General features: G+C 38.6%; 5 protein-coding genes, 2 long non-coding RNA genes and 1 pseudogene across 29 annotated transcripts; 4 read left to right on the top strand and 4 right to left on the bottom strand.

Annotated features, from left to right (window-relative positions):
• On the top strand, positions 54,352-60,972 carry LOC110256957. The gene is made up of 2 exons (XR_002339047.1): positions 54,352-54,455; positions 60,511-60,972. It is a non-coding gene; the product is annotated as an uncharacterized LOC110256957 (long non-coding RNA).
• B3GAT2 (beta-1,3-glucuronyltransferase 2) lies at positions 103,112-202,731 on the top strand. 3 transcript variants are annotated; one of them, XM_003121263.4, is made up of 4 exons: positions 103,112-104,292; positions 146,753-146,897; positions 201,735-201,883; positions 201,969-202,731. In XM_003121263.4, the coding sequence occupies exons 1-4, from the start codon at positions 103,702-103,704 to the stop codon at positions 202,053-202,055; spliced, it is 972 nt and encodes a 323-aa protein (XP_003121311.1). In that variant the 5' UTR covers positions 103,112-103,701; the 3' UTR covers positions 202,056-202,731. The 3 variants fall into 3 exon arrangements, with proteins under 3 accessions (XP_003121311.1, XP_020945147.1, XP_020945150.1); XM_021089488.1 differs by lacking the exons at positions 201,735-201,883; positions 201,969-202,731 and adding an exon at positions 156,634-156,881 and having other exon boundaries at positions 103,615-104,292; XM_021089491.1 differs by lacking the exons at positions 146,753-146,897; positions 201,735-201,883; positions 201,969-202,731 and adding an exon at positions 112,386-113,164 and having other exon boundaries at positions 103,615-104,292.
• Positions 202,505-423,125, bottom strand: SMAP1 (small ArfGAP 1). Of its 7 annotated transcripts, none has more exons than XM_021089443.1 (12): positions 422,894-423,125; positions 414,721-414,870; positions 312,495-312,628; positions 297,392-297,477; positions 286,915-286,990; positions 278,233-278,313; positions 273,742-273,822; positions 230,762-230,852; positions 211,439-211,566; positions 206,633-206,804; positions 205,444-205,751; positions 202,505-203,448 (listed from the first exon to the last, which is right to left on the bottom strand). In XM_021089443.1, the coding sequence occupies exons 1-12, from the start codon at positions 423,108-423,110 to the stop codon at positions 203,314-203,316; spliced, it is 1,659 nt and encodes a 552-aa protein (XP_020945102.1). In that variant the 5' UTR covers positions 423,111-423,125; the 3' UTR covers positions 202,505-203,313. The 7 variants fall into 7 exon arrangements, with proteins under 7 accessions (XP_020945102.1, XP_020945110.1, XP_020945131.1 ...); XM_021089451.1 differs by lacking the exon at positions 422,894-423,125 and adding an exon at positions 422,459-422,818; XM_021089472.1 differs by lacking the exons at positions 414,721-414,870; positions 422,894-423,125 and adding exons at positions 305,839-305,961; positions 362,775-363,107.
• On the bottom strand, positions 428,513-564,989 carry FAM135A (family with sequence similarity 135 member A). 11 transcript variants are annotated; one of them, XM_021089417.1, is made up of 25 exons: positions 564,704-564,982; positions 563,106-563,194; positions 548,983-549,072; positions 548,133-548,248; positions 527,726-527,805; positions 499,676-499,815; positions 499,492-499,562; positions 497,788-497,961; positions 496,195-496,314; positions 494,423-494,549; positions 493,595-493,748; positions 488,797-488,874; positions 483,805-483,854; positions 481,314-481,469; positions 454,437-454,510; positions 452,900-453,054; positions 451,828-452,679; positions 450,318-451,155; positions 448,666-448,826; positions 445,957-446,048; positions 445,062-445,159; positions 441,812-441,963; positions 440,198-440,308; positions 433,114-433,227; positions 428,513-430,231 (listed from the first exon to the last, which is right to left on the bottom strand). In XM_021089417.1, exons 4-25 carry the CDS (start codon positions 548,207-548,209, stop codon positions 430,026-430,028), a joined length of 4,080 nt encoding a protein of 1,359 aa, XP_020945076.1. In that variant the 5' UTR covers positions 548,210-548,248; positions 548,983-549,072; positions 563,106-563,194; positions 564,704-564,982; the 3' UTR covers positions 428,513-430,025. The 11 variants fall into 11 exon arrangements, with proteins under 11 accessions (XP_020945076.1, XP_020945088.1, XP_020945036.1 ...); XM_021089429.1 differs by having other exon boundaries at positions 451,828-452,091; XM_021089377.1 differs by having other exon boundaries at positions 450,318-452,679.
• Positions 646,342-741,343, top strand: COL9A1 (collagen type IX alpha 1 chain). Of its 2 annotated transcripts, XM_003121273.4 has the most exons (38): positions 646,342-646,521; positions 647,018-647,091; positions 648,585-648,662; positions 648,796-648,928; positions 655,402-655,798; positions 670,379-670,462; positions 671,225-671,245; positions 672,606-672,680; positions 673,001-673,036; positions 673,144-673,206; positions 677,586-677,639; positions 677,904-677,939; positions 680,061-680,084; positions 680,434-680,487; positions 681,934-681,987; positions 682,898-682,930; positions 683,878-683,934; positions 685,373-685,426; positions 696,608-696,661; positions 697,958-698,011; positions 700,788-700,841; positions 702,535-702,588; positions 702,734-702,787; positions 702,914-702,967; positions 703,386-703,439; positions 704,440-704,484; positions 705,699-705,752; positions 705,857-705,910; positions 710,360-710,413; positions 711,035-711,106; positions 711,766-711,801; positions 712,494-712,538; positions 713,854-713,886; positions 716,921-717,067; positions 717,293-717,347; positions 718,907-719,095; positions 726,202-726,279; positions 740,414-741,343. In XM_003121273.4, exons 1-38 carry the CDS (start codon positions 646,508-646,510, stop codon positions 740,599-740,601), a joined length of 2,769 nt encoding a protein of 922 aa, XP_003121321.2. In that variant the 5' UTR covers positions 646,342-646,507; the 3' UTR covers positions 740,602-741,343. The 2 variants fall into 2 exon arrangements, with proteins under 2 accessions (XP_003121321.2, XP_020945009.1); XM_021089350.1 differs by lacking the exons at positions 646,342-646,521; positions 647,018-647,091; positions 648,585-648,662; ... (2 more) ...; positions 670,379-670,462; positions 671,225-671,245 and adding an exon at positions 670,857-671,162 and having other exon boundaries at positions 740,414-740,935.
• On the bottom strand, positions 742,442-1,100,304 carry COL19A1 (collagen type XIX alpha 1 chain). The gene is given in 53 exon segments (XM_003121272.5): positions 742,442-750,025; positions 750,207-750,284; positions 759,953-760,081; positions 770,194-770,260; positions 771,881-771,903; positions 771,906-772,050; positions 777,816-777,860; positions 777,996-778,031; positions 783,134-783,196; positions 783,300-783,344; positions 786,483-786,527; positions 791,667-791,720; positions 795,571-795,597; positions 796,033-796,077; positions 796,163-796,213; positions 798,154-798,198; positions 800,988-801,041; positions 802,446-802,499; positions 807,516-807,569; positions 807,814-807,867; positions 807,949-808,053; positions 812,092-812,133; positions 813,811-813,864; positions 813,965-814,018; positions 814,122-814,157; positions 816,029-816,106; positions 816,213-816,257; positions 817,016-817,105; positions 817,757-817,810; positions 823,363-823,416; positions 824,114-824,167; positions 824,264-824,299; positions 825,320-825,355; positions 829,542-829,604; positions 835,261-835,305; positions 850,139-850,192; positions 874,499-874,552; positions 917,743-917,796; positions 951,197-951,232; positions 953,398-953,451; positions 963,472-963,525; positions 1,006,314-1,006,358; positions 1,008,772-1,008,816; positions 1,024,012-1,024,065; positions 1,032,355-1,032,417; positions 1,033,501-1,033,626; positions 1,037,367-1,037,447; positions 1,041,665-1,041,940; positions 1,043,294-1,043,417; positions 1,072,359-1,072,458; positions 1,073,535-1,073,609; positions 1,086,208-1,086,334; positions 1,099,599-1,100,304. Coding segments are annotated over 52 exon segments (3,474 nt in total). The 5' UTR covers positions 1,086,299-1,086,334; positions 1,099,599-1,100,304; the 3' UTR covers positions 742,442-749,897.
• LOC100525845 lies at positions 955,413-955,962 on the bottom strand (annotated as a pseudogene).
• On the top strand, positions 1,095,100-1,147,389 carry LOC110260294. 4 transcript variants are annotated; one of them, XR_002343329.1, is made up of 5 exons: positions 1,095,100-1,099,026; positions 1,131,987-1,132,075; positions 1,132,296-1,132,391; positions 1,145,417-1,145,603; positions 1,146,004-1,147,389. It is a non-coding gene; the product is annotated as an uncharacterized LOC110260294 (long non-coding RNA). The 4 variants fall into 4 exon arrangements; XR_002343326.1 differs by having other exon boundaries at positions 1,131,987-1,132,154; XR_002343331.1 differs by lacking the exons at positions 1,145,417-1,145,603; positions 1,146,004-1,147,389 and adding an exon at positions 1,134,114-1,135,958.

The following is a 1,153,433-nucleotide window of genomic DNA, read 5'->3' as shown; positions in this document are numbered from 1 at the left end:
AACCTGTGGGCCCATTTCTGAGGTTTTAGCACGTGTGATCTGGAAAGCCCTGAGTTAATAGTTAGGGAAACATGGGTTCCGGTTGTATGTGAGTCAGTAATTACTAAACAACTTCAGTGGTTAATGTTTATGGGCCTCAGTCTCTTCATCTGTAAAGTGAAACCATGTATTCATTTTAAAAATTGTATTGAAGTATAGTTGATTTACAATGTCATGTTAATTTCAGATGTACAGGACATGGCACAGTGATTTAGTTATACATATATGCATACACACATACATCTTTTTCAGATTCTTGTCCATTATAGTTTATTATAAAATACTGAGTATAATTCCCTGTGCTATACAGTACATTCTTGTTGATTATCTGTTTTATATATAGTAATATGTGTATGCTAATCCCAAACTCCTAATTTATTCCTCCCCCTCCTTTCATCTTTGGTAGCCATAGTTTTCTGTCTGTGGTCTATTTCTGTGTTGTAGATAACTTCATTTGTATTTTTTTAGATGATCTGTGAGGCCCATTCCAGCTACAAACCTGATTATCCAATCAAAGCAGAGCCCTACTCTTAGGACCTCATTTGACCCAGTTACCTCCTTAGAGGCCCTTTCTCCACATACAGCCACACTGAGGGGTTAGAGCTTCAACATATGAGTTTGGGAGTGGGGGAGGAACACAGTCAGTCTATAACAGATAGATGACTGACAGACAAATAGATGACAGATCCACCACGTCTGTCCCTTCTCCACCTGCTGACCCCTCATCTCTGTTCTAGCCTCAGCATAGCCCTCACTCATTTGTGAAACCTTCCTTGACCACCTTTTCCTATGGGACCCTCCCCTGTTCCTCCACCTGCTTCTTGGATGGATTACTCACACTGTATTGATGGATGTGGCCAGTTACCGGTTACTGGCTCTGCGTCCTCTTCCAGTCAGTGAGCTCTTTGAATAAAGAGGTGCTTGCTCATTATTTAGCCCTATCCTCAGCACAAGTTAAATACTCACTGAACATTCTGTGATCAAATGAATGAAAAGACATGGGTCTCAGAATTAGTCAAGGCCTGTGTATCCTCCTTTTACTGCTATTTCTTAGCAGGGTGACCTTGAGCTAATATTGTTTTTTGGATGAGGATTGAGAAAAGCATGCATAGAAGTGCCCAGCACTGGACCTGGTGTATTTTAAGAGCACATTCTCTTCTCCAAAGAGAAATGGAAATCTGAAATTGCATTAATCAACAAATAGTATTGAATACCAAGAAAAAAGTACAAAGATTAATTCTTTGTTAAGTTTATGAAAAGTAAACAGGATGTATTCTCAGGCGCTGTGGCTAATCTAGAGGGAGACAGAATTTCGTATTTGATACTTTGAAGAATTGTGCTAGTTTTTTGCCTGAAGAAATAGTTGCTATACATACAACAAGGATGAACTTGAAGTTAAAAGGAGTTAAAAGCACTCTAAAGAATCAGTATTTCTTGTTACCAGTTAACTTAGCCAATTGAGGCACAGCCTGAAGGAGTCTTTTAATGGAGTTAACTAAAAAAGTCCCAGGCAACATTTTTAAATGCTTGTAAGAAGGAACATCCCAAAGGGACAGATTTTTAAACACTTAAGGGTATATGAATGCGCAGAGTGCAAATGAGGTAGGGATCTGGCAACCATCCAGCACAGTAAGTTCTCGGCTGCAGAAGCAACCCCTGAACCAGCAGAGAGCGGGCCTTCCTGACAGAGTGCCCCGGTGCTTCACCACTACACCTCCCAGTGCTGACTTAGCTCCCTGTTACAGAGGCCAGAAACCCTCTCTGGTTAATTCAGACAGCAAGTGGATGTTTGGAAGAATCTATAGGAAGCCCAGAGAAGTGGGATCAAGCAAGGAACAAAGCAGGGAAAGGCACAGCCTAGACTCTACCACCAATACCTCCTTGGATGGCCACCACTGGACCCTGGCCACTGGCCCACCTGGACTCTAGGCTCTGCCTCAACTAATGTCTAACGTCTCTTCGAGCCTTTCCCTCAAGAATCAGCAGTGCTCTTAGGAAGCAATTAGTGGTTATTTTCAGCAACATCTACTTGCTGCCTGGGGTTCTGGCTTCCACAGATAAAAAGACAGGAAACATTTTCCCTTTGCAGGGAGGAAGGGATCATGTCTCCTATCTATTTTGGGAATCCCTCAAAATTTAAAGGCTAACTGTCCATTGAAGGTCCTGTTATGTGCCTGTTTTACAGTTAAGGAGACTTGCCAGGAGAACACAGAAAGTGGTGGAGGGGCACCTCACACCTACACTGTACACTTTTCATTGCACTCACTGACTAATCAAGTTTTATTTTCTTAATTGATTAAATTTATCAGCTTGCTGCCAGATTGTTTTCATTGTTCTGTAAGTACATTGCCTGGGATTTATAATTGTTACAGTTCTTCTAGCCACTTAACTGCTTTTATTTTCCCTTTTAAAGGCATTTCCAGGTACAACAAAATCTGAGAGCCTGCATCTTCTTTATCCAAAAAAAGAAAAAGAAAAAAAAAAAATCACAGTGGGTCCCTTCATGGCCCAGTGGTTAATGAACCCAACTAGGATCCATGAGGTTGTGGGTTCGATCCCTGGCCTCACTCAGTGGGTTAAGGATCTGGTGTTGCCATGAGCTGTTGTGTATGTCGCAGTTGCAGCTCAGATCCTGCATTGCTATGGCTGTGATGTAGGCCAGCAGCTGTAGCTCTGATTCAGTCCCTAGCCTGAGACTGTCCATATACTGTGGGTGTGGCCCTACAAAGAAACAAACAAACGAAAAAATCCCAGGGTCAATACCCTCAAGTTGTTACTGAACCAAACTTGGGTCCTGCACAAAGTAAAACCAATATACTGACAAAGGGTTTTTAGTGAAGAAAAGTACAGCATTTATTGCAGGGTACCAAGCAAGGAGTCCAGGGAGCTAGTGCTCAAAAAGCCCAAACTCTCCCATTGGTTTCAGGGAAGCATCTTTAAAAGCCAGGTGAGGGAGGGGGGTTGCAGGGTATGTGATCAGCTTGTGCACAGTTCTCTGATTGGCTCATGGTGAGGTAACAGGTGGTGTCACAGGGGTTAACATTATCTATCCTCAGGCTCCAGTAGGTCTGGGATCTATGCACTCATGGTCATCAGGCAGTTAACATCTTCCGTTTGTGGTGGGGGGGATCTTAGCATCTGTAAAACAACTCAGGAAATGTGCATCAGATACTGTTAGCTAGGAGTACCCATCGTGGCACAGTGGTTAACGAATCTAACTAGGAACCATGAGGTTGCAGGTTTGATCCCTGGCCTTGTTCAGTGGGTTAAGGATCCGGCATTGCCGTGAGCTGCGGTGTAGGTTGCAGACGTGGCTCGGATCCCACGTTGCTCTGGCTCTGGTGTAGGCCGGCAGCAACAGCTCCGATTAGACCCCTAGCCTGGAAACCTCCATATGCTGCGAGAGCAGCCCAAGAAATGTCAAAAAGACAAAAAAAAAAAAAAAGATACTGTTATCTAGGTATATCAGGAAGGAGCTACAGTGATATCGCCTTAGACATAATCATTTTCATAGTGAAGATGAAAGCAGTTAGAAACTATAAGACGTTTTACAAGCATGAGTATATTGTAAGCCACTGATTTTTACAATGGTAGTTATTCTGATGTGTAACCATCCCATTTACAAGTTCTAAGGAACAAAAATTGTGTATAATACTTGTTTTTGCTAAGAGGTCAAGATATGTTCATTGGTACTTATTTAGGAAAGCAGAGGAGGTCATTTCCACTTGAGCAAAGTTTTTCTTTAATGAATCAAAGTCAACAATACTAAAGGTTTTGAATGATTCTAATTTCTCACATATTAGTTAATTCTATCAAACAACAAATAGTTCCCAGGTGGCTGCTATAGTCCAGCCACAGACGCAGCACCAAGGAACACAAAGCAGTGGAGAGTACTGGCCTTCCCCCAGGAAACTGATCCTTAAGTTGTGGAGACAAATTTGGTGCACTTGAAACAAACAGAAAGCAAGATAAGACAAAAGAGAATTTATGCTGAGTGCTGTGCTGTAGATAACGTAAGACTTTAGGAAAGTAGAAATAGAGGAAGACTTTATCAACACACAGGCTACTTTATGCACATGGACCTACAAGATATGCATAAATTGGTGTTTTCATGATTTAAGTATACATAGCATTCAGTTAGTGACTCAAATAGGGTGGACATTAAAATAATGCATGCATAAGAGGTGGGCGTGCATTTGAACAGAGTATGTGGGCAGGAGGATGTGGAGAGTGTCTGATCTTTTGACTGTAGATTAGAGAGCAGCACACTGAGAGGTTTAGTACAGTGTGACCAATTCCATGTGTACAGAGCTCTCACAAAACCTCATTGTTAAAGTCTCAAATGCATCCCAAGTATCTTATTTGTTTTTGTTTTGGGAATCTCAGAGTTAAACATATTTGAGCTCAAGTATTTTTAAAATATAAAGTTGCAAGTGAATTTAAAGCTAGAATCTCTTAAAGTTGTTAGAGGCAGAAGCAAATGTACATTTTCTCTAGGGAAATGTAACAACATCCTAAGTGTCAAATTTTTCTACAGTTTTGCTAATACAGTGCCTAGAACCTCAATCAAATGTAACCAAGCAGTACATATGTTCACCAAATTATATTTACCAAAGATATTCTTAGCCACACTGCTGTTTAAAACCTCAAACCTCAAACTATAAACAATGCTAAATATATTGTGGCATAGGAATTCCTGTTGTGGCTTAGTGGTAACAAATCCAGCTATAATCCATGAGGATGCAGGTTCAATCCCTGGCCTCGCTCAGTGGGTTAAGGGATTGAATTGCTGTGGCTGTGGGCATAGGCTGGCAGCTGCAGGTTCAATTCGATCTCTAGCCTGGGAACTTCCACAAGCTGTTGGTGCAGCCCTAAAAAAATTAAATAAATAAATAAATTGTGGCATAAACACAATAGAATACTTAATAGCAGTGGCAATGAACAAGCCGCAGCTGTTACATGAAATAGTGTGGATTAAGCTCACAAAAATAATGTTAAGTGAAAAAAACCAAAACGCAAAATAATACACACATTTCATATAAAGTCCAAAAATCAGGCAAAAACTCACCTATGCTATGACATGACAGGCATGTCCTTGGGTGGGTGAAGGGGGAGAAAAGAAAAAGGTGGTTTCTAGAAAGCTTCAAAAAGGGCTTCTGGAGTGTGGGTAATGATGTTTTTTGATTTAGGGAAAAATTACATAAATGTGCTTAGTTTTTCAAAATTTATCATGCTGTATGCTTATATGTGAACTTTTTTGTTTAAGTAGCATACTTCAATAAAATGTTTAAATGAGGTGTATGAGAGCATAAGTGATTAAAGTATGATTAAAACCCTGAAAAAAGAAGAAAAATATTTATACCCACAGAGGCCCCAACCAAATATTTTTGTTATCAGACATAGACTTTATTTTATTTATTTATTTATTTATTTTTGTCTTTTTGTCTTTTCTAGGGCCACTTCCCATGGCACATGGAGGCTCCCAGGCTAGGGGTCTAATCGGAGCTATAGATGCTGGCCTACGCCAGAGCCACAGCAATGTGGGATCTGAGCCACGTCTGCAACCTACACCACGGCTCATGGCAATGCCAGATCCTTAACCCACTGATCAAGGCCAGGGATCGAACCCACAACCTCATGGTTTCTAGTCGGATTCGTTAACCACTGTGCCACAATGGGAACTCCATCAGATGTAGACTTTAAAATGGTTCAGGTTTAATGTTGAAAGAGATAAAAATAAAATTGAGGATTTTTGTGGAGTCCTGAAAACTGTACAAAGAAGAACAAAATGAGAATTCTACCCTGAAAAATACAAAAACCAAAATAAAGCATTCAATTCATGGATTTAGCAGAAGATTCAACACAGATGTATAAAGAATTAGTGAACTGGTAAATAAATAAGAAGAAATTATTCAGCATAAACCATGGAAACTCAAAAAAAGATGAAAAATACAGAAGAGAGGGAGAGACATAGGGATACAGTGAGAATTTCTAGCATAGGTGTCTATGGAGTACTATTAGAAGACAGAGAGTAGGTTAAAAATTGTATTTGAGGAGGTGATAACTAAGAGGTTATTCTAAAATTTATTAAAAACATCAAGCCTGAGAAAATATTCATAAGGTTGATGTCAGAGAATGTTTTGCCTATGTTCTCAGCCAGGAGTTTGATGGTGTCTTGTCTTATATGTAAGTCTTTTAGCCATTTTAAGTTTATTTTAGTGCATGGTGTGAGGGTGTGTTCTAGTTTCACTGATGTGCATGCAGCTGTCCAGGTTTCCCAGCAATACTTACTGAAAAGACTGTATTTTTCCCATTTTATATTCTTGCCTCCTTTGTCACCTAATTGACCATAGGTGTCTGAGTTTATTTCTGGGTTCTCTATTCTGTTCCATTGGTCTATATGTCTGTTTTGGCAATGTTCAACATCCCTGATTATCAGAGAAATGAAAATCAAAACTACCACGAGATACCACCTCACACCAGTCAGAATGGCCATCAGTAAGAAGTCCACAAGTAACAAATGCTGGAGGCGGTGTGGAGAAAAGGGAGCCCTCCTACACTGTTGGTGGGAATGTAAGCTGGTACAACCACTGTGGAGATCAGTATGGAGGTACCTTAGAAAGCTATCCATAGAACTACCATATGACCCAGGAATCTCACTCTTGGGCATATATCTGGATAAAACTTTCCTTAAAAAAGACACATGCCCCCACATGTTCATTGCAGCTCTATTCACAATAGCCAAGACATGGAAACAACCCAAATGTGCATTGACAGATGATTGGATTAGGAAGATGTGGTATATATACACAATGGAGTACTACTCAGCCATAAAAAGAACGAAATAGTGCCATTTTCAGCAACTTGGATGGAACTGGAGACTCATACTGAGTGAAGTAAGTCAGAAAGAGAAAGACAAATACCATATGATATCACTTATATCTGGAATCTAATATATGGCACAAATGAACCTTTCTATAGAGAAGAAAATCATGGACTTGCAGAGTATAGACTTGTGGTTGCCAAGGGGGAGGAGGAGGGAGTGGGGTGGTTGGGGAGCTTGGGGTTAATAGATGCAAACTATTGCTTTTGGGATGGATTAGCAATGAGATCGAGCTGTGTAGCACTGGAAACTGTGTCTGGTCACTTGTGATGGAGCATGATAATGTGCAAAAATAGAATATATACATGTATGTGTGGCTGGGTCTCCATGCTGTACAGTAGAAAATAAAAATTGTATTGGGAAAATAACCTTTTAAAAAAAGAACCATCAAGCCAAGGGAGTTCCTTGCGGCTCAGCTATAACAATCCCAACTAGTATCCATGTGGATACAGGTTCAATTCGTGGCCTCACTCAGGCTGGTGTTGCTGTGAGCTGTGGTATAGGTCACAGATGTGGCTCTGATCCTGGATGCTATGGCTGTGGCGTCACAGCCTGGGAATTTCCATATGTTGTGTGTACAGCCCTAAAAAGCTAAAACAACAAGAACAACAACAAAAATCAAGCCAAAAACTCAAAAGCCCTACAATTTCCAAACAGGATAAACGACAACAACATTTCATCACATCCTAATAAAACTGCCAGAGAAAATTCCTAAAAATAGCCAAAGAGAAAAGACTGATTAGCTTCAAATAAACCACAATTAGACTGACAGTTTAGTTCTTAACATAAGAACAAACAATAGAAGCTAGAATTAAATGAAATAATGCATTTAAGCACTAGAAGGAAATAAGTGCTAACCTATAATTCTATGTACCATAAGAATAGTAAATGTAAATTTAAAAATATGTTCAAAGATCTACAGACACATTCTTCAGGCACAGAGATGTTCCCAATGAAAGATCACGGATATAAGAAGATGTAAAAAGCAATGTAAAAAGAATAATGGACAAAAAATTAATTAGATATTTTTCAAAAAAAGAAGCCACAAAAAGCAACACATGGCCTCAAAGGGCTCTGGTGGGGTAGGACTCCTCTCTTCTTCCTTGCTTCTGTCCTCATGGATAGAGCGGGTAAATTCTCTCAAATTCCCCTTTCTCATCCTCAGGGTTGTACTGCTGTAGACTGTCGGAAAAGTTCTCCATCAAACGGTCAAATGTGTATCCAAGAAACATCTCAGTCTCTAGAATGGTTCAAGGCAGTTCCAGGTCAAAGACCCCAAATAAAAGTGATTTCCAGAGGGAACAAGTCAATATCTCTGACATTCAGCCCCTTTTGGGGGAGCAGATGTGAGCAACAACATCATCTGCCTCCAAGCAGCATTTATTTCATTCCAGCCACTGAATCACTGGGGAGGAAACTGCCAGTGAAGTGAAGATAATGATGATGCCCAAGAAGCCCATCAAGCCAGGCGCCAAAACCTCCCCCAAGACATTGGTTTTCTTGAGCAGGTCCAGTGAGACCTGTGCCTCACACAGCTGGTTCTCCTCACACTGCAGCCCAGCATCCAGTACCAGCTGTTGTGCTTTGAATTCCCCATATTCCTTCCAGTATTCCTTTTCCTCCTAGTTCAGCATTTCAGTTTTTACCTAAATTTCTCAAAACTGCCTGTCAATTTTTTATGTTTCATTTCCACCACCTCCAGTTGTTGAATCAGCCTTGCTCTCTCCACTCCATCCACAGATGCTAACTTTCCCACTCATTCCTAAGTGTCTTGATTTCCAAAAAATATTTATAACTCTGATACTTATCTTCAACGACAAGAAACCAGGTGTCTTCTAAAATGTTAGCACTCCTCATAAGGGGATTATTCACATCTCTTTGACTTCATAGGAAGTCAGATGATATCCCCAGGAACATTCAAAGTGGAACTGAGATATCAAGGATGCATTCTTCTCTGATTACAGTGAAGCTGCTGAGAAGTATCCAGGCATCATCCCCCATCCGCATCTCAGATGGGTCATCCAAGGCCAGATCCCATAGGCATTGGGCTTCTCCCTGGAGTTAGACCCCTCTACCCAGGAGTTAGGGTCAACCTCCAGGGCCTTCTCTAGCTTTTCCTGTACCACACTGAACCGCTCCTGACAGATGCTAACCTCAGGCTCCTGACACCAGCATCCAGTTTCAGTGGCCGGCATAGCACTGGCAAATGCCATGAGCACAGGACAAGACAGACTACTAGATAACTACTACCTCATTTTGACCCCAAGCCTCCTCTGGTTCTTTATTCCAGATCTTTTATCTCCCCTTTTAAAACAGCAATCATCTAGAACCTTAATCTTACAAATATTATCTTAACCGTCTCCCTTAAAACTAGCAGGGCTTGACTTCCCTGGTGTGTAACAGTTAAGAATTTGACATTGTCACTACTATGGCTCAGGTTCAATCCCTGGTATGGGGAACTTCCACATGCCAAGAGTGCAGCCCAAAAAATTCTTATGTTGAAAAAAAAAAGAAGAAGAAGAGGCAGCTAGCAATGCTTTCCTAGTTCTGCACTATTATGCCCTCCTCTGTGCCTTCTAATCCAGGATCTTTCTTTTTTTTTTTTTTTTTTTTTTTGGTTCTATTTATTTTTATTTTTTTAATCACATCTGTAGTTGTATAATGATCATAACAATCCAGTTTCACAGGATTTCCATCCCACAGCCCAAGCACATTGCCCACCCCTCAAATTGTCTCCTCCGGAGACCATAAGTTTTTCAATGTCTGTGAGTCAGCATCTGTTCTGCAAAGTTCAGTCTGTCCTTTTTTCAGATTCCACATGTCAGTGAAAGCATTTGATGTTGGTGTCTCATTGTATGGCTGACTTCACTTAGCATGATAATTTCTAGGTCCATCCATGTTGCTGCAAATGCCATCATTTCATTCCTTTTTGTGACTGAGTAATATTCCATTGTGTATATGTACCACATCTTCTGGATCCACTCCTCTGTTGATGGACATTTAGGTTGTTTCCATGTCTTGGCTATTGCAAATAGTGCTGCAATGAACATCAGAGTACATGTGTTTTCACGAGTCGTGGTTTTCTCTGGATAGATGCCCAGGAGTGGGATTGGAATCTTTCTAAAAGGGAAATCTGATTCTGATCATTTCGCTGCCCCTAAAACTTTCTTTGAATCTCTTTTGTGAAACAGAATGATCTTATTTCTGAAATGGACATCTGTGCTGGCACTCCCAGCATCTGCCTGCTCAGTGTCCTCAGGTTCAAGTCCAGTTTTTATCATTCAGGCCCCTACTTTCCTGTCCAGCCCCATCTCTTATCATGCTTGACTTCTCCACTCACAGCCTCCTCTTCTCCACATCTCATCTAGGCAGAAGTTATTCAAAGACTCCACACTATTCCATCAATCTGGAACACTGTTTCTTCTCCTCAGCCTGGCTAACTTCCACTTATCCTTAACTTAGATATCACTTCCTCCAGGAAGTCTTCCCTGCCCTCCAAATCTACTTTAAGGCAAATAAGCATACTGTACCTCCTTTAACACACTGATTTTTTAATGGATTTTTTCTTTTTTTAATTTAAGTATAGTTGATTTACAATGGTATGTTAGTTTCAGCGAAGTGATTTGGAGATATACACACACAGGTATACACACACAAGCTTAGTTTCAGGTTACAGCAAAGTGATTCAGTTACATGTATATACATATCCTTTTTTATATTCTTTTCCTTTATAGGTCATAACAAGATATTGAATGTAGTTCCTTGTGCTTTACAGTAGGTCCTTGTTGGTTATCTATTTTATATATAGTAGTATGTAAATTTTAATCCCAAACTCCTAATTTTTCCTCCCCTTCCCCTTTGGTAACCATGTTTATTTTCTATGTCTGTGAGTCTATTTCTGTTTTGTAAATAAGTTCATTTGTATCTTTTTTTAGATTCTAGATATAAGTGAAATCATATGATATCATGCTCTTTCTCTGACTTACTTCACTTAGTACCATAATCTCTATCAGGTGGAATCCCACCTAAAAAGGAACCATGTGTTCCTTATAAGAGAGCTTAGGAAATAGCAAAGTAAGTTCCTAGTATTTCTTGAATTTATAATGCAGCACACAATTTTCCCATCTTCCATAGGAGATAAGTGTGCTCCTGTTGTATTTTGCTCATAAGAAGTCTTGCTTATATTTATATATAGAAAGTCATCAGAAAAAAATAATTGCCCCTAAATGTCCTAAGTTCCATGTCTATATTAAGGCCTACTTGTCTCAGCTCTTTAAGAACCGGAAGCTAAACATAATATTCACTTAATAAGTACGTGGTGTATTCACTAAATATATAGCATTTTTAGCTTAATGATGGTGTTCAGGTTTTCCTACACCCTAATTCATCTGCTGCTCTGCGATCTGACAGTTTATTCTTTGTGTGTACTTACATAGGAACTGAAGTGCTCTGAGGAGCATACATTACCCTCATTTTAAAGAGTTAGATAATGAAGGACCCAACTTGGGTCAGAGCCCAAACTTGGGTCAGAGCCCAAATGTTTCCATTTTGGTGAGAACATTTCCTTATCTTCTGGTAGGTCCTAATGAAACGTTATGTTTAGATGCCTCTGAGTGGCTCTTATAGACTATCCTACGTACCTCCTATTTCCTTGCTTTAGTTGAAAGAATGTCCTCAATTGAATTGTGATGAATAGCAACCCAAGATTGGTTTCCATAGAACAAAATAATAAGACCTCAAGTGAAAACACTTCCCTTTGTTATCCTATGTCGTGGCAGGTGTTACTAAAACTCTTTGGTTTCCATTTAAATAAGATGCTAATTTATGCCTTTACATAATTTTTATGAGAAAATAATAACCCTAGAATTTTCGAGATCATTTTCTAATCTGTGGTTTAATATTTGCATACTTGAAATGCTATTTTGCTTCCAGTATCTGTTTCCAGATATGCTATCAAGCCCAGTTTTAAATAATAAAAGAATACGTCCATCTTTTTTTTTTTTGCTTTTTTTTTTTTTTAATGGGTACACCCTCAGCATATGGAAGTTCCCAGGCTAGGGGTTGAATCAGAGCTACAGGTGCCGGCCTATGCCACAACCACATGCAGGATCTGAGCCACATCTGTGACTGACACCACAGCTCATGGCAATGCGAGATCCTTAACCCACTGAGCGAGGTCAGGAATCAAACCCTCATCCTCGTGGACACTAGTTGGGTTCATTACCGCTGAGCCACAATGGGAACTCCCTGTCCATTTTATTTTGTGATTTTTATTTTTTCCATTATAGTTGATTTACAGTGTTCTGTCAATTTCTACTGTATAGCAAAGCAACCCAGTCATATATATATATATGTATATATATTCTTTTTCTCACATTATCCTCCATCATGTTCCATCACAAGTGACTGGATATACTTCTCTGTGCTATACAGCAGGATCTCATTGCTTATCGACACCCATGCAATAGTTTGCATCTATTAACCCCAGATTTCCTGTCTGTTCTTTTTCATAGAAGCAAATTCCAGTTCTTGCTCAGTAACCATCTTAGAAGACCTGAAATACAGTCAATGAAAATAGATTAGTCATTTTGGCATTTATTTTTATACACAAGTAGAAATGTTTGAGAATTTCTTCCTTGAAAACATAACTGAGTTTTTTTTTTTTTTCTACATAAAACAGGAGATTTATGAGTCAGTAGGAAATATAAACTGACTGCATAATACTGATGGGCTCTGTCCAGATTGTCAAATATTACAAAATGAGATCTGTTCACACAATAGTTTAGCGTAATATTTAAGGACAAAATAGGAGTTCCCGCCCTGGCGCAGCAAAACAAATCCTACTAGGAACCATGAGGTTGTGTGTTTGATCCCTGGCCTTGCCCTGGGGGTTAAGGACTTGGCATTGCCAAGAGCTATGGTGTAGGCTGCAGATGCGGCTTGGATCTGACATTGCTGTGCCTGTGGCGTAGGCCAACAGCAACAGCTCTGATTAGACCCCTAGCCTGGGAACCTCCATATGCCGCAGGTACAGCCCTAAAAAAACAAAAGACAAAAAAAAAATACAAAATATATACGATATGCTTTATATTATATATGTATTTTATCACATACTCAATAAGGAATGCTGAGGTGCTTAATCCATCCAATAAAATTACAAATAAAAATTTTACATTTCTTTGTTGGTCAATATACAGAGTTCTGAAGGTGGATCTTGAACTCGGAATGATAAATCAGTTTTTGAGGAAAGCCACATAGTCGGTGAGTCTGGCTAACTAATCATAATCACCTCGTGCATATACCACATGCCTGGCACTCTGAGATTTTTTTTTTTAATTTCTGAATTTATTTGGATAATCAAAGGGTGAAAAAAAAACTACTAGATTTTTCAATATTTATTATTACAACAGTGACTCAATATATTAATCTGAGGTTTTGGTTTCACCAAGACAAAAGGAAACAAACCTCAGTTTCTGTCTATCCATTGAATCTATATCCCCCAATGTCAGTTGCCCTCAGTTTCTTTAAAAGGGTAAAAAGGAAGCCTTGAGGGCTAGAAGCCAAGGAAAGCTATATATTGAAAAGCAAAAGTTGGGTAAAAAGATAATTGAAAAATGAAAGAAAAATTAAAACTGTGACATTCACCAACAACCAGAAAATATAGGATTTTTTTGTTTGTTTTGCTTTTTAGGGCCGCAGGTGCGGTGTATGGAAGTTCCTAGGCTAGGGGTCAAGTTGGAGATGCAGCTGCTGGCCAATGCCACAGCCACAGCAACGCCAGATCCTTGGCCCACTAAGCAAGGCCAGGGACTGAACCCACATCCTCATGGATACTAGTCGGATTTGTTGCCACTGCGCCACAACGGGAATTCCCAATCTAGTTCATTTTATTTCTGAAACTTTTCAGTTTGATCTCAAGTACTTGGCTATAAAGTCATTTTGACACTTTATGACTAAAGACTAAAACTTCAAATCTACATCCTTTTATATTAAATCGGAGCAACACAAATTGAGCTCTGACTGAATTTGCCATTTATATCACACCTTTTCAGAATTTTGAATATCCATAATGACCATATTTGAAGGGAGAGTGTGTAAATTAAAAAGTTAATAGTATTTTACCATTCCAAGTTCTCATTTGCCCCCTGAGATAAGGAGGCAGGGATTTCACCAATTTACAAATGGAAAATCTAGAGCGCCCAGAGACCTGCTTACTGTTTTACCAAAGGTCACGCCATCTGTGACAAAGCCAGGCCCAGAAAGCCACATTAGTCTTCCCACTCACATATATTTTCTACTCACTCCCAGGTTTTGGCTTATCATCTTCCTTCAGGTTTCAACACACTTCAGTGCACATTTAATGATGATAAAAACATATGCCATCTTGATAAATAAAAATGCACTATGGCTTTGCTCAGACAACCAGGTCCTTTCAGTGTTTGTGAATCTCCTCTCTCCTCTGCTCCCTGCAGAAGAGGGAGGTATTTAATACCAATCAAATATGCATTTAATACCTCTCACTAATGCTGGGCCATCTGTTACCAGTTCTGTTCAACTTACATTTCTAAACGAATTTTCTTTAATACCTGATTTGTACACCATTTCAGAGCTCATATTTATTCACCATCATCTTAGAAATATAATTCTAAGTTTATCCATACTACAACATAGGAGCTTGCTTGATATATCAAATTTATTTTTTTTAATTTATTTTTTTTATTTTCCCACTGTACAGCAAGGGGGTCAAGTTATCCTTACATGTATACATTACAATTACATTTTTTCCCCACCCTTTGTTCTGTTGCAACGTGAGTGTCTGGACATAGTTCTCAATGCTATTCAGCAGGATCTCCTTGTAAATCTATTCTAAGTTGTGTCTAATAAGCCCAAGCTCCCAATCCCTCCCACTCCCTCCCCCTCCCATCAGGCAGCCACAAGTCTCTTCTCCAAGTCTATGATTTTCTTTTCTGAGGAGATGTTCATTTGTGCTGGATATTAGATTCCAGTTATAAGAGATATCATATGGTATTTGTCTTTGTCTTTCTGGCTCATTTCGCTCAGTATAAGATTCTCTAGTTCCATCCATGTTGCTGCAAATGACATTATGTCGTTCCTTTTTATGGCTGAGTAGTATTCCATTGTGTATATATACCACCTCTTCCGAATCCAATCATCTGTCAATGCACATTTGGGTTGTTTCCACGTCCTGGCTATTGTGAATAGTGCTGCAATGAATATGCAGGTGCACGTGCCTCTTTTAAGTAGAGTTTTGTCCGGATAGATGCCCAAGAGTGGGATTGCAGAGTCATATTGAAGTTCTATGTATAGATTTCTAAGGTATCTCCAAACTGTTCTCCATAGTGGCTGTACCAGCTTACATTCCCACCAGCAGTGCAGGAGGGTTCCCTTTTCTCCACACCCCCTCCAGCACTAGTTATTTGTGGATTTATTAATGATGGCCATTCTGACTGGTGTGAGGTGATATCTCATGGTAGTTTTGATTTGCATTTCTCTTATAATCAACGATGTTGAGCATTTTTTCATGTGTTTGCTGGCTATCTGTAGATATATCAAATTTAGATCATTATCTAGGCAAAAAGACTCTCACTTTTCAAGAGGAGATGAAGGGAGAGGTTTAGAGAAAATTGAAAAGTGAGAAGGGACCCAATTAGTCTGTGGAATTAATTGAGAGATGAAATGAGAAACAAGTCCCTTCCTCCCAATGTCTTTAATATCGCTCTTTCATTACCAACTATCTCCTTTAATAGTTTGAGTCACTGGTGCCTGCCTTTCCTCATTTGCTTATTATTTCTCTAACTTCTATGTCCTTTTACATTGTATCACCCCTTGTTGTTTCCTCATCCTTATTAAACATTTGCTTATACTATCATTTAATATCAATTAATGATGACTTGGTTGGAAGGAAATACTTTGACTAATCTCTGAAGGCTGAAGCTGACCTCAAATCTCACCTCTAATGTGAAACCATTCCTATTACCTAGCTCACAAGGAGACACACTGACACATCCCTTAAGGGGGCCTGAATGTGCAAAAAAGTACAAGAGACCAGGAGAGAAAATTTCTTTCCAAGTTGCACCAAAAAGGGCAGGGAGCAAGAGCCAGGAAGATGGTGAAAGGATGAGGACTCTTTGATTTGACCCCTCCTTGCAACCCCTCAATTCTCAGAAGAGTTACTAAAATGAATGCAATGTTGGAAATCAATGTTATCAATTAAAGGACTGGGCTTTGCACCCAAAGGAGTGTGGCCAGGACTGAGGCAGCATCTCTGGACACTGTGGGACTGAGAAGGAATGGGGAGAAACACAAAGAATGCAGCCAATATCGGGGGGGGAGGCTTTGGGTGGGCCTCAAAAGCTCTGAAGATCTGGGCTGGGGCCAGGTGCAAGCCACTTTCCTGGAGAGCCAGCCACTGCACAGCATAGCTGCTATTGTCAACCAGTATTAGCCCTATGCCTCTCCATCATTTGTCCCTAACCATCTCTGTCTCCTCTGTCTTGGAAGCACAAAACTCAAATGCACCTATTGACACTCCACACACCTTTCTGCCTTGAACTTTCAAACAACAGTGTGAGAGGGTCCTTCCAAATGTGGGAAAAGGTCAGGGAAGAATAAGGAAGATAAAGGCAACACTGTGAATATTACTGTCTACTCAACATTATTTTTAAGTAATAATTTAAAGTACTTTGAAGACTTGCATATGTTTTCAGGAAAAACATTTATATATAATTTCTATATATGATTATATACTATATACATATACACACACATATACACACATACATACATATATATACACATATATATAGTAGATAAATATACCTGCAAAGAAAATGCCCTTTGAATTATCACTTATGACTAAAGAAGGAATGAAATATAGTAGATAGACATTCCACAGTAGCCTCAGAGTGCTCCCCGCCTCCCTGACCTTCTAATTGTTTCCATCCACTGGCTCTTACTGAGGACAATGGCCCTGTCACTTCACACATATGTAGGACTACGTTCTAAACTGCATGACCTGGTGCCTTGGCCAAGATGGTTAGACCAAAAAGACACCAGGTAAAGGGCAATTAGTCTATAAGTATCCCAGCCACCTAGAAAGGAGACTGATATGAAAATTCTTCCTAAATTAATCAAGGAAAGAAAGAAAATGGGGATTAGATGGACCTATCAGAGGCCCTCCTATAATAATCCAAATTTAATGACAGGACGAAAGTTGGGCAGTAGATAGAGGCAAATAGAAATGGCAGCACACAGGAACAGAAGGCAGTATGCAGACTTCAGCTGTAAAGAAAAGATACCTAACAGAAAAAAGGTCAAATGGGTGTGCAAAAGAAGGATGAGTAAAATCCTATAGGGCAAACTAAGTGGCAATGTGTTCAGTGAGTCTTCTTTCTAAACTTGTCTTCAACTCTTTCCCACAGATCATGTAATATTCTGAGTGGTAATTTGCTCCTGCTTTTTAAGTACACATTCTGAGGAAGTGGAGGAGTAGGTATACATGGACAAATGAATGAGAGCTCAGACATTTCCTTTAGAAAATGAACAGTTTGTTTAATTATTTCCTTTGCTACCGTTAATCTTCTTCACAGGGAAACAAAAACCCTTATTTGAACGTTTCTGAATGGCTAAAATTTGAAATCAGATGCTTTGGACCTACTTAGTTTTCTATGACGATGCCCATGTGCTACACAGTAAAAAGGATATGTTTGCCCAAAATTGAATTATTGTTCCTACATTCAGCTTATCATCTCCCTTGAAGATTTCATAAGTTGCTCCTGCAATATTATTGAGTGTTCAAAGTTTAAGGATAAAGCTGACATTTTCTTGTCCATGTGGTGCAGCCTGCTCCTCCTTCCAGCTGTGGATTCTTATCCTGGGAATCGAATTTACTTTACCGATCCTTATTGAGCACTCCTATATGTAAGATATCCTGCTCAGTGCTCTGGAGAACTTTGCCAAACTCACCTGGTTTTAAGAATCAGCCAGAGCACTTATTTAAAAAAAAAAAAAAAAATTCCAGAGGTCCAATCCAAACGCACTGAATCAGAATTTCCAGATTGCAAGGGCCCCAGGTTATTCTGATCCCCGAGGGGGCTGGAATGTTTCAAAGGATGGAAGGGCAAGTACAGAGTCCGTTTCAAGGATGGAAAGAATAAGCTATGTCTGAAAGCTTCGACTTAGGACCGAGGAAGGAGATCCTCTGTGGCGGGAGCGGGTGTTAGGATGAAAGTATCACAAGTAGGTTAATGGATTTCTAATGGCCGACACTGGCTTCACTACACATATGCAGGCAACAGCAGGTACACATGTGAAAAAGCATGAGATTTGCCTGGAAAATCCAGAGGTGGTCCAGCCTAACCGGACTTCAAGATTGAGTTTGGCATAGCATGGCGGAGTATTGACTCAAGGCAGAAAAGCCAGAGTACCAAGGAGAAAAGTACCTTACCATGCAGGGGAGTAATGTGATTCACTATTTCTTAGAAATATGACTCTGCCAGAGGTAATTAGAAGAGTTTGAAGTAATATAAGTCAGTAAACCAGATGCCCTAGAAGGATCTCCTTCCAAAGGACCAGGGGACAGGTAACGAAGGGTGGTGAGGGTGGACTGGAAAGACCATCATTTATGAGTGGTCCCTGGAGCAGTGCTGGTACCTCATCTTCACTGTCCTATTTCTTTTTCTATACAAATGTATTCAGCATTCATTCCACACTTGATCTTAGCCAAAAGGCCAAGAAGTGATCAACATTCATTTCAGAAATACTCAGGGAGCACTCACCGTGAGCCAGACACTTTGTATAGCCTTGGGACCCCTGCTTTTACCTGCTTGCAGACAGGCTACAATGCAGACAGAAGAAAAACCAGCAAGCACAGCACCAGAGCAGGGTCAGCGGTTAGGAGAGGAAAAGCAGCACCTTATGCCAGTCCTGCTGTGGATGTACCGCGTGAGCATTCTCTGCTCTTGACGGTCAGTATGGAGAATACCTTCCTTTTTTCTATGATCCTATTAGTCTCAGTCCACCGAAGCTGAAATTTAAGAGAGACGGCTCACCAGACCTAACCTTGGAGAAAGCCTGTGTGGCCTGTGATGTCCCTAGACCAGACACCACTGTCCTCAGACCCCAGTTTGTAAGGGCTGCTGCTTCCTTGGCCTGCCCACACTGGGCTCCTGTTAGCCACAATTTTGTTTAATTCCCATGATCCAGACACCTTTCTGAACCACACATGAATGGGTTTTTCATCCCAGTCTTAAAAACAGTCCAACACAAAAGGTGATGACCGAGAGCTAGTTGAACTCTACTTTTCATGGAAAATGTTAAATGTACTGAAAGCCTGTATGTGTGGATATAAATACACACCCAGAGTAACCACACCCAGTGTTTCACCACAGGCAGGAGAGTGTAGTGTTCCAGTCCTGCCAATCAGAGCACTAGTGATCCCTGAGCTTGAGTTACTGCTGACCTTGCATAAACAAGCTAAGGACGCATTTTGGGTCAGTATTGTTTAGTACCATTATTGTGCACAGCTCAGCAGGGTTCTCCCCGCCACAACAGTGCCAAGCACCATCCTTTTTCATTGGAGAAGACTGGCTATCCACACAACATCCTCAGTCTCTGCACGCTGTTGTTCGGATCTCCATCCTTCTAGACTTGATCTCTGCCTGTAGGAACAGATGCTTCAAAAAGACGCCCTCAAGCTGCCTGGTGCAAAATACCTAATAGTGTCTTCTGTGTCCCTGCTCCTGCCATGGTGTGTGTGGAAAGCAAGAGCCTCCAGGCCCTGGAAGTCCCAGCCTCCTGTGTCACCACAGGAAGTGTCCTCCACTGTAGCAGCCAAAGTGAAAAGCAAGTGCACTGAAACCTAGCCAGTCCTTGTGAACACCTGGATTAGACATAGAGTTGAGGAAACAAAGTAGTTAAGGGGACCTAATAATTCTATTAAGTGGAAGAAAACCACCCTCTGTTGAATTATTTAGAGATTTTTTTTCCTCTTTTTACTTTCCTACACGGTTCAAATTTTTAATTTGTCTTCATAATGAATATATTGTTTTAAAGAAACAGACTGTGTTAAAGGGGTATATATTGATTTTTGCATAAATATACTTGAAATTTATGGAAGAAGATGCAAGAAACCAATAACATGATTGTCTATGGAGAGAGGAGCTGGGTAGATGGAACACAGTGCAGGGTGGGAGGTGGATTCACTGCATACCTTCTTGTGTCTTTTGGGTTTTGAACCATGTAAATATATTAAGTGGTAAAAAAAATTAAATTAAAAATCAAATCATTAGGTAAATAGGAGGGTAATGGGGAGAGAACATTTGGACATTCATTCAGCACACACCATTGACTATTCATGCCAAGCACTTCCCTAGATGCCAGGGACATAAAGATAAATTCAACAGTGGCTGTTTCCCCAGCCCACAATAACTCCAACTTGGAGATGATGCTTCCATAGTGCCATTTTCTTTTTTTGCCATTTGAAAACCAGTGAAGAAAAAGCCTCAGAGGATTTTGACACCCCTGGTAGATAGAGAAATATCCATGCTTTCCCTCCAAAGCTAATTTCCCTGGTTAAAGGCAACTTGGCCTTGCAAAATTAGGCTAGCTTCTTCATGACTAAAGAGGCATCTAGGATTGTATGAAGAGCCTGGCTTGGGCCATCAGATAGGATTTGAGTTAGACTCTCAATTTTTCCCCCACTCTTCCCTGAGTGACTCTGTGTAAGTTACTCCATGCTTCTAAGCCTCCTATTGTCCACAGAATAAAAATTCTTATGTACCCAGCTCATGAAGTTGTTGTAAGGATTAAATTTCAAAAATCTGCCAAGTTACTATTATTGTTATCTGGAGAGGAATCTTGGCTTTTCAACAATAAAACAAGTCTACTCAAAATCTCTCACCAAGGTTTTTTTTAAAGAAAACAGGATTCCATTCCTGCTGGCAGATTCCTCTCCAAGCTGCCTATTTTTTTCTGTCTATGTCTTTTTGCTCCCCAAAATGAACATTTGGCTGAAAGCTTAGCCAGAACGCAGAATGGCTCCCAGGGAGAGGGGGGCATCTTCCAAAAATCCATGATAAATATCCTTCAGCTTTCTAACTCCACAGGCTTAGGTCCTACTTCATAGCCAGGGCCTGGAGCATTAACCTTTTTGGCAGCTTCAAGCCACACACTGTGCAGAAATCAATTTCTCTGGGGGAAATATAATACGCATTGCAGCATGTCAAAAACCATGATTTTTATGCATCTTCTGCAAGGCATTTTTTTTTGTACTTTAACTTAATATTTTAAAAAGTTGAAAAAAATAAAATAAAAAGTTTTAGTGCCATGGAATAAGTCCATGAAATAAGAGATGGATACGTTTCACTATATACCAAAAAGGAGCACATCTGCATAGCAAAAGAAATAAATTGAGGGAAATGTTTACCACTAATATTCAAAGCTAATCTTTCTAAAATATAAAGAGCTCCCATAAATTGAAAAGAAAGAAATCCAATCAAGTAAAAAAAGGCAGACAATTTGAACAGACCATTCACAAAAAAGGAAATGCAAATAACTCTTAACAACAAAGAAAGTAGCAACCTAACCTAATATATCAATTTTTATTTAAGATATGGCAAAAAAAAAAATACGAAAGTTTGATAACACATGCTGCTGAGGCTGTGAGGAAATAGTCACCCTAACCTATCACAGTTGGACTGTGAATTGGGAAAATCTCTATGGAGAGCGATTTGGCAGTATCAATCCAAATAAAGATGCATATACCTTTGATCCAGCAACTCCACTTTGGGGAACTTATCCTCCAGATATATTTGGTGCCACTGAAATTATGTACAAACAGCATTATTCATTCATTACTGTTTGTAATACAAAAGATTAGAAGCAACCCAGATGCCCATCAGTAGGGGATAGATGAAGTAAAGAAATTATGGTACATACACCCAATAGAATACTGGGAAGCTGTATCATAGACAGGTATTATAATTTTAAAAAAAAAGTTCTCTGGGTACCATTATGGAAAGAACTACTATATATTTTCTGGTGAAAATAGTGAAATTTTGGAGTCTGTCTTCTCTGCTACCTTCTTTTTTTTTTTAGGGCCGCACCTGCAGCATACAGAAGTTCTTAGGCTAGGGGTCGTATCAGAGCTGCAGCTGCCAGCCTACACCATAGCCACAGCAACATGGGATTCGAGCTGCATCTGCAGCCTACAACACAGCTCATGGCAACAGCGGATCCTTAACCCACTGAATGAGGCCAGGGATCAAACCCACATCCTCATGGATACCAGTTGGGTTTGTTACCACTGAGCCACAACAGGAACACTTCTTTGCTACCGTTTATGTTAACAAATTGACATCCAATAAAAGCCAATATTAGCATTTGCTTGGATGTACACATAAAGTCTCTGAAAGAATATATATTGCAACTAACAGCAGTGATTAGGCAGGAGCATGTAGGAACAGAGTAGATCAGGGCAAGGATGGGAGGAGAGAAACTGAACTTTTTTTTTTTTATATTTTTTGACTTTTCAACCCACAGGAGCTAAATTTTCCCTTGGAATATTCTTTCACTCTTTTCACAAATTATGTTCAAAGATAACCCCACATGCCCACTGTGGGTGCCTGCTAGAAAGACCACTGAAGTTGAAGGGGAACAATCACTGAAGTTGAAGGGGAGCAACCACTAAAGTTGCTCCCCTTGGATCAAGGCCAGTCACCTTATTAGAGAAACAGTTTCAGAAGTAGGAGATGGTGTGACCATCCTTTTGTCCCTGCTGGCATATGCAGCCCTGTTGAAGCCACTCTCCCTTTCTTTGTGATGAGAACTGTCTGAGGATTAAAGGCTGGGGGCTTACATCGGCACACTGAATGTCTGAAGGGACCATTTCTGAGGGCATCACATGACCACAAGTGTGTCATTTGTAGACAATGTGACTGGAAACAAGGGGTGTGTCATTCCTTAGAAGATTCTGTAACATTCTGAATATCCTTTAATAACCCTCCAGTTTTAGTGTCAGAGTGAATTTAACATCAGTTCTTTCCCATGATTAAAACTTTTTTTTTTAATCTATGGGCTTATCAGGGTATGTGAGTGAGGAATTAAGAATCTGAACTCTGCAGCCAAACTGCCTGGGTCCAAAGCTGGCTTGACTTCCCCATGCCTATGTGACTTTGGCTAAGTTCCATTTTTCCTCTGGGCCTCAGTTTCCCCACATGCATAACAAGGACCACAGTGTCATGATCTCATAAGATTCCCACGAGGATTTATCAGAAGTCTCAGAAGGCAGCCTGGACATCAGGAGCTGCAGGGAACACTTCCTGTGCACAATAGGATTCAAGGTCAGCCCAGAACTGACACAACCAGAGCAAAAGGAACTCAACCCTGAAGGAACACACAATTCTAACTATATACCCTCCTTGTGCTCATAGTGACGAAAAGATTCACTTACTTCCTAAAAAGATGTAACATCTGATCAGAATCTACTACTTAAAGCAAAATCACTTACCTTCCTAAAGCAGTATCACTTCCTGCATCCTAGAAATGTCACCACAGGTCAGGTTTGAACTGGAGAGCAGAAGGGCCAGAGTACAGGAGATTCAAAACAGTAATGAGTTCACCGTCTTTTCATCCTCGTGCCCTGGTATACAGACTGGATGGGGACCTAAAATACCTTTCCACTTTGGAGCCAGAGAAACTAAAAGGAGAATCTAGCTGTGGGGGTGGAAGATGCTCAGCTTTCCCACCTTCATGTGCGGGGTGAACTCTGGAATTGTCAACACTGCAAGCTGGGAATTGCTAGGCTTGCTGACTGCCCATGAAAAACAATGGAAGGCCATCTTTTCTTGGGCCTTATAAAAGACACGAAATCCTGCCTGCTACTTTCCACTAATATTAATTATTCTTAAATGCCACCTGTAATTTTTACTGTTACAAATGTTCCAGAGGTGATGCTATTATACCTGAATTCTAGCAAAGTCTAGCCAAACAATTGTATTAAAGTTGCATAGTAACACAATGAATAAAGATATATTCATACCAATACGTATAATTACAAAAGAAGTTGCAGACAAGCCTGAATGTCATTTGGAATGCATAGCAACTTCAGAGACTAACGTCTTGGAGTGAACCCTGGCACTTTACGTGATGCTAATGGAAAACCATGTAGGTGATTCCACATCCTGTTATATATTGAGGTCAGTAATCAGGGACAGCATCGAAATCAAGTAAGTGGTTTTTAAATTATTGTGTAGGAAGATATTATTTAGATTTACTATGCTTAGATTTTCTGATCAATTAACAGGTCATGACCAAGCAGAGCTTACATTATTCCAAGTGCCGCAATGAACGATTTCCCTCATTAATAAAATGCACCCATCCTAAGTTCATTCAAGCAGCTGTTGCATTTATCATACTTATATTTACAAATGACGATAATGATCACATAATGTTGTTATTATCACTTTTTGGAAAGGATCCAGGATTTGTTTTCTTGGAACTCCTGTGGGCCCTTCCATTTCAAATGTAAAATACATAAAATATTTAGTGTGTTTCAATTGAGGAGTGGAAGTACATTTCACCATTATTTAGATGTAATAAATATACAATAAGCCAGACATAGAAGCTCAGTCCTTTCAAGTCCCATTTATCACAATAGACTATCATAGGAAAATTAAGATTCAAAGTTGGGGGAAACTGACTTGCTATTACACTTTCTAATAGCTGGGGTGAATATTTTCAAACACTTTAGATAGATTCAAACACAAATGAATTTATGTTACATCGTAATTCTGGAACCTAAGTATGGTTTACTGCTCACCTGCACTTCCTCCCCACTCAACAGCCACTTTTGTTTACATCTTGTGGACTAAGCCTGAGTCAGATGATTCCACATCTTGAGAATTTCAACTCCATCATAGTCCATTTCACTGGAAACTAGAAATGTATCCCAACACAATAGGCCTCATCATCATCACTCACCACATCACTGACATCTCTACAGCACAAAACATTTCCTCTTTAAACTAAAACAAATGCTGATGATAATGGGGCAGTCAGAATTCAAAACTTCTTTCTATGTCTTAAATAACTACATCTTGCACAGCCTTAAATTACATTGTGATATGTTTTTACACATACAGTGTAAAAAAATAGCTTTATCATAGAAATGTATCAATTCAAGAAGAGGGGAAAGAAAGGTTAAAGTGTTTATTTGGATGAAGCAGAGGTTGGTGACGAAAGAATCACACAATCCCTACTGGAATTAACATGATATAAATTCCTCCCCGGGTGGGGCCGTCTCTCTTCCTTGCACTTTTTTCTCCCCTTAGGCCCCTCAACCACCAGCAGAGAGTTCTTTCATACTCTTCCATATGTTCAGGCAGCTGTTCAAGACAGATTATTTTGGATTTATTGATTTCTTTATAAATTAATCACTCTGCAACAAGAATATAGCAAATTAAATTATCCTATCCATATAGGCTTCTGTGAAAGAAAAAAATTACATACACAGACACACAAAAGCATTCCTCCCTCTCCCTAGAGCCTCCTTCCCATAGCATATGAATTATTTATGATTCTGTATCAGTCAAGACACTTCAATAATGAAAATGCCCAAGCAATGGTATTTACAAAAGTTTTTTATGGTCATTGTTTTCACTAAAATGGTTTTGCTAAGGTGGTTTTTGATCCTTGTATATGTAGTGCACTATAAAAATCTCTATTTTAAGACTTACTAACATACGACACTAAATATATATGTAGCTTTAACTCAACAAGACAGTATTTTTGGGAGATGGTCAGAGCATTATAGCTTTTCCAAAAAACAACTCATTAAAGCTGATTTTTGGAACCCAAGCTACAGACGAAATTTGTTTACTCATCACTTATTCAAGACAGGAACATTGTCTTAAGACTAGTAATTAAGCAGTTACTTCTTCAGTTTGTGCACTGAATATTTTATTATTCAAATTTATTATCAGTCTTATTGTTTTAGTTGCAATAATAAAGGATCCAAATCAAATAAGCTGATGCCAGCATAGAGGATGCAGATGAACTTGGGAAGCAATACAGGATGTTACATCCCTTGTATGAGAGAGATGGGGTAAAAAGTGGTGGGTTCCTGTTGTCATTGTGGTTCCTCTATGGTCTCTAACATATCTTTAAAAGCTACTCCCTAAGAAAAGTATATCAGCTGTCTTGTGATCATTTGAGGTACAAGGAGTGAGAAAAAAAAATACATCCAGAAGAAAAAAATTGGGGTTTGCTTCATGTTGTTTCAGGGCACAACCCAAAATGTGCAAAGATGAAAAATAGTGACATTAAAATAATGGCATCATATGTGATTTGAGCCTCAACTCTTACTTTGACATTCAAAATGGGCAGATGCACACTTTTTACTGATTTTATTCAATTCTTATTAAAGTTACTTTGAGTGCTAATCTATTACCAATCCTATGTTCCTGTTTATACTGAATATGTTATATCACAAGACCCTGTTGAGCTATAGAAATCCAAAATGGTATAGTAAGGTTGCACATACACAGGAAAGAAAGCTGTGGAAAGAACTTGCAAAACAGGATGTCAAGACCATTTGAAGAGTTATTTTGCTGGCTATCTATACCTACATATTGTTCATTGATCCTCAAGGAATAGTGAATGCTCTTGGCAGGAAATTTAATATTCTACATGATGCCGATGAAATACCTATGAATTCTTAGACATAGCCCCTCCTTCTCCATGCACTGACCACCCCCCCCCCCGCCTCTGCAAGCATAAAGGAGACCACAAAGGCATATAGAGTGTGTTCATACATACACAGAAACAGGGGACTTCAGGCAGGCTGGTTGGTTCATTTGTTGGTTGGATGAATTTTAAGTAAAATATTTTCCCTCCTATATAGAAACTTGTCAGTAAAGTCTCCAGATAGGAAATGTTAATCATCACATGGAAGAAAAAGCTACCAGCTTAAATATCCTTTCTGTATGGAGCAGGTCACCTAACTTCTTAGGGCCTTAGGTGCTTTGATTAAAATGAGGAACTGAACTCTATAGTCTGTAAACTTCCCTCCAGCTCTGCAGTTCTAAATCTAGATCTATTACCTCCTTAGCACAAGACCTAAAAGGTCTGAATTCTCTTGTAACTGATTTCTCATTTTACACCCAGACCAGAGCGTGTGACTGTGAGTGTTATAAAGAGCCACTTGGGTCCTAGAAGTTACAACTAAGCTCTGCTTTAGAGATAAGCAAAGGGGCTCAAAAAGGACTTCCTTTAATTATCTGAGGCTATGATAATTTCCAAGAATCTACATTCATCAGAGCACATATTGGAAAACAGGGCTTCCTACTTTCCAGATGGCACAGAGGGTGATTGGGGAATAGTTCTAGAGAATAATGCAAGTTATGCTCAAATGGGGCCCTTTCAAAGGAGGGGGGACAAAGTAATATTTTTCCTCAATTATAGCTCTCTGTGCCAATTCCTGTATTTTACATACCACAAGGATGCAAATGATCCTTTAGGGAGGAATGTTATCAAGCATATTGGAAAGAAAGGATCACAAGGCTGGGGTAAAGACTAGCTATTTTAATAATACAAGGGGCCAATTGCTTATTCTTTGGAGAGTGACTATAGCAAGCAATTAAATTCCTAAAGCCTCAATAAAATGAATGTTGATTACACCTAAGAATCTGTAATAAAACAGAAACAACTTCTTTTTTCCCAGCATATAATTTCAAGCTTGTGGCTTAGGTATTATATATGTTTATTTTCTATTTTTATAAAATAAGACTAGTTTTCAGTTATTAGCAAGAAAAATTAAAATCCTGGTTTTAAGAGAATCATCTTCAAAGATGGTAAATTTCTTCTGAAACAGTTGTAGTTTTGTTTTCTATCATCCAAGTCTTAATGTTCTCAAAACATGGGCAGGACTTTTACTTTACCTAATGTTCCAAGTCAGAATTTCTACACTTGGGCCCTAAAGCAGGCACATAGGAAACATTAATTTCATTACAGGGATCTAAGCATTCTGCAGTTTCCATGGCTCAAAAATGTAAGATAGAATACTTGCTCTTTCATACCACTCCTTCCAAAAATGTCTTTTGCGTGACATTCCAAATTAGGCCTTGGGAATCTAACTGGGTACTTTTGAAAATGAAAATACGCTTTATGAGACCAGAGATTGTAGATAAAGAACAATTACCGCAATCCTAAGAAATCCTAAAAAGCCCGGGGTAGGAGTTCCTGTCGTGGTGCAATGGTTAACGAATCCGACTAGGAACCATGAGGTTGCGGGTTCGGTCCCTGCCCTTGCTCAGTGGGTTGAGGATCTGGCGTTGCTGTGAGCTGTGGTGTAGGTCGCAGATGCGGCTCGGATCCTGCGTTGCTGTGGCTCTGGCGTAGGCCGGTGGCTAGGGCTCCAGTTAGACCCCTAGCCTGGGAACCTCCACATGCCATGGGAGCGGCCTAAGAAACGGCAAAAAGACAAAAAAAAAAAAAAAAAAAAAGCCAGGGGTATTCTTCTATTAACTTACTGGCTGAGGTTGAAAAGAACATTTGCCAGCTAAATCTCCAAAGTCAATGCCCAAAATCTGGACGTGTGAAGGAGAAGCTTTAATGTCCCCTGAGCAGTGCTGAATATAGTGAGTGGCCCACACGGGGGCTCAAGAGAGAGTGAGTTTTGAAGAAGGCAGGGAAATGGTTTGGTTTGATCTGAGCTTTTATTAATGTCAACATGGTCTCTGTGATTGCTAGTTTCAGTCTGGATATTATCTTTTAAGAATCTTTTGCTGAGCAGTACAAAAATGCGATAATACACAAAAGACTTTGCAGTGCTAATAGTATTCAGTGCGAGTCTTGTTACTTTGCAGTGTTGTAGGGGAGGGTGTTCAGAGACTTTTATATGTATTAGCTCTTCCATTTTCAAAACTCTATGAGGTGGATAGGAAGGATACTCTCACTTTTGTTTTACAGATAAGGATGGTGAGGTGCACAGGGTTAAGAAACCAGCTCCAAGAGACAGGGCTAGAAATTAGTTGACCAGAAGGCCCACCCAAGCTCCTGTTCCCATCCCCAAATGCTTCTTACTACCCTTCCCTTCTGCAGAGTTTCTCAAAGGGTCATTCTCATCTTCCTTAGGGGGAAAAAAAAAAAAAAAACCTCCAAAAGAAACAACGTATCAAGTGTGCAAAAATCTAAGATTGGAACATCAAAGATTCTGACTCCCTTTCATTGAAAGCTATTTGTCTGAAAAGTCTCTTGGACTCTCTTTCCAGTGACCTGATCCAAATAACGTGAGAATCACTGTTCTGTTTCCCAGTATCATGGTCTGTCATTTTTCATTTTGAAAGCTTTTTTCCATGGTCAGGTACAGGCCATGGTGGTAAATAAATTATGTATTTGTCTGTGTCTGCTTAAAGGTGGACCCATTCCATGCGTATCCCAGCAGCTCATTACCCAAGAGAGACAAGAGGGTTGGTGGCTTGTATGACCTCCTTTTCCAGATGCACTGCAGTCCGGCTAACCCTTTAGCTCTCTGAGCCATCTCACGGTGAGGCCAGCTCAGAGCACAGGGTGCCTGCGAGCTGGCTGTGTTAGACAGCTGCATTCTACCTGAGCCTCTGCAGGCCAGGAAGCCAACAGGTCAGCTCTGTGTGGGTCTGAGCAAATGGCATCTTTGGCAAAGCTGATGGCAGAAACCGGTAATGTGCCTGGTAATTGGTTCCAGCAGGATTTTCTGGGGTAGGTGTCTAATGGTTGAAATAGTTAAGGCTTTCATTTCTCTGTGCTGGTTCCAGCAAGAGCCAGAGCCGTTGGAATCAAAGCTTGCTCTGTATCAAAAGGTGCTCTTTTAGTAACTTATTTTTATCACTTGACATTAGTTTTCAAAGAATGATTCCTTTTACTCTCACCCTTCACATTCTTCCTTTGCTCTTGAAACCTGTTATGCTTTATACCTGAGGACAAAGCAGCTGGAAATAAGAGTCATTTCCATTCTCCCACATCCCTCCCCTTCAGACATAAAACACACAAAAAAGGAAGGCTTCTGTGAGTGAATTGTTGCCACAGGAGTTTGATGGCAATGATTCCCTTGATCACAATTAAAAAAACACAAATAGGGATGTGATGGCAGGCAAGAGTACATGCACACGCACACTCCCGCAAATGCATGTGACCTATAAGTAATGTCCTCTGAAATCAGTACGAGGAGATCATAGGTCACTTTTTCAAGGAGAAGAAAAGAGGCTTTCTTAAATGGAGCACTTTCAATAGCTCTTTGACATCCCTGAAGCAGATTTCGTCAAAAAAAAGAGTCAGCCTGAAAGCACCCCCCACCTCTCACTGGCCTGCACAGGCACACACACTCCAAAAACCCTGCTTAATTGTGTGGTGTTAATTCTCTTGCATATTCATAAAAATCATTGTCCTATTCAGGGAATTTTCCCTGCTCCATTAATTTCTGTGTGTCAAAGCTAAAAGGGAACAGTTCTACCATCTTGTTCTTCACATGGGAACCCACATGCATATGGGGCGGGATGACTTTGCCAAGGCCCCGTGAAGGTGACGACTACGCTTTGCATCTCAGCCCAGTCTACCTTTTGGGAACCAGAGTCTGAAATGTTTCATTCCTTCCACAGGTACTTACTGGCCAATACTATGGGACCCTAGAGAGGGCCGAGGGGAAAATATGAAAAGAATAGGTAAGAACTAGTCCTTAGGGGTTGCCCAGTTCTTAATCGTTTTTGTATTTAAAGAGAGACACTAAGTAACAAATATTTTGTGTAAGATGAAAATGTTAAAGTTATATTTTTTCCTATTTTTGTTAATGTTAGAGAAAACTAACATGTAATATCCACATAGATACCACCCCTAGTGTAGACACTTGTAACAAAATAATGTCTTAGAAGGCTAAAAAAGAATAAGTTTATGGTATCGTAGAGAGTTTTCAGAAATTTTTCGAAAAAAATAGTCCATTTTGCAGCAACATGGATGGACTTAGAGATTATCCTACTAAGTGAAGTCAGTCAAAGACAAATATCACATGATATTACTTATATGTGGAATCTAAAATATGATACAAATGAACTGATTTTCAAAACAGAAACAAACTTACCGCCAAAAAACAAACAAATTTATGGGTGACAAAGGGGGAAGGAATAAATTAGGAGTTTAGGATAAACAGATACACACTACTATACACAAAATTAGTAAACAACAAAGTCCTACATGTTGCACAAGGAGCTATATTCAATATTTTATAATAACCTATAATCAAAGAAAATATGAAAAATAATATATATGTATAATTGAATCACTTTGCTGTATACCAGAAACTAACACAATATAGTAAATTAATTATGCTTTTATTTTAGAAAATATTGCACGCATTCAATTTGTATTCATATATGTTTATGAATCTAATGCTAAATTATAAGCATTCAAATATCTTCCATTTCATAACCAAATTATATCATAAATATATGGACATAAAATATTAATGCATTTAGCTTCCCCAGGTTCTTTCCTGCTCTAATGTTCGGAAAGGTAGAATGCATTGGGCCCATTAAATTTAGAGGAAAATCTACAGGTACCACGTTTTTGTTTCTCCTCTCTTCTTTTGTGTTTCTAAAGTCCTGTATGAATAGAGAGACATTCTCTCACTGTTATAGGTAATGCCAGACACCTTGAAAATTGAGCACCCATGTTTTTCCACCAGTGGAGTCAGGTTTGAAAGACTTGTCTTGTGACTTACTTCCCTTTTCTTCCGTGCACTCCACTTTTGATCATCTGTAGTCTCAGCCTCACTTTTGAGTGGCCCTGGGTTCAGTGAGACAGGCAAAGCATTAAATTCAAAACAGTAACAGAATCTGAATAGGCCTTGGGTGACTGACACATCACCTGAGGATGCAATCTATTTCACTGGGGGAAAAAATGCCACTCGTTCTATCTCCGGGCTCTTTGAAGGTTTTTCCCATGAATAAAATCTGTCTGCTGAGTACCTGTGATAGCTGGTGACCCACAGCAGAAGCTGGCATATGGATGCCTTTTCTCCTGGATATGCTTTGCTTTTTTTTCTCCTTCTCACTGTTGTGGCCCTTCAACAACCCCACAGCTTTTCCTTTTTAATTAGAACAATAGTAACAGTGACCAGTATTAAATATTTTCTATGTGCCAGCACTGTGGTAAACACTGCATTTCACTAAAACTGCACAAATGTATAAGGTAAATATTTGTATCCTAGTTTAGACAAGTGCTTTGGTAACTTAACTGATGTCCTATTAATAACAAGGTAGGGAGTCCAGATTCTAATGTCCTATGCACATAATCACTAGGCTTATCCCATAGTGATAGCTAAAGCTTTTCTAGGTTTTTCACACCAACTTTAAATCCCAAATTGGCTTTCCACTGTCACTGAGCCCTGCTTTAAGGCTGCCTCATCCATCCAATGGGCTCAGTGTATTGTTAAATGATGTAAGGAAAGTCCAATTAATTTTAGAGAAAATCCTGGGACAGTTTTCTCTTGTTCTGTAACAAATTACCGCAAATTTAGCAGCTTACAACAATACACATTTACTATCTCACCATTTCCAGGGGTCAGCCATTAGTGCAAGTTAGTTGGGTCCACTGGTCAGGGTCTCCTAAGGCTAAACTCAAGATGTCAGCTAGAGATGTCCAGCTAGAGTCTGGACTAGAAAGAGTTTCTTCCAAGCACCTGCAGGTTGTTGGAAGAACTCATTTCCTAGTGGTTGTGGGACTGAGGTCCCATTGCCCTGCTGGCTGTCAGCCAGAGAATATGCTCGGCTCCTAGAAGCTGCCCTCAGCTCCTTGCCACATGCCTCCCCATCTCATCAGAGAGCACATCCCTCACAGAAACTCCACCTAGCACAGCAATCACAGCTTATTTCTTAATATAGTCCATTGTTCTCTTCCTTTATTTGAAGAACCAAAAATATTAAGAAGGAAATTCAACCGTAATGGAACTTATGTTCCATTATGTTATGTTTTTTATTTCAAGTTAAATTTCAAAGAATGGATTTTAGAAGCCTAGCCTATCAAGGTATTTCCCAAGTTCAAAAAATGGTACTATTGCCCCCCTGATACAGCTAACTATGAGATAAATTGCTAAGGTGTTTCTAAATAAACTTCTTCAAATAAAAAAGAATTGGAAAAATGCTTTGAAGACCTAAAGTCCCAAATGTATCTAATGTGTTTGATCTACATACATTCAATTTGAGAAAGTGTTAGCAAACTTAATTCAAAAAATGGAAAGTGTATAAACTGGGAGGTAGGGACCCTGGATTTTAGTTCTGATTCTTACTGGTTACCTTAGCTGTAAACTGAAAGGGTTAATTTAGACAGGTTCCAGGGGGTTAATGCAAATTATCTCTTTGGGATGCATGGTGTGCCACTGGCCCCCAGCTGCCAGGCCAACATTCTTCTTACTCTAGTCTTCTTTGTCAATGGGAATGATCCTCAGCCAACATGACAGAACAGCTGTTAGGAGAGACTACAGGCTTGACGAAGACACAGAGATTGTCAGACAGCTTCTAGCTGCTTTAGGTGGGCTTAAGTCTTGGGTCCTGATGAATTATGTCCCAGAACGTGGGAAGACCCACAGATAAAGTCCCTGACCCACAGCCTGGGCTTAGTGCCTGAAGATGGGCAAAAATTGTTTTGGTTTTTGTCAAAACTAGAAACTCTATAAAATGCAGGCATTCATCCTACAAACTGCAGCTAAACTCTAAGATCAATTCTCAAAAGGAAGCCTGGGTTACAGGGAACCACTGTAGATTCATGTAAGAATAAGTATTGATTGGCTGACCATATTTCCTGTGCAAACTGGGTTTCTAGACTGATAAGGAAAGGAGATAATAGTGCAAATCTTGCATCTGTGTAACAAGAATTCCCAGAGGGATTTGGGGTGAATCTAGATGGGGAGGTGGCAGAGAGTCAAAGGAAAAAAACGGGGAAAGACAGGAACAGGAAGGCAGGCCTTAGCAGAAATGAAGCCGGGGCGGGGGGTGGACCTCAGACCTGGGGAAAGCGCTAAAGAGCTTCTCTGCAGAGAATACACCCTGAGGCAGCCAGCACAGACCCCAGAGAGCACCCCCAGGTGGCCCCACGTCCTGGCGGCGGAAACACAGGAGGGGTCTTCATAGATGAAGGATGGAGATGTCCGACCCACCCTGGCTTGGGGTACACAGGCTCTGGAGAACAGCGGGCTACAGGGATGGGACAAGCAGAGTCAGGGGCTGTGGTGGCCATGCCTGGAGGCCAGGATGCAGACAGCACCTAGTGCCCCACCTGGGCTCCAGGGAGTTGTTTCTGGGCATAAGGGAAGAATAGAACCCCTTTTTTGGTCAATTTTAAGAAGATTCACACATTCTCATTACTCCCTCCAGGAAGTGTAAAACTATTCTACTGAGGTTCAGATGCCCCTCTGCCTGGGGTTGAACCCCTACTCTTCTATTTGCCATCTGACCTCATGCACATGTCTTACTTCCCCTAAGCCTCACACTGATGTACCTTTCTCCGCAACAGGGATGATGGGAGGATTCAATGACATTTACCCATGCTTAATAAATATCAGACGTCACTAATACACCAGCTCAAGCTGATAGTGCCTGAGGAAATTATGACAAAGTCTCTCTCATTAAATTTGTAGACAAGATGGAGAAATGAGGAAGAGGCAGAAACATGATTTTATGGCTTGTAACTGGTTAAGCAACAAAACAAAAGCCTACAAATTAATTCAAGAATATCAGTCTGAAGAATTTGTAAATTACCCAAGACCTCCTAGGAGTCTTCAAAGTGTTCCCCAACTGCAGGTTCTTGCTTTGATGCTTAGAAACAAATAAAATGACAAGCAATTCCATAGAGTTGCCTTTTTATAGTCTCTGAAGTTACTTACAGTAAATTGCTAAATTTGAAATTTGCAAACCAAAATGAGCCCATTATTAAGATAACTGAGGAAGCTAACTCCTCATTCTCCAAGAGGCCTGTCCTAGGAACCAGATAACACTGAGCTGAACTGGGTTGTTTGCACCCCCCAGGCACAGAGGCAAACCTCAGAAACAGGCATTTTTATTCTAGCATCATCAGGCATATCCTGACTTGGTAGTTTTCAAGTGCTGCTGTATGTGGCATTCACTGATATAACACATCCCATCACATGTGAACAAAGGCCGGAATCTGAGTCTCTCACTTCATTCATCTTCTCACCTCCATCTTAGTGCATCTTCAGTTGATAGGATCACTAAGAATGTCCCCACAATGCTGCATGGTTCCATCTCTGAAATGTAAACTCTTCCTACCACGCCATTTCTCCATCCAGATTTCTCCTCTCTTGCTCCCTTGTCCTGGGGGCCCCTAAAAACCTCCATTTCCTCCCAGTAGAACACACCTCCTTATCTGTGCCATCCTCTCCACCTAACACAGGTTCCCCATCCCCCTCTCCATCCACTCTTTCACTGTATCAGTTGCCTGTGGCTGCTATAACAAATCACCACAAAGTTGCAGGCTGAGGAAGACAGACTTTATTCTCTCACAGTTCTGGAGTCAAAAGTCTGAAATCAAGGCACCCTCCAGAGGCTCTGGGCGAGAACTACTCAGTGCCCTTCTCCAAGTTTCTGGCAGCTGCAGGCCTTCCTTGATCCGTAGCCACATCATCCTAGTCTCTGTCTCCACCTTCACGCTGCCTTCCCCTCTGTGTATCAAAGTCTCCCCAGACCCTCTCTTACAAGGATAAGTGTGAAGACACTTAGGACTCATCTGGAAAAATCCAGGCTAAGCATCTCCTTTCAAGACCCTTAACCACATCCTTTACTATATAAGGTGATATTCATGGATTTCAGGAATTGGGGAGTGAATATACCTTTAGGGAGCTTTTTTATTTTATTTTTTTGAAGTGCAAAAGTTTTTAATTTTGACTTTAAAAATCCAATATATCTATGTTTTCTTTTGTTCCTCAATGCTCTTGGTGTCATATCTAAGACTCCTTTACCAAATATAAGGTCATGAAGAATTGACCCTATGTTTTCCTATAAGATTTTTATAGTTGCAGTTCTAATAGTTAGGTCTTTGATCCATTTTCAGCCAACTTTTGTATATGGCATAATATAAGGGTCCAACTTCATGCTTTTGCCTTTAGCTATCCAGTTGTCCCAGCATTTGTTGAAAAGAACATTCTTCCCCGTTGAATGGTCTTGACACCTTTATCAAAAGTCATTTGAGCATTAAATATATGAGTTTATTTCTTTTTTTTTTTTTTTTTTTTTTTTTTTGCTTTCTAGGGCTGCACCTGCAGCATATGGAAATTCCCAGGCTAGGGATCCAATTGGAGCTATAGCTGCTGGCATGCACCACAGCCACAGCAATGCAGGATTCTTAACCCACTGAGTGAGGCCAGGGATTGAATCTGCAATCTCATGGTTCCTAGTTGGATTCATTTCCACTGCGCCAAGATGAGAACTCCAAAGATTCTTTTTTTTTTTTTTTTTGGCTTTTTAGGGCCACACTTGTGGCATATGGAGGTTCCCAGGCTAGGGGTCTAATCAGAGCTTTTGCTGCTGGCCTATACCAGAGCCACAGCAACGTCAGATCTGTGACCTATACCACAGCTCATGGCAATGCCAGATCCTTAACCCATGGAGTGAGGCCAGGGGTCGAACCTGCAACCTCATGGTTCCTCGTCGGATTGGTTTCTGCTGCGCCACGACAAGAACTCCAAAGATTCTTGATATGATTTCAATTTTCTTTTTTTTTATTTTTTAAATTTTTTTAATTGCTATTTCCCCAATTTTTTTTCTACTGTACAGCATGGAGACCCAGTTACACATACATGTATACATTCTTTTTTCTCCCATTCTCATGCTCCATCATAAGTGACTAGACATAGTTCCCGTGCTACACAGCAGGATCTCATTGCTTATCCATTCCAAAAGCAATAGTTTGCACCTCTTAACCCCAAGGTTTCAATCCATCCCACTCCCTCCACTTCCCCCTTGGAAACCACAAGTCTATTCTCCCAGTCCATGATTTTATTTTCTGTGCAAAGGTTCATTTGTGCTATATATTAGATTCCATATATAAGTGATATCATATGATATTTGTCTTTCTCTTTCTGACTTAACTTCACTCAGGATGAGAGTCTCTAGTTCCATCCATGTTGCTGAAAATGGCATTATTTTGTTCTTTTGTTCTTTTGTATGGCTGAGTAGTACACCATTGTGTATATATACCACATCTTCCTAATCCAATCATCTGTCAATGCACATTTGGGTTGTTTCCATGTCTTGGCTATTGTGAATAGAGCTGCAATGAACATGTGGGGGCATGTGTCTTTTTTAAGGAAAGTTTTATCCAGATATATGCCCAAGAGTGAGATTCCTAGGTCATATGGTAGTTCTATGGATAGCTTTCTAAGGTATCTCCATACTGATCTCCACAGTGGTTGTACCAGCTTACATTCCCACCAACAGTGTAGGAGGGCTCCCTTTTCTCCACACCGCCTCCAGCATTTGTTACTTGTGGACTTCTTACTGATGGCCATTCTGACTGGTGTGAGGTGGTATCTCGTGGTAATTTTGATTTGCATTTCTCTAATAATCAGGGATGTTGAGCATTTTTTTTCATGTGCTTGTTGGCCTTCTGTACATCTTCCTTGGAGAAATGTCTATTCAGCTCTTTTGCCCATTTTTCCATTGGGTTGTTGGCTTTTTTGCTGTTGAGTTGTCTAAGTTGCCTGTATATTTTAGAGATTAAGCCCTTGCCAGTTGCTTCATTTGAAACTATTTTCTTCCATTTTGTAAGTTGTCTTTTTGTTTTCTTTTTGGTTTCCTTTGCTGTGCAAAAGCTTGTCAGTTTGATTAGGTCCCATTGGTTGATTTTTGCTTTTATTTCTGTTACTTTGGGAGACTGACCTGAGAAAACATTTGTAAGGCTGATGTCAGAGAATGTTTTGCCTATGTTCTCTTCCAGGAGTTTGATGGTGTCTTGTCTTATATTTAAGTCTTCAAGCCATTTTGAGTTTATTTTGGTGCATGGTGCAAAGGCATGTTCCAGTTTCATTGATTTGCATGCAGCTGTCCAGGTTTCCCAGCAATACTTGCTGAAAAAACTGTATTTTTCCCATTTTATGTTCTTGCCTCCTTTGTCAAAAATTAATTGATCATGGGCATCTGGGTTTATTTCTGGGTTCTCTATTCTGTTTCATTGGTCTGTATGTCTGTTTTAGTACCGGTACCACACTCTCTTGATGACTGTGGCTTTGTAATATTGCCTGAAGTCTGAGAGAGTTATGCCTCCTGCTGGGAATACACTTGACCAAGGGGGTAAAAAACTTATATGCCAGGAACTATAAAATAATAATCAAGGAAATTAAAGAAGATGTAAAGAAATGGAAAGATATTCCATGCTCCTGGGTTGGAAAAATTAATATTGTAAAAATGGCCATACTACCCAAAGCAATCCACAGATTCAATGCAATCCCTATCAAATTACCCATGACATTTTTCACAGAACTAGAACAAACAATCCCAAATTTTATATGGAACCACAAAAGACCCAGAATTGCCAAAGCAATTCTGAGGAACAATTTTCTTAAACTTACTGAGGCTTGATTTGTGGCGCAGAATGTGATCTATCCTAGAGAATGTTCCATGTGCACTTGAGAAGAATGTGCATTTTGCTGCTTTCCAATGGAATGTTCTATAAATATCTATTAAGTCCATCTGGTCCAATGCATCATTTAAGGCCTGTGTTCCTTGTTGATTTTCTGTCTGGATGATCTGTTCATTGCTATAAGTTTGTGTTAGAGTCCTCCACTATTATTGTGTTATTGCTGATTTCTCTTTTTATGGCTGTTAGCAGTTGCCTTATATATTGAGATGCTCCTATGCTGGGTACATGTAGGAAATTATTTTTTAACAGCTTACTACACTTACCAATATTCTCAACTCCTTTGCCTCCCTGGTCCTTTTCTGCTGTCCAGTGAAGAGTCAACCTTCTTATCCACACCTGGGCAGCTGCTGGACAAATTACACTCCCCCAGCCAGATGCCACTGGAAATTCCCAGTCTCCAATCCAGGAAATCAGATTTGTCACCCTCCCTTCTAGATGAGGCCACACCATGGAGTCAAGTCTAGTGTTGTAAATGGGCAAAAACAAGGACTTGGATTCAGGTCGAAGTTATGTATCCTTTAATTTATTTCAACAAGTAGTGCAAAAACTGCAAACAAGGTCAGACACAGTCCCTACCTCCTTCCTTTTGTCTCATGGAGGTAGACCAGAAGTATTGTGTCTTAACAGCTAGGTAGAGAGAGAAGGCCGTGGAGGTCCAGGACAAAAGGACTGTGGGCTCACCCCCTTTCATGTGCCTGATTCAGTCAGGCTCAGAACAACCTATATTACAGTGTTAAGCTGTATAAAACCTTCCCAAGAGCTGTGTTACTTGTCACAGGGTCTGGCAGGTCTCCCCCTAGAGGCTTCCCACACCTACTTAGCAGAGTGTACAGCGCTTTTCCATTGTCCTCAGAATAAAATTCAAGCTGCTTAGTGCGAAGACATCAGATTCCACTTAGGCCTCTTCTTTCATTTCCCAGGACTCTCGACCAATAATCCTCAAGTGCTTAGAGTCCCAAGCATTCACTTTTCTCTCTTGCACTTGCTAATCTTCCTGCCTTCCATCACCCCTTAGGAGCCAGGTCAGCTCCAAGTCTTCCCAGAACCACCCCCAGCCCCCTGCTTCTCCTCCAGCCCCACCGCCCCATCACCACTACCGCCAGCAGGTGGAGGTGCCCCTCCTCTGTCTGACTCCAGCTTTCTTCATGCCACTTTCTGATGAACCAAAGTCATAGTGTCTGACACATAATGAGAGCTCAATCATACTGAATGTATACATCAGTATCATTTCATCAATGTGAATCACCTCTAGGCTTTATTTTTAGTTTTTATTGAAATATAGTTGGTTTACAATATTGTGTTAGTTTCAGGTGTACAGCACAGTGATTCAGTTATACGTATATACATACAGAAATATTCCTTTCTAGATTCTTTTCCATTAGAGGTTATTATGAGATTGGCTTTAGAACCTAGAGTTCTTCACTGTCCATGCAAAATGAAATATCAGGAATGGTAGGTAGGTGTTAAGTCACTCCCCACCCCCCAGTACTCTGCACTAGTCAGGCTAGCCATGATATTCCACATGTGGTTACCACCCTTCAAGGAGGGAGTGGATCCTGGGGCACATCTGGTGAAGCCCAAACAGAACATCAAAAGGCTGGAAACCAGAAAGCTAAGGAGAAGCTGGTGATGCTTACCTTGGAGAAGGGAATGTCAGGAGCTGCCTCCATGAAGGCAAATTTCAAATACTAGAGACAGTGCTAGGAGGTTCCAATGGAACAGAACCATGTTTCAGAAACTCCACCAGTCAGAGATGAAAGGGGCTGTTTTCCTTAGAACAGGAGAGGGGGATTCATGGGCCTGGACATGTGAGCATCACAGGGCACTCAGACTAGAGGTTTTCTTTTTCCTTTTTTTTTTTTTTTTTGTCTTTTTAGGGCCACACTTGCAGCATATGGAGGATCCCAGGCTAGGGGTCAAATCTGAGCTATAGCCACTGGCCTACACCATAGCCACAGCAATGCCACATCCAAGCTATGTCTGCAACCTACACCACAGCTCACGGCTATGCCAGAGCCTTAACCCACTGATCAAGGCCAGGGATTGAACCTGTGCCCTCATGGATACTAGTCAGATTCATTTCTGTTGAGTCATGATAGGAACTCCTAGAGGTTTTCTACAGACTCTACCACCCTGACATTCCAAGATTCAAATTACTTAGCACATCGGGCATCTGCTGCTTAGCAGCTCTGGAACAGCCTGGCTCTTCCCAGCTCTGTGGGTGGGCTCTGCACTGAGGAAGGCCCCCCAGCCTGGCCTATCTCTGCTACTTGAGTGTGGACATTCCAGGCAAATCTTTCAGGATGATTGGATTTCTTCTCCCTTCCAACTATCTGTCAGTGATTACAAAATTATATATTTTGCTTTGTAAGACTGTGACAAACTGCGTTAAAAGTTATGCAAAAAAAAAAAAAAAATGAACAAAGAGCAGCTACTTATTTTCCTAAGAAACCTTAGAGTAAGATTCTGGCCACTTTCTCAGCTGATATCATGCTTGCTTGTTTGTATATAACGTTATCATTATTTTCCAGCTGACATGTTTGATTTATGGTTCTTCATATCTTTGAAGTAATGCACTTGGTAATTATAGTCACTCTATTGATTTTCATAAAGCTAATTTTTTTTTGCTGCAAACCACGTCTAGAGCCAGTGAATCACATACTCTCCATCTCCAGCTGCTTGGGTGATCATATAAATACTCAAATAGGGCTTGCTGCCATCTTTGGACACTGTTTACTCGATCTTTAAATTCTATACCCTTAAATTCCTTAATGAATCTATCAGTTCCTAATTGTGTGTTACTAACCAATTCATACAGCCTTGCTTTGACTATTTCCAGTATTTTATGTGTTGAAGGAAAAAGATGTTGCAATAAAAATGGACTAAAGAAGGAATTAACTTACCTTCTGAAAAAACACATGCAGTTATTATTTTATGAAAGGAAGATCAAAACTGCTAAGAAAATGATACAAACAGACATAACATTTAATCTCTGAGAGAAGCCATAGTCCTTGCTCGAGATGAATTTTCCCAGTGTATTTCAAAGGCAGTCAGCTGCTGGGTTTGGTCTCTATTTATGCATGTATGTGTTGCCCTCTAAGGCTTACCGACAGATTCAAACATGCTGTCATCCATGCTTAATGGGTGTGGTGTACCTGCTGCTCTTTGCCCCACAGTTTGCTTAGCTCACCACGTTGAAAACACAGCTTTGTGGACCAGACAGCGAGGTCCATCCATCAGTACCATTATGAAGGTGCAGAGTCTGGACCCTGCCTGACCTGTACCAGGCTCCACGCCATCAGCTTTGCCAACACATGCTAATCTGTTTTGCCTTTCAATGCCCCAGAACAGCCCTGCAACAGAAGTCAAGGAATGGGCTTCACCTCCGGCTTCACCTCCAACTCCCCCAAGGACCAGCTGGGTTATAACGGTCAAGGCAGGCTTCCTTCAACCACTGCCTCCCCACCTCACCAGATGGCTCTGAGAACCCAGGAATACAGATGAGAAAAGCCCTCTGTAAGTAATAAGACACTGATCCCACCTGCAGGCAGGGAGTTTATCATCCAAGGTGATGGGGGGAGATACTTCTCACTGAGCCTGGTAGGAAAAGGGCTGTGCTGTGCAGGGGAGAATTCACATGTAAACACACATAGGTCCATGTTAAGTCCACAGGAATTTCATGTCATTTAAATATGGATTAAACATGGGACCTTCACAAGCCCAGAATGGGCATCTCCCCAGATTGTACTAATGACAATTACAGGGATACACACACAGCTACGCACAATCAGAATCACAGAAGAGGAGGGACTGGGAGGGCACGTGCTCCAGGTGAGCACACCAGCCTGGTCACACTGCGTCAGGGGATTGTATACTGGCCACTTCTCACACTTGCTGGGAACACTGTGAGGACAATGACTGTGTCTTTCCTACTTACTCACCCACAGCCCCTCGCCAGTGCAGTTTCCTAGGCTGCCAGTGAGCAGAATCACATGACTCTGTGTCCAGTGAAACTAAGAGGTGTATGTACATCCAAACTATAATCTTTTGTTTTCACACCTTCAAAGAGTCTACTTATACCTTTATTCACTTCAATATGTATGACTCCATCACCAGTTAAAAATATTTCTGTGGACAAAGCACTCTATGTTCCCATTTATTGGTCCATAAAGATGAAAGCATGTAAAAAATAATGTCACAGATGTGAAAACTGATAGATATTTCGACCCCAAACTATAATCTTAAGGGAAAGGAAGCTAAATGCAATGCAAGTCAGACAGGGAACTGGGAGATGCAGACAAACATCCAGGCCCATGAAGATGGCAGATCCCCAGCCCCATCTACACCCCCATCCCCAGACCCTCTCACAGTGGGGCTAAGAATTCACATGTTAAAAGCTCCCTTAGTTGAACATAAGTTGGTGCAACTGCTGCGGAGAAGAGTATAGAGGATGCAGATTCCTCAAAAACTATAGTTTCCATATAACACAACAATTCCACTCCTGGTCATATATCTAGAGAAAACCATAACTTGAAAAGAAGCAGGCATCCCAGTGTTCATTGCAGCATTATTTACAATTGCCAAGACATGGAAATAACTTAAATGTCCGAATGGATAAAGAAGTTATGATGTGTATATATATGTTACTCAACCATTAAAAAGAATGAAATAATGCCATTTGCAGCAATGTGGATGGACCTAGAAATTATCATACTAAATGAATTAAGCTAGACAAAGGCATATAGCATATGCTATCACTTATATGTGGAATCTAAAATATGACACAAATAAACTTATTTACAAAACAGAAACAGACTTATAGACATAAAGAATAGACTCGTGGTTGCCAAGGGGGAGGAGGAGCTGGGGAGGGAAGGATGGGAAGTTTGGGGTTAGCAGAGGCAAAGTAATATGTATAAAATGGATAAACAACAAGGTCCTAGTGTATAGCACAGTGAACTGTATTCAATGTCCTGTGGGAAATCATAATGGAAAAGAAAAACAAATGAAAAAGTCAGTAAAAGTTTATTGGTCATTCTTAGAGACCCGGAGGTTGAGAAGCATGCTGTTGTGGCCAGTCTCCAAATGCCTCATAGCCAGTTTAGTGAAGTGAGCACAGAAGAGAAAAAGACCTGGGTCTGAGGACAGCTTCCACTTCCTCAGGAGCACAACAGTGGGTGAGTCATTTAGCTGAGGTGGGAATGACAAAGCTATCCTCACAGGGGTGTTAAAAAGGGCAAAGAGGAAGAGGCATGTCAAAGGGCTGCATAAACGACAAGAATCCACCCAAGGATGGGTGCAGCTGCATTTGTCATTGTTGGGTGACGGCTGCCTGAGCCCTCAGACACTGGCTGGCAGAAAAAGAAGACCTCGGATCGCAGCTCCAGGGTGTGGGAGGGCAGCCAGGTGAAATGATCTTGCAGCTGTGGGACAGCCCCTGCTGATCCTCCCATTTACAGGCTCTCCTCTGATGTCTAGTATCAAGATCGGGGCCTTCTCATTAGCATTTCATTTAAAAGATAGGATCCTGCCTTAATATAACATTCATAGCATGTATTTACTAAGTACTACTTGCCAGACACTTTATGTACATTACCTAATTTGCTCCTCCAAAAACCCAATGAGGTAGTGGTATTGGCATCTTGACCCCCTTTTTATAGAAGAAATTGAGGCACAGACAAATGAACTTGCCCCAAATCAAGTATTTAGGCTGGAACCCAGGCATCCTGACCCAGAGCCCAAGCTCATTAGAACTGCATTGCCCACTCATCAGAGGACAGTGCAGAAGGCGTCCTGGCTCCTGCCTTTCCTGTCTCCTCTGAGACCCACAGACAACCGAGGCACTGAGGGACAGGACCTAGACTTCTACCAGCCTGGTCAGCATTCCTCCCACCACACTGAGCTGACAGCTCCCACTGTGCAACCTTTTAAAATTTTTTTTCCTTTTAAATTTAGAGTGTAGTTATCTACAGAAGTAATAAAAACATAGCCTTGATTGTATTAGTCTCAGTTTAGGAAACCAGTGATGTGCATTCACATAAGAAAATTACTAGAGAACCATTATGAGTTTTGCAGCTAGAATGTCATACCTTGAGTGCAAGAAATGCATGGAGTATAAGCCTCTAGATGAAGTGAGCTGGGAATGGAAAACGGACTGGCCGTTTCCCAAGGAGAAAGCTACAAACTCTTCTATTGCTAGATATAAAAATACAGACCTTTTAGATCCCATAGCTCCCTATCTAATTAGGTTTCTCAAGAGTGACTAAAAGTACCAACACATTCTCTTGCTTTTAAAGGGCGAGGTTTTGTTCATCATCACTGATTAATACCCAGAGGCCTAACTCATAGTCTTACCTAGCAGGCAGTGTTGGTGACACAGATGGCAAGGGGCTGAACCACAACAACAGAGGCAAGCCTGGGAGGTGGAAAGGAGCCAGACATGCGCCCAGGATTAGACCATTCCAACAGCAAAGTAAGACTCCAATAGACAAGTTTTTCCAAGTTTTGGGCAAGTCAAGGTGGCAGTTCTTCTTCTCTAAAATATCATCTAAAAGCAATAAGGACTGTGAGAGACAGAAATGCAAATTCTATCTTCAGTGAAAGATATTGAAGTAAGTGGCACCATCTGCCAGGCAATGTCAACAGGAAGGTGGGTACAGGAGAGTGGAAGGGGCTTACCTAATTTGGCACAAAGGAAAACTAGAGAAGGTGGGAGTGAGTAAAGCCTCATACAGAGAGTCTGGAAACACAGGAAACAGTGGGTCAGTGAGATAGGATGAAGAGACACTAAAACAATTCACACATATAATTCTATAACTTAAGGAGAATTCCCGAAACACGGTGCCATGAAAATGTTGCCATAAGACAAATGAGGTTGTGGGCAAATATATCAGCATGAATTCATAAACGTATTAAGAAGCAACTGCCAGGATAAAAGGGGAGCTCAGAGCAGAGCCAGGACTCAGATGAAGCCTGGAGAGATGGCAGAAGGAGTAGCAGCATCCAGGAGAGAAGAGAAAAACAAAATCATTACCAAAATGAGGCCACAGCAGGAGCAGCCCAAAAGATAACAAGGCTCTACTAAAATCACCAACATGGACGTGGAGGACAGGTTTGAGAAACATAAGCAAATAAAATGGAAATGAAGAGTTAAAAATAATTACAAATAATAAACAGAAATTTTTAAAAGTAGATCTAACATGGTTCTCTCTTTTAAATGAAATAATAGAACAGGAAAGATACAATTCAAGACACTTTTTGAAAACAAAAGCTAGATTTGAACCTGCATTTGAAGATATACCCCATATTCCAAGGAAAAAAAAATTCAACAAAACCATGAGCACTGTGACATAGCCTGGAAATGTGATTATACTAAAGAGACAATGAATGAATTGTGTGGACCTCTATGTAAAACATTCAATTCATCTACCAAAGGAAAAAAAATATTTTGACTTGAGACACTAGAAAATAGTATAATATTCCAAAGCCCCAAAAGTTACTAAGAAAAGAACACATGACCCAAGAATTTATACTCAACATGTTATCGTTCAAGTATAAAAAGAAAAAATTCCCAGAGGATATAGCTTCCACAAGCATCTCTTGAAGATATTATTACAGGACAGCTTTTAGCCAAAAAAAAAGAGGATGACAAAACTACAACGGATAGACTGGCAGTAAGTCCTAAATATATCTGTAGGAATAAAACTAAAACAAATGTAGGGATTATGGTTGGAGAACAGAATTGAAATTCTATAAATAAGGACAATATTACTACGATATAATTAATAAAATTTAGGAGGAAAAGAACCAAATGGTGAGAGATAAAGTAGTACACTGAATGGTGAGAGATAAAGTAGTACACTGAATTCCTCATCTTTTACAGATAGGGATAAAAACAGCAATTAAAGATGTTGAACCAATAGGAAAAGGTATGTAAGGGTAAACATGTCATCAGCATAAAAGGTGGTGGAAGCAAAAAAAGAAAGAATGGAGAAAATGGAAATAGAGTAATTTCATCATTTCTCACAAAGATAAAAAATTGAAGATTAAAAATTAACCCCTTTGGCAAACTAGGCATAGAAGGGAGATTCCTTAATCTCACTAAAACTATATACAGAAAAAAATACATAGCAAATATACTTTATCCTAGAATGTTAAAAACATTACCTTTGGGATTAAGAACCAGGGATGCCTACTATCACCACTTCTATTAGACTTCTTCTAGAGACATTAGGATTGGAAAGGATGAAACAAGTCTGCCATTATTTGCAAATGATATACTTCTCTACACAGATAACACAGAAGAATGTACACCCTTGCTAGGTACTGAGCCACTATTAAGAAGTCAAACATGGGAGCTCCCTTTGTGGCTCAGGGGAAACGAACCCGACTAGTATCCATAAGGACCAGTGTTTGATCTCTGGCTCTACTCAATGGGCTAAAGATCCGGCGTTGCCATGAGCTGTGGTGTAGGTTGCAGATGGGACTCAGAATCCATGTTGCTGTGGCTACTGGTAGGTCGGCAGCTGCAGCTCCAACTTGACCCCTAGCCTGGGAACTTCCATATGCTGCGAGGGCAGCCCTAAAAAGCAAAAAAAAAAAGTCAACGCTTTTCTACTCATCAGCCACAATTAGTTGGAAATGGTTTCTAAAGCAACAAAATACAAATTATTTAAGGAAAAGTCTGAATGTGTGAAAGCCCATCTTGAAAATTTATAAATTTTATTTTAAAGCAGTAAAGTAACATACATATGTTATTGGGTAGGAAGACTCAATAAAGACGGCAGTCCTTTCCCAATTGATCTATAGATTAACTGCAATTCCAACCAAAACCCAAGCAGGATTTTTTGAAGACTTGATAGAGTCTCAAATTTCTATGGAAGAACAAGGCACCCAAAGAGGAATAAAGTGGAGGAACTGGTCCCACGAGATATGAAAATTCATGAAACTATAGAAATTAAGACCATGCAGCATTGAGCATGGTCTTAATTTAGCAAATATACTTTGTCCTAAAATGTTAAAAGACAGGTCCAGACAGGTTGACCAGGAAGATGGAAGGGAGCACAGAGCAGATCCACACATACATGAAAACTTGAGCTATGATAGAGAGCTGAAAATCTATGGGAAAAGGAGGACTATTCAATAAACTGCACAGTAAAAAGTAATGGGCCAATTATTTATTCATAAAGTAAATACGAAATGGGATTCCTACCTCTCACTATATAAAAATTTAATTTTAAGCACATCAAAGACTTCATTATGAAAGACAGAACTGTAACATTTTTTGTTTTGTTTTGTTTTTTTAAGGCTGTACCTGTGACATATGGAAGTTTCCAGGCTAGAGGTCAAATCCGAGCCACAGCTACTGGCCTATACCATAGGCACAGCGACACCAGATCCAAGCCACGTCTGCAACCAACACCATAGCTCAAGGCAATGGCAGATCCTTAAGCCACTGAGCAGGGCCAGGGATTCAACTCATAACCTTATGGATGACAGTCAGGTTTGTTACCACTGAGCCACAACAGGGACTCCAGAACTGCAACACTTAGAAGGTTGTATAAGACTCTACCTTTTTTACATTAGAACAAGAAAGCATTTCATAAATATAAAAGGAATGAATCAAAAAGTTCAGTGTTGATAAGATTAAACAAATATAAAGTTAAGAACTTTGTTCATGGAACGATATCATAAGGAGATTAGAAAGATAAGTCACAAAGTTAGGAATGATTTTTACAACACATCTACTTCACAAAGAACTAGTATCAGAACATTAAAAGAAAAAAAAAAAAAAAGACAACCCAATAGAAATTGGGAAAAAGACACAGCTGGCATTTCATCAGTGAAGAACCAACAATGGACCATGGGCATGCGAAAAAAATGTTCAACCTTATTAGTGGTTGGAGAAATGCAAATTAAAACCACTCTGAAACATCATTCCCCTTCACCTACTGGAATAGGTTAGTAATCTGAGAGTACTAAGCACTGGCGAGGAGGCAGAAGGCCACCCCACAGATGGACACTACATCATGAATTCAAATATAGCTGCACTCCACAATCCACTCATAGGTAAAGATTCTAGGAAAATTGTTTGTCCCCTGTCAGAGCGGCAGAGAGCCATAAGTTCAAAGATCCACAGACTTTTATACATGGCTGCAGAAGCATAAACTGATACAACCTGCATGGAGAGAAATTGGTGCATCTATTTCTAAATTAAAATGTTACATTCTCTTAGAGCTTGCTTTTCCACATCTAAAAAATATTCATAAATGTGTGAAATTATGTGCAAGAAAGAAGTTCAGCAATGTCTGAAATATCAAAATATTAGAAATAATCTAAATGTCTTTCAAAGAATACAGTAAATGACTATGAGGCCCTTAAAAAGAATAATTGAGCCCAATGGTTACTGATATGGAAGAATCTCCAAGATATATTCCTAAGTGAAAAATGAGATGCACACACTTCATGTGAGTTTTTAAAAACATGAAAAACATACATGTGTGTGTGTTTGTGACTGTATATGTTTACACATTTACATGTGCATGTGTGTGTGTATACACACAACCATAAAATATCTATGGAAGTACATATGAAAAGATAATTAAGAAACTAACTTCAGGGATAAGTCCAAGTGAGTCAAAGGCAAGGTTTAAAGGGAGGTTCACTTTTGAGTGCATGCCCTTTCATATCTTTTGAATTTTGTGCAATGTGCATTTACAACCTAGCCAAAAAAAATTTTAAAAATAAAGCAGTCATTGGTTAAGGTGGACCCTAGAGTCTGGAATCGAGGGATCAGTACAGGGAGGAGCACAGCTGCTCCTCTAGGTCAGACCCAGGTAGGAGGACAACAGGGGAAGATGCAGACAGCAAATGGCAGGGCCAGCACAAGTCTACAAGGATAAGGAACTCACACTGCACTTCGAGGAGAAGCCAGATGCCAACTGTTGTGACCCTGGGCACAAGCCTCATTCAAGTTCTTGGTACTGAGACAACACATGGTCTTAATAAGGATGCTTTCATGTGCTGCCAGGACCAGGGGGCAAGGCTCCACCTGTAGATAGCCAGGGATACTGGTGGAGAAAGCTAGGATAGGCCAGCTGAACAGGAAAGGAAGAAACAGGAAACTGGCCATTCCACAGGCTGCAGGGGCCAGTTACAGAGTTTCCAGGGCCCACTGCAAAGTGAAAATGAGGGTCCCTTGGAGTTCCCCAGTGGCTTGGGGGATTAAGGATTCTGCATTGTCACTACTGTGGTGCAGGTTCAATCCCTGGCCCGGGAACTTGCAGGTGCTACAGGCATGGCCCCAAAACAAAACAAGAACAAATAAAACAAGGACTCCCTGCGTGTAGAGGAAGAAATGACCTTCACTGTCTTTTATTTTAAAAAAATCAAAAAAAGAAAGAAAATGAAGGTCCCTTGTTCAAAAGGCAGAGGGAAATCATAAAGCTTTTTGCTCCCACACTTTCTCTCTTGATTTGTCATGGTGCTTTATATATGCTATGTAATGTCATTCTAAGCAAAGAAAAATTAAAATTTTAAATTACTGGCATTCATTTTACTATCCATCTTTATATCACGTGATGCCAGTTTAAATGCAAATAGAAAAGCATTTAACTCATTTGCTGAATCACTGAAATCACCCAATTCATATTTTATAGCTCATGCATGCATATGTATTTTGTTCTCACCAGAACAGTGGAAATGCCACATAAAATTAACTCAACTGTTTTATTTATTAACATGCATATATTCCATCAACACTCTTTACCTTCAGCTTCTTGATGAGTAAGGAAGCACTCAAAGGAAAGGAGCTGTGGGTCACCCAGTACCTCCCTCTCCTTGTGTCGTTAGTACAGCTGTGAGTGGTTGGCTAACACAAGGAAGTGACATGAGGGAGAAGGGTACACTTGGGTTTGTTGGTCCTTCGTGGACCTGCCAGTGCCTTCTTTCTGGGCTTGAAGCACTTTCTGGTTCGCTTCTTGGGGCCGGAAGCATCCTCATGTGCTCTGTCAGATGCAGACCACACTCACCTGCTATTCTTTGACTCCCAAAACCCCACATATATGGGCCTCCAGAATTCTCTGCTTCTGGTGTATCACCAACATGGCATGCAGGGGGACCAGGACCCACCCAACAAAAAACAAGTTCAGAGTTGTTTTTTTTTTTTTTTTTGTCTTTTTAGGGCTGCACCTGCAGCATATGGATGTTACCAGGCTAGGGTTCAATCGGAGCTATAGCCGCAGGCCTACACCAGAACCACAGCAACACAGGATCCAAGCCATGTCTGCAGCCTACACCACAGCTCACAGCAATGCCGGATCCTTAACCCACTGAGCGAGGCCAGGGATCAAACCCATGTCCTCATGGATGCCAGTCGGTTTGTTAACCACTGAGCCAAAATGGGAACTCCCCAGAGATAAAATTATTAAGAATTTCCTGATAATGACAGTGTTACTGAAAGTGGGGTCCAGTTTCTCACCACTCAAAAGCCAGTACTCAAGAGGCAAGGTTGGAGGAAAAAAAATTGTCTTTATTCTGTAGGTGGACACCTGGGGGGAGAGGGCTGACTCACGTCCTAAGGCTGACTCTCCACACTGACAACCAGTGGACAAGATATTCATAGGTGGAAGGAGGGGGCTACATGTAGAACAGCACAGTCAGCTCTGAGTCATGTTAAAATCAGTCATGCAGTGGTCTGACCAGATTCATCTTGACTGTAAGTACAGTTAGTCTTCAGTTCCAGGGTCAGTTTGTTCCCATTTCCTTGAGGGCGGTTCTCAGAATTGTGGCAGCTTATGTCATGGCTACAATCTGGCCATCATGTAGTTAACTTCTTCCACCTGGTAGGGATTTCTGTCTCTACAAGACAGCTCACAGGACATGGCTCTGAATATTATCTACAATCCTTGAGGAGGAACTAAAGATCCTTCACTTTGCTTAATGACTAAACTATTATTATTTTGTCTTGCTTGACTGCTTTCCTTTCTCACTTCTCTGATTAAACTTATTCTTTGGCTAAAGTTTCCTACAGATAAAAGGCAAGCAGAGACCACAGGGTCCTGCTCTGTTTCAACAGCAGGGCTCTGAACCGAGCAGTGGGCCCTTAGGAGCGCTGGGCCCGGAGCAAAAGCACAGGTGGCCAGGCCATGAAGCCAGCCCTCCATCCAGGAATTTGCTATTAAAACAGAAAATCAGGATACACAAAGCTGGCTCTCCCTTGCTGGCATTTCTCTTATTTATTTAAAATCATAATAAATGTCTAGGAGGTACATTATTAGAGTTGTCATATCAAAAATGTCCAAATGACAAGCATTATGTCATAAAATTTGGTTTTCCAAGGTCCTATTTTTCAGTTCATTATCATCCTGTCTCTGCATGAGAGAACAGAATATCTTCTGAGGGTCCTTGGTGACATTGCTACTGAATTCTTATGATTATTAATGCAGGATATGGAAATTTCCCTTCAAGAATTAAGAATGAATTCTTAAGTCTGGAATTATTCTTCAGGGAATAAATTCCAGTTGATGGACTCTGGGGTTAGTGCACACTGGGCTCAGAGGCATACCTGCTCTTTGTCAATCAGCAGTTTGTGGAGAATGTCCTTGGTTTGCTCTGCATCATGGGTTTTGGGGTGTAACTGAGACCACACAGCTGGAAGAAGATGTTTCAACTGTTGTAATATCTATTTACTGAGAGCTTTTCAAAATATAGTGACTTCCAATTGTCCCAGAACCAATGTCAGCTCTAGTATAGAAAGTGACCAGATGTGCATTTCAAATTTACTGGGCCAGGGATCAAATCCATGCCACAGCTGTGACCCAAGCCACCGCAGAGACAACACCGTATCCTTAACTATATGTCACAACGGGAATTCCTCTTCCTTTTTGATAAGCTGTATTGGGTGCAGCTTACAGAAGACACCTTCTATAGGTGTCTATAGAAAGTGTCCTTGTAAGTGGCTGAGGCAAGCCACCCAACTTCTCAAGTGTAAAGAGGCTGATAACAATAGTATCTAGCTTATGAGCTTTGTGTGATTCAAAGATATGAAAACGTAGCCCAGCGCTTGTGCAGATGAAGTGTTCCTGTTTGCTATTATTTATTAGCTGTTGTTCTACTCGTGGTAACCTGCTCATGTCAGTCATGTTAGAGGAAGAGATGGTGACAGCAACCCACATGCTCCCCTCTGGCCACCCTGCTTCTGTCCTGATGGAATTGGAAATAGACCCATACTTATAAGGCCAATCAATTTTTAATACAGTTTGGTATAATTATTTAGTTATTTTTTGAGAAAGCTATTTACTATTAGTATGACCATTTGATAAATTAGGGAACAGAGAGATTATATAACCAGCCACTGTCACACAGCTAGCTAGTGGCAGGGCCAGTCTTCAATGCGAGATAGACAGCACCAAGAATTTATAATCTTAACTCAGTATGCTGTTCTGCTTATGTAACAAGTGTTTCATTATTGAGTCAACATTATAAAATCCTGGGAAAGTTTATAATTAAATGTATAAATGGTGACATAAATCAAACCTATAGTGTTAATATTCTGAGCTATGTTTGGGGGAATTAGTAAATATTTGGTATTTTTAAATATTTATGATATTTAATGACAGAATAATCAATAGATAAGCCTAAAGACAACTAGATTAATAATTTTTAATTGAAAAGTAAAAGAGAAACTGGCTAAGATTTTAAGTGTTTGGCAACATTAAAGAGAAATTAAGATGAGGTAGAAATACTGAGAGGCACAGATGGTAGGAATGGTCCAGCCCAGTGTGGAGGGGTGTTTTAGCAGTTATTGTTAGCACGTCGGTACATAATGATAATAAAAAGCAGACTAATAAACATTTTATTGGTTTTATTATTGTTTTTAAATTCTCTACAGATAATGTACTTCTTTATTGTCTGTATCCAGAGCAGGCCACATTTACCAGCCCTATTACTATGCCACTGCTTAAGACTCCCCATGTTTATAAATTTAAGGATTTTTTGTTTGTTTGCTTGTTCGTTTTTTGCTTTTTAGGGCTGTACATGCAGTATATGGAATTTTTCAGCCTAGCGGTCAAATGGGAGCTGCAGCTGCCAGGCCTTACGCTACAGCCACAACAATGCCAGATCCTAGCCACAGGTGCAACCTACATCACAGCTCATGGCAATGCCAGATCCTTAACACACTGAGCAAGGCCAGGGATTGAACCCACATCCTCAGGGATACTACTTGGGTTTGTTACCCCTAAGCCACAACAGGAACTCCATAAAATTTTAGATTTATGAGATTTATTTAGGTATTTGATATGGTTTGTTTATAGACAAATGAATTCCTTAAAGAAAATAAGGAACCCTGGATTTATAAATGAAACTGAGAGCACATAAGATTAAGTTGTTATATTACAGTTTATAATAAGAAATATATATCTGATCTTTTTCCCTATTCTGGCACAGATCTCTAAAACCCTGGAATTTTCTAAGAGTGCTATAAAAGTGTCATTTTCTGCATTAACGAGGTGACTTTTGAACTGTCCTTGGGTCTCCTAGGGATGGGGGCTGTTCACCAGAGGAAACAACCAGGTGATTAGAGGGTTGAAACTTTCATTCCCACCCTTGACCTGGGAAAGGGGCAATCGAGTTCTATTGGCAATGGCCAATGATTTAATGAATCCTGCCTGTGTAACAAAACCCTATAAAAACCCAAAAGGATGGCCCTGAGAGCTTCTGGGTTGGTGAACCTATAATGGGAGCTGGAAGATGGCGCCTTGAGAGGACATGGGAACCAGCGCCTTGCCCCATGCATCTCTTCCATCTGACTGTTCCTGAGTTATAAGCTGGTGATCTAGTAAGTTAACTGTTTCTCTTAGTTCTGCGAGCCCTTCTAGAAATTAATCGAATCCAAGGCGGAGGTGATGGTTGGAATCTCTGATCTACTGGTCTTTAGTCAGAAGCAGAGGTGACAACCTGGGCTGACAACCAGCATCTGAAGGGTGCGGGGAAAAGGGAGCAGTATTGTGAGACTGAGCCCTTAAACTGTGGAATTGGATGCTATCTCAGAACTGAGTTGAATTGTAGGATGCCTGCTGGTGTAGGAGCATTTCTTGGTGGTGTCGAGACACCTCCCACATACATCCCACATCCTAATTGGTGGGCAAGTGATTGTTAAAATTTGATAGACTTATAAACAGAAAGCTAAGACTTATGAGCTGAACCCAAAGGCCTAAGGAACAGTGATGTACACGCTTTCTCATGTGCCAGGCCTTTTCTAAGTGTTTTTCACACATGACTCCTGTATTCCTTACAACTCCTGATTAGTATTCCCAGTTTAGAGAAGTGGAAACAGACTCAGCTGGGGATAATAATGACATCTATACTGGGTTGTAGGGGAAAGTAAATGAGTAGATGTCTACAAGGACAAGGCACTAGTTCAAAGGTTGGAGTTAGTAAGTGGTACCCAGCTGAAACTCAAACACAGCATCTGTCTCCTGAGTCTAAGCTCTTGAATTTTTTAATTCATAATTTTAATTATATTGAATATTAATTTGAAATGCCAAAATGGTCCCTGAAAAATCTTAGCTGTGCATAAAAGCCATCCTCAAAAACACCAATGATGCCAGAAAGCACATGGATAATGGCAACCCCCAATGTAAGAGGTTATTGTTATGGAAAAAGAAATTTCTTTGAGGTTGAATTGATTGAGGTTGAATAACTCACCTTAAGGTCAACCCCCTACTAACAGGCCCAGTATTGCATCTCGAGTCCATCTAACGCTGAAGGCAGTCCTTTCAACCAGGCTGACAGAGGCCTAGCAACTTGCCGACAGTGTGGTCCACAGACCAGCAGCACTGAAGCATCACTTGACAGCTCACTAGAGATGCAGATTCTCAGGCCCCAGAATCTGAATCTGCATTTTAACAATATCCCTAGGTGATTCCCATGTACTTAGAACCAAAAAGCTGTGCTCTTATTAACCTGACTCTAGCTTCCAGCTCTTTGGAATTTCCTAGGCCTCTGAACACAGCTAATTTACATTCCAGTGGTATTTTCTACTTAGACATCCTAGCCAAAGGGCAGAAAGATAGCCAATTGTGGGTGTCAGAAAAAAGAGGCAGGAAATAAAAGAGGAGAGATGATTTTGAAGTACCTATGAATGTTTCAACTAAAAACCTCTTTAAATCATTCACTTTGTTATCATTTCAAGAGTCCTTGTCTTGTCTCCCCAATCATATTTTAAGCGTATTATAAGTACTGTGTATGTGAGTAGTAGGTTGAGTAAATTTTTTTAAGTAGCCCTGATTACGTGAACTCTGATCTCCACTGGCTCTGCTGAAATAGAAGGAAAAGGAAAATGGGAGTCTTATCTTCTTATGGCTTAATAGTTTTTTCTTTTTTTAATTGAAGTACAATTGATTTACAGTGTTGTATTAATTTCTTTTGTACAGCAAAGTGATTCAGTTATACATATGTATATTCTTTTTCATAGTCTTTTTCATTATGGTTTATTCCAGGATATTGAATATAGTTTCCTGTGCTGTACAGTAGGACCTTTTAGTCTATGTTTTATATATAGTAGTGTGTATATTTTAATCCCAAACTCCTAATTTATCACTACCCCCCCTTCCGCTTTGGCAACCATAAGTGTGTTTTCTAAATCTGTGTATTTGTTATCTGTTTCCTAAATAAGTCCTTTTGTATTATTTTTTTAGATTCCATATATAAGTGATATCATATGATATTTGTCTTTGACTTATGATACTCTCTAGGTCCATCCATCTTGCTGCAAAGGCATTATTTCATTCTTTTTTATGTATGAATAATATTCCTGTGTGTGTGTGTGTGTCTGTGTACACACACATGCCACATCTTTATTCTGTCAATGGACATTTAGGTTGCTTCCTCTTAGCCATTGTAAATAGTGCTTCAGTGAACACTGAGGTGCATGTATCTTTTCAAATTAGAATTTCCTCTGGATATATATACCCAGGAGTGGGATTGCTGGATCATATGGTAGTTCTATTTTTAGTTTTTTAAGGAATCTCCATACTGTTTTTCCATAGTGGCTGCACCAATGCACATTCCCACTCACAATGTAGAAGGGTTCCCTTTTCTCCACACCCTCTCCATAATTTGTTATTTGTAGACTTTTTGATAATGGCCACTCCGACTGGTGGCACCTCATTGTAGTTTTGATTTGCATTCCTCTAATAATTAGCGATGTTGAGCATATTTTCATGTGTCTTTGTGTGCATGTTTTCTTTGGAGAAACGTCTACTAAGGTCTTCTGCCCTTTTTTCGATTGGGTTGTTTGGGTATTTTGTTGTTATACAAGCTGTTTGTGTATTTTGGAAATTAAGCCCTTTTGGTCACATCATTTGCAAATCTTTTCTCCCAGTCCATAGGTTGTCTTTGCATTTTGTTGATGTTTTCCTGCTGTTTAAAAAAAAAAAAAAAAAAAGCTTATAAATTTGACTAGGTCTCATTTGTTCATTTGTTTATTTTCGTTTCATTCCTATTGCCTTGGGAGACTGACTTAAAAAACTCCAATGATACAGAGTTTTTCATGATGATAAATGATATGATTTACATTAAATGATATATTTTTGTCAGACGATATGATTTACATCAGAAAATGTTTTGCCTATGTTCTCTTCTAGGAGTTTTACAGTGTCGTGTCTTACATTTAAGTCTTTAAGCTATTTTGAGTTTATTTTGTGTATAGTGTGAGAGAGTGTTCTAACTTTATTGATTTACATGTGGCTGTCCAAATTTTCCCAGCACCACTTGCTGAAGAGACTGTCTTTTCCGGGTGTATGTTTTTCCTCCTTTGTCAAAGATTAATTGACCATATAAGTGTGGCTTTATTTCTGGGTTCTCTATTTCTGTTCCATTGATTCATATATCTGTTTTTGTGCCAATACCATGCTGTTTTGATTAGTGTAGCTTTGACATATTGTCTGAAGTCTGGGAGGGTTAAGCTTATGGCATAAAATTTAAAGCAGGCATATATCATATCAGTCCTGCCACAAGCCATTACTTTCCCTCAGTTTAACACAGATACTGTATTATTCTCATTCATTATTCTTTTCTTTCTTTTCTTTTGGCAATACTTCAGGTTTAACATTACCAAAACTGGATTAATCATTTTTCCTTCAAAAATTGCTCTTTACTTTATAGTATCTCACCTCACACCAAGGCTTCCCATGCAAGGACCCCAGTGTTGCATTGCACACCATTCCCAGCACCTCCTCCTTCACCTTTGACATGCACTACTGTCCCTACTTACAATGACTTCTGCCCCTAAAGTCTTTCTCATTTTGCTCTTGCCTTTTCACCTCGACTACCATGGCCTTAGTGAAGCCCCTCAACGTCCATCCCCTGGACCATTGAAGCAGCCTCTTCGTTGCTTTCTCTGCTTCTGGTTCTCTGTTGAAATAGTAGATGATTTCCTTTCTAGGAAACAAATCTGATCTCTCCACTCTCCTGGAAACCCTCTGAAGTCTCCACACTGCGAAAGTGCCCAGACTCTGCACCCAGCAGCCAAGGCCCTTCAGAAATACCCAGCCTGTAGTGTGGGCCTCCTTCCCTCCCATCCTTGTGCACCCAAATGTTGACCACCACCAGATGTGCCTTCTCACATTATCTCTGCCTCAGAGCCCTCTCCATCAACCAAACTCCTAACATTTATCACACATCCAGCAGAGAAGTCACAACCTGCTTCTCCACCTCTAAAATAGTGGCCTCCAGACAGACAGCATGGCATGACCTGGAAACTGGTTGTTAATGCAAATTCTTGGAATTCACCACAGACCTACTGAAGCAGAACCATGGGTCACAAAGATCTGTAGTTTAACCAGGTGATTCAGGTACATGGTCAGTTTAAGAACTGCTATAAATAAAGCACTGTGTTCATGCCAGTGGCTGGCCTCAACTACATTATTATTACATGTGCTGCTTGCTCCCCACTGCTTGGCCAGGAGTACCTCACATGCTGGGAAACTCATCCTTATTTCCTCAGCATCTGGAACACTTAAGTCTATCAACCACTTCTGCAAATCGAATAAAAATAAGTTCTCAAATTCCTGGCTTTTTATAGTCCTGTCAATAACACTTTTTTAAAGGCCACTACAATTTTTTTCTCCTGCCACATTTCAGCCTTCCTACATCATCAGATTCTCCATAGATGTCAACTCTGGAAAGGTTGATTGGACGCCTGCTCTTGTCCCCAGAGAGCAGACTGTGAAATCCCACTTATTGGCTTATCGAGTCAGCCAGGTAGCCCCAACACCAACTCCTCTTCCTTGGCAATGGTCCTTGGAAGCAAGCTTTCTAGAACCTGGCCCTTGCCCAAGGGCTGAGGACTCGATAGTCATTTGTCAGAAATTGCTCCAGGTTGGTTTTAAAGGACAATTGCCACAGGAAAACCTTGTTGAATTCCCAAATATTTCATGTTTTCAGTAAGGAAGAAATTCATGAAAGATTGACATAGGAGAAAAACAGAACAGCTAAACTGAAAGTGTTTGGTTCTTGTTTCTCTTTTGAGACATATTACACCACAATGGTATTTTAATGTAATTCTAAGTGTGTTTACATTCCCTAGGGGAGCACCTGGCCTAGGTAGGCCCTTGATAAATAGCTACCAATGGCTGATGCCCCCCCTCCTGGTCCTAATTATTCCATTTTTTAAGTTAAGTAAGAGAACCCACATGCCATAAATACGCAGTTTTCACATTCTTTTTATGTAAAGAGAATTAATGACCAGCCCCCTTTTGAACTACAAAATGCAAATTCATTTAATGTTTTGTTTAGAATTCCTCAGGCTCCCCAGCCATCACTCTGGAGATTCAGGACTTCCCATCTTTAATGATCTGCTAGCTGAAGCCTGGGGCATAGCTCCTCCTGGGCAACTTCCCAGCACATTGGTTGTTAATAGTAACAGCTGATACACTGCTTCCTGGCTGGGAAATCAATAGTTCTTTGTTGATTAATAACTGATCTCTCCACCAATCAAAATGCACAGATCAATGCACTGCCCCACTTGGCAGCAACCTCCCTGTGCTCCATGGAGCGAAACTGTTGTTCCGACTCCTGTTCCCTCCCACTCAGATGATGACTGAGGCCCTCCCCAAGGAACAGGAAGGTTGGACCGCACCTGGAATCTGGCTTTCAAATTTCAAAATTTCCAAATGCATTACCCCCCTACTTCCTGTCCACTAGATGGCGCTGCAGACCCACGTCTGTGACAGTTCACTGAGCTTGGAGGAGTGAAAAATACAGGCAGGTGAAATGATGTGGAATGCTTACATTTATGAAAGTCAGTCCTTTCAACATTCTGGCCTGTGCATGTGTCTTGGCAGGTCTTTGAATAAAAGGTCCATCCAGATGAATGGAAATATACAACATGACCATTTATTTATTATACTGGCAACCTGGGCATCCACATCTTCCAAACAAGCACCTCCTGGCACCTCTGTGTGTAAAATAAAGCAGCTGTTTACTCACCACATAGCAATGAATGTGCTTGCTAAAGAATATACTTTATGACACTGAATATGGAAGAGAATGTTCTTTGATCTTCTGAGGCACTGCTCAGTAAAATCAGTGGTTTGTCAGACCTCAGACTCATTCTTGTTCTAGTATCCTGACACCAAGTATAAAATTAGTAGGAATTTAGTCAGAGGTAAGACTTTGTGTTTCCAGTAATCACCTTTTCCTTATGACTAAAGGTCAAATTCATGGTAGAATCCCAGTTATTCAAGGAAATCTTGGGATTTCTTTGGACTATAAAAGAACTTCCCCTCTGGTTATTGCTGAGGGAAGAGGGGAAGATTAGCTTGTAAATGTGGCTTATTTGAAGAGCAATCTGAATCCTCTTCTGTTAAAAGGCTAATTGTGTTTTTCAGTTGCGTGCTTTCTCTTGGTGGCCCTGAGAGCCTCACTCTGCAGTAACATAAATCAAGTGCGTTTGGCTTGGAGGCAGCCATCAGCTTCCTGTCCACATGACAGAATGGAGTTAACCTCATCTGCAAGTGGCCATCCTCTTCTCACTGATTTTGAATTGTTTGGTTAACTTGCTCTGGGAAGGAGTATCAATAATTCAGCATTAGCGGGCTGGCATGTCACCTTGACAGATGGAAACAGCGACAGAGCCATCGATTCCAGGGCAGTAGAGAAATCTCCTCTCCAGCTCAGCTCTGTGGGATGAGTGAGAAGGAGGGATGGTTCCAGCCCAGTCAGGAAAGCCTGTCCAGGACCTCAGGACCACAGCCAAATATGCACCTGCACTGGTATGTGCTTTCTCCTCCTGGAGAGAGATGAACAGACCTGAGGGGGACCTGAGCACCTGAAGGAGCATCCCAAAAAAAGCTCTGAGCCCAGGACCACCCCTCAGCCTCTGATCAGACCCTCTGGGGCGGGTGCCTAAGTGGTGAACAGGAAGGAAAGGGGAGGGTATATCAAGAGAGGAGAGATGGTAAAAGAAAAGCATGGGCTTTTCATCCTCCCCTGGTTTGTCCCTGCTTGTGAAGGTGAGCGACCAGCAGTGCCATCAGCTTGGCATGCCTCTCTAGTGGCTGAGAGCCTTAAAAAAATGTGCAATGAAAAAGGTGGGTTCACCAATGTGATTGAAATAAACCTATTCCTGTTTTTTGCTCTATGTTTCAGCCCTCTTTGGATTCGTACAAATGAATAACTCCATAAAGACTCTAATCACACCATGTAGTGTTTCTGTTCTTCATCTTCCAAAATAGTGTCTTTGAAAGTGATTAGAAACATATGGGTATGAATATATTTCTGTTTAAAAAAAACGAAAATGTTATTGTTGACGAAAGTGTTGTCCATTCTGGGTGCCTAGAGACAGTTACCTTTGGTTGGTTCCTCTAGGTATCTTTGCTGTGTTCCCCGGATCCCCGCCTGCCTGTGTTCCAGAAATGTATTTGTTTCCAGAACTGCTGCTCTGCCCCAAGCATCCTGTCAATGAGCAGCACCAGTGTGTCCATGTCCTGGGAGTGAGAGCACTAGGGTATAATGAGTGTTTAGCCATTTCATTTCCCCTCAGCTAGAACCATCTCTGAGCCTCCCAAATGAGGTGATCAAGCCTACTGATGATTTGCTTGACACAAAACAGCCTTCTGCCTAATACTAATAACCCACAATTACACAAAGTTTTAAAATTTGGTTAATGTTATCTCGCTTAATCATCACAAAACCCTTTGATAATATGTTGCCTTAAAAAATGATGAAAACTGGAGCTCCTATCGTGGCTCAGTGGTTAACAAATCCGAATAGGAACCATGAGGTACGGGTTTGATCCCTGACCTCACTCAGTGGGTTAAGGATCCAGCATTGCTGTGAACTGTGGTATAGGTTGCAGACACAGCTCAGATCCTGCGTTGCTGTGGCTCTGGTGTAGGCCGGCAGCTGCAGCTCCGATTTGACCCCTAGCCTGGGAACCTCCATATGCCGAGGGAGCGGCCCTAGAGAAGGCAAAAAGACAAAAAAAAAAAAAGATGAAAACTAAGGTTCAGTGGAATTCATGATTTGGCTAAAATTTCATGGCTGATAAAAGGCAGGGCCAGGTCATTTGATTCTAAATTCCATGTTCTTTTTCCTGCCTCTCTCTTAATAATGGAATTCACTGGATTAACATTGCTGAGTTAATTACCTGATTGTGTTGGAAGAATAATGGAAATAAATTCCAAATGTCTTGCAAAAATATTGTATAACTCACAAGTCTATGGAGGTTCAACAAGAATAAAGTGGGATCATAGCAGAGTGGAAATAGCATGAGATTTAGGGTATAAAACCTGAACTCCAGTCCTTACTACCCACATATAAAGTATTCAACAACCCTGGCCCTTTTTTTTCCTTTATAAAATGAAGATGATAATTCCAGCAAATACACTTTGAGGATTAGAAATTTTAACAAATATGAAAGAGTGCTCATTATATTTATTGGCTCCTAATAAGTACTATACTTAACTTTAATGTTTTTTTATTAACTGCAACATCATTATCATAAAAATAGAGATTTAATACAATTTCAGGATAATCTGTGATCTTAAAATGATATGAGAAGGTATAACCATACAGAATAACAGAAAATTGGTCTTTCATCCTCATGGGTGGTAAAGACTGGTCAACTGGCTCTAACAACTTAATGTTTTTCTGTCCTCTGGATCCTGAAAAGTATTTTATTGTCTGTAAAAACATGCAGCCATAGAAACAATTATTTTCAGAAATATGGAGACTCTGGAAGTCATTGGGCAATTTGTTTCCTTAACCGCCTGCCAGTGATACACCAAACTCGGTGTCTGCTTCCCCCTCATCCCTGTCACTGTCGATTACTTTGTACTATATCAGGATTTGGAAAACAGTTAATCAGGTTGGATTGTAGGCAGCCTGGAGTCTGCCTTTGATTTAATCACAAACACATGCTGCTGCATTCATCAGTTTTCCTTTTATGTAAGCTTCTTCATTATTCTGATGCTTTACCACCAACCATGGCAAATGTGTTTGCTGACTTCCATGTCAGAGACAAGAAATATGATATAAACAGAAGAACCCATGGGAAAGGGCAACCAGAACAAAGGTGTGGAGTGCATTTAAAGATGTAACTTAGCAGAAAATCCAACTAGTCCAAATCCATGAAATCTGTGTAAGAAAATGTGATCCGTCAAGAGACGAAAACAGCAATGCCTGTATTCCACCAGAGGGAAGTGTGGTGAAAACATGAGGAAGCGTTTCACAGATGGGCTGAAGATATCAACTGCGGGGAGAAGAACAGATATTGTGCACTTAAAAATGTGTTCAGAGCTTAGAGCCCATTAAGTGTTCTTATCACAAAAAAGGGAGGAGACAAAGATTCTTGGAGGTGATTGGGATGTTTGTTACTTTGATTATCACCTGTGGTGATGGTCATATGAGATAAACATATGCCCAAACTTATGAAATTTTGCACATGAATTATGTGCACTTTTTCTATACCAATTACCCCTCAATAAAGCTGGGAGGGGAGAGGACATACATTGAGAACTTTAAAAAAAAAAAAAAAAAAAAAAGAATGCATGGAGACCATGGCAACTTTCTGTTATTAGGCTATGAGGCTTTACAAAATAGAGCTTTCCATTTTTTTATAAGTGAATTTAATGACAGTAACTCTGAGTACATCTACATACGAACCAGGGGACTCGCCATCGCTGATCCTTGCTGAACTGTGGCCACTTCACTGAAAAGGGAGCATGATGCTCTGTTTCCATCCTCAGTGGGCCTCCTGCCCCTGGATATCCCCCTGGTGCTTTAGGGGTACCACTGTCTGTTAACAACAGGGAGTTTTTAGACTTCTAGAGTCCAACCCACCATGTATAAATGTCAGAGCACTTCCTATTAGCACACTGATTATCTCTTGGGACACCCATCTAGGCCTCCTGTCGGCCAGGAAGGTCTAGTTATCTCTACTTAGCCCATAGAGGAATGGTTTTCTAGCAGCCACTGTCCATCACTGTGCTCCTAGGCTGGTCACCCTGAGGGCATCAACCATGCTGTCAAAGTTCAATCATTTTGAAAGAGCCTTTGGAAAAAATTTACCTGACACACACATCTGTCTCACTTTGGTCAAATGGTGCATATAAAGGAGTGGGTGTTCACACATGCCCGTGTATGTGCGTGTGTGATGTTACCAAAACACATTCTTTCAAGTTTGATCTTTACCACATTCTCCTATTTTGAGCCATATCATTCTTCTGCTGAAGAGGAGTTGAGAGCTAGCATTTGTGGCCATTAGAGCATGTTTACTTAGTCCTTGGTCCCTGAAAAGTAGCTCTTATCACCACTACTAATAACTGAGGAAACAGAGGCCCAGGTAGGCACAATGGCTTGGTGGTGAGTGGGGAAGCCCAAATAATGACCTACTCATTTGGGCTTAAAAGCCAATATTCTTTGGACCACACTCCTGAAATTCTGGAGGTGACAAAGTTCAGTTTGGAGGTGTAAGTTTCTTTTTTGTGATTATAGATATATAAAATATATAAAATAATATATGTATGTGGTTATACATATATAAAAAACTATAAAATACTTTTCCTATATAGGAAACTATAAGATATTAAATGGATTTCCCTGTGCTATACAGTAGGTCCTTGTTGGTTATCTCCTTTATATATAGTAGTGTGTATCTCTTAATTTATCCCTCTCCCCTCCCCTTTGGTAACCATATATTTGTTTTCTATGCCTGTGTGTCTATTTTGCATATAAATTTATTTATATCATTTTCTTTAGATTCCATATATAAGCAATAGCAGATTATATGTGTCTTTCTCTCTCTGATTTACTTCACTTAGTACGATAATCTGTAGGGCCATCCATGTTGCTGCAAATGGCATTACTTCCTACTTTTCGTGGCTGAGTAGTATTCCATTGTATATATGTATCATATCTCTTTTACCCATTCATCTGTCAATGGACATTTAGGTTGCTTCCAGGTCTTGACTATTGTAAATAGTGCTGCAATGAACATTAGAGTGCATGTATCTTTTCAAATTATGGTATTCTCTAGATAATATGCCCAGGAATGGGATTGCGGGATTATATGGCAACTCTAATCTCTATTCTTGGTTTCTTAAGGAACCTCCACACTGTTCTCATGGTGGTTGTACCACTTTACATTCCCACCAACAGTGTAAGAGGGCTCCCTTTTCACCACACCCTCTCCAGCATTCACTATTTGTAGACTTTTTGATAATGGCCATTCTGATCAGTGTGAGATGATACCTCACTGTAGTTTTGATTTGCATTTCTCTAATAATTAGCAATCTTGAGCATATTTTCATGTGCCTTTTGGCTACCTGTATGTCTTCTTTGGATGGAGGTATAAGTTCTGATACTGTGTATTTTTGAAATGAATTAAATTCCTTTATAATCATTCCTTATATTTCAAAGATGTCATATTAATAGGGACTTTGGTGTCTATATAGTTCAATGTCATTTCTTTTTGCAACAATACTTCCTTGGTTTCCATTTATCTTATATGGCTTATACAGTGTTACTTATATCCTTTTATCTGAATTAACTAACAGGAAAACCCAAATAATTCTTAGCAATCTAAGTGATTGTTTGTCATTAAAAATGCAAGCTGTCAAAAACCATACCCAAATCTGAGCAGACCCTGCTAACTTCACCATTCCTTTACCTTCTGAGTTGCCACAAAACATTTATCCCATTAGGTTTTCCCACTAGTGAAGAAAAAGGGAGAATCCTTTTTTTTCCTTTGCCATTATCAATGTCTCATTACAGAAAAGGAAAATATCAAACAGATTTGGTAGGGTAGTAGCTTTTATAAAAGGATGTAGGGCACTGAGTTTATCAGGCAGAACAAAGAACTTTAACAAAAGCAAAAGACTGGGGAACAAAGAATGCATTCTGATTAAACACACATTATTCACTAGCTCAGCTCAAGTCTGCTATTAACCCCCATGAAGGCCTTTCAAATGACACACCTGGAAATGAATGAAAAGAAACATTCTCTAAAGATGACATCCACTTTTTAAATCAAGGCAAATGTTTAAAATAAAATATTAAATTGTCCCAGGCATCAATCAGTGCTTTTTTCAGTGCTTACTTACTGTCTATGCATGACATGAACATGGCAACACCTTTTGGAGGGAAGCTGTGAAAAAAAAATTTTTGACACGGTTGAATATGCTTTGCTGCAAACACAGACATACTCAGAGGCAGTTAGCTATAGAACTTACAGATTGTTAAGGCATATTTTCTTCTTCCTTAAACAGTAAAAGAGTAGTAAACATTCTTTTCAGAGACATGACCTCAGGTGTAATAAACCTAGCTTCTCCAAAAAGGCAAGACATGATAATATCCCTACAACATATGTCTCATTTACCTTGGAAAATACATAAATCCCATGTATTTATTATCATTAGAATGTTGTATTTGGATAAATAACATATTAGGGAAAGATGATCACTGAGAAGATAAAACATCAGCATAAACACAGTACAAACAGGCATACTCACTCTAGAAAGAGATCTGCCCATCTGTCTGGAGAACAGTCTAATTCAAAAAGATACATGCACCCCAATATTCATTGCAGCACTGTTTATGATAGCCAAGACATGGAAGCATCCTACATGTCCATTGACAGCTGAATGAATAAAGAAGATGTGGTTTAGATGTACAATGGAATATTATTCAGCCATAAAAAGAATTAAATAATGTAATTTGCAGAAATATTCCATGTTGGACCTAGAGATTGTGATATTAAATGAGATAACTCAGCAGAGTCATATCTCATATGACATCACTCATGTGGAATCTAAAAAAAATGATACAGGAGTTCCCGTCATGGTGCAGTGGTTAACGAATCCAACTAGGAACCATGAGGTTGCGGGTTCGATCCCTGCCCTTGCTCAGTGGGTTGACGATCCGGCGTTGCCGTGAGCTGTGGTGTAGGTTGCAGACGTGTCTCGGATCCCGTGTTGCTATGGCTCTGGAATAGGCCGGTGGCTACAGCTCCGATTGGACCCCTAGCCTGGGAACCTCCACATGTCGTGGGAGCGGCCCAAGAAATAGCAAAAAGACAAAAAAAAAAAATGATACAAATGAAGTTATCTACAACACAGAAATAGACTCACAGACATAGAAAACAAATTTATGGTTATCAAAAGGGAAAGGAGGGGGAGGGGTAAATTAGGAGTTTGGGATTAACATATACAAACTACTATTTGTAAAATAGATAACCAACAAGGATCTACTGTGCAGCAGAGGGAACTATACTCAGTATCTTATAGTAACCCCTAATGGAAAAGAATCTAAAAAAGATAGATATATGTATATATGTATGTATAACTGAATCACTTTCCTGTACACCTGAAACAAACACAGCAGTGTAAATCAAAGATATTTCAGTGAAATTTTTTTAAAAAAGAAAACAATTATGACTACCTTATCAACCTCAATTAAGAGGAAATAAGTTTATGTTTTAAATATGAATTAAAAATGTAGTTAAAATTATGAAACATTCAAAAAGGAATGAGGTCTGTCCAACAGGTATGCACCCCTCTGCCTTGGAAACCTTTTCTTGACCTCTCATATTGTTGTGATAGACTTTGGTCTCTGTATATTGTGTTTGGTTCTCAGCGATGACCTTCATTGCTGTATTGTGTTATTCTTAGCTTTCTGTATGTTAGGATGTCTTGACATCTTAATGAACCCCTCCGCCTGGGGAGAGATTGCCCTCCCAGGGTGGCCAGTTCTTAGAGCAAAGAGCCCAGTAGGGAGCAGACCCTTGACATGCAAACCAGTCACTCCAGAGCCCACCTCCTCTCTCTGGCCCACACACCCCTGCCTTCATCATCCCAGGGCCAGGTACCAGGCAAGTAGACATATCCTTGTTGTCCTCTTGTCATCCTGCTCCTGATCACTCTGTTGCCTTTCCCACACAGCCCTGCATGTGTGTATCTCTTGCCTCTACGACCTGCGTGTCTAACAATCTTCATTTTCCTGGGCTCTCTTCCATCTCCTCCTATGGCTGCCCCGGACTGACCATCATCTCATGACAAATTAGAAAATAGATGCTGATAAAGTATGTAAGCAGATTTCCCTACGTGACCATATTCATCTAATTGAAGATTTAGCTCTTCTCTCTGTCCCAGTGGTTGCCATCTCTCAAGATGTCGACTCCCCAGCCAAAGGCCCAGCACCACACGTTCACCCACATGCCCAAACCAGCGAGATCTCACACTCACAAAACAGACACTGTCCCCCTATCCCTCATGACATCAAATTTCCTGCCTTCTGAAACCTAGGAAGTCCTCAAGATCCCCACCTTCAAGCTTACTAAATTGTTTTACACAATGCAAAGGGTATGCAGAAGCAGCTTCCAATCCCATCTTATAGAATTTGCTCACCCTTCAGGGGCCCCTCCTACTTTATCTGGAATATGTAGGGATGTGGGGGATCATTGCAAATGTCAGGTGCCCAACCACCTCTCCATCCAGTGTTCAGCTGAAATGTCCTTCGTGGTTGGAGACTAAAGGTCCTCACTGGGATCCAATTATCCTATACGTCGGCAAACAAGATTCCTTTTTTTGTTTGTTTGTTTGTTTTGTTTGTTTGTTTGTTTTTTGTCTTTTTGCTATTTCTTGGGCCGCTCCCACGGCATATGGAGGTTCCCAGGGTAGGGGTCGAATCGGAGCTGTAGCTGTAGCCACCGGCCTACGCCAGAGCCACAGCAACGCAGGATCCAAGACACATCTGCAACCTACACCACAGCTCACGGCAACACCGGATCCTTAACCCACTGAGCGAGGGCAGGGACTGAACCTGCAACCTCATGGTTCCTAGTCAGATTCGTTAACCACTGCACCACGACGGAAACTCCCCCACTTTTTTTTTTTTAATCCTCTTCTCCACAACATTAATGTACCGTTTCTTCTAAAATTACATGACTTGCTTAAAGTAAAAATTCCCAAGCAGTATTTTACCGAGTTTTATTCCACTTTAGAAAGGAGTGATCTCATTCCTAACAGTACCGCCTCAGCCCCAAAGCTGTGAATAATAAGATCGTAATCAAAATAATTAATCGGGCAAAATGACCTCAACAAGAAGTGTTTAATTAAATATTTGTGTTTCTTTGTGAGGAAGTGGTAAGGGGGGTTTGGCTTACCGTCAGTCACTCTGAGGAAAAAGAAATGACAAAAAAAACCAAACTGAGAGATTTAATTTCTTTTGTTAGATCAATTTACAATGTGTCCTGGGCTGCAAATGCAGCCTCATCTCTTAAAACATAAATGCCTCAGGAGTTCCCTTGTGGCACAGTGGGTTAAGGACCTGGTGTTGTCACTGCTGTGGCTCCAGTTACTGCTGTGGTGAAGCTTTAAACCCTGACTCAGGAACTTCCACATGCCTCGGATGCAGTGGAAAAAAAAAAAAAAAAAGTAAATACCATAAACATCTCTGTTTATGGCCCAACCCAAATAGATGTTCATAGTGACATTCCTGGCCATTACAAGAGCCCTGATTACCTCAGAAAAAAATCAATTATTTTTGGAAGTTCAGTACTTTCCACTCTCTAGGGTCCAACAGCAGCAAGACAAATTTAAAAAGCTGATTAACAAAAATTGAACCAAGCAACCATTTTCTGATTCAGCTGACTTAATTATGGGGTGCACTTGACCAGAATTGCCTCTTTACCAAATTAAGACCAATCAAAATCTTGTCAAAAGTTTATTCCCTCTTAAAAGTACTTTTGTATTGTTCTCAAATGTATCTATCGTATTTGTGCTTTCTGAAATTTGTTTACATATGACCTATCTAGTACCAGAAAAGATGATTACTTATAAAATTCAAGTAATACAATCAAGTAAAATAAATCAAAATAGGCTTTTAAAAACTGAGGCACAGATATAATAAAAGTAGGAAGGTCAAGCTGGGACCAGAAGCGAGAACACACAGTCCCAGGATTGCTGTTCTAACTTTGTAAAAAACTTAATTGTCTTTAAACTTACCCCCAAAGATCAGTAAAACCTTAAATAACTAATTCTAATTCTTATACTAAGGCCACGAAAGACTCAGTGCTTCACACATAAACTTTCATGGTTCTTAAGAACATTAACTTCCTATTTTACAGCATTCTGTTGCTGTGAGTGTCTAGATGTACTGAGGAATATCCATGAGAAACCATCACAAAGCTGTTAAATTAGCCCTTTTGACAAAAGAATCACATCCTAGCTTCCTAACTGAGGTGCTGCTAAATTGGCAATTCCAGTCTCTGTTATGGTAAATTTTGCATTTAATAGTTACAGCGGCTCCCTTTTCATGAAATAATTAATTTATATACAGGGGAGTGAATTGGCTTTGCAGCCCAGAAGTAGTGCAATAAGCAAATGAAGCAAAATGAAACTTGATTATAACAAAACTGATATAGTAGACGACATATTTAATAAAACTCATTGCTCTTCACAGATAAGGAATCCCTAATATAGATGTGTCAAATAAAATGTTAATTGTGCCTCAGGAGAATTATACAATATCTCATCGTTAGTGGAAAAGATAGGAAGACTACATAATTGCTTCATTGAAAAATTAAATAGTATTATCTCCCTTATAAAAAATTATGCCAAGAATCTTAATAACTTCTTAGCCTACCTTTTCAGAAACAGTGTATTTTATTTTTAAGTGGTACAACACAAAGCATCTTAAATAGATGAAATAAGTATTGGAAAACCACTTGAGAGTCATATTTCCAAATGGCAGAACAATTGCTAAATGAATTTACTTATTTCGCATATTTTTCCAGTATGCTGAATCAAATCATTGTAGGGATCAAAAAATTGACTTGAAAAGATGAATTACTCTTCTGGTCTTAACATAAGTTAAGGTTCAAAATGGATTAAAGACCTAAATATAAGACTGGATACTATAAAAAACTTTTAAAGGAAAGCATAGGCCAAACACTCTCTGACAGAAACCACAGCAATATCTTCTCAGATCTACCTCCTAGAGTAATGACAATAAAAACATAAATAAATGGGACCTAATTCAACTTAAAAGTTTCTGCACAGCAAAGGAAACCCTAAACAAAATGAAAAGACAACCCATAGAATGGGAGAAAATATTTGTAAATGAAACAACTGACAAGGGATTAATCTCCAAAATTTATAAACACCTTCTGCAGCTCAATACCAAAAAAAAAAAAAAAAAAAAAAACCAACCCCATCAAAAAATGGATAGAAGTACTAGACAGACATTTCTCCAAAGAAGACATACAGGTGGCAAGAAAAAAAAAAAAAAAAACACAGGAAAAGATGTTCAACATCACTAATTGTTAGAGAAATGCAAATCAAAACCACTAGGAGGTACCAACTTACTCCAGCCAGAATGGCCATCATCAAAAAGTCTACAAACAATAAATGCTGGAGAGGGTGTGGAGAAAAGGAAACCCTCTTACACTGTTGGTGGGAATGTAAATTGGTGCAACCACCATGGAAAACAGTATAGAGATTCCTCAAAAAAATTAAATATGGAGTTACAATTTGATCCAGAAATTCCACTCCTGGCCATCTATCCAGAGAAAACCATGACTCAAAAATATGCATGTACTCCAACGTTCATTGCAGCACTATACAATAGCCAAGACATGGGAATAACCTAAATGTCCATCAACAGAGGAGTGAATAAAGAAGATGTGGTACATATATACAGTGGAATATTTCTCAGCCATAAAAAGGAAATAAATAATGGCATTTGCAGCAACATGGATGGACCTAGAAATTATCATGCTAAGAGAAGTTAGACAGTGAGACACCAATGTCATATGCTATCACTTATATGTGGAATCTAAAAAAAGGACACAATGAACTTTGCAGAACAGATACTGACTCACAGACTTTGAAAAACATATGGTTTCCAAAGGAGACAGGTTTGGGGTGGGGCAACCTGGCTGGGGCTTTGGGATGGAAACACTATAAAATTGGGTTGCGATAATCATTATACAACCAGATATAATAAAAATTCATTGAGTTTAAAAAATAAAATACACAGAAAAAAACATAAGGTTAAATTTTGGATAACCGAAAGTATTTGTTCAAATTTGATCCTGAATTTCATATTCTTATTTTCCAATTAAGTTGGAATTCAGAAATAATTTTTCCTAGAGGTCCATTTTAGTTTATTTGTATCTTAATTTTCCCTAAAAATTATTTGCAGTGATTTGGAAAGGTACATATAATGTTGCAAGATAAAATTTGATGAAGAGGAGTTCCCATCGTGGCTCAGCGGTAATGAACCCAACTAATATCCATGAGGACACAAGTTTGATCCCTGGCCTCGCTCAGTGGGTTAAGGATCTGTCATTGCCATGAACTGTGGTGTAGATGACAGATGCGGTTTGGATCCTGAGTTGCTGTGGCTGTGGTGTAGGCCTGCAGCTACAGCTCCAATTCAACCCCTAGCCTGGAACATTCCATATGCTGCGCATGCAGCCCTAAAAAGACCAAAAAAAAAAAAAAAAAAATTGATGAGAATGAAGGAAAAGGCAAATAAGAGGAAAGTAGTGTGAAATAAAATTCACATCTTATAGCAAGACAAAAATTTAAACACAAAAAAATTTTCCCTGCCCTTTGGCCTCCTCTCTCCCAGCTATGCACCGTGTATCTGCATTATGTATCCACCAGCCTCTCCCATTGGCAGAAATACTTGCTCAACCATAAAGAGCAACATTCTCTTAGCATTAATGGGACAACTCTGTGAAAGAACAGTCTTTCTTGATCTTTTGAGGGGCCACAATGACGGTTAGATCTGAATTATGTAAACTGTAATATATCATATGATATACAGCCCATATAACTGTGCCTTGACTTATAAGGAGCAGAACAGCTCCCAGAGCTTTCTGATATGCAATTCTTGGGTTATAATCCTCAAATTTGGCTGGAATAAAATTTTCCATTTCTTTCTTCAATCAACGAATTAATTTTTTGTTGATAGCAATATGAAGCTAGAGTAGGGTGCATGCATGGCCACAGATTTGCCTGTAGGTTTCTAATTAGTTAGTATGTATATTGGACCACATGTCAGAGACTCTTGTGGCCAATTATATTTTCCCAAAATGGACATAGCAGCATTTCCCTCCTGCTTCTCTAGAACTCTGCTCCCGATCAAGAGGTGGAATCTATCCACCCTCTTGGGCCTGGGGGATGACTCTGAGCTGCCCTAACACATGGAAGGCAATAGAAGTGATGCTATGTGATGTCCATGGCCAGGCCATTAAGGAGGATACAACTCCTCCCCAGCTCTCTTTCCCTTTCTTTCTCTCTGGGATGCTCTCATACTTGGAACCCAGCCACATTCAAGGGAATGTGTGTGAGGAATCCAGGCCATATGGAGAAGCCACATACAAGGGTTTCAGTCAATAGCACTAGCTAGGGTCTGAGCCAAAGCCAGCATTAGGGAGATGGAGCTCACGGAATATTCCAACCCCTAGCCTTTGGGTCTTCCAGCTGAGACCCAAAACATTGTGGAACAGAGACAAATCACCCCACTGTGCCCTGTTGGAATTCCTGGCCCACAAACTTCATAAGCATAATACATTATCATTTTACACCACTAGGTTTTAGAGCAACTTATTATGTGGCCATAGCCACTGCAGTAGTCCTTTAGAGGAAAACAAATCTGGAGAAGCTCAACCATTGCCCACTCTGAGACACTAGAGACAAATTTCTGTGTGGACCTTCACTGAGCGAACACTGTAATGTAGGGAACAAGGCTCTCAGCAGGGTCTCCCCTTATAATAATCCTCTATTAGGCTGATTGCAGTAAGAGGCAGTGTAGAAATGCAAAGGCAGGAAGGGAGCATAAATACAGTTCACACTTACAGCTCTCTGATGGCCTAACCTGCTGCAAAGATGGGTTATGATGGGTAAAGTATGCATTTAGCTGTGACTCAAAGACACTAGTACCAGAGGAGTACCGGGTTTAGTACAGAGGGGTGGAGATGCTGGTGGCTGGGGTAGGTAAGATAAAAGTGGAACAACAAGGAGCCTTTAGTTCCTACTCCTTACTGGCTATTTGAAAATTTTACCCTAATCACGTCCTTACTTTAAAAAAAATTAAGAGTTAATGAGTTTTTGAGTCATGTGAAATACTTCTACTCTTCCGAATTTGTCCCCTTTTTTGGATTTTTTAAAAATAGCCTTACTAATGTATTTGGCCCTTGTCATTTTCTCTCCCTAACAGAGATATTTGGGGATGTATATAATCTTTTTTTCTGTTTGTCATAACCACAGGCATGTTGACCCATATTAGTTGACCCATATTACTAATGTAGTGCTGAATTAATTACCACTATCCTTCAGTTACTGAATTCTGAGAGCTGGCATATGTGTGATGACCAAGGAGTAACCAGGGCATTGTAGAGCTCTGACTGGTTGAATTCCCTGGTGTTCTAATTAGTCAGCATCTCAATCTGTGATGCTTCTTCCCAACGACCAGGTTGTGGTAATAGCCCTTCCAGTAAATGTCATGATGCTGAGTTCATTTTTAATTTTCAGTGGCACGGAAGAGTGTTTATTTGTTCTAAGTAGCTGGCAATGTCTAGTTGCACAGATCCTAAAGATTAATAACAGAGTCTCTCCCTACAAGATAGCAGACACTCTGTCTTTGAATTTATTTTACAACATGTGCACTCCTGTGACTGAGAGAGGAGCAGGTCTAGCTGAGCACCCCAGCCAGGCAATGCCACTAGAGGTGGCCCAGCTGGCTTCATAGGATGTGTGAACTCCGCATCTATCTGGCCATCCCCCATAAGCATCCTCTCTCTCAGCAGAACTGTTGATTCATATAAAGCTTGAAATATACCCCTTGAGAATTTACCTGAAATGCAACTACTCTATGTTACAATTAAGTTCAGAGACCATATTGGCATCTTCTTCCCAAGATGGGATGGGATGGGATGTGGTGCCAATTATGTGAATTTCCATTCCACCTGGGTGACTCGCCATGACCCAGACTGTTAACATGACCCTTGGTAACTGTTCTGGTAAAGGATTTAACCTTACCCAAGGAGATGTTTGGCTTTTGCCTTTGGAGCATGAGAGGTAATCTCTAAACCCTTGGGGTGTTTGCTGATAAAATTGTATTTGTTTATCTGGAGGCTTTGTGCCACACCAACAAGGTGAAGGGAAGATTCAGTCAGTCGTATCAGCTTGACCTCAAGAGGCTGGAGGTTGAGGTCAGCCTTGCAAGTGACCAACCAGGTTTACACGACTGAGCCCTATAATAATCTGGACACAAAGCCTTGGGTAAGCTTACCTAATTGGCATGAACTGAACTCCATGCGTATGTTCAGTCAACACCAGGAAAGTGACTCATGAGGAAAGGACAACAGGAGGCCCTGAAATTTGGAACTTTCCAAACTCTGCCCCATGGGCTTCTTCTCTCACTGATTTTAATCTGTATCCTTTAGATCTAATAGACCAGGACTGAGTCTCACTTTCAATGAGTTCTGCAAGTCCTTCTTGTGAAAGATTGGATGAGGGTGGTCTTGGACCCTCAAGTTTGCAATTGGTATGGGAAGTAGGGTAGTTTTGTGGACTGAGATCCTTCTCATGTTGCAACAACAGGAAATCCTGTAACTTTCTTGAACCATATCTCTGGCACTGAGCAAACAATGAAAATGAGCAAGGATTTATTTACAGAGAAGACAAGATAGGAAGAGGCAGTCTGAACCTGCATGCTGAAGAACAGTTCCTCAGTCAGAATCGATAGGACTTCCTGGGGCTGGCAGGAGGTTTCTACAACCAGACTGATCAGAAGGCAACTGAACAGAGCCCATCATGGGGACTATTTTGTGAAAGAACCCACATATCTACTGGAAGAAAAAAATGCCCAAGTTGGAGACTTGGTCTAATCTTAAGGTGCTGTACTCTTCAGAATGCTACCAAAGGGCTGGGAACACCCAGTCCCAGATGCCTGCCAGAATTCTCATGTCTTTCCTAGAACTGCCAAAGCCCAAGGCTTAGACCTGCCCTTCCTTTCCTTTATAGCCTAGTCTTCTGAGAAGGTTTGAGGAGGCCCAGTTTAGATCCTAATTAGTGAAGGAAACTACCCAGTATAGGCAGAACTGAGCTAGTTATTCAGATTTAACTCTTGATCAAACCAATTTCTTAGGAAGAGACGTCATGGAGGGAGTCCTATGCCAAGACTATCATGGCTCTGCCATTGAAGGAAGTGGCCACTGTGAGAATAATGTGTAGAGTCAGGACACACCATAATACCTGAGCTGGCCCTTCTCCATATCTATCCAGGTTCAGCATCAATTGGTCATTGAGTGTCTGTGCATGGAAGTGTGACCTCTCCCCTGCCCATGTGGGTCATGACATCATGGACCAATTTATCCAAATTTCAGTGACTTAAGATACCATAGACCAAGGATTTTAAAATACACAATTGAGATAACTTTAGGAGACATCATAGTTCCCTAAGAACAAACCCATCCATAAAAAGATTTCTACCCACAGATCTCCTGAGACTTGGAGGCATTTTGAAGAAACTGCTCTGAGCATGGTGGGAACTCAGAGCAATGCTTCCTGAACTGTGGTCCCTGGCCCAGCAGCAGCATGAAGGACCTACTCAGATATGCAGACTCCCAAGCCCTCCAGACCTGCTGAATGGGGAACTCTGGAGGTGGGACCAGCCACCTGCATTTTAGCAAGCCCTCCAGCCAGCCAGCTCTGATGCACGCTCAAGTTCAAGCACCATTACCATTGAGGGAATGGGAGGGCCACTGCCAGAGTTGGGGAAAGAGGGGATGGTGAGTGGTTTCACCTCTGTCCCCCGCATCTATTTATCCCACTGACCATTAAAAACTGCTTTAAGAAATGAAGAAAAGTACAACAGAGTAGGAGGAAGGGAAAAATTTAAATAAGATGATAAAGAGAGGGGGTAAATTTAACAAAGAGTAAACAAGAAATCAAGGGCAAAGAGAAGGAAGGAAAACATAAAAGGAGCAAACCTTTTAAAAAGGAAATAAAAAACAGGACAGAGGCAGGAAGCATGAACTGAGAAGAAACAGGCAAATTAAATGAGGTAGAGCTTCAAGTCATGTGCTTGGTTTAGGGAGGCCTGTGCTCACATGGCTGTTCTACTACTTCCTAGTTAAGTGACCTTTCTAGGCCTCAGTTGCCTTATCTATAAAACGGGTGGTATTGCTGTGAGGATTTAATGACATAAGACACGTTTAAAGTGTTTAGCATAGTGACTGATGCATACTAACTATTGAATAAATACTAGTTCTTTTTATTGGAAATAAAAATCTATTGCTAAAACAACAGCATCACTAAACCATGGTAAATGCTGATGTATAGAAAGGCGTATTTATAAGGAGACAAGTTGAAAAGCAGCAGGGAGAGGGGAAGAAGGAAAGACAAGTGAGGAAAATATTAAACCCAGTTGGACCAGATGATTGGGACCCCATAAGGTCTTGGGTGGGGCTGGTTGACCCCCCTGCCTGGCTGCATCCAAGCCCTTTCAGAGGCCTCAGCTGAGATTGCTAACATCCCTTCAGCTGCATCTTGTCTCCTGTCTTGTTTGGGAAGAGAAACTCGCCAGGGCTTGTGCCAGACTGCTCTGACGGAGCAGTTCTGATCTGATTGGTCGGAGACCAAAACTTGGGCCTGTACCTCAAAAGCACCACCAGGCATTGCGTCCCCTCTCTCTTGGTTCACTTCCCACCCCCAGAAGGAATCCAGGTGGCCAGGCAGCCAGCCTAGGCAGGTAAGTCATCTCCCTACCCTCTCTCCAGCTTGCAGTTGGTGGGGAAGGGACTAGTGTTCTTGGAATTTAGCTGGCTTGTTTCCTTACCACCGCCCTGCCCTTCAGCTGTGCCTATGCTGAAGGTCCCCAGATTTCCATGGAGGGGGTGAGGGTCCCTTTTCAAAACTCCCAACCTAGCTGTGTATTAGAGCTCAGCTCCGGAATATCAGTCGTTGCCCAAGTATCAGTACTCATGTGTTTTCATTCTGTTATTTCTTGTGTAATGAGGGAATCCCTAAGAGAGTCAAGCTTTTGGGGGTCCCTTGCCTTAACATGGACAAAATGTCATCCTTATACCTTATAGCCGAGACTGGCTCTTTTGAGAGGGGAGGGGATCCCTGTCCAGGAAAGTCCTGCCCCCTTCAGGAAACAGTTCTCTATCTTTGAAGTTAGCAGCCCAGGCATCAAAGCAGCAGGAGTGCTCAGCTGTGTGCCTGAAAACTTGGGTCATTTACCAGTGCTTGGACTTGAGGCTTTAATTGTTAATACTTATAGGATGCATCTATATGGCGGTTGAGTTCATTCTTTCGATGTTTCTGGAAATTTGTTCATTCATTCAACAGGTATTTATGGAGTGTCATTACAGTGCTGGCTTGTGGGGGCAGGAACCCAATCATAGAGGAGCCTTTTCAAAACTATTTGGGTGTACCTTGATTCACAGAGTCCTTGGGGTGGGGACCTGGTTAATGAGAAGAACATAAGAATTTAATTCCAAATTTTTAGGAATTATTTGGAAGTTCTAACCTTGGGGTCAGAGCTAATGACCTGATTTCATTTCATCCAGCTGCATGCAGGCATTCCTATCTGTGCCTGCAGTGAGGGTACAATAAGAAGTAGTGTTATAAAACCTTACCACCTGGCCTTGTGTGGGTATCCTGGGATTTGTTTAGGTCTGGGACTGTAACTCTGTCCTCTCTCCCCCACATGTATTCATGCATACTTTCCACCTTCCCTTTTCTCTAGCTCAGCATCATTCAATAGGGACATGATGAAGGCCATGGATGTGTTTCAAATTTTCTAGTAGATTAAAACAGTAGAAAGAACAAGTAAAATTAATTTTAATAACATCTTATTGACCCCAGTCCATCCAAAATATTTCAATGCATCATCAATGTCAAAATTAAAAAGATATTTTACATTCTGGTTTTTGCACTAAGACTTTGAAACCCTGTGTGCATTTTACACTTACAGAAGGTCTCAGTTCAAACGAAGGCATTTCAGGTGCTTAAAACCATGTGCGCTGGTCTGTGGCCACTGCTGGACTAGGCAGCCTCGGCCACAGCTCTTTCTGGTTTTCCCCTTTCCTCTCCATCCTCAACTGTCCATCTGCCATGGCTGCTTCTCTTGTGTAACTTATAAAAAACATCTTTCTGTAAGTGTTCAAAAGTTTTTCAAAGGCATTGTTCTTATAACTTGTGTCAGAAACTTAAGATTGCTCATTACCCATCACGATACATAAAGATATATAAAGTGTGTTGGCAGACATTAACAAGGATCACCTTCACAGCAGCCCCCAGAGCAGTCAGAGCTGGCTGGGATTACTTGCTCCTGGCTTAGTCCTTTGGGGCTGCTTTAACAAAATACCATAAAATGGATGGCTTACCAACAGACATTTATATCTCATAGTTGTGGAGGCTAGACGTCTAAGATCAAGGACAGCATGGTCAGGATCTGGAGAAAGCCCTCTTCAGGGTTGTGCACAGCTGGCTTCTCCTTATAGCCTCACTTGTTATTTTTCATTTTTAAATTTTATTGGGGTATAGTTGATTTACAATGTTGTGATAATTCCCGCCACAACAACATGATTCTGTTATTCGGATATACATATCCATTCTTTTTCAGATTATTTTCCCATGTAGGTTATCACAGAATATTGGGGGAAGTCTCCTGTGCTATATAGAAGGGCCCCATTAACCATCCATTTCACATACAGTAGTGTACATATGCCAAACCCAAACCCCCAATCCATTCCTCTCCTCCATGTCCTCTTTTGTAACCATAGTTTGTTTTCAAAGTCTGTGAATCTGTTTCTCTTTTGTAAATAAGTTCATTTGCACCTTTTTTTTTAATTCCACATATACGTGATATCAAATGATGTTTGTCTTTCTCTGTCTGACTTACTTAGTAGGATATCCTTACTTAATGAAGCAAGCTCTTACCTAGCTCTTTATCCCCTGATAAGGGCACTAATCCCATCATGAGAGCTCTTCCCCTCTCACCTCATCCAAATCTAATCATCTCCCCACAGCCCCTCCTGCAGATATCATCATTTAGAGATTTGCTTCAACCTGACTTTGGAGGGGGACACAATCATTCAATCCAGAGCATCTCTCCTGGTAAATTTCTCTAAAGTAGCAATAATAACACTAGCTAACACACAACACTTACAAAGCACAAGCACTGTTTGAAGTACTCCACTATATCAACAAACAATACGCTAATTAATATTTAAAATTTATGAGACCTTTTTCCCTAAGAGTCAAATGCCCTTGTTAAAAGGGGGATAAAAAAGAACTAATATTCTAAACCCATGCTTTGTATGCTGCATTACATGAGTTACAGACTGTGTAAATACCCCTTCTTCTATTGGCAGCAACAAAGAGAAAATAGGAGTATCAATAAATCCTTAGGCCCCAAAGAGATTACCTTCTCTAAATATTAACTTATCATTTCTATAGTGTTGTACCAATTACTAATAGAATCTCACATGTAGTTGAAGTTAATCCTCATGAAAACCCCCAGGCAGTTCTTGTTTTAAGTTATAAAATGGGAAGGGCCAAAACTTGGACCACCTCCCCTCATCTTCTGACCTCAAGCCTAGGTCTCTTTCTCCTACCAATTTGTGCCTTTGTATAACAATTTTTGTCACTTGATTACTCATTTTTTTGAATGTTTGTAATCAGTCCTATGTAATTGTCACCGACTCACTGCATTTCCAGAGGCCAAAAGTGCACCATATGTGATAATGCTGATCATTATGATAGCAGCAGCCACACTTACTGAATAGTTACCAAGTTATTGTTCTAAGGGTTTGACACCTATCAACTCATTTAATCACAAGGACTTCAAATGCTGAAATAACTTACATTTACAGATCTATTATGCATTTAACTCTTTTACATCTGTGGAGAACAACTATAGCAGAAAGAATGTTGGCTGTGGAATTTTTATTTAAATTGGATTTGAATTCAGTCTCCTATACTTAATTGCTGTATAACCTTTGATAATTTTCTCACTCTCTGTACCAACTCTGCAGGGTTGCTATGTTGAAGTATGTTTGGTGCCTTGAATAGAACCTGCTTAATGATAGTCCCTACATAGCATCTCTTAATTTTTATGAGCAACAGCAGAAGGTGAGTGTTGGTATCATATTCATCAAATGTATAACCAGTAAGTGGATCCAGGCTATGGGTCTCCAGGTTTTGGGTCTCCTTATTCTGAGATAACTTTTTCCTGGGTGCCATGTGCCATCTGCTTGACAAGTTGACCCAGGTCTCAAATGACTTCTAAGCACTGAGGCCACAGGGCTGGCAGATAGCATCCTCACGCTTAGGTTTCTGTGATTTATTACTGCTACCTTCTAAATAATCAAGTGCTACAGAGAGACAGTGCCTTGACTGTGACAGCCCTGACACCCAGATGCTTGGATTTCATGTGGAATTTGAGGGCTTTTGGTTAGGGTTAGCAGAAATGGGACTCTAAGCAATTATATCATCGTTTGGAAGTAATGATTGCACTGGCTTAATTGCATTTTATTTGAATAGAATTCCAAGCACTTTTCGTGAAAAATAATGGACTCAGCATTGCAGCCCTTATGCTATTTCTGCTTCAGAATCAAGAGCTCTTAATGAGCTTCTTTTCTGACTAAATCTATGCGAGTAAATTCTCATACTGAGGCTAGAAACTCCTGATGGGAAGAAGAATAAGGGCACAAACTCCCTTTTTACTTTATTTAAAGGATTCATATTTCTTTTTTTTTTTGTCTTTTTTTTTTTTTTTTTTTTTTTTTTGTCTTTTGTCTTTTTGTTGTTGTTGTTGTTGCTATTTCTTGGGCCGCTCCCGCGGCATATGGAGGTTCCCAGGCTAGGGGTTGAATCGGAGCTGTAGCCACTGGCCTACGCCAGAGCCAGAGCAACGCGGGATCTGAGCCGCGTCTGCAACCTACACCACAGCTCACGGCAACGCCGGATCATTAACCCACTGAGCAAGGGCAGGGACCGAACCCGCAACCTCATGGTTCCTAGTCGGATTCGTTAACCACTGCGCCACGACGGGAACTCCTAAAGGATTCATATTTCACTTAGAACCCTGAATACATGTTGAATACAGGTCATACTTAATTTGGCAAAAAGAAACAGAGACTAATAGGTGTAGGCACCTCACTTGTCCAACTGTAGGTTCACAAATTAACTTGTTATGAAAATAGAACAAATGAATTCAAGCCAATGGGCCACCATATTTAGAAAAAAATTACGCTTAAAACATTGACCATATTCTATTATTTTATTTCTCATTTTTTTTGGTGGTGGTATGCTCATATATAACTTTTTATCTTCAAGATTAAGATTTACCTTTAAGACGGAAAGAATATCTTATTTAAGAAGATACTGCAAGTTGTCTTTAACCTTGTGCAATGTACTAAATGTTTGTGTCCCCCTCAAATTCATATGATGAAATCTAACGTCCTAATGTGATGTTATTAAGAGGAGGGGGTCTTTGGGTGGTAATTAGGTCACAAGAGTAGATATCTCAAAAATGGAATTGGTTTAAATCTTAAAAGACCTCATCACAAGAAAAACATTGTAACTCTGTATGGTGATAAATGTTAACTAAACTTACTGTCATGACACTTCAAATATATAAAAATATTAAATCATTATGTTATACACCTGAAGCTAATATAATGTTTATATCATTATAATGTCAAGTATACCTCAACTGAAAAAAGGAGTGGGATTAAAACTTTTATAAAAGGGAACTCAGTGAGCTCTCTTGCTCTTGTTCCTCTCATTTGTAAAGATACAATGAGAAACAAGAAGTAGGCTCCCCCTCAATCTGCTGGCACCTTGTTCTTGGACCTCACAGCCTTCAGAATTATGACACATAAATGTTTGTTGTTTAAGCCACTTAATCTCTGCTACTTCAATATAGTAGCCTGATGAGTGGCAAAATGTGCCACCACTGGAGTTCCCGTCGTGGCGCAGTGGTTAACGAATCCGACTAGGAACCATGAGGTTGTGGGTTCGGTCCCTGCCCTTGCTCGGTGGGTTAACGATCCGGCGTTGCCGTGAGCTGTGGTGTAGGTTGCAGACGCGGCTCGGATCCCGCGTTGCTGTGGCTTTGGCATAGGCCGGTGGCTGCAGCTCTGATTCAACCACTAGCCTGGGAACCTCCATATGTTGCAAGAGCGGCCCAAAAAATAGCAAAAAAAAAAAAAAAAAAAAAAAAAAAGAATGTGCCACCACAAAATATATCCCTTTGGCATAAGGATAATTTTGAGCTAAGGCGCTTGAAAGACAGCAGGTACAAGACAGATGTTCTGATCCTCCCCTTTTCTTTGTGAAAGCAGGAGATAAAGCTCCCCTGTGAAAGATGGGGAGGAAAGAGACAGTCATAATCACCAGAGATGATAAGATGAGGTCAAGAGAATTCTGTAAAAATAGACCTTGTTAAAATAATTTGTATCTTCCTTTAGCCTCCCCATATATTTTATTTTCCACAATGCTACTTCTTTGGGATCATTTCCTTATGAGCAGCGCCATATCACATAAACTTATACACTAGATAAGTTTAATGTTTTTCTCCCATTAATCAGTTTTTTGTCTATTTAATTCTTAAGGTCAGTCAGAGACCTTAGGCTTTGCTTCCCCCACAGTTTCTGGAAAATGAGGATGTGATCTTAAGCAGGGATACCTCACTCCTACTCTTTCCAGAGCCTGTGTGCAAGGTCCTGGGAGAATTGACAAAAACCAGCAGAAGGTAAAAATTCTTAACAAAGCCAGTTCTTCTGAATCTCTGGTATCACTGGTCAAGAGGAAGGTAAAAATTTTCTTCTTGTCTCTTCCTTTCCAAATTTAGATTGGCAGGAGAAAATATTTGTAAAATAATTTTTCTTTGTGTTGTGACTCCTGTGAGTTTGGTTTTGGGTAACCACTGATGATTGATCCTTTCCCTACCAGGGACACCTGTGCTTTCCTCTGTCACGTATGGTACCAGCACAAAAACAGACATATAGATAAATGGAGTAGAGGAGGGGCCTAGAAATAAACCCATGCTTATATGGTCAGTTAATCTAGAAAAAGGAGGCAAGTATGTACAGTGGGATAAGGATTGCTTCTTTAATAAATGGTGCTGGGAAAACTGGACTACCTTTTCATACCATATACAAAATAAATTCAAAATGGATTAAAGACTTAAATGTAGGACCATAAAATACCTAGCGGAGAATATGGGCATTAAGCTCTTTGTCATCAGTCTTAAAAAATACTTGTTTGGATATGTCTACTCAGGAAAGGGAAATAAAAGCAAAAAAAAAAAAAAACAAGAGTTCCCATTGTGTCACAGTGGGAACAAATCTGACTAGTATCCATGAGGAGACAGTTTCAATCACTGGCCTCAATAAGTGGGTCTGGGATCCGGCACTGCCATGAGCTGTGGTGTAGGCTGCAGATGCAGCTCGGATCCAGTGTTGCCGTGACTGTGGCGCAGGCCAGCAACTGTAGCTCCAGTTCAACCCCTAGCCTGGGAACTTCCATATGCCACAGGTGGAGCCCTAAAAAGCCAAAAATAGGAGTTCCCGTTGTGGCACAGTGGTTAACAAATCCGACTAGAAACCATGAGGTTGCGGGTTCCATCCCTGGCCTTGCTCAGTGGGTGGTTGGGGATCCAGCATTGCTGTGAGCTGTGGTGTAGGTTGCAGACGAGGCTCGGATCCTGAGTTGCTGTGGCTCTGGCATAGGCCAGTGGTTATGGCTCCAATTAGACTCCTTCCCTGGGAATCTCCATATGCCGTGGGAGTGGCCCTAGAAAAAGCAAAAAGACAAAAAAAAAAAAAAAAAAAGCCAAAAATAAATAAATAAAAGCAAAAATAGAAAATGGGACTACATCAAACTAAAAAGATTTTGCACAGTGAGTGAAACATAGAAAGTATGAAAACAGGCATCCTACTGAATGGGAGGATATGTTTGCATTATATATTCAGTAAGAGATTAATATCCAAAATATGCAAAGAATATATTCAACTTAAAAAAAACCCAAAGAACCCAATTTAAAAAGTAGGCAGAGGAGCTGAATAAACATTTTTCTAAAGACACACAGATAGCCAACAAGTCCATGAAGAGATGCTCAACATTGGTAATCATAAGTGAAATGTAAATCAAAACCGCAATGAGACATCACCTCATACCTGTCAGAATGGCCATCATCAAAAAGACAACAGATAACAAGTGTTGGCAAGAATGTAGAGAAAAGGACAAGTTCATGTACTGTTGATGAGATTGTGTAGCTCCTAATGGAGAACCGTATGGAGGGTCCCAAAAAATTAAAAGTAGAACTACCATATGATGCAGAAATTTCATGTTGGGCGAAACACTAACTTGAAAAAAAGTATGTACTCCAGTATTCTTAGCAGCATTATTTACAGTAGCCAAGATATGGAAGCAACCTAAATGTTCATTAAAGGATGAATGGATAAAGAAGGTTATACACACACATGTATGTGCACACACACACAATGGAATATTGCTCAGGCATAAAAACAAAAATGAAATCTTGCCTTTGTGACAGCACATATGGATCTAGAGGGTATCATGCTCAGTGACCTAAATTAGAGAAAGACAAATACTGTCTAATCTCACTTATATGGGGAATTTAAAAAACAAGACAAATGACCAAACAAACAAAAAAAGTCATAAAGTACAGAGAACAAACATGTAGTTGCCAGAGGATAGGTGTGTGTGGGTTGGGCCAAATAGGTGATTAAAAGATACAAACTTCCAGTTATAAATAAGCCAGGAGGCTATAACAGATAGCACAAGGCTTATGATTAATAATATTGTAATAACTTTATATGGGACAGATGGTTACTTGACTTATGTGGTAATAATTGTGTGACATATGTTAAGGTCAAATCACTATGGACTACACCCGAAACTTACACAACATTGTACATCGACTTATTTAAAAGAAGAAGCAACGACGTTTTTCTTATGTATGTTATTTCCCAGTTTTGTCTTTAAAATCTTTTATTGTCACTGTGCTTAGATAGATAAGTAGATATTGCTTTGTAGTGTTTTGTGATCTAAAAAAGTGTTCATACCTTTTTAACATTTTTGGAGAAACTTCACAAAATCAAATTTTAAATGAAGTCTCTATGCTTGGGACTTCCTAGAGGGTCCCTGGAAAATCTCAAAAGATTTTTTTCTCTTTCCTTATAGAGACATTAAACTAATTAGGTTATATGATATGTTAAATTACATGGGAAACATGGTTAAATAAAAGTAATGTTTAACCTTCTTAATATTTGTATGAATATATGCTACTAATATTAGTGTTTCAAAATTGTATAAAATTCCTAAAAATGTCCTTACTATCCATATAGTCAATAATTAATAATTACCATTATTATCTTAAAATGTTAAATACCACAGAAATAACCAAATTTCCTTGCCAATTACACTATAATAAACTCTCATGAGATATTTAACCAGAGCTATTTTTGAGTATTTCGTCATTCACAGATAACTATTTTTCACTCTGATACTTTCTTGGAAACTTTTGCACTTAATTAGGAGTTCCTGTCGTGGCTCAGTGGTTAATGAATCCCACTAGGAACCATGAGGTTGTGGGTTCGATCCCTGGCCTCACTCAGTGGGTTAAGGATCCGGCTGTGAGCCATGGCATAGGTCGCAGATGCAGCTCGGATCTGGCGTTGCTGTGGCTCTGGTGTAGGCTGGCGGCTACAGCTCCGATTAGATCCCTAGCCTGGGAACCTCCATATGCCACTGGTGTGGCCCTAGAAAAGACAAAAAACAAAAACAAAATCTTTTGCACTTAACTATAAACAAAAGCATTTTCGAAGAAATTCATGGAAAGGACTTGAATAAATGTTGTGGTAAATGAGTTTCTTATAACTTTAAAATTATACTGCTGAAATGGGTAAGAATTTCTAGGAAACTAATGATGAAAGAGATTCATAAAATTGCTAACCCAAGATCAAGCAAAATAAGAATTAAATGCTAGAGACTTAATAAACTGATTATATTTTAAAAATTAATTTTAGTTAAAATATTACTAGTTTTTTAACCTTTTGTTTTCCAGATTTAAAAAAATTCATTTTCTCTTTTCTCTTGAACTGTCTACAACTTAAGCTATTTTGTAAATTATACCTTTGTACACAGAATTAAAGCATACCTAACTGATCCTTTTATAATTCAGAAACTCTTATTGATATCCTCATTTTCATAACAACATAGCTGTTTGCACAAGTTTAATAATAATCTGTTCTCCTAGTAACAGGACATAGTTGGAAATATTGTATTACCAAGACACTGACTGGAAGGTCATATTTGAAAATGATATGCATGGAATTAGATATGGCCAAATAGATTTAAGGAACTAAGGTTGACTTTATGGAGACAAAATTATAAAATCTGTTGTAATACCAGCCTGGTACCTTGCTTACAGGGTTCACAGTCTTACAGGCAAGTGAGGAAAATAAATTCCTGGCAGATCCAGAAAATTTAAAATACTTTGGGGACCTCCAAAATAGCAGAATTAAGCCCAGTCTACAGGTACTGCAGGTAAAGGCTGGTGGCAAATACCTGACTTTGCTTATTAACCTCTGTAGGTTTTTAAAAGTCTAATCTGAGATTCCTTTTTATTTTTATTTTAATAAATTTAGATTCATTTATTTTTGTACAATTTTTAAAAACTACTTTCCAGGTACAGTTATTACAAAATATTAGCTATATTAAGCCTAACCTTGAGCCTACCTCTCTAACCTCTATATTGCCCCTCCCCCACCAACTCATAACCACTAGTTTGTTCTGTGAGTCTGATTCTTTTTTGTTATATTTATTAGTTTGTTATATTTTTTAGATTTCAAAAATAAGGGATATCATACATTATTTGTCTTCCTATGTCTAACTTATTTCATTTAGCAAAATGCCCTCCAAGTTCATCCAAGTTACTGCAAATGGCAGAATTTTGTTCTTTTTATGGCTGAGTAGTATTCCATTGTATATGTACACTACATCTTATTTATCCATTCATCTGTTGAAGGACACTTAGGTTGTTTGTTTCCATGTCTTGGCTACTGTAAACAATGCTGCTAGGAACACCAGAGTGCAGGTATCTTTTCAAACTGGTGTTTTTTCTTTTTTCAGATATATACCCAGCAGTAGAATTACTGGGTCATATTGTAGTTCTATTTTTAGTTTTTTGAGAAACCTCCATACTGTTTTCCAAATGGACTGCATTAATTTACATTCCCATCAACAGTGTAGGAAGGTTCCCTTTCTTCCACACTTTTGCCGACATTTGTTATTTGCATTCTTTTTATGATAGCCATTCTGACAGGTGTGAGGCAATGTCTCACTGTGGTTTAGGTTTACATTTCCTTGATGATTAGCGATGTTGAGTATACCTTTTCATGTGCCTGTTGGCCATCTGCATTTCCTCTTTGGAAAAACATCTATTCAGTTCCCCTGCCCATTTTTTAATCAGATTGTTTTAGGTTTTACGATGTTGAGTTGTATGTGCTGTTTATGTTATATTTGATATTAATCCCTTATGTGTCATATCATTGGCAAATATTTTCTCCCATTCAGTAGGTTGTCTTTTTGTTTTGTCAATGGTTTCCTTTTAAGTTCATTAGGTCCCATTTATGTTTGCTTTTGTTTCCTTTGCTTTAGAGGACAGATCCTATATATATATATTGCTGTTTTATGTCAAAGAGTGTTATGCCTATGTTTTATTCTAGGAGTTTTATAGCATCTGGTCTTGCGTTTAGGTCTTTAATCCATTTTGAGTTTATTTTTGTACATGGTATTAGAGAATGTTCTAATTTCATTCTTTTACAAGTAGCTGTCCAGTTTTCCTAGCACTACTTATTGCAAAGGCTGTCTTTTCTCCATTGTATATTCTTGCATCCTTTGTCATAGATTAATTGACCATAAATGGGTTTATTTCTGTGTTCTCTATTCTGTTCCACTGATCTGTGTCTGTTTTTATGCCCATACCATGCTGTTTTGATTACTGTGACTTTGTAATATAGTCTGAAGCCTAAGAGTGTGATCCTCCAGCTCTGTTCTTTCTCAAGATTTCTTTGGCTCTTCAGGGTCTTTTGTGTTTCCACTAAATTTTGAATTTTTTTGTTCTAGTTCTGTGAAAAAATGTCATGGGTATTTTGATAGGAATGGCACTGAATCTGTAGATTGCCTTGGGTAGTATGGTCATTTTAAGGATATTGGTTCTTTCAATCCAAGAACATGGTATATCTTTCCATCTTTTATGTCATTTTCAGTTTCTTTTGCCAATGTTTTACAGTTTTCAGAGAGGTCTTTTGCCTCCTTAGGCAGGTTTATTCCTAGGTATTTTATTCTTATTGATGTGATTATATCCTTAATCTCTCTCTCTGATGCTTCATTGTTAGTGTATAGAAATGCAACTGATTTCTGTATATTAATTTTGTATCCAGCAACTTTACTGAATTCATTGATGAGCTCTCATAGTTTTCTGGTGGTGTCATTAGGATGTTCTGTGTATAGTATCATGTCATCTGCAAACAGTGACAGCTTTATGTCCTTTCCAGTGTGGATTACTTTTATCTCTTTTCCTTCTCTGATTGCCATGGCTAGGATTTCAAAAAATGTTGAATAAAAGTGATGAGACTGTGAAGTTCCCATTGTGGTTCAGTGGATTAAGAACCGACTCAGTGTCCATGAGGATGTGGGTTTGATCCCTGACCTCACTCAATGGGTTAAGGATCTTTCATTGCCACAAGCTGTGGCATAGGTCACAGATGTGGCTCAGATATAGTGTTGCTGTGGCTGTGGTGCAGGTGGACATCCCCAGCTCCAATTAGACTCTAGCTCTGGGAACTTTCATATGCCACAGGTGCGACCCTAAAAAGAAAAAAGTGGTGAGAGTGGACATCCTTGTTGTTCCTGATCTTAGAGGAAATGTTTTTCAGCTTTTCATCATTGAATATGTTAGCCATGGGTTTCTCATATCTGGCCTTTATTATGTTAAAGTATTTTCCCTCGATGCCCACTTTCTGGAGAAAATGTTTCATCCATCATAAATGGATGTTGAACTTTATCAAAAGTTTTTTCTGCATCTCTTGAGATGATTATATGGTTTTGTTTTTCAGTTTATTTATGTGGTATCTCACTTTAGTTGATTTATAGATCCTGAAAAATCCTAGCATCCCTGAGATAACTCCTAATTGATCACAGTGTATGATCCTCTCAGTGTATTAATGGGTTCAGTTTGCTAGTATTTTGCTGAGGATCTTGCATCTATGTTCATCAGTGATTTTAGACTGCAGTTTGTGTGTGTATATGATATTTTTTGTCTGGTTTTGGTATCAGGGTGATGGTGGCCTCATAGAATGGGTTTGGAAGTGTTCTTTCCTCTGCAAATTTTTGGAATAGTTTCAGAAGGATCAGTGTTAACTCTTCTCTAAATATTTGGTAGAATTCACCTGTGAAGCCATCTGGTCCTGGACTTCTGTTTATTGGAAGTTTTTAAATTACTTATTCAATTTCATTACTGGTGGTCTATTTCTTCCTGCTTCAGTCTTGGGAAATTGTATCCTTCTAAGAATTTACCCATTTCTTCTAAGTTGTCCATTTTATTGGTGCATAGTTGCTTGCGGTAGTAGTCTCTTATGATCTTTTGTATTTTGGGGGTGCCAGTTGTAACTTTTTCATTTCTGATTTCATTGATTTAGGCCATCTCCCTTTTTCCTCTGATGAATCTTGCTAGAGGTTTATTGATTTGATTTTCTTTATCTTTTCAAAGAACCAGATTTTAGTTTCATTGATCTTTTCTCTTGCCTTTTTTCAGTCTTTATTTCATTTATTTCCTTCCTTCCTTCCTTCCTTTTCTTCATTGTTTTAGCACTGCACACACATCATGAGGTTCCCAGGCTAGGGGTCCAGTCAGAGCTGTAGCCACTAGCTTACACCAGAGCCACAGCAATGTGGGATCTGAGCCTCATCTTCAACCTACACCATGGCTCATGGCAACTCAGGATCATTAACCCACTGAGCAATGCCAGGGATCAAACCCACATCCTCATGGATATTAGGTTCATTAACCACTGAGCCACAACAGGACCTCCGAGAGTTTTCTTATTTCTTGAGGGAAGCTTGTACCACTACAAACTTCCCTCTTAGAACTGCTTTTGCTGCATCACATAGGTTTGGGATCATCGTGTTTTTGTTTTCATTTGTCTCAAGGAATTTTTTAATTTCTTCTTTTTTATTTCTTCAGTGCTCCATTTGTTGTCTAGTAGCATATTGTTTAGCCTCCACATATTTGTGTTTTTGCAGGGTTTTTTCCCTGTAGTTTATTTCTAAACTTATAGCACTGTGATTGGAATAGATGGTTGATATGATTTCAATTTTCTTCAACTTATTGAGATTTATCTTGTGGACTAGCATGTGATCTATCCTGGAGAATGTTAAGTGTGCACTTTAAAAGAATGTGTATTCTGCTGCTTTTGAATGGAATATGTTATTTACGACCTATGTTTCCTTATTGATTTTCTGCCTGAATAATCTGTCCACTGATGAAAGTGGGGTGTTAAAGTCCCCAACTTTATTATATTTGTGTTGCAGTTGATTTTTCCTTTTATGTCTGTTAATATTTGCCTTACATATTGAGGTGCTCCCATATTGTGTACATGTATATTTACAATTGGTATATCTTCTTCTTGGATTTTTTCATTTTTTAATTTTATTACTCAATGAATTTTATTACATTTACAGTTGTACAATGATCATCACAACTCCATTTTATAGCATTTCCATCCCAAATCCTCAGTGCATCCCCCCAGCCCCTAACCTGTCTCATTTGGAAACCATAAGTTTTTCAAAGTCTGTGAGTCAGTGTCTGCAAAGAAGTTCATTGTGTCCTTTTTTTAGATTCTACATATGAGTGAAAGCATTTGATGTTGGTGTCCCACTGTCTGACTGACTTCACTTAGCTTGATAATTCCTAGATAATTCCATCCATGTTGCTGCAAATGTGATTGTTTCTTTCCTTTTATTTTATTTAATTTATTTATTTATTTTGTCTTTTTGCCTTTTCTTCAGCCACTCCCATGGCATACGGAAGTTCCCAGGCTAGAGGTCTAATCAGAGCCATAGCCCTGGCCTACACCAGAGCCACAGCAACTCGGGATCCAAGCCATGTCTGTGACCCACACAACAGCTCATGGCAATGCCAGATCCTCAACCCACTGAGAAAGGCCAGGGATTGAACCCACAACTTCATGGTTCCTAGTTGGATTCATTAACCACTGTGCCACGATGGGAACTCCTATTTCTTTCCTTTAAATGGCTGAGAAATATTTCATTGTGTATATGTACCACATATTGATCCACTCCTCTGTTGATGGACATTTAGGTTATTCCCATGTCTTGGCTATTTTATATAGTGCTGCAATGAACACTGGAGTACATATTTCTTTTCGAGTCATGGCTTTCTCTGGATAGATGCCCAGGAGTGGGAATGCTGGATAAAATGGTAATTCTATTTTTAGTTTTCTGAGGAATCTCCATACTGTTTTCCACAGTGGTTGCACCAATTTACATTCCCACCAACAGTGTAAGAGGGTTCCCTTTTCTCCACACCCTCTCCAGCATTTATTGTTTGTAGACTTTTTGATGATGGCCATTCTGGATGGTATAAGGTGGTACCTCCTAGTGGTTTTGATTTGCATTTCTCTAATAATTAGTGATGTTGAACATCTTTTCATGTGTTTTTTGGCCATCTGTATGTCTTTGGAGAACTGTCTGTTTAGTTCTTCTGCCCATTTTTAAGGGGTTTTTTGGTTTGTTTGTTTGTTTGTTTTTGGTATTGAGCTGCAGAAGGTGTTTATAAATTTTGGAGATTAATCCCTTGTCAGTTGTTTCATTTGCAAATATTTTCTTCCATTCTGTTGTTGGTCTCTTCTTGGATTGAAACCTTGATCACTATGTAGTATACTTTGTCTCTTGTAATGGTCTTTCTTTTAAAGTTGATTTTGTTTAAGTGTTGTTACTTGATCTTTCTTTTGATTTCCACTTACACGGAATACTTTATTCCATCCCCTCACTTTCAGACTGTATAAGTCCCTATATCTGAAGTGAGTCTCTTGTAAGCAGCAAATATGCAAGTCTTATTTTTATATCCATTCAGCCAGACTTTGTCTTTTGATTAGAGCATACAGCCTGTTTGCAGTAAGGTAATTATCAATGTGTATATTCTTCTTGCCATTTTATTAATTGTTTTTGAAAGTCTTTTTTCCTCCTTCCTTCTTTTGTTCTCTTCTATTGTGATTTGATGACTATCTTTAGTGTTATGTTTGGATTCCTTTTTCTTTGTGTCTGTATATCTGTTATAGATTTTTGGCTTATGGTTACCATAGAGTTTTTGTATCACAGTCTATATACATACATACATACATACAAGACTGTTTTAAGTTGCTTATATCTTCATTTCAAATGCATTTTATTATTTTTTGCATTAGAAATTTATTGCATTTAAGAAGAAATACACTATAAAAATTCTATTCTCATGTTCCCTTTTTTAAACATTTTTTATTGAAGTGTAACACATATAGAAAAGTGCACAAAACAAATTTACAGCTAAAGGCATGTTTACGAAGCAAATAATCTTGAAAAATTAATTTTATTGCAGTATAGATGATTTACAGTGTTGTGCTAATTTCTGCTGTACAGAAAAGTGATTTAGATATACATATGTGTTGTATATGTTTCTCTTTCTCACTCACTTCCCTTAGCATGATAATATCTAGGTCCATTTGTGTTGTTGCAAATGACATTATATATTTCATTCTTTTTTATAGCTAAGTAATATTCCATTGTGTGTGGAATATTACATGTCTTCTGTATCCATTCTTTTGTTGATGGACATTTAGGTATTTTCCATGTCTTGGCTATTGTAAATAGTGCTGCTATGAACATTGGGATGCATGAATCTTTTCGAATTATGGTTTTCTCCAGATATGTGTCCAGGAATGGAATTACTGGGTCATATGGTAGTTCCATATTTAATTTTTAAGGACCTCCTCCCCGATACTGTTTCTCATCGTGGCTGCACTAATTTATATTCCTACCAAAAGTGTAGGAAGGTTGGCTTTTCTCCACACCCTCTCAAGCATTTATTTGTTGACTTTTTAATGATGACCATTCTGACTGGATTTGAGGTGATACCTCATTGTAGTTTAGATTTTCATCAAATACATTTTTTAAACTCTGCATTTGTACTCTCGTCCTCTCAAAGTTACCATTTTGATATCATATTTTATATTTCCTTGTTTCAGGTGTCCCTTAACTGCTTATTGTGAATATAGAAGATTCTGGATATAGACAATTTTACTACTTCTGTTTTTTAGCTTTCCTACTATCTCTGTGTGTGGATGATTTCCTACCTTTACTCTATGTTTGCTTTTTACTGATGAGCTTTTTCATTTTATAATTTTCTTGTTTCTGGTTGTAGCATTTTCTTTTTGCCTATAGACATTCCTTTAACAATTGTTGTAAGGCAGCTTGGTGGTGCTGAACTCTTTTAGCTTTTGCTTGTCTGTAAATCTTTAGATTTTGGCATTAAACCTGAAGGAGAGACTTGCTGGTTACAGTACTCTTGGTCGTAGGTTTTTCCATTCATCACTTTAAATATATTGTGCCACTCCCTCTGGCTTGTAAAGTTTTGCTGAAAAATCATCTGATAGCCTTATGAGAGTTTTCTTGTATGTTATTTGTTACATTTACCTTGCTGCTTTTAATATTCTCTATTTATTTTTAATTTTTGTCATTTTGATTTCAATGTATCTTGTTCTTTGGGTTAATCCCATATGGGACTCTCTGCACTTCCTGGACTTGAGTAACTGTTTCTTTCCCCAGTTTAGGAAGGTTTTCAGATATTACATTTTCAATATCTTCTCAAGCCCTACTCTCTCTTTTCTAATTCTGGGGACCCTATAGTATGAATGTTGGTGTGCTTGACATTGTCCCAGAGGTCTCTTGTCCTCATTTCTTTTCATTCTTTTTTCTGTTCAGCAGCAGTGATTCTTTCATCTCACCCACTGATCCATTCCTCTGTATCATTTAGTCTGCTATTGATTCCTCCTGGTGAATTTTAATTTCAGTTATTGTCCTTCATATCTGTTTGATTGTTGCATTTTCTTTTTCTTTCTTTTCTTTTTTTCTTTTTTTGTCTTTTGTCTTTTTAGGGCTGTACTCACAGAAGTTCCCAGGCTAGGGGTTGAATCAGAGCTACAGCTGCTGGCCTACACCATAGCCGCAGCAATGCGGGATCCATGCTACGTCGGCAACCTACACCACAGCTCATGGTAACACTGGATCCTTAACCCACTGAACAGGGCCAGGGATTGAACCTGTGTCCTCATGGATACTAGTTATGTTTGTTAACCACTGAGCCATGATGGGAACTCCTGATTTTTCTTTGTATTTTCTAACTCTTTGTTTAAAACTTCTAACTCCTTACTCTATGCATCTATTCTTCACCCGAGTTTAGTTTTGTTTTGTTTCTCTCTCCTGAGTTCTTTGATCATCTTTACCATCATTACTCTGAACTCTTTCTCTGGTAGATTGCCTGTCTCCATTTTGCTTAGTTATTCTTCTGGAGTTTCATCTTGTTCCTCTGTTTGGAACATATTCCTAGACTCCTACTTCATTTTGTCTAAGTTGCTATTTGTATTTTTATGTATGTGGTAGGCTGGTTACATTCCTTGACCTTAGAGAAGTGGCCTTCTGTAGGAGGCATCATATGCATCCTAGTAGTGCTTTCCCCCTCTCATCACCCAAACTATATGCTCTACGAGTTCCCTCTGTGAGGACTTTGAGGATCCTTCTATTGTGGCAGGCTGACTATCTGGGTATCTGGTAGGCTCTGTTGGCCCCAAACACTGTTGGTTGCTAGGCCCTGCCTTGTTCAATTGCTGCTGGCTGCTATTTAGCAGGGCCTGGTCATATGGTGGCTGGCTGCAGAACCCTCAGAGCCCCAGACTAGTAGTGGCTTACTGGTGGACAGAGTCATGTCCTGAAAACTCTGGGGCTGTTGATGACCCACTGGCAGGTAAAGCCAGATCCTGGGGTTAGTTCCAGAGTACTGACACCCAGGGCTGTTTCCTGGAGTCTGGCTTCAGAGCCCAGGGATCCCAAAGCTCATTTCAGATCATTGGGGTGCAAGGGGTGGGAGGGAGAGAAGCAGTTCCTGACACAGTTGGTATGGGGTCTGGGGTGATGGAAGCTTGCATTGGCCTGCTAGGTACAGGGACAGGACCCAGCTGATTCCAGTGAAGAGTCTAGCGTAATATGGTCAGGCTAGCTCGGCAGCCTGCAAAATTTTAATTTCTTATATCTGGTGTCTATCACCCCCTGGTGGGTGAGGTTGGTCTAGATGCTAGTACAGGCTTCCTGGTGGGACTGGACAGTGCCTGCTTACCGGTGGGTGGAGCTCTGTCTTGGTCCTCTGGTGGGCAGGCCATGTCCAGAGACATGTCTAGAGCTGGCTCTGGGCTCAGGCAGTCTTTAGGGTGGGGCCAGGCCTTGGTGCTGATGAGCCAAAATAACAGCAGTCAGCAGAAGTATTCACATGGTAGAATATTCCCAAATATGGCTACCACTAGTGTCTATGTCCCCAGGGTGAGCCAGAGCTGCACCCCCACCCCCACCTCACCTCCCCAGGAGATTTTGTATGTGATGTTTAAGAGCGAAGTCCCTATTTCCTCCAGTCCTGTGGAATTTCCTAAATTAAGCTCTGCTGGCCTTCATAGCTAAATTCTCTTGGAGATTGTCTTTGTGGTGCAGGACCCCTGAGCTGGAGAGCCTGATGAGGGGCTCAGACCTATCACTCCTCTGGAAGAACTTCTTCAATATAGTTATTTTCCTGTTTGCGGATCATCTTCCTAGGGGTATGGGATTTGGTGATATCATGAATCCACCCCTCTTACCGGTCTCGTTGTGGTTCCTTTTTATTTGGGTAGTTGTAGAAGACCTTTTTCAATAGGTCCCATTATATTTCACTGATGGTTGTTAGGCAGGTAGTTGTGATTTGGGGGTATGCTCATGAAAGGAGGAGCTCAGGGTCTTTCTGCTCTTCCATCTTGGCCACTCTCTCAAGATTCCTTATTAAAACTATTGCAAAGCAGCCTTTAAAATAGCCTATTTGATAAATCACTATTCTTATTGTACTTATGTAAATAATCAAGCCAAGTTTCCTGAGAGTAGACCAAATTAGTCTTGCTTCAATTATCTTTGATAAAATTGAAGGTGATTGCCTGGGGAAAATTCTGTTTCAATAAAAGCCATAATACACTCTTGTGGTTGTTGAATAGTGCCATGTTCACTGACTGAGCTGCTTTTCCTCTTTGAATCTGGCTCCTGCAATTTTGTACATTTTGTACAATAATTAATGTTTCTAATTTTTCTCCCATCCTCTTGACTTTACAGCACTAAAAACTAAAACTGCTTTTTTTTTTTGAAATCCTGCAAGCCAAAGCTGAATGACTTGATATAAATTTCTAAGAAGTCACCACAACAGATCATATGTAGACAACATTCATGCCTGCTATAGGCCACTTGGAAATTTCACCATGATATATAACACCTGATGCCATCACTAGAGATGGTCAAATTACCAAAAAAAAAAAAAAAAAAAAACCATTGAATTCCTACTATCTGTGCTCTCTCTACCATCTAAAGATGCTTCAGGTCTGACATCTAAAAATTGTCCTGACTGACTACCTACTGGACTCAGAAATTGAGTTTATAGTTTGTGTTAAGCATTAACATTCGTTTTTCTTTTGTTTCCTTAGAAATGCTCCTTATTAAATGACTATTACTCCTACTGTACAAAGGCCTAATTTAGATGTTCCCCACCCCACAACTTCCACCTACACCATTTCCTCATGAAATAGGACATAACTGTTTAACTTACTTAGTCTCAGGCCTAAGAGACAGATTCAATGAGATATGGAATAATCTGCCTACCCAGCTTCTGGGTCCAGCAGTCCCATCCTGGTAAACCGACAGCAGTACATAATCACTTATGGAGTTTAACTTTTAATTATGGAGAAACTGAAACTTATAAATAGGCCCAATAATATCAGGAATCCCCATGTGTAATACTCCAGCTTCCACAATTTTCAACTAATGGCCAATTTTGTTTCATTTCCCTCTTCTATTTTACATGCATAAACTACAGTGTTTTAAATACTTTCATCTAGAAGTCCCCATCATGGCTCAGTGGTTAACAAACCCGACTAGTATCCATGAGGACAAGGGTTCAAACCCTGGTCTTACTCAGTGGGCTAAGGATCCTGCATTGCGGTGAACTGTGGTGTAGGTTGCAGATGCTGCTTGGATCCTGTGTTACTGTGGCGTGGCATAGACTGGCAGCTACAGTTCCTATTCAACCCCTATTCTGGGAACTTCCATATGCCTCAGGTGTGGCCCTAAAAAGACAAAATAGTAATAATAAAAATAAAATACTTTCAACTACATTATTTCTTTTGATTCACATGACAACTGCAAAAAGTAGATTATGCAATTTTGCAATAAAGTCCTGTTTCTAATGAATGACCACTTTAATGTAAATGCCAATATTTAAGATGAGGGAAAAAAATATAAAGGATGCCATATACCTTTATAATGTTTTATTAGTTTTTTGTGCATCCTAATTAATTAATAAAGAGAAAATGAGGAACACTGGCATGTTATATCCTCAGCTGTTATTGAAACTAAATGAAATTATTTTTCAATAAAATTGTTAGGATAAATTCCCAATTTCTTTTTTCTTTTTTTTTTTTGTCTTTGGTCTTTTTTAGGGCTCTACCCATGGCACATGGAGGTTCCCAGGCTAGGGGTCAAATTGGATCTATAGCTGCTAACCCATGCCATGGCCACACCAATGCCAGATCTAAATGGCATCTGCAACCTACACCACAACTCACGGCAATGCTGGATCCTTAACCCACTGAGTGAGGCCAGGGATCGAACCTGCATCCTCATGGATCCTAGTCGGGTTTGTTAACCACTGAGACACAACAGGAACTCCCCAATTTCTAGTTTTCTAAAAAAAACCACTTTTACTGAATAAACTCGATCCCAATCCATCCTATAAAAATAGGGTTTTACTGACAAACTACCTAATGTCACATTTGTACATAATAGCTGCAAATGTCTAAAGTTTTAAGAAAGCACTATAATTTAGAATAATTCTAAGGCAAAATGACATTTGAAAAGGATCCAGATGCATTAAAATCAACTAAACCAAACAGGCCATTTAATTTGTGGTTTGGATGTCATTTTTCTGACAGTTATCAATGAAACTGTCATGTATCTCCAGAATTTGGGACCATTAGATTTCTTTTGACACCATTCTTTCACATAATTGTGTCTATTTTAACAAAATATGTGTTCACATGCACGTGGGTACTGATTATCGATATCTTCACATTATGTTATTACTCCCACATGAATTAGTTAATTCTTTTTATAACATGATGTGCATACCCATATTATCAGATATTTACAAATACTTAATTGTAAATATATTTTTTTCTTAATCTCCTTCTGACTTGACTAAGAATATCAAGGATGTCCCCAAATGCTACTTGAGGGTTGATTTACTCACTCTAGCAGAACCACAGGGTCAAAAGTCAAATGGGATCAGTTCTATACCTAGCACTAATTAAGCTGAATTTTTTTTTTGCTGCAGAAGTCACAGTTGCATATTACGCATCATGGCAAAATGAAAATGGTGATTACATTATTTGTTTTTTATTAACTTCCCAGATAAGGGATTTTTTTTTAACCTCTGTTTGTTTATTTGAGAACAACAGCTGAATGCTGAAACTCTGTAGCTGATTCCAGCAATCCAAGGCTTCATTAGTACAGATGGAGCAATGCTCACTTTGTTACACAAATAATTACAGAGATTAAATGAAAGTAAATACCAAGAGGATGTACAGAAGCTCTTAAGTTAGGTAATCATTTTAATCACTCTAGTGACTTTCACCAACCTTCATTATTAGCCATAGATCACGTTTAAATTGTTTTATGTAAGAATATCATAAACAATGTGGAAAAAGTACTATAGCTACCAGTGATTATGCTTCAGAAAAATGGAATTTTCTTCATGCCTCCATTTAAATAAGCTGTTTCCATTCTAGAACTGATAAGTTCTCTAAATATTTTAATAACATGATACATTTTTGCACCTGAAAGTGTTTACCCTGGTTTTGTGCTTCCAATGGACATTCATAACAATTTTTGTATTTTTCTATCTTTGCTCAGATTTGATCATGAAAGATGTTGGTCCACATTTCTGAGTCACTGAAAGAAAAACAATATAGCATATTCAGTTGTTTGAAATAAATGTCACTTGGAATCATGCCATCCTTCTTGTATGACAAGGGGTAACTTGTATTTGGGGTAAATTAATTTCCTTTCTTCCCCTTCCCTTCCCAATTCAGGAAGCCGCCACCATACCCACACTAACACCTTCTCCACAGGTGGGGGCCCTATTTCAGGGCAATCTCATGACCATCATGCAGATCCCCTGGGGTAAGATGTGCTTCAGAGGAAGTGTTACCTCTGTTTACCATTTGTTGACTGAATAATACCAGCTCCTCTACAAAATACTTTAACTTACCCTGTTTAATCCTTACAAGATTTTGATGGAGTATTTTTTATTAATTCCATTTTCCACATGAGGAAACAGGCTTTGAAAAGCTCATTGACTTTCTAAAGTTGCCCAAGCAGCCCAGCTGGGAACTATGATGATGCCAGATGATTGGATGAGGGAAACCTGGGAGCAAACGCTGACTAAGGATAATGGAACAGATGATCCGACCTCCTTGATGTGGATTGCTAGTTAAGAGTTGTATTGTAGGACACCTGTGAATCCTGGGCCACAGTCAACATCTCAAAATTCCAAAATTTGATTTTGAAAGTATCTCATCTCTGAACAGCCCTGGTTGCTGGAAAAGAAGCAATTTGGAAATAGGTTTTATGGTACAGTGGGAATAACCGAGAGCTCCCTATTGAAGAAGGTTGATGAGGCTTTATGTACAATTCTGGAACCACTAGAACTTTATTGTTGCTAAGACACAAGGCATTTCTCTTCAACTACATTAAACAATTCTAACAGGATAAAAGAGACTTCAGAAACCTTTGAAGGGTGGGCAGCATGTGCGCTATTTTCCAATATTTAAGAAAAGCCTCTACTGAATTCCCTCCCCCATCCTTGTCGCTCTGCCTCCAATATGCTGACATTGAATTCCTCCGCGCCCCTGACCCAACGCGTTTTCCCTGAGGTTTCGTTATTTTCAGAAGCCGGTTAAGCTATCCTAGAATACCAGAAGGAGTTTGATGGATTCACTGCTTCCTATGTTTGGGGGACACTGGTCTGCCGATGTAAAGTATGAGTTAATAGTAGGTGATACTGGGAGGTGGAGCAGAAGGTTAGCCCTTCCGAGGATGGCGGACGGGTTTGGATCCAGAAATTTCACTCTCAGCCTTCGGATCAAGAGCTTGGGGAAATTCACAGACGCGCCAAGGTCGGATGCTAGGCAGGAGCGGCCAGGGAAGGGCTGAGAAAACCGGGAGCTGCTGGATGCAGGGGCATCCGCGCCAGAGCGCTCCACGCACCGGCACTCAAGAGTGCGCGATCCGAGAGATTTGTGAAGGGGAGAACAAGACACAGCGAGGGAAGATGGGCTCAGGAATTATTCATTATAGGCTTGGGGGCTGGGGAAGCTTCCCTGCTGTTTTTTCAAGCACCTCCCCAGGACGACGTGTCTAGGGAACCTGGTCGCTCTTCTTTCATTCCAGTACATCAGACAGCCAGGGACTCAGCTAGCAGGGCCGCTCGGATAGGAAAAAAAGAACCCCATACTAAGCGCCTATGTTTACCCGTGTCTGCTAGACGCTGTCATGGTTCCACATGTCATCTACGGTCTATTGGGTTTCCAATGCACCATGTTTACATCCTGGAGGGCCAGCCTTCCGGTGGGGCTATGCAGGCCGCGCGGTGAGGCAGCCACTGGCTAGACCTGGGGCGAGGGAGACCCACGTTCCATTTCCACTTGGCCATTGCCACTGACCTTGGAGAAATCATTTTAAACTTTGAGCCCCAGCTTCCTCATCCAGAAAATGAAGGTGATTCTTCCCAGGCCTCCTTGAAAGGATCGTTCACAAATGTCCCATGCTTTCATCCTTTTATCTCAGTTTGGCGTTCATATTCCTCAGACGGAATACTTTTGATGGCAGTGAAGTGTAAGGAACTGTGACTAAATTCCTGAAGAAAAATGCTAAACATACTCAGCTGGAGTTTTAGGAATTTTCCCGCAATGATCTAACTGCAGTCGGGCAGCAAATGTTCGGATCGATTCTTTCTTCTGGGCCATCTCACATGCCAAACACCCGTGTAGGCACCCCTTGGTCTCCCAAAATTTCTACTGATTTCTGCCTTTTTGTCAGCGCTATTCTGTCCACCCCTAGCACACGAACCCCTGCGGTCAGCAGCCAAAGAAGGTATCCTTTGCCCCCTCTCGCCTCTCTCTTCCTCCCACTCCCCACCCTAGGTCTCCAGAGTTTTCCTCACGTGCATGGGTTTTCCTGGCTGATCACCAAAGACCTTGCAGCATTTCAGAGAGCTAAGAGCGCGCGGAAATGGGCGTGCGAGGATTCCCCCCACCTCCCAGCAGGATTCCTCCTCCCGCTCCCCCTAGGCGGTGCCGCAGCCGCCTCCAGAGCTGGCTCGCTGGGCCGTCAGCATCAGGGCCGGGCCCCCTCCCCGCCTCCCCCTCGCAGCCCCTCTCCGCCAGTAGCAGCGCTGCTGTCTTCCCACAGGAGGACTGGGAGGGAGGACGCCGGAGTCTGCAGCGCCCCCGCCCCTTCGCTTTTTCTTTCTTTCCCGGCTTTGGGATCTTGCTGCCGGTGCCGGGAGAGGTTTGAGAAGAGCAGAGTAGCGCGAGGGACCGGAGTGCAGGCTTCCGCTGCGGCGCGCGGACACAGCTGGGCGCACTACATCCCCGGCGTCGCCTCCGGTCCTTGCTGCCCCGGCTGGGCTGTGACGGAGGAGAGCCCCCGGCTCTGGCCTCCCGCCCTCGAAGGTGCCCCCCGAGAGCGGGTTAGGGGCTCACGGCTGGCGTCCCTTCGCCCGCAGCGCCGCGGGACGGCGCCCAGCTCCCGCTCTTCGGAAAGAGTGCGGCGGGATCCTCGCCTTCCCGACGCGGCCCAACTCCGGGGCCAGCAGCGGGAGTCTGGACCAAGTCCCGCTTCCCGCCGACCACCCGGAGTAGAGACATCAACTACCCACCCGCCTGCACTCGCTGTAGCCCTAGCTCCTTGGCACCTGCGCCAACCCGCCGCTCCCGGCTCCACGCCCTCGCAGCGCCCAGCGACCCCATGGCTTCCTGAGCGCGGGCGCCGCCACGGTCCAAACTGAGCGCTGGGGTCCCCCGGCTCGCCCCAGTCAGGGGCGTCCGAGAGGCTGGGAGAGAGCGCACCATGAAGTCTGTGCTGTTCAGCCGCTTCTTCATCCTCCTGCCCTGGATCCTGATTGTCATCATCATGCTCGACGTGGACACACGCAGGCCCGCGCCCCCGCTCACCCCGGGCCCCTACTTCTCTCCCTACATCGGGGGCCGCGGGGTTTCCCGAATCCCGCTCCGCCGGGGCGGCCCCGGGCGCAGATGGGGGAAGCGCAACGAGTCGCGGCCGCAGCCGCCGCCTGAGCCGCAGCTGCCCACCATCTATGCCATCACGCCCACCTATAGCCGCCCGGTGCAGAAGGCCGAGCTGACCCGCCTGGCCAACACGTTCCGCCAGGTGGCGCAGCTGCATTGGATCCTGGTAGAAGACGCGGCGGCGCGCAGCGAGCTGGTGAGCCGCTTCTTGGCGCGCGCAGGGCTGCCTAGCACGCACCTGCACGTGCCCACGCCGCGGCGGTACAAGCGGCCCGGGCTGCCGCGCGCCACCGAACAACGCAACGCCGGCCTGGCCTGGCTGCGACAGAGGCACGGGAACCAGCGCGCACAGCCTGGCGTGCTCTTCTTCGCCGACGACGACAACACCTACAGTTTGGAGCTTTTCCAGGAGGTAATGGCCGGCGCGTCCCTCCCCCGCCCCGGGGCAGGCGGGAGGGAGGGACCTGGTCCTGCTCTGGCTGCACTTGACCGCGTTCACTCCCGGGGCGCGCTCTCGGGACTCTGCGTGGAGCGCCGGGTAGTTCCCGCTGGCTCCCAGGGGGAAAGTGGTGGGGGAGAACCACTGTGAGTCCAGGAGGGAGTCTCGCGGGGCTTTGCGATTGGTCCGAGGTGGTGGCTTAAGTGTGAGGCGCGGGAGTGATTTCTAGAAACCCAGCTCTGGGCTGGCCGGTGGGGCCCGCCTGCAAGAGAGATTGGGGAGGGACCCAGCGCGTTGGGGGTGCGTTGATGGTCTTCGAGGCCTTTCAGCGCACACCGGTGTGATTCTGAGTCTGGAAGCATATATAGAGGACGGCGGAAATGGACATTGAAAATCAGCTCAGAAACATGTTTTTCTCCTACAGTCGGCTGGCACGGAAATGGTTGTTAGTGAGAACCCAGACTTCCAGGGCGTCCTCCCTCCATCTGTTCCCGCACCCCACAAAGACCCTTCCTGACTAAAGATGACCTCCTTTTCAAGGAAACCCCCTGGCAGCTGGGTTGAGGCTGCCCTGCGGTTCTGTCTTTTCGCAGCCCCAGCCATCTGCTGGAGTGCCCGGTTCCTTTTCCTGGCCCCTCTCTAGGCCCCCTTTGGCCATTCTTGAACCGGGCGGTTGCATCCTGGGGCTCACCGTGAGGTCTTGGGCGCGGCACAGCCCGTGCTGCTGAGATGGCACAGTGTCCCTGGGAGACTACAGGTGCACAGAGCCGGCGGCACGGGGTTAGAACAGGTGTTAGTTTTCAAGGCGGGCATTTTGCAGCCTGAGTATGTGCGTGTGCTTGCGCGTTGCAAATGAGGCTCAGCTGTGTGAGTTTTTTTTTTTTTTTTTAAGTTTCCTTGTTCCTCCTCCACAAATATAGAGGAAAAAATCTTGGATTTTGGGGGCATCCCGTCGAACTGTTGCCTTCCTCTCCCCCAAATTCCTGACCTCTTCCCTCTAAGACTCCATCATCCCTCCCCTTTCCCCAAGTAAACGGGACGATATGTAGGTCTAGAAGTCGCAAATATCCCATGCTTTCATCCTTTTATCTCAGTTTGACTTTCATAACCTCAGGACAGAGCTACTCTCTGTGCTTCCACCTTAATTTTTCTGCCTGTGTGGCCTTTAAAAAAAAACATTTCTTAAGGGCAATTGCTGCCTTCATTTCTATTCATCCTCTCCTGCTTCTTGAATAAAAGGACCAGTAAATTGCTCTCCATCTCTCCTTTTCCATGCTTTCACAATGGAGGGCTTTCTTTCCAGGTTTTTCTCTCAGTCCATGGGCATGGGGGGAAGAGAAGATGAAAGAACAGAAGGTGAGGACAAAAAATTAGTTTTGGCCAGGAGGAAACTATATAGGAAAAAATGCAAAGCTTTCAAGACACTAACATTTTGTGCAGTTGTAAGTATTAAAATATCCAAAATAAACTTAAAAGCCTGTGCAACTATTATTTATGGTAAGGGGCCAAGAATACAATATACCCAACAGAAGTTTTTTTTAGAGCTGAACTCATGGCATATGGAGGTTCCCAGGCTAGGAGTCAAATCAGAGCTGCAGCTGCTGGCCTATGCCACAGCAACATTAGATCTGAGCCTTGTCTGCAACCTACACCGAAGCTCAAGACAATGACGGATCCTTAACCCTCTGAGTGGGGCCAAGGCTCGAACCTGCATCCTTACAGATGCTAGTCAGGTTCGTTACTGCTGAGCCACAATGGGAACTCCAACAGAAGAGATTTTTAAAAGCGTGATACACACCATACACTTGGAATTGAAGTTCTCTAACTCCTAGAGGGTCCTTCCAGATGGGAATTTTAGGACTAATCCCCTTCTCACCCATCACCCCTTCCCCAACAGCATTTTTGGACAGAGTAGGCATCTATCTGTCCACCAGGCATATATATTGGGACATTGAGTTTTCTTTTTTACAGCACATCCTTTTCTTTGCATGGCAAGCAGTATTGAACTCTCTAAAAAGTCAAATTAGTGAAATTTATTCATCCTTAATCTTGTGCATTAATGGGTTGACCTACCCTACACCAATTCTAGGATTAATCATTCCATGTGACTTACAGTCTAAATGTTGCTCTCTTGGAGAAAAGGTAGGGCCAGTTGAAACATCTAATACCTACAGCTCCTTGGGGGAAGGAAAAATGCTGATCAGTGATGCAGTAGGGCTCAGGCATTTATCTCAGCCCTTTATATTGTGCACACACAAATTAGTTTTTAAGTAATTCACAGTACTTCAGGAAAGAATGTCCCCAGTCAGACTTCATCTTTTATTTATGGTGCCGCTAATTTCCATGCTTGATGTTAATGTAGATAAGATAAAAGGAGGAAAATGAAGCAGGTACAAATTAGCTCACTAAGCATTGGCTGCAAATGAAGGAAAGTAAAAGATGAAAGGTCTCCAAATTAAATTAAAGGCGCAACAGGCACTCTGTGTTCAATTATTCCTCCCTGGTCATCAGGATGGAGCTTTCTTCTATACAACTAGCCAGTTTTCAGGCTCCCGAACCGAGCTGTGCCACCAGGAAAGAAATATTTGCATCAAACAATTCTATGTTTTCCATTTGCAAATGAAGCTCAGTGTGAATTTTAGGCACAGAAGCTGGACTGCCCATTGGAGAAGTGGTTGGAGTTGTTCAAGTTTCCAGGTCTCCGTGATGACCCTCTCTGTGGCACTGATGGGATTTTGCACTTTAATTCACAGGTAAACCTGCGCACCCCATCGATCTCGTTTTCTGGAGAAGCTTATTTGCCAAGGATTTACACGACTTTCATAAAAGCGACAGCTACAGACAGACGTGACTGTAGCTGGCCACATTTTCAATAACGCTATTGATCAGATTTCTGTTTTTTGCTAGGAAACCTTCCAAGCTTTCTTGAGTTGAAAGCAGAAGCTTTGCCAGGGGAAGCTGCTTTCACCTTGGGAAATCGGTGGAATTGAAAGGTTAAAAACTATCACTTTCCAGGAAAGGAAAAGAAACTTTTAAAAGTTTCACTTTAAATTTAACGAGGTAAGACTGTAACACAAGCCAGCTTTGACACACTTTAGGGGCTCAGGTCAGGGCTTAGTTAATGAGGCTGCATTTGGAAGATGTTCCTGGCAAGCTGTGAACTAGAGAGGGCCTTTGTTTTGACAGACGTTGAGCTGTTTGTGTGCTGGGCAGGCGGAGGGGTGAGGCTTAGTTTCCTCCTGCCCTTTTCTGACCATTTATATGTTCCTTCCTATATTTGCAGCTCATTGGAGGCATAATCCAAAGGATCTTCACATTTGCAGTGTTTGGCACCTCCTTCACTACATAGTATATTCCGAATGTATTTGCTGAAAGGAGGCAGGCGATCTCTCTTTCCTTTTACCCTTGATCCAGTTACTTAAAGTAGGCTAATTATCTTTGCAAAGTAAAGAAACCTCAAAGTTTCTCTTAGGGGTAGCATCCAAAGATGATTTTACCTGAAATGTGCTCCTGGTGTTTTATGTCTTCCCATCTAAAAGTGTATTAACAGTCATGCCGTAAGTCTGATCAAATGTGAGAATTCTGTAAAAATGTGTGTATAAACCTACAGGCAATTTTCTTAGGCAAGCGATGTCAAATCTGCACATTTTCTTTACTCCCCCTAGGTGTATAGTACTTGCGTTATAGCTAAGTTTGGCAGGGTTTTCCATGAACACCAGCAGTTTTCATGTGGATTCTGATATTGTAATGGACCAGAAATAACTATTTGGATTTAAAAGGTATTCTCCTTCTTCCTATTGTCTTTTTTTTTCCCCCTGTCTTTTTGCCTTTTCTAGGGCTGCACCTGCGGCACATGGAGGCTCCCAGGCTAGGGGTCTAATAGGAGCTGTTTCTGCTGGCCTATGCCAGGGCCACAGCAACGCAGGATCCGAGCCGCGTCTGTGACCTACACCACAGCTCATGGCAACGCCAGATCCTTAACCCACTGAGCAAGGCCGGGGATTGAACCTGCAACCTCATGGTTCCTAGTCGGATTTGTTAACCACTGCGCCAGGACGGGAACTCCCATATTGTCTTTTTTTTCCCATCATTCTTCTTCCTCCAACCTACTTTTCTCTGATTAGTCTTTCTTATGAATAGACATGAAGACATGTCCCGGTGATTGTTTGGTGCAGTGAATGTGTCTTTTAAGCTTTTAGACTGTTGTCCACTGCTTTTTGGAAACTAGGAGTGTGACTCCATTTTTTTCTGTCTACTCCACTTGCTTCTAAATTGCAGGCTGGTAAATTTTCTCTTGTGTGAAAAGTAATGGAATAGTAATTGCTTCCAAGGCGTTCTCCAAAAGCAAAATAGAACTCAAGTCAGCCTTATTTACTAACTATTCCAGGTGCTCCTCAAGTAGTGGGGTTTTCTGGGTATAGAATTCAATCATGTTCAGATACATCTGTTTAAACCTTTTGGTTTGATCTGCATAAATTAAGATAACATTATTGATATTTGATTTGCAGTGCTATTGAAGCATGAAATTTAAGTTTTGCATGGTGCTCAAATCCCCTCCCCTCCACACCAAAAAACAAAGTTGTCGTACCAGTTCATAGGTAGGTAAGGCAGGCTACTAAGTAGGTAGGTTTAGAATCCACTTCCAATGCATAGGAATAAACTGCGGTAATCCATTGTTCATACCAGGTAATTTTTGTAAACAACTTTAAATGTTTAAAATATCCTTTACCATGGATACAAGCAAAATGAGCACTTACTGTGGGTCAGGAACCATATTTAGGATTTTCTGTGTATTAGCTTATTTGATCCTCACCACAGCCCCTGAGGAGAGTTCTAGGACAGCCCCCATTTTCCCCCACCCTGATGCTGATGTTTAGGCATGAGCACATTTCTTTGATGAGTGCAGAACTTTTTTAAAAATGCAGCTAATATAGTCATTAGCCCAGTCTGTATAAGCCGTATCTCCATTTTGTGGAAGAGCTGCAGTAGCAGGAAGTTAACTTAAAAGGGCATGCAGCTTTCCAGAGGCAGGCAACCCTTGCCAATGTCACATTAACTACTAGGTGGTGAAGCTGGACTTGAACATGGGTCTGTTTAACCCCAAAGCTCCCACCTGAGCTCCCCACCAGCCTCCAGCCTCTCTCACAGGGAAGAGGTCTAATCCTTCTCTCCCCACCTTGATCCACAGGGATGCCTTGCTATGGACAAGTGTTCATGGACTTCTCTCTCTCTCTCCCTATTAGCGCTGAAAGCAGGGGCCAACTGATCTTCCAGTTGCTATTTCAATAGCCATATTATCTTAGATACATGACACAGACTGTTATCTGAGTCTCTGTGCAGGGCCTTTCCAGGAACAGCTTCTTTCGGGAACAGAGTCCCTCAACTCCCAAGCTTCCTACAATCCACTCCTTCACTCAACAGATATATTTAATGAACATTCACTAAATGCTGGACACAAGAGACACAGCAGTGAACAGAAGAAAATTGCTCTAAATGCTGAACTATAAGTTAGTTATAAATATTCTTTTCCCCTTGTTCTCCCTGTGGGTGGTCGCTCTAGTAGACAGGTCTACCAGAAAGCTATACTGTCTCACTTAGTTGGATGCCTCTAAGTCCTCTGCTCCTGAAACCTGGACAGTGTTTCTGGAGGCCGGGAGGGGAGGAGGAGGTAGAGGTGCTTGATCTTCCAAAATTAGTCTGTCCCAGGTGGAGCTGGCAAACTGGGAATTTTAATTACCCACTGGGTTATAACAATGATTCAAGAGACACGAGCTAAATAGAGCTTGTCTCTAAAGGGTCCTGGGAGGAAGTGAGGTGTGAGAGTAAACAGCATCTCAAGGACATTTTAGACTGGGAGGAGGTAGAAGGGTCCTTCTTGTGGGTTATGAGGTGTGAGGCTGGTTTGAGAGTGTGTGAAAGCTCATGGGTGGCATGCTGGGATCTCAGAGCAGGAGCTAAGCCCACTTCCTGCAGGCTGTATTGTTAGTGACTGTTGTTATCCCAGCTCCTGGCATGGACTATTACATGATAGTCTTTCTGGAATGAGTTAATGAATGAGTCGATGTGTCAAAGAGATAGTGTGTTTCAAAGGAGAGGGCAACTCAATAGGAATGAAATGAATCTATTTTTCAAGCACTTGATTAGAAGCAACAACGTGGAAGTTCCCTGGTGGCCTCGCAGTTGAGGACTCGGCAATGTCACTGCTGTGGCGTAGGTTCAGTCCCTGGCCCAGGAACCTCTACATGCTGCAAGCATGGCTTAAAAAAATTGGAAGCAGTAGCTCAATATTTAAGGTCGTTTGCTGGGGTGGGAAGGTTAGGTGTACTCCTCGACCCCGCAGCTATATCCACAGCAGAAGCAGGGAGGATGACTTGACTTCTCTCCCTGTGCCCAGCCCCCTCCAGCCTTGACTGAGACACGAAGGGCAGCAGCTGACTGGCACTTATTGGGAGGTCCACCCTGTGCTGGTTTGTCATTGTTTCAAATATTTCTTAAATTTTCTTACATAAGAACATTGTAAAGCTCATTTCCAGCCAGCCTGGGGAAGATAAAGCTATTGCAAAAGCAGGTATGGGCACAGGCCCCTGGGTGCCTCCTTGGCTGTGTGGACAAAGGGGTTCTCTCCTGTTCCTGTTCTTGCTTCACAAACTGTCATCCAGCTTGTCTCAGACCAGAAGTGTAGTCACAGCTAGGGGTCCCCAACATTTTCTATTCACGTAACTCCTGAAAGAATTTCGTGAAGTTACATACCTTCTAGGATATTTTCAAACTGATATCTAAATTCATTGATACTCTGTATCATTGATGAATATTACTTATTGCTAGAAAGAGGGTTCAGTGTAAGTTTGGTTCCCATTAGGTTAACCTTGTTTATGTAAAGAAGTAAGTAAGATGGAAGGCATTTTCTTCTACCAGGGTTCTTCAGTTTTTTTGAACCCTCAAGCTCTAAGCCAAAAATCATATGTCGATCTCTTAGTAAAAAGGATTTTAATAATCTGTTGATGACATTAATTCTTCAGTTTTGTTGAAGATATAATTAGAAACTCCCTGTCTTCTAAAATGATTTATCACTCCTTCATTGGAAACATTAACTTTCTTTTTTCCCCAGTTTTTAAAGTTTTATTGAAGTATAGTTTGTTTACAATGTTGTGCTAATTTTTGCTGTATAACAAAGTGATTCAGTTATACATATACACATATCCATTCTCTTTCAGATTCTTTTCCCTTCTAGATTATGGTAGAATATTGGGTATCATTCCCTGTGTTATAGAGCAGTTCTCCATGGCCAATCATTTCATACACAACAGTGTGCATATGCCAGTCCCAAACTCCCAACCCATCCCTCCCAGCCACCCAGTCTATCCCCTTCAGTAATTGTAAGTTTCTTTGCAAAGTCTGTGAGTGTTTCTGATTTGTAAGTTCATTTGTATCCTTTTAAAAAAAATTATAGGTGGTGATATCATTAACTTTCTTAATAAAGGTAGCAATATTGATCTCTCTCTTTTTTTTTTTTTTTTGGCCATGCCTATGGCATGCAGAAGTTCCATGGCCTGGAATTGAACCCATGCCAGCAGAAACCTGAGCCACAGCAGTGACAATGCCAGATCCTTAACTGTTAGGCCACCAGGGAACTCCAAGAGGGCAGTGTTTCTAATTACCTTTGCTGGGCCCTAGAGGTTTAACCACAGTGCGATGATACCTTTAATATGATCCAGCATGGGTGTGAAGCTGGAGCAGGGCGACTGAGATGGGCAGAGGAAAGGCAGGACCTGCCCTCCATCCAAGAGGTCCAGTTTAGAGGACCATTTATAGAATTGCCAGGGGCCGGGAACATATCCCCTTAAAACTGTCTGCGCTCACTTACTCTGTGAGACCTGTTTTGGTAGAAAGAGCAGTAAGTTAGGAATTGGGAAATGTGGGCTCCAGGCCTGGTGGAGCCAAAGCCCTCAGGACCTCAGGGGAACTAACTTGACTGCTGGGTTTTGAACCTTGGCTGTGCACTAGGTATTTAGATGTTTAATTTTCTTAATTGCTGTGAGTTTGGAACCACGATGTCCTTTTTACAGCTGAGGAGAAGCCCTAATGTTCAGCTTGCTCACAGCCTGAAGGTGCTGTGTACCACTGTGAGGATGGCATCCAGTGGGTTAGAGGGCTTCCCCCCACCCCCCGCCCAGATGTCTGCTCTCAAGAGTCCAGCCCCAGGAGCTGAGGAGGCTCCAGAAGACAAGATGTCACCAGGCTCCTTGCTGTCGCGCTGCAGGATCCCAACAACCAGCCCGTGGTGGCATGAAGCAGGCCTGCGTGTGGACATGCTGTCTTCTAGATAAACTCGGCATTGCGAGATAAAAATGTCAGTGCCATTTTTAAAGGTCAAGTGACAGTTTGGGGTTATTTCTGTAACTTTGAAAAGTTCCTCTGCTGCGTCTGTTCCCACTGGCCGAAGTGCTAGAGGCATCCTGGGAATGTGTTCCTGCCAGGGGAGCTGCAGCCTTGCTTTGCCTGGGTACCTGCAGCCATCAGATCTGGGGTCCCTCATGCCCTGGCTGTGGCTTATTGCCTCTGGTTCCTTCTGCGCACACTGAAAAGACAGGCTTTGTGACTGTACCTGTTCTGATCTCGCTTTTCCCCTTTGTTTACAGATTTTAAAAAATTTGGAGACAAACATTAAGAAGTCAGGTTGATGATGGTTGTGGTTTCTGTGGGTGATGGTTTGGGGTTTTAACAGCAACCCAGAGTTTCCTCTGAAAACCAGTTGATTGTCCTATAGATTAAAATACAGGTGTTCATTTGGTTGACTCTTGTAAATCCAGTGACGTTTAGAAGTAAATGTCTGTCCTCTGCTTCTTATGTCTCTTTTCCTTCCTTGTGAGGGACCGTGGGGGGGAAACACAAATTGAGTACTCTTGTTATCATTTTTATTGTGGTAAAATATGTACAGCATAACATTTACCATTTTAACCATTTTTAAGTGTGCAGTTCAGTGGCATTAAGTACAACCACTCTGTTATGCAACCATCACCACCATCCATCTGCAGAACCTTTTCATTATCCAAACTGAAACACTAGATCCTTCAAACAGTAACTCCCCATTGCCCTCCCTCCAGCCCCTGGTAACCTCTAGTCTGCTTTCTGTATCCATGAACTGGACTATTCTGGGTACCTCATAAAACGTAGAGTTGTGCAATATTTGTCCTTTTGTTTTTGGCTCATTTCTCTTAACACAGTGTCTTCTAAGTTCAGCCACATTGTGGTATGCATCAAAATTCCATTCCTTTTTAAAGTTGAACACTACTCCATTGTATGTATAGACCAAATGTTGTTTATCCATTCAACCTCCAGTTGGTACTGGGTTGTTTTCCACCTTTTGGCTCTAGTGAATGAATGCTGCCTTGGACGTTCATACACAAATTATGTTTGAGTGTCTGCTTTCAGTTCTTTTCTGTGCACATATACAGGAGTGGAATTGCTGGATCATATGGTAATTCCATGCTGAAATTTTTAAGGAACAGTCATATTTTCCAAAAGGATTTCTTTGTTGTTTATTTTCCATAATAGCCATCCCAAGAAGTCTGATGTGATAACTCAGTGTGGTTTTATTTGCGTTTCCCTAAGGAAACCAAGATGCTGACCATCTTTTCTTGTGCTTACACTATTTGTATATCTTTCTTGGAGACATGTCTATTCATATCCTTTGCCCATTTTTTAAATTGGGTTGTTTGTTGCTGAGTTTTAGGAGTTCTATATATATTCTGGATGTTAATCCTATATTGGATATGTAATTTGCAAATATGTCCTCCCTTTCTGAGGGGTGCTTTTTTATGCTGTTGATAATGGCCTTTGATGCCCCAAAGTTTTGAATTTTTGATGAAGTTCAATTTATTTTTTCTTTCATTGCCTGTGCTTTTGGTGTCATGTCCAAGAAATTGTTGCCAAATTCAAAGTCATAAAGCTTTTCTCCTATTTTCTTCTAATAGTTGTGTAATTTCAGTTCTTTTGTTTAGGTAATTAACGTTGATTCATTTTGAGTTAATTTTTGTACACAATGTTACATAGTGTAACCTGTGGATATCTCAGTTTTTTCCAGCACCATTTGTTGAAAAGACTATCCTTTCCCCATGGAATGGTCTTGGCACCCCTGTTAAAAGTCATTTGACTGTGTGTGTGTGTGTGTGTGTGTGTGTGTGTGTGTGAGAGAGAGAGAGAGAGAGAGAGAGAGAGATTTAATTTCTAAGCTCTTTATTCTGTTCCACTGGTTGATATGTCTGTCTTTAAGCCAATTCCATACTGTTTTGATTAATGTTGCTTTCTAGGAAGTTTTCAAATTGGAAAGTACAGGTCCTTCAACTTTCTTTTTTAAGATTTTTTGGACCATTTGGGCTCCCGTAAGATTCCGTCTGGATTTTAGGGTGGATTTTCCTATTTCTGCAAAAATCATTGGAGTTTTGATAGGGGTTGCGTTGAATTTGCAGATTGCTTTGGGCAATATTGAGATCTTGATAGTATTAAGTCTTTGAATCTACCATCATGTGATATCATTCTATTTATGCCTTCTCTAATTTCTTTCAGTGATATTTTAATAGTTTTCAGTGTACAAATATTTTGCTTCCTTGGTTAGGTTTATTGATTATTTTGTTCTTTTGGATGTTACCTGTTAAGTTTTAATAAGTTAGTTCTGGTCTCTGTCCCATACCTGAAAATGTTATCAGATGCTACTAACAGAACTGAAAAAAAAATCCAGGACTGGACTTTAGGTATACAGAACAGAATAAATAGATTTTTAAAATATGGAACAGCATGGAAAATACAGTGTAAAGATCTATGCCGTGATGCCATTTCTGTATATTTGAAATAGTGCACACAAAGTATTACACATTTCACAAGGACACACACAAATAAGATAATTCAGGGTTTTCTGAGTTGGGTTCCATGCAACAGTGGTATCTGGTGAGACGTTTCTAGGCATGATTTTAAATGACTTGATTCTTACTCACATTCATATTCAAGACTGACCTAAGGCGTGTATCAGAGATTCAACTTGTAAATCCTGAAATACAGAAGTGGGGCATCTCCTAGTCCAGGACTGGATTTGTGGAATTTACTTGGGGCAGTTTTTCCTAGAAAAATAGGTGTCTTTTGTTTCCTAAACAAAGAAGAAAAGGGCTTCCCTGGTGACAGCTCCCTGCGTCTAAGCCACAGTTGGAGAATATGCCCTTGAGCAACACATGGTGATGGTGATGGTGACAGTGTTGACAGCAGACCCTGATACAGCTCTTACTTATGTACCAGAGTCCTCAGTACCTTACACATTTTAACTCATCTAATCTTCAGAACAGCCCTGTGAGATGATACTATGATGTTATCATACACATGTACATTTGTGGAAACCAACCAGCACAGAGAACCTTACTAATGTGCCTGAGACCTCACAGCTAATTAGTGGTGAAATTGAGATTTGAATGCTAAGAGGAGGGGTCCCAGATCCAACTTTTCACTTTGTTTTTTTCTCTGCTGCCCAACTCTAATTCACTTATTTTTTGGTTTCATTTTGCTGCAATATTTCCTGCTTTATTTTTTTCTCTTCTGATTTATTGAAATGAAAACATAGACCTTTAATTTGTCTACCTTTCTTCTTTACTAATATATGCTTAAAGCACTGTTTCAGCTGCATCTCACAAGTGTTATTGCTGAACTTTCATATCTCATTCACTTCAAAATATTTTCTAGTTTTGGAAGTTCCCTTTGTGGCTCACTGGTAAGGAGCCATGAGGGTGTGGGTTTGATCCCTGGCCTTGCTCAGTGGGTTAAAGATCCGATGTTGCTGTGAGCTGTGGCATAGGTCATAGATGAGGCTTGGATCCGTCATTGCTGTGGCTGAGGTGTAGGCCAGCAGCTTTAGCTCTGATTCAACCCCTAGCCTGGGACCTTCCATATGCCCAGGTGTGGCCCTAAAAAGCAAAAGAAAAATAATTTTTTTTTCTAGCTTCTATTGACTTTTTCTTTTTTAAACGGCGACATTACAGCATATGGAAGTTCCTGGGTCAGGGACTGAATCCGAGCTGCAGCTGTGGCAATGCCACATCCTTTAACCCACAGCACCAGGCCAGGGATGAAACTCACACCTCTTTAGCAACCTGAGCCTCTGCAGTTGGATTCTTCTCTCTTTTTTTTTTTTTTTTTTTTTTTTTTTTTGCGGGGCGGGCGGGTGGGCGGGCACTCTGAGGCATACAGAGTTCCTGGGCCAGGGATCAGGTCCGAACCTCAGTGTCAGCCTAAGCCAAAGGTGTGGCAATGCGGGACCCCAACCCACTGTGCAGGGCTGGGGAATAGAACCTTTGTCCCAAGATGTTACTGCTCCCATTGCACCACAACAGGAACTTCTGCAGTTGGATTCTTAACCTCCTGCACCATGGAAGGAACACCCTTGACTTTTTTTTTTTTTTTTTTAAGATCTTCTTTAATAATTTTACTAAATAATTCAAAGCATGTTGCTTAAATTCTGAATAGTTATAGTTTTTTTGTTTTTTTAATTTATGGTTCTGGAATTTACCTTGTGGCTCAGCGTGTTAAGAGCCTGACGTAAGTGTCCATGAGCATGCGAGCTTGATCCCTGGCCTGAATCAGTGAGTTAAGGATCCAGCATTGCCATAAGCTGCAGAGTAGGTCACACATGTATCTTGGATCTGGCATTTCTGTGACTGTGGTGTAGGCTGACAGCTGCAGCTCCAGTTCAACCCCTAGCCTGGGATCTTCATTAGCTGCAGGTATGGCCATAAGAAAAAAAATTTCTGGTTCTGATTTCTAGTTTAATTCTTTGTGGTCTGAAAGCATAATCTAGTTTGATTCAATTGAAATTTATGAGATTTGCTTTATATTCCAGCATATGGCTGTTTTGGTGCATGTTCCATGTGGACCTGAAAAGAATGTGTTTTTTTTTTTTATGTTACTGGGCATAGACTTTTATGTTTCAATTAGTTGACTGCTGCTTAAATTCTGTGTCCCTGATGATATTCACTGTGCTTACTATATCAACTACAAAGAGAACTGTGTTAAAATTTCTATGACAGTGAAATTTTCTTCCTCCTTTTAGATTTATTTTTTGCTTCATGTATTTCAAGCTATGATATTTGATGCATACATCTTTAGATTTGTTATTTTTTTGTAATGAATTGACACTTTTGTCATTATGACTTGTTCCTCATTATCTCTGGTAATCTCTTTGTCTTGAAAGCTACTTTGCCTGATATTAATATAGCCACAGTAGCTTTAATATGCTTAAAGTTTACATGGTATTCCTTTTTCTATCCTTTTACTGTTATCCTCTCTCTGTTCTTATATTTAAAGTGTGTCTGTTGTAAATAGCAAAATGTTGGTCCTTGTTTCTTTTTTTAACCACTATTTATTTTTATTTATTTAAAAAAAATGTAGGAGTTCCTGTCCTGGCTCAGCGGAAACAAATCTAATTAGCATCCATTAGGATGCAGGTTCAATCCCTGGCCTTGTTTCATGGGGTTAAGGATCCAGTGTTGCTGTGAGCTGGGGTGTAGTTTGTAGACACGGCTCGCAACCTGCATTGCTATGGTGTAGGCCAGCAGCTACAGCTCTGATTTGACCTCTAGCCTGGGAACCTTCATATGCCATGGGTGTGGCCCTAAAAATACAAAAAGACCAAAAAAAATTTATATTATAGTTGATGTACATTGTTCTGTCAATTTCTGCTAAGCAGCAAAGTGTTGGTCCTTGTTTATTTATCCATTTTCTTATCTGACACTCTTCTCCCAAGTTAAGGACTTAACAGTCTGTAAATAAAGCCTTATTTAAATAACCCCTGTTGTGAATCTTATATGAGCAAACAGCCTCTGGATTTTGTTGTGGACTGGACTTTCTGAATTAGGTTTCCTTTTAAGATTCACCTATATCTTTACTTTGGAGTATCCAGTAACTTCGTAAAATAACCTTTTACTGAGGCTACAAAGAGTCTTCTTTTTACTCTAGGGAATATTTTATCATATTTCTCCTTTTAAATACTTTCTGAGAGGGCTTAATTACTTCTGTAATCTTAGAGGCTTCCCTCCCTCTTCCTCTTTTATTCACTTGTCACATATTCTGTATATTTTTTTCCACCAGGAGAACCTGAAATTTTTTTCTTTTCCTTAGAATTCAGGTACAGAGGTAGAGTTGATCATACCTCTTAGTCCTAACCTGCTATAAACATTGTCTTATGCAAGTGTCCTCTCTTGTTCTGTTGTTTATTTCCTGTTATCCTTATCATCAGGCATCTATTCTATTTGTACATGCTATGGGCTATTTCATTTCTATGTACCCTTATTAAATGTATAGTGTTTGCATGCAGCATTTTAAATGTATATAAATGGCATTGTAGAATATATTTTTTCCATTTTTCCCTGCTGTATCATGTTTTAAAGATGTATTTTTATTGTTGTATGCATCTCTAATCCATTGCTGCTAACTGCGAAGCTTTTTTTGTTTTCAAATAGGAATTCTTGTAAATGCTCTATTTATTTGGGAAATTGGAATTTGTCATGAGGTCTTTGCTGTATTGATCATCCTAGCACTCTAGTGCTTTATTAATTGGCAAAGACAATTAAACTCCAAACCTGCTGCTAAGAGACTATTTAGCCAACGAAACTAGCAACGTGGAAAGTTCCCACTTTCTTGTGAATTAGGTCCAGATAAATGTGAGTGTTGTGCAGAGATGACCAGCACCTCCAGCTCCTGGACCAACTCCCCAAGGAAAGTGCTCCTGCTGCTCCTGGTCCCCCTTCCACTCAGGTTCACATCTTTGTTAGATGCCTAAGGTTTATCTTCATAAAAGCATACCACACTTTGCCCTGGTTCAACAATTAAAGCTTTTATAACCCTGAGCCAAACTAACAGCCCCAAAGAGCTACATGAGGGAGCTCTTGTCAGGGAACCTCACTTTGGGCGCAAATGTGAAGAATCCTATGTGTTCTTAAGACTTCTAGTCCAAGAACATGGCAAGTGTGACAAACACAAAACTTTTAGCTACAAGTTACAAAACCTCAACTTAAACAATTTCAAAAAATGGGCTTAAATGATAAGCACGTAGGAGTTCCCATCATGGCTCAGTGGAAGCAAATCTGACTAGTAACCGTGAGGACGCAGGTTCGATCCCTGGCCTCGCTCAGTGGGTTAAGGATCTGGCATTGCCGTGAGCTGTGGTGTAGTTCACAGATGCAGCTTGGATCTGGTTTTGCTGTGGCTATAGTATAGGCTACTGGCTACAGCTCCGATTCAACCCCTATCCTGGGAACCTCCATATCCTGGGGTACAGCCCTAAAAAGACCAAAAAAAAAAAAAGATAAGAATATATATTGTCTCACTTTATTAACTAAGTACTTAATTCTGGCTACTACAGCAGACAGACTGACATCTGAGAAGCTCAATACAGTAAAAGCTTATTGGTGGTTCTGCAAAGTGTGCTGTGGCTTAGTTACTCTAATAGGTCAGGCTGGTGACTCAGACACCCCACTGCTTCTGTCTTGTCACAGCGCCATCCACTAACACATGGTTTGTAAAATCACCCTGGTAAGGGAGGAGGGCTGGTTGCTCCAGTTATTTTTAAGGACCAGAGAGGGAACTGACTTATTTCTGCCTGTGTTCCCCAGCCCCAAGTCAGTCATATGACTGCAAGGGCTGCTAAGACAGAGTCTTCCTTTGAGCCTGGGAAGAGAAACTGTGGGAACAGGAGCTGCATTCCCTCATCAGGAAGTCCAAATGGAGAGCAGGTGACAGGGATGGCTGATTTAGAAACCCAGTGGTGTCATCAAGGCCCCACAATCCCACCTCTCTGCATGCTGCTATCCTCAGAATGTCTGCTTTGTGTGTCACCTCTTCTCCTCTTGGTTATGACATGGCTGCCACAGTTCCAGCCATCACATCAAGACATGGCTATGTGCTGAGTTCCTTTGGAGTAGGGATAACCTTTCCAGAAGCAACCCAGTACGCTTTCTCTGAAGACCAGCACTGCCAACATTCAAACTAATCACTGACAAGTTAGAATTTTGCTCCTGCTTTTGGGAAAGGGTCAGCCTCTCCTCACTCATGTTTAGGGGAGGGATTAGAGAAGGCTGGTCACTGCTGAGTTAAACCGAAGCTCAGCTGGTGAAGAATAGGAGAGAGTAGGTATAGAGCGTGCAACCAGCAGTACTTGCCTCAGTCAGTCTCTGTCCTCTTTCACATCATTTCCATCCTTAGTGAAGGTGGTGATTTTCTTCATGTGGTTCCTACACTGTGCTCAGTAGCATTACTTACCTGCCCTTACTGTAGTGGCGCTATTTTCTATGATGTTTGCTGGTTTATGGGGAAGCTATTTGTTACCACTCACCATTGTTCAATTTTTTTTTTAATCTTTTTTTTTTTCCCACTGTACAGCAAGGGGGTCAGGTTATCCTTACATGTATACATTACAATTACATTTTTTCACCCACCCTTTCTTCTGTTGCAACATGAGTATCTAGACAAAGTTCTCAATGCTATTCAGCAGGATCTCCTTGTAGATCTATTCTAAGTTGTGTCTGATAACCCCAAGCTCCCAATCCCTCCCACTCCCTCCCCCTCCCATCAGGCAGCCACAAGTCTCTTCTCCAAGTCCATGATTTTCTTTTCTGAGGAGATGTTCATTTGTGCTGGATATTAGATTCCAGTTATAAGTGACATCATATGGTATTTGTCTTTGTCTTTCTGACTCATTTCACTCAGGATGAGATTCTCTAGTTCCATCCATGTTGCTGCAAATGGCATTATGTTGTTCTTTTTTATGGCTGAGTAGTATTCCATTGTGTAAATATACCACCTCTTCCGAATCCAATCATCTGTCAATGGACATTTTGGTTGTTTCCATGTCCTGGCTATTGTGAATAGAGCTGCAATGAACATGCGGGTGCATGTGTCTCTCTTAAGTAGAGTTTTGTCCGGATAGATGCCCAAGAGTGGGATTGCAGGGTCATATGGAAGTTCTATGTATAGATTTCAAAGGTATCTCCAAACTGTTCTCCATAGTGGCTGTACCAGTTTACATTCCCACCAGCAGTGCAGGAGGGTTCCCTTTTCTCCACACCCCCTCCAGCACTTGTTATTTGTGGATTTATGAATGATGGCCATTCTGACTGGTGTGAGGTGATATCTCATGGTAGTTTTGATTTGCATTTCTCTTATAATCAGCAATGTTGAGCATTTTTTCATGTGTTTGTTGGCCATCTGTATATCTTCTTTGGAGAAATGTCTATTCAGGTCTTTTGCCCATTTTTCCATTGATTGATTGTTTTTTTTGCTGTTGGGTTATATAAGTTGTTTATATATTCTAGAGATTAAGCCCTTGTCGGTTGCATCATTTGAAACAGTTTTCTCCCATTCTGTAAGTTGTCTTTTTGCTTTCTTTTTGGTTTCCTTTGCTGTGCAAAAGCTTTTCAGTTTGATGAGGTCCCATGGGTTTATTTTTGCTCTAATTTCTATTGCTTTGGGAGACTGACCTGAGAAAATACTCATGATGTTGCTGTCTTCTCAGAAGAGAGTGTTTTGCCTATGTTTTCTTCTAGGAGTTTGATGGTGTCCTGTCGTATATTTAAGTCTTTCAGCCATTTGGAGTTTACTTTTGTGCATGGAGTGAGGGTGTGTTCTTGTTTCATTGCTTTGCATGCAGCTGTCCAGGTTTCCCAGCAATGCTTGCTGAATAGACTTTCTTTTTCCCATTTTATGTTCTTGCCTCTCTTGTCAAAGATTAATTGACCATAGGTGTCAGGGTTTATTTCTGGATTCTCTATTCTGTTCCATTGGTCTGTCTGTCTGTTTTGATACCAATACCACACTGTTTTGATGACTGTGGCTTTGTAGTATTTCTTGAAGTCTGGGAGAGTTATGCCTCCTGCTTGTTTTTGTTTCTCAGGATTGCTTTGGCGATTCTGGGTCTTTTGTTGTTCCATATAAATGTTTGGATTGTTTGTTCTAGTTCTGTGAAAAATATCATGGGTAATTTGATAGGGATTGCATTGAATCTGTAGATTGCTTTGGGTAGGATGGCCATTTTTACAATATTGATTTTTCCAATCCAGGAACATGGAATATCTTTCCATTTCTTTACATCTTCTTTGACTTCTTTGATTAAAGTTTTATAGTTCTCGGCATATAGGTCCTTTACCTCCTTGGTCAGGTGTATTCCGAGGTATTTGATTTTGTGAGGTGCAATTTCAAAAGGTATTGTGTTTTTGTATTCCTTTTCTAATATTTTATTGCTGGTATACAGAAATGCAACTGACTTCTGAATGTTAATCTTATACCCTGCTACTTTGCTGAATTTATTAATCAGTTCAAGTAGTTTTGGGGTTAAGTCTTTAGGGTTTTCTAGGTATAGTATCATGTCATCTGCATACAGTGACAGTTTTATCTCTTCTCTTCCTATATGGATGCCTTTTATTTCTTTTGTTTGTCTAATTGCTGTGGCTAAGACTCCCAAAACTATGTTGAAGAGCAGTGGTGAGAGTGGGCATCCCTGTCTTGTTCCAGATTTGAGTGAGAAGGCTTTCAGTTTTTCCCCATTGAGTATTATATTTACTGTGGGTTTATCATAAACGGCTTTGATTATATTCAGGAATGTTCCCTCTATACCCACTTTGGCGAGGGTCTTGATCATGAATGGATGTTGGACTTTGTCAAATGCTTTTTCTGCGTCTATTGAGATGATCATATGATTTTTGACTTTTCTTTTGTTAATGTGGTGTATGATGCTGATTGATTTGCGTATGTTGAACCATCCTTGTGAACCTGGGATGAACCCAACCTGGTCATGGTGTATAATTTTTTTGGTATGTTGTTGGATTCGGTTGGCTAAGATTTTGTTGAGAATTTTTGCATCTATATTCATCAATGATATTGGGCGATAGTTTTCTTTTTTGGTGGTATCTCTGTCTGGTTTTGGAATGAGGGTGATGGTGGCATCATAGAATGTCTTTGGGAGTATTCCTTCTTCTTCAACCTTTTGAAAGAGTTTAAGGAGGATGGGCACCAATTCCTCTTTATGTGTTTGATAAAATTCACCTGTGAAGCCATCTGGTCCTGGACTTTTATTTGCAGGGAGTGATTTTATGACCTCTTCAATTTCATTTCTAGTGATGGGTCTGTTCAGTTGGTCTGTTTCTACTTGATTCAGTTTTGGCAGGCTGTAAGATTCTAGAAAATTGTCCATTTCTTCCAGATTGTCAAACTTGTTGCCGTATAGTTGTTCATAGTATTCTCTTACGGTTTTTTGTATTTCTGCTGTATCTGTTGTGATTTCTCCTTTTTCATTTATAATTTTGGTTATTTGGGTTCTTTCTCTCCTCTTTTTAGTGAGTCTGGCCAGGGGTTTATCAATTTTGTTCACCTTTTCAAAGAACCAGCTCTTGGTTTTATTAATTTTCTCTATTGTTTTTTGAGTCTCTATTTTATTGATTTCTTCTTTGATCTTTATAATTTCCTTCCTTCTGCTGACTTTAGGACTTTTTTGTTCTTCTTTTTCTAATTCATTTAGGTGGAGGGTTAAGTTGTCAATTTGGGATCTTTCTTCTCATTGTTCAATTTTAATGTCTGTGTATCTCTGTAACCTTCCTTATATCCTATTTGGAGTAATATTAAATGTTAATTAAATGCTAGGAAAGAAACCCAGAGGTGTAAGGATCTTAAATGGAACAGGGGACAGGATTGAAGAGTAAGAATGCAGAGAATATTTTATTATGTTCCATTTCAATGAAAAGAGAGTTTATATCTCATTGCCTGGGGGATAAGTGGGATTGTGTGTCTTTTTCACAACTCTTTTTAAGACAGTGCTGTGTGTGACAGGAGAGGTGTGATCTCTTTAATGTCCCAGAATGTTATACCTCATGCTGAAACTGGATGGTGTATAAACCACATCTTTAAGAATATCTGATTTAAGGACCTCTTTTCTCTAGTATTCTCCCTGAGAAGAATGGGAGATGGGGAGTTGGTTTTCATACGGAGAAATTAACAAACAAATGAAAGAATTTTAATTTCCTCACATACTCATAGTACTGAGCAAGCCAGGGTTAGTCCTTGTTCAGGAAAATAGTTTGAATATGGCCAAGACACAGCTGTAGCGGACTCTGCCCCTCCTGTACAGGGGTTGAAAAGTCCAGTATATGCCCTCAGTATCTACACACACACACACACAGGACCGCAAGACATGTTCTGAGACCATGTTCATTTTTTAATGTTTCAAGTCAGCATCATTAATTCACAACTTTTTTGAAGTGTGAATTAGCTTCTTTGTATCTGAGTCTGTCTGTTACTTGAAAAGGCTAGTGGACTAGTGAGACCAGACATCAGCTTTAGGTTGGAGCTATGGATGCTCACGCTGAGTGAACTGTACATTTGAACACTTCTTTTATGTGGTGGACACACTGCCCAGAGGGGAGCGATATGCTGTCGGCCATTAAAGAACTCGGGACTCTTAAAACAGGGTGGGGAATGAGTAGCAAAAGGAGCAAATTTTAAAGGGGGGATGACTACTTAGAATATTGAAACATATTACCATGCTAATTTGTAGAAACTTTCTACAAACCTAACCATATGTTGAGCTTTTTTCCTTTTTTCAGTTACTATTGACTTTTAAAAAAAATTGTACAATTTTTAAAGGTTGCATTCCATTTACAGTTATTACAAAATACTGGCTATATTCCCTTATTGTACAATACATCCTTGCAGCCTGTCTTAAACCCAATAGTTCATACCTCCCACTCCCCAACCCTCCTGTCCCACCCCACCCTCCAGTGGTAACCCCAAGTTCATTCTCTATACCAGTGGGTCTGCTGCTTTTTGTTTTATTCTCTAGTTTGTTGTATTTTTTAGACTACACATAATACCATATGGTATTTGTCTTTTTCTTCCAGTATTTGTCTTTCTCTGACTTATTTCATTCAGCATAATGCCCTCCAAGTGCATCCATGTTCTTGCAAATGGCAAAATTCCATTCTTTTTTATGGCTGAGTAGTATTCCATTGTGTATATGTACCACATCTTCTTTATCCATTCATCTTTTGATGGACACTTAGGTTGCTTCCATAACTTATACATTTGATTGTATATAAAGTTTTCCTTTTTGATATCCAAATAAGGAATGCCATGGTTGTTGGCAATTAATTGTGTTTATATTTTCAGTGACTATCAAGCATATAGGTCTATACAAAGAATAGTGGAATAGATGAAGCTTATTTCAATTTTTTTTGAAGGAATATATCTTAACATTGATGGCAGAAGAGAGGATGGACTCATGGGGTGGGGGGCTCCAGAGTAGCAGCCCTTGTATCTCCTTGCCCAGTGTTGTCACAGTAGCATTATACTCTTAGACTAGCATTCTTTTCTTCAATGGTGCCTACTTACCTAGAATCCTTGAGGAAAATAGACATTTAAACAGTTACAGATTTGGCTATGTTAAGTCCCCATAGACAAAAGAAAAAGTCATCTGTTTCCTCTTTAACATACCCAAGCCAAACCTTTTTTAGCGAGAACACCACAGAGATGATATTCTCTTCCTCCTCCTGCATCCAGTGAGGTGGCACAAATGGTCAGATCATTGTATGGATGGTGATGCCAAGCTGGACCATGTGGCCAGGGTAGGGACTGCCAGATCTCTCCGTGGTAAAGGCACATTTTTCTTTTGTAATTAATAGGTAGCCCATACACTGATACTCTGAGACAGTGTGAATATCTTGTTTCCCAATGACTTTTACCCAAGAGTTACAGCATCCAGTGATGATTCTTGCTTGAATTACTTATTGCTGTACCTTGGGGGGTATCAAATGGTGCTTTTCCTATTATGTCCTTCCTTTTGCACTTACTAGCTGGTATTCTCCTTAAAGAACAGCTTCTCTCACACACTGCCCTCAGCCTATAACCATAGACCTTGGGGTCCTTTTCTCCCCTAAGTGTGTTTTAATCTATCAATGTCAATCTTTTTTGCCTTGCCCACCTCACTTGGAAGTTCCCAGGCCAGGGATGGAACCCATGCCATGCAGTGACAACACAATATCCTTAACTGCTCAGCCACTGGGGAACTCCCATTGTCATCCATTTTCTTTATTCTGTTCCACCAGTTTGTCTTCCAACTTGCTTATTCATTCTTCTGCCTCTTGTATTCTGCTATTGGTTCCTTTTAGTGAATTTTTATTTCAGTTATTGTGTTTTTTTCATCTCTGCTTGTTTAATCTTTAAATCTTATATTTCTTTGTTGAATGTTTCTTGTAATTTATTGATATTTGCCTCCAGGTTTTTTTTTTTTTTTTTTTTCTGAGGTCTTGGATCATCTTTACTATTGTGAAAGTCTTTCAGGTAGGTTGCTTATCTCTAGTTCACTTAGCTGTTTTTCTGGGGTTTTGTCTGGATCCTTCTTCTGGCTCATATTTCTCTGCCTTTCCATTTTGTCCAGCTTTCCCTGTGGTCTCTTTTTTGCAGGCTACAGGGTTGTGGACTCTCTTGCTTCTGGTGTCTGCCCCCTTGTGGGTAAAGTTGGTACAGGAGCTTGTTTCAGGATGGTACCTGCCCACTGGTAGGTGGAGCTGATTCTTATCCCTCTGGGGGGACTTTGTCTCTGGGTGTGATTAGAGATGGCCCTGTGCCTGAGAGGACTTTAGGCACCCTGGCTGCTGATTGGTGAGACTGCGTTGCAGCCCTGTTTGTTGCTTGGCCTGGGGCTTCTTAGCCTTGATGAGTGGGGCCAGATTTTTCCAAAGTATCAGCCTCTAGGGGAGTTCACACCCATGATTATTGCTTGGACCTCCGCCTCCAATGTCCTGCCCCCACAGCAAGCCATCCCCCTGCCTTCCCAGGAGACATTCCAAGACCTGCAGGGTGGTCTGACCCAAATTTTTATGGCATCCCTGCTTTTCCCTGGGACCCAATGCACATGAAACCCTGTGTATGCCCTCCAAGAATGGAGTCTGTTTCCCCCAGTCCTCGCTGGCCTTCAGTGCCAAATGCACAAGCCCCGCTGGCCTTCAATGCCAAATGCTCTGGGGGCTCCTCTTCCCAATGCCAGACCTCCCAGACTGGGGCACCTGACATATGCCTTGGAGAACCTCTGCAGTGTAGTTATTTTGCCAGTCTGTGTGTTGCCCACCTGGTGGGTACGGATGGTGTTGTTTATATTGCAGAAGCATCCCTCCTACCATCTCAATGTGGCTTCTTCTTTGTCTTTGGGTATAGGATATCTTTTTTGGTAGCTTCTGGTCTATTTTCTTGGTGGTTTTTTAGCAAATGTAATTTTGGTGTTTTTGTGAGAGGAGGTGAGCTTGAGTCTCCTGGGCCATCTTGTCTCTGACTCCAGTGTCATTCTTTTTCATGCCAAATTGCTCACAGCTTAGCCAGCAGCCTGTCAGACCAGCTTCTGTCTTTACTGTTGATCTTTTGAGCACTTCTTTGCTTTTTTGGTGTGAAACATTCTGAACTCATCTTACAGTTTCCCCATGCCAGACCTGCAACCAGCCAGTTCTCTGAGGAGCCCTGGTTCCCTTTAGTGGAGAATGGTATTTGCAAACCAAGATCTAGAGATTTATTGCTAGTGGGGTGTTAATATTTCTAGGCCCTTTAATCATGAGTTCATCTGAAAAGCTACTAATTTTGTCTTTATTTTGTCTTTAAGTCAGCTCTATTGAGGTGTACTTTACCTGTAATAAAATGTACTCATTTCAAGTGTAGCATTTGCTGCATTTTACACACATACCCTTTTGTATGTATCACCTTCCATAGCTGTTTACAGTCCGTTTTTACCACATGTGGCCTCTAACCTGCTTTCCATCACTGAAAATGAGTGCCAGAGTTTTGTGGAAGCGGGGGAATACAGTATGTAGCCTTTCATCTGGTTTCTTTCACTCAGCATTATGTTTTTGAGATTCATAATGTTGTTATGAATATCAGTAGTTTACTGTCTTACTGCTGACTAGTAATCCATTGTTCGACTGTATCATAATTTGTTTATCTGTTTATAAGTTGATGTACGTTTTCTGCCTTAATGGCTGTTGTGGATAAAGCTGACATGCCATGTAGGTACAGGTTTTTGGATGGACATAATGCTTTCATTTCTCTTGGGTGAATACTTAGAAATGGAATTACTGAGTCATTGTAAGGATATGTGTTAACTTTATAAGAAACTTGCCAGTTGTTTTCCAAAGTGGTCGTATCATTTTACACTCCACCAGAATGTTATTCTACCTCTGCATTAACACTTGGTATTGGCACTCTTAATTTTTGCCATTCTAGTGGGTGTGCAATGGTGTGTGATTGTGGCTATGACTTCTATAATGACTGAGGATATAGAACATTTTTTCATGTGCTACTAGATCATTCATTGTTTGTTGATGAAATGTCTATTCAAATCTTTGTCCAATTTTTAAACTGGCCACAGTGCTTGTGCTTTAGGCATTTTAAAATTGACCTATAAGAGTTCTGTATAATTTGAATACAAAATCTTCTGTCACATTTATGTACTGGATATTTTCTCTGAGGTGGTGACTTAACTTTGAAATTTTATATCTTTTGTAGAATAGGAAATTTTCATTTTGATGAAGTCTGATTTGTCCTTGTTTTAGGGTTCATATTTTTGGACCTTTCTAAGGAATCTTTGTCTACCCTAAGACCACAAAGAATTTCTTTTATATATTTTCTTCCACAAATTCTATAACATCAGCTTTTGCATTTATGTCCCTGATTCCATTTTGAGTTAATTTTTATGAATATTGTGAGATATAGGGGTTGAAGTTATCTCTTCCTTCCCTTCCTCCCTCCCTCCCTCCTTCCTAGAAGTCTTTTTGTTCCAGCACAGTTAAAGATTGTCCTTTCCCCAACTGAGTTATCTTGACATCTGAGTTAAAAAAAAAAAAAAAAAAAAAAAAACCAGCCATCTGTGAAGAACTGTTTTTGAACTGTCGAATCTCTTCCATGTATCTACGCTGATACTACACTGTCTTGATGGCTGTGGCTTTATGATAAGCAGAGCCCAGCCGGCTCCCCCCAGACGTTCCAAATGAGGATTCACAAATTCATATGCCTTCAAGCACATAACATAATTAAGCGAAGCTGGCCATGTGTAAGCAGTGTTCCTTTTTCTGTGTTAAAACATAAAGGGCTGAAACTTCAACCTTATTAATTTTCATTTAGTAAGGTTTTTAATTATGTCCCTTGCCCATCTTTTTCTCATGGTCCTTATTATTTCTCACGGCGTCTTTTAGACACGTTTTGCATATTAAACATACAGGAACAGTCCTCATTTCTATCTATACAACAACGTCTCCTCCCTGTTTGCTTGAAATGCATGGCCTCTTCGGTCCGTTTTTCAGTTTCTCACTTTGGACAGAGGCACATCCCCCATGACCAGCACAGTCATGTGAAAGAGTCATGTGAAAGTCATGGGAAAGAATCGTATGTAAACTCAGCTTTGGGGCTGTCAAGGGGTATGGTAGGGGCTCTGCAGGGAACAGGGGACGGGGGGCGCTGCTGATAAACACATGGCCTCAGGATGCCCCCGTTGCCATAAAGGAAGGCCAGCCTAGTGTACCAAATTTTCAGAGGCCAGAAATATCTGGATTTTTCACACATCTCTGTTTAAAAGGCAGAAACTCTTTGTACACCAAACCAAACTTTCATATGGGGCCACATATGGTCAGATGCTCCAGCCGTGACCTCTGGTCTGCACAATAAATAAGGGCAGAGAAAATGAGTGGAAAAAATGACCCCAAGCTTGGAGTTCCCATCATGGTACAGTGGTTAACGAATCCGACTAGGAACCATGAGGTTGCAGGTTTAATCCCTGGCCTTGCTCAGTGGGTTAAGGATCCGGCGTTGCCGTGAGCTGTGGTGTAGGTTGCAGACGCGGCTCGGATCCCACGTTGCTGTGGCTCTGGCGTAGGCCGGAGGCTACAGCTCCAATTCAACCCCTAGCCTGGGAACCTCCATATGCTGCAAGAGCGGCCCTAAAAAAGGCAAAAAAGACAAAAAAAAAAAAGACCCCAAGCTAGAGAATAAGTCTGCATCATAACCTGATAGGGCAGGAAGTGAAGGAATAGTCACCTTAGGCACTTTGAAATGGGATTTTTTTTTTAAACAATAGACTTTATTTTTAATATTGTTTTAGATTTACAGAAAAACTGAGAAAATACTAGAAAGTTCCCGTACACCCCACACCAACTCTCCCCTCTTGTTAACAAGGTACTTTGGTATGTGACGTGTGTTCTAATGAATGAATCAATATTAACTAAAGTCTCTTCTTTATTCACATGTCCTTAGTTTTTACCCAGTGTCATCCTTCTGTTCCAGAATCCTATTCTGGGTACACACCACATTTAGTCATCCTGCCTCCATAGGTTCCTCTCTGGCTGTGATGGTTTCCCCAGTTTTCCTCGATGACCTTGACAGTTTTGGTCAGGTGTAATGTGGTAGCACACCACTCTACTGGATTTTTTTCTGAGGTTTTTCTCACAACTAGAATGCAGTTACAGGTTTGGGGGAAGAAAAGTGCTCTTTTCATGATGTTGGGTTCAGACATACTACCAACATTATAGCTCAGATTGCTCTGACCCCTGGGAGCTCTTTCGATGGGCCATGCTCTTTTGACAGACGTCCATCAATGTGGACTTCTGTGGGATCTTTGTTTTTAAACACCTCCTTGCTTTCTGGCACCAAAAGATGATTTAGGCTCATCTTGCATATTTCCCTTCCCTGTCCTAGGATGAGCCATTTCTCCCAGGAGTCCTGGTTCCTTTTATTAGAGAATGGTCTTAAAAAAGAGCTCAGACGTCAAGTGCCACTTTCATTTCAGCACAGCATATGAAGGGGACGGTACTGTCAACGTGGCTTATCACTGAGGATGCTGACTGTGGTCCTCCAGCAGGGGTAAGCTGGTCGGGTTTCTTCACTGTAAAGTTTCTTCCATCCTGTTCTCTTTAGCAGGAAATTGCTATGCAGCCTACACCCTAGGAATGGGGTGTTAGCTCTCCCTGCTTGGGTGGGAGGAGGCTTACCTCGTACATAATTTATATAGTCCCCATCTGCTTACTTATTCAAACTTTTGTTTACATGCTTTGGTTGTATTCATGTTCAGCATTTATTTTATACTTTCGTTTGTAATCTAATTTTGTTGCTCAGATTGTCCCAGTTCTTGCCATTTGTTAGACTCCCATGTGGTTTTTTTATATGCCCCCATCAGCATGCATTTTGCAGGGCTTATTTGTGTGTTTTTGAGTGCTTCCTTCCTTTCTGGCTCTAAAGATACACCAGGATCATCTTGTGTATTTTCTGCTCCAATCTTAGAGTCAGCTACTTCTCCAAGTAATCTGGTTCCCTTTATTGGAGTATGGAATTAGGAACCAAGATCCGGTGGTACGTGCCTCCTCGTTACTGGAGTTTCACGGCTTCTAGGCCCTCCAGCTGACAGAGCAAGGAACTGTATATTAACCAGCGTATGCACACACAGCTATATATAACCACCTCTGTTTTAAGCTAAACATGAGTTCTTCCTTGAGGTCTCCAACTCTAATCTATAACTATGTGGATCATGCTAAATGTTTCTGTTGCTTTGTCTGTAAATTCCTCACTCCAAGAGTCAGAAACCTGGTACCCAGCAGTCGCTTGTTCAAAATGGGTCTGTTTTTACTAAGAATGTGATGAAATGCTCCTGACTAGGGCCTGGCGCCCTTGAGTTTCTTTCTTCCTTGGAAGTTTGGTCTTCCTCTCTGCAGTGGCCAGTGCTTCTCAAGCTTTAGGCTTAGCTCAGGTCCATGTCCTCACAGAGGCTTTAGCAGGTCCCAGGTCTGTTAGATTCTCTGTAACATGCCTCTTGGTACCATCTGCTTCCCTGAAAGCCCTTATCAGCATTGATTCTGAGTAGCTCAGGTCTCAGTTGGTTGTGTAACTGCCTTTTTTTTTTTTTTTTGTCTTTTTTTTGGGGGGTGGAGGGGACGCACCCATAACATATGGAAGTTCTCAGGCTAGAGGTCAAATCGGAGCTGCAGTTACCAGCCTACACCACAGCCACAGCAACACTAGATCCAAGCCACGTCTATGACCTACACTGCAGCTCATGGTAACACTGGATCCTTAACCCACTGAGTGAGGCTGGGGATTGAACCTGCATCCTCATGGATACTAGTCAGGTTCCCAGCCACAATGGGAATTCCTGTTGTGTTACTGATTTTTCTTTCCTAGGACATTGGCTTTGTAGGCAAGGACCTTGTGTGCCTTGCCCAGAGGCTAGCACTGGGCACATGCTAGGTATGTGATCAGTATTTAGTGAGAAGATAGAAGAAGTATGCAAGAATGTTAAATGTGATCCTCTCAGTCTTCTACCCAGTGACACAGGAGAAGGGTTGAGATTATAATGTTAGGGACGTTTCTGCTTTCTCAAATTCTTAGCTCCTTTAAGTAATTGGCTTATGCACCTTAGAAGTTCATGCCGTGGGAGTGGTGGTGTATGAAAATCAAAATTGGCCAAAAAATAAAAAGATGCAGGGCAGGGTACAGTTCTGTGAAGTGAGTAGCACTGAGCCAGGTAACAATTAGTTGAAGGAAATGTATGGTGAATCATTAGGGAGCAGATGCTAATTAGGGAGAGAAAGCAGATGTTAATTTTCAAACTTCTTCCAAAGAAAATGTAGGGGTGTATTGGATCATGTAAATGTAGCTTCGGTGTTTTAAGTATCAGATGTTTATGCATAATGGTATTGGAAAGGACTTTCAGCTCCAAGTCATCACTCTTGTATTTATGCATCATATTTGCGCTGCTCTTTCCTTTCTGTCTTTAGTTCATTATATCCTGCATTTAGGGGAATTTTTTTTTGTTTTTGGTATGGGGTGTTTTTTTGCCACTGAAATTAGTTTAAAAAGCAGGATACGGGGTGTAAAATTATTGTAATTCTGCTCCTTGAGGCTGCCTATAGCATTTTACATTTCATAAGATCAAGAATGTTGTTCCTTTCCCTGTAGAAAAAATAAAACAAGATTTCACCTACTGGTAGGTCTTCAAGGAAGCTAAAGGCATTTGTTTAACTTTTCCTGCTTTACTCTAAGGACATTCTGATGATCACATATGTATGATCTCTGAAGTGTTCCAGTCCCTGGAGCTGGCTGCTAGCTAGAGAGGGGCCAAAGCGATGCAGCCTGAAGCTGCAGGGAAGACAGTTGGCTAAAGAGACAGGAGCTTGTTGAGGGTAAGGTTCCCAGACATGGGAGCACATGATAGTTGCCTGCCTCCCTCCTTTCCTGGAGAAGATGATGCAAATAACAAACACTGAGTGCCCTGGGCAGTCTAAAAGGCATTTAGCCGGAAGGGGGGGTGGAGATTGTACCCATGTATCTTGTGGGCCTTTTAGCCATTTATTTGGTCTGCTGGTGATTTGGGCTGGTAGCTGGGAAAGCCCTGTTCCCATGGTTGGGGATCATGGCAGGAGGAGTTGATGACAGAGTATGACTCCAGGGTTAAAGAAATAGGAAGAGAATGCCTTAGGGAGCCAGCCCTGTTCTAATATTGTGGGTCTTACAAATGTGTGAATTGCTTACTGTTTCTCTTAGTATCCAGTGCTGTGCTCCTCCTTGTTGGGCTAGAGCTGACACCAGGCACCTGACATCGTCCCTGTTATATAACTGCTATTTTGTGCAAAGAAAGTACCAAAGCTTTTCAATGTTGAGAATCATTTAGTTATAGGAAAGTGCTTTTACATCCCCTCCTCTCAGAAAAGAAGGCGGCTGTAGAGGAATTCTTACAAAGCATAGATTGAGTGAAAAGGACATAGAATGAAGCACAGCTCCCAGGGGTGAAGTGAAGACATTGTGTAAATAGCTATGCTGTTTTCCTTCAAAATGTCTGGCACACTCTTTGTGGTGCAAGGGTTGTGTGATGAGGGGCCGTGTGTCTGCCCCTGTGATGACAATACCCACACGGAATCTCAGACCAGTGCGTACATGGCAAGGTCATATGAGCTTTCTGAAGTTTTAAACCACAGCCGTCTTTAGGTATCCACCAGGAATTGGTTCCAGAACCTGCTGCAGATGCCAAAAATCTAAGGATGCACAAGTTCCATCCTAGGACCCCATGTCTGCAGATTCAACCAACTGCAGATCCATTGTTTAAAGGATGTGGAACCTGATGATATCACAGGCTGACTGTATTTAAACAAGAAACTTTAAAAAATCTAGTGTACTTGGAAATCTAATCCATCCACATCCCCTGCATATAGTCACTGCTTCTCCTTTAACATTTCCACCCTCTGAAAAATTAAAACATGAATAAATGTCAGCTCTGAGCTGCTTTAGAAATTTGGAGTGTACTGGGAAGTTCCTGTCATGGCTCAATTGGTAACAAACCCGACTAAGATCCATGAGGATGTGTGTTTAGTAACTGCTCTCCTTAAGTGGGTTAAGGATTTGGCGTTGCTGTGAGCTGTGGTATAGGTCGCAGATGCAACCTCCTAACCTGTCTCTTTTGGAAACTGTATGTTTTTCAAAGTCTGTGAGTCAGTATCTGTTCTGCAAAGAAGTTCATTGTGTCTTTTTTTTACATTCCACATATAAGTGATAGCATATGACATTGGTGTCTCATTGTCTAACTTTACTTAGCATGATAATTTCTAGGTCCATCCATGTTGCTGAAATGCCATTATTTCATTCCTTTTTATGGCTGAGTAACATTCCATTGTATATATGTACCACATCTTCTTTATCCACTCCTCTGTTGATGGGCATTTAGGTCACTTCCATGTCTTGGCTACTGTATATAGTGCTACAGTGAACATTGGAGTACATGTATCTTTTCTCTGGATAGATGGCCATGAGTGGGACTGCTGGATCAAATGGTAATTATATTTTTAATTTTTTGAGGAATCTCCATACTCTTTTCCATAGTGATTGCACCAGTTTACATTCCCACCAACAGTGTAGGAGGATTCCCCCTTCTGTACACCCTCTCCAGCATTTATATTTTGTAGACATTTTGATGATGGCCATTCTGGTTGGCGTAAGGTGGTACCTCATAGTAGTTTTGATTTGCATTTCTCTAATAATTAGTGTGATGTTGAACATTTTTTCACGTGTTTTTTGACCATCTGTATGTCTTCTTTGGAGAAATGTCTGTTTAGATCTTCCCATTTTTGATGGGGTTGTTATTTTTGTTTGTTTTTTTGATATTGAGCTGCAGGAAGTGTTTATAAATCTTGGAGATTAATCCCTTGTCAGTTGCTTCATTAGCAGATATTTTCTCCCATTCTGTGGGTTGTCTTTTTTTTTTTTTTACTTAGGATTTCCTTTGCTGGGCAAAAACTTTTAAGTTTAATTAAGTCCCATTTGTTCATTTTTGTTTTTATTTTCATTACTCTGGGAGGTGGATCTGAGAAGATACTGCTGTGGTTTATGGCAGACAGTGGTTTGGCCTGTGTTTTCCTCCAAGAGTTTTATAGTATCTGATCTTATATTTAGGTCTTTTATCCATTGTGAGTTTATTTTTGTGTATGATGTTAGGAAGTGTCCTAATTTCATTCTATATGTAGCTGTCCAGTTTTCCCAGCACCATTTATTTTTTATTTTATTTTATTTTTTTGGTCTTTTGTCTTTTGTTGTTGTTGTTGCTCTTTCTTGGGCCACTCCCACGGCATATGGAGGTTCCCAGGCTAGGGGTTGAATCGGAGCTGGAGCCACCAGCCTACGCCAGAGCCACAGCAACGTGGGATCCAAGCCGCGTCTGCAACCTACACCACAGCTCACGGCAACGCCGGATCGTTAACCCACTGAGCAAAGGCAGGGACCGAACCCGCAACCTCATGGTTCCTAGTCGGATTCGTTAACCATTGCGCCACGACGGGAACTCCCAGCACCATTTATTGAAGGGGCTGTCTTTTCTCCATTTTATATTCTTGCCTCCTTTGTCATAGATTAGTTGGCTGTAGTGCGTGGGTTTAATACTGGGCTTTCTATCCTGTTCCACTGATTGGTGTTTCTGTTTTTGTGCCAGTACCATATGGTTTTGATGACTGTGGCTTCGTAGTATAATCTGAAGTCAGGGAGCCTGATTCCTCCAGCTCCATTTTTCTTTCTCAGGATGGCTTTGGTTATTATGGGTCTTTTGTGCTTCCAAACTATAAGATATTTTATTCTAGTTTTGTGAAAAATGTCCTTGGTAATTTGATAATGATTGCATTGAATCTATACATTGACTTGGATAGGACAGTCATTTTTACACTATTGATTCTTCCAATCCAAGAGCATAGTATGTCTTTCCATCTGTTTGAGTCATCTTTGATTTCTTTCATCAGTGTCTTATAGTTTTCAGAGTACAAGTCTTTTTTCTCTTTAGGTAAGTTTATTCCTAGGGGTTTTGTTTGTTTGTTTGTTTGTTTTGATGCAATGGTAAATGGGATAGTTTTCCTAATTTCTCTTTCTGATCTTTTGTTGTTAGCATATAGAAATGCAGTCAATTTCTGTGTATTAATTTTGTATCCTGCAACTTTACCAAATTCATTGATGAACTCTAACAGTTTTCCGATAGTGTCTTTAGGATTTTCTAGGTATAATGGCATCCGCAAACTGTGATAGTTTTACTTCTTCCTTTCCAATTTGGATTCCTTTTATTTTTTTCTTCTCTCATTGCTGTGGCTAGGACTTCCAAAATCATGTTGAATAGTAATGGCAAGAGTGGACAGCCTTGTCTTGCTTCTGATCTTAGCAGCATTCTTTCAGCTTTCACCATTGAGAATGATGTTAGCTGTGGGTTTGTCATATATAGCCTTTATTATGTTGAGATAGGTTCCTTCTATGCCCAATTTCTGGAGTGTTTTTATAATCAGAAATTGGTGTTGGATTTTGTCAAAAGCTTTTTCTGCATCTATTGAGAGGATCGTATGGTTTTTATTCTTCAGTTTGTTAATGTGATGTATCACACTGATTGACTTGCAGATATTGAAAAATCCTTGCATCCCTGGGATAAATTCCACTTGATCATGGTGTACAATCCTTTTAATGTATTGTTGGATTTGGCTTGCAGATATTTTGTTGAGGATTTTTGCATCTATGTTCATCAGTGTTATTGGCCTGTGATTTTCTTTTTTGTGGTGTCTTTGGTTTTGGTATGTGTGATTGATGCGGGCCTCATAAAATGAGTTTGAAAGTGTTCCTTCCTCTGCAATTTTTTGGAATAGTTTTAGAAGGATAGATGTTAGCACTTTTCTAAATGTTTGATAGAATTCACCTGTGAAGCCATATGGTCCTGGACTTTTGTTTGCTGGGAGTTTTTTAGTCACAGTTTCAATTTCAGTACTTGTGTTTGGCTCTTTCATCTTTTCTATTTTGTCTTGGTTTAGTCTTGAAAGATTGTCCATTTCTTCTAGGTTTTCCATTTTGTTGTCATATAGTTGCTTGTAGTAGTCTCTTATGATTCCTTGTATTTCTGTGATGTCTTTTGTAACTCCTCCTTTTTCATTTCTGATTTTATTGATTCGAGTCCTCTCTCTTTTTTTCTTAATGAGTCTGGCTAAGGGTTTATGAATTTTGTTGATTTTTTTCAAAGAACTAACTTTTTGTTTCATTGATCTTTTCTATGGTTTTCTTCATTTCTGTTTCATTTATTTCTACTCTGATCTTTATGATTTCTTTCCTCCTACTAACTTTAGGTCTTGTCTGTTCTTTTCTCTCTAGTTGCTTTAGGTGTAAAGTTAGATTGTTTGTTTGAGCTTTTTCTTGTTCCTGAGGTAGATTGTATTGCTATAAACTTCCCTCTTAGAACTACTTTTGCTGCATCCCATAGGTTTTGGAGTGTTGTGTCTTTGTTTTCATTTGCTTTTAGGTATTTTTAAAATTCTTCTTTGATTTCTTGAGTGATCCTTTGGTTGCTTAGTAGCATGTGCTTAGTCTCCATGTGCTTGTGGTTTTTTTGCAGTTTTTTTCTTATTGTTGATTTCTAGTTGTATAGCATTATCCTCAGAAAAGATGCTTGATATGATTTCAATTTTCTTAAGTTTACCAAGGCTTGATTAGTGGCCCAGATATGATCAATCCTAGAGAATGTTCTGTGTGCACTTGAGAAGAATGTGTATTCTGCTTTTGGATGGAATGTTCTATAAATACCTATTAAGTCCATCTGGTCTAATGCATCATTTAAGGCCTATGTTTCCATGTTGCTTTTCTATCTGGATGATCTTTCCATTGCTCTAAGTGGGGTGCTAAAGTTCCCCACTATTATTATTGTCAGTTTCTCCTTTTAAGGTTGTTAGCAGTTGCCTTATATATTGAGGTGAATCTATGTCGGGTGTGTATATATTTACAATTGTTATAACTTCTTCTTGGATCGATCCTTTGATCATTATGTAATTCCTTCTTTGTCCCTTTGATAATTATGTAATGTCCTTCTTTGTCTCTTATAAATAGTATTTTTTATTTTAAGGTTACTTTGTCTGATATGAGTATTGCTACTCCAGCTTTCTTTTGATTCCCGTTTGCATGGAATATTTTCTTCCATCCTCTCACTTTCAATTTGTGTGTATCCCTAGAAATGAAGTGGTTCTCTTGAAGACAGTATATATATGGGTCTTATTTTCGTATCCATTCAGCCAGTCTATTTCCTTTGGTTGGGGCATTTAGTCCATTTGCGTTTAAGGTAATTATTGATATGTATGTTCCTTTTGCCATTTTATTAACTGTTTCGGATTTTTTTGTTGTTGTTCTTTTTGCTTCCCTTCTCTTGTTCTCTTCCCTTGTGGTTTGATGACTATCTTTAGTGTTGTATTTGGATTGCTTTTTTTTAAATTTATTTTATTTATTTATTTATTTTGACTTTTTTGTCTTTTTAAGGATGCACCCATGGCATATGGAGGTTTCCAGGCTAGGGATACAACTGGAGCTGTAATTGCTGGCCTACACCACAGCCACAGCCACAGCAATGCCAGATCCGAGCTGCATCTGCAACCTACACCACAGCTCATGGCAATGCCAGATCTTTAACCCACTGAGCGAGGCCCAGGATTGAACCTGCAACCTCATAGTTCCTAGTTGGATTCATTTCCACTGCGCCATGACAGGAACTCCTGGATTGCTTTTTCTTATTCATGTGTGTATCTATTGCAGATTTTTGGTTTGCAGTTACCTTGAAGTTTTGATATGAGTCTATATATACATACAAGACTGTTTTAAGTTGTTGCTCTCTTAATCAAAAGTACATCTCCAGTGTGCTGCATTTGTACCCTCCTCGTCTCATGATTTCTGATCTTTGTAGCATATTTGTGTGTGGATGATTTCCTACATTTACTATATGTATGCTTTTACTGGCGAGCCTTGTCATTTGTAATATTTTAGTTTCTAGTTGTGGCCTTTTCTTTTCCACCTAGAGAAGCTGCTTTAGTATTTGTTGTAAAGCTGGTTTTGTGGTGCTGAAGTCTCTTAGCTTTTGCTTTTTTGTTAAGCTTTTGATTTCTCCTTCAAATCTGAATGAGAGCTTTTCTGGGTAGAGTAATCTTGGTTGGAGGTTTTTTCCCTTTTATCACTTTAAGTATATCATGTCACTCCCTTCTGGCCTGCAGAGTTTCTGCTGAAAAAAAATCTGCCTTATGGGGGTTCCCTTGTATGTTACTTGTTTCTTTTCCCTAACTGCTCTCAGTATTTTCTCTTTGTCTTTAATTTTGGTCAGTTTGATTGATATGTGTCTCAGGGTGTTCCTCCTTGGGTTTACTTTATGTGGTATTCATTGTGCTTCCTGGATTTGAGTGAGTGATTCCTTCCCCAGTTATGGAAGTTTTTGGCCATTATCTCTTCATATTTTCTCTGGCTCCTTCTCTCTATCTTCTTCTGGCACCCCATAATATGGTTGTTTATGTGTTTAACATTGTCCTAGAGTTCTCTTAGACTGTATTCATTTCTTTTCAATCTTTCTTTCTCTTTTCTGTTCTGCATCAGTGATTTCCACTAGTTTGACCTCTGCCTTGCTTATTCGTTCTTCTGCCTCCTGTATTCTGCTGTTGGTTGCTTCTAATGAATTTTTTATTTCAATTATTTTATTTTGCATCTCTGCTTACTTAATTCTTAAATTTTCTATTTCTTTGCTCAGTGTTTCTTGTAATTTATCAATGTTTTCCTCCAGTGTCTTTCCAAAATCTTGAATCATCTTTACTATCATCAGTCTAAAGTCCTTTTTTGTGGAGGTTGGTAATCTCCAGACCACTTTTCTTTTTTTCTCTGTTTTTTTTTTTTTTTTTCCTTGCTCCCTTATCTGGGTCATAATTCTCTGCCTTTTCATTTTGTATAGATTTTTGGTGTGTTCTCCTTTTTGCAGATAATAGAGATGTAGCCTCTCTTGTTTCCGATGTTTGCCCCCCTTGTGGCTGAAGTTGATGTGGGGGGCTTATTGTAGGTTTCCTGATGGAAGGGACTGGTGCCTGCCCACTGGTAGGTGGAGCTGATTCTTATCTCTCTGGTGATTGGTCTTTGTCTCTGGGTAAGATTAAATGTGGCTGTGTGCCTGGGGTGGGGGTGGGTCTTTAGACAGCCTGTTTGCTGGTGGGTGGGGAGCTGTGTTCCCACCCAGATTATTGTTTGACCTGGGGCTTCTCAGCCTTGATGGGTGGGGCTAGATTTTTCCAAAATGGCTACCTCTAGAGGAGCGCACACTGATGATTATTCCCAAGACCTTTGCATCCCTTTCCCCCACAACAAGTCACAGTCACCCCTTGTTTTCCCAGGAAATCCTCTTAAGGACTGCAGTCAGGCCTGACCCAGATTGCTATGGATTCTCTGCTTTGCAGAGATTGGGACCCAGTGCACATGAAAGCCAATGTGTGCCTTTCAAGAATGGTGTCTCCATTTCCCCTGGTCCTGTGGAGCTCCTACACACAAGCCCCACTGACCCTCAACACCAAATGCTCTGGGGGCTCCTTCTCCCAATGCCAGATTCCCAGGCATGGGGACCTGATGTGGGACTCAAAATTCTCACTCCCGTAGGTGAGTCTCTGTATTATAGTTACTTTCCAGTCTGTGGGCTACCCATCCAGTGGGTGTGGAGTTGCTTATATCCTGTAATCGCCCCTCTTACTGTCTTGATATAGTCTCCTCTTTGTCTTCTGGAGTAGAATATGTTTTTTGATAGTTTGTAGTCTCTTTCATTGAAAGTTGTTCAGCAGTTGGTTGTAACTTTGTTGCTTTTATAAGAGAAGGTGAGCTCTAGTCCTTCTACTCTGCCATCTTAATCCCTCTGCTCACCAGTTTTTCAGATTTAAAAATTTAGTGCCTCAGGATAAAGCAGTTTAGGAGCTGAAAACAAAAAATTATTGTTATTTTAAACAGATCTCCGAAAAAGCACACAGCACTATTTTCAGTGCCTTATTAGATATAAGACCATTCTGTCATTGTAAGAAAAATACAGATTAGATTCAGTTTGGTTCCTTAGTATGTTTGGCATATTTGAGATAAAGCAAAAATTGAAATATTTTCATTGTCTTCATTGTGAGAAGGAACAGGGGGCTGAGGCAGAATGAGTTGAGGAAAGGGCTGTATTTTTGTGAAAATTTTAGTGAATTTTCTGAATTTTTTTTCCACCTATGAAGAAGACCTGTGACACAAAACCATTAACTGTTAAAACTGATTCAAAATTAAATCTCCAAAACATTGCTGAGAGAAATTAAAGATCTAAATAAATGGAGCGAGAGATCATGTTCACAGATGGGAAGACTTGACATTGTAAAGATGTCAGTTCTCACTGAATTGATACATAGATTCAGTGCATACCAATCAAAATGTGCCAGAATTTACAGATTGACTCTGAAAGTCATAGGTAAACACTCAAAATAACTCTGATAAGGAACAACAGATATGGAGGACTCATACTACCTGTTACAACAGTTGTAATAAAACCGCATAAATCAAGACACTGTGGTATCAGCATTGAGATCACCAGATGGACCAGTGGATCAGAGGAGAGTGTCCAGGTAAACTCACACACATGTGGCCACTGACCTACAAAGGCACAAAGGCAGTTCAGTTGTTCCAGGGCAGTTAGATACAGTTGGAATGGTTGGATACCCATATGCAAGGAAAAAAAAGAATTTCAATTGGTATATTCACAAATTAATTCAGAATAGATCATGATCTAAATATATGACCTAAATATATAATTAATTTTAGAAATGAGGAGAAAACTACAGGTTAGGATACACTATTCTCAGATACGATACCAAAAGCATGATTCATGAAAGAGTAAAAGGATAAATTGGACTTCATCAACATTAAATGCTTCTGTCCTTCAAAAGACACTATTATGAAGATGAAAAGAGGAGACACAGATGAGAGGAAAATATTTATAAGTCACATATCTGAGAAAAGACTTGCATGCAGAATATTTCAGTAACAAAAAAACAGTAGAAAAGAAAGAAACAATTTTAAACGCAGGTAAAAGGTGTGAACAAATATTTCACCAAGGAAGCAATACAAATGGCATATAAACACATGAAAAGATATTCAGCATAATTAGTCATTAGAAAAATGCAAATTAAAACCACTAATACCTATTAGAATGGCTAAAATGAAAGCCTAACTATACTAAGTGTTGATGAGGCAGTGGAGTAACTGGAACTGTCATACACTGCTGGTGGGAATGTAAGATGGCACAACCACTTTGGAAAATAATTTGGCAGTTTCTTAAAAAATTAAAAGTACACCTGCCATGTGATCTAGGCATTCTACTCTTAGACATTTTTCCAAAAATAATGAAGTCTGCATAAATATGTACACAGATGTTCATAGCAGCTTAATCTGTAATGTCCAAAGACAGATGTTCATCAACAGGTAAATGGATTTTTTTAAAAAACCCAAAACTATGGCATATCCATTCAATAGAATACTACTTAGCAATGTGAAGGAATGAACTGTTGATATACATTGTAGCATGGCCGGAAATCCATATGGTTATGCTGAATGAAAGAAGCCCATTTTTTATTTTTTATTTATTTTATTTATTTATTTATTTATTTATTTTGTCTTTTTGCTATTTCTTGGGCCGCTCCCGTGGCATATGGAGGTTCCCAGGCTAGGGGTCGAATTGGAGCTGTAGCCACCGGCCTACGCCAGAGCCACAGAAATGCAGGATCCGAGCCGCATCTGCAACCTACACCACAGCTCACGGCAACGCTGGATCGTTAACCCACTGAGCAAGGGCGGGGACCGAACCCGCAACCTCATGGTTCCTAGTCGGATTCGTTAACCACTGCGCCACGACGGGAACTCCAGAAGCCCATTTTTTAAAAACTGTATACTGTAAGATTCCATTCATATAAAATTTGGTGAAATGCAAACTAATATATAGAGACAGAAAGGGGATCAATGATTGCCTAGGAGTAGGGGATGTGGAAAGTGTGAGAAGCATGGATTTTTTAAAGATCACAAGGAAGCTTTGGGAGTGATGGATGTGTTTATCATCTTCATTTGGGCCATGGGTTCGTGGTGATTGGTGTATGTCAAAGTGTATGAAATTTCGCCCTTGAAAAAGTGTGTTTTATCCTTTCAGGAGTCCCTAAGACTGCCACATGTTTGATGATTTACTAAGACCCCCTAGTACCCAGCATGTGGTTGTGCTCATGGTTAGGATGCATTACCATGACACAGTAAGGATCTGTAGCCAGATCAGTGAGATGAGACAGCGAGTAAGGATCTGTAAAGACAGTTAAAAAAAAAAAATTAATGTATCTGTAAGTAAAAAAAGAAAAAAGGATCTGTAAAAAAAAAAAAAAAAAGTAAGGATTTGTAAAGGCAGTAGAAAAAGGATCTGTAAAGTAAAGACAATAAAAAAAAGAGTTTAAAAAAAGTTTTTAAAAAAAAAGATGGTAAAAAAAGAATCTGTAGGAGTTCCTGTCATGGCGCAGTGGTTAACAAATCCAACTAGGAACCATGAGGATGCGGGTTCGACCCCTGGCCTTGCTCAGTGGGTTAAGGATCTGGCATTGCTGTGAGCTGTGGTGTAGATCGCAGACGTGCTCGGATCCCGTGTTGCCCTGGCTCTGGTGTAGGCCGGCAGCAACAGCTCTGATTGGACACCTAGCCTGGGAACCTCCATATGCCAGAGCAGCCCTAGAAAAAGCAAAAAGACAAAAAAAAAAAAAAAAAAAAAAAAAAAAAAAAAAGAAAGAAAGAAAGAAAAAAAAGAATCTGTAAAGTCAAGACAGTAAAGAAAGGATCTGTGGGAGTTCCCATTGTGGCTTGGCGGAAATGAACCTGACTAGTAACCATGAGGATGCGGGTTCTATCCCTGGCCTTGCTCAGTGGATTGGGGATCTGGCATTGCTGTGAGTTGTGGTGTAGATTGTAGGCATGGCTTGAATCTGGTGTTGCTGTGGCCAGTGGCTGCAACTCCAGTTCAACCCCTAGCCTGGGAACTTCCACATGCTGACAAAAATAAAGTGGGGGCGTGGGGGCGGGGGGGTGAGATCTGTAACTACAGTGTAAAAAAAAAAAAAAAAAAACTCTAAGACAGAAAAGACAGTTAGTAAGGACCCGTAGCCAGATCAGTGAGAAAAGACAGGACGAAGGGTCTGGGGGAATCCACATGGGGCTTTCTGTGTCCTCTCCCTTCCATGAAGGGACTTCCGAGCACACCTTTCCTCCAGCAGCAAAACTAACCACGGAGGTATGGTTGTTATGCCACTGAAACCCATTCAGGTTCAGGGTGTTTATTGGAGGCTGGTCACACAGGCACCTTCTGCCCTCTAGTATTTCACATTCCCAAAAGGAAAACATATTTAGTGGCCCCAGCAGGCAAAACAACCTTGTCAGCAAGGGAACTGCTTCAAAAGCCAGATCACACTCAGGACTTCTAACCCTTTTCTGCAGTTACATCTCAGCACTTTTTAAAAATTATCATTCAAGTGAATATGAGCTAGCACAAGACCGTGGTGATTTATTGAAGTGATAGTCTACAAAAATAGTAATTTCAGATTTGTGTAAGACCAATAGAGTGGAATCTTCATTACCTGGATTGCTTCATACTCTAAAATCATCTCTGGGGTGAGGTGGGGGTATGGGAGTTCCCTTGTGGCTCAGTGGGTTAAGTATCCAGCATTGTCACCGCAGCAGCTCGGGTTGCTGCTGTGGTACAGGTTCAATCTCTGGCCCCGATCTTTCAAGTGCCGTGGGCATGGCCAAAAAAAATATACAGAGCCTCCCTGGAGTGAGGTGGGGTGGTAATAAAGAAGTAGAATTGGGGTACTTGGCAAATGGGAGCTTTGAGTTATTTTCATTATTTAATAATGTGATTTTACACTGGAATTGTATTTTGAAAAATCTTTCCCAAGTATATAATTTTTCTTCCTTGTATTAAAAAATTCCTTGATGATAATCATTATTTTAGTCATCGGTTAATTGACCATGACCGAATTCTGTAGCAAATAAAAGCTAAAGCCTTGGTGTTGGAAGTATAATGACCTCCACAGTGGGCCCCCCTGCTACAGCTGTGTGGTTTATGTCCTGCCCAAGGGCGCCTCCAGCTGGAAAGAGGAGGAGAGCTGAAATCCAGCCTGTATTTTGATGGTCAAGCCAGGGCCCCAGCACAAATATGTCTGCCCAAGAAAGGGGCACATCTTTCTAGTTTGCACAGAGGTACCACATGGGCTGATTCTGGCCGCAGCACGTGCCCTGGAAGGAGTTGATGGTGGTAGTTCTCTCCCAAAGTGCTGCCCCCTATTGGCCAGCTTTGTTGTGACCATCCTTTTCCCTTAAAAAAAAATCCAGAAGGTAACTTTCAGTTGAGGGCTGTCCTTAACTGGAACTCCCCCAAGTACAAGAGCGTCTCCTAGGGGAGGACCAGGGAGTCTAGCTGCCTCCATGGGGCCTTTCCTCTCTGGTGTGGTCCTACTCCCTTTGAAAGGCAGATGAATTTAGGAACATGTGTCTTTAGGAGAATGCCTGGTGTCTGTTCTGTATTTGGCTCCTGTTATTAATGTCCCTGGCCATGATGTCTCTGTGTTTGTAACAATTTAAAAAATAAAATCAGAGAAAGGCCACTCCTGTGGCATCTCCGTGTGAAATTGGGTAATATTTCCTAAGGGGGCAGTAAACCTCCTTATGTCCAGAGGAACCAAGTATTGTTTATGATCCACTTTGAGACAAATAGACAATATTTGACAGTCACAACTTAGCTTCACATAAGTGATGTTCAGACACTGACAACTTTATCTCTCAGCTATGGGCGTCTGGCCGAGTCTGACAGCACGCAGCAGTGGACCTGGGCAGCCCAACAGAGGTGAACTGGGTTATGCTCTGTCAGCAGAGGGGGTCTCTTTGGAAATTTTCACCTTTTGTAAATCTATACCCCCCTCATTTCTTCCATGTGGCTCACCTTCCTTCCCTCCCTTTAAGCTCTTTCCCCTAAGGAACCTTAAACCACATCTTTCTCCCCTCTTTATAGATGCGAACTACACGCAAGGTCTCTGTGTGGCCAGTGGGTCTGGTTGGTGGACGCCGCTATGAACGTCCATTGGTGGAAAACGGCAAAGTCGTCGGCTGGTACACAGGCTGGAGAGCAGACAGACCTTTTGCTATCGACATGGCAGGTAAGGCATGTGGGTGGGTCATCCTGCTGGCTTTCCCATGCACTAGAGGCAGGGCGCTCTGAAAAATTGCTTTGGCTAAAACCTGGGTGGTGGTATTTCAGCAAGTGAACTGTTTAACTAAATCTTCAAAGGCGGCCTTTTGGTTGATTCAAGGAGAATGGGATTTTTGGGGTGATTAGAAAATGCTCATTCCATTCCATTTTGTCACCTGTCCACACCACCCTTTACCCAGCAAATGTTGATGTGCTGGCTGGTGAGGAGTTGAGTTGTGGGAACCAGAGCTGCCCCCCCCCCCCAGGCCCTGTGGCCTGTCTCTTTCCAGGTCTTGTTCTGCAAGTCCATTTGGTTATAATATATTACATGCTTATTGATAAATTTAATAGTGATAAGGTATAGGTAAGCTCATCATTTTAGTGCTTATTGATCCATTTAATAGCTAATACATAATATCAGATGACTGGTTTTTCCACCATGTATTAATGTTGAGTATAATAGCTGTCTTTTAAAGTTCTTGTCCTCTGACCAATTGAATAAAACCTGTAATAGATCACAGATTCTAAAATGCTGCTTTATCTTAAAGTGACTCATTTTCTGAGAGTTATATGAAATGATGGTTGTGATAACTGTGGAAGGATGCAGTTTGAAACATGAAGCTTGAAAGCAAGAAAAAAACATCTAGAAGATGAAGGCAGAAAAGCTTCAAAATTGATCTCATCCATCTTCAGCTCTGAAACAGAGCTCTGTCAGCCTATGCTTGGCCAAACTTTTGTGTGTGTTTCCCAGCTGCAATCAGAATCACTATGCTCAGAATTCTGATGGGATGGAGGCTATGTTCTGAACTGGATTCATTGCTTTTATTCTGACAATAGTTTACATTTGAGGGAGCAAGGTTATGAAGAGGGAATAAGAAGTGCTGGGAATCTTTGTGGAGGTCCAGTCAGCTACCCTGCATCATGGGAGAGGACAGATTAGGATATTTTAACTCAACACTTAACAGCATTTCTTGAGTGCCAACTTTGTGCGATCCTGTGTCATGGTCTCTAATCAAAGGTCAGTCTAGATCTCTGATCTCTCCTGCATCCCCTCTCTGTATCCTGACCTCTCTCTCTTCCAACCCAAGCCTTGCTCCTTAGTCCCCAGTTCTTGCAGTCCCACAGCTGAGCTAGCATCTCTACCAACACATCTTCCTGAAAACAGAGAGGCAGGTCAGCTATACTGGAAGGTCCCAGGGATTCTCAAAAGAGTCATCTCCTCAACCAAGACTGAGTTTATGGCTCTGAAAATAACAGGGCTGACTATAATGTGTCTTTTGAGAATCCAGTTTTTTGCTGCTTAGAAGTATTAGTTGAGCACAAAACTAGAGGAGCATTGAGGCAAAATCTTGTTCTCTTAGTTTCCTTGAATAGAATGAGGCAGTGGCATGAATGAGCACTGAGGTCTTCTCTGATACATCCTTCCTTTCCCTGGATTCCCACCTTGGGAAGCTCAAAAGAAAGTCCACATCTCTGGCTTCTAAGTGAGGATACGACTGCTAAAGTAGCCAGCTGGGAGATGTTTGGTCCTTTCCTTTCCCAGAGCCTTGCCAGAACTCCTCAGGAGTTTTAAGTCTCCCACATGGGATCTCTACCCTTCACCCTGCAAGACTGTTTCAAGGTGGGATATGTGGATAAATCTTCCTGGATTTTGCTATAAGAACTTGATATAGATGATCACGTATCCAGTAGACCCACTGAGTATTTTGCTTTGTTCTCCCCAGAATTTAGCTCCAAATACATATACCTAAAATTCAAGAAAGGCATGTGGGTTTTGTGAATTAGACCTGGCTGGTGATAAAATATTTGATACTCTTACAATGCCAAAATCTCTGGGAAACTTTTCTCCATGACATGACTGAAATTTGTATTTTTCTTAGCATTTTAATATATTTTCAAGGCATAATATAAGAGCGATCATAAAATATGAATGATTTGCTTATTTTTTATTAACTATCCTTATTTTAAATAGGAATAGAATTTCTATCTCAAAGAAAAAATCTTTTGAAACATTGAATTATTTTCTTCACACATGAATTTGCTTGGTAAATTAGTTTTCAGTAAATTATTGATATTTTTTGGAATGCTTTAAGAGTGATTTGGTTCATCTAGATAAAGATCTGAGTTTGTTCTCATTCTAAAACTTGAAATTTCACAATTTTGTTTAGATTCTGTATGATTCATTTATTCTTAGTGGGAAAAGAGAGAAGACTTGTTGGATGTTTATATACAAATGGTACTTCCCACCTTGTTTTCAAGGGACACACATAGATACACTCACCATCTCTAGAAGTTTGATCCCTGGCCCAGGAACATTCATATGCCATGGATGCAACCCCCCACACACACCAAAAAAAAAAAAAAATCACTTCCAATGAATAGACACATTAAGATTGAATGTGAGAGTATGGAAAAAGGTATTCCATATAAACGGAGATGAAAAGCAGGGATGGCAGTAGTTATATCAGCTAAAACACTTTAAAACAGAGACTGTAACAAGTGAGGAAAGATATTATATAGTGATAAAGGATCAATCCAACAAGAAGATATAACAGTTGTAAATATGTATGCACCAATTATAAGAGTACCTAAATGGAGTTCCCGTCGTGGCGCAGTGGTTAACGAATCCGACTAGGAACCATGAGGTTGTGGGTTCGGTCCCTGCCCTTGCTCAGTGGGTTAACGATCCGGCGTTGCTGTGAGCTGTGGTGTAGGTTGCAGACGCGGCTCGGATCCCGCGTTGCTGTGGCTCTGGCGTAGGCCAGTGGCTGCAGCTCCGATTCGACCCCTAGCCTGGGAACCTCCATATGCCGCGGGAGCGGCCCAAGAAATAGCAACAACAACAACAAAAGACCAAAAAGACAAAAAAAAAAAAAAAAAAAAAAAAAAAAAAAAAAAGAGTACCTAAATGCAGAAAGTAAATATTAACAAACACAAAGGGACAAATTGGTAGTAATACAATATTAGTAGAGACTTTAACATCCTACTTACAGACTGATCATCTGGACAGAAAATCAAAACAGAAAACTGGCTTTAAATGACAGTAGATGGGATGAATAGATACATAGAGAACATGTCATTCAAAAACAGAACACATTCCATTTGAGTGTACACAAAACATTCTACAGGATAGATCACACAATAGCCACAAAATAAGTCTCAGTATATTTAAGAAATTAAAATCAGGATTTCCCATCATGGGTCAGTGGCAATGAGCCCAATTAGTATCCATGAGGACACGGGTTCAATCTCTGGCTTCATTCACTGCATTAAACGATTTGGTGTTAAAATGAACTGTGGTGGAGGTTGCAGACATGGCTCAGATCTGGTGTTCCTCTGGCCGTGGTGTAGGCCAGCAGCTGCAGCTCAAATTCAACTCCTAGCCTGGGAATTTCTATATGCTGAAGGTGCAGTCATAAAAAGCAAAAAAAGAAAGAAAGAAATGAAAATCATATCAAACATCTTATCTGACCATGGTGGTTTGAGACTAGAAATCAAGCACAAGAAAAAAATGCAAAAAAAAAAACAAAAAACAAAACAAACAAAAAACCATGTAGAAGCTAAACAGCATGCTACTAAACAACAAATAGGTTTTGAAAAAAAAATCATGGAGGAAATTTAAAAAAATACCTGAAGACAAATAAAAATGGAAACATAAAGTACCAAGATCTATGGGACATAGCAAAAGCAGTTCAAGAGGGAAGATCAGAGAGATACAGGCCCACCTCAGGAAATAAGAAAATTGTTAAACAACCTAACATTTCACCTTGAGGAGCTACGAAAAGAACGAACAAAACCCAAAGTTAGTCAAAGGAAAGAAATCATACAAATCAGAGTGGAAATAAATAGAGACTAAAAAAAAGAAAGAAAACATCAATGAAATTAAGAATGGTACTTTGAAAAGATAAGCAAATTGAAAAGCTGTAGCCAAACTCATCAAGAAAACATACCAGGGGATCAAATAAATACAATCAGAACTGAAAGAGGAGATGTTACAACCAACATCCACAGAAATACAGAGGATTGTATGACATTACTAAAAAAAGTTATATGCCAATAAAATGGACAACCTAAAAGAGATGGACAAATTCCTAAAAATGTACAATCTCTCAAGACTGAATCAGGAAGAAATAGAAAGTATGAACAGACCAATTACCTCTAATAAACTTGAATCACTAAGTTAAAAACTCTCAACAAACAAAAGTTTAGAATCAAACCATTTCATAGGTGAATTCTACCAAAAATTTAAAGAGGGCTAACACCTATTCTTCTCAGACTATTCCAAAATTGTGCTTCCTGATTCATCATGTGAGGCCAGCAGCACTCTGATACCAGACAAAGACACCAGAAACACCACACATACTCAGAAAAATTTTTCAGGCCAGTGTTACTGATGGATATAGATGCAAAAATCCTCAACAAAATATTAGCAAACTGAATTCAACAATACATTAAAGTGATCATACATCCTGATCAAATGAGATTTATCCCAGGTATGCAAGGATGGTTCAGTATCTGCAAGTCAATCAGTGTGACACACCACATTAACTAAATAATAAAAATCTTATCTTAGTAGATGCAGAAGAAGCTTTTGAAAAAATTCAACATTCATCTATGATAAAAAACACTCTCAACAAAGTTGTAGAAGGCATAGGAGAAACATACCTCAATATAGTGATGGTCATATATGACAAAAACACAGCCATTATACTAAACAGTGGAAGGTTTAAAGCATTTCCTCTAAGATGAGTAAGACAAGGATGGCCACACTCATCAACATCGTATTAGAAGTCCTAGCCATAGCAGTCAGACAAGAAATAAAAGGTCTTCAAATTGGAAGGGAAGAAGTAAAACTGTGTTACTGTTTGCAAATGACATAAAAAATCCTAGAGATGCCATCAAAAAACTATTAGAAATAATAAATGAATTCAGTAAATTTCCAGTACACAAAATTAACTGTTGCATTTCTACATGTTAATAATGAACTATCAGAAGCAGAAATTAGGAAAAAATACCATTTACAAGTGCATCAAAAGGAATAAATTGCCTAGGAATAAATATAACCAAAGAGATAAAAGTCTTATACTCTGAAAACTATAAGAGATTGATGATAGAAATTGAAAACAACACAGACTACTGGAAAAATATGCTGTGTTCATGTGTCAGAGGAATTAATGTTGTTAAAATCTGTAGACTGTCTACAGATTTAATATAACCCCTATCAAAGAACTAATAGCATTTTTCACAAGAGAATACTAAAATTTATATGGAACCACAAAAGACCCCAAATAGCTAAAGCAGTCTTGATAAAGCAGAACAAATATGAAAGTATCATGATCCTTGATTTTTTACTGTGTTACAAAACTACAGTCATCGAAATGGCATAATATTGGCAGAAAAATGGATCTGTAGATCAGTGGAACAATAAAGGAGAGCCTAGAAAAAAATACTTATATAGTTAATTAATAGCAAAGGAGTCAAAATATACAATAACATACAAATCATTAAATGATTTTGGGAAAACTGGGCAGCTACATGACAAAAGAATGAAACTGGACTACTTTTTTATACCGTATATAAAAATAAACTCAAAGTGGATTAAAGACAAACATATGGCCTGAAAACATGAAACTAAAAGAAAACATAGGCAGTGTGCTCTTTGACATCAGTCGTAACAATATGTTTTTGGATCTGTCTCCTGAGGTAAGGGGAAAAAAAAATGAATGACTGGGACTACATCAAACTAAAGAGCTTTTGCACAGTGAAGAGAAATATCAAGAAAATGAAAAGGCAGCCTACTGAAAGGGTGAAGATAGTTGCAGATGATTTGTTGGATGAGGGGTTAATATCCAAAAGAAACAAAGGAAAGAAAAAAACGGATTAAAAAATAAGCAGAGGACCTGAATAGACTTTTTTTTTTCAAAGAAGACATACAAATAGCCACCAGATCCATGAAAAGGCAGTCAGTATCACTAATCATTGGGGAAATGCAAATCAAAACCACGATGAGCTATCACCTTCCACCTGTCAAAAGACAACAGGTAGCTAGTGTTGGTGAGGCTGTGGAGAAACGGGACCCCTTGTGCACTGTTGGTAGCAATATAAATTGGTGTACCCTCTGCAGAAAACAGTATAGAGATTTCTCAAAAAATTAAAAATAGAACTGTCATGTGATCCAATAGTTTTACTTCTGGATATTTACCTGAAGAAAACAAAAATGCTAATGCCAAAGGATATATGGTCCCCAATGTTTATAGCAGCACTATTTACAACAGCTAAAATATAGAAACAACAGAAGTGTCCGTCAAAAGATGAATGGATAAAGAAGAGTGTGTGTCTGTGTATGTGTACACAATGGAATATTATTCAACTATAAAAACAAAAATGCCATCTTGCCTTTGTGATAGCATGTATGGATATAGAGGGTATTGTGTTAAATAAGTTATAGACAAATACCATATGATCTCACTTATATGTGGAATCTAAACAAAACAAAACAGAACAAAATGAAAACATCTTGATAGATACAGAGAACATACCGGTTGTTACCAAAGGGATGGGGTGGGAGGTGGCAAAATAAATGAGGGGGATTAAAAGATACAGTTCTTGGAGTTCCTGTCGTGGCAGAGCAGTTAACGAATCTGACTAGGAACCATGAGGTTGTGGGTTTGATCCCTGGCCTTGCTCAGTGGGTTAAGGATCTGGCATTGCTGCAACCTGTGGTGTAGGTTGCAGATGTGCCTCGGATCTGGCGTTGCTGTGGCTGTGGAATAGGCTGGCGGCTGTAGCTCTGATGGGACCCCTAGCCTGGGAACCTTCATATGCCGTGGATGCAGCCCTAAAAATTAAAAAATATAAATAAATAAAAGTATAATTCTCTAGTTATATAAGCCATAGGAATGTAATATACAGCATAAGGAATATGGTCAATAGTGTAATAACTTTGGGGACAAATGGTTACTAGGCCTAGATCATGGTCATTTCATAATTTATGCAAATCTCAAATCATTATGTGGTACACCTGAAACTATCATCACATTGTACATCAACTACATTTCAAAAAATTTTTTATTAAAATTGATTTACAATGGTCCATCAATTTCTGCTGTACAGTGAAGTGACCCAGTTTTATATATATATATATATATATATACACACACACACACAATTATTTCTCTCACATTATTCTCCATCATGTTACATCACAAGTAATTAAATATAATTCCCTGTGCTACACAGCAGAATATCATTGCTTATCCCCTCCAAATGATACAGTTTGCATACTAACCCCGAACTCCCAGTCCATTCTGCTCCCTCCCCTTCCCTCTTGGTAGCCATAAGTCTGTTCTCCATGTCTGTAAATTTGTTTCTTTTCTGTAGATAAGTTCGTTTGTGCCATATATTATATTCCAGATATGTGATATCATATGGTATTTGTCTTTCTCTTTTCAACTTACTTCACTTGATATGAGAATCTCTAGTTCCATCCATATTGCTGCAAATGGCATTAGTTTGCTGTTTTTCGTGGCCAAGTAGTATTCCATTGTGTATATGTACCACATCTTAATCCATTCATCTGTCGATGGACGTTTAGGTTGTTTCCATGTCTTGGCTATTGTGAATAGTGCTGCAATAAACATAGGGGTGCATTTATCTTTTTGAATGAAAGTTTTGTCCATATATATGCCCAAGAGTGGGAATGCTGGGTCATTTGGTAGTTCTATGTTTAGTTTTCTGAGGTACTGCCATACCATTTTCCATAGTGGTTGTACCAATTTACCTTCCCACTAAGTGTGTAGATGGGTTCCCTTTTCTCCATATCCTCTCCAGTATTTGTTATTTATAGACTTATTAATGATGGCTGTTCTGACATGTGCAAGGTGGTACCTCACTGTAGTTTTGAATCAGTGATGTTGAGCATTTTCTCATGTGCCTCTTGGCCATCTGTATGACTTCTTTGGAGAAATGTCTATTCAGGCCTTTTGCCCATTTTTCAATTGGGTTGTAAAAATGATTTTTTTTTTAAAGAAACTAAAAAAATCCAATGTATTTCTTAAAAAAAAAAAAAAAAAAAAAACACCATGAACTTAAAGAGCCCATATGTAGCATTTCCACATCTCTCTTGCTTTGACGGATTGAGAATACATTCAGTAGAAGCCCCTCAGAGTCTGCCCTGTTTATATTTCTGTGAAGCCACAGCCTAGCCCCTCCTCAGAAGCTTATTTGCATGTCAGACATTGGAATTGGAACACTTGTGAGACCTGTGAGGGCAGGGACCGTATCTGTTTGTTCATCACTGTATATCTGTGTTATAAGCTCAAATATGTACAGGGACTGGCTAAAAATACCAAGTGAATGAAGTTATTGGGTAGGAAAAAGGTAACAGTTGGCAGTGGAAGTGGTAGGGAGTGGTAGGGACCCACCAGCTGAAGCCTGCTGCGGACAGCTGGTTATCTCCTGCCTGGCAGCATTCTGATTTTTCTAGAAAAGTCAGAGACCTGGATTTTTATAGGAGACCTCCATTCGTCTTCTTTGTGGCTAAGTTTTTCAAATACTTTGCTAGGAAATACCACAAATCCTTGAGGTCTATCCAGATCACAAATTACCTTTATTTATGCTCAGTGTCAGTTACAGGGCAGACCCTAATAGCAATAAAACTGCCCAGACAAGTGCTATGTACCAGACACTGTTCTAGACACTTGACATGTATTGACTCATTTCATCCTCACAACCACCTTGGGAAATAGGTATTATTACTCCCCCTCATATTCCATGTGAAGGCAGTGAAAAACCAAGATGTTAGGGAACCTTCCCAAGGCCACACAGTAAGTCATGGAGCCAGGATCCAGTTGAAGTGGTCCAGCTCCAGATTTGGTGCCGATAAGCTTTGTGTTCCAGTTCCTGAAAGACAAAGGCGCCAACATGCACAGGCAGACATGGTGTATAAGGAGTAGGAACGAGCCAGATTTTATGTAACCAAAGAGTCTGGTTGAAACAGGTATCCCCAGAGATGTTCCTCTGAGCAGTGAAGATGGACACCACTTCTACCTCACTTCTGCCATATTTCTGAGGTCTGGGGTAACCACTGTCCTGGTTAACTTGACCTTCTGTCCCTTTTAGCACATGTCCGGGATTTTTAATCTTTTAAAGTTTTAGAATTTTATTAAAAATAGTTTTTTAATGGAATTTTATAGTGTTTTAAATACTTATGGTCAAAAAATGTTAATGTAATTTATTCTTAGTACTCTCTTTTACTTCTCAAGAGGTGTCTTTGAATAGTTTTTTTGTGGTCACTCTCCCAAGTGCCCAGCAGAGTGCCTGGTACATGGCAGTCAGTCAGCCACTGTTTGAACTTATCCAAAAAGTGTTAATTAAATTGTGGATAGTAGTTATTTTATTGGAATAGTGATGCATTAAGATGAAAATAATGTCTTATCAATTGCCTTTGTACCATGTTGCTGGGTCTTTGATGGGAGCGTTGTTGGTCTCAGGTTTTAATCTTTTTAGAAAAGAACACAAGTACAATGAAAAAAATTTTAACTTTTCCTTGTATATTATTTTTGAGACTCATAGCATTTCTGTTAAATTTTAATCTTTAAATATACATACAGAAAATTATTTTTTCAAATAGCCTATTGAGGCTATTACCGTTAACAGCCTATTGAGGCTATTAATATCACCATTACTTTTTAACTATCATGCAGGAAGACAACCAAAGAGACTACCTACCTCCCATCTTGTGTGTACAAAAAGCCATTTGCTTCGGATATTTTTCTATGTGAAAATCATATGGACTTCTATAAATATTGTTTGTAACGGAATTCTATATTTGTAAATTATAATGTGAACTGGAACAGATTTTTTTTTCCTAAGAAAGTACACTGAATGCTGGAAATCACATGAAATAAACTTTTAAGTGGGATTTAAAAAAAAAGATTATACGTATTTCTTTAAAAAAAAAAAAAAGAAAAGAAAAGAAACATGAGCTTAAAGAAGCTCATGTACAGCATTTCCACAGTTGTCTTGCTTTGAGGGATTGAGCATACATTCAGTAGAAGCCCCTAAGGGTCTGTCTGTCCTGTTTATATTTCTACAAAGCCACAGCCTAGCCCCTCCCCAGAAGCTTATTTGCATATCAGACATCAGAACTGGAACATTTCATGTCCTTCATGGAGTCTGACTCTCTGTCTGTCTTTATTTTTCTATACTGAACATTGCAGATGCTAGTTTTGCTCTGAGATGAGGAATCGTGGTTCTGAGATTTCCTCGCACGCACAATGGTAGTGGCGGAAGTGATTATTTCTCTTGTGTTGGGACATAATTTTAAAAAATTCTAGTGATTACTACTGAAAAAAGAATTAAGATACTCACCCACAGGATGGAAAGAATGCATCAGAGACAGCCCTTGGCCTGGCTGTGGCATGCAATTGGCTTCTGCAGTTGATCAGTGGCCACTCTGCTCATCCAACACAGGGAGACCTGGGAGTATCTCTATGGTCTGAGCCTCAAGCTTTAATTCCTACACCTCAGGCATCTGGTCACTGGCTAGTTCTTAGTGCCGAAAAGCAAGGCAGTCCCCCCAAAGTTTTTAGCTCTTCAGAGTTCCCATCGTGGCTCAGCAGAAATGAATCTAATCTGTATCCATGAGGATGCAGGTTTGATCCCTGGCCTTATTCAGTGGGTTAAGGATCCAGCATTGCCGTGAGCTTGTGGTGTAGGTCTCAGACGTGGCTTGGATCCCATGTTGCTGTTGCTGTGGTTGTGGTGTAGGCCGGCGGCTACAGCTCCGATTTGACCCCCAGCCTGGGAACCTCCATGTGCTGTGGGTATGGCCCTAAAAAGACAAACAACAACAACAACAACAAATTTTTAGCTCTGTTTTTGAAGTCAGGGAATTACTTTCAAGTGACAGACTCACTTTGGCCACTTCCAAGTTTTCAATAAGTACTATCGATTGAAAGGAACTGAGCTTGGGGTAATCTTCAACCTTGCTAGGAGGTGTAGATTTGATCAAATTCAGAACTTAAGGCTGAGGTACTTATTTTAAGTTTTCAACATGTGAAACATTTTGCATGTAACTTATTCTTAGCTCTGGAGGCATGCCCTTCTTGAAGTATATAAAGTTCCCAGTTGAGTCCCTGGCACACAGTAGGGGCTTTATTCAGGTAAAAATCCAACTGGGCATCCTGTAGTTCAGCTCTGGCACTAACCGTCCAGAGCTGGCACAGACCAAGTTACAGGGTATGGTCTCCAACCAAACTGCGCTTCCTTTAGACATCAGCACCACTTTGGGGGTCCCAGGACATCTGCATTTCTAACCTGTGGGCTATAAATTTGACATTTATGTGGTTGTGTGGTTACCTTTACCCTTTGGTAACCATAAACTTGTTTTCTGTATCTGTGGATCTATGTCTATTTTGTAAATAAGTTCATTTGTATCATTTTTTTTTTGATTCCACATATAAGCAGTATCATGTGATATTTATCTTTCTCTGACTTATTTCACTTAGTATAATGATCTCTTGGTCCACCCATGTTGCTGCAAATGGCATTATTTCATTCTTTTTTATGGCTGAGTAATATTCCATTGTTTATATGTACCAGTCTTCTTTGCCCATTCCTCTGTCAATGGACATGGAGGGTATTTCCATGCCTTGGCTATTGTAAATAGTGCATACTAGAAATTACACGAAATAAACTTCAAGTGGAACAAAATAAGTGAACATTGTGGTGCAGGTATCTCTTCAAATTAGAGTTTTTATCTTTTCCATATGTATGTCCAGGAGTGGGATTGCTGGATCATATGGTAATTCTTTTTTTAGTGTTTCAAGGAACCTACACATTGCTCTCCACAGTGGTTGCATCAACCTATAGTCCCACCAACAGTGTAGGAGGGTTCCATTTTCTTTATACCCTCTCTAGCATTTATTTATGTAGACTTTTTGATGGTGGCCGTTTTGATTGGTGTGAGATGAAATTTCAATGTAGTTTTGATTTGCATTTCTCTAATAAGCAATGTTGAGCATGTTTTCATGTGCCTTTTGGCCATCTGCATGTCTTCTTTGGAGAAATATCTGTTTAGATCTTCTGTCCATTTTTTCATTGGGTTGTTTGCTTTTGTTGATATTGAGCTGCATAAACTGTTTATGTATTTTGGGGATTAACCCTTTGTCAGTCACATCATTTGCAAATACTTTTCCCCATTCTATAAATTGTCTTTTGATTTTGTTTATGATTTCCTTTGCTGCACAAAAGCTTTTAAGTCTAATCAGGACCCATTTGTTTATTTTTGGTTTTATTTCCATTACTCTAGGTGATGGATCCAAAAAGATATTGCTGTGGTTTATGTCAGAATGTTCTGCCTGTTTGCCTCTAAAAGTCTTATAGTATCTGGTATTATATCTAGGTCTTTAGTCCATTTTTAGTTTATTTTTGTGTATGGTGTTAGAGAATGTTACAATTCCATTCTTTTATAGGTAGCTGTCCAGTTTTCCTAGAACCACTTACTGAAGATACTGTCTTTTCTCCACTGTATATTATTGCTTCCTTTGCCATAGGCTAATTGACCATAGGTGCATGGGTACATTTCTGGGCTCTCTATCCTGTTCCATTGATCAATGTGTCTGTTTTTGTGCCTGCAGCTTTATAGTATAGTGTGAAGTCAGAGCATGGTTCACCCTACTGATGCATTTATTTCTGCTGACTTGTAGCTTCTCCATACCTTACAGCTCATCACAGATTCTAATTGGTAGTAGTTTCCAGTCTCTGGAGACACAAAGGCCCTTTGAAAGCAGGAAAGTGAAGCAATCACACCCATGATTTAGAGGAGACCTTCAGGGGAATAGAGTGGACAGTGGGCACAGCGGTGGGGTGGGAGCCACCTGAGAAGCAGGAGGCTGGCTATTCTTTCTAAGAATGTGGCAGAATTGAGAAGGGCAGAGAGGTGGCAGCAGTTTCAAGAGGCAGGAAAACTTTCTTTTTCCTTTAACAATAGAGTAGAAGTTGAAGTTTTGAGATACAGAAGGTAAGTGTTGAAAGTCCCCAAGGAATGGAAGTGACGGGGACTGAGTATCTTATATGGAAGAGTTCACCTGGGCAGAATCACTCCTTCCTCCCAAGTGAAGAGATGGGATGGACAAGAAAAGACCTGGGAGTCTGGAGGGCCAGAGGGCCGAGTATTGGAGGCCAGGCATCTGCCATGGTCAACAGAGCAGAAGTGACAAGGGACTGAGTTGCACAGAGGCGAGTCAGGGTGCAGGGCCTGCTACCTGGAAGTGCACATCCAGCAAAAAGCACGGGAGTGACAGTACATAACTGACTCCATTGAGACGGAAGATGAGGTGCAAGTGAACAGTTTGGGTTTACATTTAAAGGGCTGTTGCGAGAGGTGGCCATGAGGGGTGCCTTCCACATGGACCAGATCACGGCAGCACGGTCACTGTGGGGTGAGAACCACAAACCCCCTGGGGTGTGGCTCTACGGGAAAGGGAGCTGGAAGGCAGATTGTAAAGACTCATCTCCGTGGCCACTGGAGTATCTATAGAATGTAGAATGTTCTGAGCAGGGACTGGAGCATGGCAGCCGAGCTGAGCCTGGAGGCTGCTGTCAAATCAGCCCCAGCGCAGGATGCTGAGGCAGAGGTAGGGCCTCAGGAGACCACGGGAGGTCTCAGGGACAGCTGTCGGGGACTTCGAAAGTTGTAACCAGCCATTTCAGATTCTGCTCTCCGGTCAGCAGAAATTTAGATCTTTTTTTTAACACTGTTGAATGGTGTGGTGGTAATGGAGAGAGTCAGTTTAATTTGGGGTTGTTTTAATTGGTGTAATCTATTGTGTTATCCTTTGGTTGTAACTTCTGTGCAGAAGATGATCGTAATATTCTGGGTGATCGTAATATTCTTGGGTGATCGTAATATTCTGTTGACCAGATACCAGTTATTTTATTTTATTTTATTTTATTTATTTATTTATTTATTTATTTATTTATGTCTGTCTGTCTGTCTGTCTTTTTGCTATTTCTTGGGCTGCTCCCGCGGCATATGGAGGTTCCCAGGCTAGGGGTCCAATCGGAGCTGTAGCCACCGGCCTACGCCAGAGCCACAGCAACGCGGGATCCGAGCCACGTCTGCAACCTACACCACAGCTCACGGCAACGCCGGATCGTTAACCCACTGAGCCAGGGCAGGGACCGAACCCGCAACCTCATGGTTCCTAGTTGGATTCGTTAACCACTGCGCCATGACAGGAACTCCAATACCAGTTATTTTAAAACAGGAACCATGTATTAAGGGAAATAATATCCCATTCCTGGACTAAAGTTTATGGGTGGTCCTGGAGGGCTATGGAGTTTGGAAGGGCTGCAGATAAGGGGAAAGAGACCTGGGGCCCTGCACTGCTCCCTGTGGCCCCTGCTGGGCTCTGGGGAAGCAGCAGGGTGGAGGGGAGCACTCAGGAGGACAGAGTGGATGCCTGCAGGCCCCTGCTTCTGTGCTCCTGGGGTGATGGCCTCCTTCCCTGCTCAACAAACACGCACAAAGCCTCCCCCAGCACTGCTCCATCTCCAGCACATCCTACCCCAGCCTTGGGGCCTGTACATCACCCAGGCCCAGGGTGTTCTTTCCTGATTCAGCCCTGCAAGCCTTTTGGTTCTCAGCTTCAAGGTCACGCTCTCACAGAAGCCTTCACCAGCACCCAGATGGCTTTCCCTCCCCCATTTATAAACTCCCAAGCTTCTGCTGCAGAGCACTTCCTGCAGTGGTGCTACCTCTTCAACTGTGACTGTGGAATGCAGCCTCTGCAGGGCAGAAGCCTCTGCTTCCTGGTCTCTGCTCCATCCTCTATCCTGGGTCTTGCAGTGGGCTGAGGAATGCCCTGCACCAGGCTCTCTGCAGCACTGCCTGCTTCAGACCTTTTTAAACAAGGGGTCATGGGGGGACAGGGGGGCAGATATCTCTGCAGATAAGCACCCTGCAGGACCTCCTTTCTCTGGGCACTTGTTGATTTGGGTTAATTTAGTTGGCAAACTTTCTTGGTAGATAGCATAATAATAAACTTAGGCCCAGCTCAGATCCAATGACCAACCAGGCCAAATGAGTGTAGCCATAATTGACAGTTTTATTTGCTCTGTGAATATAAATACTGCAAGAAAATGGGGAGAAAAACCTTCTTGCCACTTTGGATCCATTTGTAATTGGCGGTTTTCAATGCATAAATTTTTTTGTACAAAACAGATAAAATTATTGAGTGTTCTCAGTAGAGGGACTCGGTGAGTCCCGTGGGAACTTTTGGTGCAGGATCTGGGGCTCCGACATGGACTTTGCCCCTAGGTCCATGTAGCGTGGCTGTCCCTGCAGTGGCGAGCAGGATCTCTGGGAGACCATTGAGGGAGCCAGTCTTGACAGCGGGCAGAAAGGGTGGGGATGGGGGCAGAGGTGAGGGCAGTGGGAAGCCATCTGTTTCTCGTCCATCTCCAGACTCCTGAGGGGCATCTTCTGCAGACTTGCAAGCACTTGCTGGCTGCAGTGGCGTGCTCAGTGCTGTCCACATACACCATGGCTGTCTGGGCAGAGGTGGGTGTTGGGGGGAAGGAGCACCTGTGTTCTTATAATAGGGTCCTTTCCTGGAGTGGCTGGGGATGGGTGGCATGTTGAGGCCGGGGGAGGGGCTGTGGCTACAGGGGAAGAGGGCAATGGGGCTTCCAGGGCCCTATTCCCCACTTCAAATGTATTATTCTAATTTCCCATATTATTTTCCTATATTATTCTTTATTTCAGTGGAATAAAGCTTTCATTTAAGACTAAGGCTTTTGAAAACCGTAACTTTTTCCGGATAGCAGAGTTAATAATTACTGTGTACGGAGCACTTACCAGGCAGCAGGCATTCTCAGACGCTCATGTGCTTTCTTATTGAATCCTCACCCCACTCAGTTCACATTATTGTCTCATTTAAATATAATGAAATAGAGACCTAGACAGGCTGAGGAACTTGTGCAAGGTTGCACAGTGATTAAATGGTAGAACTGGGGTTCAAACTCAGGTCCAGAGATGGCCATCCCACAGGGCTTGGAATCCCATCTTACCTGCTTGCAGCCAAAGGACCCTGGATGTCTGAGCCTCTGCTGTCTTCCTCTGCACATCAGAGGACGTGGAATTCTTCATAGAATAAGACATCCTACAGGTCACAGCACGGCAGACACCCAGTGAGTGGGCTATCTGGTAACCAGGAAGCAGGATGCACCCAGCGTGGCAGATGTGGAACTGTTTATGGTAGCATTGGACCCCAGCAGGCGGCCTGGGGACGTGTGCTGACTCAGGACCCCATTGGGCACAAGCAGGCTGTGCCTCTGGGTCTCCTCACCCATAGATTAAGGACCAGACTGCCTGCTTTGGGGAACATGCTGAGATTAAGAGGAGAAGAGATATATGCAGTTCCTGCTGTCCTGTGAAGATTTCAATCTGCACCTGTGCATGTGTTTCAGATCAGCCTTGAAGGCAGTACTCCTTGCTTAGGGCTTTTAAGGAACTGCTTTTCTCCCCTGGCTTGTGGACCTGGACTTACTATCATTCAGCGACTTAGCTCAGTATGCAAGCTAGCAAGTTGAGAGAAATATAGGCCCTAAACTTTAGAGAGAGGGGTCAACAGGAAAAAAAAAATCGTTTAAAAATTTAGAAGCAGATATGTGTTCATTTTTGTAATTTCCCAGTTGAAAAACTAAGCAAACAAAAAGCATTTGAACTTTCAAAAGAAACTGCCCCCTTTGTGAGATGTAGGTTTGCAAAGTGGTGTAGTTTCTCAGCTCACTTGCTGTGAAGAGGAAACACTGTTCTCTGTCCAAATTGCTCACAGCTCCTGGGGAAGGATTTACAAGATGATTCTCATGTTTTCTAATCAAGTCCCAAGAGGATGGAGTAATGTCCCTTTTACCACTCTGACTTTCCTAAGAGCCCCTAGGAGAGCATCCAGATACAATTTTTACCTGGAATCTGTTAAAGACGTAGATGGTTTATTAGTGGAAGTAGGAATTAAGGACTGTTGCTCTGCGCTGATGGCTTGCTGGGACTGGCTTCAGAGGTTAAAGACAGCTGGCATTTTTCCTCCACCCCAGACCCTCTCATCTCAAAATCTCAGCCACCAGGTCAGGGAGCATTGCCCTAAGCTGGTGAGCCTGGGGGAACGATAGGTGGCATACTTCACCCTGCAGCTGACGTCACCATCTTCTCATGTTTGCCTGACTAGTTTCTGGTTGCCCCTGCAGACCCATTAGTGCTGCTGGAATCAATTCCCCTGGGAAGTTCTTCCTGGTTTTCCCCCAGTGCAGGTGCCAGATGTGCCTGGCCTTCAGAGCCCTGCACTTACATGCTTGTCCTAGAGGTGGCACTCGCGTGGGAACTGCTGCCCCGCCCCCTCAGTCCACTTGGGGCCTTGCAGGGAAGGGGCCATAGGTCTCTCTGCTGCCTCTCCAGATGTGACACCATCCCTGATAGTTGTAGCTTCAGTTAAGTTCTGCTGGATTCATGAGTAATGTCTTCCTTTTCTATTTTACGGATTATCAAAATTAAAAATTATACAGCTTTTTTATTCTTTCTGAGACCACATTGCCATTATCTTTTTTAAAATTTTTAAAAGTTTTATTGTTTAACAAAGTTGTGGTAATTTCTGCTGTATAAAAAATGATTGAGTTATACACCTATCCATTCTTTTTTAGATTCTTTTCCCATGTAGGTTATCACAGAATTTTGAGTAGAGTTCCCTACTACTACCCAACAGCAGGTCCCCATTGACCATACATTCCATATACAGTAATGTGCATATGCCAAACCCAACCCCTGAATCCATCCTTTCCTTCCACCTGACCCCTTTGGTAACCATAAATTTGTTTTCAAAAATCTGTGAGTCTGTTTCTGCTTTGTAAATAAGTTCATTTGTATCATTTTTTTTAGATTCCACATATAAATGATATTTGTCTTTCTCTTGTCTGATTTACTTCACTGAGTATGATAATCTCTAGATCCATCCATGTTGCTGCAATGGCATTATTCTATTCTTTTCATGGCTAAGTAATATTCCGTTGTATATAAGTACCACATCTTCTTTATCCACTCCTGGGTCGATGGACATTTAGGTTGGTTCCATGTCTTGGCTGCTATAAATAGGGCTACAGTGAACAAGGGTACATGTATCTTTTCAAATTGTAGTTTTCTCTAGGTATATGCCCAGGAGGGGGATTGCTGAATCATAAAGTAGATCTATTTTTAGTTTTTTGAGGAACCCCCATACTGTTTTCCATAGTGGTTATATGAATTTATGTTCCCACCAACAATGTAGGAGGCGTCCCTTTTCTTCACACCCTCTCCAGCATTTATATTTGTAGACTTTTTGATTCTGAATGGTGTGAGGTGATAGCTCATTGTAGTTTTGATTTGTATTGTTCTAATAATTAGCAGTGTTGAGCACCTTTTCATATGTTTTATGGCCATCTGTCATCTTTGGAGAAACATCTTTTTAGATCTTCTGCCCACTTTTTGATTGGGTTTGTTTTTTGATATGGAGCTGCATGAGCTGTTTGTATATTTTGGAGATTAATCCCATGTCAGTCACTTCATTTCCAAATATTTCCTCCCATTCTGTGGATTATTTTTTCGTTTTGTTTATGGTTTCCTTTGCTACGCAAAAGCTTTTAGGTCTACTTAGGGCCAATTTGTTTATTTTTGGTTATTTTTATTACCTTAGGAGGTGGATCCAAAAAGATTTTGCTGTGGTATATGTCAAAGTGTGTTCTGCCTGTTTTCCTCTGCCCTTACATTTAGGTCTTTAATCCATTTTGAGTTTATTTTTGTGTATGTTGTAAGAGAATATTCTAATTTCATTCGTTTATAGGTAGAGGTCCAGTTTTCCAAGCACCACTTATTGAAGAGGTTGTCTTTTCTCCATTGTATATTCTTCCCTCCTTTGTGGTAGATTAGTTGCTATAGGTGCTTAGGTTTACTTCTGGTCTCTCTGTCCTGTTCCACTTATCTATATTTCTGTTTCTGTGTCAGTACCATACTGTTTTGATAACTTTAGCTTTGTAGTATGGTCTGAAGTCAGGGAGCCTGATTCCCCCAGCTTCATTTTTCTTTCCCAGAATTGCTTTGGCTATTGGGAGTCTTTTGTGTTTCCATACAAATTTTAAAATTATTTATTCTATTTCTTTGAAAAATGCTGTTGATAATTTGATAGGGAGTGCACTGAATCTGTGGATTGCCTTACGTAGTAGAGTCAATGACAATATTGATTGACAATATTGATTCTTCCAGTCTAAGAACAAAGTGTATCTTTCCATCTGTTTGTGTCATCTTCATTTTCTTCCAACAATGCCTTCTAGTTTTTAGAGTACAGGTCTTTTGCCTACTTAGGTAGGTTTATTCCTAGGTATTTTATTCTTTTGATGGAGTGGTAAATGGAATTGTTTCCTTAATTTCTACCTGATCTTTCATTGTTAGTATATAGAAATTCGAGATTTCTGTGAATTAATTTTGTATCCTGCAACTTTACCAAATCCATTGATGAGCTCTAGTAGTCTTCTGATGGCATCTTTAGGATTTTCTTTGTATAGTATCATGTCACCTGCAAACTGCAAAGTTTTGCTTTTTCTTTGCCAATTTGGATTCTTTTTTTTTTTTCTTTTCTGATTGCCATGGCTAGACTTCTGAAACCATATTGAATAAAAGTGGGGAAAGTGACACTTTTCTTGTTCTTTTCAGCTCTTCACCATTGAGAATGATATTATCTGTGTGTTTGTAATATATATGGCCTTTATTATGTTGAGATAAGTTCCCTCTATGCCTTCTTTCAGGAGGCTTTTTATGATAAATGACTGTTGGATTCTATCTAAAGCTTTTTCTGCATCTATTGAGATGATCATATGGTTTTTATTCTTCAGTTTGTTAATGTGCTGTATCATATTGATTTGTGGATATTGAAAAATCCTTGCATCCCTGGGATAAATCCCACTTTATCATGGTGTAAGATCCTTTTAACATATTGCTGGATTTAGTTGGCTAGTATTTTATTAAGGATTTTGCATCCACATTTATCAGTGATAGTGGCCTGTAATTTTCTTTGTGATATCTTTGTCTGGTCTTGGTATCAGGGTGATGGCGGCCTCATAGAATGAGTTTGGGTGTGTTCCTCTCTGAAATTTCTTGGAGTACTCTCAAAAGGATAGGTGTTAACTCTTCTCCAAATATTTGATAGAATTCACTTGTGAAGCCATCTGGTCCTGGACTTTTGTTTTTTTGGAACTTTTAAAATCAGTTTCAATTGTGATTGGTCTGTTCCTATTTTCTACTTTAGTCAGTCTTGGGAGATTGTACGTTGCTAAGAATTTGTTCATTTCTTCTAGGTTGTCCATTTTATTGGCATAATTGCTTGTAGTAGTCTCGTATGAAACTTTGTATTTCCATGGTATCAGTTGTAACCTCTCTGTTTTCATTTCTAGTTTTATTGCTTTGAGTCTTCTCCCTTTTTTTCTTGATGAGTCTAGCTAAAGGTTTATCAATTTTGTTGATCTTTTCAAGGAAGCAGCTTTTAATTTCACTGATCTTTTGTTTTTGTTGTCTCTATTTCATTTATTTCTGCTCTGATCTTTATGATTTCTTTCCTTCTACTAATTTTGGGTTTTGTTCTTTTTCCTCTAGTAGCTATAGGTGTAAGGTTAGGTTGTTTATTTGAGATTTTTCTTGTGTCCTGAGGTAAGCTTGTATTGCTATAAACTTTTCTCTTAGAACTATTTTTGCTGCTTCCCATAGGTTTTGGATTGTTGTGTATTCATTTTCATTTGTCTCTAGGTATTTTTAATTTCCTCTTTGATATCTTTAGTGGTCCATTGGTTGTTCAGTAGCATATTGTTTAGTCTTCATGTGTTTGTGGGTTGTTTTTTTTTTTTTGCCGTTTTTTTCCCCCATTGTTGATTTCTAGTATGTAGTTGATTTCTAATCTTACAGCAACTGTGTCAGGAAAGATGCTTGACATGATTACAGTTTTTTTAAATTTATTGTGACTTGATTTGTGGCCCAGAATGTTATCTTTCCTGGAGAATGTTCCATGTGCATTTGAGAAGAATGTGTATTCTGCTGCTTTTGGATGGAATGTTCTATAAATATAAGTTAAGTCTATTTAGTCTAATGTGTCATTTAAAGCCTTATTACCTTTTAAATTTTCTGTATGGATGATCTGTCATTGCTGTAAGTGGGGTGTTAAAGTTACTGTTACTGTGTGATTGTTGATTTCTCCTTTTATGGCAGTTAGCAGTTGCCTTATATATTGAAGTACTCCTGCATTGGGTGAATATACATTTACAGTTGTGATGTCTTCTTGGATTGATACTTTGATCATTATGTAGTGTCTTTCTTTGTCTCTTGTAACCTTCTTTATTTTAAAGTATTTTGTCTGATATGAGTATTGCTATTCCAACTTTCTTTTGATGTCTATTTGCCTGGAATACCTTTTTATATCCTCTCACTTTCACTCTGTATGTGACCCTAGATCTGAAGGGGTCTCTTGTAGTCAGCATATGTACCAGTCCTGTTTTGTATCCGTTCTGCCAGTTTATGTCTTTGAGTGGAGCAATTAGTTTACATTTAAGTTAATTATTGAATTATGTTCTTATTACCATTTTGTTAATTCTTTTGGATTTGTTTTTGTTCGACTTCTTTTCCTCTTTTGTTCTCTTGTGGTTTGATCACTACCTTAATGTTGTGTTTGGGTTGCATTTTCTTATTTGTGTGTTTATTATAGACTTTCGGTTTGCAGCTACCATGAGGGTTTTGTTTTTGTTTTGGGGGGTTTTTTTTTGTTTGTGTCTGCTTTTTAGGGCCACACCTGCAGTAGTGTAAGTTCTCAGGCTAGGGGTTGAATTGGAGTGGTAGCCACTGGCCTGTGCCATAGCCCCAGCAACACCAGATCTGAGCCACATCTGTGACCTACACCACAGCTCATGGCAACACCAGATCCTTAACCCACTGAGCAGAGCCAGGGATTGAACCCGTGTCCTCATGGATACTAGTCAGATTGTTGCTGCTGAGCCACAACAGGAACTCCCACAAGGTTTTGGTATAACAGTCTATATGTATACAAAATTAAGTTGCTCATGTTAATTTCAAATGTCTTTCCAATATCCTGTAGCCATATTCTCCTCTTCTCATGATTGCTGCTTTTGATATCAAATTTGTGTGTGGATGATCTCCTACTTTTACTCTGTTTGCCTTTATTGGTGAGCCTTCTCATTTGTAATTTTTCTTGTTTCTAGTTTCCTTTTCTTTTCTACCTAGAAAAGTTCCTTTAGCATTTCTTGTAAAGCTTATTTGGTGGTGGTAAATTCTCTTAGCTTTTGCTTGTCTGTAAAATTTTTGATTTTTCCGTTGAATCTGAATGAGAGCTTTGCTGGGTGGAGTATTATTTGTTGTAGGCTTTTCCTTTTCATCATTTTAAATGTATCATGCCACTCTCTTCTGCTCTGCAGAGTTTTGCTTTAAAAAATCAGCTGATAACTTTATGGGAGTTCCCTTGTATGTTATTTGTTGCTTTTAATATTTTCTCCTTGTCTTTAATTTTGGTCAGTTTGATTAATATGTATCTCAAAATTTACTTTATATGGGATTTGCTGTGCTTCCTGGACTTGAATTAGTGTTTCCTTTCCCATGTTAGAGAATTTTTGGCTGTTATCTTTTCACGTATTTTCTCAGAACTTTCTCTCTGTCTTCTCCTTCTGGGACCCCCATAATGTCAATGTTGCTGCATTTAATGTTGTCCCAGAGATCTCTTTTAGACTGTCCTCATTTCTTTTCATTCCTTTTTCTTTATTCTTTTCTGCTTCAGTGATTTCCACTAGCCCATCCTCCATCTCACTTATTCATAGGCCTCATGTATTCTGTTATTGATTTATGCTAGTGTATTTTTTTATTTCCCCAATACATTATTTTTTTTCTATTGTACAGCATGGTGACCCAGTTGCACATACATGTATGCATTCTTTTTTCTCCCATTATCATGCTCCATCATAAGTGACTAGACATAGTTCCCAGTGCTACACAGCAGGATCTCATTGCTTATCCATTCCAAAGGCAGTGGTCTGCATCTATTAACCCCAAGGTCTCAATCCATCCCACTCCCTCCCCTTCCCCATTGGCAACCACAAGTCTTTTCTCCAAGTCCATGATTTTATTTTCTGTGGAAAGGTTCATTTGTGCCATATATTAGATTCCAGATATAAGTGATATCATATGGTATTTGTCTTTCTCTTTCTGACTTCACTCAGGATGAGAGTCTCTAGTTCCATCCGTGTTGCTGAAAATGGCATTATTTTGTTCTTTTGTATGGCTGAGTAGTATTCCATTGTGTATATATACCACATCTTCCTAATCCAATCATCTGTCAATGCACATTTGGGTTGGCTATTGTGAATAGAGCTGCAATGAACATGTGGGGGCATGTGTCTTTTTTAAGGAAAGTTTTGTCCAGATATATGCCCAAGAGTGAGATTCCTGGGTCATATGGTAGTTCTACGTATAGATTTCTAAGGTACCTCCATAGTGGTTGTACCAGCTTACATTCCCACCAACGATACAGGAGGGTTCCCTTTTCTTCACACCACCTCCAGCATTTGTTATTTGTGGACTTCTTACTGATGGCCATTCTGACTGGTGTGAGGTGGTATCTCATGGTAGTTTTGATTTGCATTTCTCTAATAATCAGGGATGTTGAGCATTTTTTTCATGTGCTTGTTGGCCTTCTGTACATCTTCCTTGGAGAAATGTCTATTCAGGTCGTCTTTTGCCCATTTTTCCATTGGGTTGTTGGCTTTTTTGCTGTTGAGTTGTCTAAGTTGCCTGTATATTTTAGAGATTAAGCCCTTGCCAGTTGCTTCATTTGAAACTATTTTCTTCCATTTTGTAAGTTGTCTTTTTGTTTTCTTTTTGGTTTCCTTTGCTGTGCAAAAGCTTGTCAGTTTGATTAGGTCCCATTGGTTGATTTTTGCTTTTATTTCTGTTACTTTGGGAGACTGACCTGAGAAAACATTTGTAAGGCTGATGTCAGAGAATGTTTTGCCTATGTTCTCTTCCAGGAGTTTGATGGTGTCTTGTCTTATATTTAAGTCTTCAAGCCATTTTGAGTTTATTTTGGTGCATGGTGCAAAGGCATGTTCCAGTTTCATTGATTTGCATGCAGCTGTCCAGGTTTCCCAGCAATACTTGCTGAAAAGACTGTATTTTTCCCATTTTATGTTCTTGCCTTCTTTGTCTGACCATAGGTGTTGGGGTTTATTTCTGGGTTCTCTATTCTCTTCCATTGGTCTGTATGTCTGTTTTGGTACCAGTACCACACTCTCTTGATGACTGTGGCTTTGTCATATTGCCTGAAGTCTGGAAGAGTTATGCCTCCTGCTTGGTTTTTGTTCCTCAGATTGCTTTGGCAATTCTGGGTCTTTTGTGGTTCCATATAAATTTTGGGATTCTAGTTCTGTGAAAAATGTCATGGGTAATTTGATAGGGATTGCATCGAATCTGTAGGTTGCTTTGGGTAGTATGGTCATTTTTACAATATTAATTTTTCCAACCCAAGAGCATGGAATATCTTTCCATTTCTTTACATCTTCTTTAATTTCCTTGATTAATATTTTATAGTTCTCAGCATATAAGTCTTTTACCTCTTTGGTCAGGTGTATTCCCAAGTATTTGATTTTTTGGGGTACAATTTTAAAAGGTATTGTATTTTTGTATTCCTTTTCTAATATTTCATTGTTAGTATACAGAAATGTGACTGATTTCTGAATGTTAATCTTATATCCTGCTACTTTTCTGAATTTGTTGATCAGTTCGAGTAGTTTTTGGGTTGAGTCCTTAGGTTTTTCTATATATAGTATCATGTCATCTGTGTACAGACAGTTTTACCTCTTCTCTTCCTATTTGGATGCCTTTTATTTCTTTTGTTTGTCTGATTGCTGTGGCTAGGATTCCAATACTATGTTGAATAACAGTGGTGAGAATGGGCATCCTTGTCTTGTTCCAGATTTGAGTGAGAAGGCTTTCATTTTTTCTCCTTTGAGTATTATATTTGCTGTGGGTTTTTCGTAAATGGCTTTGATTATGTTAAGGTATATTCCCTCTATACCCACTTTGGTAAGAGTTTTGATCATGAATGGATGTTGGACTTTGTCAAATGCTTTTTCTGCATCTATTGAGATGATCGTGTGGTTTTTTACTTTCCTTTTGTTAATGTGGTGTATAACATTGATTGATTTGCCTATGTTGAACCATCCTTGTGAACCTGGGATGAATCACATTTGGTCATGGTGTACGATCTTTCTTATATGTTGTTGGATTTGGATGGTTAAAATTTTGTTGAGAATTTTTGCATCTGTATTCATTGAAGATATTGGCCTATAGTTTTCTTTTTTTGGTGGTATCTTTGGTTTTGGAATTAGGGTGGTGGTGGCATCGTAGAATGTCTTTGGGAGTGTTCCTTCTTCCTCAACCTTTTGAAAAAGTTTAAGGAGCATGGGTGTAAGTTCCTCTTTGTATGTTTGGTAGAATTCACCTGTGAAGCCATCTTGTCCTGGACTTTTATCTGTAGGGAGTGTTTTTATGACATATTCAATTTCATTTCTCGTGATTGGTCTGTTCAGTTGATCTATTTCTTCTTGATTCAGTTTTGGCAGGCTGTAAGTCTCTAGGAAGTTGTCCGTTTCTTCTAGGTTTGTTAGCATACAGTTGTTCATAGTATTCTCTCATGGTTTTTTATATTTCTGTATCATCTGTTGTGACTTCTCCTTTTTCATTTCTTATTTTGTTTAGTTGGGTTTTTTTCTCTCCTCTTCTTAGTGAGTCTAGCCAGAGGTTTGTCAATTTTGTTTACCTTTTCAAAGAACCAGATCTTGGTTTTTTTTTTATTTTTTCTGTCATTTTTTTAGTCTCTAATTTATTGATTTCCTCTTGATGTTTATGATTTCCTTCCTTCTGCTGGCTTTAGGTTTTGTTTGTTTTTCTAATTCATTTAGGTGGTGGGTTAAGTTGTTGATTTGTTTCTATTTTGATGAAGGCCTGTATTGCTATGAATTTCCCCCTAAGCACTGCTTTTGTGGCATCCCATGGATTTTGAGTGGTTGTGTCTTCATTATCATTTGTCTTGAGATATTTTTAAATTTCCTCCTTGATTTCCTCGTTGGCCCATTGGCTTTTTAGTAGCATGTTGTTTAGTCTCCATGTAGTAAGTTTTTCTCATTTCTTTTCCTGTGGTTGATTTCTAGTTTCATGCCATTGTGGTCAGAGAAGATACTTGAAATAATTTCTATACTCTTAAATTTGTTGAGGTTAGCTTTGTGCCCCAGTATGTGATAAGTTCTTGAGAATGTTCCATGTGCACTTGAGAAGAATGTATATTCTGATTTTTTTGGATGTAATGTCCTGAAAATGTCAATTAAGTCTAACTTTTCTATTGTGTCCTTTAGGATCTCCATTGCCTTATTGATTTTCTATCTAGAAGATCTGTCCATTGGTGTGAGTGGGGTGTTAAAGTCTCCTATTATGATTCTATTCCCATCAATTTCTCCTTTTATGTCTGTTAGTATTTGTTGTAGATATCTGGGTGCTCCTATATTAGGGGCATATATATTTATGATTGTAATATCCTCTTCTTGAATGGATCCTTTAACCATTAAATAATGTCCTCCTTTGTCTTCCTTTATGGTCTTTGTTTTAAAGTCTGTTTTGTCTGTTATGAGTACTGCAACTCTTGCTTTCCTGTATTGTCCATTGGAATGAAATATCTTTTCCCATCCCCTCACTTTCAATCTATATGTGTCCTTTGCCCTAAGGTGAGTTTCTTGTATACAGCATATTGAAGGTTTTTGATTTTTTATCCAATCTACCACTCTGTGTCTTTCGATTGGAGCATTCAGTCCATTGACATTTAAGGAGATTATTGATAGATATGTATTTATTGCTATTTTAAATCTTGTTTTCCCATTCTATGTTTCTCTTTTCCTTTTTTTGGTTTGATGGTTTCCATTTATTTTATGCTTCAGTACTTTCAGTTTTTTCAATGTGATGTTCAGTTTTGATTTGTGGTTGCCCTGTTTTTTAAGTATGTTAACCCCTGCCTATATCTGCTTGCTTTAGCCTGATAATCATATAGGCTCAAACACATCATTAAAATAAAAAAAAAGAATCTATATTTTCTAACTTTCCTTTTAAGATTTTTATGTCTTTTTTTTTTTAACATCTTTAGATCTGTATGCTGCCTTATTTAAGTGACTACTTTCCAATTGTGGTTTCCTCCATCCTAATTCTTATTATTTTTTTTTAATTTAGAGAAGTCCTTTCAGTATTTCTTTCAGAATGGGTTTAGTATTGCTGTACTCTTTTATTTAGCTTTTGCTCGTTGGAGAAATTCTTTATGTCCCCTTCTATTTAAAATTATATTCTTGCTGGATAGAGTATTCTAGGTTGCACGTTTTTTTCCTTTTAGCACTATAAATATCTCTTGCCAGTCCCTTCTGCCTGTTATGTTTCTGTAGAGAAATCAGCTGATAGCCTTATAGGGGTTCCCTTATAATTAATGCTTTGCTTTTCTCTTGGTGCCTTTAGAATCCTCTCTATCTTTTACCATTTTTATTATAATATGTCTTGTTGTGGGCCTATTTGGGTTCAACTTGTTTGGCAGTGTCTGTGCTTCCTGTATCTTGATATCAGTATCCTTTAGATATGGAAAGTTTTCAGCCATAATTTCTTCAAATATATTTTCAATCCCCTTTTCTTTTTCTTCTCCTTCTGAAATTCCTATTATGCATAGATTGGCCTGCTTTATATTATCTCATAGGTCTCTTATATTGCTTTCATGTTTTTTTCATTTGGTTTTCTGTCTGCTGTCCTGATTGGGTGATTTCCATTATTCTATCATCCACTTCACTAATTCATTCCTCTGCATTATTCATTCTGCTCATTATTGCCTTTAGCTCAGTTTGCATCTCTGCAAGTGAATTTTGTATTTTTTCTTGGCTCCTCCTTATATTTTCTAGTTCCTTTCTAAAGGAATCTGCATTACTGGTCATATCCTTTCTTAATTCCTTCAGTATTTTCATTATCTCCCTTTTGAACCCAATGTCTGTCAGACTGCAGAGGTCTGTTTCATTGTTGACTGCTTTAGGTAAATTCTCTTGTTGCTTTAACTGGGAATGGTTTCTGAGCTTCTTCATCTTGCTTGTGTTTTTCTTTTTCTGTGACTTTGGGTAAGCCAAACTGTAGGCTTGTAAGGCTATTTCTATGCAAGAATACCCCTTTGTATTTTGGGGGGATTAGTGTTTATTTTTGGTGTAGGAGTTTGAATATTTGCTGTCTCTTTTTTCAGTGTGAGCAGGCTGTTATCCCCAGGATGCTCAGTGTGTTTTCAGGGAGAAGGAGGCAGTGGGTAGGGCCAGCAGTCAGTGGCCCTGACCCAACAGCAAGAAAGGTGGCACAGGCTACTCCTAGTTGCAGGGCCCTGGGAAGTGGTAATGAGCTCTAGGCAGATCTACATACAAGGTGACCAGAGCATTTGGCAGTAGCAGCAGCAGGGTGTGTGAGTTCCCAGGGGACTGAGAGCAACAACAGCTTGTGTTTGATTGCAGTGCCCTCCTCTGAGGTGATTGGAATCACAGGTGGTGCCTGTTTAGGGACCCCTAGTGTTACCGGGCCATGACTGTCTCTAGGGTCAGTGATAACTGTGGTGGTTTGCCCCTGCCACCTGTAGACCATGCATGAAGCAACCTGTCTCACTTAGCCCACATAGGAGGTGCTGTACAGGCTGCTCCTAGTTGCAGCTTCCTTGGAAGTGACAGAGATCAGGCATGTGGGTACTGCCCAGAGCATTTGGCAGTGGCAGCAGCAGGGCGGGTGTATTCCCAGGGAGACTAGAGCATCAACAGATGGTGTTCAGTCACAGTGCCCTCCTGTGTGGTGCCTTTGAGGTGAATGGGGCTGCAAGTGGTGTCTGTTCACAGACCCCTAGAGGTGGCGAGCCACTCCCACCTTTGGAGCCAGAGATAACTGCAGTGTTTGCTCCCCGCCTCCTGTAGACCATACCTGAAGCTCCTTGTCCTGCTCAGCCCCCACAGGAGGTGCTGCACATGCTGCTCCTAGTTGCAGGTTCCTGGGAAGGGACAGTGATCACACATCTGGGCACTGTCCAGAGTGTTTGGCAGTGGCAGAAGCAGGGCGGGTGTGCTCCCACAGGAGTGAGAGCAACAACAGGTGGTGTTCTGTCACAATGTCCTTCTCTGTGGTGCCTTTTGAGGTGGTTGGGGCTGTGAGTGATTTTTATTCAGGTATCCCCAGTGGCAGTGAGCCATGCCCACCTCTGGAATCAGGGATAACTGCAGTGGTTTGCCCCTGCCAACTGCAGACCATGCAAGACTCACCCTGTCCCACTTAGCCCATGCAGGAGGTGCCACACCAGCTGCTCCTAGTTGTAGGGTCTTAGGAAGGAACAATGAGCAAGTGTCTGGGCACCACCCAAAGCATTTGGTAGTGGCAGCTGCAGGGCAGGTGTGTTCCCCGGGGAGTGAGAGCAATAGCATATAGTGCTTGGTTGCAGTGCCTGCCTTTTTTTTTTCTTGCCAACCCCTGAGGTGACTGGGGTCGCAGGTGGATTCCACTCACAGGCCGCCAGTTGTAGCAAGCCATGCCTCCCTCTGGCCTCTGAGACAACCATGGTCTTTCCCTGCCACCTGTAGATTGTGCAAGAGGCACCACATCACACTTAGCCCCCTGATGCCGTTAGCCCACACAAGAGGTGTCTGGCCGCCGGTAGCCTGCACAAGAAGTGCCCTGTCTCCCCTAAATGAGCAAGAGGCTTCTTGCCTCCTGTAGCCTGCTCCAGAGCTGCCCCGCCCTCCGAGAGCCCACAGGTGTGCACACGCATTAGAGCACCAGGAGTTTCCTATGGCGGTCCCCTCCTCCTCCTCTCACCCTCCCCAGCCACAGTGGCTTGCCTCTCCTGTGGGTCCGGACCTTCTCCCGGGTTCCCTCTGCCATGGCATTCCCCTCCTCAGCCCATGCATACCACTCCCTGCCTGTGGCACACTGTTCCATAGCCCCTCAGGCTGTCCCCACACAGCCAGCCCCAGTCCTCTCCCCAGGACTGACTTCCAGAGCCTAAATCTCAGCACCCAGCCCCTGCCCAAGCGTCTCAGGCTGTGGTGTCCGTGCCGGTGGTTTAGATGATCTGTGTGGCTCTGACTCTGCTTTGCTGTTCTCAGTCCCGCTGCTGCGCCTTTCTCAGCAACTCTGAGGTCTCTCCAATTCAGCTGATCTGTCAGTTAGGCGGCTTCCCAGGGTGTGGGTTCCTTTTCTCCTTCACATCTCCCTCTCAGGAATGCTAGTCCCGTCCTGATTCCTTTTCTCTCTCTCTCTTTTCTTTCGTTGTACCCAGTTAGGTCAAGAGTTTCTTGCCCTTTTTGGAGGTTTAAGTTCTTCTACCAGCATCCAGTTGATGTTCTGTGCAAGTCGTTTTACATGTAGATGTGTTTTTTTGATGTGTTTGTGGGAGAAGGTGAGCGCGACCTCGTACTCCTCCACCATCTTGCTCCGTCCCCTCTAGTGTGTTTTTCATTTCAGTTATTGTTCATCTCTCTTTGTTCTTTGAAACTATTTCTTTGTTAAACATATTTTGTAACTTCTAGATCTTTGCCTCTACTTTTTTTCCTGAAACATTGGATCATCCTTACTATCATTACTCTAAGGTCTTTTGCATGTAGGTTGCCAATCTCCACTTCACATAGTTGTTCTTCTGGGGTTTTATCTTGTTCCTTCATCTGGGCATTTCTCTGCTGTTTCATTCTTTCAGGCTTTCTGTGTTTGCGCTCTCTTTTCTGCAGGCTGCAGGGTTGTAGCCCCTCTTGCTTCTGGTGGCTTCCCCCTGGTGAGTGAAGTTGGTCCAGGGATTTGCACCAGATTCCTTTTGGAACAGTGGCTGCCCACTGGTACAAAAGCACCCCTCCTCCTGTCTCATTGTGGCTTATTCTTTGTCTTCAGGTTTAGGATATGTTCTTTGGTAATTTCCAGTCTATTTTCTGGATGGTTTTCAGTAGTTGGTTGTGATTTTGGTGTTTTCAATAAGAGGTGAGCACCAGTCCTACTCTGCTGTCTTGTCTCTTACCCTTCTCCCCCTCTCTTAATTGTGAGGGTTTTTTTGTTGTTGTTGTTGTCTTTTTAGGGCCACACTAGCGACATATGGAGGTTCCAGGCTAGGGGTTGAATCGGAGCTGTAGCTGCCAGCCTATGCCAGAGCCACAGCAACACCCGATCCGAGCTGTGGCTACAACCTACACCACAGCTCATGGCAACACCAGATCCTTACCCATGGAGTGAGGCCAGGGATCAAACCCGCAACCTCATGGTTCCTAGTCAGATTCATTTCCTCTGCGCCATGATGGGAACTCCACATTTTTTTTTTAAGGGGGAGAATATTGAGCTCTACTCCAGAGAGCTCCTTAAGGAGGGTTTCGTTCAGTGGTTCTCAGTTTGGCTACACATCAGAATGACCTGAACACCCTTGAAAAATTACCCAGACCTAGGCTCCATTGATGATCAGTTAAACCATCACTTCTGGGTATGGGCCTGGTATTGGGGTGTGTCTTAAGTCTTGAGGTGATTATCAGTGTAGCCAGAGATCAGAACGCTGACGTAGGTGGTCAGAGGTTACATATCCTTCCTCTGGTTCATTCTAGTCCCTTCTGTAAGCATGGCCCCTCCCATGCCACCCACTGAGTCAGTTCTTGGTGTTTCAGGCAGGATACCCCAAGCTACGAAAGGTTGGAGAATGCTTAAAAAAATTATTTCCTTAGAAAACACTTTCATTGGTCAAGGAAGAAGAGACCTGAGCCCAGGAGAGTAGTTTTTAAAATCTTACCAACTGAAAAGCACCATTAACAATATAAAGACTGCCCCTATTCACTGGGAATGCAAGTTTAATTTTTTTATTGTGGTAAAATATGCATAAAAATTACCATTTTAACCATGTTTAAGTATCCAGAGGCATCAAGTACATTCGCATGTTGTGCACTGATTAGCACTGTCTGTCTCCTCACAAACAGAAACTCTGGACCCATTTATCAACAGGAAAAAAAAGCACAACTAAAAGTTGAGAATTATGTTTCAAGGAAATTTTTGAGGACTATAGCCCAGGAATAAGCCTCTTAGATAGCTCTGAGGAATTGCCCCAAAGAGTTAAGTTGAATTGTTTGCAGATGCCAAGTCTGGATGGAAAATATTAGTTTTCTAGTTTTTAATAGATATAATTGACCTTGACATTATATTCCTTTCAGATGTATAACAATGATTTTTGTGTATATTACAAAATGATCATCATAATAATTCTACTTAACTTCCATCACCCTGCATAGTTGCAGTATTTTTTCTTCTTGTGAAGGGAACTTTTAAATGGCTATTCTATTAGCAAGTTTCAAATATACAATATTATTAACTATAGTCGTCATGTTGTACATTACATCCTTAAGACTTATATACTTGCAATTGGAAAGTTATACCTTTTGACCACCGTCATTTGTTTAGCTCACCCTCCACGTCCTACTTCTGTTTTCTCTTTCAGTTTGATTTTTTTTTTTTTTTTTTAAGGATTCACATATAGAAAATAATGAGGGAGTTCCCGTCATGGCTCAGCAGTTAACGAATCCAACTAGGAACCATGAGGTTGCAGGTTCAATCCCTGGCCTTGCTCAGTGGGTTAAGGATCTGGCATTGCCGTGAGCTGTGGTATAGGTTACAGACGGATCCTGCGTTGCTGTGGCTCTGGTGTAGGCCAGCAGCTACAGCTCTGATTAGACCCTTAGCCTTGGAACCTCCATATGCTGCAGAAGCAGCCCTAGAAAAGGCAAAATGACAAAAAAAAAAATAATGATAGCATATAGTATTTATCTTTCTCAGGCTTAACTACACTAAGCATAATGCTGTCAATGTCCATCCGTGTTCCTGCAAAATGCAATTTTGTTTCTTTTTAATGGTTGAATAATATTCCATTATATGTATATACATACACCACATCTTCTTTATCCATTCATGTTTAGGTGAACACTTAGGTTGCTTCTGTGTCTTGACTGTTATAAGTAATAGTGCAGTGAACAGGGAGTGCATATATATTTTCAAATTAATGTTTTCATTTTCTTATAAATACCCAGAAGTGGAATTGCTAGATTATATGGCAGTTCTATTTTTAATTTTTCGAGGAACATTTATACCAATTTACATTCCCACTAGCAGTGTATGAGGGTTCCCTTTTCTCCTTATCCTTGTCAACATGTATTTCTTTTCTTTTTGATAATAATAACTATAACAGGTTTTAACTTGTGTTTTCCTAATGATTAGTGATGTTGAGCACCTTTTCATGTTCCTGTTGGCCATCTGTATGTCTTCTCTGGAAAAAATGTCTGTTCAGCTCCTATGCCCAGATTGTTTTTTTATTTCTGTTTTATGAGTTCTTTATATCTTTTGGATATTAACCCTTTTACAGTATATATGATTTGCCTTTACCTTTTGTTGATGATTTCCTTTGCTGTGCAGATTTTAGTTTGATGTAGTCCCACTTATTTATTTTTGCTTTTGTTCTTATGGTACCATATCAAAACAAACAAACAAACAAAAAACCCAAAAAACCTATTGCCAAGATCTATGTCAAGGACCTTACTACCTATGTTTTCATCTAGGAATTTTATGGTTTCAGGTCTTATGTTCAAGTCTATTCCATTTGGAGTTAATTTTGTTTGTGATATAAGATAATGGTCCAGTCTCATTCTTTTGCATGTGGCTGTCCATTTTTATCACTTATTAAAGAGACTGTCCTTTCCTCATTGTATTTTCTTGGGTCCTTTGTAGTAAATTAATTGGACATATACACGAGGATTTATCTTTGGGCTCTCTGTTCCATTTCATTGATCTGTGTGTCTGTATTGATGCCAGTCTCATACTGTTTGATTACTATAGCTTTGTAATATAGTTTGAAATCAGACAGTGTGACTCCTCCAGTTTCATTCTTCTTTCTCAGAATTGCTTTGGCTATTCAGAGTCTGGTGTGGTTTTATAAAAATTTTAGGATTGTTGTTCTGTTTGTGAAAAATGCCATTAGAATTTTGATGGGGATCGTATTGAATCTGTAGATTGCATAGAATGGAAATTTTAACAGTATTAATTTTTTCAATTTATGAGCATGAAATATCTTGCCATTTGTGTTGTTTTCAGTTACTTTCATCATTGTCTTACAGTTTTTTTTTTTTTTTTTTTTTTTGTCTTTTTGCCATTTCTTTGGGCCGCTCCCGTGGCATATGGAGGTTCCCAGGCTAGGGGTCGAATCGGAGCTGTGGCCACCGGCCTACGCCAGAGCCATATCAACGCTGGATCCGAGCCGCGTCTGCAACCTACACCACAGCTCACGGCAACGCCGGATCGTTAACCCACTGAGCAAGGGCAGGGACCGAACCCGCAACCTCATGGTTCCTAGTCGGATTCGTTAACCACTGCGCCACGACAGGAACTCCGTCTACAGTTTTTAGTGTACAAATCTTTTACCTTCTTGGTAATGTTTCTAGGTATTTTATTCCTTTTGATGTAGTTTTTTCTTAATTTCTGTTTATGATAGTTTGTTATTAGTGTATAGAAATGCAACAGATTGCTATATATTGAGTTTGAATCCTGCCATTTATTGAATTTGTTTATTCTAACAGTTTTTTGTGGCATCTTTAGGATTTTCTCTATAGTAATTTCATGTCATCTGCAAATAGTGACAGTTTAAATTCTTCCTTTGCAATCTGCATGCCTTTTATTTCTTGCCTGATTGCCCTGGCTAGGACTTCCAGTACTGTGTTGAATAACAGTGGCATTCTTGTTTTGTTTGTAATGTTAGAGGTAAACTTTCAGCTTTTTACCAATGAGTATGATGTTAGCTGTGGGCTTGTCATATATGGCCTTTATTATGTTGAAGTACATTCTCTTTATTTACTTTGTTGAAAGTTTTGTCATAAATGGATGTTGAATTTTGTCAAAAAGCTTTTTCTGCATCTATTGAGATGACCATAGTGATTCTTATTTTTCATTGTGTTATTGTGGTGGGTCACACTGATTTTCAGATGTTGAGTCATCCTTGCATCCCTGGAATAAATCCAGCTTGATCATGGTGTATGATCTCAAAGTGTATTGTTGGATTGAATATGCTAATATTTTGTTGATGTTTTTGTATCTGTGTTCATCAAGGATATTGGCCTGTAATTTTCTTTTCCAGTGGCATCCTTCTCTGGTTATGATATCATGGTGATGCCTCATAAAATACATTTGGAAATAGTTCCTCCTTTTTCATTTTTTTTGGAAGAGTTTGAGAAGGGTAGATATTAATTCTTTTAAAATGTCTGCCAGAAGTCACCAATGAAACTGACTGGTCCTAGGCTTTTTGTTTGTTAGATTACTGATTCAATCTTCTGCTTATAATCAGTCCATTCAGATTTTCTGTTTCTCCATAATTCAGTCTTAGTAGATTGTATGTTTTTTGGAATTTATCCATTTCTTCTAGGTCGTCCAGTTGGTTGGTGTATATCTATTTTTAGTAGCCTCTTGTGAGTCTTTGTATTTTGCGACATCAGTTTTACTATGTCCTCTTTCATTTCTGATTTTATTTGGGTCTTTGCTCTTTTCTACTGGTGAGTCTAGGTATAAAAGTTTGTTAATTGTGTTTACCTTTTCAAAGAACTAGATCTTATTTATCTCTTCTGTTGGGCTTTTTTAAAGTCTCTATTTCATTGATTTCTATGTTGATCTTTGTTATTTCCTTCCATCTGCCAACTTTTGGCTTCGTTTGTTCTTTTCCAGTTCTCTTGGGGTATAAAGTTAAATTGAGATCTTTTTTATTTATTGATACAGGCATTTATATCTATGAACTTTCCTCTCAGAACATCTTTTGATGCATCTCATTAGTTTAGGTTTTGCATTTCCACTTTCGTTTATCTCAAGTATATAATAGATATGTATTATATATACTTATATTTTATAAATATATTTGATTTTATTGGCCTAGAGTTGACTTACAATGCTGTGTTAGTTTCAGATGTACAGCAAAGTGAATCAGTTATATATATCCATTCCTTTTCAGATTCTTTTCCCACATAGGTCACTAGAGTATTGATAGATTTCCCTGCGCTATAGAGTAGGTCCTTGTTTCTCATCGATTCTATATATAGTAGTGTGTGTATGTATGTCAGTCCCAACCTCCAAATTTATCTCTCCCCTCCTCAGCGTTTCCTGTTTGGTAACTACGGGTTTGGTTTGAAATCTTTGAGTCTGTTCTGTTTTGTGAAAAAGTTCTTTTTGTCATTTTTATTAGATTTCACATATTAGTGATCTCATATAATAATTGCCTTTCTTTGTCTTACTTTAATTAGTATGATAATTTTTTAGGTCCATCCATGTTGCCAAAAATGGCAGTATTTTGTTCTTTTTTGTGGATGAGTAGTATTCCACTGTATATATGTACCACATCTTTATTCTTTGTTGGTAGACATTTAGGTTTTTCCATGTCTTGGGTATTTTAAATAGTGCTGCAGTGAACATTGGGGTGCATATATCTTTTTGAATTATGATTTTCTCTGGATATATGTCTAGGAGCAGTATTGCTAGATCATATGGTAGTTCTCTTATTTAGTTTTTTTTTTTTTTAAAGACTCTTCATACTGTTCTCCATAGTGGTTGTACCAATTTATGTTCCCACCAGCAGTGTAGGAGGATTCCCTTTTCTCCACACCCTCTCTGGCATTTATTCTTTGTAGACTTTTTGATGATGGCCATTCTGACTGCTGTGGAGTGATACCTAATTGTAGTTTTGATTTGCATTTCTCTGGTAATTTGTAATGTTGAGCATTTTTTCATGTGTTCTTTGGCCATCTTCTGTATGTCTTTGGAGAAATGTCTGTTTAGATCTTCTGATAATTTTATAAATCAGGTTTTTTTTTGTTAAGTTGTATGAGTTGTTTGTATATTTTAGAGATTACTCCATTGTCAGTCGGATCATTTACAAAGATTTCCTCCCATTCTGTGGGTTGTGTTTTCATTTTGTTTATGATTTCCTTTGCTATGAAAAAGCTTTTAAGTCTACTTAGGTTCCATTTGTTTCTTTTTGTTTTTATTTTCATTACTCCAGGAGGTGGATTCAAGAAGATATTGTTGTGGTTTATGTCAAAGAGTGTTCTTCCTATTTTCCTTGAAGAGTTTTATAGTATCAAGACTTAAATTTAGGTCTTTAATTCATTTTGAGTTTATTTTTATGTATGATGTTAGAGAATGTTCTGACTTCCTTATTTTAAATATAGCTGTCCAGTGTTCCCAGAAACTGGACTTTCTTTTCTTTGAAGAGACTTTCTTTTCTTCACTGTATATTTTTGTCTCCCTTGTCGTAGATTAGTTGAGCATAGGTTGATGGATTTATTTCTGGGCGCTCTCTCCTATTCTATTGATTTATATTTCTAGTGATAGTACCATACTGTTTTGATAACAGTAGCTTTGTAATATCATTTTAAGCCAGGGAGCCTGATTCCTCCAGCTCCATTTTTGTTTCTCAGGATTGCTTTGGCTACTGGGGATCTTTTGTGTTTCCATACAAATTTTAAAATTATTTGTTCTAGTTCTGTGAAAAAATGCCATTGGCAATTTGATAGGAATTGCATCAACTCATATATTGTCTTGGATAGTCTAGCCATTTTGACAATATTGATTCTTCCAGTCCAAGAACACAGTATATCTTTCCATCTATTTATGTCATCTTTGATTTCCTTCATCAGTGTCTTATAGTTTTCAGAGTACAGGTCTTTTGCCTCCTTATGTAGGCTTTTTCCTAGGTATTTTATTCTCTTGATGAGATTGTAAATGGAATTGTTTCCTTAATTTCTCTTTCTGATCCTTCATTGTCAGTTGTAGAAAAGCAAGAGATTTTGTGTAATAATTTTGTATCCTGCAACTTTACTGAATTTATTGATGAGCTGTTCTTGAGTTTTCTGATCGCATCTTTAGGATTTTCTATGATATAGTATTATGTTATCTGCAAAAAGTGATGGGTCTACTTCTTTGCCAATTTGGATTCCTTTTATTTTTCTTGTCTCATTGCTGTGGCTAGGACTTCCAAAGTGAAGTTGAATAGAAGTGGTGAGAATGGACCTCCTGATCTTAGCAGAAATTCTTTCAGCTTTTTGCAATAAGAATAATGTTAGCTGTGGATTTATCATATGTGGCCTTTATTATATTGAGGTAGGTTCCCTTATGCCCACTTTCTGGAGAGTTTTTATCATAAATGGGTATTGAATTTTGTCAAAAGCTTTTTCCAAATCTATTGAGGTGATCATATGGTTTTTATTCTTCCATTTGTTAATGTGGTGTATCACAGTGATTGATTTGCAGATACTGAAGAATCCTTACATCCCTGAGATAAATCCCACTTGATCATGGTGTATGATCTCGAAGTATTTTAATTCCTCAGCAGTTGTCCATTTTTACCCTTTATGCCCTATGTTACTATAGCTTCTTCTTCCATGCCTATCCACATCAAAGGATTTTAATGGGATTTGGAAAGAGAAAGGAAGTGACATCATTGGTATTGGCAGAGTAAGGACCTTTGAATATTCTGAGCTATATAAAAACAATGAGAATACAGCAAGAATTGTCAAAATCAACTTTTTCAAAACTGTGGAAATTAATCCACAGTGTGCATCAGTCTGGAGAGTATTTATTTGAGAAAAATGGGTAAGTCTTGGTAAGAACAATGAGTATTGCATTGTTTCAACTTTCCCTATTCCTACCCATTCTCCCCAGCTCCACAGTATCCTTAAAAACCAAGAGCCTTACAGTCATGGCAAAAATCAATACCTGCTGATGCTAGCATTCACTGGGAGGAAATAACAAGGTTGTAACTCATTTGAAGCTCTACTCTAAGAGAACTGCAATTATTTGACATAATGGTTCTCTAGAAAATCCTGTTCACAAAACTTTCTTTTTATGACCTCACTCAGACCTCACCCAGGGCAAATGGCCTTTTTCCTGGGGGCATTTTTTCAGAAACAAAAATCAAACACAAATCCCTCAAAATAAAATCAAAACAAAGCAAGATAAATAAAAATGGGAATAAAAACAAAATAACGATTTTTACCATCAAGCTCCCTGAAGCAATGATAATAGTCATGGCAAACATTAAGCTAAGCCATATATAGAAAAAGTTGGGGAAATGTTTTATTCCATAAGAGGCTTCAAAAAAGTCTGACTTATTACTGGAATTCTAGGAGGTCGTATGTATGTGTAGTTCTGTGTTCATGCCCAGAGATGTGCATGTGCTTAAGAAAAATGTTTTAAGGCCCTGAGTTCCCATCTCTAACTGATTGAGCCACTGTGCAAGTAGGAAGTGATGAAGGTTAAGGCAGAGTTGTAAGATGCTTGGCTGAGTGTTGAAAACAGGCCCAGCATGCACACAGAGCCCCATGGCAAAGACTAGGAGCTTCTTTGGTTCCAGGAATTTAAGGAAATGTGTCCAATATTTAACTGACCTCTAAGCTAACAGGGAAGAGACTTCAGTGGCTACATAGCAAAGTATACAGACTTTACAAAATTAGCTTAAGTAAAAATTAGTAACAACATGTGCTAGAGAGGTGAGACTATCTGATTCCCAGAGTTGCCACATTTGATTACTTTAAATGTTTGGTTTTCAATAAGAAATTATAGGACATGCAAAGAAATAAGCCTGACCAATACACAAGTTAATAGAAATTGTCACTGAGAAGGTCCAGACATTAGACTTACTAGACAAATACTTTCAACTAGCTATTTTAAATATATCCAATCAACTAAAAGAAACCATGTCTGAACAACTAAAGGAAAATATGAGAATGATTTCTCATCAAATAGGGGGTTTGATGAGAGGTAGAATTTAAATTAAATAATTTAAAAAGTAAAAGAGAACCTAGTAGAAAAGGTGGAGTTGAAAAGTATAATAATGAAAATGCAAAATTTACTGGTGGGGGGTGGTCAAAGCAGATTTGAGCAGATCAGTGTACTGTAAAGATAGGTCAGTTGAGTTTGAAGAACAGAAAAGAAAAAAGAAAAATTAACAGATCTTCAGGGACCTATGGGTCAAGAGTACAAACATATGCATACTGTGAGCCCCAGAAAAGTAACGGCTAGAAAGAACATTTGGAGAAAAATGGTCTTCCCCAATTTGTATGAAAAGCATTATTCTACACATCCAAGTAGGTTAATGGACTCTAAGTAGGACAAAGAGAGACCCCACCTAGATACATCATATTCAAACAGTTGAAAGACAATGATGAAGAGACTCTTGAGAGCATCAAAGAGAAGTGACATATCAATAAGATTAATAGCTGATTGCTCACAGGAACCATGGAAGCCAGAAGGCAGTGGTTTGACATATTTAAAATTCTGGAAGGAAAAAACCTGTCAACCAACAATGCTATGTCTAGTGAAATTATCTCTCAAAAATGGAGAAATTAAGATATTTCCAATATACAAATTTCAAGAAAATTCATTGCTAGCAAATATATTCTATAAGAAATACTATAGGGAGTCTTTGAGGCCAAAGTGAAAAGTCACTAGACAGTAACTCTAATACACATGAAAAAAAAAAGTGCAGCAGTAAAAGTAATCCTATAGATAAATTCAAAAGACAGTATTAATGAAGTTTTTACCTGTAACTCTTTTTTTCCCTTTTCTGATTTAAAAGACAGCTACATAAAATGATAATTAGGAGTCTGGGTTGAGAGACAATGTTTATAGATGTAATTTCTATAATAATAGCACAAAAGAAGGGAGAAAATGGAGTTATTTAGGAGCAAAATTCTTATATACCAATGAAATTAACTCTGCATTAATCTGAAACAGATTGTTAGAAGTTAAGATGCTAATTGTAATCCCCAGGGCAACAGCTAAGTAAATAACTCCAAAACCTATTGTAAAAGAATGACAAATTGGAGTTCCTCTGTGACTTAGTTAAAGACCCAGCATTGTAACTGCTGTGACTCCGGATGCTGCTGTGGTGTGGGTTTGAGTCCTGGCTCAGGAACTTCCATGTGCTGTGGGTGCAGCCAAAAAGACAAAAAAAAAAAAAAAAAAAAAAAAAAGGAATTATGAATAGCAACGTTACACTAGAAAATACCTGCTTAATGCGAAAGAAGATGGTAATGGACAAACAGAAGAATGAAAACACATTGAAAACAAATCACAAACTGGCAGATGTAAATCTTAATTTATCAGTAATTACATTACATGTAAGTGGATTAAATAGTCCAAAAGGCAGATGGGCAGAATGGGTAGAAAAATATCCAACTAGATCGTATTATATACAAGGCAAATATTTTAGATTCAGAGAAACAGATTGAAAAAACAAAGGAATGGAAGAAGACATAATTAAATAAGAAATCCCCCCAAAAGAGCTGGAGTGGCTATATGAATAACATACAAAATAGACTTTACGACAAAAATTGTTATTAGTGACAAAAAAGGTTGTATTATAATGATAAAAGGCAATCTAGGAGTTCCCGACATGGCTCAGTGGTTAACGAATCCGACTGGGAACCATGAGGTTGCAGGTTCGATCCCTGGCCTTGCTCACTGGGTTGAGGCACCAGCGTTGCCATGAGCTGTGGTGTGGGTTGCAGACATGGCTTGGATCCCGCGTTGCTGTGGCTCTGGCATAGGCCAGTGGCTACAGCTCCGATTAGACCCCTAGCCTGGGAACCTCCATATGCCGCGGGAGCGGCCCAAGAAATGACAAAAAGACAAAAAGACAGAAAAAAAAAAAAAAGGCAATCTATCAAGAAACTGAAATAATTATAAATGTATAATATCTTAAAATGGAGACCTAAAATACGTAAAGCAAAAACAACAGAAGTGAAGGGAGAAATAGTTCAATGATAATAGCTACAAATATCAACTCATTCATCTCTTAATAACAGAATAAGCTAGATAGAATAGCTGGAATAGAAGACTTGAAAAGCACTATAAACCAACTAGACTTTAATATCTATAGAACATTTCACGCAACAGTGAAATACACATTCTTTTCAAATGCACAATTGAATATTCTCTAGGATAGACCACATTGTGTTAGGTCTTAAGTCATAAATAAAAATAAACAAAGTATGGTTTTAGGCCACACTGGCAGGAAATCAGAAATCAATTCCAGAAAGGAGTTTGTGGAATTCAGAAACATGTAGAAATTAAATGGCCCATTCCTAATTAAACAAGAAACCAGAAGAGAAACTGGAAAATACTTTGAGATGAATGAAAATGGAAACAGGAATACTAAAACCTATAGAGTGGACTCAACAAGTGCTTAGAGGAAAATTTATAGCTGCAAATACCTCTGTTAAAAAGAAAAAAGATCTCAAACCAATTACCTAATTATTTACCAGGAGAAACCAGAAACATTAGAACAAACTAAACCCAAAATAAGCAGCAGGGAAGAAGTAAAATTAGAGGAAAAATAAATGATATAGAGAATAGAAAAGCAATAGAGCATATCAGCAAAACCAAAAGTCTTATTTAGAAGCATAAAGAGTTGGCAGTTTTTTAGTTAGACTGCCCAGGAAAAAAGAGAAGCCTTGTATTACATTAGAAGATAATGTTATTGATTAGAAAATTTATTAATATTACTAAAATGACAGTAATCTGCAAATTTATCTAAAGATTCAGTGCAGCTCCTATCAAAATTTTGGCTGCTCTTTTTGCAGAAATAGACATGGTGATCCTAAAATTCATATGGGAAAGCAAGGGGCTCAACAGCCAAATGATCTTGAAAAAGAACAAAGGTGGAAGACTTACACTTAACATAACCCCTTATGTGGCAGAGGCACCCAGAGCCTCAACTCCCTTGCCACCTTCTATGCTCTCTTGCGGCTTAGAGCTCATGACTCAGGCAACCCTGGAAGCAGTGGAGGTGCCCACCTTCCCAGAGCCCCAAGCTGTGATGCTAGTGACAACAGTAATACTGGCAACAGCAAAGCAACATGCCCCCAAGGACACAAACAGCAAGGAGGGCACCAAAAGACATGGCACAGGCAGGGGAGGGTGACGTATTCAAGGTACTGAAAGATAAAAACTGTCAGCCAAGAATACTCTATTAGCAAAGGAGAAATAAAGTCTTCCCCAGACAAACAAAAAACTGAGGAAGTTCATCATCACTAGATACACTTTATAAGAAATATTGAAAAGAAGTTTTCTAGGAGTTCCTGTCATGGCTCAGAGGAAATGAATCTGACTAGTATCCATGAGGATGTGGGTTTGATCCCTGGTCTCACTCAGCGGGTTAAGGATCCCATGTTGCTGTGGCTGTGGTGTAGGCCAGTGGTTATAGCTCCAATTCAACCCCTAGCCTGAGACCTTCCATATGTTATGGGTGCAGCCCTAAAAAGACAAAAAGAAAAAAAAAACTTTTTCTACCTGAAATGAAAAGGCCAGTATACAGGAAGCTTTGAATATGATGATAAATAGAAAATAGCAACTCTGTATTACAATAGGTTGTTAGACAATTATAGCATGCAGGTTAAAGGCAAAAAGCTATAAAATAACTATTTCAATTTGGTCACAAATTCACAACATAAAAAAGGGATAGTTTGAGACAACAAAAACATAAAAGGGGAAGAGAAAAAGGGTGGAATTGCATAGGCAAAGGAGGATAAGATGCTATCAGAAGAAAAAGGACCTAATTTGTTCTTTTTGTTTACTGTTTGTTGTTTGTTTGTTTTAGGGCTGCAGGTGTGGCATATGGAAGTTCCTAGGGGTCAAACCTGCATCCTCATGGATACTTACAGGGTTTGTTACTGCTGAGACACAATGGGTGCTCCGAAAGGACTTTAATGTATAAGACGTTTTCTAAAATTCTCATAACCACAAAACATGAATGTAGAACAGAGATACAACACATAAAAAAGGAGGACCTGAGAAAAACGTCATAGAAAACTACCAAATTAAAATGGCAGACAAACACAAGGACAAAGAAGCAATGGAGATATGGAGCAACTTGAAACAAAAGATAAAATGGCAGAACTGAGTCCTCATTTATCAGTTACCCTATATGTCAGTGAAGTGAATTCACCAATCAAAAGACACAGAGTAGGGAGTTCCCATTGCAGTGCAGTGGAAACAAATCAGAGTAGTATCCATGAGGATGCAGGTTCGATTCCTGGCCTCATTTAGTGGGTTGGGGATCTGGCGTTGCTGTGAGCTGTGGTGTAGGTCGCAGACGTGGCTCCATCCTGCGTTGCTATGCTATGGCGTAGGCTGGCAGCTGTGGCTCTAATTCGACCCCTAGCCAGAGAACTTCCATATGCTTCAGATGTGGCCCTTAAAAAAAAAAAAAGACACAGAGTAGATGACTGGATTAAAATTTGTTGCCTCTCAGAGACTCATCTCAGCTCTGAAGACAGAGGTTCAAGGTGATTGGATGGAAGATGATACTCTAGGAAAATGGCGGCTGAAAGAAACCAGGTGTAGCCATACTCATGTCAGACAAAATATACTTCAACCCAAAAGGGTAACAAGTGACAAAGATGCTAAGGATATAATGATAAAGGAGACAATTCATCAAGAAAACATAATAGTTAATAATGTATGTTCACCTAACATTTAGGAGCACCAAAAAATATAAAGCAATTATTAACAAACCTAAAGGGAGACATTGACAGCAACACAGTAATAGCAGGGACATTAACACTCCAGTTACATCAGTGGATAGATCATCCTTACAGAAAGTCAACAAAGAAACAGTGGCCTTAAGTGTAATATTAGACCAGATGGCTTAATAGATTTATACAGAACATTCCATCCAAATGCAGTGGAAGACATATTCTTCTCAAGTACACATAGAACATTCTCAAGGAGACAGCATATGCTGGGATACAAAATAAGTCTCAATTATTTAAGAAGACAGAAATCATAACAAGCATCTCTTCTGACCACAGTGGTATGATACGAGAAATTATGAAAAGCAACCTGGAAAAATCCCAAATATATAGAAACTGCTTAATACGCTACTGGGTAACTCTTGGGTCAATGAGGAAATCAAAGGAGAAATTTTAAAAATATCTCAAGAGATATGAAAATAACATACCAAAATCTAAGGTATGCAAGCAAAAGTGGTACTAAGGTGGAAATTTACAGCAATATAGACCTACATCAAGAAACAAGAAAAATCTCAAACAATCTAACCTTACACTTAAAGGAACTAGAAAAAGAACAAGCAAAGCCCAAAGTGAGTATAATAAAGAGCAGACTGGAAATCAATACGGAAGTTCCCGTCGTGGCGCAGTGGTTAACGAATCCGACTAGGAACCATGAGGTTGCAGGTTCGGTCCCTGCCCTTGCTCAGTGGGTTAAGGATCCGGCATTGCCGTGAGCTGTGGTGTAGGTTGCAGACGCGGCTCAGATCCTGCGTTGCTGTGGCTCTGGCGTAGGCCGGTGGCTCCAGCTCCGATTCAACCCCTAGCCTGGAAACCTCCATATGCCGCGGGAGCGGCCCAAGAAATAGCTAAAAAGACAAAAAATAGAAATCAATACGGACTAAAAAGACAATAGAAGAGATTAAGAAACTAAGAGCTGGCTCTTTGAAAATGTAAAAAAAAAAAAATTTTGAAAATGACAAACCTTTAAAAACCATTATTAAAAAACCATTTAAAAAATGACAAAACTTACAGGGAAAAAAAAAAGGAGGCTCAGTAAGATAAAATTAGGAATGATAAGAGGGAAAATTGCAAAGGATACCACAGAAATACAAAAGGTTTTAAGTGAATACTATGAATAGCTACATGCGAACAAATTGGACAACCTAGAAGAAATGAATTCTTAGAATCATACCACCTTTCCAAGACTAAGTCACGAAGAAGTAGAAAATATGAACAAACCAATCACTGGTACGGAGATAGAACCAGGTATCAAAAACCTCTCTAAAAACAAGTCCAGGCTCAAATGCTGTAACAGGAGAATTTCACTAAAAATTCAAAGATTTAATACCTGTACTTCTCAAATTCTTCCAAACACCTTGAAGAATAAGGAATGCTTCATAACTCATTTTATGAGGCCACCATTACCCTGATACCAAAGAAATACAAAAAAAGAAAATCACAGGCCAATATGAATGCAAAAAAATATTAGCAAATTGAATATAATACAGTACATGCAAAAATATGTGCAATAGATGCAAAAATGTTAGATGCAAAATATATTAGCAAATTGAATATAATACAATATTAGCAAATTGAATATAATACATTAAAAAGATCATATACCATAATCAAGTGGGATGTATTCCAGGGATGCAAAAATGGTTCAACACCTCCAAATTAATCAATATGATAAACTACACTAACAAAATGAAAGATAAAGATCATATCACCTCAACAGATGCCGAAAAAGCATTTGACAAAATTCAACATCCATTTATGATAAATATTCTCAATAAAATAGGTACAGAAGGAACATATTTCAACTTAATAAAAGCTATATATGACAGACCCACATCTCACATTACATTCCACTGTGAAAAACTGAAAGCTGTCCCTCTTTAAGATCAGGAACAAGAAAAGGATGCCCATTCTTGTCACTCTTACTAATATAGTATTGGAAGTACTAGCAGAACAGTCAAGAAAGGAAGGAAGGAAGGGAAGGATGGAGGGAGGAAGGAAGGGAAAAGAAAAGGCGTGCAAATTGGAAAGAAGTGAAACTCACTATTTATAGATGATATGATATTATAAACATAGAACCCTAAAAATGCCACCAAAAAAACCATTAGAAATAATAGCCGAATACAGTAAAGTTGTAAGGTACAAAATTAATATATAAAAATCTCTTATGTTTCTATACACTAATGAACTGTCAGAGAAAGTAAGAAATGCCATTTATGGAGTTCCTGTTGTGGTTCAGGGGAAACGAACCCGACTAGTATCCATGAGGACACAGGTTCGATCCCTGGCCTTGCTCAGTGGGTTAAGGATCTGGCGTTGCCAGGAGCTGTGGTGTGGCTCAGATCTAGTGTTGCTATTGCTGTGGTGTAGGACAGTGGCTACAGTTCCAGTTCAACCCCTAGCCTGGGAACCTCCATATGCCGTAGGTGCAGCCCTAAGAATACCAATAAAAAAAGAAAAAGGAAAAAAAAAGAAATGCCATTTGTAATTTCAACAAAAAGAAAAAAGTACCTAGGAATAAATTTAACTGAGGTGAAAGACCTGTACACTGCAAGCTATAAGACAATGGCAAAAGAAAAGAGAAAAAAAAAAAAAGACAATGGCGAAAGAAATTGTAGAAGACAACAAAAATGTAGAGTTAATCTATGCTCAATCACTCATTGGAAAAATTAACACTGTTAAAATGTCCATATCACCTAGAGCAATCCACAGATTCATTATAATCTGTCAAAATACCAATGACATTTCTCATAGAAATAGAAAAATCCTAAAATTTATATGGCATCACAAAAGATCTCTAATAGTCAAAATTGTGAGGCCAAAAGGAGCTGGAGCTATCACACCCCTTGATTTCAAATTGGCAGAAAAATAGACACAGATAAATGGAACAGAACTGAGAGCCCAGAAATAAACCCACATGTAAGTGGACATTAATTTATGACAGAGGAACAAAGAACATGCAATGGAAGAAGGACAGTCTACTCAATAGTGTTGGGAAGACTGGACAACCACATGCAAAAAAAAAAAAAAAATGAAACTAGACCACTATCTTAGACCATACACAAAGTCTACCCAAAATGGATTAAAGACTTGAATGTAAGATCTGAAACCAAAACACTCCAAAATGAAACATAGGCAGTATACTTTTTAAGTCAACTTTAGCAATATATTCCTGGATATGTTTCTTCAGGCAAGAGAAACCAAAGCAAAAATAAATAATTGGGATTACATCAAACTAGAAAGCTTCTGCACAGCAAAGGAAACCATCAACAAATGAAATGACTGCCTACCAAATGGAAGATGGTATTTTTAAATCATTTATCTGATAAGGGGGTAACATCCAGTATATATAAAGAACTTATATAACTCAAGAACAAAAACAAACACCCTGATTAAAAACTGGGCAGAAAATCTGAACACTTTTCCAAAGTAGACACACAGATGGCCAAAAAGCATATGAAAAGATGTCCATCACTGATTATTAAGGAAATGCAAATCAAAACTACAATGAGATATCACCTATTATTTAAAAAAAAAAAAGATCAAGAAATAATGTGTTAGAGTGTGGAGAAAAGGGAACCCTCTTACACTGTTGGTGGGAATGTAAACTGATACAGCTGCTATGGAAATTAGTATGAGATTCCTAAGAAATTAAGAATGATTAATTTTCTAGCTATTCCACTTCTGGGTACTTATCCAAAGAATAGGATAACACTAATTTGGAAAGATATATGCCCCCCTATGTCCACTGCAGCATTGTTTACAATAGCCAAGATGTAGAAATAGCCTAAGGGCCCCTCAGTGGATGAATGTGGTACATCTATAAATGGACTACTACTCAGACATTAAAAAAAAAAAAGGGAGTTCCCGTCGTGGCGCAGTGGTTAACGAATCCGACTAGGAACCATGAGGTTGCGGGTTCGGTCCCTGCCCTTGCTCAGTGGGTTAAGGATCCGGCGTTGCCGTGAGCTGTGGTGTAGGTTGCAGACGCGGCTCGGATCCCGCGTTGCTGTGGCTCTGGCGTAGGCCAGTGGCTGCAGCTCCGATTCGACCCCTAGCCTGGGAACCTCCATATGCCGCGGGAGCGGCCCAAAGAAATAGCAAAAAGACCAAAAAAAAAAAAAAAGGAAACCCTGTCATTTGTGACTTGGATGAACCTTGAGGGTTATTATGCAAAGTGAAATAAATCAGTGAAAGACAAATACGATATGACTTCACTTGTTCAGAATCTAAAACAAATGAACTAAACAAAAACACAGTAGCGGCTACTAGAAGGGAGGGTAGATAGGGGGTGGCCAGTGGGTGAAGAGGGTCAGCTTTTAGTGATGAGCACACTGTAGTGCATACGGATGTTGAAACATAATTGTTGTACACATGAAACTTGTTATAAACCAGTGTTACCTCAGTAAAAAGATGAATTTTAAAAACGTTTAGTGCTTCTAAAAATAATCTTTCACATAAGAACTGCTTTAGAGGTATCTCAAATTTTGATGTCGTTTTTGTTTTCATTCAGTTTACTTTTTTTTCATTTCTTTATTCGTATGTTATCTAGAATTATGTTGTTTAGTTCCCAAATATCTGGAGATTTTCCAGGTATCTTTATACTGTTGATTTCTATTTTAATTTTACTGTGGTTAGAGATATACTTTGTATAGTTGGAATTCTTTTAAATGTATTGAGACTTGATTTATGACCCAGACAATAGCCTATCTTAATAGTGTTCCAAGTGCACTCAAATGTGGATTCTGCTGCGTTGGGTAGAGTGTTTGGTAAATGTCAGACCAAGTTGGTTGATGGTGTTAAGTCTTAAAAATCCTTACTGGAGGTTCCCGTTGTGGCTCAGCAGTAACGAGCCCGACTAGTATCCATGAGGATGCAGGTTCGATCCCTGGCCTCAATCAGTGTTAAGGATTCAGTGTTGCTGTGTGCTGTGGTGTAGGTCGCAGACATAGCTCAGGTCCTGCGTTTCTGTGATTGTAGGCTTAGGTCAGCAGCTATAGCCCCAATTGGACCAGTAGCCTGGGAATCTCCATATGCCCCAGGTGTGCTCTTAAAAAAAAAAAAAAAAAAAAAAAAAAGCAAAAAACAAATCCTTATTGATTTTTCAAATTTGGAAAAATTTCACGTTACTTCTTCAAATATTTTTCTGTCCCCTACTCCCACGTTTCATTCTGTTCCCATGTCTCGTGTGTGCACGTGTGTATGTTGGTGTTTTCCCTTTTTTGTTTCCTTTCGGTGGTTTCTGCTGTTTACTATCTTTTACTGTTTACTGATCTTTTATTCTGCAGTGTCTTTTTTTTTTTTTTTTTTTTTTTTTTTTTAACAGCCACTCCTGCATATGGCTAGGGGTTGAATTAGAGCTGCAACTGCAGCCTACGCCACAGCCGCGGTAACAGTGGATCCAAGCCACATCTATGACCTATGCCATAGCTTGTGGCAGTGCCAGATCCTTAACCCACTGAGCAAGGCCAGGGATGGAATCCATGTCCTCACAGATGCTAGTCAGGTTCTTAACCCGCTGAACCACAACAGGAACTCCTATTCTGCAGTGTCTTACTGGTTTTTAATCTCATCCAGTGTATTTTTTTGGCTTTTAATCCCATCCAGCTGAGCCCAGAGTGGGCTCAATTTAGGTCTTTTAAAAATCTTCCATATTCCTACTTAACATGTTCAACCTTTCCCTAGGTTTTTGTCTTAAGCGCATTTATGTTTTAATGTCCTCGTTCTCGTACTTCTATCATCTGTGTCATTTCTGCTTAGTTTTCATTATGGGATTATAATTTCCTGCTTCTTAGTACATTGGTCATTTTTATATCTTAGGCATTTTAAATTCTGTTGCTAAGTACTAGAAAAACTATATACATATATATAGTGTTTAGTTATTTATATGATTGCATTTATATATATAAAATGTGTAGCAGGCATTTATTTTACATATGTATATACACACATAATTATACACACATGGGTGTGTATATGTGAGTATAATTATATGCTTGAATTATATATATATATATTTATTTACTTTTGGGTTTTTGGGGGGATACAATTAAGTTACTTAGAAATATTTTGGGAGTTCCCGTCGTGGCGCAGTGGCTAACGAATCCGACTAGGAACCATGAGGTTGCGGGTTCGGTCCCTGCCCTTGCTCAGTGGGTTAACGATCCGGCGTTGCCGTGAGCTGTGGTGTAGGTTGCAGACGCGGCTCGGATCCTGCGTTGATGTGGCTCTGGTGTAGGCCGGTGGCTACAGCTTCGATTGGACCCCTAGCCTGGGAACCTCCAAATGGTGCGGGAGCGGTCCAAGAAATAGCAAAAAGACAAAAAAAAAAAAATTTTTTTTTGATTCTTTCTTGGCTTATTTCTAAAGTTTGTTAGGCAAAACCAGATAAGCCTTAATTCCATGGCTGCTCTGACCATGGACTGCTGCTGTCCAAGCATGTTTACAGGTGTCCCACTGCAGCCCCACCTTGATGGGCACCAGTGCTTGACTCTCCAGCTTCTCTCCAGTGGTTCCTTTCTTGCCCCAGAGAGTCTCACAAGCATTTGCTGATCAGACGAGGTGGGCCCGAGGAGAGCCCTCTACAGACAGCAAAGCTCTCCGCTCTCCAGTTGATGTCCTGTCAGTTCCAGCTGTCTTGGCCGCCCCAAGTTCCCGATTGTGCTCCTGAGTTTGAGGAGACTGCAGAGCTGTGTGTTCCCCTCCCAGAGGAATAGCCCGGAAACACACATCAGGCTGGAAAGTGGGGCGACACTAGGGCTCACATTTCTCTCTTTTCAGGGTTTTCTGTCCTGTGGTGCCTCTTTGTCAATATGTAGAAACTATTTTTTCAAATATCTTGTCTGATTTTTAGTTATTTAAGACAATAGGGAAAAACCAGTCCTTGTTGCTTCTGCATCGTAAGTAGAAATGGCTTTGATGGACTATGAAGAGCACTTGTTCATCAGGAAGCATACACAGAGGTGGCTCAGTCCTTCTGACTGGGAGGGAACATGTCTCCACCCCTACCCCACTCCACTCGAGGAAACCAGGAGGTCCTGCCTTCACAGCCATAACCAGTGTTCATTTGCGTTTTATTTTTTACACAACTGGCCAGGACAGAGGCTCCTAGTACCTCAAAATCTTCTGAAAACACCTTTAAAGCTAAATTAGTTTCACTGGAAAAAGGGAAGGGTAAATGTAATACTTGAGGCATAAATGCTTGGAAAATGAAGAAAACTCGATACCCATCTTAGGTTGGAAGCAATGGTTTAGAAGCTAAAGGCTCCTTGCCTGCTTTCAGAGGCAGGATTTTTTTTTTTTTTTTTTTTTGTCTTTCTGTCTTTGCTATTTCTTGGGCCACTCCCGCACCATATGGAGGTTCCCAGGCTAGGGGTCCAATCGGAGCTGTAGCCACCGGCCTACACCAGAGCCAGGGCAACATAGGATCCGAGCCGCGTCTGCAACCTACACCACAGCTCACAGCAATGCCGGATCATTAACCCACCGAGCAAGGGCAGGGACCGAACCCGCAACCTCATGGTTCCTAGTCGGATTAACCACTGCGCCACGATGGGAACTCCAGAGGCAGGATTCTTAAGCTCCAATTTCACAGCGGGTCAGATGACTCCCCAGAAGGCAACTAGTGCTCAGCCTGGTTATCATGTGGGTTCTGCATTGTCAGCTGTGACCCACTTTCCTTGCAGAGCTCAGGGAGCGTTCTGGAGAAGAAAGTGGAGGGAGGCAGTGGGGAGCATCTGAATTATCCCCTCTCTCTTTTGTATTATATGAGCCAGCTGCCCGCTCAATCCCTCTCTGCAGGCTGCTGGCCTCCTAGGGGCAACCTATTCTCCAGTGAAGCCAGGAAAGGGCCTTGCAGCAAAACAGCATGTAGCTTCATAACTGGCTGTCAGCTTCACCTGAAGTGGTAGATTTTTGCCATGCAACTGCTTACAGAGCTAGAAGGATATCCCAAGCCAAAGAAAAGCAAGAAGATGCTCTTACTCTGAATCCTTCAGTGGTCACGATGATCAATGTGTCAGTCTTGGGGAAGAATGAAGGAAATCAGATCACAAGTGGCTTCACATAATTTTCTCAATGACTTCTGCAGTTTGGATCCTGTTGTTTTATGAGAATGGGGAAATAAAACCAGTACCTTAAGCAATGTGAAAAATATACCAGGAGCTTCAGTGTGACTGAAAAGGGCAGACTCTCAATTAGAAGAAAAAGATGAAGCTTATTTATAAGCACATGAAAAAACCCAGAAATTTTTGATCCTAAAATCAGAGTTTATCTATTAGAAGTCACTTTCTTGTATTAATTTGAACCTTTGGCCTTTTATATTTATTTATTTATTTATTATTTATTTATTTATTTTTGAGCCCCTTGGCTGTTGGAGCTATATTTGAGGAAGGCTTCAGACTTGTTGGCAAAGTCAGGTGAAATGCGAGTGGCCTAGAACTCTCACGAACCTTTTCCTATCATCACTGTCTTCCAGTCATACATGGTGGCTAATACCACCTCCCCTCATAATGGTATTTATAGGTGTTTGTATTTATATATTTTAGGGTTCATTGAACAGCACTTTGCAGTTAGTGCAGACTTTCCATTCACTATTTTTTTTTTAATGGTCATAAAAACAGTATATAGAAGTTCCCAGGCTGGGGATCAAACCCACACCTCCACAGCAACCCAAGCCATTGCAGTCAGATTCTTAATCCACTGTACCACGGCATTCACTGATTTTATATTGGACACAAGGTGAGGAGCTGTCACTCCTCTCTTGCAGATGAAGAAATTGGGAAGTTTCAGAAACAAAGTTTAAGTGCCTTGGCGGGTTCTCAGCTGCAAGGGCCCATGAAAAACAAAAGCCTGCTAATTCTGAATTCTGCCAGAATGTGCTGCCCACTCCAGGACTGGTGGGGATAGGAGTAGAGTCCTGAAGATAATCTTCTGTAGTCTCTGTTCTGCCTCACTCAGCACCTGCTGTACCAAGTTGTCTGCAGGTAGCTTATTGGTGAGAAGTGCTTGGAGGCAGCAGAGTCAAGAAACATGGGGCTGGTTCAGACTGGCATCTGGGGAGGTTAGGGGACGCTGGCTGTGGTCTGCCCACAGTTCCCCCAGTACAGACAGGTATCATTTGGGGTTTTTTTTTTTTTTTTTTTTTTTTGCTACCTATACTTTTGCAAAAAGAAGCATAAATCAACTCAGTTAATGTAGGGAAGGGCAAAATGTTGCTAAGAAATGTTCCTGGAGATTGGTCCTCATAACTTTGGAAGGGTGTCTAGCTTTACAGTGTCCGCTTAAGTCATTCCGAGCAGAGGTCCAGGGCTCCAGACTTTAAAAATAATTACGATAGTGGTGACAGCTGCTTGCTGAGATGGCTTGTGGAATACTTAACGGCTAAGCCTTTAACACACAGTTTGTTAAATTCAGATTAAATAGTAATGATTTTTTATAAGACCAAACCATTCAAGGAAATTAACACTAATTTGTTTCCTTGAAAAATGAAATATAAGAAACAAATTTATCAAATGGCCGGTATCTCCTGTACTGACTTCCAAATCCTCTACCCTTTTTAGATGGAATCAAATTGGAAACTTATACCAAATGACCAGAGTAGCTAATTGACTTCTGTTCTTCAGTCTTCTAAACCCAAGGTCCATCAAGCAGTGCTGGTTTTAGTAAAGTACACACGTGGGCCCTCAGACCCAGGGACAGTTAGGGTGTGTGGTTCTTAGTTATTCCCAGAGTGTCAAACATAGAGACTTGGGTGTTATGACCTCTATGAAACAGCAGCTTATAAAACACACCCTTTATTATCGATAGACTCGACTTCGTATTTTACAGCAGACCCACCTGACCCTTCATGCACACACCTCGATCACAGCACCAAACGTACTGTATTGTAATGATGGGTTTTCCTTTTGAGATATGATACAGGCAATGCTTCTGTTAAACTTTGGGAACCAAGACATGGCATACGGTAGGTATTTTAAAACCTGTTTCTGATGTGACCAAAATTATATAGAAAAAAAGAGAATACACCAATATTTTAAAGACTTTTTTTTTTTTTTAACTTTTCACAAAGGATTTGCTGTAAGCCTTCAAGTCATCTTGTCCAACCCAAAAGCTGTATTTAAGCGTCGTGGATCCCAGCCAGGGATGCAGGAATCTGACTTTCTAAAGCAGATCACAACAGTCGAAGAACTGGAACCGAAAGCCAATAACTGCACCAAGGTATTCCTTTTCCGTGTGCCCCTGCCCCTGCCCCTGCCGTGTCCACATGGAGAGCATGGCTACCCACCAGGCTTCCTCCCCTCAGGTCCTCGTGTGGCACACTCGGACAGAGAAGGTTAACCTAGCCAACGAGCCCAAGTACCGCCTGGACACAGTGAGGATCGAGGTATAAATTGAAGCCACCACGGGTGCCGCAGACGGCGTGGACGCAGAGGAGAACAGGTGAGGGCAGGCTGTGGGCACCCAGGTACCGTCCGCTCTGCTCAGCACAGCAGCCAGATCACCACCTGCTGGACACCTGCTTACAGAGAGCTGGTCAGTTCCCAGAAGCTAAGTGGATGGTACAAAATGTATGCTCTTGTCCCCATTTGTTTTGCATGTTCCCCCATATAACCACCTGGAAGGTCTTCGCGCGGTACAGCTAATGGCACCGCAGGGTACCATTCTGAGAATCTTAAGATGCTTTTCTCCCCATTTGGCCTTATTATACTTGGTGGAACTGAACAGGTTTTACAGATGACAAGTATTTTGTCAACTACACATTTCCAATTCTGAAGTAATTTTTGTAAAACTGGTGGCAGTATATACATCATAGGAAATAAAACCCACAAAAAACCGGTCTATGGATTCATCCGTTTAATATAGGGATATAACATCTGTCAGTACTAGGCACCATAAAATGTAAACACAATTACCATCATGGACCTGGATACACCTTCAAGGACTGAAGTGGCTTGTTTAGTTACCCTGTTTGCATCGAGTGCACAGAAGGTCTTCATGTTAGCACTGTGTGGACACAGGAAGAGAGCCAAACTCTGAGAGAGGCAGGTACAAAACCTGACTTCTTTGAACATTTGCTAAACTAAGTTTTGTAGTGACATCCAGGTTTATCTTCCTTTCACTAGCCACGTTCCCTGTTAAGCACATCATAACAACAGCACAGTAAAGTGACTGATGGAATAAAAGAATCTGGCTACACATGGGAGCAGTGCTCAGTGACACACTTACATTCTATTTATATGATTAAACATTTGATCATACAGTACCTTCCTACAGGATTACTGGCTAATTTGGGGGTGGGGTTATACTGTTAGAAGTATTACTAACATGATAACTACTGCCCTTATATGCAAACGTTAGAGCTACAGTTGCATCGAGAGTGAAACCCATTATGCAGGTTGACTGAGCAGCTTCTCAGATAAGGTGTCTATGACATCATGGGAGTTACGGGCAAAGGCGCCCTTGATATGAAATGGTTTCTCAACCTGCTTTTCACCACATCAAATTTAATCAGCACAGACCAACACGGTCGATCAGATAATTCTTAATATGAACAAATGAGGGGAAAAAAATATGTACATGAATGAACAGGGGAGCTGGATGCGTTGCAGCAAGAAGGCCGCGGGCGCCTTGGAGGAGGTGCTGCGTGCTCACTTCCACAGCTGTGTGCTGAGCGTCTGACCCGACGAGCTCCCTGCCCAGCCCGCTGTGGTGCTGGGGGGCTGGCCGAGGGCCCCCGCGGGGGCCGTGCTGCCCAAGCTCAGGCCAGACATTTGCTGGTTCACCTGTGAACATATAAAAGGTTTCCTTCACTTTCAATTCTTGTATCTTTTGACACTGTTATATATTTTATGTTACTCTATTTTATTATAAGCTGCCTTTATTTGACATTGATTTAGTCAGAGAGGTACTAAGGTTGAACAGTAATTCTAAGTATTTTTCATCTGTGTGAAAAGTAGTCTGAACCCTGGGGTAAAAGCAGACGACCACACAATGCTTTTTCTACAGAAAGCAAACAGCTACTATGCTACTTGGTCTTTATTTTCTTCCACTTTTTCACCATAAAGTGATCTTAAATCCCATTTTCTGGACAATTTCTTGTCCCCTAAAGATGTACCAAAGCAATCTTTGAATTTGTATCTGGATATACCAAGTATGCTATTCTAACTTTCAACTATACTAGGATAGACTACTTTAACTATTAAGGACTAAGACAATGCTTCAAAGTAAAATACTCCAAAATTATTAACTATATATATGATGGCAATTACTCTGCTTTTATTAAAACCTTAAATGCCTCTACATACCTTCTAAATATTAAACAAGGTTAAAGAACATTTTTTCTTTTGCTTATCTGCCAACCACATAAACATCTAAAGTTAATTTTCATTATATAAGGTTTAAGAGTACATGTATTTTTCTTCCAGACTGGAGTCATGTATGTACATAAGCATCTTAACACTTCTTCTATGGTACTCTTACTTCTAAGATTGATGATAAATGAGGGAAAGGCAAGAAGATCACCACAAAGTAGAGGGGATTCAAAACCTACTATTGCTCAGGGCTGGATTGTATTAGTAAAGTTCATTTTGTTTGTAACTTTTCAAAGACACTAATATTAACCACATCACTGATGGGGCCTAAGTGTCTGGAGGGCAGCTAACTTTTTCCTAGGTACTAAAGGCTGTTTTGAGAAGATGCCACTGAGGGAGTATTGGAGAACAACATCCCCCTTCGGGCTGCCTGGAAGTAAAGCAGTGTTAATTCCTTACCGGTTCGTAGCACCCCAGCCTGAGTTGCATGTGCTTAAGCACTCTGGCTGCACAAAAGCTGACATTCAATACTTACAATTTCTGAGATGCCCAGAAAGCAGAGACTGATGTCATGCAGATATTCCTTTAAATAGTGATAGTAAAAATAACCTGGAACACTCATAGTGGTTTTGCTGATGTCAGTTAGAAATCCCTATATACTATTCCCTGAATGCTGACTGGAACAGAAATCAAGGTCACTAAAATACTAGAGAAATCAAATAGGAAGTATACCAAGAAGAAGAGTTGGGGCATGAACCTAAGTCTGAGGGCCTCTGTCTGTGGAGCCAGAGGGGAATCAGGATGGATCTCAAAGACCTAATACTAAAACTTTGTCTCCTGGCTCTAACTCGGGTAGAAGAGTTTCTAATGTGAAGGGGTATCTGACACAACTATGGACTTGTTCTTATCTTACAGGAATTCTTGAACTAGTGGGTATTCTTTTTAAACATAAATGTGATTATAAGATTAAGAAGGAAATACAACTTTACATTTTTGATCCAAAGCACTTTTTATAAATCCATGGTCAATAAGCCATCCATGGAGAATAGTCTAGCTCTCTCAAATAATAGTGCTTTGAGAAAAATTTTTATAATTTGTGAAAGTTACCAAAAATCCCCCAAATTATTAGTGAAAATAGGGTGGTCTATAAAAACACTCCACCAGGAAGCTGGGTTAAAGCCTGGTGCTTCAAAGATATCCATGGTAATTTCTAGCTGTTACAGATTAAGGATATTCACCATTATAGCTGTGTTATAATCTGAAATGAAAAAAGGCTTAACATTTCTCTACAGAATATTCTAAATACAGGAACAATGACCACTCATTTGTCTATTCAGTTTTGACCTCTTATTATCTCTACTCAATTATTTCTGCTAGATTGTTAGATTTAAATACAAATAAAACCATTTAGAAAACAAATCTGGCTTCTTAGGATTTTGGAGCAGCTGGAGAGAAAACGACCCCTACCTGTGAGAGATTCCACTGGGGCTGCTGTGCTGGCGGCAGGCCAAACTTGCTCTGGGGTGCACCCATCTGTCCCACCATTCCTCCGGGGGGGCCAACCACACCTGGGGGAAGCGGCAACACTCCAGTCTGTGCGTTTCCCATGAAGCCGTTGGGCATGGGCATGCCAGCCATCATGCCTGCGCTCTGTCCCATCATGTTTCCCACAAGGCCGGGAGCTGCAGGCACAGGCACGCCCATGGATGGAAAGCCTTGAAATGCAGTCGGTGCTTGTGAGGTAAACGGTATATTTGTGGGTCCCATAAATACTCCTGTATCATAAACACCATTGAGAGAAGATGAACGAAGGAAAAAGGGCTACTGTAAACAGCTGCGCTCACTTCTATAAGCACAGAAAAAGGATGACTATCTTTCTGAGCAGCAAAAATTTTAATTGTGCTCTAGCTGCTCCCACTGCTCAGACCAGTTCACATCTACACCCTCAGAGCTGGTTGCTTCCAGAATGAAGACAAATCAGTTATGAACCTGAGCAGATTTAATGAGAATAAAAAGATCTTGTGCAATAGCTACATAAAATATCCATTGTGAAGACCAAACTACACAGCATGAGATTGTGTTTCTACTGATTTGCACCACTGGTCTCATTACCAAATAAACAAGTCAGAGTTGACTGTGTCTGGTTTTTATGGAAGCAGCTGGGATGTCATGTAATTTCAACTCATAAGTAAAATGCAGCCCATTATTTCAGAGGAAATGGTCTGACAGATTAAAACTGTAAATAAATCTTAACAGTGCTAGTATTTATAATTATTGAAAACTCAAAAGCTTTTTTTGATTTCATGTGACAGTTCAAACTGTTTGCATAAAAAAATACCCATACCACAGTTATAAACGTTATGCAAATAAATTTTTCAAAAATAATCCATGTCCTATAAAGCTTGCGAAATGATATTAACTGGCATATGCCCAGCTTGTTGTTATTAAAAGAATAAAGTTTTTTGCATCCTGTATGTGCTTTTTAATCCTAATGCTCCATTCATTTCAGTTTTGTAGTTGTGTAAACTGCAACAAGAGCACTTGTTACACAGGGCAAACAGGGAAGAAATATAATTGACATTATGTAGCAACAAAGGATACATTCTAGTAATGTCATTGCAATTCACTGAAAGCAGACTTCAAAATGCATTATTACCAGGAGCACTCTGCTGCTGGAGAGTCCCTGTGCCATACAGAGATAAGATGGAGTCTTTGGAGAGTTGTTTCTTTGCCACCTCTTCTGACTTTGTAGTTTGCTCAGTGAACAGATCCAAATCCCCAGATGTCACTGTAGACAGAGGAGCAGCTGCTGGTACAGAGGACGTCCCCTGAGACAGATACCAAAACAAGCTGTTGAATTCAGCATACTAAAACATAGCTCATCCATTACTTGAAACCCAAATGAAGTTATGAAATTAGAAATTAAACAATTGTAGAAGGTAAAAATGGTAACATTAAAGGGAATCATTTACAAGCCCAAGAAGCAAAGTCAACATCTAAGATAAAAGTACATTTCCGAGTTTAAAATCTGCTAACGTAAAAGCAGCAGATGAAACTTCCTCCCTGATAACTGTGCTTGTGCTGGACTGATACGGCTTTTGCCCATCTCATCCTGACCACAGTGGGTTCAACAATAGGTATGTGGTGATGCCTTGGGTATCACCATCCTGGGAGATGCTCAGGCATCTCCTGCAGCAATTACTGCTTCAAAGGAACTGGTATCCCTTGGAATAAAGAACATTTCTGCAACTACAGCAGACCAAGAGAGTGCTGCAATAACTCATTTTGTCGTCTTTGGGGGAAAAAAAAAAAGTTTTTGAAGAGCTATATTGTGATATTTTTATGAACCTCATCTTGTCTGCTTTAACCACAGCATTAGAATGCTTCCAGTCTACTCAGAAATAAGGTACAGCAAAACTTCAACCACCTACACTCTCACCCATATCTTGTATTCCACTTGTGGATGGGGTAAATGAACACAAAAACAAGAATTTTCACTTAATCTCCAGTATCCTGCACACAGACACTATTAGTCACAAGCGACTAATACTTGGACAGTGCTCACATGGCCAGTTGTCTATTCCAGGGGTGGGGGTGGGTGGTGTGCATGTGCTCCATCTGCCAGCACTACAGCTCCAAGGTTAAATATTCACTTGCACTGTATATTGGGAATTGACTCAGATATGAAGTGTTTCAAAGAATTCTATGAAGACTAGTAAAAACAGGGTAAGAGTCCTCAAACTCTAGAATAAGGTCAGCAGCAAGAAGTTAAATCATGTATAATCATGTATATGGTTTGGCTTTAATTTTTAAAAATTCAAATATTTAATGTCTGTTAAAAAACCTTCCAACAAATTCAATCCAAGCGTTATGCTCACAGACTAAAACAATATTTTGAATCTATTATGATGAATTAGTAAGAATTTTAGGACAGGGGGGAAAAGCCACATGATTTTGCAAAGGATCTGATACATGTAAGAAATCAGACATGATGGAATACCAAATAGAACAGTGTGCTTGAATAAAATCTATCTGAACTCCCAGTGAAGGAGCAGAAGAGCAGAGGCTGAGAGCGTGGAAGCCCCCTGCGGGACCAGAGGTCTGCCTGCCCTCACCACGGGGCCCTTGGCCAGTACACAACCTCCCCGTGAGCGCGCTCCTTTGTGGATGGGGCTTTACATGAAAGCAGGGTGAAGCACACAGGGTTTACTATTAAAGCTGCCAGGTAACAAAGCAACCCCCTTCCCAAGTGATCTTTCGTCATGTAGAGTTCCGTTCAATCTAAGATCTTGCTCAAAACCCTGGGGTCTATTCCCTGTGGAGGAGATATAACCTCAAGAAAACCTAAAGTGCTTGGAAGAGCCATCACTCCAGTCTCAACCGAGTGCTCTAGACACGGATGTTTCCTCTGATGAGTACCTGCCTCCACACGAACAGTCTGACCAAGCAGCATGGCTAGAAGTGCTCACATGGCTGCCTGTCTCTTAGGGGGGTGGGGTGTGTATATGTATGTTCCACTTGCCAGCACAACTCCAAGGTTAAAGGACAGCTTCTGCCCATCAGTGTACACTTTCGGAGGCTGCAGGACCCCTAACCAAAGGCCCCCTGGCTGTCTGGGGTCTTAGGGCTGAACCAAGGACAGCCCACAGCACTTGAGTAAGTAGGGCCAGGTACTGTGGGTGTATGTATATTATAGACAGATCAGGAAAGGGATGGCCTCTTTGTGTCACCTTTGGGGACAATGAAATGCCTCCCCTTTACCCCCAGTTCACATGTCCTCTCCAATCAGCTGAGTGTGTCCAACCCCTCAGGGAAGACTGCACAGCCAGGTACGAAATCAGATAATGACATCAGTCCAGCGCATACTCACACAAGTGGGAAAGCTTTTACTGGAATTTGTATGACACTCACAAAATAAAATGAGGAGTGAAAGAAGAAAGGGTTCAGAGTAACTCCTGCTGGGGTCCATTCAATTTCACGTAATAAAACCTCACCAAAATTAGTAAATTATGTGCCAGTGTGTGCAGAAAATGTGTACTTCAACCCACCCTCCCCTGACTTTCAAAGACATTATTTTGAAAACAGTTTAGATGGAAGGTAGTTCTGTTCACCCAATTATTTCAGAGGGCTCAATAAAACGGACACGATTTTGGTCCAAATAAATGGTTCCAGAAAAAGAATTAGGTGTGACTTTTAAAAACTGCTCTGCTGTCTTCTCAGTTACGATGCAGAATGCCTGAAGCATGAAGGCCGGAGCAGCCCCTCATGAATGAGGAGCTGCACCCACAGTTTTCCATGAGAGAAATGTCACTGTTGCACTCACTGCCCTGACTCTGAACAAAGCACGGAGGTAACTGAGGCCTCAGATCTGGGGCTTTTCCTCCAGGCTGCCTGCAAATAAGCCCTCATACCCTTGGAATCTAAAGAATCTAGCAGATGAGCTGGCCTCACCAGAACGCTCCACCAATAGAAATTGCTTTTTATGCTCACATTGTCAAATATCCTAAATACTTCTTTTTATAACCACAATATTAGCATTAGAATTTTTTTTACCATCACAGGCATACCCCATGCCCACACACTTTCACAAGGTAATTAATGTTAATTGAAACAACAGTAGCAATACTTAGTCCTTCTTCATATGTGCTGGGGGAGGGAGAAGGGGCAAAGCCATAAAATACAGCTATCTTCTCTGAAAATAAACAGTAATGCTGCAGATAATCTGGATAAAGATCCACTTAAACTAATGATTCTTAAGAAATCTATTGGCTCAACTCTAGTGTTAATTATGCAATGACTATCATTATGACAATAAATATAATCTAATAAAAACATGTATAATTAGTCATCTTTATAAGACAAAGCATAGGTTCTTGCTAAAGCTTTCCATCCAAACAATTCCATTTGGCTCAGTTTTTCTAGAGAAAAGCAAATACTTCACCTCAAAAATTATGCTGAATTAATAGTAAACTCATTGCTTATCTGTAAATTTAAAGTAGAATCTTAAGTTGTATGCTTAAGAGTAACCTACAGTCCTAAAACTTTATACATTTCACCTTAAAGATAAATACTGCATGGTATCAGTTATATATGGAATCTTAAAAAAAAAAAAAAAAAAGTTCAACTCATAGAAACAGAGCAGAATGGTAGCTACCAGGGCCTGGGGAGTGGAAGAAATATAAAGGTAGAAATGTTCAGTTATAAGATGAATAAGATCTGAGGATCTAATGTATAACAGAATAGCTATAGATGATTATACTGTACAGTATACCTGAAATTGGATCAAAGCAGATTTTAAGCATTCTCGCAAAAAAAAAAAAAAGTAACTGTGAGATGACAGATGTGCCAATTACCTTGACGGTAGGTAATTTTCACAATACATATATCAACTCATTACATTATATGCTTTAGATATAATTTTATTTTTCAATTATACCTCAATAAAGCTGAAAAAATACTTAAAATATTTAACAATTTACAATTCTAAAAAAGGAATAAAGGCAAAAAAGAAATTTTATATCATGTCAAGAAGGCAAGTCAAAATTTCTTTACTCATTTTTTTTTTTTTTTTTTGCTTTTTAGGGTAGCACCTGCAGTAAGTTCCCAGGCTAGCGATTAAATCAGAGCTACAGCTGCGGGCCTACACCATGGCCACAGAAATGCCAGATCCGAGCTACATCTTTGACCTACACCACAGATCATGGCAATGCCAGATCTTTAACCCACTGAGCAAGGCCAGGGATCGAACCTGCATTCTCATGGATACTAGTCAGGTTCATTACTGCTGACCCACAACGGGAACTCCCAACTGATACTTTTTAAAAAATTCCAATCATTAATATTATTTTCTAAATAGTTTTTAGAAAGTCATTAAAATAAAAAAAGAAATGTAGGTCTTAAGGCTAACAAAATATTCTATCTTCAAAAAAAGAGTATGAGTACTGACTGAGTTTGCTACAATTTCTTGTTCTTCATTTTCCTGCAACCAGAAGGAAACACTATCTGGGGGATGCCAAAATAGAGCACAAGAAAAGAACTACTGGCTCCCAGACGATGTTTATACATTCACAGTTTAAAAACCTCTTAAGTAAGTATCCTTGTTGATCACAATCAAGGTTGAAATTGTCTGAGTTTTCCCAGACAACTAAACACTGTCTAAAGCAAGGGGTTCGAAAACTTTAGACAGTGATTATTTAGGCTTTGTGGGTCATACAATGACGCAACCACTCAATTTACTTTTGTAGAGTGAAGGCAGCCACAGACAATGTGTCCATAAACTGTAGTGGCTGTGTTCCAATAAATCTTTATTGGCAAAAACAAGCTGCAGGCTAAGTAAGTTTGTCAATTCAAGGCCTAAAGATCAAGAGGCTTTCAAATCCGAAACAATTCAAAATTAAAACTTCGTAACTTCCCAAAAAGAAAATAAACAGTGATCCTGTAAAACCACATTCTTACCACATACCTGACCTGGGGGCATGACAGTTGTGGGTAAGGGATTAGAAATCATGGGTCCAAAGATGTCCAGATCATCATTCAGGGCTGGCACCGTGGCTGTGTTCCCATTTGTCACTGGTGCTTCGGCAGGCCCATCTGAAAAGAAATTCTTGTCTTAATGATTATAGCATCTCTTAAGTTAATTGAAACATGGCATTATTTTAAAAATTGGATTTCCCTTCTGGCACAGAGGGTTAAGGATCTGGTGCTGTCACTGCAGCAACTTAGGTCACTGCTATGGCATGGTTTCAATCCCTGGCCTAGGAACTTCCACATGCCTCAGACTTAGCCAAAAAAATAAATACATAAATAAATAATGTATGGTTAAAAGTTCAAAAAGTTAAAATATATGCCTTCTACCCCACACTCTCTCCTCTTTCCCAAAGAAACCACTTCCAGTTTTATTCTCACAGAAATATCCTTTAACCCTCTAGTTTCTAAGTATATATACAAACTCCTTTTTTTTTTTTTTTTTTTTGTCTTTTTGCCATTTCTTGGGCCACTCCCGCACCATATGGAGGTTCCCAGGCTAGGGGTCGAATCGGAGCTGTAGCCACCGGCCTACACCACAGCCACAGCAACTCAGGATCCGAGCTGCATCTGCAGCCTATACCACAGCACACGGCGACGCCGGATCCTTAACCCACTGAGCAAGGGCAGGGACCGAACCCACAACCTCATGGTTCCTAGTCAGATTCGTTAACCACTGCGCCACGATGGGAACTCCCTATCAGAAACTTCTATTTAAACAATTCACAACCTCATTTGATCTCTCTTTGCTATGTCACACACTCCTCAGGGGTAAATCAGGCATCTTCTAAAACTTCATCAAGGAAGGGGATGGATGTCTTGTCAGCATAGGTACTCAAATATTTGACAAATTTAATGGAAGACCTACCATGTTCTGGGTATTTATATCACACCCACAGAAACTCACAGGTTTCTTCTCTTTTTCGAAGTATAATTATAGAAATTAGTATCTTTTGTTTCTCTAAGTTTCAGTGAAAAATTAAGTTCAATGAATAAACAGTCACAAGAAAATATTCTTTACTACTTAATTTATAAAAGTGTGTATGACACCCATAAAGTGTTTGGGAGAGACCAACTACAAATATTTTCAGTTACTTTTCAGTGATATTACATTATCAGAACCATAAGAATAATCAGTATATATCTTTATGTGTTAGGTATGTTATATCTCTATCAAGCATTGCAAACAACTTAAAGGTAAAGCAGTAAAATAATGCAAATGTTATTACTAATTTATAATATATGGAATTATATATATGTTAATATTAATATTTTATAAAAATATAAAATATTTTTATATAATATATAGAATTTTAAGCTCACAAAAACTGACATAAAATATGACTCACAAAATGAAAGTTTTTTCCATTTCTACCTCATTCAAAATGGCAATATTCATTTTGAAGTTAAACCTCTTTGAAGAACTTTTACACTTTCCGGTCCTTGCCACACTCTGCTTACCTGGTGTGAGGTACATCACGTAAATATGAATCAAAAATAAAGTATTTTGGAGTTCCCGTCGTGGCGCAGTGGTTAACGAATCCGACTAGGAACCATGAGGTTGTGGGTTCGATCCCTGCCCTTGCTCAGTGGGTTAAGGATCCGGCGTTGCCGTGAGCTGTGGTGTAGGTCACAGACGCGGCTCAGATCCTGCATTGCTGTGGCTCTGGCGTAGGCCTGTGGCTCCGGCTCCAATTAGACCCCTAGCCTGGGAACCTCCATATGCCGCGGGAGCGGCCCAAGAAATGGCAAAAAGACAAAAAATAAAAAAATAAAGTATTTTAGAAGGACAGGGTATCTACATTAAAAATATAACTAAAAGGAGTTCCCGTCGTGGCGCAGTGGTTAACGAATCTGACTAGGAACCATGAGGTTGCGGGTTCGGTCCCTGCCCTGGCTCAGTGGGTTAACGATCCGGTGTTGCCGTGAGCTGTGGTGTAGGTTGCAGACGTGGCTCGGATCCCGCGTTGCTGTGGCTCTGGCGTAGGCCGGTGGCTACAGCTCCGATTCAGCCCCTAGCCTGGGAACCTCCATATGCCACGGGAGCGGCCCAAGAAATAGCAACAACAACAACAACAGCAAAAGACAAAAGACAAAATAAATAAATAAATAAATAAATAAAGGAACATCTTCTTTGTGGTATTCACAACAACTCAGTAAAGAAACTCAAACAGGGATTTCCTGTTGTGGCTACGTGGAAAGGAATCTGACTAGTAACCATGAGGATGCGAGTTCGATCCCTGGCCTTGTTCAGTGGATTAAGGATCTGGCGTTGCCGTGAGCTGTGGTGTAGGTCACAGACACAGCTTGGATCCCATGTGGCTATGGTGTAGGCCGGCAGCTGTAGTTCTGATTGGACCCCTAGCCTCGGAACTTCCATATGCTGTAGGTGTGGCCCTAAAAAGAAAAAAAAAAAAAAGAAAGAAACCAGGCAAAGTGTATTCTTTAAAAAAAGAAAAAACCCTCAAATAACAATGCCACGTAAGCCAGTGGGGCTTTAACCCATACACTGTACAGCTGAGGACCAGGAAAACCACCTCATCAAACAGACTTGTGCAATTTTATGACATGAATAAAGAAGCACTTTATTAGCAAAAAATATGACTATATTACATGCAACTTAAACTCACAAAGAGAAGTACATGTCCTCCAAAACAAACCACAACTGAAAGAAACAAAAGTAAAAAGAAAAAAATGGGAGTTCCCACCATGGTTCAGTGGTAACAAACCCGACTAGTATCCATGAGGATCCCTGGCTTTCTCAGTGGGTTAAGGATCCAGCATTGCTGTGAGCTGTGGTGTAGACCGCAGATGAAGTTCAGATCCCATGTTGCTGTGGTGTAGACTGACAGCTATAGCTCAGATTCAACCCCCTAGCTTGTTAATTTCCATATGCCACAGGTACAGCCCTTAAAAAAAAAAAAAAAAAATGACAAGTTGAATGTAACTATTTATAGTTTTTCAGTAAAACATTTTCCCTGTTTAGACAACCCACAGAATAAGAGAAAAATAGCTGCAAATGAAGCGACCAACAAGGGATTGATCTCCGAACTATACAAATAGCTCATGGAGCTCAACATCAGAAAAACAAACCCAAAAGTTGAAAAAGGTGAGAATCTGAGTTCACTGAAATTTACAAGTTCTGTTTTTCAAAAGATACCATTAAGAAAATAAAAAGATGGAGTTCCCATAGTGGCTCAGTGGTTAATGAACCCGATTAGCATCCATGAGGACCAGGTGAGCTGTGGTGTAGGTCGCAGATGAGCCTGTATCCCGTATTGCTGTGGCACAGGCCAGCAGCTACAGCTCTGATTTAACCCCTAGCCTGGGAACCTCCATGTGCTGTAGGTATGGCCCTAAAAAGCCAAAAAAAAAGAGAGAGAGAGATGAGAAAAGAACAAGGCAGAAGGCATAACCCTCCCAGATTTCAGGCAGTAGTACAAAGCTACAGTAAACTTAACAGTGTGGTGTGGTCACAAAAACAGACATATGGATCAGTGGAACAGAATAGAAAACCCAGAAATAAACCCAGACACCTACTGTCAATAAATTTTTATCAAAGGAGGCAACAATATACAATGGAGAAAAGATAATCTTGAACTTCATTCAGCAAGTGGTGCTGGAAAAGTTGGACAGTTGCATGCAAATCAATGAAGTCAGAACACACCCTCATACCATACACAAAAATAAACTCAAAGATTTAAATATAAGACATGACACTATAAAACTCCTAGAAGAGAACACAGGCAGAACATTCTCTGACATAAATTGTACCAATGTTTTCTTAGGTCAGACTCCCAAGGCAAAAAAATAAAAGCAAAAATTTAAAAATGGGATATAATCATACTTACAAGATTTTGTACAGCAAAAGAAACCATAAACAAAAAAAGACAACCTATGGACAGGGAGGAAATATTCGCAAACAATGCGACCAATGAGGGCTTAATATCCAAAATATACACATAGCTATACTGTTCAAGTATTTTGGAAATTATACAAACCCAATCAAAAAATGGTCATAAGTTCTAAATAGAAATTTCTTTTCAGATTCACCTCCTTAGAGTAATGAAAATAAAAACAAAGATTTTGCACAGCAAAGGAAATAAAATGAAAAGACAACTTACAGAATGGGAGAAAATATTTGCAAATGAAGTGACTGACAAGGGATTAATCTCCAAAATATACAAACAATTCATATAGCTCAACAACAAAAAACCCAGTCAAAAATAAGCAAAAGTTCTAAAAAGACATTTCTCCAAAGAAGACATACATATGGCCAAAAAAAAAAAACCACATGAAAAGATGTTCAACATCATTAATTATTATTAGAGAGATACAAATCAAAACTACTATAAGGTACCTACCACCTCATACCAGCTAGAATGGCCATCATCAAGAAGTCTACAAATAATAAATGCTGTAGAGGGTGGGGGGGAAAGGGAAGCCTCCTACACTGTTGGGAATGTAAATTGGTGCAGCCACTATGGAAAACAGTATAGAGGTTCCTTAAACTAAAAATGGAAGGACCAGATGATTCAGCAATCCCACTCCCAGGAATATACCTAGAGAAAACTATAATTTAAAAAGATACATGCACCCCAATGTTCACTGTAGCACTACTTACAAGAGCCAAGATATGGAAGCAACCTAAATGTCAATCAACAGATGAATAGATAAAGGTATACTATAGCATTTATGCATATATAACAGAATATTTGCGGCAACATGGATGGACTTAGGAGATTATCATACTAAGTACAAAAAAGATATCCTATGCTGTCATTTATATGGGGAATCTTAAAAAATGATACAAATGAACTCATTTATAAAACAGAAACAGACTCCCAGACATAGAAAACAAACTTGTAGCTACCAAAGGGGATAGGGGGTTGGGAAAGGCATACACGCACTGTGGTATATGGAACGACTGGCCAACAGGGAGCTGCTGCATAACACAGGGAGCTCTACCCAATATTCTGTAATAATCTGTATCAGCTACACTTCAATAAAAATTTTTAAAAAAGCAAATGAAAAGATATTAAAATATCAAAAATTATTAGAGAAATTCAAATCAACACTACAATGATGTATCACCTCACATTCAAAAGTCTACAAGTAACAAAGGCTGTGAGAGGGTGTGGAGCAAAGGGATCCTCCCTACGCTGTTGCTGGGAATTTAAATTGGTGTAACCACTATGGTGAACAGCATGTAAGTTTCTTTAAAAAAAAAAAAAAAACTAAAAAAACTAAAAATAGGAGTTCTTGTTGTGCCTCAGTGGGTTAAGAACCTGACACAATGCCTGTAAGGATGCAGGTTTGATCTCTGGCCTCGCTGGATGGGTTACGGATCCAGCATTGCCACAGATGCAGCCTGGATCCAGTACTATTGTAGCTATGGCACAAGCTGGCAACTGCAGCTCCAATTCTCGACCCCTAGCCTGGGAACTTCCACATGCTTCAGGTATAGCCCTTAAAAAAACAAAACAAAACAAAACAAAAAAGGAGTAGGAGTTCTTGCTGTGGCACCGTGGGTTAAGATTCTGACCACAGTGGTTCAGGCTATTGCATCAGTGCAGGTTCGATCCCTGGCCTGGCACAGTGGGTTAAAGGACCCAGCATTGCCACAGCTGTGGCATAAGTCACAGCTGCAGCTCAGATTCAATCCCTGGCCTGGGAACTTCCATTTGCTGCAGGTGTGGCTATTAAAAAAAAAAAAAAAAAAAACTAAAAAGAGAGCGAGAGCTACCACATGATCCAGCAATCCCACTGCTGGACATACATCCAGAGAAAATTCTATTTCAAAAAGATACATGCACCCCAATGTTTACTGCAGCACTGTTTACAATAGCCAAGACATAGAAGCAATGTAAAAGTCCATCAACAGAGGCATGGATAAAGAAGATGTGTTATACATATATACAATGGAGTATTACTCAGCCATAAAAAGAATGGCAAAATGCCATTTGCAGCAACAGAGTTGGACCCAGAAATCATACTAAGACAGAGAAAGATAAGTATATGATATCGCTTATATGTGAAATCTAAAAAAATGATAAAAATGAACTTATTTACCAAATAGAGTCACACAAAACAAACTTACGGTTTCCAAAGAGGAAAGATGAGGGGGAGGGATACGTTAGGAGTTTGGGGTTAACACAAACAAACTACTTTATATAAAATAGATAATCAATAAAGACCTACTGTACAGCACAGGGAATGTACTAAATATTCTGTAATAACCTATATGGGAAAAGAATCTGAAAAAGAGTGGATATATGTATAACTGAATCACTTTTCTGTATACCTGAAACTAATATAATATTGTAAATCGCCTATACTCCAATATAACATAAAAATTAAATTTGAAAAATTTTCCTGTTTCTGGGAGTTCCCATTATGGCACACTGGAAACAAATCTGCCTTGGAACCATGAGGTTGCAGGTTCGAGCCCTGGCCTCGCTCAGTGGGTTAAGGATCCGACACTGCCATGAGCTGTGGTGTAGGCCTCAGATGAGGCTTGGATCTGGCATTGCTGTGGCGTAGGCCAGCAGCTGAAGCTCTGATTCGAGCCCTAGCCTGGGAACCTCCATATGCTGCAGGTGTGGCCCTAAAAAGCAAAAAAAAAAAAAAAAAAATCCTGTTTGACATGATAGCAAACACTAACAATTAGGACAAATTTATTTAAAAAACCTTAAGCATGAGATAATATTAACATTATTATTGTTATTAATTACTACTATTTTGGGTGAATTGAGCAAATGTTCTCAATTGATTTTTTTTACCACTGGACACGCCAATTTATACAACACCAGTGAACTCAGGATGAGGTGTGTGAAAGTACAGTAGTAAGTAGAGGCTCATATACTACAGGCAAATAACCTATTTTCATTACTTATATAAACTGTACATCTTTTAGAAATTCTAAGTCTGTTCTAAGTGGTATATTATACTCCACTAAGAATACTAACTTACTTATGCTTTCAAATGTAAACCTTATTCAATATCTAGTAGTACATTACCTGACCTATAAAACAACATGTGGCACTTTATTTGGTTTTCAAAGTCTTATTTTACCTTTCACACCCTCAGATCACATATGTGACTAATAACAGCCAACACTCAGAATAGTGCTGGTTTTGTGTCAAGCCTAAAAAAATACAAATAAACATGTAAATACATGAATACACTTGTTTCATCTTTATAAGACACTATGAGAGAGGTACATTTAATTACCCTCCTTCACAGATGGCAAAAAATGTTAAACTTGTCCAGTGTCACAAAGCTAAAACAATGTCTTAGACTGTAATCTTAAATACAGTTTTTAGTATAAAAGCAACATACTCGTAAAAAAAATGTAAACCTTGCAAAAATTAGCTTTTTAAACCTCACCATGGTATGATGGTTGCACAAAAATGTGAATGTATTTTATGCCACTAAACTGTACACTTAAAAATGATTAAAATGGTAAATTTTATCTTAGGTGTATTTCACCCAACAAAAAGCCCCTACCATTCATTTTCAATGTTTATAAACATATTAAAAAATGCTTAAAACAGTGTATATATAAAAATAGTTTTAAGTAAAACTGTGTACGTTATGTGGGGGAGGTAGATTTTATGCACCTATAATAACTTATTCAATCCATGATTCACTGCTGGCATTCAGATAGTTTCCAGGCTCCCATGATTGCAAAAACAGAGCAGTAGCCATCCACAAGTCCTTAATGTAACGTGTGCACAGCTCATTTCCTTCACTGTAAGATAACAGGACTTGTTTCCACCACTGCAAACAGCTCCATTGTCTCCTCCATTAAAAAGTATGTATTTAAAAACTGGCCTTCTGAAATCTCAGAAAGTCATTCCACACAAACAACAAAGCTGGGCTTCTTTTGTAATCACCCACCACAACTGGCAGAGCTGCCATGAAAATCAACTTATCTTAGCCCAAGGGCTTTGGAATCCTTTAGAGTGAGACAGAGGAAGCAGCTGCTTAGGAACCACGATCTCCGTGGCAAGACTGACACTATTTTCAAGTGTCTGGGAAGGTTTTCTCTTAGCTTCAAGAACCTAAAGTGAGGAACTCTTTCCCACGACTGACCGAGGTTTCCTTCTGCCCAGCCTCATGGTGAACACCTACCTACAACCTACCTGCCCTCTTTTCTCTCTCCCTCAGTCTTCTCCCCATTCAGTCCCCTAACACAACTGATTAAAACTCCCATCAACTTTCCATTTTACTAAAGAGGCCAGGCATTCACAGAATTGTTGAAAAACAAATCCTCAGCCTAAATGAAAATTTCTCAGCCTTGCGTAATCAGTACAAATTCCCAGTGGGTTCTCCCACTGGATTTCAATGTTTGCTAATATGACTTATTACATTTGGCTTGCTAAACACCTTCTAAGGACTGTTTCAATTCATTTTGAAACACATTTTTTGATTTTCAGTATTTGAAAAGGACAGCTAAAGACCAGTTTTGTTACCACTGTCATAAGCATCACCTGCTTCCTGGACTTTTTAGAAGGATGTTTTACATGTTGTCCTTTCTGTCTCCATGAAAGAGGGGAAGGGCATCTCCTTCCATAATCTCCATTTATAGAAACTGGGGCACGGAGAGATTAGACTCGCTCAATGTCACTTCCCGACCTAAGTAGTAAAACCTTTAGAACAAAGTTTTCTGACCTCTAGACTACTGAATGCTCTTTTCTTTAAGCCACATTTTATCAAAAGTCACATAATTATAGCTGTACATAATTATAAAGAAATCACTTAAAACTCTGAAAATTAAAAGCTACCTTTAAATAGTTATAATTAATTGTACTAAGTTGGAGAAGCAGTGAATAAACAGTTCAGAAACCTTTCCACACCACCCTCCCCATCATCCCCCACCCCACTGGCCACCTGCCAAGCTCAGCATCTTCTCAGCCTATAATGAGAGAACCAAGTGGTGTGGTCATCATCGAGGAGCACACTGGACCGGAGGTGGGGGGGCGGTGAGTGTGAAATGCAGTCAGCCCCAGGGCACAAACAAGTGGTAGCTCAAGGCAGCCTTTTTCATCAAGTGCCCAGTAGTAGCATGGTTTGCTGATTAAAGAAAAGCTGATGGGCTACAAAAGCCATAAAATACCAGGATGTTAAAACAGTTTTCCAGATAAATATGTAAGAATGTAGAGAAAAGTCTTTTTCTAATTAAATGACTTAAATACTGTAAATCACTACAATTTAAGAAAAAATAATTAAATCCACATTAGTTACATGTCGTGTATACAGACATGTGCCCCCACCCTACACACCCAGACAAATGGAAACCTCCTCTTCCAGGCAGAGAAAGCCAAGGACCAGGCACACAGTGCCTCCATGGGAAAAGTGGATGTCTATACAAACAACTCATCAGGATTCACCACAGGCAGCACCTCTGCTAGTGCCAGGTTCCTTGCCAGCTGCAAAAGGGTGGCGGGTGCAGCCACATGCAGCAGGAGGAGGCAGCCCCCTTTCATCAGTATGCAGAAACAGTAGCTTGTGGACAATAAAAGTAATGGGAGCGCCAGAGTACAAGAAAAGCCTAAGGCAAATGGAAGAAATTTAGCTGGGGACAACATCATAAAGAACCCCTTGAGAAGGTAATGAGCAAACAAAAGAAATTAGGACAATGCAGTAAAACAAAGAAGGAGTTTCAATCTTAAAGGCAAGATATCAAGCCTACAGTTAGTTGCTTGTGGATATCTATTTTCTATGTTACCTTAAGATTCCAGGCTTGGAGTTCCCATTGTGGCTCAGTGGTTAATGAACCCGACTAGTATCCATGAGGATGCAGGTTCAGTTCCTGGCCTCGCTCAGTGGATTAAGGATCCAGCATTGCCATGAACTGGGGTGCAGGTTGCAGACGCAGCTTAGATCCTGCATTGCTGTGGCGGTGGTGTAGGCTGGCAGCTGCGGCTCCAATTTGACCCCTAGCCTAGGAACCTCCGTATGCTGCGGATGCAGCCCTAAAAAGACAAAAGACAAATAAATAAATAAATAAATAAATAAATAAATTTTACAAAAAGATTTCAGACTGATGTTTTATTTGAAATCTCAGGTGGTAGCTGGTAGCTGACTGATTTACACTGCACACATACCAGAAATTTACAAGAAAAGATTCAACGTTTTAGGCTAAAGAAAACAAGTAGTTAAAAATCAGTGCTACCTCGCACATGAACAGAAGGCATGCCCAGCATGCAGTGACTGGCCTGCTGCACATCCTGACACTGATAGATGCTTAAAAAGAAGGTAGCATTTCACTATGACAAAGTCGTGAAGGCCAGCCTCTATCATCTAGAAATCTTCAATGCAGCTGTCGATTCTGTTAACTGTGACTGTACCAGAACTCATCTAACACCAAAAATAAAAATGAGTAAAGGTACACAAAGTATTTAAGCAATATTCAGTGTCTTCTTGGCCCATCCCAAGAGACTTTGAATGATAACTTATAAACTGAAAGGAAATAAGAATGTAACACTTTGGACTTTAATAACACATTTTTTAATGATTTTTATTTTTTCCATTATGGTTGGTTTACAGTGTTCTGTCAATTTTCTGCTGTACAGCAAAATGACCCAGTCACACATACATATATACATTCTTTTTCTCACATTATCCTCCATTATGTTCCATCACAAGTGACTAGATATAGTTCCCTGTGCTACACAGCAGGATCTCATTGCTTATCCACTTGAAATGCAATTGTTTGCATCTATAAACCCTAGATTTCCAGTCCATCCCACTCCCTCCCCACCTCCCTGGCAACCACAAGTTTGTTCTCCAAGTCCATGAGTTTATAATACTAATATTTTTCAGTTCTATTACCAGGTACACTGACCACTGCTTTACATATATCTAAAGTATCTCCGTTTAATCCTCACATTACCTCAAGAGAGTTTTTAAATAGTAAGACCAGGATTTCAACAGAAGTCCGGTGGCAGACCTGGAAAACTCAGCTGCTATACCCATTCTGAGAAGCTTTTTCCTGGTTCCCCCCAAACAGAAACAGTGTTCCTTCCTCACCCAAGGTTAAAACAGGCTCTGGGGCATCTGCCCACCTCCCTAGAAGAGGGCAATGAGGGCAGGGCTGGCCTCCCGCCCAGCCAGGCCACCATCCTGAAGGACTCCTGAGCCCCAGAAAGGCAGCACCACAGCACTGCAGCCACACCACCCACAGCCAGCCACCAGGCCTCCTGACTTCTCCAATTCCAACTCCAACAGCTATAAAGGCCCTAGCCAAGGGCCTTACTCATTTCATTTTTAGTTCCTAATGGCATCTGAGCAGGCTTAGTCTGACAGGCCTGCCCAGGATGCCACACCGTGGCCCCAGGGATACAGCCTAGAGCCCAGTCCACGCTCTCTTGTCCTCTCCCAGACAGCACTGGTGGCTGCCTCCTTAATTAGCGCCTGGCACACAGCTGGGGCTCAGCAAGTGGCTGATGAACTGAAACGCCTTCTGAACACAGACGATTAGAAGATGTCTTAGTGACAGCAGACCCATGGGGAAAAGATAGGGAAGCAATACTACTTCTTTTGGGAGAAGAAGGCAAATAATGACCCTAATTCTGAAAAGCACCAGTGCTCTGGTTCCAAATCCCTCTTAGTCTCTGCTCTACTCTGCCACCCTCTGGCTCAAACAGCTGTTCTCCTACAAATCTCTTTTCAGTCCAAGTTCTCCTAGAGACCCTGCAACGCTGGGTCCATTCCCTTGCACTCCTCTAGCTGTCCTCACAGCCACAGTTTGCACACCCCAGTCTGCCTCGGACACAACAGCTTCCTGCCCAGAATCCCTGCCCCAGGCTCCTCTCTCTAGGCCACAGGGCGGCGGCAAGGTAGGATTCTCTCTCTAAAGCAGAACCTCATTCCCATGCGTGACTCTGTCCAGAGGAGACCAGAGCAGCAGCTTGGTTCCCACTCCTCTCCCACGGCTCTATTCTCCATATGCTGTCACAGCCCCTGGCAGGTCCTCCAAAGCACTCTGCTCAGGAAGATGCAGACAGAATTGAAATCACAAGATGCTCTACAGAGGTAAGGCACAGTGAGCTGGTTTATCATGGGAGCTGCTTATCTTTCCCAGAGGTCACTCACTCTAAAGATGACCTCCAGGACACAGGAGATTTTGCTTGGTATAAATTTTCACAGTACAAAAAACTCATCTGCTCCTCCTCTGACTAGCAGCAGCAAGAAAATTAATCCCACAATTGAAGAAAAGAAAATGTAAATTGTGAATGTTGCATTCTACCAGATTTCAAACTTCACTTCCATAACCAGCTCTCTTCCATAATCACACTCTTCCCTGAGTTCTCTGTCTTCTTGTACCCAGACTGCGACTTGTACACACCCCGCCTGATGCACACACAGAGCTGCATTCTCTGGTATTTACTAGAGTTCCATGAACTCTGTTGGAGCTCAATAAATATTAACTGAATTCCTCCTTTACTTGAATGTCAGAGGCATTAGATCTGGTCATGATCTATTTGCACAAATAATGAAAAATGTCAAAGAGCAGCATGAGATTTCGTGTATTACTAATCTAGGTTAAAGCAGATAAGAATATGATAAGAGGATGTTAATGTTTTTCATTACTGTTTTTGACTGAGCGTGAACATTCAGCCTTGAGTACACCCTTGCTACAGTGAAAACTGCCAAGTCTAATTCTTCATCGATAACTACTGTGGCATCATGCTAAAAAGGAATGAATGTAAAGTGGAAACAGCACTGATTAAAGAGGCTGCTTCCATGAGATGCAGTTGTGCTCTCCTTAATGGCAAAACTTCTTCTTAAAGCTTTATTATAAATTTTCACATTACTCAGAGAACCCTTTTTATTTTCTACTCAAGGAATTTAAAGGTTTTTCCTTAAGAAAATGTGACTTGGAATTCCTCTGTATTAAAATACACACTTGCTTTATGAAATGAAATAAACTCCCATATATGTTACTTTGTAAATTCAAGTCACAAATGTTCCTTTGAACCATAGCAAAAATTTCAAGCTTCACACTGTTTTCAAATGCTTAAAAAAGATGCCCAAGAGTTAAATGGAGCTATTCAATTTTAATTTTTAGTTAATTTTTCTTACTGTTAAATAGGTGGTAGCTAAGCTAATTTACTAAAATGATTCAAGTGGCCTTAAAAGTTGGTCTGAACCATTCCTGCAATCTGGCTGACTTCAGAACAGGGAGATGCCACTCTAAGCGGGCATTACAGTACTGCAAGGAGCCTAGCAGTGTCTTTCAGGGGACACACACACACTGATTCAGAGCTGCCATCTGAAATTGCTGAGAAGTGGTATAAAAGGAGTAAACTCCAAAGAACTCACTGGTTTTTTGTTTGTTTGTTTTTGTCTTTTTGCCTTTTCTAGGGCCACTCCAGCAGCATGTGGAGGTTCCCAGGCTAGGGGTCCAATCGAAGCTGTAGCCACTGGCCTACACCAGAGCCACAGCAACACGGGATCTGAGCCATGTCTGCAACCTACACCACAGCTCATGGCAACGCCGGATCCTCAACCCACTGAGCAAGGGCAGGGACCGAACCCGCAACCTCATGGTTCCTAGTCGGATTCGTTAACCACTGTGCCATGATGGGAACTCCTGTATTTTTTTTTTAAATGATGTATATATGTATATAATTTAAAATATATTTGATAGGTACCTCAAATACTTCTGTACCACTTTATAACCTCGAAAGACAACTACCTAAATAGGATTCAAACTGTATAAAACATGTTTTTCTAAATATTTAACACAGTGACAAGTTAGATTTCTTTGAGGCCACCCGCTTTCCTCAGTGTTTCTATGGAGCAGCAAGTCCTCCACAGGCCCTACGACCCGTTTCCATCAGGAGCCCCAGGCTGCTCAGCACAATCTGGACATCTCCTCCACACGCGCAGACAAACGACAGTTTACTGCCTCTAACGTCAATGCGGCCACCTCTCTACTTGACAAATGGGTCTAGTGTCTGTTTTGTTGGCCACAATGTTACCTGATAGTCTTAGATTTTCATTTTCTATCAGAGCTCAACATAGTGTAATAGTTAAGGATGTGGATCTGGCTCTGTAATCTACTAACTCTGACTTTGGGCAACTTACTTAACCTCTCTGTGCCTTAGGTTTCTTCAATTGTACAATGAAAACAGTGACAGTTCACCAACTTGAGGGCTGTTGCAAAGATTCAATGAATAAATATCTATAAACACTCAAAACAGTGCCTGGTACACAGTATGCACTATCTCAGTGTTTCTTAAAGTAATAATAATTAATACTTGAGTCAAGTCACACAGGTGCTTCTTGCTGACAAAGCCAGACTCGCCCTCCAGAAGCTAAACGTTGTTTCCTAGCCTCTCCTGCAACTAGAGAGATGTCATATAATCCAATTCTGGCCAGGGGGACTCTGAGAACTCTGCTGAGGGTAGTTTTCTGGGAAACATTTCCCTCCTGAGAAAAGAGGCTTATGAAGAGAAACCATGGTCTGGATGTGGTCCTGTGAAGCTGAGGTGCTGGGAGCTGCACCACCTACATGCTGACGGCAAGGATGAGGATGTGGAGAAGGAAGAAGAGCCTGGCTCCTGGCCTCAGTATTCATCTGAGCTGCCAGGCCTCCAAATTTCTCAACCAGTGCAATCATTAAACATCCCCCATGTGAGCCACTTTCAGGCTCAGTTACTTGCAGTCAGAAGTCACCTCACATACAGGTTATCTGGACTCCTTCAAACATCTGAGCACCCTCTATCCGCTGTCCTGTCCTGTTGTTGGCACAGTTCCTGGAAATCCCAGGCTGCTGCAGCACCACTGCCAAGCTGTGCCACTTGCTGACTGCCCCAGTCTGAGAGAGCACTGTGCCCTCCTCCACCTATTTCTTTTTTTTCTTTTTCTTTTACAGCTGTACCTGTGGCATGTGGAAGTTCCCAGGCTAGGGGCTGAATTGGAGCTGCAACTGCAGGCCTGCACCACAGCCAGGGCAATGCCAGATCTGAGGCACATCATCAGCAAACTACAACATATCTTTGGCAATCCCGGATCCCTAACCCACTGAGCAAAGCCAGGGATCAAACCTGCATCCTCACTGACACTATGTCAGGTTCTTAACCTGCCGAGCCACAACGGGAATTCCCCTCCTCCACCTGTTTCTAGGGCCATTTTTCCAAGCCGCCTGTCTGTTGCCCTCTGCTGCTGGGACTCAGGACCATGTGCAAGCAGCTGTCTGCAGTCAGTTCTCTCCCAGCAAAGTATCAACCACCTGCATGTTCTCTCACCACAGGTATGACCACACAAAATAAAACCAATTCTGTCCAGAGGAGGTTATTCAAAAGGGACACAGAAAAGCAAGAGAATTCGAGAAGATGACTCAGTCATTACGATTATTTAGGGAAGTTTGTCTGGCTAGTGAAAGGTCAACTGTAGATGCTGAAGCTGTCCATAAGTTGCTGACTTTGATTGAGGAATTATAGGCTACACTGGAAGCTTTAAGTTCACTTTTGACAAAGGTGGTAAATTCAGACAATACATTATGATCTAATAAACTTTATTTTTTAAAAATGAAAAAAAAAACACCCAATTCTGAAGATGTCCTATTGAAAAGGGTAGTAACCGTCTGTAATGTACACTGAACAGAAATGATACAAATTTTTATTAAGTTTTAAATCATATCTGAAAAACATAATAGACTATACAATTACTTTGGGCACTTGTGCTAGATAGAGCACTCCTCTTCCTCACCCCTCCCTGGAAAGAATGGCATGCACACAAGCACACAGACTTCCCAGGGATCTGTTCACTGCATGGTTCCTGGGCCACTGATGTGTCCAGGGCTGGGCTATGCATGCACTGAGTTAGCTCAGTCACAAACTTGTTTTATTTTATTACTGTGTGGACTTTGAAACAGAAGTTTCCTGTAGGGATTTCTGCTTTAAAGGTAACTGGAGAGGGAGGGAGAGTGAGCGGGATGGCCTGGGAATCTGGGGTTAACTGATGCAAACTATTGCCTTTGGAGTGGATAAACAATGAGATCCTGCTGTATAGAACAGGGAACTACATCTAGTCACTTACGATGGAGCATGATGGATAATGTGAGAAAAAGAATGTATACATATTCGGGATTGAGTCACTTTGCTGTAGAGCAGAAACTGACAGAGCACTGTAAACCAACTGGTTTCAGTGTTGGTTATAATGGAAAAAATAAAAATTAAAAAAAAAAAGAAAAGAAAAAAGGCAACTGCATAAAACTGAATTATTTGTTGTACAGCAGAAATCATCGCAACATTGTAAATCAAATATGTTTCAATAAAACTTGTAAAAATGAAAAAAGTTAACTAGAGCGCTTTCTGTGTTTTATCCTTTGTTTCTGTGCAGAAAAAAAGTTTTTTAATTTATTTTATGGCCACACCGTGGCATATGGAAATTCCCAGGCCAGGGACTGATTCTGAGCCGCAGCTGCGACCTACGCCTGATCTTTATGCTATTGCCTTCAGAGACTCACAGATGACTGAGTGAGTGAGTCAGTGAGTGAGTGAAAGAAAGAAATGTTAACTGCTGCCAGCCACAGCTATCACAGAAACTGATACCAGAGAGAGGTGATGCCTTCGAGACTGGGTGGCAGAAGACAGGGAAACACTGATAAGAGCTTGTAAAGTGGAGACATGAGATGTGATGGTGAAACAACCAGAAGGTAGAAAAACCAAATGAATTTCTAGCAGAGATGCACCAGAAATTGGCAGAGAGTTTACTGACGTCAGATGTCAAGCTCTAAGAGTTATGACTACACAGAGTACTATGGCAACAGCTGAGTAACTGCAGCCAGTCACTCCATCTGCCCCCCCACACCCCATCTGCTCCCTGATATTCAGGAAATCACTAAAGTAAATTTTCTTGTCCCAAATTAGCAGATTGATCTGCTTGTTCTACAAGTTCATTCCCAAAGAGTAACATCTGATAATTTCCACTGGTCAGGCTCTATTTTTAATATATACGCAGAACCTGACTACACTTCTTTTAACTCCCAACATCACCACTTGCCCTAAGCTATCATCCCCTCTCTCCTGTTTTACTGTAATACTTTGCTCACTGGTCTCCCTGACTCCAGCCCTGCCTTGCTACAATCTATTCTTAACATAGTAGTTAGAAAATTCTTCAAAAACTCAAGTCAGATGAGGTACTTCTTTGCTCAAATCCCTCTAATATGTTTCTAGGACACTCAGAGTAAAAGCTGAAGTGTGTCACAGTGTGCCAGCCTCTCTGGTCACTACGCTCTCCAGACCACCACCTATCTCATCCCTCTGGAGCCACACGTGTTACTGACACATGGCTGAGTGTCCCACTTCCTCTGGTCTTTGCGCAGTGAGCCCCTCAAAGCCTCCACCCTATTTAAAATTATAACCACTCTGTTTTATCTTACTTTTGTTTTTTTAGGGCAGCACCCAAGGCATACAGAGGTTCCCAAGTTAGGGGTCAAATTGGAGCTATAACTGCCAGCCCAGGATCTGAGCTGTGCCTGCAACCTACACCACAACTCACAGCAACGCCAGATCCTTAACCCACTAAGCGAGGCCAGGGATTGAACCCTCGTCCTCATGGATACTAGTCAGGGTTCGTTACTGCTAAGCCACGACAGAAACTCCATAACCACTATATTCATCTATAGCACTTACATACATGACCCATGATACAGTTTACTTAATTGATTCTTCACTGTTTCCCCAGACAGAGTGAAAGCTCCAACGCCTGGTATTTTCATCTGTCCTCTTTCATACCTATGTCCCTAGTGCCTACCATGATGCCTGGGCACTTCATGAATGAGTCTGCAGGGTAAGAGTCAGGTCAAGTTTATATCTCACATTTCTAAGTTATACACTGATAAACCACGCAGGCACTTAGACTGGAAAGAAAATGCTGCAGTGCAGACAAATATGCCTATACCCTTAGTAAGATATCTTCTTCCTTTGGTAATAAGTCTTTTTTCTTTTCTCTCATTTACAGCACAGAAAACAAAACACAGAAATTATGAGGACTATATTTCATCATAATTATATTTAGAGCCTTTGGACTGAGCCCTATTTTCAAAATTACAAGTTTTTTTTTATTATTTTTCTAATATATCACTTATTTTCACCACCATAGAAGATTTTTACCTATAGGAAGTGTATCTGCATGATATACCAGCTTCCTAAAAAATGAATAAAACATTCCATTGTAATTCTTTTTTTTTTTTAAGGGCAGCACTCAAGGCATATGGAATTTCCCAGGCTAAGGGCTGAATGAGAGCTGTAGCTGTCAGCCTACACCACAGCCACAGCAACTCCAGATCTCTGACCCACTGAGCGAGGCGAGGGATCAAACCCACAACCTCATGGATACTAACTGGGTTCGTTACCGCTGAGCCACGATGGGAACTCCTCAATTGTAATTCTTAAAACAGAAAACAATCTACTCAAGAAGAACAAAGATTAATTTTTAGAAAAGCAGTATATGAAGTTTCACTCTACCCTTCAACTATCTTTCACTCTTTTGCTTTAATTGTTCATCTTTCTCTAAACTACAAAAAAAAGTTCTAAATTAATTATTGAAGGCTCAGATATTACTAAAAATGACAACTTATCAAGCTATTTTAGAAGGAAGAGAAGGAAAAATAAAGCTGACAACATTTGTAGATAAGGACAGTACAAGCACTCCCTGCATCGAAGCCAGTTGACCTACCAGGCAGACAACATGTATCTGTCAGCCATGAGAACTTAGGCAACATTAAATTAAAATGAGCTCTTCTTATTGTCATCAGACATATAAAATGAATCTAGCCACTAGATCTAGGTTTGAAATGTTTTGCTTTCGTTGACCAAATTAAAGTTTACTTTAAAATAGCACATTTTACAGTAAGGCTACTCAATTATTTTGCCAAGGAAACCTCCCCACCGCAATGAAACTAAATAAAGGCGTGGGGGTGGGAGGAAAAAGAGAATCTATTCTTCATTTTAAATGTTGAAGTGTCACAGTCCACCAAGCCTTTGAAGATGACTTTGATATCTCCTCTTTCCCCAAGGACTCATTACTTGTACTTCTGTGAAGGCAGTGCTGACAGATACTAGCTCCCTCATTAAAGACTTCCTTTTTTGTGAGAACTCAGCAAACTCATCATACCATTTTCAAATCCAGCTCACAGGTATCTATTGGCATACAAATGATAAAGCCACTGTATTCACTTCAAGTAAAGGTTTCAACTGATTTGTAACCCTAAGAGTGACTTATATTTTTTATTACTTACCAAGTCCTAAAAGATCAACAGTGGGCTCTGCAGCTTTTTTAGGGCTGGTACTTTTTTTAGGCTCCAATTGCTGATCTTCTTTCTTCTGCAGCTTTAAAGTAAATAATCAGATGTATTACTTTTTTTTTTTTTTTTTACATAAAGCAACCAGGACTTTTAAGCCCCAATTAATTACAGATATTTTCGATAAAGTTAGTGTAATGTAGCATATGAAACATAGTTATAGAAATAAAGCAGAGAGCATTTATTTGTTATAAAAAAAAAACTAGCAAACACGATCATTGAACTTGAAATAATACACTGTACATATTAGGCCCCCAACAGAGAATATACAAATTTAATCTTAATGTAATTGTTTTCAAGCATGTAATAAATCCTTTATGTGAACATCCCACACTTCAGAGTACTTGCCCACCCCAGCTGACGGGGCCTGTGAACAGAGGTTGGGCATGCCCTGGGGTCTCTATGAGCAAATTAGCTGCACCTCCTTCTGTGGCACCACTGGCCCACAGGACACCCTTTGCTGATGGCAGGTTATCTAGCAAACAGGCAGACCTCATTGTACTGCACTTCCCTATAAGGTGCTTCACGGCTAGCACAGTGCTTACAGATCAATGGTATATGGTGACATGAGTGGAATGAGACTACTGGCACCATTTTCCCCCACAGCATTTGCTCACTTTGTGTCTCTGTGTCACATTCTGGCATTCTCACAATATTTCAAACTTTTCACTATTATTTATTATTTATTATGGTGAGCTGTCATCAGTGACCTTTGATGTTACTCTGTAATTATTTTGAGGCACCATGAACCACATCAATATAAGACTGTCAACTTAAACCTTTTGTGTGATCTGAGTGCTCCACTGACCGGTGGTCTACAGTCTCTCTCCCCCTCCTCAGGCCTCCCTCTTCCCTGAGACACAGCAATACTGAAATCAGGCCAATTAATAACCTTACAGGGGACTCTAAGTGTTAATGGAAAGGAACAGTCCCATGTCTCTCACTTTAAATCAAAAGCTGAAAATGATTAAGCTTAGTGAAGAAGACATGCCAAAAGCCAAGACAGGACAAAAATAGGCCTTTTGCACTAAAGAGCCAAGTTGTGAATGCAAAAAAATAAATAAAAGTTATTGAAGGAAGTTAAAAGTGCTACTCCAATAAACACATAAACGGTAAGAAAGTGAAAACAGTCTTAGTGCTGATACAGAAAAGGTTTTAGTGGCCTGGATAGAAGATCAAACCAGCTAGACCATTGCCTTACATACAAGTCTAATCCAGAGCAAGACCCTAACTCCCTTCAGTCGTATGAAGTGTGAGAGAGGTGGGAAGATACAGAAATTTGAAGCCAGCAGATATTGGTTCACGAGGTTTAAGGAAAGACACTTTCTTGGTAACATCAAAGTACAAGGTAAAACAGAGAGCGCTGATGTAGAAGCTGCAGCAAGTTCTCTAGAAGGTTGAGCTAAGATAATTAAAGATAGATACACGAGCAATAGATTTTCACTGTAGATGAAACAGTCTTCCACTGGAAGAAGATGCCATCTAGGACTTTCATAGCTAGAGAGGAGAAGTCAATACCTGGTTTCAAAGCTTCAAAGGACAGGCTGACTCTCTTGTTAGGGGCTAACACAGTTAGCAATTGTAAATTAAAGACAAATCCTCATTTACCATCCCCCAAACCCCTAGGACTCTTAAGAAGTATGCTAAATCTACTCTGCCTATGCTGTATAAATGGAACAAAAACAGCCTGCATGACAGCACATCTGTTTACAACATGATGTATTGAATATTTTACACCTTGTACTGCTCAGAAAAAAAGATTCCTTTCAAAATGTTACTGCTCATTGACGATGTACTTGTTCTGCCAAGAGCTCTGATGGAGATGTCCAACAAGATACGCCTGGTAACATAACACCCATTTTGCAGGCCATGGATCAAGGAGTCATTTTGACTTTCAAGTTTTACTCTTCAAGAAATATATTTCCTGGAGTTCCTGTCATGGCTCAGTGGAAACGAATCTGACTGGCACCCATGAGGACACATGTTTGATCCCTGGCCTTGATCAGTGGGTTAAGAATCCAGTGTTGCTGTGAGCTGTGGTGTAGGTCACAGATGCAGCTTGGATCCTGTGTTGCTGTGGCTGTGGCGTAGGCCGGCGGCTACAGCTCAGATTCAACCCCTAGCCTGGGAACCTCCATATGCTGTGGGTACAGCCCTAAAAAGACAAAAAAGAGAAAAGAAACATTATTTCCTAACACTACAGCTGCCATAGTGATTCTTCTGATAGATCTGGGCAAGGCCAGTTGAAAATCTTCTGGAAAGGATTCACCATCCTAAATGCTATGATAAACATTCATGATTCATGGGAAGAGGTCCAAATATCCACCTTCACAAGAGTTTGGAGGAAGCTCAAATCCTCATGGATGACTCTGAGGGGTTCAAGATTTCAGTGGAGGAAGTAACTGCACATGTAGTGGAAAAAGTAAGAGAACTAAAATGAGAAGTGGAACCTGATGATGTAACAGAATCGTTGCAATCTCATGAAAAAATTTAAAGGATAAAGAGATGATTCTTATGGATCAGCAAAGACAGTGGTTTCTTAAGAAACCACTCAAGATCTTAAGATGGAATCCACTCCTAGTAAAGACGCTGAGAAGACAACAAAGGATTTAGGTTATGACATAAACTTAGTTGATAAAACAGCAAAAGAGTTTGAGAGGATTTACTCCAATTTTAAAAGTCCCACTGTGGGTAAAATGTTGTCAAACTGCCTCACACTGTACAGCAAAATGGTTTGTGAAGAGTCAATCAATGCAGCAAAATTCATTTTTTTCTTATTTTAAGAAATTTCCTAGCAATCTCAACCATTTGCAACCACCACCCTTATGATCAGCTAGTAGCCATCAACATCGAGACAAGACCCTCCACCAGCAAAAAGATTATAACACACTGAAGGCTCAGATGATGGTGAGCACTTTAGCAATCAAGTTTTTAAAATTAAATACAGTGCTTTTTTATTGTACACTTAACAGACTACAGTATACTGTAAACATGACCTTTATATGCACTGGGAAACCAAAACATTCACGTGACTTGCTTCACTGCAATATTTGCTTTACTGCAGTGGTCTGGAACCCAACTTTCAGTATCTCCAAGGTATGCCTATATGGTCTCCTCATGAGTCCACACTATCAGCTGCATTTTAAATATAATATTTTTCTAGTTCTCAGGAGCTCAACAGAAACTATCTTGCTCGTTTTCACTTATACAAAAAAAAAAAAATGCTGGGCAGGACAGGATGCAAAGACCTACATCTACTGGATTCTCAACTTGAAAGCCTAGCCCTCTTTTTTTTTTTAGATTGTCTGATGTAAAATGTTATATTGAACCATAAAATAATGGTTCAATATTTCTGTATATTGAGATATAATCACCACAGTAAGTCTAGTTAACATTCACCACCAGTATTGTTACACAAATATTTTAATGTGTGAAAACTTTTAGAATCTACTCTTATAAACTTCCAAATATACAATATAGTATTATTAACTATTCACCATGTTGTACATGACATCCCCATAGATTACTTATTTTATAACTCCAAGTTTCTACTTTTTAACTCCCTTAGCCCATTTCACCCACCTCCCACCCTCACCCTTGTTTCTGACAACCACCAGTATGTTTTCTGTGTCCATGAGCTTGGTTTTTGTTTATTTAAGAGTCCACATATAAGTGAGATCATAGGTACCTGTCTTTCCGTTTGACCTATTAGCATAACATGATCAAAGTCCATCCATGTTGTTGCAAATGGCATGGTTTCATTATTTTTTATGGCTGAATAATGTTCCATTGACTATATAGCATACCTCTCTTAAACCAAGAAAATAAAATATTCTATGCATTCACTCATTCATTTCTCAAACCATTCTTACAAGGTCATTTCTTCAACCAGCTAAAGAATTCATAACTTGGAGTTCCTGTTATGGCTTAGTGGGTTAAGAACCCAACTAGTATTCTTGAGGATGAGGATTTGATCCCTGTCCTCGATCAGTGCATTAAGGATCCAGCATTGTCGAAAGCTGTGGCACAGGTTACAGATGCGGCTTGGATCCAGTGTTGTTGTGGCTGTGGTATAGGCCAGCAGTTGCAGCTCCAATTCGACCCCTAGCCTGGGAATTTCCATATGCTGCAGATGTGGCCCTAAAAAGAAGAAAAAAAAGAATTCCTGGAGTTCCCGTCATGGCTCAGTGGTTAATGAACCCGACTAGCATCCATGAGGATGCAGGTTCTATCCCTGGCCTCAGTCAGTGGGTTAAGAATCTGGCATTTCCTTGAGCTGTGGTGTAGGTCGAAGAGACGGCTCAGATCCTGTGTTGCTGTGGCTCTGGCGCAGGCCAACGGCTGCAGCTCTGATTCGACCCCTAGCCTGGGAACCTCCATATTGCTGCAGGTGCAGCCCTAAAAAGACAAAAAAAAAAAAAAAGAATTCCTAACTTAGTTGTTATATGAGTTCATTTTTTGTTAGCTATACAAATACATAAATTTTTAAGAACTACCCTTACTTGTATTTGGTCATTACTGTCTCTCTCAATCATTTTTTAAACTAATTAGCCTACCATTAAAAGTACCAATTCTTTAATAACATTCTCAAATACATAATTATCAGCCTGTAACTATATATAATTCTCAGATTAACATAATCTATTTCACATTCTCGAACCTCCAATATAGGCAAGATTTTGCTAAGCAAAATCATTTCAAAGAAAGCACAGATTGTAGTCACAAAGCAAGCAATAATTTTCAACTGAATATTTAAACTGATAGACATACCTTCCTTTTTTTAAACAAAAAACAGGACAATCTGTGTTACTACAAACACTCAAATCTGGAAGAGAATTGGGGGATTAAATGGCCACAAGCACACAAACTTCAAATGCTCCTCGGCTGGCTCCTGGCAGCTTCCTGGAGCAGGTTTTCCCTGATCGTTACCCCTGGCTATAATACTCAGATATACTTATCTGTAAGTGTCATATGTTTAGTAGGCACTTAAAAATCTAATTCCTGGAGTTCCTGTTATGGCGCAGCAGAAACAAATCTAACTAGTATCCATGAGGATGCAAGTTCAATCCCTGGCCTCACTGAGTGGGCCAGGAATCCAGTGTTGCTGTGAGCTGTGGTGTAGGTCACAGATGTGGCTTGGATCTGGGGTTGCTGTGGCTGTGGCATAGGCCAGCAGCTGTAGCTCTAATTTGACCCCTAGCCTGGTAACTTCTATATGCCGAGGGTGCGGCCCTATAAAGCAAATAGATAAATAAATAAAAATCTAAGTCCTGCTTTAACTTAAAATCAGAAAGGCTTAAAGTCAAAAATAAACTTAGATAATTTGGCCAGACTCATTCATTCTGTATAGAACACAGAATCTGCAAAGGGATAGAGTAACTAAAATTTACTTTCTGTCTCTCGATTTAGAATGATTTCTTTGGTTTATTATTTCACTGATTCTTCTTCCATGGAAAGAAAGCAAAGGACAAATCTATGAGGGATTCCTTCCTATTCACTTTCCACAGTCCAAGAACACAGAACCTCTTCAGGCTTAAATTACTTCTTTTTAAAAATTCACATTCAAATTCTGGTTATGAGTTATAACTTATAAACTAACTACCTTTCATACTGCTAGATATGAACTTATCTCTTTAATCTTTGCAAAGGGGAGAAAAGGCCAATTCAAACAATGTAGAGATCCTCTCATAACCCCAACTCCCACCCCCAGAAATGCCACAGACAATCTGGATAACATCTTTCCTTTCAGAAGTTACACATCTCTAAGTGTCCTAAGAGTTTCTCTTCCTCAGATTTTGATTTCAACACAGTTTAAATGGGTGTTTATCAACCATTTCCATAGGAAACTATATAACAGAAAAACATGTCAATGGGCGTGTAGGATAAAGAGAAATGTGGAAGCAAGAAGAAGGAAATAACCTAAACAGAGTTCATCAAACTGCAGATGCAGCCCACTACTGACTTTTGAAATACATTTTATGGACAACAATTAGATTTTTTTTTTGACATTAAAAAAAATGAAGTAGAACAGAAAAGAGAGTTCACTGCACAAAGAAATGATGAACTGTTTTTGCACATTTGTGTACACATGTGAGTGCATGAAGACCAGATAATGTAAAACTTATTTCTTACCACAGTCACGGGCTGAGAAACACTGTTCTAAAGGTGGTCTGCTCCTTTGCTTTGACAATGGGTTAACTTACATGAGGGAGGAATGTCTGTGCCTTAAACCTTACCAACTCTTACTCCAAATAGAGTTGGCTTCTCTAGAGGGATTTCAATAATTCAGACATGAATTACCCTGATAGTTGGCATCTCATAGACTGTCTCACAAATCAAAAAGGACAAAAGAGCTGATCATTTTAAAAACTGTTTTGCATCCCTTCAGTCTCAAATCTTGCTGAGGCAGGATCATGAACACACTGATGAATGGCAGAGACCATTCTCCTATAACTTTATAGGAATTCAAGTACTGCCTTATATACATAAGTGAGAGTTACAAAGACTGAATTCAGAAGATGCTCTTCTTTGCCTGTAAAGGTAAACATAAATTAACTTCATTGTCTTTATTTTAAAACAGTTTAAAGTTTGAGGTCAGATGTACCAAAGCACCTACATAGGTAAGAAATCTTCCTGAAATTATAGCCAGAATAATACTTAACCTTTTAGAGTTAAATATCCATAAAATGATTTTAATTTTCTATTCAATTTCTTTGAGACTTTCCAATAACTAAAAATTAATTCTCAGCCATGTTTTTAATTATTTTTATAGATCTTTCTGTAAAATGACAGGAAAAAGCATTTATTTTCCTAGTCTTAGGTAAGCAATAATGTCCAAAAAGTATAGACCTAGGAGATTTCTTAAACATTTGCTTACATATTAAAATTACAACGGTTCAAAAGGTCTCTAAAACAATCCTCTAAATTCTTTAAATTAGGTAATCCTCTAAAACAACGACAGACTCAAATTTTTTTTTTTAATTGTATGGCAGTACCCGATGAATATGGAAATTCCTGGGCCAGGGAATGAATCTGAGCCACAGCTGCAAGCTATGCTGAGCTGCAGCAATGCTGGATCCTTTAACCCACTGTACCAGGCCAGGGATTGAACCCACACCTCTGCAGAGATCCAAACCCCTGCAGACAGATTCTTAACCCACTGTGCCACAGTGGGAACTCCTAGACTCAATGTTTTTAAAAACACAAACTAAAAGTATCTAGGTATTGCATTTTATTCCACTGTAACATATATTTAAACCCAATACCATCAGAAACAAGTTGAGAGGCAAAGCCTATTTGAAAAAGATACTACTTCCAGCCATTAAACTGTGCCCACCACTGTGGCCACCCAATCCTACTGTAGTCTAAAAGCTGACAAGACACCTACTCAGTGTTGACTTAGGAGGAAACTAATGGGAAGGCTTCAGATACTGGACTATGAAGAAACAGACAAAACAATCTCCTTTCTCTACCACATTGTATAATCCAGCATTGCAAAGAAGAAACATTTAAAATGATCAATCCTATCTCAAGAAGTACAGAAGCTGATGTTACATTTAGAATGCATAAGCAATGAGGTCCTGCTGTACAGCACAGGGAACTATATCCAACCACTTATGATAAAATATGATAGAAGATAATATGAGAAAAAGAATGTATACATATGTATGACTGGGTCTCTTTGCTGTATGACAGAAACTGACAGAACACTGTAAATCAACTATAACAATTTTTAAAAAAAGAAGGGAGTTAACAAAATAGTTTTCTTGCATTATAGTATCCATAGCAACAAGGCAATGTGACAGCCTTTAAATAGCCTTGATTTATCATGAAGAGAGTGGCATCCTGAGTTCATCCAGAAAATCCTGTCTAATGGCCACACTGAAGTTTGCTAAAGTCTACTTAGTTTCTACAGCTAAACTTGTCATTACCTATCTTTACATAAGAATTTATACGTATATGAAAAACCAGGTTAGTGTCAAAGAACTACAAAATTGGATTCTCACAATGTATTCCAGTTAAACACAAACAGATAAACAAACAGATGTGTTAACATATTACGTCTTCCTGAGCAAGCTCTTGTGAAGTAGAAAAATCTCCAAGAACAAATATCAGACCTAATTATAACACAGGAAGTCCTATTTATTAAATAGTATCAGGATACAAAGACAGTAAAGCTCAAACAAAAATACTTATACACAAACTATTAATTTGACCTTTTGTTCTTATACTGCACGTTAGTAATTAGTTTTAGTATTATTAATATTAGTATTAATTAGTATATTAGTAACTAGAATTAGAATTATCTGTTATACCTTGCAAAGAATGACAAGATAAAATTGAGATATCCGAAATAAAGCTATCATATAAACTACAAAATTTCTTAAAGATTTTAGAAGACTTAAGAATGAAAATACGGAGTTCCCGTCGTGGCGCAGTGGTTAACGAATCCGACTAGGAACCATGAGGTTGTGGGTTCGGTCCCTGCCCTTGCTCAGTGGGTTAACGATCCGGCGTTGCCGTGAGCTGTGGTGTAGGTTGCAGACGCGGCTCGGATCCCGCGTTGCTGTGGCTCTGGCGTAGGCCGGTGGCTACAGCTCCGATTCAACCCCTAGCCTGGGAACCTCCATATGCCGCGGGAGCAGCCCAAGAAATAGCAACAACAACAACAACAACAATAACAACAACAACAAAAAAAAGACAAAAAAAAAAAAAAAAAGAATGAAAATACTATTGTATTGTTTGCACGTGGGGACAGGGATGGAACAGTGTGAGAACAGTAAGTCAAGACCTTGACAAACACATTTTCCCTGCTTACGACTATCACCCTTTTGATAGTCCATACTCAGCTCAAACATGTCAAGCAGCAAGTCATTCCACCTTATTTAAGTTTTTAATTTTTTTGGCTACACCCACAGCAAGTGGAAGTTCCTGGGCCAGGGATCAAACCCGTGCCACAGTTGTGACCTGCACTCCAGCTGTGACAACACTGGATCCTTAGGCCACTGCACCACGTGGGAACTTCCATACAATCACTCCACTTTAACTTCTCCTGCTACAAAAACATCACATACGGAATTTGCCTTTTAATAAGTGAAGAATGCAGTCAGCTGCCAATGGACAAATCAGGCAATCTATAATTTATTAAACAAACTTTCGCAACAAGCAAGAACAAAGGTCTACTTAGAGCAATATTATAAAATGTAATTTCCTTAGATTCATATTAAGCAGACATCTCATATTAAAATTATTAAAGCCTGTGTTAGCAAAAGCTTCACCAGTCTTTTTGTAACTCATAAAACCACAGCACAGAATATAAATGAATTAAAACTGCTTAATTTCCAACTCCTAAATTTGTTATCATTTCCTACCCCTTTAAATATATAAATAAGAGCTGAGTCTCTAGAATGGGATTCACTATTCTTTAGTTGATCAATTAACGTAAATAACAGGGTTACTATGTAAAGACAAAGAAGTTACATAACTTTCTAAGGTCTAGACAGAAGTATTAGAATTCTTCTTTAAGAAAATTTAAGACTACATCTCAAATTATGCCTTTATTAGTTTGTCTATAATCAGTTTCCTTTAACATTCGTAGACTCACACTACTAGATGGAACAAAAACACTACATTCAATTCTCTCATTTTAAAGTTAAGGATATTAAAGCAATGTAAAGGCCGTGATATTTATGTTGAGGTCTGAAGGGAAGACAGGAAGGAGTCTCATAGGTAGGAGTATGTAAAGGCACCACGTGGGAGGGTGGGAAGGAAGCGGACTTAACTGCCTGGCCTGTGAGTCTAAGTTTAAGGAACGCAAATCTGAAAATGTCAGCTGGGCCATACTGTACCAGGACCTAAACAGCCCATAGGAGCTGGTAATCAGACAGGCTGTGAATTTAGACACTCCTCCTAGGGAAGAGCTCTGTGCCTGTGCCCACGAACAGCACCGAGAGGAGAGAGTGACCAGTGCCCTTGCAGGCACGGCATGCAGCTGCCACACGATTAGAGCGAAGCTTAGGAGGATGAACATGGATCCACTGCCTCAGCACAACCTGAAACCTGAAATACATTTTCCAACAAGCAATGCAACAACACACAATTTCCAAAGTACCACCTCATTTGGGTGCCTTGAAATCTTAGTAGGATTTAACCTGCACTAAAAATTTATGAATGATGAGTTACTAAGAGCTGCTGGGTTGTATATCATCACATAGTCTACTCTTAGGTAGAAACAGAATTAAAAGACTATGGAGTTCTTGTCGTGGCTGAGTGGTTAACAAATTCGACTAGGAACCATGAGGTTGCGGGTTCCATCCCTGGCCTTGCTCAGTGGGTTGGGGATCCGGTGTTGCCGTGAGCTGTGGTGTGGGTTGCTAACGTGGCTCGGATCCTGCGTTGCTGTGGCTCTGGCGTAGGCCAGTGGCTACAGCTCCAATTGGACCCCTAGCCTGGGAACCTCCATATGCTGAGGGAGCGGCCCAAGAAAAAAAAAAAGACTGTATCATCCATGTCATTCACATGCTAAAGCCACTCAACTGCATAAGGGCAATAATTAATACATATCACCATCTTACACTCCTACTCTATTCTGATAGCTGTAATTACTGTATGTTTGATGTGTGTGCTCTTACAACCAAATTATATACAACCTGAGAAGTAAATCTTGCACATAACTCTCGTTTATTCCTCAAATCTTTTGTTTTATTTACTTGGAAACTTGTTAAAGTTTCCCTTTTTCTTTACCATTCTTTGTAATACACATACAGACCTTTTTCACATTAGACCTGTCAATACACAGGGTATTCTAGTTTTGAATTTAACACTTTTTAAATTTTTTATTTTTATGGCCACACCTGAAGCACATGGAAGTTTCCAGGCTAGGGGTTGAATCCAGCTGCAGCTGAGGCCTATCCCACAGCCAGGACAATACCAGATCTGAGCTGCAAGCTGCAACTCACAGCTTGCAGCAATGCTGGATCCATAACCCATGGAGCGAAGCCAGGGATCAAACCCCTACACCCACAAAGTCAGGTCCTTAACCCACTAATCCACAGCAGGAACTCCCTTAGCATTCTTTCTTAAATTGTCTTTTAAGGGTTCAATTTGGAACTGTAATCTACATTTGATTTCCTTTTAGTAAATGGCTTTTACATTTGATTTCCTTTTAGTAAATGGCTCTCATAAAATTACAATTCCAAATATTTCCCTGGGCTGGATAATTAGCAAAGATTTATACACATTTCAGAATAGGAGGGGACCGTGCGAGACATTTACTCAATTCATTATGTGTGAAACACCACCAGTGGCCATCTCATGAATTTTACACGACCCCTCTAGAATTCTCTCTGGAAAATTCCCTAGTAGTATGGAATCATTGGATATAATTCTACGTTTAGACAATCTAAATATTAAGAGTTTCCTCTTCAGATAACCTGTAACACCTACCTACTTTCCTCTATTGCCCCATGACACTGCCCTACAGAAGAGAAGTGAACGCTGTCAGCAGCCAGAGCAGACCACTACTTTACAACAAAGCTCCTGTCATCCAAAACTCCCTGACCTTTTCTTCTGTGCTCTATATTCAGGGCAGCTGAGGTTACGCTGAATTTATTTCAGAATTTTTCTGTTACCCAGTTTGGTGGTATTTCATGTTTAAGATTTTCTGAGGAATTTATTCTATCATACAATATCTTAAATAATCTTTGTTGCCTGGTCATTCGAAGATTTGAATGACACTGATACATTCAGTTAAAAAAAAAAATGCTGAAAAGAATGAAGTCCAGGACTGAACCCTGAAGAATACAGCAAACTGCTCCCCCTACCCCCATCCCCGTGCCTCAATACTGACATAAGTTCTCCTGGACTTCTCTGGGCACAACTGTCCATCCAACTCACAATCCATCTCCAACCTGCTCATCAGGCCCACCTGTCAACATGTGGACCAGGAGATCTAAGAATCTTGACCAATAAGCTTAGTCTGAAAGAAACTATTCTTAAGCAACTCATACAGGCAAATAATGAATGCTGCTAGAACTTTGAAAAAAAAAGAAGGAAAATATTAACAAGAAAATCCCCTTTGAATCTGCACAGAATTCATATCAGGGAGTTTCCTCTGCGACTCTGCAGTAATGACCCTGACTAGTATCCATAAGGCCAGGGTATGATCCCTGGCCTCTCTCAGTGGGTCAGGGATCAAGCACTGCCGTGAGCTGTGGTGCAGGCTGCAGATGTGGCTCAGGTCCCATATTGCTGTGGCTGTGGTGTAGGCTGGCAGCTGCAGCTCTGATTAGACTCTAGCCTGGGAACTTGCATATGCCACAGGTATGGCCCTAAAAAGCAAAAAAACCCAAAAAACAAAAAAAGCACATGGGTATACAAAGTTTCTCAATGCTCAACACAAACATCAAGTGCCTACATGGGTATGAGTTCCCTTAAAATAATATTGTGCAGGATTTTTGTGAGAATTAAAAAAATAGAGTCCTTTTCACAGTAGCTGGTGCAAAACAAGTGTTTCAAAACTGGTAGTTGGGAGTTCCTGTTATGGCTCAGTGGAAATGAATCCAACTAGCATCAGTGAGGATGTGGGTTTGATCCCTGACCTCGCTCATTGCGTCACTGATCTGGTGTTGCTGTGAGCTATAGTGTAGACTGCAGATGCAGCTTGGATCCCTCATTGCTGTGGCTGTGGTGTAGGCTGGCAACTGTAGCTCCAATGCAACCTGCAGCCTGGGAACTCCCATACGCCGAAGGTGCACCCCTCAAAAGCAAAAGCAAAAACAAAAACAAAAACTGACAGCTGGTGGTGGCACCTTTTATAAATATGTGATAGCATCTGTAAGCACTAGGAACACAAAGATGAGTAAACATGGTTCCTAATATTACAAAGTTTGTATCTAATCAAGCAAATGGACACAAACATAATTCCAGATCAGTGTGGATCATTGCAATGATGGCATTAAAATAAAATAAATGACATTCTCTGCAAGCTCAGAGGAGTGGCCTGCTGAGGCTCAGTGTGTGAATGATGTGTTATAAGAGAATGACTCTCTGTCCCAGTCTGCTCTGGATAAATGCACTTAATGCTTGTGATTTTAACTTAACGGCTAACAGTGCCTGCTTTCGTTAGTATCCAGTGCCTCCTAAGTATCCAGTCTGGAACACCCATCCCAGGTTTTCAGAGGAGGAAAAAGAAGGCAGTTCCTGATAATTACCACTTAACTATTTTTTTTTTTTTTAAATAGCCTCAGATTTTATTCAGGTTCTCTTTCTGCTATTTGGTTTAGAAGAACCACATTTGTTTCTCTAGGCATTGTTCTTTAAAGCCTGATGCCAGAGGCAGGAGCTCATTTTCCAGAAAATCTCATGATTTCTAATTCAATCCAGGGAGATTTATTTTTATTTATTTATTTTATTGTTATTTCCCCAATACATTTTTTTTCCTATTGTACAGCATAGTGACCCAGTTACACATACATGTATACATTCTTTTTTCTCACATTCTCATGCTCCGTCATAAGTGACTAGACATAGTTCTCGGTGTGTAACTATTAACACAAGTATAAAAGAAAAAAATAAAAGTATAAAATTAAAAAATTAAAACGGCACTAGTGCTAAACACTCACAGAAGGCTGCTTTCCAGTTGGGGCTTCCCTCATTGTGACCTATTGCAAGTCACAAGGGTCTGGAAGGAAGGAAAGAAAGAAGAGAGAGAGAAAGAAAGAAAAAGAGAAAGAAAGAGAGAGAAAGAAAGAAAAAGAAAGAAAGCAAGCCAGAGAGAGAAAGGAAGGAAGGAAGGAGGAAAAGAAAAACATTAGCCAACACCAAGTTTTAAAACCAGCTTGGACACTTCCTGCTTAAGTGACCTCAAGCAAGTCACTTAATATCTCTGAGCAGCATTGATTTATGAATGCAACTCACACAGTAACCTGAGCCCCACAAGAGGTGTGATACTCTGATGTCACATTCAGCAATTCTTCACTGTATCTTTGTGCACACACAGCAGGACAAGGGAATAGAGACAGGATGTACCCACGATGCTCCAGCCAAGGACTGCAGGCACTGACAGCCTTATTTCCTTCCATCCACAACTTACTTCAAAGCAGAAGGTGGTAATGGCTCCTCCCTATCCTCTCTTATGCAGCCAGCCATTTACTGCGAAACAAGGACAGGGGAGGAAAGAGAAGGGCCCATCCATCAGATAATCACGGTAGTATAAACAGAATATGTATGGATCAAGAAGTGAAGCCTCGAGTTCCCATTGCAGCTCAGGAGGTTAAGAACCCAACTAGTATCCACACGGATAAGGATTCAGTCCCTGGCCTTGTTCAGTGGGCTAAGGATCTGGCGTTGCTGTGAGCTGTGGTATAGATCACAGATGTGGCTCAGATCTGTCATTGCTGTGGCTGTGGTGTAGGCCGGCAGTGGCAGCTCCGAGTTGACCCCTAGCCTGGGAGCTTCCATATGTCAAAGGCGCAGCTCTAAAAAGCAAAAAAAAAAGTGAAGCGAAGACAGCGCAGTGAGTTCTGTGCACTTTTCCTACGACCAGCTGGGACATCTCCCTAAGTAAGAAAATACAAAAAAAAAATTCCAAGCAACTAAAAAATAACTGCACACATATGCAGCTGAGGCAATCATGACCATCAAGATACAAAAAGGTCACAAACCACCTGATACTACTGAGCAGCAAAAGCAGGGTGCTGGTCATGACCTCTGCACACAGCACCAAGAGGGTGGGCTGACCGCCTGAACTGCGCCCCCCCACTCCACCCAGTAATGCATCCTCATCTTAATCAACCCCACTGAAGGGACCAGGCTACCCTTAACCCCAGGAGAAAGCAAGGGTACCTATTTCTTGTTTCTGCTCCCTGAAGCCCCAATAAAGCTTTGCCTGAATTTCTCATCTGGCCTCCTCTATCCCCTCGAAAGCAAGAAAGAGATCTCCCTACACCAGGATAAAAAGCAGTTAGGAAATTCAAGGCTAAGAAAGTCGCATAAACAAACTTTGTTACTACATCAGTCTGTTACTCCAAGCAGAAGACTCTTTTAATTTAAATCTTCACAAGTAATTGTTTCTTTATCTAAAAATGATATATTAACAGTCTGCTTTGGTCACTTGGGTCTCATTTCTATGAGACTTCTGTGCATATGAATTAAATTGGCTGTTTTCCTCCTGTTCATCTGAGTCCATTCTCTTTTGAAAGCTGGGCCAACCTGGAGGTTTCCTCCATTTGGGAGTGGAAGTAGAATTTTAGACTACATCTCCTCTGACTTTCTGTCCGTGTGACCATAGCTTATTTGTTGTTTGTGTTTTGTGTGTATCATTTGGAGATGAGCCATTCATGGTCCATTCTCTTTCTGGAGGCAGGCTGCTCTGGAGGCCTCCGTCTGGGAATGAAGTGGAATTTCTGGGCTACTCCTTGTTTGTGTGTGTGTTGTAGTACCTGCATTGGTCAGTTGAGACGTCTTTGGTAACGGAGTTCAAATGTGACGACACCAGGTATCATTCTCTATTGCACTGGGTTTCGCTTGTGAAGGAGCATTGGTTGGGGCTTTCTCTCTGCAATGGATGGGGATCTCCCTTTTTTGGTGCTAGAGACCTGTGATCCTGCGAGACCGTTTTGCATTGCATCTGTTTGATATTTGATATTACCTGCCATGATAATCAGAGCTCTATTCCATTTGATAGAACCCCCTAGGGTACGTTTTGTAAAACTGGAAGATCTTTAGTATGCTTCTAGAAAGAGAGAGAGATTTTTTTTTAACACTGCATGACCACTATATTGTTTAGACTCTGGAGAAAATTGGTTAAGATGAAACTATTGAAATTGCAAAACTGGTTCTTTTTGCATATGCAATCAGAGAGAGCTGGCTTGATGACTTCACCCAGGTGTAACAGAAGTAAAATCTTATTTTATCTACAAATTTGTTAACAAGAAAAATAACTTGGTATGATGAAATTTTGTGAGTGAATTAAACGCAAACAAGAAAAAAGTGTTTAGGTAAACTCTACAGGAATAACTATGCTTTAAAAATGTCCATCTAAAACAGTGTCTCCAGATTTTGGAAAAAAACTGCCTCTTGGTTTTCACTAGAAAATTAAGGTTTTTGAGAGCTGAGGAATCTAATCTAAATATATAATTAAAGCTACTAAAAGTGATAAAGGAAACATTCCACTATATTTTAGGAAAATAGCATATATGTTTTGAGTAGAAAAGGAATTTTCATGTATCTCAGGCTGAGATTAGATTAAATTTAATTGGGTAAATGGATTTCGTTATTAAAAGCAGACTGGTACAGGGCTAGATTTGGTTCCTCTCTGCTAAAAGTTTATTTAGAACCTGCCTGGTTGGTCGACAGTAAGCCTCCTCAGGTTACACAGTATGAATAAATGTTATTAATATAGATATTCTAGAAATTATATAATGTTTCTATAATTTAAATATGTCCAGGTATAAACGTTATAATTTTAATTATTTTTAAATGTTGTATGTCACCGCAACTTGGATAAGCTTTCAAGAAGCACTGTGATCAGATCTTTAATCTTTTTTTCTTTTCAGTCTTTAATAGAGAGTTAAGCTGATGCTTTGCAAAAGCGCCACATTTTCAAGAAGGACCTTTTTCAAAAACAGGTTTCTGATAGGTTTTAAGTCATAATGCTAAAACTAGGTAAGATATTTTGAAAGTCTAGTGAAAACTCTGATTTCATAGAACTGTTGGTAAGAGGGATTGATTATGTAAGACTGAGTAAATTGATGAATAAGGTGATGATTTATGGTTTTGCCTGAGATATTACTGCTTTTTGATCTGTTTTTTCCAGATGTGGGGAAATCTTTCCCCTCGGGTTAGTTGTAACTTGCAGTAGTTTGGTGGATTATGCCTTTGTGGGCAAAGTTAAAGCATTTGTCTTTTCTCTCTACCTAACCTCTCCAAAGACTGGAAACTCTTAAATTCCCAACGCTGTTTTCAGATAAAACAGGAAGGCCACCTTCTAATAGGTGTAAAACAGAAAAACAAAAACAAAAACAAAACCCTCAAGTTATTCTGGGGACCTCAATAAAAGGGATGAATCCACCCAAACTTGTAAGATGAAATCTGACAATTTCAGACTGGCATGGCTGTCCTGGCCCATGAGTGAGGCTTTTTAAAAATTTCAGTCTGAGATTCCTTATGAAAAAACTTCCAGCACAACCCATATAAAAGTATAAATTACGATTAATTGGACTCATTCTGAAAACAAACTAATCTTAGTTTGGCTGTATTTGATTTTAAAATGAGGATATTTTTAGAGAGAAAGACCATTTCAATGGATACCAAATTCTGATTCTGTTCACTGAGGTCTGCATATACTATTTAAGGCCCACCTCCCAGATGAGTTCCTTCATTATAGGTTGAGAAGCGTGAGTCAACCTAATTCTTTAACCTTGTTCAGGAGAACAGCATAGGAATCTAGCATAGCTAAGACACAATCAGAAAGTTAACAGACAGGTATGAGAACTAGAACCAAATGCATAAGTCCCATTACAAATTAGACAACAGAGTTAAGTCTGGTTCAATAATTGTAGATAAATAAGGAAAGAAAATTGTGCTCTTTACCAAAGATTCTAAGAAATATTCCCAGCCCAAGGCTGATCACTTCCATTTGACAATCACCCCCCACAGCCCCAGTTCAGCAGCAAGTAGAGAAGTCATCGCCCCATTTCCTAAAAGACTGTGGAATGGACAATGACAGTGGGAAACTGTAGTAGGAAACAACAAATGTGAAATGGACAATGACAGTGGGAAACTGTAGTAGGAAACAGCAAATCTGATTCCATATTAGATCCACTTCTTTCAGGTGAACCTTTGTAGAGCTTATACATAATGGTCCATCTCAGGGAACCCTGCCCCCATGCTTGGTTGTTAAAAATAATTTTGTTCTTATTTGTTCTTATCTGGAACATTCTGACCCAGACCACCTGTAAATGGCTGCAGGAAAGGAGAAATCAACACACCCTCTCTGAAACCAGGAGATATCTGCAACAACTTAAGACTTCCATTGCCTGTTTTTTACAAAATTTTTGTTTCTTGCATTAACAAATGTTTGACTGAGGCTCTGATAATACATAGTTCCATATAAGATATTAATGGTGACATCTGCTTTGGCCATTGAGAGAAATGCATTTAGAAGTAAAAACGGAGTAGCTCTGCCAGACTCAGATACCACCAGCCACTCTCAAAGCAGTGTCTGCTGGTAAAACTGAGCAGGAACCTATGGGTACCTCTGGCAAATTTATGATTAATGTCTTTATCTTAACTTTTTTTGTTTTGTTTTGTTTTGCTTTTTAGGGCACCTGCATCGTATGGAAATTCCCAGGCTAGGGGTCGAATCAGAACTACAGCTGCTGACCACAGCCATAGCCACAGCAATGCAAGATCCGAGTCACATCTGCAACCTACACCACAGCTCATGGCAACACCAGATCCCTGACCCACTGAGCAAGGCCAGGGGATCAAACCCACAATCTCATGGATACTAGTTGGATTCGTTTCTGCTGCGCCACAAGGGGAACTCTACCTATTTATCTGAACTTTTATTCCTTTTCTTGTCTAACATTTGTTCTCCTCAAGATTAAGTAGTGTCAGAGAAAAGGGGGGAACTGTAACTGTGCAGGTCCTTCCCCCATATCCTCTGTTTTAGCTCCTCTCTTAAGTACAGCATGTATTTTGTTGGTGACCTGACCTCTATGGACAGCTGTAAGAACAAAGGATTTCTGCACCAAGAAGCTTGCAACAAACAACCAAGCCCCTCCCTCATCTTGTCTTTAAATATGCTTTGCAATTTTGGTTTGGGCAGTTTGGGATATTCTGGGAGCATGAGCCACCCTTTTCCTTGCATGGCCATGCAATAAATCTTTCTCTGCTCCAGACTCTGACATTTTGGGTTGTTTCGGTCTCACTGAGCATCTGGCACATGGACTTGCACTAACATGATGGGCTCATCAGTAGACTGAACATGGCTGAGGAAAGGACCTCTATATTTAAGGGTATGTCAGCAGAAATTTCTGGTATGAAAAAGACTGAAAAAAAAAAAAAAAGGAAATATCAAAGTGGGACAACTATCGAAGGTATAACATACACATACTGAGAGTTCCAGAAAGAAAGGACTGAGAAAAAAGGAACAGAAAAAATATTTGAAATCATAATGACCAAGAATTTCTAAAAATTAAAGGTGGGCATCAAACCACAGATCTAGAAAGGACAGGGAACACTTAGCAAGATAAATGCTTAAACAAAACAAAACCAACAAACAAAACACAAAACCTTACACTGAGGCGCATATCATTTTCAAACTACACAAAATCAAGGATAAAGAGTCTTGAAAGAAGGCAGACGGGGCAGGGTAGCTCAGTTAAGAGGCTTCAGAGGACAAGGTCTGAGGAGCTCGGCATCATCCTAAGTGCAAGGGGAAGACACTGGGAGGAACATGATCTGATTTACATTAAAAGAGACAAATCAGAGGAAAAGGAAGACCGTTTAGGAGGCTACTGCAGAGACCCGGGGAGGGGGGTGGATAACGGTGGCTTGATGTAGGTCAGAAGCAGGGAGGATGGAGAGGGGCAGCCACTAGGATTTACTGATGGAAGGAGGTGTCAGAGATGCAGAGGAAAGAAGGAATTACGGCAGCTCTGACTTTTGCCTCATGCAACCCAGTGAGCTGATGAGTGATGTGGTTTCATGAGATGGGGGGGTGGAGGGCAGCACACAGAGAAGGATCAAGAATTCTGTCCTGGCCATGCTCAAGCCTAAGACATCTGCCATGTGGGGTTGACATAAAGGCCACTGAACACAACATCTACAGTCCTGAGCTGGGTCAAGCCCATATACAGATTTGGGGGCCACTGGTATATCCAGGACAGTGAAGCTATGGAGAGAGTGTAGAAGAAGGGAGCCAGCATGGAGCTGGGGAATGACATCTTGGGCCCTGGCAGAAGAGACAGCCAACAAAAGACACTTAGAAGGAACAGGCAATGAAGTGAGAATAAAACCAGGAGAGTAGGGCTCATGGACACCAAGACAGGAACATGCTAGAAGGAAGAGGAAGTGGCCACCTGTACCGAAAACTGATGAGAAGAAAGAAAATTGGAAAATCCACTGGACTTGGCAACACAGAGGTAACAGGTGACCTGGATGTGAGGAGTTTGTCAGGATGGAGATGTAAACAAGTGAAATAGGATGCAATAAGGAGAAAACCTTGAGTAAGAAAATGTAAAAAACGATCCTTTCAAAAAAGGTGCTGGCTAGAGGTGATCACAGTTGGAGATAATAAGATATATAAGGAAAAAACTGAGGACGCTGGGCAGGGGATGAGGGTGGCATGAAAGCACCCTGAGGCTGACCCACTGGTGGGAGAATCGGGGTTACCTGAAGAACTCCGGTCTTCTCAGATGCATGAGTATAACCTCAACTGAAATAAGATATGTAATATGTTCACAGAGAAGAGAAAGCATGAAATAACTCTTTGGAAAACTAGTAAGCAAACATCCCAGAAAAGATAAAAGTGTGAGTGGATGGTGAGGCAACACTCATGCACCTGTGAGCTCTGCAGCTGTGAAATGGAAGTGAGGCCAGGCACAGCCAGCCTGCTCACCCGTGGGCGGCGGACAGGCCCGACAGGACAGCCAAGGCAATGGAGCAGAACGAGACCACAGGTCTGTTCAGTCAGGAGCACTCGTTAAATCTTTCTATTTTGAAGCACATCTTCAGCAACTTGATCTCTCCTTTGGTTGCTAACCGGCTAACTTTTATCAATCCCTCACTGGACAGCGGCACTGCCCGCCATGAGAGCAGCTTTCCAACAACATTATCTGCATGGGATCTTTTCACACCATGACTCGATGCAGTGACTGGACAGAGGAAACTGTTCCACAAGAAACTCCTAGCTAAGATGGCTGGTATACATTGCAAACATCAGAAAAGAGGGATGGCAGAAAAGTGGCACTGAAAGATCATATAACATTAAAGCAGATGAACCAGAAAACAAAAACACACCAATCACCTCCTTTGCTCCCTTCAAGGAATATTTGGGTCAGGAAGAGGGAATGACCACAAAGAAGGGACTGTACAATGAGCCTCACACCCAGGCTTGTAGGGTCTGACTAGTTTCTACGGAAGGAAAGAGTGGAGGCAGGGATGTGGGAGACACCAGCGGGAGGAGACAAAAGGCTTCCTCAACTTTCTCCCAGACTATAAGCTCCCAGTGGGTACTTAAATTTTTCTGGTGTCATCTTTGCACCACAAATGCTAAAAAATAGGACTCGTCAAGTAAAAGATGCTCAATAAATGTGTAATGAACCTAAAACACCTGTACAAAGATATAGAAGGATTAATGGTCCCAGAAAAAGCTACTACAGATAGGCCCTAAACCACCTTCCTTCCTAGAGATTCTTAGAAATGACCTCCTTCCATCAGGTAGACTGGCTCCTGACCTATCAAGTTGCCAGAATGAGAGCAAGGAGGCAGTACCAAGAAGATCAGTTTCCCAAGAGCAAATCACAACTAAGGACATTTGATAGACGGTAAGCTATAAAGGGCTGGAATTCTTGTCTAATTTGTTTACTGCTGATCCCATGAGCCTATCCCAGTGTCTGTCACAGCACAAGCACCCCTCACACATTTGTTGAATAATCTGGGGGGTTTATCTTCAGGACTGGGTAAGTGAGCGGCCCATCCAAAAATGCTTATAAACTATGATTTCTGAATTACCATTTTACAATTAAATTTTAATCACAAATACTGAGGTCTGGGAGTTCCTGTTGTAGCTCAGTGGTAACAAACCTGACTAGTATCCATGAAGAAGTGGGTTTAATCCCTGGCCTCGTTCAGTGCGTTAAGAATGTGGCATTGCCGTGAGCTGTGGAGTAGGTTCTAGACACGGCTCTGATCCTGCATCTCTGTGGCTGTGGCATAGGCCAGCAGCTGCACCTCCAACTGAACCCCTAGCCCGGGAACCCCATATGGCACAGATGTGGCCCTGAAAAGCAAAGACAAAAATGAAAAACAAAACATTGAGCTCTTTCTGACTCCAAAGTCCCTATTCTTTTCAGTGTACTGTGTTGCCATTATTTAGCAGAGATGGTATGCTGAATCACTCCAAGACCACTCGTACTAGAAAACCGTGCCTCAGATATAAACAGCTTGCTACTTCCTGATGGGTATCAGCAGTTAAGTTAATCCACAGCAGATATTCATGGGAAGACAAGACAACAGTGACCTCCTTTTTAGAAAGACCTGCTCTGCCAATAAGTGACCCTGGGTAAATTTCACTCTCTGAATCTTTATTTCACCTTTGTATAAAGACTTATGAAAACTGTCTAGGCTTTCTGTGAGAATTAACTGGCACACAAAAAAATGCTGCACAACACAAGGCACTTAGAAACTGAGTTAGCCCCTGGACATTTTTCCACTTTTGGCTGTAATTGTAATACACTGAGAGGCCATACATAGTTCAGAGCAAATACTCTGAAGGTAGGACATTCAGATTCAGATCTCAATTTGGCTACTTAATAGCTATGTGACCATGAATAAATTACCAAAGCTATGTCTGTCAGGTTCTCATCAGTAAATGAGGATAAGAATAATGCCAAGCTCGGAGTTCCTGTCGTGGCTCAGTGGCTGACAAATCCCATGGGTTTGCAGGTTCGATCCCTGGCCTTGCTCAGTGGGTTGAGGATCCGGCATTGCCATGTGGGTTGCAGACGCAGCTCAGATCCCGCGTTGCTGTGGCTCTGGTGTGGGCCGGCGGCTACAGCTCCGATTAGACCCCTAGCCTGGGAATCTCTATGTGCCGTGGGAGCGGACCTAGAGAAGGCAGGAAGACAAAAAAAAAAAAAAAAAAAAAAAAGAATAATGTCAAGCTCATGGGGTTGTGAGGGCTATGAAATAATACACATGGAAGGCTCAGAGCAAGGCCTATGATAGTTAGGAACCCAGCAAGCACTGACTATCTGTATTACTGTCAATGACCCATCAAATCTAATTGTGGATCCCTCCAAGTTGGCTGTAACATTCTTAAGCACAGTCTTTAACTTAGTAAAAATACCTTTCATCAAAGCATTTATTGAGGGAGTATTTCTCTTTTTTTCTATTTAAGGAAATTTTTAATTTACTGTAAGGGACTGTAACGCCTACATGCTTACTGACCAAAGTTTTCCTTTCTTTCATTAAATACAAAATGAAAGCTTTGCACACAAAGTAATTGGATTTCTCCCCTTTTTATTGCCTCACTTGCAATAAAGCTTTAAATGATTGCAAAAACATTTGAGAAATTCCATGAAGAAAAAAAAAATGTTTCCAATTTACTATGAGCCTGTAACAGAACCTAAAATATAGGTTTTGGCCACAATTTTATAAATTCTTTATCATCTCAGTCACTTTAATAATGAGTAAGTATTAAAAAGCTATTGCAACTTCAGCTGGTTCTTTTTTCTCTTAGCATACAGTTATTTAATGAACAAAATAAGGTTACTATCATCTTGATACTGCTTTCTATAAAACAATAATTTTTATTTTAGTTATCCAATACTTTGTTAAACTAGGTAAAACAGTAAGAAAGGACCCAGTCTTAGCTGAAAGAACAGTAGTAGTCACAACTGTTTCAAGCTAGTTAAATTATTTACTCATTAAAAGGTAACCTCTCAACTGCCATGACAATATGTACACTTAGTTAGCACCAACCAATAAAAATACTAGGTTCTATACACATAGCAGATTCTTCTTCTTAAATGACAATACTAAGTTTTGGTGAAAAATGCAGTGCAACTGCAGCTATCATACAATACTAAAGAGAATATAAATTGGTACAATCACTTTGGAAAACTCTTTGGTGGGAAGACTAAAGCTGGACATATAATATACATACTTTTTCACCCAACATTTCCCCTCTCAGGTATGTAACCAATGAGTCACATGCATGTTTACCAAAAGACATGTACAAGAATGTTCACTGCAGCTTTAGTCATGAAAGTCCTAAATCAAAAACTACTTGTGTCAACCATCATTAGAATGGAAAAATTAAGTATGGCATACTGACAGCAGAATAATACTTAGCAATAAGAAAAGAACACACAACTGTGGATTAATCTCACTGACACAATGATAAGCATTAGACACTATAATGAAGCAGGACCCCATGGGGCCTTCCTGAGACAGACCCCTCCCCCACGTCCTCTGTCTGCCTATTGTTTGTAGAAAGGCTATGGTCTTCCAGGCTTCCCCTTTGTCACAAAAGCCCAGTTCAAGAATTAATGATTGAAAGGACATGGACATGTAGTAGCAGCTGAGCCAGGAGAACTGGTACAGTTTAAACAGTAAATCAGCCACATGGCTGTCACAGAGTCTTTAGCTCCTCTCTGAAGTACCTGGATAACACATTGCCTGAGTTGTTTTATAGATACTAAAGCCCACACCAAATAGAAGAAGTTAATTACCTCTGCTGATAAATCCAATAGATATTGGTTGTTTTTGGTAAATTATTATTTGGTGTATATCTTTCCCTCAATCAAAGGCAGGTATCCTTTAAATTATTTTTTATGCTTTTATTCATAACATTCTATAGGCAACATGGCTCCAGAATTTCATCCCTACTCACATAACCCCAGCTTCAAATACATGATAAAATATTAATTTCAAAACCGAAAGGTTAGTTAGGCTTAGAACTGAGGTAAACATCTTTCAGGAGGAGAACTCGAACAGAAAGGCAAAGAAAAGAGTGAAACTGAAGCCACTGTCCCACAGAGTCCTGTGGACAGGGAGCACAGAGCAACAGGGAATCCTGGGTCCAGTTTGTTGCTTGAAACCGGGGCTAATACAAAATGGTCTGAAGTAGAGGAGAGGCATATAACTGCCAACTCAGCAGAATGTTCATTTTTTTGCCAGCAGCATTTAATTGTAAGTAACAATATAAATGGCACCCTATTTCAGAATTTTAGAAATGTTAAATATTGTTCTAATATGTTGAACAGTATTTAACATTCTGTTCCAAAAAAATCTGTATCACAAACATGCCCTGTTAGCAGTCCATTTAACTCTCAGTTTATCAGGATAAACAGTTCCCACCATTTACCATCTAGGTCTAAGAAATCCTTTTAATTTTTTTTTCCCCCAGTCATTTTACGCTTAAAGGGAGAGTGAGAAACTCCATTAAAATTTTGATGAACTAAAACATAAAAAATTCAAATTTTTAATTCCACGTTTCTGTTTTTGACAGCACATACACCTGAAATGGGCAACAGTCTCTGAATGAGACACATACGAACATGAGCTTATTTGTTTTGTAAATACTGATTCCAGATTTTGAATATCTTCCTAATAAATTATTGCTTCTGGTTTTCTTACTCTTGCATCATTAAAACATGAAACTTTTAAAACTCTAACAGCTCATAATTTTGTTGATGAGAGAATGACTATTTCTTTGCTAACTGCAACAACAAAAACATACTGCAAGAAAAAAATAAGGTATATAACATGGGTGAATCTTAAAAATATTATGCTAAGTGAAAGCAGCAAGCCAAAAATACCACATTACATGACACCGATTATATGAAATGCTCAGAACAGGCAAATTCATGCAGACAGAAAGATTAGTGGTTCCCATTGGGAGTGATGGCTAACGGCTATGGGATTTCTTCTGGGGGTGATGAAAGTATTCTAAAGTTGACTGTGGTGATGATCGTGCAACTGTAATAATATACTAAAACCCACTGAATTGTACATGTTAATGGGTGAATTTTATAATATGTGAATGGTATTTCCATGAAGCTGTTATTTAAAAGATAACATGGTAGAAAACTTTACAATTGGAAAATGCTATTAGCATGGTTTTTCCACAAACTGGAAATAAAAAGACTACCGTGGGAGTTCCCTCTGTGGTGCAGCAAATTAAGAATCTGACTGCAGCACTACAGTGTGGAAGCAGGGGTTTGATTCCTAACCTGGAACAGGGGGTTAAAGGATCTGGTGCTGCTACAGCTGCAGCTCAGATTTAATTCCTGGCCAAAAACCACATGCTGCAGGTGCAGCCATTTAAAAAAAAAAAAAAGACTATCATGATTACACTTATCAGTAAATATTCCACCCAGCCTGAGGAATGCCAACAGCCTACGAGACAGTCTTCCATGACCACAGTTCTAGTGTCCTCCAGCCTAGCTCCTCTTCTTCCTCTGAAAGGATGGAAAGCCAGGGAGGAAGAAAGAGAAGACTGAGGGAAGCAGGTCTGAAACAAACTCTCCACCTCAGCATCCTACTCCCAGATTAAAGAATATTTCCTGAACGCTAGGTCCTAAAAGCGATCTCTATTATAACCCTCCTCTGTCACTGTTGGCAAATACATCTGCATATGGCAAAACAGGATAATGTGAAAACCACAGCTACAGGCTTTCACTGTAAACAAGATTTGAGTGTACCCTCCCCATTTTTAATGTACTAGCATATTTTAAAATAGGATTTAAGAGGGGGAATGAAAATAATGGAGAAATGGGGATGTAAAGAAATACCCGCTGCCAATGGTTCTTGAGCAGCAGGGTCCCTAATCTAACAAGGTCACCACTGGGTATTCAGTTTAAGGACTTATTTTTTCAGCTTAAAAAACAGTTAACTATGGAGTTCTAAATTCAATTCCACAATGTCCTTGATTTGCTACTACTAGTAACAACTTTTTTTCCATCAAATGACAGGTAGAGAGAGTCAACAATTTAAATTTGAGAAACAGTATGTTACATATGGAGTGACACTGAGTACCCTTAGTACCTACACTGTAATAAAATACCCTTTTCAATTAAAAGGCATCAGGGCTCCCTAGCAAAATGGACAATTACAGGTCTGTGGCAGGCAATGTACAAGATAAGCTTAAAACAATTACCATACCAAATATCAAGGATGATATCTGGTATACTATCCTACTCCCACAGCTGTATCACAAAGAGACACAGGAGCCAATGTGAAGAGGCATTCCATCAGAGGATAATAACTGCAATGGATAGAACATACTATACGTGTTTAAATTCATGAATTATAAAAACCTTTACTGGGCACAACCAGAGGATGCCAATGCATCAACTCATTATTTTGAAAATTGGTGAATAAAGGAAAAGAATCAAGCTGCCTCTCCTATATGAACTACCAGGTAACGAAAACTAGCAGAAATATTTCAACCATTAAATGAAAACAAAATAACAGAATTAGGAAATCACCATTTTGCAGGCCCTGATGACTTGCTAGAAAGAGGTAATGAGGTAAATCGGCTAAGATCAAGAGATGGGAAATGGCTAGACATCATGTGCCTCTTGATGGGAAAAAAAAAAAAAAAAAAAAAAAAAAAAAGAACCTTTTCAATGGCGGTAGAGACTTTAATGCAGAGGTCTGATTGAAGAGGACAAGGCCCAATTTTCCAAAAGTATGGATAAGAGCTTGCAGAAAAGTGGGAAATCCAACACTCTATCACTGCAAGAAACCACAATTATACAAACCACTTTAAACCTCTAGTGAAACTGAGTTCCCTGCATGAGTTTATGATTAATCATGATGATTAATAATCTCTCTATCCCAAATTTTACTTCCTTTCCTGTCCCCTCTGACCTCGATCCCGTGGTAACTAAACACTAATCAACCAGTCAGATGACTAAACTGCTACTGTTGATAACACTAGTAATGACTAAAATTCCTGTTGTAGATATCATCATTAACCTTGCGCTAACAGGTCCACAAGCAAATCATGGACAACTTGGCCAGAGAATCATAAATCAGACAAATCATGACCCTCAAACTATGACTAAGAAATGTCACAAGACAACAGTTAATCCCAGCTTTTTTTGTTCTTGCCCTTTAAAAACATTCAGCAACTGAGATACCAAGTGGAGTGGACCTGAGGCTAGCCCCCACCCCTTGGTGGGCGCCCTATAATAAATGCTTACTTTGCTACAAACTCTTGCTGTCAGAGTCTGGCTTTCTGTGCCCTGGGCTCTTGCTGATAACTCTAGAGAGATCAGAAAGAAGATAAACAGAAATCAAGCAGATTTTCCCCCAGATGTTTCAAATCAATTACAAAGAAAAGATTGCTTCCCCTTCTATCAGTCAGTTTCATAAATGTAAAGTTTACAATGCCATAGCAACATGAACCTAAGGTGCAATAAGAAAAAACCGGGACACTGGACCAGTCTCAGTAGAGTCAAAGAAGTTTGACTTCAAAAAGATTGATGGTTAAGAAGTATAGTAAATGCTACTGCATCTTTTCAATGCATTTCATCTCTGTTAAGAGTCTATGTGTTAAATATACAAAATCTGGGGGCTCATCCCAGACCTGCTAAATCAAAATAAGTAGGAGTGGAAGAATTCTTATATAGTTTGAAAACTATTGCTTCTGGGAATGCGGTCCTGTCACTAAAACCTATCTATTGGTTGAGGGGAGAGATGGAATTGGAAGAATTTGTTAGATTCAATGCAATGTCTGTAGATCACCAATATATGTGAAACACATTTGCTAGAATTCCTTGAAAAAATAAGTAAATCCATATTTATCATTAAAATCAAACTACTAAATTATTAAACTCTTTACCAATACAATGCTATAAGTTTAAAGTCTAATGATCAGTTAAAATGTCTTTCGGGAGATAAAATACAGAGAGTTGGCATAATAATGTCATTTTACACTTTTGGTTAACATAAAGTTGATTGTGGTAATTACCTAACAACACACTAATGTATTTTATTGGTAAAAAACCTTATATGCATTTGAAATGATTCTATATACATTTTCATATGAAGGCAGGATTTGGGGTTTATTACCGTGTTCCTGGTGCTGCGTATACAGTGATGGCTTAATAAAATTTGTTGAGTGAATAAATGAATGAATCTGAGACAACAGCCTCTTGGAGTTTGACAAGGCTATTTGCTAAAATGCCAAGTAAAATGTATGAAACTAAAATGTTTCTCAGCCATTCTTCTACAAGAAGCAGAGATCTAGATGTACAGACAGCACTTTACATCAAGTCTCAATTTTCTCTTGCCTGGACTACAGCTTATTAGCCCCTCCTCCCTCTGACACATCACCTCCAACCAGGACATCATCTTACTAAACCACAACTCAAATCAATATGCTCCCCTATTCAAAACCAGCGATCTAGTGTTTGTCAGAAAACTTAAGGTTCTCTCAGTCTTATCTTGGTTGTCTCACACTCATTTGCTGTGCTAACTCTAGTTAAACTGAACCTGTCATTACTGTCGAACTAGGCTTGACAATGTCAATCATCTCCTAGTGCTACTCACTCCACCATGTCAGCCCCCTTCCTGGCCTTCTTTCAAATTCATGTCAAATGTAAACACCTCTGTGAAACTCTTCTTAACACACCAACGCGTTCTCTCTTACTCCTCTAAAGCATCACCCCTACACCTCTCCAGCTGCACTGCACCAGCCTTTGCTAAAGTTATTTTTTACCTCATCCCCTTTCAATCAGTTGCTCTTTCTCAATTTGAAGATTCTTGAGGGCAAGCTCTGTCCTCATTATTTTTATCTTCCTTCCAAACCTTTAGTGTGCCCTGTACACTGCCAGCATCCAACAGTTGTTACACTCAATCCCAATTATTTCTTCCCAGGAATCTTCAATAGACGTCTCGCCCTCTCTCTCTTTCTAACCCCCTCCCCCAACTCTGCCCTTCATATCTGTTTCTCTCTCTCCCTCCCCACCTCCCAAAACACACACACAAACACCTGGTTACAAAATGGTAGTAGTATTTAATCTACTCAAAGGCAACCAAACTATCAGGTCAAACCCCTCCTACAGTTACTTTTATCAGCCTTACATTTAAAATCACAAAATACCGCAACAGCTGGAACAGCAAGACCCTGGTCCTACAGCATGCTTTATATGGTCAAGAGAGGTGGGTGAGGACTGAGAAGTCAGATGGTATACTCAGGGAACTGAATTCAGGCAAACTGAAGCAATAAGATATAAGACATGGGGCACAAAGGAAGATGCTAATGGCATCTGATCAAATCTGTGCAGCCTATGAGGCTAAAAGGAAAAGCATCCAATGATGAAACGTCTGGAGAGCACTGGGCAAAGAGACTGCACAGGGGCCTAATGTTCTTCACAATCACCGCTCTCAGAGTCCTCATCAGACTCTAAGAAGGTTCACACCAGACAGTCAGTGAAATGGTGAACTTCTCATAATTCACACCTAAGAACTATTCTGGATACTTCTGAAGCAATCCCTCAAGACTGCTTATCACGGCTACCAGAAATGGAAAGGAGTCCCTAACTATTTCTCTAGATCCACAGCGCAGAATGTGAAATGCAGCCATACCAACACAGCCAGGCTGCTAGCAGGAGGCCACAATCCCAGGCAAGAGAGGACTCTAAGAGACAGAGAACAGCCATTTCTGGAAGGCAGCAAGGCAGAGAGAACCAACTCCCAAGGCCACAGGTACCTTTCTTGTACATGGGTGGGGACTTTTCAAGAACAGCACAGATGCCTCCCACATGAGTGAACAAACAACCTCTTCTCTCATCACTGTGCATTTTTAACTTTCTGGTCAGATTTTACTGCTTTTAAGTCAAATGTCACTAGACGAATTAAGGGACAAAGAATGCAAAGAAAATTTATTCAAGTTAAATAAGAAACAGGTTTTGAAACTACCCAGATCTACATATGAAGAAACTGGAGTTCAGAGTGCTCAGATATTTAGTAAATAGCAGATAATGGGATTAAAGTCTTCTTATCACTTCTAGGTTCTACCATCTTTACCTTCTAGTAGTTTGTTAATATTTTGCAAAAGACTTTGTAGAAGTCCACATTCTTTGACTTAGCAATTCCAGTTTTAAAAACTGATCCTATTATCACTTAATCAGTACTACCTTGACTATATATACAGATTTTCCTTGTTCAAAAAAGAAAATTTTAATAATAAAGAGAAGATAAATGTTGATACATAATGGAATGGAATTCTTTATGGAATGTTATTAAAGATAGAAAAACAGGGAGTTCTGTCATGGCTCAGTGGTTAACAAATCCAACTAGTATCCATGAGGATGCGAGTTTGATCCCTGGCCTTGCTCAGTGGGTCAAGGATCCAGTGTTGCCATGAGCTGTGATGTAGGTCACAGATGCGGCTTGGATCTGGTGTTGCTGTGGCTGTGGCACAGGCTGGCAGCTACAGCTCCAATTCGAACCCTAGCCTGGGAACTTCCATAAGCCGTGGGTGCAGCCCTAAAAAGACAAAAAATTAAAAAGATAGAACATATGAATATTTATCAATAAGAAGGGATAGTCAAGATATATTGTTATATGACTTAGAAGCAGAGCAGGTTACAAAGTAATACATATAGTATGATTCCATGTGGATACATTTGTTTTCATGAGAAACAATCTGGAAGGATGAACATCAAAATGTTAGTGATAATTTTTCTAAGTGGTTAAATTTGTGGAAATTTTTTGTTTATGCATGTTTTCTAACTTCTTAAAAACACACATGGTTTGGGCATTATGGGGAGGTAGAAGGGAGATACTATTAAAAATCTGCTAAGGAGTTCCCACTGTGGCACAGTGGGTTAAGAATCCAACCACAGTGGCTTGGGTGCCGCCTAAGTACAGATTTGATCCCTGGCCCGGGCAGTAGGTTAAAGGATCTGGCATTGCTGCAGCTGTAGCTCAGATTCAATCCCTGGCCCAGGAACTTCCATAACTGTGGGTGTGGTCTCCCCCACCAAAAAAAAATTCACTAGGTTTCTATCTACCCAAGTCTCCTGGTTGAAGAACAAAAAACTATAAATTCACTGGACAGGACAGATGATTTTCTTTTTTACTTAAGAGTAGCACTGTGGGAGTCCCCGATGTGGCTCAGTGGTTTATGAATCTGACTGGGAACCATAAGGTTGCGGGTTCGATCCCTAGCCTTGCTCAAAGGGTTAAGGATCCGGCAACGCTGTGAGCTGTGCTGTAGGTCGCAGATGCAGCTTGGATCTGGCATTGCTATGGCTCTGGCGTAGGCCGGCGGTTACAGCTCTGATTGGACCCCTAGCCTGGGAACTTCCATATGCCGCGGGAGCGGCCCTAGAAATGGCCAAAAGACAAAAAAAAAAAAAAAAAAAAAAAAAAAAGAGTAGCACTGTGATCTTTTCTTTTTCAGAGAGAAAGATTTACCTTAAAAAAGAAACCTAAGAGCTGAATAAAGTTGTCAATAGGAACTAGCAATCTATATCCTAATAAAACTTGGACAACAAAGCAGCAGAACCAAAATGCTTTCTAAGCCTAATGTACAGTTATGTTGAACATATTTCTTTAAATCTACAAACAAAAGATTTTTATTAAACTAATTTCCAATGTCAGATTTTAAGCTGGAAATGAAATGATTTGTGGAAAACACAAAGAATCTTCCTACTCGTTTATAAAAGTGCTCTGTAAGATATCTGCTTTGCTTACTCACCTAGACCATATGTTTCCATGATTTCTACGAAAGTATTACTTACTGGAAATAACTTATTCTCAAATGTACACATGGATCACATGAAATGTTTATTGAGTCTAAATTACAGAGAGCCTGATGGCTGCATAAACGTCTCTGTCAGACTGTGAAGCAACATTACCTATCCATAATACAACATCTGGCAATGAGCCACTTAGCTAACTTTAATGATTTACTAAGAACAATTTATATGATTTAAAACTGGTTGCTTACTTTTACATGGCTGTCTTAAAACTTCAAGTTCAGGGGATTTGCAACTGTACCTATTGCTTATATTGGAAGGTTAGACCACTTACATTTATCAAGCAAAAATGTATTTTTAAAATTTTTATCAACATAATGGAGTTCCAGTCATGGCTCAGTGGTAATGAACCCAACTAGTACATATGAGGACAGGTTCAGTCACTGGCCTTGCTCGGTGGGTTGGGTATCGGGCATTGCCATGAGCTGTGGTGTAGGTTGCAGACATGGTCTGGATCCTGAGCTGCTGGGCTGTGGTGTAAACAAGCGGCTATAGCTCCAATTCAACCCTTGGCCTGGGAACTTTCATATGCCCTGGGTATGGCCCTAAACAGACGATCAATCAAAGTTTTATTAACATAAAAGGTTTGTTCAAAAAGCAACTCAGCTGGTTGTTTTTGTTTCTTTCACAACTAGTTAAAAAAATCATTATTCATCTATGGCATCTTCAAGATTTGAATACTTGTCATATCTTGAGATCAATTTTTTGATGACAGTGAGTATAATCCAAAGTAGAGGGGTAAAAAAATAGAGGCCTTCTCTTTTCCACAGCATCATTGTTTCTCCACCTTCTGTCCTGGAATTTTTATTCCACACTGAGACATAGAGTGAACTGATTTCCTTTCCTAAATTTCAAGAAGCTAGTGGAAAGTATTTGCAAAAAAAAAAAAAAAAGAGTTTTTAAACCTTACATTAAAAAAATTACCACGCATACTTTGGGGACCACATGCTACTCACAGCAATCTCTTAAAATCTTTTGCTTATTTGTATATTTTATTTTTTCCTACACAAAATACGTAATACTTAGTAAAGAAATAGTAGGAGTTCCCTAGTGGCTCAGATGGTTAAGGATCTGGTATTTGTCACTGCCGTGGCTCTGGTCTGATCCTTGGCTTGGGAACTACGGCATGCTGCAGGCGGGCCAAAAAAAAAAGAGAGAAAAGTTTGAATATTAAAAGAATTTTAATTTCATAAAAACATAAAAATATTCTGAGACAGGTGCATAATTACCTTCTAAACTATCATTATAATTACCCCAAAGAGACTTTAAGTCTAAGAAAAAAAAAAAATCTTTACTTTGATAGAATAATCTAAATTTTTCTGTTAATATACCCACTGGATACAAAACCAGTGATGCCTTGGAGTTCCCATCATGGCACAGTAGAAATGAATCTGACTAGGAATCACGACGTTGCCGGTTCAATCCCTGGCTTCGCTCAGTGGGTTAAGAATCCAGCGTTGCCATGAGCTGTGGTGTAGGTTGCAGACATGGCCCAGATCTGGCATTGCTGTGGCATAGGCTAGCAGCTGTAGCTCCGATTAGACACCTAACCGGGAACCTCCATACACCACGGGTGTGGTTCTAAAAGGAAAAAAAAAAACAAAAAAAAACTCATGCCTTTTCACTTGTATAGACATATACCTAAACAGATATCCCTAATACCTTAAAGTAAGCCAGTTCTCATGAGTTATATATATATACACACATATATATAAGAGAAATAGCTTACATTAGGAATTACTGAATATTTTGTTCCTAAATTAGACTTTGTGTTTTAACAGGAAAAACAGCTGATTAAAACAGAACAGCAACTAAGGTGGGCAAGAAACTAGTCTAAAATAACAGAGAAAATTCACTGAATAAAAAGCAAGTTTGTGGAGGTGCGAATGCTACTATTAAGGATATAGTTAGATGATTTTAGGAATCTGCCCCTATGTTCAGCAGGTGGAATAAGTAATTCTAAATTTAAAACTTATTTATTACCATAAGGATCTCTAGAGATCTTAGATCATCTAGGCAGAACTTATCATTTAATAAATAAATTCTCAGCTGTGGGAGGCAGTGAGGGGAGGGTCTCAACAAACTTGGCCACCTGTTTTTGTAAATAAAATTTTATTGGAATGCATTCATTTACTGTTTTTGTGCTATAAAGAAAAGTGGAATAGTTGTGAAAGACCTTATTACAATCTACAGCCTAAAAAATTTACTATCTGGTTCTTTACAGAAAGATGTTTGCTGATTCCTACATTAAAGGTTTCTTAATATACAACTCAGAAGCTTCAGAACTTAATACATAATAAACCATACTGTAATAAACCATATTGTAATAAACAGCAAAAAAACCAGAACCACTACTGTGGTTATTACCTTAAATTACCTCAGTTAGGTTTAATTTCCCCATCCCAAGAACTATTTGTCCATTTCCCATGTTTTGATACACACATCTTTAAGAAAAGAAAAACCCTAAAAGTTAGAACTTTCCAAAGGAGAAATCAAGGTGTGCCTATTTAAGCTGAGAGAGAAGTCACATATATTCCTTTAATAGAGTACTTCTCATCTACATGAATGTATTTATAGATAAACCTAAACTAAGTGAATTAGAAATGTCAGATATTCAGAGATAAACCTAAACTAAGTGAATTAGAAATGTCAGATATTCTATGTTGTTAGACAAATGTATGACAGAATATTTTAGGAAAAGTCACAATTTTCCAGCAGAATATCTACACCACAACAAAGAGATATGGATTTAAATGTCAGAGGCATCTTGCCTTATTAACCTCTTGATCCATTAAATTTTGGGGTTTTACTTTTCTCCTCCCAGGAAACAAAGTAAGCCTGGCTCCAGCTAACCACATCAGTAATAGATGGTCACACAACAAAAAAATATAAACCTCCGTGAGACTTAAGTACAAAGTACAATTTAAACAAAAGTAGTAGACTGCTCAGTTTGCTCAGGGCAAACAAGTTTATTTACAGAAGGAAGAACTTCCTACCAGAAGCTAACAGATCAGTAAAAATTATGAATTCATTAGTTAGGACAGTATAGGATGAGATTATACATAAAACACTCTGTTCTTTTTTAGGGAAGCCTGGACTGTTCATCATAAAATGATATAGAATGTAAAACAGGACCAATAATCACAATAAGAAATGAACTTGAGCACATGTATTTCAAATCAAAACTCACACTCTCACACACACACACACACACACACACACACCACACACACACACCACACGCAACCTGGGACTTAAATCAGCAGACAACCTGGATTCAAACCCAGGTTAGCACTGAGCAAGTCATGTTTTAGTGACTCAGGAATCCGCCAGAATTTCATTCACTTCTTTATAAAGTAAGGGATTTGGACTAGAGAGGTAAAGACTCCCTCCAACCCTCCAATTAACATACTTCTAAGTAACCGTTTATTAACTCACTGCTGCATGTCAAAAACCATGCTCATGGCTTTAATTATCTGTAGAAATAAGTGGACCTAAAGAATTATTCTAGAAAAAATAATCCCTATCGAGCATCATTCTTTTAAACACATGAAGAGATATGCCATGGAGTTTAGTCTTTAAAAAAAGAAATAAAATCCTATTTTTCCAAACCAGACTTCATAAACTCTCTAACTAAATAGGTAACATAAGGCAAAGCATATACTCTGTCTCATTCTTGGTCCCTGCACCTCCAACAATAAACTACAGTTTCTATAAGGAATAAAGATAATATATACAGGTGAAAAGCTGAAAACTTTCCCTTTGATGTCAGGAATAAGACAAGGATGCCCTCTAACACAATCCACAAACCAGAAATTTAAAAAGCAATAGAATTACCCAGAGAAATTATCTATCTACAAATACACAACTGGTAAAGAACTAGTGTCCTCTACATATGTGTATATGTGTGCACAGAATGTTACAAATCAATGAGGAGAAGGGAAGCAGCCCCATTTAAAAATAAGCAAAAGATCTGAATCAGAATTCCAAAAGGGGAAATCTAAATGGGCAATAAACATATGAAAAGGCACTGGGGCTCATTAGTATTACAGGAAATAGATATTTAAAACAAAATGAGATATCATTATATTCATCAGATTGCAAAAGATAAAATTTCTTACCATACCAAAAGTTGTAAAGGATGTACCGTGACCAGAATGCAGTTGTTACATATTTTGAAAAATAGTTTGATATTATCTAATAAAGTTCAAGATACAGGCACTTTATGACACAATAATTCCACTCCTAAGTACATCCTATAGGAACATGCTTAGATACATGTACAAGTGTTCACGGAAGCACTATTTATAATACCTAAAGACTTGGACATACCCTACTTGAGAAGAAAAAGAGGAGGCCACATCAAGAGGTAGGAGGGGCGATTTCACGATATAAACAACCCCATGCCTCCCGGATGGGAAGCTCCACAGACTGAAAACTAACTGGTTCACAGAGACTCACCTACAGGAGTGAGAGGTCTGAGCCTCACATCAAACCCTCAAGTGTGGGGATCCAGCACTGGGAGAAAGAGCCCCTGGAGCATCTGGCATTGAAGGCCAGTGGGGCTTGTGCACAGGAGCTCCACAGGACTGGGGGAAACGGAGACCCCATCCTTAAAAAGCGCACACAGACTTTCATCTGCACTGGGTCCCAGGGCAGAGAGAGGTCTCCATAGGAATCTGGGTCAAACCTGACTGCAGCTCTTGGAGGACATCTTGGGAAAACAGGGGTGAATGGGGCTTGTGAGGGAAGAACACTGAAGGCAAAGCTCTTGGGAATATTCAGCAGCTGCCTTTCTCTGGAGGTGGCCATCTTGGGAAAATCTGGCCCCACCTGTCAGTCAGCACTGAGAAGCCCCAGGGCAAACAACAATCCAGGTGGGATCACAGCCCCACCCCTCAGTAAACAGGCTACCTAAAGACCCCTTAGGCACACAGCTGCCTCTAATCCCATCCAGAGACTAAGCCCCACCCACCAGAGGGATCAGAATCAGCACCACCTACCAGGGGGCAGGCATCAGCCCCTCCCATCAGAAAGCCTACACCAAGCCCCCATACTGACTTCAGCCACAAGGGGGGGCAGACACCAGAAGTAAAAGAGGCTACAACCCTATTATCTGTCAAAAGGTCACCACACCAAAAACCTATAAAAATGAAAAGACAGAGAACTATAACTCAGATGAGGGAGAAAGGAAAAACCCCAGAAAAACAGCTAAGCCATGAGGAGATTCTCAGCCTCCAGGAAAAAGACTTTAGACTGTTGATGCTGAAGATGATGCAAGACATTGGAAATAAACTAGAGGCAAAGATGGATAACTTACAGGAAACACTGACCAAAGAGATACAAGTAATAAAACTTCAACAAGAAGAGATGCAAAATACAATAACTGAAATTAAAAATTCACTAGAAGCATCTAACAGTAGAATATAGGAGGCAGAAGAACGAATAAGTGAGGTGGAGGACAGATTAGTGGAAATTACGGATGCAGAACAGAAAAGAGAAAAAAGATTGAAAACAAATGAAGAGAGTCTCTGGGACAACGTGAAATGCACCAACATCCGTATTACAGGGGTGCCAGAAGGAAAAGAAAGAGAGGGAAGGGGACAGGAAAAATATTCCAAGAGATAATGGCCGAAAACTTCCCTAACATAGGAAAAGAACTACCCTCTCAAATATAGGAAGCACAACAAGTATATAAAATAAACCCAAAGAGGAATACACCAAGACACATATTAATCAAACTAACCAATATTAAAAACAAAGAGAAAATCTTGAAAGCAGCTAGGGAAAAGAAACAAGTAACATACAAGGGAACCCCAATAAGGTTATCAGCAGATTTTTCAGCAGAAACTCTGCAGGCCAGAAGGCAGTGGCATGATATACTTAACGTGATGAAAGGAAAAACCTCCAACCAAGATTAATCTACCCAGCAAGGCTCTCATTCAGATTTGAAGGAGAAATCAAAACCTTCACAGATAAGCAAAAGCTGAGAGAATTCAGCAACACTCAACCAGCCTTACAACAAATACTAAAGGAACTTCTCCAGGCAGAAAAGAAAAGACAGCAACAGGAAACAAAAATGCCACAAATGACAAGGCTCACCAGTAAAGGTATATATACAGTAAAGATACGAAATCATTCATGCACAATTATACCACCAAAATCAGAAATCATGAGAAGAGGTGGGTACAAATGCAGGACACTGGGGATGAACTTGTAATTAAGAGACCAACAACTTAAAACAATCTCATATACATATAGACTCATATCAAATCTTCAGAATAACTGCAAACCAAAAATCTACAGTTGATACACAAACAAGGAATCTCTGGAGAAGAAATATATCTCATAGTAAATAAATAAGTGTGTAATCCACCATGAAGGGGGTCATTTGACATCATTCTTGGAATGCTGAAGTCTTCTTAGATCTGGATTCTGATTTCCTCTTTATCAAAGAATTTATGATAATTATAATTAAATAATGCAACTGTACAATTAAATAATATAGTTCTACAATTGTATTATTAATAACCATTTCTCTCCATGGTACAATGTAAGGTCTATAATGTCTTGTTTATCGCATCACCTAGAATGGTGTAATGCCTATATTGAAGAATCAATAAGATGTAACAAATTGTGAGGACATATTTATATAGTTACACTGTTTTTTAACCAATTTACACATTTTATATTTTACTTATTTTCAGAGGGTGTATTATTTTTGTTATTATTACCAGTTAAGTTATTCTTTTTATTATGCTATATAAAATATTTAATGGTATATAAGGCTTTCTTCTTTATAAATTTTAGTTGCATAATATACACAATTTTAATATAATGCTAATTTTTAAAGAAAAATTGAAATGCAATAGATAATACTAAATAGTAAAGATGAAAGCCATACAAAATGGGATAAAGTATAGAATAAATTTCCTATTTGTCTCAGCATATTTTCCATTCCACTTCTCCAGAGGGAGTCACTTAATCTCTTTCTTAAGATCCATGATATAATAATCTGTGTGAATGTAATTGTGTTTAAATATTTGTATTTTATCCTCTAAAAAAAAATTTAAAAAAAGACTTGGACATAATCCAAGTGTACATCAACAATAGGATGGATAAAGTAACGAACAAATATACAATGAAACAGTACGTAACAATTAACTGAGTAAATTATACCTACATACAACATGACTGACACCAAAAAATGTTGACTAAAAAAGGAAAACACTAAAGAATATTTGTGGTATCATTTCATGCAAAGAAGGTAAATGTATTTCTAAAATGCAAGGAAATGATTATCTCTGGGGAGTGATTTCAATGGGAAGAATAATGTGGTGCAGCTTCTGGGGTGCTGGCCATGTTCTGTTTCTTGATTCGACAAGGAATACATGGATGGTCACTTTGGATGTAAGTGGACACACACCACCGTACATGCAAGCCATACACCTACACAGCTCCTGGCAGATAACAAACAGCCAATAAAGCCCACTTACTTACGAAGATGACATTCTGACCAATGCAGTACTTTTCACAGCTATTACCACTATTTTCTCCTCTGTAGAGTATGCTTGTCCCTTGAAAATATCAGCTCAGAGAGAACATAAAAAAAACTGCACAGGGAACTACATCTAATCACTTGTGATGGAACACGATAGAAGATAAGACAAATAATGTACATATATGCATAACTGGGTCACTTTGCTACACAGCAGAAACTGACAAAACACTGTAAATCAAATACATTAAAAAATATTTGGGAGTTCCCATCGTGGCTCAGCAGAAATGAATCTGAATAGCATCCATGAGGATGCAGGTTCAATACCTGGCCTTACTCAGTGGGTTAAGGATCCAGCATTGCCATGAGCTGTGGTGTAGGTTGCAGACGCAGCTCAGATCCTGTGTTGGTGTGGCTGTGGTGTAGGCTGGCAGCCGCAGCTCTGATTTGACCCCTGGCCTCAGAACCTCCATGTGCCACAGGTGCGGCCCTAAAAAGACAAAAAAAAAAAAAAAAATTTTTTTCTAAATGGCTCCTATGTGAATGAAGTAAAGCTTATTTGTGCTACTGTTCTTTCAGTTTTCCCCACTGTTATACTTTTAAATAGATCTTCCTTCTTATATACCCTACACTAACTACCCTGACCCCGAAATTCTGACAGGAACTAAAGTTTTTCCCTCTAGGTGATTATTCCTTCACCAAAGTTCCCATCATCATCAGCAGTAGCCCTGATCCCCTGAGGGCTAAGCAAGAATAACAGATGAGCTGCGAACTGAGTTTAAATGCTCACACCCTGAACGGCTCTTCTCAAGACCACAGTCCAGAGACTCAGTTCTCAGATAACTGTGGCAACCCCTTTTCAGAGTAGGCAACAGAGGCAGGCATTCATATGTAAGGTCAAATGCTCACTGTATTTTGACGGTAAAATATTTTTTAAAGAGAAAAAGTAAACATGTTTTTAAAATGGTTAATTTTATATCTTGCCAAGAAAAAACAGTAAGGCATTAAGCTCTTGGTTATTTCCAATTTTTGGAAACAATAATAAAACCTACTAATGATTTTTAAATTCTTTTATAATCAAACAGAAAAGTGTAAGAGATTTCACGTATAGCCTCTTACTGACGTATGCTAAAGAGTAAGTTACCAGAGCAGAATTAAAGCTATTGAGGTGATCAGGTTATAATTACCAACTTAATCACTCCTTTTTAAAAGTTTTATAATATTTAACATATAAATTTAATTTCGTGAAAGGTAAGAATCTAATTCAGTAAGCAATCATTAAACAAATAGTGATATTTAAAGAAATTAACATCAATTAAAAGGTATTTTAAAAATACATAAAAAATTCTACTTAGCAAGAGTTGTACAGTCTTTGCTATCTAACAAATTAATCATTAATAAATTGCAGTTTATTATTCTGTATGACCTTGGGATCAAAACATAACAGGAATTATGTGAGGAAAGACATCAACAAATCAATGCACATATATTTATCCTAAACATCTATAAACACTCAAGAAATGTAGAAATACAAAGAAACATAAGACTTAGTCCCCATGTGAGTGATATATAATCTCAGGAAACAAAACATGTATGCATTTGTGCTACACAAAGAAATACATCTAACAATACAATTAAATAAGGTAGGAAGTAATAAAATCAAGTGTATGACAATGACACCAGAATTTTGAGGAAGGGAGAGGGCATCTCTAGTTGGGATGTCTAGAGAAGCTTCATGGAAGAGGTGGAATGAGTAAGCTTAGATAATAGATGGGAGAGGAAAGGATATTCTTGGCAAGGCAATTCAGTGAACGGAAAGATGGCAAGTTATGTTTAGGTGACTGGTATGAAAAATGGAGAGCAACTGCTAGGAAGGTAGGTGAAGGGTTAGATACTGGATGGTTTTAATTGCTACATAAAGGACTACGAAGTCTTCAGATACTTAGCACATCTTAAACACTGAAGGCATGTTCATAATTCTGAAAGTAGAGATCGTTCTAATCAATACAACAGAAAAAGAACCAGGAAATACTGACTTTGTACTCTTTAAATGGATACACTTTGTAGCATGTAATTTACGCTTTCATAAAGTCGATTATTAAAATTTCAACAATTAAAATCAAGGACTCTCCCTTTACTGACAATTCCTGTACCATGCTTCCAGTCTTGGATGATGAAATGCATTCAAAGTTAAGCCACCAATCCTTTTACAAAAATTTAATGTTTTGTCTACCTCTAGGAGGCCTAATCAAAATCTCTCCTGCTAATCAATGCAAAATAATCTTCTAAGAGAACACTTCTGAACTGCTGCTCGCAGTCTTTACTCCAAAAAGGAATCAATCTAGACTTTAAGGTTCTATACAATTTGAGCTCCACCTACCATTTTGGTTTTCCTTTTAAAAACTTCTTATACAAAGCTATATGTCTTCCTTCAAATGCCACTACTATTTTCTAAACATGCATTGTCTATTTCCGGTTTCCATGTCCTTGAAGTGTTCTCTCCACAGATTACACTCCTGCTTCATACCTTAATCCACCTATACTCCAATATCCAGCTCAAGTGCTAATCTTGTGCATGAAGGCCCTTGCAGGTATGACCTTTTCATCCTCTAAACTTTTGCTAAAGTCTGATTATGCATGAAAGCTAAAAACACCACTCTTCATCTCATGAATGATACTTGCCCTTGAGGAACTCACATGAACCCACACCCACACATATAGAACTGATTACAAATCAGAGAGGACAAGCCAGATGGACATGCTTATTTAGCACACAGCAGTCACCCAACAAATAGTTGTTCAAAGAATGATGACTTGTACAGCATGAATATTCCCTAAGTCGTTCATATATAATTATACAAATAAGGTCATAATCTTTGTAGATTGAAGAAAAAAAGAAAATTTACCTTTTCAGTTGTAAGAGGTTTCACAGACTTCTCTGGCTCCTTTTCTCTCTTTTTCTCTTCCTTTTTTTTTTCCTTTTCTTTCTAAAACATAGCCAGAAGCTTTGATAAGTTTACTTTTCAAAAAACAGCAGCTCTTAAAATGTTCATTTTACTAGTTTGAGTCATCTGAAAAGGGTGCAAATATTCAGTGATGACAATATCCAGTGATACTGAGATATAAAGTAAAATTCATATTCTCATTGAGGAACATGTAGATAACAATAAAGAATAGTTTTCTGTTAAAAAATTAAGACATAAGTGAGATAATTTAGAACTCCTTTGATATTGTAGAGTTTGTTTAAAACAAATGAGACCTCTATACAATGAATTCTCACTGCATTTTCACATAAGATTAGGCTTCCTAATAGTAACCATAATGCTGAAATTTGAATTAGAAGAAAAAGTAAACTGAGGGAACAGAATTCTTTATCACATAGGTGGAGATTACAACATGGAAACATGAGGAGAAAGGGTAAAGTCACTTTAATTTTTTAAAGTAACAGAAAACATTTTCAGTCTGTTACCAGAGTGTTGTGATTTTTCAAAGGGCAAATACCATAATTTTTTCATGAAAAAAATGTTGAAGATAGCGCTAGCTGACTAGTCAGAGTATTTAATCCAAGTCACTCTAGGTAAAATATAATGGTATTATAGCACTCACAATTTGCATTTCTAAGAAGGACGAAATAGGATATAATAATAAAAAAAAATTAAGAGCCATAAATAGGATATAATAATAAAAAAAAATTAAGAGCCATAAAATTAAGGGCCAAAAAAAAGGAAAGGGAAACAAAGATTAAACAAAGAGTATTCATAAGTCTTGTAAAGGGGAAAGATGCCTAGAAATCTAGAATCAGATGATAATGCAACTGGCAGCAAAGATGAAAAGATAAATTGGTGAGCCTAAGAAAGTATAATAAAAAATACACACACTTAGTCAAAAGGACTACGGGCTGCATTTACTCCTGTGACTTTAAAATGGTGTTTGACACAACTTCTCTCAAAAAATAGAATATATATGGAGGAGTTCCCATCGTGACTCAGTGGTTAACGAATCCGACTAGGAACCATGAGGTTGCAGGTTCGATCCCTGGCCTTGCTCAGTGGGTTAAGGATCCGTCGTTGCTGTGAGCTGTGGTGTAGGTTGCAGACGCGGCTCGGATCCCACTTTGCTGTGGCTCTGGTGTAGGCCGGAGGCTACACCTCCAATTAGACCCCTAGCCTGGGAACCTCCATATGCCGCAGGAGTGGCCCAAGAAATGGCAAAAAGACAGAAAAAAAAAAAAAAATAGAATATAACCAAAGTTCCTATGAGCCCAAGCCTGTGATCTGTACCTTACTAATTTAACTTTTAGTCTGAAAAAAATATAATTACTCTCATTTTATAAATGGAGAGACAAACTCTCAGGAAAGTAACACAGAGCTAACAGCAGCAATGCTGAGGGACTGCAGAGCCCAGATTCTCAAGTGCCATGCACAGAGCACTACTGTTTACCACTGCAGTTCCCCTTCCATATGGTTAACGGCTAATACTTACAGAAACCTTCCCATGTGCCAGAACTATCTGACTCACTTAAATCCCCACAACTTTCTGAGGTAAGTAATATCAATGGCATTTCATAAATGAAAACATAAATGAGATGTGCAAAAATCCTTCATATACTATAAAAGCTTTCCATACATCATTTGTCAAGTTTAGGGAGGAAAACAAGTGAACATTCTCGCTAATGTGCTGGATGAACTGTTCGGGAACCTTTCAAAGCTCTTAATTCTTTCTCAAGGAAGTTACCAATTGTCATGAGACGGGTAAGAAGCCTGCCTTTCTAATTGCTATGACTGGTGGGCACATCTGAAATCACCAAAAATAACTGATTTGGTTGCCTGTGTTTGATCAAGAGAGAGCTTGATTTGATCCTCTTGAACACTGGAATTTCAGCTGTCAAAATATGGCTGTAATCTATTCTGATTCCAACAGTGGGATTATAACACAGGCTTTGAAGTAACACTAAAAACACGGGCTCTAAACTCAGATCATACAGTTTGACCCACAGATGACTCCCATCTTCAGAATCAAAAGCTGCTGAAAGATCAAAGAGCACTGTGAGAACCTACGTTGTTTTAAACTATTTTCTCAGCAAGAGTAAAATACAGTGGTGTCTGGTATAATAAAATAGTAGTTTCTGAAACTTGATGACTATACATTCAAATGATACAGTGAAACAGGAGACCTCCTGCATAAGAAAACTGGAATAAATGTTCAAGTACTCTAAGACAGAGAAAAGTACAAATTGTATTCATTATAATCAAACTACATGTGACTGATTTAATTAAAGATATGGTCTATAGCCTCAAATTTTTTATAATGTACTCATCTTTATACTCTACCATATGTATGTATTTATTTATGAAGCACTATATTATATATATATTATAAAACATACATAAAAATTGAAATTTTAAAAGGACAAGGAAAAGAGCAGGAATAGACACTGTAAAGGATTGCCTTGAGTGCTCCCTAATGTTCAGTGCTATTAGATACCATTATTGAGCTAGATGAATGAGACCACTGTTTTCTAAGACGTGGTGGCAGGAACCACACAGGACAAATATGTAATCTGAGGGTTTCCACCCTTTGAGCCAGGTACCACTGACATCCTCCACTTTCTCACAGCAACCTCCACCCTCTTATGGTGTTTCTTCTCTGGGCCTGCCCACTGACCCCTGATAGCTACAATACCCTAACCACCCCAGTCTGTCCAGCTCCAACCTTGTACTTCATGTTCCAAACTGTTCCACAATGTCTCCTCTGAAACCCACCTCACCCTGCTAACTCTCAAATTCAAGTGTGCCCTGATTTCCTTTCTCATGGCTCTCCTGTTCCACTAACAGGATATCACACTCTCCCTGGACTTCCCGAGTCTCTTCCCCTCTTTCTCTTCCTCTGCACCCCTGGCCCGTTCTCCAACCTGGATCTTTCCTCTGGCCTATAGACCTGTATATCCAACCACCTACCAGATACCCAGATGTTCTACAGTCACCTCACACTCAACATACACAACTTTTAATTCAGCCCCCTCTCTGTTCTCTCCTCAAACCTGCTCCTCCTCCTCAGCTTGGATCCTTTTCTCACTGGACAGCACCATCATCGCTGAGATGCTCTAGCCTGAAACTGAGGGTCACCAAGGCTCCCCAAAGCACCTCCATAGTTCACTGATTACAAGAGTCGAGGGAATCCATCCTCTGGAGACCTCTTAAAACTACAGTCTCCTTTTCACTCCTGCTGCCTCCATGTTACACGCTCCCATCATTTTACTCATAGAACAGTGCAACAGGTTCTCGAGCCTTTTCCACATCCGAGTCTGTGGAGGAAAATATTAGGACATGAAAATCGGACGCTGATAATCCTACTACACTTAAATCTCATGAAAGTGCCAGGGCCTTAAGAACAAAGCCCAAACTCATCAGCAGGCCACGGGAAGGTTCCTCTTTCACTTCTTTCCCCTTCCGACAGTGTCCCAGCCATGCCATTCTACCTGCACATCCCCAATCCTGGTTTGCCCAGGCTTTTTTCAAAAGATGCTTTCTCTACTTGGAATGCATCTTAGTCCTCACAGTTAGTGTTTATTAAGGGTTTAAGATGCATCAAAAGTGTGCCTCCTGTATTAATAGCAGCACAGTGAGGATGTGCCAATCATAGCACACACGTTATATTGCATTAGAAACCTTTGTAAAGTCATCTGTTTTCTGCTGTTAGGTGTAAGCTTCTCCGAGGCAGGGAGATACCTTATTTGTGTTTATATCCCCATGTTTAGCACATATTTACCAAGCAGCAGACACAGAAAAATTGTTAGCTGAAAGGATAACTCAAACTAATTCATTAAGGTCATTATAACAACAGAGACAAAGAGTGAAAATTTTTAAATCTTCAAATATTTGTAGGGACTTTAAAAGTCCCTAATGGCAGTATCATGCACCCTAACCACTCCTACCCCCCAACACATTCTAACAATTATCGCTAATGATTCTATACTCATACACTGTACCTATATGATGGTTATTATTACTTAAAAAGAAACTTGAAATTAACTTTCTTCAAGTGCTTATAACAACAGAGTACAGAAAGAAAACATTTTTAATCAAAAACTTTTCTAGTAAATCAAACAATTCAAGAACAACTATTTAAAGTTCCTTTAAGCCTAAAATAGCAGTGGAAACAACAAAAAACTAGTTGTTAAATGCTGAGATATACCTATGGTACCAATAAAATAGGCATTCTGAAATACAGTCTTTTAATCTCCCCTGTGGGATAGGAAAGTATTCTTAAAACTGTTGTATTTAACATGTTCAGTACTGGAGCCCATTTAAAACATAAACAACTATTATAGCACCTCAAATGATGGTGCATTTACCATTGAGCACTAGGCAATGCGGCCAGCTAAAACACTACCATACCTCCAATTTGTTTTTCTCAACAGCAGCTTGTAGAGAAGGAGAGGATACCAAAGGCTGAAGAGGAGCATCAGATGAGGAAATCTGTGGAATGCAGATGGAAAGTCAGGAGAAAAAAACAAAAAGAAGGTAATCAGAATGGAAAGGCACAGGAAAGAAACAAATACTCATGTATTTCTGAGATATAGGAGCACTTAGGTGTAGGCAGACGAAAATAATACACAGAGTGTTGCTTTAATACCTTCATGTGGAGGAGTTCCCATTGTGGCGCAGTGGTTAACGGATCCGACTAGGAACCATGAGGTTGAAGGTTCGGTCCCTGGCCTTGCTCAGTGGGTTAAGGATCTGGCGTTGCCGTGAGCTGTGGTATAGGTCGCAGACGTGGCTCGGATCCTGTGTTGCTGTGGCTCTGGCGTAGGCCAGTGGCTACAGCTCTGATTCGACCCCTAGCCTGGGAACCTCCATATGGTGCAAGAGCGGCCCAAGAAACAGCAAAAAGACAAAAAAAAAAAAAAAAAAAAAAAACTTTCATGTGGAATTTCTCAAAGTAAAAAGTATTCGCTATAGAATAAGTGCATGATTTAAAGTGGATTTCACCATGACACAGAATTTAAAATGTACTCAGACAACATACCCCAAAAGTATTTGAAAAACAATGAAGCTTCTCTGACAGTTCTCTTTCCATCAATGTTATTGCTGAAGTACTCATGCCATGAAGCAAGAAGATACATGGTCTAAGTGTTAGGAGAGCATGAATGAGTCCTCATCTTTACTAACCATAGCTATTTCAGAAATGGAAAATAAAACAGCTGAAATAGTAAAAGTTAATTACAGTTTTAATCAACTGTTTAAGAAAACAGAAAAAAGGCTGGGAGCAAAAAGGATGGATTAATGCAGTATAAGAACTGAGCAGCAGACTTATCGTAAAGCCATGCATGCACACACTTCCTTCTTTCAGATCTGTGTGTACAAACACTCTCTCCAGGGCTGCATGGGCTGAATTACCCCAGAGCACTGCGAGACAGCTCTCTATGCAGCAAAGGCAATTTATACAGGAAGATGATTTCCTTGAAAAGCCTTTTCACACATCTTCCTATCCAATTTCTATATGCATAGTTGATCACTTTAATGGCGGCATTATCTTCCTGCTCTTTTTACTGCCAAAATATAACTGAAATACATTTACAAAATGTGTAATACATCTTTGGAGCCATAAAACTGACATCTCTATATTGCCCTACCATATCAATAGTGCCATGAGGAATTTTTAAGAATAAAAGGTGCTATTACAAAGAAAGGTTATTATACAATGTCGAAATAACATTGTGAGATGACAAATCTTCATTCAATCTGCTTGTCATTATGTTAGTTATGGCTGTAATTCTTGAATTACAACCCAAGACCATAATATTTAAGGGGCTTTTCCCTGACACACTGTTTGTTAGCTCTGTTAAAAGTATGCAAACTAACTATTCAGTGACTACTAATGGAAATTACACATAGAAGAAAATATTTTAAAAAGACAAACTGTGCCTCAAAGCCTGGCTTGAAAGCTGGTTTATCCCACCGGATATTTACTTGCTAGAGCTCTTTTACTGCCACTTTATGCAGAAAACAAGAGATTAGAAATAGCATGTAAAATCACTTAAGATGACAACCTACATCATAAAGACCTTTTGCCCAAACTCATGTAAAAGGTGAACATAGGAGTTCCCATCGTGGCGCAGTGGTTAACGAATCTGACTAGGAACCATAAGGTTGCGGGTTTGGTCCCTGTCCTTGCTCAGCGGGTTAACGATCCGGCGCTGCCGTGAGCTGTGGTGTAGGCTGCGGACGCGGCTCGGATCCCGCATTGCTGTGGCTCTGGTGTAGGCCGGCAGCTACAGCTCCGATTCGACCCCTAGCCTGGGAACCTCCATATGCCGCGGGAGCAGCCCAAGAAATAGCAAAAAGACAAAAAAAAAAAAAAAAAAAAAAAAAAAGATGAACATAAAAATATAAAAGGGGAATGAGAGCATTTGATATGTCAAGTGTTACCAATTCAAGACAATTCATTGTAAAAGTGCTTGTTCTTTTAAGAAGATGATAAATTGATTTGACAATTTTTAAAATGCAGAAGGAGCAATATAAAATTATTCAATAGGGGTTCCCATTGTGGTGCAGTGGAAATGAGCCTGACTAGTATCCACAAGGACATGGGTTTGACCCCTAGCCTCGCTTAGTGGGTCAAGGATCTGGCATTGCCGTGAGCTGTGCTATAAATCACAGATGCAGCTTGGATCCTGCGTTGCTGTTGCTGTGGTGCAGGCCGGCAGCTGTAGCTTTGATTCAACCCCTAGCCTGTAAACTTCCACATGCTACGAGTGCAGCCCTAAGAAGCAAAACATAAATAAATAAATAATTTTTTAAAAATTATTCCATAAATATCAGTCATTTAAAGCTTTTTAATGCCAAAAAAAAAAAAAAAAAAAAAAAGCATCAATACCATGTTCCAGCTAGGAACAATCAGAGACACTTGTCCAGTAGGCAAGATATTTGAAGTCAATTGGAGGAGTTCCCAGGTAGACTAGTGGTTAAGATTTGGCATTGTCACTGCTGTGGCTCAGGTTCGATCCCTGGCCTGGAAACCTCCACATGCTTCGGGGGAGGTCAATTTCCATCTTAATCAAATTAAATAAAGGAAATAACATACAAAAGGAAAAAGTCAACTGGCAAATCGACAAGTGAATGTGTAACTGTGGTATACTCATAAATCAAATTACTGTCTACTAATAAAAAATGAACACTAGTCTACTAGTACACATGGAAACAGGAAGGAATTTCAGAAACATGCTGAAAGAAGAAAGACACAAAAGAGTAAACAGTTTATGACACTATTTATATGAAACTCGAGCAAAGACAACTGCAATCTACAGTGATGAAAGGCAGATCAGTGGCCGCTTGGGCCTGGGGTGGGTAGCAAGAGGCACAAAGGGATGTCCTGGAGTGAAAGAAAGGTTCTACATGCCAACTGTGGTAATAGTCACACAGGGGTACTTAATTTCCAAAACTCATTGAATTACAACTTAAACTGTCTTTTATTGTACGTAAATTGTACCTCAAAAAGATTGATTTTTTAAAAGTCAATGAGCAGTGTAAGATCCATTAGGTGAGCAAGGAATGAACAGAGGTCTACACATGGACCCAACCAAACCCTAAGACCCCCCACCTGCTCCCATGCTCCCCAACCTGGCAACCAATGTCTAGCTACACTCAACTGCTCTGATGCTAGCTCTCTAGTCTGTTGCTCTGGCCTCCAGGATCTCTGCTTCTGCTGTTTCCTCTGCCAGAAGTACCCACACTTGTAGTAGTGCCCAGCTGTCCTTTCACTCTGAGTTGATGCTGCCTCCTCCAGGAGGTATCCCTTCATCCTTCAGTCTAATCTAAGGAGCCACTGTAGGTGCTTCCAAGGACCCATCTACAACACTTTCCTCTTGTAGACATTACCATGTGAGGTCCAGTAAAGACGTAATTACTTAACAGTAGTCTCTGTTTATTTTATCTTTTTGCCATTTCTAGGGCCGCTCCCACGGCATATGGAGGTTCCAGGCTAGGTGTCTAATCGGAGCTGTAGCCGCCGGCCTACACCACAGCCACAGCAACGTGGGATCCGAGCCGCGTCTACAACCTACACCACAGATCACGGGAATACCGGATCTTTAACCCACTGAGCAAGGCCAGGGATCGAACACACAACCTCATGGTTCCTAGTCGGATTTGTTAACCACTGAGCCACAAGGGGAACTCCCAGTATTCTCTGTTTAAATGAAGTCCTCTGAGACAGACATTGTTTCCATTACCCATCTTTAGCATCAGGCATTCAACAAGTCTCCATAAAAAAAAAAAAAAAAAAAAAAAAATTATGAGGAAAAGAAAAGAGGAGGATGAAAGCCTCTCAGAGGCAGAACCAAAAGGAGGCTCAATGTCAGTAGTTACAACCGTCCTCTGAAGGTACACTGGCTGGCTGACATACTTTTCTGAAATCTCACACAAGTTATCTGGACTTACTGTTAAATTCAAAATTTATTTTGTAACTAGATGATAGTTCTGTTCCACCGGATTCCAGTACTTTTATATAGAGGACAAGACTTTGAATGTTCTTTCAATGTTCCTCTACCCCCTATCTTCTCCAGGCCACCACTCTATCTATGAGAGAACATTGAGTGGAAACCCAGTAGATTTTTGTCAGGAATAAATGAGTCACAGTCCTTTCTCCAGTTATTCTTAAGCCCAGAGGTTCTTCTCTAGGCCACCAACAAAGAAACTGATGCAAAGAAACTCCAGAGCAATCTAAGTATACACACTCACTACAAAAAGAAAACTCATCAGGCAAAACAGGTTTCCAACTAGCACGTTCCAGGATAAAGTGAGCAAATATACTTTGAAAAAGTATCAAGTACTTAAAAAATACCAGTATGAACATTCGAAGGTCATAAGCCAAGATATTCATCTATCTTTTCAAGAAAAGATGACTTTTTTTCTGTTTTGTTTTTTTTTTTTTTTTTAGCCACATCCACAGCATACGAAAGTTTGTGGGCCTAGGATGGAATCTGAGCCACAACTGTGACCCACACCACAGCTGCAGCAATGATGAATCCTTAACCCACTGTGCCAGGACGGGGATCAAACCTGTGCTGCCACAGATCATTAACCCACTGTGACAAAGAGGGAACGCTGATCACATTATTTTCTTGAAAACTTTTTTCTTTTTACTATTACCCTTTTTAACAGAATAATGTTACAATAAAAATCTGGTGCTCCAAACATTGAAAAATAACTTAGGGATTAATTTTAAGCAACATATTGCTTCAAAACCATTTTGGAAATCCTTGGATATGTTTTCTAAGTGGAGATTTTATCATTGCAATTCTCAAATGGCTGTCTCAGGAGCTTTCAATATACTGTGAAGCTAAAGTTTTATAGGAGTCAAGAAATCATTTGAAATTATCATTTCCAAAGTCAATTACATCCCACAGCATGCATTAAATACAAAAGCTGAAAATACACTTAATGAACTAATAAACAAATCATACAAAAGAAACCATCAATTAAACTCATCAGAAGGAGAGTTAAAGACTTTAACAAACTTAACTAAGTAACTATACCACCAAATATGTAGAAGCCTGAATTTTAAAATGCTCATTTTGAAATCATTGGATAAGTCACTAAGAAATGTAGAATTCCAGAAAAAAATTCAAATGGAAGTCCTTTAACTGTCACATCAGTCACCTGGCAGTCCGTAACGAAAGGGCTGACTACAACGTGGTGATATTAACCAAACAGAACTCAAGTCTTAGAGTGAAGTCTGAATATTCACGTTTCTCAACTTTCCACCTGCTCAGGGGCCTTTACGCTTGCTTCCCTCCTTTCTTCCTGCAACATGATCATCACAGTAGCTTCTATTTAGTAAACACGTATGTGCCAGGCACTCTACTAAACATGCAGTATGTGGTTTACCTTATTTAACACTTATCTTACTTAACACTTATAAGAATACTATCCAAAATAGTTACCACGTGAGTTCCCATAGTGGCTAAGTGGTTAACGAACCAAACTAGGATCTGTGATGATGCGGGTTCAATCCCTGGCCTCGCTCAGTGGGTTAAGGATCCAGCATTGCCATGAGCTATGGTATAGGTCACAGACTTGGCTCAGATCTGGCATTTCTGTGGCACAGGCTGGCAGCTATAGCTCCAATTCGACCCCTAGCCTGGGAACCTCCATATGCTGCAGATGTGTCCCTCAAAAGACAAAAAAAAAAAAAAAAATTGATACCATGGCCATACCTATCCCACAGAAGAGAAACTAAAATTGTAACAAAAAGAAGTAACAGTAATAACAAAAATCAAGTTGTACCTGTGTTATTTAACACTAATCTTAACTCACCACCTAATCATTCATCATCTAAGTTTCTTACCCCTGTCTTGAAGGACATCTAAAATTTATTGTAGGAGTTCCCTTGCAATGCAGCACATTAAGGATATTTGGCTTTGTTATTGCAGTGGCTCAGGCCGCTGCTGTGGTGAGAGTTTTGATCCCTGGCCTGGAAATTTCCACATGCTGTGGCATGGCCAAAAAATAGAAGAATTTTAAAAGTGTATTGCAATTCACACTGTCTTAAAATTATTGCTCATTTACCTTAATGAAATATATAAGCATTAGTTTATTACAAAGAGAGCTTAAAAGAATTACTAGTGCAAGCTCATTTTTACTATAATACAACACAGAAACATTGTTTCCACAACATTTTCTAAACTGGAATACTGGATTTAATTGTACTTTTGTTATACTGAATACTAGCCTTTATACATATGTGTGTATATATACATACATACACACATATAAAACGAGAAAATTCTGTTTTAAAAATTTTATATAATACTTGGTTATAAAAAACTTAATAGGGCAAGTGATAATAATGGTAATTTCATTTGAAATTCACAATGCAGAACTAAAACCAGTGCTGCAAAAACTTAAGTATGTACTCAAATTGAGTTCATGAAGTTATTTGTGAAGGATGAAAAGTAGCAAAGGAGGCAAGAAATATATATAGAAGATTAACAAGAATAAGTGAGTGCTCATTTTAAAATCATCAATTCCCAATGACTATCAGCCATTTTTCCAAGACTAAACTGAGAAGTTAAGGGTCAGGATAAAATAGATTGAGTTACCTATACATTTCACTGGTTCAGCAGATTTTCTTTTTGATTATTACTACGGCAAATGAATCATGTGAGTATGGAAATATGTGGTGGAGGAAGGGAGAGAGGAGGCTGGACAGAGAAAAGCTCCTGAAGGAAAAGAGGCAACAATAAGGCAGAGCTCAGCCTCATCTGCTCAAGGCCTGTGAGATCTCCTAAGAACTCCCTTTCTCAGTGTCTGCAGCTGCGATTCACTACTGATTAAGGGGAGTGAGGGGCCAAAAGACAGGCTAAAGTACTTTCTGTACTCAAAGTTTTTCAAATGCCCCCTATCACTCATTCAATTAAGGAACAGCCAGAGAAGGCAGATTCATTCAGCATAACCCTGGTAGGAAAATTCTAAGATGGCCATCAAAATTCCCACTCCCTGGTTTACACACCCTGTATTTAAAAGGATTTCTTAAAATTTCATAAGAAAATATATTTTAAAATTAGCCCTTTTTTCCCCATAATGACATAAGTAAACTTATTTACAGACATAAGTATCATTCTCAATACGGTCAATTTTTATCAATCTTTTAAAAAAGATTTACTGTATATGTAGCTCAAACTCTGTCAAGGGTATCTGTGCTCCAAAAAAATACATTAATCATACTTTCAACATTTTTTTAAAAGATTTTTTATGGTAAAGGACAATACAATAAAATATCCTTCCTGGAGTTCCCGTCGTGGAGCAGTGGTTAACGAATCCGACTAGGAACCATGAGGTTGCGGGTTCGGTCCCTGCCCTTGCTCAGTGGGTTAACGATCCGGCGTTGCCGTGAGCTGTGGTGTAGGTTGCAGACGCGGCTCGGATCCTGAGTTGCTGTGGCTCTGGCGTAGGCCGGGAGCTACAGCTCCGATTGGACCCCTAGCCTGGGAACCTCCATATGCCGTGGAAGCGGCCCAAGAAATAGCAAAAAGACAAAAAAAATATATCCTTCCTTTGTTAGCATCTGACTGAATTTTTTAGTGTCTTAGTATATTTAGTATATTCTCCACATGGACTGAAAATGAAAACCAGTTTATATACAAAATGAGATGAAAGCATTGTCTTTCAATTACTTAAACATAAAATTAACTGGCTTATAGCTTTATTATTAATCTAGGGATCAAGGACCAAAAAAAAAAAAATGACTGCAACATTAAAGACATTTAGCCTTAAACGGAATTAACTAGGGAGGGAAAACTTTAAAAAAAAAGACACACACACAAAGAACAGTGATATAGCATATTTGATCACTACAGGAAGGTGTCACCTATTAGGTATCAAGTGCTTGATATTAACCAAGTAAGATGTCATGTTTTAATAAACTTATCTGGACAGATCCACCAAAGCCGTTAGAGGAGGGTAGATTTGCCTTTTTCATTTATTTCCAAAGTCTAGTAAAATAATTTTCTCTTTCCCCATTTTTCAATTAGTGGCTTTATCTTTATGCCAATTTCATAAAATTAATTAAATTCCAGTTATGCAGTTATTACACTCTCACCTAGAATATGCTTTTTTGTTGTTGTTGTTGTTGTTTTTGTCTTCTTGTCTTTTTAGGGCCGCACCTGCAGCATATGGAAGTTTCCAGGCCAGGGGTTGAATCAGAGCTGCAGCTGCCAGCTTACCACAGCCACAGCAGCTCGGTATCGGAGCTGAGTCTATGACCTACAGCACAGCTCACGGCAACACCAGGTCCTTAACCCAGTGAGTGAAGCCAGGGATTGAACCTATGCCATCATGGATACTAGTGGAGTTCATTACCGCTGAGCCACAATGGGAACTCCAGAATGTGTTCCTTTCTGAATCAAGAGTTCTGCTTATGAGAGCTCATTAATATTATGTGACAAAAATTTCAATATGCGAATATTTTAAAGTATGTAATGCATTTTTATAAAAAATAAATTGAGCTATACCATATGCTAAAAGTCCAAAATCTATTCAACTTCAATTGATGATAGAGATGAAGATTTTACTTACATTTGAAATAGCTATAGCATTTTTATCGTAGTATTTCTTCTTTTCATATTTATCTCTGATGAAAAATTCCACTGCTCTGAAAACAAGTAACTTAAGGAAAAGCATGAGTTCAGTGACATATGCACTCCCCCTTTATTCATTCCTCATCACAAAGCCTAGACTCTCAATTTTCCTACTCCTCGGTCTATACTTTCCTCATACACTGTTTCTGCAACTGAATTCTGTAACCTACTTCTTTTTCTGCCAAAGAGTCTGTCTCTTTCAGGAAATTTTCCCCATTCAACAGAACTATTTATCCCAATTCTAAAAAGAAAAGTAACCACATTTCTTTAACCCACCACACTCCTCAGCCCGCCACACCCACTCCACTCTAAATTCAACTAAAGTTAATTTTGGATTTTCACTATAAGAAACTAATACCTGTGTAGCAACCGCAGCATACCAGACCCTGTGTGCTGGCCACAGTTTTTTTCTTAACCCTTCCTCAACGCAGTAATGTGCAGATTATAATTTCCACATCACAGGTGAAGAATCAGCAAACTTGGAAAAACTAAACAATTGTGATTTCAAGACATGTCCTTTCTCACCATACATGGCTGCCTCTGACTGTATCAGAGAGGATTCCCTGTGTATTAGAAGAATGAAGGCCATTTTTTCCTGCAAAGCTTTTAGAAATGAAGAAGTCAAGAAACCAAAGTTAGTACCATTTAATATCCTGAAGTTGGCTGAACTAGCCTTACCTGTTGGGAGAGTAAGTCACTTCTAGTGAGGTTCAAAAGCTCTTGAGTTATTTGATGCAGACCCCCTCTTCCAGTCAACCACTCCCTTATCATATTCCACTAAAATGGTACTTGCTTCCATCAGGGACCTATATATATATAATATATTCATGAATATATATATGAATTTATTGTGGTAGTTAATTTACAGTGTTGTGCTAGTTTTGGGTGTACAGAAAAGTGATTCAGGTATATATATATATGTATGTATAAGCGTACACACACATACACACACTCATTCTTTTTCAGAGTCTTTCCCCATATAGGTTATTTCAGAAAATTAAGTAGTTTCTCTTACTATACAGTATGTCCTTGTTGGTTATCTATTTTATATATAGTAGTGATGTATATGTTAATCCCAAACTCCTAATTTATCTCTCCCCACCAGCTTTCCCCTTTGGTAACCGTTTTTGTTTTCAAAACCTGTGAATCTGTTTCTGTTTTGTGAATAAGATCATCTGTATCATTTTTAAAATTAGACTCCACATATAGTGATATCATGTGTTATTTGTCTTTGTCTGACTTATTTCACTTAGTATGTAAATCTTCTAGGTTCATCCATGTCACTGCAAATGGCATTATTACATTCTATTTATGGCTGAGTAATATCCCATTGTATAATATACCACATCTTCATTCATTTCTCTGCTGATGGACACTTAGCTTGCTTCCATGTCCTAGCTATTGTAAATAGCACTGTAATGACCACTGGGATGCATGTGTATTTTGGAATTGTTTTCTCTGGGTATCTTCCCAGGAATGGGATTGCCAGATCATAATTTTTTTATTATAGTTGATTTATAATATTCTGTCAATTTCTGCTGTACAGAAAAGTAACCCTTTTTTAAGGAACCTCCAGTGTTCTCACTCCACAGCAATTATACCAATTTACATTCCCACCAACAGTGAAGGAGGGTTCCCGTCTCTCCACACCCTCTCCAGCATTTACTGATTATAGACCTTTTGATGATGGCCATTCTGAATGGTGTGAGGTTAATACCTCGATGTAGTTTTGATTTGCATTTCTCTATTAGTAATGTTGAGCATCTTTTCATGTGCTTTTTGGCCATCTGTCTTCTTTGAAGAAAAGTCAATTTTAGATCTTCTGCCATTTTTTGATTGGGTTGTTTTCTTTTATATAAAGCATGAAATGTTTGTATATTTTGGAGATTAACCCTTTGTATGTTGCTTCATTTGCAAATATTTTCTCCCATTTTCCGGGTTATCTTTTCATTTTGTTTACAGTTTCCTTGTTGTGTAAAAGCTTTTAAGTTTAATTAGGTCTCATTTGTTTATCTTTGTTTTTATTTTCATTACTCTAGGAGGTGGATCCTAAAAGATACTGCTACAATTTATGTCAGAGTTCTGTCTGTTTACCTCTGAGAGTTTTATAGTATCTGGCCTTACATTTAAGGTCTTTAACAAATTTTGAGTTTATTTTTGTGTATGGTGTTAAAGAACGTTGTATTCTCATTCTTTTACATGTAGCTGTTCAGTTTTCCCAGCACTAATTACTGAAGAGACTGTCTTTCTCCACTGTATATTCTTGCCGCCTTTTTCACAGATTGACTATAGGTGTATGGGTTTATTTCTGGGCTTTCTATCCTGTTCTATTGAGCTATGAGTCAGTACCATACTGTTTTGATGACTGTAGCTTTATAGGATAGGCTGAAGTCAGAGAGCCTGATTCCTTCACCTCTGTTTTTCTTCCTCAGGATTGCTTTGGCTTTTCGGGGTCTTCTCTGTTTCCATACAAATTTTAAAATTCTTTGTTCTAGTTCTGTGAAAAATGCCACCAGTCATTTGATAGGGATTGCAATGAATCTGCAGAGTACAGTCATCCTGACAATACTGATTCTTCCAATCCAAGAACATGGTATATCTTTCCATCTTTTTGTATCAGCTTCAACTTCTCTCATCAGCATCTAGAGTTTTCAGAGTACAAGTCTTTTTGCCTCTTTAGGTAGATTTATTCTAGGCATTTTATTCTTTTGATGTAATAGTAAACGGGCTTGTTTTCTTAATTTCTCCTTCTGATCTTTCATTGTTAGCATATAGGAATGCAAGAGATTTCTGTGTATTAATTTTGTATCCTGCAACTTTACCAAATTCACTGAGGAGCTCTAGCAGTTTTCTGGTAGCATCTTTAGGATTTTCTATGTAGAGTATAATGTCATCCGCAAATAATGTCAACTGCAAACAGTAATGGTTTTACTTCTTCTTTTCCAATTTGGATTCCTTTTATTTCTTTTTGTTCTCTGACTCATCAGGGATTCTTAACTTTTTTTATTTTTTAATAACATAAGCCCCTTTGATAGTCAACTAAAACTTGTGGACTCTTTTCTGAGACAGTGATTTTAAATGCATAAAGTAAAATAAACAGAATCACAAAGGAAATGAAATACACTAAAATACAATCTCTGTGGATCCCAGGTTAAAATATCCTTCCCTTCAAAGAAAGGCCTGAAGCAGTAAAACATTACATTTTCAGTCAATAACTCCTATTAGAAGTTAAAAAAGCTCCTTAAATTGACATTTGAGACAATAGGTAATAGAAAGAGCTGAATACCATTACACAGTAGATATTAAAAGAAAGCACTTAAAGGCAGCAGGAAAGGCAAGTAAGAAAGACAAGAAATCTAAACATTCAATTTATTAAGTAGGCTGAATAACTGAAAATCATTTTTAAAGACATCTTTCTATAAATTTGAGTATTTACAAGGCACTTTATATTATCTCCTTTTCTCCTCTTAACCTATAAGGTAGGTGCCATTTTATAGCTAAAACCAGGCACAGAAAGTTTAAGACATTCTCTGGTGTTTTACGATCAAAGGGAAAGATGTGATTTGAAACCAAGAATGTCTGACATACACCTTTTCAGAATGTCACCGGTCATCACAAGTTCATTTGTGAATCAGTCATTTAATTTCTGCTAATGAAAATAAATGCTTTAAAATCTAGAGAGGAATGTCAAATGTGGAGGGCACCTATTTTCAAAGTAGACTTGGAAATCCTCTCAAGTGTAAGGCTGATTATTAAGATATGTGAACATTTTGGCAGTCAATACCAAAAAATTACCAAAACACACTATAATTTGCATAAAATGCAATGTTATTTTATTTCAATTATTTCATAAGTAAATGGCTAAATGTTAAGTTTACACAACTGTAGAAATTCATGTTCAGTATCACAATTTTTTAATATTTTTCACAGGAAAAGTGAAACAATCCAAAAAGTTGGCCCTTTGGATGAGATGTATGAATGTGTATGTTAATGAGTAATTTTCATTATAGGGACAACTATTTACTTCCACAAAAGAGAAAACAAAATTCCAGAGGATGTGAAATACATTTACTGTTTTAAAAAAATTGTATAATATTTTAAAACAGTCATTACATTTACTTTTAGATATAAATATTATATAACATATAATATGCATATAGTTATTTCTTAACTAAAAAAAATTTGGAAATCTAAATTCTTAAAGTATAATTTTCAAGTTTAAATACTTGGGAGGAGAATAACATGATGTTGTTCCTTCTAAAAGAAACAATAGTCTATTTTGGATATCGTTTAAAGTATACTATACGTTAAAGCTTGAAAAGACTTTGATACTCTCATTTAAGTAATGTTTATGACCAAGGAAAGATCACTGTGTATCACCAAAAATTACTATTAAAGAGAAAACTCATTAAGACTGAAAATACAGTATGGAGTTCCCGCTGTGGCACACGAATTAAGAACATGACTATAGTGGCTCGGGTCCATTGCAGAGGAGCAGGTTGGATCCCCAGCCCAGTGCAGTGGGTTAAAGGATCTGGTACTGCTGCAACTGCAGCTTGGATTCAATCCCTGGCCTGGGGACTTCCATATGCTGTGGGCATGGCCATAAAAAAATAAAAGTACAGTATATAAAATAATTTAACCACCACTATAAAACTAAAGTATAGAAAACTATGATGGTTTTATACATACCAAATTTGAACAAGGCAAACATTTTAAGTATATGATCTTTTGGAGTAAAAAATAATACTAATGTCTGATGAAATGATATGTGTGAATTTTCAGAAATAACAGATATTTGCAAAATCTTAATTTATACTTAACATATTTCATATAAATAATTCAAATATAACTGATCCGGTTTGTGCTTATGATAAACAAAAAACTCTCTCAGAAACTAAGCATTAAGTAATTCTTAAAAATATATATGAGATGAAAGTTGATGTTTTTCAAGGATATAAAGGATATAAAAAAATTTAAATAAGGCATGACAACATACTAGCACATTCCAAATTATTAACATAAAACAGTACTTTTGAAAAAGCAAACAAAGCACATCACAAAGTGTTTAAAAAGACTTGGGAGTCACCTGTCTAAGAACATAATACATGTACCACATGGTTCTTATACATTTTTGTACAAAGTCCCCAATGCAAGTCAATTCTTCATTGTTAATTCATCTAAAGAAACAACATTTTAGTCCAAGGGTCAGCAAATTTTTTCTTAAGGGGTCATATAGTAAAATATTTTAGGTTTTATGGGACAACTGGCCTATGTTGCAACTACTCACTTCTGCATTTGTAGCTACAAAGCAGCATAGAAAACTTACAAATGAATGGGTGTAGCTTAGCTATGTTCTAGTAAAACTTTACTTACAAAACAAGAAGTTGGCTAGTGGGCCTATAGTCACTGATTTCTGAATTCTTTTCTGACACCAGAGGGGAAAAAAAAACCGCCAAACTGGATTTTTAGAGGGTCTCTGTATCTGCAAACTGTCTAGACAATGTAAGGGATTTTCAAGGGAAATCTGACAATAATTTTGCATCATATGCTAACTGTAGCACTAATTCTCAAATAAGATGTTCTCAATTGTACACCCTTATTTCTAGGTACTTGTTATTTAAGTGGAAGTTACTGTGACCCTGAAGCTGATCTCTTGAACCCATACCTAGCAGGATATGAAAAAAACAATAATACTCCTCCATCTCACAAAGCTGTTGAAAGCACTGGGGAAAATATACATAAAGTACTCAAGCATGTACCTAATAAACAGCAAGCATTCAATAAATGTACTTTTTCTTTTTATATAACTTGGTGTCTCAGTTTCCTCACTTTTAAAATGGTGCTAACACTAGAATTCACTCCCCGGGATTCCTATTAGAATTACACAAGTTAGTGTAAGTTAAGAACTAAGAACAATGTGTGCACAGAGTACTATTTAACTTGTAGCTTTCACGATCAATCGGCGTCTTCTGACAGGCAGATCTTTTAAACATAGGGTCCACATTAGAGGAGGAGACAGACAAGTACTGTGTTATGAGCTACGATGGTTTGCCTATCATCAAGTTTAAACAGACAAGCAAATAAGAAACATCAATGAAAGAACCAATATATTTGGAGATCAGGAAATACTTCTCTTAATTTTCCATCTCCAGACGCCATATGAGACAAAAGGACTTAATTACACTGACAAAGATCAATGATAGAATTGCTCCCAAAACCAGATATAAAACAGTAATATTTTCAGCAAATCAAGGAATATATTAAAAACAATTCAAGGAGTTCCCGTCGTGGTTCAGTGGTTAATGAATCCAACTAGGTACCATGAGATTGTGGGTTCGATGGGTTAGGGATCCGGCGTTGTGCTCAGTGGGTTAAGGATCCGGCGTTGCCATGAGCTGTGGTGTAGGTTGCAGACGCAGCTTGGATCCCTGTTGCTGTGGCTCTGGCGTAGGCTGGCGGCTACAGCTCCGATTTGACCCCTAGCCTGGGAACCTCCATGTGCCGTGGGAGCGGCCCAAGAAATAGCAAAAAGACAAAAAAAAAAAAAAAAAAAATCAAGTTTAGGTGGCTGATTTGGGATTTAGTAAACAAACCACAAACTACCCCAGAATATTCCCCATGTCTATGGTTACAAAACATTTCATACAGTACCCTTTACTGTCACAATCCTCAAAACTAACAGAGAGTAACAGTAGTCCAAAAAATGTTAATAATACTGTGTTTTATCTTTTCACATGTATTTATTTGCATTTGAAGATAACTTCCTTTCTTTAAAAATGCCATTTAAAAGACAATTAAATTAATACTATTCCCAAGAACAAAATCTTCTAGCTCCAGACACACACCACTGACAGCGGTAAAATTTTCAAAAGCTCCAAGGGGAACTGCTGATTAGCTTTGGTGCACAACAGACTTCATGGAACTGAAGTAATTAAAGTTTTTAGATAAGATGAAATATCCTAATAATGAAAAGCTTAATGTAAAGCTTTATCACTTGTCATGCACTAGTACAAGCAGCCTATAATTAACCACATCCCACATGAGAAATTACACTCTTACAGCAGCTTTTGCCTAACTTTTGTAAACTGTAAAGCTTTTAAAAGTGACAAATCTTGTTAAGAATGCAGTGAAGTTCCATATTAGGGAGTTTTACTCAGTTTGGTTCTACTTGCCTCTAGGGATGAGACAACTGTAGTTAAATCAATACAAGTGTAGAGATTGCTTTTCAAAGAGCATTGAGCTTCAGACTGATTCATGAAATAAAGAAAGGGGACTGGTTTTCTTAGTTTCTCTAATAAAAGCTCCAAATCACAATGTTTCATAATTAAAAGAAGGGATAAAAGTGATGTAGCTGGGATAACTAAGGTAAAAAAATTTTTTGAAGACTACATATAGTATTACATTAGATACAGAAGCTGGTCTCGTGGTCCAAGAGATGTCATTTCATACTCTTATCACTAGTAGTCATCTATCTTAAATTTGTTTAGACAAAATCTCTCTTTAAATGGTTTCTGACAACCTTATATTATCTTTTTGTAAACAGCAGGTCTATACCTCATGTGAATATGACCATAATTTGCAAATGCTTTACAAGTAACATTTAGCTTGAAAAGTCAAATAAACATGTTTGAACTAACAAAAGCAAAGACATGTATAATCCAAGAGCCTGACCTGAAGCATACTAGGTACTCAGTGACATCTTCACCTAACTTTACAATCTTAGGACTCAAATGTGACAAAACGGACTTTACTCACCCTCATTACTAAGTACTATCAAGTGTCCTACAGGAGGAAGGTCTGGAGGTTTTAAGAAGTTTCTTAACAGCTCTTTGAGCATCCCACCCTCTGCCTACCAAAAATAAAAAATAGTATGTTCTGAGTTGTTTTTCAAATTAAAACAATGTACATAAAACGTCAAGCTCCGTGGTTGGCACAGAGCAAACCCTTATCAGGCAGGAAAACTGCTGCAATTGTTGCTTCCGACATTCTATCTTCATTGTAAAAGGTCAAGGACTTACTGTACCTGAGCCCAGTTTACTATGAAAATCTCACCTCTCCTGCAATGTTTAGCTAAGGACCAAATATTTAAGGACATATCGGCAGAAGATACCAGAAGAACTCAGTACCTGGGTAATCCTCTACTTCTCTTAGGTTCACCATAAAATGGTAAGATGGTAATCTTACAAAATGGTATTCCTACCAACGTGCACAAATGGTGAAAACACGAGGACACCAAGGTACTGCCTCCCTGGATATCTTCAAGGCTCTGTCAAAAACAACAAGGAATCACGCTGATGAATTAAATATCCTGGAAAACACCTGCATCCATCAGGTACCACATAAAGGATACTACCCCAACTTGAATAACCTCAAGTAATTTACCCAAAGTCCCAAAGACTCAATTCACACCAAACCAACTCCCCACCCACACATACACACAAACTTCCAGAAAAGAGAGATTCTTCAATTTGAGGGATTATATGTCAACTCAGGCTTGGGAGTGAGGAGCAGAAAAAGGAATAACCGTACAACAAACAAGCAGTTGGTAACAACATCCTCAAACATGCTTTGTCTGCTCTGCAGTATTTCCTTCTACTACGCTCTGTTCCTCAGGGTTCTGCCCTATGCCCTCATCTTTCAGAGAAAGAAAACAGCATTCCCAAAATTCTTAATGAAACCCAAAAAGAGAATAAATGACCACTGCCCTAGATAAATATAACTTTACCGTTTTTCTGTTACCTACAAGTAAGTAACTCTCAAATCTACATTTTATTTCCTGCTTTCTTATAGGATCCAGACTCCTGTTTTTATGTATGTGTCCAAGAGACACCTCATCCTTCCAAAGTAATGCTTCACTGTCTTCAACTTGTAACACTTAAACCCTCACCTGGCACTGATTCCTTTCCCTGATGAATAAGTTTACCTCACTCATAGAGCCTAAGCCAAGCCAAGATCAGGGTCATCTCAGAGTCTTCCCTGCAAAGAAAGCCAGTCTTAACCTAACCCAGCTGCTCCTGCTTTCCTGCTTCTTTCCAACCTCTGAATCCCCATCTGCCCATTCTCTTCCTTACTGCTCATCTACATTTCAGGACTGTACTGGCTCCCATATGACCTCTCTGACTCCACGATCTCTTCTGACTCATCTTCCTCATAGGAGAAATTTACGTTTCTACTACTTCTTCTGCTTCAAAACCCTTTATGGCTTTTCAAATTCTTCAACCATCTGAGCCAGTAAAATGAGGTCCGTCCTGCTCTATGACAGTGAAAACCCTTTACAATCTGGAAGATGAGCTTCTGCCGCTTGCTCCATAAGACTTCAATCTTGTCACATCAAAACTTTAAAATGTCATATGTCCTCACACCTTCATACTTCTGCTCACACAATTTTTTATGCCTGAAATGTACACCCACTCTTACCCTAAGAGCTTGCTATAATAAAAATAGCCTTGGACATCAGATTGTTAAATTTGTGGAAGGAGGTGGGGGAAGCAGAAACAGAAAAGGCCAAGTACTAACTTCCTGAATATAACTGAAAAGGTTTCTATACAAATATGAAATATATATATATATATAATTATATATAATGGCCTTGTATCTGTGTGAGAAAAGATCAACTTTTTTCATTATTTCATCATACAGACTGTTTTAGTATAAATGGGTAATACATAACTGAGCTTTAAGAAACTACATTACACAAACATCACCTCTAGATAAAATCACAAATATCTACAATTAGATAATCTTTTGATAAGCTACTTTCTCAGACTCCAATATGAGTTTGCGAAATACTGTAAAATCAAATGATTTATTTTAAACGTGAAAAACATCCTGACTAAAATAAAATGCCTAGGAGAAAATATTCTATTCATTCATTAGGGCATATGTGAAAAGCAAACACAGTTGTGTGACCTATGACATAGATGAAAGGTCAGCACTAATTAGTCTAAACTACTCCAGCACATCCATTTCCACTAAGTATGTGATTTGTCCGATAATGTATAAATGCCAAATTGCTTCACATAAGCATAATTACTACATAAAAGTGATTAGAGGAAACCCCTCTTAAATTATTTTTTAAAAATACACAAGATGTTCACAAATCAAATCTCTAATAATAGTCTCAAATAATAAACAACATCTATTCTCCAATCAAGAGTTGGAGATCAATCAAGAAGAATCAGTTATATTTTACACTTAAAATAACTACCTAAAAATACTATATATATATATCATGTATTGCCAGTTCTATTAAAAGAGTACCACATACAAAGCACAACGCACAGCAACTCAATTTCTATTTTTAATGAACACTATGATAAAACTTGCATCTTAAACATAAGCAGTTAAAAATACGACTATAAATATGAGCTAAATCTTTTAAAACCCAGAATAAAGAAATTTTTAAAGGATACTGATCTGTCTGTGGTCTTCGAAAGTTCTCTGGAAGATTGGCTTCATATAGTAGTCTTGCTTTAGTATTTCCCATATCTTGCATGCACTAAAAAAAAAAATTAAGCATTTTCATTACTCATATTAAACCTAAAAAGCAATTCCTATACATATATATACACATACACACGTACATATAAATACCATTTATCATTTCCCATATATATATATATATATATATATATATATATATATATATATATATTCTTTTTAGAAAAACTTTTTTTTTAGGGCCACACCTAGAGCATATAAAAGTTCCCAGGCTAGGGTTCAGATTGGAGCTGCAGATGCTGGCCTATACCATAGACATGCAGGATCCGAGCCTCTTATGCAACCTACACCACAGCTCACAGCAAAGCTGGATCCTTAACCCACTGAGTGAGGCCAGGGATTGAACCCTCATCCTCAGGGATACTAGTCAGGTTCGTAACCCGCTGAGCCACAGCGGGAACTCCCTAATTCTTGTTTTAAACTTCAAAAAAACTCTGAGGTTTTTCTGATTTGCAACCAAGATCACAACAGAGAGCAGTTAGAGAGAAATAGCACTGCCCTAGAACTCTACAAAAGTGGACTCATTTCTTTGAGGATATTAACCGCTAAGATTCTGCTAAAAGCTATGAACCTTCTCTCCACTAAAAAAAAAAAAAAAAATCCTGTGCCTAATGGACATACTTTACATACAAGTTCAGGAGTTCATAGGACTCTCCCTAAAGGCTATCAACCTCAAGAGTAAAATACACTGCTAAGGAGGCATAAGATAATTAAACTGGTTGAAATGATTATTAAGTTTCACTATCATCTATGAGTAAGGCCTAAACAAATAGTACTTCCAGGATATTCTATTACTTTAGAGACTAAACTAGCATTTATAAATAAAACATAATTCTATTACTGTTTTAAATCATTTTCAAAGAGTTTAATTAAGTTCCTTAAAATGTTTTAACTGGTTGAGAGATCTACTTTTATAATTCTTTTCTCCCCCCAATTTCCTAAACACACACCCCAACATCCCTAGAAGATAATGCACAGCATAAAAGATTACCAAATGTTGGCCTTGAGTTGTAGCCCTCAAGTGTACACAGAAACATCTTCCCTCAGATATAAAGTACAGTGACTTTTCAACCAACTGAGTTTTAAGGTCTGCAAAATACTAATATACACTCATTTCTGGATATCTATACCACCCTACCTCAACGTAAGTATTCTCTCAAGGTAAAAGAGGTTTCTAAGTTATTCCTTTACAGATAAAGTGAAATAATAAAGGGCTGGGAAACATAAGGAATAGTAAAGAGGGAAAAAAATGAAAGGTTTTCTGTTATTCAGCTCTGCAGAGAAAAGAGTAGGTCAGAGGGCTCTATTACATCATGAGGCATACTAGCATGAAGTCAGTGTGCAGATAGCTAATAAGTAATTCTGAGAGTGGGGAGAAGAGCTGAGATATTTTAAGTAAAGCTCACCCTTCCTGAAAAAGAAAAAAAATGTTTTCCATCTCAAGCATTCAACTGATGCTGCATCTTTGTGCAGTGGTAGGAATTTAGAGATAGAGATGATCAAGACATGTAATCATAAAGCATTAAACATTTGAAAAGAACCAGACCAAGAACAAAATGTCTCTTAGTTTGCATCATATCTGCAATGAAGCAAAAAGCAACTTAGACACAGCTCACATAAACTATGAAAATAAGAAAATCTGAAGTTTCTCACAGCAAACAAGAGTAAATTTTTTTTAATTTAGTAAGACCAGAAACAGTATCTGCTCTACATGCCATAACTCACTGATCCAAAGTTACATTTTTCTTCATATTATAACATTCATGAAGCAGAAATGCATCTCTTAATTGGTGGTATCTTATAATCATGTTTTTCTAAGCAGTCCATAAAATAGAGGTCCTTCTTAAATCATCAATATTATCTTACATTCAATAAATGACTCCATACATTTTATACATTCTCTTGATTTAATAATAGGTGACTAATATTTTATTTTGGAAAAAGTAAAAAATAATTAGGAATGATGCATATATATTCATTACACCAAATTATTTCATTTTGTTCTAGGGATGCTGTCCATCACAATTAGAAAAAAAAGAGGTATAAAAACCTGAAGGGGAGAAGTGATGTAAAATAATGAGCCATTTCTACAGGAGACTACTGCCAAAAAGTGACTGGAACGCAGGTACATTGTGTGTGTGTGTGTCTGTGTGTCTGTCTGTCTGTCTGTCTGTCCGTTCGTCCATCCGTCCATCTGTCTGTCTGTCTGTGAGTGTCTACGTTAGCTGGGGTTGGGGGAAACAAGGATCAATACCATGACAGATGTAGAGAGATCACATTGTATGGAATAAGAAGATACTAGTAAGCTCAGATAATTTCTAAGTTTCTAAAATCCAGAACAGAGTAGGCTGGAAGGAAAGCCTACAATGAAGGTCAGTGGAGATGAAACTGGTCCAGCAAACCAGATATGGTTGGAGCAGGGAAACAAAAGGAGTTGGCCTTTGAGGAGGCGACACAGGTGTGGAACAAACTAGCTGTCCTGAGAGTTTCAAGACACGATAGGTAAGGGCCCTATAGAATACAGGAAAATTTATTCTGCTGGCCCTAAAGAACAAACTCTGGTAAAAGGCAGAAGAAAATAATGAAAATGGCCTAAATAGATACAATAGCAAACAAGAGCCTCAATACTCTACATATACAAATAATCTATAGCATTATAAACTGGAAATATTATATATAATATATAAATTACATCTATATTATAATCTATAAATTGCTTATATGTGCCATTTTAAACTTTAAAGACCCTAATTTTAGATGAGTACCCTAATTTGACAGGAAAGGAAAGTGAACTTGCAAAATGTTAAGTATCAGGCCCAGATTATCGTCTCCTTGAGTATTTAATTCCTGACCAAACCAGCATCAGCCATCAGTAGTCTGCTACCTTAGGTTGCATTCAATTGGACTGGGACTATACCATGTGGGGCTTATGAAGCCCAGGCTCTTTGCTTTAGAGGTTTGGTTTTCATTTTACACACGAGCAAACAAGCACAAAAGAGGTTCTCTACTGGGTTAGGAACTAAAGAATCATTACACAGTTGAGACTAGGATCAAGTCTGTTCAGTCTCAATCCTTACCACCATACACCAGCTAATAAAAATAAGTACCCAGGAAAATTCACCACAAAATAGACAAATACTGTAAGTGTTGCCTCTGTTATTAAAACATCATTCCTTGGAGTTCCCATTGTGACTCAGCAGAAACGAACCTGACTGGTATCCATGAGGACACAGGTTCGATCCCTGGCCTCGCTCAGTGGGTTAAGGATCCGGCACTGCCATGAGCTGTGGTAAGGGTGACAGACGAGGTTTGGATCCTGTGTTGCTGCAGCTGTATCATAGGCTGGCAGCTACAACTCCAATTTGACCCCTAGCTCTGGAACCTCCATATGCCTCAGGTGCAGCCTTAAAAAGACCTTTGGGGGGGGGGGCGCGTACCCATTGCATATGGAAGTTCCCAGGCTAGGGGTCTAATTGGAGCTATAGCTGCCAACCTACACCATAGCCACAGCAATGGCAGCTTGGGATCCAAGCCACATCTGCAACCTACACCACAGATCATGGCAATGCCAGATCCCTGACCCACTGAGCAAGGCCAGGGATCAAACCCGAATCCTAACGGATACTAGTAGGTTAGCTTCCCTGCACCACAAAGGGAACTCCTCATTCTATTATTAAAACAGTATTCCTTTTCTTTTAGGGTCTCTCATCCAAAACGTCTTAGCGAAATGCACTGACTGTTAGAAAGGAGACCTTTAACTGCTTATTTTTTGGCAATTTATCACTTAACTTTCCACAGCTGGGATGAGAGATGATTACCCCCAAAAAAGGGGGAGGGGGAATAATAAAGGGCACATATTGTTTTAAAAGAAAATTAATTATGGCGTTCCCGTCGTGGCATAGTGGTTAATGAATCCGACTAGGAACCATGAGGTTGCGGGTTCGATCCCTGCCCTTGCTCAGTGGGTTAGGGATCCGGCATTGCCGTGAGCTGTGGTGTAGGCTGCAGACGCAGCTCGGATCCCCGAGTTGCTGTGGCTCTGGTGTAGGCTGGCGGCTACAGCTCTGATTTGACCCCTAGCCTGAGAACCTCCACATGCCGCGGGAGCAGCCCAAGAAATGGCAAAAAGACAAAAAAGAGAAAAAAAGAAAAAAAAAAAGAAAATTAATTATGTATTAAGTTTTTTAACCACGAGACTTAAGTTACAGGTAATGAACTATCTACCTTAACTCCTAGCACCCAGTTCCTAGGAATCAAGTCAGATGCTACAATACTATGCACCATTCTAAAACTCTTAAAATTTCCAAATCTATCTTAACTTCTCCAATAGGAGGGATATGTGTAAGGCAATTAAACAGACTGCTAAAAATTCAAAGATCACACCAATTTTGAAAATTCTTTGGCTTTAGAGAAGTCATATCATTTTTCGTTAATTTTTTTCTCTTTTTCTCATACCTCACATATTAAAAAAAGGAGGAAGGGCACCCTTAACTACTTAACGTCAAAGTTTCTATTAAGTTTTTAAAAATATTTTAAAATACTTATTTACTTAACTATAGTTTATCTCAAAATTAGATTTATCAGGAATTCCTGTTGTGGCTCAGTGGAAATGAACCTGACAAGTACCCATAAGGATGCAGGTTTGAATCCTGGCCTCGCTCACTGGGTTAAGGATCTGGCATTGCCATGAGCTGCAGTGCAGGTCACAGATGTGGCTCAAATCTGGTGTTGCTGTCACTGTGGCATAGGCCAGAAGCTACAGCTCTGGTTCGACCCCCAGCCTAGGAATATCCATATGCCGTGGGTGCAGCCCTAAAAAGACAAAAAAAAAATGTTTTTAAATAAAAAATTTTAAAAATAAAAACAAGTCGAGCATCCAGTGAGCAGAAATGTATTGACATACTTGACAAACAATTGTAAGAATATACTAAACACAAAATCAAAAACAAAGTTAATATTCATTTTTACTTTAATAAAAATAATATATATTAATATATTGAGGAATAAATGAAATGTGTACTTTGCAGTTATAATAAATGCCATCTAGGTAGAACATACTTTAAAATTAGTATTATTTACTATTCCTATTAAATTCAGTCTGTCCTGATTTTATACATTTTATGATCCTAGAAAGATGAATTTTATATTGTACTTTTTGATCAAAAGATCTTCATCCAAAATCATCACCAGCATAATCGCAAAGCAAAGCATCATCTGGAAATGGTAGAATAAAACACACCTAAGAATTTCAAGCTTGTGGTTGCCAATGGGGAAGGATGGATTGGGAATTTGGGGTTAATAGATGCAACCTATTGCTTTTGGAACGGATAAGCAATGAGATCCTGCTGTAGAGCACTGGGAACTATATCTAATCACTTATGATGGAGCATGATAATGTGAGAAAAAAGAATGTATACATGTATGTGTGAATGGGTCACCTTGCTGTACAGCAGAAAATTGACAGAACACTAAACCAGCTATAATGGAAAAAACAAAAATCAATATCAAAAAAAAGAATTTCAAAACCTACTATTAAAAGTATTTGTCCTCATCAACCCATAACCTGTATTTTTAGTTTCTCCACACAATCCAGTACATATAAAAACAACTACCCAAAGCCTTGCACATCATTTGAGATTTAATTTTTAAAAATATTACTGGAATCAAAATGCTGGCAAGCATCTATAGGCTAACACACTGTCATTACACTCAAACATAGATGAAGCATTTCTATTTCTGAAACTTTCTAAATAGACAACATATCACTCAGTCTTAGATTTTGCACTAAAAAAACTAAAACTTATATTCTAAAAGAGTTCTATTTTTATTTATTTTTGCTTTTTAGGGCTACACCTGCAGCATATAGAGGTCCCTAGGCTAACAGCTAAATGGAGCTGCAGTTGTCACAGCCACAGCAACACCAAATCCAAGCAGCATCTGCAACCTAGACTTACACCACAGTTCATGGCAATGCTGGATCCTTAACGCAATGAGAGAGGACAGGGATCAAACGTGCATCCTCATAGATATTAGCTGGGTTGATAATCTACTGAACCACAATGGAAGCTCCAAGACTCCTAAATTTCTTATGTTTTACAGAGACTGAAGAGAACAGAGGCTGTCAATTTAAAGTTTTAATTGGCACTGGTTTATTGGATTTGTGTAATTTAAAAAACATGCCAAAAAAAACTAAAAAAATAATTTTAAAATGTGGGAATAGATTTTTTAAAAGGCAAAATCAATAAGTAAGCAAATGTAATAGGAAATTTTATTTTAATGTAACACTACTATATACATGCTTTTTTTAAAATCACTGTTTCATGTCAATGATGCATCTCCAGTGAAAAAATATAGTAATTAAGCAGTACACAAAAACAATTTTACTGAAAAAGGGGTCGTGAAATAAATTTAAAGATAAAAGGCAATAAAAACAAATAGAAACAAAGTGTACCCAAGTCACTGTCACCATCAGGAAATAACAATAAAAGGCAAGATAAATTACAGGCCACCTGAAGTTCCAAGTTAATGACTCATTCTCCTGAGAATAAAATATGTCCATTTTTTTCTTTTCTTTAATCTTCCAAAATCCTGGAAAGCAGCACTCTTTGGGGAATCCAGCTAAATGACACAACTACTTCAAGATATGCCTTCTATTTGTTCTAGCCCAACTAAAGCCAAACCCGGCCGCCAGTCCAGAGTCTGGGCCTGTGTTTAAGGGAAAGGGAGCCCTCGCCCTCCACTCTCCTTCACCCTTGGGCATCCTCCCCTTTTTCTCAGGGCCTTCCCCCCATCTGTCCCTGTAGTGCTTCCTGCATTCTCCCTCAGATACTAAGAAGTACCTGGGGAACAACCAGTTATTATCAAACTTAAATCCACACTAATTTATTATTTCAGGAAACTATCTGCATAGTTTTCATAAATGTTTGTGTGTTCTGACTTGCTCTTCAGGGTTTAGTGACTATTTTTAAAAATGGAAAAAGTGGAAAAAAGAATAACTACTACAAAATAAATGAACGAGATTACTAATTGCTTTGTTGCAAATGATTAGGTCACAATGTGACAATTAGATCTAAATTTGCGACAGTAAAAATGTAAAACACTGAAATAATCAATAGAATCTCACACACTGATTTGTAATGGAAGAATGTTACACACCTATATTACAACTAGAGGAAAAAAGGTAAAAAACTATGTGAAGTTAAAACACTTCTACCCATTTTCTGAGAAATGGATGGGGGGAAAGTAAACTCAGAATATTGCATAAGGGTATGAAAACTGCTAAAAATGTACACCACCTTTACATTTGTATATATGCCTAAAATACTTCAGGAAGAATATATAAGAACTGAAAAATATGGTTGCTCTTACAGAGGGAAACTGGATGACTGAGGGACAAAAATGGGAGGGAGACCACTCATTTTATACCCTGTGTACCCCCTGACATTTGCACTACGTCCAGATATTTCCCATTCCTAATACAATAAAATAGAGGGGGCTATATTAATGCTGCATTGTTCCTACATGAAATAACTATCCAGAGGAAGTATAGCCAGGGTACACAAGCAGCATACGAATCAGAGCAAGGAGGCCTCCTCTCACCAGTGCCCTCTACCCCTACTGAGAGAATACGGTCTGCTGATGATCAAAGAGGTTATGAATCAAATAAAATTAATACATTTTTTAAAATCCCACCCAAGAATATCTTATACTCAAAATATAAATATGACATTTATTTACCTTGGCTTTTCCTTGAATCATCTTCATAAAAAAAAAAAAAAAAAAACAGTACTGTTGCTAAAGACTACGTCATTGAAATTTCAATGTATTTGTTTTTGCTTCTTAACATTTCAGTGTATTTGGGAGTTCCCGTCGTGGCTCAGTGGTTAACAAATCTGACTAGGAACCATGGGGTTGCGGGTTCCATCCCTGGCCTTGCTCAGTGGGTTAAGGATCCGGTGTTGCCGTGAGCTGTGGTGTAGGTTGCAGACGCGGCTCGGATCCCGCGTTGCTGTGGCTCTGGCGTAGGCTGGCAGCTACAGCTCCGATTAGACCCCTCAGCTCCGATTAGACCCCTAGCCTAGGAACCTCCATATGCCGCAGGAGCGGCCCAAAGAAATAGCAAAAAAAAAAAAAAAAAAAAAAAAAAAATTTCAGTGTATTTGGTTTTGTGTGGGAGAGGGAACACTACTTGCTCTACTATTTTCTATTCATTAAAAGTTTTAGGACACAAAGACTAAAGCTTCAAACTGCCTTAGCTGAACATATGTTTTTATTTAAAAAAAAAAAAAAAGGCTCTTAATTAAAAAGAGAAAATGAATATTTGTAGTCCCTGCATAAATTCTTCACATCAGTGACTCACCTCTACTACCACTTGAAATTTTCCAGAATAGTTCTCTATCTTCCTCTCAAAAGCCAGCAGGATTTCTTGCATATAGGAGCAAGCTTTTCAGGACTGGTTTCAAGATCTTTTGGGTTCCAGCTGCTGGAAAAGAAGGGCCACCATTTTTGGTCTCAGGAACTCTTTGGAAATACTTAATACAGAGTCCATTCCTTCAGTTTTCATGAAACTGTGTTTTAGGGGAGTTGTTTTCTGTTTTAACTGTTGTTTTTAAGAGCAAAGTAAGTAAACCACACATATTTAAAAATTAAAAATTTTACATGATAATGCGGAATTAAAGGTACCACTTTTCTTATTTTTCACAATTTCTAAATATTTTCACATCTTGATTTATATGTTGTAGCATTTCCCAGATGCTGTAACAAGAGAATGAATTCTTTTTTTAAGCAATAAAATTAAACACTGTTATGACAAAACTGGAAAAGTTTCACATTACAGTCTTTTGTCATCTCTACTTACTAGGAAATTCATAGCATTTGAAGTCCAGAAATAAACCACTACTTTCAAACAAGGTACTTAAGGCCCAGCTCAGGGGTCATCTGGACTCTTGCCTCTTCTGTCAGAAGTCTTAGTGATTCTAACTTCAGTACATTTTGTAGGCTTTCCCTGTTAATCAACCTCACCATCACTACAAGACCCATTGCACTGGCCACTGCAGGACCAAGCCCATGGGATCTATGTTCTTACAGAAACATAACATTCGATTTCAATTCTTCAACTCAGAACACGTTAAGAGTCCTATCCCCAGCCCTACCACGCAGAGGATCAAGGCCTCACCAGCACCTGCCTGCAAATTTCACCTTACCTTCTAAGATACACGACTACACCCAATAACTACTTTACTTTCTCAAATACAACATACTTTTTTCTCTATCTTTCTGCCTAGAAAGGCCTCTGCACATTGTAGTGTATTTTTAGAAATTAATAAATAAAGGATGCTATCAAAAGAGTAATGAGACATTTAAAAATATCTTTAGAACTTACCATATCATTATATACTGGTAAATTTTTTTTTTTTTAAGGCGCTACTACCAAGTAGCTCAAAATGGCCCGTCATTTAGCTAACCCAGCTTAAACCAGAGCCCAGGTCTAGAGTTCCAGGGGGAGCCTTCAATCAATCCGCTATCCTCTCTCATTTCATATTCACACAAAGCAGGAAGAGAATCAATCATACCTCTAAAATGCTATGTGCAATGAAATCAATAACTGTGTTTCCAGATGATCCATTCACTGCCACCTGATCATTTCCTACCTAATATATAGCACTCTATACAGGATATAAGCCCTTATCTTTAAATAGTTTGTGATTCCTTTAGTTATACTCTCTTGGTCCCACCTAGATTGGGCAGTATGGAATTAAGAGCATTAAATAAGTGACTTCCACTAAGTAACAGCTCACCATCTTGTTCACTGTATTGACCCAAGAATTATAGCCAGTCACTACGAAAAGAGAATTCTAAAAACTATTACTGATATTTTTAAAAGTTTAAACTTAAAAACAATAAAAGCAAAAGAAGCACACAATCTTGAATATTCAAATTCAAAATAAACATGACCTTTTCCCCCAATGGATTGTTTAAATGCAAACCTATTAAACTTCACAGATTGAATTTTGTGACAGATAGTACCACATTTCTTTCTCCACTTCACTCTGCATGTGTAGGTAATACATAAACCCAACATTGTGGTAGCACCTGGCTCTGCCTCTTTAAGGACACATTTAATGATGCTGGCAAGGAGTTGGCATAAGTTAAATCTCAGTCAACTTAAAAAGTTAACTATGTACGTGAAGCCACAATTTGAGAAATTCCATCAGTTTGATGGAATTATAATGAGCAGTTCTCCCACAAAATAAGAAAAAAGTTGTACGACCTGACCTGGGTTTCTTGAATAAATGTGTACCAAGAATTATATGCACTGAGAGCTTATTACATGTCTGGGTCTACAAAGCACTATGGAAATTTATCTAAGGGGCAAAACTTTGAGAGGTTAAACAATGTTCTAACACATACAGGTCAAATGGGGTTAAATCATGGAATGCTGCAAATCGGCTTTTTTAATGGGTATTTTATTTTATTAAATATCACTTGTGGGAATTCTATAACAGCAGTGACAGTTTTTGAAGACCGCATGATGCCTGCAGCTAATGAGGGCTCAGGTGGATCTGAGAACACCAACACTATGACATACAAACTGGAAACTGAAGCACATGAAGCTGAAAGGGATTTTTATCCAATCCAACAGCAAGTAAGTACAAGCTGGGAGTGGAGAGGAAGCAAGCTGCCATAAGGAACCACCACACCTCCCTTCCAACATAGGGCCCCAGGGTGAGTAGAAACTCCTGGGAAATGATTCAAAATGGAGCAGCAGAGGATAATAGAGATAAAGGAAGAGAAGGTCCAGGATCAAAGAAGGAGAAGAGAACAGAGCAAGAAAATCTCAGGAAACAAGTGGCCTTAATTTTTTTTAAACATTATGTGAAAATAACTGAAGATTAGAGGTCTGCAAAATTAGAAAAGCTATCTTGAATATCAATTCCTTTTAAAGGTAATGAAAAACCAATGCCACACAAAAATAACCAACAGAAAACAAAGTCAAATCTCACACAAAGTTATCAGAAGAAGAGAATAAGAAGTAGAGCAATGTCTGTAACACTGAAGCCATACAAATATGTCCAGAAAACAGATCAAAACCATAACCTACTAATTTAGGACAAGCTAAAAGCAAAGCTGTATACACAAGATATGAAAGAATATGTAAAATGAGTTCAAGGAGGAGTTCCCGTCATGGCATGGCAGAAACAAATCCGACTAGGAACCGTGAAGTTGCAGGTTTGATCCCTGGCCTTGCTCAGTGGATTAAGGATCCAGCGTTGCCATGAGCTGTGGTGTATGTCGCAGACACGGCTTAGATCTGGCATTGCTGTGGCTGTGGTGTAGGCTGGTGGCTTCAGCTTTGATTAGACCCCTAGCCTGGGAACCTCCATATGCCATGGGTGTGGCCCTAAAAAGACAAAAGACAAAAAAAAAAAAAAAAGAGTTCAAGGACATGCAATGTTATGAAAAATAACTATATCAGAAATCAGACATATGCAGAATTAAAATGAAAACTCAGGAAAGAATTAGAAATAAAAGAAAAATATTTCAGAAATGAAGATGAAGTTAAATAGAAGATGAGAACAAATAAACACAGCAAATAGTGGTCTAAAAAAACTGGAGACGTAAAAGAAGAAAAAAACATTAATGAAAAGAAAAGAAATGACAAAGATCTAAGAGAAAGCGACACATAATAGAGTCAGGCAATGAAGAACCAACACCTGTGTAAGAGAGTCATTGAAAAAGGAAACTCATATTTTAAAGTTTGTTTGGAAGCACAAAAGACCCAGAATAACCAAAGACATCCTGGAAAAGAAAAATGGAGCTGGAGGAATCAGGCTCCCGGACTTTAGACTATACAACAAAGCAACAGTCATCAAAACCATATGGTACTGGCACAAAGATAGAAATATAGATCAGTGGACAGGATAGAAAGCCCAGAATTCAACCCACACACCTACGGCCAACTCATCTATGACAAAGGAGGCAAGAATATACAATGGAGAAAGGACAGCTTGTTCAATAAGTGGTGCTGGGAAAAGTGGACAGCCACATGGAAAAGAATGAAATTAGAACACTCCCTAACACCATACACAAAAATAACCTCAAAATGGATTAAAGACCTAGATATAAGACCAGACACTATAAATCTCTTTGAGGAGGAGTTCCCATCGTGGCTCAGTGGTTAAAGTATCCAACTAGGAAGCATGGGGTTGCGGGTTCCATCCCTGGCCTTGCTCAGTGGGTTAAGGATCCGGTGTTGCCGTGAGCTGTGGTGTAGGTTGCAGATGCAGCTCGGATCCCGCGTTGCTGTGGCTCTGGTGTAGGCCAGAGGCTACAGCTCCCATTCGACCCCTAGCCTGGGAACCTCCATATGCCTCGGGAGCGGCCCTAGAAATGGCAAAAAGACAAAAAAAAAAAAAAAAAAAAAAAAACTCTTAGGAGAAAACAGGCCAAACACTCTCTGACATAAATGACAACAACATCTCCGATCCACCTCTCAGAGTACTGACCACAAAAACAAAAATAAACAAATGGAACCTAATCAAACTTCGAAGTTTCTGCACAGCAAAGGAAACCTAAACAAAACAAAAAGACAAGCCACAGAATGGGAGAAAATCTTTGCAAATGAATCAATGGACAAGAGATTAATCTCCAAAATTTATAAACAACTTCTGCAGCTCCATACCAAAAAAAACAAACAACCCCATCCAAAAATGGGCAGAAGATCGAAACAGACAGTTCTCCAAAGAAGACATACAGATGGCCAAAAAACACATGAAAAGATGTTCAACATCACTCATTATTAGAGAAATGCACATCAAAACCACTATGAGGTACCACTTTAAACCAGCCAGAATGGCCATCATCTGAAAGTCTACAAACAATAAGTGCTGGAGAGGGTGTGGAGAAAAGGGAGCCCTCTTACACTGTTGGTGGGAATGTAAATTGGTGCAACCACTGTGGAAAGCAGTATGGAGAAAACTCAGAAAACTCAACATAGAACTACCATTTGATCCAGCAATCCCACTCCTGGGCATCTAGCCAGAGAAAACCATGACTCGCAAAGACACATGTACTCCAATGTTCATGGCAGCACTATATACAATAGCCAAAACATGGACACAACCTAAATGTCCATCAACAGAGGACTGGATCAATATGTGGTACATACACACAATGGAATTTTACTCAGCTAATGGAAAGAAACAATGGCATTTGCAGCAACATGTATGGACCCAGAAATTACAATGAGAAGTGAAGTCAGTCAGATGGTGAGACACCAACATCAAATACTACCACTTACATGTGGAATCTAAAAAAAGGACACAGTGAACTTTTTTGCAGAACAGATACTGACTCACAAACTTTGAAAAACTTATGGTTTCCAAATGAGACAGATTGGGGGGGGGGGGATGGCTGGGGGTTTGGGATGGAAATGCTGTAAAATCGGGTTGTGATGATCAATGTAATAAAATTCATTGAGTAATTAAAAAATACATACATAAATGTGATCCCCCCAAAAAAACCCTGCCTTTCCTTAGTGATGAAAGGACAAGAGTATGCTACCTAAAGTTGGAATATGTCGCCACATTCCAGTTTGCTCTTTTTCTGTAAACCTCAAAGCATTTCACAGCCCGTGATAATTACAGTTATTTCTGTACTCCTCAGACAAGATGATGTAAAAATAGGTATCCAAAAAAAAAAAAAAGTTGTCTGCTCTTAAAAAAACAAACCAAAAAAAAAAAAAAAAAAAAAGAAAGAAAAAAATGTCATGAAATCTGCCACCAGTTACTACAGAGATGTTAAAAACACTGCCTTATATGAAATGTTCAAAAAGCTCTGGTTCCTTGATGGAACAAATAAGTTTTCTCAAAGGATCTCCAAAATACATAAAGTTTCATACTTCCTTTTATACTCTAGCCAGCAAAAAGTTTACTGCAAAGTAAAACCAGTAGAAATAATCATTTTTACATTAACAATTTAACCTTAAGGATTGGAAAGTATGATGCTAAGAATATAAGGCTGTCACAATGGGAAAACGGCAAGCCCTTAAAATTACAAATTTATTTCTAAAAAGCTAAGCCACTAGAAACAAGACCAAATCAGGCATGATTTGGAACATTTGCTTCCAAATCTTACACCCTAAGAATCAAGAACACCCCTGTACAGAAGGGAAGGGTGTTTATTCTTAGTCTTTACCCAGGCTCCCTCTACTGACAGGAAGGCAAAATAGACTGGATTATACTCGCAAATTTCATCAGCACAAGGAAAAGGAATTTATTTTTTTAAATATTTTAAAATCAATATTTTAAATTTAAAAAAGGTTAAAAACTGACTTTACTATAGAACCAAGATGAAATAAACATGAGAACTGACAACTCCAATAATACTCTAATTTTATATGCAGCATGTGCCACATTTCAATATACTACTTTTTTGTCTTTTTAGGGCTGAGCCCAAAGCATATGGAGGTTCATCAGAGTCGAATCAGAGCTGCAGCTGCTGGCCTACACCACAGCCACAGCAACATGGGATCCAAGCCACGTCTGTGACTTACACCACAGCTCATGGAAGTGCCGGATCCTTAACCCACTGAGCAAGGCCAGGAATTGAACCTGCATCCTCATGGATGCTAGTCAGATCCATTTCCGCTGAGCCACGAGGGGAACTCCTCAATATACTACTTTTCCATGTTAATCCTTAGATGTAAGAAGGATTAAAGTTTTGTGGGGGGTTTTTAATGGAAATTCCCAGGCTAGGGGTAGAATGAGAGCTGCAGCTGCCAGCCTACATACCCCACAGTCACAGCAACTTGGGATCTGAGCCACATCTGCAACCTACACCACAGCTCACAGCAATGCCAGATCCTTAACCCATTGCATGAGGCCATGGATCAAACCCACGTCCTCAAGGATACTAGTCAGGTTCATAACTCACTGAGCCACAACCGGAACTCCAGAAGGATTAAAGACTTTATTTTAAATATTTTTAATAATCTCTCGGCAGGGAAATGTTTACCTGAATCTGTTCTGGTGTCCATTGGTCTAGGTTGACTGACTTGACCCTGGATATATGAACCCCAAGATTCCTATGGATGCCAGCACATCGGATGCAAATAAACACACCAATATTCCAGGAAGCCCATCGAGGACCTAATTATGGAGAAGGAACAAAGAAAAGCTAATATTAAAAACTCAAACAAATACCGTAATAGCATATAATAAGCATTCTGGTTCTTTATATAATTGTAATGGAGGGTTATAGAACCTACGTGCTCAAATTTTCAAAGAGCACAGCAGTAGCTTGCTAGGAAGACATGTGTCCTGGCTGTGCTAAAAGGTTATAAAATCAACCTTCAAGAACCTTAAGTGGTTTACCAACTAGCTTTCCAAGGAACTTCCCTCCAAATCTAAGAATTTAAAACTAATTTATGTGAACAGTTTTTTTTCACTCAACATATTTGAACCAAGAGTAGTAATATCCCAAAGTAAAAAGTAAACTCTTTATTAAATTTGTAAGGTACTGCTTAAAAGATAACCAACAAGTAAAAATCAAGGAGTTTGCTTTTTTAGGGCCACACTTGTGGCACATGGAAGTTCCCAGGCTAGGGTCCAATCGGAGCTGTATATGCAGGCCTACACCACAGCCATAGCAATAAGGGATCCAAGCCACATCTTCAAACTATACCACAGTTCATGGCAGCACCGGATCCTTAACACTGAGCAAGACCAGGGATCGAAACTTCATCCTCATGGATACTAGTCAGGTTTGTTACCGCTGAGCCATGATGGGAAGTCCCAAAGAGATTTTTTGTTGTTGTTGTCTTTTTTTGTCCTTTTAGGGCCGCACCAGTGGCATATGGAGGTTCCCAGACTAGGGGTCTAATTGCAGCTGTAGCCACCAGCCTACGCCAGAGCCACAGCAACACAGGACCCAAGCCATGTCTGCGACCTACACCACAGTTCATGGCAACGCCAGATCCTTAACCCACTGAGCATGCCAGGGATTGAACCCACAACCTCATCGTTCCTAGTCTGATTCGTTAACCACTGTGCCAGGATGGGAACTCCCCAAAGAGATTTTTTTAAACATATAAATTAATAAGAAACAGACAACCAACCTAAACAAAAAAAATGGACAGAAAGATATGAAAGACTACAATAACCTCCATTTTGCAGTCAACATATGGGGATTTTTTTTCCCCCTCATTTTTGGCCACTCCACAGCACATGGAATTCCCCAGCCAGGGATCAGATCCAAGCCACGGTTGCAACTTACACTGCTGGACCCTTTAACCCACTGTGCTGAGCCAGGGATCAAACCTGTGTCCTGGCACTGCAGAGATGCTGCTTATCCTGTTGAGCCACAGCAGAAACTCCAGGAAAAATTTTTTTAATCAATTAACACTAACTGTAGAATGAAAAATGACAAGGACTGCCTCAAGAAGTCTTATATTAATACAAATAAATCTCAGATACAACCCTGAGATAATGAACCAAGGTATGCTATAAAATGTTAGTTCATGCTCAAAAAATTCTAAAAAATACTGTAGAGAAACTCACCTAAGTATGTAAGAATACAAGTCTTGGCTACATTATTCTTTACTACCTTTGAAGTAATGAAGATATATTATTTCCTGATAATTTTAAATATTCTTATGATTACCTTCAGATATTACTTGTAAAATAGAAAATAAAAACAGTATCTGGAAATTATTTCAAATCTTCAGAAGCTTATATATAACAGGTTTCTATAAATCACTTGATTATGAAAAAATATGTATAGTAAGAGATAAAAAACATGCTTTTTTAAAAAAAATTAGGCTTCTGTTTAAGTACATACTTTTTTATCTAACGGCGCAAGTTAATCTGCAAAATAACATTGAGGCCAATAAATACAATGTAATAAAACTAAATATACCCCCCAAATTCCTTAGGAAGTAGGTTATGCATATACAATTTATGCCGAAGCATCTTGCTTTTAAATTTGAGAAATAACACCTCTAAACTGACAAACATCTGGAACATGCACTATTTAAATAAGTTTGACTGTTGGTAGTGTCAAATGAGTTAAAGGCCAAAAGAGGTCAAAAGTTACTGCCAATTCTGCTACTTTTGAGCTGTAAAAATTACACTGGACTAATGACAAACTGAGCAACAAGGTGTCACCTGTTGGTCTCACCTGTTTTATAATGGCTGCCCCCAATACATAGGTGAGACATGCATGGAAAATGTTTTCAAAGCTTTAAAGAACTACTCTAGTGCAAGTTACTGTTGCGTTAAGAAATTTTGAAAATCGAAATACAGTACTTTTCTTTCTCTAGAGAAGTTCCTACATTGATCTATAAAACAACCATATCTTAACTTTCCTCAAAAGTAACTCCCAGAAGGGCAGTGGGTTCCAAGAATGATGAAAAAAACAGATTTTCAACACCCTCCAAGTGTGGCTTCATTTTTGTTGGTAAAATAGAATGATTCCTCTTAGAGTATCTGCTAGACTCTCAGCCAAATACCAATGAAGACTCTATAGCACAGTTTGCCTGATGCAAACACTATGAGTGAACTAATCAGCAAGCATCATGTGTGTAATGGAATGGCAACTGTCCATGCAGGTAAAGAGCTGTGGTATCCACTATATTGGTGCAGTTTTATAATAACAAAAGATGTTAAAGGGATTAAGCATTTTATATGCATTAAACATATAAAAGCACTGTACAAGAATAATTATGGCAATAATAGAAAAAATGGCTATATAGCTATAGAGCAAAAGCTAGATATATTTAAATTTTAGATGATGTCTAGGCCTTATTAAGGTTATAGAAACCATTTTATTGATTCCTACAAAGAAAAGACAAATTTTGTTATCACTTATGGGAAACCTTAGCTCCAACCCTTTTTACCAATTGAAATAAAAATGTCGTATTTTCAATGTATTTTTCTTTGGAACATAATTATCATAACTGAACAATGGAGTTAAGAACCCCCCAAAATAAGACTTTTAAAACCCTAACCGAAATTACAAATGGGCTGACCACTCTATAAAATTAGCCACCTAAATTTACCTAAAATTGCCGTAATAGCTGCTGCTGGGATTAGCCATTGTGGTACATCAGAAACAAATTCAACTACTATCCATGAGAATGCGGGTTTGATCCCTGGCCTTGCTCAGTGGGCTAAGTATCTGGTGTTGGTGTGAGCTGTGGTGTGGGTCGCGGACACAGCTCAGATCATGCATTATTGCTGTGGCTGTGGTGCAGGCAGGCAGCTACAGCTCCAATTCAACCCCTAAGGGGGAAACTTCTATGCCATGGGTTTGGCCCTACGAAGCAAAAAAAAAAAAAAAAAAAAAAAAAAAGCTGTTGCTGGAGTTCCCATTGTGGCTCAGTGGTAACAAACATGACTTGTATCCATGAGGATGCAGGTTTGATCCCTGGCCCTGCTCAGTGCGTTAAGGATCAGGCGTTTCCACGGGCTGCAGTGTAGGTTACAGACTCGGCTTGCATCTGTTGTTGCTGTTGTGCAGGCCAGCAGCTGCAGCTCTAATTCAACCCCTAGCCAGAGAACCTTCATATGTTGTGGGTGTGGCCCTGGAAAAAAAAAAAAGAGAGAGAGAGCAGTTTCTCAGCACGGTAGCCATTCAATTATCAGTATGAAAATCTTCATTTTCATTTGCCAAACTATTCAATAAGTACTTTCCAAATCTGTGTGAAGCAAATGGTTTAAAAGACCAAGGACACAATGATAAAAGTTAAGCTCTCAGATTCAGGAGGCCAACCCAAGTATAAACAGGTATAACATTTAAAAAACAGTGTGACTCACAGATACAGAGAATAGACTTGTGGTTGCTAAGAAGGAAAGAATGGTTTGGACTGGGAGCTTATAGTTGGTAGATGCAAACTGTTAACATTTAGAATGGATAAGCAATGAGGTCCTACTGTACAGCACAAGGAACTATATCCAAATTCTTGGGGTAGACCATAAAGGAAGATAATACAAGAAAAAGAATGTTTATAGATGTATGACTGGGTCACTTTGCTGTACAGGAGAGATTTGCACAACACTGCAAATCTCTATACTTTAATTTTAAAATTTTTTAGTTGAAAAAAATAATTCGGTGAAATCTGTTCAAATGAATCCTTCCACCAGACAATTTATTCACACACACACATGTGCTCATATATATGTTTATCAATTTATATTCACGTACACATGTATCTATGTACACACATACACTCAAACATACACAACACACTCTACAGCAGTATTTTAAGCAGCAGGTCACAATTCATTAATTTAACCTCAATGAGTATTTATGTTTAGAAGGAAAAAAGATATGAGTGCATCTACACAAAGGGTTAAATATAACTCTGTCAGGAGTTCCTGTCATGGTGCAATGGTTAACGAATCCGACAAGGAACCATGAGGGTGCAGGTTCGAAACCTGGCCTTGCTCAGTGGGTTAAGGATCTGGCGTTGCTGCAGCCGTGGCTTAGGTTGCACCACAGCCACAGCAACTCGGGATCCAAGCCGCGTCTTCGACCTACACCACAACTCATGGCAAGTTCACCATGGCATTCCCACTCACACACAACCTTTCCTGACTTCCTGCCTTTACTGAGTTGCCCCCTCTGCTCAGAATGAATGGGGGCCTGCTGTCCAGAGCACAATCTGTCTACTCAAGGACTTCTGTAACCACTCCAGCTAAAGCTGCCTTCCCCTGCTACTCTTCACAATTTATAACACAACAATCTCCTCTGAAGTTTACATAAAAATCTTAAGGTAAACAAATAGACAAATACAAACAGATTAAACACCAAGAGATAAACAGCTGGAGGGTTTAGTTATTCCAGCAGCTAAGTCTAAAACTAAAATAAAGAGTTGCACAGTCAGTTCCAGATTGGTGTCTCTCAAACTCCAACGTGCATGCACATCCCCAGGGATGTGATGAAAATGCAGATTCTAACTCAAGTCGCCCTAGACCATCCAGGTAGCCTGAGACTCTGCAATCCTAACAAGAAACCTATGATTCCCATGCTGTCCTCCACTGACCGCATGTAGAACAGCAAGATTCCAGATTATATTCTTTGTACAACACATCTCATAGATAAAAATAGTCCTTCTGCTGCTGATAGCATCTACTTTCATTTGCCTGTATGGATTCTATCCTTTTCTTCTCACCCTTATGCTTTTGTTGTCTCAAATTTTCCCTTTTTGTGTTGTGACTTTGTTATCAAATTGAAGTAGCTATAGTTATTTTTACTGCTTTCTTCCTTTTAAACTTTATGCTATAATTGTTTAACAATCTATTGTGATAGTCACAATTTTCTGATTCTGTCTGTTTACCATCTTACTCAAAGTTTTGTGTACTTTCACCTTTCCATTTCATGTAGAAGAGTGCCTTCCTACCTTTCTTGTGAGGCAGGTCTAGTAGTGATGAACTTCCTCAGCTTTTGTTTGTTTGGAAAAGCCTTTATCTCTCCTTAGTATCTGAAGGGAAACTCTGCTGAATATTCTTAGTTGACAGTTTTTATCTTTCAGTATTTTGAGAATGTCACTCCACCCCCTCCCAGACTGTAGTTTTTGCTGAGAAATCTGCTAAGAGTCTAAATGAGATTTCTTGGTAGGTAACCATCCTTTTTTCCCCGGGCTGCTTTAAACTTCATTGTCACTGACTTTCGGTGGTTTTAATGTAACATGTCTTAGAAAGGTCTTTTTGCATTGAGATAATTAGGTGTTCTCTTAGCTTCATGGGCTTGTATATCCAGTTTCTTCTCCAGGTTTGTGAAGTTCTCAGCTATTATTTCTTAACGAAATAAAGCAATCTCTGCTCCCTCTCTTCTCTGTGTGGGAGAGCTACTACCCTAAAACTGCCTTTCCTAGGAGGATAGCTCTTGCAGAATTTTTTTTAAATTTCTTAACTTTTTAAACTCTTATTTTTCTTTCCTCTTCTACCTGTATCATTTCTACGTTTGTCTTCCAGCTCACTAATTCTCTCTTCTGCATGGTTTGCTCTATTTCCAATGCCTTCTAAGTTGTTCCTCATCTCCCTTATTGAGTTCTTCAGCTTCAGAATTTCTGTTTGGTCCTTTTTTAGAGCTTCACTCTCTTTAGTAAAGTATTCCTTCTATTCACTTTGTCCTGAGCTCCATGAACTGCCTTTCTGGTTTACTTGTAGCTCATTGAATTTCTTCATGACAGCTATTCTGAATTCTGTATCAGATTGCAATATTCTATGACTTTACGTTTGGTATCTAGAGATTTGTCATTTTTTGTGTGTGATGCCTTGTTTCCATGGTTTTTCATGGCACTTGATGAGCTGTCCCTCTACCAATGGATTTGAAGTAGTAAACATCTTACCTCTTTAAAGTTTTTTAACTTGATTCTAATATTCAATAGGTTGGTAATTTGAGGCTATTCTTTTGTATTCCAGAAGGTGGCACTATATCACCAGGTTTAGGTTTCTCTTTCCTCAGATAACATTTGAGTGCACTGTCCACCCTCCACCACCTCAGTGAGAGCAGTCACCTGGTGCCCTCCATGACACCGTTTATGCCTTCAGAGTTGCAGATGCCCTGATGCTCCTGCTGTTGGCTATCACCAGGTGTCCCCTATGGCTCCAGGATGGCAGTACCTCTACTTCGTTCCACCTTGTCCAGGTTGAGCTCTCAGGGAGGGAGGGGGTGGCCCTGGGGGTGCCTCTCCAGCACCTGGGATTGTCAGCTGTGTGAGGCCGCCAGGGTCACAGGTGCCACACATGACTGGAGGAAAAGGGTCACAGACCCCGCCCCCCCCCACTGCTACTCAGCTCCCAGTGGCATGGGCGCTGCTGCAGTCAGGTGGCTAGAGTTGTGTGTGTTGCCTTCCCTGCGCTACGGGGTTCTGTGGGGCTGCTGGCTCAGTCCCTCTGGCTGGTGGTCCAGGATCATATGCACCAGTTCTGCCTCCTCTGTGTGTTCTAGGCCAACCACCTTTAGACCTACAGATATAAGGAACCTCCCCCATCCCCGCATCCTGGTGTGCTGAGAAGAGGAACCTGTGTTGAGCTACGGATGTTTTACTGGTTGTTGATGGAAGTGGTGATTTGGGGGGGCGGGGTAAAGGGAAGGTCTCACGCTGCCATGATGGTGATGTCCTCTGATTCTACACTATTTTTGACAATCTTCCACTCAAGGATACAGCATGCTTCCTGAGTTGCTTTAATCATTCTTACTGAGTATGTGGCTTAACTGTGAAAATTTCTTTTAACAAGCTAAGAAGCAAAACTGCTAAGGAAAAAAAATCCAGGTCTATTTAGAATTCAATTATTGGGTAATTTTAAGTTATCCATATACCACTTCACTAAACACAACATAAATGAGGTAGCACCAACTCAATATTAGTAAGTACATAATCACAATCAAATGAAAACAAAGCTCTGGTAACAGAACAGAGGACAGTTTTTGGCCTCACTAATGTTAGCACTTTGACTCATATCCATCATCAGTGAACATCTGGAATACACTAAGAATCCAAACATTCCCCATTAAAAGACTGGTAAGTGTGCCAACTGTAGAATGGAAATGAACAAACGTGAAAATCACCAGGAAGAACAGACAAGACTTAGTGACAAGGAGACAGTGTTGAGGGAGTAGGCAGAGACCAAGATGCCTGCAAGGTAATTCTGCCTTAAATCTGAGATTTAAAGCATAAAGGTCCTTGTAGAGTCAGAAAGCTTTGCTGAAATCTGTTGAGTGCTTTAAATAACAGTGACACATTGAGATAAAAATGTCCAGCAAGCCATTAGGAATATAAGACTAAAGTTCAATCTGGAGATATATATAAGCATCTTCTTCGAGGTGACAGTTGCAGCCTGAAGAATAAAAAGAGCAAAAAGCAGAATACTAAGTCTTAGGGAGAAAATGAAATGCAGAGCAAAATCAGCGAAGGCCAAAGTTTTAAAGAAAAAAATCGTCAATGTCTCAAAACTTTCAGAGTCAAGAAGAATGGGGCTAGCTCAGAACATCTGGGTATGTTAACTGAGAGGGCACAGGTAACCACATAGAGATGAGGCAGGGAAAGAGGGAGAGGATTCATTCATTCCTAAGTCCATTAACCAGGCTGGGAGGAAAGGAATTTACCCATGCTGAATTCTACTCTTTCATCATTTCAGTCTCCAACTCCAAACCTTTAATCCATCTATAATCTTGATCTTTCTTAAATCAACTTTATTTTGCACTACTCCAATTTATGCACTCAGGGAGCCAACCAGATAAATCAGCCATCAGGACACACTCATTGCTTGTCCTCAAATACGGCCCAAGTATCCAGTCCTGAAGCTCTCCTATACACCATTTCCCTTGCCTAGAATGTTCTGCTTGTGACCACACAAATCCTACCTCATTTCCAAGGCTTAACTAGAGACCTATTTTCCCCATAAAGCTTTTACTTATGACTCCATACCTCCATTCTCCTTTCCTATAAATGTCTACAGCCCATGATGGCTTGTCTCACACAATATGCCACAACACATACCTGCTATTTTCTTATTTGTAAGTACTCATGTCTAATAAAGTAAATGGTAAGGTTCTCACTAGGAAGGCTCTATATGGCCTGCATCACCTACAGTAAGGTAACAGGTCTAGATAAGGGAACAGGGAGCATAATAAAAATCTAGTAAGTCTGGAGTTCCTGTCGGGGCTCAGTGGTTAATGAACCTGACTAGTATCCATGAGGATGCGGGTTTGATCCCTGGCCTCGCTCAGTGAGTAAAGGATCCAGTGTTGCTGTGAGCTGTGGTGTTGGCTACAGCTCCAATTCAGCCCCTAGCCTAGGAACCTCCATATGCCTTGAGTGTGGCCCCAAAAAGACCAAAGACTAAATAAATAAATAAATAAATCTGCTAAGTCTGAAGACTTAGTCAAATGCACAGGTTCTGTGATACCTGAAACAATCTGTTTACTTTAAAATGGAAACAAAAGCAAAAACTGTTGAGGCCAGAACTGTTCTTTTCAGGATCTTTTTACCATTCTTCCTTTTAATTGGGTGGGGGGGGGCCTCTAGGTTTTAGCTAGAAACACAGCTTCCCAGGTAGAGACTAATTCCCCAGCGTTCCCAGAAAAAAAGTATAGCCACATGACCAAGTTCTGGCCAGTGGAATGTGAGCTGAAATTATGCTCTGCCATTAATCAGACTGGGCCTGTGTTCTCCTTGCCTCTTCCCCTTTTCCATTAGCTGAGAGGATGGTAAGAGGTGAACCTACTACACTGGATCTAAATATGAAAGCCTCATGTTAGAGAGGACAGCACTACCCTATCCACAATGGACCATTCATCTCCAGGTTAATGGTAAGGAGAAATAAACTTCTATCCTGTTGAGCCCATAATATTTTGGGGTCTTTTTGTTATGGCAGCTAAGACTGTCATCTACCTAATTCAATGTGTATTACATTTGCATGTTGGTGGCAGTAATTAGAACGTGGCATCTGATCCAAAATTCTAGAAGAAGAATTTAACAATAATAAAGCATATTATCATTGAACCTTAGTTTGCTACATTCAATTTAAAACCACCAGATATGCATTAAGTATCTATTTCCATCAAGGTATTAAATGAAGAAGACAAAACAGAGATCCTGTCTTCAAGGAGCTTTCAATCTAGTAAGTCATTCAATGGTTATAGCCTAAGTGAAAATGATGGGGAATCTGGAAAGGAAAAGATAAATGTAGGCCAGGGATATTATGACAGGAGTTACAGAGACAGTGGTATCTGAGGCAATTACTGAAACATAAGCCCAGTTATAGCAAGTAAGGTCTGGACAAGGTGTAAGGACAAAAGCCATTCTGGGTAACATGAACAGTGCCCCGCCCACTCTGAAGAGTTTCAGCTGTGCTGGAATGCTGTAGCCAAAACCTAGCTGCGAGTGCAGCCATAAAACAGCAAAAACAAACTTTAAAAAACCCAAACACAATACCTACAAGACTGCAGTGCCTGATTACTGCTAAGTTTATTTAAACACTGATTTGATTTTTTTTTTTTTTAGGTTGTGATATATATGCACCTAAAATTTGTATAGCACAAGGGACTACTAACTTTCAGATAGAGATCAAAGACAGTTTTAAGACACAGAAATTCTGTATAAAGTAGAAAAATGAAGTTTTACTGAATGATACACCATTATATACCTAAACAATGTAAAAACATAGTATATATCTAAAAAAAGAACAGGAATTTTACTGAGAACTCATTAATCTTGCCTTGTAGATCTCATACCATTTGAGAAGTAAGAGGAAATTTTATGCTCTTCTGAGAAGAAACTTCTCTCAAGTTTCTGATTACCGTGACAGACTAGCAAACAGAAAAGCTTCTTTGAATTTTTTATAAATAGAAAATAGCATACAACGAGGAACAGAGAATACAACACTAACTGCTAATGTAATTTCCTTTTAAGACATAGTCTTTCAATAAAGCCTTCTCCAATTCCCCCACCACTTATTAAATAACATTTTATCACAGTGATTTACATTTAATTGTTTCAGCTATTTTTCTGTGACAGTGATCTCTTTGAGCATAGGGACTTCATTTTATTGATCTCTGCATACTCTGTAGCCAGCACAATATCCAGTATAAAATGTAGGCAGTCTCTAGCTTATAAATGATACCTAAGGCCTTGAGCCACCTCACTTACTAATGCCAAAATACACAGGAAAGTATTTTCAGAGGAAACTAACATCTTACTGAATATGTAGACATTATTCACTATATTTCCACTATATTTCACTATCCTATGAGGTAGATAATATTACCACATCATTTTCAGGACTGAGACTGAGAAATTTAGTCAAAAGAAAGGAAAAATGCTAGAAAGTGAGTGGGAGAGAGAGAGAACTAAGACTGCCAGAATGCACCTGTGAATACTACCTCCTAATATGATAATCCTATCTTTCCAAGCAAACTAATTTCATCTCTCCAAAAGTACCACTCCTTCCCACATTATTATCAGTTCCCTTTCTCTCTTTCCTCATAATACACAAGATTAGAGGCAGTAAGCACTGGATTTGGTTTGGTTTTATTTGTAGGAGAAGGAAACTGAAAAGCATAGAGAATTTTGAACAAGGAAGAAGAGAGGAGAGTAGAGCAAGACCATTTGGGACGTAAAAGGTAATATGGCAGCATGGCAGTGGATTCCCAGGGAAAGGGAAACACACCAAGCAGTGAGAGGATCCTAAAGAGAAACTATCTAAACGAAAATACATCCAAGACCAAGCCTGAAACAAGGAAGAAGCCCTCTCTCTTTCATTAAAGGAGGCCTGTTGTTCTTTACCCAAGAGCACTGACTCCTTTCACTACTCACAGTCAAGTTAAGTTATGGGCTAGGTAGGTCTCCTTGAGGACTATCAAGAGATCCAGCAACAACACACGAGGACATGTTTTCCGCATTGTGAACAATTACGAACTTGCAAAAAGACATACACTGGGGTGAGGGAGAAAGGAGAGGGAGGATTACTGTAAATAAGCATGAAGGATCTATTTGTAATGACAGAAATAGTCTAAAATTTGATAGTGATGCTAGCTGTAAAACTCTGTTAATATACTAAAAAAATCACTGAATAAGGGAATTTTATAGCATGTAAATTATACCTTAATAAGGCTGCTTTAAAAAAAAACCTCATACATTTCTTTAAATGTGGAAATGAAATATCATACATCCCTTTTACTGCTTTTTCTTTACCAGAAAAGAAAGAATGGCAGGCAGAAGAAGAAGCAGTAGATCGAAGCTGAGAAGACACTAGCTGAGGTCAGGATGTGGGGTCCCGGCAGATAGACAGAAAGGAAGGCCAAGAAGTCCTGGATGCAGATCACATTAAAACAGTTTCATAATTAAAACCAGAAGCTGCATTAATACTATTTCAACAACAGTTATTTTAAAGCACCAGTTCTTCCCAACACACATACTCAATAGAATATTTTACTTTTTTCCCCTTTTAAAAATTATTTTTATACAATTTTTAAAGATTACACTCCATTTACAGTTATTACAAAATACTGGCTATGTTCCCCATGCTGTAAAATACATCCTTAAGCCTATTTTATACCAAAAGTTTATACTGTATCTCCCACTCCTCCACCTCTATTTTGCCCCTCCTCTCCACACACTGGTAACCACTAGTTTGTTCTCTACATCTGTGAGTCTGATTTTTTGTTTTATTCACTAGTTTGTTGTATTTTTTAGATTCCACATACAAGTGATATCATACAATATTTGTCTTTGTCTAATTTCACTTGCCCTCCAAGTCTATCCATGTCACTATGAATGGCAAATTGTCCCTCTTTTTATGCCTGAGTAATATTCCTGTGTGTGTGTGTGTGTGTGTACCACTCCTTCTTTATTCATTCATCTGTTGATGGACATTTAGGTTGCATCCATATCTTGGCTACTGTAAATAGTACTGCTATGAACACTGGTGAGCATATATCTTTTTAAATTAGTGGGTTTTTTTCAGATATACACCAAAGACTGGAATTGCTGGATCAAAAGATAGATCTATTTTTAGTTTTTTGAGAAATTTCCATACTGTTTTCCATAGTGGCTGCACCAATTTGCATTCCTACCAACACTGTACAAGGGTTCCCTTTTCTCCACATCCTCCCCAACATTAGTTATTTGTGTTCTTTTTGATGATAGCCATTATGACAAGTGTGAGGCAGTTTCTTACAGTGGTTTTGATGTGCCTCTCCCTGGTGATTAGTGGTGTTGAGTATCTTTTCATGTAGCTGCTGGCCATCTGCATTTCCTCTTTGGAAAAATGTCTATTCAGTTCTTCTGCTCATTTTTCTTTTATTTTTTTTTTTTTTGTCTTTTTTTGCTATTTCTTTGGGCGCTCCCGCGGCATATGGAGGTTCCCAGGATAGGGGTCGAATCGGAGCTATAGCCGCCAGCCTACGCCAGAGCCACAGCAAAGCGGGATCCGAGCTGCATCTGCGACCTACACCACAGCTCACGGCAACACCGGATCATTAACCCACTGAGCAAGGCCAGGGATTGAACCCGCAACCTCATGGTTCCTAGTCAGATTCGTTAACCACTGAGCCACGACGGGAACTCCTCTTCTGCTCATTTTTTAATCAGGTTGTTTGGGGGATTTTCTGATGTAGAATTGTATGAATTGTTGAAATATTAATATGACTTGTTGGATATTAATCCCTTATGGGTCAAATTTTTTGCAAACATCTTCTCCCATTCAGTAGGCTGTCCTTTTATTTTGTTGATGGTTCCTTTGCTGTGCAAAAGCTCTTAAATTTAATTAGGTCTCATTTGTTTACTTTTATTCCTTTACAAGACAGATCTAAAAAAACATTGCTATGATTTATGTCAAAGAATGTTCTGTCTATGCTTTCCTTTACTAAATATTTTAACACACAATATTTTGCTAAGAAGAAAATAAAATATTCTTTAAAATATCCTTTTTTAAAAATCCGAAAGTAACATATCTTGGTGTGATTACTTGTTTCAGTTGGTCTACCTCAAACTCACATTTTCCTGTAAAGTGGCATCAGTAATGCTAAAACATGACAAGTAGGGATAACATCTGACATGGTTTCTCCATGACCTTCCAAGATTCAAAAGAATCCTTATGGGAGTTCCTGTTGTGGCGCAGTGGTTAACGAATCCGACTAGAAACCATGAGGTTGCAGGTTCAATCTCTGGCCTTACACAGTGGGTTAACGATCCGGTGTTGCCGTGAGCTGTGGTGTAGGTCGCAGATGCGGCTCGGATCCCGCATTGCTGTGGCTCTGGCATAGGCTGGCAGCTACAGCCCCGATTGGACCCCTAGCCTGGGAACCTCCATATGCCGTGGGAGTAGACCAAGAAATGGCAAAAAGACAAAAAATTTAAAAAAAAGAATCCTTACAATGTGACCAGAAGAAAAATTTTACATGCTTTTTTTTTGGTTGCACCTGTGGCATATGGAAGTTACCGGGCCAGCAACTGAATCCAAGCCACAGCTGCAAACTATGTCATAGCTTCAGCAATGCCAGGTCCTTAACTCAAGCCTGGGGCTGAAGATCAAACCTGTGCTATCACAAAGAGAACACTAGACCCTTAGCCATTGTGCCACAGCAGGAATTCCCCACATGCTATTTTAATCAATCATTTCCTGAAGGCTAGAATATGAAGCACATTCTACAAGCCAAGCCAAGGGAGTATGATCACTTAAAAATGAGTTCACAGCAATTTCCTATCTTAGGTAATTAATTTCTTCTCCTAAAATTTGTCTGAAATAAGACTGATAATAAATAGGAAAAAAAAAAAAAGGGTGTTTTGGTTTTTTTGTCTTTTGGGGCCACACCTGTAGCACATGGAGTTTCCCAGTTTAGGGGTCAAATCAGAGCTGAAGCTGCCGGCCTACACCACAGCCCACGGCAACACCAAATCCTTAACTCACTGATCGAGGCCAAGGATCAAATCTGCATCCTCATGGATGCTAGTCAGATTCATTTCTGCTGAGCCACAACGGGAACTCTGGTTTTTTGTATTTTTAAAAAGAACTGACCTTTGATACACTTGTAGCCATCATTCTTCAGTATCTAAATTTGGTTAAGAATCTTACTCAGAACTATACCAGTAACAGAACAGAAAATTAAGCTTTTGAAATAAAAGTCCTTGAATAAAAAAAAAAATTTCTACTCAGAAAGATGACATTTAAGTTGTAATATTTAAATAATTCCCTCAGATTGCTTTTTTTTTAAAAAAAAAAAAAAGTCTTTTACACTCAGAACAGCAGCACATGCATTTATCCGACAAGTATTTAATGAGTGAGTAACATTTCAAGACTCTGATGATTCAATGGTGAACAAAACACATCAATTCCTACCCTCTTGAAGTTTACAGTCCAGTGGAAGGTGGTACACAACAAACAAACATGTAAAAGTGACAGTGTGTCAATGGCAGTAAATACCATGGAGAAAAATTAAGGAAAAATGGACAAGGAGTAGAGGTGGAAATGGGCAAGGTAAAGGCCATTGATATTTGGTTGGGAGACGTATTTGACCAGAGACCTGAGTGCTGGGAATGCAGGAAAAACTAGGAATGCAGTTTTTCTATCAGGCACTGGAAGGACTTGTCACAGGGCAAAAACAAAAAGGAATCTTCTCCCAATTCTTTCCAAAATGGCAAGTCTAATTGCAGGATACAGGGCAGACAAATATACTCACAGAAGTCTGTGTACATTAATAATCTTAAGAAAGCTGGCTATGTTTACAAATGCTGATTTCGACTTAAAGGTTTGCTTATTTATGTGACACTACCCTACATTCTTATTTGTTGAGCCTGGTAATTCAAAAATTTACCCCTGACATTACTGGGATGATTGGTGAAATCTGAACTACAGATTAGGTTATAGTATTGTATCAATGATAATTTGCTGGTTTTAATAACTGTGCTATGGTTATGTAAGAAAATTCCTTGTGTTTTGAAGATAAATACTGAAGTATTAAGGGAACAGGAGCACTATGTATATCGTACTCTCAAATAGTTCAGGAGAAAACAATGTTTGTTCATAAAGAAAAAAAAGAAGAAATGTGGTAAAATGTTAACATTTGAGTGCTAGAAAAACGGTGGGGGAGAGTACTGCATTAATACTTGCCTTAATTTCATTATATGTTTTCATTTACAGAAATGAATAATTACAGTAGTAGAACATTTGTGCATGACCATTCAACAGACAAGTGTAATAAAAATAAAGAAAAAAAGTATCCCTGTATTTATACTTCTCTAAACATCAGTTTCTTCTCTGAAAATAAAAACACCACCATATCCCATATTCAAATGATCGCTATGAACACTAAATAGCAAAATAAATATGAAAACACTCAGTATCTAGAAATCATTTTTGTAAGACTAACATGTCCTTTTCTCTGTATCCCCCACACACCTTTTCTTGCTAATTTCATTCACTACTATTAGAGGCCATGATTTTTACTTCAAAATGTGCAATTTCCTTAACTGTGCTATTTCAACAACTATATGATATAAAGTAATATCTTAAGGAGAAATAGTATATCAAAGGTATACATTAATAATGAGATAATTCTCAAGAGGAAAAGCACCAAAAAGTGTTTTTTATAATTGAGAAAATGTGGTATATCTCCATCACCGATCTCTTCTCTAAGCATCAGAATCTTAAAAACCAACTTGGATACCAGAGCATCATCAATTACACATGTCTATGATGGAATGCATCTCTCCACTTAGCCCCTTCCTCCCTACCCTCCCCACTTCTCCCTGTGTCTGTCCACCTCCCACCACCTCATAAAAACACACAGCTCTTCCTGATTCCCTTAATTCAGTCGGGGGCAACACTATCCACCTAATGACTTAAAGGGAGAAAGAAAGAAGCCATTCTTACTCCTCTCTTTCATCATCCATTCAGTCAAACACTACTACAATGTCTTGGGAAGTAACTTCCTAGCTCCAAACATTGCTTCCTAGATTTATGAACCCATCATATTAAGTTTAATACCCCTAAGCATCACTTACAAGGCACTTCAGCTTCATCTATTTCCCTAGCCTCATCTTTTCCTTGATCCACTTCTGTTAGGAATCTTATTTTTAAGATTTCCCCTAACCACTTAATAATTACATTTTGGCTTTATCTTCTGGTTTTGTTAATTCTTCTGTTTCTTCCTAAAGTTTCTAGCAGTATAAACTTTCTGAAAACCTCAAAAAGATCTATGTACACATTCTGCAGCAGAGGCAAAATTAGAAAATTCACTAATTCAAAATCCTTGTTAAAAGAATACCACTAAGGAAAATGGATTTTAGTTACCAGAATACAAGACTAGTCTGGGCCTAGGGGCAAAAGCAAATGAGGCAACAGGAATCAATTTAGTCTCAAGAATCTCCTTAAAAATTTAAAACTGAAGTAGGGCTATACCCAGTTACCACTCAACAAAGAAATTTAAGTTGAAATGGGAGAAGACTGTACATTTATTTACCCTATTAGCACTGACCAAGGAAAAAACAGAAATACTGGAAAGAGAGTTCATGGAGAAGAGGGAGCAATAAAAAAATATTCTGCTTTAGTCATTTATTTTATAAAATCTGCTCTCTGAAAATCAGCAAGTGTCAAGTTAATCTTTTTCTTTCCCAATAACACTGAAATAGACATATTAGATAAACTTTTTAAAAATTAGTATATTCTAAAAATCCTCAAGTATTTAATCTTTTAAGATGTACCCAGGAAAAATGAGAATCAACACCTACATATTTCTTTCTAGTTTATTAAAATAAAAAGTCCCATTTCTATTTAAATGGAGTAGCCAGAAACATATTCACCTAAAAATATGACTTGAATATATGTTAGATTTACACATGTTTAATGTTAGGTTTAGGTGTCTATTTTCAAGCTTTTTAAAATGCCAAAATAGGAGTTCCTGTCGTGGCGCAGCGGAAACAAATCCGACTAGGAACCGTGAGGTTGCAGGTTCAAGCCCTGGCCCGCTCAGTGGGTTAAGGATCTGTGTTGCAGTGAGCTGTGGTGTAGTTGGCAAACACAGCTTGAATCTGGCGTTCCTATGGCCCTGGCATAGGCCGGCAGCTACAGCTCTGATTAGACCCTTGCCTGGGAACCTCCATATGCCACGGGTGCAGCCCTAAAAAAGGACAGAAAGACCGGAAAAAAAAAAAAAAAAAAAAAAAAGAGGAGTTCCCGTCGTGGCGCAGTGGTTAATGAATCCGACTAGGAACCATGAGGTTGCGGGTTCGGTCCCTGCCCTTGCTCAGTGGGTTAAGGATCCGGCGTTGCTGTGAGCTGTGGTGTAGGTTGCAGATGCAGCTCGGATCCCGCGTTGCTGTGGCTCTGGTGTAGGCCGGTGGCTACAGCTCCGATTCAACCCCTAGCCTGGGAACCTCCATATGCCACAGGAGCGGCCCAAGAAATAACAACAACAAAAGACAAAAGACAAAAAAAAAAAAAAAAAAAAAGAGAGTAAAGTGTTAAAGAATAGATCCTAAGTTCTTATGACAAGGAAATATGGACATATAGTTTGTATCTAAATGAGATGATGGATGTTAATTAAACTTATTGTGGTAATCATTCCTCAGTACGTGTTGCAAAACAAATCATTACGGTGGACAACCTAAACTTGCACAGTGGGGTATATCAATTATATAATAAAACTGAAGAAAATTTCACTTACCATTCCTTTTAACTTAAAAAAAAGGTTTAATATAGGAGTTCCCATCATGGTGCAGTGGAAACAAATCTGACTAGGAACCATGAGGTTGTGGATTCGATCCCTGGCCCTGCTCAGTGGGTTAAGGATCCGGCATTGCCATGACCTGTGGTGTAGGTCCCAGACGCTACTCAGATCTGACACTTCTGTGGCTGTGGTGTAGGCCGGTGGCTACCGCTCCGATTCAACCCCTAGCCTGGGAATCTCCATATGCTGCAAGTGCGGCCCTAAAAAGACACAAAAAGAAAGAAAAAAAAGAAAGGTTTAATATAAATTTTTATTTGGTATTAATAATTTTAAGTTCAACATCCTTTTATTATCAAAATAATAAATCATATGTCCTGTCATAGATAATTCATGAAAATTCTAGAGAGTGGCTACAACTGGACACATTTAGAAATGAAGTTTTATTCATTTTGTCAAATTAAAATCGAGCTCAAAATGTTGCATATTTACATGATAAAAATACAACAAAATCTGAGAAATCTAAATTCCAGTACAACATAACTGGAACAAAGTTACTCTAATAGCATCAAAATTTAACCTATAACAAAAGAAATGATCAATGTCAAAGGTAGCTAATAAAAACCAACTACTAGTAAGATCATAGGAAAACTCGGAACAAGGGAGGACAAATATATTTGATAAAATACAAACTGCTAGGTTCTTAGTTCTCAATTTTATTCTAATTCCAGAAGATTAAATTCCAGAAAATACCTTTAGCACTGGTTTATTGAACATACCCTAGGCTGATACGTTAACAACTCAGTTATTCTAATTTTTCTCTCATTTCTGAATTCTAAGCTCATTATTATTAGTTTATACATTCATGCCAAAATTCTAACAATATTCCTAACATAAAATAATTCAGAAAATGGTATAGACATCTTAATTTTGATTAACAGTGGGCGCCATCTGGCGGTACAACAAAGATTTAAAATCTTTGTTGTAAAGATTTAAAAACTTTAAACTTTTAAAACTTTTTTAAAGATTTAAAAACTTTTTTCCATTTATTATTCCAAGGGCACTTATTAAATTTATAAGCTTATATAATTGTTTTAAATTTTAATTATAAAACTATTCCAAGTGTACAGAAAAGCAAATAGGTTGCAGTGCAATTTGACCAATAATATGAACCCATTTAAATCTCTATTTTTAAACAGAACCTACAATAATTTACCAGAACATCCACAGAATAGCAAACAAAAGTTTCTCTCAGCAACAGTTTAATATGCTGTCTGGTCCACATGAAACCATGAGGAACGGCAAGTTCAAAACATGTTATCAGTAAACATAATCTTCACTAAAAACAGAGAACTAGTTCACTAGCTTTAACTTAAAATGAAATTTCACTTGTGATGATTGTTGTACAACTATAAATGTAATAAAATTGAGTAATAAAAAATTCACTTGGAAAAAATACTTTTTAAAATACAAAACCTGATTTTTTTTCTTTCTGCTGCCAAAATACATGTTGGTAGTTAAAATAAAGAGGGTGCAGGCATGAAAGAACAAAGAAGCCAAAAGTTGTATTTTATATAGTCACAGAGTAAATACAGCATAGTTGTCAAGAGCAGAGACTTTTCAGACTGTGGATAACGACTGATTATACGTCATATCTATGCTGAGGTAAGCATTACAGTAAGAACAAAAGTGTGTGCAACATTACAGTAAAAGGGAATATTATTCAAGAAATGTTTCTTTCTGTAATATATACTTATGAACTGACTACACATGTAAAATGTTTTTTCTCAGTGTGTCTCAGAGACAAAAAGTTTAAGGCCACTGGTGACTACCATTCCACTGTGTGAGCCTGAACTTTATGACTTCTGAGTTTAAGCTTTAGCTTCTCTATCTGTGAAATGGTGCTGAAAATAGAAGCTTGACAACGGTTGGAGAACACATCAAATGAGACTACCTGCATGAAACATAGTATCTGACATACAGTAAGCTCTTGATAAGTATTAATTTTTAATTAATATATAGCTTAATTAAATATGCTAGGTATTATTACCCTCTGGAGACTGGCTTAATAGTTAAGATTTTTAATTTTAACGTAAGATCACTTGGATCACATAAAGACAAAAACACCAAAGCAATAAACCCCAACAATAAGTGTTTCTTAAAGAAATCAAAATAAGATCCACCAACTTTGTTGTCAAAATCTTGACCTACCACCGGGCCAAGATCTGAACAGAATGATATGGTCTGGTGCCTTTGTTTCCCTTTGGGTGTTTCTATTTATATCATTATCTAAAACTTTTAAGCTTTTTCTCTCCCTACCAAGTGTCGTCTTTCTTCCCCATTCAGGCCTTCGTTCCTTGGTAAAAATGCCAAACTGCCATACTTCACATGATCATAGTGGACCTGGAATTCATGAAGAGTTACTCACTGAACACAGCATAACAATTCTTCTACAGACACCAACCAGACACTTGTGGCCATGGAACTACAGACAAAATAGATGACTTCTCTAAATGTCATTTCCCACAACCATCAAAAAGGACAACTTCATCTACACCTTTTAGGATCCCCTGAAATTTAAGCATCTATCACAGAGTGAACTATGTTATGTCAACTATAGTCCCCTTTACTGACACTCCTTAAACATTTCAAGTAATAGAATGTTATCATCTTGCAGCCTACTCCAATCATATACAAATATACCTATTAGAAAATCCTCTCATATACTAACATGAAAAATGCCACAAGTTCAAAGGAGGAAAAGATCAGGATGAACTGAAAGAGTTGGAGACAGTTTCATTCAAAGGCAAGCTTCATATGTATCTTTGAAGTGGGCCTGGAAAGATGGGTGAGATTTAGATGAGCAGAAAAGGCTTAGAAGGTTAATTGCTCACTCACTTATTCACTGACTTATCATTATCAAATATGTACTGAATGCTTATTATATGCTAAGAACTTTCTAGATGCTGAGGATCCAGTAGAGAAATAGAACAAATGAAAGTCCCTGCCCTCATAAACTATATAGTGCAGTGGAACAAGAGAAAGAGACAAACAAGTTATGTTTGTGACATCAGACTGTGATGAAGGGTATGGAGGAAAAATAATTCAGTAGAGATGGAAACTAGTGCTTAGAAAAAAGCACTTAGAAAAAAGATGAGATGCCATTTTAAATAAAATGGTCAGGAACACAATACTGATAAAGTGGCATTTGAGTAGAGTCCCAAAGCAAAGAGACAGGCAGAGAGACACCTGAGGAAAGGATACAGATGGAAAAAACAAGCACAAAGGCCGTAAGGTTATTCTAGTAAGATAAAAACCACATACACATGCAGAGGTGGAAGCACACAGTATCTCTGGTCAATAGCACCTAACAAAAACAGAGGATGATGGTATAAGTGAAAATAGAGGCTGAAGACACTGCAGAGCCTGGACTCCTATATCTGATTTTATGTTATGAGCAACAAGAAGTCACTGAACAGTTATGAACCGGCCAGTGAAAGGAACGAAATCACAGCTTAAGAAAACACATGAATACTTGATTATTCAGAGTTTGCAATCATTTTTTATTTTTTTTATTAACAAAAAGTAACCTGTTTTTTCTTCACCTTCTTCAGACGTTGGCTCAATTAATATCAATGTTCAGCTTTAAGTGAAAAACTTTATTTAAATAATCAGCGTCTTTATATTTTAAATACATATAGTTTATATATTAAAACTAGAGCCTTAAAAAAAAGGGGGGGCTTTAAAAGAAAAGCCTTGGAGGTCCCATGGTGGCTCAGAAGAAACGAATCTGACTAGCACCCATGGGAATGCAGGTTCAATCCCCAGCTTCCATCAGTGGGTTAAGGATCCAGCGTTGCCGTGAGCTGTGGCGTAGGTCGCAAACACGGCTCTGATCTGGTGTTGCTGTGGCTGTGGCATAGGTCAGCAGCTACAGCTCTGATTCGACCTCTAGCCTGGGAACCTCCATATGCCGCAGATGTGGCCCTAAAAAGACAAAAAGAAAAGAGAAGCCTTGATATGGGGCAAGCAGAAACTATTGATATATTCTATTAGCTATGAAGTTCCACTACTTTCTAGTCTTTCAAGTGCACAAATAAAGGAGAAGGTTGATTAAGCCCACTTCATGCCTTTGCTACCAGTAATAAATTAAACACTGATATATCAAGATTTCAACAAATATCACTGTGGAATATATTAGTCTGTTTGCATTTTTAGCTGAAGAATCAATGCAAAGACTAAGCCAAATTCTGTACCAGTCTTAGAATAGCAAGCTATAATTACATACATAAACACATGTTTTCCATAGTACAAAATAGAATAAGATGATTTCTGAAACATGAAATATTTAATAATATGCTACAGAATATAATCAAACGTTTTAATTTGACTTGAAAAAAAATCTGTGATATCAACAGTCAGCAAAGTAACATCAAATTTATATATGAAGACACATCATAAGAGTTTTCCTCTACAGTTCATTCAGCCTTTAGAGAATGAAAAGGACTGGGTTGGTGGATCTTTGTCTGTAGAGGCAGGCTTGGAGGTGGAGCCAGCAGAGCAGCAGCACCTACAGTTCTGACATTTTTTCCTGTATTGTATCAGGAGCTCTAAGTATAACATGCAAACAAATGCTCGGAATAAATTCAATACAATTACTCTCTTCAAAGAAGCTAGGAAAAGTTATAGTTTCAATAAAAAGAAGCAAAAGTTTAAAACATAATTTCCTTTTTGTGCCCCTTTTAACACTGAAACACTACACTGAGTTCTGTTTCTAACCAATATGAGGGAATGAACCCTGATTTCACCCTCCAGACTGAAAAAACCTTAAAAACTAAACAAACCATATAAAACAATATTCCTGAAGAGGCTGGGAATCAAGAGATGGAAAACAAAGCTCTTACTGCCTGGAGAAAGGGCATGCCATGGCCCAGGAAGATAAATCCAGGAGCAGCCCAGTGGTCTCCCAAATTGCAGCGATGGAGCTAGGAATCCAGAGAGACCAGGGTGGCCAGATTTCATAAGGCAGAGTACAAAAGAAGAAAGGGATGCACACAGAGACCTCCTTAGGTCTATAAAAGGTCACCTTCAAATATACAATCAAGTACTAATTAATGCACAAGTGTAAGGAAACCACACAAGGCAGGGAAAGAACAACCCAAGCAGTTAGTGGGAATAATCGTAAAGCTGAAAATAGTCAGAAACAGTGTCTGTGCCCATCAGCCTGATCAGAGACCCTCATCATTCATGGAGCATCAGATAAGGAATTGAAAAAATTTTGCCTCATTAGAGGGGAAAACTAACTCCAGAATAAAATGCTCCTCTAGCTTCACCTAACAAAGCTTAAAAGTAAGCTCTAAAGGGTCAGATGATTTCCAAACAACTGAGTCAAAGGAAAAAAGAAAAAGCATTGCAAATATTTATAGAAATACCAAAAAAAAATCCAAAACCAAAAAGCAAAATCCACAATATCTAGCTTCCAGTAAAAAATTACAAGGCATGCTAGAAGCAGGAAAATACTATCTATGAAGAGGAGAAAACTCAATCAATTGAAACTGACCCCAAAATTACATTATGATAGGCTTAGTAGGTAAAAACATTAAAAACATTATAATTATCTATGCCTTCCATATGTCCATGAAGCTTCAGAAAAAAGTGAACAAGTTACACAGAGGCATGGAATGGGATAAGGAGAAGAAAAAAAAAAAATGTGTGTGTGTGTATCAAACTGCAAGAGATGCAAACTACAGTGCCTGAAATAAATACCCTGAAGAGAATTAAGAGAAGATTAGACAACACAGAAAAATAAAAATTAAAGAATCTGAAGTCAAGAGTTCCAGTTGTGGGTCATACGGTAGTTCTATATTTAGTTTTCTGAGGTCCCTCCATATTGTTTTCCATAGTGGTTGTACCAATTTACATTCCCACAAACAGCGTAGGAGGGTTCCCTTTTCTCCACACCCTCTCCAGCATTGTTATTTGTAGACTTATTCATGATTGCCATTCTGACTGGTGTGAGCTGGTATCTACCATTTGACCCAGCAATTCCACTCTTGGGGACATATCCAGACAAAACTTTCCTTGATAAAGACACATGTATGTTTATCACAGCACTATTCACAATAGCCAAGACATGGAAACAACCTAAATGTCCCTTGACAGATGATTGGCTTAAGAAGATGTGGTACATATACACAATGGAATACTACTCAATCATAAAAAAGAACAAAATAACGCCATTTGCAGCAACATGGATAGAACTAGAGACTCTAATACTAAGTGAGGTAAGTCAAAAAGAGAAAGACAAATACCATGGTATCACTTATATCTGGAATTTAATATGTAGCATAAATAATCCTTTCCATAGAAAAGAAACTCATGCACTTGGGAAACAGAATTGTGGTTGCCAAGGGGAGGGGGAGGGAGTGGTGTGGACTGGGAATCTGGGGTCAAGAGATGAAAACTATTGCCCTTGGATAAGCAATGGGATCCTGCTGCATAGCACTGAGAACTCTATCCAGTCACTTATGACGGCGCATGATAGAGGATAATGTGAGAAGAAGAATGTATATATGTTATGTGTGGCTAGGTCACTTTGCAGTACAGTAGAAAGTTGACAGAACACTGTAAACCAAGTATAAGGGAAAAAATTAAAATCATTAAAAAAAAAAAAAAAAAGAGTTCCAGTTGTGGCTCAGTGGGTTACAAACCCAACAGTGTCTGTGAGGATGCAGGTTCAATGCCTGGCCTGGCTCAGTGGGTTAAGCATCTGGCATTGCTGCAAGCTGCAACAATTTCAGCAGCCTAATTAACTTATAATTGGCATCCCTGAATCAGGAGAGGAAGGTGACAGAAAAAAATATTTTAAGAATAAATAACTGCTGAAATGTTTCCAAATTTTGTAAGCTACAGAACCAAGAATCTCAAAGAACTCCAAACTCAAGAAAACTTGAAAAAAAAAAAAAATCACCCAGAGGTACATTATAATGTAATTGCTTAAAACTACAGATGAATTGAAAAACCTTGAAAGTAGCTGGGGGTTGGGAGGATAAAGACATATTATGCACAAAGGAACAAATTTAATAATGACAGCCTTCTCACCAGAAAACAGCGAAACACTTTAAAAGTACTTAAAGTAGGAGTTCCCACTGAGGCACAGTGGATTAAGAACCCAACTGCTGTGGCTCACACAGCTACAGTGGAGTTCACCAAAACTTACACACAAATGTACAGCTTTATTTGCACTGGTCAAAAACTAGAAACAGCCTAGAGGCCCTTCAACGAGTGAACGATTATACAAACTATGGTACATACGTACCATAAAATTCTACTTCTTAATAAAATAAAAACTATTAATACAGGCAACAACCTGAATGAATCTCCAAAGAATTACACTGAGCAAATAAAGCCAATCCCAAAGTATCAGACTTTCCGTTCATATAACATTTTTGCAATGACAAAATTTGAAAAGTGGAAAATAAACAATGTTTGACAGAGGTCAGGGATGTTTGTAAAAAGGTGTGTGCCTACAAAAGGGCAACATAAGAGATCCTAGTGGTACTGGAATTGTATAGCATACACACACAGCAGTGCAAGTAACACTGCAGAAATCACAGTAATATTGATAATTATATCAATATCCAAGCTTTGCAAGATGTAGTTTTGCAAGATGTTGCCATTAGAGGAATCCGGGTACAATGCCTATTTCCTCAAACAACCAATATACATTATGATTCACACTGTCGCAAAGTCTTAGTTTCTCTATATATGACCTGATTTATAGCTTACATTCCACCCCAAACACACACCAAAAGGAGAAAGAAGCTATCACCTCAATGAAATGGCACAGAGAAAATATGACCATTATTTTTAACCTAACTTTAATCTTCAAAACAGAAAAAGAAAACACTAGACATGCTCAATGCTCTACATTGAGCAAACTGTACTGTAACCACCTGGCAGTAAAAATGCAGTAAATTACATGGTACAAAAAAAAAAACTTAATAAACTAAAAATCCTACTAAACATTCCCTCAGTTAACCGGGGTTCTTTATTGATAAACTTTTATGTGAAAAGGGTACATGCTAAAGAAAGAAATTCACTGCAAATTTAAGGTCAATGATTACTTCAGGAAAACGATAATCCTTGTTATTTAAAATTTAAAACTAGAACAGCACTATCAACTAACTTTCTGAGATACAAAAATATTCTTTAACCTGCACTGCCCAACACAGTAACTATGTGCCCTAAGTGTGGCTTTGGGGTATTAAAACGTGGCTAGTGGGACTAAGGAACTGAATATTCAACTTCAGTTAAAGTTTATGACTAGTGGCTACCACACTGGACAGAGCAGATCTAGAAATTACAAAACAATATGAAAACAGTCATCAGTGTATAGTAGAGTAGGTCACATTTCTCACTACCAGCCTTTGGGGCAGAATACTTCACTGTGCAGAACTGCCATAAGGAGAATATATTCCTTTCAAACAATAATGGTATTTTCTTCCCCAAATTTGAGTTTTGGCTACTCTTGATATTACAGGGTATCATTTCATTCAAAGAAATGACAGAAGCTACTGAGTTGGAGTTCCCGTTGTGGCGCAGTGGTTAACAAATCCGACTAGGAACCATGAGGTTGCAGGTTCGGTCCCTGCCCTTGCTCAGTGGGTTAACGATCCGGCGTTGCCGTGAGCTGTGGTGTAGGTTGCAGATGCGGCTTGGATCCCGCGTTGCTGTGGCTCTGGCGTAGGCCAGTGGCTGCAGCTCCGATTAGACCCCTAGCCTGGGAACCTCCATATGCCACGGGAGCGGCCCAAAGAAATAGCAAAAAGCCAAAAAGCCAAAAAAAAAAGAAGCTACTAAGTTGAGAGCAATAATAAAATTTCACCAGCAGAGGGCAGATATGTTACAAACACCACATTTTCTGCCAATTTAAATGTTTACAAGTCCAACTGAATCCAAAGACACTAGTACACTCACTTACACAAAAGTAATTAGACTTCTTGAAGTAAGAGAGAAAATGTGCTAAAAGAAATGTGTATTTTTGGAGCTCCTGCTGTGGTGCAACAGGATCGGCAATGTCTTGGGAGCCATCAGGCACAGGTTCCATCCCTGGCTGGGCACAGTGGGTTAGGGATGCAGAGCTGCCACAGCTGCGGCTTAGGTGGTGACTGTGGCTCCAGATCTGATCCCTGGCCCAGGAGTTCCATTTTTGGCAGGGCAGGCAAAAATGACAAAAACAAAAACAAACCCCCACACAAAGTATATTTTTCAAAAATAAACTGACGGGTCTCCCCTCAAAAAAGTTTTGTCAATTTTATCAATTAACCCCTAATTCCTCAAACAAAACAACCCTTACAAATAAAATGGAAACCGCGCCTTATTTTCAAAGTCATTTACAGTCATATTGACAATATTCCTTGGGCTAAAAAAAAATTCTAGGAGTTCCCGTCGTGGCGCAGTGGTTAACGAATCCGACTAGGAACCATGAGGTTGCGGGTTCGGTCCCTGCCCTTGCTCAGTGGGTTAACGATCTGGCGTTGCCGTGAGCTGTGGTGTAGGTCACAGACTCGGCTTGGATCCCGCGTTGCTGTGGCTCTGGCGTAGGCCAGTGGCTGCAGCTCCGATTAGACCCCTAGCCTGGGAACCTCCATATGCCGAGGGAGTGGCCCAAGAAAAGGCAAAAAAAAATATTCGAAACCATTTTCCTCGCAGAGTATAAAAGCTGTCAGAATCCATGGGAAAATAAAGCATCCAATTCGAAAGTAAAGTAAAATGCAGAAAACACAAAACACTGAAATTTGGCAAGAAATGGCCAAGGTCTGCCTGAGGACATGCTGAGATTCACGTCTTCACTATAGGCAGTGCACAGAGGCTTCAGGCAGCTGGAGCTCAGCCTCACCATGAACTCTCTCAGCAGAGCTTTAGATCATTTTCACATCTGCCAAGTTCAAGTGCCCTTTACAGCCCCTGCCCTCCCTCCCTGAAGCCCCTCTCCTAGGCTCCTAGCACCCACAGGCCCAGCAGTTGCTCCCGCCTCCCTGCTGTCCTGGCCCTCCAGCCTGCCCTGCAAACACCTAACGCCCTGCCAGCAAGGGGCTCCACACAGGTGACTCCGGGTCAGTAGCCCTGCACCAATCCCCTTCCCTGGATTCCTGCCCAGTACCCAGAGCTGCCACCAGAAGGTAGAAAGCACAAGCACTAAGCATCTACACAAAGCCCCACCAGCTTCTCCCTCCCCAGAGTAAGTGTCTCCCTCCCCCTCCAAATCTGGTTCTATTCTTCCTCAAAAACTTCCTCCTGTGATTTTTACTCTCTCTTGGTGCTAATGGCCTGCTTGCTCCCTTAAGGCAAAGGCTCCTACAGGGCAGGCAGGGCTTCTGTTGTATGCCTCCTACTACTGTCTGCTCTAGGGGACCAGGAGATAAAGAGTAAAAAATGAAGAAAGGCAACTACCTTCTTTTCCTGAGCCTTCCATAAAATACTCCTGCGTAGGGATAGAGACTGCTCAATCTCACTGTTTACCAGACAAAATATAATACACTCTTCCTTCAAAGTAGTAAAATGACTATGAGTGCTAAAGAAAAAACCCAAAAATAACAAGCAAGATCTGATATAATTATCAAACCCTTACTCATTTATGAAATCCTTACCTTGTGCCAGACATTTCTTCACAAACCCTAAGTTAATCCTCACAACCTTGCGACACAGGTATCACCATTTTACATGTAGTGACACTGAGGCTTAAATGTTTAAATACCACACTCAGAAGGAAGGAGTGGAGGGAAAGAGAAGAGAGAGGGAAGGAAGGAAGAAAAAGAAAAATCTACAAATAAAGCATTCCTGTGCCATTTTTTTTTCAAATTTTGATTTACTTGGCAAAAAAAGTTAAACTGGTAATCATTTAAGGGTTCACTAGTCATCAGGATGGTACAAAAGAAGAAAATGAAATGAAACTTAATTTTAACAATTCAATAACCCTTTTTACCTGACTGTCCTAACGTTTAAACATTGTCAAACCTATTTCTTACTTTTTTTTTTATTTAGCAGCCAAAATTCAGCTTAAAAATTCTAAAGTTTGGAGTTCCTGTCGTGGCTCAGCAATTAGCGAACCCGACCAGCATCCATGAGGACACGGGTTCAATCCCTGGCCTCGCTCAGTAGGTTATGGATTCAGCATTGTAGACTCAGCTCAGATCCCACCTTGCTGTGGTCTGGTGTAGGCTGGAGGCTACAGTTCTGATTGGACCCCTAACCTGGGAACCACCAAGTGTCATGGGTATGGCCCTAAAAGACCAAAAAAAAAAAAATTTCAAAAGTTTGAACAAGCATACTAAAGCTTTCCTTTATTTTGCTTCTTTTATATTCTATAAATTTCTTTGCAAAATTTTTCTCTCAAGCAGAAAGATATTCACTATTTACAACTCCCTCTTTTAAACTTATTTTTGATACTATTTACAGATTTCATGAGGTAACACTTGCTTTGTGTTAACACAGCAGCACCAACAAATAGCATTCCAAGTTTTAAAGCATGTCTGAATTATTGCTATTGCCAAATCTGTGTTTAAATAAGCTGGTTAAGTAAATACTTAATATGTAATCTCATTACTCACTCTACTAACTTTTTAAATATTTTGTCATCACATGGACATGGTTTGGTTAAGCATGAAAACCCAATTTACCTCCCTTCTCCTTGTGTACCATGGCCAAATTTAAAGATAATAAAAGAACTGAAAAGCTGAGATACCTTTTGGAAAGGTTAAGGGTAACAATTCACCTGTATGGAAACCCTTCTGTTGCTCTAGACTCACAAAGCAGAAACAGTGGTTAACTCCCATGTTCTCTCACTGTGGAGCTTGAAGCAAGGCATTTATTCTACTAATTAGATAATTAATGTCTAAGAGAAAATTAGACCAGATACCTGACAGGTCTGTTCTATCCCTAAACTTTCTGTAATTCCATCGTTACCAAAAAATATAGATCAGAGACTGAAAATCTGTCCAAAGTGTTCACAGGTTTCTAGAATCTGTGGGTGAATGGTGAGGATACCACCAAACTCAGAAGAATGAATGTAGTCTGAAATGACCCAATGATTGCTCAAGAGAAGAATGTGAAAATGACAGCCAACCCCAGACCCAAAATGAAGGAGCAAACCATAAAAGGACAAAACTAACCAATAAGCATATTTTAAATGTTCAATCTTAAGAGTGTTAAGAAAATGCAAAACGAAACAGTGTAAACAGTGTGATACCATTTTCACCAACTACACTTAATGAAACTTTTCAAGAACATGAGTGCCAAGTAACAGTCTGGGTGCAGAGGGTCAGCCAGTCTTTTTTTTTTTTTTTTTTTGGTCTTTTTGTCTTTTCTAGGGTGGCAACAAGGGATCTGAGCCACATCTTCGACCTACACCACAGCTCACAGCAACACAGGATCCTTAACCCATTGAGCAAGACCAGGGATCGAACCCGCAACCTCATGGTTTCTAGTCGGATTCACTAACCACTGAGCCACGACAGGAACTCCATTTTTTTTTGGGGGGGGGGGGTCAGCCAGTCTTTACGCTACTGGTGGGGAGACAAAGTGGCCCCCACCCCAGCAGGCTCTCACCTGCCACACTCCAACCTTCCACATTATGAGATCTAGACTAAGGAAATTCATGAGCTTTGTGTGCACACAAAGCTTTGACAGCATGACTGTCTATAACCATAAAAGTGAGAAAGCGAACACCCATCAGTAAGGGGAGAGATTAGTTTAAAATACTTTTAAATTACTGCAAAATACCTAATTTTACTCTACTTTCTGCAAAGTACTCTATGCAGAATAATCTTAAATCTCCTACAATGCCCTCTACTCTTAGTCTCAGCAGATAACTTCACCTAACTGTCCCCTCACACTTAAGATATTTCTCTCTCTCCTTCCTCATAAACTGAACCACATTCTTCCTAATTTTTTTCTCCTGTCCAAAGCTCACCATTTCATCTGTGTTTTGAATCAAAATTTCCCCTAAATCTTTCATTAATATATTAACTATATATTTGCCACACATCCTCCCTAGAGAATATGCATGCTCTTAGCCATGAAGAAGGAACCCCTCCTTGCTGTCCCTGCAGCCCTCCTGCCTCCAAGCCAAAATGACCAGAGGCAGGCATGTGGCCCAGGTTGGGCCAGGTCATCTCACCCAGGAATGGGAATTATGACCCAAAGAAAGAGACAACCACCTACAGGAAGCCAAATAAGCAGGTCACACAGATTTAGGAGCTGCTGAGGGATAGGCAAACAAGTGAATACTTAAGGGAAGGAGTCAGAAAAGGATGAAGCAGGAAAGAGAGATACAGAGAGCCAAAGACTGAGACAGGAAAATGGTGGCCCAAGGACTTTCTAGTTTTTTCCAGGTTAAGCTGTGGATGCGCTTCTCATTCTGAAATCAACTAAAAAAGAAAGAAGCTGCACAGATTTTAGACTTTATTGATTTGCTCATCCAACCTCCACTCCACCCTATTTCTGGGTGTACCAGAGGAGAGAAAGCTTAAAAAGCTCTATTTCTCAGATTCCTCTACAGTCAGATGTCTGTATGAGAATTAGTTTCTACTAATTAGACACGTTCATGCAATATCAGAAAGCAAAAGTGAGGTGGAGTCTATCTTGCTGTCCTTTTTGGCTGTTTTCTGCAAGAAAACCAGATCAAAGCATGTTCTAGCCTCTAGTCTAGGCCTGGGTGAGATGACGAGGTTCAGACATGGATTGACGGCAAGACCCCAAGTTCCAGTGCCAGCTTACATGTGCTGTGAGGCAGCTGGAGCTCTCTAACTTCGGGACCACAGCTAACTTTGTGTTTTCTTACATTCAACAATCCAGTGACGGACTCTGGGTGAGTGGCTCCCTGGCAGGTCAGTTCTGCTGTAATCTGGGACCAACTCTTCTGACCCTTCTAGGGCTTTCACAAGCACCTAATTTCCAGTATTAAGCATTTCTGCCAATACCCCGGAGTGCTGAAGTTCTACTAAAACAACCTCAACTTAAACATATAAGAAGAATACCTGATTATGGTATTCAAAACAAATAGCTTTTATAAATCTGACTAAACAAAGTTTCACATAAGCTAAATTTTTTTTAACTTTTTAACCTTTTTTTTTTTTACTTTTTTTTAACTTTTTAAAAAAAAGTTAGAAAAAGAGGAATACTGGGCAAAGTCATAGTGACTATCATCAAACACTTAATATACTGCCTGAAATACTGCTAAGACCACCGAGATATATTAGTTTTTCATATTCTGCTTGCATTGTGGTTCAGCTCTCATAGATAATGTCTTAAATTGGCAGCATATATTATTCTTGTGCCAAGCACGCTTCTACTCTTCCTCAGTCATTTATTCATTCAAAAAATATTTACATAAGCAGGAAAGAGTCAGAGATACAGACAGCCAAAGACTGAGACAAGGAAAACGGTGGCCCAAGGACTTTGGGCCAGGAAGTATCCTAGGCACTGAACAAGAAAGACAAAAATCTCTGATTTCATACACTCTAGAAAGGCAGATGAATATTAACCAAAATAAATATACATCTGAATGAGGACCTAACCTAACCTTGATGCAGAGGCCCAGCCATATGCACATCTGGAAGAACATTCCACGGAGAGAGAATATCAAGCCTGAAAGCACAGAGGCAGAAAACTGGTTAGTGCATTCAGAAGCAAAGAGGGCAAGGTGGACCACTCTAAGGGCTTTGCCTGTTACTCTGACTGACAAAAATAATGGAGGGCTTCAGGTAACAGCAACAACATGACTTGACTTTTTAAAGATCATTCTGTTGTTGTTGTTGATGTTCTTGAAAAACAGGATGATAAAGTAAAGTTAGAAAAACATTACTACATTTTCTTTTTTATTTTGTTTTGGGTTGTTTCTTTTGTTGTTGTTGTTGTTTTGGTGGGTTTTTTTTTTTTTTTTTGCTTTTTAGGGCCACACCCAAGGCATATGGAAGTTCCCAGGCTGGGGTCGAACTGGAGCTGAAGCTGCAGCTGGTTAGAACAGACCATAGTAGTCAAAAATAAAGCTGGAAAACCACTGTAGTTAACATGGGGACAATCCCAAAGTTTTGGAGCTGAAGAGGAGGGTAAGATGGGGAGAACTGTCCAAGGAGCAGGCCTAGAGGAGGAAGATGAAGAATTAAGATGTGTTAATTTGGAGCTGCTGAATGAACAACAACATGCAATTGGATATACCAATAGAGTTGTGGAATGAGGTTTTTTGGTGTCAAGATATGTATCTGGGAGTCATCAACTTACAGTCAATAATTAAAAACAAGAGTTTCCGCTGTGGCACCCATTTTGGGAGCACTGGGACACAGGTTTGATCCTCTGCCGGTGCAGTGGGTTAAGGATCTGGTGTTGCCGCAACTGCGGCTTGGGTCCCAACTGTAGCTCGGATCTGATCCCTGGCCTGGGAACTCCATATGCTGCAGGATAGCCAAAAAAGGGAGAAAAAAGACAAGACCAGATGAGATGGCAAGAGAGTGAACAGAAACAGAAGCTAAGAAGTTCAAAAATTGAGTCATGTGGGGCAAGCCTCCCTCCTCCTCTGATAAGAAAAATACCAATGCCCAATACTAGTTTGCTTGAGTTAATTCCAGTTCTTTTTCTACCCATCTTACAATCAAAGTTCTTAAATACAGAAAGTCTTGGGGTGAGGATTCACACAGTGCCTTGCACAACTTCAATTGGTATGGCAACTAGCAGTTGTACCTTACACACAATAGGTGCTCAGAAAATATATGAGACATTACGAATACTTCTAAAGCCCCTGGATAAAATCCAAGTTAGAAATTAGCATTAGAGATTCTGGTGTATTTTCAGGTTTGTTGTAGTTCTTTTCAGATGTTCTTGAAAAACAGGATGATGAAGTAAAGTTAGAAAAACATTACTACATTTTCTTTTTTATTCTGTTTTGGGTTGTTTCTTTTGTTGTTGTTGTTGTTTTGGTGGGGTTTTTGTTTTTGTTTTTTTTGTTTTTTTTTTTTTTGCTTTTTAGGGCCACACCCAAGGCATATGGAAGTTCCCAGGCTGGGGTCGAACTGGAGCTGAAGCTGCAGGCCTAAACCACAGCAACAGCAACGCAGGATCCAAGCTGCATCTGTGACCTACACCACAGCTCATGACAACACCGGATCCTTAACCCACTAAGCAAGGCCAGGGATCAAACCCAAATCTTCATGGATAATAGTCGAGTTTGTTTCCACAAGGGGAACTCCCATTACTACATTTTCAAATGTTTTATTAACAACAGCTAGACAGTACTTAAACAGCTCCATGGTAATCTTTTTCTGATTCAGCATCTTAAAATGAGTAGGCTCTACCATAAAGAGCCAATAGCTAATTTAATTACTCCTTAATCACTCTGTCTTTGTAAAATAATTTGAAGGGTTTTTTTTTAAGTTCTCTTGGTATATTTACACAGACTCTGAACATGTTCAGAATAGCTGATATAGTTGAAAAACAGTCATTCAGTACAAGATCTCACAAACATCCAGATACATACCATCAGTCAAGACTAGCTAACAAATATATAATGTAGTCTTTTAACTAAAAATAGTAAGTATAGGAGTTCCCGTCGTGGCACAGTGGTTAACGAATCCGACTAGGAACCATGAGGTTGCGGGTTCGGTCCCTGCCCTTGCTCAGTGGGCTAATGATCCAGCGTTGCCGTTAGCTGTGGTGTTGGTTGCAGACACGGCTCGGATCCTGCGTTGCTGTGGCTCTGGTGTAGGCCGGTGGCTACAGCTCCGATTCGACCCCTAGCCTGGGAACCTCCATATGCCGAGGGAGCGGCCCAAGAAATAGCCAAAAAAAAAAAAAAAAAAAAAAAGTAAATATAGACCAATACGATATGAACATTTTGTAAGCCCAGAAGGGTCCTCCTTATTTGTTGGTGGCTTATTCACGTTTATACCTTAGGCATAAAAACTAGAATATTTCCCTTAATTACCAAAAGTTTTCAAATACAGAAATACACAAAGAACAGTCCATTGCCCAGTTTCAACAATTATTAATATTTCTCATCTTTTGTAAGTGATGAAGTATTTTTTTGGCCATGCCCGCATCAAGTGGAAGTTCTTTTTTTTTTTTTTTGTCTTTTGTTGTTGTTGTTGTTGTTGTTGTTGCTATTTCTTGGGCCGCTCCCGCGGCATAAGGAGGTTCCCAGGCTAGGGGTCCAATCGGAGCTGTAGCCACCGGCCTACGCCAGAGCCACAGCAACGCGGGATCCGAGCCGCGTCTGCAACCTACACCACAGCTCGCGGCAACGCCAGATCGTTAACCCACTGAGCAAGGGCAGGGACCGAACCCGCAACCTCATGGTTCCTAGTTGGATTCGTTAACCACTGCGCCACGACGAGAACTCCAAGTGGAAGTTCTTAGGCCAAAGGCACTGCAGTGACAATGCTGGATCCTTAACCCACTGCACCACAAGAGAACTCTCATATTGAAGTATCTTAAAGTAATTTCAGATAAGAGACATCACCCCTAAATACTTCAGAATGAATCTTAAAAATATGTATTCTCTCCATAACCACAATCACCACGTATCTCAAATTAACAGTAAGTTCTCAATGTCATCTAACACTCAGTACGTATTCTACCTCCTAAACTATGTCTCCAAAAAGAATTTTTTTGTAAAGGTCTTTTTCAAAACATTTTCCTCTCAAGAACCACGTACTGCGTTTGATTATGTCCCTTAAGCGCCTTTCAGTTTAGAAGAGTCCCCACTCCAAACTTTTTAAAAATCACTGACTTGGTAAAGAGATACTAAACTCAGATTTAATATACGGAACTACAACCTCCATTCAAAATATTTTCAGGGGAAATACGTCTGTGATCAGTATAATGCTCCTTACTTCTGAAAATAACTTGAATATAAATATTCAAAGTGTACCATCAAGATTAAAGCTAAGCTGATGGTTCTGATCTAAAGATTTGTTATTTGGCTGTGGCATAACGGTAAGTATTATTTGGGTCTGATATTCTCCCTCTACAACAACTTTTAGACTAAAAGAATTTAGTATAGATCTGATGTGAACAAATAAGTCTATTCAATCTGAACATATAGTAACTTTAGCCATTTATACACTAAGTTATATATACATATGTGTTTTACACATTCATTTAAACATGCAAGTATTTTTATGTGTTTTCCCAATTACATTTATATCTCACAAGGTGTGGGCTAGCAGCCTGTTACCATACTTCAAATATCCGACAGCATTTTCACTATGAAACTTAAGAACTTCAACTTTTTTTTTTAGTATGTTTTGTAATTTTTTTTTTTTTTTTTTTTTTTTTTGGTCTTTCTGTCTTTTCTAGGGCCACACCCACAGCATGTGGAGGTTCCCAGACTAGGGATCAAATCGGAGCTGTAGCCACCGGCCTACGCCAGAGCCACAACAACGCCAGATTCGAGCCTCGTCTGCAACCTACACCACAGCTCATGGCAACGCCAGATCCTTAACCCACTGATTGAGGCCAGGGATCGAACCCGCAAACTCATGGTTCCTAGTCAGATTCGTTAACCACTGAGCCATGATGGGAACTCCAAGTATGCCTTGTAATCTTTTCTTGAAAGCTGGACATGATGTCCTATGTAAAAGAAACTGCTATAAACAGACCTTGGTATCATGGTGATGAAGTTTGGGGGAGTGGGAGGGTTCTACTGTCCTGTGATTAGATTTCAGTTTTCCATCCAGTCTCTGCCTCTGTATGTGAACTTCGCAAATCTTTTCAGTTTTTGCCCTCCCTTCCTTCAGTTGGACAGAGTGGCTAGATTAGGCAGGAGTTAGGATTTCCCTTCTCTCAAAGGGAGAGAAGGCTAGGAATAGGTATTTCCCTTCCCTGAGATCAGTTAAATAGTTTCTCCTGAGGGCCTACCTTGCTAAAAAACAAAAAAACTCTGGTGCATTTCAAAATGGTTCTTTCCAGTCTCTTCTGCCAGAAGCACTAGGAGCTTTTCTCCCCTATCTACTTGTGCTGAGCTCCTGGGGATAAAACTCACAAAAGTGTGGGACCTGCCCCGTGACTGAGTCCCCCTTGAGTAAGCCTCTAACAACTGCTCAATTACATTTTGGGTTTTCCCAGCTCAGTACTGGTTCCCACAGAGCTGTGACTAAAGTTGTGATTCTCTAAATTTACCCACCTATGCAATTCTGGGGACAGCAGTTTGCCCTGTGTGACCTCGTTTCTCTGACAGAATAAAAAGAGTTGCTGATTGTTTAGTTTGCTCAGCTTTTTTCTTGTCAAGATGAAGACCTGAAGCTCCTTCCAGTCTTGAAGCTAGACCAGAATCCGGAAGTCTCCTTAACCTTTTTTTTTTAAAAACAGAAAAACATTTATTTTAGGTAAAAACCACTGTTTCCTGTTGTTTATCGGCATACTCTAATGAATAAATTAAAAACAGTCAAAAGTATAATTGCCTAAATGTGGGACAAGAGATAAAAGCCCAAAAAAGAAAGCAATCACCTAATAACCTTGTCTTATCTATGAAAGTGAAATCATTGTCTTCACTAAAAAACAAATTCCAAATAACAACTAATTTTCAGTAAAGAGAGGAAAAACTGCTCCTGTACAAAAGTTGAGCAGACTCTCCACAGGAGGAAAAACACTTATTTTAATCTGACAATATGGGAGAAGTAAGAGCAGCAGTAGACTACTGATCCTTGCTTATAAAAAAATTATTTAATGAAAACAGAAAAGGAAACTATGTTACAAAGAGAAAGTATCTGTATCAAATATTTGGATAGAATTTATCTTTTACTTCCTATAGTAACCACATCAAAAAAATCCTCATAGTCAATTGCATTTAAAAATCAATTACATTTTTATGTTATATAAAATTCAAAAAATTTTCATAATAATGAAACTTAGCCAAATCAAGAGGAAGAAGTAGTTTTCTTACATCTGAAACCTTGGACAATTCTCTTAAAAAAGTAATTGGAAGGAAAAAGAAAGCAAAAATATGTTGCCTTTTTTTTTTTTTTTTTTTTTGGTCTTTTCTACGGCCACACCTGTGGCATATAGAGGTTCCCAGGCTAGGGGTCTAATGGGAGCTGTAGTTGCTGGTCTACACCACAACCACAGCAACGAGAGACCTGAGCCACGTCTGCAACCCACACCACAGCTCATGGCAATGGCAAATCCCCAACCCACTGAGTGAAGCCAGGGATCTAACCCACAACCTCATGGTTCCTAGTAGGATTTATTAACCACTGAGCCACAACAAGAACTCCTGCTGCTTTATTTTTAAAATTCAGTTATCGAGGCCACTTATAAAATGTGCATACAGAACTATCTCTTCAACTTTTTTTTTTTTTTTGGTCTTTTTGTCCTTTTAGGGCCACACCTGTGGCATATAGAGGTTCCCAGGCTAGGGGTCTAATCAGAGCTGTAGTCACTGACCTATGCCACAGCAATGCCAGATCTGAGCCTCGTCTGCAACCTATACCAGAGCTCAGGGCAATGCCAGATCCTTAACCCACTGAGTAAGGCTAGGGATCGAACCTGCAACCTCATAGTTTCCTAGTCAGATTCATTTCGGCTGCACCATGACGGGAACTCCTCAACATTTTTTTTTGATGGCTGCACCAATGGCATATGGAAGTTCCTGAGCCAAGGATCAAATCAGAGCTGCAACTGCAATCTACCCTAGCGGTAGCAATGGGTATTGCCAGATCCTTTAATCCACTGAGCGGGTCAGGGACTGAACCAAGCTGAACTGAGCCAAAGTGGGGCAATCAGATTCTGCTGCAGTTGGATTCTTAACTCATCGAGCCACAGCAGGAACTCCACAATCTCAAAATTTGTTATCTATATGTTAACAAGACTGCCCTAACTTTTTAAATGTGTTGCAAAATGTCTCCCTCAGTATCCAAGCTTTCATTCCTACACATGTGAATTACTCTGAAATCCATCCAGGTGGGAAGCAGTGTCAGAACAGCTTTCTTATTGAATTTTGGGGGAAAAAAGGATGAAATGAGATAAAATAAAATGCATTTTTTTCATGTGTATCTTTTTAGGGCCGCACCCACAACATATGGAAGTTCCCAGGCTAGGGGCTGAATTGGAGCTGTAGCCACTGGCCTATACCCACAGTTCACAGCAACACCACATCATTTAACCCACTGAGTGAAGCCAGGGATCCAACCCAAGTCCTCATGGATACCAGTCAGGTTCATTACTGCTGAACCACAAATGGAGACTCCTAAAATGAAATTAAAAAAAAAAAGAAAGAAAGAAAGAAAGAAATGTGGATTGTCAACCTTCCTACCACTAGAATATTCACTCCAGACTCTGTCACCTCAAAACCAGGAGCCCCTTTAAGCTTTGAGAGAAATTCAAATCATAATAAGTAACCTGGGACCCTTTCACAGGAGGTCTTCAGTTTCTGAGGTTGTCTTCTAGCTTAGTAAACTACTTGATGGCAGGACAGTGCCCTCTCATATCTTTTCCTGTTTCAGAAAGTAAAGTTAGATTACATCTACATTAATCATGTATCTGATGCAGCTTCTTGAAATTTGTTGAAAAAATTAACTTGTTGTACATATACAGAATTCCCCTGTCATAGATTTGGAAAGATTCTCTGATTTTAATGTCTTTCTACTTTGCAAAAATAAGTTATTGCTCTATTAATATGCCCTTCCAGCATCTACACTTTGTAATCAGAGGGTTTTTCCTCAAGTTTATGTTTTCCTTAATAATTCTTTTCCATTGTTGAATAAAGTGTTTTTAATCTATTTTTATACAACTACAATTGGTAATTTTTATTTCAAGTCCCAACTGTCTGTTGCTGGTAGTTAATTTTTCTATAATCATCTTGATTCTTGCAACTTTGATAAACTTGATTATTGGTTCAAATACCTTTTTTAAAATGAATTTCTAAGGATTTTCTACATAACTGGTGCTGTTGCAGAGTTTTGTTAAGTGACTCCCGTGTGCACATATTTTAAAAGTACAAGAGAGTAGCGTATTTAAACTTTATCGATTTCACCATCCTGTGCCCTCTTGAGTACATCCAAAGCAGTACCTATTACAAAAATCTAGGTTCAATACACAACCTTTATCACAAACCCACTTGTGTTAAGAAGAAAAATGGCCCCCAAAGAAGTCCAATACCTGGACCTGTAAATATGTTACCTTTCATGGCAAAAGAAACTTTACAAGTATAATTAAGTTAAGGACATTTAGATGGTATTCTCCTGAATTACCTGGGTAAATTCAATGTAATCACAGCAATGATGGAAGAGAAAAGCAGAGAGAGAGAGAGATCTGAAGATGACACACTGAAGATGGAGGAAGAGGCCATGAGGCAAACACCTCAGTGAGGTCTAGAAACTAGAAAAGATAATGAGACAGATTCTCTCCTAGTGCCTCCAGAAGAAATACCTTTGATTTCACCTCAGTAAGACTCATTTGGACTTTAACCTACAGAACTATAAGAGGATAAATTTATGTCACTAAGTTTGTGATAATCTGTAGTATAGGCAATAGAAAATTAATATGCCAGTGATGGTCACTTCACTTAAATAAACATACTTCTGCTACCTTTTTGGCACCATGAACCATCACCACCCTACACCAAAAGCAACTTTCAAGAGTAGAAATGAACTAAAAAATGTCTAGAACACACACACACACACACACACAAATATTACTCAGCCATAAAAAAGAATGAAACATTGCCACTTGCAGCACATGGAGAGACGTAGAGAATATTATACTTAGTGAAGTATGTCAGACAAGGACAAATAATATTATGATATGACTTATATATGGAATCTTAAAACATAATACAAATGAATCTATATGCAAAACAGAAAGAGACTAATTCAAAACCACAGAAAACAAACTTACAGTAACCAAAGGAGAAAAGGGGTAGGGGTGAGGAGGATAAATTAGAGGAGCATGGGATTAACAGACTACTACACAAAAAACAGATAAACAACAAGGATTTACTGTATAGCAGAGGAAATTACAGTCATTATCTTATAATCACCTATAATGGAAAATAATCTGAAAAAAATGTATATGTGTAACAGAATCACTTTGTTGTAAATATTGTAAATCAACTATACTTCAACTAGAAAAAAAGTCCAAACTGAATCATAACTTTTTTATAAATTTTCTTATATTGGAAGATAAGGCTATCCTAAATATGACTTCCTACGGAATTTTAAAAACTCCTTTTATTTTCTTTTAAAGTTCGGATTCAAGCTGATGACTGGTCCTTGAAATGCATTCTTTACAAAAGATCAATGGCAGACATCTGAGGATCTGCCATCAATCATTCTTAGAAGCCAATCACTTGGATCTCTTATAAAATGAAGACCAAAAATTGTTGGAGGGTGGTGCTGGTGAAGGGGCACCGACAATGGAGGATTACTAGAAAGCTTATAATTCTCTCCCCTTTAGACCCTCAAAGTCCTCGCATTTACCACCTGAAATATATATGAACATGAAATCAGCACATATTTCCAATAGCACCTACCTAATGTGTTTTAAGTAAAATTATTTTCAAAAAATCATTTCCATATGATTCTATAGCTAAATGGCATTTAGCATTAACATAACTCCACCGATGGAGTGGCTACAGCTCCGATTGGACCCCTAGCCTGGGAACCTCCATATGCGGCCCAAGAAATAGCAAAAAGACAAAAAAAAAAAAAAAGCAAAAAAAGACTTAAAATCTTAAGGAAAAAATACTGACGTTAATAAATATACACAAATGATTTGAAAATGTAGTACACCTATAGGTCTTTTCCTGAAAATGATTAATCAAAACATACCCTGACTTTAGTAGTTAATTAGAAGAGGCAGCAATTTCTCAGATTTTACTCTACTCTAAGAAAGCATTAAAATGAAAAAGTTTCACACAAAAGGACTTTTCAACCAGTGAGGAATATGCCTTTTAGTTATATGACATGCCTTGAGATAATTAAAAATAATGGAGTTCCCGTGGCTCAGTGGTTAGTGAACCCGACTAGCATCCATGAGGACACAGGTTCAATCCCTGGCTTCACTCAGTGGGTTAAGGATCTGGCATTGACCGGCGTTGCCATGAGCTGTGGTGTAGGTCTCAGACATGGTTCGGATGCCACGGTGCTGTGGCTGTGGTGTAGGCCGGTGACCAGAGCTCTGATTGGGCCTCTAGCCTGAGAACCTCCATATGCCACAAGTGCAGCCCCAAAACAAAACAAAAAACAGGTATATTTCCTCAGCAAGACCTAAGTCATCAGTGAAAATCCTTAAAAAGTATAAAGGTTTGATCATAATCCAAAGTTCAATAAGATCCTAAAATTACATTTTATACTCTCACTAATAATTATATACCTTCAATAACAGAATTTTTTTAATTAACAATAGTTAATACTGACTCAGATGTGACAAGAGGTAGGGAATTTAGGAAACAACACAGACCATAATGGAAATAAAATAAATCTTTGCTGTAAGGCTCAGGAAGGACAGGGACTTCAGGTCACCAATCAAATCAGAGGCAAAGCTTAGGCTCAAATCTAGCTTTATTACCTTAACCCAGGACAATGCTTTTCAATTCTATCATGTTATTTCTATGGTACAGGTGGATGACCAGGACTTGACCTAACGACATAACAGCACAAACAGAAAACAAAGAAGTAATATTGAAGACCCCTTTCCAAACAAAAACACTAAAGGACTCATCTGATGATTCAATCAATTTGTATAACAGTTTAGTGATCAGAAAAAAAAAACTGATTTTGTTTAAATCGGCATTTTGAAGTTATGATGGTTCCGCTTAAATGCAAAGAGATAAAGTAAAACAAAGACACTGACTACATTTGTCTTTTTTTTTTTTTTTTTTTTTGCCATTTCTTGGGCCACTCCCGCGGCATATGGAGGTTCCCAGGCTAGGGGTCGAATGGGAGCTGTAGCCGCTGGCCTATACCACAGCCACAGCACCTCGGAATCCGAGCCGCATCTGCAACCTATAGCACAGCTCACAGCAACGCTGGATCCTTAACCCACTGAGCAAGACCAGGGACCGAACCAAAACCTCATGGTTCCTACTCGGATTCGTTAACCACTGCACCAGGATGGGAACTCCCAACACTGACTACATTTGAATACATCTGGAAGTACCTTAAGTTAGCTTGAAGGTGATAATCTCTTCCCCAAAACAACCTCTTCTATCACAAATTTCAACTACAAAATTATTATATCTTTCATGCACTGAAAGATATAACAACATACACTTTGCACCTAGATTTCTTGCGTTCAAAATCTTGACTCTAGAATCCAAATTCCCACCTCCAACTCATCTTGGTTAAACCAGAATTTCCTCTAATGCTCACACCTGCTCCTCTGGGCTGTACCCTTGCTAGCAGGCTGGGTTCTAAAGCTAGCTGATACATACTAAAACTCTGATATGTTCTGTACAATATACTGGATGAAAATACGTATTATCAATTACATTGGAAGATTCCCCAGAAGTTCAGGAGAATCAGGCACAAACATGCAGGTGTTCCCTTCCACTGGAGGTGCACTGAATAAGCTTCTCAGCAATGAGTTCTGATAACAGGTGTGAAATGTTGCCAATCAGGGAAGCTCATTAGAGACTCAGTGCCTAGGGGTTTTTAAGGGGGCTTGCCTTGAACATATGCAAATTCCAGAAGCCCAAAAGGAAAGCAGGTGTTCAGCATAAACCACACTGTTTGTACACACAGTTTAGGTACAGTGTCTGACTCTTATCACTTAGGGTGGTGAGACCCTTCCCAAAGCCAAGCTCCAGACAAGGGCCAAACTCACAATCAGTCCTATCTCCAACAGACTAGTAGCCTTTAAAATGGACCTTCTCTACCTGTTCCTTGATTCAGTCCCTGCTCCCAGAAATATGCCTAAAATACATAGTAGCCATCAAAAAAAATTTAATGAACAAACTCCTGGCTTTACCATTTCCTAGCTGTATAACCTTAGGAAAGTTACATAAGTTTTGTGTGCCTCAATTTCCTCACTTGTAAGACAGAATATTACCTACCTCAAAAGATTGTTTTGAGAGTTAATTACATATGTTAATTAATATGTGTAAAATATATGCTCCATCAGTGCCTGGCAAGGAAGCACTATATAATTTATTTGTATATATGTCATATTATATGGGGGTTTTTTTTGGAACTTTCAACCTTACAGTTCTACCTTCTCCAAGTCACACTGAGCTCTCCCATTACTAAATTTTTAATCATTCTATAGTCTACACATAGATTAGAATTTAACATCTATTGAGATCCCCAACTAGTTTGTGGACTATATCCAAAACTTTTTAGCACACTTGACAGTATTTGACATGATACTTAATCTTTTTAGTGCCCAGAACATAGTGACTTATAACAAAATTATGTCTGTTAAATCGACTCTTTATAGTAGTCAAAGGCAGTGGCACTTGATAATAATTACAACTGAAACAAAATAACCTCCAAGTTTCTTTGATATTCTATGGAAAAATGGAGAGAAAAATGAGTTAACTCTAGCCAGTGAAGACTAGTAGTAGTAATAGCAGTAACAGCAGGAGAAGGAAAATACTTGTGTTTAAAATGTATGTAATTACAATGTCAAATATTTGAATTTGCCTTATAGAAAACATGGGGTTCAAATCCATATAGTCAACGAGGGGGATATATAGATATAGATATTTAGATACGGTATAGCAGGGAATAGGACATATACATTTACCTATTAATGAAATCAAGTAATGAAAGAACATTTTAATCTTAAAAAAAAGGAGGGGACAACATGCAGCCAACATTATAAACTGATAAACCAGAGAGACCCATGGTTTCCATTCCAGCTCTAACACCAGAACTCTGTGCATAATCATCAGGGAAAACCTCGGGATCAGCAGAATTATGAGACTGGACCTGTCAAACTGAAGTTTAGCATTTTGAGGGAAATTTTAGATTGGCAGATCTCCTTAGATGAATTATAATCAGACTTCTGTTTACAAGAATTCATTCTACAAACATCGACATCACCAAAATCACCAGTTCAAGGTGAACTTTACTTTTTAGTAAGAATTACTCTGAGATTTCAGAATTCTTATATAAACCTATGTTAAAGTAACACTTAATGAAAAATGTTCTCGACCTTCAACTGCCTTCAACTTTGGGTTTGGGTCTTACGATCTCCCATTTCACATTTTTAATTTCTGAAGAAATTAGGTTGTTAAAAGACTCCCTTGAAGGAAGGTACTGGGCATAAATTAGGTCTGCCAATTATCTGCACATGGAAGGCACAAGTGCAGCAAAGGTCATTTTTCTACAGTCAGGGAACTGACAAAAATGTCTAATAGACGCTGAATAAAATGGCTGTAGCAATCTCAGTCCTGGTTCTCTGATCAATTCATGAGTGAGAAGCAGTGGTGGCAATGGCAACAGTATGGGGCCTTGAGACCAGAAGTACAGTAGCAGTCCTGAATTTTGTTCCTCCAGCCCTTTCAATGCTGTTGAATGTAAGCAGCCTGTTCCTTAAGAGAAATATATGGTCACTGCAGTGGCTCTGTTTCCTGCCCTATCCACTGACTTAGAATACATTCACACTGGAGAGTTTAGGTCCTCTCCCACTCTAGCTTGGGCTACTGTTTTAACCAGGTGATTGTCAGCTTTCTCTCAACACTCCAGCTCTTCCTCTGACCTGTCATCACCAAATCTGATCATGCTTAAAGATAGTTTACCCCAAAAAAGGGCCATATGGAGACCTCTCATGTTCTTCAATGTACCTGACCCTTCGTATGTGCAGCTGACCATGTCATTCAGATCCTTCTTCATCTGGTAAAGCCACACTGCACCTTCAGAACCCAGCTCAAAAGAGACTGCTTCTGTGAACCTTTTCCCCACAGGGTCACACCACCTGAGTGCTCCCAAATATGCGCTCACTTCCATATGCCCTGTTGCTGGCCCTCAGCTTTATGCTCATTCACATCCATTCAATTTTGAGATACCTGCTTACTTGCTGAGTTGCATTTACCTACTACACAATGTGCTGAGGGCTGGAGAGACAAGCCAAAACCAGACAGACAGGTCTCTTCCCTCTTACAGCTATAGTCCAACAGCGATATAGATTTCCCAATAATTCCCCAAACAATACTTAATTACAATTGTGGTAAGTGTAATAAAAAAACCCAGGGTGCATCTTACATGTATAAATGTAAGCCTAATCTAATCTGGGAAGATCAGGGACAATCATTTTCCTTGAAACATTTAAGCAGAAATGGGAAGATAGGTAAACTAATCAGGCAAAAAACTGTTGAGAGCTTCCCAGGCAGAAGAAAAAGCACGTGCAGAAGAATGCTAGAGAAAGCATTCTAGGAACTGTGAGGAAAAGCAAGGGACAGAAGTCAGGGTGCAAGGAGAATAGCAGCCCAAAGTAAGTGAAAAGGGAGGTACTTCTTACAACCACAGTTCCAACACTTGGTGCAGTGTTTTGGAATTATCCATTTGTAAAACTGCAGTCCTCACTAAACAAACTTTTTCAGTCCACTAATCTTATACACTGCTTAAGAGTGTCCTCAAGTCAAGATGTGTGGAGTGAGGAAGAAAGTGTTTAATCAGAGCCAAGGCTTACCTTTCCATACCAGACAGTCTCCAAGGTTCAAAATCTTCTGCTCTGATCACCCCAAAATTTACTGGGCAACAAACACATTCTCAAGTCACCTTAAATGTGCTCAAAATTATAGCAAGTATTAACCATGGCTGAAACTTAAACACTAAAAATTAAACTTTAAGTTGGCAAGGGGCCCAAAATCCTCACTGCTCCATAAAGTGCCACCAACTAATAACCAAGAATAGTGCTTTAAAACTCCCACAAGTCACAAATGAGGGCAAGGAGAGGAAGGGCAGCACCATCTGCCTGTTTTCTCCACAGTCACCCAACAGACTTGCTGAGTAGGATCAAGAGCAAGAAACTGGCACCCATGCCACCCTTTTCTCCTTCCTTACTTCCCAAATACTATCCAATCAGGAAGCACACACTAGTGACTCAGTAAGAAAATGTCAAAATCCAAGTGACACCTCCACCAGCTATTATAAGGCAACAGAATAGGGTAATCTCTGGCCCTAAATTTTAGTTCTGATATAAAAAGCAGTGGAGAAGGCACTCTTTTTAAGAAAGAGCATTAAGTAAATTAGGAAATAGCTTCAAAATGAATGAAAAGGGAGTTCCCATTGTAGCTCACCAGGTTAAGAACCTGACGAGTATCAACCTGACGACTGATGTGGGTTCAATCCCTGACCTCGCTCAGTGGGTTAAAGATCTGGCGCTGCCACAAGCTGTGGCTTAGGTCGCAGATGTGGCCTGGATCCACTGTTGCAGCCGCTATGGTGTAGGCAGGCAGCTGCAGCTCCAATTCAACTGCTAGCCTGGGAATTTCCATATGCCACAATTGCGGCCACAAAAAAAAAAAAAAAAAAAAGCATGAAAAGCTTGATGTAGTTTATCAAACAATGATGAAAACATTAATACATATATACATTATGAAAGCACTTTATAATAACTGAGCTGTAAAATAAGACCTTTAGTTTTTTAGGTTTTGGGGGGTTTTTTGGGGTTTTTTGTGGCATCGGTGGTATGTAAAAGTTCCTAGTACAGGAAATCTGTGCCAAAGCTGTAACCAGAGCCAAAGCAGTGACAACGCTGGATCCTTAACCTGCTGAGCCACAAGGAAATTCTAGTGTGTCTTTTAAAAGTACACTTAATCAGAATTTCACTACCTACATTTACCATGTCATCTGGCATACATAAAAGATCCAAAATCATATAATAAGCCAAGAACCCTAAGAGAGCTCCCTAATGGAGCTGAATCATATCAAAGACTCAAAAAGTTTACAAAATGTTTAATCATATCAACTGCACAATCATGTCTTTTTTCCTAGTATTCCAACTATGATATCATCTCTCATTAAACCAATAAGTGGCTTTAACTGTGATATTTTTTCCTAAAAGATCAAGATAAAACAGTGAAATAATTTAGAAGATCATTTTAACATTATTCTTGACATACTAGCAACAGAAAAAAAAAAAAAAAGACCCCTGTAAATCATGACTGTGTAGTTCATGCCCTTCATTCATCCTTGAACTCTTGATACTATTCTCTTCTCTCTCACTTCCTCCACTTCTCAAAAACGAACAAACCCACAAAAGACCAACCATAACCAAAATAAAAAAGACATTCATTCAAAAAAAAGACATTTCAATACATATCTATGATCTCAGTGGCAATATAACTAGTGAGCACAACTAATGCTCCCTAGTCCTCAGACATAGTAAAATTTTTATCCTTATCTCCTGATTCTCCTCTCACCTCAAAAAAAGTAAACAGAAATGTCAACATATGGTAAATAATGGCTTTTTTTAAAACATAAATTATTTTAAGATGCATTAGTGAAAATCTGATTTTATAAAGTACTTTTGCGGGGGAGAAAAATAAACAGAATTATTTTTCAATTATTTCGATACATAAAGGAAAGTAATTACTGAAACGGTTATTCAATTTTTAATTAACAGAGATAATACTTACTAGTACCTCTATTTAACTATGTTACTTATCACTTAAAATGCATACTATAGGAGCTCCTGCTGTGGCACAGAGGGTTAAGAATCTGACTGCAGCAGCTTGGGTCCCTGCAGAGGTGGGGGTTCTATTCCTGGCCCGTGAGCAGCAGGTTAAAGGATCCTGCACTGCCACACTTGTGGCAGAGGTCGTAGGTGCAGCTCAGATTCAATCCCTGGCCCAGGAACTGCCATACACCACAGGTGTGGCTGTTAAAAAAAATGCACACTATATAAGGTCAGTTTCTTTCTTTTTTTTTTTTTTGGCCTTTTAAAGGCCCACTTTCCAGTGTTTTACTAGTGAAGTATGAGTGAGCAACTGAGCATCAAAACAGAACAATATTCCCCCAAAACCCCGCAGGATCAATAAAATATCAGGTAGACGATTACTACTACAATAATCAGGCATTTTCAACTGAACACGTGAAAGATTACACAGAATAAACAGAAAGCTGGCCCAATCAACTTACTCTGATACTGAAAAGTGTTTCATAAAATGGTCTAGTTTTATTACGCCCACATGGTCTTCCAGTAACCCAGTACTTGTTAGATAGTGAAGTAATTTGCCAAATCTGTGTGGCTTAGTCTAATCAAACATTACCAGCCAACTGAAACGTGACTCATTTATACAATACTGAGGAAAAACTGTAAAGGTTCAGGAAAAGCCTAGGTCAAATAGTGAGAAATCTTAAATTACATTACCGAAGATTGATTGCTGCTTTAGAGAACCATGGATTTCTCACCGAATAAACCTATACACCAATTTACAAATAAGCCAGATTCTTTTCCTAACAGTATGAGAAGTTTGTTTTAAAATATTTAAAACATATTTCCCATGAGACATTAAATATACATCAGATCTCCCAACTCAAAACGTATAGGCTAAAAATAGTGTATCTATTTCAAAGGTTGAGGCAGAATTCCTCCAACTAAAGAAACTAAAATTAGTTTCTTCTCATCTCTGGATCTTTAAAAAGCACCTTCAACGTTTGTTGGGCACACAAACCAGGGTCCACATACATCTACAACCCTCCAAACTGGCTAGTCACAGAAAATCTAATTATTAAAATCTTCAGGAACTAAAGTCCACTGTCCAAGAGACTCAAATAATGAAATTCCTTTTCATTCCGGCTAAAACCCAGATTAAAGCGTACTACAAATGATGATCATCACCACCACCCCCCCGTTTTATTCCGGAAATTCCAACCCACCAACAAGGACCCCCACACTCTTTTTCAAGAAGCAGAGTAAAAGACCTGCACGAGCCGCCAGGTGGGCAGGGAGAGAGGCTCCACCTGGGGCGCCGGGCATCCGAGCCGGACAGGAGGACGCGGTCCCCGTCCCCGCGCGGCCCCACCCACGGAGACACCTGCCAGCCCGCCCGCTCTGATCGCGCCCGGGAGGTCGCGGCACCGCCCGCCCGCGGGCGCCGGCTCGGCCAGGTAGGGGGCCAGAGGACCGATCCAGCCGCCTCCGAAGGTCACCGGCCTCCGGGGCCCCGGGGCGCCGTCGCGCTACCTTTGGCCTCGCAGTCGGCGCAGTACTTGTTGTCCTCCTCCCTCAGCAGCTTGGACAAGATGAGCTGGTGCTGCTCGTTCAGCTTCTGAGCCTTCTCCCGGCACGAGCGCGTCGCCATCTCGGCAGCGGGGCGGACACAGGCTGGAGCCGCGCAGCAGGACGCACCTGGCGCCGCCGGGGCCGCGCGGACTCAGCCGGGAAGCGGCGGCTGCTGCTGGAACAGGAGGGGCAGGGGCGGCGGCGGCGGCGGCGGCGGCGGCGCCGACGTGTCCCGCCTCCTCGCCGGGCCGGCCCCGCACGCACCGCCGAGCCGGCGATGGGGAGGGGTCGGGCCAAAGCTTCCGGGCGGCGCCGCCGGAAGCAACGCGTGCGGGGCGCGCTGCGCATGCGCCGCTCTTCACTACTGGAAACCGACCCGCCAGGTCCTTCCGCTCAGAGCCTGCGTCCGAGGTGCTTCCGGGGCGGTACCTTGCGCTGCCCGCGGTGGGCTTCCTCTTCACTTTTTCGGTGAGGAGTTTCGGCTCCAACACGCTAAAATAAGACCTTCTCCAGGAGGCGACTTTCATTTAATACCTTGACATTGTAAAGGCAGAGATAATAGTGATTGGGTGGATTCTTCATTCATTCAATGTTTATTCACCGGCCCCCTTGAAAGAGGCTCTGGCCTAGAAGAGAGACCACGTACGATGAAACAGGCAAACCACCTCTCACATTGTAGGAGAGAAAAAAGAGTTTGGCCGTGACATGTACCGAGGGCCAGCATTTACTGAGTGACCCCTCTGTGCTCTGAGCTATTAACTCGCTGAACGCTTACACAAACCTTGGTACTATTGTCCTCTTTAAACAGACGAGGAAGATGAGGCCCGGAGGAGTTAGGTAGCTTGCCAGGTAACGGAGCTACTCAGTGGATAGGTTGACATTCAAGTCCAGAGCGGTCTGGCTCCAGAGTCTAAAACGCTAGGCAACAAGGTCCTCCCTAGGAGGGTAAGGAGTGGCCAAGGAACCAAGGGCCCCTGCGGTATCACTTTAACAGGAAGCTCTCTGAGTGACCTTTAATGCAAGAAAAACAACACTAGGGAAAGAAGACTCTTGATAGAACTTCTTAATCCAGACCCATGGACTTTGAACTCTGGGTAAGGAAATCTGAATGTTTTGGAGTGTTGTGGCTAATAAGCAATTTTCTAATGTAGGGTTTATGCAATCAGAGTAAACAGCCTTTGCCTGTGGTGGGGCAGATGCTAAGAAAGGCACTGGGCAGGAATTTGTATGTTACAAGGCCAATTTCTATCCTATATCCTGCAGAAAGTTTACCCCCATGCTGACCTAGCCCGTTCTTGGCACAGAGTTCCAAAAATCTGTGGAATTAAATTGAATGGTGATGTCGGTGTGGAGGCTGAGCACATTAGCTAATTAGAGCTCTAACAAATAACTAGGAGGATGTCAGGGTGGGTGCCAATAAACAAACAAAAACCCATCATGTGGGATGTGGGAGGTAGAACTTATGAGCCCTGTCTTGAAAGCAGGCTTGATTTGGGGGGGGGGGGGAGGCTAGGGAGGGAGATGTTGAGCAAAGCAGCACACACACACAAACACAAAGACTTCGCATACTTGGAAAACAACCTAAAGGACAAAGGTACTACTTAGAACAAGTGAGAGACAAGGCTAGATAAGTCAAATGTAACAGGATTGAAGAAGGCTTGAGAAACCAAAGCAATCTGACCTTAATCCAAATGTCAATTAAAAAAAAAAAGAAGTAGCTTTTTCGGCTAGGAGAGGAGCATAGGAGAAAAAAAGGGAGGGGGGATGTTTGGGGAAAGTTAGTTCAACAGTAACCAGTTAATAAACATTATTTTCTAATGGTTTTTCCCCCAGAAAATTCCCTCACTGCAAGGATTCAAAAAAAGAGAAGCTTACCACCAAGAAATTATGTCCTTGATGGATTGAAGGGGCACGACAACATCTACTAAAAATATAACACATGCCACATATATACTTTTAAATTTTCTAATAGCTATATTTAAAAATAGAAAAAGGAACAGGTGAAAAAAATTTTCTTTTCAGTTATACCTGCAGCATATGGAAGTTCTTGGGCCAGGGATTGAATCTGAGCTGCAGTTGCGATTTATGCCACAGCTGCAGCAACAATGGATCCTCAACCTACTGCATCAGGCCAGGGATGGAACTGCCACCTCCATAGAGACAAGCTGGATCATTAATCCACTGCACCACAGCAAGAGCTCCCAGAATTAATTTTAATAGTACATTTTATTTAACCCATTGTATCCAAAATGTTATCATTTCAACATGTAATATAAAAACTTATTAGTAAGACATTTTACATTCTCTTTTTCGTATTGTCTTCAATATAAATCCAGAGTGTATTCTATACTGTGGCTCATTTAGACTTAGACTAGCTGCACTTCAAGGGGTTCAGCAGCCACATGTGACTTTAAGACCACATTATTGAATAGTGCTGCTTTAGAAAGTCAGCCTGGAGACATTAAAAATCTAAGTTGAAGTTCACTATTTCATGTGTAGGAGGAGGAACAGAAGACACTGATAGCAAGAACAGAATTGCATTCACTGATCAATATTTATTAAACAACTTCAGTTCTCTGATCATTAGAAGCTTACAGTCTATCTAGTGTGAGATATAAACATGTGGATAGAAAAATTAAGAGCCACATTGTAAAGCCTGCAGCAAATATAAAATGCACTGGTAGCCTGGAAGAACTGGGGAAGGGGTCACCAAGCCAGTGATGCTTAAACTTGGGTTTAACAGTTGTAGGCATTTTTCAAGTGACTAGGGGTAGAGAGGAAGGAACAGTTTGAAATAAAATAGTCTGGACTTCTGAAAGTGTATGGCATGTGCTAGAAGCAGTGAGACTGAGAGAGATATACGTGCAGAAAATGTGAAGGCTGAAAAGAAATCAAGGAGAATTGGGGCCAGAAAGTTAAGAGCTTCGTAGCCAAACAACATAGCTGGAATTTTTCCCTCTGGGCATATAAAGCCAACAAGCCTTTACACAGAAAAGAGACCTGATTAGCTTTGTTTTCTGTAACCTTTGTGGCAAGCTGGAGAAAAGGGTGGGGGGAAATGTTAGCGGAGAACAGATTACAGACAAGGCTGCAATAACTATCCAAAGAAGATATGCTGAGAACTTATTTTAAGCCAGTAGCATAGAGTTTGGAAGAGACAGAATCAAATGATGTTTTAAAATTAGAAGCAGCAAGATTTGGCAGCTGACTGTATGTAAGGATTGAGAAAAAGGAGGTGAGAACAACACTGAAGTTTCTAAATCCTGAGACAGGTAATCGGTGATGCCATTAAGCCAAATTAAAATAGAAGGGACACGCAGGAGCGGCCCAATAAATAGCAAAAAGACAATAAATAAATAAACAAAATAGAAGGGACAACACAGATTTGGGGTTGGAGGAGGAAAGGTGTTTGCTTGAGGCCATGTTAAGTTTAAGGTGACCATAGGGGGAGGTCCTATTGTGGCACAGCAGAAATGAATCTGACTAGTAACTATGAGGATGCGCGCTTGATCCCTGGCCTCACTCAATGGGAAAGGGATCTAGCATTGCCGTGAGCTGTAGTGTAAGTCTCAGATGCGGCTTGGATCTGGTTTTGCTATGCCTGTGGCGTAGGCCAGCAGCTACACCTCTGATTGACCCCTAGCCTGGAAACTTCCATATACTGCAGGTAGGGCCCTAAAAAGAAAAAAAATAAATAAAGTGGCTATAGGACATCCAGCTCCAAACGTATGTCTAATGGGGCATTTGTAGCTATTCCTGGGGCTCACATTTAGAGAGAAGCTGGTGCTGGTCATTGGAAGTCATCTGCATTTAAATGGCCCCAGAGCCATAGGGTAGATGAGATTTCTGGGCAGAAAGTGTGTAGACAAAAAAGAGCCCCATGGGCAAGACACTGGAGATTGCCAGCTAAATGAGGAGTGGACAGAGAAAGGTGAACTGTTGAAGAGAGAGGGGCCAGGAAGAGAACCAGAAGCAATGGGCGGAGGGGTTCCTGAGAAGTAAAGGTGAACACAAAAGCCAGCTGCTCCAGAAAAGTCACTTCTTTCCATTCTAGGCAACACATACAGCATGTAGTCATAGCTCTGTATCGTCCACTGTTTTCCTGCATAACTGGCCACTAGCCAGGAACAGGAGAAGAGAAATCAAATGCCAAGTTTCCCCAGCGACTGTGGTTGTCTGGTGTTTCAATAAAATGTTGAGAAGGGGGTGAGGGTGGTTACAAGGAAAGAAGGCAATGTAGGTCCATAGCATGTGGAGTGTAAGGGAAGGGAAGTGCCTAAGCAGTGTGCGTGGGGGTGGGGGGTCTGGGGGAGCAGGAACAGCAGAATAACCAAGGATCCTTGGAGGCCAGAGGTGACTAGATGCCCTTAGGAAATGGATTCTAACTGCTAAAGAAGACTGTGCCTAATGACAGCTCTCAGGGCGGAACAGTAACTTGTATTGATGGATGCTTAGTGGTGGGAGTGAGGTTGAAGTTTCGTTTCTGCAGACTCTTAGAGAAGAAGGTCCTTTTCAGGCCTAAAATTCTGTTTCCAGTTAGAGGGGGAAAAAGGAGAAACAGGTTTAGAGCATTTGAACATAATGAAGCCAGCATTCTACGGAGGATGTAGTGAGAGAGGGAAAGTGGGAGGGTGGGGGAGTGAAAGAACAGTCTGTGTGGAGTAACACCAGAGGGAGCCCTGTGAGGGTGGAGGTGGAATATCTGCTGGAAGCAGCAGATACGGAGCTGTGAGAATGGTGATAATAGGAATAAGAGCCACTGCACATTGGTAATTTGAGGTAAATCTTATACTCTATTCATATTTGAAAACATCAACCAGGATGGGCTAATTCATGTTGAGTAAAAAATAACCCCAAAATCCTCATGACCTCAAACAACATGGTGATGCTACATGTGCCCTAGGTTGGTGAGGACACTGCTCCACATTGCCCTTATCAGGGACCAGACTGTGAGGGTCTCTGTCATCTTTCGGGGGGAAGGCAAGAAAGTGATGGTCTTACAGGCTTCTCCCCAGGAATGACACATGTCTGCGTCTGCTTCCACTCTCAACCCACTGGCCAAACCAAGTACGTGAGCCCTCCTGATACCAGGGAGACCAATAGTACAAGCCTAACCTACAAGGAAAAATGCAAATATCATTGACTAGTCCAGAAACTGGAACTAGGTGATCATGAGGACTTTGTTGAAAGTTGCCTAGGTAGCACAGCATGTGTTCCCTGGTAGCACAGCATGTTAAAGATCCAGCATCATCATTGCAGAATCTTGGGTCACTGCTGTGGCATGGGTTCAATCCCTGGCCCAGGAATTTTCACATGCCACCAGTACAGCCAAAGAAGAAAAAGAAAAAATAAGTAGCATAACTGGCCTTTGCCATCTGGTCTTTTTGGCATTAAGGTCCTGTTCTTGTCATAGCCATGCTACCTACCCCCTGAAGTGGAAAGCAGAGTAGAGTAAGTTAGATCCAGCAATGACCAGAGTTAAAGAGAGGCTGAGCATACTGAGACAAGAGGAAACACACACAGTGATACATAAATAAACACGACATATATACCACAAAGAGAGGCAACTCAGGAAAAACCTAGATTTTATTTCCGTTTTGTATCAGTGTTAAACAAGTTACATTAGCATATTTGTGGCTCCTATAGTTGGCCTACCCCATGTGTGGCATGCTCTCCATTCAGGTTTAAGGAAGAGTGGACTCTCTTCAGCATGGGGAGTGGTCTGTGTTGCAGGTGTGTGACTTCCAGATGCTTCTTCTCTATCCTCCTCCAGAAGTGAGTTATTTCCAAATGCGAGGGATTGAGAGAGAAAGAGCCTAGAACATCACACTGCTCAGTGTAGGAAAACATAACCTCCAAGTTCTTATGCCTCATCTTTTCACCCCTTTCCAGAGACACTGAAATTTTTTAGTGCCATATGAACATCTGGCTTCCCCAGTCACAAAAAGCCAGTTATGGTGCCAAATGAGGATACCCAAGTCCTGCAGTCCCTGGTTGGAGAAAGTGTCATCGACCCATGTGCACACCTGAAGGCCAGTCCCACCAGCCACTGGCCAGTCCCACCAGCCACTGGCCAGTCCCACCAGCATTCTGCCAGGAGCACTGGCCCAGTACACCTGTGGGGCATAGCCAGTCCTGGAGTTGGGGTTTCAGCAACTAAGCCTGTGTTCTTCTAAGCACTTTCTTGAAGCAGAACTAACAACTCTTTAAGAACAGTTTCCAGAACCTGCACTTTCCCTTTACCTTCTACACTGGCCAGTCCCACCAGCATTCTGCCAGGAGCACTGGCTGCTCCTTGTGTTCATTTCTTCATCCATTCAACAGTGTATTTTGGTGTTTCTTCTGTTTCAGGCACTGTGCTGGGTACTAGGGATAAAAATTAGTAAACAAAACAGTCATAGCTTGGAGATCCCCAGAGGACCCACCACCACCACTAATGTACATGGGAAGCCTGTAATAAATGTTTGCTGAATGAACACATGAGAATATAAAATTGAACATAGGAGCTTGTGTGTGAAAACATACATTTTCTAGAAGCAAAATTAAAAAACAAGTTTTTGGGGGTTCCCCAGTGGCTGAGTGGGTTAAGTATCCAGCGTTGTCACTGTTGTGGCTTGGATTCGATCCCTGGCCCAGGAACTTCCACATGCTGTGGGCACAACCAAAAAACAGAAGAAAAGAAACATAACTTTTCAAGTAACTTTTAAAAAAGGGAATCTAATACACAAAAACATGTTTGAATTACTCTTAATTCACTTCTGGTCTTGGTCAAGTTATAGTTTTTCTTTTTCCGCAGTTAAAATTAGATTTTACAGAGTTTTGGCATCTCAACCTAAAAGAATTTTAAGTAATCAGAAATGCACAAGTCGACTTCAAGATCTTTTTGTTTGTTTGTTTTTTTAGGACCGCATCCGCAGCATATGGAAGTTTCCAGGCTAGGGGTTGAATCGGAGCTGTAGTTGCTGGCCTACACCACAGCCACAGCAATGCCGGATCATAGCCTCATCTGCGACCTGCACTACAGCTCACAGCAACACTGGATCCTTAACCCACTGAGCAAGTACAGGGATCAAAACTGCATCCTTTTGGCTGCGAGTCAGATTCATTTTCTGCTGAGCCATGATGGGAACTCCCAACTTCAAGATTTTAAACAATCACAGCAACAATAATGAAGCTGATCCGAATGAGTTATAATCAGGTACTCTGCTTTCACATAGTTGGCTTTGGCTATGATATAAATCAACCAAGCCTGGCTATCTGAGGGAAGACTGAAAGATAAGTAAATGAGGGAAACGTCATCCTGTTAAGAAGGAGACATAATTTCAGGTTGAAAGCTGTATGGTCCACCTTTGTAAAGGCATACTGGGCATTTACTGGTTTTGTCCTCCCAGAATCCAGTCCCACCTCTTCCAGTATCAGTGCCCCAATTTTCCTTTGGGGAACTATCCCCTTCCTCTATTGAATCCAGTTTTGAAGAAGGGATTGTCAGCCAAGGTCCCTGCACCTTCCGTGGGCATGTGACCAAATTTGGCCATTCAGATATTTTCATCTTGTAAGCTGAGCTGAGAGTAACTAAAAGACAGAAACAACTGGAGATGATCCATCCTTGTGGAGGTCTATTCATGTCCTTGACCCTGACCAATTAATCCTTACAGCTGCTGTACTTCTGTCCTTGCTGAAGACTGGTTCTTTAGCTTTACTGTGGATTCTCTAACACAATAATTCCTCCAACACATTCCTCTTTTGTTATATATAAAAATTCAAGCTAAAACTGATTTATGAAGAGCACAAAAATTATTGATTATGAGCTCTGCACCATTTGGTGGAAGTGGAGGGTGTGTGTCCCTGAAGAACTCAGCTTTTTTCAAACCAGTGCCACAGTAGCAACCCAAGCTGCTGCAGTGACAACTCCAGATCCATAACATGCTTTCCCACAAGAGAACTCCAAGAACTCAGCTTCTTTTCCTGGTCTTTAAAGGAACCCATTCCCTTTCTTCCAGGTATTTGATGTTTGGTAACATTGGTGGGGTGAAATATTTTATACATGAAATTTTCTGTTGTTCTCATTCTTTTTTTTTTTCTTTTGGTCTTTTTAGGGCCACACTAGCAGCATATGGAGGTTCCCAGGCTAGAGGTCGAATCGGAGCTACAGCTGTCACCCTACACCACAGCCACAGCAATGCAGGATCCGAGCCAAGTCTGCAACCTACACCACAGTTCACTGCAAAGCTGGATCCTTAACACACTGAGCAAGGCCAGGGATCAAACCCACAACCTCATGGTTCCTAGTCGGATTCGTTTCCACTGTGCCACTCCTGTGAACTCCTGTTGTTCTCATTATTGACCTTCTTACCAAAATGGTGCATATCATGTCAGTAATTTTAAACCAAAAGTAGCATTATTTCTTAGGACAAAGGGAAAGGAAATAGGCATAGGTTTATTTTTAATTGTTTAAAAATATTATTTATCCTTTACCACCTTAGGATTGGCAGAGATTTCTTAGGACACAAGATGTACTGACTGTAAAAGAAAAAAATTGAAAACCTGAGATCATTAAAATTTACGTGTTCTGCTCTTCAAAAGATACCATTAAGAAAATGAAAAGATGGGACTTCCCATTGGAGCTTGGCAGAAACAAACCCAACTAGTATCCATGAGGACTCAGGTTCAATCCCTGGCCTTGCTCAGTGGGTTAAGGATCTGGCATTGCCTCAAGCTCTGGTGTAGATCACATATGTGGCTCAAATCTGGCATTGCTGTGGTGTAGGTGGGCAGCTACAACTCTGATTCGACCCCTAGCCTGGGATATTCCATATGCTGCAGCCCTAAATAAAATAAAATAAAATAAAGGAAAGAAAAAGATGCAAAAAGAACAAAGCAGGAGACATAACCCTCTTAGACCTCAGACAATGCTACAAAGCTATGGTCATCAAAAGAGCATGGTATTGGCACAAAAACAGACATATGGATCAATGGAACTAAATAAAGAGCCCAGAAATGAACTTTGACAGAAGAGGTCATTTAATCATTGACAAAAGAGGCAAGGGTATACAATGGAGAAAAGAGAGTCTCTTCAGCAAGTGATTCTGGGAAAGCTGAATAGCTGCATATAAATCAATGAAGTTAGAACACACCCTCAAACCATACACAAAAATAAAATCAAAATGGCTTAAAGACTTAAACATAAGACATGACACCATAAGACTAGAAAAGAACAGAGGCAGAACATTTTCTGACACAAATCATACCAATGATTTCTTAGGTCAATCTCCCAAGGCAATAGAAAGAAAAACAAAGATAAACCAATGGGACCAGATCAAACTCACAAGCTTTTGTACAGCAAAAGAAACTATCGAGAGAATTGGAGTTCCCTTGGTGGCTCAGTGGTTAATGAATCCGACTAGGAACCATGAGGTTGTGGGTTCGATCCCTGGCTTTGCTCAGTGGGTTAAGGATCCAGCGTTGCTGTGAGCTGTGGTGTAGGTTGCAGACAAGGCTTGAATCTGGCGTTGTTGTGGCTCTGGCATAGGCCGGTGGCTATAGCTCCAGTTCAACCTCTAGCCTGGAAACCTCCATATGCTGTGGGAGTGGCCCTAGAAAAGACAAAAACAAAACAAAACAAAACAAAAACAAACAAAAAAAGAAACTATCGAGAAAATAAAAAACAACCTATGGAATAGGAGAAAATATTTTCAAATGTTGTAACTAATGAGGGATTAATTTCCAAAATATACAAACAACTCATAAACTTAATACCAAAAAAAAGAAAAAAGCAGCTGTAGCTCTGATTTGACCCCTAGCCTGGGAGCCTCCATATGCCACAGGTGCAGCCCTGAAAAAAAAAAGAAAAAAAACAAACACAAAACAATTGATAAATAGGCAGAGGATCCAAATAGACATTTCTCCAAAGAAGATATACAAATGACCAACAGGCATATGAAAAGATGGTCAACATCAGTAGTTCTTAGAGAAATAAAAATCAAAACTACAACAAGGTACCACCTCACACCAGTCCAAATGGCCGTCATTAAAATGCTCCAAATAACAAATGCTGGAGAGGGTGTGGAGAAAAGGGAACCCTCCTACACTGTTGGTAGGACTATAAATTTGTGAAACCACTTTGGAGAACAGTCTGGAGCGTCCTTAAAAAACTAAAATTAGAACTACCATATGATCCAGAAATCTCATTCCTGGGAATATATCGGGAACAAACTATAATTTGACCATATATATAAATCCCAATGTTCATTGTATCACTATTTACAATAGCCAAGACAGGAGAGCAACCTAAATGTCCATCCATAGAGGAATGGATAAAAAAGATGTTGTACATATATACAATGGAATATTACTCAGCCATAAAAAATAATTAAATAATGCCATTTGCAGCAATGTGGATGGACCTACAGATTATCATACTAAGTGTAGTCAGACAGAAAAAGACATATATCATATGATATCACTTACATGTGGAATCTAATAAAAAAAGATGCAAAATGACTTATTTACAAAAAAGAAACAGACTCACAGACATAGGAAACAAACATCTCATCACCAAAAGGGAAAGGTGGGGAGGAGGGATAAAATAGGAGTTTGGGATTAACATACACACCACTATACATATATAACAGATAATAAACACGGACCTACTATATGGTACAGGGAACTCTACTCAATATGCTGTAATAACCTATATGGGAAAAGAATCTAAAAAAGAATGGATAAGAGTTCCCATCATGGCTCAGTGGTTAATGAATTTGACTAGTGTCCAAAGGTTTGATCCCCGGCCTTGCTCCGTGGGTTAAGGATCCACCATATACATGAGCTGAGTCTAGGTCACAGACACAGCTCAGGTCTGGCTATGGTGTAGGCCAGCAGCTACAGCTCTGATTCGACCCCTAGCCTGGGAACTCCCTTTTGCTGTGGGTACAGCCCTAAAAAGATAAAAAAAGACCAAAAAAAAAGAATGGATATATGTATAACCAAATTACTGTGCTTTACAACTAAATCTAACACAACATTTTAAATCAACTATATTTTGATATAAAATAAAAATTAAATTAAAAATAAATCAGTTTAAAAAAGAATATGAAAAATGTATATACATGTATGATTGAATCACTTTGCGGTACAGCAGAAATTAACACATTGTAAATCAACTAGACTTCAATAAAATACACTTTTTAAAAAAGAAAAGGCACTGTACACAATAAACTTATACAATGTTTAAGGTAAACATTATACAATATGTCAGTTATATTTCAAAAAAGCTGATAAAAAAGGAAATATAAACTTTGAAAAATATATTTTAAAAAAGAACATAAAAAGCCAAGCTATAGATTTGGAGAAAATATGTATAATGCATGATAAATACAAAGGACTTATTTCAAAACTATATAAGGAACCACTGTGAAGTAAAAGTAAAAAGACAACTCATTTAAATGGCAAAATTCTTAAAGAGACAGGTCAAAAAAGAAGATACATGAATGACCAATAAGCATGTGAATGTGTTCAATATCCTTAGTCATTAAGGAAATGGTTTTTTTGGGGTTTTTTTTTGTTTTTTTTTTTTGTTTTTTTGTCTTTGTTGTTGCTATTTCTTGGGCCGCTCCCGCGGCATATGGAGGTTCCCAGGCCAGGGGACGAATCGGAGCTGTAGCCACCGGCCTACACCAGAGCCACAGCAACGCGGGATCCGAGCCGCGTCTGCAACCTACACCACAGCTCATGGCAACGCCGGATCGTTAACCCACTGAGCAAGGGCAGGGACCGAACCCGCAACCTCATGGTTCCTAGTCGGATTCGTTAACCACTGCGCCACGACGAGAACTCCCAGTCTTTTTAATTTTATTCATTCTGGTGTGTGTAAAATGTATCTCACTGTAGTTTTTATTAACATTTCCTGGAGTTCCCGTCGTGGCGCAGTGGTTAACGAATCCGACTAGGAACCATGAGGTTGCGGGTTCGGTCCCTGCCCTTGCTCAGTGGGTTAACGATCCGGCGTTGCCGTGAGCTGTGGTGTAGGTTGCAGACGCGGCTCGGATCCAGCGTTGCTGTAGCTCTGGCGTAGGCCGGTGGCTACAGCTCCGATTCGACCCCTAGCCTGGGAACCTCCATATGCCGCAGGAGCAGCCCAAGAAATAGCAACAACAACAACAACAAGACAAAAAAAAGACAAAAGACAAAAAAAAAGAAAAAAAAAAAAGACTGGCAATACCAAATACTAAGTAGGTTGCAAAGCAAATGGCATGCTGTTGCTGGTGGGAATATGGAATGTTATATCCATTTTTAAAAACAATTTGTCAGATAAAGTTAAACATACACGTCTCCTTTGACCCAGCGATTTCACTCTGAGAGAAATGAAAAAATACATTCGTTGGGAGTTCCTGAGTGGCTCAATGGGCTAAGGATCCAGCATGATCACTGCTGTGGCTCCTCCCTGAGCCCCATAAAAACTCCTCCTCATTTCATTTAGGACTCAGAGCTCTGGCCACGGAGGAGCAGAGCTTCGGATCCACCACTGAGGTCACGGAGGTCATGCTTCTTCCAGGCTGCTGCCCATGACTGCGCAGGGACACCAGTGGGGAGAGGAGGGCACCACTGTGAGACAAGAGATGCCTAACTTGCAACACTCCCAACTCTCCCAGAACTTGGCTGCTATCTAAGCCTCTTCCTGCCGCATCCTCCTTCCTCACCCCACCCTGTCATGGAGGTAGACTCACATGCCACATTCTCTATTCCCCTCCCCTTTACTCTTTACAGGTATTCTCCCTGATAAACATCTTTCATGTCTAATCTTATTTTAGCATCTGCTTCTGGGAGAGCTCCAATATATAACAGCCTTCTGGCCATAACTGTCATTTCAGTCTTTATTCCAAGAGTTATGGGAAGTTGTTGGAGTGTTTCAAACTCAGGACTGACATGATCCCACTTATGTCTGAGAAACAAGGATTCTTGGCAGCAGGGTAGGGAAGAGATTGGATGCAGGGAGAGCAGCCAGGAATCTGTGGCAGAAGTCCGGATGGGATGGTTACATCTGGATTGGCGTGGTGGTTATGGAGGTGGTAGGAAGTGGGGGGATTTGAGAAGTATTAAGAATGTAAAGTCAACAATGGACAATAGTGGCAGTATGGAAGAAGGAGGTTTCAGCAATGACCCTGAAGTGAGTATGTTCTGGAGATGTAATATGCAACAAGATGATTCTAATTAACAGTATTGTGTTGTATATTTGAAATTTACTAAGATGGTAGATTTTAAATTTTATCACCACAAAAAAGAAAGGAAGAAAGAAATTGGGAACTAAGTGAGGTGATAGATAAGTTAATTATGCTAGATGATGGTGAACATTTCAAAATGTATTCATATACAAATCATCTACTTGTACCTGTAAATATATACAATTTTTAATTGTCAATTATATCCCAAAGCTAGGGGAGGGGGAAGAATGACTCTGAGACTTCTGTCTTGTGCAGCTGGGTTCATGGAACTATTCACTGAGCGAGGCAGCACGACAACAGGAGAATGTTTTAGGGTGGTCGTGAGTATGAGTGCATTTGAAATACTCAGAGGGAACCGTCAGGCAGCCAGTAGGACATCTGAGTCTGGAGTTTAGGGACAAGGTCTGAGTTGGAGGTATAAACTTGTGGTTGAAAGTATCTAAGTGCAGATCCATCACTACATTTAAAAAGCTGTGGAAGTGGATGAAATCACATAAGGGAGAACTGAGTGAAAACAGGAGGGCCTAGACTGAGCCTTGAGGGATAAATATTTCCTGAGTATTAATATAAGCTAAGCATGATGAACTCAGGTGACCAAGAAGGAAGAGCCAGAGAGATAGAAGAAAAGCTTTCATCTGATTCACATATTTGTTTTGGAGTAACAAACTACTGCAAAATCTAGTAGCTCAAAACAACCATCGTTTTACTGCTCACAAGTCCATGGCTCAGTGACTGCTGGTCTCAGCTGGGTGGTTCTGCTGTCTCACCTGAGGTCACTCATGCAGCTCTAATCATTGAGCACCTCAACTGGGATGGCTAGTCCAAGATGGCCTCACTTACCTGTCGGGTGCTTGGCTGGGCTGGCTGGGCTGGCTGGGCTGGCTGGGCTGGCCAGGCCTCTCTCTTCAGGGGTTTTCCCTGTCTCTCCCCTGGAGTACCCTAGCCTAGGGATTGCTCACATGGCAAAGGCAGCATTCCAAAAGGACAAACCCTGATGCACAAAAGTCATACTGGCCCATATTCTATCACATATCTGAGCTCAGCTTCAATGTGGGAAAAGAAAGAGGAGGAAATCTTTACCCATATGAAAGCACAGATGCTGGGGCAGTGGTTCCTTGGGAGTCAAGGAGGGTAACAATCTAGTCCTCTGCTGAAAACCTATGATGAGTCCTTATTTCCCACCAAGGCCAGTCTAAGTGGGTTACCACACCAGGATGCTACTTACTGTTCTCTCCAGTCAGGCTAGGTCTCTCCTTCTGCTTCATTCTTGCTACAACCTCTCCACATCCCAGCCTTCTCCGTACCCCATCTTTCAGGCCCATTTCAGCTGCCACATGTTTGCTCATTTTATTCTCTAAGGCTGTAACCCTCCCTCTCCTATGGTCCGTCAGCAGCAGCACCTCTAATTCTAAATTCAGTTTCCTCCTTAGACTCCTCCTGCTTCATGGTGTTCAACCTCCAAAGGAAAGGCCTGTAGATGGATTTTGGTCCTAGCCTCTAACTTGAAAAATAAATGAAGACATCTGTGAAAACAAGAGGTCAAGGTTCCTGTTATCTCTTGCCTCAACCTGTAAAACTGTGTAAAATCGTGTAGTTGAGTGATACTGATTACGAAGGCACAATTTCCAGCAGTGATAAAGATCATGAGCTTTGTTCACACACAACAATCACACAGTAACACCGTGGCTGGTGGGAAGTAATTTGACAAGAAGACCACCAAACTAGAGTTTCTCAGTATGTGATTTTTTAAATAAAAATAGATTCCATCCCAATCAGCCTACAATGCTAATTAGTCCCTTTTCAAATATCGTAAATGGATGGTCAATCTCATTTTAGAAAACCAGCTATTTTGTGGAACTCGTGGGAAGAAAAAGAAAAAAATAAGTTTACTCCACCAAGCTATTTTCCGTGGGCCCAGGAGACAGCAGGCATCTTAGTGAGGCACGTAACATAGAATTTTCTTCAGACACATCTGAAGCTCTCTAATCAGCCAGATCCTGTTGTGGGAGTAAATTAATTCCTAATACAAGCAAGGCATTTGCAAAACGCTTTAACTCTTTCAAGTCTCCTAACCACAAAATCAATACCCTGGAACAGCCAGTATGACTAGATGGAATTGAATAGAGGGAGAGTGAAATATTCCTAGTTGAGTTTGGTCATTTGGGAAAATCCAAATATGCTTCAAATGACCTATTTACATTAAAATAGTTTAGAGGTGACAGAAAACAGCTTGTTCTGTCTGTCAGGGATCCTCGCCTCTTCCCAGCACAAGTTCTCTCCTGCAGTGATGAACTCATCTCTCACGCAGTGCCTGAATCTTTGGCTTTCCTCCCTGCTAACAAATTCTCAGGCAATTCAATTGTGAGGCTGTTCACAAGTGAACAGAAAATAAGTTCATGAAGGTAATTTCCTGTGAGGTTAGCCTTAGTGTTTTCTCTCCTTCCAAGAATAATTTTTTTCTATGCACTATGGTCTTAGTAACTAAGATTCAAATAGGTCAGTGACTCATATTTTCGTGTGTTTGTTAAAAAGGGGAGGAAAGGAGGGACAGGTAGCAAAATGGAATATGATTAAATTTAGTTTAATTTTAGAAATATTTTAACTGGAATGAAATTCAATGAGAAATCTTTAGGTAAGTAGTTATGTAAATCTATCAAAAAGTTGAAAACAACCTAAATGCCCAATGATAAGTAAATGAATAAAAAACATGTATGCCAGAGCAACACAATGGGCAATCATATAAATATTAAAATGATTCTTATGAATAATCTATAACATGTAACTATATGATCACAATTACATTCTAACTCATTTGCTAGCAAAAATCTGTTAAGAAAGCACATCAGAATGACAACAGTGGTAGATTTTGAAAGAAATACCTGTGAGTAATCTTTTTCTCTTTATGACAAAATTCTTGAATTTTCAACAAATAACATATGCCAATTTTATAATCTGGAAAGTTCTTTTGTAAACAAAAATACATTTTTAAAATTCATATTTTATAGATTATTTACTAAAACTAAACTTAATGATGATAGTACCTATAAAGGCTTTATAATTTACATATTTTCTTTTTGGCCACACCTGCAGCATATGGAAGTTCCCAGGCCAGGGATCGAATCCATACCACAGCAGTAACTGGAGCTGATGCAGTGAAAATGCCGGTCCTTAACCCACTGAGCCACAAAAGAACTCCTGAACAACATTTCTACATTTAGTCTCCCTGGTCTATACTAGTTGAGACCTTAACATATCCCTGATTTCAAGTTGAGCTAATTGTATTACACTTTTCACAGCATATAAAAAGCAGCCAATGTTTTGGTAGAAATAGGATAATATCCAAATGTAATTTTCTTTATGACTGGTTGTAAAAATGAATATCATAGGTGTAGTAATAAAAAAAATCTTATAGAAATTATCATATTGAAAGTATTTTAAAGCCCTAAGACAAAGCACTCCATTCCCAGACTGGCTCCCCATATAGTATCTTAAACCTTTAAAACTCTTCCAGGAGCCAACACTAAGAAACCACTCTACTTCCACCAGCCCACGACCCCCATTTTCTTGCCTCCAACTTTTCGGGAGAAAAAAAGAAATTGAGGGAGTTCCCTTGTGGCTCAGTGGGTTAAGGATCTGGCATTGTCACTGCCATGGCTCTGGCTACTGCTGTGGCATGGGTTTGATCCCTTACTCGAGAACTTCCACATGACAAGAGTGCAGCCAAAAAAAAAAAAAAAAAAAAAAGAAAGAAAAAAAAAAAAAGAAATTGATATACAATGAACTCCTCATCATCCAACCTGTTACCCTGGTTCAGTTACATGATTTGCAGGCTTCAATACAAAATGAAAATGCAGTACCCCTAATTTTAAAAAGAAAGAAAAAAGTGCAGTTACAGGCACTAAAATATAAAGATTTTTTTTTCTTTAAAAATGTTTTATTAATTACAATATATATTAGGATAATAGTGACATGAATAAAACATAAACTTCCAAATTGCAAAATAATATCTTGGTTATTATAACTGTATATAGTATAATAACAATGTTTCATAATGTGACATTCTAATCACAAGATAATTCTGCCTTAATCTTCTACAAGTTCATTTATTCGGTTCACACAATTTTTACTTTCAGCCACTTTGTTTTCAATTAATATAAGTGAAAGCAACATCAGTTGCTCTTTCAAATCCAAGATTGCAAATAATTCTTAATAATTTTTCATTTTGTGAATGATCTTTCTGCTGATACAACTATGATAGGGGGTCTTAAGTGTATTTTGCAGACTATGACAGCATTGAGATAAATTTCTTTCCTCCTTTTTATGCCTGCACCTGCAGTATATGGAAGTTACCAGGCTAGGGGTCAAATGGGAGCTGCAGTTGCAGGCCTATGCCACAACCAAGGCAATGCTGGATTCTTAACCCACCTTAGCCGGGGATTGAACTGCATCCTCATAGAGACAATGTCGGGTTCTTAACCCACTGAGCCATGACAGGAATTCTGAGATAAATTTCTGATAAATTATTTTGAAATATAATTATAAGTACATATACACCTGATGATTTGGGGGAACAATTTTTCTAAAAAGATTTAACTCCTCATACAAATCAGTTTGTGTTAAGTTTTAACTTAATTTAATTTAATTTCTTTTTTGGCCAACCTGTGGCATATAGAACTTCCTGGGACAGAGATCAGATCCAAGCTACAGCTGTAACCTATGCCACAGCTGGCACAACACTGGATTCTTAACCCACTGTGCCAGGCTGGAGATTGAACCTGCATCTTGGCACTGGAGAGATGCCACCAATCCCATCATGCCACAGCAGTGACAACATTGGGTCCTTAACCACTAGGCCACCTGGGAACTCCAAGTTCAACTTATTTCAACTTCAGCTATGTTCTGTAGTCTTTGGTAGTGGGCATTGACAAAATGAATGAATGATTGAACCTTTGCATTTTAAAACTATGGATGATCGCTGTTCTCTACTTTAAGTTTTCTAATTTTTTCTGTATTTTCCAATATGTCAATAAAAAAGTATTTCTTTGGAACCAGGAAAATTTGAACACATTTAATTTTAAAATAACAAGTTGTATATTAAAAATATACTTTTTTTTTTTTTGGTGCACCCATATCATGTGGAAATTCCTGCACCAGGGACTGAACCCAAGCCACAGCAGTAACCCAAACCATAGCAGTGACAATGCCAACTCCTTAACCACTAGGCACTAGGGAACTCTGAAACATACATTCTTAATAAATAGGAGATCTGGTTTTAGAGCCAACTATGATACTTCTCAACCGCATAAACTTAGGAAACTTCTTTAGCCTTTTTGGATCTCACTGCTAAAAGGCAGAAAATATCTTGAGATCCCTTGTGGCTCTAAGAGCTTTAATTAAAATTCTTCCAAAAGTAACTATATTTAACCTGACACAGCAATGTTCAGGATTGAGACAGTGAGGGGAGAGTTAAAATGTGATCATAGGCCACTTTCTTTTACTTTTTTTTTTCTTTTGCATGATATTGGACAAATTATTTTAAAACCTTGACTTCTTTATCCTTACCTATTATTGGTAAATTGTAATATCTCCCCTCATATAGAGATTTCTTGGGTATCATAGAGTAAATACACATGTTAAGTGGAGTCTTAGTCACCATCACTTCTTAGCGGCACCACTATGGGAGCAGACATGAAGCTGCCCTTCACTTAAGGGTTAAAGGAAGTGGGTGAGAGGGAGATGTCAACAGATGGTTGGACTATTGCATGATGCACTTACAAAGAAAAATAGGGCTCAGACTCAGAAGGCGTAAGTGCTGAGGGTAGTGAGAAAGGTTTCCCAGAAGAAAAACTGAGAACGTAAGGAAGGATGAGGGAAAAATAGAACTTGCTGGAGGAGGATACTCCACGCAGAGAAAACCTTTACCAACATAAAACATCACTGTGGGTTCAAGGAAACATAAGCAATTTAGTATTATTAGAGTATGGTGAGGAGGAGCATTCAGAGGTAAGATCAGAACCCTCCGAGGTGGTTTGTTTCTTTTCTTTTCTTTTCTTTCTTTTTTCTTTTTTTTTTTTTTTTTTTTAGGGCCCCATCCACAGCATATGGAAGTTCCCAGGCTAGGGGTCCAATGAGAGCTGTAGCTGCTGTCCTACACCACAGGCACAACAATGCAGGATCTGAGCTGCGTCTTCGACCTACACCAGAATTCATGCAACGCTGGACCCCTAACCCAATGATCAAGGCCAGGGATCAAACCCGCATCCTCATGGATACTAGTCAGATTTGTTTCTGCTGCGCCACAATGGGAACTCCCTCTCAGAGGTGGTTTATTCCAAATTCCAGCTCAATTCTAGACTCTATAGCCACACTTTCCAGTAGGATCACCCCTACACCCATGAGGATGTTTAATTATAATTACTTAAAATAGTCCAGTTCCTCAGACACATGAGTCTTGTTCAAGGGCTCTTTTCCCCATGGGGCTAGTGGCTACCCTCTTAACAGAGTTAGGATATACCCATCCCTGCACGAAGTTCCATTAGACAGCACTGCCCTGAGTGTCCCTAACAGATGGCCCCTCATCTTGTGCCTGAATGGTGGGAATGGCCACTTGCCAAGACTGCATATTCCACTCTCAGGTGAGTCTATTTGCTAGAACATAATTTTTTTTTTTTTGACTGCACCCACAGCACATAGGTATTCTCAGGCCAGGGATCAATCCCGTACCACAGCAGTGACGTTGGATCCTTAATTTTCTGTGCCGCCAGAAAACTACTTTCCCCTTTTATTTAAAGAACATAATTTTAAATAATTTAACCCATAACATACTTCCTTTTGATTTCTGCACATGGATCCTAGTTCTACAGTTAAGTATAACCCAAGATTCTTCCAGCTAGTGGCTCTTTGTCTAAGTTCAGACTATTGTCCCATCTCCCTCTCTTGTTCTCTGCCTCAGGTCAACCTTCCCAAACGCCTTCTGTGCTTCTTCCTGTGGCTGTTTGCAGATTCCTTCTGTTCTGGCAGCTCCTCTCCGTTTTCCTCCCAGATTATGTTCCCCAAATTGAACTCTTTATCTTAGTTGTGGTTTGATCAGTGGAAAACAGAACTACTACTTTCCTGTGCTTCAAGCACTTTATTCCCATATATGGAACTGAAATTTATTTTGCCTTTTGGTTTTTGTAAGCATCTGTCATTCTGCTGTGCATGATAAGCTCACTGGCCACTACTGTCCAGTCCCTGCTTTTTTTTTTTTTTTTTTTCTTTTTTCTTTATAAGGCCACGCCTGCAGCATACGGAAGCTCCCGGGCTGGGGTCAAACTGGAGCCACAGCTGGGAGCTACGCCACAGCCACCAGCAACATCGGATCCAATCCACATCTGCAACCTGTGCTGTAGCTTGCAGTAACACAGGATACTTAACACACTGAGCAAGGCCAGGGATCACACCTGCATCTTCACGGAGACAACACTGGGTCCTTAACCCACTGAGCCTCAGTGAGAACTTCAGTGCCCACTTCCTTTTTTTTCTTTTTTCTCCATTTTTTTATTACTATTTCCTCCATTTTATTCCATGATTTACAATGTTCTGTCAATTTCTTCTGTACAGCAGAGTAATCCAGTTTTACATATATATATATGTATATATATATATATATATACATACATTCTTTTTCTTGCATTATCCTCCATCATATTCCATCACAAGTGGTTAGATATAGTTCACTGTGCTATACAGCAGGACCTCATTGCTTATCCACTCCATATGCAATAGTTTGTATCTACTAACCCAAAACTCCCAGTCCATCCCACTCCTTCCCATCTCCCCTTTGGCAACCACAAGTCTGTTAGCTATGTCCATGAGTTTGTTTCTTTTCTGTAGATAGGTTCATTTATGGCATATATTAGATTCCAGATATAAGTGATATCATGTAGTATTTGTCTTCCTCTTTCTGATTTACTTCACTTAATGTGAGAGTCTCTAGTTCCATCCATGTTGCTGCAAATGGCCTTATTTTGTTTTTTAGGGCCGCATCCACAGCATATGGAGGTTCCCAGGCTAGGGGTGTAATTGGAGCTGTTGCTATCGGCCTATGCCAGAGCCACAGCAATACCAGATCCGAGCCATGTCTTCGACCTACACCATAGTTCATGGCAACACTGGATCCTTAACCCACTGAACAAGGCCAGGGATCGAACCCACAACCTCAAGGGTCCTAGTCAGATTCATTTCCGCTGCGCCACAATGGGAAGTCCCATATCACACCTTAATTCATTCATCTGTTGAAGGACATTTAGGTTGCTTCCATGTCTTGGCTATTGTGAATAGGGCTGCAATGAACATAGGGATGCATGTATCTTTCCTCTCTCTCTTTTTTTTTTTTTTTTGTCTTTTTAGGGCCCAACCCATGGCATATGGAGGTTCCCAGGTATGGGTTGAATCCAAGCTGCAGCCGCTGGCCTATGCCACAGCCACAGCAATGAGGAATCCAAGCCACGTCTGTGACCTACACCATAGTTCATGGCAATGCTGGAACCTTAACCCACTGAGCGAGGCCAGGGATTGAACCTGTGTCTTCAAGGATGCTAGTCAGATTCGTTTCCACTGAGTCATGACGGGAACTCTACATGTATCTTTTTAAATGAAAGTTTTATCCAGCTATATGCCCAGGAGTGGGATTGCTGGATCATATGGTAGTTCTATATTTAGTTTTCTGAGGTTCCTCCATACTGTTTCATAGTGGTTGTACCAATTTACATTCCTACCAGTAGTGTAGGAGGATTCCCTTTTCTCCACACCCACTTCAGCATTTGTTATTGATAGACTTTCCAATAATAGCTATTCTGACCAGCATGAAATGGTACCTCATTGTAGTTTTGATTTGCGTTTCTCTAATAACTAGTGATGTTGAGCATTTTTTCATGTCCCTGTTGGCCATCTGTATGTGTTCTTTGGAGAAATGTTTGTTCAGGCTTTCTGCCCATTTTTCAATTGGGTTGTTTGTTTTTTTGCTGTTGAGTTGTATGAGTCGTTTATATATTTTGAAAATTAAGCCTTCATTGGCCACAACATTTGCAAATATTTTCTCCCATTCCATAGGCTGTCTTCCGTTTTGTTGATGGTTTCCTTTGCTATACAAAGCTTGTAAGTTTGATTAGGTCCTTTTGGTTTATTTTTGTTTTTCTTTCTATTGCCTTGGGGGACTAACCCAGGAAAACATTTGCACGGTTGACGTCAGAGAATGTTTTGCCTATGTTCTCTTCTAGGAGTTTTATACATGGTGTCTTGTCTTATGTTTAAGTCTTTAAGCCATTTTGAGTTTATTTTTGTGCATGGTGTGAGGGTGTGTTCATTGTTTTACATGAGGCTGTCCAGTTTTTCCATCACCACTTGCTGAAGGGACTGTCTTTTCCCCATTTTATATTCTTGCCTCCTTTGTTGAAGATTAATTGATCCTAGGTGTCTGGGTTGATTTCTGGGTTCTCTATTCTGTTTCTTTGGTCTGCATGTCTGTTTTTATACCAGTACCACACTGTCTTGATTACTGCAGCTTTGTAATAGTGTCTGAAGTCTAAGAGAGTTATGCCTCCTGCTTGGTTTTTGTTCTTTAGGATTGCTTTGGCAATTCTGGATCTTTTATGGTTCCATGTAAATTTTTGGATTGTTTGTTCTAGTTCTGTGAAAAATGTCATGGGTAATTTGATAGGGATTGTACTGAATCTGTAGATTTCTTTGGGTAGTGTGGCCAGTTTAACAATCCCGCTTTCTTTTTTAACACAAGTTCTTTTTCTACTAAGTTTTTCTAAGCCTGCATCAGACAAGTAACATTTTTTTGTAAACCTGTTTAATTTCTTGTTGCTGATGAAATTCTGTTACATACTCAAGGGGAAAAGGAGCAGAGAGGAGTGATAAAACTCAGAGAGGTGGAGTTCCCATCGTGGCGCAATGGTTAACGAATCTGACTAGGAACCATGAGGTTGCAGGTTCGATCCCTAGCCTTGCTCAGTGGGTTAAGGATCCAGCGTTGCCCTGAGCTGTGGTGTAGGTCACAGACGTGGCTCAGATTCCCATGTTGCTGTTGCTGTGGTTGTGGTGTAGGCCGGCAGCTACAGTTCCGATTAGACCCCTAGCCTGGGAACTTCCATGTGCCGCGGGAGCAGTCCTAGAAAAGGCAAAAAGACAAAAAAAGAAAAAAAAAAGAAAAAAGAAAGCCTCAGAGAGGTAAAAAATAATTAAGAAATATCTTATGCGTTATTATTAAAGTTGTCTCATAAAAACATTACATCAGATATAAAAGAAAATATAAAAAGAGAAACGATAACCTTTGACATAATATGGTAATAAAATTTCCTATTGAAAATGGACTGACAATAAACTGTTTTTTTCCAATACATGACTTTTAAATCCTTCTTAATGCATGTGCTGAATTATTACACAATACCTTTTGCCATACTAATACCTCCTTATGGCAGAAAAGCTTTGGTTCATCTTTGGAGACACAGGTTTATGTGTGAACGTGTGCTTGCAAATTGCACTGGAAGGCACACAAGTGGCCCCATTCCTGCCTCTAAGCAAGGCCCTCAAGAACTGCCCAGGTCAGCTCTAATCTACCTGCAGTCGTTACCTTATTGAGGAAAAATTCCCTTCATTTTTTTCCTATGGGATCACATGTGGGAGGCGCCTTCCCAACTGTTAATCTGGGTTCTGACTTATTAAAACTGCCTTTTGATTCCTACTCGTCTTTACCTGCCTTTGAAATGATAATTTTCCCAAAGCAAGAAAATGTAGCGGGATGTTTGCCACGACAATGGTGAGCCTCTGAGATCCAGGTAATTTCAGTTCCTCCAATCTCAGCCAGAGTATTTCTACCCTATTCCATGATGCTCAAATCGGGGGTCTGACAAACAGATTCCTCTTGAGTATTCCACTATGGTTTCGGTTTACATACATTAGTGAGCAGTGTGTCCCCACATGCTCTGAGCCAGTGGGGCCACAGTGGCTGTCTTCTCAGAGAACTCTGGAAAGCCAACAGTTGAACAGCGGGCTATCCTTTTTGGAGTGTTTTCAGTATATGACCTACTAATATATGCGCTAGTAGTGAAAAGATACATAATCTCTTAGACTTTATCAGCCTGTCCATAACCACTCCCTCACTGGATCCCTACAACCCCTCAGAAGACCCTCAGTGGGTCAGAAGTGACTCCTCCTTCCATGAGAAGAACTTCAGATTGCAGGAGACCACGTGATCTGCTCAAGGCCACATAGAAAGTAAGAGGTAAGCCAGGATCCAAAGAGTCTGCTGCAACCAGCAAGTTGCTTTCCACTCCACCACGATGGCTTCTCTGCCCTGGGGAAGGTGGCATTCATCTAAAACCTTCCCACAGATTTCAAGAAACTTGGCCTTTGTAGACTATTCACTTCGTCTTAGGAAAGAAATAACCAAACTTACTCTATGGTATATTCTAATATCCAAGCCTCTGATGACAAAATTGAACACACGATTTATAAAATATGCAGCAGTACCTAAATCTCAAATCACATTAACCATTTTCTAATGTTCACACCTCAATATACAATGGATTCTTGAGGATTCTCTACTGAATGGTGTAATGCATAATGATGATATAATGGAATTTTGGATCTGGGATTTTCATTTTTTTAAAACCTTTTAAAATTGGCTTTTTAGTTGAAAAGGTAATACATGCTGCATATGGGGATAATTCGAATAGGGTAAGAAGGTATGTGCCTTCATGTATATGGGTATACCTTTATACTTTCTTAGTCTATTTGAACTATCCTATCCTATTTCAATATTTGAAAAAAAATTTTTTTTTAAATGTCCTCAGCCTAGAGCTCCAATTCCCCAATCCTCCTCCCCAGAACAAAGACAGATCCTCCCAGAGACTGTGCAGGCACACAGACAACAACTGCAAATGGGAGCACGCTGTACACACTGTCCTGTATCTTGCATTTTTTTTACTTAACAATGTGTCTGGGAGGCTGTTCCTTAGCAGTGCACTATTTTCCAGGGCTACATTCATAGTATTCCACACTACGATTTATCCCACTAGTCCTAAAGCAGAATTTGGGGGTAGGGAACTTTATCCAGTCTTTTGCTATTATAAACAAAACTGTAATCACAACCTTACATACATCTTAAAAAGGTGGGATTGCTGGGCCAGTGTGTATGCATTTTTTATGGGACCCTTTTATCATTGTAAAGTGACCCTTGTCCAATTTAATGTTTTTTCCTATAAATCCAACCTTGTCTGATATTAATAATGAGGTCTCTATTTTTCTTTTTGTGTGAATTTGTTTGCTATATCTTTGACTATTGTTTTACTTTCAAACTCACTTTTTTAAATGTGTGTGTCCTATTTGGTGCTTACTTTTAGGTTTTGCTTTGTAATTTAAACGGATATTTTTTATCTTTTAATAAAGTACGTCTATTTTACTTTAGTTCTGTCATCCAATTTTGTGATGTTTTCAGGTTTGTGTTTTTTTGTGAGTTGTTTTTTTTTTGTTTTGTTTTGTTTTGTTTTTGTCTTTTTAGGACTGCAACTTCAGCATTTGCAGGTTCCTAGGCCAGGTCTAATCGGAGCTATAGCTGGCAGCCTACACCACAGCCATAGCAATGGCGGATCCAAGCCACATCTGTGACCTACAACACAGCTCATTGCAATACCGGATAGCTGACCCATTGAGCAAAGCCAGGGATTGAACCTGAATCCTCATGTATACTAGCTGGATTGTTTCCACTGGGCCACAATGAGAACTTCCTGAGTTACTTTTTAATATATCATACAAGGGTTAGGTACACCTTTATTCTTTTGCATGTGGATATACAGTTGTCCCAGCACAATTTCTTGAAAATATTATTCTTCCTCCATTGAATTGCCTTGCTACTCTTGTCAAAAATCAATTGACCATGTGAGGGTTTATTTCTGGACCCTCAACTCTATTCCAAAGATCTATATGTTTATCTTTATGCTATTACTAATCTTGATTACTGCAGCTTTAGTAAGATTTGAAATCAGGACACACAGATCTTCCAAATTTGTTTTGTGTTATTTTTAGTTGTTTTGGCTAGTTTGGGCCTCTTGTATTTTCATTGGAATTTTGCAATTGGCTTATCGATTTATTCAAAAAAGGCAGATGATATTTTGATAGAGTTTATACTGAAACTATAGGTCAATTTGGGGAATATTGCCATAACATTAAATCATCCAATGCATGAAAAGAGGGTATCTTTCTACTAGTTCAGGTTTTCCTTAATGTCCTTCCCTCTCTCTCTCTCTTTTTTTTTTTTTTTTTTTTTTGCTTTTTTAGGGCTGCACCCGTGGCATACGGAAGTTCCCAGGCTAGGGATCCAATTGGAGCTGCAGCTGCCAGCCTACACCACAGCCACAGCAATCCTGTAGGATCCAAGCCACGTCAGTGACCTACAATGCCACAGCAATGCCAGATCCTTAACCCATTCAGCAAAACCAGGGATCAAACCTGAATCCTTATGGATACTAGCTGGGTTCCTTACTGCTGAGCCACAGTGAGAACTCCCAGGTTTTCCTTAATTTCTATCAACAATCTTTTGTAGTTCTCAGAAAAGTTTTCATTTCCTTTCAAAAATTTATTCAATAAGTACTATATTCTCTTTGATGCTATTGTAAGTGAAATTGTCATCTTGATGTCATTTTTATTTGTTCATTGCCAACATAAAAATAGCTGATTTTTGTATATTGATCCTGTAGCCTTCAACCTTGCCAAACTTGTTTATTAGTTCTCATAGTTTTTTAGATTCCTTCAAATTTTTTTATGTACATGATCATAGCATCAACAGAGATAATTGTATGTCTTACTTTCCAATATGGATGCCTTTTTATCTTTTTCTCACTTAGTTGCCCTGCCTAGAACTTCCAGTGTGATATTGAATAGAAGTGGCAAAGCCAACATGCTGGTCTCAGTCCTGATCTTAGGGGGAAAGCATTCAGTCTTTCACCATGAAGTATGATATTAGCTGGGGCTTTCATAGATTAACACTAAACTATTAGGGATGACAGGCATCATGTCTTCAATTTGCTCGCTCAAAGGGTACAGAAAAGGCAATAATGATATGTGTATACACATGCGTATGGGGAGAGAGATAGCAGAGAGTGACTAAGATAAGGTCAATGTGGTAAAATGTTTACACCAGAAAATTCCAGAGAGCCACTTTTTAGTCTGTTTTTCCTGCACCCTTTTTTTCAAACTGAAAGAGATTACTGGGTGCCTTTTATCCATTCAGACATGTAAGTCATGGGTTTGACAGCCACAACCTTGGTCTAATCCTTGCTGCAAACTCAGTACTTCTCTTATTTTCATCTTTTGTTATTTGGAGTTGAGTAGAAGTTGCCTCTTTCAATGCTACAAGTTCTTAATTTCTAGATTATTTATTCCATTTTGCTGCTTAAAATCTAGTCAGTCATTTCTGACTCCATCTATTTTGTGGTAACTGGTGAAGTGCAACAAATATTGACCAATATCTTCCCCTAAAACTGCATGTCCAGAGGCACATCATTCGTCTTCTAAGTTATCAGAGGCAAAAGAATATTTTGCCACAGCCTAACATGGATCACCATTTATCTTCAAAATATTTCATATTTGGCCAGTGGGAGCCCTCTGGTTGTGTGTGTTTTCTTTTTTTTTTTTTTTTTTTCTTTTTTTTTTTTTTTTTTTTTAGGACCATACCCAAGGCATATGGAGGTTCCCAGGCTAGGGGTTGAATCAGAGCTGCAGCTGCTGGCCTATGCCACAGCCACAGCCACGCCAGATCTGAGATGCATCTGTGACATACACCACAGTTCATGGCAACGGTGGATCCTTAACCCACCGAAGGAGGCCAGGGATCAAACCTGCATCCTCATGGATACTAGTCATATTCATTTCTGCGGAGCCATGACAGGAACTCCAGACCTCTGTTTTGAAGCTGGCTCCTGTGTCCTTTTGCTTATTCTTTGAACACAGACTTACTTTCCAACAAAACTAGATATTCCAGGCTTATCTGAGAGTAAATTCCTCCTCGGTTTTAAGACTATTACACACACACACACACACACACACACACACACACACACACACACACACGTATAAAGCCTAACCAAACTGCTTTGAATGTGTGTATTATATATTCATATGTATTACTAATATGGAAATACTCAAATGGACTCCTTTTTTTAACTCTAAGAAAATGTGTACAAACCCAGTAAAAGTAATAGCCTATTTTTATTTTTACATTAGTATATCCAGTTTTCAAGCTAATGTTACCAACTCTCACAAACTGAGATTAATTCTGCTTGGAGTTAATGAATGTATCGGTTTGGACTGATAATTCGGTGTTCAAATTTGATCTACAAAACGTATTAATGAATGCTCATGAAAGCATAGTTTCCAAACTGTGCAGAAATAAGCCACTCTACATAGCAGTTTTGCAACAAATAAATATGTCAGTCTTTCATCTGAAAAGGGCTATTTCATAATTACAGGAAAAATTCAGTAAATGAGAACCCAGTCCAATTGCTGCAGGGTCCATAGGTCAGCCAGCCTCTTAGGGTCAAGTCTTTACCAGCTTTCTTCAGTCAGCTCTCTGCCCCTGGGGTTGAACAGCTGAGGAAGGAGGCCTGAAGCCAAGGAGGCTGCTTTGATGGGTCGTGTCACTTTATCCTTTCCCTGGAGGGAGGGAGACTCCCCATGAGATCCTGTGCTGCCCATATTCACCCTCTCTGAACCTGTTTCCCTATCTGTGAAATAAGAGAACAAAAAACAGTGATTCTCTCATTCCAGGTGCCAAGTTCTATGACTCCTGTACGTTAACGTTCCTTATTTCCTTAAGACTGTCCAACTTGGAGTTCTCGTTGTGGCACAGTGGGATAAGAACCTGACTGTAGTGGCTCAGGTAGCTTCAGAGGCATGGGTTCAATCCCTGGCCCTGGTGCAGTGGGTTAAAGAATCTAGCATTACCACAGCTGTGGCTCAGATTCAATCCCTGACCCAGGAGCTTCCATATGCTGCAGATATGGCCATTAAAAAAAAAAAAAGACTGTCCACCTTGATCAGAAATCTTATCTTCCCTGCCCCAAATTTGATGAACCTGAACTCCTGGCTTGCAGGAACAGAATAGAGAATCCACGTGTTACTTATGTTCTTATTTAGTTACACCTGTTTCTCAAGAGACTCTGAAGCAATGTTTCATGAACGGAAGTATAAATATAAATGATTGAATTTACTAATGATTTTCATCTGCTTTGGCTGTTTGGGATTATAATGCATAGGCAGGGCCCAGTTCTGATGGAGAGCTGGTGGTGGCCCTGGGGAAGGAGGGAAGGCAACTCCAGGCCCCTGCTAGAAGAGGGTTGCTCCCCACAGTCTGGCCCCACTGCTGACATCTCCACCTGGCCAGCCTGGGCACAGCGGACACTGTTCCTGCAACACGGATGAGATGGAGGTCCACAAGGATGTTGAACAAAGCCAAGATCCTATGTGAGTCAGGGAGTCTGTCCAACTTTGGGGTCGCCACTTTGAAGCTGACAGTGGTGCTCCCTCTACACAGATGCACATTCATCCTGGAAGGGAGAACAGCCCTGAGGAAAGGCAGTCACATGGGGAAGCTCGTGAACATGCCATTCTCCATCCCACCAGCATGCATCCCCCATCATCAGCCAGCGCCCATTCGTTCTACCATCAGGATGTGCAGGTTGAAAGGAGGAATGGAAACATTTGCCCTATATAGTTACCATCAAAGTCCCCATGGGGAATGAGGGCTGATCCTCAAGTCTGATCAGCTATTTCTCAGGAATGGGAACAATGAGCAGATTGGCACCAATGACATCTTTTAGAGTGCTTTTGTATGATTATCTTGAACACTTTGTATAATGACTTTTCACCCTGTTACCAACTTGACCTAAGAAAAATGTAATAAGTACACCAGGGTTTTTGTTTTTGATTTTCTTAGTAGTAGTTAAATAAAGGAAAATGGATGGTTTGCAAAAAAAAAAAAAAGTTACCAATGTGTAATTTAGTTTGTATCAATACTTTTTTTTTTTTTTTTTTTTGCTGTTTTTTTGCTGTTTTGTGGCCACACCCACAGCATATGGAAGTTCCAAGCCAGGGATCAAATTCGAGCAGCAGGTGTGACCTATATCACAGCTTTGGCAATGCCAGATCCTTAACCCACTGTGCTGGGCCAGGGATGGAATCCTCGCCTCAGCAACCACCCAAGCCACCATAGAGACAACACCAGATCCTTAACCTGCTGCGCCAGAGTAGGAATTCCTTGTATCAGTACTTTTAAAACTAAGAAGTAATTGACAAACTTGATGGAAGTGACTTGTAATTCTGGGTGTGAGTATGACCCCCACTCCATGCCCTCCAGAGGCAGTGGGTGGCATGAGGGAATTCAGGCTGGCAGTGCCACCCACATGCTAGAGGCAAGGATGGCAGAATAGGGCAAGTAAGCAGAGAATGCCACTCAACTGCTTCCCTTTAAGTTCCATAAATAGTTAAGAAAGCAAGTAGGCTTGTAGAGAATTTTGAAATTGAGGCTAGCAACTCACTTCTGAAGTTAAGAAGACATCTGCTTGACTATCAGTTTCATCTGCATTACTTGTGAATCTTTGAAATGGCTAAATTTGGAGGAAAATATTCTATTAGTGATCTACCATCTACTACTCCAATAAACAAGTTCAAACTGTGAATCTGCTTTTCTACGTTAGTGACATTTTTTTATTTTGTTTTTTAAACAATTTTATTATAGTTTATTTACAATGTTCTGTCCATTTTTGCTGTACAGCAAAGTGTCCCAGTCATACATGTCTTTATACATCCTTTTTCTCACGTTACCATCTGTCATGCTCTATCCCAAGTGATCGGATATAGTTTTCTTTGCTATACAATAGGACCTCACTGCTTATCCATTCTAAATGTAATAGTTTGCATCTACTAACCCCAAAATCTCAGTCCACCTCACTCCCTCCCCCTCTTCTTTGGCAAATGCAAGTCTGATCTCCATGTCTATGAGACTGTTTCTATTCTGTAGATAGTTAATCTATGCCATATTTTGGATCCCACATGTAAGTGATATCATATGGTATTTGTCTTTCTCTTTCTTACTTCACTTAGTATGAGAATCTCCAGTTGCATCCATGTTGCTGCAGATGGCATTATCTTGTCAATTTTATGGCTGAGTAGTATTCCATTGTGTATATATACCTCATCTTCTTAATCCATTCATTTATTTTTGGATATTTAGGTTGTTTCCATGTCCTGGCTATTGTGAATAGTGTTGCAATGACCATCTGGGTACATGTATCTTTGTCGTTGTTTTTTGGTCTTTTTAGGGCTGCACCTACGTCATACGGAGGTTCCCAGGCTAGGGGTCACAGCAACGCCAGATCTGAGCTGCATCTGTGACTTACACCACAGCTCACAGCAACACTGGTCCTTAACCCACTGAGCGAGGCTAGGGATCAAACCTGTGCCTTCATGGATGCTAGTCAGATTCATTTCCACTGAGCCACGATGGGAACTCCTACATGTAACTTTTTGAATCAAAGTTTTATCCAGATATATGTCCAGGAGTGGGATTGCTGGATCACATGATAGTTCTCTATTTGGTTTTCTGAGGTACCTCCATACTGTTCCATAGTAATTGTACTAATTTACATTCCCGCCAGCAGTGTAGGAGGGCACCCTTTTCTCCACAACCTCTCCAGAATTTGTTATTTGTAGACTTATTAATGATGGCCATTCTGACTGGTGTGAGGTGGTAGCTCATTGCAGTTAGTGACATTTTAAACTTAGTTTTAAAATAAGCAATGAGGTCAGGTGGGAGGAGGTTCTGAGCACTGATGGGAGGTTGGGAAGCTTCAGTCTTGGCCCCGGGCTTCTGAAGCCTTGGGAAGCCAGTGGAAGTGGCGGAGGTGGGGATGGCCCAGGGAGTGTAGAGAGTACCAAGGTCAAGTGCAATCATCTGTCCCTGGGCTGCACTGGATCACAAATTAAAAGAAACATTTTCTACATATAAAATTTAATAAATAAAAAATAAATTGACTTTCTCTTTGCAAAATGATCCTGATTCAGATGGCTAAAACTGCCTTAATGATTATCTCTTAAGGGAGGGTGAAGGGCAATTTCTTACAGACCCATCTTCTCACTGTTTTAAAGGAGAATTTTTTAAAAAGAATTCAACGAATAAAATGGTTCAGCAATTTTGATGATAATTTGTTGTATTATCAAATACAAGCAATAATGCTTTTACATATTTTGTGATTTTATAAATATAGTTTGCCCATTGTTGCCTTATTTCTTGGATTTTTTTCCTCTGTGCAACTGGGTGAAGATGCTTTGATTACAGAGCAGTGTACAGAGGTTTCCATTTTGTCTCTGAGTGGGAGGATGCTATTTATGGGATTCAAAAAAACTGCAGACAGACTTTAGTTTTTAAACTAAGGAAAAATCAGAGTGGCGCTATCTCAAATGAATTTATGCAGAAATGGGGCATTTCTTTGATTTTTATATAACTGGAAGGAAAAAAATGCAGCTCCCATAGTCTCAATCCTTAGGGACTGACTCTGAGGAGGAAGACGTTTTTTCTTTCCCTTTCCTGCTGCTTATAGGGTCTGATGGGGGAAAATGTTCCTCTCACACATTTTATATAGGATGTGATAAAGAAAAACTGACATTGCAAAATGTTTTATTATTAAGCTAGCTGACCATGAGTAAGTGGCACTTTTGAGTAGGAAGTGACCTTAGGTTTTTGGGGGGGGGGTTTTGCTTTTTTTTTGGCCTATGTGTATTGAAGCCACAAAAGTTTCTAATAGCAAAGTAAAAGGAAAGTATCCTAAATGTAGAACACCAGGAAATGAAAGAATAAAGAACTTGGAGAGAAAAAGCAGCCAGTGGAAGTGGCAGAGGTGGGGATGGCCCAGGGAGTGTGGAGAGCACCAAGGTCAAGTGCAATCATCTGAAAGCACCCCCCCCCCGCATCTACCCACCTAAAGAAATTCAAGCAGTCTTATTATTTGGGGTTGGGGGGTTGGTGTGCAGAGGGGTAGGTCCCTCCTGAAGGTAAGTGTCTCTAAATGCTTACACAATATGGACATTTGGGGAGGGGCCTCTGGTCTTTAATTGGCTGATGCTGAGAACAATTAGCACTTTGTGAGCTTGCTAGGCCTATTCAAAGGCTGGTGGTGCCCTCTCCATATCAGGCCTAGTACAGGTATCTTGTGCTGTTGTTACAGGGTGAATTGTGCCCCAGAAAGAGACGTACTGAGGTCCTAACCCTTGGTATCTCAGAATGTGACCCCATGTGGAAAAAGGATCATCGCAGATTAATTTGCCAAGATGAAATCATACTGCAGGAGTCATAGCCAACATTACTGGTGTTACAAGAAGATGGCCATGTGAGAGCAGAGGCAAACAATAAGGATGCTACGTGATGACAAAGGCAGAGACTGGAGTTGTGTACCAGCAAGTCAGGAGTCGAGAAGGATTGCCAGCATTCCACCAGAAGCTAGGATGAGGCAAGGAAGGGTTTTACTCTTTGGGTTTCAGAGTGAGCATGGGTCTGCTAACATCTGGATTTTAGACTTCTAGCCTCCAGAACTATGAGAACATAAATTCTTAGTGTTTTAAGCCAATAAGTGATGCCTTGTTACAGTAGCTCCAGAAAACAAATACAGCCCTCAAGGCTGTGGACTTGGTATTTAGTACTGTATCTTCACTTCATCCCCTTATGGGTGGTTTCTACCTGGCTGCTGCTTGGGGGTGGGGTACGAATGGGCCAATCCAAAGCCTGGGTCCTCCTCCCCTTTCCTTCAGAGGTGGTCCAGTTTAGGCCCCCTCAAAGAGCCTGAATCAAAACAGCTATTTACTTCCCTGGTAGAGTAAGAGAAGTCAGACCTTAAAAACAATACTGGCTTCTCCTTACTGGATTGGTGTAAGATATAGAGAAATTATTCTCCCCTGGTGAGGCCACCATAGTTAAAGGAAACCAATAACATAAGAACAAAGCTCCATGGATTTTTTCCTTAATAATTTGTCACATTAGTGTGCAATTGCTCCTTGTCCTGTGCTACCCAAATACAACCTCAGCTATTCCACACCCTCAGGGAAAGACGGGCATGAACAACAGAGGGCTAAGGGCACCTGAGGTGCAGGGATGTACAGCCCTCTCTTATCACCCTCCGTGTGCAGTAGCCATGACACCTGATCCCCGGGTGGGCAGGCCATGAGCCACAGGAGGGTGCCCAGTGGCCCAGTGGTCAGGAGGACACCTCTGCAGCCAGAAGTAAGTCACGCATTGTCCTGAGGCACACCCCTTCTCCCAAACACACTAGTGTGAGAAGGGGGCATTCACTTGGGTTACATTTACATTTAAAGGTAGACAAGGAACTATCTGAAAGACATTATGTTGACTATTTGGAACTAGAGATTTACTTAAGGAATAGAATAGCCCCAAAGAGTTTAGCTGACACTTTCCTAAAGGAAAAGAAATAGAAATAGAATCAAAGAGAACCAACCCAATAATAATTTTCCTGAATGTAAAATATGATGAAACTTTTTAACATATTTTCCAAAATTTGTGAAATCATTGTCTTTAAGAGTAGGCTATAAAACTGAGGAATGGAGAACTAGTGGGTTAGCATCATACTTACAACAGGATGTTTAAACTCCATGTAATTATGAGTGTTTTACGTCTAAAATATATACCCTGAAATAATGAATATAGGCACAATCTTCCTGCACTTAAGGTGCAACAACACCTTAAAGAACAGGACCATTTTTTCATTTTGCAGTGAAGATCAGTTCTTTCTTTCTCAGAGAAGAAAGATTTTAAAAGTCCATTGACTTTTCAGTACTTTAGCTCTGGGCTGGTGCATCCTTCATGCTGACAGTCCCCCAACCCCATTATGGCCCTCAGCTGGACAGGCTGCTCAACCAGGGACCCATTCTCTGAGATTCTCTGAAATAGGCTTAACTCTTCTATATAAAAATTACTCATTCAGTCTGAAGTTGTTTGCCATAAAATATCTCTGAGGGGAGAAAAAATATGTGTAAGGGTATAATGAAACAAAATTAATAACTGTGGATAAATACTGATCACTGTTAAACTTAGGTGATGGGTACATGGGGGATACATTATGCCATTCTTTCTACTTTTGTGTATTTTGAAAATTCCCATAATAAAAGCTGAAGCAACAATAACAAAGATGGCATATTGGGTATCTTTCCACAGGAGACTGCTTAATGCCCAGTGGCAATGAGTACACCAAAAGTAATGAACACCTAATGAACTACACATGCTAACATGCCCCTTAAACCTTTTAACTGTGACAACTGTGCATCTAGAGGGCCTTTGTAAGTGACTCTAATGTGAGAAGTATCGTTAAGTGTTGTGGGGAAAAGAAAGTCTTCTGAGAGGACTTAAATTCAATCATGATATGTAGGTTTTGAATTGGTTCTGAATGTATCCTGAAAAATTTATCTAGTACTCACATTTTGAAGAAAAATAAGAAACATCTTGCATTTCAATGACCAAAATAGCTCTGACATTTCACACCCAAGCATCTTTTTAATGACCTGAGCCAAGGGTGGTGACAAGGCCTGCCTGATTGCCTTAAGTGGGGGTGGCATGTGGGGTGGAGGGCTTGGCAGACCATCAGCAGCAGCTCATCTCCCCACTTAAGTCACCATCTAAGTCGGGAGGCTTTATGCCAGAAGAGGAGCTTTGTTTTGGCAGAGTATCTGAAAATGTCAGCATTATTCTTTTTTGAAACTATTTCTGCCTTTTATATTTTAATTATTCTAAATTTTGGAAAGTATCCAAACACAGTAAAGAGTTTTTATTGTTATTTTGGCACTTGCTGAAACTGATTCCCACTTCTAGTAATTCTTTTTAGATTTCCTCAATAAAGATTAAATGCAAATAATATGGGCAGTTTAAATGAATTTAAAGGTTCTAAAAAGTAACTGGGATCAGCCTTATATAGCCTGAAGTTCATTTGCAAAAAATGAGGACAATGCCTTGTGGCTCAGCTTATACCCTTATAAAAATTATGTTAAGACCAGGACTGGTCTCAGACATTTTAACATCTTAACTATTGCCTTCCTTAACCACCGCCTACCTTTTCTTTTTTTTTTTTTTCCTTTTTTTTTTTCCTTTTTTTTTTTTTTTTTTCTTTTCCCACTGTACAGCAAGGGGGTCAGGTTATCCTTACATGTATACATTACAATTACATTTTCCCCCCACCCTTTCTTCTGTTGCAACATGAGTATCTAGACATAGTTCTCAATGCTATTCAGCAGGATCTCCTTATAAATCTATTCTAAGTTGTGTCTGATAAGCCCAAGCTCCCGATCCCTCCCACTCCCTCCCCCTCCCATCAGGCAACCACAAGTCTCTTCTCCAAGTCCATGATTTTCTTTTCTGAGGAGATGTTCATTTGTGCTGGATATTAGATTCCAGTTATAAGTGATATCATGTGGTATTTGTCTTTGTCTTTCTGGCTCATTTCACTCAGTATGAGATTCTCTAGTTCCATCCATGTTGTTGCAAATGGCATTATGTCATTCTTTTTTATGGCTGAGTAGTATTCCATTGTGTATATATACCACTTCTTCCGAATCCAATCATCTGTCGATGGACATTTGGGTTGTTTCCATGTCCTGGCTATTATGAATAGTGCTGCAATGAACATGCGGGTGCATGTGTCTCTTTTAAGTAGAGTTTTGTCCGGATAGATGCCCAAGAGTGGGATTGCGGGGTCATATGGAAGTTCTATGGATAGATTTCTAAGGTATCTCCAAACTGTTCTCCATAGTGGCTGTACCAGTTTACATTCCCATCAACAGTGCAGGAGGGTTCCCTTTTCTCCACACCCCCTCCAGCACTTGTTATTTGTGTATTTATTAATGATGGCCATTCTGACTGGTGTGAGGTGATATCTCATGGTAGTTTTGATTTGCATTTCTCTTATAATCAGCGATGTTGAGCATTTTTTCATGTGTTTGTTGGCCATCTGTATATCTTCTTTGGCGCCTACCTTTTCTAATCACATGCCCTTGCAACCTAAGTGGAACTTTCTGCCATCTCATATCACATTAGAAATCTTAAAAGATTCCAAATCTTTTAGTATTTTGGGTGGTTTAAAGAAAAATGCATTATTAGTACATAAGTAAATTCCTGAAAGAGTTTTTAGAGCAATTTAAAGTTGACTTAGGATAATTTTATCTCACTGGAGGTACCCAACCGGTCTAATTCTAGAATATTCGGCCAGGTAGCTTATTAGAGTAGAGGGGACAAACCTACCATCTGGGCAGTAAGTGACACCAGGCTATAGGCTGTTGAAGGAAGTCCAGTCCAGCAGGCTTATTAGCACAGCACACAAACATGTCACAATAAATAGTAGGTGGAAATTCACACACATGTGGGCCCACAGGGAAGGAGAGTCACTGTAAAGTAACAGGAAGAGTAACAGGAGTGTTGGAAACTTGGTACTTTTTTTCTTTTTTTGGTCTCTTTTTGGGAAGGTTTTTGATGTTCTCTTTATTCCTGATAGAGCGTAAATTCATGATGACCTGGAATCAATATTGTTGGGCTTCTTTAGTCTGGCAATATATCCTTTGATTCTGCTAAACTGTCTTATATTGATTCTTTAATAATCTTCCCTCAGTTTCTTTTTCTGCCTTTCTGGGAGTCCTATCAGTCAGCTGTGGTAGGGACTGCCATGTGGGTGGGGGCCAAGCAATACACATGCAGAAAGCAGCAGATTATACACAGAGAAATGGAGAAGTAGAGTCTAGTAACAATATAGGACATGACTGGTCTATTTACAGATAAATCCAGACAGTCAGGGTTCAATTGTAGGAAAGAGGAATCTCTCCAGCTACTCTAAAGAGAAAGTAATGTAAGTGCTGACATTTCTGGAAGGGCTAGGTGGGCAGAGTCTAGACTGAACTTCTAGGAAGGATGCTAAGATAAGATGTCCAAACTGGCTTCTGGTGGGGGTAGCTCTCTGCTGCCACAGCAGGGAAGGTGAGAAATCACATCTTCACCTGGAACTGTTCAGCAGCACCCCAGCAGTCAGGAATCAGGATGTCACCACAGCCACGCCTCCTGACCCCACAACACTAGCGACCATACACTGAAATGTGGACGGAGCCAGTCCCCACAACTGCACCAGCAGCTGTAAGAGCCAGCGCAGGACCACAGCCCTTTATGCCCCCTTGCAAATCCCATCATTGTGCACCTGACTGGCAGGACTTAACCTACAATCAAACCCTCACTAGAAATGTAGTTTTGCAAATTCTAATCCCTAAAGAATAGAAAATCTTGGAGTTCCCATCGTGGCGCAGTGGTTAACGAATCTGACTGGGAACCATGAGGTTGCGGGTTCGATCCCTGCCCTTGCTCAGTGGGTTAAGGATCTGGCATTGCCGTGAGCTGTAGTGTAGATTGCAGACACAGCTCGGATCCTACGTTGCTGTGGCTCTAGCGTAGGCCGGTGGCTACAACTCCGATTAGACCCCCTAGCCTGGGAAACTCCATATACCGTGGGAGCGGCCCAAGAAATGGCAAAAAAAAAAAAAAAAAAAAAAAAAAGAATAGAAAATCTTCCTGGGACATTGGACCACAGGACGGGGGCCAAGTCACCACAACCACCATAGCAAGACTGCAGAAGGACAGGGCCACAGGCATTCAGCGTTAACTGACAGGGTAAGCAGTAAGGTCAAAAACAGTTTTGTTTAAGAGAAGGGCATTTCATGTCTCTAATTTATACCTAGATTCATTCCACAAAGGACTGGAGAAAGAAGAAATGTGATGGTAGAGAAAGGAAGGGTGCAGTCCAGAAATAAATAAAACTATAAAATAAGATCTGGATGTTTTTGCCCTGTTGAAGTCTTTGGAACGTAGGTGTGGACAATGGTAGAGGGCTGTGACTCATAAAAAAGGGTTCAGATTTGATATGGAACAACCCACTCATAAGTTCTGAGACCTCTGACCAACAGAATGAAAATGAGAGGATAGTTATCAAGATAAAATCTTCTGTGAGCTTTTTTTAAAAATAAGGGATCATCTAAGTCAATGACATAGGGATAAGACAAAATATGAAATTCTTCTGGTAAGCCAAAGAATTCAATGTTATATATTTATTTTTTTATTTTTCTGTCTTTTTAGGGCCACACCCGAGGCATATGGAGGTTCCTAAGCTAGGGGTCAAATCGGCGCCATAGCTGCCAGCCTATGCCACAGCCACAGCGACACGGGATCCGAGCTGCATCTGCAACCTACATCACAGCTCATGGCAATATCGGATCCTTAACCCACTGAGCAAGGCCAGGGATCGAAAACCTGTGTCCTCATGGATGCTAGTCATTTTCGCTGAGCCATGACAAGAACCCCAATGTTATATATCTTTAAAGTTGTAGATGCCAGTTTGAATACAGTGACCTCCTGGGCCAAGGAATACACAATATTTTAACACAACAGTTACAGTCCACAATCTATAACATCTCAGTTTATAAATTCAGATTTTTCCAGAGGCTACTTCAAAAGCCTACAGAGACACTTTCCTAGTTTTTTCCTCGTGCATTTTTCAGCTTCCAATATTCTTTTATACGTTGTTTCTAAAAGATCCTTTGATTTTCATCTTCCCACACCTGCATCAACAAAAAACTCCTTTTCAATGCATCCATGACTCCTTTTTATCAGCAAGAGCTAAGAGCAGTGCTTGTGGTCTCAAGGCTTCAGACAAGATTCCACTTGCTACAACTAGGTTAGAAATACAGGACCTAAATATATCTGAATGGTATTTTAAAAGAATATAGGCTGTTACTAAATTTTAAGCAAATTTCATGTAACTTATTTTCATATTCATTAACCAAGGCTATGTAAAAGGCATAAAAATAAATTCTAGGCTCAAATGTCCATTCTTTATGGAAGCATTCCTCAAATGAGCAGGAAGAGACATTTAACATGTTTTAGGGATTATCTGTCCAAAAGCTCTTGAAACCATCTCTACAGCTCCATGGTGTGGGACCTGCCTTGCCCACCCAGAACTCAGAAAAATCACACCTCCCAGCCTCCACTTGGCACAGACATCTGACTTTGGTGCCCACCACAGACAACAAATGACGTAGACATGGGTTGGAGGAGGGAAAAGAAAGCCACCAGGATTTCATTTTGCCGGTGTGGTCGGCGGCAGCCTCAGAGGTCCTGGGGTCTGTGGCAACAGTGGTGGCAGCTTCCTGCCTACAGAGCTGCAGCTGCTTTCATGCCCCAGCTCCCTTCTCTAGCCGGCGCTATCCTGGAGTTCTGAATGTTGGTTTTGGAGGCGCAGTCTGTTCTGCTAGCCCTTCTAAGGAGTCTGTATTTAGTCCCTCCCTTCTGATTTACATCAGCTTACTAGCTGCTGAAAGTGTGGTCCAAGGACTCTGAGGGACCTGGAGACCCTTTCAGGGGGTCTTTGAGATACTCCTTCTTCCAACACAAATCTGCTTTTCTTCTTTATACTGCAATCAAAACATCACAACAGACTGAATGCAGAAAATGATATGAGAATATGGTTGCTTGCTATTAAGTTAGACATTAGGAGTTCCCGTCGTGGCACAGTGGTTAACGAATCCGACTAGGAACCATGAGATTGCGGGTTCGGTACCTGCCCTTGCTCAGTGGGTTAATGATCCGGCGTTGCCGTGAGCTGTGGTGTAGGTTGCAGACGCGGCTCGGATCCCATGTTGCTGTGGCCGCTGGCGTAGGCCAGCGGCTACAGCTCTGATTGGACCCCTAGCCTGGGAACCTCCATATGCCGCGGGAGCGGCCCAAAGAAATAGCAAAAAGACAAAACAAAACAAAACAAAACAAAAGTTAGACATTAAAGAGAATTACAAAAATATAAAAGATCACTTAAATTTTTTTTGGAAAAGTTATTTTAGTTCTCGAAAAAATATTTTATGGTAACATGTGATAGGTTTATTATTGGGTTATTTTAAAATGAATTAAATATTTTAAAGATTGCTCAGCTTTCGTTCCTAATATAGTACTGATAGATAAAACACAAATGAACAGAAGTTTTCTGGGGTCCTACACCATTTAGGGTCCTTAAAATATTTTAGAATATAAAAGGACCTTAAGAGTGAAAAGTTAATAGCCACTGAAATAGAGTAGATCCTATATTTATCTAAAAACCTTGAATAGTAGAGAAGGCTAGTTTTTCTTTACTTCTCAGATTTGGGTGATTAGAGAAGTTTAGAGAGAATCCAGGGTATCACCCCTCCCACCAAGGAGAAGAAAAGGACAGGGAGGTACATAAGCAGCCTATGTGAGAACCAAGGTCCAGAGACAACAGGAGTGTCAGAGAGGTACTGCTTTCTACAGGTGAAACATCTAAAAAGGAAGAGTTAGAGCAAAGTGCCCAGAGGACACAGAACTGATATTGAATACTAATTAATCACAAATATCTTTGTTTTAGGGCCGCACTCATGGCATATGGACGTTCCCAGGCTAGCAGTCGAATCAGAGCATACACCACAGCCAGGGCAATGCTGGATCCGAGCCTCGTCTGCAACCTCCACCACGGCTCATGGCAATGCTGGATCCTTAACACACTGAGTGAGGCCAGGGATCAAACCTGCCTCCTCATGTATACTAGTCAGGTTCATTAACCACTGAGCCATGACAGGAACTCTCTAATCACAAATATCTTACATTTACACATACCCTCATATTCATGGGCTTATTCAACAATCTTTAAAAGTCCAGGCTTAGGGAAGTCAGAGGCAGCCTTGGTTCCAGTGGCTGTACAGAGGGATGCCCACCAAGAATGCTCCTCTTGGGCCAAGGATGGCTTTAGGACTTTTCTATGTCCAGGAATCTTAACCATATCAGCCTGCTCACTCCATACCATCTTGGTCAATGTCTAGGAAGGCTGATATATGGCAAGGTCAGAAGACATTTGATCAGAGAAATGTTTAACTTAATTAACAAATACCTCACCGAGCCAGTTTAGATTTAAAGGGTGAGAATTCAGGTCTCTGAAGAGCCACCTAGTACAAAAACCTGGAAGCGACTGTCTCATCAAACCTAGGAAGCCACCTTTGGCTTGGCTGAAGCACAGGCACCTGTACTATACCTAGTTTTTTGGAACTATTTTCATGGGCAGATCACTCCACCATACTTTATGCCTGGATGGAAGGAGCTCTTTCATGCATCACCACATACACAGGGCCTAGCAGACTATCTGGCATGTGACAGACAAATAGCCACTGACTGAGTCAAAGAACCAACTGAATGAATGAACCTGTCAGCCACTGTTCATATTATGTCCCTTCTTAATTGATCAGTATTTCTTAACTAATACAGGACACTGCCATTCTTATCCTGTACTTAAAAAATCAGTGTCCTATTCTGAAATTATCATTAAAATTGCTGATGCATCATTAATAATTACTATTACAAAGCTAGCTGACTATGAACTATTCATACAATGAACATTTGTTATTTACTAGCAGAAATGCCTTTAGGCTTGTTCTTAAAAGTTTAACAGTAAGTAATACTATATTTTGACTTATGGTTATAGCAACATCAAAGTAAGGAAATGCTGGACATAATTAAACTCCACTGAAATACTTAATATGTACAAGGCCCAAACCATGGTGCCTTGTACATAAACATTCAACCCATAACTTCCCAGAAATCCCCAATGTAACATTAAAGTGTTTAAATTACACTAGAAAAAGCCACAAACTTTGTGTGACATTTTCTGAAAATATGTCTCTAAGCTGTACTTTTAAAATTATCCATGTTAGTTTGGGTTCTCTGAGAAACAGACGCTAACATCGGATTAAAAGTAAAAGAGATTTACTGGGGTGACATTTGTCAACTATAAATGGGGGAGTAGGCAGAGTCTGACACCTATGAAGGGGAGAGGGAAGAAAGGAGGGGAGGGTAGAGAGTCTCAGACAGCAGCACAGTCCTAAGGAAATTCTGCGCAGACCAAGGAGGAATATCTGAGCCAATGTCATCCATCACTGTAGCCCCACTGCATGGCTTCATCAGCAACACAGTGGTGGGTCCCAGGGGGCAGCAGCTGGGGTGCTCCTCCTGCTTCCCACAGGAGGAGATCTGAATGGTGTATTTCCATTGCCGCCACATCATCTTTTGTGTCTTCAGGTTCTTTCATTAATATTTAGTGGACATAAAGACTGTAAATGTTATGTCACCAAATTTTATCTCTAATATTTGATAGCTGTCCTGAAACATGCTGCTTTTCTTTTTTTTTTTTTTTTTTTTTTAGCTTTTTTGGCCTTCCTGCAGCATATGGAGCTCCTGTGCCAGGGATAAGAGCCGAGCCACAGTTTTGACCTGAGCTGCAGGTGTTGCAATTCTGGATCCTTAACCCACTGTGCCCAGCCAGGGATGGAACCTGCATCCCAGCCCTCCCAAGATACCACTGATCCCATTGTGCCGCAGTGGGAACTCCTAAAACAAGTTACTTCTAATGGAGGTTAAGGATTCTATTATTTTAATGCAACACTTTGTTGTAACATTTTATATTAGATTTTGAAGTATAAAAGTTGTTTTTTCTTTATCTCATATCATAATGATTAGTGTGGAACACAAGCAAAACTATACAACATTAAATAACAAACATAAATTAATATTAACAAAATAATTTAACATAGTATTTCTGGAATGTTAACTTGGTGAAAACTAATTGGATGCTGACTAAATTTTAGAATAATTTTCACAGGAATGTGGTTACTACACAGCAGCATACGCAGTAACTGCGATGAGAAGAACAAATGTTAAATGTTAACTAAAAAAAGACAACTGATGTAAGGATGCCTTACAGAGTCGCAGCATTCCCATCTCACTATCATATCAGTCCAGCTCTGTAAACTGGACTTGATTTTTCCTGGCCCAGTTATCCAAAGACCACAGATAGGAGCTTTTGAGTCATCAAAGCTGATGACAGTGGCCCACTCAACCCCCTGCTCTGCATGTTAGTTCTCTGTACCTGAATTTATGTTTAACAAACCAATATATACTTCAGCTCAGTTTGCCCCTGCAAATTATCACTAATTTTCCAACTAATGATTTTTTATTTTTATTTATCTGTTTATTTTTAAGGCTACAGGTGCGGCATATGGAAGTTCCCAGGCTAGAGGTAGAATCGGAGATACAGCTGCTGGCCTACACCATAGCCACAGCAATGCCAAATCTGAGCCTACACTGCATCCTACACTGCAGCTAATGGCAATGCCAGATCCTTAACCCACTGAGCGAGGCCAGATAACAAACCCGTGAGCTCATGGGTACTAGTTGGGTTTGTTTCCACTGACCAACGATTGGAACTCCCCAACTAATGATTTTTTTTAAATGTTATATTCACGTAAAACAATTTCAACTCAAGTATTTCAACTATCACTTTCTTAATCTCACCCCACCCCCCAGCCCCAGGCAATCGAGAGACTTAGAAAAATACATTTATGATTTAGGGATAGATAGCACTTAATGAGAGGTATGTGCTATGCACTGCTTCAAATGGTTTACATGTATTTGCTCATTTAATCTTCTTAACTGCCCTATGGGGTGGAATTAGTATTCTCTCCAATTTACATGTAAGAATACTGAAGCAATGAGAAGTTAAATAACTTACCCAAGGTCACACAGCTAGTAAGTAGCAGAGTGGGATCTGAACCCAAGTAATCTGGCTCCAGAGTTAAAGATGTTCTGCTGTTACTATGGCCTTACCAAACTATAACACACTAATTAAGTCACATTGAAAAAGCCACTGTTGGTATTCCCATTCTGGCTCAGCAGTTAATGAACCTGACTAGTATCCATGAGGACATGGGTTCGATCCCTGGCCTCACTCAGTGGGTTAAGGACCCGGCATTGCCATGAGCTGTGGTATAGGTCACAGACACGACTCAGATCCCTCGTTGCTGTGGCTGTGGCATAGGCTGGCAGGTACAGCTCCAATACTACCCCTAGCCTGGGAACCTCCATGCTGAGGGTGTGGTCCTAAAAAGACCAAAAAAAAAAAAAAAAAAAAAAAGCCACTGTTACCTAGCATATGGCAATAAAATAATTTTTTAAAAAGTTGTTTTATTTACACTTGTATCTTATAAGCAATTAATTTAAAATGAAACATGATGAGATAAAAGTTCACAGCTCTAATCATCACTTAAAAACCCCAATACATTTAAATTAAAATTAATGTGCTAATATAGAAATATTTCTTCTTCCCTAATTTATAGCAGCATATTTTCTTCCAAAGCTATCATATATATTTTTAAATACATTTAGAAATTAGATGACTTAAAGGATATACAGAAAGAAAATAATCAAGTTAACTCAGATGTACACAATCTGAAAAAGATACTAAATTTAAATAAAGTGTGGTTTAAAAATCAATACAGCGTCCTTTTCGCTCCCAATCTCCATATCGGGTAGGTTCTGGGCCCCTGGGTCCACCTTTTTCCTTGGTAATAGGATTAACATCATCTGGAAATTCTAAAGGAAGACAGAAGATGTAAAACAAATGCAGTCAGTGGTGATGGGAAAAGCATCATGGTCAATTCCGAGGGAGAGCTGACAATTAACAGGATAGATGCCACTAATGAGGTTACTACTATGCAATCTTTAAAAGAACTCTAAACATGGTTCTTTTCCCCCAGTTTGAGTTTTCCACTTTAGGATACATTTTCATATCCAATCAACTTACTGCCTACAGTAATGACTTGGAATTCTGAGAGCAGCTCCCAGACCCTGATCTGGGGAGTGGCTGCTTATGTGCTGCTGGGTTAAAACAGGAGGTGGGTGCAGAGAGTACAGAGTACAGATCCACAGGGTTTGCAAGGTTTTCAAACAAGATTACTTTGAGGATGACATTGACTCAATGCCTTATTTTTCTTATCAGTGAAATGGAGACAACCATCATACCTGCTTTACTACTTGACAAATAAAGAAATGCATGTAAAGGGTCTAGCACAGTGGCAGGTACTAAGAATGCTCTATTAATTTCAGCTATGACAATTATTATTCTTCATCACATGGTTTTGGCTTCGGCAAGTGGTTAGATGAAATGGCCATTGATGCACCTAAGAGCGGTTTATGCATTAACGGGAACATCCATTTTGAGTCAGACCCAATTCTGAGGACTTTATACATATTAACTCTTTTAATCCTCATAATAATCCTTTAGGAAAAGGAAAAGTACTGTCTCCATTTTATAGATGAGAAAAATGAAACAAAGAGCTCAAGGTGGCACAATTACTAAGTGGTGAAAATGAGCTTGAATTCACATATTCTGGCTGCAGTCTTGCTCTCTGCCCATCCACTGTACTGACTTGTTTATGGAAAGAACAGGAGAGGAATCAGCTATTAGAAAGAATCCCAATTCTTAAACAATGTCTATTTATTCATTCTTTCATTCATTCATTCAATTTTATTGAATACAGTTGATTTACAGTATTATATTAGTTTCAGGTGTACAGTATAGTGATTCAGCATTTTTATAGATTATACTTCATTAAAAATTATTACAAGATAAAACCTCTTAGTTAATTCTCTGTGCTATACAATATATCTTCAATGCTTATCTAATTTATAGAGTGGTTTGTATCTTTTAATTCAATACCCCTATCTTAGCCCTCCCGATTTCCCTCTCCCTACTAGTAACATGTTAGTTTTATATTATGAGTCTGTTGCTGTTTTGCTATATATATTATTCTTTTACTTTTTAGGTTCCACATATAAGTGATAAAATAGAGAATTTGTTTTACTTCATCTGACTTTTTTCACTAAGCATAATATTCTCAAGGACCACCCACAATGTTACGAATAGCAGATTTCATTCTTTTTCATGGCTAGCTAGTAATATTCCATGTGCACAGATGCACTCCATCTTCTTTATCCATTCACCTGTCGATGGACACTTAAGGTTGCTTCCACATCATGGCTACTGTAAATAATGCTGCTATGAACATTGGGGTGCATGTATCTTTTCAAATTAGAGATTTCATTTTCTTTGGATATATACACAGGAGTGAAACTGATGCACCACATGAGAGTTCTATTTTCAGTTTTTTGAGGAACCTCTACACTGTTTTCCATTGTGGTTGCACCAATTTACATTGGGAATCGACATCTTCCCCAACATTTGCTATTTGTAGAGTTTTTGATAACAGCTATTCTGACTGGTGTGAGGTAATAGGTCATTGTTGGCTTAATTTGCAATTGTCTAAGAATTAGCAATGTTGAACATCTTTTTTTTTTTTTGTCTTTTTTTTTTTGCTATTTCTTGGGCCACTCCCGTGGCATATGGAGGTTCCCAGGCTAGGGGTCGAATCAGAGCTGTAGCCACCGGCCTACGCCAGAGCCACAGCAACTCGGGTTCCGAGCCACACCTGCGACCTACACCATAGGTCACGGCAACGTCGGATCGTTAACACGCTGAGCAGGGGCAGGGACCGAACCCACAACCTCATGGTTCCCAGTCGGATTCGTTAACCACTGCGCCACGACGGGAACTCCAACATCTTTTTATGTTTAGCCAACTGTATGTCTTCTTTGAAAAAGATGCAGTAATCAAAACAGGATGGTACCAGCACAAAAACAGACACATAGATCAATGGAATAGAACAGTAAATCCATGCACCTACAGTCAATTAATCTACAACAAAGGAAGCAAGAATTGAGTTCCCTTGCATCTCAGTGGGTTGAGGATCTAGCATTGTCACTGCTGTAGCTCTGGGTACCAGAGGTGAGAGATAGTCATTTAAGTTCAAACACTGTCTAAAAGATACATTTTTTACTCCTTTCCTGTACATTTTTAATTTTTGATCTTGTATTTTACATCATCATGTTTATCCCTTAACTATTACTGTAGTTATAGTTGCTTTTACACTTTTTGTTTGTTTGTTTGTTTTAATCTTTGTACTGGCTTACACTTAAGGTTGATCCTCAGTTCTTACTATATATTTGCCTTTCCTAACAGGATTTCCCCTTTCCTATGGCTTCTTTTCCACTTAGTGAAATCCCTTCAACATTTCCTCTAGGGTGAAAGAAAGGAAGAAAGAAGGAAGGAAGGAAAAGAAAGAAAGAAGGAAGGAAGGAAGGAAGGAGAGAGAGGGAGAGGGAGAGAGAGAGAGGGAGAGAGAGAAAGAAAGAAAGAAAGAAAGAAAGAAAGAAAGAAAGAAAGAAGAAGAGAGAGAGAGAAAGAAAATTTCTTTGAGGGTTAAATCTGGTATTGATGAACTCTTAGTTTTTGCTTATTTGAAGCACTCATTTGCTCATTCTATTCTGCTCCCTCTGGCCTGCACAGTTTCTGCAGAGAAATCTGCTGATAAATTTATAGGGATTTCCTTGAATGTGACTTTTTCTCTTGCTGCCTTTAGAATTCTCTTTAACTTCTGTCATTTTAATTTGTCTTGGTGTGGGTCTGTTTCATCTCATTGGGACTCTGTGCTTTCTGTACCTGGTTATCTGTTTCTATCTTCAGATTATGGATGTTTTCAGTCATCATTTCCTCATATGTATATATATTTTGTCTTTTTAGGGCTGCACCTGCTACATGTGAAGGTTCCCAGGCTAGGGGTTGAATTGGAGCTGTAGCCACTTTTAAAACGAGTCATTTTTATTATATGCAGATTATACTTTAAGAAAGCAGATTAAAACAATCTCTATCTAAGAACACTCAATGCTTTCCTCACTGTTTACTGCAAAAAGCCCATACACCATAACCTGGTACTTCAGGGCTTCTCAGATTTGAACCAATTCTACTTTTCTAGCCTTATATTCTATTAATTCACCAGAGACGCTTTATGCTGCAGCCCAAGAGGCCCATTAGCTGATTTGCATGTGTCACATTCCCCAGCCTCTTTTCTTTTGACCATTCCTTTCTCTCTTTTATTGAAACACCTCCCCACCACTCCTTATCTACTCACCACAATTTATTTTTCCTTTAGACCTCACCTCAAATGTTATCTCTTTTGTCTACCTTTCCTTGACCCTTTTCTATGTATTGTATCTCCCATGTCAGTTACCACATAATATCCTGTTCATAGTTATTTATGTATCCTATTTTCCTATCCTTATTCACCTTTCCATCAAACAAGGTGCCTAGCTGCAAACAATCATATCATCTTCAAAACAAAACCTACTCTCTGCAAAGGTACAACCTATATATTTTCCTTAGAATGAGGTATGTACTAGGGGAAGGGAGACAAGACTAAAAGGCAGACAAGAGGGAAGACGACAGACTTGTCATGGGTAGGATGGGTAAGAGGAGGTGAATTTGAGAGATGTGAGGAGGGTAGAAGCAACAAGACTTGGTTAGTGATTGGATCTAGGACACAGGAAGAGGCAGGAGGAAAGGATTACCCCCACATTTCAGGCTTGGGGATGTAGTAGATAGGGTAGAGAGGTGAGAGGGAACCAAAAAGACGATGATGAATATAGTTTTAGATTATTAATTTTGAGATATGTTTAGAACATGCAAGCAAAGACCCTATAGTTATAGATAGGAGAAGATCAGGAGAGAGGTCTGACTAGAGGTATTATTGTGTGAATCACCAACATATATGCGATACTTCAGATCATCTCAGGAAGATATGAGCTCTCTGTAGGAATGCTTACGGGGCTCAAGACAGAGGCCTGGCAAATACCTACATGTGAGAGTTGAGCAGAGGCAGAGGAGCTTAAAAAAGAGCCCAGGGTTGTTTAGATAAAACGAAGATTGAAAAACAATGACTAAAAAATTAAGATGGGTGCCTAACACCAAGTGAAATAGATGATTACCTTTTGAAATATGCTTTTTTCCTCTTTTTTTTGGTATTAAATATATATAATGTTTATCATCTTAACCATTTTTAAGTGGCATTAAATACATGAATTCAGTGGCATTAAATACATTCACAATGCTACAACAACTTTTTTAAAGTCTCCATCATCTTGGTTGGTTGATCCGTTTATTAGATTGGGCTTGGTAAAGTCCTATAAACTGAAATATGTAAATAATAAGCAAATCCCAAAAGCTTTTATATTCCAGAAAGAGTTCCAGACACAGGTCCCCGTATCCTCTACTGGTATCTTCTTTGCCTAGGATGCTTCACTACATAGATGAGGTAGCTCTTATGAAACTGGAAAAATCAGATGAGAAGGGCACTCTTGCCAAAGTTCAAATGGTATGTTTACATTTATGCTGTATGAAATGTTATATTTTGAATAGCTAATACTTGTACATGTTCACAATTCACAGGTACAAAAGACTACAGAATGAAAATAAAGCTCCCAAAGCCTTAAGCTATAGCCTAATTTTACATATATTGAATACAAAATAATGTTTAGTCTATCACCCCACCTCCCTCATAAAACCTCTTTACTCCCCAAACCTCCCCTTCTCTTTCGCCAACCATGTGGCTACAGCGAGAACAACCAAGTTCACCTATGACCCCGGCCAGGGCCTGCTCTGGTTGATTTGGCCATGGCCACCTGACTGAAGCTGGGCAAATGAACTCTCTTCTTAAGGAACTTGAAATTAGAACTAAGAAACTGTATTTTTAGTCTGGTTGTTCTTTTAAACTGAGTAGCGGCTAGGAGCAGTAACTTTCTTTTTTTTTAGGGCTGTCCCTGCAGCATATGGGAGTTCCCAAGCTAGGGGTCAAATCGGAACTGCAGCTGCTGGCTTATGCCACAGCAATGCCAGATCCTAGCTGCATCTGGGATCTTCACTTCAGCTTGCAGCAACACTGGATCTTTAACCCATTGAGCAAGGCCATCCAACTTCAGGGATGATAGTTGTGTTCTTAACCTGCTGAGCTACAACAGAAACACCCTAGGAGCAGTAACTTTCTGACCAATGGACTCAGAAGGAAGTCTGGAAACAGAAAATAATGAAGAGTAGTGATCAGGGACATGAGAATGAGGGAGAACATCCCGGTTTCCAGACAGTGCTTAGTCCTGAGACCCCGGCCTTCTTCCAAGGCCCAGAAACGTTACTGCCCTAGGGAGCCTCACCTGTCCCCTGAACCTTAATAACAACCTATTCTACCCTCTGCTTAAACTTGCTCAACTAAGTTTCTGTTATTTGCATCAAAGTAGGTCTTAATTCATATATTTTGTCATGTGACCAATGAGTTAACATCAATCAATCGATCAAACATAATCATTGCTAGAGGCCTGAAATCTTTTTTTTTTAAACCCATCCCACATTGATGGTCAATATGGTAATTTTATTCATTGTTAATGACGGATTATAAACAATAACATGCTGGAGTTCCCGTTGTGGCGCAGTGGTTAACGAATCCGACTAGGAACCATGAGGTTGCGGGTTCGGTCCCTGCCCTTGCTCAGTGGGTTAATGATCCGGCGTTGCCGTGAGCTGTGGTGTAGGTTGCAGATGCAGCTCAGATCCCGCGTTGCTGTGGCTCTGGTGTAGGCCGGTGGCTACAGCTCCGATTCAACCCCTGGCCTGGGAACCTCCATATGCCGCGGGAGCGGCCCAAGAAATAGCAACAACAACAACAACAACAACAACAACAACAACAACAACAAAAAGAAATAAACAATAACATGCTTCCTTCATTTTTTTTTCTCAATATCTAAAACACTTTATTTGAGAACTCAAAAATTAAGAGAGAAGCTTCACTATACTCACTTGTCAGTGGTTCCTTCTCTAAATTGGAATCTTCTGGTGCATCAAAACGACCTTCTGGTAACTTTGGCTTCTTAAGGGGTTGTTTGATTTGTTCAGATTTCTCTCCTTGAGAACTCATTTTCCTCAAAGGATAACATAGCAGAGGTGATCCTAGCAGAGTAAAAACAGTGAAAAAATAGGACCTGTTCATTTATTCTGCTCCAAAATTTGATACTTTCGCTGATTCAAGCTTCCACATTTATATTTATCAAAGTTAAAATGTATAAAAGGACATTCACTGACAATTCTTCCATCTGTCCCAATCTTTCAGCCAGCCAGTTCTCTTCCTTGGAGGCAACCAATGCTATCAGTTTGAAAAGAAGTTAGTCAACCATTATCAAAATTGTAAAAACTTATATATAAAATACGTATTCCTGTCTGAAGCAATGCCAAAATATCAGGGATCAGATCATTAAAAGTAACTAAGTAGTAGGAACATTTCAATGACAATATTTAGTATTTAAATCTCTAGAAGTTACAAGGAACTGTATTTAATAATCTTATATTTAAATCCTAATCATGGTCTTTCTTCTGCCAATTAAACTTTTAAACATGTGTTGGGTATCTGCAATGTCTAAACGAGTTCACTTTCTCTCTAGGTTATAATGAAAAAGGTAAACTTGGAGTATTATGAAAGTTATACCACCCTTCTTCAGATAAAGTTCAATAAGGGCAAAACCACTCTGAGAAATGACCTCAGGGCTGGGGCCTTCCAACTTCCTGAAGGAATGGCTTTAGAGACAGATAGAGATGGGTACAAGTTCTGGTCACACCACTGTGGCAAGCAGAATAACAGTCCCAAAAGAGAGTGAGAAGCTACTCTCTGGAACCTATATGTAGGTTAGGTCACAAGATGAAGGAGAGTTAGGTAGCAGATGGAACTGTGGTTGCTACTCAGATGAAAGACTTTCCTGGGTTACCTGGTCCATCCACTGTAATCACAAAGGCCCTTAAAGAGGAAGAGAGAATCTGAGAGATGGTGATGTAAGACAGACTTGGCAATGTTGTTGGCCTTAAAGACAGAGGAAAGGGGCAACAAGTCAAGGAAACTGGGCAGCCTCTGGAAGCTGGAAAAGGGAGGAAAGAGACTTTCCCCTATAGCCTCTGAAGGAAAGACAACCCTAACACTTTGGTTCCAGCCCAGAGAGACCCACATCAGATTTTTCACCTCCAGGTATAAAACCTATTTAGAAGTGCACTGTATTTACAAGTACATTATAAGCAAGAAGATGACCTTCTAAAAGAACAATAAAAGCAAATGAAAGAGAGTGAATCACCAATAAAAAATAAAAACAACTTTTCAACACCTGTTTTGGCAACCTCAGAAATCAGACATGCTAAAACGCTACAGCCATAAAGAATCTAGAAAGGTTAAAAAAAAAAAAAAAAGACAAAACATTTCTAAATCAGAGGAAGAATCTTTAAGAAAGTAAATAATGATAAACTATCAAAGCAGCCTAGTAAGATAAATGCTACATAACTTGTGTCCTTCTCCCCTACAGCCTGGGGTACAGAGCTCTCAGGATATCAGAGAGGGGCCAGTCTTTGGAGCCTAAGCTGAATACATAGCCATTAGAGGCCAGGACTAGGGGAAGCTCATTCAGAAAATGTGAAAAGTGAGTGAGCTGGAAGACTTTAAAATGTGCACACAGGAGTTCCCGTTATGGCTCAGTGGGTTGAGAACACTACATAGTGTCCATGAGAACATGGTTTGATCCCTGGCCTTGCTCAGTGGGTTAAGGATCCAACGCTGCTGTGAGCTGTGGCATAGTTTGCAAATGCAGCTTGGATCTGGCCTTGTTGTGGCTGGGGCATAGGCTGGCAGCTGCAGGTCAGATTCAACCCCTAGCCTGGAAACTTTGATATGCTGCAGATGCAGCCTGAAAAGAGAAAAAAGAAAATAAATAAAATATGCATATAAACCAGTTGGGGTGGTGGTAGAAGACAGAGTCAGAAGATAGAGCTGTGAGAAAACGACATATCCATTGAAACTACCTTTCAAAAGCAGGAGAGAAATAAAACCAGATTCTCAGATTGAAAATAAACTATATATTTAAAAAAAAAAAAAAAAAAACACTGAGAAACCATCACAAAGCACTGTCACCAAAGGGAACTTCTAAACAATGTACTTTAAGAGATCAATCCAAGAAGTGAAGTTTAGATAGAAACAGAAAGTAAAAATTTTGCATATTGGAGCTCCCATTGTGGCTCAGTGGTTAATGAATCTGACTAGGAATCATGAGGTTGTGGGTTCGATCCCTGCCCTTGCTCAGTGGGTTAAGGATCTGGCATTGCCATGAGCTGTGGTGTAGGTCGCAGACGTGGCTTGGATCCCAAGTTGCTGTGGTTCTGGCGTAGGCTGGCGGCTACAGCTCCGATTAGACCCCTCCTGGGAACATCCATAAGCCACGAGTGCAGCCCTAGAAAAGACAAAAAAAAAAATTGCATATTGACTATATAAAACTGTAACAGTAACACTGATTTGTGCTACCATACAATCTCACCCTAACATATACCTGAGAATACAAACATCCCTCAAAGGCTGAACAACAAAGATGGAGGGCAAGTAAATTCATAGCATTTTTAAGCCCTGTATTGTTTAGGAAGAGAAGAAAGATACTAACTTTTGACTTCCTTAAGCATGCATTTAGACTTCATGGTTAACAAATAAAAGGCAATATGTATCTTCAAAGCCAGCAGAGGGGGAAAAAAAACTGAAAGAACATTGAATTCAAGCAAAGTATGATGAAAGTGCAAAAAACAGAATGGTAGAAATAAAGCCAATTTTTTTTTTTTTTTTTTTTTTTTGTCTTTTTGCCATTTCTTGGGCCGCTCCAGCGGCATATGGAGGTTCCCAGGCTAGGGGTCTAATCAGAGCTGCAGCCACCGGCCTACGCCAGAGCCACAGCAACGCGTGATCCGAGCCGCGTCTGCAATCTACACCACAGCTCATGGCAACGCCGGATCCTTAACCCACTGAGCAAGGGCAGGGATCGAACCCGCAACCTCATGGTTCCTAGTCGGATTCGTTAACCACTGCACCACGACAGGAACTCCCGAAATAAAGCCAATTTGATCAGTAACTATAATAATAAATGTATTGAACTCTCCAGTTAAAAGGTATAGACTGTCAGGCTTCAAAACAGAAACCCACCAAAATCTGGGAGTTCCCATCATGGCTCAGTGGTTAACGAACCTGATTAGCATCCATGAGGGCACAGGTTCGATCCCTGGCCTCACTCAGAAGGTTAAGGATCTGGCGTTGCCATTAGCTGTGGTGTAGGTTGCAGGCATGGCTCAGATCCTGTGTTGCTGTGGCTGTGGCTACAGCTCCAAGTGGACCCCTAGCCTGAAAACTTCCATGTGCCTCGGGTGTGGTCTTAAAAAGACAGAAAACCCCACCAAAATCTAGCTGTATGCTTTTTTTATGAACAGAATCATTACCATGTTTCAAAAAAAGGACCAGTGTTGTGGACTGAAGGTTTATGTCCCTGCAAAATTCATATGTTGACTCTCTATCCCCTGATGCAATAATATTAGGAGATGGGGCCTTTAGGAGGCAAGTAGGTCATGAGGGTGGAGCCCTCATAGAAGGATTAGTGACCTTTTAAGAAGTGATATGAGAGCTTGTAGGGTCTTCTGCTGGCTGCCACATGAGGAGTCAATGGGAAGACAGTAATCTGCAAACCAGAAAGCTCGCATCAGAGACCAGATGTGCTGGCATTTTGATCTTGGACTTCCCAGCCTCTGTATCTGTGAAAAACAAATATCTGATGTTTAAGCCACCTACTGTATGGTTGTAGCCTGACCTAAGACAGGCTGGTGAGATGCACTATTTCCAGGTTTCCTAAAAAAGGGGTGGGTGGGGGGGAACCCACAGAAAATGGAAAGAAAATAATAACAGTAAGAGAAGAAAATAACAAAAGATGTAAAACTAAGAAAAGCAACAAAACCAAAGTTGGTTCTCTTAAAAGACTAAAACTACTGTGAAGTCTTTGGTAAGGCTAGTATGAAAAAATGAAAACAAAAACAAGGAGTTCCCGTCGTGGCGCAGTGGTTAACGAATCTGACTGGGAACCATGAGGTTGTGGGTTCAGTCCCTGCCCTTGCTCAGTGGGTTAACGACCTGGCGTTGCCGTGAGCTGTGGTGTAGGTTGCAGATGCGGCTCGGATCTTGAGTTGCTGTGGCTCTGGCATAGGCCGGTGGCTACAGCTCCGATTGGACCCCTAGCCTGGGAACCTCCGTATGCCGCGGGAGCAGCCCAAGAAATAGCAAAAAGACAGAAAAAAAAAAGACAAAAAAAAAAAAAAAACCAAAATGCAAAAAACAACATAAGGCAAGATAAATAAGAAAAACAGTATATAGCTATAGAGAAAGCAAAAATTAAAAAAAAAAAACAGGAATTTTATGCCTATGTATTGAATGTTTACAGAATGAGTAATTTTCTAGAAAAACTTAACTTATCAAAACTGACTTGGAAGTTCCCGTTTGTGGTTTAGCAGGTTAAGAACATGACATAGTGTACATGAGGATGTGCATTAGATCCCTGGTTGTGTCTTAGATCCCTGGCCTTGCTCAGTGGTTTAAGGACCTGGTGTTGCCACAGGCAGCAGCATAGGTCACAGATGTGGCTCGGGTCTGATGTTGCTATGGCTATGACAGAGACCTGCAGATGCAGCTCCAACTTAACCCCTGGGCCAGGAACTTCCAAATGCTGCAGGTGCAGCCATAAAAAGAAAAAGAAAAAAGAAAAAAACAAAAAACAAAAAACTGACAAGAGAAATACCACAATTATCAATAGAAAAATTAAACCAGTAATTTAAAATCTTCCCTCAAAGAAATGAGGAGGTCTAGATAGTTTTACAGGCAGGTTGTAGTAAACATTCAAGGAATGAATAATTTCAATCTTAGGAAAAAAAAAATCTTGGCGTTCCCATTGTGGCTCAGTGGTAATGAACCCAACTAGTATCCATGAGGATGAGGGTTTGATCCCTGGCCCTGCTCAGTGAGTTAAGGATCCATTGTTGCCATGAGCTGCAGTGTAGGTCACAGACTCAACTCAAATCTGGCATTGTGGCTGTGGTACAGGCCAGCAGCTACAGCTCCAACTGGACCCCTAGCCTGGGAATTTCCATGTGCCATGCGTGCGGCCCTAAAAAAAAAAAGTTCAACAAAGAAAAGGATGAGAACATTCTTGAATTCTTTGTAAGAGGCTGGAATAACCTTAATTTCAAAACTAGAAAAGCAAATTGCAAGACAGGAAAGTTACAGGCCCATTTCTAAACAAAATATTATCATACCAAATCCAATATTATATTAAAAATATAATCATTGTGATCAATTTGAATATTTTCTAGTAATGAGTGACTCAGCACTAGAAAAATCCATAATTCACCAATCCACCAGATTAAAGGAGAAGAATGATATAATCACCCGAATGAGATGAAGAAAAATGAATTAAGTAAATTTCAAGATCTGTTCAGTCTTAAAAAACAGATAACTACATACACACCTCCCCCAACAAATCCTTCTAGAAATAACAGGTGACTTTATTAACCTAATAAAAGGCACATCTACAGATAATATTACATGATACAATATGAACATATTCTCTTTACAACTATGCACAAGCTAAGATACCTATCACCACAGTACTAGAAATCTGATGAGCATAGACAGAAAAACAAGAGAAAAAAAAAAAAGATATAGGAGTTCCCGTTGGGGCTTAGTGGTAACGAATGTGACTAGTATCCATGAGGACATGGGTTCAATCCCTGGCCCTGCTCAGTGGGTTAAGGATCCAGTGAGGCAGTGAGCTGTGGTGTAGGTTGCCGACGAGGCTTGAATCTGGTGTTGCTTTGACTGTGGTGCAGGCTGGCAGCTGCAGCTCCAATTTGAGCCCTAGCCTGGGAACCTCCACATGCTATGGGTGCAGCCCTAAAAAGCAAAAAAAAAAAAAAAAAAAGAAGAAAAGAAAAAGAAAAAGAAAAAAGAAAAGAAAAGAAAAAGATACAAAGATTGGAAAGGAAGAAACTAGATTTTTATTATTTATACGTAATATTTGTGTCTATCTAACACAGCACCACCCCCACCAAAATCTGCAAATAATAAATATTTAAATTAATAATTTAACCAGCTTACTGGATACAAAATCAATAAATAAGTCAATTGTGTTTTTATACATCTCAAGATGCCTTCTCAGTTTGGTAAGCACTTTTCATTCCCTCTATCCTCAACAGAGCTGCCACTTACATGACAAAAAAACGTAGTGTTCAAATATATGTAAAGAATATAAATATGTGGAGTTCCCGTCGTGGCGCAGTGGTTAACGAATCCGACTAGAAACCACGAGGTCTCGGGTTCAATCCCTGGCCTTGCTCAGTGGGTTAAGGATCCGGCATTGCCGTGAGCTGTGGTGAAGTTCGCAGATGCGGCTTGGATCCTGCATTGCTGTGGCTGTGGCGTAGGCCGTCAGCTACAGCTCCGATTAGACCCCTAGCCTGGGAACCTCCATGTGCCTCGGGAGCGGCCCTAGAAAAGGCAAAAAGACAAAAAAAAAAAAAAAAAAAAAAGAAGGAATATAATATGAAAGACAAGGAACCCAATAAAAAAATGAAGAGATATTTTGCCAAAAAAAGAGCTAAAAACTTTTAAAAGATATTCAACTTCTCTAACCAGAGAAACAAAATCATAATACAACTTCAATACTCTATAGGCAGATAAAAATTAAATTTTCTGATATCAAGTGTTGGCAAATATGTGGAGCAACAGAAACTCTAATATACTCCTGGAAGAAGTATAAATTGCCAGTAGAAATGGAAAATGCCTTTACAACTTGGTATCACATTGTAAAACTGGATCAGGCCTATACCATGTGTTCCAGGAACTCAACCCCTGGTGCAAGTACATCCACAATGTACACAAGATGTGTAGCAGCCAATCCTGGGGTCTAGAATTACACAAATGTTCTCAGCGGGAAGGAGAAAGGAAAAATGTATGGTATGTGAATACCTACAACATCATATATCAATATGGACAAATCTAAAAATAGTGGTTGAAAAAGGCAAGTATAATAATACAAATGATATGAAGCCATTTCCATTAAGATCAAAAACACAGTTACACAATTGCCTCAGGAAGCACACAGATAGCTGGTTGGCAATGGAAATATTCTATTTCTTAAGTTGGAGAATGGGTTCATAAGTGTCGGCTTTGCTTCTTACACGTGTTACATAAATTTTGGTATCAAATACTTCATTATTAAGGTTTTAACACTACTGAAAAAGGGATTTTGAATGAAAACACAAATCTTCACACAGTTACTACCTTGCGGTTTGGATAAGACTTGTACTTTCTATATTATCCATTTCTGGACCATTTACAATTTTTTACAACAAAGAAGTAGTTTGGGGAGAAGTGATTTCAGAAAGGAAAACTGCATAGGAATCAGGGGCACATTAGGATGAAGGCCAGAACTGTTTTCAACTTACTATGCTTAGCATACTTTGTGAGTTAAGTCTTTAATAGTGTGAGAAACTTTTCAGAAAAAAATGAGTTTTTAAAAATGCTGAGTTACATTCCGTGGTCGCAGCCAAAAAAAAAAAAAAGCGCCCTTTAAAAAAAAAAAACGTTTTACTGAAAGCATGCATATTTTCTGTAATTAATTCCCACCATCTAATTTTTATTATACTTATTTACCTTCTCCATAATCCCGCACTTCTCCACTTTAAAAAAGATACTGTAAACTGCCATTATGTCCTTTTCGACGTAAATTAAGTAAGTAAAGGACGACTCTCATTGCCAAAGAGCCTCCTTTTCCATGCTTTTCACAAGCTTCAGACATAGCGCGCCCCCAGATAACCAGAAACGTTTGCTTCCCTTTCGAACCCAGAGCCATGGTCAGCGGGAAGCAGCTGTCCGGCGGGGCGGGCTCTGGGGACCCTCCAGCTCCACATCCAACCCGAGCTCCGGCGGGGAAGAGCCTGCCCAGAGCAGAGGCGAGAGGCCCCTAGCCGGACAGACAAGATCGCAGCTCCTGGGCCCCCGAGCCCGGGACAAGCGCAGCTACCCAGCCGGACGCCCTAGCCTTTGCGACCCCGCCCGCGACCTTGGCCCCGGAACTGGGCGCCTTACTTGCCGCTCTCCACGCTGTGACTGGGACACGACCCAGCAACAAAGTAAAGCACGACACTGGCATAACGTCCCTCCCACAGCCTCCGAGACTGCACAAACAGGAGATGAAGGCCGAGGTGTGCTCCCGGCAAGCACCGCGTGAGGGATGGACCGCCCGTGGGGCGGGGCCTGTGTACGCCGTGGGGCGGGACCTCCGTGGCCCGCTCCAGGAATCCATCGAAGGCCCTGGACTGGGCTATCTGCTGAAAAACGGCGGGTGTGGAGCGGCTCAACCTTCTCACGAAGAACAACCCAAACTGCCCTGAACCCCGTGTTGTTTAAGACCCCAAATCATGGCTGAAGCTGGATGAGGGGATGACTCCATTTGTTGCTCTTAATCTGAGGCGAAGATCGTTGTTCACTTCCCCCAAGTTGGGCACCTTCTACTCCTCTGTTCCTGTAATAGGCTTCTTTCTGGCAGTCCTCCCTTTTTACATTTTAAAATCTCTGCTTGTTCAGTGAACTCTTGAGTTCGTCAGTTCTGACCCACTGACTGGGTGACCTGGAAGATGAGGTTTTGAGTGAAGCGTAGAGCAAGAGAAGTCTCTCCATCTGGTCCAGCTGCCTGGAAGTAGCGCCACGCATCCACCCTCATGGTCCAGCGGCTCCAGTGCTGTTCCCAGCACATGTGGCAGATCAGGAGGCTTCAAGGAACCTATGGAAGTCTATACAGAACCACAGTGGGAGTTCCCGTCATGTTGAAGTGGTTAACGAATCCGACTAGGAACCATGAGGTTGAGGGTTCGATCCCTGGCCTTGCTCAGTGAGTCGATGATCCGGAGTTGCCATGAGCTGTGGTGTAGGTTGCAGACGCGGATTGGATCCCGCATTGCTGTGGCTCTGGCGTAGGTGTCTATGGCTCCGATTAGACCCCTAGCCTGGGAATCTCCATATGGCCGCGCGAGAGCGGCCCTAGAAAAGACAAAACAAAAAACAAACAAACAAACAAAAAAAAAACCCACAGTGGAGTGCCTAGAATTTTTTATTTTTATTTTTAAGGAAAGTTCTTGGCTAGCTAAGAACTGCTGATGTCTGGCCAAGCAACATCAGGTAGACAGGCAATCTGAGTTTCTCATCAAGAACCAGGAGTCATTTGGTCCTCCTAGATAAGGAGTCCTTTCAGTAGGAGGAAGTGATATATACAGAACAGGGCCAGGGCCAAAACCCAAGCAATCTTCATTAGCATTAGTTTGGTAGATCTCAAACACACACACACTTCACCCTTAGTTCATACAGACTGTCTTGAGATCCTGTGACAAGTTGGCTGAGGGAAAAATTCAAACCTAGATAACGGAGGACTTTGTACAATATACTGACCAGCTGGCAAATGACTGATTTGGCATTTTCAGCACCATTTAACAGAGGCCCTCAAGGAACAGCAGAGAGAAAAAGGATCCTCCCGGAGGCAGAACTTCATCTTATACTCTTTGCCTAGGAAGAGATAGAGCTTGAGATACAGATCTGCATCCTTTCATGGGCACTGGTTTAGTCAAACAGTCAGTCAGGGACTGGGAAAATGTAGAGATTTTGGAATAGTTTTTGGAACAGGTCCTCTCCAAATAACCCCAAAGCATAAGAATACTTGGGTCTCGGAGCTCCTGTCGTGGCCCAGTGGAAACAAATCTGATTAGTATCCTTGAGGACACAGATTTGATCCCTGGCCTCGCTCAGAGGGTTAAGGATCCGATGTTGCCATGAGCTGTGGTGTAGGTTGCAGATGTGGCTTGGACTCCGAGGTTGCTGTGGCTGTGGGATAGGCCAGCAGCTGCAGCTCAGATTCGACCCCTAGCCTGGGAAACTCCATATGCCGCATGGGTGTGGCCCCCAAAAGACCAAAAAAAAAAAAAAAAAAAAAAAAAAGAATATTTGGGTACCAATGAATGCTCAAAAGAAGGCTCCCGTTGTAAAAAGGTCCTAATCAGAACAAGATTACTGTATGTTATCTATTGCTGCCTATCATACCAATATTTTGTAGCTTAAAACAATAAAGAATCTATTCTCTCACAGCTTTTGTGTATCTGAAATCCAGGAGCACAAAAAACCCAGGATGCTTCTGGCTCCAGTATCAAATGAGGTTTCCAGTCTCACATAGAGGCATGAGTAGGGGAGCATCTGCTTTCAAACTTAAGCAGATGATTATTGGCAGGATTCAGTTCCTTGTGGGCTTTTGGACTGAAGGCCTCCTTCAGTTCCGTGCTATGTGGGCTTCTCCAGAGTTGAGCTCACAAAATGGCAGCTGTATTTCCACACAATGAACAAACGAGAACAAGGGAGACTGCTTAAGATTAAAGCCACAGTTTTGTAATCTGATCTCAGAAGAGATGTCTATCACTTTTGTTGAATTCCATCATGAGAAGAGAATGAGCAGATCCAGTCCACCTCAAATGGAAGGGGATCACCGAAGGCATTTTAGAGGTTGCCTACCACAATGACCACTCTGTAGGCATTGGTCAGCCTCCTCCCCTCCCTACAGCTGTGTTTGCTCAGTGCCGCCACTAAGAAGGGAGCCGTGGTGGTGTGGAGACCTGCCAGTATTTTTAACATAGTCTTTTTCCCTGCTAAGAGTGATGGATTAGCACCACTACTTGCAGTGACCAGCCTGATCCCCTGATAGAGTACTGTATAGCCTGAGTGGCAAGTTTGATTATAAGAGGACCCTACTGAAATGAAGTAGCAATTTGTTCTGTAAGAATAGACAATTATGTGTCTTTTTTTTTTTTTTTCTTTTCTTTTGCTTTTTAGGGTTGTACCCGTAGCATACGGAAGTTCCCAGGCTAGGGGTTGAATTGGAGCTATAGCTGGCAGCCTACACCACAGCCCCAGCAACACCAGATCCAAGCCATGTTTGCAACCTACACCACAGTTCGTGGCAATGCCAGATCTTAGCCCAGTGAGCAAGGCCAGGGATTGAACCCACATTCTCATGGATATTAGGTTTGTAACCCACCGAGCCACAATGGGAACTCCCAACTTATGCTTCTTTTACACACTCCACCTGTGGACTTACTGGATGCCTTGTATACTGTACACTTTACACACACAACATTACTTCTTACCAAAGAACTCACTGATGCCTGTGGGATTAACTAGCCTTACATCACATATTCCATCAGACCAGAGGCAAGTCTGATAGGACAGCCCTGTTAAAGGTTTACTTTGGAACCAGATGAGAAAATATACTTTGGGTTGCTGTCCTAAAGGATTTGGCATATACCCCCAAATGAGTTAACAGTATTCAGTGTTATCTGCGGACAGAATAACAGGGTCCAAGGAGTAGCAAAGGGATGGACACCTTGGTGTTCTGACACCTTGCCCATGTGTTTCACTTCCCATTGTGGGGAGACAGTCCACCATGGGTCCCAAGTGTCTCTGCATGTATTGCTGAGTATGCCAGCTGCAACTGTTTTCCTGATGCAGGGCAGTTTCTGTAGCTAGTCATGTGTGTATCTATGTAGGTCAAGGCAACCCCAGCATTACTACCACTTAACTGCTGCTCTTCTGTGGGAAAGAACTGGCCTGTTTGCCGCCTGGTCAAAAACTGCTTGGCCCTCAGCCCTGCATTGTGTATACATGTGTCACATGGCCCTGTGTCAATGTGGGAATTGATGCTCTGGGAAGTGGTGCAAATATACTGACACTTCAGCTACTACTTTACTGTAATAGTCTCATTTCTAGTCCAGGAGTCTCTTGTCTCCATGTGTCCATGAACCTGTAGCAAGACTACAAGCAGATACAATATCAGACCTTTCACTGCTCCAGCCATCTACAGTTCCAGATTCTGCCGGCACACCAATTTTTGTACTCAGAGTTGGGTATAAAGGGACACAGTGTTTTTTGTGAACTGGAAGTTGGGATTGCCACCTGGCCATCTTTAGGCCATGCCCCTAGGTAAGGAGTTAGAAAAAGTGGTTCTGGTGCTGGCTGTAGTGATGGGCCCTGATGACCATGGGGAAAAGGGAGTAAGGAGAGGACTCTGACTAGAAGATGGGACCTCGTCTCCTGGAATACCTCCTCACAATATTGTGTCGAATTGTAAACCATAAGCAAAGACTATTGCAGCCGCACAGAGGCAGGACCACTCAAGCCTCAGATTCTTGGTCACAGAGGAGGTAAGGAAATCTGGTCAGTTGAAGTGCTGAGCAAACACAGAGGAAAGAGGGAATAAGTGGCAGTGGTGACAAGTCAAGATCATCTAGCCTCAAGAACTGAGGGCTATATTTGCCAAAGTTTTTTTTTTTTTTTTTTTTTTAATAACAGAGAGTTTTGGGACATTAACCATGCTGCTACCTATATCTTACCCTGGAGATTCTGCTTCAGGTGGTCTGTCATGTGGTCCTGGAGTTCACCAAAGGAACTTGCAAATCACTACTCTAGCTATATTTTTTTCCTTATTGGCTTATGCATGTGCTTATACAGTTAATTTATCTTTCCTACCTATAACAGTACTATTATTATGCGTAGGGATGGTTGTGGGGAAGTCACAATTTTGTCTGTGGATTGCAAACTACTGAGACAAGATCATTACAAATGGAGAAATGGACATAATACCAAGATCCTGACTTGAAACTGGATAAGGGTTAATAGTATTATGTTAGGAAGAAGCATTTTAAAAGATATGTAAATACGACATTTGCAGATGTGGGAAAGACAAAGAGATGGACTATAGTAGACCTCAGATATGTTTTTCTATTTCTATTTAGTGCTCAGTCATTAAACCCATTCCATATGTTTGGTGAATTCTAGTAGGAGAAATGGTCCCATCTTAGACTGGGGAAGCTGAGAAAATCAGACATCAGACTTTGAAAGAGTCAGACTTTTGAGAAAGTCAGACTTTGAATCTGGAATGAGTAATGCAAATAAGTGGAGTGTTTGGAATCTAGTTTTCAGAGGCATCCCTGCCAGCAGAAACATACACAAACCTCTAGCTCCCCTGGAGTCAGAACTTGGCTATAATTTTGATCACTAGCCTTCTTTGGTTTCTGTTTTCCAAGAGTAGTTCTCTAGCTTTCCACCAATTCTGTAAACTACCTCTACTCTTCCAATAAATTCTTTTTCTGTTTAAGTTAATCACAGTGATTGTTGTTGCTTGGACCCAGAATTCTTCCTGGTATAAACTTTAATAAGTCAATTATACTGTTTCTGATGATGATTTCCTCTCTTCCTTGGACTCCCACTCCACTTCTGTATTCTGTAATTTGGAGGTGAAGAGCTTAAGATAGTTTCCCTGGTAAATCAGAAGTTAACTCTGTTAGACTTGAAACCATGATGGGTTTTTAAAACTGTGTTAAAAAACAACCAACAACCAATCAACCAACTATGATCATAAAGCAATTTTCCCTTAAATACAATTATATGATTATGAGTAAGAATGAATACTCTGATAAACCTGGAGGATTACTGAGACTTAGAAGAAGGTGAGCTTTTTTTTTTTTAACTTAAAAAATATACAGTAACTGTATTGGGCAATGTATTAACTTAAAAAAAAAAAGGAAAGAAAGAAAGAAAGAAAAGAAAAAAAGATGGTATTTCAAATTCAGGACCAAGGCATGTGAGGATGAAAAATATGTATAGCAAAAATACTTGGTGAATAATGCATATATTTACATTTTCCAGTTACAATGCACTTGGTATATTATTGCTTAGTCAATTCATTAAATTTTCATGAACTTTTAAAAAAGTAAAGTATTATGGAACACAATAATGAGATCTCTTTTAACTACACTTAATATATGCAAATGATGTAAATTACAAAAATACTTTACAAAGGCTATAAGTTAGACAATCACGCTAGTCTATAAAGTTAATTAACAGAGTCTATTCAATTATAAATATATACCTCTAGTATTCTGAAAATAAGGAAGTGTTTTAGCTGTTCCTCCAGATAGTCATTTGCTCATTTATTAACAGCAGAAGCAATAACACAATGCTAAAAATAAACATGCATCAATTTTACAACACATACTTACAAAAACCTTCTGTCCATTACAACTGGCAAATGGAAATAGACTTTCTATCTATCCTTAGTGCATTATTATATTCACAAGTAAAACAGGAAAGGAAAATAGTGAATTTAATGCTGTTCAGCACCTTGAATAAAGTCAAAAGACTTAATAGCTATATATATCAAAACATTTGCATCTGTATCACGAAACATGTAAAGCTATTTTGTTCCATTTTAAACATGAACTATTTTATTTACATTACTCTTCAATTCAACAAATTTTAACCATATTTAAAAATTATCTGAATTCATAAAAGTATTTCATAAATTTCAACATTTAGTTATTATATATATACAAGGAAGTCCATGAAAAAAGTTAATGTAGTCAGAAAGTTCAAGCAACATTACCAAATTTAGCAAAACTGCAACCAAATCAAGGCAGAGGGCATTCAAACATTCAAAAATCTCTAGATGCTGCTAACATGAACATAAAAAGTTCCAGTAATAAAATTCAATATGAGAAATAATGTTGAAGTTACCAGTAGAAAATATATTTTAATAGGCATGACATATGTTTACTAGCAACAGTAATAATGATTTTTTAATAGAAAACTTTTATAACATTGTCATATATGAACCACCTCGTTTGAGAGGGCAAAAGAGTTGATTTCAAAAAATATATTTTAGCAGCCATAGTTTTATTTCCAGTTAAAACATAGTAAAATGTTAAAAGTAAAATTTATAATTAACTAAATAATACCCCAATACTAGAAAATTTAAAATCCCAAGCTACTCCAGCAATAATGGCCTCTAGTATGATGTGTCTGATATAAGGACTGTGGAAAGCCAATAATAAACAATCAGACATACATATGGGCTTAAGGTTTCACTGAAATACTTATGTAGCAAAATATATGAAAAAGTAATAGAAAAGTAAAAAGATAAAATTAAAAAAATATTGCACAGCCACATTACCTAGAAAGTAAAGTTGATGTTTTAAAAAGCTCTAAACATGGATGATATAAATGATCTTCCAATATAAAAAGGTATAAATATTTCTTAGAACTTATCAGCATCTACAGTTTAATATAATACATTATTTGAATCATTGTTGAATGAGGTAATTGTCAAGTCTCTAATAATGTTTTTATCCTACTGGAAATATTTGAGGGCGGCAACCAGGAAGAATTTCTCTAAAAATATTTCCGAATCAAGAACAGCTATATGTGCAGCTCTCCCAATGAGTGAATCGGCTGTATTGGGCAATGCATTGATGACATTGTAGCGAACCAAATTACAGTCCTTGCTTTGCAGAACTGGGCGAAGCAAGTTGTGAATCATTTCTGAATAAATCTGTCCTATGGAACAAACAGAAAATACGAAAATCAGTTCACATGAATGACTGGAAAAAAATTCTATGACAACTTTTATGTAATTTATAAAATTAGTTATATTATTTCCATTTAAAGCAGAAAAATGTCTTTTAAAAGGTTTTCGTCTGGAATATAATTTTTGAGACTGTTTTAGAGAAAATACAACCATATTATTGAGCCAAGTAAAATAACAAATTTATTATATATTATTGTCAACTTGATGTTTTAAATTAAAAGAATGAATACAACAGAACAAACAGTATTCTTCAATATTAAGTCACTCATGACTTACAATGAAATAAAATACCCATGCGGAGAAATTCTGATTAGTCAAAATTTAAAACTCCAGTCTAGAGCAAGTACTTTAAAAAAGTTTCCATGGCAGTCAACATTATTTCATATATTTCCAAATTATTTTGAGAAAGAAGAGAAACTTCCCATAATCGGAGGAACAATGTGAGTTTGGCTCAAAGATCAAAAATAATTTTTTATTTTTTTCTTGGTCTGCATGTTCTGCATGTTTATTTAATGCTTGGTTCTGCCTTTTTTTTTTTTTTTTGCTTTTTAGGCCCGTACCCACAGCATATGGAGGTTCCCAGGCGAGGGGTCAAATCTGAGTTGTAGCTTCAGGTCTATACCACAGCCACAGCAACACAGGATTGGAGCCACGTCTGTGACCTATATACCATAGCTCATGGCAATGCCGGATCTTTAACCCACTGAGTAAGATTCATTTCTGCTGCACCATGACAGGAACTCCCCTCCTTAGTTAAATTTAATCCTAGGTATTTTACTGTTTTTGATGTGATTTTATCTGGATTATCTTCTTTTCTTTTTTCTTTTTCTTTTTTGGCTGCCTTATGGCATATGGAGATACTGGGCCAGGGATGAGATCCAAGCTGGAGTTGCAACCTAAGCCGCAGCTGCGGCAACACTGGATCCTTAACCACTGTGCGGGGAAGGGGAATTGAAACTGTCCTAACACTCTCAAGATGCTGTCAATCCCGTTATGCCACAGCTGGAACTCCTTGCTTTTGCTTTCTCATACTATATTTAGTGTATAAAAAAGCAACATTAATCTTCTATCTTGCAACTTTACTGAATTCATTTATTCTAATATTTTTTTTGTGGAGACTTAGATTTTTATATATACAGTATCATGTCATCTGCAATAGTGACAGTTTTACTTCTTCCCTTCCAATTTATATTTCTTTTTATTTCTGATTTATTTCTTTTCTGTCTGATTGCTGTGGGTAGGACTTTCAATACTGTTTGAATAAAAGTGAGAGTGGACCTCCTTGGTTTATTCCTAATCTTAGAGGAAATGCTCTCAGCTTTTTACCGTAAGTACAAAGTTAGCTGTGGGTTTTTCATAAATGACCTCTATTATATTTATATATGTTCCCTCTATATTCACTGTATTGACAGTTTTTATCATGAATGGGTGTTGAATTTTGTCAAATGCTTTTTATGCATCTATTGAGATGATTATGTGATTTTTATCCTTTGTTTTGTTAATGTGGTGTGTCATATCAATGGATTTGCAGATACTTAACCATCTTTTTTGCATCTCACTTTTGATGTATGATCCCTTTAATGTATTACTGAATTTGGTTAATATTTTGTTGAGGATTTTTGCTTTTATTTTCATTAGTGATAATGATTTATAGTTTTCTTTTTTTCATAGTGCCCTTGTATGCTTATGGTATCAAAGTGATGCTGGCATTGTAGAATGAGTTTGTAGGTCTTTTCATCTTCAATTTTTTGGAATAGTTTGAGGATAGTTGTTAACACATCCTTAAATTTTTGGCAGAATTCACCAATGAAGCTGTGTGGTGCTGGGCTTTTGTTTGTCGGGAGATTTTTTATTTTACTGATTAAATTTCATTTTGTTAATCATATGTTCATATCTGCTATTCCTTTCTAATTTTTTGCGGGGGTGGGGCCATGTCTGCAGCACATGGAATCTCCTGGCCAAGGACTGAACCCGTGCCACAGCAGTGACCCAAGCCACTGAAATGACAACACCAGATGCTTAACCCACTGTGCCACAGGAAAACTCCTTTCCTAATTTCTTTCTGCTTCGGTCTTTGGAGATTTTACATTTCTGGAAATGCATTAATTTCTTCTAGGTTGTCCATTTTATTGGTGTATAATTATTCACAGTGGTCTCTTATGATTCTTGTATTTTTGTGGTGTCAGGTGTTACAACTATTCCTCTTCCATTTCTGATTTTATTTATTTGGGTCTGCTTGCTGCATCTTTGACTAAAAGTAAGGTACAGTGCAACATGCAGCATGACAATTACTGCAATCACCAACCCCAATAATCCAGAAGAAATTAAAGTATGGATTATTTTGAGGCAGTAAAATGGAAAAGCATTTGTAATTAGATGAAAAAATGATTTTAAAAGAACTACTATTGTTTTGGCAGGAGAAAAAAAAAGGAAGAAAAATGGTGGAAAGATAGCTATTACTATCCTGTGGAAAACAAACCAAAAGGAAGGAGAAGGACAGGAGAAAGGCGGAACATGACTTGAGAAAAATCTGGGAGAAGAGTTCCCATTGTGGCTCAGCAGGTTAAGAACCTGAGTAGTATCCATGAGGATGTGGGTTTGATTCCTGCTTCCACTCAGTGGGTTAAAGATCCGGCATTGTTGCAAGCTATGGTATAGGTCACAGATGTGGCTTGGATCTAGTGTTGCTGTGGCTGTGATATGGGGTTGGTAGCTGAAGCTCTGACTTGAGCCCTAGCCTTGAAAGTTCCATATGCCAGGGGAGTGGCCCTAAAAAGACCAAAAAAGAAAAAACTGGGAGAAACTCATGTGTAGATGAAGCTCTTGGAAACACTTCTAATTTATTTGTTACCTGACTGTTTGTCCTTTAAAGCCGTTTTGCACATTTCAATGCGGGCAGAATGATAAGGAACATAGCGATCTTGCAGAGACCCCACTAGTACAACATTTCTGAAATAATGAAGCCCTGTGAAGAAAAAATACTGAATTAGAATGCAATAATTAACCATATTTAAAATAACTTATTAGTATTATATCAAGTCCATAAATTTGATATCCTCAGTAGCATTAAGTTTATGGCTTTTAAAATACCTGATGAATTTTTTCTCCAGATTTCTATATATGCTCCACAACCTCCCCAGTTTCATTGTATGCAGTTTACTTGCTGATAGAAGAAATGTGTGTTTGTACTGTGTGAAAGCAAGGATTGTGGTGTGGGGTTAAGAGAGAGACCGGACATGGTGGACAAAGTCTATGGGAGCTATTTCATGACGTTCTTACTCTTCAAAGGACATTGATTGAAATTTAGAATTATTTCCCAAAGTAACAAAAGTACACTCTTCCATAAAAACAAACACTCTATATGAAATAATTTAAAACTGACTTTTTACTTTATGTTTTTATTTGACTCTTGCCTAATATTACATATATTTTCTCCTCATTTAAGCATGATGTCAAGAGGATAAATGCTTTGATTTTTCCAATAATAATAATGAATTTTGTGACCCATCTAACAGATTTCTGTTAGGTCTATTTAATTTTATTTCTCAGTAAATTAAGTGAATTTAGGGCTTGCGCCCCTGGGATACTTTGCTAAATAACTCATTTAAGCACTGAAACCATATTCTTGACCTTTTTAATAACAGTAATGTTCTAATTTTACTATTTGGCTCAGACTAGCAAATACAAAAATCAAAATTTTATGTATTTCAATAAGACACAGGAGTTTCTGTTGTGGCTCAGCAGAAAATGAATTTGACTAGTATCCATGAGGATGCAGTTCGATCCCTGACCTCGCTCAGTGACTTAAGGATTTGCCGTTGTGGTGAGCTATGGTGTAGGTTGCAGACATGGCTCAGATCTGGTATTGCTGTGGCTATGCTGTAGGCCAGCGGCTACAGCTCTGATTAGATCCCTAGCCTGAGAACCTCCATGTGCCATGGGTGGGGCCCTAAAAAAAAAAAAAAGGACAAAATAAATAAACGAGTAAATAAATAAATAAGATACCAATCAATAATTGCAACACATTAGAAATGAATGTGCAGTACACAGAATTTTGTTCTGGAATGTTCCAGAATAAAATTTTGATACTTTCTGTGCACTGAAATTCAGATTCTTAGAGACAGGCTAACTGTGGGGACTACAGTGGACCCAGAATATGGGAGGCCATCATAGGAGCTCCTTTTCTTCTTGGAACTTAAGGATCCTAATAATGAGTCATATTTAGAAGGACATAACAATCAGGCCAAACTGGATATACCCTCAATGCCAAATATAACATCATTCCCTCCTTTTTCCAGTGAGAAAATAATACTTTCTGGCACCTGGATGTATACAATTCTGGAGATGTAAGTGAAACAATAGAATGTCTACAATAAGAATTAACTCAGTTGTACAAACATGTTTAAAACTATATTCTAGAAAGATATTAAGAAGAACTCATTTCCCTCCCCCTTCATTCTCACATTTCATGAGACATATTCATTCTCCTTTTGGCATCATTTGATTCCAATGTCTTCATCGGTACTCTTGGGAAGCATCTATATGTTCTCGAGCAGAAGTCTTTTAACTGGTATACACTTACCCCCATGGGTAATTTAAGACTCTCCATGATGTAGATAGGCATTTATGCCTTTAAGAAAACTGATTTCCAGATCCCAACTTCCATATGGGTGCTTTTCTAAAAATGACTTTTCATTCTCCTACTCTACAAGAGAAAGATTTCTCCAATTTGTTTCCATTCTTCTTAAAGTGTATGGCCCTGGGGTATACAAATCTCTGGGAGAACCAAGCAAAATATGAATGAAGTCTTACTTTCTCTCACAAAAAGTAACGTTGATATGACCAACTCAAAAAATGCATGAAACCAGTCATGGAACAGCACAGTTGGCTTTTCCATCTATCTAAAAAGTATCTATCTGTGTTCTTCTATAAGAACCACTGAGCCATGATGGGAACTCCTAAAAATACATTTTAAATTCAGTAATTATTTTATTTTTTTATGTTTCTTTTTTCTTTTGTTTTGTGCTTTTTAGGATCGCACATGTGGCATACAGATGTTCCCAGGCTAGGGGTGGGATTGGCGCTGAAGCTGCCGGATTACACCACAACCATAGCAACGCCAGATCCAAGCCATGTCTGAGATCTACACCACATCCTTAACTCACTGAGCAAGGCCAGGGATTGAACCTGCATCCTCATGGATACTAGAGGATTCATTTCCACTGAACCACAACAGGAATTCCGGTAATTATTTTAATAATATTTTTCAACAACATATTACTGACATTGTGCTTCTGTATGGAAGGTTTGCTTTTTGTATTAGCCAAGAACAAAGTTAAATAGACTACGAATCTCTTGAATCTTCTGGTTTCAATTCCTGTGCAGCAGTGTTGGCTAGAGGGTGGTAAAGAGAAACATGGCAGCTGCCCAGAGGCACGATGTAAGGGAATTATGGATACACTTCATCTAAGCTGGAATCCAGCTGATAGAGACACCTAAGGTCTGTACCTGGGAGCCTCATAGAGGAGGTTGCACTGACTGCACCTGCTTAAAGGTGGCCTGGTCCACTGGCCTCTCAGTTATCACCTCCCTCAGCCTGAGGTGACTAATTCTTGGTTGAAAAATTACCTCTAACTTGGGAGAGTAACAAGATTTCTCCATCTATAGAATGAGATAATTTAACTAGAAAGTTTCTAAATGTTGTAGTTATTTTTCAGGATTACCAAGAAAAAGATTCAAGTAAATGTTCATTACTTTTCCGGATGTATAATTACATGATTTGCGTATGAACAAACATACTAATGGTGACTTTCATCTTCATTATCTTAGTCTCCCTGATACTTCTGGCTGCTCATTTTTTCTGAAAAATTTAGGAAGTTTTAAAGCAATTCATATCGACTTATTTCTGTTTACTTTTTGGAACAGGCCAAAATAACAGGCCACCATCAGTTCAGTGGTTCAGAACTGATGATTTTGCATCCCAAGGAACATTTAGCAGTGTCTGGAGACAATTCTGTCTCTCGAAAGCAGGGTAGGGCATAGGAAGTGCTTAGCAGCGCAAGCACTACTGGCATATAGCAGGTGAAGGCTTACAATGCACAGGAAGGTCCCCCCATCAGTGACTCTGCAGCCCAGAATATCAACAGTGCTGTGCTTTCTAAAGGGACATGTTCTATGTAATATTCTTACTTTTACTCAGTTATTTTAAATACATTTGAAAGAATTTGCTTCCTTAAATAATATTAGCTGATGCTGATTCTTTTCCACACTTTCAGAAACAAAAAACAAATGTTAATTACAAATCAAGTCATACCTATTATTAAACACCTCTGTAATCTGCTGCAAGAAAAGTGTATCTTGTACCATGGCAGCCCAGCAGGAGACTGCTTTAATTGTTATATTTTCCTTGTCAGAATTCAACAGCTGGGAAAGAGATTCTAAGTAGATGTTTTTAGGAAGATCTTAAAATACAGATATTTTGGGGGTTCCCATCATGGCTTTATAGTGAACACCTACTAGTGAGAACTATAGTAAATATAGCAAAGGGAGTGGGAAAGGGTTGTCATGACAGATTCTGCTTAAAGAAAAAAGGTTAAGATACATAAAAATGACTGACATGAGGATAGCTATAATGAGTGTGATAAAACAAGTTCATATATAATGTTATAGCAGGTCAGAGATAATCTCAACAATCTTGTGATGTGGTATGCAAAGAAGTGGGGTCAATCAAAGATGACAACGAGGTATTTCAAAGCAAGTAATTTAAAGAATAGAATACTATTTTAAAAGGCCAAAAGAAGAGGAAGCAAAAGAGAAAATATTCAAGGAAAGCTTTGGATAGCAGGTGGTGCTGTAGTTTAACTTTAGAAGATGAAGAGATTAGTTCTGAAGAGTATTAGTTCTAAAAAGATGGGCATACCCAAGAGGAGGAGTGGTAGTGCAAAAGCATCATGAAGAGAAGAAGTGCAAACATGTGAGACAGGAGACTGTAGCACACGGCATGTGTGTAAAGAGGCAGTGCAGAGCACATAAAAGAACCAGGAACCAGACTGTAAAGAGTTTGATACACCAAACCATGGAATCTGAACTTCACCCTGAAAACTACAGGGTACTCTGTAAGATTTATAAACGGGAGCAATATGGTCTGATTTCATTTTTTAAAAAACTATTTCATCTATTAAGAAAGTGAGACTGGGGAGAAGAGGGCACTCAGGAGGCACGGTAACCAGTTTGGAGGCCACAGCAATACTCTACGTAAAAGTACTGAAAGCTGAACCAAGGTGGTGGTGAAGAAAGGAAAGAGAAGCCTCCATTAGCTACTAAGAAGGCGGGATGTTTCAGGGCTGGGTAACTCAGCAAATGTGGGGAAAGAGACAAAGAGGAGTCTAGAACAACTTCTAAGTTTCTGGCTGGGCAGATCCAAAGAAGTAAATCTGAAGGGAAAGAAAAGCTCTCTGAAAACACTGCATTTAAGGTGCCCAGGAAAGATTTAGGTAAATATATTCAGTAGGCAGGTGGGCATATAAGGCTAAGTATGCTAGTGTTTGTAGGTTAAAAAAAAAAAAGGGAAGTAGAAAAGTCCTTGCTTGATGGCCTTGACTTTCAGATAGAATAGGAAGCAGAGTCATTTTTGGTGAAGGCAGCAATGGTAGTTTAAAGTCTGAGGAAGAACTGGAAAAGCTTTAAAGGGAATGAATAGGAACCCATGGATCCTCAGTGGAACCGACGTGCAGGTCTGTGTGTCCTGAGTGGTAGTGCTCAATAAGCCAGGTAAAGAAACAGGATTAAGTTTAGAAGATGAAGAGATTAGTTCTGAAGAGTATTAGTTCTAAAAAGATGGCTATGATAGAAATTTGTTAGATGGCTATGATATAAAACAAGGGACAATAATGTACGAATAATGAAAGTGACAATTCCTAGAGTCTGAGATATCAGGAAGGGAATGAACACAGGAGGCATAGGGTAATCTTAAGAAGATGGAGTAGTGATCTTAAATGAGTGTAAAAAGCAGATGAGATAAGGGAGTGAAGGAGAAAGGACAGGATATTACAGTGATGGAATGGAATACTGATTGAATTTTCAGGGGTGGAGTATAGCTATGGGTCTGGGTTCAAAATCAAAGAGGAATGGAAGGCTACCAGAGTTGAGACAGGCTGTGTAATGCCTGATGGATCATCTGAAGGGTTAGCTCATCAAATTACCAAAAATAATGCCTGGATTGACTACTAAGATAAAAAAAAATTCTTTTCCTAATCATAACTATGTAATAAACATTTGTCAATGAACTCTTATCAAAGTTCTCACTGAATATGTAAGGAGGGACCAGGAGGCCTTTACATCAAAGGAGACTTGACCACAGAAGAGCTAGGACCTGTACAGGCCTCATAGGAAGCAGGTGCACATGACAGTGGAGGGTAAGGACTATGGTTGGAATGGAAAGTAAGAGGACCATCTCCCTCACTCATCCTCTGTGAGCAGGAAATCTGGCTGCTTCTACATCGGGGGGTGCTAAGTATGGCCCGTGTGATCTGGACTGCTGCTTATTTTTGTTTTGGTAAATAAAGTTTTTTCAAAACACAGCCACACTCATTAGTTTATGTATTGTCTTTAGCTTTTTTTGTATGTGTGTGCTAGGATATGTTGAGTACTTACAACTGAGATCATATGGCCCACAAAGCCAAAATGTTTACTATCTAGCCCTTTAAAGAAGTTTGCCACCTTCCACTCTGTAGCCAGGGGGAGTAGGGAGGTGGGGACAGGTTGGGGAATATCCAGGTTTCAGTTATGGCTCCCCTTTCAGCAAAAAGTGGAGATAACATTCTTCGGAGAAGATAAAAATGAGAGCCATCTATTCTCCTCAAATGGAGACTTCAAAGGACACAATGGAATGTGTGTCCTTTAGAATGTGCTGGGAAGACACAAGTGTAACGATGACTCAGGGAGAGATGATAAGGTCAGAGGTGAGGTCACTTAGGAGAATGAGAATGGTAAAGGACCAGACAGGGACTTCAGGGAGTAAAAGCTCAGAAAACACATGCAAGATGGGGAATACATTTAATAATTGGTTAATGAGAGATGAATTACAAGATTCATCTAGTCATGAGAACTTGTAGAAAGTAGAGCTATTAATAGTTTTGTTTCTGACATTTTCCAGAAATGCTTCTTAATAGCCTTGGAATAGGAAAAACAAACAAACAAAAAAACCCCAAACACACACACACACACACACACACACACACATGCATATCAATTTAAAACAGGGGCTAAGGATTGGGGTTGGGGGCAGGATGGAGACATTCCAAGGCATAGTTCAAAAACTATCTTATAACTAGTATGAATTATAAATGCTAAAATTTAAAGATAATTTCAAAGCAGCTGTGCAGCTCATAAAAAATAAATACAATCATGTAAAAAAATTAAACCATGCTATCAATTACTTAGTTGTAATACTGAATCTGCTGGTTCATTATTAAGAAATTACAATTGATTGATTTTTTTTTTTTTTTTTGTCTTTTGTCTTTTTAGAGCCATACCGGCGGCCTATGGAGGCTCCCAGGTTGGGGTAGAATCAGAGCTGTAGCAGAGGCTAGGGGTAGAATCAGAGCTGTAGCAGAGGCTGGGGGTAGAATCAGAGCTGTAGCGGCCGGCCTATGCCACAGCCACACAACTTGGGATCTAAGCCACATCTGCGACCTACACCACAGCTCAAGGCAATGCCAGATCCTTAACCCACTGAGCAAGGCCAGGGATCAAACCTGTGTCCTTATGGATACTAGGTGGGCTCCTTAACCACTGAGCCACAATGGGAACTCCTGACTGATAGTTTTTCAATCAGCAGAAAAAATGCTGATAATTTATTAGCTAAAGCCTTACTTTAAAAAAGGTTTTCAAGTGAATGTGTTAAAAACTGTTGCTATAAATGTATATATACTTACCTGCTTTATTACTAAGCTTGTATAAGAAAGTTTGGCGAGGGTCTGAATGGTCTCGACATGTCAACTGCAAAAGAGAACCTGATTTTTTCCATTTCTGCATAAACCACAGACCTAGAGAATTATAAAAGATATGTGATATGTGGGAGTTATAAACTAGATATATACAGAATCATACGCCAAGGTTATAACATCCCTCGAATTAGCATTTTGTTGGCAAATAAAAAATATATTGCAAAATATTTCCATTTTCTGATAACAAACATAAACATACAAAACACATAGGTTAATGATGGGTTAACAGTGGTTAATAGACAGCTTGCCTTTTCTTTTCTTTTTCCTTTTCACAGCCACATTTGTGGCATATGAAGGTTCCCAGGCTAGGGGTCAAATTGGAGCTACAGCCTATGCCACAGCAATACCAGATCCTTAACCTGCTGAGCAAGGCCAGGGATGGAACCTGCATCCTCGTGGAGATAACATGGGGTCCTTAAACCAATGAGCCAAAATGGGAACTCCAGCCTTGCCTTTTCTATCTCATTCAGTAATGAAATAGATAATGGTCTAAGAAGAACAAATTTAGGAAAACTGTACCTTTAGATATACTTGTTCAAATTATAATGAGGCCGAGGAGGGTAAAACTTCAAACATTAGTAGATCACATGCCCAAGCACTGAGGCTTCATAGACAATAGTAGTTCAGTAACAGTAGACCAACTGGATAAGGATCAACTCTTAGAATGAACTGGATAATACTGTCTAGTAACAGCTGAATATAATTTAAGTTTCATTATTTAATTATATGTCTTTTTATTATCAGTTATCTACATTTAAACTCATCTTCCCCTTAAATGAAGGCTCAATCATTCTAGAGCAGGTTTTCAAGATTGTAGACTATTTATTTCTACTTTTGTTGATTCTAATATTGCAGGGGAAGAAAAGAGAAAAAGCCCTTTATTTGGTTAAAGCTGCTAATTGTAAGCCTATCCGGGGAAAAGTTTAATGAAGAAAGAAATTCAAAGTAGTACATCTTATTTATATTGAGTTCTATTTTGTAGTAGCTATGGATTTCATTTTTCTCATGGCCTCTTTTAGAAACTAAAAATCTCCAACCAGCTAGATTTTGAATACCACCATTTGAAATGGGATACAGAGGAAAATAGTATGGTTTATTTGCCAATGAAAGAAGTGGAGGAGGAAATGTAAATAAGAATTTCAAGGCTTTGGACTCGACTCATCTGTGGCTTCCTAGGGCAAAATCTGGACCGACAAAGAAGAATCAGATGAAGATGATCTGTTTTAAAACGTGAGGTGATTATTTTAAGTGATGGTCTTATTGAGCCCAAGACCTTTTTTTTTTTTTTTGCTTTTCAGGGCCTCACATGTGGCATATGCAAGTTCCCATGCTACTTGATTTGATACTGAGGGTAAATCAGAGCTACTGCTACCAGCCTATGCCATAGATCCGAGCTGCATCTGTGACCTACACCACAGCTCATGGCAATGATGGATCCTTAACCCACTGAGCGAGGCCAGGGATCAAACCCACATCCTCATGGATACGAGTGGGCTTCGTTAACACTGAGGCACAATGGGAACGCCCCCAAAAATTTCTTACCTGTATTAACAAGAGCACTGCTATTGTAGAGTGTACCAAGGTGAGGTCCAGAAAGTGACAGAAAGGTATGAAGTTTGTTGAGGTAATATCTAAACCGTGGCCTTGTAAGCACTGAACGGATTATTAAATTGCCCAATGAATGTCCAATAAAGCTGTAAGAGAAAAAAAATTACATTTCTCCCATAGTATTAGTTTTAAAAACAAAAATTAAAGCTGCTATCATCTACATAGATGTGAAATACTAAGAATTAAAAATTTTCTAACATGTTTTAAAACTTTGGCTCAAAACTTTGAAATAATATATCTTATATTTTGATAGAAAAACTGTGAGAATGTAGCAAAAAAATTCTTTAAAAAGTATTGACTACGTTGACTAGATGATAAATTTGCCTCTTTAGATACACACACCAATTATTTACTGTCAAGTCATGATTTAAACCAAAATAATGAAACTACTATAAGGATGATTTAGGAGAACTTATATACCAATTTCTCTTATTCTCTGGTCCACATTCCAAAGTGAGAAAGTTCTTTGACTAAGTACTTTCAAGACACAGGAAAAATATGCGTATTTTCCTACTGTGTGTTTAAGATTATACCAAAAGCTGCTGTATAGCATAGGGAACGGTATCTAATCATTTGTAATGGAACATGATGGAGGATAATGTGAGAAAAGGAATGTATATATATGTATAACTGGGTCACAGCAGAAATTGACAGAACATTGTAAATCAACTATAATAACAAATTCTTAAAAGATTATATCAAAAGAATAGCTAATATTTATAAAGCATTTCACTTTTTTTTTTTTGTCTCTTTGCTATTTCTTGGGCCGCTCCTGTGGCATATGGAGGTTCCCAGGCTAGGGGTCCAATCAGAGCCGTAGCCACCGGCCTATGCCAGAGCCAGAGCAACTCAAGATCTGAGCCGCGTCTGCAAACTACACCACAGCTCACGGCAACGCCAGATCCTTAACCCACTGAGCAAGGGCAGGGACCGAACCCGCAACCTCATGGTTCCTAGTCAGATTTGTTAACCACTGAGCCACGACGGGAACTCCCATTTCACTTTTATTAAGGCAGTTTACATCAAATGAGCCTTTTTGCTTACCACTATTTTATTTTCATTTATTTATTTATTTACTTATTTATTTATTTATTTATTTAATTTTCTTGTCTTCTTAGGGCCGCACCCATGACATACGGAAGTTCCTAGGCTAGGGTAAATCAGAGCTGCAGCTGCCGGCCCACACTACAGCCATAGTAACATGGGATCTGAGCTACGATTGAGACCTACACTGCAGCTCATGGCAATGCCAGATCCTCAACCCACTGAGCAGGGCCAGGGATTGAACCCACATCTGTATGGATACTAGTCAGGTTTGTTACTGTTGAGCTACAATGGAAACCTCTGCCTACCTCTATAAATAACAGTTTATGAATCTCTGAAGATAGTTAATAGTAAAAGAAATGATCTTGAAAGCTGTCTTAACACTGGTTTACAGATACAACCAGTGAGAAGCTGACAAACTTTCCTCCCGAGCTGAATGAAGTTCCTGAAGCTGGGATGTAAGTTTTGATAAGAGTCTTCAGTGATGGAGTTCCCGTCGTCGTGGCTCAGTGGTTAACAAATCCGACTAGGAACCATGAGGTTGTGGGTTTGATCCCTGGCCTTGCTCAGTGGGTTAAGGATCCAGCACTGCCGTGAGCTGTGGTGTAGGCTGTAGACGCAGCTTGGATCCCAAGTTGCTCCGGCTCTGGCGTAGGCCGGTGGCTACAGCTCCGATTCAACCCCTAGTCGGAAGCGGCCCTAGAAAAGGCAAAAAGACAAAAAAAAAAAAAAAAAAAAGGGTTCTCAATGAACCAGATCAAGCTTTAGGATAATCGTTGATTATACGTGACAATCTATCCTAAAAGAGGGCATATTTTGTGGATGAATGAAAAAACTGAAATAATACATTTTCTCATCATAAAATAATAAAAGGAATACAAGCTGACTATAGAAAATTTGGTAAACAGATTAAACTCCTTAAATGAAGAGAATTATTAGAATAAGAAAACGTCTTCCCTCACCCCCAACATATTCGGATCTCCACCGTATTTTAAGGAGAATTCGTTTTTAAAAAATGATTTCAAATAAAAAGGTCCCTCTTCTTCATCCTTGCTCTACCTCAAACTGGAAACAAAGTCTATAAAAGCCTATAGTATAAGGAGCCAGCTTCTTCCTCTAATCTAACTGGGATATTAAATAGTCTGTTTCTTCTCTTTTTCTGCAGCAGGAAGACTAATTGTGTCTTTTTCTTTAATTCTTATTAGACCAGAAGAAACAAATCCTTTTCTCTCTCCAATCTCTGTTCATAACACCTGATTAAATAATGAGCCATATTGGCTTGATCAACATCTCCTGTTCCCGGAAAACTGACCTTCAAAGTACAGTCATGAAACTTTGAAAGTATTTTCACTTTTTCATTTGTTTATAATTATCCATTTCCCTATAACCTTTCTCTTTGGTAACAGCTTTATTGAGACACAATTCACTTACCATACAATTTACCCATTTAAAGTGTACAATTCAGAATTCTCTTGTGATACAGCAAGTTAAGGATCTGGCATTGTCACTGCAGAGGCTCAGGTTGCTGCTGTGGCGCAGGTTTGATCCCTGGCCCAGGAACTTCCACATGCTGATGGTGTGGCTGAAAAATAAAAACAAAACAAAAAGTGTATAATGAGATGGTTTTTAGTATATTTACAGAGCAGTGCAGTCATCGCTACAAGAAATTTTATTTTATTTTACTTACTATTATTTTGGGCCACCCTGGTGGCATGCAGAAATTCCCAGACCAGAGACTGAACTTGAGCCACAGCAGTGACAATGCCAAATTCTTAATCACTAGGCCACTAGGGAACCCCCCCAAAAGAAATTTTTGAACGCTTCACCCCCTTAAAAAGAAACCTTACATTCTTTAGCTATCAACCCCCATCTCCCACTTCCTTCAGCCCTAAGCAATCACTGACCCACTTCTGTCTCAATAATTTTGCAATACTAGACAACTAGACAATTCATATAAATGGAGTCTTATAATGTGTGGCCTTTCCCTAAAATCTTTAAAATTTTTCTTTTCTCTTTAAACTAATTTGAGTTGTGGTCACCTATATTTCAAGACAGGACAACAAAATTACCAGAAATTCTGTATAATTTTCTATAATTCATAGAGATATAAAAATAAACTATGTAATAATATGGAGGTTACCTTATTTTTGAGACTGTTAGACTATATATCTGAATATATTGTATTATCTCATCCAGAAGGCGATCAGTCATGCTATCAAAATCAGCAAAAGTATCATTCTAAACAAAAGCAAAATAGATACAATATATACTGAGTATGTACAATTACAAGAGAAACTAAATATAAACATATTTTTAATTTAGGTACTAGAAATACAGTTAAAGTTCAGTGTTCTTCATCTCCTCAGAAAAGAAAATCATGGACTTGGAGAAAAGACTTGTGGCTGCCTGATGGGAGGGGGAGGGAGTGGGAGGGATCCGGAGCTTGGGCTTATCAGACACAATTTAGAATAGATTTACAAGGAGATCCTGCTGAATAGCACTGAGAACTTTGTCTAGATACTCATGTTGCAACAGAAGAAAGGGTGGGGAAAAAAAATGTAATTGTAATGTATACATGTAAGGATAACTTGATCCCCTTGCTGTACAGTGGGGGAAAAAAAAAAAAAAAAAGATCAGCGTTCTTTAGAGAAGTTGGGAAATGTAACATTCATTATATTAAAATGAGCAGTGTGAATTTCTAGGAAAAAAAATGTCCAGTGTCCTTAATTACATTTCATTTAGTTAACTGTTTAGCTCACTATCAGCAATGAGGATAAAGTTATTTACTGTGGTGTAATTAATGAAATACTTGCATAGAAATGTGAAATTCTAGAAATTTTATACATGCAAAGAGCTCATAAATCCAACTGTGAATCATTTCCACTTCCTTAAGATATGTATTAATGTTAAAGTCCATAGAAATCAGAAAAATTATTTCTGCTACTACAGGTATTTTGTAGAAAACAAATATTTAGGTAGAAAATAATAGAAAAATGTGTGCTAACACTGGAAATACATTGCCATTCTGTATGTACCTGATTTCTCTCAGACATAAGAAAATCAATTCTTCCTCCAGGCAGTCCAAGTTCAATATAAGTTTTTACTAATCGGAGATCGGCACTGTTACCTAGAAAATAAAGAAAATGAAAATTACATCTAAAGGATGAGATAAAGTTAAAGGTATAATGTGCATCCTCATATCTTGTTGCAGTTCTTGAAGACAAGCATATGGCCTAAGACTTTAAAATAGAGTCTTTGGGTTTTTTTTTTTTTTTTTTGTCTTTTTGCCTTTTTTCTAGAGCCACTCCTGCGGCATATGGAGGTTCCCGGGCTAGGGGTCTAATCGGAGCTGTAGCCACCGGCCTACGCCAGAGCCACAGCAACTCAGGATCCGAGCCGCATCTGTAACCTACACCACAGCTCAGGGCAACGCCAGATCCCTAACCCACTAAGCAAGGCCAGGGATCAAACCCGCAACCTCATGGCTCCTAGTTGGATTCGTTAACCACTGTGCCACAATGGGAACTCCGAGTTCTTGGTTTTTATTTCAAAGCTGATCTCCACTAGCCAAACAGTATCTTCCAAAAGTCTGTTTCTTCAGAGGTTTTGGTCACACTGATGCTCTTTCACTTTTCCACTTAATGGCATATTGATTTAACTGCCCGAACACACTCTGGGGAGTTCTCATTGTGGCTCAGGAGAAACGAATCTGACTAGTACACATGAGGACACAGGTTTGATGCCTGGCCTCACGAAGTGGGTTAAAGTATCTGGTGTTGCCTTCAGCTGTGGTACAGGTCACAGACACGGCTTGGATATGGTGGGGCTGTGGCATAGGCCAGCAGTTGTAGCACTGATTTGACTCCTAGCACAGAAACTTCCATATGCTGCAGATGTGGTCCTAAAAAGCAACTCTGGTGACTGCTGGCTACAGTAGCTGTAAATGACTGAATTACTCTTTACCATCAGCACTCCAGATGATCATTTAACCAACCCTGAACACATTTTAGGTTTAGATTTAATCTGCTGACTATCCTTTGGTGGTACTGGGTCAAACGAACAGAAATAAAAATCCATTTAAATAATCTAAGGTATTTAATTACTAACCTAAAAGATATCTATAAATATAAAATATTTATAGCAGACATATATTAAAATAATTATTACCTTTAAAAATTAGTTTAGTAGCTTTGCAGTTAATTCCTTTGGCTTATTTAGAAATACAAACATGTCATTACCAATTGCTGAATTTTTACTTTACCCTTCCACTATTTGTTTCTTTTAGCTATGTTATGCAGAGAGAATTAACTGTTTTACTCTTGATTTTGTAAGAAATACCTCTAGCATCTATTAGGTATATGCTTTCCATGGGCTAGAAATATATGTGCCTGATCACATTAATGAACTAGACTAGTGCTATTTAAGGCTTAAGTCTGATGCTTAGTTGTCATAATTGGGAATGGATATTGAATTTTATCAACACTTCTTACTTGATTTGCTGATGAAGTATATTTTATTAATATATTTCTTTACATTTACCTCTCTTTGCATTCTCCGAATTAAATCCTATTTGTTGTAGTTATTTCAATGTATTGATTCTACTTGCTAGAGGATTTGGGGGGGCCATTTATTTACTCATTTATTTTCTATAATATTCCTGGAGTTCTATTACTTAATATTGGTCTGCTGTTTTGTTGGAGCATGAGTGTTATATCTTTTTCAGATTTAACAACAAAGAACAAAAGAGACTACATCCTATCTTTTTTCCCCCATTATTCTGGACCAATTTATACAACATAGGGATAATGTATTCCTTGAAAATTTCAAAGAGGAATTTCGCCAGAGATTCTACTGGGCCAAGAAGTTTTTCTTGGAGGATTATTCTTTGAATTTCTTTTTCTTTTTGGCTACACCTATGGAATGTGGATGTTCCCAGGCCAGAGATGGAACTTGCACCACAGCAGTGACCCAAGCTGCTGCGGTGACGATGTTGGATCCTTAACTCTCTGTGCTACAAGAGAACACCTGAAAACTTTATTAGCAGGGGAAAGAGGTTAGTATTAGAGGTATTTTATTTCTTCAGAGTCAGGGTTTTCCTTTCTTTTTTTTTTTTTTTTTAAGAAAATCTTCCAATTTCATGAGAATTTACTAGTTTAAACCTACGTGTTTAGCACTTTCATAATCCATAAAATCTTTTGTCAATTTGTTATTATAGAATCACATTATAATACAGTAATACTCTGCTAGTCTAGAGATACTTGGCATCTTTTAACGCAATTCCTAAGAAAAAGAGTCCACTGAGTAAGCAAAACAGCTGTCATAAAGGCATAGCCAGGTATTAATAATTTAAATTATAGCCTAATTAATAGGTGAATCTTTAATTGATAGGTAGTGATTTTTCTTGTCCACAAAGTTTAAAATATCAAACTAACAGAGACAGACAGAATGACTGCATGAGGTGACAGCTGACAAAAATAACAATGAGAAGACAGAAAAATCTGAAGTTAAAATGAATAAAATGTTGGCACATGGATGTCAATCCCATGGAAATTTACTTAAAAAGAAATCTAACATTATACTCAGCAAAATCAAGTATATCTCTGTTTTAGGATATATTTAAATTTAATTAATTTTATCAATTTAGAAATCTTTTTTCAGTTCAAAGATTAAATAAAACTCAACGAGATCTACTAGGAAAAGAGAACACTGAGCTGCCGCGGATTACACGATTTGACATGACATACCATCTAGGCCATGCACACACACAATGAGATGCACTCCATCTTCGGAACTGTCCTCCTCCTCCACACTGAAATAAGGGACTGAGGATGCCAGCAGAGGAACCTCACTGTACATGAATCCAGGGAGTTTAAGGTGCTTCAGTTCTTCTTTTGCCTGAAGGAAGCTGAAGCAAAATATTATGGAAGATACTCTTTACTAAGGATTATATTTGGTTTTTAAAACAAGATAATCTGCTGAATTTAGAAAATTGAAGAAGAGGAAACCCAGAAATATTTGGTTTTAAAATAATGAAAATGTGGGATCATCTAAATGATTTAGAAAACTGATTTTATTTACTATTTTTAGTACATATTCTGACCAAATGCAACGAATATTTAAAACATGACATCACTTTAAAATATTTTCTTAAACTTGAAATCCACTAAGAAAATATTAAGAATGGAGTTATGCCTTCCATAGAATTGTATATCATGAGCATAGCAAAGCTGTGCACAGGATCAGCATCAGACTGAACAGAGGACAGTCTGATGCTGATCCTGTGATTGAATCTCACCTTCTTTGCTCCTTTTGATCCAACATAGAAGAAGGAGCTATTCTACAAAGTGTACCAGTGAGAATGGCAGGTATATCATTGAGTAGATTTGGTTATTGCTGTTTTTCTAAAAATACCAATAAGAAGGAACAGAACTAAGAGGGGGATGTGAATGAACAAAATTGGTGGCATACACATTTAAAGATGAGCAAGAAATCTAATCAAGTTGAGGACTGAGAACATCAGCAACTGTTAACTATTTTAACATTATATCATTTGGACTGGTAAAAGTAAAACCCAAAGAAACTGATGAACACTAAACTTAGTGAGATACTGGGGTGGGTGAAGACTACAGACCACTGCTTTTATTAATAATGCAGAGAGTCTGAGGTGACAGGAGGAGGTGTAACCTTCAGCTTTCTAGAATATTAGAAATTCTTCAATAATCCAATTTTACCGTGCTGGGGTCACTAGCTGTAGGCACCATGGATTTTACGTGTATACATAATTTGGAAACTTAAAAAATCTACAGTAGATATGACATTTCACTCCAGGGATTATAATTCCATCTGAAGAAAGGTAGTAGAGTATTTTGAAAACCAGTGCCATGCTGGTAAACCTATGTCATCCTCAAATTTTTATGTGATTTCTTTCACTGGCCCATGAAATTTCAATTCTGGACCCACTGACTTAGCTGAGGCAATCTGGGTCTGGTAGCTTCTAGCAATTACCTAATATTGTCTTTATTTGCTAGATGTACTTACAAAACCTAACTTTTGTCTGGGAGTTGATGGGGTAAAATGGAGGTGTTGATAGGGGATAAAAAAGGTTTTAAACTCAACCATTTCATACTTCTAACATAAAACTACCAATAGAAAATTTTAGCAACGTAGAGCCGAGAGAATGGAAAATCACACAGGGAACTACAGGTCTGTCTGTCAAATAGCATACTGAGTTCATGTCCCATCTCAGATAGCTAATCAAAGAAGCACTTTCTATACTATAGAAACCAGAGAACATGAAATATGTATGTTACCAGAGAAATATATATACACACACACACATACATATATGTTCTCTTTATGTATTTAGTAGCACATGCTATTGTGCTCCATTACTTACGCTTGTATTTGAGGTTTTGGTGAATTTTCATACCAGGAAACTGATGACGTGAAGCTGTAAGAAGTGCTGCTTGGCTGCTTTGTAATGGCATCACATTTACTCTTAGAAGAATACTTAACACTACAAGGAGACTCTCGGGGTGCAGATGGGAAGGACAGACAACCAGAAGTACAGACAGTTGGCATAGTTATACCATCCCTCAGATAGTCACTGTTAATTTTTTCGGATTTGATAAGTCTTTCCTCTTCTAGGGCATCTCTGTCTATACAGTGAGCATTTCCTGTTCCATCCAGAGCTGAATAATCTGTCTCTTCATAATACCCATTTTGAACCATTTGTTGATCCTGCTCTTCCTCCTCCTCATCTTTACCCTGTTCCTGCTGAAGATTACTAATTTCTTTTTCAGAAATTTCTTTCTGAGGGCTAACTGAATTGCTGTAGCTAATAGCATATGTGTCAGAAATATCCGTACTGCTTTGGCAGCCAAAATAATCTTCCACAAGCCCTTGCTTTACCATATCAGGACTGGCTGAAAAAGGCTCACTTGTACCCAGGTGAGTTTCATTTTTAACTGTAAGGGCTTCTGAATATATTTGTTTGAGATTTAATGCATCACTATTTTTTCTTTCCACAGTTCTGTCTTCACTAACTTCTGTACTGGTAGAAACGGAACCTGAAACAACACAAGGGGAGCCTAAAGAAACCAGTTTTGAATTTAATATAATTTCAGTCCCTGCAGAGTTACTAGATTTATTAGGACTCTGGGAGTCTTTACACATAGTGTCCAAGTTAGGTTTGGAGTTGAAACTACTTTTCACATCACTGGAAGTATCTTCATCTGAAAAAACAAATTGTAAAGGGTCTTTAGTGCTTGGATTTAAGGAATGAACTGCTATAGTTTCATTGTCCAACTGCTGTGAAAATACAACACTCTGCTGTTGCAAAATAATACTTGACTTTTTCCTATCGTCACCTTTGGGCACATCAATTGTTCCTACATTTAATACAGTTTTGCTGTCACTTAGGTGGCATTCGGGTACAACAGATTTCTTAGGGTTCTCATCAGGTGACAGCTCATCGTCAGAAGGAAGAGAGTTTATGGATGTTAAAGATGACTGGATCTCACTGAAAGCACTTGTACTCTCAGTACAATGACTGCCTAATGAAAACTTTACATTACAGTCAGGTTTCATCAAAAGCTGAGGAAATAACCTTTCATTATTGTAAAGACCTTGCCCTTGCACAGTTTCAAAGACTGCTTCAGGGTTTGGATGTGTTGCAACAGAGCTTGGTTCACTTTCCACACCTGAATCTGAGAACCGAGATGAGGTACACGTGGCATTACCATCCGGTAACCTAATTGTGTCTCCACTCACTGCAACATGATAATCTCTTGTAGAAGAAGCAGGCTGATTACTTCTTAACTTAGCTAAAGATTCTCCAATTGCACGACACTTTGCTTCCTGAAAAGCTTCCTTTTCAAGTGTTATTTCTATAGATTTAGATTTACCGTTAGATTCTAAGGACTCAAAGTTGGGTAGCTGTAAATTATCCACAAAAATTTCATCTTGTTGAAGCTCTGTCCAAGGTCCTACTTTAACAGTGATCTTCTCCCCACTGAGAGGATCTTTATTACAGGATTTGACTTGAATTGTTTTAGCTCCTGAAGTGGGGGCTGTTTGATGATCATGGCAGTCGTCTGATGAACTTCTGGGTACCACATTGTATTCCACTTGTGCAATTTCACTATCGTCCTGGGACATATCAAGTTTACCTGAAATGGACAAATTTGCACAAAGATTTAGGCTGCCCGAGTTCAAAGGGTCAAACAGGTCTGGTTGCATATTTTCAATATCTGGAGACTTTTGTTCAGTTCTCTCTGTATTAGTTGGCAAATAGCTAGCTTCCTTTTGACTTGTCTGTCTGATGTGGGTCTTTAGGTCAAAATTATATCCACATATTGTGGCATCCAGACCTTCCTTCTGACTATGTGAAGGATTGCCTTCAAAGCACTTAGAAAGATCATTTGATGCTGTACTTTTCAAACATTTGTAGCCTACCAAAACCACAGAATCCTTAGAGTTTTGTTTTATTAATTTTTTTGTGTTTTCAGGTTTCATTGTTTTCATGAGTTTAGTAACCTTAACTCTGGATTTAATTGATTCTTCATTCTTTCCTTTTAGAGACTTTGTTAGCTGCTTTTCACCTTCTGTATACCAAACACTGGAGGCCCCAGCAGGTCTGACTTTCAACTCTGGGCTGGAAAGTCCAGCTATAGAGCTTTCTTCAGTGTCATATTTATCCATTCTAGTGGACTCTGATCTCTGAAGATTCTGAATTCCCATCCAGGGTGCATCTAAGTCTTTTATCCAAAGAAAAAGAAATTCAGGTTTAAAACAAGATGTGAGAACTCATATAATTAAAACCACTTTTTCTGACTATAACTTTCTAATATCCTCAAAAATTAAAAAAAACCAGAGTGGGGAAAACAGCCCCACGTTAAGGAATGGCTTTTATGTATACTAGGTAGAATATACTGAAAATGACACACACACTACACATTTTAGTTAGATTACACTTACCTTCAGTAACTGAATCTAAATACCTATCTTCAAAGATTATAGGTAATGAATTGAGATCTCCATCTAATTCACTACATTCAATGGGCAGGGGTGGAAGAGAGCTGCAGAAGGAAGTGTTTTTGATAGCGGTGCACATCTGGAGATGACTCTGAGCACTGAAAAATATTTCTTAAGTCAGACTGCAATTTGAGAACCACACCTAGTTCCACTTTATAGACTCCTTATGGCCCATCCCTTCATCAAATTTGTGCGCCCCCTCAAGACACCACCTCCTTATCAAAGAGCTCCTTGGTCAGAGATAAAAACTGGTAGAATTAAAATTATGGTTTCTTGACAAAAATTATTGACTTACAAAATTGTGATTTATTAATAAATTATTTAAGTTCCATTATATTCTTCTACACTTTTAAATGTTATTTCAAAGTGAGTTATCTGTGCTTAATGTCTGAACTTCCTAATTAGCTGAGAAAGAGAAGAAAGACCAAAAGCTCAAATGCCTGCTACCAATCTGATGATAATGTTGAGGAAAAAATGTTCTATTGCTACGGCTGTACTTATCACATATTGATGAACACAATTAACAACTACTTAAAGCAAGGTGTATAACTTCCTAATACAAAACAGCTTTTAAAAAAAAGCCCTTTCTTATGGAAAATTTCAAACAAATCAAAGTACACAGGATAGCAAAATAAGCATCATCACTCAGCTTGGACAATGAACATTTTCCCCTTCTTTTTTCGTCTGCATTTCTAGTCACTACCTACCCCACACTCTGTTATCATTTACAGTTTGAGGTATAGTTTACATGCACTGAAATATACAAGTCTTAGCTGTATGAGTTTGACAAATGGACACATGATACAGGATATTTCCATCTGTTCAGAGAGAACTCTTGTGTCTCTCCAGTCAAATTCCAGCCCAAGTCAACACCAAAACAACCAATGCTCTGTTTACTTGAGTTTTACCTGTTCTAGAACTTCATATAAACAGAATCATATATTATTTACTCTTTCATGCTTGGCTTCTTTCACTCAGCATTAAGTCCTTAAACCATTCTTTAAAGCCAAAGAAAACCAGATGTAAATATACTCAGTAAGAAAATGGAAGACATCTATTCTGGATGTTTTAACTGTAAATCTTTCACATAACAGAAGGCAGTGCCAGTCAGACCAGAGTGAAAATCTGGAATGCATAATGATAAATATATGAGATTCTGGCCTGTGGAAATAAAGATACAACAAGATGGCCAAACGGAAGGCTGGAGCCAGGACTATATAGGACCCTCCAAGGGTATCAGATCTGCTGTGGGGAAGGGCAATATGTGCAATACACTTCTCTATGCAAGGTAGGGGTTTTTCATGAAGTAATTCACGAGATTAAACCCAATTTGATCAAATAGACAGGAGATTTCTGAAGTTCAAGTTCTCCTAATTTTATTGATTGTAAATATTGTATATCTTGTCACTGATAAATTCTGAGATGGTATCTTATGTAAAAGGAAATAAAATCATTTAAATTTTGGATTTATGCTACTCACTGAAGTTCCTCGTATGCAATGGCAGCCTCTCTTGGATGTTCAAAACAAAAAAATGCCTCAGAAAATCTGCGCACCTGCAAAATTCCAAAAGGGAGTATGAATAACGTGGTACATTTAAAAAGTCAATCAGGAATGGACTGGGAGTTTGGAATTGGCATATGCACACTATTGTACATGGAATGGGTGGTCAACAGGGACTGCTGTGGAGCACAGGGAACTTTACCCAATATTCTGTGATAACCTACATCAGAAAGAAAATCTGAAAAAGAATGGTTATGTGTATATGTATAACTGAATTATTTTGTTGTACAGCAGAAATTATCACAACATTGTAAATCAACTATACTCCAGTAAAACTTTACAAAATGAAAAAAAAAAATGAAGTCAATCAGGAATTGGATGGAAAAGGAAGAAATCCCCTCCATAGCCACCCTGTGAGCATGAATCTCCCTTTTCGGTATTGCTAAAGCACTGTATTTTGGTACTGTATGAGGTAAAAGAAAGAATAGAAACAGAATAAAAAATTTTGGTTTACATTATGGATCCACCATTTATCCTCCTTGAAGACAGGAACTCTGTCTGTCTTATTTACCAAAATATCACCCATATCAAGAACAGTGCCCAGCACCTGGAGAAATAGTAGAATCAGCTAGCATCCCCCCTGTGCTGTGCGCCAGGTATCCCAGGACATGCCAGCTGAACTGACAGATGTGCTCACTGGCACTGTGACTGTAGAATTTTATCTTTCAGCCTTGGTGTCTCACTTTCAATACACTTAATTCTTATTCTACACAGGGGGTTATTAGAAAGAATGAACAAGATAATGTATTTGACATTAATATTTTATCTGAAAAGTGTATATAAACTATGATAATTACCACTATAGCATTCACCACAATTTTCCTTAAAATAATTGTGTATGTGAATTGTCTTCCCTCTTAATGTATAACATTCTTTACAGTAGGAACATTCTTTACAGTAGGAACTATGTACCTAAATACGTCTTGGTCTGTTACAGAAGTACTTGGTAAATACTAGTCAAATCTAGCTGAATATTTCTTCCATTGTATTTGTAATGTGACCCTTTTGTTTCTAATTTTGCAAGCTTCATTAGCTGTTGGAGCACTATGAAGCAACAGGAAGGAACTGGATATTTTGTTTGCTGAGTATGTGGAGGAGAGATTATATTTTGACATCATATTACATCTAAGATTTTTTTCTAAAGCAAAATACAATTTGCGATTCTCTCTCTTTTTTTTTTTTTTTTTTTTCTTGCCTTCTCTAGGGCTGCTCCCGCAGTATATGGAGGTTCCCTGGCTAGGGGTCGAATCGGAGCTGTAGCCACCAGCCTACGCCAGAGCCACAGCAACATGGGATCTGAGCCATGTCTGCAACCTACACCACAGCTCATGGCAATGCCAGATCCTTAACCCACCGAGCAAGGGTAGGGATGGAACCCGCAACCTCATGGTTCCTAGTCAGATTCGTTAACCACTGAGACACGATGGGAACTCCTAGGATTCTTTCATTTTAAATGTACAACGAATGAGGAAATGTTTTATTCACCATCACAAGATCTAGCCAGTTGAATCTGTGGCTTACAGTGGATGAGGGAGAAGGGGAGAGGATGGTAGGAGGCATCTGCAGGAAGGATGCAACTTGGGTCTTTACTTTCAAATCCTGTCTGATTGCCTCTTCATCCTCTCTAACCCTAAGGGAGAGATGAGGAAAACTATCTGCCTATCTGTCTACCTGTTAGAGATGTTTTCCTCGAGGGCTATAAAGTATGAAGAAATGCAGCCTGAAGTCACCTCGATTCCGCAGCTGCGGCTGGGTCTACCGATTCCTAAAATAAGAACTATCACTTCTTAACAGTGTCCTATCAGGTTCTACGCTAAGGTTATTTTCATTTTTTAACTTAAACCATATTAAAAACCCTATGAAATGGATATATCTTCATTTAATACATGAAGAAACAGAGGTAAATTACTTGGCCAAAATAACACAGCCAGCACATGATGTTACATGGGATTCAAATAAAGAGCTGAGAAAATATCAAATCTTGGGCTCTAACCACTTACCTCTTCCCTTTTGCACTGAGACTCTCTGTTACTAGAAAGTCTTTCCTTTCCTCTCTGCACTCAGATGAGGTTCTCTTTCTAAATTTTCTCCTGTGATGATTTTTGTGCAGTAGTAATATGTAATGAGTAGGGCTGTTTGCTGTGTGGCCATAACTAAGACATCACTGCCACCTGATGGCAGCACAGCCTAATTTTGGGCATAAAGCATACAAAGGGAAAAAAAAATTTTATTACTAACGATGGAAATCTGCCTAAGCCTTGCAAAAGAGGAAATAAATAGCATCAAATTAAATCTTATAAATAGATAATAAGCTCTCAGAAAGTACTTCTACTTTATGAAGGATATAGTTTAATATATTAAGGCTCATTAATATAGTTCTAATGAAGAACTATCAGCTCGAGTAGTTTTAGAAATGCATGCTTCTTAAAAATGCAAATGTCATAATGTTTTGAATAGATAACACATCATTGTAAAGCAATCTTTAAGTGCAGAAGGAGGGCTTTACAAACTATTTCTAACTCTTTCCCTCTTCTAGAGCATGGAAAGCACCAATACAGTTGAACATTTTAGGATCTTAAACTCTCAGAAGTTAATAGGAATGACTGACTCTCTACCATTGTTACTGGAAAGTAGTGGTTACATGCTATAATCTGGGGTCCTGCTGATCCATGAGGGAGCTTTAAAGGGCAAATTCAAAAAGGTGCTCCTTCTGCAGGCAGATGCAACCTGACTCTAGGGAAGACAGGCCAAGTTTCAGTTCCCACTCTCTGTAGCAAATGCTCTTACTCAGGGAAAAGCCTAACCCTTTTAATCACTTGGAGGATTTTAAAACAATTACCCATGCCTAGGCCTCATTTAGCATTGGTAACCTTTAAAGTTCATTGAGGGATTCTAATGTACAGTCAATGCTGAAAAGCACTATTTAACCTGTACTTAGACCATGACAGAGAAATTGATAGTGGATTTACCCTACTGAAAACAACTTACAAAACTGGACAAGATACATGGGGCAACTGTTTCAAGCACTGAAGAATATTCACTAGACATGCAAAGAAGCAGGAAAATGAACTTAAAATCAAGAGATGAAAACAGCAGAAAAAGTCTCCAAGATAACCCAGGTGTTAAAATTAGCAGGCAAGTACTTTTCTTTTTTCTTTTTAATATAATCATTAGACAAGATTTTTAGAGCAGTTTTAGGTTTAGAAAAAAACTGGTCAGAAAGTATAGCATGTTTCAATTACACCCCAAACCCCCAAGTTTCTCCTATTATTTACATCTTGTATTACTGTGATGCATTTGTTATAACTAATGGATCAATAATGATGCATTATTATTAACTAACACCTGTCATTTACACTAAAGTTCACCCTTGGTGTTGTGTATCATATGGAATTTGACAAATGTATAATGACACAATATACAATATGATAGAACAGAGAACAGATTCATGTCCTCAAAAATCTATGCTCCACCTTCTTGACTCTCCCAATACCCCAGAGACCCTGGCAACCACTGATCATTTATCTATAGTTTTCTCTTTCCCAGAATGTCACAGAGTCGGAATCATATAATAAGTAACACTTTACTTAGCAATGACATAATTTTCAAAGTTACTCTAAGTCCTTTTATGGTTTGACAGCTCACTTCTTTTTATAACTGAAGAGTATTTCATTGTATAGATACACAACAGTTTGTCTATGATGATGAAGGACATGCTGGTTCCTTCTAAGTTCAGGCAATTATGAAAAAATCTGCTATAAATATATGTGTGCAGGTTTTGGAGCAGACCTAAATTATCAGCTAATTTGGATACATACCAAAGAGCATGATAATTGGATTATAATGTAAGGGTATGTTTAGATTTGTATGAAACTGCCAAAGTTTCTGTACCATTTTGCATTCCCAACAGCAATGAACTACAGTTCCTATTGCTTCACATTCTGACCAATATTTTATGTTCAGTGTTTTTTACTTTAGCCATTCTTATAGGTGTGTACTGTATCTCATTACTGTTTTAATTTGCAACTCCCTAATAATGTATGATGAATTGAGTATTTTCCTTTCCCCAAGTGAAAGGCTAGAGAAGGGATGGAGTTGGGTTCCCCAGGTCAGTTAGGCTCTAGAAAGATAGTTTCTGAGGAGGAAGGTCTTGTTAAGGATAGAATACTCCAGACTTCTGTTGTGGCAGAGCAGAAGTGAATCTGACTAGCAAGGCTAGGAACCATGAGATCGGGGGTTCAATCCCTGGCCTCGATCAGTGGGTTAAGGATCTGGCACTGCCATGAGCTGTGGTGTAGGTTGCAGAGACAGCTCAGATCTGGCATTGCTATGGCTGTGGCACAGGCCAGCAGCTGCAGCTCTGATTAGACCCCTAGCCTGGGAACCTCTATATGCTATGCATACAGCCCTAAAGAGCAAAAAAAAAAAAAAAAAAGATAGAATGCTCTGTGTATATCTACAAGTGGTTATTTCTCCCCCACTCTCCGGATGAGGGGACTTTTCTCATCTTCCCTACGAGAATCTCATGGGGTTTCCGGAGGTAAAACTCATAAAAGTGTGGGTGTCACTAAAACTGAGTCATGCCAGAGTTATTAACTCAAGCTTGTCCACATTGAGCCTCCAGAAATTTGTCTATTATATTTTAAGTTTTACTCCCCTGGTACTAGCTCCTGGTGATTTCTGTTCATGGACTGGTTTCGGTTTTAGTAAGATGTGATTCTCTATAACTGGCTATTTATCTCTCCAATTTGGGAGGCAGGAGTTTGTCCTGTGACCTCAACTCTCTAATGAAGCAAAAAAAAGTACTGATATTTAGTTCGTTTAACATTTTTCAAGTTGTTAGAATGGGAGTGATAAAGGCTAACCTCTTGCTAGCCAGATCAGAAAGCAGAGGTCCAGAAAAATAATTTTAAGTGGTAATTATAAACTGCCCAAGGGCTGAAAGAAGCTGGTCATAATGAATGAAGAGATGAGGAACTTCAGCAGAAAAAACGATTAAAAATAGAATGGAAACTTTTGAACTAAATGGGAATTTTGAATATTATAAAGTATAACATCTGAAATGAAAATTTCACTAGATGAAAAAAAGAGAATTTTACTAGATGAGATTTACCAGCAGATAAGATAGTACAGAAATGAGCTGGTGAATTCAAAGATAGAATAACAGAAATTATTCACTCTGAAGGGCACAGAGAATACTAAAAGACAAAAGAATATCAAATAGTGTATCATAAGTGAAAAATATCAGAGTTCCCGTGGCGCAGTGGTTAACGAATCCAACTAGGAACCATGAGGTTGCAGGTTATATCCCTGGCCTTGCTCCGTGGGTTAAGGATCTGGCATTGCCGTGAGCTGTGGTGTAGGTCACAGACGCAGCTTGGATCCTGTGTTGCTGTGGCTCTGACATAGGCTGGTGGCTGCAGCTCTGATTAGACTCCTAGCCTGGAACTTCCATACGCTGCAGGAGCGGGCCCTAGAGAAAGCAAAAAGACCAAAAAAAAAAAAAAAAAAAACACCACTCTGCAGATTTGAGAATCCAAGAAAATCATAAGCAAGAGAAATATAAAGAAAACAAGGTATATCACAGTCACACTGCTGAAAACTAAAGATGAAGAGAAAATCATAACAGCTGCTAGAGGGAAACAACAATAGAAATGACAACTGATTTCTCATCTGAGATTATGGAGGATAGATGCTAATGGTATGTCTTTAAAATACTGAAATAGGAAAGAAAAAATCAATCCAGAACATTGATTAAACAACCCAATCAATCAATCTGACCTAATTTTAGTTACATAAAATACTATATACATAAGTTAAGCAGAGCCATTGAGTATAAAGTCAACATGCAAAATTCAATTGTATGTCTGAATTCTTGTAACAACAATTTAAAAAGTAAAATTAGGAGTTCCCATTGTGGCTCAGCAGTAATGACCAGTCTAGTATCCATGAGGATACAGGTTTGATACCTGGTCCCACTCAGTGGGTTAAGGATCCAGTGTTGCCATGAGTTGCAGTGTAGGTTGCAGCTGCAAAGAGGATCTGGTATTGCTGTGGCTGTGGCTGTAACTGGCAGCTGCAACTCTGATTCAACCCCTAACCTGGGAACTTCCATATGCCGTGGGTGCAGCCTTAGAAAAGAAAAAAAAAAAAAAAAAATTAAAAGACCATTTACAACAGCATAAAATAATATAAAAAGCTTATAAATAAATTTTAGGCACTGAAAACTATAAAACCCTTCTGAGAGAAATGAAAGAAAACCCAAGAGTAAATGGGAAGCTGTACTATGTCATCAGATTTGCTCACTACAATTAAGGGGAAAATTCTTTCTAAATTGATCTATAGATTTTATTTAATGTAAAATAAAATCCCAGCAGGAATTTTTAAAGTGAAAACTTTATAAGCTGATTTTAAATTCATATTAAAATGCAAGGGATCTGGAATAGCCATAACAATCTCAAAAAAAGAAGAAAAAAAATCTAAGGGTTTTAGCTACTTGACTGCAAGACTTATTACCTCACCACAATCAAGATACTGTGGTATTAACACAGAGATATTCAACAGAACAATGGAACAAAAAAGAATGCCAAGAAATAGACATAAATCTATAAGTCAGTTGATTTTCAACAAAGATGCTAAGGCTATTCAATAAAGAATAGAATTCAAAATAAATGATGCTGGAGCAACTGAATAGACAAGTCAAAAATGGATCTTGACTTCTACATCTTATATGGCATTCAAAAATTTACTCAAGGAGTTCCTTCTGTAGCTCAGCAGGTTAAGAACCCAACATAGTCTCCATGAAGATGTGAGTCTGATTCCTGGCCTTGCTCAATGGATTAAGGATCTAGCGTTGCTGCAAGCTGCAGTGTAGGTCACAGATGCAGCTCCAATCTGGTGTTGCTGTGGCTGTGGCACAGACCTACAGCTGCAGCTTCAGTTGAACCCCCCAGCCTGGGAACTTTCATATGCTGCAGGTGTGACCATAAAAATAAGAAAAGGAAAAAAAAAATTTACTGAAAAGAGACCATGGACCCAAAAATGTAAAAGAGATAATTCTAATGCTTCTAGAAGCAAACAAAGGATAATATTTTCATAACCTTGGAATAGACAAAGATTTCTTAGGACACAAAAAGCACCAAACATGAAAGAAAAAAAATTGTACTTAAACTTCTCATCAAAACACGCTATGGAGAAAACAAAAATACAAACTTAAGACTAGGGAAAAAATTTTAATACGTATATTTGACAATGAACTTGTAACCAGAATATATAAATATTCCTAATAAGTCAACAGTAAAAAGATAACCTAATTTAATACTTTTCAAAATTGAATTAAAAATCAAAATGATCCATATCAATTATAAGTCAATAATCAAAGGATAATTTAGCATATTATCTGAATTCAAAACAAAAAATTGAATTAAAAACTGAATTCATAATAAAAAATCTCAATATCATTAGTCATCAGAGAAATTCAAAATAAAAGCATAATTAGGTATCAGCTCACACCTATTGTAGTGGCTAAAATTAAAGATGGACAACACCAAATAACGCAAGTACATGAAACAACTGTATTCTCATATAGTTTAATGGGAATTTAAAACTGTATGGCCATTTTGGAAAAAATAATTAGGTTTTTTTAATAAAGTTAAAAGGTAAATGTATTCTCTGATGAAGCAATTCCTTTCCTATGTGTTTATAAAACTGAAATAGAAACCTATGTTCACAAAAAAAAAATCATAGAAGAATGTTTATAGTATCTTTATCCATATTAGCTCAAACATGAAAACAAACCCAATCATCTACAGGAGAAAAGAAAAATAAGCTCTGGTATACCACACAATGGAGTAGTAATCAGCAACAAAAAGAAATAAATTATTGACAGATACAACAATATGGATGAATCTTTTTTTTTTTTTTTTTTTTTTTTTTGCTGTGCCTGTGGCATTTAGAAGTTCTTGGGCCACAGCAGTGACCAAAGTCACTGCAGTGACACTGATGGATCCTTAACCTGCTGTGCCAAAAGGGAACTCCCAGTTGAATCTAAAAAATTATGTTGAGTGAAACAAGTCAGAAACAGAAAGAGTAAATGCCCCTGAGTAATTTACATGGCCCTTAAATAGAAATAAAATTAAGTTATGGCAAGAGAGGAATTCCTGTTGTGGCAGAGTGGTTAATGATCCTGACTAGGAACCATGGGGTTACAGGTTTGATCCTTAGCCTTGCTCAGTGGGTTAAGGATCCAGAGTTGCCGTAAGCTGTGGTGTAGATCACAGACATGGCTTGGATCCTGCGTTGCTGTGGCTGTGGTGTAGGCCGGCAGTTGCCGCTCTTGTTAGACCCCCTTGCCTGGGAACCTCCATATGCCATGGGTGAGGCCCTAAAAAAAAAAAAAAAAAAAAAAAAAGGCAAAAAAAAATATGGTGAGAGAAATCAGAACAGGGATTGCTTACGGAGCAGTGGCAGCTGACTGAAAAGAAGCACAAGATAATCTTCTGAAGTAATAGAAATAGGACTATTTATTGACTAGGGTGTTACTGACATGGGTGAACTGATTTGTCAAAACTCATTTTTTTTAAAAAAATTGAAGTATAGTTGACTTACAATACACTGTCAGTTTCAGCTATACAGCAAAGTGATTCACAGTCTTTTCCACTATAGGTTATTAAGATAATGAATATAGTTCCTTGTGATATATAGCAAGATCTTGTTGATTATCTATTTTATGTATAGTAGTTTATATCTGTTAATCCTATACTCCTAATTTACCTCTCCCTTCCCTCCCTTTCTCTTTTGGTAACCATAAATTTGTTTCCTATGTCTGTGAGTCTGTTTCTGTTTTGTTAACAGATTGATTTGTATTATGTTTTAGATTCCACATATAAATGATATCATATATTTGTCTTTGCCTGACTTCTCTTAATATGAAAATCTCTAGGTCCATTCCAGTTGCTGTAACTGGTATTGTTTCATTATTTCTTAAGCCTGAGTAACGTTCCATTGTATATACATAACACATCTTTCCCCCCCTTTAAAAAAATTAAAGTACAGTCAATTTACAATGTTGTGCCAATTTCTGCTGTATATAACACATCATCTTAAACCAATCTCTAGTGATGGGCATTTGGGTTGTTTCCATGTCTTGGCTCATTAAAACCCACTTGAGTGCACACTTAAAACTTGTGCATTTCAATCCAGCAATCCCACTTCTAGGCCATCTAGCCAGAGAAAACCATGACTTGAAAAGATACATGTACTCCAATGTTCATGGCAACACTATATACAATAGCCAAGACATGGAAACAATCTAAATGTCCATCAATAGAGGAGTGGATAAAGAAGATGTGGTATATATTCACAATGGAATATTACTCAGCCATTAAAAGGAAAGAAATAATGGCATTTGTAGCATTTGTAGCAACATGGATGGACCTAGAAATTATCATGCTAAGTGAAGTCAGTCAGTGAGACACCAACATCATATGCTATCACTTACATGTGGAATCTAAAAAAAGGACACAATGATCTTCTTCGCAGAACAGATACTGACTCACAGATTTTGAACAACTTATGGTTTCCAAATGAGACAGGTTGGGGGTGGAGGATGCACTGGGGGTTTGGGATGGAAATGCTATAAAACCGTGTTGTGATGATCATTGCACAACTATAAATGTAATAAAGTTCATTGAGTAATTAAAAAAAATTTGTGCATTTCATTTTACCTCAATAAAATAAAAATAAATCTTTACTACTCAATAAACACATGTGTTCTAAAACCTGACAGGCTAGCATAATATTCATGTTCTACTCCACTATGTCCTTGCCCAGCTCTCAGCTGTGTAGTTTATAAGACTGTGTTTTGCTTACCCTGGAAGCTGGTCTACTTGCTTATTTCACTTTGATCAAGGACAAATGTGATTGCTAGGTTTCATAGGTCACATAATTCTAACTCTCTAGGATCTTACTTCTCAAGAAGATTGAATTTATAGTTATCCTCACTTATGTTCAAGTGTTTTGGGATACAGCCCTTTTTAAATCCATGGATAACTCTTCTGCAAAAGATTTTATCTCAAGCCATTTGTGCAACACTAAGCCTTTTTAAAATTAATTTGGCAAGGGTATATTTGTGATCCCTGAAACATAACAATTTATTATATTGGTTTTTAGAGGATCCTTACAAAGCTTGTTCACATTGACATTCAATATTTGCCAGCGTAAATTCCAATCTCCAGGGGTAATGACTAAATGTGTGCACATATCTCTGACTTCCTTTTTTACTGGTTTTGTCAGGTAACCTCTAAAGTCTTCTTAAACACTATCACTGATGGAGGTGTTCCAACCTGACATGCCTTCTCTAAGTGTCTCTCAAAATGGTGACAAAAGCTTGAGGGACTCCTCCCCTGAGTATTCTGTTTTGCCAAGTCCTTTAAAGTCACTCAGGAGGCTTTTTCTTTCATTTGCCACTAGGCTTCACACACCCCTAATCTTTGACTTTATTTCCTGTTATCTTGAAAACAACTGATTTCCCTCTTATTTTGTGTTCAAATTAAAGTGAAGAGACTACATGACATGAAAATGTTTGTGAGAACTTGAAAAGAAAGTAATGTCCTTTTTTGCAGAATAATTTTTTGAGGGTGAAAAAAAACCTCATCTTACATTAAAAGTATATATGCCACTACTGATTAAAGACACCAAAATTTATTCTCTTTGATTTCTTTTCACCAGTTCAGTAGTTAAACAGAAGAGGCAGATATTAGATTTTATGCCTGGTTTTCAAAACATGTTAACAATGAAAATTTAGGAAGCCTGTATTAGAGTTTATAAAATTTATATCTATCTCCTGAATAAAGTTTCTGTGCTAATTATAAAGAATATGAATTAAAAAAATCATACATATACAGCAGACATGAGTCTACTGTAAATACATTAAGTAAATTTAGATTAAAAAAAATCTTTCCTTCTTGCCATGCATATTTTTTCCCCATTGCATGTAATAATGATCCCAAGAAAAGCATCTATAATCAATTTTCTCTCAAAGAAGGATTATGTTGTATTATTAAAATTTTACCATGAAAATAACTGTTGAATACATATGTTTTAACATATAAGACCCTTATAATGGAAAAAAAAATAAGTTCAAGACTTTTCCTCCTGTCCTAATGTCCTGTGCATCTAATAATATCATCAAGAGAGCAAAAAGGCAGCCCATAGAATAGAGGAAAATATTTGAAAATCATATATAAGGTTTCCAGAAATATATATAGAACTCTTGCAACTCAACAACAAAAAGATGCCAATGCCCCAAATGCCCAATTTAAAAATGGGCAAAGGACTCTGAACACATGTTTCATTGAATAGCATATCTCAAAGAAAATATACAAAGAGACAAGAAGCACATGGTAAGACACTCAGTGTCACTGGTCAGTGAAATAAAACCACAGCGAAACACCACTTTGCAACCCACCACATCAGCCATAATAAAAGTAACAAAACCCAGAAAATAACAAGTGTTTGTAAGGATGGGGGGAAACTTAAACCTTGTACATTGCTGGGGAAAAACAGTCTGAAGGTTCTTCAAAAAGTTAAACACAGAATCACCACACAGCCCAGAATTCCACTCCTAGGTTTATACTCGAACCGAAAACAGGTATTCAAATAAATGTATACAAATGCTCACAGCAGCACTATTCAAAGCAGTCAAAAGGTGTAAACCACCCAAATGTCCATCAATGGACAACCAGACAAATAATGGGATATATCCATACAATGGAAATCTAGTCCTAAAAAGGAATGAGAGACTGGTCCACACTATAACGTGGATGAACCATGTGATAGGAACCAAACGAAAACTCACAGGTTACATGACTACATTTAAATGAAACATCCAGAATGAGGTAAATCAGACTGCATTTCTCAGGAGACAGGGGGAGGGGGAAATGGGTAGTGACTGCTTAATGCATACAGGATTTCCTTTTGGGGTGATGAAAATGTCTAGAACTAGATAATGAAACCAGACTAGAAAGTGAACTAGATAGAGATCATGATGGTTGCACAACATTGTGAAGGTACTAAATGCTACCAAATTGTATATATTAAAATGGTTAATGGTTAATTTATGCTACGTAAAATTTACATCAAAGAAACCAAAAAATCACCAAACCCATCGTTTCAAAAATTCAATCTTAGAAAACAGTTATTTACAGACATTGTATTACATATCACTTATGCTTTTGATCACCCTTTTGATGGTGCTATCAAGAAACGATGTTTTGATTTCCTAGCTATCAGATCATCTGTGGTACGTTTAGTGTTCCATAGTATTTATTTTTTATTTTATTTCATTTTTTTCTTTTTAGGGCCACACCTGTGGCATATGAAAGTTCCCAGGCTAGGGAAGACATACTCTTCATATCCAACTTGAAAAAAGATCTAAAACCATATTTTGCATGACAAGATGATCACTGAAAATTATGTGTGAGATTATATTTCTTTATTAGAAAATTTTATTGAAATAGTTGATTTACAATGCTGTGCTGAGATTATACTTCTTTTTATTTATAAAATATGAATAGCAACAGCAAACCAGTATCATAATGGACAGCGTTACAATGTTACAAGTTTGGACTATTTTGTTTGAAGGCTTAACTTACTTCATTTTTGATATTTTGCAAATGTATGGTAAACAGATGAAACATGGAAGATCACATCTGCATCTCCTGTGTGGGTTCCCATCCCCTCTCCTCCATGAACAAGCCATGTGACTTTGGACAGGTTATTTAACTTTTTTAACTTCATTATTTCTTTTGTAAAATAAGAATTATATAACATGTAGATCCCTTTATGGCTCAGTAGGTTAAGGATCTGATGTTGTCTCTGTGAGGATGCAGGTTCAATCCTGGGTTAAGGATCCAGTGTTGCTGTGGCCTGGTGTAGGCCGCAGCTGCACCTCAGATTCGACCCCTAGCCTAGGAACTTCCATATGCAGCAGGTGTGGCTGTAAAAAAAAAAAAAAAAAAAAAAAAAATACCAATTTTAAAAAATAAACTTTTCATGGGATTATTTTGATAATTAAATTAGTTAAGAGTAGTAAAGCAATTAGATAGTACCTGGCATGATAATTGTTATATGCACATTTGTTAAGTAAAAATACATAAATACATTGTCATGGTCCTTCCATGAACATTCTATGGGGAAAACTCCCAAAACTTTATTTCTCCAAGAGCACAAGAATGTATTCTACATAACCACAAAGGTAAAACAGCTCTGCCTTCTTCCAATTTTTAGGTGAATCCTTTGGCTTATGGTCAGTGGTCTCGAGAGAATCTATAACTTCAATAAAAGATTAGTAACAAACCTGTTAGTATGAACTTAAATAAAAACATAAAAAGTCAACTACAAGGTAGGAGAGATTCTGGTCAAAGAAAATACGGGTCAGACTTATGAGAGAAAGATGGGAACAACTCTGAAATTAAAACAGAAATGCCAAAACAGGGCACAGGAATCTGCATATAATAAGAATGTCCAATGAAGATTTTAAAAAAATATTCTTAAAGACTCCCTTTTTAAAAAAAATAAAGCAGTTTTAGGTTCACACCAAAAGTGAGAGCTACAGAGATCTGTGAAAAAAAAATTTAAAACGTCTCTAATTCTAGTGGCTGTAAAGTTTAAAATATTATTTTTCAAAGCCTTGTACGGTAAAAGACTGGTTTTACACTTCAAGGAAAGGCTTATTAATATCAAGAGTTTAAATGAGTAATATCATAGAATATGAAGTAAATGAATAGAAGAAACACTGTATCAACCTGGATTTCTTTGCATCAGATTAGAACCACAAATATTAGCACATATTTAGCAAAGCCATAGGGTTACTACAATGTTTGTTTTCAACAAGATTAAAAGGTCAAAATTAGTTTTCTTCTTGCTAAGGAATTCTGTTTTCTGCATCCCCATAAGACATACTTCATTCACCCGAAAATGCATAAAACACAGTTAAAACTTCTGATGCTTGTATTTCCTAGGCATTGCACAGAACATACTTATACTAAAAATTATTTGTTGTTTATCTGAAATTCAAATTCAAACTTAAGCATTCTGTATTTTACCTGGCAACTTGAGGTATTACTGGGCATAACAGAACTAAAGATTTATTCAAGTTGTCTCTGAAAGAATGCCAAATCAACTGTTATTCTGTCTAACTCCACCAGCCCTAAGGAGAGCTTATTCAGGCAGAATAAAGTCTGCAATGTTAGCTCAAAGCACAAAGCCTGGCCCTCCAGGTCTGTAAACTGAACATATTGATCTTCCCTCTTTTTTTTTTTTTTTTGGCTTTTTGCCATTTATTGGGCCGCTCCCACAGCATATGGAGGTTCCCAGGCTAGAGGTCTAATTGGAGCTATAGCCGCCAACCTACGCTAGAGCCACAGCAACACGGGATCCGAGCCACGTCTGTGACCCACACCACAGCTCATGGCAACGCTGGATCCTTAACACACTGAGCAAGGCCAGGGATCAAACCCACAAATGGTTCCTAGTAGGATTCGTTTCCTCTGCGCCAAGATGGGAACTCCCACAATAAATTTTAAATACACTATCTTTGATGTTACAGGAGGAAGCACTGTAACGCAAAAGGCATCTCTGGAAGCAAGAGCAACAAAGATCACTAAAACTGTTGAGAGAATAAACTGCTGTGAAGAGTTTTCCATAGGACACTGCTTAGAGACAATTCTCCAAGTTCTCTTAAATTTCTGCAAGTCTTTGAGCAGAGGCACTGACATCTTTGTTCCAGACTCTCTTTTCAAGGATATTTACAGTGGTAGATAGAAATATGGCTCCCTTTGGTGCAAGGGGCAGGTTTGTTTACACCCATGGTTGATAAAGCTTCCCTTTGCAGCAAAGCAGGGACACTTACCATCCATTATGAAATATTTGGGATTTCTAAGCTCAGAGTTTTCCTCCTGTCATGCATCCACTGACATGAACCTGGTCTTCCTCATGTTAGGTATGGAAAGTGGGGCTCAAGGAACCAATGAAAATGCTAACACTTCAGACACAACCTAGAATAGATTTACAAGGAGATCCTGCTGAATAGCATTGAGAACTATGTCTAGATACTCATGTCGCAACAGAAGAAAGGGTGGGGGAAAAAACTGTAACTGCAATGTATACATCTAAGGATAACCTGACCCCCTTGCTGTACAGTGGGAAAATAAAAAAAAAATTATATATAAAAAAAAAGAAAATGCTAACACTTGTGTTATTGCTGTTAGTAATGAAGTCTTTTGTTTCTGATCCCATATTTTTGCAAGCATCCAAGAATCAATCTATGGTAGGCTAACTTACTAGCTTTTAAGTAAGTAGGGCAAAATCTCAGCTCCATTACAATTCTTCACACATGGAAAACTCATTATAACTTCAATTTATCTTTGCTTTTTAATGTTATTTTGCTTGAGAATCCCATTTCCCAGTTTGAAACAACATTTTCACTTGATATGAAATATCTTTTAATGTTTTTTCCCCACACCTGTATTGAGAGATAAATGACATATAACATTGTCTATGTTTAAGGTGTGGATGTGTTGATATGATACATTTACACATCATAAAATGATTACCATCTTTGCATTAGCTGACACCTCCATCACATCACATAATTACCATTTCTTTTTTGTGGTGAAAACATCTTTTCAGTGGTAATATCTACTCTCTTAGCAACTTTCAAGTATATGACATCGTACTGTTAACTACAAACATCGTACTATACATGAGATTCCCCAGAAATTATTTCTCTTATTGTCTCTGAAAACCAGACATTAAAGCCTTCAACCTTTCACTGTTGAGTACGTCAGCTGTGGGCTTGTCATACATGGCCTTTATTATGTTGAAGCATGTACCGTCTATACCCAAACTGTTGAGGGTTTTTAATCACGAAAGAATATTTTGTCAGATTTTTTTTGTGCATCTACTGAGATGAGCACATGATTTTTCTTTTTTATTCTTTTTTTTTTTTTTTTTTTTTTGTCTTTTTGTCTTTTGTCTTTGTTGTTGTTGTTGTTGCTATTTCTTGGGCCGCTCCCGCGGCACATGGAGGTTCCCAGGCCAGGGGTCGAATCGGAGCTGTAGCCACCGGCCTACGCCAGAGCCACAGCAACGCGGGATCCGAGCCGCGTCTGCAACCTACACCACAGCTCACGGCAACGCCGGATCGTTAACCCACTGAGCAAGGGCAGGGACCGAACCCTCAACCTCATGGTTCCTAGTCAGATTCGTTAACCACTGTGCCATGACGGGAACTCCTTCTTTTTTATTCTAATGATATGGTGTATCATATTTACTAATTTGTAGATGTTGAATCATCCTCGCATCCCAGGGATAAATCCCACATGATCAGAGTGTATAATTCTTTTGAATTCAGCTTGCTAATATTTTGTTAAGAATTCGTGCATCTATAATCATCAGGGATACTGGATTCTAGTTTCCTTTTCTTATAGTGTCCTTACCTGGCTTTGATATCAGAGCAATGATGGCATCATAAAGTGAGTTTGGAAGTGTTTCCTCTTTAATTTCTTAGAAGAGTTTGAAAAGGACTGGCATTAATTCTTTAAATGTTTGGGAGAATTCACCAATGAAGCCATCTTTTCCTGGGTTTTTCTTTGTTTGGAAACTAATGATCACTGATTCAATCTCCTTATTCACTATTGGTCTGTTTAGATTTTCTGTTTCTTCATGATTCAGTTTGGGTAGGTGTTATGCTTCTAAGAAATTTCCTAGAAAATCTAAATTTCCTAGGTTATCCCATTTGTTGGCAGATAATTGTTTATAGTATTCTCTTATGATCCCTTTTACGTCTGTGTATCTACCGTAATGTCTTCTTTTTCATTTCTGACTTTGTTTACATGTTCTTTTTTTCCTTAGCCTAGTAAAAGTTTATCAGTTTAAGAAATCTTTTCTAAAAAAATTGGATCTTAGTTTTGTTGATTTTTTCTATTGGTTTTCTGGACTCTATTTCATTTATATCCACTCTGATGTTTTTTCTTTTCCTTCTTCTAATTTTAGGCTTTGTTCTTTTTCTAGTTCCTTGAGGTGAAGGTTATTTATTTGAGGTTTTTGACCCATGGGTTGTTTAGGAGTATTGTTTAATTTCCACATATTTGTGAATTTTCCAGACTGCCACAAGTTCATTTTTCTACTTTCATACCACTGTGGTCAGAAAAGTTAACGTGGTATGACTCCCACCTTTTAAAATTTGTTAAGACTTGATTTTTGACCTATCATGTGATCTATCCTGGAGAATGTTCTGTGTGCACCTGAGAAAAATTTTTCTTCTACTGCTTTTGGATGGAATGTTTTCTCTATGTTTGTTAGGCCTATTTGGTCAAAGTATGGTTTAAATCAAATGTTCCTTATTGATTTTCTGCATGGATGATCAATCAATTATTGAAAGTGGGAAAGTAAAGTCCCCAACTTTACTGGTTTTTTCTTCTTCCTTCAGATCTGTTAGTATTTGCTTAATATATTTATGTGTTCCAACGCTGGGTAGATATATATTTACAGTTGTTAGATCCTGATGAACTGACCTGTTATCCTTATATCATGATCTTGTCTCTTGTTGCCATTTCACGTTAAAGTCTATGTCGTATGACAGAAATACAGCTATCCCTGTTCTCCTTTGGTTTCCACTTGCATGGAATATCTTTTTCCATCGTTTCACTTGGACCTCATGTATCTCCTTAAAGATTAAATGAGTCTCTTATAGGCAGCATATACTTGGTTCTTCTTTTCTTAAAAACCCATTCAGTCATTCTATGACTTTTGATTGGAGAATTCAATCCATTTACATTTAGAACAATTACTGACATGTCAGAGCTTAATAATGCTATCTTACTGTTTTCTGGATGTTTTGTAGTTTCCCTGTTCCTTTCTTCCTCTCTTGCAGCCTGCCTTTGTGAAATGATTTTTCTGTAGTAGTTTCTCTTTGATTCTCTTCCCTTTAACTTTTTGTGATATCTTTTACTGCAGCTTTTTGCTTTGTGGTTACCATAAGGCTTACATAAAACACCATGTAGATGTAACAGTTTATTTTATACTGTTAACTTCAATTTCATTCAAAAACTACCCTTCTTTTCCCTCCTTTGTGTTTACGATGTCACAATTTACCCTTTTTATGTTATATATCCATTAACAAACTACTGTAGCTATAGTCATTTTTAATAATCTTGTGCTTTAACCTTTATACTAGGCTAAGTGGTTAACACCACTATATTACTACATTTGAGTACTCTGAATTTGATTACTTACCCCTCCCTTTTTTTTTTGGCTGCACCTGTGACATGCAGAAGTTTCTGGGCTAGGGATTGAACACCCGCCATAGCAGTGACCCAAGCTGCTGCAGTGACAACACCAGATCCTTAACCTGCTGTGCCACAAGAGAAGTGCTTTGATTACTTATCTTTACTAGTATGTTGTATCTCTTCATATGTCTTCATGTTATAATTAGCATCCTTTCATTTCAGCTTGAGAACACTTTTCTGCATTTCTCTTAAGGCAGGCCTAGTTTGTCAGATATAAGTCTTTACTTCTCCTTCTTTTCTGTAGGATAATGTTGCCAGATAGAATATTCTTGGTTGACAGTCTTTTTCTCTTAGCACTTTGAAAATATCCCACTCTCTTTTGGTTTGTAAGGTAGAAAACTGATAGCCTTATGGGGCAGTGGGGAAGTTCCCTTGTAGGTTACAATCTTTTTTTTCTTGCTGCTTTTAAGATGTCTTCTCTTTGACTTTTGACAATTTTATTTTATTGTGTCTTGGAGAGAATCTCTTTAGGTTTAGTTGGTTTGGTGGCCTATGTGCTTTATGTATTTGGATATCCAAATCTCTTCACAGATTTGGAAAGTCTCAGCAATTATTTCTTTAAATAAACTTTCTGCCCCTTTCCCCTCTTCTCCTTCTGGAACACCAGTAATTCACAAATTGTTTCTTTTGACAGTATTCCATAGATTAGACAGGTTTCTTCACTCTTTTTCATAAATGTACTTTGTTTTCCTCTGACTAGATAATTTCAAAGCTCCTATCCTTTATCACAGATTCTTTTGCTTCGTCCATTCAGCTGTGAATGCTCTTATTGCATTTATCATTTCATTCACTGAATTACTCAGCTCCAGAATTTCTGACTCTTTTTATGATTTCTATGTCTTTGCTATGCTTCCTCTTATGATGTTTGTGTACTGCTTTCCTGATTTCACTGAATTGACTTTCTCTGTTTTCTTATAACTCATTGAGTTTCCTTAAAATAACTATTTTGAATTCTTTATTGAGGAAATCATAGATCTCCATGTTTTGGGGTTTGGTTCTTGGAAGATTATTGTAATCCTTTGCTGATGTCATGTTTCCTTGATTTTTCATGATCTTTGGAGTTCTGAATTACTACCTTCACATTTGAAGCAGCAATCACCTCCTGCAGGATTTACTAACTATCTTTGGGACAGAAATACCCTCCTTCAGTCCTATCAGAGGTTCTGAGTCTTTCATAGATCTTCTATGGCTACACCTGCTCCACATGTCTTGCTTCCCACTGTGGCAGGATTCTCAAGCTTGTATTCCTTCTCTCCATTCTGCAGTGCACCAGGCTGAGTACTGTCAGTCTATCTTTTGTTTCCCCAAAGTGGTGCTATTGATCAGGTTGTGGTCTCTCCCTGGCCTGCAGATACATGTCTGCCAAAGCCTGTGCTTGCTGCTGCCTTCAGGAGTACACACAGGGAGCTGAATGCAGAGTCAGGGGCTGTGTAGGTAAGGCATGTGGGATGCTGGAGGTACCCATGGCCAGCTGTGGGGGATCCATAAATGAGGCCTTCCCAAAAGCTCATGGACAGGCTTTTTGATGGAATCTGCAATGTGGTGAGTAGAATCTGTGTTCCTATGATGTCTTCTGAGAATCTCATCTACTGCTCCCCGGTCTTTCCACACTCTGCCATCATAGTCTCGAATCAGTACTCTGTGTGGGGCAGGTAACCTGCACAGTGGGGAGCCAGGTACTCGTCCATCTGCTCTCCCTTTCCCTGCAGGAGAAATCACAGGCCGAGCAGGATTTTCTGGGACAAGCTATGCCACCCTGGGGGAGAAGTGATGTAAATGAAGACAAACTGTCCACTTGCTGAAACTCGAGTGTACCCAAACTTGGATTATTTTTGCTCCAGTGGAGTGCTGAATTTCTCCCTTGGCAACCTGGACTTCCACAGAGGCTCTCTTGATTGGGGTGACTCAGGTCAGTGTACTTAGGGGCTCCAGAACTGTACCTGAGAGGAGCCACTTCCCTGCCCACAGCAGGATTTAGGATTATATGCATAACACCTAATGCACAGGCAGGAGAGATGCCCCTCCTTGGGTGGATGGTACTGGACCCCACAATTCCCACAAAGTCACTTTTGTTCACAGATGGATGCCACATTTTTGCTGTTGTAGGGAGGACAAAAGTAAGGTAAATGTTATGCTGCTGTGAAGCTAATGTCAGTCACCCTTTCAACTTTTTAATTAGTATGGGGCACTTGGAACCACTCACATAACAATAGTTTCCATGCTTTAAAGTGAATGTGTATGCCATGTGAATTCAAAAATTACGGATAACAATTTTCTAAGAACCTGAAAATCTGCCCTTTCTGAATCTGATATTGAATAATATGGCTGAATTAATACTGAACTGACTCACTAAACTGTTCAAGTATAGATTTACATTTCCTCTTTTTATTCCAACTATTTGCTTCACCACCTGCTTTCATCCCAACAGAAAGAGACTCCATATCACGGGCTCACTTCTGTGACTCAGCTTAGTTGTACTGAGATACAGACAGCCTATAAATTTTATTAAGCCATGTATGTCTCTGTACAATGAGTGACCCTTGGACTACTTGGTTACTACAGGCTTAGCAGTGTATTCTTAGTATATCAACGTACTTTATGAGCAAAGTTCCTGTTGAATTGTATAAGGAAGTCAAAAGGACGTAATATACCTCCATTTCCACAATTTCCTTGCTACATAGCAGGGCAGGGTAAGGCTTATTATCCCTGGTTAAGTAACATTAGGGCACTTTCTCACTGTGCCTTAATTAACCCTCTTTGAGTCCTTTAGGAGTTAAATAGGCCTTATCTTGATATCTGGAATGAGGTGAGAAAAGGGAAGCTCTAAGTAAAGTTTTAGTTTATTTCTGATATTTTAGTTTTTTATAAAAATAATTTTTGTTTTGGCCTCCCTTCTTTGCCCCATTTTTTTTTTTCAAAGTTGTGTTCACCAGCTATTTTCTGACTCCTGAAGCTTACCTTCTTATTTCTATTTCACCTAAGACAAGCCCTCACCATAAAATATGCTACAAAGTTGCCTCTGATCCCTGCTATCACTCTCTTCTCTATTTTGGGAAGCAGCATATCAAGTGGTGAAGAACAGACTACTGCGCCATACTACCTGGGTTTGAATCCCATCTCTGCCACTTCCTAACTGATAACAATAAATAAAAACAAATTCATGGAGTTCCCATGTGGCTAAGTGGATTAAGTATCTGACTAGTACCCATGAGGATGCCAGTTTGATCCTTGGCCTCAGTGGATTAAGGTTCTGGCATTGCCACAGGCTGTGGTGTAGATTGGAGATGCATCTTGGATCCAGTGTTGCTGTGGCTGTGGCACAGGCCTCAGCTGAAGCTCTGATTTGACCCCTAGCCTGGGAACTTCCACATGCTGCAGGTATGGCCATAAAGAGAAAAAAAAAAAAAAAGAATAAATTCATAATAAGAGAGATTTTAATACATTTTTCTTGGTAGTTGACAGCTGTAGCGGCCCTAAACTCATTACAAATATGAAAAAATTTGAACAAAATGACTTATAAACTTAACCTAGCAGACATATTTAGAACACTTAACCCAGCACCCTGAAGGGTACACATTCATGCTACAGGTAAAGCAAGTCTCAAAAAATTAAAGTACTGACATCACACATACTGTTTCCTAACCACAACGAAGGTATGGTTATTAAAAACAAGAAGACAACTAGGAAATTGTTGTATATGGAAATAAAGAAACATTCTCCTGCATATGAAGGCTTTTTGGTTAGCAAGACAGAGACAGGCACAGGACAGCTCAGTCTGGGTGGGGTTTTTTATAAGGATATATTCAGCTAAGTAAGGACATCCAGGGAACTGACCCTGTAGCCAAACAGCCTGTTCTTGGAAATTGAAATGCTATTCATTGCCATTTAGGAGAGAACAAAGAGACTAATATCCTTAGATCACTCAAGAGGCTACTGTTTTGGAAATAAGTATCTGTCGTTCCCTTTCCTTGTGGCTCCTCCATCACGGTGTTCCTCTCTCTCTGCTCTCTCTATTTTATTCTGACCCTATTTATTGTTATCCCTACCTTAAAATAATGTTTACTCATGGTTTCTACGGTCTCATGGCTTTTGCCCATAACCTTGTCTCTCTTGGTTTCTGAAAATGTTTACTAACTGTGTCTCTTATGTTTATTACCTGTGTCTCTTATGTTTACTACCTGTGTCTCTTATGTGTTCCATGTTTGAATTACTCAAGGGAAATGATCTGAACACTTAAGTCAGTCATTCTTCTAACACAAAATGTCCCAAGTCAGCAGAGTTTACATGCAGAAGGCGACTTCAAAAATCACTAATTCTCCTTATGTCAATGCTACAGATGACTGCCTTGGGGCTAAGTGCCAATTTCTAACTCAGAACTACAGGGCCACTTGATACAAAACATGGCAGCTTACGAATAAGAACTGCTTTTAGTACTTTATTTATGAAGAAGATTAAATTTCTTGGGCAGACACTCAATTTCTTGGACTTCTAAGCAAGAAAAGAATGACAATAGCTAAATTTGAGATCATATATCCCAAGTGTACCTGTTAATGGTTTTGTTTACATATGTTGTATTAATTCAAACATTTATATGCAATAGATGTTAGGTTCCCAAATTGTTATAGTAGGCTGAGAGATTTTCCACTTGGGGTGGTATGCATATAAAGTAGTTCCTGTGGCATCTTGTCATTGACTAGTATATTGTTTCTGTTGATACACAGAAATGAATGAACAGATGTATTTGTTATTTTAGGTGCTAATGGGAAAAAGAATCTCTTCTAAATAACCCTGAATCAAAGAATAAACTGCTCACAAAAATTAGAAAATACTAAGAACTGAAAGGTAAAAAAATACAACATATCAAGACTTGTGGAATGCAACTGAAGCACTAGAAGTACTTAGAAACTTGTAAACCTAAATGTATATAATAGAAAAGAAGAAATGCTACAAGTAATAAGTTAAGCATCTACTTATATTAAAAATGAAAGAGAGGAACACTACAGATACTACAGATGTTAAAAAAAATAACTGAAGGATGCTATGAATAATTTAAGACCATAAATCAATAAATTTAGACAAACAAACTCCTGGAAAAATATAATTTACCAAAACTGGTTGAAAAATAAATAAAATGTAGTATTCCCACTAATATTGTATCATCTAAATCTAATCATAAGGAAACATAATACAAACCCAAATTGAAGAATGGTACACAAAATTACTGGCCAACTACTTTGCCTTTAAAAAAAAGACAAATTCATGAAAGACAAAGAAAATATAAGGAACTATTTGAGATTAATAAACTATTAATAGCTTATTAATGGTAACTATTATTAATAAACTATTAGTTATAATAACTAAACTATTTGAGTCTAAGGAGTTTAAAGGGATATAACTGAATGCAATGTGTGAACCTGAGATGAATCTGGAAATAGCTGTCACACAGGACATTAAGACAAATGACAAGATTTAAAAATGAATCGTGCAGAAGATATCACTACTGTATCAATATTAAATTTCCTAAAGTTGATCACTGTACTGTGGTCAAGAGAATACCTTCATTCTTAGTCAATACATTCTTTAAGATTTATGGAAAAAAAGCATGATATCTGTAACTATCAAATGGTCCAGGAAAAAAACATGTATGTGTGTGTATATTTATATGTGTACCTATCCAGAAAAAGAAGGAATGATGAAACAAATACACCAAAATGGTAACTTGTGATTCTTTCAAAGAGTATATAGTAACATGCTGTACTATTTCTGTAATTCTTCTGTAAGTTCTCTATTATATTTTAGAAATAAAACATGATTTTGTCTTTCATGTTTATCTTCAATTAACTTAGAACTGAATTTTATATAATTTTTTTCTACATGGATACCTAATTGTCCCAACATCATTTATGCAAATTTTACCTTTTCTTTGCTGATCTGCATATATTATGTATTCAAATATGCATATGTCTATGTCTGGCTTTTCTCTTCTGTTCTGTCTACACTAAAATTAAGATCTCTAGTTCATCAAAAGATAGCATGAAGATAGTAAAAAAAAAAAAAAAAGCCATGAAATAAGAGATTTATAAAACATATAACAAAGGATAATTATTTAGAATATATAAAAAACTACTACACATCAATAAGAAAAACAAAAGTAATCCTACAGAAAAATGGGTAATTTGAACAGGCAGTTCACAAACAGGAAATCTATGTAGCCGATAATCACACAAAATAGTGCTTTACTTATACTAAGCCATCAGAAAAATGCAAACTAGAACCAAAATGGTATATTATTTTACATCTATCTTGGTAAAATTTTTAAAAGTCTGCCAATAATGGACTTCCTGTTGTGACTCAGTGGAAACAAATCTGACTAGTATCCACCCCATGACCTTGCTCAGTGGATTACGGATCTGGCATTGCCATGAACTGTGGTGTAGGTCGAAGACAAAATTTGGATCTCGTGTTGCTGTGGCTGTGGTATAGGCCAGCAGCTATAGCTCTGATAAAACCCCTAGCTTGGGAACCTCCATATGTGTGGGTGCAAAAAGTGTGCCAATATCAAAAGTTGGGAAAACTGTGGAGTAACAAGAACTCTTATACAGTGCTGGTGGGAGTGAAAACTGATACCACTTTGGAAAACAGTGTAGCATTAGCTAACAGAATTGAAGTTATTCATATCCTATGACATAGCAATTTCCTTTACAGGTACATATGTCATAGAAACTGGTATGCCAGGAAATATGTGCAGAATATGCAGAGCAATTTGGTTAGCAGTAGCTATAAGTCAGAAGTAATCTAAATGTCCATCAAAAGTAGAATGGATAAACAAAATCATGGGTATATTCAAATGGAAATACATCACAGCAATGAAAATGAGCAATCTACAACTATGAAAAAAACAGATTAATCTCACAAACAAAATCTTGAGTAAAAGAAGCAATATACAAAAGAATACACACTGTATGAATTCATTTATACAGAATTCAGTAACAGGCTAAATAACTACTGGGCAGAAACAATTTCTATTATTTAGTGTTCATACATAGTTGTTAAAACTAAAGACAGCCAATGCTCCAGTTGCCCTGTCCTTCATGTCAACCAGAGTCCAGTTTGTCTGTTTTATATGTACTCTGCTCAAATAAGTTTTCATTTAAAGGAAAAATAAACAGCCCAAAACTCCAAAAAACAAAAACCAAAACCAAAAAAACCTAAAAGACAAAGAACTTATCACAAAAGATGACAGTGATTCCTTCTAAACTTCATGGAGGAAATAGAAATTGGAAAAAAAATACACAGAATACTTCTGTGGTGTTGACAATTTTCAATTTTGTGATCTGGATGATAGTTAAAAGGGTATGTTCTTTTAACAATTTGTTAAAATGTGCATGTTTTATGCACTTTTCTGATTTTGATTGTATGTTGTGGTTTATAATTAAGGAAAGAAAAACAAAAAATAGGAAAAAAGAAAATAAACATGGGGAGTTCCCTTAGTGGCTCAGAGGTTAACAAACCTGACTAGGATCCATGAGGATGCAGGTTTAATCCCTGGCCTCACTCATTGGGTAGGGATCTGGTGTTTCTGTGAGTTATGGTGTAGGCCAACAGCTATAGCTCCAATGTGACCCCCTAGCCTGGGAAACTCCATATGCCGTGAGTGCAGCCCTAAAATAGCAAAAATAAATAAATACATAAAAAATAAACATGATTTTTTATGGAATAACTAGTAGGCATGAAAATTAGTGTGGTTACAGAGTATCTAAGGAGATAAGATGGGAAAGACAGTCAAAGATTCAATATCTCAAAGCCTCTTGATATAACTTTGTACAAAAATTTCTGCATAATCCATACTAGACCTATAACAAACATGTACATCTACATTACTCTCCAAGTCCTGCCAAGTTCATAACATGTGTCTCTAACTGAGGTGAGGGAAGGAGACAGGAAGGGAGGCAAGTGTAACATTGAAGAGAGATATTCTGTCTTAGTCTGAGATGGCTCTTTAGTTCTGGCTTCTGTTCCTAATAAGTCTTGGCTGTTCTTGAGTTCCAAGGACTGTCCTTTATGATACTTTTCCTATTTTATTTACATATATGTGGTTTTCTTTTTTTCAATTTTATTGGGAGTATAGTTGACTTAAAATGTTGTGTTGGTTTCAGGTGTGCAGCAAAATGAATCAGTTATACATATATCCATTCTATTTCAGATTCTTTTCCCATATAGGTCAGGTGGTTTTTCTTACTAGCAGGGATATAACTGAGCCAGGTCATGTACTCAACTGTATTATTCTGTTATTAACTTTAGAAATCAAATAATAAGAATAAATGTCTCTTTTCTGATTTAAGAGCATATTAGGTAAAAAGTAGGCTTTTTATTTATAAGAAATTTCCAAATATAAATGATAACACTCATTAAAATGCCCTAACACTACTTTTTTTTAACAACTTACCCTCAAGGTATGGTGCTCTTGTGCTAATAATAGCCTTAGCTCTTCATGTAGTGTTATAGCTTCCAGAAACTGTCCCCATAAAGCCATTAGAAGTGAGCACAGTTGGGCAAGATTCATATTTATAAGTTCTGCCAGTTCATCAGGATTTTCTATTTTCTGAAATGACAAGAAAAAAACACTTTACTGCTCTCTGAGAATTACCATATCTAATATATTATTGAGAATATTAATATAAAGGCAAATTTTTAGTTTAAAAAAAGTGCATGCACCTGCATATGAAGTGTGGAGACCAACTGATCAATGGCTTTTTCTGACAGTTACTATAGCAATTTTCAACCAATATTTCAATATCTGAGGTATCTTGTTACTGGAATATTCAAATCTAGCCTAAAGTTACAAATCAGGATTCTACAGAACATGATCAAATTCAAACACCAAAATACTGAGAACTTTAAACACAATGTACAAATCATGATGAAAGTTATAAAATTTTTGAAAGATGATGAAACCTTAAAATATGATTTTTTCCCTCCAATCATCTAAGTATTAACAGAAATGAGTGATACACTCTCTAAAGCACTGCTTTTCTCTCAGACCTATGTTCCTAGATTTCATTTTGCTTGTGGGTACCCTTTCACAGAGTTGTCAAACATTTCTTTCCTTTTCTAACAATTCATTCATCCAGTATTTACTGAGCACACTTTACAAGCTAGGGTCTATATTCTATAGATACCAAGATTAATATGAGAAGCTCACAGTCTAAAGAGGGAAGAAAAGTGGGTAAAAAATTAAAATAAAATACAATATCATGAGTGTTCTAACAGTGGTATTAAATTATCCCATTTATTTAAATATTCGCTTGCCGATGATAGAAGTTAAGAGCACTGAATGAAATGAAGAATCTTCTAAAAGGCATTTGGTTTTCTTGAATTGATAAGATGAATAATAAAAGACTCTAAATCAGAATGATGTTTCTCTTTGGACAGACATTTTTACCATGAGAACAGGCTTTTCTTTAATCCATTGAGGCAGCAGTCAGTTTTCAGGCACAGAATACCATGATGCAAAAGCCTGACTTCAAACACTAGTAACACTAGGAAATCTACTTTAAGTTTACACATAGGTGCTGATACCATTTTCCGACCATAAAGAAGGGAGAAGTCGTCTACTCAGATGGAAGCTGACAGGCACTCCCATAGTATCCTATCCTTTACCACCTACCCACCAAGGATGGCTATATTTATATCTCTGAATCTCATCTCTCCTGAGCTCCATACCCATTATCTACTGGATGACTGTACTTGGACATGACATTAGTGACTTTTTTTTAAAGAAAACAAGTATTTTAATCATGGGGAAAGCCATTAGGATAGCATATAAAATTGTCTAGGGAGTTCCCTTCCTTGCTCAGCAGTTAACAAACCCAACTAGGATCCATGAAGATGAGGGTCCAATCCCTGGCATTGCTGAGTAGATTAAGGATCCCATGTTGCTGTGAGCTGTGGTGCAGGTCACAGACAAGGCTTGGATCCCATGTTGCTGTGGGTGTGGTGTAGGATGGCAGCTGTAGCTCTGATTCCACCCCTAGCCTGGTAACTTCCATACGTCATGGGTGCGGCCCCAAAAAGCAAAAAAAAAAAAGTCCATTCTGCTTATTTCAAGTCCTCAGTTTAATTTACATACAGAAATACATCCCGAAGCCAAATATTTATTTTTGTCTGATTCATGTCTCTGACTTCTTCCATTAACATAGCTAAACAAGAGTGAAATACACAGTGATCTTAAAATAGTCAAAACATTTCTTTCCACGGGAAAAAAATAAGTCTATTCAATTTAATCATAAGAACTAGTGGAAATACGGTCTGAAACAAAAACTGAACTCTTGAAATTAAACAAATTTTCATTTCTAAACAATATCACTTTACAAAATATGTAAGTTTAAGTGATGCTTCAAAAATTTGTTCACGAGTTCCTGTTGTGGCTCAATGGTAATGAACTCGACGAGTATCCATGAGGGTGTGGGTTAGATCCCTGGCCTCACTCAGTGGGTTAAGGTTCCGGCACTGCCCTGAGGTAGGTCGTAGTTGCAGCTCAGATCCCACATTGCTGTGGCTGTGTTATAGGTTGGTAGCTGCAGCTCCAATTTGACCCCTATCCTAGGAATTTCCATATGCCGTAGGTGCAGCCCTAAAAGGACAAAAGAAAAATTGTACAGAAATTATCTGAGTGAATATAAGAAAAAGCACACTTTTGATCAGTTGATTGTCTTTGCTATTCATTTAAATGCAGAATAATATATATTTTAAAGGTAATCTAACTTCACACTCAAGTCAAATGTCATTTGATCAACTAAGTTGTGGTTCGACATAGATCAACAATTTTATTTTTGCATTTTAGAAGAATAAATAATTTTCTTTGAGAAAAGTATTTAGAAAAGGAAACAGAATCCACTTAAATAGCTCAGTAATGTAAATTTTAAAAATCCAAGTACCTTAACTTCTTCACATAATTCAGTAAGTCGAGCTTCTACATCCATTTCCTCTGAAAGGAGTAAAGAGTAATTAGAGGAGGTATTTCAACGTTAGATCCAAAAACTATTTTTGAAATTATATAAATAAATTATCTTAAAAAAACCAGAAGGGTGTGAATATCTGGACTATATTAAATGAATTAAACTTCAATGTAATATATTTTCATAAACACATTAATCATGCAGGAAATGTGACAATTATTAAATTCTATGTATTGATAACAGGCATACCTCAAAGATACCACGGCTCGGTTCCACTGCAATAGAGTGAATAGTGCAATAAGGCGAGTCACATGAATTTTTTGGTTTCCCAGTGCGAATGAAAGTTATGTTTATACTATACTGTAGTCTATTAAGGGTGCAATAACATTATGTCTAAAAAACAATGTACATACCTTCATTAAAAAATACTTTGTTGCTAAAAAATGCTAACCATCATCTGAGCCCTCAATGAGTTTTAACCTTAGCCAAGAGTATCATAACGATATCTGATCATAGATCACTGTAACAAATAATAACGAAAAAGCTCGAAATATTGTGAGAATTACCAAAATGAGATGCATAGACAAGAAATAAGCAAATGCTGTTGGAAAAATGGTTCCAACAGACTTGCTTGGCATAGGGTTGCCACAAACCTTCAGTCTGTGAAAAAGGCAGTATCTGTGAAGTGCAATAAAGTGAGGCATGCTGTATTAAATAGAGGGTTTCAGTTCTTTAAGAGGCTAACGCTACCAAGGAAATATTGACTGTATAATTAAAGTAACTTGCACAACTGCATCACAGAAAAGATAAAGCATGTAACTAGACGTTATTGAATTTCACTTGTTATAAATTCCAGTAATCTTAGTATTTTGTATTACATATGTACATGTTTTGCTTTTTATAAAATCTATTCCTAAAAAGTTCAAGTCAAAATAATTTTTATAACCAGAACATATTTAAAACATATCTGAATATACGGTATTTAATGAAAATGAATGACAAAATTATTAAGAAAAGGTAAGTTCATGTTTTAGTTTAATAAATTCCATTTTCTATAAGACAGTCTGAAACTGTGGCATTTTTTTTCCCCATATAAGTGTAGTTTTTTTTTTGTTTGTTTGTTTGCTTTTTTAGGGCCGCACCTGCGGCAAATGGAGGTTCCCAGGCCACGGGTCGAATCTGAGCCTCCAGCCTCCAGCCTACACCACAGCCACAGCAACGCCAGATCCCAGCCACGTCTGCAACCCACACCACAGCTCACAGCGACACCGGATCCTTAATCCACTGACAGAGGCCAGAGGTCAAACCTGCGTCCTCATGGATGCTGGTCAGATTGGTTTCTGCAGTGCCATGACGGGAACTCCACCCTAGCTTATTTAATGTGTGCCATAACCATTTATAAAGGGGGGGGGTTTACAGATTAATTTAAAATTAAAATAGTAATATTTATAAGGGAATACAGAAATTAAGAGAATAGAAAGATTTATTGTTTTTTGCAGGGAAAGAATTTCACTAAAATCTAAAACATCATGTTTAGATATACTTAATTTTTATTCAGAAATCAAATTTAAATGAATTCTCCTAAGAGAACTCCGATGGCACAGTTGTGATCACACCAAATTCCACAATTTTGTTGCTGTAAGGAAGTTTAACTGATCATTGTCACATAAAGGCAAGAATACATTCTGTGACATCCTTGAATTCATTCATCAGCTTACTATCTCATATGGTACACTGAATGTTTATTACTTGATACAAAGAACGATAAACATTTAAATTTGATAAAATAGGCAGTTACAATGATGTGGTAAATACAACCAAGTTATGATGAGAACAGCAAATACTCTGTTGGTAACCAAAACTGGTAGGACACACAAATGTTTTGCAATTTACAAACTATATAAATAATATATATATAAATATGTCAAAATATATATAAATAATATATAAATAATAATATCTAATGTACCAAGAAATAAACTGCAAATTGGTCAACTGATAACTAAAGACACCTGCTGATATTTCACAAATCATTTCACTATCAGATAAATCACTGGCTCCTAATATTAGATTTTCCAAAATTAAAAAGGAAAACTCTATAGTGGACCCTGTATTAAAATCATAACTTCTATATGCCATCATACATTTTTACATCACTCATGTGTTTTCCTGTGACAGAAGAAAATCAGTAAAACTGGTCTTGGTAGGCATATCCTACCTGTGAATTTTTTTTTTTTTAAAGAAAATAAAACTTTACTACCAAAATCTTGATCTTGGACTTCTCGCCTTCAGAACTGTGAGAAAATAAAACTTCTGTTGTTTAAGCAAGAAAAAAGGAAATAAATAAACCTTTAAAACTCTGAGTTTTGATACATTTTCCTTATCTTTTCATATAACAATCCAAATGCAGAAACTAGTATGTTTATTTGCATTATGGCTTGTGGGAACCACTTCAATGCAAGCATCTTAAAGAATGTTTAAACATCTTTCAGCTGAAATTATTTCAAAATCATTTAGGATTTTAAACTGAGTTTAATTAATTTTTCTTTTAAAAATATCTATACAATTTTATAGAAATGTATAAATGTGATTATTTTCTTACTCTTTTTTTTTTTTTTTTTTTTTTTTGGTCTTTTTGCCATTTCTTGGGCCGCTCCCGTGGCATATGGAGGTTCCCAGGCTAGGAGTCCAATCAGAGCTGTAGCCGCCGGCCTACACTGCAGCCACAGCAACGCGGGACCTGAGCTGCATCTGCAACCTACACCACAGCTCACAGCAACGCCGGATCCTTAACCCACTGAGTAAGGCCAGGGATCGAACCTGCAACCTCATGGTTCCTAGTCAGATTCACTAACCACTGAGCCACGACGGGAACTCCTTTCTTATATTTTTTAAAACTCAGTGCCTCCTGCTAATTAATACAAGGTGGCAGCCTAGAACATATCCTTTCAGATTTTAAAATATATACATATATGAGATCTGGAGTCACTGTTCTACTGAAATAGATTATATTTTACATAATTTCTGCAACTTGCTATTTTTCTCTCAGGAGTACTCCATGAAAATCTGATATGCGGCCCTAAAGCATTTTTAATGGCTGCATAATATTCCTTGGTATAGATACCTCATAATTTCTTTCATATTCTGTTCTTTGCTGAATGATGGGCATTTATGTTTGCTTTCAGTGTTTTGCCACTACTAACAATACTGTGATAAACATGCATATATATATACTGTGACATACTGGTACTCATTTCAGTGCTAGAGAGGAACAAAAATGGAGATGCTAGATCAAAGTATAGATGTATCTTAAATTTATTTTTTAAATATATCTGCCCAATTATCATCTATTCATTCATTCAAAAGGTAGTTATAGCATAGAACAGATAATGACCAAAATAATGCAAGGAGTTAAGGACTGAAATATCCTGAAAAAAGCATTATTTAACGTACTTCATTATGTTTTAGTTTTGAATCAAGTCTTTTCCCAAAGATGTCTCAACCAAAAACTGGGGACTTATTATATAAGCAGCATTCTTTAAAATTATTTATTAGGATGCTCACATGTAAACAGGCAGGCAGTACAATAGTAAATGAAAAGTATATTTTTATTGCTAAAAAGAACACTAAAACATGTCATAAAGGACCATAATTTCACACTGTGAATTCTTTAATTTTACAGTTACTTAATGAGAATATAAAATTATATTTCAAAATTATGACCATAAATAAATATTCAATCTTCCTTCTTTCCTAATAAGGTAAGGTTCTCTCTTAATAATTTTAGTGAAAACTATCCCAATTTAATATTTCTGAGCTAGTTTTCATCACAGAAATGTGGAGAAAAATTTTGGTTCCTTAATTTCCTTTTGTCCATACTTTTGAAAACTGAGAAACACTGTGATTTTTTTTTCTTTTTCTTTCTTTCTTCCCGCACCTACAGCATATGGAAGTTCCCAGGCTAGACGTCAGATCAGAGCTGCAGCTGCTGGCCTACGACACAGCCATAGCCATAGCAACACAGGATCCAAGCCACGTCTGCGACCTCCACCACAGCCCATGGCACGTTGGATCCTTAACCCGCTGAGTGAGGCCAGGAATCAAACCCACATCTTCATGAATACTAATCAGGTTCGTTACTGCTAAGCCACAACGGGAACTCCCAAATACGGTGATCTGATTTTTTACTTCTACAGCTTTTCATAATTTAAAAAAGTGTAACTGTGATGTTTTATTCAACACCAAGTAAAAAGTTTTAATATACTAATGGAAGGATAATAAATTAAGCACTATTGCTATTCATGAACAAAAGTCTAAAAATGTCAATAAGATGATGAGATCAGAATATTTCCTTTGAAATATATAACATCTGGATAGCGGTGATTTGATATTACTGTGTTTTGCTTTTAAAATTTAGAGTAATAACACTATAAACCAGCTATAATGGAAAAAATAAAAATCATTATAAAAATAATTTAAAAATTTAGAATAAAAAATGAATGCAAATTTACTCAACAACCAAAACCATATACTAAAGATGTTTCTCTTCTTTATTTCTATAGTGTATGAAATGAGTTTCAGTTTTTAAACCACATTTTATTATCATTAGCCCTACTCAAAGAGAAACTGACTTTGAACAAATTTAAGGCTATATCATTAAATCAACCAATTATGGCAATGAACATGGTTTCCAAAAAGCTTTCTTAATAGGAACTCTGAAAAGAATATGGAAAAAACCAAAGAAATCTTTGCATTTAACATTCCCAGTTTTTTAAAAAACAACTTCAATATTAAAATTAAGAATTAACCAAAGCTTATCTATAAACCAAACTGATTCTAAAAGTTCTTTAAAAAGGGTGGTAGGAACATACTATGTTAATAAATACATATTTATGAAATTTGACACTAATTTAAAGCAAAGTTTCATACTAATTAAAAGGGATTATTTACTTAGCCTATTTGTAAACGTACCTAGACAGGTGTCTTTCTGAGTTGGTGGCTGTTTTCTTCTCAGAAGGCGCTCATAAAGGACCTGCATGTTGGCCTTGGCTAGTTATAAGGATTGCACACAGCACTAGTTACTATACTCCTTTCACAATAAAATTTACTAGAATTTTCCAACTTGTTATTAATAGATGTAGTTTTGATCTGATAGTGCAGTTAGATTAGAACACTAGAGCAGAATCTTTTAGTTAATTAGCTTATTAAAATTATAAATGATGTACATTCAAGTTTACATTACTTTGTTCTTTTTGTTTCATTTTTCTATTTAAATGCATGTGCAACTCTACCTTTCATAATCCAACATTACTTTTAGGTTTTAATTTCTTGTATTCAGAGTTTTAGAGTTGGCAGGGATCTCAGATATCAGCTAGGTCAACACCCTGCTTTTACAAGTTTAGATGCTGGGGCCCAGAAAGGTTACATGACTTGCTAAAGCCTAGATTCCAGAATTCATGACTCCCATTTTCAGTAAGAATTCCTTGCACCAAAACAATATTTAACTGCATGACAAAAAAAAAAAAAAAAAAAAAATGTACATCATTCATCTATGAGAAAAGAAAAAGGCAAAGGCAGAACGGAATTCAAGGCATTATTTTTAAAAAGGGAATAGAGTTTAGATACACTTTTCAAAGCATGGTGGAAATTAAGACTTTTAAATGTATACTTATTTGAAAAATCAAGAAAAGTGCTAAATAGTAGAAGGAAATAAAATACATCCTCTAATCAAGAACTACTTTTTAAAAATGTGCTAAAACTAGTAAATATGATGTTTAGTCAACAGTGTTTTAGAGAAATATTATCTAGTGCCTACAATTTTGCTAGGTTAAAAATAAACAATGTTAATAGTTCAGAAGATGCAATGGTTTTATTCTGAATAGTTAATAATATTTCAGATATTTCCCTAGAAGATGTGTTCAAGAATAAACTAAAATTCACAGTATAAATAATAATGAAAAGTTTGAGAATATCACAAAGATTTACTGATATTTACTGAAGATGAATCTTGATTTAAACTTCCTAGGAAACTACTATAAAATATGTGCTGATGCCTATGTGCTTTTCAAGTAACAACAAAAACTGTTTTGGGCTATTTCATTCATCCATTCAACAACTATATTTTCAGTAAATACTATGTGTAAGGTACTAATAATTTTATTTTATCACTATTATTTGCTTATCTAAAGCTGAAGTCTGGGTTTGCTTTAGAATTTTATTTTATGATAAAATATTTTAAGCAAATAATTTGGAATATAGTTGATATTCACTTAGTAAGTGACTCCTGAAATAAAATATAAGGGCTTTTTTTTGTCTTTTGGGGGCCACACTTGCAGCATACGGAAGTTCCCAGGCTATGGGCTGAACTGGAGCTGTAGTTGCCAACCAATGCCACAGCTGCAATGCGGGATCCTTAACCCACAGAGCGAGGCCAAGGATTGAACCCACATTCTCATGGATACTAGTGAGATTATTAACACGCTGAGCCATGATGGAAACTCCATAAGGGCTCTTTTAATTACGATATTTTCTACATGTTAAGCCCAAACTAATATACATGCCATTAAAGCCTTCCTTACCTGAAAGAAAGCTAAAAATCTTCTAAATAAATGAATTATCATACTGAAGTCAGATAAATTAGTAATAAAGTGCTTATACGGTCTAAGCTATTTGAAATAAATCTTTGCCTTTGAAAAGCAACACTTGCTTTCTTTAAACATCATTTCCTTTTGTAGAGAAATTTTTTTTTCTAAATTAAAAAGTGGTTCAGGTATTTTTTCACTTGGAAATAATAAGTGTTAAAACTGAAAATTATATGCAGGTGGACATCTTCCTTGTGCAGGGATTTATACGCTCATCTCACATAGGGCTCTCTGTATTAAAACCACAAGAATCCCATCTCACAGGGGGCGTTTCTTCTGCCTACCTCAATGCTGAACTGATTACTTATTAAGGGAATACGGGGAGGTCAAAGCTCTTTAAAGACAGAAACCTACTCCTTCCTCAGCACCATGCTCAGTACCTGACAGGAGGTGTACATAAAAAGCCCAAGAGGATTCCACCTTTATGAAGTCTTTTTCACAGAGCTTCCTCACACCCTCTGCTTTCCTTCCTAACTCATTCATGGCATCTGGATCCTTTCAAACCACCTATTCTTAGAATGGAAACTATTTTGTATATATAGTCCCAGTTATATAGAAGTTACTCTTATATAGTAAGTGACAGAAATGGCTGCAAACATGCACTCTTAAGCACTACAAGCTAATGCCTCCATGAATCTGACTACAGCATTATACACTGAAACTATTAACCCATTTTCTTATAGAAACATCATTACACATGCTTCTAAGTATCACACCACTACCTTTATAACTTTTCAGAAACATGGTATTGTCCTTCACTGATATTACTGTCTAGTAATTTTGCAGTCTGATCATTAAACCTAAATTAACCTAAATTTATAATATAATTCTCTTAAGAAAATGCGTTTGAATTCCAAAGAACCAAATTAAAAAATATATGGGAGTATAACTTTTTCACTAATAGAGGATAAGTGATAACCTAAATTAGGTCTATTTATAAACAATTCTTTCATTTTCAAAAAAGAACATTTTCAATGGTTTATATTTGAGTCAGTAGTCTCATAAAGGACTTTCCTAAGGGAAATAGAAGGATTCTAAGTATATGAAACAGCAAGGAAAAAGAATATATCAGAGAATATTAATCAAAAGATTTCCATACTATTATTTCTGTCTTAAGGAAGAATACATGAGCAAAAAAGAACAAACATTTCCTGTTGCTTATAAATCTGGCGATACACTAGAATTCTTACTTTTTTTCTTTTTTTTTAATGTGTGGTATGAGTGGCATATGAAAGTTCCCAGGCTAGGGGTTGAACAGGAGCTGCAGCTGCTGGCCCATACCACAGCAACACGGGATCTAAGCTGTTTTCTGCAAGCTAAACCACAGCTCATGGTAACACTGGATACTTAACCCACTGAGTGGAGCCAGGGATCAAACCTGCAATCTCATCAATACTAGTCAGGTTTGTTACTGCTGAGCCACAACAGGAACTCCCAGGGATTCTTGAATTAAGCATTCTAAACACTCAACTGAGTAACATCTGTTCCCAGGCAACTCAATAAAGTGTGAACTGCACTACTATATATAAAATAGTTAGATAACAAGGACCTACTGTATAGCACAAGGTAATCTACCTACTCAATACTGTGTAATAACTTATATGACAAAAGAATCTGAAAAGGAATGGATATATGTGTATGTATAACTGATTTACTCTGCTGTATACCTGAAACTAATACAACTTTCTAAATCAACTATACTCCAATAAAATTTATTAAAAAAAAAAAAGTTATGAACTGACTGGACTAAATAATGGAATTAATTGAACCCACTGGGGTAGCTGCTGATAGGCAGTGGCACAATATCGAGCATTTCCTCACAGCTGAATTTAAGTGAGGTACAAATCATTTTACTCACTCTCTTATGCTTATTTTATTATCCCCAAAATAGGTAATTAAAAATGGGCTAAAGAGTCTCAAACTCAAGAATTATTTCCAGTAACAGTGACTATTTTTGATAGTATATCAATATTGTTAAAAGACTGAGATCCTTGAAGAACAACAAAGAAATAAGAATGATTAGGCAAAATTTTAAAGGTATTTCTGATTTAAGTATGTAATGACAAAAATAATTTATTTCAGATATACTTTAAATGTGCTTTTAATGATAAGCTATTAGCTGAGATTTCAAAATAAAAGCTTATAAAACTATTATAAAATGCCTGAGTAAAAAATTTTACAAATCTCTTTATCTTCTGTGAAGTGATATAAGTATTCTGCAAACTGTATGTGGTATACAAAGTCAAGATCAACATGTTTTTTATTACGTATTAAAACACATATGCATACATAGCTGGACTAAAACTGAAGACTGAGTTTTAAAAAAATTATTTAAATAATTTTCAAAATGTTAAAACTGAGTGATGTTATTTTCCTTTTTTTTTTGTCTTTTTGCCATTTCTAGGGCCACACCTGGGGCATATGGAGGTTCCCAGGCTAGGGGTCTAATTGGAGCTGTTGCTGCCAGCCTATGCCAGAGCCAGAGCAACGCCAGATTCGAGCTGCGTCTGAGACCTACACCACAGCTCACGGCAACGCTGGATCCTTAACCCACTGAGCAAGGCCAGGGATGGAATCCGCAATCTCATGATTCCTAGTTGGATTCGTTTCCGCTGTGCCATGATGGGAACTTCCAGTAATTTTATTTTCTTAAGTGAAAAAAAGAAGTAAGATCTGAGAGCACTTAAAACCAAATATATATATTAAAGGTCCCAAATACCTATAATCTGCTTAGAAAGTTAAATATTTGGAAGTATGGAATTAATTTATCTTATTTGATCTATCTAATTTATCTTCCCTATCAAATAATTCTGTATGTAAATAAGATTTCTTTTTTAGTATGCTTTCTGGTTATAGTCTAAGAGAAGTAGTATATTGACATACTGTTAAGAAAAACCTATCAAATGACTCATTTCAAACTTGTCATCAAGAAATTATTTCTCAGAATCATAAAATGTTCTTAATTGTAAAAGTAATTATCAAAGATTGAAAAAGATGGAATTGAGAGAGAAGTAAAAGTGAAGCGCATAAACCTCGTTTTAATATAGAAACTATGGCCAAGCTGACAACTAGCAAGATAAGAATGAAGAGAGTGTCTTGAAGCAGAGGTCTGGCTACTTTCAACATACCCAGTTCTAGTTTCTGACAAGAGGGAAGCTCTTCGGTTACCGTAATGAAGTAGCTGTGCAGCCCCTTGAAGGCCAGCAGCAGAGTGGCACAGAGGGTGTAGTGGAAATGGTAGGCATGATGCAGGAAGGCGTCTGCAATGACAAAGCTGCAGCCCTAGACAAGGAGTACATTTGGGACACAGTGTTAGGAACCAAGAATCTAAGAATAGTGCATGTGAAACTTAGAAACACAGAGGATCTAGTAATTACAGTTATTCTAAAACATGTGAGATACCTACCAATATTTTAGGGAACTGTTCTTGTTCATACAAGCAATTTAAACACAGGAAATATGACTCTAGTAATTTCAGTTACATTGGACTTTTAAAACAAGCAGACTAAATTATGATTTTTGAAAATGTGAATTCCAATTAAATTGACAGAGGGACACTGTTTTTATAGAATGAATGCCCTTTCTTTTAGGGGAGAAAGGGCTATACTCAAACCACGGCAAACTGGGTATCAACTCTGGCAATGGTTCTTTATGGGCTCCTTTGGAATGATTCTACCAGTTCTGTTAAGGGAGCAAGAGGTGACAATAACAAGTTACAAAAGACCCTGGCTGTCAAAGATCTCTATTCATTAGGTCTTGTAAAATCCTGGAGTCAGGTTCATTTTCATAATTAACAATGGGAACCAATCTATTTGTTAAGATTATATTAATTAGATCTGTAAGTTATTGAGCTCAAATAATAGAAGAACGATCACATTAACAGATATAACAATTAAAAGAACCATTTCACTTGAAACAAAAGAGAAAAGTGGATTTATAAACATATCAGTTCTTACATCTGGTGATAACTGTTTTGTGTAGTTAATACCAAAGACCACACTTTCAAGAGTAGGAATCACAGAATCTTTGTTTTGCGCTGGTGCATTTCTATTTAACCAAGTAGTCTTCACAGGGCGAGGAAAGCTGGGGGAACAAGTACCACATTATTATTGTCATAATAGACTATTAAGAAATGTTTACAAAAGAAAATCTTAGAGGAATAGAGTAAAAAGCAAGGGCTTTGCAAGGTTATGACTTCTATAGTATTCTTAAATGACTTTATAATTTCTTCTTTTATAATGTGAATTATTATGAAAAGACACAATATAAAAAAAATTAGATTAGATGCTTGAGATTATTTCTGTAGGATTGGGCTTCAGGGAGTCTCAAAGGATTCTAAAGATAAGACACGGTGGGATTCAGAAGGTCAAGCTTTAATTTGGAAATATTTAACTGTCAGAACTAGTTACCAAGTTCATAAAGTTAATCAAATACAGTTGCTACTTACAGAAATAAAGGGCTCCCTCTTAAAAGTAGAAAAAGAAAAATAGCAGAATCTACTCATTGCCTCTATTTCTCAAAAACAAGATATTTCCTTTCTCTTCACTCAAAGTCTACAAACTATATTAAGATAATTTTAGTAAGTGCTCCAAGGCACCATCTCAATCACATTTTATATAAATTACTGCTGCTGGTGTTAACATTACATTTAATATACCATAAGTTGTATAGAGTGAGAAGTATGTATTCCGTTTGAATGTTTAAAAATCATACACAATTTTTTCTGATATAAAGTAATGGCTAATTTTAAGAAGGCTAAAGCATTTGACTGTTTTGGCAGTTGGGCAAAAGGGAAAAGACAGGAAAGTAAATCAAATTTGCCACAAGCAGAGAGCAGCTTTCATTTGCAAAATCAATTTGCTTTGCAAAAATGAAATATCTACATCCTAGCAAAGAAGTATGTCAATGGTATATTCCACCTGCTATGATGTGTTTCTCAGAATTGAGTTATAGAAGTCATACTTAGAAAAATCAAATATAAAAAACAAGTTATGTGAAAACAGTCAAAGAAAGAAATCCTGACCCCAGTTATTTTAACTCCTTTTTTAAATTTTTAAAATTTTTTTTTATCTTATTTGGCCACATCCACAGCATGTGGAAGTTCCTGGGCCAGGGATCAAACCTGCGCCACAGCAGCGACCCAAGCTGCTGTAGCAACAATGCCAGATTCCTTAACCCACTGTGCCACAAGAGAAACTCCTAAAATTCCTTTTTTTAAAAAACTCCCCAGTTACTTTAAATAATTGATCTAATGTCTATAGCTGAGTTGATTTAAGAAGACAATCTTGGAGCTCCCACTGTGGTGCAACAGGATTGGTGGCATCTTGGAAGCACTGGGACAAGAGTTCAATCCCCAGCCTGGTACAGTGGGTTAAGGATCTGGCATTGCTGCAGCTTCAGTTTAGGTGGAGACTGAGGCTTGGATCTGATCCCTGACCCACGAGCTCCACCCATAACAAAACTTCAGGAAAAACCTGTATTTATAGAAGCAAAAATAATGAGGAATATTACCCTTAACAGGACCCCTCTACTAGCATGCCACCAGCAAAAAGCTTTCCTTCCCTTTTCCTCTTGTTTATTGGCATGGAAAGGCAGGGGAATGTGCTGCTTCTTTTAGGGCACAGTTCTAGCAGCAAGAGAGGGGATATCAGAGCTCAAGGCCAGTAACAGGAAGAACAGCAACCTCTGCCATTGCAGCACCTCTCCTCATTCTCTTCCCATCACTAACCAGAGCCAACAGTTAATCCTCTTGGCTTCTGATTCTGAGCCAAAAATGTCTTCTCCTTCCAGTAAACGGTCTCTAGCAGATGAGCTGTCTCTTTCACCTACTAGTCTGTGGCAAAAACTGCTGCATTGCAAGAGGAAGCACACATTTAACTCACCAGGATTAGTGCTGTATCACTATTCTACTTAATCAGCAACATTAATAACCTGAGCTAACCTCTATGAACTATTCTCACACTTTTTCAGAAAAGAGACTAAGCTGTTGCTATTTTAAAAAAGGAACGGTTGAAATAGTTTGAAATTACAAAAATAAGAGATTCAGAAAACTTCAGAAATGTATTTCATAAACAAATTAAAAATTTTAACATTAAAACCTAAAATGCAAATTATATGGAATACTGTATACTTATTTGAAAGTTTTATTTAAAAAAAACACACTTTAATCAACAATTACAATTACTTTGACGTCTATAATAAAATAATGTATAATAATAGCAATACTTTTCATTTACAAAAGTTATAGCAAGCCATCAGAGGTCTAAGAGGCAAAACAAAAAATTGTAAAACAACTAGTTACAGATCTCACTATCGAATAAGGAAGGCAAAGTAAGTCATTAGCAGAAACAGACTTACTTCTTCCTGGCCCTGTGCTCTAGAAGAGATCATGGGACAATATAGGGACGAGTTCTCACAAATTTTATAGCAATGTAAAGATATGCAACAGGAGGCTCTTACTTGGGGGAAGTATCTTAAATTTTGTTGATTTTCTATAAATTCTGAGGGCAATTCTACAAAATCACCTGCTTAGTTTTCTGATAGATCAGTTTAACATCAAAAACTTAAGCATCATCCCTAATATCACCTGCAAGAATAAGATTTGTATCAGAAATTGTAAAGTAGTTCAGAAATCAAGTCAATCTGGAGTCTTTTCATTATTGATTACTGATTTTAAAAGTGTCTATTGCCCTTGCCACAAGAATGATGTCTTACTGTAAAAACTGAAGAGATTGAATTGTATTCTTTCATTAATGAAAAGACAATCCATCTCCCCATGGAAGTTAGCAGAAAAAACAATTATCCCAATGCATTTACTAAGATCCAGAATATTATGTACCTTTAGGCTAAAAAAAAGGTTTATTTAGTAAAGATCCATAAAATTGATTAATAACTTAGAAAATAAGAATTACTGTATAACATAGATTTAAGAAGATAAAATTAGTTCATCTAAAGAAAAAAGACAAAAAAAACAATGAAAAATGAATATGGTTTTCCAGAGGATGAATAATTACAGTATAGCATTGCATAAAAATTCAAGTGTAGACTAAACAATGCTGAATGGTTATTTCCAGTTTGCATTATTTTTCTTGGTCAGTTTATTTGACAAAGACTGATCCATGTTTTTGTAATTAAAAAGTTATCTCTCTAATGGTCCCATGCTCTTAAATTTTATTAAGTGAATACTTTATAAAATGAAAATATTTATTAAATGTGAATTTAGAAATTCCTTGCTATTTCAGTTATCTTTATCAAAGTATCTTTTTATCATAAAAATAAAAGACCTTATATTAATAAGGACCAGGGAACTGGTTAAATTTACCTTATTAGTGGCTGGTGTAGTGCAACCAATGATGCATGGACTGTAACAGACACAACAGAGAGATGGAAGTAATCAAACATGACATTGACATGGTGATGAAGGCCTCTGTGGAGGCTAAAGTGCAGCTTTAATATTCGGCTACTTATTAGTTGCAAGGCGTTCAGATCATCTGCCCTATAAAAAGCAGCACATTTGCATGTTAGCATGGAAATTTAGTAAAGGTCACCATTTTGTAGAGTAGTTTAAACAATTGAAACATTTAATTACTTAATTACTTTTTAAAAACAGAATGAGAATAATTTTTAAAGCAACACATTTACATTAGATAGCAATATGAAATCTAACAATAAGAAAATAACTAGATCTTATTTAGTTTTCTAACTATAACTTCCATGTTAATGAACTGTTTTTCACTAATGTCCCTATAAAAGGAGTCCTTTTTGATACTTTAAGAAATACCCTCACATTAAAATTTTACTCCATAGGGAAAACTGTTTATAATAAAGTTGCAGCACAATTTAGGTCAAATTCTATTATGATAAATCCCAAAAGGTGTTTAAAGCTATTTTATGGTACAAAATTTTTAGACGTTGCTCAAAAATAAACAAATATTTGGCATGTATCTTATTACAGATAGTCTGTCATTATATTTACATACACAAAACCTGAAACAATGTCATGAAAATGATGTCCAAATATGTACATGTATTTTTTTAACCAATATGTACATTATAATTACCTACAGCTAATGAACTATTTACTCATTTCAGCTTACTTCACTTTGAGATTTCTGACTTGATTTAAAAAAGAATCTCTCAAGGAATTCTTTGTAATAAACAATTATTACAGAGGAGCAGGAGTGACCATGTAAAAAATTCTTATTCTTCCATGGTAGTAAAGAGGACATCTCACAATCAGACCTTTGAGTAATGTGACTGCTTAGACATTTATCCTACATGCAGTCTTAATTTCACGCAATTTCAAGTAGTATTTCTATAGGTAGATTTGAAATGAAAAAACTCTACAAATGTAAAACAGTAACATGGATCTCTGATTCTTGTTTTTGTCTAGATACTCATGTTGCAACAGAAGAAAGGGTGGGGGAAAAATATAATTGTAATGTATACATGTAAGGATAACCTGACCCCCTTGCTGTACAGTGGGAAAATAAAAAAAAAGAAAAAAAAAGAAAAAAAATGATTCTTGTTTTAAATGAATACGAGTACAGTTTGTTCCTAAAACATATTGCTACACACCTAGATATGCAGGCAAGTTCAGGGGAGGCAGTTCTAAAGCCTCCTCATGGACTCTAGAAACAAGTGTTATGTCTAAGAGTCTTCAGTCTTGATAACTCTCTGAATATCAAGAGAGTCCTACTTGAAGATGGCATCACTCATGCCACTAAGAAAGACTAGCAAGTGATACAGTGGAATAGAGCTCATTTAGGCAGTGATATTGTATCAACAGTGCAATCTCTCATGTTTCTTCAACTTGTATGATTTTGCTACCTTGACCTCATGGAATCGGCATGGGCTCAAAAGGTAGGCCTGACCATTCTTAAAAGATTCTTCCAGAAAGTAGAAGAAGTTCAAAATAAATAAGAAGGGGTAGGCTGGGTTCTAAGAAGAAAATGGAGACTCTAACATAGATGGACAACAGTCATGAGTAACTAAAGGTTTTTAATTGTTTGAATAGCCTACTTACGAATAATCTCCATCTGTGAAGTGTAGATCCAAGCATAAGAGGAAATTCATTTCCTCAAGGGTTTCTTCAATCTGGAGAGAAATTATACTATGAGATGCCTTTTGAATATTATATATAAAGTTAAAAATATACCTTAAGGCTTTACAAGAAATACTTATCTAAATGTATACAAATACATGTTTACCTTTTTTTCATCCAACAACATTTTAACTTTGAAGATCATGACATCATTTAAAACAACTTCCTCATTTTTATATAGAATTTGAAATGTTTTACTGCAAATCAGAGAATCATGAACTGAAGCTGGAAAGGCTAAAGCCATACCTAAAAGAGATAATAAATGTAACTGACAGGTTAAAGGCAAAATACAATGTAATTAATACTTTTACTTTAATATGTTATACATCTGATTATATTTCTCCAATGCCATTACTTTATACAGCAGTATTAAAGCATTTCTGAAAGTTTTTTAATTACTATGATAAAAAAATAAATAAATAAGTATAACCATTATGAACACTTACACATCTTAATCTGAGAAAGTAAATGAGGAAATCTCAAGGTAGGTATTTTAAGGGTGAACTATTGATCCGTACACCACAGAAGAAAGCAATTTAGTTTTCTAAAGCTGCGTAGTAAAGACTCTGGTTGACTTTTGACCTGACTTTGGGGAAGTAACTTCTAAACCCTTGGAACCAAGAATCTGGTTGGCTTTTGTCCCCACTTCCTGAAAGCTGGCCTCTAAATCCTTAGAATTTCCTGGTGACAGGAGAATAAGAGTTCTCTGTTATTCACGGTTGCCCAGACAGTTCATGACAAGGAGCTAACGCAGGACTGGGACTGGCCACACTCATACAACCAGCCATGTGATTGGAAAGTTGGGGTTTTGAGCTACATGCAGGAATCCCAAACTCCAAGGAGGGGAAGGGGGGCCACAGACTGAGCCATGTAGAGACCGAGTCACGTGGGTGATGATTCAATCAATCATGACTATATAATGAAATACACTTAGGCTTAGGTGAGTTTCTTTGGTAATGCTCTCTATATTGTCACATACAGGATTTCTGGGTGGATAATGCATCCTGACTCCTTGGGGAGAGAACAACAGAAGCATCACAAATCTGGGACCCTCCTAGACTTTGTCCTGTACATCTGCTTTTTTTGTTTGTTTGTTTTCCCCATGCATCTCTTCCCTTGAGTGTCCCTGATTTGTAACCCTTGGCTATAATAAAACTTAAATATAAGTAGAGTGTCTTCCAGAGTTCTGTGAGATATTCTAGTGAGTTATTGAACCTGAGGGGGTAATGGGAACTCCCAATTTGGAGTCATTGGTAAGAAGTGAGGGTAGCTTGTGGATCCTCAAGTTGCAGCTGGTCTGAAGTTGAGAGCAGTCTCACAGAAAACTGTGTCTACCTGTGAAGTGTGATCTACCTCTGGGTTACTGATGTTAGGTCATTCCAACAGCCCACTTGCTGTCAGATTACTCTACCCTCCAGAAACAACTCAATGATGGAAGCAGTCGAAGAAACTGGAGATGTTTAAGCTAGAGAAAATCTCTGCAGGCAGGGAGCCCAGAGTGTGATGCCAGAGTCCACCTGGAGTAAGGAGGGTGTCCACATGGAGGGTGTGTGATGTATGGGCCTGTGCAGGTAAGGAGGGCAGCCTGGAATGAAACAGCAGAACCCAAGCAGGGTGAGGAGGGCTATCTGGATAGAGCAAGTACTGGGAGCCCAAATAAGAACAGAGGTGCAACCACATGGGAGGGTACCTAAGGCTGAGGGGCTGGAACCCAAATGAGGGGAGGAGGGTGTCCTGGCAGAGGGGCAGCCTGGTACAGGGATGAGAGAAAGTTCTATCTGAGGGTGAAGGTGAGTGTGAGCAGCAGCAGCCTGATACACTCTAAAAAAGCCCAAGCGGGGTGAAGAGGATGTCCTACAGGGAAGTGAGCTGGCATGAGGTGCTGAAGCCCAAGAGGTGTTCGGAGAGTATCCATGAAGGAGAGGGTACTTTTCCCATTTGGTTAGGCCCCTACATAGTCAGACTCACTGCTATGTCACACAAGAGTCTGACTATGTAAGGGCCTAACCGAATGTGAAAATATACTAAGGGCAATGAGAGCCAGGCTTCTTGGTGAAACCTTTCAGAGAAAGGATGTATACAGATATAGGAAATACAAATATAGGATGAATCAATCAGAAATACTGATGTGAACCCATGGTTTTACTATACGTTTAGATAAAGAAAAACTCAGAGTTCCCATCGTGGCTCAGTGGTTAATGAATCCGAATAGGAACCATGAGGTTGTGGGTTCAATCCCTGGCCTCGCTCAGTGGGTTAAGGATCTGGCGTTGCCGTGAGCTGTGGTGTAGGTCGCAGACATGGCTTGGATCCCTCATTGCTGTGGCCCTGGTGTAGGCCGGCGGCTACAGCTCCGATTAGACCCCTAGCCTGGGAACCTCCATGTGCCGCAGGAGCAGCCCCAGAAATGGCAAAAAGACAAAAAAAAAAAAAAAAAGAAAGAAAAACTGGTGTAAATCTGCACATGTATGCATAAATACATATGTGTACTCACTAGCTCTGTCCACTCAAAGGGCCTGAGAACACAGTCCCCAATACCAGTTTCTAATACTATTCACCACTAAAAGGAACCAGGGGTTTTGGAGAAATGGTTGACTCCAGAGCTAAGGCACGTATAGTCTGGACCATTTCTTCACACTAGAGATTAAGTGCTAAAAGAGTGAAGGGACGTATCACAAGGAAAAAGAAGCTAGCTTAAAGAGGTTACCCCTGGTCATTATTTGGGATAAACTGCACATCAAAATAAATTATGGGAGTTCCCGTTGTGGCTCAGTGGTCAACAAAACCGACTAGGAACCATGAGGTTGCAGGTTCGATCCCTGGCCTTGCTCAGTGGGTTAAGGATCCGGCATTGCTGTGAGCTGTGGTGTAGGTTGCAGTTGCGGCTCGGATCCCCCATTGCTGTGGCTCTGGGCATAGGCTAGCAGCTACAGCTCTGATTCAACCCCTAGCCTGGGAAGTAAATTTTTTTTTTTTTTTTTTTTTTTTTGCTTTTAGGGCCGTACCCGCGGCATATGGAGGTTCCCAGGCTAGGGGTCCATTTGGAACTGTAGCCGCTGGCCTACACCAGAGCCGATTCTGCAACCTACATGACAGCTCACGGCAATGCCAGATCCTTAACCCACTGAGCAAGGCCAGGGATCAAACCCAAGTCCTCATGGATGCTAGTCGGATTCATTAACCACTGAGCCACAACGGGAACTCCGTGGAAGTAAATTTTTAACACACTTAGATAAGGCAAAATTAGAACTTGTTGCCTCAAACAGTGGTGGTTATGCTACAGCTCTTCCCTGAGGATGCTGCTCCAGCATGGCCCTCTTGAGTGGGGCTGTTTCCTCTTCCACACTCCCTCTCCCACAGCCTGGGGCTCTCGCTGCCCACTGATGCTCTCAGACATCCTCTGTCTCTCCTCCCTAAAACGACCTCCCCAGCACTTCTCAGTGCCACATCATCAGACAGCACCACTCACAAGCTCACTCGTCCGCAGTTACTACAGACCCATGGAAACCCTTATTTCTTGAAGGCTCTATTTCTTAATTCAAGATTACTTCCCCCCAAACAACTGTAGCCATCACTCTCGGTGATAAGTCTCCAATCCTTGACCTCCCAGCTTCCTTTGCTCCTCTCCTTCGGTGTTCTTCCCTCCCAACCCTGCTTGATCCTTAGTCCTGTGTTGTTGTCCACTAGATTTTACATGAGCAACATCTGCAACCCCTCTTCAACTTAAATTCCAGTTAACATCCTCTCTCACACCCTCACCTTTCCTTCCAGTTCATTCTAAGCCCACCAGCACAACAATCCTTAGACTGTATTTAGGAATAGAGTCCATAACTGCTTCTGTTCTTCATTGCCTTCTGTTTCCTCTCAAGTCCTCACTCCCATCCTTGCCCAACTTACACTCCGTGATCCACCATTACCACTCGCCCTTGTACATATCCTATTAAGGACATATACTTTACTTCCTTTGTCATGTTTGCCTGTATAAACCTCAACCTTTATAAATCCAACACTCTGCCTAATCCATGCTTGCATCCACAAGGTGAATGAGGATGGGAAAAACACAAACTCTTCTGATGGACTAGATTTTAAATTCATGATCACAAACCTTACACAGGCCCTTAGTGCTGCCAAGCAATCACACTGCACTTTCTGAATCCATTCTCTCTCCACATTCCTAGATAACTATTTCATAAATTATTTTCTCTCCTCAAACTTAGCCTTCACTCTCAAAGGACAAGTTTGGTTCCTATGTCATAAGGAGATAAAATAATCAGGGAAGCTCTCTAACCCCATCTGCAGATATACCTGGACAAACAGCCCCCTCCTCTGTTCCTCTTACCAGCAAACACCTCGGAAGATTCTTTGACATGTAATAGTTCCACTTCATTTCCTCCTGTTCTTTCTTTAGCCCATTTTATGATGGCTGGCCTTCAAGATGCCCACCCCTCCATCACTCTCACCTCCTACCATTCACATCCTTGTGTACCCTTCCCACAAAGTCCCAAGATGGATCTGTGTGAACACACTATAACCTCTTGAGACCCTGAGCCAGAAGTAAGCACTAAAACAACTTCTATAAGAAACTGTGAGATGTCTGTTGTTTTAAACTAAGCTTGGGGGTAAACAGAACTACAAATGAATGGAACAGGATAGAAAGCCCAGAAATACACCCACATACCCATGGTCAATTAATGTACGACAAAGAAGGCAAAAACATACATGGAGAGAAGACACTCTCTTCAATAAGTGGTGCTGGGTAAGACAGCTACATGTAAAAGAATGAAATTAGAACATTCCCTAACTCCATGTACAAAAATAAACTCAAAATGGATTAAAGACCTAAATGTAAAACCAGATACTATAAAACTCCTAGAGGAAAACTAGGCAGAACACTCTCTGATATATATTGCAACAATATCTTTTTGGATCCTCCTCCTAGAGTAAGAAATAAAAACAAAAATGAACAAATGGGACCTAATTAAACTTAAAAGCATTATACCGCAAAGGAAACCACCAGCAAAATGAAAAGACACCCTACAGAATGGGAGAAAATATTTGTAAATGATGTGACTAACAAGGGATTCATCTTCAAAATATACAAACAGTTCAATATCAAAAAACAAACAACCCGATAAAAAAGTAGCACAGGATCTAAACAGACAATTCTTTGGCTATCATTAATAAGTCTTCAAATAACAAATGCTGGAAGAGATTGTGGAGAAAACAGAACCCCCTCATACACTGTTGGTGGGAATATAGACTGGTCCAACCACTATGGAAAACAGTATGGAGGTACCTCAGAAAACTAAATATAGAACTACCATGTGATCCAGCAATTCCACTGCTGGGCATATACCTGGACAAAATTTTCATTGAAAAGACACATGCACCCCTATGTTCACTGCAGCACTATTCACAATAGCCAAGACACAGAAACGACCCAGATGTCCATCAATAGATGAATGGATTAAGATGTGGTATATATACACAATGGAATACTACTCAGCCATCAAAAAGAACAAAATAATGCCATTTGCAGCAACATGGATGGAACAGAGACTCTCATACTAAGTGAAGTAAGTAAGAAAGAGAAAGACAAATACCATTATGATATCACTTACATCTGGAATCTAATATATGGCACAAATGAACCTATCTACAGAAAAGAAACAAACTCATGGACATGGAGAGCAGACTTGTGGTTGCCAAGAGGGGATGGACTGGGAGTTTAGGGTTAGTAGATGCAAACTATTGCATTTGGAATGGATAAGTGATGAGGTCCTACTGTGTAGCACAGGGAACTATATCTAGTCACCTATGATGCAACATGATGGAAGATAATATGAGAAAAAGAATGTACATATTTATAACTGAATCACTCTGCTGTAGAGCAGAAATTGACAGAACACTGTATATCAACCATAATAAAGATTTTTTAAAAAGAGACAATTCTCGGAGTTGCCGTCATGGTGTAGCGCAAACATATCAGACTAGGAACCATGAAGTTGTAGGTTTGATCCATAGCCTTGCTCAGTGGGTTAGGGATCTGGCATTGCTGCAGCTGTGGTGTAGGCCAGCAGCTGTAGCTCTGATTAGACCCCTAGCCTGAGAACCTCCATATGCTGTGGGTGCAGCCCTAAAAAAAGCAAAAAAAAAAGAGACAATTCTCCAAAGAAGATATACGGATGGCCAAAAAGCACATGAAAAGATGCTTAACATCACTAATTATTAAAGAAATGCAAATCAAAACTACAATGAGGTATTACCTCATACCAGTCAGAATGTCCATCATCAAAAAGTCTACAAATGAAAAATGTTGGAAAGGGTGTGGAGAAAAAGAAACCCTCCTACACTACTGATGGGAATATAAACTGGTACAATCACTATGGAGAACAGTATGGAGGTTCCTTAAAAAGCTAAAAATAGAGCTATCATATGATCCTTCAGTCCCACTCCTGGGCATAAATCTGGAGAAAATCATAATTTGAAAAGATACATGCACTCCAATGTTCACTGAAGCACTATTTACAATAGTCAAGACATGGAAGTAACCTAAATGTCCATAGACAGAGGAGTGGATAAAGCAGTTGTGGTATATAAATACAATGTAATATTACTCTGATAAAAAGGATGAAATAATGCCATTTGCAGAAAAACAGATGGACCTAGAGATTATCATACTAAGTAAGCCAAAGACAAATATCATACGATATCATTTATATATGGAATCTAAAAAAATGATACAAACGAACCTATAAACAAAGCAGAAACAGACCCACATACCTAGAAAACAACTTACAGTTACCGGGGGTGGGGGGGAGATAAATTAGGAGTTTGGAATTAATATATACACACTACTATATATAAAAGAGATAACCAAAAAGGACCTACTGTATAGCACAGGGAACTCTACTCAATATCTTGTAATAACCAATAATGGAAAAGAATCCAGAAAAAACATATAACTGAATCACTGTTTACTTGAAACTAACATGACACTGTAAATTAGCTATACTTTATTTAAAAAAATGTTAAATAGAAATAAAAAGTTAAAAAAAATTTGGGGGTAAATTCTTATATGACAGTAATTAATCCACACTTAACTAGACTTTGGCCCATGGAACTACAATTATCAAGACTACAAATGATTTCTGCTTTACAAAATGTGATAATCAATTCCTAGACCTTGTCTTACTTGACTTATAATCAGCATCTGATACAGTTATGCATTCTCTCATTCTTGAAACATTTCTGTAATCTGACTTCCTGAACATCGTACTTTCCTGGTTTTGCTCCTATGTTCATGGGCCATCTACTTTTGGTCACGTTTTTGCTGTTTTTTTTCTTAACCAACAAGAAACACAGCATAGTGGTTAAGAACAGATTCTGGAACAAAGTGGCAGGGTTGAAATTCAGGCCTGGCACTTATTAGCTGTAACACAATCTTTACTAATTTTTCTGTCTTCTATGTCCCACATCCAAACCTTTACCAAATCCCATTAGCTCTACATACAAGCTATACATATTCAGTATAAACTGAGTGTAAGTGATAGAAATGCTCAAACAAAAACAAAGAACACTAATGTTAGGAGTGCCCTGACCAGGGTTCTATAGCACAGGATAAGAAGTTGTACACAAAACAAATTATCCTTCCAGTGTTGCTGTGAGTTGTGGTGCAGGTTGCAGATGCATCTCAGATCTGGTGTTCTGTGGCTGTGGCAGAGACCAGCAGCTTCAGCTCTGATTTGACTCCTAGCCTGGGAACTTCCATATGCTGTGGGTGCAGCCCTAAAAAGACAAAAACAAACAAAAAACAAAAATGAATTATACTAAATTGCTCTGGAATGACAACAGTTAACCCTCTCCAAGAGTCACCTACATTCTTGATTAATATCAAAACTTGATGTAACCTGTTACATTTAGAATGGATAAAAAACAACATCCTACTGTTTTGCCCAAGGAACTCCTGGGATATACATGTATAATTTCTGTACAGCAGAAATTGGCATAACATTGTAAATAAACTATACTTTAATTTAAAAAAAATTATTATTGATTGGAAAAAAAGCCCCCAAAACAAAAACAAAAACAAGTCATCACTACTTAAAGCTTTTAAAAAGATGTACCAATGACTTACAGATAATAAACTCTTAAATTTCACTGTCAAACCAGGAGCAAATGGCAAAAGGTGTGCAAGTTCCTCCTAATCATTCATTCATTCAGTCACCCAATCAACAAATACATATTCCTGAATGCCTATTACAATAGCTATTATTATAATAGATAATCCATAAATAGGCCCCTAATAGGCACTTTCTAGGTATTAGAAATAAACAGCAAAATTAAAGAGATAAAAAAAAAATCTCTGATATTTTAGAGCTTACATCCTAATGGGAGGGGTGATAGAGAATAAAAATTGTAAATTAAGAAAAGTGATACAGCATGTTTGAAGGTAGTTAAGTTCTGTGGAGAAAAACAGAGAAGAAAGAAGGTGATAAAGGTGGCAAATTGAAACAGAAACATCAGGTGATGCTTAATCAAGAAGGTAACCTCTTAGCAAAGACCAGAAGAGGGATTCCTATATCCTCTCCCCACTACATGCCGCAAGGTGGCTGCTCTACCTTACCTTAGAAGTCTGGAGGATTATTCAGCATAAAGGAACAAGATATAACAAAGGGTGGGTTAGGGCTAGAGTTAGGGTTGGAATTAGGGTTAGGATTATAGATAGAGTCACTATCTGTTCTCCCAAAGCTCTCCATTATAGCAACATCCTTGAAAAGATGGTCTGGAAACAAAATCCTTTCAGCATTTTTGTTCTTAAGATGTACAGAAACTGATAAACCATGCAGAATGATTTTCAATGACATACAGGGTAAAATCTTAGATTCTTTGCAGTTCTTTACATGGGGAATCTGACCAAGTCAATATGTCTGTAATAGATCTATTATGTAAATTTATTTTATTAGATAAGATCTGTAGACACCAACTTCAGATTTCTCAGCAATCAGCTTGCCAACATCACCCTAATATGAAGCTCAGAGACAAGTCCCTTGTACCTACTCTGACCTCCCAATCAGCCTCCTTTCAGTCATGTGAAAGGGACTATCAGATATCCCAAGAAAACTGCTAATGTGCAAGTTAGAAACCAAAACAGCAACTTATAGAGAAAAATAAAACTCAAAAAAAAAACTATCAGTACTGTTCTTAGAGAAAAGACATTCACAAAATTAGCAATTGTTGCTAAAACAAAGTCAGAGAACAAACGGACACTTAAATTTTAAAAGAAAAAATGGAGTGAGAGGGAGAGAGGAAAAGGAGGAGGGAAAAGAGAAGAGATAAGGGGAGAGGGAGAAAGAGAAAAGCAAAAAAAAAAATCTCAAAAAGGGGTGAAAGTTGAAGAAATAACCTAGTAAATACAGTGACAAGATGGAAATGGAAATAAAGGAGAAGAAAAAAACTAAAAACTAATAGAGACAGTGAAGATGATCCACCATCTAAATGACAGAGGTTCCATAAAGGACAGAAAAACAGATCAGAGAAAATGATGGGCAAAATAAGATTTTCTGGAACTGAAGTACATATCTTTTCCAGATTAAAAGGGCCCAACGAGGACTCAGAGACAAGAGGTCCATCATAATATGCCATTAGAGCAATAGAATCAAAGAAGATTTTACAAGATTTTTGAAAGGAGAAAAGGGTCACATATGAAGGACAGCAACCAGATTATAGCTTTGGAACTCTCAACAGCAATGCTGCCAACCAAAAGACAATGGAGCGATATTCTCAAAATTCTGAAGAATTTTGATCTAGAATTCTACACTTAGCTAAGCTTTCAAACAAGGATAAGAGCAGAATAAAGACGTTTTTAGACATTACAGGTTTCAAGATAATTATTTTCTATGCCACTTTCCCCCAAAAGATATTGGAGAATAGGCTCTACCAAAATGAGGGTAAACCAAGAGACAAAATAGGTGTTAAGCAACAAGAGATGCAGTGCAGAAGGGAGGCAGAGGGAATCCCTAGGAAGAAGGTGAAGGAAGAGGTCCTCTATCTTAGGTATAGGGGTCATTGATCAAGATGGGATCAGTGTGCCTCAACAGACAGGTACATTTAGGTCCATCCTGAAAGACCTCTGTGGCCATGGTGTAGTTTTTTTAACCTAAGGATAGATCGAAAGCTTAGCTAGATTCTTTTTAGTTCTTGTTCTGTTTGACTTGACAGTACTTGCTTCTGCCCTACTGCCTAGCCTGTGAGGACTTTCTCTTCACCTCAAGGAAGTTTTCTGCTTTGACCAACTCCTAAGAGTTGAAGGAAGGAAAACAATTCTAAGTTTAGATGCAAATCAGCCTATTCTATACGTTGGATATTCAATAGCCCATCACATTACAACCTTTGCAGAAATCCTGGATGTGGTGAGCTCGAGGTTTCACACAATTTACTCCTGACCTTGCCCTTTAACTTTCCTCAAGGGATCTTGAAACCTTTCCATATAGAGAAGCATACCATAACCCAGAGACTGCTCAGCTTTCCTATGGAAGCCTTCTTTTAACAGTGGTGTTAATGCAGCTTTCCCTCACAACTGAGTTTGTGCTTTCTAAGCAGTTTTTCCAAATTCAACCAGATACTACTTCCTTGGCATATACTCCCAGGCAATAAAACTATAAGCATAACAAAAGAATAATTAACACAAAAGTTAGGAGGGGTATACAGGAAGCTTTTATGTTACTAGTAATATTTCAGTTTTTAAATGAAGGGTAAGGTATTCAGGTCTTTAATTTACCATTTAATAAAATGCTGTTTTACACGATGCTTTTTAAATGTTTTTCAAAAAAAGGTTTGATACATTTCACAATAAATTTTAAATGTTCAGGGTAAAGGTACTCTGTGCCATGCATTGTTCTAAGTAGACAAGGCCAAATCAAACCAAACCAATCCAATCACTTTCCCTGCCCTCATCTAACTCTGTAAATTACATGTGCACTAAGTTTTACAGAGAAGGAGACAGTGCTGTGTGGCATCTCGTAAGATGAGGGTTAACTTCATCTGTGGAGTCAGGGAAGACTTTGGTGACACTGTAGCATTTGAGTTGAAATACCATGAAAAAGTTAGTTAAATGATGATGGAAAGGAAGAGAATTTCAGGAGGAAAGAAACTTTTTGAAGGCAAGGTCCATGTCTCCTATATTTCTTACTTCATTCAGTATTAGGTACACAGCACTTGTGGAGAAACTGGAACCCATGCACACTGTTGGTGGGAATGTAAAATGTTGTAGCTGCTATGGAAAGCAGTATGGAGGTTCCTCAAAAAACTAAAAATAGAACTACCATAGGATCCAGCAACCCCATTTTTGGGTATTTATACAATAGAATTGAAAACAGGATTTTGAAAACATATCTGCACTCCCATGTTCACTGCAGTCTTAATTCACACTAGCCAAGAGGTGGAAACAACCTAAATGTCCAATGGTTGGATGGACAAAGAAAATGAAGTATAAGATGGAATATTTCAGCCTTAAAAAGAAGGAAATCCTGTCATATGCTACCACATGGATGAATCATGAGGACTTACGCTAAGTGAAACAGGTCAAATACTGCATGATTCTACTTTTGTGAGGTATCTAAAATAGTCATTCATTGAAGCAGTAAGTAGAATAGTGGTTGCCAGGGGCCAGGAGTTGGAAGAAATGAGGAGTTTCTGTTCTATGGTATAGAGTTTCAGTCACACAAGGTAAAAAAGTTCTGGAGCTCTGCAGCACCACAATACCATACTGAACACTTAACTTAGATTTCATGTTGTGCTTTTTACCCCCCACCACTCCCACAAAAAAAGAATGAGTGCTTTACTCTAGAGTGTTAAAAACCCATGGCAATTTATTTTGAAAAAATCCTTGAGGCTTCTGTCCTAAGGTTAACATTAATTTTCTTGACATTCTCACTGAGGCCTGGGATGCCCAGCTGATCTGGATTACAGACTTTTAATGTATTCCTCTCTTCTGGCCCACCTCTCACTTTCCTTATTCTGCTATTCCTGTCTGTAATCTCTGGGGAAAATTGTCCTGAAAAGGCAGTTCAGCTCCCACTTATTTTTCTGTCTTTCAAAAACTCACTGAAATGTTTTTCTGTTCTTTCTTCTTATACTTCTCTATTGCTATTACCAAGAATCTTAGAAATAAGAAGAACCAGGAGTTCCCGTCGTGGTGCAGTGGTTGGCGAATCCGACTAGGAACCATGAGGTTGCGGGTTCGATCCCTGCCCTTGCTCAGTGGGTTAACGATCCGGCGTTGCCGTGGGCTGTGGTGTAGACTGCAGACGTGGCTCGGATCTTGCGTTGCTGTGGCTCTGGTGTAGGCCGGTGGCTGCAGCTCCGATTCGACCCCTAGCCTGGGAACCTCCATATGCCGCTGGAGCGGCCCAAGAAATGGCAAAAAGACAATAAATAAATAAACAGAAAAGAAAAATATATATTAAAAAAAAAAAGAAATAAGAAGAACCAGACATATGCGTATACTCCAATGTCTTGAATTGAAAACCCTCTCTGCTTTTTAATACTCACTAGATAATAACCTTCCATGAGGTTAGGAACCACGTAAGTAGTTTTTACTGCTTTAGTTTAGAAGCGAGGGTCACATCTTACTCAGCAAGTATTTGTTGAATAAATGAACTTTCATCTAACTTCTTAATTTAGTGCTCTATTTCCTTGTTGAAATGATTCTATTTTCACTTCGCCTATCAGGTATCTACTAACCCAAACATCAAACTTAACACTTTGACAGTCTTGTGATAAAGGCCTGCAAGTACTTCCATTAAATCATGATAATTTGTATTTTATTCCTATCACCATCTTTCTGCATCTCCATTTCCTTTGGTTAAACAGCTAGCATTGGTATCTCTTATCTATTCTGTGAACAAGTGAGAATTCATTCAACAATAATTTGTCTCTAAAGTATCAGGAACTAAGAGATAGGAACATAAATAAGAACAGTGCTCTTATTTTCAGAGTTCCCAATCTAGTATAAATGGAAACATTTAAGCAAATAATTGCAGTACAATGTGATAATCTCCTAATTCCCTGTTTCCGGAGGCCAAAGAAAATGGTAATTATCACTACCTCTTAAACCAGGGAAAAAGAAAATGAATGCCAGTGACAGAAGCAAGCTGTGGATCCAAAAAGAGAAAGTGGGGACTTGTGATGCCAAATAGACTCAAGTTTCATAATCTATGCAAAGTTTATCACAAGATCTAACTTTATGGTGAGTTTTCCATTTACATTTGTTGAAATTATTCAGTTACTAATAACAGTAATGGATTAAGGATCCGGCGTTGCTGTGGCTGTGGTGTAGGCCTGCGGCTATAGTTCAATTTGACCCCTAGCCTGGGAACTTCCATATACTGCAGGTGCAGCCCTAAAAAGACAAAAGAAAAAAATAAAAAAAAGAAAACCGTTTGTCAAATACAAACAGCTGGAAATTTCCTTCATGTTCAATCAGGACTGAGTTCTTATTAGCCCAAATGTTTATCTAGTTGTGAAGCTTTTATTAAGTGAAGAATAAACTTTTTAGTAATAAGACTTTCCCCACATATTACTGCTTGAATTTTTGTGCAATTTCCCTTTCCTTCTCCTCATAAATAGCAGTCTTTCTAAAGAACTAAAGAGACTTTTTTTTTCCCCAAAGAGGATGCTAAAATGGCCAACAGTCAGATGAAAAATTGCTCAATGAGATGAATCACAAGGGAAATTCAAATCAAAACCACAAGAAGTTACCATCTCAAATCTGTTATTATGGCCTTCATCAAGAAGAAAAGAAACAACAGGTGCTGGCAACAGTGTGGCGAAAAGGGAAACCTCACACGATGTTGGTGGGAATGTAAGTTGGTCCGACCACTGTGGAAAATGGAGGTTCCTCAAAAATTAAAAATAAATCTGCCATACAATTCCACTTCTGGTATATAGCCAAAGGCAAAGGAAATGGGATTATGAGGAGATACAGGCACCCGTGTTTACTGCAGCACTAGTCACAACAGTCAAGATACAGAAACAATCTCAATGCCTATCAATGGATGAACGTACAAAAAAGATGTGGTATATACATACACAAAGGAATATTATTCAGCCACAGGAAAGAAGGATATCCTACCATTTGTGACAACATGGATGGATCCTGAGCACATTATGCTAAGTGAAATAAGTTGGACAGAAAAAGACAAATACTGTATTATGTCACTTATATGTGGAATCTAAAAAAAGTCAAACTTATAAAGAACAGAGAATAGTGAGTACCAGGGGATGGGGGGTAGGAAGAGAGGACTGATGTCGCTTAAGGATACAAACTTGTAATGAGTAATAAATGAGCCACAGAGATCTAATGCACAGTAGAATGAATATAGATAACAATACTGTACTACAATTATATAATGTGATAAATATCACTACGATGGCAATCACAGTACAATATATAAATGTATAAAGTTACAGGTTATAAAATTTATGCGTACATGTATTCAATAAAAGTGTCAAATTTATTCAGTAAAAAAGAAAAAATATCCCAGTAAGTAAATGCCACTGCTATTTGCTTGAAAGCTTGTGCAACTAGTAAACTAGTTCAAACATACATGTGCAGTTAACTTTTACACTTATCACAGAATACCCACACCGGTAGGGAAGAGCTATCTCACTGGGGAAGAAAAACCCCAAAGGTGGCTCTAAAATGGGCAGACCACATCAATCAGCTCTCCTGTGTACAAGCAAGGTCAATGCTTAAGAACCAAGAAGGGAAGGCATACAAATGGCTCTAGTCAGCTCTCTCTTCAGGGACTGTCCTTCCTGACATCAGGCTTGTGCTGAGATCCTAAAGTCACCTTATTTCCACTTTTTAACATCTCGGGCAATTTAAGACAGAAAGAGAAGGCAGGACAAAAGAACCCAATATTTACTGAGGAATATACCAGACCTCTTTACCTAATTTTCTCATTTAATTTTCAGAAACTCACTGTAAGACAGGGATTATTTCCATTTCACTGATTAGGAAAGGCTCAGAGAAACTGAATAATTTACTTAAGACCATACAGATAGTAAATGGCAGAACAAGATTTGAAACTGGTTATGTCTTAATTCAAATACTGCTTAAGCTAGTTTTATAGGAATAGAAATGGAAGCCTAGGTACCCAGATTTCCCTCAGATGTTATAAAGACAAGGGTCTTCTGTGAGGTCTCTTCCTCCCTTTAGTTTTCCCTTCTTGCCCTTGGTCATCCTAGTTCATGCTTCTCATCCAAGAAATAGTTTTATTGATTTTGTAAAAAAATTTTAAACTTACATGTTAAAATGAGATGTTACCCATATGCTTAATTACTATGTTACACAACATAAATTACGTAAATTATAGGAAAACAGCAAATTAACTTTAATATTAATATGTTTCAGATCTTTACAACATTAAGTGATTCACAAATAGTATAGTAAATGAGTAAAAACTTGACTGCTTCTTATTCTTTCTTATAACACCAGAAGATACATATATACATATATATGACCCTTTGCAATCTGCTATAAACTTACCGTAAAGCAGGCTACATATTTCACAGATGAGAAGGTGAAACTCACAGAGGTTAAGTAAGTTTTCCAAAGTAACATAAAAAGAAGCTGGTATCCTGACTCCAAGTCACTACTTTGTTAACCACACCAAAGCTGCATCTTTGAATCTACAACTACCAAAGAACTATCTATGATCAACCCATAACTATCTCTGTAGCACAAGTGACCCAAAGCAATACCAGAACAGTAACTAGGCATGCCTTATCTTGCCAGAAATTTAAGGTCTTCCGTCCTTTTTTTTTTTTTAACCCATACCCACAGAAGTTACCAGGCCAGGGAATCAAACCTACACCATAGCAGCAACCCAAACTGGGACAAGACTGGATGCTTAACCTGCTGCACCACAAGAGAACTCCAAAATCCTCCTTCTTTATGTTTGGTAGTCACTTCAATTTTATAGATCCTTTACCTCTTGTGTTACAATAAAAATGCAAATACTGTTTACTTCTTTTCAACATTTGGAATAAACCCACAGACAAAACACCTAAGATTTAACTACAGTTACAAATCAGAATATCAATGTTAGCAACCTTGATAATATAAAACGAATGATATATCTAACAGGTTGGAAGGTGGAAAGAGGAAATTTGAAAAAAGAATTAATACTGTGTATATCCTGACAAAATTAAGGATCTGTCATATTTGCTGAAATAGGAAATGGAATCTTAAATATATTATTTGAAGCTAGACTAATGACCAAAGAGAAATGTGGGGATAAAATCTTTTAAATAAATCTCTTTTTTAATTTTTATTTTTTTAAATGTTTTGGTCTTTTTACAATTTTTTTGTCTTTTTAGGGCCACACCCATGGCATATGGAGGTTCCCGGGCTAGGACTCCAATCGGAGCTGTAGCTGCCGGCCTACACCACAGCCACAGCAATGTGGGATCCAAGCTGAGTCTGTGACATACACCATGGCTCATGGCACCGCCAGATCCTTAACCCACTGAGCAAGGCCAGGGATTAAACCCACATCCTCATGGGTTCATTAACCACTGAGCCTCAACAGGTACTCCCTTAAATAAATCTCTTCTAAAAAGTAGGGGGAGAGGAAGGAGGAAGTAGTGTGAGATAAATTGTCATTTATCATCACAGGAAGTGAATTGTCTGTGCAGAGGAAACCATTAGGACGAGAGAACTAATTAAAAGTGAGTGCATCAAACAGAAACAGACACACAGATATAAGAGAACAGACTTGCATTTGCCAAGGGGGTGCGGGTAGGGAGTAGGATGGACTGGGAGTTTGAGGTTAGCAGATGCAAGCTATTACATTTAGAATGGATAAGCAACGAGGTCCTGCTATATATAGCACAGGGAACTATATCCAGTCTCTTGGGATAGACCATGATGGAAGATAATATAAGAAAAGGAATGTATAAATAGATAGACAGATAGATAGATAGATATAAATAGATATATATATGACTGGGTCACTTTGCTGTACAGTAGAAATTAGCATAACATTATAAATCAATAATACTTTAATTTTAAAAATCCAACTAAAAAAAAAAAGCTAGTGCATCTAGAGAATGAGCTATGGTTTTCACTCCCAATCACTCTGTATTAACAGATATTTTAACTATTTGCCTATATTATTTGCATCAAAATTTTTTTCAGAGAAAAGAGATGGATAGATAGTAAAAAGCAAATAAAACAACATTTCTTTAAAAAATACTATCACTATTAGAAATGGGGAGTTGTTATTTCAACTTTTTATCTCAACTGTACATAGTTTTCTAACATTTCAAATTGGGGCCAGCCTCCCACAAGCAGTAATGACTTCTCTGTTGTAGAAATCTCTGAATGCACTGTTATTATTACATTTTCTACAGCCCCTATTTATGGGCTGTAAACTCATTGTCTTTCATGACTGATGTTATCAGAGATGACAGCTATGTCCTGACTCAAACCTCTCACTGTCAGTATAATCTTGTGCTGGAAATAATTTAAATGTGTTGTAATAAGCTGTATAATACCATCTAATTTCCAACCCATCTAACCTGCCCTACTCCAACTCATGAACAAAATCACTATTTTTTCTCTTCTTCCTAAAGGTCTTCCAGAAATATACACAAGGTGTTGGATTTATGGTAAAATATAGTGCTGGAAAGAAACGGTCTTTTGAGATGAAAGTACAAACCAAAATTGGAAGAAAAATAGGCATATAATAATAAAAAGTACAGAGAAAATTCAAGACCTTGGAAGAAAAAGTGAACTGCTAAGGAACAGAAATAAAAAAAGAATTAACATAAAGATATTTATGTTATCAAGGATGAGTCTAGAAATCAATTATACATATTTATTAAAATAAAGTCAGCCATAAATGCAGAGGAGTAATTTCTAGAAGCAAAAAGTTTTGGAAGAATATCTTTTCCTAACAAATATTTCCTTACTAATATTAAAAAGGTACATACACTCCAGGAACTATTAAACACTATTTTAAAATGAAACAAATCTTGGGGGAAGAAGGATGTAAAAAGAAAAAAGACTGGAATAAACTGGCTGCCTTTCTTTGCTCTTGGTTTTTCAGATTGCTGTGAGGAAACTCACCTTGACTCAACTTCATTTTGGATTTACTATACTTCTGAGCCTCTAATAAGTCACCACTCTCCATCAACCACTACTGTCTATACTTTTCATATGAACTAAGCATTCAACACACCAGGCTTATCCTGGGGTACTCTGGCAGGAAATACCATTAGGATACCAGACTCACACTGTCATGGAGACTTCAGAAGCTGTGGAACACTATACACACGTGAAAGGTAGACATTCTGGGGATGGTACTGGGCAGGAAAAGCAGTACCCTCATAATTCATTCAGGGTCACTCTTTTGTAAAAGTATGTTGATGACTTTGTGTACCATAAATGAGAAAAACAAGATATTCTAAACTCAAGAAAAATAAAATACACTGGTACAACATTTGGAATAAAAATGACCTTGTGTAATCATATTAGGCACTATATTTCAGGCACAACAAATAAAAGTTTGCCATTTTTTTTAAAAAGCAAGAAAAAGTGTTTGGAATCCCCATCGTGGCGCAGCGGAAATGAATCTGACTAGCATCCATGAGGTTGCAGGTTTGATCCCTGCCCTTGCTCAGGGGGTAAAGGATCTGGCATTGCCGTGAGCTGTGCTGTACATCGCAGGCATGGCTCAGATCCTGCAATGCTGTGGCTGTAGTGTAGGCTGACAACTATAGCCGCAATTGGACCTCTAGCCTGGGAAACTCCATATGCTGTGGATGTGGCCCTAAAAAGCCAAAAAAAAGTGAGAAAAAGTGTGAGATAAATTTTACATATATTTTCTTCTTTCCAAATTCTAGTTATTGTGTTTGCCATTTAGCTGCTATAACTGGACTAACAACTATGCAACATCTTAAAAATTTTCTGGTATAATACTATAAAAATACATACATAATGTTTTCACTATAAGCTAAAATTACATATCATGGAAGTCTATTGTTTTCTAAACCCAGGCTTCTCTTTTAAAGACTGGTGTTTGCCATAAAGAATTTATTTTTACAAGATACTTCCTTTACAAAACTAATAAACTGTCAAACCATGGACATTTCACACGGTCTACAATAACTGACAGTTAATAGTATCAGAAACTAAAAAGTGAACTGGTAAACAACAATGACTAAATATAGACTATATTATAATCAATAAAAACCAAAACCACAGTGACTAAGAAAAGGCACCTAGAAAGAGGGTATTTATTTGAATATTTCTGAAACATCGTTATAATATCTAAATAATATTACTTTGCAAATACATGTAATATTTCTGCCTTATAAGACCAGGAAAGATCTCAAACAACATAACCTTACACCTCAAGGAACTAGAATAAGAACAACTAAGCCCAAAGTTAGCAGAAGGAAGGGAATAACAAAGATAAGAGTGGAAATAAACAGAGGCTATAAAGACAACAGAAAAGATCAACACAAGTGAGTAGATGTTATGAAAGTATAAACAAAATTGACAATCCTTTAGCTGAACTAAGAAAAAAGATGACTCAAATAAAGATGTATTCCAATTTTAAGAAGTTTTCAAAACTATGAAGTAGAAAGGCTGATGTCTATAGAGTTGCCAGATACATCAACGAATATTTGAAAAACATTTTTTTAAAAGTTATAAGTAAAATATAACATAGAAATGCAAGGAGTAAGAGGCTATGATGAACAATTACTGCCCCAAAATTAAATAACTTAGAAGAAATGGATAAATTTCTAGAGACATACACCTTACCAAACTGAATTAAGAAAAAATAGAAAATCGGCAGACCAATGATAAGTAAGGTGATTGACTCAGTAGTCATCTCAATAGATGCAGAAAAAGCATTTGACAAAGTTCAACATCCATTCATGATCAAGACCCTCGCCAAAGTGGGTATAGAGGGAACATTCCTGAATATAATCAAAGCCATTTATGATAAACCCACAGCAAATATAATCCTCAATGGGGAAAAACTGAAAGCCTTCTCACTCAAATCTGGAACAAGACAGGGATGCCCACTCTCACCACTGCTCTTCAACATAGTTTTGGAAGTCTTAGCCACAGCAATTAGACAAACAAAAGAAATCAAAGGCATCCATATAGGAAGAGAAGAGATCAAACTGTCACTGTATGCAGATGACATGATTCTATACCTAGAAAACCCTAAGGACTCAACCCCAAAACTCCTTGAACTGATTAATAAATTCAGCAAAGTGGCAGGATATAAGATTAACATTCAGAAGTCAGTTGCATTTCTGTATACCAGCAATGAAGCATTAGAAAAGGAATACAAAAATACGATACCTTTTAAAATTGTACCTCACAAAATCAAATACCTCGGAATACACCTAACCAAAGAGGTAAAGGACCTATATGCCGAGAACTATAAAACCTTAATCAAAGAAATCAAAGAAGATGTAAAAAAATGGAAAGATATTCCATGTTCCTGGATTGGAAAAATCAATATTGTGAAAATGGCCATCCTACCCAAAGCAATCTACAGATTCAATGCAATCCCTATCAAATTACCCATGACATTTTTCACAGAACTAGAACAAACAATCCAAACATTTATATGGAACAACAAAAGACCCAGAATCGCCAAAGCAATCCTGAGAAACAAAAACCAAGCAGGAGGCATAACTCTCCCAGACTTCAAGAAATACTACAAAGCCACAGTCATCAAAACAGTGTGGTACTGGTATCAAAACAGACAGACAGACCAATGGAACAGAATAGAGAATCTGGAAATTAACCCTGACACCTATGGTCAATTAATCTTTGACAAGGGAGGCAAGAACATAAAATGGGAAAAGGAAAGTCTATTCAGCAAGCATTGCTGGGAAACCTGGACAGCTGTATGCAAAGCAATGAAACTAGAACACACCCTCACACCATGCACAAAAATAAACTCCAAATGGCTGAAAGACTTAAATATACGACAGGACACCATCAAACTCCTAGAAGAAAACATAGGCAAAACACTCTCTGACATCAACATCATGAATATTTTCTCAGGTCAGTCTCCCAAAGCAATAGAAACTAGAGCAAAAATAAACCCATGGGACCTCATCAAACTGAAAAGCTTTTGCACAGCAAAGGAAACCCAAAAGAAAACAAAAAGACAACTTACAGAATGGGAGAAAATAGTTTCAAATGATGCAACTGACAAGGGCTTAATCTCTAGAATATACAAGCAACTTATACAACTCAACAGCAAAAAAACCAATCAATCAATGGAAAAATGGGCAAAAGACCTGAATAGACATTTCTCCAAAGAAGATATACAGATGGCCAACAAACACATGAAAAAATGCTCAACATCGCTGATTATAAGAGAAATGCAAATCAAAACTACCATGAGATACCACCTCACACCAGTCAGAATGGCCATCATTAATAAATCCACAAATAACAAGTGCTGGAGGGGCTGTGGAGAAAAGGGAACCCTCCTGCACTGTTGGTGGGAATGTAAACTGGTACAGCCACTATGGAGAACAGTTTGGAGATACCTTAGAAATCTATACATAGAACTTCCATATGACCCTGCAATCCCACTCTTGGGCATCTATCCGGACAAAGCTCTACTTAAAAGAGACACATGCACCCGCATGTTCATTGCAGCACTATTCACAATAGCCAGGACATGGAAACAATCCAAATGTCCATCGACAGAGGATTGGATTCGGAAGATGTGGTATATATACACGATGGAATACTACTCAGCCATAAAAAAGGATGACATCATGCCATTTGCAGCAACATGGATGGAACTAGAGAATCTCATACTGAGTGAAATGAGCCAGAAAGACAAAGACAAATACCATATGACATCACTTATAACTGGAATCTAATATCCAGCACAAATGAACATCTCCTCAGAAAAGAAAATCAATCATGGACTTGGAGAAGAGACTTGTGGTTGCCTGATGGGAGGGGGAGGGAGTGGGAGGGATCGGGAGCTTGGGCTTATCAGTCACAACGTAGAATAGATTTACAAGGAGATCCCGCTGAATAGCATTGAGAACTATGTCTAGATACTCATGTTGCAACAGAAGAAATGGTGGGGGAAAAACTGTAATTGTAATGTATACATGTAAGGATAACCTGACCCCCTTGCTGTACAGTGGGAAAATAAAATTTAATAAAAAAAAAAAAAAAAAAAAAAAAAAAAAAAAAACTCTCAAAAAATAATAGTTCAGGACAGACAGCTTCACAGGTGAATTCTACTAAACATTTTAAGAAGAATTAATATCAACCCTCAAACTCTTCCAAAAACTAAGAAGAAACATTTTCAAATTTATTTTACAAGCCCAGTATTACCCTGACATAGAAGCCAGACAAGATACTATAAGAAAAGAAAATTACAGGTCAATAGCTCTGATGAACATAGATACAAAAATCCTCAACAAAATACTAGCAAACCAAATTCAAGAATGCATTAAAAGGATCATACATTGTGATCAAGTGAGATTTATCCCTGGGATGGAAAGATGGTTTGACCATCTTTGGAAATCAATAAAACATGATATACCACAATAACAAAATGAAGATAAAGGAAGGATAAAATGAAGGATAAGAGTAAAAGAAAAAAATACGATCATCTCAACAGATGCAGAAAAGTTATTTGACAGAATTAAATATACTTTCCATGATAAAAGTCTTAATAAATTAAGTACAGAAGGAAGGTACCTCTACATAATAAAGGCCATTTATGACAAGCCCACAGCCAACATCATTCTAGGTAAAAAGCTGAGTATTCTTCTCAAGACAGGAACAAGAAAGGGATGCCCACTCTCACCACTACTGTTCAACATAGTACTAGACGTCCTAGCCACAACAATTGGCAAGAAAAGGAAATTAAAGGCATTCAAGTAGGAAAGAAGAAATAAAATCATCTCTGTGTGCAGATGACCTGATCTTATACAAAGAAAACCCTAAAATCTCGACCAAAAAGCTCTTAGAACTAATCAATGAATTTAGCAAAATTGCAGGACACAAAAATGAATGTACAAAAATCAGCTGCAAAAAAAGTCAACTGCATTTCTATACACTAACAATGAACTACTTGAAAGAGAAATCAAGAAAAAATACCATTTATAATATCATTCAAAACAATAAAATCCTCAGAAATACATTTAACAGAAGATGAAAGACTGCACACTTAAAACTATGATACTGAGGAAAGAAACTGAAGAAGACACAAATAAATGGGAAGATAACCTGTGTTCTTGGACTGAATTAATATTGTTAAAATGTCCATACCATCTCAAGTGATCTGCAGATTCAGTATAATCTCTATCAAAATTTCAATGGCATTTTTTATAGGAACAGAAAAAAAATATTCTAAAATTTGTATGAGACCACAAAAGTTTCTGAATAGTGAAAGCAATCTTAAGAACAAAAGAACAGGTGTTCTGGAGTTCTCATTTTGGGTCAGCAGGTTAAGAATCTGACTAATAGCCATGAGGATGGGGCTTGATCCCAGGCCCTGCTCAATAGGTTAAGGATCCAGAGTTGCCTCAAGCTGCAGTAAAATGGTCGTGAACGTGGCTCAGATCTGGCATTGCCCAGCACCTGCAACTCTGCCCAGCACCTGCAACTCTGATTCAATCACTAGCCTGGGAAATTCCATATGCTGCAGGTGTGGTCCTAAAAAGCAAAAAAAAACCCCACAAACAAACAAACAAAAACAAAACAAAACAAAACAAAAAACCCAAAGAACAAGAGTTCCCTGATGAGTAGGTTAAGGATCCAGTGTTATCACTGCTGGGGACAAGTTCAATCCCTGGCCCAGGAACTTCCACATGCTGCAAGTGGTACAGGCAAAAAAAAAAAAAAAAAAAAAAAAAAGAAGGAGAAGAAAGCTAAAGGCATCACACTACTTGATTTCAAACCATATTGCAAGACTACCACAATCAAAATGGTATGGGGCCAGCATAAAAACAGGCACATAGATCCATGGAACAAAAAGGAGAGCCCAGAAATAAGTCCACACATATGCTCAACTAATATCTGACAAGGTGCCAAGAATACATAATGAAGAAAAGATAGTGTCTTCAATAAATGGTCCTGGGAAAACAATAATATCTATAAGCAAAAGAATGAGACTGGAACTTATTTTATATCACTCACAAAAATTAATTCAAAATGGATTAGATTTTTTTTTTTTCTTTTTCTTTTTAGGGCTGCACCCATGAGGCAGATGGAGGTTCCTGGGCTAGGGGTCAAATTGTGGCTACAGCTGTCAGTCTACACTACAGCCTCAGCAATGCCAGATTCAGCTGTGTCTGCAACCTACACCACAGCTCAGGGCAATGCCAGATCCTTAACCCACTAAGCAGGGCCAGGGATTGAACCCACGTCCTCATGAATAGTAGTCAGGTTCGTTACCACTGAGCCATGACGGGAACTTCCAAAATGGATAAAATTTATATTTAAGACCTGAAAACACAAAGCTCCCAGAAGAAAATACAGGGGAAAAAGTTCCTTGGCATTGGTCTTGGCAACAATTATTTGGATTTGACATCAAAGCAAAAGCAAAAATAAACAGGTGGGACTACAAACTAAAGGGTTTCTGCACAGCAGAGGACACCATCAACAGAAGAAAAAACACCTTACTAAATGGGAGAAACTATTTGCAAGTCATATATCTGATAGAGGTTAATATCCAAAATATTTAAAGAATTATACAACTCAATAGCAAAAAAAAAAAAAAAAAAAACAACCACACAAATAAGCAATCTGACTTAAAAATGGGCTGAGGAATGGAAGAGACATTTTTTTCCAAAGAAGACATACAAACGGCCAACAAGAACAAGAAATGGTGCTCAACATTACTTATCATTAGGAAAATGTAAATCAAAAGCACCAAGAGATATCACTTTACACCTGTTAGAAAGACTATTATCAAAAAGTCCAAAGATAACAGTATGTTGGCCAGCATGTAGAGAAAAGGGAACACTCGTGCACTGTTGGGAATATAAATTGATATAATCACTATGGAAACAATATGGAGGATCCTCAAAAAATTAAAAATAGAACTTCCATATGATCCAGCAATCCCAATCCTGGATATATATTTGAAAGAAATGAAATCAGTTATCTCAAAAGAAAAACCTGCACTCCCATTTTCATTGGAGCTTTACTCACAATAGTCAAGACATGGAAATAACTCAAGCATCTCCCAATGGATGAATGGATAAAGAAAATGTGGTATGTGCATGCGCACAGACACACAGACACACACACACACACAAACAAACACACACAGGAATATTACTCTGCCACAAAAAAGATGGAAATCCTGTCCTCTGCAGCGATATGGATGAACCTGGAAGGCCTTATATTACATGGAATAAGTCAGACAGAGAAAGACATATACTGGATGGTTTCATTTATATGTGTAAACAAAACAAACAAAAACGACAATTTCATAGAAACAGACAAGAAGAGCAGTTGCCAGGGGCTGAGGTTGTGGGAGAAAGGGGAAGAAATGTATGTCAATGAGTACAAACTTTTAGTTATAATAAAAATAAGTTCTGGAGTTCCCGTCGTGGCGCAGTGGTTAACGAATCCAACTAGGAACCATGAGGTTGTGGGTTCGGTCCCTGCCCTGGCTCAGTGGGTTAACGATCCGGCGTTGCCGTGAGCTGTGGTGTAGGTTGCAGACGCGGCTCGGATCCCGCGTTGCTGTGGCTCTGGCGTAGGCTGGTGGCTGCAGCTCGGATTTGACCCCTAGCCTGGGAACCTCCATATGCCGCGGGAGCGGCCCAAGAAATAGCAACAACAACAACAACAAACACACACACACACAAAAAAAAAGACAAAAAAATAAAATAAAAAAAAAAAAGTTCTGAGGATCGAATGCACATCATGGTGACTATAGCTAGTAATAAAGTATTGTATACTTGAAATTTGTTATAAACAAATCCTAAGCCTTACCTATACCCACAAACACACACAAACTATGTGGGAGGACTGACATGCTATCTTGACCACGGCAATTACTTCACACTATATCTGCGTGACATATCACATAGCACACTTTAAATATAGACAATTATAATCTTCCCATTATTCCTTGACAATGCTGAAAAAATACGTAAATAAAAAGGTGGCAACATTAGGAGATACAATAGAGGAAGACATTTAGTCTACTACATTAAGGAAAGAAGTTCAGAAAGAGATACCAATCTATCATGTAACATCAGTTAATTTATTTCCTAGAAAGTAGACTTACAAAAGACCTACTGATAATAAACACATACTTTAACATGTATAACAGGCCAAGAAGAAAATTTATTTTTTCCTTTTAAAAGAATGTACAGGGAGTTCCTGTTGTGGCTCAGCAGTTAGCGAACCCAACTAGCAGCCATGAGGACGCGGATTTGATCCCTGGCCTTGCTCAGTGGGTTAAGGATCTGGCATTGCCGTGAGTTGTGGTGTAGGTCACAGATGTGGCTTGGATCCTGAGTTGCTGTGGCTGTGGTGTAGGCCGGTGGTTTCAGCTTCAACTAGGTCCCTAGCCTGGAACCTCCATATGCCGTGGGTGCGGCCCTAAAAAGACAAAAGACAAATAAATAAATAAAAGAATGTACATGGTTTTGGTCATAAGCCGAAGGTCTCCCTGAGCATTTTGACAGTCTTCAGAAAGATAGAGTAAACTCTCCATTAGGTACAATTAATTAAAATTTAACATGAACTAGCATCTTAGTATCCACGGTATGCTAAGAAAGTTAATCCTAGACACTTCTAATTCTCTGAATACAATTTTAAATTTCAAAAATGAACAATTATGGGAGTTCCCATCGTGGCCCAGCGGTTAACAACTCTGACTAGGAACCATGAAGTTGCAGGTTCGATCACTGGCCTCGCTCAGTGGGTTGAGGATCTGGCATTGCCGTGAGCTGTGGTGTAAGGCTGCAGATGTGGTTCGGATTCTGCACTGCTGCGGCTCTGGCGTAGACCAGTGACTACAGCTTGGATTAGACCCCTAGCCTGGGAACCTCCATATGCTGTAGGAGCAGCCCTAGGAAAGACAAAAAAAAAAAAAAAAACAACAATTATGTTCAACACAGTTTTAAAATTAGGTGTATTTTATTATTTTATAATGCTTTGAAAACGAGTAATTCATATTAGAAATATATATAACTCTAGTGTGTTTCATTAGCCATTTCAATTTCTAACTGCATAAACTAAAACAGACTATAGGAGTTCCCGTTGTGGCGCAGTGGTTAACAAATCCGACTAGGAACCATGAGGTTGCGGGTTCGGTCCCTGCCCTGGCTCAGTGGGTTAACGATCCGGCGTTGCCGTGAGCTGTGGTGTAGGTTGCAGACGCGGCTCGGATCCCGCGTTGCTGTGGCTCTGGCGTAGGCTGGTGGCTGCAGCTCGGATTTGACCCCTAGCCTGGGAACCTCCATATGCCGCGGGAGCGGCCCAAGAAATAGCAACAACAACAACAACAAAAGACAAAAGACAAAAAAATAAAAAAATAAAAAAAAAAATAAAACAGACTATAATGTTTCAGAAAAGCTGAAAAAATGCCCAATGGTTATGTCAGAGCCACTAGTATTAGCTCAAACACTTTAATGCTAGTGTGTCTCTTTAGAATATGAGTAAATAAAAGTTTCTATAATGTATCTATTTAATACTTTCTGCTCCTTTCTTTTCTAATTAAAATAGTTAAGGAAAAATAGTGGTTGAAAGATATTCTCAAGATTCATACTATAAAAGTTTATAATAAAACACTTTTGCAATCATATGTAAAACTATGTATTCATAATCACTGTTAAGTTACATATTACATGATATAATTGACACCATCCCTACTTGTTTGTTTTCATGGAAATTTCACATACATTCTTTTACTCACTCATCCTAAGGAACCTAAGATGGAGACAAGGAACCTGTAATCAAGCTTGTTTTACTGAGGCCTCGAATAACAGGTATGATATTGATGTTATTTGGCATCTGATATTTGTAATTAAAAGAAAAATCATTATTGGTCATTATAATGTTGCTTCAAATTTTATTTTAAAAAGTTGACAATATTCCTTGGCTTACCTGCTGCATGTAACAAACTAGCTTCTACTCTGTGGGGAACTCTTGGTGGAATTTTCATAGATGCACGAATCTGGTAAAAACTAAAGCAAAAGAGAAAAGAAGTTACTTCAAAATGTTTTAAAAATGCCCAATGCCCCAACTTCTATATATTTAAATGTGTTAAAATAATAAAGGTGTTCTCCTTATATCAGTCTCCTCTAGTATTTACTACTGGTGGAAAACAACGTATCAGATCTACAGATCAAATATTAACATGGCATAAAACTCAAAGGGAAGTAGGCATGTATAAAGATGAAAGAAACAGATAAAAAATATACATGCTACTTCCCACTTTAAATAAGAGATATCAATCACAGGAGTTATTAAGACATCTAAGAGTTTCACTGCTTAATTTATTCATTTTTTTTCTTTTAAAAGATAATATAAATTATTCTTAAGCATAATTTTGAGAAAATACAATTAATAATAAATGGTTTCTAAAAATTGGTTCCATAATATAAATGACAAAATAAAGATATATATTTGGCTTAAAGAATTCAGAATTTTTTCAAGGTGAAAGCTACTTATTTATGGACTTTTATTTGCTTATTCTATAAGATTAAAAATACATACATTATTTTTTCAACATTTTTTTCTTTTAAATTTTATGGCCACACCAGAAGCATGTGGAAGTTCCTCAGCCAGGGACTGAACCTGAGCCACAGATACAACATATACCGCAGGTGTGAAAATGCCAGGTCACTTAACCCACTGCACTAGGCCAGGGATCAAACCCAAGCTGCTGCAGTCGAATTCTTAACCCATTGCGCCATGGCAGTAACTCCCTTCAAAAACTACTTTTAAGAGTATCACTCATTAATAATAAAAGTTCAAATAAAAAAGAATTCAAGGAGTTCCCATCATGGCTCAGTGGTTAACGAATCTGACTAGGAACCGAGAGGTTGCGGGTTCAATCCCTGGCCTTGCTCAGTGGGTTAAGGACCTGGTGTTGCTGTGAGCAGTGGAGTAGGTCACAGACAGACATGGCTCGGATCCCCCATTGCTGTGGCTGTGGCGTAGGCCGGTGGCTACAGCTCTGATTGGACCCCTAGCCTGGGAACCTCCATATGTCGCGGGAGCGGCCCAAGAAATGGCAAAAAGACAAAAAGACAAAAAAAAAAAAAAAAAAAAAGACACACGCACACACACAAAAAGAATTACAAGGTAAAAGCATTAAAATAAAATATGCTTGTGTTTTAACATCATTACATACGGGTTTGTGTATAGAAAGGAATATACAATATACATGTATCTACACCCATACCCACACACACGGTTATTAAAAGCTAAATCGAGATTACAGATTAGGCCTTGAGGGTCACCATCACTACTGAAGGCCCTGCAACCAGAAATACCCTGGGCTCTCACCTCCCTTTAGGTCCTCACCATGGCCAAAGGCCTGGCAACCAGTGACTAGCTACAGATGCTGCCCATTGCTCCCACCTCCCTGGAAGCATGCAAAGCACCTGCACACACCCTATCAAGGAGATAATGGCCTGTACATATTGAGGAAGAGACAGCAAAAATCCAAACCAAAAGCAGCCCTAACACCAAAAAAAAAAAAAAAAAAAAAAAAAAAAAAAGAAGAGTAAGCCCTCACAAGCTACCCAAGGATGTTCCTGCATATAAACAGCACTCAAAGACTATGCAGATAATCATTTTCAATCAACTCACAGAATAAGAAAAATACAAGCAAAATGAAGAAGCACAGGAACCATTCTCAGTTAAAATAATAGGAGAAACCCCCTGAAGGGGCAATTAATGAAACAGACCTTTGCACTCTAACAGATGAAAGTTTAAAAAGGAGGTAATGAAATCCGACTAGGAACCATGAGGTTGCAGGTTCAGTCCCTGCGCTTGCTCAGTGGGTTAAGGATCCGACATTGCCGTGAGCTGTGGTGTAGGTTGCAGATGCAGCTCGGACCATGCGTTGCTGTGGCTCTGGCGTAGGCTGGTGGCTACAGCTCTGATTAGACCCCTAGCCTGGGAACCTCCATATGCCACGGGAGTGACCCAAGAAATAACAAAAAGACAAAAAAAAAAAAAAAAATAGAAAATACTGAAGGAATTAAGAACATATATTAATAGTAATACAGATTACTTTAAAAATAAACTAGATGGGTTAAGGATCTGGCATTGCCATGAGCTGTGGTGTAGGTCGCAGACACGGCTTGGATCCCGCGTTGCTGTGGCTCTGGCGTAGGCTGGCAGCTACAGCTCCGATTAGACCCCTAGCCTGGGAACCTCCATATGCCGCGAGAGCGGCCCAAGAAATGGCAAAAAGACAAAAAAATAAATAAATAAATAAAAATAAAAATAAACTAGAAAGAGGAGTTCCCATCGTTGCTCAGTGGTTACCAAATTCGACTGGGAACCATGAGGTTGCAGGTTCGATCCCTGGCCTTGCTCAGTGGGTTAAGGATCCGGTATTGCCATGAGCTGTGGAGTAGGTCACAAATGTGGCTCGGATCTCACGTTGCTATGGCTGTGGGATAGGTCAGCAGCTACAGCTCTGATTAGACCCCTAGCCTAGCCTAGGAATCTCCATATGCCATGGTGCAGCCCTAGAAAAGACAAAGAGTCCAAAAAAAAAAAAAAAAGAAAAAAGAAAGAAAGAAAGAAACTAGAAAGATGAGCCAAGAAAAATTAAAAAATTCATTTGCAAAGACAAAAGCAGAAAGGCATTGAACAGTAAAATGAATATACACAATGGAATACTACTAAGCCATGGAAAAGGACAAAATAATGCCATCTGCAGCAACATGGATGGAACTAGAACCTCTCATACTAAGTGAAGTCAGAAAAAGAAAGACAAATACCATATGATATCACTTATTTCAGGAATCTAATATACAGCACAAATAAACCTTTTCACAGAAAAGAAACTCATGGACTTGGAGAACAGACTTGTGGTTGCCGAGGGGGAGGGAGAGGGGTGGACTGAGAATCTGGGGTTAAGAGAGGCAAACTATTACCTTTGGAATAGATAAGCAATGAGATCTTGCTGTACAGCACTGGGAACGCTATCTAGTCCCTTATGATGGAGCATAATGGAGGATAATTTGAGAAAAAGAATGTATATATGTATGTGTGGCTGGGTCACTTTGCTGTACAGTAGAAAATTGACAGAACACTGTAAACCAGCTATAATGGAAAAAATAAAAATCATTTAAAAAATTATGCAAAGGAACGAATAATTGACTAGGAAGATAGGATAATGGGAATTACCCAGTCAGGACAGCAAAAAGAAAACCAAATGAAATAACATGAAAGTAATATAAGAAATATATAGGATAATATAACATGGGTCAATCTGCATAATAGAGATTCCAGTAGGAAAAGAAAAAGAAAAGGTGATTGAAAATGTATTTGCAGAAATTATGGCTAAAACCTTTTCAAATCTAAAGAAGGAAACAGATATCCAGATAAAGAAAGCATAAAGGGCCCCAAATAAGTTGAACCCAAACAGACCTATACCAAGATACATTACAATAATGTTAAAGATAAGGAGAGGATTCTAAAGGCAGCAAGAGAAAAAGAGTTAATTATAAGGGGAACCCACATAAGGCTATCAGCTGATTTCTCTACAGAAACACTACACATCAGAAGAGAGTAGTGAGCTATATTCAAAATTCTAAAAGGGAAAAATGTACAGCCAAGAATACTTACCTAGCAAGATTATCGTCTAAAATATAAGGAGAAACAAAGAATTTCTCAAACAAAAACTAAAAGAATACAGCAATGCTAAGCCCATTCTAAAAGAAATATTGAAAGTTCTCCTCTAAGTAGGAAAGAACTAAGAAGATACATGATGGAGGAAATCACAATTGGAAAGGAATCACTTAAAGAAGCCAGTATACAGGTTAAAAAGAAGCAGAAAACTTATTTGTGAAAGCAATGATAAGCATAAGAAACAGCAAAAGGATAAACAGGAAGATGTAAACAAAAAAAAATCAAAATCATAAAATGTGGGGAAGAAGAGTAAGGAAATCTAAACTCTTTTTTTAAAATGTATTTGAGCCTATGGGACTATCAGTCTAAAGCAAGCAGATATAGAAAAGGATTAACATATGTGAAAAACAGGGCAACCACAAATCAAAATCAAACAGTACCTTCACAAAAACCAAAAAAAGGGACACAAGCATAAAATAAAATCACCCAATGAAAAAAAGAAAAAGAACAAAGGAGAAACAGAATCAACTGAAAAACAAGGTTTAAAATGGCAATTAAATATATATGTATCAATAATTACATGTCAATAGACTGAATGCTCAAATCAAAAGATACAGAATGGCCAACTGGATGAAAAAACAAGACCTATACTATGCTGCTTACAAGAGCAAACCTGCCACCTTAGAGCAAAAGATGGTTCGATATATGCATATCAATCACTGTAATACACAACATTAATAAAAGTCAAAAACCACATGATCATCTCAACAGATGCAGAAAAAGCATTTGACAAAATCCAACGTTGGTTCATGATAAAAACTCTTACCAAAGTGGGTATAGAGGGAATATACCTCAACACAATAAAAGCCATTTATGACAAACCCACAGCCAATACAATCTCAACAGAGAAAAGCAGAAAGCTGTCCCACTAAAATCTGAAATGAGATACCCACTCTCACCACTTTTATTCAACATATTATTGTAAGTCCTAGCCACAGCAATCAGACAAACAAAAGAAATAAAAGGTATCCAAATTAGAAAAGAAGAGGTAAAACTGTCACACATCATACAGACGACATGCTACTACATAGAGAATACCCTAAAGACTCCATAAAAAAACTACTTGAACTGATCAACAAATTCAGCAAGTAGGATACGAGATTAACATTCAGAAATTGGTTGCATTTCTGTATACTAACAATGAAATATTACAAAAAGAACATGAAGAACAATACCTTTTAAAATAGCACCCCAAAAAATTAAATATCTAGGAATAAAACTGATCAAGCAGTGAAAGACTTATGTGCAGAGAACTATAAAACATTAATCAAGGAAATTAAAGAGGATTCAAAGAAACAGAAAACTATCCCATGCTCCTGGAATGGAAGAATTACTATCATTAAAATGACCATACTACCCAAAGAAATCTATATATTTAATGTGATCCCTATCAAATTACCCATGACATTTTTCACAGAACTTGAACAAATGATCCAAAAATGTATATGTAACCATAAAAGACCCAGAATTGCCAAAGCAATCCCATGGACAAAAAAACAAACCAGTTGGCATAAGTCTTCCAGACTTCAGACAATATTACAAAGCTATGGTAATCAAAACAGTGTGGTAATGGCACAAAAACAGACATACAGATCAATGGAAAAGAAAAGAGAGCACAGAAATAAACCCCAGAAACCTATGATCAATTAATCCACAAAAGAGGAAAGAATACAATGTGGGAAAAAGACAGTCTCTTCAGCAAGTGGTACTGGGAAAACTGGACAGCTGAATGTAAATCAATGAAACCAGAACACACCCTCACACCATTCACAAAAATAAACTCAAAATGGCTTAAAGACTGAAACATAAGACAAGACATCATAAAACTCCTAGAAAAGAACATAGGCAAAACATTCTGACATAAATTATACAGATGTTTTCTTAGGTCAGTTTCCCAAGGCAATAGAAATAAAAACAAAAATACACCAATGGGTCCTAATCAAACTTATAAGCTTTTGCACAGCAAAGGAAACCAAAGGAAGGAAGGAGGGAAGGAAAGACAACCTATGGGATGGGAGCAAATAGTTGCAAAGGACACAACCAACAAGGACTTGATCTCCAAAACATACAAACAGCTCACACAACTCAACAACAAAAAAGCAACCCTATCAAAAAATGGGCAGGGAGTTCCCTTTGTGGCTCAGTGGTTAACAAATCCAACTAGAAACCATGAGGTTGTGGGTTCGATCCCTGGCCTTGCTCAGTGGGTTAAAGATCCAGTGTTGCCGTGAACTGTAGTGTAGATTGCAGACGCGGCTCGGATCCTGCGTTGCTGTGGCTCTGGCGTAGGCTGGCGGCTACAGCTCTGATTGGACTCCTAGCCTGGGAATCTCCATGTACCGCGGGAGTGGCCCTAGAAAAGGCAAAAAGACAAAGAGTAATGATACAATATCATTAAATATATAAAAAATCCATCAATTCATATTTGTACAGGCATAATTTGTTTTACTGCTCTTTATTTACAGATTTATTTATTTACAAATTGAAGGTCTGTAGCAACCCTATGTCAATCAAGTCTATTGGTGCCATTTTCTCAAAGAAGCATTTGCTCACCTCGTGTTTCAGTGTCATATTTTGGCAATTCTCACAATATTTCGAACTTTTTCATCATTATTATATTTGTTATGGTGATCTGTTATCAGAGAACATTGACGCTACTCTCGTAACTGTTTGGTGGCACCACGAACCACACAAACATTGTCTTCTAAACTGATCCCCCAACCAACTGCTCCCCCATCTCTCTCCCTCTCCTCAGGACCCCCTATTCCCTGAGACAAATAATACTGAAATTAGCCCAATTGATAACCCTACAATGGCCTCTAAGAGTTCAAGTGTTCAAGAGAAGGGAAGGGCTGGTTGTTCTTCACTTTGATTCAAAAGCGAGAAATGATTAAGAAGGCACATTGAAAGCTGATAGGCAGAAATTTAGGCCTCTAATAGCAAACAGCCAAGTTGTGAAAGCAAAGGAAAAGCCTTAAAGGAAATTAAAAGTGAACACAGAATGATAAGAAAGTAAAACAGTCTACTGCTAATACAAAGAAAGTTTCAGTGGTCTGCAGAGATCAAACCAACTATACCACTCCCTTATGCCAAAGTCGAATCCACAGCCAAGTCTTAACTCTCTTCAATCCTCTTAAAGTTGAAAGAGGTGAAGAAGCTACAGAAGAAACGCTTAAAGCTAGCAGAGGTTAATTCCTGAAGTTTAAGGAAAGAAGCTGACTCCGTAACGTAAAAGTGCAAGGTGAAAAAGCAAGTGCTTATGTAGAAGCTGCAGCATGTTATCCCGAAGATTTAGCTGAGATAATTCAATGTAGATGAAACTGTCTTCTATCAGAAGATGCCACCTAGGACTTTCAAGCTAGTGAGGCTTCAAAACTTCAAAGGACAAGCTGACTCTTACTAGGAGTTAATGCAGCTGGTGACTTGGTGACGATGTTGAAGCTAATGCTTATCTACCATTCTAAAAATCCTAGGGCCCTTAAGAATTATGCTAAACTACTCTGCCTGTGCTCTATAAATGGAACAAACACTGAATAACAGTGAATTTGTTTATAACATAGTTTACTGAATATTTTAAGCCCACTGCTGATACCTACTGGTCAGAAAAAAAGATTTCTTTCAAAATATTACTGCTCATTGACAGTGCACCTGATCCCCCCAGAGTCCTGATGAAGATGGACAATAAAATTCATGTTGTTTTAATGCCTGCTAACACAACATCCATTCTGCAGCCCTTGGATCAAGAAGTCATTTAAGTCTCATTATTTAAGAAAGACATTTCAAAAGGCTATAGCTTCCAGAGATGGTGATTTCCCAAGTGGATCTGTACAGAGTCAATTGAAAACCTTCTGGAAAATCAACATTCCAGATGCCACTAAGAACAGTTGTGATTCCTAAAGAGGTCCAAATATCAACACTTAAAAAATGGGTTCAGAAGAAGTTGATTCCAACCCTCATGGATTACTTTGAGGGGCTGGAGATTTCAGCAGAGGAGGTAACTGCAGATGTGGTAAAAGTAGCAAAATTGGAACTAGAAGTGGAGCCTGAAGATGTTACTAAATTGCTGCAGCCTCATAATAAAACTGTAACTAGATGAGGAGTTGCTTCTTATGGATAGATAAGTAAAGACTGTGGTTTCCTGAGATGGAATCTATTCTTGGTGAAGAGGCTGTCAAGAAAGTTGAAATGACAACAAAGGATTTATAATATTAAACTTAGTTAATAAAGCAGGGGCAGGTTTTGAGAGGATTAACTCCAATTTTACTACTGCAGGTAAAATGCTATCAAATGGCACTGCATGCTACAGAGAAATGGTTTCATGAAAGGAAGAGTCAAAGTGGCAAACTTTTTTGTGTTATTTTGTCATATCACTACTCCAACCTTTAGTGATCATTATCTTGATCAGTCAGCAGCCATCAACACCAAGGCAAAACTCCCCACCAGCCAAAAGACTACAACTCACTGAAGACTCACATGATGGTCAGCATTTTTTTAGCAACAAAGTATTTTTAAATCAATGTATATACTTTTTATTAGGCACAATGCTATTGCACATTTAATTTTTTAGATAACAATATAGATATAGACATAACTTTTACATGCTTTGGAAAACCAAAACTTTCTATAAACTAGTGTACTGCAATATTCTTTATTCGATATTCATTTATTTAAAAAAAATTCTTCCTGTATTACACATACTAAAAAAAGATTGGGTGGGTAATAGGCAAAAAGGGAAGAAAAACCTGTGATAACTGTTGGCTAAATGATAGGTATATGTGTGTTTACTATATTTTCATATGTTTTAAACATTTCATTAAGGAAACAAAAAAAGTGGCCTAAATTGGTATTTCCCACAGACATGAGAAAAGGAAAATCCTCTTAAAGAATAAACCTGAAGATCTTGATAGAAATAAGAACAAGAAAAAAAGAGAGAGAGAAATGCAGGGGAGAAAAAAAGAAGAGGGTACATAGAAAGCATAAAATATAAAATAATGGATGTAAACACAAACATATCAGTATTCACATTAAATGTAAATGGATAAAGACTGCTCTAGAGAATGAAAAAGATAAAATCCCACTGTATGGTGTTTACAGCAGACGAATTTAAAATACAAGAAAAGGGAAAAGCCGCAAATAAAAGAATGATAAAAGATGCATTTTGCAAATGTTAACCAAAAGAAAGTTGATGTTACAATATTAACATTAGACAAAACAGAGTTTAAAGTAAAAAGCATTATTAGGATATAAAGAGCGTCTTTTTGTACTGATAAAAGCTTCAATTTACCAAAAAAGAATTTTTAATTGTGGTTGTCTGTTCTCAAAATATGGAAAGTATATAGTAAGTAGAAAATTATTAGATTTAAAAATTCAAAAGTCTTTCCTTAAACAGGAAAACTTAAAACTACTTTTTAAGTTTTATGATCACAATAATTTTAAATGTGACCATAAACCTTAAAGCATTAATTTTAAATGCTTGTTATCCTTTTCTGTATTTTTTGTTTTTGATGTTGCTAACTTTTCCATTCTTTCATTTGCTATGTTGACTGGTTGACTTGATTTTTTTTTTTGAGAATTATGATTTATTTTTAGGTTGTTAATGCATTTAAAAAATTTTATTGCAGTATAGTTGATTTACAATGTTGTGCCAACTTCCGTACGAGAATTATGGTTTTTTTTCCTTTTAGTGATAACCACATATAATATCTAATTCCATTAGAAAGTAAATAAATTTTTCAAAAACATTAGTACACAGGTACAGGTTTTAGAGAAAGACTTTAAAATTTTTGCTTTTCATTTATATAAGATGCAGAATGTAACAATTACTTCCCCAACCATCATTCTCCTTTTCAATTGTATTAATATATCTGCAGAAATAAACTCACTAATCTGTTCAAAATGGATATAGTTTTAAAAGACTCTAAGATTCAATTTGAAAATATACTTCTTATTTTGAATTATTCCTATATTTTTTTGGCTGTGCCCGAGGCATGAGGAAGTTCCTGGACCAAGGACAGAACCCACATCACAGAAGTAAACAGAGCCACAGAAGTGACAAAGTCAGATCTGTAACCCACTGAACCACCAAGAAACTCCCAATTTCTATCATTTTAATGTTTCAAGGCCAGTCTTCTATTACAATGTCCTTAGAGTTTAAAATTTCTACTCCCTTTCATGTTATTCAAGATCACAAGTAATTTATTCAAAAAGAGTAAGTAAAGAGTATATTTTCTGGGAGTTCCCGTCGTGGCGCAGTGGTTAACGAATCCGACTAGGAACCATGAGGTTGCAGGTTCGGTCCCTGCCCTTGCTCAGTGGGTTAACGATGCGGCATTGCCGTGAGCTGTGGTGTAGGTTGCAGACGTGGCTCGGATCCTGCGTTGCTGTGGCCCTGGCGTAGGCCAAAGGCTACAGCTCCGATTAGACCCCTAGCCTGGGAACCTCCATATGCCGTGGGAGCGGCCCCAAAGAAATAGCAAAAAGACAAAAAATAAATAAATAAATAAATAAAGTTAAAAAAAAAAAGAGTATATTTTCTGAGACTCTGTATTTCCTTAGAATTTCTCCCTACTGTTTTGTTGTTGTTGTTGTTTCGGTTTTTTTAGGGCCATACCCTCAGTACATGGAAATTCCCAGGGTAGGGGTTGAATAGGAGCTACAGCTGCTGGCCTAGGACATCCAAAGCAACTTGGGATCCAAGCCATGTCTGCGACCTACACCACAGCTCATGGCAATGCCAGATCGCCAACCCACTGAGTGAGGCCAGGGATCAAACCCACAATCTCACTGTTACTAGTCGGATTTGTTTCTGCTGTGCCACAATGGGAACTCCTCTCCCTACTGTTACAAAAGACAGAATACTTGAGTCACCATACCTTTCCTGAAAAGCTATGAAGACGCTATTGTATTACTACAGGATCATAAGCAATTTTAAGAAAAAAGTTTGAGAGCAGATTCTTATTTCCTTTTAGGTAAAATCTTTTAAAACTGAGTGTTTACAGAGTTCTTTAATTTTTGAAATATAAACTTTTCACCCCAATACATTAACTTTTAAAAATCCATTCTTTAATGCTGTCAAGAAAAAAATGAGCTTATCTGCTGTTTTTCAAAAGTCTTTATTAAGATCAGAAAAGATCAGGTACCCTCCTTCACTGTTTTTTGGAACGTAAACTGGTACAACCACAATGGAAAACAGTATAGAGGTACCTCAGAAAACTAAATAGAGAACTATCATATGACCCTGTAATCCCACTCTTGGGCAAAAATCCAGACAAAACTTTCACTGCACCCCTATGTTCACTGCAGCAGCATTCACAATAGCCAAGACATGGAAACAACCCAAATGTCCAACAACAGATGAATGGATTAAGATGTGGTACATGTACACAATGGAATATCACTCAGCCATAAAAAAGAACAAAATAAGGTCATTTGCAGCAACATGGATGGAGCTAGAGACCCTCATACTAAGTGAAGTAAGTCAGAAAGAGAAAGACAAATACCATATGGTACCACTTATATATGGAAGCTAATATATGGCACAAATGAACCTATCTACAGAAAAAAACAAACAAACAAACAAACAAGCAAACTCATGGGCATGGAGAACAGACTTGTGGTTGCCAAGGGGGAGGGACAGGGAATGGAATGGGCTGTGAGTCTAAGGTTAGTAGATGCAGCCTATTGCATTTGGAATGGATAAGCAATGAGGTCCTGCTGTGTAACACAGGGAACTATTATCTAGTCACTTGTGATAGAACATGATGAAGGATAATGTGAGAAAAAGAATGTGTGTGTGTATATACATATATGACTGGGTCACTTTGCTGTACAGCAGAAATTGAGAGAATACAACAAATCAACTACAATAAAAATTTTTTTAAAAGGTAAAAATAAAAAACATCAGGAAAGATCTATTCCTACTGTTTATTATCTAGCTGAATTTACTGGTTATCTCTTTGAGAACATCTTATTTATAGGTGGAACTTTGAGAACATTTTATTTATAGGTGGAACTCTTGTACAATCTATGTTAGTCCCTGGGTTAAGTAACATTTGACCCATAAGTAAATGTATCCTTACGCAAACTGCTCCATAACTTACATATGTGCATTGATATGGAAACACATTACTGTATACTTTGTTAATGAGTATACAAATTCCTAAGCTCCATATTTCTTTTCCCATTGGTGTTTGCACTGCATTTAAATCATGTCATTTATGCTTTGATTTTCGAGTAGACATTTCTCATAATAACAACTGTCCTTTAATGGAAAGATTTTCTTCTACTTAATTGAAAACATTAATGTTAAATATTTTTGTTTTCTATAGATTTTTTTCCACAGTTCCCAATTCAATTTCTTCTATTTATTCATACTAAATAGAGAACTATCATATGACCCTGGTGTGGTGAAACACAGGTGTGGTGAAAGACTGTACTGGCTAATTGCTGGGATACCCAAATACTATCAGCTCTGGCACTGACTGTTATGTTCTATCATTAGAGGACATTAGATCCTTGGGGATGCAGACCTTTGTCACACAGGCAACCAACAGCAGACCTACACCATGGCATCGACTTTAAAAAATGAGGTAGAGCACAAAAATGAGAGAAATCTTTATAGTCTAATAATTGATGTAAACTGCTATGAAAAAAACTAACTTCAGAATGCAGAGTGGCTGAGTCATTTAAAGCTGAACAACTGATGAGATTATTAGACAGTATTCTCAGTTCTTACACCTTACTGAAATATAGACAATTTTAGATAGTTTTTGAAGTCCTTAAAGAAAATCTGACATAGTTTCTTATGAGTGCTGATCAGCTCAGCTTATACAATTTGTGAACTTTATATAACATATACTTGACATTATGGACAAGAGATCATTGTTTTCCATCAATACTAATAATCCAAAAATTTATCATGAAATATTCTGACTCTTTTGGCTGACAGTCATTTTTAAATCAAACTATAAAATTCCTATTAATTTAACAACCTCAAATCATAAACAAAAGGGATTTAAGATTATTTTGTTCAGAACTTTTAAAAACTGTTGTATGGAAGCTGACTTCTAGGGCTCTATAGGCTTTTCCTAAGAGGATTTCAACTCTAGGGTTTTGTGATATTACTAAATTTTACGGAAACAATGTCTAAGTCCATATCCTTGCTCTTCTTTAGTTCCAAATCACAACACATTATTTACTTTGCAGTAGTATACCTTATAACAAGGGAATGGTGCTAGAACAACAGTAGGAAAAGTAGTTGTAGCTACAGGCATGTAATTAAACTGTTTTAAGGTAAACCACATACAAAAGAAAATTAAAAATAACAAAGTATTAGTATCGTCATTGTTTCAACTTCCATGCCAGGACATTTCCCTTATTACTTGTTTTATTATCAGCAGTATGATTGATTACTGACTGTCCCTAACACACCTGGAAACAAATCAAACTGTGATAACATTTCACTTGCTTTACAAAAGAATGTTAAAATACCACACTTTGTCAAAGTTCCCATACTTTCTAAATATTTGAAAATACCTAACCTAGCTCATCTGCTTCCTTCTAAAATAAACTCAACTCCATTCTAAAAGCCATTCACTTATATTCCAAAGCTGTGTTCCCTAAAATGTGGTACATACGTAAGTGCATCTCTGTAACATGTTATCAATCTCCAGTGAAACAGAGTAAGTCAACTCTATCTCAGACCACACTATTTTAGCTAGCTTTTTTCATAGCAAGACTTTCTTGCTGAAGACAGCAGTGCATTAATTTACATTCTAGCAAAAGTGCTTCCCCTCTCCTTGAATTATTAACAAACTATATGCAGATGAATACTTTGAAAAGCAATATCCTAAAGAATTCCAGAAAGCAATGTTCTAATAATTTTGCAATGGTCCCAAGGAGAGTAGATTTCCCCTCTGGCTTCATACCTAACTGAAATTGCCACAGCTTCCTTTGAATCCCACTGTCTTATCCTTTATACTGTTGAGAACAGGAGTTTAAAAACCATTTTTTTTTTTGCCTATACATTTGAAAGGCAATATTTCCTCCCTCTTTGGAGCCCTTTTGACAAATGAATTTTGAAGAGTCATTTGGGAAGTCCACTGTCTTGTAATCATGTACTTCTAGTACAACAAACAAATTAAGTTATACTGAGTCCTTATAGTGTTCATTTATAAGACATCCACACACTATTTAATATCATCAAATTTCTCATCAATGCTTAGAGTTTCAATTTTGTTTTCATAGTTTACAAATCCACTAGGGTAAAAAAAAAAAAAAAGACTAGGCTAAAATAAAAATAAATCTAGTTTTTCTCTAGATCGTTAGACTGTTAGTACCTGGGTTTTTTTGTTTACCATTAAGGAAAAACAATGTAATTATAGTGAAAACAAACATTCCCAAAATAACAGGTTCTCTTTTTTCTTTTTCTTTCTTTCCCTTTTTTTTTTTTTTTTTTTGTCTTTTTAGGGCCACACGTGTGGCATATGGAGGTTCCCAGGCTAGGGGTCGAATCACAGCTATAGCCGTAGGCCTACACCACCACCACAGCAACGCAGGATCCAAGCTCTATCTGCACCCTACACCACAGTTCACGGCAACGCCAGATCCTTAACCCAGTGAGAGAGGCCGGGGATCAAACCCGCCTCCTCATAGATACTAGTTCGGTTGGTTAACTGCTGGGCCACGACGGGAACTCCCATGTTCTCTCTCTTCTGTGTCCGCCTAAAGCTTAGGCTCTTCTAATTGGTTGTGCACCATGTTACAACAACAGTGGCAAAATTAAACACTAAACCTTGTGGGCAAACAGGACAAGGACCATCACCAAACATGTACAAGAACTGCTTCCTTATACTCTGCTTCCATTTAATTCTTGCTGAGCAGTGACTCCAGTGCTATTCAGTAAGACGCGTACTGATGTTATTTTTAAAACATCAAAGTATAATATTGCAGCGGACTACAAGCAGACCTTGTTTTATTAGACTTTACTGCACCTTGAAGATAATGTGTTTTTTACAAATTGAAGGTCTATGGCAATGCTGAGTGGAGCGAGTCTTTTGGCGCCATTTTCCCAATAGCACTTGCTCATTTTCTGTGTCACATTTTGGTAATTTTCAAAATATTTCAAACACTTCAATTGTTATTACATTTGCTATGGTCACCTCGTGGTGTGTGATCTTTGATGTTACTCTTGCAAAAAGACTGTGACTCACTCACATGGCTGATACAGTAGTTAGCATTTTCTAGCATTAAAGTATTTTTAAGGTATGCACATTTAACACACTACAGTACAGTGTAAACTTAACTTTTATATGCACTGGGCAACCAAAAATGTCATGTGACACTATTGTGACAATACTTGCTTTACTGCAGTGGTCTGGAGCTGAACTGGTATGCCTGTATTTCAATACTTAAATATTTAAGTTTCTCATTTCAGTCTCCTAAACAGTCATTTCATATATCAGAAAATAAATTGGAAAAGATTTTTTAATTTTATGACCTCATCACAGCATATGGAAGTTTCCCTGGCCACAGACTGAATCCGAACTGCAGCCAATGCCTAAGCCATAGCTATGGCAATGCTGGATCTGTTTAACCCACTGCTGGGTTTAACCGGCTGGGGTGGAACGGGTGCCTCCACAGTAACCTGATCCACTGCAGTCCAATTCTTAGCCCACTGTGCCACAGTGGGAACTCTGGAAAAGATGTTTTTTATTTCCTAACACTTAAATATAAATTTAGGTAAATTTATTTATCAGTTTATCTATCAAAGCTGACAGTTACGTAACATAACACTCCATGTTAACTGACTTATGCAAAGATAGTAAGGATTCAATAAGAAGCATATAAAAACATTGTAAATCACTACACTTCAATTAAAAAAAAAATAAGAGGAGTTCCTGTCGTGGCTCAGCAGAAAAGAATCTGACTAGTATCCATGAGGACATGGGTTTGATCCCTGGCCTTTTTCAGTGGGTTAAGGATCCAGCATTGCTGTGAGCTGTGGTGTAGGTCACAGATACGGCTTGGATCTGGCATTGCTGTGGCTGTGGTGTAGGCCATCAGGTACGGCTCCGATTTGACCTCTAACCTGGGAACCTCCATATGCCACAGGTGTGGCCCTAAGACAAAGACCAAAAAAAAAAAAAAAAGAAAAAAGAAACACAAAGAAAAGATTTAAAAGGTAGGAACTGATAAATCAATAGGAAAAAAGAATAAATTATATCCTTAGAAATATTCTTATAAATAAATGCCAAGCAATGTATCTAAAAGAAATGAACTTCTAATTATTAGATTACTGAAGATTCGTAAAATAGTAAAATTCTTCAAATGTCCTCAATGGATATGGAAACTAGACTGGAATAAAAGAAAATTAAATGGAGATACCTTAGAAATCTATACACAGAACTTCCATATGACCCCGCAATCCCACTCTTGGGCATCTATCCGGACAAAACTCTACTTAAAAGAGACACATGCACCCGCATGTTCATTGCAGCACTATTCACAATAGCCAGGACATGGAAACAACCCAAATGTCCATCAACAGATGATTGGATTCGGAAGACGTGGTATATATACACAATGGAATACTACTCAGCCATAAAAAAGAATGACATAATGCCATTTGCAGCAACATGGATGGAACTAGAGAAACTCATACTGAGTGAAATGAGTCAGAAAGACAAAGGCAAATACCATATGATATCACTTATAACTGGAATCTAATATCCAGCACAAATGAACATCTCCACAGAAAAGAAAATCATGGACTTGGAAAAAAGACTTGTGGCTGCCTGACAGGAGAGGGAGGGAGTGGGAGGGATCGGGTGCTTGGGGTTATCAGACACAGCTTAGAATAGATTTACAAGGAGATCCTGCTGAGTAGCATTGAGAACTATGTCTAGATACTCATACTGCAACAGAACAAAGGGTGGGGGAAAAAAATGTATACATGTAAGGATAACTTGATCCCCTTGCTGTACAGTGGGAAAAAATAAATAAATAAATTTAAAAAAAGAAAATTAAAGAAAGCAACAATTTTCCATACTATGTTTATGATGGCTGACAATGAAATGGAAGAAGAGTTCACACTTAGTCCCTATCACCAGTTCTTTTTTTTTTTTTTTTTCTTTTTAGGGCCACACCTGCTGCATTTGGAAGTTCCCAGGCTATGGGTTGAATGAGAGCTGCAGCTGGAGCCTATGGAGCCACAGCAATGCCAGATCCAAGCTGCATCTGTGACCTACACCATAGCTTGCAGCAATGCCAGATCCTTAACCCACTAAGCAAGGTCAGGGATCAAACCTGCATCCTCATGGATAATAGCTGGATTCTTAACCTGCTGAACCACCATGAGAACTCCAGTCCTTATCACCACTTCTATACCTCTAATTATTTATGAACTGTCTCCAAGTGGATATCTTAACTAAAACTCAGAATACTGAAATGAGCCAATCCTGAGTTCCAAGTAAATATCATTACTTATTTCAGTTTTACTGACACTGTCCAAGTCAGTGTGATTAAAACTTCAGTATTATCTTTTAAATTCCTTTATTAAAAATTCCAAATTTTCAAAAAGCAGAGTAGTGAATCCATATCCCACTGCCCATTTTCCCCAATTAAAAGATTTTGCATATTTGATTCATATGAATTCTTTTTCTTAGCTGAGCTATTTCAAAATAATCCTAGACATCATGCAAATTCACACCTCTATATACACATTTTTAATGCTTTTTATCTGTGTCATCCTCCACATGAAATTGGTCATTTAAATCCTACTCTTTATTCCCCAAAATGCCTGATAAAAATAACAAAAACCAAAAGATGTTAAAGTATGTGGTAGACTGACTTTTTAAATGTCCTCAATTTTTTCAGCCATCCCTGTATCCATGACTCTTGCAATGAGACTCTCATTGAGAAGTGGAGTGTAGCTCCCAACTCCTTAAGTCTGGGCTGGCCTTCAGCTTGGTTTGGGCAGTACCATGTTGCAGAAATGACAATGAGCCAGTTCCAAGCCTAGGTTTTAAAAGGCCTTCTTGCAGTTTCTTTCTTTGGACCCTGCTTCCTCCATGAAAATAAGTTGGAGGATGAGAAATGATAAAGCAGAGGTGAGCACACCCAGGTGAGGCCATTCTACACCAGCTAGCACCCTGTCAGCTGACTGAATTCACAAATAAGCCCAGCTAAGTAGCCTAGTCAGCATGGATCAGTAGAATCATTCTACTGATACACAGATTTGTGAACAAAACTAAATGTTTACTGCTGTGATGCTACTGAGGCTTTCTGTTTGTCATTAGCTGCATTATCCTGGCAATAAATAACTAATGCTGAAATTGTGGCACTGACTTTAAGACCAAAATAACAGTTAAAGTTATAGAGGCAAGAAAAATAATGAGGAAACTAGAAAAGACTTTTAAAAGTGCATGTTTTGTAGTGAGAAACTTTTGCTAAATAAGCTTTTGAACAATAACCTAGAAGAAGTTGGACATTGTACCTAGGAACTTTTGGACTTGAGCAAGCTAATTTCCACGCAGAATGTCACCTGGTAGTTCCTAGCCAAGTATAATAAGGTTCTGCAAAAAAGAGATGAGGTAAAGAAAGACCTGGTTGTACAAGCAGAATCTAGAGGAAAGAGAGAGGAACTAGGACTTCCTGGGTTGGAAAATAAAACTGCTTTTTACCACCAGTCTCCCTTAAGATTTTCAAAATAAAATGCTGCCATGGACAAAGATCTAATTAAGGGCATGGCTATAAATCCCTTTCTTAAGATCCCCAAAGGAGTTAAGGTGTGTTTAAGTAGACATTCTTATCTTGATATAAGGGCTCCTGGTAAGTTTAAGAGCAGAATCCCACAAGATTCTGATCCCCAAATAGTAGTGATTTATCTAGAGAGTAATCATGGCTCAAAAAACAACTGTAGGCATGGGTTTCAGCTCTTGGAATTGACTATATCAGATATATAGGATACCCATAAAGTTGTAAAATAACTTTTACTGCCAAAGAGCCACCAGCCCAGACCTGGCCTTGCCTTGCAACTTGATTAGCCATCAGAATGTAGTGAAGTAACAAATATGACAATCTAAGGAACCCTGCATCTTCTGCTATATTCCTTGGACTTCTGCCTCTACTATGAGAACAAGCCCAGGCTGTCGTACTGACAATGAGTGACCATGTGGAGCTGAGCAGAGCACAGCTGATTTTGCTTTATCAACAAGATGGCAACACCAAGACAAACAACAGCAGATAAATTCTCTGATCCTACCTACTCCTCTCAGTTATAGCCCTACCACTACCATTCCTAGCACAGAAATTCAGGTTTATATCTTGAGTTATGCAAGTGCCACTGCTCCCTGATCCTCTACTTCTCCTACATGACCATCCATCTAATATCATCGTGTTCTTTATCATGTCAGTAAGTGCTGATTGTAATAAGAGTGACAATTTCATCCTTACTTGGAAACCATCAATGTCTACCCAAATTCCTACTATCAACTCTTCTCCAGACATTAAAAGCCCCTCACAAACATATCCTTTCCTTTCTTTACTATCTTTTCTTCTGCAACTCTACTGGAAAATACCCAATCTCCTATTACTCTTTGAAATAATATGCTCATGTCTGTTTCTGAGGTGTGAGTCATGATACTCTTTCCTACTTACAAGGGTCTTTCACCTATCCTTTGCCTATCAATCTTACCCATACTTTGAGCCTATTGCTCAATAATGTCCTTCCTAACATACCAGTCCAGAAAGATTTCTTTCTGTTCTGATTCCTAGAGCACCTTCTAGATATAGCTTTAGAAGATTCATCATTTTATATTCTTGCTTAGCTATTCTATGCATATATACATTCTACTTTCCCCATACAATGTCAGCTTTTAAAAAGCAAAAATGGGGGGTGGCACAATGGGTTCAGCAGTGTCTCTGGAGCACTGGATATAGGTTCAATCCCCAGACTGGGTTAAAGGACCCAGCATTACCCCAGCTGGGGCATAGGTCACAGCTGCAGCTCAGATATGATCCCTGGCCTTGGAATTCCATATTCTGGGGTGGGGTGACATGGGAGGTGGCCAAAAAAGGCGGGGAAAAAGCAGAGGCCAGACCTTAATACATTTTCATTAAAGTCCTCTCAATGCTCAGTACAAATTCATAAACACATATTAAATATATCCCCCACTATCATTAAATCCATGTGACTAATTCTCAAATATTTATTTAGAAATAAAATTTCTCTGATAAAAAAACTACTTGAGGAGTTCCTGTCATGGCACAGCAGAAACGAATCTGACTAGAAACCATGGGGTTGCGGGTTTGATCCCTGGCCTTGCTCAGTGGGTTAAGGATCCGGCATTGCCGGGAGCTGTGGTGTAGGTCACAGACGTGGCTCAGATCCTGCAGGGATGTGGCTGTGGCATAGGCCAGCGGCTATAGCTCCAAATAGACCCCTAGCCTGGGAACCTCCACATGCCGCGGGTGTGGCCCTAAAAAGACAAAAAAAAAAAAAACCCAAAAAAACTACTTGAATATAGCTCATTATTTTCCTTATATATGCTGGAACAAAAGTATCCAATTAAATTTAAATGAAAACTGTACAATTTATCTTAAGCAAAATATATAATTTTCACATTAAAATACAAACCCTCTTTGAAATAAATCCACATTGTAGAACTTGTTTAGCTCCACGGAGAATTCTACCATTGCTTGAACTTCTGTCATTTTTAATTGATACTCAGAAGACAAATCTGGCAACAGCACCTTGGTTAAAGAAAAGGAAAAAAAACATATGAAGCACAACAACAAAAATGCCAACTTACAAAAACACTAATATTAAACATATTTCAGAGTATGCCACATAGGCAGGAAATAAAAATGAAACAAGGTAGTTCAGTGTTCCTAACTTAGCGTAACCCAAATGTATAGCACCAGAATCTGTACTTACTAAATATACTTACTAATGAAATACTAAATAGCATTCTCTACCAGCTATGCCTGTTGAATGCTTTTTCTAAGATTTGCTTGCCTTCATTACAACTATGTGATAATAAATAATACAGAAAATCTCTAAAAGTAACTGTTGACTTTATCTATAATACATAAAATAGTATTGGGAGACCCTGGAATTAAGGGCAGATCTGTTTACTATCCTGTGTAATAGAGATCAAGGAGGCATAAGTGAGGCAGGCTTATCACCCATCATAAAATATTTGGGTTCCTTCAATTCAGGGTTCCTCTCCTGTAACACAACCTGCTCTTCCTCAGGCTGCCTCATACTCTAGCTACTACTAACGCTGTGCATTATAAACCATCCTTTTCTCTGAGCCAGAAGTCTCACCTCTTCTGCCCATATCCATGACACAGACTAACTTGTTATATTGAAAGTGTTATAAACTCTCAGACCCTTCACAATTCTTAAACTAGTTCTTCATAGAAATTTGGCAAATATATTGATCTATTATGAATTAAATACAAAAGAAATGCCATATTCTTACCTCTGCTGATCAAAACTTCATTTTAATATTATTAAATAACCAATGTTGTACTTCCAGTCAGTGATACTTGCTAAAAAAATATTGTTCCCCCTATGAGAAAGAAAAAATAACATCTTAAACAAAAAAAGCAGTCATAGAAAGTCCATTTTAAGGAAACCTATACTTCAAGAGTTACTTAATTCTTTTATCTAAAAGATCTGTATCCTCCAAAGGCTTAGAGATAAGTTTTGGTGATTTGTTTTCATTTACAGTTTCACAAATCAACATTTACCATTACATCTTTGTGATGATTCACTTGCATGCACTTCAAAATACAATAATAAACACAGGAGTCCTTTTTTTTTTTTTTTTTTTTTTTTTGCTTTTTAGGGCTGCGCCTGCGGCACATGTAGGTTCCCAGGCTAGGTGTTGAATAGGAGCTACAGACGCCGGCCTATACCACAGCCACAGCCACGCCAGATCTGAACCACATCTTCGACCTACACCACAGCTCACAGCTCCTTTAACCCACTTTACTGAGCATGGCCAGGGATCGAACCTGCATCCTCATGGGTCTTAGTAAGATTCATTAACCACTGAGCCATGCCAGGAACTCCAACACAGGAATACTTTCTTAGTTCAGTAGTTTAGAAACAATCTTCACGAATACCCAGAACAATATAAGCTTATTAATTTGTAAGATGTAAAAGCTTTTTAAAATATGTAACTTCCTCGATAGAGTGATTTCTGAAACTTCACACACACACTCATATACACAGATATATATACACACACGCATATATAGATATATGAAATGTGTGTGTGTACGTGTGTATACACAAACATATGCTATGAGCTATTTAAAATATTCTGACAAAAAAGGTTACATGGACATGCTCTGGATAGTTTTTCTTCCACACTTCAAATACTTACAGCTTAAGTTAAAAATTTTTGCCCTTGATATAATTATTTTAGGTACCAAAAATATTAGAATAAAGATCACATTCACTCGGGAGTTCCCTTCGTGGCTCAGCAGTTAATGAACCTGACTAGATCTGTGAGGGTGCATGTTCGATTTCTGGCCTTGCTCAGTGGGTTAAGGATCTGGTGTTGCCATGAGCTGTGGAGTACGTCACAGATGTGGCTTGGATCCTGAGTTGCTGTGGCTGTGGATGTGGCCAGCTGTGGATTGGACCCGTAGCCTGGGAACTCCCATATGGTGCAGGTGCACGGCCCTAAAAAGCAAAAAAAAAAAAAAAATCACATTCACTCTTCACAGATTTTTTTTCCTTCTTACCATCATACAGATGTTGAATTTACCACCTTCCATAATTAATATTTTAAACTTTAATAATCATATCAAAAGATTTTACAGTAAGTAATTTTAAGGAGATCAAAACCTTTATATAAGATATTCCCCATTGCACAGAAATAGCCTCTTCTCTAAGACAGCTTCTCCACATTTATTAGAATACATCTATTCTTGTGTGCCGGGTTTAGATTATGTTCTAGTTCTGTTCATCAAGTTTGGTTAAGTTTCTGTGCCTTAACTTACTCAGACATAAAGCAGATACTCATTCATCCAAACGTTTACTGAACACTTACTATAAGCTAGGAAGAGCAATAAGTCAAGGTATAGCTAAGTTGCTGATATTTCAAAGAGCTCAAGCTAGGAAGAGCAATAAGTCAAGGTATAGCTGAGCTGCTGATATTTCAAAGAGCTCACCAGCCACCAGGAAGAGATAAATACATGTAAGTACAGCACAATGGCTAAAACACAGGCTTAGGATTTGATGCCCAGATCCAACATTTTAGTAGTTATCCCTCTCGTGTCTTTATTTCCTTTATGGAACACAGATAGCATCCCTAGCACCTAAATAACTAGGCCTGTTATCTGGGGAAGAAATAAGCATTTTTCTCATTTAAGCCATTTAAATTTTTGGATCCCTATTACAGCAGCCTTTTTCTTAACACAGAAATTAATATCAGAATTAGAATACTTCCATATCAAAATCCTAAAATACCTGGCTCTGCCTTAGTATTTGGGTAGCAGGCAACAGGGAAACAAATACTACCAGAATAATGGTGACCCTTGTTATATAGGAGCAAAACATTTGATAAACTGTTGCCTATAATAACTTACAGAACTAGGTACCCACAAAAAGCACAGAACTTTAGGGAAAATAGATGAAAAGAACAACATTCATGTGTGTCAGTAGTTCTCTGATGCATTTACTCTGGCAAGAACTGGCCAGTTTGCAAGCAAAGATGGAAAGAAACAGGAAATAGAAATGTTAGTCCCTGCAGTCAACTACTTCAATATTTGCATTATCAGGAGATAAGATATGAGTACTTTTCTCAAAGGACTCCTATTAAGACTTCTTTATTTTAAAAAAACCTTTTCATTAAAATACAGTTGATTTACAATCTTGTATTAGTTTCAGTTGCACAGTAAAGTGATTCAGTTATACATATGTATTCTTTCTCAGATTCTTTTCTATTATAGGTTATTACAAGATACTGAATATATTTCCCTGTGCTATGCTATATACAGTAAGGTCCCTGGTGTTTATTTTATATATAGTGCCTAGGAGTGGAATCGCTGGATTATATGATAGTTCTATTTTTAGTTTTTTAAGGAACCTCCATACTGTTCCCCGCAATGGTTGTATCAATTTACATTTTCATCATCAGTGTAGAAGTGTCCCCTTTCTTCACGCCCTCTCCAGCATTTATTATTTTTGATGATGACCATTCTGACAAGTGTGAGGTGATAGCTCATTCTAGTTTTGATTTGTATTTTTCTAATATTTAGTGATGTGGAGCATCTCTTCATGTGCCTGTCGGTTATCTGTCTGTCTTCTTTGGAGAAATGTCTATTTAAGTCTTCTGCCCATTTTTTGATTAGGTTGCTTGTTTTTCTGTTGTTGAGTTGTGTGAGCTGTTTGTATACTTTGAAGATTAATCCCTTGTCAGTCACATAGTTTAGAAATACTGTTTTCTCATTCTGTTGGTTGTCTTTTTGTTTTGTTTATGGTTTCCCTTGTTATACAAAAGCTTTTAAGTTTAATTAGGTCTTATTTGTTTATTTTTGTTTTTATTTCCATTACTTTAGGAGGTAGATCCAAAAAGATATTGCTGTGATTTATGTCATTGAGTGTTCTGCTTATGTTTTCCTCTAGGAGTTTTATAGTATCTAGTTTTAGATTTAGGTATTTAATCTATTTTATTTCTGTGTGGTGTTAAAGAATGTTCTAATTTCATTCTTTTACATGTAGCTGTTCAGTTTTCCTAGTACCACTTACTAAAAAGACTGCCTTTCCCCCACTGTGTATTCTTGCCTCCTTTGTTGTAAAAAAAGTGCTCATGGGTGTGGGGGTTTATTTCTGGGCTTTTTGTCCAGTTCCATTGATCTATGTGTCTATTTCTGTGCTAGTAACACACTGTTTTGATTACTGTAACTTTGTAGTATAGTCTGAAGACAGGGAGCATGATTCCTCCAGCTCTGCTCTTGTCTCAGGACTGTTTTGGCTATTTGGGGTCTTTTGTGTTTCCATACAAATCTTAAATTTTTTTGTTCTAGAAAACCCAAATATGCTACCAGAAAACTACTAGAACTCATCACTGAATTCAGTAAAGTTGTAGCATACAAAATTAGCACACAGAAATCCCATGCATTCCTATACACTAACAACGAAAGAATAGAAAGAGAAATTAAGGAAACAATCCCATTTACCATCTCACCAAAAAGAATAAAATACCTAGGAATAAACCTACCTAAGGAGGTAAAAAAAGCCCTGTACTCTGAAAACTCTTAAGATGGGGTTGAAAGAAACCGAAGCCAATACAAACAAATGGAAAGATATACCTCATTCTTGGACTAGAAGAATCAATGTCAAAATGACTACACTACCCAAGACAATCTACAGCTTCAATGAAACTTCTATCAAATTATCAATGGAATTTTCCACATAACTTTTAAGACTTCTTGATGAAAGGAAGGAAGGCAGCCCTGTGACTAAGATTACCTTAGGGTACTGCCAACCCATCAGAACCTGCTGTTTTTACTTTAAGACAGTGGCCATTAAAATGAGAGAAAGTGGTGGAAGATTGCATTGAGGGCAATAAATAAGGCAGGCTTAAGAACTACACCAGGGGAGTTCCCGCTGTAATGCAGTGGGTTAAAAATCTGACTGCAGCAGCTTGGGTCACTGCAGAGGCTTGGGTTCAATCCCCAGTCCAGTGTTGGGAACTTCCATATGCCACAGATGTGGCCATTAAGTAAACAAACAAACTACACCAGAAAAGAGTTTTGCTATTGTCACTGGCACACAGAACTGAACGGAGACAAATATAAAAGAATCCTACTATACTTCTAAGAGAAATGAATTTGACTATATAACCTGCAGGATGGCAAGCCTGTAGTAAGAGGGAGCTGACTATGAAAACTACATATCCCTCAAAGTGGAAAAACATTCAATACCAACTCCAGACGTGATCAGAGAGGTTAATTTGAGGAAGAAACACCCAGAGAGCAAAGACAGGGGTCATAGAACATAAACACATGCATTCTCACCAGAAAGCAGAACTAAGCATGTTAGTTGCAACTCCACTGCCAAGGCAAAGGACCCTTAACCATTCCTTCCTAGTATTACTCTCAACCAGAGACCACCATGTATCTTTCACTGTTTGCTTGTCCAAATGGAAAATTTTATTACTCTTTTCTTGTTTCTGATCTACTACTCCAAGTTGGGTGTATGTGCAAGAATTGAGGGAGAAACAAATAACTGTTTTGTCTATAGGTCAGTGGACTTGTGGATCTGACGGAAAGTACTAATCTCTCAACTGGATTATTGCAACAAGAGAATGGCACTTTGGGGAAGGGAGCCGGAGTGTTTTCAACAAGTAGGATGAAGGATACACATGGATATCTAGGTAGCCAAATAGGAAGACTGTGGCAGACTACTCATCATTTCTGTTTTCTTCTTCCTTGCCAAACAGTCATCTAGCCTAAGACTATACTTCCCAACTACCTTCTAGCAAGCGTGGCCAAGTGATCCTCTGCGTGGATTGTAAACTGAAGCAATATATGCAATGTCTGCCTCATTTGTTTAAAAGGAAATTCTTTGCCCTAGACTTCACTGATTCTCTTTTTTACAGGCTGGAATATCTTCTTAATAGTGACCCAGGAGTTCCCGTCGTGGCGCAGTAGGGAGTTCCCGTCGTGGCACAGTGGTTAACGAATCCGACTAGGAACCATGAGGTTGCGGGTTCGGTCCCTGCCCTTGCTCAGTGGGTTAACGATCCGGCGTTGCCGTGAGCTGTGGTGTAGGTTGCAGACGTGGCTCGGATCCCATGTTGTTGTGGCTCTGGCATAGGCCAGCGGCTACAGCTCCGATTAGACCCCTAGCTGGGAACCTCCATATGCCGCAGAAGCGGCCCAAAGAAATAGCAAAAAGACCAAAAAAAAAAAAAAAAAAATAGTGACCTAGTATTGACCAGACACAAAACCTTCAAGAATGATAAAGCAAAAAGATGGAAAGATTCTGAATTCTGGAATGGTTTCACAGAGCACAGATGATGAATTTATCTAGACTGCTCAGATGTTTATGTCTTATAACTTTGTTACAGCAACTGCACCTAACCTATACTCTAGATAATATATCCCCCCTTTAAGGCTAATTTCAAAGCAACAACCAGATGATCCTTTATATTATATATCATATTAATTATAATTTCATATTATATGTTATGGTCATGTAATACACAATGTTATATAATAGTAATACATATTAGAAAATAATTCAAATCATCTCTCTCTTGTCTGCTCCAAACCCTCAACGGCTTCACACCATGTTCAGCAGTACTGCTTGCAATGGCCTATATGACTACCTAATAGAATATGTATCTTCCAAAGCTTCTCTGACTTCATCTCCTACCAGTTTGCCTACTCCAAATCACACCGTTTCCTTGCTATTCCTCAAACAAGCCAGATTCCTGCTTTAGGGTATTTGCACCGCTTCCACAAAATACTCTTCTCTCCCCAAAATCCACATAACTCACTCCTTTCCTTCCTTCTAGTCTCAGTTCAGATGTTAACTTCTCAAATAGGCTAAAATAGTAACTCTACTCTCCTGACACACCCTATCTCCTTCTTCCTTATTTTTTTCTCAGTACTAATCTCCATCTAAGAAACTAAAGATTTTACTTATTAGTCTTTCTTATTTCTCCCAGTAAGATGTAAACTTCATGAAGGCAGGAAATTCTAACTACTCTATTCACTGCTGTGTCCCCATTGCCTGATACACAGCAGACACTTAATTTAAGATATAAGGATCACTTAATAAATTAAGTATTCCATAAATATTAACTATTATTATTTTTCTCCTATTTAAATCCTACAGACTTGAAGAAAGGAATTATTATACTGATATGCTGAAAACAGACATGCATGAATAAACTTTTAGGATAAAATTCCTTTACCAGTATAAGTCCAAGGTCTGTTAGCAATTTCCTTTTCTTTTCCTCTCATATCCTGCTGTGCTTTTTGTTCTTTGTTGCTGCCTAACTCTCCTCAATTTCATCCCTTTTCACTGATTATTCCCTAATAAAAACATACATATATAGACATACACAGAATACTACTAATAAATCTACTTTTCATTCTCCCCTAAAAAACAAAAAAATATTTTTATTTTTATATCTTGGTAGAAGAAAAAATTCAAAGGTCAAAAGACTAAAGGAAAAGGAGAGCAGGCAAAAGAGAAAGGAAAGAAAAATTCAGAGGACTTTCGGAGTCAAAGGGAATCAGTCTGATCCTCTTCTCACAAACTGGTCTTTTCCAGCATAGGGAGCAACTGCTACTCAGCTCCAGACAATCCTTGCTGGGCCAGAATGATCAGAGGCTTCTAAATATTCAAGTAGAAATTGAAAATTTTTTTCCCTAAAAGTGAAATCTCCTAAATTTTAGATGCTGCCAAATAATTTAAAAACAAATACAGGAGGAATTCCCGTCGTGGCTCAGTGGTTAATGAATCCAACTAGTATCCATGAGGATGCGGGTTCGATCCCTGGCCTTGCTCACTTGGTTAAGAATCCAGCATTGCTGTGAATTGTGGTGTAGGTCACAGATGCAGCTCGGATCCCAAGTTGCTGTGGCTCTGGCGTAGGCTACAGCTCCAGTTAGACCCCTAGCCTGGGAACCTCCATATGCTGCAGGTGCAGCTCTGAAGGACCCAAAAAAAACCCCAAACTAACAAAAAAACAAATACAGGAGTTCCTGTTGTGGCACAGTGGAAATGAATCCAACTAGTAGCCATGAGGTTGTAGGTTCGATCCCTGGCCTCACTCAGTGGGTTAACGATCTGGCATTGCCGTGAGGTGTGGTGTAGGTCTCAGACATGGCTCGGATCCTGCGTTGCCATGGCTGTGGCGTAGGCTGGCAGCTGTAGCTCCAAATGGACCCCTAGCCTGGGAACCTCCATATGCTGTGGGTGTGGCCCTAAAAAGCAAAAAAAAAAAAAAAAAAAAAAAAAAAACAAAAAGCAAAAAAAACTCGTGTAGTTAAAATCCAATTCATCTACACAGCAAATTCTTCAAAGCTTGCAATCTCTGACTTACACAGATTCTCATGCTACTCAGTGCATCAGGCAAAGGCTCTTTCATGAAACAGGGAAATCCTGGCTTGCCCTCTCTTAAGAATGAAAGAAGCTGGAGAAAGGACTTCTTTCCTTTTATCTAGGAACTCTGCACCACAGAATCTGTTGAGTTTCATGGCCCTCTTGCACAGTTTGTTAGAGAGCTCAGATGTGTCACTTTCACCCAAGCCTCTGAAGCTATGGGACCCTGACTTACCTGAGATTGTTCATTCATTCTGTTCTCCTAGCCCTGGCAAAGTAGCCTAAACAGAACAATTTGAGAGGTCTGTTCAAGAAGAGCTCCTGCCTGGGCCATTTCTTAGTTCTTAAGAAAGAACTTAGCTGAGTAAAGTACAAACCTCAATCCAAAGACATCACAGGGAACCTCCCTCAAACAGGAACTGCTTCTCATACTAAATGAGAAACTTACACCGGAAGGGTTCTCAGATGTAAGGAGGGATTTCTCTGATAATCCAAACTGACAAGGAGAACAATCTGACAACCCCTTGTAAATATCTCAGGAAAAGTCAGCCAACTCTCAAAGAAACAAAGTTCCTATTAATCTGAAAGACACTTTTTTTTTTTTTTTTTTTTTTTTGCTTTTTAGGGCCACACCCGCAACATATGAAGCTCCCAGGGTAGGGGTTGAATTGGAGCTATGGCTGCCAGTCTACACCACAGCCACAGCAAGCAGGATCCAAGCTGAGTGTGACCTACACCACAGCTCATGGCAATGCCGGATCCTTAACCCACTGAGTGAGGCCGGGGATCAAACCCGAATCATCATGGATCCTAGTCGGGTTCATTAACTGCTGAGCCTTGAAGGGAACTCCCTGAAAGACACCCTCGGTCCTCGATAGCTGTTCTGTCCCACATGGTGGCCACTAGCTACACGTGGCTATTGAACCATCAAAAAGGCGACTAGTGTGACTGAGAACTGAATTTTTAACTTTTAATCCATTTACATTTACTTCCAAACACTGAAGCAGTGCAAATATTAAACATAACCTTATTGTTTGGAGAGGACTGTATTTTGCTTTAACTATTAAGAATGTAGTATACTAATTGGAATATGCTGTAAATGTAAAGTACACACTTAGAAAAGACTTGGTACAAAAAAAGAATGTAAATATCTCAATAATTTTTTATATTGATCACATCTTGAAATAATATTTTGGATATGTTTGATAAAATAAAATATACTACAAAATTAATTTTATCAGTTTATTTTTTAAAATGTAACTCCTAGAAAACGTTTATTTACACTTATCTCACGTATTTCTACTGGACATCAGAGTCTCGGAATGACAAGCCATATCCTTAACTGCTTGAGTGCATAGTAACTGCCCCAGAAAAAGCACTGGGTGATGAACACTGGGCCTAGCTTCTCATGCTAGAGGGATGCTCATTCTCATCAGATGAGCTAAGACTCCAATATCCACAAAAGGGAGTCCAGGTGTGGACATCTGAAAAAATGTGTGAGATGCTCCTGCACCACCCACAGAGATCCTAAACAATAGCTAACCATTCTGATCTCAGTCTGAATTTTTGAGTGTTTCAGAAACCTAAAAGAGAACACAGAAATAATCTAAAACTAAAAGGCACAGTTCAGAGATCCCTTAAAATAGACTGGAGACCACAGGGGATGTCCAGATCTTCTTGGAGAAATCAAAGACTAACAGCCTTGACTCTTGAACTATGGACCCAAAACAGATGTCCTGACAATGTTCTTTCTCCTAAAGGTAAAGAGGTTGAACAAACTGGAGATTCTAGACACTCTGTCAACCCAAGAAAGGGACCACTTCTAACAATCATGGAGCCAACAGTTTCAGCTTCTGAATTCTATTCCTAAATTAGCAACCATGGGACAAATGGGTTCAGAGCTGTAATACTACCAAATAATGATGCCCAATTGTATGCAGAAGTGAGGTACTAAAGATACCACGAAAGGCAAAAATCAGCTACAGACTGACTTACTCTTTGAAAGGCTCCATGTTGGCAATCAACAAATGACTTCTCAATGAGTAAAACACATTCACTTTTTCTTCTAGCTTTAGGAAAAAATTCACTGTTTCTTCAGATGAACACTAGATAATGTAGTAAAATTGCATTTAGGGGCCATAGTGTACAAAAATATACACAACTTTAAATGTTCACTCAATGTAGTGAGATGCTCACATTATGACAGACACACAGGAACAGATACCAAATGAAGGAACATCAAATTCAAGCCCAACTAGATGAGGGGCTCATTGTATGACAGATATCTGGGGAATCAGACTGACATCGGGGATCTGGGACTAAGGGAGGGAAGGGCATCTAACATGTACAGTTAAATTTAAGTATGTTAAACAGGAATATCATGGGAACAAAGGAATCCTCCAATCTAGAAGGAGGTTAACTGAATTCATTTAATACTAGGTTAGTCAATTTGGGGTCCATTTTCTTGGGCCTTTTTCCAAGGAACGAGCATGAAGTTCCAAACAGGGGCACCCCTATAAACCTTCAGAATGCTATCCTCATAACCTTGTGAATAATAAAAGATTAGGGAGATGAGTCTCTTGGGAAAGATGCCACCTTACCTAAGTATTACTCACTTGGGGCATAGCAGAACTCCAGTCCACAAGGGTCAGGTCCATAAGTCTGAGCTAATCGTGACCAAGTCACACCATACAGCGATAAACTGAGAACAATCAGCCCATGATGTCTGTCTTAGTCTGGTACCTCCAACCCTGCTGGTATAATTCTGGCCTCCTAAGTTGGTTAAGTCTGTGTTGGCTGGTTCAGTCTAAATATCTGACCTATGGTTTTATTTCTTGATTTTCATCCAGTTCCTTTTTGGAATGGCTGAGGCCTTGACACCCTGCCCAGTTTTGTAAGGTCCTTCTTTCAGGAGCTAAACATGCCAAATCACTGGATATATCCTACTCTAAAACAGCCAAGCCACCTGGCACTCTCCTGACTCTGAAGATCACCACCACTGAGATGGCTTTTAACCTTCTTTATTATGCCTTCACAATTATTTACACACACAACACCCTTTCATCAGTAGCATCTGTCATTTCAAAAAGTGATTCACAATGAAGACGAGATAATAGAATCACTAGAGTAGAGGGGACGCACAAAGTAAGGGAAATCACTGGTTGAGAACCTCTTGCTGCAACTCACCACTCATCAGAATGAACTCCTGAGGGCCAGCCATATACCATACTACACAAATTATAGGAATAGTTAAGAAGAGAATAGAGTACTAAGTTCTTCTCTTCTGGGAAGAGAGTAAAAGGGAGTTCTTTCAAAAGAAACGTAAGTGAAATAACTTGGTAGACAAACTATATTTTGAAAATCTATATGCTGTCCTGTTGATACCAAATATAGACCAAATAGCAATATCAAATACAAACCAAATATAGACAATCGAAACTTTCTGGAACACTTATTATTATACCTGTAGCTTAATGTTACTTCATCTACTTCTCATAAGAATCTGAAAGAGCTATTATTACTCCATTTTACAGGTAAAGAAACTAAGGAGTAAAAAGTTTACATAACTTACCCAAGGTCACACAGTTAAAAAACAATGGAAAAAGGAAAAAAACCTCAAATGTGTCTAACTTCATGGCCTATACTTAAATTTGTATAATTCTAAAGTCCACACTTTAACTATTAGAGAAAATAGATCGTAATACTCATCAGGCCATGAAATAAATATGCCCCTACTAAAAGAAAAGCTGAAATCAGAGTGCAATATTAATGAAAAATTCATTTGATAAATTAACTTTATTCAATTTTCCATGTAACTAACATTATTCCCTAATCATGAAATCTTAAAATTCCTCACATCCACAAATACAAACTCTGAAATTTAAAGGCATTGTTACCTTCTAATTTCTTTAAAATATGGTTTTAAACAGTTGTAGTCTAATAAAAGGGAAATACCTTATTACTCATCTTAGAACTGGAACTTAGATTAAGAAGTACTCTCTGAACATTGGTAATTTTGGATAACTGCATTAAAATGACAGCAAATCCATAGAAAAATAATTTTAAAACATAATTAGAAAGAATGTTAATAACTTCTAAGAGTATTTCAATGGTTGACTTACTACATGAATGAAGTAAAGAAATCCAGAAAGAACTTTTATTGCTCATTATACGACACTTAGTAAAAAAAAAATAATAATTTTTTGGTGGGCTGAACCTGCAGCATATGTAAGTTCCTGGGTCAGGGATCATATCTGAGCCACAGCTGTGACCTATGCCACAGATGCATAAGTCTGTGCCATAGCGGGAGCTCCAGTAAAAGCTTCTTCTGATATTTCATGGAAAATAGGATTTAATTAATTAAAAGTACTTCATATAAACTTTTCAGTTGTATATGCCACAAAACAAATATGCTAGTAACATAATACAGAATGTCTTCTAATGTGTCATGTTAAATACCTTAAAAACCCTGGAATAGTCCAAAGTGCCAAAAACTAGTTTCTCTTTTTAACATAAGAAGAAATTTAGAAAGAACCACAGTCATTATCTATTACCCAATTCAGGGATCTGTCCACTATCCCTGAAAATATTTCACCTTACTAGTTATCTCAACGAAGAACAAAGCTCAGAACCAAAACAGAAAGTATAATCCTCTCTCTGAAAAATATTCAAAGAAACAATGTTTTCTTCACAGCTTATGCTTTCTTGCTTTCTTTAATATACCACGAATTTTGGTAACAGACAGACCTGAATTCTAATTCAGGCTCCCTAAGTCTCAGTTTTCTCACATGGAAATATTTGTAATTCCTGGGTCAAAAAAAAACTTGAAACTTTTATATTTCTATTAAGAAAAAAATGGCTCTTTTTTAAATTTAGTACATCATTGATAACCAAGTATGCAGCTGTTTAAAAAGGGCAATCTTTAAAAATAAAATGGTAAAACCCACTATGAAGTTGTTTCAATCTATTCTGAAAAATCTAGACCTGCCTAACAATTTCTGCTTTCCTAAGCATCCCATTAGGAATGCTCTCTTCTGTTATCACTCTGCTTCTTATTCATATTCATTTTTATCCTTCTTCCTGACAACTCAAGAAAAAAAAAAAAAAAAAAACACAATACTACTCACTTCAGATCTATATGCTCCCACTTCCATCCATTTATTTAAATATACATGTGAGCATATCACAAAACTCATTTTGCCTAAAAAAAAAAAGGGATTCTAAGCATTTCCTTAATTCTTAGAATCAAAGCAAAGGAAATCCTTGCCCTTTCCATCCCCTAAAGAATCCTCCACTCTCAAGGGTCTATATCTACAGCAAATAAAGATAAAAATATAAGACAACAGAAATTTATGGAAGTAACCAAAGACTGTGTAACTCTCATATTTTCAGTGTCAAATTCTGGCAAACATACTGAATGCTGCAGTGTCTGTTTCACTATGTGAACATTAATCTAAGCTACTACATAGTTCACGCACACCCTACTAAACTTTTCAAAGTCTGAAATTAAAAAAGTCTAAATTGCAGTGATCTGGAATTTAAACATTCAATTACATTCTCACAACAGTCTCAGAGAGATTAAAATTAAGTGTTTATATGGTAATTTTTGTCTGTGGCGGCCTTAAGCATGTTTAAATGATTAGGGCTTACTTTGCTTTTGAAAGATTAGTGGTAGCCACCTTTTTACCCACATATAATACATATAATAGGTATATGTATTATGTATACATAAATTATGTGTTTAATGTCTCTACATATAATAGGTAGAGATATCTGAGGTACAGAGGTTAAGTGACTTCTACAAACTGATGTCATGAGTTATAATAGTTTAGATTTTCTGACTTACAGTCCTGTGCCTGCTGTCTACCATGAGTCTTTATTTTAATTTCTAAGAGCACAAAATCGATTTACTATAAATACCCACAAGAATATTTTCACGTTTACTTTTAATGAATAGTTACCAAGAAACAGAAAGACTTGCCTTTGAAATATGGGAAGGCTTCCTTCAGAAGCAGCAGTTATCTCTATTTGCATTGGAAAAATCTTTTTCTTTTTCTTTTTTTTTTTTTTTTGCCTTTTAGAGCCACACCCTCAGCACATGAGGTTCCCAGGCTAGGGGTCAAATGGGAGCTGTAGCTGCTGGCCTACACCACAGCAACATCAGATCCAAGCCTTGTCTGTGACCTACACCACAGCTCACAGCAACGCAGGATCCATAACCCACTAAGCAAGGCCAGGGATTGAACCTGTGTCCTCATGGATGCTAGTCAGATTCGTTAACTGCTGAGCCACAACCAGAACTCTGGAAAAATCATTTTTTAAAAATCTTAAAAGCTGAGGAGTTCATCACCTCCTATCATATGTGATAACTGCGAGTTCTTCCAAAAGAAGTGTGGTTTCATGACATCAGATCCTAAACAGTGTCTTCTGCTTTTACCTTTACTATGACTTCAAGTAAGGAACTACACTTTTATTGTCTTGGTGCTTCCCTTCTGTACAACAGAAACAGAAAAGTTTAATTCCTACCTGACATAGACAATGTAAGGAAGAATTTACTGTTTGTGGACTGCTTTGAGATTCCAGAATGAAGTGCATAATCCAGTTGATCTTCGACCCTGGAAAAAAGGCAAACTTCACTGAGAGTAAATGCTTCAGCAAATGCCGTTAAAATAAGATACTACGACATTATTTACATGGAGAGTTTTTTGGTAAGCCAAATCTTGATCACAATGAAATGGAGGAAAAAACCCTCCACAACTGTTTGGAAAGTCTTTTTTTCCCAATTCAAAAACTGAATATTTCTGTCCTCACATATTTCTCCTTTAGTAGGCACACTAATTCTTTAAGTCAGTAAAAACTGCATGCATTTATTACAGAGAACAGAGACCATCAAGAAAATGATGCAATCAATTGCAAAAGCAATTGTATAAAATCTCAAATTGTTAAATTTCATTTAAGACTAGTTCTTGGACAACCATATTCCTAGAGGACAATAAAATCTCCAAAATTTAACCTTATGTTTGGAGGTCAGCCTTTATGATTTCATCAAGTATATCCCAAAGTTGCTTCCGTTGACATGTCAGGTAAACATAATTCTTAAAAATTAAAGCTTTGATCACTAAGGGTAACAGGTTATTGCTACTGTCACTCTTTTGATGATACGTCTAGTCAGTGAAAAAAGAAAATGAAGAGACTATTAAACTGGAAACTGAACTAGGTATACTGAGTAGATACCTAGTTTAGGTAGAAAGTAAAAGACACTAGTACTTTTCAGAGATTTACCAAAAAGTAAAACGTACTGGAGTTAAGAGGCTCGACCCATGCAAAAGGAAAACAACAACAGTTTTAGAGAGAAAAAAGGTCAAGATTAGAGAGTAGAAATGGATCAGGATGGAAAAAGACGGAAGGCCACCAGAAGTAAAGCGATGACGGAGGGTACCAAGAGAGGTAAGGATTCAAGGAGTGAGGGGGACACAGAATGAACTCTAGCGCAGAGCGATGCTAAAGCAAAGCGCACAGTCAGTAACTAACATCCAAGAACGAAGATGAAGTCCGGAAAGGAAAAAATGAGAAGAGCCCAGGAAGAAATTACAGAGGTGGCAGAGTAAGAAGCCCGGTCGGTGAGGGGAGGAGCGTGGAAAAGGAGCCCACCTAGAGATGCGCCGTGAGAGAGAAGAAATCCAGGGGAGCAAAAAACACCCTGCCTCCCACGGAGGGACCACTGGGGATGAAGGAGCGGAACCACGGACGCGGGCCAAGCGTGAGGATAGGGCAAAGCGCGCGCAGCAAGCGAAGCTTAGGGAGCAGGAGTGAGGGCCGGGAGCAGGGGCGCAGGGGGTCGGCAACAGGGGCGCGGGGGCAGAGGGCAAGGGCTCGGGCCGCGGGGGTGCTGGGGGGCAGGGGGAAAGCAGCTGCTCCGCACAGGGAGAGCGCTCCACACCGCCGTCCCCACCGACCTTCAGCGGCCCGGCGCTCGGCGCCGGCTCCCACCCGGAGCGGCCGCGTGAGGGCCAGAACGGCCGGCGAAGACCGGGCGCAGGAGGCCGCTTCCTACTGGGCCCGCGGGAAGAAGACTGGGGGTCGTGGGATCGGGAGCCGGGGACGCGAGGGCGTCAGGGACTCACCTCTCGCCTGGTTCGGCCTCCTCTACCGCCCGGCGGACAGAGGAGCCCGTGGTCTCGCTGGAAGAAGGCGGCCCCGCCCGGGTCAGCACCATCCCGCCGCGGGCCCCTCACATCGCCATCGCAGCCACCGCAACCGCCACCGCGGAGGAGCCGGCTCGTCACCGCCAGCCGACAATCGGGCCAAGGCGGCCAGCGAGCATGCGCAGTCACCCAGTTCGGCAGCCGGGCCAGCGGCGCTACCTGCGAGCCACAGGTCCCCGCGCGCGGCCCCGCCCCCCCCAGCCTCCCCTCGCCTCCCTCTCGCCCGTGCCCTCCCCTCTCCAAGCTAGGCCCCGCCCCTCCGGGCCTGCGCCCCGCCCCCCGCTCTCCCCGAGCTCCAGCTGAGATTTCCAGAGCTCTATCTGCCCTGTTCGGCCCCCGGCTCCCAAGTTCCCGCGAGAACGGGAAGTTTGCGTCAATAAACAGCGCGAAGCGCCCAGAAGGGCTGGGCTCCGAGTGTGTGGAGCCTGACCGGGTTCCGCTCCAGGCTCAGGAACCGGGGAAGAAATGCTGAGAGTTCAGCTGTGTTTCTCACCTCCAGCCTGCGATCCGGGATAAAGAGCCTGGCTCCTGCGCTGCTCAGTTTGCAGGAGGAAGGGAAAGAGCAGCTATCGTTTGGGACTCGGTTGCTGCGTCCTTGGAGAGGTGTGGGTGTTGCTATGGTTACTCTTTGGCTATAGCTGCCCTAAAGGGCTGGAGGGCGAAGTGACTCTAGCTCTAGAATTCCGTTAACGGGGCCCATGAAGGATAATCCTTTAGTGATCTACTTCACTCATCCCAATTTCTGAACCCTTTGTGGTGCCCAAAGCTCAGTATGTTACAAAAGCAAAGTTAATGAAAAGAAGAAGGAAGTTGCGGCTGTGGCGTGTGTTTTACAACTGAGGAGGGTGAATACTGTTGAGGGTTGTACAACAATATGAATGTACTTAATGGCACTGAAGTGCACTTTTAAAAGTGGTTAAAAAACGTAAATTTTATGTCATGTATAGTTTACCGCAATAAACTATTGTGGAAGAAAAAAAGCTGTGCATTGATTTGGAAATGATACTGATGCCTTGTATCCTAGACCATTTTGTGGGACGGATTGTGACTATAATTTAACCTCTGATTTTTAACATGGTTGTAAGTGCCCCCCTTATCCTCTGATAATCAGCATATTAGCATTTGCATGACTGGCTTGTTTTCCCAGTTCCTAAACTCATTCTGTTTTTTTAATAGCCAAATAGCATTTTACAATCTTTTCACATAAGGGTTTGAATTGTGGTTTGGATTGTAGCCTCAAAATTGAAAGCCTTTTTCTATTTGTTTAGGTCTACCTTTTTTAGGAAAGTATACTAAATATTCAATTATTTACGTTTCCGTATTTATGCCTTCCCTAAAATTCACCTGTGCCAATATTCCTTTCCTATTAATGCATTCTTTTTGTTCAAATCACATGATTTCAAATTACCTGGTTCAAAAGAATCATCTACATGCCAGACATTGTACTTATCTTGATGGATACCAACATGAATAAAAACAACTTGGGTGGAGTGTTTGCATAACTACCTTATGATGTGATGTGTTCAGTGCACAGATATGCAGCACTGAGAATTACTGGAGCTCAGAGGAGTTTAATTTAGGTTCGGAGAGGTCATGAGTCAAGAAGGATTTCCAGGAAAAAATGATTCCAGATAGTTAATACAATGGGATATATGTGTTTTGGGGGGAGAGAGGATGGATAGAAGGGAAAGGGATCACTTGAACAAAACCATGCAAGGAGGAACCGATTTTTGCACAGAACTACGGTTTAGCAATTTGATGCCACAATTTGGATTTGTGAAGCCAGAGAATCAGGCAAAGATCATATCATGGTGAGCCTTTGAAGGATTTCAAGGAAAGATCAATCCAGCTAGTATTTTTCACTTCCTATTCAGTGTGTGCCAAGCACTGTGGTAGTTGCTAGAATACATTGAGCATTAAGAGTCAGTCCTAACTCAGGGAGTTTACAATCTAGTAGGGGAAGGCAATTCCTCAGATGTCAATAAGTTGTACCAGAGAGTTAAATTTGAGATAGGTAGAAGGTTGTTTGGGAGACCAGAAGGGGAGCTCCTTCTAACTAACCTAGAGGTTTAGATAAGACTTCCTAGAAATGATCCATCAATAGAAGAGAATAAAATAATCTCTTAAAAATTAGAAAAATTATGATATCTCCCAACATGCAGACTGCAGAAGGCATTGATCTAGGTGTCAGGTTACCTGTTTTGAGTTCCAGATCTGCAGTATACTAGGTAATCTGGAGAGTCTCTAGGTCTCAGTTTTCTCTTGTAACCAGAGGATCAGATTATTTTGTGTCTAAAGTATTTTAAAAATTTCATGACTCTACTCTAAATTTACTTCCCATTTATCTTTCCAGGTTTTGAGTCAGCCTTTATGGTGCTAATTACCTTTTTTTTTTTGCTTTTTAGGGCCAAATCTGTGGCATATGGAAGTTCCCAGCCTAGGGGTCGAATCCGAGCTGCTGGCCTACACCACAGTCACAGCAATGCCAGATCCAAGCCACATCTGCAACCTACACTGAAGCTTGTGGCAACGGCAGATCCTTAACCCAGTGAGCGAGGCCAGGAATTTAACCTGCATCCTCACAGATACTAGTTTGGTCCTTAACCCACTGAGCCACAACAGGAACTCCTAATTAACTTTCGTGTCACACTTTCCACACTTACTGCTTAAACTAAGTCTTAGATGTGCCATTTTTCTATCCAAGTCATGGATGCTTAAAGGATGCAAAGTTGGAATCCTTTCATCCTGTGTTTTATTGTCTCTGGTTTACATAATTTAACTTTGGCATAGAATATATATGAATCTTCACTAAACTCTTCTAAATGGAGTGCTCTCAAACTGAAGATCAGATTATCTCTCCTACACAGTTGCACAATATTGACTCAGCTAAAAATTGAGACATTAGAAGAAATGAGTATTGTAAATTTGGAAATAGCCTCATAGAAAAATAACTATTTGTCCATTGCTAGACATTAGTTCACTAAACAAATAAGCTTGCTTTTTCCTTCCTGGGATTTATGGTTTTTAAAATATTTCTGTTGCTTTAAGTAGGTCACTATAAACTTTAACATTTTAAAATAAAAATAGGAGTTCCCATTGTAGCTCAGCAGTAAGGAACCCGACTAATATCCATGAGGTTGCAGCTTTGATCCCTGGCCTCGCCCAGCAGGTTAAGGACCCAGCATTGCCGTGAGCTGTAGTGTAGGTTGCAGACATACCTTGGAACCCCGCGTTGCTGTGGCTGTGGTGTAGGCCAGCAGCTATAGCTCTGATTTCACCCCTAGACTGGGAACTTCCATATGCCGCATGTACCCCTCCCTCCCCTGCCCCCCCCAATATATATATAATCAAAATTATTCCACAACTTTTTCCAGGAATGTTACTCTGGAAAGGAATAATAATTGGACTACTATTTAATAAACAGAGTATTGTAATGTTAATAACATAGTAAACCCCCTTCTGGGCAGTCACTCATGTCTCTGAAAAATACAGATTTAATCATTGGCAGCCACTTGGGAGAGTAGCAACAGTACTCAAGGGTAAGTTTTTCAAAAATTATATAATCTTAAAAAATATGAGATGGGGCAAAACAAAGTTTCATGATAGGACTTCCTTCAGGGGTTTGTAACAACTACAAACCAGAAGGACAAATGTATTACTTCATAACTTAATGTTGTAATGTTATTTCATGACTTAATAGCCATGGTCTTTCTGGAGGAAGCATAGTATAAAACTCAATTACCAAGTTTTTCTTCCCTGTAACAGCAAACTCTTTGGGGGGAAAAATTTGTTTTCTTTCTTCTTTTTTTTAACTGATAATATTGGTTGTTTCTGAGAGGGAAACTTGGAGGCTAGCTTTTAGGGAGGGAGGGAAAGAAGACTTTTTATTGTATATTCTTCTGAGTTTGAACCTAGTGAATGTATTAAAAGAAAAAATGAATCTATGTAAAATGATAGTTTTTAAAATATACATACCATAGTATGTAATAATGATATCACAGAAAAAAAAAAAAAGAAAAAACCCTGAAAGCTACAGAATCGATTACAATGCAAACAAGTTTTGCTGTACAGCATGAAAGGGGCAAACAGTGACTTCTTGGTTGCATGCAGCTCAGGTTATCTGGATTTCCTAAAGATGGAGTGTCTGCTTGGATCATTCAGAGAGAATCTGTCAGACAGAAGACGTTCCTCCCACCACCATCCCATTGAATCATTCCTGTGAAGTATAATTATCTAGTATCATGTGACAGTAATGAAATGATTTCCAAATTATTCTTTTTCATATGCTTGACATGTACCATGATTTTTAAAAAAATAATATTTATATTAGTTGCCGTTTAATCTCTGATAGCAAACATATTAGGGCAACTGTCTCATTCTTCTAATGGCTCACATATTTTTATCTTGAGTCCTGATCCTGAAGCCAACTTCAGTCGTATAGCTTCTGTCTGGCATCAGACTTGTCACTTAGATATCCTGCCGCTTCTCTTACTCGTCACATCCCAGGCTTGTTCTGCTCTCCTTTCCCTATCTCATGCAGCTCCATCTCCCTCTCAACCTTCTGGTGTCTATTAATGACCCTCTTCCCCTCCCATTTGCCTAAGCCCAAGACCTCAGTCCTATTAGCAACTTTATAGATTGAGTGCATCATCAAAAATTCAAAATATTTTTATAATATCTGTGACCTTACATATTTGCATAACTTTCTTTTCTAGCTTCCTGATCTGTAAAGTAGTTATCATAATAAGAAACTGTTTCATGAGGATGTTGTGAAATTATTACAAAGATCTTTTACCAACAACAAAAAAGAGGTATGCGTTTCTGATTATTCCTGGCACTGCCAGGAGTAATGAGAAGTAATGGTAGATTAATAGATCAATTGAGCCTATAATAAGCATCCATAATTACTATTTAATTTCCTCTTGAAAAACAACACATGCAATTTGAAACTCCTATGTCAATTTGCATACCATAGAGAATACAAAATTAACCTCACATATTTAAAATATCTTCAGCAGAAAATTCTTCTTTCAACTTCTTAGTTTTTGTATTGGGAACATTAATGGGAACACAGTAGAAAGGGAAAATAGCTACGATAAAATCATTTTTCTATATTACAGTTATTATGTTTTATTTTTTTCAGGAGAAGCTACCAAATTTATTTATTCTTAGATGTATTTGAAATGTGTACAGTTGCCAAATTTGTCTTGGGTATGAAAAAAGAAAAGCTTCTTTGGATTAAGAAATACAAATTTCATTCATTACTCCCATTGTGTTTTTAAAAGTTACTTAAACCATTATTTTTCTATGTATTCAGGGGAAAAAAAAAAAACACCTTAAAGTGAGCTGGGAGGTGAGTAAATAGTTAGCTTTTGGGTGACTCTATTTGTAGAAACTCCTTGAAGAGAACATATGCCTTTGTACTTGCTTTTACAGTTAAGGCAAAATGTTCTTTGCAGTTGCTTTTCTTTTTTCTTGCTTCATCACCATATAGAATATAATAATTAGAAGCTGACGGAGGATTTTATTGTTACTCCTTTAAAAATAACTTCTACTAACTTTTTAGTGGTTTCAAATGTTCATATAAATACTATATAGTCAAGACTGAAATTTGTAAATGAAAATTTTACAAGTGCTTTAAGCAAAACTTTTAGGTTTTAAAAATAGTTCATTGAGATACAACAGAAAAAATTGCACTTATTTAACATGTACAATTTGATACATTGATGCTTATAAAATCATCACCACAATCAAGATAATATATTTATGACCAGGAAAGATTTCCTTCCGCCTCTTTATAATCCCTATATCCTGACCCGTTCCCTACCCATGCCCAGTAACCCACACAACAGCATTGACCAGAGTCACAACAGTGACAATGCTGAATTCCTATCCACTAGCCCTCCAGGGAACTCCCAGTTTTACTTCTTTTTAATCAGGAGGACTTTTATTTATTTTTCTTATTTTATTGCACTGGCCAGAACTTCCTATACATTGTTAAATAAAAATAATATGGGAATCATCCTTGCCTGATTCTTAATCTTAGGGGAAAAATATCCAGTCTTTCACATGCGGTATAGTGTTACCAGAAGTTTTTTGTTTGTTTTTGTTGCTTATTTTTTTGGTAGATATCCTTTTTCAGGCTGAAGATGTTCTATTTTGGTTTGCTGAAAATTTTTATCAGGATTGAAGTTTGAATTTTTTCAACTGCTTTTTTTGAATTTATTGAGATGAATATATAGTTTTTTTTTCTTAATCTGCTAATATGGTATGAATTATATTGAGCAATTTGAAATGTTGAACAGATCTTGCATTCCTGTAATAAACCCCAGTTGGAATGATATATTGTTTTTTTATATACATTGTTGAGCTCAGTTTGCTAAAATTGTCCTTAAAATATTTGCCTGTTTGAGGCAAATTGAGGAAATCAATGAGGAATATTTGTCTATCTATACATACGTATATTTCCTTGTAATGTCTTTGTCTTGTTTTTGTACCAGGGTAATGCTGACCTCATAAAATAAGTTGTGAAATGGCTCTTCCTGGGCAATTTTCTGGATGACTTTGTGTAAAAATTTATATTATTTCTTCCTTAAATGTTAGGCGAATTCCCCAGTAAAGCCACCTGGGCCTGAAGTTGTCTTTGTGAGAAAAGTGATTAATGACAAATTTAATTTCTTCATTTTTGTTTTTACAGATTTAAGAAAGTTGAAGTTATTGCTTTTTTTTTTTGAGTGAGCTTTGGTTGTGTCTTTCAAGAAAAATTGTTCATCTCATTATTGGCATACAGTTTTTCATAATACTCCCTTATTCTGTTTTTTAATAAGTATAGAACTTTTAGTGATATCACCTGTCATTCTTGATGTTACTGTATTTGTGTCTTCCCTATGTCTTGACCATTCCAGCTTGAGGAGTGTCACTTTTATTAAACTTTACAGAGAATCAACTTTTGTTTTCATTGATTTTTCTCTATTGTTTTCTATTTCATTCATTACCACTCTCATCTTTATCATTTCCTCTCTTCTACTTTGTTTGGGTTTCATTGTTCTTATTCTAGTTTCTTAATTGAAAGTGTTGATCTGAGAACTTCTTATCTATATGGGTATTTAGTAGTACATTTTTTTTCCCCCTAAATACTGCCTTAACTATATCCCACAAATTTTGGTGTATTGGTTTTTTTGTCATTCTGTTTAGAGTACTTTCTAATTTCCTGTTTCATTCCATCTTTAATCTGTGGGGTATTGAAAAGTTTGATATTTAGTTTCAAAATGTTTGAGGATATTTATTTATTTTTTATAATTTTATTCCATTGTGGTCAGAAAATATACTTCATATGATTTGAGTCCTTTGAAATTTATTGATATTTTTAAATGTCCCAGAATATAAACTATTTTCATAAATATTCTGTATATACCTGAAAAGAATGTGTATTATGCAAGTATTGTGTGGGGCATACTAGATATGTTATTTATGTCAAGTTGACTGACAGTATTGTTCAAGTCTTTGTCTCACTTGTTTTCTATCTGCTTGTTCTATCAGTTATTGAGAATTGGGTGTTGATTTCTGATTGTAATTGTGAGTTTGCTGTTTCTGCTTGTGGTTTTATCAGCTTTTGCTTCATCCATTTTGAAGCTCTTTTAATAAGTGCATATATGTTTAGGACCATTAGTTTCTCACAATGACTTTATCCCTTTATTATTAAGAAATGACCCTCATTTTCCTTGCTGATATTTTTGGCTCTGAAGTCTACTTTTTCTCATATTAATACAAGTTCAATACCAACTTTTAGTTCATGTTATCATGTATATCACATGGGATTTTAGAAGAATTTATTGTTAAAATAATAACCCCTAGAGTCTTTTTAAATTTTCCCAGAAGAAAAATTACTTAAAGAATTCCCTGATGGCTCAAAGTTAAGGATCTGGCATTGTCACTGCTGTGGCTTGGGTCACTGCTTTGGAGAAAGTTCGCTCCCTGGCCCTGGAACTTCTGCATGCCGTGGGTACAGCCAAAAGAAAATTACTTAAGATAGGCTTTTACCTTACAGATTTTCTTTTTCTTTTTGGTAATGCCTGTGAGCTCAGGCACATGGTTACTTGGGGCTTCATCAAGGTAAGGAAAATTGTCAGAAGTTCTGCAGAGGTAGCAACCTGTCTTTTTATAAATATATTTCCATGTAAAATATTTCAAATATACATACAAATATAGAGAGAAGTATAAAGAATGCCTGAGTCCTCACAACACGTCTTTGTCAAATCTGTATCCTTTTTTTGTTTGTTTGTTTTGTTTTGCTTTGTGACTTTCAGTGGCTTAGTTTGTGGTTACTATGATGTTTTCATATTTCAGTCTATATATAAACATGATTGTTTCAAGTTGCTAATCTCTTAATTTCAAATGCATTTTAAAAACCCCACATTTGTACTCTCCTCCCCTCACGACTACTGTTTTTGGTATCACATTTTACGTATCATAGTTCTGGGTATCCCTTAACTGCTTATTGTAAATACAGATGATTTTACTACTTTTGTCTTTTAACCTCCCTGCTAACTTTGTATATGGGTGATTTCCTACCTTTACTGTTTGTTTGCCTTTACTGATGAAATTTTTCATTTCATAATTTTCTTGTTTCTAGTTGTGGCCTTTTCTTTTTCACCTAGATGAGTTCCTTTAACATTTGCTGCACAGCTGGTTCAGTGGTGCTGAGTTCTTTTAGCTTTTGCTTGTCTTGTAAAGCTTTTGTTTGAAATGAATCTTTATTCTGCCTCTATTATGAATTTTACCCATGTTTTGATAGAAGTACTTCTCATTGTGGTAGAATGTTTATTTTGAAAGCATCATTATTTTGTGATTTTTAAAAAAAGATAAAAAATTTTTATATCAAATTAAGTTACTACATGTAATACAAACCAATTGTAAGCTTAGATATGCAGGCTACATGCTAGTCACATCAGTTTTATTTAATTGCTTGTTATATAGACAATATAATATACATGTCAACAGTTCTGGCTTTTAAAAATGAAGGCAGAGGGCTCCTGTCGTGGCTCAGTCGGTTATGAACCTAACTAGTATCCATAAGGATGTGGGTTCTACCCCTGACCTCGTTCAGTGGGTTAAGGGTCTGGAGTTGTCACGAGCTGTGGTGTAAGTCGTAGATGCAGCTTGGATGCTACTTTGCTGTGGCTATGGTGTAGGCCGGCAGCTGCAGCTCGGATTCGACCCCTATTCTGGGAACTTCCTTACGCTGCAGGTGTGGCCCTATGGGAAAAAAAAAACCCACAAAAACTTTGCTTTAAATTTTGGCTCAGCTGTGGAATGCTGGGGAAGTTACTGTCCTAAGTTTTTTTCATCTGTAAAATGGTGAGGTAATGGCAGTTTTTGGAGTTGTGAGCTTTGTTGGTAAGCAAACACATGGAAGTTGCTTAGTTCATCACAGGAAGTATTTAATAAAAAATTAACTCATATGATTTCAGGAGAATTTTTTCCTACAAAAGGTTAAATTTCCCTTATGTCCTTACATGTAGGAAGTTAAGTTCTGCTCATGGTGTTTTATGAATTAAGAGATCCCTAACTCCAAAGCAGATGATCACTGATTATATTTGCTCTTATGACAAAGGGTGGGTGCCCAACGTGCTGAGCTTCCTCAAACCTCTTCTTCCTCCCTCCCTCCGGCCTCTTCTCTGAGTCAAGAGTGTGCCTGACTCCCTCCGCCTCCCCTCTGAGTCAAGTGTGAGCCTGGCTGTAGGGAGGGGCGTCACTGGAGTTGCCTCACTTGGCACTGTCATACCACAGGCTGCTATCAAGAAAACATACTAGGGATTCTGGTCTTTTCCCTGAGTGGAAAGAAGGGCGGATGGTCCCAGGGCTGTTTTTCTTCCAGGCAGAGGAGGAACTTCTCAGTTTTCAGCCCCACTTAATCATAGACTCTCACTTCCAGCCCCCCACTTCCACACTCTCTAAGTTAAGATGCTGCTCCATGTTTAATATTTATAGATCACAGCCTTATGAAAGCTACAGTGAACAAATACTTATTGACCTTTTATAACAACCAAGGTGATATCATTTAAAGGAAAACAAAAAAACAATTCTGTTGACAATGTACCCTCTCATCTGTTAGCCACGGAGCTTGTGTAGACCCGGAGATGCAAAGGCAAACCTTCTAGGACATTCAGCCTTCAGCCACAGTGCTCAGGAAAGATTACTAGCTTACCGAAATATGAATATAAAAACACCTGGCTCACCAAATTATTTCCTACAATAGTTAGCTGGGTGGAGGCTCACCAAGTTAATAACTAAACCCAACTGTCAAGTCTGTTAGCAAAGGGCATATTTAAGCCTGATGACTCTGTATCCACCCAGACAGATAAAGGAGGCTTTGATATCTTGCTCAGTTGGCTCAAGAGAGGAGCGTGACTCACTAGGCACCTGGGATGCTGAAGGAGTGGCCTGCACTAGAAATGTTTTGAAAGGTGAGTTGACATTCTAAGTACCCAATTCTTCTGAGACTGCCCCACTCCAAGCCTGAGGCAGCTGATGATTCAAGAACTAGGGCTTAAAAAAGAGAAAATCTTGTGCAAGAAAAACACAGGGCAGAGCAAATAGTATCTGCATTATGTGATTTGAGAGCAGTGCTGCTTGAGAAAAAGAAAACTTCCACAACTTAAAAAATTTCCTATCTAACCTGTGTTAAATGACCTAAGGTATGTAAAGCATCTAGCCCAGAGTCTGGCTGGCACACAGTGTCACTCAATTTGTTTCTTCTCTTCATCTCCCATCTTTGCTTTTTATTTTGTTTTTTAAGAGTTAGATGATATCTCTATATAGTGTCATGTAAGTTCATATTTCTAAGGTATTAATTAGTGCCTAAAGCCTAACTCTCTCATTGGTTTCACTACTAAAAATAATGAAACATGATGGCAAATTTAGTCATCTGTATCAAATTTCTTGCCATATGGTTCAGAAATTATTTGAAGTAACGTTTTGGAATGAAGACTGTTAGCTCACTTTGATATAGTTACTATGGTTTTGCCAAGAAAAAAAAAATCCCTGTAGATATAGCCAGAATATGTATTTTAAAATATCACTGGTAACTCCATGTGGTTACTTGTTGTTGAATACCGAATTACCAGGGTGACATTTTAAATTTGGAACCAATCTTTCTGGTTCTTCCCCTGATGTTCTGAAGTATTAGGAAACCAGAGAAGCTATTTGGCTCTTCCACAATAAATATTCCTACAAGCTAGAAAAAAAAAATTCCACAGGTATTATTAAAAATCACTGTATTCTGAATAGAGTGACAAACTCATACATAAAACCAAATGTAGATGAGGAACGGACAATCTAATATATTTGAGTTCCTCTGTTTCAACACCATCAAGTCAACTATTTTATGTTTGTTTAATATGTTCATGTAATAACTATGTATTTAAGATTATATTAAACCTAAGTATATGAGATAAATCCAAAATAAGCTTTTTGTTAATAACATTTAATCATAGATCTCTCAGTGATATTTTACTCAAGTCAAATTTTTCTTTTCTAGAATATGCTAATAGTTCTATCTTCTAGAACAAAATGTCAGTAAAAAAAAAAAATCATGAGGAGCTATGTGACTGAGTATATATAAGATTTTGATAGGCTGGATTTTAACTCTTTTTTGAGAATCCACTCTCCTAGTTCAACTCTCCCCTCCCCCACACCCCTCTGCTCCAACACACACCCTTTGGGGCAAGTTTCACTTCAACCTTGTTGTTGGGCCAGTCCGTCTACAGACAGGATATAACTTGTAGGAAGGAGAAACACTGGTGTCCCAGAAGGATTGAGGCTGCCAACTGAGGGGCAGATCCACTTCTCTTTGCTTTGCTACCCAGTAGATGCATTCTTGCAGAAACATGCATGCCCCTGGTGCCCAGCAGCATGAGGGGCTGTGACCTGTGCCAGGCTCTTTGTAAGTAAGAAAGGAGAATCCAGGATGAAGGACAGTTCAAGGGCAGGATTATTTTCCAAAAGGAGGGGAAAAGAGTCAGAAAGGGTGGTTTGAAGACTAAAGATTTGGCAACATCTTACCTAGGGCCAGCTTGTGTGCATGTACGTGTGTATCTGTGTATACAGGAAGGAACTAGCATTGTGAAACATCCCCAAGTACAACTGGCCACCCTGTCTCTCTTTGAAAACAATAAAAAACAAACTGCTTTGAATCATCTCATAACAGGAAATAACACAGTGAAAACTGGAGAATTGCTATTTGAAAAAATCCAAGAACTTAGAACAAAAGAGGCTCAATAATTTATTAAAATACTATGTATAATTGAAAATGAGAATAAATAGGGCGTTTTAGGCGCCCACCTTAGTTGACTAGGCATCAAATAAGGTAATAAAAGCAAATAAGAACCAACCATTTTCCAGGTTTTCAAATATATTAGAAGATTTTCAGTACTCTCATCTCCAAATGTAACTGTAATCTAAATTGTTCTGCCTTGCAACTTTCTTAAACTCAAATAATAGTAGCAAGGAACTGACAAAGGATTGAATGCTAGGTTTCAGAAAAACAAGTGTTAGTAATTAGGAAAATCTAACCAGTAAAGATGAATGGGTTGTAGAATAAAAAAAATATGTTTTGTATCTCACGTTAGTCAAATCAGAGGTTTCTCTTACTATAATGAATGGAGATGCTAAATGTTATTAGACAGCCACTGGTTTTTTGTAACATGATATCCACTTAGAACATGATTCTGAAAATCATTTACACCCACATCTAAGCCAGATGATTATAGCAAGAGGCTCCTGGAAGTCATAATATGCCACGCAAATAATACCATGATGTTAAGGAGTAAGTGTCTTTCTCCATCACTTCCAACTAATTTATTATCTTCATTCACAGTCTATCTCACTTGAAGACTTCTATTTCCCTTTTCTTCTTTTAGACACAGAACAACCTGTTGCCTTACCATGAACTTTTTCCCACGCAGCCTTTCACTTTTTTCATTGACCCAACTTTGTTTTGAGATAGAAAGTCAAAGAAAGGAAGAAGTGGGAATGGATTCAGTTTCTGGATTCCGATTGGTGCAGGGCCTGCTGCTGCCTCCAAAGTTAGCGGACATGTGTTCAAAACTGGTTTCCAGTTGCAGCTCTTTACACTCTCCTTGTTAAGAGTTTGTGTATTCTGCAGAACTTGCCTTATAAGTTTGTTTATAAAATGCACCTTACTTTTTACTGATGTTCATCTATTTGTTATCACTAATCTTCATTCTCACTTTTGTTTGCTTCAGTTTGATTCATTATTTTGAGAAATTGTCTTGCCCCTTATTCACTGAATCATTTCTTCAACAGATTTTCTTGTATTGACAACTGACTCCTTGGAAAAAGGAAACATAATTATTCTATTGATGAGGGAGCTTTACTGTCAACTTTATGCCCTAATGTTGTTTTGTGAATAATGTTTAAAGTATTTAATAAATTGTATCTTTGAAATAATCATTGAAGAGGTTTCCTATTTACAACAAACAATTTACAACAAACTACTGAACACTGAAAGTGAACATATATGCACTTATCTGCATAAATGACTTAAAATAACTTTTTTGACTTAAAGTAATTAATTCTAAGATGTCTGTCATTCTGTGTAGTGTGCTTTCTGGGTTTTTGTTTTGCTTTTGCTTTTTAGAGCCGCAGCCGCAGCATATGGAGGTCCACAGGCTAGGGGCTGAATCAAAGCTATAGCTGCCGGCCTACATGACAGCCACAGAAATGCCAGATCCTTAACCAACTGAGCGAGGCCAGGGATCAAACCTATTATCGGATTCGTTTCTGCTGTGCCATGAGGGGAACTCCACTTTCTGAGAGAGTTTTAAACCATTCAAGTGGAGGATAAAAATACTCAAGATGTTTATACTAAGTATGAAAATTCAGGTATGAGATTGATGTTTCTGTGACTAAGCCTTGAACTTTATATAGCATGTTATACAATCAGTTATGGAATCTTTCAGAGCAGCTGAAAGAAAGGATACGAAAACAATAATCTTTCCTTTTCCAATAACTAGCTTACATGGTAATCAGCATATTCAAACTTCCTTTGCATTAGTTTTAAAAAATGCTAGGAAATACTTTCCATTGTATGCTATGGGAGATTTTATTATAGGATTAAAATCTTTTCAGTAGACAATAGGGATGTGAGGCAGGGTACAGGTATTTTTTATCATAAGCCAACACTACACTGCCAGGTAAATCTTAAAATGGATGAAATTTGTATTGTGTACTTTGTTTTATGGTAAAAGTAGCCATGTAAAAAAGTTTGCATGCCACGTCTTACCTTAAATTCTCCACTCTGGATTTGTTCCTACATTCAGAACCCTGGAAAAATTGCCAAGAAAAAAACTGTGACAAAAAATGTTCTTACTTGCAATACTAGAGTTCATACTTTTCATTCAATTTCTGCTGGACCCTCAATGAGGCTATTTTTTAAAAAAAAGTTGCGAAAGGATGCCACTGGCCGCACTCCTATTATTAACTGTTTCTTTCTCTTTTTTTCTTTTTTATGGCCAGACCTGTGGCATATGGAAATTCCTGGGCTAGGGGTCAAATTGGAGCCACAGCTGAGGCCTATGCCACAGCCGTAGCAACACCAGATCCTAGCTGAATCTCCTATCTACACTGCAGCTTGTGGCAACGCTGGATCCTTAATCCACTGAGCAAGGCCAGAGTTCCAACCCGCATCCTCATCCAACCTGCATCCTCACAGACAACATCGGGTTATGAATCCATGGAGCCGTAACTCCTCGTTAACTGTTTCTAGCCTTCCTTCTTGCACAGATTTTCTGTATTTGGCCACAGGTGGACTTGCTCTTACCTTATAGGCAAAATTGAAGCTCCAGATGGGAACTCTCTTCAGGTTTGCAATCTACAAACTTATCTGCTCCCATGCACATACTTATAGTTTTCTTTCTCTTTCATGGGAGGAATGTCCCCCTTTTGACAGAGGGTAACCATTTATCCTTACTCTCCACCGTGGCTCTCCAAAGCCCTAGTGCCTTTGCTTCCTCCATTACTATCCCCCTCGACTTCATTTTCCACTTGTCCCTTGTCACAGAACTTAGCCCTCTGCCCAGCCCCTAACTGAGGAAGCTCAGCAGTTCTAATTCTTACCCCTTTCCTTCTCTCCTGTGTACATCACAAAGGAGATCTGCATCCCCGGCTTCAAGCTCACACTAAACATGTCTGCATCTGCCTCCAGCCCTGACTGCTCTCCTGAGGGCCCCAGGTGCCCACAGGACATCTCTATCCAAAGATGCCTCCATCATAAAGGGTTTAAAATAAATCCTTCATAGTTGGGGACGTTTTTATAATCTTTGCTTCTGTCTTCTCCTTGATACTGAGTGCCACTATGATTGTCCAGACCTGAAGCCTGGGAAGCATCTTTGTCTCTTCCCCCTCCTGAATATTCCTCTTCAGAAAATTACCAGGCTCTGTAGAATTTAATAGTAATTAAAAGCGCTAAGCATTTTTCTAAAAGGATGAAATGTACCATTTCATCCAATTTTTGGCATTATTGTATTAAGTGGGTGGCTATTACTATTTTATTTTATTTTATTTATTTTATTTTAGCTTTAACTTTTTTGGCTGCACCCACGGCATATGAAAGTTCAGGGGCCAGGGAACCTGTGCCACAGCAATGACCACACTGGATCCTTAACCCCCTGTACCACCCGTGAACTCCACTGTTACCATTTTAAAGTTAAGAAAGCTTAGGCACCGAGAGGTAAAATAATTTGTCTAGGACAAAGGGTAATAAAGGGTAGGGCTGGGATCTAACTATAGAGCTGGCATTTTAACAACCACACCATGCTGCCTTCCAACCTGCAGGATTCTAAATATCCTGAATTCATTTCCTTCCATTCTTTCTTATTTCAGTTGATTTATTTCATGTGGGTCCTTATTTCTTGCCTGTGTAACTTACTACAACTTCCCTTCCCAAATCCATTTTCTGGGATATTTCTGATGAATCAGTCATGCTCAATTTTTCTGGAGTGTGGGCTAAGCTCTGTCTTTGTAATCTGTAGATCTGAATCTTCATTTCAGGAATATTTACTCAATTATAACTTTACTACCCCCCCCCCATTTCGTGTGCTCTTTTCTTCCAGAATAGTGATTATTTATATGTTGTCTATATTTACCATTTTCTTTCTTATAATTTTATCTTTTTGTTCTTTTTCATTTCCATTTTAAAATTTTCTCAACCTTGTTCTCTTTGTAGCTGACTATACGTTTATCCAGATCTTTTTTACTTCTTGTTGAGTCTAATGAGAAATTCACTTCTTTAATAGTTTTGTTTTAGTCTTCTATTTGTTCCTAATCTCCATAAACTCGCTTTTCTCATCCCTGTTCTCTCTTCATCTCTTTTTTGATCACATGTTAGTCTTTCAGGCTCATTATTTCTGGAAGGGTAACTTGCTGTTAGTTTCTTTAAATATTGGGAGAACTATGTGTTTGAAATTGAACTGTTTTGCTAGGAAAGGCCCTGATAATCTTCATTTGACTTTTGCTTATTTCTTTTGTCTCTATTTTTCTTCGATATCTATGTTTCTAGCAGGGAAATGGAGGTTTTAGAAAGGATGAAGGGTTAAAAACAGGTGACAGCTTCTGAAATGAAAAAATAAGTATATACAACAAGAATTGAGAGAGAATTTTATAAACTGCTTCATCTTTCATCTTTAACATATGAACGGCTCAACCTGGATGACCTAACACATAGACTTCTCATGGAGTATAAAATGGATACCTCTTCAGCCATGGTAGTGAAAACTTTTATAATCTATAAGCAGGAGGCCTGCTTTCTTTCTTTCTTTCTTTCTTTCTTTCTTTCTTTCTTTCTTTCTTTCTTTCTTTCTTTCTTTCTTTCTTTCTTTTTTATGGCCAAAGCCATGGCACATGGAGGTTCCCAGGTGAGGTGTCGAATTGGAGCTGCAGCTGCTGGCCTGTGCCACAGCCACAGCAATGCTGGATCATTAACCCACTGAGTGAGGCCAGGGATTGAACCCCCATCCTCATGGATACTAGTTGGGTTTGTTACCACTGAGCCACAACGGGAACTCCAGGAGGCCTGCTTTCTGACAGTAGAATGGCGATATGATACAGGGAAAGTCCAAGAAAATGTTGCTTGTGTTCTGGCATGAAAAAGAGGAGATAAGCAAGGGATGGAAGAGACTGAAGAAACTTGTGTCCTAGCTTTGCACTGACTACACAAGATTAACAGTGAGGGTGCAGGCGTGGAGGTTCTTGCTTCTGTTTCCTTTGTAGCATCCTGAGAGGTGCTTACCTTAGACACCCCTGCAGAAGCCTGGGGCACAGCCCCATCAACTTAGGTGCAGCACAATCATGTTTTAGAGCTCTTAAATTTCGTTTCCTTGTTGTCTTAATTTGTGATCCTTCAGAGGCAGACTCAAGGAAAGGATTTGGGTATAGGAGGATTTATTTGGGGTGTGTTCCCAGGAAACACCAACAGGTTAGTGGAGAAGTTAAACATAAGAGAAGGAAGCCTATAAGGACGCTGTGCTGAAATAACCCAGTCTTTCTTCTATGCAGGAAACCAAGCCCCCTTCTCTAGAGTGCCTCCTTTACTGCTCACACCCAACACTTCATTCCAGTGCTTCAGGTCACCAAACATGTGGGGTCTTTCCCATGCACCAAACAATTCTCCACAACACCAGCTGGGTGTCCTATGATTTAACTCTATTCTGACACTGTCTACTGGGTATGGTATCAGATCCCCCAAGTTAAGGGCTCGGTCCCATGAGAATGCCCCTGGCCCCCTTTTCAGATGCGAATTGGAAGAAGAAGGTCCCAGGTTGTTCACCACTTCTGTCCAATGTGGTTGCCAACCTGGAGTTCCCATAACCCTTTCCTCAGGCTCTGCTAATTTGCTACAGCAGCTCACAGAACTCAGGGAAACATTTAGGTATGTTTACCAGTTTAAAGAATATGATAAAGGATACAGGTGAACAGTCAAATAAAGAGATGCATGGAAGGGCCTGAAGCACAGGAGCCCCTGTCCCGGTGGATGTGGGATGCCTCACTCTCCCCATGTGCATGTGTACACCAACCTGGAAGCCCCCACAAACCCCCTACTGTTGAGATATTTACGGAGGCTTCATCACATAGACATGATCGATTGTAAATGCCATCATCAGCCCTTCTCCCTTCTCAAGAGAATGTGGTGGTGGGACAGAAAACCCCAAGTTTCTAATCATGGCTTGATCTTTCTGATGACCAGCCCTCATTCAGGACTCATTCAAGGGCTCACTCAGTTGCCTCATTAGAACAAAAACAGTGCCTCCCCCCAATCACTCGGAAAATTATAAGAGTTTCAGGAGACCTATGTCTGAAACTGGAGTCAAAGACCAAATATTAGAACCAAAGATACTTCTAGTGCAAAGATACTTCTATCACTGTGGAAATCATGACAGTTCCAGGAGCTCTATGCCAGGAACCAGAGGCAGAGACCAATATACAGATTTTCTATTATTTTACAGATATGCTTTCAAACAACTTACCTTGTGGGCAATTGGAATCTAACCCTGCTGGGGCCTCTGGGGAGTGTGTTAGAAGACATATCTCAGGTTACCCAATCCCAGAGGCAAAGGAGCTGGGGTCTTTCTCCACTGTCTCCTAGACAGTCATTGGCGTGTCCAGTCTGCTGTATGTTCATGAATAGCCACTGGTGGGTAGAGAACACCTTCAGCCAAAAATTCAATTTGGCTGATGGGGTCAAACTAGTGTTCCTGGAAATGGCAAGTGTGAGGGCCTGTTGACTGGACCTTGACAGCATCACATATGCCTGATATTCTTTTCGTTGCTAGGTGGTAAGGATGCTGACTCCATGTGGCCTCCTGATAGTAACGCTCTTGACATCTAGGCAGAAGCAGAGAGGGGGCCAAGCAGAGACTGGGGGCCTGTAACCAGAAGGGCTAAGAGGAGGCTGTGTCAACACCACTTAAGCCAGAAAAAAGAAGCAGGAATTTTCAAAAGCCATAGGGTCACACCACAGCACACTTATGCTGAACATATGTGATTTCTTTATTTGTGTCTATAAAAAATCTGGTTCTATTTGGAGCCTCCAGCTTCTGATTAGTATGAAAAATAGTTACATTTTAAGTCTATTACATTAAAAAAATATATATATGTACATACACACATGTGTATATATGTTTATGTGTATGTGTGTGTGTGTGTATACATATATATTCCTGCATTTATTTTGTTTTAGTTGTGATTAGCCAGGGACAAAAATATGGTCAATGGCTATGGTTTATCCATTCTATTAGTTGAATTGACTAGCACTATCTTGACATCTAGATAATACAGCTTTGGATGGTATGCCCATATTTGTTTTTTTAAGTTAAAGAATAGTTAGAAACTAAAAATAAAAACAATTTAGTATTAGAACTGTGACAACTGCTTCCATGAAACTGAATTCTCTTCAAAAGCTTCTAATTTCTTGTGGTTTATTTTCTTGGGCCAGAAAATGGACCTAACTTACTAATATACTACTTCAAAATTAATGAATTGGATTTACTTTAACAAACTATATCATACAAACAAGAGAGTACAACTTATATGTACAGTTTAAAAAATAATGATAAACAAAACACCCATGTACACAGCACACAACTTAAGCAATAGAACATATATTTATTGAGTAGCTACCATGTGCCAGGATTGCATGAAACTGTTCAAATAATATCTCTATATTCTTGATAATTCTGCATCATGTGTAGGTTTAGCATACTGTTTTTACAAATAAGAAACTAAAATTCAGAAAGATAAGTTCAGGCCTTATGCGATTTAGTTATCAGGAGGAGAAATCTTATTTTATGTTCTATTTATTTTATTTTGAATTGAATTGAATTTTGAATTGAAGTATAGTTGATTTACAATGTTGTGCTAGTTTCAAGTATACAGCAAAGTGATTGAGTTTTATATATATATATATATAAATATGTGTGTGTATTCTTTTTCATATTATTTTCTCTTATAGGTTATTACATATTGAGGAGAGTTCCCTGTGCTATATAGTATGTCCTTATTGGTTATCTATTTTATGTATAGTAATGTGTGTCTGTTAATCCCAGATTCCTAATTTACCCCTCCCTCCCACCTGTCCGCTTTGGCAACCATAAGTTTGTTTTTAGGGAGTTCCTGTCGTGGCTCAGTGGTTAGCGAATCTGACTAGGAACCATGAGGTTGCGGGTTGGATCCCTGGCCTTGTTCAGTGGGTTAAGGATCCGGCATTGCCGTGAGCTATGGTGTAGGTCGCAGACACAGCTTGGATCCTGTGTTGCTGTGGCTCTGGCATAGGCCGGTGGCTACAGCTCCAATTAGACCCCTTCCCCAGGAATCTCCATATGGCATGTGTGGCCCTATAAAAGTCAAAAAGACAAAAAAAATGCAAAAAATAAGTTTGTTTTTAAAGTCCGTAAGTCTGTTTCTCTGTTGTAAATAAGTTCATTTGTATCAATTTTTTTTAATATTCCATATGTATTTGTCTTTGTCTGACTTACTTCACTTAGTATGATAATTTCTAAGTCCATTCATACTGGTGCAAATGACATTATTTCATTCTTTTTTATGGTTGGGCGACACTGGACAGCTACATGTAAAATAATGAAATTAGATCATTCTCTAACACCATATATAAAAATAAACTCAAAATGGATTTTTAAAAATATTTATTTAATGCTTTTAGTCACATTAAGTGGGTCCATGAGTAAACTTGTCATTTCAGAGTAGTCTGGGTTTCACCAAGCTCTTGGCACTTGGTCTGATGTTCTCTTGGTGCCTGCATCCTTTGTTCTACCCTTAAGGTGACAGTCTTTCCTCTGCTATTTGTATAGAGGTAACTTGCTTCTGTTCAGCAGCACCTAGAGAGTACTGTGTGTCAAAGTCCCTTCTTCAGAGTAGGAGAGAGGTGACTGCTCCTGCTGAAGGGGCCTAGAGGGAGGAAGTCTAGATGGCCAGGGCATCGGGGTGAAGAGCCCGGAGCTGGAGTAAGGCTCCATCAATTCTGCACGTGGCTGTCATTTGTTATTATCTAGGCATGGGACCTTGGGTAAGTCCTTGAACCTCTCTGGGGTCAGTTTCATTATGTAAAAGTGAGGGGGGTTGGTCACTGATTTTCAAACTGGAGCTCAAGGATCTCCTTAGGTCTTTAAAACAATGCAGATTTTTGGACTTCATAAGAACCTTCTCGTGTGGGAATCCATCTGTTTAACAAGCTCCACACGTGATTCTGCAGCTCCTTGCGAGTGGGAGCCAAGAGAATAAGTGATGGTCCAGTCTCTTCAGACTAAAATTCTGGGGTAGAATTAGAATTTTTGGTACCTTAATATTTTTCATCCCTACTTATTTCAAAGAGGTCTGTTTGCTTTTGTTAATGAAAAAGAATACAAAGCTATTAAAATTTAAGACGCTAGATAAATACATAAATACTAAATACAATAATGACTACACTTGCTCTGAGTGAACAATAGCACACCTGGGTATTAGTCATCAAAACAGCTTGGGACTGTTGTTTCATAAACAGAATAAAAAATGATTTTCCAGTGAAACTGTATCCATATCATTAAGCTCTATTAATTCAGGGTAGCAGGAAACACAGCTCACCTCTCCAGAGCACACAGCAGCGTCAATGTAATTGACAATGAGGAAGATACAGTGCTGTGCAGTATTATGAGGAAAACTAAGTAGCTTAGACGCTCAAAACAACTTTAAAACCAGCATATTTAATTATAAAATATGCTAAATATATCACCCAACAGATTGGAGACAGGCTGCTAGCTTATTTGCACTTTGATGTTGCATTTCTTACATATTTCAAATATGTTTCATATTTTTCAAATTTTTTGTGTGACTCTTGAGGCGGAAAATTTTCCTAATACTATTTAAAACTTCCCTGGGTTAGCCTTTGTGTTCTGGGGAACTGGAGTCACCCAATTAATTGCTTTCATTTTTTTGTGTCACTTTTTCACTGGGAATAACTAACCTGAAATTTTTTAAGATGTCTGCCTTTTCCCGCCCCTCATGCTCTGCAGTGATTCTAAACTCACACCTGAAGCAAGTGGCACACTTATCAGTGAGAAGACTCACAAGCCAGGGATTTTTTTTTTTTTTTTCGGGTCTTTTTTTAGGTCCAGACCTGTGGCATATGGAAGTTCCCAGGCTAGGGGTTGAACCAGAACTGCAGCTGCCAGCCTACACCACAGCCACAGCCATACAGGATCTGAGCCACATCTGCAACCTACACCGAAGCTCTTGGCAACACCAGAACCTTAACCCACTGAGCAAGGCTTGGGTTCTAGTTGCATACTAGTTGGGCTTATTACCACTGTGCAACCACAGGAACTCCACAAGCAGAGGATTCTTAAGCGGGGGGTGTAGCCCCTGTAGGCAGTAATAACAGAATCTCCAGGAGCATGGATAATTTCGAAAAGCTCCCCAGGTATTTTTCTCTATTGCTTGAAAGGAACCAAAACCTGTCAAATAGCAATTGTTCGCATCTTCAGCAGAAAGCTAGAAGCCTTGCAAACAGGAGTGGTTCTGTTACTGTAAAAACAAGACATTCTTTAAGTAAATGGGATACTCACATATCAAAAGTATGTAAATATAGTCAGGAATGAGAGTTTTCAAAAGTGTATGGTTATTGATCTCTACATTCATAGAGACATTGTTATTCATTTCCTTAACCATTTCCCCTTCTTTCTTGCCCACCAGTAAGGTCAAATAGACAAAATCTCGTTTAATAATGATTCTCACTTTCTCTCCGCACCCGCCCCCCACCTTTTTCACAAAAAACTTGCAAATTAACTTGGCTTTGACAGGTTGGGCTGACCACTTGAGAAAAGGCAGATGCTGTTTCAGTCAGCCTAATGGCTTGGAGTGTAGAAGAGTGAGAATTCTATCTTAGCTGAAGCACGTAGGGAGTGGTTATAGGATGTCATTGATAAAGACCACCTACCCTGGTCAAATGTCAAATGTCAGGCTAAAGAATGTATCAGAAGGAAGGAGGAACCATTGAAAGGTTTTTTGTGTTTATACAGAGACAAAGTTTTATTATTTATTAGTTTAATTATCATTAAGATTTAATCAACATATAACATTATATTAGTTTCAGGTGTACACCATAATGATTAGATATTTGTACATATTTCTAAAAATCACCACATTAAGTCTAGTCAACATCCATTAACTCACATAGTTACTAAGTTTTGTGTGTGTGTGATAAGAACTTTTTTACCTTTTTCCGTATGGAAGTTCCCCAGCTAAGATCAAATCAGAGCTGAAGCTTATGCTACGGCCACAGCAACACTGGATCTGAGCCACATCTATGACCCACATCACAGCAATGCTGGTTCGTTAACCCACTAAGTGAGGCCAGGGATCAAACCCACATCCTCATGGAGGATCCTTGGGTTCTTAACCTGCTGAACCACAATGAGAACTTTTTTTTTTTTTTTTTTTTTTGTCATTTTTGCCATTTCTTGGGCCGCTCCTGTGGCATATGGAGGTTCCCAGGTTAGGGGTCGAATCAGAGCTGTAGCCGCCAGCCTACACCAGGGCCACAGCAATGAGGGATCCGAGCCGCGTCTGTGACCTACACCACAGCTCAAGGCAATGCTGGATTCTTAACCCACTGAACAAGGCCAGGGATCGAACCCGAAACCTCATGGTTCCTAGTTGGATTCGTTAGCCACTGAGCCACAATGGGAACTCCTCCAATGAGAACTTTTAAGATCTAGTCTCCCATTAGAATTTTGTGGTGCTTAAAGTCTTCTTCAGGAAGATAGATCTCAAATTCTTGGCCAAGACGAGAATTACCAGACACTTATTGCCCCACCTGTCTCATTGTAATGCCCCCTCCCTCCCTTGAACAATCTGGCCTACTCCTTCCTACCCCTACTAGGAAAGGTATGTGGTCCGCTCCTCCCCTCTATAGGGGCCTAATATGTCCTCAACCAACCAGCAAGGATATGGTAAGACTCCTCTTTCTCCAACAAATCAGCAGGTCAGCAGGTGTATCCTGAGACCACTCCTCTCCCTCAGCTATAAAAACAGACATGAACTTTACCATACACCTGGGTCTGCTCTACCTGATCATCAGGAAGTTGTCCTGCTATGCTAGCAGCTTCTGTCATCTTTTTTTTTTTTTTGTCTTTTTTTGTCTTTTTTTGCTATTTCTTGGGCCGCTCCTGCGGCATATGGAGGTTCCCAGGCTAGGGGTCTAATCGGAGCTGTAGCCACCAGCCTACGCCAGAGCCACAGCAACGCAGGATCCAAGCCGCGTGTGCAACCTACACCACAGCTCACGGCAACGCCGCATCATTAACCCACTGAGCAAGGGCAGGGACCGAACCCGCAACCTTATGGTTCCTAGTCAGTTCGTTAACCACTGCGCCACAACGGGAACTCCAACTTCTGTCATCTTAAACTCTTTTTTTTTCTTTTGATTATTAGGAAGTCAGCCCGCTGTGTTAACAGCATCTCTTGCCTCAATAAACTTATCTTTTCTTCACCTTGCTTTGATCTGGAAAATTCTTTTCTCCAACCCATGCACACAGACCAAGACGAGTTTTTTGAATGGGCAGTCACATAAGGTGGCTGGCATTCTAGAAGATTAATCTGACATTATATTCATTTGGCATTTTCTCACAGTTTTGCACCACTGCCAAATTCTAATTTATATTTTATCAACTTCCCGGACTTTGCTTGTCCCCTACAGCAAATCTCAAAGCTGCAGCTTTGCCCAGGTGGCTCTCCTGAACTGCAGACCTATGTTTCCATCGCCTTCTGAACGTATCCACTTGGACAACACATAACCCTTTCAAAATCAACATGTTCAGAACAGAACTTAATACATCCCCCTTGTAAACCTGCTTCTCTATCTCCATTCCCTATCTCAGTTAGTGATCTTGCTCTCTAATTGTTTGGCTGAGCTAAATCTATCCATGCTTCTCCATAATTTAATGCTTGGTTTGGTTTGTGTTGTTTGGTTGGTTCTATAACCATCACTTCTACCTTTGGTCAGGTCCATGTTATTTTCCAGGAGACTCCTCAGCATACGTCTCAGTATATTCAGTTTCTCTCCAGTCTAATCCATCGTCCACACCATCACCAGAGACATTTTTTCTGAAACAAACCTATATTCCTCTGTATTTGAATTCTGCTTACAAATATCTTCCACACTACCTGGACTTAGGAGAGAAACCAAGCTTCTCTTTATGGCATTTAGGGGATGGTCTGATCCCAAACAACTTTTCCAAATGTTACTTCCCAGCATTGCTGAGATGCTTGGTCTCTGCTTTGTTGATGGTAAACTACTGTGGGATCACGACCCTCCCTTTCCTGCCCCTGTAATTTTGCCTATTTTGTTCCTTCAGCTTTCCTCGTGAATTCTTCACATAACAAACTCCTATTCTCTTGTCAAAGTCTGACTCAAATCACCTCAGAGATAAGTTTGTTACTTATGCCACACCTTTCAGGACAGCATTGCCAGGGATTCAGAGTCTGCTCCTCAGTTAAGCAAGACACATAAAACTGAAATTTTCTAAGCATTCAGATTCAAGAGGATTGATTCACATCAGCTACTCATCGCATGCATGTAAACATAACTCTGAACCAACTTATTGGTTTACAATGAAAAGCATTGCTATCAGGCAAATTTTAAATTTCATAATCACTAGTGTGGGAACTCACTGCTTCCAGGAAGCTACATTGCCATCCATTTATTAGTGAAACATGGAATCAGTATATGAAGAATAGGACGGGTGATCCTAATGGCTGTTGCCCACCACACCAGCAGAGCCTGATACATCCATCTGTGTTGTAAGTATATATGTGCCCTGCAATGAACTGAATGTGAAAGCAGCTGATGTGTTGCCTATCTGGGATAATTCTAGAGAGAGACTCAGACTAGAAAGATACTGACTTTTTCCTTGACTGCAGAGACACTATGTTCTTTTTTCCTACATCCTTTCTTCACAGCCATGAATATTGAATCTTTCAGCTATGACTATAATGGAGTCATTGTGGTTGCAAAATCGATGGTAGATCCTTCCCACCTCAGGAACTTCTAAGAATACTTACTTGGGCTGATGCATAAGCCTTGGTCAATCCTCTGTGCCACAGTCAGCTGTAACCTTCCTATCTCCATACTTCCAAAGAGGAGCAGCTCAAATTTGGAATCCTGCCACCAATGACTTGATGGATAGCCTCTCTCCTGCCTGATGACTTAGTCACCATCCTTTCTTGCCTAAAGTAGAACATCTTCAAGGTCTCCCTTTGTCCATGTTTGCCCTCCCATAAGCTCTACTCTCCCTGCCCTCCCTCCCTGCTCTACTCTCCACAGAGCAGCCAGTTTCAAATCATGTCAGGTCCTGTCACTCTTTTATTCAAAACCTTATCCTGGCTTCTCAGCTGATTAGAGAAACTTTTTGCCTGCTGTTCCTGTCTTCCTGGATGACTCTGCTAAAGCTACACTGGCCTCCGTGCTCTGTGGACACACCAGGCTCACAAGCGCCTTGGACACTTACACTTGCTGTTCCCTCACCTAGTATTTCTCCTCCCCTGATATCTTCTTGGCCCTCTCTGCTCATTATATTTAAAAGAGCAAGCTTCTTCTCCATCTCACTTTCTTGCTTTCTTTTTCTTTCCTTTTTTTTTTTTTTGTCTTTTTATCTTTTTAGGGCTGCACCCAGTATGTGGAGGTTCCCAGGCTAGGGGTCTAATCAGAGCTACAGTTGCTGGCCTACGCCACAGCCACAGACAAGCCAGATCTGAGTCGCGTCTGTGACCTACACCAGAGCTCATGGCAATGCCGGATCCTCCACCCACTGAGCAAGGCCAGGGATCAGATCTGCAACTTCATGTTTCCTAGTCAGAATCATTTCCACTGTGCCATGATGGGAACTCTATTTTTTTAAAAATTTTTCTTTATAGCACTTATACCACTGAATCCATTATATATTTGTTTATTTGTCTATCATCTGCATCTTGCCAGTTAATAATAAACTCCGTGAGGGCTGAGACTTAGTCTCTTTTGCTTTCTGCTGCATTCCCCATGGGAATTGGGACAGCTCAGGGCCTGCCATGTGGTAGGTGCTCCACAAGTGTTTTTGTTTTTATTTTCATTTTTAGGGCCACATGTATGGTATGTGGAAGTTCCCAGGCTAGGGGTTGAATCAGAGCTGCAGCTGCCGGCCTGCACTACAGCCACAGCAACATAGGATCCAAGCCACATCTGTGAACTACACTACAGCTCATGGCAATGCTGGATACTTATCCCACTGAGTGAGGCCAGGGATCCAACCCACATCCTCATGGTTACTAGTTGGGTTCATAACTGCTGAGCCACAGTGGGAACTCCTGTAAGTGTGTTTGAATAAATAAATCCAAACTCTTCCTTAACTCTTTTCATGGATATGCAGATATTTAAAAGTAATCATAGGATAGATATTTGTCTTTATGTCTTTTTTTAGGAGGGAAAACCTGCTAAGGCAGAAGAGAGAATGTTTCTCTTTGGTTCTTGTAAATACATGCATATAAAACACAAGTAAATAAGGAGAGAGAGACAGATTTGAAAGAATCGACTCATGAGATTGTGGGAGCTGACAGGTCGAATCTATAGGGTAGACCGGCAGGCTGGAAACTGGAGGTAAGAGTTGATGCTTGAGGCTAAAGGCAGACTGCAGACATAATCACCTCTTCTTCTGGGAAACCTTGATCTGTTCTCTTGATGCCTTCAACTAATCAGATGCGGCCCATCCGTAACTAGAGGATAAGCTGCTTTACTCTAAGTCTACCGATGTAAACGTTAATAGCATCAAAAAATACCTTCCCAGTAACATCCAGACTGGCACTGGACCAAATATCTGGGTGCCACAGCCTAGCCATAAGTTAGCACATAAAATTAACCATCACGGTTCTTCACTCTTGGTTTTTTCAGGCTCTTGCATTGACGGAGATTGTATACAGTGAGGAACAGAGCTATTGTTTCACACCAGATATTGCTGGTAGTTTGTCTTGCACCTTGTGGTTGCTTTTTATTTTTCTGTATCAGCAGAAAAGTTATTAGTTTACTAGCTTACTAGTTTATTAATTACTAACTTGCTCCTACTGTGGCTTACCCACTCTTTCCTGATCAATTCTTATTTAAGACCCCATGGCAATGAATTCTTAACTCACAGAGTCTTCAAAACCTATCTTGGAGTTCCTGTCGTGGCGCAGTGGTTAACGAATCCAACTAGGAACCATGAGGTTGCGGGTTTGGTCCCTGCCCTTGCTCAGTGGGTTAAGGATCTGGCGTTGCCGTGAGCTGTGGTGTAGGTTGCACACGCGGCTCGGATCCCGCATTGCTGTGGCTCTGGCGTAGGCCGGCGGCTACAGCTCCAATTCGACCCCTAGCCTGGGAACCTCCATATGCCGCAAGAGTGGCCCAAGAAATGGCAAAAAGACAAAACAAAAACAAAACAAACAAACCTGTCTTGATACAGACTACTTTAAAAAAATTAAATTTATTGGAGTATAGTTGACCTAGAAAGTTGTGTTAATTTCAGGTGTATAGCAGAGTAAATCAGTTGTACTATACATATGTTTGTTCCTTTTCAGATTCTTTTCCCATATAAGTTGTTACACAATATTGAGATTACCCTGTGTTACATAGTAAGTCCTTGTTACCTATCTATTTTATATATGATAGTGTGTATAAGTCAGTCCCAACTCCCTAATTTATTCCTCCTGCCCCACATTTCCCCTTTGGTAACCATAAATTTGGTTTCAAAATCTTTGAGTCTGTTTTTGTTTTGTAAGTTCTTTGATACATGTTACTTTTTGAAAGGATAGGCTTTTAAAATCCACATAAATAAAAATTTAGGTTTAAAAAATACATTTAAAGTGGCTAACAGGGACCTGCTATATAGCACCAGGAACTCTACCTAATATCCTGTGATAATCTATATGGGAAAAGAATCTGAAAAAAGAATGATGTGTGTATATGTATAACTGATTCACTTTGTTGTACAGCAGAAATTGTCACATTGTAAATCAAATACACTTCAATAAAGCTTTAAAAAAATGAAAAAAAAAATTTTAAATGATTTCACCAAAAGCTATTTGAAGTTTAAAAACTATAACCAGGAGTTCCCGTCGTGGCGCAGTGGTTAACGAATCCGACTAGGAACCATGAGGTTGCGGGTTCGGTCCCTGCCCTTGCTCAGTGGGTTAAGGATCTGGCGTTGCTGTGAGCTGTGGTGTAGGTTGCAGACGTGGCTCGGATCCCACGTTGCTGTGGCTCTGGTGTAGGCCGGTGGCTACAGCTCTGATTGGACCTCTAGCCTGGGAACCTCCATGTGCCTCGGGAGCGGCCCAAGAAATAGCAAAAAGACAAATAAATAAATAAATAAATAAATAAATAAATAAATAAAACCAAAACCAAAAAAGTATTTTGGACATGGTTTGAAAACAAAATTTGATATTATACTCTGCTCTTTGCTATCTAAGTCTTCAGTAATACACTTTTACTTTCTGAAACATAGTTCATCTCATTATTATCCTTGAAAATGGCTTTTATATGAGCAGTTATTTGTTGATTATTAGCTCTTTTGATTATAGCCTCTTTCGATTCCAGGGTCATAGATAGGTTCAGTTCTGACACGGTCCAATTAGTGCCAATGGTTCTGGAAGCCACAGCACTTCCCAGACATCTCTGCCTTTGTGCAAATGCATGGCTCAGGGCCCGGGGGAACTCATGTCTAAAAGAGTACAGTGTTCGAAGCTGTACTTGATAATGAGAAACCAGTTGGAAGTCCATCAACCTTGTACAGTGGTGTACACAAAAGCACATTAGAAAAAAAGAAGGCTTTTTAAAAATTGATGTCTTCAATTATTTATTTGTGTTCTCCCCACATCCCCTCAAAAACTGAAGAAAAGAATTTGAAGGGAAATTTCCTTTTATATTCCTCCTCCTAGACTCTGGAGATTTCCTTAACATTTTATATATTTATTCAGAGGGACCTTTTATTTTCTTATGAAAATCCATAACCTCTCAGATTTTCCTCCTGGATACCTTCAGTAATGTTGGCAAAATGTTTGTAAGGCACATGGGAAAAATGTGACTTCATCTTGGGCTTCTAGAATATTTTTAGATTAGGTCATGCTTTTGGAAAATTTTGGCACACAAGTAAGTAAATTTCTCACTATTCTTTTTTCTTATCTTTTTTTTTTTTTAAAAAATAATGTTTTGAAATTGTGATTAGTATTCTGATAAATGGTTGGGGAAATCTTTGGTTTGAGGTTAGAAATTTCAGTATGTATTGAATACTTAAGGTGGTTTGAAAGGGGGATTAAAAAACAACAAGGTGGTTCGGAGTTCCCATTGCAGTGCAGTGGAAACAAATCGGACTAGGATCCATGAGGATACAAATTCGATCCCTGGCCTCACTCAGTGGGTTAGGATCTGGCATTGCCGTGAGCTGTGGTGTAGGTCAAAGAGGTGGCTCGGATCCTGCATTGCTGTGGCTGTGGTGTAGGCTGGCAACTACAGTTCCGATTCAGCCCCTAGCCTGGGAACCTCCATATGCCACAGCTGTGGCCCTATAAAGCCAAAAAAAAAAAAAAAAAAAAAAAAAAAAAGACAAGGTGGTTAATGCTTCCAGCTATAGGCTAGGCCCTTAACAGTGATTTTTCAGAACAGATCACCTGTCATTCATTGTTTTCCTGTTTATCCACTGCTAACTTGTTGCAATCGACTGTAAAGATTTGAGGTGAAGATTCCTTTTCCACTACAACTGTAGCTAATCTCTTACCAAATTTCTGACAGGGACATATTTTCAGATTTTATCAAGGTCAATGGGAAAGAGCTCAGAACAGCCCATCTTTTGTTGAGATGGGAAACTTTCATGGAATCTAATATTCTCTAGTTGAAGCAGCCTGCCCATGTTGTGGGTTTAGATAGAACTCATTGCTCCCCACTTCTGTGAAACAACTGGCAGTTGGGACATGCAAAAGTTTTGTGTTAGAATTTGGTAGTGGGCGTTCCCCTTGTGGTTCAGTGGTAACAAACCCAACTAGTATCCATGAGGAAGCAGATTTGATCCCTTGCTTTGCTCAGTGGGTTAGGATCTGGCATTGGTGTGAGCTGTGGTGTAGGTTGCAGACGTGGCTAGGACCTGGCATTGCTGTGGCTGTGGCATAGGCTGGCAGGTGCAGCTCCAATTGTACCCCTAGAACTTCCATATGCCACAGGTGTGGCCCTTAAAAAAAGAATTTGGTAGAATGAATATGTTAGCTTTTAGCCTTGATTTACATTGATTCCCTGGTTGGTAAGCGGGGACAACATCACACCCTCGTCTTTTGCAACTGTTTTCACATTGGCACAGTTTCGTCTCTCTCTCTTTCTTTCTTTCTGTCTTGTCTTGTCTTGTCTTGTCTTTTGCTTTTTAGGGCCCCACCTATGGCAATATGGAATTTCCCAGGCTAGGGGTTGAATTGGAGCTGCAGCTGCTGGCCTATGCCAAAGCCACAGCTATACAGATCAGAGCCACGTCTGCAACCTACACCACAGATCGTGGCAACACAGGATCCTTAACCCACTCACTGAGCAAGGCCAGGGATCGAAACCTCATCCTCATGGATACTAGCCGGATTCTGTTTCTGCTGCACCACAACAGGAACTCCCTGGCATGGTTTCTAATGATGCAGTTTTTCCTTTTTTCCTTTTCAAGCCTATGTTCATCTTTTCCTCAAATAATTAAACATTATGTGAATATGTTCTTGCAATTAGTGAATATATTCTCGTAAAAAAATGATTTCAGACGTTATAGCTAAAGTCCAAGTTCCCTCCGACCACTCCTGTTCCCTGACAGTGTCCCCAGAGGCAATCACTGCTATCATCAGTGGGTGTGTCTGCCTGTGACCCTTTCTTTATGAATCTGTATATGTATATATATAGGAGATGTATACTTAGGAATATGGTGTATGTGGGATTAGATAGCTTAAAAATATATATCATATTGCCCTTGTTTATATTCGAAATCTTTTGGTGCCCAGACTGTTTATTTGAGTTTTGCTACACTTGCTGAAATTTATCTGCGGACTTTGTCACATTGCAGACTTCCTTTTTCCTTATCAGGTTCCCACACATTTCTAGTGATAGCCCTTCACATAAAAAAAAAAAAAAAAAATTGGCCCCATGATATAGCACAACATGATAAAGCACTTGTAACTCTCCTATACCACATTTTATCACCAAACATATTCTAATCTCAACTAGCCAATTAGACCTGGATCAAATAAAATTGGCTAGGAAAAATGTCTTTCCTTATAGTTTTCACTATTAGTTTGGTGGCCATCACAGAAGTTTTCTTCTCTTTCCTCGAATTATAAAGGATTTTAGGATGATAACAGTCTGCTAAAGCGGTCTTGAAATACTCATTCTGAGACAGAATCCTTGTTTCACTGAAAAAGAAAACATGGGTGAGTCGCCAACAATATTCATCAGTGGCCACCCTACAGCCAGGCTCTGTAGTAGGTTTGCTCTTAATGAAATTTAAATAAAGCCCAGTATTTGTAAATGGCATCACACTTTAAATGGAGTAAGGGAAGTGTCTCAGCTAGGAATTATGGTTGCAAGGAACCCATCCAAAAGATTAGATTCTCAAATTCTGAGCCTGCATGTTCCCCCTTCTGATTTTTGGTCTGCACTTTATCCTGCCTTTGTACTAGCCTTGTCTCCACTCTCCCCGACCCCAGCCTGCTACTGGCTACTCCCAGTTTCTGATCCGCTATAACTAGGCAGACACTTGGCTTTTCAAGCTCTCTCCAGAGCCTTTCGGTCCCAGAACATAGGACAAGGGGGATCAGTCTTTGTTCTATCAACCCTTTGATCTGCCAATAAATTAGCCAACCCTAGGCAGTCTTGGTCCAATCACCTCTGTCTTGGGAGTAGGAAATGAAATTATACGGTACAAATGCGGATATCTGGGCTGGTTCCTTGGGTAGAATTACAGGCAAAAGCAGTTTGCAGAGACAAAGGTTAGGGTTGGGATTAGGATTAGGGTTAGGGTTAGGGTTAGGGTTAGGGTTAGGGTTAGGGTTAGGGTCATGGATGGGGCAGGGCCCGCAGGCATGTCAGCCACTAGGAGCACACACAACTATTTAAAGGAAAACCCTTTGGTAAGTACAGCAAAATAGTTCATCCTTTTCTTCTCTCGTGGAATAATGTTCTGTACATAGAATCACATGATGTGATTACAGTTGTTGGAATGCACAACCTGATGTGATGGTAAAATTCTCCAGAGGAGGAAAGAGGGAACCAGAGTTTTTCTTCTATTTCAATTTCAGTTCCCTTAGGAAATTTATATTTTCTCTTCTGGTGTGCAAAAATACAACTATGAAATTATGTTTACAACTTAAGACCTTATTTCATGAATTTAATTCTTTTCTTTCTGTTATCTGTATAGGTGAAACTTCAGCAAGATCTTCTGGTTCCACCTCTAAAATAGACCCTGAATCTGACCACTTCTACTATATCCACTGGCCATGTTATTTCCTTGCTTATAAACTTCTAATGTCCACTCACTGCCGTTACACTAATACCCACACTTCTTACAACAGCCAACAAGAGCCTACACGATCCCTCTGTAGCCTGTTTGGCAGACTTCACCTCCCACCACTCATTGTCATCTGCTCTGTCCCATCCCCTGAAGCCATCTACCTCTTCCTCCAGCAGCTAAACTTATTTTTATCTCCATGTATTTTCACTTGCTCTATTCCTTCTGCCTGGTACTCTCTTTGCCCAGATCTTGACATAGTTGGCACCTCCTCATCTCTTTCGGCATAAGCACAAATGTCACCTTCACATGGAGACCTTTTCTGACTCTCTGAACCAAAGTAGACTTTCCCCCTCTTAACTTGATTTCATCATCCTTTGGCATTTTCTTCATAGCTTTGCTTCACCATCAAACATGAGCTTATTTTACTTCCCTATCTATATTTATCCACTACAAGGAAGGTTCTCGAATGCAGGAATTGTGTATTGTTTATCAATGGATCTTTAGTGTCTAGTATCTAATCATCACTCTACATATTTGTTGAATGAATGAATAAAAGGAAGAATAGTGAATAAAATTTGTCATGTTTCACATTCCGTTACGTTTCTTACAGTTATGTTTGTATTATGATATGGGGCGGGGGCACACATTTTGAAATAGTAAGGTTTATGTGTTTCCAGGCTTCCTTAGTGTTACCATTATAAATCTAAATCCTGCCTATATGCCTATAGACACAGGTATCAAATGTTCATTGGGAAATTTATTTATTTATTTTTGTGTTTTTAGGGCCACACCCATGGCATATGGAGGTTCTCAGGCTAGGGGTCGAATCAGAGCTGTAGCTGCTGGCCTACACCACAACCACAGCAATGCCAGATCCTTTAACCCAATGAGCAAGGCCAGGGATTGAATCTTCATTCTCATGGATGCTAGTCAGATTCGCTTCCACTGAGCCATATGGGAAATCCCATTGGGAAATTTATTTATTTATATTACTCAAATGAATTTATCACATCTGTAGTTGTATAATGATCATAACAATCTTATTTCACAGGATTTCCACCCACAGCCCAAGCACAGCCCCCCACCCCCCAAACTGTCTCCTCAGGAGACCATAAGTTTTTCAACATCTGTGAGTCAGCATCTGTTCTGCAAAGAAGTTCAGTCTGTCCTTTTTTCAGATTCCACATGTCAGTGAAAGTATTGGATGTTGGTGTCTCATTGAATGGCTGACTTCACTTAGCATGATAATTTCTAGGTCCATCCATGTTGCTGAAAATGCCAGTATTATGTTCTTTTTAATGGCTGAGTAATATTCCATTGTGTATATGTACCACATCTTCGGGATCCACTCCTCTATCAATGGACATTTAGGTTGTTTCCATGTCTTGGCTATTGTATATAGTGCTGCCATGAACATTGGAGTACATGTGTCTTTGCGAGTCATGGTTTTCTCTGGATAGATGCTCAGGAGCGGGATTGCTGGATCAAATGGTAGTTCTATGTTTAGTTTTCTGAGGAATCTCCATACTGCTTTCCACAGTGGGTGCACCAATTGACAATCCCACCAACAGTATTTAACAGGGTTCCTTTTTCTCCACACTCTCTCCAGCACTTATTGTTTGTAGACTTTTGGATGATGGCCATTCTGGCTGGTGTAAGGTGGTACCTCAGAGTGGTTTTGATGTGCATCTGTGTAATAATGAGTGACGCTGAACGTCCTTTCATGTGTTTCTTGGCCATCTGTATGTCTTCTTTGGAGAACTGTCTGTTTCAATCTTCTGCCCGTTTTTTGACGGGGTTTTTTGTTTTTTTGGTGTTGAGCTGCAGAAGTTGTTTATAAATTGTGGAGATGAATCGCTTGTCAGTCGATTCACTTGCAAAGATTTTCTCCCATTCTGTGGGTTGTCTTTCTGTGTTGTTTAGGGTTTCCTTTGCTGTGCAGAAACTTTGAAGTTTGAGTAGGTCCCATTGGTTTATTTTTATTTCTATTGTCAATACTTTAAGAGGTGGATCTGAGAAGATGTTGCTATCATTTATGTCAGAGAGTGTTTGGCCTATGTTTTCCTCTAAGAGTTTGATAGTGTCTGGTCTTATATTAGGTCTTTAATCCATTTGGAGTTTATTTTTGTGTATGGTGTTAGGGAGTGTTTTCCATGTGGCTGTCCAGTCTTTTCCATGTGGCTGTCCAGTTTTCCCAGCACCACTTATTGAACAAGCTGTCCTTTCTCCATTATATATATTCTTGCTTCCTTTGTCATAGATGAGTTGGCTGTAGGTGCGTGGGTTGAATTCTGGGCTTTCTATCCTGTCCACTGATCTATATTTCTGTCTTTGTGCCAGTACCATGCGGTGTTGCTTTGTAGTATAGTCTGAAGTCTGGGAGCCCGATTCCTCCAGCTCCATTTTTCGTTTTCAGGATGTCTTTGGCCATTCTTGGTCTTTTGTGCTTCCAAACAAACTTTAAAATATTTTGTTTGAGTTCTGTGAAAAATGTCCTTGGTAATTGGATAGGGATTGCACAGAATCTGTAGATTGCCTTAGGTAGTATAGTCATTTTTATCATATTGATTCTTCCAATCCATGAGCATGGTATATCTTTCCCATCTATTTGTGTCAAATTTGATTTCTTTCATCAGTGTCTTGTAGTTTTCAGAGTACAGGTCTTTTGTCTCTTTAGGTAGGTTTACTCCTAGGTATTTGATTCTTTTGGATATGATGATACCATTGGGAAATTTAATACAATCACTTCTATCTCCAAAAACACAATAAAGAGGCAGCAAAATTCTCCTTGGAGTCAGAGCTGATTTGAATCTAAGTTCAGAGTCTTACTAACTTTGCTACCTGAGGACAGTGGTGGAGTGTATGTAAAAATGCCTGGTCCAGGGCTCAATAATGGATGGTACTTGACCTCATCACACTGTACATTATTTTTTATTGAATTCCTAAGGCATTTTGTGCATAATCTGCAGTTGCTACTAGCAGATTGAGGTCAAGTTTGAGAAACAGCAATCATGAAGAAAAAAAATATAATTTCGAGCAAACTTGACCATTTAGTCAGTTGCTGTTTCAATACAGGTAGTCTTCTAGATAAGTTTCTTTGTAGTAACACTTTTTTTTTTAATTAATTCAAGCACCTTTTTTTTTATACTTTTTTTTTTTTTTTTGTCTTTTTGCTATTTCTTGGGCCGCTCCCAAGGCATATGGAGGTTCCCAGGCTAGGGGTCGAATCGGAGCTGTAGCCACTGGCCTACACCAGAGCCACAGCAATGTGGGATCTGAGCCACGTCTGCAACCTACACCACAGCTCACGGCAACGCCGGATCCTTAACCCACTGAGCAAGGGCAGGGACCGAACCCGCAACCTCATGGTTCCTAGTCGGATTCGTTAACCACTGCGCTACGACGGGAACTCCCCTTTTTTTTTAATTACTCAAATGAGTTTATCACTTTTATTAAGAGACAGAATAAGGGAGTTCCTGTGGTGGCTCACTGGAAAGGAATCTGACTAGCAACCATAGGACACAGGTTCAATCCCTGGCCTCACTCAGTGGGTTAAGGATCTGTCATTGCCGTGAGCTGTGGAGTAGGGTGCAGATGTGGCTAGGATCTGGCATTACTGTGGCTGTGGTGTAGGCCAGCGGCTACAGCTCTGATTCGATTCCTAGCTTGGGAACCTCCATATGCCACGGGTGTGGCCCTAAAAAGCAAAAAAAAAAAAAAAAAAAAAAAAAGAGAGAGAGACAAAATAAATAGATACAAATAAATGAATTTAATAACATCGTATCTTGTACAATTTGAGATACAACATGAGACTTTTATAATTTGTAAGTAAAATGTAAAGTCAAAATGAAGGTAGGGATACATAAATTGGTTTTTGAAAACATAAAATAACAAATGTATGTTTATTCATTAATTTATCAAAAAAATTTGAATATCTATTTAGGCTAGGCATACTGCTGTATTGAAATCACAGTTCATTCCAAATGTTTAAGTGAATAACTTTTGTTTAGGCCTCAGTAAGTTATCTGGAGCAATAACTCCTAATTTTGCTTTCAAATACATACAAATTACTTAAGATATGTCACCTGGACCAAGACAATTCAACAATTGGGCAATAATAGTCTTTTCAAAAAATGGTGCTGAAACAACTGGATATTCATATGCAAAAGAATGAAGCTAGACTCATGCTTCCTACATACAAAAGTTCATTCAAAATGGATCACCAACTTAATGTAAGAGCTACAACTACCAAATTCTTAGAAGCAAACAGGAGTAAATCTTTGTGAACTTGAGTTAGAAAATAGCTTATTAGATATGACACCAAAAGCAAAAACGACAAATGAAAAAATGGAAAATTAAACTACATTAAAAAAAAAACAACACTTTTGTGCTGTAAAGGATGCCATTAAGAAAGTGAATGGAAAAAAAATATTGGTAAATCCTATATCAGATAAGGGACCAATTCTGGATTATATAAAGAACTCACATAATCCAATAATAAAAAGACAAATAACACAATTACTAGTAGGCAAAGAATTTGAATAGCAATTTCTCTAAAGAAAATATATCAATTGCCTATAAGCACAGGAAAAAAATGCTTAACATCATTAGGCATTAGGGAATGCAACAAAAGCCACAACGGAATACCACTTCATACACTCTAGGATGGCCATATAAAACAAACAAACAAGCAAACAAACAACCTTCACAAAATAACACTTGGAACATTTGCGTATTGCTAGTGGGAATATAAAATGTGCAGCCACTATGCAAAAACGTTTGGCATTTCCTCAAAAAGCTAAACCTAGAACCAGGAATTCCACTCCTAAGTATAAATTCCAAAATTTGAAAACCTAGATTCAAACAGATAATTGTATGCCAGTGTTCATAGCAGTATTATTCAGAATAGCCAAGAGGTGGAAAAAACCCAAATGTCAGTCAATTGATGGATAAAGAAAATATGGTATATGCTATTGTTATATAAAGTTATCAATGTGGTATATACACTATTTTATGTTTTCTGTAATAAATAAGAAGGAATAAAGTTCTGATACATGCTACAACATGGGTGAACCTTGAAAATGTTATGCTAAATTTATGAAGCCAGTCTCAAAAGACCACACATTGTGTGATTCCATTTACATGAAATGCCCAGGACAGGCAAATCCATGGAAACCCAAATTAGATTAGTTCTTGCTGACAAATATTACAATAGAATATTTGGAGTGTAGAGGGGATGGATACTGATTGACAACCAGTAGGCGCAGGGTTTATTTCAAGGACACAAAATGTCCTAAACTTAGATTGTGGTGATGGTTGTATAATCCAGTGATTATATTGGAAAATATTGATTGTGCACTATAACTGGTATGTCAATTTTATCTCAAAAAGCTGTTAAAAATGCTGTTTGGAGTGAAAAATTACCATTGGGATTTATAAATAAAGAGTTACACTTAAAGATATTTAAATTGCTCAATATGCCACCAGATGGCTTCAATTTAAATTCAGTTAATTTGGAGTTCCCGTCGCAGCTCAGCGGTAACAAACCTGACTAGTATCCATGAGACTGAGGTTTTGATCCCTGGCCTCACTCAGTGAGTTTAAGGATTTGGAGTTGCTGTTGTTGTGGCTGTGGCATAGGTCAGCAGCTGCAGCTCTGATTCGATCCTTAGCCTGGGAACTTCCATATGTTGTGGGTACAGCCCTAAAAAAGAAAAAAAATTCAACTAATTTATTGATTTGTAAGTGTATGTTCTTAATAATTGCAGATATATATTCATTAGTGTTCATTCCAAAGTGGGTGGAGGGGAGAACTGTGGATTTTAACCTCTGTAGTTCTCCCTTATAGGTCTTCCCTTATATTTGTTATAGCTAAAAACACACAAATTTTAGTGAAAATATTTTTCTAACTACCTATTTTCTTCCCTTCTCATATATGTGCCAATTTGTAAAATTCTAGTATCCTAAATTTTCATGTGAGAAACCTGTATCTGGTATAAAGAAAGACTCTTACTAATTCTTATTTTATTCTTTGACCCAAAGTATCATAAATACTTTTCTCTATGCCTAATATTCCCACAGGTTTTTGTGTTTTGTGTTTTGTTTTATTTAAACTACTTTTGGGAGTTCCTGTCGTGGCGCAGTGGTTAACGAACCCGACTAAGAACCATGAGGTAGTGGGTTTGATCCCTGGCCTCACTCAGTGGGTTAACAATCTGGCATTGCCATGAGCTGTGGTGTAGGTTGCAGACGTGGCTCGGATCTGGCGTTGCTGTGGCTGTGGCTGTGGCTGTGGCTGTGGCTGTGGCGTAGGCCGGCACCTGTAGCTCTGATTGACCCCTAGCCTGGGAACCTCTATATGCTACGGGTGCGGCCCTAGGAAAAGACAAAAAGACCCCCCCCCCAAAAAAAAAACCCCAAAAAACCTACTTTTAGACCAAGGCTAGTCTCCAAGTCTCTGCCATCTAGTGGCAATATTGAAGACATACTGGTTTCCTACACACCTCAGAGTGCATAAATATTGGTAAGCTGGCCAAGAAATATTAAGAATCATAAACAAATTAATGATTAATCTTTGTATTTACTCTTTAGTTCAAAGTACTGAGCTATATGTTTACATAACACTTTTTTATGACTTTATTAGCCTTTTTTAAAAAAATGTTAACTGCCTGAAATATAAAACCTGGGACTTCAAGACATATTAATTTATTATTAGTGTCTAACCCCTTATAACTAGGCAGCAGATGGATTTTACAAAGACATTCATTTCTGTTTGCAGTGTAAGCAGAAGACAATAAGAATTTGTAAGTTTTTCTCAGTTTTTGTATTACCTACAGTCAATTTAAGTTCTTAAGTTCTGATTTATATATAATATATGTATATATAGATGGATAACATTATGTTTGTCATATTAAAATCTCATTCCTTAAGATATGTAAAATCTATTGTTGGTAATGTCTTTATTGGCAACATTATAATAAAGTTTTTTAAAAGCCACTTTATAATAAGTATATTACATTACTCATAAGTTATGCCTATTTGAGTGATCTACTTTCATAAAATTTGCAGCATAATGTTTGATTTAGATCACCTAATTTTATTCAAGGACAGAAAAATACTTGTTTAATTAAAAGTGGAAAGTGCCCAAGGTTAGTTTAAAAAGTAATATTAAATACAAGCATTTAAAATGGAAATGAGGTGATTTGTTTACATCATGGACACATTTTAGCTCACTCCTGAGTAAATGTTAATTTTTAAAAAAGAAAATCATGTCAGACATGTAGGCAACATATTCAGTAATAACTTGGGCAGGGATTTTCATAAATCATGCTTCCAGATACTCAGCTGTAGCATTTATATTCAAATGAATCCAAATCTCATTATTATGGATGAATTTAGAGAGGATAAGTTTAGAACTTAATCCTCAATAGATTATCCTGTTTGGAACTGACACTGGCATACTGTGACTCTTTCCATCTCTTCAGAATAATTAGTGTGTGTGTTTGTAAATTATAAAATCATTCATTTGCAATGTAGCTGCACAGGGGAGGGGGTGCAGAGGCTAGTGAATACCACGTGACGAATGCATCCTTTTTCTGCCCAAATGTCATTGAGTAGTTTGTGATGTGTACAAGAACCAAACCCCTATTGTTTCGATTTGTGTATGCGTTTGCCTATTCTTTGTGTGTGATTAACAATCAGTTTCCAGTGTTGATGAGTTTCCAGCAGAAGTTTGCTTGATATGCACACAGAAAGAAATATTTTAATTTTCTCAGAAAGATCTACACATTTTGTGCCTTAGAAGCCTGGATCTTATCCTCTTGTTGTTTGAATGCCAAGGCCAGACAGACAGCTAAACGAACCCCAGCCCAGAAATCTGTATAAATAAGGACTTGTAAAAAGAGAGAGAATGGACAATGAAGGGGTGGACAGAAAATGCAACGTTCAGTCTTGTAATGGAGGCTGTTCTTTGAAAATCTGTAAGGTGATGGTTTTCCCTAAGAGTGAATATATGAGAAAAGAAACAGATGTCTTTGAACTGTCTCTGATGACGTTCATTATTAATAAGAAGAGGAAATTCAAGAAAGGTTTCACAAATGTCAACAGAGATATTATGAAAAAAATACAGGAGTAATAGTTGTCTGTGAAGCCACAGTACAAAGTGGGAAGAGTCGTCACCAGTTCACAGGAACCTGCAGAAGCCAGAGGGGAAAGAACAGATTTCTGGTAACCTTGGATTCTAGTCCAAAGGATGGGGCTGCTGGAGTCATTACCACTTGGTGACAGAAGAGGGAAGCAGAGAGCCACCAGGGTGGCCTGGTAGAATTCAAAGTCATTTTGTGGCAGGAGAATGCTAGGGCTGGTAGGAGGGCCAGGAAGCCTCTCCATGATTGTTCTAGAAGCTCCAACTGGGCTGATCAAGTGGTAAGGGTCTGCAGGGAATGCTCCAGCATGATCCTTTAGCCTTAGAATGCCTTCCTTAGGGGACCTTTCAAGTACCCACTTTAGCGTGGCTGCCAACCTGTAGCTCAGATCCTAAGGCTGAGGCTGTAGTGCTTACTCAGAGCCTGTGAGTCCCATTTAGCTGCGTTAGGGGCATGGCACCAGCAGTGATTAACTGTGGCTGGTGGCTGTCACCACCTTCCATATGGCCCCCACACCTCAAGGCTGTCTCTAGGGGGTCACACTTGGCATTAATTTCTGTGTGACAGCTGCTGAACTCCATCTGTCTGATGTAAACTTAATTTCAGTACTATTCATTTTAGGACAATTTAAGTACTCCAGAAGAAGTGGAACCTTTCCCTTCCCTCAAGGCTGTTTTTGGAAAATTTGCAAGGGGATGATTTTGGCCAGTGGTTTTGTCACTCTTATTCACCTGGAGTGTGATGGGCACACCACTGTGGGGACCAAGGTCAAGTTCAAGCTTGTGAGCCAAGGTAGGAGCCAGCTAATATATTGTGCCAGGAAGGTGGGGTTTAGACTCTTTATATTCTTCTAGGAACGGTGGCACTTTTTATCAAGATCAATGAACTATTCATTGTGTCTGCCACGAATGGGCAGCCCTGGCACAATCATGGACTGGGCCAGGGAGGTTTAAGGCCCTGGACATAGTGATTGGCTGGTTGTTGATGTGTTCGTTAGGGGCTTATTGAGGTCTACCTTCAATGATGTGTTTGAACCAGCTTGTCCTGACTCCTGAGAGCCCACTGTTAGCATCTCGATTATATCACATTGGTAGCTTGAAATTGGCCAAGAAGCCCATTTTGCTGACAGCACCTTCCCTGCATAGCTGGAGGATGTATAGTAAATCTGGCAGGAGGTATGGGTGCCTCAGAGTCCTGCTATTGGCTCCACCTCCTGTGTCATTCTCTTGAGTTCCTTTGCTCCATTAGCTTGGCTGAGATTTGGATTTAGCTGGTGTTTGATTTCAACCTCTCTGCCCAGCACTCCCTTTGAAATCAAGCAGGGTCCTGTGGGGCTCCTGGGCACAAAAGCTGTTCTGTGTTCACCCCCACCCCCATGCCCCATTTCCTGTTTGTAGGAAATAGGCTTCATTCAGCCTCCATGACCTTCCCTGAGTTTCAAAGGGCAGGGTCACACCATTGCTAATCTGGGAATGGTGGGGATGAGGAGAAAAAGGAGGAGCAATGATGAAGCATAGTGCAGACTGGAGCAGGGTCCTGGTTCTTCCTCAAAGAATACACGTGACTGTATCTTTGAGCTCTTCTACAGAACTAAAACCCTCAGCAAATAGAAGATGTTAACTACTTGATGAAGCACACTTCCTTTCAGAAAGGAGGACTACCAGAACCAGTCCTGAGGCTACTAAACACTAAATTTGAAGAAGAATGAAAGTTTGCACCTATACTGATCTTTATCTGTGGCTCTATTTTCCACTCCAAAACTATAAGACCACCTCCTATTCTCTCCCCAAAGAAGGCACAGTCTTTAGGGCTTTAGCCTGCTATGGTCTCCTTTGCCTGGCAAAGCAGCTGAAACTGACCCTTATGCCTTGAACCTAGCCAGAACCCAGACTGGGACTTGAACTCACATTTTTAAAAATTAGAATCACTCATATGGTATCTAGACTTACTGAGATTCAGGTTCTTTGTGCCTTAGCACAGAAGGAATCCAGTGAGAGACAAAGCGATAGGCAAGAAATAGCTTTATTAAGATAGGATACTTGTGGAATTCCCATTGTGGCTCAGCGGTTATCAAACCTGACTAGCATCCATGAGGATGTGGGTCCAATCCCTGGCCTCGCTCAATGGGTTAAGGATCTGGCGATGCCATGAGCTGTGGTGTAGCTCGCAGACGTGGCTCGGATCCCGAGTTGCTGTGGCTGTGGCATACGCTGGTGGCTACAGCTCTGATTCAACCCCTAGCCTGGGAACCTCCATATGCCATGCGGCCCTAAAAAGACAAAAAGACCAAAAAAAAAAAAAAGAAAGAAAGAAAAAGATAGGACATTTGTGAGAGATGCAAGCAGGCAGGCAAGGAGGCTCTGCCCTGAGAATTAGGTGGGCTACATTTTTATAATCCAAGGAAAGTGGGGAGGGGGAGAATCTGCCTTCTTCCTCATTCTTCAAGTAGGCATCAGGTTTACATCACTAGCTCTTCCTTCATATCAGGTAAGAGAGTAGTTGACCCTATGAGGTCAAACTAGGACTGTCAAGGTGCTTATTCAAATCAGCAGGAAGGTGGTAACATGTGCTAAAATATGTTGAATCATCTCAGGTTTCCTTATAATGAGGGCATCCTACTTTGGAATGTTACCTTTCCCTAGAATTCCTCTCTTTGGTCCTAAGGGTCATTACCTTACTGAGCTTGACTGCAGGCCTCATTTTATCTTTCACTTAATGGCCTGAGGCATATCTCATGCTTTTATTTATGGCTTTTATAGTTAAGTAAGTCTGCTTTGATGGCTTTCTTGAGCAATTACTAACTTACATTGGTCTCCCAAAATTCCCTAGGTTTCACTCTCTATCCATGGTCCCCTACTGGGACTACTACAACTACTTGTGTAATTATTCTACTCCATCCCTATCACAATAAAGTTATTTTTTTTTCACCCGCATCCCAAACTCTATCTTTGCATTTCTGTTTAGCATCGGTAGACAGAGGCTGGGTTTTGGCTTCCTTGAAACATTGTTGCTTTAAATGGGGGTGAGAATCAGGGCAACTCTCCTTTTAGCCTCTAGCCTCTAGCTGGTCTAGTGTCTAGGACTCCTGATTTTCACCCAGCTTGCCTAGGTTCAATTCCTGAACAGGAAATTAAAATCTTACTTCAAGCAATCACTCTCTGCTCTCTGAGATCATTACCAGAATACTAAAGCTTAGCATAAAAAGTTAGAACAGAATTTCAGTGCCTCAAAAATCCCTTGGAAACCCATGCATGAGTATCACATAAGTAGCCCCTGTCACACACGACGGGGAGACATAGGTTTAAGTCTGGGAATGAAGTGGTGAAGATGATACCTAAGGAGCTGTTTGGTATGGACTGGAAAGCTGGGAACCCTAGAGAGCTGTGGGTCTGGGTATAAGGTGACCAGGGGCCGAGATAGAGTGTGGTACCTCGTGAATGAAGAAAGAGGCACCAGAAAGGAAGAATATGGGGGCTTGATTATCAATTGTATGGAAAAACCAGCTAAGAATGACTGCGCTCCTGAAAAAAGACTCTTAAAGTCTCATCTCTTGATGAGACAATTGACACAATCACCATCACTTGTTTTTTAAGAGTGCCACTGGCACACATAAAATAAATTAGCATTTCTAAATCTATTGCCCCATTTGTCGGGTTTGTGTGCTCAATTATCCACTGCTTGGCCATGATTGGTTTAGGAACTTAGTGGGAGAAGGCAGAAATAGGAAGGAAGAATGTCTCAGATAACTTCACAAAATTTTAGAACTGGCAACTTTCCTTACCTCCCTCCATCCTTCCTCCCTTCCTTTCTATTTAATATAAAGCAGAGCACAGGTTTTCTGTAAATTGCATTTTCCAGCTACCCTTTTCAAATAAAATATGCCCTTTTCTTAGGTTTGGTGTTCAATTTGAACAAGATGCCTACCTGTAAAATCTGTGCATAATGCTCTCATGCTTCCCTAGAGTTCAGATTGGTTAAATTCTCTCTCACAACCTGGTAATGCCTGATCTGAACATACGATACTGCCAGGGTACACAGAGCATGAGTAACTGCCCAGAAATGCATTAAAAGCTAAAAGTAAGATTTAGACGATATCAGGCTTAGAGCAAATTAAGAATAGGTATTAAGTATAGTCTATGGGGATAAAGCTGAATAAATTTAAGTATGTGATAGAAGATTAATACAAGTTCAGTCATTTGGAAATTCCTTTGATTACATCTCTATCAGAAGATGGGAAAAAATGGTCCATTTTGCTATTACTAAGTTTTCTGCCATCTTCAGTCATTTTGCTTCTATTCTAATCTCTTTGTTTCTGAACCCATTTTACTTTCCTTCACTCTTGTCTCCGAGGAAATATTCCTTCCGATACTTATCACTTTCTTGGTGTCTTTGATCTCAGTCATTTCTCTTCATGAAAATTGACCCCTCTGCTTTCTACTTTCTTCTTTATATTGCCAGTTTTTCTTTTTATTGTTTCCTTGGCAGCTGTGTACAAACAAGCTACAGTGGGCTCCCCTCCAATGGGCTGTCTTTTCATACAATCACCCTCTTTTTCTCCTTTTTTGTTGGTCAGATCCAATATAACCTGCTCTTTCTTTCCATCTCACATTCCAGTCTATCATTGTATTAATCAAGATGCAGGACGCGTTGTACTGTGATAACAAATACATGCTCGGGAGTTCCTGTCGTGGCTCAGCGGAAACAATCCGACTAGGAACCATGAGGTTGCAGGTTCTATCCCGGGCTTCACTCAGTGGGTTAAGGATCTGGCATTACCATGAGCTGTGGTGTAGGTCAAAGACATGGCTTGGATCCTGAGTTGCTGTGGCTGTGGTGTAGGCTGGTAGCTGTAGCTCTGATTCAACCCCTAGCCTGGGAACCTCCATATACCATGGGTGCGGCCCTAAAAAGCAAAAATCAAATCAAAACAAAACAAACAAACAAACCCAAAGCAAATATATTCTGAATTCTCCCTGTCTTAGCAAAACAGATATGGGCATCCCTTCAGGTCACAGTCTGATGCAGGCTTGGCAGTGCATCTCTCCAGTCTCCTAGTCACTGGGTTACATCCAGCTGTATTAGAGCTGAGGCCTCAGCTTTCAGCCACACAGCCAAGGGAGACAGCACACAGGTGGAAGAGACATGGCTGTAACTGCCCAGGCCAGAAGAGACACCTCAATCCTCCTTACGTCCCACTGGTGAGAACTAGAGGTGGTACCCAACCCTGATTCATGGGAGTTGGGATGTCTTGAGCAGCATGTGGATATTCAGGGCGTGCTAATCAATGCTGTGTTTCTGTTCCATTTCTCTGAAGGAGTGAAGCGAGCAGATCATGACCTGGGTGTCCTTTGGGTTACACCTGGCCAGTACTTTTGAAGGCGAGGTCGTGAATACTAAATTAAATATAAGATTTGGCCTACACTGAACTGGATGTTTTAATATTCAAAATGACCAGAAAGGTATGGGATCTGCTGATATATTTTTGAGGGTCAGGAAAGAAAGATTTGACAAAGTAAGTTTGAAAGCAGTGACTGGGAAAAAGTAAAATTGGTTAATATCAGTACTTTACTGGTTTTAAGACTGTCCAATATAAAACCTGTGTTTAGTTTGGAGAATAATGTCATCAGATATAAATAAAACTATGCAATGCTTTATTGTTAAATGTGGGCTATATGAAGAAGCCCAAAACAAATATTGTGTTGTTTTTGAGTAAGATTAAACAATGACTTTACATCAGTTTGGATAACAGAAAGGGAATTTAATCACATTTTAAATTAAATTCAAAGATAGAGCTTCTAAAAATAATTGAAGTTTGGTGAATGCCTTCCTACTAAGAGTGCTGAGAAACTCTCATAATTAGATGAATGTGTTTAATTCCCCTAGAGTATTGCAGTGGCTATGACTCAGCCCTAATCCTAAAGTACATCCTATCTAAACAAAGTAAATGCCCTTTCCTGTCCTAGCAATGACCTCCACATCGCGTTTTCAAATTCTCATAAATTCTCACACACGTTCTTAACTTCTAGCGACGCTGGCATGAATTATGATTAAAAGATAGAGTCTGATTAATAATGTATGTCCATGGATAATTAAAAGGAGCTCTTCCTTTATAGAAAAAAATCACTGGCGTTCTGAAGAAAATGTCTCAGATAATGTTCAGAGGCTGGGATGCATCATCTCAGCCCTCTTTCTTCTTAACCATTTCACTGCAACTGCTTTGTCTTCAAAGACCTCCAGAGAAAGATGTTACCATCACGCAACCATCCTCTGGTCACAATTGAACCTGTATATAATCAATTATACTGAACATTCTTTATTATATATTTCCTAAAGTCAAGCCTATTGTGTTCTTGCAATTTTTTATATTACTTATTTGTTTTGAGTTTTTATACATGAATGCTTTCAAATCCTTTTCCCTTCTGGAAGACACACCATTATTTGTTATGAAATAGGAATTTGTTGGAATCTAAAGCAATGTTGGGATTGGAAAGATATTTATCACATGACTTTAAAATTAGAAGGACCCTGCTGAGACATCTATGGCACCCCCTAATTTTATAGGGTCTAAAGAACTTGATTAGTGGCAGAGCTGGCTCTCAACTGATTTTCAGTCTACTGCTTTGTGTCTCACATAATAATTTATGCATTGCATATAGATCTTTTTGTACATGGAGTGGATGGGAAGGTTGATTTAGGGTCTAGGGAAGCAAGATTAATAGCGATAACTAAAAAGTACTATGGACAAATTCCTTAGAGAGTATAGACAAAATAAAATCCAAATTATTGTTTGTAATTATATACAAATTTATTTGAATTTTTTTTCTTTTGCTGCACCCACAGCATATGGAAGTTCCTAGGCCGGGGATCCAATGTGAGCCACAGCTTTGATCTATGCCACAGCTTAAGCAATACTAGATCCTTAACCCACTGTGCTACAGTGGGAACTCCTTCTTTGAGTATTTAATTACTCTTGGCTGACCCACTAAATTCTAAGTGCCAAAACAGCAGCAATTACATTTTATTATTATTATTATTATTATTATTATTTTTTTTTTAAATAGTTATTTCCCCAATACAATTTTTTTCCTGCTGTACAGCATGGTGACCCAGTTTCATATACATGTACACATTCTATTTTCGCACATTATAATGCTCCATCATAAGTGACCAGACATAGTTCCCAGTGCTACACAGCAGGATCTCATTGCTAATCCATTTTAAATTTTATTTTGATAACAGGCATAGAATTGTCCCTTTTATTTTTAATTTAATTTATTTTTTGGCTGTTCCTGCAGCATTTGGAAGTTCCTGGGCCAGGGATGGAAACTGCTAGTTGTCCTTAAAAAAAGGAAAAGAAAAGAGAGAGAGACAGTTAGTTTGGCAACTTATAATTTCTCTTAAACTATTTTATCTAATATTAAACGAGAAGCTCTATAGATATTTTCCATGGTCTGAGTTTTGTGAATTTTATGACTTTCTTTTTCATAAAGTCATCCTTATAGTAATTGGTGAACTTCATATATTTCTAACTACCACCAGATGAGCCACATTTTAGTACTCTCTTGACTCTTTGATATTATTCTAAAGGATTTTTTTAATTGTAATACTTGTTAATTGCATCACTTTAAAGTAGACAAGTGGATCAATGAGACATCTTACAAATTGAGGGTGAGTATTGATTAAACTGACAACTGATATCTTTCATTGATGGCTCGTTCAGCCCCCAGCTGGTCCTTCTGGAGTTTAAGAAAGAACTGAAAATATTACTATAAATGAGCTATAGGGCTTTTTTTTTCTTGAATTGGTTTTATTTATTTTAAATTATAAAATAATACATCAATATATTCTCATACAAAAGTTAAATGAAATAGCAGTTACAGAGCAAAAACTGAAGATCTTCCTTAATAACTGTATTGGTCTGCTCAGGTTGCCAATACAAAATACCATAGACTTAACAACAAAAATTTATTTTCTCACAGTTCTGGAGGCCGGAGGTCTGAGACCAAAGTTCCAGCATGGCCAGGTTCTTGTGAGAGCTTACTTCCTGACTTGTAGGTGGCTGCCTTCTTGCTGTGTTCACATGGTGGACAAAGAGAGCAAGGTCTTTGATGTCTCTTCCTGAAGGACACTAATCCCATCAAGCAGGTGACACTCTCATGACCTCACCTAAACCGAATTACCTTCAAAGGCCTCATCTCCAAATACTGTCACAATGGGGGTTAGGTCCTCAACAAAAGAATGTGGGGGGACATAATTCAGTCCATAGCAGTAATATTGATGAACATTTGTGTGGTACTTGTTAATTTATTTAATATGTGTTATGTGTCAAGGTCTATCCTAAGAAGTATTTGCGTATATATTCACACATTTTACAGATATTCACACATTTTACAGATGAGGAAACTGTGGGATCTAGATAAAATATGCAGCTAGTAAGTGGCAGAGCCAAGACTTGATTTAGAAGGTTTGACCAAAAAGTCCATGCTCTAAACTCTGTAAGATTCTCTTGGCCCTCACTCTTTCGAGATAACCCTCCTCAGAGGGACACTGCCATCAAGTAGTGTGAAATCTTCTAAGCCTGTTTATCGATTGTTTTGGTCACTGAGTTCATCAGGAGAGTGATGACTGTTGTGTGTGGCACATGGTACAGGACAAGCTCAGCCTGCTGGACCACTCTGCTCCCAGCATCTGCCTACCTCATATACCTCATTGACGCCAACCAGGTCTATGGATTCTGACTGAGCAGCTCTTCTTCAGGGAAGCTCCTCTAATTTCCCACTCCTTTACTCTGCAGGAAGAACATGAGATGCAGGAGACAAACTGGCTGCCTAGCCACTTGGTATCAGAGCCAGGACTGGAATTCATGCCTTTGATCTGGCTGAGAGCTTTCTTCCAGCATGCCACTATGATTTTCTGGAACTGAAACTCACCACTTTAGACTCAGGGGAGAAGTTCATGAGAGTACTACTGTCTTGTGATCTGGCTAATTTTGGAGAAGAGCATTTTAGATCTTGAATCTTTAAACTGATTCTTCCAAAAAGCAGCAGCAAAATAACAAGGATCATTCTAGCTTTCGGCCCAAGGCACAAAAGAAATTTTTTGAAATTACATCTGTGAAAGACAAGGTCATTTAAAACGATTTTTTGATTATAAATTCCATGAAAGTGTGGAGGCACCATTGTCTTTCCTATTAGAAAAGCAGAGAGGGAGTTCCCGTCATGGCTCTGTGGTTAACGAATCCAGCTAGGAACCATGAGGTTGCGGGTTCCATCCCTGGCCTCGCTCAGCGGATTAAGGATCCGGCATTGCCGTGAGCTGTGGTGTAGGTCACAGAGGCAGCTCGGATCTGGCATGGCTGTGGCTGTGGTGTAGGCTGGCTGCTACAGCTCCCATTAGACCCCTAGCCTGGGAAAAAGGCAAAAAAAAAACAAAAAAAAAACAACACAACACTTAAAAAAAAAAAAAAGAAAAGCAGAGAGGATCATACCTTATAACTGGTTAAATCTGACTGTGGAAGTGAATATGCATTAGTTGCCTATTTTTACCAGCATATTATCACAAACTCAACAGCTTAAAATAACACAAGTTTATTACTTTTCAGTTATATAGGTCAGAAACCTGGCAGGCTCAGCTGGTTTCTCTGCTCTGGGTGCAACAGGCTGCAATTGAGGTGTTGGCCAGCCTAGGATCTTCCCTAGAGGCTCCAAGGGACAGTCCACTTCCATGTTCATTGACGTTGTTGGCAGAATTCAGTTCCAGGTGGTACAGTACTGAGTTCCTCATTTCCGTGCTGGTTGTTGGCTAAGAGTTGTTCTCTGCTTCTGGTGGTTACCAGCATCCCTGATTTGTGGGCTCTTTCTTCATCCTTAAAGTAGCCATGGTGGTCCGGTCTTTCTCATACTCCTCTCTCTGACATCTTTTGCCTCATCTTTTTTTTGCCTTCTTTTGCCTTCTTTTCTCTGCATCTGTCTGATTAACTCTTCCATTTTCCTATCCTACTTTTAAGCCTCTTGTTCAATAACATATTGGACCCAGCTGAATAATCTATTTAAGATTATGTAAGGAATCCATTTAAAGACTCGCCATTTCCATCTGCTTAATTTAAATTATATTGTCAGTGTGATGTTTAAACTGTCTTGTACTGGAAAATTAATCAAGAACCTCATTCATTTCAGTTTGCCTTTCTGTGGTGTTGGCTGGACAGCCCATAGGTTGATGAGGCACTATATTTAGCTTAGCACCTAAATCCAGGCTACAAGACTCTCTTAACTATAGATACTGACTTCAGTGAGTTAATAATCCTTTCCCTGCCCTGACGGCTTGCTTTCTAAATGGGATTCTTTCCAATCCCTTACACAGGGAGAAATAAAAGCAATTTAAAATTTGAGACAAGCCAGTATCTGGTTGTTCACACAACACATTTAATCAGGAAACTAAATCTCAAAAAAAATTTGAAAATATCAAGAATTTGGACTTAGACCATCATAGTAACTGAAAATTTCTTTTCTTTCTTTTTTTTTTTTTTGTTTTTGATGGTGAAATAAAGACTGTGATGTGGTAATAAAGTTCTGCCTCTGTGTGTGTGGCTTATTGGCCGTTTTTCTCATTTATGCTTTTCTTAAAGATATAGTACTTGGAGTTCCTGTTGTGCAGGCAAATGAATCTGACTAGTATCCAAGAGGATTCAGGTTTGATTCCTGGCCTCACTCAGTGGGTTGGAAATCTGGCATTGCCATGAACTAGGGTGTAGGTCTCAGACAGGGCTCCGATCCAGAGTTGCTATGGCTGTGGTGTAGGCTAGTCGCTATAGCTCTGTTTTGACCCCTAGCCTAGGAACTTCCATGTGCCATGGGTGTGGACCTAAAAAGAAAAAAAAAAAAAGATGTAGAACTTAATACTTATATATGTTTGTAACTTACTTTTGGAATACTGTATTTGAACTCTATCCCAGAAAACCATTCAGACTTAAAAATGACTTTTCCTCATTATGGCATGATCACCTGGGACAGTGTGGAATGGGGCTGGGGAATGGGAGAGAGTCTGTTTTTCGCTTGCCTAAATTTATGGCCATTTAATTTTGAGGTGACCTTTACTCAGATGTGCCCACCCCACCGCCACCGCTGCCACGGAAAACTACAATCTGTTTTAATCATATGAATGATCTCTGTGAATGCCTTTGAGGGGGGTGGAAATTGACAAAAAGTTTGTATTTTCTGTCCAAGTTGATGTCTAGTGAGGTAGAGACACATTCATAAATGCAGGAAGCCAAGGCAGAGGAGGCCTTGGGGATACAATTGCCCAAAGATCAGCAATGTCTTGGGGAGGGCTTTGAACTTGGACAGAGCGGGGCAGTTTCATCTAGAACTTAGGGAGTGGAGTGACCCCAGTTACCATCTGCATTCTGCATGTTAACAAAATTAAGTGTTTAAAAATTTGTCCATTTCTTCTACGTTCACAGCAACAAAGACAGGGAAACAACCTAAATGTCCATCGACAGGGGAATGGATAAGGAAGGTGTGGTATATTTATACAATGGAATATTATTCAGCCATAAAAAGAATGAAATAATGCCAATTGCAGCTCATGGATGGACCTAGAGATTATTATGCTAAATGAAGTCAGTCAGACAGAGGAAGACAAATATCACATGAGATTGCTAATATGTGCCATCTAATAAAGAATGATACAGGGGAACTGGTTAACAGAACAGAATCAGACTCAAAGATGTTGAAACCAAACATATGGTTACCAAAGGGAAAACATTGCAGGGGGCAGGGGGTATGAAATGGGAGGTTGGGATTGACATATACCCACTACTGTATGTGGAAAGGATGAGTACCAAGGACCTACTGTAGAGCACAGGGAAATCTACTCAATACTCTGTAGTGACCTATACGGAAAAGAATCTGAAAAGGAATGGGTACGTATAACTGATCCACATTGCTGTACCCCCTGAAACTGATAAAACATTGTTAAGTCAACTGTACTTCAATAAAATTTAATTTTAAAAAATTGTGTTTGATTGTCACTGTCAAAACTCTTGTCATCAGATGCTGGTGTAAGGTAAGAGTTCAGATCAATAGAAGCATAGATGTGATTCTTGCCTTCCTGACAGTCAGTTCCAGACACTTTAGTTCCATCTGGGAGGACTTGGAAAATCAGATTCAGGGCATCTTCCTGCTGCCTCTAAATCGTATTCCGACCCTCATACCATTTCTTCCCTTTGTCTTCTTACTCCAATCTGTGCTTGAAAATTATTCAAAGCCAGATTACCTTGTCTACTAGAGATGGAGTCTGAACTACAACTAACTGCTCATTTGCAGGGGCGGGGGTGTTGGGGGGCAGCCATGGCCGAGCATAACTAAACATTGCCGTGCCTTTGACATCATGTCGGAAATTTTGCAAACTGATCAGCATGGTCCAAAATATTCCAGGAAATTTGCAATCCCAAACTGAAGGTTTGTTGTCTCTTTAGGATCTGTGAGCACACATCTAGGAGCAGAGGTGTTTGCTTTTAGGCAACTGTACAGTGAAAGTAATTTTAAATATAAATGGGGTTCTGAGTTTTTCATTTCTTACTGAAAGAAAAGCTTTTTGCTTCTTGCTCTGACCTACTTAGGCTTTACCAAGGAGACTGCCGTACAAACAAGAACTTTCCTTGTCTGCTGTTGAGATGCCAGAAAAATGATGAGCATACAGGTCCATTTATAAAATAAAACTGTTTTAAGCCACAGCTCACAGCATTCCATTTGGGTTTTCCAGACTTCATGTACTTCTGCAACCTTTGAAGAAACATTTTTTTTAACATGTTAAAAATTTCTCTAAATTCTTAAATTTTAGCTATTTTATCATTTTATACTGTAGTTAAGATATAAATAGAAAGAATTAACATATGTGGGGGTGTTACTGGTTTATTTGAATATCACATTAAGAAATCCTTGGAGATGTGTAAAGTTGTGGCTATAAATATGTTGTTTTTAGAGATGGGAATGTCATTCGTGGGTGCTGCACACTCTGAAACAATTTGAATCGGGATTTCCTGCAGTGATATATTTGTTCTACCTAACTTTCCTGGGCTACCAGGTACTGAAAATAAGGAAAGAGTAACAGGAAAGATGAGGGAAATACATATTATATATAAATATACTTATAATGTGTAATATAAATATACAAAATATACATATTATGTACGTAAAAAACATGTTTTTTTCCTTTGCTAATGAGGCTGTAACTATGAAAAAGAAAAGTTGGCAGACTATGTTGAGATGAATCTCATGTGTCTTGAATCTCGGTGGAAACATTCTGGCTTTAGAATCTTCTATCTGCAGTGAAACACGTTATTCATTGTGCCACTGGCCCTGTTGTTCTGGTTTTAAAGTCTTAAATTTTGATGATGAACAAATTTGATTTGGCTCTATATTATTGGCTCACTCAGTATAAATCATTATTTATTTATTTATTTTTTTTGTCTTTTTGCTATTTCTTTGGCCGCTCCTGCGGCATATGGAGGTTCCCAGGCTAGGGGTCAAATCGGAGCTGTAGCCGCCGGCCTACACCAGAGCCGCAGCAACGTGGGATCCGAGCTGCGTCTGCGATCTACACCACAGCTCACGGCAACGCCGGATCGCTAACCCACTGAGCAAGGGCAGGGACCGAACCCGCAACCTCATGGTTCCTAGTCGGATTCGTTAACCACTGCGCCACGATGGGAACTCCAGTATAAATCATTATAACTTCACCCTATCTTCTCTAGTATTTTCTACAGATTACAAAAACATCTCATTAAATAATACCTTAGCAATAATTTAATAATACCTGACACATTTTGAGTATTCCATGTGATGAGCATGTGTAAAGTACTTTAATGCATTACATAATTTAGTCCTCAACAACCCCATGCAATAGTTTTAATCCTATTTTGCAGATAAAATTATTCATGTACTATGAGGTTAGGTAACGATTATAAAGCTAGCAAACTGTCGAACTGTGATATAATAATAATGACTAAGATTTATATAGCATGTTATGCAACACACTGAATCTTCACACCAACCTAACAATAGGGGAGAGAAAAAACATGTGAAAAAATACTGGAGCCAGTGTTTGAACCTTGTCAGTTTGACTCCAACTCGAGTATTAACGATGATAGTAAGATATAAAAGTGTACTATCCATTATGGTTGCCACTAAGCCACATGTCACAATTCAGATGTAAATTAACTAAATTTTTTTTAAAAAAAGTTCAGCTCTGTATTCACACTAGTTGCATTCAAGTGTCCGGTAGTCATGTACTGTACTGGACAACAGTTATCCTACTGGACAGCACAGCTTACAACATACTTCTGTCACCTCACAAAGTTCCCTTGAACAACGCTGCTCTATAGCCTTTATATCAATGTTTGCCTGATAAAATTTTAGTAAAATTATGTGAACTCCAAGAAGAGATTTGCGAAACACAAGTTTTATTGCCAACACATGAACAAATCATCGTTTGGGGTGGACTCATTTAACTGATGGATCATCTAATTAATTTTATTTTTATTCTTTTTATCATAAATTCCATATGGGAAAACTTTCTGATTTTGTCCCTAAATTCTGGAAATTCAGGTCCTTATTTTGGATCTGTGACTCTTTTTCTGGGGGCTACATGACTTACAATCACTTTTCATTTGGGAATAATAAGTGGTAAAAATATTTTCAAAGAGAGAAGAGGTGCAAGAGACTATTAAAAATACACTCTAAAAATTGGAGCTCTTCCAAAAAATAAATTTACAGATTTCTTTGCTAAGAGGAATAATGCTATTTAAAAAAATGAACCATTTTCCCCACATTGCATTCTGTTCAGTCATTTGAAACATACCTTGTCTTTTCCGTGGTGTACATAGCTCTATCTTAAGGCTGTTTTAAGAATAAAATAATCAAGAATAAATGTAGATGTTCTTTGTAGATGTTTTTTATTGTAGATATTCTTTGAATATTTTTGTATTTTCATGTATATCTAAGTTGGATTTTTCTCTCAATTTTTTTGACTTTAAAATGAGAAAATGCTTCTTACTGCTTCAATACTGATATTCTGGATACCTACTGGATTTGTTCCAACTTATAACGGTGCTCTGAATGATAATTTCGGAATTGATTGGATGGATTTCAGAGGGAAACCTGTTTCTATGGCAACATATTGGATTTACAGACTGAAAGACTCCAAATAGCATTAACTAAAATTGCAAAATGCACAAGATGAGCCCCCTCCTTCCCTAGAAAATTCATTAAAAGAAAAAAAAAAGACTAGAGCAGGTTGAACCCAATTATCCAGGCACCTATATGTTGTCCTACCCAGCCCTAGAAATAATCAAGTTTGTAGCCAATATGTGCTCTCTGAGGGGAGGGGTTTCCTTATCAGGGCAGTATGTGAGTGCCTGGACCAGAAGTTAAGGTAGGTTACTTGTGGGATCATCTTGCCAGAGGCATGAGCTAGGCACAGAGGTCAGAGGCAAATCTAAGAGTTGGGGCTGGGAGGGAGTAGTTCAGGCACCAGAGCATGTACAAGCCTCAAGAGAAGGACTGGATTCAATGTGGAGAGACCACTGGGGAGCAAAAGGTAAAACATGGGATGATGTGGGACTGGGGTGGTGAATGTCGTTTCTGGGAAAGATGATGTTGTGCTGAGTAGCCTTGGAAGGTAGAGATAATATCTCCATCTGGAGGAAGGTCAAGTCTCTTTACTGGATCCTAAATTCTCTTGCAGCATGTCTCCCTATATGTGCAGACATCACCTGGCATACTTCACATCCCCAGTGGAAACTGGAACTCAGGGCCCTGACACAAATGCAGATACTCTGGCTATGAATAGTAAACTCTCCTTTGTCTCTGAACCAGGGATCTCGTGTCTTCTGCCAGCATCTATGAATCTACCACAGTCTGTCTTGTTAGCTTGCAAGAAGGGTAAAATTTCAGACCTTTGACTATTCTCAACAGTCAGTATGGTTTGGAAATGCTCTTCATCTTCCTCATCTGGAGCCCTGAAGAACTTAAAAGATAAAGTATAGCACAGGGAACTCTACCCAATATTCTGTGATAATCTATATGGGAAAAGAATCTGAAAAAATGGATGTGTATATATGTATAACTGAATCATTTTGTTGTATAGCAGAAATTAGCAAAACATGGTAAATAAACTATACTTCAATAAAACTTAAAAAAAAGATACTATTGTCACCAAAGACACCAACAAACATAGCTTCAAGCACTCTATGCTCTCCTCACTGCAGGGGAGGTGCTGAGGTGGGAAGAGCCCTTGACCCTTTTGCGTAGGATTCTGGCATCTCTTGCTGGTCTGTTTTCCAATGTCTCTAGGATAAAGCACAGAGAGATAAAAACTGTAGTTGGACAAATGTAAAAGGGTTTTGTATTTAATAATAGTGCCTAGTTTTAATCTTTCTGTCATGTTTGTATATTACGCAGTATCATTATATAAACATTTTGTCATGTTGTTTGGATTGCTTAATTTTTGTCATCTGTGGCTGCTACCATCTCACACCTACTTTGAATTGAGTTTGAGTTTTTCTATGCTTCTTTAGATTTGGTTAGTGTGAACTACCATGTCATATATATTATAGGGCTTGCCTGAGTGTGACACTTTGATGAGCCCCTCCTAGGAGACTGTCATGATGCAACTAATATTCAGGATATGGAGAAAGTGTTTATGTGGCAACAGAGAAGATTGGAATTTTAAAGTCAAAACTTTCTAGGTAACAGGAAAGAAATGTTATTAAATTTAAAATTATTTCCTGTTTTGTATCCTTGAAGAGGATCAAAAAAATAGATATGATTCATAGGTTGTTGCTAGCAGATATAAGACGTTTTTGAGAATCTTTCAACCCGGTTTTGGCTTGTTTTGCCACTGATGAGAATTCTGAAACACTTGGTGCAGGATTCTTCCAGATCATCTCCTCCTCTACCTCACACCATTACAGGTTCACACAATGTCTAAGTTTTCTGGGGAAAAAGGATGTGTGTAAAAATTTCTATAAAATGGAAATTGTAAAAACCAACTTCCCTACTCAACAATTAGATTGAGGGTTATTTCAGTTCTCTCCATGTTCAAGTTCCTTTTTAACAATGTGATTTTTCAAAAAATACATGAATTGGAGTGCTCATTGCGGCTCGGAAGAAATGAATCCGACTAGGAACCATGAGGTTGCGGGTTTGATCCCTGGCCTTGCTCAGTGGGTTAAGGATCCAGTGTTGCTGTGGCTGTAGCGCAGGCTGGCAGCTGCAGCTCTGACTCAACTCTTAGCCTGGGAACTTCCATGTGCTGCAGGTGTGGCCCTAAAAAGATGAAAATAAACAAAAACCTGAATTTATCATTTTAATTTGCAATTTCATTCATACTATAGAAATACAAGAATTCTAATGACACTGGCAATTAACTTGTCCATTTGTGCTCAATCTTCTCTTGCTAATGTATAATGATTGGTGCAGAAAAGAGCAGAGCATGGGTAAATAGGAAACATGACCTGAAATTTATAATTGAATATATGTGTTGTCTTGCACTGAATTTGTGTTTGGAAATAATGCTGAGATGTTAACCTTTGAATTGAATATTTGTGCAAAAGGACTGTTTAGTTATTTTAGGGGTCTTTCTGTTTTTATGGCTCAATTCGTATCACTGTTGAGAATGACCATCTCTTTTTGAGTTCAGTGAATAAAGTGAATCTTGCATGTTACTTTTTTCTCCACTGATGACGAAACAGAATATAAATGAATAAGGAAGTCATCTGTATATCCATCAGCCAATTTTACAAGTGGGATGAACAAATCACACACTATATACAGAATAGATAGCCAACAAGGACCTATTGTAAAGCACAGGAAATTATACTCAATATTTTGTAATAACCTAGAAGGGAAAAGAATCTGAAAAAGAATATATCTGAATCTATATTTGTATAAAACTGAACCACTTTGCTGTACACTCGACAATAACATAACATTGTAAATTGTAAATTAAATATACCTCAAAAAAAAAAAGATCTTTATGGAAAGTAATGAAATGTGCTCTGTCAAGGATTTCTGAGAAAAAGATGGATGGAAATGGTATCCCAAAGATATTTTATTAAACTATCCCAGATGTCAGCAGTGCTGTGTAAGACCCATATTGGAGACTTTGGAAATAGTTGAGACCTTGACCTCTTTAGGTCTGCTTCTTGATTCTGCCACTTGTAAATCTGGTTGTCTAACCACATTTAAGAGCATTTTAATTTTTTAAATTGCTGAACAACCTTAAGATGGTGTAACACAGGAGTTCCCATCGTGGCTCAGTGGTTGACGAAACCGACTAGGATCCATGAGGGTGTGGGTTTGATCTCTGGCCTCGCTCATTGGGTTAGGGATCCAGCATTGCTGTGAGATGTGGTGTAGATTGCAGACATGGTTTGGATCCCAAGTTGCTGTGACTGTAGTGTAGGCTGGCAGCTGTAGCTCCTATTCTAGCCCTCGCTTGGGAACCTCCATATGCCCCAGGTGTGCCCCCCCCAAAAAAGATGGTGTTAACATAGGTGCCCACATGAAGAAAATTAATTAAGGATCAGCACCAAAACATCTGCCTCTCTTCCATTCTATTGAGAGAGTTACATGGGGATCCTGCAATTGGTTGTCACACATTGTCAATACTCTCATTACCACTGGCTCATGTCAGCTCCTTTTCTCTACATATAGCTACTAGAAGGAAATCTCTCTTGGTGTGCTTTCCCAAAGGTCCACTACAAGGAGGCAGATAATAGGACTGACGTATATGAAGAAATTAGGAGTAAAAAAGAATGTCAAATAAAAGGCAGCAGACATGCACTGCTTTAGGAACATCCTTGCCATTATGTTGGGTCCAAAAATATACACTGATTTTTAACCCAGATTTAAATGTATGTTGAGGACAAATATACATAGCTAAGATCTAAATTACAAATCAACAGTTCTTTCCCTGTTTTGTAAACATACAGGATAAATCGATATACAAAAATTTAAGCAATAAATGGTATTTGTACTAGATTTTTTTTTTTTTCTTTTTAGGGCTGTACCCATGGCATATGGAAGTTCCCTAGCTAGGGGTTGAATCAGAGCTGCAGCTGCTGGCCTACACCACAGCCACAGCAACACAGGATCCAAGCTGCGTCTGCAAATTACACCACAGCTCATAACAACACTGGATCCTTAACCCACTGAGTTAGGCCAGGGATCGAACCCACATCTTCATGGATACTAGTCAGGCGTTACTGCTGAGCCACAAAGGGGACTTCTTGTACCAGACATTATTATTCACTCTAAGGAGGAATAATTAGGAACAAAATATTTCATACATATGAATAGAAAATCCTTTTCGCCTAAAGTCATGGCAGTTTATTTGAATACTTGGAAAGATGTTATAAAGAAGCTTATGAATCTGACTTTAGGCAATCTGTAATCCACCAAGCAGCTGCAGGTTGACTTGTTTATGCTTGTTATTTGATTAAATTCATCTATATGCTGATATTTTGATTATTATTTCCACTCTTCCTCCACGTTTTATTACTTAATTTTGCTTTAGCTCTTATAAAATCTCTATGTGGTTCTTCTTCAAATATATTATAATTGATGGGCTTTAGAATGCTAGAGGCAAGGAGTGCCAGAGATTGGAATCTCAGCCCTACCAGCCACCAGTGTGGTCTTCGTCACTTAATTCATCAGAGCCCCAATTTCTTTATGGTATAATATTGGGACAAGGACAATCACCTTCATATTGCTGGATGGATTCCAGATAACACGTATGAAGCATGGTGGCAGTTCCCATAAGGGGGCTGGTGGATCAATTGTCCCTTTTGGGCATATACAGTGACTGTTACCAGGAAGGAACAGCTGGCCCAAAGGATGGCTCCAACAGATCAAAGTCCACTCCAGGCTGGATTCTGACTCTGGTTGTTTTTTAAAGTAAACAACACTCTTGATTTTCTTGGGACTGGGGTGGGAGGGTGGTTCCCAGCACACCAGACTTTCAGTGCTAAAACTGGGACAGTCCTAGGAAATCTGGGATGAGTTGGTCACCCTAGATATTTGGTTTATATATCATTGAGGATGAACCTTGAATTCTTTGCAAAAATGATGTGCATGGTATGACATGGACCTGACCCTGGAGGTTTCATAGGACAAAGTGACTCAAACTGAGAGTCATGAAAATGGGGTTTCACTCGGTGCACTGCAGGAAAAAAATGCTTGCCTCTTGAGGAAGGGGTCTCAATCTCATTGCCTAGCCTGAAAATGGAACCAACCAGGAAGAAAGGAAACTGCAAATAAGGCCAAGCACTTGAAGAGAGACCACAGCTGTAGCTGCTCATAATTAAAACTTTGACATGCAGTTTCTCATAGTTTCTTCTTTCTAAATTGGGGTAAGCTTCAATTTTCACTTAGTAACTTAAAGGTGAAAGGTTTTGTTATTTTATTTTATTTATTATTTATCATTTAAAAATTTTGTTTAGGATCACACCTGTGTCATATTGAAGTTCCCAGGCTAGGGGTCGAACTGGAGTTGCAGCTGCTGGCCTACCCCACAGCCATAGCAATGCTGGATCCTTCACCCACTGAATGAGGCCGGGGATCAAACCTGCATCCTCATGGAAACTAGTCAGGTTCATAACGCACTGAGCCACAATGGGAACTCCGGTTTTGTTATTTTAGATGTGAACAACTATATTTAGAGCACCTGAACATTGCTCTAGTCCCGACCTGAAAGCTAGGAATTGAAGCAAGGAATAACTCTTCAGACCTCAAAGCTTCCATCTATCCTGGCATTCAACGCCAGGGTTTTACAATCTCTTTGACTAAATGTTTCTATAAAAATGCTGTGTCTTGTCTTAATTACTTTCCACAGAATATGCTTCTTTGCTTTCTCAGCTCAGAGTCTTATTAGCATGGAAAGATAATTTCCCTCCCAAACAATTTTGCTGTCTTGTTAGCAAGTTTAGTGATGTTACATGAAGCTGGCATAAAGATAACTAGGTCAGGTTTCTTGGTTAGTCCCCTGAGCAGCCCTGGGAGTGCTGTTTTAGTTTATTTTTGTGTGCATGTTTGTAGGAAAAGACTAATAATCCATTCCCAGTAAGCTTTTTCTTTACAAATAGCATATCACCATCTGCTTGTACTGACACCATCCTTGGGTGTCTGTTCTTCCTGCCAGATGGGTGACAGTGACCCACCATGTTTACTTTTGTATCTCAGAAGCCTATTTCATGGATGTTTATTAAATTGGATTGAAGTCCTAGGGTATTGCTTTGGGCACTTACTATTTACAACCCTATAAGTCATGTCTTCATTTCTCTGCTACATTTGAAGGTCCTAGAGAGTTGGGCATTTGTCTTCCTTCAGGTGTTATTACTATGCAGTGTTCGAAATTGTGGTCCTGCACGTAATTGGTGCTCCCCAAATACTTCTGAAACAGCAATTTCCTTTGTAGAGTACTTTGTACTTTATAAAGATCTCCCTCATTGATGAGCCTGGGTCTCACAGTGAGCCCTTAAGAGAGTCCTCACTGGGCAGAAGAGGAAACCGGCTCGGTGGTTTCAAGACCAACAAAGGGCACCACTAGTGGAACTCCACCACTGGTGGAACTGGGGAACACCGCTTGGGGGGTATTCAAGTCCAAGCTCCCGCTTTCCCTATCGTACTGTCCTGCCTGTGTAAAGGAATATGACATCATCCCTGCAAATGGCTTTTCACATGAGTGATCAGAACAGAACCCCTGGCTGGAGGTTAGTGTGGGAGTGGCCTCATCGAGGAGGTGGGGCTTGCTTGAAAAAGGCTTGGAGGGGACAGTGGAAGGGAGCACAGTCAGGCCCATGGAGAGAAGATGTCATCCATGAAGGAAAAAGTCTTGTATTGAAATTATTTTCTCTTTTTCTCATTTGAGAAAACAGTAGTATGTAGGCTTGGGAGAAAGCATTCATTTTTAAAGGAAACACAGGAATGGCAAGTATACAAATTGCAGTTGAATTTGTTTTTTGGTATAACTCTGGACACGGCAATAGAAATGAATATGGTGGGTTCTGTAGGCAGCACAGCCATATCCTGAGGCTTTTTATAATTTCTCAGTTTCTTTAAACAAAATTCTCTTTGAATGGTTATTTATAGTCCAGTGAGGGTCACCTAACTTGGTGGATTTTCTTTTTCTTTTAAAATAACTACTCTCAATAACACATCAAGGGTCCAGCATTTAGCCTCTGGATATAATAGCAAAGTTATTTATTTCTTGCCTTCTGTATTTATAGTGTGTATATCTATACAGCTTTATTATGGTACAAATCTGTAGCCAAATGACATTTCCCAATACTGTACCAAGAGATAGATTTCTAGTGGTTACTCCTGTGATTCTTGTAACCACAGTTTTATAAGTTCTGGCTTTCAACAGTCCTGTCAGATAATAAAGCTTAAAAGAACATCTACCATGATGAAAACTTTGTGGGGCTGCAATTTCTCCACATCTGCTTGGGAAACCAACCCTATGTAGCAAGTTCTGCTTGGAGAGGCCAGTAATTCTAGGTCATTTATTCTTTTATTGCTTCTTTACTGTTTTGTTCTACTTGACTGGATAGGTTTCAGGAAATCTGCCATGGGCATGCTGATTTCCATTTGGGTTTGTCTGGCTACACGCTGCATTTTCCCTGTCTCCTTTTTGAGCTTCATTCAGGAGCTCATTTCACTGTTCAGAGAGCAACTTCAATTTCAAATCTTTTCCCTGCACACAACACATCTCTGGTCTTGGCTGTGTGCCTTCATTCTGCAGCCTGAAGCCATCACTTAGTATGTACCCAGGATTCTCTTGGACCTTTATTTTGTAAAGTAATGTAGATCTTTACTTACTGATCAGCTTTACCCCAAGGAAATGAAAGCATTGCTAACTACTTATGCCATTGACGACCTTCCTAGGTCTTGACTTTAAGCAGACGTCATAGCCTAATGCTGGTATTAAGGGGGTAAAAATGACTTGTACTTTAAGCGGTGGCATATAATTTGTATGTCCTAGTGAAGACATTGTGACTTTTTTACCCTTGCTCCTGGCATTGGGCACCTGGTGGTTCTTATGTCTGTCTTTTTAAAATTTTTTTGTCTTTTTAGAGCCACACACATGGCATATGGAAGTTCCCAGGCTAGGGGTCAAATTGGAGCTTTAGCTGCCTACACCACAGCCACAGCCACAGCCACAGCAATGTAGGAGCCAAGCCGGGTGTGAGACCTACACCACAGATCACAGAAATGCTGGATCCTTAACCCACTGAACAAGGCCAGGGATCAACCCGCATCCTCATGGATTCTAGTTGGATTAGTTGCCGCTGAGCCACATGGGAACTTCAGGTTCTTATGTCTTGATGGAATTCTCAAACTTGCAGACAAGAAAAAGTTTCCCCTAGAACTGTGCAGCTCTGTAGTTGAAACCCTTTTACTTTTTCCACTGTAGCAAATGGGCTGCTGATTTGTTTTCCAGTGACAACATATGAATGGGATAGACAGCCAATATAGATAGTCATAAACATTGTTAGAGCCCTTATTTATTTACTTATCAAATGTGGTTTAATTATATTAGTTTTCTTAGCCCCTCGATTTGTAATGACACACAAATAATATTTCCAAAAAGTTAAGTCATGCCTTTGACATAATTAAATACATGCCATGCATTTGCATGCCTCTGAGGTTTTGCTCTCATTATTCCAACTGCCTTGCAAGTGGTCCCTGTCCTCAGCCTCTCTCATCATGTGGGTACTTCCTGCCCACCTTTCCTGGTCTATCCTGGAGAGACTGTGGCCTGGAATCACCTATTGCATTAATGCCAGAGCCCTTTCAGCTTGTGGGGGTTCTAAGGTTAGCCCTTAGGACAAAGACTCTTTATCACCTGCCCGGTCAGTTGCCATTGCTATTCCTGGCCTCAGTTGTGGCTTCAGGGCTATTTGAAAAGAAGGAAGGGCAGAAGGCAGGGCTCCTGAGGTGGCCCTTGGTGCCTCTGGAATGTCTACCACGCCTCTGCTGCTTTGTGGTTAGTCAGTTCGTTGTGAGTTTATGGCCCACATGACTTTGGGTGAGAAAAAGAATGTCTTTCAGAAACCATGAGCTGCTGGAAGAATCTCCCCCTGTTACTCAAACGTTCCTTTCTCTGTAGCTGTTTTCTCTTTCGAGGTTACAGCAGTTAGAATTAAAAGCTGTAATTTTGACCTCAAGGCAAAGTTTTTACACCTGGGCTTTGCTTTCTATTTTGTACTTGCCACATCATTGCATTTAAATTTTAGGAAAGAAAATATGTAAGTACTTTGTGACATGCATTTATGGAGGTCGTGAAACGATGTAGAATATGATCACAACTTGTGCATAGGAAAGGAACTGGAAAAAAAAATCCTGAAATGGTAAAAGTGAGTTGTCTCACTGAATGATTATTTTCTTTTTCTATATTTTCTACTTTTCTATAATGATCTTATTGCTTCTAAAATTAAGAAACCAATTATATCTGTATGTTATATATATATAATTACAAACACATATGTATATATTTGTAAGGAGAAGTTTCACTATTTTTACACCAATGGGTGGTGTTGCCTTTTCTTTGTGTCTGTTTAAGCTTCAGTCAAGAGACTGGGGTACCTCTTTTGTCATCAAGAAACCATGAACTTAGCTCTCTTCCATCTTCACCTGTTCTTCACCAGGAAAACAGGATGGTCACATCTATCTTGTCAGATTGTTGTGAGCTACGAAGGAGATTATGATGATAAATATTCTTGAAAAACCAGAGCATTATGAAAGAGAAAGTTTTATTGATGCTTAAGTGAGCTTAAAGGGGTTATTACGAGCTGGCTTGCATGAGGAAGAATCATGAAGGTGTAGCAAACAGCCAAAGATGTGAGTATGGAAGGGAGGGGAGGGCTTTCGATTGGTTTCCTGTGATATCTCTAGGTGGACTTTCTAGTAGTTGTATATTGTCTAAGAATTTTCAGCCCCTAGCACAAACACATCTTTCGTTTCTAAGGAGATCTCTATAAGCCACCACTTGCTGCAACAGAGTGGGATTGAGTGGGAGAATTTATTGCAGGAGAATGAGTTACAACAACAAAAACATTTGTAGTTGGAATTTACTGAGTTCCAGGTACCATGTTCAGCTCTAGTTTAACTATTATAATATACTTATAAGGTGGATGCTTTGATAGAGATAGAGAAGGATAGTTATAGAGGTAGTTGTAGAAGTCCCAGTAGCGGACCATGGATATAGAGTGAAACCTAGGGAATTTTGGGAGACCAATGTAAGTTAGTAATTGCTCAAGAAAGCCATCAAAGCAGACTTACTTAACTATAAAAGCCATAAATAAAAGCATGAGATATGCCTCAGGCCATTAAGTGAAAGATAAAATGAGGCCTGCAGTCAAGCTCAGTAAGGTCCCTTAGGACCAAAGAGAGGAATTCTAGGGAAAGGTAACATTCCAAAGTAGGATGCCCTCATTATAAGGAAACCTGAGATGATTCAACATATTTTAGCACATGTTACCACCTTCCTGCTGATTTGAATAAGCACCTTGACAGTCCTAGTTTGACCTCATAGGGTCAACTACTCTCTTACCTGATATGAAGGAAGAGCTAGTGATGTAAACCTGATGCCTACTTGAAGAATGAGGAAGAAGGCAGGTTCTCCCCCTCCCCACTTTCCTTGGATTATAAAAATGTAGCCCACCTAATCCTCAGGGCAGAGCCTCCTTGCCTGCCTGCTTGCATCTCTCACAAGTGTCCTATCCTAGTCTATTTCTTGTCTCTTGATGAATTCCTTCTGCACTCAGACACAAAGAACCTAACACCAAGTGAGTGATTCTAATTTTAAAAAAATGTGGGTTTAAGTCCCAACCTGCGTTTAGGCTGGGTTCGAGTCAGAGGTGTTTCAGTTGCACTTTAATTATTCATATTTGCACATGAGGAAACTGAGTCACAGGGAGATTAATTACCACTTCAGTGTTTTCCAGCAGAAGGTGGTAGGGCTGAGATTTGAACCTAACTAGTTTGGAGATCCCACATTCTTAATCTTGGGGATGATCCTGCTGAGGTGTAAGGCTCAGTTTGGTGGCAGTGAGGAGGAATAGAGTGGAAGGCTCACCTCTTGGGAGTTAAATTCAATTGTTCATTTAGCATCATCCTCCTTCAGTAGAATTTCTGAACAATCAGAGTGCACTTTTATTCTGAGAGCAACCCTAAAATGGAATCAATTATAATACTTCAATATATACATATGGAAATTAACCAAGAATGAAATATTTGCATAAAATCAAGGTTGCCTACTTAAGGACTAGAAATCATATTCTAGTCTGATGCCTTAGCTTAGGTTTCAAATTTCAGGATTGCACTGCCACCTAGTGCAGACAAAACATTTTCCCAGAATGAGGAAGCTAGTGAAGGCATGTAAAATTTTACAGGATGCGACATGAGACAATGTTGATTTAACCGTTCTTTTATAAAAGAGAAAGAACAGTGCCAGAATCAAAGACCTTTCTATATATATTGATAAAGGATAACATGGAATTCAGGAACCCACTCTATTTTTTGGTTGATAGATGAAAATAGTAAAGAAGGGAAGGCTTTGTTTCCTATACTTCATTTAATTTCAAGTACGTTTCTTCCTTTTTTCTTTTCTTTTTTTTTTTGGCAGAGCATGCAGAATTTCCAAGGCCAGGGATCAAACCCAAGCCACAGCAGTGAGAACATGGGATTCTCAACCCACTGAGCCACCAGGGAAATAATTATTAAAAAAAAATATTCTGGGAGTTTCCGTTGTGGCACAGTGGAAATGAATCCGACTAGTAACCATGAAGATGCAGGTTCCATCCCTGGTCTTGCTCACTGGGTTGGGGATCCAGCGTTGCCACGAGCTGTGGTATAGGTCATGGATGTGGCTCAGATTTGGTGTTTCTGTGGTGTAGGCTGGCAGCTGTAGCTCTGATTTGACCCCTAGCCTGGGAAATTCCATATGCCACAGGCGTGACCCTAAAAAAAATTATTCTGCAAATACTTATCAAATGCTTACAGTCAGTATCAGCTGTAAAAGGGAGAGGTATCTGAAGGAGTTGAAAACATTACTTTACAAGCAGCCTTTCTTGGCCAGCAGCACCAGCAACACCTGGGAGCTTGTTAGATGAAAATTCTCAAACCCACCTTAAATTTCCTGAATCAGAAACTGAGGGGTGGAGGCCATGATTTTTTAAAAAAAATTTTATTATAGTTGATTTACCATTTTCTGTCAATTTCTAGTATATAGCAAAGTGACCCTTATATATATATATATATACGTGTATATATATATATATATATATACGTGTATATATATATATATATATATATATATATTCTTTTTTTCACATTATCCTCCATCATGTTCCATCACAAGTTGGATCAGATATAGTTCCTTGGGCTATACAGCAAATCTCATTGCTTATCCACCATGATGTGCTTTAACAAGCCATTCAGGTGAGAACAACTTTTAGAAAAGAAGATTACAGGATGTAGAAAAACATGCTGAAGTACCAGAAAGTGAGGTTTCTTGGAAATAGCAAAAGAGGTTTGGGACATGAATCAGCTGTTACAAACTGAAAATCCACAAGGCAGTAGATGTAACAATATATGATGGAAGCACATGTGGTGGAGGGGAATAAATTTTTCTCTTTCTTGGGGACATGGAAATGCTCGTATTTTGGAGCAAGCAGAAGTAATACTCTGAAAAGCTTATGATGGGGATGGGGTTTATGTTAAACAACACATTCTTGTATTAATGGTCCATGGCAAGAACACATTCATTTGTGAGTGATTCCAGAGAGAAATGGCTATCATCATGGGGCTCCATTTGCTTGCTGTACATGATTTGGCTATAATTACAAGGACAGAACCAAAATAAGCAGATTAAAAATAGAGCTTTGATTGTGATAAGATTTCTTTACAGTAAAAACTGAACCCAGTGCAAAACCATGAGAGTCCTAGTTTCAGCAACTCTCTAATTGTTAATCAGCCTCTCAGCCGGATTTCTATGATAAATTTCGGGTTCTCATTGTGGCTAATTTGTGGCATTCTCATACAACTGATGTGTGCCCATAGGCTTTTTTTTTTTTTTTCTTTTTGCCTTTTCTAGGGCTGTTCCCACGGCATATGGAGATTCCCAGGCTAGGGGTCTAATCGGAGCTGTAGCCAGAGCCACATTAATGCGGGATCGGAATTGCATCTGCAACCTACACCACAGCTCATGGCAACACCGGATCCTTAACCCACTAAGCAAGGCCAGAGATCAAACTCGCAACTTCATGGTTCCTAGTCGGATTCGTTAACCACTGAACCATGATGGGAACTCCCCCATAGGCATTTTGGGTCTTTTATTCTTAAAGACAAAATGGAAGAAAACTTAAGCCTAGGTACTATTAGGAAGCTAGTTTTTGGTTTTTGTTTTTCTTTTTTGGCCGCCATGTGGCATATAGAGTTTCCAGGTCAGGGATCAGATCTAAGCTGCGATCTACATTGCAGCTGTAGCAGTGCTGAATCCTTTATCCCGCTGTGACTAGCTGGGGATTGACCCTATATTCTTGGTGCTGCAGAGATGCCTCTGATCCCATTGTTCACAGCAGGGACCTGAGGAAGCTAGTTTCAAGGTGCTTCTTTTTTTGTTTTAATCTATAAAATAATTAAATATGGGAGTCATGGCATCTTTAATTAATGTTATATGTTTATAGGAACTTCCCTTCAAAAGAATACTTTCTCAAAAATATAGTCATGTTAAAAGCAAGGAACCTGGAGTTCCCGTCGTGGTGCAGTGGTTAACGAATCCGACTAGGAACCATGAGGTTGCGGGTTCGGTCCCTGCCCTTGCTCAGTGGGTTAACGATCCGGCGTTGCCATGAGCTGTGGTGTAGGTTGCAGACGCGGCTCAGATCCTGTGTTGCTGTGGCTCTGGCGTAGGCCGGTGGCTACAGCTCCGATTGGACCCCTAGCCTGGGAACCTCCATATGCCTTGGGAGTGGCCCAAGAAATAGCAAAAAGACAAAAAAAAAAAAAAAAAAAAAAAAAAGCAAGGAACTTGTTCTATTAGTCTATGAGTTTTATGGGGCATTTCAACTATTGTGCTCCATACCAGGAAATAAGAGGAAAGATATCTCTTGGCATTTCTATTGCCTACTATATTATAATCTAATGTTTTTCAAACAATGGGTTAAAACCCATTAGATAGTCCTGAGATCAATTTATTGCATTGATCATCATCATGAAAAAAGGTAATTGATGACAATAGAAAATAGAGTGCACCACACTTATATGGTTAAGTTCTGTCTCTGAAACTTTGTTTCAATTGTGTGTATGTATGCATATTTATCAGATCTATTTAATCCATCTTTTTTTTTTTTTTTTGTCTTTTGTCTTTTTTTGTTGTTGTTGTTGTTATTGTTGCTATTTCTTGGGCCACTCCCGCGGCATATGGAGGTTCCCAGGCTAGGGGTTGAATCGGAGCTGTAGCCACCGGCCTACGCCAGAGCCACAGCAACGTAGGATCCGAGCCGCGTCTGCAACCTACACCACAGCTCATGGCAACGCCGGATCGTTAACCCACTGAGCAAGGGCAGGGACCGAACCCGCAACCTCATGGTTCCTAGTCGGATTCGTTAACCACTGCGCCACGACGGGAACTCCTATTTAATCCATCTTTTGAGAAATGCCAGAGTCATTTTTCCAAAAACATATCTAAAAAAGTCATTCTTGGCTTTAAATGCTTCATTTGTTTACTTAACAGCCAGCATAAAGTCCAAACTCTTTCAAATATTTTCAAGATCCCCCACTCATCTCCTCCCCCATGGTCTTCCTCATGGTCACTTTAGAAAATATCACCAGTTACTCAAATTTATATTTCCCCACTCAGTCCTTTTCTAATGTACTCATCAGTCTTACCTCTTCATTCTCATCTTTTCTGAATCAAAATTTACCATCTCAGATAAGCCTTCTCCAACACTTCCATCTAGAGAAGCCTCTAAACCTAACCCTCCCTTTCTCTATCACACTTTGCCCTCTTTTTGTAATTTTTAAAATAACAGTTTCAACTGAAGTTATCTCGTTTATTCTTTTAAATTTGTTTAGTATCTGTTTTCCTAGCAGAATGTAAGCTCCTTGGGGCAGGGACCTGATCTTGCCCTGCCATATTTATGTTGTGAGATGAGTTCAGGGCTCATGGTATAAAAGTCACCAGTAGGTATTTACCAAGTGAAAGAGTTCCTGAACTAAACTCATGGTTCTTGAAATATTCTCTTCTACCTTTTTGTCAAGGTATCTGTTGTTTGTTCTGCCCCAAAAACACTGTACCCATTTGTTCTCTTGGGAGGCTTCTATTCACCCTTTAAGATTTCACTGCCTTGATACTATTGGATTAAGATGGCAGAATAGAAGGACTGGAGCTCAACTTCTCTCCTCAAAACAACAAAACTCGCAACTAAAGACTGAGCAAACTCCACTCAAATGGACTGGAAACCTTAAAAAAGATATCCTACTCCAGAAGAAAAAGAGGAGGGGGCAAGAGGTAGGAGGGGCAATTTCACGATATAAACAACCCCATGCCTCCCGGATGGGAAGCTCCACAGACTGAAAACTAAGTGGTTCACAGAGACTCACCTACAGGAGTGAGAGTTATGAGCCCCACATCAAACCCTCAAGTGTGGGGATCCAGCACTGGGAGAAAGAGCCCCTGGAGCATCTGGCATTGAAGGCCAGTGGGGCTTGTGCACAGGAGCTCCACAGGACTGGGGGAAACGGAGACCCCATTCTTAAAAAGCACACATGGACTTTCACGTGCTCTGGGTCCCAGGGCAGAGAGAGATCTCCATAGGAATCTGGGTCAAACCTGACTGCAGCTCTTGGAGGACATCCTGGGAAAACAGGGGTGAATGGGGCTTGTTGTGAGGGAAGGATATTGAAAGCGAAGATCTCGGGAATATTCAGCAGCTGCCTTTCTCTGGAGGTGGCCATCTTGGGAAAATTTAGCCCCACCCATCAGTCAGTGCTGAGAAGCCCCAGGGCAGACAACAATCCAGGTGGGATCACAGCCCCACCCCTCAGTTAAAAGGCTACCTAAAGACCCCTCAAGCACAGAGCTGCCTATAATCCCATCCAGAGACTAAGCCCCACCCACCAGAGGGATCAGAATCAGCTCCACCTACCAGGGGGCAGGCATCAGCCCCTCCCATCAGAAAGCCTACACCAAGCCCCCATACTGACTTCAGCCACAAGGGGGGGGCAGACACCAGAAGTAAGAGAGGCTATAACCCTATTATCTGTCAAAAGGTCACCACAGCAAAAACTTATAAAAATGAAAAGACAGGGAACTATAACTCAGATGAGGGAGAAAGGAAAAACCCCGGAAAAACAGCTAATCTATGAGGAGATTCTCAGCCTCCAGGAAAAAGATTTTAGACTGTTGATGCTGAAGATGATGTAAGACATTGGAAATAAACTAGAGGCAAAGATGGATAACTTACAGGAAACACTGACCAAAGAGATACAAGTAATAAAACTTAAACAAGAAGAGATGCAAAATACAATAACTGAAATTAAAAATTCACTAGAAGCATCTAACAGCAGAATATAGGAGGCAGAAGAACGAATAAGTGAGGTGGAGGACAGATTAGTGGACATTATGGATGCAGAACAGAAAAGAGGAAAAAGGTTGAAAACAAATGAAGAGAGTCTCAGAGAACTCTGGGACAACGTGAAACGCAACAACATCCATATTATAGGGGTACCAGAAGGAGAAGAGAGAGAGAAGGGGATAGAAAAAATTTCCAAGAGATAATAGCTGAAAACTTCCCTAACATGGGAAAGGAATCACTCACTCAAATCCAGGAAGCACAACGAGTACTGTATAAAATAAACCCAAGGAGGAATACATCAAGACACATATTAATCAAACTGACCAAAATTAAAGACAAAGAGAAAATCTTGAAAGCACCTAGGGAAAAGAAACAAATAACATACAAGGGAACCCCAATAAGGCTATCGGCAGATTTTTCAGCAGAAACTCTGCAGGCCAGAAGGCAGTGGCATGATATACTCAACGTGATGAAAGGAAAAAACCTCCAACCAAGATTAATCTACCCAGCAAGGCTCTCATTCAGATTTGAAGGAGAAATCAAAACCTTCACAGATAAGCAAAAGCTGAGAGAATTCAGCAACACTTAACCAGCCTTACAACAAATACTAAAGGAACTTCTCTCGGCAGAAAAGAAAACACAGCAACAGGAAACAAAAATGCCACAAATGACAAGGCTCACCAGTAAAGGTATATATACAGTAAAGATACAAAATCATCCATGCACAATTATACCACCAAAATCAGGAATCATGTGAAGAGGTGGGTACAAATGCAGGACACTGGAGATGAACTTGCAATTAAGAGACCAACAACTTAAAACAATCTCATATACATATAGACTCATATCAAAACTTCAGAATAACTGCAAACCAAAAATCTACAATTGATATACAAACAAGAAATCTCTGGAGAAGAAATATATCTCATAGTAAATAAGTGCATAATCCACCATGAAGGGGGTCATTTGACATCATTCTTGGAATGCTGAAGTCTTCTTAGATCTGGATTCTGATTTCCTCTTCATCAAAGAATTTATGATAATTATAATTAAATAATGCAACTGTACAATTAAATAATATAGTTCTACAATTGTATTATTAATAACCATTTCTCTCCATGGTACAATGTAAGGTCTATAATGTCTTGTTTATCACATCACCTAGAATGGTGTAATGCCTATATTGAAGAATCAATAAGATGTAACAAATTGTGAGGACATATTTATATAGTTACACTGTTTTTTAACCAATTTATGCATTTTATGTTTTACTTATTTTCAGAGGGTGTATTATTTTTGTTATTCTTAGCAGTTAAGTTATTCTTTTTATTATGCTATTAAAATATTTAATGGTATATAAGGTTTTCTTCTTTATAAATTTTAGTTGCATAATATACACAATTTTAGTATAATGCTAATTTTTAAAGAAAAATTGAATGTAATAGATAATACTAAATAGTAAAGATGAAAGCCATACAAAATGGGATAAAGTATAGAATAAATTTCCTATTTGTCTCAGCACATTTTCCATTCTACTTCCCCAGAGGGAATCACTTAATCTGTTTCTTAAGATCCATGATATAATAATCTGTGTGAATGTAATTGTGTTTAAATATATGTATTTTATTCTGTAAAAAAAAAAAGATTCACTACCTTGAGAGTTCCTGGTTCAACATGGTAGTGTAGGAAGATCCTGAACCTACCTCTTCCACTGGATACCACATATCTACAGCTATATATCATATAATTTCCTCTGAAAAAGCTCTGAAGACTGGAGAACAGAGGCTTCACAACAAGGGATGAAAGGGCAGCACTGACATGAGTAGGAGAGGTGGAGACATAGTCACACACACAAACACATGTGCACATGTGTGTATGTGTGCATGCACACACACACAACCTCACTTCAAGAGTACTCATCCAATATTGGAGGGTATCTAAAAAAAACAAAGAATTTTCTCCTAGGGAGTGAGGGATTTGCGTTCCACATTGGGAACCCTAACCCTTAGGTTCTGCACAGGAGAGATGAAGCTACCCAAATACATGGGTTTGAAAACAATGGGAATTATGGCCAGGAAAACTATAGTACTGTAGAGAAAGAAGAATCTGCTCCTAAAGGGCTGGTGCACAGACTCACTCACCCCAGCACCCAGAGCAAAACCCACCAGTTTGAAAAGTACCTAGATGATATGTGAAAGAGACCCACCTGCTAATTTTAAGGCATCAGCCAGAGAGGCAGTGGCCTGTTGCTACTCTCTGGGATAGAGACACAGGTGGGCACCATTTTATGACCACATTCCACCTTACTAATGCCAGGGCTGCTGGGAGCTTTTTGTAACTCTCCCTCTAACATGCTAGTGCTGGGAGGTACACCCTGCTGAAAGCCCCACCCATTCTCATGCCACAGCTTCATATCATAGCTGAGCTAGGTGAGAGCACCACCCGCACCCACTCAAGTAAGTGGGCATGACCAGACCACCCGAGGCTGTCCCTTGAGCACCTGGTTCTGGTGGCCAGCAGATATTGTGCATCTGGGCCCCACGGGCATCTCCTACTGAAGGCCACTCCTTTAAGACTGGGAGAAGTAGCTGATTTGCCTAATAAACAGAAATAAGCACAGAGAGTCAGGTAAAATGAGGAGACAGAGGAATAAGTTCCAAATGAAAGAACAAGACAAACCCTCAGAAAAGATTTTTATAACATGGAGATAAACAATCGACTTTACAAAGAGTTCAAAGTATTGGTCATAGGGATGCTCACTGAACTTGTGAGAAGAATAGTTGATTATAGTGAGAATTTCAAAAGGAAGAAAATATAAGAAAGTACCAAACAAGTTTTGGTGCAGAAGAATACAATACCTGAACTGAAAAAAATCATTAGAGGGATTCAACAGCAGACTGGATGAAGGAGAAGAATGGATCAGCAACCTGGAAGACAAATTAATGGAACTCAGAGTAGCAAAAAGAAAAAAATAATATTAAACAGAAAGATACCTTAGGGACAACATTGATCAGAATAACATTCACATTACAGGGACCCCAAAATACAAAAGAAAGGACCAGAAAACTTATTTGAAGGAAAAATGGCTGAAAGCTTCCCTAATCTCAGGAAGGAGGAAGACATCCCTGCCCAGGAAGCCCAGAGAGTTCCAAATAAGTTGAACCCAAAGAGATCCACACTAAGACACATTATAATTAAAATGATAAAAGTTAAAGAGAGAATCTTAAAAGCAACAAAAGAAAATCACCTTGTTATGTATAAGGGAAACTCCATAAAACTATCAGATTTTCCAGCAGAAATCTTAAAGGCCAGAAGGGAGTGGCATGACATATTCAAAGCACCCAAAGCAAAAAAATTTAATTGTGAATTCTCTATCTGGATTAAAGGCAAGATTAAGAGTTTTCCAAATAATCTAAACCTAAGGGCATTAATCACCACTAAACTGGTATTACAGTAAGTTAAAAGTACTTCTTTAAACTGAAAATAAATGACACTAATAACGAGAAAAGATAGCAAAGTAAAAATCTCACAAGAAAAGGTAATTATTTGGTAAAGGCAATGTATCAAATACTTAGAGAGCAAGTATAAAGGTTAAAAGACGAAAGTAGTAAAATAAACTGAAGGTGCAATAATTAGTTAAGGGATTCATTAAATGAAAATATACAAAGGGTGACAGCAAAAATATAAAATGTGGCGGGGAAGTAAAAATGCAAAGCTATGGAAAGTGTTTAAAGCTATTATCAACTTAGACCATTATATGCATAAGATATTGTAAGTGAATCCCACAGTAACCGCAAACAAAAAAACAGAAATACACACACAAAAATTGACAAAGGAACCTAAACATAACACCAAAGAGACCCTTCAAACTCCAGGGAAAGAAAGATAAAGAAAGGAACAGAGAGGAACTACAGAAGTAAGCAGAAAAAAATGGACAAAATGGCAGTAAGTACATACCTATTGATAATTAACTTAAATATAAATGGACTAAATTCTTTAATCAAAACACATAATGTGGCTGAATGGATAAAAAATCCAAGACCCATCATCTGTTGCTCACAAAAGACCTGCTTCAGAAAGGAAAGAAAATTGAGTAAGGACACACACAACTGAAAGTGAATGGATGAAGAAAGATATTCCATAACTGTGGAAAGGAAAAATAAGCTGGTGTAGATATATTCATGTCAGACAAAATAGACTTTAAAACAAAGATGATAATAAAAGACAAAGAAGGACATTACATAATGATAAAGGGGTCAATACAGTAAGAAGATATAACATTTATACATAAGTATGCACCCAACATAGGAGCATAACTAATTATTAAGGAGATGCATATCAGAACCACAATGAAATGTCACCTTGCATTTATTAGAATGGCTATTATCCAAGAGACAAGAAATAACAAGTCTCGGAAAGGATGTGGGGGAAAAGAATCCTTCTTACACTGTTGGAGGGACTATAAATTGGTGCGTCTACTAATTCAAAAATATATATGCACTTCTATGTTTGTTGCAGCATTATTTATAGTAGTCAAGAGGTGAAAATAACCCAAGTGGCCATGTCTACATTCAGCAATGGATAAATAGATAAAGAATATGTGGCATTTATATATACACATGTATATAAACACATACATAAAATGTAAATGCTACTACTATTTATATATTTTATAAATATATAACATATTATATATATATATATATATATATATATATAAAAACTACTCAGCCATAGAAAGAATGAAATCTTAGGATTTGCGACAATATGGATGGAACTTGAGGGTACTATTCTAAGTGAAATAAGTCAGATGGAAAGACAAGTACTATATGATTTCACTCATATGTGGAATCTTAAAAAACCCCAACAAATTAACAAACAAATCAAAACAAAAACAAACTCACACATACAGAAAATATATTGGTGGTTACCAAAGGTGTAGGGTGTTGATGGGGGTGTCATTAAAATGGTGGTGATTGAGGGTAACCAGATCTTTGGTGTTGATCATTTTGTAGGGTATATGGCTGTCAAATTTTAATGTTGTATGCTTGAAATTCTATAATGCTACATGCTAATTTTACTTTATTGAAAAATATTTCATCTCTTTTATGAAAAATGTCCCAGTGCTCCTGGACTGGGTTCATTCTTGTTTTCAGTGATGCTGCAGCCTCTTTCAATTGCTACTTTACAGTCCTTTTTATATTGGATTCCCCACTGGGCCTTGGACTTCCTCAGGGCAAGGCTGTGTTTATTCATGTTTTTCATCTCTTCAACTCTTAGCACTTGCTAGGAGTGGCATATACTTGGCATATATAATGATTCAAGAAGTGTTTGTTGAATGATTGAAATGAAAGAACATAGATGATTAAGGAAGATAATTATTTGTGATGATGTTTCCCAATTTACACTGTAAGTAAATTAAATTGGGGGTTTACATAAAGGGAAAGATTAATGTGTATGTATATTGTGTAGGGCATTGTGTGTTTGGGAGGGGAGGAAGGAAGTAAAAGGGAGTGAAAACACAATTCTTCTGAATCAAGTGCTTTTACTTACAAAATAGCTAATTTAAAATATCAAGCTGTATTGCTGCATTTACAGCCGGATATGATTGACCAGATTTCAGTTCCATATGGTTTTGCAGGATCAGAACTGTTAGGTAAATTTAGGGAACAGAGTTAATGATGAAAAATCTTGTGTGCCTATGATTTTAGGGAGCAGCCTGACCTAATGAGAATAGTGTGGGGTTCGCACTGCTTCCTGTGAGACTCCAATGTCATATTAGGAAATATAATTAATAAAAAAATGGAAGTAAGAGGAGAAAAAAGTGTCCCTAAATTTGTGTGCGTGAGATAAAAATATCTTGTTTTCTCTGGATTTACATTCTTATTAATAGAGCTGCTGCTTGCTTTTCATCATCTTAAGTAAAACTGCCAAGCTGGAAGGAAGCCAAGCCACTTATAAGCAAGCCCATTTTCTTTTCTATTCTTTTATCTTTTATTAAAAGCTCACCATCACTTGCTTTCAGATCTCAGCTATAGAGGATTCTTCAAAGTGAGAGTGGGTGGGGGCAAAAGCAGCAGTGATATCTCTAAAACACTTAACAAAAGGATTTCTCAAACACTAATTCCACAGGGAAATCTTCTTTCCCAGTGTAATAGTCTATCTTTATTGCAGACAGAGAATCCCTTTGGAAAAGAGCCTTTTCCCTGTGGATCTAGGGCTGGCTGACTCTGTGTGATTTAGGATGTCAGGAGGTCCTCAGGAGCATTCTCCTCCGATGTCCTACCAGTAGAGGTTCAGTTCTTTGGATGAATAACGGGCTGCATTTATATAAAATAAGCCCTGTTCAATTTACAAGAGTAAGCCTGGCTAGGACCATTTGTAATTCTGTAACTCAGCCAAAGTGGCTGCCCTAGGAAATTGTAACTTTGATAGTTGGAAGGAGAATGACAGGGCCTTGTGTAAAGCCCTAGACAACAGCAGGAAACAATGTGCTGCTGGAGGGTGTGGGATGGGGGTGGAGACAGGACTCCTTCAGGTAGGTCATGAGTAGAAAAGCCATGGAGAACAAAAAGACATTGAAATTCACCTAGCTCTCAGCTTGTCAGGCCACAATCTCCAGCAAGTCAAGGGAGATAGAAGAGGGAAGGATTTTTTTTTTAAAAAAACAAACAAAAAATAAGAAATAATATTACCTATTTTGCAGTGAAATAATTTTTTTTTTCTCTTTTTATGGCCACACCTATGGCATTTGGAAGTTCCCAGGCTAGGGGTCGAATTGGAGCTGTAGCCACCAGCCCTAGGCCAGAGCCACAACAATGCCGGATCCTCAACCCACTGAACGAGGCCAGGGATCAGACCTGTGTCCTCTTCGATACTAGTTGGGTGTGGTACCGCTGAACCACAATGGTAACTCCTAAAAAAATTAATTAATTTAAAAATTAAAGAGGATTTCCCTGGTGCCTCAGAAGGTTAAGGATTTAAGTTATCACTGCTGCGGCTCAGGTCAGTGCTGAGGCATGGGTTCCATCTCTGGCTGGGGAGCTTCTGCATGTCCTGGGTGTGTCCAGAAAAACCAAAACTGAAAACAGCAATAACAAAATTAAATACATTTCAAGGAAGCAAAACTACCTCATGCCAGATACCCTGACCTATAAGGATCATTGGATCCTTTGACCCTCAAAGTCCTTGATTTTGGACTGGACCATCCTGAGTGGGTGGGGTGGGGGCTCCCCTTGCAACTGCTGCTCAGGTTCTGGAGAGAGGGTGGGCTTTGTGTGACAAGGTGCTTATAAGAATCTCTTTTCAGGTCTGAACTTCTTGTCATTTACTCTCAACTTGTCTATAGATGATAATGTGTTGTTGCTTTCCAAGGATATTCTGCTTAGCTCTGGTACTGTAACTGTAGTGTTTAAGAAGAAATAAGACCTGGGGGCCTGACTTTATATTTTATCAACACTTCCAGCCATCCAGTAGAGAGAGCTCGTGAGTGCTGAGTAAGTTAGTTGTACAACTTTGAACGAGTTACTTCCTTTTCTGTGCCTCAGTTATCTCATCTCTAGAAGAGGAATAATTTTAGTCTTACTTTACGGCGTTGTGAGAATTAAACACTATCAGGCTTCAAGTACATTCAATAGAGGGGTGTCCATGGCAGGGTATTAGCTACAATGGTGATGCTGATGGGAAATAATAATGGTTCTCCTGAGCCAGAGGACAGCTCTGCCATCTTGTTTAATTGTCTTAAACCAGTATTTTGGGGAAATATTTTCAACTTGTTTTGCAGTTAAGTCATCTGAGTTACAGACAGATTAACTAATTTGCTCAAGGACATATACCTAGAAAGCTTCAGAAAAAACGGGATTCAGCCTTAGATTGGCAGAGCACCGAGCCCCATGTGAATTCCCACATTCTTGCCTTCCAGTGAGCCCCTCTCCATCCCAGTCCTCTGAAAGCTTGCAGTGTATTCCTATAGCAGTTCTCAAAGCATCCACTGTATTGCTATAGCAGCTTGCCTGGGTTTTTCTCCACATCCTGATTTTTTTTTTTTTCTCCAGCAAACTCTCTCTTGCTAATCCCTCTTTCAGTATAACCTTGTTAGCTTTGGGGACACTCCCCTAGCTAAGCCTGGTCTTACAGGGCAGCCTCTCTCCACCCCTTCCCCCTGCTTTGGCTTAAAGTGTCACCAGATGCCTCTGGTTCACTCCCTTTGCTTTTAGCCCTCACAGAGGCAGGAGGGACCACAGCTCAATCTTAGAGTGGCAGTGAAGGGGTCGTGGGGGAGCACTGACTCCCCTACAACCCCTCCTTCATTGAGACTGTTGGCAACAAAGGAAAGTCGGTTGGGAAGATGACAAGCTTCTGGTAAGACCTTGATATGGAAAAGGGTGTTGGGGAGACTTGGTTGGGGACCATCGGAAAGAAGGGTCTTGTGCTTTTGCTGTAGTGGTAGGAGGAGAGAGAGACAGATACAGAGTCGGAGACATAGAGAGATAGACAAGAGCATGAGACAGAAAAGAGCAAGTGTGAGAGATGAGAGACAGAGGAAGAAGGAAAAAGAGACAGCCACCAAAATGGGGAGGCAGAAAAAAGGAAGATAGAAGAAAGCAGACACAAGGAAACAGGTGTAGAAACAGTGAGACAGGTAGATATGGAGAAAGTGAGATAGAAGAAACAATAGTCTCATGATCATTTTAGAGTAGGAGCTGGACATGTGAGGATTTACTAAAGATAATGGAAAAAGTAAACTATATTGAGGGTTGATCATTTGGATTCATTAGATGTGCCACATTTATCATACTGAAGTAGTCCCCATCTGGATAAACTCCTGTTTGAGTCACTTTTCTTCTCTCCCCTTCAGGAAAATTCCAGTTTTCTTCTTCGTATGCAGTTTCCTGGGATCCTGGGGATCCACGACTGTCAAGCGTCGCCCAAGTAAGGGCCATAGTTTCTAGATTTCAAAATATTACTTGTTCCCAGAAAGTATCAGCCAGGGCTGTGGCTGAGTGAAACATCAAGGGTCATTTACACCCTCATTCTTCAACACTGCTTTGGACATAGGTGTACTCTATGGCTGGTTTTCTGTGTTCAGTGCTGCCTATGGAAAAGTCCTGGCTGTGATCACAGTTGGGCAAGAAACCTAATCTGTGTGATCCAACACCTAGTGCAGCACCCACCTGATTTAGTGGTGACTGGTAATGTTGGATGGATGGATGGGTGAGTGGATGGATGGACAGATAGACAGATGGATAGAAGTTAATAATCTGGAGTCAGGGGAGTTCCCGTAGTGGCGCAGTGGTTAATGAACCCGACTAGGAACCATGAGGTTGCGGGTTCGGTCCCTGCCCTTGCTCAGTGGGTTAACGATCCTGTGCTGCCGTGAGCTGTGGTGTAGGTTGCAGACGCGGCTTGGATCTCGCGTTGCTGTGGCTCTGGCGTAGGCTGGTGGCTACGGCTCCGACTCGACCCCTAGCCTGGGTACCTCCATATGCCGCAGGAAATACCCAAATGCCCAAAGAAATACCAAAAAAAGACCAAAAAAAAATCTGGAGTCAGAAGAGATGTAAAGAGTATGTTTAATATCCTGAAATGGCTGAACCCACGCTGTGTAACTGGAAAATGCTTTTTCTGAAATCTAGGAAATGTCTGTCATTAGGTGAGTCTTAGCCGGGTACCAAAGTTGGACAGTTACAAGAAGCCTCTTGTGTTGTTGAAAAAAACTGTCCCTCCCTACAACCTTTCACTTGTATAAGAAATACCCAATTTCATCCCAGGATTTCTCAATTCCTACTTGTGATTCTGGGTTTAATTCTCCTCACAATTCTTCTTCTCATTACCCTTCCCCATTCTAGGATGCTGATAATAGTCTAGTTAGAACACTTACTTGATGTTAGAATGAATTTATGAAATTAAACTCATCCTCTATATTTTACTTAGGGTTAGTGAACCCTAATACATCCTTAACTCCTTCCTCTACTTGAAAAATGTTCTTAAGAACTCCACTCTTCAAAAGTGCCATTGAACTGGCTCTGGATTCTCTTAGGATTTTTAAAATTTGTGATGTTTAAAGGAATATTTTCTAGCCCAAACCACCAGAAGTTTTCCAAACAGGCTTCTGACACTGTGCCATTCAGAACATCATGTGGCTCTCGTTCCAAAAGGAACAAATTCCAAACTTCCCCAAAGGGAACATTTTCCTAACACAAATTATTAAAGCAACTTTGTGCCTTGCCTCCCTACCAGGATGGGTTGAAGATGAATAAATTACAATCATAGAGTCATAGAGTTAAAGCCAAATACATTACTTGTAAGTAAGCTGTGTAATACAATATTATACTTTAAATAGATGCTCAGCTCTTTTTATTATCGACATATCCCAATGATCCCTGTAGGGAATGAGGTAGAATGACATACTATCTCTTTTTCAGGGTTTCCTGTCAATTCAAATTCTAATGGTGAAAATGAACTCTGTCCAAAAGTCAGGATTGGACAAGACGATTTACCAGGTGAGTAGCAGTGTGTCATATTGAAATGCATGATTTCTATAAACCTACCTGATATAATCTTTTATTTGGGAAGGTTGTAAAGGAATGAATCCAATCTCATTTTAGACTTTAATTTTGTGTTCTCTTTCTGTAGGGTTTGACTTGATTTCTCAGTTCCAGATAGACAAAGCAGCATCCAGAAGAGCTATCCAGAGAGTAGTGGGATCAACTGCATTGCAAGTGGCTTATAAATTGGGAAAAAATGTAGACTTCAGAATTCCAACTAGGTAACATAAAGAATACCTTATTTAATTATCTGCCTCAAATGAAATTTAAAAAATGAGAATCTATCCAATTTTAGAGAGCCTTCTCATGCGCAATGTCTCTTGGATCATGATTTTATTTAAAGATGAAGGAATTTATTTACCTACCTATCTTTAGTGCCTGAATATGTGAATGCTCTTCATGTTTTCAGCGTGTAATTTACTTTCCATTCCAGGAAAAAAAAAGTCACTGAGACTATTATACATTGATTCAGAACATGTTCTTATTACTTTGCTCTCTGTTTTTCTATAATTTGTCTGGTTTTGCCTGAAAGGACCCTCTGTGAAAAGTGCCAGAGTTTAAGCATAAATTTAACTAGAAACCACTGAGTGGTTTGAAGACTCACAATGGCGCTGTTCAAGCATCCTGGTGCTGAAATAGATCCACACATCCAATTCCGGGCTCTTGGCAGGAACAAAGCAAAAGCAAAACTAGAATAATGATAACAATGGTAGTGATAATACTTTAAAAAATCCTGAATCTCCTTCTCTGGAACCAAGCCTTTTCTTTTTAAATTATTTATAACTGAAGTGCTTCAGTGCATGTGTAAGTATTCAGTCACGCTATTATTATGAATGAGTTTCAGGGTTTTCAGTTTTATATGACCTAAATACCTGAAATGTGATGATAATGATGATGATGATAATGATGATTGTATGTTTTAGGGCATTGTAAAAATAGAATTAAGCTTCCTTTGGCATATGAACAATAACATTAGGGCTTTGATAGAAATTAAGGTATAAAGGTAAATAATGATTAATTAGAACTGTAAAAGAATATTACAGAAACTCTAAATGTTTATAGTAATGAAAATTTTGGTGAAATAATAATATTCTGATATGGTACCAGACTGCAGATAGGAATTCATGTTTCAAATCGAACATGCTGTATTTTGTAAAACAAAAATAATGCACTGTATAAGCTCATTTTATAGATTTAACAATTAATATCAAGTTGCCTCCTCATTATAATTTTGCATTGGGGACATTATTATTCATATTTCATGGTGGAGGAAAGTATGGCCAGAAAGTTTAAGTAACTTGCAGAAGGTTACAGGGTTAGGAGGTGCTGGGAGTATTGAAACCCAGGTGGAATTGTTTCAGAAGCTGTGCTTCTAACCACTATCCCATACTGACTCTGGAAACCAGTCACATTTTGGAAAGATTAAAGGCATAATAGTCACTGACTTTTTTGCTTATATTTTCATGTACATAAGTGCTAATACACACACACACACACACACATATTTTTAGGGCATATAGAAGTACCCAGGCTAGGGACCAAATTGCAGCTACAGCTGCCAGCCTAGGCCACAGCTACAGCAACACGGCATCTGAGCTGCATCTTTGATCTACACCACAGCTCACGGCAATGCTGGATCCTTGACCTACTGAGTGAGGCCAGGGATCGAACCCACATCCTCACGATTACTAGTCGGGTTCTTTACTGCTGAGCCACCATAGGAATTCCTGGATATGTTCTTAAATAAGCTTTAGAATACTTTGGCTTTTCTTTCTTTAATAAAATAATTAAACATAACACAAGACCCTCAATGCTGACCTAATTTCTGCCCTATAATTTAAAGTACAAAATCTAGAGTGTTATTAACTCTAATTTCAGAGGTTGATACACCTGAGATCATGCAGCCTGCGTACCTCCTCATCACCTAGAGCGATCACAAAATAATTTTCATAGGCTACAACCAATGTCCTGTATTCTGTCTCCTTGACTCCCTGCCACCACAAAGACTAAAAGACATTGTTTTACTGGCAAGACATATTAAGATATGAAGAAAGAAAGAGGAAGGAAGTAGAAAGGAGAGAGTAGGAGAAAGAAATAAAAAGACAAGGAAGAGAGCCAGAGGGCTGAGATAGAAGGAGTCCCTTGAGCAACTTACTTGACTGTCTTTGACTCATTTCCCTCAGTTTAAAATTAGGAATAAAAATCACGATGTCATTGGATTGCCATGAAGTGTAAATGTTAATAAATGAAGAGGGCCTGAATTGAGCTTGGTACACAGCAGTTTTAATGAAATGTTTACTATAAGTAGCGGAGAGCTTACTAGTGAGAGGAGAGACATGCAGACCTTTCTCCTTAGTGGGTTCTTTCTTTCGAGCTGCCCTCCAAGTCCTGTTCACTCAAGAAAGTCAGAGACTGGAATTGCTCTCAGACCAAGCATGTAGTAGACTGTCTTGGTTTTTAAGGGAAGTTCTGTGCTGTAGACTACAGACTCTGAGGGAGTGAGAAGGAACTACTAGCAGGATCTTGGTGGGAGGGAGAGTATAGCATATGGAGCTATATGTTACCACATCACATTTTATCCTTATTTATCTTTTCATTTTTTAAAAATATTAGGAGCCACGTAATTTTGATGCTTTTTATTCTTTATTTTAGGCATAAAGAGTTTCATATTCTCAACTCGTTTTTTTTTTCAAACATGTTGTGTTTGTTTGCCTTAACAAATACAATCCTTGGCTTTTCTTTGGGTTAAGGTCATAAATGTTTCGAGATCCAAAGACTTCTTATATTTTATTCAAACCCTATGCTTTTTCTTTTAAGGTATTCTGTGCCGATTGTAACATAATGAAATAAATCTTTTATAGATTCAGCTTCTTTTAAATTATGGATGATGTCAAGTTTACTTATCGATGTGCAAAACATATTGGCAAGAATAGAATCTCAGGTGTCCAAAAAAGTCAATGGGACTGTCATATAAATTAGACTTGTTACAATTTTTAAATGATCTTAGGCATATACAAATACATACATACACACACACACACACACACACATATATATATATATATATATATATATATAAAATTAGTCTGAACACTAAAAGGAATTTTCTCTTCTCACCATGTTTCTCCTTTTAACTCTTACTGCATTGACCTAGTTTAAAGGATAATAATGTGATAATCTTGATTATATTTGCACACCACACACATATTATATTCATATACATTGAGAAAGAGAGGAACATGGATACTCTTTACTTAACAATATATCTCTAAAGGAATTATTCTTCTAGCAACCCCAACCACCCCTCATTTGAAAAATATTTTTGGCCCTACGTGACCAGGTCAGAGGTAAATTAAGACATTTCGTCATATACTACCTTCAACATAATCTCTTTACTCATTTAGCAGGAAAGACTGGAGGAAGCACAACTGGGAGAGATCTTTCAGTTAACCTCATAATGTCTTTGCAAAAGAGTCACATGAGGAAGTTACTGTGACTTCCAGAATCAAAACAAAGCATACTTGTTTCTTCTAGGGGCAGATGAAATTCTTCAACTTGCTCAGAACATCTTTAAACAAATATACAGGGGACTCAGATAAGTGTTTTAAAAGCCTAGAAAATTAACGCTTTAAAGAAGATAAGATAAAACATTAGGATTTATCTTCCTTCTTGGAAAACCTCACCTCAATATTATCTATCTTGAATTAACCCCCCAAAATTCCTTGATTGTCTTGCTAAATTCAGGTCATTAATTAAAAAGAATACTCAAAAGAACATATTTGTAATTTAAATGGATCCTTGCCAAATTTCACCATTGAATATAACTTTTAAAACTTATCTCCCAGCGGAGTTCCCGTCGTGGCACAGTGGTTAACAAATCCGACTAGGAACCATGAGGTTGCGGGTTTGGTCCCTGGGCTTGCTCAGTGGGTTAAAGGATCCGGTGTTGCCGTGAGCTGTGGTGTAGATTACAGATGCGGCTTGGATCCCACGTTGCTGTGGCTCTGGCGTAGGCTGGTGGTTACAGCTCCGATTAGACCCCTAGCCTGGGAAACTCCATATGCCGCAGGAGCGGCCCAAGAAATGGCAAAAAGACAAAACAAAACAAAACAAAACCTTATCTCCCAGCTCCAAAATAATTGAGGTTGGTTAAATGAGATGTATAAACTTCCATAAGATTTTTATAATTACACAGGAGGCAATATCTTATACTGTCACTAGTGAACCTTAGTTTCTTCTCTAGAGGGTCTTCTGGAATAGGTATATTTTGAAAAATCTAAAGCCAAAAGAAATAAAACAAACTGAATTTATATTAAAAACAAATATCGAAATATATGTTACACATCCTCATTCTGGGAAAATAGAATACTAAATAGTTCTTATATATGATATTTCTTCTTTACCTCAAAACTGAATCTTTTTAAATGTATATATTAAAACCTCTTGCACACTTGACAGTCATAAAGTATATTTAATGAATTGAAAGCTTTGCAGTAAGAACAACAAACACCATCAGTAATCATTTAAAAAAATGAACTGAAAGAGGACTTCACTCAGTATTATAAATAAAAACCAAAGTCATATTAGAAAATAATGGCTTGGAGTTCCTGTTGTGGCTCAGAAATTACATAGTGCTGTGAGGATGCAGGTTCAATCCCCGGCCTTACTCAGTAGGTTAAGAATCTAGCATTGTGGCAAGGTGCATAGTAGGTTGCAAATGCAGTTCTGATCTGGCATTGCTGTGGCTGAAGTGTAGGCTGGCAGCTGCAGCTCCAAATAGACCCCTAGCCTAGGAACTTCCATATGCTGCAGGTTTGGTCCTAAAAAGAAAAAGAGAGAGCGAGCAGGAGAGAGAAAGAAAATAATGTCTAAAAGAAGTACTAGGATAGTGAAAGAGTACCCAAAAATTTTCACATTTTTGTTGTTTTTATTTAACTAACAAAGCAAATGAAATTTGTTGATATATTGACCCATGCTATTAAAAAATTTCAAAAATATTTGCAGTAAAGGAAGTTATATGTTTGCTTAAGCTGTTATAAAGGGTGATAAAATTTTACACTTTAAAGTCAAAGCAAGAATTGAAAATCATAGTAAGCTTTTTTCACTTGGAGTTAAACATTCTTGGGACCAAGGAATTTGTTGGTTTAGAAATTCTTGACCCCAGGAATATTTTTAAAATGCAACTAGCCAAAACACATATACCAATATAATAAGTTTTTTTTTTTTTCTGGCCACACCTACGGCATATGGAAGTTTCCAGGCTAGGGGTCTAATTGGAACTGCAGCTGCCGGCCTATGCTACAGCCACGGCAAAGGCCTATGCCACCAGATCCAAGCCATGACTGTGACCTACGCCACAGCTTGTGGCAACATTGGATCCTTAACTCACTGAGTGAGGCCAGGGGTCAAATCTGCATCCTCACGGAGACTATGTTGGGTTCTTAACCCACTGAGCCAAAATGGGAACTTTTTATGTTATTCATATTAGTTTGTAACAAATTGAACTAGTATCTACTTAGATATTTCTTCTTGCCTTTTCTTCATTACACAAGAAGAGGACTATAAAATAGGAGTCTGACCTAAGGGAAGGTAATTTGGGGACTTTGGATCCTGGTCTGGAACTGGTCTAAGAAACATCAAACTTTATTCTTTAGCAAAGAAAATTAATTGCCATCTAGTTTTGCTAGGATTTCTCCTTTGCTTAGGAATTTTTCTATGCTTAAAGGAGGAAGATAAAAGGATGCAAGCTTTAAGCCCTTGAAGGTAAAGATGTAAAGGTGGTGTTTACATTTACTATATCTTGATTTTTTAAAGTTCAGTCTTCAGTTTCAACAGAAGACCTAGGTAGCTGGTGCAGCTCCAGATGGCTGTCTCCACAGAGACAGGAGATGCCCAAGGGACACTGAGGGTCTTATGCTGCTATTTAAAGCAGTAAAGGAAGTGGCCACAATACAGATTTAACTGGCAGTTTAAGGAACAACTGGGTTGGAGTAGAGAAGTAATAACTGGTCAACTTTCCCTGTCACACCTTGGGTGACAAGCAATCAACAGCTATTTTAACATTAGACTTTGAACTCCCCGGAAAAAACAAACATGCTCAGAGTGAAGTGGTGTCTCATGTCTGCGCAATGATTGATTCTCAAGATGCTCCTGTGAGTCTAGGATGTGCTTGGGGAGGGGAAAATCCAAGCAATTGTGGTAATACCAAGTAATCATATTACATTAAAATAAAATTTCAAGAACCTGCTTTAATCAAAGGGTCTCACAAACTAGTAGAGCTGATTTGGATTCCAAAATGATCGTGTCTCTCATTGGTGAAAGAATTGTAGCCCAGAACTTTGCAAGAATGTGTTTTTTGGCAGAATGTATTTTTTGAGGTGGAATTGCTGAACAGTAGCTCTTTAGGTAGCATAAATAGTAATATTGTTGGGATTATGTGGTATTTGGGAACCCTCCTTAGCTATGAGGGAGGTTTTTTCAATGTGTATTTTAAGATGGAGCATTCATGTACATAAGCGATTGAACTTCTATGAAGGTCTTTATGAACAGTCATGAAAGGAAAAACAGTACATGGTTTTTCACACTGTAGCCTTTCTGTAAGTCTAGAATCTAAAATAGCATAATTAGGAAATATGGTAATACACCTGGGTACAGCAAATAAGATTTATATTTACTGTTTTAAAATTTTACTCAGGCAATTGTATCCCAGTGGGCTGCCTGAAGAATACTCCTTTCTAACCACTTTTCGGATGACTGGAAGCACACTTGAAAAGAACTGGAGCATTTGGCAGATTCAGGATTCCTCAGGGAAGGAGCAAGTTGGCGTGAAGATAAATGGCCAAACAAAATCAGTTGCATTTTCATACAAAGGGCTGGACGGGAGTCTCCAAACTGCGGCCTTTTCGAATTTGCCCTCCTTGTTTGATTCCCAGTGGCATAAGATCATGATTGGTGTGGAAAGGAACAGCGCAACTCTTTTTGTTGACTGCAACAGGATTGAGTCCTTACCTATAAAGCCAAGAGGCCAAATTGATGTTGATGGCTTTGCTGTGCTCGGAAAACTTGTGGACAATCCTCAAGTTTCTGTTCCGGTAAGTATACAACCACACCCTAAGGGAGATTAAAACAAACCCAGGTTGGTAAAAATTCATACCTCAGACATCTTTGAAAATCACCTGAATGTCTTAAACAGTAAACAGTTATTCATCTTTTCAAAAAGCCTTCAGTGCCTCTTTTGAACATAGAATGTGCCAGATGGGACAGGGAATCAGAGCAAGTTAAGTAGAGGCTCTTGGTCCTGAGGAGATTTAAGTCTACTTGGAAGATGCTCCATGCTCACCTGGAGTGCCCAGAATCTTTGAGGCAAAGTGAAAGAAGCTCTTCCTGGGGTGGTACATAACCAATGAGTATATTCAGAGTAAGGTTGAGTGGTGGACTCATTTAGTCAAGAATTCCATGCTTCTCAGAAGCAGTGAACCTTGAAATGGAAGGATTTGAGTTGATAGAAGAAGAGAAGACAGTGTATTCTATTTGAGAGGTAAAGCATGAAAGGACAAAGTGAAGAATAAATAGACCACATTCAAAGATCTGGAGCCTGACTGGTTTGGATGAAACATGTATGTGAAAATGTGAGTGAGAATGTGTGAGGGGGAGGTGCAGGATACTAACTGCAGTAGTGGGAGGTGAGATTAGGAAGCTGTATGCTATCTAATCAACAGGAATGAAAATTAGGTACACAGCACAGTATTTATTTATTTAGAAGATCTTTTATGACATACTATGAAAGTAAAGGATTTTAGAGCTCTGTTCATAATTTTGCTGAAGAGACCCACTAATATAAAGGTAAAGAATTATCTAATGACACAATAATTGTGGCAACTAGTGCCATATAGATCTATCATACTGAATTGTTAAACTTTCACTGAGAAATCTTTTAAAAGGGTATTTTATAACATTGTGACAGGAGTTAAAAAATATGTCTTACAGGGTAAGTGATCTTTTGAAAAAAAAAGGAAAGTCTTGAGAACTCAGTGAATAAACTACTGATGCTCCTTCCCTCTCTTGTACAGAGCAGTTAAATTCCACTCACAAAACCCACATCCTGGAGTGTAGCAGGGGTGATACAATGATTTTGAATGGTTCCTGTGCACTTCTCCAAAGAAAAAAAGGTTATCGAGCATCTCAGTAATGGAATTGTTCAAATAACTTATTTTCAAGGGAAGAATTGTGATTAGTGTGAAGAGTAGTGTGAAATTTCTATATTCTGTGATGGACAGGAAGCAATTTGTAACAGCTGCATTACTGTTCTGGCTTGTAGTCACTTGAGAAAATATTTCTCCAACTAATGAGTTATCGCACCTCAAGCGTCTGGGTTAGAAAATCAGTGGGACCACTGTTGTGCCATCTTGAAATTCTGTGCAGCAAGCTCTTGGCAATGGCATTGGAGCGGTTTTAAGACAGCACAACTTCTGCCATATCTATGTCACTTTTGGACCACCAGGGAGGGGAAGGAGACCTTAGAGTACCTCCTCAGTGTGATGAAGATCAAGTACTTGTATAATTGATTTATTAAGTCATAGTTCGTGAAAAACATTTCAAGTCATTACAACTTTGAATTCTGCATGCTAGGATGCCATTAAATTGTCCAATAGCCAGAGCAGAAAAGTCTCAGTATTTCTTCATTATATTATCATCTAGCCAATAATGTTATAGCTGACTAGGTTTTCTGCTGAGAGTGGTCTCACATCACAGCTGGGAACAACTAAGTCCCGTTAAAATCATCTCTTTTATTCTGGCATGTGTGGGGAATGCAACAAAGAACCGGCAGCTGTATTACATTTCACTCTTGGTCCACCAAGGAGGTTTTCAAAAGCAGCACATGGTCAATGTTGAAAGTATGTGAAACAGGTATGAATAATTTTTTCCTTCATACTGAATTCTGACTCCACCACCAGGAAACACAAAAGAGGCTTGAGCCTAAGGTCTCATTCAAGTCCCATATTTGATGATGTGGTGGGGGTTGTGGTGGTGACAAAAACTGAAACAGATCAAGGTTTTAGACCAAAAAATTCCAACTTACATCCAAGGACAGACAGTGACAATGTCAAACTCAAACTTGTCACCAAAACGTATTCCTCAACTTTATACTCTGTAGGACAAAGAGGTAGAAAATTCTATGTAAGTAGATCCCATGTATACTTTTTTAGCATCTTAATGCCCTTAATATACCAGTGTGAAGTTCTAAAAAATGCTTTTATTCCCCTTAACTTATTTTATCCTTTCAACAATTTCATGAGATAGCTAGCACAGACAGGATGAACTCCATTTTTCAGTTTTAGAAGTGACCTCACAGAGGTTTCTTGGTAATAAACTGATTTTTAGTCAAAAAATCTCTAAACTACCTTATTTTATCTATGCCAATTAACTTTTCTGAGACAAACAAAAATATGTGTTTGTATTATATTCACATTTGTAATGCCTATCTTTCCTTATAAAGCATCTCATCGCTTTCATTTTTGTTTTGTTTTCTTTGGCTTTTTAGGGCCTCGCTTGTGGCATATGTAAGTTCCCAGGCTAGGGGTTGAATCGAGTGGCAGCTACTGGCCTACATCATAGCCGTAGCAACACCAGATCTGAGCCACCAATTCAACCTACACCACAGCTCATGGCAATGCCAGATCCCCAACCCACTGACTAAGGCCAGGGATCGAACCCACATCCTCATGGATACTAGTCAGATTCATTTCCAGGGCACCACAATGGGAATTCATGCATCATCACTTTCATTTTGGAAGGTATTTGTGATCTGCATAGATTTTTCAGTATTTACTTTGCAGGACAAATACTTTTTTTTTTTTAAGGAAGATCATGCAGTATAAAACATATCCTCAGACATTAGTTCCACTTACTTGTTTATTCATTTAGCGAACATTCATTTTGTGCCCAAATACTGGGTGTATGGAGTTAAACAGGTCACAGGTCTTGTCCTCCCAGTTTGGCAGACTGTGAGTGGTTAGATGAGGAAACAATGGTTCCTGCTGTGGAGCAAAGGGATTGTGGCATTGTGAGAGTGCTGGGACGCAATGTTCAATCCCTGGCCTGGGACAGTGGGTTAAGGATCTGGCGTTGCTGCAGCTGTGGCTTAGGTTGCAACTGTGGTGTGGATCTGATCCTTGGCCTGGGAATGCCATATACCTTGGAGTGGCCAAAAAAGGGGAAAAAAAAAAAGATGAGTAAACAGTGATATAATGTGGGAAGGACCACAGTAGCGGATGGAAGCCCAGGGAAGAGGCAGGGCGGGGAAGCATGTGAGTGAAGTCTAAGGATGTTTCCTAAGAGAGGTGGTGTCTGAGAGGGATCCTAGTGGTGAGTACAGTCACCCAGGAGAAGGCAAATCCAGTGTTCTAAGAAAAGGGACTCTCATGTGGGAATTACCATTTTTATGAATTGTTCCCTTTTCAAGCCTTACCACTTTCCCCACACAGCTCCTCCCTTTTCTAGACCAAGAATTGTCCAATACTCATACAAATCCCCAGACAAACCCAAGTGCTCATAAATTTTCCCTATGCCCTTATTTTTATTTTATTTTATGGCCTATGATCTTCTCTTTGGCTGAAATATGAAGTTGCTGATAATTACTAAGGTGACTGCTGGTCCCTTGGGAGACTTACAGGGTGATGAACATCAGTTTCCATGTATTCTGAGTGGTAGAAGATATACCCTGATAGGGGACTTTTCTCTTGATTTGGAGACAGTCAACATTTAATATTACTAGTGAGAAATTCTAAATTAAAATGAAATGTGCCAAGAAGTTCCCCTTGTGGCGCAGCGGAAACGAATCTGATTAGCATCCACAAGGACGCAGGTTAGATCCCTGGCCTCATTCAGTGGGTTAAGAATCTGGTGTTGCTGTGAGCTGTGGTGTAGGCTAGCGGCCACAGCTCTGATTTGACCCCTAGCCTGGGAATCTCCATATGCTATGGGTGTGATCCTAAAAGTCAAAAAAAAAAAAAAAAAAAAAAAGGAAAGAAAAAGAAAAAAGAAATGTGCCAACAGCATGAAAGTAACAAATAACTGTATTTTTCCTGAAATTACATTCGTTCTAATTGTTGACACTCGACATTAATTGAATACTTTTTTCAGGATCAATACTTGCTTTTCTTTAGTAAAGAAAACTTCCGTTCTAAAGATATTAACAGATGTCAAAATGTTGCCCTAGGAACTGAAGCATAAAAATGCAATAGAAAACAACATCTGATGAAGCACTGAGACTGAGACTAGTTGTATTATGCTTGTTTGTGATTTCTCTTGAAGTCAACCATCTTTTGTCTTTTTCCCTTTTCTAAATTGGAAAAGGAAACCTATTTCAAGAGGTTTTCATAAGGCTTGCAGTACAGCTGCTCACATGCTCTACAACTCAGACACTTTCGCATCACTCATGGTTATTTAGTGGGCTAAGAGCGTTTATATTTTTTCCCAAAGTACTGCTATAATACGTTGTTAGTTTGATTTCATAGCAATAAATTCCATATTTCCTATTCACCTTTGTGCCTGTATTTTAGGATGGTGCCATTTATTTCACTGCAAAGCTCAGTTTCCTGGCAGCATACCATAAAAACATGTTATTTTATGGCAGGTTCTTTATTGTTAGTTGTCAGCACGATTGCCCAGGAGAGTTATTTGGTACAGCTCTATTAGAAAACAAAGTTAGCCTTTCTACCTTTTCAGGGATACACTCTAAGGGTCTGGGCTTGTTTGAGGGAGGAGGAAAGTATATGTGCCTTACAATTACTTGATTCAAGCCCTCTATTTTTTAACTTGTACATATTCTGAATAAACCAATGTAGGATGTGATTAATCAGATAGATACAATGCTTTTAAAAATATATTTCAAATGTATTACTGTATGTTATTTTTGTTAAATTCAGAGAAAATGTGAGAGCAAATAGAAAGAGCCCATAAAACTGGTGATAGAGAAGCTGTTTGTCCTTTTCTCTACCTCATAGCATTAAATCATACTAATGTATGATTACATTATGTGATCCCAATGTAAAAACAAAGAAAGCTTCAGGAATGATACTGTGGTAAAATAAATTATGAGGTTCTGATTAATATTATCTCTGATATTTGAGAAATAGTGTAAGAATGGTTATGTTGTCAGTGATTTAAGAAATGTCTAACTACAGGGCAAAATACCTGAACTATCAAGTTTGTTTATTATGTTTTTGATGAGTAGTTTTTACTAGTACTCTTTCACTTGAAAATATTAAATAAATACAGGAGTTCCCGTCGTGGCGCAGTGGTTAACGAATCCGACTAGGAACCATGAGGTTGCGGGTTCGGTCCCTGCCCTTGCTCAGTGGGTTAACGATCCAGCGTTGCTGTGAGCTGTGGTGTAGGTTGCAGACGCGGCTTGGATCCCACGTTGCTGTGGCTCTGGCGTAGGCCAGCGGCTATAGCTCCGATTCGACCCCTAGCCTGGGAACCTCCATATGCCGCGGGAGCGGCCCAAAGATATAGCAAAAAGACAAAAAAAAAAAAAAAAGAAAAAAGAAAATATTAAATAAATACAAAAGAAATGGTAGTGTTGTTTGTATATATCCATAGAAAATACTTTTCATAACACTTTGCTCTGATTTGATCAGAGTATTTTTGCATGCAGACTGTTAATTTTTTGGAGATAAAACATAGCCTGCTACACTGTAACTTCAGCTGGATTTTCCACTAGGTGGCAACGAAACAAGAAAGAATACACAGAAAGAGTTGCTAATACTGCCATGACTGGGGAAAATTGCTAAATATGGCCTAACTTGCTTTTAATGGAAAATTGAAAATACTAAAAATTTTATTGGCCTGAGCAGTGCCCATGCACAGTGCTATTAGTATTTCTATTTATCTTAAAATGTGTACAGGCTAAGATCATAAAGATCATCAAGAAATCTTTGTTGTATCAACTGGGTAGCTAGAAGGCATGAGATTAATTCCATAGCATTTTTCTTTCTCTTCATGTTAATCTCAATATGATTAGTTTCTTTGGTTACAACATGGTGTCAATAGAATTACAGGCTTTCAAAGCTATAGGAAACTTAAGTTTATGTGGTTCAAAACTCTCAGTTTATACATGAATAAATTGAAACCCAGAAAGGGGAAGGAGGCTTACTCTAAGCTATGATCAAACCAGAAGGCAAATGCTATCAATTCTGTCTTCATTATATTTCTTATCCATTTCTATTTATTCATTCATTAACATTCAAGAACTGTTAATTCAACATCTGCCAAGTTATAGACAGAAATTAAAGCCATAATGGAGCTTATATTCCTTTTAGGGAGAAGAGTCAGACACAAATAAATAAACTAATAAATTTATAGGTCATAAACACTATGGAGAAAAAAGAAGATGGAAATTAGAGTGTCTGGAGAGAAGGCCTCCTTGAGAAAAAAAAATACCATTTGGTAGAAACCTGGAGAAGTTGGGGGAAATAGTATGTATAAAATCTGGGGGAGGAGGATTCCAAGAAGAGAGAACAAGTTAAAAGGGACTGATCTTAGTGTTGTCTTCTGTGTTTGAGAAGAGCATGAGGGCCAGCGTGGCTGAGATGAGATGGAGAAAAGATCATCATGGGGCTGGAGAGGTACTCTGATAGTGAGGGTGGCAAACTTTGTCATCACTCTGGCTTTGAGTGAGATGGAAAGCTATCATCATATGCATATACGTTTGTTTTGTTGTTTTTGTTGAGTTGTATGAGTTGTTTGTATATTTTGGAGATCAATCCCATGTCAGGTGCATTCTTTGCCAATATTCTATCCCATTCTGTAGATTGTCTTTTCATTTTGTTGATGATTTCCTTTGCCATGCAAAAGTTTTTAAGTTTGATTAGGTCCCATTTGTTTATTTTTGCTTTCATTTCTTTTACCTTGGAAGATTGATCTAAGAGAATATTGCTATGATTTATGTCAAAGAATGTTTTGCCTGTGTTCTAGGAGTTCTGGATTCAAGTCTGATATTTATGTCTTTAATCCATCTTAAGTTTATTTTTGTATATGGTGTGAAGGAGTGTTCTAATTTCAATAGTTCACATCAGCTTTCCCCCACCATTTGTTGAAGACACTGTATTTTCTCCATTATGTAGTCTTGTCTCTTTGTCAAAAATTAATTGAAAGGTGTGTGGGTTTATTTCTGGGCTCCCTATTCTGTTCCATTGATCTATGTGTCTGTTTTCCTGTCATTACCACACTGTTTTGATTATTGTAGCTTTGTAGTGTAGTCTTAAGTCTGGAAGGGTTATATCTCCAACTTTGTTCTTTTTTCTCAAAATTGATATGGCAATTCTTAATCTTGTGTTTCCGTATAAATTTTACATTTGTTTGTTTCAGTTCTGTGAAAAATATCATGGGTAATTTTGATAGAGATTGCATTAAATCTGTAGATTGTTGTGGGTAGTATGGCCATTTTAACAATATTAATTATTGCAATCCAAGAGTATGGAATGTCTATTTCTATGTAGCATCTTCAATTTCCTTCATCAATGTTTTATGGTTATTAGAGTATAGCTCTTTTACTTCCTTGGTTAAGTTTATTCTTAGGCATTTGATTCTTTTTAATGCAATTTTAAATATAATTTTTAAAACTTTTTCTGACGTTTCATTGTTAGTGTAAAAGTATACAGCAGATTTCTTTATATTAATCTTGTATCCTGCAACCTTGCTGAATTCATTTTTTAGTTATAACAGTTTTTATGTAGAGACTTCAGAGCTCTTTATATAGGGTATCATGTCCTTTGCAAACAGTGAGAGTTTTATCTTTTCCCTTCCAAATTGGATATGCTTTATTTCTTTTCTTGCTTGATTTCCGTGGCTAGGACTTCCAATACTATGTTGGATACAAGTGGTGAGAGTGGGCATCTTTGTTTTGCTCCTGAATTTAGCAGGAAGGCTTTCATCTTTTCACCTTTAGAATTATGTTGAATGTGGGTTTGTCATAAATGGTGTTTATTATGTTTAGATCTATCCTCTCTAGATCCATTTTGGTGGGAGTTTTTACCATAAATAGATGCTGAATTTTGTCAAATGTTTTTTCTTCACTTATTGAACTGATCATATGATTGTTATCCTTTGTTTTGTTGACGTCAAAGTATATCATACTGTTTGATTTATATATGCTGAACCATTCTAGTGACCCTGGAATGAATCTAAATTGATCATGGTGTATTATTGTTTTTATGTATTGTTGGATTTGGTTTGTTAATATTTTGTTGAGGATTTTTTGTATCTGTATTCATCAAAGATATTGACCTATAATAGGTCAGTTTTCTTTTTTGTAGTGTCTTTGTCTGATTTTGATATCAGGATGACGGTGGTCTCATATAATGAACTTAGGAGTATTTCCTTCTCTTCAATTTTTTGAGAAGAATGAGTTTAAGTTCTTCTTTGTATGTTTATAGAATTCCAAGCGAAGCTGTCTGGTCCTTGACTTTTGTTTGCAGGGAGTTTTTTTTTTTTTTTTTAAAGATTCAGTTTTACTTTTAGTGGTCCATCTGTTAAAATTATGTTTCTTCTTAACTTGGTCTTGTCAGGCTGTATGTTTCTACAAACTTGTACATTTCTTCTAGGTTGTCTAATTTGTAGGCATATCATGGTATTCTCTCTTTTCATTTCTATTGTTTCAATTGTAATTTTTCCACTTCCATTTCTTACTTTAACTGTGTCCTCTCTCTTTTCTTCTTGGTGAGCCTGGTTAGAGGTTTGTCAATTTTGTTTATTAAGAGGCGCTCTTAAGAGGCTACTGCAATAATTCTGCAGGCACAGTCTTGAACAAGGTGGTAGTGGTGGAGGTGGTACAAAGTGGTCATATCCTAGTATATTTTGAAGGTAAAGCAAATGAAATTTTAAGTGTAAGAGAGAAAAAAGTATCATGGATGCATCAATATTTTTGGTGTGAGTAATTGGAAATATAGAGTTTCCATTTATTGAGACATGAAAGACTGTGGGAAGAGCAGGTGTCGTGAGAATATCAGGTGTTGGTTTGGAAGATGCAGGTTTGATTAGGAGTTTGATACCTCAGTGAAGATGCTGAGTAAGTAGTTAAGTAGATAAGTTCTGGAGTTCAAGATACAAGTCCAGCTGGGAGTAGAATTCCAGGAGCTGTCAACATACATGCATTCAAAGCCATGAACCAAGATGAAATAAACAAGAGCTGAGTATAATAAAGAAGCCCTAGAACTGAGCCCTGAAACAACAAACATTAGAGCTTACTGAGGTGAGGATGATTCTGCTAAAGAGATCGATAAGAACAGCCTATGGTGCAGGTGACAGCCAGGAGATTTTTGTACTCTGAAAATTGAGGGGAAACAGAATTTCCAGCAGGCTGGAATTGTCAACTCTCTCAATGCTGTAGATGGGGCAAACAAGATGAGGACTGAGCATTAACCATTGGATTTAGAAACCAGTGGGGCTGATCTTGAGAAAAGGCCCACTGAGAGTTAGAGCCCAGTTGGCAAGGTTTTAAGAGAGAACAGAGAGGAATTGGAGGCAATAATAACTCTTTCGAGTTTTGTATGAAGGGGCGCACTAAACAGGATGGTAGCTGAAGGGGCTTATGGCATGAGGGGAGGATTATTTTTCAGTTGGCAGATAGCGCAGGATGGCTCATCATAGCTCAGAGTAATACTTTTTTTTTTTTTTTTTTTTTGGTAACACTTATTGATGTCCTATTACAGTACCTTCTTCTGACTCAAAGGACCAGTATTTATTACTACACAGATCTCCTTGATTTGCCCTTCTAAATTAAGACCACCTTCCCTCACCACTACTCTGATAGCAAAAAACTCTGATGACAATCCAGTAATACCTACTCAATAATATTCAAATTCCCTAGCTTAGGAGGTCCCATCGTGGCACAGCAGAAATGAATCTGACTAGGAACCATGAGGTTGTGGGTTTGATCCCTGGCCTCGCTCAGTGGGTTAAGGATCCGGCGTTGTTGTGAGCTGTGGTGTAGGTTGCAGATGTGGCTCGGATCTGGCATTGCTATGGCTTTGGCATAGGCCAGCAGCTACAGCTCCAATTCGACCTGTAGCCTGGGATCCTCCACATGCCACAGGTGTGGCTGTAAAAGGACAAAAAGACCAAAAACAAACAAACAAACAAAAAAACCCACAACCAACACCCCCCCCCAAATTTCTATGGGAAAAATCTGATGTCTACTCTTTGCCACAGAGAACCTTTGTGCCTTGCTTTTGTCACCTCCTCTCTTCAGAATGCTATCCTTTATCCATCCCATCTCTGCTTATGAAAACCTTAAATGCTCTTCAGGTCTCCACTTATGTATTCCACATTATGTGATTCTCTTGCTGATGACTCAACCAGAAATATACATTTATCATCTCAACAGCTGTCCTGTTTTTTTGTCAAAAGCATTTTTTTCAGATTAAAAACTACCCTACATCTTAAACATTTTTGTGTCTTCCATAGTATCTCTCTTGAGGCACATGAATGTGTTATGTAAAGATATGTTGAGTTAAAAAAAATGAGTAAATGACTGCTTTCCAGGTCAGCTAACTCCAAGTCCACTGCTTTCCCTTTTCACCATTCTGCTTCATCTTTTGATGCCATTCAGGGGAGGGAAGCCCGTTCATATTTAACCACATTCCTAGCACTGTCTGGAATTGCAAGATCTAGTCTACATAGAATTAGGGAAATTTCTGATTTTGTGGAAGTTCAGAGCCTGCTGCTCAACAACCAAGAAGCTTTACTTAGAGAGGTTCTCTTATGATGGTAGAAACCACCAATTCATCATAAACTGAAAAGAAGCAAGAGATCTGTGAATTCAAATATGTCTTTAAATCTTTGTTGCTGCTGACTAGATAAAAGGCTTAATGCAATATATATCTCTCCTGTTTCAGAATCTGTATTTGAAAATCTAGATTTTAGGCATTTTATGAAAAAATTAATCATGATTCAGCTTGCAAAATATCAAGCCTTGTGCTATATTTTAATATTGAGTCAAGTTCCATAGTTTGTCATTAGAATTCAGTCTCAGGAGAAAAAGATAGTTGTCTGCTATTTATTTATATTTAGTTCCTATGAAGGGATTGATATTTCTCAATAGCTTAGCAAACTAAGTAGAAATCACTAGTCCTATTAAAACAGTAGAGAGTTGGGGCCAAAATTCTTTGTTTTGTCAGCTGGATTCTACTCTAGCTTGGGGGATGGAATTATACCTTAGAGTCCTATTGAAAATGCTGGATGACTAATCGGCACATGTAAGGCAACTTACACTCACACAACTCAGTTTTCCCTGAAACAATGGAGAAGTATTTTATGCTGAGCAAGATGGATTGTGCTAAGCATTTTATATCCTCAATAGATTAAAAAAAAAAAACTTTTTACTTTCTGTTTTTCAACTTGTATTTTAAGTGTCACACACTGTATGCTCATTGTGAGGAGGAGAATACCTTTGGTTTCCCTAGAATGTTTCCTTAGTGCTAGGCTTATATTGGGACCTCAAACATTTTTGCCAAAAGACTAAAGTATTTGCCACATATATTTTGTCAGTGAATATTCAAAGAGAAGAATGGTTCCAGGTATGAAAATGAGGAATGTGTGGAAATCAGCATTTTAGATATATAAAAAAACTCACTTTAACCAAGGAACTCTGCCAATTTTCCTTCAAAATAATTAGCATGTAAATTGGAATTCATATTGCATGCCCCCAAACTGTTCTTATATAGATGATTATTGGCGCATAGGTTGTGTTTATGTGGAAGCACAGATGTGTCAGAAACCTCTGATGTGTGCAACACCCTGTCACAAGCCCACTTTTATTAACAGATGAGTTACATTCCAGTCCCCCATTATCCTGCACCACAACTGAGTTGTGCATAATTAAACAGTTGTACCAATTTATCCAGAGAGAATTACATTTTTGAAAAAAACAGCTTAATGAATTACTTTGCATTTGCAATAAGTAACTTTAATGAACTATCCAAACAAAGGATACAGGTTTCCTGGTTAGCTGTGTAATTAAAATTTCTCAAGGTGATTAAGGTATGAATTATTTTTGAGAATCAAAATATCACACACCTACAATGTATGCCAAGTCTGACATCAGTTCTCATAGGACTTAGTGAACAGCATTGTATGAGTGGTCTGTCTTTTTTAGTTTGAGAGTTAGGGAGGAGGAGGCAGCTTTTCTTACTCTGGTAAAATTTTATCTGGTCACTGAGGAAAAAAATCACATTTTCTATGTAAGATTTTGTCATACACATGAATTTGTCACTGCATATAGAAACAGCTGCCAGTTTTGAAAGGAACAGTAGAAATTTTGCTTCTTGTTATATTGCTATAACAAGCATGCAAATATGGAAGTTTTGAATTTTTGTGAAAGAAGTTTACGGTTTTAATTTCTAGATCCATCTTCTTTTCTATTCATCTTTTATACAAATATTCGATCACCAAATACATAGGTTACCTACTTAGAAAATCATGATTCATCCTGGAGATAGAATGTATTCTTCGGGAAGGCTGATTAGGTAGCAACAAAAGTCCTTATTTTAGTGTCAGGCACATTTGGAATGCCAGCTCTGACATTTACTACCTGTGTGACTTGCGGCGAATGACTTAACTTCTCTGAGCTCCTTTACCCATGTGTGACGACCTCCAAAAGCTGTTGGAAGCAGTACCAGGTATTTAATAGTCATTAAGAAAAAGGTTGTTCCATTTTTTTCATCTTCCTTTAAAAATGTCCACTGCAGTTTAGAAAGAACCAAAATAAAATCCCTCCCAAGCAAACAAGACTATTCTGATGAAAAATAAAGTGTTTAATTAAAGTGATTTCCTTAGCTGCAAGATACTGTGTGGTCTGAAAAGCAGTTCTTTTGGAGGATGTCAATATGCTACTGTTAAATAATTCACATCAAGAATATACAGATCAGCATAGTTTTCATACAATTTGCAGCTAACTTTCCATCTTAAAATATGTCTTTTTTTTTTTTTTTTTTTTTTTTTTTTTTTTTTTTTTTTTTTTTTTTTTTTTTTTGTTGTTTTTTTTTTTTTTTTTTTGGCGTCTGCATATGATTCCAGCTACTGAATCGACTGTAGCCACCCTCCCAAGCCCACTCATCCACCCGTCTCACCTACACCACCACCCATCGTCCCTGGCAGGCACCCCCAACTCATGTCTATCATCGTTCACTGCCCAAACCATATGTCTTGATTTAGCTGTTCATTTTCTTCTCATCCCACTTAATTCATTTTTCCAGATGCCCACGTTTCTGGAGAAAAGGCATAGTAAGGTTTAGAGAAACAATAAAAATGGAGAAAGGAGAACTCCAGGGCAGTTAGAATCATGATAGAGAAGGGCACCAATGAGGGAAGGTGAACGCTTGATGGCTTATTTTCACCCCTTTACAAAATGGAAAACCTTTTTTTTAACTTCCCCTTCCTTTATGGGTAGAGGGGAAGGACTTCCTCTTTCATCCTCTCCAAATTTGATCTTCCATCCAGTAACCTCAACTCTGGATGCTTCTGTAACAATGGGAAAAATGCATCTAACTTCATTCTAGATCTAGAAGATGGATTCATTTTGGCAGGAGGGATGGAGTGCAAATCACTGTTGGATGAGAGAAAAGAGATTACTTTATGTTACATTAGTTTACATTTAGATTACTTTCTGTTTAGATTTGGGACTTGGATACTTAACTATACATTTGCATAATGCCAGGAGAATCAACTGACCAAGAAATATGGATTTAACTAGAAAGGCTTGGTAAGGAACTTCTTCAATGAAGAGGGGCCAGCATGGCACATGGTAGTGGTGGCAGGCTTCCTGTGGGGTACATTTTTTTTTTTTTTCACTTTGTTGCCTAAGGCTTTCAGAGTCAGATCTGGCCACTCTTTCTTTCTTCTGCTTCTTTCTTGTTTTGCTCTTCTTTCTCCCTTAACACCTGCTAAAATGTAAGACGCCATCAGGATACTGCTGACTTTCAACTGCCTAGGAGTTTTATATTTCTTTAACCAATGAATAAGATTATGCAAAATGTAAATATTTTTTATTACCTTGTTTTTTCCTGAATCTTTTTTTTTTTTTTCTCATTCCCTCCACTTTCCAAGCTTCCTATTTACATTCCATGGTGAATGTCTTCTCTAGCATGCATATTCTCCCAGGATTTTCCTTTCTTTACTTTATTCCTGAATGCCACCTCTTTTGATGCCTCTGTCTTTAATATCTTCCCATGTGAGCTCTTGGCGTAAATTACTCTGTGGAGTTCAATAGACCCGGGTTCCTATCCAAACTCTGACACTTATTGGCTCATGTCTAGGACAGTTCTGTCTTGTCTCTGAGTCTCATTTTAATAGAATCTACCTCTTGAAGGTTGTGGTGAGGTGTCTAGAAATAGACAGTCAGTGCCAGTGGTTGGTTTCCTGCCTAACCTTATGCTGGAGCAATGCAGAGCTAAAGATATCTACATCCAATGATAGGAGAAACATGGGAAGGGTTTCCAACCCATTTCCACTGGAAAAATTGTATTCCGAGAACAAGAGTCCTGGTCCACTGAGATCGGCCAGTTCAAGCTGGTGATCAGACACTTAACAACTGGATTAACTTACAAACTCATCTTTCTTTTAAATGACCTGCTTCTGTTCTGAAAGGACTGTCTGTTGTCTTTGTCCAGTTTGAACTTCAGTGGATGCTGATTCATTGTGACCCACTGCGACCCAGCAGAGAAACTTGCCATGAGTTGCCAGCCAGGATTACAGTGAGTCCCTTCACCATCTGCAAAGACCACTTCCACCCAGCTTTCCTCTTTCCACCTGCCCCAACCCCCCCCACCCCCCCCCCCATTCTCTAAAGAGTCCAAGCTTTGCTGTACGGACAAGATAGATATTAAGGAAGCATGGGTCCCACTCACAGCCTGGTGGGTAGAAACCACTCCGGAGTGGGAGTGGGTGGGTGGGGGTCAGTTCTACCTTGGGTGGCTTACTGACCCTCCTTCCTCCTCTCCCAAACATCTCTCCAAGAACGCTGCTAGTCTACTCACCACCCACAGTGGCACAAAAGCCACCCGAGGAGGCTCCGAAGACAGCCAGAGGCTGCTCTGGGCAGGGTGGGGTGGAGGCAGAGCTGGCCAGAGCGGCGGCGGCGGCGGCGGCGGGGAAAGGGTTAAAGGGGACTGTTGTCATTCTATCCGTCCTCCTGCCCGAAAGCTCTCCTCCAATCCCCAGGACCCTCTCTGGGGCCATTCATAAACAGGAGGAACTTACGCCTCCCAAGCTGGGGCACCTTTGCAATCACTACTCCCGGGGGCGCTCTTTGTGGGGACAAGTACCATTGTGCCCGCGTGGCGGGTCTAGCCCGGGGATTAGCCACCCGCGGCTGGCATGGCCTGGATGGCGCGGGATAGCGGGGCCCTAGGGCTGCGACTGCTGCTATCTGGGCTCTGTTTGTGCGTGGCTCAAGTAAGTTTGTGCGCGTGTTTGACGGGTCGCCTTCTCACTGTCTCCCCATTTTTCTTCTCCAGCCCAGCCAGACCATCGACCAGGTAAGCTGGGGGCGAGAACCACTGGCATTTTCCAAGCGCTCACAGGGCAAGGTGGGGGCTCAGCCGTCGGGAGAGCAGCGGGGAAGGCAATGAGCATCTCCCAGGCTGCGGAATCCGGTGCAACTTCCAGGCTGTAACACCTGCAGGGCGCAAGGTCGGAGGCTGGGGCCCTAGGTGACCCCTTTATCTGGGAAAGGGCGCCCCCTCCCCCACCAGGCCCCACACTGCAGGCTCGAGCCACTGAGGCCAGCGGAGGCTGGGGTTTAATTTTCAGGCTGGCTACTCCTCCCCTCCCCCTCTCCTGGTGAGGTCTAGGGCTGGCCCGGCAGGAGAAGCAGGATTCTGGAGATGCCACCAACCTCGCGTTCCGCCCGTGGTGCCCGCTACTCTAGGTAGACCCCGCAGTCCCGGGCTCGCCTCCAAACCAGCAGCTTCCCCGAGGCTCGGCATCTGCTCCCTCCGCGCGGGAGGGGACCCGGCAGGGGCGGAGGAGCCCAGAGCAGTTTGAGGTTTCGCTTAACAAAGACCCCATTGTAACCTGTCTGGTCGCCAGAGTTTAGGAAAACAAAGTTTTCCTTGATGAAAGAAGGTTTTTTTTTTTTACCCTTTCTTTCCTTTTTTAAATTCAGAAGAGAAAGAAGTCCCACATTCCCTAAGCAACGTGTCCAGACTATTTCAGATGTCAACCTTCCCTCTAGCACCATCAAAGCTTAGCTGTTTACAACCGATAAAAGGGGTCACACCCTAGGGTCAGTCTGAAATGTGGTGTATTTTTGAAGCGAGGAGCACAGACCTGCTGCAAGAGAGTGTCAATGCTGGCAGGTCTGAAAGGAGGCCAGGCCTTCCTGGGTTTCACTACTTAGCTGCTCCATCCTCTCCGTCTTTCTCTTAAGAGGATTCCCCCCAGCTTTTTACTGAGCAACGACATATCTACAAAATGATACTGTAATTGATCTGGGATGGAGCTCCTCCATTTCAAGTTGTTCCATTTTGGCCAAAACACTGACCTGCAATTACCTGTTAAATAGAAGTGGTCACCATCTTCATGATTGAACCTCTTGCAAAGAAGGCCCTCTCTCCCTCACAACTCCCCTTTGGTTGAATGCTCTCTGGAGGTGAGGACCCCACCCTGGGGGCCTAGATTCTGCTCTAACCACACTGTCAGCCTCATTCAGAAAGTTGCGGAGCCAAAGATGCGTGCGTTCACTTGGAAGGCTGACCCATGTGTATTACACTGGGGCAGCATCTTTACAGAGGACAGTGTCTCAACCGGGTAAAAGTGGGGGTCTCGGGCCCAGGTGCCCAGTTTCGCGTCTTTGCCCCCACGTGCTCCACTAACCTGTGTGCCCTGTTTTGTCAGAGGGGCCCCCCAGGTGAGCAGGGTCCTCCTGGGCCACCGGGCCCTCCTGGAGTCCCTGGCATCGACGGTATTGACGTAAGTTTCCATCTTCAGCTCCTGTCCTTTCCTACCCTTTCCCCAGCGGCTCCCGTGGGTTCTTAGAGAGGGCCCGAAGCCCTCCACGCAAAGGCGGGATTGGACATGGGTGAGGATTGGGGTTGCGACCTAGAAGCCTGGAGATTTTCTTAAGGAGAGGGTCAATGCACCCTGTTGCCCCGTTTGGTAGCCGACCTCCACCATTTAGCTTCCGCGACCCAATCCCGTATTGTAAGGGGACCACACGTGGGATTCTGCCCGCAGGGTCCCCAGCGCCCCCCCACTCACAGACTGTTCTGCCTTCCCTTCTACCCCTCCAGGGTGACCGAGGTCCGAAGGGTCCCCCAGGCCCCCCGGTAAGTTGATCTGTGAGTTTACTCACCACTTCCTTCCTTTCGGGTCAGTTCGCAGCCACATGCATCCTAAGAGTTTCAACTTTCCACCTTTTCCTCTCCCTGCTCAGGGTCCCCCAGGAGAACCGGGAAAGCCAGGAGTTCCCGGCAAGCCTGGCACGCCGGGCGCCGACGTGAGTAGCCGCCGTGCGTGCCTGCGTGCCTGCGTGCGTGCCTGCGTGCGAGCGAGCGAGCGAGACAGAGACAGAGACAGACAGAGACAGACAGAGACAGACAGACAGAAACAGACAGAGACAGACAGAGACATCGAGACCAGAAGGGCTACTGGCTGTAGTCCAAGGGTTATGGACCGGAAGAACTTGGTCTGGTGTGCCTGGCTTGTCACAGAGGCCGCAGTTTCTGCACAGGGGTCTTAGAGAACAGAGGTACCTCGCAGTTACCTGGGGAGAGCAAGCAGCGCGGGCATTTCCTCCTCTCAGAAAACAGCCACAGGTACCTGGTTCCTGCCTCCTGCCTCTGAACATCCACTCCCCCTCCCCCTGTCTCATGCACAGGAGTACTGAGGGAGGAGGAACGGGACTGGCCTTGCCAGGGCTTTGCAGCAAGCCATCATTGCTCTTGCTCCTTCACTGCTGCTCCCTAGATGACTTTAGAAAAAGAACCTGCGGGCGGGGATGGAGGCAGAGTGCTCCTATTTCCCAAGGAAGAGAAAAAGGAGAGATGTGCTGGAGGGGAGAGTCTGAAGTGAGGGGGATTGTTCAGGGGCAGAGCAGGGATAGGGGAAATGGTCAGAACAGGTGGAATGGAAAATTCAAAAGTAGTTTTCTCTCATTCCATAGTGTTTTCTAGGCTGGATCACTGATAGGGGTAATCTGACTAGGGTTTCTTGAAGGCTGGGAACCAGCAGCCTTCCCCCAACTTACTCAGCAGTAGGACACCCTCCTCCCTCCATCCGGGAACTTCCATATGCCATGGGTGAGGCCAAAAAAAATAAAAGGAAATGAAAAAAATTGGTTAATCAGATGTTGTTTGGAAAAATCTGAAAGAAACTTGGCTTCAAGGTAATTACCTTAAATTAAGTGATTTTTTTTTGACGGAAAAGGTAAAAGAGTCGTGGCATCTAGTCTTGAAGGATTATGCCTTGAGTCTCATGAGCTGAATGGTTGGAATGCTGGAAGGAAATTGCTGTTGAGAGCTGCTGTGCTCTGCCAAACAGCAGTGTGAAACTTTAGAACACAGCCGGTTTTAATATCATCCCGTATAGAACTGTCTTCATAAACATTCATATGAAAGCAATTCTTTCTGCCACTGGCAATATTTTCCTCTGTCATTTCTGTGATGATAAGAATGATTGCAAATTGGAGTTGTGTGTGTGTGTCTGTAAATGTAAACGTGGGAGATTTTATATATAAACTGATACAACTTTAGTTTGACTCTTTTTCCTTATAGATGCATAAAATTAAAGAAGTCAGAGCTTGTTTATAAGCTCTGCACCAAAGGACAACTGCGCAGTTATCATTAATAGCCTATATATTCTTATAGGCACTATTTGTTGTGACATGCTTAGTGAGCTCTGCAAAGCAGTATGTTTTAATTCTTATAGCATCCATCCAAGATATGTAGAAGAGGAATTATAATTAAGTATAGGAGTTATAGTTAAACCACACTACTTTTATAGGAAAGTGGTTAGAACATTTTTTGAACGTATACAATTGTTATTTCTAGTAGATGTTATATGATTAGGGTAGTGCATAATAAAGAAACTATCAGTGTAAGTGGAAATAGGCATCTAAGAAATGTAAGGGGGTGTGAAGCATAGTGCCTGTGGTTAACATCTAAATTTTTTGCTTGTTTGTTTATTTGTAGACCCCTTTCTGTTTGGGTTTTAAGCTCACAGAGGGCAGGAAATGTCACTTCATGTGAATTCTTCACAGCATCAAAGATAGTCTGACCAGAGTTCCCTTGTGGTGCAGAGGGTTAAGAATCCAGCATTGTCACTGCTGCAGCTTGGGTTACTACTGTGGCATGGGTTTGATCCCTGGCCAGGGATCTTCCACATGCTGCAGGCATGGTCAAAAAAAAAAAAAAAAAAAAAAGGATGGTTTGACCACATACCAATAATGAGAAATATAAGAACAGCTAACATTTATTCAAGGTCGGGAGTTCCCATTGTGGCGCAGTGGTTAACGAATCCGACTAGGAACCATGAGGTTGCATGTTCGGTCCCTGGCCTTGCTCAGTGGGTTAAGGATCCGGCATTGCCGTGAGCTGTGGTGTAGGTCGCAGATGCGGCTCGGATCCTGCATTGCTGTGGCTCAGGCGTAGGCCTGCAGTTACAGCTCCAATTAGACCCCTAGCTTGGGCTGCTGGAGCGGCCCAAGAAATGGCAAAAAAAAGACAAAAAAAAAAAAAAAAAACCAACCAAAAAAACCCACACATTTATTCAAGGTCTGGTCTGCCAGGCACTGTTGTAAACACTTTCTGTGTAATATTTCATTTAATCTTCAAAATTACCATATGAAGTAGATATTAGTATTGCACCTATTTTCCAGATTAGGAAACTGAGCCACTATATGGTTGAGCAACTTGCCTGTGGTTGCAATGAATTAAGTGGCAGAGTTGGGATTTTAACTAAAAGTAAAGATGATGTGGAGGGACAAGTGTGAAACCCCTCCACCTAACAAGCTAGGCCAAATTAGTTTATTCAGAAGTCCAGTCTTGAGTGTGTGTTAGATGTGGGGCTGTGTGCTAGGATTGTAATGGACACACAGTCCTTATCCTCATGGAGCTTGTGCTTTTCTACATGGCTATTTCATAACAGAGTTTGCTGGATCATCTGACATTAGAATGTATTTTCATTAACTCAGAGAGCCTCCTTGTGATTAGACATAATTAATCATGCCTAATGGAAGATAGTTGAAGGAAGTGACTGGAAGCAACCTCTAGGTTACCCAGCCTTCCTGCTTCATTATTATGCTGCTGAAGTTCTACCACATATAGTAGCTACTGTCCTCCAATCTTGTCATTTATTACCATCACCAGTTAAAGATGGTTAGGTGGCCAGGGTTGATCTTGGAGGGTAGATGCATGAAGAGGGAACTAGAGATCCCATTAGTCAAACATGCCCTGAGGTTTATAAAACCTATGCACCATATGTGTTTCCTGAGTGTACTCCTGGAGGTATGGCTTGTTTGCTGAAATAGAAAAGTCAACATTCCATTACCATAGGTGTTTAGCAACTAAGATGTTGGGGCTTGTTTCCAGGGAGAATGAAAATCAAAGATGGGCTGTCAAAAATTCTTCTGTATGTGTTTAATAATTCTATTTTTGGGTACATTTCTGATAATTAACATTTTACTGTTAATTGTTAATGGTGGCCAGTGACCACTGATTCTGTATAAGTTACATGAATGCATTTTATTCATATTTATGCAGACCATGCTAGATCAAGTATGGATTTTGATAATTCATTTTTAAGTAAGGGCTTTCATATTTTCGAAGAATCCTTCCCTTGATTATATCATTTTAGTCTTTTTCAAAACTTTGGTGACAGGTTTTATAAGATACTCATATATGCATGCATATATGTACATGTACAGATCTGTATGTATATACCTACAGATTCACATACACATATTTGGCAGGGTATAATTTCAAGATTACACTATAAATGACAACATCTAAAAGTAAAGAAAAAATTAAAAAAGATAAAAATGCATCTTCACCAAATGTGGAATCATGTTAGTATTATCATGCTTTGATATCTATTTTATATTGAGGAAGTTGGTAAAATAAGTGCTGGTATGGAAAATGACAGTGTTTGTAAGTTATACTTTAATAACTGCTTCAGCATCACATGTGATGGTTATGTATATGTTTTACAGTAATTAACTGAAATACTGAGTGGCACACATGAAAATGAATACTTAATTATAGCTATTTCAGTAAGGGAGATAACTCAGAAACATGTATGCTCTCAATCGATTCAACTTTAAAAGTTAACGTGCTTCTATATGCAGTTTCCATTGCTAGAAGATGGCTATAGAGCTTTAGGTAGCCATAAGGCAATAATGAGATTGATTAGTTTTAATTCCTATTGAAGGAACATTTTAAATCTCAAGACATTTCTAGAGAGCTACAGAGACATACAGTATTTTTGTTTTATAAATGAAGTAAAGGAGGTACATAAATATGGCTAAAAGGCAGAACCAAGACCTTTTGTCCCATTAGACTTATCTATTAGAACACTGTAATTATTATTGCACATTTTCAAAGCAGAGACAAAAATGCTAAATTATTGAACCCTATGATAAACAATGCCTTTAGCTGGAAGTTAGGAATATGATAAAATGTATCAATAGAAAGTAACTAATGGGCAGATCTCATGTTAAACATTACCTTTGAGTAAGAATGTAGAAAGGTATTTCTTTGTAAGTATCTGCATCATACACCAGTAACCATCCTATACCTAATTAATAAATAAAATGGGGTTATCCATTAGTGGTTTGCCTAAGGATGCTGTGGAAGTTCTAATATCATCTTGCTTTGTTAGGGATTAACAGGACCTGATGGATCCCCTGGCTCTGTTGGACCAAGAGGACAAAAAGTAAGTTAGCTACCTGGTATTAACCACTGGTATTAATTAAATACTGAAGTATAATTCTATTGTAGTGTTTTCAAATCAACTAACAGATTTGTTGTGAAGTAGCTGTAATACACTTGTTCAACTATAATCATGTTTTGGTTGAATTCAGTTACACAAAAAACACTGAGATGGAGTGTTTTAATGATTTCAATATTTATGAAGTTTGCAAATTTACAACATTCATGCTACTAAAGCTAAGTACAATGGAGCTATGTTTATTTTTAGGGAGAACCTGGTGCACCGGGACCTCGTGGATTCCCAGTAAGTAAATGTAAACAATATGACTGATAATCTCCCATCTTTAGGTAAAATTCTGCGTTGTAAAATTTCTCAGTGTAGTTTTCTATATAGTACACATCACAAAGGAGATTATGATTCTTCTGGTATGATAAGCTTTCTGAGTCTGAATGGAAAAATTTGAATGTACGGAGTAAAATATGTACCTCTGTTTGCGGGTATCTGGATAGACAACTCCCTCTCTGCCCCCATTGGTGGAAATATTTCTTGCATAACAATAGCGCATCTAAATATTCAGTGTTTAGACCTTGGCATCACACCCCTTTCTTCACAAACTGATTTCATCTCTAATAAAACATTGGCCATCAGTTGCTATCACCCACCTTGATCCCTGGCTAGGCTTTTCCTACATTGTACAATCCAGCTGACTTATTTCTATGTATAACAGAACTAGGTTCCCAGGCTGCTATTTTTCTCTGTTTTGCTCTTCATTCCTCTTTTGTTCTTGTCATTAATCTGTATTTTTCCTCCTTGTTTTCTATTTGCCCTGCTTTCTTTGCTGTATTTCAGGGTTTGTCAACTTTTCCATAATAAGCCTATTTTCAGAAGTGAATAGCTTGCTGGCCTTTCTTCCATATTTTCAACTAAGAGGTCAAGATCCTCTAGGGATGCCTTTTAAAAAAAGGTAGTGAAATGCTCAAACTTCTAGTTCTCTCATAATGAAATAACTTATTGATTATGTGGGTGTTTTCAAGCATAACAGTTATTTCCCAAATTGATCTAGATATTAAAATGTTCAAATAGGAGCAATTTTTCAAAGATGGTCGTAAAAAATCCCCACTTATCATGGGAAATTCATGCTTGTTGCAGCTGCCTAAATCACTAGATATAATATTGTTGTCAGAGTGTGTGTATTGATTCCACTGGATGCTTCAAATAAGGATATCTTAGAAAAGGAAGTCTGGAAGCACAAGCTAAGAGGAATATGGTATGAGAGACAGTTGGGAATAAAAGGGATTCCAGCCAACATAGGAGAGAAAGAGTAATGAGGAAACCCAAGGCAGGGAGGCTGACCTTGGAAAAGAAAGAGACAAGTGGGGAGCTCTAGGTACCTCAGGCTCAGCTGTGTTAAGTTCGGCAAGCATAGAGTTAGAGGTCATTACACACTATGTCCTGTGCTTGGCATTGAGCCTAGGAGGATGCATGAGGTGAGGTTTCAATCATTGATTACACGAGGAATTACACACAGTGTTACTTAAGAGATAAAATGTGAAGGAGTGGGAGACAGGATGACTAGATTTAAAATGAAATTCAGGATACCATTGGAGGTCATTTCAGGAATGGCACTATTTCATTTTTAATATCTATTGGCTTTAGGGTCTGAACATATAGCCCTTCCTGTCAAGGAGTTTGTTTCTAACTTTTTTTTCTCCCCAGCCTCTCTGTGCTAAATGTTTGTTTGGGGGACTTCCAAATATCACATTAGAAATTGTAAAGCAGGCTTATATTGCTTTTAATGTAGATTTCTTATAAAATGAGACAAATGATACCACTTATGTGTGGAATCTAAAACATGATACAAATGAACTTATTTGCAAAACAGAGACAAACTCACAGACATGGAAAACAAATTTGTGGTTACCCAAGAAGAAAGAGGGAGGAAGGGATAAATTAGGAGTTTGGGATTGACAGATATACACTACTGGATATAAAATGGATAAACAACAAGGTCCTATTGAATAGCACAGGAAACTGTATTCAACATCTTGTAATAAACCATAATGGAAAGGAATATGAAAAAATCTGGTTGTGATGTGCCTCCTTTTGAGTGATGGTAGGTTCTCCTGAGGGCAAGTGTGGATGATTACTTTACTCTGGTTTTCTTTTTTAAAAAGTTTGGAAAAAAATAGTACTGGTTAGCTTAGACATCAAAAGAATATTTGAGGAGCTGAAGCAAGCTTCTTCTTCCTTTGGAAGTAGAGCCATGTTTGCTTTTCTTTATCCAGTCCTTTCTCTTCAGGATGAACATCTTATATTTATTTAGTGATAGATTTTATAGTTTATTTTTGAATGAGTTATTTCTGTGTCTGTATTTACACTGAGTATGGGTCATGTATCATAACAACTTTTATTTGAATCTTTTAGGGTCGTGGTATTCCTGGACCTCCTGTAAGTATTATTTCTTGGTTTCTTTTTACATAGTCTATAAAAGTGGCCTATCTTTCAGATCTTAGCCTTGCTCCCCAGCTAACCCTCTTCCCAGTGGTGTTTGGAGAGTCCTGCCTGAATCATCTTAGATGGTTGCTGTGACAGCACCCTATTCTGCTAAAAATATTTTATTAATTTGAGAAATTTCTGTTAATTCAAGAAATTTCCAATTTAAGTAATTAAAACTTGATTAAATGAGTTGTTTTCTCATTGGAAACCAAAGCTAGCACAGACGCATGGTTCTAAGTTGTTCATAACATTTGTAAAAACATTCACAAATCACCGTGTCTCTTTAATTTGTTGACTTTAGGGTCCTCCAGGGGGGGCAGGACTTCCGGGAGAGCTTGGCCGTGTTGGACCAATTGTGAGTACTGCACACAGCACATTGATAGTAGACATTTGCTGATTAGGGTAGGAAAATTTTCCTGTGTGTTTTTCTCTGCAAATCTAAAAAATGGCAGATGAATTGCATTCTTGTTTATAATATTGATGGGAGGAGTTCCTGTGGTGGCGCAGTGGTTAACGAATCCGACTAGGAACCATGAGGTTGCGGGTTCGGTCCCTGCCCTTGCTCACTGGGTTAACGATCCGGCGTTGCCGTGAGCTGTGGTGTAGGTTGCAGACGCGGCTCAGATCCTGCGTTGCTGTGGCTCTGGCGTAGGCCGGTGGCTACAGCTCCGATTCGACCCCTAGCCTGGGAACCTCCATATGCTGCTGGAGCGGCCCAAGAAATAGCAAAAAAAAAGACAAAAAAAAAAAAAAATATATATATATATAATATTGATGGGAGCCAGGGATAATAGTGCTACCTCATTTTTGTAAAGTGATTTTATCTTTTTCCCCAAAATTCTTCAGCTAAACTTTTCTTCCCAACTTCTAGAAATATTGACCAAATTGAGGAGTGTCACCTTCATTTTACAGACTCTCAGCCAGGATTGGGGTCCAGTGTCTTTTGTATTAGACTCTTTGCATGAAATGAAGTGAATAGTCTAAAATTATTACCATGCACGTTTATGCTAGAATCATAAAATTATAATTGAACCCACAGAACTTAACTTTAGTCAATAAAATGCTCAACTTCATGGAAGAAATTGCTATAGTAAGAGCTTGGTGTTAATATTCTATAATTACTCCAAAAAATGTTGATGTCATCATGTTATCTAAAGGATAGATAATAATAAATTCATTGAGAGTCAGAGCCAGTATTATATACCTTACTTTGCTTCTCTGTTGATGCTTCTGTTTGACAAGTTTATTTGCTGAACAAATGAATGAATAAATATGAAATGATTGTAAAATTGATTGTAAGATGCTTTTGACTTCTTCTGAGAGAAAGTTAAGAAGGAAGACATACCAGGAGGAATCTTTGGATATATGGCTGATTGGAATCTATTTTCACCTGAGTGGCTCATTTGAACTTAGCCATCTCTGATCTTCTGTGCCACTTGCAAGAGAGTACAGTGACTGAGTAATAGTGTCACCATGAAGAGCCCAAGGATGTCTGGCGCTGCAGAGATTGCCTTCCCTTTCTTGGCTGCATGCTGGTGCCAGTGCTCCTTGCCAGATGTTAGCTGAACTGCAGCAGACCAGACTTTTTTTCCCCAAGTCTCCCTCTGCCTTGTTTTATTACTTTGGTGATGAGACTGAAACTCCTTTATTCTTCTGGTTTTGAGGAGTTAATTGGATTTTGGTGGCAGGTTCATGCAGGCTGAGCTCTGTAGGCTTTCTCGGAAGGTCATGCCTCACCAGTTTTATGTGCTGTGTTTTGACACGTGTATAACCCCTGTGTCACAATTCTCAAATAACTTAGGGCGACCCTGGGAGAAGAGGACCACCTGGCCCCCCTGGCCCCCCGGGACCCAGCGTAAGTTATTTCGAGCTTGAATTTCTCTGCATCTGAGAATTGGGGTTAAAGAAACCTAAGTACCCAAAATGGAAATACCTTTAAAGTAAGTCATTGTCCTAAAATTCCAAAATGGCTACTTTTTTTTTTTTCCACTCATTCAGAGCAATGGTCTTTTTAGGCCTGAAAGTAGAGGAATCACAATGATTTAAAAGATGGTTCACACAGAATGTTTTACTCTTTATATTTGCAGTCTTTTGAGGCTTGTGATTTCTCAAAACTCAAAACCTGGATATATAAAAGGGAATTTTTTCAGAGGAACTTGTTTTTACAAAGGATTTACATAGTAAGCAGTTTTAAAAATGAGGTTAATTAGGAGATAAAACATATTTTAAATTTGTGATTCAGAGTATTTTCTATTCTGCCTCTCATTTTGTTTTCCTTCAAAATCTCTGAAAAATATTAATCTACTGCAATTTAGGGTTCTCTAAATGAAATAGCCCCTAGGAATTCCCATCATGGCTCAGAGGTAATGAACCCGACTAGGATCCATAAGGATGTGGGTTTGATCTCTGGCCTCACTCAGTGGGTTAAGGATCCGGCATTGCCGGGAGCTGTGGTTGCTGTAAGCTGTGTTGTAGGTTGCAGATGCGGCTTGGATCCCTTGTTGCTATGGTGTAGGCCAGCAGCTACAGCTCTGATTTGACCTGTAGCCTAGGAACTTCCATATGCTGCAAGTGCGGCCCTAAAAAAAAAAAAAAGAGTAGCCCCATGAGTCAAGTTTTTAGAATAGTAGCATATTATATGCTATTTGTTCCTTGCATTTATTGAACAAATACATTTATTGTATTTTTGTCCAGTGAGCTTTATTAGTAGGTTTGTATTAAACATTTAACTATATTCTTAACTTTTAATATTTTCTTTACTCCAGGGAACAATTGGCTTTCATGATGGAGATCCATTGGTAAGATGTTCTCTTTTGAAAAAAATATAGTTTTAAGTCAAAGACCATGAATTCTCTTTAAAAGATGAATTTTCTTTAAAATGATCTTGCTGGAATATGTTGTATTTCTGTATTTTACTTTACTGAGATGGCAGAGTGGTCTGTAGGACTAGTGGACTGGTCACTTGTATATACTCAGACTAACCAGTTTTCCTTATGTAATATCTCTCTTTCTTTAATCTTTACCTTATGACTAAGACATGCTTTTCACCAGAGCAGCCCAACGTTAGAAGAAGTTAAACAATCCCCTCTGAGACTTGTTTTACTTATAGATTAGTATTCCAATGATGTTGGAAAACTGCACTAAATGCAATTTTGGCCCATTTGTTGAGGGGATGTGAACTTCAGGACAGAGCTGTTCAAGGGGGGAGGTGTGTGGGGGACAAGGGTCAGGTCCGGGTACAATGGCCTATTTGCAAACATTTTACTTCTTTAGTAAATTAAATCTGAAGTAAAAATGGCAAAATATTAACATTCATTAACTTTGGATGGTAGATACATGGGAAAAGAGTTTGTAATATTCTCTATACTATTATGGAAGCTAGGAATATTTCTGAGTTTAAAAATAAAATAGTAGTGTGGTGCAGTAGGTTAAGAATCCAACTACAGAGGCTCAGGATGCTGCAGAGGCTTGGGTTTGATCTCCAGCCCAGTGTAGTGGGTTAAAGGATCCAGTGTTGCCACAGCTGTGGCATAGGTGGCAGCTGCGGCTCAGATTCAATCCCTGGCCCAGGAGCTTCCATATGCTGCAGTTGTGGCCATAAAAAAATAATAATAATTTAAAAAGAAAGGAGTAGTCAAAGTTATTTAATGAATATAATTGCATTCTGCCGTTGGAATCCCTAAAAATGTACCCTTTTGTTGTAAAGTTGAGGCTCTAGTTTATTCTTTCTCTTTCTCTTTGGCAGTGTCCCAATTCCTGCCCACCAGGTCGCTCTGGATATCCAGGCCTGCCAGGCATGAGGGTAAGAGAATAATTGTAGTGCTATAATTTATTTTCAAGAGTATTATCCATGGGAAAAATGGAGCCTTTTCCTGAAGCACTGGCCTTCCTTGTTTAGAGGCCCCACTTTGGTGGGTTGGGGGAGTCTGCATTCACTTATTCTGTGGCTTGGTCTCTGGTCCTTATTCAGTTCTAGAAATTCCTGCTGGTGTCCCAACAGGTGGTCCTACCAGGACACAGATGCTTGAATATACAGCACCTCTGATGCTCAGGGAAGAAATACCAATGACATGCATTGGATTGAGAGACCCTAGAATACCAAATGATGGTTCAGAAGTTTGTTCCAGCTGTGACAGACGGGGTCAGGGATTGTGCACACTATGTATTTGAAACTGTTTAGGGTAGAAAGGAAATTCGAAAAACTACAAAACAGACAAGAAAAGAGACTTTCCAGAAATGTTTTTCTCTTACTCTGCCATCATAGTTACTTCAAAATTGGTCATAATAATAAAGAAATAAGTACCAAATGCTGAGGTTAAGTGACTTTCTCTTTCTAGTCTATGAGTCTGAAGTGATTTTGAAAATTCTAGACCAGGGAAGTTCTCCCAAGATCCAAAAGGCTCCGAGGCACTGGGTGTCCATTGATGGCTTTCTCTGAAGTTACCTTTGGCAGGTTCCCACAACTGCAGAAGATTTGGGCCTAGATCAGTATCTTGTTTTTCACAAAGATTTGTACTCTTAGAACAAGAAAGGCTTTGAGGGTGAAAGTTCTTAAGAACTTAAATTTTGGAATGTTTATTTCACATTTGCCTCATGCTACTGCCTGAAGCACACATATGCTTAGAACAGGTGGCTTGACAATGAAAGACGAGGATTTTTTTCTCATGCTTTGCAACTTTCACTGACTGCCATTTATGGCTTTCCATTTGCACCTAAATTGTGTGCAAGAAGAGGCAGAAACCTGTGCCTCAGAGGAAGCCTTTCTTCTGCCTCTAGGAAGGAGATGGGTATAGAGGAAGAAGAGTGTTTTCAGAACAGCCTCCAGAGAGCAGGGCCAGGTCAGCTCTCAGCTCTGGAGAGCAAGTTACTGATGCTGGACAAGACTTCATGCTCTTAACCCAACTGTGAGAGGAAGTGGGGAAGGAGGGATCTAGGGACCAGAAGGCAATGAATCATTACCAAGTCAATGAACTAGGTAATGGGGTGTTTATTATTCTAGAACAGTGTTTTTCTAATAATGAAATCAATATATTTATTATATACAGTGGCCATGAAATACACATGGTGCTATCAAGGTCTTCTAAGGCTGTCATTTCTTTGTGACGTAACCTTTCTCTTAGCAGCACATTGACAGATTTAGGGGAGCAAGTTCACTTTATGAGCCTTCTGCCCACTTTCTGTGCCAAACTCAACATATTAATTAATTTATTTATCTATTTACTTATTTTTGCATTTGTTAGGGTCATAAAGGGGCTAAAGGAGAGGTTGGTGAACCTGGAAGACAAGGTCACAAGGTAAGGACAGGAATATTTAGTACATTTTGACTCTGAGGTGTGATCCTTTTTATTATAAGGAATTAAAAGGAATAATAAATCATGATATTTCACTCTTCCTTTTCCAATGGCAATTGACAAGTTCTGTAGATACATAAATATTCCGACAAAGCATCATATCTAACATTGTTCAATTACCAAAAAAACCCCAAAACAAAGAAAGCACCACACATTTTCATTACCCCTTGCTTTCCTTTTCAAATCAATCACACTCAGCTCTTTTCCTGATGCTTTTCGTAGTTAAATGTTATTCAAGCTAGTCTTTCCACTCCACTAAACAAAATTTTATGACAAGTGTAAAATTTTATGGCAAGTGTTGCTGAGACTAGCAAACAGAGAAGTTGGTAATTGGTTTATAGCTTCTCGTCTTAAGTTCTGACATAATTTATCTGTTTATTTCTTATCTCATTTTGAAATATCTTAGATTTTGAGTAATTTGGAAGTTAGCAATAGCATTAACATTATTATCTGGGTGGAAATTTTAAATCCACAGTATAATTGGCAATGGGAATGGCATGTCCTACAGAAAAACCAAGACTGAAATTAAAACTCAGGTGACCTATTTGCTCTTTTTAATCCAGTAGGATGAAATTGCTTTAGAGTAACTAAGGATTTGACTTCTTATGTAGTAGAATTTTTGTCCATGTTAATTCCATAATATTTTGTAGTCAACCTGTTCTTATTAGTGCAGTACCTCTAGACTTTGTCAAATATGTCTTCCTACATATTTTATTTTCTACACTTTTATTGGGTGGCAGAAGATTAGTCTTTTTCTTTTGAAGTTAAGAGCTTGAGAGGCAATTTATTAATACCTTCAGTCATTAATATTCTTGAACTCCTTAGGTAAATCTGTTGAAAAATCTCAGATGAGGATAAATAAGCCAATTTCCTATACCTTATTACAGTATGAGCATTCATTAAATTTTTTTTTTTTTTATTATTTTGGTTCTGCTTAGTTAAGGCACTTTATTTACCTGGCATAAATAAACAGCTGGGTTCTTGATGTAAAATTATAGAAAACAGAAAAAAATCAAGTACTATGGAAATTTCTCTGTGCTCCCATTCCTTCATTGAATTATGTATTTTTTTTAAATTTAAAAATTTTTAATATTTTGTCTTTCTAGGGCTGCACCCGTGGCACATGGAGGTTCCCAGGCTAAGGGGCAAATCGGAGCTGTAGCTGATGGCCTTCGCCACAGCAATGTGGAATCCAAGCTGTGTCTGCAACCTGCACCACAGCTCATGGCAACGCCGGATCCTTAACCAACTGAGCAAGGCCAGGGATCGAACCTGAGTCCTCATGGATACTAGTCAGTACATTTCTGCCGAGCCACAATGGGAACTCCCCTTCATTGAATTTTAAAATCTGTCATTTATAAAATTCAACAGGGAGTTTCCCATGTGGCTCAGTGGTAATGAACCTGACTAGTATCCAAGAGGATGCGGGTTTGAATGCTGGCTCTGCTCAGTAGATGAAGGATACGGTGTTGATGTGAGCTGCGATGTAGGTTGCAGATGTGGCTCGGATCTGGCATTGCTGTGGCTGTGGTGTAGGCCAACACCTGCAGCTCTGATTTGAACCCTAGACTGTGAACTTCCAAATGCTGTAGCCCTAACCCCCACCCCCCCAAAAAAAAGACCCAAATATTATTAAATACGTCCTATATGCCAGCGTTTATTCTAAGGGCTAAGGGAAAAGAGGTGAAAAAAATATGTCAATGTGGCTAAATTAAGTATGACATATCCATATAATAGAATATCATCTAATTGCAGAAATGGATGGTAAGAATATTAAATTACACCAAAAGATATTTGTGAAGAAATGCATAGTAAAGCAGATATAGTAGACCTCTGTTATTTTTGATGTCCTTTATCCCTTCTATTTTGGTTGGGTGACCCCTTTTTTTTTCCTTTTTTTTTTATTACTCAAATGGATTTATCATATCTGTAGTTGTATAATGATCATAACAATCTGATTTCACAGGATTTCCATCCCACAGCCCAGGCACATCCCCCCACCCCCTAAATTGTCTCCTCAGGAGACCATAAGTTTTTCAATGTCTGTGAGCCAGCATCTGTTCTGCAAAGAAGTTCCGTCTGTCCTTTTTTCAGATTCCACATGTCAGTGAAAGCATTGGATGTTGGTGTCTCATTGGATGGCTGACTTCACTTAGCATGATGGTTTCTAGGTCCATCCATGTTGCAACAAATGCTGGTATTTCGTTCTTTTTAATGTCTGAGTAATATTCCATTGTGTATATGTACCACTCTTCTGGATCCACTCCTCTGTCGATGGACATTAGGTTGTTTCCATGTCTTGGCTGTTGTAAATAGTGCTGCAATGAACATCGGAGTACATGTGTCTTTGCGAGTCGTGGTTTTCTCTGGATAGATGCCCAGGAGTGGGATTGCTGGATCAAATGGTAGTTCTATGTTTAGTTTTCTGAGGAATCTCCATACTGCTTTCCACAGTGGCTGCACCAATTGACAATCCCACCAACAGTTTTTAACAGGGTTCCTTTTTCTCCACACCCTCTCCAGCACTTATTGTTTGTAGACTCTTGGATGATGGCCATTCTGGGTGGTGTAAGGTGGTACCTCAGAGTGGTTTTGATGTGCATCTCTCTAATAATGAGTGATGTTGAACGTCCTTTCATGTGTTTCTTGGCCATCTGTATGTCTTTGGAGAACTGTCTGTTTCGATCTTCTGCCCGTTTTTTGATGGGGTTGTTTGTTTTTTTGGTGTTGAGCTGCAGAAGTTGTTTATAAATTGTGGAGATGAATCGCTTGTCAGTCGATTCACTTGCAAAGATTTTCTCCCATTCTGTGGGTTGTCTTTCTGTGTTGTTTAGGATTTCCTTTGCTGTGCAGAAACTTTGAAGTTTGAGTAGGTCCCATTGGTTTATTTTTGTTTTTATTGTCAATACTTTAAGAGGTGGATCTGAGAAGATGTTGCCATCATTTATGTCAGAGAGCATTTGGCCTATGTTTTCCTCTAAGAGTTTGATAGTGTCTGGTCTTATATTTAGGTCTTTAATCCATTTGGAGTTTATTTTTGTGTATGGTGTTAGGGAGTGTTCTCATTTCATTTTCTTCCATGTGGCTGTCCAGTTTTCCCAGCACCATTGTCCTTTCTGCATTGTATGTATTCTTGCCTCCTTTGTCATAGATGAGTTGGCTGTAGGTGTGTGGGTTGAATTCTGGGCTTTCTATCCTGTCCACTGATCTATATGTCTGTCTTTGTGCCAGTACCATGCGGTTTTGATGACTGTTGCTTTGTAGTATAGTCTGAAGTCCGGGAGCCCGATTCCTCCAGCTCCATTTTTCGTTTTGAAGATGTCTTTGGCTATTCTGAATCTTTTGTGCTTCCAAACAAACTTTAAAATATTTTGTTTGAGTTCTGTGAAAAATGTCCTTGGTAATTGGATAGGGATTGCATTGAATCTGTAGATTGCCTTAGGTAGTACAGTCATTTTTATCATATTGATTCTTCCAATCCATGAGCATGGTATATCTTTCCCATGTATTTGTGTCATCTTTGATTTCTTTCATCAGTGTCTTGTAGTTTTCAGAGTACAGGTCTTTTGTTTCTTTAGGTAGGTTTACTCCTAGGTATTTTATTCTTTTGGGTGCGATGGTAAATGGGATTGCTTCCCTAAGTTCCTTTTCTGCTCTTTCATTGTTAGTACATAGAAACACTGTTGATTTCTGTGTATTGATTTTGTATCCTGTGACGTTGCCAAATTCGTGGATGAGCTCTAACAGTTTTCTGGTAGAGTCTTTAGGATTCTCTAGGTATAGTACCATGTCATCTGCAAATAGGGATAGTTTTACTTCTTCCTTTCCAGTTTGGATTCCTTTTATTTCTTTTACTTCTCTGATTGCTGTGGGTAGGACTTCCAGAACTATGTTGAAGAGTAGTGGCGAGAGTGGACATCCTTGTCTTGATCCTGATCTCAGCGGGAATTCTTTCAGCTTTTCACCATTGAGAATGATGTTCGCTGTGGGTTTGTCATATATGGCCTTTATCATGTTGAGGTAGGTTCCCGTTATGCCCACTTTCTGAAGGGTTTTTATCAGAAATGGGTGTTGGATTTTGTCAAAGGCTTTTTCCACGTCTGTTGAGAGGATCATATGGTTTTTATTCTTCAGTTTGTTACTGTGGTGTATCACACTGATGGATTTGTGAATATTGAGGAACCGTTGCATCCCTGGGGTAAATCCCACTTGATCATGATGTAGAATCCTTTTAATGTATTGTTGGATGCGGTTTGCTAGTGTTTTGCTGAGGATTTTTACATCGATGTTCATCAGTGAAATTGGCCTGTAGTTTTCTTTTTTTGTGGTATCTTTGTCTGGTTTTGGTACCAGGGTGATGATGGCCTCACAGAATGAGTTTGGGAGTATCCCTTCCTTTGCAATTTTTGGCAGTAGTTTCCGAAGGAGAGGTGTTAGCTCTTCTCTAAATGTTTGATAGAATTTGTCTGTGAAGCCATCTGGTCCTGGACTTTTGTTTGTTGTAAGTTTTTTAATCCCAGTTTCCATTTCAGTTCTTGTGGTGGGTCCATTCATCTTTTCTATTTCATCTTGGTTTAGTCTTAGAAGATTGGACTTTTCTAAGAATTTGTCCATTTCTTCTAGGTTTTCCATTTGATTGGCATATAGTTGCATATAGTAGTCTCTTATGATCCTTTGTGTTTGTGTGATGTCCGTTGTTACTTCTCCTTTTATTGATTTGAGTCCTCTCTCATTTTTGCTTGATAAGTCTGGCTAGGGGTTGATGAATTTTGTTGATCTTTTCAAAGAACCAGCTTTTTGGTTCATTGATCTTTTCTATGGTTTTCTTTGTTTCTATTTCATTGATTTCTGTTCTGATCTTTATGATTTCTTTCCTTCTACTAACCATAGGTCTTGTCTGTTCTTCTCTCTCGAGCTGCTTTAGATGTAAAGTTAGCTTGTTTATTTGGGCTTTTTCTTGTTTCCTGAGGTGAGCTTGTATTGCTCTAAACTTCCCTCTTCGAATGGCGTTTGCTGCATCCCATAGGTTTTGGAGTGTCATATCTTCGTTGTCATTTGCTGCCAGGTATTTTTTAATTTCCTCTTTGATTTCTTCAGTGATCCATTGGTTGTTGAGTAGCATGTTGTTTAGTCTCCGTGTGTTTGTGTTTTTTGCAGTTTTTGTCTTGTTGACTTCCGGTTGTATAGCGTTGTGGTCGGAAAAGATGCTTGATATGATTTCAATTTTCTTAGAGTTACCGAGGTTGGATTTGTAGCCCAGGATATGGTCAATCTTAGAGGATGTTCCATGTGCATTTGAGAAGAATGTGTGTTGTGTTGCTTTTGGATGAAATGTCCTATAAATATCTATTAAGTCCATCTGGTTTAGTGCGTCATTCAGGGCCTGTGTTTCCTTATTGATTTTCTGTCTGGGTGATCTGCCCATTGCTGTAAGTGGGGTGTTAAAGTCCCCCACTATGATTGTGTTATTGTCGATTTCTCCTTTTAAGGTTGTTAGCAGTTGCCTTCTATATGGTGGTGAACCTGTGTTGGGTGCGTAGACATTTAAAATGGTCATATCATCTTCTTGGATTGATCCTTTGATCATTATGTAATGTCCTTCTTTGTCCCTGAAAATAGTCTTCATTTTAAAGTCTACTTTGTCTGATATGAGTATTGCTACTCCAGCTTTCTTTTGATCCCCGTTTGCATGAAATATCTTCTTCCATCCTCTCACTTTCAATTTGTATGTGTCCCTAGAAGTGAAGTGGGTCTCTTGAAGACAGCGTATATATGGGTCTTGTTTTTGTATCCATTCAGCCAGTCTAAGTCTCTTGGCTGGGGCATTTAGTCCATTAACATTTAAGGTAATTATTGATATGTATGTTCTTATTGCCATTTTATTAATTGCTTTGGATTTGCTTTTGCTGCTCTTTTTTCTTTCCTTCTTCTCTTGTTCTTTTCTGCCTATAGAAGTTCCTTTAGTATTTGTTGTAAGGCTGGTTAAGTGTTGCTGAATTCTCTCAGCTTTTGCTTATCTGAGAAGGTTTTGATTTCTCCTTCAAATGTGAAGGAGAGCCTTGCTGGGGAGAGTAATCTTGGTTGGAGGTTTTTTCCTTTCATCACGTTGAGTATATCATGCCACTGCCTTCTGGCCTGCAGAGTTTCTGTTGAAAAAATCTGCTGATAGCCTTATCGGGGTTCCCTTGTATGTTATTTGTTTCTTTTCCCTAGGTGCTTTCAAGATTTTCTCTTTGTCTTTAATTTTGGTCAGTTTGATTAATATGTGTCTTGATGTATTCCTCCTTGGGTTTATTTTATACAGTACTCGTTGTGCTTCCTGGATTTGAGTGAGTGATTCCTTTCCCATGTTAGGGAAATTTTCAGCTATTATCTCTTGGAATATTTTTTCTGTCTCCTTCTCTCTCTCTTCTCCTTCTGGTACCCCTATAATATGGATGTTGTTGCGTTTCACGTTGTCCCAGAGTTCTCTGAGACTCTCTTCATTTGTTTTCAATCTTTTTGCTCTTTTCTGTTCTGCCTCCATAATGTCCACTAATCTGTCCTCCACCTCGCTTATTCGTTCTTCTGCCTCCTATATTCTGCTGTTACATGCTTCTAGTGAATTTTAAATTTCAGTTATTGTATTTTGCATCTCTTCTTGTTTAAGTTTTATTACTTGTATCTCTTTGGTCAGTGTTTCTGTAAGTTATCCATCTTTGCCTCTAGTTTATTTCCAATGTCTTGCATCATCTTCAGCATCAACAGTCTAAAGTCTTTTTCCTGGAGGCTGAGAATCTCCTCATAGATTAGCTGTTTTTCTGGGGTTTTTCCTTTTTCCCTCATCTGAGTTATAGTTCCCTGTCTTTTCATTTTTATAGGTTTTTGCTGTGGTGACCTTTTGACAGATAATAGGGTTGTAGCCTCTCTTACTTCTGGTGTCTGCCCCCCCTTGTGGCTGAAGTCAGTATGGGGGCTTGGTGTAGGCTTTCTGATGGGAGGGGCTGATGCCTGCCCCCTGGTAAGTGGAGCTGATTCTGATCCCTCTGGTGGGTGGGGCTTAGTCTCTGGATGGGATTATAGGTAGCTCTGTGCTTGAGGGGTCTTTAGGTAGCCTGTTAACTGAGGGGTGGGGCTGTGATCCCACCTTGATTGTTGTCTGCCCTGGGGCTTCTCAGCAGCTGGCTGAAGGTGGGGCCAGATTTTCCCAAGATGGCCACCTCCAGAGAAAGGCAGGGCTGCTGAATATTCCCGAGATCTTTGCTTCCAATATCCTTCCCTCACAACAAGCCCCATTCACCCCTGTTTTCCCAGGATGTCCTACAAGAAATGTAGTCAGGTTTGACCCAGATTCCCTTAGAGACTTTGCTTTGCCCTGGGACTCAGTGCACGTGAAATTCTGTGTGCACCTTTTAAGAATGGGGTCTCCGTTTTCCCCAGTCCCGTGGAGTTCTTGCGCACAAGCCCCACTGACCTTCAATGCCAGATGCTCTGGGGCTCTTTCTCCCAGTGACAGATCCCAGCATGTGAGGGTTTGATGTGGGGCTCAGAACTCTCTCTCCTGTAGGTGAGTCTCTGTGAACCAATTAGTTTCCAGTCTGTGGAGCTTCCCACCCAGGAGGTATGGGGTTGTTTATATTGTGAAATCGCCCCTCCTACCTCTTGATGTGACCTCCTCTTTTTCTTCTGGAGTAGGGTATCTTTTTGAAGGTTTCCGGTCCATTTTGGTGAAGAGTGCTCAGTCTTTAGTTGTGAATTTTGTTGTTTTGAGGAGAGAAGTTGAGCTCCAGTCCTTCTATTCCGCCATCTTAATCCCCTCCCTGTGTGACCCCTTTTCACTCCTCCATCTCATGGAATTTGGGAATTGAGCTGTCAATCAGAGTATCTTTCCACTCCCTCCATGAAACCAATGTTTTTGAGATTTATTCAAGTTGCTTATCTGGACTCTCAAATTTGGTTTGGTCTTCAGTGAGGAACCTGCACATTTTTGGTGTGTAGATAACTAGCCACAATTTGTTGAAAATCCCTTTAACTTATTTTCACATGTTTATGTCACTTAACACCTTCAGTGGCGTCTTTGAAAATTGACACATGAAGATAGTTTCTTTTTTTTTTTTTTAATTTTGTGAGCTGGCTTTTATTTATTTATTTATTTATTTATTTTTTGTCTTTTTGCTATTTCTTTGGGCCGCTCCCGCGGCTTATGGAGGTTCCCAGGCTAGGGGTCCAATCGGAGCTGTAGCCACTGGCCTACAACCCAGAGCCACAGCAACGTGGGATCCGAGCCGTGTCTGCAACCTACACCACAGCTCACGGCAACACCGGATCGTTAACCCACTGAGCAAGGGCAGGGACTGAACCTGCAACCTCATGGTTCCTAGTCAGATTCGTTAACCACTGCGCCATGAGGGGAACTCCATGAAGATAGTTTCTTGAAGAATGAAACTTGAAAGGACCAATAGATGCATTGAACTGTAAACTAAAAGTAGAAGGATGAAGAATTAAGAGACTAGGGTCTTAAAGTTTTCTTTCAGATTCACAATTCTGCCATGAATTTATTCTACAAATTATTTAATGAAGATTTTAAAATATATTTATGAATATAGGAATGAAGGGTCAAAAGTGTTTCAGTAGAATTAGATAAATTACTATTCCTAAATATGTGATTTAACTTCATAGTTATTGATTAGTTATTTGTGCTATTCGTCTGGTAGTGAAATATTCAAATCAAATACATTCCTCCAAGGTTTATCAAGAATCTATGGGAAAATACCCCAGACTCTGCTAATGAAAAATTACAATCACAGAGTTGCTGTTGTGGCTTCGATATAGCAAACCTGACTAGTATCCAACAGGATGTGAGTTTGATCCCTTGCCTCGCTCAGTGGGTTAAGGATCTGGTGTTGCTGTGAGTTGTGGTGTAAGTCTCATATGCCATAGGTGTTGCCCTAAAAAGCAAAAAGCAAAAAAAAAAAAAAAAAAAATTACCATCACTGTTGTTTTTGTGCTTGGGTAGGGAAATATAACCAACATTTAATTATACACATGTTGATTATCCAGTCCATGAATTAGCTTATTCACTGCCTTTCTCAATGGGACTGCCCCTCCCCACTGTCAATGATAAGTTTTTATGGAATATAATCTGAATATAATTGTGAGATTAACACCATTATATAAAACTCTCAGAATTCATTCAAAAATCAACTATAAATGGTTTAGGCATAACCTAGTTCTTTGTATTATATACCCAAATGTTCTATATTAATATTTCTACTAATTTTTTTTTTTTTTTTTGGTATTCTTTGTGTGTGTTGTGTGTGAGAAAATCTCTAAAGTATAGCCTGTGGAGCAGGAAAACGAATGAATTGAGACATGTAATAAACAGTAGAACTGGATTTTAATATAATATTATGTACATAATATTAAAAACTGAGAACTTTTCTCATAATTAACTTTACAATTTAAGTTATTACCACAGGAAATGTAGACCAGTATACCTATTGTGAAAAGTAAAACTCTTATCAGAGAGAAAATAATTTTTTCTTGGAGTCCATAAAGTATCTTTCTGTAAGAGACAGTAGTTGGATTTCTGTTTAGAATATCCTGACATTTAAAAATATATCAGATTAAAAAATTAATATAAAAATCAAAACAATTATTAGTTAGAAAACATAATGAAAGAATATTCCATTACCAATAACAACCAGACAGTCAGAATACCTTAGAACAAACTTAAGAAATGCTTAACCTGAAGACGAGAACAATACTTTATTGATGGAAATAAAAATAAAACATTTTGACTAAATAAGATACACACTCTTCCAAGCTAGAAGGACTCAACACTGTAAACACTCTCTCCATATTAATATTTTAATTTAAAGAAATTCTAATACAAAGTAAGTAGTATTTTTGTGAAGATCAGCCCAATAATTCTGAAGTTTGTATGGAAGAGTAAACATTTAGGAAAATCTGAAAAGTAAGAGTAACCATAAATGAAAAATAAAGGTAAAGGAATTCTCCCAACCTGAGATTAAAATGTATTATAAAGTTTCAACAATTAAAATGTGGTATTGACAACGTCATACAGCAGCAGACTAGTAGATCTGAATAGGAAGGAAATCCAGAAACAAGTATATTTATCAATTTAGTATACATTAAAAATGGGAGTTCCTGTTGAGGCTCAGTGGTAATGAATCCCACTAGTCTCCATGAGGATATGGGTTTGATTCCTGGCCTTGCTCAGTGGATTAAGGATCCGGTGTTACCATGGTGTAGATGGCAGATGTGCCTCAGATCCAGTGTTGCTGTGCCTGTGCTATAGGCCGGCGGCTATAGCTCCTATTTGACCCCTAGCCTGGGAACTTCCACATGCTGTGGGTGTGGCCGTAAAAAGAAAACAAAATACATATATGTTAAATATGAATTTTTCAATCTGTGTAGAATTTATTATTTGATAAATGATATTGGATAGAGTGGCCAATTACCAGGAAAAAAATTTCTACTTTATATTTGTACATCAAAATAAATTCCTGATAATTAAATATTTCTGTGTAAGAAATTAAACTATAAAACTACTAAAAGAAAAACATGGATGAATATTTGTTTATTTTGGGAGACAGAGCAGGCTTTTCTGAGAGTGTTACCGAAGGTAGAAGCCATGGAAGAAAAGACATTTAATTATGTTAAAAAATTTTACATGTTACAAAAATTATGATGAAAAAGTTAAGATGAATATCATAATTAAAATATTATAGTTTATGGAAAAAGTTTGCATAGTGTGATCACATTTTCCTAATAACACACCTTCCCACAGCACATACACACTGAGAACATGAGGGCATACATGTCCCCTCTCTCTGTTCCTCTTTTCCTCCCCTCCTCTCTCTCTTTAGAAAAACTTTGAAAGGATAGCATTCAAAGTATTACTGGTGTTTATAGTTGAAAGGTGGAATTTGGGTCACTTTATTTATATACTTCTCTGTATTTTCTAAATGTTCCACAACGTGGATTACTTACATAAAATAATTTAAGAAAGTATAGTAGACTAATTCAGGTGAATTTAACATATGCCCAGTTAGAGCAAACCCATTTCAGTGGCCCTTTGCTGCAGTAGCATTTGGTGCCCTTCTCTCTGTTACTTTTCAGGGTGAAGAAGGGGACCAGGGCGAGCCTGGAGAGGTTGGAGCTCAAGGACCTCCGGTAAAGTATTTTTAAAAAAATATTTAACCATGCTGCATGACCCCAAGGTCATTGAAAGATATCATTACAGCTTGTTGAACTTCTGGGGCTTGAGAGAGGATATGCCAAAATATTTCCGAAAAATTCACAGATTTTCACCTTTTAAATACACAGTGAGCAGAGCACAGATTTGTAAAAAGTATGCTTTTTGGAAAACTTATGTACAAACTCCCCTCCAAGAATCAATATGTGTCATTCTCTGTCTCTGCTATTGATCTAAGTATTTCTGGAATTCTTTTTGAGTTACCTTCAGAGTCCATAAAGGAGCTATGAGAGAACAAGCAGCTTTAATCTGATTTGGCCACATCTTGCTTTGTGTCCTGAGCTGGATCTCTGTGCACATGTGTATTTCAGGTCATTCTTAACTCATCTATGGAGAGTTGGGACTGACCTGGATGCAAAACTAACAGCTGACCATGGAGGGGATACTTTTCTCCAGTGAGAGCACAACAGGGAAATGACTACCAAGAGCTACTTTACCTTAAGGGAGCATGAAGAGTTAGCAAGTTGCTCAGAAGTAGCCACGCCCATTTTCTGAGGGGGTGTCTGCTCCCTGCTTCTCTCAAGGGAGCATCTGTAGGGCATTGTCTCTGGAGTCCTGCTGCTGTGGAGCCGGGCAGTGAGAATGAACCTTCCATTTTGAAGAGGCTCCTGTAAATACAAACCTGCACTTTTGTTTGAGGATTCCTCACTCCTGTGCCTGGGAAGGGGTGCGATGGATTCCTTCTGCCCCAATTTGGAATTCAGAATGCCTTTTATTGTAGAAATGGTGTAATGATGTAGTTGTTGGAGACCCCAGCTCCATTTATAGGTCTTAAGATTTTGGGGGACTGATGGGGAAACTAATTGCTTTGGATGGCATACATTGGTGGGGAAAAATTAGATTTAAAATTGCAATCATGTTAGATGTGACCAAGTTACAAGCCACAAGGAGACAGGTGTATTCTCTGTGTGAGTTAAAAGTCGAATACATTATTGTGGTTCTTTTATGCTAATGATAATTACTTTTTTGTCATTAGTAATTGTTCTAATTCCAGATTTGTGTAAGTCCTCAGAATTTCTAAAAAGGTCTTTACCATCAGAAGAATTCCTTTTGGATTTTTCTTCTACACTAGGAAAATTTGTCTGCTATATAATGTCACTCTCTCTCAGTGCTACCTCTGGTTATGAGAGCATCCTTCTGATCAGCTTTTGTGATGACATAAAAGAATGTGTGCTGCAACTGAAAGTATTTACTTCTCTTTTTTACATTTCCAGGGAGCTCAAGGTTTGCGAGGCATCACCGGCATAGCTGGGGCCAAAGGGGAAAAAGTAAGATGATGTTGATGATGATACAGTCTCAAAATGCAAAAATGTTTAAGTTCGGGGCCATTTAAAAATATCTTTTTATCTTCAATAACATCACTTTTTATTTCCTTTTTGGTGCTTTGTAGATGTTTGGTTAGGTTCTTGCATTTCTGTTATATACATAGATGATAAAAATGAGTAATACCCACGATACTTGTCATGTATTATATATTTTAAATTATTTTGGTAAATAGGAGTAACCACGGCTGGTGTACTTAATCTCTTGTCATTATTAGTAGTTGACATGATGACACTGACACACTATCTGGGATACACAGCAAAGATAGAGGGGGATGGTGAGGTGGAGGGAGGGAAGGTGGGATGCCCTGGGCGGAGAGGGGAGGGTGGGGATTGCTTGGCTGAGAGAATATAAAAAGCAAAGACATCACAAACTTGAACGTTCAAGATGAGCTCAGAAATATTTTTCTTGCTCTGTGTGTATGGGTGTACGAGTGTAAGGGTGTGTCTAGCTTTTCTCAGATTTTAAGAAAATGGTTAGCGTTTTTGGAAAGTTTGTTAGGAACTTGTGTAGGCTCCAGAATATTAAAAAAGGCAATTTGCACACCACCCCTTCTGACCCTCTTCTCCTTCTCTGTAGCTAATTTGTGTTGTTCCACACAGAAGCACAGGGCCTTTTATTAACAACCAAACAAGGATAACTTGTACATCGTAGCTGCTCAGGAAATGAAATTCAGTCTTTTAAAAAAAGAGATAAACACTTTTGTGGATCAAAGGCATTGCTTCATGAATAATTCCTTCAATTTCATTTTTTTTCCAATTTCTTTGTCTCTCTAGATATCGTCATCATGCCTGCCTCCCTCTTCTATGTCCTCTAGAATATTTCTTTTCTAAAAACACCATATTTTTAAAAACATATTTTGTATTTTTACATTCGTGTTACCTTAAGTAACATTTTGGGCATATCTCTTCTGTTATTAAAATCTCAGTCTCATTTATTTTGAAGTTGCTGATACCTAGGCTTTTGCTTTTTCTGGGTTTAAATCATCTTCTGAAATATGTGACCCTCACTTTGAAACCAATTACTGTCCTTGATATGCTCTTTATTTGAGGTATTTTGCTACTTGGTATTTTTCAGAATTTCTCATTTCCTCTGATTTCTGTTAAATTGCTTTCAACAATGAAAAGCTCTTCTTATGAACTCAGACCTTTGGAGTGGTTTCCTAGTAACAGCAGTTTGGGTCTGAGCTCCTGGTGAACAGCTACGGGAGAGAGAGAAGGAGGGAAAGAGAGAGAGAGAGAGAGAGAGAGAGAGAGAGAGAGAGAGAGGGCATCAATGCTGTTTCTATAATGTGAAGGCCAGCTCAGGAACCGAGAGTAATGAATTCAGGGTCTTTTTTGGGTCTCCCAAATCTCTTCTTCCCTGGTGGAGGGAGAATACCTTCTGCTCTGTTCTAGTTTTTAGGGATCAAAGACTTTCAGGGCTCCGTGGTGCCTCTGCTTCTGTTGTGTTCTTTCTTTGATTCTACCCATGTCTTCACCTTCCCTCAAAGGTTTTCTAATTTTCAATTCTTACTTCAGGTGCCGTCCACCTGGTTTTCTTGGCCTGACATCCATCCAATGCCCTTTTGACTATTTCCCATTTCTTTTATTGTTCCTTCATCCTGACCCTGTTAATCAGAAGACAGCCTGCTCACTTCAGTTGCCCTTCTGCCTTCTCTGAGAAAAAGATTTAAATGGGGGCTGTATTTTGTCATGTAGCATACATAAGAGCCCTGAAACACCCTATTAGTTTTGTTTTAAAATCACATTTTGATTCTTATACTGAAAATGAGGTAATATGTACAATATATAACAAAGTCAGGGATAATTTTGTGATGATTAAATTTATAAAGCCATCATCACGTGGTAAGGTGAATCTGTTGTTGAGAAAAAAGATCAATGCTTTATACAAACTGAACCTATCATCTATCCAGACTGGACCTGGGGATGCTCACATCCTTATTACAATTCATTCCTCCGAATCACATGGTTTGACATCTGATTCTAGATCTTGGTGGGAATCCAGACTCCCAGAAATCCCTCCAACAGGTGTAGTGGCAGCAGGGTCCAGGGCAGCTACTATTTGGGTGGCCCCTTGGCTTTCACATTAATGAATTCCCATAGGGGTCCTGAGAACTCTGGAGTACAACTACCAGACCTTTTCCACTAGACTTGTCAAGTTCTCTCAACTAGCAGTTTATGTCAGTGATCAAGAAGGGACGCAGTGGAGTACCTGTCATGGCGCAGCGGAAACAAATGTGATTAGGAACCACGAGGTTGCGGGTTCCATCCCTGGCCTCACTCAGTGGCTTAAGGATCTGGCGTTGCTGAGAGCTGTGGTGTAGGTTGCAGACGCGGCTCAGATCTGGTATTGCTGTGACTGTGGTGTAGGCCAGCAGCTGTAGCTCCAATTAGACCCCTAGCTTGGGAACCTCTATATGCCATAGTTGCTGCCCTAAAAAGCAAAAAAAAAAAAAAAAAAAAGTCTGTTAAAATATCCAGAGTAGTATCAAAGATTGGGTGTAGGGACTTTTAGTGGGACCAGAAGATTGTAAAAACCAGTTTTTGCATCTCAGGTGTCTGATTAAATATTGCTCAGAGTCACTGATGAGGAGATTTTATATTACAAGACACAAAACCTCATTTTCATCTGGCTCTTGTCATTCTTTAGAAAGACTGATGTGTCCTTTAGCATATATGGTTGATCTTGAGTTCACTTCTTTGTCTTGTTTATTTGCAGGGTGCTCGGGGCTTAGATGGAGAACCTGGGCCTCAAGGTCTCCCTGGTGCACCTGTAAGTAGTTTTCCTTTTACGAGATCCAATGATAGATTTTTTTTTTTTTTATCAATGGTAGATTTTTTTTGCTGTGTCTGTGTGTGTATGTGTAGTTGTGTGTGCAAGTGTCTTTTACATGCAAATAAAGTGTAAAAATGGGAAATAATTTATTACCATTGTGGCTCAGAGGTTTAAGAACCGAGGATGTGGGTTTGATCCCTCTCTGCGCAGTGGGTTAAGGATCTGGCATTGCCACAAGCTGTGGTGTAAGTTGCAGATGCAGCTCAGATTTGACCCTAGCCTGGGAAATTCCATATGTTACAGGTGTGGTTGTAAAGAGAAAAAACATTAAGGCAAGCATGTCTTTTTTGTATAGACAGATGTTCTCCTGACTTAATAGGGGTTTTGTTTTTCTCATAAGTGTAGTCAGATTGTTGTTTTTATGCCTGCCCTGTCTTCCATTTGCTTTGGTTGCCGGAATGCCTAGAGTCATAGTAACTATCTCACTTCAGGTTCCCAGATAGCTCTGTCCTTTCCCTCTCCTATGATTTTTCATCTCATTAGTCCATATTTTGACAACTATATGACTTGTGTCATTATTGTGGATGGCCTCACACCTTTTCTGGAATAAATAAAAAGCCATTCATTAATAGGCTCTCATATCACATTAAAAAGTAGAAAAGCATAAATAAAGTAGAACCTCTGACTATCAAGGCCCAGCGGGAAAGAGAGAATGTAGCTGAGTGCTATAGTATAAGATCAAGCCCTAGAAGGAGTTCCCTGGTGGCCTAGGGAACTCCTGGCAATGTCACTGCTGTGGCTTGGGTTACTGCTATAGCTCAGTTCTATCCCTGGCCTGGGAACTTCTGAATGCCAGGGTGTGGCTAACAACAACAACAACAACAAAAAAACAAAAAACACCCAAGTTCTAGAACTTGTGGTGGAGGTAATGCACCAAGACCTTAGACCTTAGAGGAAGCTGGGTCTGCAAAGCCCTGCTGTGGAGGAAGGGCAGTGGGTGCAAGTGAGAAGAGCCCTGTGGGGGTGATGGGCTGTCACTGCCTGGAGGAGAGAGTTCCTGTTGAGAGAATGAACTTGAACAGATGAGGCAGAAGCACATTGTGGAGAGTGTTTAATGCCAATCTGGGTAGTTTGAAGTGATCTGGTAGCAATAGGAAGCCATTTGAAGCTTTAGAGCAGTTCGGTAGTTTAACAAAAGCTTTATGTTAGGAAGACATGTCCTTGCATCTATTACTGCCTATACCATATATTAACATTAGCTGGATAATTATGACAGAAATCTTATTACTGACAGGAGAATTAAGTAATGTGGAGAAAAGACTGGCAACTCTTCCAGACCTCAACCCACCACGATATTCAATGAGGCTGGAGGATGCATAGGCGTAGGTACTGATGTCAAGCTTCCCTGCCTTGTGGACCTTAATTTCATTATAGCTATACATCTAAAGAGCATAGAAGCATTCTGTCTTTACAATGAAATCAATAGACATGTAATGCTCAATTATCTTTGTGGTAATACCAATTTTTAGGACAACATAATTTTTATGAAAAGATTTCCTGAGCTAGGCATCCATGATAGAGCATTGCAATGAAAGAACAATAGTAAGGTAACATGGATGGTGTTTTATAATTTCAGAAATCTACCAACAAGTAACTTTTGCTTGTATGACACGATTTCATTTTCATACAGGGTGATCAAGGACAGCGAGGACCTCCAGGAGAAATAGGTCCCAAGGGAGACAGAGTGAGTTCAAATTAGTGTTAATCACATAAGCAAGGAGGGTGTTGGTGTCATCTGCCGATTCTGCGGATGGCGGATCTCTTTGACGTGTTCTAAGCACTGTGATATCTGATGGTGTCCTTTCTGTCTTCTCCTTTCTGCCCTGCAGGGGGCTCAAGGTTCTCGAGGAATTCCTGGTCTCCCTGGACCCAAAGGGGACACGGTATGTCCTGAGCTGTAGTCACCAAGCACATTTTTCAAAGTGATTATTGTAAGAAAAATTTTAAAAAATAATGAAGGGAAGAAGAATGTGTTTCTAAGAGACAGTGTGTTTCTTGTGCATCCTTAGGGCCTGCCAGGTGTGGACGGCCGGGAAGGAATACCTGGAATGCCTGGAACAAAGGTAGCTGTGTGATTTAGTCTACGGGTGATGGGATCGTCTCTGCCTGGGCCAGTCAAGCACAGCATTTCCATTACTCCATCACTAGGGCATTTATTTAGCTGCTTTTGGCTTTTTTCCTCCTTTAATTTTTATGTCAAGTGTCAAATCAAACTGCTTATTAGAATAGCATATTTGTTTGCTTGGTTTCAGAAACCCAGTAAAACTGTCCAGTTGATGAAAGTAGGCAGAAGGAAATTATGTATTTTGATTGAATTCATGTCCTAAGTCTTACCCCATCTCCCCACCCTGAACTGGGTCACAGTGTTAAAGTGCAAGTAAGGGTAACTGTACGGATAATCCTTTTACTTAGCAAGTGTTTGTTTTTCCATTTCTTAAAAGAAGTAAAGCAGTTCATACAGGTTCAACAATTTTTTTTCAGGGTGAACCAGGGAAACCTGGGCCTCCTGGTGAAGCGGGATTGCAGGGATTACCTGTAAGTATTTGAGTATTTAAAGGCTTGTTGGTTTATGTACATATTTTGAAGATATGAATTTAGGAGGAAAACTTAAGTAATTTGCTAAATTCTATATGTTTACAGTTTTACATTTTTGTACCTTTTCTCCAAATAACTAGTTATTTCTCTGACAACTACACTAAACTTTAACTTATATTTTGCACCCCTCCTTTCTTTTTAGTTTACTCAGTCTTCCCCATAGTCGTTTTATTAACCCTGAGCTGTGGGCCAAGGTCATATACTTCCTCCTACTTTTAACTAGTTCTGAAGTTCTTGTTAGCAGGCTTGAGTTGTAAGAGGGTTGAGATGATGTTCAGGGAACAGTGTGAGATACAAGATATCATTGTTCGATCATTGTTATTTTGAATTATTCAAATTGGTGTTTTCCTGAATGAATATGACTGGAAGTCATGTGGATTCTATCACATGTATTCTTGAATCTTAGGAGGCAAATGTTTCAAGTTAAAAGGGATACTCACTGGTAAATTGAGGAGTTCCTTCCAGTTTAATATATCTTTAAAAATAATCAGTTAGAGAATATTAGGACTCCCAATATCAAATCTTAGTTAGATGCAGAATTCTCCTGCCATTCTGTTTTTTGACTTAAAGCTTAGGGTTTTTGATAGGTCCTTGCTTTGTATTCTGTACATGAAATCATGACAGGAAGAGCTCCTGTTATCCTGAAAATGGTGTAGGATTCTAATTTGGAAGGTCATCCTTGAAAAGTAACTTTTGTTTAGAGCTAGAATTTGCTTTAAGGCTGTTCAGACATAGCAACCCAGTTACAGCAAAGTTGCCTTCTAAACCATGGGTAGTTCTCTAACTGTTCAGAATGGGGGAACTAGGAAGCATCTCCCCCACACTAAAGCTTTGAGATTGTCACGATGGCCTTAGCCCCTCAGTGGTGTGCAGTGGGCTTGACATTTCACAGATTCTCGGATGAAGTGATTAAACTCACATTCCATGTGCTTTCTTTCAGGGTATACCCGGAATTCCTGGTGCAAAGGGTGTTGCTGGTGAAAAGGTAAAAGATGAAAACTTTGTAGTGAATTCTTTTATTTCTAAATAATTAGTATATTTATCATTTTAAATATTTCCAACCCACCTTTTATTTTATAGTTGACCTTGAGAAATCAAAAGGGCCTTAAGACTTCAGAAACTAATCTCTTTTCCAGCTGCAGAAAGAGTACTTTGCAAAACTGTTGCTGCTTAGGCTTCCTTCTTGAAATTGTCATTCTCTTCCAGTGTAAAACCAAAGTGTTCTTTACCACTGAAAATAAGATATTGTGATGCCATAGAAATTTTGTCAGTGAATATTAAGATGATTTAGCTTAAACTAAAAGATATTAGGCATTTTGTTGATGTAATTATCAATTTTAAATGCTTATAAAAACAGTAGTTGAAAGAAAAAAATCAGAGATAAAATACAGCTTTACTTTATTACTTACTTAATTAATTAACTTATTTATTTACGGCTGCACTGAGGCATGTGGAAGTTCCCGGCCAGGAATTGAATCTCAGCTGCAGTTGCAACCTACACCTCAGCTGTGGCAATGCTGAATCCTTAACCCACTGTGCTGCATTGGGAACACCAAGCTCTACTTTAGATAAAATAAACTGTGGATGATGTAGAAATTGGTCACTGTTAGATTATATTATATGGCTCTCCTCTGATGGTAGTGGACCCCACAATCTTGAGCAGAGAGTTTCCCTAATAAATGGACTGTGAGTGATTAATGGTGGAGATGGCATCACACACCTGTGCTTTCCCTGGAGTTTGCTGGCAGTATTTTCCCAACAGGAAAATCCTGTGTTTCCTCATGTTAATGTGATTCTTCGCAATTTTAAAAGTGTCAGTGTCAGATGAAATGGCTCAAAGAAGTATAGTGGAGGTGGAAATGGTAAAGAAAGACATATAATTCACATGAAGAAAGAGACATCCTCTCTTATTCTCATCTGGCTAAAAACCTTCATTTTTTTTTTTGACATTTGACCTTACTTTTTAACATTTTTGATAGCTTTATGATAGTTCTGGGAATGACAAAATAGTATCCCAAATCTAAAGAACTTTGATGTATCCACCAAGAAAGAGTATTTACATCCTCCCAAGTTCTCAGTGTAAATAACATGAAATGAATGCTATTTAAGTGTAAGAAATACCCAATCTGGGTAAGACAACTTGATGATTAGGGTTATTTACTGTCTGAACTACTTTGAATATTGTATTTTTATCTTCAGGGTAACACAGGTGCTCCAGGGAAGCCTGGTCAATTGGGGAATTCAGGCAAACCGGTAAGATGCCATAAACTACCTTTGCACATCTTGTAACCTGTTGTAATCACTAAGTAAAGGATTAGAGAGTTTAATTATCTCTTTACCTGCCTTCCTCATAACAGGGCCAACAGGGGCCGCCAGGAGAGGTGGGACCTCGAGGACCTCGAGGGCTTCCTGTGAGTACTCTCCTTCTGTAGCCCCCTTCCAAAGTACCTCCTTTCCACCCACCGTCCTCATTTCCTTCCTTCCATCCATCCTTCCTTCCTCCATTCATTCATCCATGCTTGCCTTCTGATGTTTCAGCACATGTTAATCCAGGAATAGGAATGCTATTTAGATATACAACATGCTTTCCTCCCCCACAGAAAGCAGAAACAAAAATGAAGTATTGAAAAAAAGCATATGAACCTTTCTGCTCTCGTTCCATGTTGAAGGAAATCTTTTAGTGTGATTCAGAAAAACCCACTCTATTGAGATATAATTCATATACTATACAATTCACCCATTTAAATTATACAATCCATTGAGTTTTAATATATTTGCAGAATTATGCAAACATCACCAATCAATTTTAAAACATTTTCATCACCTCAGAAACTCCAGATCCACTTGTGGATTCAACATTTTCTGCCAATCTCTCAACCCTAGAAGGCTGCTCACCCACTTTCTATCTCTATGTATTTGCCTATTCTGGAAATTTCACATAAAAGGAATCATGCAATATGTGGATTTTTAAATGACTGGCTTATCTCCCTTAATGTAGTGTTGCAAGTTTCTTCTATGTTGTGCTGTTTATCAGTATTTCATACCCTTTCATTGCCAAATAATATTCACTTGTATGGACAAACCATATTTATTCATCCATTCATCCACTGATTGGCATTTGGGTTGCTTCCACTTTTTGGCCATTATGAATAATGCTGCTGTGAACATTTTTCTACAAGTTTTCCACTTGTTTTATTTCGCTTAAGTACCTACCTAGGAGTGGAATTGCTGGGTCATGTGGTAAATTTACTTTAATCTTTTGAGAACCTGCCAGACTTCTTTTAGTGTGAGTTGGTAAATGTGTGTGTTTTGCAGCAAATATAGGTATGCATATCTTCTCACAAGATAGTTTAACCCTTAGAAAACTGATTCAGAAACTAAACATGATGCACTTAAAAAAATTCTCTATGGTCTCATTTTAAGTTCTTATTTTCAAAGTATATTGGGTACCAAAAAGAACTCCAAGTGAGAACACAGAAACGTTTCCAGATAACACCCACCGTTATTTTTTAAAACACATTTCTTGAGCATGTTGAGTGAAGATTTTCGTGCTTCAGAAAAGTGAAATATTCCAGGTGTCTTGGGAAAAGAAAATGGAGTTTTTCCACTCCTCAAAGATATTTGTCAACCGACCTCTCCCAGGGGGTTTCCAGAAGTTTCTCAGCAGCCAGAGAAACTAGCCCTTGCTTTTCACGCCTCACTAAACCTTTTCTTCTCTTTTGCTGGAAGTTCCTTAATAATTTAATTTAATTTCTTAATAAAATGCTTTCCCTAAATTGACTGTCACAGCAGCGAGGTCATAGCTACATGACATTTCTAAAACAGCACAGTTAACAGCATGAAAGAGCGGCGCTGAATACATCTCGTATTTACTTCATGGAGCAGAAATCTGAGTACAGTTGCAGCAGCCCCTGCCGATGACAGGACCGTACCATGAACACAATCGCCCGGGGTTGGGTGGAGTGGGCTTGGACCAGCCCCAGCTCCGTGCTAGGGGATGGAGACAGCAACTGACTAGTGCTGCGGAAGGAAATGGTGTGGGAGGAGGTACTGTTTAGTTCCCTCGCTCAAGGTGAGGCGGAAAGGAGGAAGTTATGCCAGTGCACCGTTTTGAGCCTCTTCAGATTTTGATTTTTCAGTGTCTATGAGAGTCCATTTTTTCCCCCCTCAAAGCTTTGGTTGCCTTCTTAAATCGGGATGAATTGGCAGAGTGTCTGAACATGTTGGAGATATATGTGGTGGTTCAGAGAGAGCATCCAAGAGAATAATAGAGCATTTTATTATGTTCTTCACATTTTCAGTGGTAGGATTTTGCACTTACTTCTTGGTTCTTTCCAGTTCCCTTGTTGAAAACCCTGACTTTTGTCATGAGGGTTGTAAATATAAAGCCTCTGAGCCGCATAGCCATTTCCCCACCAGCCTCCCTGGCCCATGTCTGAGAACACGATTTCTCCAGACCTGTTGAAACATAAGAGATTTATCATTTATTTATCACACCTGTGGTTACCAAGTTATGGTGAATTGCCTCCTGCAGCATGTATTTAGTTTAATCTGTGTTTTTAGAAATGACTATTTATATCCTGATTGCTCATGTTCATCTCAGTTGCAAGTGAAATTCCAGAATTTAGAGGAAGAATATGCATGTTTTTAGAACATGTAGGAATCATAAGAATGGCCATTAGAAAATCTTGCCCTAACACTTTTTTCATAGCTATTTTGTCATTGTGGTGAAAATGAGCACAGTGAGATGAATGCTATGGAAATACCTAAGCTTAGAATAGTCAAGGATTTATTGGATGGGAGTGAAATAAAAATGAGGACCCATGTACTCTCTGTCTGTGCGGTGACAGAATAGTAAATGCCCATGATTTCACCCCTCCTTTCCCGGTTCTATGTGTGCTGCTGTCATGGTTATAGATGCTTGGCAGGGCAGTTGCCTAAACTGGGTACTGAACATAGCTATTACCCAGGCCCTGCCAGGGGTTGGGAAAGACTAATGAACTGAATAATAAGAGCTTATGAAAGACAGAGAAAAAAGATCCTGGCAAAGAAAATCTTTGTCTTTGGAAAGATAATTAATCTCTCCAAAAGTAAATGAAAGATTATACAATCCTTTATTTTAATTTAGCCCTTTGGTGTGTGGGAGAGAAATAAAGTATATTAATCATCTTTATCTTGGGTAAGATGGCATAATCGTTCATTTATTTAGAAATGAATACTTGAGGTTGTGTCAAGAACTTTGCTTTCCTTTTCTGATGCAATTAATATGTTTCTCACCAATGATTATTAATTATTCTGTCAATTAAAGTCATGTTAGACAACTGACATTTAGGAGCTCAAGCATGATCCAGTTCAGAAATAATTTTAAAATGCAAACAGAGCAGATATACTGAAGCAAGTCTGTCTTGAGCTTTGAAGCCCTGGGCCAAATTAATGGGATAGAATCCAATCTTTATGTGTATAAATGGGTAGAATAATCTAAACAGTGGCTGGCTTTCACTGACTTAACATCTTTCACACATCCGTCCTCATGTAGCACTGCTTCTGGCTTCTAGATGCTCATAAGGGTTAAGGACCAATACATCATTCAAACTCATGGACAGAATGCTTATACATAAATTTTGAAAAGCATTTAAGAGCATTTTATTTAAATCACCTATAAGTTATATGAAATGACTGCCATGAAATTATAGCTCCTAGCTAGAGACTTGTAATTTGGCAGACATTCTTAGTCCTTTAGAGCAATTGAAAATTCATAAGGCTTAAGGATCTCGGCCTTTTTTGTTCTATTCGTAGATGAATGAATAGCATATGGATCATATCTGATAAGAAGCATTTATAAATATTAAGCATTAATATGAAGTTGTCATGTCATTTTAAAGTAAAACCAACTCAAGAGACTACCTGTGTTTTTTTTTATGTACATCATCCAGGAGTCATGATTATTCATCCAGCAGCCTCAGTGTTCAGTTTAGGTGTGAAACAAACTTTTATCAAAGTGCATAAAAGTGTATGAAGTTCTCAGGGAAAGAAATTGAAGTGTTCATGTATTTTCCCTTTCTCCAAGTGCTTAGAGTTTAAATAAAAATGAAATTAGTTCACAACATTAAATCAGAGGGTTGCTTTTGGTGCATCTACATTATAAATTGTACTTTCCAAAGCCTGTTTAATGTTATGACATGTTGAGAACAAGAACAAGTAGAACAAAGAATTTTTAATTTCAGGAACTTATTTTCTACAAACTATGTCTTTTTTTTTTTTTTTTTTTTTTTTTTTTTTTTTTTTTTTTTTTTTTTTTTTTTGTTGTTGTTGTTGTTGCTATTTCTTGGGCCGCTAACAAACTATGTCTTTTTGAAGTTGCAGTAGTAATTTAAAGGCAACCATCTATGTCCTATGTCTCTTTTCTCCTTCTTTCAAGGTTCAAGGTCATTTGCCTGGTATTGCTTTAAAATGTATTGTAGATCTGAAATTTACTCTGTGTTTTAGATATTTATGTGGAATTCAAAATTTTAACATACCTATACCTCAAGGACACATACTAAATGAGAGGATAAAATGTACACAAATAAACACAATCTAAGTTGGATGGTGATGTAGATGCTGAAAATTCCTAAATGCCACTTCCTAGAGATGTATCAGGATTTCTGTCAAATGGTCTGTATTCATAATGGACAGCATTAGAACATTCATGGGCGGAATGACATGGACTATAAAGGTTTCTGCCTCTAGTCAAAAATGAGAAATACTCTGATGACCTTTATATTTCAATAACCTAACTACGATGTTATTTTATTGACATAGTAATTAAACATTTACATTTTGGCAGACTGTCTAGTTGACCATCATGTTTGTGTTTCTAGGGCAGTAGAGGAGAAATAGGACCAGTAGGACCCCCAGGACCGCCAGGTAAACTGGTAAGTAATATTTCTAGTCTTTGGCGGTTTATTTGCTTCCTATAGAACACAAGACATTTTTTAAAAGAGCAAGGAGAGAAAAACAGTGTACAAAGGGTAATTTAATCATCCCTACTTGATTTCTACTCCTATGTGAATGTGTGAAAATGTAAATGTGAGATTTCAAATTAAATCTAGGAGACCCTCAGAAGGCATTTTAATCAGTGTGGTTCGTAGCATTTATTTTAAAACCGGGAGAGATATGAAGTGCTACATTTGGCCCCTGGTTGTTCTTGGAATTGGAGAGAACTGTGTGTGAATGCTGCCTTTTACTTCTGGAGGCAGTGCTTGTTTACACAGTGAGCTGAAGTGATGCCTTTGCAGGGACTCAGCTGAAGGAGCCCACTGTTGGGAAGGGGTGCAAACCCAGGAACCAAGGACCTCAGAGGTGGGGCGGAGGGAAGGGGACTGGCTCTCTTCTCCTGAGATGTGGGAGAGTGGCAAATTTGAGGAGCAGAGCTAAACCAACCACAGCACATTTATTTTAGACAGCAGTCAACACACCCAAGGTTGTGTCTCTGGCTTGTGTGCTTTCTGTGTCATAGTAACTGTGCTTCTGGGGACTCTGTGTTTGTCTTTCAGGGTTCTCTCGGCAGCCCTGGGCTCCCTGGCCTGCCTGGCCCCCCAGGACTTCCTGGAATGAAAGGTGACAGGGTAAGACATCTAGCTCTCAAGAAAGTTCCTTATTTGGAAGATTGACTTCTACTCTGTTGCAAAACCAAGCTCACTTGTGGCCCAGTGATGGATTTTTCTAGAAATTATTATAGAGAGCTATCGAAAAAGAGAGCTGCAGCTACTGAGAGTTGAGATTAAGAAACAAAAATTGAGCTCTCTTGAGACTTGGTTAAGGATCTGACATTATCACTGCAGGGCTCAAGTCACTTCTGTGGCATAGGTTCGATCCCTGGCCCAGGCACTTCTGCATGCTGCAGGTGCATCAAAAAAAAAAAAGGAGAGAAACACAAATATTTATTGTGATAATTTACCAGAAGGAAAAAAATAAAAGCTGAAAAAGAAAAAATTTTAGCTGTAATCACACTTCTTATTTAGTCATAAACTTCTATTCTTACTAGTCATGTTTTACATGAATGTGATCAGAGAACATGTTAAGTTTCCAGTGATTTTGTATAATTGTCAGTTTGTCCAGGTCTTACCTGCCTCTTGCTAGGTGGTGAGGATAGGGGGATGTTCTCTTCTACACATTATTCGTACTTGTTCCTATCCACCAGCTCAATAAAGGGAATTGGTTTATTTGAAATTAAATAGTTAAAATTTCAAAATACTGAAAAAGTACTATATTGTGTTCATTACAGGGTGTAGTTGGTGAACCTGGTCCAAAGGGTGAACAGGTAGGTGCCATCATTTGAATCTGAAATGTTAATATGTTTCACCAGCAGGGGGCACTGGCTCATCTGTGGGTATGAGTAAAATGTGTCCGCCAACCCATTTTTCTCAAAGTGCTTCATAATGAACAGGATTTAATTTGGTCTGTAGCCTTATCTACTACTTTAATAAGCTGGAGCTAATGATGGCTCTGCCTTCAAGAAAACACACTGTCTTTCCCTTGAAAAGAGTGGTCCTGTCTCATTCTTATTCACCAAATTGGTTTGCTTCAATCTGTTGGAGCTTTCTATAAGCTGCATCACGATTTTTTTTCCTTTTCCCAGACCTTTGCAAATAAACTATGCAAATGCATTAGAGTTAGCCTTGCCCTGGGTTTTTTTTCCCCCAACTGTAAGAGCTCTTTTAAAGTATTACCTAATTATAAAATTCTTGGATATAGTCAGGAATCCTTAACTTTAGCATAAACTCAGTCTCACCTCTGATTTTTCTCTGGGCTGGACAAGCCTCACCTCTGGCTTTTCTCTGGCCTGGACAAGCCCTCCACAGATAGACTGGAAAGCCATTGAAAGCATTTTTTATTTCTGCATGTTCTTGGGTGCAGTGTGGGGACTTATGAATGCGTATCAATGTTGACTGATTAAAATTGGGCCAAGGGATGAAGTATTTTTAAAATGTGACTTTTAATCTTAATTTTTAGGGTGTCTCTGGTGAAGAGGGTGAAGCAGGAGAAAGGGGTGAACTCGTAAGACATCTTTTTTTTTTTTTTTTTTTTTTTTTTTTTTTTTTCTGGCTATTGATAGAGCCTCACTGAACTCTGCTATCCTTGCTGATTGCTTTAGAGGCTAAGATGTTTCTACATTAGCTAACAAACAACCCCCCAGAATTGCAGCCAAGATCAAGTAAAACAAGGGGAAACATCCCAACCTTGATAGACTTAAGTGTTTGGAGGACAAAGTATTCCCTTTAGAGGGCACATTTTCCCATGGCTTTCTATCTAGACTTTCAACGTGATTCTTACATGACTGTGGAAAGTCTTTGAATAGTGCCTATCATGGAAACAAAATTAAGGTTTTATTATAGTTAGAAAGTTGTGACTCACCAGTGTGGCTGTGGGCATTATCTCAAGTCTAAAAATCCTGCAAAGAAGTGGCTTCCGACTCCAGAGGAGGCTGCTGCTAATTTTCAGGAGTCAGTGAGAAGGAGAACAAGTTATTGCTCCTACCACCCTTGCTAGGCCTACTGGCTCATCCTTACTAATGCAACCTAGTTGGGAACTTGAGTCTGGTCCTTTGTGGTGGGAGTGGCAGAGTGCTCATAAAATAGTTTCAGAGAGCTTTTAGGATAGGAGAAAATTCTGGTCACTTTGTTTTATTCAGACTTTTAGGATTTAGAGTTAAGATAAATGTAACTTCTCAATTAGGCAAAGCTTCCTATTAAGTAAATTAGAGAAAAAATGATTTCAATCTTATTTCCTGTTAAAACTGTTCATTTCATAAGCTAAGTGTATATTTTAAATCATTCTGTTTTGTAGTGGAGATGCACAGATGTGCTAAAAATGAGCTGAATAAACAACTAGTGGTGGGAGATAGTCAAGTTTTTTTTAAAGCATAAGAGAATGAACATTAGGTTTGATAAAAACTTTTGGGGATGAGTTGAAAAATATTGTTGGAGTTTCAAACATGAAGTCATCTGGTTTAAATATCTATTATGTTTGATAAGAACATGCTAGTTTAGTATCTTTTAACTTACACATTTTAATTCTCGACACCTAGCTTTTAGATCTGGATGGAGCCTTAAAGAGCTCTGATTCAACCCTGTTATTTACTAGACAGTTTAGCCAAAGTCTGGGCAGTTAGACCTCACACCAGGTCATGAAGTTAAGGAGCAGAACTGGGGCCAGAATCCAAATTTTAAATTTAGTATTTTTCTATGGTGCCAGGGTTCTTCTGTTTATGGTTTTCTATAGACCTCGGCAGCACAATCATCTTTTAAATGTTTTTAGTAAACTATCAAATGTGAATACATTGTTCTAATATAATTTTATTTTATTGACTTAGGGAGATATAGGATTACCTGGCCCAAAAGGATCCGTAAGTATAAAAAAAAGTAATGGTATAAGAAAGTAAAAATGTCAAAAACTATAGAAAATGCAATGCTCTGCTTTATGAAATCATGCTATAAACTTCAATTCTAAAAGGACTTATCTTTAAGGAAATTAATGTCTAAATGTGTTCTTTAAGTAGTGGATTAGCCCAAAGTGGGGTGGTGTTATTCATAACAGTGTAAATGGATCTGCCTTTTGACCTAACTATTCTAAAGAAATTTTTTTGTTCATATTATAAGTGGCTAACTATGTATATGCCATAATTTCTTCTGCAAATGGGTCATTTTACAAGAACTGACCTGTGCTTTGCGGTGATGAGAGCATAACTGAATTTCATTGTCAGTCTTATCATTGCCAATATTTCAGTAGTTTTCTTAATCTCCTGTGTGTTCTAGTTGGAAAAGTAACATTTAGGCATGATGTGAAAGAAAATACAGATAATTATTAAAGTGAGAAAATGTTCATTTCAATCAATCAGTTTATCATTTTTCAGAAACTAAACTGATATCCTTAGAGATTGGATGTTTTCAGAATCATAGAATCAATTAATAGCAAGTCTAGAAGGATTTTTTGATATGAAAGAACTGTACATTTTTAAAATATAAAATTTAAGATAACATAAGGAGAAAGGATGAAGCTCAGACTTCAATCTCAAGGCCCCTGTTATCAGTTTCCATGAATCTCCAAGCCCTCCCTGTTTCTGGGCTCCTCTCAAGCTCATCATTTTATCCATCATGTAGGTCCATCATATTATCCTCTTGCCAGGCAATGTCCTCTAGATAAAAAGATAAAGCCCACTAAAACCTTTCAAGAATAACATTTTATAGAATAAAATCAGACTCTTAGCCAAGTGTATATAAAGCCTTTGATGAAGCAGTCCCTGCCTCACAGCCTCCTTTCTGACCTCTCTGGAACGTCATCTGTTTGTAGTTCTTTTTACTTGGCATATGTTGTGTAGTGCCCTGGTGGTGTTCTCCTAGCCTGGGGCACTCTCACTCTTCCCTTAGAATAGTACCTCCTCCATAAATGTTTAGCCTCATCTTCAACCCAACTTTCTCCAGATGGACCCAGGCTGACTTGATTTCAGCACCCTGCCCTGGCCTCTTCCCACAGCACCAAGATGGAAATTACTACATTGTTATTACTTTTCCTGTCTACATACTACGTCTGAACACCATGCGACAGTCTCAAGCTTCAAATAATATCTTTATGCTTGAAACTCTTTGACAGAAATGGTTTGGGTAAACCTTAATAGAATTTGGTAGAGGAAATTCTACTTCACTGTCTAGACAGAATCAGTAATGTTCACTGATAAGAATTCAGGTTGTGTATATATAAAAGTGGATGAACAGTACAGGTGTCAAAATTAGTTCATGTCATTTAAATTTGGATATAATACTAGGAATCAGCTCTTGATTTATCACTTCCCTTCCTACCCGTCTTTTCTGACACTATCCAAGTAATGCCATAATATTGAAGCATCCCAGAACCAGGGGAGCTAGTTACTAACAGAAAGATTCTTGCTTTCCTCCATGATTTCAGCGCAGACAACCTGGTGAGTGGGTGAGGTCTGTATTCCAGTTTTGACTTCAGTGTACCCCCTCCTCTACTGAGGAATTCGTTCCCTTAGGATGTCCTGGCCATGCTGGCCCTTGATTTTGTCATCAAAAATGTCCCATCTCTTGTTCTATCAGTATTTTAGACATTGCCAGCAAGGTAATACACTCTGATTTAGTCTCCTTTGTTTTCTTCCAGTTCTTTAGTGCATCTTGAATTCATTTTTGCTTCTCCTCCAGGCTTTTTTTAGAAGTTTGCTGTGGTTTTGCATTCTAGTCACCTGACAATTCCCCAGCAGCTATCCTTCCATCCCACACCCTTAGCAATCCCTGTTGACTTTGACTTTCAGGAAATCTTTTAAGCCAAAATTTCTTCATAGAAGCAATTTTGACAAATTGACTTTGAATGTCATTTTTTAAAATAGAGATGGAAAAAGCATACTCCTTGAGCTTTATTTAGATGTGTCTAGAGAAAGCCTTGCTTCATCACCTTTTTTCCTTTAGTTTAAAACATTTGAGTGTTTGAGCAAGTTGGCTTTTTCTAGAAAAATGTTGCATATGAAAAAGAAGCAGGATTGAGTTGCTTTATGAACATTCATATCTTGAGCAGTAATATTCCCTCCATGCCTCCTGTCTTTTTATCTTCTCATTCTTATGCTGTAAACAACAGTTCGCTGTAACTACGTTGCCAGAAATTCTACCAGAAGTAGTTTAACAAAAAATAAATGAATTTAGTGTCTTAAAGCAGTTTTTGTAGATGAGGGCTTTAAAAATGCCATTTAGTGGTCTGCTTTCAGAAGAAAAATCTAATTGGTATATGCTTTTGTGCTAAGGAAATAATTGGTTTATTTTTTAACATCTTTAATATTTAGATTTTTATCTTCTTCAATCTTATATAAATTATTGACTTACTCTTATTGTTCTGGTATTTTAAATGCATTAATTTTAAACCTAGCATTTTGAATGCATTTGATTTCATTTTAGTATTTTCTAATTTCTGGATCCATCTGACTTCCAGTTCTCCAAAGAATGTTAAGAACATAATTTATGTTCTTGGAAAATCGTTATGCTTTCTTTATTAGTCGTAACAATGCAAAACGTGTATTGTGAACTCAGTGGTCTTTTTGTGGCCAGAAAAGGTTAACATGTTTTACTGAAAACTAACATGGCTTAAAGTATGAAGAAAGTGATTTTAAAACGTATTACCCCAGTCAACATTTTGAAATAATAACTGTACCAAAAAGACAGATCTTCAAAAAGTTCACTTGAGCTGGAATGCTAAGAGATTGGAGCAGTGTTGTGTATTTACCTTGTGTGTTTACCTTGGGGATTTGTAACCTCTGAGCAAACACCTCTTAGGAGATAGGATGTAAGTAAACCCACAATTTCATGTAAGTGTATTAATATGAGACGGACACATTCCTTATGTTTAGCCTGGATGTACAGCGTGCCCTTCTGTTTTAGGTAGGTAACCCTGGGGAGCCTGGCTTGAGGGGACCTGAAGGAAGCCGGGGGCTTCCTGGAGTGGAAGGACCTCGAGGACCACCTGGCCCGCGAGGCGTGCAGGGAGAACAGGGCGCCACTGGCCTGCCGGGGATTGAAGGTCCTCCAGTGAGTACTGGAGTTTCCCTTTAGAAGCTCCATCCCACAGCATGGGGGGGTGGGTGGGAGGTGGGGTGGGATGGGGTTGGGCAGGACCTGACCTCAGCTCCTCAGCATCGGGCAAGTTATGTAAATCCAGCCATCTGGCTCCTTGCCCAGCCTGTCAGTTTACCATCTAACAATGTCCTCTTTCTGGCTCCTTGTACAAACTGGCTTTTGTCTTTTCTGTCCCAGGGTAGAGCACCAACTGATCAGCACATTAAGCAGGTTTGCATGAGAGTCATGCAAGGTAAGTAAATCAGAATGGCTTGATTTTTGCATGCTTTAAAAGTGGGCAACTTTGAATAATATTAATTTCAATTTTGTTTCATCCAATTTGTTGCCATTTGTAATAGCTTATAGCTTTGAGGAAAAATATCACCTTTCTGGGTCAACCTGGATTTTTTTTTTTTTTGGCCCATGGGATTAATTTACAAGAAAGTACATATATAAACACAGGCATGCACAGATACACATACACAGACCCACACATGTTTTTTTATCCTTTGGAAAACAAATTCTCGGAGCCTTTCTCCTCTTAATGTCCTATCACTTAGTGTGTACTTGGCCCTGACCTAGGCACTTTCTGTAGGTTGTATGAGGAGAAATTGGCAGTCTTCTGCCCATAAGAAGCATAAGGCCATTATTTCTATTTATAGCAAGTATGTAGAAACCAATAACTAGAATTTTACCGAGATGGTGATATATTTTTGCATTTCTTAACCTTTATCTAATTTCATCTGTAACTATGGCAATTGCTCTTTATTCTCTTATTTTGATTGGAACTAATTCTGTCATGAGGAAACACTCATCTTTTGTGTGTTCATGAGAGAGGACAGTTTGTCTAGTAGATTCATAGACCTTTCCCGAGTAAAATTGTCACTTCTGTATTTGAAAACCAGTATTGCGGACGTTTTTTCTTGAAAGGATATTTCCATTTTAAATATTACATGTTGCAAAAATTATGACTTTATACCAACTCTTACTTAAATAAGGCCAACTCTGGATACTCATATTTGAACAATTTTAAAATCTTAGTGAGAAATGTGTTCCTAATTCATATTCTCCTTCACACCCTAAAGCGTTTAAAAATACTGCCTTAGAATATTTCCCTTAGGGTATTTTAATGGGGAAGTTTTCTTGTTCTCCATGGTTTTAGAGGATGATGCTCAATCTATTCAGTGGTTTCTGATAAAGCCTACCCAGTTATTAATTTTTAAGACAGTATGACCATTTCTAGGGATTAAGCTCTCTTTAATGTCTGGTGTCTCTTCCAGGCATGAAACAACTTTGAGAAGGAGAATTGATAGGAAGTCATGAATGCTCAGGATGTCATATTGCTTAATATCTTCAAGCTAGCCTTGGTCCCAAATGGCATCTTAGTACTAATTCTGAATAACGTCCTTGGCTTCTATAAAGCTTCTAGGTATCAGCTTCTACCCGTGTAGAGAAGCACATTTTTTTCTCCCACCCTGGGTTTTCAGGTAACCAGCCAGGTTCAGGTGACAAACTCATCTCTTTGGAACACTGCTCAGCCCAAGCCCTGAAGTTTAAGGACCTTTATCCCCAACCCCTTGTCTTAGAGCTGCAGAACCAGCTCCATACAGGGAGGGCTGAATTAAGCAGCACCACTGAAGCCTCCTGGCAGAAAGCCCCTGGAAAAATGATCCAGCTATATCCTCTTCTCACCACCAGTTTGGAATCTCTGGTGACTCTTTTAGAAAAAAGGCACTTGGAATAGCTCTCTTTTCATTTGAATCACTTTTGTGTTTCTGACTTCCTTGGGCTGTTTTGTTTATTATCTTTTAGAGCATTTTGCTGCGATGGCTGCTAGCCTCAAGCGTCCGGAATCAGGAGCCTCTGGCCTCCCTGGGCGTCCTGGTCCCCCTGGCCCCCCAGGTCCCCCTGGAGAGAATGGTTTCCCAGGCCAGATGGGACTTCGTGGCCTTCCAGGCATGAAAGGGCCCCCTGGGGCTCTTGGTTTGAGGGGACCTAAAGGTAAGGCAAACTGGCCTTTTTCAGGTACATTCACATGTCCTACCAAGCTCCATATACCTCTGAGACAAGAAGATTATCATCCTCTTTTGCAGTGGCAACAGAAAAGATTAGAAAACTATTGTTTGATATTTTCTTGACCTTGGTGTTGTGACAACAGTGGACCAAATACAAGAATTAAGTTCCCTTGAGTTTTTATTTTTTCGTCTTGTCTGAGACATGTGGAAGTGCCCAGGCCAGGGATCAAAATACCTGCCACAGCAGCAGCCAGAGCCACAGCAGTGACAACCCTACTTCCTTAACCTGCAAATACACCAGGGAACTCCCAAGGTCCTTTGACTTTTAGTATTGATCTTTCCCACTCTGCCTTAATCATAGTTCAAAATAAATTTTATAGGATCTGGTAAAGGATCATTCAGTTTTTTTTTTTTTTTTGAGACTCTAAAATCATTATAAAGCTCTTCTAAAACCGGCTTTAGAATGCTTGATTCTGTTGCTTAAATGAACACAAATTTGTTAGCAGGACATCATAAAAATCACATCATGAGCTTTCCTCTTCTTTTTTTTTTTTTCCTCTTCTTTTAAAGAGTGACATTGGATATTACTTTTGATGGATTTTTTTTTTTTCAGCTCTGAGGTATGTTCTAACTTTATTCCTTATTTAGCATAAGAGAGTATGAGAGAGTTTGTTTCTTCTTTAGTTAAAGCAAGGTTAGCCCTTGAAACTGGTATTTTGCAGGAAAATAGGATTGTGAGTGTGTTAGTTGTTCCATAGGATTTGCAGAAGGACTGGCTGCCTCTGGTGGTGGTTGCTAGTTGAGGTGAGAAAGTATGTCAGCTTGCAGAGGGCGGGGTGGAGGGGGCTGTGTCTCCTGGATAATTTATAGAGAGGACTAAAAGTGGGGAGTTTCTGTGTCATGATGAGTGACTGACAGCTCTCTGGGAACTTTCAAAAAGACTCTGCATAAAAAACAAGAGAGGGACTTTGTTTTTTAAACAGCGGTGCTCCAATTAGGGATAAATATTATGGTGTGAGTGGTCAGAGGTCAAGCAAGCTGCCTTTTTGGATCTATAAATGAATTGCTGATGCATCTGGCTCACTACACCTGCAGCTGGAACAGAGTTTTTAATTACTTGAGGGGCGTGCATACACAGAGCTGCATGTTAAAAAATGAGCCCTAATTGGGGCCTCTTGTAAACCTGGCACAATTTCCATGTTTTTGGAGGCTGGACAAAATCAATTATGGAGAGAGCACTGAGTTCATCTTAGAGAGAACTGGATCTTTTTTTCTGAAAGAATCTCAGAGCCTCTCATCTTTGTCCTGCTTTGAGCAGCAATTCAGGAATTCATATTGGAAGGGCTCTCCTTATTGTTGGGCCCCCACTCACTCTATAAACCATTCCAGGAAATGCCACGCCATGGATCACTGGCTTAGCTGACTGTGTTGAGCCCCAGCCCACAAGTGACCCCTCAGCCTTGGTGGGTTCACTTCAGAGCAGTGGTCCCAGCAGAACAGTCCCTGCAGTATCCATATCACCAGAGAACTTATTAGGAAGACAGATTCTCCTCCTACACCAGGAGTGAGCCCACAGTGGAGATGCACTAGTGTGGGTTGGTCACCCACCTCCCCCGATGAAAAGGGCTCTGGGGCTCACAGCCCTGTTTGCTCCAGTTAAAAGAAAGTCTCCATATTGGGGGCTGAGCTTAAATTTTAGCTCAAGTCCCATTTCAAGCCCTAAGAAAGGAAAATGGGGAGTTCCTGTTGTGACTCAGTGGGTTACGAACCTGACTGGTAACCATGAGGATGCAGGTTTGATCCCTGGCCTCACTCAGTGGGTTAAGGATCTGGCATTGCTGTCAGCTGTGGTGTAGGTTGCAGATGTGGGTCAGATCTGGTGTTGCTGTGACTGTGTCTGTTGCTGTAGGCTGGCAGCTGCAGCTCAAATACGAACCCTAGCCTGGGAACTTTCACATCCTGCAGGTGCAACCCTAAAAAGCAAAAAAAAAATTTTTTTTAATTAAGAAAGGAAAATGTATATGTACTTGCTAACAGCCTAGGCTGCACACAGGGCCACCCAGGGAGCTTTACACACTGCCCATGTCTGGGTCCCCTTCCCAGACATTTTGATTTCCTTGGTCCCGGTATCAGGCTTTAAAAATATTCTCCAGGTGATGTTAATGTACATCCAGGGGCGAGAAACACTGGAAACAAAGATGATGTGATCTGGAAACTTCCTGGAAGCTTGGAATCACAGCATGGAGTTGTGTCTGGATCAGACTGGGTTGGCTCTAGCAGGTGGAACTTATTTTGAAGGGGCGAACACTATATTTCTGTGTTTGAAACCTGAAAAATGTCTCTGGCACTAAGTTCATTCATGAAGCAGAATTTGCCCCCCCTCCATTTTTCTGTAGTATTTATCTAGAAGTGAGATAGTTCTGTTCTTTTTTCAAAAGAACTTTCTCTCCCCATCCTCCTCCAAATCTCTCTTGGCACTGAGTTCCTTTAAAACAGCATCTTCGCTGAGTTTTCTTAAAATATGGGGTGTGAGAAGAAAGGAATAAGCAGCTTTTCTGTCTCAGTCAGTGCTGTGCCATTTGGAGATGTGTGGTTCTAGGTAACAAGACTTGACCTTTTTTTGCCCATCACATGCATTAACAATCCGATTTAATAAGAAAACATAGTGTTCTACAGAGGTTACAGATCAAATTTTCCCTGAGAATAAACACTCCATTTGAAACTTAACTGTTCCACAGTCAGAGAAGACATGTTTTTCATTGTCACCTGTCACATTTTTTTCTCATGGTTAATAAAGAAGGGATGGTATGGGTCTTGGTTTGCTATAGGCTTACTTTGAGAGCCTTTTTCCAAAGAAATTGCTATGGAGGCAAACTTTCGTAAAACAAACGTTTTACTAAAGCTTTTAACAGTTCAGGCTATGTCTTAATCAAATCAGTTTTCTTCCTAAAAAATTGCTGTGGAAAACATAGTGGAACTTTTTTTTTTTTTTTTTTTTTTTTTTTTTTTTTTTGCCATTTCCACTTCATGTGAAAGTTCCTGGGCCAGGGATTGAACTGCACCAGAGCAGCAACTCTAGCCTCTGTGGTGACAACATCAGATCCTTAACCTGCTGAACCACAAGGGAACTTCCATAGTGGAACATTTTTAATAGGAGCTAGTAGAAAACTCAAAGCTTAAATCATGTTTATATATTTTTTGGTTTTCATCTACATGTTTTACACTTTTACACAAACATGTTACAACTGCAGCCCTGCTGTGTGTCCATTTCATGTGACACTTGAGCAGGAACACTAGAGACCCTTGAATGGCCCCTGTTCACTTTGCTGAGGATTTAGTCAGTTTTTTATGTCAGAAGTACTCTTTTTAAATGTTGATGGCTTGTTAATTTCAAGTCCCTTGGAGGAAGGCTGGGTATATTTTTAGATATTTTAGTGTGGGTCAAGTAGATGTGTCACCATGTAAATAAAATATGTATTTTTTAAATAAATTAAACCACTTTTTATTATAAGCTCAATTGACACAGAGTTCACTGAAGATACACTCCACTTTTACAGAAGCCTGTAAATAGAATAATGCATTAACACAAAAAATAGTTCTTCAATATAAATTTAAAGAAATGATTTTCAAAGAGAATACGGGTTATTTATTTCAATAATTAAAGATGGCTGTTGTATATGCAGGGCTTGGAAAAGTACCTGTGTAGTTGAGACCCACCTTTTCCAGTGTTCATTTTGCTCATGTGAAGATGGGGCATCAATTATAGCTTCCAAATTGATGACATCAATAGCAATTATGGAGCAATGAGAATGTCTTTGGTTTCAGCCACTCTGTTCATTAAGAGCTGCTATTCTTCTCCGACTGCCTATTTCCCTTCACACCTTATCGAACGCTTACTTGACAAGCTCTTTGTAGGTCTTTCCTGACACAATAGACTAACAAAGGTGAGCTTGAGTTCCCTGAGCCAGGTTTCCTACATCTTGGAGGAAGACATGACCAGTGTTTGGAGAAACAGATTAGCCTGACATGTGTACAACTGCTCCTCCAATTTGCCAGGTGGCTCTGTCCTGGGGCCTGTTGAAAATTTGTTTTTCCATGACTGATCACCAAAAAACAGCATTGAAATGAAGATGTGGTCTTTTTTTTTTTTTTAAATTTGGAGAAAATCATATTCTGTATGTAAGACAATGTTATTAATTATGATCACTGTGCTGTATTCCCTTTATTCTGCAGTGTCCAAACATGCTGATAATCCCATCCAGTGAATGTTTACTTTCAAGACCTTGTATTTTTCAGTTCTAGAATTATTGTGTTTTTCTTAAGAGTTTTTCTGTCTCTCCTGAAGTTTCACATCACTTCACTGATTATATCCATCTTTTTCTATAAGTTTGTTTATATATAAATAAAAAACTATATATATATAATAGTTTTTTTAAAGAGACAGTGGTCTTATGCCTTGAAGCAACATTTTAAAGTTGGTGTGGCTTCATGCTAGAATGTGTTGAACTGTCACTGTCCCTGTGAAAGTTGCATTTTAATTTATAATCTTCATCTTGTATCTTCAGAAAATGTGGCACATTCTCACTTGCCAGTCTTGAGAATAGCTGTGAGATGACATTTAAATTGCTAAGTTAACAAGTGTGCTTAAGCCGTTAGTTTTTAAAATGCTAATTGTTATATCTTCCTAATTCAGGTCATACTGATGATGAGTATAAAAAATATCTAGCTTCTGTGAGTATGAGTTCAGGCTGAGCTGTGTATCTTTGCACAGTATTGATAGACTTGTTTTGAAAATGTAGTTGATTATTTTTTGTTGTTATTTTTGTTTTGTTTTGTTTTGGTCTTTTTGCCTTTTCTAGGGCCGCTCCTGAAGCATATGGAGGTTCCTAGGCTAGGGGTTGAGTTGGAGCTGTAGCCACTGGCCTACGCCAAAGCCACAGCCACAGCAACTCGGGATCTGAGCTGTGTCTGTGACCTACACCACAGCTCACAGCAACGCCGGATCCTTAACCCACTGGGCAAGGCCAGGGATTGAACCCACAACCTCATGGTTCCTAGTTGGATTCATTAACCACCTGAGCCACGAAGGGAACTCCTGAAAATGTAGTTGATTCACCATAAAAATATTCACACAAGGACATTCACAGCTAAAATCAAAGTATGGCAACTATTTAAATATTCATTTCATAATTAGAGAGTTTTGACTATTTGACAAATGCACAGATGGTTGTATACATATTTTTTCCTATTTTTGTTTTGTACATGATTTTGTTTTTAAAATTATAACAATCCTGACAATATTGAATGAGGTTGGGCTGATACAAATATTTGGAAAATGATTATGTATGGAATTTTTTGCAAAATGCCATTGCATTTTCTAACAATGTGGTAAAATAATAATTTTCCACTATACTAATAAGACAGTAGAACTTGTCTTTTCCCAGGAGCAACAGAAGTCATTTAGGATCAGTTAACTGAGATAATAAGGTGCTTTGCTAATGAGGCCAAGATTCAGGGTTTGGTCTCTGCAGGGGCCAAGATAATTAATTCAGCTTTGTTCTGTGGCTGCTGAATCCCCATATTCAATCAGCTGTCTTGCAAATACACATGGTTGGTTGCAATCCAAAGTACTTTCTCTATAAATAATGAGTCAGAAGTGAAATGTAGGTACTTGCGACAGCACCCTTTAAGTTTTGAAAATTCATTAATTTATTTTTGGTAATACTAAATTTATGTTGTTCAAGAATTTTAAAATGTATAAAAAGATACTTAGTGAAGAGTGTCTCTCCCACCCCTGTCTCCCATCTGCCTCATCTCCTTTATCTTTCCCGTTAGGAGTCACTATTACTGGTTTCCGACCTACTCTTACCAGTGATGATACACAAGGATCTATGAATATACATTTTTCCCTACAGCCTTTTAACAACAAATCATATTGTCCTTTAGCAAGTGACTTGGACCTTGTGTTTTTTTTGATGGGGGGCTTGCATTTTTTACTTAACAGTGCCTTGGGGATCATTTCAAAGAGCTAGTTCTTGGTCACAGGTGCATACTATCCCACTCTGTGGAAGGTAAAGCGTATTTTACCCTTTAATAGATATTTAGATTGTTTCCAATTTCTGTTAATTTTTTTTCACGTTGCATTTGCATATTTCTTATTAAACTTCTTCCTAGTTAATTTTAATTTAGTTACTATTACAAATGGGATCATTTTTCATTATATCTTATTACTACTGATTGTTTACATATATGAAAATGATTGATTTCCATGTACTAATTTTGTAGCTTGCTGCTTTACTGAATTCTCTTATTGTTTCTAGTAGATTCGGGTTGATTTACTAGGGTTTAAGATAAACAGTTGTGGAATTCCCTGGTGGCCTAGCAGGTTAAGAATCCGGTATTGTCACTGCTGTGGTGCAGGTTGCTGCTATGGCACAGGTTTGATCCCTGGCCCAGGAAATTCTGTATGCTGCAGGTGCAACCAAAAAAAAAAAAAAAAAGATAAACAGTCCTGAATGAACTCTTCCTTCACTGCTCTCATTAGCAGAGAGAGAAGGGCTGAGTAAGAGAAGAATGTGGGAACCAAAGCAAGAGTGGCTGCTGTCTTTTCGGGGCAGTAATAACTTTTGAATTAATGTCTTTAAAAGTTTTTTAAAAAGATAAACCATCCTGAAAATACAGATGGTTCAAACCAAATAATAAAATAATAGTGATAAAGTGGGTGTGGTTATAGCGTTCTGACTGTAGTGGATGTTTTTCTCATTAAGCATTGTGCCAGCTTTGGGTGGAGGTATATATACTTTATCATGTTAAGGAAGCAGATTAATTCCTATTTTATTGAATGTTGTATCAGGACTGCATGTTTAATTGTCACATATCTTTTCAGCATCTATGGATATGATCATTTATTTTCCCTGCTTAGACCTCTTAATATAATTAACTCAATTTTTGCCTTGCTACATATTTTCAATGACCGTGATTGTGGCAACTTGATAACTTTTTGGTTTCTGAACATAGGCTTTGCTCTAAGCTGAAAAATATGGAATTTTATTTTTATAGACAGAAAAATAACATTTCTCTAATGAACTGCAGGTGACATGGGAGAAAGAGGTGATCGTGGCCCTCCAGGAAGAGGTCCCAAAGGTTTGCCCGGAGCTACAGGTCTTCCAGGTAAAACTGGTAGCCAGTGGGTGGTTTGAACTGGATAACATTTTAAAGAATTTCTCTTTGATTACTTCTGCTCATCATGTGAAACTCAATAATGGCTGGTATAGATTTTTTTAGATCAACTTCAATGAAAAGTTAAATAATCTATAAATCATGTATTATTCTTTGAGAGAAAATACCTGTCAGGCTTGTTTTTTAAGGTGTCAAAGTTCAGCCACAGTGTACTTGCTATAAAAAATCTTAAATGAATGGGGTCCTATCTATTTCTAGCCCAGGTGATAGTTTCCTTTTTGTTGTCGTCGTTGTTGTTGTTATCTAAAAGGTCAGAGCAACAGGAAAATGAATCCAAGTTTTCAACTATTCATATTGTACAGGGAATAACTGAAATTTTATTTTATTTTATTTTTTTTTATTATTTTTTTATTTTTTTATTTTTTTATTTTTTTGTCTTTTTGTCGTTGTTGTTGTTATTGTTGCTATTTCTTGGGCCGCTCCCGCAGCATATGGAGGTTCCCAGGCTAGGGGTTGAATCGGAGCTGGAGCCGCCAGCCTACGCCAGAGCCACAGCAACACGGGATCCGAGCCGCGTCTGCAACCTACACCACAGCTCACGGCAACGCCGGATCGTTAACCCACTGAGCAAGGGCAGGGACCGAACCCGCAACCTCATGGTTCCTAGTCGGATTCGTTAACCACTGCGCCACGACGGGAACTCCCTGAAATTTTATTTTAAATTATAGTTGATTTACAATGTTGTGCCAATTTCTGCTGTACAGCAAAGTGATTCAGTTATACGTATATGTACATTCTTTTTATATGCTTTTCCATCATGGTCTATCCAAGGAGATTGAAAACAGTTTACTGTGCTGTAGAGTAGGACCTTGTTTATCCGTTCTAAATGTAATAGTTTGCATCTACCAGCCCCAGACTCCCAGTCCTTCCCACTCCCTCCCCTGACAACTCTAAGTCTGTTTTCTACGTCTGAGAGTCGGTTTCACTTTTGTAGATAGGTTCATTAGTGCTATATTTTGGATTCCACATATAAGTGATATCATATATTTGTCTTTGTCTTTCTGACTTACTTCACTTAGTGTGAGAATCTCTAGTTGTGTTCATGAAATTTCATTTTAAAAGCTCCTCCTTCAAATATCCAGACCCTCCAGAAGCCCATATTCCAAAATAAATAAACCTGAACATTCCTACTTGTGGCCACAAAAAGTCACGCCTGTGAACATAGCCCAGCTGGGTCGACAGAGGTGACAGAGTGACCTCTGTGTGAAGAGCCTGGGTTCTTTCACTGGGCGTCTGTTCTTTTTACACACTGGCTACTCTGTGGCTGGAGTCTAGGCTGCTGCACACTCACCCACTGGCCATGACTGCCCAATCCAACCACAGAAGCAGCCTTGCAGCTGGTAGCCAGTTCAGCTCAAGAGTGTGAATGGCCAAAGCCTCCCAGTGATCTCTCTGATAGCTGCAGGGCCAAAGCTTAGGAAGGCTCCCAAAGCCTTGGAGATGTCAATCAGAGGAAGGAGCTTGTGCAGAAGGAGGGTGAATACCCGCTCCCCCCCCCCCACCGCCCCCGTTCCCTGCCACACAATACGCCTAGTGGATCTGAAAAACTTGGTTGAGGGAAATCTCGAAAAAGAAATGATTGTTTTCTATTTCTGCCAGAGGCTTACATAGTCAATCATGGCTATAATTGCAGCCCTAAACATCATTGCCTTCTAATTATCCATTTCATTGCTCCTGGGGATTGCTTTCTAATTTAAAAGATTTTTTTTAAAAAACAGGAATACATTTGGAGATAGCTCAAATGCTGCCTTTCTAAAACTGTGATTCACGGGCCTGTCAAGATGTTTTCACAAATTGATGAATTTTTGTGATTGGAAAATGAAACTTTTATGATTGGAAGAGGAAAGAAAACCTGGTTGGAGTTAAATGGGACCAAGGGAGGAATATTTTAGTATACAATAAAATCTGGATGCATTGATGGATGTTTAGAAGAGAGAAAGGAAAATATGCACTTTACTGTGTGCTCTTCTCCTTCACCAATGGTAGGAATAGGAGGTTTGAAAACTGATAAAATATCATCATTATAATTTACTTAACTATGTTCTTATAGGAGAGCCTGACAGTTTCTCCTTTCATTTTGTTGACAAATCACTTAATAGTTCCTAGACCAGCAACTTGCACTGTTGACATGATTTTCCTTTGTCAAAAATGTATTATCATTTCTGATGACTCTTACTTTCAAAAAAATCTGTTGATAAACCACGTTTTGAGTTTAAAAATGGAAAAATTGAGGAAGATCAGCTCATATTTGTGCAGTGTCCCAGGCTGCCACGAGGGGGCGCGTTGTCCCCCACTTGCGGTAACCCACCTGGGGTTACTGGGTCCGCTGGGAGGGTTCTGCAAGGTGCCCCTGGCTGTGGCTCCGCCAGGAAGGGGCTCTGCTGATTTCCTTTTTAGCACCCAGTGTGGGTGGAGGTAAGGTAGGGTGGCTTTACCTGGCGCTCCTCTCATCTCTCTTATGAAAATGATTAGACTTGTTATAGCTGGTCTTGAAGTTAGTACTTAAATCTGATTTGTTCAAAAGTTTCCTGGGCTCCCCATTTCAGGACTTTGAAACCTGCCCTTTTTTGTTTCCTTTCTGTCTTTTGCCAGCCCTTGCCCTTCCCTTCCTGGTATCATTTGAAAATCTGGTCTTTTTCCCTGTGGTTTTGTAGCTTTTTCATTGAGATGGTATTTGACATTATTTAGTGAAAAATCAGAGTCACAGTTATTCTTTTAAAAATTAAGCCTCATCTTCCAAAGCAGGCAGTTTCCACAGTGCTTTAGCACCCAGGCCCAAAGGGTACATATTTATTACCCTCCTTGGGCCATATCCCCTGGTCTGTGCCTAAGTGTGCTCAGGTGACAGTTTTCCAACTCCATCAAGTCCCTGAACAAGAGCTTTGCAGCCTCTCCTCCTCTAAAGCAAGTACTTTGAAAGTGGAATCCACACTTCAGACATCTGGCTTTACATTGTGACTGTCACTTGCCAGCTCTATGACACTGGGTAAGTTCTGGACTGCTGTGTACCTCAGTGTCACTGCTTATAAAAGAATAGTCAATCCCTGAATTTCCCAGAGAGCCTAATTCTGAGAATTAAAGAAAAATCAATCAATGTAACGTGCTTAGGACAGTTTCTGGATATAGTAGGTGCTCAAGAAATTTAGTTATTAATGTAAAGTGGATTGATATAACAAATCCACTTTTGCCTTTTGAGGTAGATGAAGGGCAGAGCTGAATCTTGGTTCCAGCCTTGTGGTTTCAGCTCTCAGTCAGCAGGAAGAGCTACTTTTCTGTCATTTGGTACTGCTCCCAACACCTCAGACCTTCCCGCCACAAAATCCACTTCAGCTCCAAATCACAAAGGCTAAGTGCTGGGTCACTGTAAATCATGCCAGTGGCTCATTATCCACTGAGAGACTGGCCTGTTTATAATTTCCCTAATTGACATTGCAATTAGGAATGTCATTTCTCAACTTTCACAAACATGACAGTAAAGAGACTTTAGGATCTGGGGAACCTTTAGTCACGCTCTGTTCAGGAACTTGTCAAGAAGCTTCTAGATAAATAGACATTTTACATAAAGGAAGGAGCCTGAAGAATAGGATGTTGGGCAACCTTCTTTGTGGTCCCTATTGTTGGGTTTGGGACTGGAATCCTAAGTGGAAAGAAAGTTTATTTGGTCATTCTTCTTAGTACTAATGTATTCCATATATTTGAATAAAAAGGCAACTAATATTTTCATTATCTATCAGTTATCTGACTTGCTTTGTTCTTTCGTGACTTTTAGTTCTCTGAATCTCTTTATCTCCCAGCCTGTTCAGTGTTAAGTGCCCTTTGGGGTTGTGATGGTACGTGGTCTAATACAGACCGTAGGTTGTTATTATTATAACCATTATGTGGACTGTCATTTTGGCTGTAGTACTCTGTTGTCTGAAACATTGTCATCAATTGTCCAGTTTGCTTCTCGCAGCCAGGAGCAGGCAGGGCAGATGTATAAGGACATGATTGAGAGCCTGGGCGTGGGCACTGCTCTTTCACTTATTTTCAGCTTTGCCAGCTCTGAGTACTGCAGCTTCTTCCTGGCTAGTGGTAGGGGGTAAGCCACACCTGTGCTGAGGGCTCATTTAGGAGGGTCTATGGACGTGTTAATGCATGCCAAGCTCTTAGCCTAGTGCCTGACTTGTGTCAAACATCCTGCATCTTTGGCTGTTATCATTGCTATTCCTCCTTTTGTATTTGAGGAAATGAAGACCTGAAGGTCATGGGCCCTGACAAAGTTCTCTCAGGTAGTAAATGATACAGGCTGATATTCATGTGTCCAAGTTCACTCTGTGGACAATATGATGGGCTGGCGGTCCGGGTATACTATTAGTCTGTCTAGCCATCCCCACATCCAACTTCAGCTTAATTCTTTTCCTGCCTCGCTAAGCTAAGCTATACTGAGCATATGGAGGAAGGTCCCTGGAGCTTTAGACACGATCCCTGCCCTCACCTCCTGTCTCTTACTTCAGGCCTTCGATGGCATCATTTGACTGGGCTGAGTCCTCAAGAGGAAGGAAGTCTTTGCCCCCTGCCATTGGACTTGTCCTTTTGGGACCACTTCCTTGGCACTTTAGGGATTTGAAGGAAAAAACCTTTAAGAGTGGGTCTTGACTTCCTCTTTGTGCATTTAGTCACACTGGAGGAAGGATGAAGTTAAATGATGGTCCTGTGTGTACCCCAGGACTGTGACCCCAGGTTAGATCTGGCTCATGTTCTCCATATCACGCAACTGGGCTACTCACGTTTTTTGTGCAAAATTTGCCGATGGATGAGCTTTGCTTGTGCCGTGTGGAAAGGAAAAAGTCTCCAGACACAAAGGGCACTCTCTTTTAGGCTTACGTTAAGCAGAAGTCATTTGTCATATCCCTCCTGCTGTCCTGTGTCCACTATTTTATTCAGTTGTGGTGATCTTATGTAAACAAACCACTTTATACACCAATTTCTTAAACATAAGTGCTTTGTCAAATGCCACAAAAGTTAGGTCAGTACAAGGTGAGAAATGTAAGAAATTCCCTATTTGATACTGAAAATTATTTCCAGTTTTTTTTTAAAGCCTGCAAGCACTGTCCCTTTCATTTCGTACCAGGTATTACTAGGTCACAAAGAATGTGCCAGCCGGGATGGACTTCTGTCAGTGTAACGCCACTACCCTCTAGTGTTCATACAGAGAATGACACAGACATACATTTTTAAAAATCATGAAATGTTTGGCAATAACATTTTATAGGCCCTTGAAATGTAAGGAAACTGTGTAATCATTAGGCAGTTAGTGTAGCTAACACACCTATGGGGCAGGCAGATCAGAATGAGAGCACTTCATCTCCATGCTTTCTCTTTCTTATTAGAATTGAAATGTAGTTTATAGATATTCGTTAATGAAACTGCTGGACTTCTTGAATGACTTAGTATGATGCCCCCAGATTATGCTCCCACATAATATTCTTAGAGCACCTTGGAGGGTAAATGCCCAGAGTCACGCCTCACCAGAAACTTATAAGCTGTTGTGGAAAGGCTGGTTTTTCCCTTTGGCCATTTTTACAAGGTGAAATCTCAGAAAAATAAGCTTTAGTCACTTGTGATAGAGTTCTAGAAGAATCAATAATAACGCTTGGCTATTATCCCTATTTCTGCTTCTAAGTCAATTCTGGCCCAATAAATTAACCTCCCAGCCACCCCCGCCCCATGCCCCAGCAGATTCAGCAAATCAGTAGGAGTAGAAATGCAGTTAGGATGGAATAGGGATTGACTTCCCTCATTTCTAACTCCACTTTCTGGCATGTGAGTATGTGGATCTAGACAATGATTTAACCTTCACCCCCTCAGTTTACACACAAGGGAAATGGGGTCATCATTGACGGGCACAGGGAAAAGGGAGTGTTTGTGGAGATGGTGATGGTGATGACGACCTGGTCCAAATCTCCACAGGGAAGTCGCTGAGTTGGCAAAAGCAGGTCTTGGATTCCATGTGCTTTTCATAAAAGAAACCCAGGGTGCACAGAATGGCTTCGTCAACTCTTTCCTCAAAGGATGAGTAGGAATCTGGAACACACTTATTGAAAAAGCCTCTCTCCTAGACTGTGTTAAAATAGGGAAACTAACTGAGTTCCCCCTGTGGGCAGTGGATTAATGATCCGGCTTGTCTCTGTAACATTGCTGGTTTGATCCTTAGCCCAGCTCAGTGAGTTAATAGGGCGACTAAACCTGAAATACTTAAAAAGCTTTCTTTTTCCATTTTTCCCCCCTTTTCAGCTGCCCCATGGCAACTGCAAGTTCCTAGGCCAGGGATCGAATCTGAGCCATATATTTGGCCTATGCCGCAGCTGCAGCAATGCCAGATCCTTAATCTACTGCTCTGGGCCAGGGATTGAACTGGCAACACCACAGAGATGAGCCAGATTATTAACCCGCTGCACCACAGAGGGACTCCCGCTTCTGTTTTGTTTTGTTTTGTTTGTTTTATTTCATTACTCAAATGAATTTATCATATCTGTAGTTGTATAATGATCATAACAATCTGATTTCACAGGATTTCCATCCCACAGCCCAGGCACATCCCCCCACCCCCTAAACTGTCTCCTCAGGAGATCATAAGTTTTTCAATGTCTGTGAGCCAGCATCTGTTCTGCAAAGAAGTTCCGTCTGTCCTTTTTTCAGATTCCACATGTCAGTGAAAGCACTGGATGTTGGTGTCTCATTGGATGGCTGACTTCACTTAGCATGGTAGTTTCTAGGTCCATCCATGTTGCAAAAAATGCTGGTATTTCGTTCTTTTTAATGGCTGAGTAATATTCCACTGTGTATATGCACCGCATCTTCTGGATCCACTCCTCTGTCGATGGACGTTTAGGTTGTTTCCATGTCTTGGCTATTGTATATAGTGCTGCCATGAACATTGGAGTACATGTGTCTTTGCGAGTCGTGGTTTTCTCTGGATAGATGCCCAGGAGTGGGATTGCTGGGTCAAATGGTAGTTCTATGTTTAGTTTTCTGAGGAATCTCCATACTGCTTTCCACAGTGGCTGCACCAATTGACAATCCCACCAACAGTTTTTAACAGGGATCCTTTTTCTCCACACCCTCTCCAGCACTTATTGTTTGTAGACTTTTGGATGATGGCCATTCTGGCTGGTGTAAGGTGGTACCTCAGAGTGGTTTTGATGTGCATCTCTCTAATAATGAGTGATGTTGAACGTCCTTTCATGTGTTTCTTGGCCATCTGTATGTCTTCTTTGGAGAACTGTCTGTTTCGATCTTCTGCCCGTTTTTTGATGGGGTTGTTTGTTTTTTTGGTGTTGAGCTGCAGAAGGTGTTTATAAATTGTGGAGATGAATCGCTTGTCAGTTGATTCACTTGCAAAGATTTTCTCCCATTCTGTGGGTTGTCTTTCTGTGTTGTTTAGGGTTTCCTTTGCTGTGCAGAAACTTTGAAGTTTGAGTAGGTCCCATTGGTTTATTTTTATTTCTATTGTCAATACTCTGAGAGGTGGATCTGAGAAGATGTTGCTATCATTTATGTCAGAGAGCGTTTGGCCTATGTTTTCCTCTAAGAGTTTGATAGTGTCTGGTCTTATATCTAGGTCTTTAATCCATTTGGAGTTTATTTTTGTGTATGGTGTTAGGGAGTGTTCTCATTTCATTTTCTTCCATGTGGCTGTCCAGTTTTCCCAGCACCATTGTCCTTTCTCCATTGTATGTATTCTTGCCTCCTTTGTCATAGATGAGTTGGCTGTAGGTGTGTGGGTTGAATTCTGGGCTTTCTATCCTGTCCACTGATCTATATTTCTGTCTTTGTGCCAGTACCATGCGGTTTTGATGACTGTTGCTTTGTAGTATAGTCTGAAGTCTGGGAGCCCGATTCCTCCAGCTCCATTTTTCGTTTTGAGGATGTCTTTGGCTATTCTGGGTCTTTTGTACTTCCAAACAAACTTTAAAATATTTTGTTTGAGTTCTGTGAAAAATGTCCTTGGTAATTGGATAGGGATTGCATTGAATCTGTAGATTGCCTTAGGTAGTACAGTCATTTTTATCATATTGATTCTTCCAATCCATGAGCATGGTATATCTTTCCCATGTATTTGTGTCATCTTTGATTTCTTTCATCAGTGTCTTGTAGTTTTCAGAGTACAGGTCTTTTGTTTCTTTAGGTAGGTTTACTCCTAGGTATTTTATTCTTTTGGGTGCGATGGTAAACGGGATTGCTTCCCTAAGTTCCTTTTCTGCTCTTTCATTGTTAGTATATAGAAATGCTGTTGATTTCTGTGTATTGATTTTGTATCCTGTGACGTTGCCAAATTCGTGGATGAGCTCTAACAGTTTTCTGGTAGAGTCTTTAGGATTCTCTAGGTATAGTACCATGTCATCTGCAAATAGGGATAGTTTACTTCTTCCTTTCCAGTTTGGATTCCTTTTATTTCTTTTACTTCTCTGATTGCTGTGGGTAGGACTTCCAGAACTATGTTGAAGAGTAGTGGCGAGAGTGGACATACTTGTCTTGATCCTTATCTCAGCGGAAATTCTTTCAGCTTTTCACTATTGAGAATGATGTTCACTGTGAGTTTGTCATATATGGCCTTTATCATGTTGAGGTAGGTTCCCGTTATGCCCACTTTCTGAAGGGTTTTTATCAGAAATGGGTGTTGGATTTTGTCAAAGGCTTTTTCCACGTCTGTTGAGAGGATCATATGGTTTTTATTCTTCAGTTTGTTACTGTGGTGTATCACACTGATGGATTTGTGGATATTGAGGAACCGTTGCATCCCTGGGGTAAATCCCACTTGATCATGATGTAGAATCCTTTTAATGTATTGTTGGATGCGGTTTGCTAGTGTTTTGCTGAGGATTTTTGCATCGATGTTCATCAGTGAAATTGGCCTGTAGTTTTCTTTTTTTGTGGTATCTTTGTCTGGTTTTGGTACCAGGGTGATGGTGGCCTCACAGAATGAGTTTGGGAGTATCCCTTCCTTTGCAATTTTTTGCAATAGTTTCTGAAGGAGAGGTGTTAGCTCTTCTCTAAATGTTTGATAGAATTTGTCTGTGAAGCCAATCTGGTCCTGGACTTTTGTTTGTTGTAAGTTTTTTAATCCCAGTTTCCATTTCAGTTCTTGTGGTGGGTCCATTCATCTTTTCTATTTCATCTTGGTTTAGTCTTAGAAGATTGGACTTTTCTAAGAATTTGTCCATTTCTTCTAGGTTTTCCATTTGATTGGCATATAGTTGCATATAGTAGTCTCTTATGATCCTTTATATTTCTGTGATGTCTGTTTTTACTTCTCCTTTTATTGATTTGAGTCCTCTCTCATTTTTGCTTGATAAGTCTGGCTAGAGGTTGATGAATTTTGTTGATCTTTTCAAAGAACCAGCTTTTTGTTTCATTGATCTTTTCTATGGTTTTCTTTGTTTCTATTTCATTGATTTCTGTTCTGATCTTTATGATTTCTTTCCTTCTACTAACCATAGGTCTTGTCTGTTCTTCTCTCTCGAGCTGCTTTAGATGTAAAGTTAGCTTGTTTATTTGGGCTTTTTCTTGTTTCCTGAGGTGAGCTTGTATTGCTCTAAACTTCCCTCTTCGAATGGCGTTTGCTGCATCCCATAGGTTTTGGAGTGTCATATCTTCGTTGTCATTTGCTGCCAGGTATTTTTTAATTTCCTCTTTGATTTCTTCAGTGATCCATTGGTTGTTGAGTAGCATGTTGTTTAGTCTCCGTGTGTTTGTGTTTTTTGCAGTTTTTGTCTTGTTGACTTCCGATTGTATAGCGTTGTGGTCGGAAAAGATGCTTGATATGATTTCAATTTTCTAAGAGTTACCGAGGTTGGATTTGTAGCCCAGGATGTGCTCAATCTTAGAGGATGTTCCATGTGCATTTGAGAAGAATGTGTATTGTGTTGCTTTTGGATGAAATGTCCTATAAATATCTATTAAGTCCATCTGGATTAGTGCGTCATTCAGGGCCTGTGTTTCCTTATTGATTTTCTGTCTGGGTGATCTGCCCATTGCTGTAAGTGGGGTGTTAAAGTCCCCCACTATGATTGTGTTATTGTCGATTTCTCCTTTTAAGGTTGTTAGCAGTTGCCTTCTATATGGTGGTGAACCTGTGTTGGGTGCGTAGACATTTAAAATGGTCATATCATCTTCTTGGATTGATCCTTTGATCATTATGTAATGTCCTTCTTTGTCCCTGAAAATAGTCTTCATTTTAAAGTCTACTTTGTCTGATATGAGTATTGCTACTCCAGCTTTCTTTTGATCCCCGTTTGCATGAAATATCTTCTTCCATCCTCTCACTTTCAATTTGTATGTGTCCCTCGAAGTGAAGTGGATCTCTTGAAGACAGTGTATATATGGGTCTTGTTTTTGTATCCATTCAGCCAGTCTAAGTCTCTTGGCTGGGGCATTTAGTCCATTAACATTTAAGGTAATTATTGATATGTATGTTCTTACTGCCATTTTATTAATTGCTTTGGATTTGCTTTTGCTGCTCTTTTTTCTTTCCTTCTTCTCTTGTTCTTTTCTGCCTATAGAAGTTCCTGTAGTATTTGTTGTAAGGCTGGTTAAGTGTTGCTGAATTCTCTCAGCTTTTGCTTATCTGAGAAGGTTTTGATTTCTCCTTCAAATGTGAAGGAGAGCCTTGCTGGGGAGAGTAATCTTGGTTGGAGGTTTTTTCCTTTCATCACGTTGAGTATATCATGCCACTGCCTTCTGGCCTGCAGAGTTTCTGTTGAAAAAATCTGCTGATAGCCTTATCGGGGTTCCCTTGTATGTTATTTGTTTCTTTTCCCTAGGTGCTTTCAAGATTTTCTCTTTGTCTTTAATTTTGGTCAGTTTGATTAATATGTGTCTCGGGGTATTCCTCCTTGGGTTTATTTATTTATTTTTTTAATTTTTATTTTTTTTTGTCTTTTTGCCATTTCTTGGGCCGCTCCCTACGGCATATGGAGGTTCCCAGGCTAGGGGTCTAATTTGGAGCTGTAGCTGCCAGTCTACACCAGAGCCACAGCAATATGAAAGTCTGTGTGTGCCTTTTAAGAATGGGGTCTCCGTTTACCCCAGTCCCATGGAGCTCCTGTACACAATCCCCACTGACCTTCAATGCCAGATGCTCCTGGGCTCCTTCTCCCAGTGCTGGATCTCCACACGTGTTTTTGATATGTGGCTCAGAACTCTCACTCCTGTAGGTGAGTCTCTGTGAACCAGTTAGTTTTCAATCTGTGGAGCTTCCCACCCAGGAAGTATGGGCTTGTTTATATTGTGAAATCACCCCTCCTACCTCTTGATGTGGCCTCCTCTTTTTCTTCTGGAGTAGGATATCTTTTTTAAGGTTTCCAGTCTATTTGGGTGGCGATTGCTCAGCCTTTAGTTGTGAATTTTGTTGTTTTTAGGAGAGAAGTTGAGCTCCAGTCCTTCTATTCCATCTTAATCCCGTCTCTCTCTTGTTTTCTCCTGCTTCTGTTTTTAAAGATTGCTTATGGAGTTGAAAATAAACTCCCTGAAATTTAAGGTTTTAGTCAGGAGGCTGGTTTTACCCATGTTAAAAAAAGTAAATTAGTGGCTAACATTTAAGAATTGAGTGTCCAAGTTGTCGTTGAAATGACAAGAGCTTTGGCAGCACTGCCCCGAATCCCCCATGGTGGCAGTGACATGCTGGCATCCACTTTCCAGGTGACGGAAAGCCTCAGCTCTCTCTGCTGTCTCCTTAACTCTGATGTGTTACAGTTTCCATTACACTTGTGCTACCCTGTAAAGGCAGAGGGGGATTTTTTTTGTGTCTTTTTTTTTTTTTTTTAGGCTGCACCCACAGCACATGGAGGTTCCTAGGCTAGGGGCTGAATTGGAGCTATAGCGGCCGGCCTACACTACAGCCACAGAAATGAGGGATCTGAGCCGTGTCTGTGACCTGCACCACAGCTCATGGCACCGCTGGATCGTTAACTCACTGAGTGAGGCCAGGGATTGAACCTGCATCCTCATGGGTTTTAGTCAGGTTTGTTACCACTGAGCCACGACAGGAACTCCAGAGGGAGAATTTTTTAATCTAGGGTCATTTCTTTACTACATCAGGAGTCATCAAACTTTTTTGGTTAAAAGACCATGTTTTTGAGCTCTGCCAGGTGGCTTCTGTTGCCATTCTCATCTCTGCCCTTGTAGTGCCAAAGCAGCCAGGGTGATGTGGGAGCTAACGGCCAGGCTGTGTTCTGTTGAAATTGTTCACAACACAGGAGCTGGCACATGGGCTACAGTTTGCCCATTCCGGCCTTTTAAATGCATTCATATCTGCCCATCTTTTGAAGCCTTAAAAGATCAACTTAACCTTTAACTGTCCTGGTGCCATGAGATCTGCACAGACTCTGCTGAAGGCATGTTTCTGCTAAAACCTTATCGATAGGGACATGGATTAGGGAGACACCTTCTCTGGGGTCTTGTCTTGAAAGGAAAACAGAATCCTGTGCTTCATCCCATCTTATTATAGTCAAATGAAAGCCTAAGGGCTAAAATGAAGGGAAATTGCTCACATCTGCTTATCTACAGCCTTGAGATGTATAGAGTCAAAGATACTTATCTCTTAGAACTTAATAATGTTTTTGTCCTGTAATGTTGCTTTGTGTGGATTGAATTATAACGGGAAGAATGAGATGTCATATGTAAAGCAGACTCTCTAACCCACTTTCCTTCTAAGTATGTGAACTAGGTAATATGACTGCTTAATAAGACCAGATTACTATAATAAGGCCAACAAGAGACAGTGTAATAAGACCACCAAAATAGGAAAAGAAAACTACAAGCCACCAAGAAATAAGAAAAGGAACTAAACCCAAGTCAATATATAATTGAACATACAGATTTGGTTTTCACCTTTTTGGGTGAACAGCCAAATTAAAACAGTTGACCTGGAATGAGGATCTCTATAAAACTGTATTATCATGGCAAAGATGATTTGTTCTACACAGCTTTCTTATGGCCCCCTTTACAGCAGTAGTGTGGCAGCATTGCCTGTGTGATGGAGTAAACATTCAGCAGAAAATTCTCTTTGTTGTGGAAACTGTGCTGCAGAGGCTGTGCTTCACTGGTCCACGGATGAACCAAGCAGCCTTTGCACTTAACCAAAGAAATGCCCTCAAGGAACTTAGTCTCCGTGAAGTTCCTGTCAGAGTGAAGCCCTTGATGAGAAAAATTTTAGAGAATTCCTTGGGGGTGCATTACACAGTCTTCTAAGAGACAAGAATCAATCATATTCTAATAATCATAATAACAGCCCCCATTTATGAGGTGTGTTCAGGCATGGAACTTAATTATAAGGCAGGCACCATCCATCCTGTAAACGAAGAGACTGGGAGGTAAGTGGCTTGCTGATATCACACTGCTCATAAATGGTAGAGCTAGAACACACTGCCTCCTGTCTGGGTCTTCTAAGTACTGAGTTACATGTCTTCCTGCCCGGAAATTGATCACCCTCTAGAAATAAGGTCTGCTGCTACAGGGGCACTGTCTGAAGAAATACAACATGGGCTGCAAAAGCCAGTTGCATGTATCATTTAAAATCTGCTGGTAGCCACGTTAAAAAAGTCCAAAGAATCAGGTGAAATTCATTTTAATAATATTTAAATATATATTTTTATATTATGTTTTAATAATTATTTAACCTACTGGGTCCAAAATGTTATAATTTCATCATGTAATAAATACAAAAATTACTCATGAATTATTAAAAAATGAAGTCTAGGTGTGTGTGGCCCTTTCGGCTTGTTCAGACTTGACTCAGCTGCATTCCTGGGCTCAGTAATCTGTGTACAGAGGCTACAAATTGGGCAGTTTGGCTTTACTGATAGAAAGGGACGGGAGATGCTGAAGTCTCTTTAACAGTTGGTTTAGAAGAAACCCGACTGGAGTGAAGGAACTTTATCATCACCATCATCGTCATCGTCCTCCATCATCTTCAGAGGCATTTATTGAAGTCCTCTTTCCACACTGCTTGGTAGTGGGGGGTCCAGCGGCTCCTGCAGCAGCCGTGAGGGGTCCTGCTCACATGGGCATCTTTTGTATGTTTCAGGTGACCCGGGACCTGCCAGCTACGGGAGGAATGGCCGGGACGGCGAGCGAGGACCCCCAGGGGTGGCAGGCATTCCTGGTGTACCCGGCCCCCCAGGCCCTCCTGGGCCTCCTGGTTTCTGCGAACCAGCCTCCTGCACCATGCAGGCTGGGCAGCGGGCATTTAATAGCAAGGGTCCTGACCAGTGAAAGGTTAGTGTTGCATGACTGCATAAACCATGCCTGGTGAAGTGGCTTGGAGGAGAAACCACCTGAAGCCAGGCAAAGGTGACAGTGCATCACCCTCAAGGTTATTCTAGAAGTCGCACCTGATGATCAGGTTAGAACAATGGTGCTATTCAAGAAATCCTCTTTCCTTTCCGTGGAGGGGAGCCGGTGGTGTTATCCATCAAACAAGCAAAACCCCTCCCTTGAAGTAAATTTATAGTCCTGTCCCCAGGATCTTGAACTTGTGTGCTAGCCATGTGTGGCGTGTCATGGGCCACTGTGCCAATAAACAAAAACAACTGTTTGGTTTACCTCAGTTGCAGTAATTTTCATTTTTTATTTAGAGCTTGTTCTCAGATGATTGTTTCAGCTCTACCGTGGATTTCCAGACTAGTTGTGAAGAAACCCCCACTGCAGGCAATAAAATTGGTTCATAACCACCCCCCCACTACCACCTCCCTGCACTGTGCACTCTCAGGGGTGCAGGGAACCTCTGCCATATACAGTGGTTTCCTTACAGCACATGGGGGTTCTCAGCATCAGCTTGAATTTTCTTGAACTGTACTGTATCCCAAACCTGTTACTGTTTTGGGCTCCTCTGTGTGAAAGCAAAGAAGGAATTTTAATACCTGCCATTCATGTCATATTAATGAGATTATTTATTTTAAAGGTTTGAGGTAACGTTTCTGGTTGTACCAAAGAAGCAATAAATATGGTTTATTAATCTCTTGCATGTTTTCTTATAGTCATGTTCAGTAAAGTCACTAAATTATTTAGATACACTAAGATTGTTTCAGTTACTGGTGTTTCTGTAGCCATGTTTTTATAATGTTAGTGCTTTAGGCTACAGAGAAATTAAAAAGCCCTTACTGCTTCTTAGATAGTGTTATATTGTGACAGAAGTTCTTTGTATGTATGTGTGTGGTGGGGGTTGGAGAGTGGGGGTGTTGGGGGGGAGGAGGGGCAGGATCCGTGGACCTTTTTGAAATACTGATGAAAGCTATGAATCCAAATGCATATGTGCAAATCTGTTTCCATATTACGTCAGAGGTTTTCTGGGCCCCTCAAGTCTAACCTTGCCTGGTTTCTAGGTGAGTAGCCACTGCCTTCATTTCAAAGGTGTGTTAATACTCTCCTATTTAGAACTTCACTGCTGTGAAAATGATTTATGTTTTGCAATTTTTCTTATAAATTGTATAAAGGCAGCTAAGCCAAAGCACTGTATTCATATCAGTAAGATAGGTGTTGCCTGACCACTCAAGCACTTTATTACTATTTACATAATCACATTGGCTTGCTGTGTTATCAACATCTATATTAACTATTGATCAGACTTAATATATTCATTTTATGTCACAGTGAATATGACTGACTTATCCCAGGCCATAGCACCATGCTCAAAACAGTCAATAGCTTCAGTTAGTTTATGTAACTCAATATTCTCAAGTCAGGGAAGTGAGCCCTAAAAGGATTTTTGAGATCATTTTTTTTCTTGGGTGTATTTTCTATACATTAAACATTTTAGCCCAGTTCCTTTGGTCAAATCAGTTCTTGTGTAATCTGTATTTGGATTTCTTTAAAGTTGCTCATAGTGTCTAGTTCTGTGCTTCTGGTATGAAGAGTGTTTAAGGACAATGATTCCAACTTGGCTATGTGGGTCAGCACCATTTACCCACCAGGAAGGACAGTCTTCCTTTGTGTGGAAGAGATAATTTTTGGAAATATAGACATCTGTCGTAACTACTTAAAATGATCTTTATATGAATGGCAATCCTTTTCAGGTACTGTGACATATAATCAAATAAACGCAAAGAAATTGCCATGTCTTTTCACCCAAGGTGGTTTTATTTTAACTGGAGTGACAGAATCAAATACAAAAAAAGAAAAATTAGATAACCCAATACATGTGTCTCAGTTCTATAATATCATAGTCATAAGAAAATTAAAAAAAATAAAATTTCAAAGAAAGTTCATTCAACTGTTTCACAAACTTGATATACAAAAGGCTGTACCACAAGCTCCACAAATACAGAAATCCTGGAAACAACCACTTACAGAGAGATTGTGCAAAACCAGCACATTCCAAATGGCGGGAACACTCTGTTATAAATCCAGTTCGGCAAAATTGTTTATAGAAGCAGTAAGTAAATACTTGACTGTGAAATTGCAAAGAAATGTATCCCGCAAATCTTCTCCTTGAAAGAGAGCTGATAAGTATTGAATTAGAACAAATCTCCTTCTCTAGCAAAACAGAAATCTTAAAAACCTCTGAGATATTTCTCAAAGTTGGATGAAATGTCACCTGAAGCACATTCTGGGAGAAGAGTGTGGAATAATTACAGGTGGTTAGAAGCGGGCGTGTTACTTAAGGGCAAGTGATTTATTTCTAGTCAGTGCTTCTATGGCATCATGATGTGATTTTCATCCCTAATATCTGACAGGTTGGTTAAGAACTATGGAAATCACTTCCCAGTGTGACTGAGCACATGCATTCCCCTGCAGAGTTTGGGATAATTGACTTTGTCTAGCAGAAGCTATGAATGAGAAGTTGCATCAGTTAAGATTGATTTGATTATTTATGGATAGCATTTCAAGCTGACTAAAGGGATATTGATGTTCTTAAACATCAAAAGTTAGTAAAATCTGATTTATTTGCAACCTGAAATACGATTAATGTAAATCCCCACTTTAGAGGATCACCTTTGACTGTATTATTTAATTTTTTGGCTGTTAAATCCTCTCTGATGTTTAATATCTCTTGAGTTTAAAAAGAGACCCATACAGGGGGAAGAACACTAGAAATGCATAATATCACCTATATATCAAGAAAGTTGCTTTTAAGAATTTTCTGGGAGCCCTGGCAAAAGATGTGAAAAAGCAATAGTAAAAAAAAAAAAAAAAAACACTAGCCAACTAATAATCTTGCTGTTTACAAACAGGAAATAGACATAAATTATTTAAAAACTCTTTCTAGAAAAAGAACAGTTCTGTTCAATAAATATAGGTCAAGTCTTTTTCTTTTTTCCTACAGTGAAATAAATACTTTCCAGTTGTGTACTTAGTCTTTTTTAGTGAGCTTGTGATCCAGGACATGGCAGTGCCAGTGCATATGGCTCAGTAAATATTAAATGACAATTGGTTAACTGTAAGTTTGTATGAGTCTAAATATACATGCCCAAATGTTCTTTAAATGATTAACCAGAGGAAGTGTAATGTATTTGTTAGATCTGGTTACCAGAAAAAGGATGCTGACTGACCTTATTTTGAATCTTAGTAAGTGGGAATCCACGCTAACTTTCCCCTTAACATGCCTTCACATCTTGTCCTGACTTGAATTTTTCTAACAATACCTAGAAAGAGAAGAGGTGACAGAAATTGGCTCCAAGAAACTTTCTAAGATTTATTTGAATTTGTCTCTGGCTTCCAAGTTGAAAATTTTTGTGTGAAAGGACTTCAGAATATCCCTTAGAGAACACATGGTTAATTTACTTAATTTACTATGTCATAAGGGAAGCATGGAGTTAATAGGAGTTAGGGGAGTTAATAGCTATGTCTCAGCAAACATCTACATCCACTGGCATATTTTGATGTGATTCATTTCTATTAAGGAAATGTGCTGTGTATTTAATCTCTTATTGCCTATTGGCTTATCACTAATGATGGAAGAGCTTTTATTTATGAGAAAAGTTAATTGTGTTGTTTCTTCTTGTGCTCAGGCCCACATGATTTACTAAGGAGATCACTTTGTGGGACAAACGTAACAAAGGACTGTCTGCTCTCTGACTTTTGTTTCTGCTTTTCTCATCCAAAGTCATTAGACCAAGCTTTTCACAAGCTGCCACAGAGATGGGCTTTTATAAACCTAGTTATTTCAAGCTAGGCATTGATTCATGTAACAAACAAAAGCATCATTACCAGCATGGTATCAGCCTATACCCTGCAAAACGCTAATGTGAAGGTTCTGTGGGCATCGGTGGGGCTCATGCTTGGTGTATGAGTGTGTTTGGATCCTCCCTGAGGTTGAGACCCACCAAGATGGACTGAAGTATGGAGCTGCAGCCAAAGAAGAAATGCTCTTAACAACTGCACCTTAGAATTCCCTGATTTAGGGTCAAATCCTTTATTGCTGAGATAAGTGACAAGCTCGTTATACATCATGAACAAATAGGAACCAAGGCCTCAAAGCATTATATCCACGTGGGGTTTAGCATAAAACTAGTGTCATTCCATTTAACACGAGTATGTTGAATTAAATCTTAAATACCTTGATGAGGTAAGATAGTGGACAAACAAAATGGGCAAAAAAATTAATCCTAAATCTTATTTTAAAAATAAATAGTTATAAAATATGCCATAAAACATTCTGAATTTAAATACATTAATACACTGAAGAATATTTAATCCCTAAAATGTGTTTTTAATAATACAGCAAAATAGAAAGTTGTAATGTAATTAGCATCTGTATACCCACATGCTTATTATGGTCAAGCAACACACACCCTTCTGATAAACTGAAATCTTACTGAACTACCCCCTATGTTTAGTGAAATCTACTACTTTATTAGTATTCACTTTTGACAAATTCCTGAAGCAAGTAGACAACTCCTTGAGTTGTAATCTGTATCACTACTGGATCTGAAGATGACTTTTTTTCCATTTAGGTCTTCTTAGACTTAGCTTGGTTTTTTATAAGCCTGTCTTTGAGGTAAATTTTTGCTGTTCTGGGTCTGCTTCTCTGGATGAGTTTTCTCTGTATTCAGTTGGCTCTTCATTCAATTTAACTAACTCGACCAGTTACTCTGGCATGATTTTGTTGAGTGAAATGCTCAAGTTATAGCTCCAGCTTCACCACACAATAAAACGAAAGTCATCAATTTGTCTTTTTTTCCTGAGAGTCCTAATAGTTAAACACTTTGATGTCGTTAATGCTACCTTTACTAATGAGTGAATACAGTTCAGTGGGCTAAGCTGCTTTGAAATAACAGGCATAAAAGACACAAATTCCGTTCTTGTCTGCATCTCTTCCTCTTGGAAGGCTGTGTAATCTATGTGAGAGTGGTATAAAAGGAGTCCAACCCTTCTCCCTTAGAGTGTTGAAAACAAACACTGGGACACAATGACAAACACTTGTGTGTATTAAGAAGGCAGACTCAAGACAAATGTGAGAAATAATTTAAAAGCAAGAGCAATGCACAAATTGGCAAAACTGTTCTGAGAATTCATTGGAAAAAACTTAAGCATATAACTTAACCTGGAAGTTCTCAGTATCAGGATATTAGTACCAATGTCAGGAAAATTTAAATGGTATTTTGAAAAATAGTGTTCCTTATCTTTTGTAAATAGTGATACATTTATAGAAAAATATAATTATACAAATTTAATTGTAAAGTTTGTTAATACTTTGAACAATATGGAGATTTAGACATTGATTAATTCTATAAATGGTTTACTTCTTGTGATAAGCTAAATTCTTTCTATTTGTCAAAAGAGACTTTCTATCCTGTTCAAAGGGTAGGATGATTACTCAAGTGTTTTCATGTTAATCACTAAAATATGAGGGTAGCACACAAAATAAAGTTACAAATAGTAAATTTTCAAGTTAACTAGGCATATAAACCCACTGAAGAAATAAAATTGAAACAGCTAACAAACCAAAGGTTATTGTGCCTGCTTCTTAAAGATGTTTAACATGAGGAAAATATAAATTAACAAAACAAGATAAAAAACATAAAATAACAAGAAGTTATTTACAAGAGTAAAAAAGAATAAGTGTAAAAGCAAAGAATCTTAGTTGTCCACTAAACTGTTTCTAGCTTTGTATTTCTGAACCTCTGTTCAGTTCTTCTGATAAAAGTTGCTCTAAACACCATCTAGTGGACAAAAGGAGGTATATCACAGGCTCTCAAAAGATGAGAAAGACTGCAGAAAAGCTAAATCTTCTTTAACTTCTAAAACATACTCATAAAAATTACTTTAAAATCAAAATATCAAATGACATCTTATACAGACAACATATCCTAAGATAATCACTTGAATTCTATAATGAAAATGACTAAAATTTTAAAGTTTCAACAATGTCATGAAATAGGAAATAAGCATATGGGATTACTTTAAAGTCATTAATTAAATTACTTTGATCACAAGGTGAAAAATTTCAAAAGTTAAGACTGGCTGTGTTTCTGTTATAGTTAGGAAAATGGTCAATGTCTTTAGCAGGAAAGAATGATGAACAAACTCATGAATTCTTTTTTTTTTTTTCTTTAGATTCCAAAGGCAATAAATATTAACTAAAGCCATATATTATTCTTTGTGTAGAAGGATTTCTATCTGACAGTGTTAACTGATCTTGGCAGAAAATGTTAGACTGGAATTCAGACATATTTATATAGGGCAAACACAGTTTTAATTATTAATTGCCATCGTGGCCTCTAATTGTTTTGGATTTAAACATTTATATTGTCTGGAGTCCAAACAAGAGCTAATTCAGGAAATATGATCATTCCTCTTCCCTGCTGTGGACATTATTGAAATCTGTGTGAAAGTAAACAAATGTTTTGGAATGGAACACAATGATGCAAGAGAACTGGCAACCACCTAGTTAGGGGAAAATGTCACACTCTACTTTGGGGCCTTATATTATCCACTTTCTTTTTAAAAGAATCAGGCAACTGCCGAATCTCCCCTTGGTGTTGTATTAGCTGGACACAGGCTTTCTTGCTGCCCTTGCTGCAGCTCATGTGTACAGAGCTGAGGACCGTGGGTACACAGGAGGCTGAGCAGAGGTTCGCTCCCCGTGACACAGCCCCGTTTTGCTGATTATGCCCAAAGTGGACTGAGTCATACATGTCAGTTTTAAAAAATAGCTTGAATCATTGTGACAGGTCAGCTTTGTCATACGTACCATATAACAGTCTATTCCCCTATTCTTCAAATCACCTGAATAAATTCAGATTCTTGCAACAGGAATAAGCCAGGCCAGCATTAATGGAATTTAGAAAAAGAAAGTTCCTAAAGATAGAGTTGGTAAGGAAGGATACATGACATATTCTCTGGAATTAAAATGAGCAGAATTTATAAAACAAGAAAATGAATTAAGTCTTCTTATGTATGTGAAGGGATTGACTCAAAGAAAACAAAAATACATCGAGCACTATTAGCAAAAAAAGTTCATGAAAAAAACGGTAAAATACTAAAATAAGTACTTCTGGATTAGCAAAGAGGCAAAAGGATAAAGACACCAATTAATATGAAAAATAATCTTAGAAAACATAAAAAATGTTTAGTTTTATGACAAATTCAAGTAAATTAATGAGTGGTAGGTGTGTTGTCAGCTTTCAGAAAATTCAAATTAAAGTTCCACAAATTAAAAGCTCAAAATATACACATAGCACCAGATTTTATATCTCTGTACATTTTGGGGGGATAAATAATCATTTTACTAAGAAAATGCCTATGTATATTACGATTGTGTTAAGTCTAAAACACAGCACCATTGTCAGTATTGCACAGGAAAGAAAATGAAGAAAATCAATTTAAAGTTAAAAACACTTGAAATAAATAAAATGACCTTGGAAGAGAAAAATAAATAAACTCAGAAGTGAAATATACAGCGTAATTCAACATGAAATAATCAAAAGGTTGCAGGTATGCATGGTCACGTAGACCCTACCTGACCAGCAGTTCCTCCATCTACAATGAAAACCAGTTCAAGCCTTGGGAGCGTTTGAACAAAGCCTGCCATCATGGAGGCACGCTCCCTGCACGACCCTGTTCACATTTTTTTTTTTTTCCAACTTCAGTGGGCTTGCCTTTCCAACTCATTTTTCAATTAAGAGATAAAAGCAATCAGCCTAGACGGCTCGAGCCAAATTGGAATCTACGCTGCTCCCGGCAGAGTCGTGGCCTCAGAGGTTCGAGGTAGGAGGGCCCTGCGCGTGGCGCCTTTAGGATCCCTGGGACTCATCACTTAGATTTCAGCAACATCCTCATGCCCAGTGTTCTAGAAAATCGTTTATTTTCCACTAACAGCTTCTCAAAGTCACAAGAGCCAGGCAATAAAACTACCGTCTAGCCATGTGGTTGGTGATCATGTATTTTCATTTCCAGTCAGAGGACTTGGTGTGGTAGCGCCTGTCTCCGCTAAAGGGCACGGACTCGTTGGTCTCTGTGCTGGTTGCATATTCGGTCTCTTTTACTGCCCTTGCACCTCTTGCTGCAACTTCTGAGAAACATCGTTCTCCAGTAAGCAGTTCCAGGCTTCAGCTTGTCCATAGGCATTGGCTGACATCACACATTTGTCTTCTAGGAAAAGGGGGTTTCTTTCCCAGTTGCCACAAATCCCATCCTTTGCTCTGATGGCTGGTTCTTCAAGTCTGAGCGTGATGAGGTCAGAGGGATAACGGATACGGGGGGTCCAAAGACCTTGCAAGGCCCTTTAAGCTTCAAAAGTACAAAGAGAGCTTGGTGCCTTCACCACCAAACACCTCTTAGGGAAAATAGCTGTTTCCCACAAGAGAAACTCAGTGAAGGGACCTCAGTGCTAGGCTTTGCTGTTTTTCCTCCTCTTTTATGCATGAGCAGTATATACTCATGCCAGTGGGGTTGCTTTCAATTGAGCTCATTGCACAGAATTAATATCATTTCAGTAGTTGGCTATGGTAGATATTGGGCTCCCTGATAAAACAGCCTCCTGGTTTTTTTTTCCCCCCAAAAAAATATGTTATGAAGTGAAGCTCTTATTGCCTATTTCTCTGCATAATTAGAATGGATATAGGATAGCATAAGAATTCTTAAACTATAAAAAGTAGTCAAAAAACATTCAGCAGGAGCCACACACTACATCAAAAAAGTTGATGAAGTTTTTAGCAATGATAGTAAATTTAAACACCAAGAAAACTTTGTCTGAAACTTTAAAACTGAAAAACCAAAGGCCGAATGCAATTTGATGAGACTATAAAAAGTACATCACCATCAGGCTACCAACCATAGATGTCATTTCCTCTTGAAGAAGAACTTATGATAAGATTTGCTTACATATTTCATAGAAAACCCTGAATAAAAATCATAACAATGGTGAAGCAAAACAAATGGAATGAATTTGGAAAAATTTTAAAAAGGCTGATATCACATATCCTATTGGAATAGGATTCCAATATTTGCTTTTAATGTCTGGCCTATATAAAAGAAAAGTCACCCACATATCATGAGGGTTTGATAGTATGAAGGAAACTCCAGCAGCAAGGAGAGATGCCTCGGAACCATGTCTTCCTCTGGTGTGCTTATTCCCCATCTGTCCGTGGATGGCCGTGGGATACAGGATAGAGGCAATCTTCTGGGTTACATCTTCCACTAGGTCCTGGGGGGCCTTGGGGCCCTGGAGCCCCTGGTGAGCCTGGCAAGCCTGGAGCTAATGAAATAAAAGACCCCATCAGAAGGCAAGTCAACATCTGGCTCTTCCTCCCTCCCTCTGACCAAGCAATGTGGGTCATTCAGTGTCACCTGCAGGAATACAGAAGGGCCACAGGGGAGAAGGCCTGGTTCCTCTTTTTGGAGGCCAGCTCATGTTGTGAAGAGAACATCACTATTACCTGAAGTCCCAGGAAGACCCGGATTCCCTGGAAGCCCAATTCCCGGCTCCCCTCTTTCTCCCTTCTGTCCTCGGTAGCCTAAGTGAGAGATGTATAAAAAGTGAGACAAAAAAGTAAGAGCGTCTTATGGCAACAAAGCCCATGTAAGAACCATGTTCTTATTCTATGATTTTGATGTAATTCCTTCACTTAACATAAAGTATATTAGCTGTTTCATATTAATCATATATTAACATATCAACAGATTTGGTGCAAAAGGCAATATAAACCTTAGAAACATGCAGTTACTATACAAAGTTCCAATTAGGCAAACTCTTGAGAGTGAGATTTTTGGCATTGAAAATAATGCCTGAGTAAGTCACTCATACCTTCTTTCAAATTGCTTTGACAAGGTGTGTGAGCCCTCTTCAGTAGTGGTTCTGGCTGGAGAGCAGGGACAAGCTAAATACAAGAATTAGGCTAAAAGAGTTCTGCTTAATGTGAAAATAATCTGATAGCCAGAATCTGGACCTTCATCCAAAAATTAAAGGGAATGAAAGGAACAAAAACTCATGATTTTAATAAATGGCAGTAAGAGTTAAAATATATCTGAATCCACCCAACTCAGAAGTCAGGTCTTCATTCACATTACTAAAACAATATAGGAGAGTTAAGGTTAAGACAGCAAGCCATTTTTTTTTTTCTTTTTAGGGCTGCACCCCCTGCAGCATATGGAAGTTCCCAGGCTAGGAGCCACAGCCACAGCAATGTGTGATCCAAGCTACGTCGCATCTGCAACCTACACCACAGATTTATGGCAACACCAAATCCTTAACCCACTGAGTGAGGCCAGGGATGGAACCTGCATCCTCATGGATACTAGTTGGATTCGTTTCTGCTGCACCATAATGGGAATGCCAGCAAGCCCATGTTTTAACATGGCAGTTCATCATACTTCCAAAGGACTAGGATCTTCAACACTGCTTTTTAAAGCAAGAGGAGATTGAAGGATTCATTTGAATTTACTTCATTGACTTAAATGAACCACTCAACCAAAACAAACTAGGTCTAAGATCTGTATACATTAAAATTTTTTTAGTTAACTTTTTTCATTTTTTGAAGTTTTATTGAGGTATATTTGATATATAATGTGATAATTTCTGCTGTACAACAAAGTGGTTCAGTTATACATACACACACACCCAATCCATTTCAGATTCTTTTCCCATATGGATTATTACAGAATATTAGGTAGAGTTCTCTGTGCTATACAGCAGGTCCCGTTGGGCAGTCATTTCATATAACACAGTGTGCATATGCCTGTCCCAAACCCCCAGTTCATCCTTTCTCCTTACCTGTCCCCTTTGGTAAACATAAGTTTTATTTTCAAAGTCTGTAAGTCTGTTTCTGTTCTGAAAACAAGTTCATTTGTATCCTTTTTTAGATTCCACATATAAGTGATATATGATATTGTCACTCTCTGTCTGACTTACTTCACTTATATGTTTTAAGATGAAATCATTCTTATTCTTGTATATGCTTGTTATCACCTGAGCTAGAAGAGTACAGAGCAAATTTTGCTTCTGGAAGCCCCTTATCCCTGTTGTTTATAAAGCATAAAGCACTTTTTTCTCTGTGTTTTATACACTGGCATCCATGTAAGACTTCGAAGAAAAGGTTCACCCTTCCAAATCCATTATTTAAACATTTCTGTAGTAAAATAACATTTACTACTTGAAGTATATTTGCTAGTTCAGCCCCGTTCCCACTATTACAGAGACCTTGTTAAGCTGACCCTTAAGTCATCTCAGTCAGTGCTTAAGACCATAGGCTAAAAAAATGAGGAAGAAAGAGAAATAACTGAAGATATATGAACTTTTGCCTAACAAGAGGGTTAATAACACTGGAACACAATTCCAAATGAAGAACATAACTGTTAAAAGTTGAATTTAATCATTTTAAAATTCAGTTTTCAGATTTAAATATACTGAAAAATATATTACTCCTCATGGATTTCAGTGCATATAGTATCATAAAACGAGAAATAATAATCTGTGTATTTGTTTAATAGAGTAAAATTTACATGCCTCCTGTCAAATATAACAACTTATTTGTACAAATCTCTCAGCTTGTTAGGTTAATAATGACCAAGTATTAATAAATAAAGATTTGAATTGCACAAAGCACACGACAGCTTTCTACTCTTAAATTTCCTAATAAGGTCCCAAGCTCATTCTTTGTGAAGGTTGCCAAAAGCCATAGAGTCTTATTTTATATTTGCTTCATGAGAAAACTTCAGATAGGAATGCTAATAAGGTCCATAACAGCTGTCTCATTTTCTAGAATTAAACTTTCACCCTTTTAGGGTAGGCCTCTCTTGAAAAGACTAAAAGGTTGGTCAGTCTGCAAACAGATATATTTTCATGGCATGTAGGTGCAGCATGATGGTTTGATAACAGTGAGGCTTATGTAGGAAAAGAGAAATAAAACAACAGCAGAATCCTAATCCAAAGCATCTAGAGGCACTGGTCATTGAAGAAATGTGGTTCCTGCTACTGTGTTTCAGGTGGTAGACTTTATGTCCAGAAGTGAAGTTCCATTTCAATCCCAGGGATTTAGTTCTGAAGTTGTAAATCTGTGCATGTATATGCATACTGGAAAAATGAGGTCAGCGAAAATGTTACTGGCATCTGGGGAGGAATAAATTCTTCACATGGGGCCTTACACGTACTTGGCCTGCCTGGTTCCAGCCCACTAACTGACAACTGTGCCTTCATCATTTTGACACACACATGCCTCCCACTTCCCAAGGCCCCTACTGCTAACAAATCTGAAAGGTCAAATCCGTATCAGTTACATGAACTACTCTCTGGGCCACTGGATTACAAATAACAGAAGGTTTCCTTCATTACAAACCAATAGTAGCTAAACTTTATAAGTTCAAAAGAAAGAACAATCATCCTCCAAAACTGATGGAAGATAGAATCCTAGATCTGTCTTTTCCTACTAATTCCACATCCACTCAGTGTGCAAGGTTCTTTCTAAAATGGATAAAGCTTTCAGGTATGGTATCTCTTGGGGATTTCATGTATAGTTATCTGTTCTTGAGGATTTTCACAGAGGTGGAAAATCAGCTATTTGGAAAAAAATTTAAGTAAAGTCCGTTTAGGGTTCCTGATCAAGATAGTGAGCTAGAAAACCCTGAGCTCACCTCCTCCCATGGACACTCCAAAACTGTAACTATATATAAAACAACTATTTCTGAGGATGACCTGAAGACTAGCAGAATAGAATTTCTACAATTGAGGATATAACAAAAAGGCCAGATCAAGATGTGTTGGAGGGGCAGAGGAGTAGTCTAGTCAGAACTCATAGCCCTGGAGTGCCACCCCACAGTAAGGTTATCACAATTGAATGGTCCCCCTGAGGAGTGAGAGGTCCAAGACCCACGTCAAGCTCTCTACCTTGGGGGACCTGTAATGGGAAGATAGGTCCCCACTGCCATTTTCAAAGCCAGGGTCATGTCTGGCTTTGAAAACCAGCAGGGCTTATGTCCAGGAGAGGCTGAGGGCTGTGGGACATCCAGACTCTGTTCTTGAGGAGCACATATACAAACTAACTCACTCCAAATCCCAACATAGAGGCAATAGCTTGAAAAGCAACTAGGTCATATGAGAAAGAGATTCATTGACTAGGGGATGTAAAACCCCATTTACGTCAGTGGATAGATCATCCATATAGAAAATGAATAATGAAACATTGGCTTTAAATGACACAGTAAACCAGATGGACTTAATAGATATATGCAGATTATATTTATATACTATATATATACACAAATACATAGTAGATATATATTTAATAGTTACATGCCCCCAAACAGGAGAATGTGCATTCTTTTCAAGTGCACATGGAACATTCTCTGGGACAGATCACATGTTAGACCAAAAAGGAAGTCTCCATAAAAATTTAAGATTGAAATAAAATCAAGCATCTTTTCCAATCACAACAGTATGTAACTAAAAAAATGACCATAAGAAAACTGAGGAAAAAAACCCAGACATGTGGAGACTAAACAACATGTGACTAAACAATTGGTCATTGACAAAAATCACAGAGAAAATTTAAAAATACCTTGAAACAAATGAAAGTGGGAAAATGACCTTCCCAAATCTACAGAAAACCTCAAAGACCCCTCTAGGAGGAAACTTCATAATGATACAGACCTACCTCAAGAAATAAGAAAAATCTCGAAAAATTCTAACTTTACATTTAAAGAAACTAGAAACAGAAGAACAAACAAAACATAAAGAAGGAAGGAAATAATAAAGATCAAAGAGGAAATAAATAAAATACAGACCAAAAGAATAGGAAAGAGTAATGAAATCAAGAACTGTTTTCTCTCTCTCTCTCTCTTTTTTTTTTTTTTTTTTTCTGAAAACATGAGCAACAGCAGCTAATGAACCCAACTAGGATCCACGAGAATTTGCGTTTGATCCCTGGCCTCCCTCAGTGGGTTAAGGATCTGGTGTTGCTGTGAGCTGTGGTGTAGGTTGCAGATGCAACTTGGATCCTGTGTTGCTGTGGTTGTGGTGTAGGCTGGCAGCTGTAGCTCCAATTTGATCCCTAGTCTGGGAACTGCCATATGCCACAGGTGTGGCCCTAAAATAGCAAAAAGAAAAAAAGAAAAGACGAGCAAAATTGACAAATATTTCACCAGGCTCATCAAGAAAAAATGAGAGGACCCATATAAACAAAATAAGAAATAAAAGCAGAGAAACAATAACTGATATCAGAGATACAAAAACCATAAGAGATCACCATGAAAAATTGATGCCAACAAATTGGACAACCTAGAAGAAATAGATAAATTCCTAGAAACATAATCTTCCAACACTGAATCAAGAAGAAATAGGCTATCTGAACAGACCAATCGCCCATAATGAAATTGAACTGGTAATCAAAAAACCTCTCAAGAGAGTCAAAAGGACTTCACAGGTGAATTCTACCCAATATTTAATGAAGAGTTAATACTTATCCTTCTTAAACTACTCCAAAAAATTGAAAAGGAAGGAACCCTTCCAAACTCATTCTATGAGGCATTACCATGATACCAAAATGAGACAAGGACACAACAAGAAAAGAAAATTACAGGCCAATATTCCTGACGAACCCAGATGCAAAAATCCTCAACAAAATATTCAAACTGAACATAACAAAACATTAAAAGGATCATACACCATGATCAAGTGGTGTTTATCTCGGGGATAGAAGGATGGTTCAATATCCACAAATCAATCAATGTGATACAAATGAACAACAACAAAAAAAAAAAAGAAGAAGAACTAGACAGAAACAGATTCATACAGGGAAACATAGATGCCACAGGGGAGGGAGTTGGGAGGGTAGTGGGAGGTTGGGCAAAATGGAGAATAAAAATGATTAGGAGAGTCAAACTTCCACTAACAAAATTAATAATTCACAGGAAAGTACTATACTGTACAGAAAATATAGAGAAGAATATAATAACTTTTTATGGTGAACAATGGTTACTAGACTTACTGTATGTCTTATTTAGGAAATAACATTTTATAAAACTGTCATAGCCATAGATAGTGATTCCTCTGATGGATCTGGGTAAAATCAACTGAAAACCATCTGAAAAGAATTCACCATCCTAGATGGCAATGAGAACATTCTTGATTCATGGGAAGAGGTTGAAATAACAACATTAACAGGAGTTTGGAATAAGTTGATTCCAACCCTCGGGGATGACTTTGCAGGGTTTGACTTCAGTGGTGGAAATCACTGCAGATGTGGAAACAACAAGAGAACTAGAATCAGAAGTGGAGACTGAATTGCTACAATTCCATGATCAAATTGTAATGGATGAGGGGTTATTTCTTACAGTTGAGCAAAAAAGTGGTTTCTTGAGATTGAATCTACTTCCTGAATCTTTAGATGCTGTGAGGATTATTGAAATGCAACAAAGGATTTAGAATATTACATGTAGTTGATAAAGCAGTAGCAGGATTTGAGAGGACTGACTCCAACTCAGAAAGAAATTCTACTGTGGGTAAAATGCTATTAAACAGCATTGCATGCTACAGAGAAATTATTCATGAAAAGAAGAATCGATACAAGCAGCAAACTTCATCATTGTCTCATTTTAAGAAATTGCCGGAGTTCCCGTCGTGGTGCAGTGGTTAACAAATCCGACTAGGAACCATGAGGTTGCGGGTTCGGTCCCTGCCCTTGCTCAGTGGGTTAACGATCTGGCGTTGCTGTGAGCTGTGGTGTAGGTTGCAGAAGCGGCTCGGATCCCGCGTTGCTGTGGCTCTGGCGTAGGCTGGTGGCTACCGATTCGACCCCTAACCTGGGAACCTCCATATGCCGCGGGAGTGGCCCAAGAAATAGCAAAAAAAAAGACACACAAAAAAATAAATAAATTGCCACAGTCACTCCAACCTTCAGCAACCACCCTGATCAGTCCGCAGCCACCAGCATGGAGGCCAGACGCTCTACCAGCAAAAAGATTATGACTCACCAAAGGCTCAGATGATGGTTAGCACTTTTTTTTTAGCAATAAAAATAATTTCCAATTAAACTATGTACATTTTTAAAGACATAATGCTATTGCATACTTCACAGACCGCAGCATAGTGAAAGCATAACTTTCATAAGCACCGAGAAACAAAATTTGCATGATTGGCTTTATTGCAGTGTTTGCTTTATGGCGGTGGTCTGGAACCAACCCCACAATATCTCCGAGGCATGCTTGTAGTCTCATGTCAATTTTCTCATTGCTCTCTCCATGTCTCCTGCTTCTCAGATGAGCAAACTTTCTAAAACCCCTTTAAATTTTTATCCTTCCCTAAAGATAATAAGATAATAAAGGACATATTCTCTAGTGCATGTTTCAAACCAAACCACTTCATTTCAAATGATAATGAATCTTTCCTGAAAAACTCTGGAAAAAACATCCCTTTGAGATGTCTGAAGAGCCACCATCAAACAGAATTTGTGAGTGGGCAGGACACACAGCATCCTGCTCAGACCACATTCTGTTTCTCCTTCTGTGCTGAGTTTCTCACTTCGGCTTTTCCTCAAACTCAGTCCAGCTGTGCCAGGAAGAGGACAAATTCAGCTGACAGCATCTGAGGTTTGTATAGTCCCTGGGTAACAGTTTTATATGCATTTTTGTTCCTTTCTGAGAGAACTTTTAAATCAAGCAGAGCAAAGCTTCGAAGTTACTGCATAACTTCATCTTTGTGCATTTAATATCTATTTATCTACCAGAGAAAAACCTTTCAGTTCTTGTCAACTTTTGGCAAGGCACCAAAAATCAAACCACAGCCCTGTTTTCTTTTTTACAGTAGATTTCCTAGAGTCCTTAGACAGGATTATCAATGAAGCATAATTACAGGCAAATATTCCTAAAAAATGAATCCCATATTTCACAAGTTTTTTTTTTCAGCTGCATTTCTGGCATTTAATAAATACTGAAAAGGAGATATCATGCAAAAGTTGAGGAGACAACTGAGTTATAATCAAGATATGCCTGTTGTCATAAACCCTCTGGTGGGACAAAATTTTGTAAATTTTACTAAATCTCATATGGGGAAGTCTTTCAAATTATATATACAATGGAATAGAAGCCATGAAAAAGGATGAAATAATGCCATTTGCAGCAATATGGATGGACCTAGTGATTATCATTCTAAGTCAGACAAAAACAAATATCATATGATACCACGTCTATGTGGAATCTAAAAAAATGATACAAATGAACTTATTTACAAAACAGAGAGACCCACAGACAGAAAACAAACTTATGGTTACCAAAGGGGAAAGGGGAAGGGAGGGATAAATTAAGAGTTTGGTATTAATTTATATAAACTATTATACATAAAATAGATAATCAACAAGGACTTCCTGTATAGAACTGGGAACTATGCTCAATATTTTGTAATAACCTACAAGAGAAAAGAATGTGAAAAGGAATACATGTGTATTTATTATTTGCTATACACCTGAAACTAGTACAATATTGTAAATGAACTATATACTTCATTTTTTAAAAAAAATTACATCTAAAGCCCTGTCAGGAGTAGAAGTAGTTGATGAGCTCTCCATGGCAGCATAGCAGGTAAAACCCATAGAAATTTTTGCAGAAGGGAAGTTCAATGAGTGGTGATGAGAGGTCTTGTTTCCAAAAACTGCTTCCACACTGTCGGCTTAGCATTGTCTCTGCCTGAGAAACTTACAGAAAAGCCTTCCCTGAATGCAAGGGGGCCTGAGACAGGGGTTTGTGTGGACAAGTGACTCTAGTTTCAGAACAGTTTTCCTTGCTATCTTGACTATGCACTGCTCTTGTCTTTTTAGATGGCCACTGTGTACAGCATCTGTGCAAGACTTTTCTTCTGTTGGTGTCAATGGTCCTGGTTCTTCACATAGGTTGAGACATCAGACATCTTCAGATGGCTTTCAACCTCTTCCCTTCCCATCTTCTATACTCTGAATTTACAACAGACCCAACCAGCAAAAGCTAATAATTAACCACTCTACACAATGGTACACACAGACTGCTACACCCGATTCCACACTTTTTCTCCCAGCTATGTGTCAAACCTCTTTATGACCTAAGGGAGTTCAGGTCAACTAGAGTGATTCATTGCTGCTACTTTACACTGTGCTAACTATCCCAGAAGCCTTGTCAGTCTTGAGTGCAAGTCAAGATCCTAACAAACCCTTCAGCAGGGAACAATTGTGGCTCCTTTGGGTGAAGGAGGGCAGGGCAATCACCTTGGGGCCCTTCTCTAGAAAACAGAGAAGCCACAGGAAGGAAAGTGAACTTGCAAAAGGAAAGTAATTCTTTCCATTTATTGTATTTTGAGCTGTATGCCTATGTGATATTGATGTTTTCTCCTTTATAAAGCTTTTGTTTATTCCAAGGAGGGCCCTTGATCTTCTCTATGGTAATACATGAAAAGCAGTTTCCGTGGTCTTATCTTTCATGTTTTGTACTCACTGGATTTAATATTTCCTTGCCCGAGTTGTGAATCTTCTACACCAGGTTCTATTTAGCCTCTCTGCTGATTGTCAATCACATTATTTGAAAGAGTCTTGCCAGTTTAATTTCATCAAGCTCCATTTAAGTTCATGTTTCTTGTCAAGTTGTCAGCAATGAAGCAGTTTTTTTTTTTTTTACCAATTTAAGTAAAGTCTTGCTTTAAAAGTTTTAGAAACCATGTGAGAAATTTTCTTCAATTCAAAAGTTACCATCCACAACTTTCGTAGAAGAAGAAAAGGGATTCTAAAATTTCTCAAAAATATATTTCAGACCCAAATCACTAGTTACAGTAGCAGGACTTAAGACTTGTTCCTGTTTCTTTAAGATAATGATTCCTGTTGTCTACTTACATCAACAGCAAGGCGTAAACAACTGAGAGTTCCCCAGATAATAATGATAAATAAGCACATATTATTGCTGTCATCATAACAAACATTATTATTAAATACATTTAGATAATTACCATTCAGCTTTAAATTTGAATAAATAACAAAGACATATTTCTAGAAAGTCAAATATTAGCAAGCTATCCTACATTAAATCTTTATATATGTAAATTTATAAAAAATATATTACGTATTATATAAAATATATATTCTATAATACATATAATGTTTGTCTTAACTGTGATTTGCATATTATAAATACTGAGAGTTAAAGAGTTGGTAAACAAATATTCTCCCTTAAAACTTACCTTGGGGTCCAGGGTCTCCTGGTGGCCCAGGTAACCCATCCTTTCCTGGTGGACCAGGCCTCCCATGAGCTTGAGCAGCCAGCATTGCTGCTGGTAGCTTGAGCTGGGATAGGAACACAGCCATCCTCTCTTCAGTGATGAAAGGGAAAATAATATATCACATTATAGAAATACTTTTTATGACAAAAGTTTTTAAGTACGTTTTACATGAAATTCAACAAAAAATTATTTGGTTTTCAGTTTAAGCTCATCTAGGTTACCAACTGGTCTGACTGCTGAGAGATTTTTTTTGCTTGTTCAAGTAAAGTGAGTCATACAAAGTTGTTTGAATATGGATACAGAGCAGCTCTGTCAGTCAGAGGATCTGAGACTCTTCAGTGCTTCAGAGCTATATGTAGTCAATCTGGAGACATAGAACCTCATTAACATCTGGTAATGACTTATGGAGAAAATTTAGGTTCATATTAAAAACTGGTTGTAATAATAAATTTAAGCCACTTTCCAGCAATGCTATGAATGTAGGTGTGGTGATTTAAAATGTATTCACAAAGGGAGTTCCCGTCATGACACAGCGGAAACGAATTTGACTAGGAACCACGAGGTTGAGGGTTAGATCCCTGGCCTCCCTCAGTGGGTTAAGGATCTGGTGTTGCCGTGAGCTGTGGTGTAGGTCACAGAGGGGGCTCGGATCTGGAATTGCTGTGGCTGTGGTGTAGGCTGGCAGCTATAGCTCCAATTAGACCTCTAGGTTGGGAACCTCCATATGCCGTGGGTGCAGCCCTAAAAAGACAAAAAGACCACATCCTCCTGGATACTAATAGGGTTCATTACTGCTGAGCCACGAGGGGAACTCCAAACACCGTTGTATTAAGCCACTAAAGTTTTGAGATATTTTCTTATGCTGCAATAGATAACTCATACAGTACATGACACTTAACATCCTTAAACAAAACTGCACTATTGATAGAGAGGGTGATTTCATGGCACTGTTTAATTTCTCTGCTGGGTTAATATTTAACTTTGCTTTTTAAAGAAAATGTCGTATTTTAATCCTCCATATTACTCTTTTTTTTTCTGGTTTGATTTCCTGTTAGTTCCATTATTCAGTCAAAGTTTTAGTAGGAAGGATGTCTCATTTGGCCAAAGGAACAAGTGCAGCCTTATACAGAAGATCATGTGCCCGTGGAATTCCAATTGCAGAGTGAAAACAGCAAAAAGTCTCTATACATTTCTGTGAATCTCAGGAAAACACTGAACTAGAACACACAAGGTACAGGAAGCTGGTGAATTATCCAGAACTTTTAAAACTCTTGTCAGTGTTAAGTGATGTGACCTTTATGAACTGAATATGTCCTAAATCTGCAGTGTTGTCCTGTCAAGAACACAGCACTCTCATTTGCCCTTTGCTCACCCACCAGGTTGCCTGGCACCCAACCCTGCTCATCTGGGTCCCAATGAAAGAGTCCAGGGAGGGGCGGAAGGACTTGCCAAGGGGCTTCCTCAGGGAGAGCTCCACTGTCTGGTGGAGAGAGTATCCTTACAGGTGGCATGCAAATATCAGTACCTAGAAACTTATTAAAAAGTCAACAACAACAAAAAAGGGTTCCTGTCGTGGCTCAGCAGAAACAACTCTGACTAGCATCTATGAGGACGCAGGTTCGATTCCTAGCCTTGCTTGGTGGGTTAAGGATCCTGCGTTGCCATAAGCTGTGGTGCAGGGTGCAGACACAGCTGCTCAGATCTGGTGTTGCTGTGGGTTTGGTGTAGGCCAGCAGCCACAGCTCCCATTCTATCCCTAGCCTGGGAACCTCCATATGCCACAACTGTGGCCCTAAAAAGACAAAAAAAAAGTGAACAAAAAAGTAGAATATTGGTGTATCAATAACACATAAAATTTGAACGCTCTGAAACATGAGGAACTTCAAAATATGTAAATATGAAAATATAATTAAGAATTTTTTCTCTAAAATTCCTAAGCAAGTCATATTATTAACTAAAACACTCTCCATAAGCAGGGCCTTGTATTGGGTATTTCATACTTTCAGCATTAACTGCTCTTGTTCAGGAATCATGGAGAGAGCCTGGGAGAGATTATCATTTCAATAAGAACTATTACCCATGTTTTTATAAGCCCTGTGTACTATAAAGATTACCTGCTGATAAGCTTTATTTTATGACTAGAAATCTGTTACATAATTATCCTCAGAATTACTTTTTTGAATAGTCAAGTCCAAGGTTACACCTGCTGTTATAGAATTCCTGTTTTTTAATCCCACATAGGCCATTGTTCAGTTAGATTTTTCCTCAAAAGCATATTTAATATTTTACTACTACATGGAATTAATTTCGGTAAAATCATTAATGCGAATTCATCCAAAGTCCATGATAAATACAGTCTATCACCAAATGCTATATTTAAACTTACTTGGTTCATTTATATTTTGGATAGCTCACATTTAACAAATCAAATACATACATAACTGGATTTCAAATAGAAAACTGGAAGAAAGCATATCCTTGCCGTGACAAAAAAAGCAACATTTTTTTTTTCTTTTTATGTTTTCTTTAAAAAGCAAATTCAATTGATTTCATTTGTAAAACTAACTTATGAATTTTCAAAGATACAGCTAGTGAGCAATAAGAAATGGATCTTTAATGTGACAAATTCAGCATAGTTTGGTGCAGACAAATCTTCCAGAAAAATATTTTACTGATTAGTGTTTATTTTGCAAGTAAGGACCAAATGACGGTAACATATTAGAAGAAATAGCTGCCAGTTAGAAAGAACAAAGGCCAGATCATATAGACATCTGTAAAGAGTTACCTCAATTTTCTCCAATCTTTTCACTCAATGTAGTTCATTTAGTTGAACTTTTGAGGGCATATTTTGCTTAAACGGATAGGTATATTTTACAAGTTTTTGATAAAGAGCAAATTACTTCTGAGTAAAACTCATTTTTCAATGGGCTTTCAATAAAAATTTTATTTAAAAAAATGTAGGCCCATACACTGTTTAGGAAATAAAACAAAAAGTCTTTTCAAATAGAATTATTAAGGTAAAAGCCCCAACAAATGTGGAGTATAGCTGTAGTTACCAAAACAGTAATTACCTGACACTCACATTTTCAAATCACAAAGCAAGCAGAAAGGAAATGGGACAATAACGACAAGACCAGAATCTCTGGTGCTGACTGATTGACCAGCATGATGGACCAATTCGGACCTGAGGAGTCATCCTAAGTGACACTATCACTGGCTTTCCAGTAAAGTTTTTATTACCTGATTCCACCTGAGACATGTTTGGTGGATGTTAATATACTTGTCTCCAGTAGCAATAGATAAAACAATTGATATATTGTAAATCATTACAATATATAATCATTACAATAATAGCTTTATTACACTGGAAACTGGATGTTTTATAAAGTATGAAATTCAGTGATCACAGTTTCAAATTTGCATATTATTTGTTGTTTTGCACTTAAAAGATAAATATTTCAGTACAATTTTTCTTGAAACATACCTCTTTGAATACCTTCAATATCTAAACATAAATATTCACAGCACTAATTTTTCCTCTTTAATGTGAGGGTTGAATTTACAAGTAATTCATTTTGTCTGCTTTTAAATATTTTTGGTAAACAGAAAATTCTTAAAAATAATTACTTCTAGCTGTAAATTATCTAGCTTTAAGGTACGACTCAGAAACAGTCATTTAGCATAAGGGTAATTGATTGTTCTAAACCCTACTCTAATGCTCTATAATTTTAAATAATATGTCTCTGAGCCACTAAATAAATTGTAAAGACCTGTATTCTTAATTGCTTTTTCTCTGTTTTCAGGCATCTTTGGTCAATTAAACTGTTTTTGGCTATGCTTTCTAATGAGGCAGGAAATTGAAGACTTCAGATAGGAGCATGCATAAACCAAACACACATATTCCATCTGCCAAGGCAAACCCATAGCAGTCATTCTATCAAATGAGAGTGATGGCATGCCTTCCTTGGAGAATGGGCTCATAAATATCATATAGACATTAATATTAATGTGATGATAAAGTATATTATATGGAGAATGAAGGGGTCTTCCGACATCTTCTGGCCCATTCCACCTTCTATTTCACAGATAGAATTTATAAATAGTTTCGGAGAGAGAAATTTATCTTTTTCTCCTAATGCCCATTCAAATGTTTAACTGTCCATTTTCTTGGTACAGCTTCAACTTATTTTCTTTTGTTACCCTATTATGGAAACAGAGTTAATGAGTATTTCCCTTGGGAAATCAGTCATCTACTTGAAAGTATTGTTACCTCTTAGGCTTCTGGTTAAATAACTTTTACTCACAGGCTTGGTAATCTGCTATGTAAATCACTTTTTGTTTCCACTATTCCAAGGTTTTCCCATATATCACTTAAATGTGGAAGCCAAAATTAGATATCGTTATCTTCTAATAGGCAAACATATCAGAAGAGTAGTTTCCTTTCATCTATTAAGACTTATTTTCTAGTTTCCCTTTAACTGTTAGTTCAATAGTATCATACGGTGGCTTCATATTCATTTGGTGGCTCATCATAACCCAAGGGTTGTTACTGCTACTGTCCAGCCCAGTCCTCTGCCACCTTTGTCACTTTGAAATGTTATTATGAATAAAGATGGTAGATTAAACATGTGCATCTGCTTTAACTCATTCCTGAATCCCTGTTAAACAATAGTAAGCTATTTTAAAAGATGTAAAACCACAGGAATGGGAGACTATGAAAGGAGACAACATTTGTCTCAACTTTGGAAGCTGAGAACCAGATGGCACAGTGAAGATGAGAGTGGGCTCAAGGAAATCAAACCTTTATACCAGAAGCTGAGAAACAGTCTGTGTTCAACCATAAAGTCCTTAGAAGATTAAGGAATTGGCCATTCGAGTTACTCCTGGAGGTGGGGGTAAGGGAGGGGAAGGAAAATAAGGGGGACTGGCTGAAAGCCTGTTTAAGAAATGGTTAGAAATCCCTTTCTCAGCTCTACCAGCTGAGTGGTGGCCCTCCCCAACCTTAGCAAAAGGCTGGAGGTTTATTACCTGGAAAGCATACACAGATAATTTCTGCCCTGGAGACCCCACACTGCACTGCAACTCAGGCTTCCCTACTGGAAACAAAGAGAAGAAATGGGCATTGCCATGCTTGGTGCTGGGGCCCCCACCCTTCCTCCTACCTCGCTCCCCCAGTTCTGGCAGCTAGGCAGGAAGTGCAAGTGATTCCTTGGAGAATGTGACCAGAATAAGAGGAAAGACTTAAAGACAGTGAAGTTGAAGATCCCTAAGTAAAAATTACCCTACAATATAGCTTGTGGTTTGCAAGCCCACCATTCACTCCTCACTTTCTGGCAGTTTTTTAGAACCCAACTTTTTATGAGCAGACTGCCAGATTACTGGCACTGAAGAAACCCTATAAGCAGAATGACAGATCTAAACAAACAGAAAGAAGCATATTGAAAGAAACAGAGACTATGATGTGGAAAATATTTCCAAAAACTCTATCTCCAGTTATGTGTATCTCTGAGATGATGTGTGTATATATACAAATTAATATCTTAGTTGTAGAGACAATACAACCTTGAAACAATAGGAGAATACATATTCAGACATGTTCACGTATGTGTGGATGAAATTATGTATGAGAAATGGAGAAAACATAGGTAAAGGGCCTTTCCTAGACCCTGGAAGTCTGGAGACAGAAATGTTGTTTAGGCACAGCCCCAACCCTCTTTCCCTCCCACATTATGGGTATGGCTTCGTTGCTTCCAAGTTTGTCCTAGGAACTAAGAGAGCTAGATATTGGTCCACATGCCTGCCTAGGTTGGGGTGATGTAAATCTCCAAATATCATAGAGTGGTATCATAGCAAGAATTAAGCTTCCTAGAGCTGGCAAGCCCTCATTCATATGGGCAGCATCACTGGCAGCTGCAAAGCCCTCACAAAACCAAGAGAAGCTAAGCTGAGACACATAGCATCCGTGCCCTCTCTGTGTTAACTACCTTGTGTGCAAAAGGATTGGACCTCTTGGCCAGTCAAATCAGGAATTTAATTTAATTTAATTTAATTTAATTTAATTTAATTTAATTTAATTTAATTTAATTTGTTTTTTGCTTTTTAGGGCTGCACCTGCGGCATATAGAAGCTCCCAGACTGGGGGTCAAATCGGAGCTGCAAATGCCAGCCTGCACCACAGCCACAGCAATAGTAGATCTGAGATGCGTCTGCAACCTACACCACAGCTCAAGGCAATGCTGGATCTTTAACCCACTGAGTGGGGCCAGGGATTGAACCCATGTCCTCAGGGATACTAGTCAAGTTCATAACTGCTGAGCCACAACAGGAACTCCCCAAATCAGGAATTTAACCTACTCTTGGTTGGGTGTACGTCTGTACATTGTAATTTGACAGGAACCCAGACTTAGGATGGTAAACTACTTTCTTCTACCAGGTTGGGTTTGGGATGGGGCATCGGGATGTTGAAAGGGGGCCTGGTGGCCTGGGAGACAATTCAAAATGGGGTGCAATATCAGTGGGGTTCACCTGGGAATCCCCAAAAGGGGTTAGAAAACTTCCTGGGGAGAGCCTGAGTTCAGGATCCTGGCCGAGGGTTTCACCACCGTCTAGATGTCTAGGATGACGTGGGAGAGCAGGACTCTCCTGAGCCCCACTGACATTCATGGCTTGCTGAGCGGAGAGGATTTTTCTCCTGAGGCTGAGGATGTGTGGGGTGAGTGGAGCAGAGATAGCTGGCTGCCACTGATACAGCTCCAAAAGAGAGGCAGATGGAAGCTGTGCCTGCAGCCCTTAAGGGTGACTGTTCTCACATGTGAAAATTAATCTTGGCTTTTACAGAGAAAGCTTTCTGCAGAGAACTGTGACCTGGGAGCTGTATGATTTGTGAAAATGGAAGATTTCTTTTTTCTCTTTTCTAAATGGTGTTCAGAAGACATGGAAAAGGTGATTTCAAAGAGGAAGATGAAATAGACTGAATTGAAATAATCTTGGAACAAATGAACTAAAGTGCCAAATAACCAAATTCTGGGCTCCAGGTACAATTCTGTTTGGGAGAAGACAGTTTTGTGGTACTGGCACCCACAGAGGTAAAAAGAGAAGGGGTACCACCTTTGGAGTCTCAGAGTTGGAAGCCTCTGGAAAAAATTTGCTTTGGGGACACTTGATAATCTTGAAGCCAAGACATCTGGGGCTTCTGAGGGGCACTGACCACTCACCTGGGCCAAGCCAGGTGGGAGGGACTGGGAGGGGGTGGGACAGTTGGGTGCAAGTGGCCCAGTTCCCCTGGCCTCCCTCCTCAGGAGGCCAACAACCCTTCCCAGGAGGAACTTCACAGTGGCCTGGGGTGAGCAGCATGGGGCCTCCTAGGCTGAGGTGGCCACATGTCCTCCACTGCAGGGCTGGCCACCAGGGCCCTGCCTTCATCCAGTGTCCCCTGGACTGGCGACATGGACACCTCCTGACCCTTCACATGCCACATTTTTCTGAGAGAACTTGGTTCTATTTTCTGATATCCTTAACCAGCCTTTAAAAAGTTAGACTAATTAGCAAAAGCTAGACTAATGAACTATTTACTCTATGTTTTTACCTAAAGTTTTGTTAAGAAATTGAAGTTCAATAGTAAAGTTGCCTGAGATAAGAGACCATGAACACAAGAGCCACGGAAATAAAAAGGTAAAGAAGAATTTTAGATGGCAATCCAAACACAGGTGTTTGCTGGCATTTCTCTTTGCCAGATCGTAGGCTACTAAAGACACAGACACTATCTGAGGTCACAGGTGTTGTGTGCCAAGGGCTGGTTTCACAGACGTGTTTCCTGTGTGGTGACACAGACCCCAGGCTCAGATGGGCACTGTGCTTGGTCTAGTGTCCTGCTGCTGCCATCTGGTAATTCTTCATAATTTCTGAACAAGGGCACTTTCACTTCCATTCTGCATTGAGTCCTGCTAGTGACCTGGTCCTGCCTATGTCTCTACTTTTCTTCTGTGTTTACCTGGGACCTTGAGATGTTTCACTGCCTTTCCACCCCTGGTCCTTGAAGGATTGTTGCTGAGGGGGATGTTTGGATTGCAAAGTTTGGAGGCTATTTGATAATGCTTGATTCAAGAGTGCAGAGAGAGAGGGAGAGAGAGAAAAGAAAAAGAGACTAAAATGCAAGGGCAATATTAAAATTACAAAGAGAAAACTGGTAGCTCAAGAAGAAAGAGTGGATGATTGTAGTAATAAACTATCATGTCAGAGCAAGATAAAGATACTTAGAGATAAAGGTGAAGTTAATAGCATGAATTCAAGACTTTTTTTTTTTTGGCTTTTTGCCTTTTCTAGGGTCACTTCCCATGGCATATGGAGGTTCCCAGGCTAGAGATCTAATCGGAGCTGTAACTGGAGGTCTACGCCAGAGCTCACAGCAACACCGGATCCTTAACCCACTGAGCAAGGGCAGAGATCAAACCCGCAACCTCGTGGTTCCTAGTTGGATTCATTAACCACTGCGCCATGACGGGAATTCCTGAATTCAAGACCTTTGAAAAAAACATTTTTTTTCTATTTTGCCACTGAAGTGACTAAAAGTCTATGGGCTACTCTGCTCCCTCTCTAGTGCTCTTCAAAATAAGTTAACGTGCACTGAAGCACCACAATTTTGGCTTCTAATACTAATTACTGCTTAAAATAATCAGGACTTCCTGGAGAGCAGCTAACTCCATACTGGCAGTAGAAAGATTTAAGGTGAACTTGGGGCATCCTGTAATTGTATTCCTTGCTAAACTCAATCATTCATATTAGCTTTGCAAAGGAAGGATGCTTTGCTAAGAAGCTTTTGGAACCAAAAGTCAATGTGGATTGATTTTATAAAGACAAATAATTTCCACCCTATTAAGCTCAGAGTTGAGGGGAGTGATCTTGATTTTACCAAATAATTTGACAAAATCATATAATATCCTCATGAACAAAGAAATGTACAGTGGATTTTAAGACAGCCATATGAATTCAGAGCTTGCTGAAACAATAGATGATTTATGAATGGATGGGAGGCATGGAATGGTATTTAGAAATTTTATTTTAAAAAAAAATTTTATTAAACATTTCTATCAACAATGAGAATGATGACATGCCTATGAAATTTAGAGATGATGCAACTTATGAAGGTCTGCCAACCCTCCCTACAAAGAAACGAGATTATAAAAGATACTTTCAGGTTGGAACAAAGTACGTACATGAATCACTGGAAATTGAATAAGAAGAAATGAAATCACACATTTCTATTTTAAAAGTGAACACAGTGCATAATGAGAAACACCTAATTTTAGAAAGTGTATAAGGAAGATAGGGGGTTGTTAGGTGAAAACTCAAAATGAATCAACAGGGTGATATGGATACTTTAAAAAAAATGATGCTATCTCAGGCTGTATGATTGCGGTGTCTACATCAGGGATCAGAAGATGTTCTCTGACAGGGTCACACAGAAAAATATTTAAGGCTTTGCAGGCTCTACTGCCGCTGTCCCATACTAAATTCTGCTGTCCAGCATGAAACAAATAGAGAAAATACATAAAGGAATGAATATGACTGTAATGAAACTATAGACATAGATTTGAATTTCCAATCATTTCGCATACATCATGAAATATTACTTTGATTTTTAAAAGAACCATTTAGAAATCTCTCTAAAGAGATTTCTTTTATCCTCTCCCCTCACCACTCTCTCTTCCCATAAAAAAAGGAAAGGTGATTCTCAGCCTGTGGACTATATGAAAACACGTGGCAGATGGAGTGGGCAGGGGGCTTTGGTTTGCCCCTGGTCTAGATCAAAAGGCACTGTCTCCTGCCCTGGCCACAATACTCCTGGTGGATAAGGGTTATTTATGAATGAAGTATCTCTCAAGGGTGATGATGTGGAGGAGACAGGCACATTTACTCCGAGGAAGAGAAAACTAAAGAGGAGAGGAGTATAGTGGGTACTGAAATGCTCCAAGGGTTGTCACGTGAACAAGGAGGATACTGTTTCTGTGCTGAACAGGCATGATAAGAGGCAGTTACAGGCAGGCAAACTTAACTCCAGGGAAGGAAGAAGCTTCCATCAGACCTGCCATCATAAAATGGGTCACCTCCTAAGGTTGCTGAGAATGCTGCCAGAGGAGTTTTCTATGGTGGATGGGAGGGAGGAATTAGGGGAAATTCAGAAATATGAATAAAGCAAATCTAACCTTCAAAAATCCTCAGGACTTCTTGATTAATATACTTCTTTATTTCTTCAAATGAAACCACATCCGCCTAAAGAAGAGTGGGGAAAAAAGGTCTGTTAATACAGAACCTAGAAAAAATGCATAAAAAACAAAAGTATTGAGTTGGTGTGAACACTTGAAATTTCGGTAGCTGTCCAAAGATCAAGCAAAGTACTTTTGACAATGGACTTTATGGGAAATAAATATCTTTTGTTTTGATCAAATGCTGGGAAGAAGTGCATAATTGCTTTAAAAGCTGTGGGCTGGAACCATAACCAGTAATATAAACACATTTCCTATCAAATGGAGAGACATGATCTCACACATTTAGAAAAGACATTTCCTATTACTTTATTTTCTGAAGTTTTAGCATCTGAATGAGTACTAGCATGATGGGACCATCCCAGGCACATTTTAACTTCTGACTAATCCCCGGAGACTGGTAAAGTCAATATCTAGCTAATGTTATTATGTATCTTCAAAGGACAAGAATTCCAAATATGCTGAATTATGCTTTAACATGTTTCATTACTAAGTTTTACCTGTTTCATGGGAAGTTTATTTTTTAATTTACACATTGCAAGCATATTTTATCAAGCAATTTTCTTAGTAGAAAATGCTCTGGCAATAGAAAATGCCAAGGGAAGTAGGTAAATGATGCCAGTTGAATTTTTAACCCCTGGACAAATAAATTGACATCAATTCGACAAAGAATCTAACATTTATAACAATAATGTTTTACTGTAGTACCTTGATATTCTTAGAAGGGAGCTTTTATTTCCCATGATGGTTAGGGTGTCTAAGTACATTGTTACTTAGTGTGATGGGCTTATAAAGTGATGATGAGTTGTGTGCAACATAAGAGTGTCAAGAATGTCCAATTTTAATATTTTGTTTTCACTGTGTATGGGTAAATGAACTTGAATTAATGTTTCTAATACCATGTACTGACACAGAACTGAGGGTTTGTTATACAAGCTTTATTGAGTAGAGCAGAGGAAAAGTGGGTAAAAATAAAGAATACTATGGCAATGTCCAAATTGGACCAGTCTCTGGTACTGGCTGATTGAATAATCAAAGACAGTGTATCCTTAACTCCCTGGCCTCACTCCAGGACCCTCCTTTTTTTCTGATGTGGATATTTGTAGAATAAGTTCCTCTGTGGAATGGCCATATCTACCAGCCTCCTGAGGATGTTCATAAAGACATGTGTTTCCTTAACAAAACGCTCTTTCTTGGAATAACTGGTTTCCACTTCAAAGCACCATTCAGGGCAGATTTGTTGTTCTGAAAGCCAAGAGTTTTAACATGAAACATACATGTGTTTTCTGTGTAGTATTTAAGAGTGAGGCCTTGGAGTTGGTCAGACCTGGGTCTGACCTACTAAATACTGTGACCTTAGATGAGTTAGCTCTTAGCTTCTGCATTTGGAAAGGTGGGATGGATAGGACACCTGACCTCTTACGTTAGTTGTGAGGATCTAACGAGGGAACGTTTAATGAGTACTTAGCAGAGGACTCAGCACAGAGCTTAAATGACAGTTGTTGTTCCCTTGTGGAGACCAGTTTAGCTCATTTTATTCATTTTGAAAGGTTACAACTGCTTTCATTGGAAAAGGGACACGTGGTCAGTCCCAGCCAGGAGCTCCAAGAGTTCTTGGCTGACTTACCGGAGTGCCAGGGAGGCCTGGGTGCCAGGAGGGCCCTGGTGCCCAGGGGATCCTGGTGACCCCTTGTTTCCTGGGGGCCCTACAGGACCTATGGCCCCCTTGATGCCAGGAAGGCCTGGTTTTCCTCGTTCACCTTGTGGGCCTCTGTCCCCTGGAATTCCCTGATCACCCTGTTAAGGAAAAAAAATTATAATAAAGAACGATTCTCTAGAACCCCATCTGCTGTGGTTAAGGGCAAAGATTCTGGATTCATAATGGCATGTACTATATGGGACCTTGGCTAGGTGAATTACACTCTTTATGCCTAAGCTCCCTCTCCCTAAAGTGGGATTATTAACAGTATCCACTGAGTGAGTGATGCCAAGAAGTGAGTTAAGTGCCTAGAACAATACTGACATGACAAAAGCACTCAACACAAAGTCAGTGATAATGTTACTTGTACTTGGTGGCCAGTCTGGAATGATGACACTTTTTTAAAATGAATTTTATTTATAGTTGTACAATGATCATCACAACCCAATTTTATAGCATTTCCACCTCAAACCCCAGCACATCCCCCCAACCCCCAACCAGTCTCATTTGGAAACCGTTAAGCTTTTCAAAGTCTGTGAGTCAGTGTCTGTTCTGCAAAGAAGTTCACTGTGTCCTTTATTTAAGAGTCTACATGTAAGTGATAGTATATGATGTTGGTGTTTCACTGTCTAACTTCTCTTAGCATGATAATTTCTAGGTCCATCCATGCTGCTGCAAATGCCGTTACTTCTTTACTTTTAATGGCTGAGTAATACTCCATTGTGTATATATACCACATCTTCTTTATCCACTCCTCTGTCGATGGACATTTAGGTTGTTTCCACGTCTTGGTTATAGTATATAGTGCTGCAATGAACACTGGAGTACATGTATCTTTTCGAGTCATGGGCACTCTGGATAGATGCCCAGGAGTGGGAGTGCCTGATCAAATGGTAATTTTATTTTTGGTTTTCTGAGGAATCTCCACACTGTTTTTCACAGTGGTTGCACCAATTTACAATCCCAACAGTGTGAGAGGGTTCCCTTTTCTCCACACCCTCTCCAGCATTTATTGTCTGTAGACTTTTTGATAATGGCCATTCAGGTGGGTGTAAGGTGGTACCTCATCATGGTTTTGATTTGCATTTCTTTAATAATGAGTGATGTTGACCATATTTTCATGTGTTTTTTGGCCATCTGTAGGTCTTCTTTGGAGAATTGTCTGTTTAGATCTTCTGACCATTTTTTGATGGGATTGTTTGTTTTTTTGGTATTGAGCTGCAGAAGGTGTTTATAAATTTTGGAGATTAATCCCTTGTCAGTCATTTCATTTGCAAATATTTTCTCCCATTCTGTGGGTTGTCTTTTTGTTTTGTTTAGGGTTTCCTTTGCTGTGCAGAAACTTTTAAGTTTAATTAGGTCCCATTGGTTTATTTTTGTTTTGATTGTCATTACTCTAGGAAGTGGATCTGAGAAGATATTGCTATGGTTTCTGTCAGACAGTGTTTGGCCTATGTTTTCCTCTAAGAGTTTCATAGTATCTGGTCTTATGTTTAGGTCTTTAATCCATTTGGAGTTTATTTTTGTGAACGGTGTTAGGAAGTGTTCTAATTTCATTCTTTTCCATGTGGCTGTCCAGTTTTCCCACCACCACTTATCAAACAGGCTGTCTTTTGTCCATTGTACATTCTTGCCTCTTTTGTCATAAATGAGTTGACTGTAGGTACATGGTTTTAATTCTGGGTTTTCCATCTTGTTCCACTGATCTATATTTCTGTCTTTGTGCTAGTACCATATGGTTTTGATGACTGTAGCTTTGTAGTATAGTCTGAAGCCAGGGAGCCTGATTCCTCCAGCTCCATTTTTCTTTCTCAGGATGGCTTTGGCTATTCTTGGTCTTTTGTGCTTCCAAACAAACTTTAAAATATTCTGTTCGAGTTCTGTGAAAAATGTCCTTGGTAATTTGACAGGGATTGCACAGAATCTGTAGATTGCCTTGGGTAGTATAGCCATTTTGACAATATTGATTTTCTCAATCCAAGAGCACAGTATGTTTTTCCATCTGCTTGTGTCATCTTTGATTTCTTTCATCAGGTTCTTATAGTTTTCAGAGTATAGGTCTTTAGTCTCTTTAGGTAGGTTTATTCCTAAGTATTTTATTTTTTTGATGCAACAGTAAATGGGATTGTTACCCTAATCCCATTTCTTTCTGATCTTTCATTGTTAGTATGTAGAAATGCAGTTGATTTCTGTGTGTGAGTTTTGTATCCTGTGACTCTGCCAAATTTATTGATGAGCTCTAACAATTTTGTGGTAGAGTCTTTAGGATTCTCTAGATATAGTATCAAGTCATCTGCAAATAGTGATAGTTTTACTTCTTTCTTTACAATTTGGATTCCTTTTCTTTTTTCTTTGTCTTTTTTTGTCCTTTTAGGGCTGCACAGTGGCACATGGAGGTTCCCAGGCTGTAGCTGCTGGGCTAGGCAGAGCCATAGCAATGCCAGATCTGAGCCATGTCTGTGACCTGCACCACAGCTCATGGCAATGCCAGATCCTTAACCCACTGAGTGAGGCCAGGGATCAAACCTGCAACCTCATGGTTCCTAGTCAGATTCGTTTCCACTGTGCCATGATGAACTCTGATTCCTTTTATTTCTTTATGCCCTTACTGGTAGGCCTTGTCATTTGTGGTATTTTTCTTTCTAGTTGTGGCCTTTTCTTTCTTTTTTAATTATTCAAGTGAATTTATCACATCTGTAGTTGCATAATGATCATCACAATCCAATTTCACAGGATTTCCATCCCACAACCCAAGCACATCCCCCCCACCCCCCAGCCTTTTATTTTCTGTCAAGTTTTTGATTTCTCCTTCAAATCTGAATGGGAGCCTTGCTGGGTAAAGTAATCTTGGTTGGAGGTTTTTTCCTTTCATCATGTTAAGTATATCATACCACTCCCTTCTGGCCTGCAGAATTTCTGCTGAAAAAAATCTGCTGATAACCTTATCAGGGTTCCCTTGTATGTTATTTGTTTTTTTTTTCCCCCTAGGTGCTTTCAATATTTTCTCTTTGTCTTTAATTTTGGTGAGTTTGATTAACTTGTGCCTTGGGGTGTTCCTCCTTGGGTTTATTTTATGTGGTACTCATTGTGCTTCCTGAATTTGAGTGAGTGGTTCATTTCCCATGTTAGGGAAATTTTCAGCTATTATCTCTTAGAATATTTTTTCTGTCCGTTTCTCTCTGTCTTCTCCTTCTGGCACCCCTATAATATGGATGTTGGTGCATTTAATGTTGTCCCAGAGTTCTCTTGGACTGTCTTCATTTCTTTTCAATCTTTTTTCTCTTTTTTGTTCCACATCAGTGATTTCCACTAGTCTGTCCTCCACCTCACTTATTCGTTCTTCTACCTCCTATATTCTGCTTAGCTTGTTTCTAATGCATTTTTTATTTGTTATTGTATTTTGCATCTTTGCTTGCTTAAATTTTAAATCTTGTATTTCTTTGCTCAGTGTTTCCTGTAAATTATCCATCTTTGCCTCCAGTTTATTTCTAATGTCTTGCATCATCTTCAACATCATCAGTCTAAAGTCTTTTTCCAGGAGGCTTACAATCTCCAGATCACTTAGCTATTTTTATGGAGTTTTTTCTTGTTCTCTTATCTGAGTTATAGTTCTCTGCCTCTTCATTTTTATAGGTTTTTGGTGTGGTCTCTTTTTTTGCAGACAATAGAGTTGTAGCCTTTCTTACTTCTGATGTCTGCCCCCCTTGTGTCTGGAATGATGACACTTTTGAAAGTCAACAGAAGCTCCCACTTCAGGCCTGAGTCTCCTTTGTAATTGAGGGAAAATGGCCAGCAAGACTTCAGCAAAAATTTTCACTCAGAAAAGCTCAAATCTATTAAACCATGTGTTCTCATTTTTTTCTGTTTTCTCTTGGATGTTTGGACTTAATTTCTGTGCGTTGGTTTCTGTATTCATGTTTTATATGCACACACATGTGGATGTGTATGTGTGTTGTTCGTGCATGTACATGCTGTGTCTTAAAGATAGATGACTCAAGAATGTGAGGAAGGAGACCTTTGGCAAAGGTTCAAAGAAGGAGATTGGGGCGGAGAACCATTATTGAGATAATTTATTCAGTATTTAAATGAACTATAAGAAAATTCATTAAATAAGATGCTATAATAAATTACGTATAAGATTATATTAGATATGCCTGAATATGAGAAGTTTCCCTAATGTAGACTTTTACCCTGTAAGGTGTCTGCACATGAGAGTATGTGCCTGCACATGAAAGTATGAGAGACAGAAGGAGGGAGGGAAAGGAGAGAGAGAGAGAGAGAGAGAGAGAGAGAGAGAGAGAGAGAGGAAGAGAGAGGGAATGAATATGCATATCTTGGCAGGTGTTTCAGGACACATATTGTAGATACTCAATTCCACTAACAGCAGATGAATATTCCAAATATGAGGAAATGGTGCATTGAGGCTCCCAGTGTTTCGTGGTACTGTTCTTTTACTTGTAACTACTCTCCCAAAGTCCAAGCTCTATTTCTCTTGGTTTTAAAAAAATAATGAAAATGAATGAACAATTACAGAGATCTATTTGATCACTGAATGAAAAGATGTAGAAGTCAGTCATGTAGGAAGAAGAAAAACTGTTGGACGTAATTTTGATGCTACTGTCTTAGTTATAAAAATATATCTCATAAAAGCATATCAACCCAGCTTGCATTTGGAGAAATATCTGAGATAACTAAGATTAAAAAAGAAAAGAAACAAAAAGAACTGCTAGCATACTTTGAGCATGTGCAAAATAAACACAATTAAAATTATGTATATTTTAGGCACAAGTAGGCTCATTATTATATAATGTTTATTATTATAAAAACTAGGAAGAACCTAAATATCCTGAAAAGGGGGCTGGGTAAGTGAAAGAAAGTATATCCAATGTGTGGAATATCTATATAGACACTAAAAGGTCTATGTAGATCTAGGTTTACTGGTGTGAAAGGATGTTTGGGTGAAAAAAAATTTACAGATCAGGAAGAAACCATTTTTTGAAAAGTACATATCTATTATATTGACCCATTAAGCATATATGTATATTATGTGTAAGAGTGAGGTGGAAATACATCCAAAATAACAATAGTGCTTATCTCTGTGTAGTGGGATAAGGTAGATTTTTTCTTTTTTCTTTGTATTGTCTCTATTTTCATATTTCCTTCAGTAATCATGGATTATTTGTGTAATAATAAGTAAACTAGACATCAGTGTGCATGTGTGTGCATGCACACACACACACACACATATACACACACACACACACACACACCCCTTCACTAGACACTCCCAAGAAACATAGCTCAAGGAAACTGCTGCTGTGGAATGACTACAGTTCTACCAGAAAATGTTAAGGTTCCTTAGAGAAAATAATGGGAAGCTGCAACAATGATATGAAAAACCAAAACAATGAAAATAAAAGCATACGACAGAACCGGATTACCAGTAGCTCTATATGTTCATTTCCCCCTTGTCTTTCTCTACCTCCTAATACCTATGGCAAAGAATTATCTGCCCCCAAACATCAACAGTGCTGAGGGTGAGAAACCCTACTCTAGGTAAAGAGGATGTGGGTGATAGTTACAGCAGGGACGTGTATCTGGTATAGGAGGATGAGAAAGGCTTTCCAAACTGGAGTAGCAAACTAGACTTACTTATGAATAAAGGCTAACCAGGTAGGGGTATTTGTCATATATCACGAGCTGGGGTTGTGAATGGTCCTATTTTATGCCTGGATCACATATGCTCTAATATTTTCATATTGGGAGATCTGTGGGAGTTCTACATTCATCACTGTGTAACTCGAATGATGGGCCAGTTGTGGTGACAAGACTTCAATAATAATCACAGTAGAAATGTACATACCCGCTCTCCCTTGGGGCCTCTCTCTCCAGGCTTACCCATGGTGCCCTGAAAAACAAATGTCATCATTAAAAGTCACTGTGTGCCAGGATGTCTCATCAATCTGCCTGATCAGGAATTCTGGCAGGTAATCTGGATGTCGTTTTGCATTAGAACATTTATGTTCAATGGTATTTTCCATACCTGCACACCTGGTAATCCATCTTTGCCATTTATTCCCTAGAACAACAAAAAAGGGTCAATATTTCTAATTCTGTGTTAACAGACACGATTAAACACAAAAAGCGGGTAAACTTTCAAGGACTTTATCATATTTCTACTAAGATTTTTGATGAGTCAGTGTGATGAAATAGGAAACAAAATCAACAGAATCAGCCCCAAGTTTAAAATCTGGCTCTGTCACTTACAAGTTCTGTTTACTTCAGGCAATTAACATTAATAGCATCAGCTTCTTCACTTATAAAGTGAGGATAAAATAATGGTCTTAAAAATAAGGATCCATTAGATAACATTCTGAGAAATAAGGTTTCCTGTGGCACTGGGTAGTTGGTATATGACATTTATTGTTCCCTGCTAACAGTTTTTCCACCAAAGAGAGCCATTCTCCGTAAATGGTCTCTGTGGCTGCTTGGGAAATTTCATAACATGGTCAGAGCAAGACCCTAATACAAAATAAACTGTTAGCCAGAGAACGATTGTTATTTTTCCATTGGAAAATATGAAAGGACAATAAGAAATTTGTAACCACTTTTTTTTTTGACAGTATTACATAGTAAGCTTTTTATTAGTAAACTGGAAATTTCCTGAACTTTACGAGGTGCTTTTGGAGGTGGTAATAAAGCCCAGTCCTGCTTTCAGATTTATAAAACATGGGAGATGTAAGAAGGGAAAACACTTGGGGTCACAGCAAATACTGAGAGCCCAACAGCAGGTGTGTTTCTGAGATTTGATTTGAAGAGGGGGATGAAGGTAAGGCAATGATTTCTTAGCCAGCGGGCAATTGCATGGCCTTGTTCCTCTGAAAAACCCAGGAGACTTTTATTGTGCTGGAATGGAGTCTTCAAGGATGGTCCTGCAGACAACTGTGTGTCCTCCCTGCTGTAAATCACACTAACACCTGTCTCAGCTGGGAACCAACCATAGTCTCTAGCCTCCCTGCAACATCCCAGGAATTATCTAAAGCACTTTAAGACCGTGTTGCCTGAAATGTTGAGGTCAAAGGATTTAGGACATCCAGAAACACAAGCAAAAAAGATAAAGTTGATTAAGGAGAGAATATGGAAGAAACAACTATATCACTTGAATAAAAGAAGATAAATTTGGTGTAAAAATATAACGTGTTTTTGGTAACAACACAGGAAAATAAACGAGTTACAGGTTTTTGTTTTTGTTTTGTCTCTTGTAGCTTATCAGGGAGTATCATGAGTGTTTCCTTGTCTTGATGAAGGTATTACTAACTTGCTTTCTAAAGGTAGGGTCCTGCCTTTAGAAATTTTCTCCCCTTCATCTCTCGCCTGCATCTTACTTATCTGGAAGAACCCTATTTTTCTTTCTAACCCAGAAAGCATAATCAGATTTCTGTCCACTGCACTTGTGCATCTGAGCTGCAGAGCGTGGTTAAAGAGGAATGGCTACCCTTGCTCACGTGTTCCAACTGGCATGTGCTGCAGCAGCTCGCAAGCAGCCCTCTTCTGAATCACCAGGCCATCCCTCTGATCTGACCCCTTCTTTTCAAAAGTGCTTTCACATACTTCCCTGTCTCATGAAACTCCAGCATCGCCACCCCACTCCTCATGGTCAACTGATAACTTTAGTTCTTCCACTGTGAAAATAACAGGAGAGGACCTGCTCACCTTCCCTCCACCAGATTTGCCCACCTGCACCTGTATACCTGTGTACACGGACTTCTGCCTCCCTCCCTCCTGTTAAGGATGTTCTATTCTGTTCTTTGTTAAGACCAATGTCCACGTGTGAGTAAAATATCATTCTTCTCTCTTTACTCCAAATCTACTCTCTTATATCTTCAAAATGTTCCCTCTCAAAGGGGTCATTCTTATCAAGATACTACCATGCTGTAATCTCTGCCCCCACTGATGTCTAAATTTCCAAACCCAGGCAAGAATTGTCAACTCCCTGGTTACCTATCTGTATGTTCTTCTCTCCTTTCTCTTAAAACACTTAGCTCCCTTGACATCCAGAAAACCTCCTTCTTCTGGCTTTCTTCATATCTCACTTGCAGCTTCTCAGTCTTTTTCTCTCCTAATGGTTCTGTTCTCTTCCCAACTCACAGTGGTTCCACTTTGTCAAGGCCCAGGTTGAAATACTCAAATCAGTTTCTTCAGCCTTGGCCTCTCTGTTAATCCCAAATATGTCACCCACTGCTTACTTGACTTTTCCCCTTGGATAGCTACTAGTGCTTTAAGATGAATGTCTGAAAACAGAGGACTTTTGGTTTTTCCTCCCAAACCCACCCATCTCTCCAAACACATCTCCCTGACATGGTTGCTCAGATCCCAGTCCATGGCTTTGACATGTCTCTCCCTCCCACCCCACACATGGTCCATCAGTGAGTCTTGTTGGCTCTCCTTTCAGTGCACATCCTAAATTCCCTCCTCCTCACGTGTCTCTGTTTATACTACCAGTATTTCTCATGGGGGATTGTGGCATGGCTTCCTCAGGGTTCTGTCTGCTTCCACCCTGCTCTCCACGCAGCAGGGTGGTCCTTTAACATGCAGAGCAATCACTTCCCTTCTCCACTACACATGCTCCAATTGCCCTGCATCATCCTTCAGATTGCCCAAGCTCCCTTCCTGGCTTAGAAGTAGCCTGGCCACTGCCTACTCCTACCTCCATATCTTTCCCACTCTCCTTTACCATAGCTCAGTCTTGACTTTGGGCCTTCTGCTTTTTCCTCAGCACCCTAGGCTCTACTAACCATTCCTTTTTCTTGAAACAATGTCCTCCGTGACCCCTGACCTCCCCTTTCCATGGCTTGAGCCTTCCTGTCATGAAGGTTTTCCTCAAATGGCAGGCCTTTTCTGTGTCATGAGACATGTTTTCTGCAATATTTTCTTAGCCTCTTTGCTGAAAACTCTATCTTGTCCTGCCTTACTTTATCCCATATTCCTGCTTGAAAAACAGTTGCAATTCTGGTAAATGATTTAAACTTAAGAACAAAGACCTAAAGGCATAAGTTATTCACAGGATCAGCTGGATGAGGACATAATGCATTGGTCTAGGCACGCCCCGGACCTGTGCAGATTGGCACGTTTGCACAGCATGATATGTCCTCTTAAGAATAAGAGAAAGAGGAACCTCATGGCCCCAGGTGGTTTATGAGCGGTTGTTAGCAGAATATGCATTAGCAAAGAGAACCAAGGTACAAACCTAGGCACCTGTTTTTGAGGAAGCACAGTGATGATTCTCTGGAATGCTATGCATAGATAGCTAACCCAAGCTTCCTCAAATGCTAATGATTGTTAAATGCCTAAAGGTCAGAGTAAAAGCTTAACCATCTACCAGCTATGTGACTTTTAAGATAATAAAAGAACTTATAAAATAATAATAATAAATAAAATCTATATCCTGCACCTATAGCCCCCTCCTTACTTGATGTAATCCTAAAGAGCACAATAAAAGCAGTGTGGTTTCTTGAGGCAGCGCTCTTGGTCCCTGAGACCTTGAGTCCCCTGGTTCCCACCTTTAATTAAGATAAATGTCTCTGTGTCTTGTTTTACGTTAACTTTTTTCCTTAAGTTTCACAGCACCCGTTCTTCAGCCCTCACCTGCTGAGCTGGTCTTGGCATTTCTGACTGCCCAGCTACTCTAGGGCTTCGCTCTGCTTAGATCATCTTCTACCTGAAATCATGTGTGTATTCATTTGTTTGTTATCTATGTCCCTACACTAGGATGGAAATTTGATGAGTTGCAAGCATCCAGATCAGTGCCTGGCATGTAGTAGGTACTCAAGAAATATTCGTTGGAGGAATACATTGCTTTTTGCATAATTCCCTGGGAACCTAATGACAAGCATTTGTGAGTGGCTTACAGGTATTGGGACTGGGAAGTTGGTAAAAGGGAGGGAAAGGAAAGCAGGGAATGAAACTAATATTAATGGAGTGTCTCCCATGGTAGGCATTGGGCATTTTACACATGTCACATTATTTATGTGACTCACAAAACCTTTGAGCCGTAACTCAGACCCAAATCTTCCAGACTCTAAATTGCAAATGCTTCCCATGTTGCCTTCTCTAGGGAGATGGTAGCCAAGAACTGCCACTGACCCTGAGGTTTCCCAGCTACTGAGTAGCCACCTGAACTCTGTGCTACTTGCTACTCTTAAGCCGCCTTCTCCTAACAGCATGACCAAATACCCCACAGAGCAGGACCAAGCCAAGAGAGCAGGGGGTACAATAAAGAGTACAGCTGAGAGAGGGGTCTGTTGATTCCTCTTTATATCCCCTCCCTTGGGCCCAGCATATCCTTAGCACACAGCAGGGGTAAGCTGAATCTGTGTTGAACCGAACTGAGTTAGTAGGAATGACTGCTTCAATGTCGTGTCAATACTGTATATCAGTAGCCAAGAGCTCTTTTAGGACATGAGGGGATGATATATTTGGCAGCAGGGATTTATGAAAGGCCCATAGATAAAGGAGGGAATCTGAGACGACAGCTTCTTTCCACTTTAGCTTAACACACAGGTGTTACATCTTTGAATCTTCATATTTCAGGATATGACAGGCCATTTCATTTTTTAACTCTGCCGAGGACATCAGACCTGAGAAATAATGAGTCTAATTTCCTGACACTTAAGACAAAAGACCTTGGAGTTCTCCCTTTATGGCTCAGCGGTAATGAACCCAACTAGCATCCATGAGGACTTGGGTTCGATTCCTGGCCTTGCTCAGTGGGTTAAGGGTCCAGTGTTGCCATGAGCTGTGGTGTAGGTTGCAGATGTGGCTTGGATCCCACATTGCTGTGAGGTGCGGCATAGGCCAGCAGCTGTGGCTCCGATTCGACCCCTAGCCTGGGAACTTCCATAAGCCATGGGTGTGGCCCTAAAAAGCCAAAAACAAAACAAAACCAACCCCCCCCCCCAAAAAAAAAACCCTCACCATTCCCTCAGTGGTTTAAGACCCAGAGATATTCAGAGGGGGGTTGGGCAGTCAGTGAGAACCACACTCCACAAAGATATTTGCAGAATCTGCTCCTACTTCCTTGGAAACTAATTCAAATTTCAGACTTTCTGAGGAGATAGGCAGAGAGACAATACCTAGAACATTTCTTAAACTGGCAATTTTTAACCAATTAAAAGGACTTACAGGCTTTCCGGAAGGTCCTTCTGGTCCAGGGAATCCTACATCTCCAACAGGTCCTCTCTCCCCCTGTAGATGTGTTCACAGACAGACATCAGTTGCCAAGAAAAATTTTAAAACTGCATGTAGTACAATATAAGTACAACTGTTAGGGAAGGAACTGGTCACTCACTGGTTCTCCTGGAATTCCTGGAGGCCCTGGGACACCAGGTTTCCCCTGGGAAAGCAAATCAAAGAGAAATGTTAGGAGCCAAATTACTGAATAATGCCAGGTGCTCCCCTTTCCTGTCTGTGAGGTTAACATGCTGCAGGTGTGGCTCTATAGTATGTGGGATCCCTACCGGACAGAGTCTGGGGGACCATATTCCACTCTGTGGGCTCTATGGTACAGACTAGAGTGCAGGCTCTCAATGCACAGTGGGTGTGTGGCAGGGCAGGGATGACAGAATTTTGAAAAATTTAGACTAATATATCCTCGCTCCCGAAAATCCCTACTGTGCCTATTTGGCAGCACTTCTTTACTTAAGGGGGAAGAAGGGCATGGATAATCATACAAGTCTTTCTTGGACTTTGGGCTTCGCAAGAAGGTTTTTACATTCATAGAAAAATAGCCTGAAAAGAAGTACATTTGATTTGAAAAGCCATTTTGTTGAAAAGGAGAGGACAAGGTTGGTTTGATCCAGCACAGCATGGCCTGGAGGACTGATAACAGAGAAACTGTGGGCTAGAGAGACCACAGGGAGGGATGAGAGAGGAAGAAGTTCCAGCAGAGACGGGAAGTGGGCACATGTCCAAGTGTCCAGACCAGGCTAAGGATGCTGCCTTTGAGAAGGAGCTACCTCCTGCCCTTGAGCCTCATGTGGTTGGGGATGGAGGTATAGGGCTAAGACCACAGAAATCCCAGTAGCTTGTCAGGGAATGAAGAGGGAGGGCCTTTTCCCTCACTTAAGGTAGCAGACCCTCTCACAGGTAAGCTATCACTAAGTGATGAAGGGCAGACACAAGGCTTGCGACGGCTTCCTTACTCCCCACAGCTCCTGAGCAGCAGGAGCTCCTGAGATCCTGTGGACCTAAGTTGGGGGATATGTTAGAGCTGAGAAAGCCAGTGTCCCAAAGTGTTCTGGCACGGACTCAGGGGTGCAGGGTGCTTGGGAGATCTAGATGAAGGGACCAGACAGGCTGAAGCAGGCCGTAGCCTTACCAAAAGCTGGGCAGTGCCAACGGGGACCTCAGAGGACCTGGGAAAAGCATGCTACCACTGGTACCCACATGCTATTCTGGGAGGGAGGGGAGGAAGAGACTTGGAGAAGGCCCTGGATGGGCCTGCAGATACTAGGAAAGGATAGACAGGTCTGTTCTGGGAAGAGCAGGACTGGTCCCTTGGTTCTCAGCAGAAGCCTGTGGTGTGCTAAGTAGATACATACATATCTGCTTCAACCAGAATCATTACATTATTATTTTTTTTTATTATTTTTTTTAATTTTATGGCTACACCCATGACACCCAAGACATGGCATTCCTGGGCCAGAGATTGAGTCCAAGCCACAACTGTGACCTATGCCACACCTATGGCAATGCCAGATCCTTTAATCCATTGTGCCTGGCTGGGTATCGAATCTGAACCTCCACAGAGCCCTGAGTTGCTGCAGTCAGATTCTTAACCCATTGCACCACAATGGGAACTCCTTTAAAATTTTGTTACTGGGGTTAAAATATACATAACATAAAATCTACCATTTTGACTATTTTCAAATGTACAATTCAGTGGTATTAGATACATTCATACTATCATGTAACTCTAGAATCTTTGAAAATTTCACTTTCTGAGCCATAGTGAGATCCAGTTATTTAAAAAGATGCATTTTTACATACCAAATTGTATATTTGCAGTATGAAAAATACCCTATTTCTACAAATGCCAGTTAATCTTCTTAATTTTGAGATACGAAAACTGTGTTTTTAGGTAAATGTATTAGATCTTAGAGATCCAAACATGTGGCAGTCTAGCTTCTTATTTCGATCATGCTGCATCCTTCAAAAATATCCTTGGAATTCTTCCTTTGGATTATCTTTTGAGCCTGTCACTTATCTTTTAAATACTTTGAATGGTTGCCAGTATTTTCTTCTTTGAAGGTAGACAATTTAGAGTAACAGCTGAAAGTAACTTCTAGTCACACCTGGGTTAATATAGTGGGGCATGAAGCTTCTTTATATCACATGGAAACAAAAGCAGGGTGTATCTATAGGGGAGGCAGCTTGCAAAGGGACTCAGGACAATTCTAGAAACAGGGTTGCAGATCTGTTACCAGGGATGGTAGTGAATGGGGGAGGAGAGGAGGAATGGCATTAAGAATGAGTCAGTTTTTAAGAAGGATGCTTTCCTGAATAAAAAATTGCACAGTGCTTGCTAGAGAAAATATATTCATGTTACTTTTACAATCATACTATGTTTAACTTCATTTAAAACAGCTAATTAAAGGGATGTTATCCTCTGTACAGGATGATTTTCTACAGTGTGCGGATGGGTTTTTATTTTTTGTTGTCAGATTTAGCAACTAAACAGAGTGAAGTAGAGTGATGACCCTCCTTTGGAGGGATGGGGGTGGTGGTGGGTGTAGAGGTCAGTGAGTGATGGTGGGTGGCAATGGTAGGGCCCTTGCCTTTCTCATGTTCCTATGATCCAAGCACCTGGTTTCCACTGACTTTCCTGCCTTGGTCCACCTAGCAGGGGCACCTCACGAGGATAAATGGGCTCTTATTCATAAAGCCTGACCACAAAATTTTAATTAGAGCATCATGAATGAAGATCAGAATGATCCCTAGGGCTCAGAGAAATGATTTTAACCTTTCCTGGAGCACTTCCTATTCATTTGAAAAGACCTTGATGAGATTAAAACATTTGACGCCAGAGAGCAACAAAAATGATTGAGAGGCTTGAAGGGCTAGTTTACGAGGAAACATTAGCAGCAATAAAGCTCTGCTAATAACACCAGCTGAGGGAAAATTCAGGCAGATTGCAGCTTAAAATGAAGAACCTGAAGCACATGCCCGAGGATGAGAACTCTGCCTTTTGAGGATCAAGGAACCTCGAAAATAGGACAAGACTAGGGAATTCAAACAACCTTCTCAGAGCTGTGTATTGTTTCAAGTAACTTGGCTTCACCTCCCTGCAGGAAAGTGAGCTGGGAAGGAAAAAAAAAAAAAAAAAGAAAAAAAAAAATAAAGAAAGGCACATTCTTGAGGTGGGAGGCAGATGGAAAGACAGTTTAGTTTTTTTTACACTGGAGGCTTTAGGAGTCATTCTGTGCTCCCAGCCCTTCTGATGGTAGAACAACGTGAGAGAAAATGGACTCACCAACATTCCGGCTACTCCTGGGGGACCTGCTGGGCCACGATCTCCCTGGAAAAAATTTACTTCTTATAATGACATCTATAAAATATCCACCAATAAAATTCATGCTCAAATAATAACTTGGATTTGGTAAAGCTTTTCTTTGGAATTTGTAAGAATTATCAATACAAGCTGGTGTGAAGCTATAGCCCAGATAGGAAAGAGCAAAATGAGAACTGCAGCCAGTAAAACCTACTCAAGCTTTCTCACTTTTTTTTTCATAAAACCAAATAATAATCTTAATGAAAATGAACATTCATGTTATCATTTCTGTGACCTATTAAGTAGAACCTCACACAGACTTACAGGTGAAAAGAATCAGTGTTTTTATTCTCCATCTTCAAAAGTAATTCATTACCAATTCTTCAAAGAATAAGCACATTGAATGTCGTCTAAAAAGCTTTTGCTATACTTAACTCATTGGATGTAGGGTTAGAATAAATGTGTTTAGAACTAGAGATTTTGTAGTTTCTTTTCAATTAGGCCAATAAGAAGATCCCTGGAACTGCTCTGAACAGTGGAGGGACTCAACTCTTTTCCCAAAGGTAATGTGGTATTTTAGATAAAGCTGACAAGGCTAAAAATACTTATGATTATATATGGGGTAATAAAATGGCAATTTTTGTTGAGCAAAACCTACATTAAAAAACTTCTTAAGTTCGCTCAGGGACATAAAAGAAGACTTGATTAAATGGAGAGAGATGTTTTGTTCTTGGAGGGCAAGACAGTGTTGTAAAGGTGTCATTGCCACCCAAATTAATTTATAAATTTAATGCAGTTTTTACAAATTGCAGCTTGATCAAATGATATTAAAGTTCACTTGGGATAATAAATATATTTGAGGGTAAGAGAAAAAGTTAAAAGAAGAATAGCAAGAGATTAGCAATACCATATTTCAATATACAATAAAGCTATAATAATTGAAATAATGGAATACTGGCCTAAGACTAAACAGTATATCAGTGCAATATAATAGAAACCCCAGAAACAGACCAATAATTACAATAGGATTTTAGTAAAGAAAGAGCTGTATTATTCAATAAATAGTGCTAATAACTGAATAATTTCTTTGAAAACAGTTGGATTCCTCTCTTTTCATTATACTCCATATAAGTTCTATGTAGATTATATAAAAATAATGTGAATTAATAAGAACTAGAAGAAAATACAAGTCAGATGATCTGATTTTGTTTAAGAATGAGAAAGAAAGTCATTTAGTGCATAAATGCAAAACAAGAAATCATAAAGGAAAATAGTTTTAGATTTGCCTACACAAAGGTTATTATTTACATATATAGTAAGAATAAACATAAAAATGAAAGAGAAGGACCAATTAGGATAAAGTCTTCATCATATAATATAGAAGTAGAATCTTTACTAAATAAACCATAGCTATAGTACAAAAAACAAGTGAACAAACAATTAGTAGAAAAATGGGTGAAGGATGTAAATGGGTAATCCTTGTCAGTCGTGCTCTGCTCTTTTTTTTTTTTTGTTTTTTTTCTTTTTTTTTTTTTTTTTTTTTTTGTTGTTATTGTTGCTATCGCTTGGTTCTTGGCCGCTCCCGCGGCATATGGAGGTTCCAGGCTAGGGTTGAATCGGAGCTGTAGCCACCGGCCTACGCCAGAGCCACAGCAACGCAGGATCCGAGCCGCGTCTGCAACCTACACCACAGCTCACGGCAACGCGGATCGTTAACCCACTGAGCAAGGGCAGGGACCGAACCCGCAACCTCATGGTTCCTAGTCGGATTCGTTAACCACTGCGCCACGACGGGAACTCCATCTGCTCTTTTTAAATTACAGGATTTTTATGCTTGAAAGGAATATACAGGACCTTTTCATTCAATGGAAACATTTGCATATCGAATAAAGATTAATGTTAAAAGGGCTCTCCCCGATAAGATGGTCCTTCCAACAATCGGGTCTCACCGTTCTTTGAATCACTCTCATCTAATGATTTGGCTGCTTATTTCCATAGTTATATCTGAGACCTTGTCAATAACAATACCTACATCTCCTCCATAACCTCCATATCCTGCATTTTAACCTTGGACCACCATCTTCCATCATTCTTAACCACTCCCTTGAGTACCTCAAACCCTCAAAACTTTTGATGTCCCCAAGACCTTTAATCCATCCACTGTACAAATTTTTCATTGTCCCTCATCCCTAGATAGCCCTTTCTCCTTACTTATCTAGTTTAAATGCCTTGATCACTTTGTTATAATCACCCCATTGTATATCCTGTTGGCTTATTTGCCCCATTCTTGCTTCTAGTACTCATTTGTCAAAACCTGGACCTTGTTTAAACCCAACTTCCTTCCTGTTCTGTGCCTTTATCTGAGTGTCTGCACATGGCTGCTGAAACATACATAATCTCACCAACAGGTCTGACTTCAGTTCATGACCATGAACCTCAAGTGGGTTCTGCTGAGTCATCACACTCTGGTCCCTCGACTCTCCCTCTCTCTTAGAAGACCATCTCCTTACATTTCCAACCTCTTCTCCCTACCTCACTCTCAGTGATGACCTTGATTCCTATACCTCTGAGAAAAGTGATGCAATCAGAAAAGAACTTCTATATGCTCCAACCAATTTAAGTTCCCACATATCAGCATCTGTATCCCTATACTGTTTTCCCACCCATTACCATATATGAATTATCCAGGCTTCTCTCTGAAGTCAGACCTTGCACTTATGCATGAGATTCTCTTCCCTCTTAGCTATTTACAGATGTCATTCCAACAATTCTCCCTTCTCCTTCTATCTCATCATCTGCCTTCCTCTTTCTACCAGATCATTCCTCCAGCACAGAAACATTCTGGTGCTTCTGTTATGGTCTTTTTTTTTTTTTTTTTTTTTTTTGTCTTTTTGCCTTTTCTAGCACCACACCTGCGGCATGTGGAGGGTCCCAGGCTAGTGGTCTAATTGCAGCTGTAGCTGCCGGCCTATGCCGCAGCCCTAGCAATGCGGGATCCAAGCCTGTCTGTGACCTACATCACAGCTCACAGCAACGCCAGATCCTTAACCCACTGAGCAAGGCCAGGGATCGAACCCACAACCTCATGGTTCCTAGTCGGATTCGTTAACCACTGAGCCATGATGGGAAATCCTCTATGGTCTTAAAATCCATGTTATCAAACTTTGCCCTCCTTCCTCCAGTAGCTTCTGGCCTATTTCTTTGCTTTTCTTTGCAGTAGAACTCCTTGGACATTGTTTATACATTATTTGCTGTCTCTAAGTCTTTTTTTTTTTCTTATTCTCTCTTAATCCCATTCAAGTCCAGCAGTTTCTGCTACCAACATGATGAAACAGCAGTAATTCCTCTGCTGATACTCACCTTCTACATCACTGAATTCAAAGGTCAATCCTTGACCCTCCTACTTGATCTTTCCTCCCAACTTCTTCTCTTTTTTGGCAGCATGTGGAAGTTCCCAGGCCAGGGATTGAACCCAGCACAGCAGTGACCTGAGATGCTGTAGTTACAACATTGGATCCTTAACCTGCTGCACCACAAGAACTCTTCTTCCCAACCTCTTAAGGTCGGACGGCCTGAGGGCTCAGTCCTTGATCCTCTTCTCTTTTTAAAAAAAATCTACTGTCATTCTCTTGGTGATCTTACCCAGCCTCCTGACTTTAAGATAGCATCTATATGCTTGCAACAACCAAATTTATATCTCCAGTTAGACTTCTTTTTCAAATTCCATCCTTTTAGATCATACTGCCTACTCAGTATTTCCACTCTGCTCTCTAACAGACACTTCCATACTTGGTCCAATGTCCAAAATTATACTCCTGATCATCTTCATCCTATCCTCTCTACACAGGCTCTGCCTATACCTTTCCTCATTTCTGTTGCTGATGTCGCATTATTTTAACCAGTTGCTCAGGTTAAAAACCTTGGAGCCATCCTTGACTCTTCTCTCACCCCCACATGCCATCTATCAGAAAGTCCTGCTGCCCAGACCTTCACAACACATTCAGCCCAGAATCTAGCCCCTCCTCATAAACTCCACCACTTCTGCTCTTATCTGAGCTGACATCACTCCTCTGAGTCTCTTCTCTGCTCCCATCTTTACCCTCAAGCTTCAGGCCCTGTCACTCTTCTACTCAGCCACCACCACTGGCTCTGTGTTTCACTTGGAATAAAGAAGAAATCCTCAAAATGGCTGATAAGCCTTTTATGAGTGTTTCTCAAACCACTATGATGAAGGAGCAGTCAACTCATTTATTTTCTAATGGATCATGAACCAAAGTGAGTCTGCTGGTCACATGTTTGCATATAACAGCAATGTCAAAAGTCCAATCTCTAGATAAGCTGTTAAATGCTTACTCTCCATCTCTGTACTTACCCTGCCCCAGAAGCCATAACAAAGAGTTTGCAGACTGACACTGGTCCTCTACTGGCTACTGAGTAGCACTGCTCTGTATGACCCCACCCCACTGCTCTGACCTCTTCCCTTACCATACACCCCTCATTTACTTCCTGGATCTCCTTGGATGTACCAGGAATGCTCTGTCTCAGGGTACTTAGACCTGCTATTTCTTCTTCTATTTTTTTTTTTAGTTGTATATATTGATGTACAACTTGATGATTTGATACATGTATACACTGTGAAATGATCACCACAATCAAGCTAATTCACATCCCCATCATCTCACAGAGGTCACCATTTGTGTGTTGGGAGCACACCTAGCAAATTTCCAGTATCCAGGATAGTATTGTTACCTATCATCACTATACTCTACATTAAATCTCCAGAACTGATTCATCATGACTGGAACATTCTTCCTTCTGGCTTGAGAGGATGTGGCTAACTATCCTCCACCTCTTTCAAGTCTTTGCTCAGATCCTTCTTTCTTAGACCACCCGATTCAAAACCACACCCTCCCCTTCAGCACTCCAGATGTTTTAATCTGCTCTACTTTTTCTTTCTTACCAACAATATTATTTAGTTATTTGTGTTCATTCTTTTAGTTTTTGTACCTTCTTGTTAGAACATAATTTCCACAAGGACAGAGATTTTTGTCTATATTGTTCCCTTATACATCTGCAAACCTAAAACTGTTCCTGGTCCAAGAGGAGATGCTCAATAAACATTTTCCAACATTGAATCAGTGAATACAGTTTTAACCCTGTTCTTACCTTTATACCTGGAAATCCTTCAAGTCCTGGCAGTCCCATTGCACCAGGTTCTCCCTGTTAAATATGAATGTAAGAACATAGAAGCAATGATCAAAAGGTTTTTTAAGCATTGATTTCAAAAGCAAAGATAATTTTGTCTAAAAAATTCTCCCTCAAACATTGACTGGTAATTTAGCAAGTAAATAGTACGCTCTATTTTCAAACATCTGTATTCTTGCCTTTGGAATTTGAAAACAGTTTGAGAAGAAAGCTGGTCCTTGGAGAAGTATGACAATTGTCTAATTAACTGCTTTTATTCTGATTAAGAATTTACTCTGAATGAATCCCTCTAGTCAGTGATAATTCCAATTTCAATAAGAATTAGAAAGAAAGGCAGGACTTTAATAAAGTTTGCTGATTTGTGAGGTACCTAAGGCTTCTAGATTATCAGAATATAGGACTAAAGTCTTTAAGAGTAGGTGAAGATGGAGTTCTCAAAGCAAAGTTTATCATCCCTCAATAGTCTCTGTAGCTGGATATGAATTGTGGGTGTTCCAGAGGATGGCTCAGAAGCAACGTCTCTAGTGAGTCAAAAAAAGTTATTGCTCAAGGAGGTCCCGTGGTGGATCAGTGGTTAACGAATCCAACTAGGAACCATGAGGTTGTGGGTTCGATCCCTGCCTTGCTCAGCGGATTAAGGATCCAGCGTTGCCATGAGCTGTGGTGTAGGTTGCAGACGTGGCTCGGATCCCGTGTTGCTGTGGCTCTGGTGTAAGCCAGTGGCTACAGCTCCGATTAGACCCCAGCCTGGGAACCTCCATATGCCACAGGAACGGCCCTAGAAATGGCAAAAAAAAAAAAAAAAAGTCATTGCTCAAGCTAATGCGTCACTGAGAGGAGATAGGTAATCATTTCTGTTTTTTAAAAAAACACTTTTACATATGCTGCTCTATGGTCCCAGCTGAGAGGAGCCCATAGGTCCTCAAGGAACATATTTAGAAAGGTTAGGGTGGAGGATGCTGCCAACTTTGAACAGAAAACATTAGGGCTTTTAATTTAAGAGAGAGAAAATGGTAGTTGTTAGATATTTATTTGTTAATGAATTAATGTTAACTGCAAATATTTTCTTAGGACACTGGATGCTTTCTCAACCTACTCAGATGGAAATGTTAGCTTTCTGGAGTTCCCGTCGTGGCGCAGTTGTTAACAAATCCGACTAGGAACCATGAGGCTGCGGGTTTGGTCCCTGCCCTTGCTCAGTGGGTTAAGGATCCGGCGTTGCTGTGAGCTGTGGTGTAGGTTGCAGACGCGGCTCGGATCCTGCGTTGCTGTGGCTCTGGTGTAGGCTGGCAGCTACAGCTCCGATTCGACCCCTAGCCTGGGAACCTCCATATGCCACGGGAACGGCCCAAAGAAATAGCAAAAAGCCAAAAAAAAAAAAAAAAAAAAAAAAAAAGAAATGCTAGCTTTCCAAGATTATTTACTGTAAATGCATTTCTTTTTTATGCCTAAGTCTAATCTGCTTCAAAAATATCACCAGCGCTCTAGCTCCCATTATGATTTATGATATTGTCCTTATCACAGGATGCTTAATGAGCAAGGATATGATTTGATAACTTATTTGCTTTTTAAATATCTACCAGTTTGTAACCTGTAAGATTCTTTTCACCATGGAGCCCTGTAAAAGAAGCCCTAAGTTACTGACAAAGGAAATAAGCTCTTTGTTTCTCTTTGTTTACATTCTCAGCTATCCTTAGGACAGAGGAGGGTGCTCAACCAATCAATCAATATTCCTTTGAAAAGTAGCTAATAATAAATATTTAATGGAAAGCTAATCATACATTGATTACCAAGGGAATGAAATGGAGTGCCTCAGAAGATAATAAATTCAATTAAGACTAATTTTTATCTGTAAAGGTTCAGTGAGATTAGCAACAGTCATGCAGATATGGTGTCCTGGGATTTGAAGGATGCTGGAAGAGTAAATCTCCCCCCACCCACCCCGATGTGACTTTTCCATTTCTACTCTGTGACCTGAGATCCCACCATTCCTGCCTTATGGCTACGGTATGAGATAGTGTTTCTCTATCCTGGGCAACTGGTGGGAAATGAACTGTATGGTGGTGCTGACATGGAGCCCAGAAGAATATTTTGAAAGTTATCTCAGATAAACCTGAAAGTCTACACAGTATTTCCATGATTCCACATTTCTGTTTTTGTGCTTCAGCCACTTAATTCACATCTCTGAAAGCAAGGAATGTTCTTCACTCAGTTTTTTTCTTTATCCTTTGTTGCAGCTAAAAAATTGAAAGCCTAATCTCTTCAAATTCAACTAAAATCTGTCTACATTTTTGCTGCCACGCAGGTTCCAAGCCAAGTGAGTTATAATGTATCTTTATTATAACATTTTAAAAAAAGCCTTCTCACCTTAATCTGCAGTTACTAACGAAAAAACTTAGATGTTCTAGAAAAGTCAGTGAGAACCCTACATGTCCCTGAATGATTCAGAGGGGCTATTTTGTGTGTATGAGAATGAGAAGGAAAGACAAGGAGGAAATTCTCATCAATCAGATGAAAGAAGATTAAAATTGGAATGAAGGATAAAGTCAGTGAAACATTAAAAAAGTTATAGATAAAGAAAGCACAGGAGTTCCCATCATGGTGCAGCAAAAATGAATCGTACTAGGAACCATGAGGTTGCAGGTTCGATTCCTGGCCTCACTCAGTGGGTTAAGGATTTGGTGGTGCCATTATCTGTGGTGTAGGTCGAAGACGCGTCTCGGATCTCGTGTTGCTGTGGCTGTGGGGTAGAACGGAAGCTACAGCGTCGATTTAACCCTAGCCTGGGAACCTCCATATGCTGCAGGTGTGGCCATAAATAGCAAAAGAAAAAAAAAAAAAAAAAAGCACAGCATGAATAACAAAACAAAGGAGACTTTTAAATGATGTACTTAGGGTTCAGAAAATGCTACTAACTGGGTGAAATTACACTTTTAGGGGAAAACAAATTGGCTTTCAATACATGTTGCCTGCTAGCAAAAAATAAGTTCTTTAAGGCATCTCCGTCAAAAGTATATTTAGGTGTGAAAAGACTGCTTTTTATGGCTATTCTTTTGCTTGTTTAAAATGTATTCATCTAATTTTACTAAACTCTACTGTAACAAAAGGGGTTTAAATTTCTTCATATGGAAAGTGTTTTGAAAGTTTATTTCAGTTTCGGGTACACCTGAGTTTCAAGTATATGCCCAAAGGTTAAAGTACGTAGAAATGAAATATGAAGGACAGAACATATGCTTGAAAAGGACATGACAGGAAAATCTGCCAAGGAATAAAGGGGATCTAATTGAATTTGGCAGAACTTTTACAGTGAAGCTCTGTGGCTGAGAAGGATGCTTAGCAATTATCATCCTGGGTGGCTGGAGGACAGGATCTCTTTACCTGCTGAGTGTTAACCTCCTGATATACTGCTCCTAATTAGTGGGGTTATGACAGGACAACCCATCTCCTACAGAACAACTGTCTAAGAGAGTCAAGCAAATAAACAGTCTCTGTCTTTGTTGTTATTTCTGGGGGAGATGGCAGACAGATGAAGGAATTTCTTTCCCGGGAGTATTTTTCTTTTACAATCTACTTAACGTGGAATCAATCATCAAAATAGTCCAATGAGAAGAAAGTCCTATTTATTAGGGGCTTTATATGTACCTTCTTCCAGCCCAAGGTGATTTTTAAAACATACTGATTGGAGAGTGTCAAGGGCAGCAGCAACATCAGGACTGGGGCATCCTGCAATGAGGAGCATGCCTGTCTCCTCCAACATGTTCAGTGACAGACATTTCGGGAGGCAGGCATTTCTCCTCATGCTCTTCTTTCAAACTCTAACAAGGACTTATTTTCTAAACGACACAAAACATGGGAATATACATACCATTGGGCCAGGATCACCTTTGGGGCCCTATAAAGAAAAATATGAGAAGTCATTTTGAAAATAATGGCTGAAACAAAATGACAGAATATGAAGAATTTTTGTTCAATTTGCTTTGACACACATGACATTATCTGCAAGTTTTGTTTTGCTACGGCTTGGATTTGAAGCATAAAATGGGGAAAGAGAACTCGATGGAACTCCCAAGATGGTGACTTCTTGGAAACTGATTTAGTTCTCAGATTTCCAAAAGTGACATCACTATGCAGAGTGGGATTTTTCTTTATTTCAACATGCATATTTTCCCAATTGTACTAGAATTGGTTTCATTTATTTCCTCTTGCAGAAAATTTTGGTTATATTTGTAACATGTATTTTTCAGCAAACTTAGGAGGTCTTTTTGTTTTGTTTCTTTATTGTGGCCGTTCAGCTAAAGTACGCTGGGTGATAAATAACTGTACTCACAGGGGGGCCAGGTGGCCCAGGAAAACTGGGAGCATTCACACCTCCCTTCAAAAGAAAAAGAAAAAGGTGAGAGGAATTTGTAGTAATCCATAACTGGAAAGTGATTTTACACAGTTAGAAAAATAAATACCTGGATTTTATATAAACTGCTCATTCCATTCCCTTCATTGAATGGTATACCCTTAGAAAAGAAATGAGATACAGAATTATTCTTTTAAGTTAAAAGAGTCTCTTCCTTTGGTTGTTTCACCAAATGATACTTTTCCTATTACATTTTAGAAATTGAGTTTAATGCTATCAGTGAAAAAAAATACAATGTTTCCATTGTTGACTTTTCTAAAGCAAATGTAGAGGAAAAAATGAGACACGAAAAAAAAAATGAGAAAAAATGTGAGCTCCACCTGGAGCACGCACACACTTTCAGTGGGGCTGTGATGAATGTGCCGGTTTGACAGATGAGACACTAATGTATTCAGAGGAAAATATTATTTGCTCATTAAAATTCAGTTTCTGAATTGCCAATTTATGCTAACTGTTTACAGCCTGCTGACCTGCAGGCTATAATGCAGTAGGGCTGATGAAGATGTGAATAGGGAACAATTTGGCTACTGAAAGGTAATTTTTTTTCTACGGTCTCTTCATACTAAATAGAAAATTAAGGGAAATGGGGGAGATGATGCTACTTCCAACCTTACGTGGATGGAAACATATTCTTTAGAACAACAGGGAACAGGAACTTCCTAATAAAATTGACCAGTGAATGGAAACTCCCAGAGTAACTAACACTTTAAGAGAACTAACTTGAGAGGTTTTAAAAATCATACATTTTGACATTCAGGAAAAATTTGCACATGAAAATTTTATCGGGAGCTTTTATCCTTCTTTTTAAAAATTCCCATAGAATCAATAACCTGCATTTTCCTTTTTTTTTGTGACTTTTACATTTTAGTTGCTATCATTGCCCTGCTTTTAGACCATGGTGGTTAGCTCTGCCTAGGGCACATGGTTTGCATGCATCTTCCAAACATTGGTGAAGGAAAAATGCCCCATTCATTTACTCCTTTAGCATTTCACTCATTCATTTGACAATTGATGAATGTCTACTATATTTAATCCTGGAGAGTGAAGGTATTTTTGTCTGAGATTTCTGGGAGTGGGGGGGGGTCCCAGAAAAGACAACATTTAATTTGTCTTGAAAAATAAATAGTTTTGGAGAATCCAGGGGGAAGAGGAAAATTTCTTAAGCCCGCCGTAAAATATAGTTCCTTTTGTGAACTCATGTAATAGTTTGCTGTTCTGTCCACTGGGGAGGGACAGTATTACAGTGTTTGAGCCTCCAATGCTTTCTGCCCAGCTTCCTTGTCAAGGGAGAAGGTAAATGTCTTCACTGATGCTGTGCAAAGAGTGGGATTACAGGCAGACTAGCAACAAAGGCAGTCTTCAGAAAGTCACAGACTCTCCCCTTCCAGGTTAGCTTGGCTTCTTAAACTCTCCCCTGAGGCAGGCTGCATGGAAACTGTGATGCTGTTTGAGTGAGACCCCACACGAGGGCAGACTTGCTCCGAGGACGGGCACCTGTCCTCCCCACAGCCTCTGACAAACGGCACATCTGTCTCAATCTGGAGCAGGAAAACATCGATGGCTCGTGTACATTTCATTCTCTAGGTGCTACATAAATAGAATTTCCTTGCATCTCAGCCATCATGGATGGTAATGAACACAAGGAGCACAATACAATTTTTCTACCAACTTACAGTGCTGGAAGGGATCTCTTTTTTTACAGCCCTTCTCTTTTCTGAAGGAGAAAGAGGATCATTGAGTTTAAGTGATGACTTTCCCAGGGTCCCCTAGGCAGGAACTGAAGAGTCAGGGTGCACACTCAGGTCAACTGAGTCCACAGCAGGATGGCCCACAGTATGTAAATCTGAACACTGCACTTTGAGGCTGAGTTAATGAGGGAAAAATCAGAGCTCCCCAAAGCTACCCTGGCTATCATCCATATCTGTACATGAAACTTAGATGACTTTTATCCTGAGAGCATCTAAATGTAGTCTGACCTCTGAGTTATAAAAGTCTTCAGTAGACACACAAATTTTAAGATTTAAACCTGAAACAACTCACAGGTGGTCCAGGTGGTCCGGGTCTCCCAGGAGGTCCTTCGCTGCCCTGCAAGGTGTATACAGATAAAAATCAATGGCTTAAACATTTCTACCACAGGTTTATGAACCAGGATATGCTTGCTCAGAGACCCACATTCTGAAATCAGTGTGACTTGTCATTTTTTCAGCCTTGCATAGTTTTATTCAGTTCGGCTTTTTCCTTCACCTAGGGAATTGCATTTCTAGACCATAGCCGAGGTACATGCCTTTTCCCACAGGCATTCAGATTCTCACTGTCTGCATGCCAGGGATGAAGGTTACTTTTAGGTGGAGCCAGACACCCCAGGTGATCGTGTCCAGCACTTCCAGCACAGCTGGGGATGCTCTCCCCACCTCAGCGTGCAGGGCAGACTTCTTGCAAACAGCCATGGGGACATGGCTACCTGGGTCAGACTCTTCCTTTTAGCCTCACCTCCACCACCTTCATCTTCTGGAAACCAGAGGGGCCATGCACATAATTTGACTAAGGTAGAAAATCACCAGCTATGTTGTGTCTGCAGGAGAAGAAACTTCTTTCACTACCTAAGTGAATATTAGGCATGTCTCACTGAGCAGAAGTGGGATAGACTGTGGGATAATGCTGTTTAAGAGAAATGTTCTATACAACGTAAACAGCCTCAGACATTCTGCTTCCAGGCAAAGCAGACTGAACATGAAATCTGTGAAAAATAAATTCAAGTTGAAACATGAAAAATGGGCTTTCATTAAAAAAAAAAAGAAACAAAACAGAATGCTTATTGGCCCATGATAAGCAGAGTTATGACAGCTCCTTGATGCCTTTAATCAGTCCTTCCTGTAACTGCTTTTCTTTTAGAGTAATAGCCTCATAAAATCTTTCAATTTTTATTGAAAAAAAATCAGGGGCAATGGCAAGAAATGTTTAATCAAAAAAGAATCCACTTATATCTGGAATCTAATATATAGCACAAATGAACCTTTCCATAGAGAAGAAAATCATGGACTTGGAGAACAGACTTGTGGTTGCTAAGGGGGAGGGAGTGGGGTGGATTGGGAACTTGGGGTTAATAGATACAGACTATTGCCTTTGGAATGGATTAGCAGTGAGATCCTGCTGTGTAGCACCAGCAATTATGTCTAGTCACTTATGATGGAGCATGATAATGTGAGAAAAAAGAATGTATACATGTATGTGTAACTGGGTCACCATGCTGTAAAGTAGAAAAAAAAAAAATAACGTATTGGGGAAACAAAAAAAAAAAAATTGAAAAAATAAAAACAATTAAAAAAAATAATCCAGGAATTTCTGTCATGACTCAGCAGTTAACCTATCTGACTAGCATCCATGAGGATACAGGTTCTATTCCTGGCCTTGCTCAGTGGATTAAGGATCTGGTGTTGCTATGAGCTGTGGTGTAGTCACAGATGTGGCTTGGATACCGCATTCCTGGGAACCCCTAGCCTGGGAACCTCCTCTTTTTAGGTGTGGTCCTAAAAAGAACAACAACAACAAAAAAAACCCAGAGAGTTTAAAATTCCTATGTACAATGCTCAAGACATTTGGGGAAGTTTAGTCTATTTTCCTAAGTTTGATGAAGGATTTCATTCCAATTTCCCCATCTTTTCAGTAACCAAAGGATCATATAAACCTTTGATTACATCTTTATCAATAAAAATAAACCATAAAGTTTTTCTTGCAATGTATGTGCCTCAGAATGAGTGACAATGAATATATTGCATTGTTTCCCAAACTGCTCTGATGGCAGCCAAGACATGTACGTTCAGCTGACTGCTGGCAGTGCCTTTCAGAGAATTATGTCATGGTCCTCACGAACTGTGAGAGAACAACAAACAAGGAAGATGTGTGCCTACTGAAAGGACTTTTTTTCGACACAATTAAAAGTCATTTCATTCTCCACTGTGCCCCAAAGCTCATCTCTGTGTGGAATTCCCATTAACTTCAAAAGGCAAATCTTTGACTGAATAATTTCCACTGAGAACAGAGAGAAAAGGCTGGTTGGGTTGGGCAAGCTCCCCAGGATTCTATCAGAAGAAATGAGCTGAGATGATCTAGAATAAGCACATTGTTTCCTTTCAATTTGGTGGAGGAGGGGGAGATTCCTTTGCTCCTTGATGCCATTATGCCCATTTCAGTCATTTTGGGGTGGAAGCCACTTGAGTGGCTCATATGGACCCTTGATGCTCAAATGTCTCTGATCTGAAGAGTTAGTCTATGCGACTCATTTTCTGGCTCTATCACACTGTGGGGGTCAATTTAGATCCTAAATCGGGTAACCAAGTAATCTTCCTACTAAGCATAATTTTTGCTGATCCTCCCTGCTGACCACAGCAACCCATTTGTCCCCCAACTGGACTCACCAGGAAACAAGCTGTGCTGATTTTTTAGTGGATTTTCCCTAGGACAGGACTGACAGCTTTTTCTCAGCAAGCCCATCCATTACTCGAATCCTGGTCCTCGAGAGCTAGTATGCTCTCTGGAGCCTTGGCACCTGTGGCTGGACTCTTCAATACAAACCACCTTTTTGCACCTCATTGGGACCCTCTCTCCATCCCCTCAAATAGCTGGATGCCCAGGACCCTGAGTTTTGCTATATGGCACCAATGTTCTATTCAGCCTTTTCCCTAGGAATATATCTCTTGTGTTCAGACCAATTTTTGGACCTGGGTCCTTCCAAGCCCACTACGAGAATAGTTATTCCCTGACATCACTCCTATTTTAAGGCTTTGCTTAAATTTGTGGATCTCCCTGTAAGTGGTCCCACCCTGCCCCTACCCCAAGCCACAAGCTGGACAGTAAGTGAGGCTCGCCCTCTGTACCTTGTCACCCTTTGTTCCCGTGGGACCAGGATGACCCGTTCTTCCCAACAAGCCCTGTAAAACACAAAACTAAGTTTGTTACAGAAACAACAACTAAATGGCCAAGAGTATGGGAAGTTGGTTGTTAAAACTGATACATTTTGAAGGTCATTTGATCCTAATTAAATCAGTCCTACAAGCTTCTATTTCTTCAGGCTGATACAGCAGCTGTATCCTGCTGATAAGCCCTTGGAAGGATAAAATTTGTATTTGTGGTCGCTTTTTCACCTTGGCCAACCACATTTAATGACCTTAATTGGAACCTTTTAATACATTTAAGAATTTAGCCTTGCTGTTTAAATGGCAATTTACATAACATTATGCCTTCCTAAATGAGCTATAATTTTGGTAGTGATCAACATTTTAAATACTTCACATAGCAGAATTAACAATGTGCATATTGAGTTATGCGATCTGCATTTTACCAATGGAAAATAAAATTTAATTTAAAATCTTCTTTGAGAACAAAGTTAGCTATAATGTTCATGGTTCCTTTCATAACTCTTTCTCTTAACTTTTAATTTTAGTGTACAATTTAGACCCAGGTTTCTTCTATGTAACTGTGGCAAAAGCACATATGGTAAAATTTTCATTATGGCAAATCCATGATTCAGAACATTAAGGAACACAATTACATTCCTACGTACTGTTTGTACAGGAATGCTATGAAGGGAAGAGTTGCAGAAATTGAGGCTTGAGTAAAGTTGCTAGATTTAGCAAATAAAACTACAATATTTGGGGCAAACTTATGCCAAAAAAGTTTTTATTTACATGAAATTCAAATTTAACCTTATGTCCTGTATTTTTTGATTGGCAATTCTAGATTTGAGCTCTGCTTTAAAGAGAGATTGGGTTTGGCTGATGGAAAAGGTAAAGAAACTGCTTTAAGAAAAGAGGATAACTAAAGACACAAAGGCGTATTGTGCAGTGTATTCGAGAAACTGAAAAAAAGTGCTGACTAAAAGTAGAGCATATTTTAATTCATAAATAGGAATAAAAGTAAATTGAATCTGATAATCCTTGACCCATTTTTTCCCTTAGAGAATAAATTCTTAGCTTATGGTGCTTAAAAATGTAAGGGTGTAACTATCTGAATATCTCTCCCAAAGGTTAATGCCAAAAAGATATAACTAAAATAGATAATGATCTTTTACATCCAACTTCTGTTCAAATAGACTTGCTTGATCACAGACTGCTTTCAAGTCTGCTGGAATTTTCACAAGTCTCCACAAACCTGAGCAGCCATTAAATAATACTTAAAAAAAAAAAAATCCGAGATGTTGGATGCTACTTTTTCAGGCAATAGCTGGGCAATCTACACAGAGGAACAAAGACTAAAAAGCAATAGGGAATGTAGGTTCACCTTGCATCATCCCAGCAGATATGACTCTAAGTGAAACAGTTTTAGCTAATACTTACAGGGGGTCCAGTTGGGCCAGGAGCACCTGGAATGCCTGGAATTCCTTGAAGACCCTAGAAAAGATAGTTCCTACCATAAATAATCTATTAGGTTGTTGAAAACAAAACATTTTGGTTAATCAAATGTTTTAACTGTTAAAAACAAACACCTATTTGGCTAATCAAGACACAAGATATTTGTTATAAGCAAATACCAATTTTTTAAGAACCTTAAGAATAGTGATAAGATAGTGAGCTAAAATGCCATGACATGGAATCTATAAGAAACAATTTAATGTGTTTGGCGATTCACAGAGCATTTCTGATCTCACAGAGCTACTCCATCAGCAATAGCATCTTTGAGCATCCATTGCTAAAGCATGAAAATACAAATTTCGGATGAGTAGAATGCCATCAAAGAAATATATGATTACACTAACATTTCATTCAGCTATGGAACAATGGAATATGCTTTACAATACAATACTTAGCTTAGGTGGCCAGTGAATTATGAGAAACTTGGCTCATTGGTGAATTTAAATTTAGAACCCTTTAATGGCTTAAGCATAAAGGTGAAGAGATAGCCCCCCACTCTCTTCCTTAGGTTTGTATCATAATGCTAATTATATTGGATACATTTATACATTCAAGGAAGAATTAGATTAACTGATAAGGTGTCTGATTAATTTTTCCTTTACCAGGTTATGTCAACAACAGAATATTAGTTAAGTTACATAAAATCCATAATATGAAATACTTGGCAGCTATTAAAATCATGTTTCCAAAGCTATTGAATAACATAGAAAAAGAAAAGTTACAGAATCTTACATAAGAGTAAGGTCCAAATGATTAAAAACATTATAAATGCACTTCATAAAAGATGAGACTGAGAGATGCTCATAGCACCTTATCTGGAAACTTCAGTGTCAGATATGTGTCATATTCTGAACTTTCAGATTCATTATAAAGGGAACACAATGCCCATACTGGATAAAAGTAACACTCCCCATGGCACCTGTGGCAGTAGTTGCTAATAAACATACAAATCTTCCTAGAGCAAAACATATGATATTCTCACCAAATGGGATAGACAGACTAACTCCATATGACTTCAGGTCAGATTTTGCTGCCAAATAAATTTGCTGCAAGCTTGGGAAAAATTTCCTGGGTTTTCAGAGGGTTTTGAATTTTGGAATTGTGGATGAGGGATTGTGGAGCAGAATATTGCTGTAATTAACAGTGCTCCCTGAGAAGTAAAAATAGGAATAACTTTTATTTTTTAATACTTTTGTGTATTTCCCAAATTCTCTATAATGAACTCAATGAGAAAACTATATTTTCTTCTATAACAAGAAAAATACATTTAAAAATACCCATTTGTTATTACAGATAACCATATGATGTATCAAGTTCTATTTTGGACAGTTCCACTTTTTCAGAATTGAATTTTCTTTACTGAGTAATCCTTTTATAATGACAAACCATTCACTGCTATAATAAAATTTCTTTACCTTTTACTCTGATGAAATATGCATTTTTATACATATAAGTATTAGGCGAAGTACCATGGTAAACTTACTCCGTACTTATTTATAAGCAGTCTAGAGGACTAGGATTCAACAGGATCAAGGACCAAGCTCTGCCAGGTCTGTCCATCGAATGTCTAATGGGATCATACGTTTCTTCAGGTGTTTCTATGTGATGAGAGGTGAAGAAATGCTGGAAAGCCTCTCTATGAACATGCTGAAATTCCTCATGTAATAAAGAGTCTTGGGTAAAATGTATACTTGTGTTAAAGAGTGTGGACACATATACATTCTTCAAAATTATCTCATCCTCATGGGCAACCCTCTGTGTATGTGAGCATGGGGGTGTGTGTCGACAGTACACATCAGCATGTTGTATTGACCCTTTTTATTCTCCCAACATTAACTTGCTTATGAGTTTGTAAGTAGAAAGGAAGCAAATTTCTTTGGGGAATGGTACCTCTAAACATTTGGAGATTACAAACTTTATACCACAAATTGCTTTATCTTAAAATACCCACATTTCCATAAAATTCTCTCTATATGTACATGTATAAGATATGTGTGTTCATACGTATTTTTTTTTTTTTTTTGCTGCTTTTAGTCTCAACACTGAATCATTTTAGAGATGCTGAGTGAGTCTTTAGGTAGTCTAATTTATAAGCTTGGGACTCATTAACCTTTGATGACCACATTAAACTTTAAAATAAACCTCAGTTCATAAATAAAAAAAATCATTCTCAGCAGTCTTTTTCTGAACAAGTTGAAATTCTGTAGTAAGGGTAAAAGTTACTGTGGATGTATAAAGGGCAAGAAGATAATTTTGGAAGACAAGAAGGTCATTAAAGAAGACAAATACATATTAGAGAGCAGGGCAGTCAATTTAGCATATAGTGCCAAACCAAAATACAAATTAAAATTTGTTGCATAGATATTCAAGGATCATTAGAGCTAAGTTCTCTCCCTGTTCTGATATTTTAATTTTGCAAATCCTAGCTCAGTTGCCAGCAAGAATATTTATTTTTCCATTGCTATAATTTATGGCTAATAATATTTTTCATGTCCTATTTATCAATTACTACCCTGAAATATTGGAGGAAGACCTGCATTCCAAGCAAGAATCCCCTCTGATTATGAGAAATGAGTCTGTGTTCTATTAGCATCTTATAAATTGTTACCTTGAGTTGTAAAACAACAGCTACAAAAACTGTAGAGGATAATGGCACTTTTGTAAGAGCAATAATCAAACAGGCACTTCCTCTCTTTAAGTTCCCAAGTGGATTAAACTGACAATTGGATAATCATTAAATAGCAATTGGAAGTCCTCAAAGAGACGGGGTGTCCCTCTGTATCTTTTCCACTAAGAGTGGAGCAGACATCTTAAGACTTTGTATGGTTAGGTATTATGTGCATATTAAAATAGTATAGTTTATTGGCTGGTAAGAAACACACGTCACTAAAGTTTCATTAACTTAAACAAATCAACAAATTAAAAATTTCAGGGAGTATCTGAGTCCAAGTAGAAGACAAGATAACAGCTCACATTTCCCATCTGCCTGAGGGGGAGAAGCTGAATTGCTCCATTCCCCAAAAAGGTCCAAGAGAAAAAGTACGTTACTTCAGGTTTCTATGAATATACTTCCTAACATTCAAGTGATGTGAGGAAAATACAGAAGAGAATCTCCTTCTGAACTAGTTGGAAGTGTCCATATAATAAGAGTCTTGTGGAGTTCCTGCTGTGGCTCAGTGGTAATGAACTCAACTAGTATCCATGAGGTTGCAAGTTTGATCCTTGGCCTTGCTCATTGGGTTAAGGATTTAGCATTGCCTTGAGCAGTGGTGTAGTTTGCAGACGTGGCTCAGATCCGGCATTGCTGTGGCTGTGGCGGAGCGGCAGCTACAGCTCCGATTTGACCCCTAGCCTGGAAATTTCCATATGCCTGGGGTGAGGCCCTTAAAAAAAAAAGTCTTGGGAGTTCCTGTCATGGCTCAGTGGTAATGAGCCCAACTAGTATCCATGAGGATGTGGGTTCAATCCCTGGCCTTGCTCAGTGGGTTAAGGATCCGGCCTTGCCATGGGCTATGGTGTAGGTCACAGACACAGCTTAGATCTGGAGGCTGTGGCTGTGGTGTAGGCCAACAGCTGGAGCTCTGATTCAACCCCTAGCCTGGGGACGTCCATATGATGCACTTGGAGCACACCCCCCGCAAAAAAAAATAGAGTCTTGTGCAAAGTTTGTGTACACAGTGTTAAAGAACCCACAAGATGTATTCAAGGAAAAGCATACTAAAACAGTGGCAGAATTGAGGAATTTCAGTTTACCAGGAGAGCTAAGGATCCTGAAGAATCAATAAAAGTTAACTTCTAATAAATTTAATTTAGAGTCACTTATAAAAAACCCGAACTCCAATTATTTCCTGATCTTTTTGTTATTACCATCTCAATTGCCTTTAAAATCTACTTCTTGAGTTTAGGCAGATAAAAGCTGTTAGACTATTAAAATCAGATACTGTGCTTGTAGTTTAGTGTGACTTTCTGTGGACCATGAAGATGCAAAAGCTCAATGACTCTGCCTTATTCTGAAAATAAAGTGCCTTTACTGTTTTATTCATGGATGAAAATAAATGCTGTATTTCTTTGCTCTTCAATTTTTAACTTGGAAAAAAACAAGCCGATCCTCACAATTTTCTTGAACAGAATCAATATTAATTAAAAACAATAACACTTGATGACAATTTATAATATGAAGTGTAACCACAACTCAAAAAATAGATCTACTTTATATTGCTACGATTTTTGGCACTAACATCAAGGTTAATATATGCCAGATGGCTTACTTACTTTCATTAAGAATTATTAGTATCAAAACTGTTTAAACTAACAACTATTCATCATCCTAATTGGTTTTTCTAAGAGTTAATATGAACTGTGTGGGAAAGAATGATATCTTGAGCATCAGTGTGGCTGAGAGTCAGAAAATTATACCATCTCAAAAGCACATTTGACTTTGAACCTTAGTGGGAGGGTGGGTAGCTGCTTTCAACCATCCAAGCAGACTCTTCTGATAGTTTTTTTTTTTTTTTTCCTCTGAAGAGTCTGAAGGTTGCTTAGAGACACAGACAAACCAAGGTCATCAGAGTTGAGTCATGTTGCAGCAGGGGCCCTGGAAAGTTCTGCTGAGTCTTGGAGCTGACCTCATCCCTACGCTGGTGGTTAACTATTCCTTCAGTTCTATGAGCTGCTTTGGGATTCTTTTCAGTAAATCTCCTTTTTCTCTTTCTCCTTGCTTTTATCTCGAGAAAGCTAGAATTGTTACCTGCTACACGAAAGCAGAAACATAGTAAACTGATACTTTTGTGTTTTAATTTCTTCCTCTCAAAAACTGGGCCACTGATAATAAACATCAACATATTATGTGAAATGTGTTAACAGTTGAAAAAACTTGTCTTTTTAAAAAAATTTGTTTAGCATCAATTATGAGCTATAGAAATATTGATGTCCCTTTGTTGCATCACATGGACAGAATCAATAGCAGGGTCATATGATCAGAGAAGAACATTTTACCTCGTCGCCTTTCTCCCCAGGTATCCCAGGGTAGCCTCGCTCTCCTTTGCTCCCCTAGAAAGACATTAAATTCAGCTAGTACACTCAATCATTTTATCATCCTTTGGAGAAAAGCAAGTATATCTTCTCAGGACACCCGGGGCATGTAATCTGGACAGAATCAGGGAACAAATAAACGACATCTGCAAATGGCTTTTACACACTTTTCCAAAATATTTTTAGAAAAAGTAGTGCATTTTTAAATGGGTTTCTTCTTTTATCCAGAATTAAAGGCTGCACAGAGGAGAGACTTCCTTACCTTTAGTCCCTCTCTGCCTGGAATTCCTGGAGGACCCCGTGGCCCTGCATCACCCTAGAGTATAGAGCAGTCATAGCTGAGAGAAGGCACTGTGTGTCCCTTCCAGGGTCTACAACACTGAGTCCACCTTCTTACCTTATGGACAATGGAATCAAACTTCCCAGGCTCACCAGCACCTGCTTCTTCTCCTTTGTTGCTTTTCAGCCCAGGCACACTGGCTTGGCAGTTGCCACAGAAGTTCTGATGAGGATAAAGATAAGGGCACAGGAATCTATAAAAGTGAGCTTTGATTGGATTTGAACTTCTACTTGAACTTTTGTGAGCACTGAGTTATGGCCATTGCTATGCCACTCTAATTTCAGAAACTTATTCATTTGAGAGACTGCTTTTGGGAAGGTAAAAAATATTTAAAAATAGGCATATAAGTCAAGAATACGGAGTTTCAATTGCTTAGCAGCACATTTAGAAAGGGAGGTGGCAGTAAAGTTTGGAATAACCAGATGGATTACAGAGTTCATTCAACCAATAGCATACATCATTAAAAAAGACAAGAAAAACCTGCAAAGAAAGGATTTCTCCTTTTGAGAGCCTAATTTGTTGGAGAACTGTATACACAGCTGACTACATTTTGGGTGTCAGTGGAAGCATTCAGGTAAGAAATAATTAACTGAGTGACCTGGACTCGACTTCTACATTGAATCCAAGGGCAGATAGAAAATCTAAGTGGAATTACCTTTCCGTTGCTTTCTCTGTAATCTTTAGCTGATCTGGTAAGGCTTGAGTTTAGGTGTCTGAGCTCACTAGAGAAACATCTTATCATGTAAAGCCCTACAAAAGCTTGTTTTTCAATAAATTGTTATAAAAATATGATCAGGAAAGGCATAGAAAGGGGACTACTGAGTGGGAGAGAGAGTTTAATTTCAATAGTTGAGTAAAGGTAGGACAATATAAGTATCTATTTTTCCATCCTTTTAACCAAAGAGAAGAAATCTTTAAACATGAAAAGGGAGCTGAAGCTTGCCATGAAGGGGAAGTTGGCAAAAAAGTCCAGGGTTATTCAAGTTCAATATTTTTGACCCAGTGTATATCAGCACAAGTTTGATTTCCAAAAATATGTCCCATGGAAGACTAATTTTGTATGATGTTGAAAATGTTCTGAAGCAATTTCCCTAAAAAATGCTGGGATCAAAACAGTTCTCTTTGGAGTTCCCGTCATGGCGCAGTGGTTAACGAATTCGACTAGGAACCATAAGGTTGCGGGTTCGATCCCTGCCCTTGCTCAGTGGGTTAACGATCTGGCGTGGCTGTGAGCTGTGGTGTAGGTTGCAGATATGGCTCGGATCCTGCGTTGCTGTGGCTCTGGCGTAGGCTGTGGCTCTGGCGTAGGCTGGCAGCTACAGCTCTGATTAGACCCCTAGCATGGGAACCTCCGTATGCTGCGGGAGCGGCCCAAGAAATAGTAAAAAGACAAAAAAAAAAAAAAAAAAAAAAAAAAAAAAAAAAAAAACCAAAAAAACAAACAAAAAAAAACAGTTCTCTTCATGGCTCCTTCTTAGAGCTGGAGTGTGCAGTGTTTCCCTGCATGCTCCTGGTGGTAAAAACTAATTTTACCACCAGGATCATTTCACAGAGCTAATGTGCTGGTAAGGGAGTTAAGAAATACATATATAATTGTAGAACTACCTACATTAAATCTAAAAAAACTATGAATGTAGAGAGATTCCCGAGGACTTAGAACTAAAAAGATTTCCTATTTCAGAAAGTATGAAGAAGATAAAGTACTGCATCTGTAGACATAATAACATGGCATATAAATACATAGTAATATTTCAGAATGGATTATTCAATTGATTGCTTTTTAACTGAAGTACAGCTGATTTACAGTGTTATGCTAGTTTCATGATTGTTTTAATGAAACATAAAAAAATGGTAATAATTACGAGTCAATAGAATTTTCTAGTGGCTTCAAACTGACCTCATCTTCTTTAGGTTAGGGTTACCAGAATGGTAAATGAAGGAAAATCCTTAATGGATTTCATTAAGGTTCTTGAAAAAATATCTTAAGATTTTTCTCATGGAGAGAATAAAAATGCTTCAAATATTAGCTAACACACAATCTCATCCAAATAGGGATTGATGCACAGATTAACATAGAGGAAGATCTTTGAAGGTATACATCATTCAGGCCTGGAATTACTACAGTTCTTTTCAACACTTTAATCACACACAGTTTCTGAAAACAGAAAGCAGAGCAATCCAACTTGCTGAAGACTCAAGGCAGAAAGGGAGGTGCTGGGTAATAGGATTAGGATTAAAATTACATTAAGAGGTTGGCCCAATAGATCCAACTCCCAATCTAAATTCCTATATGTGTTGGGGAACTGCATGCCTCCTCCTTCTACTGATTAGAGCTTGTTGGGACTGTCAGTCAAGGTCAATTGGACTCAGATCTCCTTGAGGTGATGCTGGGAAGGTGTCAGGGGCATTTATCACAGGGATGCTGTCCTGATGAGACTGTCCATTGCTTCCATGTCTGAGGCCCTGGAAGCCCTGGTTCTTTTCCCTGTGAGAGGCTCTTTGCAGTCTTTTCATCTGTACTGTGAATTGCCCCATATTCTACCAGGATATTCAATAACTACTTTTCATACTTAGAACAGAGAACCTTTTCTGTTCCGGAATCCTTAGGATAAAGATTCCCACCTAATGTGGAATAACTCCTACCATCCTGCATTTTCAACACTGACTGTCTGAGGATCTGTGCTCTTCTGTTGACATCACACTTACTAGCTGTGTGACTCTGGGAAAGTCACTTACTTCTTGGAATTTAAGCCTCCATATATGTAATGGGTAAACTCTGCAGCCTGAACTCATAGGATTCTTATGGAAATGATGAGATGATATAAGTAAAAAAGTGCATTGCCCGGCATGCTATTGTAACTCAATAAACCTAAGACCCTCCTGAAAAGCCCATAAACTCTTTTCTCTTTCTTTTTTTTTTTCTATCTTTTGTCTTTTTAGGGCTATACCCATGGCATATGGAGGTTCCCAGGCTAGAGGTCAAATCAGAGCTACAGCTGCCAGCCTACACCACAGCCACAGCAATGCCGGATCCTTAACCCACTGAGTGGGTGGTGGGGATCAAACCCAGATACTAGTCAGGTTCGTTTACCACTGAGCCATGACGGGAACTCCTAAACTTTTCTGATTTATGAGAATATGTTCTCTTCTGAAGGTCTTAAAAATCCCTCTCTACATTTTGATATTTATATTCATATACTAATCTCAAAACCTTAATCACCTGACAAATACACACACACACTAGAATTTTAGAGCCTTGTGTGTGAACTAAATTCAATAAATATTCCTTCCTGCTTACTATTATGTAAGTCATTGTGCAAATGTTTGGGCTAAATGCTAGAAATATAAAATAAGTCACATATACACACATGTAGCCCATGTGGTGTGTGTGTGTGTGTGTACAAATAGTCCCTGTCCATTCATACACTGACAGATAAGATACATAAGGTTTAAGTATAATGTAAAGCGACAAAGATTTTCATTTGGGTACAGTCTTAGCAGACCACGAAGAAACGTGCAAATACATAACCTACATGTGTTCCATTATCATCCTCCCCCATCTGTTTTACAAATAAAATAGAGGGAAGTATTAGACAAAAAAAATAATAATAAGTAGCAAGATTAATTCCCTATGACATGGATAATAGGTAGAAATCATTTTTGTCTAACAGAGTAACAGATGTTAGGGCAATTGTCAGCTGTGGAATTTTGTAACTCACTTTGTAAAATCCCATGACATAAAAACTCAGCCTTGCAAGCTAGCTGTTTATTGAGTAGCACTGCTCTTCATCCTGGACTGGCCAGAGCAGATACTGTGAGAAGGATTAGGTTTCACAGTGGTGAGCCTGGGTGGGTAAACACCATTAAGAGGAAGCTATTACTCCAGAGGAGAGAAGGGTCTGCTCAAGGGTATTAATGACACCATTCAACTCAGAACTACCATCTCCTCCCCTGGTCCCCAGCCTCCCACCCCTCTGTCCCCAAAATGAGAGGCTGGTAAAGAAGAGAGTAACAGATTAGCATAAATGGCACAAGGCACATGAAGGTCCATGTCCCTTTTTCTATCTGAAAGATGTTTTTCCATTTAAAATTAAATTTTAGTTAAGGCTAAGCAATAAACTCAAATTCTGGTAAAGATTTCCTTTCTGATTTTTTTTTCCTGGAAATTAACACATAATTTCTAACATAGCAACAGAGTACCTTGAACAAGGCCCCGATGTCTCCCAAGAGAGGAAGAGCAATCTATGGTTAAGGAGAAAAAAAACAAATACACATCATATGTATAAATATGTGCATAATACACTACAATACAATAGGCATGCAGTACAATACAAACATACAATAAATGTCGACATTTTTCCTCAAAAATGCTGGGTTAGTTGAGGTTCGTCATCATGGGGCTTCTAAGTGCCTCACCTTCAGAATGGTTGGTTTAACATTGTTTTCTATTTCCTTACAGACATAGGACTAATAGAATTCATAACTGTTTTTAAGAAATAGTCACAATTCCTCTACTGTGAACATGCAAACACACATATGTCATTGTTTTGATTCTGAGTCTCTGTTTAACATTTTCATGACACGGCAACCTTCATGCTAACACTTGTATATTACTGGTTTTAAATAATACATAAAGGTAAATCATTTATTAAAAGGAAACAACTCCGAGTTCCTGTCGTGGCGCAGTGGTTAACGAATCCGACTAGGAACCATGAGGTTGCGGGTTCGACCCCTGCCCTTGCTCAGTGGGTTAACGATCTGGCGTTGCCGTGAGCTGTGGTGTAGGTTGCAGACGCGGCTCGGATCCTGCGTTGCTGTGGCTCTGGTGTAGGCCGGTGGCTACAGCTCCGATTGGACCCCTAGCCTGGGAACCTCCATATGCCGCGGGAGCAGCCCAAGAAATAGCAAAAAAGAAAAAAAAAAAAAAAGAAAAAAAAGGAAACAACTCCTCTGCCAAGCAAATCATCAGGCTGTTGAGAAATATGGAAGGTTGTGTTTGCCGTAAAACCATTTCTCACTGAAACTCAAAAAAGCCGACAGGTGGCTTAAGTGATAGGCCAGACAGATACTGAGGGAGCTTAAGCAGTGTTTTGGCCTCATGTCTTTAAGTGTCCTTTCCGAGAGACACTGCAAACCTGAGTAACACTTTACAAGAATCACAGCTGGTACACACGCGATTCACTCAGTGGTGGAGTTAAAGGCCAAAATATGCCTCTGCACATAGCTTATAAAGGTACATGAAGCCCAAACAATGTGGGAGGCAGAAGGATTTGTGAGGCTTAGAACTGAGAGGCCAGATTTGGATTTTATTATACAAAATTCTTAATACAATGTCATGTACCATATGGCTTCTCAAGTTAAAACTGACGATTCTGAGGCTATTTAAAGGGATTTCACTGTCGCTCAAAGCAAGGTTTAACCTAAAATAAAACTTTGGAACACACATCCATTGCCTAAACCCATTTTTAAAGAGTGTACTCAGGCCAGTTTTTGTAATTTAATTATTTCAGCATTTTAAAGCCACAGAATCAATAGATATGTACCATATTGCAGGAAACTTACCTGCAAACTTTGAGAAAAATGAAATTCATTTAGTCACTAGCATTAGAAAGAATAGAATCTGTGGCTATGTATTTTAACTCAATTTTACATGGGATTGAGACATTATATGCCAAGGCTCAGCTTGGGGCAAAATTGCACAAGTGAATTATACCCTCAGAAAATAAGTATTCTTCACACACACAAAAATGCTGATGTAGCTTGAATTTTTTCCCCCTCTACAAAATAATGGGAATAAACAAAATCATCAAACAGTCACCAAGCATTCTAATTACATTGGACAGCAAAATTTGCCGGGTAGGCTGTTTGGCTTCTGAGTGCATTAAATATACATAAATCAGGCACAGACTGTGAACATACCGGGTCACCTGGGGGGCCTGGCAGACCTGGCTTTCCATCCCTTCCTGGAGCTCCCTGAAAACAGAAACATTACGTTCAAATCTTTGCATGCAGGCACAGGTGCAGATTAAAACTGGTGTGGCAGAGAGTCGAAGTCAGTAAAAACCATCCTTACATCATTCCCTGGAGTCCCTGGAGTTCCTGGCAACCCAGGGAGACCTCGAGGACCCTGGAAAGGGGGGAAATAGTTACTTATAAGGGTTTTGTAGTAACTTCATCCCAGATCAGCAAGATGGTTTTACTGTGCCAAATAACTTGGTTATGCAGCTTACCTGAATACCTGGCTCTCCAGCTGGTCCTTGGGAGCCCTGAGTGGAAGGAGATTCAATGATCAGAATTCTGCCAGGAATGTTCATAAATTATCCAAGTGGGACAAAGGGCTAACATTGTAATTTAGTTACTGGAACAACAGGGCTTGCCACCATGTACACTCTGAAAACTCCCTGCAAAGTTGGCCAAGACTTCTGGGTGGCAATGACTCACTGCTCTGGAGAAATTGCCAAGACCAGTGTCCAGTGATGGGAGTAGGAAGTAAAGCTTCAATCAGTTGTTTTTCTGTGTTAGAAAACTGAGATTTGGGGTAACTAAAATGAGGTGGGAGATGATCAGTTAACCTAATGATGACAGACCCATCCTTATCAATGACCATGGATCACTGGGTGAGGAAGTGACTGACCACCTAGGTTAGTAAAGGGCAGGAGTCTCAGTACCTGACTTCAGTATCTGCTCCCTGCCTCTCCCCTTCTTAGTTTAAAATAAATATTCCTATGACTGTTATTGTCAAGGCTACTTTTTTGCTTCCTTTCTGTTTATACTATGGTCTTATTTTTGGTTGATTTGTTTGTTGCTTCAACCTTCTTTACTCCCCTAATAATTTCCTGGTCTACTTCCTTTTTTTTTTTTTTTTTTTTTTTGGTTGTGCCTGTGGCATGTGGAAATTCCTGGGTCTGGGATCAAACCCACATCATGGCTGTAACCAAGCCACAGCAGTGATGACACTGGATCCTTAACCCATTGAGCCACCAGGGAACTCCCAACTTTTTTACTTTTAAAAATCTCCCATCTCCAGTGGTCTTTATAGTATCATCCTGGAAAATCAAACACCAGTCACATACACTATTTAAAACTTCTTTAACCTCTCATGAAATTTCATTTCATTCAAGGGCAATTTCAATCAATGTCATTAGAATTATCATTTATTTCTATTTTTTGTGTCTCAAATCTTTTACGTTTTTTCATAATAAATGAAGAGTTTTCTCTCATTGCTATTTAGTCCACAAATATGCATACAATGGTCGTTATTATCATCATTATCCTTATAGCTAAAACACATAAAAATTGCCTGTTATTTGTTTTAACTATCAAAACCAATTTCCTTTCTCTCTTCTCTAAGATATTACATGGAGATTTTCTTTTTGCCACACCTGCGGCATGTGGAAGTTTGTGGGCCAGGACTGAACCCATGCTGCAGTTGCAACCTGCACCATAGCTACACAGAGATTTTTTGTGTGTGTGCTTTTTAGGGCTCCACCTGTGGCATATGGAAGTTTCCAGGATAGGAACAGAGTTGGAGCTACAGCTGCTGGCCTCCACCACAGCCACAGTAATGCAGGATCCGAGCTGGGTCTGTGACCTACACTACAGCTCACGGCAATGCTAGGTCCCCGACTCATTGAGCAAGGCCAGGGATCGAACCCGCATCTTCATGGATACCAGTCAGATTTGTTTCTTCTGCACCACAATGGGAACTCCCTACATAGAGATTTTTGAAATTATCTCATTTATAAGAACTCCATTCACTTAAAAATTAACTTTTCATTTTTTTTCTAATTAAAAACAGGCTGTAATAGATAACAATCTAATGTTAGGTATGCTCACAGTCTTACAAACACACATTTGTATTTTTAAACATATAGAATGGGGGAAATAATAGGTTAAATAACTTTTTGGAATTCAAAGTCCGTGTATGTGTGGTTAGCATCTGTAAGTTAATAAACAGTGTATATCCTCTGTGCTTAGGATGTAACCACAATGCCCATTAATTCCTGTCCTCTGAAGAACATTTTTTGTATTTCTTCCTCTGACCCTTTCACTCTTTTCTCCTTCAAATTTGTCACTGGAGTTTATTTCACAATGTTGGGTCAACAGGGTTTTAAAAACCTGATTGAATTCCACTTACTGTTTGGCCAGGAATTCCTACCCCTGGTGGGCCTATGTCACCTGGGGAGCCCTGGACACCAGGCAGTCCTCTTTCCCCCTGTGCAATGAGATGTTTCTGTTAGTGCAAGGCTCAAGGGACATGACTTTTCCAGCTATATCTTGTTAATTCCTAATTTTTAAAAATTTATTTATGATAATTTTACCTTTGGTCCTCGTGGACCAGGTACTCCAGGATTTCCATCTAATCCCTAAAAGAAAAAGAAGAAAAAAGAAGGTGAGTACATTTCTTTTTCTAAAAAGTTTGATTATATCCTAGATGTCATAACCCTAAAATGTTTCATTGCTCTTAATCCTTTTTAAGTAAACTTTTTCTGAAAAAGAATAAGAAAGAGAAAATACAAATTTTACTAGGTTATAGATTTTGTATAATTATTTTAAAATGTTAGATGTTTTCATCTTTAAAATGAAGCATTTGATATTGAGAACTATGTATTATTATTATTATTACTATAAAAGGTCAAAGAGGATGAGAAAACAGGCATATGAAACAGGAAAATGGGTTAGATTTTTCAGCTATCCAGTTTTCTATGTCCTGGGATTAGCCTGGGCTACAAGGACATTTTCTACAGATGACTGCCTATGGTGATCTATGCAGGGCCTTCGGAAAGGAAATTTCAGGCAGTTCTTCTGCTGTTTTAGATATTGTCCAAGGAAGGTTTATGGCTTAAAACCAGTGTACCTTACTAGGCTTCACAGATCCACTCAGAAGATTCAGGGAGGCCTATGAATCTTCCAAAGCTGTGTGTAAAGTGGTGTGTGTACGTACATTTTCTTTTGCTTGCATTAAATTTCTAAGAAGGTTAGGTCCCTGATCTAAAGACTAGGATGAAACTCCTTTTTGTGCAGACATGAACTTATTTCTATACCCGTGATCTGAAACTGGGAACATACAAATGGTAACTAATCAACTTTCAAAGGAAATATCAGTAAAACGGCTGATACTTACTGGTTCCCCTGGCAGGCTTTTTCCTGGAGGACCAGCCTCACCTTTTGGACCTGGAAGTCCAGGAGGGCCTATAATCCCACCTGGGTCTCCCTAAGGAAACAGAGTAAGATTCTCACTTCATCTCTCAGGTTCATGGAAGGAGGTGTGGAAGCAGCAGTTTCCATAGTTTTAAGTCATGACTGTAGCCAAAATGTATTCTTTCATCCATTCATTCACTCATTCCATGATATGTACTGAATGCCCAGTCCATGCCAGACACTGTTCTGCTACCTCAAGTGCACTTAGATCTATGTTATGGTAAGTTTACAGTACCATGAAACATATGTATATGTATAGACAGATGCACAAAAGGCCAAATCTATTCATAAAGTTAGATGACCTTTGTGCTTAATTTATTCCCAAGTAATGGTTCAATATTAATATACCATTTCCATATAGACATCAAGAAATAAGTCCTGAGTGATTGTTAGATGAGCTGTTAGATGAGCCTGAAAGAGACTTTTCAAGTCCCGAGATCTTCATCTCTTAAGACAGTTCATTTCATTACACTGCGTTTCAGTGCCAGAACCTAGGGTGACACAACGTACACCAGGGACGTCATTCATGCCATGGTTTATGTGAATATCTATCCCCTGAAAAATCCCAGCTGCCCTGTTCTGTCCTCCAAAATCTTTATGATCTGCTGTCTCTTCCACTTACCTGGCTACTTGGTATACAAACTGAGGGAAACAGAAGCTATACCTTTTCTCCTTTAATGCCTGGTTTTCCTGGGATACCATGTTCTCCTGGCAATCCCTAGAAAATTCAGAATTAAAGAGAGAGAGCAATTAGAACATTTCCTATTGTAATAGCATTTATATCTATGAATCTTTGTCAAAACAGAATTTTAACATATAAACTATATGGAAATGTGTTGGTTTTGGTCCACTGGAGAGAGCTAAACATTAATGAAAATATGTGGCTTCTGTTTCAGGTGAGGTAACTTGGACGTAATGTGGAAGAAACTAATTAAAGGAGAACTTAACCAAGTGCCCCATCCATATGGCTACCAAAAAGTGTGGAAGGATAGCTATCGGTAGCATCACGTTATAATCAAGAAAGACAATGGGATAAATAGGAAAATATGCTTTTACTAAGATTTGGTAACAGAAGCTCTTTCCATTTTTATTTTATTCTCTCTCTCTCTTTATTTATTCATTTATTTTAGCTGTAGCCACTACCACTTAACCTCATTTCTTTGGCATCATGTGATTCCACCTATACCACAAGCATTTTCTCTCTTTTTGTAAGATCACTCTGCTAGGTACACCTACAATGGTTCATTAAATGGCTTGGGGTGCTACAAAAAGGTTTCCTCCATGAACTGAATGTTCAAAGTACCAAGTACCTAAATGTGCTAAAATCCCTGGAGGCTCAGTGAGGGAGCATGGAGAATAGAACCAGATGTCATGGGGCTGCTCCCAAGATGATGGGAAAAGGAGAGATTCTAACAGCTGAACAGAGGGTATTCAAATCATGGTCAGAATGAGATCAGTCTCCAAGAAGTGATGGTTAAGGATTTTTCTCATTTTGCTCAAGTTAGGATTTGTGGTAAGTCTTGGTTCCCAAGATGTAAAGAGGATGTTCAAGGGAAACAAAGGTGATATAGGGAAATGGATAGGAAAGTGCATTTATTCAATCTCAAAACAGCAGAATACACATTCTTTTCAGGCACACATGGAATGTTCTCTAGGATAGATCACATGCTAGGCCACAAAACTAGTCTCAACAAATTTAAGAAGATAGAAATTATATCAAGCATTTTTTCTGACCAAAACAGTGTGAAAATAGAAATTAACAGGAGTAAAAATGAGTAATACACAAAAATGTGTTATACTAAACACATACTACTAAAAAAATCAATGTGTAAGTCAAGAAATCAAAGAGGAAATTCAGAAGATACCTCAAGATAAAAGAAAATGGAAACATAACTTTCCAAAATCTATAGGATGAAGCAAAAGCAGTTCTAAGAAGAATTTGGTACAATCACGATGGAAAACAGTACGTGCTACCTCAGAAAACTAAATATAGAACTACCATCTGACCCAGCAACCACACTTCTGGGCATATATCTGGACAAAACTTTCATTGAAAAAGATACATGCACCCCTATGTTCACTGAAGCACTATTCATAATAGCCAAGACATGGAAACAACCTAAATGTTCATCAACAGATGAATGGATTAAGAAGATGTGGTATATATACACAATGAAATACTACTCAGCCATTAAAAAAAAGAATAAAATAATGCCATCTGCAGCAACGTGGATGGAACTATAGACTCTCACATTAAGTGAAGTAAGTCATAGAGAGAAAGACAAATACCATATACTATAACAAATCTGGAATCTAATATAGAGCACAAACGAACCTATCTACAGAAAAGAAACAAACTCATAGACCTGGAGAACAGACTTGTGGTTTAAAGGGGGAGGGGGAGGGAATGGGATGGACTGGGAGTTTGGGGTTAGTAGAGGCAAACTATTGCATTGGGAGTGGATAAGCAATAAAATCCTGCTATATAGCACAGGGAACTACATCTAGTCGCTTGTGATGGAACATTATGAAGGATAATGTGAGAAAAAGAATGTATATGTATATGTGTGTGTATGTGAGACTGGGGGACTTATTTGTACAGCAGAAATTGACAGAATATTGTAAATCAACTAAAATAGAACAAATAAAAAATCTTAAAAAAACTCTCAAAAAAAAAAAAGAAAGAAAGTTTATAGTGGTACAGGCCTAACTAAAGAAATAAAAAAATCTCAAATAAACAATTTAACTTACCATTTTAAGGTATTAGAAAAAGAACAGACAAAACCAAAAGTTTGCAGAAGGAAGAGAATAAAAAGATCAGAAAAAAAAAAAAATAAAGACCACATCCCCAAGCAATAGAAAAGATCAATGAAACAAAGAGATGGTTTTTTGAAAAGATAAACAAAATTGATAAGCCTTTAGTGAGGCTTACCAAGGAAAAGAGAGAGGACTCAGGTAAAATAAGAAATGAAAGAGGATAAATAACTACTGTTACCACAGAGTTACAAAAATATCATAAAAGAATACTATGGTTATATGCCAACAAATTGGGCAATATAGAAGAAACAGACAAATTTCTAGAAAACAAGATTGAATCAGGAAGTAATAGACAATCTTAACAGACTGATCACTAGTAATGAAACTGAATGTGCAATTTAAAAAAACTACAGGGAGTTCCCGTCGTGGCTCAGTGGTTAACGAATCTGACTAGGAACCACAGGTTTCGGGTTTGATCCCTGGCCTTGCTCAGTGGGTTAAGGATCTGGCGTTGCTGTGGCCGTGGTGTAGGCCGGCAGCTACAGCTCTGATTCGACCCCTAGCCTGGGAACCTCCACATGCCGCAGGAGCGGCCCTAGAAATGGCAAAAAAAAAAAATTACAGTGACAAAAGTCCAGGACTTGACAACTTCACAGGGGAATTTTACCAAACATATAAAGAATAGCTAATACCTATCTTTCTCAAACAAATTCCAAAAAAAATTGAGATGAAAAAACTCTCAAATTCATTTTATGAGGCTTTCAGAAAGAGAAACTTAAAAAAACCCTGTTAAAAATTGCATCAAAAAGAATAAAATGCCTAAGCATAAACTTAACTAAAGAGGTGAAAGATCTATACTCTGAAAAATATAAGACAGTGATGAAGGAAATAGAAGATGATACAAAGAAATGGAAAATATCCTATGCTCTTGGATGGGAAGAATTAAATAATATTGTTAAAATGGCCAAAAGCAATCTACAGATTTAATGAAACCTCTATCAAAATACCCATGACATTTTTCACAGAGCTAGAACAAATAATCCTAAAATTTATATGGAACCACAAAAGACTGAGAATTGCCAAAGCGACCTTGAGAAAAAAGAACAAAACTAGAAGTACCACACTTTCTGACTTCAGACTCTACTACAAAGCTACAGTAATCAAAACAGTATGGTATAGTAATCAAAACAAAAAGGCATAGTTCAATGGAACAGACAGAAAGCTTAGAAATAAACCAATCAATGGTCAATTAATCTACAACAAAGAGGGCAAGAATATACAGTGGAGAAAAGCATATCTTCAATAAGTGGTGCTGGGAAAACTGAAGAGCTGCATGTAAAAGAAAAAAGCTAGAACATTTTTTTTTCCATACCATATACAAAAATAAACTCAAAATAAATTAAAGACCTAAACTCAAGACATGAAACCATAAAACTTCTAAAAGAGAAAATAGGCAGAACACTCTTTTACTTAAATTGTAGCAATATATTTTTGGATCTGTCTTTTAAGGCCAAAGAAACAAAAGAAAAAATAAATAGGGTCTAATTACACTTAAAAGCTTTTGAACAGAAAAGGAAACTCAACAAAAAGAAAATACAACCTACTGAATGAGAGAAAATATTTGCAAGTAATATGACTGATGAGGGGTTATTACCAAAAATAAACAGCTTGTACAACTCAATATTAAAAAAAACCAAACAACCTGATTTTTAAAATGAGCAAAATATCTGAATAGACATTTTTTCTAAGAAAAGTGGACATACAGATAGCCAACAAGCACATGAAAAGATGTCCAAAACACTAATCATCAGGGTAATGCAAATTGAAACCACAATGAGCTATCACTTCACTCCTGTCAGAATGGTGATCATCAAAAATTCTACAGATAACTAAGGCTGGAAAGGATGTGGTGAAAAGGGAATTCTGGTACCCTGGGAATGTAAATTGGTGCAGCTACTAGAGAAATCATCACAGAGGTTCTTCAAAAAACTAAAAATAGAACTATCTAATCATCCAGCAATCCAACTCTTAGGTATACATCCGAAGGAAAAACAGTAATTCAAAAAGATACATGCACCCTAATGTTCCTAGCAGCATTATTTATAATAGCCAACATATGGAAGCAACCTAAGTGTCTATCAATAGATGAATGGATAAAGAAAATGTCACACACACACACACACACACGCACATGCATGTGCACACACCTACACACAATGGATTACTACTCAGCCATAAAAAGAATGAAATTCTGCCATTTGTGACAATGTGGATGGACCTGGAAGGTATTGTGCTTTATGAAATAGGTCAGATAGGGAAAGACCATTACTTCATATTATCTCTTATATGTGAAATCTAAAAAATAAAACAAATGACTGACTATAACAATATGTAACAGACTCACAGATATAGAGAACAAACTAGTGGTTACCAGTAGGGGAGAGGAAAGGAGAGAGAGTGGTAGGGGTAGGGGATTAAGAGGAACAAACTATTGTATATAGAATAAATAAGCTAGAAGGATGTATTACATAGAACAGGGGATATAGCCTTTATAATATTTTTAAATGAGTTTTAATCTATAAAAATATTGAATTACTGGAGTTCCCGTCGTGGCGGAGTGGTTAACGAATCTGACTGGGAACCATGAGGTTGCGGGTTAGGTCCCTGGCCTTGTTCAGTGGGTTAAGGATCCGGCGTTGTGGTGAGCTGTGATGTAGGTTTCAGACGCGGCTTGGATCCCGAGTTGCTGTGGCTCTGGCATTGGCCAGCGGCTACAGCTCTGATTGGACCCCTAGCCTGGGAACCTCCATATGCCGTGGGAGTGGCCCTAGAAAAGGCCTATATTCTCTCTATATATAGAATTACTGCATTGTTCACCTGAAATTAATATATTAGAAATCAGCTATATTTCAATAAAAAAGAAAAAAATGAATTTAAAGGGTAGGAGGGTGACTATGTATGTGTGAGCGTGAAAGGGGGGGGGGAATTGTGAGTCCACTAAAGCTAGGTTATAATGCAACTTGAGGATATTTCTCCTGTTGCATTATAGAGAAGTATTTTCAGTCAAAAAATGTATCCTTTTTGGAGAATATTGCAAGACTACATCAACAGAAGCTTTGGAAGTATGTTTCTTAGATGGAGAATTGAGCCAAAAGCCATGTATAATGATGTTTAATGGAAATCCTTGCTTTCTTTCTTGGTTTTCCTTATTTCTTTGGATGTTTACAATCACCACTCACTAAAACGATGACTAAAATGGTAATTTAATTAACTTAGGTTCCAAAGACTGATTTGTTAGGCTAATGCTATTCAAAAGGACCTCACATGAATATATGAAAATATTAGCCTTCTCAATAGAGCTTGACATTAGGTGTGACGAGTTTTAATGACAGAGACGACCATGTCTTTGGAAATGTAGTATAACTCAGTCACATGAACAGATGCTGACATTCTTTAGAACATGTCTCAATTTAATTTCCAAATATCAAAGACACATGCATCTACCATACATACAACATCTCCTGGTGGTCCTCTGGGGCCCATAGGGCCTGTAGGTCCTTGTTGACCCTAAAATAGAAGACAATATGTACCATAATTTTGCTAAAAAACAGACTTTACTTGAGTATATATGTACACACACATACACCATGACGTGAATATGTCTATAGAAAGATCGGTTTTCCACCATCCAGCCTCCTCTGTATAACACTGAAATGTTCTTTGGGCTTATGAAGATAGTTTCAAGATGTCATTTAAATGAGTCTATTCTCATCAGTAAGTGAGGCCTGGATAATCTGCCTTCCCCACTGCTAGGGGCACATCACAGTAATTTCTCCAGGCCTCCCAACAGCTGGTCTTCTTTGGGACACTCCTATGGAATTGCACATGGGCAACTCAAACACCTCTGGGCTGCATAATTTTGGCTTAGAAATTGAATCTTGAATCCTGCTCTACGAATACAGCTCAGGGTCATAGATGTGGTCCACTTTGTTTACTCTCAAAGCTTTTAGGAATGCTATTGTGAATATGTTCTGAAAAAGAGCTTAAAAATCCTATTGTGATCCTAAAGGCTCAGTTACCATGTGTGCAATAAATGCATCCAATGTGGGGCTGGGTCGGGGGAGGTATCACCATGGAAACATGATAAAGTCTCTGAGAACATTTGTGATGAAAATAAGCAGTACATCAGAGTTCCTTGTTTTACATAAAAATGGCTATAACTTCAAAATAATTTTCGCATTTGTTTCAGTTATTTCTTACATACCATTAATCCTGGGCTTCCTATTACACCGGGGGGACCAGGGTCTCCAGGCTCACCCTAAATATATGGGTGGATGGAGAGTGAGATGGTCTCTGTAATTTTCACAGTTTCATTAAGTTGGAGAGGCTAAGTGAAGGATGTCAGGAGATTTACCTTTATTCCCTGTGATCCTGTTATTCCAGGTTCTCCCTATAAATGAAATAATCACCACACATGTAATGCTTAAATTAGATGGAGAAGAGCATCTCTAATGCTAGAAGTCATCTACACTTCCACTCATTGGCACAGAAGAAAGAGGAAAATTATGGAAGATATGATGGAGAAAGGGGTTCATTCTAAAACATGATTTAACATATTTATTGCTAAAAACCAATAATTTATTTTTCTTTCTTCTCTATAGCAATTTTTTCCCCATTGTCACTGTGACACTGTAATTATCACGGTGCATTGGCAATCACTGTGTTCTCTACTTAGCTGATATTGTTATGATTTGCCACGAGATAATCTTATAGCTCAGAGAACTAAAGCTTCAACAGAGGATGGAAAAGAAAGAGTGGAATTTAAGTTGATACAAAGATTCTACTATCAGGTATATATATTTAATGAAACACACACACAGAAGAGGACAATATTGACTATAATGAGTTTGCTTTTCTTATTTTCCATTTGATCCTTTTGACAGAACCATCCTGTTTGATAAATTCAATTTGTATCATTAACAAGATCTTTGGAAAAAACTCTATCTTATATATTAATTTTGTATTTTATTTTATTCATTTATTTTTTGGCTGTGTCTGTGGCTTGTGGAAGTTCCTGGGCCAGAGAGCGAACCTGTGTCACAGCAATGCCAGATCCTTAACCTGCTGCACCACCAGGGAACTCCTTAATTTTGTAACATCCTAATTGTATATCTTCCATCACATTCATGTCCAGTCAGTAGTCATGAGCTAAAACATATACTATCCTAAAGTATATACATATATGTATATATACACTACCTAAGCCAAATGTTAAAGAGTCATCACATGACACAACTTAAGGTTTAAAATTTATCACTTATCAAAATGAGTCAAATTTCACAGCAGAGAAAGTAAAATGTTCATGAAACTCATTTTATCAAATCTATTAGATTCCAAATTAAACATACTAGAAATCAGAAAGAAATTAATGAAGTAGAAAACCCATGATAGTGATAAAGCATCTACTTACTCTATCTCCCTTTTCACCTTTTGTAAAGGGCTCCCCCTAGGAAGATGGGTGGAAAACAGAATCAATTATAAACACCTTTAGAAATAATCTCTCCAAAACTGGATGTGGATAAATCCTGCAGACCAAACTCAGACCTCCACTGAAAACATGCCTTTAAAATGATCCAGAATGTCACACAGTCTGCCTGTGCAGCTTAGAAGGAGCATATGAAAATTAATTTAAAAACCCTTTCATATTTCCAAATGAACAGCAAATTAATCATTCTAATTATTATTATATATTATTTTGAAAATCTTGAATGGTTGACATTTTGGAATGCTCTCCAAGACCAAGGCTTCCCCTTGCATGGTTCATACACACACACACACACACACACACACGTGTCTAGTCAGAGGTAGAATGAATGTGAAGATGCTGAAGTGATCAGTTGAAGGACATCCATTTGAATTCTTCCAGTTATTTCAGTTGGTGTTTAAAAATACAGTCCAAGTTGAGTGTTTAAGGATACATTATTTTTAAAAATACTTTACTAATTTTCATTTTATTTTAATGAAAATGACTTGGAGGGGCTAGTGACTGTATGAATTACAGCACAAGTCTATGGAACTGATACTAGTTCTTGTTGGGTTTAGGCATGAGGTTCTGGGGAGAAACAGAAGCTTCGAAGGGATGCAATGCTCTCCCTGTTGTCACTGTGTTATGAACATCACAACCCACACTTAAAACACACACACACACACACACACACACACACACACAGAGTATGGGAGGGGGGCTTTTCCTTATTAGCTTCTGTTTTTGAAGTAACATGAAGTCATGCCATTTAACCTTCACTATAGCTCTGTGAGGGAGATATTGTTCCATTTCAAGAACGAGGAAAGAGACTCAGAAAGGTTGTGAGTAATTCTGAGTTATTTCCCCTAAAATAGCATTCACCCACAATATGTTCCCTTGTTTATCTTGCCTGTAAACTTTGCAGAGATATAATTCGCTTGACTATCATAGCATCTCTGGTGTGTATTGTTGGTATCCAATAAAACTTGTGTCATTGGGGTAGGTACTATTAGCACACTCATTTACAGAGGAGAAAACTGGGGACCAGAGAAGTTAAGTCACTTCCCCAAGGTCACATAACCAGTAAGAGGTCACTGAGGATTTAAAACCAGGCAGCCTAACCTCAATCCTAGGCTTTGCTTGCTGAGTCTGATTTTAGTTGTACTTTAATTGCATTATTATTTGAGTTGAGTGAGTTGACAATAAGATGGAAATCATACATTTAAAAAAATTTTCTTTGGCATATGAAAATCAAGGGCAAGTGTGAGAACCACTGTGATAGGTAGTACTGCTCTCAAAGGTCCTCTTAGGGACCTGACCATCAGGCCACTATGGGGAGATGAGCGGTCACTGAATGAACTTCATGTCCCCTGACCAGGAGACTATGGGCCCTCATCTTCTCCCCCATGTTTCCCAGCTCCCTGCAGCTACATGGGGCCATGCAGCTAGTTCCGACCACGAAAGGTATGCAGAAGTGACACATGAGGCCTGAGGCATTCCTGATCTCTAGTCCCACTCTCCTTGAAGTCATGGCTGAGAAGGTGGTATCTATAAGATAGCATAGTTCCATGGTGCTAATTAGCCTGGTGACTGGTTACTGGGGTCATGTGGAGCAGGACACTAACTCCTCTTGACCACTCTGGGTGTGCAGTGTGAGCAAGAAAAAAATCCTTCTTGGGTTAAGCCACAGAAATTTCAGGAATGATTTGTTACTTAGCTTACCTACTCTGACTAATATGGCACATATCTATGCAACATGACAAAATCTCTTATTATTGGATAATGTTATGTATTCAATTAGAGCTTTATACACTTGCCTTTCAGTCTTAATTCTAAAAACCAATTTGATTTTTAAGATAGGAGATGAAGTTAATTAGATATGGGCAATGGGCTACATTGCTTTTGTAACTGCTTGTTTCTGATTTTATCACATTGCTTATGTCATCGCTTATTTAGAGCCTCTGTCAAGCCACATAGACTAAAGTAACAACTGCTTGTAAAAGAAAACAAAAACAAAAACAGGAGCCTGGTTGTCAAGAGACCTGATATTTCATCCTAGTTCCAATAGCTACTATCTGGGACAAGTCATTTACATTTTAGAGTCTCTTTTCCTTTATCTATAAAATCCTGGGGTTCAGCTAGATCTCTTAAATATATTTTAGCTCTGATATCTAACCTAGTCATGTTAAATGTCCTGTAATGGGGAACCAATTACCATTTTAAAGTACCATTGAGGCTTGGAATTCAGATTTGGATGAAGACTATCCTTCTGTTTGGGCCTTCTGGTTATTATGCAAAGTTAAGTCCAGATTCTGTTCTGGAATAGAAAAATAAAAAAAAAAAAAAAAAAGAAAAGAAAAGAAAAGAAAAAGTTCGAGACCACAAATGGCTAAACTGCTGTGCTAATAATGAAAAATCTATGATTCCCCCCCACCCCTCTTTTGGAGAATGGGAAGAAAGGCAGATAAGGATATATAAGGGAAGTGGGATAATTCAGGGATTAAAAGGAAACTGACAAGGAGGAGAGTTGAGCCGAAAAGAAGCTATAGTTTCTCCTGGGTAAGGTAGATGGAGCTAAAGGTAGTCTCAAGGAGATAGGTCTTGGTGGCAGGAAAGAGAGCCAGAGGGAACCCCCTAGGAACTGTGACAAACTCCAGCCCTTGGTACTCAAAGCATGGTCCAGGGGCCCTTAGCAGGAGCATGACCCAGGAGCTTTGAGAAATACAGCCGCTCAGGCCCCAGCCAGACCTGCTCAACTAGACCTAGTGGTGCCAAAGGACCTCCCTGTGATTCAAGTGCACATTTAGAACTGCTCTAACCCAGTCCCATTTCTCTCTTTTGTTCTCCAAGTCCTGCTAAACCAGCAGAAGCTTCGTAAATCTTAGGACTGGTCTGCCATGGGTCACAAGGAAACTTAGAGAAGAGGAGTGTCAGTGTCTCAGCCTGGAGGGGAGGCGATGGGGAACCAGAGGGGCAGGGAAGAGGTGAGAGGTAAGAGGTGCCCTAAGGGTGGAGTATCTGGAGTGAGCTGCATTTGTGGGCAAGATGAGATTTCCCAGAGAGTCTTGGAAATCCACTGTTGGGGAGCCCCAGTAAGGATGGTGATTGGCTTGGACTGAACACTAAGAGTAAGCATAGCCCTGAAGCAGGAGGGCTTTGAAGTACATGGGTGAGGGCACTGATTCTAAAGCTGCCTGGGAAATGGCTGTCATTGTCGAAGATGCTTCATTTTTAAAGCAGAAGCACAGGGAAAATTTGAGTTTGTAGTATTAAATACTTCTCATATTGTCCCCATTTTGTATGCAGGCATTTTAGTGACCTCTTCATTCATTATCTTTGGTCAAACAATATCCCTCTGGTCAACAAATTCACCCTGGCAAGGAAAGAGGTAAAAGTAAATTTTTAAAAAGGACCACATTTTTAAAAAACTAAAGAACTAAGTTTTGAAAGAAACTGACTGCAGTAATATTGAAAAGTGGTTTGAGTAGTCCCTTTGAGTTTATAAAAACCAAGAAAAACTCCTGAGAATATGCTGAGAGTGGTTGTTTGAGCAAATAATTTTTTTTGGATAAACTAGCCCGTCTTTTGATTTATTGATTTTATTATTCATAATAAAATCATTTATTGATTTTATTATTCATTTTAGCTATTACATTTAGTTATAGCATGGTAGCTTAGTGACTTTTAAATGGGTTTTGGAATTAGCCTACTCAGGTGTGATTCATGGTTTTAATACCTCCTAGCTGTGTGACCTTAGGGAATTGACTTAACTTCTCTGGGCCTCAGTTGTCTCATCTGAAGAATGGGAGTGATTTTTCTTTTTTTTAAAATGAACTAGTGAGGTAATACATATGGAAAACTTAGCACTTTGCATACAGTACATGCTCTTGATGACAGAGGAAACCAAAGTGCATGGAATTGGGGCTGATTTCTTTTTTGGCCACCCTGCAGCATATGGAATTTCCAGGCCAGGGATCAGATCTGAGCTGCAGTTGTGACCTATGGCAATGCTGGATCCTTAGCCCACTGTGCTGGGCTGGGGATTGAACCTCAGTCCCAGTGCTCTCAAGAGCCGATCCTGTTGCACCACAGTGGAAACTCTAAGAAAAATATTTTTAATTCTATCTTTTGGATACTCTTCCTCTGCCCTCAAAGCTAAAATACTTACAGATTCTCCTTTTTCACCTTTGGGGCCAATAGAGCCTGGAAATCCTGGTGGTCCAGCTTCACCCTTTTAAGAAAAAGCAGAAGAAAGTTTTTGCAGGAGACCAAATGAGTGCTGCTGTAACTGACAGTGTCAGAGCATTGCCTGTGCTCCTTCTAAGCTCAGAATTTACCTATTATCCTCCAAGAGACCATGGGAAGTTCTGAATTCAGTTAGGCTATTTGCATAATAATATGTTTGTCAGCAATCCACAACACTTTTAGGTTTTGTAGAAATCCATAATATTCATTATGATATTTAAAATTAATGTGAAAAAGTTAATTATTTTTCAAAGAAAGAACACAGAACAAAAATTTATAATTTTGCTCTGCTGTACCAAAAATAAAAGAATTTTTGTGATCTTAAAGACATCAGATTATTTAACTAACGCAATGATTCAGCCTCATTTTATTGCAGACACTTCTCTCTTTTTGCAGGTGTTGGGGGGAGGTGGGGGAGTGGGGAGCTATATGAAGAAAAATATGTCTCTTTGCTATTTCAAACATTTATATCCTCAGTTAAGTGTTTGGCTGTCAACAAAGAAGGCTCTTGCTGATGTGGTGACAGCAGCAGCTTAGAAATGTCTGAGAGGTTCTGATAAAAATCTTGAGGAAGGATTTGTGACATATAAAGAATATTTTGAAAAAATAAAATTTTAGAAACAATACTTGTGGAAAGGAAACATCACTAATTAGACTTTAAAGATCTTCTAGCATTCTGCCTGTTTAGTGTTAACCAACATCCCTGAATACCATACAATTATTAAATCAAATGTAGCCACTAGAAGTTATATACTTTGGGGATATTTTCCAATCTCAAGAGCATTTTTGCAAAACAATCTTCACCACTGCATTTCTGGGCAAACACCTTTTTTTGCCCATCTTGTCTTTTTTATTATGAAAAAATACAAAAAAAAAATGTGAAGTTAAATATGTCAAAGCTCCATGGACAAGGTGCCCAAGATAGTAGAAAGAAAAAAGCTTATAATAAAAGAAGAAATTTCATATTTTCTTCTTTATTTCTGTCCCAGAGAGAGCCACTGTCATGAATTTAGTTCTTATATTTTCAGTCCATACTTTTGGACTTTTACTGCATATGTGGAACCATAAACAATATGCTCTTTTAGATATTTAAAACATTTTCCAGGAGTTCCCATTGTGGTGCAGAGGAAACGAATACGACTAGTATCCATGAGGATGCGGGTTTGATCCCTGGCCTCTCCCAGTGGGTCAGGGATCCAGCATTGCTGTGGCTATGGTGTAGGAAAAAAAAAAAAAAAGGCTTCTCCTACAATCTGTAGGCCAGTAGCTGTAGGTCCAATTCAACCATTGGCCTGGGCACTTCCATATACAGTGGGTGTGGCCCTAAAAATTTTAAAAAGATAAAACATAGTCCATAAAAGCTATTGCTTTATCTTGTATATAGCCTTTTGTGACTTCTTCCCCCACTCAGTGTTAAATATCTGTTCTCTACTGATACATTGAGATCTAGCTCATTCATTGGATTGCTTGATAGCCTTCTATTATCTTAATGTACCAGGGTTCATCCAAGCCCTGTTGATTGGTATTTGGTTGCCTCTAGCTTTTCTGTTATAAACAAGGCTACAATGAACATCTTTATACCTGCCCCTTGTGTAGATATATTTATCTGTTTATTTTGAAGCCTCAAGCAACAGTCTACCCAAAGTACTTCAGGCACAAATTTATTACAACCCTAAAAAATGTTGGTTTATTTCTACATTTTTATCATAATCAGTATCTTGTGATTTTAGACTAGAGGAAGAGGGAGCTTGTCAAATGTAATGGATAGACAATATCATGTTTTTATTAAGGAGGCTTTTATATTTGTGGAATATATTTTGTAAATTTTGTATTAAAATATTAATCAAGTATTTTTATTTATAGTGCACCATCTAAGTATATAGTATATCATCAATTTTGCACCTATCCAGATTGTAAGAGAAGCCTTTTTTTTTTTTTTCCTACAGATAGTCAGTTCTATCCATAGGAAAAAAAAGAGGGAGAAATTGGTGGATATATTTAAGGGACTGATTGCTGTTGGTTTGAAAGAATAAATAGTTGACCTTATACAAGCATTAGGTTGTATAGAGTGACTTTCCTATTACTGCTCTGATAGGTGCTAAAATCTCCAGGGCATAGGTGTGATGGTAATTAGACTTAGCTGCACTAAGTAAATGTAAAAATCAAAGAAGGGATCTAGAAATTACTATAAAAGTCACATCTGCTGAGTACCAAAGGGTAAAGAAAGGGGACAAAGCCTGGAGGAAGAGTAATTACATTCACAGCTGCTATATATTCGAACCAATGTATATAGGTCTCCACTGAAATGTAGAGGAAGGACCTGACAGAAGCTTTGTCCATCTCTGATGGGTATGAAGGTGTGCTCAGGCTTGAAGGAAATCCTAGGGACTGGTTCCCTTATATAAAATTCAGCAAAGAGAAGCACTTCATATCTTATCTTAGACACAGAGTTGTTTTTCATATTTAAAAAGGATGTTCAGTGATTTAACACTGTGAATATGAGTTGAAAGACAAGTGATGAATTTACTTAGCTTCAGGAAAGGCTGTCCTTTAATAGCTTTGGATGCTATTTGAAAGGTCTAGTGTTGTTGAGCCTCTATCTTTTCCCTCTCACAATTGTCCTGAGAGACACCCACTAATTCCTCAGGAGTCCTTAGATATTATGCCACGTTTTTCCACTGTCTCTGTAAAGGAGCAGTTCTCTACCAACTTGCAAACACATCATTCCTTCCCCACATTCTTTCAGTCTTAGGCAGAGAGCAGAGAGCAGAGAGCAGCATTTCAATCTAGGTAAACTGGCCACATGGATGCCATGGTCTCTATTGCCGTTTACCATTAAATGCTGGTGTTTCTTCCTATATTTTAGTGTTCTTGATACAGGATGTGGCTTCTATGCTAGGAGTGATTTGTGTGTGGATTCTACTGCTGTTTGTGTCTGTCCTGGTGTTTCATTGGAAGGCTAGGCTCCAAATGGTAGACTGGTTTTGTGATTCTACCCTGCCAGGCAAGTACATTGAGAAGTGATGTATTATACAGCAATCAGTCATTTATGTGTTGAAATTGTCCTTCTGGTTAATTCTACAATGTAAATGGAGTCTCTTCTTTGTTGTAATTATGGTGGGAGAGGCAAAGATAATCAAGAGCAGGTGTTAAGGATGGTAACAATTAACTATTAATACCAAAAAGAGAGAAAAGAGACCTCACGAGAACAAAGTTTGGAGTGGATGAATAGGAAGGAACAATTAATTAATGAGGGCCTAATATGTGTCAGTATTGTGCTTTGGGCAAATTCATCTCGTCTCATTTGATTTTAATCATGCCATCAACTCTTTCTGTAGATATGATAATGCCCATTTTACAAATGAGGAAACTGAAGTTGAGAGAAATGAAGCATCTTTCCCAAGGAGACAAAGCTGTTAATGGCACAACTTTTGACCCCAAAGCCCACTCAGAGGTTCTCAACCCTAACTGCTGGTTAGAATACTCTTTTTTTTTTTTTAAATTTAATTTTATTTTTTCCTGTCTTTTTAGGACCTCACCCATGGCATATGGAGGTTACCAGGCTAGGGGTTGAATTGGAGCTATAGCTGCCAGCCTACACTACAGCCACAGCAATGTGGGATCTGAGCCACATCTGCAACCTACATCACAGCTCACAGTAATGCAGGATCCTTAACCCACTGAGCAAGGCCAGGGATCGAACCTGTGTCCTCATGGATGCTAGTCAGATTCATTTCCAATGAGCCATGCTGGGAACCCCAGAATCCTCTTTTAAATAACAGCAATATGGACCCCTTCCAGATCCACTTGAGTCAGAGGTGCTGCCCCATGTCAGGGTCTCTGGAGACGGGACCTGAGCACTGGTACTTTCTAAAAGCTGTCAGAGGATTCCAATGTGCAGCTGGGATTCAGAACCACTGACGTCCACTACGGGTGCCAGAAGAGGAAATAGCTTGAAGGAGCTTTATATTCTTACAACAGTGACCCACGAACAGCACTGTCATTTTAAAAATGAAAGTATAGATTCACCTCAGGTACTAAGGGTCTTCCTACTCTTCCAGCAAGTGTGGTGCATATGTTCTTGACTTTATCCTATGTGTTGCTTACTGGCAGTCTTTCTCCTGGCAATTAGAAATCTTACAAATCATTTCATATGTACATTTACATCACACACTGCATCAAGGTCTCTGTAGACTTTTCCAGGTTATTTATTTGGGTAGGAAGAGGGACCAGTTATGCCACTGGCTTCTAATTTCATTTAAGATTCTGAAGCAATTAGAAAAGATTTTGAGCAATAGAAAAGGTCCTTAGAGTTTGAAATACACCTGTTTGACAGAATCAAATTTCTCATCCTTGAGGTCTGAAGAATTCCTAAGTAACATATGTTTCCTAATGAATACAGCAAAACAGAAGGCCAGCTGTTTTGTTTCAAGAAATGAATCATCATTTAAATACTTTAAAAGTGCCACAAACTCTCTTTGCTCAGCTGTTCTAAGTGACAAGTTTTGTGGCTTTCTTTTTTTCTTTTTTCTCCTGAGTCTGCATGTGTCTGGCAACATTGTTTAAAATGTAACGTGTTTGTTATGGTGGTATAGGAATTCTGAAAGCTATTTGGTTACAGGAAGTAATGTTAATGTATAAGCAGTATGATCCAAGACACATAAATGACATTATTGCTGTGTAATCAATTTTAGAGGATGCCTTTTTAAGAATGTCAAGGTTTTTATTTATTTATTTATTTGCAGGAAATTTCATTTTCAATGGTCAACCTATAACAACTCCCTAGTGTCTGTTGAGACTCTCTTTTAGCAGTTTTTCCTGGTGACAGATGTATGATCTTGTGAATAGATTGGCTGAGCTGATTTATAAGCCACAGAAGTCATATTTTCTTGGATTCATGTCGAAATAACCTGCCCTCAATCAAGAAAATTTTTACTGGGTGAATGAATAGAAGGAGCACTCACAGGCCATGTTTCTGTATAGTATTTTCAAGCCTACTCATCTCTATCTGTGGATTTAATTTAATGTGCACCGTTTTTTCTTGATGATGGCACATTCCCACTGAATCCAAGGTCATCACAAAATCAGAATCAAATGAGTGAAACATCTTTTTGAGTGGGCAAGTGAATCTGTCATCTTCAGAGTTGATATAATTAAGCTCATGATCAATGGGAAAGCAATAGAAATTCATCAGCATTTTAATTTTAAAGATGTTTCAAAATAATTATTTGGTTAAACCATGGCTGTCTATGATAAAACCCCACTAAAAAAATGCTTCCATGATAGCTTATGTTTGGACACTTAAGACACAAAAATAGCAAGCCTGTGACATTTTGTCAAAAGGGCTTTCAGATTGTTTTTTGCCACCTTCATGGATCCATGCAACATCTAATTATAAATTGAAACGTGTCCTAATTTCATTTACTTGTTACAGCTATTTCCCCTTTACGTGAATGCATCCCCTACCTGTAGCCAGCAGCTACTCAGAGTCTTCACTTGGAGGCTGACCTCAGTCCTGCTGTGGTCAGGAAGCAGGGAGGCTGAACATAGAGCCCATGGGGCAGCAGGACCACCCTTTTATGTGAATTTGTGAGTTGGTGTAAAACCCTAGATGCTTTTATTCACTTTGAAAATTTGATTACCTTCTCTCCTTTTGGGCCACCAGCTCCATGTTCATCAAGATTCCCCTAGGTAAACATAAAACAAATAAAATTATAAAAAATCCACTTACTTTGAATATAGTCAGTCCCTAATTTAAACACATAAATAATCAGATAGTAGCACTGTAGTAGCTTTTATGGACACCATTTTAATCCCTTTTTCTCCCCTGTGTTATGTCAAATGTTCCTAAAAACTCTAACTTTTGAGACCCTATCTATCTTCATGGTGACATCCTCCCAGGAGATGACTCTGGGGAAATGGCACCTCTCCAGGGGTGAACCAGCAATACTCCAAATTAACACCTGGCATCCTCACTTGGTCCCCAACTGCTCTGTTGATATACTTCCTAATGCTAGTAATGATATCTTTGTTGTTCAGTGTAATGGACATTCCACTAATTGACCTCTTGGCTGCAATTGCCACGGTCTTGACTTGTGTTATATGGTACTCTCCTGCTTTCTTCCTATCTCTCTGTCCCCCTTCATCACCTAATTGGTTAAAGTTGGACCTCCTCAGGACTCTGTCCAGGCTCTTCTTGAGTCTTAACAATTTCTCGCAGTTTTTCTTATCTACATCATGGTTTAGGCATCATCTGCACAAAGACAAATTTGTAAACCCAGCATACATTTCCCTTCTGGGTTTTAACCCATATATCTAATTTTCTACTTGATGTACTCACTTGTAAACTCTAGAAGAGATTTATATTCAACAAGCTCAAAATTGAATTAAGAAATACAACAAATACAAGAATATATGAGTGAGAAAGATAAGAGAAGTATCTCACATTGTTAACATTTGTTGGTCCAGGCATGGACTAATGATAAAGAACTTCCTTCTAATATATCTCTTCACTGTGACTTGTTAAAATGATTGTTAATTTCATTTTATAATTGAAAAAAATCAAGGAAAGAAAGAAAATATGAATTCATCCTCACTCATCCAAAGAACTCTTATTTTCAATTTGGTATCATTGTTAACACTGCCCTCCTCTATTCCTCAAGGACAGTGTCATCCAATCTGGGCACCTCTGTTCCCTAAATCTCTTCTCTTCACTCTACCTGCCCCTCAATGGTATAGCCACTATCATGTTTTACCAGGACCACTGCAATAGCTTCCTGATTGGCCCCTGATAATATACTCTGGCTCCCCCAACAAGTACATTCTCTATATAAGGTCAGAGAATGACCTGGAGAAGACATTCTGAGCTCCTTCCTTCCAAGCTTAACAAAGTCTTATAAAGGTCTTCTCTCAGTCTCTCAAATGGACCAAGACCTTCCCATCTCTCTTTCTGGATCCTCACTTTGTCCTTACCTCTTTGTCTAGCAATGACTCAACCCCCAGGTCTGAGCTATTATAAAATGTCGCTCATGGAAACCTCCTGTGGGTCTCCACACAGATTCTCCACTCATACCTTCTTACTGGACATTGTGTTTCTCCTTCATAATACTAACATATAAAATTTTGTGTTTGCTTGAAAATTCTTGCCCTCCTCCATTAGAATGTAAGGTCCATGATGACCTAGTATTGAATGCTTATCCCATGCCTAGCATAGTACCTAACATGTAGGAATCATTCCATAAATATTTGCTAAGTAAATAAGCCAATAATTCTAATTTATGTATTTTTTCCCATTAAAAAATTTTAATTAAAAATACATATGTTGGTAGAAAAAATTAAAAGTACAGAAATATTTCAACAAAAACAACAAAAAAATATAGAGGTACCTATTCAGATCACTGTTGCTATATTTTAACATTTTTAATGTGCCTTCATGTTACTCATGCTATCCCAATTAAAAATAAGTAGTTTATAACTGCTGCTATTACTGGTCTTGTGACAGATATTCTCTCATTTCTCCTTTGGTCTGAGATGAGTTGAAAATAAAAATTATACTCTCAAAATTCCAAGCCAAAAATTATTACAAGGACATATTTGAAAATGAGGTATGACACTCCAAGATGCACACATAAAGAATCAGCAGATACAAATGGTAAGTTGTTTGGATGCAATTGGCACAGGAATATAACAATTTTAGGAACTGCCTGAAAATACTAGCCATTTGGGCCTGGTACCAATCACTGTGTACAACCCATTAGATTCTCCTTGGCTGTGTGCATGCTAGGATATTTGGGGAAGGTGAAATGCTTTGATCTAAGATATAAGTTGTCCAGAGATAGTCTTTGGATTGGTAGGCCCCACACTCCTGGCTTGCAGAGCAAAGCACCCAAAGTACATTTGCTAACAGCATCTCACGGTGTAGCACATTGGTTTAGATCCTTCTCCCCTTCTGGTCCCTCAACAATCTAAAAGGCATAAGAGATACTGTGGGATGAAGAAATGCCTCTGTAGCACCAAGTATGCATATGCTCTATTGTTTTAAAAATCTTGATTTTTCTGGAGGCTTTCATATCCAGAAAAAACAAGACATTTTCTACATAGCAGAGCACCATATGTTTGCTTCACTCAACAGTGAGGTCAGGAAATCCATCTAATCAAGAAACCTCAGTGGCTTCTCCACATGTTCACCACAATTGGACTAACAATATTCAAGGCAGAGGCAAACCTAAACTTCAGTTGCATTTATTTGTTGAAATATGAGCTCTTTCTCTCTGCTTTCCCCAAGCTAATTGTATTAGATAATTACTTGGTTCTACAGAAATGATAAGAGACATAATCCTTGTGTTTCTGGAACCTGTGGTTCTGCTTCCGATGCTATTCTGATTTTACTAGGTCATTTTGTGCCTTGCTGTCATATTATCTGAATGGGTTCTTAAAGCCTTCTGAATACCTATAATAGTTGTACAGTTTTGAACATGTTCATTTGAAAGGTTCTGTGCTGAAGTGGTGAGGGTTATTGTGCATAGGGTGCTTTTCAGCTTGCACATTTCAGGAATTCTGGGGAGATCAAGATGGCAGAGTAGGAGGATGCTGAGCTCACCTCCCCCATGTCATATCAATAATGCATCTACATGTGGGGCGATTCTCACTGAAAACAAGTGAAAGAATGACAGACTCTTATACAATCAAGACTGTAAGAAAGACCATACAAAATCAGGAAGGAAGAGAAGAGAAGTAATCAGGTTGAGACCTGTGCCCACAGTGGGGAACATAGAAGAGGAAAGGGATTACATAGGCTCAGAGATCCTCCCTGAGAAGTGAGCGGTTTGAACCACATTTTGGGCACCCCAGTCCTGGGGTCTAACATCAGGAGTATGAATCTCCTTAGTTGGTTTGAAAACAAGTGGCACTGACAATGGGGCTCTATGAAACCTAAAGTCTGCCTTTGAAGAGTGCACACACACTTATTTACTCCAAAAAGAAGGTGGAGAAAGCAGATGAAAACTTTCTAGGACTCTGGCAAGTTTCCTGTGGCCACTTTAACATATGCCATAGCCCAATCTGTGTGCCTAGCCCAGATTCACTTGTTCTGCTGCACAGTTCAACAATAGGGCAAGGACTGCTGTAGCTATGGGTGTGCATGTGCAATTATGGGGTACAGAGTTAGCTCAGACTTGGAATAGCATCTAAATAGGGGAACAGCAGCCATTGCTGTCACTCCTGTAGGCAATAGACAGGCAGTTGTCAAGAACTCTGACAGTGCCAGGACCACCACAGCCCATGCCCTAATCCACAATGAGCACCCATTCCAGGCCCTCTTACATCAGCCCTGCTCTCCTCTGGGGCAAGGGTACTGGTGGTGGGAGATGGGAGAGCACAAACTTAGAAGGAACAGAGCCATCTCAGACTTGACCCTCAGGGCTTCTGCTCCAGCAACTTGGAACCTTCTCCCACTCACAATAGGGTAGTGATGTCCACTAAGCATAGGTGAAGCTCCAGATAACACTTGGTTCTGGCTTAATCCCCTCCATCTCCTGCCCCACCCCCTTACCAAGGTGGTAGCTTCAGCACAACCTAGGGGAAGATATAATTTAGGCTCAGGTTGGATCCAGCTCTCCCACCAAAGCTACTATGCATATGTAGACTGCTGAGGGATGCTCTCACACAAGGACACCCTTTCAAGGCCAGATAGCTAACTGTTTTACCTAATTTCATAGAGGCAGAGAGAGTTAGAAAAATGATAAGACAGAGGAATTTAATTCAATTTAAACAAAGAAAACCCCTTAAAAAAACAAATTAAAAAAAGAATTTGTCAGATAAAGAGTTCAAAGCATTAAAAGTAAGAATGATAAATAAATTAGAGAAAAGAGTAGATGAACACAATGGGAATTTTAACAAGGTACTAGAAAATATAAAAAAAAGAACAAGTCAGTCACAATTGAAGAATAAAATAAATGAGTTAAAAAAAAACACAACAGAAGGAATTAAGAGCAGATGAGGTGATACAGAAGAACACATAAATACTCTGGAAGATAATAATGAAAATCACCCAATCAGAACAGCAAAAAGAAAAATAAGTTAAAAATGAGAACAGTTTAAGGGACCTCTGAAACAACATCAAGTGTACCAACATTTGAACCACATGGTTCCCAAAGGAGAAATAGAGAAAATAGTTAAAAATGTATTTGATGTAATTATGGCTGAAAACTTCCCAAACCTAAAGAAGGAAAAGATATTCAAGTACAGGAAGTACAGATGATCCCAAACATGATGAACCCAAACAGACCCACACAAGACATATCATATGGCAAAAGTTAAAAATAAAAAGAGAATTCTAAAGGCAGTAAAATAAAAACAAAGAATCATATATGAGTAAACCCCCATAATACTATCAACTGATTTCTTTGCAGAAAATTTATAGGCCAAAGGGTAATGGAATGATGCATTTAAAGTGCTGAAAGGAAAAAACCTACAACCTAGAATATTCTACATAGCAAAGTTATCATTTTTAATCAAAGGAGTGATAAATAACTTCTCAGACAAGAAAAAAACTTAAAGAGTTAATCAACACTAAATTTACCCTAAAAAAATGTAAAGGGTTATCTCTAAGTGAAAAAGAAAAGGCTACAGTAAGAAGTAAGAATATATAGGAAAGGAAAATCCCAATCCCAATTGTAAAGGGTGATATATAGTAATGTTTGTGAATCAATGACTTAAAATAATACAAAGATTAAAAGAAAAAATTGTGCAATTAACCACAATAAACAGTGAAGGGATAAAGATGAAGACATAAAATATGACATTAAAAATACAAGATGTGGGAAAGAAGAATAAAAAATGTAAATCTCTGTGATTGAACTTAGAAGACTGCTACTTTAAAATAAGTACAGATAGTTATGGGAACTATATATGAACCACATGATAATCACAAATCAACAACGTTCACAAGAAAAAATAAATAACACCCCCCCACAATAGATACACAGAAAACTAGAAAGGAACACAAGCATAAAGAAAATGATCAAACCAGAAGAGAAGAAACTACAGGAAGAAAAGAACAAAGAGGAATGACAAAAACAACCAGATAACAAGTAACAAAATGTTAGCAAGTACATACTTGTTTATAATCACTTGAAATGTCAATGGACTAAATGTTCCAATCAATAGAAATAGGGTGGCTGATTGCATAAACAAAACAAGACCCATCTACATGATGCTTACAAGAGACTCACTTCAGAGCTAATGACACAGACAAAAGTGAGAAGATGGAAAAAGATATTTCATGAAAATGGAAATGACAAGAAACAGAGGGTAGCAATATTCATGTCAGACAACATAGACTTTAAAGCAAAATCAGTAACAAAAGACAAAGAAGGGCATTATATAATGAAAAATGGATCAAAGCAAGATGAGATATTACAGTAGTTAACATGTAAGTACCCAATACAGAAGTGTGTGTGTGTGTGTGTGTATACATATATATATACATACATACATATATATATATATATACATACATATACATATATACATACATACATATATATATATACATACATATACATACATACATATATATATATATATATATAAAACAGCAAATGTTAGCAGATACAAAGGGAGAAATTGGCAATAATACAATAAAACTAGATGAATTTTAACATTCTACTTACATCAATGGACAGATCATTTAGAAAGGAAATAAAAAAGGATACAGTAGTCTTAAATGATACATTAGACTAGTTGGACTTAATAGACATTCCATCCCAAACCAGCAAAATACACATGGAATGTTTTCCAGAATAGATCACATGCTAGGCCACAAAACAAATCTCAACAACTTTAACAGGATAGAGAATATATCAAGCATTTTTTTTAACCACAATGGTATGAAACTAGAAATCAATTATAGGAAGAAAAATGGGAAAAACACAAACACTTGGAGACGAAACACCATGTTATAAAAAAATCAATAGATCAACACAGAAATCAAAGAGGAAATCAGAAAATTCCTGAAGTCAAATGTAAATAAAAACATTTCCAGTATCTATGGGATATAGCAAAGGCAGTTCTAAAGGGAATTTTATACTGATATAGACCTACCTCAAGAAATAAGAAAAACCTCAAACAACTTAACCTACCATTTAAAGGAAAGGTAAAAAGAAGAACAGCAGGAAAAAGGAAATGGAAGAAAAAACAGAAAAGAAATAAATAAAATAGAGATCAAAAACAAACAAACAAACCTAGAAAAGATCAATGAAACCAAGAGCTGTTTGTTTGAAAAGATAAACAAAGCTGATAAGCTTTTAGTGAAGCTCATCAAGAAAAAAACAGTACCCAAATAAACGAAATAAGAAGGAAGGAGGTGAAATAACAAATGATACCACATAGACAGAAAAAAATCATATGATAATACCACAACCAGCTACAGGCCAACAAATTGGACAATCTAGAAGAAGGAAATAAATTTCTAGAAACACATAATCTTTCAAGACTGAGAGAGGAAGAAATAGACTACCTTAACAGATGAATCACTAGTAGTGAAATTGAATTTGTAATAAAAAAAATCCAAGCAAACAAACTCCAAGACTGGACAGTTTCACAGGGGAATTCTACTGAACATATAAAGAAAAGTTGATACCTACTCTTCTTAAACTATTCAGAAAAACTGAAGAGGAGGGAACACACAAATTCATTCTATGAGGCTACCCATTGCTCTGATACAAAAACCAGACGAAGACACACAAAAAAGAAAGAAAGAAAGAGAGAGAGAGAGAGAGAGAGAGAAAGAAAGAAAGAAAGAAAGAAAGAAAGAAAGAGAGAAAGAAAGAAAGAAAAAAAGAAAGAAAGAAAGGAAGGAAGGAAGGAAATTTCTCTGCTGGATATAAATGCAAAAATCTTCAGCAAAAATTAGCAAATGAAATTCAACAATATATCAGGAATCATATACCATGATCAAATAGGATTTATTCTAGGGATGCAAGTATGGTTCAATGTTTGCAAATTGATCAATGTGATATACCACATTAAAAAAGGAAGGATAAATATCACATGACCATCTCATTAGACACAGAAAAAGCAATTGACAAAATTCAACATCTATTCATGATTAAAAAACTCTTATCAAGTTGGTGTAGAGGAGGCATATCTCAATATAGTAAACCTATAGCTAACATCATATTCAATAGTGGAAAGTTGAAAGCCTTTTCTCTAAAATCAGGAAGAAGACATGTATGTGCATTCTTGCTACTTTTATTTAACACAATATTGGAAATCCCACCCATGGTAATCAAACAAGAAAAAGAAATAATAAGCATTCAAGTTGGAAGGAAAGAAGTAAACTGGCACTATTTGCATATGACTTGATGCCATATATAGGAAACCCTAAAGTCTCAACCAAAAAACTATTAGACTCAATAAATGAATTCAATATAGTTGCAAGATATGAGATAAACATACAAAAATCTGTTGCTTTTCTATACACTAATAAGAAACTATCAGAAAGAGAAAGCAATAAAACAATTCTGTTTAAAATCAAATGAGAAGGAATAAAATACCTAGGAATAAACTTAACCAAGAAGGTGAAAGACTTATGTTTTGAAAACTATAAAACAATAATTAAGGAAATTGAAGAAGATACAAAGAAATGGAAAGATACACTATGTTCATGGATTGGAAGAATTAATGTTATTAATATGGCCATAATATCCAAAGCAAAATATAGATTTAATCCAATCTCTTATCAAAATATTTTTCACAGAACTAGAACAAGTAATCCCAAACTTTATATGGAACCACAAAAGACCTGGAATTGCCAAAGCAACCTTGACAGAAAAATAACAAAACTAGAGGTATAACACTCCCTGACTTCAGACTATTTTACAAAGCTACAGTAATCAGAACAGTATGATACTGGTACAAAAAGGCACATAGCTCAATGGAACACAGTAGGTAGCTTAGAAATAAACCAATTAATAGTCAACTGTTTTAAAACAAAGGAAGCAAGAATACACAGTGGAGAAAAGACAATGTCTTCAATAAGTGGTGCTGGGAAAACTGAACAGCTATATGTAAAAGAATAAAGTTAGAACATTTTCTCACACCACATACAAAAATAAACTCAAAATGAATTAAAGACCTAAAGGTAAGACCTGATACCATAAAACTCCTAGAAAAGAACATAGGCTTAACACTCTTTGATAGAAACTGTAGCAATATTTTTTGGATCTGTCTCCTCAGGCAAAAGAAACAAAAGCAAAAATAAACTAATGGGATCTAATTAAACTTAAAAACTTTTGTACAGCAAAGGAAGCCATCAGCAAAATGAGAAGACAACTTATGGAATAGGAGAAAATATTCTCAAATGATATGACTGATAAGGGGTTCTAAAATATATAAACAGCTCATACAACTCAATATCAAAAGAAGAGACAATCTGATTAAAAAATGGTCAGAGAGGCGTAGGCCGGTGCCCACAGCTCCGATTCGACCCCTAGCCTGGGAACCTCCATGTGCCGCGGGAGTGGCCCAAAGAAATAGCAAAAAAAAAAAAAAAAAAAAAAGGTCAGAGACCTGAATAGACTTTTTTTTCCAAAGAAGATATATAGAAGGCCAAAAGTCACATTGAAAAATGCTCAACATTGCTAATCTTCAGAGAAATGGAAATCAAAGCCATACTATGATATTGCCTTATACTCATCAGAATGGTTATCATCAAAAAGTCTACATATGGCAAATGTAGGCAAGGATGAAGAGTGGGAATGTAAATTGGTAGAGCCACTATAGAAAACAGTATGGGGTTTCCTTAAAAAACTAAAACTAGAACTACCATTAATCCAGTAATTCTACTCCTTGGTATGTATCCAAATTTAAAAAACACATTAATTTGAAAAGATATGTGAACCCCAATGTTCCTAGCAGCATATTTACAACAGCCAAGAAGTGGAAGCTACCTATGTGTCTATCAACAGGTAAGTGGATAAAGAATAAGTAGTATATATACATATGTATGTATGTGTGTGTGTATACATACATATATATATATATATATATATATACATATAATGAAATACTACTCAGCCGTAAAAATTATGAAATTCTGATATTTTCAACATGGATTGGTTTGGGGGTATTATGCCTTAGTGAAATATGTTAGACAGAGAAAGACAAATACTTTATATTATCACTTATACATGGAATTTTAAAAATAAGACAAAGGAATGTATATAACAAAACAGAAACAGACTCACAGATATAGAGAACAAACTAGTGGTTACCAATGGAGAGGTGAGCTAGAGGTAGGGGATTAAGAGGTACAAACTACTATGTATAAAATAAATAAGCAACAAGGTTATATTGTATAGCACAGGGAATATAGCCAATAGCTTATAACAATTTTAAATGGGGTATATGCTGTAAAAATATTGAACCACTATGTTGTACACCTAAAACTAATATAATATTACAGAACACTTATACTTCAATAAAAATAGAAAAAAATTTAAAAAAGCATTTTGGATGTTGGAATATATTTTTTCTCTTGTGGGAAAAAGGTTGATGTAATCTGTAGTCAGGAAGTGGGAAGACTCATGCTATTTCAATTGATCTCAAGAGAGTGTTCTGTGGAAAGAAGAGAATTAATAGACATGTGTAGGCTAAACTTGGAGAAAGCCATTTTTATAGGCTCCAAAGAGTCAAACATTAGCGATTTCCCATGGCTCAGTCTAACAAAAAAGACCAGGAGTTCCTGTTGTGGCATAGCGGAAACAAATCTGACTAGAAACTATGAGGTTCTGGGTTTGATCCCTGGCCTTGCTCAGTGGGTTAAGGATCTGGCATTGCCCTGAGTTGTGGTTAGGTCTAAGATGAAGCTTGGATCTGGTGTTGCTGTGACTGTGAGGTAGGCAGGCAGCTACAGCTCCAATTAGACCCCTAGCCTGGGAAACTCCATATGCCGCAGGTGCGGCCCTAAAAAGATATAAATAAATAAATAAATAAGACCAAGGACATGAACCACCTTACAGGATACGAAGTCATTAAAAATTTCCCAGCTTGGTCTTTGGGAACTTAGTCAATCCTAAACATGACAGGACACAATATTTTAAAAAATCAGGTTATCTGTTATGCATTGAATGGTGTCCACTCCCTGCCCCCATAAGTCCTCTGTTTTAGTCCTAACATACAGTACTTCAGCATGTGACCTCAGTTAGAAATAAGCTCTTTGCAAAAGTAATTATTTAAGCTCAGGTCATGCTGGAGAACCATGAGGTTGTGGGTTTGATCCCTAGGGAGAAGGTAGATCCCTAATTCAATATGACTGTGTCTTTATAAAAATGAACTTTGGATACAGAGACATACACATGGGGAGGACGTCATGTGAAGATGGGAGTTATGCAGCCACAAGCCAAGGAGCTTCCAGAAGCTAGCAGTGAGGTCTTGACACACCTCTCTAGCAGCTTCAGAGACAATGTGGCCCTGCCCACACCATCAAAGCTGTGAGACAATACATTTCAGATGTTTAAGCCACTCAGTTTGTGATGCTTTGCTAGAGTAGCCCTAGCAAGTTAAAATATACCATGTGGCCTAAGAGAGCTGTACCCACTTGATAAGAAGGCCTAAGGCTGGCTCTAGATCCAACTTCTCAGGTCCTGGCAAGAATACATTTCACTAGCTCCAAGTATGGGAGGGAGATGACCCAAGAGAGTTTTAGGGTTCTCTGTAATAAAGCTAATATCCAAAAATCCATGTCTGTGCCTAAATCCATGATGTTTCCCAAAGCTAGTAGATTCTGGGGCAGTGGGAGGGAGACACAGGAAGTTAGGACTTCTTAATTTAATTTCTAAATCTTCCACACCCAGAAGGGTTGCCTCTAGCGTGTCCAAGGAACCCATCATTTTCTGTGCCATCCTTGGTGTTAAGTCGCTGCTTTGGAAAGACCTTGAGTCTTTGATTTTGGAGAAATGTTTTCTTATCCTTTCTAGTCTGTGTATATGAAAATGAAGTTGTGATTTGATACTAGAAAAGGAAATAGATTATTTTGCTAGCAAATTGGTTTTTTTTGATTAACAATTTGGAGAAGTGAACACCAAAATTGGTTCCTGGGAGGTGCAGCATGCAGCATTAATCTCCAACAGATGAGACTGATTCTCTGCAAACTGCAGAGTGTGGTGATGTCAAGATAACTAACTATATATGCATTTTCATGTGGATCTTTAAAAACAATATCAAAAGTAAAATCTGCCAGTACTTGACCTCCACAGTTAATGCTTTTTTTCTCTTTGCTTTCCCATCTAGAGGTTGTTGCAAGGAACTCTGGATCTGATGGCTTTAGCAGGTGACAGAGTCTACCAAATTTTTATTAAAATCCCTGGAGCTGAAGACAATGCAGAGCAGTTTGCTGGATTGAAAGCAGATTTTCCTTGAGGGGAAGAATAAACTAAGCATTGCTGCTACTTTCCAAACAGTCTTGCAGAATGGGAGCAGATGTTTTGCAAATTATTTTTGTGATGGAGAGGGAAATCTCCATTTTATTCTTTGCATCCTCAAGAGGGCATGCAAAAATACATAAAAACACACTTATATAATCATCCTGACCTTCCTCTTTAGTCTTTCTATTCCTCACATTCTTTTTTCCTTCTCCAAGTCCTTTTTTGATTTGTGCTGTGAGAGGAGAGGGCTTCTTATGTCTGAGCCTCTCCCTCTGATGAAATAAGGAAAATTGTAGAAAAAAAAATCAACTCATATATGGGCCAAAAGGCAATTCCTTTGCCTCTGAGGATTCCTGGGATGAGAGAATGAGCCATGAGCTCCTTCAGATTAGAATGGGGAGGGAAGGCGTATGAGCAGTCTGCTTGTCATCCTCCTTGGGGCAGCTGCTTCAGCAGAATCCAGGCTGCAGGATAGCTGAAGCTGCTGCAAGCTGAGGCGCTGAGGTGCAGGACTCAAATGCAGACATTACATAAATCAATGCCAATTTAAAAGGAAAGATTATTTTAACCTTGGATGTCATTTTATATGTTTCCATACCTGGTCCATTACTTAATCTCCAGGAAAGTTTCACTCAGGGCCCCCTTTCTTTCTGGGCTTATTAGCTACAGACAGACCATTAGGCATGCAATAACCTGCAAATTGAAACAGTCTCAACACTCAAAACAGGTGGGACTGGCAAGGAGTGGGTGGGGACACCACCAAGTGGAAACAGGCATGCCACTCACCATGGCATATTTGGCTCTTTTGTGAAGCTGAGGGTGAGGAGGTGGCGGTTACAATCCAGAGAGGTTGCTCTGTGTAGGTACTGGGAAGACGCAGCCCTCACCCCTATCTATCCTGGTGAGACCTTGGTGAAACAGCCCTAGGTATTCTCAGAAGGAAGCGGTCAAGTATTTGGAAAGTTACCTTCTTTTAATTCCCAGATGGGTCTAAAGCCATTACCAATGTTAAATGGTAATGTTTCATTTGTGAGAGAAAAGCCATGATCTCTCCTCTTTATCTAGTTATGTTCCAGTTCTGAATCACATTTTGAGCACAGATGGACTAAATACCTGTGAACCTCAATCCTGTAATGGTAGTAAGATTAGCTGGAGCTCTTTTAGGTGAGTCACTATCTAAAATCAAAGAACCAGTTTGCTGTTAGCAAGACTCTTCACGACCTACTCTAGTCAGCCCTATTTGGGGGAAAATATAATCTTATAAAGTTAAAAATTTACATTCTGAACTTTAGACTCTAAAATATAAAGCACCATAGATCTTCATTTAAGGGAAAACTGACTCATCGCCATGATAAATTATATATAGAAGTAGTGTTGGGAGACTTGTAAAGATATGAGCATTAAAAGTTTTGCAAGGGACAGCAAATATGTAAGTAGCCGAGTAGCAACTTGGTAAATTTTATGCCAAAGGTGGTAGGACTATACTGCATTCTTTAAATTTTTCTAGCTGACAACGTAACACCAGAGCCTACTCATTCCATTATTTTGAAGCATTTATAATAAATCCTATTTTGTACAAATAGATGTCATTTACAGAAATACACGGTATTTTAATTGATTAATTTTAGACTTGTTTCTCTTACTTTTTTTTTCATGTGGGCCAAGCCTGATTGATTTGAAAAAGCTAGAATAGATAGAGTTTTTCAGAAAATGCCTACTAAACAGGCATAAAATATACCTTTAACATTTTTCCTAATATAATATTCCATGGAAAAATAGGAGAAAACATTAGACAAGATTATTCAGGAAGTGGAAGAGACTTTCCATACTTTTTTTTTTTGCTTTTTAGGGCCACACCCATGGCATATGGAAGTTCCCGGGCTAGGGGTTGAACTGGAGCTACAGCTGCCAGCCTACGCCACAGCCACAGCAATTCCAGATCTGAGCCACATCTGCAACCTATGACCTATACCAGAGCTCAGAGCAATGCCGGATCTTTTAACCCACCGAGTGAGATCAGGGATTGAACCTGCATCCTCATGGATACTAGTTGGGTTTGTTACCACTGAGCCACAATGGGAACACCTGACTTTCCATACTTTTGATTTAAAATTTATCAGCCACAAATGGTTCACATCTTTATGCTGAACTTAATCTGATGTGAGAAGAATTGGGATTTTGAATGAATTAACTTGTCATTTAATAAACACTTTTCTGAGCACTTGCTATCTTCAAGACATTTACTGACACAGGCACAGAGTGTTTCTTTGGGATTTTAAAACAGGGGAACAAGAGCAGTCAGAGGAATTTACAGGAAGGGAGACCAAGAACACAGGAGACAAAGGGGAATGTCTCTAAATTTGCTTCTCTGGGTTTGCTGCCATTACTCACCAGCAGCTTATTGACGATAAACTAGATGTTAAAAGGGATCCAAGTCAGTGGACAGAATGCCCCACACAAAGTGCTGAATGATGAGTCAACCAATGGTCTCAGGTCCCTGAGTCTCACTTGGCTGTCAACACTCATTCTGTGTCTATTGTGCCTCCTTGTAGAATTGGAGGCCAAACTATCCTGCCTTTTGGTACTCAGATATGTCTATGTCATATTCTACCCAAACCAAGTGTAATTTAAAAAGCTTGGAGAAGTTAAAGTGCCTCCTTCCTGAAAGGTGAGGGACTTCCAGTCTTGACCTATAGAATGTAAAAATTCACTGGAGATTTTAATACAGCACCTGGTAGTTGGGTAGGAAATCTATCACCTACCCAGAGCTTTAAGGTAGCAAATAATCTTTTTTGTCTTTTGGGAAGCTAGATATATGATGTTATCAATGGTTAAACATGGTTTTTGCATTAATTTTTGGCATGAAGTTTTACAAACTTTGAAATAAACTTAAAAAATAAAGACAAAATCCTGGGTTTGTAATGAGATGCTGAGCAAAATACTTTTTTGAAACATATTTTCATTATGGAAAGATGTTAGGTAATGTGATTATATTTCAAAGCCCAGCAGTTTATTATGTTTATTTATTTATTTTTTTCAAATACACCATCACATAAAACCTCTGTGTACAACATGTGAGTAAAAGAAGCCATACCTTGTGATAATATTCACTGAGGGTCTGTTGTACTCTTTGTATTCCAGGAGGTCCCTGTATTAGAAACAAATCAAAGAAGTATGTAAATATTTACCAAAACAATGTGTGTTTAAATAACGTATCTAAGAACTCTTGAAATCTCACAGTTAAGGAAAAGGAAGAATTTAATCAAGTTTAGTCAAGTATTTTAATTAATATAGAATCACATGGACATCAACTTATCAGGTTCCTAAATATATTTCTAAGTTAAATCCTGCATGAATCCAAAGAGAGTTCCTAAGTAGGAACATGTAACATTTCACTAGAAGGTCAGCCATCAGCATATTCTTTATTAAGAATTGTACCTGGAAAACTCCTCAAGCAAATAGGCTGAAGATCTTCAGTTTATTTCTGACGTTTCTTAGAGGGCTTTAATCAATGTATTATAGAAATGTATGCCCATGTGTTATTAACTTAAAAAATAAGGGGAAAATTTTTTTCCTATTGTTTTACTTTTTTAAATTAGTTGGGTGAAAATGGGCTTCCCCTGGACTTTCAGACCAGAAAAAGATAACTTCAGGCTTAGGATATTTAAATACATGTAGTTTTAGTTGATAGGGAAATATTCATGAAGCACTATGCTGAGCTTCTGGTGGATAGGAAAGAAGTAAAGACTTATGCTTGTCCCTAAAACTTCCAGGACGATAAGAATTTTCTGAGCTATTCAGGGATTACATTTTGGGGAGAACAATGTACGATTAGCATGATTTTAAATCAAGTCATTCAAGCCAAGATAGATTTTGCTATTTCAGAAAAGAAATGGCTTATTTCACTTAGACCTTGAAAGCTCCTGGGAAGAGAGAAAACACAAAGTTCTCAGACGATAAGCCACCCAAAGATCATGATAGAGCAAAGCAAAGTCACTGCTATACAAAGATTATTATTTTAAAAAGAGGGTAAAAGCTTTGAAAAGTGAAGAAACATTTTAAGGTGCAGCCACTATGGAGAACAGTATGGAGGTTACTAAAAAAAACCCTAAAAATAGAGTTGCCATATCATCCAGCAATCCAACTCCTGGGCATATATCCATACAAACTATAATTCGAAGAAATACATGGACCCCTATGTTCATAGAAGCACTATTTAGAATAGCTGAGATGTGGAAGCAGCCTAAATGTCTATTGACAGATGAATAAAGATGATATATACTGGAATATTACTCAGCCATGAAAAAAGAATGAAATAATGTCATTTGTAGCAACATGGATGGACCTAGTAAGTCAGAAAAAGAAAGACAAATATCATATGCCATCACTTATATGTGGAATCTAAAATATGACACGAATGAACTTATCTATTAAAGAGAAACAGACTCATAGATGTGGAGAACAGATTTGTGACTGCTAAGGGGGAAGGGATGTGGGGGAAGGATGGACTGGGAGCTTGGGATTAGAAGATGAAAATCATTATATACAGAATGGATAAACAATAAGACCCTACTGTATAGCATTAAGGAGGTATATTCAATATCCTGTAAGATATTTAATATATATCTCACACTTTTCTGTATGCCAGAAACTAACCCGATACTGTAAATAAACCACTTTTCTGTACACCAGAAATTAACCCACTATTGTAACTAAACTATAGTTCAATTTTTTAAAAAGGAAACATTTTAAGGAATACTTGTTAGCTGCACTCACTGATAACACCTTAGGTATATTGAAAAGATTAATGTCGGTTAACATTCATGACAGGTATTTCTTATGAATGGCTTGTGACAGAAGATATCTTCTAATATGAAGCTTTTGCTTTGTGCCATTTAATGTCGAGGACACCAAGAAGTAATGATGGATGCCTGGAAGCAGGTTGGTGTAACTCGTGAGAAAATAATAGGCCTTTTGAGGAATGGGGCTGACTGTGATTGGAAAGACAAACGATGCTGTTACCTTGCTGAAATCAAAACAGAGCTAATGTCAAAAAGGAATTCTCAAGGCATTATATATTTTCAGGTTCTTTTTCAGTTTTGTGTGACATATTCTAGGTCAGTTAGTTGAAGTGACGAGGAAAAAGGTCACTGAGTTAGGGGATGTTTCACAAAGTTTCCGGTCAAGAAGATGCAAATTAAAAGACATTGTTGAAATTCAGGAGACATGAGATTGCATACACATTGATCCTTTTGCAGCTATCTAACATATTAGATATGAGAATTTTAGAAACTCTATGTGGTAGTATCAACAGTACCTTGGGGTACATGCATAGTAGGCATTTGGTGAATGGTGAATGTGTTAATAATAAGGCCAATTAAATCAAAGAACAGTGATGTGGTGAGTAAATTTAGCTTCAGACACATTCATCTTAGCTAAAAGTGAAAGGCTTAACAATTAGGGCTTCCAAATATAGTAGAACAATTAATAATGCATCTCAACTAGAGCAGAGGAATCAATCAAATAATAATAGCAAACATTTATATAATGCATATCGTGTTCCAGGAACTACACCAAAGGTTTTAAATAAATTAACTCATTTAATCTCTACCCCGACACCATGATGTATACCCCATCATTATTTCCTATTTAAAGATACAGAAAGTGAGGGTTTAGGAGTTCCTTGGTGGCCTAGCGGGTTAAGGATCTGGCACTGTCACTGCTGTGGCTTGGGTTTGATTCCTGGCTCAAGAACTTCTGCATGCCTCAGTCACAGCCAGAAAAAAGAGAAAGAAACCAAAGATACAGAAAATGAGGGTTTTGAAATTGTTAACTGGCCCACGGTCATACCACCTTAGTATGTGGTATGACTAATATTTAATACAAGCAGTCTGGGCCTGAACTCACTACTTATTTACTCAATTCTTTTAATTTAAAAGTAAACTCTCAGTCTAAAATAATTTCTGCAGTAATTTTTTTTTTATCATGATGACCGTGCCCTAGAGAATACGGGGTGATCACTCTTCCATGTTCTACTTACCACACTGAAATTGAAAAGATAGTCAGCAAAACTGTACTTAGCATTTCATATGAGCCAGCACTGTGTTTGATGCTGGAGGAGGCAATGAGCATTTGGCCTTTAGATGCAGTCCTACTGTAGAGCCAGGGGAGGCCCCTCTATCTACTTGGATTTGTCTTCATAATTTTCTCCACCTGTGATAGGGAGATTATGCCCGAACAGTCCCCCCAGTTCCTCCCCATCACAGCTATACTAAAAATTCATTTTATCTTCATTTGCAGAGCTCAAGAGAGCAGGTGGTCAAAAGATATATGAAGGGAAGGCTTTCAAAGGGAATTTGGAAGAGAGTAAGAAGAAAGCAGAGGGTGAGTGAACAGTGTGGTGGGAGTTGCACAGCACGGAACAGCTGGCAGTAGGGATGAAAATAGTAAAACTAATACATGGTTCTTATTTTTTTTTAATTGGGTGAGAACTGTGTCTTGTCTTTGATAGACTGGTTATCTGCAGTATATAGCTGTATCCCATAACCACAGAATACATTCCTCACCCAGAATCCTGTTCTTGCTGTTGATCAAACCACTGGCAGCAGAGTAAGGTAGCCAGAGCCAATCTTCCAAACAAAAAGGGAGCCCTCCTACACTGTTGGTGAGGATGTAAACTGGGTGCAGCCATGATGCAGAACAGTATGGAAGTTCCGCAAAAAACTAAAAATAGAGCTACCACATGACCCAGCAATCCCATTCCTGGATATACACCTGCAGATAACTATAATTCTAAGAGATACATGCACCCCAGTGTTCACTGGAGCACTATTTACAAAAGCCAAAACATGGGAGCAACCTAAATGTCCATCAACAGAGGAATGGATAAAGAAGATGTGATGCATATATACAACGGAGTATTGCTCAGCCATAGAAAAGAATTAAATAATGCCATTTGTAGCAACATGGATGGACCTAGGGACTATCATACTAAGCAAAATAAGTCAGACAAAGACAAATATCATATGATATTCACTTATAATGTGGAATCTAAAAAAATGATTCAAATGAATTTAATTTATAAAACAGAAATAGATTCACAGACATAGAGAACAACTTCATGGCTACCAAAGGGGAAAGGAGTGGAAAGACATAAATTAGGAGTTTTGGATTAACATATACACACCACTATATAAAAAACAAATAATCAACAAGGACCTACTGTACAACACAGGAAATTCTGCTCAATATTCTGTAATAACGTACAGGGTAAAAGAATCTGAAAAAGAATTTGTATACATAACTGAATCATTTTGCTGTACAGCAAAAACTAACATAACATTGTGAATTAACAGTATTTCAAAAAATTTTAAAAGGAAAAGAAAAAGAAAAATATGAAAACGATATCAAGAGCAGAGCTCAATGAACAGAGCCGCTGGCCAATGGAAAATTCTGAACAATATTATTCAGATACTCACAAAATTAATAAATCTTTAAAAGTTACTTCCACATTTTCCCATGTTCTGTTCTTGCCATAAAATATCAGGCCCACAGAGCAGTGATCCAAATGAGGTCAATCTGAAGTTTTAGGCTCTGGTACTTCATCTGCTGATGAGCATTTATGATGACATTTTCTTTCTTGTTCTTTCAGTCCCCAGGATACTTTGGGTACCACAAATTCCAAATGTACTGTAACAGAGATTTTTAGCTAACAGTCTAGCCTGCAGGCAACATTTTACACAAATTCTCCCAGCAGGCAGAAAGCCCTACAGCGATGGAAGGAAGACACCCATGTGAAGTCTCCCCACCTGAACACAGTCAGTGCAGAAATGACTGGGTTGTTCTGAAACTGCCAGAAAAAACAACCTCCATCTATCGACCCTAGAGGAGCACTATGCATATAAATGCTAAGAGCAATTCTCTGTTTACTGTCAGAAAAACAATATAGACCCAGGGGGTCTTGGAATTGGTGCCTGTCCCATAGTCACATCCCCAAGAGATGTGCTTTTTTTTTTTTTAATGGCCACACCCGCCACATATGATAGTTCCTAGGCTAGTGGTTGAATTGGAGGTACAGCTGCCAGCTTATGCGACAGCCACAGCAACAGTGAATTCAAGCCACATCTGTGACCTACACCACAGCTCATGGCAACGCCGGATCAGTAACACACTGAGTGAGGCCAGGGATTGAACCTGCATCTTCATGGATACTAGTTGAGTTCCTTACCACTGAGCCACAGTGGGAACTCTTATTTTCCATTTTCTATTCTTATAACAAAGCATGGCTGAAGGATATCCAAAGAGTGATTTATTTCCAAGCTTAGCAAGAGCTGTCCATCCTACAGACCATCAATCAACCATGGGGAGGAAGAACTAAAAGGCTTGTGATAACTGACAGGTCTGTAGGCATCACCTGGTATTAGATGCTCCAGGACACTTTCAAGGTCACTTTTTCTGAGGTTTGCAATTGTAAAGATTCATAAAGAAGATGCTTAGATGACCCAGATCCAATGGAGAAGACAGGCAGCCTCAGGAGGAACATCAGCCTTAGCTAATATTCTTAGGAGCTCTACTGGGAAAACCAATGGAAGATTTATGGAAAGGAGAAACATCCCAATATCCTGCTCTGATAGTGACCTGCAACATGGCTATACAGACATCATGGCTACAGAATGTCCATCTCTTATACAGTTCAGCTTCCCTCTATTTGTATTGAATTGGGAGACATAGGACATGTGGGTTAATATGATAAGGACACAATTACACAACAGTTTTAAAATGCTCATGAACTCCAGGGAGACACATCTGTTCAGAATCCAGCTGTGCTCATGGTCTATCAAGCTGGTATGGGGAGAGATACTGATGCTGTTTCCTTCTGCAAAGAGCTGTACCCAGTGTGATGAAGTGAATTAAATCTGCATTCAACTTGGGAACATATACTCTCAGCAATAGTTTAAAGATAGTTTAAAGTATTTGAAAAGGCTTTCCCCCCACCAAGATCTTGCTAGAGGTGGAAAACAGAAGCATCATAATGTCTGCCACCAGTGTCATCAGATACATAGAATGAAAACGACAAACTGCTTGCATTATCACCTCCTTAGATTTCAATCTGGGCTACAGAGTCTCAAAGTTTAAAGAATGGGAAGAAGAGTTCCCATTGTGGCTCAGTGGTTAATGAATCTGACTAGGAACCATGAGGTTGCGGGTTTGATCCCTGGCCTTGCTCAGTGGGTTAAAGATCTGGCGTTGCCATGAGCTGTAGTGTAGGCCACAGACGCAGCTTGGATCCCGCATTGCTGTGGCTCTGATGTAGGCCGGCAGCTACAGCTCCAATTAGACCCCTAGTCTGGGAACCTCCATATGCCGTGGGTGCGGCCCTAGAAAAGACACAAAAAGACAAAAAATAAAATAAAATAAAATAAAATAAAGTGAAGAACGGGAAGAGCTCTTTATTAAAGCTTCTTCAGTCCTGGTCTTGGCTGCACTTTCACTTTTCAACCAGTTCAAGCAGTACACTAAGGTGGAAGAATCCACTTTCTCCTCTTTTCTCTCCTCTGGTCTTTGCTGTGAGTTCCCTGTGCGAGTTAGGGCTGGGGCCTTTGGATTAGCTTTAGCGCACCCTTGATGTCCTGAATCAAGGTCTCGTGGCTCCTCAGTCATTCTGCTCCCTCTGTGATCCTCCCTCCTGAACTGTTTTCCTTCCTCCCTCTTCTCCTAAAGCATCCTTTAGTTCTTCACAACTGCTGACTGAGCCTCTGGGCGCCATCTGGGCACCACTCATCCCCGCGACCCAGGGCTCTTCAAGCTCTCATTAGGAGCTCCTTTCAGAATTCACAAATACATATTTTCAGGTTGTACACAACAGCCTTCTGGCCCTGTGGTTTCCAATTAACTTTGCTAACAGCCTTTGAAATATCAAAAACCTCTCTGGAGAAAGTTGTACTAATCAACTTTCTTCAAAACATGCTAAAAAAACAGCATTACTCTAAGAAGAGATAGAAAGTTTGGTATTGAAAAGTCATTTGGGCTAATTTTCAAGAAACATTTCTAATTTTCTAATGGCCAGTAGAAAGGGCAGAGACCAGCAATTATTTTTCCCTTGACATTAAAAATAATTATTAGGAAGCCTAACCTCATTCATAGGAATGGTAAGATGAAGCATATTTCAATAATATAGTAATTGTTGGAAAAGTTAATGCAGAATGAGTTTTTCCCTTATATATATTTCCATCTGTATGGAAAGACAAGGAGTTTCAAATTTTTCCATTTTATCATAACACACAGTACGACACCCATGTTTGCTGAATTCAATAATCTTTTGCAAGAAAAATTTTTAGGGCAAAGGCAATTTCTCACTTTTTTTTTTAAATTTAATTTTTGTTTTTTTTAGGACTGCTCCCACAGCATATGGAGATTCTCAGGCTAAGGGTCTAATTGGAGCTACAGCTGCCAGCCTATGCCACAGCCACAGCAATGCCAGATCCGAGCCACATCTGCGACCTACACCACAGCTCATGGCAACGCTGGATCATTAACCCACTGAGTGAGGCAAGGAATCAAACCTGCAACTTCATGGTTCCTTGTTAGATTCGTTTCCACAGTGCCACAACAGGAACTCCCTCACTTGTTGGTTTTGATTTCAGTTAGAAATGGTAGCAAACTGAGCCAGGGTTTTACTGCTTTTGAACTCAGAGAAACAGGGCCAACAGATTCAGATTAATCTAAGAATCTGGCTAAATAATTGAAAACAAAGCTGCAGTGAGCTCCAGTTAAGCAAAAAAAAAAAAAAAAAAAAAAAAAAGAGTTTATAGATGGATTTTTGCCATACTTACAACATAGAAAGTTGTCTCCTAACTCTGAGAAAAAAATCAATAACACTCTTTAGAAAATATCTGGGAAATCAATTTCTTTTTCTTTTAAACACAAATCCTTTTATTTATCTTAAATATTTGTTCTAAATGAATTTTTCATTGCCTCTTGGGATTTAATTAACTTAAACAGTGTAATTTTAGAATAGATTATTTTTTCTGAGAATGCTTCTGCTACAGATTTTAGTGGCTAAGGAGATACCAACACTCCAATCCTCTCACCACCCCCTTACCCCCAAATTGCTGCCAACTCTCTAACTGCAAAATATGATTTCTGAAGCAAGGAGTGGATTAATTGTTTATACTGTAGTTACATTTCAACACAGAGACCCCAAGTTCTCCTTTATGGGATTACAATGGGGAATGTGGACCAGAAAGTACGTATTGGGTGAAAATTAAGGTTCCTGGGAAAGAACTCTTATTTCTGAAAATATCTCACCCACTTTCTGGTTTATGCCTAAAACTAAATAAAGGAAGATTGGTTTATTTGGTGTTGGGTTTTATCAGCAACTGAAATGTAAATGTTCTTAGGAGATGTAATGCTTCATACAGCTCAGGATAATTCATTTATATTTTCTTAGATGGCAGAGTAATGTGACTGCAAAACATATCCTCTTATTTGATTCTCATAAGAACTAAGTGAGATGGGTATTCTTATATTCTCTATCTGACATGGAAAAACTGAGAGATTTACCCTCAAGTTATACCCTCAAGTCTAAGAGTTGTTCTGTTCTAATAGGTCATTTATTAAGTGTACCCTGAGAGAAAGTTGGACAGGACAAAAAAAAGAAGAATATAAGGATGGTTCCTGGAGAGGGGACAGGAGAAGACAGTCCCAAGGGAGGAAAGGGGGCAGAAAAGGGAGGGTGGAGATCCTGAAGACTGCTGCTTTGTTTACACAACCCCAGGCCTTGGGTGCTCACTTTCTGACACCAGAAAGTAGAGTTACCTCTTTTGTGTAAGGTTTTAAGATAAACTCTGATTTTAAGAGGTGGGACTCAGATGGAAGAAAAAGCCATATTAGAATGATAATGAAAGGGCTTGGTAAAGTATCAACACTTTTACTTTAGAAATAGGAGAACCTAGATTAAATCCTGGGAAAGAAAGTAAAAAATAATGAGCAGATGGTAGAGAATGGTAAAAATGACCTAATGATAATACTACTGATAAATAACAGTGGTTACCCTCTGAAAGGAGCAACTGTGTGGCAAGTACACATGCTGTTGCATTTTACTCTTACAACAATCCAAGGAGGTAGGCATTATCCTCATTTTTATTATAACAAAAGGTTAATTAGCTTACCCAAGGTCAAATAAAGAGTAGGCTACAGGTAAATTTCAACCCAAGGTGGCCTGTCCCCAGAGCTTTGATAATTTAACTCTTTCCTTTAACTGCTTCACAGTGAGTGGGATGACAGAAAAAAATAAAAAAAGATCAATCATCTTAAAGCTGGTTAAAAAAATCATGTAGGGCATTAAAGGATAATAGGTCACAGATCTATTAATGAGAGTCAGAATCAATAAGGGCCAAGTAAAGAAAGCTCTGGGATATGGTGTTGACACACATTTTCAAAGATTTGGACCAGAAAAGATCAGAGGAAAGTGACCAGAGAGTAGGAAGGTAAGGATAGATAGAAAGACCAATATCATATGATACTGCTTATATGTGGAATCTAAAAACAAAGTTAGAAACACACATATTACAAAACAGAAATAGGCCCACAGACATAGAGAACAAACCTCTGGTTACCAAAGGGGAAGTGGGGGTGGGGGCCGCTGGGGGAGAACAAGTTAGGAGTTTTGGATTAATACATACACACTACTGTATATAAAATAGATAACCAACAATGACCTATTGCATAGCACAAGGAATTATACTCAATATTTTATAATAGCTTATAAGGGAAAAGAATCAAAAGAAAAAAATACAAAAATGTATATTTATATATACATAAAACTGGATTACTGTGCTGTAAACCTGAAACTAACATAACACTGCAAATCAACTATACTTATACTTCAGAAAAAAAGTTGAGGGAGGAGTTCCTGTCATGGCTCAGTGGTGAATGAATCCGACTAGGAACCATGAGGTTGCGAGTTCGACCCCTGGTCTTGCTCAGTGGGTTAAGGATCCAGTGTTGCAGTGAGCTGTGGTGTAGGTCACAGACTTGGCTCGGATCCTGAGTTGCTGTGGCTCTGGCATAGGCCTGTGGCTACAGCTCCGATTCAACCCCTAGTCTGGGAACCTCCATGTGCCGTGGCAGTGGCCCAAGAAGTAGCAAAAAGACAACAACAACAAAAAAAAAAGTTGAGGGAGTTCAACTTTTGGCTCAGAGGAAACGAATCTGACTAGTATCCATGAGGACGCAGGTTCAATCCTAAGCCTCGCTCAGTGAGTTAAGGATCTAGCATTGCGGTGAGCTGTGGGGTAGGTCACAAATGTGGCTCGAATCTGGCATTGCCGTGGCTGTGGTGCAGGCCGGCAGCTACAGCTCCAATTTGACCCTTAGCCTGGGAACCTCCATATGCCGTGGGAGTGGCCCTAAAAAGACAAAAAAAAAAAAAAAAAATGTTGAAACAAAAAAGTGTATGAAGCTTTGTCTTAAAAAAAAGAGAGGACCCTGACACCTATGGTCAATTAATCTTTGACAAGGGAGGCAAGAACATAAAATGGGAAAAGGAAAGTCTATTCAGCAAGCATTGCTGGGAAACCTGGACAGCTGCATGAAAAAGCAATGAAATTAGAACACACCCTCACACCATGCACAAAAATAAACTCCAAATGGCTGAAAGACTTAAATATACGACAGGACACCATCAAACTCCTAGAAGAAAACATAGGCAAAACACTCTCTGACATCAACATCATGAATATTTTCTCAGGGCAGTCTCCCAAAGCAATAGAAATTAGAGCAAAAATAAACCCATGGGACCTCATCAAACTGAAAAGCTTTTGCACAGCAAAGGAAACCAAAAAGAAAACAAAAAGACAACTTACAGAATGGGAGAAAACAGTTTCAAATGATGCAACCGACAAGGGCATAATCTTTAGAATATATAAACAACTTATACAACTCAACAGCAAAAAAACCAATCAATCAATGGAAAAATGGGCAAAAGACCTGAATAGACATTTCTCCAAAGAAGATATACAGATGGCCAGCAAACACATGAAAAAATGCTCAACATCGCTGATTATAAGAGAAATGCAAATCAAAACTACCATGAGATACCACCTCACACCCGTCAGAATGGCCATCATTAATAAGTCCACAAATAACAAGTGCTGGAGGGGTTGTGGACAAAAAGGAACCCTCCTGCACTGCTGGTGGGAATGTAAACTGGTACAGCCACTATGGAGAACAGTTTGGAGATACCTTAGAAATCTATACATAGAACTTCCATATGACCCCGCAATCCCACTCTTGGGCATCTATCCGGACAAAACTCTACTTAAAAGAGACACATGCACCCGCATGTTCATTGCAGCACTATTCACAATAGCCAGGACATGCAAACAACCCAAATGTCCATCATCGACAGATGATTGGATTCGGAAGAGGTGGTATATATACACAATGGAATACTACTCAGCCATAAAAAAGAATGACATAATGCCATTTGCAGCAACATGGATGGAACTAGAGACTCTAATACTGAGTGAAATGAGCCAGAAAGACAAAGATAAATACCATATGATATCACTTATAACTGGAATCTAATATCCAGCACAAATGAACATCTCCTCAGAAAAGAAACCATGGACTTGGAGAAAAGACTTGTGGTTCCCTGATGGGAGAGGGAGGGAGTGGGAGGGATGGGGAGTTTGGGGTTATCAGACACAACTTAGAATAGATTTACAAGGAGATCCTGCTGAATAGCATTGAGAACTTTGTCTAGATATTCATGTTGCAACAGAACAAAGGGTGGGGGAAAAATGTAATTGTAATGTATACATGTAAGGATAACTTGATCCCCTTGCTGTACAGTGGGAAAAAAATAAATAAAAAAAAATAAAAGCTGCATGGGATTTTTTTTCCCATCAGTCAAAAAAAAAAAAAAAAAAAAAAAAAAAAGAGAGGAATCATACCAGACACAAGAAATGTTAAAATCATGGAGGACTTAGAGAAATAAGGAGAGGGAGATTTCTAAGAGGAAAAAAAGAAAGAAGTTGCCAGTCTGGATCAGCATCTTAAGCAATTCCTGAATTTCAAATGATACCAAATGAGGGTAAAGAGACTTGCCATTTATGAGCTACTAGAAGAAAAATAACAACAAAAATGCCCATAGTTGGTGGGGAAAAGACTAGCTAACCAAGAGAGTAATATTGCTTAGGGACAATTTTGATAGGCTGAAATTTCTATGAGCATAAAATTGCGGTGAAGAATAGTCATGGGAAAGTAGTCACACAGTAAGAGGATGAAATACCCTTCAAATAAGACTACAATCATGCCATTGTGTTTGTTGCTGAAGAGAGATTTGTGTATGAGCCTGCTGGGAATCTGAAGGGTTTAAGTGATACGGCAACACCCTGGTTCAAGCATTTGTCAAGGGCATCTTCTGGGGACTTCCTCTAAGAAAGGTAAGAGCAGTTTAGTTAGAAGCCAACTAAATCAGGCAATGCTGATTCTTGGTGCATCTCTGGAAATCCTGAGCAGCAGTGATCCGTGATCTTCCCTTGTCTCAGCCGGGCCCCCTCCCCAGTGGCATATACCTGCACCACACCTTGAAAGATCAATAGCTTCTAAGTGCCTCCATCTAAGATATTGCCCACAAACCTGGTTCAGAAGTTCAGAAGCTGTGCGATTAACAGGTGAGGGATTGTAGTGAAGGCAGCTTCTGGATTGTGAATGAGAAATTTTCACATCTGCCACTTTGGACATTTTTCAAACGCATCCCTCTGTGTATTCCAGGAAGTGCTCACTTGAGCTGGGCTTGTCTCTTCTGGCCTGCACACTGAGCTGTGTAATTGAGGGAACTCAAGCACAGGCAGTTTATGGTTGTATGAATAAGCAAAATACTCAATATGTGACCTGATTGTTTTCCAAAATTGCATAGTCCCTGGTTTTACTTGTCATTTTGGAACAGAGTGGGAGGATGAGGCTGTGACAGTGAATGCATTCAATGGGTGTAATTAACCCATTTCATAAAAGCAGATTTTCTAAATTATGCCATAAAGCTCAGAAGTTTTTAACACTTTGCTTTCCAAGGGAGGAAAAAAAATTTTTTTAAAGGAGCTTATTTTCCGGGATACCATGAAACAAATCCATATAATTGGTATAAAGCCCACTGCATTATTGATCAAGTGGGACATTTTGATTGATTTCCATGGCATGATAGTTAGGGAAAAAAGGATTCCTCCTCTAATGCTGAAATTCTGCTTATCCATCCATAAAATGTCTCATACTCGTCTCTCTCCAGTATGTCCTGAAAAAGCAAAAATATTATCTGTCAGCTTCCTGTAATCTACGAAGCAGCAGGAGTCTTGAGAGTGGCTTGCCTCCCTGAAGAAGCAACACCACTGACCCTGCACAAGGTCAATAAAAGCCACAGTAATGGTGGAGATTTGAAACAAATTATGTGTATCCTGTGGCATTCCTGAAAGCTTACCATCAACAAAAGCCACACCTGGGGACAGCCATGCCTCTGACTTCAGGAATTCTCCATATGTCACCCAAAGCTGAAGGGAAGTCAGCTTACCCAGCCTGCACCTACCAATGCTCTGGGTTTCCATTTACTGTAACTACCAATATTCACTCTCTTTAAAAGAGCTGGTAGGGTAACAATGCTTCCTATGCAGAGAAAAATGTGATTTCCAAGGCAAGCTGTTAAGACTTAAGATAGCCAGGCTTATGGCACTGACCTATATGTTGCCAAGTTATGACAGGTACCAAATCTGAATGGTCAGGGACATTCTGGACAGCTCTGGGAAAAAGCAAAAGGATGTTTTATTTGGCGGTGACTGTAGCCTCCAGTTTCAACTCAGTGTAGGACACAAGGTTTCTTTCTGATCTGTAGTTTGTGATAAATCTGCAAATGCTATTTCTTGGCTCAACTGAACCCCATGGTTACAGAGGGTTACACTCAGGGAAGTTCTAGAAAGAAATCCTGAATAATTTCATTTTTAAAACACTTAGCCCCATTCTACAAAGGATTTTGGGCAAAAGAGAAGATGCTGACACTCTTGTCAGTGAAGCAAAAATTAGTGACAGTTATCTCGCCTCACTCCACAGGCTGCTTTTCCTGTTTCTTCAAATAAAATTGGAATATTTCGAGCAAGCTGAAAAGTATAGAAAATAACATGTAACCCTCCATGAATCCACAATCTAATGGTGGCAAATCCTAACCATCTGCCATATTTGCTTTATATTTTTCAAATTTTTGATGATATAACAGATATAACTGAAGTCCCATCAAGTCTTACTTTTTGCAGAATTTCCTTCCATGTTCAGGTCCTCCAAATAATGCTAAAAACTTATTGCTTCTCTACTCATAGGACTTCTTTTAGTCTTTCCTTTGATCAAAATAATTTCCTACCAGGTTGTAGCTGCTGTGCAGAAAAAAACTGACTGAATGGATTTAGTGAAGTCCCTCACTTTTCAAGTCCCAGACTTTTCTTAGTGTTTAACGGAGATAATCTTTTCTTATCTATCTTTACAGAGTTATTCAGCACCAAAATTAAATACTGTATAGAGATAATTTTGGAAACTTTATCATCAAACACAAATATAAGATTGTTTAGTAAACAAGTCGTCCTTTCTGAATATTTCTCAAAGGCCAATCAGATTTATTAAGACCTTAACATTTACCTACCACAAAGAAACAGTATTTAATCCATATACTCGGCCAACTAATAAGTTTGGTGACCATAGACCAAGGACTTCAAATATTCTGTCCCATCATTGCTATACACAATGCATCTTATTCAAAAGTCTTAATAGTTGGTTTCATTAACATGATCCAAAATGAAAAAGTAGTCAGTGGCTGTAAGAACATAAAATCCTTTTCTTCTTGAGTGTATCTATAATTAGTAAAAAACTCAGGCAGTGAGAAAGTGGCTAATAATGCTGCTCTTTGTAGGGAGAAAAAAAGGGAAGTAATGAGGGAATCGAACCCAAGAGCTAGTTTTCACATTCTCAACCTGATACCCCAGCTGCTTCACATGCATGTCGATGTATTCTGTGGCCACACAAGGTGACACTGGAATTTTAGTAATGTTGGCAACAGCTGTTTTGTCTGGGACCATGACCCCCAGTGGGGGACCAGTGGCAGTAAAAATGATTAAATGGCCACGTCTCCATTTTATAGGTCTTACATGTCTTTATTTTTAAATCTGAGGAAGTCGTCTTATTTTTACTAAGAAATAAAATGACTATTCCCATTGACTCAGATAAATGGTTAGGTTCATTTTCTCTGAAAACACTATCATTACAGTACATGGCCTTTAGTCATTTAATAGACCAAAGAGACTAAGATTCTTTGCTGAAAAGAAAGCTGAGAAACAGAAAACCCTGGTCAGTTCAAGGCTTCTAGAAAGGATGTTAAGACTATGAACTGGGTTCCTACTGAGGCACAATGGGCCTGGAAGTACATATAGGCACACACAGAGTGTTTTAATAAGAAGTCAAATGTTTTAATTGGAGTCGTCCACTTTATCCAGGCTTCCAAATTGTGTCTGATGTACTAACCTCTTCCAGAGGTGGGCCTTGTTAAGGCGAAACATTAACTTTGCACCTTGAGTTTTCAGTGCATAGGTTAACAGTTGGTGATGAAGACATACAAGGTGGGGATAGTGATGGACAAGGTGCAGAAAGGCATTAGTTCCACGGTGTTTCCAACCATACACTTCACAGTTATAACTGCTTATCTGACCCAACCTGGAGCCTATCAGAAAGGAAGCCTCAGGTCTAGCTGTGGGGAAAAGAGAAGAATGATATAGACGACGAGTCTCCATCTTTAAGGAAAAGCAAGGGGTCCACTGGATTCAGGCAGGGCTGAAATGAAATGAGATGCTGTCAAAGCTTTGTCAATTTCCTTGTTTTTTCAGCAAACAAGTCTATTCCTCATCTATGCAAAGACTAAAAAGGAAGTGCTAAGATGATGTTGCCTTCAGAATTATCAGCAGGAGTAATAATTTCATCACATCAAAATTAAAATCTAACCACCTGAGTTAAAAACACATGCTAAGATCGATAAAAAGGAGATGCAACTGGTTGATTATTTTCCTTGCCACTTATAACTTATCCCTGATTCCATTCTCAAAAGGCTAAGCCACTCAGCTCCAAAGCCCCCTCTGGCACTGTTCTTCTCCTAGCTCTTTTCTGTTTATTGCACACAGCAAGTTCTCTCCCACCTCAGACCCTCTGCATATTCTGATCTTTCGGGTTGGAAAGTTTTTACTCTGGGCCTTGCATGGCTGGCTTCTTCTCAAGTAATGTCATCTAGATGCCCAGTGATGCAACCTGGACCACCTTAACTAGAGCAACATTCTTCCTTCCAAATCACTTTCATATTACCTAGCTTATCTCCTGCAGTACCTCATCCTAAGCTGAAATTGTTTCATCTGCCTATGGAATTGCCCCTTAACCATCACTGTCCCCCACATGATAGACCATAAGTTATTGATAGTGGAGACCTAGGCTTTAATTTGTTAATTTGTTGCTACTTTTTTTTTGTTTTTTTTGTTTTGTTTTGTTTTTGTTTTTTTTTTTTTTTGGTAAAACCACCAAAAAGTATTCAACGTTTGTAATAGTGATTAACACACGGTAGATGATCAATAAGTATTTGTTAATTAAATGAACTCAATATCACACCCTAAATTTACTTTTTTAACTGTGTGCCCTGCTATGTAACTATAGCCTTCAGGACTGTGTAATGACTCATGCTTTAAAGGTCAAAGAAGTTTGACATTGACGTTGAAACTAAAATAGAAATAATGTGGTTGTATATGTTATAAATCACATTGTTGTTTTATAAAAGAAGCATAAATTCCATTGGAGTCAGCTCCCAGAAAATCCACACTGTAGCATTTTATTGGCATATTACAATAAATCGGCATTTGAGAGATCCATGAGCTAAGGGTTTTCACTTCAAGAGGGCATCAAATTGACACTGGAAGTGATTGTTGATGAACTAGTATTTGTGTTTCAGATAAAGATAAGCATAAAATGCAACAAAATCCTGCAAATAAATTTTGAAAATCATGTAGATTTATAATTAAGCCTCAGACATTGAACAATTTCCAGACCTCAGACCTCCTCCCCAGGGCTGCAGTCATTCTTTTCCTACAGCTTTTCCAGTGGCAACAGTAGAGGGAGCTGCTGCCTCACATTCCAAATTCTGAGAATTTCTGTTTTCAAATAAATCTGCACTGAAATGTGACACACGTGAGCCCACTGCTCAATTGTCATACTGCAATGATGAAACAATGCACAAAAACAATATCAGAGAAAAAATGAAAGGAATTCAAGAGCCCTGCCTGCAACAGAAAGGAATAATAACACATTTTCAAATTAATGTGGTTTTTAATAAACACATTTACAGGACAATGAATGAGAAGTAAAGTGAATGTCAAATGGGGTGGGATAAGACATGCCACCTTTAATGGCTCATTAGTTAAACTCCCCTGCTCCTCTCCTGCTCCGCCTCATTGCCACCTGCTCCGCTCTCTTCTAAAGGAAGGAAAACCCAGAATACTTTGGAAATAAACTAAGGTATTCCAAGCATTGAGACTTTCCAACCCTCATTATCTAACACGAGGCCAGTATTTTCCATTGCTTATGCTACTCAGATAAGTAGAAGGCTTTAAAGACAAAAGAAATTTTTATTGGAGAGTGAGTGATTGTGGTTGGGACTTAGGGAACATGACAACTAATAAAACTCATCAGCTCATCGTGGGTGAAAAAGCCCTGAGAACACATCAGTCCCACAGAGTAAACCAGAGGAGAAAAAAAAAATCCCTGGCTACACAGACCTCTTGTTATTACCACCTGGTAGGAGTAATTTATGCCTTCAGGAGTGGATTTACAAACCTAGATAAGTAATCCATCTATAGAGCATACAGTCTTACATTTTAGCAGCTCGTTGAAAGACATTTTTAAGTTCTGGTTAACTAGATTTTGAAGAGAAAAAATGTGTTGGTTCAATTGCAGACTTAATGTCTTTCATTTACAATATGATATGTGTGAATGAATGTTCAAAATAATAGTAATGGATTTAAGAGATATTTACCTAGAGATTTATATTTATAAGAAAGTTCTTTCACATACAAAGCATTTGATTCTCAACAACTGTGGGAAGTAGATGAGGCAGGTGCTATCATTTCAGATTTGCAGAAAAGGAAATGGAAATGTGGAAACATCAGGAGAACTGGCGGAGGGCACAGCATGGTAATGAGGATTTGTCCTACACCACCCACTGTGTCTTTCCTATCTGAGGTCCAGGAATAAAGGTGGGCTTAGGGATCACTTCCTGGGTTTCAATTCTGGCTCGCCCACATACACCTGTGTGATCTTGGGCAAGTTACTTGACATTTCTAAGCATCCTTCACCCAATTATAAAATGAGGATGATTTCCACTTCTCATGATGGTTGTGAGGATTACATCAGACTTTGGCAGTGGCATGCCAGATACAGAGGTGGTGCTGTAATAATCTCTCCTGATCCATCTCTCTCTCTTTTGGATCTGTTTCCTCAGGAGTTAGTGCTATTTCCTTCCCCAGGGAGATGCTTAATGCACTCATGCTTCCTCTCTGAAAAACTGCTCCCAAGCATAATCTTAGTGTATTTGCAGGTATAATCAATCCAAGACATCGCTACTTAATGGTTTCCTTCTGATGAAGAATATTTATTCAATGCAAGATGACAGAAGTTCCTTGGGGGAATTTGGGAGCTTTTTCCTTTGTGTAGGTAAGATGAGCTCTGTTTGTTCACAGGAAATTGAACCAATGCTTTGTAAAAAGTATGCTCGTCATAAAGGTTGTGGCCGGCTCTGTGAGCCAGTTAGATACTCCTCAATTACCAGTATCCCAATTAAGAATACTTTTATTATGTGTGTGTGTAAATTTCAACTAAATCTTCCTCTAAGAGAGGAAAGATTACTGTTAAGTGTGGGGAGTAATATATTGGAGTAACATATATGACTTTGATGGAAAACTAATTCATAAAGATAATTTAATAACATTAGTTCAAAAGATCTACTTTTAGTAAACTCCTTTACTAGAATTCTCCCCCCCCCCCGGGAAATGTACTCTCACAGAGTAAAAAATTTGTCCTTCCATATATAGATATATATATCTATATGTATATATATTATATATACATATATTACATATACCCACATATATACATATGCTAAATGGAAAGTTGTACGAAAGTAATCTTTGTAAAGAACTTCTTTTTTTGGTAAAAATGTTTCTTAAGAAAATGAGAAAAAACAAATTTGGCTTCAGAAAAAAGAATCACAAGTCGAAGGATTAGGTAAAATGTTTTAATTATTTGATTCGCTTTAGGCCATTAGAGATTTCTTTCCCCCATTTTTAAAAATCTTCATTGACACTTCCTTAAATAACAATACTACCTTTGATTTAGTGAACATCTCTAAAGCCCTGGAGAAAAGAAGATTTTCTTGAAGAAACTGAGCAAAGCATGCTGTTATCAAAGGATCCGTGCCTCCTTATAACCCCTATTCCTTGGTTCTTTTCAGATGATCATACTAATGAGAATAAATCAATAAAAAAAGTCCCCTAAATTTTCTGAAGTCTAATTGATCATACATATTGTGTTAAAATTATATACTATACTATTCATTCATTTGAGACATTATATACTATTTGACTATTGCTTGATAAGAGAAAATTAATATTTTTTATATTTCACATTGTCATAAGACTTTCTAACAGATGCTTTTGGAATCTCATAAGTTAGCCAAGTGGGTGGGGGTCTGACTGATGTCCTGATTTCAGTCAGGAGATCAGTTCCCAACAAACTTTCTTCTTTTTCTTCTCCTTCCTGCTAGAAAGTGGGGCTCATGTCACATAAGGTACAATGTATAAAAAGACAAATAAGTGAAAAATAACCACATTTTGAACTAAAAATGTCGAAAAGTAAGGGGACATCTTTTTAGTCATAAGTAAATTGTAATAAAATACACAGTAATCAAGACAGTGTGGTACTGGTACCAAAACAGACATACAAACTAATGGAACAGAATAGAGAACCCAGAAATAAACCCAGACACCTACAGTCAATTTATCTTTGACAAAGGAGGCAAGAATATAAAATGGGAAAAGACAGTCTTTTCAGGAAGGGTGCTGGGAAAATTGGACAGCTTCGTGTAAATCAAAGAAACTGGAACACACCCTCACACCATGCACAAAAATAAACTCAAAATGGCTTAAGGACTTAAACATAAGACAAGATACCATCAAACTCCTAGAAAAGAATATAGGCAAAACGTTCTCTGACATCAATCATACAAATGTTTTCTTAGGTCAGTTTCCCAAGGCAACAGAAATAAAAGCAAAAATAAACCAATGGGACCTAATCAAACTGACAAGCTTCTGCACAGCAAAGGAAACCACAAAAAAAAAAAAAAAAAAAAAAAAAAAAAAAAAAAAAGAAAAAGACAACTTACAGAATGGGAGAAAATAGTTTCAAATGAGGCACTCATAAATTTTATAAAGTGAAATCATGCAGTCCTTGTCTTTTGTGACTGGCTTATTCCACTTAACATCCTCTGGATTTATCCATGTTGTGATGAGCAGGAATTTCTCCTTGTTTTAAGGTTGAGCCTCAATTCCTGAAGGAAACCACCCTGATATTGTCTTTTCTAAGTTTTCTTCCTCTGTTCACATTTTCTGTGAATTAAACTTGAATTCTTAAAGGGCCAGGACGATATCATATTCATTTTTTCAAGCCCAGCTCCTAACAGATTGTTAGGCACATCATGGTTCTTAAATAAATGTTTGTGAATCTATTAAAAATGTGAATTATGTGCAGGTTGATTGTTTTCTTATAAGCTACTTTTCTTAAAATGTTAGTTAATATAATCTTTTTTTTTTTCCTTTTTCTTTTTACTGCCATACCTGCAGCATAAGGAAATTCCTGGGTTTAGGGTCAAATTGGAGCTGCAGCTGCTGGCCTATGCCACAGCAACAGTATCATCAGATCCTAGCTGCATCTGTGACCTATGCCACAGCTTTCCGCAACACTGGATCCTTACTCCACTGAGTGAGGCCAGGGATTGAACTTGCATCACCATGGATGCTATGACGGGCTCTTAACCACTGAGCCACAACAGGAACTCCAGTTAATATAATCTGAAAGGACTGATTTTGAGGAACTCTATTCATTTCTTGCCATTTGGAAAATAACAGTCCTCTTGATAAAGTACATTATTTTTAGGAATATTAAACATGAAGGTGGCATTGAAAAATGTGGGGAGTGAAGTATTTTACCTTTCTTTTCAACTTTGCCCTTAACTAATTCCTGCAAGGATGATGAGGTGCTTCATAGGACTTCTTGCAGTATGTTGATATGCCCATCATAGGCTCAACCTATTAAGTGAATAACTTCAAAAAAATTTAAAAGCTGATGAAAACTGTAACCCAAGATGAAAATTTGATAATACTTGATTTAGAGAAGAGATATTTTAGTCAACTAGAGGAGTTATCCCAGAATCAAAAAGACAGAGTTTCCATAGAGCACAGTTCTTTAAAAATGAGCTGATAGCATAGTCTAATACTTTTTCTTTTTAAATGAAAGTTGACCTATGAATAAAAACCTTTTCTTTTTTTGGCCACGCTCACAGCATGTGGAAGTTCCTGGGCTGTGGATTGAACCCAAGCCATAGATAGCAATGACCCAAACTGCTTCAGTGACAATCCTGGATCCTTAACCCACTGCATCACAAGAGAACTCCAAAACCTTCTTTTTTGGCACTGATTCCCCCCTTATACGTATAGTCCAACAAATTAGTATTTTATATTACAAAAGATAACCATTTTATTTCTTTTCTTTTCTTTTTTGGATGCATTGTGCTATGTGTTGATTTAGGATCTCAGTTTCCAGACCAGAGATTGAACCAAGGCTGCAGCTGTGAAAATGCAGAGTCCTAACCACTAGACCACCAGGGAACTCCTAAAACCACCTTTCTTTTAAATACCGCATACTCAGGATTTAATGAACATTTTGTATCAGACCCACAGCTGAGTTTAAATTCTAAGTCTAATACTTGAAATAAAATAAGTACCTCTCCCCCCCGAAACACTCTGGCAACAAACTAAAACCTGTGGAATTGAATATTACGAATTCTTTCATACGGTCGCATTTCTTAATTGTCTAAATTCTTCAGTAAACTAATTTGATCGATAGCTGAGAACTCATTCCAGTATTTGGTGTAATTCTCTTCTCTCCTAGACATCTGGCAAGCTTGTCCTAAAGGCCTTCATCATTCAAATTTCTCCTTTGAGACAACAATTATCTTCTCTTGAAAGGAGCATCTTAGGTTTAGAAAACTATGTGACGGTCTAATCTTGCCTATACTAGCTTTTCTTCTTTATAGTACAAGACAATTACTGAAAATCCTACAATGTGTTCTCTCTTTTATCTGAAAATTTTGTCTGAAAAAATCAACAAAGCTAATTCCTTTAAAGCCTGTATTCTAGGATGCCCAATTTATGCCTTCTTTTTTCCCCATTTGTTCTATAAACAATATCAACTGACACCAGTATGTTGCTACTAAAACAGTTTACTTGAATAGTGAAGTGGATGAAATGAAATCAATGATATAGCAGCAACCTTGTTCATTTTGGCCCCTAATCACACCCTGAGTGATTCCTAAGGGGCTTAGTCTGGAGCCCTCTAGCGGTGGAGCAGGTGGTTCTGGTCTTTTTAAAAAGTCACTTATTTTCTAGCCTTCATTTTCTCATCTACAAAGTACATTAATTTTACTCACACATTAAATAATTAATAATCACATGCTACACTCCAGAAACTGTGCTGGGCAATGATGATAAAATAGAAGTCCAAAGAAAAAGTCACTGGTCAGTGGTGTGGAAGATAAGAGTTATAAAACAACGTGCTCTGTCTGCAGAAGGCAAAAGCTCACAGCATCATGGAGGATGAACATATCCTGCTGAGAGCATTGGCAAGGGATGCATGGAAGACCTGGGGTCTGAGCTGAGTCCTGCAGGTAGGGGAACTCATCTGGGCCTTGGGTAGAGCATTTGCAAAGCATGGCATTTTTGAGATAGTAAAATAAGATGGCATTACAGCTTGCAAAGGAAGGAAGGGCACGGAAAAGGATAGGCAAAGATAAGTAAAAGGCAAACTATGAAGGGACCAAAATGGCCTGTAGAAGATGCAGAATACGTCTGGAAAGATAGGGAATTTCCAACCACAGAGGTTACATGATCAGAGGGACAGAATCCATCTGGAAAGATAGGGAGTTTCCAACCACAGAGCTTACATGATCGGAGGGACAGTTGAGAAACATCATTCCCCTCGTGGAAGGTAGAGGTAGTGAGATCAGCTCTGAGAAGGCTACAAAATTATAGATACAGATTGACAAGGGCCTAAAGCAGGCATTGGCATAAGGCATGAGAGCTATGGGAAGTGGAATGATTTAGGAACTATTTGTAGGTAGAGGATGAGGGGGAGAGAAAAAAATCTAGGATAATTTTTTAGAGTTCAGTTTGCACATGCTCCTTTAGTAGTGCGTAGGAGACCTCCAAGTGGAGACAGTGAGCAGGCATGGGGTATGGGAGCCTGGAACTCAGTAAGGATATCTGGGTTGAAATAGGAGACTAGGATTCTTTAAAACCATGCAACATAGACACAAAGGAAGGGCAAATGTTGTTAATAGCAGAGACAAAAAGGATGGCCCCAAAGGTGGGAGAAAAAAAAGAGCCTCCATGAATCAAGAGAAGAGGAAATTTCAAGGGAAGAAGAGTCAACAGTGTAAACTTCTATTGAGCAGTGAAACAAGGTGAAGTCTAAAAGGTGCCCAGGGAATTTCGTTACTTGGATATTGGTGACCATAGAGCATACAGTGTCAATGGAGTTGCCTGGACACAAATGAGACTCTAGTGGGTTGAAGAGTTAGCAGAACCACAAGAAATGGAATACTTTTTCTAGAAGCTCGGCATAAAGGAAGAGAACAGCAAGTTGCCTACAAGATCTTTATGGCTCTCTTTAGTAACAACATTCTGTGAAATTCTACTAGCAAAACAGTTGTGTCAAGAAAATGGGCATGCTTCTCCAGATGTATAACTTACTACCAGCCTGGATGTTATGAAACTGAGGAGGAGATAGAGGTCAGGTAGGTTCAGAACAGGAGTCATTGATTTTGTGACATGGCTCAGGATACACAGGTGGGCAGTGCACCTGCTCCTGTTGGGTAATGAAGTGGGTGAGAGGACAGCCAGCCACAAATCTCTTGGTTTGTGGTGGTGGGAGGTGTAGGGAGTATAACTGTTTTAAACAGTAGAAAGACAGAAATTGATATCTACAGGGGATTAAAATAATCTTTAGATAAACACAGAGAAATAAAGAGGGATGCTGATGGCAAATCCTACTGTTTACTCACGGGTGGTCCCGGAGGTCCTGGTTTTCCTGGAGGACCTGTTTTTCCTCGTCTTCCCTATAAACCAAAGAGAAACAGACAATAAATACTGTGATTCCATTTATTTTAAGATGAGACAATATTAAGTAGCAATTTTAAAGACAGTAAAAATTAACTAAAAGTTAGAAAACAATTCCAAGTCCACTGACCTTTAGAGATTAATAAAGTCTAAAAGCTATGGGACAATTCTTAACAAGCAAGATGAGACAAATAGTGCCTGGAATGAATAAATCGTAACTCTTATTAGCAGCCCTTTAAAGGCTGTCTACCTTGATACTCTAGCAAAGTAAGATAAAGTATCTGAAAGATGGGCTAAGCTTGGCATTTTGTCTGATAATTCAGTGGTTTCAGGTGCAATAATAAATGCATTTGTCATCTTAAATTGGCATTTCTCAAAGAATGGTCTGAAACCTAATGTTATAGCAGTTACCTGAGGGTGAGATCAGGTATTAAAATACTGATTTCTGAGCTCCATCCTGGATTTACTCGTTTAGAATTTCTGGGGAAGGGATCCGTGAATCTGCATTTGAAAAACCACTTCAGGTAATTCTTATGCTCACTGAAGTCTGAAAAGCACTTTCCTAAGCCATATTACAATTACATATGTTGTGAAAAGCACATTAACTAGTTCTTTTTTTCCCTTTGGTTGGTTAGGCTATTTTATAAGTGAACTAAAATGTTCACTCCTTGCTTATTAATCTTCATTATTGTAAGTGAATTCTAACTCTCTAAATTCACAACTAGCTAAATTCCAATTGTAAGAGTCAGAATGACATTTCTAAGTACCTATGTATCTCATATCATTTAAAGAGTATTAATTTCTTATACATATACTTTCTTAATTTCTTTTTTCCTTTCTAATTGAAGGGAGCAAGCTTAGGCAAGGAAAGCACACATTTTGAATGAGAAGCATTCATTCTATTTCATTGTTACCAATAACTTTATTTTATTACCATATTGGAGTATGACAATGCATCTTAAGGCTTGTTGCTACTTAAAAAGTACAAGTATTAGGAGTTCTCATTGTGGTTCAGTAGTAACAAACCCAACTAGTAGCCATGAGGATGCAGGTTTGATTCCCTGGGCGCTACTCAGTGGGTTAAGGATCTGGCATTGTTGTGAGCTGCGGTGTAGTGTAGTCACAGCCGTGACTCAGATCAAGTGTGGCTGTGGCATAGGCTGGCAGCTGCAGCTCTGATTTGACCCCTGGCCTGGGAACTTCCATGTGCTTTGGGTGCAGGCCTGGAAAGACCCCCCCCCCCAAAAAAAAGTAAAAAGTACAAGTATTAGGTTGATCTTTCAATGCTTTTTGGGGAGAATTATAAGCATAAATCCAGAAAGGCCTATTTCACTGATGATTTTCTTCCTCTGAAAGTGTTAGGCAAAGTTGCTTGATTTCTCTGGTCTTCATCTAGGCTTAGAGCGGTGTAGGAAACCCAGTGACAGCTTAAGTAGCAAAGTAAGCTTTGCAAGGTGGGTAAGCAAGTATGATGCTGTGACTGGATGAGAAATGCTTCCATTATTGCTGAAGGCAAGTTAAGTATACACTATCAAGGACTCCATATAAAAATAGTAGATGTTTTCATAAAAAACCCTAGCAAACATCAACAGAACAGATTTTTAAACACTTGTATTAAAATCAGAAATATAGGTGGTAGTATTTTCATGTACCTTCTGTTTTAGAGATCTAAACTTTGGAGTTCCTTTGCAGGGGTTGTAAGATTAGAATCAATATATAATTTAATATTATGGATATTGAATAAAAGTTATATACATGTACATAATTTTCTCATCTTGCAGTTTACACATTATGAAAATCAATATATTGGGTCTTTCAGTAAATGTAAGTCAATTAGCCCCCAAGGACAAATCAATGATGAAAAGTTTACTTAGAAAGTGGGAGCATTGTAATTTATTAATTTACAAGAGCACAAAGAAACAAAATCAATGGCATTGGAGTAGGTGATGGGTTCTTTCTTTTAGGTTAGGGTAAGTTAAAACCATAGGATCCACTTTTGCATGCATTCTCCTTTCATTAAAGGAGACATATATATTGACTTGGGCAGGAAGTGGGGAAAATGAGGTTGACTGTTGATCAACTTTTATCGTAGAGTTAATGTTTAAGATAAACCAAGTGTCAGATATTGTAACATCACCTTGGCATGTCTTAAGGTGGGGAGTAAAAAGCATTCATGTTTCAGTATATGGGCAGACTTCCAAATTCTTGCACATCACTGCTGATTTATACCATCATTCAAGCCAGCCTTGTAACTGTTGGAGTGTACGGCTGCATCGACAGACGAGTGCAAAGGAACACCGATTTTCTCTATGCATTCTTGCAAAGAGTGGACATTCAGGTAAGATATTTTTGAAGACTGTTAAATTATTGGAACACATTGTGCACAGATAACTTCATCTGGTATAGATATTCAGTTTAAATGTGGTTTCAAGGCTTGAACTTGTAGTAACACGCTAAAGCAAATTTGAAATTTTTTCTTCTACAACTTTATTGAGATATAATGGACATGTAATACTGGGTGAGTTTCATGTACAAAGTGATGACTTCACACACTTACACATAAGGACTAAAGTTTAGTTAATACCTCCATCACCCTGCATAATTATCATTGGGGGCGGGGGTAGGGGAGGTTGAGAACATTTAAAATCTACCCTCTTAGCAACTCTCAAGTATAAATACACTATTGTTAATTATAGTCACCATGCTGTACAAGATCTTCAAACTTACTCATCTTCTAACTGGAGGTGTCTACACTTTAACCAACATCTCATCATCTCCCCCACTCCTCAGCCTTTGGCAGCCAGCATTCTGTCTCTGCTTCTATGAGTTTGTTTTTTTTAGATTCCATATTCTGGGGCTGGGATTATTGATGGTGGGACCAGGGAATACCCATGTGATGTAAAGGGAGGAACAGTTGTTGCATGTTTGTCTTCACTTCTGTCTCTTTCATTACAGGGTTCACTCTATACCCACTGTAAAGTAAGACAAAAAGTGGGGACTTGGATGTGGGTTGGGATGAAAATCCCAGCAAGTACAGATAAATGCTGATCTGGGAGTGGCCTTCCTATTAGGATGTTTGCTCCCAAGTGGCCATTTGTTTATAAGAAACTCTGATCAATTGGAGTCTGGCTAAATCTCCAAATGGATGGAAACCCACTGATCCAGCATAATTATGATTGGGCTAACCCAACACTTTTCTGAAAATTGGAGTATAAAACATAAAATGCAGATTTACCATGTCAAGTTACTGTGGAAATCTCAAAGGGCTCTACATTTAAGTTTCCTGTTTGGCAACAGTATAAATGTTAATAGACAGCAGTTTAGACGCTTGTCTAATGATTTAAGCCCAATGGTGCTCTCACCCGATGATGCATCCACATCCATGGGGGACCTAAATGAAACAGATTGCTAACCCCACTTCGCAGTTTCTGATTCAGCAGGTCCGGGTGGGACCTGAGAACTTGCATTTATAATAAGTTCCCAGTGACACTGACACTACTGGTCTAGAGACCACACTTTGAGAACCCCTGTTCTAAACCTCAACCTCTTATACCATATTTAAAGTTGGGCAATCTTCTGTAGCCCTTAGTCTTATAAACTGCAGCTCAAAACAAAACAGCTGAGTTGGTCTTGTGATTATATGGGACTTTAAGAATAAAAACCCCATTGTCAACTTCAGGACCACCTGGATTAGAATCCCAGCCTTTTCTTCTATGGAAGCTTTTTGTGTCAAGATGTCACTGCTATAAAATTTGTACTTATAATACCTCGCAGCACATTTGTTAAGAATTAAAAAAGAGATGATATATAAAATTCATACCACAAACACACATTCATTACTTTAAAAAAACAGAAAATAAGTTGGTGCGGATCTGGAGAAACTGGAATGCTTATGCACTATTGGTGAGGTTGTAGAATGGTGCAACTGCTATGGAAAACACTATGCAGGTACCTAAAATAATGAAAAGTAGAACTTCCACATGGAAGTTCATGTGATCACGTGATCCAGAAATTCCACTTTGGGTATATGTCCAAAAGGACTGAAAGCTGGATCTTAAAGAGATATTTACACACCCACGTTAATAAGTAGCACTATTTGGAATAGCCAAGAGGTAGAACCATCCAAACATCCATTAACATATGAGTGGATAAACTAAATGTGGTACAATTCATACCAAAGTATTATTTAGCTTTGAAAAGGAAGGAAATTCTGTTACATGCTACAACCTTGAGGACATGGATGAACCTTGAAGACATTATGCTAATTGAAACAGGCATAGTCAAATAAGTCCCTAAAAGACAAATAATATAAGATTTCACTTACATGAGGTACTTAGAGTAGTCAAATTTATAGAAATAGAAAGCAGAATGGTGGTGGCCAGGGGCTGGGAGGAGGGGGAAAGGGAGTTGTTTAATGGGAACAGAGCTTTAGTTTTCACAAGATGAAAAAGTTCTAGAGTTCTTTCACAACAATGTGAATATACTTAACAATACTGAACTGACTTGAAATGGTTAAGATGGTAAATTTTATGCTAGAGATTTTTCTCCTTAATTAAAAAAACAACATTCCTATTATAATATCTGATACAATTTTCTTCCTGCCCTTCTATCATCTTTTATCCAAATATCCATTTTTTCACTTAAAAGTGGTTGATAATATATCAAAAACTTTCTAAAATATGTTCTTTGCTTCAGTTAAAAAAGTCAACCTTGCATAGTGAATTTTTTTCATCTAAAATAACAATCAAGATATCCGTTAAGAATAGAAATAGAAAAAGTAAACTGTAGGTTATTCATGCAATGGAATACTATATAGCAATGAAAATGGATGGAATACAACTGCATGCAACAATATGGATGAATCATGTAAACATAATGCTGACTGATTTATATAAGGAATCAAAGCAGGAACTACTAATATAAGCTGTTAGAAGTTGCAATAGGTCACCAATATGGGAGTGGGGAGTGACTGAGAGCATCAGAGGGCTATGGGGAAGGTGGTATTGAGGCTCTTATTCTTGAACTGTGTGCAGATTACATGGATGTGCTCAATCTGTGAAAAATTAACAAGATGTCTTCTTAGGAAACATATTTTTTCTGAATGTGTATTATACTTCAACACAAACTTTATAAAATGGAATCAGGATATTTCCACAATAGAATGATTTAATTTGAATGACTTCATCCATCTGAATCTGTGTACAAGACCACAGAGGGTCAATACTGTCAGGAAGGAGAAAAAAACCCAAGTCTATTTAAATAAATGACATCGACAAATTTTCAACAGTAAAAATAACCTGATGCTTCCAGGATGACTTGCAGTATGAGAGCACATGTATCTTAAATTAGCCACTTGATTTATAAACACTTGGTGCTCCAGGAGCATTAAGAGGGGAAGAATGCAAATAACGGACGACTGTTACTTATCTGACAGATGGTTTTTGTTGTTGATGAGGATGATGATGAGGAGGACAAGTTATGGCAGTAATCAGACTGAAATAAAGGGTGGTATGCAGTCCCCAAGCCCACAGGGGAGGCATGTGTGTAAGTAATCTCTCTAAATTGCCAGGTCCCGCTAATACAGCTGGCTCCTCTCCAGAATTCCCCTGTTCCCATGTGTGTATTTAGCACACTCTTAGGCATCAGCTCAGCTTGAACAAGGTACCAAGGAAATGTCAAGGAAGAGGAGACAGGGTTTTGACTGGCACTCACAACTGTGAAGGAGGTGTTAATTACACAGGAAAACATTACAGACTATCTGGGAAGTTCAGTTTTCTTTTTTTACTTGGTGAACGGAAATAAGATTTATGACTGATGTAAAGAGTTACCACATATTGAAATCAATGATATGTGAAAAAATTGGGAAAGAATCCTTATATGAGCAATGCATAATATCCTAAGTGAATTTTATCTCTTAACATCTTTAAAAATACATCTAAGACAGCAAAAAGCATAGTCATCAGGTCTCATTATTTCAGGGATCTGACAAGTGGCTGTTGTAAGAACACGGGAAGAGGATGTAACTCAACATGAACAAAGTATTTGAAATAGATTTAGAACTAAGGAAAGACAAATCCATATTGCGATGCTATTCTCAATATTGTTTTTCTTATTTAGGTTGGGATCTTAAAATTTCTAAATCATGTCAAAATCTCTGCATCTCTCTCTGTTCTTTCTTTTTCTCCCCATTGGAAGGACTCTACCAGTAACTAATGTGACAATATTAACTAACCCCACAATTGAACAGATGATAATCTGAACAAATCATAACACTTCCTCACAATATTGGCCTGGGTCACATGGTCTGGTCTGTGGTCAGTATTGTCTATAGTCACTGTTTGGTATTCCTCTTAAGTTATCATATTGGTACTAATTTGGTCATTAAAATAAGTATAGTTAAGGTCTGACCCCTTAAATCCTTTCTGGCTGGGTATAACAACAATCAGCTCTCCTTTGTGTACCTCAAGTTATCCATGTACCAGGAAACAAGAGTTTAGAACAATTACTAAAAGGGTGACTTTTTATCCAATACTTGCTACGGTCCCTGAGTGCTAAGCATGGACTTAGATTATTTCATTAAATCAGTTTAAAACCACAGTGGGTGCGTTACACCGTTCTCATTCTACAGATAAAGAAAAGTTAAACATCTAGCTCCAAATCACTCTCCTCTTAACTGGGGACCACAATTTAAATCCAAATGTATCTGATCCTAAAACCCATAATCCTCAGTATTAAGGTTTCCTTTGGGTGTATCATGATCTTTCACAATTTTGGTTACTTTGCTGCTCTACTTGTTGAGGTTCTCTTGTTTTCTCACCACCAACCCAGATTTTAAATGTCCCAGTGTCTTATTATCTTGCTCTTTGGAACTTAAGCCTTCCTAGTTCTACATGTTCACCTGAGTGCTGCCTGCATTTGCCTCAGAATCTGCCCTGACTTCTGAGGAACTGCCAGCAGGCCAACCACAACCTTTCACTTAGAGTGGATTGGACTCTTGTCTTGCCAAACCACCAACTTTCTCAGTCCCAACTGCAGGCTCAGTTTTCTATGCATGCTACTGCCAATCTTTGCCAAGACCCTTGGTTCATCTTGGCATCATGGGTTGGGTGGCAGTAGGGTGTGGCTTAACACGGTATGATGTATGTTGACACCTCTGTGCTGCAGTGAGAGGGTGGACGCTGGGGTGTACTGAGAGTTGTGGAACTTCATGGCAGGTGTGCTCATAGGCTGGAGGAGAATCAGGCCTTGGACCCTGCCTTCCTTGTCTGAGAATGATGTCCCTGGGTCCCCATCTTCAAGCACTCTCATGAAGGCCTCAAGCAGCTTTCACTTTATTAAGGGAACTGTTAACATTTTTAGACTTAGAGTAGATAAAATCAACATGTAGAGGAACAAATAATGCACATAAACCAAGAGTGTCTTATTTAATGGAAATGTTAGCCTGAGAACAATGCAATGAGGTTCCTCAACAAACTTCAGACAGATCAGAGTTTGAGCCAGTGAAACAAGAATGAACTCAGCCTAACCAGCCAGTGCTGGAACAAAGAAATCATTAATGACATTTTATATCTTGATTTCAATGAAAGTAAAGTTAAAGGATGCACTTTCAGCATTTTTGAGTTGCATTCTTTAACATACAAAATGTTATCACCAAGGGGTGGAATTTTAAAACTGCAGTTTCAATGAGAAGGATTGAATTGACCAGCACCAAACAAATTTATAGGAATACATTTTGCAGCTATTCAATAACTCTCTGGTAAACAAAAAGAGTTCCAGAAGATCCATAAGGTGATACTATGAAGGTCACACAATTTTGAAACAGAAGGTTTTCAGTGCATAATTCTCCATCCATCAATTTGAATATAATGGATTGAACTGCATTTGGATATTTAAATACTGATTTCAAGACTTATCAAAAAGATAAGTAAATTTATTCAGCAGAAATGTACCGTGTGTGTTTTACATACTGTTATAGGGGAAAATATACGAATGACTAATGCCTGGATCTTGCCTTCAAGTTAGAAGAGAAGGAATAGTTATTCACAACAGGTATTTGGACAGTGTTGTTAATTTGGTTATAGGTAAACTCAGGAGTTTCATGGAGGGAAGGTGAGAATTAAGTTCCTTCCCAAACTTTCAGTAACTTTCTCTAAACTTCTCTTTGGGAGGGGAGATGGGGCAGGGTCACTTGGATGGGATGGGAGGGAAATGCAGGTGGAGTAAGCCATCTACATACCCTCAGCAATAAGATGGGACACTAAACACTGAAGAGTCCCCTCAACCACAGACAACCTGCCCTGGACACTTGTGCCCTGACATAAATGTGTGACATAAATGTCTTTGGTCCTTCTGTGCTCTCACACTTATTGCCACCTTTCCAGCAACTATGCTCAGAGGCATCTCCCACTCCTTGTACTTTAATGATCAATTTAAGTATGGGATTATGTATTGATGATCTTCAAAAACTGAACATTTGGGAACAGTCGATTATATAAGTACTGGCTATGTTTGTTTTGACTTCAATACTATTTTTCATTTCCTTAAACCTAACATCCAAGGTTACTTGCAACTGTGAGCTAAAAGGAATTCTGAGTCTGTCATGATCAGTCTGCTTCCCACAGACTCTTTCTCCTTCAGCTCCAACCTTTTCCCAGAATAAGGTTAAGGTGTCCTGCAGAAGCTGGTACCTCAGTTGGCCCTGCCAGCCCCGGCTGTGGGTCTTTTGCTAGATTTTTTTATGTTCTTCTTTGACTTTTCTATTCCCTCTAGAGAAGTATTCTTCAGGCAGATACCCCAGTTACATTTATTCCAAGCATACATGCACATAAACACATATATAAAACCTAACCAACTCAGCTTTCTAACTAGACAAAATTTCCATGACAATATTATTATTATTATTATTATTATTTTGTCTTTTTGCCTTTTCTAGGGCTGCACCGAGGCACATAGAGGTTCCCAGCTAGGGTCTAACTGGAGTTGTAGCCCCCAGTCTACACCAGAGCCACAGCAACACGGGATCCAAGCCGCGTCTGCAACCTACACCAGAGCTCACGGCAACGCCAGATCCTTAACCCACTGAGCAATACCAGGGATCGGACCCGCAACCTCATGGTTCCAGTCGGATTCATTAACCACTGAGCCACAACAGGAACTCCTCCATGACAACTTTTAAACTCATCATTTGTTCACCTGCCATCTCTTCGTGTTTTTGTAGAACATTTCCCCCACCAGCTGGCATATGCCCAGATTCATTCATTAATTTATTCAACAAACATTTATTGAGTCCCTACTATGGGCCAGATCCTTTTCTGTGCTCTGGGAATACCCTGAATCCATTCTGTTCTTATAGAGCTTATATTCCAGTAGGGATAGCAATAGTAATAGTAATGGATAACACAGAGTCCTTTTTCCCTGCCAGACACAGTTCAAAGCAATTTATACCTACTATTTCATTAAATATTCAAGATCTTTAAAATATCTTCAAGGTATCTGTTTTGCAGATGAGGCAACTGAGTGACTGAGCAACTTGCCTGAGGTCACATGTCTAGAAAGCAGCAGAGTTGGGACTCGAATCCAGGCAACTTGGCTCCATCATCTCTGATTATTACCCTCTACCATACTGCTGCCTATCTTATAATGATACAAGTTGAGATATAAATTCTGGATAGCAATAAGAAGCATACAAAGTAAAGCAGGTAAAAGGGAAACAAAGTCAGATAGGGAGGTATGCAGTTTCAGACAGAAAAATCAGGAGAGGTCTCAGCAGACACCTGAACCAAGTGAGTTTGTGAGCTGTGCAAGGGCTGAGCAAGGGCATCCAGCAGATGGGACAGTGAGGACAAAGACCTGAACATGGTTTATTCAAGAATCAGCAAGAAACACAGGTGGCTGGAGAAGAACAAGCCAGTGGATGGGTGGTAGGAAGGGCAGATTAGCTGGGCCTTGAAGATTGTGGTGAGGACTCTGAGTTTTCTCACTTTAATTGTGATGGGGAACCACTGGGAGTTGTGTCTTAAAGGGGCCACAGAATGAAGTTGACCCAAGTATTTGCCTGCATAGATAACAGAACCAGGAAGATCAAACTTGTACAAACTCATCATTTAATTCAGAAGCTCAATAGGTTATCTGACTGTAGGTTATCTGATTTAGATTGCTTATGGCAGCATTTCCTTCCATCTGTGCAGATAATCAGCAGTTGATTATCTGTATAGCATTTTGTGATGGTTAGGTTTATATATCAAATTGGTTGGGCCACAGTGCCCAGTTATTTGGTCAAACATTTTTCTGGATGTTTCTGTGAAGGTGAGTAAATTAGACTGCCCTCCATAATGTGGGTGGGTTTCCCCTGTCAGCTGAAGGCCTGAATGGAACAAAGCTTGACCTCCCCCAGGCAAGAAGGAATTCTGCTAGCAGATTGCCTTTGAGCTCAAACTGCGGCTCTTTACTGGGTCTCCGGCCTGCCAGCCTACTCTACAGATTTTGGATTTACCAAGCCTCTAACACTGTGTGAATCAATTCCTTAAAATAAATTGATCTCAATTTTTATCTCGGTCTCTCTCTCCTGTGTATACACATCTTGTGCTTTTGTTTCATTTTTCTGGAAAACCCTGACTAATACACATTTCCATTTACATGTACAAAATATTTTTTACCTCCCTTTAACATTCTGGGTTACTAAATGTAATATCTATTATTCTCTGATATTTACTTGATCCATTGTTTTTGATTAAGAAGAAGACATAAGAAAGTGAGTTCTATTTCATCCTTCACTGTGAACTATGGTTTTAAAATAGAGAAAGTGCCTTGTTTAGGTAATCCTACAAGACTTATATAAAGGTATTAATAATTTAATGAACTTATACTCAAGGGGGAAAAATGTTCCTGAAACATGTCAGGATGAATTTCCAAGGGAAAGACTTAATTAGCAGTGTCTGAAGTGTATGTCATCACATTTAGAAAACAAGAACTAGTCCTTGTGGACAGAATGGTGAGTTAGATTTTAAAGCTTTAACTACTCCAGTTAATATGCATGATTAATGAGCAATACGTCAGTTGGTTGGCCTCATTCAAGTGAAAGACCTTGCAGAGAAAAAAAAAGATGTTTAAATTAATACACACAGAAATATGCAATGTAGTTTATAATCTCTTTTATATTATAATCAATCAATAACATAGTCTTTACTGGGAAAAATGCCATAGTTTGGATATCTTTTTTTTTTTTTTTTTATGGCTGCACTTGCGGCCTTTGGATGTTCCTGGGCCAAGGATTGAATCTGAGCCTCAGCTGTGACCTAAGCCACAACTGTAGCAATGCCTGATCCTTTAATTCACTTCACCAGGCCAGGGATCAAACCCATACCTCCAGAGGGAATTGTGCCACTTCAGTCAGATTCGTAACTCACTGCACCACAGAGGGAACTCCTAGACATCTTTTAAAACATAGAATCAGAACTACAAGGATGTCTGAAAGTAACAGATGACCAAAGGTCCCAATGACTTTACAAATGAGAATTCTGGGAGGCTAATGAAAGCAGAAAATCTCTCAATGTTAGAAACAAAAAGCTAGGGGAAAAATTATAAATTGAAGTAGTTATGTCATTATTTTGGGGTTTTTTGGCCATCCTTGCAGCATATAGAAGTTCTTGGGCCAGGGGTTGAATCCAAGCTACAGCTATAACCTATGCCACAGTTATGTCAGTGCTGGATCCCTAACCCATCATGCCATAGTGAGAACTCTGTTATTATATTTTACTTACATACAATAGAGTATTTTCACTTTTTGAATATTGGAGAAAATCATATTGAAGAAACAAGAGTTAAATCCATTTAAAGGAGAAAACACATGAGGTGAGGTCTATTTGATGTCAATATTTCAGAGGCAAAGAAAATAGTCTAATCATATGTGTGTGATTCTAAATATAAACTTATTTGGTAATATTCAAATGTTCATTTGGATGTTTGGATTTCTAAAGACAGAACCTTAATTTAAATCTTTTAGAAACATCAATAACTAAAACTACAAGAGCTATAGTGAAGACAATCAAAATTATAGACTTGTTTAGTACTATAATGATAAATCAGCTGCCAGAAGAACACAAATGAATGGGAAATTGGAATAAACAGATAACCTTGCATTAATGATAAGCATTGCTGCATTTATTAAGTGCTTACTAAATTCTGACTCTTGGTGATTAAAGAGAAATTTATACACAGATCCTATGGATTTGAGGGACTCAATCTAGTATTAATTTCTCTTTCCTCTGTATCAGTTTTTTTTCTACATAAAAAATTAAGGCTGTTTGAAGACATTCAAGAAAAGAGAATATTATTAGCTCATAACTATTTTCAAGAATTAGAAGTTTAATTACACTTGGCCATAAGTTGTGCTGCCTGACTTGAATAATGATATTTCTATTTTGGCATACTGTAGTTATGTGGTGTACATGTTCATGGTCTTTTTTTTTTTTCTATGCAAAGGTATATATTCATTGGGGGCGAATATAAATCTTAACATATATTTATGACAAAATAATGGATCTTGATAAACAATAAAAACAGGATGGAAAAGTGTGCATTGTACTGATAAAGGAGAGACCTGGCCACTAGTACCTTCTCTTGTATTTATTAGCTAAGTAAACCTGCCCAAGTCACATCATGTCTCAGCCTTAGCCCTTTCTACATTAAAAAAAAAAAAAAAAAAAAGGAGTAGGAGTTCCCTTGTGGCTCAGAGGTTAACTAGGATCCATGAGGATGTGGTTTTGATCCCTGGCCTCGCTCAGTGGGTTAAGGATCCAGCATTGCCATGACCTGTGGTGTAGGTTACAGACGAGGCTTGGATCCTGCATTGCTGTGGCTGTGACCAGCATTTGCAGCTCCAATTCGACCACTAGCATGGAACTTCCATATGCTGTGGGTGTGGCCCTAAAAAGCGAAGAAAAAAAAAAAAAAAAAAGGACTAAACAACTACATAGCACATACACCACATAATTAAAGTATGCAGAAACAGTGGGTTGGAATACGCAAACACTTGATAAATACTTTAAGAGGAAGATCAAAGACGGAAAAGAGTTTTCTATAACCTTTATCCGTAATTAGACTGTAAGCTCTTTGAAAGCAGGGGTGGTTCCTAGCATCAAGTCAGTTCCCCATCAGTGCCCACCTGTCCATCTGTACTGAGGAGAGGCTACACTGAGTGGGGGCAGGAGGAAGGTGGTCCATTCAGATACAGAGCTAGTGGATCAATTACATTCTTGGCAAATACCAAGGGAAAAAATATCCCAAACGCCTCTTTTGAAATTTAGTACTACGGAGGCTAATCTAAGGCTTACTTAGAACATGCTGTCTGACATTAGCACATCAGCATAGCTGACTCAGGATAAGACCTATCTCAGAAATACTTTTAAAACAGTAATAATATTCAGCCATCAACTCTTCTGTTCTCTTCCCTGAACACTGGTCAAATTTAGCAAGATTGCTAAGCAGGGTTAGAACAGAAATTTTTCAACATAAATAGCATTTTGCCTAAAAATGTGGTATCCATTGCTATGGCCTCAGTATTTGAATGAAATGAGTATTGTAGATTTTACAAAAGAGAAACTAGGGTCCTTAGAGTAAATCCCAATGTCTTACAATGGCCTGTAGTGCCCTGCTCTACTCGGCCCCAAAATGCTCTAATCTTCTTCCCTCATACCTGTTCAGCCACACATCTTCCTGCAGCTTCTTGAAATTTCCCTCTCAGGCCTTGGCACCTGCTGCTTCCCCCAGATTTCCACAGAGTCGGTCTCTCACCTCTTTAGATTTTTGCTCACAAATCATCTGTGCAACATGGCTTTCTCTGACTCCCTCGCAACACTCCCTTAACCCCTTCCCTGCTTTCTGATTCTTGGTTGCATGTATTACCACCAACCATGATAAAACTTATTTTGTTACTGCCTGTCTCTGTAATAGCTTGTAAGCTCCATGATGGTAGAAGTTTTGTCTATTGCAGAGGCTGGCTCAGTTTTACTGTAAAGAGTAAGAGAGTAGTAAGATAGTAAATATTTCAGTCTGGCACAATACTCTGTTGTTATAGAGCAGCCATAGACAATATGTACGAAAACGAGTGTGGATGTGCGCCAGTAAAACTATTTACAAAAACAGGGGGGCCATGTTTGGCCCAAGGGCCAGAGCTTGCTGGTTCCCAGTCTATTATTTTCATCGGCTATCTTCAAGCCTACAACGATGCCTGGCAAATAGTAGGTGCTCAATAAATATTCTTATTTTTGGCTTGGATAACAATTAAAATAGAATTAAATGTAATGCTTTGAACAGATACCAGGCAATTGAGGAGCCTGGCACTAATGAGAAAAACAGTGTGTGGCGATCATTAATAAGTCCACCAATGACCATCATTAATAAGTCCACAAATAACAAATGCTGGAGAGGGTGTGGAGAAAAGGGAAGCCTCTTGAACTGTTGGTGGGAATGTAAATTGGTACAACCACTATGGAAAACAGTATGGAGGTATCTTAGAAAACTATATACAGAACTACCATATGACCCAGCAATCCCACTCTTGTGCATATATTCAGACAAACTTTCCTTGAAAAAGACACATGTACCCTTATGTTCATTGAAGCACCCTTCACAATAGCCAAGACATAGAAACAATCTAAATGTTCATCAACAGACAAATGGATTAAGAAGATGTGGTATATATACACAATGGAATACTACTCAGCCATAAAAAAGAACAAAATAATGCCATTTGCTACAACATGGATGGAACATAGATGGAACTCTCATACAAAGTGAAGGAAGTCAGAAAGAGAAAGATAAATACCATATGATATCACATATCTGGAATCTAATATACAGCACAAATGAACCTTTCCACAGAAAAGAAACTCATGGACTTGGAGAATAGACTTGCGGTTGCCAAGGGGGAGGGGGAGGGAGTGGGACTGGGATGGACTGGGGTTAATAGATGCAAACTATTGCCTTTGGAATGGATAAGCAATGAGATCCTGCTGTGTAGCACTGGGAACTATATCTGGTCACTTATGATGGAGCATGATAATGTGAGAAAAAAAGAATGTATATATGTATGTGTGACAGGGTCACCTTGTTGTATAATATAAAATTGACAGAACACTGTAAACCAACTATAATGGAAAAAATAAAAATCATTAAAAAAAAACCAGTGTGAGATCTTTCATTACTTTTAGACAAGTTTCAACACCAAAATTGTGGGATTAATTATGTCTCAAAAGTTCCTTAGGCTCTGGTGATGTTTTTATCATTATTTTTATTAATGTCGTTATAGAGAACACCAGATAAAAACTTCATTAGCACTTTGGAATTATTCTTCTGAGAATTTTTTTAAATGCAGGCATACAAAAGAGTACCATAACAAATGATTACTTTTATACAGAACAGAATTAATAACTGGTAATATTTTGCATTATTTTCTTCATGTCTTCCTTAAAAATAAATAAAACATTACAGATTAAATGGAAGTCCTTTTTTTCTAGCCCTGTTTCCCTCACCCCTCCTGAGATGCAATTACTCGCATGAATTTGATGTTATCCTTCTGGTCCATGTACTTGATAAACAAACACACATACACCAAAACACACATACACACATGTGTATACATATATGCACATATATTTATATATATATGAATACAGAAGTAGTGTCCAGTATTTGAAATTTGTAAAAATTATTTTTATATAAAACTTTTAACAATTTTTTGTACTTAATATTGCTTTTAAGATCTCTCTTGTTAGAAATGTGAGTGTGTGTGTATAAGTGTAGATAACATTTTCAAATAAAAATACTTCCAAAGTAGCAAGATACAGAAGGGTCTAGTGTTGCTCAAGTATTTCACCCAAGAAAAGAACGAAGAGTCCAAGGAAGCCAGGAATTTACATCATCTAATTTTTTCTCTGGTAGAAAAAAACTTTATCTTACAAAATGTTAATTCAATTATTAACAAATGGCCAATTTCAATAGCATAACTCATTTCTAATATTTCAATTTATGCAGCTAAATTTTAAAACACCTAGCTGAGGACAGAGGACATTGGGCTACACAAAACCTAGTGGGCTATGTAATAGCACAATAATGGTAAATTTTTTTTTTTGGCTTTTTAGGGCCACACCCATGGCATATGGAGATTCCCAGTCTAGGGGGTCTAATCGGAGCTATAGCTGCTGGCCTACATCACAGCCACAGCAACACCAGATCCGAGCCGAATCTGCGACCTACACCACAGCTCACGGCAATGCCAGATCCTTAACCCATTGAGCGAGACCAGAAATTGAACCTGCAACCTCATGGTTCCTAGTTGGATTCGTTTCTACTGCACCACGATGGGAACTCCAATAATGGTAAATATTTTAAAATGGTGTTTTAAGCAAGTTCAAGTTAAATGTGGGTCTACTGATCTAAAGTATCAGTCTCTTAGAGCTTTGAAATAGAGTATCATTTTCAATAAGCTAGATATATGGTGACCTTAAAAAAGGCCTTCAGTCATATTTCATAACTTCAAGGAATGTAAGGAGAAAGAATGAGGAATCCTTATGAAGCATCTGCAGTGCATAAAACACTTCAAAAAAAAAATACTGTGTTGATCTATGTTATAAATAGTTTATCCCTGATGTGCTGCTTGATTGCATGGCATCTGGATGATGACAAAGAGAACCTCTCACAACTGCTCTAGAATTCCATTAGAGTACAAATATTTTTTGGGGAAGCAATTATAGGGAAAGTTTATTCATCTAGCACTTTATTAAATGGAAAAGTCCACCTTATGGCACTTCCAGCTCCCACACAATAGTGCTGACTTTGATGACCCAGAAGATGGGCCACCAGCTAGCTGATATAGTGCTTTTGTGCAAATGAGAAAAGGCATCCTTCCTGCTGGTGGCTGCAGCCCTACACTGGGCACACAGTTGGTTAGTGGGTCATAGGCTAGATTTCAGCTCCTAAACTCCTACTGGCTGGTTGCCCTTCTTCCGGGTAACTATGTTAGGTGACAAATCTGCAAAAGTCTCTGGGATTCTTAAAGAACCACTAAAATCTTTTCAGTGGCTTCAGTGCTAGTGGATTTTGTTGCTCAAATACTTGGAAATTAACATTGTAAATACGATATAAATATATAAATAGCAGCCGCAGAGCCCTGTTATGTGACAGGCCCTGAATTGGCTACTTTACACACATATTTTTCTAATCAGCACTTTGGGGGAGGCATCATTAGCATCATTTCTGCCGTGTAACTGAAGAGACAGGCTCAGAGGACTGGATAGCATTCCCTGGGTTACAGAGTGGGGGCTTACCTAGGAATCTGCATGGCTCCAGAACTTGTCACCTCTGAGGGTTTTCATTGATGAGGTGATTCAGAGGTTAACACTGTATTAATAAAAAGTTCAAGGAACCAAATCTCCATACAAGAACTGATCAAATGATGAATGGCCCTCCTTTCACTGGCCGGGTTTGTGGGTAGCCTTGGCTACCACTACGCAGGCCACTCTATGGCAGGAGAAGCATCTCTACCCAGCAGCTAATATTCACGTGCACAAGCTGTAGTCAGGGAGAGCAGGAAGGCAACAGATTGGAAGGCAGTGAATCAAGGCAGCCCCAGACCAAGAGGGGACTGGGCAGAGAATACAGGCAGAGAAGTTTCTGACATCACCCATTTTCCTCAAGATTTGTTAAACTATTCTGTATATTCTATTGTATCTGTCTAGTTCTTTAAAAAAAAGCCAACTGATTGTCATCCACTAAGCCAACTTCTGACCTGCATATGGATCATGAGATAGAGTTTAAAAAAACTGCTATTGTAGGACCAGAATTTGGCAACAGACTTTGGTTAGAACATGATTAAAAATGTCTTGCTCTATGTCCCTGAAAAAAATCACTAACTTCTTTAAACCTGTGCTCTTCTGAAAAGTAGAGAGAATAATCCTTAACACAGAAGGATGTTGTGAGTAACCAGAATAATGCAGAATTACTATACATATTATTTGATTGCTACAATACTGAATATATTATTGGTATCACTGTAATACAACACCCACAACTGATAAGATGGTCCAAAAATTGTTAGTTTTGTGACCAAGTCAGTTTTAGCCATGGCAAAATTAGGCATTTCATCTGCTCCCAAAGAAAGTGAGTCAGCACGATCCTAAGCTGGACACTGAAGTTAGTTCTCTTCACAATCTTCCCAGACCCTTCCCAGACCTTGGATACCTTTAACCGTATCTTGTTGTTTGCTCTATATACACCTATATCCATTACATTGCATAAAATAGATTCTCGGATCTTAAAAAGGTAAGTCAGAATACTGTTCACACTCTATCCAGTAACTTCTATTTTATTTCCCCAGTGAGAAAACCAAGAGTAAGAAAGGAAAGCACTTTCCTCTTAGAATACTTTCAGAAACTCCATTTACAAGATCCTTTTACCTCATTAGTTGTCTTGACCTGCATAGATCTTCCAGGAGAATATAGCAGCAGGAGTAAAGCGAGAAGACAGTAAAACACACTGCCCTTTCTTTATATAGAATACGGCTGGTAGTATATACTGCATAGCTGAGAACTTACTGCATATTTTAACAATTAATTCCTAGAGTTGACCTGCAATCTACTGACAAGCTAACCTTAAAATGCCACCTATTGTAATATGGCTCTACATGACTTGTAGGCAGCTAGCACCCTTATGACTCCTCATGTTTGTTCAAGAACATACCAACTCATCTACAGTCTGCTCTGCTGGATAAGTCCAACAATCACGTGCTTGTTAAAAGAACAAAATAATGCCAGTTGCAGCAACATGGATGGAACTAGAGACTCTCATACTGAGTGAAGTTAGTCAGAAAGAGAAAGATAAATACCATATGATATCACTTATATCTGGAATCCAATATATGGCACAAATGAACCTTTTCACAGAAAAGAAAATCATGGACTTGGAGAATAGATGTGTGTGTGGTTGCCAAAGGGGAGGGGAGGGAGTGGGATGGATTGGGAACTTGGGTTAATAGATACAGACTATTGCCTGTGGAATGGATAAGCAATGAGATCCTGCTGTATAGCCCTGGGAACTCTGTCTAGTCACTCCTGATGGAGAATGATAATGTGAGAAAAAAATGTATACATGTATGTGTGACTGGATCACCATGCTGTATAGTATAAAATTGACAGCACACTGTAAACCTGCTATAATGGAAAAAAATAAAAATCATTATATATACAAAAAAACTGTTTTAAAAGTTTCTAAATACACATTTTCAATTTTTGTGCTTATTATGTTCCAATAACACTTTGTCTAAGCACCATATTTGAGTAGCTTTGTACTACTATACAGCACCTATGATTTATTAATTCCTATCTTTTATAAGGACAAATTTCTCAGTTCCACTTTTTTTTCTTATAAATACATTAATTACAGCATCATTTTTATAGTGCATAATTAGAAACTTCTTTCTTTTATATCCTTTTAACTAGGTAGACAGTAGTCTATGCTTTAAAAGAAAACAAACACAGGGTAGTTATGAGGAAAATGTAGGTGAGGTTAGGCTATTTCTCTAACTTTGTTTCCTTTTTCTCTTTCTCCATCACAGAGTTCTCCCAGGGATATTGTAGGCACATGGTCCATGACAATCCTGTTTCATTGGCTACTTCCCACCTAATTAATCATCTGTCTTAGCATTGGTTTAGCTCATTCTGATATCTCTAGAAAGTGATGCTGCTGATATTTTTGTAATAGAATCAAATTGAGGTTAAGTGAAACAATTCTAAATCATAGAATATTTTCCAAGAGTGCTCTATATTTGGTTTTTCAAGGGAAGACTTTCAAAATCTGAACACGAATGGTAATAAGATCTGAGAAAATTTCATAGATTTGTTCAACTTTGTAATTATGTTATTGCTAGAAAATGTATCTAATTGTTGAAAATGATATGGCAAAAAAAAAGAGAAAGCAAATAAATTGTTTTTTTTTTTTGAGAAAACCCATTATAGGTAATTAGATTTAAAATTGAATAGCAGGATATAAAGAAGTAGATTGGAGGTGGAGCATGAGGCAGATAATTAGGATTATTGTAAGTTTAAGAAGAAAAAATTTAAAATGAAAGCCTCATCCCACTAAATGCTATGGGGAATTCACCTATTTCTTTTTTGTTTTAGTTTTTCTTATACTAGAATTATCTAACAAAATAAAATTAGACATGCTCAAGTCATGCAATTTTAACAAAACAAAATTTACTTTAACAAAATAAAAAAGAGATTGTGCACCATTTTCAATATTAAATTAGAAGCATAATTTCTTTTGAATTAGTAATTTTTATGCCATTCCTATTTTACTTCGGAAAGGTTTTATCTCTATGGCAACAACTACAAAGAAATACACCATATTCATTCCCATCAGCTCCCAAACAAAAAGATTTTAAGCCCATAGAAAATTATCAGCATAGTATAAACAATTTATAACCATACCCACAAGGATTTATCGATAAAAGACACAAGCAGAACTACTTATATGGTAAACTAGTCCCCTGACATTTCCTAGCTTGGGAATTATACATAATTAGCATGCTTCAGAAACTTTATATCATTGAGAAAAAATGAATGACAGTTTCTAGAATGTGTACAGAGATATATAATAAGTGAAAATTTCCAAAAGCAATAAAGATAAGAACAACATAATTTGGGCAGTATTTTACTTTGACATCATGTACATTATATCAATAAAACAGTCTTGTAAGGAGTTAGAATTGTATTCTAGCAAAGTGGATTTATAAAATAACTGAATTCAAAAAAATGGATAACGGAAACCCTCTTCTAAGATACCACTGGTAATTTACTAAGGAAAAGAGGTGCGGACAGGAGTGAAAGGAGGTGCCTGCATTTCACCAGCTGCTTGAAGAATCCAGCAAAACTTTGAAGTTACAATAGACATTTTCTTCTCCCAATGCCCTGCCCCTCCTTTTTTTTTTTAAGCTCGGCTTGCACTAAAGTTTATATTTCTCTCTACTTTTACTCGTCTGAATTGGGCTTGCTGTTCATGGAAGAAGGAAGTAGTAACTGTAAATTTCACTGACCTTGGAAATGATGAACATCTTGAGACCCTTGCCTCTTATACACAGCAGAAATCTCATGAAACTATATCTACATGGCAAAATTCTTTCTGTAAGAAATGCGTTAATGCCTTAATTCCGACTTTGCCCCCAAAGTGAGTGCCCATACTCCTCCTCTCTTCCCATATGTCCTAATCTGGTGTCTTATCTTTCAACATCCTCTGGTACTTTTGGATTATTACTCTAAATAATCATTTACATTGCTTGCAACTTCAGTTTCTTCCTATTTGTTGACTTCCTTGCCTCATTTTGTAAATGTACTCAATTTTTTAAGAAAATAATTTCCTGGACCTCTCCAAATGTGATCTTACACCATCTCTCTTTATACCTCAGCCTCTGAAAAGAATAGTCCATAATCTTGTGGACAAAGAATGTAGTCTGCTATGCCAATAAAAAACAAATGTTGTCCACCATCAAGCCAGCAGCCACTTTAGCCCTCCACCCCCTCTTTCAACAGTGTGCCCTTTGGGGAATTCAGGATGGAGGAAAACCGGAAACATTCTGTCTTAGAAATTGATCCTAGATAGTTAAAATATGTATCTTAGGAATAATTTCAATGAGCCCATATTTTTGCATCTTCCCATACATAGAAAAGCACTAAAACCATTAACTGAGATATCTGTTTTATTTTTTCAATTAGAAGTAATCTTTTGATTTTTTGACTACTTTGTTTTTTTAAGCAAGAAATCCTATCTATCCTAGTTCCTCTCAGGATATTGAATTCATATTAATTATATGTGTTTATAGTATCAAATTATACATGCATTCAAGACATTAAGTATACTTTTTGATAGTCTTTTTAATTATCCCATAGACACTCTGTTAACATTTCTGACAACACAAATAACTATCCTTGCAAGTGTTTAAGATGTGCTTTATTTAGTGGTTTTAGAACCACAAATGACAAAGAATACAGTACAGTGGTGTCAGTATATGTTGTATACAGATAGGAATTTGAAAAGCACAATGATAACTCACACAGACAGATACACAAACAATCTGTAAATATATGTTTTTTTCTGAATATGTTGAAAGTATCAAATATATGTCAAATGTATCTATAACGATTCATGAAAAAAATCCAATTAAAAGTCTACTGCTTTTAAAGGAAAATGAGGAAAAGTAAGTTGTAGTTATTTCTGCAGAATTCAACAGCTACTCTGGATACAATTATTTCAAGAAATTTAGAAATGAGAACTGTATAGTCTACTTACATCCTATAAAGGAAAAATTTCCCACTTTTTTTTAGAATTGTTGTACCACATTTACTTTGCTATTAGCTCTCCTCCCCCGAGAAGTCAAATACAGCATGTTGAAAAAACTAAAGTGCTATAAAGTTAAACTTGTTTTGGGAGTTCCCGTCGTGCCGCAGTGGTTAACGAATCCGACTAGGAACCATGAGGTTGCGGGTTCATCCCTGCCCTTGCTCAGTGGGTTAACGATGCGGCGTTGCCGTGAGCTGTGGTGTAGGTTGCAGATGGCTCGGATCTGAGTTGCTGTGGCTCTGGCGTAGGCTGGCGGCTACAGCTCCAATTGGATCCCTAGCCTGGGAACCTCTATGTGCCGCGGGAGTGGCCCAAGAAATGGCAAAAAGACAAAAAAAAAAAAAAAAAAAAAAGTTAAACTTGTTTTGAGAATTCTGTACTATAACCTAAGGTAATCAAAATACTTCATAATTTTACAAGTCAAGGCCTTATATTATTTATTAGAAACAATTTGCTGGTTTTCCAATCATTAGGCCATAAAAATGGTTCATTCCAAATGTTTTGCATTTTTGAAAATTTAGAAGTTTATATTTCCCAAATTGATTAATAACTTGTGATTAATTCTCAGTTTTGGCAGCCACCCACATAGATATTCACATGTCTCAAATGGATAAATGACTTTGTATATGAGATTTCCAGTGTTAAATGTACCAGTTAACTACTAACGTGTTCATTTCAGTGTGCTATTCTGAATAAAGATATAGATGCAGGATTACTAGCATGTCACCACCCTGGCAGAAAGTACCTTCTCCTTTTCTATTCTCTTTGAGTGTTTCTGTGGCTAAACAGGTAATATTTATAAGACCCTTCCATGGACTATCAGTCACCAGAGTGCATTCAAAGTGTTTCTGGCTTAATCCCTTAATATGCCTAAGGGCCAAACTGTGATGAAACAGATAAATTTAGACTAGAATCTTGAGTGACTATCTGAAGTCCGAAATTAATCCTATCCTACAGCTGGAAAGAGAGAAGCTCTGACCCCATGCCAGTGCCCCACTGACCAGGCAGGGCTGGCTCACGGCTCTTGGTGCAGGATAAACAAAGCTCGGGGACAGAAAGTGTATGGGTGACAAGGTATAGAGACCACAAAAGGACCAACTCTATCTATCAACATTTGTTTTTTGTAATGTGTGGCTTTAACTCAAAAGGTAAAGTGGCTTTGGTTAAATTCTCAATAGGCAAACCTGGATTTTGGCATGGGTCCACAGAAACAGACAGGGTGCTTCTTATTACATATAATAGTTAAAGAGATTAATAGCTCTGCAGCCTTGGAGAACTGCTAAATATTTCTGAACCTCAGTTTCCTTATTTAGTGGACTTGAATGACACCATAGCTTCCTTTCAGCTCAAAAATGTGGCAATTTGATGTCTTTGTAATGGGCCCACCACTCCAGACCCATTCATCTGAAGTGGCTCCCAGCCTCTGTGGGCCTCAGGTTCTGAGTGCCTCCAGTTTGAAGGAGTACCCATAAAGTGGTGACTTTTAATAGCAGAGACCACCTCTTGGGGCTATTTGCATAAATAAATAAGCAATTTAGAGTCAAGATTCCATTTGGAAAATATGAAACATTTCCTCTTTAGTAATCCAAATAACAGGTAGCTTATAAAGCCATGCTGCTGCAATACAAATAGTGTCATTTGACCCCTCATTGAAATGAGTAAGAATCTCAGCTCATTGTGGTTTAATGATCTACAGAAATATTATTGGAAAAAAAACACTTGTTACAGTCTCTTTCTTGTCACAGCCTTCCCACGGCACTTTGTGTCTTCTGCTTCAAGGGCACTGCAGAGACTGACTAATTAGAGTGGGGTTCACCACAGTGGACCACAGGCACACTGCCATTAACCAGCTGTGATATTTAACTTTATCCAAGGGGTAGCCTGGCTCACAAAGGCAGGGTTACATCTCTGCTGTATCTCTTTGTCACCTGATTCTAATTAGAGTGAGTTACAAGTTGTCTCCCAACATCCTGTTCCTTGGATTTATCTTTCCTACCAGTCAGCATGTGAGGCAAAAATGGAGGATTCTTTTCCTAGCTACACAAGTATCCCCTTGGAGACACCTGTTTGACACTAACATATGTCAGCCTCTTTTCCTTTTTCCTGTCTTACTCCATTGATTCAGCAGCTATATTTGAGGCAGTTTGAGGGACACCAAGCTAGAGTGAGCCGGTGTACCTGGGTAGAGGATACTAGGATAAAAATTGTGAAGTACAAATTTTCAGATAAAAGAGACCAAAGTCATTCCTTAAAATTCTTTTTCAAAATTCTCTGAAATTCAGATCCTATATGTTGAGGAACATCTAACTGACAGGAACTCTAAAATGCTATTAAGAAATCTCATATTTCTTAATGCTTTTAAGAAATATGAAATATTATATTATATCTTATTATGTGAAAAAGTTGATAGTGAAGTCACATGCTTGATAATATATCACATGGGGCCTCATCAGTTAGGACAACCAGCACAGGAAGTTAATGCAAAGGACTGAATGATATACTTTTGCTCTGAGAAATGTATCACATGACCACGGGAAGAAGACTACACAATTGTTATATTCTATGTGGATTTCTCATTTAATCTTCGAAATAGGGAATAAAAAAATGAAAGCACATAAATGACTTTATATTTACGTATTTATACACACATACAATATCTGGCACCTAAAGCACATAGAAAAGAACTGAATAAAGTCAGATGACAAATGTGCATAATCTGTATATGTGACATACAATTACACAGACACATATATGATGTTAGACTGCTTTATATTCCTAGTAGAAATAGTGCTTCATACTAAGAGAATAAGAATGCGAAATAAACAGTCATTGGAGAGAAGATCAAGAAGATGAAGTGGGAGGACATGGAACTCACTTCCCTCCACAGACCCATCAAAATGCATCTACACATGAACCAATTCTCACAGAAAACCAGCAGGAAACTGGCAGAAAGAATCCTGTACAACCAAGGCTGTAAGAAAGATCCAAAATCCAAATATAACTGGGTAGGAAGAGAAGTGATCAGTCAGGACTGTGCCTGTAGGAGGGACACAGAAGAGGAGGGGGATTACGCAGCTGGAGGCCTTCTGTGGGGAGCGAATAGTGAGAGCCACAGGTTCACTGCCCCAATCCTGGTGTCCATGCAGGGGAAATGAGCCCCCGGCTGGTTGGAGGGCCAGAATGACTAACAGGAGGGAAGTGGGTAGCCTGGACTCTACTTAGGAGGAGTGTGGGAATGCTTGCTTGCTCCCGAAACAGGGCAGGAAGGGTTAACTGAAAATTTATGGGTGGCTACCCAGTTTCCCATGATTGTCCCAGCTTGTGTGCCCAGACTGAACTGAGTGAATGCTCCAGCCCCTAATGCTTCATGACACAGGTCCACACTGGGGCGAAGGCTTTGCTGTGAGACACAGAAGAGTCTCAGACCCAAAGCAACCTCTAAGCAGTTCAGGGGCAGCCATCACTGGTGTTTACACAGGCAGCACATCAGAAGTAGCCCTGATCTCTGACAGCAGGCAGACTACCATAGTTCACTCTTCAAACCACACTGAGAGCCCACACAGTCCCAACCAGCCTTTCCTCCCATATTTATGTTCTACATAGGACCGAGGTTAAAACTATTATTTGTTTTTAGTATTTTTTTTTCATTTTTAAAGAGTTTTAGTGAAGTAAGTTGATTTACAATGTTGGGATAATTTCTGCTTTTCAACAAAGTGATTCAGTGGAATGACTGGCCAATAGGGACCTGCTACATAGCACAGGGAACTCTACCCAATATTTTATGATAATTTATATGGGAAAGGAACTGAAAAAGAATAGATGGGTGTATACATAAAACTATTATTAAAAATAATGTGTAGGCTGCTTTTCTCTTAACAGTGCTAATTCTTGGTACAAGGATACCAGGCGTTAATTTGGGGAGTGAACCAAATTGTGGATACACTATGCATTTTAAAGGTTCATGTTAATTTTAATACATAAAGATAAGAAGACAGTCTTATCTTCCCCTCATCTTAATTTCTTTCTGAAACTGAAAATTCATCATTATTTATTCTTTCTTAGAAGTCTCATCTCCCATAGTCAAGTCATGTAAAATAATGGAACTGAACATACAGTAAATCATATAGTTTCCAGCAGGTCTTGAACTCACGTCATTGGAACTCTGAGGACCTTCTACAGCTCTGAAGACAACACTGTAGAGGAAGCTCTCCTAAGATGAAATTTTTGTTTTTACCAAAGCAAAGGGAGTTTTGTTTTTATCAGGCAGTTCTGACCTGCTCTGTTGGCTTGCTGTATTCTATGAAGCTGTCTCTGGTCATGGCAAGGCCATAATGGCATAATTTCACTTGCAAAATACACCAAGCCTCATAAAAATGATTCAGCTTAGGGAAAATTTGACTTAGATGTGTCCTGTAGTGTGTGTTGATTTCACAGAAGCAGTGATTTTGAAGTCCTTTTTCCTGAGGAGATGGAAATCACCCAGTAGTTATTAGAGCATATTTGTGTTGCCTTAGGTAAAGCATAAAACCAGTTCAGAAACAAACAAGCCAAAAGAAGAAGAGATTTTTCCAAAAGTACCTTGGAAAATTTATACAGCACAATTTATTAACAAAACAAACACTAAGGCCTCAGCTACTCATAGCAAGCACACTCAACTCTGCTTCTTCAAGGAAAAGGACATAATCCACTTCCTATTTCCAAATTTGTGAATATGCTTAACTTTATCATGTAGCTGGATAAACATTGGGCTTCAGAATTAAAGTAAGAATTCTGGTAAATTAAATGAGTTCAATGGAGTGATAGTGAAAACAGTCATTTTATTTTAGATAATTTTTCTTTCCTTTCCTTTCCTTCTCTTCTCTTTTCTTTTCTAACTGTGCCCACAGCATGCAGAATTTCTGGGCCAGGGATTAATCCTGTGCCACAGCAGTTATGATGCCATATCCTTAACCCACTGTGCCACCAGGTAATTCATAGATAATTTTTCTTGACCAATTAGACAATCCCTTTAATCATGTCTTAATACTGAATTAATATACTTGCCTTCTCTTCTGCATACAGCTTCAGACCACCAGGCTGCACATGAGAATCATCAAGTGCTAACACCTACCTGGCAAGCTCTGTACAACAACTTCACCAAATAGGGGTTACTAGAATCCTCATCTTCTAAGTAAGTAAACTGAGGGGTAGAGAGGATAAGGAACTTGTCCGAGATCACAAAGCTAAGAAGTGGAAAAGCTGGCATTTAAGTTCAGGTGGGAATTCTACTGTGGTGCAGAGGGTTAAAGATCCACATTGTCTCTGCAGTGGCTCAGGATGCTGCTGAGGCTTGGATTTTATCCCCTGGCCAGTGCAGTCAGTTAAGGATCCAGAATTGCTGCAGCTGTGGCATAGGTGGCAACTGTGGCGTGGATTCGGCCCATGGCCGGGGAACTTCTATTTGAGGTGGATGTGGCCAAAATAAATAAATTCAGATGATGTGAATTGCCTCCATATTAGATCCACTTTGCTCACATGCTAAGAAGCAAGCAGGCACACTGCCTGCCCTGTTTTCTGTACTTCTGCCAGACTGGCCGTTGGATTCCTTCCTTGTGGAGGAAATATGACTCAGTTCCTTTGCCATCAAGTCTGGGCTGGTGCAGAGGGACACATCCTGATGAGAGGCGGGGTTGCTAAGTAGGATGAGTTCTCTGTGCTGTTTAGAAGTCAAGGAACTCTAATTCCAGACACAGGTTTCAAAGTGGCTTGGAGCAAATACTTCAAGGGAGAGTAAAAAAGTAAAATCTGCACAAGAATGTTGGAAGGAGGCAATTAAAGGGATTGCTGCCTGGAAGGAATGAAAATTAAAAAAAAAAAAAAAAAGGACAAGCATAGGCAGAGAAGCTAAACTTAGAGCAAGACAAAGGGTAAGCTGTAAGGCATTTAAAACATAACATTTCTTTGCAGGATTGAAATTAGGATCTAGCAGCAAAGAATGCAAGAGTGTGGTATCCTCTCAGTCCACTCAAACGAACTTCTATTTGGGGCAGTAACTAGCTGATTTGCCAACAAATGCTCTTTCAGAGACTAAGAAGGACTTTTTAGAAAGCCTTGGTAGTTTCATTGGAATCTTGAGATTGTTTAGACGTGCACTTAATGTGACTACAGGAGAAATCCAAGGTTACATTAAAATAATCATTATTTTTTATGATTCAGGAGATTTTATTAGAAATTCTGGGAAATCCTATAAGGAATCTATATCTTAGAAGGAGTTTTTGCAAATGCTAGTTCTTTTGATATGTCTCATGTAAACTTCCATGAACATGCTCAGCCATCTGAAATGCTCCACTTTCCACCAAGACAGTTTCCTGGGCTCCCAGCTGATTCTTGTCCTTCTCCCCCCATCAGATTCCACATAGCTGCCTCTCCTTCCTCACAATTCACCCCCTAATTCCCTCACATCTTTTGTTGCAGTTTTTTACCTAATGCTCTCTCATTTATTCAACTAAAACTTCTCTCTTGGCTGACAGCAAGTCTGGCCACCTCTTCTTTTATCCAATCTCTCGCTCTCAACTTTTTTCCTAATTTTGATGCTTTTGAATCCTCCACGCATCTTGAAACTCTGTTCTGCTGACCCCCTTGCCCTGCAGTGTCCTGGTCCTCCTCCTGGCCCTTCTCTGTCATCATGGGCTGGACATCCTCTTGGTCTCCAGGCAGGTGGTTCCCCATGCTGTCCTCTTCACTGCTCTCCAACATATTCTCATCTGTGGCTTATGGTCAGTATTCAGTAATAGCTGATCTTTTTTTTTTTTTTGTCTTGTCTTTTTAGGGTTGCACTGGCAGCATATGGAGGTTCCCAGGCTAGAGGTCTAATCAGAGTTACAGCTGCCAGCCTATGCCACAGCCACAGCAACGTGGGATCTGAGCCACATCTGCGACCAACACCACAGTTCATGGCAATGCTGGATCCTTAACCCACTGATTGAGGCCAGGGTTTGAACCTGTGTCCTCATGGATATTAGTTGGGTTCATTAATCACTGAGCCACGATAGGAACTCCAACGTTAGCTGAATTTTTAAAATTGTGTTAATCTATAAAGGATGAAAGACCCCCAAATATACCAGTGTAATGTTTCAATTATAGGACTTCAAAACTATAATGTGGAAAAAAATGGCATATAAAAAATCAAAGAGGAAATAAGATTAAAAAGAAAAAAAGGCCATAAATATAAAATATATATCACCACCAACATTGTTAAAGTTAATAGCAGCTTTTAGTACAAGAAGCATACTACTCCCATATTTTTTTAAAGGAACACTTATAATCTAAAACTCAGTGGCTTACAAGATAATAAAGAGAATAAGGTCAATTAATGAAAATTTCAAACAGAATTCTGGTGTGGCACCTGGGAAAAAATAATATTCTTATATGCTTCTAGAAATATCTACAAAAGGGTTAAAGAGAAACATAAAATGAATTTATCAATAAGGATTCATATGCCTTAATAAAAATAACTAGTATTATTAACATTTTTCCTACAATGTTCGGTGTTTTTCAAAGTATGCTTACGTATGATACTTGTGTTTGAAACTCATTATAATTGTGAGATATTGGTAGAAAAGAAACTACTTTCTACTTAATCATTGAGGAAAACCAACAAATGAATGATTTGTTCTCATTTGATTAAAGACATTATGCCCAGGAGTAAGGTGCAAGACTTGCACATATTTTACATTTCATTTCAGTAAACTTAATGATTGTCATTTCCTTCCTGATCAAATACCTATAATATAAATATGAGTTTTCTTGACAATGGTCAACACAAATAATTTTAGTTTTATTTTTTTTTCCAGTCTTTTTTTTTTTTTTTTTTATTTTCCCACTGTACAGCAAGGGGGTCAGGTTATCCTCACATGTATACATTGCAATTACAGTTTTTCCCCCACCCTTTCTTCTGTTGCAACATGAGTATCTAGACATAGTTCTTAATGCTATTCAGCAGGATATCCTTGTAAATCTATTCTAAGTTGTGTCTGATAACCCCAAGCTCCCGATCCCTCCCACTCCCTCCCCCTCCCATCAGGCAGCCACAAGTCTCTTTCCAAGTCCATGATTTTCTTTTCTGAGGAGATGTTCATTTGTGCTGGATATTAGATTCCAGTTATAAGTGATATCATATGGTATTGGTCTTTGTCTTTCTGGCTCATTTCACTCAGGATGAGATTCTCTAGTTCCATCCATGTTGCTGCAAATGGCATTATGTCATTCTTTTTATGGCTGAGTAGTATTCCATTGTGTATATATACCACATCTTCCAAATCCAATCATCTGTCGATGGACATTTGGGTTGTTTCCATGTCCTGGCTATTGTGAATAGTGCTGCAATGAACATGCGGGTGCATGTGTCTCTTTTAAGTAGAGCTTTGTCCGGATAGATGCCTAAGAGTGGGATTGTGGGGTCATATGGAAGTTCTATGTATAGATTTCTAAGGTATCTCCAAACTGTTCTCCATAGTGGCTGTACCAGTTTACATTCCCACCAGCAGTGCAGGAGGGTTCCCTTTTCTCCACAGCCCCTCCAGCACTTGTTATTTGTGGACTTATTAATGATGGCCATTCTGACGGGTGTGAGGTGGTATCTCATGGTAGTTTTGATTTGCATTTCTCTTATAATCAGCGATGTTGAGCATTTTTTCATGTGTTTGTTGGCCATCTGTATATCTTCTTTGGAGAACAGTCTATTCAGGTCTTTTGCCCATGTTTCCATTGGGTGATTGGCTTTTTTGCTGTTGAGTTGTATAAGTTGCTTATATATTCTAGAGATTAAGCCCTTGTCAGTTGCATCATATGAAACTATTTTCTCCCATTCTGTAAGTTGTCTTTTTGTTTTCTTTTGGGTTTCCTTTGCTGTGCAAAAGCTTTTCAGTTTGATGAGGTCCCATGGGTTTATTTTTGCTCTAATTTCTATTGCTTTGGGAGACTGCCCTGAGAAAATATTCATGATGTTGATGTCAGAGAGTGTTTTGCCTATGTTTTCTTCTAGGAGTTTGATGGTGTCCTGTCGTATATTTAAGTCTTTCAGCCATTTGGAGTTTGTTTTTGTGCATGGTGTGAGGGTGTGTTCTCGTTTCATTGCTTTGCATGCAGCTGTCCAGGTTTCCCAGCAATGCTTGCTGAATAGACTTTCCTTTTCCCATTTTATGTTCTTGCCTCCCTTGTCAAAGATTAATTGACCATAGGTGTCAGGGTTTATTTCTGGGTCCTATATTCTGTTCCATTGGTCTGTCTATCTGTTTTGATACCAGTACCACACTGTTTTGACGACTGTGGCTATGTAGTATTTCTTGAAGTCTGGGAGAGTTATGCCTCCTGCTTGGTTTTTGTTTCTCAGGATTGCTTTGGCGATTCTGGGTCTTTTGTGGTTCCATATAAATGTTTGGATTGTTTGTTCTAGTTCTGTGAAAAATGTCATGGATAATTTGATAGGGATTGCATTGAATCTGTAGATTGCTTTGGGTAGTATGGCCATTTTCACAATATTGATTTTCCCAATCCAGGAACATGGAATATCTTTCCATTTCTTTACATCTTCTTTGATTTCTTTGATTAAAGTTTTATAGTTCTCGGCATATAGGTCCTTTACCTCTTTGGTCAGGTGTATTCCGAGGTATTTGATTTTGTGTGGTACAATTTTAAAAGGTATCGTATATTTGTATTCCTTTTCTAATGTTTCATTGCTGGTATACAGAAATGCAACTGACTTCTGAATGTTAATCTTATATCCTGCCACTTTGCTGAATTTATAATCAGTTCAAGGAGTTTTGGGGTTGAGTCCTTAGGGTTTTCTAGGTATAGTATCATGTCATCTGCATACAGTGACAGTTTGATCTCTTCTCTTCCTATTTGGATGCCTTTGATTTCCTTTGTTTGTCTAATTGCTGTGGCTAAGACTTCCAAAATGATGTTGAAGAGCAGTGGTGAGAGTGGGCATCCCTGTCTTGTTCCCGATTTGAGTGAGAAGGCTTTCAGTTTTTCCCCATTGAGGATTATATTTGCTGTGGGTTTATCATAAATGGCTTTGATTATATTCAGGAATGTTCCCTCTATACCCACTTTGGCGAGGGTCTTGATCATGAATGGATGTTGGACTTTGTCAAATGCTTTTTCTGCGTCTATTGAGATGATCATATGATTTTTGACTTTTTTTTGTTAATGTGGTGTATGATGCTGATTGATTTGCGTATGTTGAACCATCCTTGTGAACCTGGGATGAACCCAACCTGGTCATGGTGTACAATTTTTTTGGTATGTTGTTGGATTCGGTTGGCTCAGATTTTGTTGAGAATTTTTGCATCTATATTCATCAATGATATTGGGCGATAGTTTTCTTTTTTGGTGGTATCTCTGTCTGGTTTTGGAATGAGGGTGATGGTGGCCTCATAGAATGTCTTTGGGAGTATTCCTTCTTCTTCAACCTTTTGAAAGAGTTTAAGGAGGATGGGCACCAATTCCTCTTTATATGTTTGATAAAATTCACCTGTGAAGCCATCCGGTCCTGGACTTTTATTTGTAGGGAGTGTTTTTTATGACCTCTTCAATTTCATTTCTAGTGATCGGTCTGTCCAGTTGGTCTGTTTCTGCTTGATTCAGTTTGGCAGGCTGTAAGATTCTAGAAAATTGTCCATTTCTTCCAGATTGTCAAACTTGTTGCCATACAGTTGTTCATAGTATTCTCTTATGGTTTTTTGTATTTCTGCTGTATCCGTTGTGATTTCTCCTTTTTCATTTTAATTTTGGTTATTTGGGTTCTTTCTCTCCTCTTTTTAGTGAGTCTGGCCAGGGGTTTGCCAATTTTGTTCACCTTTTCAAAGAACCAGCTCTTGGTTTTATTAATTTTCTCTATTGATTTTTGAGTCTCTATTTTATTGATTTCTTCTTTGATCTTTATAATTTCCTTCCTTCTGCTGACTTTAGGACTTTTTTGTTCTTCTTTTTCTAATTCGTTTAGGTGGAGGGTTAAGTTGTCAATTTGGGATCTTTCTTCTTTTTTGAGAAAGGCCTGGATTGCTATAAATTTCCCTCTGAGCACTGCTTTCTCAGAATTCCATAGATTTTGAGAGGTTGTGTCTTCATTATCATTTGTTTCAAGGTAGTTTTTAATTTCCTTCTTGATTTCCTCATTGACCCATTGGTTTTTTAGTAGCATGTTGTTTAGTCTCCATGTAGTAGGTTTTTTCTCTTTCCTTTTCCCATGGTTGGTTTCTAATTTCATGGCATTGTGGTCAGAGAAGATACTTGAGATAATTTCTACGCTCCTAAATTTATTGAGATTCGCTTTGTGTCCCAATATGTGGTCGATTCTTGAGAATGTTCCATGAGCATTTGAGAAGAATGTGTATTCTGATTTTTTTGGATGTAGTGTCCTGAAGATGTCAATTAAGTCTAACTTTTCTATTGTTTCCTTTAGGATCTCTGTTGCTTTATTGGTTTTCTGTCTAGAGGATCTGTCCATTGATGTGAGGGGGGTATTTAGGTCTCCTACTATGATTGTATTCTCATCAATATCTCACTTTATGTCTGTTAATATTTGTTGTATGTATCTGGGTGCTCCTATATTTGGGGCATATATGTTGATGATAGTAACATCCTCTCCTTGGATGGATCCCTTAATCATTAAATAGTGTCCTTCTTTGTCTTTCTTTATGTCTTTTGTTTTAAAGTCTATTTTGTCTGATATGAGTGTTGCGACTCCTGCTTTTCTGTCTTGTCTATTGGCGTGAAATATTTTTCCCCACCCTTTCACTTTCAATCTATATGTATCTTTTGTCCTAAGGTGAGTTTCTTGTAGGCAGCATATTGAAGGTTTTTGCCTTTTTATCCACTCAGCCACTCTGTGTCTTTTGATTGGGGCATTCAGTCCATTGACATTTAAGGTGATAATTGATAGATGATTATTTATTGCCATTTGATCCTCGTGTTCCAGTTGATTCTATGGTTCTCCATTCTTCTTTTTTTTTTTTTTTTTGGTTGGATGGTCTCCTGTTATTATCTGCTTGAGTGTATTTTTTTTTTTCATTTTTTGCAAATGCAATATTTGGTTTTGGCTTGTGGTTGCCCTGTTTTTTAAGTATGCTAACCCCTTCCCATAATTGTGTGTTTTAGCCTGATGGTCCTGTAAGTTCAAACACTTCATTACTATATTAAAATTAAGAAGAGAGACATACATACAAACAAAAAGGGTTATTTATCTCCTAACATCCGTTGCCCACATTTTATGGTTTTGATGACTCTTTTTTATTTTTTTCTTTTTAATTTTATTTTGATTGAAGCATGTTCATGATTAAATCTGTATGCTGGCTTATTTGAGTGACTGCTCTCTGATTGCAGTTTCCTCAGTCCTAGTTCTTCCTCTTCTTCTTCTTTTTTTTTTTTTCTTTTCTTTTTTCTTCCCTTTCCTTCCTTTCTTTTTGGTTTAGAGAAGCCCTTTCAATATTTCCTTTAACCTGGGTTTTGTGTTGCTGTATTCTTTAAGTTTTTGTTTGTTGGGAAAAATTTTTATTTCCCCTTCTATTTTAAATGATATTCTTGCTGGATAGAGTATTCTAGGTTGCGTATTTTTTCCTTTGAGCACTTTAAATATCTCTTGCCATTCCCTCCTGGCCTGTAGTGTTTCTGTAGAGAAATCAGCTGATAATCTAATGGGGTTCCCTTGTAGATAACATTCTGTTTTTCTCTTGCTGCCTTTAGGATCCTCTCTTTATCACTAACTTTTGCCATTTTTATTATGATGTGTCTTGGTGTGGGTCTGTTTGGGTTCAGTTTGTTTGGGGCCCTCTGTGCTTCTTGTATCTTGAATCCAGTATCCTTTAGACTTGGGAAGTTTCCATCGATAATTTCTTCAAATATATTTTCCATCCCCTTATCTTTTTCTACTCCTTCTGGAATTCCTATTAAGCGTAGATTGGCCCGTTTTATATTATCCCATAGGTCTCTTATATTGCTCTCCAGTTTTTTGATTTGGTTTTCTGTCTGTTGACCAGATTGAGTGATTTCCATTATTCTATCTTCCATATCACTGATTCGTTCTTCTGCATTATTCATTCTGGTTTTTACTGCCCCTAGTTCAGTTTGCATCTCTGCAAATGAATGTTCTAGTTTTTCTTGGCTCCTCCTTATATTTTCTAGTTCCTTTCTGAGGGTATCTGCATTACTGTTCATATCTTCTCTTAATTCCTTCAGTATTTTCACTATTTCTCTTTTGAATTCCAGGTCTGTCTGACTGCAGAGATCTGTTTCATTGTTGACTATTTTAGGTGAGTTCTCCTGTTGGTTTGACTGGGAGTGGTTTCTCAGCTTCTTCATCTTGCTTGTTGTTTTCTTTCTCCTGAGGGAGTTGTACTCTCCGTGATCGGGCAGTGTTTGCCTTGTCACTGCCGTGGAATATTCCCTGAGGGCTGGCGTTGTTGGTCAATCTTTTTGGAGGCAGTGTGGCTTTTCTGGAGTGTTGATGGGGCTAACAGTGTTTCTTTGAAGCAAAGGAGGACTTCCTGAGGGCAGACAGAACTGGGAGGTCCACACCACGATGGTAGCAGATTTCACTTGGTCATGCAGAGCTTGCTCTGGTGTTTTTAGGCTGTGGGGTTCTTGCAGGGGGTTCGCGGTGTTGGGCAGCTGCTCTTCAGGGGTGCATCACCCCCTGGGGGCTGGAGCAGCTATCTGGGTCACTGAGAACCTAAGAGGCTCTTCCCTAGGGCAGCCCAACTCAGAAGGACAGCCTGAGAATGTAGGCGGATCTTTTCACAGTCTGGCCGAGCTTGTTGCAGCTTTTCTGGGCTGCAGGGGCTCTTCCAGGGGGCTGGTGGTGCTGAGCAGTTATTTCAAGGGAGTGGGGCACCTCCTGGGGGCTTGGGCAGGTAGCAGGGCCGTTGGAGACCCAAGAGGCTCCTCCCCAGGGCAGCCCAACTCAGAAAAACCGTCTGACTCGGCCAGGCTTGTTGCAGCTTTTCTGGGCTGCAGGGGGTCCTGCCTGGAGCTGGCAGTCCTATGCAGCTGGTCCACTAGAGCATCCCCTGGGGGCTTGGGCGGGTAGCAGGGCTGTTGGAAACCTAAGAGGCTCCTCCCCAGGGCACCCCGACTCAGAAAAACCCTCCGAGAATTAGGCTGATCTATTCACAGCCTGGCTAAGCTTGTTCTAGCTTTTCTGGGCTGCAGGCCTTTTCTCGGGGGCTGGTGGTGTTTGGTGCTGCTCTGCGGAAGTGTAGCCCCTCCAAAGGGCAAGCAGGCCTGTGCAGGGACAGCCCCTGCGGTGGTAGGCTTCAGGCAATTGTTGAGGCCAGCCCTCCTGGATGGCAGGCACCCCCAGGTCCGGTGAGAGCGTAGGGCGTGGCGGGGGTGGGGGGAGGGGATGCACTGGGAAGCACAGCTTTCAGCTAGCTAGCGGGCCTGTAAGCTTGCTGTGGCGTGGGGGGTATTCTATGGGGACCCACCCCTTCTTCTCTCCCCTCCCCATTACGGGCGCAGACCAGGCTCTTCTCCCAGGTTCCCTCTGATGCGGCTTTCCACTTCCCTGCTCCTAGAGTATTGCTCCCTTCCTCTGCGACAGCTTTGTTTTCTAGTCTCCCAGGCAGTCGCTGCCCCGTCAAAATGGTTTCTAGACCTCCCAAGCAGTTTCCGCTCTGCCCCGCCCCCCTAGCCCGGGGACTAATCTCTGGAGCCGAGGATTTGGTGCCCAGCCCCCACCCAGGCGTTTCAATTTTTGGTGACTGTGCCCATAGTTCAGATGGTCCGTTGGGTTCTTGATCGGCTTTTCTGTACTCCAACTTACTGCTACACTCTTCTCTGCATCTGGAGATTCCTCCGGTTCGTTTGATCTTTCCCCCGGTAGGTGACTTTCCAGGGTGCGGGATCCCTTTCTCCTCCGCAGTTCCCTTTCAGGAGCACCCGTCCCGCTCGGATTCACCTTCTCTCACTCTCCTCTTTTCTCCCATTCTGCCCAATAATGTCACGAACTTCTTGCCGTTATTGGAGTTTAGGTTCCTCTGCCAGCGATTGGTTGCTGTTCTGTGGGAGTCATTTATTCTGTAGATGTGCTTTTTTTGTTGTGTTTGTGGGAGAGGGCGAGTGTGTCCCCCTACTCCTCCGCCATCTTGTCCTCAACACAAATAATTTTAAATTAATAGATTTTTCTGTTGTTTTCTATTGCAAAGTTCAGTGCAATGAAGAATTACTGGTCTTAGCTTTCAGTATGTGTGTCTGTCTTGTATGCATGTGCAAAAGAGCTGAGTGCTGCCTAAGTCTTGAGCAAAGAAATGGTGCACCAAGATGGACCTAAATGTAAATATCTCGAATGCTCATTTCTTTAATATGCTTCCCTTTCAAATAACTTAAAATGCAGAAGAAACCACTGGGCATATTTGGAAATAATCATTTGTTATTGTGGATGACATCAGTGATATCTGATCTAACGTCATTAACTGTTTTTTTGGGTTTTTTTGGCCACGCCTATGGCATGTGGAAGTTCTCAAGCCAGGAATCTAACCCACACCAAGGCAGCGACCTGAGCTACAGCAGTGATGCTTGATTCTTAACTGTTAGGCCACCAGGGGACTCCTGGTGATAAACTGACCTAGATACTTTCCTCTATAAATACGGCATTTCCTCTATAATGTGGCAGTGATAATCATGACAAACCTTGCCTAACACCTACAAAATTCTATTGCATTTAGTTTCTGAGGCTATGTTACGCTTTTAAGATAAGAGTAATATAAAATTATCTAAACTATACATATTTATAAAAGGAGTAAATTTACATAATATAGTGATTGAACTTTACTTTTTGAATACATTCCCTCATAATTACCATGAAGAATACATAAGTTTAATCTATTCTTTAACCCATGTTCTTCTGGAATGTAAGCTTCACTAGGGTACAATTTCAATTTGAAGCATTATTTTTAAAGAACTTAATTTAAATATTTTCATTTCATCTAGTCTGACAAAGACTCTCATAATTATCTTACAAGCCAAATTAAGAAATGTGGGTGGGCAGGGGGTAGAGTTCAAAGGTATTTGTACATGATTTACATCACGCCACACAAATAGCACTGGTAGAGGAGATGGCAGCTTTGCTGGTGTCATGCAGAGCTTTCAGGCCCCGTTCTGCTCAGGATTTATTAACAGTCTAAGTGAAGAAAGACTCAGAAGGCAGGCTAATCAAAATTTAAGGTGATGTAAAGCTGGAGGTGTTTCACTGGGAAAAACCCCAATGGAATGGCATTAGAAAGTCAAATCCAAAAGATGGAAGTGAACAGTAACGAGAATCCAAAAGACGGAAGTTAACAGTCACCAGATTAATTCCTACTCTGTGATTTGAAAGGGCAACTGTACAATTGCCGGATGGGCAGAGGTCTGACTGGGAAGAAATTTTCATAAAATAAAAGAAGAGGAGCCTCTTTACAATTTCACTGCATACTTACAATTTGTCAAAAGTATGGCTCTCATGTTAAATGTTATTTTCTTAAAAACTGATCTTCTCTTAAACCTTGAGTGTGATTTCTATTTTTTTGTGTGTGTGTCTTTTTGTCTTTTTTGAGGGCTGCACCCGCGGCATATGGAGGTTCCCAGACTAGGGGTCTAATCAGAGCTGTAGCTGTCAGCCTACGCCACAGCCACAGCAATGCCAGATCGAGCCGTGTCTGCGACCTACACCACAGCTCACGGCAACGCCGGATCCTTAACCCACTGAGCAAGGCCAGGGATCTAACCCGCAACCTCATAGGTCCTAGTTGGATTCGTTTCCACTGAGCCACGATGGGAACTCCAAGTGTGATTTCTATTGCCATGAGATTGTTTCATTTTTCCACTTTCTTTTTTTTTTTAAATTGAAGTAGAGTTGATTTACAATACTGTATTAGTTTCAGATGTACAGCAAAATGATTCAGTTATACATACATACACACACACACACACATACATATATAACTCTTTTTCAGATGCTTTTCCATATAGGTTATTAGAGACTACTGAGTAGAGTCCCCTGTGCTATATATACAGTAGGTCCTTGGTGTTATCCATTTTATATACAGCAGTGGGTATATGTTATTCCTAAACTCCTAATTTATCCCTCTTCCCCCATTCCCCTTGGTGTTCTTATCACGTGAATTTTTTTAAAAAAGCTCTGCCACAGGGGAAGGAATTCAGATATATTGTCTAGCTTTATCCACCTGGCTCCATAAATTTCCATCTCAAACTACCTGGGGAATATAAAGGGGGTTTTGGAGTTGAAATTAAAAATCCTTTTAGTATTATTCTACTTTATTGTTATTGTTGACAATTAAAATTATACATATTTCAGGTATACAACTTGATCTGATATACTTATGAATTGTGAAATAGTCACCACAATCAAGCTAATTCACCTATCCATCACCTCATGACTAGTTATCTTTTTTTTTTTTTTTTAGTGAAAACAGTTAAGCTCTACCCTTTTAGCAAATTTCAAGTATACAACACAATATTAACTATAGCCTCATTTTGTACATTAGGTCCCCAGAACTTTTTTTTAGGGCTTCACCCGTGGCATATGGAAATTCCCAGGCTAGGGGTTGAATCGGAGCTGTAGCTGCCAGCCTACACTATAAGTACAGCAATTTGGGATCTGAGCCATGTCTGAGACCTACACCACAGCTCGTGGCAATGCTGGATCCTTAACCCACTGAGTGAGGCCAGGGATCAAACCCATCATGGGTTCCTTTCCTCTGAGCCACGATGGGAACTCTGGTTGCCAGAACTTATTCATCTTGTATAAATATTACTTTGCACCCCTTGACTGACATCACCCCATATTCCCCTCTTTCCCCTGGCTTCCAATAACCATGACTCTACTCTTTCTTTTCTATGAAATTTACATTTTTAGATTTCATATACAAGAGAGAACAGGCAGCATTTGTCTTTCTGTGTCTAGCTCATTTCATTTAGGATAATGTCTTCCAGGTTTATTCATGTTACCACAAATGGCTAGATTTCCTTTTGTAAGGCTGAATACTGTTCCATTTTGTGTGTGTGATCACATTTTCTTTATCCATTCATCAGTCAATAGACATTTAGGTTGTTTCTCTATCATGGGAGTATGCATATCTCATCAAATACTGATTTCATTCCTTTAGATATATACCCAGAAGTTACCCAGAAGTGAGCTTTCTGGATCATGAGGTAGTTTTATTTCTACTTTTTTGGAGGAACCTCCATACTCTTTTCCACAGTGACTGCATCAATTTACATTCCCACTGACAGTGTAGGAGGGTTCCTTTTTCTCCATATCTTCTCTAGCATTTGTTATTTGTAGACTTTTTAATGATAACCTTTTTTGACCAGTATGAGGAGATACTTCGTGATTTTGATTTGCATTTCCTTGATAATTAGCCACATTAAGCAACTTTTAATATACCTGTTGGCCATTTGTATGTCTTTTTTTAAAAAAAACAACTGTCTATGCAAGTCATTTGGATATTTTACAATTGGGTTATTGGGTTTTTGCTATTGAGTTGCATGAGTTCCTTATATATTCTGGATATTAACTAGGGAGTATAATTTATCCCTCAGTTTCCAGGAAAGGGTAGTTACTAGAAGGAAAATGTTCCCTGGATGCTGAAGACAGAAATTAATTCAGAAACCTGGTCCTAGATGCAACAGATATCTTGGCCATTACTGTGATAAAACAGAATAAGAAGCTCTGGGAGTAACTTCAGAAGATCATTTCGTCACATCCTCTACCAACAATGGGCTTAATGCTTAAGACATCCTCAAAAGCACAGATCTAGGGATGTAATCTTCTATTTTTTCCCCAAACTATTCAAAATTTTGATCAGGGAGTTCCCATTGTGGTCAGCAGTAAGAAACCCAGCTACTATCCATGAGGACGCAGGTTCAATCCCTTCCTTGCTAAGTGGGTTAAGGATCCAGCATTACCATGAGCTGCAGTGTAGGTCACAGACATGTCTCAGATCCAGCACTGCTGTGGCTCTGGTGTAGGCCGGCAGCTGCAGCTCTGATTCGACCGCTAGCCCAGGAACTTCCATATGCTGCAGGTGCAGCCCTAAAAAGACACACACACAGAAGTAAATAAATCTTTGATCAGGTCAATTAATGAACTCTTGGATAGAGAGGGGCTAGAGAGCTAAAGGTAAACTACAGTTGAACATATAGGTGTTGAGAGTAGAACCCAATTTTGACTTCTTTTTAAATCATCTTAAAATATCAGCATAGTCCACTTACTAGCACTATGTTCTGAGTAGGTTGAAGAACAACCTCAGTTTCTCTATGAGGACTATAGTAGAACCTATCACACAGAGCTGTTGTGAGAAATAAATGAAATAATAAATTGCATCATTTAGCACACTATAGGCAGCCCATAAATGTTATCATTATTCACAACATTTTTCCTGGCCATCAAAACTTATTAAGCCCTTTTGTGTTCACTGAAATAGACTTGAGGAATAAAAACTGGACATTTTTTAACTAAGCAAACTTAGATATCATCTGGTCTATTTCCCCCAAATCAATTCTTAATTGTAACACCAAAAAAAAAAAAAATTAAATAAATAAAAACAGAGCTGTCCTAGGGGAAAGCATTAGATAAAAACAAAGTGTGATGCCATTCACAGAAGTATTGTTCAGTCTTAGGCTTTAATAGATGCTGTGGTCTATGGCACACAACATACATGCCACATTCAGCTCTGCCCTAAATGCCCATACATGTTCAATCTCATTTACGACACCTCCAAAATGAGAGTCCATGAGTGTTTTCTGGGAAAGACTATCAGCATGTTAGGCAGACAACATAAAGAACTAAGAGAATGGGGATTTGATTAACCTGATAAAAGGGAGCTCTTGGTAAAATACACCATTAGTCCTCAAATATTTGAAGGATTCTATTTGAGGCAATGGACTTATTTGCCAGAGGGCAGAACTGGGAATAATAAATTAAAATGAGTAAAAAAGAGAGTTGTGGCTAATATCCTGTGACAATAAGAGTCAAATTCAAGTCCTGGCTTGACTTCTTATTAGTTCTATGACTTTGGGCAAGACATCTACTCTGTGAGTCGTACAGTTCTCAACAGCAAGGAAAAAAAAAAGTTGATATTACTACTCATGAGAAAGCACACACAAAATGTTTGTAGACTTTAACATGATTTGAAAATCATTAATAACAATTAGCCACAAGAATTGGGATGCCCCATTGCAGATAGTATTCATGAAGAGCTGAGCAACTGTCACCGCAGGAGGTCCTTTTACTGGGAGCCAGTAAACCTAATTGCATTAGAAGGTGATTGCTTATTCCCATGGCAAGTACAACATATTCACCTACTACACTTTTTATCTCAAAGGCAGTAAAAGTGACTACAAAGAGTCACTAATGTCAATAATTTAATTTGGCTGCAGAATGTACTTCATATACACAATCTTTGCAGAATTCATGAACAGACCAAAACTCCACAAAGATATCCATCAAACTTAACTCTGCAAAGATGAGCTTAACACAAAACTGCCAAAATATGACCAATTTGCTCAAGATCAAATTATGGTTAATTCATTTCACCCAAACTGTATCTCCACATTTGTGCTACCAATCTGGAAAATAAATAGAATTTTCTGGATTGTCGAAGTTTGGTCAAAATCTCAAATCTCAAATTTTGGCTTTCAGATATTTGATATTCTCCTTAGGCCCACCTGGTTGCTGTATTTTGGTTTTTTTTTTGCAAGTGTTCAGAAATAAGCAGCCCCTGAGTTAGTAATGCCTGCCAGTTGTTCGGAGTTTACTTACCCTCTGACCTTCTTTTCCAGGTGGACCTTGGGGGCCTTGTATCCCCAGGGAACCCTATGAGGAAAAAAGGGCACATATTAATGGGCTGTTTCAAGTACACCTTCCTCACGAAGAATATTGTGACAATTAATACCTACTATATTGACTATACAAAACTTTTAAAGTGATTTGAGCTCTTCCAAGCTTAGACTATTATAATACATTAATAATGATGACTCACCCTTCTTTAACTGGTTTATCTTTGAAATTAACACCAGAAAACTTAAAAAAAGGTGATTCCAAACCACATGAGACCGAGTGTTCACTCCCAGTGACGACTCTCACCTTATGGACACACATTTAATCAAACTGCCATCAATAAATGGTAACAACATCTGCAGGCAGGAAAAAAAAACCCCAAAACCTCCTCTTCAGATATTTAAACTCTATAAATGCAACGACGTTTTTTGTTGAGAGTAACTCTGTGACTATCCTCTAAGAAAACCTGGTTATGACATTGGTGGCAATATATGTCTATTCATAACATTTAATTTTTAGTATCATAGACATTATTTAATATTTTCTCAGAATATTGTTAAGTGGTAGAATAAAATAACCATTTTTTTTTTTCTGATCATACAAAAGGCCCAGGAAATCCCAGGTGCTGCTAACCTGGAAGTTTTGTCTCCTGATTCTCACAGATAGTTATTATTACACAGGAATTCTCTCTCAGCATGAAAATCAAAATGATGCTACTGCTTTCTTAATAGCCTTTAGCTTTGATTGCTGCTTGTTAACTCTCCAAAAGCTTCTTAGCCTCTTCTGCTGCTTCTTCCTTCCCTATTCAACCTTTCAATGTGGTGGTTTAGGACCATTTTCTTCCCAGGTCTATATCCTCCCAGCATGATCTCATACACCATGGGCTTTGGATTCACTAGGCCGATGATGATAAGATTTATAACCCACTTTGTCTTCGGGTTGTGGATCCACACAGATCCAACTGCCTGCTTGACACACCCACTTTGCTCTCTCACCAGCATCTGAATTTAGCAGAGCGACGCCACATTTAGGATCCTCCCACAAGAACTGGGTCCTCTTCCAGCGCCCCCAACTCAGTAAACCCACATACCATCCTGCAAGGGTTCCTGCCAGGTATCTAGAACTCATCCTCCATCCTTTCCTCCCTCACTCCTCAACAAGTCCAATTGATGTAGCTCCAAAATAGATTTGGATCCGCCTATTTCTCTCCATTCCTTCTGCTGCATTATCCTTTCCTTCTGGCTCATCTCTAAGAGCTTCCCAGGTGACTCTAGACATAGACCCTTCATCCTTCACATCACAGCCAAAGTGATCTTAAGAAAACCCAGCCTCACTTTCCCTGATTTTCCACATAAAGAGATGAACACCTTGTTTCATGTCTTGAAGTGCCTCGTACTTGTCCTTTAAAATACTTTTCATAAGTCTATTTTAAAGGTTATTCAGATAATGATTCACCAGGCTCTAATTACAACAGGAAGAATCTGTGTCTTATTCAACATTAGGTGCCTGTTAGTGCCTGAGTGAAAAAAAAATCATAATGGGAAATCAATTCACTGTTAAAAAAAAAAAAAAAAAAAAAGCTTTTGGGTAAAACCAGTAATTTTCAAAGAGTTTTATATTTATGGTTAACGTATTATATATTAAATACCTTAAATGCTTTGGAATAAATGAGAAAGCTAGTAATACATATTCGAACATATCTGATTTCATCCTCATTCCAGGAGAAACATTCTTTATAATCTAATTTTTAAAAGGATTCATTTTTATAACATGACCTTTCTCTTTAAAATTCATGGCTACCTTTACACTAAAACATCAGATATGCTTGTGATGACCTATGATTATTTATGTATGCGTATGTTTTTGTTTTTTTATAGAAACTAAATTTTCATAAATGTCATAACACATATTAATTTTACCATCTAATTTTATTGAGAATAGAAATAATTAAAATATATTTAAAATTTTCATTTATATAGCTTTCCTTTCATTTAAATTGTCAGAGTTTAGTATAAATTACTGTAACTAATTTTAAAAAAGCATTAGTAAAAAAAACTCTGCATGTATCACCAATCCTCAATATTCTCCAAATTGTTCTTAATCTTTCTCCACAAAAAGGCTCATAAAATGTATGTATTTATTACTTCAATTTATTTTAGTTCTTTTTGGAACAATTTAATGTTACAGGGGTGTAAAGAGCCTATGTTTTATTAGTTTAGGCAGGAATAAAACCAGGGAACGAAAAAAGTGATCTGTCCTGTTTTTACCAAAAATACATGCCATAGATCTATAACCAAGGAAAGGTGGTTAATTAGTCAACTTTAGGATGGTAAATTCCTAGCATGTATAGGAAAAACAAATTTTGAAGTCCAAATGTACATAGTATTAATTACAATATAATTACAGGGAGTTGTGTCATTTTTTATAAGATTGGCACAATCTTGGCTCCAGATTAAATTCTTCCCCTTTACCCTTAGGAAACTATTATCATTTCATGAATAGTCAAACTTATGTATAACATTTCTGATATCCATCCAAATGTTGACACTCTTTCAGTGTTTTTAAACATGAGCAACTAAAACATACACACCCTAAACATTCATCAAGGGAGTACAATTAATTTCTAAGCCACATATAATCAAAATTCCATTCCTTTTACTAGCTGGATAAATTATACAGCAAAAGCCTACATAAGATGAAAATACTAAACTTGATTTGGAATGTATTCAATGGATTCAAAAAATATTTACGAGAACCTTTTGAGTGAAAAGTCCAAAAGTAAGATTTGATACTCACACAAATAAACCCACCTATATGTCCTGAATGGTCACGGTTCTGAACACTTCCCCACCCCTTTCCTTTGCTAAGTCTGGGACTCAGCAAGGAATTTGAGGAAAAAGGGGGATTACTTGTAATCTCCAGCAGATTACTCTCTATTTGAATTATCCATGACCAAGTTTTAATCCTAGCCATGTTACATTAATATTCAGAATATTTTTGAGCTGTATTTACTGAATATTAGTTGCCATTTATGAAGAAAAATAATATCAATATTGTCATTAGTAAAACATAGGTCAATCAAACACAGAAAAATCTCAGAAATGAGAAATTGAATCTTAGGGATGATTCATGATTTACAATTATGCAGCTCACTACTCCTTGCATTTATTAAAATCAAACAAAGTATTTACTTTTCACTGTGAAAATTACAGATACACCTAAGCACCTACTTAAACTTGGGTGGAGTAAAGCATTTGTCTCAGAACCCCTCCCACAGTTCCTTCTTACTCTGATCCTATAAATGCTCCCACGTGTGTGCTTTACTAATCCTCTTAGTTGACTATGACTTCAGAAGTCAGAGAATCATTTTTTTCTATCCTTTACCACACTTACAGAAGAGACTCAATAAATACTTATAAAATCGGGTCATAAGGAGGAAAATAGAGACAGAATAATATCGAGTGGTTGTGGCAGGAAATGGCTTTCTGGTCTACATATAGTCATGTGTATTTTCAAAACTTGGGCTTAAATACCACATTGAAGGACTTTCAGTCTCATCTGTATTTCTCATCTAGAGTGATCAATCTGATGTCTTACACTTCATTTAAGAATTAATCATTTCCACATCTGAAATCATCTCTTACAAAAGTTATTTAAATCTTTGATCACTATTTGATGTTTTACAGGTTTATACCATTTTTCTAGTTAGACACATCTTAAGTATTTTTGTACACATTGCAAATTTGCAAAGCCTGTGTATTATTTTCTTCTTCAATTTAATTTGGTGAAGAATAATGCCAATACATTTTTTTTTCTACTTTTTCCATCTACTTAGTCTGCTGTGAAGATAACTTCAAATTGGGTTATTCCTAAAATTCCACAAACATAAAGATTTATTGCTTTTCTGACAGAGAAACAGACAAATGTATTTAGGATGTTCATAATGTAAACATCTGCTTAGTCTATTTAGGCATTCATTCTTTTTTTCTTTTTTTAGTAGATTTCTGGACATTAAAAATGTTGACAAGGAAAAGAATTCATAACGCTGTTACCTCTTTTAGCTAGGATAAAACTAGCAAAAAACAGTCCCAGCCAGCTAAACCATTTTAAATCCCAGTGGATCTCTATTACAGTGTGTTACATTTCACATAGCCCTCTCTGGACAATCTGCTGATTATTTAAAACAGGCGAGAGCTTATCATCATGGAAGCCCATGTAAATATTTAACTGAGAAATTACTTAGAATTAACTGGTTCAGAGCAGAATTCTGAAGTGTTTAACAAATACAGCATATGTTTAGTAGAGTTAATAGGCTAGATTAATTGCATTTGAACATATTTTCATTTGTGAGATGAAGGCAAGATATATACATAACTTCTCAATCAAAGAAAGGAACTGAAGTAAAAAAAAAAAAAAAAAAAGGAAGTTTCATTTTAAAGTATTCATTGTAGTCCCCTGCCAGGAATGTTGGAGAATATATGATCCCTAAAACCCACTTCAACAAAAATGTTATGCAAGTAAGTGTATTTTAAGTGTTATGATTATTGCTTTAGAAATGCTTCATAGGCCTGAAACATAAGATTAAGCAGAATCTGCATAAATTCTTAGAATACCACTAGGATGTTTTTTGTCTTTCAAATACTGTGTATAAAATTAAGATGGAAAAGAGAGCTTATATATATTTTTACAGAAAATTTCATGCCTTTAATATGGGAACAATGGAAACCAATTTTATAAGTTGGAGACATCAGAACAAAACACAAAAAGCAAGTAAGTAAAAATACAACAGACATACAGTCCATAGTCATGGGAAGTAATTTTTATATCAGTTCTGAAGAGGCATTTAAGAATGTTTATAATGAGGAGTTCCTATCGTGGCTCAGCAGAATGGAATCTGAGTAGTATCCATGAGGATGCAGGTTCAATCCTTGACCTCGCTCAGTGGGTCAAGGATCTGGCGTTGCCGTGAGCTGTGGTACAGGTCACAGATGAGGCTTGGATCTGGTGTTGCTATGGCTGTGGTGTAGGCCAGCGGCTACAGCTGTGATTCGACCCTAGCCTGGGAACCTCCATATGCCACAGGTGTGGCCCTAAAAAAGACACACACACACAAACACACACACACAGAATTTCTATAATTAGAAATTAAAGGAGTGACCAATTTTATGTTATTTCATAGAATTATCAGGACACAGGAAAGAATATATCTTAGGGTGTGTATGTATTCAGAAAGGAATTCTATGTTATATATAAAAAACCTATCATTTTATCATCAGCAGTTGTCAGCACACACTAAGAAATAGATGTTTTTGAATTGGAGAATAATAGGATCTTTTCAATATTAAACAGCCCTTGCAAACCTTTCCAGTAACACTGACAAGAGAAGAATAAAAGCTGTCACCAGAAAGAAAACTATGAAATATTTGTGTGGACAGGAATGTTTCAATCATTCTCAGTTACAGTAAACAGGTTCCATAATTGGATGGACAATTTTATCTTACCTTCAACAATTTAAAAAATAGAGGTCATTTGTGGTGCTTTCAAAACTTAACAATTTCATTCAAAAGCTCTGGCAGCATTTTAGACACAAGACATAATGAATTATGATCATTCTTTGTGGTTACAGGGATAAATTTTAAAAATATTTTTCTGTTTTCTGGGCTCAGAAATCATATTTCATTTTATTATATAGATTTGAAATAGCACATTCTCAGTTACCATTGATTCAACCTACAAAAGTAGAAATATTATAAATGAAATAATACAACATACAGTCTGTGAATCTGGAATGTTGTGGGACATCTGTACTTCCCACACACTTTCCTCCAACAATGACTTTTCCTCCTGTTATGAACATTTCACTGTATATATATGCTCAGTTCCTTTCCCCTTTGCATATTATCTAGCAAAATTGATTGCACTTAGTAGGTCTTGAATGGATGAATGATTGCTAAGATTACAATTCTTTACACTTCTCTTGGTACTTTTGCTGTAGTGAAAACATTAATTGCCATAGGTTTGGAAATTCCAGTTTAGAAATTTACATTCTTCACCCACAAATTCCACTGGATACCAAAATAATCCAAGTTATTTAAAATTCTTACATGGTAGTACTACAAAATAGATGCTGTACTTCTATTTGGAGGAGTTTGACCTTCATCAGAAAAAGAAATATAAGCCCTTTCTTTAATTTGTCTCACATTGATGAGGCTTAAGTACTTAGTTTTTGAAAAAACATGAACTGCAGAGATTAAAATATCTATGCAAACAATTAATAATAAATAGATCTAATCAAGTTATTAAAAATGCCTATATTATCTCAAATAATGTAGTTTCATTTTTGGCAATTATTCTTAACTTGCTTTCATTTATTTGTCATAAGTAACAACATTTTTTAAATTTCATATTTGTGATTATTCTTGGTTATGAAAATCTTTATATTTGCTTCATGTTGGCTCTACCTTAATAAATGAATTAGTTTTGTTTTTTTTGTTGTTGTTGTTGTTGTTGTTGTTTTTGTCTTTTTCTAGGGCCGTACCTGCGGCATATGGAGGTTACCAGGCTAGGGGTCGAATCAGAGCTGTAGTCACTGGCTTATGCCACAGCCACAGCAACACGAAATCCAAACCACGTCTGTGACCTACACCACATCTCACCCCAACGCCAGATCCTTAACCCACTGAGCGAGGCCAGGGATTGAACCCGCAACCTCATGGTTCCTAGTCTGATTCGTTAACCATTGAGCCACAACAGGAACTCCAAATGAATTAGTTTGATTTTAGTTGATTCAAGGCTCTGTTGTCTACTGAAGAATGGACAGCAGGATAGAAGAGATGTCATTCCAAATTTGATATTATCAATAATGTTCACATTTGGGCTGTGGAACATAAGTGACCAGACCCAAGGCAACAAGCTGGTAAAGTTGAGATCAAAATGTAAATCTGTACAGAAATATTCACACACCACATGAAAGACTTAGGAATTTAATTAGATAACTGTGAAGATGGTTTATACAATATGAGGCTAAGTAAGCTGCAGTTGAGTAAGGTGATGAAAACCAAGCTTCCAAGAGAGGAAAATGTTCCACATTGTAATAAAGTTTTTTTTTCTAAATATTAAAAATACATGTTGAAGACTTTTCACTTTTTAACTTCCTTCTACTGGCCTCTTTTCTTCCAGAGGCATCTTTTTTTCTCAGGAAATTAAAATAACAATAGTATAAATGTATAGGAAATGGAAGAGTCAATATTCAACTTCTGATATTCAAGAAAGCATTGTTGAGTTCACACAGACAGTGGGATGGAAATTAGGCTCTATTAACACAAGAGTGTTTCTAAACATCAACTACCTCATCACCACATACTGAAAGATGTTCTCAGAGATCATAAAATTTAACCATGTCAGAGGAAGGAGCAGATGCAAGAGTAGTTCTGCCCAACCAGAAAAGGAATGGAAGAAAAGTCCTTCTGTTCTGTTCCCTTGAATGAAGAGTTTTGGGGGAAGAATGGTGCATTAATCATACCAGAATTCTTGCTTTCCCTCTTCTTAGGAAAACAGGAAGAAAAAAATTCTTAAGGCATTATATTTCTCAGCAACAACAGTGATGCTAAAAGACAATGCAGTAAAACCTTTATAATTCTGATGGAAACAATTTTCAGCCTAGAATTCTGTACCAAGACAAACTATAAATGAAGTGTGAAAGTAGAATAAAAACGTTTTTAGACATGTTAAATCTCAGAAAATGTACCTCCTTTTCACATTTTCTTAATAATTTGCTTGAAGTTATACTCATAGATAAAACAGTAAAACCAAGAAAGGAAATGACAAATAAAAGAAGCACTAGAATCAACCCAGGAAATAAAGGGGGCCACAGAATGAGAATTTTATAGTTGACCTAGGAAGATATTAACCAATGATGGAGTAAGAGGTCTGAATGGGACTTCCCCAAAATGAGAGACTTGGTGAGGAATCTGAAAGACATGGAAGATAATTACAGGGAAAACAGAAAGACAACTAGAAACACCACAAAACAAAACAAAACAACAAAAATATTCAGGAAAGGAAAATATACACTTGATTCTGCAAATACCAATACACAGTCATAAAAACGTGAACATTTATATTTATAAAATAAGAATAACAATATAACTCCATTAACCATTCACCTGTAGTTGGGAATTAGACTGTCCCTATTTTTATACTACTTGGAATAATGCTGAAATAAATAGCCTTGTGTGTACAGAATTTCATAATGAGTGAATCTATCTGCAGCTATAGTTTCTGGTTCAAAGAAAATTTGAAATGTGGATATACGGCATCAAATTGTCCTCACAGAGATTGTATCTGGACATACTCTCAGAATGTATGAATGTGTTTCTCTACATTTTTGCCCATGTGCTATTCTATCAAGCTTTTAGACTTTTGCCAATCTATTTTTTTTTATGATGACAAACAATTTTAAGATGCGGTATATTCTCTTAAATTTTTTTAGTGCACGGTAGAGCATTGGTACTGTAGGCATGAAGTTGTACAGCAGATCTCTAGCAATTATTAATCTTATGTAACAGAAATTTTATACCCATTTTACAGCCCCTCCCTAATTTCCCATCCCCCCAGCTCCTGGCAACTCCCAGTCTATTCTCTGTTTCTATGAGTTTGACCATTTTAGCTATGTGATACAAGGGAAATCATGCAGCATCTTGTTTTCTTTGACCGGCTTATCTCATTTAGTTTATAACCTTTAGGTTCATTCATGTTGTTGCATAGGGCAGCTTTTCCTTCTTTTTTAAAGGCTGAACTGCACATACAAGACTGAATGTGAACAACTGCACAATTGTTCCATTGCACATATCTACCATATTTTTAAAAATCCATTTATCTTTCAATGGACATCCAGGTTGTTTCTACATCTTGGCTATAGTTTGTCACATGAAATGATGCTCAATACTACTAATCAGGGAAATGCAGGTCAAAACCACAATGAAATATCACCTCACATCTGTTAAAATGACTACTGTTAAAAAAAAAAAAAAGTGTTGACAAAAATGTGAAAAAATGGAGCCTTTACACACTGTTGGTGGGAATGTATAATGGTGCAGCCACTATGAGAAACAGTTAAAAGGTTACTGGGAAAATTAAGAACAGAGTTACCATAGGATCCAAAAATCCTACTTCTGGGTATATATCCAAAAGGATTAAGATGATTGCCAATCTTGCAAGTTAAAACTAGTACCTCAGAGCTATTTTAGTTTATGTTTCTCTTATTATAAATGAATTTAGTTGTATTTAATATATTTGAGGCATTTTTTTCCCATAACCTCTGTTTACATCCTTTTTTAAAATCATCACTTTCTCTTCATATACAACTTCTGCTTATTGGTGGCAGAACCAGAGATGGCCTTTACAGATGAAACAAGTCTCGTTAATTCTGAAGAACACTAAAAAAATTGCCAGGGTGGCTGCTTAAATATGAATGGATAATTCTTAATTCACAAAATTGGTGAAACCTCCCCATGAATTAAGAAATATATGGGGCATTTTGATAATTTTTACACTAATGGGTAAAGTAGATGCATGGTCTGTTTTTTTTTTTTTTTTTCTTTTTGTGAATGTGAGAAAATATGTGCTAGAGGTTTTTATATTGGCAAAAAGACTAATCTTTGAAAAATATTAGAATCCTAAAGGCAATAGTTGGCGTCTATTAACCCCAAGCTCCCAATTCCTCCCACTCCCTCCCTATCCCCCTTGGCAACCATGAGTCTATTCTCCAAGTCCATGATTTTCTTTTCTTTGGAAAGGTTCCTTTGTGCTGTATGTTAGATTCCAGATATAAGTGATATCATATGGTATTTGTTTTTCTCTTTCTGACTTACTTCATTCAGTATGAGAGTTTCTAGTTCCATTCATGTTGCTGCAAATGGCATTATTTTGTTCTTTTTTATGGCTGAGTAGTATTCCATTATGTATATATACCACGTCTTCCTAATTCAATCATCCATTGATGGACATTTGGGTCGTTTCCATGTCTTGGCTATTGTGAATAGTGCTGCAATGAGCATGCGGGGGCATGTATCTTTTTTAAGTAGAGTTTTGTCCGGATAGATGCCCAAGAGTGGGATTGCTGGGTCATATGGTAGTTCTATGCATAGTTTTCCAAGATACCTCCATACTGTTCTCCACAGTGGCTGTACCAGTTTACATTCCCACCATAGTGCAGGAGAGCTCCCTTTTCTCCACACCCCCTCTAGCATTTATTATTTGTGGACTTACTAATGATGGCCATTCTGACTGGTGTGAGGTGGTATCTCATGGTAGTTTTGATTTGCATTTATCTAATAATCAGGGATGTTGAGCATTTTTTCATGTGCTTGTTGGCCATCTGTATATCTTCCTTGGAGAAATGTCTATTCAGAGGAAAGGCAAGATGGTGGAAGAGTAGGGGGATATGCTTGCCCTCTCCCACAAACACAACAAAAAAACCCACATCTACAGGTTAAACAACTCACACAGAACAGCAATTAATCGCTGGCAGGAGAACCTAAACTTCAACAATGGCAAGAATCTCGTGACATATCTGGGTAAAACAAGAGAAAAGAGGAGAGTGAGAGAAGGGGAATCAGAGCCGAAAGGGAACTGTGGAGGAGAAAGGGATCCCACTCCCTGGAAGTCACCTGATGGACGGAAAGATGAACCGAATCGGAGGGATCTCCAGATGCAGAGAAGAGCACAGCAGTAAGTCTGAGTTCTGAAGAGCAGAATGAGAACCAAACAGATCATCTGTTTGGCACAGTCACCAAAAATGGAGACGCTTGGGTGAGGGTTGGGCACGGAGACCTCAGCTCCGGAAGTTAGTCCCAGGGAACGAGCTGGGGTGGGCGGTGCTGAGACTGCTTGGGGGACCAGGAACCAGTCTGTCCAGTTGTCAGGGCAGAGAGTGCCTGGGAGACTAGGAAGCTGAGCATTGTGGGTGCAGGGAGCAATATGCTAAGGGCTGGGGGTGGAAAGCCACATCAGAGGGAACCTGAGAGAAGAGCTGGATCTGCAGGAGAAACAAGGCTCCAGTGTTGGGGAGGGGAGAGGAGGAGGGGTAGGCCACCATAGAATACTCCCCACACCACAGTGAGCTCACTTGCCCATCAGCTATCAGAAAGCTGTGCTTCCCAGTGCATCCCCCCTCTCCTACAATGTGCGTGTGCACCCGACCTGAGGCTGCCTGCCATCCCAGAGGGCTGGCCTCACCATTTGCAGGAAGCCAACCATTGCAGGGGCTTTCCTGCCCTGGCCTGCCTGCCCTCTGGAGGGGCTACACCCTGCAGAGCAGCACCCAGAACCATCAGCCCCCGGGAAAAGGCCTGCAGCCCAGAAAAGCTAGTACAGGCTCGGCCTGGCCATGCAAATCTGCCTCCACTGCCGTGTGATCCTGCCAATCCCTGCTGCCCTGGGGAAGAGCCCTTTGGGTTCTCAGTGGCCCAGCTGGCTACTCCTGCCCTTGGGGTGTGGAACAGCTGACCAGCACCGCCAGCCCCCTAGAAGAGCCCCACAGCCCAGTAACACCAGAGCAAGCTCTACCCAGCCGCATGAAATCTGCTTCCATCGCAGTGCGGACCTTCCAGTCCAGTCTGCCCTCAGGAAGTGCTCCTTTGCTTCAGAGAGACACTGTCAGCCCCGCTCACCCCCAAGAAAACCCACGCTGCCTCAAAGAAGATGACCAATAACGCCAGCCTCCTGGAAACATTCCACAGCAGTGCCAAGGCAAACCCTGCCTAGCTACGGGGAGTACAACTCCACCAAGAAAAAGAAAACAACAAGCAAGATGAAGAAGCTGAGAAACCACCCCCAGTTAAACCAACAGGAGATCTCACCTAAAGCAGTCAACAATGAAATAGACCTCAGCAGTCTGACAGACCTGGAGTTCAAAAGGGAAATAGTGAAAATACTGAAGGAATTAAGAGAAGATATGAACAGTAATGCAGATACCCTCAGAAAGGAACTAGAAAATATAAGGAGGAGCCAAGAAAAGCTAGAAAATTCATTTGCAGAGATACAAACTGAGCTAAGGGCAATAAAAACCAGAATGAATAATTCAGAAGAACGAATTGGTGATGTGGAAGATAGAATAATGGAAATCATCCAAACAGGACAGCAGACAGAAAACCAAATGAAAAAACATGAAAGCAATATAAGAGACCTATGGGATAATATAAAGCCAGACAATTTAGGCATAACAGGAATTCCTGAAGGTGCAGAAAAAGATAAGGGAATGGAAAATATATTTGAAGAAATTATCACTGGAAACTTCCCAAATCTAAAGGATACTGATTTCAAGATATAGGAAGCACAGAGGGCCCCAAACAAGTTGAACCCAAATAGACCCACACCAAGACACATCATAAAAATGGCAAAAGTTAGTGATAAAGAGAGGATCCTAAAGGCAGCAAGAGAAAAGCAAAATGTTACCTAAAGGGAATCCCCATAAGGTTATCAGCTGATTTCTCTTCAGAAACTCTACAGGCCAAGAGGGAATGACAAGAGATATTTAAAGAGCTAAAAGGAAAAAATATGCAACATAGAATACTCTATCCAGTAAGAATATCATTTAAAATAGAAGGGGAAATAAATTTTTTTTTCCAATAAACAAAAGCTAGAAGAATACAGCAATACAAAACCCAGCTAAAAGAAATATTGGAAGGGCTTCTCTAAACCAAAAAGAAAGGACTGAGGAAGCCACAATCAGGGAGCAGTCACTCAGTTAAGCCAGCATACAGATCTAATCATGAACATGTTTAAAACAAAATAAAATTAAAAAGAAAAAAAAAGAGCCATCAAAATCATAAAATGTGGGCAAGGGATGTGAGGAAATAGATTCTCTTTTTTTAAAAAATTTTTCTTTTCTTTCTTTCTTTCTTTCTTTTCTTTCTTTCTTTCTTTCTTTCTTTCTTTCTTTCTTTCTTTCTTTCTTTCTTTCTTCCTTCCTTCCTTCCTTCCTTCTTCTTTCTTTCTTTCTTTTGTCTGTTTATCTTCTTAATTTTAGTATAGTAATGAAGTGTTTGAACCTACGGGACCATCAGGCTAAAACACATAATTATAGGAAGGGGTTAGCATTCTTTAAAAAGAGGGCAACCACAAATCAAAACCAAACATTGCATTTGCAAAAAATGAAAAGAAAAACACTCAAGCAGAAAATAATTTGAGACCATACAACCAAAAAAAGAAAGGAAGAATGGAGAATCATAGAATCAACTGGAACACGAGGTTCAAAATGGCAATAAATAATCATCTATCAATTATCACCTTAAATGTCAATGGACTGAATGCTCCAATCAAAAGACACAGAGTGGCTGAGTGGATAAAAAAGCAAAAACCTTCAATCTGCTACCTACAAGAAACCCACTTTAGGACAAAGGACACATATAGATTGAAAGTGAAAGGATGGGAAAAAATATTTCATGCCAATAGACATGACAGGAAAGCAGGAGTTGCAACACTCATATCAGAAAAAAATTGACTTTAAAACAAAAGACATAAAGAAAGATAAAGAAAGACACTATTTAATGTTTAAATGATCCATCCAATAAGAGGATATTACTATCGTTAACATACATGCCCCAAATACAGGAGCACCCAGATACGTAAAGGGAGAAACTGATGGGAATACAGTCACAATAGAAGACTTTAATACCCTGCTCATATCAACGGACAGATCCTCTAGACAGAAAACCAAAAAAGCAACAGAGATCCTAAAGGAAACAATAGAAAATTTAGACTTAATTGACATCTTCAGGACACTACATTAAAAAAAATCAGAATACACATTCTTCTCAAATGCTCATGGAACATTCTCAAGAATTGACCACATATTGGGACACAAAGCTAACCTCAACAAATTTAGAAGCATTGAAGTTATTTCAAGTATCTTCTCTGAACACAATGGTGTGAAACTAGAAATCAACCACAGGAAAAAAAATGAGAACAAACCCACTACATGGAGGCTAGACAACATGCTACTAAAAAACCAATGGGTCAATGAGGAAATCAAGAAGGAAATTAAAAAATACCTGGAGATAAATGATAATGAAGACACAACCTCTCAAAATCTATAGGACACTGCAACAGCAGTGCTCAGAGGGAAATTCATAGCGATGCAGGCCTTTCTCAAAAAAAGAAGAAAGACCTCAAATTGATAACTTAACCCTCCACCTAAACAAATTAGAAAAAGAACAAAAAAGACCTAAAGTCAGCAGAAGGAAGGAAATTATAAAGATCAAAGAGGAAATCATAAAATAGAGATTCAAAAAACAATAGAGAAAATTAATAAAACTAAGAGCTGGTGCTTTGAAAAGGTAAACAAAATTGACAAACCCCTGGCTAGACTCACTAAGAAGAGGAGAGAAATAACCCAAATAAACAAAATTAGAAATGAAAAAGGAGAAATCACAACGGATACAGCAGAAATACAAAATACCATAAAAGAATACTATGAACAACTATATGCCAACCAATTGACAATCTGGAAGAAATGGACAGTTTTCTAGAATCTTACAGCCTGCCAAAACTGAATCAAGAAGAAACAGACCAACTGGACAGACCGATCACTAGAAATGAAATTGAAGATGTCATAAAAAACACTCCCTACAAATAAAAGTCCAGGACCAGGTGACTTCACAGGCAAATTCTACCAAACATATAAAGAGGATATGGTGCCCATCCTCCTTAAACTTTTTCAAAAGGTTGAAGAAGAATGAACACTCCCAAAGACATTCTAAGATGCCACCATCACCCTCATTCCAAAACCAGACAAAGATACCACCAAAAAAGAAAACTATCGGCCAATATCATTGATGAATATAGATGCAAAAATTCTCAACAAAATCTTAGCCAACCGAATCCAACAACATAGCAAAAAGATCATACACCATGACCAGGTAGGGTTCATCCCAGGTTCACAAGGATGGTTCAACATACGCAAATCAATCAACGTCATACACCACATTAACAAAAGAAAGGTCAAAAATCATATGATCATCTCAATAGATGCAGAAAAAGCATTTGACAAAGTCCAACATCCATTCATGATCAAGACCCTCGCCAAAGTGGGTATAGAGGGAACATTCCTGAACATAATCAAAGCCATTTATGATAAACTCACAGCAAATATAATACTCAATGGGGAAAAACTGAAAGCCTTCTCACTCAAATCTGAAACAAGACAGGGATGCCCACTCTCACCACTGCTCTTCAACATAGTTTTGGAATCCTAGCCACAGCGATTAGACAAACAAAAGAAATAAAAGGCATCCAAATAGGAAGAGAAGAGATCAAACTGTCACTGTATGCAGATGACATGATACTATACATAGAAAACCCTAAGGACTCAACCCAAAACTACCTGAACTGATTAATAAATTCAGCAAAGTAGCAGGATATAAGATTAACATTCAGAAGTCAGTCGCATTTCTGTATACCAGCAATGAAATATTAAAAAAGGAATACAAAAATAATACCTCTTAAAATTGCACCTCAAAAAATCAAGTACCTCGGAATACACCTGACCAAGGAAGTAAAGGACTTATGTGACGAGAACTATAAAACATTAATCAAAGAAATTAAAGAAGATGTAAAGAAATGGAAAGATATTCCATGTTCCTGGATTGGAAAAATCAATATTGTAAAAATGGCCATGCTAACCAAAGCAATCTACAGATTCATGCAATCTCTATCAAATTACCCATGACATTTTTTACAGAACTAGAACAAACAATCCCAAAATTTACATGGAACCACAAAAGACCCAGAATTGCCAAAGAAATCCTAAGAAACAAAAACCAAGTAGGGGACATAACTCTCCCAGATTTCAAGCAATATCACAAAGCCACAGTCATCAAAACAGTGTGGTACTTGTATCAAAACAGACAGACAGACCAATGGAACAGAATAGAGGACCCAGAAATAAACCCTGACACCAATGTCAATTAATCTTTGACAAGGGAGGCAAGAACATAAAATGGGAAAAAGAAAGTCTATTCAGCAAGCATTGCTGGGAAACCTGGACAGCTTCATGAAAAAGCAGTGAAATTAGAACACACCCTCACACAATGCACAAAGAACAAACTCAAAATGGCTGAAAGACTTAAGTATAAGACAAGACAACATCAAACTCCTAGAAGAGAACATAGGCAAAACACTCTCTGACGTTAACCTCATGAACATTTTCTCAGGTCAGTCTCCCAAAGCAATAGAAATAAGAGCAAAAATAAACCCATGGGACCTCATCAAACTGAAAAGCTTTTGCACAGCAAAGGAAACCAAAAGGAAAACAAAAAGACAACTTACAGAATGGGAGAAAATGGGTTCAAATGATGCAACTGGCAAGGGCTTAATCTCTAGAATATACAAGAAACTTATACAACTCAACAGAAAAAAGCCAATCACCCAATGGAAACATGGGCAAAAGACCTGAATAGACTGTTCTCCAAGAAGATATACAAATGGCCAGTAAACACATGAAAAAATGCTCAACATCGCTGATTATAAGAGAAATGCAAATCAAAACTACCATGAGATACCACCTCACACCCGTCAGAATGGCCATCATTAATAAGTCCACAAATAACAAGTGCTGGAGGGGCTGTGGAGAAAAGGGAACCCTCCTGCACTGCTGGTGGGAATGTAAACTGGTATACCCACTATGGAGAACAGTTTGGAGATACCTTAGAAATCTATACATAGAACTTCCATATGACCCCACAATCCCACTCTTGGGCATCTATCCGGACAAAACTCTACTTAAAAGAGACACGTGCACCCGCATGTTCATTGCAGCACTATTCACAATAGCCAGGACATGGAAACAACCCAAATGTCCATCGACAGATGATTGGATTCGGAAGATGTGGTATATATACACAATGGAATACTACTCAGCCATAAAAAGAATGACATAATGCCATTTGCAGCAACATGGATGGAACTAGAGAATCTCATACTGAGTGAAATGAGCCAGAAAGACAAAGATAAATACCATATGATATCACTTATAACTGGAATCTAATATCCAGCACAAATGAACATCTCCCCAGAAAAGAAAATCATGGACTTGGAAAAATAGACTTGTGGCTGCCTGATGGGAGAGGGAGGGAGTGGGAGGGATAGGAGCTTGGGGTTATCAGACACAACTTAGAATAGATTTACAAGGAGATCCTGCTGAGTAGCATTGAGAACTATGTCTAGATACTCATATTGTAACAGAAGGAAGGGTGGAAAAAAAATGTATACATGTAAGTGTATCTTGGCCCCCATGCTGTATAGCGTAAAAATAAATAAATAATTAAATAAAAATGTTAAATGATATGCAAAAAAAAAAAAAAGAAATGTCTATTCAGGTCCTTTGCCCATTTTTCAATTGGGTTGTTGGCTTTTTTGCTGTTGAGTTGTATAAATTGTTTGTATATTTTAGAGATTAAGCCCTTGTCAGTTGCATCATTCTGCAGCAACATGGATGGAATTAGAGACTCTCATACTGAGTGAAGTAAGTCAGACAGAGAAAGACAAATACCATATGATATCACTTATATCTGGAAGCTAACATACAGCACAAAGGAACATTTCCACAGAAAAGAAAATCATGGACTTGGAGAATAGACTTGTGGTTGCCAAGGGGGAGGGGGTAGGGAGTGGGCTGGATTGGGAGCCTGGGGTTAACAGTTGTAGACTACTGCCTTTGGAATGGATTAGCAATGAGATCCTGCTGTATAGCATGGGGAACTATGTCACTTATGATGGAGCATGATAATGTAAGAAAAAAGAATGTATACATCTATGTGTAACTGGGTCACCATGCTATACAGTAGGAAAAAAATAATGTATTGGGGATATAAAAAATATAAAAAAATATAATAAAAAGAAAAAAAATTAGAATCCTGAGACTTAGTTACATACATTTGAGAGCTAACTCCATTTTTGTGGAAATTACATTGCAGTTCAAAGGATAAATCAGTCTATGCATAAATATTGTTTTATATACAACCTTTTTGAAATGGGATCGAACCCTTATCCTACACAATTACTGTTATTTTATAGACTGAATAAATCAAGGCTGTGTTCAACTCCAATTCAATGCAAGTAACATCACTATATTAGTCGAGATGTGTCACATGGACTCCCCAGGATGTTGTTCCCACCTGACTTATCTGCTGGGTTAGTTAACATATGTCTTCCAAATAGCCAGATTGTGATTCTATCAAATCCAGGAACAAACCCCTTAATTTTCAAGCTACCAATCAAACACTAGAAACTTGGCATGTAAGTAAATTATAAATTAATGTTGTCCTAATAGTTCAATGAAATGAAGAACTGAGAAAATAATTTTCAAGCTTCTGAAAAAGGGTAACTAATGTATCAAGTGAACAAACCATGATAATTTGCATCAATGCACTAATATAAAGCTGTAACAAGCAAACAAACAAGAGTGAGTAAAAGAATAATGTGAAAAGGATGGGAAAAGACTCCTATTTGGCAGAAGCGCTTGTCAACATTTCACCATCATTTCATTTGATGACTTCCACACACTCACAATCATAAATTAGGAAGACAACATCCTCCTGAGTATTAACATCCTCTTGAGTATTGACTCCATATTCTTATTATGTCAGGAATTTTATGTGATTTTATGTGACTTTAAGTGATTTTATGTGACTTTAAGTGATTTTATTTAATTTTAACAACTCTAAGAAATACAGTTTTCCACTTTTATAGATGAAAAAACAAACTTCCTAAGATAACACTGCAAGTAAGTGAGGGACCTGAGCTCTAAACTCAAGTATGTCTGACTCCAAGACACTGTTCTACTTCAAATGTATTCTATTTACATGTCCAAAGAATTATTTAGGACATGCGATTTAGATGAATATGCATAATTTTAATCCATGTATAGGGCTTCAGGTCAATCTTATTATACTTAAAACCCTTAACATTTTTTTAGATGTGACAATATTTAACTTTACAGAATATATTATGTTGAGAAACAACACCTGTGAAACAGGGTGGCATAAAAAATGGAATGGAAAACCAAAAGCATAGATTGAAGGGAAATTAAGAATAGCAATGCTGCCCTAATCATTTGAGGATTAGAACTGGTCAGAAGCTGAATGAGGCAGCAGTACAGTTAGCAGTGGTATAGTAAATTAAAGAGCAATCATTTGCTAGGATTTATTTTAAAAGGGTTGCAATGCATAACAGTTGGTAATAGGAGACAATTCTCCATAAATCTTTTAAATTTCTGCTTGTGTTATAAGTGAGTGTCTAACTGCTATATGTTCTAAGTGATCTTTTCACACTTCAGGTGGTGGCCTAATTAGAAGGGGACCTAGAAAATTTAAATTTAACTCTATCTCAGCTACCTAGATGTTCTTGTTTCCTGATGTGGTCCTAGATCAAAAAGATAATGGCCACATGGCTTAGGATGCTAATCACTCAGCACCTTTATGATAGTCTACCTGGCTAAAGTGAGAGACAGAACGGGTCTCTGTAAGTTTAATTAAAAATGTATATGTCTTATTGAGTATCTGGATTGATGTTTCAATTCAAGGGGAAAGGTAAACACAGAAACAAGAGAACATCATTTGGTTTTCTGAGATAGACCTGAATGTTTTAGGGTTTGTTCAGCTGGTTGGGTATGGGATTCTGGGGAATACAGTTGAGATCAATACCATAGGTTGGCTTCATCTACTTGCTTGGAGTCCTATTAATGGCAGCCCTTGGTAAATGCTATATGAAACAAATTGAACAGTTTGGTCTGAGCCTCTTTTCGGTGAGGTCAATCCAAGAGGTTGAATGAGTGGCAGACTCATAGGGAAATTTGCCAGAACCCCAGAGAGTAGAGAAAAGAGAGGTGGATACTATTGAGAGACTATGGGTCTTTCCATGGGGCTCACATATTTCTGTGTATGTTGTATGGACGTACTTGTCCTTTAGTTCTGAACTATCTTTTTTAAGGATGTTTATACAGGAAAGCAAAGGGAAGAGTTGCTGTTTAGAATATTAAAGATAATGTCTTCTTCTGGGGCAAAGGACCAATTTTCTTGCAGCCCATTATAAAGGATTTGGGTTCCCAAAGCTTGAGTTCCTCGGTTGTGAAACAAACCCATTGCATGTGCAGCACCTACTCCTGAGGCTTGGCCGCAAGAGCAACCATGCAAAGATGAAGCTCATGCTTCCTGCTGCCATGAGTAATAGTATTTTGTCTCTGTCCCAGAGTCTCATATCTTCTGCCAGGACCCATGAAACTGTGGTAGGCTAAATTGTTTCCTTGCAAGTAGGATGAAATTTCATACCTTTCACCATTCTTGAGATTGGAAAGTCAAATCCTTTCTCCACATTGGGGATGTATTTGACTTAATTAAACTATTCTTTATATTTAGGCTCAATCCTTTTAAAATAATGTGACAAAATAGGGTTTAAAGAAAAAACATTATTAAAGGGATAGCTATTAGATCATATGTAGTTAAACAAATTAGAATTCCCTAGGAAATGAAAAAGAGGAAAGAACAGAATGTAAGAGAAGGTTGGAAACGACCCTTAAATATAAGTAAGTGACACACCCAAGGTAAAATAAACAAACAAATAAATAAAAAAATAGTTGCACCTTTCAGGATAGAGTAGGTTTTCTAGGCTTCATATTCACTGTGTCTTTATTTCTCAAAAGATGACTTTAATAATTAATATATATTTTAATAAAATATATGAAGCGTCTGTTCATGTTTGTAGTATAGTAAACAGAAGGTGGGATTCTACAGTTAAAGAGACAATTCCAGTTGCCCACAAACCACATGATTCTCAAACTGATTAAAAAAAAAAATCAGGGACAATAAGTGGCATCAGGACTGCCACTGTTGAAAAATTTTAATATGAGAGAGAAAGTGACATTCTGCCCTAAATTAATTAACTTCAGCTGGAAAAAGAGAATCTACTTTTGATTATGATCTTCAAGTCAGTAATTTTACATTTTTCAATAGACATTTTAACTTTAGAATTTGGTGATATTTTGTCTGATAATAGGTTTGTCAGTGAAGAATATTTATTTCCTCTACCTATAAAGAAGAAATATGTATTGGGTACCTACACTGTGCTAAGTATGTTTAGTCTCTGGCAGTACAGTTGTACAGAAGCTAGGCAAGGTTCTGTCCTCATGGAGGTTTTACTAGAGGTAAGAAAGAAAATATTTGAATTCAGTTTATATTTAATAGTTTTCTCAAGTTGAAAGAATTCTACCCATAAGGACAGTGTGATTATGCATGGAATTTTGGTTTGCTAAAACCAATGGGATGGTTAATTGGAATGAATGTGATTCTAATCTTTTTAGAGAGCAATCATTTTAAAATTCCATTTTATAGATCAATATAAGGCTTATACCAAAAAACTGCCTTAAATGCTTAGAGTGGAATTGAATTAAACTAATTTCTGTGTAGATTTATGACTTAAGTACATGTTTTTCTGCATATAATTTTTCAAAAGGATTATCTGTTTTATAATTTTCTAATGGCATTTGAGGTACATTTTAATGTATCCTTCTAGATTGCTGAGTATCTCAGCTTGAAATAAAATTGCCTTTTCATAAAAGTATCAAATTGCCAATGTAGAGCACTTTTAGGAGAGAAAGTTATATTGTTAAATTTTTAAGTGTATAATTTAGAATTTTGATGAAAACAATTTTAAATGTCTTTTGAAACAGAAGCAAACTATAAACAGAAGGGCAGAAGCAGCTATTCTCAAATCATTCATCTAATGAAAGATATATAAATCTCCCTGTCAAATGAGTTGATGGTAGGTTTTTCCAAAACATAAATCTTCTCTGAGGGTAAACATAAATCTTTCTAGGGCCTTAAACATCAACTCCCCTATATTTCTGCACAGGGTCAATAAAAATACCTTTGTAGTATAGAAACACCCTGTATTTTAATTAATTCATTTATATGTCTTTTGCCCACAAATTTAAAAAAAGATTGATTTTTAAAATATTTCAATTTCCTTCTTTCTACTGGCCAACTAGTACCCTAAAAATTCCAGTGAATTGGATGACAAGTTAAAAGTTAACAAGGAATTAAATATGAATTTTGTGACTTTTTAAAACTAATAGTATGAATTCAAATTCAGGCATTTCATATAAAGGTCATATAAATAACAGATTTTGATATATGAGGAATTCAAAATAATCTTAAATTGCTGGTTAATTACTATGCTATAGCACGGATTTTTATATGTACCTATGAATATGTATAACTCATATATGCTGTAGAACATGTATTTATTTATTTATTCTGATAAGAACAGAAAGAGAAATTCCATGGGCACTTAACAAGTACTTTTTCTACTTTATTCATCTAAAAGAAAGACTTGTAGTTACTTAGCAATTTTTAGCCATTGAGGCTGTGTTTTAAGTGTATTTAAAGTAAATAACCTTAAATTTCAGCATAAGAATTCTAGTAAAAAAATGATTTTCTCTGAAATAATGTTTTTGTGTAGTGCCCACATAATTAAAGTTTTACAAATAACTATACACTAATTGTATACTAATTGCAAATGATCAGTTTGAAAAATGATCACCCTTGACCAATTGGTTGCTTTTTCTTAAACTGAATAGGTTTTGTGAAGGCAGTGACAATAAGAGCTTATTTCTGCGTCTCCAGTACCTAGCATAGTATCTGACATACAGTTAGCATTCAAGTAAATAAAAATAGGTAAAAGGCAGGAAGAAGGGAGAGAAGAAACAATATCATCTTCTAAACTGATTTTGTATTTTATACCCACTAGCTTGGAAAGAAGAATTATTTCAAAGCTTCCCTTAGGTGAATACTATATGATCTCTTGCGCATTAGGGCCATCTGTTAATTTGTTTGCCATTTGATTTATAAATGACCAGTTGAGACTGTCTCTCTGTCACTCATGTTATTTAAGGTGGTTTTCATAGGGTGAAATCTGTGTGCCCTCTCTGTCTAAAAATCCACAAGTTGGATTTATCTGGGCCCCAGGAACTGCACTTAAAGTATACTTAGTAAGCACGCCTAAGACACTTCTGCTGTTGATCGACTTAACCTTTGGCATCCGTGTAAATGTTTGCTGCCATCTGGGTAAGAATTTCATAACTCCCCAAAGGGACATGGCCAGAGCTACAGTCATTTTCCTGGGAACTAAAATTAGTGGGTATAGTACATGAACAAGCACTGGTCACCTCCCTTCACCTGTTGCTTCTGACGTGGTATGCAAAGCAGAAGAGAAAAGAAGGAAGAAGGCAAAGGTGTCAGCCAACTGCCTCATTTCAGTAACAGTCCTGCCTTGCTTCTGAAGTTTCAGTCAGGGATTTTAGCAAAACTTTCTGAAAAAAACAGTAGCATACTATCTACTTGAGGAGAATCTGGTAATTCCAACCGTATAAAACATACACAGCAATTTTAATAGTTGTAGACACACTACATTTACACAAAATTAAGATTTTAACAACAAATGTCAAAGAATAAAGAAAATGCACTTATTATACCTGTATATTTAAATGTAAGGATTTATAGATAATATTTAAGTGTAAATAAAAAGCTAATGTAAAATGCCATAGTTCAAATAACATAAATGAACTATGAAATATTTACCTTTCCTAGAAGATTATTAGGTCAAAATCTTCATGATTTCAGAATAATTTATCAAAATCTATTTTTAGTATAAACTTTCACTATGATCTCAAATTGCATTTTGATCAAATCTATATTTTAATAAGTTTTCCTTATTCACTGTTGGCTTTAGCTCACATAAATATGTATTTTCTTTGTACGTTAAAAAAATCCACAGAGGAGACATTTTAAATTAATCAATGACTTGCTTTTTTCCCGAGCTTTACTGAGATATAATTGACATACAACATTGCGTAAGCTTAAGGTATACAACTTGATGATTTGAGACACGTATATAATGAAATGGTAACCACAATAAGATTAGTTAACACCTCCATCACTTCATATAAATGTCTTTCTTTTGCTTATGTGGCGATAACATTTAAGATCAGTCTTTCAGCAACTTTTGGGTATATAATACAGCGCTATTAACTACAGTCATCATTCTGTATATTAGATCTTCAGAACTTATTCACTGTATAACTAGAAGTTTGTACCTTTTGACCAACAATTTCCTATTTCCCCCACCCTCCACCCTGCCAGCCACCATTCTACTATTCCTATGAATTCAGCTTTTTTACCTTCTGCATATACACGAGAACATACAGTATTTCTTTCTGACTTGTTTCATTTAGTATAATGCCCTAAGGCCCATTCATGCTGTCACAAGTGACATGATTTTCCCTGTATGGCTAAATAATTTAATTTATATATAGCATGTTATTTATCCATTCATCCCTTAATGGACACTTGTTAGGTTGTTTCTAGGTCCTGGCTATTGTGAAGTGTTGCAATGAGCATGGAAATGTAGATATTTCTTTGAAATACAGTTGACCTTTGGACAATACAGGAGTTAGGGGTGGGGTCAAAAATCTGTATATAACTTTACAGTTGGCTCTCAGTACCCACAGTCCCACATCCTGTGATTCTACCAATCATGGATCATATAATACTGTAGTATTTGTTTGTTGAAAAAAAAAAATTCACATATAAGTGGGCCTGTGCAGTTCAAACCTCTGTTGTTTGTGGGTCGACTGTACTGACTTCATTTCTTTTGGATATATACTCAGAAGTGGGATTGCTAGATCATATAGCTGTTTCAGTTTTGCTTTTTTGAGGAACCTCTATACCGTTTTCCCCAGTGGATGCACCAAATTACATCTCCACCAACAGTGCACAAAGGTTTCCTTTTCTCACCAACACTTGTTATCTCTTATCTTTTTGATGATAGCCATTCTGACAAATGTGAGGTCATATTTCATTGTGGTTTTGATGTGCATTTCCCTGAGGGAAGCTGATCACCTTTTCATGCTGGCCAATTCAATGTTTTCTTTAGAAAGGTGTCTATTTGTGTCCTTTCCTTTTTTACTTTTTTCTTTTTAGGGCCACGCCTATGGCATATGGAAGTTCCTGGGCGAGGGGTGGAATTGGACTTACAGCTGCCAGCCTACACTACAGCCACAGCGATGCCAGATCCAAGCCACATCTGTGACCTACACCACAGCTCACAGAAACACCAGATCCTGTAACCCACTGAGCAGGGCCAGGGATCCAAGCTACATCCTCATGGATACTAGTCAGGTTTGTTATTGCTGAGCCACAACGGAAACTCCCTTTGTCCATTTTATAGTGTGATTATTTGGGCTTTTTGCCATGGAGTTAAATCAATTCCTTACATATTTTGTATATTAACCCCTTGTCATATATACGGCTTGTAAATAGTTTCTCCCATTCCATAGTTGCCTTTTCATTTTGTTTATTGTTATTTTTGCCGTGCAGAGCTTTTGAGTTTGATATGGTCCCAAACTTTTATTTTTGTTTATGGAGTCATACCCAAAAAGTTCACTGCCAAAACCAATTCAAGTAGATTTTCCTTATTTTAATTTCAAGGAGTATTGTTGCCTTGCATGTCAAATATTAGTTGACTGTATATGCATAGGTTTGTTTCTGGGATCCTAATTATGTTCCAGTGGTATATGTGTTTATTTTTATGACAGTGCCATATTGTTTTCATTAACACAGCTTTGTAATAGTTAGAAGCCAGGAATTGTGATGCCTCCAGCCTTGTTCTTTTTTATCGGGATTACTTTGGCTCTTCAGGGTCTTTCCTGGTGCCAAAGGAATGTTAGGATCTTTTGTTTCTATGAGCTGTTTGTATATTTTGGAAATTAACCAATTGTTGGAATCATTTGAAAATATTTTCACTTATTCCATAGACTGTCTTCTAATTTTACTGATGGTTTCCTTTGCTGTGCAAAGCTTTTACATTTTGATTAGGTCCCAGTTGTTTATTTTTGCTTTTATTTCTTTTGTCTTGGGAAAGTGATCTAAGAAAACACGGATATGATTGATGTCAGAGCATGGTTTGCCTATGTTCTCTTCTAGGAGTTTTATGACCTTGTGTCTTATGTTCATGTATTTAAATAACTTTGAGTTTATTTTTGTATAATATGTAAGGGAATGGTCTAATATCACTGGTCTTGATTTCCCAATGCCACTTGCTAAAGAGGCTGTCTTTTCTCCAATATATATTCTTATCTTCTTTGATGAAGATTAATTGACTGCAAGTATATGGCTTTATTTCTGGGCCCTCTATTCTGTTCCATTGATCCACATGTCATTTTTTTGTGCTAATAGCATGCTGTTTTGATTACTGTAACTTTGTAGTATTGTCAGAGTCTGGGGGAGTTATGCTTGCAGCTTTTTTTTTTCCCCTCAGGAATGCATTGGCAATTCTGAGTCTTCTGTGGTTGGATGTAAAGTTTAGAATTATTCTAGTTCTTTGAAAAATGTCATGGGTAATTTGATAGGAATAGCATTAAATCTGCAAATTGCTTTGAGTAATATGACCATTTTAACAGTATTAATTTTTCCAATCCAAGTGAAATGGATATCTTTTCATTTCTTTGAATCATCTCCAATTTCCTTTATTGATGTTTTATAGTTTTCACTATATAGGTCTTTCACTTCCTTGGTTAGGTTTACTCCAAGGGTTTGTTGGTTTTTTTTTTTTTTTTTTTTGACATGATTTTTAAATGAAAAAAAATTTTAACTTTCTCTTTCTGGTATTTCATTGTTAGTATAGAGAAATGCAACAGATTTATGTACATTATTCTTATATCCTACAACATTGCTGGATTCATTCATCAGTTCTAATGGTTTTGTGGGAAGTCTTTAGGGTTTTCTATATAGAGTATCATGTCATCTGCATATAAGGTATCCAATTTGGATACCTTTTCTTTCTTTTTTTATTTGATTGCTATGGCTAAAACTTCCTTTTTTTATTTGATTGCTGTGGCTAAAACTTGTTGAATAGAAGTGGTGAGAATGGGCATCCTTGCTTGTTCCAGGATTTAGAAGGAAGGTAAAGTTTTTACCATTGAGTATTATATAAGTAACTGTGTGTTTGTCATAAATTACTCTTATTATGTTGAGATATGCTCCCTTTATACCAACTTTGATAAGTTTTTATCATGAATTCTTGTTGAATTTTATCAAATGCTTTCTCTGTATCTATTAAGAGGATCATGTGGTTTGTCTTTTCTTTGGTTAATGTGCTGTATCACATTGATTGGTTTGCATATGTTTAACCATCCTTGTGACCCCAGAATGAATCCAACTTGATCATACTTTTTATGTATTATTGGATTTTGCTTGGTGATATATTGTTGAGGATTGGATCCATATTCATTAAAGATATTGGCCTGTAATTTTCTCTGAATGTCTTTGTCTGATGTTGGTGTCAGAGTGATAGTGGCTTCAGAGAATGACATTAGGAGTGTTCCCTATTCTTCAGTCTTTTGGAATAGTTTAAGAAGGATACATATAAGTTCTTTGTGTGTTTGTAGAATATCCCAGTGAAGCCACCTGGTCTGGGACTTTTGGTTGCAAGGAGTTTTTCTTAAATTACAGATTCTACTTCTCTACTAGTGACCAGTCTGTTCAAATTGTCTATTTCTTCTTGATATAGTTTTTCCAGACTGTATGTTTTTAGAAACTAATCCATTTCTTCTGCATTGTCCAATCTGTTGGCATATAACTCTTCATAGTATTCTTATGGGTTTTTTTTTTTTTTTTGTATTTCTGCAGTATCAGTTATTTCTCCTTTTTCACTTCTTATTTTGTTTATTTGAGTCGTCTCTCTCATTGGTGAGCCTGGATAGAAGTTTGTTGATTTTGCTCAACTTTTCAAAAGAACAGCTTTAGTTTACTGACCATCTATTGTTTTTTAATGTCTATTTTATTTATTTCTCATCTGATCTTTATAATTTTCTTCCTTATGCTGATATTGGATTTTGTTCATTCTTTTATAAATTCTTTTAGGTGGTAGCTTAGTGTTTTTTTGGGGGGGGGCGGAGGGGTTTTTTGGTTGCATTCGTGGCTTGTGGAATTTTCTACACCAGGGATCAAATTTGTACCACTGCAGTAACCAGAGCCACTGCAGTAACAATGCCAGATCTTTAACCTACTAGTCACAAGAGAACCCCAAGGTTTTTTATTTTTGAGATTTTTCTTGTCTCTTTAAGAAGGCCTCTATCACTATAAATTTCCTTCTTAGAACTGCTTTTGCTGCATCTCATAGATTTTGTAATGTGTTTTTATTGTCACTTGTCTCAGTATTTTCTGATTTCATTGTTAACCCATTGGTTTTTAGTAGCATATTGTTTAGTCCCTATATGATCTCCCCCCCCCCCATTTTTCCTTCTGTATTTGATTTCTAGTTTCAAATAATTGTGGCCAGGAAAGATGCATGAGATAATGTCTATCCTCTTATATTTGTTGAGACTTGTTTTGTGCCCTAGTATGTGGTCTATCCTAAAGAATGTTCGTGTGTTCTTGAAATGAACATGTATTCTGCTTTTTTTTGGATGTAGTTTCCTGTAAATATCAATTAAATCCAACTGTTATATTGTGTCATTTAGGATCTCTACTGCCTTACTGATTATCTATCTAGATATTCTATCCATTGATGTTGGTGGGGTGTTAAGTACCTTACTATTATTGTATTCCTATCAATTTATTCCTTTATGTCTGTTCATATTTGTTTTATATATTAAGTGCTCCTATATTAGGTGCATATATTTTAACAAGTACAATGCCCTCTTCTTGTATTGATCCCCTTATCATCATATAATGTTGTTCTTTGTCTTTTGTTATAGACATTGTTTTAAAATCTATTTTGTCTGATGTATTATTACCCTGCTTTCTTGTCTTTTTGCATGAAATATCTTTTTCTATTTTCTCCCTTTCAGTCTATGTATGTATTTAGCCCAAAAATTAGTTTCTTGCAGGCAGTGTATTGCAGGTTCTTATTTTTTTTTTAACCAATCTACAGCTATATGTCTTTTGATCAGAGTATTTATTTATTTTTATTTTTATTTTTGTCTTTTCTAGGGCCACACCCATGGCATATGGAGGTTCCCAGGCTTGGGGTCTAATTGGAACTATAGCCACTGGCCTATGCCAGAGCCAGAGCAATGTGGGATCCAAGCCACGTCTGCAACCTACACCACAGCTCACACAATGCTGGATCTTTAACTCACTGAGCAAGGCCAGGGATCTAATCTGCAACCTCATGGTTCCTAGTTGGATTCGTTAACCACTGCGCCACCAAGGGAACGCCTGATCAGAGTATTTAGTCCAGTTTAAAGTAATTATCACTAAGATGTGTTTATTTCCATTGTTTTCCCAGTTGGTTTTATAGTTCTTCTTTGTTCCTTTCTTCTTTTTGTTTTTCCGTTTGTGGTTTGATGTTTTTCTATTGTATTATGCTTGAGTTCATTTCTTTTTGGTTGTTATGAATCTATAGTACGTTTTTGGTTTTCGGTTACCCTGGTTTTCAAGTATGTTAACCCAGAACTAAATCTACTTGCTTTAGACTGATAGTCATATATGTTCAGACACATTCTTAAAAATATACAATTTTTTACTCCTCTTTCCCACATTTTGTGATTTTGGTGTCCTATTTTACACCTTCATGTTTATTCTTTTGCTGTTAATTGTAGTTACAATTGCTTTTACAAATTTTTAAAGTTATTTTTGATTTGTTACTGGCTTATTGATTTTCAATTTTTTTAATATATTTGCCTTTCCTATTGTGTTTTTTCCTTTCCTATAGATTCTTGTTTCTTTTTGAATTAGAGAATACCCTTTAATATTTCTTTTATGTTAGGTTTAGTATTGCTGTATTCTTTTAGTTTTTGCTTGTCTAAGAAATTCTTTGTCCTATTCTAATGATAATCTTGCTGGGTAGGGTATCCCAAGTTGCACACTTTTTTCCCTTTCAGGACTTTGAATATATGGTGCCACTCCCTTCTGGCCTGCAACATTTCTGTAGATAAATCACCTGATAGTCTATTGCGGGTGGGGCTTCCTTTTAACTTACTCTTTGTTTTTCTTTTGTTGTCTTTAGAATCCTCTCTATATCCTTAACTTTTGTCATTTTAATTGTGATATGTCTTGGTGTGGGTTTGTTTGGGTTCATCTTTTTGGGGCCCTCTGGGCTTCTTGTACCTGGATATCTATTTCCTTGTTTAGGTTTGGGAAGTTTCCACCCATTTCTTCAAATATATTTTGGATCCCCTTCTCTCTTCTCCTTCTGGGATCCCTATTATTCATAGGTTGGCATGCTTTACATTATCTCATAGATCTCATATGTTGCTTTCATTTTTTAAATTTGTCGTTCTGTTTGCTGGTATGATTGATTGATTTCCATTATTCTTATAATCTAGATCACGTATTTGTTTTTTATGCATTATTTAGTCTGCTTTTAGCTTGGCTTTTATCTCAGCAATTGAGTTGTCTAATTTTTATTGGTTCCTATTTAAAATTTCAAATTCCGTATACAGTGATCTGAATTTATGTCAGTAAATATTTCTTAGTTCCTTTAGCATTTTTATTACCTCCTTTCTGAACTCAGGGTCTAGTAGACTGGTGAGGTCTGTTTCATTGATTATTCTTTCAGAAGATTTCTCTTGTTCTTTTAATTGAAAGTACTTCATCTGCCTTTTCATTTTACTTAAAATTCTCTGTTTCTATGAATTTAGGATTAAACAGTTAACTATTGTGGTCCTGAAGGGCTGCTTTTATGTGGACACACCTCTATGCAGACTATGTGAGTCCAATATTTTTAGTGGGAGGGCTGTTTTTGGTATGGATGCCTGCCACATCTCTCAGAGTGTGCTGGCTGTTATCCCCTTGATGGAGAATGTCACTGGTGTTATGGTAACCAGACCCTGCTCTGGATGTTGAGCGGGCCCTCCTCTTTGTTCCATGGCTGTCAAAGCCTTGTCAGGGACAGGGTCTGCTTCCCAGTTGTTGGGATAGAAGTCTCCAGATCCATTTCTGAGCTGTAGTGTGAGGTGGGCAGAACTGGTGTGCTCTTGCTGGGAAAGGAACTACTGATACTCCTCCCCAGGAGAAGTAGCACTAGAGATGTGTGGTTCTGTAGATGCTTCCTGCTGATATTCAAGTCAACAAAATCTCCTGCTGCCAGACCCCAGCCACTCCCCATGTGCCCCCACTGTGGAAGTACTGATAATGGGCTCAGGTGTCAGCCCTACCCTTGCAGTATGTGCACTCACAAATTCCACTGCTGCTGCTTGAACCATGCCCTGCCATGAACATACTGATGATGTGGCTCCTATGGTAGATGCCCACACCCTCACTAGCCATGTGTGTGCTAACAATGAGTCCTGAGGTTAGGCCCAGACTACACTCTAGGTGCACCAGGCTGTCTCTACACAGCTAGACCAAATCCTACCCCAGGGTCTGTCCACTAAAGTCCAAGTTTCAGCACCTCACCACTGTGCACACTAGCCGCTCCACTAGGAGTGCATTCGGGGCTGGGAAGTGTGGCAAGATACAGCCATCAGCTCTGCTCTAATTGGTACCAAGCCATCATGCATGCACTCCTTGTGGGCAGAGTCCAGGACCCTCGAGCTCCTCTATATGTCCCAGTGGTCTTCCCAACCAGCACCAGTCCCATCCTAATGGTTTTTTTTTTTTTTTTTTTTTTTTTTTTTTGTCCTGCCTGGTTACATGAGAATCTTCCTTGCAGCTTTGGTTGTATAAGAGATCTTCTGCCAGTTTCCAGTTGGTTTTCTGTGAGAATTGTTCCATGTGTTGATGTGTTTTTGAGGGGAGGTGAAGTCCACAACCTCATACTCTGCCATCTTGATCGCCTACTTTGGCCTCTCTCTCATATCTTTAGGTAAGTATAAAAATTAGCTTGTATTCCTTTGGTATCTGCCAGCTAAATAGGGCAAAGAGGCATCTACAAGTTGTTACTTGGCAGGAAGATGTCCAGCTGTCATGAAAAACCCACAAAATACATATAGTCCAATGCAATTTTCTGGCTGAGGGGTGAAATTTGCTTTTCGGGTGAAATAATACAGATAGATTGCATTCTGGTCTTCAAATACAAGTTGAAAATGACTAGGTAGTCTGATAACTACTTGGAGTGATTGAGCATACAACATGTGATTTAAATAAAATGAGCAGGTTTAACTCTAAATCACTGCCAGATAATTTAAGAAATAAACTCCACAAATTATACAAAATTGAATAATATGCAGTTAAAATCTCCTCTCCAATAAATAGTTTTTATTTTTATTTTGAAAATCCAAGCTTCAAGCACAACATTCCATTGTAAATTGATTTTGCTTATTCCTAAGAAAGTCATTTGTTTGGCTCCTTAGGATTTTCCAATTTATGAAGAAATGTTTGCCTTTTAAGTGAGCATTACAAAGATTATTTGTGTAAGACATTACTAACATAGTGTTCAGAGTGACATTTTAAAGTATAAAATTAAATATAAACATTGTCAAAACAACACCCTTTGTGAGTCCTACACTGCTCTGTAAGGAAGACTCTCTCCCCCCCCGCCCCAATCCAGATGCTAGAAGACTTTTTAAAACCTGACCTTCTATAATCAGGACAGGTCTTAGAAAACTGATGATTTATATTTTAAATTTATGTCATTAGGTAATATCAACATAGAATTCAAGAGACCCCAGGCTACAAATGACCTTATTTCAAAAAGACTTTCCTCTTTTCCATTAGGTTTAGTGTCATTCTCAGACCAAATCTTTAAATTAAATGAGAAACCTTAATGACCTATGAAGAAATCTATAACAGTAAATTGTATCTAAATATAAAAGCATTTTATATTTATGATTAAATGTTTAATAAATGATGAACCATTTAATTGAGAACAACCTCATCATGTGCACATTATGAACGTCTCCCATAAATCTGTTACTGAAATATTGCCATCTTATCATTTGTGAATCATAGAAGCAAATCTTAGGCAAAAACAATGGTCATGAACAGGTTTTGGAGAGTGTAACAATCAGTTTAAACAGGTAGCTATTTTTACAAATTGGGTGATTATAGTTTATTTTGTAGTTTTTACAATTTTTGGAGTAAGTAGAACTGTCCCTGCTTCCATTAACTTTAAATGTCATGTTGAATGTCATATTAAGAATGTATAATCAAACTTTTAAGGGGCAAAATTATGAACCATAAGGTGGGTATGAACCATATTGCTCAGGTTATGCACTGCTTCCAGACTTTTCTAGTGACTCCCTGCATGACCTTAGGTTAAGTCCTTCACGGTCATGGGCAGATGTCCCATCTTTAAAATCTGGAGGCTTACCTAGATCTACTCTGAAGTCACTTTTAATTCTGGAAATATCCGATGGCTTATATTCTGGTTTAGTCATGATGTAATATGAATAATAAACAGGGTAAGGTATTTGAATTTTGATTTCTAAAATACTTACAGTTAAGGCTGGTGGTCCTGGAGGTCCCATATCTCCCTGAAATAGATTAAAGAGAAAAGCTGCAATTACTAGTAGTTCCCTTTTGCACATGTTACTTATAAATTTTCTGAATGGTTTGAAGCAATATCTAGATAAATCCTGAAGGAAAGAAAGGTAGATTTTTATCTAGACAAAAGTCTCTGTACAATGAAAAACTCTTCATGTGCTTTTAGCTCTCATCATATAAATATCACCTTGTGCATCCCCATAATTTTTTGTAGCAGCAGAAATTGTTTTGAAAAGCTAAAATAATCTAATTTCTATTCTTTTGTCTACTAATCCAAAATTAGAATGAAGATCACTTCAAATATGGTTACTTGCCAATGGAGCATCTGTGGAGTGTCACAACGATAAATTATATTTCTGACAAGTTAGCATGAGGATCAGCAGAAATAATAAGTGGGTCTCCCCACTTCGTGCCTTCCAGCTGCAAAAAGCAGTCTCATTGCCTTTTTTTTCTTAATAAATTTTATTACATTTATAGGTGTACAACAACCATCACAACCGTTGCCTCTTTTAAAGCTCTGCTGAACTGGCCTTGCACTTGCCAACAACTGTAAAAGGTTTTGTCCATATTTATGTACTTTTAAACACTAAAATTGCTTTGCTGACCTATGTGAATACAAATTACCAGGTGGATATACTGAAAAACTACTCAAAATCTTAAAAAATATGGTTAATCCTAAAGTTTAATATTTTCTGATTTATAAATACGTTACCTATATGCTTTACTGTATCACCATTCCAAGGTATTTCCTAATAACTCATAGTCATTAAGATCAAGCATCACTGGAATGGCAAGATAGGGATAGAGGATTAAGAGGACAAACTACTGTGTATAAAATAAATAAGCTACAAGAATATATTGCATAGCACAGGGAATATAGCCAATATTATATAATAACTTTTTTTTTTTTTGCCACAGTGTGCAATTGCTGGATGTAGGATCTCAGTTCCCAGACAAAAGACTGAACTGGGCTACAGCAGTGACAGCACCTAGTCCTAAATACTAGACCACCAGCAAACTCCCATATAAGAACTTTAAATAGACCCTATAAAAATTTTAAATCGCTATATTGTACACCTGAAACAAATATAATATTGTAAATTAACTACACCTCAATAAAAATATTCTTTAAAAAGGTTAAGTCTTAGAAGGTTAAATTTGACAGACTTTTAGAGATTCTCCATCTTATCCAATTTCCTCATTATGCAGATAAATAAGTTGAATCCCAGAGTGTTGTTGGTGAATTGAATAAAGTCATTAATAAAAAACATATCAGGCATCACTGCCATAATCCCTATTCAAGTAGAGACCTGGGGCCACATCTGTGTGCCATGGGGCACTGGAATGCTGTGTTCTAATGTTGGGAGTATTGATATAACTTACTCTTTTCTCAGTAAACCTAGTCATCTCAAACGTAAAGACTTAGCCTTGTGCAATTATTATTTTAGGAACAACTGAATAAAAATATCCAATAGTTATTAAGGAATGCTGATGTAGTTTAAATCAGTCACTTGGGATCAATTTGCAAAATCAACTATAATGTAAAGGTAGAATATTGAAGATAGACAAAGATTTCTACATGTGCTGAGAATGGAGAACAAAAAACAGTGCAAAACACTCACACATACAATTGTCATCAAATTAGTATCCCATGACCTTACTCAAAACAACTCCTGCTTTTATAATTTCTTAATTTTCTTTTCAAGGTCTCTGCCAATAGGCCAATGTAAAATGACCTGTGAGAAAAGGTGGCAGGAAACGGCGCATTTATTTAAGACTGAGGTGCACAGCTAGCCTCCTTCCCCCCAAAGGCCACCTGCTTCACCACCATGGTAGCAGCTCAGTGCTATTGGCAAAGTTCCCCAAAAGGGGACACAGCTGCTAATTTGCTGACAAAACACCTAACACTGTCAAGCAAGGGGGAGAAAAGGGAAATCTTATAAATGCAAATTAACGTCAACCAGCAATTGAACATTTAAACTAATTAAATGAACCAAAAGGTTTCTATTGTTCAGATGCTTTGAACATAACAGCCTTTTGTTAAATTTAACAAAATTAACTTTTGGCAGATAAACAGTATCAATGAAAAGTCAGTGCAGAATTTCTTAGGGTTTTCTTAAACAAGGATTGGCATTTTCCCAGGTGAATACAGTACCTTTTCTCCTTTTGGGCCAGGTGGACCACGAGGACCCACATCGCCTTTCGAACCCTGTATGAAGAACACAATCAATATGACTTTACACAGTTCACAGAAAGCTTCAGTTTCTAGCAAGTCATTAGTCACAAAATAAATCATAACGTATTGAACTCCCAAATCCCAATCTTCAGTGTGTAATATAGAAAGAAATGTAGATAACTGGCACTAAAATGATATGCAACATCTGTGAATGGTGGGTATGTATACATTAAACCAGTGTGAGGCCACAATACTGCATATTTGTGCAACTTTGCTTCCTGCTAAAATTACATTATTTCACCATCTGGGAGAACATCATTTAGATCTATACGCACTTTTAAGCATCCACTTTGGAATAAATTTGTAGATGTTGTAAATACCTCTGATTTAGCATTGATTTGACCTTCATAAATCTTGCCCCCCAAATTCAAGATTTAAATCAAAAACATTTTTGTCCCTATCAAGAAATCTAATTGTGGGGGAAAAAGGGATAAAGAATGCACTCTTTTCCCATCATTCACAAAGCTGGAGCTAAAATGCAACCTCTTCTCCTGTTTTAAAGTCTGGCTTAGTTCTCTAATTCCTAGCTCTTTTTTACCTGGATTTATAAAAACATCAAATGAAACTATATAAGACACAGACAACACATCAGATAAATACGTTCATGAGTTCTTCTGGACTCTTTGGTTTTTAGTGGGTATTTAGTTGATCTGAGTCAGAAATGACAGCTGTCAGGGATACCACAATAGATTCACTGGAGGAGATCAGTGCCACAGCTGAATGTATTCACAATGTAAACAGAAACAGAGTGAAACAGACACATCCCAACTGTGTGGTCAATAGGAAAAAATATATTTTCTCATCCTTAACTTGACACATTGTGTGAGAGAAGAACAACAAAGGAAAAAAGAAATATTCCTATGCCATAAAATGCACAGGAAATCCAGGTACCTTACTGCTCCCAGCTGAGGGGTCCAGCTCTTACTGCTCTGACATTTTGTACTGAATAAACAAAGCCAAATGCCATCACCTATAGCTCCTCACTACAGAAGCCAGTGACAAACTGAAAGGAACAAAAGAAAACTTTAAGAAAAAAATTAATTGGTGAATACCGCATCTAATTTGTTTAAAAAAGACCTTTGCAGTTGCATAAATATCTTCATAGATGGAATTCATAGCTATATTTCTTCCATCATTACCTCTGAGTATTTATAGAACAAAGATGAGTGAAAATTAAATCCTATTTGAGATGTGATTTTCTTCTATTATTTGAAATATCCATTCCTTCCCAAATCAAGCAACACATACTCTATTTATACATGCTTCTGGAGCAAAACTTGGCACCAACATGTTCTGAACACTTGCGGAAATAAAACAGCCACTTCTATGAATAGAGTTTATTCTTAGTTCACTCATCCATTTATTCAATAGACATTTATTGAAACCCTCTGTGCAGTCACCCCTACAGTCATTAGATGTGTACTGCCCAATATGCAGCCCTGAGCTACATACAGCTTTTGATCCTCGAAACATGACTAGTCTGAATGCAGATGTGCCACGAGGGAAAGTAGCAGTGGGTTTTCAATATTTAGTACAAAAAATATATGATAGCTCATTAATAATTTTTATGCTGCTTATATACTAAAAAGATGACATTGTGGATATGAGATTAAATAAGATATATTATTAAAATTAGTTTCACCTGTTTCTTTTTACTTTTTTTGATGTTGCTACAAGAAAGTAATATATTTACATTTGTCTTAAAGTTGTAATGTTAGATTTTAAAATATTATAAAATAATATTATAAAATATTATATAAATATGATATACTTTATATTGAGAGATACAAAAAGAACAAGAGTTGGCAAAGACTCTCTCCTTAACCAAACTGAGTCAGGTTCCTCTGAGCCCTCTTTTTTTTTTTTTCAAGTTTTATGGTTTTATTAACACAGATACAATGTGTACACGAGCCCACTATTCATTTCAACTTGGGGTCTAAACCACATCTGCCACAACTCGTTGCAACACTGGATCCTTAACTCACTGAGGCCAGGGATCATGGCATCACCATGGATACTAGCTGGGTGCTTAATCTGCTGAGCCACAACCAGAACTCCTGTCTATTCATTTTCTTTGCTGCGCAGCCTGGTGTTGGGATTGGTGACCCTGATGGCCAGTTGGGCTGCTCTCTCCACAATGGCTTTGCGGTTCTTGGAAGAGATGTTGTGAGAAATCTCAGCACAGTAAGATTTGTTGCATATTAGCAGCACTTTAAGCTCCTTTAAAGTGTGTACCAGAAACTTCCGGAAGCCACTGGGCAGCATGTGCTTTGTTTTCTTGTTGCTCCCATAACCAATGTTGGGCATCAAGATCTGGCCCTTGAACTTTCTCCGCACCCTGTTGTCAATGCCTCTGGGTTTCTGCCAGTTCTGCTTAATTTTGACACATCCATCTGACTGGTGCCGGATGAACTTCTTGGTCCTCTTTTTGATGATCTTGGGCTTCATGAGGGGTCTGAGAGCAGCCATGATGCCAGGTGGGAGATGGCTGCCACCTCCGTAAGGCAGTGCCGAGGAAGAGAGCTGAACCCTCTTCTTGACTAGGCTTCACCCTTGGCCCCTGTCCTGTCTGGCTTGCTTGGCCCAGTTTTAATGAGTCTTGTCAAGTCAGTTGAGAGAGAATCTCCAGCCTTGATATCTGATGTAGTCCCTCATCCCTCTCTTTGATGGCCAGCTTTTAGCAAGAATCCCCCACCCTTGATGTCTGCTTTTAGTAACATTCCATTCACTGACCACATCTCTCTATTTCTTAGTTATAAATCCCTACTCATCCTTGTGGTATTCAGAGTTGAGCCCAATCTTCTTCCTTACTGCAATACCCACATTGCAATAATCTTGAATAGAAAATCTTCTTGATCATTTTAACAAGTGTCAGAATAATGTTTTCCTTAGCAAAATCTAGATTCCTGCCCTGATGGAATTCATGTTATAGAGATGGGTGACTGACAATGAACAGGTCCACAGGCTGAATGTGATGCATTGCAGGGCAAAGGCTGCTACTTCAGTGGGGTGGTTAGAAGCAGCCTTTCTGTGCAGGGGATGTTTGTTGTTTCACAGGATCCAGCCATGCAATGATCCTGGGGAAAAGTTAAGGGGGCAGGAGTGAAGGAAGAGCCAGCATGGAAGTCCCTTGTGTGGAAGGAGTGTCATGAGCAGGCAAGGAGGTAAGGATCGGGTGGTGCAGTCAAGGTTAGCCAGGGGTCATGGCACACAGAGAATTGCATGCTGTGGAGAGAAGGATGGGTTTTGTTCTAAGTGCAATGGGGAAGCCACTTAGGATTTTCAGCAGGGAAATGATGTGATTGACTGTGTTTCCAAAAAAAGAATGCTTTGGCTACAACATGAAAATAGATTATAGGCAGCAAAAGTAGAAGCAGAAAAGAGGCTCTCACAGCTTTGCAGGCAAGAGAGCAAGATGGCTGGGAGAGGAGATGAGAAGTATCAGACTGGCACATGCTATTAGGACTTGCAGGAACGCTGGAGGTGGGGCTAGGGAAAAGGAAGTACCAAGGCTGATTTGTTCTTGGCTTAAGCGACTGGCTAGGGGGTTGTGCCATTTACTGAGCTGAGAAATTTACTAAAGATGTTTTCTTTTCTTCTTGCTGATAGAACATCATCCAGAGGAAAGACAAACATGAAGAAAGAAATGGCTGAGAAAGACAGAGTACCCATTTATGCAACAAATACTATTGAACATCGACACACATGCAAGATTAAACCCTGTATTCCTATGAACAAGAGTAGGAAGACATTATTTTTAGTAATGGAAGGGAACATGAAACAAAATATTCAGGAAAATGGTTAACTCTGAGGTGGGCATGGCATTATATTGAGTTCTGGGTATACTGGTGTTCATCATATAGGTTATATGTTACAAATATATTTGAGGCATAAAATAATATATTAAAAATTTTTTCAACATTCCTGCCTGACAAACTAACCTTAATTGCAACTTCTGGAGAAGGGACTTCTTTGCAGTTATGTCAGCTAACTATCCCTGGTTCAGTCAACTATGGTCAGGAAGTGGGGTGGGATAATAATGCACCCAGTCACAGGCTGATGTGAGTTTGAGAACTATTCTAGAAACATAGTAGGTGTGAAAGGAGCAGTTCCCAAATATGCCTAATTTTCCTGTAGGCACTCAAGACTTCAGACATGGAGATTTTAGGAGAGTCATGAGAGGACTAGCACTTTCTTTCTGTTCTTTCTCTCTCTCTCTCTCTTTCTTTCTTTCTTTCTTTCTATAGTCATACCTGTGGCATTTGGAAGTTTCCAGGTCAGGGGTCAGATCAGAGCTCAGAGCTGCAGCTTCAGCCTATGCCACAGTTATGGCAACACTGGGTCTGAGCCGCATCTGCAACCAAAGATTCAGCTTGCGGCAATGCCAGATCCTTCACCCACTGTGCGAGGCTAGGGATCAAACCCCCATCCTCACAGAAACAACATCTGGTCCTTAACCCACTGACCCACAATGGGCACTCCAGGACTAGCATCTCATGCATTATCTTGGGCAATTTATCTAAGCTTCCTTATAAAATAGGTATAAATAATAATTGTCTTGAAGAGCTGTTCTGAGAATTATATTTTGTAAAAACACTAAGCACATCATAGGTACTTAATAAATGTTGCTTTTACCTTTCAATACCAAGTCTTAGGGATGGTTAAGTTTTCTGTCTGGTCTGTAATCAGTTGGATGGATAGGTAACAATGGTGCTTTAACTCACATGGAATACAATGCAATTGAGAAGTACTGCACTCATGAAGCTTCTACTTTTATTGGCCACTGAAGTGGACCATACAGCTCATGTCCTCCTGTGATAAGGTACCATGTTATTAAGGCCATGGCTTCAAATAGGCTCTGAGAAGCAGACTGGTGATCCTTTTCTTAAGTGCATTTTTTTCTGCCTATGTCACACTAGTGTTGCTATCAGTGGCTTCTGAGTACTGGGGAGAAAAAGACACAGCATTCGCCATAGAGCACAAAGAATCAAGTTGAACAGACTTTGAATTTAATATTGAATAAGATGGGCACCTATTATCAAAGTTCTCAATAAAATTCACATCTATAAAGATGCTCAAAAGCACAGTAGTGTACTCTATATTATGAGAGATAGGAACTCTTATCCAAATTAAGATGAGTTTATTAACAAAACAGAAACAGACTTACAGACATAGAAAACAAACTTATGATTACCAAAGGGGAAAGGGTGGGGGAAGGATAAATTAGGAGTTTGGGATTAACATAGACACACAACTATATATGAAATAGATAACCAAAAAGGACCTACTGTACATTACAGGGAACTATACTCAGTATCTTATAATAACCTATAATGGAAAAAAAATCTTAAAATAAATATATACACACACATATACATACACATATGTGTGTAAATGTGTGTATATATATATATATATATATGTATATATGTGAGTATATATATATGAATCACTTTGCTGTACACCTGAAACACAACATTGTAAATCAACTATATTTCAATAAACATTTTTAAAAATCAAATGCAAGATCAAAGCTGAAAGACAGTATTAAAACTAGAATTATAAAAGCAGGCAAATTATGAATTTATTGTAATTGGAACACCTACTTACTCATGTATGTAGCAGCTTTAAAAACCATTTGATACAAAATAATGTTATTTGTTAAAAATTTTAACTCATCAATTAATTATTTTCCCCATTTTCCACTGACTGCATCTTGTTCCCTAGCAATGGCACCAGCTGTTGCCAGCCAATATCTCAGCTTTGTGAGTTTGTGTATTCAGTATACCGATTGCATTGATGTAAGGAGATTAATGTGACTATTTTAGAAACATCAGATGCTATAATTCTGAAAAGAGATTTTAAAGACAATAATAAAGATGCAGAGGAAGAGACTAAACTGAATGACTGAAATCTACTTTTGCAAGATTATATAACCCCACAAAAAATAAGTAAAAAAATCTATTATCTATCTATCTATCTATCTATCTATCTATCTATCTATCTATCTATCTACCTATCTATCTATCCACCTATCTCTATATCTATTAGAGATACATGTTTTATTTAAACCAGTTTCTAATAATAACAAATGTTTATATAGCTCTTACTGTATGCAAGACATTGACCTAAATGCTTTATGTATGGTAACTCATCAAAAAAAAAAAAAAGGTCTATGAATTAAGACTCCCCCCAAGTATGTTCTAAGATGCCACTGTTGAATATATTTCATAGTAGGTGACAATCAAAATTATTTAATTATAAACTAGAATGTGTGCTAAGCTGAGGTCTTATATTTTGAAAGCTAATTGTAGCAACTCAAATTTTTGACAATTTCAATATATTTAGTATGCATTATTTAAACTCTAAGGGAAATGTGAGCACTTTTTTAGTCAAATACCTTTAATTCAATACTCAAGTACCTTGAAGATCAATTCAAAGTTTACAAATACACACACACACACACACACACACACACACACACACACACAGTTAAGGATGCATTTAGAAAGATATCAGAGCATTTTTTGTCCCGATGACTAAGAGCTGCTACTGGTGATTAGTTGGTGAACCTCAAGGATGCCATACATTCTTCTCTTGCAAGACAGTCCCACATGGCAAAGTACTATCTTAACCAAAATGCAATACTGTCCCATTAAGAAAGCTGAACTGCTGCATGCTTTCGTCTAAAGAGGTTTATATTTTCTTGAAGTGAGCTTGTCCATTTTGTGGGAGAGCTGGTTCAGAAGAAATTATTAAAAGATACATTTACATCAAGAAATGTTTATTATATAAGAATAAAGACTATAGAAAGGGCTTTGAATTCATTTCACAAGAATATTAAACTCTTCCAACTTTCTCTGACTTGGGAGGTATTGCAGTGAGCTGGCCCATTGAGGTTATTCACTCTGCATTCCAACAGGATGTTCCTGAAGTTATAATCTCTACCATGGCTTAACTTCAACACAAATTGAGATAGCTGTTATAACAACCTTCATTCCCTAAGAATGTGTACCTTGCACTTATTGAAAGACTGAACTGACATAAATGCTGAATGATTTTATTTTTTAGAGTCAGTTTATTTCAGCTTTGAAAAATAGACAATGACAAATGTGGCATGACTTAATGGAAAGATAAGAGACTTTGGTCAAAGGAGGGTTAAAAGATGATTTTACCATTTTATAAAAGAAAGTTTATCAATTTTCCATCTTTATTTCTTGCCTCTAAAAACAAGGATGCTATCTACCCATGCAGTATCTAGCCCCTAAAGTTGGGGAAGGATTGAATTTCAAATTCCTCATGAAAACAGTTTTTTGGACTACAGCCCAACATTAAAACCACCACTACCAATGATGGAATAAATAACAGAGGATGTGATTCTTTACCACAGTGACAGCAGAGAGGCAAAATGAGAATTTTCATTACTCTTCTTATTTTTCCTTTGTCATGACCCCTGAATACCTTTGGCTAAGGAAGGAAAAGTATTATCATCTACATATTAATTAAGCAACCAAGTGAGAAAAGTTAATGTGCTTCATCATGCTTTATGATGTACCTAATGAGCTATTTTAGGCAATGATGGTGCTAAGGAAATTCACGTGAGTGAGGTTGTATGCAGGACTTCTCCAAGACTCTTGTCCAAAAGGAAAGTTCACACTGCCCACTAGGCTGTGGGCTCTCAGCTAGTTGGTCTCCAGATTTGGGCCTCATACAATGGCTGCCTGAGCACTTGGCCAAGTAGAAGGCACTCAGATATATGAGGTACAACTTATTAATTCTAAAAAGGCAAATCACCTTGTTTCCGGACATCATAAGGAAAATTTCCAAATATCTAAGTTAACATGAATATACATCAGATTCTAACCCCTCAATTTTCCTTCCAGTTTTATTCAAGTGTTTGAGTAAATCCTTTCTCTACTTCAATTCTATCTAACACTATCTTAATGAACTTCTAAAAATATTTGTTTTGCTCTTCTATCTCAGGGAGCCTGCGTACCTATAGCTTGCTTATCTTTTGCAACACTCTAGTTAATCTCTCACAACACTCCTACATTTATTCTAAAAAAACAGCTTTCTCATAATGAATGGTCAAAACCTTGGGCTAATTTTGATTCACAGCAATCAAGTGCCAAATTGCATATATTTTACCTCTGTCATATCACTGTGTACTCCCTTCCACCTTTGTTTTTCTAGTTTAGGTTCTAATTACTTATATTTTACTCTGTTATAACAATCTCACAATTTTTCACATAAAAATTTAGCAAAATAATTATTGAGAACTTACACCAAACATTTACTTAAGTACTAGAGATTCCAAGAAATCGTCTTCAGTCTCAAGACGAATATGATAGAACAAAAACACAGGAAAAAGCCCCAGTTTGATCCATCTTATAGAACATGCTGTGAAAAGAAACACAGCATGAATACCACTCCCTCCCAACTGCTGCTCAGAGGAGGAGGGGTAGATATCCTCACACACAGAACTGTCCATGCCTGGGCTCCAGCCCTTTTCCATTGTGTTTCCCTATGTTGCCTTACATGCAGCTGTAATTCCAAAACTTAAATTACTGCTTCAAATTTCATCATGCTTTTCCAGACTGTAATCTTAATTAATCTTAGTATAATCTCATTGCATTAAATTAGAGGACACTGCAGTGATGGAGACTTAAGAATCCATCCTAAGGCTATCACTTTACAGACTCTGAGAAGTGATTTTCTCAACAGAACCAGGACAGGAACTTGGCTCCAGCTTTCCGCTGAAGAACTCTTACAGGTACCTTCAATGAGGGCGTGAATTAGATGCTCTGTTAAGTGTACAGACCAACGGTTAGGACATTCAGCATCCTAGTATATTGTAAGGAGGTAGAGAAGATGCAGATACTCCCCTAGCTCAAAACAACTGGTGCTGGTTCCCAGTCTCTGGTGCAGAAAAACTCCTTCAAAGAAGAGAGGAACTAGAATGATGTCATATTAAAGCTGTGAATGGGATTTCTTAGGAAGTAAGAGAGTAAAACGGTGGGGGCCAGGGCCTTAAGCCAGCATTAATTAGCAGTGCTAGCTCCAGAGATATTTCTCTTTCAGACCCCTTGCCTCCCAGGCCTTACTTTGCCCATTGGCTCCAGGGACTACAATGTACAGTCTCCCTTCCTACTGTATGTGATGATCTACTGCATCCAAATGGACTTCCTAACACCTCTAGGACATCAGAGAATTGGATCTAGCTTCCTTATTCTTTTATCCAGAAAGCAAGTAGTATGGCCCTTCAGAACCCTTCTAAAACATTTTTATGAAAGTGGAAAAGGGAAACTGGGAAGAAATAAATCTCATTGTGGACACTTCCCTTAGTAAAGTTTGTATATCTACAGTAAAAGGAGGATTTAATGACCTGAAGTGAGAGTAATCTACATTTCAGAGGAAAACCTAGATTTGGTCTAGCCTCCAAATTCCAAGTGAAGCTCTGAGGGGGTAACTGTCCTAGGGGGAAGGGGGAGGTAAGAGGCTGTGAGGACAACACCTGGGATGGGATCCCTGAGCCTGAGGATGAGTGCAACGGAGGAGAAGCATCACAGATACACAGGGTTCCCTCCCTTCTCCTCTTTCTCTTCATCACTGAGATCTTACCTCCACAGACCCCTCAGGAGATTGGGAGTGAGATGAAAAGAGTAGCCTGGGTAAGAACACTGGTCACAGCAGAATATGTGTAAGAGGAAAAAAGACTGAGAAAGCAAGACAGAAGAAATGCAAGCTAGAAATAGCAAAGAAGAAAAGGCCGTTAAGGATTAGTATAAGGTGTATAAAACCAAGGAACACCTGGTAGTAACAAACCTAAAAATATCGCCTCCACTGAGCCATGTAAAACCTGCCTTTGTTCTTGATTTTTCATTGATTGTGCTAGTTCTTCCAAGGGTAGTCAAGTCTTAATAGCATTTGTAGTTAGCATAGGTCAGTGGCAAAATGTAAACATAATGTTAGAAAAAATAGAGTTAGGCTTACATCTTGGCCATTAACGCCAGCCAAACCTGGATCTCCTTTTTCTCCTTGTTCACCCTAGAAAGAAACAATTTATACAATGAAAAATGTTGCATCTGAAAACCTTTACTAAGAGAAAATAAGAGAGTTACATTGGGTATTTATAACAACATGATTACTTCCTTAATCCCTTGAAAGAAACATTTATTAAAAAACAATTCTGAGAAGTATAAAGCTTTAACGAAAAGGTGCATAAAATGATTAAAGGGTATAAATAGAACAAAGACTGTTTATTTTCCTCTATAAGCAACAAAGAACTTTCTGGAGGGAGATTTGGCAATATACATGAAGCAGTCTTAAATATGCTCATTTCATTTGGCCCAGTGATTTCACTTCTACGAATGTATCCTAAGGAAATAATCAGAGATTAATAGTTTTAGGTACTAAAATGTAGAGTACAACGGTATTTATAGTAGTAAAAAAAGGTAAACATCCTAAATGCCCATTAATAGGAAACTGAATAAATAAATTATAGTATACAGATACAAGGAAATATGTACAGCCATTAGAATCATGTTTATGAATTTTATTTTATATTATTGGAAAGCTCTCATGACATAAAAAATAATATACAATTAATTGATTAACAAATTTAGTGAATAAATGCTAATCAATACCTAGTTTTATTACTCCAAAGTTACAACTGTTCAAAATGGCCACTGATACCATTGTTGATGACACATACTCATAGTGACATATATTTTTGATTACACCCTGCATATCTATAATATAATTCAAAAAAATTAAAAAAAAATGCCTGTCTGCCTAACCATCTACCTATCTACCTGTGAATAAATCTACCTTTGGGTCCTAGAAATACTACTGGAAGATAACAGGTCAGAAAAATAAAGGTGATTAATCTATGCATTCTGTGCCTATGGACAATTTTTTCTTTCACTATACTCTTCAGTGTTTTTCATTTTTAAACAATAAGCATGTATTACTTTCATAATTTGTAAAGTGTTTAAAAATAAAAGAATGCACCATGTGTAGAAAGAACTCATTCAGGTCCCAAGTGCATCACACATCACTCTGAGTGTGTAGTATTAATAATAATAGTAGTAGTTGTGGTAGTAGTTATCTCTGCTCTGCTCCACTAGGGTGATTTTTATTCTCTTTTTCATATAATCTTTTGCTCATCATCTTTTTAATGCAATAAGCATTATCTTTCTTTATTTGTAAAAAAAGAAAAGTAGACACCTCCTGGTCCAAAATGACAAAGTAGGAAGACCCTGAGCTCACTTCCTCTCCAAAATTACAACTACTTATAGAACTCCTACCAATGAGAACAACCTGAAGACCAGTAGAAATGATCTTCTATAGTGAAAGATATAAAGAAGGAACCACAATGAGAATGGTAGGAAGGGTGGAGACATAGTTCAGTCAAGACTCACACTCCAGGTGGATGGCCCACAAGCAGAAGGATAATTACAATTGCAGAGGGTGTCCCCAAAGAGTGAGGGGTCTGAACCCCACAGTGGGTTCCCCAGCCTCGGGCTCCCACTGGAAGATGATGCCCCAGAGCACTTGGTTTTGAAGGCCAGTGGGGCTTACTTTCTGGAGAGCCAGAGGGCTGTGGGAAGTAGAAATTCTGCTCTTAAAGGGCACACACAAAATCTCTCATGCTCCAGGCCCCAGGGCAGAAGAAGTAATCTGAAGGAGCCTGGGTCAGATCCATCTGCTGATCTTGGAGAGCCTCCCGGAGAGGTAGGGGCGATTGGAATTCACCCTGGAGTCACAGACACTGGCCACAGACATTTTGGGGAGCTCATTCAGCCACATGGATCCTGGTGCTGGTGAGTACCATTTGGAATCCTCGCTCTAGCTTCTTAGACTAGAACCTCCACCTACTCTGGCTCAGCAGTCTGTAGGAGTCAGTGCTAAGACACCTCAGGCCAAGCAACTATATGGGTGGGAACAAAGCCCTACCCACCAGTTGGCAAGCTGCCTTAGACTCCCTGAGCCCGTAGCTGCCCCAGACGTGGGCCTGTCCACCAGGGGGGCTAGGACTCTGCCTCACATACCAGTGCACAGGAACTAGATCTGGGACCCCCAGGACTCTGCAGCCAGAGACCTGAGGTCTGGCCCCACCTACTAGCTAGCTTGCTCTAGCCTCAAGACCAACCTCACCCACAAGTGGACAGGTATTATTTTCCAGCCACAGCCACCAACAGGCCAGTGCCAGCTCTAAGATATCCTGGGCCCCTCAGCCAGCTGCCAAGGATCTAGCCCCACTTACTAGTAGGCTGAAATAAGCTTTGGGACACCCTGGATCCTATCGACAGCTGTGTCAGGAATTGGTCCCACCCACCACTGGTCCAACACCAGCTCTGGAATTCCTAAGCCCTATAGCTAGGGACTTCAAGACCCAGCTCTGTCTGCCAGTAGGCAAGATAGGGGTGCAGGATTAAGAGATACAAACTACTATGGATATAGTAGAAAAGCAAACAAGAATAAAAAAATAAAAAAAAAAACCCCAAACCTCCCAACAAATAAAAGTTTAGGACCATATGGCTTCAGAGATTAATTCTACCAAATATTTAGAGGAAAGTTAACACCTATTCTTCTGAAACTATTCCAAAAATTGTAAAGAAAAGTATGATTCCAAACTTATTCTATGAAGCCAGCATCACCAAAGATAACACACACACACACACACACACTCTCTCTCTCTCTCTCACACACACACACAATTACAGAGCAATAGCACTGATGAACATAGATTCAAAATTCTCAACAAAATACTAGCAAATCAAATTCAACAATACATTAAAAGGAGGAGAAACCATGATCAAGTAGGATTTAACCCAGGGATGCAAAGATTTTTTTTTCAATATCTGCAAATCAGTCAGTATGATACACCACATAAAAAAAAAACCTAAGTACAAAAACCATATAATCATTTCAACAAACGCAGAAAAGCTTTTGATAAAGTTCAACATCCATTATAAAAACTCTTTAGCAAGTGGGTGTAGAGGGAATATAACTCAACACAATAAAGCCTGCATATTACAAACCCACAGCTAAGGTCATACACAATGGTTAAAAGCTGAAAGTATTTCCTCTAAGATCAGGAACAAGACAAGGTTGCTCACTCTTTCCACTTTTATTCAACATAGTTTTGGAAGTTCTAGCCACAGAAATCAGAGAAGCAAAAGAGATAAAAAGCAGCCCAGGAAAATTGAAAAGGAAGAAGTAAAACTGTCCCTGTTTGCAGATGACATGACACTATACACACAAAATCCTAAAGACACCACCAGAAGACTACTAGAGCTCATCTAATGAATTTGGTAAAGTTTCAGGATAAAAATTTAATATACAGAAATCTGTTGTATTTCTATACACTAACAACTATCAGAAAAAGAAATTAAGGAAACCATTTCATTCATAATTATATAAAATACAAATGAATAAAATATCTAAGAGTAAATATAACTAAGGAGGTAAGACCTGTTCTTAAACTGTAAGACAATGATGAAACAGATTGAAGACAACACAGATAAAAAGATACATCATATCCATGGATTGCAAAATTAATATTGTTAAAATTACCATAATACCCAAGGAAATCTACAGGTTCTTTGCAATCACTAGAAAAATACCCTTGATATTTTTCACAGAACTAGAACAAAGAATCCCAAAATTGATATGGAACCAGAAAAGACCACAAATTGTGAAAGCAATCTTAAAAAAGAAAAGAGTTAAAGGTTTCACACTCCCTGACTTTACACTATACCTCAAAGTTACAGTAATCAAAACAGTATGGTACCAGCACAAAAACAGACATATAGATTAACAGAACAGATCAGAAAGCCCAGAAATAAACCCACATACCTATAGTCAGTTAATCTATGACAAAGAAGCCAAGAATATACAGCAAAGAGAAAATAGTTTCTTCAATGAGTGGTGCCGGGAAAAATGGACAGTTACATGTAAAAGAATGAAATTAGAACATTCTCAACACGATTTACAAAAATAAACTCAAAATGTATTAAAGACATAAATGTAAAACCTGAAACCATAAAATTTCTAGACAAAAACATAGGCAGAACACTCCAACATAAATCATAGCAATATTTTTTGAGAACCTGTCTCCAAAAGCAAAGGAATGAAAAGCAAAAATAAACTAATAGGAGATAATTAAACTTAAAAGCATTTGCACAGCAAAGGAAACCATCAGCAAAACAAAAATACAACATAATTAATGTGAGAAAATATTTGCAAATTATATGACTGATAAGGAGTTAATATTCAAAATATATAAACAACTCATATAACTTGATGTCAAAAAAAACAAATAACCCAATTAAAAAATTATCAGAAGACCTGAAGAGACATTTTTCCAAAGACATTCAGACTTCCAACAGGCAATGAAAAGATGCTCAACATTGCTAATTGTCAGAGAGAAATGCAAATCAAAACTACAATGATATATCACCTCACACCTATCAAAATGACGATCATCAAAAGACCACAAATAACAGACACTGGTGAGGATGTGGAGAAAGGAACAAGGGTGGGAATGTAAATTGGGGAAACCACTATGGAAAACAGTATGGAAGTTCCTTAAAAAACTAACAGTAGAACTACCCTATGATCCAGCAACCTAAGCAACCTAAGCTGCTATCCATCTATCAACAGATGAATAGATAAAGAAGATACAGTAAATACAGTACACACACACACACACCACACACTGGAATACTACTTAGCAATAAAAAAGAATGCCATTTTGCCATTTGCAACAATATGGATGTACCTGGAGGTTTTTTAATTTGTTTGTTTTTTTAGCTCAGGGCATTAAGCCCTAAAAAAATCAGGAAGAGATTTTTTTCTTTCCTCTACCTTAATTGTCTATAAGAATTTAACAGGGGGCTTGGCCCACAAACAGAGCTATTACCAGAGATCACTTTTTTATCCAAAGGCTTATCTGCAAGGCAGGCAACATCAGATGTGTATCTGCCCTTCTTATCCTCCTGTGAGCCGCCCTTCTTCCCTTCAAAGCCTGGCCCATCCCACTGCTTAACTCTGATGGAAGGTATGAAAGGTAAGTCTCAGCTGCCTGACTGCCTTTGGGTGTCATATTTTTATGGGTCCTGGTACAAAAACTTTGTTTTTCTCCTGTTAGTCTGTCTTATGTCAGTTTAGTTGTTAGACCAGCCAAAAAGCCTAGAAAGGAAAAAGAGAAGCTTTCCACTCCTATACAATCATCTAAGATTATGCATTATTACCATGTTCAAAAGGCAGGAAATGAAGTAAAAGTAACTTGACTCCTGGAATACAAGAAACACATAAAATATATGACTAACAAAACTGCACAGAAACACATTCAGTAAAATAGGTTCCAGTCAGAATGAAACTGAAGCTATTAAACTGGAACTGGATGACAAGGAGATAATGCAGAATGGTAGCCACTGGCCATACATGGCTATTTAATAAAATTTAAAATTCAGTTTTTCAGTTGCCCTAGCCACATTTCAAGTGCTCAACAGTGCTTACTGTATTGGACTATGCAGGTTAGAATATTTACTTTACCACAGTAAATTCTGTTGGACTGTGCTGATCTAGAGAAAGGCATAAATGATGGAAAGCAAAATAAGATTTAAGAGGCTCAGAGGAGTTCCCGTCGTGGTGCAGTGGTTAACGAATCCAACTAGAACCATGAGGTTGCGGGTTCAGTCCCTGCCCTTGCTCAGTGGGTTGACGACCAGGCATTGCCGTGAGCTGTGGTGTAGGTTGCAGACACAGCTTGGATCCCACGTTGCTGTGGCTCTGGGATTGTGCCGGTGGTTACAGCTCCGATTCAACCCCTAGCCTGGGAACTTCCATATGCCGCAGGAGCGGCCCAAGAAATAGCAAAAAGACAAAATAAATAAATAAATAAATAAATAAATAAATAAATAAAGGAGGCTCAGAAATACACAGAACAAAGCATCTATCTAGTAAGGGGATCTAAAGCAACACAGTGTCTCACTGTTGATATAAAGTGTGTTCAGCACAAATTAATAGAATGAATTGAAATTTCTGAGGCAAGAAGACAAATATGTTCCATAAATGTAATCACTAACTTTCAGAATGTAACTAAAAATGAATACAATCTTTATTCAAAATTAACAGTGCTCATAGACAAAAATAAGCAACTCTAAGCACTAAAGAGACATGTTCCTACAAGGAAGTCTGCAAGCTTGATAGTAATAACAGTTAAATAATAAAGTTAAATAATAATAACACTAAAATAGAGAACAAGGCCAATATTCTGATGGGTTTATGCTATATGGTAAGAGGTGTGGGTATGTCTGAGGAAGAAACATGCTGCTTCAAATTGATCACTGGAAAAAATCTGCAATAAATTTTATTTTATTTTATTTTTTTCGTCTTTCTGTTATTTCTTTGGTCCGCTCCCGTGGCATATGGAGGTTCCCAGGCTAGGGGTCAAATCAGAGCTGTAGCCACCGGCCTACGCCAGAGCCACAGCAACGTGGGATCCGAGCCGCGTCTGCAACCTACACCACAGCTCACGACAATGCCGATCCTAACCCACTGAGCAAGGGCAGTGACCGAACCCGCAACTTCATGGTTCCTAGTCGGATTTGTTAACCACTGCGCCACGACGGGAACTTGGGCAATAAATTTTAAAAAGTACTATTTTAAGGAGTTCCCGCTGTGGTGCAGTGGTAAGAATCCAATTGTAGTGGCACAGGTTCCTGCAAAGGTGCATGTTTGATCCCCAGCCCAGCGCAGTGCGTTTAAATGATCCAGTGTTGCCACAGCTGTGGCTCAGTTTCAATCCCTGGCCCAGGAACTTCCATATGCAATGAGTGCAGCCATAACACTTTTTAAATTTATTTTTTATTTTGTCTTTTTAGGGCCTCACACAAGGCATAGGGAGGTTCCTAAGCTAAGGGTTGAATCGGAGCTGTAGCTGCTGGCCTACGCCAGAACCACAGCAACGCCAAATCCGAGCCATGTTTGTGACCTACACCACAGCTCACAGCAACGCCAGATCCTTAACCCACTGAGCAAGGCCAGGGATTGAGCCTGGGTCCTCACGGATGCTAGTCAGATTCGTTTCCACTGAGCCACGACAGGAACTCCCCATAATTTTTTTTAAAGTTTTAATTTTAACATAAAATGTAAGTAGGGGTCACTGTGATCAAAAAGGTTCATAAAAACAAGTCATTTACTTTATTATCATTGTTACTAAACCCTTCCATCATGTTTACCATGTTGCTAAGCACGGCTTTGAACATCCTGCAATTCTATGACAACCTAGGTTAAGGATACAATTATTACCCTCATCTTACAGACAAAGGAACTGAAGATGGAGAAGTCAAATAACTTGCCCAAAGTCACACAGCTTATAAGGGGCAGGATTCTGATTCAACCCAGGCCCTATGGCTCCACAGTCTGTGCTCTAAAATTATTAAGCCCACTTGCTTTTAAAATAGATTAGGGATAATCAAAAATACAAGGTAGAAGTTTAGGTTTCTGCAAAGCAGGAGGCAAAGTCTCTGACAATGCCCCTCAGAATAGGAAATAGGAGTATCAGCCAGGTAATATCACTACTGATGAGTGATACTGAGATTGACCTCCCAATTGATATTGAGATTGAGATTGACCTCCCAAACAATCTATCTCTCTCATTCCTATCAAGATCCCTTTATCTTGGTGTTACTGACAATTCTTTCTTGTGGGCTGTCCTGTAGGTTATAGAGTATTTGCAATCAGCCAAGCCTCTATTCCTTAGAGGCCAGTAGCCAGCCCCTCCTGCAACCCCTATACCCTCAGTCTTGACAAATAAAATGTCTCCAGATATTGCCAAATGTCATGATATGAAATGATACAACAGACTGAAAAAATATGCTATAATAAATACCATGAGCTCTATTAGGAATAAGTGTGCAATCTTGCATTAAAATTAATTAATTCTGATGGGTTAGAGAGCATGATTAAGAATTAAAATACTAGAAATTTCTGCTCTGGCCCAGTGGATTGACATTTCAACTTCAGTGGCTTGGGTTACTGCAGGGGTGCTGGTTCTATCCCTGGCCGAGCACAGTAGGTTAAAGGATCCAGCACTGCCACAGCCGTGGCAGAGATTCAGTCCCTGGCCTGGGAACTTCCATATGCCATGGGCATGGCCATTAAAAAAATTAAAAATAAAATTAAAGAGCAGATGAAAATATAAGTGAAATATAACTCAGAGGTCATTGTGGTAAGGAGTCTCTAAGTATAGAAACAAAAAAAAATTATGAGAAAAAATATATTTGACAAAATATTAACTATAAACTTGGAAGGCCAAAATATATATTTTTTGTCTCTTTAAGGCTGCACTCACAGCATATGGAGGTTCCCAGGCGAGGGGTCGAAATGGAGCTGCAGCTGCTGGCTTATGCCACGGCCACAGCAATTGCAGATCTGAGCCACATCTGCCACCTACACCACAGCTCACAGTAACGCTGGATCCTTAACCCATTGAGAAAGGCTAGGGGTTGAAATTGTGTCCTCATGGATGCTAGTGAGATTCGTTTCTGCTGAGCCACTATGGGAACTCCAAAGTCAAAATATTATAAACTAAAGGGCAAGTGACAAAATGAGGAAAAGTTTCATATGGTGGCTCAATGGTTAACATCATTAATACACAAAAGTTTTATCATTCATAAGAAAAAGAATAATACATCAACTGATAATTGAGCAAAGGATACATCATGCAATTCCCCACGAGATATACAAAAGAAATGCTAGATAACAATTACTAAAGTTTTAACTGATATTAATTCATCAGGTTATATACTGGGACTAAGTAAGCTCTAAAGCTTTTCTATTGTAAATTCTATCATTCTTTGAAAGCAGTGAGAGTTCTATATCCAGACAGAAAAAAAAAAAAAAAAAGATATTCAAGCATGCATACTTAATAAATCCAAAACAAAAGAAAGCTGACAATAGTAACCAGCTGTTCCTTTTTTCTCCATTGAGAAGAAAATGAGTAAAAACAAAACTATGCCATTAATAAGCTAGAATTAAAGAAAATTTATTTGACATCAGAGGTTGTTAGAGAGTAGTTGCATTTATATTGTTTCTCAGTGTTTGGATAAGTACAAAAACAGAAAAGTTAAAAACAAAACCAACAAAACACTTCTGGAGATTTCTTTGAAAATACAACATATCATTCTAGTCTGGCCAAACTTAAATGCAATCCCAACCAAAGGAAAGAGGATAAATGGAATTAGATTACTTTAAGATTTTTCCCGGAGTTCCTGTCATGGCTCAGTGGTTAAGGAATCCAACTAGGAACCATGAGGTTGCGGATTCGATCCTTGGCCTTGCTCAGTGGGTTAAGGATCCGGCATTGTAGTGAGCTGTGGTGTAGGTTGCAGACGTGGCTCGGATCCCGCGTTGCTGTGGCTCTGGTGTTGGCAGGTGGCTACAGCTCTGATTTGACCCCTAGCCTGGCAACCTCTATATGCCACGGGAGCGGCCCAAGAAATGGCAGAAAGACAAAAAAAAAAAAAAAAAAAAAAAAAAAGAGAGATTTTTCCAAATACCCATTCTTTGGTGACACTAATTTTAAAACTGCACAAAAATTTATGAAATAATGACATCTGCAGTAGCATGGATAGACCTGGAGATTATCATATTAAGTGAAGTAAGTCAAAGAAAGACAAATATCACTTATATGTGGAATCTTTTTTTTTTTTTTTTGGAATCTTAAAAAATGATATAAATGCACTTATTTTCAAAACAGAAATAGATTACAGACATAGAAAACAAACATGGCTACCAAAAAGGAAAAGGGATGTGTACATGGATAAATTAGGAGTTGGGGATTAAAATATACACACTACTATGTATAAAACAGATAAACAAGGACCTACTGTAAAGCACAGGGAACTATATTCAATGTCTTCCAAACAAAATTGCAATGCCTTGGTATTCAAAATATTACATTTAGGTAAGTATAGAAACTCTTTTACAGAGTTCGAACTAATTTATTATTACCTACAATGCAGGTAGTTATTAGCATTACTGATATTTCAATAGATAGTAGTAATAATACACTAGCTTCTATTCTGTGTGCTTTATTATATGCCAGGCTTTCTTCCAAGAGCTTTACACAGAAAGGGCTCATGTTAATTCTAGCAGTAACCCCACAAACTGAATGTTCTCATCCTCATTTACTGATGATAAATCAACAGCTCAGCGGACATACATAGCTTTCACATGGCCAAATAACTCCTCCTATTATCCCAAGTTATTTGCTCAATTACTTTGACCTCATAGGTCATTTACTTGGTCTAATTTTACCTTGTACCATATGCCCTAGGCTCAGCTTTCAGCTGAAGCTGTGTTCAGTCCTTATGGACTCTTAAATACTGTCAGCATTTCACCTCAAACTCAATCTTCTCCAATCTTCAGTTTTCTGCCTCTGGGATTTTTCTGAAGCTTGGGAGTTTGTTCACCCCTAGAAAGGCAGCCTAGAAGCGGGGGGTGGATTTAAAGCCCTTGAAGCGGTCCTCCACCAAAGGGTAACTGGAGTTGGTGGATGAACATGTCAGCTTCCTTTCCTGCAGGCAGAGAGACAACTGTAAGGCACATTCTACAGGGCTCCTCAGGGGTCTCCAGCATGACTCAGTCCCAGTTGCTTACAATGATAAGCAGCTTAAAATGTGCTTTTTAATTAGTTTTTTCTTATTTCCTGATTTATTCTCCCATCCCTTTATTCCTGTTTCTTGAGATCTCTCTAAAGTAAACTGCCTGCTCCTAAATCAGGAGAACCCAAAGGAAGACAATGTCAAGTTTAACCGATTGGTTAAATGTCTTCATTTTTGTCCACATCTGTGATCTCTCACTTCAACTTCTCTCTGAACACTAGTCTGAACACACGTGTTCTTCCGTCTCCCTGATGGATCCAACCTCATAGAGTCCAACTATCCATCCACCTTCTCTCTTGTTCCGCCACTGTTGACTAATCCAAGAAAGTCACACATATGGGCAGGTAAGTACCATTATCAATTCATGATCACTAACTTCATTCCAGGTCCTTAAAGCACTCTATTTTCTCCAAATCCTCGTTGCTAAGACTCCAGCTCCTATTCTTGAATGACCATTGTTCCCACATGGAAAACAGATGCTGTCACACAAGCCTTCCCTTAATACCTTGAAATCTTCCAGTTCACTTCAAATTCTTTTTTTTTTTTTTTTTTTTTGTCTTTTTTGTTGTTGTTGTTGCTATTTCTTGGGCCGCTCCCGCGGCATATGGAGGTTCCCAGGCTAGGGGTTGAATCGGAGCTGTAGCCACCGGCCTATGCCAGAGCCACAGCAACGCGGGATCCGAGCCGCGTCTGCAACCTACACCACAGCTCACGGCAACGCCGGATCGTTAACCCACTGAGCAAGGGCAGGGATCGAACCCGCAACCTCATGGTTCCTAGTCGGATTCGTTAACCACTGCGCCACGATGGGAACTCCTCACTTCAAATTCTATCCCTCTGTTTCTATGCATGGAAGAATTGTTTCATGCTCTGTTCCATCCTCCTGCTCACATCAAAACATGCTGTTGAATCTTCTATTCAAACAAACATCTCTCACTTAGTCTGCTGTCTGTTTCTGCTTCACCTGCTCCTTCCATTTTCAGATAAACTTTTGGAAACAGGCTCCCATACTTCTTATCTGCAGTGTTACTCTCCCTCACTTTGCAGTCCACTCCAGATGACTTGGACCCTTCATGATACTCAAGTACTGCCTATGCCAAGGTCTCGGGCAACCATTTGGATGTCTTTCAGTCTTTTTTCTTCTTTGCCGATTACCAGTAGCATTTGATATCTTTCTGACCAGGCCCATCCTGGAAATGATTGCTGAGACACAATATTCCCTTTGTTTTTATTTCACTTCTATAGCCACATTTCCTCATTTTCTTTTTTCTTTCTCTTCTTTCTCTTTTTTCTTTCTTCCTTCCTTTCTTTCTTTCTTCCTTCCTTCCTTTTTTGCTGCATCATCTAAATGTTGCTGTTCTACAGGCATCTGTGGAAATGTCTTCTGTTCTCCTTTTCCATAGACTTCCTAGTATCTTCTCCACATTTATAATTAAAGTCATTATCTATATACTGATGAGCCTCAAATTTCTATTTTCAGCTTAAATATCTTTTTAAGTTTCATTAAGGTATAATTTATACACCATAAAATTGACATGTTTTACATGTATAGTTCATTGAGTTTTAGTAAATTTACAGAGTTGTGCAACCATCGCCACAAATTAGGACTGAAATACCATCACCCAGAAAGGTTCTCTTGTGCCCATTTGCAATCAGCTGCCCCTCCTAGCCACAGCCCAGACAACCACCAAGAGCTTTTTCCCTAGAAATTTCATATGATAGAATCACACAATATGCTGACTTTTATGGAGGGAGGGGTCTGGCTTCTTTGACTCAGCATAATTCTATTGCTGCATGGTTGAGTGGTTCATTTCTTATTTCCAAGTAGTGTTCTTTGTATGTCTATACCACATTTTGTTTATCCACTCACTAGTTTCCCATTTTTAGCTATTCTAAATAATTCTGCTATGAATAATGACATATACATTTTTGTGTGGGATAGTTTTTATTTCCTTGGGTAAATGCCTCAGAGTATAATAGCCAGATCACATTGTAAATGTAAGTTTGGCTTTCTAGGAAAACTTCAAACCAATTTCCAAAGTGCTGTATAATTTTTCCATTCCCATAATGAGTGTAAAGTTTTCAAATTTCCACTACTCCTCCCCAATGGTTGGTTTTGTCAGTCTTTTTCATTACAGCCATTCTACTGAGGCATAGAGGTATCTCACTCTGGTTTTCACTTGTATTTTCTTAATTGCTATTTTTTTTCATGTGCTTATTAGCATCCACATATCTTCTCCAATGAAATATCCATTCAAATATTTTGCCCATTTTTAATGTTTACATATCCTATTATGAGTTTTAAAAGTACTTTGAATGTTATATATGCAAGTCACTTATCAGATGGAAAATTTGTGAATATTTGCTCCCAGGATGTGGTTTGGCTTATTTTTGTAACGGTATTTTTAAACAAAAAAAAATTTAACATCTTTATTGAGGTATAATTGACATACAATAAACTGTACATATTTAATGTGTGCAATTTGGTAATTTTGATATATGTGTACAGCCACGAAGCCATCACAACAATTAAAATAACAAACATTAGCAAGGTCTTAAAAATTTTTTTTTTGCATTTTCTTATTATCTATGTTGAACCTTTTTTTCATGTGTTTATTTATGATCTCTTTATATATTTGAGTGGTCTATTCAAATCATTTATTCATTAAAAATTGTATTATTTGTTTAGTATTATTTATATATTTTGTATAAAAACCCTTTATCTTATACATAATTTGCAAAGATTTACTCCAGTGTGTGGCTTGTCTTTTCATTCTTTTAACGGAGTCAGTCTTTCAAAGATATGATTTAAATTTTGGTAATGCCTAATATATCAATTTTATCTTTTATGGATCATCCATTTAGTGTCAAATCTAAGAAATTATAAATAAACTTATTTATAAATAAATATAAATGTAACAAACACTATAGAAGAAATGGATTTTTTTTTATATGGATATTGAATTGTTCCAATAGTTTTGTTGAAAAAAATCTATCCGTTATCTGCTGAATTGCTTTTGCACCTTTGTTGAAAATAAGCTGTCCATATGTATGTGTGGTTATTTCTGGATTCTCTTTTTTCCCATTGGTCCATCTGTCTGTCTACACTAATGCTACACTTTCATGATTACTTCATGATAAATATTGATACCAAGTAGTTTTAATTATCTCATTTTTTTTTCAAAGCCACTTTGGCCATACCAGGTCATTTGTATTTCCATACAACTTTTAGATCATATTTAACGTAATTATTGGCACGGTGCATATCCATGTGCAAAAAATGAAATTTGATCCATAAATCTCACCCTTCTGAGTATCAACTCAAACAGACTCTAGACTCAAATGTAAAATCCAAAACTATGAAATTTCTAGAATAAAACATAGAAGAAACTTTGTGATACTACGCTAAGGCAAAGGTTTCTATTTTGTTGTCTGATTTCAATATGCCTCATCGTTTCCATTATTTTGTTCTTTCTTTGCTGCCTCATCTTGTTCAAAAATATATTTAGCATACTTATTTTAGCTTTCTCTTATGAGTATGTAGCATTTTTTGAGATTTTAAAAAAGTGGTTGCTCTAATGCTTATGAGACAATGCTTATAAATTATAATAGGCAAATTTAACTTAACATGATCTATTCCAGTTAATACTGACTTAATTTCAGTAAACTATGGCAAATTTGCTTCAGTTTTGCTCCACTTCTTCCCCTTTCTGTGTACTCTTGTCATATATATTATATCCACATGTTATCAACTTAACAGTACAGTGTCATTGTTTTGCCTTAAAATATGCTCTTAAAAAATCAATAAAAGAATACAAATAGATAGATATAGTTACACAGACTCTTTTACAATGACCCACATATTTACAATTTTCAGTGATTTCCATTCCTTCCTATGACCTCAAGTCCATAGTTCTCTGGTCTTTAACAAAATAAATTTAGAACGGGGACTATCTTATTTGTATTATTCTCTGGTCTATTGGGATGGAAGTAAATCTACTCAATATAGATCAGAAAAAAATAGAACATATTTCTATGTGAATTATTAAAGTTTAAAGGTTTCAAATAAATGTGTGATATAATTAGTTTTTCAGTAATTTAAACCATTAAAATATCTTGTTTTCCATTCCCTCTTAAAAATCAATAAGTTAAGGAATACCATTCTAAGCAAAGCCCTTTGCCTAACTTGTAAATTTGAAAATTAAAAAAAAAAATGCAGCATTCAGTTGGGGCACCAGTTCTCTGAGCCCTGAGAAAAATCCATGTATAACTTGTAGTTGGGTCCTCCATATCTGTGGTTGCTCCATATCCGAGTTTCCTTATCCATGGATTCAACCCACCACAGATGGTGTAGTACTGCAGTATCTACTGTGTGAAAAAATATATATATGTGGACCATGCAGTTCAAGGATCAATTGCACTAAACCACATATGGAGAGATTAATTAACCAAAGGAAGTTACAAAACTATTGTTTTCTAACTTCATTATATCTGTGACTTACCATCCTTTTTTTTTTTTTTTTTTTTTTTTTTGCTTTTAGGGTTGTACTTGCAGCATATGGAAGTTCCAGCTAGGGGTCAAATTGGAGCTACAGCTGCCAGCCTACACCACAGCTACAGCACCCTAGGCTCCAATCCGTTTCTACAACCTAAACCACAGCTCAAGGCAATGCCAGATCCTTAACTCGCTGAGTGAGGCCAGGGATTGAACCTGAATCCTCATGGATACTAGTCAGGTTCATTACCACTGAGCCAGGAAGGGAACTCCTGTGACTTACCATCTTAATATAGCTTACAACAGGTACTAATCTAGTGCTTTGTTATGAGTGACGATGATAAAGAAAAGACTGATTTTGTCTCTGATAGCTAAATATATACTCGGAAACATGATAGATCCTCAAAAACTGCCAAGTCAGAGCTAAAGGTTCCAATTGTGATCTAGTGAAGTGAATCTGGTGCTAGGAAAGAGGAGACCTGAGTTTAATTACATGTGTGTCTATAGCAGTGCGAACCTACATAAGTCTTTTCCATTACTGGCCTTTGGATTTTTAACTAAGAAAAGCAAATGACTTCTAAAGCTACCTGAATAGTATTATTGCAAGGGTGAGATAAAAGCTTATTTGTAAGGTGCTATATTATGAATTACATTCCCAAGATTCTTTTTAAGTGAGAACTTTTAAGAATGAATAGAGATAAAGGCTGAGAGAACTTTGCATTCAGAGATCAATGCCCCTCATTTTTAAAGTCTCAAAAAGACTCTGTCTTGATAAACTTATTACTTATAATGTTACAAACTGTCCGAAACTCTTTATCTAAATGGGTAGCAGCCAAGATTACTTACCTAATTGCATCTGTCACATAAACCTAATTATGTCAACTCTCCAAGGAAAAAAAAGAACTTAATCTAACAAAATAACTTTTATAAAATGAGCTTATATCAATTTCCTTTAATAACTAAAAATGCAGGTATATTGATAATTATAAACTATATAATTTGGTTCATATTTCATGTAAGAAGAGCAAATTCTCTTTCAAGAAACACTCACTGATGTAACACAAACCATTCCCAAGATCTGGCTGACAGTTCATTACTTAAATAATTTTAAACATAAAATGTTAGTATAATTAGAGAGTTTAGATGGTCCTTGGAGTTCAAAATAGTAAGAAGTGGTTTATGCTTTGATTTAGTAGACAATGGGATACTTCTGGTTAAACAAACACATGGTTTTACATATGCTTAAGTCATCCATTATTACATTTCCCTAGCCTTGGCTACCCAGTTAACTTGGCTAATTGCTGTGGAAGGAAAGCTACCCAATTGACATTTGTATGAAGTCTAAATTTAAGCCTCTCTTCTAAAAAGCTAGACCTTTGGAAAATCTGTTATGAGGCAATGGTGTTTTATGTTTTATGCCTCTGAATTTCCAAGCTTTTTAGAAACTGATTCTGCGGTACAAGGACAAAGGAAACATTCAAAGAACTGTTGCCATGATTTCTACATATGACAGTAAACTAATGCATCTGTAGAAATGGTGTCAGTGCACCAAGTTTACAAGGTTGTATGCCACAGCCCATCTTTCCCACTTGCCTAAAATTGTGATAATTATATTAGAAATGACAAATAAGAAAATAAGTTATTTTAATATTGACTGAGGGGAGAGAAAGAGACAGAGAGAGAGAATATGAATGAATTTGATTTTTAAAAGGAAGGAGGCACCATAGCAGAAGTAAATCCTGGGTAATGTGATACACCAAGAGGTGCATCTTTAGGGAAGCAAAGCTTCAGATGTCTGAGTAGGTGGATACAGCATGGGCAGAACATGAGGATGAGCAGTATATGAAATGCGCTAATGTAGATCCGTTCCTCAACATCACAAATTCGTTTGGCCTCTCCTCAGATGCCAGGAGGCAGAGACACACAGTAGGTCTCCCTCAAATGTCTCCTGATCATCAGGAAGAGTTTTGAGTAAAATAATGGCATTTTAAATGACAGTCTCTAAGGCTGATTAGGAATTCAAGTAGAATGAATTCTCAAAACTGCCAACTCATCTGTGTGTAAGTGAAATTTTCTAAATTATAGCAATGTCGGCAATAATATTTCAAGCTTTTTCAAAATCCTCCATTTCATTTCATTTTGCTGATGGGGAAAAGAGCCGAAACTTTATACTCATCTGAGAGAGACAGCTCAGTCTATTGCAGCTGCTTCCTGGGATTCTGGGGAGAATGACAGATCTAGAAGGAAACTCTCCACAATCATCACAGGCAAATCTCAATCAGGCCATTGACTCACTGCTCCCAAGGCTGACTCTAATCTACTCTGCATCAGACTAGGACAAGCTGATCTAGCCAAATTGATCTTCTGCCTTTATTACTCAAAAAGTGATTGGGTCAGGATTTACTATTGAGTCAAGGCCAGCGAATAGGAGAAGAATGAGGTACGTTTTCAACTCTAATGTAATAAACCACTGCAGTTAGTTGAGAATGAGACTGCAGGAATGAAGAGAGAAAACTGTAAGAATGTTTCACTTTTGCACATTTAAATATTTCTAATTTAAGTTTAAAAACTTCAAAACTAAAATAAATATATAACAGTAAAGCCAACAGCAGACCAATTCTGAGTTTTTCCCGGAAACTTCATGAGTCAGATTATTTAGTTTAAAGCTTTAAGGATCCAAATAATTCTCTTTTTAAAAAACTTATTCAGTTTATTCCTCCCATGTCAAAACTTGATGTTCGTACTTAATTTCAAACTTTTCACATTTTCCATTTACTGCAACCTTGGGCTCAGAAAGCCCAGGACTTTATGAGGTTTTGTAGGGCACTTGTCTGGTATTAACAACACTATTCTGGTGGAGGGTCTCACGGGGACAGAAGACCATCAGCCAGAGGATTTCTACGTAAGCACAGCTGGGAATCCTCATTCATAATCAAGAACCCACCCCACAAGGCAGTTTAGCACAGCCAGGAGGCATTTTGTTAGCCCTAGAAGCCAGGGAACAGAGGAGTTATGCTCTCAGTGGTGGTGCTGACACTTCTAACTTTTAGAAAACTCCACTAAAAGGAGTGTTACAACCACTTTGCTGTCTGTGAAACCAGGAACCAGGCGATCTTTTTAAGTACTTTAAGCCACTAATGTGAGATTTGTTTTGAATTTATTTCAACCATCAGAGTTGATGCTTCTCAGTAGCAAATGAGGACTTCTCCTTCAAAGAAGCCCTGCAGCTATGCCACATATAAATGCAATTTTCACTGGCTCAAGGGACTACTGTTTATACTTCTAAAATGAGAGAAAAAAGTAAAAAAATTTATAGATAGATTTATTTTCAATATAATTCCTTTTTTATTATTTCGTTTTTGAAGAGGACTATAGAACAAGATATCAAGACAGAGGGGTTATGTTTTGTTGCGTTTTTTTGTGTGTTGTGCTGTGTTGTAGATAAAATCGGTTATTCACTGAACATCCCTAGTTCTTGAGTGGACACCTCTGGGGTGATGTCTTTTAATTTTGAACTATCAAAATGATACATATTCCCTGGAGAACATTTAAGGACTTATAGCATACACTGTGTGGTCTGAGTATATGCCCTCACTCAGACAGGGACTCTAGACAGGACTCCGGGATTTGACTACATCATGGATGAAAATAACCACTGCTCTCAAATTTTACTTGGTATGTAAAAATCCCTAAGGGAGCTGATTAAAATGCAGATTTCCAAGGCACATGCCTAGACTTCTGATCCAGTAGTCCCAGGGATGGTCTGCAGACCACATTCTGAAAAGCACTGGCTATAATTTATATTCAGGGCTTTTCATTAAATATATCCATTAATAAGTAATAATTAGTAACCTCAGCTTAACCTGCAACATACACACACCCTCACATTTTTGACACATAAAGGAAGACTTCTTTATACATAGTAATTTGTAAGTCATTAAAAACTTTTACCATCAGCTATAAATCTTAATTGACATTTTCCTCTGTTTGTGATTTGAAACTAAAAATAATACAGTTAATTGCTAAGTTTCCTTTCTGCCTGACCTAGTAGACTCTCTCACTGAAAAAAAAAAAATACTTTTCCATCTTTATTTTTAACAAAGCAAGGCAAACATATTCAAGCTCTAAGTTACAGAGCAAATTTTCTTAGTAGACTATGAGACCAAGAGAATATATGTTTTAACAAGACCCTGAACTGTGTTTTCCAAAGACCCTAATGGGCCCACTGAAGTTGTTACAATCTATTAAATTCAATTTATGTAGGTGAAAAATCCTTAAATATTCATTTTATGATGATATGCATTTTAAGATGTCCCCTGATATACATATGGTACACTGCTAGACCATAATGGCTATTAACTCAGAAAAATTAATAAGATGCATTTTCAAATGGCCTAAACTTTCAAAGACTCCCAGAAGAGGCTTTTTTTTTTTTTTGAGTGAAGTTTTTGAAATAAGGTAAATTTTTACCTTTTGGTGGACAAAAAAATAAATGTTTCAGGAAATTTTGAAGATGAAGGCGAAGGGAACTCAAGTTTTAGGGTCCATGACTCTACCTTCCATACTATAATCACTCTCCAGGGGTCTTAGCTTTCTGATTAAACTGTCTCTCCAACAGACCTAACTGCAAAGTCTCTGTGCTTCCTCTTACCCTCCTCTTCTTTTCTAACGGTGCTGAACTCACATTGGACCAGGGAATTATGGATGTCCTGAAGGGTGTTTCTACCTAAAGGAATGAGGAAAGAAGTAATTATAATGCCTCTATGTTTGGCATTCACCCTCCACTGAGTCACTGATGTCTCACCCACTGAAAGACAGAACTTGGCTACAAGTGGAATCAGTAAGCTAAGGATTCCAAAACCACCCCCTATAACAAGACTCAGGCTAAATATAACTTTTAATCTTGTACTATCAAAATTTCAATAGTGAGGAAACTCATTTTCAAGCATTGTAATGCCCAAGGAAAGAATCTCTTCCCTAAAAGACATGTTTGAGGTATACTTTATATTCTGACCTCAACTCGTTAGGTAGGGAGACTTTTTGTACTTAGCCAAATTAAATCTAAAAAGAACAATTTCCCTTAAATGCTGCCAGCTCTTAACATGAAACCCTTAAAATAAACATTCCGTTATTGTATTTGCACTAATTCCTTCTTTCAGGTGAAAAAATTTATCAATCTCCTATGGGAAGGTGTTAATCTGGTCTCAGATAGTGACACAGCAACATTCAAAATTCAACGATGCTAGGTCAATAGCTAAAAAAATGTCCCCAAGGAAACAAAGAGTATCCCAAGAAATATAAAGCCAACTAAATTATCATTAAAGTGTAAAATAGAAGAAAAGTTGTGATGATGATATCTACAGACTCTATACATGGCTTTTTCATGAACTTTTTGTGAAGAAACTACTAGAAGCCAAACATCATTCAACCAAAAGAATACAGAAACTGTAGGCAAAGAACTGACAATGAATATAGATTCCATTTAGCTGTAGGACTGAAATAAAAAAGAAAAATTATGGATTGTGATTAAAGAACAAAGCGTAAATATTATAAATGCTAAAAATGTTGAAATTATCTACAAAAATTAGGAGAGAAAAAGAATGACGATGTGGTTGCAGTAATTCCTTTACCTTTTGTGACAAGGTTGTAAAACGTTGTCTTAACACTAATAAATTAATGGAGATAAGCAAATAAGTACTATAAAGCTAAAAACTTTAAAAATAATATACTTTAATAATAATTAAAAATGGAAAAAAGAAAAAAATAATGTAATTCATTGAAGTCGGACAGTGGCAGGGATGGAAGTGGAAATATATTAAGTCTGCCATTCCGGAGAAGAAAATCAATAGATACTAAATGGAAAAATAGAGAATGTAGTTTATTTTATGAATATAACCATTGGAACAAATATTTTCCAAATTTGGAGGATAAATACAAAACAAAGCAATTAAACAAAACAAAATAATTAAATCCATAGTTTAAAATCTTTCACAAGGAATTCTCCAAATCCTGTTAGCTTTCCTAGTGAATTCTCAGAAACATTTAGGAAGAACTAATACACATATTATATATACATCTTCAGAGAACAGAGAAAAAGTCACAGTTTTCAACTCATTTTATGACTCCAGTATCACACTGATACCAAAATTTGACTAGGAATTTATAAGGGAAAAAACCTCTCAAGTCTTTCATAAACACTGCTGCAAAAATCCTAAAAAAAAAAAATTAGTTAATAGAATCCAGTGATATACAAAAAGGGATAATACATCATGAATAAATGAGTTTTATTCTAAGAACCCAAGTCTGGCTTAACATTTAAAATCAATCAGTGTAATTCATCACATTAACAGAAAAGAAATAAAATCATAATGTCACCTTACCAGTTGTAGAAAAAGCATTTGAAAAAAATTAATCTGAATGGGTATTCAGGAAAAGCTCAGGAAACTATATTCTTAATATCCTTATTATGGTAAAATGTCTCTACAAAACCTAAAGTGTACTTAATGATAAATTATTGAATTCTTTCCCTATGAATTAAAAAAAAAAAAGACAAGGATGTCCACCATAAACACCCCTATTCAACATTGTACTGTAAGTCCCAGCTAGTGCACATGGCAAGAAAAAGAAACCCAAGCAATAAGAACTGGAAAGGAAGAAGTAGAACTATTTATTCACATACAATATGATAATCTAAAAGCCATTAAATTTAATTAGTTAATTAAGCAAGGTTTATGGATACAAAGTCACCAAACAAATCTCAGTGTATTTCAGTATTATAGCAAATAACAATTGGAAATTCAAAATCTGATTATCAAAAGTAGCATTAAAAACATCAAATACCTAGTAATAGATCTAACAAAAACTATGTAAGAATTCTACAGTAAAAATTATATAACTAAAAGACAATTAAAAAAAACCTAAGTCAACAGATATACTGTGGATTTGATGACTTTATATTACTGAAAGGTAAATTCCTCTCAAAGAATCAATAGATTGAAAGAAAACTAATTCAAAATCTCAGCAGGTTGTATGTGTGAGTGTGGAAATTGGCACGTCAATTTAAAAATTAGTAGAGAGATGCCAAAGTCCTAGGATAGCCCAGACAGTCTAATAAGACTGTCTTAAGCAAAGCTGAAGGACTCTCAACTCCTAGTACTTTCAGTACAAGACTTAGCATAAAATGTCAATAATTTAGGCAGTGCTGTATTGGTACAAGGGTAAACAAATAGATAAATGGATCAGAATTTATAATCCTTCCTCCCTTCCCCTACTCTTCTTTCTTCATATACTTTCATTTTTATTCTTGTTAAATTACTCCCATTCTGCCTGATCCTGCCTTTATCATGATCCTATTCAATTTTCTTTATATATTATTGCAGTAGTTAGCGAGATGTTTTTCCTGTCCTCAATACATCTCTCTTGCGCTTGCTTTTTAAAATTAAAGTCACCTAAAACATACATGAATTTTACATAAATTCCTAAACACGATCACATAAAACATGTATTTTAGCAGACTTTAAAATGTCTTATAAAAATATTTGATACATGCTCAAGAATAGATGTATCTGTGGATTTATGTAATATAATACATGAAAGTTTATAGTTTATGAATATAAAATTTAAAAGTATAAACTTACAAATATTAAATAAATAATAAATTTATAAATATAAAATATTTCAGATAGAAAATAATTTTAAATATATAATGTAAGTTGCGAAGTATAACAATAAATCATACACTTCTTAGCATACTTTTTGTTTTTAACCCCTTCTCAGAATGCTAGATCTTTGTTATCAACTTTGTAGGTATCCTTCCAAATTTTTTCTTCAAACTCATATAATCATTTCTGGATACACACACACACACATACATACAGTCACATACACAGGGATTTCATCTTTTGTCCTTTAAAAGTCAGTTATATTATATACTTTTTATGCATTTTTATTTTCTTCTCCAACATTACTTCCTACAAATCAATTTGGATTTCCCAGTACAGTCCTAATTTATTCTTTTCAGTAGTCCCACACTTTATGTAATAGATATACCTTGATGTATTCAGGTGTTTTCTTATTAATGATTATTCTGTTTCTACTTTTCTGCCACTACAAATTACACTACAAAAACATCATGAATGTGATATACTTTACAAAGATCAGAGTCTCAAGATTACACATTATATTTTTTTAAAAATAGACATCGCCTAATTGCTTTCCAAAAGAGACAGCAGCTCTAAACATACCACTAGCAACGTATGGGAATGCCTTTGTCCTTGAATCACACCCAGCAACAGGTGCCAGGGTAATGGTGTAGTCATACTCATAATTGCTTTAAATTACTTATCACTAACTACTAGTGCATCTGAGCCTTTCATATGTTTGTTAATACTTTGAGTTTTCTCTTTACTAAACTGCCTATTCATACATTTTGTTCACTTTAAAAAATGAAATTGCTCATCTTTTCTCATCCATTTTTAAAAGCTCTTTGAAAAGTACAAATGTTAACTGTTTGTCTGTTAACGACTTTATAATAATATTACTTGAACTTTCATTTTTAACTGATTTTTACTATGGACCTTTACCACTGAAATGTAAATTTTTATGTCTATTACATTTGCATTTTACTGTATAGTTTCTGGGTTTAAAATTTTGGTTAGCTATACCCTTGTCCCTAGATCATGTAGATACAAAACATTTATTGTTTTGTTTTGAATTTTACATAAATCCTTGCCATCTGGAGTTTATTTTAGGGTAGGATATAAGGTATTTTTCATAGGGATAGAGTCAGTGGTACCAGCATATCCAAGAAATAATCCGTCCATTCCCAATGAATTGAAATATAAAATTTATTAGATTAAATTCTTGTAAATTAAGGAATCAATGCCTAGATTTTCAGTTTTGTTCCACCTGTCTTTATATTAATGTTACAACATTTACATTAATCTGGTGACTTTACAGAATGTTATGTCTGGCAAAGCAAGTCTACCTTTACTATGGTTCTTTATCAAAAATTTTTTGGCTATTTTCAGGCATTTATTTGGCATATAAATTTTAAGCAATCTTATTTAACTGCAAAATGCATTTTAAAACACGTTAGCATTTTATATTTGTATTGCATTAAATTTACATATTTAGAACTACTGAACTTTTAATACTGAAACTTTATTTATTTATTTATTTATTTAATTTTTTTTGCCATTTCTTGGGCTGCTCCCGCAACATATGGAAGTTCCCAGGCTAGGGGTTGAATCAGAGCTGTAGCCGCCGGCCTACACCACAGCCACAGCCACACAGAATCAGAGCCCGTCTGCAACCTACACCACAGCTCACGGCAACGCCAGATCCTTAACCCACTGAGCAAGGCCAGGGATCGAACCCACAACCTCGTGGTTCCTAATCGGATTCCTTAACCACTGAGCCATGATGGGAACTCCTTGAAACTTTTAAAGAAATGTTATGCATAGTCATTTAGATCTTATTTCATATGCTTTGATTTTTTTTGTGTGTATACCATGTTCCTTTCTTATTCAAAATTTCCCAAATTCTTATTGCTTTTACCACTTATATTAAGAAAATAGTTCCTATATACCTTTCTAAATGTTTATGACTAAAGTAAAGAAAATCTATTTTTTCCAATATCTCTCTAGTATCTAATTAGTTACCTAAATCTCTTAGAAATCAATTTTTTTCCTACCAAAGTTTCTAAGGCTTTCTATGTATGCAACCCAGACTTTAGTGAAAAGTTATAGATTTATCTCTTTTTTACAAAGCATACAAGATATTTAATTTTTTTGTGATATAATAGTGATGGCAATTTTACCTTGTTAGGTCTTAGTTTTGCTTGTGTAATTTCTAATAGTTTCGGCTTTTTTAAAGAATGACATTTGTTGTTGGATTCTAATAAAAATATCCCATCAATTCCTACTTACTTGGAGATCTGATTATGAATGATCATTGCATTATTGTGTATTATCAAAGTATTCAACATCTATCCATATGATAACATAAATTTTATACATCAAGTGACTGATGTAATGTATTATGTTGATATTATCCCTCACCTTGAATTACTCTTGATTTCCTAGTATTGATCTCTCCTTTGCTGAATTGTTGAATTTTATTTGCTAATATTTTGTTTTAAAAATATATATCTATAGTCAGAAATAAATTTTGGTTATAGTTTTTCTTTTTATTAGGTTTGATATTAAAATTGCACTGACTTCTTAGAAGCTGTCCATCATTTCTTTGGTCTGAAATAGTTTAAGTAACATCAGCTAGATAAAACTCTGCTGAGAAAACCAATTAGTCCTTGTCCTTTATTCAATGGTAGATCTTGAATCACCTCCCCAATTTCTTCCACATAATTAGTGAAGTCATGGTTTCTAGATATTCTTGGTCAGTTTTTTACATTTTGGGGGAGGTATTCAACCATTTTTCTAAGTTATCAAAATCATTTCTTTAGAATTACACAGTAGTCTGAGAATTATTAGTCCACACACTATCTGTGGTGAAGTTTATATTAAAATTTTCTTGCTTATTTCCCATTTGCCTCATTTCTATTTTTTATTTTCTGTTTCCTTTATCAAATTTTATTTATTTATTTTATTGGTCATTTATTAAACCAGATTTTGGATTTGCTTATCTTTTTAACAATTTTTTTAAAAATTCAGGAGTTTCCATTGTGGCTCAGAGGTTAACAAATCCAACTAGCATCCATGAGGACTCGGGTTTGATCCCTGGCCTCGCTCAGTGGGTTAAGGATCTGGCATTGCCTGTGAGCTGTGGCGTAGGTTGCACACATGGCTTGGATCCCGTGTTGCTGTGGCTGTGGTATCGGCCAGTGGCTACAGCTCAGATTGGACCCCTAGCCTAGGATCCTCCATATGACATGGGTGCAGCCCTAAAAAAAGACCAAAAAAATTCTGTTGGGATTAAATTCTGCCATTTACAGCAATAAGGATGGTCTTAAAGCATATTATACTCAGCAAATTAAGTCAAAGACAAATATTTCATAATATTACACACGATATCTAAAAAATAATACAAACAAAGGTACATAGCAAAAAAGAAACAGATTCATAGATATAGAAAACAAATTCATGGTTACCAGTGGAAAGAAGGAAAGGGGAGGGGCAAGTTAGGCAAATGGGATTAAGAGATATAAACTACTATGTATAAATTAGATAAGAAAGACTGATACATTGTATAGCACAGGGAATTATTGCCATTATCTTATAACAATGTTTAATAGTGTATAACCTATAAAAATACTGAACTACTATGCTGTACTCCTGAAGTTAATATAATACTATAAATCAACTATACACCAATAAAAATTTCAGTTTTATCCATCTTAATGATTATACTTATTAATTCCCTTCTACTATTTTGTTTTGGCTTATTTGTTGCTCTCTTTATGATTGTGTAAGATAAAGATAAAAACTTATTTCTTTAGTTTTTATATTTTCTCCTCAAGAATAAACATATTTTGCACTATGTACTTTCACCCACAGTATACCTTTTTTATGCTCCATATATTTGATATAAAGTATTTTCTTGTTCATTAATTTCTAAGAATTTCACTTTTTATTTACTCCCTCAGGCTTCCCTACAGTTTGTACTTGTCCCACTCTGTGTCTTTCTAAAGGAATGATTCCATTTGCCTCTTCCTTGTTCTGGAGAACTCCTACCTATGCCTCAAGATTCACTAATGAGTCTTTTTCCAGCTCACTTTCCTCTGCTAGGCAGAGTTTATACTCCATCCTCTTCCTTCCCATAGCATCCATTATAAACCATCCAACACTTGACACATGCTGTCTGAAAGGTATTTTTCCTACTTCATCTCTGCTACACCAGTGCCGAACACAGTACCTGGTGTAGAGTAGGCAGAAAATGAGCACATAAATGGACAATTGGACAAACAGATGTGTTTCAAAGCCTAGCATGTGTTTTGAAGGAAACTTCAGTATCAAGTTGGGTTATAGTTGGCATCAAACTGCTTTGAAAATATATTGAAGGTCTTTCAATTCATTGATTCTAGCTAAGTACCCTTGAGACCAAGACAGACATTAAGATAGGAGAGATCAGATTAAGGACAGATAACTAAGTGCTCATGGAGATTAGCCACTGACATGAACTTCTGAAACTCTTGGAGAAGAAATGGCCTGGATCCAACAATGTTTCTTGACTTAAAAATACACATGAGTTAATAAGTAAGGTGAATACTGATTGATCCCTGGCAAAAATTCTAGAGTTAATTACTAAGCGAACTAGTTTTAAGCTCTTAGTAAAGAATAAGATGATTATCAAGACAGTATATCATGTCAAAAAATCATTCAAATGTTGAGATTGGTTTATTTAATTCAGTCAGGCATCTAATAAAACTTCTTAGTATGTGTTAGGTAAACATAGGTTAAATTTCAGTGAGGTAAGTAAATGGTTAAGTATACTCATTTTCTATCCACTTATGTCTGATTGTCATAGAAAGAGTACTTCAATGGTGTGCCCCAGAGCTGTGCCCCAGAGCTATGCTCCAGGCCTTGACTTATTCAATACTTGTATCAGTTACTCAAAGATTCAGAACTTATATATACAAAATTGTGGCTGTTACAAAGCTAAAAAAAGTGAGTGTTGTAATAGATGTCAGAATTAAGATTTAAAGTTTACAAGTAGGAACATCAGGGTAAAATCTCCAAGATAAAAGCACATATAAATGCAAAAGCTTACATTCTGACTCAAGCAAACATCTGCCTGACAATAGTACAGAGCTTTTATATTTTTAGATTCATTCTAGCTCTAAACATTTTTGATTCTAGAGGTAATCTAGCCTTGCCCTCTCCTTTTACAGATGAAGATTCTGAAACAGCCATGTAATCAGCTAAAGCTAGAGTCAGGACTAGGATTCAGTATCATTAAATCCACCTTCCTTCACTCTATTATATCTCCTGTTAATTACTCCTCAAACACATTAGAAGAACTTGTCCGACTCTGAGCATCACAGCAACAGTCTGATGATAAGCATCACAAGATGAAGGCTGTGAGGGCCAAGAGGATCTTATGGACACATGGATCATTGTGGGAAAACATGAAATACTAATGGAAATGTTCCAGAGAAGGGATTCACCATCATCAACACTCCAAAAGCAGGTCAATCACTCGAGAAGGAGCAATCTGAAAACACATTCTTCCAAAGGGGCTACACTGTTCAAACTGGGATAAATTGGTCAAAATAACATGGAACTGATTTTGATTCAAAGAATTAGAATTGTCCATTATTAGGATTAGTGAGAAGAACCTAGAAGACAACTGTCAAAATCCAAATAACGGATGAAAGTTAACAGTGGTGACTTGGGTTCCCTTTAAAAGGAAGGGCTCTTGGTTTGACCTCTGTCCACTGGGTGCTGTTGTGTGACTCGGCCCTTCAATTTTCACCAATGTGCCAACTCCGTGAGTCATCTGTACACCTTAGGCAGGAGGAAGGTCCACTATTGGTGAGCCCTGAACACAGCCAGTGGGTGAAGCCATCTGCCATCACCACACCCACACCAGGGCTGGACGAGTGTGATACTTGAAAGAATATTTCACAAAATGTTTGCCCAAAGTATTTGTGTTTTCTCATTTTGTCATTATTTTTTATCTCACGGCATGATTATCAGCAAGACATGAAGAACATCAAGGAAGAATGCAGAAAAGGCAAAGCTTACTAATTGCTTTCTGTATCTCGTCTCATTCATCCTCTATTGCTGTTAGAACAGGTGATGGGAGTTACTTTTATGACTTAAAGAAGACTGTGAAGATTAACAAGCAAAATAAGAACCAAAAATAAATTCTTTAACATATTAAACTAAAAAGCAACAGAGGATCACAAACCCAGCCCATAACTTGTCACACAGACAGTCCTTGTATAGTGTCCACTGGGACAGCAGCTGCATCACACCTCTGCTTTCTGTGCAGAGGAATTCTGCTATTTAAGACTGGCGGGCACACTTGTTCAGCAATAACTATACACTGAACTGCTTTTACACTGACTATGAAAGAAGCCCACATGCCACTGGCTTCTAAATAAAAATGATGCACCTGTCATCTAATATTTGGTGACACTGAATTAATTACATTACCATCTGGAATCACCTCCAGCAAAGAGCTGTGGTTAATGAAGTATATGTATTAACTGAGATTTAGTAAGAAATGATGAATACTTGATGATTATATTAAGCAGAAGTAATTGCTAGATTAAGTTTTAAGTCCATTTATTTTTTTAATTTTTAAAAACACACTTTTTTTTTTATACACTAAAATCTCTGTCACCAAATGTGAGGGTTGCCTTTACCTTCCTCTTAATCTAAACCCCAGTCTCATTCAGGAATGCTCTCATACAAGTGGGGAAGTGCAAGCAGATCTTTTCCTTGTTACTGAGTCCACAAAACACTCTAGCCACCCATTCACAAATTTTTATGTTTACATTAAAATTTCTCTTCCCTTCTCAGAGCCTTCTAAGATAAAAATGGAAAATAAGTTGAAAAGAGAATCAGGCTTGGATGGAATGGTAGCAAAACAAGTGGGAAAGAAAGCCATAGAGGTGGCAAGATTGCTGAGAAGCTGTGGAGAGTAGAGGAGGTTGAGTCTATGGCATAGGGTGACCCTGAGAAAAGGGGGAAGGGGATAAAGCACAAGCGTGGAGACCTGAGACAACACTGGAGCCTGGAATGAAGAAATAGGATAATTGGAACAAAGGTCAAAGTAAAAGCAAAACCCAGACAAATTTAAACTACCCTTTTAGAATACTCAGTCCCTACTAATGAGAAAAACTATCCAAAGCCAAGTTGTCTTAATCATCATGTAAATGAGAAATATGCCTTTTCTACTTATCTCTCATTATGTACCCCAAATTTCCATATTTATTTGTCTTTAAGTTACATAAAATACTTACTGAGTAAATTTCCTTACAAAATAAACCTAAGGTCACTGCTATCAATAGTTCCAAAATCCCTCTGTGATTGCAAATAAAAGTTATGACACAAGTATCAATAAATGACCCTTAACACCACCAGTAAGTTAAAAGGCACTGAGTAATATCTGGTATTAAAAGAACTATGCTATTCTATTATTTTAGAATAAGGATCTGAATTGTGCCTGCTGAAGGAAGCAAGGTGCTTCACAAGCAATGAAAAATGGAAATATATTAACTCATTACTTCTCTGCACATTTTAGTATACTATTAAATATAGTGATGTTTTACATATTGTCTTTTTTGAAACACAGTTTCTCTTTTTAAACTCATTTTATTGAAGTATAGTTGATCTATAATGTTGGGTTAGTTTCTAGTGTACAGCAAAATGATTCAGTTTACATATACTTTTTCATACTCTTTCCCATTATGGTCTATTACAGGATACGAAATATAGTTCCCTATGTTATACAGCAGGATCTTGTTATTCATCCATTCTGTAAAGAATAGTTTGCATCTGCTAATCCCAAACTCCCAATCCAACTCACCCCATCCCCACTCACCTGTGGCAACCACAAGTCTGTTCTCTATGTCTGTGAGTCTGTTTCTCTTTCACAGAGAAGTTCATTTGTGTCTTATTCTAGCTTCTGCATATAATTGATATCATATGGCATTTGTCTTTGAAAGATAAACACCATATGAAACACAATTTCAAAGATCACATGTGTAAAACTAATTTGGATCTCTCACTCCACTTCACCAATTCAACAGCCAGAGTCTGAAAACACAAGATTGATACTGAATTGATTGAATCATAATAACTTTTTTTTTTTTTTTTGGTCTTTTTTTTTTTTTGTTGTTGTTGTTGTTGTTGCTATTTCTTGGGCCGCTCCCCGGCATATGGAGGTTCCCAGGCTAGGGGTTGAATCGGAGCTGTAGCCACCGGCCTATGCCAGAGCCACAGCAACGCGGGATCCGAGCCGCGTCTGCAACCTACACCACAGCTCATGGCAACGCCGGATCGTTAACCCACTGAGCAAGGGCAGGGACCGAACCCGCAACCTCATGGTTCCTAGTCGGATTCGTTAACCACTGCGCCACGACGGGAACTCCCTAATAACTTCTGAAAGCGAAAGGAAACAATGAACTTTGTCCACACTAACCTCCCGCAGTGAACTGACTAATCAAATTCTTCATGTGCTCGGCATTGTGTTGGGTGTAAGAGATAAAGATATAAACAGATATGGTCCCTGCTCTAGTAAAGAGCTGTTCCCTGTTCTACTAGGGGAAATAGAAAACTCATGTTAGTAAATTTATAACTATAAATTGTGATAAGTGGTATAAAGGTGAAGTGTAGTATTAAAGATATAATGAGAAATTAAACAAAAGAAAGCCTCTCCTGAGAAAATGACTTTAAAGATGTGGTAAGTAGGTACAGGTTAGTCAATTGAAGGGAAAGAGTTTCCCAAGCAGAACCAACAGACAGTTCTGAGGCAAAAGAGAGGTTGGCGAGTCAAGGAACTGAAACCAGGCTAGTGAGGCTAGAACAGATGGAGAAATGAGTTCAGGGAGGCAACTACAGGGATTTGAGATTTTAACTTAAAGGGAAACAAGTAAATGTTCCAAGGACAAAGAGCCCATGAGTAGTTTTGAAAAATTCATCTCCCTGTTTAGATAATGGATAAGAGAAGAGTAGGGGAAGATTAGTCAGGAGGTGATAATAAATGATTATGGCTTGGTGGTACTGGAGGCTATGGAGAGAATGGAGAGATTCAAACTGTATTTTGGAGGTAAAATTAACATCAGAAATTTCAGAACATTGTTAAATAATAATGGTGATACTTGTCATTTTTTATTTTAATAGGAATTTCTTAAATATTATATTATTATTGGTATAAGTTTGATATTCTTAAGGAAATGTAAGACATTTGCAGCTCTCTGTGTAAGTGAGCTTAGTCTGTACTTTTCTTTTGTGTCTATCTTAATAAGAGTATTTTCCTCTCAAGGACTCATGCTTGCTTTGTATGTTGGTGCATTAAGATTTCTTCTTCTATAATCCATACCCCCTCAGCTACTGCAGTTGCCCCCTTCACCAAGAGTTCTTGAGAGGGTTTTCTGCATGCTCTCTTTACTTTTTCATGTGTAATTTACTGTTGAACAAACTCCACTTGATGTCTACCCTTATTATTCCACCAAAATTACCTTCGACAAAGTTACCAGTGACCTATAGGGACAATTCAACTTGCTTATCTAGGGAGGCAGTGAGTTAGAGCTCTGATGCTTCTTAATTTTTCACCTCTGCCTTTGTTTCCTCATATACAGAATGGACATAACAGCAGGGGGTAGCTGGAGAGATTAAATGAGGTAATTCACATAAAACTCATAGAAGAAAAATGCCTGTGTGTAGTAAATGTCCAAGATCAGCTACTGATATTAGTTGATTTGACTTCTAAACAACATTTTGAATATTTAAACAACTCACCTCCTTAAACACTTTCCTTTACTTGGCAACTCATTCTACTGACTTTCCCTCAACTTCTCCAGATGCATCTTTTCTATACTCTTCTTCCTCTACTCAACCTCTGAATGTTTCTTTACTCACAATCACAGGCTTTTTCCTGCTTCCAGCCCCTCTCCTTATGCAATCTCACCCACTCCCATTGCTGCGTGCCAACCACCCCCATTTGTAGCTGGAGTACTGACCTTTTTTAAAAAAATTCCAGGCTCAGATCTAATTAGATGCCTCCACTATATCTTAAATTCATGGTATAAACCCCCAGCCAGATTTGTTCCTCTTACAACGTGCAATGGCAGAATGGGACAATAATCTGTTATCACCACCTTCTCTCTCACCCCTACATCACCAAAATCAGTTGGTGCTGTCTCCAAATTATATCTGAAACCTATCCACTTCTCTCTTTCTATCTCCATCAAAATTACAAGCTACAATCATCTCTTGCTTGACTATTACAAAGTCTCCTAAGTGGTCACCCTATATTTACTCTTTTCCTCTTGCATCTTCCACCAACCTATAGCAAGACACAAAACATAAAGGGAATTTAAAGCAATTGGAATGAAAAAACCAAAATGTGCACTTCCTATTACACTGTCATATACTTTTTCATTGCTTTCAATGGAAAAAACAATGTAATTAATAAAATTAGCAACTAGAATATGAGAACTCAGTAAAGTGACTAGATACTAAATAAAGACACACAAATAAAGAGCTTTCCCATCTATAAGCAATACCCACAGTCTGATGGCTGCTTATTATTTTCTTTTCACCCCCTACCCTTCATAAAAATCCTGTGCATTCTCTGTAAGCTGGCTGAGTTGGCTGCAGGGCTTTCCAGACTCAGATGATGAAACCAGAGGTGAGTCAACTAGATTGTCTATAGTCAGAATATGCGTATGAAACCCAGTAATGGCAGTGTGTTACTGGCATTGAACTTATGAAGATAAGCAAACTGGGGGACAAGGCTGCTATTCTGGCATTGCCATCTAATACTAAGTTTACTAATGAGCAAGCAGAGAGTCAGACTGTAAGACAAGTAAAAAGAACAGAGTACTTTCATAGAAAAGAGAGGTCATGCAGACAGAGAAGAAGAGAGAAGATGCAGAAGTGTCCTGGTACTTGATGGCTTTTAGTTCCTGACTCCAACCCCTCTGAGGCTCAGGCATACTCTGCTCTAACCCAAAGTAATGTGTATAGTTAGCATAAAACCAATTAAAATACCAATATTTACATTTTGGTACTCATAGAATTAAATTCCTAAATAAGACAAAAATAAAAGCACACACTTTTTCAACATCTTACTATTATGTCAGGCAATAGTTAGGATCCTTTGATAATGATATCATTTAAGTTTTACGCAAACCCAATAAAATGGGTATTGTTATTATTCTCAGTTCAAGAATGAGGAAATCAAAGTTAGAGTGGGTAACTACCCAAATTTAAATATGCAGCAAGTAGCACTATAAATGGGTAAAATTACACAAGAAAACATTTAAAATTTTTTTTATTTTTATTTTTTAACTTTTTGGTCTTTTTAGGGCCACACCTGTGGCATATGGAGGTTCCCAGAATAGAGGTTGAATCAGAGCAGTAGCTGCTGGCCTACACCACAGCCACAGCAATGCCAGATCTGAGCCTTGTCTGTGACCTATACCACAGCTCACAGCAATGCCAGATCTTAACCACTGAGCGAGGCCAGGGATTGAACCTGCATCCTCATGGATACTAGTCAGATTCATTTCCTTTGAGCCACTATGGGAAGTTCCATAAGAAAACATTTTAAAAGAAGAGTAATGAAACTGCAGATCCAGTGCTAGATATTAAAATGTATTCTAAAAGCTAAAATAATTAATGTGGTAGCAATATAGTAATTAACAGATAGAATCTGTAGCCCTTAGTCTTAGTATATAAGAATTAGTATTTGATAAAGAAAGCGTCATGAACAGATCTGTAAGGAAATTATTTTCAGACATGTTTTTGAAGGAAAAGTCAAGTTTCATCTTCATCTCATAATAGTAACAAAATACATTTTAGATGAAAAGTATTTATATTATATATGACCTAAAATTATTGAATCTGTGTAAATGTTTAATGTGATATGGTTAAATACAAGTAATAAATAGAACTTTAAAGGAAATAATATTTATTAATTTAAAAATTATAAACATTTGAAAAACATAATACATAAAGCTAACAAGGGTAGAATAAGGATGCAATCACCACCTGTGAGTGTGTAAACTGATTTTAAAAACCTTCAAGAAAGTAATTTGTGTATATGTATCAAGCCTTAAAACTTTCCATGTCATCAACCCAATAATTCTAATACCAGAAATCTAGCTTAAAGGAAGAACAAGAGATATGTTTAAAGACACTTGTCAAAGCATGCAGATGCTGCATTACATGTACTAGCTAAAACAAATACAAAAAAATCCAGAAACAAAACAAACAGGAAGAGCTTAAATGTCCAATTAGGGATTGGACAGATATAATATTATATATCCACATAGTGAAATATTATGTAATTATTAAAAACAATACTTTAAAAGACTAATATTCATGAAATATCCACAATGCTTGATGGTGATTCTCCTATTTTTCATGTCTCTTTTTTTTGACATTTTCCTTTCTCTATAACCACTATTAAAAGATCCAGTGGTATACAGTTAACCATATTTGACATGATGTAGAGTTATTCACCAGCACTGTAAAGAATCGAGAAAATGACACAATCAGTGATGACTAAGGTTACCATCCACTTCCCCATTTCCTGCTACCATGCCTAATTGAAAATTGGTGTGGTTATTCCCACACCAATTGGCATTGGCCACAGATAAACTGCTGTGTATTTTGAAATCAGAGTTATTATTCTGCTCCATCTGTTCTCTTCATTTTTCAAGTCAGCTGTCAAATTAAACAACTAAGCCCTTCCTAAAAGTTGAAGAAGTGTAACATGTTACCAGGGTCAATGAAACAATTGTCTAACATGCCAAGATGTTCAGTAGAATTCCACAAGAGAATCAAGAGCAAATTCACAGGAAGTGAGGTGAAATGTCGACAGTTGTTTTAAAGTGATGATGGGAAAGTGCTATATTTATAATAACAGTATTTAACATTCTTGCGTTAGTTTTGAATACTAGTCATAATTGCCAAGGAAGCTTTAATAGTGAAATCCTAAAAATACATTTCACCCCTGACCTGCTTTTTCCAGTTGTTCTGGTCTCAGTATTATTTTAGCTAAAATTAATAAGCATAACATTCAGTAAAATACTAAATCATTCCTTGGTTTAATGATTTATATATTGTATTTCTCCATCCCATTCTAATCAAGAATTTCATTTTTCTGTAATATTTTCCTATTGCACATAAAACATCTCTACCATTTCAAACATGGAAATATCTTCTCTCCATGTCCCACTATGTAAACATAACTTTAAGAATTATACTCCAAGTCATGGGAGAAAGAGAAGGGAAATTACTTTGCTAAATCTATTCACTCTGAAGTAGAGTTTAATTATTAGGCTAAAATAAAGTTTTACCTCGTTTGTGTTATGACACGAAGTGGCCCCATTTTTCACTCCACTATGTATCTATCTCCCTTGCAATAAGACTTTGCAGCTGTATCATCAAGAAGTGTCATCTATTTTCCCATCTTTGAATCTGGGCTGTATTTGAGACTTACTTTGGCCAACACAATGTGGAAGAGGTAGTGGCATGCTGGCTCTGAGCTGGGGGCCTTGAGATGCCTTAGATGCTTCTGCTTGTTCTCTTTGGCCCACCTTTACCTTGAGAACAAGACCAGGCAGACATGCTGTCCATCAGAACCCAACCTAGACCAGCTGCCTTCAGCCAACCCACCAGCTGAGAAGAGAGAGGTGAGCCAACCTAGCTAAGACCCACTTGGAGCAAAGTCCCTGAGCTAAGCCTGGTCTAAAGGCTAAACTACAGAAGTCTGAGCTAAACAAATGAATACTGTGTCAAGCCACTAATGTTTGGGATGATTGTAACACACCAGTAGCTAACTAATATATCCTCTCATTTTTCACTTACTTATTTAGAAGGAGAATTAGGAAGAAATACTGGAAAAATAAAAAATTAGACAATAATTGCATCAAATCCATTTTTTCTCAAAATATTTAAATTATTTTCATATTTTGACTGTTAAAGATTAGCTTTTACCGAGTACTCTTTACTAGGCACTTATTTTACTCCCACAAAAATCCCATAAAATAGGGATTAACTTTATTTTATAGAAAAGGAGATCAAGGCAGAGAAAGCAAGAAACATGTCCAGATTTACACAGCTGGCATGGCAGAGCTGGATTAGAACATGGAACATAGTAAGTACGAATCCATTTATCCTATGAAAGGTCACCATCAGTTCTATAATTAACTGTTAAGTCTAGGCTCTCTCTGAAGCAGTATATCAGAAACTAGGAATACATGTTCCCTGTCAAAGGACCTAGATGCTACCCAGAAGGTTCTGAATAGTAATTTATGCATATCATCTAGGCTTACTCGCATGGGCTTTTCTCATTCTACAAAAAAATTTATCCCTGCTACCCTTTCAAACTCTCAACTCAAGTTCTTTGTGCAATTACCATAACAACAACTGAATGGAAAATTGACTAATGTAAAGTGAAAATATATTGATATAGTTGAAGCCTTAATTGTTGTTTCTAGTAGCAAATGATTACTATTGATTGCCTTATTGACTATAATTTCATGATATTTAGTGCCAGAAGTCAATATTATAGTTGTTTACTGGCGGGCAAAATCCCTTATTTGTGGGGCTAATATAAAAATAGTCAACTTCTAACTTATATCTGAGCCAGATATAAAATTTAAATCAACCTAGGATTAAATCAATAAAATTCCACTGAATAAATTGCCCATAATTATCATTAGCTTAGCATTTATGTATCAGGACAACATATGATATGACACATCACAGGTGCTGATACATTTTTGACACTGAAAATAAAAAGCAATAGAATAACAGGAAATGGATTCAGTGCTGCTTCTCTTTAATATTCACTTGACTGGAAACCAAAATGAGTAAATGACTCTATGAAACAGATAAAGAAGGACTTCTAGTAAGCATTTTCCATTTCTCCTATCACATCTTCAGAAGCATCTACTGAAGGCAAAAGTCTGCACAGCATACATAAAACCAACTCCAAGACCAAATATATATATTATTTTAGGCTGGCCTATAAAAATTTGAGTATGTCCTCCAGAAATTAAGAAACAGAAATGATTAGATGCATGGCTTAATTACAAATAATCCAGATAGTTTGGGATTAGGAAAGTACACTTACACTTAACCATACATTACTAGATATTTTAATAATTTTATTCATTTGATTATCACATTTCCTACAAAACTATATTACAGATAATACTATCTTATATTGCAATAATATAATACTATAATATCTGATTAAGTAAATCAACTAAAGTAGGGATTAATGAGACTTTTTTCCAGTGAATTCCATCAGATAAACATATTCCCAACTGCTAGAAAACCAGAGGAATAAATATGTAAACAAGATTTTCTGATTTAAACAAATATCTTATACGGCATTTCAGGACTCAGGTGACACTTTAGTAACAACACAAGAAAAATCATAGGGCATTGAAAAGTTATAGCAACCAGTTTTCTAAAGTTTTAAGAGATAAATTAAAGCAGGAATCATGTGCATCTTTTTTAGTTTTATGGTTATGGTTATTGTTATTAGTTTAACTCAAAGTGGAAAAAAAGACCACTGATCAAGATGATGAAAGTAGGTAATGCCTCTAAGTTTATGTAAGAGTAAATCAGCACCTGCTTAACTAAGAACACTCTGGGCTACAGAATATGTCAACTGTTAGATGCTGTCCACATCACCTGGAGCCATACAGTTCATGATGACAAGCAATTTGGTTGTTCTTTTTTTTTTTTTTTTTTTTTTCACTAAACTTAAGAGATCCTGAAAAGATCAGATTATTTTAATATCAAATGGAAAAGTCACACACTTATTGAAACATTTTAGATCCTTGAAAGGATTTGGGGCTATCTGTGCCCACATTCTTAAATGTCACTTTTGAATGAACTGAAATTGACAACATTTTAGCTACAAAGTGTTAGGAACACTGTGGCATGAGTAACAGTTGCCACTGGATGTTTCTCTCACACAATCAAATGATATTTAATAAAAAAAAGTGCAGCAGAATCAAGTTTAAATGCTGAAGAAAATATTTTTTAAACTTTAAGTTATTTAAGGCTTGAATGACAACACAAAATAATAATAATTTTAAAAGCAAACTAAATTACATGATCTGAAGAATAACCTTAAAATATTGAATGCTATCATGAAGCAGATGTTTGTATCTGCTTTTCCATTTGCTCCTCCCCCCCCCAAATGCAACCACGTAATAGTCCTATTTTCACAAAGACCTAAAGTAAAGACCTGGGCTCAGGGTTTAGGAGTACAGATCACTTCACTGAACCTCAGACAAATGGGCCTTTTTCTAAAGTGATATGCAAAGTTTCATTCCTGTGTTTACCTTTGGTCATATAACAAGAGTTTGTTTGGCTGAATCATTGCCAGGGAGGCTGACAGTAGGGATAACTGTCATCAAGACTGGAATCTTCACTACCTCACACTGGTCAGAATGACCATCATTTAAAAAAATCTACAAATAACAAATGCTGCACAGACTGTGGAGAAGAGGGAACCCTCCTACTCAGTTGGTAGGAATGTAAATTGGTGCAGCCACTATGAAAAACAGTATGGAGGTTCCTCAAAAAACTAAAAATAGAGTTGCCATATGATCCAGCAATCCTATTCCTGGGCATATATCCAGGTAAAACTATAATTGGAAAAGTTACATGCACCTTTATGTTCGTAGCAGCACTATTCACAATAACCAAGACATGGAGCAACCTAAATGTCCATTGACAGAGAAGTGGATAAAGATGTGTTACATCTTATACAATGGAATACTACTCGGCCATAAAAATGAAATAATGCCATTTGCAGCAACATGGATGCACCTAGAGATTATCACACTAAGTGAAGTCAATCAAAGACAAATGCCAGATGATATCACTTATATGTGGAATCTAAAATAAGACACAAATGAACCTATCTATAAAACAGAAACAGACTCACAGACATGGAGAGCAGACTTTTGATTGCCAAAGAAAAGGAGGATGGGGGAGGGATGGATCAGGAATTTGGGATTAACACATGCAAACTATGGATATTGGATGGACAACAACAAAGTCCTACTGTATAGCACATGGAACTATACTCAATATTCTGTGATAAACCATAATGGAAAAGAATAAGAAAAAGAATATACACATGTATGTGTATAACTGAATCACTTTGCTATACAGCAGAAACTAACACAATATGGTATACCAACTTTACTTCAATAAAATATATATATTGTTTAAAGAGTGGACTCTTCACTTTGTTCAGTACTAGTAGTAGCCACATTATGTCTACAGTAATACTGAAGGTACCTAAGGGAAAAATCCCCCAAAGAAGGGATATTTAAGACCACTCCTATAGGAACAGAGAAGCCAGGATGTAGACCTGAGTTAGGGTTCTACTCCTCTGCCAGAATACAGACTTTCTCCCTCTTGCTTCATGGGCTACACTGTCAGGGAGTCCAGGGTTTCTTGAATGATGCTCACCTGACTTTACCAGCCAGGAATGGGGCAGTGGAGTATGGTCGTTCCTATGCATGCATATCTACGTGATAAACCTAAGGTTCCAGCATAAGAACCTAATCTTTGAGACAAAGAACCATCCCTTCAAGTAACTTTCACTTTAGGGCCGACTTGGCTGAATTGTGTTTGCTTGGGTAATGAGGTATGAGTTTCCGCTCTGAGTTGCGATAGCCTCAGGAATATGCTTTCAAACAAGGTCCTCAATACTTGTTTACATTTCCTGGATTCCTTTCTGACTGAGGAACCTGTAATAGTCTGGCTCGTGTTAAGCTGGTCTGAAAGCTAGTTTTTTAACCATAAAGAAAAGCAGCAGATTTCCCTATTTGGTTTATAATGGATTATAGAAATACCACCTGAAAACCATCATATGGTATGTTCTCTTTGACAATTAATAAACCTTTCTTTTTGGGTCAGCAGCCATGTGACTTTGGTAGATACGATGTCTTTGAATAATAACAACTAGTGAATTATTTTATTTGGCAACTAGTGAACTGTGTTACTCAAAACAGTCAAATTTTAAACACCTAAGACTGCATAAGGTCATTAAGAAGAAAGTTGTCTTATTTCATTATGACTCAGTTTTCCACAGAGAACTAAAATTCAAATGAGGTTGTCTTTATTCAGAAAACAGATTATGTTGTAAGCAGTCCAAGAATATTACTGGTGTCACACAAAAATGAGTGCTTTACATACTTTCCTTGTTTAATCTAGAAACAAAAAGTTTCTAATCTAGAAACAAAAGTGTGATGTCAATTATGTATCAGATGGAAAAATAGACATGGTCCTATATCATAAGACATAGCATGTAACACTGAAACAAGTCAAAGATCCCATATATGATAAATAACAATTAAGGCAGAATATATTTCTAACATTAAGAGTTATTATGTGAATCTTACATTTGACTATAAACTATGTGAGTAGTGATTCTCATTCAAGATATTTTCTTTTCTAGTTGAGGCTTTATTTCTTCCCGATATCTTAATCATATTCTACATACATATTTTCACCTCATGGTGAAATTGATTATTTGAAGGCAACAGTTAATAGATATGAGGAATTAAAAGGCAAATCTTTGTAGTCAAATATATTGAATGTTTTTTCTATACCTCCTATACTGTGAGAATTTATTACTGAACAATATCAACTTGTACATATAAAATATCAAAATAGCCACTAAGATTTTAGTGAGATGGAAACTTTAAATTACAGAGAATATATCTATTTTTCTGGCTTCTTTTCACCTATTCCTACAGGTAAAGTCCCATTAATAAAACAGGAATATGTGTAAATAAAGCATTTATTTAGAGCCATTGCATTGCACTGACTGCTATTCTAAAGTAAAAATATTCAAGAGTCCTATTTTAAAAAGAGTCATCACTCAATGGATTTCTCAATTACATGGTTACTACCTGGTTATCCTTCCTTTTTCCTCACTGTTCTGTGAGGAAAAGTAATTAACAAGTCACTTACAATATGCATAATTTGTCTGGCAATTACAATAGATGCTCATTCTATCTATAAATACTCAGTGAATAAGCAAATAACTGATCACAGCTCAGAAAACTCAACACAGATCATCAACCCTAATTTGAAATGAACTTTTCCCCTTTCTAGCCTTCCTTCTGGCTCTCCAATTACATGACATTTTACAAAACAAAGGAATGGTATTGCTTTTGTTCTATTTGAAAATAAAACTAGACATATGAAATGCAGAAGGATGCAAATGATTGTGTGAAGGGAAATTTCAGATGACCAGGACACTTCCATTCTCTGTACTTTCAGTGCAAAGCTGTGAATGTGCAAAAGGATTGCTTGAACAGAGGCGTTAAGTGCTTTCCTCAGTTCCAGCCTGCAGCCCTTTCTTTCTACATAGTTTTCTCTACCTCTGAGTTTGGAAACCAGTAACCTGGTAGGATTTAAGGAATTCACTATAACCCAGTCTGGGATATACTGCACAATCCTAGTGGCTTACCTAAGCCTTGCCCCTACTTTTTATATAATTCCTTTGTTAAACTCTTTCACACTATTCTATTTTGAGTGTACCATCCCTTTTCTGTTGGACCCTGACTATTACAATTAGTCCTACTTATTTCCTCAGGAAAAGTTCCACTGATAAAACAGGTATACATAAAAACAAAGCATTTATTTAGACTTGGACACTTAATGAGTGCATCAATAATGTGAGAGCACAAAAATATAATGCTTAACAAATGTGTGGGTCATTTGCACATCAATGGAATGATTTAACAAGAATATGTAGAAATAACTACCATTTAACAAGTTGAGAAAGATTTCTGACCATCATCAATATGCTAAGTCTACCTTAAGTGAGGCACAAATTTTAAACTATTCCTATAAAAATCACTGAACTGCTTATAAGGAAGACACAAAAACAAGTCAGATATCCCACTTCAAAATATTTTCAAGAACACAATTTTTACAGATGAGTATGTAGCATATAAAGATCTTTACCTTTTCACCAATTTCTCCTTTAAGGCCTTCAAAACCTTGCTCTCCCTGTAGAAGAGGAATATGATGTGTATAGTAATAGGTACACTACTTTCAACACATGTAATTGTTACAACAATAATAATAATAGTTTAAAACTACTTTTAAAATGTGAGCTCAAAAACCAAATAAGTTACACAAAATTTAAACACTCCCAAACACTGAATCAATAATTTTCTAGGGTACAAACTATAGCTTGACTACTTCCAAAGCAATTTAATTTTCATAAACCTGAATTTCTCTATCTATAGTACCTTTCTAACAGGTGTTTTGAGAATTGAATGCATCAAACAGTGTGCCTGGAGTTCCCTGGTGGCACAGCATGTTAAGGATCCAGCATTGTCACTGCTGCAGCTCAGGCCACTGCTGTGGCTCATGTTCAGTGCCAGGCCCAGGAATTTCCACATGTCACAGGTGCGGCCAAAACAAAAACCAAAAACCAAAAAAAAAAAAAAAAATAGTGTGGCTGGCACAGATTTAAGTTAGTCACTATTGTTATTATTTAGGTCTAGTAGAAACATCCTTCCATGAGTGACCATTCCAGTGAGAGATAAGTGATGAATGAGGTCAGAGTTCTAGCTCCAGCTTTGACACCAGCACCATGCTCTTTACTGCCCAAGTCTCCTGCCTCTCCATCATGGAAAGGGGATTGGCTCTCAACTACTGCATCTAATTTGAAAGGTGTATGCCCGTTGTTCCTCAATTAAGACCTCTCATCTGATCTGAAAAGCTTATTTTCCCACTTCATTATGCAGATATTTTCAGCACTAATGTTTCATTCATACATTCAACAAATAGTCACCGAATGCCAAATATCCGCCAGGCACTCACGACAATGTAGCCAGCAAGTGAGTGCTGGGGATGGGTCACACTCACCCCTCCACCTATAAGAAGCACTCAGTAAACATTTCCTGAATAAACTATATGAATAGTTTCTTATTTTTTCTGTAATGCTTCAAACAAGGTGACAATATAATTAAAATTCATATATTAGAAGAGAATTGTATAGCCTTTGTGTGTAAATTATGTATATATAATTATATATATATTATATACACACAGACACATACACACACACACACAATGAAATAATTACTTCTAACTCATCTAGTCTCAAAGAAGTTACCAAAAAAGAAAATGTGTTAGTATTTGTGTATATTTGCTACTGAATGCCTGGTCTACCTTTTTTTTCTACATTTTCCCTAAACTACAGACTTGAACTCCATCTATCAATTCAAGATGACACAAAGCAGCTAACTGTCCCCTAGCACATCAACCACAATGCCAGCATGAGACAGCCACCACAAACAGCTGCTGGAAAGTCCAAAACCGTTTCCCAGCAGAAAAATCTACACATCCCTTGGCTTGCAACTCGACTCACAGATGCAGCACACGCTGTATCAGTGGGTTTTGTCTAGAACTGCTGTGAAGAAATGCAGAAGCTTGCCATTTCGTTGCTGCCAGTTTAATCTTACTATCTTCATCAAGCAAGTAAAGGAAGATTTTTCAAAAGCTGTAACTATAAATAAGTGCATATCTTTTTTAATGGTAATTGTTAGCTACAGAGAAAAACCCTAGATGCAATAGTAGCTTCTGACTTCCTGTTGCTAAGATCTGTAAAACTTCTCCAGAGCATAGAAATGATACACTTGGCTCTGGTGGGCATCTAATATTGCACCAATAATGCTCTCCCCATGGTGGGATTATCTGGGTGGTATCATGACAGCTGTCCCCACCTGAAGTGGCTCCGCATCCCTTCAGGAAACTGGAATAAACCAGTCTCTGTGTTTCCTATAATGCTGGTCACATACAATCACATTTTTTTTTCCCCCAGGAGAAGAAATCAACCCTTGGACATTAAAGGGGTGAAAAGAAGTTCACCTTGGTAAAGAGAAAGATTCTAGGCACAGAAAGAAACACTCTAGCCAATGCAAAAATCCTTGTTGATAGGAATTTAACCTTCTGCAGAGATTTTTTAAAGAGATTAGTTGCAGCATCTTTGTAATATTTAGTGCCATTATAACTACTATGTTTAGCTCAACCTGGGAAATACAAAAAGAAAGATACAGAAATAACTACATATAGTCAAAGGCAGTAAAGAATGTTCCATTCTTCATTTTAGACTCTTAAGAGTGAAAACATTTTCGGAGCAGCTATGTACATCCCCAGGGCCCCCAGAAAGCATCACTGCCCACTTCTCTGGAGAAGTGTGTGGCCAAAACTCTGATGAAGCTCTCCCTAGAGTAGTTCCTTTGGAAAAAGGTTGCTTCCACAGGTTATCTTTGGAAAGAAAGATCATGTGGTGGTTGATTCGGGGAATTCAGTTTCATCAAATACATTTCTGAATTTTCACTATGTCGTACGCAAATACAACTTTCAAGATAACATGTGTAACTAATATGAAACCTTAAAAATTCTTTACCTTTTGACCGGGTAATCCTGGAACTCCATGTAAACCATTTTCACCCTAAAAGAAGTACACAATAAATTTTATTGGGTACAAAAAACAAATTAATAAAGATATTTTTTAACAACTAGTTCTAGAGCTGCAGGGAAAGGTGGCCTAATACTGAATGCTTATCAAGTGCAGGGACTTTGTATCCATCTCTCATCTTCCAACTCCATGACTAGTACTTTCATTTTGAAAATAAGAAAACAGGAGTTCCCGTTGTGGCTCAGTGGGTTAAGAACCTGATATAGTCTCCGTAAGGATGCAGGTTTGATCCCTGGCCTCACACAGTGGGTTAAGTATTCAGTTTTGCTGCAAGACGCAACATAGGTTGCAGATGCTGCTCAGATCCAGTGTTGCTGCGGCTGTGGCTGTGGCATAGGCCTCAACTGTAGCTCTGATTCAACCCCTGGCCCTGGAACTTCCATATGCTGCAAGTGCAGCCATAAAAAGGAAAAAAAAAAAAAAAAAAAGAAAGAAAGAAAGAAAATAAGAAAATGGAGGCTCCAGGAGGTTTGGTAACATACACAAGGTCATCCAGCTAGGAGCATCACCTGAGAAGTGAATTGAGGTCTCTGATTCCACAGCCCATGCTTTCCCATATGCTACTTAGTATCCTTTATCTTATTCTCTCTCTCTTTCAAACCTCTGGGAATGATATTAAAGTCTGTCACAGGCTTTCTATGGGCCAGGCACTGTTCTCACAACAAACCTATCAGGTAGATATGACTATTATGACCATCTTCTTACAGAGACTATACAACCAGGAGACAGAACTGGAAGTCAAATTCACACACTTGATCTCTGAGCACTTATCCAACCCCCTGTACTGTCTCATGGAAAAGATTTCATTCTTTTCTGAAATGAAAAGAATAATTTTCCTCTTATCTGAAAACTGCATCTATAAAGTGTGTCTACTTTCTTGCTCATTTCTGTTGATTTCTTTTAGATCGGTTTTTGAAGAGATGTCCAATGTCATTTCACTTGAAACAATTACTTGGGAGAACTTTCGGTTCTTTCCATTCATTTGGTTCCTGCTTTGGGTAAGAAGTTTTTCAGCAGATGCCTATCAGGTTCCATTACCGGAATTCATGAGACATCTATTTGACAAGTCTGGTTTGCAAATGGCACACAAGCTAGAAAGAGATACTCCTGGGAGGGTGTGCACATTCCCAGTGGAGCCTTAGGAATTTAGCTGCTTCAAGGAAGTGACTTGGACTCCCAAGTCTCCAGGTTTAGACAGCTCAAAATAAACTAACAATTCTATTGAGCCACTCTATTTTTAGAAAACACCTATAGTTAATATATAAGACAACGGTCTTTTAAGTATTACCTAGAATGAAGTTAGATATCATTTCTTAGAATTTTTAAATTAAATTCAAGAACATGAAGAAAAAATCATATTTTCAAATTTTAAAAATAGCAATAATGCATTCTGTTTAAATCTAAAGAAATATTTATTATTTCATTAATTAATACATTTTTGGAAAATTTTAGTCATTTTTACCAAAAAGGTACTTCTATACACACACAGATAGTGTAAAGACTAAGGCTCTTTGATTAAATTATCTAAATGTTCCACAGTATAGCTGCTATCATCACAGAATATATTAAACACTAAAGGCAAAACTTTGTTGCTAAATGTAATTAAATGTTGAAGCGTCAATAAAACACAACGTACTTATCTAGGTAATAAACATATTTCTATTATTTTAAAAAACTGTCATTGTTCTAGACCTGAGGCATCTTGAAAATATATTAGAAATTTCATATTTCATTTGATAGAGTGATAGTCAAAGCACATTAAGGTTTTGACGCCAGTGAACATTCTATGGAAATTGAGCTTCTTGTTACTCATCGTAGAAGTATGCCCACTTGTCCGTAAGAGGCAGAATTATTTTCATTGGTTGGTCCAATATAATGTTTTATATCATATTACAAGTTACACACGATAACAAGATATGGCGTGTAATCCCGTAAAGTACACTGACACAGTATACACTGCCAAAAATACTTTTTGGAAAAAGGAAAGTAGTGACAGTAGCTCCTTCCCTTTTTCTTTGCTCACAGCCCACTCCTATGTGCCATGGCACCTAAAGGCCCACTTCTGGCATATGTCAGGTTAGGGACACACCCAGATGCACTGTCAACTGGGTACCGAAAGTTATTAATAGAAAGAATGTTCCTCTCTTTAATGGACACAGGTTTTACAATTGTTGCAATTAAAATGCATTTTCCTGTGGCCAATGTTAGTTGATCTCTGCTCTCTCCTGACCAAAAATTTGTTTTGTAGACATAATTCTAAACTCCACAGTAGCTCAATGGACACCACTGATTACTCTCTCGGGAAATGAGTTGGTGTTACATGACACAACATGTGAAAGATTTTGATACTGGGAATCTTTAGAAGCTGAAAGTTCGCAACTTTTGCATTCAGAAACCTATTTATTTTTGTCTCACAGATTTTCTCAAAGTTACCAGAGATGTCCTACATAGAAACTTATAATCATTTAAAATCATTTGTCATTTTTCTAGTCCCTGAGAGACAAATTAGCATATTTGTTTTCGTCTCTAGCTCTCAAAAAATTAACATAACAACTAAAGAAGAGAATAGTCTTAAAGAGCAAAGCTTTGTTTAACAGATTAACAGACCATGATGCTTCCATGGAGACTTTATCTAAAGCCTAATTTATGTCAACGGAATGAGCCTTTCTTTCCTCTGAATCACCATTTCAAAGCTCTGATGCCCCATGCAGCTTGGGGTCAAAGTGAATTCTATCCAACAAATAAATGCCTGCCTAAAATTGCTGGGTGAGCAGACATTAACTGTTTTTTCAAAATATTTGCTGTCACTCCTTGTTCCCAGCCTCAGCCCAGGAAGAAATAAGAAGCTTCTCCACTGGCTTCCCATTAATATTTTAGCCTATTATTGAAAGAAAATTACAGTCAATGTTTCCCATAGCTACCATGACTTTTAAAACTTGTTTCTGAGGCATAAGCTATTACAGGTTTTTCCATCAAAGGGCCTGTGCCTCTTTCCTATTATAAATTCAGGCTACAGATGGGCAATGAGTGAATATGTGTAATAAAGCAGGGGAAAATCTAACATAGCTGCTGAGAGCCTTGTTGCCATGTTATTACTGTAACACGTAGCATGTCTTCATCTTCACGGAACAATGGAAAAAACCCTTTCCAGAATTCAAAGTAACCTCTTTGCAAAGTTTTCAGAAGGAAACTTAGGTGTGATTTAGGACCAGCTGGTAGCTTTCTGCAAAACTGATCGAAGAATTTAATTTTACTTCCTTTTTGTTTCTGTACATTTCCTGGAAGTAAGCACAGCTGGGCATACAAGATAAATTATTAGCTTTCCTGATTTCTTTGACATTGGAATCAATGACTTTTCTCATGTAGGAAATGTATGTTGTTCAAAAAACACTTAATAAAGAATCACACTCCCTAGGGCTATAGTTTGCAAACCTAGTACCAATAAAATGAAGTAAAGAAAGGTAGATTAAGCAGGTACATAAAATTTTCCTGGTAACTAGACCTAAGCCCAGAAAATAGAAAGCTATATACTATGGTGATTGTTGTCTTTAAAAAGTTAGGCATTCAGCATTTGATTAAAAAGTCTGAAATCTTATTATAACACTATTTCCATATTTAAAACATTTAATTGGACTTATCATTTCACTTAGAGCAAGTTTTCCAGGAACATAATCTTCTGTTTGAATTTAATGTACACTTGGAAATATATCAATATTTTCCCACTAATTAATTCACATTCATTAAGAGGAAATTTACTTAAATTGAGTGTTGAGTGAAATAGCTGGAACAAATATCTGAAGTGGAATGCCAGAATCCTAGCATGAAAACTAATAAAGGAGGCAGCCAAAAGTAAGTCTGATCTTGATTTTGTGTGTTGCTAACTTAACCTATGTATTTCTGACTACTCGTCCTGCTCTACTCAAGCCTTAACCTTTCAAAGAATTTTTATATGGTTCTTGCACTGTTGCCACTCAGCTAAATATTTCAGGAAATAAAGTGTAAACCTCCTATTGTTTTCCAGATAGTTCATCCAATCAGAGCCCTTTTATTACAAGGAGGAATATTTTTTCCTTCTATTTTCCGGGACCCCATTCCAAGAAATAACTCATATATATATATTGTATAGGTTTTGAAACTTCAAACTTTTTGAACTCTTTGTATTTGTTAGATCCTTAATGCAGCTAACACGTGGAATATATTATCACATGAATGCTCAGAATAAGGTAAATTTAAAACATTCTTAAAAATGAATGAGACTCTATTATTATTATTTATTCTTATGGGTCATTTCAAGGAAGGAAAAGCCAGCCTACCAAGGGTAATACATGGTCAATACATGTCTTAATCATAATAATATAAATGTGGAGAGTTAGTAGAAACTGAACCCAACATCTACTGTTTCAAGAACTATTAACCTGAGCGTATGTGTGTGTAGACAAGCACATACCTAGAAAATAAGCAGAGTGGGTATTAGTACAGATGGAGACAGATGTAAATTTATACATTTTTATCCACCACCTCCACCAAAGACTCTGTTAAGGTACTACTGAAAGCTTCTTAAAGTTGGGCACATTTGCTGTATAATTTGCATTGTGGAGAGAAAACAAAATAATATGATGTGTGGATATTAAAATAATGCCTTCTGAACCCAAATGAACCTTTCCCAAATTTCTGCTCATTGGTCTTATTTCACACGGGACAAACATGGGGTCTTACACACGACATCCCTTTGTGACACCATCAAGTCTTTTCAGCCAATCGATCCTTTTTTAAATGATAGTTTGGAGTCCCTTAATATTACAGTAACTGTCCCCTGGGTACGCAAAAAGAATTCAGCACATTACTCCAGAAATGGACTCACTCACAAAGAATAGAGAACAGGACTGTCATACATGCACACATACACAAGCACACACATACCTCATTGTGGATGCTATATAATACTTGCAATCTTATATCTTGCTTTTTAGAAGCTAAATTATTTCTGTTTACATTAAGCTTGTAATCAACTAAAACCATTAAGTTTTCCTTTCAAAGAGAATATTTAAATTTTACGATCCTTATTCACATTATTTGAGTGCAAATTATACTGAGTTATTCAAGTAAAAAACAAATAATTTTGAAATAGTTTGGGGAGGTAAACATTTCTTTCCATATAAAGCAAAGTTAGGCATTGAGCCTTGGCTGATGTTGTAGATCCCATTACAAAATCTGGTCTCCTGTGTAACTGGGATACTTTCTTAAAGCAGATCTGTTAAGAACAAGTGTGTGGGCTTTTAACCTTATTGTGAGACTAGCTTCTAGCAGTCTTTAAGTAAACTTGAGGCTTCACAAAATCACCTGGGAAACAAGACATTTAATGGGAATCATCCACTGAAATATCTGGAGTATAGCAAGTGACCTTTGAAGCAAGCATTCTAACATGTGAAAGACAACTGAAGATATAAAGAGAAGGCCAGTGTCATCAGTAAGCTCCTAACTGAGGACAGTGAGAAACCAGTACCTGTAAACTATTTCCTCTCCAAAGTAGTTCTCAGACTCAGTAATTTACAGTTCTACTCCAAATCAATTACTTCTACTGGAGCTTAAATGTACTAAAGTCATTGGCTGCTTATCTTTAGCCCTGAGGCAAATGGCTGTGAAGACGTTGAGGAAGAACATGCCTTCTTAATGTTGTAAGAAAGTCAAGAGATTTCCAAAACTAGTTTGGAGGAAATGGCAGCAAGATCACCTAGAGATTTATACTTGAGAGAGAAGGGAGAACGGAAATGGGAAGCCAGTTCTGGGGCTGTACACTCCTCTCTCTATTTCAGTTTCAGCCCCAGAAGCACATCTGTCAGCTTTGTCAGGAACATGGAGGAGTCTCTGTACCTCCTCGTTCCTGAAGTGCACTTTTTTTTTTTTTTTTGTCTTTCTGCCATTTCTTGGGCCGCTCCTGCGGCACATGGGAGGTTTCCAGGCTAGGGGTCAAATCAGAGTTGCAACCTACACCACAGCTCATGGCAGCGCCAGATCATTAACCTACTGAGCAAGGGCAGAGATTGAACCTTCAACCTCATGGTTCTTAGTTGGATTCGTTAACCACTGTGCCACTACGGGAACTCCCCCTGAAGTGCGCTTCTGCAGATGGTACGGGAAACTTACACTGAGGCCTTGCGGACACTGGGGACCTCTTCAATCCTCCCTCAGCCTCGTTTTCCAACAATCATCCTTTGTTTCTCTTCTCTGCTGCCCTGGGGCGGAGTCTACCTGATTTCTGAACAACTCAACAAACATTATCCAGAACCAAGCAGCTGCCATGTGCTAGAGTGACAGGTATGAGAGAGATCCCTCGCACTTGGTCCCCAGGAGCTCACACTGGGCACCAAGACACAGAGTCTGTTGGTAACATAAAGTGCTATGTCAGCAGAGTACAGGGCTGCTAATTCTGCTTGGTAGCCAAAGTGACTTAATAAAAAAGAGGTGGTTTTTCCTGAGCTTTGAATTCAGCAATCTGTGATAAGGAACTGATGGTGGGAAGAAATCAACATACTGACTGTAATTATCTTCTTGAATCTTCTCTTACCCAACAGGTTCGTGCAGTTCTTTCCACTAGCTATGACCGCAGTTCTTTCCATGAGCTATGACCGCCCCTGACTGGGCTGCAAAATTTTGCTCCTTTGGACAAAGCTGTTAAGAAAACTAATATCTGAATTGGTTGATGCCTTTATAAAATACCAATTACATCTCTAAATTCACTACGGAGTAATTAGTAATCTACATCAAGAAAAATAATTAGGAGTGCTATCTAACCCAAGGGAATGCAAAGAAAAAATATTAAAACTAGTATAATTGAAGGGAAGGTATAAAATAGTGGGCTTCTTTTCTGTTCTTGTTGATATGAAACATCTTTTTCACAGAGAACAGCTAATAAAATGTTTCTTGCAAAAAAAGAATAAAATAATATTCACAAAACTGTAATTAAAAAAAATACATGCACCCCAATGTTTATGGCAGCACCGTTCACAGTAACCAAGACATGGAAACAACCTACATGTCCATCAACAGATGACTGGATAAAGAAGATTGTGTGTGTGTGTGTATTTATATATTACTCAGCCATAAGAAAGAATGAAATAATGCCATTTACAGCAACATGGATGGACCTGGAGATGATTATACTAAGTCAAGTTAAGTCAGATAGAGAGAGACAAATATCATATGATATTGCTTTTATGTGGAATCAAAAATTTGACACAAATGAACTTATCTGTGAAACAGAAACAGACTTACAGAGAACAGATTTGTGGTTGCCAAGGGGAGAGAAATTTGGATTGGGAGTTTGGGATTAGCAAATGTAAACTATTATATACAGAATGGATAAACCACAAGGTCCTACCATATAGCACAGGGAACTATATTTGGTATCCTTTGATAAACCATAATGGAAAAGAATACATATGCATAATTAAACCATTTTGCTGTATAGCAGAAATTTTTACAATATTTTAAATAAACTATACTTCAAAAAAATTTTAAAGAAAGAATAAAATAATTTGCTACTAAACTATGCAGATAAACAGGCTGTGTGACCTTTGTTACGGTAATATTGTAATATTTGTGTGCTGGATTCTCACAGTGCATTAAGCCAAAAAGGAACATTAGCAGACTAGGTTCTTAAAATCTAGCTAACTGTTTAGCAAATAAAAGTCGAGTGCCTGGGTGCCAGATCCACTGCATGTGTTGAGCCTGTCATCCATCTGTTGTGTTCTCTGCCAACTGCTCCACTTGGGGTGTGAGTGGTAGGCATTAGGAGGGAATAAGAAACCATTAAGAAATAAAATCAACTGCAGAGTGAGCAAGTTTCTTTTTCTTTTTCCTGTTCTTCTCAGGTTTCTGCTTATTTTAGTGTTATCTTTTAACAATATACTGCCCACATAAGACAATTAAATGAGACTTACTCCAGGTAAAGGCAGTGCTTTTTTCACTGACAATCTGGGTATCATTCTTGCAACTTTGGTGAGTGAGCCAACAAGTAGGCTGACAGAACAGTCTTCTTTGTGGTCATTTTTCCATGAATATAAATTGTTTATGAGCAAAAATTCAATCCTATGTCCAGATTTGACTCTACCTTCATTCACTGCAGAAGTGTCTGATATACAGGAGTATATGATTCTCTGTTTAAGACGTATCTTCTCTAACATAGAGCTCATGCTTGTTTTGGGAAACTTGACAATTTCTTAGGAAGGAAATATCTCATTTTTTAGAATAAAGCTATACTGAACTTCTTCCTTCCTCATTTAGAATTTCGATTCTGACAATAAATTGTCACAACGAGATACTTTAACTTTTTTAACTTGGGAGGAACTCTGAAATTAATCTTAACTCTGAATTTCATTGGCAAACTGGGTGAAACTAGATAATACAGAGGGAAAGCGAAATGAGAAAAAAACCCCTCTAACTTCCTCAATAAATGCCTGTAAGTTTCAAAGTCTCTGAGGCATTAATGCCACATCTGGATCAGGGCTGTTGTAAAGTTCATTGTAATTCACAACAGCTACTGGCCTTGTCTGTGCTTTCATAAACTGTAACAGCATCTGCCTTTATTTCCTGAAGCTGCAGTCTTCTCATAAAATGTCTTTTTAAGGGAAAATCAAGATTCAAAGATGACGGTCATTTCATTTTCCAACGGAAAAGAAATAAAAAGATAGGGGACAATGGATCGGCCCAGTTCAGTCTCATCCTGCTGCAAAGACTTGCGGGGGGGGCTTCAGAATTTATGGTGAAAAGACCAGTACACAAAACAGCTCTTAACGAGGACAGTTAGCCCAGCTCTTTTTAAGACATGAAACTTGGCAACTCTCTCACCATGTAACCAGATAAACTTCTTAAGTACCTTAATGCAAGTGGCTTTCTACCTCTAGAAGTTTGCTTTTTTTTCTTAATAAAGTGATGGTACAAAGTTAAACATTTTTCTTTTTTGATCAAATGGATTTACAATTTATGGATATATTTGATCAAATGAATATAAAATGTATATATATGTATATATCAAAAGCATATTTGGTGGAAAGCATAAAGAGAATTTTCTAGATTAGATATTGAGGTAAGGTTAATCGGGAGAGTGTGCCTGCCTGGAGGTGGGTGTGCAGGGCAGAGAGGATCTCCAGAGAGTCAAGTATGGAAAGTTTGAAAGCATATTACAAATATAATTTGAAATTTGGAAATCAAACAAAATAAAACTGTATTATTGTCATAACACTTATTTCAGATGGTAAAGCGAGATAAAATCTTTTCACCTGATGGAAAACATATGATAATTTTTTTTTTTTTTTTTTTTTTTTTGTCTTTTTGCTATTTCTTGGGCCGCTCCCGCGGCATATGGAGGTTCCCAGGCTAGGGGTCGAATTGGAGCTGTAGCCTCCGGCCTACGCCAGAGCCACAGCAACTCGGGATCCCAGCCACATCTGCAACCTACACCACAGCTCACGGCAACGCCGGATCGTTAACCCACTGAGCAAGGGCAGGGATCGAACCCGCAACCTCATGGTTCCTAGTCGGATTCGTTAACCACTGCGCCACGACGGGAACTCCCATACGATGATTTTTAAGAGCTGGACATATTTTTCTGAGGGTGGGACAGTCAGAATCTCTAAGGCTAGGTAGACTTTAAAAGAGGTCTATATATTTCAAGACAAGTAACACAGCCCTCCTTGAAACAGGAAGAAAGTCCTCTGTGCAGTTCCCTTTCTAGGATGCATACAAATGAAGTTAAGATCTAATTCAGAACTGTCTGTAAAGGAAATGTGAATACTTGAGGGTTGCTCCAGACAAAGTAATACAGTAAGAGTGCAAGAGCCATGGATTCACGTGGGTGGAGCTTCAGGTCCTAACTCCACACTTTGTTAGTGATGAAACTTGGGGGAAGTTTTTATTCTCTCCAGATCTCAGTTTCTTCATCTGTGAAACAGTGATGATAAATTTCATCTCATAGAGATATTGTGGGGAATGAATGAAATTATGTAAAGAAATCTCTTGATAGTATTTCGTACATAATAACTATTAAGTAAATAAATGGCTGCTATTACTATGATTGCAAAAGTTTATATTCATACATTTTTCAATTAGGTTGAAAATTCATTAGATTCCTATATCCAGTTTGTTTTAAGAAGTCAAAGTTATCTAAGATATGTAACTTTTATTTTAACTTTTCCCCTCATTTTGAATAAATAATATAAATACCCTCAAATGAGTTTTAATTGAATCTCATAGTGAGTCAGAGTTTAGAATTACAGAATCATCAAATTGTTTTTTTTTAATTATATCTATTGCTTACCAAATATTTAAATATTAGGCACCGAGCTGGCAATTTCATGAGTAATTTCATCTAATCTTTAAGACAAAACTAGAAGTAGGTACAACATAATTCCCATTTCATAAAAAATAAAACTTAGAACCACTAAGAGACAGGCTCTAAATTACACAGAGAGAGGCTTTGAGCTGGGATTCAAACCCAAGAAGTCTAATTCTGGGTATTTAGTATTTGGATGGTATAACAATGATGGCTATCATCTAATACCTAACCCACAAAAAGTGAAATTAATTTAGCAAAAGTTTTTCCACTAAAATAAACATTTTAAGACAAATTCTAGGTAATTCAGCAGATGGAAAATTGGCTTTAGCATAAGTTAGGGTCTATATTTATTCAATTTTTTACTACCACATTATTAGGATTAAGACTATTGGAAGATAATTATTCCTATATTTAAAAACTATGCCCATATCTCAAAAAACATATATAAGTAAAATAGGGAGTGAGGCAATTTTTTATTTGCAATCTTCAGGTAATGAATGCAAGCATGCTTTGAGTGTGATGTTTGGAGGTAACACAGTGGGCAGGATTCACTCTCAGCATCCAGATCTTGTTTTCCCACAGCATATCACAAGAATGGGAGTTGTGAGCATGTGTGTGTATGTGCATGATGTGTGCATGCGCTTGTGTGATCTCATGCATTAAGCCACTCACTCCTCTTGGAAATGGCACCCTCCAATTTACTTGTTTTGACTGACAGTGGCTCCTGTCCAACCAAACTTACCAGAAGTAACCAGTGACTAATATCTAAGCACACTTGCTAGATAGAGTAGATTTCCTTAGACAAATCCAGAACAGAAATATAACCAGATCTCTTAGGCAATATCGTAGCTAGCTGAGTTAATGTAAAGGGCACAGTTATTTTCCTACAGCGGGTTGGCACTAAGGCTGTATCTACATATATCAGGTTGAATGCCCACATGAGTCTGTACAAGGTGATGAGTATTATAATTACCAAAGAGCATAATTAAATGCTATAGTTCTTCATTCTCAAAGCCTCCATGACTCCATAGTCCATAAATTGATTTCATAATGTAATGCTATTCACTGTACTATTTTTCACTTGGGCCTCAGAAGAAAAATGCCTCCTCAGGAAACTAATACTTTGTTTAGGGCCTTGACTTAAAAAAATTTACTGCTATCACTTAGCCAAACTTCAAAGTGCAGGTTTATTTTAGAATAATGGGATTTATATGCAAATCAATTTATTGCTGTATCATATTGAATGTAATTGTAAAGTGCAGCTGATATACAAATTCTATTATACACTGCTCCGAATAGGCTTCACTCCATTAATATAAATCAGTTTTCTCATGTAAATATTAAACCTTAAAAAATAAAAAAACTCTTTCACTTGGCAAATATTATACCTGAGACATATGCTCTCTGCTACTTTGCATATGTTCTTGCTCCAAGTGAGACAATTCATTTTTTCTTTGTCTTTTATCAGAACTCTTAAGCATTTCTAATTCTCAGAAAAGAAACCCAAAGAATCATAAATGCTGAGAAGCAGAATCAAAGGAAGCTTGAGAATGCTGTACGTGTACTCTGGGAGATGCATTAATACTCTGTGGTAGATAGAGCTCTAGGGATACATACACTTTAAGAATTATTTTTCTGGAGTTCCTGCCATGGTGCAATGGATTAATAATCCAACTACTGTGACTTGGGTCACTAAAGAAGTGCATGTTCCATCCCCAGCCAGTGCAGTGAGTTAAAGGATCCTGCCTTGCTGCAGCTTCAGTGTAGGTCAAGCTGCGGCTCGGATTCAAGGTTCGATCTTTGGCCTGAGAACTTCCATATGCCACTGGTGTGACCATTAAAAAAATAAAACAAAGAATAATTTTTCTTTGAAAACTTAGAAAAATCAATCAAGTTATTCTTATCATAAAACAAGGGAGGTATTTTACCCCAAGATAAGTGCCCATATTTAGAACAATAGTTTCAAATTTCTGAAACTTAAAAAATTTTTTTTAAATGGATATGTCTTCCCTGGAATCAAATATTTAAAACTTATTAACCATGCCATCAGATAACATAGTAGCTTTCTAGTTATCTTCACTTTGTCTAATTCATTAGAGTTATTTTAAATAAATGGTAACTGTGGATTTTAGAAGTGAGAAAAATACTCTTGAGGTGACATTTCTTCACTGATGAGTGTTACATCCCTTTAACAGCTAACTGAAGTGACAAGTTAGAAGCAGACCTAGCACCACCAGAGGCTGTGACCTTCAGGAGAGGATATGGTCAAAGACTCGGTGATTCTACAGATACTGGGAGGGTCCCTGAAGATGCCTGAAACCAGGACCCAAGAGCTGAGTACAGCCTGATACTATGCTTGGCACCACTGGAGGTTGCATAAACCATCTGATTGCGAGACTCTTTGAGAGCAACTCAAGTATTTAGACCTGTGGAAACTGCTTGGGGAAACATGCAAGAGAGCTCTCCAGGACTATGTGAATTGGCTTTAGAACGCCATAGATACGGCTTCTTCTTTTCCATGGCAGTTTTAAGTTCCCCAGAGAGAGTGTCTTCACACAGATCTTGTGAGACTCTGTCACCATTTTGACCAAATAGGCCCCAGGGGCTGCGGCTTCTCATTCCCAGAATGGCTGGGTCCAAACAAATCATCAGTACCTGGCATTTTCTCTTACGTCTATTGAAGTTTTACTCATGTGGTACCAAATGAAATCACCACACAAAATTCTTTCTACAAATTTGGGCCTCTAGGAAAAGCAGCAGTATCTTTAATTCTGAATAGTGTTGGTCTCTGTGACACCACATCCTGCTCCATCTCCTTCACTCCTCCCAAGAGGCCCTCTCTTTTCTGTAAAAATTCTAATTTTTTCTGGAGAATTTCTTGCCTTGCCTACTTAACTTCCTAGCCTGCTGCTTTATTATTCCCACAGCCTTGATGATGATTGATTTGATCAACTTCTGACTGGGTTGGACCTGTTGATCACTTCATCTAGCTCTTACACAGAATCCCTTCTGCTCAGAGCACCTCTTCAGGAGTTGAGAGCTTCCTCCACAGCCCATCAGTACCACCTTCTACCTGGTTTCCACAAATTGGAGCCAAGAAATATCACTTTGGTGCACTGGATTCAATTAATAGTATTTTATACCAATCTTAGTAAATGCTGTTTAAAAATACTCCAGGGGAATTTTATCCTGCTTTCCTATCATTCATTGGGTAAACCCATATAAATCTTACTTCACAGCCCACAGTAAAGAGGTCTAATAATCAATTTTATAGTCCAAATACTCCCCAATGACTGTACTTGGCTTAAAAGAGTTCCCAAATTCAAACAATTTTAAAAATCTCAATGATTTGACATCTAAACAATAAGATTGTTACAATAATTTTCAGGAAGAGATTGGTGAAATGAGTATATAAGCAAAATTGGACTGGGCAATATCTTTGGGAGTTAGGTGATTAAATACTATTCTCTAGGAGAAAAAGACATTTTGAAATGTTATCTGAGGTCTATTTGGGGAATAATTTTCCAGTTTATTTCTGTATTATTATCTTCCATATCAAGTTAATTTCCCCCAAAGTGTAGGCTTTATGAAATGATTGCTTTGCTGACACATTTTAGAGAAAATCAAAATAATTTAAGATGAAATAAGTTAACTTACTTGACTCTATAGTCAAAAGCTTTAGTCGATTTGTTTTTTTTCTGCTCCCCCTCCTTCAAATCTCACTTATGATGAAGAGACTTCGATTAATGTCATCGGCAAGATTAATAAACAGGAGGACAGCAGCCCAAATAAACGTTAACTTGTAGCAAGGTATCACTGTTTGACAGTTTGTTGGGTTTTACTGAGGCTAACATTTAAAAGAGTAAAGAATTTGCATATCGGGCTGAATAATTTCTAAAAAGAAACAAAGCAGCATCAATGAAGCAGTCAGATATCAGAGACCCACTTAAAAAGGACTCAGAAAATAAGTTCCGAACCTCCTACCACTTCAGCTTTCATTACTCTTGTGACAACGTTAGGTTAATAAGCACAGGCTTATGACCTTCTAGATAATGAGGCACAACAGACTCACTTGGTAATTAGAGCAGCTACATCAGCTCCAGAAACTTATGTTAAACTTCTCTTAGTTAAGAAGAGAATCTTCTTGGCATTAACATGTGAAACTTTAACAATTCAGCAATTTAAGTGAAAAATAAAACAAGGTAATTTCAGTTCAATTTACAAATTTAATGATTTTTTAATTTTCCTAAATAAGTATGCTAAATTGCAACACAAACCTCTTGCGAGTGAATTTGTTAGAGTCGTCTTTATAATGTTAGAGAAGACAACCATTCTATGAGATTAATATATACTTATAGACTTACTGATGGATTGAAATATACTTGTATCTTATCATATCTCATGTGGTAGTGTATTTTTAAATGTTCATTCAACTTATGTCCATAGTGAAATACATATTAAAAGATATTATACCAAACATAAAATAGCGAAATGAAGAAGCTTTTAGTCTCTTAGAATAAGGGCTAATGTTCTGGAGCAAGTGTTTCCTGCAAAGGGCCAGACAGTAAGCATTTCGGAATCTTTGCCACTATTATGGAACACAGTTGTATAGCACAAAAGAAGCCTTAGCTCATATGAAGACACGCAAGCATGGCTGAGTTCCAGCAAAACCTGATTTATGAAATCATACAGAGGGGAGTTTGGGGCAGCCCTCCTATAGGGCCACAGTTTGCTGATCCCTGGAATACCAGACTTATTCTTCATACTTTCCTTTCCTGTCTGATACAATCTGATAAAACAGTCACAAAGTTTAATAAAGTAGCAAATCAGCATACCTTTTCACCAGGAATTCCAGGAGCGCCTGATTCACCTTTAAGACCAACTTCACCCTGAAATATAGAAATGCTCATTGGTCTTTTTTTTTTTTCAACGCTGTATTAATAACTAATGTTGTCAAAGAAGATCTATCATTTCACAGTTGAGTTGCTTTTGCTTGTACCAAATCATGTGCCTCAAGTTCTTCATGTTACTCACAAGTCATTAAACTATACTTTTGAAAATTATCAAAAAGTTAATAATAACTCTCAAAGTGCTAATCAAAACTCAAACTAGACATTCTCCATGTAGACATATGGAATTCAGATTTGTCACTTCTTTTCTATTTATTGAGGGTAAGGAATGATTTTATTCCTATAACTTCAACTAATACCTGATGTTTTCGATTCAAATAAATCATGAACTTTCAGATTCCAAGGTACCTATATTTTTATATTTAGTGACCCTGGCCTTCTATTACATCCTCCAGGAAAAACCCCAGAGCTGGGCCAATCCATTTGTCAGTTTCCCTGCCCTTCCATCCAACTGGAAACATTTGCTTAGTAAGGATGCTAGACTACCTATAACTGCCTTGATGGCTCTTTCACAAATTCAGTCTAATAAATTTATTCTTGAGTCAGTGGAAAATAACATAAACTTTTTGAATGAATTTCTCTACCTCACTAATGCTTAGTAGAGATTAAGAAATATATTAGAATTTTATGAGTATATAATACCCTTATTGCACTGATACTATATGTTGATTTCTGATTTAAGGCATGCAAGTAAATATCAACTTCAAGTTCCTACAGATTACATAAGTTTATATCGGATAGAGTAAAATGTAAAAAAAAAAAGGAAGAATCTGTGAATTAATCTAGTATATTTAATACTGGATTAGAAAGGGTGAAGAGATATTCTTTATTTCTCATACTGACATAGACAAAAAGTCAAAAGTATAATATTAAATTCCACATCCTCGAGGTTACTACTAAGTGAAAATATTCCTTCTTTTAAAAAGGATGAGTATATTTTGATTCAATTATTTGTATTGGTGGGGTGTGTTTACAGAATGGGTCATATTAATAATGTCAGATTGGAAAGGAAATAAAGGGAAATTCAATAGTGATCTCTGGGTGAACACACTAGACCACTCAAAATAGAAAATTCCATATAGTGAGATTTGAAGGAGGGGAGCAGAAAAAACATAAATCAACTAAAGCTTTTGACTATAGAGTCAAGTAAGTTAACTTATTTCATCTTAAATTATTTTGATTTTCTCTAAAATGTATCAGCAAAGCAATTATTTCATAAAGTCTACACTTTGGGGGAAATTAACTTGATATGGAAGATAATAATACAGAAATAAACTGGAAAATTATTCCCCAAATAGACCTCAGATCACACTCCCCCTTAAGTTCAGGAACATCGAAATCGAGCTGCTGTTTTATAAAACTCTGAGGGAATTTCAACTCTAAAGTGGGTGAAGGTATTAGCAAGGGTCTTAAAAAACTGAGAAAATAATGTGGTTGCTAAGTAATTAAGTTGCTAACTATGCTTGCTAAGAAAACGGAATTAAAAGATTCAAAAATTACAATTGAGTCTAAATGAAAGAAAAGTATTAATTATTATTTCAAATAATGTTAACCAGAATAAGTCTTGGGCAGAGGGCATGGTTAGAATGGTTTGATTAGGTGGCCTAATACAAAATACTCATTAAAGCTATGCGTTTATAAGAGTGGATGAATTTCGAACCATCCTTCTCCATGAGTGGGGGTAATCATTTTTATGAAGAAAAAGGAATTACATCAGATTAATGAAGCATCGCAGTGTGATGATAAAATGAGAAAATAAAGATAAACATTAAATCATGCCAAAACTATGGCTTTTTTCCCAAATATTTCTGATTCTTCATTAATTAATAAGCAGTACAAGCTAAAACTAATCAGATCACTATGTGAAAACTTAAAAAAAAAACTTTTGTTTTTTAAAGGAAAAAGTACAGCATAACACTGGTACATAATATAACAATCCTTCATGTTTTAGCTTATCTAGTCCTTTCTCTGCAAACTGACTTTTGCCTGCTTGGCAAGGTCTCCTAGGCAATTGGGGCGTAGAATTTACAGGTTCTAGAAACAACCAAGTTCATGACTTAGGCTTTCTTTGTGGTATAATGTTCACTCATTCATTCAACATATTTTTAGCTCATATTCTATGCTATTCTATGGATGGTGCTCAGAGAACTCATATTCGGGGGGGGGATAAATAGAGGCATAATGATAACATGCTGAGTGACAGTAAAAGTGTTAAGAAAAGAAAAAAGATAAAGGTAGAATGAGGGAAGCTTTTTCTATAGAGATGTCAGAATAGGCCCTTCTATTTAAAGCGATTTCTGAGAAAGAGCCTAAATGATGTGAAGGAAAAGAGTCAAGTGAATGTCTAGAAGAATATTCAGGTAAGGGTAACCTGATGCAAAGTACTTGGAACAGTCATACCAGGGGAATGTGCAGGAGATGATACAGGGAGGGGTGTATAAGGAAGAGCTCTATACATTATGGGAAACTTATGGCCCATGGAGAGAGCTTTAGTGTTATCTTAAGGGAAATAAGAAGCATTTCTGGGTTTTGACCATCTTACATGATTAGTCAGAACAGTTGTCTAACTCATAGTGCATGGGCATAAATAAAAGCAAAATTTGCTCTTTATATAGCTGCCACAGATTGCAATAAGGATTCTCAGAATTTAACACCTTTGGAAATATCATAATGTGTAATACATCCATAGCTTGGAAAGAGATCTTGAAATTGTATTCTCAAAACTTTTCTCATTTTATCTCATTGGGCCAAAAGTAAAATGCTACAAAAGATTAGTAATATATATCTTATAGTTAATGAGAAAAAGTAAATTATCATTGTCTCTGTATGGTTTGTAATCAGCATCATACTAAGCATAGCAATGTAAGGAACTTCTCCAAAAACTAGAACATTATATCTAAGGAAAGTCATTTCAAATAATACTGGGAATAAAAGACACAGGTTAGAGTTAAATATTTAAATCACTGAGTGATCTTTTGAAAAAAACATTAAATTATGAATATTTATGATACACAGCACATAATAACAATTCAAGATTTTTATATACTAAAATATTTAATCACTTGAAAATTCTAAGGGATTATCTAACAAAATTAATATTTATTTGTTTTTGGTCAAGCCATGTATGAAACTAAACTCAAAGGATTATCTCCACCTCTCCTTCAACACATAAACAATATCACTGTGATTAGGAAAACAGAGGAAACACAACATTTGTTGAGTATATATGATGCACCAGTTCCTGATACTAAGTATTCCTTCTTCACAATAAACTGTTGACTTAGTGTTATTAGGCATCATTTTCAAAGCAAGTAAGAGGTAGACAGGACTCAATCCCAACTGATTCAGCCTCCAAAGTGGTACTCCTTCTAATATGCTGACCTATCTCCCCTAAACAGCCTTCCTTGGCCTTCTAGACCAAAAGGAAAACCTTGAGAACAATATCTGGTTCCCTTAGTAACACTGCATTTCTGATCTTCTCACAAAATCAACTATTCAATATGCCTTAGAGCAAACTGACTTTTGATCTTCAAACTTTGCAGGTACTATTTTGTGCTCCAGACTCAAACACAAATGGAAAGCCATTTTAATTTACTGCACATTAAAGTTGCAGGATCACATAGTACAATAAGAGAAATGTACTCATCCTCAGCTTCTCAAAATGAAACAATACATCCGTATTTATTACAAGCACCAAGAAAGCTGATCACATTCATGGCCATGGTCATCTGAAGTCACATTAACATAGCAAGGCTTATGCTGGTTTAATCAAATGCTGGTGCATGTATTGAAACAATAAAGGAAGTACAGTGATTAATTATTTGCCTTGTTTTATAGATTACCAATTTATTTTATCCCAGATGTTTTTGTCTTGCCATTAAAATCTCCTGACATTGTGAGTTTTGTGAAGTCTGAAAGTTAAAACAAGAGCTAATATTCTTTAAATGTATAATAAATGGGAAATTATGTGCTGCATTATAACTCTTAAGATACATTTTTGTATATTTTACAGATTTGGCATAAAATAAGCTTGCTGATAATTATGATCTTTTGTGTTTCTGTATCAGTTGTAACAGTTCCTCTTTCATTTTTCATTTTGTCTCCTCTTCTTTTCTTGGTGAGTCTAGTAGTCAAAGGTTTGTCAAGTTTGTTTATCTCTTCAGAGAACCAGCTCTTAGTTTCATTAATCTTCACTGTATTTTTAGTCTATTTCATTTATTTCTGATTTAGTTTTTGTTTCCTTTTTTATACTAACTTTGGACTTCATTTGTTCTTTTTCTAGTGTGTTAAGGTATAAAGTTAAGTTGCTTATTTGAAATTCTTCTTGTTTCTTGAAGTAGGCACTTATCACTATAAACTTCCCTCTTAGAACTGCTTTTGCTGCATAATCAATGTTGGTATGTTATATTTCCATTTTAGTTTATGTCAAAGATATTTTTAAATTTCTCTTTTGGTTTCATTGACCCACTGGTTGCTCAGTAGCATGTTGTTTAATCTCCACATATTTACGAATTTTCCAGTTTTCACCATGTAATTAACTTCTAGTTTCACACCACTGTGGTTCAGAAAAATATGCTTGATATGATTTAATTCCTTCTAAATTCATTAAGACTTATTTCACTGCCTAAAACATGATCTAGAGAAATTATTCCATATACACCTGAAAAGAATATATTCGATTGTTTTGGAGGGAATATTTTTAATATATCACTTAAGTTCATCTGGTCCAATATGTTGTTTAAGGCTAATGTTTCCTTTTTGGTTTTACCTTTTTTTCCCCCTTTTTGTCTTTTTAGGGCCACACCCATGGCATAAAGAAGTTCCCGGGCTAGGGGTCCAATTGGAGCTGTAGCAGCCAGCCTATGCTACAACCACAGCAACACAGGATCTGAGCCACATCTGTGACCTACAACACAGCTCATGGCAATGCCAGATCCTTATCCCACTGAGTGAAGCCAGGGATGGAATCCACATCCTCATGGATACTAGTGGGGTTCATTACCACTGAGCCGTGACAGGAACTCCCTTCTTGATGATTTTCTATCCATTGATGTAGTGGGGTTCTAAAGTTTCCCATTATTGTTGTATTATTGACTACTTCTCCCTTTAGGTGTCTAAATATTTGCTTTGTATTTTTAGTTACTCTTGTGTTAGGTGCACAAGTATACTGTCTTGTTGGATTGATCCCTTTGTCATTATGTAAAACACATCTTTGTCTCTTACCACACTCTTTGTTTTAAAGTCTATTTTGTCTGATATAAGTATGACTACTCCAGCTTTCTTTTGATTTCCATTTGCATGAAATATCTTTTTCCATCCCTTCACTTTCAGTTTGTGTGTGCCTTTACATATAAAGTGTCTTTAAAGGCAGCATACAGATGGATTTTATTTTCAAACTATATACAAAGCTAAAGTAATTAAAACAGCATGCTATTAGCATAAAAACAGACATATAGGTCAATGGAATAGAATAAATAGCCCCCAAATAAACCCATATATATATATAATCAGTTAATTTATGACAAAGGAGTCAAGACTATACAGTGGGAAAATGGTAGTCTTTTCAATAAATAGTGTTGGAAAAATGCACAGCCACATGCAAAAAAAAATGAAACTTGACCACTTTCTTATACCATACACAAAAGTTAATTCAAAATGTATTAAAGACTTGAACTAAAGACCAGGAAACATAAAACTCCTGAAAGAAAACATAGGCAATAAACCCCTCAACATAGATTTTGGTGATAATTTTTTAAAATAAATTTTATTTAGAGTAGAGTTGACTTACAAAGTCAAATCTCAGTTCAACTATATACTGTGTGGCCTTGGGCAATAATTTAACTTCCCTAAACTAAGTTTTTCCATCTATAAAACTAATACCTAACATGAACAGTTGTTGGGAGGATCAAAGTGCTAACATATCTAAAGCACTCTTTCTAGTGGCTGGCACATGAAAAGCACTTGATAAACACTAGTATTGCCATATTTTTTTTTTTTTCTTTTTAGGGCCGCAACCATGGCATATAGAGTTTCCCAGGCTACGGGTCAGACTGGAGCTATAGCTGCCGGCCTATGCCACAGCCACAGCAACACAGGATCCAAGATGAGTCTGCAACCTATACCACAGCACACGGAAATGCCAGATCCTTAACCCACTGAGTAAGGCCAGGGATTAAACCTGCGTCCTTGTGGATGCTAGTCAGATTCATTAACCACTGCGCCATGATGGGAACTCCAGATTGCTGTAATTTTTAATGTTTAGTTTGATTTAAATAGCCTTTAGAACCCTGGCCTCAGAACTTCTGCATGCTGAGTGCAGGGCCAATAAATAAATAAATTAATTAATTAATTAATAAAAATAGTCTTTAGAACTAGATATTGCTCAATTATTTTAAGCTTTCACATAATAAAAAGTGCACTTCAGTATTATAATGATTTTGAAAGCACGGTTCTCTCAGTTGCAAAATGAGGATACAAATATTAGATTTACATTCTTAGGTGATAAGGACAAAATAAGATATTACAAGTGGAAGTAACCTGACCAAAGACCACACATAAATAATACTGAATATTATTGTTTATAAGGTGGATGATGTTTGAGCCCTGGCCTGGGAACTTCTGTATGTTGTGGGTTTGGCCAAAAAAGAACCCAACCAAGAATGGCTTGGTTGAAGCTTGTTGTGCAGCTTGGTGAAATCAGTCATTTCTCAGCCTTTAAAAATAAACACCCATCCTACCCCAAACAGTTCCTCTCAAGCAGAAGCCACTGAGGTGCTTAATAAGTTTGTTTCTATGAGTTCTTTATTTTCCATGGGAACTTCAGGTAACTTAGCAGTGACAAAGCTGAATCCTTAATCACTAGGCCACCAGGGAACTCTCCATTCTTGGTCTATGATCCCAAAGGAAAGTCTACTATTGTATCTTCCATGGAAAGATATAATCAACTCCTAATCTTGGCATAAATTAATCTGCTTATGAGCCTTTTAAAATAAGGAGTCCATGTAGATTATATAAACAATTTAAAGCTTTGGATTTCCAAGTTAAGGCATGAAAAGAATTTAAACTATTTTACCTTGGAAAGATAGTAAGAACATAACCAACTCTAACCTTGGCAGAAATTAATCTACCTAGTGAGCTAACAAGAGACATGACTCATAGAAAACAAACTTATGGTTACTAGAGGGGATAGAGGAGGTGGGAAGATACATGTTTGGGATTAACAGATACATATTACTATATATAAAATAGAACACTAACAAGGACCTACTGTATAGCACAGGGAACTACATCCAATGTCTTGTAATAAACTATAATGGAAAAGAATCTCACAATGGAAAAAAATAAAAATCATTAAAATAAAAAAATGAGTATCTGCTGGATATTAAAAAAAAAAGAATCTGAAAAAAGAATATATATGCCTGTATAATTCAGTCACTTTGCTGTGCACCTGAGGCTAACACAACACTGTAAACAGACTGTACTTCAATTAAAAAAAAAAACTGGTTGAAAAAAAGACATGACTCAAAAGAGTGGGGAACTGAATAGTTCAGTTATAAAAGGGATAGGGAGAAGGGAAAGGCAGTCTCTAGGTGTGGATACTGGCTAGAATCAGATTCTCACAGGTCCTGTCACTTACCATCTCCTCCAGGAAACTCTCCCCAGTCTCCCCAGACAGTTCCCTGAGGACCCCTGAAATGCTCCTACAGCACCTAACACATGCGGTCTGATAAGGTCTTCTGTCTTCTCCCAGATTTAAAATCATGGAGAAAAGGGAATGGATCCCCTTCTGTCTACCCCCTCTAACACCCAACACTAGGCCTTACGCAGAGAAAGTGTTCAACAAAGGTGTTTACACCCCTGAATAAAGGGTAAGGAAAAATCTTCAGTGGAGACCTATCAGCAGACAAGAGCATCAGAAGTTCATCAAGCATTTGGAGAAGAGAATGCTAAAGAAAGCTACAACACCACTGAAAAACAAACTTTCTTGCTTTGCGGTTTTGCTTGTGGTTTAACAGGTACAAAGATCTAGATTTCCTAATCTTTCCATATTTTAGGCCAGCCTTCAATAGGATTCTCCAAAGCAGACTTGCATGCTGATATCAGTCTTCTTTATTTCAGTGGTCAGCACAGCACTTAAATACAGCCCTTGACAGCCTTTTTTATGGAAATGTGCATTTATATGGGACTAGAAAAATGAGCTGGACACAAGTTTAAAGTCACTTTTGGACAAATCCTCTTGCATCCTGACAGCACTGGATGGTGTCTTACCTGCTGTCCTTTGTCTCCTTTCTGGCCCGGTGAGCCTGGAGCTCCCTGTAATCCTGCTTCTCCCTGAGCAGAAATGAATTTTTTTATCCAACATTCTGTCACAATGAACTAAAGACAAATAGTTTTTAAATAGGAAACTGACAAAAGTAAGACAAAGCTTTGCTCTCCTGGGAGCTGATGCTGGTCCCTCTGCTGGGAGGCTCTTCTCTCCCCACCATGAGGTTTACTACTCCCTCTTTCAAACACCAGGCAGCCACATCTCCTGTCCGAACCTTCCATGGGCTGAAACATGTGCTCTTTTACACTCCTTGCACCTTGTGTGAGCCTCCTGCATGGAGCTTACCCTACATGCTGGTCACTGGAGGAAACTTCAGGTTCCTCTAAATTTCCACCTCATCCCCTTCCCCACTGCTCCAGCCTGGACATGAGATGGTATCAGAGTGCTTGAAGCCCGAAGGCCTGCATCAAGTTGCAGTGCCAGGGGACCTTTTGCTCTAGGAGCTGGGGCAAAATTTTCCTTCCCTAGGGTACAGACATAGAGGGAAGCCTACTTTTAGCACAGGTCTCTGGTTGCCTTTAACCCACAAAAGATGTTCATGTAGGTCCACAGGCCCAGGCTTCCCAATGAGGGAGGGGCAAGTGAAACAAATCCTTTGAGCAAAACCAGGGGCCCTCTGTACTCCCTGTACAACTCACAGCAAAGGGCAGAGCTGGTGGATATTGGGGATACTGGACAGATACAGTCTCCACATAACAGAGACACACAATACATGGAGTATCTTTGGATATGCATTGAAGGGAAGGAACTGAGTTTCCTCCAACTGTGAATTTCCAGAATTGAAGCCTATTGCTGGCACATATTATGTACTCATATTTACCTATTATACAGATGGTTCCTCTCTTTCTTTTCCTCATTGTATTACCCACCCAGGAAAGAAGGTCAGATGGGCTCAGAACTAACGAGACTGAAATCCAGGAAATCCCATCCAATGCACTTCTAACTTACCCAGAGAATGAATGGCTCTGGCACCTGACTTATCTAGCACTGAAGGCTCAGCCACGTTCTGTGCACCAGGGCCATACCCACTGGGCCTGGTTCACTGTCTGGAGTGGTTTCTCTGTGGGCACAGGTTTAGGCTAGCTTACCTTCTCTGGAATACACTGGCACTGGTCTGTTAGTTCCTGCTTTGCTGGCAGAAATGCAGACATTCGACTGGCATACGCAGGTACTGATAAAGATGCAGTACTTCCAAAGCCAACCTGCTCTGGGCACTAAAAATCCAGAAAGGGGTTTTAGGAATAGGGTCAATACCAAATATTCTGACATTCCCAAACTAGTTATGACTCCCACCAACCTAGTTATTACTGGGGTCACCTGAAAGAACTTCCTTCTAAAAACCAAAGGTTGACACCAGCATGTGAAAGTTCACAGTGACTGCTTTTTCACCATCTCCTTAAATTTTTATTACACTGACAACATGCTACAAATGCATAAAATATGGGTTTTGGTGACAAATTCTAAAGCTATTGTAGGTAACTTTATGACAAGCATAGTGATATCAAACATTTACAAGAACTGCATTGTTATGATAAAATAATTTTTGTAAATAAAATCAATATATCTATTTGGGAAACAAATTTAAAAGTAAAAGAGTGTAATTTGAACTTTTAAAACATCATTTACTTTCACAAGATGCTTGTAAAGGTATGTAAAAGTAGAAAATAAATTTGTTTTATGCTTCACACTCTAGTTAATCAAAGAATGTATATCTTATTCTAGTCCACTGTCCTTTAAAGTTATTCAAAATTCTCCACTGTAAGAGACAAGTGATGACTTTTATACTTATCCAGTGGATTCAGAACATGTGGGGCCACAGGAAGTAAAATCTGGTTCCAAAGCAATGAACATTTTTTCCCTCAAAAAATGAATCCAGATGGAGAATCTGAGGAGGATAAATTCATCCTTTCCTCCCCACATACTTTACCCCAGTTCTCACCATGATTTGTAACTCTGAATTTGCAATTTCATAGCTCTGAATTTGCAGTTTAAGGGGAAGGGTTCAGACATTACTCTGTAGACTATCAATTATATATGCCCAGAAAAATACTGTCAGGATACAAAATTAAAATATTGTCTGTGGTTACTTATTGTGGTGAGGTCATGGTTGATATTTATTTTCTTCTTTGGAGTTGGATGTATTTTCCAAATTTTATGTAGTAAACATACATAGCTTTCCAAACAGAAAAAAATATTTTGAAAAACAGGTGGCACTCCAGTGTTTGAGAGCCCAGTAAAAACTAAGAAAAATAACTTCCCAGAAAAACTGGAACTGGTCCCCTGTCTTTACCACTAGTCCTCTCACATTCATTCTCTGCGGATTTAATGATTAGCTACTGAGTTACCTTAATAAGTTTGTAAGTTCTCAAGTCCAAATTACATTAGAATGAAATACACAAGATTATCACTCAAAAAGGCCATTTATCTCATGTGATTTTTTTTTCTTTTGTCTTTTTAAGGCCGCACCTGCGGCGCATAAAAGTTCCTATGGAGGGGTCACATTGGAGCTACCGCTACCAGCCTACACCACAGCCACAGCAATGCAGGATCCCAGCTGCATCTGTGACCTATACCACTGCTCATGTCAATGCCAGATCCTTAACCCACTGAGCAAGGCCAGGGATCGAACCCACATCCTCATGGATACTAGTTGGGTTTGTGATCACTGAGTCACCATGGGAATTCCCTTAAATAACTTTAAAAGCCTGTTTCAGGCTTTAATATAAAACTGCCCATGCTTTCCAAAAAGTGTCCAAAGGGATATAAGATGTACAAGTAAGGACCCCTCCCCTCATAAAACCACTGGTTTTGATTTGACACATATTCAGTTAATTAGCCCTCAAAATTTTAACCATATTTCTCATTTACTTTCAACAAATGTTGCTGATTTTCTCCTCTTTATATTTATTCTTTTTTCTCTTTGTCTGTACTTATGAAAACTGACTGTTTCAGAAAGAGAAAATCCAATTAATGGTAACAAAGAAGTATATTTATAGATTATCCTGAATAAATTTCACCTTTCAAATATGCTATAAGATATTAATAACAGAAAGCTTGTCTGATTTGAAATTATGCAACAAAAATAGATTTTTAAGCAAGTACATTTAAATTGTCTGAGTTCAAATATTTTTCAAAAAAATATACAGTTGATGTTAGAATTATAGCAGAAGCACTTAAGTAATTTTTATACAATGTTACCTTCCAAAATATACATTCCCATTAAATGTAAATGAAATATGTTTCTATTTCTTATTAACCATTAACAGAATGGTGCTGTTTCCCTGCCTAAATAATTATCAGCGGAAAAAGAAGCAGTCTTTTGTTCTTTTTTTCCCAAGTTGGAGATGAATTCCTACCTTATTTTCTACTCTTTAAATCTTTTAAAAACATGATTAAAATTTTTTTTGCATAATGTGTGAGGTCATGTGACTGCTTTTAATTATCAAATCATTCCATCCAATCCATCACCTATAATTCTTTAAATAGTTTTCTCACAATTCAAGTTGGAAATATCTATTATGTGATGACACAGAACAGTGATTATTGGTCAAGAATATAATATTCAGGTATATCAAAACATCATTATGTTACTTTTCAATCAGGGAAAATTATTATTTTAAGAGTTCCTAAGTAAAAGAAGCATAATTAACTAAAGAAAAATTTCTGGAGGTATTCACATCTTCAAGATTTGAATGCGTGGCTCCAGGAAGTCTAGGTTTTTCAAGTTACATAAGTTACATGTAACCAAGTTACCAAGTTACATAAGCAAAACATATAATTTCGAGAGACTTAGCTATGTTTTGAGTCAGTTAATCATATTACTCTACTACCCAAATAAGTGATAGAAGTTAAAAATATTTTTGAATTACTGAACTAACAATACAATTTTTCTATAACTTTCAATGATAAGAATAGAACTTATGGGAAATTTAAGATACACAGAATAACTTTTCATGTTCTTTCTGTGATCCTTTTCAGAATTAGTGCCTTTCGAACACCATTCAACAAGTCAAGATACAGTGTTTTGACTATTTTCTACAAAGCACTGAGAATAAAAAAGAGGGGTACAAAAGTATAACTCCTCTCATTGAGTTTAAAGGTTGCAGAAAAAGTTAAAAACGAATACAGTTATACCTAATAATATAAGATGCACATGTAGTCACTGCAATTGGAGATATAGATAGTACTAAATTTAGTAAATTTTTGGAATGGAAGATTGGTACAAGAAGGTTGGGTTGAGAATATTAAGAATGAGAGGCTGAGAAACTGAATTTATATTTTCCTGCCAACTGGGAGTAACTACAGGCTTTAAGAGAGAAGTGAATAGAGGGCAAGGAATGTGTTTTATTCACACCTGCTAGATGTGCAGCTTAGCACAGTGTCTCTAAGATCAACATTTTTGAATAATAAATATTTAGTGGAAGAAAATAAATGAATCTGTGAAGCAGTGATTCAGGGCTTATTCTGGCTATCTGGGAAAGGAGAAGGTAGACAACAGGATAATGCAACAATCCAGGCATAAGAGGTAAAGGTGGAGCATGGCCGGGAAAGGGGAAGATGCAGATGAAAAATCTCTCACAGGGGAAAACTCCCAGGATGGGTGACAGGCTAGAAGAGGGCAGTGAGTGAGAATAACATAGGATCACAGGCATAAAACTCCTGTAACTGGAAAATAATGATGCTACCATCAGAACATGGTTTAAGGAGAAAAGCATGAATTTTCCTTTATTCATGTTGAGTCCAAAGTGAGGCCATATCATTCTTGAAGTTCAGGATGAAACACTGGGATTAAAGCCATGACAAGAAACAATGAGAGAGCCATAAGAGGGGTCTCTCACTTGTAACTATTTGCTCATCTGGCTTCAGCAGATATTCAGCGCTGCCCTACAGGTGGACTCTACAGACCAGGCAGCTGGCCTTCTACCATCTTCACACACCAAAATAATGAACTTACCTTAGTGTCTGACATCTCACAACAAGTTTCTTGAGCTATGAAGTTCAAGTCACAGTAGATTTTAAGTTGGTGAAGTTCAACCTATTAAAAAATTAGTAATAAGACATATCATTAGCTTTTTTTGAAGATCACATAGTCATTTGGGAACAATGGTAATGTATCTGGAAAAAGAAAAGAAACTAATACAAATAAATTGCTGGCAGATTTTTTTTTTGTATTTAATTTAGGATTCATGGTTTTATGTATCATTTGAGAAATTTGAGTTATATATATAAACATATATATAACTATATATACATAACTATATAACTATATATATATAAAGTAAATCAGGTAATAAGAGCAATTGCAAATCTTTGCTCCTTGTTTCAAACAATAAAAAAAGAAGTATTTAATTCAAGAAGGGTAATGCACTACCATAAAGTTTGGCCACAAAATGAAGAATATTTCAAAGTCAAAGATTCTGGAGAAAAAGTCAAGTCAAAGCTAGGGGCACATGATGGAAAAGGCCTTATCTGAAATTCCAGAGCCCCCACTTGAGGCACTGAAATAGATGCTCACTTCTCAGTAAGAAAAAAAAAATGGTATTTAGTTTTTATCTATTTTTCATGGATTTGCCTAACACCTATGAGTTTTATACTATATTCGCATACTCCTGAAAAAGACTCTCCATCTTTTTACAAAAATAATTTATTCCTCTATTTGCTCAGCAAATTCATATTTTTTTTGGCATTTGGACATAAAATAAAAGGTAGCTTAAGGAAAGTACAATCATGCCCTTAAAGGGAAGATCACACTGTAAATCAACTTTAATGGAAAAAAATAAAAATCATAAATAAATAAATAAAGGCAACACCAAACTACCACATAAGAGAAAGGAAATAGTATAGACCATTGTCGAAATTTCAATAGGGAAGATGGCAAAGAGGTTATTTTAAATGAGTTTATGGTTTGTAAATTTAAAAATATAATTAATAATTAATCATATGATGATCTGACTTATAGGTCAGGAACAACCTTTTTCCTCCCCTCCCCCCTCCTCCTGCTGCCTGCCTTCGTCTCTCTCTGCCTCTCTCTACCTCTTTCTCTGTCTGTAATGTAATAGAGCTAGATTATGTATTACTTTGAGGCCAGAAAGTAATAGTAAAACCCAACTATAATAATATAACAATCCTATGACAACAGAAAGCAGATACTAGTGGTTAGCTCCGAATCTCTACTCCAACACCAAAAAAGCAAGAAGGAGCAGGGGAAGCTGTAAATATTAGTCTACGCTGAGATGAACAAAATCAGTTCAGCTCATAGAAAGCATTAAAAACTCCAGACATCTTTTGGATTCAAGAGTGGCCTAAGATTTGAAGCCAATGCAAAATTGTGAAATGAAATGAAATTTAGTTGTTTCTTTTCTATAACTTTTTGCAAAAGATTATGGGAAGTAAATTTTTATTTATAAAGTTTAAATACACTGTCTTACATAGTTTAATGAAACATCAGGCAGTTAACATGCCCATTATGTAGAATGAAGAATGGAGAGACTCCAAATAATTTTCTTCTGAACTAAAACTATTTATCATTATCACTGTTATATAAATATCCAATAAATACTGAAATTCTATTATATCATCCACTGTGCTAGAACTTTCACATAAATTATTTTAGTTAACTGAAGATAGATGATGAATTTTCGGGTGATTAGAACCTAATATGAAGCTACAACCAGCCTAGTTAAATTATGCTTTTAAAATTCATTAGTTATTTTAGAATTCTTCACTGACACAGGGCTTCAGGAGAAGAATGCACTGACTCCTGTCACTTAGGGTAGTATATGTAAAATAAAACCCAATAATTAGAAGTTTTTTTTCAATAACTTACATTCTCTTTTTTTTTTTTTTTTTTTTTTTTTTGTCTTTTTGCCATTTCTTGGGCCGCTCCCACGGCATATGGAGATTCCCAAGCTAGAGGTCTAATCTGAGCCATAGCCACTGGCCTACGCCAGAGCCACAGCAACGCGGATCCGAGCTGCGTCTGCAACCTACACCACAGCTCATGGCAACACCGGATCCTTAACCCACTGATCAAGGCCAGGGATTGAATCCGCAACCTCATGGTTCCTAGTCAGATTCGTTAACCACTGTGCCATGACGGGAACTCCAATAACTTACATTCTTAATAAATAAAAATAGTTTCACATTACAACAGATCTTATAAATCACAGAGCTTATATGGAGATGATTTTAAAAAGTTAGCTCACTTAAAGTTTTAGTAGGACCAAGAATCTTTTAAATATATATATTTTATTTGTTTAACTTAAACAGTGACTATCTCCTTAAAAAGCTCCATCATTGTGATACGGCTTTTAATATTATTCTCAAATGAACTAAGATTCCACATTGAACTATGAAACCATTTGAAGACTGTAATTTTCACAAAAGGCTATAACTGTGTCTTTTGATCAGGCCACACATGATATTCTTCAGCCTAAGGTTCTTTCCTTGAGGAAGAACTTAATAAGACACAGAACACAATACTCAATCTTCAGAGGGGAGCCTCTGAGTCAGGCCCCCACTCTTGCAATAACTTGTTCCTCTCTCATTGCCATCTCTTTTCCAAAGGTTATGAATTTATATCCTAACCCAAATCCTAATGTTCTTTGGTCCTCCCAGTTTCCCACTTTACCCTCACTAGTGCTATGGAAGATCAGATTCCAGTCCCCAACTCCAGTGCTTCATTGTGGACCACTGCTACCCTGACTACAGTTGCTAGAATTCCATGCAGATCACTTCCTATCTACCTACGCTCCACCCAGTGCTGAAACTTGCATTTCTGATGTTCAGCTTCTGGGTTCCACTTTCTCCCTTCACTTTGGAGAAACCTTTCTGAAAGGTCTTTAATGAATACTGTTAATACTATTGGCAGCCACCATTTACTGACATAGATTTAATCCACTTTTACTGACATAGACTTAGCCTTTAAGATCTTTGAGAGAGGAGCAGCATGTTTTCCACTCTCTATGTCAGGGCTGAGTGGCATGTCTGGCCCTAAATAAATAAAAGAATATACAGAGAACTGACCACATGAGATGCACTATAGCACACACTCTATACAATTATAACTAGTGAGTCTACCAAAATTATTTTATAATTGAGGATTCCAAGACTCAGATAAATCAATAGCTAATAAAGCAGAAGATCATAAGAGTTAATTGGATGTGCCAGGATTTATAATCACATCTGTGTGATCCCCAAACAAGCTCACTCTCCATGATGCCGTGATGTCAAATCTCCAGAACTGGCTTCTACACTGACCTATTTTGATGACCATCACTGAACTTCAGTTATGATATTCTCACTGATTTGTCATTTTTTTCTTAGAGAAGACAGTTTAAAAATATTTTATTGACTACATATATGCACATTTATAATATCTATTTATCTATCCATCTATCATACATTTCTGGTATCTACCACAGGGGCCTTTAGAAATAATATGCTGGCCAAATATGTATTTGCACAGAATTGTACTTTTGAAATAAAATCAAACTGTTAAATTCTTTGTGTTAACAGTATTAGTAATTCCCATTGGTGACCTGCATTCAGATTATTTATATGGGTTTTCCCACCATTCTACCCATAAGAAAATGTGAAGTCATCAAACTTGGATATATCCCCCCTTTTAAGATTATAGGCCTTCTTCTTTAGGGAAATTAATCATAAATCTATATCACCTGAGCTTCAAACATAATTTTTAAAGGAATTTTCGTCTTAGTTTTACTAGCCAATTGTTCTCATCCAAATGACCTACAGATACATTTAGCGGCTGCGTTTCAGTCCAATAGAACTCTGAAAAACAATTATAAGCTTATGAAAAATAGTCTGCAAGACAAAAAACCTGTGATTCTGAGGATGAATAAATAGCCTATTGTTCTTGAATGAAAATATTAGATAATATGGAACCATTTAACTTAAAGTGCATCTTTTCCCAATCCTTTCTATTTAAAACATACGAACTTAGACCAACCTTACTCTTTGTACCATATTTTCAATTTTGGTAGAATTTCATTTTCATAACCTTGTTTTTTAAGGCCTGGCCTAGTTCTTTTAGATTCACAAGCTAGAGATAATGGATGAAAAAAGAAAATAATATATATGAAATTACAGATGGAAATACACAGCCATGCTTTACACATCTGAGAGGAAATTAATTTAAATAGTGTTGAGAAGGGAATGTATTATAAAGGAAAAAGGTTCTAATAAGATGTTTTAATTTATAAATTTTACTAGTTTGCTTCCACAACTCACATCCACAGGCTTGCCATCTGAAGCTCGAGCCATAATAATTGTCCTTCCACGAAAGTCCAAAGCACCTTTTCCATCAGTATTCTGGCTTGCAACTAAGTTACAGTCCATATAGAGTGAAATGCCCTGGGATTGTATGCCAATGCCAAGTTTATGCCACTGACGATCAAACAAAGAACGGAGTTCTCGATTTTTAAAAATGAAGTTCAACACATCTCCCTCGGCAGCTCGGAACATAAACTCCACCACCTTCTTTCCACCATCAATTACTATAGACACCTGCAAAGATGCAAATGGTCTTTAAATATTTGAAATTAAATTTTAAAGATTATTAAAGCACTCAAAGACAAACTCAAGATGTATGTTAGTAGAACTGAGGCACTTAGTAAAATGGTTTAGATCACACCTATGTCCACTGGATTCATTAACATGAAAGAACAGCAAACATTCAGCTACAAAAATGGTTTAAATATGGGATATTTGGTGAATTTAAAATGCTCCCTTCTTGAGAGTACATTAAGGAGTATATATGTATTTATATATGTGTGTGTATATCTAAGTATATATATGCATGTGTATAATTCTATATGATGGATTCAAGAATTAAATGTTACCAATTTAAAAAGAATAAGAAATTGTCATTTCTCCTAGAATGGAAATTGAGATAAACTTCTTTCACCTTTGATGATTTGCACGGTACAGAGAAAATGCATTTCCATAAAAAACATATTATTTTCATTCAATTCATATTTCCATCTTAAAATTGTGACTATATAATAACAGATTAAAAGACCAGTGAAATGAAAAACATTTCAATGATATGTATGGAAATAAACATAGACAGATGGTGCCCATAAGTAACTGTGATGTTCATCTCCCCTCTCTAGAGTACCCACATCCCCTTCTTTTTGCCCCAATGCCATCTCTCCTACAAGTATTCCTAGATCCCATCTCTTCTCGTGTCTGGTCTCAGGAGCTGTCCCTTCTATGCTCCCAGTCCCCACCCAACTCTAAGCTGTCCCCTGCCACCACACTTGTCACCCTGTGATCATGTTTTGTATGCTGTTCTACTACGTGGCATTACCAGACCTTGTGCTCCTTGAGAAGAGGAATCATGTTTTGTCAATCTCCTATCTTTGTCACTAACTAGTGTCTAGCAAGTGCTTGGTTATTTTCTCTTTCTGGAATCATATTTGTATCTCATCTCTTAATCCATTAAGGATTTTCAGATAAAATAATGAACAGCTTTAAAATAATTTATAATATCAGAAATGATAGATGAAGTCGTCGTTACTGAAGTGGACTTGGTGTCAACAAAGTAATTGTAAATGAACAGCAGTTTGAGTGTCTTCCAGACAAAAACAGGAATCTAATAGTAAAAAAGCAAAGCAAAACAAAACAAAACAAAAAAACCCTTAAACTAATCTTGTCTCACCCACCAGGCTCTCACTGCAGACCTCAGCAAGACCCTCCTAATTCTGAGAATACTTACGTTTCCCTGTGGATGATTTCTCTGACAGCATATTCACATATGAGGTCTGCTCCCAAATTTATGCTCACAGTTCCAAGATTCACCTGGCCTAATCACACCAAAGATCACTCACTCACCAGCACAGCTCTCTGGTTCCTTACCTGTGGCATATTCTGCTGGTTTAAAACCTGCCACAGAAACCACCGTTCCTTTTTGGTGCTTCTTCGTACCCGAAACATGGCCACCATCGCGAAATGCTCAGGAAGGCCTTTGGGAAATACCTTACTGTGGGAAGAAAACAAGGAACCATTACAGAAAACTAAAGGGGGTAAGGACAGAAAATCTCTGTATGAAGTTCTTTGCAAAACAATATCTGTCGTATTTTCTCAATGAATTTATAATTTATTATGCATCTTTATAATAATCTACCTACTGTATATATGGAGGCAGCCATGCCTACATTACCTATGGAATTTGTATCCTTGTTCTTTCTCTTAAAAAATTTCCTGGTAGGGTGTTGTTAAAGCTTGAGGTCTGTATAAGTTAGTAACTAGGCTATACGTGATGATATTCGTTCACTCAACAAGATGTTCCATCTGAATCTCAGAATTCACTTCAGACTGGCAAAGAGTAGACATTTATAAAGGAAATAAATAGTACCCCTTAATTTTGTCAGTAGAGAGAAGTACAGAGCACTTCAAAGAACACTGCTAACAATTAAATGTATATTTTCCGAAGAAGTTTTATTGTATTAAACCCTTGCAAAATTAATTCCTACTTCTGATTTTCTAGTAGGTATCAATTTAAGACTAAAACCATATATAGAAAGATGTTCAGCTTATTTTTCATTCTTACAGAAAATAAAATAAACAAATCCCTTCTAGGTAGTAGAGGAAAACCTAAAGACAGTCAAAGATGCTTCTGCTTCAATCTTGTTTCAAAATACTGGTCCCACTGGATCCATGAAGAAACTCAGGGACAAAAATTCACAATGAATATAAATTGTAATTGGGCTTTCATTGGAAAACAAAGAGAATTACATTCTTCTAAGCTGACTTTAAAATTTATGTGCCTTGTATATTAAAAATATGCAAGGCAGGAATCTTGCTTTTCTTTTAAAAAATCATGAGAAGTAGTAAGTAAGAATTCTCTTAAGGACTAACATAGCCAGAATTTGTTTATATAAATAAAACATCATACACTGAGATGGTAACTACTAACTGGGAATACCACACCAAGGTTCATTGAAAATGACAACCAAACTCATGGGGAATTCTGAAACCTTGGCTTTACACTTTGTGTTAGAGACAAAGTCATATGTGGTAGGGAAATCAGGGGAAAAAAATGAAAAACAACTATGCTGGCCTATAGTTCTTACTTGGTCAAACGCATGTGTGCATGCACATACCTCAGGGATATTGCAGGTTTGGTTCTAGACTACTGGAATAAAATGAATATCACGATAAAGCTAGTCACACGAATTTTTTGGTTTCCCATTATGTGTAAAAGTTGTGTTTACACATTAGGATACTCCATTCAGTGTGCAGTACCATTATATCTAAAAATATACATATCTTAATTTTAAAAATACTTTAGTGCTAAAAAAATGTTAACCATCCTCTCAAACACAGGGTTGCCACAAAGTTTTAATTTGTGAAAAACAAACAGGAGTTCCCATCCTGGCACAGCGGAAAAGAATCTGACTAGGAACAATGAGATTGCGGGTTTGATCCCTGGCCTCGCTCAGTGTAAAGACAAAAGACAAACAAACAAACAATATCTGTGAAGTGCAATAAAGTGAAACTCAGTAAAATTAGGTCTGCCTAATTTCATTACACACACACACATACATACATACACACCCTCTCCAGCTTCTGCAGAAGTTTGTTCCTCCCCGGCATGAGCCTCACAGGTACCCAGGAAGGTAAACCAGCCCACATACCAGGAGCACCCCAACACGCAGTTCAGAGATTCTAACTTCCTCTTCATTGCAGATTATCCCACTGCCTCCTGTCTTTTGAGAATCCATTATCTCTTCCCCTTTTGCTTCATCTCTCATGCTGCAGTCATTTTTTTCACTTTAGAGGGTTAAAACTCCATTGAAATCCCCAGTCTCGCCCTTTCCAATGACCCCTTTTTCTTGCTTTTCAGATATATGCCTATCTTCACCATCTCCCCTGCTATAAAACAGACAAAACTTCCTCCATCCTTGCTATAGCATAATCCATATATATAGCATTATCTTTCTCTATATATAGAGAGATCCATATATATCTACCATATATCCGCCAAACTTATTAAACGAATCCTCTGAACGCCTGCATTGTCGCCATCCACTCAGTCCTGAGCCTCCGTGCATTCTGAAAGCAGTCCCTTCCTCTCCCCAAGGATGCTCCCTGTACTCTCTTTCCACGAAGGTCATCACGTGATGCAGCCCCCCCAATCAGTGCAAGCGCCATAGTTCCCACCAAATCCGAACTCAGGCAGCAGCTCCACTGAAACAGGGCTCTGGAAGCCCCCAGCCAATGGAGGACCTGGAGTACAGGATGCCAACTGCAAAGACAGACCAGCTTTTTCAGTCAAGAAGTTAATCCAAGAACCAGACGCACTTATTTTCAAATAGGATTTCCACTCATAATAAATAACTTTGGGATTTGTTCCTGGGTCTCCGACAGATCAGAAAATATCTCCTTTGAAATTCTGGCAATATCCCCACTGTGGAAGCTTCAATTTTTGTTTGGATTTTTTTTTCTTTTAATTAGGATGTTGGAAAATAATGAAATAAGAAAAATATAACTCCTTTTAAACTTTAGAAAGTCCCTCCATCCCCAAGCACAGAAAAGGTCGGTCGTTTTTTGAGCACATGGAACATTAAAGTACTGTTACCTTTCACTCTCCCTAAAAAGGCAGTCTTTTCTGTTTAAGCTCGTCAACCCGTCAGGCATCCTATTCTCGTCCCGAAGGCGGGCCGACCTCGGGCTCACAACACAGGTCTCTTGGCGTGCTCCTGTGCAAAGCCAAGTCCCAGACTAGAAACCTCTGTAGACACCTGGAGCACGGGGATCACATGGGTTCTGCGTCATATGACACAGACTTTAGACCAAAACTTGTCGATGGAAGTGTCCATTAGATAACTCTTATTAAAGAAGTCGAGTCAAAACTGATACCAGCCAAGGTGGTTACAACTGACTTGACAGAGGGCTGAAGTGACCCACCAGCAGGCACCATAAACCACAATAAACTTTTCGGGGTCATAGAATGATCTGGCAATGACAGGGGCTGCCGGAGGACCAGTCAGAAGGAAGGACGACAAGCCAGCATTTCCAAAGAGGCAGTTCCAGACATCATGTATAAGCGAGGTGGGGCGCTGACACAGGCGGCGCCAAGTGCAGTGCGCAGGCGCAAAGGGCTCCTCCCAGAGCTGCCAGATGGTCTGAGTACCGGTTTGGAAATGGACCACGAGGGCTGCAACAGAGGCTCGGCAACCTGTTCAAAGGCAAAGGGACTATGGCATCTTCAGGTCATCCTGCTGTCAAACCCTGAGTCAGATCTCCTCCTCCACACTTCTGGGCCAAAGTGTGCTCTCTGAGAGCCAGACACTGGAGTCCACCCGGGAGAGGACTCTGCCCTGAGCCACTCGTCCCTGAGCTCTTCCTCTCCTATCAGCTCACCAGCAAAGCAACACAGCAGCCCCGGTCCTCTACACCGTTCTGCAGAGTGAGGGTCTCCCCCAGACAGTGCTGCTCAAATCCAGAGGCTTCTGGGTCCTGGCCCTCAATATTCACCCAGGGACAATGTTACGAAGACAGCTAGTGGCCCAGTGAATTGGGCCACAGACCAGGTCCCGGTCCTGTGACTTGCGATGTAGAATTCTTTCCGGTCTTGAAAGTTTCCTATGTGTTGCAATGTGCTGGTGTTTCAGTTAGGCACAGGTTGATAACTAATTAACAGTACTGGTCACCTTAGCCACACAGTGACTAACGCGTGTAAGTGGGCCACTGTGACCTTCCCAACAGCCTCTAGCTTCAGCTCCCTGAATTCCTTCTGTTTCAATGCAGATTCTAGGGCGGTTGCTGGTAGGCTCTCAGCGTTGATGAAGAGACCCAGAGACAGCAAAGAATAAAATGGGGCATTCTATAGGGTCAGCTCTTGCAGCATGGCCACCTGTCTTAAAACCCTCACTCAGAGCAAAGAGAACAGGGAGACATGGCACCATGTTTAAGAGCCTGAAAGGGTGACTTTGGAAATGTCTGTTTCTGTTATTGGCTTCAATAACCACAATGCAGATGTCTTTTCTCATCTGTCCTTAAAGTCCTATGAGTAAAACAGTTAAAATCAGTCAAGAATTCCCTCCAAATAAATTAAAATAAAAGCATTCCCAGTCACCTAATGTACTGGCCTTTTCTCAATCCTCATTCCCCTCAATCCTTCTGAAGATTTTCACAATGAAGACATCCTTTCCTCATAAGATATAAACCCGAGTCACAGCTACATCGCTATAGAGCCCAGCCAGGAAACTGGAATGTAAGCGTCCTCAGGTTCTTTGTCTATCTTATTCACTAGTATAAAAATAGTGCCTGCACAAAGTAGGCAATCAGTAAATATTATCAAATGAATCGATTAATGAGCTGAATTCAGATATTAAAAAATCTAAAACAAAAACAAACAATAAAATAACACATAGTCCCCTCTAGGTCTAGCCTTAGTTTTTCTATCTTGGATAGAAATGTACATACAAGACATTTTCATTTTTCTCTTAAGACTACTATAGGAAAAACAAATAGATCAAGCGAATTAATAATAGCACTGATACTCCTCCTCAGAGGACACACATGTACGTAGACTGAGGGAAATATAGAGCCCAGCTCATCTAGGGGCAGCTGCTATATTAACTCTAGCAAAACTCTTACCATATAGGGATGAAGTTCAGTGTTGCCAGCTCATCCCATTTTTCTAGAGAAGCCAGATACCCAGATTTTTATCTGAAAAGTTTAAAGCTATAATTTTGGCAACTAATTCAGATTTTTCATAAACACTGCCCAGACTAACATTGTACAAAACCAAACGAATCAGGGACTGCTAGATGGCAAACTTGGATCTATACAAATGTTTGCTGAATACCCACAGAGGCATATAAAGATGGAAAAAGAAAGATTGCTGGCCTAATTGTTTCTTAAAACCATTTAGGGAGTTCCCAACATGGCTCAGTGGAAACAAATCTGACTAGTATCCATAAGGACTCGGGTTCAATTGCCGGCCTTGCTCAATGGGTTAAGGATCCAGCATTGCCTTGAGCTGTGGTATAGGTCACAGACATGGCTCGGATCTAGCGTTGCTGTGGCTGTGGCGTGGGCCAGCAGCTACAGCTCCAATTTGACCCTTAGCCTGGGAACCTCCCTATGTCACAGGTGTAGCCCTAAAAAGATAAATAAAATAATAATTTAAGAGAGGACAAAAATCCACAGAAAATATAAAGTCATATAAATTGGAAGAGAGTGGGGAAATAAAGTGCCTGGCCAAAATTAAAGGTTAAGAATGGAAAACCTAGTATTAGGAGTGGGACTGTTTTTTAAATCTGTAACAGCAGGAAGTTTTCAGTCCTTCTAAATTTACTGAGACTTGCTTTACAGCTTAACAAATGGCCCACTCTGGAGAATGTTCCATGTGCACTTAAGAAGAATGTGTATTCTGCTGTGGTTTGGTGGAATGTTCTACAGTGTGTTAGATCTAATTGGCTTGTAGATTTGCTGGAGTCTTCTATTTCCTTACTGATCTTCTGTATAATGTACTGCCAATTTTGAAAAGGGGGTATTGAGGTCTCTAGCTACTGTTGAATTGTCTATTTTTTCCTTCCATTCTGTCAGTTGTTTGTTCCTGAATTTAATGGCTTTGTTTGGGGATACATATTTGTGATGGTACTATATTATCTCAATGGATTGACACACTTTTTAAAATTTTTTATTAGTTGAAGTATATATAGTTGATGTATGATATTATGTTACAGGTGTACAATATAGTGATTGCAATTTTTAAAAGTTATACTCCATTTACAGTTATTACAGAATATTGGCTATATTCCTTGCATTGGACAATATATCCTTGTAACATAGTAGTTTTTACCTCTTAACCTCCTATGCCTATCTTGCCCCTACTCTCTTCCCTCTCCCTACTGGCAACCACTGGTTTGTTCTCTATATCTGCAAGTCTGTTTCTTTTTGTTATATTCACTAGTTTGTTATAATTTCTAGATTCCACATATAAGTGATATCCTACAGTATTCCTTTTTCTTCATCTGACTTCTTTTACTCAGCATAATACCATCCAAATCCATCCATGTTTTTGCAAATGGAAAATTTTCATTTTTTATTATGGCTGAGTAATATTCATTTGCAAATATATACCACAACTTCTTTGCCTATTCATCTGTTGATAGACCCTTAGGTTACTTCCATATCTTGGCTATTGTAAATAATGCTGCTATAGATATTTTATAAATAATGCTTCTATAAATATTGAGGTGTATGTATCTTTTAGAATTAGTTTTTTGTTTTTTTCAGATATACACCCAAGAATGGAATTGCTGGGTGATATATAGTTCTAGTTTTAGTTTTTTGAGAAACCTCTACACTGTTTTCCACAGTGCCTGCACCAATTGACATTCTCTCCACACCATCATCAATACTTACTTGTGTTCTTTTTGAGAAGAGCCATTCTAACAAATATGAGATCATATCTCATCATACTTGATTGCTTCTCACAGCTTTTCCTTAAAGTCAATTTTGTTTTTAGTGCTATTAACTGAATTGTCCCCTAAATCCAAATGGTGAAGCCCTAACCTCCACTGTGATGGTATTTAGAGATGGGACCTTTAGGAAGTAATTAGGTTCATGTAAGATCATGAAGATAGGGTCCTCATGATGGGATTAGTTCCCTTTTAAGAAGAAAATAGAGCTCGCTCTTGTTTTCTCTCTGCCATGTGAAGATACAGAAAAAGGCAGCTATCTGCAAGCCAGAAAGACCATCCTTACTAGAACCTGACAGCTGATTTAAAGTCTTTACCAAGTAAGTCCACTATCTACACTTCCTCAGGAAGTTTCTATTAACTATTCTTTTCTCTCTGTGTGGGCCATATTTTGTTTCTTCACATATTTTGTAATTTTTTTGATTGAAAAGTAGAAATTATAAATAATGTAAGGTGGCGACTCTGGGAATCAGATTATTCTCCATGCACCAGTGGTTCGCTGTTATATAGCTATTTATTATTTTTGTCATCATTGCAGTTGCTGCTGTTTTCCTGCATAGTCACTTTCCTGAACTGATTTTGTAAAGTGTACATTCTTTGTTGTGTGTGACCACTGGACTCTCTCCCCAATTAGTTTAGTGGTCAGCTAATGATTGAACACTTAAGTGCCTTTGACCTATAAGCATCCAGGCATCTGCTGAGGTACTGTATGTGCATGTTGAAAAATGTCTTCAATGCCCAGGCAGGCAGTCTACAACTTTCCTCAGCCTTCTCTTTTTGCTTGCACCAAGTTTCAAAATTGGCCAGAACTATAAGCATAGGGTTTTTGAATGTTTCCTGAGTTTCCTTGTATGCACAGGTGCAGATTCCCACAAATATGTTGGTGCTTTTCAGTGCTTTTTATGGATATCTCCTCCCCCAACTTTTCCTTTTAAATGTTTCTGGTCATCTTCTCATTTGCTCCAATAATTTGTTTGTTTTGTTTTGTTTTTCATTTTTGGCCACAGTCATGGTATATGGAAGTTCCTGGGCCAAGGACTGAGCCCGATCCACAGCTGCAGTCTACACATAGCTGCAGCAATGCCAGTGTGGATCATCAGCCCGCTGCTTGCAACACAGTTAAACCGGTGCCTCCACAGAGACAAGCTGGATCATTAACCCACTACACAACAGTGGGAACACATCATTTGCTTCAATTGTAATTGCTGTCTTGGGCAGCTGTAATGTTAAACAATTACTATTGATTATTTTTTTTAAATGCCAGGGGAAAAGGGCTGTTCTTACTGAATGAACAGAGTCAGGTCAAATAACAACGAGCCCTATGAGTAGGGGTCTCCAAGGAACCACCAGTCAGGTAAAATAATGACAATTCTCTGGAAATAAGGCTTTTATTGACCTCCAAATGCATTCGCCCTCTTCAATAGTTGCACTTGTGATTACAGAGCTATTGGTTTTCAAGGCTACCATCATGTTGGGGAGAGAGGGATATAAACTGAACTAGTTTAAAGTGTCATAAAGCTAGCTATTCTTATCAAGAGTCAGTATGTTTTTCTTGAATAAACATTCATTTAATTGTTGCAAGCCCTTGGTTAACTTCCAGAGTGCTGAAATTTCGATTTTGACCATTTATCCTGTGTTCTCGTTTATATGGATGGGTACATTTTCTGGGCTTCTTACTTTGCCTGCTAACATCATCAGTAATATCTCCTTGGATCTTTCAGTTCAGCCTACTGTGAGCTGTATGCAGCCGAGTGACCTGACTGAACATCTCATGAAGCAGAACCATATAGATAAATCCTGTTCCTTTTTCTAACTTGCAAAATCATGAGAAATAATAAATTGTTTTATTAAGCCACTAGGTTTTACAGTGGTTTGTTACAAAGCAAAAAATAATGAAAACAACTTTCTCCTCACTTTCCACTTAGGATTACAGTCATGTAGGTACCTATCACATTTCACCATGAGACTGCGAGCTCTTTGAAGGAAAGGACAATGTTTAATCTATCTTTGTACCACTCATAAAGCCTAGGAGCAGTGCCAACAGGGCACTGTATAACTACTTGCTAAATGAGTGGAGTGAGTGATCCAGCAAATAAAACAGATAAAGACATACTTAATTGTGATAGGATTCTTTAATACTTCATGAGTAAAACTAAATAGAATTATTTTTAATAATTTAAAATATAATTCAAAAACTGAAAATACTTCATATGTCATTAAATGATTCTTTTGTGATAAAATAATAAAACAAAATAAGATTATTAATATTAATAATGTTGATAATAAATGTAGCCTTAAAATTATATGTTGAAGTAAATTTAGTTATGTTAAAAGAAAAATTTTTTCTTGGCCTAAGTGCATAATGGATGAAAATACATATAGTTACTGTTTCCCTTTCAGAAATTGATATTCTGCTTTCAAGGCCAAAAATATTTTGCTTGCCAAGACTGTAATTTTTGAAGAAAAAGTTTTTATTTTAAAAATAATGTTACAACATCTATATACTCTTACAGATTATGTCTTTTGTTTATATCACTCAAGCACAAACACTTAATGTGACACAAAATAATTTCTCTGGGTCTTGCCAAAATTTCTATTATGAAAGAGGCCATATTGGATTACTGGTCTGTTACCAGAAAGACAAAATGACAGTTTGCAATGTCTAAGATATCCATGCTTGAATATTTTTGAATGGAGTGCAATTCCCTATAAGAAATTCTACACCTCAGCTATTTCCCCTACCTGTACTGTAGATGCACACACCTAATTTCCTACTTGCTTATTCAGCGACAACTATTAAGAAAAATACTATTTAGCCTTGCTTGTCAAACTCATTCATACACATATGGGGCTAAAAATTCTCAATAGGATATTTTCTACCTTCCCTTTATTTTATACACATTATATCTAGTTTAATGTTGTAAATGAAAAATTCATCCACATAAATTAATAGTAACCTATATTTGAAGAGCTCAGAGTTTAGTGAAATTTAGGTGTAATTAATCCTTTATTTCCCATGGCCTACTTTTCTTCATATTAATGAAAGCCACCTAAACATTCATGGACAGGTGAGAGCAAAGGTATACCAAGTTAACAAAATGTTCGATCTAAAATTCATTTTTAAAAAATACAACTTAGTCACAGAGAGCTAAACTAAAGTCATTCCAAATTACTCAAAGGTGCCCAAAGAAGCTTATTGCCTCTTAAATCCTCTTTACACCAGTCCCTGAAAGTTCTAGATATAATCTGGAGTGTCTCTGAGGACTTGTAGTTCAGACTCTTTGAACTTGTAATTTATTCCAATGTTTAAAAAAATCTAAAATTTCATTTTCATCTGCTCTCATGTTCTCTATGTGTAACAGCCCTCTGTTCAACCATAAAGTAGAAGGAAATGCTATTAAACTGTAGGGGAAGTGGCAGAGGATCAAAAGTGGGGCTCCTTACAATGACCGGCTATAGCAAAGGCAGTGTCCACTTCTGAGAACAAGTACCACTGAGCCTTTGACCACAATATAAAATTGATTTCATAAAGATATTTACAATGCTTCCTTCTTAGTATTAAAATTAAAAGATTTTTATTCTTTATATTTTCTCTGGTTTCTCATTTTTTTGCGGTAAGCATAACTTGTATCAGTGATCATTTTTTTTTAACAAAGCACTACTGTTTTCAGTTTAGGAAAAAGAAAATCTTAATTTTTAACGACCTATAAATTAACTTTATGTCCTTCAAGGACAGAGATGAGGGAGAATTAACAAACATTATTTTTGCTACTAACATTATTTTTGCTACTAATAAACATTATTTTTGCTACTATGAGAGGTTAAAAAAAAAAAGGCCATAAAATCTGCAAGTCCCAACCTATAGCCTTCATAGTACGTAAGTCATGAGGTATTAAGAGAAGATGAAAGAAACCTCAAATGAAAATACACTTTTTCCAATACGTTCTCCATATGCTTCAAACTGAGTATTCACTTACAAAGTAGTAGTACCTGTATTTGTGGAGTTAGATAAAAATGAACATCATCATCATCATCATTATTATTATTATTAACCCTAAAGGGATTTACTGTATTTAAGAATGGATTATATTTGTCCAAATAGCATAGTAACTACATTCTCTAGGTCTTCTTTCCCACTTGACTAATGAAAAATCCTTTCCTGGTTAGAATTTATTTAAAATCATTTGAAAATACAAGTAAAATGAGGATGTATAAGGTATCTGTATTACAGGAAAGATCTTGGCATAAGATGGAGCATTTAATCCCTCTGTGTGTATACTTGTTATTATATATTCAGTGGAATTCTGCATCCACTGTCCTTTGTATATGTGGTATGAACTCAGAGTTAAAAATGACATTCTCCTTAACCATGAAGTACTTCCACTGACAAGCCAAAACATTTAATACTTTACTAGGAGAGAGCTTTCTTCTTCTCTGGATAATGCTTGTGTTTATAAAACACAAACTCTGACTATTAAAATCATCCCTAGGGAGTTCCCACTGTAGCTCAGCAGTAACAAACCAGACTAGTGTCCATGAGGATGTGGGTTCGATCCCTGGCCTCACTCAGCGGGTTAAGGATCCGTTGTTGCCATGAGCTATGGTGTAGGTCATGGACATGGCTAGGATACTTCATTGCTGGGATCCTGTGAACTGTGGTGCAGGCCAGCTCCAATTCGACCCTTAGCCTGGGAAATTCAGTATGTTGCACATGCAGCACCCCCCACAAAAAAATAAAATAGAATAAAATCGTCCTTAGAAACTAGTCACACATTACTAACAAACTGTTTAATAATTAATTCTCTCCTTGGGCAGCATAGAACAGGGAATCTATGTATGGGGATTGTTATAAAGCTTGAAAGTTTAAATAGGGAAGGCACAGGGAGAGAGGAATAAGCCCAGCACAGGAAATGTCCCTAAATCAGCCAAACCAAGCTGAGAGGACATTGTTGTGAGCCCTGGGCAGCAAAAGTGTCCCATGAAGGCACTGGGAGTTTGGGAAGAAAGGTCCAAAAAGAAGGTGATACCAAAGGGGAGATGCAATCAAGATAAACCTCAGCTATTTCCCCTACCTGTACTGTAGATGCACACACCTAATTTCCTACTAGGCATCTATACTTAGATATTAAAGTTATCTCTAACTAAATAACTGAAATTGGACTTTTTGTTCCCTAACAAACACATTCAGGATTCTGCATCTCAATGAAAGACATGGCCATTCATTCACCCAGGTGTTCCAGCCAAATATCTGAAAGTCAAACCTGATTCTTGTCTTTCCTTGATGAGCCCCTACCCCATCCAGCCCATCAGCAAGTCTTACTGCTCCTACCACTCAACAGACAACAACTCTATCCACTTCTCTCCAGCTCCACCTTCACGCCCCTACCCAGATGCAACCATCTCACCCCAGACCCTTGTTAACATGTCCTAATCATTGTCTCTATTTTTCTTCCCTTGAAGTCAAGCCTGCACACAGCCACTGGAACAAGCTTTTTAAATGAACATCAGACCATGTCCCTGCCTTACTTTCACCTCCCTACAGGGTCCCATGGTTCCTAGAATAAAATGCACATCACACATCACAGCTCATAAGGCCTAGTGCTCTGACCCCTACCTTCCTCTGACACATGGTCTCCCATTCCAGGCTCTGTGTGGCACCCATGCTCCATTCGCAATGACCTGAGTTTTGTTCCTTGAACATATCATTCTCATTGAGGTCCTGGGCCTTTGTACTTTCTGTTTCCTTTCTGGGATGTCGTTCCCAGGACTCATCACATAGATGCTACTCCTCACTGTCTAGGTCTCAGCTCCAATGCCCCTTCCTCTGAAAGGTCTATAGTAATATAACACTTACCTTGTTTTAGATACTTCATAGGCTTATAACCACCCAAGTTAATACAAAGTTTTCATTTACACATATATTGCCTATCTCCAAGCACTAGAATGTGATTTCCATGAAAACAGGGGCTTTGTCATCCTTGTTTCTCAAAATCAAGCATCTAGACCCATCCCTAGCAGATAGAAGGCATCCATAAAAATGTGTTCCATCCATGGAAAATCCATGATGAAGCCTAAACCAGTCCTGGTAGAGGTCAAACACTGACATTCAATATGAAGTCTATGTTACTCTGCACGATTCCTAAAGGCAAGATCTTTGAGACTGGGCTACATCACACGCAGCAGGAAAACAGCAGAAGGAGAAGCCAAATCCATGAGATTCTAAAACAGGTTAGTTAATTCTGTAATAACTTAAATGGGAAAAAAGAAAGGATATATGTATACATATAACTGATTTACTTTGATGTACACTTGAAACTAATACAAAATTGTAAGTTAACTATACTCCCAAAAAATTAAAAAAAAAAAGATTAATCAAAAAGCTTAGCAATTTTAGGAAAAAACACAATCAGCATTCTTACTTTCAAAAAGAATCTTAAAATCTCTACAGGCTATAGCAAAATAGAATTGCTACTCCAAGACTTCTCCAAAAGTGTCCTTGAGCAGGAGTCTCCCAGTCCTTGGAAATGTTTCAGCTGTAAGAAACCACACATGATAGTTTCCTGTAGTCCTACACTCCTAAAGCTGGAAGGGACCTTAACAGTGATTTAGATCAACCATCTCAGTTGATAAATGAGAAACTAAAGCCACAGAAGTTAAACAACTGCCCACCAACACTGCCAGACAGAGGTCACAATGGGACTTGAACTTGGGACCCCTAATCCCAAGGTCAGATTTTTCCAGTATATCAAGTTGCTTACATCCTCTGAGTTAAGGATAAAATTTCCCTCATCGTTACCAACCTGACTTAAAAGTAATGTTTTGGAACTATAAGGGAGAAAAAGCTATTCTCTGAGTACTTAGTGGGACAGGGTCAACATAAATATAAAATATTAATGTCAAGAAGTGAAAAAATAATTAAAATGTTTACCAGCATTCTATAATATTAACAACAACAATAAATCATATTTGGACCTCTGAGCAAAGGATGCACTATGACATTTGCACATCCTAGGTGACCAGTAGCCCTGAGGGGTAAGTTATTACAGTTCCTTCTTCTAATGATATTTTGAGCACAGTTCAGGAAGTATCACAAACCACGCAGTAATATCTTTAAAGCAGGGATAGATCTGGGGAAAGACATGCATCTATAGAAGATAACAACCAATCAGGAATATTTTCTCTGTATTCCTTAGAGAACATTTCTTAGAAAAATTAGGATTTTTCACCAAGCATTCCCTTTATAATGAGTACAACTTGAGGGAAACAGAGAAAAATATGAGAACCATGTATATACTAATAACTATTAATGTGAAGAAAAGTATGAAGTGTTCTGATAAAAAGTGCCTCTGTATTTACCCTACTGGTGAGAGGTAATATGCTGATCTTTTAATATCTTAGGAATAATATCAATGGAATGGTTACCTAACTAAAAAGACAGGTAATTCCCTAAAGTATGAAAATAATGATCATAAATGTAACTGTGATTACGGAAAGAAAGAGGACTCTTAGTACTGAGTCTTCATTAACGCTTCTCTGGTCCATCCTTTTCATCCCAAGCTATGGAATCCATCCCTAACACATTAACACAAATTTATCTTGACAAAAGTGAGATGTCTGGTCTCTTAGGACGGAGGATGTCAACTGAACAAATAATGGGCATTCCTGACTGTCCCATTAATGAGAAACCAACAAGCACTACCTTAAGAGGATAAACTTTGCTTTTTCACACTCCCTTCCAGATGGGGAGCATGGCAAGCAGAGAAGAGTTAGGGAAAATCATAAAACTTAAAAATAACACACTTTTGTAAAGTACAGGCAAGTGGTACAAAAAGACATATAGACCAATGGAACAGAAATAAAGCCAGACACCTATGGTCAATTAATCTTCAACAAAGGAAGCAAGAATATAAAATGGGGAAAAGAGAGTCTCTTCAGCAAGTGGTGTTGGGAAAATTGGACAGCAGCATGTAAATCAATGAACCTGGAACACACCCTCACACAGTGAACAAAAATAAACACAAAATGGCTTAGAAACTTAAATACAAGACACCATCAAACCCCTAGAAGAAAAACATAGGCAAAACATTCTCTGACATCAACCATACAAATGTTTTCTTAGGTCAGTCTCCCAAAGCAATAGAAATGAAAACAACAATAATCCAACAGGACCTAATCAAACTTAAAAGCTTTAACACAGCAAAGGAAACCATAAAAAAAAAAAAAAAAAAAAAAGACAATCTACAGAATGGGGGAAAATAGTTTCAAACTAGGCAACTGCCAAGGGCTTTATTTCCAAAATCTACAAACAACTTATACAACTCAACAGCAAAAAAAAAAAAAAAAAAAAACAAAAAACAAAAAACCCAAAATGAAAAATGGGCAGAAGACCTAAATAGACATTTCTCCAAAGAAGACATATGGATGGCCAACAGGCACATGAACAAATGCTCAGCATCACTAATTATTGGAGAAATGCAAATCAAAACTACAATGAGGTACCACTTAACACAGTCAGAAGGGCTGCCATTAGAATGTCTACAAATAACAAATGCTGGAAAGGGTGTGGAGAAAAGGGAACCCTTCTACACTGTTGGTGGGAATGTAAATTGGTACAACCACTATGGAAAACAGTATGGAAGTACCTCAGAAAACTAAATATAGAACTACCATATGATCCAATAATCCCACTCCTGGGCACATACCCAGACAAAACTTTCACTGAAAAAGATACACGCACCCCTATGTTCACTGCAGCACTATTCACAATAGCCAAGACATGGAAACAACCTAAATGTCCAACGACAGATGAGTGAATTAAGAAGATGTGGTACATATATACAATGGAATTTTAATCAGCCACAAAAAGAACAAAGTAATACCATTTGCAGCAGCATGGATGAAACTAGAGACTCTTGTACTAGGTAAAGTAAGTCAGAAAGACAAATACCACATGATATCACATATCTGAAATCTAATATATGGCACAAATGAACCTATCGACAGGAAAGAAACAAACTCATGGACATGGAGAACTGACTTGTGGTTGTCAAGTAGGATGGGGAGGGAATGGGATGGACTGGGAGTTTGGGGTTAATAGATGCAAGGTATTGCATTTGGAATTGATAAGCAATGAGATCCTACTGTGTAACACAGGGAACTATAACTAATCATTTGTGATGGAACATGATGGAGGATAATGTGAAAAAAAGAATGCATATAAATGTATAACTGGGTCACTTTGCTGTACAGCAGAAATTGACAGACCATTGTAAATAAACTACAATAAAAATTTTTTTAAATAAAGTGCATGCAAGTATTTACTGATAAAGCTGTTTTATGGGGAGATGGAATTGCAGAGTAGATCTTATTTTTTCCCCACCATGCGCTGGTGGTATGTGTCAAGAAAAATCAAGACCATAATGAAGCTCAAAAATTTCTTTACTTCTTAGCATACTAAGTAATTGGCAATTTCATTGTACAAGTTCAATATGATACATTGTTTAGTATTCCTACAAGAACCTTAGTTGTTCATGTGGCAAAAAAATACCTGTTTCATGTATAGAAAAATAAAGGACAAAACCCAAACTACAGAACAAGGGAAGATTAGGAGGAAAAAAATCCATGATTACCAGTTCATTTTTTTTGTTCTTTTACCTAACTAACTAATAAGGAGTATAAGGCAAGGAGTGAAATGTAAAAAAGGAAAAAATGAAGATGAACGAACCTCCACAATTACAGTGTTCATAGACTGAAAAACAAGAGGATATGATTATTCGAGAGAAATTTCATTTTGTAGGTGGTGTTCCCAAAATTGAGCATGATATACACATAGAGAACAACGTGTTTAAAAAGTTTAGTTATTAATTACAACAGTTCCAGGGGTAGGTCTTCTAGCAGCTCATAGCACAAGCCTTGAAGCAAAGCCCTTTTTCAAAAAGTCTATTTTGGTAGAGCTGAAATGAGTTTTCCATATCATATTCAGCAGGACCAACCATTATTTATTTTTTTGCTTTAAAAATGAAATGGCTGAATGGAAAAAAAAGCTATTTTTAAATATCAAGAACTGGCTTCCAAATTAGTTCTTCCATTCTAAATAGGCGTGAGGCAGAGTTTATGAAGAACTTCCGTATTTACAAGTATCAATGGGGCCTTTGACTTGCTGAATATCTTCCAGGAAGAGAAATCTGATACAAGTTACATTTCCTGAGAGAGAAGTGAGAGATGCTTGGAGTTTATAGTAAGTCATTTCTCTCCCAGCTGACATCCACCATCACCTGTCACGTTAGAAGCAATTTGGCTCGCAGGGCCTGGAGGGCTGGTCTGAAATGCTTCCCCCCCCACAAGCTGAGAGATGACGTTTGAGTTCCACAGCCACAGAGACTCTGAAATCTTAGCCTTTTTGTGTTTGCCGTGGGGATTCAGACAGATAGGTTGTTAATGGGAAAACAGAGCTTGGATGACTCTAATAATCTTATGCCCGTTATATTAGCACTTGTTCATTGTGACACTGCAAATGGCTTGCCTTTTGAAAACTAGCCCTCCCACCAGATGACCATCTCATAACAAAACTCAAGGATAGACCAGAGAAGCTAGTCTTCAGAAAGTCATATTCAGATGTCCCCCACCCAAAAAAGATAAAATAAAATTCCAGGTCAAACCCACGCCCACCCTCAAGAGATCCCCTGAGGGGTCCTTCTGAGCCTGGGGGCCTGAGACCTGCTTCAAGGTCAGCCTGGGAGTCTCAGACTGATACCGAAAGCTGAGGTTTTCCCAATGGCGTGTCCTCAGCTTTTTTTTCCCCCTCGAGGGGCTACTGCTCCCGTGCCTTCACTTTTTTTGAAGACAGCTTTGTTGAGGTATAATTGATATAATCTGGTTTCTCTCCAGAGCCCAGAAATTATTCATCTTTCACTTTCCTTTTTTATATGAATTAAATTCAAACTCCTTAGTCAGGCATGTAAGACCTTTCAGAATGGCATCTCAGCTGCCCCTTCCGCCTCTTTCACCTCCAGTCTCCCACCTGCATTTACTAACCACACAGGCTTTCTCACCCATCTTCAAATTGTGTTGATTTTTATTTATTTTTTATTTTTATTGTTTTTTGCTGCACCTTCAGCATATGGAAGTTCAGGAGCCAGGGATCCAATCTGAGCTACAGCTGAGATCTGTGCCACAAATGCAGCAATGCCGGATCCTTAACCCATTGCACCACAGCAGGAACTCCCTGTTGACCTTTAAAATCACCATGATATATACCCTCCAACTACCACCTGGCAAATTTGTGCTTTTTCTTCAAGCTCTACTTTTCAGCCATTCTTTCAAGAATCCACCACACCTCATGCTTAAAGTTTGCTACTAATTCCACAATTCCCAGACAGGAATAACTAGGATCATGTCTTTATTTATTCTTAAAATCTCAGTGCCTGGCACATAGTGAGTATTCAATAACATTTGAGAATTGAGTGAAATAAACATGTTAGCATTTCTTCTTTCATTGTCATCAAAGCTAAACTCAGAAATAATGGTGACTATATCATGAAATATTTTTCCCACATAGTTCTCTTGTAAGCAAAGGGAATTTTTCTCTTCTTATTATGACTAAATTAGAAGACAGCAGGGCAATGTGAAGATAATAGAGAGGATAGCCTAGTATCCATATCGACGAGCTTTTGAGCTTCACAGAGGAAGGCATGCCAAGAGCTGGTTGAATTACATTTGTTAAATACACTGTGAGGCTCTGTGCCCAAGCAGCACTGCCTTGGGGTCCCAGGAACAGTTAGAAGGTTCCTGAAACTTTGCCACCACCCTCCAAAGCACATAGACACATTCAGCCACAAGCCACAGAGCAACTTGGCCCTTGAAGGCTGAGAATGAATAGCCATGAGCAGAGGTTGGCTGGGTCCCAGGGAAAAGTGTTTTCCTGGAGGGGACTCATAGCAAAGGCAGCAGTGACATGCAGTGACAAGGAGATTGAGACACAATAACAGAAGCATACACAGTGCAATAAGATAGACACAAAAGGACCAGTATTACATGATTCTACTTATACAAGACACCTAGAGTTGTCAAATTGCCTAGAGACAGAATGTAGAATCACGGTTGCTAGGAGCTGGGGGAAGGATAAGGAGGATAAACTGTTTAATGGGTACAGTTTTAGTTTGGGAAGATGAAAAAGTTCTGGAGGTGGATGGTGGTGATGGTTGCTCAACAATGTGAAAGTACTTAATGCCACTGGACTGTACACTTAAAATTGGTTAAAATGGTAACTGTTATGTTATGTATGTTTTACCACAATAAAAAAGCAATAAAAGGCACACACAGAAAAGAACAGAAGCTTGCCTGCTTTCACACATGATCACATATATAACATCCATGGGGCTCTCAGAAATAACTAGAGTAGCCTTTAGAAGGGAGCTAAGGTTCTACAGTTGCTCAAATAGAAAGGAGGATGCACCAATCTTAATATGACACAACTTAAACCCATATGCTAATGAGTCCTGGGAACATTAAGATTATCTGAGCCAGAATGAGATAAGCATTATATTAAAAAGTATTTTTTTTTTTTTTGTCTTTTTGCCATTTCTTGGGCCGCTCCCGGGGCATATGGAGGTTCCCAGGCTAAGGGTAGAATGAGAGCTGCAGCCACTGGCCTACGCCAGAGCCACAGCAACGTGGATCCGAGCTGAGTCTGCAACCTATACCACAGCTCACGGCAACGCTGGATCCTTAACCCACTGAGCAAGGCCAGGGATCGAATCCGCAACCTCATGGCTCCTAGTCGGACACGTTAACCACTGAGCCACAACGAGAACTCCCTTAAAAAGTATTTTTTAAGTGTATTGGACCACAGAAGAAGAAGGAAATTTGCCTGAGGACATTGGTGAAGGCAGTGTGTAGAAGGTAAGCTTTCTAGGATGTGTAGGATTCCAATGGGCAGAAATACTGGACAGAACATGACAGAGAGAAATGGATGCACAGATGTCACTGACACTGGAGACAGGACAGTGATCACCAGTGATGTGGAAAGAGGCATTTCCACGGTGTTCAGGAGTCCTAGTTAGATCTGAGTGGGCTAAGAGATGTGAAAGTGGTCAGTTATGTTATACCCTTGAGAAGTTTGGGAAGAAAAGGGACTATCAAGGGAAAACATTTCTAGAACAGGGAAAAATTGAGTATGTATTTGTAGATTAAGAGTCTGGGTACTCTGGAGAAAGGCATTAAAACAGAAGAGCAAAGGAGTTCCCTGGTGGCCTAGTGAGTTAAGGATATGACGTTGTCACTGATGAGGCTCTGGTTACTGCTGCGGCATAGGTTCAATCCCTGGCCTGGAGTGCATCCAAAAAAACCCAACAATGAACAAACAAAACAGAAGAGCAGAAGGGGTCATGGGTGGATTGAGATCTCACAGGAGGTAGACAAGGCCAAGTTAAGAGCACAAGAGAATGAGTTCAGCTTTAAAAACAGGAGATTCCCCTCAGGAGAGGTCAGCTGAAGCAGAGACGCTCTGAGGTAGAGGGTAGAAGTTTAGGTGGTTCAAATAAGAGGAATAACTTGGGGGCAAAACATTTGGTCAATTCAATCTCATGTTCAACCAGCCAGATGTGACCTCTACACAGCACTATCATGTGTATCCATATTAATTAAAAGTTTCACTGAACCCATGATTGCTTCCAAGTTACATAGATTTGACTATGGTGTGGGGAATTTACCAAAGTCAATTATTTGAAAATTTTTGCTTAAAATTATAAAAACCTTAATCTAATCTGGAAAATGTATTTTAGAAGATGTAAGTGCTGACTAAAATGAAGCAATGGGCAAGGCGTTACCAAGCTGATGGGAGGCACATAAAAAAAACAGGCACAACTTTTTGGCTACCATGCTTATTTTCTGAGTAACCTTTATGACTAAGTTGAAAGAACTGAAATGGTAATAAATGAATTACGTATTAGTTGACACAATTATTCTTCTTGGATTGACATACATTTCAAAATCAGTGAAATAATAACTAACTTTCTATCTGATTCTGCCCCTGAGAATAAGGATTAGAGTATCCAATGTTATTTTATGAAACACAGAGTCCTATGGATCTATAAAAAAAATCTGTAGTGTTGTTTTAAAATTATCCTTATGCACTAGTGTAACAAAATATCATACATTACTACAGTCAATGCTCTAGTTAATTCATAAATTTAAGGCCTCACTTAAATTTAGGTTTACAACCATGATAAAAGCAGCACATTTGCCACCACTGAATATCTATTAATAGCTAATCCTCAGAGCATTTCTATGGGCCAAATACAATTAAAGATGACGGAAGCATGTGCTTACATGCTTCCTTTCTTTTGTATATTCTGAAAACCTGCAGTGTACACTCCAGAGACACATACATACAATCCACACCCAAGAAAAACCTATTGCCCTTTATAAAATCTGATTCATAGGATAAAAAGACAAGTGAAGAAGGGAAAAAATGCAATATATAATCCAACAGGAGAAGTAGATTAATTAAAGCCTGTCAAATTAGCCCAAGTAACTACCAAAACAGGACTCCTTAATTGTCTTACTTAATGATGACATCTGCATTATTATGACTCCAAAGTGGTATGTTTAACTGGCACTTCACTACTCTCACCGGTAAATGGCATAAGAACATTTTATGATAAGACAGTTCACATGTAATTAGCCTTAATAAGAAAAAAGATAAACTAGAGATCTGCTATATAATACTGCACCCATAGTCAGCAATAACATATTGTACACTAAGCATTTGTTAAGATGATAGATATGTTAAGCGATCTCTTCAAACTAAGAGAAAATAAAAGTGATGTAAATGTTGTAGAATCTTTGGAGGTTGGGCCTCACATAGTCAACCGATAAACTTTTGAAGGGCCAAGAAAATGGTTCAGCAAATATGGAACAAGGATAAGGCAAAACTCTGATTAAATATCCTACATACAAGTCTGCCTAATATAGGCACACCTCATCCCACTTCAAACGTCCTTCCCTGCAATGAAGTATATACGAATTACATGTATACCTTACTTCAATGTAAAAGCATCTCCTATTTCAGGTGCACCAGCTCCCTGCCCCACATGCCCCACCATGCATGCATCATTCTCTTTTTGCTGCAACACACATGTCTCTCCCAAACATTTTTATGCATAGTAATCACCACTTGTAAACACAGAACTGGCTCATTTCTTTATTTTCAGGAAATAATAGAACCCATTAAAAAAATGCTGTAGAATCTGTATACTTTTTTTATCAGTAAAAGTAATACTGATACTTTCTACTCCCCCCAAATATTGAATTACATGAAAATCACAACTTACTTAAAATTGACGATAATATTAAATGTTTCCAAAACAGTTAAATGGAAATACTGAACGGATAACATTTCATATTATATTACATTTTAGATGTGTTGGAGGAGGTCACTGAGAGAACATGACTCTCAGTTGATCTATAAGCTGGCCCAGGCAATGGGAAGCTCCTCATCCCCTCCCCTATCCTTGGGATGTACCATCTGCCCACTATTCCTACCTCAGGAGTTGTTTCAAGGATGTAGCCTTGAGGCAGTAATGTGTAGTTGAGACCATCTGGACTATGTATGTGAACTGAACCCCACTAAGGTATCTACATAAAGTTCAGATTCTGGGGGAGATGTAGAGATCTACTGGTCTTGAGGTTGCCCAGTATAAACCTTGAATCTAAGTTCCCTTGCTCAGGAAACCTGCCACCTCCCAATCTGCTCTGCCTCCTTCTCTGGTCTCTCCTAGAAAATCTCCTTGGACAGGGGCCAGTATTAGATTTCAGCTCTGGGACCTCCCATGGCTGTGAAACAACAAGCAGCCCTCTCAATATAAAGTGATGTATTATTAGAACATATTAACATCCTTTAATTTTCTAGGAAATGATAATATAGGTTTTGTGATGCAGAAGTAAGTATTTGCACACATTCTAAAAATCTATACGATGATACTTTTAAAATTCTTTTCTAATATGTAAAATTTGACCAAATTGTATGATTTTTACGGTGTTAGTCACTGTGAACCTGTCCAGCTTTTCTTTCCATCTTAAGAATGTATGACTCAATGACTCACTTCACATTTTTGATACAGTTAAGGAAATACAGTGATAGAAGAATTGTAATCAGGAATAATAAATCTGACTCCATATTGGATATGTTTCTTTTACTTTAACTATTGCTTTTGTTATAAGTTAATAACTAAAATAATGTTGCCTATAGCCTGAAATACACAGCCATTCTCATGGCTCTGACTTTTACAAGTATAATACTTCTCCATCCATGTAGAAATAAAAAGTTGTAGAACAGAGAATAACATTTGTCTTATTGGAGGTTTACAGGAACACTATGAACTGACTTACATGGACAGCGGCAAAAACAAAAGAGTCCATCATCAAGACGCTTACAGCAACCAACCACACCTCCTCCTCTTTTAATATAAAAGAAGCCTCAGTTCTAACTCGAGTGAGATGGTTCTTTGGGACACTAGTCCACCATCTTCTCAGTCTGCTGACTTTCTGAATAAAGTCTCTATTCCTTGTCCCAACACCCCATCTCTGTTGTGGAGCAAGCAGTATGAGCTTGAACTCAGTAACAGAATTATGTGTAGCCATCAGTCAATTTTATATAAACAAATGGACAACTTTTTACTTAAGTCACATTTCATAACATGAGGAACTTCCTATCTACAATATAATAGAATGCCCTAAATAAAAACCAAAGGGGTGCATAAATAGTCATTCTCTATAGTTTAACAGAATTGTGAAATAATCAGCCCAAAATGTTTTTCAATTAGAAACTGTAGTAGCAGAGTTCTGAACATAACTTTGAGCTTCAGAATTTCACTGGTTTTGAGAATGTGGAGAGGTCCCAAAGAAGAGCAAAAAAATGAAACCTAGTGGGAAAACCAGCCCTTACGAGGGAAGGAAAGAAAATATTGAAAAATCAGCCTGTGTGTGATGTTTAAAGAAGTGTGGCTTTTATGAGAGGAGCAGTGGGCTTTGAGTCCTGCAGTCTATGCTCAATGCTAGAAGGAACACAACTCTTCTTGGGTCAAGGCAAGAGTGAAGTATAGCATTTCCTTGCAAAGTATATCCCTCCAGCAGGCTCTGGGAATGCATACTAGACCCACATTATTCCACCAATTCAATTCCAGAGCTTAAGAAAGTGCTCAGTCCATAGTAAGCTCGATAAACATTGAATGAAATGGTGAGCTCTGGAATATACTGGATTCGATTCAGTGACTTACTTAAGGCCAGCTCTTATTCATCATTAGCAGAACAGAAACTTCAAGAACTTATAAAAATACTTATATATTAAGCTATAATTTTTATTTGTAATTGTTACAAGTTTTGAGTTCAAAAAACAAAATTTAACAAAATTTTTAAATGATAATTTCTTTTTTTTTTTTTTTTTTAGGGCCACACCTGTAGCTTATGGAGGTTCCCAGGCTAGGGGTCAAATCAGAGCTGTAGCCGCCAGCCTACACCACAGCCATAGCAATGCCAGATCTGAGCTGCATCTCTGACCTATACCACAGCTCACAGCAATGCCAGATTCTTAACTCACTGAGCAAGTCCAGGGATTGAACACAAGTCCTCATGGATGCTAGTCGGGTTCGTTAACCACTTAGCCACAACAGGAACTCCTAAAATGATAATTTCTAATGCTAATGAAGATATTGGGTAATATGCAGAATAGATGGGTAAAACAATGACTGAACATAATTAGACATATATATATATTAAGATCTCTAAAAATGAAATAGTAATTCTACTTTGAAAAATCAATCTTTACGGATTTTTTTTTTTTTTTGCTCAATAAATGTTTACTGAATGAACAGACACATGAAGAATAAACAGAAGAGATGATGAATAAGTGTTGAGGCTTAACTGGCCTCTCTGGCCAGAGAAACAGAGAAAACAACTGTCCTATATGTTGCAATGTTGTTTATAACAATAAAAATCCAAAGGTGGTGTAAAGGCCCATATAGAAAAGACATGCCCATGGGGTGAATCATTCAACCATAGTAAAGACCAAGGATTGATGATGTTGTGATGTACATAACAGTTTTTCACATATTTAGGAATATTTCCAAGGAAATGTTAAGGTCCAGAGAATTTGAAAATCTCCTTAAAAAACACTATACAGGGAATGGCTGTCATGGCTCAGCAGTTAACACACCTGACCAGTACCCATGAGGACTCAGGATCAATACCTGGTCCTGCTCAGTGGGTTAAGGATCCAGTGTTGCGTGAGCTGTGGTGTAGGTTGCAGACATGGCTTGGATCCTGCACTGCTGTGGCTGTGGTGTAGACCAGCAGCTGCAGCTCTGATTTGATCCCTATCCTGGGAACCTCCACATGCCATGGGTGTGGCCCTAAAAAAAGATAAAAAGACCAAAAAAAAAAAAAAAAACTATACATCTTAGAAATATATGGGGTTTCCTAGTTGCTAAGGATTATTGTGTATTATAAAACACAAATAAGGAGTTCCCTGATTAGCCCAGCAGTTAAGGATCTGGCATTGGGAACTTCCACATGCCACAAGTGAGGCCAAAAAAAAAAAAAAAAAAAAAAAAACCAAATGAGATTAGCTTTTACCAGCCTTTTTTATTTTTTTCCATGTAAATAGCTCTTTGCTTCCAGAAAGCAACAACCAACTTAATGAAAGGGACAGAGTGATCCCTTTCACTAGAGATGTATTCGTTTTTAACAAAAGCTAAGTAGGCCATATCTGTCATATATGCCATTGTTTTTAGCTACACTATCCAAGCTCATCAGATATTTATTTATTTTTTTCTTTTGAGGCCACATCTGCAGCATATGGAAATTTCTTGGCTAGAGTTCCAACTGGAGCTGCAGCTGCAGGCCTACACCACAGCTATGGCAACATCAGATCACAGCTGCATCTGTGACCTATGCCTCAGCTTATGGCAACATCAGATCCTTAACCCACTGAATGAGGCCAGCGATTAAACCTACATCATCAATGGAGACTATGTCAGGTCCTTACCTGTTGAGCCACAATGGGAACTCCCAGATCTTATGAAAGTTAATCTGTGTTGTGTTAACTATTTTTTCATACATAGCCTCATTTCCCCCCATTCTTGGGAACTGTTTTTATTACAAAAGCTACCAGCTCACAGGTGTCATCCTAATCAGAAAGGCTACAGACTTGAAATGTATATGTCTTCTCTTCTCTCCTCTTTTTGCTAATGGGTCATAGCAACTCCATAGGGCCTCAGAATCCTTCTCAACACAATATTCCAGATAGACAAAGAACCTGAGAGGTAAAGCTCTTGACCATCTTTGAATTCAATAATAAATCAGGAAATTCACTGTTACATTTTAAATTACTTATTCAAATACTAAGACATTTTTATTTAAAAACATGTAAGCAACTAATGAAAGAACTATAGAATATTAAGAAAATAAGGTGCTCCGTACCATATACATGGTTTGTATATCTTTTCTCTTAAAGCTTCACCATTTTCCCCCAATAATTGCCTAAATGGAATCTAAAGATAATCAGAGTATGATCATCTGTGATTTCCTCTCAATATGTATAGAAATAATAATTTCTTTGACATAACCAAAGATACTTGTAAATACTAGAAGGTGAGGAAATTTCCTCTAAAAAGGTAATCCTGGAAAATGAGGTAGCATACGACCCAGAAACTTTTAAAACCCCCTTCCCCAATACTTACCATTGGTTATCCCAAGGAATACTGAAGAATGGACATGAATTGAAAGTAAAATCAAACATAGAAAGCCCATTAGATGTCCCGCGAGTCTGTGCCACCTTTTTGGGTACAACAATATTTATGTGAAGGACCCCTGTAAGAGCAGCCTTTGACACCCCATATTAAGCTCACAGCACTAAAGTGTGCCCAGTGGGGTATCTGACCAACACACTCATAAGATCTTTCCCCTCTTAAACCTCACCTGGAAGATGCCAGAACAATAAAAACAAGCTCAGGCATAGAAAGAGTCCTAATTTCCACATAAAATAGCATCTACCTTTTCCCAAGCTAATTCTGTAAGGTAGCTTATGTACAAATATATAAATAACTGCAACTTTATCATAGTCTCAATGAAAAATCAAAATGGTAGCAAGCAAGAGAAGCATCCTAGCATCCTTGGCTCACTGAGTGCAGTGTTAGCAGAGATGAGCCAAGCGACTTGAGGCTCCAGAGTCAGCTTACCTAAATCCCCTCCAGTCTCCTGTGGTGGAGGGACGATGGTTGTGCTGTGCAGAGCCAGAGAATTCACTTACACTAACTGCCCAGCAATCATGCGATGATTTAGAGCCAAAGGTCAGAAAGAAACTTTCAAGTCATACCTAATATTTGTTATCACACATATTCAGAGGAATGAAATGCTCTAAATGTGGCAGCAAGTGTTCCAATGCAGCTACTTAAAATGAGCTAAGTCTCCTTATATACAGGCTCAATTACTTTTCAAAGATTTTTACTCCAGTACTGTAGCCACCTAGCCAGAATTTGAGGGGTTTAAATCATGAGGAGGAAGATGAGAGAGAACATGCCTTTTAATTTTTAGAAGAGAATTTACTGCTTTTCTTAAATTCATTAATTAAGGTAACGTACTAGTAGTTAAACATTTACTAACATTGTATATGAACTATAGATGAGATACATATTGACTTCATTGCATATGAATACTCAAATAGGGAGCTGCTAAGCCTTGAGCCTTTAATGCCTGCGTATGAAGCCGCCTTCAGGCTTTTAAGCCGCCCTCGATAGCATGGGTCTGTACAGTGACATCTGCTGAAGTGTTCCACCAGACAATACCCATTACATCCCCTGATATCAAATTACCCTCTTCCTCAACACTCTGATTTCTTCGCAATTAATGAGCAGTTTACTTTTAAGGAACCATATCATTAAACTAAAAGTACCTAAAGCATCACAAAATAGAAGGTTTAAAACAAACTTTTCTCAAAAAAAAAAAAATGTGAGTTAGAAACCTGGTTTATACGAAACATCGAAGGATAGGCAACAAGATAATGTTATTTCCCTTTGATTTTTTTGTTTTGTTTTGTTTCAACGTTTAAAAATTTTTTTTTAGATTATAGTAGACCTACAATGTGGTGCCAATTTATGCTGAACAACAAAGTACCCAGTCATACATACATATACATTCTTTTTCTCATATCATCCCCCATCGTGTTCTAAATCAAATGCTGAAGATTCCCAGAAACCCCATCTGGTAACTTAAATATCAGGTTATGCATCAGGAAGTGAAAATATTCATGTATGTTTTCACACAAAGATATCTGTGTTGTATATTAAACCAGACAGAATTTGTTGCTTTTTATCAGTGCAGTGTATTCACACACCGGAATGTTCATCTTGGACTCAAGGGCTAAATATCATGACCATATATGCTATATCTGCCCTCCTAATGAGTCAAAGGCTTTCTGAATTACTAATGACCCATCCTCCAATTACACACAGCTAATCATATGGGGAATTACTATTGCCCTGTGTAATTGCTGACCAACTGTCGGTATTTAAATGGCAAGTGATTCTTTTTTTTTAATTCATGTTTTATCAGAAGAAAAAGTATAGGAAAGATAACAAGTCAAGAACAAAAACAAATCTTTGGTAAATCCATTTTGAAATGAAAAGAATATGAAGACCAAAAAAAATTTTTTTAAACTATAGAACATATAAAATAAACAATAAGGGTTAAATTCTTTTAATTCATCATGAGCTTATCTACATACATGATGCATATGGAAATAAATATAATAAATATCAATCTTTTGTCTCTAAGTCTACTTTGTGTCTTATGTTTAAAATTCACTTTTTTTTTTTTTGGCTTTTTAGGGCCTCACCCACGGCATGTGAAAGTTCCCAGGCTAGGGATCAAATCAGAGCTACAGCTGCCAGGCTATACCATAGCCACAGCAATGCCAGATCCGAGCCATGTCTGCAACCTACACCACAGCTCATGCAATGCTGGATCCTTAACCCTTTGAGAAAGGCCAGGGATCGAACCCACATCCTCATGGATACTAGTTGGATTTGTTTCTGCTGAGCCACAACAGGAACTCCCCAAAATTCACATTCTATCTCCATATGTCCATAACTTTTATGTTGCAGAGCCACCAAAAAAAGAAAAAAATAATAAATAAATCTAATTTTGGTTATGTCTATTTAAGCCTAAATACTATTTTTCCAAAAATAAATTTAATTACTATTTTATAAAGATTATGCCTCTATTTGTACATGTAAATTTACACCACAGAACAAGATCAGTTTGCAAAGATTATTAAAAACTACAAATATACAAACAACACATTTACCACAACATTCAAGTGATTATGTTACTATCAAGAAGACTTTTTATTTTCAAATAAATTATTTGGAAACTCTTTAAAAAGTTTATGTAGTATTATTAATGTAAAGGAAAATTACTATTTTACTTACATGGTGTCTCTAATAAGAAGTGAACTTCCCAATTTGAAACAGGTTTTATCACCTTCACAAAACACACGTCTCATAGAAAAGCTCTCTCCTAGGTCAAAACCTGTGAAATGTGACAAATGATTTAATCTGGCAGTTTATTTTTTATTGAATTATAGTTGACTTACAAAATGTGCCAATTTCTGCTATACAGAAAAGTGACCCAGGTTTGTGTGTGTATATGTATTTTTTTTCTCATATTCTCTTCCATCATGTTCTATCTCAAGAGATTGGACAAAGTTCCCTGTGCTACACAATAGGTTCTCAGTGCTTATCCATTCTAAATGTAATAGCTAATTCAGATGTTTTATTAAATTTAATAAACTCAGAGAGATATTGATTTGTTATGCCACAATTCTTTAAAAAGTTTTATTGGAATATAGTTGATTTTACAAAGTTGTGTTAATTTCAGATGTATAGCAAAGTAAATCAGTTATACATATATCCACGGATTTCCTGCTTCCTCTGCTATGAGAGGATGAAATATATTTCAAAAGATTCAAGTATTATTTTATTTGACCTAGGAATTATTCTAAATAAATGATCATTGTCATTTACTGTAGTAGCTCTGATGGCTAGAGACAGAAAGTCAGTGAAGTAAAAAATACTACAGCAATTCAACTGAAATCTAAGCAGCCTTAAAAAAAAATCACACTTTGGAAAAATATATATTGATGCGGGGAAATGCTTGGATCTCAAATGCAGTATATGTATTATGATTTTGTGTGCATGCATGGGAGTGGGGGGAGGGTGGAGAGAGAAACTAGAGGATGAAAGGAAAATAGAGAAAGAGAAAGAAATACAGGAATGTTACACCAAAAGAGGAATGATGCCTATATTTGGACAGTGAGATCTTCTTTTTCATACCTTTTCTTTTTTCAAATTTTCTACAATGATTACAACTTTCGTAATTTTAAATACCTTTTGGTCTCCAAGAGGATGAGTTGTTTGTGGTCCTTAGGTTAATATAGAATTCTGTTCTCAACAATTTTTGTGTATCATCCATCTTCTTTGCCTTCAGTTTTTAATACTGATATTATCATCTTAAATTACAATGTCAAGGAGCCACCTACCACACACTACATGTTTGGTGATGATTTTACACAAAAATGCCCCTTCGTAAAGGATTATAATGCTTACCTGAAACTTCAAGTTTATCTCCATTGTCTTGTGTAAACTGATGCTCCTCTGTTCTCAGTACAGGACACTGCTTTTCTATTTAAAAAAAAGAAAAAAAAGGGTATTGAGGATTTTCCCCACATTTTCTATCATTTTTTCAAATAAATTGAATCACATAATATAATCAGAAATGTAAGATAAAGTAGAAAGACATTAAACCATTTTATTAAATTTCTTTTAAATGAGGATAATAGTATTACCCACCTCAGAGTTTGTCCATGAAGATTACCTGTGGTTATTTATATATGTGAAGTGCCTGGGACACAGGGAATTCTTGTCAGTGGGAGCTATTTTTACAATTACCACTCCTCTAATGTTTTAACTGCTGCTACATGGTTGGCATTAGGAAATTATCTAGCTTTAAACTAGATATTAAAATTTCCTATTCAAAATATATTTTAATATTAAAAGAAGTGATCTACTATTTTAACACAACCTGGATTCAGGTTTTGGCATTAGGTGATTTTAAACTATATAGCAGGAGTTCGCATTGTGATGCAGCGGGAATGAATCCAACTGGTATCTATGAGGATACAGGTTCCATCACTGGCCTCTCTCAGTGGGTCAGGGATCTGGCGTTGCCCATGAACTGTGGTGTAGATCGCAGACGCAGCTCAGATCCTGTGTTGCTGTGTCTGTGGTATAGAATGGCAGCTCTATCTCTGATTCAACCCCTAACCTGGGAACTTCCATATGCCACAGGTGCGGCCCTAAAAAGCAAAACAAATAAACAAACAAACGAACACTTTAGAGCAGAAGAAGACTGCAATAGACTAAATGCATCCCTCCCCAAATTCATATGTTAAGGTCTTAACCCCCAATGTGACTGTCTTTGGAGATGGGGCCTTTGGGAGGTAATCAGGTTTGGGTGAGGTCAGAGGGGTGGAGCCCTTGTGACCGGACCAATGTCCTTTTAAGTTGGAGAAACAGAAGCTCTTTCCTTCTCTCTACTCTGTGAGGAAAGTAGAAAGACAGTTCTCACCAGAACCTGGCCATGACGGCAGCCTGTTCTTGGAGATTTTAGCTTCCAGTATTGTGTGAAATAATATCTTGTTTAAGCCTCCAAGCCTATGGTGTTTTTGTTAGAGCAGCCTGAACTGACTAAGGTGGCAACATAAAGGGAAGTTATATAAACAAAAGTAAAAAGCAAAAGCAAAGACCTCTGCCATACAAAAGTGGCCTGTAATGGAAAAAAAAAAAAAAAAAAAGGAAATGAAATCATTGAGAAAGTATGAATTAGGTGCTAAGGTAACTGATGATGTTCAAAGAAATAAAAGATAAAATTTGCCTCTACTCACAGTGCATCTGCATATTCACTGCACCACAACACACTACGATGGTCATGTACATGCATACACTAACTTCTTATTATCTGGGGTATGTTTAAATTTTATTCAGGCTAGATTCTAGGAAATTAATAGCTGATTCAGACAAGATTGCAGCCAATTTTTAGAACACGTCATGGTAGCTATATAAGTGGACAATTCTTGAGCTGAATTGATGAAATGCTTCAGCATCATGCAATCACAACCTTAATTTTCCATGTCTAAAATTCATGTTTAGGTTTAATGTCCTTAATGTTTTTATGACAGAGAGGGGATAAACTGCTGAAAACCAAATTGATCTCCTGCTCTATGGAAAGTGGAAACTACCGATTCCCCAGATCAACCCCTCAGCCCCTCAGCTCTTCATTTAACAAATGTATCACAGACTTCAGGAGTGGTGACAAGGCATCAGCTTAATATATTTAACCACAAGAAGAAACCAGATGATAAATAGTGCTACCACTTCATCAAATTTAAAAGCTGCAATACATAAAACTGAAATTACAGCACTGAATAATTTTAGAGATTACTTAGTTGCTTTGAAAATTCCTATCTCAGAGATCTTAACATGATTGCAGGTCCTAAATAATAACAAGATTAAATATTTTGTAAACACTACCCATTTTTTAAGAAAACGGAAACCATTTATCTGAGTTCATCATCATTTTCATAAAAACCAAGAACCTCATCAAGATCTCTACACTGGAAACTAGGGAATGTTGCAGAGAGAAATTAAAGTCCTAATTAACTGACTGGATTAACCAAATATTTAGACTAGAAACCTCAATATTTTTAAGTTGTCAATGATCAATTTTGTCTCCAGATTTAGAGCAATACCAATTAAAATCCCAACATGCTATGTGTGTGTCAGTGTCTGTGTGTATGTGAAAACTGACAAGCTGATTCTCAAAGTTAAATGGAACTCCAAAAAACTAGAATGGCTACGGTAAAAACGAAAAGAACAGGCTGGAAAATGTGCACCATCTGACACCAGGGATTTTTTTTTTTAATGCGGACTGGTGCACATACAACAAGGTCAATGGCACACTGGGCCTAAACACAGACCTGGGTACATGTGGTTTCCTTATCTATTACAAAAGGGCCACTGTAATTCAATGGGAAAAGAATGATCTTTTTGGTCAATGATCTTGGGTCAACTGAAAGTACACAGAAAAACACTGAACCTTGACCCTTACCTCACACCATGCACAGAAATCAATTAGGGATGATCTTAGATCTAAATGTGAAAGTAAAAAAATAATGGACTGTAGAAAAACATAAACTTGAACTTGGGGTAGCAAAGATTTCTTGATAAGGATACAGAAAGTACTAAAGATTGATAAATTTAGACTTCATTAAAATAAAAATCTTAATATTCAAAAGACAACATTAAAAGAGTGAAAACACTAGCCACAGACTAAAACAATACCTATATCCAAAAAAGCATCACATGCAGAACATACAAAGAATTCTCACAAGTCAATGAGAAGACTGAAAACCCTATTTAGAAATGTGCAAAACAACTAAGTATGTCACAAAAGAGAATATCCAAATTGCAAACCTGTACAGGAAAATGTGTTCAGCATCATTAGTCATCGGGGAAATGCAGGGTAAAAACCACAAGGAGATACCACTAAATGGCTAAAAATTGGAGACCACCAAGTCTGATGAAGATGTGGAGCATGGGAGACTTATTTTTGTTTCTTGGGAGTGGAAATCAGTGCAACCACTTTAGAAAACTTGTCAGTATTTTCTAAAGCTGAAATCTATGGCCTGGAAATTCAATGACCCAAGGAAGATGGGTACAAAAATGGGTGAGAATGGGTCTTTTAGAAGAGAATATTTCTTGTGCATTACTCAAAAGAATCTAATAAAACTGGAAATGACCTAAATGTTCATTGACAAGAGAATAAATGAACAAATTGTGGTTTATACATTGAAAAACTGAGGCATTAAAAAAAGAATGAACTACAACTATATGCAATGGCCTGGATGAATCTCATAGACATATTATTAAGTGGAAAAATACCATTCCCCAGCGAACATAAACTGTATAATTCCATTTATATGAAGTCAAGAGACAGACCGATCTGTATCAGAGTATTAATTACCTTGGAGGGGGTGTCAACTGGGAGTGGATTACAAGAAAGCCTTCTGGGGCTCTGGAAAGTTCTGTATTTGGATCTGAATGGCAGTTTCACCCATGTGTGAATGCATATGCAAAAAATCATTACACTGTGCACCTAAGATTTGTTGACTTCAGTGTATGTAATACCTCAGCATAGTGAGGAAAACAGCATGTCTGTGAGAAAATGCTTTAAGCTGAAAATGATTCTAGTCAAACAAAAAAATACCAAAATTCTGATCAAATTGTTATAATGACTTTGAAAGACTATATGATTGTAATACATGAGGTTAACTTTAAATTCTTCACAATATGTGTAGGGAAACTCCAATAGATAGATGACTGTCAAAGCAAACATCCAGACAGTGGGAGGAAATTGCTACCATGACATACTGGTAATGACCAGAAGGTATGTTAGCCTACTGCCAAGTTGGAAACAGTATATATCTTATTTAAATTCTTTTGAGGACTTGATGAATATATGATGTCAAAGTAATACATCTGTCAGTTTGAAGTGAATAAAACTGAACATTTCCAGTAATACTTATGAAAGTATTTCTTCACTAAAACCTTTAGTTTATGACTATCAAATACAGCTTTATATCTTTAGAATGTGTGCTCTGTTGTGGACAGCTAAGCAATACAAATGAAAACCAAATTACTTCATTTAAGTGAAGTAATTCAAACAGAGAAAGACAAATATATATGATAACACTTAAATATGGAATCTAAAAAAATGTTACAAACAAACGTATTTGCAAAAGAGATACAGACTCACAGACATAGAAAACAAATTAACAGTTACCAAAGGGGAAAGGGGAGATGAATAAATTAAGGAGTTTGGGATTAAAATATACATACTACTATATATAAAATAAACAACAAAGACCCACTGTATAGCATGGGGAACTATATTCAACATCTTGTAATAATTTAAAATGGAAAATGAATGTGTATATGTATAACTAAATCACTTTGCTATACATCTGAAACTAACATAATATTGTGAATCAACTATACTTAAATTTTTTAAAAAAAAATTTAAAAAGCAACAAAATATTAATTATTTGTGGGTAAGATTCAAGACCTAATAAGCTGCATGCATGAGTCTTAGGGTCCGCTGCATAAAAAAGGTAACGCAGTATAAGTGGCTATCAAAAGTTGGATATGTTAATTTCTTTAAGGAATGGCATATTTTAATATAAAGTAAAGTAAGGTTTTTGTGTAAATGTGTGTGTATCTTGAAGAACTATTGATAAGATGCAAATATCCAAGCATCGTCAAGTGGACAGGAGACTCTCAGCAGCAGTGTCATTTCAAAGGCTCTCAGGAACCTTTCAGAAGTAATTACTAACATTTCACCACCAAAGATGCACTGCTTAGGGGACCCCAATCAACAGACCTTTTGAAATAAAAATGTAGACATTTTTGACAAACCCACATTAAGATGTTGTTAGTGATCATCAGACCCTCTTTCCCCCCGACTTGGCTTGAAGAATCTGGGCAGCTTATAGGGTTGGAAAGACACTGAAAGGGAACAAAGCAACCAGAAAGAAAGGCAGCTAGTCAGATCCGGGGAAGATTATCTAGATTTCATCTAAATTATCTAAAAAAATTACATACATTTTAAAAAGATTTTTACCCTTCTCTCCCTCTTAAAATTAGAAACCTAAGCACCTATAAACAAATCTTTCAGAAGAAGTTATATGACTTTTTCCCAAATCACACAGTGACTCAATGGCAAAGCTGAAATAAAATTCATTTCCTATAGTCTTTTTTTTCTCTGTGTTGAACATTCTTCTCAAAACCATATTCTAAACAAAATGATAGAGTAACCTATGATATTCTCCTCATTCTTTAGTAGAAATATATTTTGTCCCTACTCTCAGTTTGAAACTTGCTTTTGAAAAATCACTTGTTCCCTTAATCCCTAAATCCTTATACCATGTTATCACCTGCTAGCTGGGCCTCCTATTATATTGCTAAGCATTCTAGTCTAGAGATTAGATCATATGTCTTTTGAAACATACTTTTCCTATCATTGTTCTGGTATTTTTACTCACAGAAAAATCTTCAGTTTACTCTAGTACTCATGGAAGGAACATTGAATTCTTTCTTTCTCCTCTCAAATAGCTAAAAGTCCAGACCAGTTAAATCCATTCTTCTAATTTTCCATTTTTCCAACTGATTAACTAAAAGATGTGTGCATTTTGCTGATGCTCATACAGAAAATGACTACTTTCCATGGCCCCAGAGGCCTCTGGCCTTAGGAAAAGCCAGGAGATGAGGTCATTCCTTGGGCACCATAAAGACATGGGAAAAGTCAAAATTAGAGGCATCCTGCAAAAGTAAATGTAAATATGTCTATCATATCTTTACAATTTGTAGAGTGTTCTTAGTATTTCTCAAGTTATTTAATAAACCAGTTTGCTGACTGCAAAGAAAGGAAATATGTAATTTGTCTAGTGGATATGCCAGCTGTATTTTAATTTTGCAAAGTTTACATTTCCACACATTTGTACTTAAATAAATGTATTAGAATACCACAGTATTATAATATTAAATTACCTGTGAATTAAGACTTGTTCAGAGGTCTCTAGGGAAGATACATAACTGAAAGACATAAATTCAGAAGCCTACCTATTCACAGTCCTAGAGGCAAGCTTTGACCATCTCCCAAGAAGTCTCACAGGGTAGTACTTATTGCTTTGGTGAATTTACCAAAGTTCAAGGTCTAGACTTTGACCCTGCAGGCTCAGAAATCAGGCTTCGGGAGTTCCTGTCATGGCGCAGCAGAAGCAAATCCAACTAGGAACCATGAGGTGGCAGGTTTGATCCCTGGCCTTGCTCAGCCGTGAGCTGTGGTATAAGGTCTCAGACACAGCTCTAATCTGGCATTGCTGTGGCTGTGGCACAGGCTGGCAGCTACAGCTCCAATTAGACCCCTAGTCTGGGAACCTCCATACACCATGGGTGCGGCCCTCAAAAAGACAAAAGACAAAAAAAAGAAAGAAAGAAATCAGGCTTTGACAACACTTAAAGCACAGGTCCATTTCTGAGTACCACATGGCCTCCACCTCCTCCTCACTCACTAGACTCCAGTACCCTCAGCCTTCTTGTTAATTCTCCCACATGCCGTGCCTCAGGGCCTTGGCATGTGTGCTCTCCAAGTGCTCATGTGCTTCACATCCTCACGGCTTTCCTGTCTCTGCCTAACTGTCCATACCCGAGGCCAGCCCTCCATGTTCTATATAATACAACAGCCCCTTCTCTCTTCATACCATGTAGGATCCCCAAATACAACAAATAAAAACATAGATGCCCAGTTAAATGAATGTCAGAGAAATAAAAAAAATAGCATATATATTTCTGACACAATATATGGAACCTACTTATACCAAAATTTTTTCATTATTTACCCCAATTTCAAACTTAACTGGGTGACTGGTTTTTCACCTGGCAGCCTTACCAACATGCTCATACCTTTGGAAGCCAGATAGGATGGTAGCTTGGACGAAAAAGGTGATAGGGAAGAGGGCAAAGGGGGAAAGAATTGAAATATAAGAATCAACAGGGAGTTCCCGTCTGGCTCAGTGGTTAACAAATCCGACTAGGAACCATGAGGTTTCGGGTTCGATCCCTGGCCTTGCTCAATGGGTTAAGGATCTGGCGTTGCCGTGAGCTGTAGTGTAGGTTGCAGATGTGGCTCGGATCCTGCATTGCTGTGGCTCTGGTGTAGGCCGGCAGCTACAGCTCCGATTGGACCCCTGGCCTGGAAACCTCCATATGCCGCGGGAGTGGCCCAAGAAATGGCAAAAAAAAAGAAAAGAAAAGAAAAAAAAGAAAAAAATCAACAGGACGTAATAATGGCTTGAATGGAAGGAGGAGGGACAGTTGGCTTGCTCAGCTGGATGGAAGTTTACTTCACTGAAATGAATACCCTTGGAGGAAGAAAAGGAAGTTTGAACAAGGAATAAATTCATCTGCAGTGGAAGAGAGAAGGCGTTAGAAATGTTAAGTTTGAGGTGCTGTTAAGAAATGTGGGTATGAAACGCAAAAGAGTCAGGCTGTGAGTAAACGTGGGAGTGCCTGACAAAGAAATCATACTTAAAACCACAGAGATGGGTGGGATTACATAGGGAGTGAGGCCAGAAGCGAAAAAGGACAATGGCTATCTCCTGAGTGACAGCAACGTTTCTCTCTCTTGTCCATTTTTCCTGCTTTATTTTTTCTATTTCTTCATATCTTCAGAAGTATGCACAATATATTGCAGAACAGTTAAATCTGTCCAGTTCTACAGCCATTCTATTTATCACTCTTCTTTTTTTTCACTGAAGTGTAGTTGATATAAAATATTATGTAAGTTGCAGGTGGGCAACATAATGATTCACAATTTTTTAAAGTTATACTCCATTTATAGTTATTATAAAATATTGACTACATGTCCCTGTGCTGTACAACATATCCTTGAAGCTTATTTTTTATATAACAGTTTATACCTCTTAATCCCCTACTCTACATTACTCCTCCCTGCTTCCCTCTCCCCACTAGTAACCACTAGTTTATTCTATCTGTGAGTCAGTTTCTTTTTTTGTTATATTTTCTAGTTCATTTTATTTTTTTATTCCACACATAAGTGCTAATATACAGTATATTTCTTTTCTGACTTACTTCACTTAGCACAATACCCTCTAAATCTGTCCCTGTTGTTGCAAATGGTAAATTTTCATTTTTTTTATGGATGAGTATAATTCTTTGTACATATATATATATACACACATATACATACGTGTGTATATATATATACATACACATGTATGTATATGCACCATATCTTCTTTATCCATTCATCTGTTGATGGACACTTAGGTTGCTTCCATATCTTAGCTGCTGTAAATAGTGCTGCTATGAACATTTGGGGCGCATGCATCTTTTTGAATTAGTGTTTTGGGGGTTTTTGAATATATACCCAGAGCGGAATTTCTAGGTCATGTGGTAGTTTTTAGTTTTTTGAGGAGCCTCCATACTTCTTTCCACAGTGGCTGCACCAATTTACATTGCCATCAACAGTGTAGGAGGATTCACTTTTCTCCACATCCTCGCCAACATTTGTTACATGTGGTATGTTTGATGATCGCCACTCTGACAGGTGTCACTCTTGTTTGCTAACATACATTAAGGAAAATTGTTTTTTTACCTTTAGGGACAAAACTCATGACAGAACATTTGTCTCAAGATCGGTGTTGGGGAAGACAAAGAGAAGTAATTTACTACAGACATAGAACTACTTTGTTTTCTTTTCATAAATGGATCAAAATAAAAGCCTTCAGGTGTTTTGCATTTTTGTAAAGGCTGAAAGACTTCCTGTTCACAGAGGCCTTTCATTTAATTGCTACTAGTTGCCCTTAGGACCCCTGTACACTTCATACTTTGCTAATACCTCTGATAAAGGATTATAGGGTATCCTAGGTTGGGAGAAAAACAATGCTTAACAAAAGAGGTAAAGAACATATAGCCGCCAAAATATGGAAAAGTGACCAACGAGAAAAAAAAATAGGAACACAGATCTTTTAACAAAGAACTAACGAGAGGTCACAGAAACATCATTGCTTATTTATATATATATATATAAAGCTATTCCTCCTTTGGAGAATACCTACGTAGGAGCTATACTTTTTATTTAATAATTGTGATGCTAGGAGTTCTGTCGTGGCACAGTGGTTAATGAATCCGACTAGGAAACATGGCCTTGCTCAGTGGGTTAAGGATCCGGCATTGCCCTGAGCTGTGGTGTAGGTTGCAGAAGCGGCTCAGATCCCACGTTGCTGTGGCTCTGGTGTAGGCTGGTGGCTACAGCTCTGATTAGACCCCTAGCCTGGGAAACTCCGTACGCCGCTGGAGCGGCCCAAGAAACAGCAAAAAGACAAAAAAAAAAAAAAAAAAAAAAAAAAATTGTGATGCTTTCCTGCACCTAAAAATGTTGGAGTTATAAAGTACATCTGTCAGTAGTAGGACTCTTATATGGTACCATAGTGAACATGAAGAATTTTTCACGACACAAAATAAAATTCTCTACATGATAGTGTACCTTCTATTCTGAGTTTAAGAGTGCAGTGTGGGTCAATAGGTAAAAGCCAAATTTCAGAAAAATAGTTTTTCCTTGCAATCAATAGAAAACTAGTTTAAAAGGATGTATAATTTGGGGCCTAAGTTTATAATCAATTTCATCATACACTTGACCTAAAGATTTACCATAAGCTGAAGGGATGGCATTCTGTCACCTCTTTTTATTGAGTCTGGCTTTTTTTGCTACAAGTCATTACCTTGTTTTCTGTCTTTATTACTTTTGGTGATAACTCAGTACTTTTGCCTTAAATTAAGCAAAGTGGAGAAGAGGAACCATTATGATACATAAGCTTCTGTCCTAGAAGAAGGTTTTAAGAAACTGATGAAAGCAAGTCTTGAGACAATCTTTATGATTTATATTTGTATTAATATAACTCTCTTCCCCTCCTGCTTTGACAACTGAGCTGAACTGGCCACATTCAGATTGTTTATCTGCAGTGTAAAAATATGCAAATATGCCCTATATCATAATATCAACATAACAGTCAAATTGATGAAAGAATATGTAACTACAAATTCTAAATAGCTTCAAGAGTTTAACAGTCAAGGTGTTATTGAATCCCTCCACATTACTCTTGAATTCTGTCCCAACTGGGCCAGGATTGCAAGTAATCGTTAAGCATGCCATGGAGTTAAGCAAAGCGATTAAAAGACTCAACTTATCCTTCGTATATTTAAGTTTAACAGCAGACTGTTGACAACTTCACAGACTCCAGAGTTGAAACCCTAGCCTCTCCCTCTGATTTGTTATATTTTATTTTTAGCTGTACTCACTTCCCTCCGGTTAACGGTTAGTGACCACACGCGCAGGTCTGCACATGAGGAAACTAAAAAGGGAAATTGCGCTGTGAATCAGACACACAAGAAACATGAAGAGCCCTATCAGGCCATGCCCGGCATGTCATACTCTCCAACAGTCCTTATGACAGTGCTGCACAGAAATTTTCAATTAATGCAAATGATACCTGAAGTCAAGCCATTTCCCTGGCACCTTTTACTGTGTTTCACCAGCACTTCCTACCAAATGGCCTGATAAAAAAAAATCAACTCTTCGTTTTTTTCTTCCCTCATTTCCCTTCATGCTTCACATTATGTGACTCTTGTTAGCATTCAGATTAATTTGGAATTCACATTCTTGGGAAAATCTTTCAGAAAGATTAATTTGGCAGAATACATTGGCCAGAATATATGTATTTCGGTTGTCCCACACACCAGGTAACCTGATTCAAGAAGTGAGATACCAAAGCTACAAGATAAGAACATTCAGGGGAATCCCAAGAAGGGGAAGTTTCAGTTATACAAGATGATTCCGTTCTAGAGATCTATAGTGAACAATACTACATTATACACTTAGAAAATTGTTAAAAGGGTAGAGCTGATGTTGTGTTCTTACACCCCCTCCCAAAAGTCATTAAAGTCAAAATTAATTAACTAATTAAAAAGTACCTGGTAGCATAAGGTGGAAGATAACCAGCCAAGAAATAAAAATTTTAAATGAAAAGGAAATAGTGAATTATCCCAAAGGAAGAGTTTCTCCATTTTCCTCAGACATAGAGCATTGGATTCACCTGGGTTGCTGGTTAAAGATGTAAATTACTGAATCCCACTCCAAGATCTCTTGCATAACAGTGGAGCTCAGAGATCAATACTCCAGATGATTCTTGCTCACACTAAAATTGGAAAACCATTTATGCAGATCCTTCAAATCATTATTACCATCAGGAGCATTTATTATGCACTAGCATTATACCTAGAAACTGATTCATTTTCCTTTCAAACCAAAAAAAAGTCCTATCCCCTCTGATTAAGTAGCAAATTGCATTACCTACTCATCTCTTAAAAGGAAGAGATGTAAAAATATTCAGAAGAGTAGCAACATTATCAGAGTAAACTCCCTGCCCTATGTACTTCTTTTTGCCATAAGCCACTACTGATTTTTCTGAAAAAAAAGAAAAAATAAATAAAATAAAAAAAAAGAAAGAAAGAAAGTTTTTTTTTTTGCCCTCCAAAGAAGTATGACAGCCACAGGGCATCATTTGTATGGTGTTAGAATATTCAAACTTTCATGTAGATTATTTATGAAATGTACCCTGTGAAATTAGTAAAAAACTGTAAAGACCGACAAGACACTGAGAGGCTCAGAAGTGTTGTATCTTTATAAGAGATTGTTTTTATTTTCTGAATGCTTTAAACTCAAAAGTCTCTACTAGGATGTGTTTATACCTGTTTAGCAAAAAATATGAAAGAGATATTTAAAAGACCAAGCACAAGACACACAGTCTAAGAACACATCTTCACCTGGGACCATGGCCAGAATACATCACAAGTCATCCTTTGCACAGAAAGAGCATAGGAGTTTCTCTTTGCTTAGCAAAGGGCTTTTCACTGTATCTACTGCAACTTTGTAACCGAAGTAGATCTCCATCAGGAACTTAACACCTATTCAATGTTCAAGAAAAGTCTTTCAAATTAGCCACATAACCATTTTAAAAAATCTAAAGTGGAAGTAAATTGCCTTCAAGTCCTTCAGAAATATTTATGAGGTTGGTATTTAACAATTGCAAGTGAGTATTATCTATCTAGTTTAAAAAGTGCTCTCACGACTGGTTGTCTTTGGTTCACCTCATCTGACACTACAAAACTGGCAATAATTAAACTACATTTCCTTTCCTATTTCCTATTCAGTTTTTCACTTTCCCTAATTAACCTTATGTACATCCCTGCTTTCCTAACTGGTGATGGGTTTCCATACTTATAATGTGAATAACTTAGAATTTAAAGAGGAAAGGGAGAAACATACACACAGATGCACATTCACATTTATATTTTTAACTATCAATGAGAGAAATAAAAGGCTATCTAGACTAATATGCATATGAAAACATGAGGTAATTTTAGACATTCTCGATGTGTGTTGTCAAGGTCAATGGGGAAAACATCTATTTCCACTAAGAGATTTAATCTATGGCCTCTTCAATCTCAACAAGATTTTAATCATTTTTTAAAGTAAAGATTATAAATAACATTTGGGGACTAGACAAAGAGGTGGCCGGCATACCTGGCTTGTCCCTAACCGTCACGGAAGTGGAAGCAGGAAGCAGGAGAAGTGCTGCCCAAAGCCAAAGTTTCCAGGAGCCAGCGAGCCTCATGGTGCCTCGAAACCATGGGAACCAGTGGCCACAGATCTGCAACAAAACAAGACATCTGAATTGAGCTTACTGGATACAGTTCCTTTCATCATTATCTCAAGAAAATCCTCATTGCCAAAGAAAATACAATAGATTTTTACATTATTATGATTATATAACTGTATATCTGATTTTATATGTACAATTAGATATTATATATTAGTATACACCTTATTACGCATGAAAGAGTTTGGAAAACACTTTCAGATTAGTTCCTAATTATCAATGTTCATAAAGCCTCCTATAACTTAAATTTCTTCTTTTAAATTTTTTAAAGTCATACCACTTCCAACGATTTGTATATATCTTCACCTTTTTTTAAATCCTGGTAAAATACACATAACCTGAAGTTTACCATCTTAAACACTTTGAAATGGATAGTTCACTACCTCCACATTGTACCCTCACCATCTATAACTTTTCATCTTGTAAAACTGAAACTCTGTATCGATTGAACAGTACTCTCCATTTCTCCCTCCCCCAGTCACTAGCAATCACTATTCTGTTTCCTGTCTCTACGAATTTGACTACTCTAGGTAACATATAGGTAGAATAACGCTGTATTCATCCTTTTGTAACTTTCTTTCACTTAGCATAATGTTCTCGAGGTTCAACCATATTGTAGCATGTGCCAGTATTTTCTTGCTTTTTAAAGCTGGATAATATTCCACTGGGTGTATAGACCACATTTTTGTCTATCCATTCTTCCACTGATGGACACTGGGCGCTCCCACCTTTACGTTATTGTAAATAATGCTGCTATGAATATGAATGTACAAAAATCTGTTCATGTCCTTGTTTTCAATTCATACCCAGAAATGGAATTGCTGAATCATTTGATAATTCCACTTTCGATTTTCTGAGGAACCACCATACTGGTTTTCCAGCAGCTGCCACAGTTTACATTCCCACCAACAACGCACGATAATTCCAATTCCTCTAATCCTTCCACAACATTCTTATTATCTTGTTTTTATTTTGTTTTTTATTTTTTGTTTGTTTTAATGGTAGCCATCCTAAGGGATATAAGATGGCATCCCAGTGTGGTTTTGATTTTCATTTGCCAAAGGTCTAGTGGTGTAAAGTGTCTCTTCTTAGTTATTTGCATATCTTCTTCGAATACATGGCTATTAAAAATCTTTTGCTCATTTTTTAATCTGGTTGTTTGTTTTTTGTGTGTTGTGTTGTAGGAATTCTTTATATATTTTGGATATTAACCCCTATCAGACTTGATTTGCAAACATTTTCTTTCATATTGTGGGTTGTATTTTCACGCTGTTAATTGTGTCCTTTGCTACACAGAAGTTTTCTTTTATCTTTATGCAGTTTATCTATTTTTTTCTTTTTTTACCTGTTCTTTTGGTGTCATATATGATGATTTGTTTTTGAAATATAATTATATTATTCATAATTCTATTTTCTCTTCTGAATATCAGTGTTACATACTTCGCCTTAACTGATATCATTACATTTTCTATAAACTTAACTATGTTGTTACTTGATTGAATAGTCACTTCTACTGAAAGGATTATTGCACACGTGAAAAGCAGTTTTTCCTTCTGTTAAAAGAAAAAAAATAGATATATGCAATTCCTACCTCATTTGAGCCTGCCATTGGCATCATTTCTAACTTTAATGTATTACTTCCCCTAATTATTTGTCTTTCTGAATGTAGATTACTACTTTTTATGTACTACAGTAAAGATTTAGTAAATAGAATCCCTGTAATGGAAAAGTTACACATTACTTAATTTTTTATATTGAAGTAACTAACATGGAAACAAATCATAACTAAAAATATAATGGCTCTATCAGTGTTTCTAATAATTGCAGTATTATTAGAATTGCTATTGTAAGAGTTTTAAACATATAATGTTCTTTATTTTTGCCATAATTCAAAGTTTATTCAAGCCATGTATAAAAGAATGCATCATACCAATGCCTAGATGTTGTCAATAGACACTCTAGAAAAAAACTAAAGCCACCATCCTTGATGTTCTGCGTGTGCCAAATACCCTAAGATCAGCATTTTAAAATTAATTCAAGAGTTAGATATTTCTGGATGAATAGCTAGAAACAGTAATTGCAATGTTAAAACCATATGTGTGGTTCTAAATATCAAACAGCTGGTTTTATGCCTTATTTCTTTTGAACTCTCTCATCTAGCTAAAGTCGTAATCCTCATATGACTTTGCAAACTTATTCTACCTATTATTTCAAGTCAGTTGATTATGTTAAAGCAATTAATTATATTTCAAACAAATGAACTCACAAATATTGATCTAAGTTTCAGAGAGAGCCTTGATTTTTTGCATTCTTAACCAAAGTGTTTTTTATGAATCGATAAATTAGCAGCGTAGGACAATAGATAAGACTTCCTGTCTAGGAGTTTCCTGGTGGCTTGGCAAGTTAAGGATTTGGCATTGTCAAGGCTATGGTGCAGGTTCTATCCCTGGCCCAGGAACTTCTGCATACTGCAGGCATAGCCAAAAAGAAAGAAAGAAAAGAAAGGAAAAGAAAAACTTCATGTCTGGACTCTGCCACTTACAAACAAGTCAAGTCCTATAATTTCACTGTTTTCATTTATTCATCTGAAAACTGGGAATAATACCAACAATAAATTATTGAGTACCTAGAAAGAGTATGGTACAGGGCACTGAACACAGTAAGTATTCCCAAAAAGTAGCTGTTATGATAATTGTTTCACATATTTATAAATAATAATTAGAAAAAATTTATAGTTATATTTATCTACTCTGCATGAGATTGATAGTGACATCTGAACAATGTAGAAGTGCCAAAGCGTTCTAAAAAATTGTGTTTACTGAAGCTTTGGTCCATGCTTCAGCAGCAAAGAACCAGAGAGATATAGAGCTGTTAAGTATTTGAATTCAATCCTGAGGTCTCCCAAATATTTTAAGTCACTTAGAAACACTTAACTTCATTTATTCAAAGTGTTTGAAGAATAGATGTTATGGTCAGTTGACTTAATGTTCTAGTTACTAAAGAACTGCTATTTCACCACTCTATTGAAATATCTCTGGCCATGTTTGGCAAAACTTGAAAGAAAAATCCTCTTCCCTTCACATCTAATTCAACTCTCCATGGCATTTCCAGTAGTTGACCACTCCTTCCTTCTTAAAACCCTCACTTGCATTGGCCTCCCTGTCCTCATACACACTGGTATTTCCTCCAAAAGCCCCTTCTCAGATCTTTTTTCTACCTGATTTCTCAACGTTGGTATCTATGACCCTCCTCTCCTGTCTCTTTACAATGTCTCTTAGGTAATCTTACCAATTTTCTCAGCTGTAAGCAGTAACTGTCAGATGATGGATCTAAAATTTACATCTCCATCTAGTCCTCTTCTCTGAACTTCAGACTGCATCCAGCTGCCTACTCAATATTCCCACTCAGAGGTCACACAGACATCTATAACTTAATACAAATTAAATTCTTGATTCTTACACACACCTAGTTCCTCTTATGCTCTTCCCAATGTCAATAATTAGGCCCCACCAAATTCTCCAACTAGATACTTAAGCACCACATGGATTCCTCTGCCTCCTGTATCACCGTCTCCCACTTCCAAACCATCAGCCAAGACATGGAAGCAACCTAAGTGTCCGTTGACAGAGGAATGGATCAAGAAGATGTGGTACATATATATATACACAGTGGAATATTACTCAGCCAAAAAAAGAAGGAAATAATGACATCTGCAGCAACGTGGATGGACCTAGAGATTATCATACTAAGTGAAGTAAGTCAGAAAGAGAAAGACAAATACCACATGATATCACTTACATGCAGAATCTAAAAAAAAATGATTCAAATGTATTTATTTTCAAAAACAGAAATAGACATAGAAAATGAATTATGTTTACCAAGGGGAAAGGTGGGAGGAGGGATAAATTAGGAGTTTGGGATTAACATATACCCACTACTATATATAAACAGATATCCAACAAGACCTGCTACACTGCACAGAAACTATATTCAAGATTTTGTAATAATTTATGAGAAAAGAATCTGAAAAAGTATATGTGTGTGTATGTATAACTGAGTCAATTTGCTCTACACCTGAATCTAACACAATATTGTAAATCAACTAAACTTCAATTAAAAAAAAAAACACATCATATCAGTGTTACCCCAAACACATCTCAAACCCACCCATTGGTCTCCAGTCCTCTGCCACTATCCTAGCTCAGGTTGCCCCAATGTAGACTTCTCTCCAGCTCCCTGACTGACTTTTCATCCACTATGGGCACCTGACCAAGTTCACTCTCTACATAGTAAGAGAGAGCTTTCCTCCAAATCACAGCTGGATCGTGTCACTTCCCTATTTCAAACTCTTTAATGTTTTCCAATTGCACTTTGAGTGCACTCCTGAAGTCTTTCTATGGCCTAGAAGCCCCAAATACACTGGCCCTTATTCATTTCTCCAGCTAATGTCTTATTCCTCAAACACCCTGACTCTTTCCAACCTCAGGGCTTTTGTACATGCTATTTCTTCATCCAGGAACACACTGCATCCTGCATCTTTCATTTACAAATGTTACTATGTGGAAGGGCCCTTCCCTGACCAATAAGTGCCTTGACTCTTATTCTCTAGGTCAGACTCTTCTCTACACACAAGTTTATTGTCCTCACTCAACTCTAAGCTCCTTAAAGGCAGGGACTATGTGTCTTGTCTATCACTAGAGCCTGGTGCCTATCATAGTACCTAGAAAAGCAGGGACTCAATAAATATTCTTTGAATTAAAAAGTAAGAAACTAAAAGAAAATCATAGACTTGGAGAATAGACTTGTGGCTGCCCGAGGGGATGAGGGAGGGAGTGGGAGGGATCGGGAGTTTGGGATTATCAGATACAATTTAGAATAGATTTACAAAGAGATCCTGCTGAGAAGCATTGAGAACTATGTCTAGATACTCATATTGCAACAGAACAATCGGTGGGGGAAAAAAATGTATACATGTAAGAGTAACCTGATCCCCATGCTGTATAACGGGAAAAAATAAAATTAAATTAATTTTTTTAAAAAAAGTAAGAAACTGACAATTTTTAAATCTTGAGACACAGTGAATTATACCTTTGTTTAAATCTGTTGACAATAATTTAATCTTTATTTTATAATTCTTAAGGTATTTCAGACTCTTACATATTTCAAGGGTCATTATAATATATATCTTTTCTTTTTGTATTTCCTAAAATGTGTTTCCTATTGGAGGCTTCTGTTGTTCTGATGATCCTGATGAGAGATGTATTCTACTCAGCTAGGGACATTTTAAAAAACCTTTCATCAAAGTTTCAAAATTAATCCTTGTATATGCTAAAACAAAATAAACAAAACAAACCAACAAAACTCCTCCTTTCCCAGATCATTAACCTCTGTTGCTGGCAATTCCAGGATTGACCCCAACAAAACTGTCAAGGGCAAAACTTCCCTGTAGTCTTTCTGGACCTTTCCCCCAAACCATTCTCCCTGTTCCCAGGTACCTGCTATCCTCAGGTTGCTTTTTGTTGTCCTCAACCCACCTCTGGTACCTGCCCTGTATTTCTTGATTCTGTTTTTTTGCCCACCATCAAAAAATCTCCTTCCTCCTCAAAACTTGCCTGTTTTCTCTCCAGTCCTCTCAAGTTACAGCTGGGTGACTATCAAGATAGTTTTACATATGAATCCAAGCCAATGTTATCACAGCTTGATGTGCTGCTCTTCCCAGGTAAGATTTAAACTTTCACCTTCAATGCTTTCCTCATGGAGTGACTCCTATAGAACCTCAGGATAATATATGCAAATACTGAGGTTTCTAAGAGTCTTTAAATCACTTTTTTTCAAACTTGTACAAAGATGGCTCTCGATGCATTTTAAGAAGGCTATGGAGATTACTGGTCACACACATGGTCTCATTTTCTGAAGCAGAATTTCTTTTGTATATGCTATTTTATTCACTACTCATAAAAGCTGAGAGATAGGTATGCCTGACCTTAACATTAGCAGAGTACAGGGCAAGAGATTCATATTCTACCTATCTAAATGTTCGAAAGTTAAAAATAAAGCTAATAAAACTGATAATAAATAAATGTTTTCTCCTTTCATCTTGACAAATATGCTTTTGCCAAGAACTAAAAGCCAAGGTCACGTTCAGAATTGAATAGATCAGGCTGCAATAGATGCACTGGCCTCGGCCTGGACCAGAGCTCCTCCCTTATTCCTATTCCTGGTTCCACCTCACACTTGCAGGAACAGGCCAGTAGTTTTGTCCAAGCTTTGTCGAAACACTGGCAAATGCTTCTCCTTGACCACCCCTTGGGCCTAGGAGTGTTCACACCAGTGGCTTGGTCTGTCCCTGGGAAGACGGACCCAAGGAAGAGGTCTGCCAGATCCTGCAAGAAGACTAAGGGTCATTTAGTCAGGGAATTTCAGGATCTTGGGTATCCAGAGCCTGGTCTATAAGCTCTGGCTTAGGGTAGGCAGGTCCTCTTACTTGTATGGACTCCTATGCCTCAGAGCAGGTGTATGGACAGCAAAAGACCATACTGGGCCTCCTAAAATGTAGAGCCCAGAGCAGGGACCTCCTTGTCTGGTACCGACATGAAATACTAAAGCTCATAGAGAGGATCCCAGAGCCTGGGGTTCAACCCTGGTCCTGATCAACTAAAAATCCTCTGCTGTTACACCATGATATTTACCATCAGGATGTGGGACAGACAATCACATCCTGATATGCTTCCATGTTTTGGCTAATCTCCATCAAGAGTCTAGCCAGGGAGTTCCTGCTGTGGCCCAGTGGATCAAAGATCCAACTGTAGCAGCTCAGGTCATGGCAGAGGACAGAACTCCATCCCTTGCCCAGTGCAGGGGGTTAAGGATCCAGCACTGCTGCAGCTGTGGCACAGGTATCAGCTGTGGCTCAGATTTGATCCCTGACCTAGGAACTTCCATATGCTGCAGCCGAGGTCATAAACAATTTTTAAAATTTTAAAAAAAGAGTCTAACCAGACTTTCCACAGTTCCTTCCTAACACTACAAAGTACCAAAGCCACCACTGTGAGTGTCCCCAGTACTAACCGTGCTGAGGAGACAACACTCCTGGAGACCAAGAGCCCTCTAAGATCATCCAGGCAGGGCTACCTGAGGTTGATTTCTCACTGTGACAACAGCAAAGAGATGAGGCCGCCTGAGGGCATCCCTCTGGCCTTGACTCAAGCCCATCGTTCTTACCACCCTTTGCCAACCAGAATATTTGTGGAGACTGGTTGGGTTAAGGGAATTTTAAGAAGCTATGTGTCCTTCAATCTTTCTTAATTCAGTTCCTTTTTTTCCTTCTTTTTTTGGCTGCACCTGAGGCATGCAGAAGTTCCTAGGACAGGGAATGAACCCAAGCCACAGCAGTGATCTGAGCCACTGCAGTGACAACACTGGATCCTTAACCTATTCACCCACGTGGGAACTCCTAATTCAGTTCTTGAAATTTTATAAGCATATTTGAGTTAGGATATGGACTTTTTAATAATTCCTTATTAAGCTATATTTGCATTCAGAGAACATCAAGAGGAGGGAAGGAAACACTAGGAAATCTTAATCTTTCATCCTATTCACAAGATGAGGTCCTACTATGTGCCACTGGGGATACAGCAGTGAGGCAAATAGTCTCTGGTTTCACCCTGGTCAGGGAGATCACAAATAAACACATATGTCATCTTTGAGAGACAGACACTAAGAAGTAAAGGAAAGCAGAACAGGTAGACAATGATGGAACAGAGGCTTGCTTGATAAGACGGTCAGGGGCCATCAGAAGTAAACCAAACCAAACCTGCCTACATAACATGAATAGTGTTACTACTATGCCACAGGACATTTTATTTTTTTATTTTTTGGCTTTATACGTCCACATTCACAGCATACGGAAGTTCCCAGGCCAGGGGTCTAATCGGAGCTGTAGCCACCAGCCTATGCCAGAGCCACAGCAACGCAGGATCCGAGCTGCGTCTGCAACCTACACCACGGCTCATGGCAACACCGGATCCTTAACCCACTGAGTGAGGCCAGGGATCGAACCCGCAACTCCATGGTTCCTAGTCAGATTCGTTAACCACTGAGCCACGATGGAAACTCCAAACTTGGGAGATTTTGTAATGCTCATTCTGCATCTCTGAAATTTGATCTTAGGTAAATTTTGGTCTTAGGTCTTGGCATTACATCTAATACCAAATAGAAAATAACATGAAAAAGACAACTGAAAGAAGAAAAAGAGAGGGGTAAATAGAAAGAGACCACTGATTCACTTTACATAGGCTCTCACGTGAGCAACACATTTTGACTTTAAAAAGTAGGCCTGATTTGTTAAATGACTGAAAGAATCCATGTCTTCAGAGTATTCATTATAAAAAAAAATGCTGGAGTTCCTGTCGTGGCTCAGTGGTTAACGAATCTGACTAGGAACCATGGGGTTGCAAGTTCGATCCCTGGCCTCACTCAGTGGGTTAAGGATCCGGCGTTGCCGTGAGCTGTGGTGTAGGTTGCAGACGCGGCTCGGATCCCGCGTTGCTGTGGCTCTGGTGTAGACCGGTGGCTACATCTCCGACTGTACCCCTAGCCTGGGAACCTCCATGTGCCGCGGGAGCAGCCCTAGAAAATGCAAAAAAAAAAAAAAAAAAATTAAAACACAAAACAAAACAAACAAATGCTGCATGAGTGGGTAGTCCAGAAGGTTTGATTTAACAATCACCCCTTCTGGACTACCCTCCAATGTGCTTGTACATAACTCCACCAAGGAAATCTGGCCATACTGTTATGAAGTGACATATCTTGTAAATAAGCAAAAACAACAGGTGTTACACATCTGTTCTTTTACCAATCTTTAGAATCTATCTTTAGTGAAGCTATAGTAGGGTTTATAAACTATTAGATAAAATTGGCTGGGAAGTCATGCTTACTCAGTTAAAAATCCAAGCCAGCAAGAGGACAAAAAATCCTCAAGAGCTTAGGACTTGATCTAGCATTATTTCATAGTTTTGTCATTAACCTTAGTCATGAAATTGAAGTTAGTTAGCAGAAGTCTTTTGCAGCTTAGGCAACATTCCTACCCTCATTATATTCTATAGAAACCTCTTGATTTTTTATCTTTTAATTCCAGGCATTATCACTAATTTAGGAACCCAAATTAGAAATTTCAAAATGATCTGAATTCATCCATCCCCCATAAAAAATCTCTATCAAAGTCTATCTAATCTACTTTTAAAATGTTTTCTGACTCCCTATCAACTTCCCCATACACACACACACACACAAAATGCCTTAGTCCACATTCTCATCATTCCTAGTCTGGAAAAGTATGATAGACTCCAAGAGTTTCCTCTCTTCTAGGCCTGTACCCCACAATTCCATCTCCCCATTGCCCAAGAATTCTATTTCTAAGGCAGAAACCTTACATGTTCTGCTTTATTAAAGTCTCCTGGGGAAGCAGGCACTCAAGGCTGTGTAACAGGGTCCCAACTCATCTGACCAGACTCATGTTCTGTTACCCACTTCCAAACAAACTCTACTCCATCCAACTCTTCACAATTCCCCAAACGTGCCAGGCTTCTGCACATGCTTTTTTGGCTGCTGGAATGTTCCTCCAATTCTTGCTCCATCTGGTGAACATTTACTCTGCCCTCCACATGTAGTTCAAATGCTGTGTTCTCTCTGCAGTCTCAAAGCAGCATCACAGAGGTCATTACCACTGCCTTGCCATCCACCAGCACTCAGGACCCAACCCTGCTTCAGCACAGTCTACACTGCATTGCAGTAACTTGTGTGCGTTCTGTCTCCTCTTGATACTGAATATCTTGGAGAAAACAGAGCGTATCTGATATTTGCATTTTGTTTCAACCTGGCATTGAATAAGCATGCATTTGATCAATTTGGAGGATGAGTATATTCTAAGGCAATATATTTGGGCTAAAATTAAATAAATGAAAGGTTAAAACCAAGTAGTATATCTAGATGGAGACTTAACATTTATGGAAAGATACAGATGAAAGGAAGAATCATAGAGAAATAGAGGAAATACTACACAAAAAAGGCTCAGTGAACATAATTTCAGTTATTTAGCGAGACAAAAATAAATACTATAAACGACTCTTTACTGAAAACATGCTCCCTGGTTCTTGATGTTAATACTCTAAAACTGATCAACTCTATCACATTTTCTCAAAGTTCTGCTGTTTCTCCTGTCACTTCAAAACTAGTGCTGACATTCCAGGGGGTCTCCAGACTTAGCTGCCCTTGGGTAGACTGAACCAACTCTTTCCACCTCAACAACGTGCTGCTCTTATTGATTTCTCTGAACTAGGGTTGTTGCCATTAACTTTTTGGATTCTATTCTCAATTTCTGTCATCATGACTGGCCCATGTTTTGTCAGATTTTAATTCTCTAGCACTGTTCCCACAGATATTTCTATATCAATGGCCTGTTTTAGGTGGTTTCCTTGGATGACCACTTCAAATTTTAAATTAATATATGTATCTTTTTGCCTAACCTATCAACTTCTCCCAATGTTTCCATTTGAAAACTCCTACTTACTTTCTGGCAGAATAAACTTGCCATCTCAGGGTTAGCTCTGATGTATCTCAGAGAAGGATCAGAGGTGCTTTGGGCCTCACATGCTCTGCATGGATTGGACAGGCCTATTTTTCCACTCTTTTTTTTTTTTTCTTAATTCCACTCTTGTATCGGCTATCTTTCTATCCATTTCCAAATGCAATGTACAACTTCCTCACCTGATTATCTCACCAGTGGCCTATAGAATCACACCCTAAATAGCCCCAGGTCCCTCTGAGTCTCTGCTCCAAGCTCTCCTTGGCAGGCACTAGCCACTCTCCTCATCTCCAGTTTCCCTCCAAGCCTGGATTCTCTATTGTACCAGGCACATGACAGCTCACCCCCATCTCTAAGCCATCACACATGCCTTTCCTTCTGGCTGGCAGGCCCTCTCTCCTGCTCAGCCTCCTTATTCTCTGCCTCTTTAAGATATACATCCTCAACGTGGCCTGCCTCAAATATTTTTTCCAGCATCCTCTCCAGATTATATATTAGCATCTCTTTAGCTTTGCTTGTTTGTATTCCTGTTAATTTTTCATTCCTCCTTTGAATTTGTATTTACGAAGCCAATCAGCCAGACAACTGTGGTTTCTATCTCCATATCTTCCCCTGCCTTTAAACCATCCATTCTGTGTACCCACGGGGTATTTCTGTCTGCTAGAAAACATGAACTAAAACTGCAGCAGGAGAGATTAAGCTGAAGGACCAGAAAGTAGACTGGGAATTTTCCATTTCTGGAGAACAGCACGGGCTTCCTTCTGTTTTAGGTGGTTTCCTTGGATGACAATGCTTCAGGTACAGAGATAATGTTCCAACAGTGGGAATAATCTCAGCTTTCCATCACCTCTTTGCTCTTTCTCTGACCTTTTCCTCTCAGGTTCAGGGTCTCCCCTGCTCTATCACCCACCTTCACCCTCCTTTCTCAGGAAATCCCACTTAGAATCCTGACCAATTCCAGACAGCAGGCTGGACAACACCTCACAGAGGCTCCCGCCTGTTACTTTCTCCACATTCGATCCCCCAGAGAGCGAGCGAATTTTCCAGCCTGGGGATCACCGCCCTCTTTTCCACCCTGAAGAGATACTTTCCAGGAGGAGGCTTTTAGGCACAGGACATGCGGCACCATCCGAAGATCTACTCTGCTCCTCTTATGTAGGCACCTATCAAAGATCTCTAAGTGGGGGTCCCACCATTTTCTCTCTATCGACCAATCAAGGAGATTCTGAAAGACTGTCACACAGCTGAGGAGTTTTTTGTTTTGTTTTGTTTTTTTAAATCCCTTAAAGAATGACTGTGGCTCTTGTTTGGGGCAGAAGCAGCAACACTACTGCGCACTCTCTCCTCTGCTCCATCTTCAGGAGATATAAATTCCTTTTGAGCCTCCGGACCATCCTCCCATCTGGTTTCTCCTTGGCCTTCTCCTTCAAGCAGAAGATGGAAGCAAGAAGTCTTGGAATTGGGGGCTAGGAGAGGTAGTGCAATGGTATCCTTTGCTCCTATTTCCCAACCTCAAGCTGTGGCACTCGCTGCTACAAATCCTGGATGGTTCAATGAAAACTATGCATTTCAAGATTCTGGGTCTTCCTCTTTTTCACCCCCAGCCCACAGTCCCCTGAGGCTGGCTGCCCACGTGTCCTGGAACCCTGCTCCTCCCCACCCTCGGCCAATCCCCGTCTGTGCCTCTGGCTTTCCTGCAACCCCGGCCAGTCCACCCACTTATCTGCCCACCGACTCGCCTGCTCGCTCCCTCCCCCAGTAACCGACGCTGGGGCGGCTTTCGCTTCCACACCCCGCGCTCAGGATAAGCTGGCGAGCCCCCGGCCGCAGCAGGCTTGATTCCGGGCCAGCAAACTTCTCCGGGACCCTGCAACGCCCGGGCGGGCGAGAGGCCCGCCTCCTCCCCGGCCTTCGCGGCTGTGGGGGCGGCGAGGACGGCGGCCGCTCTCCGTCCCGCCTCGCGGCGCGGGCTGCGGGTCTGCCAAGGCGCAGGACCTGGCGCGCCGGGAGGAGCGGGCCCGGGAGGCTGGGGCCCGGGAGGCCGAGTCCCGGGACGCCGGCGCCGTGCCCCCGGGAGCCGCGCGGGGAGAAGCAGCCGCAGGTCGGAACCGGTAACCCGGGCGGGGAGGAGGTGCCGCAACCCCGCGTTTCCTAATTTATGCCCCTTAACTGTTTCCTCGCATCCAGGGAAGGACGGCTCTAGACAGAGACCAAAAAATAAGCTCTAACGGCATGAATTCATATCGAGTTTGTTTTGTGCATTTCACCCCAAAGATATTTTTTTCTTCTGTATTTAGTGTCTGTTCTCACGCATCAGCAGCCTCCTGGTTCTGCCTTACAAACACAGAGCCGGCAGAACCACCTAGAACTAAGTATAAAGCCCGCAGCCTGCATTATGTGAACACATGAACACGACCTACAGAATGCGCAGCGTGTTCAAGCGGCCAGGTCGTGCTAAACCTTACTGGTCCCATGCTTAAGCTACCTATCCGAATGCGTAATCGCAGGTGTGCGGTATTTATCCGCCCGACCCATCTCTGTGTGTAGCAGGGTTTCCAGCTTTTCTGGAAAAGGGAGATGCACGCGAATGAACAGAAACGCGAGCGGATGACCGGAGCCGCGTGCGTGCGAGGGAGCGGGTGGGAGGCAGGGTCGCGGCGCGGCGCAGCTTACCTTGACCGCGTGCCTGGCCCCCTCGGAGGCGCAGCGGAGTCCGCGCGCGGCTGCCGCACCGCGAGCAGTGAGAGCCCTGCGAGTGGGGAAGGGGGACGCATCACTGCCCTTATTAGTCTCTCCCCGTGTGACCCTCCCACTCGGCGAGGACGGAGGACTCCGCGAGACAGGACTCTGCCAACTCAGGCCCAGGTTTACTTAATTACAAACACGTCTCCTCTGAGGCGGCAATAATGCCTTGCAGGTTTCTGTTTTATTAGCGGTTTTCCAGATAGATGGTCGGGTAGGTGCAAGCGCTTAAGAGTTTGGCACTTCTGATTGTGACGTGTCTTCAAAGTATAGTGTATGCGGCGAACATTCACAGGTAGCTAACTGGCTTTTTAACAATTGAGCTGAAAAACAAAACAAAACAAAAACGGTACCACTTATGTTTCATTTTTTACTTTTATGTCAGTTTAGACAAAGTTAAGAGAGCCTGCCGGGATTCTAGTCATATTCGAGGTTGTGAGGCATGGTTTGTCTCAAAGTCCATTATTTTGTGATATTAAATATTATATCTTTCTGTGGATTGGTACTAACTACAAATCCTGGGTTTTGAACTCTTTGGGATTCCTTACAACATATGAAGGTGACATTTTTCTCCTGATCCCTGTATAAGCGTGTGTGTGTGTGTGTGTGTGTGTGTAGAGATAGTGTATGTAGTGAGTATGTATGTGTATTTGGAGGTGCATATACATATTGTATATTACATACATATATATTTGAAAGAAATGTAAAATCATTATAGAATTCAGGAAAGTAAGTCGGGCATTTGAAAACAGATGCAAAAAGCTGTTTAACGTTCCATATTGCCACAGTTGGAAAAATAGGGTAAATTATACTATTAATGCATAATGGTGAAGATCATTAAGCTTAAAAATTATCTTAAGCCATAGCAATAGGGTTCACAGATGTCTGGGCTCACAAATCAGGACATAAAGTCAGGCTGACAAAAAATAAAAATGTTTAAAAAAATGTTTTAGAAGAAAGTTCCTTTCCACTTCATTGAAGTGAAACTATTAAGGAGTCAACTAGTGGTTTTTAAACCTGCCTTTCATCATGATCAAAATCCTTCAAGTTTTAGAATCTCCCATCCACAGTGATGCAAACCATGTTTTTATGTCAGAACTTAAAAACCTCCTGATGTGGTTTCCTCTCCTGTGATTTTCATCACTGGGTTTTGGTTAACTATGGAAAGAAGCCAAGGAGGGAGGATGTCGTTTGAGTCATGCTGCTCACACGACCATCCGAAAAACAGGATTCCCAAACCTGCGTCAGACTTGTGGTGAGCAATCTCTAATTTTTATAATAGTGTTTTTTCTCTCTAAGCAATTATACTTTACCTTTTTATTGCTCATGAATTGGAATAAAAGCACCCAGGCTTTATCTCTCCCATAGACTATTAACTTTACATTTACACTTAATTGGTACTATTTAAAGTAATACTTTAAAACTACCTACAGGAAGCCTGAAATTTTGCCTCTAATTTGTGCTCTAATACAGGAAAATCAACCTTCACGTGAGCACTGTTTTCATAAACATTTTAATAATTTCATAATCTTTAAGAGGTTTTGGAACTAGCCAGATCCTGTGACATTTTTGTGTCTTGAATTGCTCCTTTTCCTATTGAAGGTGTTGAAGTAAACAAAAGTTTGGAAGAAAGTGAGAAATTAAAAAATACAATTAAAAATTATTATTATCTGTTGCTTCCTCTGTCCCTAGATACACTAACATCCCCAGGTCAGTAAATCCTTCTGTGTTTTTCTTTTAGGAAAGTGTTCCAATCTGGGCTAGTTTCATGATCACAAACTATCATATCCCTAGGCTTTGGTCCTTTATACAGTTCTTTTCATTGACTTTTTTTTATTTAATGATTTTTATTTTTTTCCATTATAGCTGGTTTACAGTGTTCTGTCAGTTTTCTACTGTACAGCAACGTGACCCAATCACACATACACATATATATTCCTTTTTCTCACATTATTATTTTTCATTGAATTTTACAGTGACTTCAAATAGACAGAGCCCCTAACCAAGCAACTTTTATTTATCTAACCCCAATGAAGTTATAAATGATCCATTTTCCCACTTGCTTCTGAAGTGCAGCTAAGGAAGGAACATCTGAAAATAATAGGGGAATCTGACTGGACTTAGAATTCTGGCAAACAGCTTGCAGGGTTTCTAATGCCCAGTTTAGCTATATGCGTGTGTGGCTTAAAATAATTTAAAAGATTTCGAAAACAAACTGCCCTCAACATTTATGCCCCATGGGAGACACTAACTAGTATTTTATTGCCGTAAGAGGGTTAAATTCCATTTGAAATGCACTTTTAAATTTAATACATTTAAAAGCTATGCCATATTTTCAATGTCCCACTTATATAGTTTAAACAATTGAAATAAACATTGCACCACATTTTGATAATTACCCTATAATAAATTTAAAGAATGTGGGGTTTTTTTAAGCCTCCCTTCTCAATCGTTTGTTTTTACATGGCTATTTCTTTTTCTTTTCTTCACTTTTGTGTACTTCTGCACTCCCAGAGATGTTGCTTTGCTTTTTCCCTTTTGTAATTTCTTTCACTTTTCTCCCCCTTCGTAGTTGCCATTTTCCAAGAAGAAAGAATTTCAGCATTGCCCCCAGCTAACTTCTTAGCTAACACACCATAAGAGTGCTCATTCTCTATTCAATGGATGGGGCACAGCCATACATGACTCCCATACAGACCCCAGAACACTTCAATGCATCCATAGTGGAGGAACAGACGTCACTGTCAACTGCAATTACCAACTCTGACTTGTCATTGAGAGCGTGTACTTCCTATTCTATTCCTTTCTAGGCCAGAAGTACAGATGATATTCCTATCATGAGAATAAGGGTGAAAAGAAAGTAGTCATCTTGTTCATTGTACAACTATAAATGTAATACATTCATTGAGTAATAAAAATTTTTTTTTAGAAAAGAAAGTAGTCATCTTAGTTCAAAATTTTTAGTAATCAGCAAAAGTAAAAGCATTTTCAAATTGTAAATGCTATTTTTACCATTGTTTCGAAAAACAGTTGTCCTCCTAGAGAAAATAATATTCTACTGGTGGTTGCTATGTTTGCTTCCCTTCCTGGAAGACATTCTAGCTCCTGACATTGACTGAGTTTAGAAATGAGAGGAAGAGGTCATCACAGATCTGACTTTCACATAGTTTATCAGACCCTCTTCCTAGGGATCGGTGACGCTGAAAGGAAATATGTTAAAAGACAGACATGTGACTGGAAAAAAATGGTTATTAATACACATCTAGCTCTCAAAAAACATTTTTTTAAAAAAGAGAGAGAGACCTGTAGCCCAATAAAAAAATAGGCCAAAATGTGAAGAGGCAATTCACAAAGGAAATACAAATGGTTAGTGAACACATGAAAACATATTCAACTAAATTACTATGCAAAGAAATGCACATTTATAAAGGAGTGATTTTTTTCCTCCACCCTATTTTGATGGGATTAATATTCTCAACACCAAAAGGGGAGCACAAAATAGTTGCCCTTTCTAAAGGGCAGATTAACCATGTGTATTAAACACTAAGGATTTGGCATTGTCACTGCAGGGGCTTGGGTTGCTGCTGTGGTACAAGTTCAATCCCTGGCCCAGGAGCTTCCACATTCTATGGCCACAGCCAAAAACAAGACAAAACAAAACAAAAAAAGCACATCAAGTCTGCTGCATAACCTCCTCTAAAACAGTAGCTCTGGTTATATTTAATTTAGAATTATGACAGATTTTAACTTTTTGCTTCTTTGTAAAACATAAAATTGTCTACAGTGGATATGTATCCCCTTGCAATAAAAATATAACCAATGTGTACAAGTTTGGTATTTTATAGATTGCTGACAAATTAATAGAGCAAAGGGTTAAAAGAAATGAGAAATTGGACTTCCAAATACTCCTTTCGGTCATTATCATCGGGGATCTTCCAGTAAATATTAGGATGCAACTTAAAACGTTTAAACTTAGTCTAGTGTTTTCACTAGGATGCAGATATTAACTAAACCATTTATTCATTCAACACATATTTGAATGCCTCTGGAGCTGAACCCTGGAGGGTATACAAAGATAGGCTGAACATGGGCCCCAGTTCCTAGGGTTTAACATTTGGTAAGAAAGAGAAGACATATATGTATATAACGATAATATGAAATAAAAATATGACGTAATAAAGTAGATATAAAATACTAGGGGAGTTCAAAGGAGGGGGAAACTGTATTGATATGCGGAAACATTGGGGTCAAAACAGTTCAGTGAACAAAATGCAGTTGACCATTGAACAGTGAGAGTTTGAACTGCATGGGTCCACTTATGTGGGAACTGTTTTCACTAAACATTTGCTGTGGTACTATAGGATCCCATAGTAGGATACATCCCTTGTTGTGGAACCAAAGATATGGAGGGCTGACTGTAAAGTAATACCCAGATTTTTCAGAGTGTGGAGAGTCAGCATCCCTATGTGCCCCCCGCAACACATACGCACGGTTCAAGGGCCAACTCCATATCTATCTTTTGTCAGTCTCAGTGAATATACTTACAAATCATCAGAGCATCATAATGCTGGAAGGGGCACTGTAATTAAATAATTATATGTGAAATGATGAGTTTACTATTTTTCTATAATAAGTATTTGTTGAAAGACTTAACAGAGAACAAACTTCCTTCTCTCCTTATTCAGATGAAGAATGTGAATTGTTTCCTACTGAATTAAATCCTTTCCCTGGAATTCAAGGCCCTAAACAGTGTAACCTCCACTTCTTTGCCTTAGTTATCTTAAGTGCACAGGATGCCACAGCCAGATTAAAGACTCCTGACCACAGGACAAACAGGCCAATGCTTTCTCACATTCTCAGTCCAGTTGCTGCCACCAGCTGAAACACGGGATAACTTGTTCTTACCTGTAAAAGACTCAGAGCAGATTCTGAGGACAGCAACAAATCAAGACAATAGACTCTTTCTTTATCTTTATTTTATTTTTTGCTTTTTTAAGGCCATACCTGCAGCATATGGAAGTTCCCAGGCTAGAGGTAGAATCAGAGCTACAGCTGTGGGCAACAGATCCAAGCCACAACTGTGACCTGCACCACAGCTCATGGCAACACTGGATCCTTAACCTACTGAGCAAAGCCATGGATCGTACCCACATCCTCATGGATACTAGTTGGGTTCATTACCACTGAGCCACAATAGGAACTCTGACAATATACTCTTATTAGTTGAAAATGTCCTCATCCTGTGTCCTTTTTACTACTTTTACAAACCTAAGGGAGATTTTCATTATTGAAAATGAGAACACAACTCTGTTTAACTTCTTATTTTTCCTAGAACATGAAAAATGACCTCTAATTAAACTTTGTTCTAACTTCTGAATGTTTTTAAAGAACCGACCCTACATAAAACATCTTTTTAAAAAAAATTCAGTGTTGGCTAAAACGTTATGTTAGGTTTATATCTATAAAATTGGGGTTCTTAGAATTCCTGCTATGCCACAGCAGGTTGGATCCCCAGCCTGGTGCAATGGGTTAAAGATCTGGCCTTGCCACAGCTGTGGCGTAGGTTACAACTGCAGCTGGATTCGATCTCTGGCCCAGGAACTTCCATATGTCATGGGTGCAGCCAAAAATGGAAAAAAAAAAAAAAAAAAAAAAAAAGTGCTTCTTTTCATTGTAACCTCTTTCTGGGACATTTCTTTTCAATTTAGAATTTATTTAGCTTATTTTATGATTCTCATGGAATCACTTGAAAAATCACCATGTGTTAGGAAAGATACAAAGTGTTTTACATATTTTATAGTTTTAAAATCCTTCAACAACCCTATTGTCCTGTTTTTACAGCTCAGGACTAAGGCTTGGAACCAAGCCCTGACAGAGCCAAGATGTGTACTCAAATCTATCTCATTTCACAGCCCAAGCTCTCATCCACTGCCCTCTGGCCTCTGTTTGCAGGCCCACACCACCCAATAGACGGACTAAACAGGAGCTCCAGACAAAGCAGGGTCCTCAAGGGTACATGGTGACAATGTGAAATATACTGACAAGTCTGTGTTTTAAGACTGGAATCAATTTTAATTAAGAGAAAACAATGAACTAAATTGGTTGGTCTTTATTTTATTTATTCAAATTCTGTGTTGTAGCATGCTTTAGTCTATGCTGACATAAAAGAAAAAAAAATTCAAGATAGCAAACGAGGCAAAGAGCTAGTCAGCTAAGGCAAGGTAAGATAAATTTGACTGGACTCTGTTCTCTATCAGAAGTGACAGATTTACCTGCTTTTCTGATACTCAAGAACATTCTTGCTGTCAAATTATTTTACCATAAACCCATTTTTATCCATCCTAAATGTAAACTTCTGTGTTTATAAGACCCTTTTCAAGTAATTATGAGGAGTCATAAAACATAGCTAGTGAAGGAAATAATGATAGTTCATAAGACTGTATTTATTTTTAAGCATTTCAGGTGCTAACCAAACACTACAGGATATATTTTTTATTTTTCTCTACAGAGCAGTTCTTTATTTTTAGTAAAAACCCTCACACTAACTTTTAGTGTTTTGAAAGTCATATTAAAATCCTCTACCTTTTACATAAAGACTTGCTTGCATGGGTGGCCAGACAGATGATCTCAAGCTAATCCTCTCCCTAACCATTGTCACTGGTTAGTGGGTTCTGCTTTGGTACCACCACCCAACTTTGGCCCCAGCCCTGAGGATCCTGGTTCTATTAGGAGCCAAACACCATCAGAGGTAGAGAAAGGGTCTGTTTTCCCCGTCAAGATCAGGCTCATGTAGCAGTTTCTGTTGGAATGGAAATCTCAGGGTAGGTGACAGAAGTGCTATTAGGGGGCAGAGTTCATCTCCTTTATGCAAATTTAGCTATAAAAACTGATCCCCAAACTCAGCAGCTGAAAACAATAACCATGTATTATTGCTCACAGGTCTGCTGATTAAAGTTCACCCGGTCTAGGCTGGGGTGACTGCCTTCTCAGCTGGGCTCTCCTGTGTCAGCTGGTAGGTCAGAGAAAGATAAGCTGGTGAGAAGATGGCTTAGCTGGGACAGGTCATCTCTCCTCTAAGTGCCCTCTCATCCTCCAACAAGCTGGGCTGATCCAGGAAGTCCCAGGGGTTTGGGGCCAAGTGGAAGCTGCAAGACCTTTGGAGCTTATACCCAGAACTGACCTCCATCTCTTTTACCACACATTGTATGGGCCAGAGCAAGTCACAAGGTTGGGTCTGGTCAAGCTTCCATCCTACATTCCATTCCTTGATGGGATAAGCTTCAAAGTCACATTTCCAAGAGTAAGAGGGTGAAGCACAGGAGCCACTGGTTAGGAGGATGCACAAAGGGTGTCTTTGCACAGTTCCACCTGTGGTACATCCCACATCCTCTCCTGGTCCCCATTGTCCCTAGAATTGCCACTAACCATCTGCCCATGCAGCCCTGCAAGCTCTGTCCCTCAACCAATTCCATCCCCTCTGACTTGGGATCATGGAAACTGGGAGATCCTTTATCCCATTCTCTCCCAGAGGTTCAGAGACCTGAGATGTGTGCTTGCCCAAACCTCTCCATCTTAGAAACCCTGGACTGTAGTTTCCACCTGCTCTGCTAGCACAGGGTAAACCAACAAGTTCTCTGCCTCCAGAAACCTCAAAGGAAGAAGTGAATCTTATCATCAGTCTTCAGAAAGTCTCACCAGTGGCATTCTCATTGTGGCTCAATGGATTCATCCTCCTGTGAGAATGTGTGTTCAATTCCTGGCCTCACTCAATGGGTTAAGGATCCAGCATTTCCATGGCATAGACTGAAGATGCAGCTCAGATCTAGCATTGCTGTGGCTCTGGCATAGGCTGGCAACTGCAGCTCTGACTTGACCCCTAGCCTGAGAACTTCCATATGCCATGGGTGTGGCCATGAAAAGGAAAAAAAAGGTCTCACACACCTCCAGGGAGATAGGCTCAGCACCCCAGTAGGGTGAGAAGGACAATTTGGCAGCCCTTTGTCCTCACTGTTCCAGAGGAAGCCCTCTTTCCTTTGTGGCTCCCATGGCCTTACTGGGTACAGACTGTCAAGAGGGGCCTGGGAAGCTAAGGGACCAGAACTTTTCTTTTTTCTTTGCACATGGTCTTTGAGAATTTGGTACCTCATCTTTTTTTTTTTTAAACTGTTTGCTCTCTCTATATATAAGAGTGTAGAGGTGATGTAATTAAAAAAAAAAAAAGTCATAGGGGAGAGTGGAAGGTACAACTAGAGTTGGGATAGCCCTAGAACGCTTCTCTAAGGGGTGATATTAGAGCTGAGACCAGAAAGCCAGCTCTGTGAAGATCAGAGGGGGCAGGAAGCCGGTACAGGGGTTCTGGGTGGGCAGAGCTAGGCCTTCATGAACATCAAAAGGCCTTCCTGCCCAGAGAGGGTAACAAAAGAGGGCAGGGTCAGGGAGGATGAGGTCTAGGGTCCAGTCCTCCGGGTCCTCTCAGGCCCCCAGAAGAAGCTGATATTTTATACTATAAAAGTAGGAAAGTATGGAGGGATTGAGCAGGGGGATATGAACTGATTTTTGTTTTACTGAGATCTCTCTGACTTCCCCAAGAAGAATGGAAGCACAGCCAGGCAGGAGCAGAAACAGAGACCAGTTCCAGGGTTCCTGTATCCAGGTAAAGGATGACAGTGGCCACAATGAGGGGGTAATTGTGAAAGGAAGGAAGTGAGCAAATTCAAGGTACGTTTTAGAGGTGAACTTGGCAAACTTGCTGAAGGGCTGGATGTAGGGGCTGAGGGAAATAGAAGCAGAAAACAAGCCTGTATTTCAGGAACACAGGAGACCTTAAAAATCTCTTGGACCAATCATGTTTCTATGTTCATTTTAATCAGTACAAATTAAATAAAAAGTTGCTTTGTTTTCGAAAGCTCATCCTTTAGGAGAAAGAGGGAAATGGAGAACTTCCTAATAAATGACAGAAAAGTCCTGTGTCACCATTTTTGTTTGAGTGCCAAGGAAGAGCATAAGCCCTTCTAAGTCATCCCTTGTTACATTGTGAGGAGAAGGGGCATGGTAGGAACAGGTAACTAAGAGTCATGCAAGCTTCTCCAAGATTCAACAGACTAAAGCAGCGAGTTCTGCAGGTGAAACCAGATTTTTCCCACAGTTTTTTCCCAGTAGCTTTTTCGGGTTTTGAACCTAGATGGGAGTTGCTATAGGCCTGGAGGACTCCTGTCCAACTGCCTTGGAGAAACTAAGCTAAGATTGAGAGAAGGAGGCACTGGGGAGGGGGTGAGGGAGATAGGGAGAGACCAGAAACAGACCACTTTCTTTTCAGGAACTCTATCATCATGAACACAGAGACACATGCAGATATACACAAGTGAAAGGAAAAATTAAACACTGTATTTTATGTGTTTTATGGACTTGGTGAAATAAATCAAACTTAAAAATTCTGGGTTGAGCTAGTGTTTAGGTTTCCTTGCACAAAACTTGGCAAAATACTTTTTTAATAATCCAGTGATTTAAATTTTGAATCTGTGTTTGTAGTTATGTAAATGACCACGTGCACTCACAAAATTCCCTGATAAAGGGGGGAAGTTAAGTAGGTGAGTGGCTGGGGCCAGGCCACTGCTCAATGCAGCATCTTCAGTCGTCTTAGGGCTCTAGCTCCTGTAAAGGACAGGAACCCCTACCATGTGACATCACAGGCAGTGGGAAAAAGTAGTAGGACTCCATTTCCTAACATTTCTTCCTTTATTTAAGAATTCTTCAATACTTTGCAGAGCTGGTATTCATGTGCTATTTTGTTTTATATTGGAGTCCCATTAGATTCATGTGAAGAATTTTAAGTGAAAATTACTCATATTTTAAAAGACTGAATTTAAAGTAAAAATTACTTATATTTTAAAGTCATTTATATATGCACATGAAAACATAATTTCAAAATTATTTACAAGCAGCAAGACGTATTCTTTAGGGAGTTCTCTGTAGCACAGCGGATTAAGGATCCAGCTGGGGTCCCTGCTGTGGCTCCGGGTTCCATCCCTGGCCCGGATCTTCCACATGCCTGCCGCAGTGGGTGTGGCCAAAGAAAGAAAGAAAAATAAATCAGTTCTTTGGCTTTTCTGTGTCTTTCTTAGTGAATTTCAAGAGTGTGGTCTGCAAAGAAGATTCAGAATAGATCCTGCCTGAGACAAGGAATCTTTTCACTTAACACAGATGGGTTTGAGGACCATGAGCAGATCCTTTCTTTCCAAAAAGGCACACTTTCAAGAATGAAAAGAGGCTCTCTGACTGTTATCACAGGACAGTGGGTATAAATGCCCCTTGAGTGCCCCAGATTTAGTATGTACAATATACAATTAAAAAAAAAATTGTCGACAGAAGGACGGGCCTTTATACATAGATCCTTTATACTTAGGATTGATTTCTAGGAATCTGAGTGGGACCTAAGTAATTATGGATCACTGGAAGCCCCTGATCACTGCTCTAGCACTCTAAGCTTTCCTTAGAGTGGTGTTAATTGGCCACCTTATCTTCAGGGCCTGGGGCTCCCTCAGTGCCTGAGCTACTGTGCTGTGTATCTTCTTCTTGTTCTAAAATAACTCTCAGGATGCTTGCAGGAATTAATGTGCTTCTCTCAGCGCCTTTAACCAGAGCGTGACTTGTGCTGTTGTCTAAGCGAAACTGAGCCTCCTATTCTAACATCTGTTTGTTACATATTTAAGATAAGATTACAGTTCCTAATACTGTTGTCCGATTATTTCAGGGTTTTATATTGGCACCCACATAAATGAATTAATTAGTATCACAGGTATCTTTTTATAAAGAAAATAAAAATGTCAATCCTACATTATGTCACCTCCTGCTGTGTAAACATAATGGACTTATGAGTATGTGTGTGTGTGTTTCAGAGAATGTTGAAAGCATTGTTGGGCCTATGGAGCCCTCGTAAAGATAGATTGTATGCTATAAAAATATTGGATGCATGACCCAGAGAGATCAAGTGCTATATAATATGAAGGAGAACACATACCCAACTTGTAAAAAATGGGCTTTTGAAAGTTGCAGCTGCCTTTGGTTAATACCTTGATAATTTACAAGGTTGGAGCATATGGCTTTGTCTTTTATATGAAGATGCAAGAGAAAATAGAATCTTTCTTCCGCAAATAATGAAGAGGTTCTAAAAACCTAGAGCTTCATACACAGTATGCTATTCACATAATATATATGTATACAAACATACACATAGATATTCTAATAAATATATATGTTAATACAACAAATATTTATTGCTTTTACTTCTTGGGAAACAATCATTAACAAGACAGATAAGATTCCATGTTCCTTACATGAATCATGATGGAAAAGTTAATTGAGATGGAGATAGCTCCAAACATTTCCATCAGTGCTTCCAGTTTAACCAGTTGCAAATATGTATTTGCAAGTATGCAAATACTAGGAATGAATTTAGTTTCTGTGAATAATTATCTCCTAATGTCTTAGAGGGACTAAAAACCTTCTGAAAATGCCTCCTTATTGCACGTTCAACATTCATTGAATGCTACCATGTCATAGGCACTGATGAGGAACAAAAGGGAACAAAATGAATTTTATTCTCTTATAGGATTTTATCCCAAGGGAAGAGATGGATAATTACTTCACAAATTAATGACTAATATATGGGATATCAGATGGTAACACACAGGATGGAGGAAAATAAAACAAGGAAGAAGATATTGCCCAGGTGGATGCTGAGGGCAAGGTGTGGCCTGGGTTACTCTTATAAAGAGAGGTCAAAAGTCTCACTGGAAAGGTAACATTTCAGCAGAACCTAAAGGAAGGCAAGGAGTGAATTATAGATACGCAGTAGGAGGACTAGGGATGTCCAGGCAGAAGGAAAGGTTCATGCAGAAAGTCCTGAGTTAGGAATATGATTAATGTATTCAAGGAACACCAAGAGTGCCAGAGAAGCTGGCATGGAGCTGATGATGGGGAGAGAGATGGGAGATGAGGTCTGAGAGCCTGGACTGCCTCTAATTGCTGCATGTAATCACCTGGGGAAGAAAAGGTTTCATTTGAAAAATCGCAGACATTTTAGAAGAAACTGCTCTCCTCTCTTTTAGTCTATTTATCCTATTAAGTTCTTCTTAGGCTTTTCCTTTCTCATCCTTGTGATAAAAATATGTCAGCTTCAGGCTATGGGTGTAAAATGAGATTTCGGAAATAACTTCACTTTCCTGAGGTTTTGGGTTTTGTGTGTGTGTGTGTGTGTTTTTTTTTTTTTTTTTTTTTTTGCAAACAATAGAGCATCCACTCACTGAAGTGTCATTGAAAAAATAGTTCATGAAAAATAAAGCAAAAACATTTGTTCCAATTCTGGAAATCATGATATGTTTAGTTACTAGCAGGTGAAAGATTTTCTGGCCAATTTTCTTATGTGTAAATATCTGTATATAATATGTATACTTGCATTTTTTAAAATCTGTTCCTATCACATGAAAAACTTAACCCTATTTTAACTCTATCTCAAATTGTATAAAATCTTTAAATATTCTCTATTCATTGGCAAGTGGGTTATAGATTGGTAGAGAAGATACTGGATATTTTTTTACTGTGTTAGGAAAAGTACCAGAGAAGAGGAAAAAATAAAGCCTTCAGAGGCAAGGAATATTGCTCTCTTTTATCTATGTCAATGTATATGTTCATCTATCTATATTTACATAACTAGCTTCATAGATTTTTGTGTGTGTGTTTCTTGAGGGCTGCATCCATGGCATATGGGAGTTCCCAGGCTAGGAGCTGAATTGGAGCTATAGCTACTGGCCTACGCCACAGCCACAGAAACATGCTGTATCTGAGCCATGTCTGCGACCTAAACCACAGCTCAGGGCAACTCCAGATCCCTGACTCCCTGCATGAGGCCAGGGATTAAACCCATATCCCCATGGATACTAGTCGGATTCATTTCTACTGCACCATGTCGGGAAATCCCATAGATTTTTAATTGCCCCTAAAAATATATTTTTTCCATCCTTATGCTTTTTGTGTCCTTATCATGCTCAAGCATCACAGAATAATAGTTAAAAGCTTTGGGGTAAGACATACCTGAGTTTGGATTCTACCTTTGCCATGTTCAGGTAGACAGAGAAAGTCTAAGTATTAGCTGACACAATGTATATGGAACATTCAGATCAGTATCTGACATAGAGTGAATGCTCAGTTGAGCAAATGAATTCTTATTTCTTAACTCCTCTTTCTTCTTTCAGCTCCTATATTCAGCCAATTGCCATTTTCTAATAACCCTTCAACAAAAATGCTGTTTCATCACCTTATCTGTATTTTTAATACAATTAACTAAATCTTTCATTTATTCATCCATACCAGTACTTACTGAACACATGCTCTACACCAGGCACTGTAGTAGGAAACAAAGAGAGCACTGAAGAAGAGAGAACCGCCATTCAACTTTCAGTCTAAATAGTACTGCCATGAACTCTAAATTTAGATAAAATATCCACCCAATATCTAGCATGGTGCCAAAAATGAGGGTTTTCCAAAATAGCTCTAGACTTAGTCCTGCAAAATTAGAAAAGAACCTAGAGATAGTCTTGTATAAACCCTTTACTTTAAAATAAAATTTTGTGGCTAAGCATAGCTCAACATTGTAAGGTGATGCATCAAATAGTATGAACAAAGTAGTTTTCTTTATCACAATAACAGACCTCTTCATTTGGTAGATGAGAAACAGTTACATTAGGATTTTATATTTTCAATGCTAGAAAGGTTGTTAGCATCAGAGGTAAAATTGGCAGATATTGGAGACATGATCTTTAAAACAACTATGAATAACATGTCCAAGACATTAGATGAAAAGATGGAGAATTTTTAACAGAAACTTAATTATATGCAAAAGAATGAAGTGGAAGTTCTAGAAGTTTTTTTTTTTAAAAAAAAACACAGTAATTGACATTAATAAATGGATTTAACAGTAAATTAGACACAGTAGAAGAGAAGATTGGAACTAAAGTCAGTAGAAATAACCAGGTGGAAATATAAAAACTAATGAATAGAAAATAGTCAGAAGTTGATCTGAATAAAATGAAATAGCTACATATGTGTAGAATCCTCTAAAGGAGAGGATGTTGAAATAGGTATATTTAAGAGATTATTTTTCCCAAGATTGATGAAAGACATAAAGCTACAGATTCAAGAAGTAGTATAAATCCAAACAAGATAAATGCAAAGAAAACAACATCTATGAACATAACACTAAAGCTATAGAAAATTAGAAGCATTTGGAGAAAAAAAAAAAAGAGAGAGACATTTTCAAAGGAGCAGCATAAAATTTACAGCCAAGTTCCCCAAAGAAATAATGTAAGACAGAGGTAATGAAATAAAACCTTTAAAGTATCGAAAAGAAATAACTGCCAGTCTAAAATTTCAGAACCCCAGAGTTCCTGCTGTAGCACAATGGATTAAGAATCTAGCTGCAGTGGCTTGGGTTGCTATGGAAGCGTGGTTCAATATCTGGCCTGGTGTAGAGGGTTAAGGATCTATGACATAGGTCACAACTGTTGCTCAAATTCAATCACTGGCTGGAAACTTTCATATACTATGAGCGTGACCAAAAATTAATAAAGTAAAATAAAATTCCAGACCCCCAAATTATCTTCAAACCAAAGAGAAAAGAAAAGCACATCCAGATAACAAAATTGAGCTATTTCATCACCAACATATCTTAGGAGAAAATACTAAAAGAAGTTTCTTAGACAAAAGTAACATAATACTTAATGACAGCACAAAATTTCAAGAAAAAAAGGAAATCCATGTGAAGGATAAATAAGTGAATAAAACTAAATAGATTTTGCTGACAAAACCAAATGTAACATATTTTTGAGTTTAAAATATATGTTATATATGTATATATATATATATTACATATAGAGAGAGAACAATGGAGAGGGAGTTAAAGAAAGTGTTCCAAGTTAGTTGGCTTTTTGGCAGGAAGTAAAATGATGACATTTTATAAGAACCTAATAAGTTAAGTATTCACGTTGTGATCTCTAGGGTATCCAATGAAAGACTGGCAAAAGAATACATAATAATGGAATAATAAAGGGGAAATGGAATTTAGAAATAGTTGATTAATCTGAAGACAAGAAAATAATAATGTATGTAAGGATTAGAAAGAAATAAAAAGAACTTTCATTTTTCATAGATAACATATCAAATGATAGAAAATTCAAAAGAATTTTAATACTACCAGAATTAGTGAATTCAGCAATGCTATTGATCAGTATATAAACATTATCTACATTTCTATACTAGCAATGTTTAATTAGAAAATGAAATTTTCTTTAGAAAAATCTTTACAACAGCAATAAAAACGTAAAATAAAAAGGAATGATTTTAATAAGGTTATGTGACTTCTACACAGAAAACTACAGAACATTATAAAAGGTAATTTAAATATCTAAATAAAATAGAAGCACTTACTATGTTTATAATTTGGTAAATTTGCTATTGTAAAGTTACCAGTTTCCCACAAATTAATCCATTTCAATATTATCCCAATTAAAATATCAGAAGTTATTTTTAAAGTGTGAATCAATCAACATGCATATTCCAAAAATTTTTGATTTATTTTTAATAAATTATGAGGAGATGACACCTTTTTTAAAAAATTTAATTCCAACTGGATTATAGAATAAAAACTAAACATAACAATGCAACTTTAAAGTATGATATAGCAAGGTATACTCATTACCTGATGATAAACAAATATTTAAAAATAGAACACACAAAAAATGTGCTAATCATAAAATGGGTGAATTATCTCTCTAATTATGTTCTGTATACTTTTAGCTGCACAGCACTTTGCACGAAATACTTACTATAGAAAATTTTGAGTGTTGATCATTTAATCTTTTGCTTTTGTTCAATGATTCTTTTTTCTATAAATTTTCCATAACTCATGTAATATTTTAAGCATATAACAAACTTTTTAAATGCACTATTCATATTATTTTTATAAACTTGCCCACTAGATAGTAATGTTCCATCCATACCATAATGGTGGCATTTTTTAAAGCAATCTAAAACAAAGTGTCTTTTTGTGTTCATTATTTAGAAACAGTTTTTCACAGAATTTTAGGGTTTGAAAGACTGTAATGAATGGATTTCAGAGGGTAAGTTCTGCAGAGAAGAAAACTAATGTCCAGAAACGTTCAGTTCTGTCTCTACTGTCACGAACACAAGTGATGTCACAGCCAAGAGAGAAGGCAGGTTTTTCCCACCCAGAATGGTGCTGTCTTTCTTTATACATTTTAGCTATTAATAAAAACTCCTAACCACAGTGTGAATATTCGGAAAACAGAAAAATAATGTCTGAGACGCCTACAATTCTGACATAATCATATTTTAAAATATGTAGCTGTTCTTGACACAATTGTATTTTTAAATGTATATTTGTTATTAGATACAATAATAACGTACATAAAATCTTTAAGTGGTTTTTATTCTTTAAGCATGGAAACAAATGTTTTGTTTTGGTTCTAATAACCTGTATTAATAATGCCTACATAATATTTCAACAATTAGGCATAATCATTCTCCCACTTTGGAATGTTTAGATAGTTTCATCTTTTTTAGGGCTAGAAACCATGATGGGAGTTCCCCTCATGGCTCAGTGGTTAACAAACCCAAATAGTATCCATGAAGACGTGGGTTTGATCGCTGGCCTTGCTCAGTGGGTTAAGGATCCAGCATTTCCATGAGCTGTGGTGTAGGTCGCAGACGTGGCTCGGATCTGGCTTTTCTGTGGCTGTGGTGTAAGCTGGCAGCTGTAGCTCCAATTGGACTCCAAGCCTAGGAACCTCCATATGCCGCACGTGTGGCCCTAAGAAGACAAAAGACAAATATGATGAACATGTTTGTGAATATAGAGCTTTCCAGATTTGAGGTCACAGATTTTCTTAGGTTATTTTTCCCCAAATTTCAACCTTCTTATGACTCTTGATATATACTGCAAAATTACTAAAAATTTACAACATCACCTGTAATATAAAACATGCTATTTCAATAGTGAGAAAAGGTCCTTTTTTTATTTACACAAATTATTTATATGACTAATCTTCACTGAAAATGAAATAAATATTTTTCACATGTTTCTTTTTGTTTTCCTTTTGTATAAATTTTTGTTCCTATCTATTTCTTTTGTAAGTATGTATTTTAGTGTTTTGGGGGGCCCTATGTATTACCTACCTATTGATGAATTGATTAATCTATCTATCTTCTGTAAGTAGGATGTTAATCCTGTATCTGATATATTTGCTAAAATTTTTCCTACTTTCTTCTTTAGCCTCTACTATTATTTCCATTACAAATAATCTAGTTATTAAAAAATTATAATCTTTACTAAATCCACCTAGAAGAAAAGACAACTAATCAGTCTTATGGCTAGTAAGTTTTCCTTTTTTCCTTATTTTAAACAATGAACTGAAGGTGTTCTCGAATGCCCCTTTTCATTATGAAGGTATTCTTCAGTGGTGTCAAGTTTATGAAGTTTAAGTTTACCCTTCTACCATTTTAAAATTACACAGAGATCTCAGGCAAATATTTATGGGTACAAAACTGGCCTCTAGGGACAATAATTTGAACTTATAGTCAAAGCTAATTCATTTTTTGACTTCCCATGTGGCTCACAACATAACTACTCGGTGTTGCTTCTGCAGTGGCTGTGGCTCAACCCTGGCTCAGGAACTTCCATATGCCGCAGGTGTGGCCGAAGACAAAAAGAAAAAAAAAAGCTAGTTAATTTTTATGTGGATCAGGATTGCTAATTTACATATTTCACAATGTGGATGTGCATGTAATGTGACTTCATTCCTCTGTAACTTATCTAATCTTCATGACCCACCAACTCACTCACTAGGAAGAAAGACTGAAATACCAAATTTTGCCCAATCTGATTCAAATATTAGTGGATCCAATTATCTGGACAGACTGTTAGCATAATCCTAAAGTAATCCTGCAACAATGTCTCATGCGCCTTCCCCTATTTCTCCTCATGATGGCCTTTTTTTTTTTTTTCTTTTTTTTTTTAGGGCCATACCCGCAGCACAGGGAGGTTCCCAGGCTGGGAATCCAATTGGAGCTACAGCTGCTGGCCTACACCACAGCCACAGCAATGCCAGATCTGAGCCACATCTTCAACCTGCACCAGAGCTCATGGCAACACTGGATCCTTAACCCACTGAGCAAGGCCAAGTCTCAAACCTGCGTCCTCATGGATGCTAGTCAGATTCGTTTCCTTTGAGCCACTACAGGAACTCCAGGATGGCATTTGGAAGTATAGGACAGAAGTAGAAATCACTGGGGGAGAGGGAAAGCCAGCCTCATGCTGGCCCTTGGGTATGCACTAATTGACCAACCACAAAAGTTTGTCATCTATTGATTGTGGTAGTAAAATCTTTTTAAAAACCAGTACAACTTGGACACCTAAGAATATAGATTCTGGCTATAGACTAATGGTTCAGTCATGCTATGCATGCTAGATGAATCACAGCTTTGCACCTGCTGCTAGAGTCTGATACTAAGTCGTCTCTCTCTAGCCCATCTTAGCTTCTTCCAGCTGACGAGGGCTCACCAGCATGGTACTGGAGATCATTGCCCTGATTTTGACTCCCCAGTTCTCTGCACAGCCCTGGACAAAAGGGCAAGTTTCCACTACATCCTAATTTCTTCCTTCCAGAGAAGGCATCTCCCTTTTTCTGTCTCTGCCTGGAACTATAATGGTGAACTTCATGTTGGGAGAGAAAACCATCTTACTGATGAGGGAAAAACTCAGGACTTTGTTTTTAAAATGTTATACTTGTATCTCTATGTAATGACAAAATAAAAGAAGGAGTGTTATAAAAACACTACAATAATAGAACTTAAATTGTGTTTTAAAATTATAAATTGAGGTACTTCAAATTCTTGCTTTCCTTCACGTTGATCTGAGGCAAGAGATAATTCATTGTAAGCCAGCTTCCAGATGCTCTATCTGTCCTTCATTCTGATGTCATAAAAGTCAAAATGAACCCACATTCTTTACTGCCAGTCATTTAAAACTCAAATCAAATATCATATGAGGAAAAGATAATGAGTCAGTAGAAGCCATCCAACAGTACGTAGACTAAAATGACCTGCATTTGTAAGGTGGACATTTATTGTTTTTTCCCTATTTGACATCTTTCTCTTGGTAACATCATATAGTTTTCCTTCCAGGATCCAGCTCTTCCCCACTGACAGTCTATGTGGCTTGGCTAGAGTTGCCAGCTCTCTGATCCAGGAGCGGGCATGTGACCTCGCCCTGCACAATGAATATATCACTTCTCCCTTGCTTCAGGAATGTGTGCTTGACCCAAGTTACCCAGTGATAACTAAAGCTGAGATTTTACTGGAACTATTGAGGAAAGAACTCTAGTTCCAACAGTGAAACTAGGACTTCCAGAAGCCACCTTAGGTAGATGATTTGCTTGAAGATTATAAACAACATGAAGCAAAAGAGAGCATCTGTGTTTAGGTTCCCTGAAGCAGAACCTAATCCTTGAGTTTTCCATGATGTTAGCCAATGCAGTCCCTTTTTTGTTTTAGTCAGTTTGAAATTAAATAGATTACTCATAAACAACAACAAAAAAACCTGCTGAATAATTTAGATGGTATTGTTTCTGCCTTAATACCATACCCTTGCCAAGAATTTGTCTCTCTTATAGTTTATTTAAATTCTTTCTAGAGGACTAAATTTAGATTTATGAAGAAATATTTTCCATGGCATTGCTCCATGTAAGAGAAATAAAGTTTCTGTTTACTATATCTCAAGAGGTATTATTGTAATTTGGTAAAGGAAAAAATATGTATATACACATGAGTACATATATGTGAGTTCCCATTGTGGTGCAGTGGAAACGAATCCAACTAATATCCATGAAGATGCAGGTTCAATCCCCAGCCTCACTCAGTGGGTCGGGGATCTGGCCTTGCCGTGACCTGTGATGTAGGTCAAAGATGTGGCTTGGATCTTGCATTTCTGTGGCTGTGGTGTAGGCCAGCCAGCTGCAGCTCAGATTCAACCCCTAGCTTTGGAATGTCCAAATGCCGCAGGTGTGGCCCTAAAAAGCAAAATACAAAAATTTTTAATTTTGAAAATTTTTAAATAAAAAATTTTTAAAAATAGTGCCTTGTAAATCAGGCATGTATAACAATTAAGAAAAATACCAAGCAAGCAGTAACAATTTGACCAGAAATTACAAATTACCCTCTGCCAGCCATCTCATTTCAAGTGCCAAAAGCCAATAGGTTTTTGCTACTCCAAATATAAATAAAGTCTAGGAATAGAAATTCCAACAGGAATAAATAAGTACAATATTTTAAATAAGATGGTAAAATGTAAATTACATATAAAATATGTAATTGCAGACTAACAGGTGACTTGAAACCTTAATATTTGCTTATAAATTGTTTTAAATATTATCCCAGAGCATTTTTATTTATTCCTAGAAGATTATGGGTCAACTTATTAAATTTGAACAGCTACAACAACTTTTTGACCATTAAAAAAATGGCCTTAGCAAAGGAAACCAAAAAGAAAACAAAAAGACAACTTACAGATGGGAGAAAATAGTTTCAAATGATGAAATTGACAAGGGCTTAATCTCTAGAATATGCAAGCAACTTCTACAACTAAACAGCAAAAAAGCCAACAACCCAATTGAAAAATGGTCAAAAGACCTGAATAGACATTTTCCCAAGGAAGACATACACATGGCCAACAAGCACATGAAAAAATGCTCAACATCCCTGATTATTAGAGAAATGCAAATGAAAACTACCATGAGACACCACCTCACACCAGTCAGAACAGACATCATTAATAAGTCCACAAATAACAAATGCTGGAGGGGATGTGGAGAAAAGGGAACCTCCTGCACTGTTGGTGGGAATGTAAATTGGTGTAATCACTATGGAGAACAGTTTGGAGATACCTTAGAATCTGTACATAGAACTACATATGACCCAGCAATCCCACTCTTGGGCATATATCCCCACAAAACTTTCCTTAAAAAAAACACATGCTCCTGCATGTTCATTGCAGCTCTATTCACAATAGCCAAGACATGGAAACAACCCAAATGTCCATCATCAACAGATGATTGGATTCGGAAGATGTGGTATATATACACAATGGAATACTACTCAGCCATCAAAACAACAAAAATAATGCCATTTGCAGCAACATGATGGAACTAGAGACTCTCATACTGAGTGAAATGAGCCAGAAAGAGAAAGATAAATACAATATGATATCACTTATATCTGGAATCTAATACACGGCACAAATGAACCTTTCCACAGAAAAGAAAATCATGGACTTGGACAACAGACTTGTGGTTGCCAAGGGGGAGGGGGAAGGAGTGGGGTGGTTGGGGAGCTTGAGGTTAATAGATATAAACTATTGCCTTTGGAATAGATTAGCAATGAGGTTCTGCTGTATAGCACTGGGAACTATGTCTAGTCACTTATGATGGAACATGATAATGTGCAAAAATAGAATGTGTACATGTATGTGTAAGTGGGTCACCATGCTGTACAATAGAAAAAAATTGTATTGGGGAAATAACTATTAAAAAACATAATAAAGTTATTCAATTTCTTTTAAAAAATAAAAATAAAGTTTGTTTTTGGAGGGAGTGGGGTGAGAGATAGTGTGTCATTACCAATTTTTTTTTCACATTCATCATGTGATTATAACATGTACATTATGTATTGAACCACATATGCTCTGCTTTCAAAATTATATTTGCTTGATCTTTTCAAAGTCTGCTTTGCACATAACAATTCTGAGTTGTCTCATTAGAAACAAGAAGAAAGTTTCATAGCTTCTTACTGCTATTTATATTTTTAAAAGATAATAAAAAAATCAAAGTTTTAGTAAAATGGAGACTGAGTATGCTATCATCAAAATTTTAATATGAGAAAGCTAGTAGCCTTATAAAAATAAACAGAGTTTGAAATTCAGTCTTTTATTATTTCAAGAAGTATACATATACATGGACTCAACACTCAATGTCTGAATTCATTAAGAAAGCAACACACTGTTTTCTTTTTATTCTGTGAAATTCAGTCAGCAATGCACAATAAACAATGGCCTCATATCTTTCTTTAATAAAAATTGACTGCCAGAGTTGGAACTTTCTTTTCGTGACTAATTGATACCAACAACTCTTCATGTTCTACAATTTTATTGATGCAGCAAAATCTGTACTCAAATTGAAACCTTTCTTTAAAAGAAAAAAAAACCTTAGAAAATATAATAAAATACAGCGTTTTTATTTTTGAGGGGGTTTTGTTGTGTTTTAAATACTATCCTGAAATTTTTAATAAAAATAAATCTACCCTATTGGTTTATATCTATGCCAAAATGTTAATGAAACAAAACATTTCAAGCAAAGCTTGTTTCTTTGGTCACACTTTTAGTGTAAATGTAAAGTGAAAATCTTTATATGTTTGTCTAGGATGTTGTTGACACTAATTTTTTTTTTAAGTCTACAGAAATTTTCCTGATGTGACCCAATCCTCTTTGACTTACAGGAAGCTCTCCGTCAATGCGTAAAGACCAGGGCTCCCTCCCCCAACACCAACAGGACTACCCCCTTCCCTATGTACCCCCTTGGCACTGTGTTTAATCTCTTTTGTAATGTAATCCCATCCTTTTTAGTTTGTTGCACAAGAACCACTTTGAGAACAAAAGCTAACTTATTTATTTTTCATCCCCAGTATTTTGTATTCCTAGGTCTATTTGAATATTTGTTAAAGGAATGAATAGGCACATAGAAAAGTGAACAGAAAATGAAGAGTCCAGGTTTACATTTTTGCCTTGTCACTCACAGGTCGCCAACACTGGCTAAACCATCTCAGCTCTCTGGCTCTCAGTTTCCTAAACTGTAAAGTGATAGAGTTGGACTGGCTTATATCTGAGCTTTTCCAGACCTAAAGTTCTATGGATCCTTGAAAAGACTATAGTCAAACAGACACTTTTGGCGCAACCAATCCTAAATGTATACCCTATTCTAATGTCACATAGCTGTATGAAGACAAAACTCCCCAAAACGAAGATCTTTTCTGTTCTATTTAAAACCCATTAATATCCTCTGTACTTTTTTCCACACCTATGTGATGCCAGTAATAGATAAAAATATGATTGTGAGCTCTAGGAAGGCAGATTCCATTCAGGTTTTTATATCTTCCTCAGTGGTTATAGATACCATGGATTCAACCCCTGTATATTGAGTAAGTTTTTAAAGAATGCTGATCTTTAAACTTTTTGCTTACTTTATAATATTTTAACTCTTTTCCATTTTCCCTTTTTAGCTGATATTGCCAGTTCCAGCTATGGATTCCTACATGCTGAATCCATATCTCTCTGAGTAATATACAATTTTAAAATTTAGCTGCAGATAAATATTGACTCATGAGCCTTGTAAATAATCATTATCTTCTTTCATAAATCAAGTATTCCAATATAGTGTGAATAATTATATTTTGGTACCTAATTCTTGCTTTAGCATAACTGAGCCTACACACATCTGCTACTCACAGACAAAAATATAGAAAATGATTAAAAATAAGAGTGAGGAAATCAAGAAAAAAACAATCGAGAAAAAATTCAAGAGAGAATTAAGACAGCATTGGCAATTTTCTTTTAAGACTGAAAGGCATAAAAAGACAAATACAGTAAAGAGAGAAAGATGCTATAGGGAAAAAAATGACTCTCTGAAAAATAATATGAAAAAAATTTTTCTCAGGTCCAATCCTAGAAATTTAGGCAAATATTTCTATTGGAAATGGTGGCCTTAGCCCAATTTTTTCCCCATATTTCTTTTTATGTATCAAAGCAATTATAAGAAGTGAACATGTTTTGTATTACTTAGTAGCCAATGATTTTGAAATGCCTCTAAACACTGCTTCTTAAGCAGAATGGAAAAAACATATTAGGATGTCCTATTAATAGAATTAGTGGCTAAATGAGAAAAGAGTGAGCTAGTAGAAAAAGAAAAAATTTGAATTTTCAGGACTGTGAGAAGTTTAAAATACATGACACCGAAGTCAGTAATGTGGAAGGATAATAAGGCTTTGGACATATTTTAAAAACTGAGATTGGAAAGAAGGTAGTTCTGTGAATAATAGGTTGAAATATAAGTAATTCAGAGCCTAGTTGGTGTGTGTGTGTTTGTGTGGTTTGGTGTGTGTGTGTTTGTGTGGTGTGGTGTGGTGTGTGTGTGTGTGTCTTTGCAAGAAAGAGAGAGAAACAACAGATTGCGGGTGATGTGGCAGCCTGCTTACATTATGGAACTAGAATGAACACAGAAGAAACAGAAAAGAATTTATCCTAGTAAAAATAAGTGGCAACATAATAGTTTTAGAGTACAGTGTCACCAAGATGATCTGTGGGAAGATCTTAGATCTTCCACAATGCAGAAAGCCTTGTTTTGAAGACTCTGCCCCAAACCAAAATATCTGAGTGACTGCAGGCAAGTTATTTACTATCGAGGATCATTCAGTAATATACACTCTAGCTTGCACTGACTCAGTCTTGAGACAGGAAAAACCAGGAGGGTGAGGGACAATAAAAGGGGCACAGCTGTGAGTGAGGTCTGACTTTGCCCTCGGGGAGCTCAGATTCTAGAGAAATAGACAAACGTGACAAGGGTTTTCTGGTTCAGGACAGAAGGATAAGAGTGTTAACTAATGAACCTTGAAAAATGAAACAATTAGTTCTCGCTTTGGGGAGCAGAAGAGAAATGTTTTAAACCTGGTTTAAAATACAGCCCAACTGTGGGATGGAAATCCTGTGAAATCAGATTGTTATGATCACTATACAACTACAGATGTGATAAATTCATTTGAGTAATAAAAAAAATGGGAAAAAAATAATAAAATAAAATACATCCCAAGAAGGCTAAGAAGGAAAAAGTGCACAGTTGTCTCAGAGACTGGTGAGCAGACTGATCTCAACTTAAGTGTGGGTTGTGGTGCAAATGCATCTGGAAGGTTCTTAGGGGTCAAGCCTTACAAGAAACGTCATGTTTTGTTCTTTCAGCAACAGTTGGACTACAATTATGGATTTTTCACAACATGTGTAATATGATCTAATTATTAATCTCAAAAACTTTTTCAAAATTGGCTATTTCAACAGCTAAATGTGCATCTCTAGCTATTTCAAAGGCCACTTAAACAATTGTTTAAAAATTGAAGGGCAATATAGCACACTATTTAAAGACAAACTCCAGAGTTAGCTACTTGGGTTCACATCTCATGTCTGCCACTTACCTGTTCCTTAATCCCTCTGTGCCTTAATTTCTTCACCTATAAAATACATGTGGAAGGCACATAGTGATCATTCCATAAGTGTAGGCTGTATGAAAAAAAATACACAAGCAAATGGAAATATATGTGTTCATGGATTGGAAGAAATAATATTGTAAAAATGTTCATCTGCCCAAAGCCATGTCTAGATTGAATGTAGTTCCTACCAAAATAGGAAAAAAACAACAACAACCCTAAAATGTATATGGAACCACAAAAGACTTCAAGTAGTCTAAGCAATTCTGAGAAAGAAGAATAAAATCAGAGGCCTCACACTTCTTGATGTCAAACTATATTACAAATGTATGGTAATTAAAGCAATATGATACAGGCATAAAAATAGACACATAGACCAATGGAACAGAATAAAAGGCTCAGAAATAAACCCCTGCAGATATGGTCGACTAATACTTGATAAAAGAGCCAAGGACACTCAAGGGAGAAAAGATATTGTCACCAGCAAATGGTGTTGGGAACACTGGAAATGCAGACCAAATTAAATTGGACCCCTATATTATACCACCCGCAAAAATTAACTTGAAATAGATTAAAGACTTAAACATAAGACCTGACACTGTAAAACTTCTAGAAGGAAATACAAGGAAGAAGCTCATTCACATTGGTCCTGGCGATGATTTTTCAGATATGACACTAAATGAACAAGCAATAAAAGCAAAAATCAGTAAGTTGGACTACATCAAATTAAAAAGCTATAGCAAAAGAAATAATTAAAATGAAAAGGCAACCTACAGAATGAGAGAAATATTTGCAAATCATATATCCAATAAGGGATTAATATTCAAAATATATAAAGGACTCATACAATTCAATAACAACAACAACAAAATCCCAAAATTATTAACAAATGGACAGAGGAACTGTCTTAATATTTTTCCAAAGAAAAAGGACCACAGATCCAAATGGCCCAGAGGTACGTGAAAAGATGGTCAACATCACTGATCATCAGGGTAATGCAAATCAAAACCACAATGAGATATCATCATTAATTATGGCCTCGCTCAGTGGGTTAATAATCCGTTTTTGCCATGAGCTGTGGTGCAGGTCACTGACTCAGCTCAGATCCTTCATTGCTATTGCTATGACACAGGCTGGCAGCAACAGTTCTGATTGGACTCCTAGCCTGGGAACTTCCACACGCCGCAGGTGCAGCCCTAAAAACACACACACACAAAGAAAGAGAGACAGACAGAAAGAAAGAAAGAGAAAGGAAGACAGAAAGAAAGAAAGAGAAAGAGAGAGAAAGAAAGAGAAAGAGAGAGAAAGGAAGACAAAGAAAGAAAGAAAGAAAGAAAGAAAGTCAAGAATTTTAATATATATTATTCAATTATATACACACATTTGAAACAAGAGCAAGCAAGTAAATAAATGGCCTTCTTTGCATGTATGAAAGCTGTGATTCTTCAAGTGTGGTCCCCAAAACAGTGGCAACAATATCACCTGAACCTTGTTAGAGATGTGAATTACCTCACCTTAGACTTAATGAATCAGAAGCTATGGGTCGTGGGTCCAGCACTAGGTGGTTTAACAAACTCTCTGGTGACTGTAATACACACTAATGTTTGAAAAACTATGATGCGGAGTTTCCGACGTGGCGCAGCTGAAACAAATCCGACTCGGAACAAGGAGGTTGAGGGTTTGATCCCTGGCCCTGCTCAGTGCGTTAAGGACCTGGCATTGCTGTGAGCTGTGGTGTAGGTCGCAGATGAGGCTTGGATCCCGCGTTGCTGTGGCTGTAGCTCCGATTGGACCCCTAGCCTGGGAACCTCCATATGCTGTGGGTACAGCCCTAAAAAGCAAAAAAAAAAAGGAAAAAAAGAGAGGTTTTTCTGCAAAACCTTAAAGAGTCTCTATAGGTAGGAATAGGGAGAGGAATCCCTTCCTTTTCATTGCAAAAGTTTATGCAACCCAATGTAATTGGAGTGGGCAGAAATTTCTGACTTGAGAATGCACCTTTTGTAAGAGTGAGAAGACACCATGCCAATCTGGTAGTTATGTTAAGTATATTTACATATCACCTTCCCTAAGAGAAGGGGTGATTTTTCAAATATGAATATAATTTTGATCATGTATATTCTTTTAAGTTCTCAGCTAATTCCTTATGGTGCCAAAGAGAACTTGAGATTTGTGCTGGGGATGAGAAGAATTTTAATGCAAAATAAATCCATAAAGAAAGTAAATCAACAAAAAGAAATATTAATGATGGAAAAAAAAACCCTCTAAAAGTCAACAAAAGGAACCAACTTTAAAAATCGCTCTTGCCTCTTAAATCTTAGACGAAAGTGGAATTCACTACCTAGAAGATATTGAAGCAAATAGTTTTGTGAGAGTGAAAAATGATAACACATCCATATAGCTGAGACTAGAAATAGCAGTTACAGTACCCTAGATAAAATTATAAGGACCATAAATCTTTATCCTTTAGGGTATACTGCTGGGATTAGAAAGAAAATCTACTTACGATATCTACTTTTAATAGTTCTGAGATTTCTAAGGGCCTTTTCTTTCTACTTTTTCTTTGTAACTCTGAACAACCTTCTATAGCAGTTGGAGGATACATTCTATAGTAGAAATATACCATATAAGCATGACCTATGGTCAGTGTCTCAGTAACAACTACTCCCTATTAATACCTATTTCAAGCTATAGCTCTTGTGGAAAAAATTCTGAGTCCGGATCCTAAATATTCAGAGCAAATATCTGTGGGAAATGGAAGAAAATGCAGTCAGCTGTGATTTCAGACTGAAGGGTTTCACCAGCCTGTTGAGACTTGGTGGACTTTGCTGGGATGGACAGTGTTCCTAAAACACAACAACAAAGCAACATATGTGTAGGCAGGTTATATAGAGACGAAGCACAGTATAGTAGTATTCCAAGAAGACACTGGGAAAAAGAAGAACTTTTCTCTGAGATAGTTTATTAAGAGCCTTCAAGCTCCATCCATAGAGAAACTCAGTGCTGAAAACAGACAATGATCTGCATGGACTTAACAACAAAAACTTATTTTTTTTTAAGTTATTTCAACCTTTATTATCTGCTTTGGTTGTTTACATTGATCAGATTCTCTGGGTAATCAGCAAATTCCCCAGGTAGTTTTAAGTTATAAATGGACAGAAGCTCTTTACCCAAGACAAAAATAAATGATTTTTCCACTCTGGGACCTGCCTAAGAATTCAGAATGGAACTGATCAGAATTAAACACCCTTAAAAACTTGATGCAGGAGTTCCCGTCGTGGCATAGTGGTTAATGAATCCAACTAGGAACCATGAGGTTGCGGTTCGGTCCCTGCCCTTGCTCAGTGGGTTAACGATCCGGCGTTGCCGTGAGCTGTGGAGTAGGTTGCAGACGCCGCTGGGGATCCCGCGTTGCAGTGGCTCTGGCATAGGCCGGTGACTATTTTGCATCAAGTTTTTTTTTTTTTTTTTTTGTCTTTTTGCTATTTCTTGGGCCGCTCCCGCGGCATATGGAGTTTCCCAGGCTACAGCTCCGATTAGACCCCTAGCCTGGGAACCTCCATATGCCGCGGGAGCGGCCCAAGAAATAGCAAAAAGACAAAAAAAAAAAAAAAACTTGATGCAAAAATATTTTCAAAAATTGCAGTGACACGCAAGTAGAGACAATGCCAAAGACATCTAACATATAGAGAAAAATGAATCTCCCGGTGAAATTTTAAGATTTGTGGAATCTGAATGGAAAAAAATTTTTTCCTAAGTTTTTCACTATAAGCCTCTTGAATTTCCTAGTAGGCAACTTGCAAAAACAATCTTAATGAGAGGGTGATAATTTATTTATTTATTTGCTTTTTAAATTCCCAGGCTAGATGTCAGATCGGAGCTGTAGCTGCCAGCCTGCACCACAGCCACAGCAACACCAGATCCGAGCAGTGTTGGCAACCTACACCACAGCTCACAGCAATGCCAGATTCTTAATCCACTGAGCAAGGCCAGGGATTGAACCCAAATCCTCATGGTTACTAAGTCAGATTTATTACCACTAAGCCACAATGGGAACTCCGAGAGAGTGATAATTTAAAACAAAGACAGGAGTTCCTGTTGTGGCTCAGTGGGTTAAGGACACCACATTATCTCTGTGAGGATAGGGGTTCTATCCCTGCCCTCGCTCAGTGGGTTATGGATCCGGTGTTGCTGAAAGCTGCAGCATAGGCCTCAGATGTGTCTTGCATACTGTGTTGCCGTGGCTGTGGCACAGACCACAGCTGCAGCTCAGATTGGAACCCTGGCTGGGGAACTTCCATATGCTGAAGGTGTGGTCACAAAAAGAAAGCAGAGTATATTAATAATACTATGGAATGGACCTATGACCTACAATTATTTTTATTTCCTGCCCTTAACTTTCTGACCTTTATTCCTTAACCACCTAGAGGAAGTTCCAAGTAGGAAGCTGGTAAATGAAGGGAAAGCTGCTGACAGCATTTACTCTGATTCTATTGATGACACTTACACTCAAACTGGCTGGGACATCCCTCATCAATATAACATGTGCACACTTCCTTTCTGATTCTGAACTTCTCCCAGCTCTCTTGGTCAACTTTCATTCCTTACAAGAAGTAATGATACATTTTATCCTACTGAATTCTAACACCTATGTGAGATGCCGAAGTGGTCATCCAACATGCCAACTCAGTCAGCATAACAGAGTTCAGCCCAAGTTTGTGGTCAGGTTCTGCCACTTAGTAGCTGTGGGAATTTGGGAGGTCACCCTCTCTGTGCCTCAGTTTATTTGTCTGTGAAATAGGGCAAAAATAATACCTCCCTTAAAGGGTTGTTGTGAGGTTTATGTTAGTTAATACCTGTAAAACGCTTAGAGTCCTGCCTGGATAAATATGAGCTATTTGTACTCATTTAGAGTTAGGCCTAATTTTGAATCCCAGGAAAAGTCCCTTCATTCATCTGAGCCTTGGTTTCCTCAGGGGTTATCTGGAGGTTAAAAAATAAAATAAAGTTTTACAGAGGTGTCATGTTTAAATGGGATAAAATGTATCATGGCTGTTTGTAATCTCTAAGACTAAAAACTGACCAGGACCGTTGAGGAGTTTTGTTGTCAGAAATCAAATGTCCATAAGTGTTGCTGACCTATCTGGACCGCCTACTCACAGACTCTGACTCTGGTCATGCAATCTTGATGGCCTGGTAATAATGTGAGTGTAAAATTGGTCTCTATCCATCAGGCTAACAAAACTGCCCCAACCATAGGAAAGGAAAATATAAAAATTTCACCTCTTACATAATGACAATAGCCTTTCATTTCAGTGTGTGCACCATTCCCATTTGTGTGATAATACTGTAATCAAATGTTAAGAGAAGCTAATGAAATACTACAAAATGTCAACTTTAAAATTAATTTTAGTGAGTCAAATTTGAAAAGTAGGAAAGGGAAGTCGTTTGGGAGGAAGGCCATCCTGATAATCAACCATCAGAAAGATCTCACTGTGCATAAACCAGGCCATATCAAAGCTAGCTGCTAAGATTCTGAACGCTCATGAATCAGAAACTGAATAGTATTCAGAAATCAGCAGAGAAACTAATGACTTTCAACTATACTTTTTTCAAGTCCACAAATACATGGCCATCATGAGAAGCCAGGCAGAAGTGGGTAAAAAATGGAAGAGGTAAGAAACACAGCTGGAACTGAGACGATTAAGGGTCCCTATACAGATATGGGTTTTTTCTAAACCAGGCAGGTAAAGAAAGTCTTATCTCAAGGCCAATGGTATTTTTCCACATGGATAGTTATTTTCCCAGGATTTTGTCTTGACAAATTCATCCATGGATTTGGGGGTGACTGGCAGGTCCTTGTCCCACGGTCCTCTGACCACATGCAGTGCCTATTTTGGATGTAGCCAGCAGTAAATAAATGTGAAATGAATAAATCTGTATATATGTTTTATCTAGTAATTTATTAACAGCATAAAGGTAGAAGTCATGTCTTCTGTTTCTTTGCATAGTGTATATAGCATAAAAACATATTGTAGACAATTGTTAAAATTTAATTGAAAGGTTTTATTTGTACTCTTGAGAAATTACTTTATGATCCTAATGCATTATTGATTGCTCACTGACTAGCAAAACTGTGAAGCTAGATAGTTTATGACAATTATAAGAAATAGACCAAAAAAAAAGATGTATGATTGACAATTTTCATGTGCTTAGATTTTACCTTAAAACAGAAATTAATTGTCAAAGGACTTATTTTTAAAAAAATTGATGTATAGTTGATTTACAGTGTTGTGTTAGTTTCAGATGTAAAGCAAAGTGATTCAGTTATACACACATATATATCCATTTTTTTTCAGATTCATTTCCCTTAGAGGTTACTAAAAAATATTGAATATAGTACCCTGTGTTACACAGTACATCCTTGATGTTTATCTATTTTCTATATAGCAGTGTGTATATGTTAATCCCAAACTCCTAATTTATCCTCACCACCCCATCCAGGGCTTATATTCTTATGCAGCATTGCCATTGACTAGTAACTTGAGCTTGGAAATTTCACTTCCTATTCATAGTCCAATGAGTTAGCTGTGAATTTAATGATGTAATAGGTAGGATTGTATTGACAGTGTTAACCTGGAATTATGGCATGTCACTGTAGACAGACTCTAGAAAGAGACAATGACCAGCTTTCTCAGATCCCACAGGTATAGGAAATCCCACTGTTAATCCTTAGTCTGCCACTTATTGACCTTACGAGTTGTTCATCCAGTGTGCCAGATTCCTCGTAAGTAAAAGAGAGATCATTGATCCATACCACCTTTGATTGTTTCAAAAGATATATAAGGAAACATATGTCAAGTGCTTAGATCAGTGCCTGACACATAGACTATGCTTCTCTGTGAGTGTTTTCTAATCTCTCCCTCCCATTCTTCCTCTGCTCTTCTACAACAGATTCCCAAGGTGGAGGACAGAGGACACTGAGGTTATTCAGGGACGGCAGCCAAAACTACTGTGATTATGGAACGAATGGCAACAACAAGGTCTCATCCTACATCTGCTAACTTCTTCCCATAAATGAATCCAGTCTTCCTGCCCATACTTTCTCTTCTTGTTAAATAGGTAGCTAATCTTGATGGGGCAGACAAGAACGTGATTTCTAGTCAAGAGTTTGACTAGCTGTGCAACACGAATTTTTCCCTTAAATATTTTTCTGGGCCTTAATTTCTTTATCAATATTAAATATGTCTGATAATTTTACAGGTGTTGAGTGAGGGCTAAGAAGGGGACAAAGAATAACGAAGGCGATAAACAGGAGATGGCATACTTCCTACTCTCTAAAAAAGTCTACAGAAGAAGGTAAGGGGAGGGTAAAATCTGAAATTCATCCTTAATTAAATCATAAGATACATCGTTTAATTAAACTCGATTACAATTACGCTAAACCTCAGGAAATTGACTGAAGCACCGTCAATTGTAGAGCGCCATCTAGTTTGGGCTATTAGAACTGCAACTGAGTCTTTCGATTACCTGAAGTGTATGAAATAAATTCTCTGGCGGGTGGAGACAGAGAAACTTCCAACTTAGTGTTTTGAATTTCTTAGTTATTAAAATTCTAAATTACAGCCATTGATTCCCTATTGCCTCAGAAAAATAAGCAGGCTTTGCAACAGCTCCTGTTTGTTGATATATTAGAGTTTCTAGCGAAAATTAAATGGATCCATAGGTAAATGAGATATAAAACAATCATAATATCAAAGATTTATGTATATTGTAGACAATGTCAGTGCTTCCATTATGAACTTCTTTTTTCCAGAGATTATGAATTAGCTGCATAAATTTATAATGAGTGTTATCTAATGTATAATGAACTCAGGCATACTTTAGAAACTATCAAATTTTAATAAAATCAATATTTTATAAAAGAATGAAATTTCACTTAAATCAGCAGTTTTAATTTCAAAAGTATATTTTTATCTTGAATGTGAAATTAGGTTGTGGTTCTCTGAAAATATTTTAAACAGAAAATGTTCTTTCTTTTATTTTTCCTTGCCTTAGAGATTACATTATTCATTTCAGCTAATAATGTATACTACCTTTTAAGGTCAAATTTACTCCTCCAGTTGGGTTTATTGTGCATATGTAACAAGTTAAAATAATTTAAAATGGAAGACATTTTTGTAAGAAAGATTTTTAAAGAGTAAGAATTCATCTTAGCTGAATCAATCTGTATTCTTACTCTTCTGTTTATAAAAGATGCCCTTTGTGTTGGCAACTCACTATGATATTCATGTTATATTTCTACATAAGCTTAAAAATATTCATTTGCTACAATGAAGATAATCATCTGTAGTCTGACAAAAATCAAAAAATGTCCAATATATGATTTTTGAAAATATAATTTAATGTGTAAATATTCTTTTCCCCAAAATAAAATTGCTCTCATCCTATGGTTTTCTGCAATTCAGGAACTGTCTTTGAACATATAACTGCATTAAATTATTATTAAAAATTTTTATTCATATAGTTAGAAAATTCAAAAATAATACATGAACTATACTATAGTACACTTGTGTTATGAGTTCTCTGAAAGAGTGTATTTCTGACAATCAGCATAAATTTAAAAATTAAAGAAAAAAGTGTTCAGTAAGAAATTTGGAAAAAAAACATTATCATGTTTATGGAAGGACTGCACAATTGGCAATAAGACAATGTAGATATCTTAATAGAACCAAGTGCACAAAGGCATAGACTTTGATCAATTATCTAAGATTGTTTCCCTCGGGATCATGATGAGTAAGCTTATAACATCTGACCAAAAAGAATGCTAAAACAATATTGCATTTTGGGAACTTCTTCCATTTGCTTTGTATTTTGTAAGTTGGATCATGTTCCTGGTTATTGCTGTAAGGAGTTTTTCTCTAACTCAAAATTTTTCCTGGAATAGCAACATTCTATTAGTAAACATGTCAATTAATTGCCAATGATATCTTGAAACTAAAGATGTCCCATAATAAATGTGTGAATTTTATAATGATATTACCAGTTGAGTCTTTAATTACATGGAATTTTGTCATTTAGTGTTGATTTGCTATCAGAAGGTGACCAGAGAGTGAGAAGAGAAAGAAGTGAAATTGGAAAGAAAGAAAATAGTATGTGAAATTGTATGTGATGCAGTGGCCAACCTGAGCAGCAGGACAGGACTGACAGAATGGGTAGAGCACCAGCTCAGCAAATGCTACATGCCTCTCACATCTCAAGAAATCGTTGTAGTGTCAGTTTCCCATTGGTTCTATTTTTTCCCCTTTACCTAGAACAGAACTGTAGCAGTTGATCAAACATTTTCCCTATTATCTTTATATTTGCCATGAAAATAAATTCAATTGAACTAAGAAACAGCTCAAGAACAGTGACATTAATGGAAAAAAAAAGTCAAATCTATCAAGTGAAATTTAATCCTTCCTTGGTTTATATTCCTCTCCTGACTATTGCAATGTTCAGTGGTTCCTAACGAAGATGAAAAGACTGGCTAAATTCCACATTATCTTTATCATATTTTTTGATCCATTCCTCTATCCTTTCCTCTATCATTTTAAAACGAGTTAGAGGCCACAGTTCCTCATTTTGTTCTGTTATAAATTTGTGCAGCAGATGGAGTTTTCCATTAATTTTGGATAAGATAGAAACCACTCCAAATTAATGTATGTACTAATGTATACTATTAAAGAATGTACATCAGTTACAGTTTCTTTTGTCTGCCACAGTCTAAACTGAAGATAGTGTCATGGACATTTTTATTCCCTTTGGCTCTCCACCACATGAATTCCTTTTCCATGTTTGGGGAATTCCCACCAGAGAAGTCTGAACCCTCCTCCCACTGTAAAAGCTGAAAATATGAGGTAGTCTCACTGCCAGCCAAGTGCACAATGAGGTGGCAGTAGTGTTTCTACCAGACTGTTTCTGTAATGTGGTTTAGTCATTGTTCCTTGTTGTGCAGTCTTGAAGAAATTGGGTGAGTTACCCAGTATGTTTTATAAGACCATTTTCTGCTTAAATGAAGTTAAGATGGTTTAATTTGCTGAATGATAGAGTGAATGAAGATGTGTGGTTGAAATCATAACTCATCACGGGAAAGGAGGACCTGGTTGGAATTGAGAACAGTGAAAATCTAGCTTATATTAATTGACAAAACTTCAAGAACTCACAGCATCAAATTACTTACTAGGTTATTTAGATGAAATACCCATTGAAGATGAGGCTTTGGAGAATTAAGTGGCCAATCTCTTGGAGCAGTATGAAGGCCTTAAAGAATTAAAGGGCCATGGGAAGGGACAGTTATTTCTAACAGCACCATGCAGTTTTTACATAAAGAGAGTGACAAAGTCAAAGCAAATAGCCAAGGATAACTCTGCTCCACTTTGATGGAGCAAATTCATGCATTTTCCTGACATTTTCCCCTGGAACTGCACTTCCTTCAAGGAAATTCACAGTGGGAGAGGTGCCTGATAAAGCGTTAACATTGACTAAAGTAAACTACTTTTGCAAAATCTTCACGCTGAATTTTGCATTATTTCCCCCTCTATTAGAAAGCAGTAAAAAGATAACATTAAATGATAATTAAATCAAACATAGGTGAGAAGATAAGAACACACCTAACCCTTATGTGTGTTCAAATATCCAGGTCCAGATAAGCGAATTCTGTCATTAGTTAAGCAGGCTAAGGTATGAGGCAGGCTTCAGTTCCTGAAAATGCAGGGCGGGGCAGAGCATTCAGGAACAAGGAGTGAGTAGAAAGCTAAATTCAAGGATTCGGGTTTTGAAGACTGGAGGAAGCCAACCTGACCACCAGGATTAGCCCCAGTGAGAGTTCCCTCTGTGGCTCAAAGGTTAACACACCTGACTAGGATCCATGAGGATGCAGCCTTGCTCAGTGGGTTAAGGATCCAGCATTGCTCTTGCCGGCTGTGGCATAGGCCAGCAGCTGTAGCTCTGTTTCTACGCCTAGCACTTCCATGTGCCTCGGGTGCGGCCCTAAAAAGTTAGAAAGAAAAAGAAAACGATTAGCTCCATTGAGAGGAGCAAATGTTCAAAGTGGGTTCCAGCAAGACTCCAGCAAGTACTGACACCAGACACTTTAATTTCAAACGCAGTGGGGAATCCTGTTCATTGTCCAACTCAGAAGCAGAATCCCCACCCCTTGACATTTCCTCCGGAAGGAGGATTTGCAATAATTAGTTGTGTTCAAGTTGATATCTCAGGAGGATGTATTAGTTAAGATAACAAGAGAACTAAAATAACTAAGGTTAATATACAAGATATCAAGGTGGGAACCCAGCTTGATAAGACAGTCCTATACAGAAGCTGAGCAGGGAATATAAAGATGGACTATTACCACTCGTAACCGAAAGTACAGAGTCTCAGAAAAAGAGTTATGGCAGTGCAATCAGATTCTTGATATAGGAAACAGGCTATTTTTAAAGCCCCCCAATCCCTTGTCTCAGCTGTAAAAATTGACTCTTGAGGATGTATATTGATATTGATCTTCTAAAATCGTGTGACATCAAAATGACTGAGTCAAGAAAACAAAACAAGACAAGGTTTGAAAAACTACCTCAGAGATAAAGTTTGGAGATTTTGTCATCATGTTGTAGAGATCACAGGAAATGAGACTCCTGCAGAAAGGCAGAGATGAGTAAATATAGCCTCAATATCTAAAAAAAAATACATAAATCACTTGATTTTTTTTTTTTTTTTTTTTTGCTTTTTTTAGGGCTGCACCCACAACATATGGAAAATCCCAGGCTAGGGGTTGAATCAAAGCTACAGCTGCCGGCCTACACCACAGTCACAGCAATGCCAGATTCAAGACGCATCTGCAACCTACACCACAGCTCACGACAACACCAGACCCTTAACCCATTGAGTAAGGCCGGGAATCAAACCCGCAACCTCATGGTTCCTAGTGGGATTTGTTCCCATTTTGCCACGACAGGAAATCCCTAAATCACTTGAATTTTTTTAAGGTAGATTAAAAAATAGAGGTATCAAGCAAATGAAAAGCCGCATATTGGGGGAAAATATTTTTAAAAGACACATCTCATAAAGCACTGTTATTCAAAATACACACACATTAAAAAAAAAAAAAAACTCGTAAATCTCAATAATAAGAAAACAAACAACCTGATTAAAAAGTGGCCAAAGTTCTCAACAGATATGTTGCCAAAGAAGTGAGGGGTTCCAGTGTCTCAGCAGTAACAAACCCGACTAGTATCCATGAGGACACAGGTTCCATCCCTGGTCCCCCTCAGTGGGTTAAGGATCTAGCATTGCCGTGAGCTTCAGTGTAGGTTGCAGGTGCAGCTTAGATCTGGTGTTACTGTGGCTATGGCTGTGGCTGGCAACTGCAGCTCCTATTCGGTCCCTAGACTGGGAACTTCCATACACTGCAGGTACAGTACTAAAAAAAAAAAAAAAAAAAAAAAAAAAGATATACAGATGACAAACAAGCATAAGAAAATATGCTTCACATTATATGTCAGCAAGGAAATGCAAATTAAAATAACCATGGGTGTATTGCACACCTAGTAGAGGGCTAAAATTCCTAATTCTAATAACGCTGACTACTGACATGGATATGGGGTAACAGAAACCCTCATTCACTGCTGGTGGAAATGTGAAATGGTACATCCACTTTGGAAGACAGTTTGGCAGTTTCTTACAAAACTCAAATATTCCTATAGCCCACAGTCCTGCAATTGTGCCCCTTGGTGTTTACCCAAAGGAGTTGAAAATTTTGTCCACACAAAAAACTGCTTTATTCATAATTGTCAAAACTTCGAAGCAAACGAAATGTCTTTTGGAAGGTGAATGGATAAACTGAGGAACATCTAGACAATGGAATAGTATCCAGCTAAAAGGGAATGAGCTATTAAGACATGAAAAGACATGGAAAACCTTAAATATATATAATACTAAGTGGAAAAGCTACATACTATATGATTCCAACTATCTGACATTTTGGAAAAGATGAAATTAATGAGATAGTAAAAAAGATCAGGAGTTGGGGATTGGGGAAGGGATGAAGAAGTGGAGCATGGAAGATTTTTAGGGCAGTGAAACTCTCTGTATGGTAGATGCTACAATGAGCACAGATCATTATACATTGTCCAAATCCACAGAATGTACAACACCAAGAGTGACCTCTAATGTAAACTATGAACTTAGAGCCATAACGATGTGTCAATATAGGTTCCTTATTGTAAAAATGCACCACTCTGATGGGGGTGTTGATAATGGGGAGGCTATGCATGTGTGGCCAGGGAGTACATGAGAAATCTCTGTACTTTCCCCTCATTTTTGCTGTGAACCTAAAACTGCTGGAACTGGGTAAGAAATTAAAGAACCCTAGTGGAAAACCTCATGACTTCATAACAAAAGGATTAGTTACTGAGTGAACTGGTGAATATGGTTATAGTGTTTATGGGTCTTTTTCATCTGGGATATTACAGGTTTTGAGCTGTGTTTTCCAGTTAGAGGGAAGCCCTTCCCCTCAGGTTAATTATGACTTAATAGCAATTTGGTAAATTACCCTTCTGGATAGAATTGAAACATAGGTGAATGGGAAAGACTGTCTCCTGGCCTGTGAAGAATCCTGATATTTGGGGACAGAGAAACCCCCTGAGGTGGAGACTGATGACAGGCCTTTGGCATGGCTTTCTTGGCCTTGAGAGGCCTGTGGGGAATTTGGTGTGACATTCTATCTGAGAAATTCCACCTCAGCCAGTCTGGAGGACCCTACGTAATCAATGGACCAGACTTGTATTGCAAACAAATTAATCTTGTTTTGGCTGTGTTTGGTGGAGATGAAGCTAATATCAGAGAGAACAATATTTTGATTCAGTGGATGTTAAATTCTAGTTCTGCTATTTGAGATTTAGATTTATAAAAGTTATTGTGTTCGCCATATTTTTGCCCTGATGTTCAGGAAGGGAAGGAAATTATCTAATGGAGTTGTCACAGAGTGAAACTACTCTTGATGTGTGACACTGCTTACTCGTAAGTCTGTGGCTATAAAAGCAAGTGTAGAAGGCTTGTGTGACAACTCGGTGTATGTGATAAAGTGTATGGCCTATAAAGTGTTTCCTCATCACCATACTTCTGAGCCTGTTCATGAGATCCGATTTATCTTCCTGCAATGTGTTTAACTAGGTGAATAGAAAGGAGGCCTAGCACTGAGGGAAGTGATGTGAGCCTGGGATCAGAGCCAGAACCCCAGCATTATGGGACAAAGACTTAATCATCAGTGCTTTCTATTGGGAGATTTGCATTCAAAAGGGAAAATGATGGAGAAAGCCACACATATTGAAATATGGGGAGGTCAGAAGAATTATACATGGCTTAACTTAAAATTTCTGACCAGGGCAGCCTGTTTTGTGGCCTTCCGAATATGCATTATACATTTGCTTTGGCCACTGAGGAAGAGAGCACATTTGAGAGTCAGAATGGAGTAGCTATGGTTCAGACTTCCAAGGTAAAACTCAGTGGCCCATGTGTATGTGATTTTAGACACAATCTGTGTTATTGAAAACTTGAGTTCTCTGAACTGTATTGCAGACCAAGATAAAAACCACAGGTGAATGTGGTGTTATCTCTGAATGTGGTTATTGCTTATCTTTTGCTTAATTGTCATGATCTTCTTTGTATTGTTCCTGTTAGACATCTCATATTTTGTCCCTTGCCTTAGTGAAGGGAATCTGTTTGAGGACTGAGCAGCAACAATGGCCTTGCTGTGAAATAAGTCTAATTGCTGAGTCCATAGGGAGATGCTGTTGTCATCCTCCTCCAAACTTCCAGGAAAAACAGACCTGGCTTTTTTTGTAACTAGTAGGACTACCGACCATGGGGGATTCTTACCTTTTTCCTGTCCCACATGACAGTACATCAGAAGGCCTCCCTCTGGTAAACATTATTATACAATTGACTTCTTGTGAGTCCCCCTACCCCCTGGCCCTGGTCTATGCTGTGTGGAGTGGAATCAGCTGGCTTTTGTACACACAAGCCCAACTAGTGGGATTAACTATTTTGCTTGGAAAAAACTAATGGTTCCTTCCCTAACGGTACTCAATATACTATGGGGTGGCAGACCTGTACTATGACTGCTGACTCCTGACTAGGCCACCGAATATTTTTTAAGATCCAGAGCCTACCCCTCCCCAATGGGGGTGGCTATGAATTTGTGAAAAACAGGGGTGGCTTTATCTTCTGTCTATATTGTATTTGTGGTATCTGGTTGCAAAGCCCCCCACAGACCTGATCTCAGGGATATTGCAGAAGAGGAGCAGACCAAGATTGTAAGGAAGGCAGGGTATGTAGGGGTGGAATGTATGGTCAGGCCATTCAAGATGACTGTTTCCTTGCTCTCTGGGCATCCCCTGCTTAACCAGTGCCTGCTTCAACTACACCCTGTGCTCATGACTAATCTTCCTACATACTTGTTCCTGCCTCAGCTACTGATGGTTCTCATCAAAGGGATGTGAAGAGCTAGTTCCTCTGCTAGTTTCCCTGGTGACTGATAAGCCAACTTGAGGTAAATCCCCCTGTAAGTGGCAATCTCTTCTTCCTCTCAGGAATGAAGCCTACCACCACCCTCTTTCCACAGCACACAGTAAGTAGGGTGTCACTCCAGGATCTTGCTTCATATGTGTAAGCTCCCCCATTCATTAAATCATGATGTCTTAAAAAAAAAAAGTATACATAATCATCAAATACCTTTGTATTTTCCCATTTCTTCCTTATTTTCACATCTTCATTGCAGTTAGTTTGTTAAGTAGAATCACATAGAATTGAGACTTTTTATCTTGCCTTTGCCTGCATTTTATGGCATCCTGTCTGTGTTCTCCTTGTTAGATGTGATATAATGGATAATGCTTTTTCCAACATCCTGAAACTTCTTTTCAGAAAACAGGACCACCCAGGGACGTCTGCTTTCTCTTTTTACAGGTTCTGATAAGAACAAACTTTGATGGCACTTCCTCTATTCCTGTGGAAGGTTTTTGTGACCTGGTTGCTCCTCTTGCTTTGATGTGTGGACATCCACCTTGGAAGTGCATCTGGGATGCAGACTCTTTGATGCGTGGAGCTGCCTGAAACTTTTACCAGGCTAGTCATAGTTCATGCAGACAAGTAAAAGTCACAGATATTAAATGGAACTCCAAATGTATCCAGCTTGTCTTCTTGATGAGAGCCCTCCCTATTTATCAGGGAATGTGGGTTGGGGGAGCCTGAGTAGGAATGGAGTTGGAGAAGAGAGTGTATGACAGTCAGAGATTTAGATAAGCTTAGATTTTGTTCCTGGGCTTCTTGTGCTTGCTGGGGGATTCTTGAAGCCATTCACTTTCACAAGTTTCTGTGAGATACATTTTCTGCAACCCTGGGCTCCCAAGATGGACACAACTTTAAATGTGCAACTCTCCTCTTGGCTTTCTATTTGCCCCTCTGCCTACTTTTTTACTTGTTCATTTGTTACTTTCTAATCTCCTAGAGGGTAGGCCTGCCCCAGGAATTGTCCTTTGGTCTCATTTTTCCTATTGACCAACCCCTCTGCTTTGATGGCCATCTTCTATCATCTCCTCTATGAGAATTAATCCCAACTCACATTTCTAGCCCTGACCTCTCCTAATCTCCAAATTTATACTTTGAATTGCTTGTGTAGCTTTATAGAACATTCAAATTAACATTTCCAAAAATTATTCTTTACTTCCATACTTCTCAGAAATAAAAAGAAAGAAAATTTGCTTCTTCAACTAAAAACAATTATTAAATGCCATCACCAATACTATATTCCCATTCACTAATCAAGAAACCTCAGGTCATTGTTTTCTTACTTTCTTGTCATAGACTAAGTTCCTACAATAATATATTTTACTTTTAAAATTTTATATATAAAAATACATACATATATCTGCCTTCTGTTGTTCATTCTAAAACTACTCTGTAGTTCAGGTCCACTGGATTCCCACCTAGAAAGCATGCTACATACTGTTGCAACAGATTCTTAAAGTGTAGGGATAATCATTTCACTTTCCTCCTTATAACCCCAAATGTCTCCTCATAGTTTACCAAATTGAAAATAAAATCTTGTCTGACATTTTTACAGCCCTCCTCATCCTACCCTTTAAAAAATTATTTTTAAATTTTTGTCTAGGTTTTAAATGTCTCTTTTCATTTACTGTAATTATAAAATATTGGCTATATTCCCAATGTTGTACAATACATCCTTGTAGCTTATTTTATACCTAATAGGTTGTACCTTTTAATTCTCTACCCCTGTATTGCTCACTCCCCATCTCCATTGGTAAAGATCAATTTCTTTTCTATATCTGTAAGTCTGATTTTTTTTGTTATAGTCACTGGTTTGTTGGATTTGTTGGATTCCACATATAAGGGATATCATAGAGTATTTGTATTTCTCCATCTGACTTTACTTGGCATAATGCCATCCAAGTCCGTCCACATTAATGCAAATGGAAAATTTTCATTCTCTTTATGGCTGAATAATATTCCACTGTGCATATGCACCACATCTCCTTTATTCATTCATCTGTTTATGGACATTTAGATAGTTTTCATGTCTTGCTTACTGTTAACTAGTACTGCTATGAACTATGAACACTGCAGTGCATGTATCTGTTTGAATCAGACTTTGAGTTTTTTTGGACCCCCTCATCTTGCCTTTGATGAGTGAGGATGGTATCTGCATGAGTGCTTATTAAAATTTGTATTTCTGGGTCCCAGTTTATCTACTGAAGCTAAATCTTCAGGAGTACAGCCTTGGAACTTTCAGGTTTAAAAATCTAGTTAATATTCTAGAGTTTTAGAACTGTTGTCCAAAATTCAGACTGAGTTGGTTATTTGCTGATTATCAAATATGTCCTGTGCATTCTTGCCTCTTTACCTTTGTTCATGCTCCTCCCACCTTCTGAGTGCCCTTTACCTTACAAATTCTACCTGTTTTAATCCTACCCATTCTTTAAGAAGTACAAATGCTATATACCAAGCTCAGAGTAGGGGAGTAGGTCCATAAATACATTTCTTATAGGTCAATGAATACACAACTTTCTTCCTTGGCAATTTCCTCGAATTTTCCAAGTCACAATTTCTTCAACAGCAAAAAGAATGTTTTAACTAAGTGTCCCGAGAGTTCCCATCATGGCACAGCTGAAATGAATCCAACTAGGAACCATGAGGTTGCGAGTACGATCCCTGGCCTCACTCAGTGGGTTAAGAATCCGGTGTTGCTGTGAGCTATGGTGTAAGTCACAGACATAGCTCAGATCTAGCGTTGCTGGGGCTGTGGTGTAGGGCAGCAGCTATAGCTTCGATTAGACCTCTAGCCTGGGAATCTTCATATGCCAAGGGTGGGGCCCTAAAAAGCAAAACAAAAACAAAAACAAAAACCTAAGTGATCCCTAAAGTAATCTTAAACCTCTAAATTGTGACTCCTATTTTTTTGTTTCTTTTTATGCTCGCCACAACCCACCTAATATTATTATTTGTATACTTATCTCTTCACCTTTATATTATAAAGGGTCTTAAGAATAAAAATCCTACATGTGTTCCTATCCACACCCTGCTCTGCTTTGCATCATGTTTGTCACACAGGTAACATTCAATAAATAACAGATTCAGGGAGTTCCCGTCGTGGCGCAGTGGTTAACGAATCCGACTAGGAACCATGAGGTTGCGGGTTCGATCCCTGCCCTTGCTCAGTGGGTCAAGGTTCCGGCGTTGCCGTGAGCTGTGGTGTAGGTCGCAGATGCGGCTCGGATCCTGCGTCGCTGTGGCTCTGGCGTAGGCTGGCAGCTGCAGCTCCGATTAGACCCCTAACCTGGGAACCTCCATATGCCGTGGGAGCGGCCCAAGAAATGGCAAAAAGACAAAAAGACAAAAAAAATAATAATAATAATAACAGATTCAGAATTCCCTAGTTGCCTGGTGGTTAAGGATGCAGCATTGTCACTGCTGTGGGTCGAGTTTGATCCCAAGCCTGGGAATTTCTCCATGCTGAGGGCATAGCCAAAAATAAAAAATAAATAAATAACAGATTCATTGCATTGATTTCAAGGAGGTTAATAGATATTTAAACTTCTCTTTTAGATTTTTTTTTAATTAAAGTCTAGTTGGTTTACAATATTGTGTCAACTGATATTTAAAGTTTTGCTGTGCTTTTGTATCCTGGGTTTTCCTGCTTTGACTGTAATAATGTAGGCACATATATTGATTTGTATCAAGAATGAATCTGAATTCCTTCTAAAAATAAAATTATTCAGTATTTATTAAACACTACAGTGTTAATGGCATTTATTATTGTTTTAACATAAAAGGATATGAAGTGTGAGAATGTAAATCGATATTCCATTAGAGGAAGTGACATTTTTAAGTCCCTTCAGAAGCATTTTGATAGTTCAGTGTGTTTATGTTACTAGTGGTTCCCTAATGTGCACAACAGATGATCAACAGCAATGCAATGTGAGCCAGGAAGAGCTTGATTTGAAAGAAGACATATAAGTTAATTACATTAAGTTCTGAAGTGCAAACATGGCAAAAGTGATCATGTTTTATACTGAAGTATTTTAAGAAATGTGTCTGAAATTTAGCCTGAGGATAAGAGGCTGCCAAGGGATTTCTGGAAATATGTAGATATATGCAGATATATTCTCTGATAGTAAGTAATGATTTCCAAGGGAGTAATTCAGGAAAGAATTAAGTAAACTGAAGCAGGAAGAATGATGGTTAGATAGCAGGAGGAACTTGATAGCACTCTGATGTCTTATTTATAAAGTCTTAGAAATAATATTAGAACAGGAAGGCTCTTCAGAGACAATGAAAAGATTGCTATCATCTATTATGCAAAGGGGTCCCAAGCACACCCCACCTATAAAGTAGGGCTTATTAGGGGAAGACATACTCATAAATAAGTAGCAGAGGGCACACAGCACAGAGCTCTCAGTATCCTATGACCTGGGCTGGGTGCTGTTTGCAGACACTAAGCCTAACCATCCATGAGACCCTCCTCCTAAGTGTTGGGCACATTCATAGGGTGGGAGGCAGGCGAGGCTATTGGAGCCCTGGTATAACAGGGAAGCCTTGGAACCCAGTGGTTGATATCAGCCTGTTCTTCAGTCACACTAACTCACCCTGCAGAACCTGTTGTCTGATTGGCTACTGATAGGGAATGTGGTTAGCTTTCAGGACCATCCAGTGCTGTTCCTCCTCTGTCAATGCCCTGGTTCTCGGGGTGGGGGTGGGGGGGTCATTAAATCTACATACCTCCATCAGCTCCAAAAGCTCTGGTTGTGTTGTTTCTACTGTCCCTGGGAGTGTAGGTTCTGGGAGGGAGACATCATTTCAGACTGCCAGTGCCAGCCCAGAGGGAGCAGCCTGCTACCATTATCCTCCATGGATTAGAACCAGAAACTCTGGACAAAATAGAAAAGGAAACTACCTGAATACCGAGTAGCAAGCAAATTGGAGAAGCAAGTCAAAATTTGAAGAATGACTAGGACAGTGGAGGTAAGTTTTCTTCTTTCCTTCTCCCTCCTTCCCTCCCTCCTTCCTTCTCTGTCTTCTCTTTTCTTTTATATTCTTTTCTTTTCTTCTCATTCTTATCCTTCATCTCCTGGTTTTGATGTAGGGGTTGGAAGAGTCAAGTGGAAACAAAAATGAAAACCTCAGGAGTTCCCATGTGGGTCAGTAGCTTAAGGATCTGGCATTGTCACTGCTGTGGTTTGGGTCACTGCTGTGGTGTGGGTTCAGTCCCTTGCCCTGGAACTTCTGCATGCTGTCGGTATGGCCAAAAACAACAATGACAACAACATAAACTTTAAACCGTCTTTCTACCAGGGGGACCAGTGAAGTGAGTCCCTGTGAGCCACAGAGTATAACCTCTACTATTTGTCTTCTTTTCCTCCAGCTCTCTGGAGACCAGCCCTAGTTGCAGAACTGAACTGCCAACACCAAGGAATCTTGACAATGAAGAACTTCCTGTCACTGTGCAGTGATATGCCTGTGATGATGGCGATCACCTCACACCATGAGAATCTGGATAGAGGAGCAGAAAGGTAGGGCCGAAAGATACTCTATTCTGTACAAGAATAGAGGATGGATGTCCTAGTGATGTTCTTTCTCTGTTCTCTTGAAATTTCACACTGAGGGTGCTCCAGTCACACAGATTGCACAACAGCATGGGGGACTAAAACTCTGAGATAATCCAAGTTTTTTTTTGGCCAGAGAAACCTGGGCTTTCTGGGAGCCAGAGAATAAGGAACATATTCCAGAGAGTAGAGAGCTAACCGATCTAATTTTGCGGGCTACCTCCCAAACTGAGCATGAAATGAACCCAGCCAAACAGGAGAAGCAAGATCTTTGAGAGCTACATTATGGGATAAGCCACCATTCACATCCTAGACTCTGAGTGGCTCAGATGTGGGGCAGACACAAGAGCACAGCCAGAACTTTGCAACTGGACTGACAGTGCGTCCATGTTGGTTCCCAACCTCAGGAGCTTCCTAGGTGAAATCTGGCCTCTGTGTACAGAGGACAAGAAGAGACTGAAGAAAGAAGCAGAGTACCCCAAATTGGTAGGTGGCAGGTTTACTGAGCAAGGGAAGACTCTATTTGAGAACCTTCAGAACTACTCGTGACCTGGAGTGCCAGGTGCCAAGGGCAGTGTGGTACAGGACCGCATCACTTACTCCTGTCCACCAGTGCTGCCCTTGGACGCTGGTTTGGTGCAGCTGCACCACCCTGCCTGTTGCCTCAAGGATGCTCTGGCTGGTCCAGGGCTGTTCACAGGGTCACAGTGGTGCTCACACAGGGAACCAAGGTAGCCTCTCCTTTTGATTAACTTTCCCTTGATCATCCTTTATTCTCCAAAGCGTCCCCACTGAGGCAGGGTCAGGAGGCACCCATCTCCCATTTAGTCAGTATAAATCCTCACATACATCTTGGGGATCAGTTTAGGCAATGTTGATTTAGGGACCAGATTTTCCCAAGTTTATTTTACCTCAAAACTCTCTTGTTCTTCCCTGGACCCCAAGACCTAATAGAAACCACAGTTGAGTTTCCCAGCGTCACACCTCAGAGAACAGAGTGTGGAGTTGATTTTCTTTCCTTTTAGAAGGTCTGGGATTCCCCCTCCCCAGTAGCCAGGTTTGTATACCAGGACCTTTAGGGAGGGGCAGCACTGGTGTTCCATAGCATCTTTCCGGTACCCATTACTAGTGAGTCTGTCTTCCCTGTTGTACATGTGAGGGAGAAGTTCAGCGGTTTTTTTGGGGGGGGGTATTTGTTTTTTGTCTTTTTAGGGCCACATCCATGGCACATGGAGGTTCTCAGGCTAGGGGTCCAATTGGAGCTGTAGCCGCTGTCCTATGCCACAGCCATAGCAACGCCAGATCCAAGCCTTGTCTGTGACCTACACCACAGCTCAAGGCAATGCTGGATCCTTAACCCACAGGGATGGAACCTGCATCCTTATGGGTATTAGTCAGATTCGTTTCCACTGAGCCATGACAGGAACTCCTCAGTGGTTCTTTAGAGGTAGACATCTGCTCAAGAGCACATTTCTGTCTTGCCTTTCTCAAGTTGCTAGAAGCAACAGTTATTCTCTTACTAAAATGTGTTTGTGTGTGTGTGTTTATGTGCATGTATGTCATGCAGCTGCCACACCAGCCACTGTATCTCACAAATAATGGGCAATATATAGAGGTGATTAAAGATTAGTTTGTGTGTTTGTAGTTTTTTAGAGTGGCTATTTCATTCATTCCTTTTGTAAGAATTTATGGATAACCTCTGACATGCCAACACAGAACATGTAGATTGCAAACACGGCTCCAGGCCTAGAGACTTAAGTGGAGGAAATTGATAAGTAAATAGACCATTTTAATATAACATAGTAAGTGCACATGCTGGCTAAGGGGTACAGTGCTGTGCAATTATGTAAAATTTGTATTGGAGCTCCCTGGTGGCTCAGTAGGTTAAGGATCTGGCATTGTCACAGCAGTGGCTCAGATCACTGCTGTGATATAGGTTCCATCCGTGGACTGGAAAGTTCTGCATGCCATAGGTGTGACCAAAAATTTTAAAATAAATAAATAAACAAAAGGTTGTATTAATTAAATTTTCTTTGTTGTTGTGAAGACAGAAGTTCCCTCAGAATGTCTTAAGTCATATGGAATTTGTTAAAAGTCTCCATGTGGAAACAAGAAAAAGAGAAACCTCTGCCATGTGTCCCGGTCTCCTGAGAATCCAGGAAATGCCCCCAAACCAGACCTCACAGGAAGAATGGAAATATTCTTTGGTAGGGCTAGATTTTATGGATTGCAGGTGTAGAGAGACATTTAACATCCAATCAATACTATCATCCATTCTCCACTATGTAAATACTCAATCTTCACCTTACCTGCTGCTACTGATTAAATTTTCTCTTATCCCCTTTCTGAGATATAGGTTGTGTTTCACCTTCTCCCAGGTTTAGGTAACTCACTGCTTCTGCTTTGTAATCTTTATTGCCAGGTGATGCCTACTGCCTTCTTTTTGTGTGTCTTTCTCCTCCTGCTCTCTGCCAACTGACCTACTCTCTGATTTCAAAACTTTCTAAGTTTTACATTCAGTTTATCCCTGTCATTGTTGGGTCATTATCTAGCCTGCTACTCTTATTTCCTACTGTCTAGTTTACAGACAGATGGCCACATTTCTCTTCTTCAGTATCATCAACTGGCCACAGAACAAGAGTCATGTACGGTATGACATGGTCACTACATGTTCTGATATTTCCTGAAACAAAGGGTGTAGGTAAGTTTACCTTCCAAGGGCTTGTGGTCATGACAGTTACCTCAAGTCTAGATTTGCACAGGACAAAGTTCAATTTCAATATTTACCAGAATTCATGAATTATTTACACAACATTCAAGTTTTCTATCACAAAATTCTCTTGGAAATATAATTTGCACAAGGAGTGTCAAGATACTTTTAGAAGGTAATGACTAAAAGCTTGAAGGCTTCTACCTTGCAGATTCCAAACACCTGGCTTAAAGCCACAGATTTCTGTATGAGTCCTAGTGTTGATCAATTTTTTCTTGATCAGATACTCTCACTTGCTGTCTTTGGGGGAGCCTTAAAGATATTTAAGATTAGCAATTAGAACCTGATAGTCATAATTTTAGCAGTAAACCTTTAAAAATTATCTTATTGGGCATTCCTTCATGGCTCAGTGGATTAAGGATCTGGCATTGTCTCTGTTGTGGTTCTGGTCACTGTTGTGGCACAGGTTCTATTCCTGGACTGGGAAATTATACATGCTGCTGGTGTGGCCAAAAAAAAAAAAAAAATTATCTAATTAGTAAAGCAAAATAACAATTTTTGATTGAGAGCTTTCTAGGCCAATTCTTTTCATTCTGTGTTTGTATTTTCATGAAATCTTACAAAATTAATTTGAATGTATACTGGATCATCCAAATCATTTGAAGCACCTAATAACTGAATACCATCTTGCAGCTTATATTTCCTGTCCTATTTGTACCCAACCAGATGACACATCTGACTGAATGTCTGAAAGTGGTTCATTGGTTGGAATAGAAACCTGTGATAATAGAATTTAATGATCCCATGGCACATGAAAATTCAGGCTTACCAAATTCACAATAACTTCTTTGGTTAGTTGATGTTTTGTTCACATTGTGAACTGATGATTTTAAGAATATTATCTGTGTACATTCCATTTTGTAATACTTCATCAGCAGAAATTGTTCTGTTCCCAATTCCAGCAATAATTGGAGTACAAAACCCTTTAACATATACTTCAATAGTTCCAATACTCATATTATTTGCAAGTGAAGAAGAAAATTCATACAATTATCATGTGACTCCTCTTAAACTGGCACTAGAGGGTTGCTCTCTAGCATATTTTTGGTTAGGCATAAAATCTGATTATACTTAGGAAATAAAGACAGTTATTAATGCCATTTTTTATGGTATACTTACAGGGATAGACATTTTCTGGATTTGTTACTGAAATCAAAATCCAAAAATAGACTAATTATGTAACCAGACCTGAGCCTGCATCTTCTTATTGTTAAGCTCAGGGCTGGGTGATTTTGTTTCAGCAAAACACCATTGTGCCTTACATTAAAATAATGTTATTGGGATGGGGAGGGACAGACTAGGAGTTTGGTATTAGTAAATGCAAACTATTATATATGGAATGGATAAACTATATTCAATATGCTCTGATAAACTATAATGGAAAATAATATACATATATATGTATAACTGAATCACTGTTGCACAGTAGAAATTAAAACATTGTAAATCAACTAATACTTCAATAAAAATAAATAAAATAGTGTTATTAACATGGATTTTAGGAGTTCCCATCATAGCTCAGCAGAAATGAGAAAATGAACCCAACCAGTACCCATGAGAACGAGGGTTCAATCCCTGGCCCCGCTCACTGTGTTAAGGATCCAGTGTTGCCACAAGCTTTGGTGTAGATTGAAGATGTGGCTTGGATCCCATGTTGCTGTGGCTGTGGCATAGGTCAGCAGCTGTAGCTCCAAATTGACCCTAGCCTGGGAACTTCCATATGCCACATCTGTGGCCCTAAAAAAGGGGGGAAAAAAAGGATTTTATGTACTTTACAAATTTTGCTTGACTTTCATTTTTAAATTTGTTTCAGAAATTATATAAGGTCTATAATTTCAAGGCATTTATCCATAGTTCTATATTTTTACTTATTTAAATAGTATCATGCAAATAGCTAGTTGACATTGGATTTCCCCAATGTTTTCCCTTTTATTTACTTATTTACTTGTTTGTTTATTAATTTATTTTGGCCATGCCCATGGCATGTGGAAGTTCCTGGGCCAGGGATATAAATTGTGCAACAACCACTGCAATGACAATGTTGGGTCCTTAACCTACTGTGCCATAAGAGAACTCTAAGATGTTTTCCTTTTAAGATGAGATCCATCTGGGAGTTCCCTCATGGCTCAGCGGATTAAGGATCTGGTGTTTCACTGCTGTGGCTTGGGTCGCTGCTGTGATACAGGTTCATGGCCAAAAAAAAAAGAGATCCATCTATATATTACTTAAGTTTGAAAAACACAGCTTAATTGTGTAAAAGATGGATAATTTTATTCACATTTAATTCCAAAGCAGAGATCTATTTCTCAAGAAAAGAGCTGTCACAATCCCACTCCTGGGCATCTATCCAGAGAAAACCATAACTTGCAAAGACACATGTACGCCGATGTTCATTGCAGCACTATTTTCAATAGCCAAGATATGGAACCAACCTAACTGTCCATCGACAGAGGAGTGGATCCAGAAGATGTGGTACATATACACAAAGGAATATTACTCAGCCATTAAAATGAATGAAATATTGGCATTTTTAGCAACATGGATGGACCTAGAAATTATCATGCTAAGTGAAGTCAGCCACACAATGAGACACCAACATCAAATGCTTTCACTGTAATGTGGAATCTGAAAAAAGGACAGACTAAACTTCTTTGCAGAACAGATGCTGACTCACACACATTGAAAAACTTATGGTCTCCAGAGGAGACAGTTTGGGGGTGGGGGTGTGCTTGGGTTGTGAGATAGAATCCTGTGAAATCAGATTGTGATGATCATTATACAACTACAGATGTGATAAAAAAATAAATAAATAAAATAAAAAATAAATTTAAAAAAAAAAAGAAAAGAGCTGTCAGAGAAGTTGTAGGGGGGAAATCCCAGAGATTTGGCAAGAGTTTATGAGGTGGACACATGGTACATGAAGTACGACAGGGGAGGGGAAGAGGTGAAGGAAGGGCACCACTGAGGAGGGGGTGATACTTAACCCAGAAAGCCATGCTCTCTGGCTGTCAGCAAAGTTTTCTGAGGAGGAGACTGAGAAAGAGATTCGAATTTTTTTCTTAATTGCAAGGCAGATACAAGAGATTGAAAATTTTAACTCTGGAGGAGGGGGTTTTTTGTAAGGAAAATTAACACAAAATTCTAGGAGTTCTCTCATGGATCAGCAGGTTAAAGATCTGGCATTGTCACTGCAGTGGCCTGGGTCACTATTAGTGGCACAGATTCAATTCCCTGGCCCAGAAACTCCCACATGCTGCAGGGGTGGCCAAAAATAAGGGGAAAAAAAGGAAAAAAAGGAATATAAAATTCTGAATACAAAGTTAGATTTATCCAGGAGGAAGGAATTTCCCTCTGTCTTTATGGGTGCTTCTGGTCTAAGAATTAAATTGACATGAGACAGATTGACAGGAGAAAATCAAACAAAAATTTAATTACATGTGTACATGGGAAAGAACCAGGAGAACCGAGTATCTCGACAAAATGGCTGAAGCCTTCACCTTAAATACCATCTTCAGCTAAAGATAAAGGAGCATGTTGGAAGGAGTGGTTAGAGACTTCAAAAGGGAGGGAAGCAATTCACATGAAGATGGAAAGACAAATGCTTGGTAAATGAATGTTTTTGCTGGGCTAGGCAGAGGCAATGGTACAGAATGGACTCTGATCTCTAGGCCCTACCAAATTTCCCCACCACACTCAGCCCATAGTTTTTGCAGACATCTCTGGGGATGGATCTATTCTAAAAACAGACCCTCTATTCCATTATTTTATTTATTTATTTTTTGTCTGTGCCCATGGCATGTGGAAGTTCCTGGGTTGGGGATCAAACCCATACTGTAGCAGCAACCTGAGCTGCTGTAGTGACAATATCTTATCCTTCACCTACTGCATCAAAAGGCAACTCCTCTATCCAAATCCTTTTAGGTGGGAAGAGGGAAGGTCACATTTTCTTCCTAAGTATTTTGATTCTGGATTGTTTTCAGCTGAAAATAATCTGCATAACAGATGCATTTTGGAGTGGCAAATTTTGCTTCCCTGCGGACTCAAACATAAAATTTTATTTAGAATGAGAAAAAAAAGAAAAAAGAAGAGAAAGAAAACTTTAATAGCTGATAAATACCATAGTTCAAAAAAATCCAAACAAGGAAAAAAACCCACAAAAAACAAAAAAAATAAAAATAAAAAACCAAAAAAACAGCCCAGACTTGATTTTGGCTCCATACCTTCAAAACTATGTCTCACACACAACCATGAGATGTTTTTTCCTATCACAATACAGAGCTCTGGTCTTGGTGTAGGACTCTTTGGGGGCCTCGCAGGTACAAATCCTTTCCATGTCCCATTTCTTACTCATAGGATATAGGCTTCATTCAGTCAAGTTCCAAAGGGCAGATTCAAACAGTTGCCAACCAGGGAACTTAGGGAATGCACAAACAAAGGAGGAACAATCAAGAAAGAATACTGCAAAAATAGAGGGTCCCA

This window comes from Sus scrofa, chromosome 1 (assembly GCF_000003025.6).
Source record: "Sus scrofa isolate TJ Tabasco breed Duroc chromosome 1, Sscrofa11.1, whole genome shotgun sequence".
Classification (NCBI taxonomy): domain Eukaryota; kingdom Metazoa; phylum Chordata; class Mammalia; order Artiodactyla; family Suidae; genus Sus; species Sus scrofa.
Note: the sequence above shows the minus strand (reverse complement) of the source record. Positions and strands in the feature narration are given on the sequence as shown.

Excerpts from the sequence above, each read along its gene's own strand:
- B3GAT2 (XM_003121263.4), top strand. The coding sequence starts at position 103,702 with ATGAAGTCTGTGCTGTTCAGCCGCTTCTTCATCCTCCTGCCCTGGATC. Across the intron at positions 146,898-201,734 it reads TTTTGCTATCGACATGGCAG|GATTTGCTGTAAGCCTTCAA; the intron begins GTAAGGCATGTG and ends CTTTTCACAAAG. Across the intron at positions 201,884-201,968 it reads AAGCCAATAACTGCACCAAG|GTCCTCGTGTGGCACACTCG; the intron begins GTATTCCTTTTC and ends TCCTCCCCTCAG.
- SMAP1 (XM_021089443.1), bottom strand. The coding sequence starts at position 423,110 with ATGGATTCCTGGAGCGGGCCACGGAGGTCCCGCCCCACGGCGTACACA. Across the intron at positions 278,314-286,914 it reads ATGCTATAGCTATTTCAAAT|ATTTCCTCATCTGATGCTCC; the intron begins GTAAGTAAAATC and ends TGCATTCCACAG. Across the intron at positions 230,853-273,741 it reads AACCTCTTACAACTGAAAAG|CTGCAGAAGAAAGAAGATCA; the intron begins GTAAATTTTCTT and ends TTTACTTTAAAG.
- COL9A1 (XM_003121273.4), top strand. Across the intron at positions 680,085-680,433 it reads GTGGTATTCCTGGACCTCCT|GGTCCTCCAGGGGGGGCAGG; the intron begins GTAAGTATTATT and ends TGTTGACTTTAG. Across the intron at positions 703,440-704,439 it reads CGGGATTGCAGGGATTACCT|GGTATACCCGGAATTCCTGG; the intron begins GTAAGTATTTGA and ends GCTTTCTTTCAG.
- FAM135A (XM_021089377.1), bottom strand. The coding sequence starts at position 548,209 with ATGACAGAAGTTCAAGCAATGGTAGAATTCTCCGTGGAGCTAAACAAG. Across the intron at positions 499,563-499,675 it reads TGTTGTTGGATGAAAAAAAG|ATTGAAGAAACCCTTGAGGA; the intron begins GTAAACATGTAT and ends ATTTCTCTCCAG. Across the intron at positions 493,749-494,422 it reads CAAAACAGTTATCACCAGAT|GGCTGCAGCTTTGTCATTGC; the intron begins GTAAGAACTGAT and ends CTCCTTGTCTAG.